Below are 1,153,433 nucleotides of genomic sequence, written 5' to 3' on the forward strand. Positions count from 1 at the left end.
ACAGCAGTTTTCCTCTTGAGGAACAATGTTTAGAAAAACGTAATCTTTTTTTTTTTTTTTTTTTTTTGGTGTGGAAGACTAGCCCTGAGCCAATATCTCTTGCCAATCTGCCTCTTTTTGCTTGAGGAAGACTGTCGCTGAGCTAACATCTGTGCCCATCTTCCTCTAGTTTGCATGTGGGATGCCTGCCACAGGATGGCTTGACAAGCAGTGTGTAGGTCCACACCCAGGATCTGAACCTGTGAACCCCGGGCTGCTGAAGCAGAGCACTCAAACTTAAGCACTATGCCACCCAGCCAGCCCCTTAAAGGCAATCCTTAATGAGAAAGTCACATGCATTATAAAGGGGGTCACTATGAGTGATGTGGAGATGGCTACATATGCTTTCTTAGGAATGCCACATCTCTGATACACATCTTAAATATTTTTTGGCAATACTTATGAGCATTTTAAAAGAATGGAGCTACATCAACTAAAGGACAACCAATAAATATAATTAGTTCTCCATCAAGACAATAAGGTAACAATGATTAAAAATACTTCCTCTCATATAGTCAGAATACGAATCTTAATTTTCATTTACATAGTTGTAGGCAAATGTGTAATCACCAAACAATGTATAGCACAGAAACAAGAAAAAGTGTATTAAGTTTAGTAATTTTGATAGGTTTTTCTAATACACATAATTACGAACAATTTATTATAAAAACCTACATACACAATTAATAAATACTTGATCACAAGTCTTTTAAAATATAATCAGAATGAAATGTGTAGAAGAAGACATTTCAAAGTCACAGCAGTTACTACCGTTACAATATTTAATCATTTTTACAATAAGTCTGCTGGTCCGTTTCAAACTTCTTCTCAGAGCCATTACATTTCTTGTTGAATTTCCTTTAGAGCAATAGCAAGTTGCTTAATTTTTTCTTCCATTGCTTTTTTGTTCTTGCATGTTTCTTCCAGAAGTCCACGCATTTCCTCTTCAACTTGATGAACCTAAATCAACATATAAATTTTAATTTTAATTTCTTTAAAAAATGTATTTTAAAAATATAGTCAGAAAGAAAAAATCAAAAGTTTATTTTTATGCATTTTGTAATGAGTGATATTCATTTAAAGCAGAGAGGTTAGTGAAATGGAACTCGTTTAAATACCAATCAGAAAACCATGTTTATGCTGTACACAAAGTACGTACATGTGTGAGATCTATTTGCCACAGGTCCTTGTGAGGAATGCCTCTACCTTATTTTAACCGTTTTGGAGCTCAGGAACCTTGGTCGCAGTTGTGCAGCTTCTCAGGAGCACACTGGACAAACGCAGTCTTCTGCCTCCATCCTGCCCCGTCTGTCCTATGCTGCTTACCAATGCCGAGTCGTGGGTTCAACTCGAACAGCAGCTCCTCACAGACTCTCAAAACTGAAACAACCTCCCTTCCCAAAGACACTTGCTAATCTAGTCCCTACTGCATATCTAAAATTGCTGGTGGTGGGTAAAAATTGCCATCTTTCTGAGAGCACATTTATTCCTAACCGAGGTTCTCCTGGGATTCTGTCTTCGACACGATTCATTTCTGCTCAGAATTCTCCCTCCTGTGATCCAGCCCTCCCGACAGCACTATCAACATGGCCAACCCTCTGTGTTTACTTCCCTCTTCCTGATCTCTAACAGAATTTCCTATCTTTTTTCCCTAGGAAACTAATATTGCTCCCAATTTAAATTATCATCTCTATGTGACGTCTTGCAATTTTTCGTGATTATCACATTTAAGCTCTGGTGCCATTTCTCTTAACAGATACATCCCTTTGAGAGTACATCATGTTGGCAGAGGTCCAAAATCAAACTCAGTATCTTCCTGTCAGCTAAGGGCCTAATTTTACACTTTATTTATTTAGCGTTATTACCTGATGTACCCTTGTTAAATACTTGGTAGATTTCAAATAGAACATCTGTTGACTTGAAATGAAATAACTAATTTTTGAACAAGTTATACTTCCTTACTCATTGTGATTATTTCTGAAGACCTTACTCCCTCTTTCTCTCCATACAGACTCCTGAAGGCAATGTCACTTCATCACACAACCTTAATTATAATTACAGGGAGTATTTCTTTCCCTCACTGTTGCTGAACTCTTTTCCAGTTGCTGATTTCCAAATCTTCAGTCTTACTGCCACTTCAATATCAGGGAAAAATGGAAATTCACAACTGTCCCTTCAGTCTGGTGGATCTCAACAGAGGGGTCATATTGGAATTACCTGCTGAGTTTTAAAAATACCGGGGTCTGGCCTCAGACTTAGCGAATGAAAGTCTCTGAAGGGGACGCTCATGCACGTGTGTTATTAAAAAGCACCACAGGTGACTCTGACATTTGCCCCTGATTTGGCATCACCTTAAACTCATTTCATTGTCAATGATATTAAGATGATAAACTTGACAGTTTTGAACCCTAATTAATAACACAATACTCCTTAGGAACTTTCTCCAAGGAGCGATGGATTGTATTCAATGCATTCACATGCTCATCCTGCCCATGTGTAACCAAAGGGCTTCGGCCTGAGGTTGGTTAGGGATCTGGCAATTTTTATCAGAGCTCACGGAGCAGGTGCACATCAGGATCAAACCTACACTTTTCGTTTCATTAGAACTATTATTCTACAACTAACGTAAGTATTACCAACATTGTGGCCTGGCTTCAAGATAGTTTTGGCAACATTCTTCATATCTCTGTAGTCATTAAATCACGCTTCCTCTTCTCTTTATAATTCTCAAAGATCCAATTTATTTAGCTGTAACAATTTAATACTGATTATCAAGGTGAATTTTACATATGGTACCTTCGAATTTGCACAATCAATATATTTCTGCTTTTCATTCGCCAGTTGTAATATTTCAGCTTGATGAGCTTCAACAATGGCTTGAATTTGCTTTTTAAAGGCATCATCCATACTATGAAGCTTTTCCATCGTATCCCTTAAAAAGAAAACACAGACCACAGATTTATCTGTATTACAATTAGGATGTTTTTTCTTCTCAGACAGCAGCTCTTCTATTCATATTTTAATGGAAACATAGTTCCAGTAATAAGCAAAGGGCCATCCTGGGTAATAAAAGATGGAGCAGTTCACCATCCAGCAGAATGTGTGAGTGACAGAACAGGGTGGGGCAACATGAGTGCGAGTTTGTTACGCTTTCATCCTCTGAAAGCTACAGGTCTCTGGCTCTCATTTATTTTGAGTCTAAGGATGTGGTCTACAAGCACCTTCACAGATGACTGCTGTCAATCTGTCTTCCTCCATGAACCTACAGTGTGACACTAATTCAAGAAGTGTACGCTACAGGCAGGTTTAAGTTTATCAACGTGTATGCCTGACTTGCTTATGCTAATAAACACATTAAACAGTATTCATAAAATTTTAGTGCTAAAAGGGCCTTAGAGGCAAAACACAGAAACCTTTATTTTTTTTTGAAGATTGGCACCTGAGCTAAAATCTGTTGCCCATCGTTTTTTTCCTCCTCCTTCTTCTCCCGAAAGCCCCCAGTGCATAGTTGTAGGTCCTTCTGGCTGTGCTATGTGGGCACCCCCTCATCGTGGCCTGTTGAGTGGGGCCATGTCCACACCCAGGATCTGAACCAGTGAAACCCTGGGCCATGGAAGTGGAGTGTGCAAACTTAACCACTTGGTCATGGGGCCGGCCCCGCCTTTATATTTAATATAAATAATTTAATTTAAAAAGTTAAGTCCATAATGAACATATTTTCTGGTTTTGGCATAGCCCATAGCAATAGTGGATTGAACTTTAGGACCACAAATCAAAAGCCTTTCTTTTCTTCTCAATTGCAACACTTAGTGGTCATGTGACTAAGGGCTAGTCACAAATTCTACATTAAAGGTTTTCAACTATAAAACAGAATAATCCTGCTTGTTTTGCCAACCTCACAGAATTACTGCTGGGTTTAAAATAAGATATAAGAAAAAATCACTTTATACATTATAGAAAGCTATACAAATAAAATCTGTTTTTATTAACAATAATTTGCTTATTTTATTACAGTTCCATTACATTAAAAATCATATATAGCATTTTTGGTCATAAAGGCATTAATGCATAAAATCAAGTCTTTATTATTTTGCTATTAATGAAGTCATAAACAATATAAGAGATTCTAAAAACTGCCAGGCTTTATGATTTTTATTAAGTTTAGGAACTGCTATATGTAGGAAATGATTGATTTTTAGGATATAAAGGACTCCTAATTGCAAAGTTGTGACTGGCAGGAGAGAAAACCTCAAGTTTCCAGCCAAGGTCCCTATATCAGCGCTGGGTTGAAAGCAAAGCAGAACAGCATCCATTAGCAGACAAACAACTAACTGTACCATCAACCAACACCTTCTGTGGAGTATAATAACTTGGTCTCCATCTACATTGAGTTAAAATAAAAGAAAGCAAACTCCAGGCTCTGTTAGATTTGATACAATGGAACCTACCTCTATATGAGGTTTTTTGGCCATCTATATGCCATGGCATATCTCCCACTCTATATCTCGACACAAGAACTGATCATTAAACCATGCCACCTATTTTTCAAAGCAGTCAACTTTATAATAAATCACTTTAACAAGTCTGGTCACATAGTTTGCAAGGTAAAACCTTCATTTCCTCTAGGAAATTCTATAAAATCCACACAGCATAGCATCCAGGTAGACGTCCTCTTCCCCTCCTTGAAATCAGCTCTCACCCTCAGCCTGTGCAGGCAGCTGCTACCTGGACCTGCTCCAGCTTCTCCAGGAGTCAACCGCCCCTCAAACTCCGCACACAACAGCCAGAAACATCACTAGCTGCTTTCGTTCAGTGTGAACACAATAACCACAGTAATAAGAACAAAGTATTCACACGTTACTGTGAGTCAGGCACTGCTGAAGTACTGAACAACTCAGAGGAGCCACATAAGTACATAAACAACACATACACAACATTTAATCCTCACAACAAACATTTACGGCAAAAACTATCATCATCTTCATTTTACAGATGGAAGAGAAATAAAGGACTTGGCAAACAAGCACGTCTACCGTGGTCTTAGCCCTCCTTTCGTGCTCCATCCCTCACCCATCCCAACTCAGTGTTTGTTTCAAGACATCCCATACACTTTCAAACTTCACGCTTACTTTTGTAGTTCAAGACTTTTGTCTCTTTCCGTTCTAAGTTTCTTTTCTTTGTTTTCGAATTTTTCTTTCACTTCTTTTACTTGCATTTCAAGATGACTTAGAAGTTCTCCTTTATCGTGCCACTTCTGATTAAGAGTACTAATATGAGAAGAAATAATTTTAATGAAATTGGTTACATGAAGTCATTAACTTACATTTTATTTTTCAACAGGAAGTACTGTCTAGTACCTGTAAGCTTTTCTAATTTCTTCAAGTTCTAATTCCTTTACTTTCAACTGCTGTTTTAATTTTTCTTTTCTTGCATTGTGTTTTTCTAGTTTCTCAACTATGTCATCCAGTTGTGAAGATTTTTCATCAAGTTGTTCTTGAGTACATTTTTCTATTTCATGGATCTTTCCTTCTAATATTTTGATTTGATCCTCTCTTTCCTGTAAACACTTGAAGAAAAAAAATCAGTACTTTATTTTTATTAATCCTAAATGTCTCATTTCCTAACTAATTACGCATAGTTTAAAATTATTATAAAAGCTATAGGTTAAAAAATAAATTAAATGTTCAATGAGTGTTTTAGAAAAGTTTATAGAACACTTTTTATCACAATCAATATGAAACATCACTACTGCTTTAAGTGCTATTAAGAAAGATAAAATTTTTGTCCTAGTTACACTTTTTATTTCAGTGAAGTTAGCAATTATCAATCACAGAAGGAGGAGAAGAAAAGAGAAAGAAAGTGGCACAATAAAAATTTCAACTAACATAAATTTGCCTAAGAAAAGATCTACCTTTTTGTGACAGAAACAGAAAGAAAACTCTTGGTGGCTGACAGCAGTACAGCACTGTGTATGTAGAGCACAAATTAAATTGCTATTTCTAACATGCTAAACAGAAGTGTTTCCTGCATTTGGATGAGCAAATACTTTAAAATAAAGTATGATTTCATCACTATTAAAATGTCACAGGAAAAGAGGCTTTAGAGCCTCCAAAACTTTTTATTATATGTTCTGTACGATGAGTCAGACTTTATCCTCTATGTGCAAATCAGAGGATCATGAAAAATCAAAACCACCTTAGGCACTGCTAAATGTTTGCAGGTCTGAGGCTTCATGTGGTTATTCACTCCAGCGAAGACCTGCCTGCTTGGCGGGGGCAGGCCTGGGCTTGGGAACAGCCAGGCCATACGCCGACTACTGACGTCAGTCTCTGCAAGTGAGAAAATCGGCAGTTCTTATCTTTACCATCTCCCCTGCCCCACCTTGCTTTTTTCTCCTTTTGGCAGGAAGATGGAGACAAATAAACAAACACTACACAAGTCTACTGTAAGCATGCATTCATACGTATTATAAGGAATGCAGTTCAATTCCTCAAGGTGTTATGTATCTAAAAATTCTAAGCAAAGCTTTCAGGTCGTCTTCTAGTCTTGACCAACATCTGCATAGGAGTCAAGAATTGTTTATTTTCTCCCACGACCTTCTGAAGTACTTCAGAGTGGGGAGTCTTGACATGTATTATCAGGAATCCACAAAAGCTACAAAAGATCCCTATGAAATAACCCTGTTAATAAAGAGAATAACATGGCAGCATCAGTCTTGTGATCCATATATAAAAAAGTAGCAAAATAACACACGGGGAGGATACAGAACTTCAAAAAATTTCTGTTTCTGATTTCCATAGTCAGAAGCTAACTATAGAATCTACTTAACTGTAAACATCAAACTCCAAATTCTACAGATTAGGTCATTATTAAGTTATTAACTATGATGAAATTTACTGCTGAAAGAAATTATGCCTGGCTATCTGCATGTTATGTGATTAACTGGAAAGCAGCATTAATGCTCATATCTTCCAGGCAGATATGGTTTTTTTTTTTTGAGGAAGATTAACCCTGAGCTAACATCTGCTGCCAATCCTCCTCTTTTTGCTGAGGAAGACTGGCCCTGAGCTAACATCCATGCCCATCTTCCTCCACTTTATATGTGGGACGCCTACCACAGCATGGCTTGCCAGCAGTGCCATGTCTGCACCCGGGATCCGAACCGGCGAACTGTGGGGTGACCGAAGCAGAATGTACGAACTTAACCGCTGCGCCACCGGGCTAGCCCCCTGATACAATGTTCTTTAAAGTAAATGAACTAAATTGTGGAAAAAAAAAAAATGCTGAGTTGAAAATCTGAAAAGATTTTTTTTTTGCCAAAAATCTAAAACTAAACTTCATCTATTTTTTGGCTCCACTATGCCATTGGTTACTAGTTGTTTCCTTCCAGAAGTCTGCTCCAAGCCTGATAAGAAGGCAGCAGCCTTAGTGGAAGGAGTTCTGTCAGGCACAGTGAACTGTACTGAGAGTATGACCTGCTCTGCTTTGTGAGGTTTAAAAGCAAGTCACAAGTCTTTCTGTTTTATATTAAGCTTAACTCAAAAGAAAATACACTTGGCTAAACTTTTAAAACAAGAAGAAAGGCTTCCTGCTAAAAAAGTTCAATAATAATGTTCAGTGCAGCCTGGGAAGCCTGACAGACGTATTTGAAACCTAGGATCCACCGAAACCAAGACTTCAACTGAGTGAACGCCAAGATGGCTGTTTTTGGTAATACAGTTCAAGCTTTCATAGCCCAGGTCTAGCTATGGAAATAGCAACATGGTGATAAATATATTTTTTATTTTCTGTATTTGATGAATTTCCGAAGGAGTTTCTCAAAAATGACTAAGGAAAAAAACTCAAGTGTTAGGTAGTTATAATTACTCTAAAGGATGAGTTCCTAACTTTATGGATGATAATCCCATTTAGAAGTTTCTTAAAAACCCCTTTCTCAGTTATTTTTACACTTTAAGAGATAATTTCTAGAAGAAACTACTGGAGTTCAAATTTGATTCAGTGTTCACAATAACTTTCAGAAAATCTCTGAAGAATCTTCATGGAAGATACTTTGAAACAAGTGATCCCGTCAGTATTCTCTCTGAAGGCAGGCCATACTGAAGAAGAGGGTAAAAATGGTTTGCCCTGGGAATAAGCATGAATCTTTTACAGTCTATTCATATACTTTTAAATGCAAGATAAGTTTTGTCCTAATTTTGAAAACTGATTTAGCAATATTATATGATAGCGCTTTAGAAGGATATTTTAAACATATAAAGCATTAATTTCCTTGTGATTTCTAACCCTTTATCAACACTATTTGCAGTTATTTCCAAGGGCCATAATAATTTCTCCATAAAATTGTGAAGTAAAAGTAATTTCACGTTAATAAATGTCATATATCACTTTTGAAAGCAAAGGAGCAAATATTATAAAAGAAAACACATGACAATCTGTCCTAAATTCCACAACAGTTGGGATTCATTGAGACAAATATTTATTGGATACTTTGATCCACAGATGTTCAAACCTGCCGTATGCTCTTTTCCCAAATAAAATGTCAAACTTACACATTTTAATTTTCCAATAGTTTCAGTTTGGTCATCTATGATTTTGCACTTAATTCTTAATGCATCATTATCACGTTGATTTGTCTTTCGCAGAGATTCATTCTCTCTACATAAACTTTCAATTTGAGCCTCTAGTTTGCCACGTCTTTTGGCTAGAGAAGATCCTAAGAAACAAGCATTATCAGTAAAAAACTTTAAAAGCCATTGAAGGATTTATATTTTATGAACAGCTAATTTAACAATGTATAACGCAGTAAGTAAAAAGGGAGACAATTAAAAAATATATATATAGACATATAACAGCACCATATGAAGAGGAAAGGGAAGAGAAAAAAGGCCTTCTAAACACCTGTGGTTATTTGAAAACCTAAAACCACAAATCAAGAACCAGTAACTTAGACGTGTAATATTTAACTGGTCATGTTACAGCATTCAAACAAACAAAATCGCATCAAAGATTCCCACATGGAATGAACAAATGAGCGATGCTCGAGTAAGACCAGCATGCATCTACTCATCATCTGTAAGGTACCCATGAAGGCCATGAGACTCTCTCTTGTTTTACAGCGATTGGAAACAGAATGAGACTGAGGGTGAGTTTACCTAAATCTAAAGCGCTTTTCATTCCCATACTATTTCACATTTCTCCACACATCACAAGAGAAATGTTACCGTTTTTAGAAAAAAAGTGAATGCTGCATAACGTACAAATAATTTAAAGTCACCGCATGAGAAAGAATGATTTTTAACAACTTACTCAGTTGTAGCACTGTAAAGGTAAACCTGTTCAGAAAAGTAACCAAATCATATTGGGAAGAAAATCAAAACAAAACAACCAGAGTTATAACTTCATAATTGGTGTAATAAACTACTTCCCATTTCCTAACAGGCATTTCCTTCCTGTCTGGCTGGCAAACGCCTATTTATCTTTCCATATAAAGTGCCCCCTTCTTTCTTAGTGTGTCTAGGCAAGTGAAGCCTTTCCTCTTTCTCTCCAATACCCAGATTTGTTGGTTAAGAAGAATGGGCTATTTTCGTTTTGAAAATTTGAGAATTTTACCCTGTTGTGCCAGTTCACGTCCCCATACTTTTCTTTCTGTCCTTAAACCATAAATGAGTGATTCCTTGGCTGCTAGCTCGGAAATAAGCTGGATTTTTTCATGCTTGAGAAGTTCTATTTGAATACTCTTCTGCTTGTCATCTTCAATCAAAATTTCAAGGGTGTTGATTTGATTCTGTATAATGCCAAAACATTGAAAAACACAAAGTAATTATTAGATTTAAAAGGACTTCTTTATTTTAGACTTTTTGCATTTTATAACAAGATAAAATATTATTTAACAAATACAAAGTAAATGTTCCTAAATTTTACATCAGAAAAAGTTTTAATTTTATTAAGTAAAGATAAATGTAGGTCATGAAATCAAAAGTCAAATTTTAAGAGGCTACTCCTTTAAACACTCTGAATTTTGTTCTAATATCTTAAAGGAACAACTACACAGGTAATACTCAAAATTTTTCACCAAGCATTTATATCAATAGTCTCAAGGTCACTTCCAGGAAGTAAGTTCTCTTGTGCAAAATACCAATAACGTTTAAAATGGAGACAACAGCAATAAAGAGATTAATTTAAAAATTAACAGAGCTAGGTATATGTAAAAACCACCACCACCAAAAAGTCACTATCAGCAATTTACATGATATTTCTCCCAAACTTCAACCTTTTGAATATCACCGCCACAATTTTTGCTGTATCACTGTAAAACTGGCACCTATTTACTTAGTACATTTCTTAAAATTAATTCATTTATTTTACTTAAATACTATTTTAGTTTAAGCAATAACAATCTGTGAGATCGTGGTTCAATCTCCTAGTTGTATTACTTTTCCTATACACATCAAACTTGATATTAGTATTATTTAAAAGTTTGTAATTGTGTACTGCCTAATCTCAATACACTTGAGAATGTGATGTAAAAAATTAAAGAGGAAACATAATGTTAGAATATCTTACCTGTAAATTTGCTGCTGTTTCCTGTTTCAGTTTGGAAACTTCTGCAAGTTTTGTTTTTTGTTCCTTCACCATACAAGTCAGATCTTTAATTAAAGAGGAAGACTCATTTTCTTTTCGTTGAGCCCAAACAAGAGCATGCTTGCTCTTTGCTAACTCAGTTGCAACATTTTCAAAACCATCTTTAACCTATATTTCAAAATTGCATTATAAATAGCAGTCCTCCAAATATTTAGAAAATATTTGTTTCTGGAAACAGCTTACTTCTTTCATTTTTAGAATCACAGTTTCAGCAAAAGAATAAAATTCAGATAATTGGTTTTACAGGCAAGGCCACATGGTCTGAGTTGGCAGTACTCAACTGCCGTTGTAACACAAAAGCAGCCACAGATAATATGTAAACAAGAGCATGGCTGAGTTTTAATAAAACTGTATTTACAGACAGGCAGTAGGCTAATATGGCCTGGCGGCGTTGGTCTGCCCGTCTTTGCTCGGTGCTAACAGGAGAGAATTCAGATTTCCCAACTCCTATTCCAGTGCTCTCTCTGCTTGACCATTGATAGCCTCTAGTTTTTGCAACAGCACTGAAGAGTAGCTATTATTTATGTGAAGAAAGTAAGGCTCTAAGAATTTAAGTAATTTGCTTAAGATCACATAGACAACCTATAAATAGAACTAGAATTCTAACTTGCTGATGCTGTTTTCAATAAAAAGCTAGATGCTAATTCTTACATCTTTAAATCTTTTGGCTTCAACAGTTAAAGCGATACGGAATTCATTTTCTAAATCAACATACTGTTGGTTTAATACATTAATTTTTTCTTGGTATTCTTTTATTTCTTCCTCGTGCTTTCTCTCTTCTTTAGCTATTTCTTTAGCTAAGGCTTCCTGGAACTCAGCATCACTAAAGAACTCATTTGTTTCAAGTTCCTTCCTGGAATGAAAAACAAATAAAAGTCACAGGATGCTGTCCACTGGTAAAGAAAAATGTTCAAGGTCTTTAAATAGTTAGTAGATATGCTATCGTTCCCATTGTTAATTTAAGATCTGTTCTTCACTTTCAAACCCAGAAACTGAGCATGGGATGGTAGAGAAAGAACGAGTCGTCTCTGATTGTATCAGTGTATGGGATGAGAGGACGCGCCCAATCCTAGCTCAGGGAGACGGCTCAGCATCACTCTGGCGCCTCAAACGCTCCAGGGGCACGTGGAGACCCAAGTTCTGCCTCACTCTATCTTCTACTTCGGCTGTGTCTTTCACATACAATAAAGGCTATCTGACGTGTACTGGTGGTTGGTTAATAGAAAGAATCAGTTAAAATGTGCAATTATTCACCAATCTTTTGATATAGGCCTAGTTTTTTATTTAAATGTGAGTTCATTCTTTAGAGTTCTCCAGAATTTTTCTTGAATAAATCAAACCCATAACACAAACTCTATTATTTACAGTTTTGGTTTCTTTAAACTACAACAAGAAGTTAAAAGATATTTGTAAAGGAAACAAAGTGCAAAATTTTAGATTTTTGTGATTATTTTCCCCCAATATTTTATAGTTATCCTGCCCACATATGATGACAATTCTCCACAGAGCATCAACATTCAATTTATACATTCAAAATTTAATTTATCTAAGGACAAAAACAAAACTGGTTTGGGAACAAACACAATTAACCCATGGCGATGATACGACTCAAGTGGCAGGGTTTGAATAAGGAAACGACCAGCTGAGTGTTCCAAACACCGTGGGCTCCAGAGCAGGGCTGACAACGACAGCCCACGGGCAGATCTGGCCTGCTGCCCTTTTGTCGGGAACACACTTTTACTGGAACACAGTCATGCCCACTCCTTTGTGCACTGTCTCTGTACTTCTGAGACATAACGGCATAGTCAGGCATGGCCTGCAAAGCCTGAAGTGTTTCCTGCCTGCCCTTTGCTGGCCCTGCTTCAGAGGAATAAGGAATACTGATTAATTGAACAAGCAGGTGCTTGGAGGTCAATTAAAGCAGTTTTCCTCATATTACAATGATCGACTTTTGGTTGGATTTGGGGAAAGGTAAATCAAGCTTCACTGTTACAAGCCCATACCTCAATCAGGTCACCTGTTTGCTTCTAAACCACTAGTTCTTACTGTAAGACTGATTCTAACGCATGACAAACTCGGTCAGACTTCACACTGCTCTGTCACTGTCTAGTTTTGGGGGTGGGAGGAAGCAGAGGACCAAGTAGCTTTCTTCCCCCCCTTTTTTTTGGTGATGCAGATTGTCACTGAGCTAACATGTGTGTCAGTCTTCCTCTATTTTATGTGGGACGCTGCCACAGGGTGGCTTGACGAGTGGTGCTAGGTCCACGCCTGGGATCTGAACTTGCAAACCCGGGCAGCTGAAGCAGAGGGCATGAACTTAACCAAACCACTACGCTACTGGGCCGGCCCCTCCCTCCCTATTTTTAAATGTCTATAATTTTCACTTACCTGTGTTCTTGTTCTTTCAATGCAAGAAGTTCATGCAGTTGTTGCACTTGCTCCTTTTCTTGATGAAGGGAAGCTCTAAGTAAGTTTATTTCTCTGTCAGCAGCTGTAGCTTTGAGCTCCACCTCTTGGATCAGTCGCATCTGAGTAAAATACACACACTTACAGTATTTAGATAATAATCTCCCCTGCTTCTATTTTGATGTAGTTTCCCAAAGTGCCTTCTAAATAACAGGACCTGGGTGACTAAACTGATTTTGAAAACTTATTAAATTAACGACGCTATGGTCACATGAAGCCTAGCCTCGGAAGCATCCAACCCACTGGCACAGCTGCCGCTCACTCGCATCACAGATGCTAACGAGGACGTCCACTCAGCAAGCATGAAAACGAAAGCTTTCCAGCCCTCCAGAGACGTTAAGACCGGCGCGCTCAGAGCACCAGCCTGACGCCCTGCAGCATTTCCACCCACTCTTCTCATGACTGCTTCCTGAGTGCCAGGAGTCTTAACTCAGAAACGGTCCCACAAGCTAAACCGCTGCATTTAACTAAGTTTTGCACATGGCCTAACGTCCTTCCCATTTACATTAACACAATGCCTTGTCTCAGGACAGAAGCACGAGTCTGTGCCACTTTGCGTGACTGACAGATTCAGACATACCTGTGCTGCCTGCTGCTGCCTTTTCTGCCTCTCCATTTTTTCTAACGCTTTCTCCAGGATTCTCAAGTGTCTAATGTGATCCTCTTGCTGATCTCTTGCTTTAATTAATTCAATAGTTAGTTTTTTTACTTCACTTTGAAGTCTGTGAACCATAACTTCGAGTTGTACTTTGGAATTTCTCTCTTTAAAAATAATTTCCTTTAGCCTAAAGCAGAAATCAAACATTGCTTTAAGTATATCATGCACATAAACAGGATAAAAATTGTAGTTGACTTAAAGGTTACAGTAGAAGGGAAGATTTGAAGTGTGTTTCAAACTCTCATTAGATAAAACACGGCTAAAAACAGTACAATATGCCTCTCTCGCATCCCTGAAATGAGCATCATGCCAGGAGGGAAAGCACTCTACACAAATTAGTGAAACTTCATCTTATGTGAACTTCACTATTCAACAGAAAACTGAATAAACAACTTGTTTCAGGCACTGTGCTAGGTGTGGGCTTAAAGCAAGCAAGACGAATAAGACCCAGCCTGTCCTGCGAGGAGCTCAGTATCTAGTAGAGGGAACAGACGTGGACACGTGTGAAGAGCTGTGTGAGTGAGAAGTGACGTGAGAGCAGACACCTCTGACCTGCTGCATCCTCCCTGGACACCAAGCACTGATCCGGCTTCATCTTAGTGAGGGCCCTTGGATTACGCCCGACAATTCTTAACTACTTTAAGGAAAAGGGAGAATTGACTGACCCACATAACCAATTCAGAGGATGGGGTGGCCCTATTCTGAGGCACCGCTGAAACCAAGAACATAAACACCAGCAGGACTCCCTCTCTGAGTGCTGGCAGGCTGGTTTCTGTTTCTCCTATGGCAGGCTTCTCTAACACACACAGAGGGGGCAGTGGGAAGGCTGCAAACACATCTGGCTCACCTTCTAAGAGCTCTGAGGACCAAAGAGAAAAGATTACGTTTCTGTACCTCAACTTGCAAGAGTTCTAGGCAAGGCTCTGATTAGTCCAATTTGGTTCGCATGCCCCCTCCATGCACCAATCACTGTGGCCATACGCCTAAGGCATTATGTTTACCCAGCTGGGTCAGATGCTCACCTCTCTACCAATGTTACAGGCAGAGAGGCAGTTGCTGACAGATAGAATATAAGTCTAGTGTTTGGAAAGGGGACAACGAATAGCAAAGACATGGCCTCATGAAGGAACTGCTGAGCTAGGCAACCACTCCTATATGCATCTACTATAATTTCCAAGCCACAACTGAAAAAAATCCACATACCCATCAACTTCTACACTAGTCATTCCACCAATCCTTGTTATTTCCATCTCTCCTCTCGCCTTTGAGAGCAGCCTCCAAACTGGTCTTCCTTCGGTCTTGCCTTCCACCCTGGCTACTTTGGTACATTACATGAGAGAGAACTGGACGTTATTCTGTGGACTGTGTGACGGGTGCGGGCAGAGAAGCTACAGATCAGTAGAATTAGAGCAATCATCTGAGCAAGAGACAAGGGTCTAAACCAACCTAACAGTTTGGGGATGCAGACGAGATAGTTCAACATCTTTTAAGAAGTAGAATGAAGAAGATATCAATACCAACTGGCTGTGGGATATAAGAAAGAAAAAGGAAGCAGAAAAATGATTCCCAAATTTCTCGCTTTGGTGGCTGACTGGATGGGAGACCATTTATTAGAACAAGGAATACAGAATAAGGAAGCAGGGTAAGTCTACCTAAGGCCATGCTGATCTTAAGACACTTATGAGCCACACAGGCAAGGCACTGTTAGCAGATAATCAGAGGAACAGACGAGTTTATCAAGGAGGTCTGGGTAATAAGATTTGGGAGCTTATCGGTTAGGTATTAAAAGCACAGTAGAGAACATGATTTTTCAGATAATATATACCCACAGCACGGTACCCAGATGCCAGACCCTGTCTCAGAACTGAGGAATACAGAGATCCTAACAAGGCACCTGAGGGATACGAGGATTGGTGAGCATCTAATTCCAGAGAATCAGAAAAGACTGAGGCTGGATTTCAAGACAACAATGAGTATGTAACACGGCAAACGCGGCACAAGAGCACAGAGGCTCAGGAAGGAAAGACGAAGTGCGCCCGAGGCTCCCCAATGGGAATGGAGCGAGGCTAGCAGCCAGACACAGCTCTGTCTAATACCCCACTAAGTAATACCCACAACACAGAGCAAAGCAAAAATTCATACACATATCAGTAAAAAGAAGAGAAAACAGAATGCCAAACTGTGGGAGGAATTTCAATCATAAGGCAAACGAAACTAAAGTAAAATACAAACAACTCCTAGAACACTCAGGCTTTGCCTCATAAAACTGCACATTTCTGAAAAAAGAAAGGATACGGTAGTCCCTCTTTATCCCAGTGAGTGCCTGAAACCTCGAATGGTACTGAACCCCGTAGACACTACGTTTTTTCCTAGCTAACGGGCAGGCAGCATACGCAATGTGGACACGCCAGACAAAGGGATGATTCACATCCTGGGCAGGACAGCGCAAGACGGAGCAAAATTTCACGCTACTCAGAGTGGCATGCAATTTAACTTGTGAGTAGTTTATTTCTGGAGTTTTCCACTCAATATTTGGGACCATGGTTGACCCTGGGTAACTGAAACCGCGGATCAGAGGGGACTCCGCATAGCCTCTCTCTTCCACTGTCTGTCCACGACTCAGGGCCACAGGCTCCGTGTAATCCATCATTACACCGTGTTGGCTTCTGAGGCACCCACTGCAAGCAAGACTGCTGCTTTAGTGTGGTACTGGCTTAAAAACAGACGCAGAGATCCAGGAAACAGACTCTGGAGCCCAGAAATAAACCCACGCATATGCAGCCAACTAACATTTGATAAAGGAGCCAAAGATATTCTATGGAGAAAAAAGTCTCTCCAATGAATGCTGCTGGGATAGCTGGATATTCATCTGGAAAGAATGAAACTAGACCCCTATCTTAAACCACTCACAAAAATTAACTAGAAATGGATTACAGACTTCAGCATAAGACCTGAAGCCACGAAACTCCTAGAAGAAAACAGGAAAATAAGCTCCTTGACATGGGTCTTGGTAATGATTTTTTGGTATGACACCTAAAGCACAACAAACAAAATAAAAAAAAAAACAAGTAGGACTACGTCACACTGAAAAGCTTCTGAACAACGAAGTGAAAAGACAAGCTATGGCATGGAAAAAATTATTTGCAAACCAGGTATCTGATAAGGGGTTAATATTCAAAATATGTAAAGAACTCACACAATTCAATAGCAAAAACCCAAATAATCCACTTAAAAAATGGGCAAAAGACTTGAACATTTTTCAAAAGAAGATATACGAAGGGCAAACAGGTACATGAAAAGGTGCTCAACATCACTAGTCATCAGGGAAATACAAATCAAAACCACAATGAGACACCACCTCACACCTGTTAGGATGGCTATCATTAAAACAACAAGAAACAACAAATGTGGGTGAGGATGTGGAGGAAAGGGAGCCCTTGTGCACCGTGGTGGGAAGGTAAACTGGTGCAGCCACTGTGGAAAATGATATGGAAGTACCCCCAAACTTAAAAACACCCTATGATCCTGCAATTCCACTTCTGGAATATATCCACAGGAAACAAAAACACTAACTCAGAAGGCTATCTGCACCCCACGTTCACAGCAGCATTATCTACAACAGTCAAGACATGGGGACAACCTAAGTGCCATGGATGGATGAACAGATAAAGAAGTTGCGGTATATATATACACAATGGAATATCATTCTACCATAAAAAGCAAGGAAACCCTGCCATTTGTGACATGGATGGACCTTGAGGGCACTATGCTAAATGAAATGAATCAGTCAGAGCAAGACAAATACTGTATAATCTCACTTATATATGAAATCTAAAAACAAAAAAACAACCACTCTCATAGAAAAAGGGATCAGATTTGTGGTTACCAGAGGAGGGGGAAACGGAGACATGAGTTCAAAAGGTACAAACTTCCAGTTATAAGATAAATAAGTACTGGGGATGTAATGTACCTAATGTATGTATGATACAAATGAAAGATGAGAGTAAATCCTAAGAGTTCTCATTACAGGGAAAAACCGCCTTTCTCTTTTTAGTGTATCTATGTAAGATGATGGATGCTAACTAAACTTAATGCAGTGATCACTTCACAAAACATCCACATCAGGCCATTATCCTGTAGACCTTAAACCTACAGTCATGTATGTCACTTATACCTCGGTAAAATAGGAAAAAAAGTGCTGTTTTTCTGAGGTAGTCAGAGGACTGTTAAACAACCCAGTCCAGCATCTTCTTGCATCAGAGACAGTAATCCAGAGACAGCAATTCCCGTAACAAATAAGGCAGGAAGTTGGGGAGCGGTGGTGGAAGAGCTGGAGAAGCACGGCGCACCACAGCGTGCACAATCGCAGGGCCCTCATGGAACACGTGAGGTACTGCAGTTCTCACTACGCTCCACAGGCACGGAGCAGGAGACACTCAGGTTGTGGAGGGTAGAAAACATCACATCAGCACCACAGAACTCGACTACTTAAGTGCGGAAAGAGCCTGGGAACCGGGCTGGAAGCTGTGTACGTCAATTTACTAATCCATTAAGATCCTAGAAGGAGAATTATCCACTGTATCATCAGACAGGACTTGGAACCAAGAGCAACTTCTAAAACCCTATTTGTTGGCAAATAGCAAGTCTAGAAGCCTAGTGCTCATTCAAGGATAAGAAGAGAGAAAAATCAACAAGAACTCTACGGAAAAGAAATCTTACAACCTTTGAGGAACAGCGTAACTTCACAAAGAATTACCTACAGAAACCAGAAGAAAAAAGTTAATGTAATTTCAGAAAACTGGTATTCTCACAGAATGGAATAAGACAGACCTGTGTGAAAGAATATGATACAGAAAAAACAGATGGGAAATGGGAAATGGAGTGGATAAGATGGAAAAACAGAAAAACAGAAGCATAAGAATTCAGAAACTTGGGCTATCTGGTACAAAGCCCATCGCAAAGAACAGGTGACAGAGACCGAATATGACCCGCAGAGCCCAAGGGAAAGGCATGCAGCCTTGGTCCTCTACAGAAACCGGCGCTTCATGGGAAAGGGCTCATCCTGCTCTCGCCTCCTGCTGTCCTTCATTGTAATAGCATTTGTCTGACGCCTCCCTGGAGGGCGCAAATAAACGTACCCTGAATCCTCCGTTTACGTGACAAGCTAACAAAGCACCAAATCTTTCAATAGAACCACACACATCTGATCCTGTGACGGCCAGTTCAAATGCTTCAGTGCCACGTGCAGGTCTGTGTGCTGCGAGGAACTTTGGGTTACGGGCTCCCCTCACCTATCCGTGGTGAGCAGAGCCAGGCTGTGAATATCCTCTTTTTCACTGGCATGCTTATGCAGTTCATCAATATAATCCATAAGCTTCTTTTCAGCTTGTTCAGCTTTCCATCTCTTCTCTCTCTCTTGGTCCAGCTGTTCAATGAGTGCCTAAAAGAAAACAACAGTGTCATGTGAACTTGGAAAAGTTCCCTAACTTCTCACTGCCTCAATTTTCTCCCTTGTGATAAAGGAATACCAGTCTCTAATGCCAAGGGCTGTAGTGAGAACTAAACCAACGAGTGGAAGCAAAGCGTCCAGAGCAGGCAGAGCATGCCCAGCACAGAGCAGCCGCTCAGGAAAGGCAAGCACTGCTGTTGTTGTCGTCATTGCCGGCACTGCTATTCTCAGTATGAAGGCCTCTAACATTGGAGGATAAGTGGAGAAAACCAATAGCATGAAAGGTGTGAAATATTTTAAAAAGCAATTATATTATTGGAAAGAGTGCACATTACAATCAAAAGTATAACCAGTACTTCACAAGCAAAATAAGGGCAAGGTATGAAAAATATAAATCAATGGGTACTAAAAATTCTTAAAAACATGAGAATGTTTAAAGCAAACTGAAGAATTTTGAAATTCTTGAAAACCTCCTAATCTGGGATCCATGGGTCCAGAATTGGGTTTCAGGGGAGTCCGTGAAAACCCTGAGATTCCACACACTTTGTGAGCACATATAAAAGCAGACTTCTCTGAGATGGCCCATGGACCTCCTCAGAAATTGAAAAGGGTCTGAGACCCAAAAGTGAGGAACTACCACATGAAGACAGAAGAATTTGAAAACTTAGACCTCTTTTCTCCTTCATGAGAATGTTAACAAATGATTTTACCGAAATCTGATCTTCAAGAAATGTATAATTTCCATTCTTTTAAAAATTACAAAAATAATAACATTACACAAATCTGGAAATCACGTCAACTAAAATTACATCTAATATTTTTTGCTCATAAAAACCTGCATTATTTCTCTGGGACTAACTTTGCTTTTAAAACTGAGATTACTCACATTCGTCTTTTTCTTAATCTCTTAAACCATACCCGGTAAGTGGTGTCTTCGGAGCTGCCGTTGTCCACTTTAACCAGCTCAGTCTTCTGCTCTTCTGATTCTTCTAATATGTTAGAGTTCACTATAGATGATCTTATATACAATTCTTTAAAAAAAGGTTGTTTCATTTTACGATTACAACTGCAAAGAATAAACATAGGAAATAACCTAAAGAAATGTACAGTATTTATACTACTTTTCACAACTTAGGAAATGACAATCTATCACAGAGAAATGGATCCTTTTACATAAATTTAGATGAATGTATTGACCAAACCTGAGCCAGTAGGGCTGAAAAGTCAAATGTTTGACATTAGAAAAGTAAAAGATATCACCATGAAATAGCTTTAAGGAAGAGGCCAGCAGGATTACCTTCTGTCTGTGTGCTTTACTTGAATTTCTGTAACTAAAACAAGTACCTGGTCAAAGGGCTGTTGTTTTTACTGTGGTGCTTAATAGTCTGAATAGTTCTGGAATAACACGGGATTTTTGATCTTCGAGGAATTTTTTTATTACATTCTTTCCTGTTTCCAAAGTCACTTTCAGAAGTTACATCTGTGTCTCTTTTTGGTCTGAGATCTTTCTCAGGAACATTATCTATTAAAGAATTAGAAGTCTAGAATAAAAAAGCCAAAGTTTGTTAACAAAAGTTCAAGTCAGTAAAAAGATTAAAATTTGAAATTTCTTAAAATATTATGACTTTACAAGATTCAGTGGTTATAAACTAGGCTATGATTGGGATTAAAGACAGGAGGTTCAGTTTCTGGTAGGCACAAGTAAGCTCCTATGACGCTGACTCTCTCAAGATAACAAGGATAAACTCTGGGGAAAACACAAACAAAACAACAACAAGCAAACACTATTTGGAGGCCCTGAAAAGTGAACAAAAGCAGGCTTATTCTAGTGGGGAGCTGACACTTGGACAAGTGACCAGAATGGAGTGTTTCTGTTTTCATGGGTTTTAGCCTGAGAGCATATCAGAATCAGCACTACATAAGGAGTCTTAAATCGCAGGTGGAAAAACTCCAGACCTTTGGGCCTAAAGGATCAGAGGACAGTATGGAGCAGCCTGCAAGAAGCCTAATAACAAAGGAGGAAAGGAATGAGCTGCTGCCTAAGAAACAAATTCACAGTTTAAGTCAAAAAGCAAGTTAAATGCCTGCTACAACAAAAGCATCAATGCCCTGGAGGCCTATAATGGCACAGTCCCAATGTCCAGGATAAAATCCACAATTACTCACCAGAGGAAGACCCAGACAAACATAACCTATTCTCAAGAGAAAAGGCAATCAAGGGAGACCTAACCTGAGAGGATCCGCTCTTTCAAGTCAGTAGATAAGAGCTTTAAAATAGTGAGCATTGAAAGGGGGTGGGGGAGGGCACAAAGGGTGAAGTGGTGCACCTACAACATGACTAACAATAATGTACAACTGAAATTTCACAGGGTTGCAAACTATCATAATCTTAATAAAAAGTTAAAAAAAAAGTGAGCATTAACTATCCTCAATGATAGAAAAGAAAATATGCTTGTCATGAATGAAAGGATACAAAAATTCAGCAGAGAAACAGACATCATAAAGAATGGAAATTTTACAGCTGAAAAACACAAAGCGTGAAGTAAAAATTGACTGGCTGGGCTTAGCAGCAGAATGACGTGATAAAAGAAAGACCAAGTGAATTTGAAGATAAACACTGAGTCCAAAGAGTTCTCCATTTACTTAAGGTTGAAATAAAAGGTGGGTGGGTAGAAACATCATGAAGTACGGCAGAACAACAAAAGAATTACACAGTGAAGATATGAAGGGGAACAACAAAGAAGAGTATGCCACCTTCCTCCACACTACTACTACAACACAATCCTATTTCCGTAAGTAAAAAAGAGACACACACACACCAATGCACTAAATATACATGGTTTCTGGTTGGTCAGCTGGTACCCCATTTTTATTTTACATTTTCTTAACTACTTTTTCTTCAACAAACACATTGCTTAGAAGAATAGGAAAAATAGTTTACTTCATTGAGAAGCTGTAAAATCTGATCATCTAATTTCTGAAGTTTCATCTCATTCTGAAAATCGTTCTCAGGACAAACTTTCTCTGGTTCAGAAGACGGACACGCAGATATAAAGGACGTCAAACCGGCATCTGCTGGTGCACTCGCACACTGGTCCAAGGCGGTGATCTCGGTGATGGGTGGCGTCACCGCTGGCACACCATCAGTGATCTACGACACAGAAACAAACCAGAACCCTTGAAGTTTACATTTATTTATTAATCAAAATTTGAAGGTATCTTTTATATTAGAGAAAAATAATAATACTATACCTCATCTTCACTTATATTTAGGGGAGAATCAGAAGAAACTAAATTATCCAGAAGACTTTCAAAGCACTGCAGCTGTGATGAATCCATTTCTGACACACCTACTGGCTCACCAAAGATGTTCTTGCAATCAAGGATTCTAAGCTGCGGCAAAGTCTGCAGCATGACTGCTCTGTACCCTGGGGAAACAAAGCATTCAAAATGAAAACTCAAGCATTACAAAGAGAAAAAGGTGAAATATTTTTAGAATAAACTGAATTTATCAGCTATCAGATATATCACCTGAATGATAAAATTAGTCCTAGAATGCAAATAGTAAATAAAAGTTGCTTTTTCAAAAATAAAAATAATATTAAAATAAAAAGCTATTTAGTCCTTCTCCACTAAGTAATCATTGAATACAAAACAAACAAAACACTCCTCCGCACCCCTCTGCAAAACCTCTCCTGATGAAGGTCAGAAAGTTAAAATCATCACTGCTGGATGTATAAATGCATGAAACCAGCAGCGATCCATTCTGGACAGGAAGCCAAAGAAGTCTGGTTTATTTGTAATATGGTAAGTATAAATACAAATCAGGATGATGCGGATAACCACCAGAGCCAGAATTTTGCTAGTGAGGCCTCAAGCATTAGTAAGATTAAACATCCCCACTTCCCTCGCTTAAATTACAAAAAAAGGGTTCAAACTGTAGGAACTAGTGGTTCTTGAGAAGAGACTATTAGGAAAAAATCCAACTTGTGGGTTAGTAGAGAAAATAAAGTTTAAAAGTAAGGTTTTCTTCCAAGAAGAGCATTTCCCCAGAAAAGTGAAATCTGGCTGATTTTCAGGACGACTCTCGTTGCACGGTCTTAGGGAAACAGCTCATCTCAAATCTACTACATTCTTCCGTGAAACACAGTTATCACAACAGGTCTCATCCTGGGAAAAGCTTCGCATGGCTGCACATTAATGACAGAATGGAGCCCCTGCAGCCAACTTCTAGCCAAGCAGATGTCTACAATGTGCACTCAGAATCCACATTTGCCTCCTATTATTAGGTTCAGCAATTTGAGATAAATGAGTTCTAGAAATGGCAGTCTGGTCTGCTTTATCTTTGCCAATTTCAATGATTCTGAATTAGATCAACTGGCATTTCAGTAGCATCTTCTATATACCTTATTACATTTTCTTCTCTAAAAAATCATTTATCAAGTAGTAATTTAACACAGGGACAGGGTATAAAATTCAAAAGGTACACAGTAAAGTTTTCCTAATATTTCCTGATTCCCAGCAACTCTTTCCACCCTTTCTCCATTTCCTGATCCCTAGCTACTTAACACTGGAATTAGCCACTAATATCAGTTTTTTGTGTCTCCTTCTAGATATCTTTTACATACACTCAGAAAATATACACACCTTACCCTTTGAACAGAATGTTTTGCAACTTGCAAAACACTGTATCTTGGAGCCTATCCTGTATCTTAACCGTGTATCTTGGAGATAAGGGCATATCAGTAGCTAAAGAGATTCTATATTCTTTTTTATGGCTGCATAGTATAAGAATATATCATAATGACACAATTTAATTTTGAGACATTCACTTATCAAATATAAAACTGTCTAAATAGAATTACTTATCTGTTCACCCCACGTTCTTCTTTTAACAGCAATTTACTTTGCTTTATAAAATAATTTATCTGTAATTATGTTTTTCCAAATATATAGTAAAAAGGTGCAAAGCTTAAGACAAAGACAAGGAGGTCACAAACACAGCTGCCAGCAGCACAGGAGCTTTGAGCACCGGCTCTCACAGAAAGGACTGACCGCTCGTACCTGGTATGCGACACACAGGATTGTCCTCGCCATTCTTCTCCAAAATAAGATTAGTCAAGAAGTGCAATCCTACCAAACACTGAAGTAAGTGATGGATACTATCTATACAATTACTGTGCAGGTCCAGGTATCTAAGTTTATGTTTAATTCCATGAAGGGGCATCAAACCTGCAATAGGAAAAACACTCTTTTGATGTCACAGCAGTAATTTTTCCAACAGCGAAATAAAATTAATTTTATATAGGTTATATTTCGAGAGGCAAAGGGGCAGCATTAATAAGAACTCAGTGCGAACAGCTACATCTAAGGAACAGGGTATCAGTAAGGTCAACTGCTGTTTTGAAGAAACACAGGTTTGGCATCTTTTTGAGGCCTCAGACCAGAGCTTCCCGGACTCCAGTTTTCTTAAAACAAAACAAACGGCCGTCCCCAGGCCAATGCATATACTTACATGAGAACAAGCAAAAAGCAATGGCTGTAGGCTCTCTATCAACACATATTTTTGATTAGCAGACACAAGCAAACACTGGAATTTACTTCAGTTTTGCTTGAATTTGGTTTGAACACGTGGGTGCTCCACGTGATTTAGTTTCCTGGTGATATTTCCCACATGTGCTTATCTAGAGCATGGTACTGTCAGGAATTACGTTTGCAGCAGAGGTACTGGTATGTGGTACATCTCCTCTGCTAGCCTGACTGCAGCTGCAGCTCTGGTGGACAGGGGCAGGTGTGCCACCTTGAGCACTTGCTGTTTCTTTCCTGCCTCAGGACATTCTTCAAAGTGGAGCTTGTTGAGCAAAGGTGCACCCTGGAAGGGTGAGGGGGTTAACAGCTCGAGGGCTCCCCTCCACAAAAGGGGAACTGTCAGTGGACGCACGCCCCACCTCCCTTCTTCTGGAAGGACCATCCTGAGATGCACTCTACACGGCTCCTCACGTCTTATTTCACAATTTACTTAGTTTAGTGCTCTCCATATAAAAATTTGACCTTACTCACCTTTTTTCAATTTCTTCAACCTGACTGGAATGCTCTTCTCTCCTCAACTATTTTTATCTGGCTAACTCCCACTCGTCTTTCTTACAGGGTTGCCTTTATTTTCTTCATAGTCCTTATCACTAACTTCCACTCATCTGTCACATCCTCAGAGAAGTCCTCTGACCACCCCCCACAAGATTAGATTTCCTGTGGTGCATGCGTGCAAGTCCTCGGCACTCCTTCTTGACTGACCATCACATTTCTATGTCCTGCCTCCATGTTACTGGTTCTTCCTCTTATGTTTCAATTTTAGAGTGCCCCAGGGCTCGCTCCTGCTCCTCCTCCTGCATCCACGTGCTCTCCAGAATCTCCTGTAGTTTCATGGCTACAAATACCATTGATGTGCAAACCTACGTTTCCAACCGTGGTGCCCCACCACAAAACTGCAGGTTATACACAGACATACACACACATGTCTAACAGGGTTCTCAAATTTAAGACAGAAACCTTAATTCTCATCCCCTGATCTCTAAACCTGTTCCTCCCCCAATCCTTCCCACGTCAGGAAACAGTCCCATCATCCACCTGTTACCACTGAGAACACTCGTAATTATCTTCCTTTTCTCCTTCATTTCCTCATCCCAGTCCGTCAGCAAGTTCTACGAACTCTATCTGCAAACACCTCTGCTTACCCCTCCACACTAATTCCACCCTCCACCAAGTCTCCACCATCTCTCATCTAGACCACTGGAACAGCTTCCTCACTGGTCACCTGACTTCCACTACTGTCCTCCTGAAAGCCGTTCTTCACTCGCTCAGCAGCCAGAGCGATTCTTCAAAAACACATCTTATGTCCCTGACTTGTTTAAAGCCCTCCAGTGGCTTCCTGTGGCACCCAGAATAGGAAACCTTTCACCTGCTCGTGAAGCTGTGTGTGGTCTGGCCTTTGCCCACTTTCTCACTTCTTTTCTCAGCACACTAACCCCTCGTCCGCTACGCTCCAGCCACTCTAGCCTTCTTTCTGTTCCTTTACCACAGCAAACTTGATCATGCCTTAATGTCTTTGTATGTTCTTATCACATACACGGCTGTTATCTATTGAAGGATTTCTGAACATACAAAATATTATCATTCTAAGAATTATCTATTAGAACTTACAGGGTTTTCTATTATATTCCCTTCATATTCTTTATCACTATCTGATATTGTCACTAAAATTCACCTTTTTTAGCTGTCAAGACTAATGCACTTTAACAAACATACAGAGTTGTGTAACCACTACTACACCTGAGGTATAGACCATTTCCATCACTCCAATCAATGCGTTCCTATGTAATCAATTTTCTCTCCCATCTTCAACCTCTGGCAACTAATGATCTGATTTCTGCCCCTATAACTTTGCCTTTGTCAGAATGTCACATAAATGGAGTCATGCAGTATAGCCTTTTGTGCCTGGCTCCTTTCACTTAGCAAATTCTTTTCAGATTTATCCATGTTGCTAAATACAAGGGAAAGGAACAATGGAGGAATCAATAGTTCGTTCCTTTTTACTGCCAAGCAGTATTCTACCATGTGGATGTATCACCATTTGTCTATCCATTTACCATGTGATAGACATACAAGTGGTTTCCAGTTTTTGGAGACCATGAACAATCATATAAACATGATTCTATAAAAAGCTGCATAATCATATAAACATTCACATGCAGAACCTTCATTAGACATGCTTTCATTTTTCTCAGATAAATACCTAGGAGCAAGATTGCATGATTATTTGGTACGTGTATGTTTAACATTCTATGAAACCTTCAAACAGTTTTCCAAAGTAGTCGCACCATTTTGAATTCTACTAGCAACGTATGCAAGCTCTAGCTGCTCCACAATTTCACCAGCATTTTGTGTTGTAAGCTTTTAAAACTGCATCTCTTCTAGTGGGTGTGAAGTGGATCTCATTATGGTTTTAATTTGCATTTACTCAACTACTAAGGATGCTAAACTTTTTTTTTCATGTGCCTACTTGTCATTTGGATATCCTCTTGAGGAAACGTCTGCTCAAAGCTTTTGCTTATTTTGGGAGGGTGGACATGATCTTACCTATTTGTTTTTCTTCCTCACTACAATGAAAGCCCTGTGACAGAACCTTGCCTATCTGCTGTTGCTGTTTCATTACTAGAGAACCGTTTGATACAGTGATCCTCAATAAATACTTGAGTAAATAAATGAACTGTGTTATCCAAGATTCACAGTTTTCAGACAAGGAAACTACATCCAAAAGTAATATACAATGCTCAACATCACACAGCAGTGAGAGAACTAGAGTTCATACTCAATTATAATACTTTCATGTCTTCAGGGAAAACAGTTTCAAAAAATTAAAAAATTGCTGCTACTTCAGCTTAAGGGTAAGGACTGGATTTTAATTAATTAACTATTTTTGTACACTAAACACCTAGCAGAAGGTAATATTTTTCTAGCAGGGGAGAAAAACAAACAAATGAATAAGGTTCTTCCAAATATTGTTAAGGATTATGAAGATAGAGGAATTCTGCTAGTTCTAACAGATTATTCTAAGAATAATTATGACACTGTTCATTTTATCAGTTGTATCACTTTACCCTATTAAAAAATGGGTTGCAATTTTTAACTTTCTTACATATGCTAAAGCCAAAAAGAAAAAAAAAACTTATTTGATCCTCAATTTGCAATAGCATTTGGAATGGCATATACCTACACTGTCCAATGATGGTAGCACTAGCCACATGTGGCTTTTTAAATTTAAACTAAAACTTAGTTAAAATCATAAATCAGTTCTTCAGTGCACTAGTCATATTTCAAGTGCTCAAAGGCCACACTTGGCTATTGGCTGCCATAGCAGACAGGAGATGTAGAATATTTTCATCATCAGAAAAGGTCTAGTGGAACTACGCCTCTTCATATAATGGTATATTGGATAATTATCTAAGATTAAAACATTTTTCTCCCAAAGTAGGTCTTTCCCATCCAAGTTTTTCCTGTTACTGATCATCCTAGTTTTTAATTCCTATTTTTTATTCAGCTGTAGCTTTGGCACCAATGAAAAAGAATTATGACTGAAGCACATTCTCTAGGTAAGATTTTTGGTCAAAAGTTGGATTATTCAGTTTTTCAACATGCTGAGCTCAGTCTAACTCATCACATGTGGCAAACATTGAGCATTACAGAAAACATAAGCATAGCTACTTACCACTAAGATCATTTATGTGGTTATAGGATAAATTCAGTCTAGTCAGATTAATTAGTGCTTCAAGTCCTAAAATAAAATAAAAGCCTTTATAGGATTCAAATAATCAATTAATTAGAGCTATATAGTTATAATGCTATTTCAGACTGTTTCGAAGTAAATCTACAGACTGGTAACAGTGAAATCAATTTTATTGGTATTTTGAGAAACACAAAAAAAACCTGATAACTTTTCTGGAAGAAAACTTTTTATATAACGAATTTTAGGGTCAGTTTTCAAAAGTTGGAAATTTATTCCATTCTTTTGGAAAGAATAAGAAAAATGTACTTAAAACCATCTTCCTTATGCAAAGTATTACAAGAAAATCACTTACAAACCTTCTATTTTTGTGATCAAATTGCAGGACAAATTTAAAGTGCATAGTTTTGTCAGTGTGTCGAGCCCTTCGATTTGAGTTATTTGATTAGATGACAGATCTAAATGTCGTAAATTCCAAATATGATCAATGGCTTCGATCTTTGAGATGTTATTGCAATGAAGATTGATAGCATGAAGAGTTGAATCTAAGGATAATTCTGATATGCTGAAAAAGAAAATATATATTATCAAAAACAAGTAAATATGGATTTTAAAATCATGCCCAAATAATTAAAATTAACCAAACAGCACACAGACAGTAAGTGTATGCTCTACTCTTTCTGTAATGAAACCTTCCTACGCACGGAGGCCTTGACCAACTGTCTCATAAAGCACAGTGGTCTTGACACCACTAAAGGGTGTTTTGGACCATTTATGTAAACAATAGACCCGCTCAGGTGCGGCAAGTGACCCTGGGCATTTCTAGCTTCCATGTGCAAACAGAGTCATCAGCATACAGCGCAGGCAGGAACGGGAGAGGCCCTGGACGCATATCGCCTCACTGCAAATCTGCACTCTACCACTGTTTTTGTTCTATCACTGGAGTAGATGAGTCAACCTCTCTAAGCCTCAGTTTCCTCATCTCATTTAATCCTCACCACAACTCTAAGCAGAAGGCATCATAAAGATACTCAAGTTTACAGAAATTACATAACTTGTCCCAGTTCTTGTAGTTATTCCCTAATTGAGCCGGTATAAAGCCAGATGTGGCACTGTAGTTTGTAACCTTACTTTCTTCACTGTCTTCAATGACTGTTTAACCCAGAATGCAGTTCATTTCAAAAGAAACCAATAGTTATTGCTATTTCTAGTGAAAAACTCCACCCTCCCTTGTTGAAATCCGGAATGCACCTCCCCTCATCTCTTCATTGTCTCAGTTACTGCTATTTATCACTGGAATCTCTCCTGAAGATAGTCCCAGGAATACAAACTATAGTGCACGGGGTTCAGAGGCCCTGGATGGAGGCACCGTCAGGAGCCATGACACAATGTCACAGATATCCGTTCTATGTTCTGGAACAGCTATGGTAAAACTGCAGGAAACTTAATCCTAAAAGCAGGGAAATGAGAAGTTTAGCAGTCAGGGGGTAAAGGGAAAACAAGGAATTCCGGTTTGCTTCCAAATTAGCATTAAGAATCCCAAATTCAAAATTAAAACAAAAAAACACTTTGAATATGCCATAAGGTCATTTAGCCCATCTCTTAGTCTTCAGAATGAAGCATAATAACCCCTGGGAGAAAAAGATCACCATTTCTAAATTTCAAACCAGCAATCTCTAAATGTAACTGTTTGAAATATTTTCCAACTATCTAGCCTCTGTCATTTACTGAACTATTATTTAGTGCCAGAGCTTATGTACTATTAACTCATGCTCTTAATGACAGCCATTTACCTTCCAAAACATTTCAGTTTCTGGAAATTAATACTGTGCAGGTAATGTGGTATCGTAGAAAAAGCAGACAGGGAAAGTAGACAGAAACGGGCTTGAATTCAAACTTAATCCCTCACCAGCTGCATGAAGTGGGGAAAGTTACCTAGATCCTCTGGGTCTCAGGTTTGCCGCTGGTAAAATTACTACCCTGCACAACTGGTGTGAGAATGAGTCATGATATATACAGCAAGCACACCTAGGTGACATTCAGCATATGGCAACTGCTAAATATAAATGTAAATATTCCCTTGAAAAACATCTTCCCGGGGTTTCCGGCAAATTTTAGATCAGGATCAGAACAGGATGCTTTAATTACAGGAGCAAGGAGCACACCACAAAGGAACAGCACGTGCAAAGGCACAGAGAAGCCCACTATGGAACTGCCTGTAGCTCGGCGTGGCTAATCACAGAGCGTAACCAAAGAGGAGGGAAGACTGAAAAGATTGGCGGGGACCAACCAGTAACGCAGAACCAAGCGCCCCGTAGCCCCGCATAAATCCGGGCTGCATGAAAGAGGGAAACGGCGAAGTAAATATGGGATGTTTACTACTTTGAAAAAGCATGTGAACATCACAGCGCTCTGCAAACGAGAGATCAGCATGGGGGTACGGAGAAGCGAGGCACAGCCCATGAAGGGCACTAAACCCTCGCTCCGCGGCTGCCCCTCTTCTCCCGGCGAGGAGGAGCAGAGGAGACAAGACAGATCCCAGAAGACCAAGCGATCCGGGGCAAGCAAGGGCACGATGACAACCAGTAAACGAAGGAGAAACCGCGAGGCAGGGGGGCGCTCAGAGGCTGGTGCAGAACCAGGCGTGGGGGAGTTCCAGGCTGCTCCGCAGGCCCGGGAGGAGGGGAACGGGGACTGTCCGGTCCTGCACTCAGCTGAGCCGCCCGGGGATGCTCGGGGCGCTGCCCGCCGAGCCCGCCGCCCCGCTCGGGGATGCGCGGGCAGCTGCCCACTGAGTCCACCGCCCCGCTCGGGGATGCACGGGCAGCTGCCCACTGAGTCCACCGCCCCGCCCAGGGATGCGCGGGCCTCTGCCCGCCAAGCCCGCCGCCTGCCCCGCCCGGGGATGCGCGGGCCGCTGCCCGCCGAGCCAGCCGCCCCGGGATGCGCGGGCCGCCCCGCCGCCCAGCGCCCTCACCCCCGCAGGCCTTTGTCCATGAAGCACACGTCCCCGCAGCTGCTGTCCCCGTCCTCAGGCTCCCCCTCGGCTTCCCCCGGCGCCTCCATGGCCCGGGCAGCGGGGAGCGGATCTTAACCGGCGCCGGCGTAGGTCCGAGCGCCGCACACGCCCCCGCGGGGCGCGGAAGTCGGCCTGGGGGCGGGGCGAGGGCTCCAACCGACGGCCGGCGCCCTCCCGCCCCCGACGCCGCACGGCCGGAAGCCGGGAGCCGGGAGCCGGGAGCCGGAAGCCCGGTCCCTCCACAGGCCTTCCCTCCCTTTTACGGCGTGGACGGCGCGACTCTGGGACTCGCCGTAAAGCAGACGTCTCCGGGCGTGTGGCTGGGGGCGGGAGGGGATCGCTCCTGTGTGGCTTCCGTGCGGGCGTCTGCGTTGTGGGGACCCCACTTCCGAAGGCGGGTTCTCTGCAGGTTGCGTTTGCATCCCTGGAGGGCTGCAGACCCAGGAGTTGGCCCCGCGGCTCGGCAGCTCATGGTGCTTCGGGACACGTGTGCGGGATGCGCTTCCCTGGTGATGCGGGGCAGGAGGAGGTGCGCTCTGGGTGGGCGGTGCCCCCGGCGCTGCAGAGGATGGAGGACTCCCGGCGGTGGGGCATGGGGGCGGGGGTGGGGGCGTGAGGCTGACTGAAAGGAAGTTGCTGATGATGGAGCAGAGCCTTGCTAGGTCAAGGGGAACTCTGGCCATGGGGGCGTCCCGGGGGGGGGGGGGAAACGATGCCCAAGTAAAGTGAAAGATCCCTCCTGGTTAGTAGAACAGGGAAATGATGCGGGGTCGGTGAGCCGAGGAGTCGAAAGAAAGATTTCTTGGACTCTCAAGATCTGGCAGTAGTGCTCTTTTATTTAGAGAATAGTATAGAATAGCGTGGAGACAGGACCCGTGGGCAGTCAGAGCTTCTGCTGCTGCCGGCATGGGGACAGGACCCACGGGCAGTCAGAGATGCTGCTGGCGTGGGGAGCTGCTGCTTCTGCTGCTGGCATGGGGACAGGACCCATGGGCAGGCAGAGCTGCTGCCGGCATGTTGCTGTTGCTGCCGCTTCTGCTTCTGCTGCAAAGTTGGGTGGAGAGTAAGGCTAAATTTAAGTCATAGGTATGTGAGTTATCTCTTTACAAGACAAAGAATACATAAAAAAGTTAAAATGGTATCAGTGCCTGTAGGGTCCGGCCATTTGGCGGTCCCACAACTTTTAGATAAGAATCAAACCGGATTGTGTAAATGGCAGAAGTCACTGCTTGAATTTTATCCTCAGCTAAAGACAAAGGAGGATTTGGGGCGGGGGGGGGGGGGGGGGGGGGTGTCAGTTACATGAGGTTGCCAGACAGTAACCAACTTAAGTTCCTGCCTCTGGCATTGATTAAGAGTTTCTAGAGATAAGCCATCTCCCTTCTTCCTGGCACAGAGCGGGAGGCATCTTCACAGATAGAGGTTTCCCTTAGAAATGTAAATGTTTCCCAACAAAGGAGCAAGCAAATTCCACTCCTGGGAGCCTGAATCTCATCTGTAGTTTTAAAAGTAACCAGCCTAAAAATCCTCATTTAAAATTAAGCAGCCTAAAAATCCTCATCAGAAGGACCCACAACTAGAATGTACAACTATGTACCGGGGCTTTGGGGAGAAAGAAAAAAAAGAGATTGGCAACAGATGTTAGCTCAGGGCCAATTTTAAAGACGAGAAAAGAACCCTCCTGGTTAGATCACTCTTTGAGTCATGGGATTATTTAAAAATGGAGACAAAAGGCATATCTCAACTCGGAACCCGTCATCGTCATCCTGAACTAAAATCTTCATGGTCCCTCATTAGCCGTCACATAAGGGTCTAACTTTCTATTCTAACGTGGAAGATACTGCCAGACGTAACTGTCACGTTTGGTTTAGCCATGTCTGTCATATTCTGAAACTGTAGCCACAGTGCCCTGTTCCTATGAGCACTGCTTTGCAGTGTGTCTGCAACTCCCTCCACCACCAGGCGGAGGCGGAAACTCCACTGGCTCCTGCTGCACTGGCTGCCCTGTGAAGAGCCCGGGCTGGCCGCCTGGAGGGCGAGGGGGTCTGTGGAGCAGAAACTGGCCACCCAGCTAAGAATGCACAGATGCATGCCTTGGTCCTGAAGAGCTTAGCTGGAGCCAGCCCAAAGTGCCAGGTAACAGAAATGGGAGCCAAAGGAACAGTTTCGTTTTAAGCCAGTAAATGCTGGAGGAGATGTGTTATGTAGGATTAGATGACTGATAAGGCCACTAATACTATGACTGAGTATCAATTAAAATAGAGATTTTCAATGGGAATAGGTCTTACAGTCTTACCTAAAGCAAATAACTGATGTAAGAAACAAATTATATTAAATGTGCTGGATCTTTCCTCCAAAATCATGGGCATTATAACTAATCAAAATACTGATTGTAGTTAGTGGCGTTGAAAAACTGTAGGTTGTATCTGAGTTGCCTCAGCACTTGAGGACTGATTATCTTTTTAAAATGATGGTTTGATGAATTCATATTTCTTTTTTTTTTTCCTGTCGAAACCCCCAGTACATAGTTGTGTATCCTAGTTGAAAGTCCTTCTAGTTCTTCTATGTGAGCTGCTGCCACAGCATGGCTGCTGACAGACAGGTGGTGTGGTTCTGCACCAGGGGAGGGAACTGGGGCCGCTGAAGCAGAGCATGCCAAACTGTAACCACTAGGCCATCAGGGCTGGCTCGAATTAATATTTCTACGGTTTGCCTGATTTTTTTTTATTACGTATCCTTAGAAACCTGCTGTTTAGCTTCTAATTCTTTATTTGCAAAACAAAATTTGGTAAATTAGTCTTGTTCCTGAAACAGGTTCATTTTTGTCTGTCATCGGGAAAGCCAAACACTGAGACAATGAGATTGCAGCAGAGAGTTTAATCACAAGGCAGCCACGTGAGGAAACAGGAGAAGGAGTCTCAAATCTGCCTCCCTGAAAATGGGGTCTCAAGGATAGTCATGGGGTGACGGGCAAGGTGGTCTGAAATGTGGAGATAGACGATTGCAGGTGAGGACAGGTGAGTGAATGGATGATCTGTGCAAGCATAGTCAGACTCCATGCCTCTTCATAGGACCCATGCTCACAAAATGGCGGCATTAGCACGATCTGAAGGTGGAGTTTTCAGCCACTTTATTTCAACAGATTGCTTATTGGACATCTGCGTGGGCCCAGTTGATGAGCTGGTGGTCTCCACCAGCCTGAGGTGGACAAGGGGTTCTAATTCCTGTAAAACAGCTCACACCTCCATTACACCCCTCACATGACCCAGGGAGATGTTATCTATAGGAGCCTAGTGGGAGTCAGAGAGCATATTGCCCAAGCAGCGAAGTTAACAATGGGTGGGTTAAACAGCTAAAAGCTATAATCAGTAATTGCAGAAAGGAAAAAAAACTTTAGTTACTTAATCATCAGTGACTAACTGTTTACCAGTTTCAGTCTCTGTAGGAGATCTCAATTCTAAAACTTAAAGAGCCTATTGTTAATATTCTAAATAATCTGTAATCAACAGTTTTCAGGTACTACACTCTGTAGTTTTGTGTTTTTAAACTGTGCTTCAGTCTGCCTTGGGCTTGCTTTATGTCATAGATATGAATATTCATGAGGTGCAAAATGGGCACTGTATCTGGACTCAATCTTACTAGTATGACATCAAGCATGAGACAGGCATCTAAGTCAGGCTGGGGGCGGTGAGGGGGCCTTCTTGGAGAGGCAGAGAGAGGAGTGTCTATTGTGGAAATGGTGAGTTGTTTAGAAAGGCTGGTGTGTGGTGAGGGCGTGTGTGTGCACGAGGCGTCAAGAGGTGAGGACAGAAAGTCAGGCTCGAATCAGGTCTTGGAGAGCCTGCTGTGGTCAGCGGAGAAGTTGGTATTTGGTCTGAAGGAAGGTGGTGGTGGGGTGATGGTGTGGGGGTCGCAGCAGCTGTGAGAGCGAGATTGGGAGGAGATGCAAGAAAACAAGACCACAGAGTATTTAAGCGGAAGTGACAGGATTTGATGTGTCTTTATAGCATTATCTCTGAAAACTGAGTGGAGGCTGGATTGGAGGCAGGAGACCAGAGGTGAGCATATAGATTAGGAGGGTGTGGCTGTAAACCAGGTGGGAAAGACCAGGGCCTGGGTCCTGGGGGTGGGAATGAAGAGGAGGACATTCCTGAGGAGTAGCTTTTATAAGCTTTATTGACTGATTTGGAAGTGGAGTATAAGGCAACTATGGTGTTTCTCCTTTCTCTTCATCTTGATAGTTTTTGAATATCTTTAGTGTCTTACTGTGCTAGCCTGGGATCAAAATGTAATGGTTGTATGACCTTCTGTAATTTGTGTTTGTCTTCTATTAGAATCAACATGGCACTTTTATGCTCATCTCTCAGATAAGATGCACAAAGCCATCATTTGACTCTTTTATTTTTCCTGAGGAAGATTTGCACTGAGCTAACGTTTGTGCCAATCTTCCTCTATTTGTTAGGATGTGGGCTGCCAGCACAGCATGGCTGCTAACAGAGCAGTGTAGGTCTGCTCTGGGGAACCAAACCCAGGCTACTGAAGCAAACCATGCTGAACTTCACTACTGGGCCACCGGGGCTGGCCCCCATCATTGGACTTTTTAACCATCTAAAATATTTGTAAGCTTTTTTTTCAAATAAAACCGAAAGCCCATAAATGTTATGATGACTGTACATACAGATCTCAGTGTAGAACATTAGGTCAGTGGTCTGGGCACAGAAGGTCAATCCCCTTTGTGACTTCTGGCCCTGACAATGTTTGCATTGCCCGTGAATTCTACTCACTTAGTTGTATACACCACTCCCTGCCAAACACATGCTGTGTTTGTACCTCTCTCTCTCTCAACCTTTATAGACTATACTATTGTAGTTTGTGTTTTGTTGGTGTATTATTTTATTTATCCAGAATATTTGGAGAGGTAGTTCTTCTCAAAACATGAATTTCCCAGATCACTGGACTTATTTCAGAAACTAGTTTGTAAAATTTAAATTTTAGTGGAATATTTTCTAATATAGTCCTTATACTATCCTGCATTCTTAAATTATATCAAATATAATTTAACAGATTCTTAAAGTCTTATTGTTGTCATAAAAATTCATTACTATATTGTGTGGAAACATACTTTTTCGGATTAGAAAAATATTTTTCCTGATAAATAATAATGTATGCTAATTATGGAAAATGTTGAAAAGTATTAGAAAATGAAATAAAGATCACTTGTAATCTTACCACTTATAGAAAGACACTACTATTAGTTTTTTGTTATATCTCCATTTAGTCATATCTATGCATGTACACATATGTGAACATGAGTAGTAATAAAATTTGTTATAATAAAATTAAACATTCTCTGGATTAAAAGGGAATCTCAAAAAAGTTTGGTATCATATGAGACACGTTCACTGACGACAATAATAACATGTACTTGAACAAAATAAAGACTCTCTCACCCAAAGTAAAGCATATGCAACCTGACATTTAAAAACCGTACTCCAGGGGCTGGCCCCATGGCCGAGTGGTTAAGTTCACGCCCAGTGTTTCGTTGGTTTGAGTCCTGGATGCGGACATGGCACTGCTCATCAAACCATACTGAGGCAGTGTCCCACATGCCACAACTAGAAGGACCCACAATGAAGAATATACAACTATGTACCGGGGGGCTTTGGGGAGAAAAAGGAAAAAGGAAAAAAATTTTAAAAAGCCATACTCCTAAATAAATGTAAATTGCCGTTTTAAGCTATATGATAATTAAAGCAATCCATATCAAAACCTGTGGAATTTGGCCAAAATTTTTCAGGAGAAAACTAGAACTTTGAATGGGTCTATTAGATAACAACAAAAGAATGAAAATTAATGAGCAAACTTTCAATTCAGTAAGCTGGAGAGAAGAGTGATGTGGGTAAGATAGTGGAAGAGGATGTCCCTGCCCTCATCCCCCGAGGAAACACCAATTTAACAGTGTCACATGCTCAGAACACCTCTACGAGGAGTCCAGAAGCCAGTTAAGAAGTCGCAGAACTTCAGATAGCACAAACGAGAAGGCTCCATTGAAAAGGCTAAGAGCAGTGTCACTTCCCCATTTCAGCCCATCCCCGAGCCTGCACACCTTGTCCCCAAGAGAGCGTGTGGCCTGAGACCTTCCAGGGGGAGAGTGGAGCAGGCCAGCTAAGTCCTGGGCATTCCGAGCCCGGCCTCGGGATGGTTTCTGTCTACCTCCTCACACGGCTCACTAGGGGAAGTGGCCTAGTTTGGTGGGGGCAGCTAAGAACACAGGAAGAGGGACAAGCCTTGCTGCGGACCCAGCACAGCTCTGCTGGACCGCGAGAAGACACAGGATGAGGCCTCTGCTGGAAAGGATGGAGGGCGCCTTCCGTCCTGGCCGCTGGTCCAGCAGGCAGACGCCAGAGGGAGCAAGAGACTGTGGGCTCCTGAAGAAAGAGGCTAGCAAAACAAAAGAAAAAGTCAACCAAAGAGCTGTTTTTTGAAAAGGTGAACGAGATTGACAGACTGTTAGCTAAACTAACAGAAAATAAGAGGGAAGACTCATTAAGCTAGAAAAAGAGCAGAATATACCCTAAATTGGATGATTAAAGAAGAAAAACAGCGTTATCGCAAAAGAAGCAAAAGGTTATTTGGTAGATTCAGTGTTCTTTCATAATTAAACAAAATTCTAGCAAGGTGAGGGTACATGCTGGTGCCTTAACTAAAAGGTCATCTTGCGAACGCCTACAGCAAACGTCATACTTGATAGGAAATGTTAGAAGTATCCTCTTTAGGGTCACCAGCAAGATGAGGATTCCTGCTCCTTGTTTAAAATGAACTAGAGCCAATGCTGCAAGAAAGAAAAATACATTCTAAGAATTTAAAAAGAAGAGATAAACTGCTTTTATTTGCAGAAGATATAATTTTCTCCACAGATTCTCATGGATTTTCAAAATCAACATGCCAATAGAAATTGTAAATGGCTATATGGTAAGTCTAACAGGAAATGTGCACAATTTTGTGGAGAAAAAAGTTTATACAAGGACCCCCACCCTCCCAAAAAAGCTTAGTCAAGAGAAAGCGATAATCTTTATTGTAAAGATGTCAATTCTCCCCAAATTTACTTTGAATGAAATTCCATCACAATAAGAATCCCAACTGAATCTTTTATGGAACTTGACACAATTATTCTAAAATGTCTATGACTTCAAAAATTAATTTTGAAAGTGAAAAAGATTATGTATTTGAAATGACTGTAAATTTTGAGTCTGGCTAAGGGTTTCTTAGTGATACAAATTTGGATTAAAAAGATTTTAGTGATGATCTTTTCAAGTTCTTGATGGTCACCATCAATGAGAAACTTCTCTCACACAAGTGAGCAATAAAATAAATATACAAGTTATTTTTTTCACAGTGTTCTGTTGCTGTACCTCCACCAGCTCCTGTCTAACCTCCCTACTCCCTGAGCTGTGCCCTGTGGAGCCCTAGAACCCGGCATAGAAAGGATGAGTTTTATAGCAGTGTAGTAACAAGGTTTGAGCAGCCATTCATAAAGAATAAAAAGAAAGTTTGATCCAAAGACTGAGGAAAGCAACAGCAGATCCAAGAGACCCTTTGGGGAAATAATAGGGCTCTCTACTTCTGGAAGGTCATCCCCAGCCCTGCGTGACTGAAGTGGAGATGACAGTCACTATGGCACCAGCAGCCCAGATAGGAGACAGCTATGTTCAGTTTGGAGTCTCTTAATACTCCTCTAGGAGACTCAGATTCCTGCCCCTGTGTGGCACTAAATATTAAAATGTTTCCACAGAAGAATCCTATTGCTCTTTGAAGTTGCATGCTTTTGCCTTTTCCCATTTTTTTAAATCCTGAAAAGTAACTTTGAAACTTCACATGAATTGCTGGGGGTTTTTTTACGTTTTTCTTCCATATTTCTGGAAGGCTCTCCAAACAGTGATAGTTGCTTAATTTAGCCATCTCATTCTTTCACAAGCATTTTATTACTGAACCTTATTTGGCTTTATACATGACTAACTTACAAATTGGTCAATGATTTTGTGACCTCTTTTAAGGCCAGAGTGAAAGTGTTTTGTGTGTTAATTATTTTTAAAAAATCACCTATGCCACTGAACAAGTTAGTTACAGCTAATTAAGAAAGGGAGATTCCAAAAGTTCTGGACAGACAAGCCTCCTCTGGAGGCATAACAGTGATGTTATTTAACTCTGAAATAATGCTTCGTAGATGAGTATCAAAGAAAAAATTGTAGTTTAATGGAAAGAATGCAAACTTGGTGTTCAAGTGAGCAAAAGTTTGAATGCCACTCTGCCACTTACCAGCAGCATGGTTTTTAGCAAGTTGTGTGTTTTTTGTTTTTGGAATCCACATGTCCTCATCTATAAAATGAGGAGGATAATTTCATAGTGTAAGATCAGCTCCATTGTACTGAATGAGATAATAGACGTGAAACACCTGTTGATTGCCTCAAGTATTAGGGCTAACTAGTGTATCTATATCAGCCCTGAGAACGTAGGCAAACCAGTCTAGTATTAAATGTATGGAAGCTACTCCTTTTCCCCTAATGGATCTTAATCTCTAGTAGTAATCCACTCAATATTTATTTATTCGTTAATTCAAACATTTATTCGTCCATTAATTTTGTAGCAGGATCAGCTATGGAGAAATTAACTTATGTCTTGTTTATTTGTTTGGATGTTTTGTTCATTTCATACACATTGTATGAAAAGACAGCCTCTGTACCCTGGACCATATCCTTGCTAACACTGCTTATTTTCAATTTTTTGATTATAGCCATTGTAGCAGGTATGAAGTGGTATCTCATTGTGGTTTTGATTTGATTTCCATAATGACTGATGATGTTGAACATTTTTTTATGTGTTTATTGGCCACTTGTATATCTTCTTTGGAGAAATGTCTATTCAAGTCCTTTGCTCATTTTTTTCTTTTCTTTTTTTTTCAGGGGAGGGTTTGGAGCAGTTCTCTATGTATCCTGGATATTAAATCCCTAACAGATATGATTTGCAAATACTTTTTCCCATTTTGTAGATTCTCTTTTCACTTTCTTGACAATCTAATTTTATGCCAAATATTTTTAATTTTTTTTTTTTGAGGAAGATTAGCCCTGAGCTAACATCTGCTGCCAATCCTCCTCTTTTTGCTGAGAAACACAGGCCTTCAGCTAACATCCATGCCCATCCTCCCGTACTTTATATGTGGGACACCTCCCACAGCATGGCTTGCCAAGCAGTGCCATGTCCACACTGGGATCTGAACCAGTGCACTCTGGGCCACAGAAGCGGAACGTGCGAACTTAACGGCTGAGCCACCAGGCTGGCGCCCAATTGTTTTTAATTTTGATGAAGTCCGATTTATCTATGTTTTTCTTTTGTTGCTTATGCTTTTGGTGTCATATCTAAGAATTCATTGCAAGGTTGCAAAGATTTACCTCTGTTTGCTTCTAAGATTTTTATGGTTTTATCTCTTACAATCAGGTCATTTATCCCTTTTGAGTTAAATTCGGGATATAGTATGAGGTAGGCATCCAATCTCATTCTTTTACATCTGGAAATCCAATTGTCCCAGCACCAGTTATTGAAGAAACTATTGGTTTCCCATTGAATGGACTTGATACCCTTGTCAAAAATCAATTGGCCATAGATAGTGAGTTTATCTCTGGACTCTCAGTTATATTCCGTTGGTCTGTATGTCTACCCACATGCCCATACCACACTGTTTTGATTACAGTAGATTTGTGGTAAATTTTGAGAAATGTTAGGCCTCCATCTAGTTTTTCCTTTTTTTTTTTTAAGATTTTCTTTTTTCTCCCCAAAGCTCCCCGGTACATAGTTGTATATTCTTCGTTGTGGGTCCTCCTAGTTGTGGCATGTGGCACGCTGCCTCAGCGTGGTTTGATGAGCAGTGCCATGTCCGCACCCAGGATTCGAACCAATGAAACACTAGGCCGCCTGCAGCGGAGCACGCGAACTTAACCACTCGGCCACGGGGCCAGCCCCTAGTTTTTCTTTTTCAATATTGTTTTGGCTATTTGGGACCCCTTGTAATTCCATATGAATTTTTGGATTGACTTTTCCATTTCTGTGAAAAGGCTATTGGAATTTCAATAGGGACTGCATTGAATCTGTATATTGCTTTGTGTAATATTGACATCTTAACAATATTAAATCTGCCACAAGATGCCTTTCCATTTATTTAGGGATTCTTTTAGCAATATTTTATAGTTTTCAACATACAAGTCACCTCCTTGGTTAAATTATTTTACTATTTTAGCTGCTATTTTAAATGGAATTGCTTTCTTGATTTCCTCTTTGGATAGTTCATGGCATGTCTAGAAACACAACTGATTTTTGTGTTTTGTCTTTGAATGCTGCAATTTTTCTGAATTCACATATAAGCTCTAGTAGCTTTGTTGTGGATCCTTTGGAATGCTCGGATCAAGCTGTCTGTGAATAGTGACAATTTTACTTCTTCATTTCCAATTTGGATGTCTTGTACTTACTTTTTCTCGTCTACTTGCTCTAGCTAGAAATTGCAGCACAGTGTTGAACAGCAGCAGTGAGAGCACACGTCCTCGTCTCACTCTTGAATGTTGGGGGGAAGTTTTCGGTCTTTCACCATTGAATACAATGTTAGTTATGAGTTTTCCACAAATGCCCTTTAAAGGAAGTTCCCTTCTATTCCTAGTTTTTTGAGAGTTTTTGTCATGAAACACTCTTGGATTTTGCCAAATGACTTCTCTGCCTTGATTGAGATCATCTTGTGGTTTTTCACCTTCTTTCTGTTAACATAATACATTACGTTGACTGATTTCTTTATGTTGAACCTCCCTTATGTAAAACATTCTGGGGGTAAACATCACTTGGCCATGGAGTATAATCATTTTTTTATATGCTAGTATGGTTTGAATAGTATTTTGTTCAATAATTTGCTAGAATTTTGTTTAGGGCATTTGCATCTATATTTATAAGAGATATTGATCTATAATTTTCTTTTCTTTTGATGCCTTTATCTTAATTTGGTACCAGAGTAATGCTGGCTACACAGAATAAGTTAGGAAGTGTTCCCTATTCTTCTGTTAAATGTTTGGTATAATTCACAAGTGAAGCTGTATTGTTCCAGACTTTGGTGGTTGTTATCGGGAGGTTTTCATTACTGATTCAGTCTCTTGCAATTGATCAGTTGAGATTTTCTATTTTTTCTTGAGTCAGTTTAGGAGATTTGTGTGTTTCTTGTAATTTGTTCATATCATCTAGGTTATGTGTCTCTGGGAGTTTGTCAACATCATCTAATTTGTTGGCGTACAATTGTCATAGTGTTCTCTTATAGTGCTTTTTAATTCTGTATATTTGATAGCAATGTTCCCACTTACAATTTTGATTTTTGTTATTTGGGCCTTCTCTCTTTTTCCTGTGTCAGGCTAGTGAAAGGTTTGCCAATTTTATAGATCTTTTTAAAGAAACAAATTTTGGTTTCACTGATTTTATTGTTTTTCTATTCTCTAGTTTAGTTATCTCTGCTCTAATCTTTATTAATTCTTTCCTTATGCTGGCCTTGGATGTAGTTGCTCCTCTTTTTCTTATTTCTCAAGGTGCAAAGTTAGGTTATTGATTTTTTTCTTCACTTTAAATGCAGGCATTTACAGCTATAAATTTCCCTCTGAGGACTGCCTTTGCTGCATCCCATAAGTTTTGTGTTATGAAGTCATTTTCACTTATCTCTAAGGTTTTTCTAATTTCTCTTGTGATTTCTTCTTTGGCCTATTGGTTATTTAAGAATGTGTTGTTTAATTTCTACACATTTGTGAATTTTCCAGTCTTTCTTCTGTTATTTATAGCCTCATCCCATTGTAGTCTGAGAGAAGATACTTTTTGTGTGTGATACTGAAACCTCTGTTCCTGAGCTCACGTTCAGCTAATGTTTTGACAGAGCATTCTGTGAATGCCAAGAGATAAACAAACAAAAAACAAAACAAAACAGAAACACCCCTCCCAGTCTTTGCAGCTTGGGTCTGTGCTGGAGCTCTCCTTCATCACTTCCCCGGGCTGGCACTGAGCCTAGGGAGCAGCCCCAGGTGCCAGGTCAGGGTCTTCTTCAGTCTTGTCTGAACCTGGTGTTGCCCTGGGCATGCACGTGGCCTTCTAAATGTCCCCACATGCACAGGTGCTCTTGAATGTCCTAACTTCCCAAAGATGTCCCCTCTCCCCCAAACTCCCTCTTGGGTCTTAGGTGGCCTCAGAATGTGTAGACCCATAGCTTTTCTGCCTCAGGTGCCTGCAGTCTGTTAGTTTGTCTTATGGCAGTGTTGTGTAATGTCTGCTGCTTTTCCAGCCTGCATTCTGAGTTAGTCAAAACACCCAAATGAGTTCCTGGCAACAGTGCTTCATTTGGCCCCAGATAGGTTAGAGCAGACGTACAGTTATAGTGAATACGGTCTGCTCTGTTCTCTCCACAAGGCGCTAGATCCCCACACTGGGAACGTAGGCTCCGTTCACTTTAGGAGTGCGACCATGCTGGGGAGGAGTTGGGACAACCGCAAAGAAAAATATCACAACTTTCCTATCATTTTCAAGTTGCGTTTTTCTAGATTCAGCATCTGTTTGGCTGCTGTAAACCTTAACTGTATTCCAGAGCTCTGACAATGTTGGTTCTGATGGTTTCTGCCTGTTTAACATTTCTGTGGGAGAATTAGAGCTTGGAGCTGCCTACTTTGCCATTTTGCTGCCAACACTCGATCTTTTTTGGTTTTAATTGCAAATTTGCTAGCTTGTGGCTTGCACTTTTACTATGTTTATAGTATGTATTCTGTTTGAAAATTTTTAAATTTAGATGTATAATGTATCATCACTTTTCTTTATGATTTGTCCTTTTTTGTGTTTTGATTAACTGATCTGTATTTTGTTGTTTTAAATTCATTCTCTTAATTCTTTCTAAGTTTAAAATATATACTTTCCACATTTAGGCCTTGCACCTAACGTTTTTTCAATTTTATATGATGTGAGTTAGGAAACAACCAATAACCAATTGTCTAACACTTTGTATTCCAGTTTGGAAATAACATAATCTGTGATTCTTTTTGTACACATTTTCTTGTAGAAGAACTAGAGAGTTTGATTTAGACAAACCGGTTTCTAATTCAGGCTGTATCGCTTACTACCTCTGTGAGCTCACTTGAATGATCGACCTTTCCCTGATCCTGTTTTTTTCCCTTTGGTGGTTGATAATGCCTGTCTTTCAAAGTTGTTTTGACAATTAAATACAGTAGATGTAAATTACCTGGGGGCACCAGGTGCTCAACTAAATGTTTTTAGTGTTGCCTTTATTATCATGTTTTGTGTAACTCTCCTCTCTCCTCATATTTTCTATTCAATTCAGTTTATTGTGTCCTGCCTGTTTTCTATTCCTATTCTTGATGCTTTTCATGTTTCTGCTGCTAGACTTTACCCTTCAGTATACACTCAAAATTAAAAATTGCTTAGAACTTTTACATGTTTATCTTTAAACAACCTGTCGTGCAGATAACCTAGGCATGAACCAATGCAGCATATTTCTCCTAGGGTATGAAAGAGACACACTGTACGTTAGAGACCCCCTTTCTTCAGGAGAATGGAGCAGAGAGTGTCTTCTCTCTGGTTTCATACAGACACACCTGAGGCCATGATTTCCTTTAGAGTCGGGATGGCTAGGTAGGAAATGTAACCAATAAGTAGATCAGTGGCACAGGGGCACGTGCAGTAGTCACACATTTGGGGATATTTTCACTGGGTATTTCAGGTCTCCTGTAAAAAGATAAAGGCCATTTACAAAAACTAACTTCTTATATAATCTTTGAAAGTGGCTTCACTGTAACATGTAATAAAAAAGAAAGCGACTTTGCAAACATCACGAGCTCACTCAGTCTTTTTTGTTGAAGGTTTACTGTGTCTCGGGTGAATTATTTATTCAAGGAGCAGTGGAATTACATTTGGTTCTGATGTCTCAGTGCTATATGCCCGATCCCAATAGGAACCTTTTGATTGAGAACAGAACACCTCAGAAGCCCTGAACTCGAGGTCATCTGAGAGAATTTTGAGCTGGGACTGGAGCTAAATTCTGAGCTGTGGCTAATATGTTAGAAATGTAACTAACTTAAAGGAGAGTTTTATCCTCAAATTGACAGAATAGAAGTTTTCTGCCATCTTTCCCCCAAAGAACACTGAGGTACTAATCATTCACGGATGAGAGCACCTTTTTGGAAGTCCAGGAGTCCAGTGGAGAAGTTCTAGCACACTGCTGGAGCAGAAAATCTTCCAAGACTGGTCACGTTGGGGAGGGTAAGACGAAGAGCTTGACTTTACCCGTGTCCTCCCTCACCCGCGCAGCACAGCTCAGGGCACAGAGAGCCCTTCTTGGCTTGTGAATTCTCCTCAAGGAAAAGTCAGAGCATCTGAGTGAGTGTCTGGCTTCAAGATACTGTCAAAGAGGCCCGTTTCTCTCTTGCCACATCCAGGGCACTGAGTTGTGGGCAGGACAGTGGGGAGTGGCTGGGAGTACAGAAGCCAAGGCCAAGAAAGGAACATATCAAAGGAAAGTAGATTCTATTACCCACATCACAGACTCCATCAGGAGGCCTGTGTGTGAGCTGCTGGGGACACCATACCTGTGGATCCCCCAACTAGTTAACAGGCACTCCCAGGGCCTGAGAGAAACCACAAACTTGAGCATTTAGCACTGCAGTAGGGAGAGCAAAAGGGAGGCTGTCAACACCCAGCCTGTATTCTCAGGATCAAGAAAAGGCATACAAGCTTAAGGATTCTGCCACAAGAGGGAACAAGAAGTGTGCAGCAAGTGTAACCATAGAAAAAGGCTGAGAGAATGGGATGATATATTCAAAGTACTGAAAAAAACCTGCAAACAAAGAAAACTTTATCTGGAAAAGTTGTCCTTCAGAAATGAAGGTGAGATAAAGTCTTTCCTAAACAAACAGAAGCTAACAGAGCTCATCGCCACTAGACCTGCCTTACAAGAAATGCTAAAAGGAGTTCTTTAAGCTGAATTGAAAGGATGTTAATTAGTAGCACAAAAATATACAACACACTGGTAAACATAAGTGTACAGTCAAATTCAGAGGAGTCTAATACTGTAATATAATTATGTGTTAACTACTTAACTCTAGTATAAAGGTTAATGGACAGAAATATTAAAAGTAACTATAGCTACAATAATTTGTAAATGTATACACAATACAAAAAGAGTTAAATTGTGACATCAAAACAAAGGATCTTGGGGGGAAGTAAAAGCTTAGAGTTTTTGTATGGGATCCAAGTTAAGTTGTTAGTGTAAAATAGACTGTTATATCTATAAGATGTTTTAGGTAAACCTCATGGTAACTACAAAGGAAAAACTTACAGTAGATACACAAAAGATAAAGAGAAAGGAATCAAAGTGTACCATTCTGGAAAATCATACTTCACAAAGAAACACAGCATAAGAGGAAAAGAGGAGCAAGAGACCTACAAAGCAGCCAAAAAATCCTTTCCTATCATGATTACTTTCAATATAAATGGATTAAATTCTTCAATCAGAAGGCATAGAGTGGCTGAATGGATTAAAAAAACAACAACACAAGACTCAACTATATGCTGCCTACGAGAGACTCACTGCAGCTTTAAGGACACACATAAACTGAAAGTAAAGAGATGAGAAAAGATATTCCATGTAGACAGAAACCAAAAGAAAACAGGGGTAGCTATATTTATATTATACAAAGTAGACTTTAACTCAAAAGCTATAACAAGAGACAGAGAAGATCAGTATATAGGGATGCAGGTGTCAGTTCAAGAGGTTATAACACTTGTAAACATATGCACCCAACATCAGAGCATTTACATATATTAGGCAAATACTAACAAATCTAAAGGGAGAAAGAGACAATACAATAATACTAGGGTACTTCAATACCTCACTTTCAACAGTGGACAGATCATCCAGATAGAAAATCAATAGGGAATTGTTGGAGTTGAACTATACTTTAGACCAAATGGACCTAACATATACAGAACATTCCATCTAGCAGCAACACAATACATATTCTTCTGAAACACACATGGAACATTCCCCATGATAGATTGTATGTTAGGTCACAAAACAAGTCTTAGCAAATTTAAGAAGATTGAAAGTTTACCAAATATATTTTCCAACTCAAGTGGTCTGAAACTAGAAATCAATAGCAGGAGGAAAACTGGAAAATTCACAAATATGTGGAAGATCAGCAAAACACTCCTCAATAACCAATTCAAAACACTCCTCAATAACCAATTCAAAAAGTTGTATCTTGAAACAAACAAGAATGGAAACACAGCATACCAAAACTTATGGGATGCAGCAAAAGCAGTTCTAAGAGGGAGGTTTATAGTGATAAACACCTACATATTAAGAAAAAAGAAAGATATCAAATAAACAACCTTATATTAGACCTCAAGGAGCCTGACAAAGAAGAACAAACTTAGCAGAAGAAAGGAAATTACAAACATCAGAGCAGAAAATATGAAATGGAGACTACAAAGATAATACTAAAGATCAATGAAACTAAGAGCTGGATTTTTGAAAGCATAAAATTGAAAACCTTTAACTTGATTAAGAAAGAAAGAGAAGACTCAAATAGATAAAATCAGAAATGAAAGAGGCGACATTATAACTGATACTACAGAAATACAAAGGATCGTAAGACACTACTAGGAACAATTATGCAGCAATGAACTGGTTAACCTAGAAGAAATAAATTCCTAGATATGTAGAACCTACCAGGACTGAATCATGAAGAAACAGAAAGTCCGAAAAGACCTATAACTAGTAGGGAGATTGGATTGGTAAACAAAAATCTCCCAAGAAAGAAAAGCCCAGGACCAGATGACTTCACTAGTGCATTCTACCAAACATTTAAAGAATTAACGCCAATTCTCAAACTCTTCCAAAAAGTTGAAGAGGAGGGAACACTTCCAAACTCATTTTGTGAGGCCAGAATTAATCTGATACTGAAACCAGGTGAGAATCCACAATAAAAGAAGCCTACAGGCCAATATCCCTGATGAATCTGGATGCAAAAATTCTCAACAAAATAGTGGCAAACCAAACTCAACAGCACATGAAAAGGATCATCCACCTCAAGTAAGTCAGATTTATCCCTAGCATGAAAGATGGTTCAATATACTCAAGTCAATTAAAGTGATGTACCACAGAAACAGATGAAGGATAAAATAACATGATCATCTCAACAGATGCAAAAAAAAATTGATAATATTCAACACTCTGTGCTAAACACTAGGAATAGGGGGAAATTACCTCAACATCATAAAGACCATAATATGACAAGCTCACAGTAAACATCATACTCAATGATTAAAAACTGAAATCTTTTCCACTAGGATCAGGAAGAAGACAAGGTTGTCCAATCTCACCATTTCTATTCAACATTGTACTGGAAGTCCTAGCTAGAGAAATTAGCCAAGAAAAAAATAAAAATCATCCAAACTGGAAAGGAAGAAGTAAAGTTGTCTCTGTTTGCACGTGACATGATCTTATGGGTAGAAAACCCTAAAGACTCCCCCAAAAAACTGTTCGAACTAATGATTGAATTCAGTAAAGCTGCAGGATACAAGATCAACATACAAAAATCAGTTGTGTTTCTATCTACTAATAACCAATTAGTTGCAAAGGAAACAATCCCATTTACAATAGCATTAAAACAAATAAAATACTTAGGAATGAATTTAACCAAGGAAGTGAGGGACTTGCATGCTGAAAACTACAAAACACTGATAGAAGAAGTTAAAGAATACACAAATACAGGGAGAGATATCTTGTGCTCATGGACTAGAAGACATAATATTTTTAAATGTCTATACTGCTCCAAAATATCTATAGATTCAATGCAGTCTCTATCAAAATCCCAATAGCATTTTTTTTACAGAAATAGAAAAAAGCAATTCTAGAATTCATATGGAGCCAGAAAACACCTTGAATAGCCAAAACAATCTTGAAAAAGAACAAAGCTGGAGGCATCATACTCCCTGATTTCAAAGTATATATAAAGCTACAGTAATTAAAACAGTATGGTACTGGCATGAAGACAGACACATAGACCAGTGAATAGAATAGAGAGCCTAGAAACAAATCCACACATATACGGTCTACTGATCTTTGACAAGAAGGCCAAGAGTACACAAAGGCGAAAGGATTGTCTCCCCAACAAATGGTGTTGGGAAAGTAGGATATGCATATGTAAAATAATGAAATTGGAGCCTTATCTCACACCACATACAAAAATCAACTCAAAGTGCATTAACCCTTGTATGCTGTTGGTGGGAATGTAAAAGGTGCAGCCACATGGGAAATAGTATGGAGGCTCCTCAAAAGATTAGAAATAGAACTACCATATGATCTAGCAATCTCACTTTTGAGTATTTATCCAAAATAATTGAAATCAGGATCTTAAAGTGATATTAGCACTCCCATGTTCGTTTTAGAATATGTGGAAACAACCTTAGTGCCCACTGATGTATGAATGTATAAGAAACGTGATATGTATAGAGAATGGAATATTATTCAGTCTTAAAAAATAAGGAAATCTTGCCATATTCAACAAGATGAATGAACCTGGAGGACACTATGCTAAGTGAAATAAGGCAGTCATAGAAGGACCAGTACCACATGATTCCAATTATATGAGGTATTTAAAGTAGTCAAACTCATGAAAATAAAGAATAGAATTGTGGCTGTCAGGGGCTGGGGGTAGGAGAAATAGAAATTTGCTAATCAGTGGGAATTTCAGCAATGCAAGATGGGTACGTTCTAGAGACCTTTATACAACATAGTGCCTACATATAGTTATATATAAATAACCATTCTGTATTGACACTTGAAAATATGTTAACAGGGTAGATCTCATGTTAAGCTGAAAAATGAAAAAGGAGTTCAGGAGTATCTCGGTTGGGCAGTTCTGGCTTAGGGTCTCATGAAGCTGCAGTCAGGTCTTGGCTGGACTACAGTCATACAAAGCCTGGCCTGGTATCAGAGGATCCAGTTCCATGGAGCTTCCTAAGATGGCTGTTATCATGTTGATACTGGCCAGTTGGTTTTTCTCCATTTCATCCTCTCTGTGGGACTGCTTGATTGTTCTTCCAACAAGGCCTTTGGCTTTGACTGGAGCAAGCAATCCAAGAGAACACGGCCTCAGCAGCAAAGCTCTTTCTGAGCTGGCCTCAGAAGTCACACACCAGTGCTTCCTCCTTGCTTTGTTGCTCAAGAGCAGCCCTGATTCCATGTGGGAGGGGACTACCCAGGAGCATGAATGATGAGAGGCGAGAAGCTCCTGGGCTGTCCTGGGGGTTACGTAAAGACCTTGATGTTTTGGCACGATTTTAAGGAGGAGTAACAGTAGGAATATTTTCTCTCGATTGGGAGCTTAGAATTTTACCTTTCTCTATATAATAAGCAATTTCAAGATAGTCACACATCAGTATACTTTGAAATGTAAAAGTAGTATATGAGTTTAAAAAAAACCTTTTATTTCATAGTGTTTCTCTTATTATCACTGAAATTGCATGAGTATTTTTGGCAAATACTTTATATATGTTTCCTAAGACTGCTGTAACAAATTACCACAAACTTGGTGGTTTGCAACCACATAAGTTTATTCTTTCACAATTCTGGAGGCCAGAAGTCCAAAATCGATTTCACTGGGCTGAAATCAGACTCGCTCCAGACCCTCTAGGGGAAAATGCGTTGCTCGCTTCTTCCAGCCTCTGGGTGGCTGCTGGCACTCCTTGGCTTGTGGCCACATTATTCCAATCTCTGCCTCCAGGGTCACATTGCCTTCTGTCTGTCTAATCTCCCTCTGCCTCCCTTTTATGAAGACATCCATTTAGGGCATGCAGTTAGGGCCTACCCAGATAATCAGTGAAATGCCCCTCATCTCAAGATCCTTAACGTAATCACATCTGTAACAACTCTTTTTTCCATAAAGTAAGCTTCAAAGTTTCCAGGGATTAGGACCTGGATATATTCTTTAAAAAATTATTTTAACTAGGTCATAATAACATAACATTGTATAATTTCAGGGGTACATTATTATTTATCAGTTTCTGTATAGACTGCATTGTGCTCACCACCCATAGTCTAATTTTTATCCATCACCATATATATGTGCCCCTTTATCCCTCTTGCCCAACCTCCTTCCCTTCTGGTAACCACTAATCTGTTCTCTTTAACCGTGTGTTTGTTTATCTTCCACATATGAGTGAAATCATGCAGTGTTTATCTTTCTCTGCCTGGGTTATTTAGCTTAACATCATACCCTCAAGGTCCATCTATGTTGCTGCAAATGGGACAATTTTATCTTTTTTACTGCTGAGTAGTATTCCATTGTACGTATATACCACATCTTCTTTATCCATTCAACCATTGATGGGCACTTGGGTTGCTTCCATGACTTGGCTCTTGTGAATAATGCTGCAATGAACATAGGGGTGCATAAGTCTCTTTGAATTGTTGAGTTCAAGTTCTTTGGATAAATAACCAGTAGTGGGATGGCTGGGTCATATGGTATTTCTAGTCTTAATTTTTTAACAAATTTCCATACTGTTTTCATAGTGGCTGCATCAGTTCATGTTCCCACCAGCCGTGTATGAGGGTTTCCTTTTCTCCACATCCTCTGCAGCATCTGTTATTTCTTGTCTTGTTAATTATAGCCATTCTGACGGGTGTGAGGTGATATCTCATTGTAGTTTTGATTTGCATTTCCCTAATGATTAGCGATGCTGAACATCTTTTCATGTGCCTGTTGTCCATCTGTATATCTTTTTTGAAAAAATGTCTGCTCATATCCTCTGCCCATTTTTTGATCAGGTTGTTTGTTTTTTTGTTGTTGAGCTGTATGAGTTTTTTAAAATATATTTTGGAGATTAATCCCTTGTCAGATTTGTCATTTGCAAATACTTTCTCCCAGTTGGTGAGTTGTCTTTTTGTTTTGTTCTTGGTTTCCTTTGCCATGCAGAAGTTCTTTAGTCTAATGTAGTCCCATTTGTTTACTTCTTCTTTTGCTTCCCATGCCTGAGTAGACATGTTATTCAAAAAGATGCTGCTAAGACTGATGTCACAGAGTATACTGCCTATATTTTCCTCTAAAATTTTTATGGTTTCAGGTCTTATCTTCAAGTTATTAATCCACTTTGAGTTAATTTTGTGTATGCTGTAGGACAAGGGTCTACTTTCATTCTTTGGCATGTGGCTGTCCGTTTTCCCAACACCGTTTATTGAAGAGACTTTCCTATCTCCATTGTATGTTCTTGGCTCCTTTGTTGAAGATTAGTTGTCCATAAATGTGCAGTTTTATATTTGGGGTTTCAATTCTGTTCCATTGATCTGTGTGTCTGTTTTTGTGCCAGTACTGTGCTGTTTTGATTACAATAGCTTTGTAGTATATTTTGAAGTCAGGGGTTGTGATACCTCCAGCTTTGTTCTCTTTTCAGGGGATTTCTTTCACTATTCAGGGTCTTTTGTTGTTCTGTATAAATTTTGGGATTCTTTGTTCTGTTTCCGTGAAGAATGTCATTGAGATTCTGACTGGGATTGTGTTTAATCTGTCAATTGCTTTAGATATATGAATATTTTAACTATGTTTATTCTTCCAATCCATGTGCATGGAATATCTATCCATTTCTTTATGTCCTCTTCAATTTATTTCCATAATGTCTTACAGTTTTCATTGTATAGGGCTTTCACTTCCTTGGTTAAACTTATTCCTGGATATTTTACTCTTTTTGTTGCAATTGTAAATGGGATTGTATTCGTGAGTTCTCTTTCTGCTAGTTCATTATTAAAGAATAGTAATGCACCTGATTTTTGTAAGTTGATTTTGTACCCTGTGACTTTGCTGTAGTTGTTGATTATTTCTAATAGTTTTCTGATGGATTCTTAGGGTTTTCTATGTATGGAATGATGTTATCTGAAAACAGTGAGCATTTCACTTCTTCCTTTCCAGTTTGGATCCCTTTTATTTCTTTTTCTTGCCTAATTCCTCTGGCCATAAGCTCCAGTACTTTGTTGAGTAGGAGTGGAGAGAGTGGGCACCATTGTCTTGTTCCTGTTCTCAGAGGGATGGCTTTCAGTGTTTCACCATTGAGTATGATGTTGATTTAGGGTTTCTCATGTATGGCCTTGTTATGTTGAGGAACTTTCCTTCTATACTCATTTTATTCAGAGTTTTTATCATAAATGGATGTTGGATCTTGTCAAATGCTTTCTCTGCATCTATTCAGATGATCATGTGATTTTTATTCCTCATTTTGTTAATGTAGTGTATCACATTGATTGATTTGCAGATGTTGAACCATCCCTGCATCCCTGATATGAGTCCCACTCAATCATGGTATATCATCTTTTTAATATATTGCTGTATTCAGTTTGCCAATATTTTGTTGAGGATTTTTGCATGTATGGTCATTAGTGATATTGGCCTGTAATTTTCCTTCTTTTTGTTGCCCTTGTCTGGTTTTGGGATCAGGGTGATGTTGGCCTTATAGAACGAGTTAGAAAGTGTTCTTTCTTCTTCACTTTTTTGGAATAGTTTGAGAAGGATAGGTATTAAATTTTCTTTGAATATTTGGTAGAATTCTCCAGAGAAGCCATCTGGTCCAGCAGTTATGTTGTTTGGGAGGTTTTTGATTACTGTTGCAATCTCTTTACTTGTGATTGGTCTATTCAGATTCTTTATTTCTTCTTGTTTCAGTTTTGGAAGGTTGCATGAGTCTGAGAATTTATCCATTTCTTCTAGATTGTCCAATTCGTTGACCTATAGTTTTTCATAGTATTCTTTTATAATCCTTTGTTTTTCTTTGGTATCTGTTGTATTTCTCCTCTTTAATTTTAATTTTATTTATTTGAGCATTCTCTCTTTTTCATTTAGTGAGTTTGGCTGAGGATATGTCGATTTTGTTTATCTTCTCAGAGAAACACCTATTAGTTTCGCTGATCTTTTCTACTTTTTTTTTGGTTTCTATTTCACTTATTTCTGCTCTAATTTTTATTATTTCCCTCCTTGTGCTGACTTTGAGCTTTGTTTGTTCTTCTTTTTCTAGTTCTGTTAGGTGTAGTTTAAGATTGCTTACCTGAGATTTTTCTTGTTTGTTAAGGTGGGCCTGTATTGCTATGGATTTCCTTCTTGGGACTGCTGTTGCTGCATCCTGTGAGAGTTGGTATGATGTATGTTCATTTTCCTTTGTCTCCAGATAGTTTTTGATTTCTCCTTTGACTTCTTCATTGATCCAATGGTTGTTCAGTAGCCTGTTGTTTAATCTCCACATATTTGTGTCTTTCCCAGCTTTTTTCTTGTGGTTGATTTGTAGCTTCTTAGCATTGTGGTCAGAAAAGATGCTTGATGTGATTTCAGTCTTCTTAAATTTATTGAAACTTGCCTTGTTTCCCAACATATGGTGAATGTTCCAAGTGTACTTGAGAAGAATGTGTATTCTGTATTTTTGGATGGAATGTTCTATGTATATCTGTTAAGTCCATCTGTTCTAGTTTTTCATTTAATTCCACTACTTCCTTGTTGACTTTCTGTCTGGATGATCTATCCATTGATGTAAGTGGAGTGTTGAGGTCCCATACTATTATTGTGCTGCTGTTAATTTCTCCCTTTAGGTCTGTTAATAGTTACTTTATGTACTTTGGTGCTCCTGTGTTATGTGTAGATGTATTCGTAAGTGTTGTGTCCTTTTGGTGGAATGTCACTTTTATCATTATATACTGCCCCTATTTGTCTCTCTTTGTCTTTTTACCTTGAGGTCTACCTTCTCTGATATAAGTGTGGCAACACCTGCTTTCTTTTGTTTGTCATTTGCTTGGAGTATCATCTTCCATCCCTTCACTCTGAGCCTGTGTTTGTCTTTAGAGCTGAGATGTGTCTCCTGGAGGCAGCATTTTGTTGGGTCTTGTTTTTTAATCCATCCAGCCACTCTGTGTCTTTTGATTGGAGAATTCAATCCATTTACATTTAGAGTGATTATTGATATCTGTGGGCTTAATAGTGCCATTCTATCTCTTGTTTTCCAGTTGTTCTGTATTTCCCTTGTTTCTCTTCCCATGTATTTCTGACTGTCATTTCAGTTTGGTGATTTTCCCAGTTTCCCCTTTATTTATCATTTGTGTCTCTGTTCTGATTTTTTGCATAGTAGTTACCATGAGGCTTGCATAAAAGATCTTGTAGATGAGATACTCCATTTTCTGATAGCCTCTTATCTTCATTAGCCTAAGCAGGTACCATCCCTTTCCTCTTCCCTGTCTAAATTCTTTTTGTCACAAATTATTCCATTTTGTGTTGTGAGTTTGTGATTAAAATGAAGTGTTTATAGTTATTTTTGATGATTTCCCTCACTTTATCTTTAATGTTATAATTAAATGTTTGCTAACCTGTTCTGATAGAAAGCTGCAATTTTCTGATTTTTTCTGTCTATTTATCTCTTTGCTCAAGGCTTTGTAAACCTTTCCCTTTTGTTTCAGGTATAAGGGTATTCTTAATCATCTCTTGTAGGGGGTCCATGTGGCAATGAACTCCCTCAGCTTTTGTTTATCTGGGAGAGTTTTTATTTCTCCATTATATCCGAGGGATAGTTTTGCTGGACAGAGTATTCTTGGTTGAAAGTTTTTGACTTTCAGTATTTTGAATGTATCACTCCATTTTCTCCTAGCCTGAAAGGTTTCTGCTGAGAAGTCTGCTGAAAGCCTGATACGATTTCCTTTGTAAATTATTCTCTTCTGCCTTGCTGCCCTTAATATCTTTTCTTTTTCTTTGACTTTTTCCAGTTTTACTAATATATGCCTTGGAGAAGGTGTTTTTACATTGATGTAATTAGGAGTTATAGTGGCTTCATGTACTTGTAATTCCATTCTCTTCCCCAGATTTGGGAAGTTCTCAGCTATTATGTCTTTGAACAAGCTCTCTGCTCCTTTCTTCCTCTCTTATCCCTCTGGAATACCTATAATCATTATGTTTCACATTGTAATTGAGTTGGATATTTCTCAGAGAACTTATTCATTTTTTTTAAGTCTTAGTTCTCTCTTTTCCTCCTCCTGAAGCATTTCTATATCTATGTTCTCTAAATTGCTAATTCTGTCCTCCATAATGTCAGCTCTGTTTTTTAAGGTTTCCAGAAGATTTTTTATCTCATTCTTTGCGTTCTTCATCGCCAGCATTTCTGTTTGTTTATTTTTTTAGAGTTTCAATCTCTTCTGTGAAGTATTCCTTCTTCTCATTAATTTTATTCCTGAGTTCATTGAGCTATCTTTCTGAGTTTTCTTGTAACTCACTGAGTTTCTTTAGGAGAACGATTTTGAATCCTCTGTCACTTAGATTGTAAATTTCTGTGACCTCTGGATTGGTTTCTGGAGAATTGTCATTTTTCTTCTGATCTGAAGTGTTAATGTATTTCTTAATGGTATTTGATGAAGTGAACCTTTTTTAGCTCATAGTGGTAGTATCTGGTTGGAGATTCCACCTGTCACCACTGGGGGGGGCAGGAGCTGTGTTTTCTGAACCTGCTGCAGCTGCTGGAAATTATGCTGATAGGACTCGGCTGTGCCTGCCCACTAACCACCACTGCCTGGTGGGTCACACACACTGGCACAGGCACTCTCGTGAAGATCCACTGTCCTGGCCAACCAGCCGAGTTGGTCCTCCAGCTGACCAGGCAGAAGGGGAGCAGAGGGGTGCTTTCTTTTGCACACGTGAGCCCACTCTGCACTCACTAGTGGCCCACCTGGGCTGCTGGGCTTGGTGGGGGCCGCATGTGGTGTCTGAGCTTCCTCAGGTTGGAGAGTTCCTGTGGGCTGGGTTGTATCTCCAAAAGTGAAAGTGTTCTCACAGAGGCCTGCCTCTTCCCCTGTCTCCTCTTAGAGTCAAGCGCCAGCCACTGCATGTGGACCCGTGATCTAGATTGCTGCTGCTGGGGAGGGGGAGGAGATCTCCTTGCCTCCTTCCGCTGCTTCCCAGGGACCCAGTGCCACTACCTTCAAACATATGGCTGTGTGGATCTCTCAGACATTCTATTGTGCTGTGTGGATATGAATGTCCTTTTGGTTGTATCTTAGGAGGGAGAGACTAAGGGAACAGCTCACTGCACCATGTTGCTGACGTCACTCCCTGGACATGGTTTTGAGGGCCATGATTTAGCCCATCACACTTTACAAAGGCTGAAAACAGAGGCTTGAAAGTAAAATATACTCTTTTAGTTGGTGTCACTGTGAAGAGTTTAGACCAGTGAGTAGAAAGCAATACATAGCATTTATTAATATAAATTTCAGATGTACAATTTTTCTTTTTCTTTTCCAGATGCATTTTATGTTCATTCAACAAATAATGATTAAGTATCTGCTATATACTAGGCACTGTTCACCCACGAACTTATCTCCCTGGTAATGACTCTTTGTTTTTTTTGTTTGCTTATTTATTTATTTATTCCTTTTGAGATATAATTAACACATGACATTATATTAGTGTCAAGTGTACAACATTACAATATTTTCTACACACAGAAGTAGGCAGTAATTAAGTGATTGAGGCATACTATGCCCTTTAAACTTGTGTGTGTGTGTGTGTGTGTGTGTGCATTTAAAATTTTTGACCTTGAGGGAAGTGGTGAGAAACATGCTGGGCACTAGGGAACTAAGGATTCAACTACAATGAGACGAATTTGAATTGGAGAGAATCAGGATCTGTAGCTGGTGGTGGATTTGACACATGTAGCTGGGGTCTGGGCAAGAGGTGGGAGGCAATGTGCTTATGAGTGTATGAATTCTAAAGCCAAGATTGCCTTCAAGAATGTGCTCATTTGTTAAGCATTTTACATTCTAAGGTTTCTTATTTACAAAAACATTTCTTTAAGGTCTTTTTTTTCCTTGCAATACCTTCATCGTGTAGTTCAGGTAGTGAAATATTCAATAATAATTGTAAACAGCAAGTGATTTTGTCAAAACAAACAGGATGTTGATCAAAGTGAACATGAGGTCAGTAACACAAAAGTCCACTGAAAATAAAAATAAACCCACAGACAGACTCTATTTTAGGAGACTGAATCATTGGCGTCAAAATAAGAAACAAAGATATAACCATGGATCCAAATACAAATGGCAAATGCACCTGAAAGTAAAAGGAACATTACGATTAATGATGACTTTGTCCTCAAAATTTCTATAAACAACATAAGAACATTCTCTTTCTATTTGGAACAAATGTTTCTAGACACTAGGGAGAAAACTGCAAGTATGTTTTCAAATATATTTAGAGGGACAGTCTCAGTATTACATTGTAGAAAATAAATTAGTGGCAGACTAAATGATTGTAAAAACGTGGAATTGTGTTTATTTATTTATACACCTGTGTTTTCCATGAATGCCTACTCTATTCATGAGAAACTGTCACTTATTTACTAAAATCAGTGCTTTATTTTTAGGCATAGGAAAAAATGCATTATTAGACATTATTGTCATAAATCAAAAATTACTATGTCCTTCCAGTATTAGTCTTTGAAGTATTTTTAGTTTTGGGAATTTGGGAACCCGGTCATATCATAGTTGTAACGTTTGTTTATAATGCTCCTGTGTCCGCTGTGTGCCAGTTTTTCCCAGAGCAGGACTATGAAGTAGTAAAAAGAGGAGAAACGTTGGAATCAGAAAGTCTGGTTTGAAATGCAAGCTCTGCTGTTTTACTCGTTCCTTCCTTCAAGAAACGTTCCCTGAATTCCTATGTGCCACTTGCTATGCCGGGGACACAGAGGTATTTAGGACAGATAAGGGATGTTCCTCCAGGGATCTTAGCGCCACTGTTCAGCCCTATAACCTTGGGCTACTTAATTAATCTGGTCCTCAGACCCGTTTGCAGAGAGGAGCAGGAAGACGGCCCCCCAAGTGCCCACCATGTGCCCGCCCCTCCCCTGACTCTGCACCAGTGCCCAGGGTCGCCATCACTGCACAGTGAGAAGTCCGGGGCCCTGCGTCCCGCCAGAACTGAAGGGAGGATGTGGCGGGCTGGTGGGTGCTACGGGATAAATATGTTCAGAAATTTTTAATCCAATATCTTTGAAATGAGTGCACTGTGTGTGTTGTTATTGTTTAAATATAAAGTCTGAAAGTCAGGGGAAAAAATGGGTCTTGGCAGATCCGTTTGCAAAATGAGGTTTTATCTGATGCTGGTCTTTTAAACTCTTTGTGAAAACTGCATACAGTGTACTTCAGTGGAATAACTTTTCTTAAGTAACTTTGTAACAGTGGTTTGTTTACATTTTTTACTCTTCTATGAAGCTAATAAGATTCTAAACAGAAAGATTCATCCTATTTCTCTGAGCTGTCTAGTGGAGTGCCTGGAACGTAGCAGGTAGTGACTGCATATTTGTTGAATAAATGGATGACTCAAATCCAAGATATTACCCTTCACTTTTTTCAACGTGGGGCATAGCCAAAGAGGGAGCCATTTGGGGGGAAGAAAGTCAAGATTCTCTAGGTTAGTGTTTCTTAATGGGCTTTTCTGCATAAGAATCCCCAAGATAACTGATAAATATACAGATTCCTAGGGCTCAACTGAGACCTACTGAATTAGAACCCCCTGGCGTGAGTCTGGGAATTTGGGTTTTAACAAACATTCAAGTGATTATTATGGTCCCTGGCATGAAATATGGGACTCTCATTTTACTTTCTACACAGTTCCTACAACCAGGAAGTATCTTAAATGGGTCACTTTATATTTATGACATGATTAAAGAATAAAACAAAAACTATTTGGAACCTCCTAGGATTCACATTATAGCAAGGATTGGCTTACATTATACCACGACAAAATAAATGAAAATAAGAAAGAGAAATGATGGAAATAAAAACAGGGATAAAGAATAAATTAGGTTCACAAAATGCATGCCACAAAGCCCTGTACAGATTCTAAAAGCAGGCCCCCATGAGGTGTAAGCAAGTCAGTTCTTGAGGAGAAGCCCAAGAATTCCTGATGTTAAGATCAGAGAAACTTTCCTCAGTGGGTCCTTTGTGGTATAAAATATTCATCACTATCCTTTTAGTAAATGTAACAAAAATTTGAGCTCTGGAATCAGAACGTCTGGTTTGAATTCCAACCCTGCTCCTTGTAGCTAGGGTAGCTTACTTAATCTCAGAGGTCTGGAATTCTCTTGAGTTAAATGGGGTGACTAAGAGATGCTATGCCAGCTGTTTGACCTGAATCTACCCGGGCCTCCTTCTAATTCACTTCCTGCACTGTGGTCTTTTCAAATGAGAGTCTGGTTTTTCTTCTTATGCATGTGATTGCTTAGGCAGTTCACCACGTACACAAGTGCGCCCATCTGAGGGGGCAGAAGGGAGCTGATAGCTGGCTCGTGCCCTGCTCACCAGGCTCTGCCTGGTCACGGGGTTGGGTCTGCCTAGAGGAAGGGGTGCTGTTTTATATTTTGCACAAAAATATTGTAGGAGCCTACAGTAGCCCTGCTGACATTACCCAGAGGATAGTCTGCCTTACTAGTTAAGTAAGATTCAAAATTTTTATAATCACCCAAACTCAGGCTTAGATTAACATCTTATTGTAGAAAACAAAGACCTTATCAAAGGCATACGCAAGAACAGAATGCCACATCACCTATGTCAGGCTGTCAACTGAGGGGATGATTTTGAGCAGGGACAATATCCTCCCCCCAAATTATTATTGTATAGCTCCTGAAAGATGACAAAAATGATAGCATCCATCTTCCCTGTAGAGTTTTGACCTTTGACTCTAAAAGTCAAGGCAGAAGTAGCCCATGCAGCTAATTACACAGCAATAAACTGGGAAATGGAGGTCCAGACCAGATATTTCACAAAGTGAATTCAGAATTGGTTAGAAGCATCCCATATAGAATAAAAAAATTCTATTCCTCAAAAGAGTAGAAATTCAATAAAATTTTTATCCTTATTTACCTGATAAGGTCTAGGTGGATTGGGGTCCTGGCACCTTTAAGTAAACCTATCATATGTAGCCCTCTTATAACCCAGGTTGCTAATCCTGAATATTTCATTAAATTGACTAATTATGAGGTTATAATAATAATAGAAGTTAAAATGATTATCTGGGTGACAGCTACAGTTGGACAGAAGTGGTTATTAAGCATAGAGAAGATCAAAGGCAGTTGTCCTTCTTGCCTTGCTGTGCAGACCATCCTTGATACTGAAAGCAGTGGACCACACATGCTGTTAAACATTGAAGTTGAGATCCCAAAAGAAATGGCTCTGCATGGGAAGGATTACTCTGTCCATCCAGGTGACAGGAACAGCATCCACAAAAATTTAAAGATATTTTCAAAAAAGTCAGTTACTTTTGGGGCCGGCCTGGTGGTGCAGTGGTTAAATTTGCACGTTCTGCTTCAGTGGCCTGGGGTTCGCTGGTTCGGATCCTGGGTTTGGACATGGTACCGCTTGTCAAGCCATGCTGTGGGAGGTGTCCCAGATATAAACTAGAGGAAGATGGGCGCGGATGTTAGCTCAGGGCCAGTCTTCCTCAGCAAAAAGAAGAGGATTGGTGGCAGATGTTAGCTCAGGGCTGATCTTCCCCAAAACAAAACAAAAAAGTCAGTCACTTTTGCTTGATTGCAAATATGGCAATAATTCTCTACTTCTTTCTGCTTCCAGACCCTTTGTAATATGACTTTGCAGCTCCTTCCAAGAGAGGGAGTCTCTTTACTCACTTCTTGAATCTGATCTGGCCTTGCGGTCTGTTTTGGCCAGTAGAATGCATTGGAGGTGATTGTTCACCAGCTCTGAGGTTACACCTTGAGAGGCATCACAAACTTCTGTTGCTCTCTTGGAACACTGCCTAGCTACCATATGAACAAGCTCAACCTAGTTTGTCAGAGAACAAAGTGAAAACCAGCCATCCTGGCTCTGGAACTGTGAAAATGCACCTCACAGACCTCCAAATACAGGGAGCATAACTGACCCAGGGTCCCAGCTACTGCATTATGAAATCCATGTGGCATTTCTGCTAAAGCCGTGCCTCCTTCAGGCTCTTCCCAGCCAACGACTTTGTGAGGCAGAGATACTAAGTAATACTCGTGTACCTGATGGCCAGCTTTGGCTAAGGGGCTCCCCTGCAGAGTGCCAAGACTTTCTTGTACTGCATGGCAGCCTAGGATGTTTTTCTCATCCGCCCCTCCTTGACTCCTTTATTTTGGGTCAAACTTGCATTGTGGTCCCGTAACTCTCCCAGCCTAACCTGGCTTCCTTCTCAGTTTCTCTAACACAAGTGTTAATAAAATCCTTGCACCTTTAATCCTGTCCTGGCATTTGCTTCTAAAAGAACCCAAATTAGCCTACCAGTTGCAGGCTCAAAGATATGGGAGAGCATGGCCACCCTCAGTAAAGCAGCATACCCAAAGCTACACACCCTGTGTGCAGACGCAGGAATGAGTCCAGCAGAGAGCAGAACTGCCCCGCTGAACCCAGCCTAAACTGGCAACCTGCAGATTGAGAGCTAGAGTGGTTGTTTTAAGCCAGTGGGTTTGGGGAAGGCTTGCTTGCTGGGCAACAACAGTTGAATGATACAGTCACGAATACTATGATTGAGTGAAAATACAAAAGATTTTCAATGGGGGATGAGTATTGTCTGCTTAACTAAGACAAATAACTGACATTAGAAATGTAAGAAACCATGTCACAAGGGTATGAAGTGTGCTGCAAAATTTCTCCAAAATGATTATCATTAAAGTGGAGTTCAAAATTATATGATATAATTGCACTATCTTACTACTTATGATGTGATGGTCTTTTTCAGTGATAATCTGATTGTAGAGATAATCAAATTGAATTAATAGTTCAATTCTTTTCTTTCTTTTTTTAATCACAAGTGCTTAGACACCTACAGTTTTGCCTCTAATTATTTATTTACAAGATCAAAAGTATTAAGCTTTGTTTCTCTAGATGATCTCTGTTCTAAAATCCAGAGAGCTTCTTATTAATAATGTTAACAATGTTAAAATTCACAGAGCGGTGATTGCAATCAAAGTCCACTTATTCGCTGTCCTCCATTTCATGATTTTAAAGTGCATTTTGAACTTTCTAGGACTAGCTTTTGTGTAGGACTTAGAAGGCTCTTGTGAGGACTCCAAGGATATTAAACTTGGAATCAGTCTTATTAGTGTGACATCAAGTCAGGCATCTAAGTCAGGCTGGGGACAGTGAGGGGGCATTGTTGGGGAGGCAGAGAGAGGAGTGTCTATTGTGGAAATGGTGAGTTGTTTAGAAAGGCTGGTGTGTGGTGAGGGCGTGTGTGTGCACGAGGCGTCAAGAGGTGAGGACAGAAAGTCAGGCTCGAATCAGGTCTTGGAGAGCCTGCTGTGGTCAGCGGAGAAGTTGGTATTTGGTCTGAAGGAAGGTGGTGGTGGGGTGATGGTGTGGGGGTCGCAGCAGCTGTGAGAGCGAGATTGGGAGGAGATGCAAGAAAACAAGACCACAGAGTATTTAAGCGGAAGTGATGGGATTTGATGTATGTTTATAGCGTTATCTCTGGAAACTGAGTGGAGGCTGGATTGGAGGCAGGAGACCAGAGGTGAGCATGTAGATTAGGAGGGTGTGGCTGTAAACCAGGTGGGAAAGACCAGGGCCTGGTCCTGCAGGTGGGGATGAAGAGGGCGAGTACCTGAGGAGATGTTAGTGAGGCAGATTTTTACAGAACTGCTGACTGGTTTGAAGTAGAGTGTAAACAGGTTACAGTTCTCTCCCTCACTTTCTTTCAAAAATCTCCTGGCGTGTGTTTCTGTGTTCCTGAGACCAAATTGTGGGAGGAGTAATGGTAACGTGCTTTTGTTTACTTTTCAAAATTTGTGTTTTTCTTTTAGATTCAGCATAACATTTTTATGCTCGTTTCAGAGAAGGTGCGTGAAGCCACCTTTTGACTTTTTGAGGCATGTTAAATGGAGGTTTTTCAAAATAAATTTCAAACCTTCTCATTTTTGTAAAGGCTCCGAACACAGATGGTAGAGCAGAATTTCAGTTCAGTGTGCAGCCACTGGACTGACCCTCTTTGTGACCTCTGGCCTTGAAAACACATCCATTATGCGGGACATGCGGTCACTGGAGTGCCACGGCGTCTTGGCTGTAGTCACAGCCTCTCCCAAAACACACACACTCTGCTCCTACAGGCTCATATACCTCTGTGTCTGTCTGTATAGACAATATGTTTGTAGTTTATGTTTTTACCGGTGTATCATTTGGTCTTTATCCAGAATATTTGAAGAGTTAAGTTGTTCTCGGTAAATGAATTTTCTAGGTAACTGAACAACTCTTCTTCCAGGGGTAACTGTTTTAAAAAAATTAAAATTTGGTGGAATTTTTCTAATGCATTTCAAATACTGCTCTGCCTTTTTAAAGTAAACTGAACATAATTTAATATTTTCTTAAAGACTCAATGTTGTCATAAAAATTCATCACTTGATTCTGTGGCAATATAATTATTCGGTATTAGAAAAATGGTATTTCTTTGATCATAAGTACAACATGCTAATTATGGAAAATATGAACAGTATAAAAAAAGGAAATAAAAATTACTTATAATCTGGGGCTGGCCCAGGGGCGCAGCGGTTAAGTTCGCACGTTCTGCTTTGGCGGCCTGGGGCTCACTGGTTGGGAAATATAAGCAACCAGTAAGTCCGGATCTTCCACCTGGCACTTCAGTCCCCTTAGATAGTGACTCTGGCCCCAGGTGAGAGCAAACGACCTCATGACTTAGGAAAGTATAGGAGTCTCACCCAGACCCATGGACTGTGGGTTCTCCCCTGCTCAGCTTCCGTGAGTAACGGCTGCTAGTGCCCCACAGCCAAACCCTTCTCCTGAGAATCACTCTCTGTCCTTGGGAGGATGGGCAGGGAGGAGGGTAAGCGGCCTTGCTTGGAAAAGTCTGGAAGCTTACATCCTTTCCTCAGAAGCAGCCCACAGCCATTGACTGACTAACAGAGGGTACAGAAGCCCAACCCTATTGCCTCGGGTTGGGAAGAGTTTGTATTATTCCTACTCTAGTAGTGCTGTCCAATGGAAACATAATGTGAGCTGTTTGTGTAGTTTTTAATTTTCTGGTAGCTACATAAAACACCAAACAGGTGAGATGCATTCAATAATATATTTTGTTTACCCACAAATATCCAAAATGTTATCATTGCAATAGGTAACATTTGTAAGATTATTAATGAGCTAGTTGACATGGTTTCGTTCATTCAAGATCTTGATTTCTCATCTTACTCCTGTAGAACATTGCAGTTTGACGAGCTGCATTTCAAGTGCTCACTAGCCCCACGTGGCCAGTGGTGACCAGGTTGGACAGTGCAGCCCTAGAGTGCTCTGTAGAATCTGGCTGAGGCTGGACTTCAACCGAAACCGCATCTTTGCTCAGCTCCTTCCCCTGCCCCATCCCGCATCCTTGCCTTCTCACCAGTGTCTCTGGAGAGCACTCCCTCTGTAACACGCTGGCACAAGGATCCCCCTCTCAGACTCTGCTTCTAGGAAACCCAGTATAAGATGAGAATGTTTAAAATCAAAGGCAACAATGATCAGGCAAATGAAAATCCTTGATACTGTTTATTTTCCACTAAGTTATACAATTTGTGCCAGTTACTTAGAGGGTCTGTAATTTTTTAAAATTTTATTTATTCATTTTGTGAGGAAGATTGGCCCTGAGCTAACATCTGCGTCCATCTTCCTCTGTTTTGTGTGGGATGCTGCCACAGTGTGGCCTGACCAGTGGTGCTAGGTCTGCGCCGGGGATCTGAACCTGTGGACCCTGGGCCTCCCAAGCGGAGCCCGAGAACTTAACCACTACACCACCAAGCCTGCCCCAAGGGTCTGTAATTTTTATGAGACACTAGCATTTTAGATAATCTGAGAGATCAGCTTTGAAATATACAATGAATTTTCAGAAGTATGATTTTAAGTTGCAAGTGTAGGAAACATTGATTAAAAACTGCATTTAAATTGTTTAAGAGAATTTGAAATTCATCATATTTAAGACTTAAAATTTTTAGAGTTACAAGACACAAGTGATAAGAAAAGTTATGCAAGACAGACATTTCAAGTCTTAAAAATTCAATGCATTTTAACATGCATTTAAGATTTAAGGGAATTAATTGTTTATAAACCGTGGGTGAGGTTTTATTTTCTGGTGGAATTGAATATGTTCAATTTGTTAATCAACCATTTATCAAAGAATAAGAAAAAGAAATTTTTATGTAAAATTTTTAGTTCTCTCTATATTATCATTTATAAGTTAAACTTAATGGTTTGTGGAAAATTATAATTTTGAATTTATACCGTAAATTGGCTAATAATTTTAACTCCAACTTTGGGACATTATAAAACTCACATTAACCTCTAATCCAGATTGTTTTTCTCTTAGAAAGGGAAGAGTAAAAGATAAAAAAGTTTTATCTGGTGTCAGCTCAACGCTTTCTTCCTCATCCCACATTTTTCCTACCACTGTTAAATGAACAGTATCCTTTATAAAGATTTCTTTGGGAATATTGTCCCTTACTTTAATTTGGTTGCTTTTAATGTGGAAAATTCCTTGTCCTCCCTAACAGGTCCCAGCTTTGGTCAAACCCTTAGGACTTGGGAGTATCACCAAGTTTTAAGTGTGTCTGGGAAAGCTGTGGATGCTTAGCTTGTGTTTCCTGCCGCATTCCTGTCTTCAGTGCAGACTAAGACCAGGGCCTCTGGTCTCCACACGCAGGAGAGGAACAGCCTGGGGCAGGTGCCCTGCCCTCTTAGATTCTCCTACTTGGGTCTCCCATAAACGGAGGGGAACGTTTTCTCTGACGAGCCTTTTTTCTCCCATAGGCGCACAGCTTTAGTTTCTGGAGGACTAGGGCGGATTTCTTAAGGGTAGAGTCTTTCATAGATTTACATCTTGCAGCAACTTACACAAGAGAGTGGGAGCTTCAGGCTCACCAGACCCCAAGAAGTCCCCCTTCCCCGCTGAAACTGACATATATTGCAACCTCCCAGGTGTCAGGAGGAGGGTTTCCAAGTGGTCCCGTGCATGCTGCCTCTGAAGAGTCCCTCTAATGGGAAGCAAATCACAGTGTTGCTCAGGCCAGACAGAGGTCACCGCTTTTCTGGGCAGCCTTGTGCACAGAGCTGGGGAACTGGCCTTTCAAGTTCCCCCAGACCTTGTTTTTTAGATCTTTGGCTCAGGAGCGGATGCAAATCTCAGCCGGTGGCGCCATGATTAATGCACCTCTAAGGGTCAGCCAGTACTGCATCTATCTATTTCTACTCCTAAATTTCCTTCACTAACAATGAGAATTCTGGGCAGATTATGAAATCTGAGGGTCTCTTTAACTTACTCCCCATATTAATGTGCTTCAGGTAATCCTGATTTTCTAAACTGCATGCATGCATGGTGTCTTGTCTGATGGGCCCTTGCAAGAGTCCCCCAAGTCATGTTATGGAAGCAGAGATCTTTTGTCCCTTTGCTGTTGAGTGGCTAGAACTCCAGTCCTGACAGTTGTCCACATCGCTAGAGACTCCTTTGACTGTTGTCAGGCCTGCTACTAAGACATCCCTGAAGGCTTTGCAACCCAATGTAATTCCTTATTTCAGAGGTAAAGATAAAGGATGTATAGTGGTGCTTGGGATTCAATGTTGTCCCTTCAGGTGGCCCTGGAATAAGAATCTAGACATAAGCGGGCTACACTGTTTACGCTTGGTCAAGAATATGACAGCTCAGAAACTGTAAGGACCAAACTTGAGGTGATAGTTCTTTCTAGCCAGGGTCCCTCCGTTTTGACATGCCGGAAGCCAGATCTCCAAATCTGGTGTAGATTTGTCAGCAAAGTTAATGAAGCCAGCCCCATTCAATTGGTCACACAATCTGACAGCATTGCTGCACTCATCTCACTCGACCTTCTGCTCTAATAGTCTGCAGATCCAGAAAAATCTCACTGGACCTTTCAAACACAGCCATCTCGATCTGCAGTCACTCACATTTTGCTATCAGTGCCCTTTATGGCTTGCTCATCCCTAATCCAAGGTTTGACTTGTTTGATAATGAATCAAACCAGGGAGTAGGAGGAGAATGAGAATGAGAATGAGACTCAAGCAAAATTGGGTCTGAAGGTTTTTTGTGCCGTGTCTTCAGGTGATGATCATGGTGAGGAACACCGGTGCTTGCTCTAGTGAGCTGCTTTACGTTAGCTAAGAGGTGCGCCAACCTCTGGGCATTGACTTTTGCAGAACCCACCTGTGCTCACTACAGGAAAGGGCCCTGGGAAGCTGCTGGAGGAAATCTGATTCAGGTGTCCCAGGACCATGGCTCCTAACGCAACGTGGCTGGGAGTGTGAGGAGACAAGGTGGTGCCTGGAGGATGCAGTTCCAGGCAGTGACCCTGAAACTCTGCCTTCATGTGTCTTCAATATTTTCATTTTTGACTTATGTGCCTTTTTTTTTTTTTTTAAAGATTTTATTTTTTTCTTTTTCCTTCCCAAAGCCCCCCGGTACATAGTTGTATATTCTTTGTTGTGGGTCCTTCTTGTTGTGGCATGTGGGATGCTGCCTCAGCATGGTTTGATGAGCAGTGCCATGTCCGCTCCCAGGATTTGAACCAACAAAACACTGGGCCGCCTGCAGCGGAGCGCGCAAACTTAACCACTCGGCCACGGGGCCAGCCCCAACTCATGTGCCTTTTTAATGTCCAAGCTAGCTTCCAGGTGACTGCTGTAACAATTCATGTGTGCTAGGTAAATTAAAGCATTATTATTTGGGAAACCTTGATATTGGATTAAAAATTCATTAATTTTATTGCAAGAAATTTTAATATTACATTTGTCAATTGAAAAACGTCATTATCGGTTAAAAGTCCTGTCAGTTGTGGATTTTTAATAATTGGCATGAGTGAGCAAAGTGTCTCATTGACCAGGAACATAAAAAATTTCAATAATTCAAGAATCAAGGATTTCAAGAAATTATTATTAAAAGTTTTGATAAAATATTATAGATGTTTCAAGCATAAAATCTATAGTAGTGTTACATCTAGGGGAGCAAGCTCAGGTTTCTCATGAAAATTTTGCAAAGATTTGTTTGGAAGTTTTATAGAACTTCAATGTTTAATATATTCCTTAATATTTTATATTTTTATAATTTTATAATGCAAATGAAATATAGTGAAGTGTTTTCTATGTAATTCTTTTGTTTACTCGAGCGTGCTGTGCAGCTATTACCAAATTCTCTTGGTGCCGTGACATGGGAGGGGAAGCATTGCCCTACAGGAACAGCAGTACGTGTGCCCCAGGAAGCTAAGACATTACACCACTCCTTGTGATTGCGAAGAATGGGAAGCCCTTTAAATACCCACTAATGTGGAAATGTAGTGAAGCCATACTAAAGAATATTATGCAGCAGGTGAAAGAATGTGTTAGATCACTAAGTTCTAACAGAAAGATCTCTAAGAAGTATTATGAAATCAAAATGAGGACATGGCATTTTACTAATGCTGATAGGAGACATATATTTATAATAAATAATATAATCTGTGATAGCTTTGCTTTTTACAAATAGGTTGTATTAATGCATTTCTTATGTAATTGAAATTCAATTTATCTTGAAAAAGTATTATGATAAAATATAGTAAAATAGGAGAGTGGTCTTAATTTTCTTTTGAAAATTTCATAAAATTACCAAGTTTTGTATAAGAGACATGACCTGAACAACACTAAATTCTGCACATTCTATATAAATGATTATATGTTGAGGCTCAGTGATGACTATAGACAGTCCTCCCTCCACGTGGTGCAGAGCAGATTAAATTAATTAAATCTGCCCCCCCCAAATAAACTAATCAGAGATGTCTTTCCCTATAGAGTTGTAGACAAAACTTGATGCCTGCTGTAAAGTATTTCAGAAATGGATTTACCTGCTATGTTGGTCAGGACTGACGTGCCAGAACGTGAAAACAATCCTTGGCGTAAGTAAGTCTTCTGCAGTCTGCGCGGCACCAGCAAGTTCAGCATCAAAAGCATTCTCAAACCTGGCCACATTCTCCTTTTTCCCAGTCCCAACAGCTCGATCCCAGTTAGGGAAATTAGGCAGAGGACAGTTATCCTCGCCAAAGTACTGATAGTTTGAAACCAAGCCATGGTTAGCACCCCTCGAGTATTCAGAAGTCCAGACAACCAGAAAGTAGCTGAAGCTGGACGTCTTTTTGGTAGCTGTGGATCTGGGCACCTGGCATAGAAAGGCTGAATTATATAGGTAGACAGTAACAAGGTCTGATAGCTATTCCTAAGGGATAAACAGAAAGTTTGATCCAAAGACTGAAGAAAGAAACAGAGACCTTTTGAGGAAATAATAGGGCTCTCCACTCCTGGGAGGTCGTCCCCACCCCTGCGTGACTGAGAGTGGCGATGACAGTCACTATGGCACAAGCAGCCCAAATGCTCAGGGAGACAGCTACATTCAATGAGGAGTATTTTAATACCCCTTTAGGAGACTCAAAGATTCCTGCCCCTATATGGCACTAAATAACATATTTCCAGGGAAGAATCCTATTACCCTCAGGAGTTGCATGCTTTTTCCTTTTTCCTTCTGTTTTAGTCCTGAAAAAATAATTTGATATTTGTATATGGATTGCTAATTTTTATACATTCCCCCCATGATTCTTCTGTAACGTGCTTTCTTGATTTAGCCATCATCCTTAAGGCAATAATAAGCATTTTATTATTGCACTTAACTTTGTTCTAAAAATGATTAACTTGTGAATTGTTCTAAGATTTTGTGAACTCTTTTTAAGGCCACAGTTAAAATGTTTCATGTGTTAATTATTTAGAAATTCAAATATGCCTGGTGATGGTTGCATGACATTGCAAGTGTAATTAATGCCACTGAGTTGGTCAAAATGGCAAATTTTATACTATATCTATTTTACCACAAGCTAAAAAAATTAATAATGTAATATATACAAAAAGCCATCCAGTCATACACTTTAATTGGGTGAGTTGTAGGATATGTGAATTATATCTCAATAAATCCGCCTTTGAAAAATCGCATATACCACTGAACAAGTTAGTCACAGCTGATTGAGAAAGGAAGACTTAAGTTTTGGGCAGAGAACTCTCCTTTGGAGGTATGGCATTGATACTATGTAACTCTAAGCTAATATTTTAAAAACTGTATTTCAAAGGAACTGTAGTTTAATGTAAAAAATGTAAATTTTGTATTTAAGTGGGCCAAGGTTTGAATCCCACATCTGCCACTTAGTAGCTACATGATTTTTAGTAAGTTGTCTTATTTCTTAGAATCCGTATTTCCTGATTCATATGTAAAATGAGGATAATAATTTCATTTGATCATAGAGTCATTTCCACAGAACTGATTAAGTAACCTGTGGGAAACACCCACTGGAGTACCTGACCTGTCAGGGCTTAATAATTGCCCTTGTGTGTACTGCTACCTAACAAATTGCCCCAAAAGTCAGTGACTTAAAACAACAGTATTCTCTCATAGTTGCTGTGGGCTGGAATGTGGGTGCTGCGTCCTTTGGCTCTGGGTCTCTCATGAGGCTGCAATCAGCTATCAGCTGGAGCCGCAGTCATCTCAAGGCTCCTCTGGGGAAGGATCCACTTCCAAGCTCACTCACATGGTTGTTGGCTAGATTCAGTTTCTTACAGGCTCTTGGACTAAGGGCCTCAGTCCATCATGAGCTATTAGCTAGAGGCCTTCCTTGGTTCTTTCTATGTGGGCCTCCTCATAAGGCAGGTGACAATGTGGCATCTTTCTTGATCCACCAGAGAGAGAAAGTGCTAACGGGACAGAAGTCACAGTCTCTTGTAATATAACCTTGGAAGTGACATCCTTTCCCCTTTGCTGTATTCTGTTCTCTAGAAACAAGTCACAAGTTCCACCCACAATCAAGGGGAGGGGATTACCTTACAGCATGAATACCAGGAGGCAGAGATCATTGGGGGACATTATCAGTATCAGTTAGGTTGTATATAATGAAATTTCGTTGGGGAAGCACTCATTCTTTTATTATAATTAGGTATCAATATTGCTCCTGTGGATAGATATAAACCAATCTATTAATAGATATATTTAGGAGCTTCCAGTTCCGGGATAAAATCTTGAGTCTAATAACACAATATCCAAATGTCCAGGACACAACAGAAAATCCTTCACCATACCAAGAACCTGGGAAATCTCACATTGAACAAAAAAGACAATCAGCAGACAACAATACTGAGATGGCACAGATATTGGAATTATCTGGCAAAGATTTTAAAGTAGCCATCGTAAAAATTCTTCAAAAAGCAAGTGCAAACATACTTCAAAGAAATGAAAAAATAGAAAGACCCAGCAGAGAAATAAAATATATAAAGAGAAACGAAATGGAAATTTTAGAACTGAAAAAATATAATAAATTAAAAGCTCAATGGATGGGTTCAACAGCAGAGTGGAGAACACAGGGAAAGAATCAGTGAACTTGAAAATAGAACAATAGAAATTATCCAATGTGGAATGTAGAGAGAAAATGAACTGAAAAAAAAAAAAGTATAGAGACTCAGTGATTTTTGTGGGCCTATAACAAAAAGTCTAATATTTGTGTCATTAGAGTTCCAGAGAAGAGGACAAAAAGAGTGTTCTCGAAAAATATTCAAAGAAACAATGGTTGAAAATTTCCCGACTTTGGTAAAAGATATAAATCTACAGATGTAAGAAGCTGAATGAGTTCTAAACATGATAAATCCAAAGAAATCCATGCCAAGAAACATCATAACCAAACTTCTAAACACCAAAGGAGCCAAAGATAAAGACAAAAATATCAGAATTCTGCAGGACAAATGACTCCTCACCTTTAAAGCAAAACCAATTTGAATAAATGTATTTAGGCCTCTCCTGTCTCTAAATCACATGTGCAGCTCGTGACACTATGTAGGTATCAATACATCCAACATATTTTTTTTACTAATTCATATATTCATTCATTTATTATTTGTTTGTAGCAGGATAAAGTATAAAGAAATTAACTTATGATTTGTTTTTGTTTTGGTGTGTTCATTTTATTCAGGAAATATTTGTTGAGCACCTACTGTGTGCAAAACTCAAAGTTGACAAAGACCTTTTATATTGTAGTCAGGGCAGACGGAATCACTTTGGCATCCTAGTCAAGGGGAAGAGAAGTAAACACACAAGAAAGACAAATATATAATATGTCAGACGGGGATGACTGATGAATGGTGGTAGTGGTGGTGGTAATGACAGTGTTTGTGTGCAATGAAAGGGTTAACAGTTAATAGGTAATATTTTCTCCAAACACAGGGACACTTGCAGAAAGTTTTACCCTTAGTTGGACTTGCAGCAATTAGAGATAAATGAGTGTCTTCCTGGTGTTTCTGTTTACTGATTCCTGATCCTAGGATGTTCCTAGCATGCTGTAGCTGGCTGTCTGGATTATTTCTTGTACAATTTGTAGTTTTTAGATTAAAGCTTCACTCAAGAAAGGGATCTGGGTATGGACCACTCCAAGTACACAGGACTAGCAAGTATCTAAGCTTGGGGACAAGAATACTGGCATTGGAGATTTGAAGCGATTGGATTCTTGATATATTTTGAAAGTGGACCCTACAGAATTTGCTGATGCATTAGATGTGGGGTTGTGAGAGGTTGACAGGAATGAGAATGACCAAGGTATGTGGGCCTGGCAGCTAGAAGAATGGAGGCGCCTTTATAGTGCTCTATTGTTTGATGTATCTATTTGCCTTTGATGAGCATTTTTTTGCTATTAAATTCAATGCAGCAGTGACATTGTTCACAATTTCTTCTTAGACACGTTTGAGTTCCTCTAGGATGCTCATAAGAGTGGGATTGCTGGTTCACACAGTACTGCTGCTTCATTAGTTCCCAGTTTCACATCTTTGCCAACACTTAGTATTGTCAGGCTTAAAGTTCTTGCTGATCTGATGGATGTGAAATTATATCTCAGAAACATATTAGACCTTTGCCCATATTGTACTTGTTTGTTCTATTTTCTGTATTTCCATCTTTTGTTTCTCTCTCCGTGTTTCTATCCAGATATTTTATTTTGGTGTATCTTGATGTGTTAATGTGGAACTCTTGTTACCGTTCCAAGTGGTTTCTTCATCTCAAGCCTTAGTAAATTTCATTATTACCCGCCCGATGGATCAAAACTACATCCAAATGTCTTTAACACTTTTCTTCACTCCCTAAATCCAGTCCATCACCAAGCTCTCCCGCTTCTACTTCCAAACATCCATATCCGATCACGTCTCCCATTCTACTACAAATATCTGGTCTGAGCCACTCTCATTTTTCTTTAGATAATGAGAAAAAGCTTTTCACTCATTTTCCTGCTTTAGCTACTGTCTTTCCCCAATTAATTCTCTGAAACTATTTAGTATTTATAGTAAAATCTTAATGTCATTTTATTTACTTATTTTTGGTTAAATTTAGGCCTAGGTATGCTATGTTTATTTTCACTTGTAAATTCTGTCTTTTAAACATTTTCTTACTGTTTGATACCAGTTTATAATTGATCTTAGAGTCAACTTTATTGCTTAATAATTATTTTCTTAATAATTCTAAAATATTGATAATCATTTAGTTTGTAGATAATGACAGTTTTGGAGTTACTTTTCCTTTTCCTTTATTTTTTTTAAATCATTTTATGTCTATGACCCACCTCATGGAGAAAAATGTACAAGAATGGTCATAGATGTATTATTTGTCATCACAAAAATTTTAAAGCCATGTATATGTTATCAATAGGGGAATGAAAATATAAATTTTACTAAATTCACACAATGCAGAATCACAAAGTAGTCAATTATGAATGAACTAGAGATCTCAGTGTTAATATGTGTATAGTTAAAAAATGTAAAATTGAACAAAATTGTAAGTTGCGCTGTGTATAGTCTATATATAGTGTGAAACTGTATAATGTTAAAATATTAAAAATGAGTGCCATATATTATTTATGAATACATACATATGTAAAAAATATAGTGATATTCAAGATAGGGGTTCCCTCTGGGGGTAAGTGAGGGAAATGAGAAGGGAGGTACGCACTGACTCTTCAACAATATTGCTAGTGTTTAATTTCTTAAGTTGAGTGTTTATGATGTTTTTTATATTATTCTTCATATTTAAAAAAAAAGTTTGAATATTACTTTAATCCTCAGATCATACTCCCTGCTTACAATTCTCCAGTGGTTTCCTGTTGCCCTTAGAATAAAGTATCAACATAACACGGTCTATGAGGGTCCACATGACCCGTTTCCTGACTGACTCTTCAGTCTCCTCCACTCCTCTCTCCTCTCCTTCAGGAAACTTTGCTTACTCTATGCTTCAAATCCTCCACCAATTCCTAGCTTTCTTGCCTTAAGCAAGTTACTTCATGTCTGTTTGCTCATGTGTAAAATGTAGATAATAAAAGTACCTGTCTCATTGGGTTGTTGTGAGGATTAAGTGTATTAGGACATAAAAAGTCCTTGGAACTGTACCTGGCATACAGTAAACGCTTGGTAAATATTAAGAAGATCATTGTTACTATAAACATCACTGATGACATAATTTGATCATGAAGGACGTTTCAGAGGAAGTGATAGTTAAACTGAGAACTTAAGAGGCAGAGACTGGCAGGGAGGAGGATTCCAGGCAGAAGAAAGAGCCTCTGCAAAGCCTCTTAGGTGAAAACAACCTGGTGTCCTCAAGAATCGAAAGGTAGGCATCGTGGCTGTGAATGAAGGGGCAAGCGACAGGGGTGGGGATCAAGTAGGGTCTTTTAGTTTATACCTTACAAAGTTGTGTAATGATGGGTGCTTTATTCTACTGTGCCTCAGGTGGGTCTTGAGTCGGGTAGTGAACCCTGGGATGGTGCATAACGATCCTTATCTCCCGGTATTCACACTCTTGCGTAGCTGCCTCCCATATTGTGCTACTACTAGTGTTGGTCTGTGTGACGATAGAATACAGAAGAGATAATATGTCAGTTATAAGATTATGTTATAAAAGGCAGCAAAGCTTCTGTCCACCCTCCCTTCCCATTCTCTCAGTCTCTCTCTCTCTCTTTCTCTCTTTTTCAGATTACTTGCTCTGGGGCAGCCATTGGCCATGTCATGAGGAAGCTTTATGGGGAGACCCACCTGGTGAGGAAGTAAAGCCTCTTGTTGAAAGCATGTGAGTAGGCCATCTTGGAAGAGGACCTTCTAGCCTCAGTTGAGCCTTCTGATGGCTGTAGTCCTGGCCCACATATTGACTGCAATCGTGATGTTCTCAGATTTAGACCCTCCCAGCTAATGCTTTCTCAAATTCATAGCCAACAGAAAATATGAGATAATAAATACTCCCTGTTTTAAATCACTAAATTTTGAGGGTAGTTTGTTATACAGTAATAGCGAATATACCTAGCATTGCTACACTAGGAATCTCAATAAAGCCAGGGCAAAGGGGATGGGGTCTGCTGAAGGCAATGAAGTAATGGCTATGGGAAGGAATAAATTAGAGGTCCCATCAGGTGCCAGGAAGTATCTCTGGACTTAAGTAACAGCAGGATGTATTTGGATCTTCCTCGCTGGTGAATTGAAGATAGAGAATACATTCCTGTTTTTGCTCCTATTGCCTCAGGAACTGGGCAGGCCAGAACACTATCATTCTTAGCAGTTAGTGACACCTTGTTAAACCTCTTCCTACTTCAGATGTCAAGGCTTGGAAAGTGACCAGGGAAATGATTGGTCATGCTGTGTTATGGTCCAGGTAAATTAGTTTTGTCCAACTGTGGTGTTCCTGTCTACTTGAAGTTGTGGAATCAATAGAGTACTAATCTTTAAAAGTCAAATGTTTGCATTTTTCTTATTCTGTGGACTCTCCAAAAAAAGATAAAGGCATATATTAATACTTCATGCCTATCTATGCTAAGGTGTTTCCAGGAATTACTTCGTTTAATCTTTATTCCAATTGTTCTTATTATTATTCTCATTTTAGGGATGGGTAAATAGGCTCAGAGAACTTCCATAACTTGTCAAATGTCCACGTACCATGTCGGGCCCAAGATTCAAAGCTAGGTCTTTTGATTCTAAATTTCGTGCTTTAAACCGTTGCTCTATCCTGCATCCTCATAGTAGCTAAAAACCCTTTCCCAGTAAGTGGCAAGATGGAAAGTTAATATGCATCATTTGACCTGCTTTTCTTTCAGACTTTAAAGTTATTTGTCTAAAAGTGAACTTTTGCAAAATTACTTCCATCCTGTTCCAATCATTATACTTTTAGATCTTTCAGATGCCTGGTTTCATCTCGATGGTCTCCAGTCAATAGGTAGCACAATAATTACACAGATCGTAATTTCAGGTGGTTGAACGCTAAAAGCGGCAGTGGGACGTATTCCTTTCGTTCAGTTGTGTCTTGATTGTTGGTTGGTGGTAGAAACAAAAGGACTGGCTCTAAGTTTCTGCTGAGCAAATGTCATATTTGCTTCAATGAGGATGAATTTAAAGGGAATACCAGAATCTTCATTGCCAATTCAGAGGCTTTGGGCTTGTTTAGATGGTTCCCGCTTTCACCTCTTTGTCTATAAATGCATAAATCTTTACAGTATTGGGGTCTCCTTCTCTGGAGTAGAACCCCGGTACCACGCCAGGCTTAAGAACATCTATTCACGGGATGTTAAGAGTCTGCAAGCTAGGGCAATAATTAGAAGAACGAGGATAAATGGAAGACTGAGAGAAGGTCCTTGGGCAGGACTTGCCTTTAAGCGTTGGAGCCATTTGTTCTTCCTCCGTCTGTCTACTTGAATTCTTGGCTCCTAAAGCCCTTGTCGCTGTTTCTCAATGTGGATCCTACTCCAAGAGTGAGAATACCCCATACCTTGATTTGAGATCTTTCTCTTTGGACCTGGGCCTTATCCATTAATCCCCCAGAAGGATCATCAGACATATGCCCCGGTATGTATATTGAAAAGGTGGAGAATGCCACGTAATATTAACCTTACCAACATGGGGTACTTAGTGACTGTTATCCCTGAATTCTAGAAGGACCACAGTAAATGAATTCCTCCTTTGTGCTATGGGACTATGGACATCACCTATGAATGAGAGATTCAGGTCGTGATGATTATTTTGGCTTTGTTTTCTTGCCTACTCTTTGGCTGGGGGCTTCCACTTGTCCTGATTGAGGATGGCTGTGTGGACACTTCTCCATGGAAAGGATGGGCCAGCTTCTTGTGGATGGGATGAAAGACTTTGATCAGGGAAGGACATATTACACACCTGGGCCATGCCCCTTTCAAGATACTTTAAAGGCACATCTCCTTTTTTAAATCAGCGATGAGATCTGGGGGTGACGGGCAGGGGGAAGCATGGAGTATTAAACTAGCATTTGTATTGGGACTAGTTTGGGTTTGCTCACGCCTACTGGATTGACACCTTAACTGCCCAGCTCAGTCTTTCTTCACAGTCCAGCGATCCCTACTCTTTCCTATCTTCTCTATAAAAATGTGAGGTGCAGGCCATTACGTCCCCCTCCTAGAGTGGCACTCTCGGCGCATCCAGCCCCACCTGTCCCGTGCACAGCCAAACATGTCTTCCTGGGCTGTCCAGAATCTGCAAGGCCATCTGTAATCTGCCAGCTTTGTGCCTGGAAGTTATTCTGAGCCTGCAACGTGTCATAAGAAGTGTTTTCCTTTGACTTGTGGTCTACAAACCAGACTCCTTAGTTATCATTATAAAATATCAAAATTTTAACTCAGAGGCCTGGATGCTAGAACATTTCAATCAACTTTCAAACAGAATGTAGACTATTTACCCTTCAGATACCTGCTATTTGTGAATTTCTTTGCCAGACTCATTTTCCAAAAACCTCACTGAGACAACATTTGAAAGGAAGACATGGGCTCTGATTTATTAATCATTCGCTAGGTAATCACGAGACTCTCCATGTATTATTCCTGAAGCAAGCCAGTCCAAGCATATGTGCTAGATCCAATTTTGTCCTCAATTGTCCATAGGTTTTTCGCAGGCTAGGTTTTCTTTTTTTTTTTAAAGATCGGCACCTGAGCTAACAACTGTTGCCAATCTATTTTTTTTAATTTCTGCTTTTTCTCCCTAAATCCCCTCAGTACATAGTTGTATATTTTAATCGTGGGTCCTTCTAGTTGTGTCCCGTGGGACGCAGCCTCAACGTGGCCTGATGAGTGGTGCCATGTCCTTGCCCAGGATCCGAACCAGTGAAACCCTGGGCCGCCGCAGCAGAGCGCACAAACTTAACCACTCAGCCATGGGGCCAGCCCCTCTCAGCCTAGGTTTGCTGATACCTATTTGCTTTCTCTAGGATTAACTTTAATCTTGTATTGATTCTTTCAATGCTCTCACTGAAAGTGGGTTGAAATTATGTTTAGAATAGTGACGTCATGTCAGTAGTGACCAGTGTGATAAATACAAATGGGTCCATTTATGTTGACAGTAGTAGAGTCATATTGATAAGGGCAATTTCAGAGAAGTCAGCTGAGGTGTGAAAGGGAATAAGTAATTGGTAAGAACCAGTGTAGACTCTTCTTTGGTGTTATCTTTATATAGCATTCTAGCCTTAGTCATGCCAAAACAGAGCTTCAGTCAACAACAGGATATTTCTGAGGTGCTGCCAGGAACCCAAGCTGAGGCAGGGTATCAAGGGAGATGTCACCTAAAGAGCTGTGTACCTACTGGTCACTCGTTCACTCATCCATTTATGCATTTAGACATTATTTTATAAGATGTCTATTGTTATCCACACACTGTCTTGGGAGGGTGAGTATACAAATTTAAATAAATGAATGAAATAAAAAAATGAAAAAAAAAAGAATAAGGAATAATCCCTCCCCAAGAGGAACTCACCGTCTCTTAGGAAAAAAACAGCTAGTAAGTAGATAATTTAAAAAGAGTGTGGACTGTGACATAATAAGCCTAGAAGTGTCAGTGCACAAAAGAGGGACCAGTCTTGGGGGATGGGGTTCAGTGTGCTTTATTTGGGAAATAAGGCTTCAGTTACAAACAAAAAGAGTTACAATGTGAAAGTTTGGACATTAGATATCTCGCGCTGGCTGCGTTTTACAAACGTAGCAGGTATACATGTATGCATAAAGAGTATTACTCTGGCTGGAAAATAAAGATACTTTTAATAAATCAAATTAAATCAATCATTTGCCAAACATGCATAACTTATTCTGTTTTTGCTGCAATTTCAGGTTGATTTTTCTGTAATGTTCCTTCTGCTGAAATACATTCATCAATGTCATTGCCAGGTGAAACATTCAACAGTAATTGTAGAAAGCAAGTTATCTTGTTGAAATACGGACAATTCAAGTTAAAGTGAATAAAAGGAAAATAAAACAAAAGTCCACTGAAGAGAAAAAGAAGAACATAGGTGTAGTGCATATTAGGAGACTTGAGGATTGGTGTCAAAACTAAGAACAGAGACATGGCGATGGTTCCAAATACAAATGGCAAACGTACCTGAAAACAAAAATAAATTAGTATTAGAGAGGACTTGGAGGTTATTACAAATAATAATGTAAAACATTTTTATCTAGAAATATTTGTTTAATACTGAGGAGGTTGGTTTAAAGGATAAAAAATATTTATCAGTTTTATATAAGAGGCAGTAATTTGCTGGGAATCTTGATAGGGGTGTGAAATAGCAGAACTGAAGGCTTTCGCTTAATAATTTCCTCATTTTGCTGAGCCCCTGATCCTTTCGTCAGTCCATGCCACTTGCTCACTCAGATCTCTTGGATGAAGACATTCTGAAACATTCCATACTCTTAGCGTAAAGCATTTTTTCATTATAAGTTTTCTAACTTTTCTATCTTTAAGCAGACAATGTCAAAATTAGTATTTTCTGCACCTTAAACTAATATAGTATCTATACACAACCTAATGTATTACCTATATATAATTTCTTTTTGGCATATTTTTAGCATAAAAGGACCACCGGGTTTGGATTCACTTTCTCTATCTTCACTTTTCCCTTAAAATGGGTCTTAATGTCTGTCTGTCTTTCAAAGTAGTTTGGACAATTAAAGAACATATACATATATATGTGTGTATGTGTGTGTGTGTGTGTATATATATAATCATGTATGTAATTAAAGAACGTGTACACAGCATCTGCCAGCCATAAATGCTCAATTAAATATTATTGATTATTGCCTGTATTACTCTATTTTGTGTAACTCTCTTCTCTTGCCTGTTAGACTATAAACTTGTTGATGGCATTATTAATGGCCAATTCATCTACATATCTTTAAAATGTTTAGACTAATATCTTCCACACAGTAGTCACTTAGTGCATATTTATTGAATCATTGAATGACTCAGATGCAAGATTATCACTATCTTTCACTTCTTTCAATTTTGAAATGTGTATTTCTGGTCCTCACCCTAAGAATTAGAATTCTTAAGGGTGAATTCCAGGAATCTGAATTCATGAAAGGAATCCCAAAGTTGTTCTTGTCACAGTGAAGTTTGAAGATCTCAGCCGTAGAGCGTGTTGCTCTCCTTTTAGCCTGCTAGTTCACGCCTGCACCTTTGCGCGCTGAGGTCTTCCTGAGGATGTTCTGCCACCTCCTTTTGTCTGATACAAGGGACATCATAAAAGGGGCCCCTTGATTGCTGTTAGAATATGCTTTATTGACAAAATCAGGTTTGTCTGAAACCTACCTCATTAAAAAAAAACTCATAGACCTAACAATAATGAATGGTATATAGCAAGGTGTGCTTCCCTAAGCCTATTTACAAGCTAGTGGCTAACAACTAATTTAGCTTTAAGCATTCTAGCAGCCTCTATGAAAAGGGAGGCAGGCACTTACTAAGGTCAGTTATCTGTAAACAAAACTAAATAAACTGCCTAGAAACACAAGCATTCTTGATACAAATATTAGAAAGAATTTTCTTCAGTGGATCTACATATAGAGAAACTGTTGCATAATGTAGAAATGTATCTCTTAACAATCTCCCTGCAAGAAGTACAAGAATGAGCTGCCAGAGGTTCTTTGGTTAAACATAATATTTTGGTTAAATCCGTAGTATAGGTGGATGGGGTAGAGTAGACAATCAGAAGAAAAAAAATATATTCCACGGGCTTACATGAAGCATTTCAGATAGCTAATGAAGAGAGAGATTTTAGTGGTTTGAGGAATCAACAGAATCTTAGCTCTCAGGAAACCCTCCACAGATATTCTGCCTCTGATGTAAGCTTTTGAAAGATGAGCAGGTTGAAATTACACTCCTTCACAACTATCTAGAATGTAGCCCTTCTATACTGACCATCAATGGTGGAAGCTTATACCTTGATGGACATTTGAGTTGAGGAGCCTGAGGAATCCTAGGCAAGCCTAGTGCCTCTAGAAGATAATCTGAGGATGCACCAGTGAGAGGACACTCAAATAATCATTGGTCCTGGACACTGGCAGTCTGTTCTACTGGGATCTAGTGCAAACCTTATGTACCCCACATATGGTCCCTTTTGGCTCAAATTTCACTGGTTGTATTTGCCATAATGTAAAAAGATCTTAAAGGTCTTCTCCTTTTTCTAATAAGGACCAGTCTCGCACTTTCTCTTCTGAGATTTCAAGTTGAAAATGGCCCAAGAAGCTTATGGACCAAGAAATAGAAAATTCATATTCTAGATCAAATGTTCCTAAAATGGTCTCATAATGGGCTGGAGATTTTACGTCTAGATATAATAACAAGGTATTAAGAGTAGAAAATGCTCTTTAGAAAGATAAAGGGGATATTTTCTTTTGGTGGTTCAAATTACCTTATAAGGTCTGGGTAGGTCGGGCTCCTGGAATCTCAGTTTAAGTAAACCCGTCATCATTAGCCCAAGTTGGAGCCAGTCTATGAATCCCACATAGTTTACTAAAAGGATTAAGTCTGAGGGAATAATTATAAAGGAGGCAAGAATGGTCATCTGAAGCACAGCGACCACTGGACAGGAGTGGACGTTAAGAGTTGAGAGGATCAATGGTAGCTGACCCTCCTGACTTGCAACGTACAGTACCCTTGATGATGAAAATATAGTACAATTAAGGGAGCTAAATATTGAGGAAGAAACACCAATGGAAATAGCCCATTGCATAGAAGGGATTACTTTATCCATCCAGGTGACAGCAACAGCATCTGTAAAAAAAAAAAAAAAAAATTAGAAAAGCCACTAATGGTATAACTAATGTAAAATTTATACTCCATTGAACTTTTTAATTAATTAATTAAAAAAATTTTAAATTATAGTTGTAGCAAAGACAAAGGCTGGTAACGAGGTTTTTGCAGCTGCGCCTTATCAAAATGAGGAAACTTTCTTACACCCCTGTATTTTCCGAGAGAGTTTTTTAAAATTATGAATGAGTGTTGGATTTTGTCAAATGCTTTTTATGAGTCTTTTAGCATTATAATGTGATTTTTGTCCTTTATTATATTAATATAGTAAAACATTAATTGATTCTTGGATGTTGAGCCAATTGCAAATTCAATATGTTTCCTTAATTTGGATCTGTTTAGATATTCTGTTTCTTCTGGAGGCAGCTTTGTTAACCCGAGAGAAAAAAAGCTATCTTACTTGATGGCACAAAGATACTGTCTCTTTCTCCATGGCCCCTATCCCCCTCTTCCTTAACCTCAGCTATCTTGAGGAGAAAAATGGTTAGGGATGTGACTGAGGTCTCCCTGCCCTGAAGCCTATACCCACCTGAGTATGCTGGGAAACTTTGTGGAGGCTCGTTAGATACAACTTCCCAAGTCATCAACAAACACAGTCCTGTCGGGTGAGGGCTAGAGTCAGCTAACGGGGTTTAGGTAGAATTCACAGTGGGGAAAGGAAGTCTCTATCCACAGAAGTTCCATGGTGGATAAAGCCCTTTGGGTCTTTCAATGTACTATATTTTTGTGGTTTCTACTGTTGAACGTACTATTAGTATTGATGTTTTACACGCTTGTACTACAAGTGATCAAAAAGTCCAGAGACGATTCTCCTGTTCAGGGAGAGATGCATGTAGAGTTCTAGTGGGACGTGTAAGTTCCTCCCCAAACCATCTCGTTCTCCCTCCTACGAAATAATGTGGGATCTCAGTAGAAGAAAGATCACAAACTTGCCGAAGGGCTTAAAGGCAACAGGGGTAGCAAACGTTGCAATTTCTCAATACAACTGTTACTGTAGGGCCAGTGACAAAAGCTGCTGGGAGCTGGAGGTTTATGGGGATTACTGCCAACTGGATTCAATTGTTGGTCCTATAGCCCTAGTTGTTCCACACATTGTGACTATAACTAGAATCATTGTATAGTTTAATGCCACTTGGTAAACTGTCTTGGATACCGCTAACACTTTTCTATCCCACTGGCACCTGAAGACCAAGACTCATTCACATTCATGTGGCAAGGCCTTTGATAAACTTTCCAGTATTCCCTTAGGGATTCTGAAGCTCCCCTGCTATTTGCCTCCTGTTGGTGGTCAGGATTTTACAAGAGTGTCTCTGCCCTCTGATACTCTGTATAGTTCATGTCCTGTTGGTTGGCACGTCAGAAGTCTCATTGTCAACAGACCTGAGTTGGTAATATCACACCTCCACTAATAGGCTGATGAATCTCAACAAGACTCAGGGCACTGTTTGCCAAGTAAAGTTTCTTGGGAATATGTAGGTGGATTCAAGACACTCAATCCCTCTGGCAGTCAAGAAAAAATCTACCATCTCTGATTGCCTACTACTAAAAGGGGACCTGGCATCTTATGGATTCTTTGTGTATTGTAGATAGTATGTGTCTCACTTGGGCATTCTGCTTAGTCTTCTGTATCCACTAACTCACAGATCACTGTCCTTTGAGTGGAGAACAAATCAACAGGGTATATTGGAAGCCGTCCAGCAAGCTGGGGCACACTGCCTACCTTTGGGGATCCACAACCATAATTACTCCTTTGACCTAGAAGTCTCTGGGATTGATGATGTTTTTTTTTTTTTTTTGTATTGTAACCTCTGGCGACCCTTTGAAAAACAATCATTAGTTTGCTACTGAATGTTGTCAAACTGAACACCTGATTCCTGGAGGCCTTGTGACTCACTGGCCTAGTATTCTCATTTTGAGGTGAATGAACTCAGACTCAACTATTAACAAATGTGAACAGCCCAACTCTCTCTTTTCAAATGGAAATGGAATATTCAAGAATGTAGCTGGTTTGGCCCAGTGGCATCTTGGCTTTGCATGAAAAAGTGTCAGCTACATACTTATTTGCCAACTGAAGCATAAGTGCTGGTTCAATGGGGGCTCTCTATTCACAAGAGTTCCCTCAGATGTCTGGACATGGTCCACTGATGGTCTGACTAAACTGAAACCCTATAGTGTCCACTAGGTTGTTACAGCTGTTCAGTCTAAGCACCAGCTATGCAGAACTGAACACAGACGAGAATATTCTACTCAGTGGACATGAGTCACCAACCAGCAAATGGTTTAATCAGCAGCCATGATATTTTTCCATAGCATGGCCCCAAAGAAGGGTGTCTTTAATCTTCCAGTCTATATTTTACAAATGACAGACCAAACATCCAGGCTATTGACAACAACCCATCAGTAGAATTATAGCAAGGTTCATCAAGAGAATTGGCCAGGGCTATGAGAATAACCTTAAGTTCTGTCTACAGAGCCCCTTCACTGATAAGAATCAATGAAATCAAGCTGTTGATTGATATAGCACTATCCAGATCATCATGATTGATACCTGAATCCATCATCTTACCAGACATGGCAACATAATTACCATCATATAGTGGACATAAAAAAAAAAAAAGACTGTATTTTTGAGATAGAGGCTAACACCAAATGCCACACTATGACTTCTGCCAAAATTTGACCATTTGTCTCACTGTGAGGAAGGCTACTTGCTCAGGATGTTACCCCTGCTCACTCCTGGCAGATTGACTGTATTGTGCTTTTGACCCTCTCTTGGGAGTGACATCTCATAGCCGTTGGCAAATTTTTCAGGTTACAGTGTTACTGTTCCAGTTCAATTAGCTCATCTGGCCACATCACTGTGGCCCCTGAAGCTGATCTGTGTCATGCGTTTGACCATTCAAAATCTAACAACTGTGCACGTTTTTATCATGACAACTACTCAACAAAGTGCTGAAGGCAAGGATATTCAATGGATTCTCTGTATTTCCTACCATTTGAAGACATCTGATATTGTTTAGTATTTTGTTGGCTTCCTCAAAAATCAACACAGAAATATTTCTGACTCGACCTCCTTTAAGTTTTCTGGTCCACACATCTTAGTCAAGTAGTTTGGTCACTGAATATAACCATCCCTAGAAAATGATCATTCACTTTTGGCTGCTTCCTGGGCAATGATCAGGAAGAGTGGGATAAGGAGTTATATAGACCTGTTCTGAAAACTCAGGAATCTTTTCTGATTGTTACTGGTTATCATGCTTCTTCCTTTCTTCACACAGAAACCCCAAGCCCGCCTGGTCAGTGTAGCCTTTGGATGGCAGCTTGGACAAGGGAGATTCAAAATTAATTCTAGTTCTTGCACTTGGATTCTCTTGTTGGACTGACATGTTTTAGATTGTAAGAATAAGGACCCCTTGGTTGAGTACACTGTTTGCTGAGTCCTCATACAGTGGTCATTGTGGGTTCCCAGGAGAGAACATCTTAGACTCTGGAAAATACGAGGATAGGAGGACAGTAATAATCTTTTATCTTTCAGAGCCATTCCCAGGACCTTCTTCTTGAAGGAATACTTACTGCTCATTATAAGAGATTTGAATTCCCTAAGCCTGAGATTCCTCTACTGTCATGTGCAAGTATCCCCTGGCCTTCTTTCCTTCATCTTAGGGGCATTGAGGTTTGGGGAACCAGAATAAAAATGATATTTTAGCACTGCCACTGCTATGAATAATAAATTTTCTTTGTCTCCATTGCCAGCATCCCTGAAACTATGCCAGCCTAACTTATAAGTTTACAGTTAGGGTTAAATCTCAGACTCTTCATGGTTCTTAAGAGTCTTGTGATTCCTTCTTTGGTCCATGGTTTATTTAGAAGCATGTTGTTTAATTTTCAAATAAGTGGGACTTCCCAAATTATATTCTGTTGTTGATTTCTACTGTGATTCCATTGTGGTTAGAGAAATTTTGTGTTTTTTTGGTGAGAAAGATTGGCCCTGCACTAACATTGATTGCCAATCTCCTCTTTTTTTTATTTTTTTGCTTGAGGAAGACTTGCCCTGAGCTAACATCTGTGCCAATCTTCCACTATTTTGCATAGCTTGATGAGTGGTGTAGGTCCGCGCCCAGGATCTGAACCCATGAGCCTGGGCCACCAAAGTGGAATGCGCCGAACTTAATCACTATGCCACAAGGCCAGCCCTGAAAAATATTTTGAATGATATAAATCTTAAATTTTTTGAGACTTGTCTTATATCCTACTATTTTGTCTATCCTAGAGAATGTTCCATATGTTCTTGAAATAAATGTGTATTTTCCTTCTGTTTGGTGGTATGTTCTATAAATGTTGATTAGATCAATATGATTGATAGTGCTATTCAGAACTTCTATATTCTTACTGATTTTCTATCTAGTTATTGAGTGATGGACTGACATCTTTAACTATAATTATTGAATTGCCTATTTCTCATTTCAGTTATCTTAGTTTGGCTTCATGTCTTTTCTGGCTGTGTTATTAGGTGTGTATATATTTGTAATAGTTACATTTTCTTCATACATTGACCCTTTTATCATTATGAAAAGCCTTTCTTTGTCTCTAGTCATTTTTTTGTCTTAGAGTTATTTCGTCTTGTTAATATCACTGTTCTAGCTTTCTTACAATTAATGTTTGCTTGTATATCTTTTTCCATTCTTTTACTTTAAACTTAATTATGGTTTTGAATCTAAAGTGTGTCTCATTTAGATAGCATATAATTCGATTGATGATTTTATCTAGCCTGACAATCTGTATTGTTGTATTTACATCTGTCCTTTGCTATTTTTAATGTCATATCTTCTTTGTTCCTCTATTCTTCCTTGACTGCCTTCTTTAGACATTTTTAACAAGTCATTTTAATTCCTCTGTTGTTTTTTTAATCTGTATTTTTTGAGTTATTGTCTTAGTGATTGTTCTAATAATTACAATATGCACCTTTCAATTCATCAAAATCAATTTCAAGCTATTTTTTCCTTAATTCTAGTACAATATAGCAACTTTGTTCCAATATAGCTTGTTTTCCCCTCTCTTTTGTGTCATTATTGTCGTATATACTACATCTGTATATTTTATAAAGCCTACACTTCAGTTTCAGAATTACTGCCTTAAATAATGTTAAGTATTTTTTTTTAAATTTAACAGAAAAAGAAATGTGTATGCACACATACAGAGTCTTTTATATCTACGCACATATTTACTGTTTCTGGCACTCTTTCTTCCTCTTGATTCAGGTTACTTTCTTTCAGCCTAAAGAATTCCCTTTAATATTTTTTACAGAGCGTGTCTGCTAGCAACGAGTTCTCTGTTTTTGTTTATCTGGTAGTGTGTTTTTTTGCCTTCGTTTCTGAAGGATAGTTTCACTGGATATCAAATTCTTGTTTGACAAGTTTTTTTTCCTTTCAGCACTTTCTGTTATTCCACTGCTTTTTGGGCTCCATCTTTTTTCATAAGTCAATTGTTAATTATATTGCCTGTTCCCTATACGTAGTGAGTGTTTTTTCTCTTACTGCTTTCTCTTTCTCTTTTCTTTGGCTTTCACAGTTTGGCTTTGCTATGCCTAGATTTCATTCTCTTTGTGTTTATTGTGGGGTCATAGAGTTTTTTGGATCTGTTTATTAATGTTTTCCAACAATTTTTGGAGTTTTCAAGCCATTATTTCTTCATGTACTTTTTGAGGGCTTTGGGGTGTTTTTTTTTTTAAGTTGCCTGCACTTCAACTGAAAAATGTTGTCTCCCTCATGATGTGAAGCTACTGATATATCCGCTCAGATTTTGATTCTTAGTTTTAATTTTTCATTTGTATCCCTAGGGGTTGCTACCATGGCCGTGCAGCTTAGTGGTTAGTCAATTATTTGAACAGAAGTTGTGTCAAAACACCTCAGGTCCATAACGCTTCTATCCTCTCGCAATTGATGTGTGTGTGTGTGTGTTGAGAAGCACATTCAAATTTCAGCCAGTTTTCAAGTCATCTTGGTTTTTACTTACTGCCTGACTCTCCTAGTCTTCTCTGCAATTGTGTGCTGTTCCCCAGTCAGCCAGGGATGTGAAGAGTTGATCTAGCTCCTCTCTAATACTCTAATTTCAAGGGCATCCTCATTGAAAATGGGCTGGTTTGATGATAGCTCCAAAGTGGACTGCAAACTCAAGCTAGCAAAGATGTGGGCTTCCTCTGTCTGTTTCTTACTGAATTTACTGTATTACACAGACAGTTCTGTGGAGTTTTCACTCTTTGCCTCTGATTGAGTCTACTAATATAAGCATGTCTTATCTAAAATTTTTATGAATGTGGCTGTTTGCTATTTTTCTCCTCTGTCAAGTCTGTGAAGTCACGGGTCTTATTTCCTCACCTCAAAGGGCTAATTTAGGTGAAAAATGTTGCTCCCTTTTGGATATTTAGGACTACTGCAGAGCATTTTTGTCTCTTGCATTTCAGTACTATCAGTCCCATAACTTGATTGTAAATTCTCTAAAGTGATTTTTCTTACTCTTATTTAGTTATCCTATGCAAATGAAGGGTAACAATTTTTCTCCCCATTTTACTGACATGACACTTGAAACTAAGAGTCTTGAATCTTTACCGAATGCACAAAGCTGCCAAATCTGAAAGGCAATATTTGCAATTAGGTGACTTCATTCCAAATACATGGCTGTTTTCATCAGGCCATGCACTTTTCATAGCAGAATATTTGTGTGCTTTAGGAGTTCCAGAGTGCCTTCATGCATATTTTCACATTTGATTATCATTGCTAATGTGTGAGACGAGTGAATAATATGTTCTTATCTCATTTTAGAGTTGAGATAACCAAGGAGTAGCAAGCTTGGATGTGGTATAAAACCTTATTTTCTTTTTATTCTTTTTCTTTATAATGAGAGCCTATTACTGATTTTCTTTACCTTTAAGGCCCAGTGACAACTAGAAATGTAGAATTTAAAACATATATACTTTATTTATTTATTTGTCTAGATTTGCTAAGTTCAATTGAGAATTGAGGATTTTCCAATTTGCCTATTTTTAGGGGAAAAATGCGGTCTCTTTACCTATAAGTAGAATTAATTTTGAAAATCTGAATAAATTTTTTTTTTGAGGAGGATTAGCCCTGAGCTAACATCTGCCACCAATCCTCCTCTTTTTTTGCCAAGGAAGACTGGCCCTGAGCTAACATCTTCCTCTACTTTATATGTGGGACGCCCATCACAGCATGGCTTGAGTGGTGTGTAGGTCCTCACCTGGGATCCGAACCAGCGATCCCTGGGCTGCTGAAGTGGAGCATGCGAACTTAACCACTGCGCCACCAGGCCAGACCCTGAATAATTTTTATGGTATATTAAAATTGTATACTTATAGAAATATATTGCAGAAGGATTTATACATCCAGTAATAGGAAAAGATAAGCACTCCAGCCCTATATCTCCTATAGATTTGGGGGATATGCCTAGAGACAAGGTGTATGCCATATATTTATGGGGGCAGATATTAACCCAAAGCACTCACGATGTCCTTAAGTAGTACATCCTAAGGGTTAGATAAATATTCTCGTATTTTTGATTCTATTTTATTCAATTTAAAATATCATGTTCTGCCTTTTTTCCTTTTCCAGTTCTTGGTGCTTTCCATATTTCTACTGCTAGACTTTAATATATGCTCAAAATTAAAGATTGCTTGACCTTTCAAACTTCTAACTTTAAACAAATAAATAAATAATCTAGACATGAACCAATTTAGCATAATCTCTTAAGGTATGAGAAATATCCACCTTATATTAGAGACCCCCTTTCTCCACAAGAATGGGACAGAGAGTGTCTTCCCTCTGGTTCTGGGTAGCCGTACCTGAGGACATGATTTCCTTTGGAGTCAAGACTGCTAGGTAGGAAATGTTAACCAATAAGTAGATCAGAGCCACCAGGGTGAGTGCAGTAATCACACATTTGGGGATATTCTCACCAGGGTTTTTCAGCTCTCCTGCCAAAAAACACCACAAAAAAACCATAACATAAAAAATGACTAAGTATATAACATTTGAAAGTGGTTTCAATATAATATATAATAAGAAAAGGAAATGACTCTGCAGACAGAAAGAGCTCATTTTTGTTGAATGTTATTACCACATGCTGGGTGAATTACTGATTCTATTAGCAACAGATTTGCATTAAATTCTGGGGTTTCGATGTTGTATCTCTGAGATACGCAACACAAGCCTCTTGGATGAGACGAGAACAGCTCAGAAACCCTGAACCACAGGCCAGGAGAACTGGAGGGAGCCTGCCCCTGTCTCGTGGCCAACATTGTAGAATTGTAATTACGTGTTAGCGAAGGATCAGAACAACTGGCCTGTTAACCTGGCCACAGTATTCTATGACGTTAGCGTAGAGTCCCTGCTCCCTTCACTCTTTGGGTTAAGTCTCTAGATTAGATAAAACCTGGATTAAATTTGAGTGTGTATTACCAACCCCAAAGCTGACACAGGTGTTTAACTATTTGGAAAATACAAAGTTAGATTATTATCTCACACTATACGACTCCCTCAAAATAATTCATGTGTATTAAAGAGTAAAATGTAAAAAGTAAGACCATAAAGATTTAGAGAAAGAAGCATACTTGTATATTTATCTAAATCTTGCAATGGGGAAAGACTTTTCAAGTAAGAAAATTGATAGTTTGATACTACAGGTATTAAAATTATAGTCTTAAAAACCTTCTGAACAAAGCAAACTGGGAAAAATATTTGCCTGTATTCTTACAAGAAAGAACTATAAATGGTCATAAGCAATTGCAAAACTTGTTTTTCCCATTAGTAATCAAAGAAAAAGTGAGTTATAACACTGAGGTTTGATTTCCACAAGTCTAATGACAAAAGAATGATAAAAGTATAATAATGCAAAGTGTAGTCATTTTAATTCACACTATTAGATATATTTGTAGAGCCTTTCTGGAAGGCAATTTCTCAACACATTTCTAAATATTTATATGCTGCACTTAGTAATTTTATTTCAAGATTTTTTTCTAATAAAGCAATGAGAAATCCACAAAGATTTAACAGAAGGATGCTGATTGCAACAATAAGTATAAAACTTAAAAGTGAAAAACTAGAGACCACTCTGGATCTAACAATGGGAAAATGTTTAAGTAACAGTCAAGTTTCATATGATACAATACTGTGTGCTCATTAAAAACCATTCAGATTCAATAATATTTGTGAATTCTCACTCTGCACTTTAAGTAAAATAAAGTTATTAGAGTGTATGTGCCGTGTGATCCCCACATGTATGAACATGCGAATAATCTTTATTTTAATTTATGTTTTCTGTATTTAAAATTTTCTCTGATAAGATTCAGTTATAATTAGGAAAAATAGACTATTAAAATGTTTGCTCAATAAAAAAAAGTGGAATTACTATGGAATCTTTAAGCTGCACCATTTTTGTATTCACTTGTTTTAATTGTGAACGTCTAGAAAATATTTCACTTTCCAAAGTTGGAAAGCCACATTTGTATAGGGTTTACTGTGTTTCCACCTATCCGATAAACTAAGACAGAAACACATCATCTCAAAACAATGTAGTACTTTTTTTCTTAGAATTAAGATGCTTGAATGTTATGTGTTTATAGCCTAGTGGTGGTTTTTATAATTTACAAATTAATTTTACCTGCTATCCGAACAAGGACTCCCCAGCCTGAATATGCATATAATCCTTGTAAGAAGGCTTCTGCAATCTGCGAGGCATCTGGAACTTCAGCATCGAACGCTTTCTCAAATCTAACTAGGTTCTCCTTTCTACCCCTCACCAACAGCACGATTCCAGTTAGAGAGATGAAGCAGAGCACTGCCATCTTCACAACGGTACTGAGAGTCTGAAACCAGGTCACTTCTTTTACTCCTCGAGCATTCAGAATTCCCAAACACCATACAATGGCCAACGCTAAACATTTCTTTGGCATCTCAGGAACAGAACATCCAGGATAGAAAGGGTGTATGATATAGCCTGCTAGTAGCAAGCTCCGTGCAGCAGTTCCTGCTGGGGAAGCAAATAGATTGACCCAGATATAGGAGAAAGAAATAAGGGGTCCAAGAGATCTCTTGAGGAAATAATACTGTGCTCCACTTCTAGGGAAAGTGGTCCCCAGTTCTGCATGACTCAGAGCAGCCACCATAGACACGACAGCACAGGCAGCCCAAATACTTAGGGAGACCCCCACATTGAGCGAGGAGTATTTTAATACCCCTTTAGGAGCCAGAAATATACCTGCACCTATTATGATACTGAATAAAATAATTGTTCCATGGAAATATCCTATCACCCTTTGAAGCTGAAAATTTCCCCTCGTCTTCATTTTCTTAAATCTGAAACTTAGTTTTAAAAGCTGACGATAATTCACACCTATTTACTCTGTTAAAAGTACTACTTCTGAAAGGCTGCAGCTGGTCTTCTTAGAGGTAACTAAACGTTCTGCTTTCCTCCTCTCTTACTCAAATGTATTTTGTTCCAGCACTCAACATCATAAAAAAAAATTAACCTGTGAGTTAATTGAACTAAAGTTTCTGAGATCTTCATATTAGAGTTAAAATGTTTTACATGTTAAGCATTTAAAAAGTGATGAACAATTAATCGTTAGACACAGCTCATTGGGAAGGACAGATAAAAAATTGCAAGTCAGGTTTTTTCTAAGGATATGTAATCTCATTGATTTTGACCCTTAAACAAGTAATTCTTTAAGTTTGTACCCTAAAGAAGTTTGTATAGAATGACAAAAGGTGCAAGGTTTTAACCACCTGTGTGCCATTTCTGAGCAGATCTTGGTTTGAATCACACACACCTCTGCCACCTACTGGCAGATCTGTCACTTAACTTACTGATTTTCAATTTTATTCTTTTAAAAATAGTACTGATAATCCCCGTCTTATTCCCTATCTTATTTTTTCTTCAATAGGATTAAATGAGGTCATTTATCTATAAAGCAAATACTAATGAAAAGCTCTCAGTAGTGTGCCTCATGTATATTAGGGATCCATAAATGTCAGTTTCATAGTCTTGTTATTTTAATTCTCACTATCCGCATTATACACAGAGTGCTTCAGCTTCTCAAAGGTGCTTTAAAGACATTTTGTAGTTAGTTGCAAACCAGACTTACTTTTCGACAAGCAGATCCCTTGGTATACATATTTAAGGTTTTACATTTCCCCTGTCAACATTCTTATAGGGGCATAATTCATCTTTTCAATATAATTTGTTTTTCTATATTTTCAGCTACTTAATGATGAGGTCACACTCTTTTGAGCTTCTGCTGTTTGCCAGAGACCATGCTAATCAACGCGTGTACAGGATCACGAAGACATGATCTGCGTCTTGTTCATCATTGTAACCCTGCTGTCTGGTCCAGCTCAGGGTACAAGGTATGTCTCAGGAAATCTGTTGAATGAATGAGTCTTATCCTCCAGAAGCTCCTATCTAGAGAAGATGTATATAAACAAAGATTTTTTATGTACTACCTGTGATATTCAACAGAGTAATAATTGTAATGATAGCTGACATTTACATGGCACCTATTATGTGCTGGGAACTGTGTTTAAGACTTACATTAACTCATTAAATCAAATCAGCCACGTGGCGATATAGTACAGATAGATGAAGATATTAAGGGATAAGAAATTAAATAATATGCCAAAGTTACCCAGCTATTTACTTAAATTAATTAATTAAATAATAAATTAATTGAAGTTGAATTTTATATATTTTTGGGGCTGACCCAGTGGCACAGCGGTTAAGTTTGCACATTCTGCTTCTGCAGCCCGGGTTCACCAGTTTGGATCCTGGGTGTGGACGTGGCATTACTTGGCAAGCCATGCTGTGGTAGGCGTCCCACATATAAAGTAGAGGAAGACAGGCATGGATATTAGTTCAGGGCCAGTCTTCCTCAGCAAAAAGAGGAGGCTTGGCAGCAGTTAGCTCAGGTCTAATCTTCCTCAAAAAAAAAGAAAAATTGTATATATTTTTATTTGTTTTTTCCAAACATTGGCACCTGAGCTAACATCTGTTGCCAATCTTTTTTTTTTTTCTTCTTCTCCCCAAAGTCCCCCAGTACATAGCTGTATTCTAGTTATAGGTCCTTCTGGCTCTGCTATGTAGGATGCCACCTCAGTACGGCTTGATGAGCTGTGCTCGGTCTGCGCCCAGGATCCAAACTGGCGAAACCCTGGGCCACTGAAGTGGAACACGCAAACTTAACCACTCGGCCACAGGGCTGGCCCTGTATACATTTTTACATACATGTTCACATATATTCATGATGTTAGTTATAAATAAATAAATCTGTAAAGCCACAAAAAGCCAAGAACCAATTCCGTGACAACATAAACCGTGAAAGTTGGTCTTTTTCTTGGTGACTTCTCCATAGGTCCTATATTATGCAATCTCAGCGGGGCCTCCCCTGTGCAGGGACTGGATTAGGGGTGACGGAGTACTGAAGTCTGACTCATGGCCACGAGTGCAGAGTTAGCCTCGCTCTTCTCTCACCAGTGGCCAAATTACAATGGTCTGTCATTGCATCTTATTTCAACCAAGCCAGTAGACTTTAATTCAAGTCTGGGCTGTAAGAAGAGTATTCTGAAGATCTCTAGACATATTACTGCAGTTACAAGAAAAACTCCTTGGGAATAGTCTATAGTTCTTTTTCTGGTGTAAAAACACATATAGACCAATGGAACAGGACAGAGCGCCCAGAAATAAACCCGTGCATATATCGTCAACTAATATTTGACAAAGGAGCCGAGAATACTCAATGGGAAAAAATAGTCTTTTCAATAAATGGTGTTGGGAAAACTGTATATTCACAAGCAAAAGAAAGGCGTTAGACCCCTATCTTACACCATTCACAAAAAGTAACTCAAAATGGATCAAAGACTTAAATAGAAGATCTGATACTGTAAAATTCCTACAAGAAAATATAGGAGAGAAACTCCTTGACGTTGGTCTCACCAATGATTTTTTGGATATCACACCAAAAGAGCAAGCAACAAAAGCAAAAAATAAGCAAGTGGGACTACGTCGAACTAAAAAGCTTCTGTACAGCAAAAGAAGCAGTCACAAAATGAAAATGCAACCTATGGGATGGGAGAAAATATTTGCTAACCATCTATCTGATAAGGGATTAATATGCAGAATATATAAGGAACTCATATAACTCAAGAGCAAAAAACCAAACAATTCAATTAAAAAATGGTCAGAGGGCTTGAATAGACATTTTCCCAGGCAACACATACAAATGGCCAACAGGTAGGCAAAAAAGATGCTCGCTGCTTTTTGTAGCTGTTTGCTCGACAGTCTCCCTTTGTCTCTATATTTTTAATTCCTAAGATAGCAATTTGTATACATAGACACAGAAAGCAAAATGGTGGTCGCCAGTGTCTGGGGAAAGAAGGAAATAGGGAGTTAGTGTTTGATGAGTACGGAGTCTTAGTTTGGGAAAATGCAAACGTTCTGGAGATGGATGATGGTGATAGTTGCCAGACAATGTGAATATACTTAATGCCGAGTGTACAGAAATGTACACTTAAAAATAGTTAAAAGAGTACATTTTATGTCCTATAAGTTTAACCACAATAAAAAGATGAAGCAGCCCCCAAAACCCAAAAGATAGCAATTTGTAATTGCTGTTTATGTTTGATTATGCTTCTGAATAACTTATAGAAACTCCTTGATTGCAGTAGATGTTGTGTTAGATATATGAAAATAAAATAATAAACTAGATTTTGGGAGTATTTGACATTTTGGAATCATACGAGCTCTATTCTGGCTGACTGTGTAACCTTAAAAATTTCCCTTTGTTTTCTCTGCATCAATTTCCTTCATTTCTAACTTAATGGAATGGGACTGAATCTATATCTCTGAACCAAAACACTCATTGCTCAAACAACTGTATGTCAGGAATAGGTGAAGCCATGGCGTAAATGTTATTCATCTTCCTGAGGTGTCAATTTCAGTAAAAGTACTTTTGGAAAATTTTTGAAGCAATTATTTAAGCACTCAAAATTTATTTTGAAGGATTTACTTTAAACATGCATATATTATGGAATTAACATTCTTTTTTTAGGATAAAAAAACTAATCATCAAAGATGTAGACACTCCACTGACATGGGGGGCATCCCCACTCCCACCATTCAAAATTGGGTTCAGCTGTGAAGACTATGCACTAAGAGGGTATGGAAGGGCTGTTATTCTCATAATGAGACTTCTTCTGGGGGACAGGGCAGGGTCCTGAGCAGGTGCAAGAACACGGCAGGCAGGAATTACCAGCTTGGGGTTCTTTGGTGGTTAGGGGGCGGGGCTGCGATGAGAGTTCCCATTTGAATGAGATGCAGCTTGTGCGATTGTAAGTTCCTGTTGTTGCCGATGGAGGGAGCACCAGCCTTGCTTATCAGCTTGCCCAGATGTTGAGCAGAAAGAGAAAGGGAGTCAAAACTGTCAACCGTCAAACATCAAATGAACATTAAAATGGATTTTTCAACTTTGCATTGTTAGAGTGCTTCTTTGAGCTGTATCTCCAGAACACTGCCTCCAAGTTTTGGTATGTTAAACCAAGGTCCTCTCTGCCCTTCACTCAGTCATTCTATGAATATTTATAAAAGCACTCAAATGTACATTGTTTTAGGTCCTCTAGATACATCAGTGAACAAACTAGACAAAGATCCTCAACACGGTGGCCCTTAAATTCTTTTGGCATTGTTTAAAATCCATAGCTTGAGGGTGGGGAAGCTGGTCAGGAAATTTTTATCCTCATTCAGAATCAGTTTACGTAGAAAGAATGTCCACCGTTCTACAGAGTGGCCTTGCCTGTGATCTTTGTGCCGGTGCCTTTGTCCTATCTGTGAGAAAGAAGATGGCACAGTTGGTGACACAAAAGATAAAGTAAATTCTTTTATTATTGTCGTTCCATAATTCAGATGAGGAATTTATACTGAATTTTAGGAGAGCACGTGTTTTGAGTAAAGTAAAACCCTTACTTTAGTCTACGTTACTCCTTACAGTACGGAATGGTAGAAATAGAACAAATTTTAGTATTGGACAGAACCTGCCCTTCTCCTTTCTCTAACCGATCTTGTCTTCACAACAAAAGTTGCACATGGAAGCACCTATGGTGGAAATGGGGGTAGGGATGAAGTGTGGTCCCTTTTTCTATTTTCTCTGAATTGTTGATACCAAAGCCAGATATGGTGATGAAAAAAAAAATTAGAGAGAGTAGAGGAGCCAGGACAAGGATACGTGTGGATTGGAAGGAGAACCAGGAGGCATCCTATCCACTTTATTTGGATCCAGATGATATACGTGCTGGTCTCAGGGATTGGAAGCTGTTGAGGGGAAGAGCGAGCAGTGAGCTTGGGCTAGAGGTTTCTATGTGTCCTCAGCCTGTCAGGGAATGATTTGTACAGAAAATCTACGTAAAACAATGCCTCTAGTGAGAGGGAGAGGATGCTGACCATTGAACCGTCTGAACAGCTCAATGGAGCAGAAAGAGACTCTGGACTCTAAATTAACACCCAGACTAAACAACTGGGGGAGGTAATTAATATATTACATCAAGACTTCTGGATTCTGGTAAATAGCTCAGAAGTGTTCACTTTGTCCTAACAATGGCTTTTTAAGGCTGAACAAACAGAAAGAATCAACAACTTGTGGATCTGTCAGAAAGCTGAGGCCACAGGGAAAACTGTTGCCCTCCAAATAGCAGAGACAAACAGGCAGATACAGAGAATCACAACTTCCCTGAGCAGAATTTCACAAGCGGTCCTCTGCAAGGCCCAGTACCAGGACAGGAAAACCAAAATGTGGTTGACGAATTGCCAGAGGCTCTACGTGGACGAGTCTGGGAGATAAAACCCCAAGGGGAACTGGTTATATGAGGCCCCACACTCTTTTGGGAGTTTTATCTCAAGGAGCTATACCAGGTCCTCATAGTGAGTATCAGAGAACAGTCCCCTTATGTTTTCAGTAGGAGGAAGAGGAGAGGAACCATTTTGAAATATGCCAGAGCATTCTGTTGTTTTTTTTAAAATTGAGGTGTAGTTGACATATAACATTATACTAGTTTCAGGTGTACAACATAATAATTTGATATTTGTATATATTGTGAAATGATCACGACAAGAAAGACGTCTAGGTAACATCCATCACTACGCGTAGATACAATCTTTTTTTCTTATGATGAGAACTTCTAAGATTTACTCTCAGCAACTTTCAAATATACAATACAGTATTATTAACTGTAGTCACCATGCTGTACATTACATCCACAGGACATTTATTTTATAGCTGGAAGTTTGTGCCTTTTGACTACCTTCACCCGTTTTGCTGTCCCCCAACCTTGCCTCTGACAACCACTAATCTGTTTTCTGAATTTATGAATTGATTTTTTAAAAGATTCTATGTGTAAGTAAGATCATATGGCCTTTGTCTTTCTTTTTCTGACATTTCACTTAGCATAGTGCCCTGAAGTTCCATCCATGTTGTCACAAGTGGCAAAATTCCCCTTTTTTATGGCTGAATAATATTCCATTGTATAAATATATATATATATATATATATATATATATGTATGTACTACCTTTTCTTTATCCATTCATCCATCATTGGGCACAAAGCTTCCTTCCATGTGTGGCTATTGTAAATAGTGTTGCAACAAACATGGAGGTGTAGAAATCTTTTCAAGTTAGTGTTTTCATTTTCTTCAGATAAATACCCAGAAGTGGAATTGCTGGATCATACGGTAGTCATATTTTTAATTTTTTGAGGAACTTCCATTCTCTTTTCCATAGTGGCTGCATCAATTTATAGCCATACCAACAGTGCACAAGGGTTCCCTTCTCTCCACATCCTTGTCAAAATCTGTTATTTCTTGTTTCTTTGATAATAACCACCCTAACAGGTGAGAGGGAAGAGCTCATTGTGGTCTTGATTTGCATTTCTCTGATTAATGATGTTGAGCAAATTTTCATACGTCTGTTGGCCAGTTGCATGTCTTCTTTGGAAAAGTGTCTATTCACATCCTCTGTCCGTTTTTTAATGAAATTGTTTTCTTGCTATTGAGTTGTAGGGGTTCTTTATATATTTTGGATATTAATGCCTTGTCAGATACATGATTTGCAAATATTTTCTCCCATTCAGTGGGTTGCCTCTTCATTTTCTTGAAGGTTTCCTTTGCTATACAAAAGCTTTTAGTTTGATGTGCTTCCACTTATTTATGTTTGCTTTTGGTGTCAAATCCAAGAAGTCATCACGAAGACCAATGTCAAGGAGCTTACCACCTATATTTTCTTCTAGGAATTATATGGTTTCAGGTCTTACAGTTAAGTATTTAATCTATTTTAAGTTAATTTTTGTGTATAATGTAAGACAATGGTATAGTTTCATTCTTTTGCATGTGGCGGTCCAATTTTCCCAGGAGCATTATTGAAGAGACTGTCATTTCCCCGTGGTATATTCTTGGCTCCTTTGACATAAATTAATTGACCATATACATGTGGGTTTATTTCTGGGCTTCCTATTCTATTCCATTGATCTGTGTGTCTGTTTTTATGCCAATACCATACCGTTTTGATTACTATAGCTTTGTAATATAGTTTGAAATCAGGAATCATGATGCCTCCAGCTTTGTTCTTTTTCAAGATTGCTTTGGCTCTTCAGGGTCTTTTGTAGTTTCATACAAATTTTAGGGTTGTTTGTTCTATTTCTGTGGAAAATGCCATTAGAATTTTGATAGGGATAACACTGAATCTGTAGATTGCTTTGGGTAGTATGGCCATTTTAACAATATTAAATCTTTCAATCCAAGAGCACAGAATCTCTTTCCATTTATTTGTGTCGTCTTCAATTTCTTTCATCAGTGTTTTACAGTTTTCAGTGCACAGGTCTTTCACCTCCTTGGTAAATTTGTTTCCACGTGTTTTATTCTCTTTGATGCAATTGTAAATGGGGCTGTTTTCTTAATTTCTCTTTCTGCTAGTTTGTTATTAGTATATAGAATATTCTCTCTTATATCCACTCTCCTAAGGCTTTTATCTCCACTACTCAACTGAAACTTCTGTCAGGTTCTCCCATGATCTCTACATCACTAAATCCAATGGCCCAATTTCAGACCTCCTTTTACGTGACCGATTAGCAGCATTTGTCTTGGTTGAACACTCTCTCCTCCTTGATACATTTTCTTCACTTGACAAAGGACACCACGTTCTCTGGGTTTTCCTCTCACTGCACTCATTGCTCCTTCTCCATCTCCTTTGCTGGCTCCTTTCCTATCCCAGCTCACATATCTGTAAAATGTACCAGAGCTTAGATTTTGGAGCTCTTCTCTACTCTTTTTACTTCTTGCCTGCTGATGTCCTCCATTTTCACAGATTTAATCACTATCTGTACACGCTCTCCTTGCAAATTTTATTTCTTGAACTTGGACCTCTTCCTTGAAATTCTGATTCATTTATCCAACTGTTTATTTTACGTCTCTAAAATTGGATATTTGATAGGCATTTCACGTTTAACATGTTCAAACTGAACTCTTGATCTTCACCTCCCACACCTCATCACTTGTCTTCCCATCTTGATTAATGAAACTCATTCCTTTCTACTGTGTTGAAATCATCCATGGTGACTCTTTGATATCATATGTCACATTGACTCTGTCAGGATATCATGTTGACTCTACTTACAAAATATAAATGAGTTCCTATCCTGTCTCACTACCCCAACAGCTACTATCCTACTCAATGCAACACTGATTATTACTAAAGTGGCTCCTAGTTGGTCTCTTCTCTTCCATTCTTGATTCTCTGCAGTCTCTTTAACACAACCGCTGGAGAAATTCTTTTGATACTTAAGTTGGGTCATATAGCTTCAAAAGTCATCCCATCTCACTCAATGTAATAGCCAAAGTCTTTGCCATGGCCTGTAAACTGCATGATTCAGCTTCCACCTCTTCCTTGCTCCCTCTCTGACCTCATGTCCTACCTGTCTTCTGTCTTGCCTTCCTTCCTACCTCTCTTGCTTTCCTCAAGCCACAAAGGCCTTCTTATTGATCTCTGATTCATGAGGCATATTCCCAACTTAGGGCCATGCTGTTCCTCTTCCAAAAGGGCATTTCCCCTAATAGCTGATGGTTTCATCCCTCACTTCAGATCTCTGTTCAAATGTTGTCTAACCAGAGAGCTCTCTCTGAGCACCTTGTGTCAGCAGCCTTCCTAAGTCACTCTATTTCCTTAACTTGCTCAATGTATGGCTATAGCAAGTATCTTCCCCTGACACATTATTTATTTTTTGATTATTTATTGCCTATCTACCTCTATGATTCTATTAGAATATAAGCTTTGTGAAAGTGGAACATTTTCCAATTGTTTACTTCTGTATCTCTAACCCTAGAAGAGTGCCTGCATACAGTAGGCATTTGGTATACATTTTTGAGCAAATGAAGGAATGAAGAAAGGAAACTATATATTTCAGAGAAATGTATTTCCCTGCTGTATGAACCAGGACCTCCAGGTGTGAATATGAAGGAACTTGTCCAAAGTCTTCTTTACCCTCGGAGGCTTCAGAAAGCTCATCACTCAGAGTGTTCACAAGTCTGATCCAAAGCCCCTTCATCCTGTAACTGAGCACAATTCCAGTTAAAGTAATAATGCAGGTGACTGTTATCCCCATATGGACTGAAACCATGTCCTCAAGCTTCAAACAACAAAATTCCTGAAGACTGCAAAATTGCTAAACAAAATCCTTTTTCAGGAGGTCTACTTTAGAATACAGGGCATAGAAAGGCTGGGAACCAAACTCGGCTGGCAACAATGTTCTGCAGGCACCTCATGCTGAGACAGTAGGAGGATCAGAAGATGGAGAACCTTGGGATCTACTGGTCACCGACCGAGTACTGTGCCCCCACTTCTAGGATAGCTGCCCTTATCTCTGCATCTCTGAGCGCAGGCAGCACGGGTGCCGCTGAACATGCAGCCCTGACAGCTGGGTGACTCTCGCTGGGCAAGGAGTATTTCAATAACACTTTGGGAGACAGAAAGGTCCTCGCACCTATTATGTGACTGAATAAAGCCCTGCTTCTCAGAAAAAACCCTATGGCTTTTGGAAGCTTGGTGCTCTCCAATTTTGTAATTTTAATAATTTTTGAAAGGTCATTAGTCATGATCCTTTTTTCCTACTTAGCTCTCAAAATACCTAACTATCCGAGGCGAAATATGAAAGCTTGTTTTTTTAACCATTTTGTGTTAGGAGATTTTATTTTTCTTAATTAGCATGCTTTATAGATAATTTAGCATGTAGGAGATGGGATCTCTGCTCCAGAGTCTGTTTTGTTCCTAATTATTGATGTGACCTTGGATAGTTAATTTGCCCCTTTGAGGACTTTGTTTCCTCATCTGCAAAATGTGGGAATTAGGTAGCTCAATCCCCCATTGTATGAAAACCCCTCATCTTATGAAATATATTATTTCACTTAGGTTTTTCTGTTTTGTAGAAATACTGTAGTTAATATGTTTTAAAAGTTGCAAGACATGTTAATTGGTGAACACAAAAAAAGACAACAAAGTTAAAAAGCAAGAGTGCTGGCATTTGATGTTTAACATTAAGTAAATATTGGGTTTGTACATTACCAATGTTAGGCTTGGTAGACTTCACCTTTATCTAGGAAGAACTTTTTAAATTTTTAAGAGAAAAGAAAATACTATAAAATCAGATTTAAACCCAAGTAGTGCTATATACTTTTGTTTTCTTTCAGAGAGAGGTTGATTACAAGGATCCAGAGATTTAAAAACTCTGCACAATAGACTAGAATTAATAAAATTAGAAGAAATAATGAAGTTAAAAATCTTTTTGCCACAATCCTAGTAGTAATTGATTGAGACAAGAATGTTCGATGGCTGCTAAAATTTGGGTGAAAGTTTGATGACAGAATATTTAACACTTCTAAAGTTTTTCCCTAGATATTATTTACTCATTTCAAAGGGAAAAATAGCAACTACATTGGAGAAAGCAGAAGGATCCTATCTTAGCCAAGTTTCCAAATCTAGGCTAACGAGTAATAGAACAACTGACAGCTAGTGGTTGTTCCTACCGAAATGCATGACTACAGAGAAACTTATGAGCAACCCACATTAAGGGACATTTTACAAAAGTGACCATACTTTTCAAAAATGTCAATGCCATGAAAAGCAAAAAGGTTGAGGTATTTCTAGATTTAAGGAGATTAAAGACAAATAACAAATAAATGCAATGTGTGATCCCGGATTGGATCCTGAATTGGGAAAAAAATGATAGAAGAACATTGTTTAGACAACTGGTGTAATTTGAATGTGGGCTGCACATTTGATAATGGCATTATATTGATGTCAAATTTCCTGATTTTGTTAAGTTATTGTACCTGTTTATAAGAATGTCCTTTTTCTTTGGAATTATATCTGAAGAATTTAGAGGTAAAGGGACGAGATGCCTATAGCAGACTCTCAAATGATTATATATTTGAGAGAGAATGATAAAGCAAAGGTGATACAATGTTAACAATTGGTGAATGTGGTTGCCAGCTATATGGGAATCCCTTTTACCTTCTGTGCAACATTTTTGTTAGTGTAAACTTATTTAAAACATACACATACCTCATCCAAATAGACATTTATTAATTTATTTATTAAAGATATTTATTCTACTTTTGACATGTACATTTACATTGTACAGCGTGATATTTAGTTAGTTGTTAAGTTACATTGCCCAAATATCCAATTTTCTCTAAATTCTACTTAATTGAAATTTTACAATGGACACAATCTAAAATTTCTATCTTTTGATAAATATTGGAATAAATTAATTCAGTAACTTATTTTGGAAAGATTAGAGAGAAAATGTTTGGATGATTATCATATTGAAAGAGATACAAGCATATAATAAATTTTTGTTTGAAATGAAATTTACTAAGCTATTTGTGCCTTGTCTCAGTGAATTCTCTATGAAAAGAAATGATGGAAGGTTGAGAGCTCCACAGTCTCTCTGTTTCTCTCTCACATCTATTTTTTTTATTCCCACAAGTTTACTGAGTACATTTGACATGCTAAAAACTAGTATTTAACAATTTGCTACTAATATCAGGATGTCTCTCTATTAAATTGATCCAGGAGCTTAATATGAGAGTAACAGGACATTTGTTTCAAAATTAACTTATGAACAAGTGTCACATCTGCATATCTTCCTTAAAATACATGTAAAGGCAGAAAAGCAAAATATTCAAGAAGAAGGAAAATTCTAAAACTGCAAGCTATTATTTTGGGTGGCGTGTTGCACACTTATTTGTTATTCCATCATTTACTGACCATCGGGGAATGACAAGAACATACATCCAGTGTGGGTACCAGAGCCTGCACGTGGCACTTCATTTAGCGTTGAAAGTGTGCAATGAAGTTGTCCTGTCTTGTACAATTTTATGTGACCAGATATGTACAGGCCTGAATTCACACAAAGACTGCTTTTTCCTAATCAATGACAATTTAAAAAGAGATTCAAATAGATGATCAGAGCACTTTCTCCCAAGGTATATATTTTTTTTTAAAAAAAGAGAGAGATGCTATTATCCGAAATTAGCAAATTGGAGATCTTCAAAGCATACCACTTTTTTCTGCATATTCTAAAAAAATTGGAGTGAAATTTTACCTTCCTGCAGTGCATTCTAATAAATTAACTTTGCTTGATTAAGCTTTGGTAGTATTTTTGGGAACTCAACGATGTGGAAGTGCTACCAAGATCCATGTAAGAAACCTTCATTGCCACAGCCAGAGACCCTCCACTCTAAATCAGTGTGCTCCATGGAGCATCCCAAAGTCTTCTGCGTGGGGGCATCTCTGATTGCAATAGTGGGCTAGGGGTTACCTTGGGTCTGACCTCTGATTACACAAAATGCTAAATTAATTTTGTCTCCTAGGAAATTAGATCTCTTTTAAGTATCGTTTGATTATGTGATCAGATTTGAAAATCTTTTCCTTGGTGGAAAATTCCCTTTTTAGTGACAATAATACTATTTTCTCTGTCTCTCCTTGTCACTATTTGTTGTGATTCTATTAGAGGGAGTCCATAGAGAATAAGATGGGCACAGCTGCCGTGGAGTGTATTCTTGGAGTCAGTCCTGGGACCTGAGGAATTCAGGTTTCTCCTCAGAATGGCGTCCTTTGACACACGTTGCCTGTGGTCACTTGTCAAAAACCTTATGAAAACCTGACCTATGCTTGCCTTTTTTTTTTTTTTCTTATCCCATGGGAGTCTGGTTCTGGAAAAGATCTCTGCAAACCTGTCATCTGCTGGGAAATGCATCTTTTTCAGGTTACAGTGGTAGGCGGCCCACCATTTAGATTAAGGAGCCCCAAGACATGAGATGCATAAGCAACATGTTCAACTGTTTGTTGCCCAGAATACGACCCATTGTTAGAGGTACAATCAGCCCAGATGGCAGAATTTATCACACTCACCAGAGCTTGACAACTAGCAAGTGCTAATCATGGAGTTAATACACGCCCTGAGAACAGGTCTGCGTCTGGAGCAGTCCATGACTTGGGAATGCTGGAAAAATTAGAGGTTTTTCCTTTTACCTCTGGCCGAATCTCAATTTAGAATGATCAACCCATTTAAGAACTTTTAAGTGCCTTAATGCTTTCTACAAAGGCGACTATTATACAAATACAAGTCCATACCTTGAGGCTAAAAGAAACACCCTGGCTGATTGATCACACCTGAGAGGCAGCCCGCAGTAAAGTACTGGTCCACTTAATACCTCAAGAAGCCGATTATTTAGACAGATTCAAAGTCGCTGCTATAAAATACCAGCAGTTGACTCCAACTTCAAAAAAAAAAAGAGTTAATCTGGTTAAAAATCTGGTAGGAAATTGCACGAGGATAACTTGTGGCTCTTTCAGGACAAGTTCTTTCTCATGCCAGACATCACAAAAATGTCCCCACCGAGAGAACAAATTGGCCAGTCTACTAAAGCAACCATTGCTGTGGAACTTTTACAGAAGTGGCGAGGGGTCTTTTGTGCATGCGTCAAACATTAAGAGCTCAGGTTTTCAATATCATGTGATCCGAGTTCCAAATGAAGTGTAATGAGGCCATCAACACTGGGACCTTTTAGATGGAACCTGAAAATATGTTGCTTCACACAGTGGCTCAGTATGGGAATGCACAATGGGAAAGCAAGGAAAGAAAGAAAAATATACAAGATACACATTTTTATTAAACATATATACGCACATAATTTATAAGTCAAGACGTAATAAAAAAAATTTGTCTGCTTCCATCCACCCCTAATTCCTTCTCCCAGAGGAAACCACTTTCTGTTCTTTTCTAAGTTTGTCTCCATATTTCTAAATGATGTAATTTTACTGTTATATTTTAATTTTTCAGTTTAGGTATTAAAATATTTAGCTAAAGAAACTTAGCTCTTTTACATGCATCCACCACCCCCACTATTTTCTCTCTTCCCATCTTCTCAATGTACTTATATCACAATTGATTCAATAAGTATTTAGTTTTGACAGTATTATTACTTTTTAAATATGTCTCAGCTGAGCGATTTGTTGTGTACGTATTTTTTTCTTGTCTCTTAAAAAAATGTTCTAAATTTTCTACGTACCTATGACTAATTCATTCCCAAATATTCTGCCACAACTGTGGTATCCTCTCCTCGTATCCAAAGAGGAGGTGTGTTCTGTTGTGTTTTGAGACATTTCTGAGGAACGCCCGTCCTTCTGCTCCAATTTGCACCGGTTGCTTTCCATGCTTACTTCCCAGCTGGGGTTCTGAGACTTTGTGCTTCACTTGATCTTCCTGAGAGTTCCTTTTACCTCTTTCCTTTGTTGGATATTCTGTGTCCTGGATACAATGTTTATTTTTTTCTTGGTTTATACTCTGCTGGAGTGTATATCCTACAGGAGCTTCTTGAGAAGGATTGTAACTTTACTAGTGCCTTCAATTTTTGAGATGTTCTGAGGTTCGTCTTCTTACTGGCTTCCGCCATGGTCTTTCTTAGCTCTCAGCTTTCTCTAACAGCAATGCCAATTACTGCTCGTTCTCTTTCTTTCTAAGATCCAAAATGTTGTCACATCTCTTACCTGCTGTTGTTTCCTATCCTGTTCTCTTTATCTTTATATGTTTATGCATATTTTGTTCCCTTGCTGTCCTCTTAGTGGGGATTCAGGAGGGAGCTGGTAGCTGCACACTTGTTCAATATCTGCATCGGCCAGACATCTCTCATCCAATTTTAGGTACCAGAATTCTGGAATGACTAATACAACGGTGAAGGGCAGAGATAGCTTAGGAAAAAAAAGTCATTCAAGTGGCCAGTTGATGCATTAAATTGCTACCGCCAGATGGAGATTATGCATGCCTCACTATTATGCATATTATGGTTTTTCTGACCTTATTTCATTGTTTAGCTTCACTAAACAAAATGGACACTAGATGGCTCTATAAAAGCATATATATTCAGAATATTCCATTTAATTCAAAAATTTGAAGGCATCATAAAATCTTTTATAATAAAAGAAAATTTAAATATTTTTTTAGTTATAAGAAAGTGAGTTTAAAACCACTGCTTGCCATTAAGGAATGAATTCAGAAACTTGTAAATTTTCTACGTGTTCTTTGATGTCAGTAAATATTTATGAATATCTGCCAGCTGCCAGGTATATGAGAGTGCTGGGGCTGTAGGGATAAACAAGATGGACACGGCTCTGTCCACGTGAAATTTACTGGCAACAAGAATTCAGAAAGGAAACAAATAATTTTATCAAATATGCAAAGTTTTGTGAAAATGTATAAGATGCTATTTGGCATATATATCAAGATCCTGAGGTAGACAGATCAAGGAGGGTTTCTCTGAGCAGGTGAGCCCAAACTGAAATCTGCGGGATGAATAGACCGTGAGAGCAGCAGCCTGAAAAGATGAGTCTTCCAGGCTGAGGGATGGTGCAGTTAAGGTCCCAATGATGTGAGAGACAACATGAAACTGAGAGAAGGCCAAGCTGCCACATCAGGAGCAGAACTGCACAGGGGGAGAATGGGACAAGACGAGGCTGATGAGGTCCACAGGAGCCAAGTCATGAAAGGTCTTGGATTTCATGTTGAGTCCAGGAGAGGTGGGAAGCTCTGCCGTGTTTTAAGGCCACGAATCATGTGATTGAATTTAGTTTGTGTGTCTGTGTGTGTGTGAAGAAGATTGGCCCTGAGCTAACATCTGTTGCCAATCTTCCTCTTTTTGCTTGAGGAAGATTGTCACTGAGCTAACATCTGTGCCCATCTTCCTCTATTTTATGTGAGATGCCACCACAGCATGGCTTGACAAGTGGTGCTAGGTCTGCACCCGGGATCTGAACCTGTGAAACCTGGGCTGCTGAAGTGGAGCACGTGAACTTAACCACTACACCACCAGGCCGGACCCCCAATTTACATTTTTAACAGGTAACTTGTCATCCTGTCTGGTATGGATTAGATTTGTAAAGTTTCCAACTTTTCTCGAGTTGTTCAAATCATTGGATTAGTGCTGGTCACCAAGGAGTAGTTGAAATCAGCATATAGAAGCACTGGCTTTGGGGTCTAACTTAGAATCTGGTTAGGGTTGTAGATGTCCCCAAAATGAAACAATCAAGGGAAACTGGAAGAGGAACATGCATGAATGTACGAGTATATATTGTATGTGTGAGTAGGCATGAATGTAGGAATATACATTTATATATATATATTAAGCACCACAACTAAATGCTCACAATCACTATAACCTATGTTGTGATTGTTTTATTTATTCCTAATATTACTTTATCTTCAACTGACATTTACTTTGGGTTATATCATGAGATGTGAATGGATTGAGAATGAGTTACGCTGGCATCACTTTGCCTCCTTTCGGTCACTTCTCTTGCATGATGGATGACGTCATGTCGTCCTCTGCTGCGCGTTTGTGGCTTAGCCTTCATGTCTGAGCCTCCATTTCGTCTAAGTGAACGACTCAAGCAGTAGGAACACATTATAGAATTTTCTTGGAAATGTTACAGTTGGAAAGGACTTCAGTGATCATCTTTTTCATGGGTTTCGCACTGTGTTTTGTGGAATCTTAGGTAGCTCCTTTAGGGTGTCTCAGAGCTGCCTGCCTGGGACGCAGACGTGGGTTGAGGCTGGCAATGCTCTGCCCGCCTCCCGCGTTCACTGGAGAAGCCTGCTCACCTGTCGAGCTTTTGTGCAACATTTTGTTTGGAGAAAGCTTAATGCTGCTACAAAGTTGGAAAATCTCTCATCTTGTCCATACACTAATTTTCGTGGGATGACTCTGAGGACAGGATTGTAAAAGCATTTTCCCAGGTCTTAATGAAAGAAGCAGGATTTTCCCCTAACATGTGGTGTAAGTAACCCACTAATGCCATTTCCCACACAGATATGCTGGTGTGTAAATGAATTGGCATGAGTTGTTTACTGAGAAGCCCAACCATTTCAATAAGAAACATAGAGTTTGTAGAGAAAACTGGAATTAAGAGGTACACAATAGGCCCATGAAAGCAAAATATTATGCCAGTGTGTGATAAAATAATTTTCTTGCTTAAATTATACTGCTTTGTTTAGGTCTATGTTTAAATATAACAGCATTTACCATAGTCCCTTACAGATAAATAGATGTCCAATAATTTTTTTCTAACTATTTTTAGAAATATTTAGAAGGAAGCTACACAGGAATTAGCAGAAAAGAAGGAGCAAAATATTTTTCAGTAAGAATTAGCAAAAGAATTAATTAACCCCCATTTACTACACTATTAATTAACCCCCATTTACTACACTATCTCGTTTTGAAGTCACCATGCAAATGTAAGGACGTGGCTACCATTTTCAGGTTAGTAAGACGTGAAGATTCAAATGCTGGAATATCAGCAGAAATTCTCATTTTTCTAGGAGGAAATGGATTTATTTTTGGTAGTTTCAAAGGTCTGGTTAAGAGCACCATGAAAGATTGGTGGAGGCATCCTGTGGGCAGGAATAGTAATCAGAGAATTTAACCGCCAGTAGGATGTGAGCCTAAAGCAATCAGAGTGGTTGCTGGCAGTAGGGCTGGAGCGGGCGTTTGGGGGTCCTCTGCTGTATCAGATATTACCTTTGCAGTTGCTGGATGCTGGCTGGAGGAAGGGATGCAGGACTCAGGATGGTAACCATTTGCCAAGTATTATAAAAATATTTCAGTGTACTGGTGTGTGCTGGCTGAGATTTAGCCCTTGTAATGGGAATAAAGAGTCTCTCTTTGAAGAGTGCTGTGCTGGAAATTTATCTGGATCCACCAAATTTGTTTCTTAAATCTCTCCTCCTACCCATTTGTGCACTTGTGCAAAATCTGTTCTTGAGTTTGCTCTTCAAATGCAGACGTCACTCCTCAGGACCTCTGCTTTGCCTCTACTCCTCATCTACTAATATCTTAGGCTTTGCTAAATCAGCTGCCTCTGCTATTCCTAGTGACTGACCTCAGGTCATTGTGCTTGATCACTTTAGGATAATTTTGGTCGCTCAAAGAATGCTATCACACTATCCAATGTAAGGTGAGGAAAATACAGAGATAGTGCAGGGACCTTTGAAAGTTAAAAGGGAGGTGCTTCAGATGCAATTAATATTTATGCTCTGGTAAAATACTTAAATGATCTGGGAGACAATAAGTGGTATTGAATTTAGACCCTCTTTTCAAAATAAAAAAAAAGACGACAAGCCTCTGGGGTTGAATAAAATTTAAGATTATTTAATTAACTTAAGGATACTTAAAAGTATATTTCGTTATTAGATTATTTTCAGCCTTGCTTTCATTAAACACTTCCCAACCTACCTGATCATAAAAATCATGTATGGAGCTTGTTAAAAATACCTATTTCCATGTCTACTGAATAAGAATTTCCAGGGAAGGACCTGGAAATGTGAATATTAAGACACACCCCGATTAAATCTTATGAACAAATAATTTGGGAGACTCTGTTCTATCTTATAGATCATGTTGTCATAAGGCAGTGTTGAGGAACCATCAGAATATTCAGTAGGATACTCAGAAAAAACCTTGCTGCTAAATTTATAGAAGTAATACTTTTGTAGAAAATGCATTAGTGCTTTAATGTATCAATGTGTTAGAATGATATAAGAAAAAAATTGTGAAAGGCTTAGAAATGGACAGAAAAGATTGTTGGATGTGCTCAATGGAAAATTAGGCATGGTCTACCATGCAATTCCAGGTTATGTATTGTAGATCTAAAACTATTTTACAATTTTATAAGTAGGAGAATACTGATAATGATGTGAAGGATTCTTTTCCATAGAAAGGCAAATTGTATCCCATGGAGATGCAGTTGATTATTATTATAATTATAATGCTATAATAGGACATTATTATAGGACAGTAGGACAATAGGATATTATAATAGGACAATGATTATTGTCCTATTGATATTGGCCAATTTTTCATGGTTTAATCATGTTTATTTCAACATTTCTCTCTCTTTCTCTCTCTTTTTTGGATTATCTTTCAAAAAGTTTGTAACATCTTACTGTTTTCCTCAAGAACTAATGAGTCAAATATCTTTGAGATGCGTTCATTTACTATTTATATGACATTCATAACTATGTTCTCTTTTAAAAATTATCAGTGAACAGGATGCTACCCACATCTTTTTTATCCACCCTGAGAAGAACAAGAACCAAGCCCCTCTAATATTGGTTTTCCACAGGTATCATGTACCCAAAGAGTATGCATAGCGCCTAGTTGAAATTAATCAACCACCCTGGAACTTTCCTTTTAAAAAGGACATAGAGTATTACAAGTTTTCAGGAACAGAGAAAACAGTTCTGGAGGCAAGCCTAGTCTAGAGATTTTCTGCACTATATTAGACAACATCACACATGACAGTTTTCAGAGCAAGAGGATTACTGTTAAGTTACTGCATGGAAACCTAAACTGGGTCTTCTCACTTTTGTCTCTTTTTCCTGCCCTGGAAGAGAAAAACTCCAATATGTGCCCTCGTCTGGGTTGCCCAAGAGTAAGTAATGCATCCTCGATTTCATATTATTTAGTCTTTCATAGGTACATTTTGTGCACTCTCTATGGGTCTAGTTCTTGAGCTTGGTGATGAGGGAGATAATAAGACATGTTGCCTACTTTTGACACATAACCCATTATAATATTAATAATAGAGGAAGGTATAAACTATATGGTTACCATAGAAACACCATTAAATGGGCAAGGGGTGTCAGGAAATTGTAACAGAAAAAGTGACATTTAAATATGGTCATAAATTTCTCTCTGAAATAGAATATTTACTTGGTCTTTTAATTACAGAAGTAGTACATGAATACATTCTAGTTGTAAAAAATGTCAAATGTTGAAGCAAGTTCTTTAAGGATGAATTAGGGAGGTAGACAAATCCATGAGTGGGAGGTGGATCTGGAGGGAGAGGATATAACAGGGAGTGGAAACACATGAGCAAAAAGAGATGTAGGACAGCCTGGCGTATTTAGGGAATGTGAATAAGTCATTCGATGGCAGCAGGACACAGAATATTGTGGGGAGTGCCTGGAGATGAGATTGCAATGAAGGCTGAGTCAAGGTTGTAAAGGGCTTTGTATACTGTGATTAGATGTTTAGTTTTTCCCCTTTTAGGCAGAAGAATAACTTGATTGCATCTGTCTTAGAAAGATCCCTTTGGGAATGGACTGATGTAGGGAAGGTCTGAAGGCAAGGAATCTAAAGAAGTTTCATCTGCATAGTTTATTTGAAATCTCACAAAAGTGCGGGCATTGTTATTTCCATTTTCTCAACGAGGAAATCAGGATCTAGAGGAATCAGGTCATTTCTTTCCAAGGTGATGAGCTAGTAAGTGGTAGAATAGGGATCTGCCCTCATGCCTCTAAGCCCAGGTGTCTTGTTCTAATCTTCCTGCCATTCCAGGGAGACGTTATTAGTCATTAGGTGATAATCATGGAAGGCATGGAAGGCAGGGCAGTGAGCACAAAACAACCACAGACCAGTTAAGGCCAACAGTGTGTTCACAACTGACTAATTGTGGGTTAGCAGTTCAGAGAGTTTTGAGGCTAGAAATGAGAAGACCTGGATTCTCATTCCATCTCTGATCTTAACCAGGTGGGTGACTGTGGGAAGTCACTGAAGCATTTTTGTAATTCCACCTCTTTCTCTGTGGAGTTGGGATGTTGGACTCGTTAATTTCTAGGGTCCCTTCCAACTGTAAACGTCTATGTTTCTTCACAAATATCATGATGGGCTGGCATGTTTGGAAAGAGGGTCACAGAGCGTGTGAGGCTATTTGTCATTGCCATTTCAATTTGAGATGTGATAACTGTCTTTTCTCTTTCTTTGGCATCATCTATGTGCTTTTAATATAGGACATACCACATACATACTATACATTACACTGTAATTGCCTACAGGGGTGATATTAAAAATATTTAATACCCACTTTGGCATAGGCACTAAGGTAATAGAAGGCATACAGCTGTACATAAGTGGAAAGGTCATCTGGTGCACACTAGCTGAGTGTCAGTTCTGATGGCTTGCACGTCTGTCTCTCCTCCGGACTGTGAGTGACTCAAGCACAGGAACTGTGTCTTTCTAATTTGGGATCCCAAGTCCTAAGGCAGTGCTCGCCTCACAGTCGGTGCCCAATCAATGTTGTTAGATGAACAAACCATTTCCAAAGTCTCCTCCGTGTTTGACGGGCTCACGTGCTCAGTGCATGCAGCTGTGTTGCACGAGCTTGAAATGAGAGAAAAAGATGCCCAAATAGCCCAGCTTTTAGGAAAAAGCTGCCAGTCCCAGGGGCAAACAGTAGCAGAAATTCCTAAAATACTGGGCACTCACTAATTTCCAATGATCTTTTCTTCCTCCCTTATAAAGTCAATAATTTCATAAAACTTGAACTACTTAAATTTCATCCAAAAAAAAGTATTTCAATGGCAAAAAACTTATTACTTCTTCAAACTCACTTTATAGGCTGTGGCATTTTCCAGTTAATAGTAAAAAAAATTTGCCAGTGTAGGTTTAGTTCTTATCAGCATCTCTGGGCTCCCCTTTCTTAATCTCTTCTTGACGGTTTGTCCCTTCTCTGATTATCTGATCATGTTACTCTGTGATTGTGAGTCTTCCAGAAGCCCAGGATGGCTGAGCCAGCATTTTGAATCTATCTTGGGAGCAGCTATAACAGGAATAAAAAAAGAAAAAAACCTCGCCCAAGACATGTTGGTTAAAACTCCTCTTATTTATACCGTGAATTGTACAATCTTTAGTTCCCTTATCTCCCAACCACCCTAGCTACAGCATCAGTGCCTGGATTAGACTGATAAAACAGCTCTATTGTAGACATGGAGCTCCAAACCAGTGTTTAGAAAATGTTTGTCTTTAAAGCTTAATGACTCCGTGGTTTTTTTCTTTTAAGTATACTTTTTGTTGAGGAAGATTGGCCCTGAGCTGACATCTGTTGCCAATCTTCCTCTTTTTTCTTTTCTCCCCAAAGCCCCAGTACATAGTTGTATATCCTTGTTGTACGTCATTCTAATTCTTCTTTGTGGGATACCTCCACAGTATGGCTTGATGAGCAGTGTGTAGGTCCACGCCCAGGATCTGAATTGGTGAACCCCAGGCCCCCGAAGCAGAGTGTGTGAACTTAACCACTCAGCCATGGGGCCACCCGCTTCTTTGCTTGTTTTTAATTTTATGATATGAGGTCACTTTGTCCATTTCTATTTTGTATTACAATATTTAGATTTCCTGTAATATAAACACTTGTTAATTTTTTTAACAGGATTTAAATATGCTCCAATTGTACATTTTAGTATCTATTAGGACTTTTTCCCAAATACACTTGGTTTGTCCATGTTTTGAATTAGTTGCATGTTTGTGAGCTGAAGCATGATGACGGATGTGTGACATGTGACAGAGAAGTATATAGGGGCGTCATTAAAAGCATGGGCTCTGGAATCCACAACCCAAATTCAAATCCTGGCTTTGCTCTCCCTCCTCCCCCACCCCCAGCCCCCAGGTTGTACATCCTTGAGCAAGTGACTTTATCTAAGACTCTGTGTACTGGTATTTAAAGTGGGTAGTAATGATACCTAAATCAGAGAATTCTTCTAAAGCACTTAGCACAGGATTGGGAACACAGTAAGCTCAAAATAAATGTTAGCTTGAAAAGTAAAAACATAATGACAGTAAAGCTCAGATATATACATATTAGATGTGATATTATCACTACTCAGCAAAAAGTTGTGCTTAGTGATTTCAAAATTCATTTAATAAGTGAATTCTATTCCTTAACGTTGGTCGATTCCTTCCTTCCCCACTTTATTATTATGTACAGGACACTGTGGATACAGACGTAACCCCAGTGGGTATTGCCTGCCTCCACCCAGTCCAGTGCTGGAGTTCCGCTTCCTTTACTATTGAAATAGCAATGCCTTGAATCCTTCCTACCATGATGAGATACCCGGTATCTCTCTCATGAAAGTTTTTCTATGGTTCTTTCTTCCTCCTACTTGTAATTCTTGAGTTGTTGGCTGTACTCATATCTTGTCCTCTATTCCCGATCTTTTCTCTACACTCAAGTCAACCCCAAAGGGTCAGAGCCCTCCCTTTTCCTTCATTTCCTCAAAACACTACTCACAGAAGGCATTTGCATGTGTCAGATTTTCTTTTCTGAAGGATTTTCTGTATCTTGGAATAGTGCGTTGGATGATCCAAAATGGAATACTTCATATTTTCTTCCTTCTTTCTTTCCTCCTCTTTTCACTGCAGGAAGCTGACTTTGTTCCTGAATCTCCTGTCCTCTTGCCTGGGAGCTGCTCCACTCTCTCCAAAGGCTCCCGGCCCATCAGTCTCCTTCTCACCCCGGCCCCAGAGCTTCAAGTTTCTCCAACTCCATTATGCGGAATGATTTAGTTCTCTCCACATTTGTCTTCGCCATTTTGGCCATTGTCTTGGGTGCTTTATTTTCCTAAACAAATGTTTTCTTCTTAAGAGGGAATCTGCTGACAGCTTTTAAATAATATTCCCTCACCACCCTTAACTCAAAGATAAATAAGCTATAATTCTTTCTCTTGTAGCCACAGTTTATTCTCAACAGAGTGATACTTTAAAATTGGGAGTCAGTTCACTTCAGCCCTCTGCTGGAAACTCTGTCTGGCTTCCCAGCTCACTCAGAGCAAGAGTCAAGTCTTTGCAGTGCCTACACAGCCCCAGGAACCTGCCTGGTCATCTCTCTGACTCCATTGTCATCCTCCTCTCCTCCTCTCTCATTCTTCTTCAACAGCACTGGTGTCTCTGCTGTTTCTTTTTTTTTTTTTTTATTTTTTTTTATTTTTTTTTATTAATGTTATGTGGATTACAAGCTTGTGAAATTTCAGTTGTACATTTTTGTTAGTCATGTTGTGGGTACACCACTTCCCCCTCCGTACCCTCCCCCCACCCCCCCTTTTCCCTGGTAACCACCGATCAGATCTCCTTCTCAATATACTAATTTCCACCTATGAGTGGAGTCATATAGAGTTCGTCTTTCTCTGACTGACTTATTTCGCTTAACATAATGCCCTCGAGGTCCATCCACATTGTTGTGAATGGGCCGATTTTGTCTTTTTTTATGGCTGAGTAGTATTCCATTGTGCATATATACCACATCTTCTTTATCCAATCATCAGTTTCTGGGCATGTAGGCTGGTTCCACGTCTTGGCTATTGTAAATAATGCTGCAATGAACATAGGGGTGCAACGGACTCTTGAGATATCTGATATCAGGTTCTTAGGATAGATACCCAGTAATGGGATGGCTGGGTCATAGGGTATTTCTATTTTTAACTTTTTGAGAAATCTCCATACTGTTTTCCATAGTGGCTGTACCAGTTTGCATTCCCACCAACAGTGTATGAGGGTTCCTCTTTCTCCACAACCTCTCCAACATTTGTCGTTCTTGGTTTTGGATGTTTTTGCCAATCTAACGGGGGTAAGGTGATATCTTAGTGTAGTTTTGATTTGCATTTCCCTGATGATTAGCGATGATGAACATCTTTTCATGTGTCTATTGGCCATATTCATATCTTCTTTTGAGAAATGTCTGTTCATGTCCTCTGCCCATTTTTTGATCGGGTTGTTTGTTTTTTTGTTGTTAAGCAGTGTGAGTTCTTTGTATATTATGGAGATTAACCCTTTGTCGGATAAGTGGCTTGTAAATATTTTTTCCCAATTAGTGAGCTGTTTTTTTGTTTCAATTCTGTTTTCCCTTGCCTTGAAGAAGCTCTTTAGTCTGATGAAGTCCCATTTGTTTATTCTTTCTAGTGTTTCCCTCAACTGAGGAGTTACAGTGTCCGAAAAGATTCTTTTGAAACTGATGTCAAAGAGTGTACTGCCTATATTCTCTTCCAAAAGACTTAATGCCTCAGGCCTAATCTTTAGGTCTTTGATCCATTTTGAGTTTATTTTGGTGTGTGGTGAAAAAGAATGGTCGATTTTCAATCTTTTGCATGTGGCTGTCCAGTTTTCCCAGCACCATTTGTTGAAGAGACTTTCTTTTCTCCATTGTAGGCCCTCTGCTCCTTTGTCGAAGATTAGCTGTCCATAGATGTGTGGTTTTATCTCTGGGCTTTCAATTCTGTTCCATTGATCTGTGGACCTGTTTTTGTACCAGTACCATGCTGTTTTGATCACTGTAGCTTTGTAGTATGTTTTGAAATCAGGGATTGTGATTCCGCCGGCTTTGTTTTTCTTGCTCAAGATTGCTTTAGCAATTCGCGGTCTTTTGTTCCCCCATATGAATTTTAGGATTGTTTGTTCAATTTCTGTGAAGAATGTTCTTGGGATTCTGATTGGGATAGCATTGAATCTGTATATTGCTTTAGGTAGTATGGACATTTTAACTATGTTTATTCTTCCAATCCATGTGCAAGGAATGTTTTTCCATCTCTTTATGTCATCGCCTATTTCTTTCAAGAAAGTCTTGTAGTTTTCATTGTATAGATCCTTCACTTCCTTGGTTAAGTTTATCCCAAGGTATTTTATTCTTTTCGTTGCGATTGTGAATGGGATAGAGTTCTTGAGTTCTTTTTCTGTTAGTTTATTGTTAGTGTATAGAAATGCTACTGATTTATGCACGTTAATTTTATACCCTGCTACTTTGCTGTAGTTGTTGATTATTTCTAATAGTTTTTCTGTGGATTCTTTGGGGTTTTCTATGTATAAGATCATGTCGTCTGCAAACAACGCGAGTTTTACTTCTTCGTTACCTATTTGGATTCCTTTTATTTTTTTTTTCCTGCCGAATTGCTTTGGCCAGCACCTCCAGTACTATGTTGAATAGGAGTGGTGAAAGTGGGCACCCTTGTCTTGTTCCTGTCCTCAGAGGGATGGCTTTCAGCTTTTGTCCATTGAGTATGATGTTGGCTGTGGGTCTATCATATATGGCCTTTATTATGTTGAGGTACTTTCCTTCTATACCCATTTTACTGAGGGTTTTTATCATAAATGGGTGTTGGATCTTGTCGAATGCTTTCTCTGCGTCTATTGAGATGATCATGTGGTTTTTGTTTTTCATTTTGTTGATGTAGTGTATCACGTTGATTGACTTGTGGATGTTGAACCATCCCTGTGTCCCTGGTATAAATCCCACTTGATCCTGGTGTATAATCTTTTTGATGTATTGCTGTAATCGGTTTGCCAAAATTTTGTTGAGGATTTTTGCATCTATGTTCATCAGTGATATCGGCCTGTAGTTCTCCTTCTTTGTGTTGTCCTTGTCAGGTTTGGGGATCAGAGTGATGTTGGCTTCATAGAATGTGTTAGGGAGTTCTCCATCTTTCTCAATTTTCTGGAACAGTTTGAGGAGAATAGGTATTAAGTCTTCTTTGAATGTTTGGTAGAATTCTCCAGAGAAGCCGTCTGGTCCTGGACTCTTGTTTTTGGGGAGGTTTTTGATTACCATTTCTATTTCCTTACTTGTGATTGGTCTATTCAGATTCTCCATTTCTTCCTGATTCAGTTTGGGGAGATTGTAGGAGTCTAGGAATTTGTCCATTTCTTCCAAGTTGTTCAATTTGTTGGCATATAGTTTTTCATAGTATTCTCTTATGATCTCTTGTATTTCATTGGTATCTGTTGTGATTTCTCCTCTGTCATTCCTGATTTTATTAATTTGCGCTTTCTCTCTTCTTTTCTTGGTGAGTCTGGCTAGGGGTTTGTCAATTTTGTTAATTCTTTCGAAGAACCAACTCTTTGTTTCATTGATCCTTTCTATTGTCTTTTTTGTTTCAATATCGTTTATTTCTGCTCTTATTTTTATTATTTCCCTCCTTCTACTGACTCTGGGCTTTGTTTGTTCTTCTTTTTCTAGTTCCGTTAGGTGTCGTTTGAGGTTGCTTACGTGAGCTTTTTCTTGTTTAGTGAGGTGAGCCTGTATTGCGATGAATTTCCCTCTTAGGACTGCTTTTGCTGCATCCCAAATGATTTGGTATGTCGTGTTCTCATTTTCATTTGTCTCCAGATAATATTTGATTTCTTCTTTAATTTCTTCAATGATCCATTGTTTGTTGAGAAGCGTGTTGTTTAGTCTCCACATTTTTGCACCTTTCTCTGCTTTTTTCTTGTAGTTGATTTCTAGTTTAATAGCGTTATGATCAGAAAAGATGCTTGATATTATTTCAACTCTCTTGTATTTATTGATGTTTGCTTTGGTTCCCAAAATATGGTCAATCCTTGAGAATGTTCCATGTGCACTTGAGAAGAATGTGTAACCTGCTGTTTTTGGATGAAGTGTTCTATATATATCTATTAAGTCCATCTGGTCTAATTTTTCATTTAATTCTATTATTTCCTTGTTGATTTTCTGTCTGGATGTTCTGTCCATTGGTGTTAATGGTGTGTTGAGGTCCCCTACTATTATTGTATTGTTGTTGATGTCTTCTTTTAGTTCTATTAAGAGTTGCTTTACAAATTTTGGTGCTCCTGTGTTGGGTGCATATATATTTATAAGTGTTATGTCTTCTTGGTGGAGAGTCCCTTTTATCATTATATACTGTCCCTCTTTATCTTTCTTTATCTGTTTTGCTTTGAAATCTACCTTGTCTGATATTAGTATAGCGACACCTGCTTTCTTTTGTTCATTATTAGCTTGGAGTATTGTTCTCCATCCCTTCACTCTGAGTCTGTGTTTGTCTTTGGGGCTGAGGTGTGTTTCCTGGAGGCAGCATATTGTTGGATCTTTTTCTTTGATCCATCCTGCCACTCTGTGTCTTTTGATTGGGGAGTTCAATCCATTTACATTTAGAGTGATTATTGAGACGTGGGGGCCTACCACTCCCATTTTGTGTCTTGTTTTCCGGTTTTCTTCAGTTTCCTTTGTTTCTCGTCCCATGGTTTAATCTGTTCTGATGTAGAGCTGCTACTCTCTGTTGTTGTCCTTCTACTTATCTCCTCTGCTCTTGGTTTTGTAGCCCCTTTCCTTTTTTGGATTTTTCAGGAATGAGGGTTTTCCTGAGGATTTCCTGAAGAGGAGGTTTTGTGGCAATGAACTCCCTTAATTTTTGTTTATCTGGGAAAGTTTTTATTTCTCCATCGTATTTGAAGGATATTTTCGCTGGGTAGAGAATTCTCGGCTGTAGATTTTTGTCCTTCAGATTTTTGAATATATCATTCCACTCTCTTCTAGCCTGTAAAGTTTCTGCTGAGAAATCTGCTGATAGCCTGATGGGGGTTCCTTTGTAGGTTAGTTTCTTTTGCCTGGCTGTCCTTAATATTTTCTCCTTGTCGTTGACTTTTGCTAGCTTCACTACTATATGCCGTGGAGTTGGTCTTCTTGCATTGATAAAGTTTGGAGATCTATTGGCTTCTGTCACCTGAAGATCCATCTCCCTCACCAGATTTGGGAAGTTCTCAGCCATTATTTCTTTGAATAGGTTTTCTGCCCCTTTCTCCTTCTCTTCTCCCTCTGGTATACCTATAATCCTTACGTTGCATCTCCTAATTGTGTCTGATAATTCTCGGAGAGTTTCTTCATTTCTTTTAAGTCTTGCTTCTCTCTCCTCCTCTGCCTGCAACAATTCTATATTGCCATCTTCCAAATTGCTAATTCTTTCCTCCATATTATCGGCCCTACTGTTCAGAGCATCTAGATTTTTCTTAATCTCCTCTATTGTGTTCTTCATTTCCAATATTTCTGTTTGGTTCTTCTTTATCGTATCAAACTCTTTTGTGACATAGCTCCTGAACTCGTTGAGTTGTCGGTCAGAATTCTCTCTTAACTCATTGAGAATCTTAATGATGGCTGTTTTGAAGTCATCGTCATTTAGGTTATATATCTCATTTTCTTTGGGATTGTTTTCTGTGTATTTGTTGCTTTCTTTCTGTTCTGGAGATTTAATGTATTTTTTCATATTGCTTGATGTTGTTGATTTGTGCCTCCGCATGGAGATAGAGTTTAGTTGCTCCTTTCACTTGTTTCAGCTGCTGCAGTGGGAGGAGCAGCTGTTTATATTTCACCAACCAGGAACCCTGTCCGTAGTTGCTAACTGGGCCTGGGCCCCTCTTCGTAGCCACAGTGGCCCTTTGGATTCCCTCCTCTGCCGTGGGGGCCGTCACAGGGGGGCTTCAGGCTGCAGGTGCCTACTGTTGCAGCCCACCTAGATGTGCTCTCTCCTTGGGGTCTGCAACAGTGTTGTGGGCTTTTCTAGCGGCCAGGGGTGGGATCACTTATATTTGTCGCTCCGTTGCTGTCGGCACCCACCAAATCTCACTTGTCCTCTATGGGTCGCAGGAGAGCTATTGGCATCTTCTACAGTCTGTGGTTAGTACACCTAGCTATGCTGCTTTTGCCCTGGGGTCTTCCAGCCTTGTGGCTGGCGGCTGGGTGCCTTCTACTGGTGCTGTGCAGAGGCTTTCCCTAAGGCTGCTGTGAGCCTGTAGGGTTTCCCCCTAGGCTACTAAGCTGGGTCTCTGGAACTCTCTCCAGCCCCAGTCCTCTCTGAGATCTCCGGCAATCCCTAGCCTCACGGGGTGGGCAACGGCAGCTGGGGGTCGCCCCGCCCTCTGGGATTCTTTCCGGGCCTCTCCTGGAGCCATGAATGCTCAGCGTGGCCCCTCTGCTAACGGCAGACAGAGAGTTTTGTCTGCTGCCCGGGCGGAGCTCCGGCGCTTCCCCTCCGGGTCGCAGAACCGGCCTTTGAAAGTTCCCCCCGCCCCGGTCCTCTCCGAGATCTCTGGCAATCCCTAGCCCCACGGGGCGGGCAACGGCAGCTGGGGGTCGCCCCGCCCTCTGGGATTCTCTCCGGGCCTCTCCCGGAGCCGTGAATGCTCAGCGTGGCCCCTCTGCTAATGGCAGACAGAGAGTTTTGTCTGCTGCCCGGGCGGAGCTCCGGCGCTTCCCCTCCGGGTCGCAGAACCGGCCTTTGAAAATTCCCCCAGCCCCAGTCCTCTCCGAGATCTCCGGCAATCCCTAGTCCCACGGGGCGGGCAACGGCAGCTGGGAGATCTCCGTGCCCTCCGTGTCTCTCTCTGGGACCCTCCGGGCGCCCCGAGCACCAGGCTGGGTCTCCCTGCCAATGGCGGGGAGAGACTCTCCCCGCGTGCTCAGGTGTGCAACTCCAAAGTTTCCCTCTGCGTTTAGGAGTAATTGCAGGGGGTTTAGATAGGGTTCTGGTCACCTGTTTCCACCGTCGCTCCTCTGTTGTGTTCTCGCTCCTGCCCTAGATGTGTGTGGATCCTCTGGGGGCATCCGTTGGAAGAAAGCCGCTTGCGGGTACTAGGCTGCCCGTCGGGGTCGGAGAGTTTTCACCTATTTCCACATCCTCCCGGAGGAAAGTCCATCCGCCTTCTGATGTATAGTCGCGTGGGTGTCTCAGACGTCCTGAGATGCTGTCTGGATATCCTTTGTCAAGCGATAAGTGTCCAAATAATTATAGACTCGAAGGGCGAGAGACAAAGAGGACTACTCACGGCGCCATCTTGGCTCTTCTCTCTCTGCTGTTTCTTGAACCTGAAACTTACCCGCCACATATTCACCAAACACATTTTTACCTCGGGGGCTCTGTGCTTCTGTTCCTTCTACCTGGAAAGCTGTTCACTGGAAAGCTCTCCAGAGACAGAGGCAGCAGCAGGTATTAAGGCATAAAAGAGTCAGGTGCTTTTAGGAGCCATAAGGCTTTTAATATGGCCGAGCTTAAGTTCTGTATGTATATTCAGGGCACCATGGTTCCAAGTACTGGCCACAAACCTGGGGCACCAGGGCAGATGTGCGGATAAACTAAGGAAGCTTCAGCACCCGTCTTCCTTCCAAGGACCAGAGAGAGGGCTTATCAATGTGTTTAGAAGGTTGTATATTTTTGTAAAATTTGCAAAAGTAAGATATTTTAACTGCAATTGGTTAAAGCGGTGGTCTCTTTTCATTCTGACTCTCTTTTGTCACACTTCTCGTGTTGAGTAGTGCTGAATGGTCACAGGCAATTTGGGGATCTGCCATCAAGGGAGATAAGCTGGGGACTCTTTTATTTGACTTTAGTGGAATAATATTACATGGTTCCTGGTCGCTTCTGTGTACAGCTAAATTTTTGCTAGCTATCTCTGAATGACTTCCAGGAATGATGCTGCGCCAGCTCACCGAGCATCAAGGCATGAAGATGCAGGGCCAGGAGTCAGGCTGAGATATGAATGTGTCCTTTCGTGCCAAACACAAGAAGAAGGAAGGTAGTGAGGGGGAACAAGTGAGAAATCATCAGACTAGAAATTAGTCTGAGGAAAATTCTTCCAGCTCATCTGTAAAAGAAACTGACATTTTCCCAAATTTGAAAACAAACAACAATCTAGGTGCATTGCCTACAACAAACCGAAACAGACTCCCTAAACTGCCCTGCAAGATCCCTTCCTTTATTTTCTCAGTTACTGCTCCCGTGCTGCTGAGCAGGACCCTGTGCAGATGAGACTCTGTAGAATGCCATCACAAATTCCCATCCCCTGATCAGATATAAGGTAGCCCAGCAACGTTGCACAGCAGTCTGTGCATCCATCTCTGATTGACTCCTGTCAAGTTTCCCCATAGGATTATTCTAAAATTTCTTCCTTTATCTCAAGAAAATACTACCCCACACCACACGACACCTGCCAAACTCAATTGACTCTCATTTATGGTTACCAGCCATCCCTGCTTACCTTGGACCGAGGGATTTCCCAGGAAGTGGGACTTTCGATGCTAAAATTGGAAAAGTCGTGGGTAAACTGGGATGAGCTGGTCACCCTGTGTACTTCCATCTCATTTATCAAGAACAAGAATTTAAGAGACAGCTGACAGGAATTTATCCTCTCTCTGCCATAAAATTATTCCTTTTTCTCCCCATCTGCTGATAATTTATTCCCAACCGAGGGAGAATTATTTTTCTTCTTTCCCAATGTGATCCCTACAGCTGTGTCCTGATGTATGGGCCCTTGCCTTTGGAATCTTGCCTTTTCAACTGACTCTCCTTTTTGTCATTTTAAATGTTTCCCTTTCACCACTTTTCTCCCCTCCATCTATAAAGACATGGCTTTCCTTGACTATTTTCCTCTAAAGCTATCATCCTATTGCTCTTCTTTCCTCTTACGACAAATTTCTTGAGAGTAGGCCATGAACTCTGCCTGGACGCCCTCAGTAGCCGTGCTCTTGCTTTTGTCCTCACCATCTCACGGAGACAGTTCTCTTAAGCTCGGTGATGACTGCCAAGTGGTCCAACCAATGGTCTTTGCTATTTTCCATTCTTTCACCCCTTTGGATTCTCTGATGCATTTTCCCTGTTGATTTTTATTCCTGAAACGCTTTTTTGTCATGGATTCTCTACACTGCCCCTTTACTCTATACTGCCTGATACTCCCTTTAGCTCCCTGATTCTTTCTCTTTGTTTCCTCAGCTTGACTTCTTTTTTCTTTGCGTGCTCTAAAAGTGGGTGTTCTTCAGGGTTTTAGCCCTAATCTTCTCTCTATACATTCTACTAGTTGGTTATTTCATCTATTTTTATGAGTTTGACAATGATTTCAAAGATGGCTCCAAACCCTGTATCTTTATATCTAGACCCTCCCTTGAGACTGAAAATTTTGTCCCTAGCTATACCTTGGATATCTTTAACCAGAATTCCTTCTGACCTCTAACCTTGGTATGTCTAAATATAAGTTTCGGAGGATATTCTCTCCCCACCCTCAAAGAAAGCTCGTCTTCCTGAGTCCTCTCTTTCTTCATGAGTATACCTGTTTTGTTTTTCCAGTAGTTCTGACGATGATTTTTTTCATTTAGAAATATTAACATATACAATTATATAAGTGCCTTAAATATCTTAAAAATTTAGTTAACGTACATGAAAATTTAGGTCGTGAAACTTTTGTAGTGTTAACACATGTATGTCAGCGTAAATAACTATGACAATGACTGTCCTTGTTTTATGTTGAGAGAGACAGAGACACAATAAAGTTTCTCTTTCTGCAAAAGGTTTTTCGTGGAAAGATGATGGAAGCGAGGTTCTGGGCCAGAGAGCCCGAACCACACCTGTGCAGTGATGGGTCCTGAACCGTCTGAGTCGGAACGGAACGGACAGCTTTCCTCCTTTGGGCCCCTGACTTGGGACCGACAGAGGAAGAGAAACAGGCCTCTCTCCCTCACACCCTGGCCCCTTCCCCCAGGACGCCCTCCTTCCAGTCAGCCCGCCTCTGGCTTTTCCACACGCCGACGACCGCTCGTCGGCATGGACCCACCTTCCTTGGGGGACACCACCACACGACTCTCCCACTCGTCTGCCTGCCTTTCGTTGGCGTCGCTGCCAAAGGCGAGGGGTAGGGGTGGCGGTGGCAGGGACGGCAGGGGCCCAGCGGCTCTCTTGCGGGTGAGGAAGTCTTGCTGGTTCTCCTAGGTCGGTGATCTTTCTCGATCTCCACACACATTCTTCGTTTGGGGAGCCAAGAGACGCCCTCTGAGGAATCCCTATGGCCAGGGTCGATCACTGACTCGCTGCCTCGGGCTCGGCCTCTGTCCGTCTTGTCTCTCTCCCTCCCTTCCTCCCTCGTAGGTCTCTGTGTGTGGACGTCTAGGTGGAGGCGAGGCAGGGAGGTAGACTGACCTACCGACTGGCCGTCTGTCCACCCACCCACCTACCTCGTTGTTTATCACACTCTCTACATGGAGATAGAATTCTCATCCCACCGAATCCATCCTTTCCGCGGGGCACAAGCCAGTGGCCTTCGGGAGTCTCTCCCCAAGGTGGCGCATCCGTCACCTCTATCTATTTCCAGAAGGTTTCCGTTTCCATCCCCTCCCTCCGAAAGAAAAAACGGCCCCACTCCTGGATCTGTCCCACCACCACCACCACCACGACCACCGCCGCCATCTGCTCTCGCCCTCTAGGGTTGGACCGTTCTAGCTCTCTCCTCTGCGTAGAATCGCAACGTAGGTCGCCTTGGATGTCTGGCACCTCTCACTTAGCAGAAGGTTTTGGAGGCTCAGGCTGGGCCACGCTTTGGCCCGGGTCAGTGTTCCGTTCCTCTGGACGGCTTCCTCGTTTTCCACGAGAAGGAGCTGTGAAGACGGAAAGGAAGGGCGGATGGATGGCTTTTCCCATGCTACCGAGTCCCTCTCCCCTTTTTCAAAAAGCGTGAGGGGCGGTTGAGAGGATCCTCTCTGATGACAAAAGTCAGAGGCACCCCGGTCAAACACCGTGCGAGGCGTTGCGTTGGTGTGTTCTCACAACGAGAACATGTCCCTGTCAGCGTTTCTTCTTGTTATCATTCCAAGAGAATTCACGTGTCACCTTGTCTCCCTAAAGGTCTTACACTCTCATGCTCCGCAGTGGTCACATGCTGTGGATGGTGTGCACCACCCCTCGCCCCCGGTACACCTGTTTTTATGGTCATCTGTGCTCAGAAACTCAAGGTGACAGTTCTCTACCCTAAGGAGCTCCTTTCTCCTAATACAAATTTAATCAGTTGTCACACATCATGAGGTCTAACTCAGAAATGTCTCTTGCATCTGTTTTTTTCTAATCCAGTCATCCTGCTGCCATCCCCCTAAGTCAGGTCCTCATGGGATCACATTGACCTCACATCCTCACCAGTCTTCCCGTTTCTGACCTTCCGCCACCAATCCGTCCACACCCTCTTGTCTACACTGACTTCCAAGCTCCTCTAGACATGACCTACAACTTTGCTCCTAACCCTTACTGCTCGTGATCCCCTGAACACATCTGTGCTCCTCTCCAGGTGGCCTTCCAGCTACTCCTTACATATCTTCCATGAGAAATCACTGCATCACCCTTTGCCCACACTTTTCTCCCCATCTAGAGTGACCCTATCCCATCACAGATTTTAAAGTTTATGTTGCTCACACTTCCTCTAACATCTTCGGAATCTCTCATGCGTTTGTGGCCTTCTGGTCGTTTACCTCTTTTACTTTCTCTTTTCATCTTCTTGTAGTATGAACCATATGGTATCCTCATGAGGTTAAAATTCTGAGATGATAGGGTCTACATGACACTTTCATATGCTCATTATAGTGACTTGTGCCTTGCTGATGCTGAGTCGATGTGTGTTGAAATGTATTTACTTGTTTTAATTTTATATGTTCCAGACCTGAAACGCTATTTCTGAAGTTTATGGAGTTGCACTTGTTCCTATTTGTTGATTAGAAAGACGAAAACATGGCTGAAGCCAATAATCACCAGGTCGCAGTGCTACAGAGCTGGTCCCAGCCTACCACATTCTGTGTGGTCATCCAGATAGAAAGAATTTATGAGAACATTTTCTGCCCTGATTGTACAAAATCAGAGAATCATAGCTATTAGCTTTGGAAGGCATCTGAAGACTCTTCAGTCCTATATTCTAGTTGTAAAGACAAGGAAACTGAGGCCCAGGATATAGAAATATAGAGAGAGCTCAAAAGAATTTTCAAGATAAGGAAAGTGATAAGGAAAGGATACAGATAAGGAAAATGAAGTCCTGACCAAGGAGATGTATTAGTTGGAGCACTTTTGATTGTATCGTAAGTTCAGCACAAATTGGTTTATAAAATGAAAAAGAAAAGAGGGTGGTTATTAGCGCAAGTATCCAAGAGTCTAGGTATAGGGCTAGCTTCAGGCAAGGCTGGATCCAGGGGTCCAGTCTCTCTTCTCTATCTCTTTATTCTGCTTTCCTCTGTGGTGACTGTATTTCAGATTTTGAAATAAAGAGTGTCCCCCAGCCACTCTTGTCTTATGCTATCCTTATTGCTAGGAGTATCTGCAAAAAAAATAATTTCCTTTTCTAGCAGTTTCAACAAGAATCCTGGAATTGAGTCTCCTTAAGCAGACCTGGGTCATGTTCCATCTGGAGCAAAGGGAAGAGGTGAGCCCATTCCCATCTCTGAGGAATGGGGTGGTTTGGGGTAAAGTCAACATGTATAGGTTTTCATTTCAGGGTAGTACTCAGCTGAGGTGGTGACTGAGGACTGAAATCCTGGGCTCAACTCACCGAGGCATGACACATGGGGGCTGCATCTGCTTAGATGGGGAACTTTTTCTAATTTGCCTTGGGGCACTGTATATCATCACCAGCTTGGCTTACTATCAGAAGAATGAATGAATGCTGGGTAGACCTAAACAAAAGTGTCCACTTCTGGTGGCACTTTTAAAAAATATCATTCTTAAGTTTTACTTTCTTTTTCTTTATTTCCTCTCTCTATTTTTAAATGGGAAGCAGAATTGTGTTATATAAAGCATATGGAGATTTAGAGTCAGAACGCCTCGGCTGGAACCTTGGCTCTGCCACGTGCAAGCTGTGTGAGTTTGGGAAGAGCTTTCATATTTCTCATCCTCAGTTTATTTACATGTAATAACCACGTTTCAGGAAGGTTGGAGGATTAAATGACACATATAAAAAACCATCACAGAGCCTGGGACATAGTAGCAGCTCAATTCATGTGAACTAATAGTGGCAGTTTTTAAGCACGGGCCCCAAGTTTTTTGACGATCCTCTCAGAGAAAGACAGGTCTACAACCCCGTCAGGGGACGTTTGTGACCACATCAATTCATAGGTTCTGGGGAAGTAACACGACGTGACCTCTGAGCTGAGGTCAAACAATGTCACGTGGCTTCCTTCTGCAATGCAGCTTGAACAGCTCCTCAGAAGCTCTTGGGACGCTCTCTCTTTGAATGAGCCATCATGTGGTGAGAAGCTTAACCCGCAGGAAGAGACAGACTTGCCTGCAGCCTCTCCAAGGGAGGAAAGTCATAGAATTTCAGGGCCATGCTTTAAAATGCCCTGTGTTGTGGAAAACATTACGATGAACAAGATTTTTTTGTAGGTACTTATTTCCTTGATTATTATGAGGATGTCTATAATTGTAATGGTTAATGAAATTCATGTGTCAACTTGGCTAGGCTATTGCACCAGTTGTTTGGTTAAACACCAGTCTAGGTGTTGCTGTGAAGGTGTGTTTTAGATGGGATTAACATTTAAACTGGTAGACTTTGAGTAAAGCAGATCCCTCCCTGATGTGTGTGGGCTTCATACAATCAGTTGGTCTTAAGATCACAGACTGAGCGAAGACACATATGTATATACTTATATCTATCGTTCCTTTTCTCTGGAGAACCCCGAATAGCACAATGACTAAATAGTAATAAGAAAGACACAGAAATCTTCCTGACATAGAGTAATCTGATTTCCATTTATTAGATGATTTGGGTACTTGACACCCACACTTTGGAATTTAGAATGTGCCTTCACAGTTCTTAAATCATCCTACCTATGTTAAACTTTGCTGCCCCGATAAGAACGTACGCCCCAGGTCTCATAAGGCTAACCTTTCATCTCCCGTAACTCCCCTTGGATAGATCTCAGCTCCGCAAACCTCTGGTGGTGAGTCTCCGGCAGTGTGTGAGCAAGTCTGCAGAGGGGAGAGTCAGACCATCGCTGAGACGCCTGTGCGCCTGCTTCATCACACTCTTAACTGACAGTTTTTGTTTCACTCACTGTCTCATTGACTCATTATGTAAATGCCATTATGGTGCAATTACTATTTGCAGGTAGGTGTGAGATGATCGTCTCCTCTGTTGACACAGAGATTTGTGATCTGGTGATTGGAGATGTTAGGTGGCTCATTTACAAGGGCTCCCTTGGGGGGAGTGTGTCAAGGATGCAGCTTCATGATTGAATAAATTGACTCAAATCATCTATCCTTTTCCCATCCTCACTAACCTTTATAAATGCTGTGTCTAGCTGTCTTCATTTGTCTCATTTGAGCCTAGCTGATGGAATCAGCATTAGTTTTTTCCAAATTCCCATGTAATCCTATTAAAAACATTCTGCATTTTGTTAAATTATACTGAACTTTTACGAGGAGAGGCATGTGGTATCATGCAAATAACCAAGAATCGTAAGATCTAGGCTCAGGTGCCGGGTCTTGGCTCTTTGACTAAATTGAGAGGGATTCCCAGACACACATCCTCACAGCCTCAGTTTTTATCCCAAAATGACAAGTTTGAAGATTTGGATCCTCTTACTTGGTAACTACTAAATTTTTTCTTGGAACTGTTTCTGAAGAAATCTTTTTGCCAAGCTCCTGCAGAGAATCATTGCTAAGATGTTGCTGAGGGGAAGCAGCTGAGATGTGTCTAATTTATAACTTATAATTTATTAATTATAACCAGCTGCAGGGAGAGGAAAGTAGCTGTTAGATGGTGGGGTGGGATGGAGCAATGAACTTTTAGAAAGTGAAAAAAGGATAATATTTATCTTCTGGATTGAGAGATCATTGCACAATTGACCCTGAGCTGGGAGAGAGGGTATATAACAAAAGCAGAAACTGTTGCTGGAAACGTAGATCAAAGTTCTCTTTTTGGAGTTTTAGTCAACAAAACAATCAGTTGATGCCTCAATAAGACTGCCATCTGATGAAGAGGCTAAGAGATTTGGTGGCGTTGTGTTTATCAACTAAAGGAAGGCAGTTCTAGAGACAGTGTGGATCCACGTGAATCTGCCTGGGATCTTTGGAATAAAGGTCTCAGAACCGCTTCAGAGAAAGATGGAACAACTTCTCTTCCTCCATCACCCCTGTTCTGAGCCACTGCCTGTTTTCTTTCTGTTATTTCTGATCCAGTGGCCATGAGCCCTTTCTGAGGACCTGGCCCATTGCCTCCTCCAAGCCTCGCCCTTTGGTTTCAGCTCTCGTTGGCAGGACCACATGCCATGGGCATCTGCGGGATCCTAACTGATCTGAAGTCCTGCATGGGAAGTCCAGTTTCCTGACAGAGACAGCCCACACTATTAAAAATTCAGCTATGTTCACCTGCGTCTGTCCGGAAGCAGGAAATTCCCTGAGCCTGGTTCCTGGGAAGACACCTGTGGCAGTCTACGATCAAAATTTCCAAAGCTTGTTCAAAGCAGCAAATCCTCATCGGAAATATGGGATGTCTTTGTAGATCTGATGATGAATAGTGCCTATGAAGTACTGGGCCCTTCACACACGTTTGTATGTTCATTCACGGCAGATTTGCGAGTAGTTATTGTCATACTCATTCGACAAAGAAGACACTGAAGTTCAGAGAGCTTCAGATGTCAGAGGATAGAGGCAGCGAGAGGTGTTGGTATCCAAACCCAGCACAGCTAGCTTGCCCTACTCTGCTCAGCCTGTGTGGCTCTGAATGAGTCACTTAGTTTTCTGTGTCATTTTACTTTGACTAAATTAAAGATTGTAATTCTTGGCCTCTAAGATTGTTACTTCTGTAATGAAATGTATTGACTATGGGCCAGAGCTTGTAAGGCTAAAGTTTTGATAGAATCTAAAAGGTGGAACCAGAAGATCAAGTAGTTGGCCTAAAGAATGACTTTTTAATAAGAAACCCTTCATCCCTCTGAGACATTTATTTATAAGACGTTTTGCAAAGTTCTTAAGTTTCCATGTGCCTAACGAACAACCCACACCTCTGTTCCTCAATTCCACCTTGTCAACTGTGAAGGGAGCTCATTTATTTTATTCTCTCGTTTTCTGGAAGAATCGCTTAACTTCTGATTCTGACAAACAGCATGAAACATCAAATAACTGTCTCTAAAATGGTGACTTTTTATATTCCTAGGACTTTTTGAATATTACTGACATATTCTCATGTGATGACTTGGATTGACAACACAGAACGACAATTTTCCCTCTTGGTTTGCTCTTTATGATACACTAGGTTCCAAATGGCTATGTTTACTTGAGTGTTGAAAGGTACTGTTGAAACGATGTGAGAAAAATCCCATTTTAAGAACAGTGTTACCAGATTACTTTAAATTTCTCCCAATGTGTTAATAAAATGCAGAGCTGGAACTCTGCGTTTTTGTGCTGGAGGCAAGTTTTCTTTGGAGGTTTCCTTTCCCTCTGTTTTCCTTTATGTACTGTCAGATGGTGGAGTCTCCTTTGGAGTCCTCAGGGTCAAGCTCTTTTGAAGTGGAAATTATTTCTTGTTCATCTTTGAATAAGCAAGTAAAGTGGTCATCTTTCTTGCTCAAGAGATCTTAACTTTGATCATCTTAGCAGCAACAATTGCTGTGGACAGGTACTCTGCCCAGCATTTATCACGCATTATCGTAAGCCTAGGAGGCAGGGACTATTGTCATTCTCATTTTATAGGAAAGGAATCTAAGATCAGAGATGTTGAAGACTTGCCCGATTTCATGCAACTAGAAATTGAATTTGACCCAGGCCTTTCCAAATCCACGTTCAGGCTCTTATAACCTCTGTAATCTGCTGTCACTACCAGGGCTGTGGAGCTCCCTGTCTTTCTTCACAGACCTATTTACCCAAGTTTGTCTTCCTGAGACTTGCAAGAATAATTTTTAATTTTCTTTAATGCTTCTTACATTTTTGCTTGGAAGTAATAATGCTCTTAGTTTCTCTTAGTTTCTTTCTCTCTCTGGACAATCTGAGATTTTAGAATTCAGAATTGGTTTTAGGGTTTTTACAGATATTTCACTTGAGCTTTTACCCACTGTGTTTTTCGCCTGAGTACTTTGTCTTCCATGAATATTTCTTACGCTTCGGGCCATGACTCATTGAACAGGAAAATACAGTCACTGAATTGAAAAACAATACTAATGGCATAAAACTTAATAAGTCAACTTAGATCTTTTTTTGGTTTCAATCAAAGGCTTAGAATATTTTAGCTATTTCTGTAAGAAATATTCATATTACAAGAAGAGTGAATGAGCTATTAAATAAAATATGAAGTCATAAGTCATTAGCCTTGGGTTATCATCTGAATTTTCCTTTTGATTTATTATGTGGGAGAGAATAAATTTTCTTCTGTCCCTTTTACTCCTATGTGTCTTCTCCTCCTCCTCCTCTTTATTACTATCATTTCAGTGTCTGGAAATTAGCCATGATATCATTTTTTTCCAGCTTTATTGAGATATAATTAACATATAACATTGTATTAGTTTCAGGTGTACAACATAATGATTTGATATTTGTCCATATTGTGAAATGCTCACCACCGTAAATTTAGTTGACATCCATCTCCTTATGTAGTTACAAGTTTTTTTCCTTGTAATGAGAACTTTTAAGATCTACTCTCTTAGCAACTTTCAAATATATGGTATAGTATTATTACCTATGGTCACCATGCTGTACTTTACATCCCCAGGACTTACTTATCTTATAGCTGGGAGTTTGTACCTTTTGACCACCCTTACCCATTTCTTCCACCCCCAACAGCAAACTCCAATCTGTTCTCTGTTTCTATGAGTTCAATTTTTTTTAATTCCACATGTAAGTAAGATCACATGGAATTTGTCTTTTCCTGTTTGACTTATTTCATTTAGCATAATGTCTCAAGGTCTCCCCGTGTTGTCGCAAATGGATAATATTCCATTGTGTATATATATATATACCTACATACCACCTTTTCTTTATCCATTCATCTGCCGATGAACACTTAGGTTGCTTCCACGTCTTGGCTATTGTAAATAATGCTGCAGTGAACGTGGGAGTGCAGATATGTTTCAAATTAGTGTTTTCATTTTCTTCAGATAAATACCTAGAAGTGGGATTGCTGGATCATATGGTAGTTCTGTTTTCAACTTTTATTTTTTTTGATGAGGAAGATTTGCCCTGAGCTAACATCTGTTGTCAATCTCCCTCTTTGTTTTTTTCTGGAGGAAGATTAACTCTGAGCTAACATCTGTGCCAATCCTCCTCTGTTTACTATGTGGGATGCCTCCACGGCACGGCTGTTGAGTGGAGTAAGTCTGAGCCCGGGATCTGAAGCCACCAAAGTGGAGCATGCAGAACTTTAACCACTTGGCCACAGGGCTGGCCCTTGTTTTCAGTTTTTTGAAGAACCTCTGTACCATTTTTGATGGTGGCTGCACCAATTTACATTCCCACCAACAGTGCACAAGGATTCCCTTTCCTCCACATCCTCATCAACACTTGTTATTGCTTGTCTTTTTGATAACAGTCATCCTAACAGGTGTAGGACGATATCTCATTGTGATTTTGATTTGCATTTCCCTGACGATTAGTGAAGTTGAACAACCTTTCATTTACATGTTGGCCATCTGTATGTCTTCTTTGGAAAAATGTTCATGTCCTCTGCACATTTTTAAATCAGATTTTTTTTTTTTTTGCTGTTGAACTGGATTAATTCTTAATACATTTTGGATATTAACCCCTTACCAGATAAATGATTTGCAAATATTTTCTCCCATTCTACAGGTTGCCTTTGCATTCTCTTGATGGTTTCCTTTGCTGTGCAAAAATTTTTAGTTTGATGTAGTCCCACTTATTTACTTTTGCTTTGCTTTTGTTGTCAAATCCAAAAAATAATCTCTAAGACTGATGTCAAAAAGCTTACCGCCTGTGTTTTCTTCTAGGAGTTTTAAGGTTTCGTGTCTGATGTTCAAGTCTTTAATCCATTTTGAGTTGATTTTCGTTTATGGTGTAAGATGGTGGTCTAGTTTCTTTTTGTGTGTGTGTGTGTGGGTATCCAGTTTTAGCAACACCATTGATTGAAGAGATTGTCCTTTCCCTATTGTATATTCTTGGCTTGTTTGTCGTAAATTAATTGACTGTATATGTGTGGCTTTATTTCTGGGCTCTCTATTCTGTTTCATTGGTCTATGTGTCTGTTTTTCTGCCAATATTATACAGTTTTGATTACTATAGCTTTGTAACATAGTTGGAAATCAGGAAGTGTGATTCCTCTGGCTTTGTTCTTCTTTCTCAAGATTGCTTTGGTTGGGGCCAGCCCTGTGGCTGAGTGGTTAAGTTCACGCACTCTGCTTCAGCAGCCCAGCGTTTTGCTGGTTCAGATCCTGGGCATGGACATGGCACAGCTTGTCAGGCCATGTTGAGGTGGCGTCCTACATGCCACAACTAGAAGGACCCACAACTAATATATATACACACAACTATGTACTGGGGGGATTTGAGGAGAAAAAGCAGAAAAAAAAAAGATTGGCAACAGTTGTTACCTCAAGTCCCAATCTTTAAAAAAAAAAATATTGCTTTGGTTATTTGGGGGTCTTTGAGCTTCCATACAAATTTTAGGATTGTTTTTTCTGTTTCTGTAAAATATAGCGTTGGAATTGCAGGATACAAAATCAATATACAAAAATCAGTTGAATTTCTCTACACTAATAAGGAACCATCAGAAAGAGAAAAAGAAAACAATCCCATTTAAAATGGCATCAAAAGAATAAAACAACTAGGAATGAATTTAACCATGGAAGTGATAGATCTCTACGCTGAAAACTATAAGACATTGATGAAAGAAACTGAAGAAGACACAAATAAATGGAAAGATATTTCATATTCATGGACAGGAAGAGTTAGTATTGTTAAAATATCCATACTACCCAAAGCAATCTACAGATTCAATGCAGCCCCTAGCCATGATATTATTTACTCTGCCTATTTACAATAATATTATAAGGATTTGCAAATTAATTAATTTGTTGGAAGAGGGTATTTTCACCCTAATAAAATGAAACATCTCCTCTCCTCTTCTTCTATCCCCACCATTTTAGAAGGAAGATTTGCTCATAAAATATATTAAATTTTGGGGGGAAAGCTGCTACACATATGCCCTCAAAATGAGCCCTTCTAGAGGGCAGGTGAACCAAGCTGAAGCAAATTTTTTATACTGTACCAGGACGGAGAGGGAAGGAGGGACGCTGAAAGTGTAAACGCTAAACTATTGATAGAAGTTGCCGCTGGTCTATGGGACTAATTAGTATGCTGATGGAAGATATATATATATATATAAAAGTATAAAATATATATAAAATGTGATCTTATATCAATATAGAATTTTAATACGTTCAATTGTGGCAAATTGTTAATTCTTGAAAATTTTCACAATTCTTTGAAAAATATTTCTGCTAAAATGAGAGAGAATATATTCATTTCAAGCTTTTTCTATTCGACTTCTGCACATACCTTCATTAATATAAGTGTGTGGCTATGCATACTTTTTTTTAGAAACCAAGCAATTTCACTTCTATTCAAATGTACTGTGCAGAAAATTTGGGCAAATGTTTTTAGCTTAATAAAATAATTGCTTTTTGAATAAAATAGAACATTATTAATGTTTGTTAATTACATTGATATTCATGATATATGGCAATTATACTTTGACAAATAATGCAAATGATGTGTAACAACATATTTTGAGGGCAAGCTTAACTTTTAGGTCACACATGGTTGCTAAGCATAATGTGCTACTTCAAATTTATTGTGATGATCTCAGGTGTAAATCTAGCTATGATATCAATTTTGGAAATTTTTCATGTTGAAAATTTGCCTCTTTATTACATTGACCCAAAATTTTTTATAAAATTGAAAATAAAGATGAAGCAAAAGACAAAAATTTTCAAATTTGTGAGAGCTGCTACCTAGGTGAGTACTGAAATATCAGGGAACTACTGGATATAACACTTCTGGAGCTTTTGCACAATGGAAAAACTTATTTCATGTTCTTTGGTTCACCTTCAACAACGACAGAAGCAGCAACAATAACAGCTAATGTTTATTGAACAATTGCTATACATCAGACAGTATGATAGGCACTTTGTGTGTATCATCTTATTTAATTGACAATAATAATACGCAATAAGCAATGACATGTATGTTTTGCAGATGAAGAAAGAGGCTCAGCCAGGAAGGTTGGTTGGCAGAAGTTCACGTAGCTAAGTCAGTGGAACAGCCGGGATGAGAACCCGTGTCTGTTCAGTGTCGAAGATGGTGCTCTTAACCATCCTGCTCTTCGTCAATATGGTAATAGTGGCCCGAAAGAACACTGGCACACCCTAAAATTAACCCTTTTCCTCCCTTGGCATTAAATATACACTCAGGAGTTCATACATATGAAATCTGTTAGGGCTGTATACCAGAAGATGGAAACGTTTTAAGGTGTTAGAAATACACTTTACTGAAGAGATCATTAATATGGAGGAAAAATAAGCATTTGACTATTTTACATTAAAATGTTTTTGAAGTTTTACAAAGAAAAATTAAACAAAACCTACATTTAAGGAGTTACAGCAACATCTTTACTGTTTGGAGAACACTAACATTTACAGAAGACTGACGTTTCCTCACTGTCATTGTAAAGAAGCCCACGGCCAGTCCTGTTTGCAGCAGGAAGCCCTGTTTACTAACTCGGAAGGGATGAAAGAATCAGAGACTCTTACAACTGGAAGAGACCTTAGAAGTCATTCAGACAAATAGCTTGAAGTTTTCCAGACAGATGCTCGTCTCATTTTCCCTTAAACACCTCCAGTGATGGAATACACTCTGCCTCCTGGGGCATCACATTTCATTTTAGCAGCTCTTCTAAAGTCCTTTCTTTCAGTTGAGTCCAAATCTATGTCTGTAATTTCCACCCCATTGTTCCCTTTCCTTTCCTTTTCCCAATGACAGCCCAAATCTTCTTTTTCTGGCTCCTATTCCCTTTTTTTTTTCAGTTCCTCCTTATGTAAAATGATGTGGGATCCTTTTGTCACCCTGATGGATTTTCAGTTTATCCTCCATTTTTTAAAAATGTTCATCCTTAAGTGTGTGGCTCCAAACCAAAGACAATGCTCAAAGAATTGTTAGTAAATTGCAGAATAAAAAAGTACTGCCATCTTTCTTCACCCATAGAGCATGTTTTATGTGAATAATATATATATGTGTGTGTGTGTGTGTGTATATATACACACAAACACTAAATGTGATAATTTCATGCACAATCCAAAGGACTATTTTAAAACTCTGGGTATTAAAAATATATATTAGGGATTTGAGACTGCAAAAAGAGAAGATTAGTGGAGTCAAGAAATAAACTGTTGAGAAGTTTGAGGAGGAGGCAGCTGAGATGGGGAAGGTCTCCCTCATACGCCTCCAGAGTCTTGGGAAGACCCCTGGGATGCGATGTCACCATTAACAGCTCCCAGTGGGAGACTGGAGACCTACAAACACTATGTGAGCCATACCGATGGCCTGGGACGTAAAGAATTAATATTCATAAACTGATTACAGATACCGCACTTTTGTTGCATTTATAGCTGATACTTCAAGGAATATTGTTCTAGTGTCTATGATTGTTGCTGTTAGCAAGTATGTTCCGCAAAGTCACCCTAGAGCCTGGCAAGATATGAGGAAATTGTCAACTGAGTCAATCACTTCAAGAAAGCTGACTGCAATGCATACAGGTAACAATCATCCCGATTTTCTTTTCAAATTGTGACAAAATGCTGGAGTCAAATTCTGATATCCTTTCACTCTTGGGGTAAATTTTGGGGATATCCTATCACCAAATTAGCCAACTTACAAGATCTATTGTCTATTCATCCAGAATGTCTTTAAATTTGAAATAAGCCATTTCTATGGGCTTTCTGCAGAGTAGTGTTCTAAGGCCAAGCACAGTGCTTACCTTTGGTCCAGTCAAATGGTCAACTGAAGTGGACTCTGCTAAATAACACCAGGACAGTTTAAGCATAGTTAGTTCACCAGGAGACGATATGGGCTTCACCACTGAGAATGTGTCTGCAAAGTGGTTGGTGACAGCAAGAAAGCCCACTGACAAGTAAATGGCAAAGAGTAGGATATATTGGAGTACCTGAGGAAGCCACTTGGTGTAAACCTAATTTGGCCTGGCTTTGTTTTTCCAACAGGGCCTGACATGGCCGTTGAGCATGCAGTGTATATCTGATTTAAGCATATGCTATGTCCCAAAGACAGAAGAATTGGCCTTAAAATAAAGATACAACTTCTCCCACATTGGCATTTCCTTAAGGATAAGCATCTTTCCTTAGGCTAGGAACTGACTGCTGTGCTCACCTGTGACCACCCAGCTCACTTGTGACCACCCCGCTCACCTGTGACCACCCAGCTCAAGACAATAGACCTGCCACCCTGCTGTATCCACTGAAACAGCAGACCTACCTGCTGTGTCCATCAATCGCTGTGCTGTCAGAGAGGTCTCGTGACCATTGTAAAAGGATGCTTTGTGAAACATCCTCTTTGAGGGTATACAACCACTCTGTGCACCCCACTTCTTTGGTGCCCTTCCTTCCTTGGGGAAAGAAGGCCTGGGCTATATGGTCCTCATCTGGCTCAGAATAAACTCACCTCAATTTTCATTTGTGTATTTGTTGTGGATTATTTACACCGACATCACCAACGGCAGTGACTTGCTCCACCGCACCAGTCATTGCCTGAACCACCCAGGCCAGCTGGCTCTATATTCATGTTTGATTTTGTATTCTTCACACTGCTTACAAGTTTACTTGGTTTAAGGGGAAGATGGCCATCTTGGTAAGAAGCTAGAAGAAGGACTCAAATTCTTGAAAGCAGATGATGGTTCTGATGTTGAGACATTTTCATGTAATGTGTGTGCTGTGTTTATCTTCAAGGCATGTCAGGAAAACTGCTGGAAATGGCAAGAGACAGTCTCCCCAGATCTCCAGCCAACCCAATCTAAATCAGAACAGTCTCAGAAATGTTCATCTCAAATGACCATTCAAGCTTAATAGTTTAAAACAGAGGAATGACAACAGCATCCTGTAAAAATTAGAAGGGAAAAATGTTTGTGGATCATTTGTTCTGTGGTTATTGTCAGCTTTTGAAATCTGTATCTTTAAATGGAAAAAACTTAAAAAAAATCTGTACCAGATTGAAAAAATTATTTTGAAGATTTTCAAGCACACAAAAGCAGAGGGAGTCACATAAGGGACCCCCATATACTCATCACCCAGCTTCAATAATTATCAACATTTTGTCATTCTTGTTTCATTTATTCATTTCCTTGGTTTTTATTTTCTAGATTATTATAAAACATACACATCATAGGCATCTCTGATAGCTAATTTCTCAAAAGTTTGAGAATATTAAAACAAAATTTAATGGAATGAAAAAAGAAATATTATAGGTAAATATTGCTACATATTTGCGTGCATCATTTCATTTGGTAAGAAAAAATTTCAGATGCTGCATTTTTTACCATCCAAAATATCTAATAGCAAAAAAATAACACCTCATTTTAAAAAACCAAACTAATCAGATTGCTTCCATGCCTCATGACACATGCAATGTTTCGAGCTCTAGATATGTCTTAAATCATGTGGTAAATTCTTCTAAACATAAACGTAATTCTTTATCTCTATAAGTGATAATTCTATAGTAAAGTTATTTCAAAGACTCTACTATTAGTCTTTTTCTTTGATTATTGTTTTTTGTTGGAAAATTGGTACACTTAATACAGTTCCTCAGCTTGTCTCAAAATGCTATCCAAGGAGAAGAATATTTGTAGATTTAATAAGTCCATTTTCTATTTTAGGAACAATAAAAGTGTGTGCATATAGTCATACATACTTATATAGGTGTGTACTATGTATATAAATATATTAACATGTACATATGGATACATTTATACATAATTAAGATATACACATCTTCTCAAGAAGATATACATATATGCTATCGTATATGTATATATATTAAGAAGATACACATACAGACATACACACACTCAGTGTCTTCTTGAACAAGTATCCACATGTAAGCACTTCTGTTTTCTCTTGTTGACATGCTGCATGGTTAAGATGTCCAACAAATCAGCCACCTGGGGACACCCTTGGGCAGCACACTTCTCTCCCTCCAGCCCGGATGTCACCCTGTGCTGTCCCTGTCACTGTGCTACCCTGAGTATCCTTGCCAGGACACCTGTGCCTTCACCTGCAGGCCTCCCGTTTGGTGAAGTGACAGCCTCTTCTGGTTTGTGCACCTGCTGGACTCACACTGCCTGCGTCCACACACCCTTTGCCTATGGGTGGCGTGTGGAGCTTGGAGAAAGTCAGACACCGGCCTAGGCGTGGAGGGCAACGGCGAGAATTCAGAAGGGAGAGAAGCAGACTTTCAATTGTGTGCTGTATGTGTTCATGAAGATTTGCTGAACGGAACTGTGGTTTACATTATATATAAAATGAAATCTAAAAAACATAACCCCTTTAATTCTGAAATTCAATTAATCAATGACAATGAAGTTTCCAAAGGTCCCAAAGAAATTTTTAAAATTGGGGCACACATAAAAGAGGCGTTTCTTTAAAACGGTGTGATTTCACACTTATTCTGAACTTCCCTGCGGCTTCTTGTGGTACAGAAATTAACCTGCAACACATTTCCTGTTTCTCTCCTGTGCTGCTTTTCCAATGATTAATGGCTTTAAAAAGGGAAAAAAATCTGTTTCGCTTGAAACTACTTTCTCCAACTAGAAAAAATATAAAATTCTACTTTGCAAACCATTCTCTGCCCACTCATCTATTTTTTTTTTGCAAAATTATCTACTGTAGTAAAAAAATAGTTTAAAAAAATCAAGTTAAAAAACACAATTATAGCTACTTAACCATGTATTTAGTTTTATAAAGAATCTAGAAATGACGGGTATTTAAAAATATTTTTCCTTGTATCTCCTCAAAAAACAATCACTTTTGGATTTTATACGCAAAGTTCCAAAATTATCTAAAGACCTGGAGACTTTAGGGTAAGACGTAGTAATAGCAAACACGTAGTAAGAATAATCAGACGCTCCTTACTTAGACGGAGTGTAACGTAACACTCAGTCACACAAAAGTGCCATTGCTTTTCCCCACCAGTGCAGTTTGAAAGCAAAATTTTTGAAAGCTTAGGGAAAATGCTTAGTCATAAAATAGATCAATACTTTTAGGTTGCACCTACATACAGAAACCACTTTGATGTTTCTCCGTTTGATTTTCTTACCTGGGATCCCTCCACTTCTCACACATGCTCATTTACTGACCGCCCACTGTGCTCATGACGCTCAGCGTCTGCTACCCATCCTTCTCTAGATAGTTCAGCTTTGAGTAATCTTCCTCTTTCAAGTCCTTATTCAAAATTAAACTTTTGTCCAAAAAAGCAGCAGTTAATGATCTACCATTTAAAAATTAATTAATTGCTTTATGTTTATTATATGTGTCATTTATACATAAACCTCAATATTACCATTTCTGGAAAAAAATCTCAACATTCATTGTAAGAGAACTCAACCCAATACTGCTCAAAGTGGTTTTACAATACAACCTATGATTTAATATCGCTAATAACTTGGATTGATTTTTAAGACTTGATCAATGAAGATTTAATCTCATAATCTAACCTTAACCACCAGAAGTGGACTCTTTTTTTTTTTTTTCTGTTGAGGAAGATTGGCCCTGAGCTAACATCTGTGCCAGTCTTCCTCTATTTTATGTGGGATGCTGCCACAGCATGGCTTGATGAACTGTCTGTAGGTCCACACCCAGGACCTGAACCAGTGAACCCCAGGTTGCTGAAGCAGAGTGTGTGAACTTAACCAGTATATCACGGGGCCAGCCCCTTGATTGTTCTTAATATTAGCAATTCAGTAATCGTTGAATGTTACAAAGTAATGAGTTACATGCAATCAATTAGAATCATTGAACAATTCTCCCAACAAATGAGCATAATCAAGGCCCACAAAAATTTGCTTTTGAGTTGTAAGTAATTAAAAGGCTGGAGTGCTCCCTTTATTCTTTTCAACAAATGTATTTATTCAACTCCTGCCATTAGAAATTATTCTTTCCCCAGTATTCTAATTAAAATTCCATTTAAGTACTTAATCCTTTTAACCTCTAAACAATATATTTCCTTAATGTGTATTTCTACATTCAAATTCATTCAAATTATTATTCAGTGTAATGTGGTTATATAGTCTCCTAGAGTATGGTGAAATTTGTTTACTTAGAAATAATATATTGCTTTTGTCTATGGCAAGATTTCAGATGAGCGTGGAGCCTGTAGCCCAATTAATCTGGGGGAGCATTTATCTTGAGTATCTCCGTCTTTTTTTCTCAAAGACAAAAATGAACTATGTTCAGAAATGAACACACATACTTCATTCTTCTCTTTTGTTTGACAGATTATCTTCCTTATGAACGTTTTTGGTTTTTTGATAAATATAATTTCTCTCTGTTGTTACTTAACCACTCTGGACCTTAATTTTCTCATCTGTAAAATGAAAGTAACAGTGGTTCCTTCCTCATGGGGTGCTGTGAGCTTTAAAAGTGTTAATACATATAAAACACTTTGAACAGGGCCTGGCACGTGGTGAATAAACCTAACGATTACTACTGTTAGTTGTGGTGGCAGGTGGACGTGTTGCCACAAAGCAACACTGGTTGAAATAATGCTAAATAATCAGTATGTCTGACTTTTTCCCCTACAGAGTCTGTAGAAATGAGTGGTCGTTTTGCTGACATAGAGTAACAACAATTTGGTGATTTTTTCCCCCTCTATGTTCCATGAGGAATCGTGGGCAAAATGAAAATTCAACCTAGGTGTATAAAGGTGTTTTCTTTTGTTCTCTTCATTATTATTTTTTATTGAGATAACATCGGTTTATAACATTATATAAATTTCAGGTGCCTGTCATTTTATTTCAGTTCGTATGTGGACTACATCATGTTCACCACAAAAAGTCTGGTTTCCATCCATCACTGTAAAAGTGTGTTCCTTTACCCCTTTTGCTCTCCCCCACCCCCTTCCCCTCTGGTAGCCATCAATCTATTCTCTGTATCTGTGTGTTGGTTTGTTGTCGTTGTTATTTTATCTTCCACATGTCACTGAGATCATACAGTATTTGTCTTTCTCCATCTGACTTATTTCACTTAATATCATACCCTCAGGGTCCAGCCATGTTGTCACAAATGGCAAGATTTCATCTTCTTTTATGGCTGAGTAGTATTCCATTGTATACAGATGCCACATCTTCTTTGTCCACTCATTCCTTGACGGACACTGGGTTGCTTCCACATCTTGGCTATTGTGAATAATGCTGCAATGAACATAGAGGTGCATATGTCTTTTTAAATTAGCATTTTCATGTTCTTTGCATAAATACCCAGACATAGAATTTCTGGATTATATGGTAGTTCTATTTTTAACGTTTTGAGGAATCTCCATACTGTTTTCCATAGTGGATGCACCAGTTTGCATTCCCACCAGCAGTGTTTGAAGGTTCCCTTTTCTTCACATCCTCTCCAAAACTTGTTATTTCTTGTCTTTATAATAGCCATTCTGACAGCTGTAAGGTGATATCTCATTGTGGTTTTGCTTTGCATTTCACTGATAATTAATGATATTGAACATCCTTTTATGTGACTGCTGGTCATCTGTATATCTTCTCCGGAAAAATTTCTTTTCAGATCCTCTGCCCAGTTTTTGATTGGGGTTGTTTGTTATTTTGTTGTTGAGTTGTGTGAGTTCTTTATATATTTTGGATATTAACCCCTTATCAGATATAAGATTTGCAAATATCTTCTCCCAATTGGTAGGTTGTCTTATTGTTCCATTGATGGTTTCTTTTGCCTTGCAGAAGCTTTTTAGTTTGATGTAGTCCCATTTGTTTATTTTTTGTTTTGCTTCCCTTGCATGGGTAGACATATTCAAAAAGATATTGCTATGTCAAAAAGATACCGCTATGTCAAAGAGCGTACTCTCCATGTTTTCTTCTAGGAGTTTTATGGTTCAGGTCTCACACTTAAGTCTTTAATCCATTTTGAGTTAATTTTTGTGTACGATGTAAAATAATGGTCTAGTTTCATTCTTTTGCATGTGACTGTCCAGTTTTCCCAACACTGTTTATTGAAGAAACTTTCCTTTCTCCATTGTATGTTCTTGGCTCCTTTGTCAAAATATTAGCTGTCCAGGGACCAGCCCAGTGGCACAGTGGTTAACTGCAAATGTTCCGCCTCAGTGGCCCGGGGTTCCTGGTTTGGATCCTGGATGCAGACCTACACACCACTTGTGAAGCCATGCTGTGGCAGACGTCCCACATATAAAGTAGAGGAAGATGGGCACAGATGTTAGCTCAGGGCCAGTCTTCCACAGCAAAAAGAGGAGGATTGGTGGCAGATGTTAGCTCAGGGCTAATCTTCCTCAAAAAAAAAAAAAAAATAGCTATCCATAAATGTAATACCCTTCTTTGTCACTTGTCAAATGCTCCAGGGGTGTCCTCTGTGTGGGCTGCGTGTGCTCTTCTGTCGTGGCAGAGCTGCTATTGCTCTGGGTGCTTGGGTAGGCTGGGCTGGCCCCCAGGCTGGTTGGTTGTGAGGCCTGGCCACATGCAGCTGCTATGGGCATGTTATTGGGCAGGACATGTCCCTTGCATGGCTGTCTGCAAGGTCTGGTTTCACACAACTACTGAGGGCTTGCTAGTGAGTGAGTCAGGCCCCCAGTGTGGCTGGTTGCTAAGCCTGGGTATGCACAACTGCTCAGGCCCCCAGTGTGGCTGGCTCCATGGCCATTGGTTTTCAAATCCAGGTGTTTTTGTATCTCATCTCTCTTGTGCTGGATAAAAGGGCTGGGGTAGCTAATGTGGAGATTGAGTCCTCTGCTCCTCTGGGAAAAGCTTTGTACCTTTGAGATTGCTCCTGACTGTGGAGCACTGTGGCTAGGGTGTGTTGTTTCCTCGAGTGGGCTGTATGTGTGCTCCTTCCACCTCTCTCCTTGTTCTCCCTTGTTGTGGAGATTCTTTTCATCCAGTTTCCAGATCTCTCTCAAAGGAAATTTGTTGTAGGATTGTTGCATCTGTTGGAGGAGGTGAGACTAGGATCCTCCTATGCCACCATCTTTCAAACTCTCAATCTAAAAATATTTGCATTAAATCCATATTAAGCAGGACAAATTTGTTCAGCAGGTGGAAGTATATTAAAAGCAGAGAAGTTATTGTATTAAAATCTTTCTCTTTTCATATATTTATTTTTATAACTTGTCATTAAAATTTTTATTTTTCTCAAATCTCTGTGGAATTATACCTCACATTATTCAACGTCTTGGTCCATTGGTTGATGCTGTTGAATGAAAAGAACATTTTCTAGAGCTATTGTACCTTGAGTCAGTTACAGAGAGGCTGAGCAGTCATACTCTGGGCTGAGAGTCAGAAATACAATATTTATCTTTAAAGGAAAGAAGATTTTTACATTAACAAAGAATCTTATATTGGGCCTTAGAAGCTTTCCAAATAGAAAGAAGTGCCAAGATAATATTATAAGTTTTAGAAAAACAGAAATGTCTATATTCATTAGGACTATTTCACATGGGCAGCTTTTGTTTACTGTATTAAGGATATAATATACATTATAATCCAAATACTACTAATCATAATGAATGGATGACAATTCCAAATGAAATTAAATTTTAAGCGGAGATGCTATTTTCCTTTTCTCATCTTGGGCTATCACATTCTTCATAATTATTCTAAAATATTACAGGTCTTATCTTAGGGAAGATTCACCAGAAAACTGTGGTATTGTTGTATTGTTTTCAGGTGCAAGAATTTAGGAAATGTTAATTGAGAAACTCCTTAACTGGTCCCAGAAAATTCATTTGGTGCCTGTCTTCCAGAGTTTATTATTGTGGATGGGAACGATATCTGTGCTTTAACCAACAATCCTGACGATAGAAATCAAGATGTGAAATGTCTATGTGTTTAAATAGTTTTTGCTATTTGGATTAAGACCATGGAAAGAATGTACTGCCAATGCACCCTCTCCTCCTTATTCCACCACTCTTACCCCACAAAAACAACCTACAAAAAGAAACAGAGAGAGAGAGAGAGAGCAACAGCAACAATAAAACCCCTTGACTGGTGAAAACCCACACCTGTGAGGACTGGAGTGGCATTCTGTTGAAGACTTACTTTTCTTAACTCTAAAGTTAAGATTTATTTGATTGTGAGGAATAGACTTCTAAACATAACTGCACAGATTCCCAATACTTACTTGGAAGCAAATGACTTCTTTATTGTTCCAAAAATAAAAGACTGCCAAAAGGATGAACACTTACCATCATTACATTCATTTAAATAATGTGCCACAGACTTTGACAGTAATTCTAAAAAGGGAATAGAAACAGCTTGAACAATGGAAGTGCTATAGGATTGTGTGTGGTGAGCTGACAAAATCATTTACTTCTCATTTGTGCTTTTATATTCCACCTTATTGCCAAAAGGTTTGAGAAAGGCTAGCACTTATTTGGAAATACAAGTTCTGATATTTTTAAAAAGACAGTCACGTAACCATATTACGGTATTATCACACCTACACTATAAGAATTTTTACCACTCTACATTAATAAGACAAATGCAACAAATTCTTTCAATATATTGTTCTTCCTTTTTTTGTTTTGTGTATGGATTTATGGAGAAGCATTTATTGGAACTTTAAATGATGGCATTTTAAATGATTCTTTTAGGAGATAATTAGATGAACTGATTTATGTTTGAATTTACTTGCTTTCATCTAAGCCAAAATGATACATTTTCAGAGACACCACTTGTGAAAATCAGAGTACAGTCTTTTTGTTAAAATATTGTTTACATAGTTTTACTAATAAAATTACTTAAAAGAAGACCCTCGGAAAGAATCATACTTGACTTCAAATACAACTCAAAGATGTTTCTTCTGGAAAGTCAGGGATTGTGTGTTGCTCTGAAAGGAATTCTGCAGCCCCATTTCCGCAGCCCTGAGCTTCTGGTTCTTCTGTGATCAGCAAGAGGACAGCAGTGATTAATGAGCTTCTTGGCCTGCGCTGTCTCATCTGTGACACTGAAATAGTACATTTTGCCAAGTGCTCCAGACTTCCCAAACTCAGTTATTAACAAATTAGATTTCTGTGGATGCTTCAAAGCAATTGAGGTAGAACAGAGTCGTAATTCTCTGCCATTTTCCAAAAAACAAATGTATACTCATTGACCAGCATTAATATGACACTACTCTCTACATATGAACATACTCCTCGAATTTTTGAGGAATTGTATACCTCAGAAACTTGGGTGTATAGTCAGAAAACTAATTTTTAAGTTCCTATAGCTTTTCTACTTACCTTTGTGACTGTGAAGGATGTTTGTCACAAACTTTTTTAGAGTCTCAGTTTCCTATTTTAAAAATGGAAATGATAACAATAGCAACAACCTCACAGGCAGTTGAGCTCAAGATTATGAAAATGGTTTGTAACTAGTGGGCACAGTGAGTTGTTATTCAGATGATTGTGAACTGAGTCGAGTAGCTCTGGTTTAACGCTGTCTTTATCATAGTGTCAACAGCAGAGAGAAAGGGAGTTCCAAATTGTCTGTTCTATTGTTCTGCTTTGTCTAAGCCTATTTTTAAATGAACAGAGAGTTAGCAAATGCCCAGCACATGCACCATACATATCGTAGGGGCTGTAAAGGTACACAGAATATGAGAGGCAGCCTGGTGTGGTGGAAAGAACTCAGACTTTGAACCCTGGCTCTGCCACTCATACGCACTGTGACCTCAGAAAAATCACTTAGCTGATCTGAGCCTCTGTTGCCTCATCTGTAAATGGGATTAATAAATACTCATCCTACATTATTGATGCGAGGATTAAAAACTGTAAACTGAGTCAAGTGCCTGGCACATTGCACATACTCATCAAACACTGATACTCACCAATTAGCTATTTCTATTCCTTTTCCTTTCTTCTACCTTGCAGTCCAGTCCCAAGCTATGTGATCAAGCATCTATCACTTAAATTTTGGGCCTCATCTTGTTCATCTGTAAAATGAGGGATTGGCGTAGGTGACTGCCAGGACCCTTTACATTTCTTACAGCTGACGATTTCAGGAATGAGTGGTGTTCTGATGCAGCAAGACTTCCCCAGATCTGTCGTGAGATGCCGGTAATGATTAGGTCTGCTGTGGATGTGAACAGATGAAGCCGCAATGGGTGCCCCAGGAATTTAAAGGTCACCAAGGAAGAAAGCCAGAACGTGATGACACAGAGAAGCACAAGCATTAGAGACACATGGTCCTTACAGTACTTTACAGTGAGATTTAATGCTGCTTCTCTGCCGAACATTCCTAAATTAAGGACATAACAGCCACAAGGCAGTCTGCTAAACTGGAGATGCCTGAGGAACTCCCCTTCTCCTCTGCCTGCAGGGTGGGGGTCAGAGTTCTACCTGCCCAGTTCACCCCAGGCTTTCCTATACAGGCTATTCCCTTTTCAACCTTTGAAACTTTTTATCTGCTATCACTGTCCAGACCAACAAACGTTCCTTCCTCTGAATTAGTTTGAGTTCCTAGTGCTGAGTACTGGTTAGTGCTGGAGAATGGTTATTTTCTCCAATGTGACAGATTGCATTCCGAAAGAGGGCTAAGCTATGGAAAATTGTGCTGTGAAGACCACCGGGCTTATAAGAAACTGAGGTTAGGAGAGCACTTAAAAAGCAGATGAGAATCTAATAAAAATGATAGCACAGTTTTATACATTGAACAGTTAAGAAATGAATAAATTCTGCAACGAAGACAGCACTTCACCTTAAAAAAGATCTGAAGTTTGTTTGTGGAACCGGACGCTAGCACTCCGCCAGGCCCACTCACCCAGCACCAGGCCAACCATCCTCAGGGGAGGGGAGGAGAGCCAAACAGAGAAAAATGAAATGAACCTGGAGGGCATTATGCTAAGTGAGATAAATCAGACAGACAAATGCTGTGCCAAGCGGTGCCATGTCTGCACCCGGGATCCTAACTGGCGAACCCTGGGCTGCCAAATTGTAAGGTGTGAACTCAACTGCTGCTCCACTGGGCTGGCCCCTTGTTGTGCATTTTAAATAGCTTACCATTTTATTTGTAATTGTACCTTAATAAAGCTGAAAAGATTTTAAAAAAGGAATAGCAAAATAACAAGAACATGCACGCCCCTTTAATACAGGAAAATAAAGCATTTTTCAAGTATTGAGGAAAGAGACGAAAAAGAATCAGGGAAGAGAGATGCAGAGAGGACAGGGAACAAAGGACACAGAAGGAAAATACAAGATAGGCTGGGGGGGGGAGTTAAAGAGAGGGGAGGTGGGGCCCTGTGTCCTTGGCCGCTGGGCGGGTTGCACCTCCAGAGATTTTGTGCAGAGGTGGCTGGAGGGGGACGAGAAATCGAAAGGCACATTGTAGCACCGAGGTGGACGATGTGGCTCAGGGTCCTGGCGAGCCGTGTGTAGTTGTGTGTCCTGGGTTCCCACACACCTTGCTTCAGCTGGGTGCAGCTTTCTGCATTTACCTAGTGGGTATTGCCAGAATAAATTCAGACTTTCACAACGAGTGTTAAAATAGAACTGACTGTATTTTTATAGCCTTCTCAGATCATTGTGGATATTTTTTGATATTGCATCAAAATTCAACAAGTGTTGGGTTCTGAAAGGTTAGTTGCAATGTGGAATCTAAAACTATATTAATGAGCTTTTTGTACTCTTTCATTAAAATCCACAGCCCAGGTTGTACTTTGAATGGATTTTTTTCCCTCCACACTTGATATCGTAACATCGTCTTTTGGCCATTTGGAAAATAACGGTCACTGAGCTTTGCAGATATTCCAAATGGTGACACACTTCATTGTACGGTCTTAAAAAATAATGTTTTTTAATGTCACCACCAAGCTCATCAGAAAAGTCTTTATGGGAGAGTCGTATAGTGGCAGATCAAGTTTCCCCAAATTCTCAATTTTTAAAAAATGTATTTTAGCACGTAATCAAAGACGTTCTTAAGTGAAACTGCCTTTCTTTTTTTTTTAACTGAGAGGGTGTGGTGATGAAGAAAACAAATAGCACAGTTCAGTGCCACTGCCTGGCTTCAGGCTGAGGGACCGGCATTTTCACCCACCATGGCTTTTTGCATCATCGAAGTGCAAATGTCAACACAGTGATAGAGATCAGTAAGGTCTTAGTAGTTTCATGAAAATATTTTTGACTTTACAGTTTCCTTGAAAGTGTCTCTGGGTTTGCAGACGATAATTTGGATTGAGCTGCTGTTCTGTACCAAAGGATCTGCTACACCCATCCTCTACCGTTCACTGCATAGACAGTTGGAAGAAGCTCTGAAATTATAGCGTTTCTTACATAGCTTTCAATACCCACAAAAAGTTCTTAGGGTGAGTTCTAGGGCAATTATTTCTAATAAACTCTCTTGAAAAGTGGAAAGGAGATAACGGAATATTTTTTCTTCCAATTAAAAAAATAGAGGCCGGCCCGTGGGGTAGCAGTTAAATTCGCACATTCAGCTTTGGCGGCCTGGGGTTCGCCGGTTGAGATCCTAGGTACATGGACCTACCCACCGCTTGGCATGCCATGCTGTGGCAGACATCCCACATATAAAGTAGAGGAAGATGGGCACGGAGGTTAGCTCAGGGCCACTCTTCCTCAAAAAGAAAAAAATAGTTCCAAGATTTTAAAAAGTTATGTAGAAAAAATGTTACATGTGCATATTTTTTATTGGCTCTGAGCATTGAATTTTAATGCCCTATAGAAAGTATTTTATTACACTGATAACTTATACCTGTTAAAGTTGATGTTTCTGAATGTCAATTGGCTTATGGTCTGAGAAAAAGGTTCTTGAATGATGTTTTGAAATACCACTGTCTCCCCCGACCTTTTCCGGGAAATAGTGTTTTGAAGCTGGAAAAAGTAGGAGAAAGTGCCCCTTTCTCTTCGGAATAAGAAAGACATACAAGAAAGAAAACTTTTTAGTAACTTTCACTCTCTGTTAACTGATACATAATTAAAATTTAGATGGGAGACCCATTAACCCCACCCGAACAATTTATGTCTGACACTGGGGAAAACAGGATTGTGTCAGTTTCCATGGTTAGTCGTACAGATTTTTGTGGATGTTTGTCAAGAAGCTAGAACCTGAAAAAAAAATATGTGACATGTTCATCACAATGTAATCTATGTATTTGTCCCACATTTACACAATCCTTGTTTTGTTTTCTATGTAGTCTCAATTCACTGATTAATTTCTGTCTCTTCTTCACATTGGCTACTAAAGAATTGGGAAAGAGGAATGGGGAGTAAGGACTTGAAGCATATAATGTTGTCTACTACCACATAGAACTGTTGGTGTATTATTAGCAAAGGAAATGTCTAGTTAGAAGTTAGAAAATTGGTACATTTGATTAGGTTCAGCTGCAACTGCAAACAGAAAAATAATCCCACAAATAATAGTGACTTAAACAAGATGGAAGTTCATTTCCTTCTCTCCTAAAACAAGCTTGGAAGTTGGCAATTCAGGAAGGGTGCAGAGTCCAATATGTCCTCAGGCATTCTGGTTTCTGCATTTCTTCTCTGCTGCTCAGTATGTGGTTTTTATCTTCAAGTTCACCTGATAATCCAAGAAGACTGCTGGAGCTTCAGATATCATATCTATATTCCAGGCAAGCAACACAATAAATGAGAGACTACCTCCTCCCTTTAGGGATACCCACATGACATTTTTGGTAACACCTCATCGGCCCAAATTTGGTTGCATGGTTTGGTTATGTAGCTGCAAGGGAATAATAAAATATTTGTTTTTTTAGCTCAACACATGGATGCCTGGAATAAAATGAAGTGACCGTTTCTCTGCCACACAAATAGTCTTTGCTTTGTAAACAGTCTGGTAATTTTCATCCCAAATATTCAACTTGGTCATATTTTAAGTGTTGGGACAAAATACTCTCACGTTGCCACTGGAAAGCATAACTCCAACCCCCAGAATTTGAATTTAGAATTGAATGATTGAACAGTTTTACAATCTGAGAGCCACCTACTAGTAAACATTTGAGTTTTAACCCTTGGAGAGAGTGACTGTGTACTATCCTCCCCTTAAGCCATGCAGGCCAAAAAATCTGTGGCCTTAGGATGGCAAATTGTATTTAAAGTTCTATTAAATACTCCTTGATTGTTAAAGAGAAAATCTGAGAGATGCACTAAAGTTCTGATAAAACAATGTACGAGCTGCATGAATGCCGATTATTCCTGGAAAGCACAGGAACGAAAGCTGTTCTTCACCTGTGGAAATGTCTGTTTTGTTGTTTTGGTTGCACAGCCTTGGTATTAGAGAATGGATTTTTGGTAATGGTAATAAATATTATTTATCAGCCACAAGATATGAGATTAATTCCCTCCTTCCCTTTGGAAAGCGAAGTCTAATATCAAGATAAATGCTAACCCTAGCTGCGGATGTCAATTACACAGAGAGCTTTAGGTAGTGAGTATGTTTATCAGAGTAGACTCAACTAAACTTTCTGGATGCTCTTTTGGGACAACAGAGTGACACCCACAAAGTCAAATTTATTTAAAAGTTTGAAGTAAGAGGAAGAGCAATTACTGAAAACTCAGAGACAGGTGATGACCATTTTTTAGCAGGGACCGTAGTCGGAAATGCTGTTTTGGTCTCAACGGAAATCCTGAGACCAATAACTTGACCATAATAAGGAATTAGGACTTTATTAATTGCTACCTGTATTTTTAAAAAGAATTCATTAAGAATGCTAAGTATACAAAGACTATCAGGGTTCCATGTATGATGTGATTACAAGTACTTAAACAATGCTCATAGAGTTCAGTTTCTCTCTGCCTCTATCTCTATTTCTGTGTTGGCTTCATTTTCAGAAAGACTCTCTGTGAGGTTGGGAAATGGCCAGCAAAGGCTTTGGCCTCACAAGATCCTCAAAGCTTAAGATCATGAAGAAAGTAAACGTTTTTTTCCTAAGGCTTTGGGGAAATACCAGGGAGAATTCTGACTAGACATATCTGATGAAAGTCAAGCCCATCTCGACAAATGATATGAACGAGGGGTCACTTCCCAAAGGAAGGGCTGTTGGGAATCTCCCTCTATTTTCTCCCTCTCTCTTTCGCACACACACACATAATGCACCAGGTCTACTATAAGCATATTTTACTTTAGTTTGTGACACATAATGATAGGAAGCCCAATTTTGGAATTACTTTATAGCCATCAAGACTGAGTGGAATATCGTTCATCTTAACTTTCGAATATTCCCATAACTTTCTATACTCACTCAGAAATGAATTGGAAATGAAGATAATAGTATTTTAGTTTATTTGAGAAAATTACTCACTATTTTCTTTAATCTACCTTGTAATAAAAGCTTTACTTCAGGCTTTCAGAAATGCTGGATGAAGGCAAAATTTGCTTTGAATACCTCTGAAACTATAAAAATACTGCTTTGGATGTTCTCTATCGATGATACATGTAGATTACCTTTTTAAACTGCCTCTTTTATGAAGTATTAATTTGTGCTTGGAATATTTTATGTCCTTGATAACTTGATTGATTTTGAGCAAAGTGAGTAAAACATAGATTCTTTACTTAAGTAAAATTCAATAGAAAGGCTTTCACCTGACATCAATCTGATTTTATTGAAGGCTTGATACAATTCTCTTTGAGATAATATCTCATTTCATTAATAATGGAAATAGGAGTGTGTGCCAGGTCTTGAATTACAATCAGAGCTATAGATTCAGACCACAGGCAAGTGTAAATTCACTTCAATTTCAGCTAACTTGATAAATAATCATACCTTAAATGTACACAGTTCCATATCCATTACCATATTTTTTCCTCCTAACAACCTCAAGAAGTAGGTAAAACCAAATTAGCATAAGTCTTGATGTGACGAAGTTATCTGAGTGGTATGGGGCAGTTGGAAGGGGCCAAGAACTTCCTAGAGGCGTGGCACACGAGCAGTAGGGGTGGGAGGGGTGTGTGCATGGAGCATAGAAGTGGGAACACAGAACTCAGGTTCATATTCCGGAAAAACTCAGGTCAGATAGACAGGTCATGGTATACAAAGTGCATGGCTGCTGCTGACTGTCCAACACGTTCAGCTCCCATGTGTGGGAAGGGAGTTTGCCTGGCAGGAAGCTGAGCTACAGGCACCTATGTTACAGAAGAATACCGGGGACAGAAAGGACTAGACTCCAGTGGCCAGAAGAAGGAGTAGGACCTGTTATTACTGGGTGGACACCTAGCAATCACTTGCAGGGCTGGGTAAGTATATGACGTATTATTGTGTAGGTCTGGGTGGGGCTCCGCACATTTGTTTTAAAAGCCACCGAAATGATACACCTGGTCCATGGTGAGAAGCACCAGGTGAGTCAGAGCTCAGTTCGGGGTAGCAGCATTCGTGGTGTATCTGGGAAGCCAGTGTCAGACTTGGGAAGTAAAGGCCGCTGTCTACAGTCCAGGAGGTGAGGGAAGACATAAAGTTTAACAAAGAAAACAATGATAAGTTCCTTGGTTCTTTTTGGGTGCTGGCCATATATCACAGCCATGAGACTACCAGCTGTAGGCACAGGGCTGGGGGAGGCGAGAGGACACAGTTGCTATCAGGGAGGTGAAATACCGTCTGTGGGTTTTGCAGAAATGCAGTGGTCAGCAATGGGCAATTTATGCCCGGTGGTGCTCCAAAACTCCAACAAGCAGTTAGCTTTGGGGACATCTATCGTGAGTAATAGGGCCCCACTCACTCAAAGGATTCAGAGTCAAAAATCTTTTTTTTGAGAAAGAAGTGGGAAGAATAAGTAAATATATTTAAGGTATTGCTTAAATATCTAACACCAAAAAAGGCAAGGGATATGAAGAGAGAGTTCATAGAAACAACACTAGTGGCAAAAAAACAAAAAGAAAAAAAATCATAAGAAAGTCTGCCCAACTTTTCTGATAATAGCAAAAAAATTTAAAGTAACAAGATAATTTTTTTAAACTATCAAGTTGGCAAAAATTAAAAGCAATAGGATCTTTATTAGTTTCCTATGGCTGCTGTAACAAATTACCACGAACTGGGTGACTTATAACAACGTGAGTTTATTTTCCTAAACAATTCTGGAGGCCGGAAGTCTGAATCAGTTTCTCTGGATGAAAGAAATACCTTGGAATTTGGAGGCTGGTTCCTTCTGGACACTCTAGACGAGAGTTCACTTCTAGCCTTCTCCAGTTTCTGGAGGCCATTTGCATTCCTTGGCTCCTGAATTCTTCCTCACATCACTCCAATGACTTGCTTCCATCATCACATCTACTTCTACATCAAATCTCTCTCATAAAGGCACTTGTGATTATATTTGGGGCCCATCCAGGTAATCCAGAATAACTTCCTCATCTCAAGATCCTTGACCACATCTGCAAAATCCCTTTCGCCGTATAACGTAATATTCAAGAGTTTCCCAGGATTAGGACCTGGGTATCTTTGGGAGCCATTGTTCAACCTACCACAGCATCTAATGTTTGCAAGGTCGTGGGGAAATGTTTTTATAGGCCAATATGGCATTATGTAGCAAAGGTAAAATGTCTAGACTCTTAACCCAGTAATTTAACTTGTAGGAATTTATCTCACAATAAAGGGTGTAGATATAGATGTAGAAGGATAATTACATTTATGAGTGAAAAATGCAAAGCAGTATAAATGTTCCTTATTATGACATTGCTTAAATTAATTGTAGCATTTTCATGTAATGGATGCACATTTGGAAACACACGCTCCTCAGAGAAATTTTGGAAAGTACAGACAATGTGAAGGAGAAAATAAAAAGTACCCATTATCTCATCTCCGGAAACAGCAAAAGACATTGTTAACAGTTTCGAGTTTAGAGAACAGTTTAGAGAATACCCTTCCAGTGTTTTAGATGTGTCTATGTATGTACATAAAATGGTTAGCATTGTCAGCTTCCGCAGCTCAGAAGTCCCCTCCAGCGTCCTCTCCAGCACAGCCCCTCCCACCCGAACGCAGCCACTAATCTGAGTTTTATGATGATGAGTTCTTTGATTTTCTTTTCAGTTGTATTGCCTAAGTATAGCCGCTAACACCATAATCTAGTTTTGCCTGATTTTAGACTTTATAGATATGGAATAATTAGGTTTACGTTCTTCGTGTCTGGCTTCTTTCTCTTAACACGAACGTTTTGAGCTTTGTTCCCATCGCTGCATGAGGTTACAGTTGACTTACTTTCATTGCTGTGTAGTGTTAAATTGTATCAATAGATCACAGTTTAGTTAATTTTACTATGGAGGCAAATGTGGGTCGTTTCCATTTTTTTGGCTATTTTGAAAATAATGCTGCTACACTTCTCTTCTAATGTTAATTGCTATCTTTACCCCCTCTCACCCAAGAAACTTAGAGCATTTTAGGTTCTAGTTTACCCCTCTCTTGTCTTCTGTCCTATTCTTGCCATGTTATTTTAATTCTCTTTATATTTTAAACCTCTCAAGACATTAAAAAATTTTATAGTCATAATTAATTTGAGTATACCCACATATTTACTATTTTCATTTCATTTATTCCTTCTTGTATCTCTTTCTTTCTTGGATGCTTATCTTTTTGCCTAAAGAATATCCTTTAATGTTTCATTTATTGTTGATCTGCTGGTGCCAGATCATCTCAGTTTCGATTTATCTGAAAATGTCTTCATTATCTTAATTCTTAAAAATGAAATTTCTTTCTTCATTCATAGATTCCTAGCTAGGTAGTAATCTTTCAACACATTAAAATTTTGATTCCATTGTTATTTGACTCCCACTAAATTTGTTGAGAAATTAGAAGTCGGTTTTACTGTTGCTGCCTTGAAGGAAATCTGTCTTTCTTTTCTTTTAATGCTTTCCCTTTCTTTGGTTTCATCAGTTTTACTATGTTGGACTAGATAAGTGAGTAGACACTAAACCCTGTCGAATCCATTTGGGCTACTAGGACAAAAATATCACAGACCGGGTGGCTTAACAGGCATTGATGTCTCACTGTTCCAGAGGCTGAGAAGTCCAAGGTCAAGGCGCTGGCAGGTTTGGTGTCTTCCAGATTGGTAGACTGCCATTTTCTCACTTGTCCCCACGTGACGGAAGGGGGAGAGAACTGGGGTCTAATCCTATTTGAGGCTCAGCCCTCCTGTTCCGGCCACCTCCCCAAAACGCTGCGCCCTTATACCATCACATTGAGGGGTAGGATTTCAATGTGTGATCTTTGGGGGGATACAAACATTCAGTCCATGACAAACCCATTCACTGAGTTCTTATTTTTGCATATGTTTTCATTCTAGATTTTCCATATGGTGCTTTTTCAAATAAGCCATGCCATGCCAATTGTTCATATTTCCCAGTTATTTGCTATATTTACAATCTTTTTTTATCTCCTTGAACATATTATTTTATCTTCTCAAATATAAGCACAATTATTTAAAAGTCTGTGTTTGATAACTCCAATACCTGGTGCCCTTTGTTCCTTTTCCATTGTCTGTTTTTCCTGTGGGTTCCTCTCCATGAACTCTTAACTCCTGGGTGTATCATCTTTGATCATGTGCCAGACATTGTATTTGAAAACCTGTTTGTAGACAGAATTGGAGACTGAGGATGCTATCTTTTCTTAAAGGGGGTTTTCACCGGCTTCTGTTTAGCAGGCAGAGAACGTGGTACAGTTGATTCTCGTTAGTCAATGGAGTTATACTCTAGGAAGTCTCCACAAACACTGAATCAGCAAATACGGAACAATTGCTCCCAGGAGAAACAGAAATACGTTCCTGTGAGCCTCCTGTCACAACATTTTCATCATCCCATCAATACATTGCCTTGTTTCATGTTTGTTTTTGCTTAAAGGCACCTTATTTTACACACACACACGCTTATTTTTTACAAATAATTAATTGCACAGTATTTGAATGACTTAAAGCCGGGGGTTTGGAGGCTGTTTGTATTATGTGGGTTTATTTGCCAACATCATTGTAAAGCTAAACATTCTCATCAGCCTTGAAATACAGTTCTTCCACAAGACCCTTTTCCTACAATACTTAGTTTTCAAAAAATTCTCTTGTAGCCTCTTGATCTGCAGAACCCGCCCTGCAAGCAATTTTAACATTTTTTACCCACACTAACTTCTGAAATGTGGAGAGCAGCCAGCACTAGTCAAGAAACGTTTAACATTTTCCTGACCCTGGATAACGTAACTGCAAATTTCTGACTTTCACCTTCACGACGATGCTGCCCGCTATACTTTCTTGTTGGTTGTCATCTTATGAGTCCACAAATGTAGCCACTTTTCCACAGCTTCATCACACAGTGCAGATGCTACGTTAGCACTTTCCTGAGCAGCCTCACGTCCAGATTGGCAGGTTTCCACTTTCATTTTCCTGAACATACTGTATTGTTGATTCATTAACGTTGAGCTCACAGCCCACACCACTGGAACGCGTGTCTAAAGGGAGTGTATCTTGCACATGTATTTTCTACCTAAGGCACATCATGGCCTTCTCGTGCTTGGGAACACGAGACAGCACTTCAGCACTACACATGGAGGCTGTGTTACACAATAAAATTACCCACAAGTAGCAAAAAATGTGAAAAACATGCAACTAAGTAGACCACAAAAAGTACCCCAGTTTACCATATGAAATAGCAGAGCATCAGGGTGGAGCATCACCTTGCTCTACCCCAGTTGGGAACACGCGTGTTGAGTGACTCAAATTTTCGCCTCTCTGTGCCTGTCCTCAAACGACCATGAAAGTGGCATGAGTATTGATTTTGGAATTACAAATAAATCTCAGGGAATAGATGAATAATCAGGCTTGACTGTGTCTGGCATTTCCTAAAACTAGAGTCAGGAAGTGAAATTTTTGTGTCACTCAGAGAGCCTGAAGCTGGCATGCAATCTTTGTGAGGGCAGTTACTTCCAGCGCACTCTTATTCCTATGGTGTCACGTTTTAGGGTCCCACGCCAAATCATAGAGGGCCCCACAGCCCAACTTTGTTTTTCCCCAGTCCTGAAGCTGTCAAGAACACTGCGCAGTCACTCAGTCACTTTTTCTGGAATTGGTCCCCAGGCTAAGGGTAAAAATTACAGGTTTTCTTCTCTGAATTTCTGTCACGTCATGGACCTTCGCTCAGTCTTTCTTCAGTAATAATATAGTTTTAAAGTTTATCATATCCTGATCATTTTTATATCATCACAAGATAACAATCTGTGAGATTAGACTCCAAGATTTTTTTAACATAGGCTTTGTAAAAGGTACTATTACGTTTTGATGAGTTTATTTTGCACAGGGATAGAGCACACGCTTGGGACCGATGAGAGTGTAGTTCCTTCTGAGGAGCGTAGACATCTCAACTTTCAGTCATTCTCAGATGAGGTCAAGGTGAGGTTCAGCAGACGAGTTTTAGACTGAGGTGAAGTGAGGGGTCATTTTGCTCCAATTCTTCATGCCCCCACCCTCTGCCTCTGGTAACCACGAGTCTGATCTCTTTTTCTGTGAGTTTGGATTATTATTTTTAGACCAGGCAGGATATTTTCAGCAAGGAAGGATCCACATAAAGATGACAAGCGGCACTCTGGTTTCTAAAGGTCACTCTTCCTCCAATGCTTGGCTGACTCCCTTTCCAAGCTGGTTGACCAGGCTTTCATTCATTTGCTCACTGTGAAGACCCACAGATATGTCAGCCTTGAGTAGGAGATGCTCTTCTGCTTCAGAGGATGGGATCCACTCACATCCATCGGCAGGTAGCTGGAGCACGTATATGTAATTTTTCAGCAGGGACGGTCCATCATCTTTCATGTGTACTCAGATATCACACATGTTCTAGTGAGCTCATCTAGAGCTCTTCTTTGTATTCTCCAGATGATTTCAGGGGCGCGGTATTAGAACAACGGTCACTTCAGAGGGCTGAATGCTTTTCCTGGTGGTGCTCCTTGGGGCAAGTGTCACAGGAGGGTGTTCTGTAGGAATGCTGTCACACTTCCCTTCCACACTCCATTTCACCATCCCCTCCACTGTCACACACATGCACACACACTGAGAGTCATGCTTATATTGTGAATGTCTAGTTTAGTAACAAGAACAGAAAGTGAGAACTAAGTTTGTATGGGAAAAAGTTATCTTTATAGAATAATAAGATGTTTAAAACATTTATATTTGGGGAATGCAAATCAGCTACTCTTTGTAATGCAAGAAACTAGCTCATTAGGAAAGCTGGCCAATTTACTTTTTGTGGCACGACCATACTTTTTCTTGTCAATTTGGGGGTTCTAATGACCTAATCTGATAAATTGGAGAGACATCAAGGTTATCTAAGTATTCTATTTATGCTAATAAAGGATTTCTATCTTACATTTCATCTAAAATTTAAAGGTTTTGTACTTGTGTTTTGATAGAATAGTGTCATTTATTTCAGACTTCTTATTTATGGAAATGGCTGTTCTGTAGAATTCTATTCTTGGAATTGGAAATACAGACAGGTAAGTCATAAAAATAGCAAAGCATTTATTTCAGAAAATACCCTGAATACAGTAATTGGTCCCTGAAAAGATAAGGTTATAATTACGGCTTTTCCAAGAAATGAGAACCTAAGGACTTTATAATGAGATCATTTCTTCTAATATCTGGTAGGCTTCATTTTTATGGATTCTATTTTAATATACATATAGGTTATTTCATTCTAAGTTATTTTATTTCCACTATCTAGGGGACTATAGTCTTTCTTTCACTTATGAAAGTGACGGTATAATTTCCTGATAAACTTAATATACTCTTTATATTATGGTGTTAGTCACGCAGAAAGCACAGAAATAATTGAAATATCTTCTCTCTAAAAGGAGACATTGTATTATAATTAAATCATTAACTGTAGTGAATTGGTTATATTTATAGGAGGAAAAAATAATAACCTATTTTTTCTTGGCCATGAGCCCCTGGTTTATATCTAGACCGAAGAAATTGGACTTCATAAAATCTTCTGACCATCTTGGTGAGAAATTTGGTTCTTCTCTGTTTTCTTGTACTCCTATTTAATTCCAATGAATAAATAGTTGTCTCTAGGTCACCTTTATGTGAGACCCATGCACTTTAAGATACATTTTTCCCCGTGAATTATTTCACATTTTGGGGCTGAGTTGATGTAGAAGGCATTCGTGTAACATTTTTTCCCCTTAACATTATTTTCTTGTTCTGTTGGCATAGTACTTTTTAGTGACAAGATCCAATTGGTGAAAGTAACTTGAAGAAAAAGATCATTCTTGGATCCTTAAACAAACCATGTACAGACACTTCTCAACAGCTTCAGCTCCTTGGGAGCCCTCTGCTCTTGCAGATATGTACTATTATGATTGCTGGAAGTCGGATCATCTTTGGTGACTTTTCCTCAAAATGCCATCATTTCTTTAAATGAGGGAAAGCCTACTTTCCTACTTTCGAGTTTGAAATGTCCTGGCTTGGCTGTCAACCAATTCTGCATTTGGCAGATGATGCATTATATGGCTTTGATTGACAGGCGAATAAGAAATTATGACTAGCCAACTGGCACCTGTTTCAACTGTAATGTACGGGAGCGTTCTTTTACAAAAATCTCTACAATATTTAAAAGATAAGCTTTCCCTTTAAGGGATGTTTGATGTGTATTAGCATTTACTGTTGAAATAAGGGAGGACCCAGTTGGTGCTTTGAGTTGTGATATTCGAAGGTTTTCTAACAAGCTTCAATACGAGGGGCCAGAATCACTTCGTTCTTAATATTTGTTATATTTTAATATATGCAGTCAGGCTTATACATCACCCTCTAAGTACTAATTTTGCTGCATTTTACCAGTAGTTCTAATTATTTAATAGCATTTATTATGATTTGTTTAACCTGTGAATTATTGACGTGTGTTTCGTTATTTTTTTAATGTATAAGCTTTGGGGGCCAGTTTTCTTATGGCTTTCTAATGGTACTATGTTGTGTGATGGGAAAATAGTTTTTTTGGATTTTTTTTGAGCTTTGTTTTGTGGCCTAAGTCCCGATCAGCTTCAGAAATGTTTCATGATTGCTTCCAAAGCATGAATGTATCCCGATTTTTTGGCATAGATTTATGTTTCCTAAGCCAGCCTTGTAAATCATAGCATTAATCTTAATTTTTGTCTACGTGCTATATCAATTACTTGTTTGTAGTATAGGTTTGTTTAAATGTCTCATTTTTTATTTTAGATCTCCTAAATCCTCCTGTCGTTTTGAAATATTTTGAGTTTATGTTAGGTTATTCTGAATTATTATCTCTTTTTGGTGCATTATTTCTTTGATCATATGTAATGACCTTATTTATCACTAATACTGCTTTTTTTGCCTTAAGAACAATTTTTCCTGATATTAATATAGCTATCTAGCTTTACTTTGCTTAGTACATTTTTAATCTATCTTTCGCATCTCACTGCCGGTAGTTTTTCTGTGCAATTATATTTTAGCAGTGTTTCCTGTAAAAAGGATTTAGCTGAATATTTTTTCTTCTTCAGTTCTTCTTTGTATGTTTATTTTTCTTTTTAATTTATCCTACTAAGAACACACGAAGTCCTAGATCATAAAGTCGCCTGAAATTATTCTGCCTGTTAGATGGAAATCTTATCAATCTCGCATGCAGTTAGGTTGATTTTGTTTGTTTTAGTTCATCTTCAATTTTAGTTATTAATAGTTTCACTGGATTACAACTTTATATCTCCTCTCATTCAATTTGAACCGATGCCATTAAGTTTCTAAGTGTTTGTCTTTTACTCATATTATTATTCAGATTTTATTACTTGATTTATCAGCTATTATAGCGTTTGATGCCCACCTTTGAGATAATCAATGAGCTATTTCTCCTTTTTCTCTCTCTACTCTATTTCCCCCTTTCTTGTTATTTGCACGTTGTCAGACCATACAGCCTTTATTTATCCTCTATGTTATTTACGGTTTTATAAATACTTTTCCTGTGTAACAAATTACCCTCAAAACTTAATTTAAGATAAGAAATATTTATTATCTCACACAGTTTCTGAGGGTCAGTAGTCCATGGTAACTGGTGGCGTTATAAGCAGACGGCCATGTGAAGACAAAGACACACAGGAAAAATGCCACGTGACAGTGAAGATAGAGATTGGAGTTAAGCAGCTACAAGCTGAGGCACAGCGAAGATCTCATGCAAACCGCTGGAAGGTAGGAAGAGGTGAGGAAGGATCCCCTGAAGGTTGGGGGTTCTGCTGACCGGTTGACTTAGACCTCTGGCCTCCAGAACTGAGAGACAATAATTTTCGGTGGTTTGAAAACACCCATTTTATAGTATTTGGTACAGCCACCCTAGGAGACTAACACAACAATCTGCCTTGCCCGACTTTTATTTATACCATTTTCTCTCTATTCTTTTTATCTTTATTCCTGTTTCATCCTCTCCTCTCCAGGATTCTTTCTGTTGCTCTGTGCAGAGCAGTTGCTTTAGTACATGATGTCTTTGGTGGTCAGCCTCCCTCTGATCTTTAGACTCTGTCTTGACTCAGGAGGACCATGCCATCATCTTCTTCCTTTCTTCTCTTTCATTTATTAACAGGTGCTACTGTAAACAACACTGCCCCCACTTCCCAGGTGCGTCCCTCTCTCTCCCCAAGATGCACCTTCTGGAGCCCTTCATTATAATTCCTCTTTGCCAGGGTTGTGACCCATCAGGCACCAGACCTGCTTTCAGAAGTTTCTTCTCCGTGTGGAGCTCTCTTTGGGGGACTCACCCTGAATGGTCCTGCATCCAGCTTCTGCAGAGACTCCCCTATACAATTTTGTGCATCTCCTACTCAGCTACACAAACTGCTCTGGTCTGGTGCCAGGATATTGGCCCCCCCCCTTTACATTTGTTCATCAAATGTAATATTAATATTATATTATTTTGAATAATGTCTACCAGTTTTTGAACGCCTGGACTAGGCTCTATGCTAAAAATATTATACTCAAATAAATTATCAAATATAGAACTAACAGCAATAATGCAAAATGGCTATACTAGAACAAGCTTATAAATAAGGGAAATGGGGCTTGGAGAAGTTGAGCATCTTGGCTTTTGTCAAATATGAGCCCTTATCTTGACCCATACCTACCTGCATCTTATGGAGGTAACATAAATTCCACTATGACTTTCAAAACCTGTGAACGGATAAAACAGAAGTGGAGGCCACATTGACTTCACAAAATTAAAGAACTGTTATAGCATCAATGATCCCTATCTTCAAGAAACCAAGACAGTCATTTCATATGCTCCAAACAAATGAGGATACAGATCCTCTAAGTGAGAAGACCTGGTGTTTTAGCTTCACTTCAACTTTCTACATCACATAGATCCCCAATTACAGCCTTCCATATAAACAGTCTTCCAAACAAAACTGTTCATAACCAGACCGGCCTTTGGAACCACCTGAGGAACTGTTTAGACACGTCCCTGAGTATCTTCCACACCTGCTGAAACATCGTCTATCTGTTGTAAAGCTCCTCAAGTGGTTGGTGAAATCGTAAGGTTTCAGAGTAGTCTGTATTTCCTTGGATTTGGGTTTTAATGCCAAAAAGTAGGTTAGATACTTAGGGGTATCAGAAGAACAACACAGACTCTTGCTTTTCAAAGTGCCATCCACGAACCAGTTGTACCAACCTCACCAGGAGCTTGTGAGAAATGCAGAACTTGCACCCTTCCTCAGTTATGCTGTATAAAACATGCATTTTAACATAATCCCTAAGTGATTTGTATGCGTATCAAAGTTTTAAAAGCACTGTCATAGACCTTTCCTATAAAAGGTTTTGACCTTCTTATTCAAAAATTTAACATAAAAATTTCACCTATCACCAAAGAGTGAAGATGCAAGATCAAAAGGGAAAGTATTTCTGGTTGCTCTATATACAAGAACATAAAAAGTTTTTCTTGTAATTGCAATTATAAAAACCTAGTTCATTGTTTAGTCTGAAGCTAGAAATGAGTTTCCCCACTACCACTCATTATTTCTATGTAGCTTATTTTTTGGAAGTTGGAGGTCTAAGTTTGAATCCTAGGTTATTCTTATCTCACTAACGTGAGACCTTTTTTTGTCATTCTTCAGACTGCTATTCTTTGGGGGCAACTTGTCTTTTCTGCTTTCTGTAGCTTCCAACGTCCTCATGTGCCGCAATCCCCAGTTCCCAGCATGGTTCTTAATAGGGTGATGAGTCATGAGGGTGATCGCATATCCTGATTTAAGTGGGGCGATCCTGGAACACATCTGCTGTCCCAGTGTAATTACAAATAGCTCCCCCTTTCACTTTCAAAGATGTCCTAGGTAGAACTAGAAATTATGCGGTCTCCCTCTCAGTAATGAAGGTGAAGCTGAGCTGTGATTCATTCCATCTAAGGAGACCCTTTTCTTCAGGGGACCTTCAACAGCTGCTGCTGGTGAGACCACCACCTGCCTTGATTTCTCCAGCCCAGCCCTCTCCCTATTCTTTCCTCCTCTCTTTATGACAGTCTTTGAAAAGCATGAAAAAGCAAATATTCAAAGGACCAGAAAGAACTTGGGAAACTTCTTTGGCAATATGGCATACTAGAAATCATTCATTACTCTATCGTAGGCATTTTACTTGAGTTTTTATCATGCTTCAGTATTTTAAAAATTGATTATATTATACCTCCTATATGGGTTTTTTTTCGGCTCTATTGAGGCATAATTGGCAAATAAGATTGAAGATATTTAAAGCGTACAAGGTGATGATTTGATATATGTCTACAATGTGAAAAGATTCCCCCCATTGGGTTAATTTACACATCCATCACCTCACATATTTACTTTGTGTGGTTGTGTGTGTGTGTGAGAACATTTAAGTTCTACTCTCTTAGCAAACTTCAGTTATGCAATACAGAATACGGTGTTGCCAGCTATAGTCACCATGTTATACCTTAGATCCTCAGAACTTATTTATCTTATAACTGAAAGTCTGTACTTTTTTACCGACATCGCCCTATTTCCCTCACCTCCCAGCCCCTGGCAACCACTTTTTTACTTTCTGTTTCTACAAGTTTGACATTATTACTATTATTTTTTAGATTCCACATATAAGTGATACCTGCAGTGTTTTTTTCTCTGGTTTATTTCACTTAACATAATGCCCTCAAGTTTCATCCATGTTGTCAGAAATGATGGGATTTCCTTCTTTTTGAAGATCAAGTAATATTCCATTACATACATGCATATATATGAGTGTGGTAATATATAAATATATACACATATATATATATACATACCACAATTTCTTTATCCATTCCTCCGCTGATGGACACTTAGATTGTTTCCATACCTTGGCTACTGTGAATAATGCTGCTATGAACATGAGAGTACAGACATTACAGATAAATCTTTGAGACAATAGTTTTGTTTCTTTTGGATATATACCCAGAAGTAGAATGGCTCATCATATGGTAGTTCTAGTTTTAATTTCTTGAGGAACCTCCATATTGTTTTCCTTAGTGGCTGTACCAGTTTACATTCCCACCAACACTGTACAAGGGTTCCCTTTTCCCCACATCCTCACTAGTATTTGTTATCTCTTGCTTTTTGATAATAACTATCCTAAAAGGTGTGAGGTTATATCTCATTGTGGTTTTGATTTGCGTTTCTCTGATGATTAGTGATGTTGAGCACCTTTGTGTGTCTTTGGAAAAATGTTTTTTCATATTCTTTGCCCATTTTTTAACTGGGTTATTTGTTTTTTGCTATTGAGTTGTATGAATTCTTTATATGTTTTGGATATGAACCCTTTATTGGATGTGTGGTTTGCAAATATTTTCTCCCATTCCATAAGTTGCCTTTTCATTTTGCTGAGTAGAAGCTTTTTAGTTTGATGTGGTCCCACTTGTTTACTTTAGTTTTTGTTTCCTGTGCTTTTTGGAGTCTGATCCAAGAAATCATTGCCAAGACCAATGTCAATGATATTTTTCCTCATGTTTTCCTCTAGGAGTTTTATGGTTTCAGGTCTTACATTCAAGTCTTTAACTCATTCTGAGTTGATTTTTGTGTATGGTGTAAGATAGTGATCCGGTCTCATTCATTTGCATGTGGCCGTCCAATGTTCCCAACACCATTTATTGAAGAGACTGTCCTTTCCTCAGTGTGTACTCTTGGTTCTTTTGTTGAAAGGTAATTGATGCATGGGTTTACTTCTGGATTCTCTATTCAGTTCCGTTGATCTATGTTTCTGTTTTTGTGCCAATACCATACTTTTTTGGTTACTATAGCCTTGTAATATACATGTTATTTATTTTTTAGGAAAATGTTTTACCCCATTCTTTTTGGTGGTTCCTCCCTCACCTTTTCCTTCATGTCCCCTCCATTCATAATCCATCCCCTTCAAACTAACTGGCATTAATAACATAATATGTATCCTTGTGTATTTTTCTCCATGATCCTATATCAAATATATATGTATACACACATATACATATGTTAGATTGTTTTTGTCGTTGCTTTTTTCTCGTACCAAAACCTTGTGGAAATTCATTTAAATAGTTATTTCAATAGCTGCTATTCCAGGATTTGGATTACTATAATTTGCTTAGCCATTCCTCTGAGATTGTGTTCAAGTTGTTCCTAGTTTTTCTTATTATTTGTCATTACATAGAGTAGTTTAGTAAATGTTCTTTGACGTATTTCCTTATATACTAGTGGCTTTATTTTTATGTGGAGCAGGTTTGCTGGGTCAAAGTCATGTGGGTATGTGTGTTTAATTTTAATACATGTTCCCATGTTACTTTCCAAAATGATTGCGACAATTGTGTTGTCCTTAACTCATTTGCTGCCCTCTGACTCCAAGGCCAAGGTTGGGTTTTGAATGGTGAAGAGGCCCCAAGAGTCTAGGCTGCTACATTCTACTATGTATCTGTTAGTATGAATAAGAAGCCTTTTCAATATTAAAAGGATAGTAATGCAATTTGAGTTTTACATTAAATGAGTTGCTTTGCGAAAAGAACAGAATTACTTGAAATCTGAACTGCTGAAGCAAACTTGGGACACATGATTGCTGTATAATTTTGACACATAAATTACGAAAGCTGTGCATTGTGAATTGTTTACTAAACAGGGACAAAATTAAGAAGTTAGAATTATGATGAAAACACTCCTGATATTTATAATTTATATTTACTAGTTAGTTCAGGATCAAATAAAGATAAGTTCTAAGGATAGTCTGTGTGACAGAAGTAAATTTACATGCTTTGCTGGCTTTTTCCTGAAGGGAAGTTTTACTTCCTTCAGATTCCATCCCCAACCTTCCACTGCTGCGGTGACATTGCTGACGCTCTGCCTGGGCCCAATAGCATGGATTACCATTTGCAAAGGCTGATCTAGGAATTACTGCCTCGAAAACCTGTGAGAAACAGAACAGTCAGACTCCCCCCAAATGGCAATATTCTTCGAGAAGACCAACCATTACTTGGTAGCAAGTTGACTACATCGGGTCCTTTCTCTCCAGTTCTGAGTGTGATTTACCTTTCTTGCCTGTAGAGCCTCAGCCAGCCCCACTGTCTAGGGCTTATGGAAGGCTTGGTCCACAGGCGTGGAATCTCACCCAGTGTAACATCTGGCCAGGGAACCCCCTTCACAGGGAAGAAGGCAAGAGAGCAGGCCTGTGACTATGGGATCCCTTGCTTGTATTAGGGCATACCATTCAGAAGCAGCTGGCCTCATAGAATACTGGCATGGCCTTCAAAAGGCAAAGCTGAAGGGCCAGCTCAGAGGAAACACTCTGAAAGGATGGGATACTATCCTTTGGGATGTAGTATATACATAAAATCAGAGACCCTTCTACGGTGCTCTGTCCTCAATAGGAAAGATGCAAAGGTCAGGGAGACAAGAGGTGGAATCAGGAGGGCCCCACTTACAATCACTCCCACTGATAACTAGGGAATTTACGTTTCCTATCCCTATGAGTCTTCACTCTGCAGGATTTGAAGTCCTGTTTCCCCAGGGACCACACTTTTGCCAGGGAACACAGCAAGGGCTCTAATGAACATCAAGCTATGGTTGCTGCCAGGGCACTTTAGGCTCCTGGTCCAGGGACCAGAAGACGAGATGAGGAGTCACCATTCTGGAAGGGGTGACTGACCTTGATCAGGAGGAGGAGGTAGGCTGGTTTAAATAGGAATAATACTGTGGAATCCAGGTGATTCGTGAGGATTCCTCCTAGTACTCTCTTTTCCCATCACAACTGTGAACACACGCAGCACCCCGGGCTGAAAAGGGCACATTTATCAAGGATTCAGACCTCTCAGGGGTGTAAGTTTGGGTCGTACCATGAGGAAAGCCACCAAGAGCTCCGGAGGTGACAACTGTGGGTGAGGCAAATTTACAATGAATGGCGGAGAAGAGAAGGGATAAGTACCAGTTGTGGCTGTGAGATCAGCTACAGCAATGGTGGCTGTAGTTTGTCTCACTAAATTACCTTCCAAAATTTTCCTCTCAGGAAGGGAGATACAGGGGGGTCATGGAAGAGCTGTGCAGTGCAGGGTGGACTGTGGTATCCATGAACATGCACCACCCAGATTTCCTCTGACTCCACCACTTCATTTGCCTGAAGGCTACACTTCTCACAGACTACTCTCCCCCAGTGACTGAACTGGCAGGGATGGCAAGGCAGGTTCTTTCTGTGGGATTCCTCTAATGCATAACTTTGGCTCTAGACTCCTCCTTGGCCTGGCCAAAACTTTCTGAGATCTATAGCTTGAGACTCTTCATTTCAACCTCTCCTTCCTTCTCTCTCCATCACAGTGCTCAGACCTGCATCTCAGTCTCACGGCTCTGCCCTCCTCCTCTGGCTCCTCCCCGCTTTTCCCTCACAGGCAATTCCCTTGATGCATCTCTTGCGTGTCTAACCTTGTCTTGGTGTCTGCTTCTCCAAGGAACCTAGTTAATATAAGTATTAATTAAATACATTACGTTGAGCTTGTTTCAACCCACAGAGGAAAACCTTTATTTGGAAATTGGTGCAGGAAGAAGTTTTTCTTTGGAGTTTTGTTATGGCAGATAATGGGATCTCCATTACGGAATTAGGAAGCATATACTGTAGTGTAACTTTTCTCAAACTGTCGGCTATAGACCAGTGGATGCCACAAGAGAAATAAAGAATTCCCGAGATCAAATACACTTGGTAAATACTGCATATTCCATTTTTTTTGTTAGGGATATTCATGATGCACATTAGTGTGTGAACGATTTTCTAAAGTTCTTTAGTAAAGAATATTTATTTCACCTAGCAATTCCCCAAATCATTTGACCATTAGCCATTCCCCCTTTTTAGTGGGGTAGCTCTAATCCACTTGGGAAAGAGCACAGCTTGGAATTATGGTTCTAATGATATCCCTTAAATCTGGAGATCACAGTGAGGTACAAATTCAAAGCTAATCTTTAACCTTATGTCCTGAACCTAGTTCACCCGTCTTTGTAAAGACCTTACTTCTTTGACGGTCTGTGTTCTGCAACTTTAACTTCTCCCTTTCTATTGGTTCTTTCCCATCGACATGGTCAAGTCCCTCTAATTTTGGAAAAAAAGTTCCCTATCCCTAGGATCTCCTTTCACTGAAACCCATGACTTAAGGCTTTTGAAGATGAAGTTAATATGCACTGGATTTACTTCCTCATTTCCATAGTTCTGGTCACTCCACTGATTCTACTCTATCACATGCGAAGTACGTCTTCCTCTCTTTCTTGGCATAACGCTATTGGTAGCATTTGTGTGTCCTGGGGACAGGTGGACCTCAGTCCAAATCCTGATTCTGCAACTTGTGAACTATTGAGGCTGGGCACATTAGATGACTTGATCCACCTGTAACATGGGAAACATTTGCTTTAGAGTTGTGTTTTGAGAATTAAATAAAATAATATAGAAAACAGCACGTAACATATTGCTTAATAGATTTTACTACTTCTTATCTCTTCCTTTTTCTTGAGCCTTTAATCCTTGGCTTTTAAGGCACAACACTGCTGAGTCTCCTCCTACCCACTGGCTACTTATTCCTCTGTCTGCTTTGTAATACTATCCTTCTCTTCCAATCCTTTCTTAGTGCTCCTTTCTTCTTATCTTTATGTGATTTCTGGGTCAATTCATCTATTTCATGGTTTCCTTTACCACATATATCCTCATTACTCATATATTCATATCACTAGGCTAGATCAGTCTTTTGAGGTCCATCTCAACTGGAAAATTCCACAGACACGTAGAGCTCAGCATCAAATCTACCCTCTCCACATATAAGACCCACTTTTGTATTCCTTTATCTAGTTAATAGTACCACTATCAACCCAATCACACAAGCTAGGAAACTGAGAGTGATCCTACATTCCATCTCCAGGTCACTAACTCTCATCAATTCTACCTTCTAAGTAATTCTCAATTCATTGCTCACTCTGTAGCACTTTAGCTCTCACTTGTATCTTAACTGATCTTTCCTCCATCCTCATACTTCTATAATTGTTCTCAATATTATGACCAGAAATTTGTTTTAAAATGCAAATCCTATTGTGCTACCCTCTTACATGTAGGGTTAGTTCCAAACTTCTTTGCGTGACATACAAGACCTTCAGTACCCTTGCCTTCACTTACTTTGAGTCTCATCTCCTTCAGCCTTACACCCTTACTCTCACACAGTCACGCCAAACTACTGATATTCATGGAGGCCAAATCCTTCTCTCTATAATTCTTTTTTGCATTTGCCATTCATGTGCATGAGAAAACATCTACTTATCCTTTGAGACCATGCATAATGCCAACCCTCTCTGAAGTCTTTCTCAAAAACCCAGGTAACATTGATCACTCCTTCCCTTTGCTATCAGCCCAACATAAACTTTTCTCTATCACTGCCATGGTAACCGTTTGGGGGAATAGCAAAATTCTCGTAATGAACTAAAAATGTCTCAAGATGACTGCTTTGAGTGGTGACAAACATTTTAGATACACACATTCTGATATGCTTGTTAAAAAAAATCCATTTCATTACTTTATATTCACAGTGTAAACACAGAAAGTTTGTTATGGGATATAAATTTGGAAAATTAATGATTGTAGCTCAGAGATTAATGTTATTTGTGGGAATATGTTTTCTATCATTAAATCAAGGATCTGAAATCTGCAGTGTCTCTGTGTTTAGACTGTAAACTTGATAACGTAGTGGGTGGCTGCCCATTCTCAAAAAGTAGCATTCTCAGAAGAGTATGATAATGCCCTGCTAATTCTAGTTTATGACTTTTGAATACGTTATTTGGTAAAATGATTAAAGACTTGTTAAATATTTTCTACAATTGCCTAGTCAGAAGATCTGGGAGTTTTATGTTTTAAAAGTCTGTCTCTTAAACAAATTATTTGCTAGATTTCAGTGAAGCAAATACACACACAAAAAAGGCAACATGTATTTTACCTGTCAGAAATGCAAATCTCATCAGCTCAGTTAGAACCATAAAATGCACTTTATCCTTCTCAGGCAGAAACACATAAGAAAATGACTTGTATAGCTGAAAAATGATGGGCACCTGGCTTTCAATCTGGATATCTTTGATATTCAATGACGTCTAGTAAGAATAAATGAATGAATGAGTGAATAAATAAATAAATAAAGAGAACGAACAACTTTGCATTTCTTCTATGTGTTTAAATAAGATTTATTCTGAATCTTTGAACACTATATTAATTTCTAATAAAGTATTGAAATGCCATGGCACTTTAGCACCAACTACTTATTTTTTTGGTCAATTAGCTTTTTTTAAAAATGTGCCTATGTTACGCTGGATGCTGAGGATACATAAAGGAAGAAACAAAACAAGGTCCCTGTTATCCAGAAATTCACAATCTAGTGCGGGAAACAGAAGCATATACAAATAATTGAGACATGTTGCTATAAAAACATTGAAAGAAATCTGTACAAGGAATGGCAAGAAGCCAGTGGGCTGATGCTCAGGGCTAAGTGGGTGGAGGAAGGGCGTGAGACTCGGAGAAGATTCCTTGGCTGGCCATCGACAAAAATTCCTTATGTTCAAAATGAGATCCTCTGTATGTTTGGATTCATGCGAAGTTAATTCTTAAATTCAATTCTCAATGCTAAGAAGTTTTGGCTAAAGAGATATTTTCCCCAATTTGCAAAAATAAATAAATCAATAAAACAGAAAAAAATCTGCATAATTTCATGTGACTAAACGATGTCCAGTAGCTCTCTGATTGGCCCGGGAGCCTCCGTGCAGCTGTGTCATTCTTCTCTCTCTGCCCCACTTCTCAGTTCTCCTGGAATATCGTTTGGAAGAAAGGGAACCTGGAATGTCTGCAACAGGCTCCAAACGACCCTTCACATATACTTTGTGGAATGCCTCCCGTCCTAAACCTTTTTGTTAATAATGGATTTTGTGTCTCATCACTAATTTCTCCCTCTACTTAGAATATATTCAGGGGGCTGGCCCAGTGGCGTAGCAGTTAAGGTCGTGTGCTCTGCTTCAGCGGCCTGGGCTTCACTGGTTTGGATCCCCCAGGTGTGGACCTATGCACCACTTGTGAAGCCATGCTGTGGCAGGAGTCCCACATATAAAGTAGAGGAAGATGGGCATGATGTCAGCTCAGGGCCAGTCTTCCTCAGCAAAAAGAGGAGGATTGGCAGTGGATGTTAGCTCAGGGCTAATCTTTCTCAAAAAAGAAAAATGTATATACATATATATATTCAAGTATCATTTACTTTGAAACTAGGCATATTTCACCGATGAATTTCCCCATTGCCTTTCTACATACCATGCATTATTATGGCTGTATAGTATAAGCAACATATTGTTAGACTCTTTTTCTTTATTTATATCTAAGATTATATCTACTATAATAGCAAGAAGGGCTGTCTTTCCAAAGAACAAAAAAAGAGGTTAAAAAATATATGTTAATACCATGAGGAGTACACAGATTATTATAAACACATGAATAGCAAACCGAGGGGTAGAAACTGAAATAGAAGTAGTAGGAAAATGCTCTGGGGACATAGATAAGCGAACACATGCTTTTTACTGTATGGAGAAGTGGCAGGAAAGGCACAGAGAGTAAATGATATTTAGTATATACGTATATAAGGACTCTAAAAATATGATTTGGGGTCTTTCCACTTGCCTTGAAAAAATTTACCAATATCAGGCAATCTACTAGAAAATTGACAAAGAGGAAACTCAGACTTTTAAACGTCATCTGAGCCCTCACCTCTGTTTGCGGTCCATTTCTTCCTGGAGATGCTGTTTGCAGACTTTGTTGCCTCTTGAGGTTTTGCTTTTTATTTTGCTTAGCTAAATCGTAAGACTTACATGCTTGTCAGTTTTGTGATTTATGCAAAATAATAATTCAGTGAGTGCAGTGAGGGGAGAGGATCACTTGGGATCAGGAGCTCCAGGAAGGCTGGGGGCGCTTCTGAAGTCCATGGTGTTTCTGATGATGTGCCATCAACCAGTTGGCCAGATTTAGAGAATTCCTATGAAAGCCTGTGGCTAATACACTGATAAAGTTACAGCAGAAAATCATGAATAGCAGGCTAAGGAGTTTGAACATTGATTCCAGCCCTACAGAGTCAATGAAAACTTTTGCACAGGGTAGAAAATGTGCAGGGTATAAATGATATTTTGAGAAACTCTTCTGACAGTAGTGTACTGTGTGAATTGTAAAGAGAGTTCCTAAAGTGATTAGCAATCAGATTTAGGAAGCCCGTGTTCAGAAAGCAACAAGAGGAGGCAGATACTCATTAGATTCAAGGGGCAAAGAACAGGAGAGCCTTGGTGGGAGGTCAGGTCATCCGTGCATCCACCTGAGAGCAGGCCAGGTTACCCTATTTCCTGGAGGTTGCAATGGCCATATTCTGAGGGACTGGTAGCCACTGGGGGCAAGGACAAATGGGTTTACCACTGTGACAAGTCACAAAGGGCAATACAGGATGAGTCTCAGAGCAGTGTCAGCAGCGCTAGAGTGAGACCAGCAGTCCATTTGCTCCCGCTTGCCTTGGATGCCGTTGATGGCCCCTTTCTGTGATAAGGAGAATCTCAAAGAAGAGGCTAAACTGTACTGATACAAGAGTCATGAGCAGTGAAGTGACACTGCTGAATTGCATGTCCCCGAGAGGCCAAGCAGTGGCCATATTCCTCCATGGGGCAAATGCAGTGACTGCTGTACCATAGGGAACATGCATCGAGTATGCACCAATGTTTGAGAAAGGCTATCCAGGTCAGCAAAAGAGGAAAAAGGACGGAAAGTGTGCCACTGTCCCCGAATGGTGACCTGCCCAATCTTCCCACTACCTAGCCTTGTCGTGCTCTCCCAAGCAACCACAGACTGTGAAAAGTTTGTAGGACACAATGGTCCACCAGGGAAAAAGGCATGAGAGAGCTGACAATGTCACTTCCTTTAAAGTATGTGAAACTTTCCAGCCACAACCAAGGTAAAGGGCGGTTAATGCCTGAAGTAATCTATCATCTTACCTGCAGCTGTGTCTCCTCCAGACAGAAAGAAAGATATCTTTACCTGTTGGAAAATCATGATTTATATGATGAGATCACCAATGGAGGGTTACAGTGGGTTATAGGCCATCCTGGGGAATAATGGAAGTGCCTGTATTTGTGGTGGAGGACGACAGAGTCCAGCAGTAAATTTCTGCAGAGACTGGGGACAGTGGGGAGGGTGCTTTGGGATGGCATCTGAGAGTGGTCCTAGAGAGCAGCTGGTGCTTTCAGAGAATTCCCTTTGTGTTTGGAAGGGCTCAGGGCCAATCGAGTCACACTGGGGGATTTGCCACATTGGAGAACTTCCTGGTGTTCCTCCACTGGGTACCATGAGGTTGATTTTCAGGTTAGATATTAGACATTAGGTGCTCTATAATCTCACGCTTAAGGTTGCATTTTACACTTTGTTCTATGATCCATTTTGACCAGATTCTCTTTTTTTGGCAAACGGATGTCCAATTGTTCCAGCACCATTTGCTGAAAAGACTGCCTTTGCTCCATTGAATTACCTTTGCATCTTTCTCAAAGATCACTTGACTATATTTGTGTGATTCTATCTCTGGGCTTTCCAGTTTGTTTCATTGGTCAGTTTGTTGATTCTCTCACCAATACCACATTGTCTTGATCACTGTAGCTTTGTAGTAAGTTTAAAGTTAGATATTTTCTGCCCTCCAACTTTTTTCTTCTTCTTCAGTATTTGTGTTGACTCTTCTGGGGGTTTTGCCTTTCCATATAAATTTTAAAATCAGTTTGTCAATATCCACCAAGTAATATCCTGGAATATTAATGAGACTATGTTGAATCTACAGATCAAGTCAGGAAGAATTGAAATCTTGCCAATATTGAGTCTTCCAATTCATGAATACGGAAGATCTCTCTGTTTATTTAGATTTTATTGGATTTCTTTCATCATTCAAAAAATTTGATTTCTTTCATTGTAGTTTTCCACACATAGACCCTATGCATATTTTGTTAGATTTATACCTAAATATTTAATTTTTGATGCTACTATAGATGGTCTTGTGTTTTTAATTTTAAATTCCAATTGTTCATTGTTGGCATAAAGAAAACAATTGGCTTTTGTATGTTAACTTTGTATCTTGTGACTTTGCTATGATTACTTTAGTTCCAATTCTTTTGATCAATTCATTAGGATTTTCCACATAAATAATTATGCCGTCTGTGCACAAAGAATGTTTTATTTATTCCTTCCCAATATGTCCACCTTTTGTTTTATTTTCTTATCTCATTACACAAGCTAGGAGTTCTAGGATGATATTGCATACGAATGTGAGAAGTGACATTCTTGACTTGTTCCCAATTTTAGGGAGAAAGCATTTAGCTTCTCACCATTAAGTATGATGTTAGCTATAGTTTTTTTGTAGGTGTTCTTTATCAAGTTGAGGAAGTTCCCCCCATCCCTAGTTTGATGTGAGTTTTTATCATGATTGGTTTTTGGATTTTGTCAAATGCTTTTTCTGCTTCTATTGATATGATCATATCATTTTTCTTCTTTAGCCAGTTGATGTGATGGATTATATTAATTGATTTTCAAATGTTGAACCAGTCTTGCACATCTGGCATAAATCCCCATTGGTTATGGTATAATTCCTTTCATACATTGTTGGATTCAATTTGCTAGTATTTCATTGAGGATTTTTGTATCTATGTTCATAAATGATGTTTTCCTTTCTTGAAATGGCTGTACCTGATTTTGTTACTAGGATAATGCTGGTTGCACACGATTAATTAGGAAGTTTGTTTCCTATTTTCTGGAAGAGAATGTGGCAAATTGTCTTAGTTGTTCCTTAAAATTTGGTGATACTCACCAATGGAAACATCTGAGCCTGGAGGGTTTTTTGGTTAAGATTACTAATTATTGATTCAATTTCTTTAACATTTATAAGTCTATCTAGAGGACCTATTTCTTTTTGTGTGAATTTTGGTAATTGATGTCTATCAGGGAATTGGTCCATTTCACCTAAGCTATCAAATTTTGGCTTAAAGTTGATCATAATATTCATTTTTTCATCCCTAAATGTCCATGAGGTCAGTAGTGACTGTGACCCCTCATTCCTTGCTGACGTTAGTAATTTGTGTCTTCTCTCTTATTTTCTTGTTTATCCTGTCTAGTGGTTTATCAGTTTTGTTAAACTTTTAGAGAACCAGTTTTTGGTTCGACTTCCTCTGTTAATTTCTTGTTTTCAATTTCATTGATTTCTGTTCTAATTTTTATTATTTCTTTTCTTCTGCTGCTCTTCTTTCTCCAGTTGCCTAAAGTGGAAGCTTAGATTGTTTAGTTTGAAGTCTTTCTTCTTTCCTAATTTATACATTTGGTGCTATGTTTCCCTCTTAGCACTGCTGTCATGGCATCCCACTAATTTTCATAAAATGTACTTTCATTTTCATTTAGTTCAAAATATTTTTAAATTTCTTTTCAGACTTCTTCTTTGATCCATTTTTTCGTGAGAAGTGTGTGTGTGGGGAGGGGGTTCAAAATATTTTTGGATTTTGCAGCTTTCTGTTGATTATTTCTAGTTGAATTCCATTCTTCTGACCACATATGATTTCCATTCTTTTAAATTTGTTAAGCTGTGTTTTATGACCCAAAATATCCTCTATTTTGGTGAATGTTCCATGTGAGCTCTAGAAGAATGTGTATTCTGCTATTGTTGGATGAAATAGTCTGTAAATGTCAACGCCCAATTAACCAATGGTGCTGTTCAGTTCAACTATATATTTTCTGCCTGCTGAGTCTAAATGAATTACGGGAAAGGATTGTTGAATTCTTCAACTATAATACTGGATTTATCTAATCTTGTTGGTGTTCTTTCAGTTTTTTTACCTCAAGTACTTTGACATTTTGTCATTATGTACATACATACTAAGGAATGTTAGGTTTTCTTGGAGAACTGAGCTCTTTATCATTATGGAACACCCTTCTTTATCTCTGACAATTTTCCTTGTTCTGAAGTCTACTCTGTCTGAAATTAATAAATCTACTCCTGGTTTCTTTGCTTAGTGTTAGCTTGGTATCTTTTTCTTCATTCTATAACTTTTAACCTATGTCTTTATATTTAAAGTGAGTTTCTTGTAGATAACATGTAGTTGGATCTATTTATTCACTCTAATCATCTCTGATTTTAATTGGAATGCTTAGAACATTCATATTTAAACTGATTATTGTTATAGTTACATTAATATTTACCTTGTTTGTAACTGTTTTATATTCATTGCATTTGCTATTTATTTCTTTTTTAAATCTTCACCTTGTTTTCTGCATTCTTTGGTTTTAATTGAGCATCGTTTGTTATGTTATTTTATCTTCTTTTAGTATAATCAATTACACTACTTTTAAATATTTCTTTAGTGATTGCCTTAACATTTTCAATATAGTTACAACTAATCTAAGTCATTTTAAATAACACTGTGCCACTTCATCGATAGTTATACCTTATAACAGAGTGTTCCCAACTCTCTCCTCTCAGCCCTTATAACATTGTTGTCATTTGTTTAACTTATCCATGTGCTATAAACACCCCATACATTGTTACCATTATTACTCTGAACAAACGGTTGTCTGTTTGATCAATTAAGAAAAGGATAGAAAATTTTTTCTTTATTTATCTGTTCCCTAATGCTCTTCCTTTCTTTATGTAGATTGGGGTTTCTGACATTATTATTTTTCTTTCTGAAGAAATTTTAACATTTCTTGCTTGTCAGGTCTACTGGTGACAAATTTCTTCAATTTTTATTTGTCTGTGAAAGTCTACTTCTCCTCTTTTGAAGGATAATTTCACTGGACATAGAATTTTAGGTTGATGGGTTTTTTTTCTTTCAATGCTTTAAAATGTTTCACTCGACAATCTTCTTGCTTGTATGGTTTCTGACGAGAAGTCCCATGTAATTCTTATTCTTGTTCCTCTATAGATAAGGTGCTATTTTTCTCTGGTTCTTTCAATACTTTCTCTTCATTTCAGTTTTCTGCAGTTTGAATATGATATATTTACATGTAGATTTTTTGATATTTATCCTTCCTGGTAGTTTCTAAAATACCTGGATTTGTGGTTTGATATTACAGTGGGTTTTTAATTGTCTCCTTATTTATCATCTGGAAGTTACATGAAGGCTGATAATGTGTCCATTATCTTGCTCAGTCACCATTTCTTCAGATATTGCCATCTGGCTTCCATTGCCTTGGCTGCCATCTTGGCAGTACTAGCTGCAGTCCCTGCCCATCAGCTCCTCTACGGATGCCACCATTATTTCCCTGACCTTTACTACCTTTTGCTGCTGCCCTGACCACAACTGCAGTTGAAAGAAGACTGAAGCATCCAGAGTTTTGACAATGTGTCAAAACTAATGCTAATTGTGGAAATGCTAATTGTGACTGAAGAACTAACCAGATGTGGTGCATAGAGGCAAGGAAGAGGAAGCATGCTGGTGTCAGAGCAAGGAGATGGGTCAGGTTCTGCTTTTGTTTCCCACTTTGAATTTGTCATCTTCATTTGAGATGCAACCAATATACTTAATTAATTGCGCAAAATGGAAGGAAGACAATTAGAATGATATTAAATATCCTAGAGGATTGTTGGGAGACAGTGTTCCATGGGTCTCTTTTGTTTATGGATGTCGTGTAAGCAGAGGCACTGGCAGCCTGTGATTTTTCCAGGGATGTTTGTGTAGTGAACAGCTTTGTAAGACACAAAGCTCACACTGCTTGTTGTGCCGTAAGTAATAAAGTCCTTTGTCTCTGACCCAGGGGTCTTTGTCTTCTCTCAATATCAGTAAAATAGTAAGAGGCTAACCTGTTAGAGTAAAACTTGAGGACTTTCACACTTCTTGACAAAGATGACTCATTCTGTCATTCCCTCCAAATCAACTCTCTAATAAATTATGTTTTTATTAATTATAATTAGCACTTTTCACTTTCAAAGTGTGCTTTGAAGTCAGAATGTTTTAAAATTCTATTGACTTCCTTCCTGTTGAAATTAAGAAATAGTATTAAATTTACTGTGGGTTTATTAACAACTTGATATACATAGATAAGCACTTGAGCTAGTGAGCAGTTAGTGACATATTAATATTCAAAAACTCTGGGCAGATATAGTGATATAAATTAATCTATCTTTTTCCTTTCCTTCTGGAGTCACCCAAAATATAGTAGATGATTCTAAGTCTATTTAGTGATTTAAAAGGAGAGATTTATTTCACCCTTCTATGGCATTGTCCCGTCCCCATGAATTGTTCAATTTTTTTCTTTATTCATTCTAGAATATCTTCTTTAACTCTACTCTAAATACATTTGATTTTATATTATTTAAGATAAAAGATAAGTATTTAATTTATTGAGGCATATATCAATTCTATGCAGGCCTGCTGACAAAAATTGCCTTTTAAAAATTGATGTTTACTGGTAAGAAAATACCTGTATGAGAGTCAAGGATTTGGAGGGAAAAGATATTTTATTCACTATGACATGCAGTCTTCCTTGTTATCATTTTCTTGTTTTGATTTGGTTTCTAGAATAAATACCTAATCCAAATCTTAAGGATAATATGATTAATTAGTGAAGTTAATAAAATAGGGATTTTTTTCATACCTCAGTGAGACTATGGATAGAAATGCATCAAATTAATAACACATTCCTATAGTGTTTACTACTTGCCAGATTTGCCAGACACTGATGAAGAAATTAAGGTAGAGAAAAGATGAACAATTTGCTCAAGGTCACACAGCTAGGAAATAGACAGAGGAGTACTGACCCTAGAGTTGGTATCCTTATCTACCTCTCTATCTTGCTTTTCTTAAGTGTCATTCTATTCCCGTACAAGAAACACAGAAATCCAATCCATTTCTGTCTTCTCTTCACCCACCTTCAATTATCATGTTATTATTGACCACAATCTACTTCCTCAAAAAACATGTATATTTTCCTGCAATTACACAGTGTCATGTAATTGAACACCAAACCACACGGGGTATATTCATGCAAGAATTTAATAAAAATAAAGGATATGGCATAGCATGTGAAAGACAAAGATATCTCTGGATAATTATCAGAGAAGTGTGAAACTTCCAGGTACAGCCCACAGGGCTCCTTCCACAGATTAACTTCATCTTCAGGTTGTGAACTGCCAAGAGAGTATAAAATACGTTGCTCTCAGAGGTGCCAATGGACAAGTTTATTGTGGGTTTATTTTATAAGCCACTGGTCACAGAGGCAGAGCCACTGGTCATGGAACTAAAACCAGACTGCATAACTTGTTAAACCAGGTGAAAACTATTAATGTATCCTTTTTATAACATATGAAAATGTTGAATAGTTCCCACTGATGTGTATTCAAATTCACTAATCTTTTCTCCTGCCATGCCTAATCTGCTGTTAACCCCGTCTGTCATATTTTTCATCTCAGGCATTGTATTTTTTTACTTCTAGAAGATTAATTTGGGTATTTAAAAATATCTCCCATGTCTCTACTTAGCACATTCAAATTTCTTCGAGATTCTTGAACATAAGGAATACAATATAATAACTTTTATGATGTCCCTGCTTAATAATTCTCTCATCTGTATCATTTTGGTTCAGCTTCAATTGATTCATTTTTCTCCTCATTATAGGTCATATAGTCTATATTCTGTATGCCTAATGATTTTTGATGCAGTGCCAGAAGACAGTTTGATCTTTTGGATTTTGTCTTAAGATTTGTTAGGTAGCACCAGAGTAGCCTTTAGTCTGGGGCTAATTTTTCCCCACTCTGGAGGTAAGATCCTTTTTAATACTGTCACCAATATCCAGTGAATCATGATGTTTCCCGCAGTTACTGTTGGGTACTGGCACTGTGAGATTTCCAGGCCTATTCCCTTTTTGGGTGGTTCTTCTTCAAACTAAGGTAGTTCCCTCATATGCCAGTGTTGATCAAGACTCAACTCAGACTCAAGGCAGACCCTCTGATGATCTCCGTGGTTCTCCCTCCGTGCAGCTCTTGCCTCTCCTGTGCACTGCTTGGTAAACAATAGCCGTCTTGGCTTTCCTGAACTCCTAGCTCCATGTCTTCAACTCAGGTAGACTCACTCAGGGTTTTTCCTGGATTTCCTTTCACTCCCACCACCTAGAAACTATCTCCACACAGTAAGATGGAGCAATTATAGGACTCACCTAATCTGTTTCCTTTATCTCAGAGATCACTGTCCTTTATTTAGCTACATCAAATGTCTTGAAAGCTATTGTTTCATATATTTTGTCAGATTTTTAATTCCAGTCCCTGGTGCTCCATCTTGGCTGGAAGCAGAAGTCTATTACTTTCAATAAACAATGTAGACAAGCTAATACAGAGTGCCTCAAGGAGGACAGCATGTTTTAATCACCGGCTCATACAATTTATCCCTTTCTCAACTGAGGGTGGGTACCATGGTTCCAGGCTTCCATGGAGACAAGCATAGATATGCTACAGAGACCAAATACAAGTTACCTTCTTCTTGCATAGTTCCCCGGAAACGGTGTCGTTGCAGACCTCCATGTTTTTCTACTGCTTGCCAGTTGTCTCCTTTCCTGCCTGGCTAGTCTTCTCTAACTGTTCTAAGACAAACTGAGCTTGCACTGCAACTATAGCTTGTCCATTATTGCAATTGCATTTATCACACTGTATTATAATTATGTGTGTACATGTCTGTCTCCCCATCAGACCACAGGACCCCTGCAGGCAAAGACTGTGTCTCTACAGCCTCTATATACTCTTGGTCTTCATAAAAATACACTGAATGAATTAATGAATAAAATGAATGAATATTTGAACACAAGTTATTTTAGCCAGTAATTTAGCATAGGGATATTTGCAAATTGATATTAGAACTGTTATACAGTATTTTTAAATTGCTACATACAATTATGTTTAAAACAGACATATTGTACGGAAGAATAATTTTCATTCCATTTAATTTTTTACTCTCTCAACAAATCATTTTATAGTTTCAAGAAATCTGGCCTAACATAACCCTTCCAGTTACTTTCTAGTTCAGAGACTGGACTGATTGTGTCTTCTCTGGTTACTTCGTTTAAGATTCCTGTATACAAAGTGGACAAATTAGATATTACTATCATAGCATTTGTGGTTTTGACAAACCATAAAACTCAGAGGTGGAAAAGTAGGATTTTATTTTATAATTAAACATATTTTTTATTGTCCTTGAGTCCCTGTTTCTCCCTAGTAGTAGAAAATTGTTTTTCAATTCTCAGTATTTAGTCTAACCCAAAGGTTCTTCCTCCATATTTAAATATTATTATTTAAGTCAGTTTCACAAAAGCCAGCTGGGATTCCTCTCCCATTATCTTCCTCTGAGTTGCTTATAAGCCAGGAAGAACATATTCAGGTAAGCCTTAGATAAATTAGGGTGGGACAGGAAATGGAGGAGGCCTTCCTATGCCCTTGGACTTGCTTGTTGCTTCTCTGTGTGGCTTCAAATGTTCATACAATCTATACTCTTGGCATGGGCAACATGTGATGCTGGCTATATTTGGTGGCTTCTCGGTAGTTTACTGATTGTCTGTGCAGCTTTCTAACATGGAAGATTCTATGAAGCTTCAGATATGAAAGGAGCCCTTCCTTTTGCTTAGGAAGCTTGTCTTTCGGTTGTAATTTGACTCATGCCCCCAGCTAACATTTACAGCTTTCTCTGAACCAGAAGAAACCCATGTTGATGTCAGTCTCAATAGGAAGACGTTTCAAAAAGCTTGGAGAATGAGATAACTTTCTCCTGATCACAGGATCTAAGGAGAGCTCATTGAGGACTATCCCAAGAAAGGGTGGGAGTTGGATGGGAAAAGAAAGAACCAAACTGCTTTGCTCTCACATTTCCTCAGCTTCCCATTCTCACATCTACCCTCCTCTTCAGACTTCATACATCTCCCAGCACAGGTTCTATGAGGATACCGTCTCAAGTCTTTTGATTTTCATTTCGCACACTGCCTATCAAATGTGTGTTCATATATGTGGACGGGAGAAGCTGCTTCTTGGAACTAACAGTCAAAAAAAGTAGTTGGAGCCTAATCACTCCTTCCAAAACATATACTGATCCAGGGCTTGTAGCTCGTATGGTGGTGTCACAATGAAGGAAAACAGAATATTTTACATGATGATTCCTGTTATTAATCCACCAAAAATAAGCACTTCATCTATCATTTTGCTTCATAATTAGACCTGCTCCACAGTCAGGGCCTCACAGACCACCTGTGATGTTTGAATCACATGCCTCAATGTGGAACCTTCCAGGGAGTTACAAGGCATTATACCTCAGTGTTCCCTAACACTTGCTAAAACCGTCATTCCAGAATTCTGGGAGGCGACCAAACTGAGTGGAAGATGGTTTAACTGAGCCATCCTAAGGCCTTCCCCGTTGGGAGGTCTTCTGTAATAGATTTAGGGTTTTCAGGAGTGAGGGTTCAGACAGTTTCCTATCCTTCTTGACTACTCCTTTGCTTGGAGGGAGCAGCTGCATTTCTTTCCTGACGGATTTATTTCAGATTATCAAGCATTTATATCCTCAGCTTTCCTACTGCTCAGGCATTGAAAGGGAAGCCCTTTTTCTAGAAGGCAAATTGGAAAAAGTCTTTCGTATTTATTTTGTTTTTGCTTGAGGCTATAGCTTGAATTCTGCTTTGAACTGCTTTCCAGTATTCTTCCATCAGGAAGGGATTTACATGCAATGGGTGTTCAACAAATTCTCATTGAAAAAAGCTTAGTTGCTCTAGTGAAATTACATATAAAAATAAAAACAATTTGACATGTGGGAAATAGGAAAATTTAGTATTTCTTAGCTATCCAAACTTTTGTAAAAAGTCAACTTTTATTGATTATGTAATGAGTGCTTAATCTAGTTCATTGTATATAATCAACCAGCTTTACTAATGACATTAATAAGACAATAAAGTATAGTTCGACACAATTTAGTGTTAGAAAAAATTTTCATAATAACCCTATTGAAATTATTGATAATCCATGTTTTATTCCTTGGGTCTGCATCTCTATAAGTGGTTTGAATCAGGCGTGTAAAGCGACTTTCATCAGCATCTAAAGTAAAGTTAAATACAAAGGTTGTGGTTAAACTGGATATAAAGGAAGAGAATGAGAATGGGGTCCTAAAAGGAGAGTTGAAACAGCATCCGTGGACTTGTTACAAATCAGCGAGAATACAAATGAGGACGTGACTATTGATCTCTGGGAGCCGGGCTGGGTGCAGTTTTCCCTCCTGGTGATTCACGTCTGCATTGTGTGGGTTCCTCATCCCTCCAAGGGATGGAAGGCTCTGCGGGCGCAACTATCTGGGTAAGCACAAAAGTGCCACCTGGTATTTTACTCACTAGTTTATGTTTCTGTCATCTCCTTAGATTGTGAATTCTCAAAAACATAGATTTTATCTTACTAGCCTGTGTGTCTGCAGGATGCACTCGATAAACGTGTGTTAAATGAATGAGCGAATGAATAAACAATTATAAACAGTGCCACCTAAGTCCTAATGAAATGGAGTACATATAAATGCCTATGCACACACATAATTTTATTAAATGTAAATGAGAGAGAGGGGGGATAAGAGCATTGGCAGCTCCCAGAGCAGGGAGAAGTTTCCTGGCCAGAACAGTGTATGAGTTATAATGGATATTATATAAATATTTTAAATATTTGTTTCATTCTACTGCAAGAGAGACTAAAGGTGTTTGTTTTGCCAACAACATTTTGCCTACATGGAGGGAAGTAGGAAAAGAGAAGGCCAGATGTGTATGTCGATTCCACATCATTCTGGACCTTAAATGCTGGATTGAGTATTTAGGTAATGGCAAGCCATCCAGATTTCAAAATGTAAAGTAAACTATTTTTTTAAAAAACAAGTAAAGTGATGTGATCGTATCTGTGCAGTAGAGAGATTTGCATGGCGAGAATCTATATTCCATTTAATGGAGAAGGTTGCAGACTAATAAACTGAAAATGTACTGAAATGACAAAAGGACTTTTTGTAATGCCAGGCTGAGTAGCTTGCGCTGCATTGCCAGTTGTTAAGTAGAGCAAGGTAAGAGAAAGTATCAAAATGGATAAAGGTCAGTAAAAATGCATTTCATTTCTGTGAGTTTTTGATAGTAGTTTTGACACTTTTTAGATGACAAAGCTTTTTGTATTAGCCACAATGAACCAATCTCACTTGAATTGCTTTGAATCCTACAGTTGTCAAGAAGGAACTTAATGCATTAGCAAAAATAATTCAGGAAAGCTAAAGAGAAAGTCAATCTTCCACATAGGCTTAGGATAAATTGTCAAAAGACAACGACAATGGCCACATATTTTTTTCTATTTGTCTATAAGGAACAGGTGCCTTCAGCCTTAGCACCTAACAAACAAAAATCATTAAAAAGTTAATAATACTTTCTCCCAAGCGTAAGACTGAAACTAGAATTTTTAAGATATCCAAAAATAACATAAACAGCACACAATGCATAAAGGAAAATTACGATTCCAGAGAGGATTTTTATATCAGAGCTTCTTTCACTGAAACAGAAAATTGACAGCAAAGCTAGTCTTCGATGCTCTTTTTGTTTGTTTGGAGGTGATCAGAGAGAGAAGGGCTTCAGAGGGATGAGTGGCTCTGAATGGGACTATTCTTTCTAAACTTTTAAATTAGTCTGGCTCAAATGATAGTAAAGCTAGACAATAAGTGAAAGCCAAGAGTGGCTGTCCTCTGAAGGCGTTCAGCCCCAGCTGGAAAAGGAGCCTTGCATTAGATCACTGGGGCGTGGGACAGAGTTGTGGGCATGATCATACTTAGAAGACATCATTTGAGCAGATTTCAGGTTATCTGGTATTTCATTCGTGACTAAAATAGGCAGGGAGAGTATATCTTTCACAGGGCTAGTTTTACCCATAGAGTAGATCCTCTGGGTGGTAGAGGGTTATAGCCTGGGGCAGGATGATAATTTTGGAACTTTTAAAATTGATGGTCATTAAAGATTTCTTTGACACAATTATGTGCGTGTGTTTATATGAAGGTGAACAAAAGAAGAATGGAGAAGGATGTCTGGCGTTTGAACCCTCATTTGCATACTCCTTAAACAGAACAGAAGATCTGAATTAGCAGGGTTCCATCCCCCTCTACTTTATTACTGGTATTACTTGAGCCAAGAAACAGATCATATTAATCCTTCCAACTGCACGCAGTTCTCTTCCCAAGAGAAGTCATGATAAATAAAATGTTATCCTTCTTCCATTTCCAATAAATCAATTGAGCACATTTTATGGATTTTTGTTGCCTTGACCTCTTCTTCCACCCCTTAAAACAGCCCTGATCCCCAGTGAATAAGGTCTCCTCCTACTCAAGATCAACCCTGACCGTTGACTGGCTTCCAAAGGGGAATTAGGAAGTAGGAAATGAGTGATGAGATTTGAGAGTCAAAGATGGATCATCCAAGAAAGGATGGGAGCTGATGGGTAACTGGTCTCTGCTATCTATACTAATTAAGAAACACTGTTTGCTACGCCCCCAGTGGGGCAGTGGCGGGTGGGGGAGGGGGGAGGAGTGCTTCATCACAAAAACAGGAATACTTGCAACAACTTATAACAAGCTGTTGAAATCTGCTGATCATTCTTTCTGATAGATCACTTATTCCAATTGCACTGATATTATAATATGACCATCTGTGGGCTCCTGATACAAAGGCTTGTCGTTCAGGGAGACCAGCATACATGTGGTGGGGACACAGCATGCACATCTCTCTCCATTTCGATCACCAATTTCTCTGCCTTTGCCATTCCTGCCAGTAAGATTTCAAGAGGTTAGCTGCTTGCCCTCTCTGTTCTCAATTCATTGATAGTTTTGTTCCTTCCTTCAGTTTTCCATGATGTCTCTGTGGATGACTTCTGAAACAACACCCGAAGTCCTGGTAATTTTCATGATATTTAGTCCACTCCATGCTAAGAAATTTCACATTGGATGTGTTCACAGTTGCGAAAACCCAACATGTCTAAAATCAAATACGTTATCTTTCTCCCAGTCTCCTCTTGATTCACTCATTTCTGTAAATGATAACACCGTCTTCCAGTTACCAAGACTTGAACAATAAACTGCAGAAAAGTGTAAAGATGAAGAAAAAAATAATTTATAATCCCATAATTTTTCTCTCAATGCATACTTTTCTTTATAAGTGTGAAGTAATCTTGTATATGTAATTTTCTTCTTCTTTAATCCTAAATTTTCCACGAGGTCATTAGAAATTGTTCATAATTATAATTTTAATGGCTATATAATTTGTTAATGCTCTCAAAACATACTGGGATATATTGTCAAATTCATTTCCAGAAGGTTTGGCAATTAATACTCCCACCAGCATTTTATGGGAGCACTTAAATATAAGAATTTCAGAGTTTAACCCCCACTGCCTCCTAACAACAACTGAATATTATCATCCTTTAACATTTGGTATTTTTATACTTGTTAAACAGAACTTCAATGTTACTTTAATTTGCGGTCTTACGTTTATTAGCTAAGTAGTCATTGCAGTATTGAAGTTGTGTTATGGATTAGCTAGAAGAGATCACGCCAATACATCACTATAACGTCCCAGTCCAGCCAAGGGTGCAGAATTTATCAGACAAGAGATGTCTACCCTGAGCGGAAGCAGATACAATGTATCTCCATGCAGCTTTCTCATCAATCCTCATCCCCTGTGGGGGTAATGATTGTAGGGTTTTTCACTCTTTCGTGGATAATTGCAAAGTTTGTCCAGAAGTGACAAAGAAGCAAAATTATCATTTCACCATTTTCTGTTATACTCAAGATTACATCACCACTGCTAAAGAATCATACCAACAACTTTCCTATAAGATTATATGGGCAAATATCGAGGTGTCCTGGCTCCTGAGCCATGCACATCATTAGCAAGGCCATATCCTCTTGCAGAAGCCATCACTGACCAGGTGACCTTAAACAACATCCCTGCCTCCGGCTAGATGGTGTTCAAGGAAAGACTGATTGTCAAGTTTTGAAAATTATCTATTTTTGCCATTTGCCAAGATATCTATTGACATGCTTGAAGTTTCTTATCATTTTCATCTTTTTCCAAATTAAGTATATTAATCTTAAATGTTCAAAACTTCTTGTCTTTTGTTTGATATTTTTGACTTACAGATGTTCAATTTTTTTTGTAATAAAATAATTTCCCTTGCATGTTATTTCTTTTATGCTTAAAGAGTTCTTCTCCATTCAGAGAAGGGAGAGTGTTAGTAAAGATCTTAAACAAGATTTTTTAAAATTTGATTAAAAATATTAACTCTAAAAGTAAATACTTTAATTTGTTAAATTTTAGGTATTTTTTAAAGTGCCTACATAAAAGCCCCAGATATATTTATTAAATATTGTACCATTTTCATTGATATAATAAACTCATTAAATATTCTTATATGTAAGGGGGTCTTTCCAGATGATCTATTCTACTCAAAGAACTTTCTACCATTTGTTTTTCTTTCCTTCTCTTTTCTTTGATTTCTTTTTTTTTTTTTTTTTAAAGATTGGCCCTGAACTAACAACTGTTGCCAATCTTCCTCTTTTTTTTCACTCCCAAAAGCCCCAGTAAGTAGTTGTACGTCCTCCTTGTAAGTCATTCTAGTTCTTCCATGTAGGATGCCTCCACAGCACGGCTTATATAGGTCTGTGCCCAGGATCCAAACCTGTGAATCCCGGGCTGCTGAAGCGGAGTGCCTGAACTTAACCACTATACTCCCAGGTCAGCCCTGACAAAGGTCTTTGTACTCAAGTGAAAAGTTTTCTTCGATTATGTCTGATTTTCACAACTTTTCATTTGTTTTGTTTCCTTGAGGATCACCTGTGATGCTTATGTTGGATCTTCTTTCTCTGTCCTCAGTGTTTAACATTATCTTTGTTATATGTTCACTTTACTTTTACTCTATATTATATGAAAGTCTCTTAAATTTGTTCTCCATTACAGTTATTTGATGTTCTGAAGGATAAAGTTCACTTTTGATTATTTTGTTTTTGGATTTCTTTGATTTTTATCAATTTTTTTTAAAGTATTTGCCTTTACATCAGATCTTTCTAAAATGTCTTCGTGCTCACGTTTTATTAAGCTCTCAATATCTTGTACTTTTCTTTCCAAAACACAGAACAACTGTCTTAAAAATATTCTCCTGTTTTGTGAAAAATGTATTTTTAGAGATCTGATCATTTTCTTAATCTGGACTGAAACATTCTCTCTTCTTTACAACGTGGTTTACTTTTGGTATATTCTGTGCAGAGTTGGCTCATACACTTGGCTCATATGCTTGTCTCTAAGTGCAGAGAGTCCTGTCTTCCACTTGCCATCAGAAGGGTAGGTGGGATTTCACAATTGACTCTCACTGCTTGATTCTGGTTGCTTCCCCATCCAAGATTCAGGCCTCAATGGCAGGTTAATGGCCACAGTTTCTGGTACAATTTCTAGTACACAGAAAGAATTTTTCTAGTTTGGTTTTTCTGGAATTAATGGAAATATTTCTTACCTATTTTGCTCTCTGCCAGGGTAGAGTGTGAACAAGAGTTTGCAGCTCTTTATTGAAGTATATTAATTAAAAAACAAAAACAAACAACAAAAAATCTATCTCCTCCACATGCACCACTTCTAATCAACTTCTGATTTTTTTCTTAGGTAACTATGAGAATTATTTAGGATGCTTTTTTTCAACTGCATTTAACAGAAAATACAAATTTAAGTTACTTGAATAAGAAGCATATTTATTAACTCCTATAATAAGAAGTCTAAACATAGAGTAGCTCTAAGGCTCATTCATTTAGTGGCTAAAAGACATTGTAAAGACCTAGATATTTTCCATCTTCTTTTCTCTGCTATCTTCAATATGTTGGTTACTCTCCTCATTGTTAGAAGTTGGCTGCAGGAGCTCCAGCCCTCACATCCTCACACAGCTTCATCTGCAGGCAGAAAAGGACCCAACCCTCAACTCTATCTCCTGAGGAGCAGGCATACTTTCCTGAGGGGGCGCCCTGGAAGGTTCCCTCATATCTTGTTGGAAAGAATTGTGTTACACACTTACTCCTAAATTAACCACTTTTAGAGGACTGAATTTCCACAATTGGCTTAGGTCAGTGGTTCTCAACCCTGTCTGCCCATAAGTCACTTGGGCAACTTAAAAAAATAACAAACCAATTAAATCAGAATATCTGAAGATGGTGTGTGATTATCTGTGTTTTTCAAAGTTCCCTTTTATCTCGTAGGTGGATGTGGAGACTTATTGCTTCGATTTACCAAAATTTAAAACCCAGGCCCTGAGGCTAAGGAGGGACCCAGCCTTCTCAGACTGACCCCTGAACAAAACCAGGATCTCAGTCAGGAGAAGGGCTGGCTGGCAGGCAGTCATTTTTGTTCTGTCCAACTGGCCGCCATTTTGTGTTCTAGGTATCTAAGCGTCTCCAAGGCTGTAGACAGGAAGGAGCTGATGAGCATGGGGATGTCTGTCACCACTGTGACTGACTTGGGAGAGAATTCCCTTCCAAATGGAATTCCCCAAGTGGAAGCGAATAACCTCGTTTTCTTCAATGTACAGCTAGTTTTTGGAGTCAGGGTAAAAAGCTGTGGCTCGTACCAGCTTTGCCCTTTGTACTTTGGGATACCTTTGCTGCTCCATTTCAGCTGGTTGAGCAAATGGAATTTTAAAAATGCTTCTCAGTCCATTTCCACCAGAGCCATAAGGAACAGGACTTTCGTTTGCAATGCTCTTTTTAATTTGCAATACCATTTTAAACTTTTTTATTCTTTCCATCTTTATTCAGCTATTTCCCCATATTGCTCACTTGACTAAGTGCCTTGAGAAAAATGTGTCTGTGTTCACCACTGCAGGCCCAGTGTCAACACCCAGATGGAGCACAGTGAGGGCTCAACAAATATTTGAGGGACAAATGAGAAGGCTTCTCTGCTCTGATCAGACCAGTCTCGTCACAGGCCAAACTCACATAGTCATTTTCTCAACCTAGAACACAGAGATTTCTGGGTTCTCCTCTTCTCTATAGTGAAGTCTGGACCCAAATGATTCTTTTAACCTTTCAGTTAGATCGTATTATTCCTGTGCCCAAAACCTTCTGCTGTTTTCCCATCTAATGCAGCATAAAACCAGCGAACTCCAAATCACCTCTGAGGCTCTGTGACCTGGAATCCTGGCTTTTCTTTGGCCTCATCTACGTTTCTTTCCCTCATTTATTCTAATCCAGCTACACTGCCCTCCTTGCTGTTCCAGAACACACCATTTACTTGCTGTCTCCTCTGCTCGGGACATGTTTCCCCCATAAATGGCCCCACGGCTCACCCCCTCACCTACTCACATCTTTGCTGGAATACCGCCTTATCCAGGGGCCTGCCCCGATCAGCCTGTTTAAAGCACCCTTGTAAAACCTCCCCAGTCCTCTTTCCTTCCCTGCTTTGCTTTCTCCTCTGTGTTTATTGTCAGTATCATCTGCAAGACTATACATTTGCTTGTCAACTGGCCTATTGTGTGTCGTTCTCCAGAAGAGTATAAGTCTTTCAAGGGCAGGAATTTCAATCTTCATTATTTATAGCTAGACCCCTATTGCCAGGAACGGCCCTTGGCACAGTGTTGGTACTCATTAAAGAATGGATGAATGAATAAATGATCCACTTTCTCTACTTGGAAACTGGAGCTGACAATACCTCTCCCGTGGTGTTCCTGTGAGCATTGGTGATAATGCATTTCAAGTTATTAGCACGGGGGCAGCACATAGAAGTTGCTTAACAAATTATAGCTTTTAAAATTTTTTATGATAAAGTAAAAACCCAGAATACATCTCATTTCTTTTAGTTTCTCACACATATATGGAGAAATAACCTGCCATGTACAAGACACCATTTGTACAGGATTTAAGAATAGAGAAGGCATAGTTCTTATTCTTACAGATGCAGCAGACAAACATGGGGACCCCTTTGCATGCTCAGGCACCTCAAATTCTTGCATGAACCATATTTAGATTCCTAGAGTGGCTCTATATATCTCAAGGGCTGACAAGAAGCCTTTCAATAACAATTAAGAAATTCACTTGTAAATTCCTCCTCTGCAAGGATAGCTTTGAACATTAGAGGAGTGTATCTCTCTTTCTCTGAGTCATATACTTTTCTAGGAATCTGAACATCTCTAGAAAAGGGAGATTCACAAGCTTGCAGACTTCTGATGGGTCCAAAGATCCAAATCTTTACCTTTATATATACTACTCATTTGACCCACATCTCCATATTATCAATATGTACATCTCCCTATGTATAAACATTAAGATATGTTACATATTTTTATTATTATGAAGTATTTTAAGCCTACAAAAACAACATAGAGAAAATATAACAAACACCAGTGTAACCGACACTTAGTTTTATTAAACAGTAACATTTGATATTTGTTTGATTCAAAATATTTGATTTAAATAGTTTTCCTAACTCTTTAAATATTACAGATGCTATTGAATACACCTATTGCATTCTACCTTCTTTTTTTCACTAGAGATAATCCTGAATTTGTTGTTTCTTATTATTGTGAGTTTAATTTTTAAGTTTCACGACTATTAGATCCTATGTATAAATCACAGATGTGGCTTCATTCATCTTCAGATTCATACTACAACAAAACAAAACAAAATAGGATATCTCATTTAAAACTCTACCTTCTCTTGAAGAGCTGGGAGGCCTGGCCAATCCAGGCGTGCATTTCTGAGTCAGGCTGCCAGTTGGAACCAAGACGTGGCTGCCTCTTCTTCGGCACAGTTGCCTTTAATGTTCACTAACTTACTTCATGCCTGTTTCTTTCATTTATATTTCTTATCAGGCTTCCATAGGCTTTTGCATTTGTAACACCTGTTCTCTGAGCTTTAATCCATTTAAAATAGTTTCCTCTCAATTTATCTTCTGCTTCATTTCTATCTCACCTTCTTGTGTATTTCTGCTTTGAAAACTGTTCTTTTGTTGAAGAAGATGGAAGCAAAATTGGTATTTTCCCGTTCACATTGTCACCAGTGACTAGTTTACCTAACCTCCCAAGCAGTGGGCTTATTTTTCCATATTTTTCATGAATTGAATGCAGCAGGTAATGCCTCTTGTCTTTCCCTTAGCATTTTTTTTTTTTAATGAGACTGACGTTATTTGGAGCCAGAAGAAGTCCATACTCCTCCTCCTTCTCTCTTAAAAGCTTCCTTTTAAGTTACTAAACTAAACCTCCAGAGATTATAATCCCATACAATCTCTCCTTTGTTGATCTGGTATATATTTTATTCCATCTTTGTCATCAAAAGAAATTCTTAAGCCAGAAATGATTAAAGAATAAAGAGAAAGGCTCATGGTTTCATACTTCAAGGGCTGGGTGGAGAAAATCAAGTTCAACAATAAAGAGTCATTTTATATATTTTAATTATTCATTTTACTTTGAGACTAGTTAATGAACATCTTGGAAAGCATGATACTCTTAATTTATGATAACGCCAGATTATAAATGCTACACTGTTTATGGAGTTCTACAAGGCAGACAAATGCTGTCAGAAAAAATATCCACAAGTGTATTTTCCTAATATTCAGTACAGCAACACTTTATTTCTGAAACATCGGATTATCCCATGCAAATGTATCTGCGTGCCAGCAAACCAAGAAATCACTCTGCTGATTTTATGCCCTTATAGAACCCTATACAGGTTTCTGAGCTTCAGGATCCAATCATGGCAGTCACAAATTCTCCAAAACTCACTGCAGCCATCAAAAATAGTGTACCACATTATGGTTTCCATATTTCCTTCAAAGGGAAGTACATTCTTGATCCGGACCCTAGGTTCTAATGTGAAAACTTTAAATTTTTTTCCGGAATTTTGGGTTTTGGTAACCTTTATTGGATGAAATTGTATAATGTTTCATCATCTTATATTTGAAAGATGCAGAGAAAGAGGATAAATTACCTTAAAGAAATTAAAATAGAAAAATAAGAAAAGATATCAAGGTAATTTTAGACTTTCCTCAGTTTCTTGGAAAAAAGGAGGCCTTAATCCCACTAAGTTTTCTTGTGATGTCACAGGTTGTCTCTCTGCTGTTTAAGGAGGAGCTTGCAGTCATCTGGCAGCAAGCTTTTGGTCTGGCGGAGACTACATGCTTCTGTTGAGGTAGTTTTGCTTTCTATTCTGAAATATTTTCTTAAAATCCTGTATTTTGGTAAAAAATATCCTTCTAGAAATATAAGCCAGAGTATGACTTCTGTCAGGGATTGAGTGCCATCTGACTTTCTGTTATGTGGTGGTTGGGGGGGGGGGGTGGTGGTCAGAATTCACTACCTCAAAATGTATCTCTTTGGCTTGGTTATTTTTGAGAACCAAAGACTCAGTAAAAACTTTGACCTTCCCCCTAACTGACTAAAAGAATTTAAGATGGAAGGCCTGTTGCAGGAAGGAGCAAATACACACAGATAACTGTTGTATAATATGAACTAGGTGTGGTAGACAGGGAGGAACCTAGCAAGGCCCATTTGCTCAAAGTACTCCCCATGTCCCATTTTCTTTACAAGGCATGGCCAACATTATTGACAAACAAACATTTGTTTTTCCATCTCCATGTGAATTGCCTTCTTCCTCTTTGAAGGCCCAAACCACTACCCCCAACATCCTCTTTTGTCTTTAGCTGAAGATGGCATTTAAGGTGATGGCTTTGGCCATTTTGTCAAGTCACTCAGTTTTCCTGAGTTTCTCCCATGTATACATGTTATGAAACTGTTTGATTTTCTGCTGTTATTCTGTCTCATGTCAATTTAATTCTTAGACCAGCCAGAAGGACCTAGAGGGAAGAGGAATGTTTCTTCCTCCCTTAAAATGGCAACTTAATGTGTTCCAGAATAGAGGTCACCCTAAAGAGTATGGGCGTATAGAACAGATAATATGCATTTTAGTACACCTATGCTACTTTCATTATTGCACTGATTTTGTGGCATTACAATGACATAAGTTCAAACTGAGTCTTAAAACTAAGTGCACCCCAAAGGAAAGATACACACCAACTTTGTTTTAAAAGAAACAGTATTTATTAAGAAATTATATACTGAATTCTCCTACAGTCTGTGAAAATGGTTTCTTCCATTTCCACAGCACAAGACAACAGCTAAGAGCATCTGGAAAATACTTGCAATGCTTGGGAATGGAGAGTTTCTGCTAATAGGAGATGAAATGAAGTGATGTATGCACGAATTTAAACTTTTGGATCCAAAGACGAGACAATCTTTTCCTTGCCAATGTAGTTCTCACCTATTTTGGCACTAAAACCTGGCCATGGGATCTCCCACCCTGACTGAAGTGTTGGGTAATAATTGGATCGTTTCAGTTCAGTTGAGCAGAGAATGCTCAGTTTAATTACAGGTCAAACCAACAGTCATGTAACTATGAAGTCACGTCTGAAATATCGGCATTCTTTATTAATAAAAATGGTGCTTATAGAGGGCAGAAATATAACCTTTTCAAGTATTTCATCCTTAAGATCTGAAGTACTTTAAACTATAAATTAAAAATAAATTATAAAAACTAGCATACGATGTATCTTTTCTTACATGACATTGTTGGAAATAAGCTTTAAAGGTAGAATTGCAATATCACCTGACTTTATATATGATCAACAGTAAAACATGCTAATCATAAAAATAGCTTTTACAAATATACATTTGTATATAGTGTCTCCCTTACCATCCATAAATGTCCTTCACTTTTTAAGACTTAAAAAAACAAACCAACATAATTAGCAAAGGGAAAAGCACATTTACAATCTAAACCATAAAAACCTGACAATTATAGAGCTTAGAACATAGAAGAAGGAATTTCTAAAATTGGACAATATTGTCCATTTTATTTATTTGTGTTTTTATATAAATTGAACCAAAGATGCGCTCTCCAGTAAGAAACCTCCTTTCACATTTCTGGGGGTTGTCACAGTTTCTCTTTTCTGCTTTTGTGGTATCATTCAGTACTTCAAATCACTTTATCTGTAGAAACTGAGAAAAGAAAAAGAGTATTTTAAAATACAGAGATTCATGTTTCATTGTTGATAGCATGCATATATGTAAGTTAGATTTTAAGGCTGAATCAGGAGACAGAAAAAAAGAACTAGATCTTTAGGAAAAATACTTTTGGGAACTTCAGGTTCTTAGATCCTTTTTTCTAGGCAATACTAAAATTATTTACACTTATAGCATGCTATGGTTTTTTTAAATCCAGCTAATTTACTGCTTGAGATCAGCAATTATTTTTCAGTCTGAGCTCTTGTCCAAATTAGAGGAGAACCACTTGAAGTTCTAGGCTAGGGAAAGAGATGTGGGTTGCTCATAAATCTTTGCTTCCTCTAAAGAGTGACCATAGGATGTCTTTCCCCTATAAGATGGTTTGAACAGTGCAGCCCTAAGCCTTTTGCACCTGGGATAGAAGAAAAATCCAATACAGCTCTTTGATCTGTACCAATCTTGGTTGCAAAAGAAGAAAGCTAGAAGTAGGAGGAGCGGTGGAAGACTCATGGTGCAACGTGAGCCAGAAACACCATGGAGAAGCCCAAATTCAACTGGCTGAAGAACTGACTTGAGAAATTGAATATGAAGATGAGGATAAAACACTGCAAGCTTTCAGTGGTCGGGAAAGGCACTTATTTATCTTAGAATTCTATCAAGTTCAAGGCCTTTCTCTGTAGGTAAAAAATTATAATTACACCTGCTATCTTATCAATTTCCAAGGTTTTTTGGAATTAGATGGGAAACCTATGTATGTGTCTTAAGAGTCAAAGAAATGCAAATCAAGGTATCAATTTGAATGGGAGCTGCTGTCGAGCATATCATCTTGTATCAGTTAACCTGAGGAAGTGGAATATTGTGCACCAATTAGCAATCCTAGAGGAGGACTCCACACATTCAATCCATTGTATTTTAGCATTAGAGTTGTCAAGGAAAACATTACATAATCAAGCATTGGCTGAGTTCCCCTGGAAGCCTATGCAGGGCAATTAGCCTATGGGCCTCTCTCTCTCTTTCTCTCTCTCTCTCTCTCTTTCTCTCTCTCTCTCTCTCTCTCTCTCTCTCGACTGCAGTAGAAGGACCCCTTGACATACACCTTTAAGCAGAACAAAGGAACACTCATTTATCTTGAAACAGGGGAAGATATTTCCATACAGGGCGATAAGACATTAAGATGTACAGGCTGCGTGGGCTCTTTATTTTGTGGTAAGGAAGTATTCCAGGCCCATTCTTGAGTGGCTGAGTAGGGGTTGAAAGACCGCACTCACAGACTGCCGTTCACAACAGTTGTTGACTCCTATGAGTCATCAGAGAATTAGGTAACTTGACATTTTACCAAAGTTTTGAAGCCCATGATACAGAGATTATGAAGAAGACAGTATGGCAGTTGGGGTGATGAGAATTGCTCTGGATGTCTGCAGCTCCAGATTTCATGCCTCACCAAGATCACTGGTTGAAAGGAACTCAATGAGCCTGGGTGGCACTTTCGCTTTCTTCATGGGTATGCAACTTTCACACTCAAGAATAAAACATCTCAATAATTTCAGTTAGCTGGGATTCATCTTCCTCAGTGAGTATATAACTTTTAATTCTAGGAAGATTTAGACTTAAATACAAAATGTTTACAAGAATGAAAACCATAGTACTAATATTTTTCTGTTAAGAAAAAAATCTGTGAAGATTTAATAACATAAATGCTTGTGTTACTTAAGAGAATTTAGCCTATTAACATGACAGTCTTGTGATTTTAGGTTAGAATATGCAATTAAAAAATTAAGACATAAGATTTCCATTTTATGGTTTGAAATTTTTATGTCCAAATCTTATGATGTGCATAATATTGAAAAGTAAGGAAACTTTAGGTTGTCATATTGATATTCAATTTATTCGATTTTTAAGAATTATTTCATTTTCAGAAAGACTTTGTTAAGCTAGACAAATGAAGTGAATTTACCCTATGTAATGATGCTGACATGTAAACAAGGGGCATGGTGATTTTAGGTTTCAATTGATAACACGTGTGCAGGAAGGCAGGCAGGCCCTAGGTATGGTTGCAATTGCACCTTCCTTCCAAGGCCTCCACTGATGGCCTTGTTCTGACAGATGGAAGATGTTTAAATGCTGCAGCAGCTGTGGATGTAAAGTTGAATAATCACTGTGTTTCTTCAGGTTAAGTCATGTCAGATGACATTAATTTAGCACATTCTTACACCATCCTTCTCCTTTCAAAAGAGGTAATGAGTGGTTGTTTAGCAACTATCCATTTTGTTAAGAAGGACAGCCTATAGACATTTTGTGCATATTTCATTACCCCTAGTATGATTTCTCCTTTCCCCTTCCTTCGCTCCTTGATTGTAAATGATTACATAAAAATAATTATCCTGGGAAGAAGAAAGGTGGGTTTGGAAATAATTTGTTTAAGTCTTACTTCTTCGCCTTACAGTTCCAGAGCATTTGCCCATCTCTAGTACAAAACAAGAGCTTCATTAACTTTGCCTTGTGAAGTAGGTATTATTAACCATATGAATACAAGGCGTGAATATACTTCTCCTTACCTAAAAACAATAGCAAAATATATTCACCAAGGTTTCCACAGAATGTCTAATCTGAGAAAAGGCTTGCTGTTTTCTTCTAAAGGCCTGGGAGAAAGGCAAAAATGATGACATTCTTGCTGCTTTTTTCTCAAGAATGATAGTCACTTAAGGAGCTGATTGGTTTAGTATAATGTGAAACTAATTGTGCTTTCCTTCTCTTGAATAGTGGGTAATTTATCTACTGGCTGCAAGAGAGCTTGGATGCTTTCAAAACAAATTCTCCTGATGATGAATGCTTTTCCAACTCTCAATCTCTCCCATTTCTGAAAATCAACAAAAAGAGCCACTCAGATGGGCCTGGATTGTATTCAGCCAAACAATTTACTTCTATTTGACAAAGATGAAAAGGATAGTATTAATCTATAGGGAAAGTGCACTTAATTTTGAACCTCATGCATTAATATATTTGAAATAAAATAGGTACAATAATATCTGGCATAAACACACTTTATTTATAGGTCCACCAAAAAAATCATACTTTTGAGGAAGTCTTGTGCCTTCTTTAATATCAGAAGTCCTTCTGTTATCTTTTTTCTAATTGAGATTTATAACTAGTAAGTAATTAGAGAAATATAGATAATCTATATTTTTAGATAGCATCTATAAAAGCAGAAAAGATGAAAGAAATAGAGGCTATATAACATTTTATATGAAAACAGAGTCTTGTGAGCAGAAATTTTCTATATTTGTTGTTACATTGATCACACTTATTGAATAATTGTTCACCCATTCACTTTTTATAGACAATATGAATACATTGGGGCTTTACAAATCCCTGCTACAAATGAGATACAATTCAATTCAATTCAAATTTCTAAATAATGTAAACAGATTCCTGGTGGCAACTGTTCATTGTAAGTTAAAACTTGCCTTCTATTAATAAGCTCTTGGGCCAAAATTGCATTATACTTTTAGGCTAAATGAATAACATCAGGAAAAACATAATGGAATGAAAACAAAGATGGTAGTAACTCACTAGAATGGCTACCAATGAAGGCAAGAATTCCATTATGTAATTCTTGGAGGCTGATACTCTCCATTCCTGAATTGATGACCATTTAGGATACTGGGGTCAGGTAGGGGTGGGCAGGAAACAGAGGAGAAAACAAAAGTGTAATAATTTGTCAGAAACTTGGATACAAGACAATCAGATTGTCTTCTAAGATTTTAACTCTAAAATCAAAGCTTAAATGATCATGGAGTGACGTCAGCATCATGGTGGAGTGAGCTCTCCCCTTAGACTCTCCACCCTAAGATACAATGAAAAGGACATTCCTAAACCAACAGAGGACATTCGCACAAGAAAAAAGACACCTGAAATACCCACACAGCCATACATCTGGAAGTAGAGGTGCTAGACCCCTGGAGAAAGTAGAAGGAGGTAAGGTGATTTCCTCTACATCCCCAATGGCAGTGACCCAGGGAGCAGGACCCCATGAAGCTCTGAGAGGAGGGGGGAGGGGCAGCTATCTCCAGGAAAACCTTCCTCTCTGAGTTCCCTCATAGCCCATGGGAAAGGCCCCGTACAGAGAGAGCTAAGCTATTGTGGGGGTGTATCCATCAAGTCAGCACTATCACCACAGTACTGGAGGTTTTGGCCAGAGAAATTAGGCAAGGAATAGAAATAAAAGGAATCCAAAAAGTCAACGAAGAAGTGAAACTCTTCTTGTTTGCAGACAACATGAATTTATATATAGAAAACTCTACAGAATCCACTGGAAAGCTATTAGAAATAATCAATAACTACAGCAAAGTCTCAGGGTACAAAATCAACTTACAAAAATCAGTTGCATTTCTATACTCTAATAACAAACGAATAGAAAGAGAAGCCAAGAATACAATCCCATTTACAATCACAACAGAAAGAATAAAATATCTAGGAATAAATTTAACCTGGGAGGTGAATGACCTATACAATTAAAACTAAAAGACGTTATTGAAAGAAATTGAGGAGGACATACAGAAATGGAAAGATATTCCATGAACATGGATTAGAAGAATAAACATAGTTAAAATGTCCATACTACCTAAAGCAATCTACAGATTTGATGCAATCCTAATCAGAATCCCAATGGTATTCTTCAAGGACATAGAACAAAGTATCTTAAAATTAATATGGGGCAACAAAAGACCCCAAATAGCTAAAGCAATCCTGAGAAAAAGGAAAAGCTGGACGCATCACAATCCTTGACTTCAAAATATACCACAAAGCTATAGTAATCAAAACAGCACGGTACTGGTACAAAAACAGATAAATGGATCAATGGAACAGAATTGAAAGCCCAAAAATAAAAATACACATCTACAGATAGCTAATCTTCAGCAAAGGAGCTAAGAACATACAACGGAGAAAGGAGAGTCTCTTCAAAAAATTGTGTTGCAAAAACTGGACAGCCACATGTAAGAGAAGGAAAGCAGACCATTATCTTTGGCCATACACAAAAATTAACTCAAAATGTATCAAAGACTTAAAGAAAAGACCTGAAACCATAAAACTCCTAGGAGAAAATATAGGCAGTAGACTCTTCAACATTGGTCTTAGATAGATCTTTTTGAATACCATGTCTACTCAGACAAGGGAGACAAAAGAACAAATGAACAAGTGGGACTTCATCAGACAAAAGAGCTTCTGTGAGGCAAAGGAAACCAGGATGGAAATGCAAAGAAAACCCACCAACTGGGAGAAAAGATTTGAAAATCATATATCCAACAAGGGATTAATTTCTAAAATATATAAAGAACTCACACAACTGAACAACAACACAAAAACAAACCGATCAAAAAATAGGCAGAGGATATGAACAGACATTTTTCCAAAGAAGATACATAGAAGGCCACTAGGCACATGAAAAGATATTCAACATCGCTAATCATCAGGGAAATGCAAATCAAAACTACAGTGAGATATCACCTTACACCAGTTAGAATGGCTATAATCACCAAAACAACAAATAACAAATGTTAGAAAGGATGTGGAGAAAAGTGAACCCTCATACACTGCTAATAGAAAAGCAAACTGGTGCAGCCACTATGGAAAACAGTATGGAGATTTCTCAAAAAATTAAAAATTGAAATACAATATGACCCAGCTATCCTACTACTGGGTATGTACCCAAAGAACTTGAAATCAACAATTCAGAGACTTATGCACCCCTATGTTCATTGCAGCACTATTCACAACAGCCAAGATGTGCAAGCAACCCAAGTGCCCAGCAACTGAAAACTGGATAAAGAAGATGTGGTGTATATATACAACGGAATACTATTCTGCCATAAAAAAGACAAAATTGTCCCATTCAAAACAACATGGATGGACCTTGAGAGTATTATGTTAAGTGAAATAAGCCCGACTGAGAAAGACAAACATGGTATGATTTCACTCATATGTGGGAGTTAAACCAACACACAGACAAAGAGACTAGTTCAGTGATTACCAGGGGTAACAGGGCTGGAGGGTGGGCACAAGGCGTGAAGGGGAGCATCTTTATAGTGACTGACAAATAATATGTACAACTGAAATTCACAATGTTATAAACTATTATAACCTCAATAAAACTTAAAAAAATTTAGAGAAAACAAAACAAATGATCTCTTAAGATGTCACTTAAGAGAGGCAGAAGGTTTCAGGGTCTTTGACTTGACTACAACATAACTGAAGCTTATTACATTAGCCAAAGAAAAAAAAATATGTTGATCTGAAAGAGACTTTTTTGGCACTGCAAGTACAGAAAAACAAGAGTGTCTTAGAGGGCAACTTGGTTGTGCCCATTCAGGGACCATCCACAGGAAAAGGTGTCCACGCCCTACAAGTGAACCTGGCCCGTGATGACAGGTATATTCCTATGATAGGAATGGACACATTAGGCAATCTCACAACATTCAATCAACTCTTTGTTCTAAATCCATGCTCCCCAAGCAAAACTTCTGATTATAATTCCTAGCAGTTAGCCTCTTGGAAGAGAACGCTCAGGCCAGAAGACAGGAGGCTAGCCTCTCAGTTATAGGTCTTGCTATAAATTCATAAACAGATCTTCTGGATTTGTAGGCGATCATTCCAGATTGGTTCCTTCACCTTCGTTTGAGATATAGTTCTACTCCCAGGATGCTGATAAACGAGTTCTGTGAGCCTGTGAGGCTAGCCCCAAACTCTGGACTATGGAGGATGATAATGAAACCTGTAGACCGTCCTTGGACTAGCCGATCTGCCCTGGCTTTCCCAATACTCACCATGTGCATTTCAAGGTCTTTCATACATGCAACATTTATAATGCTACATGTCAAGGAATATAGACTTCATCGAATATGAGCAATAAGGAATCAGAAATTACGTAACCCTCTCCTGTTATAGGTGAAGATTCTGAGGCCCAGACAATCTAAGAGATGTGCCCAGGTAGTTGGTGGAAGCCTTGACTAGACCTGGAATCCAGACTGCTACCCCGAATTCTTTCCATTACACTCTCGGCTCTCAAGCTTTTGTGGGCCTCGGAATTACTGAGTAGGTTTGTTACACTCAGACTGCTGAATTTCTGAGTCACTGGTGCTGTGGTCTGAATGTTTGTGTCTTCTCAAAACTTGTGTGTTGAAATGCCAACCCCCAAGGTGATGGTATTAGGAAGTAGGGCTTTGGGGAAGAGATCAGGCCATGAGGCCAGAGCCCTCAAACATGGGATTAGTGCCCTTATAAAAGAGGCCCCACGAGCTCCCTTGCCCCTTCTGCCATGAGGACACAGCCAAAAGACGTCAGCCTATGGACTAGGAAGTGCTCTCTCACCAGACACCGAATCTGCTGGTGCCTTGATCTTAGACTTCCCAGCCTCCAGAACTGTCAGAAACAAATGTTTGTTGTTAATCAGCCACCCAGTCTGTAGTATATTGTTATAGTAGCCCAAATGGACTGAGACAACTAGGTCTGGAATGGGCCCAAGAAATGACATTTCTGCTCAGTTCCTGAGCGTTGCTGACCTGGGCACCCCACTCTGAGAACCACTTCACTGCACTGTCGAGACACAGTCCTCTGCGGGCCTCTTGCATTCCTACACGTCTTGCGGAGCATGCTGACATCACAAAACTCTCACTATTCTCTCCCCGAGGCCACTTCTCAGGAGAATTTATTTGGTTGGCAATCCTGAGAAGTGAGGTAACTTAGCTCAGGAATGTACCATGTGAATCTGCGATGAACCTTGTCTCCCTCTGGACAAAGAGCAGGCCTGCTTACTGCTGGCTAGGAAACTGGATTTCCTAAACTTGATGTCTCTCTTCCGTGGTGCGCTTTACTGTGCACACAGTTTCCACTGGCCTTCCATCCTGGACTTGGGTCTTGGGCTCAGGAAACCAGTGCAAGTATCCTGATACTCCAACTACTTTTGCTGTGAGCAGCAGTCTTTCATCTCAGGAGTTGCCTGTCTTCTACCATCATCCATGGAATTATGGATGTTTAACATATTAGCTTTCATGGTTATTTTGGTGAGAGTTCTCCTAAATACCATCCAACTTAAGTTGGGTCAATTCTTGACATTAACTACAGCATGCACTGCACAATGACATTTTGGTGAATGATGGACCACATATACGATGGTGGTCCCATAAGATTAGTACCATATGGCCTAGGTGTGTAGTAGGCTATACCATCTAGGTTTATGGAAGTACACTCTACAACATTCACACAATGATGAAATTGCCCTACGACACATTTCTCAGAACGCATCCCCATCGTTAAGCGATGCATGACTGGATAGTGATTTTTGGCAAGTCATGACTCCACTAGCAAACTTTCTTCTGGACATGCTACCTGGTCATCCTTGCTGCTTCTTTCCTGTCTTCGTCTCGCTTTCTCTCTATTTGTGTTTCTTTCTGATTCTTAACAGTTCAGTTTTATAATCCACACCCAATATTCTGCCCAATAGTTCCCAGGTATTTATCCTATTCTCCCTCTGTCTCTCAACATTCATGAAATAAGTATAACGAAGAGACAAAAGGTCTGTTTATATGACAGTGGATCACAAATATCCAAATCAGTGGGCTTTTTTATTCCATAACCAATGGAAAGATGAAAAGACTGGGAAAATCAGTCATTTTCTATAGTATCATAGGATTAATTTACATAATGCTAAGATGTTTTATTTCCTCTTCTAAACTGAAGGAAAATATAAAACAATATCATAAAACCAGCATAGAAGTAAAAGGGAAAATAAAGCAAAATTAATGTTAAAATAATTTAACTTTATTTACCAAATCCAAATAAACTGTGTTCCTTCAAGTATTATAAAGTGACAGCCAAGTTTTTGCATCATTCATGTTTTAGTTTAGTTTATGAGACTGACTTACAGATACAATATAAAGAGTTTTTGATATTGAACTGAAAATAGTGTGCTAACTAATGTAACATTACAATTAGAAATACCATATTCTTTACAGATATTTGGTTTGAGACATGGCTTACCGTGGGTGATTTTTAAAAAGCTCTTTTCAGAGTTAATCATTTTCCTATATCTAATTACTGCTACCTCTAACAAGGACATTAGTGCAGTCATAGTTTTTACATCTAGACACACAGATCATTTGTATTTCTGGAGTACATTTCATTTAATTGAAATCACAAATATTCAAATAAGGGGCAAATAGTATGTTTTCTTTTGGACTCACTGTAGGAGTAATTTGTTTAGTGTGGTAAGACACGGCATTGTCAGGAGCCATATATCGTCCCCTCTATTGTCACTCCAGAAGCATTAGAGACGCACAGGAGCAGAGCGGTTAAGCAGGTGGCCTAGGATTGCAGAGTGATCTTGTCTGACCTCTCACCCAGAGCAGCAGCGCCTTCCACAGTGACCATGGTGATGGGTATGCAGCTTTGGCTCGACTGGCTCAAGGGATACAGAACTCTTTACTTCACAAGGAATCTTGCTCCATTTGTAGATAATTGTGGTTAGAAAAGAATTTGCTACCTTGAATCTAAATATGAACCATATATTGAGCCAAACCTAGAGAGTGTGGTGACAAACCTGGCCGCCAGGCAGAATTTGAGAGGTATAGAAGGAGGGTCCCACCTATGGAACATGGATTCAGGGCAGATCTCCTAAGGCGGTAAAAGAGAGAAAGGCAGAGAGCAACTCCAGGGCGAGGGGCAGGGGTATTAGACAGAACATCAAAGCAGGAATCTGAAGAATAAGACTTCCTTGCTTTGACTCATTTATTCATTTATTTTTTGGGCCCCCATTTTGTTCCCAGGAGTAACATTGGATCCCATTGTTAGAATAAGCCTAGAACAACGGTAATAAGCTTACAGCAAGAGAAACAACAAGAACGTCTTACAGTCTGAGGCATCTGAATCACTTAGCTAAGGCCCTTTAAGTAGAGACTGGGCTTGGGGCCACAGTCATCATAATAACTTATTTCTACAGTATGTGGAAGGTTATAAAACCAAAAATATGTATATTCTCATTTGATTTTCATTACAGACCAGTGAGATGGCTTGCCGGGCAAGAGTCCTCCTCACCTTCTTCCTTAATCCTCGGCTCAGGGAGTGAGTGTCTTGCCTACATCAAACGTTACTTGAGACCAGTGGTGTCCCTAGTGTTCAGCTCTTCCCGATCGTGGGAAGGAGGACCGTAGGGAGGCAGACTGGGTACATCATGAGCTTTAGCACAGGTGATCTCAACTGGGATGTGAAAATACACCGGTGCCCTGATGATGAGCGAGAGTAGGGAGATGGAATTACTGGGGATGTGCTGGGATGTGCACATAACCTCCCACCTGCCTCTCTCTAGTTTGAGCAGATCTGCTTGGATTTCTTTTTCTTTTAAGGTTCTGTCTTGAACGAATTCAAAACCATTTTAATTAAAAACCTGCTTTAGGCATCTGTCTAGAGGAGAACTTTTGTGTTGTAGAACTATATTCGATTAAGAAAAAAGAACATTTAGCTTTAGAGGAAAATTATATAATGAGGGTTACATAATTTTCTTTAAAGTCTGAGTAAAAATTTAATTAACTTAATACTGAAAAAGACTTAATCACACTGCTAAATTATATGATTTACCAGAACTTGGATGTTCTGTTACACATACACAAACGCATTAGCATTTCTCTTGTTTTTTCCCAAATTGCTCCCTGATATTTTCTGAGGATAATTATGATTGTGTTTTGAGTGTTTTGGGCTCACTGACAATCATCCTTGACTAGCTGAATTGATAAATTATAGTAATTTTATTTGGCACATAACTTGTGTTTGATCATGCATCGATTTCTGATTTCTCATGCTAATTACATAGTGTCAAACAACCATTAGTTACTCCCAGTGCTGGTAATGGTAATGATAATTTTAGGGTAAGACTCCAGATTGCTTAAGTTAACTCCAGTGCTAGAAGCCAAATGATGATTAATGCTGAGATTATTATGAACTTTGAAATTTCACACATTTTACTGCTTTCTACAGTTCTTTGGGTAATTAGTTTTGGCACCACAAGAAGAAATATTTTAAAAATCATTTCATACCTAACAGCAAAATGTGATTTAGAATTGATAGATTTAGAGGTTTAATTTTAAAAGCCCTTGGAAATTGTACAGTTCATTCATGATCGTTCAGAATAGCTGGGGAAAGGTTGTCATGGTTATTTGACAATTCTCATTTAATTTAATTAAACTGACTATATACACCAGTCAAAGAATTAGAATATAATAAAAAAGCTTCAACTTGAAAACTGAGTGAAACTAATCCGAGAGACCAAGTGAAATAGTAAAATGAAGAAATAGTTATGCTGTTATGCTATTAATAAACCCTTGTTTTTTATGGTATATTTGAGAAATACAGTTAATTTTTTAAAAATCTTAAGGCATAAAGCTTTGGAATATTATCAAAATACTCTTAGTGCTCAAAGTATGCTGGATATAATAGAAACTTGGATGAATCAGAAGGGATTTCAGAGGCTTGTAACCTTGGATTATCGTGATTATAAAAAAATCCCAGAATTGTAACAGATGTAGCAGGAAGTGGAAACTGAACTTTATCTGTCTTATATATGACTGATTATGTCATATCCTCTGCTGTTACTTTGTAGACGAAACAGTTTGAAATATGTTTTGGATATCAGCTCACTTCCCTGTGTTTTCCTTGTTTTATATTGAGAGAATACAGAATTCAGAAGAGGAATCAGCTATATGATCATTCTTCTATGGATCAAGAAAATCAGAGCTTGGAGCATTTTGATTCAATAAATTTATGAAATAATTTAGCATAAACTGAGTTCTCTCCTAGAAGATTTCTGTGAACAAATCTGTCCCCAAATCAGAAAACAACACATTTTATTTGAAGAGACTTTTCCTTTATCATCAGACTCCTCTAGCAAGTCGCACTTTATGGACCTGAACAGAATGCTGCGTCGTCATCTGTTCATCGGATCTGACGTTGGAAATCCACAAAAGGCTCATGACAACTAGACGTGTTGTGCGCTGCCAAGGATGGGCTCCGCATCTGCCTGGTTTTCTGTTGTGTTACCACCTGGTGCTTTTTGTTGAGTAAACATTGTGCGGTACAACTTGGCAATTAAATATACTACATCCTATATCTGCATTGTGCCTCTGCAACTATAAATTATTTCCACGGCATTTTACAAATACTCCTCTGAGTGAAGAAAAGTCTGAGGCACAAAGGAAGAAAGGCACTTGCCCAGAGTCTTCTTGAAAATGGTAAAATAAATCCAGTCCTGAATCACATTATTCTACTCTTACTTGAAGGCCACATTAAAATAAATACTTGATTTGAAATAGGCATCATAGAAGAGATGCCCCACGTCTGAATGGAGGCAACAACATACCCTCCCAACAAATGTCCTCTAAAAAACGTGTCTCCTTGGTGGGAGGTACTGGAGAAATAATGGTTCAGGTGACGTTTTAGACAGAATGTTTCCACTTTGAGCCTCAGGAGCTGCATTTTATCTCATGGGGTTTTGTAGATGAGTGTTGGGCAGCTGATAATGAAGGCAGCTCTGACACTGTTTTGGAGATTCTCTCTATTTTGTTGCCAAGAATACAGGCAAATGAAAGAGCACAGCGAATTCGCTTCTGGGTCACAAAGAAGAACTGCAAATATTTACTTATCTACGTGCACAAGGTCTTAATAAATTATAAATAAACTTCATTAGCTTATTTTTAGGGGGCGATGGACAATGGGATTTTGTAACTGGATTTCTCTCTCATTTTTTCTCCTTATAGCTCTATCAATGCCTACATATCTATAAAGCAGTAATAATAGCTAACAATCATTGAATATTTTAGTACGATCATCTCATTGGCTGAACCCATTTGGACTATGAAAAGGAATAACCATTTTTACCAGCTTATATGCCTTAAAAAAATACCACACCTCACATTGGAAAAAAATCAATTATATGGTTGAACTTTTTCAACTTAATTTACAGCCAGACATAGTTACTCAATTATGTTTATGGAGAGAGTTCAAAGAAAAATGTCCTTGTTTAGCATCAATATTCATGGAGATCAGACATGGCCCCAAAGCCCAGACAATGAAATATATCTTAAATTTTGAAACCATTTAAAGTTCTGGCTAAAATGTAAGAATAATTGGACCTGGTTTCACAGATATTACTTTTCATATAAGTGTTATGAAATTTCAAGCTCTTTAAATTTATATTAATAATATTTTTATAGTAAAGGTTAAGAACAATTTTTAAAAACTGATGAGATAAGTATTTTTCACAGGAACAAAAATTGCTTCTCTTTAGCACACAGATAAATTTTAGAGGAATGAGATGCATCAAGGTACTTAGGTGAGAAGCTATGCCCTTGATTAAAAAAGAGTATTTTTAAATAATTATTAGACAAGTCATGTCTGCAGAGAATTCATAGTTATTTCATATATAGATATTCTTTTACTTCATAACCTTTCAAACCTTTAACATTTCAAATCATGGAAAGTAACATATTTTTTGCCTTGAGCTCTGAAAGCTATCTTATTTACATATAATAACACATGGCACCTGTCACTGCATTTAATTATGAAATGTTTGTGTGACCAATTGTGTTTTAGCTGCCTTGGTCGATATTAGATCATTTCTTTTAAGCTGTTAACTTCCTCCAGCCCATGGGTTTTATGGCATCAGTAAGTGAAAAAGGCCTTTCTTTCTCTGATAGCTATGTTTTTATTTCCAGTTTCTATTTGATAAAAAAAATCTATATTTTTTTCTCCGGCTGCAGTACAAATACAACTGCGCCATGCTCAGAATTTACATATCTGACCTCCTGTACCATCCTGCTTCACGACTGACTGTAATTTCAAGTGTTACCAAAAGTGTTTTCCTCTTCCTCCAGAGCATTCTGTTAGTGGGTAGTGTGGGTTTATATGACTCAGGCGGCCTGGACTCCTTCCTTCCTGGACATTGGCACATGCTTTTGTGCCCCTCCCTCTTGTTCTGTTATTGAAGTCTAGCTAGCTATTGGCTGAAAAAAAAACTATGAGTGTCTGATTCTCTTGGTTGAAATGGGAGATTAGTGCTTGTTAACTGTTAAAAAGAACACCACACTGAAATTTTCTCCTTATTATATCTGGCTGCTGCTTTTTTTTTTTTTTTTTTGAGGAAGATTAGCCCTGAGCTAACATCTGCCGCCAATCTTCCTCTTTTTGCTGAGGAAGACTGGCCCTGAGCTAACATCCGTGCCCATCTTCCTCTACTTTATATGTGGGACGCTTGCCACAGCATGGCTTTTTGCCAAGCAGTGACATGTCTGCACCTGGGATCTGAATGGGCTAACCTGGGCCACCAAAGCAGAATGTGCAATCTTAACCACTGTGTCACTGGGCTGGCCCCTATATCTGGTTTCTTTAAATAGTTTTGTCATTGTTTTTTTCTCAACAGTAAAACATTTAGGCTTGATTTATTTGGTTAAAAATTAACATGTAGGGTCTGGCCCGGTGGCGTAGTGAAGTTCACGCACTCCACTTTGGTGGCCTGGGGCTCGTGGGTTTGGATCCTGGGCTTGGACCTGCACAGTGTTCACCAAACCATGCTGTGGTGGTGTCCCACATACAAAACAGAGGAGGATTGGCACAGATGTTAGCTCAGGGCCAATCTTCCTCACCAAAAAAAATAAATAAAATTAACGTGTATGGAGGGCTTACTATGTGCCAAGCACCTTTTAAGTACTGTGAGTGCTTTATTCCATTTATTATTCACACCAACACCATAAGGAAAGTGCCACTATTATCCCCATTTTACAGAAAGAAAACTGAGGCACAGAGAGGCAAGCCACTTGCTCAAGCCACGTGGTTCTTCATTTGTGGCCGATACTAACCCAGAGCTTTGCGTTTTTAGTCTTTACTCCTTAACACTGGGCCACACACACTCTCTCCTACTTTGTTTAAAGTAATTTAGATCATGTCTAAGATCTCAACATCATTTCTGCCTGAATAGTAAGACTATTATATTTTAGCAGCTAATGCTCAAGTACTTCTGTGCTCTACACAGAGTGTTTATGCAAAATTAATCTTATATATTTCAGTCTTTCTGAGGTAATTTTTTTCCCATTCCCTTTGGACATGGTCTATGACATCAGCTAGGAATGCCGAGACCTCGCAGCCCTCAAAAGGCAGTAACAGGTCTCTAAAGAAGATATTTCTCAAACTGCCCAGGAGCATCTGGGCACCAGGCTGCCAGCATCTTCGTGGACAATTTACCTGTTCTACAGAAACAAGTGTGTATACAATATTTATATCTGTAACCTCTTTGAGTGTCCTTTTCATTGTATCATAAACTTCTGTGAAAACTGAGGAGGTCTGAGAAGCTAATGTCCTATTTTGATGGAAATCATTTGGCATTTTTTAAAATGTCCTAGATGGAGGCGAGGTGAGGGCACCTCAGTGGCCAGCAGTAGATGGTGTCCCAGAGCGCTATCTGCCTCCTGAGATTGTTGGGGCTTTGGGAATACACTGCATGAAAATGCTCTTTCCTTTTTATCAGTTTTGAGGTACCAAATTCTGTAAAATTCGGGGTACTTTTCTAATGCAATCTAACAGGTGAATTTGCATGCAGAGTTTCTTCCAACTTCAAGGAGAAAATTGTGCAAGGCAAATGACCGTGGGAGGGAGCCGTCCAATCAGAGCGTCATTCAGAGCCATCGTCTCATCAAGCATGACGTGTGGGTCAGCACGATCCAGCTCTGAGTTCCTGGAGTGGGACCCCACTGCCAGAGGCGCCCAAAATAGGGTAGGGTGGGAAGACGCATTAAAAACATTGACTCACACGGGGATAAAATGACCCTCTCAGTGTTCTTCCAGTCTCCTGACTGCATTAAAGATAAGGTTTCTTCTCGTGCTGGTTCTGACATTTCTCTAATACTACTTTTTTAATGAGAGAGAGACAGAGAAGGAAAGTGAGAGAGATTGAAAGAGCAGGAACTCAAGGTTTTTTTGTCATATGAAAATAACCAAGCTAAATTAAAAAGAAATGTTTTATCTTTTCGTTTTATTTATTTTAAATATACCTCTTATTTATGAAAAAGGATACTTTGTCTTTTCATTTATTGGAAGGAACTAAGCTTTAGTTTGAAAGATGCATTTATTTAAGTTAAAAAAAGATGTCAATTTAATTTTAAAAATTAAGTTAAAAATACTACCAGTGATGTATACATATGGCAAAAATCATAAGGGTTCAGCACAAATTAAAATTAATAAAATTTGTACATACTAATATGTGAAAATATCTAAGGGCATTGGAATCTTATAAAACCTGGTTAAATCTTGACTCTGCCTTTTATTATCAGTATGACCTTGGAGAAGTTAGTTAACTTTTCTAAAATCAGTTACTTGTAGAATACCTAACTCTCCAGAGTTATTTTAGGCAATAAATGAAATGATGTATATAAAAAACCCATCGTTATTCCTGGAAGGTAGTAAAAATGAAAAAGGTATTGTTTCTTTCCCGTTTTATTTTTTGACTTGGAACGAAATCAAGATTTTCTCTGTCTCTCCCTACGCGTGTGTGTGTGTGTGTGTGTTTACATTACATCCGACTTTCTCAGCTTTCTGCCTTTTCAAAGATAATCGATTTTTGCCACATTTTTGAGACAACTAAAACCCAAAGGGATTGCACAACTTGTCCAATTCACACAGCTTTAAATGGCCCAGGTAGGTGTTACTCCCAGTAGACCAAGAGACCACAGGCTAGGGAAGTTTGCTTTTAGGAAATGTTACTGAACATTATTAAAATGTATTCCTAAAAATGCAGAAAGATAGAAAATATCAAATATACATAAGGTATCCAGAATACTTATCAGGTTCCAGTTAATAAGAATTCTTATCAGGTTTCCCAAGGCCTGAACTTTCATTTCATCTCAGGCTACCCTGGAGCGTGTGATTTTTCCATCTTCAGAGCCGTTCTAAAGACAGCGAAGGTTTATGGGGGAAGACTCTTAGGTAGAGTGTGGCTGATGGTGCCGCCTGGTTTGCATGCACCTGTGGGAGTTTTAACGCACCGGGAAACAGCCGGCCACAGTCCCTGCCGGCTTTGTGACAAAGGCCCACAGCCCACGTGCGCGCACTGGAAGATGCCCCTTTGCAACTGCAACGCTGCCTGGATGAAAACTCTGTGCTAATGCATGAAAATGCACTTAGGAATTAACTTTCAGAATATGGGGCAAGAACTGTAAAAGGTCGGTGCCATTGAGACAATGAATCTCTTTTCCATTGTGATCCTGTCTGTTGGGCTATGAATAAAATTGAAGAAAAGAAAGCCATTTTTTCTTTTCTTTCAATTTCTGATTTAATGAAATGCTTTCATACCTTTTCCCATTTCTTCTGTCACAGGTTATTAGACTCAGTGCAGCTCCAGCAGGTATAACATTAGTTCCATCAGAAACACTGCTGTTAATGACTTTCTTAGCTTGCTCAAGTACAAATGACTTGAACTGATACTTATCAAGTGAGCATAGACTTTTATCTATTTTTTAATTTTTATTCTGAAGAGTTTTTAAAGTGCATCACACTCAATACTTTGAAAACTAGCTGAAAAAGATCAGCAAAGTCCTATGCATATATTGTAGTTGGTGATGGTTCAACTATAATTGGAGTGTTAAAAAAATCCAAAAATTGAGAAAAATTACTAGTCATTTGGCAGATAAAATGCTTAGGCCACTAAGTTCAAACACCTCTGGAAAAGGCAATGGGAGGTCAGTATCTATAATTAACTAATTCTTCCCTGAAAAGTCCATTAATCTATCCAGTAAACACAACATTGGAAAATCATCTTCCGTGATTTGAATAGACTTGAGCACTTTAGAGGCCTGAATTGCCTGATATGTCTAAGAAATAGCCTCTGATATTTCCACATAGAATGTTATCTGTACTTAACGTTTCAGATTTAGAATAAAGAAAACATACAACAAAAGTTCCAGTCTTTTGATAGGTTCAATATTATAGAAAATAGGAGGTATTACTAACATGCAGATCTGGAAGATTAAAATGATAATACCTTTTAAAAACATTTAGTACTCATATAATGTCAGTGCCAGAAAAGTCAAGGAATACATCCGTATTATGTCAGGGATGCAAAATTCATTACTTAATAGGATGAAGGGAATTATGTCTATGTGCATTCTTTGAAGATAAAGACAGGAAAGAGCTTTAAGACACTCATTTTCACCGAGTGAACCAAATTGCAACAGCACGTGCCCCTGAACTCTGTGCGCGTCTGGAGTCTTCACTGACACACAGCTGTCCATTTAAAACCAGTGCACAGTGACGAGGCACCGGTTTCACAGACTGTGCGCCTAACACGCCACGGTGCTCACAGGCGGCATGAGACACCGGGAAGGGAAGATAAACAAAATGCGGTTAACATTTTGTGACTCCGAATGATATTTCCATGGTTGCAGTGCCAGTTTTTAAAATACGCTTTTAACCAATGCATTTGTAGTCTTTCCATTTCCCCCTAAACTGGAGGTAATTCTAGTTAAAATGATGCTTTAAAAGTCAAATGAAGCAAATTTACACCTGCTAGGCAACCAGTGAATAATTTTTTCTCATGAGCGGCTGACAGAAAAATGGAAACGTTTTCAAAAATATGCAGTGAGTTTTGCTAAGCAAACTCATAAGCACATGTGTTCACACATTTGGGAATTATTTTCTTATAGAAATAAAATTCTGTTAATTCTCTTACGCTTTACATTATTTGCTCAAATTATTTTTATTTCTTTAAAACACTGCAAATTTTAGCATTTTTAAACATACTTATTGTTTTAATACTAGTTCATTAAAGCTAGAAATTTAGAAAGCACTGGTCAACTCTTGGTGGTGAACAAAATTCACCTTATACTTATATTCCTGTCTACTCTTAACGGCCCTCTATTTAAATTATTTATCATATCTATTTCCTTCAGTGATTTACAAATAGGCCTTTTAATTGGCAAGTTCAAATTTAAGTAACAATTTGAAGGGGTGTTACTTCTTCAAAATAGGTGTGCTTAACAATGAACGATCAAGTGACAATGACTTAAATACTCCAGCCATTGTATTAGTTTTACGGCATGTGTTCAGATGGAAGAATATTTTTTAGAATGTAAGCCTCTAACTAGAAGGTAAGCTTCTGTCTGAGAATGAAGCACCCTCCACCCCCAAAAGAGCCTTTTTCTTTCTTATTCACTGACTTTTACTAGTGCTTACGATGGCACCTGAGCACAATGATCATTTAATAAGCATTTGCCAGCTGCCCGGATAATAATGGCATGAATGGGAAAACACATATCTAGGCTAAACTGTTTCTGTAACAGAAAACTGTTAACCTCACGAGGACCCTCTTTCCAACAGTTTTCGCTCTTTGTGATTTGGGACTAATTTACAGGAAGAGAAAAGTTTGTCTTCCTCTCAGAATCTTAGAAGAGTTTATTGATTCAACGTTGCTTGGCTGGACAATATCAGGACTACGGGCTTTGTCCATCTGGCACAAAAATAAGCATCCTGAGCAAAGCATATGAGTGGGCGATTTTAAGAACCCTGTGTTACTGGGACCAGTAGGCAGCACCTACTCATCCTTCTGGGAACAAGGGGAGTTACCTCCCAGGCAGCAGAATGTGCCCCTTCTGCTCCATAGAAGTGTGTGCGTGTGTGTGTGCGTGTGTTTGAGCACTGCGTTGGGAATCCCTGCCCATGAACGATCTAGTCTCTGCCTACAGATCAGCGTAAGGAGACCCCCGTTCCAATGGCGAGGGTTGGGCATGGAGATAGAGTTAGATTCAAAGACTAAAATACAAAAATCTAGAATTTGTCAAGGCTGATCACGTACGGCTAAGCAAATGACGGACAGATCTTGCTCCTTGAATAGGATAATGATACGCCCTCTTTTATCTCCTGACCAGTTCACTTCTTCTTAGGATCGCCATAGAAACGAAAATACCTTTCTCACACTTGAAATCACTGGAACTTTTCTCAGAGATTTCAAAGCATTTTGTGCTAGCCTGCAAACTCCTATACCTCAGCTCAATGGAGGTGATCTGAAAAGAGTGTCTTGATGTGTGACGCAAGATTGCTAATAAAATATGCTGGGATTTTAAGACAGCAAAACTTACAAGGGACATTGTGACAAAATCATTTCATTTTTTTCCTTTCAAAGTTATTAAAATTTTCTACAACTGGCACTTTCATTAAATTTTGCTACTTAAGGGAAGAGATTAAGTTTGCCATACACCCATAGTTACAGCAGAGATTTTTATAAACATGGTCTTATTTAATCCTCTCAATAACCTGCAAAGCCGCCTTTAACAGGGGTGGAAGGGAACCTCGGAGTCAGTGATTTGCCTAAGGTCCTACCGCTATTAAAAGGCTTGTCTATCTGAATCTAAAACCTAAATAACGCCTCTTTGAACTGAATTGCTAAATTTCTATCTGCACTTTGTAAGAGTAGATGAAAATGCTTTTCTCCATGTAAAAAAAGGCAAAAAGACCAATTTTCCCTTGCCCCTTTTCTGAGAGTCTCTTTGGAGGTCAAGCGAAGGTGAGTCCTTCTTCCAACTTTTGACATAGGGATAAACCCCATTAGGGAGTACAGGTCTGCATTGTTTAATAACAGGGATACGTTCTGAGAAACGCATCAGCAGGCGATTTCGTCACTGTGCGAACATCAAAGTGACTTACAGAAACCCAGATGGGGTGGCCTACTACACACCTACCTGTATGGTGTAGCCTGTTGCTCCCAGGTTACAGACCTGTACAGCGTGTTACTGTACGGAATGCTGCAGGTAACTGTGACACGATGGTATTTCTGTATCTAAACATATCTCAACACAGGAAAGGTACAGTAAAAATGCAGTATAAAGATGAAAAACGGCACACCTGTATAGGGCACTCACCATGAATGGACTTTCGGGACTGGAAGTTGCTCTGGGTGGGTCGGAGAGTGAGTGGTGAGTGATGTGAAGGCTAGGACGTCACTGCAAACTGCTGTAGACTTATAAACACCGACCCTTAGCCTGCACTAAATTAAAAAAATATTTTTCTTTCTTCAATAATGAATTAACCTTAGCTTACTGTAACTTTTTTACTTTATAAACATACTTTTTTTTAACTTTTTGACTCTTCTTAATAACGCTTAGCTTACAACACAAACACATTGTACAGCTCTACAAAAATATTTTTTTCCTTTCTATCCTTATTCTAGAAGCTTTTTTCTATTAAATTTTTTTTTTTTTACTTTTTAGACTTTTTTGTTAAAAACTTAGACACAAATCCATACATTAGCCTGGGCCTACACAAGGTCAGGATCATTGCTATCACTGTCTTCCGCCTCCACATCTTGTCCCACTGGAAAGTTTTGAGGAGCGATAACACACATGGAGCTGTCATGTCCTATGACTATAACACCTTCGTCTGGGAATATCTTCTGAAGGACCTGCCTGAGGTCCTTCTTAAGGAGGTGTCACTCTTTTCAGAAATATGCCCATGGTGGTTTGCTTGGTTTGTTTCTTTTTTTTTTTTTCTCACAGATTTGCTTGCAAGCAGACAATGCACCATGAACATTCCTCTCTACTAATGAAAACATTTTGACGTTGGCGCCATGTTTTCAAACTTTGTAAGGAGCTTGTTGAGGTGTGCAGAAGCTTCTGCTGACCCTTCTCTGTGAATTTTCTTGGGGGTTCTTCTTTTTCTTCTCCTGCAGTTGCCTGTTCTCCTGCCTCTTCTTCAGCTATGTGTTCCCGTTCCAGTTCCAAAAGCTCCTCATTAGTCAACTCCTCAGGAACCACCTCTAGGAGCTTCTCGATGCCATCCTCATCCACACCCGGGTTAAGGTTGTCTGCCGTCTCAGCCACAGCCTTGTCGATTTTTGCAACCTCCTCATCCTTGGCAAATCCTCTGACGTCATGGACGGACTTCTCCAGTGTCTTCTTCTAGATGCCATTCATACACTCCTTCATGACATCATCCCAAGCCCAAGCAAGATTCTTGAAGCAGTCATGGATGTTGTAGTCCTTCCGGAATTGCACCAGTGTCTTCCCAGTGCCTTCCTCAGTTGGAGCAATAGCCTGGGCAATGGTCTTCCTCAGGTGGTAGGCCTTAAAAGCCGCTATAACTCCTTGATCCATTGATTGGATCAAAGTGGTGGTGCAAAGAGGAAATACTGCTTTGATATTGGGATGAAGATCACCAATAAAAGGAGGATGTCTGGGAGCATTATCAACAATAAGCAAAATCTTGAAAGGTGTGTTATTCTCCAAAGAGTACTTCTCCATTTTGCTGGCACAGCAATTCAGGAGGGCATCTTGGAAGAGCAGCTGGGTCATCCATCATTTCTCATTGCTCCTGTAGTGCACTGGCAGTGTGTGCTTATTGATATGCTTGAAGGTCCTGGGGTTCTCACTGTGCCAGACCACAAAAGGTTTCAATTTTCAGCCTGCAACACTGCCCTCAAGCAAGACTATCCTGTCCTTAAAAGCGTTGAAACTTGGCCTTGACCTGGCCTCGTTACGGATGAAAGTCCCTCCATTTCCACAATAGGGAGGTTTCATCCACATTGAATATTTGCTTTGGCAAGTAACTCTCCTCCACAATCAGCTCATCTAGAGTTTGCAAAAATTCTTCAGCTGCCTTCACATCAGCACTCGCAGACTCACCAGTCACCTTCACATTATGTGATGAATAATGATTCTTCAATCATTTAAACCACCCAGAGCTAGCAGTAAATTCAACACTGTTGAATCTGGGTCTAGACTTTTCTTTCAATGTCGCAAACCAACTTTTGTTTTCCCATGATCGTCATGGTGCTGAGAGGAGAACATTTCTGTGTCTGGTCTTCAGCCCAGGTCATTAGAAGTTTCTGCATGTCTGACGGAGGCTCTTCTCGAATTTTTGTTAGGTTCGTTGCCTTCAATGAAGCAGATCCTTTAACAGCTACCGTCACTTTGTTCTTGTTTTTCAAGATCATAGCTTTGGTGCAATGGGACACGCCTGACTGGCGAGCAATAACCATCACTGATTTTCCACCTTTGTAGTCCTTAATCACTTTTAATTTATTTTCCAGGTCAATCACTTGATGTAGCCTCTTACTGGAGACATTAGCAGTGAATTTTGAATGCATCAGGGCCACGATGAACAAAACAACATGAGATTAAATCAAGCACAAGAGAAAATGATGCAATCAAGAGATGCAGTGAACGCGGGATGTATGAGGCTGCTGCTGACATAACACAGCACACTGCTTTGGGGTAAATTTTTTTTTTGATAAGTAGAAAGAGTATGCTCTAAAATAATGATAACAATTATAGTATAGTAAATACATAAACCAGTAACGTAGTCATTTATTATCATTATCAAGTATTGTGTACCGTACATAATTGTGGGTGCTATACTTTCATAGGACTGGCAACGCAGTAGATTTCTTTACATCAGCATCACCACAAACAAGTGACAAATGCATTGTGCTACAACGCTACAATCGCTACAACATCACTAGGTGGTAGGAATTTTTCAGCTCCATTATAATCTTTTGACCACGGTTGTATATGCGGTCCCTCGTTGCTGACTGAAATGTCACTATGTGGTGCGTGACTGTAATCCCGTTCTCCAATGTTTACAGTGTAAAGATATATCCAAGATTGTGGCCAAATAACATCTAGATATGTGATAGGGTTGAATTTTACTAGAGCCCTGTGATCCCAAAAAACAGTGAAGGTAAGGAACTCCCCCCCATCCCACCCTTTCTATTCTGGGCAATGGCTTACTGCAAAGAGCCATCCTTCCTCCATAAGACTTACATAAGACTCACTGATGCCTGCTTGTTCACCTAGGACACAGCTAGAAACAGACCCTCCAAATGCCTATTCTTGGTCTCATAAATATTAGCTGAACTGTCTTATCCCTGCTGATCAATGGGAATAAAATGCATGTGACCCAAACTTTGGTTAAGCTTCTCTCCTTCTGCCAGGACGCTGAACTTTGGCATAGCCATCAGCCCGAGCCAGTATACAGCCCCTTCGGGAGGTCCCCTCCTAGAAAACAGGCTGGCCCCAGGATAGAACATTACCTGATCTACTCTTCAATATGCCACCTTTCACCCCACTTCCCCACAGCCAGTTCCTTCTAGCCTTGTTTACTCCTCTCTGTAAAGGGGAAAACACTTTCAGCCTAACTCTTGAGATGCTTACAGATCTTACATCAAAGCACTCTATTCCAATAGTCCCGTCCTCCCTTCCAATAATCCTTTCGAATTAGCATCTCCTTACGAAGTCTGTATTTGTTTTCAATTTGACATATGTAAAAGTACAGCTCCGGAATTATCCTGAGATCTCTTTGGAGCTGTGCAGGAGATTGTTGTGAGGTCCAGTTTTTTGTCTCTTGGGGAGATAACTGTTCTTCTGCTTTTCTGTTTAAAATACATGGAATTTTGTCCAAATGACCAAGACGGCCTTAATATTCTCCTCAGTTGACTAAAGAGCTCAGACAGGTTTCTTCCTGACTATAGGCCCTTGACCTCCATTTTCTTAGAGCATTTGCTTTGGAGAACTTGTATTTGTAAATTTTCTCTGCCCCTTTGAGATGTAAACATTGCAGCCTCTTGTCAGTTTCACAATTTAGGTATTTCTTTCTCAAGCCATCCCTTTGAAATGTAATAATCAAGGAAGTTAGTGTCCCCTATCTCCCAGCCTCTTTGGGGGAGAAGGGGCCTAACTGAGATAAGTTACAATTAGCAAACACAGATGGCCTAATCACCTTGATCAACCCGCCCTGTTACGTCTTCCAGCTCCCCCCAGTGCTTAAAAACTGCTACCTTTCGTTCCATCAAAGTTGAGTTCAGTCTTTCTCCTCCATTGCAATGGCCTTGACCCCTGTCGCCGCAGTCTTGAATAAAGTCTTCTTTGCCTGCTTAACTCCGTCCGGTGCAATTTTTCTTTGACGTTAACACTGTGGTCACTTTGATGCTACCTTCCATGCATGTAAATCTGTTCATGTTTACTCAAAAAAATTCTATTTTCTGTTCTATACTGGTAGGGAAGGGTCTCGTTAGCGTCAAGATTGTTTTACTTCTCTAATGACTTTCATAACTAGCCTTTCGAAATCTGACAGCGGTAAAAGACTTCAGATTGCTCTATCTTCCTCTAGCACATTATAGCATTTCTAGAAAAGTAGCTCTTTCCTCCTGTTTTTGTATATTTAAGCCTTCTTTTTGGACTACCTCTCATTTCTAAAGGATTTCAGAACCTTTCTATCCTCTTCCTCTTGTGTTCCTCTGTCTAGAAACTCTGGGATGGTGAAAATATTTTATTTTGTTTGGATCCACACTCTAGATTTATGATTCTCTCTTTTGACATCATGGGAGGCAGCCTGGAAATCCTATGTCTGCCACAATACTTTTAACATCTCAAAACCCCTGTGCTCGAGAGCCCATTTCTAACGCCCACATGACCCTCCCAGCTGCAGCCGGAATCACAGCATCTATCATACTTATCTGGGCAGACTTTAGTTCTGAATTCTCTGAAGTTTATTTTCTTATGAACTTGTGACTTTCAGCTTTCTGTGTACTAGTTGGGTTTAAAAATGGCAGATCGAGAGTGTGAGAGTGAGGCTTATTTTCCAGTTTGTTTTATGACACAGCGTTCTAGCTTTGCTAAATAAATTCAGATTGCTTCGAATTTGCATTTTGATCACTCACGGGAGGTAATAACACAGAATCACTGAAAACCAACACAACAGAGTCAGTACTGCTGGGCTGACTTTGATGCGTTGACTTTAAGTCTCTTTCTGTCGCTCCTCCTCGGTGCCTGTAAGATGCAGGCTGTGGCCTGAACGGCCTAGAGAATAAGTGATAATAAAACCTATTTGCTTCTCTGCTTCGTATAATAATCCTCGAAATCACAGAGGGCATACATACAAAAGCAATATTTAGAACACAATCTGATTACAGTAGACAATAAAACGTGCTTAAAAATGATGAGGGGGCTCATAGTTTGACGTATTTTGAGGACATTTTCCTGTCTTTCTTTAAAAAAATATTCATTAACATTAACATGTGCTAAGTACCACACTAAAGAAAAATACCAAATTAAATAAGCCCTGAGAAATTCACAAATCAGCGATCCGGAAAAAAGGGAAATCACTAATTACAATATAGCAGGTTAAAGATGACAAGATATGTACAGAGCATGGTCTGAAGAAAGAAGCAAACCCAAGCATGTCCAGGAGAGGTTTGGGACCTTGTTCAGGGATGGAGTCATGACATGTGACAGTGGGCTTGAGGACACGGGGTATGTTGACCAGTCAGACAAAATAGAGTAGGGATGGGTATTCAAGGTAGGAGGAGCAGCATGTACACAGAGGCATGGCACAGTGAGTCAACGACCATCTAGTAATCCAGCATCCCTTTATCACCCACCTCATCCATCCCCTTAGGTTCTACCGTATGCTAGATACGGTGCGAAGTATGAGGGATCCCAAACCAAGAGACCATCCAGCCTGCAAGTGGTTTTTCAGTCTAGCTGCAGAAATAGACATTTTTAAAAAGTAGTAGCAGCGATGAACTGAGTGTCCTAATAGGGTTTTATGTGAGTTGTGGAGGATGCACTTACTGTCACAGGGAATATCAGGGAGGTTTCTAGAAGGTGTGGTATTGGAGCTGAGTGTTGAAATCAAAGTGGATGTTCACGACGATGAAGAACAGAATGACATCCCGGGAAAGTCAATCCCTGCCCCTAACCCTCGCCCTTCAGGCAACCTCTGTTCATTTAAATGCAATTATACAATATCCTACTCTTGTGTACAAGGCTTCTCTCACTAAGCATAATGTTTTTGAGGTTTGTCCACATTGCTGCATGCATCAGTAGTCTGTTCGCTTTTAGTTCTGAGTAGTACCTATTGTATGAAGATACCTCACTTTGTATATCAATTTTCCAGTTGATCGATTGTTGCTAGTTTTTGGCTATCTGAATAAAGCTGCTATAAACGTTCTTACCCAGCTACTTTGTAGACATATATTTTCATTTCTCTTGAATACTTAAGAGTTGACTCGTTGGCTCATTATATCTTGGAAATTCAGATATTTCTAAATGGCTGTAGCATTGTATCTACCTACCAAGCATGTTTGAGAGTGTCAGTGCTCCACATCTTTGCCAACATTTGATTATATCAGTCAATTTTGGCCATTCTGGGGGATGTGCAGTATTGCCTTATGGTACTTTTAATTTGTATTCTTTCCGAAGACTAATGATTTTGAGTGAGTTTTCCTGTGCTAATTTCTTTTTTGATGAAGTATCTGTTTGCCTTTCCTTCTTCATGTACCATGTGCTCTGTCTCAAGTCTTCTCAACTCTGGCTACACGTTAACACAGCTTCAGACTTTTGCTAGAGGCCTCACCCCCAAAGACTCTGATTTAATTGTTATGGCTCGAGGCCCCCGTCATTGGTATCTATGAAAAAGCACCCTTGCTGAATCTATGTGCTCCCAGGTTTGGAAACCCTACAGCTGTAGTCCAGAGGTTCTCAAACTTCAGTAGGTATCAGAATCACCTGGAAGGCTCGGTAAAACACAGATCGCTGGGATCAACCCCCGCAGTGAGTCTGGGTTAGAGACTGAGAATTTGCATTTCTAACAAGTTTCCACATGATATGATGCTCTAGTCCTGGGACCATCCTCTGAGAACCACGGCTTTAGCCAAACTAACGAACCAACTTCTCAGTAGACACCAAATTCTTTCAAGTCTTTCTTCTTCCTCTATTTTATTCTCTCTGTTGGGAACGCCATCTCAATCTTTGTTTTCCTTGCACACGCATTTTTATTCTTAAAGAATTAGCTCACATGTCACAATCTTTGTGAAGTCTGTTCAGATTCGTTTGCTCTGTCACGTTACTTCCCACACTCTACTGTCATGATTCATGTGATAATTGCACCTATCACATTGTTTTGTTCATCTCTGTTCATTTGTTCTGGCTCCAGAACTCCCCTCTTCTACCCAGTGAGAGCTCTATAAAACCAGAAACCACTATGTCGCGTTCTTTGAATCATCAGCAACTAACAGTATCAGACACATTACTGAGCTTCCACTATTTTATTAAAAAATTTGGGGGGCTATTGTTTTAATGAATGAGTGTCTGGATGACTAAAGAAAATGGGATATAGAAGGCTTCTCACATGCTCAGATTCTTTAAAATCACAATTGATTATTTGTTATTAAATTGGCAACCAGATCATATGGACCAGAGAGCAAATCTACAGCAAAAACTAAAATAAAAGTCATGTATCATCACAGGCTATAGTTAGTGTTATCTTAAAAAAATTCATAAGAAGCGAACTTGAAAAGGAATTCTTTTGAATTGAATAAGCCAGCAAGTATAAAATCAAAGAAAAATTTAACAGGATGAAAGCGAAGTATGATTCTTCTCAGAATATTTCATTTCTTTCCCGAAGGCTTTCTTATCAAATAAGAAGTGCTTTTTAACAAATCTGAATCTCTAGAGACTTTGAAGACACAAAGTTCCATATGAAGATTGTGTTGCTAGAAAAGTTTTAATGTTTGACTGAATGCTTGACTTGTGCCATGAGCTGATAATGATGACCGCAATACTGAAAACAATAGCTTCAATTCACCTGTTTATGGTGGGCCAGCAATACTGAAAACAATAGCTTCAATTCACCTGTTTACGGTGGGCCAGCAATACTGAAAACAATAGCTTCAATTCATCTGTTTACGGTGGGCCAGAGACTGTGTTAAGAGCAGTTCACGAATTATCTCACCTAATCCTTATAGGAGTCCTACAAGGTGGGTATTATTATTCCAGTTTCACAGTTGATAATACAGAGGCTGAAAGAAGTTAAATAATTTGTTTAAGGCCTGTATTCAACCCCATTTCTATTTCTATAAAATACAGGCAGCCCAGCTGAATTTGAATTTCAGATAAATAACAATTTTTTTTGTTACAAGTATGTCCTAAGTAATATCTGGGACATGATTATATTAGAAAACTAGTCATTGGTTATCTGAAATTCAAATTTAACTGGGTGTCCTGGATTTTTATTTGCTAAATCTGAAAAGCCTACTTCTATCATATTCCAGAAACATTTACATCAGACCATTAGGTGGTATTGCATCTTATCTTAATTCTCTTGTATGTACAGGCAATTCCTAATTGACTTACATGAAATTTATGGGATAAACTTCAAACATTCAGCACAGCATCACGGCCTTTTATGATCTGGACTCCACCTTCCTGTTCTCCACATTCGGGGGTGCAGCAAATGCCAAGAGCTCGAGGTGGGAGCTGAGCAGGGTGTGCCTGGAGGCCAGTGGAGCTGCTGTGGGGTTAGTGGGAGGGAAGCTGGAGCCAGATCACAGAGGGAACAGGGGCCAGATCTGCAGAGCTCTGTGAGGACACAGGTTCCCCTTCTGCATGAGGCAGGCAGCTATTGGAGAGTTTAAAACAGAATGACATGGGCTGGCGTGAGTCTTAACAGGACCAAATTGGCTGCTGTTTGGAGAACAGTGTGCAGAGGAACAAAGGCAGAAGCAAGGAGATCTTACAGATGTTCAGGCAGCAGCTCAGGTGGCTGCTTTTTTTGATGGTGGACTTCATGGGCTCAGGCTTCAAGCTGTGTGACTCTGGGCTCTGGGTGACAACTTCCAACTTGGAGCTGGGGAGAGGGCATCATTCTCCCAGCTTCAATGTGGAACCTGGCGTGGCTTCACACTGAGACTCGAAGGGACCCTGCTCTGTCAGCATCTTTGGCTGTGCATCTTTGGGAGTAGAAGAGGCAGCCCTGTTGGCAGAGAGCAATGTTCTCGCACAAGAGGCAGCAGCAAAACCTGGGGCAAGACTGCCCCGTCAGGGGAGAGCAGGGGGTGGGTGGGCAGCGGAGCACATCATCTGACCTGTTCCTGAGCATGGCGGGGACACTGCCTGGGAGCTCCAGACACAACTGGGAGAGACTGGGGGTGGTGCCAAGGCACCGCAGCTGGCAGGGGTTCATATGAAGCTGGTAGGCTTTTACTATGACTATAACTATGACCTAATTTATACCATACCTGGATAGGCATGGAAGCATTAAGGTTAACAAAATTCAATGAATGAAGTTCAAGGGGACAATAAGACCAAAAACACCTAAAAGGATACAAATGCCTTACAACAAAACAACAAACACTTAGCAAATTTTTAACTGAATGTCTGCTCTGTGCCAGGCCTGTGCTTTTTAGAGGTTACTCATGTGCTCCTCACAGCAATCTTTGATCAAGCATAGATTATTATCAACCCCTTTTACAGATGAAAAAATTGAGGCCAGTGAGGACACAGGTAAGTAGCGTGCACAAAGTCACGGAGACATGAACAGCTTCCGTCAGACTGCAGACAGAGTTCATGTTTTTAGCTACAACTAAGCCATCAAGACTTCTGGGAAAAAAGTTTACCCTGTCGGGCTAGGCAGAGTTCTTCAGCTAAAATAAAAATGATGGAAACCAAGAGAGATGCCAAGAAGAGCAAGTCTGAAATTTGCCACGAGGAACACTTATTACAGAGAAATCAGGGCTCCAGAAGAGGAGGGTCCAGGGTGGAAAGCCAGAGCAGAGGTGTCTGTCTGTCACGCTCTTTGTCTCACATCAGAGGATTGGCCATATCCCACTGCTGTTGAGAAGAGGTGCCCAATGAGCTGTCATGGTCCTGGCCATTTGTGTCTCAGCAGCAGGGCACCCAGGCCAGGTCACTTGCAGGACACATGCACCGTGACTGTTCATCCTATTTCTAACTCCATCCAGATCATGGATGGAGGGTTCCTTTATGCCCTTCATATCTGTTCTCAGGAGGGTAGAATATGATGGGTTGACAGAGTTCAAGACGAGGGCTTTGAATGCAGCACTGAAATATAGGCCTGAATCTCACAGGTTAAGGAAGTACTTTCTTGCTTCCTTGTGATTTACACCTCTAATCCAGTCGGCACTACCTTAGGGAATGTGTCTCCCAAGTTCTTGTTTGTCCTCTAGCCAGCATTCAGTCCAAATGATGATAATAAAAAGAGATAGAAGCATGGTTAAGGGAAGCATGGTAAAGGATTTCACTAAGAAAGGAACAAAAACGTTCAAAAAGAAGGAGACGTTTCAGTCTTGTTCATGGAGAAAGACTGAGAATACTGATCAGAATTTTTTATGCATGCCAGTTTTTCAATAGTGATTCAGAATACTTGCTTTGAGTTCTCTTCATCTACCGAGTGTATTTGTGGTCCAGCCCTTCCCCAATGAGCACGGAAGTTCATAGCTTGTAAGCTCAGGCGACTTACTGCTTAGTTGAAGGTTTTGTTAAATGCTGAAAGATGTATTACAACGTAGTACTCAGCTAATATGCCTAAGTACCCCATAGTCCAGCTAGGAAATTCTACTGTTGGTTCTTACGAGATTTGCCTGATTGGATTGCACATAGTCAGCAAAAGCCAAAGTAATTACAAGTAGAATTCAGAAATGCTCAAATTCTCCTTAATCCATTTACATGTTTGGCTTGTCAATAGTTTCCTTTGGGAATTGAAGGTTTAATTCTGTAGTTTCAGACCTCAGCCTAATAGAAGTATAGGTTCCTGGGGTCTTCTGTATCAGAATCCACATCAGCATTTTTAGCAAGCACCTGAGGTGTGTGGATGTAGGGCAAGCAAGAAGCTTGCTTTGGAAAACACTGACTAGCCTCTCTACGGCTCCATGACACATCTGACAGTGGTGCAATGTCCTGGAGTGTTCACAAGGCTTCTTCCCCTTTGTCTTCTCACATACGTCTGCGAGAGTTCATTTGCCCTTTTCAGTTAGCAGGGTGCTAAGCACTTACTTTCATAAACTATTTCCATTACGGCACAGACTACTTTTATTTTGATTATGTTATTTTATATATTAACATAGATTAATGTTAGATTACAACTTTGGTGGATATGAAAACAAGAGAAGAAAAGAGCTCGAAAGATAAGTGTCTTATTTTTGGAGTTTCTAGCAGTTTTATCAAAAAACCTATCTATCCATCTATCTACTTACCTGTCTTTCTCTCTCTCTCTCTCTGTCTACCTATCTTCCATCCGTCCACCCAGCCAACAACCCACCTACCTACCTATCTACCTATCATATGAAATATCTAATATATTTTGGATATTAAATGTATTTTCCATAAAATGATCTGAGAACAATGAAGGATGAGTTGAGTTTCCCTTCCTGGACTTTAGCACATGCTGCTTCTTACTTTGGGATCCTTTGAGGTAAAGTTCTAACCCCACTTCACCAGGAGCCTTGTTGACCATCCCAGCTATCACTTATCCACTGTATCTTTCATGTGGTTCTTACTATAACATACTGCTTTGTATTTTTTGTCTGTAGTGTTTATCCTCAGTTAACATACAGCCTTCTTGAGTGAAGAAATATGATTTTCCTTCGTTATTCTCACAGCAAAAATCTCAGTGCCATTCATTAGTGGTCAACCAACAAATATTTGCTAATTGTTTTATTTAGAAAGAGGAGTATGGCAGTGGTTTAACAGTGTATGCATAATGCATCAATATAGAGTTCACTTTTAAATAAATTCAAATATGAATTTCTACACACTAATGAAATATTCAGGCATAGGTTAATGTAGAATCATAGATTTTATCCTTGTCTGGCTTCTTATAAATGATCAAGTCCAAGTCTGTTATTTTTTACATGAAGAAAATAGTCTTCTATCTAAAAGACACTAAGCTACTTGAGAAAAGGAACAGTTAACCTAAATATTTCATTTCACATAAAAGCAATAGTTTTAACTATCTTTGCATTTTTTGGTAGCACCTGGTCACACATAATAGGCACTCAAATGCTAGTTGAACGAATTGCTTCATGGAAATCAATTTCACTAACTGGATATTAGAACTAGATGACATATGGACAGTCTGTGCTCATGCCTTTAGCTTCTTACATGATCCACAAAGGGTTCCACCATTTACAGCTGGCCCACCAGCTCGTTTTGCTGGTTTTCACCTGCTTCAGATCTAATTCTTGTTTCCCATTCATTGTTTTGGAATGGCATTCCAGATTTTCTTTGAGCAGTCAACTGGGCATACGGATACCAGCTCTTCTTTTTGACTCTAACTGGATGTACTAAAAACCTAACTAGATTGTATCCTTGCTGAATCTGTAATCTTTAATTATGACAAAAAGAGAGGATTTATGCTTTTACTTTACTTTGTAGGAACCAAGGATGATTTGGTTCATGTGGTCCAGAAAGGAGAAGACAGTGGACACCAGACAAGGGAATTTTCTGTAGGCCAGTCACTAAGACAGACTCTTCAGTCTCCATTTAGATTTCGAGGACTCAGTATTAAATTCATCTCTCATTCATTGTTTTCTAATTTGTAGAGACAAAATGAGATAGACAGAGGATTTAATTCTTTAGCTCCCTAAGCCCCCAATTATTACGCAAGGATTGAGGGAAAAAATCTGAGCCCCTCTAAGCAGCAACAGTTCTAATCAGTTACTTTCTGTGTGTTTAGAACATAAAACAAACACCACGGTTTGGATTTATCCCCTTGGCTTCAGGATCAGCCCTTGCTCCTGTAGATATTGTGTTCCTGGAACACAGATTCACTCAGAGAGAATATCAAAAGAATGGATTTTATAAACTTTTTGCAGATAAGAAAGTTGAGACTCAGAGAAGTTACTTGTTTCAGGTGATTTGATTGGATTGGATAGTGACGGAGCTGGGACTAAAACTGGCCATGTTCTCTCTTTCATGGAGGCTTAACTGTAACTTTCTTACTCTTTCTCTTCCTATCTGATACTTGGAGTGATTTCATGCCCATGAAGATGACCCATCTTGCATGTGAGCATCTCGGTTCCTTGAATTCTTCATATGCAGTGACCCATCACCCCCTCCAGTGGGTCTTCTCATCATCTAATGGTCACACCTCTGAAACAGCTCAATCTCTAAGTACAAGCCTCAACTTTTTCCCATTCATTTAATTTCTCTGCTTCTGGTCCTTAATAGCATAGGAACTTTTACTCCCTTTGTGTTTCTATTTTTCCCTTCTCCGCGCCCTCCTTTGCTCCCTTCCTTCCCTGATTAAGTTTAATTCCATGATCCATCTAGTCAGCCAGTCTTTTCACTAATGTCCTCAACTCCCTTTATTTATTGTTTTTCTCTGCTTTTCTGACAAAAATCCAACTCTGAACCTGTTAGATTTCTCCATGCTTCCATTAGGGCTGAGAAAAGCCAATGGAGAAAATCCCAGAGCTGAGCTAACTGATGGATCCATAGACTGGTTCTCAAAAGTGTGGTCCCCAGACCAGCAGCATCAGCATGACCTGAGAATTTGTTAGAAATGTAAATTCCTAGATCCCACTCATGACACTGAATCAGAAACTCTCAGAATGGGACATAACAATCTGTTTTAATACGTTCTCCAGGTAATTCTGGTACACTTCAAATTTTGCAAAATACTACTTTATTAATTCTTGGTCTCTAACCTCAACTAGCTATTAACATGAACTGTCAATCTTGATATGTTTTCCAAATTAGTGATCTTCTATGTTTTCCATACTAGCATCTTCCAGTCTTCTCCATTCTCCTCTGTGATCCTGTTCATCTTTCCTCACTTTGCAGAGGTTATTATCCTGACTTATAGTTTGTGCTTGAACTCCCCCAGATGCTTGCCACCACGTCCTCAGCCTTCTGCAGTCAGCGGCCGTGGAAGAGTGTTCCTCCTCAGGCTGCAGGCCAGCCCTCACACCTGTGCTCTGATTCCTTCAGCATCAGGGACTTCCACCCTTTCTTTTCACTAAGTTCCCTCCACTGGCATCTTCACCCAACCTCATCACAGTTTACATTTACACACTTGGGGATTTTGATTCTAAGTGTGATAAAAAGCATTGCAGCGTTTTAAGCAAGGGAGGAGCATTATCTGATTAATTTATAAAAATTTATAAATTTTTATAATTTAATTCATAAAAATTTTTATCCTTTTTATGTGGAGAGTGGATTGCATGGGCTGAAGCAAGAAAATCAGTTTAGCAGTAGTGGAGATGTAGCTAGTTTTGGGCCATGGTTCGGAGGTAGAATTAATGAGGAAGGGTTGAGAGAATCAAAGTTAATCCTAGTCTTTTTGGATCTCCCAACTGTGTGGATGGTGATGCTGTTTATCAGAATGAGGGGGACCGGGAAGGAATAAGATGGCTGGAAAAAAAAATCAAGAGTGTTTCTGGCATGTCAAGTATCGGCTGTTCATTGGAGATCTGTGAGGACATAGGCAGCTGAATACTCAAGTCTGTAATTCTAGGAAGAGATCAGAAAGAGAAATATAGATTTAGAAGTCTTTGGCCTGTAGATAATATTTAAAGCTCTGGTATTTCATGAAGTCACCTTGGAAAAGTGTGTAGGAAGAGAAGGCGGCCTATGACAAAGCCCTGGGCTACTCTAATACTTAAAGTGGGAGTATGGAGGGAAAGTTTCCAGCACAGGAAACTGAGAATAAGCAATTGGAAAGTTAGGAGAATTCCTCAGAATTCTGCTAACCAATTCTCAGCCAAATTCTGCTGAGAAGTAAATTAAAATAAGAATAGAGAGGTAACCATTGGACATGGCAACATAGAGGCCCCCTGAGACCTCGACAAGGGCAGTCTCAAAGGAATGGTGACAATAAAAGTCTGACTAGAATGAGCTGAGGAAATCATGTGGTTGAGTTAAAGTCCTGCCAATGGAGAAGCTCAGAAACTTGTTATTCCTTCCTTCTAGTCCCTGTTCAAGATTCCTGAAGTCAAAACAACTCTAAAAACAGGTATTTAAGTCCTTCAAACTGATGCAGGCTTTTGTAGAAATAAGGCGGGTAATAAAGGCTTGTATTTGAAAGTTTAAATGCAGGTGCCACGCACTATCAACAGAGCTGGCTTTTTAACATCAAGACCAAGTTCTGTAAATGAAACTACTAATGCGGTTGTTACCACGCCAAAACCACTACCACATGACAAAATTAGTGAAGTGACAGTAGGTATTATAACAAATTGGAGTCTGCTGTTACCTGGGATAAATCAGGTTTAATGTGATCCGTCCATAGCTATTTGAGAGTTGCCAAAACACACACACACATGCCCTTTCATCATTTTTATTAGTCAATCCCTTTAAGATAGTATATTTAATTTCATGGTTGATAAAATATGAGAAATAGCATCCTCATCAGTATATATTTACCAAGTCCCTGGTGTGGTTATGAAAGAAAGGACATATGGAAATGAGCAGTATAATGATTACAACATTGGGAAATAAAACACGGAAAGAATCAAGTCTCAGCTAAATTCCCAACTCATAATAACCGGTTATCGAGTAGCACAGGCACTGAAGATGGTGAACTGGCCATACATCAAAGGGTCACTTTAGTGAGAAGACTGTAGAAAGGACTGATGGCCATACAACTAGTAGAGATATTTATCAGCAGTGAATGACATTATTAAATAAGAGGGGGAACCAAGCGTTTTCAGGTAAATGGCCATTTGTTACCAGGATATTATATCCATGTACAAGTCACGTGTAATTGCAGAAATGCAAGATCCCTTTCATGACGGAGCATTTGGGAAAGAGAACCTTTCATTTGGAACTTTAAACGTAACTAATCTCATATATAATATTCCTGTTGTCCACTCATTTACTCCCTCACATTTTAAGCTAGCAAAAATCGAGCACTTATTATATGCAAAGCACTGCACTCATGTTACCTTAAATATATACATAAAAGAAAGAAATAAGCTCCAAAAATTTAATCTTTATTTTAGAATGAATGAGTTGCTGACATGCTGGTGCTGTTACCAAAGGGTGCGGACACCAAATGTTTAGTTCCTACCAGCTCATGACCCCCATCTTCATCGAAGTCCTCCTCTATCCCATCAGTCATCTCTTCTCCATCCGCATCTTGCCCTCCTTCAGCAGGCTCCTCGGTAGAGTGATCTGCATTCTCTGACACACATTCATCTTGGATCAGCTCTATACTCTCTTCCAATTGCTTCTTCTGAGCTTCTGGGGGGGAAAAAGCAAATGACTACTACCTTGGGTTGCTCATGAGCCATTTGGATAAACCATGAAAAAACAGTCTATGAAAGAGTCAACTCTATGTACTATGGGAAAGATAAGGTAATATTATGTTTCAGTCGAATTTATTGAGTCTGTCAATTATATACATAGATCTATGTGCATTTACATGCAAGCATATTTATTTCTTAATGGAATTAGCAAAAATGAGGGAATTCGGATGGTACGAGTGTATAAAAAAGATTTACACTAACATATTGATCTTTCTGACTAAATATAGTCCTTTCTAATAAGGACGTTCTCTCTGAGGAGAAAATACAGCAAAGACAAAGGGCAAAAATCAGATAAAATATACAACTTGTGCACTCGGGGAGGAGGATGAAGGAAGCTCATTGACAAGTTCAAACCTAAGTGAAAAAGACAAAAACTCACTGAGAAAAGAAGTAAAAAGCAGATACATTGTCTTTCAGACGATATGTCTATGTGAACAATCCTTTGAAATTTTGGAGTCTAAATTTTATTGGCAGATATGGTTAACTGCAAACGTTAAGGACAAAATTCTGGTGCTAGGTAGCCTGGGTTCAATGCCGAGCTTCATCATTTACTGGCTTTGTGATGCTGCGCATCCCTACAACTAGGAAACTACCTCTTAACTTTCAGGGCGTGGAGTAGTAAACCAAAGTGTTTATTATAGCGATTTGCAAATAATAAGTGCTCAAAAATGAAGCCACATTCTACATTAATAGAATTCCCTCTAATTACCAAGGTGTATGCATTTACGGAAATTCACCCAAACGGGAATTATGCTGACAACGTAGTAATTATTTTCCCTAGTGGTTGGTTTTCATCCCCTGCGAAAATAGCAAGAAGCATTGAGTACTGAATAAACAAGACCATCTTACGCACCTCCGGCTTTAACTCATCCCCATGTGTACATGATTATCTCTAAAGCTGGGTGGTTTTCACTCATCTTGATTATTGCCGTTTTATCAGGTGATTATCCTTTTATTTGATTTGAGTTTTAAAAGATGCTACATTTTGAGCTTATTTATTTATATTTCATGGCAATAAAGATAGCTTATAGAGCCAAGATTTTGGGGTTTTCACTTCTAATCTTTTTCATAACTTGTGTTAAAAGGAAAATAAGCATTGATACATACATTTTGACTCAGTACAAATCTTTTCAAACATAACTAATTTGTAAACAATAAACTGATAAAAAATGATGTATAAATAAGCAGATATCTTCTCCTATAAACTTTTAAAAATTGCAATCATAGTCACATATAAATAAATGTCCTTACATTTTAATTCTCCAAATAATAAAGCTTAAGAATTGAAAATAAGACAGGGCTGTACCTTGACTCTGCTGTCAGAGGACAAGATTCCAGTTCCAGCTTAGTTACTTCCTGGTGGAATTACATGCACTGGGGTTGAATCTAAATTTTGTCTACTTGGTCATTTAGACGTCTTTAGTCAACCTCTCCTCATCTACATGAGAGCTTTCATAATAACACCTACCTCTGGGGTTTGCTGTGAGGATTAACAGAGCTTATATTTGGGAAATGCTTTGCAAACTATGAAGGACTACAAACATGCATATTCTTAATACAAAAAGGAGATAGTATGCTCCGCATCGTGAATATGTAAAATAACAATGACATGGAACAAGGGGCCTAGTAAGATCAGGGAACAGCAACGAGAAAACTTGGGGGCTGAGGCTCTGTCTCGGAGGAGGACAAGAGCTGGTAGATCTAACCAAGACTAAAAATAATTCCTATGGGCATCTTAAAATGACGAAACCTAGGCTCTCTTTCTTCACATTTAGTTCACATATATAGACGCAGACTACACATTCCTTGATGTTTTTCGATCAACTTATTAGCTTCAGTTTTCTCCATACAACAACATAACTAACATAGTGATGATGTAAATTCTGCTTTTAAAGTTATACTTTTTATCTTCATATGCATATATAAGAGTATGAAGGAAGCAAGTAGCATAAATTCTCCCCTTTTCTCTGATGTCTACATAACTTTTAGCATAGAATGTCCTAGGAAGACTATAAAGTGATTATTGTAAAACTTAGTCAAGATTTTTCTAAATCTAGAAAATTATCCAAATTAAGGAAGGAAGCAGCAAGTTAAAAAAAAAAAAAAAGGTTTAATCTAGAGACGATGACCCAAGTATGTAGACTAAAAGGAAGGCAAATTAGGCAAGAAATACAAACCAAAGATGCTCTGAACTTAACTGTTACTGATCCTGAGCACATTAAGTCAGACAGAGAAAGCCAAGTGCCAGATGATATCACTTATATGTGGAATCTAAAAAAGTCAAACTCATAAAAGCAGAGAGTAAAATGGCGGTCAGCAGACGACGGGCGCTGGATAAGACAGATGCTTTTTAAGGGGTACAAACTTGCAATGAGTAGTAAATAAGCCCTAGAGATCTAATGCACAGTATAGTGAATACAGAAAACAAGGTTGTACTATAATCATCAAACTAGCTAAGAGACTAGAATTTAATTATTCCAGCCACTAAAGAGAAAGGACAATTACGTAATGTGATGGCTAACTAATACCTCAAGGGCAATCATATTACTCTGTATAATGTATCAAATTAACACCTTGTACACCTTAATCATATACAATTTTATATGTCAAATATATATCAATAAGAAAACCAACCAAACGAAAAACCCCAAACAAACAAGAAAAGTTGCTAGCTTTTATTCGTCTCATCTTTCTTGCACATATCTCTGCCCTCTACAACCCTAGACGTTTAGCCGAGGCCGACCAACCTCAGGCCTCTGACCAGCACCCACCGAGAAAAAGCCGTGATGGGCACACTAGTTTGAGCACTGAAAAGTTTTGACTCCCCTGACGTCGATCCCTTCTTCTGCTTCACCCTATCCCTCTACTACCGCTGATCCTTTGGACCGCACAGTGGATGTGGCTACTCTGGTTTTAACTCTCCGTCCGCTCTTTCTCCTCAGGGTGGTTTTTGTACTCATCAGCCGACGCTCTCGCTTCTAGCCGCTCGAGGTCATCAGGCTGCTTGTTCAAATGCCCTGGCTCTCAAGACCAGGTGTGGGTATTTCAAGATAGAGAGAGGAACGCAGTTTGGGGATTGGACAATTACCATTCTATACCGTGAAAAATGTCCCCAAACTTACTTTTCCTAAAGACAAACTTTCTCAGTTTTAGGTCATTGTGTTTATTCTTTTGTTATAACACATAAATGGACTTTTGCTTAAAATTGATATTATATTGGAAATTCACTTGGTCTGGCATATCCATTTCTTCTCTAATAGTTTCAGAAATATTTGCTCTCTGAGAACCATCACTTTTTGTTGTTGAAAGTAACATTCTTTTTTTTTTTCCCTGTAGAAAATTTCTGGCCAAAGAAGCATAGTGGATTTTCAGAGAACCCATCCATGGAGGACCAGACCTTAGAGATGTGCAGTCCTCATTTGGCAGGGAGGATCAATTTGTTTCAGTTATCTTTGGAATCCAAGCTGTTTTTCCTTATCTTCCTGGCTGAACGTGATCCCACCTCCTTTGATCAAGCAAAGCCCAGATCAAATGCCGTCTTATAGTTAGTTCTACTGTTGTCTTATTCTTTTCTCATTAGTGTTTAACTTTCCTTGAAACTTGAGCTATCGACACAAAGGTCGTTGTCACACTCAAAGGGAATAATATAGATGTCAGTCTTTTGTAAAGTGAAAAATGCAATAAGTCAGTTATCAAGAAACGTTTTGATGTGCTCTCTACCTCTCACTGAACGCCTTGTAAACAGAAGAGAGAATGTAAGGTTTTAGAGAGGATATAGGATCTGAGATCCACACTGCTGCTAATTACCAGTCCTATTAACTGTAATTTTTTTCTCTAACATCTTTCAGAGAGTTGCTGTGTGCTCAAATGAGGAAAAAGCGGTGAATGTGTTTTTTAAACTACCAAGGCCACACAAACATATTATCATAAAAGGCTCAAAATAGTTCCTGAGTTGAATCTATAATAATTACTTGATTGCTGTAGACAAATTTTCCGTGGGGAAATAATTCGTCACTATTCATCATTAAGAATCATATGTTCCAAGGACAATTTTGGCTTTGACATGGCCCCTTCATTTCTATGTTTAGATAGACATAGTGTTTTAAATTACTCTCCGCTTTTTATATTAACATACATCATACACGTAAATCCTCCGACTGTTATTTCAAAGGAGATTATGTATCAATATAGTTACTGCAAAAAACCCTGTAACTTATCCTCATTCATTCACTTGAAAGCTAAATGCATGGAAGACATTATCTGGTTGAGAGAAAAAGCTGCAATTACAAAGGCAATCGAGTCATAGGAGTTTAACAGAAATACAATCAGCCCATGCTTTAGCAATATCCGATCATCACAGATTTTTGTCATCACTTCAATGGGAAATGTTAGAATCAGTAAAAAGACAGGTTCCACGAATAAAATTACATAATAAAATAAAATCATGAAAGCGCAGCTTGTTTATTAAACTGTTGTTTCACAATTTAACAAACAGGTTTGGTCTAGTAGTTATCTTGTTGAAATAGAAAGAAATAAAGCACCTTTTCTGTTTTCTCTGACTATCTAATTTTACTTCTACTAAAAATGAGCGATATTTTTTAGGTTATTCTTAACTTCATAACATTCTCTTTATCTGCATAAGCATTTTTCTACTTTTCACATACTTTTTATTGTGAGTGTGCGTGTGGGGGGTGCGTGTGTGCAGGCACACGTGCACACAAATTTATGTCTCTACTTTGGGACAGAAACATTTTTATTCATCTTTGTATATCCCTGGTGGCTAACTCAGAGCTTTACATGCAAATGAAATAGTTGATGAATATATTCATGAATTGCCTTGGAACTAAAAAATGAAAATAAAAGGCTAGATGTCAAATTCTTTTCATAGAGTCAAAGCCACTGTTGAATTTGGCACCACGGCAGCAAAAATACAGATCTAAGAAGAAGTTAAAAGAAACCTTGCCACATTCTGTATGACAGCCCCACAGCACTAAGTCAAAGAGAAATGTGCAGTCTGAGAGATTCTTAGCAGAAAATTGTTCGTGTTTACACTGACACCTCTCCAGGAGAAGAAAACAGTGAAGTCTTCACGAGATATGGGAGGAGGGCTGCCTCTGAACACTGGAATCCTTCGGTGCCTCTGCTGACTTCTTTAAGTCAGAGTGATGAGTGACCATAGCATTTCTTTTGTGAGCAAAGCGAGTTAGTTTGAGATTTTTTTTAAAAGAGTGCGTTAGGAATCAACGAGCCAGCAGATTACGCCTAAAAGATTTGTCGAATACTACGTAAATGATGGATTTCAACAGAAAAAATAGTTGCTTATGGCTTCAAGTTAGTGAGTGCTTACAAAGTGCTGACCAGGCAGCATGCATTAACTTGAGGCCTTGAAACACCCTGCATGGTAGGCCTGTGTATCATTCTACACATGGGGAAACTGAGGCGTACATACCTTCAGTAAGGTGCCCATGGTCACACGGCTCATAAGGGCAAGAGTGCAAGAGTCAGAACTCCCACTTAAGGATTTCTGACTCCACAGCCTGGGCTGTTGTGAGAAAGGCCTAATTTGACACACCAGGACAATTTTCAATTCAAGAATGAAGTCTGCCTAGTTAGGGGCACATGTTCAAGGTAAGCAGCGGCTACCAAAGGAAAAGAAGTGTGAGTGATAGGTAGGTGTTTCTTTGAGGGAAAATGCCTCAGGTTTCCCAAAGCCGTGAAAGGAAAGAACTTGATATTAAATTTCAATCCTCATATTCAAACATTTTTTTCTTTACATCTCATTTATGCTTCAAAAGCTCTATATGATTCAGAAAACGAGTTAGAGTTGTTAGGATTTATGTTCAAAGCATTTTTATTAAATTCAGTTTGCTTCATAGCTATTATCATTAATATAACTCTGAAAATTGGTTGAGTTGGCAATTAAGTTTTTTGACATGCTGGCTTAATTGCTAGCTAATTGCTAGCTGAATTGTACTTAGCAGATGGTTGGAAAGAATGTTGATACAAAAACAGTCATATATTTCATCAGAGCCAAGCTAGTATCCAGGAACGTTTTTGCAGACCATATAAACTGTATTTTTAAGAAATTCTACATTACAACACCTGCATATAATGTGAATTCGACTCAATGATTCCCATAAATGCCATGTAGAAAGATGCGACTTATTATGGCTGGTATTACTAACAATGACATAAATGAGCATCAGGAAAGTTACATAGAAGGAGTGCTTTTAGATGAAAATATCAGTTACATAAGTATGTTCCTGGAGAGAGTGACCTCACAGTTGTTCACATGAAGTACCCCGGATTGTTAAGCTGACCACAAATTCAATATAAGTCATTTAAAAACTTACTGAGATATCATGTTTATTTAAATATCAGTAATTTTAAGGGACAGATATTATTTTCCCCATTTTATAAATTCTATAAGGACTTGTCCAAAGTTCATTCAGCTAGTAAGTTTTGGGACCGGGTCTCCAGTAGGATGTGAGCCTTGTTCTGTCTGACTCCTACGTTTGGGGCCTTAGCTGTTTTAGGCGTGTCAATCTATGTGCCACAACGAAGAAGATGTAGAGAGGAAACAAACTAGAAGTGGAGAGACCAGCTAAAAGGTGATGTTCTAGGGACTGAAAATGTCCTGACTGATTTGTGGTGATGGTTGCATCACTAGGTAAAATTATTAAGAACTCAGTGAATTGCTCTCTGGAAATGGGTAAATTTTATGCTTTATAAACTAGACCTCAATAAAGTTGTTAAAAAAAAATAAGGTGAGTGCAATAGCAAGTGAGAGATGATGAGGGTTTGGATATTGGCAGTTGCATTGGGAAAATGGATAGAAGGGGTGGAAGAAAAAGATACCAAAGGTAAGATTTTGCAACACTGGCTATAGAAGGAATGGAGGATGATGTTGAGGTTGGACATTTGATTGACAGGATTATGCAATGGTGATATGACAGAGACAAGATTCAGAGGCAAGAGTATATTTAGATGAGGACATGAGGAGAAAGAGTTCAATTTTGAAAGACTGTGATTGAGTTATTACCAAAGGCCTTAATGTTCCCCTCAGCTTGACTAAACTTCAGACAGGCTTCTTCCTGATTATAGGCCCCTGACCTCCTTTTACTTAGAGCATTTACTTTAGAAAACTTGCAATTGTAAATTCTTTCTATGCCTCTTTGAGTTGTAAATCCCTTACAACCCAGGTATATCTTTTTCAAGACCTAGAAGCCATCCCTTCACTATGTGGTCATCATGAAAGATAAGACCTCTGTCCCCCAGTCTCTGTGGGATAATAGGAGCCTAACTTTCATATGAGTGAATTCACAGACACAGATGCTCTAATCATATTGATCAATCTCCCTACTAATGTCCTACAATACTGCTCCGTTAGCTCACTCCAGCATTTAAAAATCCTCCTATCTTTGGTTTTAGCAGAGTTGAGCTCAATTTCTATCCCCTGTTGCAACAGTCTTGACCTCTATTGCAATAGTCTTGAATAAAGTGTTTCCCTGCCATTTTTAACAAGAGTCCAGTGCAATTTTCCTTTTACAGTTCTCTGAAGGATAGCCATAGGAAGCTCCCCAGTAAGAGTTGGAAAAGTTTTGATCTAGTTGCTAAAGACAACTTAGTCTCATTTTTATGTCTTAAATTTACTTCTTTAAAATATTTACTTTCTGTAGTCAAATATTTCTACAAGACTTGTTATGAAAAATAGCAGTCTTCTAGTCCTACCTGGTCACCATTCCCAGCTTCTTAAAGGCTTTCCACTTACTTGGCTGATTCTTTTAAATATATGTCCTCATATTTCTAAATAATATTCTTATATTGCTACCCTTTGATCAGTTTCATGCACTATTTGTTGACACCATACTTAGGAAGCTGAAGAGTCAGTTCTCTGTCACACAATTCCTATTAATTCCTATCCCCCTGAGAGCAATATTGTAAATTGGATTTGATCAATTTTTAGTTTTTACATAAATTTAGCTATATAAATTCCTTGCGCAGCTAAGCTGTTAGTATACAATGAATAATTTTTCTTTCCTGAACAATATTTCATTTTCTTTGGAATTAAATTTGCCTTAGGCTGTCTGCTTGTTTTAAATTTAGTTCTCTATGTATGTCTCTCTACGTACTTCTGCAAACTTACCTCCCTCAGCCAGCAGTGTAAATCTCATCTCAACCAATTCACTTTCCTACTCATTAGCCATTCTACCAATTTCATCTTGAAAGAGTCTCTCCCAGAGCTGTTGAGCAGTTCTGATGTGCACTCATTTCTTTCCGGGTCTCTCGAACAGCTCATATACTAGGATGTCCTTTACCACCATCATGAGGATTTCTGTCGCTCTTGCCTTTGGATTTCCTGCTTTGGGAAAGCCAAGTTTTCCGCTTTCTCGGTTTAATTCCTTGCTTCGGTGAAGTACATCCTCCAGTACTTTTCAGAGAAAGGGTGAATTGGAGATAAATTTTTCGATGCCTTGTGTATCTGTAAATATCTTTCATCTACCCTCACATTTAATAGTTTGGATATTAGGTATATAATCATAGGTTGTAAATAATTTTTAGGGCATGTTTTCATTGCCTTCTAGCTTTCAGCCTGGCTGCTGAGTGACCTGTTGGCATTCTGTTCCTGTTTCTTTATATGAAAACTGTTCTCTCACTTTTCCTCTCTCTGGAAGCTCGTAGGATCTTCCCTTTGCCCCCATGTTCTGAAATATCTCAATGATATGTTTTGATGTGTATCTATTTTTGTGTATTGTTCCAGGAACTCACTGGATCCTTTCAATCTGATTAATGATGTCGAGTTTTAGTTATTTTTTTTACCTAAATTTTTTTTTGGATGATTCCTCCCCTTTTCTTTCTGAAACCCTGTTATTCAGATATTCATCCAGTAATTTTCATATCATTCCCCTCCTATTTTCCATCTCTGTTTTCTTCTATATTTTCTGGAAGAGTTTCTCCAATTTTCTCTTCCAATCCTATATTGTTATTGGTCTGTGCTATCATGTGTTAATTTCTAAAAGGTCTTTTATCTGCCCTGTGAATACTCAGTTTTAATTTCATGGGATATTTTTCCCCCTGGGGAAGATTGACCCTGAGCTAACGTCTGTTGCCAATCTTCCTCTTCTTTTTTTTTTTTCCCTCTCCAAAGCCCCAGTGCCTAGTTGTATATCCTAGTTGTAAGTTCTTCTAGTTCTTCTACATGAGCCACCACCAGAGCATGGCTACTGACAGACGAGTGTTGTGGTTCCACAACCAGGAAGCAAACTTGGGCTGCCAAAGTGGTGAGCATGCTGAACTTTAACCACTAGACCATCAGGGCTGGCCTTAATATCATGTTCTTATTTCATGAAAGCAATATCTTCTCTTTCTCTCTGAGGATATTAGTCAGAGGTTTTTAGTTTTTTTCTTTTTTGAAGTTTTATTCTTCCTGCACATTCTCTGTTTCCTCCAATTTCCTTTTCTTTTCTTTTTCGCTATTTGCTTTTCATGTTAAATATTTTCTACTATCTGGTCATTTTTGTCTGCTCATATTAACAGTGGGGTGTTAAAATATTGATGGGCAGCTTTGTAAGCATGGGGCGATAGTGTTTCTGCAGAGTGATCTGGTTGACCATATCCTTGGGGGAACCCATGCTAGCATCTTTAAATCTTTCCTCTTGGGCTGCTCATCTTCCCAATGAAAACCTCTTCTAGCACTCTGCCAGTAGTCTGGCAGCCAAGGGAGAGGAGAATGCTTGAAACTTCTACAGCAATTGTGTAAATTTTCACTTCTCTCCTTGTTTTCCAGTGCTTTCACATTTGCTTGTTGTCTACCAGCTCTGAGATCTCTGATGTTAGCTTTTCTAGAGGAAACTTCTCCAGTCTTCTAGAAAGGCAGGGACATTTGAAAATGGTGATACGGGAATCTGTTTCCTCAAAAGACTTTCAGCCATTTATATCCTCTTTTCCAGAGAAATATGATCCCTTGACCTCTGAGCCTTTTGGGAGTTCTGTGGTTAAAACTGGACTCAGAGTTCCAGGAAGTGCTACGTCAAGTACACTTCTGCATCTGATGTCCAGCTTCTAAAATTTTGTTCCCATTCTCTCTGTGCCTAGGGGTTTTCATATTTTAAATCCCATCATTATTATTATCCTTACAAAGTTTCAGGAGGGAGCAGAGCCCAAATCATGTGTCTAATCGAACACCTGTAACCAGAAGCATCACCAATTTAATCCAAAGTATAAATGATACCAGTAAGGTGTTCAGAACAGAAACAGTAGTCACATTATAGGCGGTGGCAGTCAGATCACGTCTGAACAACATCTTGCATTCTGAGAACCACAATCTGTGGTTGACAACCTATAGACTGCCCAGAGAAGAGAGATGACAGTGGGTCAAGATGAAAAACCCAATTCCATGAGAAGTAGCTGAAGAAATTATTGATATTTATCTAGAGAAAAGAAGGCTTCAGAGATGCCATGACCGAAATTTGAATGCAGCTAAGTTGAACACTGATGGGGTAATTATACCAACTCTCTGTTCAAAAGTTTTGAAAGGATAAGAACATCATAGCTCTTTTTAAATATTTAGTTGGCTGTTACATTCAAAATGGATTAGACAGTAAGCTTGGTTTCAGGGGACATAAAAAGGAGAACTGAACCAAGTGAAAGCCAAACACATTGGCTCAGTATCAGGAGAACCTACCACAGGAGTCTAGAGCACGGGTATGAACAGGGACCACGTGAGTAACACAAATGTGTGAACTGGCTGGATTATCATATTAGCAACTGAAAAGAGCATGGCACGCATTCAGTGAGCAGCAGTATGGGAAGATTCTAATTTTTCAAAAGAAGTCATACTTCTTGATACTTATTTGTAACATTCTAATTCTTGGACAGTAAATTATTTAAGAAAATTCTGTACCTTTTACCAAACATAAGGGTGGGATGAATTCATCCTATGGGACTCTGGGTTGGGACCTCTCTAAAGCTTAGATCTAATACTGGCTATTTTCATTGGAATTGTCCAAGCAAGACTGGCTGGTTACGTATCAGGCACATCACTGAGAATAAAGTTGAATTAAGTAATGTCTAATTGCCTTTTCACATCAGAGATTCTGTGTCTGAAACTTGATTTTTTTAAAAAAATGTAGTTGTCCGTGAAGTAAATGTGGCCTTTGAATCATACCTATTCTCTTGTTTTCCTTCCCCCTTCTTTTACCCTTTTCGGTCATTTAACATCACTGTGCAAACCCCGCACAGAAACTGTGCTATTCTTAAGTGGCAATTTACATGCGTTTTTTTTTTTTTTTAAAGAATCATCTAGGAATGAGGTATAATTGTAGGTTTCACTGACGTTAAGTGTTATTTGTGTTTTTCAATAATCTGCATAGTCACAATACCCCAAAGTAGTGTTATTTGAATTATTTAATGGAAAAAAATAGCACATGCATGGTGGATTCATACTAATCATAATTTAAAAGCTGGGATATGTATTTGAGGCCATGATCCATTCCTCTAGCGTGCAGTTGAGGGGCTTGAGACCCAGAGAAATTAAATGACTTGCTAACTCGTGCCTGGTATATGGTACATGGTGTTGGGAAGAGTAAGAAAAGGAAGAGAAGACAAGACTTCGTTCCTAGGAAGTTTACAATCTCAAAGGAAGAGTCAGGACACCACACAAATATCTATTAGAAGCAATTAAAGTACAGAGGATCCAAAATGATGTAATTATGCTTCGTTACAATTACTCCTGATGGCTTAGGAATTTCCTTCAACCAAACAAGAAGTGATACTTTGAACCTTAAACTCAGGACAAGCTCCATGTTGTGTGGCTTTCCCCATCTTTTTCTATGATCCTCCATCTCCTTCCTGCCACTGCTTCTATGCTGGAAACTTTCATCATCAAACGACTAAGTAAATTGGGAATGAGAGATGTATAAAAGAGTAATAATGAAGAGTAAATGTTAGCTACCAAATAATTAGCTTGCAACAAAATCAACATTAAAATGAGTGCCCCCTTACATTTGATAAGGAGGTACTGAGAATTTGCTAAGAACGTTAGTATATTTCTCTCCACTTTCCATAATGTAGTGTTGACTCTTTCCATACAATCCTGATTTCTTCTCATAAAGAAAATATAGAAAGTGATCATCTTAGCTCCATAAATATGAATACTGTTCAGGAGACAATCACTAAGAGAAGGAAGTTACAAATTAAATAATTCCATTTTCTTCCTGACACATTAAAGTAAGAAAGACATAAATATCAAAGGCCTAAGCTTATCATTTAAAAAATAACTGTCTCCTGACTAAGACAGTTTAAACACATACAAAGATAAGGTGACAGCCTTTCATGAAAAGAGAACGCGAGCTTTGAAATTTAGTGTGATGTTTATAGGTGATCTTCCAAGAAGATACGTGGAAGGTATTATTCATTGCAGGAAACTGGAAGGTATAATGTGATGGAATAAGGATCACATTTTTCTCTTTGAGGTGATTTATATTTAAATTAGTTCTCTGTAATCCTTTAAACTAAAGCGCAAATTGGTTATCAAAGTCCTTTGCTGTAAGGGTTGTTTTACATAATAACGAATTTCACAGAAGCTCCTCAAAGGGAAATATTGATTTAGGCAACATCACAAGGTATTTCAGTTACAGCAACACTTCAGTGCCACAGACAGCGTATAAGAAACTTTCTGAAATCTAAATTTCTCTATTAAGACGTGTAGGCAGCATACCTTTATATCAATATCATTGTCATAGGAATTTTTAATAAAAAGATTCAGCTTTGTCTATCATTTCTTATCCACTTTAACTAAATGAATGTTGATGAGAGTCCACCACATGCTAGATATATGGCTGGTGTTTTTAAAAAATGGGCTGTATAAAAGGAGCAGTCAATGTTCATTTGTGTACATATGTTTGTGCTACTGCCAAGCCCCCAAAAGTTCCAATTATTAGGCCTTTACTCCGCGTGAGGTACGACGCCATGTAACTTACATATGCCACTTCATTCATTTCTCACAGTGTGAGGAACCATTATTACCTCATTTTATAAATGAGAAAACTGAGGCTAAGTCACTGGTATGTGAATTTCGAATCAGAACTTATTTCTCTCACCCATGATGCTATCCTACCACCTCACATCTGGCTTCTTTTCATCCTGGAGCCCTCTACGTCTCATGGCCGGAAGTAAGCTCTAGTCCTCCCCCCACGGATACAGTCAACAAACAGGCAGTCTCCTCTTTGTTATAGCTCGGGGCCCCAGATCCCAGACCATTCTCATGGATTAGGAATTTCCCAGGTAGCCTCATCTCAGTGAAATCCTGGGACTAGGCCCTGGGTGGAACCTGAGACTGAGACTATAAATTGGAAAGGGTACTGAATTCACTCATAAGACCCGGTTTGAGACCTAAGTCTATCACTAGCTAGTTATGTGGTTGCGGAAAAAGCAATTTACCTCGTTGGACCTCTGTTTTCTCATCTGTGAAGCGGCGAGTTTGAATTTGATTATAATGGCTTCACAACCGTATTATTTATTTTTTAAAAACTAAAGCTCTTTTAGTAAATTAAGTCTTATATTGAATCCCAATATATAAGACAGATACAGGTAGAGCTCTACCGGTTGGAGCAAGGGCTGGGTTTGGAGGAGTTCATGGATGAGTTCATCTCCTTCCTGGGGCTCCTTCTAACCCTGATCTCATCTTCAAGGAGACTCTGACACATCCAAGACCTTGCAGAATACAATTTTCAAACTATGCACAAGCTCATCTCTAAGTTAATCCCAGTTCTCACATACTGTGATTTTAAAAATATCTGTAGCCACGTGAAAAGAGCATTAGAATTGTATTAGAATCGAACTAGGGTCAAGGCTGATAATTCAAAGGAGAGAGGATGTTAAGTCGTAAAGGATGTAATCAAATGACTTGGCTGTGGGTGACCAGGGACATTCTGGATGCTAAGGATCCTGAAACTGGGTACTGAAGTCTTTGAAGTGTTGCAGCAATGCAGGAGCTGAGCTTTGTAATCATGGCTTTTGAAATCTGTTAAATTTTGCTGTAGTTAATTTAACAAAATGTGAATACTATTACAGCCTGACAGTATTATTCCATTAATCCATTTTATTTTCTTAAAGTTTTCTTGATACTGAGATATAAACTTTTAATGATGATCCAACTATTACTTATTATTACCATCAAAATACTTTTCCCTTTGTTAAAAATATGGATTTTAGACAAATTGGTTCATGTTGTCTAAAAAATAAAAACTCAAGTCCCATTGTTGCAACTCTAGGCTTGAAGACTTTATTCGAGCATCTGTATTAAACTCTGTTAAACTCAGCCTGGGTCCCCCTGGACCTGCTCTGTCTCCGTGATTGACAGTGTTTCACTGACTTAATTCCGACATGTCTGTGGCCACAGATCCTTTTCACTTACCTGCCTCCGCCTTCTGCTGCTTCTCAATCTTCTCCAGGCGCCCTAGCAAGGAGTCTATTTTAGTTTTGATCTGGGTTAATTCTTTCTTGATTGTCTGTAACTCATCTGATTTCACTAGAAAGGGGAAAAGGGAAAGAAAGCAACAGAACGTCAAATGCACCATGACTCACTCAGAACCCAACTCACAGACACCCATGTGTTCTCAAGACCGTGTCAAGGCACACAGGATCCTTTTCAATCTTGTCAGTTTCTCATTACTTCCAGTGACCCTGGAGTACTGGACAACTTTGACAACTACAAACAGTGAGTCTCAGTGACGTGAGCATTCAATGCTAAATCTTTTCACTGAAGGTTATGCCAAGGGATAGAGGATTCTAGAAATATTTTATAAAACAACTAAATGATGCTAAATTTACTTTTGGCAAATAATAGAGTAAATCCACAGTGTAAAATGGATTTGGATTAAGGAATGATTAAATCATCACAGGTATGTTAATACGACTTTGAAGACTATGTTGTAATATCTATTTCAGCAGTCAATGATATTTTTAATCCAGTTCCTTGATGATTTAAAGCACAGTATACATTTATCCTCTAAAGAAATGTGTTAGATGTGAGAGAACTCTCTCCAACTTACCGAACTCTTCCTACTTCCTCTACTCTTTGTTTTGGAATGAGGGAGTGAGTTGTGCTTGCCTCTCTCTAAGCCCTGGGGCTGGAGAAAAGGAAATTCACTGAAGCTCCCACCGATATTTTCTAACAGTTGTGGTTCCCAGTCCAGGGTTTCAGTGCTTAGTATGGTTTCAAAGAAAAAAGAATGGGGACTAATATAAGACGGACAACTTTCCATTTTGCCAAGTAAGGATGTTAATAATAACCACAACACAACAACCATCCTATTACCAACTATAATATGTATTTTATAAAGAAAGGGGCTTAAGAAAAGGAAAATCTCCTATTTAAAGGACAATCCTTGAAATGAAATATGTTTATATTTATTAAAAATTCACTACCCTGTTCTTATTTTCTCACTTTTCTGAGAGCCATTGAATACTTTGCTATGAACCCACAATAATCAGATCAAAGATTTTAAAACTATAGAACAGCAACACCTGCCCAGGAGTTTTCACTAGGTGAGATTTGGGGTCTCCACACCTCAGTAGAGAGCTTCGCTTCAGGATCTGGGGCATACATCGCAATTTCAGCATTTTACTCTTCTCTGTCACTTTTCCTTTCAAGTTTATGATGATTTCAGCTTGTATATTCCCCAGAAATTTCTGAAGAAATTAAGAATCTAGTTTGATTCTTGAGTCTTCAGAAAATTTTTTATAAATAATAAAAACTAAATGCAATCTATGTTTGTTTGAAATAGAGCTATTTGTCAACTAAAATATATGATATAGGGCCCAGGCCAGTGGCCAAGTGGTTAAAGTTCTACGTGCTCTGCTTCGGTGGCCTGGGTTTGTGGGTTCGGATCCCAGGCTTGGACCTACTCCACTCACCAGCCACGTTGTGGAGGCATCCAACATACAAAAAAATAGAGGAAGATTGGCACAGATGTTAGCTCAGGGTTAATTCTCCTCAAGCAAAAAAAGAAGAGGATTGGCAATGAATGTTAGCTCATGGTGAATCTTCCTTAGCAAAAAAAAAAAAAAATACATATGCTAAGTTATGCATCAATGTACATTAATTGCTCAAAGGAAGAACAGATTTTTTTCCAATATAAAAATGAGGAATCATTTTCCTTATGCAATCAGAAATTTTTATAAAAAGCAGATTTTTATTTATGATGCAAAGTAGTTTGCAAAATAAAAACTGCAAGAATCAGGGACCCTGTGGAGTGTTCCTATTATGAAGAACCAAACTGAAAGAAGAACACAGTTTAAAATAGAGAATTGCTCCTTATGTCAATTATTTCAAAGACATCTAAGCGGCATTGTTAAATTGCAGCTAAATTTGAAAAATTGTCATCTGTCACAATTGCAAATTGATTCTGCTTTGAAGAATGATTTTCATTCCCTTTGATGGAAGCATGTCATGTAGTTTTACTTAAACCTATCAAATTTAATGGAAAACATTTTATTGTATAACATTAGATTTCAGTGCAGGAGAAATGGGACTGTGGCTGGAAACTAATGGAATATATCTCTTAGTAAATGGAGCCACTTCTCATCCCAGGAATGCAGTTGACTAATTTTAATTTATTTATCTCCTTAATAGAACATAAACAAACCACCAGTGCCCCATTTTATAGAAATACATCACAAACCAACTAAAACTCCAGACTCACCAAGTAGGAACTTATAAGAATTGAGGGAGCCAAGATTTCCTTTAAGTTTAGACTCACGTCTAGCACTGTAGGAACAACTTTAAAGATCAAAGCAAGATCATTATAAAATTTGGGTCTAATTCGTTGATGCTATTCAAGCTTAGGGACAACAAGGATGTAATCCAGACAGGTTCTGTCTGCTCTTTCCTGGCCTCTTCCAGGAAATGCCAAATCTTTTCAGCCCTGGGCAAATTGCCTGGCTCCAATCTTGGAACGGCTAGCGGCACATGCTCATCAAGGTTCTGCAAAGCAGGGGTTAGAAATTGTCTTGGCTGCTTCTTGAGCAATTGTGGAAGCTGCTTCCTCACTGTACTTCACTGCTGTCCTTGGGAGGAGGCCTGCCACTAGCCTGCCTGGTTGGCTGTGGTCCTGTTTCTCCCTTTCCTCAGTAGGACTCACTCTCTACTGATTGGGGATGCTTCTGTGCTGCGCTGCCCGGTTTTCAGATGGAATTCCTGAGATGCGCCACCTCCGTGTCTGAAGTGCTTCTCTCTAACTCTTCTCTGCCTTTCATCTACACTTCGCTCCTGTAAACAATTTCTTTACTGCACCATGGATTTCATTAATCCTCTGTCTATTTTTACTTACTTCATTAAAATAGATGTATACTTTCCAACTATAGGTTTCTAAGCTTAGAATTTTAAAAATCTTTGCATCTTTGATTTCTGAAAGTTTTCCAAAACAGAAGTGAGTTCAGAATTAAGGAGAGTCTTAGATCCAAAGCATCATAGTCCATTTTCTTGTTTTTTTTCTTCCCATCTTTTTTTTTTTTCCTGTCTGTTTTCATTGCACTCTTAATCGGGCTTCTGCCTTCAGCCAGCCCAACCTATTGCACAGTGACCTCCAGGTAATATTTATGTCATAAGCCTTTCCTACTGAAAACTCCCAGAAAGTCCCCATTTCTATAGGAAAAAGGCCAGAAGACAAACAAAGACACATGCAAAAAACCAAACTCTTTAAACTGGTCTTCAGGTTCTGCTCCCAAGTTTCCAAACATTCCCGCTGTATATTCCATTTCCTCTCAAAGCACACTCTTCACTTGAACAGAAAAGCTTAGTGCTCAATCAAATAGTGCATGGAACCAGGCGGATGCTGGTTCACATCTGTGTCCCGTGGGGAGTCACTTGCAATCATTAAGATTCAGGTTTGACATCTCTATAGCTTCCATCCTCTACCTTAGAGGCTTGTTATAAGAATTTAATGAGATCACACACATAAAGCGCTTAGCACCATGCCCAGAACATCATCAGGACCAATCAACAGCAGAAGCAGAGATGTTATTATTTCAATTATTATTTATATATGATATACAATTATAATTATATTTTTCATCTTAAATTATAAGCTTCTTGAGAGTGAAGACCGGAGCAGGCGTTGAAAAATTTCAGAAGTCAAGCTTTTGAATGTTTTCTGTGTTTTAATAAGTTCCTTCTCCTCTTATCGACTGATGGAGCTCATGATGCTTACCATGAGTTCCTGGGCTTGGAAGTCTGTCCTCCTCAATTAAAAATACTAACAGGTTTACAAAGAGATCTTAAATCAGATTAGTATCTAATGAAAACTTTCTCTCTTCTGATCATAAACCAGATCCATGAAAAATTGTTCAGATTCCTGATTAAGAAATTATTCTGACCTCTGATGATGCAACATTTTAAAAAGAAGGAATTTTAGACAGTAGTCTGAAGCAAGATACATTCATGGATTTACCCCTTCAAAGACTCTACAACCAAACTCTCTTGAATAGAGAGAGGGCATCCAATTCCTTCTTTTCTTTATTTCCTTCCTCCCTTCTTCCCTTCCTTCCTTCCTTTTTCCCTTCATCCCTCCCTCCCTCTCTTCTTCCTTTCCTTACTTCCCTCCCTCTTCCTCTTTCTCCTTTCCTCTCTCCCTCCTTCCTTCCTTTCCCCTTTTCTTTCTCTCTCTCTCTTCTTGCATTCTTAATAAAACTTAGCTCAATGTCTTGAGCACAGTAAGAAATTAGCAAATACCGTAAAATTTGTGGTGTGTGTATATGTAGGTATTGTCACTGCAGGCCAATTTAAACCAGACCAACGAATCTTACTGAAAGCTTTGTGTATGTGCCAGGCACTCAATTGGAGCTGACTGTCCAAAGGGGAAATAGATAAGCAAACAGGAGGTGCAAAGAGAAAATCAGCATGGAAATACGCTTTTTATCAGAAGCACAATGATGAAAGAATAAGAAAAGAACACCTGCCTTTGGCAACCACCCTTTTGCATTTTTTCCCAATTCCACTTCAATTCTCCAAATCCATAATCCTCATCTTTGCAGACACATCGCATGGAATATAATGCCTTTATTTTGATGTAGAGTATTAGGTAGTGAGAGTCAGGAGAATTTTTTTTTTACTAAGAATAATACTGAATACTTTTAGCCAGCTCACTGTTATATAATTGTTATGTAAAAGTTCCCTAATGTAGACAAGCTGGGGATTTGGGAAAATTATATCTAATTACTGAAGATTATGCATTTTGCAATTTAAAAATTATGAATGTTAGAATTTGAGAAAACTGCCTTACTTCCCAGGACACTCCAAATTACCTTCCCTTGCTTACTCTTCTGCTTGTGTTTCTAATTATCTTGGGCTCTAGTCACAATTTTCATCATCTCTTGAACGTGTCTTTTCTTTTGAGACATCCATACCTTTGTTCCCGTTGTTTTTATGGTCTGCCACGCATGCTCATTTCCTGCACTTGGTAAATGCCATCTAATTCTTAAACATCCAGCTCAAATGTTGCCTACACAGGAAAGTCATCCTCAACCCTCGATCCTCTTCTTTAACAAACTCATCCTCCTTCCACCCATACTTCTTTCAGATGAGACTTTGAATGATCATTTCTTTAAATGTCTCTCTCCCTGACAAAAGCAGGAACTGCTCTCATTCTTTAACTCAAGCATCTAACATATTTGCCCAACAATATTTATGGAGACCCATCATTGCCAGGCTCCTCCCCAGGAGCTGGGGATACATTAGTAAACAAGAGAGGCAAAAATGTCTAAAATCATGGAACTGCTATCTAGGCGTGGAGTAATACAATAAACAAATATATTTTATATATGTGTGTGTATTTGTGTATGCGTGTGTGTGTCTGTCTGTGTAATGCAGACAAAAAGATAGGGAAGTCCTGGTTATGGAGTGAGACTTGTCAATTTATATAGGGTGGAGAAGGCAAGCTCTACTGATAAAGTGACATTTGAGCAAAAGTCTCAGTGGGAGGAAGTAAGTCATGGGTCTATCTAGGGGTGGTGGGATGGGCGAAGGTGTGTGGCACAGGAATGGTAAATGCAAAGGTCTGAGACAGGAGTGTACTTGATGTGTTTTAGTGACAGCAAAGAGGCCACTGTGGCTGGAGTGGAAGGAGCATATGAGAGAAGAGAACAAGAAGTTAGGTGGCAAGGTGGAGAGTGGAGAAGGGGGAAAAGGATTATGGCGGAGATCGTATAGAGTCTTGTTGGCCAAAGTAAGTACTGAGGCTTTTACTGTGAGTGATATAGGGGCCGGCTGCTACATCTGAAGAGAATTCTTCTGACTCTGTGTTGTGAAAAACTGTAGGGGGGCAAAGGCGCAATCAGTGAGATTGCTAAAGAGACTGTGGAAATAATTCAAGGTGGGAATGATGGTAGAATGGATTGGCCCAAAGTATTAGCAGTTGGGTGGTGAGAAGGAGACAGATTCTGCCTATGTTTTAAAGATTGAGGGGAAAGTATTTGTGGATGATTGGAAATAAAGTGTAAGTGAAATAGAGGAGTCAAAGAGAACTCCAAGATTTTTGGCCTGAGTAACCGAGAAAATGGAATTGCCATTTGCTAGGATAGGAAAGACTTCTAGAGGCTCAGGTTGTAGGGGGAAGCTCAGAAGTTTTGTGATGAGTCTGCCCTAGTAGATGAGTATACAAACATAACAGTAGTTTAGAAGACATCCGTAACACTACCTTCAAAGGAAAAACGTCTCCCACTCTTTTCCTCTAGATAAATTCTACAACAAAAAGCTTTACAATAAATTATAGACAAAAGAAAACATATTGTCACAATAAAAATCTCTGGTTTTCCAGTTGAGTATAATACTTTGTTTTTCTGTGGGCAGTTATAGGGCTTGAATTTAGAATTATTCTTCAAGATCAGCAAAATGATAAATGAAAAAAAATAACAAAGTTCCTAGGATAAATTACTTTAGCTTGCTTTTAGGCAAGAGCGACACTAGAGAAACTAGGAGTCAGGTTACATTGTACAGATAATCTTAAATATTTTCCTAAACTATCATAGTAGTATTTAGTTAGAAAAAAAGAAGCCATATTAAACCATTTCAGATCTTCTCTCTCTCTTAAGAGTTCATTGATTTGATGATAAATGTTATTACATTCTGATACAGTCAACAAAATGATGTTTGTGCCTTTGCTGTAACATGAGATATAATCCAAAAAGGAAATGAAGCACATGGGATGATACCATCTGCCTATATCAAAAAATGTGTGCATTTGTGATTTATGTGGTGAAAAACGTTTCAATTTATTTTAGTCACCTGTGGGTCAAGTCTATTCAGGGACAAATAAAGAATCTTCAGTGAACTGTCTAGAACAGTGGTCCTTAACAGAGGGTAATATTGCCCTGCAAGGACATTTTGCAAAGTCTGGAGACATTTTTGATTGTCAAGACTCAGAGAAGGTGGTATTACTGGCATCTGGTCTGCTAAACATCCTACAACCTAAAGCATAGCCCCCCACACCACACCAAAGAATTATCTGAGCAAAATGTCAACATTGCTAACCGGTAGAAACCCTGGTCTAAATAATTACATACCGTCCTTCATCAACATCATGCTTCCTATAAACTATTTAGAAAATTTAAAAATGTTTGTAACCATATGGACTTTAACAATAATGCACATTAATTTATATTTCTCTTTTTACTTATTTCCCCCAGCCTTTGATAAATTATGTATTGAAAAAAATTAGATAATTTGCGTAGAACTTAATTTATCAATCCAACTTGTACAAACATTATTTCATCAATAAGGAACTTGAAAATCTGAATATTTACCTGACATTCTCAACATCACATCATGACTTTGCATAATGTAATAATCTGAACAGGCAGAGTTGAGGTTCAAATCTAGGTCTTCTTACTATATGCTGTACACTCTTCATCGTGCCATGCAGCTTCATTTGATACGAAAAATATGATTATCAGGTTTAGTTCTTTCCTTTGCTATGAATTAAGGAACCACAGATTTCTGAATTAGTCACGTCTGGACAAAATGAGGCCCACTGTTTTTCTTACAGTGGATTTTAAGAAGTCTTTATCATTATCCCTTCAATTTGTCTGCTTCTGCTTCTGTCTGTTCCTTTCCTCTTATTCAGATATATTAAGGTAGTTTAATATGCAGAAGCTAATTTGCCAGTCTTGTAAATAGTTTTCACAAGTCAGACTTTCAAAGATTTTGATAAAATGAACTGAACAAATTGGTGTAATTCTCCCCTTATATATGTAAACGTAGTTTGGCATTTACCACCCCTGTGGATAGAATTTCCTAGAAAAAGGAGTTACACATATGTGTGTAATCATAATATCTATGCCTATATACATCTATACCAATTCTTTCTATATATTTTTAGAAAGAGAAAATGAAATGGAGAGTGAGTACATTATTTTAGTCGATAACTATACATTAAATGCCTATTGTATGCATCCATACATCCAGCATTTCATAGCAGCTGCACATATACCATCTCATTTAATCCTTACGATGAACACACGAAGCATGTAATAGTAAAATTGTTCTATGCATTAGAACTGTGAATGCTAGAGAAGTTAAGTAATGTGTTTAAGCTGGCCTAGCAAAGAGGCAACAAATTCAAGTTCGAGTGGGTTGCCTGACTCAAAAGCCATGGTTTATGTTTGTTTGTTTGATTCTTTTTTTCCCCCCCAAGCCACGAACTTATCATCATGATGGACTGCCACCTTGGTCTCATGGAGTTTATAATTAGTGGAATAAATAAATACATAAACAACTTAGTATAACAAATAGGAAATAAAATGTGTAAAATAATGGAAGAATGCACCTATCGCTTGATATTGAAGTTATTCCCTTCATTTTGATCTCCCCCACCAGACTGTAAGAGACTGAAAATGAGGGTCCTATCATTATGTCTATGGAATATTAGTTCCTTGGGGGTCATGTCTATTTCATCTATGGAATATTAGTTCAGCCATTCTGTAGTCATGTAGTATGTGCTGATGAACTGAAATTATGTCAACCACGTGGGCAAAGACAAGAGAAATAAGTTTTCATGGGACTAGTTGACTGATTGTGAAAATATTCATGAAGGAATGGGTCCTTGAACTGCAACTGGAAGGATACTTTGCATTTTAGCAAGCAAAAAAGGTCTTCCAAGTAAAGGAAGTAGCAAATCTTAAATTACAGAGCTTGAAAATGTGCATCCACACCTTTGCTTTTAGACCCCAGATTGCAGGCTAGAATTGGTCTCCTTGTTTCACTAACTCAAGATATTCTATGACCAATTCTCTTTGAGTTGCAGCATTTCTAAAGCTACAGCTCATAGTCAACTATGAAATGTACAAAAACCAAAAAGTAAAGTGCAAACATCAAAAATAATATTGGTGACACATATTCCACAAATATTTAAGAGTATACTCTGTGCAATGCAAAAGTAACTTGAAGAATGGATTTGTAATCTAAAATGGAGAGATTAGATGTGCACACAAATAACCATATTAAGAAGCAGAAGGGCTTAAGTCCCAAAATAGGAAGATGAACAACTGAACTGGTTTGGGTTTAGAGGACCAATGATGCCCTTGCAGCACAGAAAGGTCCAAACTTGTTTCATGAGAGTGGTATTGCCTGAGCTTGAAAGACAGGTAAGATGATTAATTATGCTTATTTGTACATAAGATAGACAATACAGTTGATAACATATTTCTTACGATAAAGAAAAGGGCTTTCAGGTGGAAGTACATGAACACAAATTTGCAAACATTTAAGTAAGTGCTCAATTAAGCTAGAAGGAAAGTGGGTGGGGGTGGAATTGGGAATGGAAGGACCAGGTCAGATGTATCTTGAGAAGTACATTGATGAGTTTGGATTCCTATTTGAAAAATGGTAGTAATTTTGAATTTTGAGTGAGGAATCGACAAAACATTTGGTTTATAATAATTCCACAGTTGGGCACGGAATTAGTGAATTAGGGGAGACCATAGAGGCAAGAAAATTAGTCAAGAGATGATCAGAGTAGTCAAGACTCTGCTTATTAGGACTTGATCTAGGAAAAGGGCAGAAGAGGAAGAAGGAGAGGTAAGAAATGTTATTAAGGTTTATTGATAGGATTCATGCCCACATGCTTTCATAATCCCACAGAAGAATGGTCAGACCCTTTGTGGAACTGTTAGTGGAGAAAAAACATAAGTTCTACAGTAGAATTGAGAACCATCTCAAATACTCATAAGCTATATTGATAAAAAGAAGTTTGTTGAACGTTTTGCTATTTGCCTTTTTTTCTGTCTATATTTCTAAATCTGGTTACATTAATGAGCCACATTAAAGCTTAGTGAAAAAACCGAAGCAGAGACGCTCACAAATGCATTTATTTATTATAAATACATTATAATTGTTTTGGTTGGGCTGCTGTGTATCTAAATATTAGGTTGTGATTTTAGTGGGGATTTATTATTCTCTTTATACAAAGTGCTAGTCCGTGTTCAGACCATGAAGCCATGTGCATCTGAGAAATTCAGTGTGTTTACTAAGATGAGCTAAATGGGCCTGAATCTCATTCTCCGCAATTAATTAACTAAATAACATCCAAGAATTTGGCTCTCAAAATAAAAAGAGCTAGAGGACAGACCAAGATTTCCACATATAACCCCCATGTGACTGGCTGAATTTTGTCTCCCCCTAATCCCACCCCTGCCCCAAATCCATATGTTGAAGTCCTAGCCCCCAGTAGCTCCGAATGTTGACTGTATTTGGAGATAGGGCCTTACAGAGGTAATCAAGTTAAAATGAGGTCATTAGGATGGGCTCTAATCCAGTATGACTGAGGTCCTTATAAGAAGAGGAAATTTGGACACATACACAGAGAAGGAAGACACAGGGAGAAGCCAAGACACATCTACAAGCCAAGCAGAGCGGGCTGACACAGACCCTTCCCTCGCGGCCCTCTGAAGGAACCAACACGGCTAATGCTTTGATCTCCAACTTCTGGCCTCTAGAACTATGAGAAAATAAACTTCTGTTGTTTAAGCACCAAGTCTGTGGCACTTCGTTATGGCTTCCTAGCAAATGAACACACCTGTCATATAAATTTCTTAAATTATCCTTTTGATCAGGTAGCATTTTGCTGAGTCTTTTCGCTCAGTCCTAGATGAAATTCAAACTTTTGAATATTCTTCACAATTTTTCATTATTCTGTTACCCAACTTTTTCTTTTATTTTGCTTAATCATAATATCCTCAGTTTCTTAATTGACATTCCTGGCAATAAATCTTTGCCTTAGATAATAATAATAACTATTATTATTATTACTATTATCATTTATTATCTATTAAGACTTTCATAATAGAAGATACTGTTTTAAGAGCTTTCCATGTGTTAGCTCATTTAGTCCTTACAACAGCTCTGTGGAGAAGGCAGTAAGATTATCATTGTCATGTCATAGATGAGAAAACTAAGGTACAGCAAGCAAAGTATCTTGCCCCAAAATACACAGAGCCACTACTGGATTCCAGTTACTGTAATTGCCTGTCCCATGATATTGACTACTATACCCTGTAGTAGCAGTAGTAATAATAATAATGGTAATAATAATAATTAACCCCAATGAACATTGACTATGTGCCAATATCTACCTAAGCTCTTCATGTGCATAAGCAGTTTAATTCCCACAACAACCTATTGGATACTCAGCATCATTATTTCCATTTTGCAGATAGGAAACAGAAGCATAGAGGGGTTGAAGGATTCCCCAAGGCCACTGTGGTGGTATGTGGGCGAACACGGATCTCCCCCGCAGGCAACCTGACAGCAAAGCCTCTGTTCTTTTCCACCTATAGACTGCCTCCTGGAAAGTGAGAGCCTTTCAGGCTCTATCTTTCCAAATCCACCTACCCTTCTAAACTCACTTCAACATCCTTATGAAGCCTTCTCTAACCCCCCTCTGGCCAACATTAATTTCTTTCCTTAAAAACCTAACAGCAGAATATATACTTGGCCCAAGATAATGGATGGATGGGGATGTTTGACGACACTCGGCTGGATATTAACATTGTTTCTCTGACTGATGCTTTATCCCCATATTTAAATCACATGCTTTAGGGGGAAAAATCCAACACAACACTTCCCTAATGATGGGAATAAGTTCTCAACAACTATTGTTTAAATTTAATTGAACTGTCTTTAATTTTCTGTTAGCTGATTCCGGGCTTTTATACTAGTCTGTCACCTATTCTGTCATCAAAAGTGGATTGACAGCACCCCAAAGGCATCCAAACTTATTAGGATTTTTCTTGTTAGACGTTAGAATCTAAATTAATGATTTAAAGAAACTGATTTAACAGAATTGTTTTTCAGAGGGTACTGGTTTTTTCACTGAGAAATGGCAGCTAACGCTCATAGGTATTCACGTCTTCTCTTTTGTAGTGTTTATTAGCAACAACACACCCTCTGTCTTATGATTCCAGGATGTGGGACGAGACAAATGGATTATAGTTTTAGTTCAAGTTGATTTGAAAAGGAGAGAAAAACCTAGTAGTAGTCTATTACTTTTTAAAGAGCAATCCACGTTAAACACTTATCAGTACTCAGCTTTGGCAAACTGTTGCATTAATATATTTTTTCTTTATATGGTTTTCTCCGCAGTGGAATTTAGTCATTTTAAAAATTCTGAAATAAGAAATGACAAATTGTCCAGACTATAACATTAATTTCCTCTTCTGAACTTGCCAAGTCATTAAATACTGGGAAACAGCTATTAATAAAAGAGCTAGATATATACCTCAGTAAATATTCATTCACATAAGTCAATATTAACACAGTACATTTTACACTTTACCCAAATTTGTCATTTGCAATTTGAATTTGAAAATTACTGTTATTTCCAGACACCAGGCTAACTATAGAAGTACTATCAAATAATGAATATTTATATACATATATATATTTATGTACATAGATGTGTGTATATATAACACAGTCTGCCAATATGCTTTTAGAGAGAATGTGCAATCATGATTCTGCTATGCTTGCCAGTGAATTATCTATAAATCTTCTTTAGATCTATTTTTCACTAATAATACTAACCTACAGTTAACTTTTTTGCGACTGAGCTGCTAAATGTATAGAACTATATGAAACATACATAGTATTGATCAGTCTGTTGTCTTTCTATACTAATAATTTTATTAAAATTAAAACAACTTGAGAGTTAATATATCTACAATAAATTATTATTATTTAAATAATATTGAATAAATTTTATATATTATTCAAATACTTACTTGAATAGTTATTTTACCAGATGGCCCTTATAAAAGATTTTCATCCCATAATTTATCTAATATTTCTGCCTATTACTTATTTCTACCTATTACTTTCCAGAGTCATAAAGGTACTCTGGGATGCACAATTCCAAAGGAGTGCTGCAGAAAAATAAAATACACCAAATTTATTTCAAAGCATCTCTGGTTTATATTAAGAAGTCCAGTTTCAGACTTAGCCTTCCCTCAAGACTATCTCATCTGTCACACAAAACCAGAAAGAGAAGATCAAATTAAACCAACGGTTCCACCACTGGATTGAAGAATAGATTCTTATCTTACATGTAATTCAGTGACAAACTGCAATGCAAGTTTGTATTTTTTCTCCAAGTAGGTGACTTGGCAATTTGCTTTTCTATAAATATCATTTCATTACTTATTTATTCCAATGTAAGAAAAAAGTTAGAGTTTTTCAATATTTTGAGATTTCTGAGGGATAGAAACATGAGTACACTCTATGGTTGGGTGATTCAACCTACAAAAAATAATATTAAATTAAATTATAAAATAAAATAAGATAAATTATGGCTGACATGGAAACTGGAAGAGCATCCACATATACCTAAGATGCCATGTCCTCTGAAAGAAGGAGGCATGGGATTACAACATTTTTACATGCTGAGGTTGGAGCAAGTACTAAATATACAGGGGCTGGAAAAAGACTAGTCTCTACTAGAAGCCAGGGAAGAATCTTGATGATCCCTGGGTTGGTGTGGAAAGGAGAGAAAGATCTAGTAAATTCTCTTAGAGTGAGGACTATACCTAGCCCCTTGCAATATATAATCCTTGGAGAGTCTGAGGGTCCCGTTGACTCCAGAAGCATTGCCTGAGGGGAGATGCACTGCTGGGTGGACAGCCTTTCTCCATTTAACCTGAAAACATAAAGGCCTTCCCACATGTCAAAGAGAGGTCCAAGATAACTACTACTCAATTGTGTAAGAAATCCCATCGGCTCTTAGTCCCTCACTGCCCAGGAGAAAAAAACAGCATGATGTGCACAGATATGAGGGAGTTCTGTAAGAAAGCAAGCAATTAATGAAACAGCTTTTTGTAGGAGGGAGATGAGGCAAATAACTAGAACAGGTGGATACTATGGATGCAAACCAATGTCAGAAAATGTTAATAAAAGTGCCACGGCAAAGGAGTCAAGAACATAAATGGGGAAAAGCCAGTCTCTTCAATAAACAGTGTTGGGAGAACTGGACAGCCACATGCAAAAGAATAAAACTGGACCACTGCCTTACGCCATACACAAAAATCAACTCAAAACGGATGAAAGACTTGAACACAAGACCTGAAACCATACAACTCCTAGAAGAAAACATAGTTGGTAAGCTCCTTGGCATTGGTCTTGGTGATGATTTTTTGGATCTGACACCAAAAGCAAAGGCAAAAAAAATCAAAAATAAACAAATGGGACTACACCAAACTAAAAAGCTTCTGCACAGCAAAGGAAATTATCAACAAAATGAAAAAGGCAGCCTACTGAATGGGAGAAATTATTTGTAAATTATAAATCTAAAAAAGGGTTAATATCCAAAACATATAAAGAACTTATACAACTCAACAACAAAACAAAACAAACAATCCAATTAAAAAATGGGCAGAAATGTGAATAGGCATTTTTACGAAGAAGACATACAGATGGTCAACAGGGACATGAAAAGATCCTCAACATTGTTAATCAACAGGGAAATGAAAATCAAAACCACAAGTGATATCACCTTTCACCTGTTAGAATGGCTATTATCAAAGAGACAAGAAATAACAAGTGCTGGCAAGGATGTGGAGAAAAGGGAACCCTTGTGTACTGTTGGTGGAGCCACTAAGGAAAACAGTATGAAGGTTCCTCAAAAAATTAAAAATAGAATTACCATATGATACAGCAATTGCACTTCTTGGTATTTATCTGAAGAAAATGAAAATACTAATTCAAAAAGATATATGCACCCTCATTTTTTTTGCAGTATTATGTACACTAGCCAAGATATGGACACAATCTAAGCGTCCATCAACAAACGAACAGATGAACAAATTGTGGTATATATACACATACAATGCATTATTATACAGCTATAAAAAAGAAGGAAATCTTGCCATGTGCGACAACATGGATGGACCTTGAGGACATTATGCTAAGTGAAATAAGTCAGACAGAGAAAGGCAAATGCTGTACGATCTCACTTAAATGTGGAATCTAAAAACAAAAAACAAAAAAACAAAAAACAGAAGCTCTTAGATAGAGATAACAGATTGGTGGTAGCCAGAGGTGGAGGATGAAAGGTGGGCAAAACGCGTGAAGAGGATCAAAAGGTACAAACTTCCAGTTATAAAATAAACAAGTCATGGGGATATAATGTACAACATGGCAACTAGTTAATAATACTGTATTGTATATTTGAAAGGTGCTAAGAGAGTAGATATTAACAGTTCTCATCACAAGAAAAAAATTTTAACTATGTATGGTGACAGATGTTAACTAGACTTATCACGGTGATTATTTCACAAATATACAAATATCAAATCATTATCTTGTACACCTGAAAATAATATAATGTTATATGTCAGTTATACCTCAATAAAAAAAAATGCCATGGCAACTCTTAGACAGAAGTAATGACAAACAAGAATTTCTAGGACTAAAAACTTGACTTCTGAATAAAAAATTGTTAGTAGTGAAGTTTCTAAAAAAAATTGCTTTAGGAGAACAAATGTAGAAAGAAACTATCTCACAATAAAGAACAGAAAGAGAAAAAGAGAAAAAGAAAGGGAGAAGACAAAGAAGACAGAAGTTGGAGCCCTAATATGCAAATATGTGTCAAAAAGAAAAAAAGAGAGGGATGGAGAAAATTTTCCACTAATTACACATAAGAAAGACTAGAATCTTCATTTTAAAAGGCTCATAAAATCCAAACAAAATTAATAAAAAGATACACTTCTAGACATATCTTGCTGAGATTTCTGAGCTCTTAAAAATAAAAATAAAAATTCTATGTTTCTGAGAGAAAGAAGAGAATACTAACAGAGAATAAAGAATGGTACTAACATCAGTCCTTATCTGGAATACTAGAAGTGACAAGATGTTGGAATAATGTTCTTAAGGTATTAAGGGGAAAAGACATATAATTAAATAATTCTAGATCAAGTCAAAATATGTATATGTGAGGACGTTTTCAGACGTGCATAGATTGAGAAATTATGTTATTAATTTACCTAAGGAAATTATTTTAGAATCCGCCTAAAACTAAGACTTAAAGGAGAACAGGTATAAATAATAAATCTCATGCAATTTTAAATTAAGTCCTAATGTGTAATAATAATGACAGATACTGGGAGTTGGCGCATAAGGAGAGGTACAGAATATTTGAAAAAGAAAAGATATATAAATATGTAACAAAAGTTGGGAAGTAAAACTCTAATCTACACTAAAAGCAGAAAATACATTCTGCTTATATGTCCACTTAGAAAATGTGATTAGTACAGAAGCGAGAGAAATTCTTAATAAGACACTCAAAAAAACTTTTATAACCCCATTCTGTCTCCACGATCCAAGAAAATTAGAAATCCAAATATAAAAAGGCCAAAAACAACTTGGCCATTTGAATATTAAGATATTTACTTCAAAATAACCTCTGGAAGCTACGACGCTCCTCTGCAGCCCTGGGGTGCACTGCAATCAAGCAGAATGACAATAATGCTTCCACTGAGAACTATTGTTTTACAAGTGACCACGGGGTGAAGAATCCACAGATGCTTAAGATATTTCTATTTGAAATTAACTTAACAGCACCATTGTAGAAAAAGTCTTCGATAAACCTAGCAGAGAAGCCAACGTTCAATTTTCTAAAGCAAGAACCAACTTAGAGAATTTTCCTTGCTTTTGACAATAATCTGACAGCATTTAACACTCTGTTTAGAGATTGCTGCAGAAACTCACTTTCTTCTCTTACTAAGGCTCAAAAAGGGAATTCACATTTATCTATCCACCGAACAGAAAGATGAAGCGGGTAACTAAGTACACAGAGAACTGTAAATCTATTTAATTTGCTATTTAGGTTATATCAGCTGAGTCAAATTCTAATTCAAATTCTGAACACACCAAACTTTAGTTAGTTTCCAGAAGCATCGGTGCCTTCCTGTTTCCTGAACTAATAATGATAATGCACATTCTCATGTAAAAATAGAGTATTTCGACAGTGACTCTTTCTTTGTACTTCTGATGGTGCTAAGTAAAAGGCAGTGTTGTATAGTAGATAGCATATGGGTATGAGAGTTAAAAGATCTGGGTTCCATTCTTGGCTCTACCATTTACTAGCCATGTGAACTTCTCTGGGTTCACTCATCGATAAAAGTGGGATAACAGTATTTGCCTTACTTGTCTTAAAGGTTTGGGATGCAGAGTAACTACAGAGTCCCTGCAATGGCCTACCAAGCTGCCCTGGAGCTCGCCTTCCCTCAGCTTCTCTGACCTTATTTCCAGCCATATTTCCCCTCCCTCCCTCTGCTGCATCCACACTGGCTTCCTTGCTGCTCCTTGACTATTCCAACGCAAGGTCTCTGCCTTGACCATTCTCTCTGCCTAGAACGCTCTGCCCCTGACAGCTTCAGACTCACTCTCTCACTCCCTTACTTCCTTCAGGTCTCTGCTCAAATGTCACCTGTATCTCTACTTTTTATGAACTAATGTGAAATTATGTAAATGTTATTTTTTATGACATTAAATATACTTTCAGACACATGACATAATAATTTAGAATAGTATGGTCAGTTACCCCTTTAACATCTCTGCTATATTGTTTGCCTGTCTTAATTATCCTAATGTTTAAATATTCAAAAGGTACTAACTTTGCACAATGTTTCTTTGAAAAAATCGTATGTGTACTTCCTTTTGAAATGGAATTGTTTCTTCACTAGAAGCAACGTGTACAATTTCAGGACTTTAATATGTTGCGAGCTAAGTGGGTCAAGAGCACAGTTATTTGCTTTGATAAAACAGTTTTCAAATTGGTCCTGGGTTTTTGTAGTTGTGATTGTGTCTGTGTCCCCTACTGAAATAGAGTGCGGTAGAAAACAGACATCAGCTCTCATCCATTTCCTTTTTCTCTAATACTCTGTACATAGCAGACACTCCGTAATTATCTGATTAATTTATTGAATACAGGCATTCATGCAATGATAATTATCCCCACCTTTTTAAAAAGGAAATAAAACAAGGAAGATTACTTACACTTAGAGCCTGACGAAGAAGACCCGCTGACAGTAGATCTTGATCCCCCTTTCATGGAAAAGACCCCTTTGCCCCTGCGAGTTGTGGTTACAGCCACTCTGGGACGCTTCAGCGGAATGACGGCGCGGGGAGGTGGAGGCACGCGCCCGTGGTAATCAAATAACCTTCGCAAAACACAAATGCGACTGAGAGTTGGTTTGTGCCCAAGTGCTCTACCAAATTCGTGAAATGATTAAAACAGTGGCCTTGTAAACAATGTCAATAAACTTTTTATTTTCATTGTTATTCTCACACAGGTATTTATTAGAAGATTCATTTTTCACTAAAGAAATAGGATGCTAATATATAGTCTATGCTTTCCAGACATTAGGATCTGACTCTCCAGTGTGAACTAATTTTTAAGCTATGAAAGGACAAGGAGCTTTGCTCCAATAGTACCATGCAATTTGTTGAAATTATTCTGACCTTTGTTCCCAAGTATATTTCTTTGCTTGGTTTGACAGATTTACCCTTCTTAGAACAGAAATCTTCCTCTTACACATCAGACACTTATTGGCTCACTAGTCTGAAGAGGAAAATTTCATGCAGAATAACGAACAAAGCAAAGAAAATTATTGTCCAATCAGAAAACAGCTCAGAAGGAAAAAAACAGCTACGAGAGAGAAATCACTATGGTGCTATATCTCTCTCTAAGGGCTTTTTAAGTACTGAAAGTTTCCTTTGACTGTAGAAAAGAGCAGACTGAGTTTGAATGAAATGGTGCTGGCATGAGGACAATGTTTGTTGCCTGAAGTGCTGGTGGGAAATATTTATCAAGATATTTTTCTATTGTTAAGACAATTTGCTAGATGTGCAAATTGAGAGTAGAAATATTTGTAGAGTCAGCTATTGAAAATTTCTGTAATAAAAAAGAAGACCAATAAAACTCAGAAGTTTTTACTAAAATGTAAAAAATGATATTTACCACAATCATGCATTTCCATTAAACAAAGAAAGGAATAAAAGCATAAGAGTATTTACTCATTTATATAAACATGTAATTCATAGATTCAAAAGCTTCATATTATTTATACTGCATACATAAAGACAACAAGTATTTGTGTGACTTAGCGCATTTGAGCAGCACAAAAGGTCAGAGAAAAAATATGAAGATATATTTACTCATCTATTTTTAAGTCTATTTGCCATCAGATGTATTATTATACTATCTACTATAAAGAAAATAGCATTATTGACTTAGAAGAATGATTGTTACATATTTTACTGTGGCATCATTATATGGATTACATTCTCATAATTGCTTTAAAACAGTCAATAAAAATAATCTAATATGAAAGTCAGAAGTGAGAAAACTAGAACAGGAAGAAAATTAAAGAAAAAAACTTCTATAATAGGTTATTTCATAAAATTACACCCTATTTACACACACAGATGAAAATGCGACAATCTCTTTTTGGAAAATAATATATAAAACATAACAACAAGATAGACTGGTTTTCAAATATTCATTTAGAGACATTTAAAACTATGACACTATGGGGAAAAAAGTAGTATACAAACCACACTGCGAGCAGAATCTAGTACTGTGAATGTCTCCTACACTATAGAGCTAAAGTGTTCACAAACGTTTTGGAAACATGCTGGGAAAAACTACGAGATGTCTGGAAAGGAGAAGAAATGAAATGAGACAGAGTTCAAGAGAGGTGCCATCCTCTGTGAACGAGCAAAGTCCATTAGAGCTGGAGAACGGCCAGCAAAGAGCAGGTCATGGATGTCAACACATTACAGTTTACTGCAAAGCGTACAGGCAGGACAAGGCTGAAAGGGTTATGAATATTATCCATACCACTAGGGGCTGGAAAATCAAAAGGGTCAACTAAGCCTGCCCCTCATTTCAATCACAAAACAAGGTCTACATTCCTTATTTATAAGTTGAATTCACAGGGCACCTTAAGTCAGTGAAGCAAAACACAAAGGCACTTTTATGAGCTACAACACCCAAAGCTATTGAGGGAAAAGAAAAGATGGCAATTCACTCATCTTTCAGGGTGTAAGAGGCAAGCTCTTTTGGAGGGACCGTTTCCCAAGGCCACAAAATCACAACTTAGGAGGTTCATTAAAGCCACATTTCCTGCTGATTCAATTATTAGGCAATTTGATAATATTTTACTGGGAGCTGAAATATTTATCAATATTTCTATTGCTTCCCCCAGCCAAGGATTATAAAGCCTCCAGTGTTGGCCAGCCCTGATCTTGAGTTGAGAAAAGACAGCTGCATTTGCTCATTATATTTGTGACATACTTTTAGCACATTTTAGGAGCACTGTCAGTATGTGCTGTGTCCTTTGTTGTCAATTCCTACAGAGCGTAGCCTTTGTTCTCTGAGTATTTTGATAAGTTGCTTCAAACAGAGATTTCTCTTTTCTCACCAAGGAATTAAGCAAGTCTTTACCAATTCTTTCTGCCCCTTAATGGGAAGATATTCAGTATCAGTATTTAATTTTTTGAAGAAGAAGATTTGAGGTTAGCTAACGTCTGTCACCGGTCCTCCTCTTTTTTTTGCTGAGGAAGATTGGCTGTGAGCTAACATCCGTGCCCATCTTCCTCTACTTTATATGTGGGACACCAGCCACAGCATGGCTTGATAAGCCTTGTGTAGGTCCGTACCTGCCCTCTGAACCGAACCCTGGGCTGCCAAAGTGGAACATGAGAACATTACCCATGCACCACTGGGTTGGCCCCCAGAATTTAAACTTTTCAAAGTAATATGCAATTTACAAAACAAACCTAAAAAAGGTACAGTCGGCCCTCTGTATCCACCAGTTTCGCATCTGGGATTCAACCCACTGCGGATCGAAAGGCCAATGATGGTTGTGTCTGTACTGAACATGTACAGTTTTTTTCCTGTCATTTACTCCCTAAACAATACAGTATAGCAGCTATTTACATAGTATTTAAGTTAAATTAGGTATTATAAGTAATCTAGGGATCATTTAAAGTATATGGGAGAATGGGTGTAGGTTGTACGCTAATACTGTGCCATTTTATGTAAGAGACTCCAGCATCCGGGGATTTTGGCATGTACGAGGAGTCCTAGAACCAGCCCCCTGGGGATACTGAGAGACAACTATAAGGGCATTACACATGAGAGCGTAATTTTTAATTTTGCAAAATTTAATGGAGTTGGGGAGTTTCTTAATTTTGATTGTGCACACTTGAGTTTACCAGAGATAAAAGGAAGGAAGACTGAATATTATCTGACTGCATAAAAACCTCAAGATGATGACGGGAAGGGGGCAGACTTCCTGGGCCTGGGAGGCGGGATGTAGGCGGATCCCATGCGGAGGGAGTAGGTGAGAGGCAGCACACGCAGGGGACACTGCACTGGCTTTCTCATCAGAATTCTCTTTAGAGCAAATCAAAGAAATTTTGCCTTTACAAAATATTAAACCGGCAAATACTGTTGAGACAAAGGAAACAGTCCATTAAAGATTATAGACTGACAACAAAGATTGTAATCCAACAGAATTAAATGGAATCCAAATCTGAAAGGTCAGTTAAAAGCTTGAAATTTCTTCCTTCCTCCTATTTTTTCATTCCTTCCATTCTCAGAATTAAACTCCCCCTCCTGTTCTGTAACGGTTCTTCTTTTTCCCTAATATTGCTTAGTCAGAATATCATTTTTCCTCTAATACCTTGCTGGTCAAATAGATAATGGTTTATAATGAAGCCAAATGCATAGTTTTTCCTTCCCCAAGGTCTGCATTAAAATAAAAACTCTCAAAGATCTAAGAATACTGGTTTCCCCCTAGTATTTGCTGGTCAAATGGATAGTGGTTTATAATGAAGCCGAACCTAATTCTCTCTTCTCCAAGGTCTATTTTAACATAAGAACTCTAAAAGACCCACTCTCAAGCAGTAAATAAAATAAATGTAGTCAGCTTTGAATAAAAGAAGCCCAATGAGGAAATTTGAGGATTTAATTTGCTTTATCTAATAAATATTTCTATTTTCATGTGTTCCTTTCTTGCTTGGAATTTTGTTTGCTTGAATAATACCTGGGATATGTAATTTTATTACCTAGGAAAAGCTAAGAACTGTTAAATAATTTTAGTATTAATTTACTTGATAAAAATAAATACAACTTGTCTCTAGGAAGAATAAGGATATTAGCTATTAAAAAATAGCTCCGTTTTGGACAAAGGCAATATAATGGCATATTGACATAAAAATATGAATATAATTTTGAATGCTTATTTTTATTAAAAGCGTGTTATTATTAAGCTTTAACAATAGTAAAGCAATAGTTTAGAAAAAAACACACTCCCAATCTCAGACTCTGAAACAACTACCATCATTCTCTAATCTTTTTTCCCCAGGTACGCATATTTTTTCACATCGTGAAAACATAATATATGCACAGTCATGTATTCTGGCTAATTCTTTTCGGTTTATATTAAAAACATTTCTCAAGCCTGCTAAAGGGTCTTCCTAATGTTTATTTTAATTATTGTTCTTCATTTTCTCAAATAGATATACTACATTCTAATAAATCATTACCTTGTGGCCTTTTGACTCACTGGCTATTTTTCACTGTCAACTAATGTGATTTTAAAGTTCAAGAAAAAATTTTGAAAATGTAATATTTGCATAGTTTTTTGTCCCCAAACACTAAATTTCCATTTTAGATAAACAGTGATTTCAAGAATTGGTAATTATCTGTTTTCTGTTAAATTTCCTTCAAGAATAGAATTGCTCATTTTCCCTACTTATGAATCAAAACTACATAGTCACTACATGGTTAATCTAACAGAAATACGTGGTCTGGACTGGGGGCTGAACCCAAGGGCCGCCCAGAGCCAAAACCTGGCAACGAGCTCAGGGCCATGTTCTCACTGGGCCCTTAGCGCATAAACAAAGATCAATGACCGAAGGACCAGAGAAGATCTCTCCCTGGGTCTTGATTCAACCTTGAATCCTCCTCTTCAGCATGCTCCACTTCTGACAGACGTATAGTCTATAAAACCAAATTAAATGCCTATCATTTTTAAGAAAGCATATATTTGAAATCCAGATGAATGATTCTTATATCCTGCTAGCATATCTGTTTTCTATACTGTTTGAACTACTCAAAATTCATAAAATCTGTCTCTAATTTCCACCCTGACTTCAAATAAGCTTTTGGTTAAAAGTGAATCAGAAAGTAATTTTTAAAGGCACACTTCTCTTGAGACCAGTAAATAAATAATTTCTATTTCTATTGTTTGTGATTAAACTTTTCTGAGACTTTCAGTGGAGATCCCCTCCCTGGATCTCATGCAAATTCTTCTCGGACATGCTTTTAAAGGCAAGCTGATTGAAATCCTGAATGATCTTTTTAGCAATATTTTGACCTTAATATATAGTCTTTATATTTTGCACTACTTTGCTATCTGTTATATTTTGTGTACAGCTTTTAGTAATTAAAAAGTTAATTCATTCAATAGCATTGTAAGGCTATAAATCAATAAAATGATTCTCTTATTCAATTCTTATAATTCTCTAATGTGGGTATTCAGCCATTTTGCCCGTGAAGGAAACTTACGAGAAAGAGAAGTGACTTACTCAAGTTTAATCAGCCAGCACACACACACCTAGGCCTGAAACACATGTCTTCTGACTCCAAATCATGTCCTTTGTCAACTGCACCAGGCTGGTATTTCCAAATGTTTTAAGTGGAATGTGATTCTACCAGATGGTAATTTAAATTTGTGTAATGAAACAGCCACTGCCTCTTGCTAATATGTTTTTGCAATATTCATGAACATATACTGTGCTCTACTAATCAATAATCTGAAACAACTGCAACTTGACTTAGAGTCTTTTTCATGAGCACCACAAAACTAGTAACTTCTCTTGTGTTAATATATACAGGGCCAAAACGGTTCCAGAGTTGAACAGCACCCATTTTGAATCATTTAATATGTGTACCGTGTATGTTTTCCATATGGTAAAGCACCTCTGGCATTTCTTTTTCTCTATTAGCAGAAGTTCACTCATTACTGGAGGTTATGAACTGCTCAGTGCTCTTCCTGATACTACTGAAAAAAAGTTGGATTAAACTGCTAATAATATCTCAGAAATTGAAAACATACCTTGGGGGATTTAATATAATTTTAGGTATACATCTCCTTGTACTTTACTTGGAAGAGTATAAATATTTATGCTCAGCTTTAATAACGTGTAATGTCCTTCATTTAGAGTCATACTTGACCTTTTAGAAGAAAATGCTATTAAATGCTGTAAATTATTGGACAATGCTTCGTGTAATATAAAAATGTGAAAGCTTAGAGTAACCACTCAAGTCTATTATTTAGTGATACCCTTCATGATCCCTGAAACCATGGATAGACACGAAATCAGTCTTTGGAAAAGTTACTGCTGGGCCAATGCATCAAAATGATAAGACGGAACTTTGTGTAAAGAAGTTTTTCTAAGCTAAAACTATGTAAGGGTTGAAAATCCCCAATTACATTAGAATCGCCAAACCTGGCAGAAATCGGATAATACCATGTGGGTGTATGTCAATTACTAAACTCTAATCTCTCAGCCTCAGACCCAGCTTTAGCCGCAGCTGGGGTTGGGACTCCGTAAACTGCATTCCCGTGGGGCCAGCAGCTCCTCACTAGACTCAGCCAACAGAGGACCTGAGAGGGAGACTGCCAAGCTGGGGCAGGAAGAGAGGATCCATCCTTCCTAATGTTCTGCTTCCTGCTTTTGTTTTGGCTTCCTGTTCTTGTCAGCATTACTCTAGCCTTATTTCTTCGCCCTGGCAGCAGCAATGCATTCTAGTAGCAGCAGCTGACTCCAGTTTGAGTAATTTTGCAACACTTGCGGAACACTGTCTTTGCCCTCCCTGGGAGGTCTGGGCTCCAGCCGCACAGGGCCCCCTCTGGGCTCCATACACCAGCACCAGCTGAGCAGGACCGCCTGCTCCCAGCTTCAGCACTGCACGTCCCTTGTTCTACATTAAGTTTTGATAATCCCAACCTCTTCCTCTGTTTCCCCAGCCTTACATGTGGCTGCTGCTTCCCGTGGTTGCTCATTCCATTATTCCATGCTGCTTTCTTTTTGCTTTTTCTGTTCCTTAACACCCAATCAGAACATTTTTACATATAATTATCCCTGTTAAATATATCTATGTGATTTCTGTTTTCTTGACCAAAACCAAAGCGGTGTGGGGTTAAAGGAAAGAGCTGAGCACTCTCTCTCTGCAGTGAAGTGTGTTCGGCTGCGACTGGAACACTCTGGGAGCAGGAGAAGGGAAAACAAAAAGAGAATAATCCAGAGGTGCCATAATGGACTGTTGTGGAAGGACGACTGACCAACCAGCTTATTCTCAGTCATAGGGCCATTGCTACATGAATATCAGTGTAAGAAATACATTCACCATCATTGTCAATGTTTACCGTTAGCTGTCATTAACAGCTAGCACTGATCAAGCACTAAAAATATACTAGGCATAATGTAGATCATTATAGATACATCCTTTCATTTAATCCTCAGAACAATCTCATGAGGCAGGAATTAATTTCATGCTCACTTCATGGAAGAGACAACATGTCCTGTGGTATTAAATGACTTGCCCAAGTTGGCATCACTAGTAAAAAGAGAAAAAAATTAACCATAAATATGAGCAGAGTGTAATTTATGAGGAATTACTGTGGATAAAACTGTTAGCACTGACTTTGTAAGCTTTTCTTCTTGTCCAGCCTCTCCAATCTGTTTTCCTTTCCAGGGGATCTATGTTCACAGGGAACTCCCAACCACATCCACTGGTAGCAGATGCTTATGTCTTTCTTAACCAAGTGCAATAAATGGAAAAATTAACGAACGAGAGCACAGACTGCTTAGACAGTCTGTTAGCAATACAACCATACTGATTTTTTGCACACTTAGAAGCCAAACAGATTTTATATACGACAAATAAACAATTTTGGAAATTGTTCAGAGTGAAGTTTTTTGTTTAGCAGAGAGTGATCTGAAAGCTTCAGGCTCTATAATTATTTGGCTGATTAAAACTCTTGCTCTTTGGCAGGTAGGATCTATCGATTGATCCATCAATCCATCCATCCATCCATCCTTCCATCCATCCATCCAACCATCCAACCATCCATCCATCCATCCATCCATCTATCTATCTATCAATCTATCTACTTACCTATCTATCTGTCTCTCTAATGATTCTAGAGAGCCATAATTTATACACAGTAAAATGCAGATCTTGGTTTCCTTTTAAAGATCAGAAAGCTGAGAACCTGATTACCTGCCCAAATTACAACTTTAGTTACCAGAACTTGGGTCTCCTGCATTTACACAAAACTCTATTTTAGGTGGAAATTCTTTAAATGTGGGAGAAAGTCACATTATAGAACATGTAAGAGATTACAATGCTAAAATAGTTTCATATTGACAAACTAAAAGACAATATATATTAACTGAAAACTTTATTCATAACAATTAGGACAGTGTTCTGCTCCCTGGAAAAAAAGCTGTATTAGAAAACGTCTTTAAAATTGTCAAAAACTAGGGGCTGGTCCAGTGGCGTAGTGGTTAAGTTTGCTTGCTCCACTTCTGTGTCCCAGGGTTCACAGGTTTGGTCCCGGGCCCAGACCTAGCACCGCTCATGAAGCCACACTGTGGTGGCATCCCACGTAAAATAGAGGAAGATTGGCACAGATGTTAGCTCAGGGCCAATCTTCCTCACACACACACAAAAAGAAAAATAATTGTCAAAAACTAAAATTCTCAAACTGTAAAGGCTATCTAAATGTTATCTTAATAGCAAATTGGATTATTTTAATGGGCCAGCTCTTCACATCATTTTTAGAACAAGTTATTACATGCTATTTAATATTTAAAATAAAATACCATATTTTGTAGAAAGTAGAAAAATAATTTGAGAAAATTATCTTTTAAAAATTCATATTTGGTCACAAAGGGACAACTAGTGAAATAACTTGCTTAACTCAGTAGTTTGAACATAATGGTAATGAAGGCATGGTTGTAGGTCTGATTTCTATTTAGGTAAGGCTGTTTCCTTTTATTTAACTCCATAGAATGATATTGCTCCCCCTCTGTTTTGCATATTCATACAGTTGATTGTTGAATCTAAATGGATAGGTTATAGTTGTAGTTTTGTCACTAATTAATTGTGTGACCTTTGGAAAATCAAAATCTCTCTAAATCTGAGGAAATGAATTAACAACACAAATTGCAAAATTGAGCACCTTTCCTGCCCTTGTGGAGGAAGGAAGGCAGACGTGAATCAAATACTGCCATCACAGAAAGAAATACAGCAATAAAAACCAGAAGCGCTGTGAAGGAATAGCACGGGGTGCCGAGAGAAGGGAACAGAGAACCTCAGTTAGGCTGAGAGTGGTGTCACGCTGGCTTGTGAAGGCTGAAGTCAAGCACAGTAGGTGTTGGAAGGAGGCATAAAGAGGGAACAACACAGAGGAAAGTCCTGGGCTGGAAGGACCACGGTGTCCTTGTGGAACCAAAAAAACACCCGTAGGGCTGGAGCAAGGGGGACAAGACCCTTACAAGGGGTCCCGAAGTCTCTTCCCTATTTAGAATGTCTATTACAAGCTGTTTTTCCAAGTTTGCCTTTTATGCTTTTGGATTTTAGTTGTTGTTGTTTGAATAGAACTTATAATTAAGGACTTAAAACATATTTACCTAATTTTTTTTAGTCCAATGATCTATCTATGTACAGGCGGTCCTCACTCTGCTTATCTCTGAATTTTAATTACCGATGTTTAGCTAAATAATCAAATTTCAATTACCATAATATATTACCTAGGAGGAATTTCATAAAGTCCACACTTTGCTGCTAGTTTTTCAGTCCACAAATCACCATGCAAACAGCACATGCGCATCACGATCGGTCACATCACTTCTGTCAAAGTCTGTCAGTGATTGGTCACTGTGTGTCTGTTATGCACTTCACACACAGAGAGCACATGTGTAGTTGCATTGTCTCCCAGTGATAAACCCGTGTGGCGTTTTACAAAAATGGATAATCAAAAGGGGTAAGTGGTTAAAAAGATGAAAGTGCAGCAAAGAATTGAAGAGTGATAACACTGGAAGTGAAATTAAAATGAAAGGTATTGGAATTATAGGAGAAAGAGCTGACTGCAGGGCTGCTGACACTCTTCCACTTGAGAGACTCTAGATATGGCGCCGGAGTATGGAGCTAGAGGAACTTAGCAGAAGCAAACATATTGACATAAATCAGGAAAGTGGTTGTGATGTGATGAAAACGGATGGAGCTGTCCCAGCAGAAATGACACTGCCAAAGAACTAGACACTGAAGAACTCTCGGAGATAGTTCACAATGCTGATGAACTCTCGAAACTGATCCGACCTTAGAAGGAGTAGGACAACTCACCAAGGCGTAAAAGAGACGCTCGCTCCATGTCAGAAGTTACACGAGAAGAAGGCAAGCACGTTTCAAACTACTTTAGGTAAGTCTTTTTTACGAAGAAATAAAACACAATTCTCAATATTTTTACTGTTTTAAATTACAGTGTACTAAATAAGTATTAGGTGTATTGCATTTCCCTATATATTTATAACTGACAGTAAGAGAGTTTTTTATATTTTGATGAATTTTTTTTTTTTGAGGAAGATTACCCCTGAGCTAACTACTGCCAGTCCTCCTCTTTTTTGCTGAGGAAGACTGGCCCTGAGCTAACATCCATGCCCATCTTCCTCTACTTTATATGTGGGATGCCTACCACAGCATGGCGTGCCAGGCGGTGCCATGTCCACACCCGGGATCTGAACTGGCGAACCCCAGGCCGCCGAGAAGCAGAACGTGAGAACTTAAGTGCTGCGCCACAGGGCCAGCCCCTTGGTGAATATTTTTAAAGGTCATAGAGAATCCAGCTTTTTCCCACTGATTATTAATATCACTTTGCATGGTTTCCTTTTATTGTCCTATACTACCATGCAAAGTAAGAACTATTTGTAATTTTTACTGAATCTAACCAATACAGCATTTTCAATGTGTCATATGAAAACAGACATATATTAGAAGGTTGGAGTCATTTTTCTGAGTTTACAAAACTTTCAGTGTTGAAGATTTCTAAGTCAACAAGATACCTGGAACATAATATTGGTTAATTAAATCTTGAGAATATTATCCAAGTATCAGAAACCAAATCTTAGGCTTAAGCACCTCCAATGCCCTAAAAGTCCCAAGACGTAACTATACTTCAGTAAGTCCAATGAAAAGAGGAAAATGTGTCTATATTCTATTTTGGGGGGCTTAGTAAAGTACTTTTTAAATTTTTACTATAAAACATTATTTTAAACATACCGATCAAGAATATGTGTGAATAAGATATACAAAATAGTTAAAAGATAATTTTACTCAAAGGGAAACAAGGATGTAAGCTTTACGTACCGATTGTAGAAATCATCTCTGTAGTAATCATAGTCAAAGACGTAGCCACTAGGGAGGGAAACAAAAAATTAGTTGACATTTGTTTCAGCCACATTAATTTTGGTATTTATCTATGATATTACAGCAAGAAATTTGTTACTTTTTAAACATTTATTTTTCAATGCAATTATGTATCCTAAGCGTTTTTACAAGATAATGTCCAATTGGATACAGTGCTATGTCAAACGACTATGGTACGTCTGACAATGCAGAGGCTGATAACGGTTCGTGTGGTTTGGAGTGGAAGATGAGAGCAGGTGGCAAAATACATTTTTTAATACTTTCAAAAGAAGTAATTAAATATGAATTAAGACCATTTTTTCCAGACAAGATATAATATAGTTATCTCTTCTTCTGAAGGTATATACAGTGAGGCTAAACAATGAGCAAGAGGTATAGAAATAACACCAATGGGAAGCTTTAATGACCCACTCACTATCAGAATGGTAAATAGAAATGTGGCTTGCTCAGAAATTCAGCATTTCTTTTTCATTCTAAAAACTTATGATTCAATACTCCACATAGAGAAAAAAAATACTTTGGCTGAATCTTACCAACAATAATTTCATATTTTAGGGTGTTTAAAAAGGAATTAATAAGTGCTTTTCAGTGATGAGATTATTATGACTAAGCTTCTTAAAGGAATACACAATAAAAGTTGACCCCCCCCATTTGTATAATTGTTGGAGTTTACACAGCATTTTATATGCATTATTTCCTCTTAATTTTAGTTCTCAAAACAACTCTGTTGGATACTGTACCTGGAAGAAACTAAGGCGCAAAGGACCTAAGTGTCTTGCTCAGATTTTTATCGCTAGTAAGTGACAGAGCTGAGGCTGGAGAAAACCTGAATCAACGTCTGGAGCTGTTTTCACGACACTGTGCAACCCTCCCCAACCGGGAAGAAACTTCATCTCATGATGCATGGGGTAACCATACTACAAGGGAGTAATTATTTTTAATGTTTATGCATTTATTTTTTTATTGTCATAAAATATATATAACATAAATTTTCCCATTCTAGCCATTTTTATGTATACAATTCAGTGGCATTAAGTACACTCACAGTGTTGTGCAAATATCACCACTATCCATTTCCAAAACTTTTCATCATCCCAAATAGAAATTCTGTACCCATTAAACAGGGTAACTCCCCATTCCCCCTGTCCCCAGCCCCAGTAACCTTCATTCTACTTTCTGTCTTTATGAATTTTCTTATTCTAGACACTTCATATAAGTGGAATCATACAATATTTGTCCTTTTTAATCTGGCCTATTTAAGTTATAATGTTTTCAAGGTTTATCCTTGTAGCACATATCAGAATTTCATTCCTTTTTATGATAGAATAATGTAATATTGTGTGTATATGTATATTCTTCTGTTTATCTCTCCATCTGCTGATAGACATTTGAGTTGTTGCCACCACTTGGCTGTTGTGAATAATGCCACTATGAACATTGGTGTGCAAGCATTTGTTAGAGTCTCAGCTTTCATTTCTTTGGGGTATATACCTAAAAGTGGAATCGCTAGATCATATGGTAATTCTATGTTTAACTTTTTGAGGAACCACCATGCAACAGACAAGTAATCTCATATTCCCCAAATGATCAATGTAACAGTCCTTTAGTTTGTAACTATTCTTATGTTAGGAAATTGCAAAACATATTCAGAAGGACTTGTTATTCCTTCTGAGAATTCAGGGATTAATGCGTTTATATCTCCTCCCACTTGTTACCCACCTAAGGGAAAAGCCTGCTGTAGCATACCCAGCCCATCAGACACGGTTAGTTCTGCCTCCAACACTGTCTAGTGGGACACACTGAGCTTAAACTCAAGTTATGAAATGCAAAGAGGAGACCTAATCCATGTGAATATCTGGATGGAAGAACGAGACTGGTCTGGCCAGAGCAATGCTGCTGTACCCACCCGTGCAGACCAAGGAGGACGATGAGACCATTGCCTGAAGAGTGAGAGCAAAAATAGCCAGTTTTGCCTGATAGTCATGGACTGTTAGAGAAGTACTGTTTTATGCTCTAGTTTATATTGCTGATGTAGACACAACTATGATGTTGCATTGAGGGATTTTAAAGACAACCTATTGGCTACCACCGAACCAGAGGGTATAAATTTCACTTCCAAACCTTCCTGATACAGAAGTGCATGTACCTCTTTCCTTGTGAGTCCCTTAGTTCTGCTGAGGATGAGGGATATGATGACACCTGATCCAAACCCTTTTGTTTGGAAGTCTTGAGTTTAAAGTTATGCTACTTTTACTCACATTTGTCATGGGTGATCATCATTCTATCTTATGTTTGATTATTAATTTTTTAAGAATATGTTGGTAGATCCTCAGACTTATTCATTTTCTAAGTGAAAGTTTGTATGGTCTGACCAATATTTCCCCCGTTTCCTCCACCCCCCAGCCACCAGCAGCCACCAGTCTACTCTCTGTCTCTATAACTTTGGCTTTTTCATAATCTACAGATAAGTGATATCACACAGTACTTGTCTTTCTCTGTCTGACTTATTTCACTTAGCACAATCCTTCAAGGTCCATCCAGGTTATCACAAATGGCAGGATTTCCTTCTTTCTTATGACTGAATAATATTCTGTTGTACACACACACACACACACACACATATAAACACCACATCTTCTTTATGCATTCACCTGTTGATGGACGGTTAAGCAAGGATAGTTATGTGATGTGAGTGAGACATTAGCTAATGCTAAGGTGATAGTCATTTTGCAATATTTAAATGTATTAAATTAACATCTCGTACACCTTAAATTTGCACAATGAGTTGTGAGCATGCTGACGGTGATAAAGCCATCAAAAAAAGTGAGATCTTCTTTAGGCATGAGTGTAGAGTGAGAGTATGGAGGCTGGTCTTGTGGACTCTGGAATTTAGAGGTCGAGAGAGGAGGAAGAGATGGCAAAACAGGTAGGTAGATGTGGACAGGAGATAGAGCTCGCAACCAGATAGCTCAGGGAGTGGGCCCCAGCTTGCCACCGACTTAACAAGATATTTGTACTGGTTTGCTGTAGCTGCCATAACAAAACCACAGCAGACTGGTTGGCTTAAACAACAGCAATTTATTTCCTCCCAATTCTGGAGGCCAGAAGTCCAAGATCAAGGTGTCAATAGGTTTGGTTTCTTCTGAGGCCACTTTCTCACCTGGCAGGTGACTGCTTTCTTGGTTCTCTCTCTGTCTGTGTTGTCTGTGTCCTAATCTCGTCTTCTCACAAGGACACCAGTCATATTGGATATACTGGATAAAGGCCCACCCTAATGACCTCATTTTAACTTAATTACTTCTTTAAAGGCCCTGTCTCCAAATGCAGTCACATTCTCTAGCGTTTAGGGCTCCAACAGATGAATTTCAGGCACACAAGCAGCCTGACAGCATTGGACGATCCATTTAATCTTTCCAAACCTCATCTGCCAAATGGGATGGTACAGTTTCTAGCACACTGTATTCACTCAGTGAATGTTTTTTATCAGCTTTCACACAGCTGAAATTTAAACACGGATTGATCTGATTTTTGCTCTGTGTCGTGTTTCTTCAGACACTTGTTAATTTAAACAAGCTTAATAATCTCAACACTTTAGTATATATGATTTTATTTTTCCTCAGTGTTAAAGAGAGCATTTTAAAGGTTTAAGAACAAGATGACGAGAACATTTAAAGATGTATAAATGCATCTTAATTTTTATATATGTCTTCTCTCCCTTTGTAAACTTTCTGAATGCCAAGCATCCTGTAGATATTTGTTTCCCAGTTTCATTCTCCTGGCAGTGTCTAGCAATCAGAAATTTAATAACAACAATAATAATGGTAATAATAAAATAATATTGAGAAGTTACTGATTCTAACAGATAAAACTGAGCATTTACTAAGTGTCAGACATGGTGTTAGACATTTTAAGTGCATTAAATAGCTATTGTTTGATGGGACAATAACTTTCATACAATGAAAATTCTCAGTATTTTCAGATGTAACTAAATAAACAGAGAGAGGATGTGTGGCTAAACTGTTTTATAATCTTTTTTATGAGTCTTTTCTTTATATTATGACCTCAGACAGCGAAGTTTAATTACAAGAAGAAAATATGACACACGGACCAATGAATAAATGTGTTATTAATGTGGATGACAGTGATGTGTCATACTTTTAGGAAATACTTTAATAATTTAACAGCCTTCTAGAAATTTAAATATGCATGAGAAAAAAGAAAAGAATTCATTTTTGCTTTCCTCAGTTGCTACTTAAATTATCTTGTCCAATATGCTTATTTTTTTGTTCAATCTTGATGCTAAGACATATTTACAAGAACAAGTTATAGCTAAAAATCCTGAATGGTTTGATCTGCAAGGCCCACTGTCTGCCATCACGACCTCAATTTTACCTCTCCAGTTAAGGATGAAATGAAATGCACAACCAGACCTGTCCTGGTAATCACAACAAGTCTGCTTTTGTCTTAACGGTTTGGGCTTTTAGCAGAAATGTCGTGGATGTAGTAGGGTAGGGAAAATCAAGCTGGATTTTCAAGGAAGAGGAAGAGATTCTAAGAGATGAAAAGAGATCACCACAGGGCAAGTCTGACCCGTGTCGGCTATGCTTTCCTCAGTGTTCCCACTGCCTCCTCAATTCTTTATTTTTCTCTACCAGATTCTCTCTCCATCATAAAAATCCTTCTTTTTCTTTCTGTGTGAGCCTCTATTTGAAATTAGCTGCCAAAAATGGCATTTCCAGGAGTCATAGTCAGGTTTATTAGGTATTCTGTGTATCCTAGAATTTTATTGCCAGCAAAAACTTATCTTTTAAGTTACAAAGGATTTCCTTTCCCCTCGTAAACTAAGTGTGGTGCCGTTATGCTCACGGGCTAATCTGTTTTGCCTTTTAAGGGAGGAACCTTTGCAACTTTCATTGCATATGACATTCTGGTTCTTAGGCCATTGAAAACAAAATGGTAATAAATTAGAGGTTAAGGGCATTGTCCAGGAGGAAATTAAGTCCAGTAAATGTTAACGTTTTTGTCATTTGGGGCCACGGTCAGTGGCAAGGGGCAGGTACTCAATTTTCTACAAAAGTGAAACAATAGCTTTGAATATTCAACACAAATAAATACTTTCTATTCTAATTTTCAAATCTGCCACACTTTTACAACTTTTATTCTACTTTTCAATGTACCTTTATTTTACTGGCTCAGATCCCTTCAAAATTTTTTTGGAAATCAGAATTGGTAAAGTAATTGTTTAGAGTTGCACACTCACTCTCTTTCTTTATTACTGAGGATTAAATGGGACAAAATAACTTCCCTGGAATTTCATTTAAATTTTTTCATTTATAGCAGAAGAAATCACAACTCACTGGGTTTTGCAATCTATGCGATCAATTTTATCTAATCCCTTTGAATTCATAAAACCAGTTTCACATGCGTAGACTGATACACAATAGTATTTCTTTTTATTTTCCATCACAGAACTTCATTAAAGTACAGTCCAAAGAATATTAATAAACTCTGTAGCGCAAAGAGGGAATATCTTAACAATTTCTTAACAGACGTCCTGCCTGTAATAACTACTACTAGAGCCTTCTCAATTACTATATCTGGCCCCCTAAATTAAATTGAATAATCAATTATTGAGCACTTTTTGTAAGTCATCTACAATACTGGGAGTTGTGGAATGTAATATCAGCAGAACATGGCTTCTAACCTTAAGGAATGTCAGTCTAAATACAAGGGATTAAATGGGGCCGGCCCAGGGGCCTAGTGGGTAAGTTCGACGTGTTCTACTTCAGCGGCCCAGGTTCAGTTCCCAGGTGCGGACCTACACCACTCATTGGTGGCCATGCTGTGGTGGTGACCCACATACAAAATAGAGGAAGATTGGCACAGGTGTTAGCCCAGGGTGAATCTTCCTCAGCAAAAGAAAAGAAAAGAAAATTACAAAGGATTAGACAAATATACATATGGCTATAATTCAAGGCAGAATTCAAAAAGTGCTAAACTAGAAATAAAAACTGCCATGAGAGCTCATAGGCAGAAGAAACAGGATGTGGTTTGTGGGACCCAGGGATCAAACAAGGTTTCATGAAGAGATGGCATTTGAGCTGGTCCTTGTAAAAGGATAGGGATTTGACAACAGAATGTCCCAAAGGGGGCCTTCTAGGTGGTAAAGCATTGCAGGTAGGTAGAAAATCGCGGGACAAGGATGGAGAACAGGCCTCATGAAGTTCATTCTCTCCCTTCAGCACAGCTATTGTTCAGAATACCCAGGGAGGTTACAATGTAGGCTAACTGACTGAATTTCCAGAGCATACTTCTCCACAGTTAAGGCTGCCAGCAAAATCAGAAGTGTCCTCAGAGGTACCTACAGGATCCTGTTTCTAACTTGTCATAAAATTTGGTGTAGATCCCCAACTGGAAGCGTTTATACAGTTGAACAGATTCATAAACTTTGCCAAGAGAGTATGTGGACCAAAATCTGTCCAGAATACACACAAATCTATAAATCTACTTTGGACTGTGTGTGTGTGTGTATGTATGTATAGGTGCCTCTGTGTGTGTGTGTGTGTAGTCGATACACATACACACATACATTCAAAATTCAAAAACAGTGAAATAAACTATTTAGTCTAAATTTCACTAAAAAAAATACTCAGTTTACTAACAAGGACCTTTGGGATGGGGGAAGAGGCTAGCAGGAACCTAAAGGATTATGGCACATTCATAGAGTTCCTGGCTGATTGTGGATCAGGACCTGGCAGCTCAGGAAGATAACATGATGACAAAGTTCAAAAGATGAAAATAAGCCAGCCAGCCATTTAAGAGTTCCGGTCTCTTATTTGCTGTGAGTCAAGCTTCCTGTCTCACACATTTAAAAGATGATTACTTTAATTCAAGGATGTGTGAAGAGTGAATTCTGGGAACAAGAGAGAAAGAAGAGAAGAAAAAAGACAACTGTTTTTCTCTTTTATGGCTGACACGAGGATTCTGATTTTGGAAGTATCACCTTGAACGGGGTATGCTTGTTACCCTCTGTGTGCTATGCTCTGTTAGGAAGGATATTTACACACGGAATTCCAAAATTGTGTTTAGTTTTCACTTCTGTCTTCTGGTCTAGAATGAATGAAAAAAAAATATGATTCTCTTCAATTCATGATCAGTGGATAAAGCTACAATGAGAATGAAAGTTTATTTTTCACAAACAGCATGACACCCCTGGTAAGAGAACTATAGGTATGAATGCAGGAGAAACAAATATCTGGCCACTTCAAAGACTTGCCTAGAGATCTATGGCCTTGCCTGGACCAGCGAAATGGTCTCCATGCTCGTATTCCTGGTGGCAAGTATTTCCACACTTCCTACTCATTATGTATGCTGCTAGTGACCTGAAAGCATTCTTTTTACAAAAGAGCAAAAATACAAACAAGGATAAACTCTTCAATTACTCCTCAGAGCCTACAAGGTAATGTTCAGACTCTTCGATATTCAGGACTCTCCAAAATGCAGCTCCTTTTTCCAACATTCTTTAACAACTAGTTCAAATACTCTTTTCATTATTCACCATCTCCCAGCGCCTACTCTCCTTGACGCACAAAGTTCCTTGCTCTCAGAGAGAGACATTCTTACATTTATAAACAGTCTTTCGCAAGAGCGCAGCCGGTTGCTCAACAGAAAGTTTCCTGTCACGAGGCTTTGCTCCAGCTCTCCTTCTGTCAACATATATTGTATATTCTCTCTGTCGAACATGCCTCCATTCTTTAAGGCCTAACTCAAGCCCCATATCTTCCTCATTATAAAGTTTCCTGAGTTAGACTAAATTCCATTTATTGTTCTATTCTTTCATTACAGGCTTTTTGTATTGACATTTGACTGATACTTGTCAGCTCTCTGCTTTTCCTGTCACTTAGCTAATCTAGATAGATTTATCTCTGTTAGCTTTTCTCTTCACAAACCAATCTCTCTATTCCATTAATCATCCCCGTCTTCCTTCTCTGAACTTAATGTAATTTATCTGAGTTTCTTGACACGGAGGTTTTCAGAGTAAAATATTCCAGGAGGACTCATGTCAAAACCTTGCAGTGTAACATCTGTCTCTTTGTTTTAACTGAATTTAGTCATAAATGGCGGGTCTCACTCATTCTTATAGCTTCTTGCGCAGACAGAATTCTGTCTGAACACATTATTTCCTAACCGGCCTTTCATGAACCTATCTGTGTAGACTGTGAGCTCTGAAACTGAAGGTGTTTGTAGTCATTCAGTAGATAGTTTTGGAATTGAACGTTACATGCCTGTAGAACTTTATAATATATATTATTATTACTTTTTGTAGGAAAAGTCTGTATCAGAATTTTTCAGACATTTATAGACATTTTTATATAGACAGAGGGTCTATATTAGAATTTCCAACCACCTGAATATCAATATTACAACGTTTACACCATTACAATTGCTATGTTGGGTTACACTTTTCTGCCAATAAATATCAACTTATTGCCTCTCGGCTCTAAATCCACCTTTTTTTGCTCTTGCTTTGTGCTGATGGAGTTGGATCCTATAAGTGTTGCCCCTTGGCCAGCTGGCGCCATGTGGGGTTTGTCAGGAGAGGGTGCTGGAGGAAACAGCAAGGCACAGAAGGGGAAGGGACTGCCTTTTCCAGGTTCCCATGCACTTCTTGTTCCTCGGGCACCACTGTCAGCAGCATATGAGAGACCTAGCGAGGCTCACTGGCACCCCAGTAGGAGGGTGCCTACTCGTTATCCCTGGTCCACCAACACCCCAAGAAACTCCTCTGCCATGCAGTAGGTGGCAGCCACAGCCTCTCCAGTGGAAAGTGAGTCTTGGCCTTGGAGGAGAGGCTCTTCCAGGTTTGTTCCTTCCTTGATGCTCTCCCTCAGCCACAGAGAGTAGCTGGCCCCTACATTTTCTATTCTGACATTCTTTTCCAGTCTCTTTTACCCTTCTTCAGTAGTTAACTATATTTTACTAGTTAATTGCTCATATTAAATTTTCCCTGTTAAAATGACTGGTGTGGTTTCCACCTCCTGTCTCTTGACTGGACCTTGCCTGATACAACCCAGTTTAGGCTATTCTTCTATTCTACATGTTTGAGAATGACCATATGTGATGTATGAAAGGGAATGGGTTGTCTATTTATAAATAAACCTTTTCTAAATCTTGTGCAGTTGATATTATTATTATTGTTGTTGAACTTATTGGATTATACTGATTTTTCTAAAGCTTTCCTTCAAGGGTAAATATATCAACTTCTCACATTCTTCATTGTAGAGACTAGCTTATAGAAATGTTTGAGGGTGATGTCAAAAGGAATAATAATAATGTTAACAGTTAACATTTATTGAACGCTTAGCATTTATCAGTCACTGTTCTATATGTTTATATATATATCAGATTATTAAACTGATTTTTCTAAAGCTTTCCTTCAAGGGTAAATATATCAACTTCTCACATTCTTCATTGTAGAGACTAGCTTATAGAAATGTTTGAGGGTGATGTCAAAAGGAATAATAATAATGTTAACAGTTACCATTTATTGAATGCTTAGCATTTATCAGTCACTGTTCTATATGTTTATATATATCAGATTATTAAACTGTCTTAAAAATCCTATGAGATATACCTGATTTTATAAATGAGAGAACCAAGGCATCAATATGACCAATTAAAGTCCAGAGCATAAACCACATCATCTATGGCTCACCAGATATTGGTGTAAGAAATATTTGGCTTTTTCTGTCAACTGCAAGCTCAGTACAAGCCCTGAGTGTGATACCCCTAGCATAAAGCTAATGAAATCTTAGTAGGCATTAAATGAAATGTAGTGTCTTTAAAAAAGGAAATAATAATCCCATTGGACTTTCACTTTTGAGACATCCCTGGAAATGTTTAGTTTAGAGTATTTCAGTGAAGTTTCAGAAGGATTTTAGCCAACTGGATTGCATACAGATGAAAGAAATTAGAACGGCAATTAGTCTCAAAACAATGACCCTATGTGAAAACGGTTGAATTAAATAAGGATGTTTGGTCTAGAGAAGAAAGCCTTTGGGAAGGAAGGCAGCTAACTGCTTAAATATTTGAAAGGTTGTCTGGTGGGAGAGGCATTGAATTTATTCATTGTGGTTCCAGAAGGCAGAACAAGTATTAAAGAGTAGTAATTACAAGGAAGAACGTTACTGCTAAATATAACAAAAAAACAGAATAATGAGTTCCAAATAGATTGAGCTTCTAGTAGTTTGGGAAGGAGAATAGAATCATAAAAAGGAAAATACCGTGACAACACATTGTGTGTTCTGGTACAACACAGTGTAACGGACTCGTATGCCTCAAGAAAACCTTTTGTTAGGGATTTTGTAGAGAAGAGAATTAATGCATTACATATTCCTGGGGTTTCTTCCAAGCTGAAGTTTAACGATTTTATTAAAATCAAAGTACACTGCTGAAATGCAACATTCAGCTAATCACACACAGGTTTGGGGGAAGGTGGTGACCCGAATCTGGATCCCTTTCCATTTAGGACCAGTTCCAGTCTCATTGCCTCTCCTCAATCAAGCTGAAGCAGGATTAAAGAAGGAATCAAAATTGAACTTTCACATTACCTAGAAAGAAACAAAAAGAATGCTTCTTCCAAAACCAACAAACACAGTAAGAACTTGACTCAGAAAAATTTCTAGCTTTAGGTGTGTTCGTTGCTCAAGACGAAAGATGAAAAAGAAAAGAACTCAGTCTTAATCTCACTGGAAAAAAAGCAACACAATCATGCAAAGCAAACCAGAGAGAGGACATTAATATCAGGCTCAGGTCTGGGAATCAATGAACGTAACCTGGCACAAAAGCAAACGAAAGCAGAAAAAATATGATTTTCATCAGTAGACGCTACAGAGGCATTTGATAAAACTTAAGAGGCATTGCTTGTAACATATTCCATGTAAAATAGTAAGAATATAATATAAAATAGTAAAACCATTTAAATTAAAATTGGGAGGATAGCTTTTATGACCATTATGCAAAAACGTCTTGAATATTTTAACAAATCTTTATGTACTAAACTTTGTCTTCCATTACACACATACACTTAGTTTTTTAAATTTCCCATTTTCCCAAAATGACTAGTTACTCATATATGTCCTCTATATTCTTTTGATTACAAACTCATATTGCACTGAGCACATATTACCTAAGATGAGTGTTTCCTACAAATATTATAGAAGCAAAAGTGGCAATGTTGAATAATTCCTCCACTCCTATTGACTTTCTTTGGCATTCTTTGTCGATTCTAACCTTCATGTATAAACATAGCTTATTGTTCTGGTTTCCATTTTATTCCCACTGATTAAGATGCCAGTTCTTATCTCTAAATTACTTGTTACTGGAAGAGATAGTCTTCCACCATCATTTTTCTACCACAGTCATTCTCAACAAATCACTTTGTCCTCTTCATGAAGCTCTGAGTTGAAGAATATGACTGAATAATTGTTAACCATATTTTTATAAATTGAGTTGACCCTTACGATGCTAGTGTGCAGGGTGGACAACACCAGTTAGCAGCTACCTTTATAGAATTCTGTCTGGGTTTCGTACATGGTACTACATATTTCCAGTTGATGTCTTTCTGTTACCTCCATAAATGAAAAATGACACAGCTGAACACAGAATTCTTGTGTTACAATCCTTTCCCTCAAAAATATCTCAATTATTGTCTTCACTGTAGTTAGAATTACAGAGAAAACTGAGTCAAAGTTTATATTTTCTCTTAAACTTAGCTTTTTGAACAATTTTTGACATTGATACCTATAGGTTTCTTTACATTTCTAATTTTAAAAACTTCATTTTTTAAAAAAATCAATGAATTATATTTTGCCCTTCATTATTGTCTCTTCAATGTTCTATAAAGTTGTTCTTTCTGGGAATACCTATTATTTACAGATTAAACTCAATCGACGTTCATCCATTTCTTTTTGCCACTTTTCACTATTTTACTCAGGGAATATTCATCAAGGTTTTTCCTAATATCACTTATTGTTTTTTTCCCCCATAGTATCAAATCTGCTATTTACTCCTTCAACTGAGGCAATGTATTGAAGCTGAAGTTTTGTTAGAGTCCACTGATATTTTCTAGATTAATCTCTTCTAATTATAACCTATTAATGTTTCCTACAAGTACTTTCCTTCTGATCATTACTGAGCTAAAGAAACAGACAATTTCTATAATATTCTTCAGTTTCTAGAATTAAATCTTTTTTTATTAAGATATAGTTGACACATAACATTATATTATTTTTAGGTGTACAATATAACGATTTAATATATGTATATATTGTGAAATGATTACCAGAATAAGTTTAAACATCCATCACCACACATAATTACAATTTTTTTCTTGTGATGAGGACTTTCAAGATTTACTCTCAGTAACTTTCAAACATACAATACATTATTGTTAACTATAGTCACGACGCTGTACATTACATCCCCAGGACTTATTAATCTCATAACTGGAAATTTGTACCTTTTGGCCACCTATTCATTCTGAATAGAATTAAATCTTATTCAGAGAGAGGAGTTATTTCTGAACTCTCAGAATATTGCTTTGTTTACTTGTACTGAAGAGTTTTTCATTAGCTTCCATAGTTTTTTTCTCATTAATTCTCTTAAGTCAATATTCAGTGTTTACTTCGTTATGACTACATAGATATTATTTATAGTTGAGCAATATATTGTGCAATGATTATATTTCCTTCTTGTACAAATTGTTGTTTACTTGGTGTTTATAACGGCTTAATTTTTTCATTCTTTCTGGAGTTCTCCAGGCACCCAGCCTGGTTCTCTGGGTTTGCTACAAAGCTACCATTCTGAGACTTCTCCTCATCAGCCACCTAGGGATCTGCCTCCTTTTTTGCATTAGACCCTTTCTTTTCGTGGTTCATTCAATGATTTTGGTGAAACAAGCTTCAGCAGATTTCTTCAAAAGGGTTTGTTAATCCTTAGATTTCCGAAAATACAGTTGATTCTCATTATTCACGAATTCCGTATTTAGGAATTTGCAGTTTATTTGTAACCCCCAAATAAGTCCTCTCAGGATTTATTTCATGGTCATTCACAGACATGCACAGAGTGGCAGAAAATTGAGTCACCAGAGCAGGACCTTGCCAACTGCGACTGAACAAGGCGATGCCCTGCCTTCTTGTTTCAGGTCTCATGCTGTAAACAAGCGTACTTTTCATGGTCTATTTAGTGCCATGTTTTTTGCACTTTTGCACCTTTTCTTGGTGACTTTGCTGTTTGAAATGGCCCCCAGACAAAGTGCCGCAGTGCTGTCTCGTGTTCCTAAGCACAAGAAGGCTGCGACGCGCCTTAGGGAGAAAATATGTGTGTTGGGTGAGCTTCCTTCAGGTGTGAGTTTTAGTGCTGCTGGCTATGAGGTCAATGTCAATGAATCAACAACATATAGGAAATAAGCTGTCTTTAACCAGAAACACACATAAAGCAAGGTTATATATTGATCGGTTAACAAAAACGAGACCAGAGGCTCACAAGAACCTGGCCCTAGATTTCCTCTACGCGCAACGGCTCAGTATTTGCTAAGACAGCGCTTGCAGGGTCTTTGCAGAATATAACTACTGCAAACAACAGGAGTCGACTGTATCTTTTCCTATCTTCATGCTTGATTGATAGTCTGGTGGAATCGACAGTCTGGATCTTCAGGTTGGATACCATTTTCTTTCAGAATTTGGAAGGCAGTATTTCAATGTTTGTAGTTTTCTAAAGTTGAGACATGTGATGTCATTCTGATTCTTGGTCTTTGTATGTGGTTTTTATTCCTCTACTTGAAGTTTTAAGGTCTTCTTCTTATCTAGAGCAGTGCATCTACCTCAGTTTGGGTCACCCTTCATTCACTGTGCTGAGCACCTTTCTACTTGAAAACTCATATCTTTCAGTTTTAGAATGTTTTCTTGTATTACTTATTTAATAATGTCCTCGGTTTTCTCTTCATGAAACAACTCTTACTAGCTATTGTACTCGTGGAGTAAGTTTCTAATTATTTTTAAATCTTTCTGTACTGTTTTCCATCTCTTTCTCTTTTTGATCTTTTAAGTTCATATTCCAAACTCTTACTGAATTTTTCATTTTTGCTATCACGTTTTTAATTCCTAAGAAACTTTTTCCTGTTCACCATGTATAATTTTTAATAGTATATTTTTAATATAGATAGGACATATTTTCTTAAATCTAGTGTCATCATTATAGGTTTTTAGGGGTTTTTTTTGGTTTAGTTTTATACTCTCTATATATCCTCTATTTCTGTGGAGTTCTGATTTTCTCTGGGGTTTCTCTGTTTCATGTTAAAGAGTATTTTCTCAGATATCTGGTGATGCTTCACTGGTTGGTCATAATTCAGAGCAAGACACCAAAAATGTGACTGGAAGCTGTGTGAGAGTGTGTGTGTGTGTGTACATGTGCAGAGCTTGTTGACTGGGGGGGTCTCATTGGAGTGTGATGGAGCAGGGTCCTAGGGGTTTATTAGGATTACAAAATGTCAGTATCTCCAGGTCTTCTGGGACAATTTCCTCAGAAAGGATAAACTGCAAAGGCTTAAATAAAGAGAAGTCTCATCCTGATCTAATGTGGAAAAATGATGGCACTTTTGGGTTACCCTAATTTTTCTATAGGCCAGTAAGGTAGTGGCAGAATTCTTTTTCTCAACATTGAAGCTAGAGGACAGGTTGGAGTGTTAGAAATTAATGTGGTTTCTAGCACCTAGCAAACATCTCACATCCACTAACTTTCCTTCTAATGGTGAGCCTATTACAAAGCAAAGTGGGTCACTGAGGACCAGACAAGAGGATTTAAAGTCCTTTTGAAGGCATACATTTTTAAAATGAAGAAAATAAAAGAGAAGCAGTAGAAAGAAGGAAAAGAAAAAAGAGAGGGGAAGAAGTAAGAGAGAGAGAAAGGAAGAGGAGAGGGAAGAGTGGAGAAAAGAAGGAGAGAAGGAGGGAAAGAGGCAGGAGTCAGGGAACAAGAAGAGGAGGGAAAGCGAGAAGAAAGAGGAGGCAGGAGCGGGAAAAGGGAGAGGGAGCTGAAGAAGGGTTGAAACACAGTCAGTCCTGTCTCCCTTGATGTCGTCATTGTTTAACTTTTCAGTTATGTCACTCTGTGTCTCTTCTAAGATACCCTCTGGTGCATGGTGCAGCCAAATGGTCCTACTAGCCATCTTCAGAACAGAAAGCAACCCGGCCTGACTGGGTCCCATCATGCGTTAATAGTCCCACAACTCTGTTTATTACCTGTCTTCCAAGAGTTATCAAGTAATGCCTTATGTGATATTTGCCTATTTTTATCTTCTTTAGCAGATCAGAATTACCAAGCAATGCCTTGTATTACAGACACCAGCTTATTTGTTTTTATCCTTTTCATTCGATGATGATGTCCTTGAAGGCAAAGACACAGCTTTGTCCAAGTCTTCTGAACTTATTGTGGTGAAGGACCAGGCTTTTATTTTTTAAATTTCCAATCTATCACAGGCTGTTAATTTCATAAAATACAAAATCATACTCTTGGAGGTCACAGCAGTATCAAAATGCTATAAGAGTTTATAAATGCTTTCTCTTCCTTTTTGTACTTCACTAGTCACAAACTGGTAAAAAAAAAAAAACAATTCATGGGTGGATTAGCATAATTTTACTGAATCTGATGAGAACAAGGCTGCCTGAGGGAGAGAAGCCCAAGGAGTCCTGGCCTACATACCGATCTATATCATCCTCCAGGAAGCATAGGACGTCCTGACCTGATCCAACCTGATTTCTATCCAAAGTGATAGGACCACTCAATAACCAGACCCCACCTGCACTGATACCATTTTAACGATTTCTTTTCATGATCTTTGTCTTGTAAAGAAATAACTCACACACCTATGCTTTAAAAATTTAACCCTACCCTCAACCCATTGCAGCTTTTACTGCCCAGGGGTCCTGTCCCCATGTTGCAGCTCTTTACTGCCCATGAGTCCTGTCCCCATGCTACTCCATGCTATTCTATGAATAAAAGAGCACTACTGCCAGACCTTGAGAGTCCAGGAAATCTTTCTTTCGACGACTCAGCTCGCTGAGCCCACATCATTTTTTTCTAGTGGTCCGTACAGGGATCTTGCTTCATTGGCTTGTGAGCTTAAGTTCTGGTAAGTGCCCTTTTCTTCCTTGTGCTTTCCTCTTTCTCAAGGATGAATCTAAATTCACTTCTTCATCGGGAACTTTCTCAGACAGCTGTATGAATCCACGTTTGCTGCCCATGGCCACTCTATGGGGCAAATCGTGGCATTTATCATGAAGAGAATCAGTACCTTAAGCCTGAAGGTGATGTAGAATGAATCAATCCATTCCTTCCTAACCCTATCTCTAATATAATATACATTTTACATGGGCGTGGGTCAACCACTTAAGTCATTAGGACGGTTGCCAATCTCCAAGACTCCCATGGCAGTTTTCTTTTCCTAAGGCTGGATTGGTATCCCTCCCTATGGCTCCTGACCACACTCTGAACCACAGGAAAGTCCCAACTAGGACTCTGGTTCAAGGAAAGTACCAAACACTAACCTTTAGTTGCGTGTGGGAACCCCTTCTTAGGAGAATGGCTCCAGGATGCAATTGGGTAGAATGTCCCCCAGATTGGCAGAAAATTCCTTACTGTATTTCTCTATCCTTTTACCTATGGGACCATTCACCAGGCATCTATTACTTCCAGGCAGAATAGGGAAGGTATACGAGGAATGCAATGCAGGGGGATGCCCCCATCACCCGACAGGAGGAACAATGGGTAAGAAGCTGCCCTAGGTTCAGGGGGATTTTCAAGGTAATGGACCCTTTTCTTTCATCTCTCTTGAAGTTATAGTGGCCATTTTGGTCTCCTTTTGAGCTTTGCAGCTGAGAGACAAAGAAATCTTTAAAGTGTCAAAGGCTCCACCTCTGGGAGCCCCCCACTCTGGTTTCCAGGCCTGATCACCCCGGCAACCCCAAGTCGGGTGCCCTCTCTTGGCGGTTGACTCATTGAGTATTTTAGGTGCCTAATGAGTCAGTTATGAGGATAGGAGACCTGTTATTTATTCTGTGGACTGTCCTGCTGGTGTTGTGTGCCCCAGCACGAGAACTGCTGTATGACCCTTATCTTGATAACCCTTGGGGAAAAGGCCATGAGGGTGAGGGCTGCTCTCTTTTCCTTTCTTTGTCTGTTTCATTTGTTACCTGCTCTGTTGTCACCAAGTTGAGGTTAAGTTCAGGCTGGACCTGAGCAGAACCTGGGCCTTCTGTAAAATTGAAAACTTGATACCCTTTTGCCAGGGACTTAACTGTCAACCCTGGCACTGGGAGCCCTAGCCCCAAGCCTCCAGGCCTTTGCTTTCTGCTTCCCTGCCTCGCCTTGTGCTAGCTCTGGGACTAAGTGCCCGGGCTGAGCGGGACGTGACTAAATCTTATAACTATGTTGATGCCCGCAGTCAGGCTCTGCACCCTTTCTCCAGCCCTGCTGTCAGTTGGACACCAGCTTTACTGCCATGGGGGATGCCCCACATATCCCCGGAGACAAACCCCTTGGGTGCATTTTAATTGGAAACACTTTCAATTGGATGGGTTATGCCCCAGAAACTCCATCTGGGAGAAAACTTGAGGGGTTTCTCTGTGCCTTTATGATGCAGTTGGACAGGTAGATCAAGCTATACTGCCATTTGAGTTACAACCTAGTTTCTGAGAAATCAAGAGCAACTGTCCCTGGAAAATCTTTGTAAGACTGGAAAAGCAGCTCTAGAGGCATTCAGGTTCCACCCATTTCCCTTATCTCAAAGAGCTTGCAAATCCTCTGGGGACTATCTAATTCATCACTAATTCCTAAGACTGAGGAAAAGGAAAAGGAAAAATGGCCATAAGCATGCCCTTGTCAAAAAAGCTAGCACCTTGAGTGTCTTCTCCACAAATATTGGTAAAAAGACTCAAAACAAAATTTGGATTCATAACTGGTGACCTTTGTATTACTGTACCTGATTCTTGGTAGTAATTTTAAAACAATAGCTGTGGAGACTCTGTGTATGTGTGTCTATATGTGTGTTATATGTGTGTGGTATTTTACCTCCAGATGGTATGGTCAAAATCAAGAGCTCTGTTTAATTGGTTTAAAGTAAGCACTTACATAAATTCTAAATGTAGTAGAATTTAACCCAATGTCTTTCAAGTTAACATGATATAGATGAATCTTTGGTAAACGAAAGCTTGTTTAAGTTTGTTGGTTTGATTGAAATAGGTATGTCCTCAGAGTTGCCAGTATTTGGTCTATTAAACTACATGGGAAGCATTGTCAAATAAGCAATGATGAACTTCTTAGGTGGTATTACGTGGATAAATGTTATTGATGTAAATGTTTTAAAATTACATACCATTCCTAAAATTCTGATCTGTCCTGGTTGTCAGCCATAATTTTAGTTATTATCTTGAAGTGTTGTATGTCACAGAAGTAGCCAAGTTTCTTTGTCTTTTGAGCCCTTTTGAGTCTTTTGTCATTTGCAGATTGTTGCTGTTTTATTCTGATGCTTTTTGATTTTGCAAAATATGCTTCATCTTCAGAGAAATTCATTGAAACAATTCTGACACAAGATTCTAAACTACAGGTTTCTGATAAACTTTCAGATTGTAAAACTGAACTGGGTAAGAGATTAGAGAATTCTAACAGAGAAACTGAGCTCATAAATCTGCTAACAGAAGATTAAGCTCAAGAATCGATTATACAGGACTGTGTGAACTAATGAGGATGACTATAATTTTTTATAACTTTTGTTTGAAATGTTGAGTTTTTGATGTTTTGTTTTGTTTTCCCAGATTTACTGAAATCTTTTTCTCTTTCTCTTATACTAACTATGACTTACAGCAATTTAGTGAAATTATACCTTTATGAGCAGAAGTGAAACATTTATCTTTTTCTCCCTACCTGATACCTCTAGAATTTGGAAATTCTTTGTGAGTGAGTATTGTTATTTTGTGGCAATATAGTTATTTGTATAAGTTCAATAAGAATCTGTTCTTATAACAGGACACATTGGTTATATTATCAAGGCTTTGATTGGAATGTCATATTTGAGAGAAACATACAGGCTCAGATATGACAAGACAGCTTTTCAGGAACAAAGATTGGACTTTCTGGAATAAAGCCACTTGGAAATTGGCCTGGTACCTTGTTTACAGAGATTCCAGCAATCTTACCTGGTAAGTAAGGAAGCTCGCTTATCTGGCAGGTGCAAGGAACCTCAAAATATTTTGGGGGACCTCAAGAAGAGAGGAATCCACCCAAATCTGTAGGTACTGCAGGCAGAATCTGATGGCAAGTCCTTGGCTTTGCTTTTCTGGCCTCGAGAGACCTTTAAAATTCAATCTGAGATTCCTCATAAAAAATTCCAGCAAAGCAGATTTAAAAGAGCCTATATGACCAATTGCTATTCTTTCTGCACTTATGTAAATAATTGGACCAAGTTTTATTGAAGCTACACTTATTTTGCAAACCAGTTCATCTAAATTTGGCTATCTTTTGTAAAAATGAGGGTGATTTTAGAGAGAAAATTTATGTTTCAGTAGAAGCTGTAGTACACATTCATGGATATATTTCTAGCTCTTCTCTTCTACAAGATTCATCTATTACTAATCATAATGTCTCCTTGTGGCCATCCGTCTCTGATACCTGGGAGCTCCCTGGCCACAATCAAACCTTTCCCTTCAACTTTACTGCCCAAATACTAACTAGATTTGCCTCGTCACAGGTGGATCATAAACAACAGGCTCCAAAGGTAAAGTCCCCAACCTATCGACGCACACAGGATGGACTATAGCAAATTTGGGATGAATATATTTGGCTCACTCCTACTAGTGGTCAACTCAGTCAAAAGGCCACTCTATGTTAGGAATGAACCAATCATATTTGGGATGTGTGGCCTAATAGCACCCGACCTATGGGAAAAATTCCCCGTTATCTGTATTCTCATATTATAGCCTTAAAAAATACTTATTGGTTTGGGACTGACTGGGATAGATGGCCCAGCACACATTGGTTAGCCCCTAATGGCACTCACTGGTTATGTGGCTCCAACATATGGCCTTGGCTGCCAACTGGATGGATTGGATGATACACCCTAGGCTTCGTCTGGATGCAAGGTAGAACTACATTTACTCAATCTCCTCCTGCTAACCTACCCAACCTACGACAATGCTGGACCCATGCTGTCTTCCACTGGTATGATCATCTTGCCTCAATTTTCCTTCCCCAATTAGGAATCAAAAGTATCATGTGGCACATGGAAGCCCTAAACAAATTTACCATGAAGGCATTAAATGATACACAACATAGCCTTTTGCTGCTCAATTTAGAAGTATCCCAAATGTGTAAGCAGTCCTCCAAAACCAAATGGCACTGGATGTCTTGACAGCAGCACAGGGGGGCACTTCTGCCATTTTAAAAACCGAATGTGGTCAAAATATCTCTGGCTTCCTATCTGACATGAGCCACCAAATTAAATCCATGTCTGACCCTACCTTATCCCTAGATGATTGGTTGGACTGCTGGTCAGGTCTAGGTCTCTTGACTACTATCAAAGCTTTATTCATTAGGTTAATCATATTGATTGTATTTCTTATTATAATTTGTTGTCTATTTTGTTGTTTTTCGTCTGCATGTCAACAAAGTTTTGCCTCCTGGACCACTTCTTGTCAAATGATTCTCTCATCTCCAGAGGATCTGTACACCTTGTCAGCCTTGGACTCCACGGGCACAATCTTTCAGTCCACTGAACTTCCTGCCTGTACCTATGGCCCCATTTAGGGACAGCTCTACGACCTTGTACAGCCAGAAGTAGTTACAGAAGATTGACTGTTGTCCATATCCCCAAAAGATTTCGGGGCCAAATGGGTTCAGAAGAGATTTTATGATGAGATCAAGGCTGCACCAGGGATAGAAGCCCAAGGTGTCCTGCCCTACATACCAATCTACATCATCCTCCAGGAAGCTTAGGACATCCTGACCTGATCCAACATGATTCTTAACCGAAGTTATAGGACCACTCAACAACCAGACCTCACCTGCACTGATACCATTTTAACAATTTTTTAAATGATCTTTCCTTTGTCTTGTAAAGAAATAACTCACATACCCATGCCTTAGAAATTTAGCCCTACCCTCAACCCATTGCAGCTCTTACTGCCGATGGGTCCTGTCCCCATGCTGCAGCTCTTCTGTGCCCACAGGTCCTTCCCTGTGCTATTTTCTGAATAAAGGAGCACTACTACCAGACCTTGAAAGTCCAAGAAATCTTTCTTTCGACTCCTTGGCTTTCCGAGCCCACATCAAATCCACCATGAGAAACACTGTCTAGTCCACCTGTGTATCTTGCTTTGCACATAGCAATATGACTCGAACAGAAATTTGCACTGAATAAATCTCACCCAAATATAATTGGATTGATATTCAGAAACAAAGATAAAGATCCTGGAAATGAAGTCTTGATTAGAATGAAATAGCATCATGACATCGTACTTAACCCCTGGTTGGCACTTTGAAGGTTTAGACATTAAGCAATGAAAAATGTTCTCAAAAACAACGTGAATTGCAGAATTTTTCAACATATTATAGATTTCAGTCTAAATAATTTGGTGCCACCTTTCATCTGTCATTGTCAAAGATAAATGTCTCTAAATAATTTACTAAGTTCTCCAGCAAGGATGATTTGGTGTTGTGATATGGAAGGAAAACCCAACATTCAGTGACAGTAATAAGAAACTATCCCTGCCTAGCAGGCTGGTTTAGAATAGCAGCTGGCATTGTTACACATAGTACTTTGGACACACACAGTGCCCTTCAAATAATGAATTGATGTACTTAATGAAATTGGATGGCTGTTCATTGTACAAAGGGCAGCAACGCTATCAATTCTTTTTCTCAAGAGCTTCAACCCAAAACCTGGTGACTGAGGAAAATTCGGACTGAATGCTTAGATTGATTGGCAGCCCCCTAATCTATGACCTGGTGGTCTTTGGTGGACGTAGTCTGTCACGGGCCTGTAGAAATTAATGCCGATAATCAAAGGCCCACGATTAAGGAAGACATTTTTAAAATAATTGTTCTAGAAAGCCTTGCTTTTTAAAACGCTTTTCAAGATTTTTAGTATACAATTGGGCTACAATGCACACTTCATTGAAAAACCGCTTGGATGATATGATAATTTAGCCAATATCTGGGAAAAATGTCTCATCAAGTGTTTCATTTTCTGTACGCTTTTCATTGAAGCTAAGGGGATGCTATGGTTGAAGGTCGCCTACCGTTGAGTTAAACCTCCATTATTTTGAAGTTGAACGTGACCTGCAGATTCTAATGCTAAGTTCTTAACGTGATCTAGTAAAAATTTTCACCAAAGAAGTAATAAGGTTTCTCAAAACATGAAACATTTGGAGGCTGATTTTTCACCTTAACATCTACTTTAGTTGGCATGCCAAAATATAGCTGCTCAAAGCATCTTTTTTCTTAATAAGCTCTTAAAACATAAGTGAAGTCTGGCTTTTGCTCCTATTTGGCAGCTATCGATTATACTGTGATAACTGATCTGTTCTGCAGAGTTAAGTAGGAAATCTTTTGAATCAAAAAGTATTCTGTACTTTGAAAATGTCATTAAAAGTGTTGAAAAGGTCACATTTTAAGATTGATGAAATAAAGATCAGTCACTCTCGGCTGAATGAACAGAGTTTAATTAGGAAGTGAGACTTTAAAACTTGTGCCAGCACTTTTATAATGCAATCTGGGTTTCACAATGCCTCTAAACACCATAAATAACGTTTATGTACATAATTATTTTCCTGAATAATTAATGCTATTATATAGACATCATGATGATTCAAATGAATACGAAACTCAGAAGAGAGCATGAGGTGTTAGCCTGTGTGAAATCAGCAGCTCTCTGAGCAAACCCCAAGGCTGGATTCTATTCCAAAATGGCTGCCATCCTGCTGTGTGTCTTCATGGAGGTTACACCATATCTCTGTGCCTCAGTGTTAGAGTGTTAACAGAGTTATAATATCTAGTTTCTCTATATGAGAATCAGTAAAGCTTCATTGAGCAATGGAAATAAAGGCGAATCAACAGTTTGAACCCTCTAAGAAGAGTGTTGTTTATACTGCCAGGAAATTATTTAGATAATCAATTGTGATTCAATTGGAAAGTCAGCTTTAGATGAATTTTATGGAGTTAAAAAAAAAAAAGGAGAAAGATTTAATTCTCTTCAAGTAAGCCAAATTAGTTTTCTTTCCTTTGAGGTGCATTGATTTCAAATGAATGAAATCAAAGCACTTTGTTTATTTTGCATACTATTTCTAGTGAGTCATTGTTTTCAGAACTGATTTTAAAAGTATGTGAGACTAAGATCTTATTTCAAATGGAATCAATAGCACTCTCTTCAGGTAGTACTTCTGCATACGACATCTAAGTCATCTGAGCCACCACTTCTATTTCACTCACATTTGCATCAGTAAATATATCTTTCATCAGTCAGACTATCTACTTATACTTTCCAAGGTGATTGATGCTTTAAACGTCTCATATTCCTTGAAAACACTTTTGGTGGCGATAAGAAAACAGTGGCAGTTGTATAAATTAATATACCTATCAAAGCTTTGATTGTTTAAATTTTGATTCCATAATATCACTGTGGGTCAGTTCTTCTTCTGAAAGAGGCGTACATATGCCAAGTTTAGTTATTTATTTTCCTATGTATGGGTACGGGGTGTGTATAAATTAGTTGGGCTAATTTAGAACTGTGTGATATGGAGTGATCATAGATCCTCCACAGATTTTAAAGGACTTCTCATTAAACTTGAGTTTTTAAAATAATTAAGTGGTAAGGGTTGCTACAGCCAAGAGTTTAGAAGGTATAGTTAGATTATTTGGCCAAGGTTATTTAAAGTTACAATTTTAACAACATTTCGTCTTAAATAGACACCTAGCCTGCATGACATGAGATTTGTTACTGGGTTGAACAGATTTAATGATGGAATAGGTGCTTTTTCTCTCTCTACGTATACATGCACATATATCTCAAATGATAAATTGACTTTTAAATGCCTTAATTTATTATGACCAAAAATCCCATCCAAATCTGGGGGAGGTTGCCTATGATATATAATGATACCAATTTTCAAAGTAAAACTGATATGAACTGTGACATTTGGCTTAATGTGACACTTTACTATATGAACGAATTAGATAGTAGCGGAAGTGCTGAAAGCACTCTTGTGAAATATCGTCAGCTATAAAGTCCCGCACCACTGCTTTTTTTATAAGCAGAACTTAAATAAATCTACTTAATGATCCTGTGTATTTTCTTCCTTCCAAGTAACACTAGATTCCTGCCTGCTGTAATCTGCAATCACTTCCTTTTCCCTGAGGAGAACATTTCACAGAAGAAATAAAAGCCATTTCAGTCACAATCAGATCCTCTGCTTCCTAAGAAATTTTAAAATTGTAAGGACTAGCAAGACTGTTTTTGATGACTCTACTGTATTTTATTATTGAAGAGTAATGAATTCTGGCTTCTTAAAAATGTGTTCTGGAATCCATGCGTTCAAGACACCACTGTCAAAATATAACATACGTGATTGATTACCCAATTTATTGGTGATATTGTATACGCCGTCATAGAGCAGTTTAAATGATTTTGACAAGTACAGAAGAGTACCGTTGACAGGTGCAGAAATAAATGATGGGTTTCAGCTTTCAAATGTTTTTACAGCATTTCGCTGAGTGGCAGGTTGATAAATTAAAATTACGGTTGTAGCACCAGGCCTCACAGCACAACTGCCTTAGATTGCAAAAATAGCGCGGTGGAAACTGTGTGCTCTCCAGAGAGGCAGCCTGGAGGGCCTCGGAAAAAATGACACGAGTGCAGCTGCTAAAGGAATCATTAATTTTGTGGTAGCACCGTCTGAGTCTAAAAAAATAGATTTTTAAGAGAGGAAAATTGGCTTTATCCCCTTATCCCTTTTTCCCTGGAGTCTTAGAGAAAATAGAAACCACATCATCAAAAGATAGGCATTGAATTGGCCATTAGTGATTCCATGATGTCAGGTGGGTGGGCTTAAAGCTTAGGGACAGTATCTTGTTAACTTTCCCTTAGTTTTGGCACTACACCTGGATTTTAGCTTGTCATTCTGTAACCATGATCTCATCAAGTTTAGTCGAGAAACCTCTAAGATGTCCCTCACCTAAAGAAAATGATATTTCATCAGGTATTTCCTTTCCCTCCTTTTTTCTTTGAGAGGCCTTATTTTTTGACAAGTGAAAATTGTATACATTTAAGGTGACTGATACATGGATACACTGTGAAATGATTACCTCAATCAAGCTAATTAACAGATCCATCACCTCACATAGTTACTTTTTTTGTGTGGTAAGAAAACTTAAGATTTACTGTTTTAGCAAATTTCAAGTATAAAACACAGTCTTATTAACTATAGTCACCGTACTGTACCTTAGATCCTCAGAGCTTACTCATCCTGCATAACTGAAATGCTGTCTCCCCATTTCTCACACCTCCCTGGCAACCACCATTCTATCCTCTGTTTCTTCCTTCCTTCTTTTCTTCCCACCTTCCTTCCTTCCTCCCTCCTTCTCTCCCTCCCTTTCTTCCTTTCTTTCTTTTTTTGGTGGAGAAGATTGACCCTGACCTGACATCTGTTGCCAATCTTCCACTTTTTGCTTGAGGAAGAGTGGCCCTGAACTAACATCTTTGCCAATGTTCCTCTATTTTGTGTGTGGGTCACTGCCACAGTGTGGCTTGATGAGTGGTGTAGGTCAGTGCCTGGGATCCGAACCCACAAACCTGAGCTGCTGAAGTGGAGCACATGAACTTAACCACTATGCCACCTGGCCAGTCCCTACTCTCTGTTTCTGAATTTGGTTACTTTAGCTTCCACACATAAGTGAGATCATGCAGCATTTGTCTTTCTGCATCTGGCTTATTTCACTTAGCATGATGTGCTCCAGTTTTAACAGAAGTGCGGATATCTCCGTGAGATACTCAGTTCGTTTCCTTTGTATATATTCCCAGTAGTGGGATTGCAGGATCATACGGTAGTTCTATTTTAATTTTTTTGAGAAACCTCCATACTGCTTTCCATAGTGGTTCCACCAATTTACATTCTCACCAACAGTGGACAAGAGTTCCCTTTTTCCCATATCCTCACCAATGCTTGTTATCTTTTGTCTTTTTGGTAATAGCCTTTCCAACAGGTGTGAGGTGATTTCATTCTGCTCAATTTCTGAGTCTTTTCAAGTCATGGCTGAACTATTGCAACAGCTTTCTAAGTGGCTGGGCTATGACTTCTCTTTGGATAACATCATTCTTCAGTTAAAAACAGACAAGCAAATAAACATACAACATCCAATGACTCTACTGAATTCATAGAATAAAAAGGAAGCTCCTGGCATTCATGTAATTTCTCAATAAACATCCATTACCCATCTTCTTTCTCTCCTGTCTTGTCATGAACCTTCGAGCTTGCTAGGCGAGGCTGTGTGATATGCTGATATGCTTGATTCAGGCTCCTCTCTCTGCTGCCACTCACCGGATTCTTTCTCCCAGAAACACTACTCTTAATGCTCCTGTACTGAATTCTTACCTCACCTTGAGGACAAACTCAGCTCCTACCCTTTGTCATGAAAATGTTCCTGACAATCTGGCCAATTTCTTCAACTTCTCAATTCCTAAATTAAGACAACTTCTTAATTACAGCAGTCATACAATCCTGCTTTTACTTTTTGATGTTCTACAGCAACTATGCCTAAACTGGCACTGCTTTCCTTTTTTCATGCTCTTATTATTAAAGTTTTTAATATTGTGCTCAATATTTTATACAAATCTAAATACATTCCAGAATTGTCTTCCCGTCTTGATGCTACTTCTTAATTCCCTTCTATCTTCTTCTTCAGCTCTCCCAGGTAAGGCCGTCCTTCACTCCTGTGCTGATCTCAGCCTCTTCTGAACTTCTATTCCCAGAACTCAATACCATTACCATGCTTCTAGAATATTCAGGCTGTTGGATGCAATTAGTTGGAATTTCTGTAATTCAATGGAACTTTACTCCCTTAGGAAAGATTTATAATATAACTTAATTGTTGCACAGAATATTGATAATAATTAATAATTGTTTACTGTGTTTCAGGCACAGTTCTGAGCACTTTGCAATATTATCTCACTCATGACAGCCCTAAGAGTTGGTTATTACCTCCAGTGAGAAAATGAAGCTTAGAAGAGTTAAACAAATCGTCCAAGGCACCTAGCTAGGAAGCAATAGAGTTTGATTCAAACCAAGGGAATCAAATTACAGAGTTTAGGCTCTTAAAACAGCAGCTAGTAGTATAATAATGTCTTGCGTCTGCTACTAAATACAAGGTCTTATACAGAACCTGGGTGAGAGTAAAGTAGTGTGAATGTTTGACCTAACAGGAGTGTGAACGTTTAATAATGTTTCCAAAACAACAGCAGAAGTATGTTGAAGATCCAAATTCAGTTCCAAGACTGGAAAGAAAAGGGGGAAGTAGCCGCCAAGGAAAATCACTGAACAAAATATGGCAGTTACCAATTCTGTGCGGATCAGTTTCGAAGGCAGGGCGAGCTTTGCTGCCCTGGAGTGTTCGCTCCCTCTTGTTTGGACTCAATGGGAGAGGCCTAGCATATCTCAGGGAATGCGGGAGATCCAGGCTTGGCTGGACCGTGATCAGCTCACTCCTACAGCCAGTGTCTCAATAGGGATAAATACAATAATGTCGAGATTTTTTACCCTTGACATGTTTTCTAACGTCTCTCAGCCAAGCCTGTGAAATAGTATATTCTGAGCTATGTCAATATAATTTTTAATTTATTTTCAGGTATTTAAGTTATATGAATATGGTGGAAGAAGTCTGAAGAAATTTTTTACCCAGGCAATAATCATTCTTCTAATAAACCTACTCACGCAACAATTTATCAACTGAAAAATTGGTATAAATCAAAGTTTCAAATCCCAAAATACAACTGATTCATATTAAAAGTTTTTTTTTAAAACGGTCAACTTCATGCTGAAGAGGTAAGAAGAAATAATTCACATGGCAATTTTCATTTGATGCCTTGAGTGTATTTTTCAAGGGGCTCAGTGTCTGCAAAGTGTCAACCGTCGCTTGTACTTGAAGAGAACTCATGCATCATCTTGATACGTCCTTTTACACGGTGAGTCTCACGTCAAATGAGCAGGAGCTTTGTTACTCCTTACCTGTATTTTTTATTAAAAAACAGTAAAAAGCTTTTTCAAGGCTGACTGATTTTAGACTAAGATTTATATTCTAGAATCTTAATTGAGTTGATCATTCGGTTCTTGTTCACTTTTCTAAATGCAAACTTGATGTCTGTTTTCTCCCAGCTTGTTTCCAAAATCAGAATCTATCTGATGCCACACAAAAGGAAGCATTTGCCAGGAGAGTTTTCTTAATTGCTCTAAATTGCAATGTTTTGAGGATGAGTAGAATACTGGCCATTTGGTACTCGTTTAGCACTCCAGCCTAAGCTCCATGCTAAAAAACAAGGTTGATTAACTGATAACTTTCACTATTAGATGGGAAAGAATTTTAATTTTTAAATCTGTTATTTAAATTATTTTATTATAGTAAAAATATATCTTATATTGTATACTTATAATAAATTTATATATGTAATACACTTATTACATATAAATAATACATTTAAATAAAATATAATTTAAAATATAAAACATTTTATTAATATCTAATAAAATTATTTATTAAATACTTAATTAGATTATTTAATAATCTAAACTTTAATATAATCCCCCCTTAGGTCTCGGACAACATCAGAATGAGCTTTGACACGCCTGAGCAGAGGCAGTGCTCCTCGTGCACATGGAGACTTCCTGGCACACCCTCTGGTTTCTTTGCATCTCTCCTGGTCTGCGATGGAGGAACTCCAAGACAGTTCTGCACCTCCACCATATGCATCCAAAACAGCGAGATGATGGGAGGCTATATTTCTAAGACTTCTGAGGAGATTTCAGAGGCCATCAGTGTCTATAAGGACAACCTGTGTACGTGTGTAAGGAAAGGATGGGGGAGGATGCAAGTGTGATGTCCACAGTGGTTTCCAGGCCTGGCTGCTATCAGAATTGCCCAGAGGGCCTTGGGAAACACTCATCCATTGACCTACCCTGGGTGAACAGAATCAGACTCTGGGATGAGCCTTCTTGCCTCACTCTGGGCTAAAGTTTGTGTTTTATTTTTCCTAATAACATTATTGTATTAAACATCTACTAGTGCGTATGAAAGAAGTTCCTTTTATGTCAACATCTAGTTGAAGGTCTGAGATCTGAGATTTCACTTAACTTCCTTTCACAATTTCCCGATCTTTTTCTATAAGCAACTATTTCTTTGTGTTATAACTTTTGTTGACAATTTTTTTCATTGGTATATTCTGATTGAGTTTATGTTGTGGCATTTAAAACTTTTATTTCTTGGGGACCAGCCCTGTGGCCAGTGGTTAAATTCACACGCTCTGCTTCAGTGGTCCAGGGTTTCGCTGGTTCGGATCCTGGGCACAGACATTGCACCGCTTAACAGGCCATGTTGAAGCAGCGTCCCAGATGCCACAACTAAAAGGACCTACAACTAAAAAGTATAAAAAAAGAAGATTGGCAACAGTTGTTAGCTCAGGTGCCAATCTGTAAAAAAAAAATTTTTATTCCATAATTACTGTAGCACATTTATCAAAGGAGGAATTTTACTCCCTAATTTACATTAAGAAGAGATGTGAATTAAAAATTTATCAATATTTCTTCCCATTAAAAAACTTAAGTGACAATTTAGTGTTTATCATTAAAATATGAAACAGAATATCTGTACTCATCTTGTTTCACAGCTTATTCCATTCACAATTTTTATTCTTTTCTCTCTATTATAAAAAATTTTGGTTTCCACATGTAACTCAAATCATGGCCTGAAAAACAGAGCTTTATTCTCTGAACAATTTCAGAGCTCTCTGCTTGACTTTTTAGAGCATTTTACATGAATATACCTTCTAGAACTGTAATAATAGCTAAAATTTATGAGCAATTCCTACGTGCCAAGAACAGTGCTAAATGCTTGATCTAAATTATCCTATTTTTATCACCGTTTCACAAATAAGGACCTGAAGATTGGGAGTTTAAGTAACTGCCTAAACTAATAGAGCTAGCTTGTAAATCTCGGAGCCTGTGAGGTTGAAAGCAACTTCTAGAAACAGACATTCACAAGTCCTTTAAGACACTAGCAGGCAATGGACTGAAGTGTGCAATATTTAGCACTGATTTATTCATTAATATAATTTTTTATTGAACACAGAATTAAAATTAATGTGAGTGAGGTGTGCAGGGTCCTAGAAAGACTCAGTATTACATAGTCACACGTCCACTGATACCTTAGACCATACCTCATGCATTTATTCCCTTTGGGAAGGGACTAAATTAAAAGTCACACATTTGAATAATGCTTCTTACAGTAAACTACCTGTTACCTAGTAAGTTCATATGTGTCTGTTACATTCGTTTATGATCCTATCCTCTTAAATGAACAGTCAGGAGAAAGACTCATACATACTTTTGGACAATCTTGTTTAAATCATTTTCTCGGAGGGGAATGGAGAAATTTAGCTGCAATTAAAATATCCAGTCAGCAGAACCATTTGGGTTGCATGATTCACCCCACTTTACTTTGAAGACATATCTAAGAAACAGCAGTATCTTCTCACTGTCATGCCACTTTTTCCATGTTGAGTATTTGTTGAGTTATATAGCATTCTTCTTGGAAAGTTTTTCTCAGGACTCTCATACTGAGTTCTAAACTCCTGATAAGTTTAAAACAAAGATTACTTAGGGTCAGCCCTGGTAAAACAGAGGTATACAATAAAAAATGGATTCCATCTCATAGTAGTGGAGAGCACAGGAAAGGCTGGAGAGAAACTGCATTAAGTGAGGCATGAGGAAAAGCTATTTCAGCCCCCTTGACTCGAGGGCAGCACACATCTGCATTCAGAATAAAAGATTTCTTCAGGCTTAAAGATTTTTAACAATAGCAGCTGATGATCAGTGAAGGAAAGAAGCGTGCTCTAATGATTTTTTGGACCAGATCAACTTGACCTTTCATTTTTCACAAAGTCTTCCAAAAAACGCCATGTACTCCATTTTTCTCTCCCAGCATCCCTAACAATAATTTTGATTCTTGTGATTCAAATGGCTTTCTGAAATGCTTTTATGAGAAGTAGAAGGGGAGAGGGAATGATGTTTCTCAATGAGTGACAGAAAAATTCAAAGGCCGCAAAAAAAGTAATAAAAGAAAAGTGATGTGATCATTTAAAAATCTAATGCCAGTCCACGTTTCTGGTCATTAAACACGAATATAGTGGCTGCCTGTATGTGATTTTTTTTCTCATCAAATACAGCATGTTTTCTTCTAAGCTAGACATCACATCTTCCAACAGTTTTTGCTACTTTACAACATCAACCTTAATGTTGAACATGTGAAAGTCCCTTAATAAGACATTTTAATATATCAGCCAAAGGATTATTTGATAGATCGGTAAAAACAACTCTGCTGATTCTTGATTAGCTAAACGTTGAAAATAGTGCACATGTATTCTTGTCAATAATACGCTATTATTAGATTATGTGTGGTGACAGAATGAAACCATGAGAGGAGCCACTTGATCAGCTTTAAGGTTCCTCAGCTTTGTGTTCAGAGAAGCAGCCAGTGTGAGTGGAGTGGAGAAATAAAAGTGAAATGAGAGAAAAAGAGAAAAGGTGGTACAGATCTTGGAGATAGATGTAGAGAAAAGGGGGGAAGAAATACTGAGTAGAGTAGATTGAAAGGAAACAGTAGAAAAATGAGTAGACAGACCGGAAATAATGAAGCTGTGGGTCAGAGGAACTTTTAAAACCAATCTGAGCATATCTTTACATGACAAGAATATAGATAATCACTGTGTACCTTTTGGGCTTTTATAGAGGATATAGGATTTCATATATATTCATTAGCTGAATTTCTGAGGTCACAAAACCTAGGGAGCATTTTAGTTAAGTCTTTATAAACTGTAGATAGAAATATTGCTGAGGAAATGATGCATCCACTGATATGTTATGACCTTGAATATGCGGTTAAATGACTGAAAATACCATCTCATAGGATCTGGTTAATTTGAATTAAAAGTCAATTAGAAAATTGAAAAAAATTAAAAAAATAAAAATAAAGATAAAGAAAATTGAGATTTAAAATATTTAGACATACACTCACCCAACAGACAGGAAAGGTTCCTTTGATTCAAGTCTAGGAAAAAAATATGAAAAATTTATTTTAATATAACAATTTGCTGTGCATTTAAAAATGGCTTGCATATGAATCTGACAGAATTATTATACTTGTTTGGATGAAAATGCACAATTTAGCATCAGTAAAAAGCTATAAATAATATATGAAGAGCTACCCTAGACTGCTTCAAATGCTGGCTGGATTAATGCAGAGGCCAAATAGAATGAGAGAGACTTAGAATGGAAATGCAGCGTTTAAATGACACCTGAAGATAACAATATTGTTAGTCTAATTCCGATTTGCACTCTCTATATCTACTTCTTTTTTTTTTACAGTAATTTGTTTGTAGAAGTTTTGATACATCTATTTGCCATGGTTGAAGTAGTCAAGCGATTTATAACGTATTTGGTTACATATTGGCGTAATCATTTATTTCCAGTAAACATTCCATAATGGAGAGAGAAGCAGCATACCATTTGTGGTCATTTACTGCAAGCATCACTACATGGGGCAGGGGGCAGTCAGATCACACGTTAGGGTCCTCCTGCCTCCACAGTGTCTCTTAAAAACCAGGTGTTTTTGTCATCCTGACAGAGTAAAGGAGAACAGTAGTCCTGAGGTCTCTGGTTAGTTGTGGCATCTTGAGCAAGCCACTTCAGAAACCTCCTGGGGCCTACTTTTCCCATTATAAAATAGGCTAGGATTGCTTCCAGCTAATTTTCTGATTTCATAAATTAACTATACATTCTTAGAAAAAGGTAAATAAATCAGAAAAGGATCCACTTCTAAATATTTCCTAATTAATAAGTAAGACCAGCTGGTAGCTGTATACTGCCACTTTATTTTCATGTAAGTTTCTTAATATATGATTATGGGTTAAATGTAGGTAACTACTGAGAACATTTTGATCTCAATCCTGGTGTTTAAGATTTTTAAGAAGCTTTTATGTTTTAAAACATTTTATTTATATACAAATAGTTGTAGGGAAATGGCAGGAAATTTAATTCTGCAACACACACTTACTGAGCACCAGCTGATTACTTTTACATATTGAAGTGGACTGTCTCAGAATTAGGCCCAGAAAGTTTACTTTTATTTGAATTTAAACAATGAAAGCAATGATCTCTCTTCTCTATTTCATTCTACATCTACACAAAACAGCTTCTTAGAAATACGCCTCGGCCCAGGTGTGGGCAGAGCTGACAAGGGTCTCTGCCACGTGCCACGCTGCCTTGAGTGAACAATCTCAGCAGAAAGGGACTCTCAGGGAGCGGGCGCCCTAGCAATGTCTTTGAACAGCAGCAGGCAGGGAAGAAGCAGAGAAAACCCATAGCTGGTGTTAAGAGCTGGACCTATATATTTATGTAAGCTTTTCCTTTTCTGAATTCCAATGTTATTTGCACCTCCATGTAAACTATTTCCCATATCATGTGTTTGTTCATACCATACATTTAAGACATGGTTAAGTAAACAGAGTTAAGAGAAAAAAAGTTAAAGATAAGTAATGAAATATGTTTGGATATGCTTGTTTTATAACACATGACCAGTGCCAGGTGATCAAAAGAAATTACCTTGAAGAAATGAGGGGGACTCTGTATAAGGTGACACAGGAGACAGTTTACCTATTTGGACCATCAACATCATCACGATATGACTTCTCCCTTATTTTCCATCTGATAACACTTGAAAATCAGATAACATGTGGGTATTATTGGGATCACTTCTCTCTCTATTTGCCAACAATTTCAGCCATCTGTCAGTGTGTGATTTGCGTGTATGAGATGCTGGCCTCCAGCCTCCCAGCTCCCATTTTCCACTGCCCATGCTGTCCTCCTTGCCTCTCACTGCTCGCGCTTCTTAGTGACACTGAATAATATAGTGAAAGAATTTCAAAACAATTAGTATCTGACTCTTCTCTTTTTCATCCTCCACATCTCAATTAGCAACATCCTGTCAAGTTTTCCCTTTTGTGACTTTCACATCCCCCTCTTCACCCTATTCCCAGCGTAGTTCTCATTCCTTACCCCAGCCTGGCCCGGATCTCCAAATGTAAATTCTTGGTTCACAGTTGCTCCAACTTGACACCCTGGTGTGACACTAACCTTCCTTCAGCGCCTGCCACCCACACCATTTAAGGACTGCATCGTACTGCTTTCCTTCAGGGATCGTAAACAACACGGAGAAAAGCAAGAGCTACCACTTTTGCCTTTCCTGTGCAATTACTAAAATGCTGAGTTCAGAATGTGTCTGAAGTAGTATTTATTGATTGATTTTCGTTTTTTCCTGAAGGTTTCAGACAAGCAGCTGTTGGATTGGAGCATACAGGTGCATATGTTGCCCCACTGACCCCAGTGGTTAATATGGTTAGTCTTACTAACTAGTTAGTTGTCTTCTTTGACTTTTACCACTTCACTCATCACTTCAACTATCTCCTTCCAAATGTTCAACAGGAGACTTAAGAAGACCAAAGACTCAAAGAGAATCTGAAGTTTTCAAAATGACGTTGGACTGAGAGTTCTGACCGATGTTCGATAAACCAGGGGTTTGCAAACTCTTGCCTATGAGCCAAATCCTGCTCACTACCTGATTTGATACAGGCTAAGAAGGGTGTTTACATTTTTCAATGATTGGAAAAGATCAAAAGAAAAATGATATTTTGTGACACATGAAAATTGTATGAAATTCAAACTTCAGGGTTCCTAAATACGTTTATTGGGACAGGGTCATGCTTATCCATTTACATACTGGTGAAGCTGCTTTTGTGCTATAGCAGCAAGCTGAGTAGTTGTAACAGCGATTGTATGTCCACGATCTTAAAATCTTTCTACGTGGCCTTTACAGATGAAAGTGTGTCACTGCAAGAAATATGATTATATTGTTGGAAGGAAGTGGAAACAAACAGAATAGGCATTCTTTATTTTTATACATATCAAGATATTCTTCCAGACTTTGAAGTTCAGAATAATTTGAATTCCTTCTCTACACCACGAATTCAGTCTCTGGGCCCTGACCTCTGACAGATTAATTCCCCTAAAATGCTATTTTCATGTCACCACCTTTCTTGACAATTTCAATAACCTTAGGATGATGCCCAAACTTTTCAGCTTGTCATTTGAAAGCTCTTCACAAACATGCCTCGTGCCAGCTTTCCATGTTGTTTTTTATCACTTCTCTTATGAATCACTTTATTCTGGGAAACTTGTCTATTTATTGCCCAAACAAATCTGGGTTAGCTTTGCTTTGGCGTCTTTAAGCATTCTATTTCTATACCAGAATACTGTTTTTTCCTTCCTTTCCCTATGCATGATCTATTTATCTTCTGAGTTTATCTTAACCTAACTCCTTCAAGAAGCCAATCCTGACACCTTCATTACAGGGACAGCCCTGTCTCTGAGCTTCTAATACTTATTATGTCCATCCCGAGTTAAAAGGCTAACTTACAGTTTCATTAAGACTGGTAAGAACGTTACACTTTCGTCTCTGCTTAGCAAAAAGCTCCTGACAGTTCTGAGTTAAGCCTTCTAATGGGCTCATGTGGGAGGTGCTTGCTGATGCTCTGTGAGCTGAGCAGAGAGGAAATATTATTGCTCAGTAGTCACTCTAAGCCACTGGAGATAAACCTAAGGACTGGGCTTCCTAAGCAGTGTTGGTAGTAAAGCCGAGCAGGACATCTTGGTGGGAAGCCACCACTAGGCAAGCCTACCTCATGTCTCATCCCCAGAATGAGGATGCACTGCAGAGGAAGGTGACAAATGACTCCTGATGAGCGACCCTCTGCTTTGTAACCAACTGCTCAGTCGTAGTTCATTACATGGAGTCAACTTCCATAGCTTTCAGGTGATTGAGAGATTCTCACGTTTTTCTCACTAATTATACAGAAAACATCATAGCCAACTCAAGGGGCTGCTGTGAAGACTATGAGAATATGTCTTCAGAGCGACTAGCACAGCTCCTGGCACAGAGTGGACCTGACGGCCGTGACTACGCCAAAGACAGGTTGTAACTCTGTGGTGGAAAGTGCTTGAGCGTGTGAAAAGCTCACTTTTCTCATTTTAGTCCTGAAAAGTGAAAAAAAATGCAAAAGAAGAAAACCAGCAGGAGAAACATCCTTTTAGAAAAGATGGTTTATCAGTTTAATTCTTAGATACAGATGATTACAATGTGATATGCCCAGAGAGAACTTCTCTGAGTTTTTAAAAAGGTAATTGTTTTGAAAAGAAAAGGATTGATTTTTATCTTCTCTAAGATTTACTTTTAAAATGAAATAAGTAGTGAATTTAATAATGCTTCATCCAGGACTCACTAGAATTAGGCGTAGAATAAGATAAACCATAGCCTTCAGAAAAATAAGGCACAGTAGAGAGATAAAATAGAATGCGAAATGAAGATCAATATTTGAGGCTAAAGGATTTATAATACTTCTTATTTAACAACAAAAAAAAGCTAAGCTGTATTTACTAAGGGCCAGGCATTATTCAAAATGCCTTATAAATACTAATTTACTTAAACATCATGATATCTCATTTTACAGATGAGGAGTCTGATACCCAAAGATGCTAAGTATATTGCCAAAGGTCACATAGCTAATAAGTGGTTGAGCTAAGATTTGAATTTAGGCATTCTAGCTCCAAAGTTCATGAGTTCCTGTCTCACACGCTATGTTGCCTCTCATCAATTTACTTTGTTTGTTTGTTTTGTTTTGCTTATATGTGCCTTATGGTGCTGTCACATTTTCTCTCTACTTTCTGTGCTCTACTGAGAAATGGCATTGGGTTTCAGATGTAGTCAACATGCTGGATATTCCCAAACTTAGGTCTCGAGCATCACTCTGTTTACGACTCACAGCTCTAGCTGCCCATCACATCTCCAACTGCAAGTGCCTTTAACTTAACACGTTTCGAACTAAAATTGTCTTCCTGCCTCATTCTGCTCTTCCTTCTTCACCACGAACTCTGCGGCATAAACAGCTACTCAGGTGCCCCAACTAGAAAGACACAATCTGTCTCATTAACTCTTTTCCAAGAGCCCTCACTTTCAGTAGATCCTCCTAATTCTGTTGCTTCTGTTGCCAAAAGCCTCTTCACTCTGTTCTCCCTTTCAGTTCTCGTCATCACAGTTCAAGTGGTCATCAACTTTTACGTGGGTTGTTAGAATAATCTCCTAAGGGCACTCCTTCTTTAGGATTTATTTGGAAAAGCCATATCTACTAGCAGAACCATCTTTCTAGGATACAGGTACGATCACGCACTTCCCCTCATTACAAATCTCCGAGTGCTTCTAGGACGCATTTTCTTATAAGTCACCAGAGCTTGGTCAGGAGTGCTTCCTAACTGTTGTCACAGCACCCTGTAACACTTAATCATGGCGTATTAAAAATCACCAGTGTATTTTCCAAGCTCGCTATTCAGACTGCACAGTCCTTGAAGGCAGGAGCTCGCCGTATTTCAAGTACCTAGATTCATGCCTTCTTCATAAGAGGCTCTCAGCAATGATTTCATCAGATGAACTCTCCCTGCCTTACTCCCCCAGCCCTACTTTCACTTTTCAACTCAGAGTAAAGTCCAAACCCTTTAATATAACTAAAGGTTCATTCACAGCCTGGTTCTAGTGTCCCTTCCCAACTTTTCTACCACTTCAGCCTACAGATTCGATGCTCCAGCCAAACTGAGCCAACTGCTCACTGTCTGGGTGGCATCTTCCTTTCTTATATCCCTGTGTTTTGGTGTATATTATGTTTTTTGCAGAAATGACTTCAACCACCTTGTTTTTGTCAGACTAGTGGTTTTTTAGGAATCCAAAGTGCCGTATAAGTATGCTCCCCTACTATATTTATAGGATTTTGTAGTTAAAACTGCTGAAGAGCAACACTGTTTACTACCACCTGATTGATTGTCGGTAGCAATGCCAACCCAGGCCCCCACCTACATTTAAGATGGATGTGCCAAACCCAGGCCCCCACCTACATTTAAGATGGATGTACCTTAACCAAAGGGTTAAGGATGCAGGTTCTAAAATCAGACTGCCTGAGTCTAGTCCTGTCTCCACCACCTTCTGGCTGTGTGGCCTTGGAAAAGCGAGGCACTCTTCTTTGTGTCTCAATGATCTCATCTGCAAAATGGAGGCAATCATAGACCTAACTCACCGGGCTATTGTGAGAATTAGAAAAATAAATAACTGAATGTGTTAGATATCTAAATTAATTAGATGAGTGAATAAATGTATAGATAAGTAAATGCTTAATAAATGTTAGCCATCATCATTATTATCATGTTTTATCCATGAGTCCTCTGATCCTTGGCTTCACGGCCAGTTAGATCCAGAGAGTCCAGGGTGGGGAATATGTTGGTGTAGCAGTCACATATTAATGAACCATGTTGGGATGTGCTGATGAAGATACGCAGAAGGCGACAGATGAACACGTGGGTCTGGAACTCAGGCAAGACACCCAGGCTGGAAACAAAGAGTTAGGAGTCACGTCATCAGTGCAGAGTTGGGCTATGCCATCAAAGGAGAGAATGAGGGTACCCAGAAAGAGTGTGTGGAATGGGAAGAAGAGGGTTGAGGAGAGGCATGTGGGATCACTGTCAGGCCTCTAAGTGTGTAGATGCCAGGTCAGAAGGGGCAGGAGAACCATTTAGCTATTTGTATTAACCCGTAACTGGCATGCACCCAGCACAGAGCAGCTGCCCCCCAAATGTGGACCGGGTGAGCAATTCTGTGTCTGGATCTACGTCGCCGGCCTTCAATGTGTTCTGTTAAGATGGAAGTAAATAAAGCAAAGAAGATTTCTCTCTGGAAGTAGCTTGTGTGTGAATAACCTAAGCTAGAAAGGGGGCGAAATGAAGGAGGATTACATTCTAAGATATGGAACAGAGTTAATTTTCCAGGCCAAAACCAGTGTTGAGATGTAGTGATGCTTTAAATCTAGTTTGTCAACCCATGAATGAATGAATTAATCCATTAAAGCGATGGAGGACCTTTTTTTACTGCTTACTTCATTGTATCAAAAAGGACTGATCATCTGCATTTCAAATAGAGTTTTAAAGACGAACATGGGTGCAAACATTTTCTGTAGAGAAGAGCAGTGTGGCTGATTCCTACTGCCCCACCCCTCTCTCCACAAACCCTGAGAACGTCTAATAACGATCACCACAGCCAGAGCTTACTGTGAGCCAGAGGCTGTGCCAGGTCTGCTCATACATGTAATTTTGACAACAGCAGATGAGAAAACTAAAGTTCAGAAAGATCAAGTAATTTGCTCGAAGTCACACAGCATAGTGATGGAGTCTGAATTTAATCACAGGCCTGACTCCAAAGTCTATACTCTTAGCCTCTGCATTATGCTCTAAGAAAGGGGAAAGAACACAATAAACGCTACACTGGCTGGACCTCTGCTCTATCTGGCCTCACGTGGGACATGATGGTGGGCCAGGTCATTGTGAGTCAACTATTAGCTAACGGATTGCTCCGTATTTATGAAATAATATGATACGTTATTTTTAAAATAGCTTAATAACCTTCTTAAGGATTATAGGAATCTTATTTTGATATTTAAAATTGTCTACCTTTCATTCTTAACCATTTGTAATATAAACACATCCGCATGACATTTCCATCACTCCAAGGCTTTCTGATTTAAACAGGCTTTTTTTCAAGGTAAATGTCTAAATGTGAGCCAAAGATGGCGATTTTCATCAAAGATAAGTACTTGTCATGTGATTCCTAGATGTCTCCCTTTACTGAACATTTTGCACATTAAAAAATAACACAATTCTGTCAGTATTCTTAAAAATTCATTTGTTGCCAAAAGATTAAACAAACAAACAAGAGCCTTCTTTATGTAACAGGGACAGGATATTCACAGGTAACTGAAGGTGAGTTTCGTGACCTCCAGAGAAAATCAGAATCTGTCTGTGGAACTTATTCTCTTGGCTATTCTCTTCTCTTCACCTTGAGAGGAAAAACAAAAGCAAAAGCATCGCAGACTCCTGCGCCAGCCGACCAGGGACTAAACGCCTAGGGGACGCACCCTTGGAGCTCCCGCTGTGGCAACAAGAGGCTGGTTAGGAAGAAGGAGCTTTCTTTGTGCACAGCTGGGGAGAAGTGCTGGTCTGCACAGGCAGCGACCTCCCCACCTCCATCTGCCAGAAGAAGTCTGAGCAGGACTTGTCAGCCAGCATCCTTGGTAGAACAAGACTCCGAGATACCGTTGTCCACTGACCATGAACAGGCACTCACAGTACATTCTTGTGCCAAGCCGAGCCCTTTCCACGTGTGGCTACTGACAAGGGTGTAGTGTTATGATGGATGCATGAGGATGCTCCCAAGTGTAGCCTTTTGTGATGTCTTGTCAACGACATTGAGAAATTTGTGGCAAAGCAGAGTTTGGGCTGAGACTGTGATCGGATAGCCTGACGTGGCTAAGAGTGGGAATAATCACTTCCTTAAAAGCTTGTATGCGGGGCTGGCCCCGTGGCCGAGTGGTTAAGTTCGCGCTCTCCGCTGCAGGCGGCCCAGTGTTTCGTTGGTTCGAATCCTGGGCGCGGACATGGCACTGCTCATCAAACCACGCTGAGGCAGCGTCCCACATGCAACAACTAGAAGGACCCACAATAAAAAAAGAATATACAACTATGTACTGGGGGGCTTTGGGGAGAAAACAGAAAAAAATAAAATCGTAAAAAAAAAAAAGCTTGTATGCTCTAAAGCTGAGAGGTCAAATAAGTTTTAATTTTCATGTCAAGTCTGACTAATTGATGGTGACTGCCGGGAACAATGTGTTGACAGGAATTCTAAAACCTCCCCAGGCTTCAGGGTGTGACGGGCTGTAATTAACCTACATCTGCCACAGAGATAGGAAAGGAAAGGAGAAGAAGAATGTCCAAATGTGTATTTACCAACTCCGTGCTAGCAGAAGGTGCAGAAATTTGCTCAAACTTACAAAAGGAATAAAGAGGTATAAAGTCTGCAGCAGACCCCGGATTCCTAGACACGCAGTCCATATGCCAACGTGGACAAATAAGAACGCATTCTTAAGGTCTCATTTATGATAATAGCCAAGATTTTGAATTTGACATGCTATTCTAAGCATTTTAGCACATTGAACTCTTAAAACCCCCCTGTGAAGGTGGTGCCATTGTCGTCTCTATTTTATACATAGGAAACTGAGACAGAGGGAGAGTGAGTAATTTTCCCAAGATCTTAAAGCTAGAAAGTCATCCAGCAGGATGATAACTCAGGCAGTGTGATTAAGACTTGCAGTTCTTAATATTGTAGCATATTTGTACCATTTTTCCTGTATGTTATTTGCTGGCCATTAAAAGAGCATCAAATTCTCCTCCAAGCTGAGGAAAGTCAGGCTCCTTCCCTCCGATGGCGGCATCTGCCTACAACAGGTTCCATCTCTCTGGAAAAATAGAGCTTCCCCTCTATTTCCTGTGATACTTTTCCAAGGGCTTTCGTGGCCAGTGAAATCTCTGCTAAAGGCTCTCAGCAGGCCCCTTGGTGAGTTCCACTTGCAGTTACCACCATCCATGCTCCTAACTCCAGGGACAGACTAATGAATGGCCGTGGCATCAACCGGCAATCTCCGGCAGCTTTGACACTCAGTCATGACCGTCACCACATTGGAAATTGAGGCTCAGGGCTCAGCTCCCTCTGACAGGCTGTAACGTCCTTTCATAAATCTACTGGGAGGATTGAAATACAGCAGGTGGAATGCAGGTCAAGTATAAAGAAGAACCTCCTGGCAAGAGAGATCGTTAACCATTGGCAGATCCTCCTGGGAGACCTGCAACTCTTTTTCTAACAGCCCCGGGGGTAGGGCTGAGGGCAGATCTGGCCAATATCTGGCTAGGGCAGAGCATAGGCTCTCCCCCTGGCTCCACTATGATTCCAGAATGAACCTCATCACACCCCACACTGGAAGGGAGTGCACACAACTCTGTGGATCTTTCCATTAAAATAAGAAAAATGATCTTCTGAAAAGAGTTTCTTTCTAACTCAATTATTTTCTGGTTGGAAGATTTGCCATCTCAGTTCCAAACCCATGTAGTAAAAGGAAGCAAATTCAAGAAAAACTGGCAAGGGGCTGCTCGGCTGTCTCTTTCAATTGTCTTATTTAGCTATTTGCTAATAGCTGTTAAATCCTACAGGGAACCAGCACCTGCCAAGAGCACAGCCTGGGAAGCAGGGACTCGCTCACAGCGTTATCTAGTTTCATGTCTCAATCCGCCTGCTCTTTGCAGAATGCTGATGTCATTTATGTCTGTTTTCCCCTCCATTTTAAATAAAGATATCAGAGCCAATACAATTCTGTGCCATCTTTTGATTGCCAGTCAAAATAAGTTGTGCAGACTGTGAATGGTGCTAAGTGACATAATGCATGCATGCACAGGGCCAGCCCGAGCAGGTTGAGATGAGCAGTTGACTTTTTTTTTTTAAAGATTGGCACCTGAGCTAACATCTGTTGCCAATCTTCTTTTTTTTTCTTCTTCTTCTCCCCAAAGCCCCCAGTTCATAGTTGTATGTTCTAGTTGAAGGTCCTTCTAGTTGTGCTATGTGGGACGCTCGCTGCCTCAGCGTGGCCTGATGAGCGGCGCCATGTCGGTAGGCTGCCGAAGCAGAGCATGCAAACTTAAACCACTCGGCCACGGGGCTGGCCGCCAGCAGTTGCCTTTTGTCCTCCCACGCCTCCCTCAGCCCCTGCCTCCCGTCCACACTCTTCGCCTGTGCCCCACATTCTCATACCGCTCCAGGTCCCAGGGGCAACCTCACCCTCTCCTCCACCTTCTCTTAGTAAAACACTTGAAACCCCTTCGGCCTAAGTCGTAGCAGACGTCTACAATGCTGGAGAACAAGTCACTTTTGCATATGTTTTGCCTAACTGTGTTTCTGCCCTCTTCCCAGTGGCAAACTTCTCTGGCAGATTAATCTCCTGCCTGAGTTCCTGTCTTGGTAACCTCAGCCCCTCTCAGATTCAGCTCCCCAACCACCCCCTGCTCCCTGTTATTTGAAAAAGTTAAACCCTGGCACTTAATGTTAATTCAATGACCTTAACTGCCACATGTTGACAAAACTGTGTGACGCCAATCATTTGCCTGGATTGCTCACTCTCCCCTCCTCCCAGATTGTGTTGAAAGCTCCACCTGACTGGCACAGCTGCATTTGGCTTCTCGTCAGTGTCCCTCCAGCCCTGCAGCTATCGCTATTTTATGAGCGTGGGCGTCTAATTCCAGGGCCCAACCCCTCCTGGGCTGCTCCCTGAGTTAACCGCAGGATTGAGCCATGACCCCAAACCTGATGGATACATTGTTGTTGAAATCTCCAACAGCCTCCACAAGGCTGAGTCCAAGGGTGAATTATTAGTTAACGTGAGCTTTGCAGAGCACTTGACCAATTACTTACTTCTTCCTGAAAACATTTTCTTTACTGGGTTTCATATCAGCCAGCCCCAGCAGAGGCACCTTACTAGTTGTTTCTTTTGAATCACCTTTGCTAGTTCCCGACTTTGAATATTAGTGTGTTCCAGAGCTCAGTCCTTGGAATTCCTCTCTTTTCCATCTTTCCTTATTCCTTTGGTGTTTGTTCTCATCCAGTCTCGTGGCTTCAAGTACCATCTACATACTGATGACTGACAAATGTGCACATGCAGTCCACACCCCTCGCTGAACTCCAGATTGGGTATTCAACCATCTACTTGACATCTTCACTCAGATGTCTAATAGATAGCTAAATTTTAGCATGTCTACAAACTAAACTCCTAATTTCTACCACCCACCTTGACCTACTCCCACCTCTGCCATGAGTATTCCTCATCTCACTTTATTGCAACTTCGTATGTCCAGATGCTCAGTCCAAAAACCTTGGAGACATCTATGGTAGATAGATGGCCATCAGCAATTCCTTCCCTCCACCCAGCAAGAGCTGGAGTCTACGTCCTCTCAGCTTATATATGGACTGGCCTTATGACTTGCTTTCATGAACAGAATGTGGCAGATGTGACACAGAGGTGGAACTTTCAACCTGGATTTTATGAGGACAGGCAGCTGCTTCCCTCTTCTTGAACTCAGTCACTATGTAAAACTCTGATCCCTTTGAGACCACTGTGCTGTGAGAAAGTCTAAGCTAACCACATGAAGGGACCATGCGGAGGAAGATGCTCAGCCATCACAGCTGCTCCAGCCGGCCCCAGCTGAGGAACCAGAAATGTAAGTGCAGAAGCCACCTTGGATGCCACATAGAGCAGAACCACTCAGCTGAACCCAGCCGAGATTACAGAATATGCAAATAAGGACTTTTTAAACCAGTAAATTTTATTGAGCAGTAGATACTAATATCCTTGACTCTGTTCTTTCTCTCACAGTTCACATTCAATCTGTCGGTAAGTTTGTTGGCTCTGCTTTCAAAATATATCCATAACATAACCACTTCTTCCATCTCAGCTGCTACCACATTATCTGAGTCACCATCACTGCCTGCCTGTTTTCCCAGGTTCCTCCCTCGTTCTTTCAGAACCTATTCTCAACATAAAGCTAAAATGACCTTTCAAAATGTATGCCCTTTGCTTAAAACCTTCCAAAAGCTCTCCATTTCGCTCAGAGTAAAAGCCAAAGAATTTCAACAGTCTATATGGCTTTACGTGATTTGGTGGCCACATGATCTCTCTCCCATTATCCTCTCACCTCCTCCATTTGACTTGCTCCGGAAACACAGGCCTTGCTTTTTCTTAAACATGTGGATACGCTTCTACTTTACGCCCTGTATGCTGGCAGTCCCTCTGTTCAGAATGCTTTTCCCCCAGGTGGAACCTTACCTGCTCAGTACCTCTTCACATCGGGGCTCAGGAACCACCTTCTCGGCCAGGTCTTCACACATTGCCCTATTCAAAATGGCAGCACTTCCCTTCCCATTCCTTATCCCTCTCTCCTTGCTTTCCGTTTTCTATAACGCCTCCTACCTTCTAACTTATGGTTAATTCAATTGCTCATTTTTGTTGATTAGCATTTACCTCACACTCAAAGGCAAGGTCAGGGATTTTTGTCCATTTTGTTGACTTATGTATCCTTAGGGCCCTAAACAGAGTCCAGTAGGTGCTTAATAATTACTTGATGGGTGACTAGATGAGTCACCAGTCACTAGATGGATGACTCCGTTTTTCCTTCTCCCCCACTAGAGCTACTGAGAGTCTCTAATATAGGCTGAATTTGGTCAATCCCTGATCGGGCTCTGTTAGTAGAGGCTTAGAGATAAGTCACTCCTCCAGGCTGGAGATCACGTGGTCCATTCCAATTGGCTGGGATCACAAATTCCTCTCCACGTCGCCATTATTCCACGGCAGACTCAGAGGGATGACCCCATGTGAAATACTGATTTTGTCCTTCACTCTTCTGTCTACCAAATTGAGTTGTCTCTAAAATTTGGTTTCTTTCCTGGCTTTTAATAAGTTCTAATGGCTGCCATCCCAAGGTCCCTCATGGAGATCAGATCAATGGAGTGCCCAGCTGCCTTTCCAGCCTTTTTCAGTCAATATCCCAGGACTGGAGCTTTGTTCTGGATCTGGGTCTATGGCCAAGGACCTGTGGCTCATTGCCTGGCCCCTGGAAGGCACTCTCTCCGGCCAGACTGAGCACAGACTGTCGGTCTAACAACAGTCTGCCCACGTTTTGCTTCAGCCACACAGAAGGCTGCTCTTTCTTGCTTTTCATTTCTTCAGGTTAACATTTTTAAAAATATCTTTGATTTCTCAGTTAAAATGGATGCCTGATATTACTTACGTCTTTCATAATATCTTTATTTTTTTCATGCCATGTGTTTCAACGTTTTTTACCCTCAATTTAATTCATATTTTCAAATACTGGTCACACCATGTTTCTTTTCTGAACCCTCTAAACATTGAGATTTGCTATATTGAGGTTAGGCAACAGAGAGTAAAAACAAAAAGAGAGCGAGAGAAAGACAATCTTCAGCAAATCTGGAAATTAGAAGTTACAATTGTACTTAAATTCTAGAATCCTCACAATTTCACAATAATGTCTTCAGCCTGATGTTGTGGATAGTTTCAGTAAGAATAGGACTTAAAGTGCCCGTAACAGTTGCTAAGCAACTCAAAATGCTATTTCACACATGATTATCTGTATTCTGTGGGTCATCCTCTGTTTCCTTTCTAAACTCAGCTATTGGTTGGTGCATCATTCTCATAAAAAGTGCATTCTGATCCATTTACTGTACTCAGGCTCATCACCATCAGCTGTCCTGCCTTCATGGATTCTCTCTGTGAAGAGTCAGGAACACAGACCCTATGCCCCATCTTGTTGCCATGCCTCTCCCCACCCCCAACCCACCATCCCCCCAACCCCCCCTCCTAACCTGGGCCTTATTTAAATGATTCTGCTTCTATTGGTAGCTCACTACACTATGTCCTTTTAAAGCAGCAGCCACAGCAGCAAAGCCGGCTGAAGAGCAACTTTAAACACAAAGACAGACCATTATTGTCAGGCAGGCGCCACTGTCTTAGCGCTGGCTCACTATCCTGTAGTCAGAACTGCCATCACCATGCATTCCTGATTACTTATTTCATCGTACTACTTAAGGGCTCATAAATTTTGATTTTTCCAGTTTTGAAGATTAGATGACTTAGCTGATTTTGCCCTGCACCCGGCTCCCTCCACCCACCCTGCATGCTGAGCTCCTAATCCTGATGTGGCCTTGACTGACAGACAGGTGGCTCCTTAGCCCTGGCAGGGGAACTGCCTCTGCGCATCGGGCTGTCGGCCTGTGCTGAACTGTATGACTGATGTTAATGAAGTTGCCCTTTTAGAAAATTAACTTTTCTAATAACCATGGTGACTAAAGGAGTCTAGTTCTAAAGATGAAGGCCTGTATCGGTTTAACTGATTTTGTACCACACCAGGGACAAAGAGTCCAGTGCTTTTTTTTTTAAAGGTATGCTTTTTTGGTGAGGAAGATTGGCCCTGAGCTAACATCTGTTGCCAATCTTCCTCTTTTTTTTTCTCTCCAAAGCCCCAGTACATGCTTGTACATCCTAGCTGTAAATCCTTCTAGTTCTTCTATGTGGGATGCCACCACAGCATGGCTTGATGAGTCGTGTGTGGTCAGTGCCCAGGATCTGAACTGGTGAAACCCAGGCTGCAGAATCGGATGTGCAAACTTAATCACTATGTCATCAGGCCGGCCCTCTGCATGAGTGCTTTTGTGTGATGCTTATTATCTACCACTGTAAAAATCTGGTTTTTAATTATCTCACTCTCCTTTTTTTTTGGTTATAAAATTCTCATTAAAGAAAATTTGCATTAGGTGTTAAAGTTACAAGAAAAATATCATCCATGTTCTTACTGTCCAAAGATGATTACAATTAATATTTTATTCTCCATTTTTTTCTCTGCATATGTTTGTTTCATTTGTTAAATAGTTTTGGCTGTCTGTTTATATAACATATGCTGTTAATATGCAGGCATACCTCGGAGACATTATGGGCTCAGTTCTAGACCACTGCAATAAAGCAAATTTCGCCATAAAGTGATTCACATGAATTTTTTGGTTTCCCAGCACACATAAAAGTTACGTCTACACTATACTGCAGTCTATTAAGTGTACAACAGCATTATGTCTAAAAAAATGTATTTACCTTAATTAAAAAATACTTTATTGCTAAAAAATGCTAAGCATCATCTGAGCCTTCAGCGAGTCGTAATCATTTTCCTGGTGGAGGGTCTTGTGAAAAAACGCAATTATCTGCAAAGCACAATAAAATGAATTGCAATAAAACAAGGTATGCCTGTAATTAGATGCTGTTATATATGCTGCTTATATAATTTTGCCTTTCTTCTCTAGTCAAATCTTAAATCTTTTCCCATGTCATTACGAACACTTGGTGAATATTCCATCTAATGGATGTGCCATGTCCATTACTGCATAATAATTTGTTTGGATAAGATTACCCAATATTATAAATAAAAATGCAAAGAACACCTTGGGAATAATTTAATTTAATTTTTTTACATTTTAAAAATATTTAGGATTATTTTCTTAGATATATGTCTAGAAATAGAATTACTTAGTCAAAAGATATGAATATTTTAAGATACTGGATAGATTTTGAAGGAAAATAGGAATAAACTTGTTAATGAAGCACCTATGCCTTACTTGAGTCTCTGGATTAGAAAGTAAATAGCAGCATCTCAAAATGTTAGAAATGGGCATAAACTAAGAAATGGTTTATCTTAACTCCTTCATGTTATTATGAGAGAACTGGGCTAGTTGGCTGGACCCATAGCAGCAGGTACAGGATGTGGGTGCCGGTTTTGGGACTTCAATCCCGTGTTCCTTCTAATGGCCACTGACATCTTTCAGGACTCAGTGATCCCGACACATAAGAGGAGATTTGGCCAGACAGAAGATATTTCAGACAAATATTAAAGGGCAAACTATGTAGCGTCTCAGTTTCGTTTGCAATGTAATATGCTGAGCTCACGACAAGCCCCTTCTCTCTCGATTCCACCTTACAGTAAATATAGATGAATTATATGTCGGAAGATCCCTTAGTACTCTGAGTAGTCTGAAATTTAACAATACCAATAAGGATGAATTATCAATCATGTTATCATTCCACTAGAAAGAAATTTTGAAAGTCTGAGTTCACTAATTTCCCAAAGAACTAATTTTCATGAGAACCATTCATCATACATGGCTGATTGATGACCGAGTAAGACTGTGTTCCCCTTCTTGCCCTCATTTGTCTAGACATTGAAAAAGGAGGCATTTCTAGCTTCCCTTTTGGTACTTATAACTCAACCAGAAGCACTAGTCTTGCAAAGACACCAAAGAGTTTATGTAATTTTTGCAAGAAAATTGTGGACTAGTTTCTAATTAATGCATTTAAAGCCAACCAAAGCTCACAAACTTACAAACTTCACTTTTTTTACCATGCAAAACTTGCTCATAGTTAAAACTTCAAAAATCTTTCTATAACGCAACATTTTCTATTAGCTTATAATTTTAAAGTATTTTTGAATGTTAATTGACCAGGAGAAAATATATTTTTATAAAGATAAGAGAATCAGTTAATTTTATAAAATAGTTACATGTGGTTAAAAAAATCATTCACAAGGTAAAGGGAGACAAGATGACAGAGGAAAACGAGCTGTTTGGTTTCTCATTAATCCAATCATGTCTATCTGTATTATAAATACTCATTTCCTCTTTTCTCCTCTCCTCATTTCGTATGGGCTCAGACATTCTTCTACAACGTGGCATTTTTCTTATTACTGGTTTTTTTCCAGTTAGAAGATAAGCAGTCAGTCTGGCCACAAAGCATCCTTGTCTGTGTGATGGGAACATTATGGGAGAAGCCCAGTGCTTCAGAGGAGCCATCAGTGAGGGGTACACAGCCATAGCCTCTGGGGAAGGGGCGTTATTACAGGAACTGTCCATCTATTTCATATGAGCCCGTCCTTAAATATCACTGTCGATTGTACTTTTAAATAAATTGAGACAAAAACCTACAAACTTAAAACTTAATACTCCCTCCTGAAAATAAGGGAAGAGATTTCCCGCTCCTCCTTTTTCTATTTTAGAAAATTTGTCATTGTAAGGACTCTCTTTTCTTTCTGAAATGCATCTAAATCCTTTCGAAGGCTACATAAACCTTTATGGCCTAGGCAAGCCTTTTCTCTAGGACCAGGGCGCCATCTCTTTGAAATGTAAGCACGAAGGGGAGTAGCAGCCCCATCTCCCAGTGTCTGTGGGAGGGTAGGGGGCTAACCTATGTGTTCCAAGTGCAAGAAGTGATTTGTTTTCTTACGGCATACCTTTGAAAGGCCAACATTTGACCCATCAAGAACATTCAATTAGCCTAATCTTTGAGGGTTCATTTTTTTTTTTTTTTAGCAGGTAAAGATTCACCCTGAGGTAACATCTGTTGCCAATCTTCCTCTTTCCTTTTTTTTTCTCCCCAAAGTCCCCAGTGGATGGTTGTATATCCTAGTGGTAAGTCCTTCTAGTTCTTCTGTGTGAGCCGCTGCCACAGCATGGCAACTGATAGACAGGTGGTGTGGTTCTGTGATGGGGAAATGAACCCAGGCTGCCGAAGTGCAGCACACTGAGCTTTAACCATTAGGCCATCAGGGCTGGCTCAAGATATGAAAAGTTTAATATTCTTTTGGATAAAACCAACTTTCAGTTAGTTGACATAGATGGTCACCCCACTTAAGGTGAATTTATGATGAACTACGCATGGGAAAGGGTCCTGTCAGATCCTCCTTCTTGAGGACTCGTTACTGTTTATCCTGAGAACATATACAGAATGGGTTATATCTGCTTCATTATTTAAAGGGTGAGATTTATTTCTGCCTTTGCGATTTCTTAGTAGATCAGCTATGATGCACATCACATTCTGGGTTAATATTTATTTTAAAAAGTGCTTTCTTTGTCTACTACCTTTGTGGAGAGAACTTCTGGGTTGGGAGAAGATTTGGTCTTTAGTTGTATTAACAGTGTAAAGAAAGGGTACCACTCCCACACTGAAGAATTTTTAGTCTTTAATTTGATTTGTCTAGAAACAAGACTTTAGACACATTTCAATTTCTTTCATCCTCCCGTCCATGTAGCCTTGTGGAATGCGGAACATCCTGGAATTTTGAACTTAATGTGTGGATTGAGAAGACAGAGGGACAAGAGCCCTTGAGGGGCAAAAGGGAATGATTTAACTCTTCTTACAACCAACTTATAAATATATCTTAGGTTGCAAGCTCAAGGTCCTAAATTCTTTACCTGGGGTTGAGGGCTGTCCTAAAATAACAGGTCACTGGATCTAAGGATAATGATCAGAAAAACCAAAATAATGAAATCAGCAGTGACAGTGAAGACACTCCACCTTGCGAGCATGCAAGAGCATTGTCCTTTGGGAGATAAAATCTGGAAAGCACCTTCCTCCCAGGCAGGGAGCACGCAGGCAACGACCCAGCAATATGAGACTCCCACCACCCTCCTGCGCTCCGGTGGGGACCAGCAGTGTTAGTGTCAGTGTTCTAACTTGAATACCCCATCATGCAAAGCACGAAGTAAGAAACAAAGAGCACAGAGCACAAAAGGCCATCACACTGGAGTCCTGCTGTTGAGGAGGCCTTGGTCCAACAGAAAACCCCATGTTCACAACTGAAAGAAAGCAACTATTTCATGAGAGGCTGCAGTGCTGAAGTACAGGAAAAGTACCAGCTACAAGAAAAGATCTGCATGTCTTCATTTGTACCCAGCAACAGTGAGGATGGGGTAAAATTTCAGCCCCTTCTATCCCAGGCTAGGTTGACCACTGCTTTCCCGTTTCTCCCCACCCCAGAGGAGGGGTATCAAGTAACAGATCAAGAGGCCCCTATGTGAAAGGCTATAAATGTCCCAGCAGGGTGTTTTTCTTCCAGTCCTTGGGGCTGGGTAGACAAGCCAACCAAGGGGTCAGGCCATCTTGCTTTCTGTCTCCTCTCAGAATGCAGCTGTGTGGGGAATTTAAATCCTGGCTGCTATGCAGATCTAGACATCTTGGAACATCACTCTTTTTTGAGTTTTGTGCAGTTTGTCACAAGATAGTAAACTGCCTTGGGAGAAGCAGAAAGGAAGACTCTGTGGCTTGTTCTACTGCAATTTATCCTTGGCTTTTACTAAGAAACTTCATAAGAAAATTCCATTAGTTTAAAAATATTGTGTGTGTGTGTGTGTGTGTGTGTGTGTGTGTGTGTTGTATAACTTCTACTGAGGGTAGTATCTATTGTGCTGTTTAGATGATTGCACATGCAATAAGTTTCTCTCAGAAGAGAGAGTTAAGGAAAAAAAAATAGTTTCTGATCCCAGATTGGAATGCTGTCTTTTAATAGATGGTTATATAAATCATCATGTTCCTCCTCCTTTTTGCTTTGGCTGCCAGGAACCCAATAGCTAAGTCTGCTGCTCACCTGTAATGCCTATTATTCCATAAGTTGTCTAAATCTAATTTGCCTGATGCTACCTGCTCACTCCACTCCCAACTCCCAGCTCATTCTTGGCTCTTATTATTTACCTCTTTTTAAAATTGGTTGCATGGTTTGCTTCCTTTGATTTTTACCATAAATTACCTCAAATCAAACTAATAGAACTGTAGTCTTTCAAAAAGCCTTTGAGATGGATTCTCTGAATTAAAGAATTGCACCATCTAGTCTCCCTTTCCTGCTACCGTGTTCTTTACATATGCAAGAAGATACTCATGAATATTTATGCCTTAAAAAAAATAATGGAGAACTGCAAATAGGCCATTCTTTAACCTAGCAGAGAATTGCCTGCAGCAGAACTATTTTAATGGGTATCATGTCAGCATTTCTTTAAACATTTTAAATTAAAAGGTTTATAAATTACATTTGCTTAGTGTTGAAATATGAGGGACATACTATAAGTAAACATCATCTTTAAAAAATATATCTCTTCTTTAGGCAGTGATGGGTAATGTTAACCTGTTTAGTTGACTGTGTGAATTTTAGCAACATTATCATAGCTCCGGGCTCCTTTAAAATTACTTCTTAAAATACTTTATTATTGACCTTTTTCTTTGAATAATCATAATAATGAGAATAACTAAAATGTGTAGAGCATCTCCAAGAGTTCCACGCTCCTTAAATCGTCTTTCAGGAAACCTTTATTTTTCCTTTACGCAGCTGAGGAAGCTAAGGAACAAGAGGTCCGATACAGACCACTGGTAAGGCTGCGCCAGTTTTAGGAGCCAGGCCCGCCTAACACCCTTTCCACCGAATATAGTCATACAAAACATTTGCACAGTTATAAACCATCAACAAAGGGAGTGTTTGGGACCTTTTCAGGTTCGACCGCATTTCAATATTCCCTTGGGAAGCGTGAGTGAAAGAGAACTCACCCTCAATTACCCAGATGTATGGATATTCCGCTTTGAGTTTTAGAAGTGGGCATTTATTTTGTATCTTCTCTTGTGGATATTGGCAGCTACATTTTTCTGTGTCAGTAATTTGATTGCCTAGGAAAGGCTGGACCCAGAGCAAAAAGAGACTGCAATCGCTACACAGACCCAGCAACAACATACTTTGAAACTGAACCTCATAGGCATGTCAGTGCTCGGGCTTGTGTCTGTTTCAGAAGCACAGGATGCATCAGCATTTCCCTCTCCTCCTCACACTCGGGTCAAAAATCAAGGGTCCATTCCTAGATGGCTTTCAGAGTGGGCTCACCTGGCGAGGCAGGTGAAATGGAACCTGTACGAAGGGAGGCATTGACATTGGAAGTGTTAAGCGTCTAAAAGTGAATGTGTATTATCCTTGACATTATAAAAGGAGACAGAGAATAAATAAAATAATCAACAGCTAATCAGTAAACATTTCTCAGCAAAAAGAGCAAGTCAAGGAAGTGGATACTTTTCCTCTATATTTGATTTTTGCTATTTACCATTACCTGAGATTAGCTTCCATTGTTTCGTTTCTATTGCCAAGGCTGTAGGGGACATTTTGGGTCACCTGAGGATGTGCAAGAGTCACCATGAAAGACAATAATAGAACTCATGTAGGTCCAGTGGTAAACAAATCACCAGAGCTGTTTTGCTGCAGTCACCTTACTTGGCCTGTGCTCTGAAAATTTTTGATCACTGAAGTTGTCATAATACAACCTGCATTCACGGCTACCACCGCCAATTGTGGTGATCTTAAAATGGTGATACTATAAGTTATGCTTTAGACATCTTAAGGAGTCTTGAGGTTGCTTGCAGTGACAATCTTGATTGTCATGGTCATCTGTGTGGGGTGGCAGGGTTGCTATGAAAGGCATCTGTATAACAGCCATAAAACCCTATTTGGATGGGATACTTAGTAATATCCATGCAATGAGTGGGATGAAACTGGATGTTTTATGTGTCTTACTGAGCTGTGCTCCCCGTGACTGGAGGGCTGCCTCTTGGTGAATGAAAACCTGGACTTGTTCAGCTCTGATAAACATTATCTTTGTTCTCTGCTTATTGGCTTTACTTACATCAGAGAGGAAAGATCTGTCTCCCTTTACATGCACAAGCAAAACCATCATACAATTATTCTCCTTTAGCAATTATTTAGCATTAATTGGAACTTGGCATTCTGGGAAATTCACTTCCTGGGGGAGAATTATTATCTTAGAGCACTATAGACACTGTGTAAAGTACGTTGCACATTCGAAGCAGCAATTTATTAAAAGTTACAATATTTTCCCTAGAGAATGGATTCGCTATTCACTATTGGGGCTAGGTCTAATATTTATGGAATGTTCACAAATGATTAATTATGTTTCATTTACAAATAGCCTCTAATGGGAGACATTTTTATTGCAAGTGCTATTTTAATGAATTGTCTGTCTTTATAAATTCATGTCCAAGACTGAAATGATTTCTTTTTGCTTCCTTCCCCACCATCAGAGCCCGCTGCTGTGTATCATGACCTTCCTCTTTCTCCTATCAGAATCACGTGATCCTTCCCCTACTTGCCTAAGCTAGAAATCTTGGACATATCTGTGACTCTCACTCTTCCTTACATCCCATGTCCAACCACTCACCATATTCAAATGGTGCCTTGTTGCCTGCAGAATGAAAGCCAAATCTCCTTAAGCTGATGAGCAGGCACTTAGAGATCCTCATATCCAGGCTGCCACATTGTTCCAGTTACTTGTTCTCCAGCAAGTAGGCTATCCTAGTTCCCACCAGGAGACATTCTTCTTTATCTTGGTGCCTTTGCCTTGGCACACATTTTCTTTGCCCCCATGCCCTTCTTTCCCTTTGTATGCTGAATGAAGGCCTGCTCACTCAGAAGCTGGCTCAGTTGTCATCCAGATTTTCACTCTCTTCCCCTAGGCAGAATCAGTTAACTTTCATTTATTTTCTTATAGAACTATATGCATATTTTATTTATGTTCCTTAATTATATGTGCATAAGACAGTAAATATTTTGAAGATTTTCTATGTTTTTAAAAAAATTTTGTGTCTTCTATGCGTACCATGTTAATTAAACCACATGATAAACACTCAGTGAAGGTTTTTTGGCTAAACTAAAAGTCCTATTAAAATAAATTACAAAGCTGGGGCCGGCCCCGTGGCCGAGTGGTTAAGTTCGCGCGCTCCGCTGCAGGCGGCCCAGTGTTTCGTTGGTTCGAATCCTGGGCGCGGACATGGTACTGCTCATCAAACCACGCTGAGGCGGCATCCCACATGCCACAACTAGAAGGACCCACAACGAAGAATAGACAACTACGTACCGGGGGGCTTTGGGGAGAAAAAGGAAAAAAGTTTAAAAAATCTAAAATAAATAAATAAATAAATAAATGACAAAGCAAAGTGAAGCCTCAGCGGGTACTCCATGTGGTTGATGATGGAGATACAATGGACATAAGAGAAGACGACAGTCTGATGGCGTATAATTTACATCTATTTACGGAGCAAATAGACACAAAGACATAGCAGGTTGGAGGCAAAGCAGAGGTGACCAATAACCGTAAAAATATTCTACTTTTATTTCGTTATCATCTCTCCCTGCCTGGCAGCCTTGGCATCTTCTGTGCCATCTGCCTAGAAGCACAGCTACCACAGTGCTAAACCATAGTAGGTCCACAGTGCACATGTCTCATGTCTATGAATGAATAAACAATGAAATCGTTCCAGCACTCATTTTACAGAGAAGGGAACAGACCCAAAGATGCAAAGAACTGCAAAGTAGAAACCAGCCCTTTTCAAGCTGCTACCACGTTCCCTACCCTGAGTCAGGTACTTTCACCCCAATTATGCAATCTTACCCTATCAGGAAAATTATGCAACTGTTGTGTTAGATAAAGAACTTGAAGTTCAAAATCTGCACCCTCTGCTCACACAAATAGGCGGTCGCTCTCATTCTTGGGCTGTGTATAGTGTATAGTCTTTCCTTTGCCACCTGCTGGTATGGCATTTGTGGACAGAAATATAACTGACCATTGGTTCTCGTGGGCAGGAATCTCTGCTTTTTATCATCGTATTGTTTAAATGGTAGCAGGTGAGTAAACATGGAGAGCTGTGGTCTAGTGGCAAGATCATTAGACTTGAAGGCTGAAACCCAGAGTTCAGTTCCCAATCGTGTTATCTGACTTTGGGTGAATCCTTTATTGTCTTGGAAACTTAGTTTTCTCGTCTATAAAGTAAAGCACATAATAACAACCTTGCGGAGTTCTGTAGTGAACAGACGAATAATGACTCTGAAAATGCAGTTTGTCTACATAAAAGTAAGGTATCATGGTTATTAAGCTCCTGTAGGAATGAGAAAGCGTGTATAATAGGGCTTTCTCTGCTGCACGTTCACTCCTTTTTTTCTCTCTGTTATTGTTTTGAAATTTGAGTGCACCCCAGCCTCATCTGTGTAGACAGATGAAAACAGGATAAATAAACATCTCCCCACTAATGTGATTTGTGTACAATATATCAGATTTAAATGAACTTCTGCTTCTAATTCTTTTGAATTCACAATTCAACATTACTTAGTAATAGAGAAATAACAGTTAAAAAGACATTTGCTTCTTGTCATAAACTTCTATTCTCACAAAAAAAATCAAAACACTCCAAGAACAGGGAAAATAGGAAAATTAACATCATTACACAGATAGTGGTAACTCTTTCATGAGAAAAAAAGCTATTGCCAGCTTGTTTTGTTAATACTTGAAAATGTGACTTTTCAAATCTTCTGCATTAGCTGCAGCTCCACACATACATTTAAAAATAAATTTGATCAAAAATAATTTGCATTTCTCTGTTTTATAAACATTGTTCTTTACCTCAAAAAAGGTACAGAAAGTATCATTTGCCTTTTGTTGATCACTTTCTCTCTGACCTTTAACATCAATACTGCCTTATGACCAATTATCAACATTTTTCAAGTCCTGTAGCTTTCCATCTTTCTATATCTTTTTTATTAAAATTAAATAAATTGACATAGCCAAAATAATAAGAACAATTAAGATATATCTCCAATATATCTTTTAAGATCTCTCATGGCCATACATTAGAGAGCCCCAGGGTGTTAGGTGTGGAACTCATCTAGTTCCAACCCTCTTATTTTATACCTCAGGAAATGAGGCTATGAGTAGCTGAAAAGAAGATATGCTAGTTTTCAGAGAACAAAGAAAATGAAACGGCTCCAAGCTATCTTTTGAGCACTCTTCTTACTTCACTACATCGGAACACAATCAATCTTAACATGTATGATTCAATTCTCCTTTATCCAAATGTATCTAGAAAAAAGGGGGCCTTGCTTGACACTCACATTAGCTCTTTGGATGCGGACACTGATGACTGATGGAATGATGTGTGTCTGGGAGAGGACCAAATAAATTGGATGATAGGAGATCTCAATAGCCTGGAACAATTGGCTAAATCTAACAAAAGGGAATTTAACAGAGATAGATGCAAAGTCAGCACTTACAGTACAAAAACCAATGGCAAAAGTACATGAAGTGTGACATATGGCTTAACAGCAAAACACGACATTTTTTTCCAAAAGTAGTTATTTTTAAAGAATCGAAAGTTCCAGGAGTTTACTCTTGTCTTCTTCCCCAAATCAACTGATTTTTAAAAATCTAATAGAAGTATATATAGAACAATAAAGATGCTAAATATAATCTACTCTAGCCACCTAGAATCGAGATTATAGATGTGGACACTGATAAATTTGGGCATGTAGAGAGAAAAGCTCAGAGTATTAAACTGACTCAGACTGAAGTATATTAGGAAAGGTTAAAGGAGTTAGATATGTCTCTCTGAAGAAGAGAAGGTCTGTATTTGACGTTTTGGAGAAATGAGGATGAAAGGAACATGTACTTTGTAACAAAAGAGGCTGAACGACCAGGTGGAAAGAATTCAGTGTGGCATCAGAAAACATGAGTTTGAGTATTGGTGTCATTATTTACCAATGCTGTGACCTACGGAAAATCTCTAAGAAGCTTTATATCAGGTTCTTGATCAATATGATGAGAATAGCAATATCTACATTGCAGGATTTTGTGAAAATTTAATTAGAACACACATAAAACACCCACAGTACACAGCATGCAGCAGTCAACAAATATTGACCTTTCCACCACTTGTCAAGTAGAATCATTAGAGATTTTTATTAGATTTTATTAGAAAATATCTTGTGGAAGGATTGTTTAAGCAGAGATGAGAAAGTTAGGCTTCCAATATCCCTGTCAATGCTGCATGATACATTTATGTTTTGACCACCAATATTTTGTTGTTCAGTCATGGGCAGCATAACGATGCTTCCATCAACGAAGGACCACATATACGACGGTGGTCCCCTAAGACTGGTACCATATAGCCTAGGTGTGTAGTGGGCTATACCATCTATGTTTGTGTAAGTACATCCTATGATGTTCACATAATGACAAAATCACCTAATGCATTTCTCAGAACGTATCCCTGTTGTTAAGTGACACACGACTGTACCTTATGCCAGTGAAGATTGTTCTTCAAAATATTTGATGCCTTTCAAAGTAGCAAAAAAATTTTCACAACTACATATAGCAAAATAGTATTTGCATACTTACCTATAAAGTGCAGAAAGGGGCCTCTTGTTTCCAGGTTTTGGTCTGTATGGTTTGGGTTCCCCTGCCATGTTGATATCTAAAAGCATAAAATAAAATATCACTGATTAAGAACATATTAAACCATTTGAGAAAAGTAAATCATGGAGTTTTCTTTTCTTTTTTGCCATTTGCCTATGCAAATGTTGCATGTCACTCAAGTGTTTAAGGAGCCCCTGCTCAAGGCTTGGCCGTTTTTGAGACTCATCACGCACAGACAGATTAGATCCACACCCTGTGGACCTTAGGTTCTACTGAGGTAGATGGACAGTAAGCAGCAAACATAATAAATAGGAAAATATATAACATATGAAAAAAGAAAATGTTGATCAAGAGAAGAATCAGGAATGCTTACTATAAATGAAGAGAGAGAGAGAATGAGATATCCTTCTGATTTGGATTTTTTGCCAGGAGTGTCTCAGTTTTTGCACAGACATTTACAAGAGACTCGGCTTTGTTCATAAGAGAAATTTTCCTCTCATGTAGAAAAGGAACATAGAAGGGTGGAGTTGTAAAGCAGCCCAGGTTTACTGAGAGAATGCAAAGTGCACGCAGCAACTGGAATGTGCAGGTATAGAATTCTAGGACGGGCAGAAAAAGAAGAAAGCACCCCTTTGTCTTCATGAACTGAAAATGTGACGGTCTCTAAGATAGGTAAGAAGATGTTTAAAGGGACAACAAAACAGCATGTACATACAACTGGTCAGCCTCAATCTTTAAAAAATGTAATTAATTTCTTAAAAAATTAGAATGTTGAGTGGCAAAGGTCAGGAAGTGACATAAACAACTAGATTTAGTGAAGTTAAAATTTCCAAAGGATAATAGAAAGGAAAACCTAAAGAAGGCAAACTTCAAGGGAAGCTTTGAAAGAAGTGATGGACATTATTTTGACAGAAAAGAAAGTAAGACTTCTACATCTTGTACAGTGGACTAAATACACTGAGCCACTCATCCCTAGAAACAAGAAAAATTTCTAGATAAAATATAAAATGTCTTTTTAAAAAAGACAACATCAAGCTAGCAAGAAAGTAGGAGTTCAGAGAAGCCTACATGTGGGTGAAAGCAGGAACTCAGATGCAAGTGGAACACTGAACCTGCCTTGTTCCTCAAGGACATTTGTTGGGGCCAGAACTTGAGCTCTAGTTTCCACGTTTGGTGGGTCAGAGGGGACAGGAGACAGTGTCCACATTAAAGGATATGAAACATATGATTATCTCATTCAACATCCATATGTGATAAAACCCTTAACTAGGAAGAGAAGGAAACTTCCTCCTTCCACCTAATAAAGGATGTCTACAAAAACCTATAGAAGACATCATACAATGGTGAGATATTGGACACATTTTCTTTAAGATAAAGGAATTTGAAAGGGCATCCACTGTCACCATCTCTATACAACACTGTCCTGGATATCCTAGCCAGTGAAGTAAGACAAGAAAACAATATCAGAAGTGGGAAAGAAGAAAGAAACTGTCATAGTTGCTGATAACATAAAAACTCCAAAGCATCCACAGATTATTACAATTAATAAGAAAGTTTAGTAAGTTTGTTGGATTCAAAGCCACTATACAGAATCCAATTGTGTATCTCTACACAGAAATGTATATTTTTAAATATAATTTTAAAAGACATCATTTATATAGTATAAAACTACAGTACCTAGGGACAAATATATTACAAAACTTTAAAAAACATTTACGGAGAAAATTATAAACCTGTATTGGAAGATTTTTACAGTAATCTTACATAAATACAGAGAAATTGGAACTTGATACAATAAATATGTCAACTTTCGCCAAGTTGACTTATTGGTTTCATATAATTCCAATAAAATCCCCAAATATTCTTTTTGTGTCTTTGTGGAGTTTAATTCTAAAATTTATATGATATAGCAAAGGGTCAAAAACCACCATGATACACCTGGGAAAAAAACAAACAAACTTGCCTCATCAAGATTTATTTTAAAGTTATAGTAACTATAGCATTGGTACAAAGGTAGAAAATGAACCAATGGAGCAGAGTAGAGAGCCCTCAAGTTGACACACACATATATGGATACTTGAATTATGCCAGAGCCAGCAAAGCAGAAGAGTTAGTAAAGGATAGACTTTTGATGCTATAACAATTAGTTTCCCACAAGGACAAAGATGAAATTGACTTCTACCTTGCACCATACAAGAAATCAATTACTATTGGAATAAAAACCTAAAGGTGAAAGGCAAAAATACAAAGCTTTTAGGAGGCAATACAGTAGAATATGTCTATGAGATTAGAGTATGGAAGGATAATCTTAAACCAAATGTAAAAAGCAGGAGCCTTAAATATAAGATTGATAAATTCTACTATATTAAAATTAAGAATTTCTGCTCATCAATAGTCACATAAAGACAATGAAAAGAAAAGCCACGAACTGCATGAAGAAATCTTTGACTAAGCATTTGTTTCTGGAATATATAAAGGTCTCGTTCATATGATAGGAAAAAAAGACAAACCACCAAATAGAAAATTGAGTAAAAAACTAGTAAAGGCACTCTGTAGAAGAGGGAATATGAATGCTGACCACACACATGAAGAGACAGCCAACTTCATTAGTAACAGAACATCAAATCAAAACACTGAAAGTCTAATATCAAGAGTTAACGTGGTTTTGAAACAACTGGAATGTGTGTACCTTGCAGGTACAAGCATAAATTGTTACAACTATTTTGGAAAATAAGTTGGCAGTGTCTAATAAATTTAAAACGCTCAAACCCTATGAACCAGGAGGTATGCACCTAAAGAAACTCTTGCAAATATGACCCATAAGAAATGCACAGGAATGTTCACTGCAGTACACTAAAAATAGAAAAAATTCTTGGAGAAAACAGAACTATCTCACTGACAGTAACTGGATAAAGGAATTGTGATATATTTACAAAATGGAATGCTTTACAAGAGTTTAAAAGAAAAGGGGGGAGAGAGAGACTTAGAGATAAAGGCAACAACACTGATGCATTGATACATCTCAGGAACATAACATTGAGCACAAAATGATGTCATGGAAAAACACTGACAGAACGAATCCTTTCATGTCAATTAAAATTCAAATTTAAATGATACATTGCATAGGAAGGAAAATGCACGTAATAATACTAAAGAAAAGAAAGCAGAGATAAACAATGAACTCAGGATGAAGGTTACCAATCAAGGGTTAGAAAAAGGTGGAAGACTTAGGAAGGACATCCAGGGGACTTTAAAGCTAATCGTAATGTGCTATTTCTTATACTGGGAGGTGGGAATATGGGTTTGCAATATAGCATCTTTTTTTATAACAAATATATCATAAAGTTTATTTTCTATGTCCTTAACGACTAATGAAGAACTTTAAAAATGGGAACACAGACGGTAAGTTGTACGTTATAAATCTTCAGGTCAGAGGCAGTGGGTTTTGGTGAACAAGTGGTTTCAGCAGAGGCTATGACAAGGGAAATAGTAGGAAAGAAGAGCAATTGGAGGTAGGTTGATTACTGGATGTGAGAATCTTATTAGAGACCCCAGTTCAAACTTTACAATGAATTTGATGGGATATAATTTGAGGTTCTGAGTAGAGGACAGTCCTGAGAATGAAGATGGTGACTTGTATGATTTGGAATAAGGCACAGCCAAGATGGGGGCTGTCTGAATCTTTCAGACGTGACACAGTTGGAACAAAAAAGCAAATGCAGATTTCTATTTTATTTTATTTTTATTTTTATTTATTTATTTATTTTAAACATTGGCACCTGAGCCAACAACTGTTGCCAATCTTCTTTTTTCTTTTCTGCTTTATCTCCCCAAACCCCCCCTGTACACAGTTGTATATCTTAGTTGCAGGTCCTTCTAGTTGTGGGATGTGGGATGTCGCCTCAACGTGGCCTGATGAGTGGTGCCGTGTCTGCGCCCAGGAGCCGAACCCTGGGCCGCCGCAGCGGAGCGCGTGAACTTAACCACTCGGCCACGGAGCCGGCCCCCAGATTTCTATTATTTTAGAAGTTCTGTGATGATGGCAGAGGGTATATGTTCATGAACTATCTTGAGACACTATGTGTACGTTTCCAGCTTAGATTCCATGACTTATGAACTGAAAATGTAAATTTTTTCATGTAAATAAATAAAAAGCTTGAGACTTAAGTCTGTCAACACAAATATTGCAGCATCCATTTTTTTTATAATGTGGGGCCAATGTATTCTAAGATACACTTAGGAGTTTCACGGCATAGATGTACAATGGAAACTCTTTTAAGAAAGGCTGCTAACTCAGTGTTTCCAGACATCAGTCCTGGTTCAAAGATATTTAAAAGTGCAGAAGAAAATCTTTTGTTCCTGATAGACACTGAATAGTGTTCAAACGCATAATTTTCCTTCGAATGTATGAAAATTTATATTTAAATATGCAAACTTATGTATTTTACACTGCTATAGTGAAGATCATCCAAAAGCTGGTGTTAGTGGACAGAGACGAGGGTGAAAGGGGTCAGATGTAGTCAAGGGAGAACGACAGTGGGCAGAGAGCTTGGTTAATCAGTGATCATAAAGCCTTGCTCAGGTCTGGATGCATGAGCATTTCCTTTGTGCTGAACTTTATAAATACAGGATTTAATTATGTCTTCAGGACAATCCAGCTTATTTGGAAGCCCAGGCACACAGGTTCTCATGCCTCAAGAGCTGTTGGCCTCCAAGGGCCTATACAAACAGAGTCAATGGTTTCTTAGCAGGAAACCTTGTGGTCAGTGACAGAGAGACCTCAGAGGCCTCCTTGCCTGAGCGTCCTGGCCCCATGTGAGTCACCCACAGGGAGGGCAAGAGAAAGGATGATAAGGTTCAATTATCTGCCACTCTCATAAGTTAGCGGCTTTGGAGTAAAACACTGAGATACAGAAAATAAGGTGTTATTTCTTAAATTCCTCAGTTTGCAAACAGATTCGTACCAAATATTAATACTTAGAAATCTTATCCTCAAAAAAGGATGTGGGTTTAATCATTTTCAACAAATTCTTTTGGGAGATTCCAAAAACTCCTAGTTAAATTCTTACTTGTTATGCAGAAGTACCTATGGAGGTACCCATGTACCTGGTGGACTCTATCATCTGGCAAGTAACAACCACAATTTTGTAGAAAAGATTGGTAAAACTAGGCGAGTAACATCACAAAGAAGTCTCTGGAAGAGTTTCTGTTTCAGTGTTTCCCACACAACACTTCTGTGGAAGAAGTCCTGCACTTCTTTCCAGTCATAGGGCCAAAGCAGAAGGGAGCTGAAGCTTTACCAAGGCTAGGAGGTGAGTGGAGACAGCCGGCCTCCGCACCGAGGGAGTAGGGGTATTTCCATTTCCCACATGGCCTCACCAGCCTCTGTGAGCACCAACTGCCAGCCCTGGTGGTCTAGTGGTTAAGAGTCAGTGCTCTCATCATCTCATCCCAGGTTGGTTTCCCAGTCAGGGAACCACACGACTGTCTGTCCGCTGTCATACTGTGGCAGCTGTGTGTCACTGTGATGCTGAAAGCTATGCCACCGGTATTTCAATTTCAGTAATGTCAAATACCAGAAGGGTCACCCATGGTGGACAGCTTTTAGCAGAGCTTCCAGACTCAGACAGACTAGGAAGAAGGACCTGGACACCCACTTCCAAAAAAACTGGCCGTGAAAACCCTGTGAATAGTAGTGGAGTATTGTCTGATACAGTGCTGGAAGGTGAGAGGACGGCACAAAAAGACCAGGCAGGGTTCTCCTCTGCTGGACACAGGGTCACTAGGAGTGGAATCAGCTCAACGGCACTAACAACAAAGCACCAGCTCTGGAGCTTATAGAATAGATACGATACTTATTTTGAGGTTTCAATATTTCAAGTTCACATGAAAAAATACTAGGAAAAAATGAAAATGTACTACTTCTAATATTAAACCTCAGATTCAAACAATTGAAAAATATCCCGTTGAGCCACTAGCTACATATATTCACAGTAAATTACTTCAAAAATGTATTAAATGTTCTAAGTAAATCAATCAGTTTTATTTCCTTTATTTTTAAACTAAATAAGCGATGTCAATATACCATGACCAAAATAACTACAAAGTTACAAAACTGAACAAAGTCAATGAGCTGAACCTATTTTGCTTTGAAGTAAATAAGATGAGGCCAATGGAGACAGGTACTGTTCCAAAGGGTCATCCTGAGAAATGATATTCAACACCTGTAAGTATATTTATTTGACCAATTCTTGTTGGCGTACTACTAAAAATGATAGTCACAGCACTGTATTATTTCATGCTTTTGACTCTTTGGAATATATCTCCAATTCTACACCCAAATAGATGTGACTCTCCCTCTTTGCCCCACCATTTTGCATTCGTACATCGTTCCAATGGTACTGACTACTGAATGATTGTCCCCTTTGACTCTGGACCTCTAAAGGGCAGTCATAACTTCACTCGACTTCTTACGCTCATCAGCATCCTGCAAAGTGTTGTTTATCCAGTAAGAGCTCAGTGAGACTACTGGTCAAATTCATACCGACCAGAAGGTTGTGCTTGCTTGGGCTGTAGTGTATCTAACCAAGCTCACTTTGTCAGAACATTTCCTAAAGTGGAGTTTATCTGAACAATGTTTTGAAAGATGTTAATAGGTATGTTGCCAAATATATCGTGATAAAATAAGTTTGGCAAAAATGCTATAATATACCCCTTTCTTGAATATCAGCGCTGTATATTAAAGGATAAGACTCTGCCACAAAAATTCCATAGTGTTTAACTCAAATGTTTTCACATATTTAGATGAACATAGAATATTTTGTGGATGGCACATCTGTAAACATCCAGGAAAACAGAACTCCCCCAGAACACTGGTTTATGAGAGACCCTGAAATATTTAGAAAAAATACTTTACATTTATTTCTTTGCCATGTATTCAATTTGGAATCTCCTCATTTGGAAAGTTAACTCAATCTTTTAATTACATATTATTTACAGAGCTACAATAAATGCACACTTGTTACTTATCTCTACCACTAGTCATCCTTGTTGGCATCTGTCATTTCTGGAGAGATGTGACCTTGATGTCAGAGTGATGTCTAACTTATGTTATAATTAGGCATCCATATCACCAATGTTATTTTTAGATGGGGAAAAAGTTAAAAGAAATATTTTTGTAAAGGAACTAGTTAAAAGTACTATCTTTATTCTCGGGATTTTTTGTTTTGCTTCCTCCCCCAGGTTTAAATAAAAGTTTAAATAATTCAGCCATGGCATATAGACCGCCAGGAAAAGTCATTCAGAGTCTTTTATTGTTCACATTTGGAAGATTTAGGGGTTCATTACTGTTCCATTGAATAGAAATTCAGGAGATAAAGAAAATAGTCTGTTATGTTTGACAAGCGAATGAATATAGCTGTACATTACCCCAGTCAAAGCACCATACCATTAAAAAGCGTTTTTGCGGTTATTAGTAGTTTAGAGCCTCAGAACAATCCTGCGGAATAAGCAGAGCAGGAATCATTATTCCCACATCACGTATAGAGAATGTCGGAGATACCGAGAAATTAAGTGGCTTTCATAATAACATCGTTAGCTCAGTTCACTACAACCGTCTTGATTATTGAGCACGGCCATGTGCCAGGCACTGAACTAGTGGCAGAGGGCATCCCTTGCTCCTGCCCTGAGGGAGATGAGAGTCAGCAGCAGCCTTGGACTGGAGCCGCACCAGACTCACACTCTAGAACTTTCCCTACTACCTCATTGCTCTTAACCAGGGTTTGGATGTCACGCCTCCTCTGCCACTTGCACCCGGTTCGGCTGTGGAAAGCAGCCTGTAAAGCAGTGCCCCCTGAGTCTCTAGGAGTTTGGGCATCATGGGGCGGGACGCACGATCAAAGATGCTCTGTAGGGACATGTGTGTATCTGGCAGCAATGGGGGGGACACATTGGACTCAGCTGAGCTGCCTGACATGTCTTGGTCAGGTAGGTTCCCAGCCCTGTGGTTCACTGGCGCTGCCCAGAAGTGTCTTCATTCCGAGCACAAAATGCTCCAGACTTGCAAATACAAGTATAGCCCACCGGGTGCTCTAAAATATGAACATTTGATGCATTTGCAGCCTAAAGCTGAGAATGGAGCCCATTTTGTACAAAAGTAAATGGCTTTCCAATCTTGTTGTTTTTTCCCTTCACAGAATCAAACCTAGTTTTAACACTTGAAATATGTCCTTAACAGTATGTTAAAATATTCGCTGTTATGGGAATAAACTGTAGTCTAATTTTATTGGGCAGTCACTGAATTGTGACCATTTTAATGAGTCTTCGGACCTAGTTTCATAAATTAGTTCTGACACAGCACTACGGCACGTTGGCCTCTAGTTATTAGAATGCTAATGCAAAGATCACTAGTTGGCCAGATTCCCATTTGTTCCAGAAAATACTCTATGCTCCCAGGCTCTGTCTGCAAGGACAAACAAAAGTGGAAACTTGAACTTATTACTAGTTACCTAGTAAGTGTGATCGCTGTACGTGACTCACTTAGATTCAAACAGCTTTTTCCCCAAGAGAAACTGAAGTGAGAATAGTGGGCGTGAATATTTGAATCCCCTTTTTTATTTACTGTCTATTGTGCTCAAAAGCTATATTAAGAAGAAAATTAAAAATGCCATAAATCATTCATTTTCATTGATCAAATAGTGATTGAACATGCAGAACGTGCCCAGTATGATGCTAGGTATTGGGCAGATGGATGTGGCCTTGGTCTGTGTGCTCCAGGATGTCACAGAGAATGACAGCCCTGCTGCTGACTATAGCAAATGGGATAAACGTCACAATAAAGATGTAGACTTCATGCTTTGGGGACATGGCGCGCCATCCTCTATCACTGAGGATGCTCTTAAGGATCTCTTCTTGGCATTTGAGGTGGTTTCCTCCCAAGACACCCATTCTAATGTCAGCAGCTTCACAGACTCACGTCTACCAGCGACCTCTGCGAAAGCCTTAGTTCTATCCGTTGAGGTACAGAGAGCTGTTTTTGTTCTTTTGTTTGTTAGTTTTAATTCGCTTTTCCCATCAAAAATCCCATTAGCTAACTGTCAAAATACTTTTGATTTGCCTTGAAGCATAAGTGGCCACGAAATATGATGAAACTTTGTGGCTTTGGTGCACGCTTAATCAATAACTAGTTTAAAGTTATTCAGCAGAGAACACAAGCACATTTTCACACGGGTCACAAAGCAAACACCAAATGGTAATAATCATCAAATTTGAATTTACTTAATTCCTAAAACTTTCTACTTGTATCATTTTCTTCTACCCTTTATCTCCTATACTATTTTGGATAAATTTTTAGAATAATTTTTTTCTACGTTCCATAAACATCTTTATCTCCACAAAAGTAAAAATGAAGGACAATATGTTTTCTTAAGAGATAACGTCTCCAGAAACCAAGTGAATCAAATACAAAATTCAGGTCCGTGTTCACCAGCAGCACCCTGAGTATGTTGAGGACCTTACTTAAAAATTTTACAAATATACTTAATGATCTCTTGACATCAATAGCGGAGACAACTGTTAGGGTAATTAAGACCAAAAATACCCAGTGAAAAATAATCTTAGCCATACATTCATTACTATGAATTTCTTTGCATCTCAAGAGTTTATTTAGCTTCATACTTGAGGATGAAATATTCCTCAAGGAAAGTAAAATTCAACCAACAGAGAGTCTGGATTATCAGTTTCCTGGAGAACTTTCAGATTTCCATCAGAGAAGTAAAACAGATTGCTTCTCTCTGTTCCCTTCCTTTTCTGACTCCTCTCTTTACGTATGTGTATACATGGACTTTAATTTCTCAGGTCTTTTTTGTGGTGATTATTTAGCATTTATAACACCAATGCTACTGTGCTAATTATTTTATAATTCACAAATATAATGAAATGTCACAGCTAATGTTAGGTAGCTAAATGCATTTTATGTGGAGAGTGGTATACAGCTCCGATAAAGTTTGGTTGGCAGACAAGCAGCATCTACATCATCAAGGAGCCTGTCAAAAATGCAGAATCTGGGTTCCACCCCAGACCTAATGAGTCAGAATCTGCATTTTAACAAGACCCAGGCGATTGCTATGCACATTCAAGTCTGGAAAGCTCTGGTTCATAACATATTTAGCTCAAATCCCCTCCTTGAATTATATTTTAAGGATTTTATTTTTTAAAGTGTTTTGAAAAGAAAGTATTAAGAATTATGAGCAGAAAAATAAAGGTTTTAGGGAAGAAATTTGAAAAATGCTTTTCTAAAGGCTTAGAATGGAATAATGCTATCTTATCATCTTTGATGATAATAATAGTTGCTAGCATTTTTATACCATCTATTTTAACATACATTAAAGAAACAATTCTCACAATAATCTTGTGCTGTGAGTCTTATTGTCGATTCACATTTATAGAAACTGAAGTTGAGAAAGTATGTTATTTGCACAGGACAACATAGCTGATAAGTAGAGGTGCCAAGACTATGAGTTCAGGAGCTCTCACGCCAACATCCTGTTCTACAGATAAAGTTTGACTTCTAAATTAAAAATAGCTCTTGGCAAGGCTTATATAATTTATGGGCAAATCGCCAAAACACTTCATTTTTTTAAAAAGATCAATTTTTCATAAAGTCTCTATGAGCATATATGAAGTAGAAAGCCATTAAATTAAATCTTATTGTTAAGAATTCCATGAGAAAGCAAAACTTCAAGGAGCTCTCTGACTGAGAATACAACTCTCAAAGAGCAAAAAAATCAAGGAGATACAAAGGATCTGAGATCCTTCACCAAAACAGGAGAGAAATGGGATGTCAGATACTTGCTAATAAAGCCAAGCTAAGATAAAGAAAAGGATACACAAGATTCAATCAGATAAAACTTCTCCCAAGGAACTTTCAAATCCTACCACCTGTACGTGTCCACACTCTGTGTCCAGCCACATTCCCTCTCTTGTCCTGGGCCCCTCATATCCTACCACATCCCATCAACCCTTCCCCTGCAGCTAGGCTGGTCTGCCTGCTGCTTCTCAAGCATGCCAGCCAGACCCTGCCCTTTGCTTTAGTTGCTGCTTCTCTCCAGGCGTGGGGCTTGCTCTCCCCCTAGGTATTGCCGTGGTTAACTTCCCCAGTCCCTTCCAATCTTTGCTCAAACGTCATCTTCTCACCTATTTAATGGTGCAACATTTCATTACCCTACAGTCCTTGCACTCACCATCCCCATTACCCTGCTCTAATTTTTGTTTTCCAAAGCATTTAAACCCTCCTAATACACTATACGTATTTATTTATGTCCATAGTTTATTGCCAGATGACCCCCACCCCCCCATGCTAAAATGTTGGCTCCGTGTTGGGTCGTTTTGTTCATAAATATATTCAACGCACCTAGAATATTTGCCTAATAGATGGAGCCTAATAAGTGTCTGTTGAATACAGGAATGACTTAATCACTGAACATTTGTGACTCAACATGGCTGTCAAAGGGAAAAAGTACAGCCCTGAACAAGGTTATAGTTAGGGTGAACACACAATTTACTATCTAAATGGGTCACTCCTGAGTGTGAACAGGTCATTAAAATTAAATAATATTGAAAATTTATCTAATTGATCAACAAATTGGTTTATTATATATACCTGGTTCTATGAAGAGTGGTAATTAAAAAAACAAAATTCTTTAAAAACATCTGTTTAGAATAAAGCAAAAATTAAAGCCAATTTAGATTGACTATCTGAATACTAAAAATAACAAACTGAGTAATTTTTCATGGTGCTTTGATCAGTTTATTTGATGTATCATCTGATATACTGTGTCACTTGCATTTTTATGTAAAATTTATTTTTCGATCATCTTATTTTTAATTTTTCATAAAATTTCTCAAATCTTGTTTAAAGTTACATTTTATCATTAGTAGTTTTGACATTAGTGACACTTTCAAATGACTCTGCTTTGCAAATATAATATTTTTAATTGAGAAAATACTTCTATAGGTGCTGAGGAAAACGGTAAGCTCAGAGACTATTATAGGTGGAAAATATTCTCAATTCTATTTTTGTATTGATATGTATAAATATATCAGGCCAAATATTTTCAAAGGTACTGTCTCTTCTTGACATGTTTTTATACGATAAAACTTGTCAGAGATGTCTTGATATTCTTTGGCTGTCTCGGCAAATGCAGATGCCACAGCACCACAGGCATTCTCCAGTTCACTTCATTCTCTACAGAATATAACTATCGAATTATAAATAGGAGCTCGATCAACAGACTCTCCCCTCAAGTTACTTCAAGGCATTATGATAGAAAATCAAAATTAAATCCTGTATACCTTTAGAGGTCGCACTGTTTATTTACTCTATCCCTTGCTTCTACGACAATTAATTTGTCTTCTCATTTATGAGATTGGCTTTTAATAACTGAAATTCTTTAAAAACACCAAAATCTGAATTTTGCTGAACATTTTGATTAGAGATTTCCAACAAAATGTAACCAAAATTTAGAGGATTTACAACGTAGTTCTTCAAAAGCTCAAACATTTCTAAAATTCAAATGATAGGCAGTAAAAAGAGAGATTCTGTAATAATGTGCTGATATTTTCTTTTTAGTTCACAGATTCATCACCAAAATTTTCATGGTCCTGTTTTCTGACAGTATAAACATAAAAAATATTTATAAAATGTGATACTTATAGTTCAGTTTGCATAAATTAGTAGACTATCACAGCTTGCTTGATGCAATTATGAATTATTTATATACCATAACCAAGTCCAAGTGCATTTCTGTTCCATAGGTTTCCTAATTTACAAAGAATATTATTTTTACCATCATCCTGTGTTCCAACCAAATTTGCATTCATATTGTCACTGTAAAAATCACATAATCTTATCTTCAATGTTGAATTGTTAAACTAAATTTACAATACCATTCACAAATAATGTCATCAATTTCATAGTTTTTATTTAATAGGTTAGTCAACAATAAGGCTTTAATTTAAAATAAACATCTAAAGACACATAGATAAGTCTGCATATGGCCTATTAAAAATTTATGAATTTGGCCGGCCTGGTGGTGTAGCAGTTAAGTTCACACATTCTTCTTCAGTGGCCCAGGGTTTGCCAGTTCAGATCCTGGGCACAGACCTGACAACGCTTATCAAGCCATGCTGTGGCAGGAGTCCCACATATAAAATAGAGGAAGATGGACACAGATGTTAGCTCAGGGCCAATCTTCCTCAGCAAAAATAGGAGGATTGGCAGTGGATGTTAGCTCAGGGCTAATCTTCCTCAAAAATATAAAAATAAAAATAATTAAAAAATATTGTGAATAAAATAACTAATCACGGTTATTAAAAGGCTTTCAGAATAATTATTATGGCTAGGAGTTGCCCATAAGATAGGAAGCCAGGACAATATATAATTTGTCATAAGAAATTTTAAAAAAATTTTTATTTGTTTTTTATTGAGATATAACTGACATATAACATTATATTAGTTTCAGATGTACCACAATGATTTGATAAATGAATATATTGCAAAATGATGACCACAATAAGTCTAGTTAACGGCCATCACCACACATAGTTACAATTGTTTTTTTCTTGTGACGAGAACTTTTAAGATCTACTCTCTTAGTAACTTTCAAATATACAATTCATTATTATCAGTCACTACGCTGTACATTACATCCTCATAATTTATTTGTTTGATAATTGGAAGTTTGTATCTTTTGCCCACCATCACCCATTTTAACCCACCTCCCACCCCCCAGCCTCTGGTAACCGCCAATCTGTTCTCTATATCTATGAGCTTGACTATTTTTGGTTTTTAGATTCCACATATAAGTGAGATCATATGGTACTTGTCTTTCTCTATCTGACTTCACTTAGCATAATGCCCTCAAGTTTCATGCATTTTGTCACAATGACAGGATTTCTTTCTTTTTTATGGCTAAATAATATTCCATTGAATATAGATACCACATCATCTTTATTTAATCATCCACTGATGAACACTTCAGTAGTTTGCATGTCTTGGCTACTATGAAAAATGCTGCAGTGAACATGGGGGTCCAGGTAACTTTTCAAGGTAGTGTTTTTGTTTCCTTTGGAAAAATACCCAGAAGTGGAGTTGCTGAATCATGTGGTAATTCTATTTTCAATTTTTTCCCACAAAAGGAATTCTTTTTTTTTTTAAGATTTTATTTTTTCCTTTTTCTCCCCAAAGACCCCCAGTACATAGTTGTGTGTTTTTAGTTGTAGGTCCTTCTAGCTGTGGCATGTGGGATGCCACCTCCGCACAGCCTGATGAATGGTGCCATGTCCACGCCCAGGATCTGAACCGGCGAAACCCTGGGCCGCTGAAGCGGAGTGCATGAACTTAACCACTCGGCCACAGGGCTGGCCCAGGAATTCTTGATGTCTACATTAGGTACCTGTCTCAGGGGCTCAGAGATACAAATCATTGGTGGAGGGTCTAGAATATGACTTTAAAGAAACATTGTTTATTAATGATTTATGGGCATTAGAGGAAAAAAATATCACGGATATGCTGTAGGGTTAATAGCAGCCATTTTATAAAAATATACTAGATTTTGGACAACAGAGAAGACTAAATAACTAATAAATTTCTGCATTATAAGCTGATCTGCACAATATGTATGTGATATCCATGCTACTTTCCCCATTTTGCATGTAGTAAAACCTCAGGCAAGAGAGATGAGTAACTTGCATAAGGCCACTCAGCAGGCATTCTGGCAGAACACACATTCGAACTAGATTCTTTCTGACTCTAGAGGTACACTCCTCAAACTGCACCCACTTATCTGCTCCTGCTTTAAGAGTACAAATTTTATCCTTTTGCTCTTGGCAGCCACGAATGCTTGAGAAAAAGACAGGTAGAGATGTTTATCTCTCTTGGATATTGAAAGGCTAGTGCAGGTAGTTTGCTACATGGGTTAGTGCTTATTAGCTGTCGATGAATATTCTGAAGGCACAGGGTCTTGAGTGTGCATATTTGGGAATGAGGCAGATTCTAGGGGCATTATTTAATAGTGACCGAGTACTATGACAGTTTAAATAATATGCCCACAAATTCTCTCATATATGGATAATAGTCCCCCAAAGACATGCCCTAACTCAAAGAACCTGTGAATACGTGACTTTACATAGCAGAGAAGACTGAGACTGATTTTAAAATAGGGAGATTATCCTAAATTATCCAGGTGGGCCCAATGCAATCACAGCGGTCCTTAAATTTGTAAGAGGCAGGAAGAAGAGAAGGTCAGAGTGATGCAATATGAGAAGGACTCACTATTGTTGGCTTTGGAGATGGAAGAAGGGGGCGGCGAGCAAAGAAATGTGTGAAGCCTTTAGAAGTTGGAAAAGACAAGGAAATGTATTCTCCCCAAGAACCTCTGGCAAGGAACACTGCCCAGCTGACACTTTGACTCTTGCCCAGTGAGACTGGGCTGCACTTCTGACCTGAAGAACTCTAAGATAATAAATTTATATTGTCTTAGTTCACTGGGTTTATGACAATACGTTATAGCAGCAATAGAAATCTACTACACTAGCCTTTCTTTCAAGAAGCAGAACGTAATTCACCTCAACTTGAGTGTGGGCTGGACTTACTTCTAATTATGAATACAATGTGGGACTTACTTCTAATGAACAGAACGTGGCAGAAAATGGGATATCACTTCCTAGATTAGGTTATAAAAAGACTGTGTCTTCCACCTTGGGTGCACTCTCATTTTCTCCTGGATTTCCTCCTCATTCTGAGGGGGCTGGCTGCCATGTCATCAGGCGTCCTGCGCAGAGGCCACATGGTGGAGAACCAAGCCCTGCAAGCAACCACATGTGTGATGGAGGAATATTCTCCACAGTCAAACTTTTGGATGGTTGTAGCCCCAACTGACACCTGCTGGCAGCCCTGTGAGAGCCTTAAAACTAGAGGCACCCAGGCAAGCTACTCTCAGATTCCTGACTCACAGAAATGGTGAAATAATAAATGTTAGTAATTTTAGGTTATGAGGATTTGGGGTAACTTGTTATGTACTGATGGATAACTAATACAATTGCTCTAAGCTTTTTATTTACCTACCAAAAGAGAAAATAACCAGAAAAGGAAAAAATGCTAATTAGGTGTATATTGCTCCTTTTCTCCAAGTGACCTCTGATGTGAATGTGTATATTCCATCGGAAAGTTATGAGAAAAATCATCCACTATTTTTAGTGTAACAACGGACACAATAAAAGCTGACATTTCCGTAAATAATTTTATTCAGCTTTTATTCAGATTATAAATGGAATTAAAACTTCAGGGTTGAGAATAAAATTTCTCAAAACACACACTTTTACTAAGAATACATTCATCCATTTTTGCACATATTTTAATGGACCAGAGCCGTCAAAACTACTTGAGATCAACAAAGGCAATTAACCTCTAATTTTTTCCTCTGTTCTTTCTTCTCTTATATTTTGCTTTTCCCTTGAAGTCCGTACTTAATGGAACAAAGCATGCCATAAACTGAGATTAATTAATGGGTTTTGTACTTTGCTATATTGAAATATTCTCCGGACTGCAATTTACAAAGTTTAATGACTTCTAGCCTAATATATATATATCTCTCTCCATTAAATGAAGAAAATAGCCATTTTCATAATATTTTCATATTGAATTTCAAATTGAATATGATTATTGAAATAGGGCATCTTTTTTTTCATTTATGAGTGTAATTTGTCTTGGCTAACCAAATATATGTACTAGCCACACTACAATTACTACATCATACGTAGCCAAGTTCTTCTCCCATTTTCTTTTTTAATTTTACTAACATTCCGATCACAAATTCAGTACTCACCACTTCTTTTAAATGGAAGTGTTAGTTCATCAAATTCATGGCTAAAATACAATTCCCCAAATCCAGTTTAATATCGACCAGAATATAAAGGAGATACAGAAACCGCACACCAGGGAGTTTTTTCCATGAGGTTAAGTGAATTTCCTTAAAAAAAAAAAGTGTACTTTTACATAAATCAGTGTCCTTTACTATTTTCTCTGTGAAATCAGAACTAATTTTCTCATTTGAAACTAGCTCCTGAGGAAATGTCTAATGGATAGGGATTATAAACTCTTACTTTGTGATGGCTCTACTGCCATGGTGAAATTGGGCATCACATGGGATCTGAGTTTAATTAACAGTATAGAGTCCAACGTTCACAAGTGATTAAAAATATTTCTAAATTCTATTCCTATTCAGCAATAACAGATGAGGTCTTTATTTCTACATACAGGACACACAATTTTACTCCTCAGAAGCACTCTTCCTCCTTAATTTAAATTCTTCCTGTTGGTGTGTCAATACATATGTTATCACTGCCTAATTAGGAAGGGGACAAGACAAGCACCACAGGAAATTTCAAATCAGAATGGCTGAGTTCACATTCATTGTCCCTAAATCAAGTAAGAAATTGGTAAAGAAGAAAAATAATTTTTGTGCATTTTAACAAGAGAACAGTAATTGTGATTTTATTCACAGAGTAATCCCAGTATGCTTCCATTATGTAAAGGAAAATGTGCTTATCTACAAATCAATTAGTTCTGCTAAGGAAAAAGCAGAGCAGCCTTTTAAAACATATCTTTTATAATGTCTTTGCCTCGCATATGAAGCTTAGAAAATAAATCATGACAAGAAAACGTCATCAGCTATATGTATATTAAAATGTGAATATAATTAATTATGCACGCTGCTTCTCTCCTCAGAGTGGGGCTCCAGGATCAGCAGGTGACGCTGTCGAAATTATTATGCTGATCGTCCGATTGTTGGGAAGATAGACATGTGTTACTAGTGGACTCCTAAAATAACATAAATAAAGTGGCATTAGGCCATCAGTATTTATTCTTAGAAAGGTGGCAATTCAAAGCTGGCAAAGCAAGCATTTTTCAGTTGTAGATGTGGCTTGTGACTAGGATTTAACTGTCATTAGAATGTTTTAACATATTTTATCTTCTATCTGTGGGAAAGGAAAGGGGACTGCCACTGAGGGCCAGTGCCCTGTACAATTCACTAAAGCCAGGGTAGTTTTGTGGGCTTATTCCCCTCATGTTTTCCCTTCCTTTTGAGGGCCGCCTAGCACTAACGTCGGATCTCCCTATCTCCAACCTCTCTTTTTACTTTACTTTGTTTCTTTTCTTCTTTATCAGAAATTAGGCATCTGAAAACATGTCTGAAACATTTTATCACTCCATATTTCAAATTTTCCTATCGTTTTTTTTTTGGGGGGGGGAGTTGTGGATGCCATAGGGGTAATAAATCCATGGTGTATTGGTCCAGATAACGTAACTCCTTTATACTTTATGAATATATTACTAATCTCAAAAATTCAGAAAAATGTAAGTGGCTTCTATTTATTCATAGCAATAAATTATAACAAGTTTTCTTTTTAGAAAAGTCCACTTTAACCACAGCTCACATGATTTAAAATTCTGTCTTCAATACTTTTAGCTTGATGGCATTGTCAAATGTCAAGAACACTCAGTAAGAGTTTTTTTCTTTTTTTGTTTTTACAATATGCCATATTTTGCCTTTTTTTAATAATAGCTGTCAAGTCACAAAACATTTGCAGTAAAGAATGATTAAGTGGAATACAAATTTAGTCACAATATTATAGAAGTAGAGTCTTCTTGGATTTCTACTGTGGCCACATAATTCTCTTCTTACCTTTGTATTAATGCTTAAAATATATGTGATTCAATAATATAAAATAACATAATATGGACAGATTACTTCCTATTTCTTAAGAGGCCATTTTATACAGACACAGCATTTATACACATGCTCACTAATTCAACCATGTTGCAAAATCTACTAATTTGGTAAAAACAGCAGTTTGCCAATTCTATAGAAAATATTTAAACATTTTAGTTTGACGTCTCAAGACTGAATTGCAGTCCAGTTTATTTACGGTTCCAGCGTTTGTTAGACATGTGGATATAGTGACACAGTAAATATAAAAGGAGGAGACTACTGAGATTGAAAGTGCCAGCTATATATCAGTGTCCTTCATGCCTTGAGAAGGTGTTTCTGTTGACAGATGTTATTCATGTGTGTAGTTGCAACAGAAAAGACTGATATGGGGTCAACAATGATTTTCACACACAAAGACTGCTACTTGGCTTAAGAGACACAGCATCTGCTTGTAGGAGATATGCCTGCTTCTTTATCTGATAGGCCACACCAGCATTTTATTCTGATCCAGTCCCTCTCTCACAGCTTTAGAGACCATCCTTACATAGATTTGCATTGTTCCAACGGCTCTTTCAGATTGCACATCTGTACTCTCCCTGTGTCATCTTGACAGTTGAATGTCAACGTCCCATGGAGCCTAAGCATCAATATATTCATAGCTAATCTTAGACCCAGGCTCAGGCGCCAGACTGCCTGGAATCAAATTCCAGCTCCAATACTTACTAGACAGAAAACTTTGGCAAATACCTAACTTCATCCAGAAAAAAAAATTGTAATCCCTCACAATGCTTTAAGGAAGAATTAAATGAATTAATATGTGTAAACCACTTGGAGACAGCCTGGCACGTAATGCACTCAATGGTTAGCTGTTGTGGTTATTATTATTTTAATTACAATATTAATAATTATTATTATTATTATTGTCATCTACCTCCCCATGCCTACTGGGTGCTTCCATCTAGCATCCCTCCTTCCTGCTTATCTCTCTGTTCCCCATTCAAGAAAAGATGAGGTGTTGGGATGTTGGGATGGGGAGAGTTGCCTTTTTGGACTGTGCAGTACTTATGAACTATCCCGTCCTTTTGTCTTCACATTGAGAAAGGAGAGAGTGGTTCCCAACTGGTGTACATCTCTGAATCCAAGGGCAGGAGATACCAAGAAAATCACTTACAAAGTGTGAGGATTTCAACATGAGAGGAAGACATATTCGGCTCCCCCATCAGATGACTACTTAATCACTCAGCTTGACTGATCTTCCTGGTGCTACCTGCAGAGGAGAAAGGGAGCTGGGGTGAAGGTAAGGTGGGATGGTCCAGTAGACAAAGCCAAGAATCCCTCTTTGAATTCATAATTCAAATCCAGATTCTGCTTGGGCCCACTAACAACAAGTATGGGTTATCCATGAAGGGTAGTTGGGATTTGTAGCTATAGGCATGCCTGACATTGTCTCAACATGGGGACAAAAAGGTGCACACATCAGAACACATCAGAGTGATGCCACCAGTTGGGTATCAGACCAAAGACCTGGTCTCACCAGAGACTGAACTCCTTGTCAAGAAAGCCTTTTTAGGTCATCACTTATACTTATCACGATCACATAAAATAGGCTGAAAGGCAGAATGATGTGCCCACAAAGGAATAACACTTTTTCAAGGTCAGATATATAAGAAGACAATGTCTACAGTCCCTTTGTCTCCTCTCCTCCCACTTATGTAAAGCGATATGGCCACAAGACTGCAGGAAAAGTGTTATAGGCAAATACTTCAGACAAAGAGATCAGTTAAGACACCACTAAAATAATGTAGATGAAAAGTGAAAAAGTTTTAAACAATGGTAGTGTCTTGGGTAAGAAACATTGGAAAAAGTTAATAATACTTATTTTCTTACAACTCCCATTATCTGTTATCAAAGAATTCTTATGTCTAGATTTTAACGTACATTTCTTTGAACACTTGGCATGTAAATTTTTTAAAATTTCACTGCCTCACTTAACTAGTTATTAGACAATGGGGAGATTAACTTATTGTGTAGTTCAATTCTCAGAGCAGTGCTGCTGCCGTTACAGAGAATTCTCTTTTCAGAAAGTAACAAAAACAAAAAGGATCAAGTTAATTGCAGAGAAACAGATGTTAGGGCAACTGAAGACTACCAAGAAAAGTAGAAAGGACACAGAGGACATAAGATAAAACTAGGGAAAATGCCTGTGCAATGCTATTTTCATTGGATCAAAACCTACATCAAATACAAATAATAGGTTAAATAGTAATGCCTTGTATTAATAACAATACTTCAGAAATTTTGACCAGGGTTACATAATTCTATATTGTTAAACAAATACTAATTAAACATTTGCATTCAACCAGCAGTAGATTCTAGATTCTGATCAAAGGACTAAACATTAGCATAGTTTGAAGTCAAGATGCAAAGTCGATCTATTTGAAGTGATCCATTCATGTAGAATGCTAACATGAGTAAGAGATGTTTTACTGTAAGCTACAATTTTTGCTCCACTAGCTACTGACTTCAAAACTTTGAAGACAATATATCTCTTCCTTTTTTCTTTAAGTAACTCAAAGAATTTCAGATATAGGAACGTGGGGCAGGATAATATTAGGTAGTCTTGTCCTTAGAGATTTTCCAAAGATTAAATACAAGAGCCAGGCTAGAACTAAATCTTCTCATTTTTCATCTGAGCTGCTGCTCTCCTTTCTTACCCATCTTCCATTCACATTATCCAAATATTATTCCAGCTCATACTATGATGACTGGAAGCTGCACATTTTATTTGACAATTAGGTAAACTGTGCTTAACATTCCACTCCAGACCTAGCGTTTCTACCTGGAAATATATGGTTATGTTAATAAAGTCTCTGTTGAATCATGGCCAAGAGTTAGAAGATTGAAAATGCATGAAAAGAATGCAGAGTCTTCTCAGGCAGTAAGAAGATCTGATGAATTCATCCAAGTTGTGTTGGAATTTACCTGAAACCTAAGTGGGGTTACAGAGTTCAACTGCCCTACCCAAGCAGCTAAAAACAGCCTAAAAGAATTAAGATAAAATGAGACAAGGACAACAAGTGGTTCACTGAGTTGCAAAAGTAATTCTCAGGTGAAATATGTGGACTTGGCTTTTATTTTTGACCTAGCAGGTAGAAATCAACTCTAAGAAAAGGTTCAGAGTACTCACTTGTAATTGGGTAGCACCTGAAAGAATGGAAGGTCCAAGGTTTTTCTTTGGGCTCCAATATAGGATTAAGAGATAAATATCTATTTCACAGCTTGGATTCTGACTAGAATGGAAACTCCATTTTCCTTACCTAAGTAACTATCTTTAAAACCCAAAAAGATTAAAGAATAAGTAGGGAAATGACAAATTAAATCAAGTAATTACTATTATTTTTCTGTTAATTTTAAAATATTTAGCGTAATCTGTTTAATGTGTTGTTTAAGGTGTTCGAAATAATAATTATAATTTGATAACATTTATGAGAACTGCTTAGGAAAACTTTGCATGCTAGGTTGATAACTCTTCCCTTTCAGCCACTTAATATATTGAGAAAACCAGAAGTTCTGAAGATACATATTTAATGTCATAAATGTTTAAGACAACATAATTAACTGTTTGCAAATGGGATTAACTTTATAGGGAAATTCTATCTCTTAAAAGAAAATTAAGTTGAACATTAATCAAAGAACATGTAATTATTCTTATTTTACTACAATTACCAAACGTATAAATTGAATTTAAAAACACATAAGATGAATGAACCTAAATTCTTAAGAAAATTAAGACTTAAATGTGTAACTTTAATAAATTGAATATTAATCTAAATAAAAAATAGCATTTAAATATCTACATACAAATCTCATGTAAGACCCTAAGTATTTTAAATGGTTGCCTGCTATTTGGTTATTAAGTAAATTTTACCAATTATTTTAAATGACTGTATTGTTGTTGAATGTATGAGATTCAAGTATTTTCCAACGGATTTCTCTGTATTCCTTTAACTTTATGCATAGAACTAGTTTCTTGTTGAACTATCTTGGGGGAACTAAACCATTTTTATATAATTTCTTATCAGAGAATACATAGAATTTATTTTTCTACCTATAAGCTATGAGAATGAACGTCTTTCAAGAGCTGTGTTTGGTGGTCTAGTCCAATAAAATTAAAAGGCCACGGAACTCCTCTTTATGGACCATGACTCTTACTTTCTTTCCACCGAATAGCAAGCTTGGGTTAGGATTTGATGAAGAAACTCCTGTGCTTTTGCTAGAGTAGAAAGTTGCCCTTAGCAAAATTGTCTGAGAATTTGAGAAAGGTAAGATTTTTCTCAATGTGCTCAAGCATCACAAATTTCAGAGTTCTATACTTATCTCAATATTCATATTTTTCTGATACTGTACCTATGCCAACCCAAAGAGAGGGTCGTATACTTGTGATAGAACTAATGTTTGTTGAAAAGATTTATTATTATGATTTTACATTTCCTTTTGAGTGACTTCTTCCATCCTGTGAGAGGTAACTATTACCTTTGGGGAGGATTCAAATTGTTATAACAGGAATGCAAGTTGAAAAACTGTCAACTTTTAAATTTCAATATCCAGAGTAGGATTTTCGAGACTTCAGCTGGAAAATAATCTTGAGAGCCAGGCGTTGTTGAGATATAAAAGAATTTCCTCCACTCTTTTACTCTTAGTAATATCAGGAGACACCCTACAGACTCAGTCGTAGGTCCCTCCATACTCTGGAGTGGCTATTGCTTCCACCAGTCTAGCTCAACCATGAGGCTAGTCGCCTCTGGAAGAGGAATAATATGTAAGAGAGGTCCAAGCCAAAAAATATAGAAGTAGAAATAACGCACTTTTAGCCCCAAGGGGTATGGGAAGAAGGAGACGGGGCAGAATTAGGAGGTAGGTAGTGAGAGGTATACATCATAAATCCAATAACTGAGTTGAAGGAAAAGACAAAATTACAGGGTTTTTGCCCAGTTTCTGTTTGGGATTCTAGAAGGAGAGGTCATAGGCGATCATTTCTTGCATAAATAAGAGATACCTCACGAGAGTAAAATTCTATATGCTACTTAGCAAGTGGGATCCTCATGAAGAAAAGTGGATAGTAGTAGAAAAACAGAGAAGCCCCATTTTCTTTGCAGTACCGAGCAGTGGAGAGTAAATCTGCGAGCCCGACTTACACAACACAGTCACTTCTGTTATGGCACATATGTGTCCCCTACACTTCACAATAAAAGCCACAGGGCTTACGGGAAAATTCAAGTTGCACAGCACTCGAAAACTTCATCAGTGATACACTTAAAAAAATCCTAATAAAAATGATAGCATAGTTTTACACATGCTAAACCATTAAGAGATACATAAACACTACAATAAATATTCACTTTATCTTGAAAAAAGACCTGACATCATCTTGTAGAAGTGGGTCTTGGAAGGGCTGCAGCTTGTGAGTTAATACAAAGTGGTGGAAGGAGGGGGATGCAAAAATCAAAGGGAAGGGTGTAACTCCAGATACGGATGGACCAAGGTGTCTAGTGAACTGAGGTAGTGTATGGATGCTCAAGATGTGAGTGTGTGTGTTTGGCGGTGGGCGTTGTGTGTCCCTATTCAGCTAGGTTCACCTGGGTGAGTTTTCTCTGCCCACCTAATGTTTCTCCTAGATGAGCCAATGTATACACAAGCAGAAAATTCGCACTATGCTTAAATTATTCCTTAGTATATCAGTTACTTGGGAACAGAGTCAGTTTCAAAACCAGCACTATAACAGAACTGCCTGTACTTCAAGTTTGAATATCATCATCTAGCCTTCATCATCTCTTGTGAAGACGACAAGGTCTGAATCAGGACCACCATCCTCACGCCAGTCCTGGATCTCTCCCCCTCCAAATGGAATGATTCGCTCTAATTTCAGATCAGCAAGATGGAAGGCAATTCTTGATCATTTAGTGACACCTCTTTAAAAAACCCTGAACAGTCTTGATCTTTTTGTGAGTAGTTTCCACGGGTGATTTTAGAAGTGTGGTTCACAAGTAATACTTGATTGACTGAAACACACGTTGAGATGTGTTTTCAATGGGACTGTTGTACAATTAAATGGAATTCAGTTTCTTCCCCACAAAGGTCAAGCAGTTGACACTCTGAGTGCATTGGGATAAGTTCAAATTTCTTTGTCTCTTTAAAGTGTGGCTTCCTGCTTTCCTTGAGCAGGACCTAAAGAGAGACAATAGCAGGACAATGTCTGGCTCAATCCAGCAGCATTTTTAGGCGAAACAAACACCACTTGGTTTGGGTCTGGGCATCATACAATGGGGCTCGGACTGACTCCCTGCACCTCCAGCCAGAGTAGGGACCAGGCTCTGTGGGGTCAGGTGCTTTGGGAAGCTTTAAGCTTAGAATTATGGATGTTGGCATTAAGTTGACATTGATGTGCAACCATCACCACCGTCCATCTCCAGAACTTTTTCATCTTCCCAAACTGAAATTCCATGACCATTAAGCAGTAAGTCCACATTTCGCCACCTCTCCTGTCCCTGGCAGCTGCCATTCTACTTTCTGTTTTTATGAGTTTGACCACTCTAGGTACCTCATATAAGTGGAATCATACAATATTTGTCCTTTTGTGACCAGTTTATTTCACCCAGTTTAATGTCGTCAAGATTCATCCATGTAGTAGCATGTGTCAGAATTCATTTCCTACTTAAGACTGAAAAATAGTCCTATCTCTAATTTCCTTTTGATATTGACTTTAAAAAGTCATTCTAGACATCCTATGTCTTGGTCTTTTTTATCATAGTACTTAAAGTGTGACCAGTTGTTCTTGGTTGTTTCCGTCAGCTTAAAGCCATTCAGCTATTCCTCAGACTTTTCTTCTGCAGACTAGGTGATTCCAGGTTCTCTAACACTTAGTCCTATGCCGTAACTCTCCAGGTATGAATAAAATTGGTGACTGAAATGGTAGAACCCTCTTCTTAGACCAATATAGCTTCATAAATTGAGCATCAATTGACAGTGTTTCCACAAGAGGCACTTTTAGCTTGATGAGGGGAAGATAATCAGCGAGAATCCTAAACAACATTTCCTTTGGTGATATCGTTTATTTTCTGATACTCACTGTGGTCAAAGTGTTTCAAATGAAGAAGGAGTAGAACTCCAATGCAAAGTGACCTTTGAAGCAGAGAAAGAACACAGAGCGAAAAACTTCTCCATTTAGCTTTATCTTGTGTCAGGGCATCACTATCTTTTTTTAGAATGCTGTCATTTTAAAGCTTGGAAAGGCTTTCTATAGAAATGATTACATTAATCCTGCAGTCAATTTGTCTGAAGTTAGCAAGTGTTACAGCTATCAAAAAGTGCTGCAAAAATAACTGAATACATTTTAAAAACTAGTAGATGCTGCAACTGTCATTTATTTTCTTGGGATTGCCAGGAAATAGCAGAAGAGAAATAACTCTATCAGGCACCAGATAAGGGATGGATAAATTGAATAATGCCAAGCTTAATGTTATTCAATGATCTTACTTGGTCAATAGGCAGCATTAACTTTTGCTTTCAATTATTTTTCCCCTTAGGAGCACATAGGATTTAGGACAACTATCTCTTCTTTCCTGATTTAAACTGTATGTGCACAAGTCAGCCTGATGGATAACCTAATCCGAGCGCTGAAGGGCAGCCTGATTCTCTGTAACACTTCACCAGGACCAACGTGTAATGTATTATCTAGGAAAGATATTATTTTCCCTTGGGGAATGTTCCATTACACCTGCATTTCCTTGCTTTTAATGCTTGGTGCACATCAAAATCATTGACCTGCAGGAGCTGGTGTCTACGTGTCCCAATTTTCTCTAGATCTTTCTTACTCCCTGGAGCCACAGTTATGACACATGTGACTGAAGGCAGAGAGCTGAAAGAACTTGAAAAAGAAGCTAATCAATTTTGTGGATGTACTCCTCTTCCTTCTTTTTTTGCACAGTTAACTTCTTAGGATTACCCTTTTTTTAACAAATATTTTTGCCCCAATTAATTTCTTGAACTATATTAATGTTTACAACTTTTTTCATTTATTGATCATTTATCCCATGCTTGTAGTAATACACTATTTGCTAAGGACATTTCTCCACAAAAAAATAAAATTTAATGATAGTTTGAAATGTCTCAAACATTTTTTGAAATTACTGTTCTATCTGAACACTGACTCCTTTTGTTGGCAGAAACTTTTGCTATTGTATATAAAAATGCCAACCAATTGTCCATGAAGGTATGTGATGTTATACTGGATATTTACCCATTAAATTTGTAAGGCTGTCATCTATAATGCTTGTCGAGGCCCTGCCAGGGTTTTCTCCATCTAAACTTGTAATAGACAGGTTATCAAGGACACTTGAGCCCTTTAAAAAATTAATCCTTACAAGACTATAAACTTCCCATTTGTATCTTTTCACCTCTTCTTTATGTTCCCTCATCTTCAGCCTCCCCCAACACCCACCTCCAGGCTCAAGGGAAAGAGAAACAAAATGAAAAAATATATATGGACTTGGAAATAATAGGCTAGTCTAATTTCCAAACCTTGGATGATATTGGCTCACATTTTTAGTCAGCTAGCAGCTAAAAGAATATATAGTACGCAAGATTGCAAAAATTAAATCTCATTAAACTAAGTATTTTCTTCTGACAATGAGGGACTCTGGGAGGGGTTGTATGCTATGGTGCAAATTCTCTTTCTTTTCAAAGTGACATTTTCTTCTGTAAATTACAAAGGCTTTCTGGAACATCACTCTTGAGGAACAGACGGTGGGAATGGAGTGATGGCTAGTGAGTCAGGAGACCAATATAAGCATGCCCCACAGGGGCAAACAGAGCTGTCATTGTCATCTTTTCCACCTACTATATGAGCCATGATATCCTTTCTTTTCCAGGCCTTTTCTGAGTCTCATCCAGTGTATGATACTAAAGCTACGTACTAAACGTTTGTAGGAGGGGAGTCACATCCCTTGAAAATAACCATTTCCCCAAGTCCATTTTGAAGACTATGGTTTGATAAACCATAACTCTTTTTCTGATGGCCCCCTAATAAAAAACAAAAAATCCTCCCTCCTTCCTTCTTTCTCTCCCTTCTTCTTTCCTTTATTTATTTATTCTTTGCAAGACTCTTCAAGCCTCAGAAGACATAATATATTAGTGTATAATTATAATAGTAACCTAAATAGGTGTCACCTGGCACTTCAGTTACATCGGGAACATAATCCTCTCATTACCTATGCATTTCCAGGTACTTGTCATCATGGAACCACCTAGCTAAGACTAGGATAGCTTTCAATTATTAAAAGCTCATGCTGGAACAATATAGAAACTTCTCAGCCATTTGCATAGAGCCATCAACCTTACACACCATACAATTCCATTTTTATGATTCATTTTTTAACCTCTGGAGTTATAATGCAAGCTCAGAAATGTATTAATGTGTTGTGGGCAGATCAATAAAAGCTTTAAATTACTGACTTCCTTTTTAGAACAAATTACAGTCTCTCTGTTGTATAATTTCTTCTCTCACTGGTTGCTTTACTCTGCAACCGGAGCAAGAGAACTTTGTTCCTCCTTTCTTCTGACCCTTAACAATTATCCTCAGTACTTCATCTTTTGTTCTTTTTTCTCAGGGCTTCATTCTGCAGGGTACTGACTCCCCACATTTCAATACTATCTTCCCATGGATGAATCTAGATCTTTCAAAATCTTTAACTTCATCTTTGAAGTCTTCTGTTTTCAAAGGGACATCATGCATACCTAAGGTATAATGTAGAAAAGTAAGCTGATTATCTACTTTCCCTAAAGATACCTCTTCCAACTGCTTTTTCATAAGCAGTAGCACTGCTGTCTTCCCCTAGTTTTTTCACATCATGATTCTTAGACTTATTCTTCAGCTCTCTTTATTCTCCAATTTACCTTGGAACTAAGTCCTCATGATACGTTGACTTTTCTATCGCTGCAGCCTCCACTCTCAAACAAACCCATCACAACACACACACCTGGGCTAATACCTGGATTTCTTGCTTTGTTTATCATATATATGTTTATTTTAATCCTTCTTTATATCATTTCACCCTTTTTATGAAGGCATCTCAGTTAGTTTCACCTGTCTTTTGTATAGAACCTTAAAGATTTCCATTAAATCATACTCAACTAATACTTCTCAGCCGCATTTTTCCAAAGTGATCTTTCATTATCATTAAAAATGATTTATCTATTTTCTCCAAGTGAATCACTTTAATCCATCCTTTAAATACATTACTAACTGTTACCCTCATGATTTTGCTCAAAACTATTTCTTCTACCTGAAATATCATTTTCACTCTTTCCTGTTCAATAACTTGCATTACTTTCTTCAAGACATGGATCAAAACATTTCTCCTTGAAAAATTCTAAGTCATCTCTCTTCAGGTCTATACTCCTCATTTCCTTGGCATTTATCTAGCTGTTTATTTGTATTATCTTATTTCACATGCTTCTATTCGATCTTAATTTTTCCTAGTTTCTTTTGTACTAAACCATAAGCTCTTTAATTCAATTGATTAACTAATATCTGAGACAATTCTCTTTCCAGTGATAATGCAGTGGGAAGCATCTGATAATCGTTTATGAACCTATGAAAGAAAACCACAGCATTAGACCTGAATATTTTTAGCCAAGTATAATCATCCCAATGAGATTAATTCTCAATGAGAACTATGGAAGAAGAAACTTACAAATTTAAACTTTCAGAGTAAAAATTATATCTTAATAATTGACTCATTAATTAATTTTAAAATTTCCATTGTTTAATTTTAGATTTTTGCTGGCAGTTCCAACATCATCTTCAGAAAAATATGTTAACAAAATAATTTCTATTCTATAGGCCATTCATCTCTTAATCAGCTTCCTACTGACTGGATAGTTTAGGAATGAGTGTTTGTTTAGTTTTACAGTTATGTTCCATCAGTTATGAAAAAAATTAATTTTAAATCTCTCAAAAATTGCAAAGTTTAAACACTTACTAACAGATTTGAGTAGTTACAGTTAGACAAAGCCATGAAGCTTCACTACACTTATTATAGGATTACAGTTATTTCCAAGACCTTAGGCACACAAATGTCAAGATATTTAGAGTTATGGTTCAAAGCATACTAAAGTATGTCCAATTACTATAGAGTAATATTTCATTATCTATTATGCTCATGTCAATAACAATATATAACTGTGCTGTGCTCAAGATGTAGCTGCAAAGGCTTATGACTTTCCTAATGATTTTTTCATTTAGGGAGAGGTAAAAAATACAAAATAACAGAGTGTATGAAACATATCTGTGAAAGTCTTATTGACAGGGTAAAAATCCAAGTTTTAACTGTGTCTGGAAGATCTATCCTCGCTTTCTGCTAACAGTCCTGCAATGACTTCTCACAGATTTCAGGAGAGCATTACAATGTTAGTTTGGCATGTACATGAATTATAGCCCGATTCTAGCCTAGTCTTTTTAAAGTAATTTTATTGGGATTATAATGCTTTATAATTTTGTATAATTTTGAGTGTACATTTTTGCTTATCAATTCCTGAATACACTTCATTGTGCTCACCCCCAGTAGTCTAATTTTTGTCCATCACCATATATGTGTGCCCCTTTATCCCTTTTGTCCACCCCCCAACCCCTTTCCCCTCTGGTAACTACTAATCTGTTCTCTTTATCCATGTGTTTGTTTATCTTCCCCATATAAGTGAAATCATGCAGTGTTTTTCTTTCTTTGTCTGGCTTATTTCACTTAACATCATATGCTCAAGGTCCATCCATGTTGTTGCAAATGGGGCAATTTTGTCTTCTTTTATGGTCTAGCCTAGTCTTGACCACCTCTCTTCAGGACTTCTTTGTACTTCTTCATGCTCTTCCTGCATTTTCTCCACGAGGAATGTCTTTCTCCTCTTTCTTCTTCTGAATTCCTATTCTTCAAAGCTCAACTCAAGCAACACCTCTCTAAGCCTTCTGTGGTTACACTATCTGGTTTGAATGACACTCCTTTGGCTCCCAGACATTCTGTGCTTCCTCTATCATGGCACTGAGTGCAATCATTGATTTACTTATCTGATTTATTATTATTATTATTTTATTTTATTCTTTTGCTGAGGAAGATTCACCCTGAGCTAACGTCCGCTGACAATCTTCCTCTTTTTGTATGTGAGCTGCTGCCACAGCATGGTCACTGACAGATGAGTGGTGTAGGTCTGCACCCAGGAACAGAACCCGGGCCACTGAAGCAGAGTGCCAACCTTAACCACTAGCCCACCAGGGCTGGCCTTTATCTGAATATTTTATTTGGCTGCAAGTTCATCAAGAGGAGGAATCATACCTAATTTGACCACATATCAACACCTATCACAACGTCCAACATGGAGTAAGAAATCAATATATTTTTTAATGAAAATATGTGATTGATTTGCACAAACTAGATCTAAAAATTTGTCTATCTTGGAATTATACACATACCTTTCATATGGGCATGTTCTTTACTCGGTATGTGTGCCTTCTGGTAGCACTAGTCTGTGTATACTATAGAAAAGTCTGAAATAACCTTTAGTTCTACAGGGAGATCTCTTAGATGTAGACTATTCTGGTTGAAAGGGAAAAAATGGTCATAAAAAATTTCCATTAAAAGTGTGACTATTAATGGTACATAGGCTAATATTGAGCAATGTTGCATAAATGTCAATATAATGCGAATACGATATTTAGATTTGTTAACATATCTTATTAGTTAAGACAAAATTCAGCATTTATTTACCTTTAAGTTTACTGCAACAAAATGTTAAGTGTAACTGCTAATAACAACTACTAATAGTTTTTCATGATTCCTAGTTTTAAAAATACTTCTGCCTAAATGTGTGGTAATTTAGACCATGGTATTTGGAACCAGACAGAAATTTCACGTTTTGGCTTTCTCACTATACCTCCTTGAGCTACTCAACCTCTTTAACCCTTAGTTTCTTCATCTGTAAAATGTGAATGGCCTAGGATGAAATCTGGTAATAAGGATCCCATAAATGTAACATTATTTTAGTAGTAATATTCGAATCTCTCTGTCTTTCAAAATTTGGAGAAGAGCTGAATAAAACTTAAGAAAAGAAAACACATGAAATATTTCTTTAAAAATGTTTTCATATTAGGGCTTGATGAAGTGATAATATGATATCTACCATAAAGTATGTAACAATAAGAACAATTATTGTTCCAAACATTAAGTAAAAGAGTTCCTGATGGAAATAGCATGCAATTCTGGATACTCAAAAAGACAAGAAGAAATGGTTGAATATTTTCTTAGGGGACATGCAATTCAGAACCGACAATCAAATTTAATTGTGCAGTACCTGAGAATGGATCTCTAAGCACGGTATTTGGAGGAATTATAGTTCAACGGAAATAGAAACGTTTACCTCATAACACTCACATATGGTAGACAGTAAGAAATATGAGGAGACACATCACAAATCTGATGTTTCAAGTGCTGAAGCTATTCTTCCATACTTTGCATGTCTAGTTTATATTTCATGTGTCTCATGAAACTTTTTCAGTCTCTCAGTTTCTCTAACACAGGAATACTAACTAAAATTTCCACTGGGCTATATTCTGTCTTAGACTATGCTATACTTGTTTTTAGTAATCCCCCAAATTATACTTGCTAGGAAGAGAAGATGAGATTTTATGTTATCTTCTTATCAAAAAAGATGCAGTAGTCTGACTACTGTATCAAACGCCTAGCCCAGGGCTGTTGGTACAGATGCTTAACATGTACTTTTCATGCTGATGTGGAATTCAGGTATCTTTGGAAACAACATTAACTCTTCCCAGTATATGAATACATTTACTGCACGGAGAAAAAAACTTATTAAATTAGAATAGTTTGCTCATTATTGCAATTCTTTGTTCCCTATGAAATTGAAGTTAACTGACTTCAAATCTGTCTGCTATATCTCTCACATTGCTAGGAAAGTCTGGCTATAGTTAGTATCTGAGTATTACAGTTTTAGATGAGTATTTTAGGAAATAATGTGTCATAATTGCATGTGTTAGTAATATTTTGAGACTGACTGAAAGGCTAGTCTCCAAAGAGCCTTGTCAGAAATGAAAATTGCAATGGCTGAGGATGAGACACCCTGAAGAATCTCTCTGAAACTTATTTTCTCTCTCAGGTCTGGATATTAAGGAAACGGGCATACTTTTTACTCAGAGGTGGATAGCAGCATCCTCCTTTTAGGAAGGTTGATTCAAGTTCAACCAGAAGCCTACATCATGGCTGGAGAGAACCTCCTTGTGTGGGGGTCCTAATAGAAAGGGGAGATCGTGAGAGTTCCAGTCAAGCAGACTGGGTTCAGGCTAGCATACTCACCTCAGAAAGGAAATGGAACAGTCATGTACAACCAGGTTAGACTCATCATGTAGACTGAGTACATGCAGATGGCTTGAGGCTCAGCTGGCAGGTGGCTTATGGGAAACTCTACTGCCACGACTGATACACAGGTAAACGTGGTTCTCTTTAGTGGCAGGAGCCATGTATGGTAGAGCTTGTAGAATATATTGGGAGGAAAATTTTAAAATCTTCAGCTATAAGTTCTATTGATTTTTAGCTCAAGAAATTGCATTGTGAATTGGATAGGATTTTTCTCCTCCGTCCCTTATTAATTGTTTTTGCATGACTTCTATGTGGTAGACACTGTTCTATGTCCTGGAGATGATACAGAGCACGTACAACTTGCAAGAGCGTTGCAGGAAGAAGTGCCAAAAATTCATTATCCAGGCTGCTTCTTGGAGCATTGTTCCTCTTAGTACCGAGAAGTGTCTACAGTGGTCATGGAGAGCCCGTCAATATAGCAAGCGCGACTCTGCTTCTGTCCATTTGTGGCCAGTAAAAATATCAATGAACTTCCTGATAAATGAGATGTTTGAGATATATATACCACACACATATATACAATGTTTGTATATTTTATTGGGTTAGGTCATAAATTATAACAGCGTATTTATAAGTCTTCTCCAAACCCATGTATTTACTTTGAAATTAATTTATTTAATGTTGATTCTTTCCATTTTTCTTCCTGGATACTTTGGTGTAACATCATAATTACTTTAGTGTATACTTCCCACATTATTCATATTTTTACATTTATCTGTAGCTTCAGCATTCACATAAATGAATACCTCGTGCATCATTTTTTCCCTTTTATATAGATAGTGCTATTTTCAGCTAGAACAGTCAAGATACAGGGACTTATATCAGACCATTCATATAAGAATAATCAGCATGTCTTTAGTGATTGACAAGAACAGAATATCACAAACAATACGATGCATTTTGGCATTCTAGGACTAAATATATTCCTTCTAAAATTCTATTTATATATATAGACATAAACCTTTTTCCTCTCGCAGTTGAATCTTTCCATTCACAATACTCAAAATGTAACTCTGTTATATTATGCAATTTTAACAATAAAGAAATAGTAAATGAAAGATTTTTGTAAGGCTATACCTTAAAAATGAAAGAAAAATTCATCTTTGGCATAAATGTTCTCTTAAGGTAAAACTAATAGGAATAGAAACTATAACCAAAATCATTGTTTTAGCCGATTACAATCTTTTAAAAAGATGAGTAAAGATTTTTATTTTTTCCCACTTTAAAAACTATTCCATTTAGTAAATTAGTTTGTCAGAGATTTAAATTAAGTGGTGATAGCACAACAGGAATAGAAAATGGAATTACCAATGAAAGCCATTCCAGGATAAGCAGAGAGGAATCTGGCTGTTCACTTGCTGATTCAAATACACTATGCAGAATTTGTATGTTACAATCTGCGTGCGTAAATCATGCAGTTCATGCACAAAGAGTAAGGCTTATTTGTAGCAATATCTCCAAATAAAATGACTGTGTAAATTTTCAAACAAAAAATTACTATGTATGGAGGTCAAAACTAACATTTATTTTGCAGCAATAGCAAGCATTCCTTCTGCCTTTTTAATATTTTTGCTAGTCTCCTTTGAACATCCCACCCAGAGGTGGGTGACACTTTATGAGCAGGTAAATCATTCGCATCTCTGGACTAGGCTGATGGTGACGGGTCTGGCGTTTCAATGCTGACTCCCATTCATCAGGTGCTCATTGTGGCCCCTGCACAGGGCTAAGGGTTTTACAGGTGTTTGCCCATTTAGCAAAACAACCATATGGTGTAAATCCTGTTATCATTCCAAACAGGCAAACAGGCTGGCAGGGGCACTGAGGGATTTTAACTTTGGCCCCCCTGCTTCCAAGACCAGCACTATAAAGTTCCGACTAAAATTTATTTCTTTTTCCATAAATGCCACCATATTATTTTCCAACTTCCTCCATCTTTAGGACTAACTCCATCTTTCTCCTTCCAGTGCTAACACGAATATTATATACTTTTTCATCATATGTCTTCACGTAAAGCATCATGCTGATAAACTCTACTTGATGAGGTAGAAGGTCAGAGAGAAAACCATGGAGCGTCAGAATATTAAGGAATCCTACAGTTTGAGGCTTGAGGCTAGTCTAATTTCTTAATTTGGTAAAATGAGGAAGTTTTTGTGTGGCATAGGTGAATAAGAAAGTTTACCCTAGGGATCTGAAACAAATGACATACAGATGACAGATAACAGGACTCAAACTCAGCATCACATGGGGTTTACTGCCCCATACCTGCTTCCTGACTGTAAGCTAGTGGTCCATCTGGATGTTCTTCTTGATCCCCATTTACTTGAGAGCTGTAAGCATCAGCAGAACAAAAGACACCTTAATAGTACTGTGGGCCACACTCTCCCTTTTTATTGGTCATTCTGATTTCCCAAAAACTAATTATCTGGCTCTGGGCCCCAAAAGGACAATGACTTCCTTTTCAGGCATTACCTAAACATTAAAATGTATCTTATTTTTATTTAATTTATACTAAAAGACATTTCCCCCTCAATAAATGTTAGTTTTGTTCCTTGGGATCTCTGATTTTTTGTATATAATAATAGCTATTTCTTTTTAGTACTTTCTATATGTTAAGAGCTTTACAAGAATAATCTTACTCATTAGATTCTGACTATCTTTTTTTCTCTGATGGGGAAAGAAAAGCTCGTGGAGTTTAAGAAAATTACCCAAGGCCATGCATTTAGTAAACGGAGGGGCTAGAATTTAAACGCAGACAGGGCTATTCATCATTCATGGTTCATCCAACAAGCATTTACTGACCATCTACTCTGTCTTGGGAGCAGCTTCCAGGGATAAAGCAGTGAGTAAAACATGATTCCTTTCTCATGGTACTTCTGGACAAACAGGAGCAACAGATGTTAAACAAAAAACACACCCGTGAATCTACCAACAGAGCTGAGGTTTCCATAGGAAAAGCACGAAGAGCTGTGAGAGCCTATCCAGGAAGACTCCTGAGGAAGTTACATCTGACCTGAGGTCTGAAGGACAAGAAATCTGTGCTAAACAGAAAGGGTGGAGACTGGAGAGTATTTTACAAATGGGAACGGCATGAAGTCCCCACTTTCGAAGGACAGGAAATGACATCAGTGTGGCTGAGGTGCGAGAGCTACGTGGAAAGTAGGCTGAAGTACAGAGGTGGACTTCTAGGTCATTGAAGGACTTTGGTGTTTTTCTAATGGCAATAGAAAGCCATTAAAGGTGTTTTATTATTATTTTATTTTTATTTTGGGGAGCTGAATGTGAAGACTAGATTTGGGTTTTAAAAACATCACCCTGGCTAGAATATAAAAAGCAAATTGCATCCTGGAAATAACAGATGTGGGAGGCCCCCTTTAGAAGGCTACTGCAGTTAGCCCAGATACAAGACGGTTAATGCTGGCAATAGCCAGGTAGCTGCGCATGTGGACAGAGCGGATGGATTACAGAACAATTTAAGAGATAAAATCAGTGAGGTTTGGTGATGGATTGCAGATGGAGGATAAAGGAGAAAGAAGCTTCAAAGATGATTGCCATAACCATTATGTATGCTGCTTCTCTGTACTCCAAAATAGAGGGAGATTTTTAAAGCAGAAAACCTTGCCCTATGCTCTCGGCTCAAATACTTCTCCGTGCTTTATTCTTAAGAGAGGATTAACAATCCCACCCTGCTCACTACACACAGTTACTGGGAAGGCCAGGTGAGCATGAGCTCTGCCATCCAACTCGGTGGGTGCAGATCTCAGCTTCATATGCTACAGGCTCTGTGGTCACAGGCAAGTGAGGCTTTCTGAGCCCTCATCTCTCCTTCTTCAAATTAGCGACAATAATAAAATCTCACACATAGGGTGGTCCTAAAAAGTGAATAAAATATTCCATGTAGCTTACTTGCTTAGTTTACTTTTTATCAAATGGGATTTTTCAGCAAATAAATGCTCCTGCTTCCCTTCTCACTGTCTCTTCTCCTCGGCCCCCTATTTCTTCTGCGCTATCTCCTCCTATAGCATCTCCATTTTCTCCTCTTTCTCGTCCACCCACTCACCATCCTTAGCATCATTCTCCTCTTTCTCCTCCCTCTTCTTCTTCTTTGCCTTCAGTAACATACTCATTCATTCATCTCACAATGACTTTTTTCATTCCCTCTTTTGTATTAGCCCTTTTCTTTCCATTCCCATTATCAACAACAATGACTGGTTGCTACTATTTTATTCCTCTAGTAAAATGAACTATGTCATTGCTTCTAGCCTTGCCAATTCCAAATCACGTGACACACCCCTGTTCCACTAATGTTCCTAAACTACTATTTTTATCGTGTCCCCTTGTCCTGCTCAGAACCTTTCGTAGCTCCTCACTGATGGTATGTAGAATGGAAATTTGGTGAGGAGTTAGGCCTTTGGACTCAGAAAGGGTGTTGTTTTTGTTTTAGTTTTTGGCTCAGGCACTCTCCAATTTGAGGGGAACTTATTGCATGTCTCTAAGGCATGATATCCTCTTATGTGAAATAGAGATAATAACTCCTTACAGGCTTGAGTGAAGATCAGCTGAGATAATGCATTCAGATGCTTAGAATCGTACCTCATACATCTTAGGAGACACTAGAGAGTTGATATCATCAGAGATTGAATGTCACCCTCCTAAGTATACCATTCAAAATCTTACAATCTGATGTCTGTTTATATCTACATCTCATAACTCCCTTTCCAGCCGAGCTACGCAATGGGAATTCTAACCTGGCGATAAACTTAACCCCTCTTGCTCTCTAAACACAGCTAGTATCTTCCAAGTCTCCTTTTCTGTTTCATTCTATCCCCTTTCCCTACTTCTAATTACCAACAGTCTACTTGTCCTTCTAGTTTTAAACACCGTAGAAAAAATAATCTTATTTTTACAAGACTACAAGGTTATTTGGGGCACTACCTTGTGTTGTGTTTCTGTAAACTTCCTGAGGTTGGAGCCCACCTCACGTACATTTACAACCCTTACAAGGCCAAGCATAGGACATGTCTCATTGAATAAATGTTTGCTAAATAGTTGAATGAACTTAATGCTTTTATCACTTAAAAGCTGAGAGTAACTCAGGTTGGACCCATGAAAAAGATTTGGTAAAATTTGACAAGGGCAGGAAAAATAGAGAAAATTCTTGGAAACTGGCACTCTTATACCATGAGTAATAAAGTAAATTCTTTCTGCATCATATATAAATTTTTGGATATTTTATATGCCATTTCATGTTTTGTTTTCAAACATGGATTTAAGCCAAATTCTGTTTTATAAATATTATTGTTAGAAATGGCCCAGTGCTGTTTTCTCTCTCTCTTTTGAAAGTCTAAATAGAGTTCAACACACATTAGGTTAATGATTACCTTTTAGTTATAGTCTACAAAAATCAAGTATACTGCTAAGTAGTAACTAAAACACTATTTTTGGACTTTTCCTAATTTTTCAACCATTATCTGTAAGAAAGACACACTACATAGAATTATGCTTCCAAAAAGAAAGTTATGTAAACATAATCTGGATTAATTATGCTACCAGTGAGCAGGTTTGTCTATGCATGCAGTTATTCAAAATGATGGTTATTTAAAGATTTCTTAATTTTATATATTCAAGTTGCTTTAAGGCTATTTTACACAGTTTGATTTACTTTAATAATAAATTCTTTAGTTTTCTTAAAATTTTGTGAAGTGGTAATATTTTATTGTTTTATATCTAATGAAAATACAAACCTACTTGCTTTCATAATCCTAACTTTAAACTCAAAGGATATCGATGATTTCAAACTAAGATTGCTAAATCTTATTAAATGTGTTTGCTACTCCTATATGCATCCAGGAAAAAAAGCATAAAAGATATTTATGCAGGTTGCTTACAATTAGATTAAGCTTTTCATCATTTCTAATGTTTATGAGCAGAGTATACAGGAATCTGTATCATTCATTACGAGCTTCATATATCTGGGTTCTGGAAGTTTTATTTATCTCTCATAATAACTCATTTTTCTAAACTGAAGGACTCAGAAACATATACCATATAATGGTCACACTCAACTAGAACATGGTGAATGTAAAAATTATCGTTATGAAAGGAGCTGAAAATTAAGTTTTTTAAAGAAATGTCATTCTTTTATGTGTGAACAGCTGTATTATCTACTAAAGGTCACGCCAATCCTGCTTTGATTAAAGCATGCATCAAACTAATTAATCTATTTTAGTAGTCCATTCCAATCTTATCAAAGCTCACGTTTAATGCTATTCTTTTTCCTTGGTAAACTGACTAGATTGATTAGATTCATTGTTCTAAATAATTAACTGCCATTATCACAAATCAAATTTCTAGAGTAATGGAAAAAGAAACAAGTGTGGCCTACATCCATTCTTGGTTGGTCTTTTGTCATGACAATGTATCTTCATATATGGTTTAATGACCTTAGCAATTATGTTATATCTAAAAGAAAAACTGTGCTTGAGCCACTTCCTGAAAGATGAAAATGACATTTTTGACACAACAGACTTGAATAACATTGGTACTCAGATGACTAAAATATAGCACTGGTTTAGGTAGACCTTAGGCAGTGGGAAAATTACAGATTATTCATTAAATACACACAATTAAAGAGTATATAACCACCTTACCTGCCATAAAATTCAGACAATGATAAACAGCAGGGAGATTGTACATTAAAGAAAAAATGAATAAAGCTATGCTTCATAATTAATAGGTGACTGCAAAATAAAATATTCTTAGAGCTCATAATATTATTCCCATCATGAAAATAGCACTGAAGTGTTCTATTGGGGAAGATTAATTAAGCATTGTGAAATATACAGAGTTCGTCTACTTAGAGTTTAATTATGGACTATTGATTTGATAATTATCTGGTGAATTTCCAAGCACAAATTCCAGGGAAATCAGGAACTTGCCTGTAAAATCTTAAACAATGTAATGTGAATGGTTTGGGGGGAAATGATGAAATAAGATCCAAAGGAATAATTGAGAATTTTGGTTATTACATTGATATAATATGGAGGAGAATTTTCTTTTCTTTTCTTTTCTTTTTGCCTTGGTCTTAAAATGATTTGGCAAGTAACAGAGTAGAGGTCAAAACAAGTTCCTTTAGAAGTCCTCGATCAAAGCCCACAGCTGTGGGCCAAGAGCGACCAAAGAGATGGACTCTAAATGAATGTCAAAGACGGTACTTTTAAAGTTTGCCAGAAATTGGAGTAGTAGGTCAAGAGCCTTGGACATTTTCCCCTAACATAGATAAATAGAGAGCTAACTGAATATCTTTAACAAATGTGCTCAGCACTCTAAAGAGGTGAATAGATGACAACGGATGATTTGTAATTCAGATATGAAATCTGTCATTTATATTGTTACTCAAAGATAGACAATGCAAAGTTTTTAAATTATGAATTTGGAATAGCTGTTAAGTTGCCAACCACAAAAAGGAGTTTAAGTTTAAATCTTTGTAGCTGTGCACAACTTTAGAAACTGCCAATAATAATATGGCTCCTTCAGGTACAATTTTATTGAAAAAGGTAAACATATGCGTCTATTTATCTATGTTACTGAATGTAAGCAGAATAAGTTTAAAATATCATAAAAGTGGAAGATAAACTAAAACCAAAGACTCATCAATATTAGTGAATTCATTCATTTATTCATTCATCAAATACTCTTTGAGATCCTACTCTGAATGAGGTATGGAGTCAGGTAAGGTGATACAACATTGAAAAAAACCTAGTCTTTAGCTATTATAGTTCACTGGAGAGAGCTATGCAAAGGACGAAATATAATTTACAGTACCGTGAGCACTTTAATAGAGATAGTAAAGGGTGACAGGAAAGCACATAAGAAAAGATTGAGGGAGGGACTGGCAAGTATAGAAAAAGTGGCTGTAAATAGGAAGATAGAATATTGCGATAACAAAAAGAACTACTTTGAAAATTGATGTCAGTTATTTAAATAGAAGAGAAGAATATTATCATGTGGATTTCTATCAAACCTTAGTTTTTCGTTAGTAACAAAGTTATTATTATTATTTTTTAACGAAATAACTAGTGTTGAATAAACCTCTAGTCTCCCAAAGAAGGAAGGTGGGCAGGCACATTTATGGGTCACCATTTCTGATGGGCAATCAAACAAACCTCCTCTGTGAAATGAGGAAGTTAGCCTAGACAACGCTGTAGTCTTTCTGCTTGATTCTGTGTCCTGTTAAGTTATGTTTATAAAAAGTGGAGCACAGAATCAGAATGAAAGGCTTGATGATTCTGTCCAATCTGACTCAACTCTCTGAAACACCGTGATTACGTGCGAGGAACAATAACTTCAGATTCAAACTGGAAGTAAGTCAGTTGTTTGTGGTTTGTTCTGTTAGTGGAGGTGTAAGATTTATGCTTATTAAGAAAGATGCCGTGACATACTGTCATCCTAACTAGGTAACATTGGAATTTCTCTCACTAATTCTACTCCTAGTAGTACCTAATCCTTCCTAAGTCTTCCTCAATGAAACAAATCTTAGCTTCTCAGGGTCTTTTTCAAGGTAAGCAAAGTAAAATTTCTTAGAGAGATTTAGTCACATTCGTTCAGATGTCTTGAGGGAAAAGATAAGTAACACACTTCATTATGTCAGTGTCCTTTAAATTATCTAAAACTTAACTTATGCCTGACATGATGAAAAGTCTATAATAAAAAAATATTAATTGGGACTAATTTGATATCCCTCTGTGAAGCAAGCCTTTTTGAAATTTTAGATATTTCGTATTCTATGAAATTCCAAGTGTGTGAACTTGACACTTGATCAAAAAGAAAGTTAACCTGGCTGAATTTTACTATATTCATAAATTAAAATGCAAACAAATAATTGTTTCTTCAAACATAGGTGTGTTCCCTTTTGTATATGACAGTGTCACAAGCAATATGACACAAATTATACATGTACATAAAACCTGCAATATAGTCACTTTGAGACATTGTAGTTCTGATGGCTCTGTATTGGCCCTAGTCTGGTCTGTCTTCCCTCTTTTCACCCAGTGTTATCTTGGAATCAAATCCTTCTTTGAAGGATGGCTGGGCAGGGCAGCTGTAGTGGTCTGTGATTCAGAATGAGGGTAGACCATTTGTGCCATGGGGAGCTCAAATCTATGACCCTGGACACTTTAGCCTGGTGCTCTAATGAACTCAGGTAAGAAGCTTGAAATAAATATATAAAGCACATAATATTTTGCTTTCAATTCTTTATTGAATTCCTTATTCCTCCTCTAACAATTTAATCATTTTTTTCAATTACAAAGTCCAGAAAGTAAAATGAGTCCTCAGTAAAAATTCTTGGAAATCTCAATTATACTCAGAAAAGAAAAAAAGTGTAGCATGGAGACTCTTTGAGAGTCTCTGCAATATTCTAATAGCTTCTTTTCAAATGTTCCATTCTCAGCTTTTATGTCAGAAATTTTCTGAGAAAAAAAGTTTGTGCTCTAACTACTCAGCTCAATCTAACGTGCAGGATTCATTAGTGACACAGAATGTGCAGCCACATCTTCGAAACAGTGAAAGCTCTTGAGAGAACTTTCACTTGCAATAACTTTAAATGCTTTGGAAATGAGGTCACTTTTAGTTACAATTCAAGACTTTCCAGTTGATACCACTACTGAGTAGCAAGAACAATGAAAAGGACAATGAAAGAAGAGAATAAGAAAGCAGGCAGTGAAATTACTTTATATGACCATTCTAATTATATCCCCCAATTTAAAAGTGGCATAACAAATTAGTGACACAGATTTATTATATATGACATGAAGTCTTAACTTTCACAGATTCAGGCAGTACGTTCCGGCCTTGGTTCAGGTTACTCCTTCTAGTCTATGTGTTTGTGATGTTGAGGTCTGAAAAAAATCAATCACTGAGTTACTGCTGAGATTAATAGCTACAAATCTGTGGCGAAACAAACAATTTGTTCCTCTACCTGATGCAAAATTGATTTAAGGAATAATGAAACGTAGCAGCAGAGCCAGCCCTGGATAGGAGGGAAAAACTGAGAATGTAGAGAAGGAGATTTTAATTCTGAGTGTGTTATCAGCTATAAGTCTTCAGTTCTTAAAACATAATGATACAAGCATCTGGAAGCATTAAATTAACTAGAAACTAGCATAGTTGCTCAATGATTAGTGCAACAGAAGTTCTCGGGAGAAAGCCTCCATATGCATTTCGTGTCACTTCCAAAGTATGCCTTAAAGTTTGGGTAAACATTGTTAAATTACTCAGGACATAATATAAATATCTTTAGATCTCTTTTAATGCCTCTTAAGAAATAAGTAAGTTAGAGTTGTTAGAAGACAGAATAACTTCAAAAGCTGAGACCAAAAAGGCCTCAGCAGACACATATCATCCATGGATATTTGTGAATACAAAAAGGCAAAAGATATTTAATCAATAGACTATATCATAGTGATTTACTTGCAGCAAATGACAGCAATTTCTAGTTGCCAAAACAGGGGCATAAGTAAGACAATCTGTTCCTTTCAGCCTTCAACAACTCTTTATTGAGGGTTTCTTAATGCCACACCATCCTGGGGACTTAGGGATGAACAAAAGGATCTGGTCTCTGTCTTCTAAAGTTGTAGCCAAGTGACTGAATGAATCATAATTTACAGAGAGGGCGCACATAGTGTACAAAGGAATACTTGAAAAGAACAACTCCACCAGCCATGAGGAGCTTAGAGAAATTAATCAGTAGGAGGTGATTGTCTAAGCTGGCACCAGGAGGATGAGTAAGAATTAACTAAGACAGGAGGGGTGAGTGTCCTAAACAGAAGAAGCAACATAAGGAGCTAATGATGGAAAGAATTCCTCAGAGAACAGAAAGAAAATTCAGCATTGTATGCTAAACAGGAATACGCAAAGTGGGGTGTCAAGAAATGACTCTGCAAAATAAGATAATCCCTGATGGAGAAATGCCTCACCTAAGGCTTTTCAAAGTCATAAAATTAGACAGTGCTTTCTTAGCATAGGTTTTTATGCAACGATTGAAATCAATAGATAGATAAATAATATTAAGGCTTTCAGTTAATACTGATGTAGAAACTGAATAACTGAAAGGAGCAACCTATAAAACTTTTAGCTGATAACACCCAGTGATGACGCTCACTTGTCAACTGTAATGACCTCTTGACTGACTTAGTTTTTCAGGAAATTTGGTAGTTAAAGTTTATTTAAATTAGGACAAGTGATAGAGATATATACTATCCAACAAATGCCATCCAATAAATACAAGAAAATCTTAACAATCAGATAATAACCTGATTGAGATCTCTACTATTTTACTTTTCTTGATGGAAGGTAATAAAATATCCAAGACATAACAGCCAAAAGGATTCTAAAAAGGTTAGTCACGACAAAAAAACATAGGGGAGAAGTTTATAATTTTTCTTAAGTCATACCATCTTGCATTCGTCATAAAAAAGTCAATAATGACTGAAAGCCATAAATAACTTCATAAGGAGTATCTTAAACCAACTTTTATCACCATATAAACATGGCAACGGTAAGTATTTCTTATGAAGCTATACTGTTAAGAAAGTACATAAAAAGTTCCAGCATGGTAAAAAAAGGTAAAAATGTCCAGTACAAAGTCTCCAATGACAAAGAATTGTTTGACAGTCGTACTTCAAGCGGCAGTCTATACCAGTGACGGGAGTGTGAGTTACAAAGGTTAATGGGATATAGTCGTCATTGAAGTATACCTTACACATTTCCAGATTTAATGATCTTCGTACCAAAATGAAGTTATACTGTCATAACTAATATGACTACATTGAATTACAATATTTAGAATACGTTTTTGGAAAAAGATTATTACAACAGATATTTCTTATACCCTACAACCTATTCCTAAGTTAACATTGGTAAAAATTAATAATGTGGGCAACTTACTGAGAATTTCAGGCCCCAAGCCACTTTATCCTTTAACATCCAGATAAGTAATGCAAGATTCATTTAATTGGCCTTGAAGTATAGGGCAAATTACTACAACTGTTGATTTAATTACTGTCGGTGGTAATCTAGGAGAAGCAGTATTACTAATGATTCGTAGCTTCCAAAACAACTGAATATGTTCGATGGCTGTTTCCATAGGACAAAAGCAATGTATAGTGTCTTTAACCTGATGGACAACTGTTTTGAGTATAAGAGAACTGGTTAACTTAGCATGGTTCCAATTACCAGAGACTCATTTCTATGGAGCAAAAAGACACTCAGCAGCAAACTTATCTACGATCTTCATGACAGGATTTCTTATATCTTGTTCCTCTGCTTGCTTATTCACCACTTGCCTAAATGGCTAAGCAACAAAGAATATTTTTAATGTAGAATGTTACATGACTTGTTTTTCTTTCAATTTCAAATAAATTTTAATGTCTATTCAAATAGAATTCTCTTAAAATTTAGCTTGGGTTCTGGAAAACTGGCATGGGGAAGAATCTGAAAAATATTTCTGTCTAAATAGTGAATAAACAATCAACTTCTAGAAACCTTCATGGAGTATAATTGTTACAGTTTCTTTGGGAGATTCTGTACCTATTAATAAGAGTTGAATGCATCATCTATGTTAGAAATGATCATTAGAAAAAGGCTAGTTTTTTTTTTTCTTCTCCCCAAAGCCCCCCAGTACATAGTTGTACATTATAGTTGTGGGTCCTCCTAGTTGTGGCATGTGGGATGCCACCTCAGCATGACCTGATGAGCAGTGTCATGTCCGCGCCCAGGATCCGAACCAGGGAATCCCTGGGCCGCCGAAACAGAGCACATGAATCTAACCACTGGGCAACGGGGCCGGCCCCAAAAGGCTAGTTTCATATAACAGTTCTGGGAGGACAAATTCAGTGCTGAGAAAAATTTTATGACCACTTGTAAAATTCAAGGGACCATTTTTCCCTTACTACCTCAGCAAAGCCAGACGGGACAACGTAAATGAATTTTTCCTCGCGCTTCAATGAAAAATAAATGTTTTCTGATTTTGTGTAAGTGTATTTTTATTTCATTGTGAACTAGCCTCTCATTAATTACTGACACTATAAATTAGATAGAATTAAATGCTCTAGTAGTCTGTATGCACTTACAGGTGTCATATATTTTTGATATTTTATTTTATGTTACATTTAATTATCATATAAAATGAAATACCAAAAATATTATAATCTAAGAGCACAGGTAAAGGACAAGTTATGACCATATATTGCACATTTAAAAACAAACTTAAGTTGAAATGCACTGTTCAAGGATGGGAGGAAGAAAAGTATAAAGCAGACGTCTACAGGAACCCAGCAGAGGTGACTTCAAAGTCAAGATTCCCATTGCCTGTGGAGCCTATTAAGAAGACAGATACTAGCAATTTGAAGAACAATGTGTGTTTATTTAAGGAAATACATCCAGCTGTTCCTCTAAGGCAGTTTCAAGTTCAGTAGGGGTCAAAAGAATCATATTACATAAAATATACTTATAACACTTTCCAACGACAGGAAGCCTAAGGCATGAAACATTACCAAAATATATGCCCCATACTCCGTCAGTTTAGGGAAATCGATGTGGATTTTATCTTTATTTCAAATACAAATGAAGTTCCAGAAATAATATAATGTCAATGATAAGAGACCATTAAGACCTGGAGTCAGTACTAACAGATATACAATTTAGCTGTATATAACCAAAGGTGTCAGAAATTCCAGAGTCAGAATGAGAGTCAATTCAGTAAATAAGGCCAAGAAAAGCAATACTACAAAGAAGAAAATGAATCAAAAGCCTATGCCAAACAATGTAGCTGTTCTAGACCAAGAGTTAGTGACTCACAAGGAATTACTAAACCATTGCAGAGAACTTTGCTTTTCTAAGTTCTGGCAACCTTTCATCCTTTTGCAGAGAAGATAGGCAAATGCATTCATATGTGAATATTTAATTTGCACATATATATATGTAAAGTTTTCCTCAGGATGTTTTTTCTGTTTTTATATGATTCAAAGAAGAGAGTCTTGGTCAAACAATATATTTTGCCTTTTAAAGTTAATCTTAGTTTCCTCAGGGGACAAATAAGCTTATTCTTTTATCCTAGTCAATATACATATTTTAATCGAACTTTGAGTCTCCAATTTTGTAGAGATTAGATATCAAAATTATAAATAACATTTTTAAATTGCAACAAAAATTGAAAGTGCCACAGATTACTAAATTATTGCTCTTGTTTGATTATTGCTCTATTACGTAAATTACATTAGTCATATATAACAAAATGCTTAAAACAGTACCTGCCAGATAATAAGAATTCAATAAATGTCAAAGGTTATTTTTATCATTTTTGCTATTATTCATTCATTTACTGCAGTCTCATTTTCCATTTGGAAAAAAGCAAAGTACCAATGATAAAATCATGTAAGATTAGAATTCAAATTTTTATAATAAACACGTTAAGTTTGGTGGGAGGTAGGCAATTTCTAGAAGAGTTTTAAAGATATTTAAAGTCTAGTTAGACATATCACTTGCAGAAAAGTGTCATCTAATTAACTTATGTTGATAAGCCGGAATACACTTTCTATTTCTTTGTGGAAGGTTTAACCTTACAGATCCTAAAGAGCAACAATGAATACATTCCCTTACGTAATTATATTCTTTTAGTTCATCAAGTACTCATCCTCAGCTTAACCATAAATGCCCTTGACTTGTAATGCCAACTTGTGCTGGTGTGACGGCTTTCCATCTATCTGTCCCCTCAACCCTTTTTTTTGCTGACTTCTATGATGGCCTGTATTTAGATTTGACCATATGAAATTGCCACTTTTGACGTAAAAAAATGACAATTTAATGTGGCTCAACCAAATAGATAAGACTCTCCAAAAAGCATAAGTCCATCAGATCACGGTTTTTAAGAAATCTGCTTTCTAAGCTTCCAAAGGTGGGACATGTTAGCCTATACAAAGACAACTCCCTATGTTTTCCCATTCTCCATCAACGCTTGTGACTGGTCATCTTTTCTTATAATCATGTAAAAATCTCTGCATTCATGACAGCATTTTTAAAAGATCGATCGATACCTACTTTCACACCAATCTTATTTTGCTAAGAGCCTAGTTGCTTCACATGTGTCATTTCTTCTCAATAAATACAAATCCACACTATTTTTAACTGTCACAATCTTTGAGTGATAAATGCCGTTCTGTAGAGAATATTTACTCGAACGACTGGGAGCAGAGTCAACGCCGTGGTTTTTACGTAGGTCCAGATATAAATGCAGCCCAGATTCTTAGAAGAGAGAAATGAAAAGATCATTTGCGTGTTGAGAACCAAGTTGCTTTCTAAAAGCAGTTAAGAGAAAATGTACAAATGCTCACCTTTGGTCAAAGTGACCCCTGACTTTGTGGGGCAGTGTTAAATAGAAAAGCACATAGGTAGATCATTAGAGAGAGAGAGAAAGTGACTAAGTATTCCTGCCAGCGTCACCAGTCCCAGGCTGGGGACTGTAAAAGCAAAGGAAAGCAAAGCAAGTGATGAAGGATGTGAGGCCGACTGATACGCACGTCCAGTTAAGGTCAGTTTGTATCAGCAGCGTCACCACTCAGCCTTTGTACATCTCTGCTCCCCAACGGGCAGCTATGGTCCCGTGGAGCGTGCCCAATCAGACCATCTGGATTCTATGCATGTAGACATGACTCTGTGGAGGAATGTATCAAGTTACAAGTTGTCAGCCTATACTCGTTCTAGAATTCATAATAGGATCTTGAGAGAAAAAAGACTGAAGAGATTTCAGATGTCAGACCAGAATTCCCAACAAGCATCAACAATAGAGGATTCAAGGATTAAATTTAATAGTGTCCTCCAGAGAGCCTTACCTATCAAGCCTCAAATCATTTTCTTTAGTGTAAACTTAAAAAGAAATATTTTAAAGCTAGATCATATGGCTCTTCAACTGTTTCTGTAATAAATAATGCCAACATTTGAGATATGAAACAATTTGGGAATTGAGTCAATGATTACTTTTATCTTCACAATTACATACAGTATCAATATAAATATTTCTTTGAAGAATAATCCACTTTTATCTTTGCTATGCAACTTGTAATGTTTCAAAAAAACTTACAAGAAAGATTTATATAAGATAGAATGTAGTAATAAAGACGTGACAGCTAAGACAACTCAGGTTCCAGCAATTATGGAACATCAAACCTATTATTTATCTCGACCAATAGGAGATCAATTCTACATCAATTAAGAGTGGCAGCAGTTGCGTTTCTTCCTGCCAATGCCTTAGGAAGCTTTACAAAATTCTATCAAACTATAAATTTATTTTTTTCTCATAGCAAGACTTTTAAAGACAGAGAAAGTTAATACATCAAGAATATTTATAAGAAGATAAATCAGAAAACATTCTTGCTCAAATAACATCCTTCTGACCTTTGCATGATCATAGTTTGATTCTCTTCCAGTTAATGGTGGGACGTTTTGCTTAGTATGAAGTGTAATGATTTTAAAACATCATTCTTACCATTGCCATTTCAATAAAAATATTTCATGAGTCACTTAGAAGTATGGATAATGTTTCTTAAAAGTTACTAAATATATATTATATTTGAATTCAGTTACAAAGAAAATATACTGTTCCATTAAATTCCATGTCTTACTTTACTCATCCAAAGCCCCTGATCGTTTTTTGATCTCATATCATTTCATTAACTCCACTTACTGCCTCCTTTATGGTCTTCCAATATCCCAAGTACCCCAGGGACTTTGCACATGCTGTTTCTACCTGGAACTATCCAGGAAGAAGCACAGACAGCTCCCTCATTTTCTTCAGGCGTTTGATCAAATTCACCTTAATCATAGTGGCTTTTCCTGACTATCCTATAGAAAATAGCAGTTCTCCACCCTACCTGGCAAATTCCCTTTCTGCCTTGCTTGCTTTATTTTTCTCCATAGTACTTAGCATCACATGGACTATTCTATATTTATTTGTGTGTCATATTCCCTCCTCCAAAAGAACTTTGTTTGGTTCATTGTTACAGCCACAGCACTAGAGCAGCGTCTAGAAAGTAATATATCAGATAATCAATAAATATTTTTTAAATGAATAAATTTCATTAGACAATTATGGACTGTTACGGGCAGAGCATTGTATTATGCTCTGAGGATGCTTCAAATAAGAATAAAAGGTACTTCACATGAAAAAAAACTTAAGATTAGTGGAACAAACAGATAATTTCCGATGTATAAGACAGAGCACAGAAAGTGTAAATAAAATGACAATATATCATCTGAAAAGAGAGAAGAGAAAGATAAATTTGACTTGGAAACTGGAGAGATCTTTATAAAGGGTGTAGCATTTGAGTGAGACCTTGATCAGAGATGAGTTCTATAGATGAAGATGCAGGTGGAGATCACCCATTAACAGGAAGATGCATGGGCAAAGGCACGGAGTTAGGAGAGGACACGATGGATTCGGGTGATGATCCTGTAGCCTGAGCGAGGCTTGAACATAGGTGGTACCAGAAAGAAAGTATGTAGTGAGCGAAAATGATGTAAATGTCTGTGTTTTAAGTTCATGTTTGCATTTCACTTCCCAGTTCAGTGATTACCAGCATTTGGGAATATGAGAACACTTTTTTTTTTTTAACACTGAAACAATGAGATACCTGTGTGATATAGGTGTTTTGCTAAAAATAATAAAAGATAAGATATATGGCATTCAAAGCTATTATAAATTTAGTGCCACCTTTTAAATACATTTTAAATATATTTGTTTTTATTAAACATATCGTTTTAGAACCAAATAGTAGTAAATGTGTATATATGTGCGTGTATATGCTATACAGACATGTGTATATACATATGTTTTTTTCATCATTATACAGGCAATGACTAATATCCACATGCATTCGAGGGCCCCTTGCAGTAAACCCATGGTCACATGGATCTGAAGTGCATGAGCCCAGAGCCACGGTCTAGGTAACGAGAACCCATCAAATATCTTTGAGGTCGGAGGCTTAAATGATGAGGCCCCTGTTCTGGAAGGACTGAGGATTAGAGATGGAAGACACCTTAGAAAACACGTTCTCTGTGCAGTCTGCTAATGATGTAGGAGGAGAAATTTCAACCCACAGAGATAACAGACATTGGCCAAGATCACAGGCTCCTGAAGTGCTTTCATGAAGGATTTCCATAAGATGGATCAGACCACCCAAACATTTCATTAGCAATCAGAAATGAATATCCGGTCCCATTTAGTAAATAAGATAAGATGCTACATACCTAAAATTAGCTGTACACTGTTTTCTTTGTGTGGTATGGGGATTGTGGAATTTTCAAAGTTCTGTGTCTACTACCATCTGGATCCTACTCTGGGTTTTTCTATAAGTCTGCATCTCAAAAACATATTCCTCTTTAAGAATTTATCTTTATGTCTGCTTTAAAAAACAAAAAAATGTTTTCTCAAGGTCATCTGAAATTTCAGCAATGAAGGTTAGACGTATACCTTGTTTTATGCATAAATTGAATTTTTGAAAATTTAAACATAAACTGCCCACTTTAATAGGTTCATGTTGTTTGTATCAAAAATTCAGTATTTAAACTCTAAAGGAAAAAATTATTTATACTAATGATGATTCCCACATCAACCTAATTTGTAAAAATAGGTTTATGTACATTAGAGTTCCTTCAAGTGGTCCCTACCTGTTTGGCAAAATCAACGTTTGATATACAGAAATGTTTTTTAATGCCACTCAACACATTCTGTATCTAAATGAAAGTCATTATGCTGATATACACAGGTAAGATCTGCTATCTGAATGAACAATGAAGCTCTTTCATTTTCCATAGCAGTTGCTCCATCAAAAGCCAGGAAAAGGGTACTTTTTTCTCCCTCTCCTCGTCCATGGGGAATTGTAAATAACCAATCTAGACATGAGTGAGGAATGGATTTCAAAGTCCCACATGAATTTTCAAAGGCTTAGTGCAATTTATACTTTAAAATGTCTTTTACAAGTATTTTTGCTCTCCGTCTCTTCAAGCCCCTGGCATAGCCATATGCACCTTCTCTATTCCTCTTGTCGGGTTCTCTACAAGAAAGTTGTAGAGTTGTATTATTTTTACTACAGGAAATGAGATTAAATCTTCAGGGAACGAGGGAATTAGAAAGTTTACTTATGTACTCTTTCAATTTTAAAGAAAATCATAAGCACATTTTCCTTCTTTCCCACATTGAAATTTTAAGCGTGCAATTATTGCCTTAACTGGATTACAATCACCTCCAGGTTAGTTTATGCCTTTTACATGATCAAAAACACCCACATAAAAGATACGATTGAAAATGGAAATGCACTGGATTTTGGTGATGGGATATTTCAGATATCTTTTTATACCCACTGCACAGCAAACAGTTGAATTACCTTCCAGTTTTGCAAACATTATTAGTGTAGGATAGAAATTCGTTTAAGAATTCTATTTGCTCTTATTGCTAAGCTTTCTATATGCTTTAATTTTATTATATTCTTGCTCTCCAACATTTTATATGATTACAATATAGAAACAGTTATGCAATATAATACAGCTAACTGATACAATTAAACATAAGTAACACAGTTTTTTTTTTTTAACTAAACCATTCAGTACACCCTACTGTGTTCATGCCTGTATAATTATACATCTTCTGACTTGTCTCCTGTAATTCACAATTTCTTCCTGCTGCTTAATGGTAGACGTCAGCAAGCCTATATTAGGGGAGAGACTCAGTACAATTTTTCTGTGAATCTTTTATTTGCCACGTGCATTAAGGTGATGATTACCCATATGGAAAAAAAAATGAGGGGGTGTATAAAAGATACAAGAGTAAAGGTACAAGATGGTTTTCAAGTACATGCATAATTTAGATTCATTCTTGTGGGAGGAAATCACAGGGAAATTAATCAGCAATATATTTGTAGACTTGGAGCCAATCATTTTTATAAGAAAAATGTAGCAGTTATCATGTGTTCTTTCTCAATTACAAGAAAGAATGGCATCAAAAGGCAATCGGGTCTATAAAATAAACTGGGAGTCCTGGCCCTCAGAGCTTTCTGTGGTCCATGAAACTTCTTGGAAGAAGAGAAATGTTAGTGTTCAGGTCTTAGGTGAAAATGGACCAAAAAGAAATTATCACGCAAAAAATTTACATTTCTTACATATTGTGGCCTTTTGATAAAGTAATTGTTGCTGATAGTCTTTCTGTGTTTTAAAATATTTGAGAACGTCTGAAGATCTCATAAGGAATGATGAACAAGTGCAGACTTGGACCGTGGAGCAAGTTGTGGTTACCTGTCTAAGATGGTGACTAGAGTCAGCGACAGGACACACTGGGCTAAACACGCTGACATTTACTTCAGACAATAGGAAAGGTAAAGTGATAAGAGTTGGGCTTACTAGAGAGAGATGGGATTACAAAGCTTTTCACGACAGGCAGATTGTTTTACCATCAAACACAGTTTTATTCTAAGACTCTGATTTTTAGCTAAACCCTACTGACTTTCAGTTCCATAATCATCTTTGTTCTGGACTTTAAGCCAGGGTAATTGTGCTGCTCTTTTTCAGTCAGAATCAGTTCCTTTAGGGTGGATTACACATGACTCCTTTTAACCCTTTGAAATGGTGCCTGTAGTCAGTTATGTTTCCAATAAGCTCTGGACCGAGAAGTTATGAATATCCTGTTCAATATTCAGTTTGTCATTCACAATCAACTGTCTCCCCTCCGTTCTGAACTGTTTTATTTCCCCTGAGAGTTATAATTGAAATTGGATGAATAAATAGAAGTTTTAGGCTAGGTTCCCAAATCTCTCAATAGACTTTCAGGAAAGAAAATCTATCACTCCTGGAGGGAAAAAAGAAAAAGAAAGAAAGAGAGAGACATTGAGAGACAGAAGTATCCAGCGATCATGCCTGAATGAAGGATGCTGAGCTAGACTGAAATTGCATTTGGTCTGCTTCTCTGTGATTTTGTAAACCTTTCCAAAGGTTTCCATAGTAACAAGAGAATTAGCCCCTCTCCTCTTAGCATCTCTCAAGGATGTAACAGGGACAATGATAAAGGTTAGCGTGAAAAAAGAGCTACAACATCTTTTCTACTACCAGGCTATATCTGAAGAAGTCGTGATTAGTCTTTTAAGAAATCAAGTATGTTTCTCCAGCACAGTCATACGAAAAAGTTGGGTCAGAATTTACTTACATCTCTGATGTCTGCGTTTGCTCCTGTACATGGTCATTCTGAAAAAAATCCGACTTTCTAAGAAGTAATTGCTTTGACCACGGAGACAAAGAGACGGGTTGTACTCCTGCTTTGCAGTAAGACTGTTGCTCACTGACAGAAGGTAACCAGCAATCACACAGTGAAAGCCAGGGTAATACCATTCTCATAAAATTACAGGGGAGATGCTCCAGCCTGTAACTACTCCATCTAATGCAAATCTTCTGGAGAAAATTGTATTTCCTTCACCTCCCCCAAACTGGTATCAGTTAAGTTCTCTAATAAAATCTGCACTATTACACTGCTGTGCTTGAAGCAATGTTGAATTAAGAACGGATTCACAGATTTAGCAAGAACAGTAAAACTGAAAATCTAAATACGAAATATAAAAACCCTTGTTTGATATTTATAAAAGTTAAAAACTATCCTTTGGGTTCATATGTCTGTTAGCCACTCTAGAATATTTAGATCTGTATTTTATTTTGAAACTCTGCCAAATTCTTTCCTTCTCTGAGCTCCCCAATGCACTTTGCATGTTCAATTATTAAAGCAATTATCACTTTTGGTTTTGCCTGTTTCTTCAAACAGATCGCTTCTCAGGCAAAGCCGGAATTGCATGTTTTCACATTCTGTCCCCAGGCCTAGTAGAGAAGGGGCACACAGTAGGGTCTCAGGCTCAGGGAGTGCCCACTGTGTGCTAGGCACTCTGTCCCCTCCTGAAAGAAGACTTCCATGAAGCTTTCTTCCACCGTCCCCGCTGCTGCCTCATTTTAATCCTCGGATCTCTATTTTCTTACTACTTTGGGCGTGTCCTTGTCTGAACATGTTCCACACTGTCACCTCAACTGGACAGAGTAGAAGCTTTGTCCTCATAGGTGGCGCTCTTGGCTCTGAGAGCAACACCTGGTGGCCAGCAAAAGCTCAGGAACACTAAGCTCTCCCAAACACTCCGGAAGAGTGCATGACGTCACATCTCCTCTCTGTGCTCCTTAGGGAGTCTGAATGCAGTTTTTATTTAAAATACACAAGGATTGATACACAGTGAAGAATTTCTATGTAATAAGACTTCCTGATATTGCCTTAAGTTTCACCTTCTAGCCAAAAGCAGAAGCCATTTCCAACCGCCAAAATTCTGTTTGAGTGAGAGCAAACTCAGGCTACTCATTGACAGCAGAGGAGACAGCATCTCCACACAGCTTCTTAAAAGAAATGTTATTTCAGCATCAATAATATTTTTATGCTTAAGTAATTACAACGTTGCATAACCACTGATATCATGAATAGCATTTCAACAAGTTTTCGGCAGTATTCCAGGCCAGTTTCCTTGACTTTTGACGGACAAACTACACTGTTTAGTAAGACTTTCTCAAAGACCACTACGGTTATATCTTACCACAAGATGTAGTCGTATCTGTATTTATCAACATACAACATGAAACACTAAAAGGATTTTCCTTGTGTTTTCTCTAATAGCGAGATTAAAATATTTCAATAAATAAAATAAGTAGGCCTTTTCTGAATGATTTATATCACATCTTACATTGCACAACCCTTACCTGCTTAATTTTTCTCCACAGCACCTTACAATCACCTGAGACAGTCTGGTTTACTTGTTTGTTTTCCTCCTGTCTGTCTCTGCCCATTAGGACATAAGCTCCCAAAGGGGCAGGATTGGCCCTTCTTCAGAGATGTCTGTCCAGAGGGCATTCAGTGCCCGGCACAGAGTAGGCTCTCAGTAAATATTTGATGAATACATGACTCTTTATAAACAAATTTAAATTATAAAGACAATACAACCACAGCTTATTTTTCAATGAATTTGAACAATAGCCAAATTCATGCTTATTGACTAAAGTTACTTTCTTACTTAATGCAAATACTTGTCATTTCACATCTATCTTTTGGTCCCAAGGTTAAGTTGAATGAATTCACTGATTCGGATGAAATAGTATATACTCACAAGTGTGAAAATGTACTTTAAATTTACTTAAACAAAGTCATAACCGATACGTAAGTTCTCCTTTACAAATGATACGCATGCCATAAGACCAACAAACCATAAAACCTACTATAATCCAACAACATTAAAACAGAGTTTGTCTGACATACACGGTATATATATTTATGATCTGAATAAACTTGTCATTGATGATTACTATGGAGAAATAGCCTATGACATAACAACACAAACGATATTAATTTTAACATTATTACATGGCATAATCAAATTTGTAGTTTTTCTCTTTTCACACTAATTCTCCATTATCTGTAGTTAACATCAATCCAAACAATTTTTGCAAAGACCATGTAACAATTTAATAAACTTCACTCGCATATACAATAACCCCCCAGCCAACTTCACTCGTCATCACACACACACAGGCACCTGTTAAAACGAATATCCTGACTCGTACGCATTGATGTTTAGCATACCTGTGCCCTCTCAGTCTTGTGCCAGGTTGGACTTTCTTAGGTTCCACGGAAGGATTTCATCCATCAACCTCTTCTTACACTACTTTTCTCGTCTCAGAGCATACAGACCATCCCCTCTTGAACCTTGTGTCTCGGTCTAGTGGCTGAAATCCTGGAAGGCTTTGACCCATCCAATATAATACCTGATGCATGAAGGCCAGCTTCGTGAGTACCATGCTGCAGTAAAGGGGGGAAGATGAGAGGGTGGCAGGGGCAGTGGCCTGGGGAGAGGAGAAGGCCTCAGTAAATGCGGAACTGGGGAAAGTTTCAGCTAAAAGAATGGGAAGGAAGAATGTAGACACAGGGACAGAAAGTTGAAAACACAACAGCTCCAAGCATCCCATTCTTCTTTTTTCCCTACCCTCTTCAAGAATCCAAACTGAACAGAGTTTTGTCTTCAAAATCAGCTTTATGCCTATAATTTCAGAGGCCCAAAGAAGCATTACTCGTTTCAGAAAATATCTCCCTATCTACTCCCTGCATTATGATTTCCTTTAATGGGGTCAAGTTTTATACTCCATACCTAAAATACAAATTGAGTGTTGACAAATTGGAAAGGATGAGTTCTCATCTAAAATGAAATGATTATATGGATCTGTTTCCTTTCTTGATGGAAGGAACCAGTTAGAAATAAAATTACCTGGGTAAGAGGAGGAGATGCCTTTTGACAGTAAGAGAATAATGAACGAAAGAAAGAAGAAAGAAAGAATAGGAAAGAAAATGTGTGTGTGTGAATGAGAGAGAGAACGAGCGTGTGCTACTACTTTGTGGGTGTCAAACACTGTGCTAAACATACATCATGGCCAATAATCTTCACAACAGTGCCGTTACTTAGCCGTCTCTACCTCCACTTTAGAAATGTGCAAAGTTTAGCTAAACGAGGACGAGTACGGGTAATATTCCAGGACACTGCATGACTCACATAATCGTGTGGAGAGCATTTTATTGGGAACTAGACCCATATGATTTTAGGATTGAATCAAGGGGCAATGCACTGGGTAGCTGCTGGAGAAGCGTCACCATAATGTCACTAGCAATGTACTAGAATCAAGAGGAAATGATGTTTTGCTGGAACTCGTCACAGGGAGTGAACACTGGTTTAATAAGAGCTAATGTTCATTTAGGGAGTTCACATAAGGTGCCAGGCTCTCTTCTAAGAGTTTTATATGCATTACTCATTGAATACTTAAAACAATCCTATGAAGGATTTATCATCATCATCATCATCGTCACTTTATTATTATTGTTATCGTCCTCATTTTATGTGTCAGTAAAATGAGGCTGAGAGAGTAATCTTTCTAACTAAAGTCTCCCAGGGAACAAGAGGTAATGCCGTTTTGGAGTGGCTGAGCTTCTCCAGAGCCAGTGCAATGTGACACGCCATGTAAGTTCCAAGGGATACTTGTGGTAGCTGTTTAGGCAATGGGGGATGAGGACCCACAAAGGACGCGTTTCCATAACAACCAGTGGTGCTAAAATAGCTTGTAAGAGGGGCGAATGCAATTAACTGCAGAGCGGTGGCTGCTGGCAGGGGCATTCCAGTTCAGAAGCACAGCGGACTTCTCGGGACAAGGGGACCATCAACTCCGCAGCAGTGGTGACTTCCTTTCCTCTTAGATGTCACCTCACCCTCCTCTCCTCCCATGCCTAGCCCTCATCCTTTCCTCCAAGTGAAATATTTAAAGAACACTTAAAGAACACGAAGAGTATCAAATTATCAGCCTACCCAGAGTTCTGACATCCTTATCTGGTTTAAAAATTACAATGTGTTGATTTTGATAAAACTGCTCAGAATTTTATCAAAACATAGTCTGTAGTCTGTGTAGAAATACTTAACTTGAACTGTGTGATACCTATATTTCAGAGAATTAGTATAATAATAAAATGTTAAAACTGAAAAGGTGTAAGGAAGTTATGTTGCCAGAATTCTTCATTTACACATGTCTGGCCCACAACAGACAACTCTTACAAGTGTGCAGGATGGAAAGGGAAGAGAACTGAGGACAAGACCTAAGGCACCTGAACCAGGTACTCCCAGCAGGGGCATCAATTCAGGCCCCCCAGTCAGCCCAGAGCTTTTCCCTCTGAACACACTAGCTCTGAAGTTATTTCCTTAAGTGCTAGGAGCGATATCTCAACTCTGCTTTGATCAGTTTTTCTCAGGTTCGGACGGAAAGTTACCTACAGTTAACCTTTCTCTTATGTCATCCTTATCTCTCTGCAACACGATGCACACATCTTCTGTAGCCTCCCCTTGCTATCAGGCCGCCTGTCCCTATGGGAACTCTGCCTTTCCTCCTCTTAGAAATGAACTCTTTCTTTATCGAAACATCTCTTTGCTAGTACAATCCTCATAAATTCTTGACAAAAGTCCTTTCCTCAGGTCCCTTCAGTGATAATATCCAAATAATTTTCAACCCCAGCAAATCACCAATCCAGTTTTTCAACGATTTAAAAAAGTATATCTACATCTTCTGTACCTGTCTATATGAAGTGATTTGCTGTCTTGCTAATACTTCTAGAACTGAACCCATATCTATTTGCCCAAAGGCAAGTGCTCTCCTGTCAGTGGATAATCTAAAAATAGTTATTAATTAAAATATCGACTATCACATTTAAAAAATCTTCTTGCCATTTCATCTAGTACCTCATTTTACTAATATATTCATCACTGTTCTTTTTTAAATCTGAGAAAATATAACATTTCCTCATATTTGGTCCAAGTTTTCATTTGTAATATTGGTTCAAATGAGGGAAAAATTTCCAGAATGGAGCTTCTTTATACTCGACTGCTGTTGAAAGTGAAATGAACAAACAAGTCAATTCTGTAATGCGCAGTTTGGCTCATTAAATGTTTTTATGAATCTGGAAAAGACTTTTCTAAGATTTTTTGTAAACTATAATTGGATTTTATTATTAAACCTTTATTCATTTCTTTGGGCTTTCTCCAGTTCCTTATGCTCTAATATCAAAGAAGTCTTTGAAATCATTAAAATTCTAAAATGCTTAATACTTACAAGTATTAAGGACAGTTAAAACGTTTCTCCTTTATAACTCACATTAAATTGATTTTATTTTCACTGAGTCTCCCTAGTGGTAGTTGTTTTTGAGTATCCTTGCTTTTGTTGCTTCTCTTTCTTTGTATGGTTTCCATTCCATCTTATCTCAATTTCATCTTTCTTTTCTTTTAGCCTAAATTTGATTATTCAGACTTAGTTTTACCTTCTTATTGGTCTCATTTTCCCATTTATATTTGGATAAATTCGTATTGTCTCAAGAATAATGGCATTCTATCTTTTTAATAACATCCTTTGGATAGGTCCAAATCCTTAATGATTACTACATTTTTTTTAAACAAAAGAAAACTAAACCAAATACAATTTAATGAACCTTCAATTTCCTAGAGATTTTAACTAAAAGTATGAAGCAAGTAATTCTTACCTGTGTCCAGAGTTTACCTCACTTCAACATATTTTAACAAATGTTGGCTGTTACACATTAAAGTGTAGCAATCCTGGATCTAAAGAAGTACAAAGTCTCTTTGGGATGACAGCCACATAAAAGGTACTGTATATGTAACAAATTACGTCACAGACATATGTACACAATAACAGAGTTTGCTGGAGGTGGGCATGGCGTGGGGGAACTGCCGTACCACGTTCCCTGGAGGTGTTTTATTTATGAGCAACACTTCCTCGGTAGCTCACAACTCTGAGTCAGACACAGCATCTCCACGGTGTCCTCAGATGGAGAGACAGTACTGAGTTTACGAGGAATGGTGGTGAGAAATTAAAACATCCTTATAGTCACAATAGTTCCTATAGTTACGAAAATTATGTGTAGAATTTCAGTATAACAATTTACAAAATAAGAAATATATACTCTATGATCTATCTATCTATCTATCTATCTATCTATCTATCTATCTATCTATCTATCTATCTATGTACTTATCCATCCATCCATCTACCTACCTGCCTGCCTACCTATCTTAAACACCAGGGTTGTAAGTTGTAGAGCTACCTAGCAAAACAGTGTCTGGGGGTGGCTGGAGGATGAGTCATATGCTAGTGGCCAGGCTGTAGCTGGAGAAGTTCCATAATGAAGCATCCAAGATGTGGGGCAATGGTGGTGACCAGCCAGTGGCACCTAAAGCAGGGAAGGCAAAGGTTGCAAATCTCCACGGAGAAATAAAGTGCTAAACGTCCTGTTGCACAAAGTGCTGATTTTCCAGGGCACTGCCTTTCTCTTTTCCTGGCTGATTCAATCTCAGTCAACTTCTTCCATCAAACTTGCCCCGACTCTCTTCTCTCTAGCCTCTGAACTAGAGCATCTGGTCTCACCCTTCATTTGATTGTTGTTTCCTCTGCTGTCTTTTATCTATATAAAATTATACTTTACTGCATATATAGTGGAGTATAAGGGGAGGATACGCTACTTCAAAGTTTTATTGGTATGAGGCAGGGAATGAGTACACGATGCTAAAAAAAGGCTGAACCACAGCATTTAGCACTTTCTGTATGATTTCTTACATTTTCTCCCTTAAAGAGTATACCTCATTATGGTTAGGATCAAATATTATCATTTCACATCATCACCCCTAGAGTCCGCCAACGTTAGTTTCATAATGTAAGCAATAGAAATACATATGAGATATTTTAATTAAAAATAGTTCACTGACCAATTACAGAAGTCGAATGGAATCTTATAAACAATCATTAAGTGCTTACTTTGTGCCAGGGATTTTACTTATATCACTTTATTTAATCTCGAAACAGCTATGTGACGAAGGAGTCATTATCTCATTTTACAGATAAGGGAGCTGAGGTTCAAAGGTCAAGTTCACAAAGCTGGCGAGAAGCAGAGCTGGAATTTGAATCCATGTTTGTGAATTGCAAAAGCTGTGTCCAGTCCATGACACCACTATCTTACGTATTGAACAAATAAATGTCAGACAATGAAAGCAAAATTAGAAAACGGTAGAGAACAGAGAACACTATCTGGGATTTTATTTCACTTTGAATTGCTGGGGTTACTGTTATTATTTTGGAAAATATGCCTGCTTTTAAAGTGTGAGACAATGAGAGAACAAATTTGATAAACAAGATTTCAATATAGAACGCATTCTGATATTCACCCATCCTGGGTGCTCCAAAGACAGGATTCTAGAGATACATATACAAGAATTCTAAAGACATTTATGCAATGGCAGATTATGGGACTACTCAATGCATATGATATATTTGTGTTAACCTAAGGTCAGTATGGACTTGGAGAATATTCTTCAGGGAAATGCATCAAATGGGTTAGAATGATGCAGAGAAAGTTTCCAATTAAAAATAGATAAAATTCGGCCAGAAGGTTAAGTACACACACCTATACACACAGCACACACACACATAAAATCTTGAAAATATTGGGCTAGATATCACCATGGTTTGTTCATGGTTTAAAAATATAATATTCAAAATAGACAAAGACCAATAATAAAATATGTGATTCTTTATAGTCTTTTAAAATATAATAGCTAAATAAAAATTGCTATTTATGGATCACATTGAGCATATTTTGATTTCTAATGATAATATTGAAATTGTTACTCCAAAATTTCTAATCATTTCTAATGTAAAATGTGCATAAAATGTCTTAAGAATATATTAATAGAATTCGTTTCAGCCAGTCTACAAAAGTAGTATACACAGCCGTCCTGTTCTCCTAATTCCTTTCCTGTTCATATTTAGTTATAATTATCACATTGATGAGCTACTTCAGCCTGCTGAGTTGAATAGATTGAATTTTCAGGTATAATTTAGCATTACATAGCCCAAGGGCATTTCTAGAATCCAGCTCCAATCCTCGTTTTGTGTGTATTTGTGTCTGCTAATGGGCTCAGAAGCACCTGGATAGTCTGACCCCGCATATGTGTTCAAAGACATCTATTTGAATAAACTCTGCATTTGCTATTACCACCACAGCCGTATGCAAACTGTAAATATGGAAATGAAATTCACAACTCTCTTACTGTTCTGAAAAGCATTTTTAGATGTTTACTTAAATGGCCTCAGATACAGAAACAGGAACTATGGGTAGGAAAAAGAATCTCAGATTTTATTTTCCAAAATGCCTCCTTTAGTTTGGTGGACAGTAAATCTCACGTTATCTTTAAATCATGCCTTGGCAAGCTTTAGGAAGCTCATCTGAACTGTGCAGTAAATACTTAAATGAGTCATTAGGGGACTCACAAAATACGAACAAAAATACGGCATGTGGAAAGGTGATTATTCAATTTTAGAAACCTTTGGCTCCTAACTTCTAAGACTGCTTAAGGAAATGTTGGTAAGAAAATAGCATAACAGAGAAGGAACTGAGATTTTAGCCTGTAAACCACCTGATCTTGATTCAACCAGAAAAAAATCTATGTTTTGTTTTTACTGTTTTCTGGGGGTTGATGGTTTATATCTCCAGCAGCATAAATACCTATGTAGCCAGTTGGATCAGATTAACCTGATTCTTTATAATAAAATTTAGGACTCCACATATGACCCCTAATTGACATTAAATTAAATTTTTTTATATGTCCAATACACGTACTCCGTGCACTCAAATTGTATCATCTGCATAACGCAATGGTGAGCAAAAACAGCCATGATTGTTCATATAGCTGCTATTTTAGTGGGGAACAAGGCAATGCTTGAGTGATAACATGAAAGAACATATTCTGTAAGTTCAAAAATAGGTGCTCTGAAAGCAGATGTGTGGTCCTATGACAGTGTCTAAAAACCAGCCCTTGACAGTAAATTGGTCCACTCTTCTCAGAGGCTGTATGGAAGGAGTATTGGAATAATACATGAAGGTGGCCATAAAGCATTAGTGAGAGAATTACTGCCATTTGTGGAAACCTTCTAGGAATATGTTGATGTATGAAGTTGATGGTGGTACACAATTGATACTCCACAAATAATGTTGACCAAAGTTTGTTACCCATTTGTAATCATACTCCAAACAATTGTTCATCACTCAAATTAAGACAACAACAGTTAATAGAATTCTATGCCTCATTACTCCCTTCCACAAATACTTATTAAGTATATATTTGCACAAGATACAAGGGGGCAGAGGACTATAAAATAGTCATGGTCCTAATCTTGAAATTTTATTTACTAATAGATAATTACTTGAATCCAAAGGTTTTTAAAAAGAATGTTTTAATGAAAATACCAATTAAAATATCTGTCTATATCAAAGAGAATAAATGCGTCCAGTACTCTGACACTGTAAACGCTGGTTCTAGTTCTGAAAAGGTGGCCGTGAGTGGTGACAGAAAGTCATGTCATATGTCAGTAAATATCTGACAGCAGCTAATTCTATGCAGATCATTGGACAAGATGTCTTGGGAAATTTCAGAGGAAGAAGAATAAATTATATCTGTCCTAGAGCACATCACAGACATGTGAGCCAAGATGCATGCATCTGAGTTGGTGCCCATGACATGAATGGGTTAGTGGCAGCTGCCCAAATATACCGAAACAACGGAAACAAAGAAGCTGCTGGAAAAATAGGTGCAAAGGCCCGACATAGATATATTCCTGAGAAATAGCAGTTCATAAATATGACTTCAGAAAAGGATACTAAGAAAATTTTTATAATAAGAATACCAAATCAAGGCATTTCTGGTTAATCCTCATTCTACTTGACATTAATCAACATTTGACAATGTTAACTAATTTCTCTTAAAAACTCCACCCCTTGGTTTCTATGCCATTGTTGTTTCTTGTTTTCCTTACCAGTATCAAATTTATATTTATCGATCCAAACATGTAAAACTACAGATTCAAATTCTAGAGTTGCTAAAAGTGTTTTAAAACTCAAGATTCTAGAGCGGACTGGCTTGCTTTATTTTAATGACAGCTCTGCCACTGACCAGCTGTGTGATCTTAGGCAAGTTGCTTTCTATATCCATACCACAGTTTTCCCATCTGTAAAAGTTTCCTCATCTATAACATCCTCACAAGATTATTATAAGAATTAAGTGATTTACTATATAAAAAGTACTTAGAACAGTGACCAGCATAAGCATTAGCTGTTATTACTAAATATATTCACATAGATGTTCAAAAGTCAAATCAACTTCAACATGTTCAAAAAAACATGCCTGTCTTCCATTGTTTCTGGCCAGATTACAACGTACCATAAAACTATAATCCACTATGTCTATCTCATTCGTTACTGCATCGCTAGCAGTCAGCCCAGTGTCTGAGATGTGCTAGTTGCTCTATGAATGCTTATGAAGTGAATAAGTGTATTAGTTTCCTACTTTTGCTGTAAGAAATTACTGCAAACTTAGTGGCTTAAAATCGCACAAATTTATTCTCATCATTTGGAAAGTCAGAAGTTTAAAATAAGGTGTTGGCTGGGTTACAATCTTTCTGAAGAATTCAGAGGAGAATCTGTTTTCTTCCCTTTTCCATCTCCTAGAGGTCGCTTGTCTTCCTTAGCTCATGTTCCCTTCTTCCACCTCAAAGCGGATATCACCATATCTCCTTTTTCTTACTTTGACCTCCTGCCCTTCTCCTATAAGGACCCTTATCATTACATTGCCACACCTAGATAATGCAGGATGATCCCAGCATTTTAAGATCCTTAATTTAATCCATCTGCAAAATCCCTTGTATCCTAGAAGGTAACATATACATAAGTTTTGGGGATTAAGATGTGGACATCTTAGGAAATCCATTGTTCTCTCTACCATACTCTGCACTCCAGATCCCAAAGTGTCATGTCTATGCTTCACAGAAAATACATCCTGAAAAGTCTCAATCCATTACAGCTGAACTCAAAGTTCAAAATCGGATCTTGTCTCCTCAAAAGTCCAAAATTCAAGTGGGAAAATTCCATTACGTCCCCAGGCCTGGGAATAATCCTCTGTGGTTCTTGCTTCCTCCCTCCAGAACCATAGCTTTGCCCTCTCGCCTGATAGTTCTATCCTCTGGGCCTGAGGCTATGCCTGCAGAGTCATCCTTATTTTTCATTGAGGGTAGCAGATATTTGCAGTAGAGGAGTTTTATCATATTGTTTCCTCCCTGTAGAATTTTGTGAGTCCTGCAGCCTATGTTTATTTCATCGTCTCTCAGTCCCCTTCAGTTCAAACTAGCAGTATTTCTGCTAGTATAATATCCTCAAGAACTTTGTGGGTCTCCCACGTATGGCATGGGGCTTCACTCCATCAGGCAAGAAGATCCTCCAGAATTCTTTTGTGGATAATCTCCTCTCTATTCCTGGCTTCCGCTTAGGTGGCGCAGAGGATGTGAGACACATGCCTATCTCTTCAAAGAGCCCTCTGTGTGGATGAACACACTGACCTCTTTACCCTTTCAAAGCACTGGCAAAAGGTTGTCCAGCCACGCTGTTTGCAATATCTCCAGAGCTTGTCTTCCTGACAGAGATTCTCATTATTTTAGCATCTTTTGTGGTCTGGATAGACTGAGAATTTTCCACATCATCAAATCCTGGTTCCTTTTTGCCTAACAGTTGTTTCCTGAAATTCTCTCTTACTTCTTGCACTTTACTGTAAACAGTAAGAAGAAATCAGGTCACATCTTCAACCTATTGCTTCAAAATTTCCTCAGTTAATATCCAATTTCGTCACTTACCATATACCTATATGTAGCACATAATGGTTCACCTGCTCTCCAAAAACCGTAGAACATAATTCAGGCAAGCTTTCTACCATTATTTAACAAGGATCCCCCAGCCTCCAGTTTTCCATAACATGTTCCTTCCTTCCTTTTCAGCCCTCATCAGCATCGCTCAACTCAGATTTAATGTCCTTATTTCTACCAGCTGTCTGCTTGTTATGACTTAAGTATTCTCTAAGACAACAGAAATCTTCTCTACCATGCTCCTTACTTCTTTCTCAGTCCTGCCTAGCAGCACCTTTAGCATCCATATTTCTCCTAACAGTCTGTTAAAAGCAGTCTGGGATTTTTATCATGCTCAGAATTCCTCCAGCCTCTAGCCATGACCCAATTCCAAAGGCACTTCCAGACTTTTAAATATTTATTACAGCTACACCTAACTTTTAGGTATCAGAATTCTTATTAGTTTCATATTGCTGTTGTAATATATTACCGTAATAATAGTGGCTTGAAATAACACAAATTTATTCTCTTAAATTCTAGAGGTCAAAAATCTAAAATTAAGTCATAGCCGGTGCTGCATTCCATGTGGGTGCTTCAGAGTAGGATCTGGAGAATCCCAGGCTTTCCCAGCTTCTAGAGGCTGCTGGTGTTTCTTGACTTGTGGCCTCTTCCTCCATCTTCAAAGTGCATTACTTCCACAGCCGGTTCCGTTGTCATATCTCCTTTTTCTCACTTTGACCCTCCTATCTCCATCTTATAAGGAGACCCTCATGATTACATGGGTCCATCCAGATAATCTCTTCCCATCTCAAGATCTTTAATTTAACCGTATCTGCAAAGTCTCTTTTGCCATGTAAACTAACACATTCATAGGCCCTGGGGATTAGGACATAGGCATCTAAAGGAGGACATTATTCTGTCTACTCCATTGAGTGAATGGTACACCATATTCCAGTTTCTTTGACTGGTTATATTCTGGGGCTCCTTCTCTCATAACTAGACCTGTTATTACTAGTTCACCAACATTTCCCTCTTCTATAGGTTGCTCCTCCCTATTCCTATTATCATCACCTTTTTCCAATCAAATACCCCCACTGGAAATATAGAGGCTTGTCAGTTCTAATCTTTAAATTGGCCAAACTTGTTTACACATTGCTACTAGAAAATTCTTTCTAGCCTTGTCACATTTTGGTACCTTGCTTAAGTAAATTGCTTCCAAATAACTAGACAATAACATCTAAACTTCTTAGCATGACATTTATGATCTTCCATAACCTGACCTTGACTTTTCTTCTTTCATAATCTTAGTTTCCCCTAACCTCCATAATATGGGCAAAGCACATAGATCTAGGTTGTTCCATAAATCTAGTGTCTATGAATAATATTTGTCCGGGTTTTTTATTTTTTGAAAGATCCTCTGTTCTATCTTCTTTAACTCAAATGAAACATCTGTCCTAGAGCTTTCTCTAATACCCTCATTTTGGGATTTGTTTCTCCTTCTTCTGTATCCACATAATAATGTATTTATAATAGTGACCACAATCTACTAAAACAAACTACAGTGTGCTTTGTTTTATAATTAAATGTAAACATTTTTGTCTGCCTCTCTCACAAGATTATAGGCTTTTTGAGAATAGAGTCAGTTTCTTAGGTAGCTTTATATCTCCCATGGTGCCCAGGACTCTTTGTACTTAGTAGGTGCTCAACAAAATGTTACATGAATTGTTTAATTGTGAATTATGAAACAATCCATCAAGAGGCATGCATGGGGGCTGGCCCCATGGCCGAGTGGTTGGAGTTCCATGTGCTCTGCTTCAGCGGCCCAGGATTCACAGGTTCAGATCCTGGGTGTGGACCTACTCCACTCACCAGCCATGCTGTGGGGGGTATCCCACACACAAAGTGGAGGAAGATTGGCACAGATGTTAGCTCAGGGCAATCTTCCCCACACAAAAGAAAAAAAAAGACTCATGCATGCACAAAGTTGTTTAATAGTTATTATATCACAAAAAATAGTGTCAGATGTAGCTTAACGCCATAAGGGAAAACTAAGTAAATCACCAATACCCTCTTTTGTGATTTTTAGGGAAATGATTCTCTACTCCTTTGCCTAAAGAAATGGCCATGATATCCAATACTTCATGTTTTGAATAGACCAGATTCTGAGTGTGTGTGTGTGCACGTGTGTGCATGTGTGAACCATTACAACTTTCGTATTTCTCCTCTACTCCTTTTTGGGAGTAAATCAACTCCGAAACAAAATCTAATATGGAAAAGCCTTGCAACTATTGATCCACTAGCATAGAGCAAATACGATGACTTGGTATGATGAGCAAATGGAAGAAGGTAAATTACAACTTCAAAGACACACTATTTAGTGATGCAATGAGACTTGATGTGTGCTTTTCTCATGCAGACATGATATTTACAATTACATGGAGGATGCTACTGGACTTATTAAAGGCAGAGCTTGTCATTTGAAAGTTTTCAAGAGTGGCGATGGAATCGAACTGACAAAAATTATTTTCAGTTACTATTCCACGTGGTCATAGACAAGAGGGCTAGGATTAAACTCTAATTATAGAATAGGATAAAAGTTGTTTATCTATTTAGTTCAAACTCTTGATTCTTGTATAGAAAGCTGACTATGTTCTTTTGTTGTCAGTCAGGAATCAGTGGCAGAGAACAGATTCACCTCTAGGTTCATTATACAGAAAGGAATTTACTACAAGGCATTAAACAGCTTACAGAATCATTGAGAGAAAGGAAGAAATAGACTTTAAACTGAGCTTTCATCAATGGCTCTCAAAGCTGCAGTGTAGAACTGAGCAGCCAGATTAGCTGCTGCCATTTCTACACTCAAGAAGACATTTTTTTTTAGTGTAAAGCAGGCTTCTAGTTGTTTATTTTAGAATCATACCACCACTGCCATTGTTACAACTAATCAGCCTTGAGGATTAGGGACAAATAGCTAGCTCCTGAAACATACTGTGCCTCTTAGAATTTACATCAGCAAAATAGATGGCTCATGCTTTGCATTTTTAGATTCCAAGGTTCTGAAGCAGAGCAAGGAATACTAGAAAGAGCTTGGAATGTATGCTGTACGCCCCTCCGTCATATTCATCATCTGTGGTGAGTTGGAATATAATAAATGTCATACATAATAAGCCCATTTGATGCATTACTTTACCTCAAATAGTATAAACCAGAGAAAATAATGAAATTTCTCTGAATAACACTGATAACAGTTTTAAAACAAAAATCCTGACATGTTTCTCTCTACTATAAAATATCGAATGGCTTCCATTAAATTCATTAAATCCATGGGAACAGTATCAATGGATTGTACAAGAGGTACACGTTAGTCTCTGCTCACAAAAAAGTTTACAACTACAGCTGGGAAGACAATGACTGAAAACATGACATCAAAAGCCCAGATTAATATTTCTGTATCTAGTACTCATGTGAGTAAAATTTATATTGAAGAATGACAAACAGAGAGGTGTACAGAGGATAAATGTGGAGCTTGATATACTTTACAAAGTGAGTACACTATGTAATCAGTACCCAGATCAAGATATTGTCACCTCACCTTCTTATCTCTTCCCAGTCACCTCGTCTCAAAGTTAACCACCATATCAACTAATAACACCATAAATCAGTTGCATCTGTTTTTGAACTTTACATAAATAGAATTATGCTCTGTATACTCTTGTATTTGGCTTCTTGTGCTCAAAATTACAATTGTGATATTTAAACATGTTGGTGGGTGCCATAATAGTCTGTTCATTTTCATTACCACATTGTATTTGATGGTATTAATACACTACCATTTTTTTTGTCCATTCTAGCGTTGAGAGACTTTCGGGTGCTGTCTAGTCTGGGGTTATCAGAAATAATAGTATTATGAATATATTTGTACAAATCTCTTTTTTAATATGTTCATAGTTTTTTTCTTTTTTAATTGCAGTAACATTAGATTATAACATTACATAGCTTTCAGATGTACATCATAATATATTTTGGATTCTGTGTAGATTACATCATGTTCACCACCCAAAAACTAATTATAGTCCATCCCCTCACATGTGAGCCTAATCACCCCTCTTGCCCTCCCCCTGCTTCCCCTCTGGTAACCACCAATCCAATATCCATTGCTATGTGTTTGTTTGCCGTCATTTTTATCTTCTACTTATGAGTGAAAAGATGCTCAACATCATTAGCTATCAGGGAAATGCAAATCAAAACTACAATGAGGTATCATTTCATTCTGGTCAGAATGGCTATAATTAACAAGACAGGAAACAACAAATGTTGGAGAGGATGTGGAGAGAAGGGAACTCTTGTACACTGCTGGTGGGAGTGCAAACTGGTGCAGCCACTATGGAAATCAGCATGGAGTACCCTCAGAAAATTAAGAATAGATCTGCCATATGATCCAGCTATTCTGATGCAAGGTATTTATCCAAAGAACTTGAAATGCAAAGGCATAAAGATACATGCACCCCTATGTTCATTTCAGCATTATACACAACAGCCAAGAATTGGAAGCAACCTAGGTGCCCATCAAGGGATGAACGGATAAATAAGATGTGGTATTTATACACGATGGAATACTACTCAGCCATAAGAAATGATGAAATTTGGCCATTTGTGACAACATGGATGGACCTTGAGGGTACTATGCTGAGTGAAATTAGTCAGAGGGAGAAAGTCAAATACCATATGTACAAATCTTTCGGTAAACATACATATTTGTTTTTGGGGGTATATATTTACATCTAGGAGTAGAATTACTAATTCCTAAGATAATGTATGGTCAGCCTTAATAGCTGTGACCAAGACCTTGCTTTAATTATTGTAGCTTTATAATGTTTTCCAAAGTGCTGATATGAAATTTACACTCTCACCAGCAATGCATGGGAGTTCTAAACCTTCCACATCCTTGCCAACATTTGTCAGTATATTTATTTTAATCATTTTGGTGGGTATGTATGAAATACCACTATAGTTTTAATTTACATTTGCCTAGTGATTAATAAGTTGAAAACCATTAGATTTTTGCTCATTTATAGATAAACCCACACACATACTGGGGCTTGCTTTTCATTCTCTAAATGAAGCATTTGATAAACACAGTTCTTATTTTTAATGAGGTCCAATTTTTCAATTTTTTCCTGTGGTGGTGATTATTTTCTTTAAGGAAGCTTTGCACTCACCAAGATAATGAAATATGCTCTTATGATTACTTCTAGAAATTTTATTATTGTCACATTTTAATCTCCCATATAATTGAAATTACTTTTTTTGTATGGTGTGAGGTAGGGGGGTCTAGATTAGTGCTTATTTTTAGGGTTTTCGTTTTAAATTTATGGACATCCAATTTATCCCACACAGTTTAAAAAGACTATCCTTTCCTTCTTGCACGGTGGTGCCACCCTCGTTATGAATTGCTTGACCAGATTTACACAAATCTCTTTCTAGATTCTATATTCAGTTCCATTACACTATTGTTGTATCCTGGCGCCATTGCTACACACATTGCCTTAATTATTGTAACTGTATGGTAAGTCTTGATATCTAGTGGTGTAAGTCTATTTTTTTTTTTGCTTCAAGAGTGTTTTTATGAGTATATTTCCATATTAAATTTTAAAATAAGATTGTCATTTTTGATTTTAAAATTATTGGAATTTTGATTAGGATGCATTGAGCCATAGATTAATTTGGTGAGAAATGATATGTTAATAGTAGATCTTACAATTTATGAACAGGTTTTGCAGATTACAATGTCAAAGTCTTCCAGATCTTCAGTTAAATTTATTCTGAAACATTGGAATTTTTTGAAAACTATTTTAAATGATATGCCTTTAAAATTCAATTTTCTATGTGTTTATTGTCTTTGATAGTATATAGAAAAAATTTCACTTTGCATATTGATCTTTTAGAATTGCTAAACTAATTCTAATTGATTAAAACAGTCTATATTGTTTTAGATTTTCTATATGCTCATCAAGTAATCAGTAAATAAGGATAATTTTTATTCCTTTCTGCAATGGTTATGACCTCCAGTGTAATACTGAACATGAGGGGTGAAAGGGGCCATCTTTTTCTCACTCATGATTTCAGGGCAAAATCTTTCAATAATTCACCACAAAGTATGATTTTGATCTTGTATGCATATGTATTCTTATTTTCAGAAAATCCTTATTACATTAAAGACATTCCCATTCATTTCATAGAATTTTTATTATGATTAGATGTTGAATTGTTCAAATCTTTTTCTGTGTCTACTGATGCACATGATTTTTTCCTATTTATTCTGAAATATTTTGGTTGGTTTTAAAATGTTACATCGGACCTGCACTTGTAGAATGAACCAAATATGATCATGACATGTTATCCTTTCTGTGGGTCACTACATTTGATTTGCTAATATTTTGCTCATTTAGATTTTTGCAGCTATGCACAAGAGAAAGTTTCGACTATATTTACCCACTCCAATGATTTTAGCATCCCTTCTTGTGCACACGCTTTCCTCCTGTGTGGAATACTCCTTTCCTGCCTTTCCTCCAGGAGAGAGAGTCACTCTCCTCTGTGGTTTTCAGCACCCAGAGCATCCCTCTGCCATAGGCGTGACCATCTCCACACTAGACTATTAGGGGAAAAAGAATGCCATTACCTGTAGCTTAGGAGTTGCACTTAATAGTAAGTTTTCTTAAATTAAATGAGATGTTCTTAATTCCTTAGGGAGGAATCTAATCAGATAATAATTTGGAGGTTTTACTCTTCATTTTTGAATCTTATTGTACCCTTTCTCAGTTCACTCTCCCTTCAACTACTTAATGATGAAAATAAACTGTTCTTATTAAAATGCACAATTTAATTTCCCTCCAGCAAAGAGATTTAGAAAGTTAAAACACAGTCTAAACTTTCAGCCAGCCAGAGATAGTTAGAATGGCCCAGATTCAACCTCAAGAGAGACGTGTAGAGAAAGAGAACTCTCCTTAGAATCCAGAATGCCACACTTTATATATGACAGAAACCAAGGTCCCTTAGGCTTTCCTTCTAGAGTAGTTCCTCACAAGCACATTTATCATTTCTAGACCTTTAATAAAGTTATCCCGACAAGAATACAAAATGTTTGTACTCCAATAAAACTGAAGAAAGTAATTTTAACTTTTAGGTTTAATAAATTCCAGCCAGGTGGAAATTCTCCAAACACTGCTTTAACTTGCCTGTAAAAATGCTATAACTCTAAAATGCTTACAGATGCTAGATTTCTCTTCCTTTTAACCTCAAAAATCACTTTTACAAGGATAAGGATTTTGGCAATCACATCATTCTAAAGCAGTTATGTCATTTTTTTCCCGGGCAGATTCACATTTCTCTGACTGAGCTTCACTGATAAATTTTTCTAAATATATGAAATAAGAGATGCTATCTCCAAAAATGGAGTCCTCACAATCCAGCTCTTTCAACTTTACCATCCATTTTCTCCTCTTTATTTTCCTGGATTTGTTTTTAATTATTTAATATTTGGCTGTAGAACTTAAAGACTTATTCCATCTTCTACATTATTTGTATATGATAATGGCAAATAATTAAAAAAATATATAATTGTTCTTTTACACTAGTAATTTCTAATTTACTTTACTTACATCTTATCATTGGGCACGTACTTCACTTTACTTGTACCTTGTAAGTCACCTAACATTCTTAGATGATTGGATTCCAAGGTAGCTTCCAAATAAATTCTACTTTGATGAACATGACATATTATTTAAGACATACAGGCAAGTTTTACCCAGAGTTGTTTTACATGACAAATATTCCTTATAAAGTTAAAGAAAGAGAAAAAAACGATGAGGAATGCAGAAGTAGCTCAGTTAATCCATGGCATTTGGAGGGATGAGCTAAATAAATGAATCACTTGGAATTCTCATTTATCCATTTTAATCCCTTTTCTTTGATGTATCCCAATAAAGAGTAGTAGAATTAACTGACAGGAATTTATTATCTCTCTCATATTATTCCCATCTGCAAAGTACTGAAACAAGCAAAGTGAGTAAAGTGAAACGAGCAAAAGGGCAAGTGTGAGAATGGAAAAGGAAAACAAGAATCAAAGGATTCACAGACCAGTCCTCAGATAACAAGAGTCACCAGAGTAACTATCGCAGAGATTTCACGGAAACAAGTGTCCTCAAGATGTGGTTGGAGAGTTCAGGAATACCCAGAACACTAAAATATTACAGAATTTTTGCAGAAAATAAAAGTACTTAGAATACTTCCATAGAACACTTTATGGAACTCTAAAGGAGACAATGAAGGTCACGTGTTTGAATAGGTTCAACGATTTTGCTGATTACAGAAAAGTTTTTCATTATTACAGTACTCTGTATCTCAAGTGACTGCTCCATCTAATAAAGATATTTACCACTATTAAGTAGTAAGTTAGAGAAAAAAACTTAGATTGCAGTATCCTCAAAGGATTAGACTCTAAAATAAATTTGAGCATCCATGTGGAAAAACAAGGCCCATGTCTATCAGGAAATCAATTAGCACAATCATTTGAGTGAATAAAATAATAGTGTTGTTTTTCACTGAAGTACTTTTTTCCATTCAGCGTGCTTCCATTGGGAGTGTTCTGAGAATACAGCCATAATACTCAGCACAGGAGGGAGCACTGGAAATCATAAGGTACGAATTGAAATGAAATAGAATCATAAGCCCAAATATCGTATTATGTGTGTGGCGGGCATTTAACAAGTGATTGCTAATTGATTTAATGAATCCATTCACTAGAAGAACACATCTTATATTTTATTAACTTGTAATAGACTAAGTTAAATTAAACCCCTAGGAGCAATATTTCTTTGGCTGAATTAAAAATTCTAACTGACATGAATTGCAGTCTTTAAGTTTGTAATATTTCAGAATACAGATAAAGTGAAAACATGATTATTCTTGGATTAGAATTCATAAAGTTGCCATTTTGGTTATTTCAACCTCGTGAATGATGTTTCCTTATTTTTGGACTTGGAAGGACTATTTGTAATATTTGACATCAGGCCAAAGCCAGTTCAGTCGTTAGGAATGAAGGCATTTGTAATGTGTACAATGTTGTCATTGTTATCTGGTGAATTACACAAAAATGAACCCACATATATAAAATGAAGATTTTAAACATCAAATGAAGACAAGTCATTTTTACCAAAACTATGAGAAATAAAGAATCAAGTGTTGGAAAGGGGGGCAAATTAAAACAATTACTATGAGGAAAATAATTTCCAAAAAAGAAAAAAAACAATAAGATGGATTAATACAGGAAAATCACACATTGGGCACTTTGCTGGACAGGATGCTCTCTTTCCTCCCCAGGCCACTCTATGCAGGCTGTTCTATCTGCCCAGATCCCCTCCTTCTTTTCAGCTGGTACTCACTTTTTCATATTTCAAGACTCATTTCACACGTCACCACCTTTGTGAGGCTTTTCCCAACTGCTCTAGGCACAATTATGCACAGTTTTGCTATAATACGTGTTTTGAAAATGTGAATTTGTTCCAAAGCTATTGATACAAGGGAACAATCTGAGGCTGCTCACGTGTGATTTCCTCCATGTGGCAAAGGGCACCAGCGGAACCTGAGCTGAGCAGGAACACACAAAATGCACGCCCCCACACCTCATACATGCTGCCTCGTTTCGCTGCTTTTTATGTGCCAGAGCCATCTGATCTGCTATCGCCTTCCCTCTAATTTCAGCTGGCTGTCCTTCCTCTGCCTCACAATAACGCACAACTGCAACTCTTCCAGTGTCAAAAGCAAACTTGCGATTTTACGGTAAAAATATCCTATATATTGGATCACTTACCTCTTTCTTAACTATCACTATATAAACAATGTTACCACTTTTACTAACTTAATTATTTTTAAAAAATATGTCACTAAGGAAACTTTTGAATGTTGCATTCTAAACCCGATTTTCTCCTTAACCCTGTGGTTTTTGTATTGCACAATTTCGCACAGCGTGGTGATTTCTTTCAAAAGCATTCGTTGTCTTACAGCAAAACTGACTGTACTCCCCTTAGCTGCTTCCTCTTCTGCGATTCAGTAGTACTTAGCATATTGGGTTGCATTTATTTGTTCACCTACCCATTTTCTCCAGTGGAATGCACAAATGCCCTGAAGTGGGAAAGAATCGATACTTGAAAGCAGCCGCTGAGGATCATTATGGCTGGAGGGTGCTGGGGGCAGGGGCGGGGCTACAGTGTAGAAAACGGGTGGGAGTTGGGTGAGGTGCAGGGAAGAAACTAGGATAAAGGCGAGTGCAATAGCTTCACCGATGGCTTGGAGCTGATGGGTGGCCATGGGGATAGAAAAAAGTAGACTGCTTTTTCTCCCTCAGCTCCAATCAATCAATCACCAAAACACATTGATTGTACCTCTTAAGTGCTCTTCTGTTCCTTCTTTCCATGTATCTTGTTACCTCTGGCTCAAGGCCTCATTATCTTTCTCCTTTGTTACTACAACAGCCTTTTTCCATCCTGTTATGGACTGAACATCTGTGTGCTCCCCACCAAATTCGCACATTGAAGCCCCTACCCCCTAATATGATGTTATCTGGAGACACGGCCCTTGGGAGGTGATTCAGGTTAGTTGAGGTCATAACAATGGGGGCCTCGCGATAAGATTAGGGTCCTTACAAGAAGAGACGCTAGAGAGCTTGCGCTCACTCTCCCCAGGCTCAAGTAGAGGTCACATGAGCACGCAGCAAGGTGATGGCCGCCTAAAAGCCCAGGGAAGGGGCCTCCGAATGCAACCTACCTTGCCAGCACCTTGGTCTTGGATTTCCCAGAACTTTGAGGAAATCTATTTCTGCTGTTTAAGCTCCTCAGTGGACGGCAGCTTGTTTCAGCAGTCCTAGCTTACGCAGCCCCAGAAATACAAACGCTCCCCGACTGTGTAGCAGATATATCTGTGGAGAACCTTTGAAACTCTTGATTGGCTTCGCAAACCTACAGGATGAAGTTTAAATCTCTTAACACATCACACCAGTTCTTTCATGACTTTAACTGCACACCTTGCCAGCCTTAACTCTTGCCAGTCCCAACCTCTCTAATGCCAAATTTCCCATAGTTCTTTAAACACATAGACTGTTTTTTCACCAAAACTTTGTGTTTTTCACACAACTTCTCTGTGGAGTCTGTCATTTCTCTGCATCTTTATGTGCAAATCTTCTAATTATCCTTCAATATGCAGCTCAATCTTCAGCTTCCAGAAAGCGTTGCCTCAGGCTAGTCTATGCTTTCTTAATTCCCATAGAATATCTTTACCTGGCCTTGGACGCATCTCTTAATATTTGATTCTATATTCCTTGAAGGTAGTGATGACCTTCCTCTTCCTAAGTCCTTCTACACTACCAGATATGTAGTGGGTACTCAATAAATATTGATTGAATAGACAAACAAATGTGACCAGTGACTTGGCACGAGTATCATGTATTCCATAAATGACAGCTGTTACTATTATTTCTTTTATGCACTAATGCTGGTTTAGCATTAGCTTTTTTCAAAAAACATGAAAATAAAGAGACTCAAGAAGGAATTCCATGATGAAGCAGGCTCAAATAACTTCCCTGACCATTTGTGGCCTCCCTTTAAATTCTTCATCACACACCTGTTGTCGGTCATATTATAAAATGCTACACATTGTGCAGGTAGAGTAGGTCCTTTGTATGGGAGGGACCCCATAAAGCTGGCAATTCAGCCATAGCAATCAGGAGTTGTCTATTCTCATATAGACAATGGTAAAAAAAAAAAGTGAGAAAAGCAAGGACTCCTGTATAACTTATAATATGGGTGGAATTTGAAATTTGAAACTAATGATTTCTTTTTCAGTTGGCTTGTAATTTGAGAGAAAAGTAATATCACTTGACTTCAGTCTGAAGCACACACTCTGAAAAATCTATCGCTCCAGCAAGCCAAAGAAGTTCAACCTCCTATAAATGGAGAAATAGAAAGTGGTTTTATTTTCCACTTGCGCTATATGTGTTTATTTCTTGAAAAATGCTCTCTGAAGTGGGTAAAGGGAAAGTAGTTCAGGCTAGTAATTTAGACTAGAAGTACATGCATTGAAGGTACATTGAAAATGTCATAAAAAAGTCATCTCATGTGGGAGCCAGGCCAGCCATTGCTTTAAGTTTTCCTTAAAAACAACTTGCACTGAGAAAGTAGCTAAAGTAATTGCATCTTTTATTTTCTTTTATTGCACAAAATATCAATAAATACTGCTGATTTTAAGCATTTTCCATTCAGAGACAATCTTTATTCTTTTCTGTTTCCAGGTTTATTACCAGTTTAAATTGTTAGATAGAATATGTTGGAGGCACACTTTTCTGATTCAAAAAGTCTCTGAAAAACATATTTTGTTGTGATTATTAAGACAGAGGCGAATTATTTATTCTTGATGTTACCACATACCACTTCTTAGTGGGTAATCTATTCTTATCTCCACGTACCATACTTTCCTTTATTTCCTTTTAAGGTTATAAGTAGTACCTAGACCTGGCTTAACTGTTTATATCATTTCCAATCTATATTTAGTACTGTCTGAAAATAACTGAACCATGTTATTCAGAATGCATTTTACTACTGTAACAATTTTAACTCTTGACTAGTCTATTTAATAAAACCAAAATCAAATTTTATTTGATCCAAGATATTGACAGCTGGAGAAAAATAAGTTAAGCCTTTAAGGCTTAACTCTGATGGCCCTGTCTTGCTGAAGATTTTCTGCTTCTTCTTTCCTTTGATTCCTCAATTCTTTCTCCAAAGTATAAGAATAGATTACACTTATCCATGCATATGTAATCAAGCCTAAACAGCTGAAAACATTTTGAGAGGATTACAGCTTGTGCATTCATTTTCTTGTTCCCCCATCACTGCGAGTGCAGAAGGCCCTCAACAGTCATGGGGTTGAGGCATAACTGTGGTATAATCAGCGATTATTTAGCTTAGCAGAATCCATAACACTGTTTTAGGATTGAGTGGAGACCGTAATTGGCCATCTCCTATTAAGCATAACACATTGAAATGCATAGAGATAGATTCCGATATCTCATGGATTCACTGTAAGATCTGTTTGCTCACCTAGCTAAGCGCTATTTGGGATAAGGGATTTGGAGCACACCGGGAGTGTTAGGACACGGTTTTCATTGCAACATCTTTGTAAGAAATCCTTAGGAAGAGAAGCGTTATGCCTGCAATCAAGCTTGGTATATTTACATGCAAGCCACAAAATAAGACATATTTCTGCTATGTGGACATCTACCAAATCTCACAGACTATTTGGAGGGAGGAATAAACTGCACTTCTAATATAATCATAGTATAAGCAACCCAAATTTAATATCCATATTTCTCGATCAGTGATTCCTTGACTTTGGGATTTCATAGATCAGAAAAACTCCAAAAGGAAAAATATTCTTTCAAATAAGGACATTAAAGAAGTAATATCTGGGGACCGGCCTCATGGCTGAGCGGTCAATAGGTTTGCACACTCTGCTTCGGTGGGCCGGAATTTCACGGGTTCGGATCCTGGGCGCAGACCTAGCACTGCTCATCAAGCCGTGCTGAGGTGGGGTCCCACAGGGAGGAACTAGAAGGATCTACAACCAGAATGTACAACTATGTCCTGGGAGGCTTTGGGGAGAAGACAAAAAAAAGACTGGCAAGAGATGTTAGCTCAGGGCTAATCTTTAAAACAATAAAAGTAATATCTTGTATCATCATCATTTCCAAAATGCCTATAAACTACAGCAAAAAGGCATGGATAGCATAGCATCTATGGAAAAAGGGGGACTAGAAAAGAGACATTTTATAAGTGTCCATAACTATGAAATATTAAGGGATTTGACAGAGAAGACAAAGTTGGCCTCACAGAAGAAGAGATATGTATGAATTTGAAAATATTTGTATTTGAGGCATGAATATCATCAAATATTTGTTCCCTAAGTCAATATCAACTTCTAAAACTTAAATCTGTAATTTAATTTTGAAAATATTCCCCAAGTTTTAGGTGGTAATTTTTGTAGTTTTAAGTAAGTTTTAAACCAATATTTGAGGAACCAGGCAATTCCATTCATTTCCCCTATATCCTATATTTAAGGGACATTTAGTAACCCTCTATTAAGAAAAATTGGTTAAAAACATTAGTGGAAAAATAACAGAATTGGTTATATTTGAATACATATTTTTTGAACAAAGAAATTCCTTACACCAATCTCTGAAATCACCTAAATTATCCAATGTTACATTATAATTAAAAAATAAAATCATTTAATAAGCATATCTAAGAAGGGTCATGGGAAAATGCAAGTTAATTTTCAATCAAAATATTTATTTACTAAACTTTCAGAATGATGTATTTCTTAGTTCAGAATTGGCAGTGCAATAAATTTTATTTGTTATGGGTTTTATGTTTAAAAATATTTCCCTTCAATTATTTAACTAAGTATATGTATGTTTTAAGAACTCAAAGATACTTAAAAGCAGATAGCAATGAATTCCACCTAAAATATTGGCATATACCTTTTCATAATCAAATTTTAGGTAAAAATAAGTAAGACTAAATCTAAGGAACAAATTGAAGTCAAACTGTGTTTACTTTGCAGGAAATCTAAAATTTTCCATAATCTTGGATTTCTTGACCTAGTAAGCAAGAACAGACCACACTAACAGGTAGACAGGGTCATTTTGTTTAATGCATATTTATTGTACTCAGTATATACTCAGTACTCAGTATATGCTAGAAAGAAAAGCTATGGATAAAAGATAAATTATCCCATCCACCAGGATTATTCAGTCTTGATGAGAAAACGATACAAAGAACTAACTTTTTAGTAGTTTTAAAGCTCTGTGTTATCAGCTGACTGTATAATTCGGCCTGTAGAAGTGGAAAGGGGCTGGAGAGAAGTCCAAGAGGAGGGGACATTGGACTCATGTTGAGGAATGTAGTAGGAAGACAGAGAGCGTTGGCAGGGAACAGGAAAGCCAGGTCTAAACCCAGCCCTCCATCGAAACCTGCATTTTCCAGCAGTGCCCACCTTTCTGTAGGACTCAGCAGAATCGCCTGGAAAATGAGAGATCTGAACGGTCAAACCTCTAAGATCTCTTCCAATTCTAAAAATCCTTTAACACTTTTTTGATACCATAATCAAGTCGGCATAGCAAAGTCTTGGCAAATGTATCCAACAGAATTAGATGAAGACATTTCTAGAAACCAGAACTTCTTGGTAAGAATACAATAATAAAATTCTCATTTTTTTTTTACAATCATCTCTTTTTGAGAAAAATGAGATCCTTGACATATCCCTCTAGAAGGCCCTTCTAAAGGGACAGTCCAGTCTGGAATTGTTCATTGGTTTACAAGCACTGTGTTCAAAATAAGTTGAACGCAAGGCAGAAAGAGTTATGAACGATTCCTTAAATGGGAAAAGTATAAAAACAAAACACAAGATCTATGAAGTCCTTTAGGTCTCTTCTCAGAGGAAAAAGGTTAGAACTGATCCTGGACAGGAAGTCCATAACCAGGATCTCAAAAGAAGGGAGAAATCAGGAAGATGGTGTTTTACTTTTTCATCAGTGGGAAAGAGAGAAGATGCCTTAAAGTGAAAAATTAAACCCCATTGCAGAGGAACAAGCTCTCAAGAATTTTTATGTCAAATCAGCAATAGTCAGCACCAACTGCCTGGGGGTGTTTTAAGACTAAATTAAGGAAGATGAATATAAAGAGAGAGATGCATTAAGAAGTAAAATATTTAAAGTTAGTGTTTGATGGAAAATAAATGAAGTTATGCTTATTTAATAAGCGCATAATTTTTTTAAGAATTTATCATTTACTAACCTACGGTATGGAGCCAGGGCAAAAGTTAGACACACCTCCTCCACTAGTGACGGAAGTGCAGCCTTTACTTGAGGCCTGGACTGTAAAGGATGAACTGTCATATACCGAAAAGGTATTAAGAATCCCTGACATTTGCTTTGGACAGAGTGGATCAGAAACATGCTCAGACATACATTAGTCTTCTGAAGCACTCCCAAGGCCCAAATGGCCCTGCCCAAGCACAGAGATTATTCAAGATCAACTATAACATCTACATTTAGTAAAAATGGGTAAATACCATGCTACCTTTGGCTTAAAATACAGAGTGAGGAGCAGACCCAGTGGGATGGGACAGTGTAGGGGTGGTGTGACAAGATCAACACTAGATTGGAGTTCTGGCTTCCAATCCCAGCTTTCTATCACCCGCTGGCTGTAATTTACCACCAAATTGCAACAGTTCCTAGAGCAGGACGAAGTTTTATTTTTCTTTGTGTTTCTTGCACCAGCATGGTACCATGAACATTACAGTGATTTCAAAGTTGAAAGAGTAGTCGATCCATGCGTTTTCAGTATAAAGCGCCTGGGCAGAAGTTTGAATATAACGCTGAGAAGACTGACTCTGGGCAGAAAGAATGTGAATGAATGGATATGATGATTCATTCAGATGACTGATTGAATGAATGTGATGTTGAACAATCCCTGATTCTCGATTGTTTACTTCTTGATTCCTTTATGGTGCTTGATTTTGTAAGTTCTTTAATATCATTCTCTGTCTCATCAGGTCCTTCTTGAGCTTTCACTACCCCAGTTTAGTCTCATCCCATTATCAACCAGGCTGTAATATCAGTCTTCATAAGCAAAATCACTTCGTCATCTTTAAATCACCCCTCACATTCACTCATCAGGATGACTATATATACAGTGTCTCAGCAATCTGCTTCTCTATTTGTTTCCCACTGGAACTACCCAACTTTAGATAATAACTTTGTAAGTGGCCTCACTACCTTAATAAACTGACCCGAAGGGTCTTCTCAGCATACTGTTTGAACTCCACCCAGGCAGTTTGTACTGCAACCACGTGGATCAACTACCCTTTCAATTTTGAAATCATTGAGTCTTTACTCCTTCCACTCTATCTATTTAAAATAACACATCCTACATCCTCTTCTCCAATCCCCTCCCCTGCCCCCCCCCCCACACATACATACACCAGAGTCTTTACTCCTTTCAAGACCTTTACTCAAAAGCTTCTTACTCCATGAACACTTCTTATTTCACTCAGGCAGAATTTATTACTTCCTCCTCTGGGCTCCCACAGCAGCATCCATCACTATTGAAATGAGCTGAACGACAATGTGAAATAAAGTCTTAATTGTGTTTGCATCCTCTATATCTAACACAGTGACTATTCAACAAACATTTTCTGATCATTGTATACCTTGACAGACAGAGGGTTCCATGAGAGGCAGTGGTAGTAATTTATAAAATAATTGCCTGCCAGTTTCACCTGCCTTTTCTTCATCCAAAAGGTAAGCTATGGGAGAAAGATGACAGAGAGCATACAAGTATTTGCCTAAAAGGTTTAAAAATAGCTGTGAGAAAGCCTAGCAAAGAATTCTTCTCTGTAAGGCATGATTCCCTCACAGAGCACCACACACTCCACAGCCTATGTGGAAATACCCATTCTTCTCATCCATTCTCAGAAAAGCGCGACTGTCTTCTCCAGTTTATATGAACACAAACAAAGGGCTTCAGAATGGGTCCCTTTATCCCATTTCCCACTAAAGGCACTTGGAAGGGCTGGCTGATTCCAGGTGTAGATCAGGAAAGGTATAAGATAAGTCAGTTACATTCTATCATATCAGAAACAAAGAAGCTGGCAGAGATGACTCAGGTCACGTCTCAAGTTCTCTGGAGCCAACTTGAAGTGTTTCTCACTGATTAAAGTTGAAACGATTTGAGAAAAAAATAGCTATAATAGATTGAAATCATTAAATATTTTAAAACATGAATTCCTAATGATAGTAGGAAAATGCTTCATCATTCACCGTTAAATGATATTAAAGAACCAACTCATTGTTTTTAAAACTGATAAAAAATTAGGCATTTATCTTGATTTTCTTACACCCACGGCGTTGCAGGATAACTAAAGAGCTGATCAGAGAAAGTTTCTTTTCACAGAAATATTACAGCAAATTAAGAAGGAATAATTGAAAATCACCATTTTGTGGTCCTTGATGCAATACTAGATCCAGGCAATGATCATAAATGGTCACTGAAATCCAAAAAAAGGGACAAACAGAGAGCATTGGTGTCTTGATGGAAGTATTCAACACTATCTATGAAGTATTCCTGCCAAAACCTGAACCTGAATCTGATCAAGTCTCCTGATTTAAGCAGCAGTTTATAGGAAAGATAGGGGCAGTGGGGAAAATTTATTTTAAAAATTAGAAGATTAAAATGAAAAATTCCATAGGAAAAACTACCCATTTTTCTTCTACAAATGAATTAAATGGAAAAATAGAAAAGAGAGGAGACCTCTTTCCTCTATTTGAATAAGCCCGCTGGCTGTCTAAGCACATAAAAGTACACGTTTCCCTACTTTTACCTGGCTAACTTAAATTTATCTTCACAACACAGTACTTAGAATTTGGGTCTGTAATCAGATTATTTACCTGTCTGTCCAACTAGACAGAGCAGGGACAATGTCTTGGTGATTTTGTATTACTGGCAACTGCCAGAGCACCGAGCAAACAGCATATAATAGGCATTCAATAAATGTTTGCACAATAACTAAATGGATGAACACCAAGCACTATCAACTTGCCATTTCTCTTAGCTTTGTAACTCCTTTTTTGGATCTTACCAAATCTGGGAGTTCGGAGCTAGAGGAAGCAATGGAAGGCTAGGTGGCAAAGAAAAGTTTTCCTCTGATCTCAGAGAAAGGCATGCAAAGCTCACTCTTCATCAGCGTTCGTAATATTTGCTATGCATTAGCATCATGGGGGAAATTTTACAAACCCTTACAGGTTGTCCCATCTCCAGAGATTCTGATTCATTTGATTCGGGATGGGATACGATTTTTTTAATTTGTACCTTGAGGAGGTACAAATATGGAGTCAGAATGAAGAACTGCTCTGTGTCTGTTTTTAGTGTCTTCCCATCCCAATCTGTCTCACAAACTCTAAGCTCCCATAAGTACAGGGTTCACTGTTATAGCCTCAGATCCTAGTCCAGAGCTGGGCTCATAGTGTTAACCATATACCTGTGTGTGTGTGTGTGTGTGTGTGTGTGTGAACACATGCACACTCACTTCATATGTACTCTTTGTTCATGTGAACGAATATGAAAGCCCTTTTTCAAGATAGTGTTTTCACCCTGGTGATCCTTAGAAGTAAGAGGCACAAGCTATGAAGCCAAAAGAGAGAAAAATGGGTATTTCATAGCGGTGCAAATTATGTTATGGTGGTTGGATATATGAACTGAAGCTAATTCTAATGCAAAACTAGAGCCAACCACGTTTGGCAGAATCAAAGTTTTGTTACCTTTGTTTTACTACAAAAATACATACAGATCCAAATCTGTCAATGCATGTGCCATTAAGGTGGCTGCTGGTTCTCAGTGTGCTAAGTCCAACCACATCCATATTCCAGAAAATGCTAGATAGATTAAGCAAAATCTGGTCCATTGCTTTCCATTCCCTGCTCCCACATGGTTCCTTTCAGTATGATCCCTCATTTGATGGTATAAGAGAGCTGAAAAATAGCTTAAATCAGATGGTGTAGTTAAGATCTGTGTTTTTCTTTATCTTTTATTATGCAAAGTTTCAAAAATACACAGAAACTAAGAGATTAGTGCAATGAATACTATGTACCCATTATCCAGCTTAAAAAAATATCAACTCAGACCAACTTTATCTACTATCCAATTCCATATTATTTTGAACCAAGTCCAGACATTACGTCATGTTTTCCATAAGTATCTCAGCAAGCATAATAAAGGATAAGATTTGTATGTTTAAACAAAACCGCAATACTATCATCACATCTACAAACATTAAAAATAACTTAAAAAATCCAGTTCGTCAAATTTCTTTGTCTCAAAAATATTTTTTCTTTATACACTTTTCGAATACAGATCCAAATAAGATCCATAAACTGAGGAAGGAGCTAAAGCGTATGTGAGTGTGACTGTAGGAGAGAGTGCAAGACGCTTTCAGAAGCAAAGTACGAATTGAAAGCAAAACCCCGTCATGAATGGCACGATGGGCCATGAAGGAGTTTGGGCGTTATCCCGACAGCAATGAGAAGACATCGAAATATTTTTACGATTGAGAGACCTGAGTATATTTAAGAAGAGAAGAAATCAGGTGAAGTTAAGGAACTAGTAAGAGGTCGCATGTTGAATCATGGGTTTCATAGCTTCCAAACTTCTCTTCTGGATTGACTTTTCTGTTTTCTGTGAGCACTAAAATTGATGGTCTGGTAAGATCATGAGAAAAGCAACTTTTAAATCTGCGCAACTATAAAGCGTATGGGTACACACAATAAATAAAGAAATAAATAAAGTGAATAGGACTAGGTAGGGCTATCTCCGGCTTAAGGAAAAGAGAAAAAAGGGGGTTTGCAGAATTCCTTCAATGCTGGTCAGGTCAACTTACCTAGGAAAAAAGGAGCAAAATCAAGGAATAAGTGACCATACGGTTACGGAAAGCTCCCTTTTGTTTCTCAAAAAAACTATTGAATGAAAGGAACATACGTAAAAAACTACTGCCATAAATGAAAGACATGCCTATAACAAAATAACTCAGAGAACCCAGAAGTTGACCCTGGATACACGCAAACAAGAAAGAATGGAGAGATTGTTACAATAATAAAAATCACATTTGATTTGAAGAACAAATCATCAAATAAGACAGGAGTGTATATATATATATATACAGTATAATCCATGCTAAAGATGTCATCCAAAATTCATAAAGCAAAACTGAAAGAGAAACAGTAGCAGAATGGAATAGACTTATCAGAGAAGTGGGTGATTTTAATTCAGATTTCTTAATCTCTGACATACCAAGCAGGCCAAAAATGGTAAAAATTTATAGGAGACACATATATGTGTGTGTGTATATATATATATATATATATATATATATGTATAGTATAATTAATATGGTAAGGCATTTCAGATGTATATGAATGTATTTAACTCTATTCCCGGAAAACAGAACATACACCTTCTTTTCAAATCCTCTTGGGGATATATTCAAAATTTGCTCTATATTAAGACAATTATAACATCAATGAGTTCCACAATTTACAAATATATACATTATTCTTTGATAACTATATAAAAAAAGTTAAAAAATAGAATCCTTTTCAAAAAATATCTTTGGATAAAAATCTGAAATCTAAGGAAAAGCAAAATTAGTACTATAGAATGTCTAAAATATAATGATTAAAAATCACTGAAACCCAGAATCTATCATATAGGTCAAAGTTGTCACTACAGGAAAATTCATAGTCTTAAATATTACACATTTGAATAAGAAAATATAAATTAAATGAATTAATTAGTAAACACAAACTAAAATAAATCTAATGAAACAGATGGGAAAAACTAACAAAGACAGAAATGAATGATATTTAGAAGATACAAATACAGTAGAATTACAGTGCCTGTGTGGAGGACTTTTAGAACTTCAGACCCCAGGGCCACATGCTCCCCATCCCCTACCTAAAACCCCAAATGAAAACCCTTGTTTGTAGCTTTTCGGGGAGTTTGGGATTACAGCATTAGCTGCCTCTTCTCCTTGCTCAGTGCTTTACAATAACTTAGGTTTAATTGCTAATATCATTCACAGTTAAAGAAATGCACATAAATCAATAAGAATATATATTTTTCCCATCATCCTGATAAAGATAAAATGTTTCTTAATACACATTTTTAACAATGGACAGAAGAAGAAACAGGCATTCTCATACACTATTTGTGGAAATGGATATGGATTCACCATCTTTGGAAAATCTACAATATATCTACATGTCCTCTACTGGGTACTAGTTAAATAAATTATGGAATATTATTTAATGCTGTAGTTTGGGATAACAATGTGACAAGAAAAAACTTCAATAACATAGGTGCAGGACAACAAGAATGATTACATGTATGTCAAACGTGTACTTTTATGTGCTTAGACAATTCTAGAAACAGAAGGAACAAAATTCAAAAATGCTTTGCATATATAAATGTTTAGGAATTTAAATAGTATGAAAGGCTTACAAATAAAAGTAATCATTCTCTGCCTCATTCGTCTCTACTTTTGGTATTGATCCTCAGGGACAACCAGTTTCTAACAGCTTTAAAATATCCTCCGGGTAGTTTCTTACATTTCTCTAAATAATGTGATTCTATGGCTTCTCTGGATTAGCTTGATCTGGATTCACTCTCCATGACATCTCTGGACTTCCCACCCTCATATTACAAGATAGGTCATTTACACCATCATTATTTCTGATTGGTCCTTCCTTTCAATATAGTCACGTACCTATTTTTATTCCTCTATTGATAACCATGTAAATTTGAGTAACATACTTCAACCTCCATTTCTTGTCCCATTACTATAGACTTCATTTGCTTTCCCGCTTTATTTTGTAATCCTACCCTTTCTGTTACTACTCTCCACCTTCTACTCCCAAACATCAGTTATCTATAATTTTAAGTTTTGATGGTTAATGTGAGGAGCAAATGTATTTGGTCTCATAACCATCAATCTTCTGCATTTCAACAGGTTGAATACAAAAGGCAAAGGCAATGAATGTGTATACTATCATGACTACGTAAAGCCAAACAGTTACTCTATTTCCCTTCTGACAAAGTTTGCCTTGACCCTCCAATATCCTGCATTCTAACTTCCATCTCATAGTCGGCTTCCTGGCAAATGTACTAGTCTGACTAGCACCTTGCCAGTGGCCTGGAGACAGGCCGATAAACAGGATGCACTACAGCCTAAAACCACTGGTACCAAAGAAAAATTCACCAGGTGCCATTTCTCTGTCTTCCGACTTGTAGTAAGCTGTCTTCCCTGTAAACAAGTCAGAGTCAATCTAGTAAGACCTCTCCTCACCCTTTTCCTACTAGGTAGTCCTTACCTCTTGAGGGAGCCCAAATCCAGCTACAAACTGAGAAATGAGGCCAAAAAGAGAATCTGCTTTAATAAGACTGTCCCTTCTTTGTTTTTTTTTTTTCCCCCTACCCCCGCTCCTCTCCCAGTGCCTCCCCTTTTCACTACCATGTCTGAAGAATCCTAGCCACAGAATGTCCAACTTCAGTTTTCTCTTTGCCTTGGTCAGCTTGGGCTGCTGTAACAAAATGCCATAGGCTGGGTAGCTTATAAACAACATAATTTATTTCTCACAGTTCTGGAGGCTGAAAGTCAAAAAGGAGTGTGCCAGCATGGTTGTATTCTGGTGAGAGCCCTGTTTCAGGTTGCAGAATGCTGACTTCTCACTGTATCCTCACATGGTGGAAAGAGGGTGGAAGAGCTCTCTGGGGTCCTCTTGTATAGGAGCACTAATGCCATTCATGAGGATGGAGCTCTCATGACCTAATTATCTCCAGAAGGCCCCACCTCCTAATACCATCATATTGAGGGTTAAGATTTTAGCATATGAACTTCGAGAGGACAAATACATTCAGTCCATAACACTATTCATTTCACTTTTCCTTATTTGTATCTTTTTATAATTACTAGAGTCACGGAGAGAGGCTTCCTCTCCCAGCAGACAGGGCAGCAGCTCTGCGTGGTTAGGTCTCCTCTTAGACTATGGCCTGATCCATCAATTTGTAACAAATTGTCAGGACCTCTTTTGACGTGGTCATTAGCACTGATGACTCTGTCTGTCTGTGGCACATGTCCTGCTGTTTCTGAAACTATGTGGCTTATCCACAATTTCCTGTGCCTACACTTTCATAATTACCGAGGGGGAGGGGGAGAAGGAGTGAAAGAGAAAGATAAGTTTTTACAGAGAAATACTACCCATACTTTAAAAATAGGTACACACTTCATAAAGAGAAAAGCACTCTAGTTAAATGAAGGCGTCCGTCCCTTTTTTGAGATCTCCTCCTCCTGGAATGCCCCCCTCCAGCCACTCTTCCACTTGGAGAGGTTACTTCAACCACCTCTGACCGCTCTCTGCCCTGTTACACAGTCTCATCTGAGATTGGATCCGCAATTTCCTGGATCTCCTACCTTCTTCCTGGGTTTATTGCCCCATTTTCAGGAAAGACATCCTCAAGTGACCCCTTGCCCTTGTGTTCTTTCTCTCCTCTATTTCCTCACTCGACTTTCTTCCATCCAAATTTACCCTCTTGAAACTTGTTGAAGGCATTCACCTGCAAATGGACACCTTTCTGTTCTTTTAGAACTAGCTAATGCACACCCTTTGAAGCCCCCTGACAAATGTAGTATTGTGAACAGGCATCCACAGGAGCGCTCTCTGCCAGCTGGAAGTCTTCCAGGAAATGGAGGGGTTTCACCTGGCAGTAAGACCGGGATTCCAGGAAGGGAGGGACACTTGCTGTTCCCTGCGATTCTTTTCGGTTATTGGAAATTTTTACCGGAGAGCATATTCTTTTGTCTTTCAATAAAAGAAAACTAATTTGACAAATAGACAAACATTTAATCAGTGACTACTACGTACCAGGCACTGCTCTAGACTGTTTTTGAGGGTACAAGAGATTTTTTTTAAAAAAAAACTAACACCAATGATATAATTCAAAAAAGCCATTGCCATTGACACAGCACAGCAATTTCTGGATTGTCACTATACGCTAGGTCTGTTGAAGCCTGTAGATTTTTAGCACGCCTTAAAAGCATAGTGAAAATCTTTACAGTGTTAGCCACTGAAATTCCCTGCACTCTCATAATGTAGTCTCTGAAATAATTTTTAGCATTATGTAAAACCTGAATCAGCAGCTTAAAGTGAACTCATTTTTGCCACATAAAACATTTTTCCATTGTCCTGTGTGTTTTAGAATGATTTCAGCTATAAAATTATAATCAGAGTCAAGCAAAATGGAAAGAGAAAACCTTCCAGGCTACTTTAGATATTTAACGGGAAAACAGTTCATTGATTTATCTCAAACGGCTCCTTAAATCTAATGCATTTTAAGATATAATGAGTTTTACTCATTTTATATGCATTTAAAGTATATTTAAAATACATAGATAATACTTTATTTAATTTTCACAATTTCCCTAAGTTATAGGAAATCCACACTCAATTTTGCATGAGTTTATAATAGAATGTTGGAGATCTAAGAGGTGTTGAAGGAAATAAAGGCACTAATGCTTTTTGAGCACTTACTAGTTACCAAGCACTGGGAAGCTAGTTTCCAGAATCTGGGTTTCCTACCATAAATCAGCATACTAATATTTCATCTCATGAGGTTTGAATGATGACTGAGTGTGCCCAACACAGTCAGTTATCAGTTGGTGATATTATTTTCCTTCAGAGTCCCATCTTCATGGATTAATCTAAATAAGACGTAATATTCCTAGGAATGGAAAAAGTTATTTCAAGGGAACAGCTATTTTTCAAGGCTGTCGATAGAGTCATTGATTAAAACTCACCTAGCAAATGAAAACCTCAGTAATATCAGAAAGAGAGCTGTCTTGGGCCCCTGGAATCAGCTCTTCGAGCGCACATGGTGTAACCCTGCTGGGTCCACAGTCCAGGCGTGAAAACCAGTCTTACACCTTTATATTTGGTCACATTGCAAACATGTCCCATTGTAAGAGGAAAAACAAAACAAAACAACAAACAAGAAAACAACTGACTTTGGTTTTGAAGTGACCCCTCTACCCTTTGGTAACTGTGAGAAAGAGGCAAATTATTCAACTTCATATCCAGCTTGCAGCATTATTATGAGCTTTGGAACTATATATGCACACAAGGTGCTAACCGTTGCTGGTTCCTAGTGATGGCTAGTATCATGAGCAACCCAAAAAGGTTGCCAGTGGATCATATTGCTCATACTGCTCATCTCTGAAACACACTTCCAAGAGAGTCAAAGCATCATCTCTAAGCTGACACTCAGCATCTTCATAATCCATTTCTTCATTCTCTTGGTCAACAAATACTCATTGATCTACAATACGCCAGACACTGTGTTGTATACTGCAATAATACTGGTGAAAAAAATAGACCCAAAAAACATGCCCCAAAACAAAGCAAAGTAGAAACCCTATTCTCAATGGCTTATGTTTCAGCGGGGAAAGACACAGAATAAGTATAATAAATAAGTAAATTATAACAGTATGTTAGAAAATGCAAGTTCTATAAAGAAAATTCAAGTAGGAAGAAAAATAAAGTGTCTGGAGAATGGGGAGTTGCTGTTTAGCTCGATTGAAGAGATCTCCCCTAAAGAATTGTGCTCATTTGAGGAAAAAGACCTAACGGAGGAGAGGAAGCAAGCCATGGGGATCTTAGAAGGAAAAGCATTCCAAGTACAAGGAACAGCAATTGCAAATGTTCTGTGGGAGAAGGGAGCTTGATATGTTCCAGGAGAGCAAGGAAGCTGATGTGGCTGGAGCAGATGAGCAAAAGGGAGGGTACAGAGAGATGAAGTCTGGGATGGGGTGTGTGTAGCCCTATAGGCCATTTAAGGACTTTGGCCTTATCCTCGGCTTGTCTACATTTATGTATAATTATTTTGATGATAATATTCTTAGAACTCTCTTGGCTGAAAAATAATGTATTTTGTTGTATATCAGCTAAACAAAAATAGTGGCAGGGAATCATAAGCACCTGAAGAAGAGTATCCTTTATTGACAAATTTTACCCAGGGACAAATTCTCTCTAATGGAATCATATTTATAGCATGCAAAAAATTCTAATATTGACTTCTGGTACCCACCAACAAGTTTCATATCCTGTTTGGTTTTAGTGTTAGACTAACTGATGTACAAAATGATATTTATGCAAATGTCTGTAGACACTAACTTGAACAGATGTTCAGATTCTCTTTTTAATTTTTTGTTAAAGTACTGAAAGTAGAAACCACATTTCTAGCTTTCCAGTAAATCGACGCAATGTCTAAATTCTGATTCAGTAATCTTGGTTTCTTAGTGTGATCTAGAGTGACCATCTAATTTATCATCCACAGTAGGACACTTTGGTGGAGAGCAGAGGCTAGCCTGGAAGGGCATAAATCAGAACCATCCCTGACAACCAGAATATATGGGCCCCAGCGGGAGATCGAACACGAGTTTTGGAGTTAAGCAGATCTAGAATTGAATCACAGCTCTACCTCAGACTCCCTTGATAGAATTAAACGCTTTACACAGGCTGTTTTAGACCCATAAATGTGGAGTTATAAAACCTAACTAATGGTTGGGTGGGAGGATTTATTCAGATAACACATACATATCCAAGACACAGCCATTTTAGAGATGGGATTTAAGCAAAGACGAGAAGTGGATAGAATTATGTTGAATTATGGTGGAAGATATTGAAAGGGGATACTATAAAACTTTCCTGGGCTAAGTTACTCTAAGACCATAACAGTACAGAACTATCCTTACTTGGTGAATAACAAAGTAACCAGCAGTGGCTCTGAGTATACTGTGGCATAAAGAATTGTGCTATCCTTATTTCTTTAACTAAAATCATAATAATTGAAGTGATGGAATCATGAAATATAGTATGTACAGTCTTCATATTAGAATGATGAACCTTATAATAGAGTAGTAATTTCTAAGTTTTAGGTATCAGATTGATTGATCTAAAATGGTAAGTTTTGATAACAAAAGTTCGCTTGGTAGAAGAGGTTTAAAATTTTCCCCTCCTCTTAAAATTATAGTCCAGTGCTGTATCTACTTCTAGAAACACATTTGGCACCAAACTGCCTTACCCTCCGGACACCTATGGAGAATCACAGGGGACTGGAATCCTTACGGGACACCGCAGGCTCCTGACATTTAATAACATCTTCAATTTCATGTCAAATGCAAATTTGAGGGTGCTGGCAAAAGATTCTAAGATGCTTTCTACACAAAGACTTGTTGCCATAGTCTCATTTTCTGAGATTCAAGATATTCAGACCCTTTCTCTAATCTTTTAAATTACCTTAATCCAATCAACCTGCTTTTCTTTCTCAGATTTTCTCCCAGAATTTGACATTCTGCTCCATCTCAACTACAGCTGACTCCATACATTACCTACTTTGCTCACATAATCAACTTCCATGACTACCTTCATATCCTCATCTTTCTGCTAAAAATGTCTATTTTTAACTTTTTCATATAACATAATACTTTATGAAATTGTCATAATTTTCAATAGCCATTCTACCTTTTGTCAATTTACATAGCTTGTAATGTATTTCAAATGTCAAATTTACATATTCTGTTGCTTATTTTTGACACTTTAAGCTTTTTCAGATGAAATAACTTCAAAGCTGTATTTATTACGTGGAAAGCACTTACTTCTATCTCTAAACTTAGCTGCCTCCAAAACTTGTAATTTGAAGTACATTTCTGTGTTTCCATAAATTTTCCTGTTTGCTTTATAATCAGAATGCATTTGACGCAATACATATTTTTATCTTTACAGCTTGTGCCTAGAAATAAGCAATCTAACATTGTGGTTCCATATATATTATTAATCACATTATAACTACTAATGATATTAATGATATTGGCTATATTAATAATATTAATAACATTTATATTGTGCTCTCCATGTTGCCTGCAACTGTTCTAAGTAAATTCAATGGTTTTTAAAATTCATATGTTCCATGATCTGAAAGGACTTGTAACAAAGTTTTGGATAAAACATAAGCTATCATTATGTATGGCTAGGAAAAAGTTGAATATTATTAATTAGTAAACTCTTTTATAAAAGTAATTCAAAGGGTGCGAGATCCTGAAAACAAGATATCACTGTAAGAGGTTTTAATTCAACAATATTTACTGGATGAATGAGCACTATGTTATGTTACTATGCTTTTAGAGCTGGTGGATGAAAACGACATGGTGCCTTCCATCCAGAAGAACACCCCAACAAGAAAGACATGGGGAGTAAACCTCCTCTAATAGGGACATGGAACCACCATCTATTTCCTGTATAAATTTTGTTAAGCTATTCCAACATTATTAAACATTGGATATTTAATATCCAATTGCATACAAGCACACATATATATTTTCCTAATTCAATTAATTACATTAGACATATATTCAAATAATGTATGCAATATTTTTACTGAATTGTTGAACGTGTTTATCTTATAATTACAAAACATTAGAATTAAATTCGTTCCTTTCTAACTCATTTGAAATTTATACATTTGAACATTTCTTCAAGAGATTTGTAAGCATCCATTCCATGCATTGTAATGTGAATATGACATAAAGTTTTAGGTTTTTCTTATGCCAATAATTCACCAAGTATGAGAAATGTTTAACATGATCAGAGAAAAGAAGTCAGAATCCTTGCACAAGGGATTATCACACTAATTTGGCCTCGCAGTGAGAACCAGTCCTCTGGCACCATCTATTGACTGCACTGCCTTACTTTCTCGTCAAGCCAGATCCAAGTTAGCACTGAAGGAATAACACATAAACTTTTCTTCCTCATTTCTCATCAGCCTGAGTAGCCTGGGCCACGGACACTGACAGCAGCTGCTGCATTGAGACGTGTCAGTCCATTTACGCTGCACCCTTGGAATCTGCTGCTGCCTTCTGATCACTAAAGAAAACTTGCTTTCATGTGTCTGCAGGAGTCTGCCTCCGCAGGTGCTATTCCTGCTGAAATGTCTGATCAGAGGCCAAAATAATTTTCCCAGCATTAAGTAGCTCCTTTGAATGTCTGTTCAAAAAAAAAAAGCATTTAAACTCCGCTGACACAATCCCGGGTCGTGCTGACTTTGAACCTGGGCGTTAAAAAGACTACTTTGTGAAGAGCCCCAGTCAGGTGCCACTACTTAGCTACACGCTTTGACATGGACCATTCAATTTAATCCTTCCCCAAATTCCAGATGAGGAAACTAAGTGCAGAAAGATTAAACATCTGTGTTAAGTCCTCATGTTTTTCAAGTTTTTAATTCAAATGTCATTTTCTCAGCAAGTCTTTCCCCAGCTACCCTGCCTAAAATTTTTAACACCATGCCCCCCAACACTTCTTTCCCCCTTTCACTGTTTAGTAATTACCACCATAATATATTTGTATTTTACTCATGCATCTTTTTTCGTGTCTCTCTCTCTCCACAGGACATAAGCTGCATGATACCAGGAGTTTCATCTGTTTTGTTCACGACTGCCATCTCAGCACCAGAACAGTGCCTGGCGCGGAGCAGATGCTCAACGAACATTTGTTAATGAATGAATGAGAGAATGAATGAATATCTAGTCAGTGGTATAATTAGGATTTGAACCTAGGACTCCTTAAAAGCTCTTTCTACTGCCACAAGCTATGACATTTTAATCCTATGTGTAACAAAAATGTCTCCAATATCTTCTGCTAACTTAAACCATGCAAGAGAAGAAAGTTGTCTTTTCTTTCAACTCTCCCTGAATTTGCTAGAACAAAGAGGCATCTAAAGTGCTCCTCTGTGACCACTCACTTCTCCACGATTCAGTACATTTCTGCTGAATGGTTTCCATGTACTAGGCACACAGCAGGAAACGCTCCCTCTCGTTTGTGCCTTTAGTACGTATGTGGAGGTGTCACTCTGTGCATGCCTGGATCTTTGACAGCTCTCTATAACGCCCTCTTGCAGGATGCAAGGAAGGAGATCCACAGCCCAATATTCCACTGGAAGAATATGGGAAGATGGGGGATCAGGATACACCGGCTTGTCCTTTCTGACTTAAAGAACATGGATCTTCTCTGTGCTCCTCCTGTATCCATTTATGGCACACATTGCCCTGTGCCTTCATTATCAACTGATAATTTTACTCATCCTTTTAACCTAATGCATTGATTCATTTATTTGAGTTTGTTGCCTAAGAATCTAAGTTCGGCTCTTAGAAGTGACTCAGTTACTTGAATAAATACTGTTTAATGGTGAGTGAGGACCTAAAGGAAATCTACTTAGAGAAAGGTTCCTTCACTCGCCTTTCTTTTTCAGATGCTCCCAGGTGCTCATGATGAAAGAGCACATAGCTAATGAAGTATAAGGCAAAACAAAAGAGAGATTAAGTTTCCTCTTTTTGTCAATGAACTTAGTAACTAGAAGCAAAGATATTAGAAAAAAGAAACTGAAAACACAGAAGAGAGGTTTTACAATCTCCACTAGGTTATTTAAAGAAACCCACACCCTTACCCCAGTTTATTTCCAGCAAGAATGTTGTATAATTTATTTCCCTGTGGAGAAAAGGGAAGAAGAATGTATCCCTTTGCCAAAGAGGTGGAGTCACGTGACCAAGAAGATTCCATCCTAGTGTCAATTATCAGGGAATGAGGGCAAGAGGGAAATACTCAGACAGGAAAAAGGTAGCTAGAAGAATGGACTTAACTTCCCTCTCATGGTCCAATAGATTTTGTGGAGATAATATATCTACACTTGCTCTTGGATGGAGGTTTGGATCTGGGAAGGTGAATCTTGAGGACAAGAAATCTTTACTCTATAAACCAGATCATCTAAATGCATGGGAAGCCTTGGGGGAATTGCTTAACCGTGCCTCAATTTCTTCATCTTTAAAATAGGATTAATGAGAGTACATCTAGTTCCTAGAGTTGTGGAGCAATGATTTAATGATTTAATATACATAAAGCAATTATAACAGTTCCAGCACATAGTAAGACTACATAATAATGTGAGTATTATGGTTCCTGTAGCAGTGGTAGTATTTATTTCATTGTTTCCTTTTTGCTTGTAATACATCTTTGATTTACTGTCTCAGTTGTTCCATTTACTACATTTTTTGAAGGTATGAAGGTCTAAGGTAAAATATTTGTCTTTAATTCCGTGTTTAAAGGGTTCACTACTTCCCTAAAAGTGTGTATGGGATGACGGTGGAAATATATGACAGGCTGAAAGGAAAGGAGAATAACAGAGAGCAGTTGGGTCCTCAAAGTCCTATCAGGCTTCCGTATGAGAAGACTATTTTACCAATCCAAAATTGGAGATTCTGGGTTATAGTTTTATGATGGAGGAACTTCATTAAACTCCTTATGAATACCAACATTATATTGTGCAAAGAACGCAAGGTATGGAGACAGATTTAGGTTTGAAAACCACCTCCCCCAATTGCCATCCTCAGGCAAGTTAGTCCAGTCCTTACAACTACACTCCATCCCCTTATTTCTCTGACCTCTTATCCTACTCTTTCCCCCCACATCTACATCCACATCCACAGTCCACTGCAGCCCCCTCATTTCTGTTCTTCAGACATGCCAGACATGCTCACGCCTCAGGACTTTCATGCTGTTTCCTCTGCCTAGAATGTTTCTGCCCCCAAATCTCCATGAATAACTTCCTAATTTCCTTCAAGTCTTGTTTAATACAACTTTTTCATTAAAATCTCCTCTGGTGACCCTGACTCGGATCTTGAAGATTTTTCGGTTTGGAGGACAACGGTGGCTGCTTGAGTTTGGATCTCCTCACTCACCTTCTCCACAAAACCTATGAAACCCACAAGGAGAGCAGATAAACCCACAGATGATCCACACCTTCAGCAGCAGTAGGAAACAGAAAATGCAGCAACCTTAAATTGATCAGAAGTAGAAGAAAAGAATTCCAATAGCATTCCCATGCCTGTCCTGCAAGCCTGTGGGTGTGGAGAGGGAGAGAGAGAAGGATTGAGAGACTCAGTTAAAAAAGAGTGGAGGGGTGGAGATGACTTAGATCCAGGACTAATGAAACCATCCGTAGAGAGAGAAAGTTCAACACTCAATGCCAAAGCACTGAGCACAGGGCAGGGCTCGGTGGTTCAGAGCACCGGGTTAATGGAAAGTGAGGGGCGCTGGAAGTGGCAACTGCAGGGAGCCATTGCTTCTGGGTAGAAAGGAGGAGTCAGGTGAATGAAGATGGGGAGGTACAACTCGTATATATGGCTGTGGAGGAAAAGAAGGAAACAAGAGGGAAAAATTAAAGAAACAAAAGAGGCAAAAACACACCAATCTCCCCACTCATCACACTGCCATCAAAAACACTATTCATAAAAGAAGTGGCACAGATGAGGGCAGAGCTAAAACAAGTGGGCACTCTTAAACTAGGAAGTATATAGGAACAGAAAAGAGCAGACTACACCCACACAAAACCATTACGAAAAATCAGTAAAAGCGAATTGAAGCATTTCAGCTGATGAAAATTCTCCCCATAAAACCAACCAAAAAACGGAAAAGAACTGGAACACATTACACCAAACTGAATTAAATATCCTCTAATAAGCCTTTGGAAATGATTTTAAAATACTTTGAATTAGAAATATAAAAACTGAGAGCAGAAATGGATAAAAAGAGGAAGAAATAAAATGAGAATTAACTGAACCCAGGAAAGAAATAGAAGAAACAGATGAAATATCACAGACGAAGACTAAATTACAGGATGTCTGAGGGAGAATGGATTCAAAAGAAAATTTTATAAAGGGTCTTGAGGAAAGATAAAATCAACCAGAAGAATGAAAATGATATAACAAAGGAAAATAGAAGAGGTCAGAAGATGATTGAAATGGAAGATGAGCAAAGGATGTCCAATGTTTGTATATCTGGAGTCCTTGACTAAGAAAATCAAACCCACGGAGCAGAACTAATATATAAAACCATAATCCAAGAAAACTGTCCAGAAAATAAAATGAGACCTGAATCCGCACTGTGAAAGGGCCAAATGAGTATCAGGCAAAACTGTAGTAGAACAAGCAATTCCAAGACCTATCTGAGTAGAACTATTAGACTTTAAGGAAAAATAAAACATCCCCAGGACCTGCAGGCAAACAGACGACAGAGTACAAAGGCATGAGATGTAGACAGGCAATCAGACTTCTCAAAAATGACATATAAAGCGAGGCAGCATGAAGTGGCATTTTCAAGAAATAAAGAAATCTCGATGCCAGCTAAGTGCTTCAAGTGTGAAAGCAACAGAAAAAACAGTTTTGAGTGTGGAAAATCTCAGAGAATACATGTGCCCTTCTGGAGGAATCTTCCAGAAGACGGGCTTCATTCAATCAAGAGTTGCCTGGAGAAACTCTGGCAAAAGGATTGATGGCGAATATTTCATGTATTTGACTATAAAACTAAGATTAAGACTAAAAAGTCTTAGTGACAGGTAGAAGAATATGTAAACGTGACATGTTCTGACCGATGGAAGAAGGAAACAAAGGAAAAACGAGGAGAAGGAGAGAGGAAAGCAGAATTAGTTCATTGACTATTGCATCTGTGTGATGTAGGGCTCAAAAACACCAGTAAAACTGCCAGAAGAGATAGTAAACATTTAAAAAAGAGAGTAAAAGAAAAGGAGAATTAAGATCACTCTATAAATATTAAAACAAACGTAACCACTAGAAGATAGAAACCTTTACAAATGCCAAAATATAATATAAACAGATCAAAGAAACAAATAATATCAAAAACAAAGAGGACATACAAAAAGAGAGGAAAAACAGTAAAAATAAGATAACATAACACACATAGTAACCACAACATAAGATACCAGGACAGAATTGAGACCTACCATATTAGTCATGTCAGTAAACATGATTAGAGTATATGTTTTTAACAAAAAATAGATTTTCAAATTGGCTTATAAAGTAAAACCAAACTCGATGCTATCTACAGGACATAAACCTAAAACACAGTGATGTAAAAGGCTAAAAAACAACAGAATGAGCAAAGGTTTACCAGATAAGATTAGACAGAAGAATGCAGAGACTGCAATCCTGGTGCCAAATAAAGTAGAATATAAGCCAAAAACACTAAACGAGGGGAAAAAATGACATTTCATAATGCTGAAATTCCTCTATATCACTCCAGCAATCCAGATCTTCCTCACACTACTCTACTTTTTCTTTTTCCCAAAGAATGTATCAACTTCTAATATATAATTTACTCACTTATGTGAGTATGTCTAATAATTATGTCTAATAAGAAGTAAGTTTATTACTAGTATGTCAGCCCATGAGGACAAGTATTTTAGCCGTTTTAAACTGGTGTATACCAAATTTTTAGAATAAAGTTTGGCACATCGTAGAAGCTCAATAAATATTTGTTAAATGAATGAATAAATAAATTTAATCTATTTTTCTTACCTGTGAAAAGGGAATAATAATGTCCTTGCAGGCTTGATTTGAGAACTGGAGAAAATGCAAAAAAATCTTCTAGCAAAGAGTAACCCGACCCTTGGATGCATTTAATCATCATAGTAATAGTTTCATATCTAAATCCTGATGTCCTTAAATATCTGGGAATATTGGTTTGAAAGAGCAAATCTATCCTGGAGGAAACACAAACTGAACCGATGGAATCTTATCTAAGTGTTGTTCAGATGATACGTCTGCAATTTGTGCTCCAGCTTTCTCTACAACATCCCTCCTTCCTTACTGGAACACTGCTATATGGAGTTGTAGTAAAATGTAAGAAAGGTTGCTTACACATGTAGTAAGGAACCATAAAATACATCAGTGACCAACACTGAGATACACATTTCTCCTTTAGCTTCAATTTTCTTCCATTTCCCCATTATCATTGAGTATGAGTCTCTGAAAAGATAAGCATTATAAAACATTTCAGGATGTTTAGGCACAGCAGCACATTCAGAACCCTCTGGAATGTGGATTAGCAATAACTCCAACAACATCAAATGAAACAACACTTCGTTTCTCTCACACGGGAGACTCACAGACAGAATTCGGAACTTCAAGTATAGAAATCTTTAATAGTGTAATAAAATTTTACCAAGCGTATACATAGCTCTATGTATATTTTCTGAAGGGTAAAGTCATTTGACTGTATTCCTATCTTAATTTTCAGATAAGACACTAAACTGAAGCTTCACATAGATTAAGACAAGCAATAGCAGAAGAGTTAGAAAGTCAGCACAAATAGCCATTCTGTTTGAGTGAAATGGTGAGAAACAATGCGTGAGGATGTTTTTCTGCAGGGAACATAAGATATTATCTCATCCTTAAATAGATTTGAAGGCGCACTTTAATGCTGCCATATATTTTTTCTTCTCCTCACATCCTAAAAAATACATGCCACTCTGGGTGAGAAACTTTATGGCAGCGGAAAGATTTTCTTCCTGAAAAAGAAACCAATCTAAAAAGTAAGTGTGGAATAGCCCTGTTTATCAACAAGTTAAACACTTGTAAAAGATCCAAGAGTGGGCGGAAAAAAGGAGAGAAACGTTTGGGTGACGGTAATGGAAGAAGTGAAGCAGTGTTCCTGTAGGAAGGTATTACATACCTGCTGGCCAGACAAACAGATGATACGTGACACTGTCCGACCACAGATCACCCAACTGATGGAAGCAAGATGCGCAAGGGGACAGCTCCTCTTGGAGTTTCTTCTAGACATCTTTACTCATAAATGAAATGTGTATATTCCTTAACTTGTCCTATTTACATTCTATCTCTCATAGGAAGCGTTCTTCCATGGTACTGAAGTAACTTGCTTGCACTTAACAAATGACAAGGAGAATATTAGCAGACACTTGGTCCTGTCCAAAATGTCCATAGGACATTTGGTCCATGCCAAAAGGTCCTTGATATTTTGTCCTGTCCAAAACCATTTGGCATGGGCCAAATATGCTCGTGGACATTTTGGACAGGACCAAATGTCCTGCAAGGCTAAAATGTATTGAATACCCATATTCCAGGCATCATGCTAAGAGTCTTATGTTGAATAAAGTCCCTCCTAGATCTATACTTTCAATGCCATTTTATTATAGCTCCTAGACCTAAAGAAACAGTGACCCCAAAATTATTCATATCCAAGGACAAGATGACATAATTTCACGTTATATGAAAAGACCAACAGGTTTTTATGATTTTCATTTAAAACTCTCAACAGCGTATATAAAAAGCTGAAAGCAATGTTAGTAGAATTGGAGTTTCCACAATAACGGAAGTGATTATTCTATTGAGGTTGAAAGACTATATCCAAAAATGCTTTAGAAAGGTTGTTGTGCAAACATAGCATATCCTGATAAACTTATCCAGGAAAACAAAAGGCCTGGAAATTTTGTCATAATAGGAATAGCTCTTCTGTAGAAGATAGCACTTAGAAGGCATGACAGCTGCTATAAAACATTGGAAGAGACGTAAAGCAGAAGATAATTGGACTTATTTTTTCTTCTCCCAGCATAGAACAGCAATGAAATATTCTTTCAATTTTTTAATTTTGTGTTCGGTAAACATGGATAATAATACAACATACTTCCTCGCAGAATTGTTGTGGGAATTAAATGAGAAAACATACATAAAGTACTTAGCATGTTGCTTAATTCACTAAAGATGTTCAACAAACACCATCCTCAGGAAATACGATGTCCACTTCATAATGGCAGGGAGCAGGAATCATAACTAGCTTGTATCCCCTTATACCACCATTGTCTGGCAAACAGCACGTTCTCCCTAACTACCTGATGAATATACAGACCTGGACTTTCCAGGATCAGAAACAGAATTGTCAGTGAAATTTACAGGGTTAAGGGCTTCAACTCAATAAATGGAGTGGAAGCAACTAGTGGGGCATAGTGGTTTTTCACTTTCCTACCATTTGAGTATCAACAGAATGAGTTCATGAAAATTGGAGTGGTTGTCAATTTAACATGTTGCCTTCTTCCCACTCCTGGGAGTTCTCTCTCTGTGACACACTGAACTATGGTTTCCCCCCGACATCTTTGAGCATTCTCTCTGTTTTTTGTTGAATTTTTCCCATTTAAAGTTTAATCCTAGAAGACTTCCTGCCTTCACACTCTATTCACTCTATCCAGTGATGTCTGCATCTAATTCTATGGTTTCAACTATAATTTATATGCTGATGACTCCAAAAATGGCATCTCAAGTGAGTGTTAGTTGGTGAGCTCCACTGTCTAGTCAGCTATCAACTAAATCTATCAGCTGTACTATTAGTTTGGCCTTTGTTAAGCAAAAGCTAACATCCTCTTAGTACTGCTAAGCACTTCCAGGAAGCCAGACATATATTAATCTCCGTCTCATTTTATGCCATAATCCCAACTCCAGTCCCAACAAATAATATAATCTGAAATTAGACAGAAGGCATTTTGGAATTGACATGCCTGAGTATGGCTATTCTCACTGTTCTTTTTGTTGAATGCATAGCTGAGTTCTATCTATTATTAGTCCATGTGATGCTTCTATCAACATAGGTCTTGACTGGTTGGATTTCCCCAATATATGGAATATATCTTTTAATTATCTATAAAATCATACTCAGTAAAGTTTTATCCACATGTGAAAAAAATCCGAAGTAGTTCTAGAATTCTTATTTTGGTAAAGATAGCTTACAAACACATTTTAGAGTGTCAACTTGGAGGTACTGCTATGATCATCAGTTCCTGTGTAAGTCTCATGGTTCACTGTTACTGTCTGCGGCCCCTTCTGGTTTCCAAACCTGTTTGTTACGATGATTGCATTCATCTTAGCCGATGCTGAATAGTTTTATAGCCAGGAAAGACTGTTTGTTGAAGACATGCTGATCCTTGGTGATGCTTATTTCTACTCGGTAGGCACCCTTCAGAGTCTACTGACAAGGGTTGGGTTGGTTATTCTCCCTCTAAAAAGCCCAGCTTGCCATTCTTATGATTTATTCTATATCATCCCTAAATGCTGACACTGTATAATGCTGTCATTGAGTCTGCTCCAAGTGATTCCCGCCCACTCACTCTCGATTACAATCTACGGTCCCTGGACCTGGAGCAGACTGGTGGTTGCCCGTGGAAACCAGACGACTAACATATGAATCCCCTAACTTAATTTTACATGTATTCCTAAGTCAGCACACTCCGGCCTGAGGCCTGAGCCTCTACAGAGTCAGTCACAGTCTTTATGAGATCTCTTTTCATTAGTATTTAGAAACTTGTCCCTCTTCCTCAGGCTCATGGCTGTGTTCTTGACTACAGAGCCTGCAAGAAATGTGACAACTAGAGAAGTAAAATCTTCAGTGAAGGCAAACACTTACTTGTTATCATTACCCATTATTATGGATGTCTTGTTGACTGTTGTATCCTCAGTGCCTTGCAAATGGAAAAGTCTAGAAAATTTTGTGGTGGACGAATAAACGTATTGAGCACACAAAGCTGTGTTATGAACCTGGAGAATATAAAATCGACAACATGTAGTGTTTTGGCAGCCCACAGTCTAATGAGACAGACAAACAGTTTAAAAGTAGCTTAAAAAACTTAAGAAAATGAAGAATACTTGGGAATGGCAGAGAGGAACAAATTTATTTGAACTGTAATATCTGAAAAGGCTTCTCCGAAGATATAGTGGTTCAGCTAGGATTTCCTTAATGCACACGCCTTTGAAAAGCAGACACGAAGACAGGCGAAGGGGATGGCTGGCAGAGGATGTGGGTCAAAAGCATGGAGCCAAGAGCATAAACGAAGAGGATATGTTTAGGAGCAGCACATAAATCTGTGTGATTAGAGCATGCTATATTATTTATATGTGTACTCATTTCACTTTGGAAATCATGCACCAAAAAAGAGCTAATAATAAAAAGTTCTAATCTAATATTAAAGTTAACACTGGCAGGCCGAGGCCCAGTCACATCTGCAATCCTTACAACTACAGCTACGACGGTGACTACTAGTTAATGGGGTATTCTGTGTGGCAGGAACCGTGCTAACTTATTTACATTCATGACATCACTGGATCATTAGTCAACCTGCCTCATAATTCCATTTTGAAGACAAGGCTTAAAATAGTTAACTAACTTGCCCCAAATCAAAACAATCGTAAATGGGGCCAAGATTCAAATCGATGTTTGACTAATTATCATCTTTGACTCTTTCTTTGATACCAGGATGCCTCTGTCTTAAAAGTAAAAACGTGAGATGCAGACATACTCATCTGCCCTAATTCGGAATGATCTGACCAGTAAAGTTAGCATTTATGCAAAAATAAGCTCTTTGTTCTTCATTCCCCAGACATTGTATGAAATTTAATCTTTAGTTAGTATTGACTCATATCTTGTTCTTTCATTCTTTGTTGTTGTTGGTATTTTCTTGCTTTAAACATGCACGATGCGTTATTATTCTCTCTTATCCTAAATTAGAAAGAAATAACATTTTTATGGTAAGGAATTTTTACCTATGCAATTAATTGAGATCTTGTTTTGTCAAGTTGCTGTATTTCAATTAAATAACAAATAAATTTTAAAATGTGATTTTTATTGAAACAGCTACCTTTTGCTACATCAAATTGTGCAGCTAAAAATAAAGTACAAGGGAAAAAAAAAGAAAGCAAAGGAGATCCACTTTCTACTGTACTGACCTGACCTGATAAGTAGTCATCTCCTACTCCCCAAACTCTATCTGCGTGTCATCAGCTTGTGATCTCATCCAGAGACAAACTTTATTGCTGAAACTGGGTATTTTGAAGTAATACAAATATAGTTTACAGTACATGTCTAGAAAAGTGCATTAAATGGAGGTTTGCTCAAGATTAAGTCCCCAGAATTCTAACAACCACAGACAACGTTAGGGGAAAAAAACCCAATTCTATCAGTAGTAAATAAATTAATTTATGCTATGTTTATATCTATGGCTCAACTCTCCATTTTATGGACAGAAAAGGTACAGCCAATTGCAGTTACTATCATAAACATTTGTGAGACAGATATTTAAATTGAATCTATTCCTTTCTGAATGGAAATGTGATGCACGTGAAATGAAGACGTAATTATGGAGCTGTGCTCTGAAAACAGTCTCGCACTGAGTCAGCTCCTCATTCAAGGCCATAGGAGCGTGTGCAGTGGGAATTCAATGCTGCTGAGGTGGAAACACTGGATATTCCTCTGGGAGAAGCCTCCCTTCATTTCCTATTCAAAATAATGCCTGTTTGGAGATATTCATGAGGCTTTCCACAAAACTATCTTTCAAACAGTCTCTGTGCAGCACTTTACAAACTAATAGCATTTAGCATTGCCTTCAGCTAGAATAAGTCAAGGTCACACTATACCGGAATATACATAAATGTAAATGTCAAGTTCAGACAGAAATACAAAGATAACAGTAGACTGTGTGTGTTTGCACATGCGTGCCTGTCCACATACACACGCATGCAGCATTTATGTAGAGGTTTCTCCTGCTATTCAAAAGCGGAACATTCCTGTGAAACCCTTTGTCAGCCAAAATGGCATAAAGCAAACAGGCAACTAGCATTAATTTATATGCGAAAAATTTTTGAGCATTCCTTGACCCCAAAAATAACCTATCAGAATAAACCTAGATAAAGCACAGATGCTCAGAGACACAGTTCCAGCGATGGCAGCCTGATGCTGAGATGCTGAGGGTGGTTCCTGGGGGAGGAGCCTGGGTGCCGCCCTTATGGCTTGGGTGTGCACTGCCTCTCTGACGACTCAGGGCCAAACCAACACTGAACGCTCTGTCACTTTTTACCCTTTTTCATAAATGTGAAAATCTTCTTCGAATGTCCTTTGGTTAGCAAAAATAGGTATGTACTAATGTATGTCTTTTGTAAAAGTTAAGCGGCATAAAGCAAAGTTTTGGATAGCAGGTGAAATCTGTATACAGATAGATATAGATACAGATATAGATATCTATATTTATCTCTGTCCATATATATATGAATAAGGATCTTACTAGATTTTCAGTAATCAAAAAAGAAACTCAACTGGATTTTGTTAAAATGCAGAGATGTTATAAAGGCATTTCTTCAATCTATCGACCTAGTGACGCTATCAGAAAAGGAAACGGGGTGTGGGGCTTGTTAGCCATTTCATGCTGTCTTCTCATGATCACCACTTTTCTTCCAGAATGTTCCTAAAACAAATGCATGCCTTGTGGAATTTTACTTGGGATTAGTGTCAAGTTCATCCGTCTGTAATTTATGCCATAAATTTTGTTGTTGTTGTAAGAACACATAACATGGGATCTACCCTCTTAACAAATATTGAAGTGTACAGTACAGTGTGGTTAACTATAAACACAAAGTAGAACAGAGATCTCTAGAACTTAATCATTTGTATAACTGCAACTTCATCCCATTGAATAGCAACTCCCATTTTCCCCTTCCCCCAAACCCTAGCAACCACCATGTGACTCTCTACTTCTGTGTGTTTGACTATCTTAGATTCTTCACCTAAGTGGAATTATGCAGTATTTGTCCTTCTGTGACTGGTTTATTTCACTTAGCTTAATGCCCTCCAGTTTCATCCATGTTGTCACATATGACAAGATGTCCTTTTTTAAGGATGAATAATATTCCATTGCGTGTATGCCAAAGTTTCTTTTTCCATTCATCGACCAATGGACGTTTAGGTTGCTTACACATCTTGACTATTGACTATTGTGAATAATAATAGCGGCAATGAACATAGGGGTGCAAATATCTCTTTGAGATCCTAATTTAACTTCTTCTGGATAAATACCCAGGAGTAGGATTGTTGGATTATATGGTAGTTCTGTTTTTTAATTTTTTTTTTTTTTTTGGTGAGATTGGTCTTGAGCTAACATCTGTTGCCAATCTTCCTCTTTTTGCTTGAGGAAGATTGTTGCTGAGCTAACAGCTTTGCCAGTCTTCCTTTACTTTGTATGTGGGACATCACCACAGCAGGGCTTGTTGAGCGGTGTGTAGGTCCATGCCTAGGATCTGAACCCACAAACCCGGGGCCGCTGAAGCACAGCATGCAAACTTAACCACTATGCCACTGGCCTGGCTCTTATTTTTAATTTTTAAAGGAACCTCCATATATTTCCCATAGTGGCCACACCATTTTACATTCCTATCAGTGGTGTATGAGGGTTCCAATTTCTCCATATCCTCATCAACAATGATCTTCTGTTTGTTTGATAATAGCCACCCTAACAGAAGTGAGGTGACATTTCATTCTGGTTTTGGTTTCCGATTTTCCTGGTTATTGATGTTGAGCACCTTTTCATATACCTGTTGGTCATTTGTACGTCTTCTTTGGAGAACTATTTATTCAAGTCCTTTGCCCATTTTTAAATCGAGTTATTTGTGTCTTTGCTATTGAGTTGAAGGTATTCCTTATATATTTTCGATCTTGACCCTTATCAGATATATGATTTGCAAATATTTTCTGTCATTCCGTAGTTTGCCTTTTCACTCTGTTGATTATTTCCTTTGCTGTGCAGGATCATTTTAGTTTGATGCAGCTCTGCTTGTCTATTTTTGCTGTTGCTGCCTGTGCTTTTGGTGTCAAATCCAAGAAATCATTGCCAAGATCAATGTCATGAAGCTTCTCTTTATGTTTTCTTCTAGGACTTTTACAGTTTCAGATTTTATGTTTAAGTCACTGATCCATTTTGAGTTCATTTTTGTGTATAGTGTAAGATAAGGGTCCAAATTCATTCTTTTGGATGTGGATATCCAGTTTTCCCAAGACTATTTGCTGATGAGACTGACTATTTTTTCCCAATTGTGTGTTCTTGGAACTCTTGTTGAAGATGAGTTGACCATTTACACATTGGTTTACTACTGTACCATTGGTCTATATGTCTGTCTTCCTGCCAGCTGCATTTCTATACTCTAATAATAAATTATCTAAAAAGGAAATTAAGAAAGCAATCTCATTTATAATAGCATCAAAAAGAATAAAATACATATGAATAAACTTGTGAAATAGTGAAAGACTTGTAGACCGAAAACTACAAAACATTGATGAAAGAAATTAAAGACGACACAAATAAATAGAAAGACATCTCATATTCATGGATTGGAAGACAATATTGTTAAAATGTCTATACTGCTCAACACAATCTACAGATTCAATGCAGTTATTATTAAAATTCCAACAACATTTTTTTTTTTTAAAGATTTTATTTTTTCCTTTTTTTCCCCAAAGCCCCCCGGTACATAGTTGTGTATTCTTTGTTGTGGGTTCTTCTAGTTGTGGCATGTGGGACGCTGCCTCAGCGTGGTCTGATGAGCAGTGCCATGTCCGCGCCCAGGATTCGAACTAACGAAACACTGGGCCGCCTGCTGCGGAGTGCGCGAACTTAACCACTCGGCCACGGGGCCAGCCCCCCAACAACATTTTTTTATAGAAATAGAAAAACCAATTCCAAAACTCATTTGGAACCACAAAAAAACCCAAATAGCCAAAACAGTCTTGAAAAATAACCAAGCTGGAGGCATCACACTTCCTTATCTCAAAATATATTACAAGGCTACTGTAATTAAAACAGTATGCAATCATTTTTCATTTTAGCTCGATAATACAAACATTTATGTTTCAACCTTCTAATACTATCCAAAGCTCCTTGGTTTTTAAAAAATCTAATCTCATGCGCAAGTTTTTCTTCCTGTATTATAGAATTTAATTCTTTGGAAAGCAGATGGTTTATTAAAATGTTTATCTTTTTCTCACAATATTTGCAGTTCTGCTCTCCTCCGCAGACATTTACACAGTGTTTATGCTGCAGTGGCCACTTAGCTAGGCACTGGGAATACAGTCATTACCACTCTCATTTAACACTTTTCAGTTTAGTAAGGAAACCGGAAGCCAAGAAAACACTTTGGTCTTCAATTTCCTCAACATCAAGTCCTTGTAGTTTCTAAGCTTTATTAAGGGAAAACATGGAAGTAAAAGAGAAATTGCACCACTTATCTTTCCCACTTTTAACTTCTAACAAAGATATTATATGCACTCCAATGCTTGGCAGAATATCTAACTCATAAAAATGTCCAAAAAATTCCTGTAGAACAAATGTTTATTCCTAGCAATCAAACTTACTCATCTTAGTTCTTTCTGTTTGAGCTTACGTCTTTTTGTTGTTTAAAATTTTTGAAAGCTCATTGGCCACACTGGCAATATTCATCCATCCATCCTGGGTTATGAACCCATCCTTTCACATTAGTCCAGTCCCATTTATAAGAGTTCGTTGGAGGGCACCCTGGGAGCTAAGCTGTGCCTGGAATGGCTCCCCTGTTCCTAACCAGAAGCACTTTGGAGTGTCAAGTTTTCAGTTTCCAGAGTCTTCTACCCATTCTGCATTATATTTTTAATTAATATCCTGCCTTTACTTTTTCTTTAAATATTTTATATCTTAAGCTTGGCTGAAACAAATTCTAAATGGCACTGCCTGATTCTGATTCTCCTAAAGTTCCCTTCACCTAAAGGATGTTCTCTCTTGGTGAGCGGAATTAAACTTGGACTGTCCAATCCTTATTCCTTTTCCCAGGTTCTCAGAGATGGTTCTCTTACAAAGGAAAGTTAAGATGCGGATGACCTTTAAGCAGTCATTTAACTCTTGTGGACCCCAGCATAATCATTTATAATATTTCTGGATTAAAGCTTCTTTTTTAAAAGTATACCACCTTTCATTTTTACTCCAAAATTCATATTCATTGTAGAACAATAGATACCGAAAAGGCGAGAAATTATCACAAATAATCCTACTAGATAATCATTTTTAATATTGTAGTGTATAACCTTTCAATCTTTAGTCTATGAAATTCTATGTGCATACACACACGCACAAACACACAAAAATATGGTCCTATTAAGTATTATTGTTACATACATACTGTTCTGTCAAATTAGTTTAGCTTTCACTGAGAAATATATGCAAAACATTTTTGCATCCTATGGACATCATTTTTATTGTTTGCTTAGGTCTGCATTGCATGGATGTTCCAGAATCTGTTTAATGAACATGCTATTATTGAAGATTGCTAGTTCTCTCTTATTATTAGTATAAAAATGTTGCAACGAACATCCTTGTATCCTCGCTTATTTTCCTAGGATGGGAACTACTTCCTAGAAATAGTTTCTAATCCTAAGTATATGTACACTCTTGAAGTATTTTTCCCATACACTCACAATTATTTTCTCTTTCATATTTTCCCACATGGTAGGTAAAAGATCATCATTCATTTTTATTTCTACCCATTCTACAGAAGTTTATTGAGTATCTACTGTCGAGGTACAGGAGACAGAGGGGTGAACAAAATAGACAAAAATATCCCACCTTCTTAGAGCACATACACTAATAACACATGAGGGACAATAGCAAAATCAATAAATTACATAGTATCAGAAGGTAATATATGCATAGAGAAAAACCAGGGAAGAGGTTGAGAGGATTCAATTTTAATAGCAGGCTGGATGCTTTCTCAAGTCACCTCCAACATCTTATAATTCTGAGTCAAGGTGCAGATACAGTCAAATGCTCTGCTTTTTGCTGAGCCAATTACGAATCGAGAGAGTTGACATCTATAATTGCAGTTATATTTTATGTATATGCCAGTTATGTGATCCGTTTAAAAATATTATCTTCTACATTTCTCTTACTGGCCAGACCATTGAAATAGAATCCTTCAGCATCAATATTTTGTTTTTATCTCCATTTTAACCAAAATATCCTTCATGCATATTTCAATCTGCGATGTGGATTCTCATGCAAAATGATGCTTGTCTCTTCCATTGGGCCTCTCTACCTCTCTTCCCAGCGCTCTATCCTCAAACATTTGTCAATAAAATTTCACAATCCTGTCTGTCACTTTCCATGGAGATTGCTCCAGAATTTAACTGCCATGTGGGCTGATATACAAATATATTCGTTCATTCTTTCAGTAAATATTAATAGTCACCTTAGGATTTAAATGCTGTAGATACCAAAGCAAGTTGATCTGCCTTCTAAGCCCCTTTGGGATGAAGACAAACAAATGCTGACAAATTAGGAAGTACTATAAAGAAGATGAACAATAACGTCTAGTGGAGATCATATGGAAAAGGTAGTCAGAAAAGCTTTTCTAAAGAGGTATTACTTAAATTGAAACTTGAAAGATGAGAAAGAGCTACGGGAAACGCATTCTGCTACATCCTGTGCAGGAAGGAAGGCCTCAGTGAGTGGAGAAGATGCATAAAGTCTGGTGGCTGTAGAACAATGAGAAGAGGGCAGAGTGACTTGAGATGAAAGAGTAGAGGTAAGTACCAGTGAAACCGGATGACAGCTTGGCAGTCAGGATTTTATTCTGTATCCAATAGTGAGTCAGGAGACATTATGTTTATTTTTATTTTTATAAGCTTACTTTGACTGAGGTTCTAGAGAATGGATTGAAAGAGGAGGAAGAGAGACATGACGCCAATTGGGAAGCTAATACGACAGTCTATGTGGGAAATGACAGAGGGGATGAGCTGATGGCAATGGAGATAGAAAGCAGTTCATCGAGTGGTTGTATAATTTGAAATAGAATCAATGGTGTGTTAATGGACTGGATTTGGTTATGGGTGTGACAGAGAACGGAGGACCTGGAATGGGCATCATGTTTCTGACTTGAACAAGCGAGAGGATGGATGATGATGCCACTATTCAACTTGAGCTCTAAGATTTGAGCTTAGAGAAGCCTGAGTTAGAGGAATAAATCTGCTATTTATCAGACTACAGAGTCAGAGGTGAAGCAGACAGAAAGGGAAACTGAGAGAGAGTGGCCGAAACATAGCAAGAGACCCAGGGGAATATAGAGCTGCAGGGAGAGAGAAGTGCTGTGTGTATCAGTAAGAGATCCTCTGAGATGAAAACTAAAATTTGTCCATTCATTTGTCAGCTTGGCCACTGGCGGTGAATTCAACAAGACTTTCTGGAGAGCAGCAGGAAGGACCTCAGGTGACAGTGAGGTTAAGAATGAACATATTCCCACTGAGGCTTCCGCCAAACAATGCCTTAACACAAAGTTGTCACCTGTGAGAGGAGCGTCAGGGATCCAGATTCTGAACAGAGAACTGGAAAAGCGTCACAGTCTAGGAGAGGGGTCATTCCAAAAAGACTGTCCATCTAATGAGAAAAAATGGGATTCTTTGAACTGGGCGGAGGAATGCTAAATTTTAAGGTTTTAGAAGCCCTTTTTAGATCATTCAGCCCACCCAGAAGTGACAAGAGTGATGGCTTCTGTTGATGTAATAATTTGAAAGCATTGTAACATATTTAGGATATCGAATTAAAGATACATTGTTAAAGAACAAGGGTATACCAAGGCTGGTATAAACATTTAAGGTGAAGAGAGGTCATAGTATCAATTTTTACTTTATCCAGAATCTGAGAGGTCTTTAATTTTTCCCTGGAAGAAGGATTTGCTTGGTCCTTCAGCATCACATGAAACAAAGCCCGTGAAAACAGTAAACTGTAAGGTGCTCACCAATACCAGTTGCTACCATTATTATCTGATTCTAAAACATTATCAGTCAAAGATCAAAGACTGATAAGCCCTAGTAACACATTAAAACTGGGCAGAAGCAGACAATATAACTTGATAGTACGCTTGTGTACATTCACCTATTTTAAATAAATTCAAAACTCGATTCTGACCGACATTTGTATTAAATCAATCACTATGAAACAGCACTCTGTTCTCAAGCAGTTATATATTTGTTATTTCAGTGTCTCTTTTAAGAGTCATTAAAATCAATGTTCCTGAATTAATATTTTTCAGCAATCTCCAATTTCGTCTGAAATAATCTGTGGCTGGTTGTGAAGACTCAGTGAATTAATTTTCATTTTCCTTTTCAAAGGGAACCTAAATATTTCAGAGGAATATTCTAACAGTTTAAACGTCTTTGGTTACATCTAGTCTATACCTGGATGAATTTTCTTAAAAGAAAAATCAGTGTGAGGAAATGTGAAGAAACGTCTCCATCTTGTGGTCAGAAACTAATAATACAACAGCGGCAGAAAATGGGAGTCAAGTTTTCTGCATTCTTAAGACATTCAGAATTTTATGGGCAAGTCATTCAGAGGGTGAAGCCAGCCAGGCTTAACACAAGGCAGGTGCATAAATGCAGCCGCCTCGTGGCACAGCCTGGAATTCCCACATGCAACTCCATGTCAACACGCTCAACGTCAACTTACTTCCTGCCCTCAGGTGTGCTCTAACTTAGAGAACCACAAAACGTCCTTCAAAGAACTGTTTGTAATGCTGGATTCCATGCTCTCACCCTGGACTGTCTCCTTAATGCACTTAATGATCTTAATATTAGAAAATTCCTCAAATGCAATTGAGAATTTTCTCCCCTCACTCCTCTAAAAGAACTTTTAACAAGGTCAGTAATGATCTCAATATTAAGAGAATATAAATTTAATTCTGGTTAGTGTTGGTGACTTGCCACTGGGCAATTGGGAGACCCACGGGATAAAATCTCTTTTAAAATGCCAATTTGGGGATTTATTAATTTCATAAACACATCCATCCTCACCACTAAACTTCCTACACATAGCTGGGAATGTCCTTTGCAATAGAACATGGGTAGTTAATCATTATTTCATGCAGTGAACTAGATCAAAATAACGTTTCATGCTTTTAGAATAATATTGTAATTTGACTTATTAATTCTTTACCAAATGAACAGCCTGCTCCCATTGAAGGTTTAAAAAATAAAATAAAAGAGCAAATCTAACAGCATCCTGTAGCCGAGGAACGGAACTGAACTAATATTTGACAATGGAACACAACTTAAAGCAAGCTCTTTATTCAGGGCAACATTTAAATTTCTGTTGGATCTACCATCACTATTATCATTTATTTATGAGAATTGTACCTATTGCAATCATAACTTTTAGTTAGTTGTTAGTATCTTGGATTTTTAAGCACACATGATGTGAACAATGCCTTAAAAAGAGATATCCCCTTAAATTTTACACGACTATCTATCTCAGAAAGGTGTAGAGTCTGTCTAATTCTTATTTTTCAAATTATTTATTATTGTAAGACTTCAGATCTTACAAGAATAAATCAATCTACTAACAGTTATTTTACATACAGGTAACAACTTGGTTATATATCTCCAATCTTATGACTGGAGACACGGAGATGTCTATTTTTCAAACTGAAAAAAGAGTTTCTGCTTTCTTTATCTCTCATTATTTCCTACATGCACTTTTCACAATCTGTAAGACTTTGTGTTGGCAGAATCTAAACACCACACTGGTGCTTTGATTTTTCCCACAGGACAGCAAGGAAAACAGACAGGGATTTGTTTCATGGCCTTTGAAAGGGACTTCTCCAGGCCAGCCCAGTGGCACAGTGTTTAAGTTTGCATGCTCCACTTCAGCAGCCCAGGGTTCACAGGTTTGGGTCCTGGGCACAGACCTACACAACACTCATCAAGCCGTGCTGTGGCAGCCTCCCACATACAAAACAGAGTAAGACTGGCACAGATGTTAGCTCAGGGACAATCTTCTTCAAGCAAAAAGAGGAAAATTGGCAATAGATGTTAGTTCAGGGCCAATCTTACTCCCAAAAAAGAAAAAAAGAAAGAGACTTCTCTAGAATAATTATATTAATGCCCAGAAGACTCTGTTGAGCACCTGGACACTCCCACCCTAAGGACATTCTTCTTCTCCTCAAGTTTGTTGCTGCCATTTTTCCAGGCAATGATGCCTCACTCTCTAAAACCTGCTCAGAGCTCAATGGCCTTGATTAGATCCCATAATTTTTCAGCACGTGGAACATAGTCTGGCCCAATAAATAATAAATGTTCATGTCTGAGAGTGAATTCTGAGCTCAAAGAAAATCACACTTGGGATTTCTTTGACATTAGCAATAAAGCAAACACTTCTATATTCTTCCTAGAATAAATTTTGAACAAGCCTTTCATGCTGAAATGCAACTTGGGATGAGGTTTTCCCTTGCTTCTATCCAGGTTATTACCACCCACTGCTCTCTTTGCTTTGTGGAATCAAAACCTCTTTCTCTCATTCCTGCAACAGCAAAGCTCCCATTTTCACTTGCTATGACTTTTGTCTTGAATTGTTCCCTCCGCAATTCTGTTATTGATGAAATAATATCCATTCACTGTGGCTTCTCTGGATTAACTCCATGCATGCAAGGTTTCAACTCAAATATTTAAATTAAATTATTGACATTATTAAGAATAATTATGCAGATATAACCTCATGATTAGCAAGTGCTTGGCCAAGGGGTCAGAGGAAATTAATTTCACAGAAGAGGGACTTGAAAATGATGGGTAAATGGGCACTGTAAGAATGTAGGAATCCACGTGGGGTTGGCATTACACATATTCATAACAGTCATGCCTGAGAGGGTGGGTTTGAATTTAGAACTCATCCTTTCCAGTCCACTACCTGGAAAGCACTTACAAAGTGCACCACCTAGGGGCTGGCCAGGTGGTGCAGTGGTTAAGTTCGCACGTTCTGCTTCTCCACGGCCCGAGGTTCCCCAGTTCGGATCCCGGTTGTGGGCATGGCACCACTTGGCAAAAGCCATGCTGTGGTGGGCGTCCCACGTATAAAGTAGAGGAAGATGGGCATGGATGTTAGCTCAGGGCCAGTCTTCCTCAGCAAAAAGAGGAGGATTGGCAGTAGTTAGCTCAGGGCTAATCTTCCTCAAAAAACAAACAAACAAACAAAACAAAGGGCATCACCTAGATCCAGAGCAAGACAGGGTTACTATATGTCGCGGTGATTTCTGCAGTGTGCTCCATGGGCCTATGACCTGGGCAGGCACACAGGGCCCTGCCCCCTGCCAAGAAGGACCAGCACTTGATTTAATGCTCTGCAGTTTAGAAATTACTAATATCTTTTGAACCAGGGGCTCTGCAGTTTCATTTTGCAGTGGACCCTGCAAATTATATGGCCGGCTCTGACCAGCACTGGCAGCCTGAGAGCTTTTCAGAAAGGTGGCCTCTCGGGCTCCACTCAGACCTTCGGAATCTGCATCTAACGAGACCCCCAGGCGGCTGGTGTGCCCGCTGTTTCAACAAGCACTGATGGAGGCAGACCAGAACTCAGTCTGCATCTTCGCTTTGCCCATTCCTGTGTGAGTCTGGGCAGACCACATAACTTCCCTGAGTGTCAGAGTCTTCGCTTGCAGGATGGGGATAAAAACAGTTGCTAAATTAAATAATACATGTATAACACAGCGCAGTGACAGGCACATGAGAAGTGTTCATATATATCAGATTAGGAGTATCATTATTTTCACGCGATGGCCTCACCACTTCCACTTTGCTGCTTCCGCAATTATTGGCAAAGTAGTCAAAGGCTTAAAGTGCTGCCTAACTTGCTCTCAAATACATTTCTACTTAATTTTAAGGACTATTGTTTGTCTAATGCTAGTCATATTTATGAATGAGTTTCTTCTCCCCCTTTTTAGTAAGGTAGGTCCCTCTTTCATTTACGGAGAGACCGTAAGCAATTTCCCTGTGTTTCTCATCAAGACACCAGTTCCCTCTCATCACAGGCCCTTGGAAACAGCGCCAGCCCAGTCCAGCCTGCAGCAAACTCCTCTGGGGGCACACCGACTGGCCTCCGCCCAGGCCTACTAGCTCAGAATCTCTAGGGCTGTGGCCCTGGAAACCTAATTTTTAATAGTATTTTCATGCAATAATTCTTTCATATAATTCAATTTACAAATCATTACTCTAGGGAGTATCTCTAGTCATTAAAACGCAGTTTCAATGATTCTGAAATCACAGTATTTGATAAGTTAGGAAGACATTTTTATAACTTTTTTTGCTTTGCACTACTCAGTGGCTCAGTTATGTATCGTTCTATTTTTTATTCTTTTCCCAGCCTTATGAGGTATAAGTATATAGTTTAGTTGATTGAGCCCAGTTACCAATTATCTACACTGAACTGCTGTCTCCTCCGTTACTGTGTAGGCTCAGAAAATTTACTTAACCTCTCTGTGTCTAAATTTCCTCATCTAAGATGGGGATAATAATAGTAGCTCCGTTGTTGATTTCTTGAAAGAGTCAATACACAGTAAAAGGTTCAGGGATGTATATTTTTCACCAAGTTATCTCTTTTATGTTTCTGCTGTGTTTTTAACTAAGAGTTCCCCGACCTAAAATTGATTTTTTTTTAAAGGGATTCATTTTAAGTCCTTGTGAAAATAGAGGCTTTAGAGTTTGTGACAGTAATTCTGTAAGACAAGCGCAACTCTGCTCATTTTAAATCTTTTATATTGAAATTTTCTGTTTACTTACATATTTTATATTTCCCAGCATTTGATTAACTTCTTTACGTAAAGCGACCCATAAGCCCCTAATCTTTTCGCGAGCTTCTGCCTTCCGTGAACTTGGAACAGGTAAGCACACTCCGCAGCCACCTTCAAAGGGAAGCGGGGACATAATCCATTTTGCACAGTAAATTTTACTACCATAACTGAGTTATATTCACTGGAAAATACGAGCAATTTACATGCGGTGGCAAGTTCTTCTTTGCACGGTATCATTATGGATTCATCAGCATGCATTTTAAAATGACATTAGCAATGCTGTTCCGAGCATACTGAATAGAACTCGTCTTCCTCTTTTTATCCCTTGTTTATTCAGAGGACATTGAAACGACTTTTGTCGTTTCCCCGTTTGCACCAAACCACGCAGAGCGATGCGGCACCCACCTAGCACAGTGTTGTACATTCTCCTAAAGTTTTTATACTGTTGCGATAAAAGAAAAGAAAATTAGATACCTCAGATAAAAGAATCATATTCTCTCAAAAAGAATACTGAAGCCTATGAATCTTTAGAGCCCCTGCCTGTCTCCTTCGGGAGCAGGAACAGGCTGGATCTAGCTTCTTTCTCATAGTTCCTTCCCAAAGCAGGTAATGGCTCTTGTTGGCTTCATAAATGCCTGAGTGTCTTGCGCTGGCTCATAAGCGAGTGCCGTACAGCCACCAAACGGGAGACGTTGTCCCAGGGAAGTATCACAAGTTGTCTAGCATTTTCTGTTGTGATTTTGGGACTTTTCCCATACTAGGAACTGAAATAACCAGGCATTCGTGAATTGGTAATACACAGACAACCACATGGGCCGCTTTTGATGCTGTTTCTGTAACAAATAACATTTTTTTAAGTCTCATAAATGACAACAGAGCCAGAAATCATAAAGAAAATAAATATATTTGACTACTCAAAACAAACAAAGAATTCGCCAAATAGAAAGCTTCTATGTGGCAAAAAAGACAAACCACAATCTGAGAGAAAAAGTTCAGTGTACGGTAGAAAACGGGCTAATAGCATTACAATGAAAGAACCCTTATGAGTAAGACAAATACACAGCACAAAAACTACAAAAAATAGGAAGAGTAAATTTACATTAAAAAAAAGAGACAAATAGTCAAAAACATAGGAAAAAATGTCCCAGCTCACAAATGCAAATTCCATATTTTGTCTATCAGGATGATAGTGCTTCGTATTATTGGGATGTGAACCCAATACAGATGTGGCTATAATCGGAAAGTTTCTAAATTCGCCTCAGCATTATAACATATGTACAGTATAGAGAAAATATGGATTAATAAACTATTATGATAAAGAGACTGTAGGACAAAATATTTCTACAAACAGAAATGTAATATGCAAATACTTAACAGGCTATTTGAGCACATAATTATTGCATTAATCAAACACGTTATAGAGTCATTAATTACTATAATCAATCATTCAATTTAATGATATTTATTGAGTGCCTACTGTGAACCAGGTGTTGAGGAAGGGAGACTGACGAAAATATGCAGATATAATCTCAACTTTGATGTGTGTGTGTGTAATGCCTAAGGCCTAATTATAACTGTCATGAGAGCTATGGACAGGGTGGCCATCTGGTCAGTGCCTGCTCAAGACTTTCATGGTGTTAAAACTGAAAGTCCCGAATTCTGGGAACCACCTCAGTCCCAGAAAAAAAGCTGGGACATTGTCACCCTAGGAAGAAAAACACAGTGCTGGCAAAATGGAAAAAAAAATGAGTATATCAGATTTTAGTTTCTATAAAATCAATCACGTTACCTCTTTGATGTGCATAATAACTTCTAGGAAGTTATTGACACTTTCTACACCTCAAACCACAGGCTGTTTACTGGAAAACCCTATGTGAATAAAATATTTCGAAAAAGCACTCAATGGTCTCTTTTTAAAATACGATCTCAGTACTCTGCAAGGTAGAATAAACTGTGATAAAATAACACCATGAATATGGGCATTAACATCAAATGCTTAGAACAAAAGGCACTCAAGTAGCAACAAGACACCTATGGCCAGATCTTAGTTTCAAATGCCATCCTCCATTCAGAAGAACATGAGCTCCTTGGAGAAATGGCTGATTCTAGAATTGGGGCAGAAAATAGACAATATGAGCCTGGAACATCTTGTAGTTTGAGAGAGTAAGGAAGTGCTACAACAAACACCCCCACAAACACTCACACACACAAACACACACATGCATTGATGGGGATACGCCAAAAAGCACAAGAACCAAGTGAAAGAGCTCCCAGTGGCCAAAGTTGGAACAATTTGAGTAAGAAAATAAATAAAGTAATATTGGATTATAACTCCAAAATCAAATACGTATCCATGACTCCCTTTGCTGGAGTCAAGTTGATTCTGACTCCTAGCCACCCTGTGTACAGCAGAGCAGAACCCTGCCTGTTCCTTTTGCTTCATCCTCTCATCTTTTGGCACTGTATCAGGCAATGCTCCACTGCTATTCACAGGGTTTTCATGGCCAGTTTTCACAGAAGTGGGTGGCCAGGTCCTTCTTCCTTGTCTGTCTTAGTCTGGAAGCTCCGCTGAAACCTGTCCATCATGAGTGACCCTGTTGGTATATGAAATACTGGTGGCTTAGCCTTCAGCATCACAGCAACACACAGCCACCACAGTATGACCACTGACAGATGGGTGGTGTGGTTCTCTGACCAGGAGATGAACCCAGACTCCAGGGTAAGAATGCCAAATCCTAACCACTAGACCACCAGGGCTGGCTTCAAGACAACATACTGATATAAATAAATAGCTGAATAAGTTTATACATGCAGGAGAAGAATTCCAAATAAATTATGTAGATACTCCATCCTAAAGGAGAGAGGGCATAACTCCCCACTCTTTAGGTATGGGCTTTGCATAATGACTCCCTTCCAAAGAATGCCGTACAGAAAGGGGCTCAGGGAGAGCAACTTTACAGTGGAGAAACCTGACCAACACCACTGCAGTCAGCTGATCAAGATCAGCATCAACAGTAGTAAACATGTTGATAGTATGTGCCCTTGACATGATGTGATGAAAATGGTACTTTACCTCTGAGGTCCTCTTTCCAAAAACCTATAATCCTGGTCTAATTGTGACAAAAACATCAGACAAAATCCCACAGAAAGGCATCTTACAATATACCTGACCAGTACTCCTCAAAACTATCAAGGTCATCCAAAAAAAAGGAAAGTCTAAGAAAATGTCACAGACAAGAGAATCTTAAGGAGACATGACAATTAAATATAATGTGGTGTCCTGGATGGGATCCTGAAACAGAAAAAGGGCATTAGGTAAAAACTAAGGAAATCTGAATAAACTATGGATTTTGGTTAATAATAACATATCAATATTGGTCCATTAATTGGAGCAAATGTATCAGATGTTAATAATAGGGAAAACTGTTCATGGGGGGTGGCTGGGATTATATAGGTACTTTGCAGTATCTGCTCAATTTTTTCTATAAACCTAAAAAGGCCCCCTCAAAATATTTTATTGATTTAAAAAATTCAGTATAGTAGCAGGCACTAGTTATAGTGAATTTGCACCTCCTAGTAAATAAATTTAACATGCGTATTTACATCTACTGGGTTCAAGGGTTTGGGTTTCAAGAGACAGATGAGAAAGGAAAAGGAATTCTCATTTACTGAGTTCCTAATACAAGGCAGCTCTGATGATAGGGACTTTCACATATATCAGTATCTTTAATTCTCATACTAACTCTGTGAAGTAGACACAATTCCCATTTCACAGATGAGGAAACTGAGGCTGAGAACCTAAGTTGATCAACGAGAACCTGTAAAGTAAGACACTCCGTTTAAATGGGAGGTGTGTGACTTCCGGCCCCCTGACTCCCTCTACCCTCCAGGCCTCCTACAAATTGGAAGAGATTTAACAGACCTTGTAGAATCTTCTGAGAACACAGATGTCTTGGTTGTATACAATGGGCAGCAAAGACTGATGAAACTCAGAAATTTCTGCCAGCTTGGTCCTCAGACATGGGAGGAAGAACAAAGAATTGGAAAGGTCACTGGACTCTGAGCCACAGGCCTGGTCTGAAGTTCTTTATTCCAGTACCAGCTGTGAGATCTGGGGTAACCTGCCTCTACTCTCTGGCCTTGAGACTCCATATCTGTTTAAAGAAGGCCGAATAGACTGCACACTCCTTGAGTGGAGGGGCTTGGTCTGATGGTGTGTGTAACCCCAGCACCCAGTGTGGTGCCTGACCCACTGCATGTACGCGACACATCCCTGCGGATTAAGCTGAACCGAGGAATCGCGGCAGAGCTGGGTCCAGGACCAGGGTCCTCAACAGACCTTTCAGAGGCAGTCTGGCAAAGAAGTGTTAGAGCGGGTAACAGAAAACCTGTGTCCTTCCTACAAAATCTTGGGAATCTATGAATTTAGGACAAGCACACTTTATTTCCTTTTAAGAACCTGCTAATAGTTTAAGAGGATCATTCTCAGAAGAGGAAATGGGAACAACCTTGCATGGAAATGTGAAACTACGGCACAGATGTGAAAGCCGGCAGCCCTGGGCAAGCAGAACAGGGGTGGCAGGAGAGAAGGACAGGATTGGGACTGCAGGTCCAGGGAGACTGGACTCAAGGGACAGCGGGGCTGGGCAGCTGCAGGACTCTCGGAAGCTGAGAAAACAGCAATGCTATCCCAGTCCAACTCCAGTATTTGCAGGGAGGGGAACAGAAGGTAAAGAAGGTGCTGTGGGGGCCTGAGCCACTCTCTTCTCATCCTAGACCCAGTCCTGCATGCAGGGATCATGGCAAGGTGAGTACACCTTGGCCCATACCCAAGCTCTGGCCACAACTCCACAGCCCCCACCAAGAGGTCCTTGGGTGACCTTGCGCTTAGAGTTGCTCACCACCCTCGAGAGAATGAACCTGGAAGAGAGGCTCCAGGCCCTTGGAGCTGGCATGGGGCCTTTGGATACGGAATTTGGGGGTCCTGTGGTTTCAAAGTGGTACTCAAGGTGAGTCCTTGGACTGCAGTTGTCCGTAAACTATGTGTTCCTGGAACTCAAGGGCATATGTACAAAAATTGAGGGCAAGAGCTGAGAAACTTTACAGCAACTTGACAGAGTAATTTTATGCCTGTTGAAGCTAAGAATAAACAATTAGAAGTCTGTAATTCAAACATCCTTTGAAATAAACTTTATCTTTCTAGGAATTTATTTTTATTGCATTTTATCAAAGTATTGATCCTCAACAGAGTGGAGGAAGAAACTGGTCCTTCGCCCTGGATAGTTTGAGAAACACCTGTTGAGGAGAAGAATGCGGCTTCCAAGCAGGCACACACCAGGGGAGGAGAAAACTGTGGGCGGAGGACAGAGTGGAGCTCTCTAAAGCTCAGCATCCAGGGCAGGTGAAGCTGCTGCTCAGGTTGACCGAATGACCTTGCTTTCTACGGTTTCACAACGGATGAGAGTGGAGCTCACACAATGATTGGCGGTTTTCTCTAGCTATGGGCTGGGGATGCTGGAACACATTTAAGAAGATTGTTGGATAGCTGACCTGATTCACATTTTAAACAGAAATATGCTTGCTGGAACGGCTTTTGTAAATCAGAAAGTTTATTAGCGTAATGGATGAATATTATTGGTCAAGTGTTTGTGGATGAATCAGCTTCATCCATAATCATACGAAGGAAAAAAAGGCTTCAAACTAATGGTCTTAATATGATGCCCCCACAACACTAATTCTGGATCTTCTAAGTGCCCCAGCATAATGCAACAGCAATCATGTATAGAATGTTCTAATTCTTAAAGAGACTGCTAGACCATTTCAGGACAATCTGGATCGTGTCTTATTCTGGCTATTGATTGCAATTTTTGTGGTCTCAAAGCCATCTTTAACTGTCTGCCAATTTAACACCTCTCAATTTTGACTTGGAAATTATGTAATTAATATATACTTTCACCCTTTGTATGGGTTTTATATTTACGTATATGTGTATATCTGCATATAAAATTATATTTCCTTAAAATTGATCTATCACCAACGTTTCAATCTTTCAGTATAAATTACTTTTATGCTTTTTATGAGGTTATTACTGAGTCAAACAGTCATTAGCTAGGTGTATATTGAAATTAAATAGGAGTTAAAAAAGCCTTAGGAGGCCTGTTTCTTCTAAATATAAAATGAATTTTGTTAAAAATAACTAAAAAGAGACATTTTCAAAATCTTTGGTAAATGGAATTTTAGAAGGAACAGGATTGTTGAAGTCATGGATAAATTTCTTTGTGTTAATGATAAAACAGCATCACGTGAAAGTTTCAAAGCTATACGTGTTTGGGAAAACGGTAAGAAAATTGTTAGTTTCTCTGAATATATTGAGAAAATACATATTCCACATTGCATGCTTCTCAACACTTCCATAAATAACTCTATTATTAGAGCACGCCAGTTTCTAAAGACCATTCAGATGTACTGTACGACTCCACTTATTCCCACAATACCTGTATAGGACGGGCAGAGTAAAGAGTTGATATCCCTGTTTTACATATTTCAGAAGCATGAGAAAAATGGTCAGCCAGTGACCCGGTCAGCCAGTGACTCACCAGCACCCCGCCAGGCCTGCTGACCTGGCCACTGTCCTTTCTCCACTATTCGCTAAGACTCCTTCCCCCTCAATTACCGTTTTGCTAAATCAATATTTTGCTGATTTATCTCTAACCTGGAACATAAGAGTTGCATTTCTGCAATTTAAAAATCAATTTAAGGATCTGAATCATATTTAATTACCAAAATTGTCATTACAGACGTTCCTAAATTTAGTATCAAATTACTGCAAATCACATCTATACTCTGGCCAGACAGGGTCAAAGGACATTAAGTAGTTGGTCTATAAAAATGTAATACATATTGCTTCTTTTTCATGTTCTACTGCTTTTTAGGAGAAAGGAGAGGGAAGAAAAGGGAAGCAGAAGAGAAGGGAGAGGAAAACTTGGGAGACGCCTAGGAAGGAAAAAAAAGGACAGAAAGGTTGTTTTAGTTTTATTAAACTGAGTTAAAATTTTAAAAAAATATATTCTAGAACAAGTAAAATGTAGAAGTCACGTGCACAACACACTAGAGTTATCATCTATCATCACACACACACACCACACACCCCAATAGTTCACCACTTCCACAAGGACAGCACTATTTTCCCAATTTACAAAAAAGTTTTAACTGAAATAAAATACTGGTAAGTTGTTACTATAGTTAGGAGCAGAACTGGAACTGAATTCTGTGACTCCTAATCTGTCCACTACACCACACTGAGTCTTTTCCCCTTATACAATGGCCTTAAATATATATATGCATAGCATACTTCTCCTTAATGACTAGACTTTTTAAATAACTCTCCTTGCAAAAAATATGCATCATCACATGACAACATCTATTAACTGTACAAAAACATAGGGCCATGTGTAAGAGCCCCTGGCCATGCAACACTGGGTCAGGTAACATTTAAAGCATACGTCAGTCATATTTGAATTATGTGCATCCAGCAAAAGCCCCTCCACTTTGTATAGAAGAGCTTAAAATTTATTAGTCCCTTCAAGGGAGAATTAAACAACATTCAACTAAATGATTCAGGACTTCATGTTAAGTGACTGTCTGTATCCACAGAATGGTACCAGGCTCTAAAGCTATGTCCTCATGTTTTCTAATTAAAACAACAATAAAAATAACCCTCAGTCTTGCTCAATTCAAAGATTTCAGACACACAAGCAACCAAACAGAAAATTTAGGAGTCATTCTGAGGAGCAAGGTTACTCATAATTATGGCATGTTCCTGCTCAAATAATTGAGGGATTTTTGCTGGCAGTGATATAGTCTATTTCCTATGACTGAAGAAACTAGCAAACTTCCCACCTCAGTTTCCCATCAGTTTCCCAGAGAAATCTTTGGGAAAGATGGAGGATATCAGTCAACAGCATTATAAAGAAAGGGAAGCTATCTGATGTGTGTATGAGGCGCCAGGAGAATCACGGGAATAGGAAAGCACACAAAACAAGTGGGGACGTTATGCAGCAGAGAGCAATGGAGACAATGGGGCCAATGTGGGAGTAAAACCTACTGCCCTCTCCATAACATGTGCTGAGGAGGAGCTGGGGGGGTCACGGCTTAGAATGGACACAAGTATGAGGCTGGTCTGTATAGGGAGTACCTGCAGACTAATGAACTCCGCCAAGGGCTCTGGCTATGTAAGCTTGGCTCTGGGAGGCTGAACCTGGCAGCAGGGGCATTTCAATAGAAATACTGATGTCAACTGGCCATGATAATTCCATCTTTAGGAGGAGGTCAGAATCCAGGGTTGTGTTCCCCCACAGTGAGGAAGTGGTATGCCATGTTATTGAGGCAGGAGTTAACGCTGGTTGGGCCAACAGCTGAGGGAGGGAGCATACGACTGCCAATGGACCTGAGCATTTACAGGGCTTGTCCCTGGCCCAGTAGAACCTAGGTTTGGAGCAAAAGGACTAATAATGGATCCAATGTACAGAATGATACTGTGGCTCCTGACATGGACCCGCCTACCCAAGTTGGGATCACCTCAAGAACTGAACATGGCTGAGGCTGTAGATTGGGAACATTGGCTATAAGTGAGAGACTCTGCAGAAGTCAGAGGCTGACGGGAATGAGCAGCAGGTTATCCATGGGCAATGTGCAGTGAAGACAGGGAGACAGCACAGTGGTGAAGGGTGGAGTCTGGGGACAACAACGATGACGGCTGTGGTGACAGTACCTACCTCAAAGGGCTGTCAAGAGGATTAAATGTCAGTTTTTGCGGACTGCTTAGAATAGTGCCTAGTCTTTAATAAGCCATATTAGTTTTTGTCAATAAAAATAGAGAGGGATGAAGATCTTTGGATTAGAACACAGAGATACACAAGCCAGAGGTTGTGTCCTGAGATGGAAACCCAAGTAACAGGTACTGACTTAGTTTAAAGATAGTGTTCTTTTATTGGAAATCCTTAAATGAAGCTTGTCAGTTAGGACTGTCCCCCTATTTCACATTCAAAGGGGAAAAAAAAAAAAAGAGAGAGAGAAAGAGCACTTTGCCGGAAAAGTTAAATGTTCTCAAAATCAATTTCTGAGACTTCCCTTGATTTACTTTATAATAAAAATTCACCTTTTCAAGGATAATGGGAAGCTAGATTTTAGGAAGGTAATGGAACAAAAATTGTGTATGCAAATAGAATGTTTGAAGAACTCAATGTCCCAAGATCATTTCAAAAATACCAAATCGTTACCACATGGTGGCACCAGAGTGCTTTCCAAAGATTCACCTTTCTGCCTTACATGTTTGTATTCGCTGTTTTCCCTCATCCATCTCATATAATAAGCAAAAGCTACACAGCATTCTTCATCCTCCAAAAGGGAATAGGAAACATGACAGTTAAGTTTCTCTTGGTAACAAATCCCGAACGTGGCACATCGATGGATTTCAAATTGACATGAAGTTAAGAATAGATGGAAAACAACCCTATTAAAATGTGCTACAATCTCAGAGACAATAACTTCTTAAAGAGTGCGTGGTACATCTCCTTGTATTGGCAATATGTTTGTTTCAGAAATACCTTAAATGCTTTGTAGAAATTCAAATGAGGAGTATGCAGGAATTCTCGCAAGGAAGTACAGTACAGCCTGCTGGTAGAAGCAGTAAAAGGGGACTGGATTTTTGGCCCTAGGAGTGCAGATAGCCTTTGGTATTTCACATCAAGATCACATTTGCACATAGGGCCTCAGATTCTTCCTTCTTGCATGTGTTAACATGTGCCCTTTATGTAAGTAGCAAAGGTTTAAAAGTGGTTGAGATAAACAAAAAGGGAGCCAAAATGGAGATCCTGTATTGACAGACAGTAAGCCTCATGTTGCTCAGTGTATTTTCCCAACTTTTACCGCTCACAAGCAACCCCCAATAAAACATTGGAGTAAGTGGGACATGGAAATTCATTACGTATCATTAGAGGTTTGAAGAGATTGGTCTAAAGCTGTGCTGTTAGGAGAAGGGCAGTCTGTTTTATAGGAGGAGAAAAATATCCACCTTCTTTCGAATTGGTCAGAGAGAGCTGTGCAGGAGGAAGGAGCTGTGCATTAGCTCTCTCATTCAAGCTGTGGCTCCACGAAGGGGCTGAGCTCCAGGTCCTGCCTCACAAAGGGTAGACAAATGGATAGAAAATGCCAGGTGAGACAAGTGTTATTAAAAGTAATAATAATGAAAAACAAAAAGCTGGGAAAGAGGGTCTGCAGCAGGGAAGGCAAGGTTTGCCCTAACAGGGACTCGGGGAAAGCATTTCTCGAGAGGTAACAGGCTAGCAGAGACTTGAATGCCGTGACAGTGAGCCACACAGATATTAAATTTAATCAGATCATAACAAGAACAAATCTGTCGCCCACAGTGCAGATGTCCAAGTATGTCCCAGAAGGCATCACTTATTATTTAAGTCTAGTTTTCAAAATAAGGGCTGCACTTACTTGCAGTCAGCCAGGCGAGGGGTCAACCACATCCTCGCTCTTTCACTTACTCAGGTGGCAACCTGGGTGACTTACCTGCCCTCTCTCACCTCTGTTCTCTCTGCTCTAGAGTGGGCAGGACACTCACAGTGTGATTGTGAGGCCAAGCGAAATCTCACACCTACGGCAGAGTCCTTCCTCCCCTCTTCTCCCTGAGTCCTTCCATATTTTCTCAACTATCGTATAGGAATAGTAGTACAATGTCACAGTTCTTCATCCATGCATTTATCCAGTAACGATGTATTAGGTTCTAATTAAATACCAGGTTCTCTGCTAGACACTGCTGATATAAAGATGAGTAAGTCCCAGTATAAACCTGTAAAGAATTTAGTCTAATGGTGGAAATGAACAAGTAATTACATTAGAATGTGATGGATGCTATCAGAGCTACTCCCAGTGAGAGATGAGAAGATAGAGAACGGGTACTAACCCCTGTTTCCCAAAGGAATTTGAAAGAGGACTAGAATTTAACCTGAAAAACGTATAAGGAAGCTTTTTAGGTAATACTAATTATAATAATAGTAATAATAATCCTAAAAAGCACATACAAACAAGAGGCAACAGAGAGTCTGTCACTTTTGGGGGGAATTACAAATAGTTCATTTTAGCACCATCCCTCTCGCTTCTTATTCTCTTCCCTCACTGGCCTTCTGACAATTTCTAGAACCTGCCCGATCCATTACCTCTTCAAGACATTTGTAACTGCCGGTCTTTATGCCCGGGATATTCTCACCCTCAACACTTAACGTGGCTGAGTTCTTCTCATCCCAATTTGAGACTCAACTTAAATTTCATCTCTGTGAGACTTTCTCAGAGCAGGCAATACAGACTACTCTCCCCATCATTATTCTCAATGATAGAAATCTATTCTTGTATTTTACTCACGACAGGCTGATCTCATTTTGTTGACTTTTTCAGCTGTCTTACTTAAGTTGTCTCCTACTCAACTGTAAGCTGGATGAGGGTCAGGAAGTCTGTAACTGTGGCAGTCAGCCTGGCTCTCACCCATATCACGCACTTAGGAACTATTTCTTTAGTGGGTAAATGGAAATGGATGCAAAGAATAAGAAATGAACGCAAAGAATAAGATGGCTAGAGAAATGACCAGATAATTAAGCAGAGGTCAGAAATGCCATGTTAAAAATTTGCACTAAATCTTCAAAACTCTGAGAAATCCTTAAAGGGTCTCAGCAGACATGTGGCACCAAGGCACTTTTATTATAGAAAGTCACTCTGCTACGAATGTAGGGAATGAGGGCAGACTAGAGTCAGGGAGACCCTCCCAGGCCTGCTGTCGTAATCAAGTAAGAAATGCTGTAAAAGCTTAGGCTCAGTCAGTGGCTGTCAGGATGGAATAAATACATTCAAGGGTTATTACAAATGGACATAATTTGGTATCTGACTAGAAATAAGGGGAGAATGTAAAGAAGTCTAAATGCACTTCTAGATTTCTGACTTGGACGAGTAGATAAGAAAGCACGATTTGTAAAGAAAGATGAGAAATAGGGATTGAATGCTTTGAACCTGAAGTGATTGTTGGATATATTTCGGTCAAGAGTGCATGGGAATTGCAGAAAGTGTAAGAAAGGGTCTGCAGAGGAAATGCAGTGTGCTAACCAGTTATTCCAAAACCAAGAATCAGTAGGGCCATGCAAATCAAGGCCAGCAAAAGTGTCCAAAGGAGGAAGACAACAAGAGCATCATAGCATCAGAAGTTTAGCTTACAGGTGGATTTTGTTGTTATTTAAGTTTCTGTTCTGCTGCAGATAACAGAAAACCTGCTTTACAATGGCTTCAACCAACAGGGTGTCATTCTTCCCCCTTAACAGTAAGTATGGATGGAGAAAGACAGCTGCCACTGATGGTGAGCAACTCACCCAAGGTCTATGGAACTCTCTCGTTTTTCTCTCATGTTGCAAGATAGCAGCAGCAGCTTTGGCCATTGCATCTGTGTTTAAGGCAGGGAGATGGGGTAGCGATGAAGGCATAGGGATGACGGGGTAGAGATGATGGAAAAGCATCTCTAGGGGAGGTATTCATCTGCCACAGCACTGAACACATTTTGGTTTCCCCTTCTCTGTCTTTGCTTTCGCTAGGCATGGTAGCTTATTGGTAAATATGATAGGTTTGGGGACAAGAGAGACAGGCTCCACTCTTGACTGTCTATCAGACTCACGTCACAACTGCTCTGAACCTCCAGTCTCCTCCCCTGTAAAATGGGGACAATTTGTTATAAGATTAAACTTTGATAATATATAATATACTTTAGTGAAGTAATAATATCTAGTACTAAGATATAAGTGGTATCAATATTAATAGTATTCTGTCTGTAAATATCAAATGCATTTATATTATTCTCTTAGGTCTGCCATGCCTTCTTGAAGGGAAGAATCTTCTTGAGGGAAAGAACAACATCTTAGATCTCTGCATATCTAAAATTTTCTATAACCTTGTTTTATACAGCATAGGAACTACTAAATGTTTCCTGAACCTGGTATTGAATTTAATTAAATTCTTGATGATAACCAACAGGACCATGATGACAGCAGCACCAGGATGCAAACTGTTGAACAGAAACACACGAAATATTACATCTAACACCTTCCCCGATATAAGTGGACATTTCAGCAGGCTCTGCTTGATGTTTATTTCTAACATCATGCTGTCAGTTTGTTCAGGATGGTGGAATCAGGTTCATTCCAACAATGAGGTTTTGTGTTAAAAGAAAAAAAATGATTACGAGAGTAATTTTTTCAAACTCAATTCCTCATTCCTCTCAATCATATCTGAATGAGCCTGGCATACTTCTACTCCAACAGATGGGCTGTGCGTGGCGCCCCCAAGGCCTGCAAGTTCACTGCGAAATCTGGAAGGAAAGCAAATGTCAGCGACGAGGGTCCTCCTAGGAAAACATTTTGCCTCAAATACCAACCTCTCTTTACCTATTAACTTCTTAAAGAGCAGACCTTTCTACACAGTGTGCAAAAGCAAGAGTGTGTGCTCAGCACGCAAATGACAGAGAGAGGATGGCCGCTAGATAAACTAGACAAGTCAAGGCAAGGGAAAGAGGCCAGCAGAAACCAAAAATGGAGGAAAAGAGCTCACGATCAGTCCACGATTTGTACAAAACAGAACCAAATACTTCAGCTCAGCCCCCGGAGAAATGCTATTGTTCCACACAGTTAAAAAAAAAAAAGAGATTACATTTGATGAATGGAGGATGGCTCCCACTTAGGGGACAGACTGTAATTAAAGATTACATTAGCTGTTTTGTTTTTAGAGAAAAAAAACAAAATAATAAAACCAATATTAAAGCAAAGCAGTAATTGCAAGTTTTCAAAACAAAAGTTTCATGAACACATAAGTCAAACAGTGACTAAAAAAAACACAAAACACTGTGAAAAACCACAAGCATATGGCCTGAGGATATTACCTATCAATCCGGCCAAGAAAGGCAACATAAAAATTAGATTCAAAACAGAAGGTGACCCCATCATCAAATTAGATCAGGTCACAAGAATTAATGGGGTTATACAGGTGACTACAAAAGAAATAATATATATATCCTGCTAAATCCTGGACCAATTTCTAACATCACTCTGCAATAATGAAAACAAAGTGTTCTTTTTGGAACAATTCCTTTGAGGAAAAGCAATTTTGTTTTCATATCAAAGGCTAAGCTTCCTTTGTTTAAGAATCATATAGGCATAGGTTTACACGTAATTCAATCAATTCAAATGCTATTTGGAGGGGAGGTGGAATAAAAGTAATGAATGATAAATACTTATAACATTAGATGTTTTTCCCTAGTTAGAGATATCAAAGGAAGTAATTCCTTTTTATGTTTCAGTAATCAAGAGTAAATTTTAATCATAGCAGTATGCTTTTAATAGATATATATCATCTTAGTTTTTTTTTTAAATGGCATTTCATTATATTTAAATAGTGACATATTTACTGTGGTTATTTTACTAACTTCTACGGAAGGAAGTAGCTTATTTTGCAATATAGTTTCTTGACTTACAAAATAAATGCAAAGTATCATCTAGAAATTTAATGCTAGCTACTCAATCTTTTCTTCTAGTCAAGATTGTGCATACAAAATATTTCAGCTACATGAAGTTTTAATTTTCTCTTTTTATAATCATAGTATATTTATGAAATTTTTAATGGTCAATGATACATGATAATAAGGGAAAATGGCAAGCTGAGTTATATAAATATTTATTAAATGTGTTATCCAGCCCTATGATAGAAATTTAATTTTTGCATCTAAAGAAATTAGCATAAGTTTATATATTTCTTGCTGCAATGTCCCCAAACTGAAAATCATATATTTTTCTAATGATATATCAAAATTAGATGTCTGAAAATAATTTTAATGTTACTTTTTATTATAGAATACTTGTTTTATTTAATTTTTTATAGTTATATATAAAGTCCTCTTTTATACTTAAACTATTGTTAATTAATTAACAATATATAACATAATATGCATATAATAACATCTAATTTATTAACTCATATGTCAGCTTTCTCATTTACTCAACAAATACTGATTGAGCCAATATCAAGTGTGAGACACTCTGAGATTCGTTGGGCATAGAAAAATAAACAAAACCTTTTTCCAGTCAATGGGCTTGAAATCCAGAGCTTGCTATTTAGACACACGTGCAAATCGATGTGCATAAAATAATGTGGTATCTGGGACAGCAGAAGTCAGGAAGAACCATCATTCTGGGGGGAGGTCTAGGGAGACTCCCCGGAGGAGACGACCCCAGTACTCCTTCTAAAGGGATGAGAAACATTTAACTCAACAAAAGGGAGGAGTGTGCATTCCAGGGAGAGAAGCTAGCGTGAAAACCGACCTGAGAGGAGCCATTTTAGAATAGAGTTGAGCAGCCATTCCAGGGGAACTGCCTTGCTGGGCTGTTCCTCAAACCTTGGACTTTGCCAAAGCTTTACACTGGGCCAAAACGGCAAATGTTTTACAAGCAATTGTTTGAGAAGTCAGCAGCAGAACGGACGTCCTGATCACAAGACTGATGACTGCGGACTTTCTGCAGATAGAATCAACAACCAGTCAACGCAAAACCAAGAGGAGCTGAGCTTGTTAACACCAATGGAAACCTGTTTTTCTCTCTTCTTCAACTCACATAATTATCCCCTTCCTTTTCTGATAAAAACCCCTTGATTTCACTGCATAATTGGGACACTATTTGGACTCCAGCCTGAATCTGTGCTCCCTGAATTGCAAGTCTTTGATTCCAAATAAACATTTTGCCTCTTTAAACTGGTTTATGTAAGTTGACACTGGGAACTGAAGCAGGGTGTTACAATATGGCAGAGGAGAACAACCCCCAGGAGGCTGAGGCTGGGGAGAGACAGAGGGCCCAGAAACCTGAGGTCAGTCTGTCCTGCTCGGGAGCCTGGGCTCATCTTGCTGGAGATGAAGCATCACTGAACAATATCGAGCAGAGGAGTGATGGAGTCATCTTGGTGCTTTAGAGCAGGGGTGGGCAACCTTTTTAATGCAAAGGACCAGATAGTAAACATTTTAGACTTTGTGGGCCCTGTGGTCCTGGTGCAACTACTCAACTCTGCTGTTCCAGCACAGAGAACACCCCAAGACAATAAGTAAACAAAGGAGCATGGCTAGGTTGCAATAAAACTATTTATGGGCACTGAAATTTGAACTTCCTATAATTTTCATGTGTAACAAAATATTACTCTTGATTTTTTCAAAACCATTTAAAAACATAAAACCCATTTTGTGTGTGTGGGTCGTACAAAAGCAGGCAGCACGTGAGATGTGGCTCATGAGCTCTTGTCCGCTCACCCCTGTTCAGATAGCATCACTGTGGCCAAATCTATGGAGCACGGGCTTGAAGGAGACAGACTGGAGTCAGAGAGCCCTCTTAAGAGGCTACTTCTTTCACTCAGTCTAAGAATTATGTGAGCCCGAACAAGGATACTGGTGGTAGAGATTGAAAGGGAGGGGGAAAAATTAAGAACATTTGGGCAATAAATCAGCAGAATTTGCTAGTTAAGAGATGAGCATAGAAGACGAATTACAGAAAACATACAGGTTCCTGGAGTGAATGAGTGGGTAGATGGTGGTATCATCAAAGATAACAGAGAATTAGGGGAAGAGGTCCAGTTTAGGGCATACAAGGATAAATTCAGAGAATTCTGAGAAACTTGAGAGCTATGGAGATAAGGGCTTATTCCACTGGACTAACTAAAGCCATGTTTCATTACTTTGGAAAGCTTTCGCCTGCTCTCTGTGATATTCTATTTATGGACACACTTCACTGTCCTGGACAACTTGCATTGCCCACAAATTTTCCTATTTCAGAGAAGTCAGCTTTTAAACTGGTTCATTTTCCTATCAAAGCTCATACGCAGTTTGTTCAATCTGCAGCCTCTTGTTTTCTATCTTAACAGTCTTTATTTTCTATTACTTTCCGCTCTCATCCTGCTTCTTTAAGTAACTCTACCAGTCTCTCCCTTTCTGCTCCATTGATATCGGTAAGAGTTCCCCCAGTTAGAATACACAAGTCACATCCCAGAGAAGAGTAGGAGGAAGGAAGCTAGGGCAAGAGCAAACCAAAGAAAATCATCAAAAGAAAAAAATGCTCCTAAGCCCAGGGATTCCTTTCCTCTCGATTCCCCCAAGTGGGTGATTAAGAATTCTTCAGGAGAGTTGGGACCAGTAAAAATGTGTCAGTAGGTATCAAAGGGCAGCTTGGAGAGAAACTAGAAACATGGGGAAAAGTGACTGACTTCTGCTTCTGAGTTAGGTTGGCTTCATTGCAATCCTCGCTCTCATCAGACTAATCAGCCACAGGGAGAATCAAACACCAAAGCAGTTAAGGCCCATGAATTTAGGGTTACTAAAATTGGCAAGAGGCACTGCATAACAAAAACGTATGAGGGAAGAAGGTGTTCCTTCTTGGGCAAGGTTGTTTCTCCCAACCCTGGAAAACTGATGGCTTTGGCTCAGCCTCTCCTGAGAATTTAGAACCAGGGGAGTGTACACCATGAGACTTCGCCAGAGAGAAGAGAAAAACATGGTATACAAATCATTGTAGTCACTGAGGAAAAAAAACACAACTGAAAGAGCTAAAATATGGATCAATTGAAGTATAATTCAGGGATGTGAATACAGAGCAACACAAAACTGCCAACAGCAATGAGGACAAACGGACAATGGAACACAAGAGTAACCACATAGACCTATTTGAAAGTGTCAGTATATTTGAGTTGAACCAAAATACCCTGAGTTTTCCTCAGTCTTTACACTGAGCCCAAGTAAACAGAACTGTGACCTGGTGATCCGTGTCACGATTCACATTGCTGATTTTTTGTCCATTTGATAGTAAACTAAAAGGATGTCTCAGAAATTCTTAGCTGAGCAACGTCTGATGTCATGTCTAGGGAATGTGTGTGTCACTTGAAATGTGCTGACCAGAAGGAAAGAATGGTGTTTTGGGAAGGTGTCTGCGTTTCTCCAACCCTGCTCTCTGTACGGGTTATCCTCACTAAAGATCATGCCTGCTCAGTATTGATGAAAATTGTTCTTTTCTATTTTAGAAAGGCATACCTTAAACCTCAGGTTCATAATGCAAATCCCTCTTGCTCTGATTTCTCGGGCACCAAAAAAAATCTTCTGATTTTAATTTCACTCCCTGTGATTTTCTACAGAGAAAAAAATGCTGTTGCCAGTAGATGAGATTTTCGATGGCCCCTGGCGTTATGTTTCATATTTTACGGGCACCATTTATAGAGTGACGGCTTTTCAGAAAGCACAGACACAAATATTTTCTCTAACATTCAACTCCATGAAAGCACATGTAATCTACACGTTAAAGGGCTGACGAAGGTTAGGAAACTTACCCAGACACATAACGTTAAGTGCTGCTGCCAGGATTCAAATCTAGTTCTATTGGGTTTCAAACTTGTATCCCACCAAATGGCCTCATAAATCAGTCTATTAGCTTCTGGGAAATATTCTAGTACTTGGAAAGCTGCTTAGATTGAGATAGTCACCTCGTGTCCAGTTAATTCTGAACACCAAACTCTGTAATCCAGGAAAATCACATCCCAACAATGCCTTAATGGGTCAAGAGGCAAGACATATAATTGCTTGTCCAAGGACATTTTCAGCTGTTCATCAACAGGGTTCAGTAATTTATTAACTTAGAGATATCATAATTTGGTGCCCAAAAGGCATCATTGAGGAATTACAATTTTTACTGGAGGGTTTTTTTTTTTTGGTCTTTTTTAGAGTTACCAGTATTCACTGTGTCCTAGTAGCTATTCAAGAGCTCTTACTTCTTCCTTCCTGCTCCACGTGTTATCTAGCTTGCATATTTAAATAAGTGCATTATTCATTTTGCTTGTGTGTGGGGAGGTTATATACCACAAAGTTAGTTATCTCTAATGTCTCTACTCTAACTTGTCAATGATATAAAATGTTACTGGAGGTGATTTCTCTTTCTCTCTCTCTCTTTAAAAGCAACCATGCTCTAAAAACTCAAGGTTAATAAAAGTGTGACTGGAAGATCAATTTTCTAAATGGAGGTGGTTCATTCAGGCTGAAACCCCAACGTGATAGACTTCTCTGGTTTAAACATTCCATTTAGTGAAATAAATCAGTTTTATCTGAAGATCTGGATGGAGGATCAATAGGCTGGAATCATTTAGGTGAGAAAAATCTCAGGACTGTTAACATGAAAATGTCTCCTCTTCTGTGTTAGCCAAAAGCACTTCTGTTTTTAACTGAAGTAATGATTGTGGCAGACAGGAGAAATAATGATTTGTGCCACAGGAGTAAAATTTATATTCCATTAAAATTGTCAGGATGATTGTTGTTTGCAGGTTTTTTTTAGGGTAAGTATAATGCTTCAGCTGTTTGCTCCCCATTGCTATTAATAACAATACAAATATTCTGAATATTGAAATTGTAACAAATTATGTTCATTTTTACATTATATGGATTTCAATATAATCTTGACTATAAAATAAATTCTTAAAAAGTTTCCACTTACAACCCAAAAAAAGGGAGACCTTTTTGTCTTATGATGAATAATTTAATAACTGAGAAATTTTTTAGCACATCATTAAATCTTAGATAACATGATTATATTGCTCAAAATATCCTATTTTGTCTAATTTATTGTAGATTGCACCATGACTTTTTCCATCCCTGACAAAAAGTTTAGTTATTAAATGAGAATAACTATGAGAGATGTTAATGCTTTTTAAGTCTTAGGTTGACTGACAGATGATACTGAAAGTGGGCGAAGAAATTCGAAGCCAGATACATAAACTGTAATGGGGTTTGGGGTCAAGATCTGGGTGTCAAGGAAGTTAAGAAGAAAATGTTGAGATTTGTTAGAAACCATGGTGGGAGTTAATATGGAAAAAGTTACAAGAGGCATTGAAACGGGCACAAATGCTACCATGAATGAGAGAGAGAGGAAAAGAATAGTGGGCCATGGGGCACAGCCACATGGAAGATGAATGTGAGCAGCAGACGGGAAGGTACTAGAAAGAGTGGTGCATACAAGGGTGTGTTCAGTCTAGGGAAGGGTAGAGGCAGTAGACCTGAACTTAGGCAGCTATGAAGGAAGACGTTCACTTTGCAAAGGAAAAGTGAGATCTCAAACCACAGAAATATATGCAGAGTTGCCCTAGGCCCAAGGTAAAGAAGAAATGAGCTATTCTGGCCTCTGCTTTAAATGAATCAGCTCGGAGACAAAAAGTACAGTCTGTGAAATTATAAATGATTTGTGGTCAGTGGGTTACATTAGATACGTAAAACCACAAATGCCTGATATATCTAAAGCTTACCTTCTAACATGTTGATGACTTCTGCTCCATGAGAAGGCACATGGCTACATATTTCACATACTAAGTGTCCACCTTCTGTTTCATATGATCCCCTATTAGAGGACAAATGCACAAAGTCTGTGTCTTTCCTGGAGAAAAGCCAATTGATAAGTTGCTGGGGATCTTTTCAAAAGCTCTGCCCATGGGGGCTGGCCCGGTGGTGCAGCAGTTAAGTGCGCATGTTCCACTTCGGCGGCCTGAGGTTCACCGGTTTGGATCCCAGGTGTGCACATGACACTGCTGGGCAAGCCATGCTGTGGTAGGTGTCCCACATATAAAGCAGAGGAACATGGGCATGGATGTTAGCTCAGGGCCAGTCTTCCTCAGCAAAAAGAGGAGGATTGGCAGATGTTAGCTCAGGGCTAGTCTTCCTCAAAAAAAAAAAAACTCTGCCCAAATAGATAAGATATTTATTTAAGAGATATTAAGATGAGTTTTGAAATTTTTAGATCAGCAGAGAAAATCAAGTGTCCAACTTCATCTTGTTTCATCACGTATTAACTCAGTGGCATGAATGATGGGGTTTTATGTGTTCTAATGTTACACCAATGAATAAAACAGTTCTCATAGTTATTTACAATCTAGAGGAGCAAGAGGGATATATCAGATATATCAACAATTTTCTAAGACAAGTCCAAAATTCGTAACTACATTGGAGTGCAAGCAAAAGAAACCGTGTGGACTTCTGCATAGTATAGTGGCCGTGAGGTCATTTATTAATATTTTATGTATGTATATAATACTCTCCTCTAAAAAAATAAAACATCGTTACAACCTCAAAGAAAATGAAGATATTTTTACAAAAATAGGTAATTACTGAATCATATGCCTTCCATATATTCTAAATTACTTCTCTAGTAATTTTCTCATTAAAGATATTAGAGACACCACTTTTTGCTCTTTTGCATGCTGAAAAAGTTTCAAAATACTTTAAGTGTCTAACGTAGTATCAGATAATGTCTAGATTTTATGAGACAATTGAGTTTTCTGTCTAATAATATTTGGTCAATTGACCTTTACCAAATATGGGGTACATTTCTGCATGTAAAGAGCCGTTCTTAGTGAAAACAGGGTCTGTATCCTAGAACTGTAATTCTGTTAGATGCCTGTGGTTTCTGTCACATCCTAGCCCTCCTGCTTTACAATCTAGCCAGGTTGTCGAATCCATGGGATCCTCAATTTCTTTCTCTCTTTCTCTCACTTTCTCTCTCATCCTCATCACTGAGTTAGTTATCAAAGGTGAACTTTGATCGAGCCAGTGGGTTAGCAAGACTGTGCATTAAAAATCCTTACAAAGCATGTCTGGATATTAGATGTGTGTCATGCAGGTGTGGAATACATTCATGATCATTTGTCTGTGTTCTAAACCCCAGATCCTACATACTCAGTGGATTTAAAAAACTGCATTAGAAAGATAATAAAACTGAGCAGAACCATAAGCTATAGCCAAAGAAAAACCGCAGGTAGAAATCCAACAGAGGGCACAGTTTGTACATAAAGTTAGAGCTGGGAAGGCCTTAGAGATCATACAGTCTAATGGTATTTTTAGAGTTAAGGAAACTGAGACCGAGAAGAGCTGAAATCACATAGTTAATATGTGCAAGGAAATGTGCTTAGTCCTTTGTATATATTGTCTCATTCAATACGCAAGATCCTAATCTGCTAAGTATTGTCACCATTAAACAGGAGAAACTGAAGATTGAAGTAGAGTGATTAAAAAACTTCTTGAAGGTAGCACAAAGAGTCTGGGGTTGAGTCAGGATTGGACCCAGCTCTCTTTTCACCAAGGCTTGTGCTCAGAATACCACCTTGTTATACTGGAAGGACAAGGGCCTCTCCGAAACCTCAGGCTGGCCTGTAATTACATCATTTCTTCTTCTGAAATGAATAGGACATTCATTTAATTATTCTTATTCAAAAGTAAAAGGATAAGATCCAAAAACAATACATGTAAAAATATACTACAAATAGATGATGTGTAAAAGCAGTCACATACGGTCCTGGAACGGCAAGTCTAACGCAAGGCGGCGGTGGGCAGTCACCCAAGAAGCAGGTCTCAGTGATTCTCAAAGAGCCCGTCGGCTAAAAATGTCTATATGAGATCAGACAATGTTTATCTATTAATGGACAATATCCTTATCCTCGTGTGCAAATCAGAGTGAGAAGGCCGAAACGACAAAATGAATAAAGAAAATATGATATGCAGTTTTCTTATGATTATTGAAACATTTTCCAAAAGTTGTAAATTTTATTCTTTGTCCTCGCAAACCCAGTCTTCTCAGTTCAACTGTAAGTTATTGGATATTTCCTGTGTTCAAGATACTATAACATCTGGATAATATATCCCACTATAATCATCTACTTGATGTTAGGATGCATTGATTATCTTTGTTCAATAGTATTCAAAGGCTCACCTTCAATTAAGTACTTCATAAACAGTGTTTGATGTTAATGACGACAACAGATTCAGTGAGATTAAAATTAGGCATATTTACAGCAAAAAGTTTCACAGAGTTTAAAGAAATTTAAACCATACATTTCGGACATCCTAAATAGTCAGATCTGTTTCAGTTTACAAACTTTGCCTATCTATAGAGGGAGAAAAAAAAGAGAATGAAAACCTTGGTTATTTCTGAATAGAGTGAACACTGTTATTTTTCAAAAGAAACTTACTATCTCTAAAACTTTTAAAGTGAATAAGGGTCGTGTCTCTGTATATTTTCATGGTAATATCTACTATCATCTTCCCGTGGCTTTCAAACAGAATTGCTGGTCTCTGAGGTACAGAAACCAACCAAGTTGGAGGAATATTTAGAGGGCTTGCCTTTTTGGAAATTGTGTTTTATGGGTCGCGTTTTTTTTTCCTTTTCTATTCTTTTTTTTAAGTCTCCCCATCTTGGTTAAAATCACCAGCTCCACAAAAACACATTGCTTAGCTGCTCGCATGTGTGGCTAGTAAATTAAGGACAGATGAACAAAACGTAACAACAGATGAACAAGATAACAAAAGGAATACCTGAACAACAAAGAAGAAATAAACTATTGTGAAGATAAAACCAGAGGTATCCGAACAATAAATAAGAGCCACACGAGATTTAATAGATAGCCACTGCAGAGTCTAGGCATGGATTATTTCTCAAAGGTAATTCATAGTTGTGAGGTCACTTCTGACGCATTAGATCTGTAAATTGTATTTTCCACGTTCGTTCTTTTCCCCCATCATTATCACGCAGTGCTGCACCAAAGTCTGGCTCAAACAACACCCTTGTTATTGTACAATGTAGACACATTTTATGACTGGTATTGTTGGGAGACAATTCTCCATGGGTCTCTTGCGTTTCTGCATGTCTTATGAGAGGCACTAACTAAACTTTCTTTGAACTATCTTTTCAAAGATATTTGTATAGCAAACAGTCGAGGAAGATAGAGATATTTCCTCCTTCTCGAGCAGAGGAAAAACATGGCACTACCCCTAAAAAAGACTTAGGGTTCTCTAAACAAGCTTAGGTTTCTCTCCTGTAATGCAACTGCTGGGCATGCATGCACCATCTCGGCCCATTTGCATTAAATTCCTGAGATCTGGTGGCAAGGGGAATTGACTCACATATGCTCATGCTCATGCTCTTTGCTGTACTGTGAGTAATAAAGTCCTTTGTCTCTAAGCCAGGAGTCTTGGATCTTGTGTTAACATCCACGAAACCGTGGCATCCTCCAACCCAAGAATCTTGGGTGCTCAGTCCCTATCAATCTGAGGTAAGCTAACTTATTAGCATGCAAGTTGGGTAAAACCCCAGACTCTTCACTGGTTTTGAAAGGAACGAAAATGTTATTTTAATACAGTAGCAAATATTTCTCTTACATGGTGTTCAAGAAAGTACTATTATATATTAATTTCATAATATACTCAAATATTTTAGGTGTGCTTCATACCTCCTACAGGAGATAAGTATAAGTAAAATGTAGTCACTAATCTTACGGAATTCATTGTATAGGGAAAAAAATCTAGAAAGGAACTAGATATTTACATAAATACCTATAACTAATAAGACAGAATATAAAAGTCAATGAGACAGTTGACGGGTTATATAAATGAAAAAAATACAATCCAGGAATCTTAAAATCAGAAGGGAGCTTGGAAGTAATATAATCATTTCTTCCAGATTTGATTGCAGAAATGCCTTTTATAGAATCCTCTTTCCTGACATAGTTATATAGTCATTGACAGCAGTACCCGAGGACACCAAGGAGAAAGCACTTACCACCTTACAAAGCAGTCATTTCCATATTTGATAGCTGTGGTTATTAACACCTTATTTCCTGAAGTAAAAACTGTCTAAGATAAATGCCATAGTTTCACCCGCCGACAGCACTAATCCTCCTTCCACAGGAGCGTCCTTCAAACACTGTGCAATCTTCTCACCCTCAACTGGGCTCTTATTCAGTTATTCATTTCTCAGGATATATTTCCCTATGCTGCATTTGCACAAATGATCATTTAAGCTCAAATACAGAAGTTTTCATTTCCCCTGTTAAATCTCATCTTACTGATTTTAACCTTCAATTCCAGCCTGTTGAAATCATTTTGAATCTTGATTCTGCTTTATGGCTATAGCAAGGTTACAACATAATTTTATGATCACAAGATATGCTACAAAAATTACTGAATGAGTTTCGCAATTACATGTTGAACCAATGATTATGCAGAAGCTTAATGTTTGTTTTCTATGAATGTTTAGCAAGGACTGAAAAAAATGGAATTACAAAACCTGGATCACCATTGCAGGAATTTCATATGATATTTCCCCTTGCTATTTTTAGGAGGATGATAAATTAATTATCTGACCTCTCTCTGAAGAAATGAATTAGGAAGACTGTGTGCTCCAAACTGTTCAGAACAGGAGTTAAACCACACAGGGTTTAGTGTTATTGATGATAACGTATGGCCATTGAAGCCAAAGAGCTTTCAGATGCCCTCTTCATTTCTCTGAGTAATTAGATCTTCTCACGAGAACACAACCAATGTATCATATTCAATGTACAGATAATACGATGACTGGTGGCTTTGCCACCAGCTACCTGATATTAAAATATTACATATGACTTTTTGATAATTTTACCATACATAGTGTCTGAGTTTATTTCCTATTCATATGTTTCTTTTCCCCTTTTGGCATTCTTATGCTTCTCCTAAGATTTGACACAGAGAGTTAATTTAGGTTGCCATTAGCCCTCTGGTTCTGACTTGACCAGATACGATCAGCTGAATATGTTTAATACAATCTTTGGGCTTTTAGCTATGAATTAGGATAATAAAATACAATATTAGCTGTTTAAAAGTATTTTCCTGATACATAATCTGATGTTCGAAAACATATAGTTTCATAATGAAGTATGTTCATTATTGTTTCATGAACTATTATATATAAATATGTACCTGTATATGAAATATACGTTACTTCTAAATTTATGGTATAATTAACCTCATAGCAAATTTGTATTATTTTAATTAATACAATAACGATAATTCAACAAAATTAATTACAAGGAAATTAAACATAATGTTTGTAACTAGCATATTGGACAGGCTGAATCTAATGGGATAAATTAGGAAAAAGCTTTATTTTTCTCAAATCCCTATGTTGAATATGCTCTTTGGGGAATCCCTTTCAGATCCTATAGCTTTACAGTCACTATCAGTGATGAGAACAAGTCCTATGTCAGGGGGATGGGGAACGAACTAAAACAAAAAGAAAAACAACCCTTAGTTATTAATAACTCCAGTCCTAAGTAAATTTACAGTTCACATTTACATTCAGTGTGTGCTCTTCTTTTCCCTTCATTTTATACGTGAACTGTGGTTCTGGGACCCCCAATGGGGAAGGAAGTGTGGCTTCGTCTTTAGCTCCCCTTCCACCCCTATCTTCTGTATATTCCAGGTCAACGCAAGGGAGGAGGAATTTCATGCAAATGTACAAAAGTCTCGTGTACCAGCTCCTCTGTGCTTCTTCCTTGGCTAACACCCGCTGACTATCAGGCCCTCTGCTATGGTACATCTACGAACACCAGCTTTTTGTGGGGGGCATTTGTGGCTTCTTCGGAGACACTGCCCTATGATATACTCCCTACGCATAGTACTGCATAGTCCCCTGAAATAGGTTAGGCACCCTCCAACACTCCTCCTGCCCCAGCACCCAGTCCCAGTGGCACACCTTACAGCTTCTTTCTGCCCCATCTATCAAGGAGCCCTTGTGGGCAAGCCATCTTGAGACCGCTCGAACCACTTGGTCCATTGCCATACATTCATATGCCATACAATCATACATTCAACATATTCTGGAAATGCAGAAATGCAGACCTCTTTCTTTATCATGCCCACTCCCCCCCCCCCACTTTTTTTTTTTTTTCCATAACTCTTCACAGTTTGCAAAAACTGAGGCATGAGAATCAGGTCCTAATCTCTATGTTCATTGACGTTCCTTAATTTAATGACCTTGGTCAAACTTTCTTAAGAATTGTCTTGCTGAGTGTCCCTCAAATGCACATGTTAGTATTACGCATTTCTATAGCTCATCCCTTCATCCACTAAGGAGACCTGTGCCACACCAGACCTTTCAGCAGACCTCAAAGTTTTGAAAGTGGTTCTCTTGGGTTAGAGGAGGGAGCAGCAGTCCCCTCCCGTGCGTGTGTGTGTGTGTGTGTGAAGGGGGTGGCATGGATGGCGAATAGGTGGAGTAGGCATATGACATGATATAATATTCTCTCTGAGGCTGACAACTCTACTTCCATGGCTTCCTGCCACCATCCTGTTGAATTTCTGGCCTTCTCTTATACGAAGTGATGGAGAGTTTAAAAATTCTGGGCATATCTGTTGTCTTGGACTCAGTTACGATGACTCTGTTTAGTCATTCCTGGTAGATTGAGGACTAGTCATAATCTGTTGTTCTCAGTTTTGGAGTTTCAGCAATAATCTGAGACATCCAGAAAGTCCCATTCCACTGGTCCTTATGTTTTATATAAAAATAAGTACTTAATTTAAAATAGTTAATAACTATAGCATAGCATGCATAATGTAATGTTTTTCATGGAAAACTCTTAATTTTGTTTTTTAATCATAAAAGCTTTCCTAGTCAAATCAGTTTGGAAATGTTGCATACAATAACCTTTCCGTGGGAGATGAAAACTTCTAAGAAGTGTTACAGAAAAAAAACTACTTATTTAGTTTTGTTTGCACAACACAACATTTTTTCTACATAAACCACTATTACATCTTATGGAACAAATGTCTCTGGAACACAATTGGGGGCACAGATCTTTAAAAATAACACTTAAAAAGTCATATAAAACATTCTGAAGTTCAACGCGTCACTCTGAAGAGGGGAGGGGCTGTAGCTTCAAGTCAATTATCAACGTCTTAAGAAGTGAGGGATTCTCTAGGACATATTCTTTTGCTATTCCATCTCAAAAAAAAAAAAGAAACTTGTAGGGGCCGGCTCCGTGGCCGAGTGGTTAAGTTCGCGCACTCCGCTGTGGCGGCCCAGGGTTCGGATCCTGGGCATGGACATGGCAGCGCTCGTCAGGCCATGTTGAGGCAGTGTCCCACATCCCACAACTAGAGGGACCTGCAACTAAGATATGCAGCTATGTACCGGGGGGGTTTGGGAAATAAAGTAGGAAAAAAAAAAAAAAAGATTGGCAACAGTTGTTAGCCCAGGTGCCAATCTTTAAAAAAAAAAAAAAAAGAAAGAAATTTGCAACCTCAAGTAAATCTAGAAATAGAAAATCTAATGTCATACTCTAACATGTAGCTGAAAATGCTGCATCTCAGTTTTTCAATTAAAATGAGTGAAGAAAAGATCCAGTTGTAATGTATCTCTACTCCATAATTCTTTGTTCTGTGAATAGGTAAAATGCAACACCCACTGAAGACAAGTTTGCATTTACCTGGGCTCTCTCGGTACTTTGCTTCTCCTCAAGCGTGAGGACCGCCACTTGAAGCCTGCGCTGCAGTTCCTGACCACTGGGTTTAATGATGCGTTCAGGACCAATCCATTTCTCAGGCTTGGACAGCTGAAACACCAATGCTGCTCTTTAACCCAGACAAAGTGAGCCAAAATGAGTCATATAATTTTCTTACAGTGATGTATGGATGGCAAAAATATACTATGTGGTACTCTAACAATACCGGATCAAGGCATAAAAAAAGAACTTGCCTGTCCAATAAGTCTTGACTATTATCAGGTCATGAGACACATTTTTAAAAAAATAAGAATATGAGATTTACCTTTAGCCCTAGGACCATGTTGAAACCTACAATAGACAAATTTTTAAAGAAAAGAAAACATTACTCAGTATGATTTTCCAGTCCAACTTTACCATATTAGCTTGACGCTAAGCATTTAAATATTAGTTGCTATTCTTTCATGGATAATAACTATCAATAATTCCAATTACAGTTTCATTATACATTCATTAACACGTCACATGAGAGACAACTTCCTAACTTTCTACTGCTTGGATCCTAAGGCCATATTTAGGGGTCAAGAATGAGACAGACAGAGTTTAGGCTTGGAGTGTGGCAGCCCTGGATTCCACTTTCTGCTCCGTGACCTTGGATGAGTTAATCACAAATTCCCCTAAGTTGCAGTTTTCTCACATGAAAATCGAAATCCAATACCTCCGAAGGTTCTTTTGGAGCTTAAATTGGACTAGTATATGGTGGTGCCAACAAGACCAGTCCCCTTCTGGAATCAGGAAAGTATCCTAAAGAGCACATTTCCTAAGTTATTCCAGACCGTTCCCCTTTCCACCCCTGACCCCATGTCTCAGGATTCCACCCCGGGACGGCAAGTGCCTGCTTACTCGTGTGCACCTTGCACAACGGGCAACTTGAAAACAGGGACCATTACTTGCTTTTCCTTTGTCTCTAATAAGTAGCAGATTACTTACTGCACTTGGCATATATGTTAATGTGTAAATAAAAGTCACCATCTAAATTAACTAAAATGTCAATATAAACAACATTTAGATCTATTTTGCCTATCTTCATGATTATTTTAGGATTAAAATATATTTAAATGAAGGGTAAAGCATATACACACACACACATTAACTGTATTTCCCTCCTTAAGGAAACTTAGATCTGATTACCTCCTTCTAGTAATAATCAATGCATATTATTATCACTAACATGAATCAATAATATCCACTAATAATGTTGACAATTATATTCATTAATAAACATTTACTGAGCTCATGCAATGACTTTAGAACGTACACAGCACTAAATTAGATGTTTCCCAGAGGGCTTTTATTCCAAATTAGACAGACAGACCAGACACAAACACAGAAAATGAAGGTTAATGCATTCAGTGAAAGAATGAGTGACATCACGGCATATACATCAATACCTGATACTTAAGAGGAAAGTGAGAGATTCTAAATTGCTTAATGCAGTTTCATTAGCATTGTCAAAAAATACCCACAACAACCACAAGGACTCAAGCGCACAATCTGGGAGAAGGTTAACTCAAACGTCTCAAGTCAAAGAAGGACCCCGAATACATTAATCATTGAACCGAGTGAGGCAGAAACGAGGGCTGCGTTACCCTAGTTGCTGAGTAACGTGACACAGAGCAGAGTTGCTCTAGGGAAAGCCATGCATAAAAAGCTTTTAGTGGAAGTGGAAAATCCTCTGTCTAGCAGTTTCTTCACGATTCTAAGACAATATTTGGAGATGCAAAGACAAGTTTTCGTGGACCTATTATCTCTATGCAATCATTTTTTTCTTTTTTTTCAACTCACGGATCTCAGCTCTTTTATACAACCTCAAGTCAAGTTTCTTTTGCTTCTGCACATCTCAGGTGATTACCAAATGATATTATCTAATGGAAAGAGAAACTTGAAAGAAAATAGTTAAATATTAATAACTTTTTAAAAGAAAAAAAATAATCCAAAATTATTAAATCCATATTAAATTAAATATGTTTAATTCCTAGAAAGATTTATTAAATATTAAATCCCTAAAGATACTAAGAAAGGTAAGAAATTATGCAAATGTGGTACATTTGTTTCCATAAACTCCTGTGTATGTGTTCCGCCATGTGACCTGTTCTGATATCATCCAGATTTTTTTTCCAATTAAAAATATATCCACTATCAAGTATGTGGGTAAGCTAAACTTTGCAATCATGGGTTATATCCAGGCTCTAAACCTTTCCACATGAATCACTGTGGCCAAAATCTTCAACCATTTCTAAGCTTGTTTTCTTGACTTTTCAGTAATAACTTCTACTATAAGTGTTGCAAAGATTTAATAACGCAAGATATTTAGCCTCCGACAAATGCCTATCGTGTACTACTCATCAAAAATGCTGTTTTTTTAGGGGGGGGAATAAATCTTATAATTATTCAGGAGTGTTTCCTTCACTCTTTCAGAAATAAAAAACAATTTAAAGAACACTGTACGATCTGAAAGTAGACAGGCAGAAAGTTTACTACATACGGACACAGCTTTCATCAACTGTTTTTATCATTCCTATTCAGGAAGTCAACAGTTAATTCGGAAAGCCTTCCAAATCTGGAAGCATCTTAGCCTAGCCAGCCATGATACTGATTTCAGTAACTTCACATGTGAATTGACGAGTAAGAAGTCTATAAAGTTATTTTATTTATTTTTTCTCTTGAAGTATATTGGACATACAATATTGTGTTAGTTTCAGGCATACAACATAGTGATTAGATATTTATTACATTACAAAATGATCTCCCTGATAAGTGACCATCTGTCACCATACAAAGTTATTCCAACATTGTTGACTATATTCCCTGTGCTGTACATCACAGCCCTATGATTCATTTATTTTATGATGGGAAGTTTATATCTCTTATCCCCTTCATCTATTTTGCCTGTCGCCCACCTCCCTCCCATCTCGCAACCACTAATTTGTTCTCTGTATTTACGAGTCTTTTTCTGTTTTGTTTTGTTTTAGATTCTACATATAAGTGAAATCCTAAGATATTCTACTTTCTCTGCCCAGCTTATTTCACTTAGCATAATACACTCTAAATCCATCTACGTTGTCACAAATGAGAGAATTTCCTTCTTTCTACATGGCTAATACTCTTGTGTGTGTGTGTGTGTGTGTATATTTATATACCAGCTCTTCTTTATCCATTCACCTATCGATGAGAATTTAGGTTGCTCCCATATCTTGGCTATTGTAAACAATGCTGCAATGAACGTAGGTGGGCATGTATCTTTTCAAATTAGTGTTTTCGTTTTCTTCGGATAAATACCCTGAAGTTGGTATTGCTGGATCATATGTTAGTTCTGTCTTTAATTTTTTGAGGACGTCCATATATTTTCCATAGTGGCTGCACCAATTTACATTCCCACCAACAGTGCGCAAGGGCTCCCTTTCTCCACATCCTCATCAGCACTGTTATTTATTGTTTTTTGATAATAGCCATTCTGATAGGTGTGAGGTGGTATTTCATTGTGGGCTTGATTTGCATTACCCTGATGATTAGCGATGCTGAGCACCTTTTCATGTACCTGTTTTCTGTATGTCTGTGTGTCGGACCAGCTGTATGTCTTCTTTGGGAAAATGTCTATGCAGGTCCTCTGCCCATTTTTTTAACTGATTATTTGTTTTTACGATATTGAATTATATGAGTTCTTTATATATTTTGGATATTAACCCCTTATCAGATATATCATTTGCAAATATATACTCCCATTCAGTAGGTTGCCTTTTTGTTTTGTTGCTGGTTTCCTTCACTGTGCAAAAGCTTTTTAGTTTGATGTAGTCCCACTTGTTTATTTTCGCTTTTGTTGCCCTTGCCTGAGGAGATAAAAAAATCCAAAAAAATATTGCTAAGATCGATGTCACAGAGTTTACTTCCGATGATTTCTTCTAGGAGTTTTATGGTTTCAGGGTTATATTTAAGTCTTGAATCCATTTTGAGTTTGTTTTTACAGATGGTGTAAGAAAGTGCTTCAGTCTCATTCTTTTGCGTGTATCTGTCTAGTTTTCCCAACACCATTTATTGAAGAGACCGTCTTTTCCCTATTGTATATTCTTGCCTCCTTTCTCATAAACTAATTGACCATAAAGGAGTGGGTTTAAAGTTATTTTGTTTCATGGAAAGAGCACTGTTATCTGTCAGAAGATCAAGAAAATGTTGGATCAGTTTTTACCAGAAAAGTAGAACACAGGGACAAGGAAATCAAAGACCAAATCACTATTATTGATCTCTCTTATTAAGGCAGTTCAATGTTTCTTAGGGTGCAGAGAGATGGAGTCAGAAAATAAGTCAAGAACGTCATCAATTACCTAGGAATAAAGGGAATTTAAATTAGTGTCTCATAGCATCCCAAACTATATGTAGCTTGTAGTCTATAAAAATTGTATATTTAATATTGGTCATTACAATGAGACACAAATCTACAGCATATTTTATGAAATCAAAGCTATTTGCAGGTAAATGCCCTTATAGATTCTAGACCACACCAAGCATTACATATCAAACCAACCTGGAAGGTTTGGGGACAAGCTCAAAATCAGTTACTTTGTTAGCAGCTGAGAAAAGACTAGAACTTGGCTCTCCTAATTCTTACCTCAGTGATGTTTTTACTCAACAACTTCATCTAGATTTTTGAATAGCTTTCTTAGCATCATCTGTGAACTATAAGTAGAAGGATAATGACAATGTTCCAGAAAATATTGCATGTTTGTAGCAATATAAATCAAAAGGGTCACGTGAAAAAATGATGAGTGAAAGATCCCTTAGCAAGTAAATGGGATGCTTGGCACTTCTTCTCAGTTAAATTGTAAGGTGGGGAAAGAGCTGCAGTTAATACACCCTCCTGGTATACCATTTCCAAGATGGTATGAGTCTTTACGGATTTATGCCTTTGCACTGTTCAGAAAATAAAAGTAAAATTTGAACAAAAGTCCAACTTACATTTGCTATAACAGTAGTTATCATGATAATTCAAGCACTCTTCAATGTTTACTGGTAAAATTAACCAGTTTTAAAGTCTGATAGTCATTACTGGAATATGAAGTTATGGTTAAACATATATAAACAGCAAAACCATCAGCAATTTCTTAGCCACTTAAAAAGGACTCAGATATACTGAGATACATAGATAGAGAAGTCACGATGAAGCCGTGTGCGGAACTCTTTTTCCTCAATGTTCTACATTAAGGTAAGAATCAGTCATGTGATCAGACACTTTATTATCCTAATTTTATTTAACTAATTATAAATGTTTTCAATATATGCCCAGTGATTATTAATATTGATCTGGAAATTTACTTGATTTGACTAGTCTCAGACTATTTCAAGAACACAAATAATCTTATGTAATAAAATACAGCATAATTAAACTGCCCCAGAATTGTCCTCTCTCTACTGATTGGAATCAATCATTGTTGATTAAAAGTCTTTTCTCCGTGGAATAACCCATGGAGAAATTTTGTCAGAGTTAAAACTGCTGGAGCAACTTTCTTAAAATGCTTTGCTTACTATGTACCAGACACTATAATAAGCATTTTATATGAATTATTCCATTTAATAGTATTAACATCCTATAAAATGGACTATTATTACCTTCATTTTACAGGGAAACAGAGAATTTGAGTAACTTAATCACGGCAAAACATGTCGCAAGTGCTAGAGTTGGAACTTACACAGAGATTTATTATCATGGTAATAGCTCTCTAAGACACTTAAAGCTAACAGTTATTGAACACACACCATGTGCCAAGCCTCTGCAGAAAACTTACCATGTTGTCAGTTAATGCAAGCCTCACAAGTCCATAAATTATGTGTGCAAGGTGACATTATGCCAGACTCTGGACATACAGAAATGAAATCTCTGAGAATCTCTGAGTACAGACAACATCTAGAGTTACAACACATAAAGACTGAGGAGAATCGTAGATCACACATAACTGTGGATACGGGGAAGCAAACTCTTCAGAAAGCAAAACTATGTGGTGGTTTTAAGACATTTTCTTAAGTTCTTTGACACTCAGATGGAGAGGTGAGGTCTATGTCACCTCCCTTTGAATGCTGACTGACCTTCATGACTTGCATGGAACCAGTAGAAAGGAGTGGAAATGGCACTGTGGGATTTCTAAGACCAAATCCTATAAGGCAATGCGACTTAAGTCTTATTTGTTGGAACACCTGCACTTGGGGCCTGAGTCCCGCCAACCGCCCTGGGGCACCACCCTGTGAGAGGCCAGGCTGCAGAGAGGCCACCTGTGGTGCTATGGTTGGCAGCTCCTGTCTTTGAGTCCTCCCAGATTAAGCACCTGATATGTGAATGAAACGACTCCAGATGACTCCAGCTCTCAGACATTGAGCCATTCTCCAGCAGCCCATTCTCACATTCAAGGCACCAGAACTTGTCTATCAGAGACACACGGCTCCTACTCTGCCCCTTTAAATACTGACCCTAGACTCTGTGAGCATAACAAATGGTTATCTGATCCTAATAAAATCTGTTATGCAGCCGTACCAATTGGAACAATGTTTTTCATAATTTTAACAACATTCATAATGATAAGATACACCTGAGGTACACTACTAATGGTGTACATTCTTTAGCTGAAAATAGAATATTACCAAAAAGAACTTAAAAACACAGTTTAGTATGTAATATAGATCATAAAAACACATCTGCTATTATTAATATTTCATTTGTGGATTTCAAGCACATAATAAATGAATGAAAGAAATGAAGGTAAAATTACCTAAATCTGTGCTATTGGATATGGTTAGCTAGCCACTAGCCACGTATGGCTATTGATCAAATTGAGATGTGCTGTAAGTGTAAAATATAGCCCAGAGTTTGAAAACTTAGTATGAAAAAAGATGTAAAAAAAAATCTCATTAATAATTTTATAATGATTAACCACCAAAATAACATTTTGGACATTATTTCAATAGTTTCTATATTGATTACATGTTGAAATGATATTTTGGATAGTGGGTTAAATAAAATACATTACAAAGTAATTTCACTCTTTATTCTTACTTATTTTTGTTAACTTGACTCCTAGAAAATTTAAAATTTACCTGTGGTTCACATGGTATATGTATTGGGCAGAACTGGAATAAACCATTATTCTTTCCTGAAAAATTATTAGATACTTACTAATGAAAGAAAATAGAACTGAATCTAACTAATAATTCTCATCTTGGGGCCAGCACAGTGGTTAAGTTCACATGTTCCGCTTTGATGGACCGGGATTCACCGCTTAAGATCCCAGGTGTGGACCCTCACACCACTCATCAAGCCATGCTGTGGCAGGCGTCCCACATATAGAGTAGAGGAAGATGGGCACAGATGTTAGCTCAGGGTCAGTCTTCCTCAGCAAAAAGAGGAGGATTGGCAGCAGATGTCAGCTCAGAGCTAATCTTCCTCAAAAAGAAAAAAAATCTCATCTTGCCACAATTTTCTCCAATTCTGAAAAGCAAGAAGACGCTTTAGTTTATCCAACGACTTTTATAACCCAAGTCATTAATATATGAATTTTAATTGCCTATCATTCCAAAATAAAGGGGACAAAAAGAGTTGGTATTAGAAACCCACAGTAAAGCTAATGGTGTCTCATGAGATGCTGAATTTTATTGAAGTAAGGACACTTTATTTACTATTGTTGCACTATTTAAAATTCTGATTATTTTAAGTTTATTTCTTTATTTTTACACCAAAATACCATGAATAAAAACTTTCCACATATTTCTTTATGTTCTCATTAATTTTAAATTTATTTTCTCTACTCCCCAACCTCTTATCAATATAATTTACTTATGTTTTCCTAGATTTTCATACCTCTTAAAGCAAAGACTGGAGTGATAAAAATGCAACAGATAAAATGATATTTAAACAGAATCTCAATGTCTTGGGAACTGTTTAAAAAAAAGGGGGGGAATTTATATTAACATTTCAAAAGTAAGGAGATTTAAAATTTTATTTTAGTAAAATCGTGGAAGTTTTTCTTTCGAATGTTGAAATAATTGTTCAGAGAGAAATCAGTGTACATTTTAGGCTTTCTACCCCTACTCAAAACCCATGCATACTCTAACCACAGGCTGACTTCTTTTTTTCCAGCTAACACAGTCTTCTCTTTACCACCCACCATTCCTCTGTCACTCTTAATTCTAGACTTCCCTCTATCTGCCAGGCTTCTAGAGAGCTGCCACGAGTTTCATCTTAAAAGCCTGACATTTAGCCTTTCCTCCTCAGCTTCAGTCAATCAACTGTTGAACTTTGTGAATGTACCTTGCAAAATAGGTGGATAGTGTCACCCTGACTAAAAACTGTGGGATTGACTGTTTCCTTCCCTCGAGAGGTGTGTAATTATGGCAAATGCAACTGCTGGCCTGCTTGTCTGATGGCCTTTCCGTCACGCACTCTCTTCAGAAAGACCTGAAAACTGTCAGATAACAGCTGTGTGAAGCAGTTGGTGTCACCTCTGGGAAAACACCTGTCAGCTTCCATGTACAGTCAAAAGTTCAGAGAACAAGAAGATAGTCACGATGGCGGAATTACGAAAAGAGAAACAGATACTGTATACTGGAAAGCATATTAGCCAGCAGTTCTGCCAGTAACCACCAATCACTATGTTCTGGAACAGCCGAAAAGTCTGCCAAAGTTGAGAGTTTCTGCCACAAATTCAAATGTCTTCAGGAGCCAGGCAGGTAAAATATATTTATGGAGAGACCAGATATTATTATTACTGCTACTGGTACCATTACAATTGTTGCCGGCTTACTATATGCTGGGTATTGTTTCAAGCAACATATATATAGTCATTCATTAACCTTTACGAAATGCTGTAAGGTGGAAACTGTGATTCTCTTAATTTTACAGATAAATAAACGAAGGCATAGAGTTATGTGCCCAAGGTCACACAGTGAGCAAATGGGTTCAGTTTTAAGTTGTCTGCTTCTGGAGACGGTGGTCTTAACCTCAAGCCATACAGCCACAGGCGGTGGTGGCACCTGTGAGGACCCAAAGCCATTCAATTTTGGTTGCACAGAACAAATGCATCTGCTGTCCAATTCAACCATGGATTTGTCTGCAGCCACGGGCAAAGTAAAAGTTGGCAGAATTTTTCTAAATTCCAGCCGTGTGTTCTCATGCAGTCTGAAATTAAATATAAAATCTGAGGAACTGAATTTTATTTATAGTAATCAAAAAACATGCTTTAAAAGGACTTTTCCACACTTATAACATCTCTACAATATCCCTTAATACTTAAGTTCACTGCTTGTTTTATTGATATTTCTACGGTAAAGAAGAAACTAACAAAAATTTCACAATGTACATAAATGAAAGCTTTTCACTTTCACAGTCTAAAATATAGAGTTTTAATCAGTCTTTTTTTCAAACCAACAAGTAAATTATTGAAGAAAATATACACTGATCGCTCCTTATGGTAGCTTATTTTATGATCAAATATGTGACTGTGACACTTTTCTGTTTATTACTAACTATTGGATAAACTACTACAAAATTCTCTTTTTGTTTTACAATTCAGGATGTGGATAGAATAATCACTTATTACATATCAGGTATTACCATCTCTGTAGGGTAATCAAAGCTTGGGCTGTCTTCAATTACTTGCTGTCTCAGAAGCAATCATCAGATTTAGGTTATTTATCTTAACTTTCAAATCTAGACTCTTGGATATGCAATGAGAGAATTCTCTCCCATCACTCCAACCTGATTAATAAAAAGAAGGGCATGTCCAAGTCTGTATCCATTATGGCACACAGGTACTCATTGATGGACCCGTGCATTAATGATGAGCTTTTGCTATATCAGCAAGACAGTCCCCCAAAGAATGATCCTTTATTGACTGAACGATCCTCCTCCCTCTTGTGAGGGAGAACACTTTCCATGCTGCACTGGACAATTATTGACCAGCACTAACGCCTAACATGTAAAGTAAATTGCTTCATGGAAAAATTTATCCCCAAAATAAACTAAAGCAAAACAATTATGCATTTCTGAGATACTACAGAAGGAAGCAAACCTTTCAACTATCTTTAGTTACGTTTTAAAGGATTTTTTTAAGGAGTTTTCACTATTTCATATAAAGGCATATATTTAAATACAATATGTTATGTTTTTATTTGAACATAAACAAACAATAGACACACATATTTAGTTTTGACTTACAGACCAGCAACAGACAACAGGAGACTTTAATGGGAGATTAAATGAGACCTTCAGTGGCACTAAAATAAGCAAAAAAGACTTCTGATTTCCACTGCAGGATGAAAATGTAATGTTATTATTGTTAACCACAGTCAACTCTTTTCCTTTTTAATTCACAAGTCTGAGGTGGTAGACTTTCACATCATCAAGGGAGTGAAACGAAAGCAAAAGCTTATTGTGACTATTGCAACACTGGGTGAAAATAGCCAGAATTTTCTGCATCCCAGGGACTTTGACCTTATATGTCACAGAAACAACTATGTCAATTATGGATACAAAAAAACAGAATATACTAAGAATTCTTACTCAAGTTTTAGTTTGATGACAGAAGAATGGAGACATACCCTAGTATTTAATTTTATTGATGGTTTAAAAAATGCAAAAGGAAGCATTATTTATTCCCACTTTCAGCCATAACAGAGTTCCTAAAATCACCTTGCCTGACTGCCATAAACAACTAAAAATCTGAACAACAGATATGAAACAAGCATGTTCAGACATTGGACAGCAGACGGCACAGGACTGAGAAGAGAGAGAGAAAGGAAACATGTGAAGTGAGTCCTGTGAGAACCATCCCAGCTTTCTGCCAGGAGGCTCTGTCCAGCTCATCGTGCAGGAGAGGAAGGAAGGGGTGCAGACAGGGAGAGACAGGAGGCTTTCTGAGTTGATGAGGCAGAGACATATGCTTGGGAAAACTGAGGCAGCAGGGATGTCTAGGGAAAAGGACAGAGAAAATGGACCTATGGGAAGAAATAGATCCAAAAATCTGCATAGGAGTCTCCTTGAGATATTAGGAGTAGCCTTAAGGTTACAGGAAAACATGAATATAACGAAGAGGAAATGGAAGGTGTATAAAAGAGCCAAAGTAAACCTCTATGGACTAAAAACACAATATCAGAAGTGAAGAATTCAATAGATGAGATTAAGAGCTGACTTCACACTATCCTAACAAGATCAGTGAAGAGACAGCAATGGCAAATATTCAGACCAAAGCACAGAGAAAAATAAACGGAAAAAAAAGAAACAAATACTTCAGTAACCTGTTATCAAGATGTTTAACATACATGAATTGGAGTCCAAGAAGGAGGGGAAAGCAGAAAATATGTTTGAAAAATATTGCAAATTTAATGAAACCAATAAACTTACAGATCCAAGAGCTATCAAAACCTTAAGCTGGATAAACCAAAAGACAATTGTATCCAAGTACATCCTAATCAAATTGCTCAAAATCAGTGAGAAAGAGAAAATCTTGAAAGCAACCAGAGGGAAAAGAAGACATATCTTGTAAATAGGGGCAAAGATTATCATAGTCTTCTCATCAGAAATTACGTAATTCAGAAATCAATGGAACGACATTTTGAAAGAGCGGACAGAAAAAACTATCAAGCTACAATTCTACATCCAGCAAAACAGTCCTTCAAGAATGAAGGCAAAGTACTCAGACAATCAGAAGCTAATAGAATTTGTTGCCACCCGATTGCCTGATGTTTCTAAGACGGAAGGAAAAGGACCCCAGAAAGAAACCTAGGTTTACAGAAAGGAATAAAGAACACTGGAAACGGTAAATATGTGGGTGAATATAAAATATTTTCCTATTTTTTAATTTCTTTAAAAGATAATTGACAGTTCAAATAAAAAATAAGTGTATTGCGTGTTAGTAACATATGTAAAGTATAACGTGAACAAATAGTCAAAAAAGGACCATAGAAGGTTATGGAGGTATATTGTCGTAACATTCTCATTTCCCATATGAAGTGACATAATAGGATTTGAATGCAGACTGTGATAATATAAGTTGCGAATTGTAAACTATAAACTAACCACTAAAAATATAAAGCAAAGCGGTATAGGTCATAATCCAATAGTAAGAGATAAAATGGGATTCTAAAAGGATTCAATCTAAAAGAAGCTAGGAAGAGAGGAAAAGAAGAAAGAGAAGCTGAGACAAATGACACAGGTAACTAGATAGCTGATTTAAGTGTAATCACATTAATAATTACATTAAATGCAAATTGTTTCAACACTCCAATTAAATTGCAGAGATTTTAAGACTAAATAATTTCCCTATATGTCATTGCAAACTTTTCCACTTATATTTCTTTTGCTCTTTCACTTATTCTAAAGTGCATCAAAATCAGAATTCCCTTCAAACTCTATTATATGAATCAATTTAGACAAAAGATTCTATTTATTACTGTAAATAGGAGAGGAAAGTAGTACGAAGTGAAATGAGTTGAAATGGCGGGACAGACACTTTAGTCTTAATTGTGCCAATGCCGGTGTATCAGACAGGGTTCTCCAGAGAATCAACAGGATATATGTGTGGCTGTGTATATAATTTTAAGAAATTGGCTCACACGTTGTGGGGACTAGATTTCAGATTTCATCTAGGGCAGTGCATCAGGCCACAAACTCAGGCAAAAATTGATGTTGCAGTCTCGAGTCCACGATTTGTAGGTCCAAGCTGGAAACTCAGAAAGGATTTCTATGGAAATCCTGTCTTCAGGCAGAATTCCTTCTTCTTCATGAAACTTCAGTTTCTGTTCTTAAGGCCTTCAATCGATTGGATGAGGCCCATCCCTATAATCAAGGGTAATAGCCTTTTCAAAGTTAACTAATTGTAGATGTCAACCATATCTATAAATATCCTCACAGCAACATCTAGACTAGTACTTGACTATACAACTGGACATCACAGCCTGGCCAAGCAGACACAAAACTTCACCATCACAACCAGCAAATCTTTACATCTGTGAGGATGCTCACATTCTCTTATTAGTGCACTTTTTTTTGAAATCTCTTTCTCCTCTCATTTAACTCAAAGGCCATCTCTCTTTCTCTTTAAATGTTTACTAAAACTCCCTTCTTCTAGGTAAATCCATTCAATATTGAGTTTTTGCTTAGAAGTTTTCTTTGTTCGGTATGTGTTTTATATTGGTTTCCTTCTGCTCATAACATCAACCTATTTTTGCTCATGTGTATGACTTCAATTCATTCATTTGATTGTAATTTGATCACAGAAAAGACCATATAATCAATCTTTTTTTTATCTCCCTATACAGCCTAGCTTACTAACAAAGAAATCTCTGGGTCTCTTTCCACGATATAGTGAATACTTAATTTAGCGGGAGGATTAAAAGACAAGACAGGTTGCGACTTGCTATTCATATTCTGTTTTCAGAAACCCTCGCTATCCTCAAAACAATTTAGCTTTGTACCACGTAACAAATAATATGAGTTGGAGGGGTGCTGAGGAAAATATGACACAGTTTGAAACATTTACATAAAGTCATTCAAAAAGAAGTTACTTCCTTTTAACATAAGAGGAAAAAAGTTTCCCAATTCTCTCTTAAGGAAGTGTTACCATTTTGAGTTTTGGATGGTCCCACAAAAAGGTTATGGGTTAAGTGTTGTTCCTGGCTTGCCCTAGAAGTCCTGTTTTATGCCTTTTATACTGACATAATTATTGAAGAGAGGCCTCTCTCACTCTCAAATGAGCTCCCGTTTAGATAACACACAGGATCACTCTAAGTGGGAAGATGTGCCGATACTTAGTCTGTGAGTACTGGTTTATGGCAATGGGTAAATTTTGATGAATCAGAATCTTCTAAAAAGCCTGCTAAAAACAGAACTGTTTGCCCCTCCCCACCCCAGTAAGTTTGGGGCAGGACTCAGGCCTTTAAAAACTTAACATATTATTTGATACAACCCAAATTTTGAGAACCTCTAATCTCTAATTGCAAAAATAACTTCAATTATTACACCTATAGTAAACATAAGTTTAAACTGTTTGTGCAAACAATAACACACTTTCCTACTACAGGCCTTTCGAGGGTTCCTTATGGCCTAAGTTTTTCTTATTTCTAATATACTCTGTCGCCCATAAAGACCTCAAAAGGCCTTTGAAGCTAAACCACTTATAGGCCTCTCAGTCCTATGATAGTCATGCGGAAAAATCAGAGTAAATAACGATGTGGTCAATTCTTAGGCTGATAAATTGAGCTACTCTAAGATGTGATTCTATCCATATTCAATGAAAACGAAGAAGCAGCAGCAGCTGTTCTAGGACGTGGGACAAGTTTAAAAAGAAATGGCAAATGAGGAAATTATACATATTCAAATCTACGAACACATTCACTTTGAAAAACCTAATAAAATCACAGACTCAAGAGTATCTTCATTGTTGAAAATAGTGTTAACTCTCTTATGTTAAAGAGTTGGGGAAACTGAGGCCCAGTGAGTTTCAAGAGTTTAAATAACCTACTCACAAATAACTACTGGTTTTAGAAAAACTATGTTTCCTGGCTCTGATTTCAGTTCTTTTAAATCCTATATTACCCAGTAAATTTTGGATTATCTACTCTCAAGATTATCTGTCTGGATCTATTCCTTCATTAATTTAGATAATTGAACCATAAAGGTCTGCATCCATCTGAAAAATCATGGGTATGACCACTCATTTAGCTACATTATTTCTGAACAGACATCCAGAGGGTCAATATGCATTTGTAGTACATGAATAAAATGGCTTAGGAAAGCAAAAGCCCATGCTGTTACATAATAAGAATAACGTGAATCAAACATAAAAGTAAGTGGCTCTGGATATAAAAGGGAAGAAAAAGAAATCTTTGGTTTTGCCATATCTTTCTAAAATCATTACATTCAGTGTTTAATTCAGTTCCTAATTCAGGAACATATCCCACTGTTTTGTGTGTTTGTTGTTTCACAGTCCCCACCCTTGCCCCACCACTTTTTCATAGGTTGAATTTATTTGGGTATTGGTCATTTTTTGGTCCCAATATAGCAAGATATCATCAGGATATAGTTTAAAAATTCTCTTGCTGCAGAAGGACTTTCTCTTAAAAAGGCAAAGAGTAAAGGGTATAGCATGAGAAAGCACGAAATGTTCTATGCAATTCAAGATCATCATTCTTTCTTCTAAAGACATCTAAATGGCCTACAGGCTAATGGCCCCTATGAAAAAACACACACCATAATACTTCCATTACGGATGGATACTAGTAGCCAAATGACTGAACTTTTGCCTGACCTAATTCAAATGAATTGGTTTTGTGTTCAATGTACTAAGGCACAAGGCAATTAATCCTTTTCATCTTCAGTTACCGGGGGAGGGATGGGATACAGAAAAGAAGGAAACTAATAATTTCATGCTGTGCTATTTACTTTATATAAATGATTTTATTTAGTCTTCATTATTCTCTGAGGCAGGGGGTAGTACCCACATTTTACAGATGAGGAAGTTGAGGCAGCTCGGAAAGTTATGGAAATTGTCCAAGACTCACAGTGGGAGTGAATAGAAACTTAAAATTTGAACCCAAATTAATGTGACTCTAAATCTCCTCACCGCATCAGTCTGAAAATACAGGCAACTCAACGGTAGCTTCAGGAAAATTCAGTATTTAATTGGTCTTTAGAAAGAGGTGTGCTTCAGATGTTCTCTAAAATACCTAGTTAGTTATAATGGCTACAAGGTCCATGTCAAAGGAGCCTGAGATACCTGCTCTTGCAAATGACTCCAGAACTTCCTGGATCTGCCCGAACTCTCGCTCTTTTATACCATTTGCATTTCATGATAGATGACTGCTGCCCATGCCCAACCTTCTAAGTGAGTCAGACAACACCCCCTTCATGTTGGGAAGCTCAGGTCCCAAGGGCACTTGACGTCCCATGATTAGAAATTCAATCTCTACCAAGGCTCCATAGCAAACCAGAAGCTGTTTCTCAAAAGGAGGGTGATTATCTGCAGAAGAAGGCATACACATGGTCCCAAACCTAGAGGTCTGCTTGCCAGAGGCTCCACATAGCAATCCTCTTTGCCATGGACACTTCAAGTATCATTATTGGATCTGCTAGATCATGAGGCCATTGTAGCCAGGAAGCTCGTACTGCAGCCTGAACTTGCCACAGAGCCTTCTCTTCCTCTGGTCCCACTCAAAACTAGCAGCCTGATGGGTCACTTTGTAAATGGTTGAAAGTATACACTCAAATGTGGTTTATGTAAATAGTCCACATCCTTTTGGGGAAGGATTCGAGGGAGATTTATGGTTTATATTTTCATCAGTGGTGCAAGGTACTTTCTCAAGGGGACTTGACCTCCATTTAAATCAAGGGACTCTGTGAATTGACAGAGGTCAGGAAAAGGAGTGAGAAGCCATGGCTTGTCATTGCGGAGGCTTGAGTCAGGTTTATGGCTACAGACCTAGAGCTTTTTCAGTTATTTAGATCAAGTGATACTGTAGCAGTCTGCCCATATATTTTGTTCCTAGGGACACCATGATCAATTACTACCTCCAAAGATTTCCAGGGGCCAAGGTATTCTGATTGCCTGCATGTTCCTGCTGCCCTTTACAGTAGATGTCCCCACCCGTCTTTGGCAATTAAATGCTGCAGCACACTTCTGCTACTCTGGGATCCTATAACCCCCAGTGAAATCAGGGAACCAGTTTCAATGGTAGTGTGGTAGGCTGAATACATCCTCCACGCCTTCCTGCAACGATGTCCATATTCCTAATATCAGCAACCTGTGAATATGTTACATTACATGGTAAAATGGACTTTGCAGATGTGGTTAAGTTAAGGATCCTGAGCTGGAGAGATTATCCTGGATTATCTGGGGGAGTCCGATAGAATCACAAGGGTTCTTTTAAGATACAGGAAGTCAGACGGAAGAGATGCTGCTGGCTGTGGATGTGGAGGAAGGGTATCATGAGCTGTCTCCAGAAGCTGACAAGGACGAGGAACAGATGTTTCGCTGGAGTCTCCAGAAGAAAGCAGCCCTGCTGACAACTTGGATTTAGGCCTGTATGACTTATTTCAGACTTCTGACTTCCATAAATGTAGAAGAATAAATTTGCGTTGTTTTAAACCACTAAATCTCTGAAAATATGTTACAGCAGCAATAGGAAATTAATACAGATGTCACCCTGTGGAACAGTGATTCTCAAGCAAGATTAAGTTGGTTCCCTCCAGGGCACGTTTGGCAGTATCTGGACACATTTTTGGTTGTGATCACTTGGGGGAAGACAACTTCGGCATCTCGAGGGTAGAGCCCAGGAGGGCTGCTCAATATCCTGCAACGCACAGGACAGTCCTTCAAAGCAAAGAATTATCCCGTCCAAAATGTCAATAGTGCCTGGATTAAAAAACCCTGCCCTACAGTCATACCTGGCCACGAGAGGAGAGCAACCAGAGAGCTTTTCAGGAAATAATGTATTTCTCAATCCCTTACTGAGGGCCATGGCTTCTGGGCCTTCTCATGGAACATAGTTGCATCTGATAAATTGAGTCCAACATTTCTAACTCCCTAAATCTTTTGATTCCTTCTTCCACGTCATGCTAGAGTACCTTTGGCACGTCAATCTCATTAACTATATGCTACTGCCATAGAGTCCAACTTTAAGTCAATGAACCAAGTAATCTTTCAGAGCCATCTCCTGCTGCAGAAGCTAATACATTTAAAACAGAATCTCCTTAATTGTTCTCACTATGAAAAAGAAATTATATGATGTGATAGGGTTTTAGCTAACACTACGTGGTAAATCATATTTCAATATATAAATGCATCAAATCAACATGTTTTACACCTTAAACTAACACAATGTTCTATATCAATTATATTTCAATATGAACATAAATTCAAAAAATTAAATTAAAAAACTCCGAATCTTCAGCAGATAGACCCTTATCCATGAATTCAGCCAGATTTGGGTTTTTATTCCACTTTCCTTGGTCAAACATCCTTAGAATTCCTTCCCACTCATTCCTCAGGTTTTTGTTGACATACATTTACAAAGACTTGCAACTCTTTTGGTATGTAAGCTATTTCCTCCTGAGTGATATTATACCCCTGTCCCTCATGGGGACATGCTGAGATTTGATCCTAGCTACAGGTCTATATCAAGGGGAAGTAGTAGGTCTTCAAAATTGGCATCCTCTTTCAAGACATTCGCTCCAGATGAGGCTATCACATGGTTTTCAAGCAGAAGAAGGCAGACTCCTCAGATACCAGAAGGAAAGCTACTCCCAAACGGATAGGAGTCTCAAGTGATTTAGAGGCTCAAGATTGTCAGTTTCATCTGGGTCCCCCAACGACGGACTTACTCCAAGATTCAGAGTCCCATTCTTTATCAGTCAATGTCCTAATTTTCACACGAGAAATTTGCTGAGACTGAATTTAACTAGCATTGTAATACAGAAGCCCAAACAATGACACTTCGTGTTTCATTTTCAGCAATATCAACAGTGTAGCTACCGGAAATAAGAGCTCAGTTTAGGGCTATTGTGGAAGCTCTCTAATCATCAAATAGTGACTTAAGTTGAGTTACATGCCTGAACTTGTCATTTTCTCTTTGTTATCCCTCCAGTGCTCAAAAGAATCCACTGCACACCACAGTCCTTGTAGTCATCCTTACTGTCATACTGGCCAAGTGAAGCTGCCACATGGGCTCCCAAGGCATGTGCCTCTTTTGGCACTTCATCACAATCAACTACAGGCATTCATTCATGCGTTAATTCTATAAATACTTATTGAGATTTATTATTTACTAGTTCTCTTTCTAGGAGTTGTCAAAGATTCTAAAAACTCCTGATCAGAATGTTTAATGCTGTTGAGAAAAATTTTAGAGCAGATTATTATTAAACATATCTTTTTTTAACCTTTAGTAATCCCTTATAATGCATAGTATTTGTAAAATTTATAAGACTTTCTCACATGCAGCATAATCTTACTTAATCGTAGGAATTCTCTTTAGAAGCTAGCATGAATGTAGTAAGACTAAATGATACTAAAATAAATATGACCTGTTTTGATACTAGAAATGGTACATAAGTTAAATGCTTCAGAAATTGAAAATCTTGATTTTGGCAAGATATTTCATAAATTTTCCTATCCTAGACAAATAGGCAACATTAGAGAAATTTGGCTAAATAAACACAGTTTGGTGGATTTGTAAGTCTCTGAAATTCTGCACTCAAATAGAATTAGTTAACTAACCTATTTTATCATCATCTAAACATATAATTTATATAGTCCTGGAGAGATTCTCTAAGATACAATTTAATACTCTCCGACTCATTAGTCACAAGAAAGTAGGCGACTCAAGTCTGGGAGAGGTTGCTAATATATTAGAAAATAGAATACAAATTTTAAAAGAATTTTCTGTAGGAAAATTGTGAAACAAAACTAACAAAGTGAATTTCAGCAGTGACAAATATGAAGCCTTAGTTTTACATTCAGACAAATAAAGTGCATGAACACAACATGAAAGGGCACTTGCCTAAATAGTATTTTATATGAACAAAATTTTAATATCCTTCTGATTGAAAAATCATTACAATGTAAAGTAAAAGCATTGCTACATAAGGCATCGTTCAACCTGGGTCACGCTAACATAAATATGATACAGTATAGCTCAAGAGATTCACGCCCCAGGAAAACCTTCTCTTCTAGTGTTGAGACAATAATTGAAAAAGTCTCTATACATTTAAACTCCCCACTGTTTACAAAAGTTGGGGGAGAAATTAGGCAAGGACAAACAGGAAAACAATAAAAGGTCCAGAAACCGTTTATGGGAAGAATGTCGAAGGGATTGGATTGTTTAGCAGAGAGAAAAAATAAGCCTTTCACAGGACAATGAGGGCAGTGTTTAAATATCTGAACGGATATTATATGGTTAAAGTGTTAGGCTTCTCTAAAGACGCAGATGGCGAGCTTGGGACAATAGTAAATACTACAAAAATACAGATTTAAGTTTATTCCAAGGATATATTTCACAATAATAGTAGTCATTCTTCAAAGTGTTCAAGAGACGCCAAATTACCATTTGTAACAGATACTATATGGGGCGTTTCTACACTGGGTATGAGATTGGCCTGGAAATAACTAACGTCTTCTGGCTTTTTAAGATTCATTATTCTGAGTGCATAAGAGCACCTATTAAAAGGAGATTTATATCAAGAGATGAAAGAGAAAGGCAGAGCTATTTAACTTATATTTTTGGGCCACTTTTTTCATGAATTGTATTGATCCTGAGGCTGGAATTGATAGAACAAACGTGGTCAGAGGAATTAAACCTGAGCGAGGTAAGACGACTATAAGATAACACCCAGCTGCTTGAAAGTAGTTTATGTGACGACATTCTTTTCTTTTTGTATTGTATAGACATATCCTCAATTCTTCCAGGTCAATTTTCGAACACACTTTCACATAAATGTAAAAATCTAGGAACTTTTAAATTCAAACTGAAATCTTTTTATATTGTTAAAATCATGGTCCTCAAATGTAACATTAAAAAAGCAATTAAACATAACATTTGGCAAAATCTATAAAGAAGCATATCTCTTCAGTATGTACAGAATCATGTTATTAAAATAAGCAACAGATTCATAATATCTTAAGCCTTAAAAGTAAAATAACAGAGAGATAGCCCTTTAAAACATTATCTTTAACCACATTTTAAGGAAAAGAATGTTTATTTCTAGTGAAGCAATTTCCTGCACATAAAAACAACAAAGAAAAGATCTAAGTTCAGCGCAACATATTGACCGCTGGGAATCAGAAAAAAAAGAGCTACCCAATTTAATCACTCAGCTTTTGCTTACACTAACGGCTCTAAATCTGTCCCAAACTACTGGTGTTTCTAAGATAAAGCACAGAGTTTTCCCTTGGGTTCCCTGGGAACCTGAAGTTACATCTCTGCACAAAATTATTCCAAGACAGTCATATTAAATATAGAAAGAGTACACCTCTCCAAATTCTAAACAACTATCTGAAAGAAATCAAAGAACACACAATTATATTAATCATTGATAATTATTTCCCCTTTCTAACATCAGTTTCCATGAGATTATACCTATATTTTACATTTTAAGAGACTCGAGTTTGTCAATAATTGTGTGGAACTGCTAGATGAAATGGCTGGGATAATTATGGTAACTGTGGAGTAAGGAAAAGCTTCCATTTTTTATCAACCATGCCCCATCCCTATCTCCAAGGACTTCCGCGTGGTTGTGTGATACATTTGTGAACAAATGGCAACATTCACCATTCTCAGGTTTCCTCCAAAAAAGCCGTCTCTCCTTGCCCTTCTTTGTGAAGATATACATCTCTCGAGTAGACTAGAGCCAGGACTTAAGTCATGACATGACCCTGCCACAGTCCCACTGAAGAACTTTCCTATCCTTCTGGCCTCTGGGGCCTTCAAGACACTGGCTGAGCAGGTGGAGGCAGCAAAGAGACCCAGAGCGAGGATGCAGATTGACTCAGATGGCCCAGGGCTGCTCACAGTTAAACCATTAGTCCCATTTTATCGATGAGGAAATTGAGACTAAGAGGAAGAAATTGTGATCATCTACAGTTCCATCACAAGGGCACGCACACTCTATTTCCTGAGACCCTTTCTGTGAGTTAAATCGAGCCTCCTGATCGGCCAAGCTGAACTGTAGAGAGCTCACATCCAGCTAGAACACACACAGTCACACAGGGTAACAGTTTACCACTGAAAAGAAAATCCGAACAGGCCCACGAGACGCTTGGAATCACCTTAGACGTGTTCAGAGGGAGTGTTCAGATGTGGACTCAAAGCTTCCAACTGTAAACGTGAGCAATCGTCTCTCTCAGATAAGTCATCTGATAACTTTCACTCCTCCAAATGGCTATCGTTTTCACATTAATGATGAATAATGAAAATACTTGCTCCTATTCCAGAATCTAAACAATAAGAAACCTCAAATTACCAGACATTGCTGGAAAAATATAATAAAAACAGTACTCACAGTGATGAGTTCATAGTTTTATAATCCTAAAGCCATAAAGAGATTATTAGATTATTAAACGGCACTGACTAACGTCAATGTTAAAACATTTGCCATGAAGGTCAACTTGGGAGAAATTGAAGACATTCTAACACAACCCTCTGACTCTCGGGATTAAACCATTCTATATGCTGCTCCAGTCCTCCTCGGGATACCGGGATTTTTGCCTGGTGGCTGTATCAGAGGGCAAGCCTGTTGCCTGATAGCTATTTTATTCAGTTACTTTGTCCATTCCATGCCATGTTCACTCCCCATTTCCACTATCATAATCAAACACACATTTCTCTATTTTAGGAAAATTAAATATCACCTATCTCCACCTTCCCCCACCTACTAAGTCATTCTATTCCTCCTCCTTCTCTCCTCTCTTCCAGTTTGATAGACTTTAACATGCTTTCACCGTTGCCCCACTCCCTCCCTCCTGCCCTCCACAGCAGAATGTTCTGCCTCTACTTCCTGCCTGGCCTCCTCCAAGCCTTGACCTTACTCAGACTATTTACAACTCTTAATTACAATTACTGGGTTTTTCTTTAAGTACATTTCTTGTATACAAAAATCTGTATCTAGCAATTTTATCACAAACTCCCAGTCATTTGAACATTATTCATTTAGATTCACAAACACACATATACACACACACACACACAAATGGACTTTGCAAGTTTTGTTGCTCACCACTGTTTCCTGAGCACGCTGGCTTCTCCTTTGTTAAGGTCTCGGTTCTAACTCATTAACAAAGTAATTTCAATAGTATTTTTGACAAACGGGGTACATGATGGTATAATCTCTGAGTCCTCGTCTTCTTGCCAGTTTTTTTTTTTTCCTGGCAGACGTATGGTATTTTGACAGTTTATGCCCCTCAGGTCATAAACGTTTTCCTTCCCCAGCAGTCTGTAGATGTTATTCCATTGTCTTCTTGCACCCAGCATTGTAGATTAGAAGTCTGCTGCCAGACTATTCCTTTGCTAGGTTATTTTTATTTTTGCATAAAGCTTTCAGTTTTGTTTTTTTAGGCTTGTATTTTGAGAATTTTAGCAGGAGATGTCTAAGCAACGTCTTTTGTATTCAAGCCTTCCTGGAACCCTTTCTATATGGAGACTCAGGGAAATTTTTCTCCATTATGTCTTGACGCATTCATTTTCCACCATCTTGAACTTTTCCTTTGTAAATTCTGTCAAGTCTGCCTTGGAATGCTGTGTCTCTTATCTTTTCCTTCATGATTTCTGTCTCTTTATATTTTCACTCTGTTTTGAAATATTGCTAATTCTCAATATTCTAGGATAATAATCTGATTCTTAGCAGGGACTATCATCTTCTCTAATTCATTTAGTGAATTTTTAAATTTAAATCTGTTTTTGTCATTCTAGTATACATTTTTATGCAGTAGATTCCCTCCGTTGCTTTTTAACTATTTTTATTTGTTTGGTGAAAGTAGCAGTCTTCCTCTTGCAGTTGTTCTTTCTCCTTAGCAGATGCCTGTGGTGATTTCTTTTCTTGTCCTTCCCCTGTACAATTTCTCAGTGTTCTTAGGGGCACTGGGTTTTCGGGTTTTTTTCATAAGCCTCTTTTCTTATGAGAATCAGGTCAAGATGCTATAGAATCTTATGCAGAAATCACCTGTGCTATCTGCGTCTGTGGGCCTGTGACACACCAGCTGGCGAGCCACCAGTCCTCCACTGAAGGTGTCAGGAAGTCTCTCCACTCTCAGGATTCCTTGCTGCCAAGGCCGGCACTGTCCCATTCTCAGGGCCAGCAGAGATCCAGCTCCCCTGTGGAGTTCATCTGTCACAAAGGGATCGTCAGCTAGGCACTCCTAGGACTGCCCACGTAACACTGACTGACATTCCTTTCCAGAAGTGACACTTCTCTGCAGGCCAAGCTCTTTCCAGGTATTCTGACCCTCATTTCCAAGGACAATATGCTACAAAGCCACAGGCTCCTATACTGCACATATGGTGATTAAGTCCTGTGCCCAAGACCTCTCTGCGTTGTATCCTCAGTCTCTGACCACCTCAGGACATTAGCCTGATGTTTCCCTAACTTCAGGGTGCACAAGACTCTCTTGGAGGTTTTACTAAAATGCAGATGCTGATTCAGTAGGTCTCCAGTTGGGCCCATGAATCTCCCAGGTGGGGTAGATGTTTCCGGTCTGCAGGCCACACTTTGTATAACAATGAGCTAGTTAATTTGTTAGTAGTGATTTGTAAAGAGAAAAGCAGGAATGAGGTCTACCCTTATCTCCTTCTTCCTAAGCTTCGTTCTCCAACTCTTTAAGTGCCCTGCCAGCTTGTGCTCCTCCACGCAGGGCAGAGGGGCCCCTGGGCCACAAGCCCGGCTTACTGATGAACAGCGGTCACTGCTGAAGCTGAAGGCCTCTGTTCCATTTTTGGGAACTTGTCCTCATGAATTTCCTGTTATCATCATTTGCCCACTTGCTGAAACTTCTAATTACAACTGCTTGGAATTTTTTTCTTTTTTTCATAACATTTTGATATTCTTGGCTTCTTTGACTCCACTCTCCACTCCAATTCTAGGTCCTGACCTTTATCAAGTTGCACAATCTGCTCTGATTGATTGGGCCACATCCTAATAAAACAATATGTAAACCGAGTAGACTAATGCTGCTGTGAACATTTCAAGACAATTGGCATGGATGCCTCAAATTTTTATTTATGTAATTGTTTATTTGTTTAATAAGAACTGCTATAAAAATAAATTCTTAACTGATAAAGTGATCAATATTATCTATTCTCTAATTATTGCTATAATCCAGAGCCTGAAGACATCTACACATTATAGAACAAATAGTTGTTTGATTCATTCAATGAACAGATATATACTGAAAATCTACTATGAGCCAAGCACTTAGTAAGTGATTATAATTTAATAGTGAGCAAGACAGACATTGCCAGGAACCCTTAACAGGCAATATTGATCAAGAGAGATTCAGAAACGTATTTTACCAGATTAAGAGACTTCACTAGATTATATGAAATGCATACATATTGAATTTGGTTAAAGAGTGTGTAAAGAAATAATCTCATAATTCTGCTTGCTATGAAATGATTTGTAGATTATATTAATATAAGTGTATTAGTAGAAATAGGAAAGTGGTGAATTTAGGAGTACATAGTTGGTCAAAACCATAAATGAAGATGTGGATGAGGTAAGTTTTGCTTCTAAGTGTTTGACACCATTAAAAATAGAAAGCATCAATGCCATGGCTGAAGTTAACCAGAGAGAGGCAGAAATGACTGTGCAGGTTTAACTCTGATGGCCAGCTACAGTTCTCTCTCCTTATGCAAATGATGTTGTAATGAGTAAAACCATATGCAAATATAGTAAATATCAATCCAGGGTAGAGTATATGATAGCTGACAAGCTCTCCTCTGGTGGAAGGAATTGGGCAAATTTGGGGGATGTGAGAAGAAGGCAAGGGAAGGGCTTGGAGGGTAAATACTGCAAAGGTTCTGCAGAGGATGTGGGAGCCACAGAGCATCCTGAGGACCATATGTGCCTTGACCGCCTCTGTAGGTTGTGAAGGTATAAACCAAGTATGACAGATGGTCCTCCCTTTTCTGACTTTCTGCACTACTGCATTGCTGAACTCTGATGCCGGCAGAGGGTGCAGCTCATTCCCTTGGTGGTTTTTCTGAGTTGGTATGAGTTACAAACAATTGTGCGAGGCTGTAACTTTATTGCTCTCCCTAGCCTTTGCCATTGGGGGTCAAGCCCTTTTGGGGTGGGGCCATGATGTGTAAGTTAGAGAATAATTAGTACATGCCATTGTGGAGCTTATAGTCTAAGCTATATTATAAACACTTGAGTCATTCCTGGGTCTAAAGGATACCAAGATTGCAAATAACCCTGTGCCAGGAGAACTGTATGCAATACTGAGGTACTCCAGGAAATATGTAGAATGCTGTTCCTTTACACTGGATAATTTTATTCTTAATAATCAAACAATAAGAGACAAAAAGTAGGACTATTAGTTCAAAATGCAAACAAAGCTAAAGAACTGACTGTAACCAATCTTCATGAGGGCTTCTACTGAATGTGAAATGACAAGATATACCATTCTATAACTGGCCAGTCAATCAAGACCAAAACAAGGGACATTCAAATGGAACTCTTCTAGAACGACTTTGTAAGAAAATAAGCCAATTGAATTAAACAATGATGTAGAAACAGCTATTCTCTTTTGAATGCTTATTATGTGCCAGAACCCAGCTAAGTGTTTTACATGCAAGTGGCAGGTATTTTTTAGATTCCCCATTTTGCAGATAGAAGGAAACAAACTTCGAGGCATATTTTTCACAGAGTCACAACTAGCAAGTGGTGTGGCCAGGACTTGAATCCAAGAGCTTCTGGCTATTGAGTTTGCACATTTAATCACTAATATAGGTAGGGTGGATGAGCAAACACTTGGAAATTAAGTTGAACTACAGACCTGAAGCTTGACATAGCTGTGGGCCTCTGTGAAATGATAGCAGACAAAATCATTTTGCATACGGATACCGGAGAATGACTGTTGGGAGCAAATCTGAAGGGCCCGATTGAAAAGAGTTCCTAGACACAGGCTTCAGCAATACTTCAAAGAACCTGGATGATTTTCTAATAACCTTAACCAAGGTGGTTTCTTGAGTAATTAGCTTTGCAAAGAGAAGCACAGAATGAAAGACCATTTGTATGTTTGCTAATTTTTTTCTCTATCAGAACCATTACCTAGATATTATTTTTTAGATATTCTTTAGGTATTCATATATACTTAGTTTTAAACAGGATAGTATAATTAAAAATTTAGATTAATTCATTAACTTTGGTATTTTCAAAGAGAGGTTTCATAGTCTTTTTCATATCATTGCCATTTATAGAAGAAAAAAATGCAATAGGCAGCATTTGCAATCCTAAATACTTCTATTGTTGGGTCCCTGGCTTAAAAAAGATTAGATTTCCAGAGATCAGCATTAATTGACACAATGCCTGACCTACTTTAAGTATTGAATAAAGACTTATTAAAAGAAGAAAAGCAAAATCTTCTGAAAATTATGTAATAAAACTTCTAAGATTTCAGAGTCTCCCTATTTCATGCAACCCAAACGATGATTCCTTTGCTGCAGAGGCACAAAATCTGGAAGAAAGAAGAAAACATCAATTTAATAACAAGAGACATCCAGAAAGAGAGAATAGCTAACTGATCAGGCCAAGAGCACTGAATCTAAAAGTTCTCAGAAAGACTTTAAACCCTCTCTCAGAATGTCTTCTCCAAACAGGTAACAGCACAGGCTGCCTCTCCGTGAAGAACCCCAAGCATCGGTGCCTACTTTATCCTGTCTTTCTGACTTTGAGAGTTGGCTTCCAGTCTCAGTTGCCACCAATACAATGATTTACCCTAATCTGTGTTAGCCTGAGCCAAAATCATTTTGAGTGTAGAATAAGAAGTGAATCTCTCAGAGGAAGGTAATTCTTTGGCAAAGAGAAGAATCAGGTTTTAGGGCAAGAACAGCATTGCTGCAAACAGTAATCACAATTAAGAAACTGAAATAGCAATGAATGAATGAATGACCATGATAGATTCCTTAATAAAGACATCATTGTATCCCATGCTCGGGTGCCTCTACTGTTGTACTGCTCCTTCAGAACTTAGACATCTACAGAACTATCCATGGTGCTAGACAGTTCCTACCTCCTGTTGCTATATTACTATTATTGTTGTTTAGCATCCATTTCACCTTCTTTTGCCAATTTCTTCTTTTGAGTAATTGCCTCTTTTCCTATTTTTTGTAGCCCAGTGAGAGGTTTATTTAAGGTGCATTGCCTTTCTCTGGCCAAGAGGTAGATGGGTAACTCAAGCTCGGGCTTTGGACGCTCTCTCCTTAGAATGTGAAGGACTGCAGAAGAAGAAAAACCAAAACTGTGCCCCGATGAGTCTAGGAAGCAGTCGACTGAGTCACTTTGGATTTATTGCTTTCCAAGTCTGGTTCTCCAATCTCATGGGTACTCTGAGCTCTCACAGACCCATCCAAAAAATTCTGTTCTTTCTCAGGTGGTCAGAGTTAGTATCTGTTTCAAGCAACTTAGAAAACCCTAATACACTGCTTTCACATGACTTGGTTCAGTGCTCTCGCTCATTAAGCCTCTACAGCTCTGTTGGATTTATCACCAACCCTCACTGTCTCAGAGCAGCCTCCTTTCCCCACATCTGTTGCCCCTCCATAGCTGAGCTGTGTAACCCCTCTCTCTGACCCGATTTTATCTATTTTAAATACTTAACCACAGCCTGGTCACATGCTGAGAGGTTTAACTTCTTCCCACCTGAGCCCCCTATATGCTGAAATAAGTTATGGCTGTCATTAACAGCATTTTTATCAGCCAGATTTTTGCCTTATTTTAGTAATCATATACTATTTTTTCCCCATTCTATTCTACCACTTCTAATGCTCCTATTACTAACCAGCATAACAGTCCAATCTAATAGGCTAAAGTTACATTTACATGAAAAACAAATCAGCATGGAATGCAAATTTAATTTCATAAGATGTAAGTGTTTTCCAAATTGCTGAATGGGTTATAGCAAAAGCTATGTTGATGGCTTCAACATTTAAAAAATACAAGACAAAAGAAATCTCATTTCTGCTTTTTGAGATTGTCTTTGGTTGTATTTTGTGGCTGCACAGGAGGTTAAACAAAATTCCTGTTTGCTTCTAAGAAAATTCCATTCCTGCTCCTAAGTACAATTATTTCTATATGTGTTCACACTGTGTATTTTTATGATTTCAAAATAATTCTTATGTCAATACTCATGAACTTTCTACAAAAAAGGCTTTGTTAGTCAAAGTACAAATATAAAGATAAAAATATTGTTTTATCATCTCTTCCCCAAATAAATAGAAAATATTGCTCAGTAATTTCAATAAAAATGTAGATGAAGAAAGAAACAAACGAATGGAAATGCTATGCTGGGCCTCTGGTAATGAACATCCAAGTATTTTTCAGAAAAAGAAAATCTGATGATAATTACATAAACATGTGATTAATGTTTAACATGATTTTATTACAGTATTTATAGTTTACTGTTATAGTTGATTGCTATTGTGTTCCTCTGCGGTCTCAGGACAGCGCAGAGGGGAAAGACTGGCGACCTTTTTCAGAAGGAAGAGAATGATGTGTTTCAGGTGCCTCTGAACTCAGGGCGTGGTGCCAAGGACAAAATCAGAAAGTGCTAAAAGCAATTATAGAGGACAATCCTCACTGAAATTTACAGCACATGTGGAAAAACTACATCCATACTGCCTAATTATCTCCGTAGGAGAACTTTCATCTCCAGCGACCAGAAATTTTAAATTCAAATTTTAGTATATATAGGTCAACATAAACCCAGGAAGAAGAAAAACCTGATAATTGCAAAACGAGGAAATAAATTAAACCCACAGATGTGATTTCAGCTAACAAAAATAGTACAGAAGTGAGTTCAGCTAACAGAAATAGCAACTATCATTCTAAAACAAATTTTTAAAGACTATTCTTAAACGTAATACAAGACATGCTCCGACCTTCTACAACTAAAAGAAAGTCTATAAGTGAAACAACTAGGCCGGCTCACAAAGAGTGACTTCTCACCTTTTAAATGTCAGTTTTGCAGAGTCATATCTTCTCATAAGCAAACAACAGCATCAAATAAATCATAAAGGTCAGTTAAAAGAAGAGGAAAAGTGTTTGACGCATTTTATTTAATGGATAAAAGTCTGCATCACTTATAATCAAGGGGAATTTGGCCAGGAAAACAGGTACATTGGCTGGATCAGTTTCAAGGAAGAAAGTTCTGTACATGACATTTCTGTATCCAATATTATTTTGAAGAACAGTTTAAAATGATCACACTCAGAATTGGGTCTACTTTAGTTACTATAGGGGAGAGAATTTGCTACCCTAAAATGTGTCTCTTTGCCTTGATTAGTTTTAAGAACAAAAGACTCAGGAAGAGACCCTGACCTTTTGCCTTAGTGCCTAAAGGATTTTAGATAGAAGACCTGTTCCAGGAAGGAGCCATCACCATAGATAATGATAGATAACTGTTGCATAATATGAACTAGGTGTGGTAGACAGGGAGGAAGCCAGCAAGGACCATTTGATCAAAGTCCTCCCCATGCCATTGTCTTTACAAGACATGTTCAACATTGTTTACCAAACATTTGCTTTTCTATCTCCATGTGAATTGCCTTCTTCTCCTTTCAAGTCCCAAACCACTATCCTCAATGTCCTCTTTTGTAATTAGCTGAAGATGATATTTAAGGCGGTGGCTTCAGTCATTTTGGGGAGTTGCTCAGCTATCCTGGGTTTCTCCCATGTATACATGTTATTAAATTTGTTCAATTTTCTCCTGTTGTTCTGCCTCATGTCAATTTAATTCTTAGACCAGCCAGAACAACCTAGAGAGTAAAGGAAAATTTCTGCCTCCCCTACATCATGAAATACTCAGATATTCTAGTGAACAACCTGCACTATTTCAAAGAGCAGAGGATGTTGCAAGGGAGTCTCATTCTCTGAGCTCTCCGGTGCGGTTTGGCTGTAGTAGCACAGAACACCACAGGGCATCTAATGGGTACCCAGCGGTGTAGGAGAACATCTGAAAAAACCACCCTGGGCTGATGGGTGCAACAGCTGGGTGCACAGCAAGCCAAGGAGGTCAGCAGTTAAAGCATGGACTGAACTCAGGACAAGTAATTCCTTATTCAGCATGAGAGCATAAGCACCTGGAGCCCATGTCAATATTCTCAGATCCTGGCATAAAGACACTAGCATGTGTGATCAAAGGCTTTTATCACCGTTGTTGCACTTGACAAATAAAAGTGGTAAGCAATAGGATATATTGGAGTATATGAGGAAGCCATTTGGCATAAACCTAATTCGGCCTGACTTTATTTTTCCAAAAGGGCCTGACTGTTGCCATTGAGCATGCACTGTATATCTGCTTAGACATTTTGAGATAAAGGTGCAACTTCCCTCCCCGTCCCAACGTTGTTGGCATCTCCTCAAAGATTAAGCATCTTTCTTTAGGCTGGGAACTGATTGCAGCGCTCATCTGTGACCACCCAGCTCGAGGCAACGGACCTGCCACCCTGCAGGGTTCACTGAGACAGCAGGCCTATCTGCTGTTTCCATCAGTCGCTGTGCTGACAGAGCAGCCTCATGACTATTGTAAAAGGGACATTTCAATCATATGTGAAACATACTCTTTGAGGGTGTATAACCACCCTGTATACCCCCACTTCTTTGGAGTGCTTTGTTCCTTTGTGGAAAGACTCTCCCTGGTTATAATCCTCAGATTTAAGCTCAGAATAAACTCACCCAAATTTTCATTTATAGATTGGTTATGGATTATTTTCGTTGACACACTGAACTGAATGACTGCCTTTAAAGGATTCTAAATTTCATCAGTAGAGATTTCTGGATTTCAAACAAAAAGTATTTTCTCATGTATCATTAGTGTAGCTGTTATTATTAGATATCAGAATTCACCCAAAGTTAAGAGAGGGCTTTGTCAAGAGTAGGCTGTGTCACACTGCTTCCCAAACTTCCATAGAGTAGATTACGGATTCCAGACTCCCAGTTGCATCCTCTTACAAGGTTCACTTACCCAACACAGATTCTCTACCCCGTGTCCTGCTTCTTAGAATAGAGAAAAATTATAAAATAAAATCACCTGAGAATCTCAGCTGGAAATTTTATAGTTTGTTCTTTTCGTAAGTTTAAGGATATATATCTCCTATATATATAGGATATGGGTATGTTCTATATACATTTATTTATTTACTTATTTACTTATATTTTAAAAATAGTTTTTTTGTAACGAGTAGAACTCTATAAAGGAAAGCAAAATTCTTGCAAACATCAGTGTTGAGTTAGATTATATTTATTATAGTGCTTAAAAATATATAAACAAGAAGCTAGGTGTAAACTCTTTATACATGAAATTAACGATAGACTCTTTATGGTTATAACTTACATGTATAAAATAAAACTGACAAATTAAATTAAAATAAAACCACAGAATCAATAAATTCAAATTATCAACATTAATTTAATGTGATGGATGATGAAACTAAATCCCAGCTTACACAATGCATGTGTTACTTTGCTGTATGGTGGCTAGTCCTTTGACTTCATTATCTCAAGCCCCAGAGCTATGCCCCTAATGACTGCATTATACGGCTTTTCTCGTTAAACTATTGCAAAATCTTCCTTAAGGCAGTGTGACTTCAAGTCTTGTAACTTTTAACTTCACTCAAATGTATCAATGACCTATATATTACATTAGCATTTCTTCTTTTCTCAGCAGCCCAGGAAATTACAGCTCTGATACTTGGTGCCAACTCTATTGTAAACACAACTTTCTGCAAATTCCAGCACTGAAACTGTGTGATATACACAATTGAAAAGTGGTCATTCATATGACTCAGATTATGCATGTCTCATTCTTATTCATAGATCATCATAAAGATATTAAAATGTTCACAGACAATGCAAAAGCTCTAAGAACATATTTGCTAATCGCAGACTGTGATATAAAATGATCACAGTGATACAAAGGTAGTCACAATAGTCTTCGTATTCCTCAGCCTGTGCCAGATTCCTCTCTTTTCCTTTCCACCCACCAACTACTGACTGTGCTGGGTCCACCCCAGGCCTGTCCAATCATGAAGAAAAGTCCTTTGATGAACGCATGCTCAGGAAAGCATTGCTCACAGAATGAGTAACCACTCGTAGGATTATGTATAAAAACTGCCTACGTAGAGAAAGCAATGCTTAAACAATATGAACGAATTTCTACCACCTAACACCACAGCGGGGATACAGATTTTCATAGAAGCCCTTTCCTGACAACAGGCAACCATACGATGCTGAAAAACAGGATTCTACCTATGTAGCATGAAAATATACTTCTAGAACAACTTTCTGCTTTCCATACACATTAAGAAAGAATTGTGATGTTAGTTTTTTTATTGTAAAAATGCTACAAATTAGCAATTTAGATCTGAGAGTATTTCCTAGATATGTGGTAAATGAATTAGGCAGTATTCTCTAAGTTCTGCTGGTATCAACTAAAGCCTAAATGTTAGTGGCTGTAGCATTTGTTTCCCATCCAAGTTACCTGCCAGTGGCAGCAGATCAGCTGCTCTGCCTGTTGCAGGCTGTGGTTGGTGTGGCTCGGGTTCACATCTGCACTCCTGCCTTCTCAAAGGCTCAGGCTGAAGGGGCAGCCTGACTCAAGACACGGTGTAGTCTTAACAAAGAGCAGGAACAGAAGCGGCAAAATCAAACCATGTGAGTGCATTGGAAGCTTCTCCTTAGAAGCAGGATTTATCATGTCCACTCAGGTTCTGATTAGTCAAAACAAGTTTCATCAGCAACCTTCCCAAGGGCAAGGGTGTGCAAGGAGTCGAAAATTGAGACCAATGTTAGAAAAATTACTACTGTAAAGAATGTGTTAGGAAAGTGATTAAACAATAAAGGTAATTTTCTTGCATTTACAAGTCCCTCATGGCTGCCAGGAGCTCAGTCTTCGGAGTCAAGCAGCCTTGATAACACTCCAAATCTGACACTCACCAGCTGTTTGGGTTTGACACAACCTCTCTGCCTCAACTTTTTCATCTAAAATTACAAATTAATAATATCTATCTCACAGCTTTATTCTAGGTATTAAATGAAGTACTTAATATAAAAATATTGAATATCCTCTTAGGAGTTTTAAGCTACTTCATACATTAATATGGTTCCTCTCCCTCCCTCATCCATCATTTCTGCACATCATACCACTTTGTTTTAATTCTGAAAAGTACAGGCAATATTCAGTTTAAAGAGTCAATTTTAATGCTATTTTGCATATATCATTCTTGTCCTTAATCAAATAAAATGACCTTATTTTGTTTTTATGATTTGTCACATAGTCCCTAAAAATGTACGTGACAGGAAAGCAATTAATCTGGGAAGAAAGTGCAATAATTCCAGAAAAACATGCCATAGAGGCATGCCCAAATGAGCAGGTCATTTTAAGTTCTGATGTTCTTGCTAATGTTCACGATTTTTCACAACAGCAAATTATTCAAAACAGTGAAAAATTATATACACCACCTTTGGCCTGTTCTTTCTAGTGCAAGTTTCTACATGTTATTTTATTTATTTCACTCTAAGCTGTTAGCCATAATCTTGATTCTTATGTCTATAACTGCTGGGAGATCTAAATGAATATGTCAGATAGCCTACGATGGCCCTCACATAGTTAGGAGATGAACTACATGTTGAGCCTGGGGCTGTTCCAGAAGATAAGAGGCCATATTTGAGAAGCTAAATCTATTTCCAAAAAGGTGAAAGAAACCTTAGAATAGATTATTAACTGAAAATTTCTAACCAAAACCTTAGCATTACTTTTATTTATTCAAATGTGCGTTGGTTAGGAAAGGGGTTCCTAGAATAGAGTTGTACCAGTTGGTTAAAGAGAAGAGAGAGATGTCCTCCAGTGGATCTGTGGCATGGGACAGCCTAGCGCTGTACTCCAGGGACCATCAGGAGCCCAATGAATGAACATGTTCACACAACGGGCTATTTGAACCATCAGGAAAGCGTTGGCGTGTATACAACAGAGATTTGCCCCCACTGTCATGGAAGTTACTGTTTAGAGGAGGAGGAAAGTGTTAAATAATTACAGGAAGTGAATATGCTATACAGAGTTAGGATCCAGAGACAGCACATAAAGGCAAAAACTGGCATAGATCAAAATTATCCTTGAAAAGTTTACTTAGACCAAAAATAGGGGATTCACATTATGCAAGTTGACACTTTGCCAGACTCTATTTTTTGGGAGAAATAATTTACCAGAAATTCTATGTTAGGCCTAAACAACGCTTTAGACATTTACCTTTGATTTACTTGGGTTCATCTGAGATTATTCACTCTAGGGGACGAAGTTCTGTTGTGTATGAGGAGGACCTGTTGCAAAGGAGTTAGTGAAATGGGGGTGCAGACGATTGCGACTTGGTTTGTGATAGGAAATGGAACTTGTTGTGGGTCACAGGACTCTTCTGAGTCACGGAATACCTGGTGCTGGAGAAAATGACAGGTCAGAATGTTTCTAAGTATTATTGGAACTATGTGTCTAGAATCTCTTTGTCATTTGTTGACTGACAGCCACGGTGATTGAAGTATAATTTGGAATATTTTCTATTTTTGCTTCTTTGGTCTGTGTTTATTGGAGAATGTTCCTTGCATACACAAAGACGCTTGGTAATTGGATGTATCATATTTATATTTACGTATAACAGAAACACTGGACAATAATTAACACCTTCACTTTGATATTATTTTCTCTTCAAAAGATGGACACACATTTTAGTGAACACATTCCGGCTGAAAAACAAAACACAATGTATTGCCAGAAATTGCAATAAATTGTTACATTTCCGGTTTCTTAAATGTGTGATAGTCTAATTAATTTAAAGTGAAAAATACTAGATGATTTCAGCTAATGATAAAACATTGTTGCCTAAAAACATGAATAAATGTCTTTCAGCCATGATTACTTAATTTTGCAAGGAATTTTGTTATTATAAAACTGCTATTGCATCATGATAATCAAGTTTCTAAAAGAAACCTACTAAGTTTCAATTCAGTAAGAGAATTAAAGGAATATGAGAAAATAAAACTCTATTAAGAATGTGATTATGTCACATTAATTCTTTGTTTTAAAGGCTTATTTTAGAGTTTAATTTACTATTCTAAAGTATTTTGAAATAGTTATGTGCATGGAAAGATGATTCATCTCACAGCAAATGTTTGTACAATAGTTACTTCTTTTGCCTCCACCACTTCATATCACTAGGCTAAAAGTATATAAATATCTACTAACATAGACACACACATAAAAAACGCAAAAGGCAGCCAAGGCCAAGAGCACTAATTTTCTTAAAGGTCCATTGTCACCTACAGCTTCATTTTACTTGGGTTTATTACCCGGTTTTCATTAAATTCTCATTCACTCTTTTTTCCAGGCACAGATGCTAGGAAACTACTAATTTTCATGGTGATCTAAAAACCTCAAGAAAAGGTTATTGTAGTTCCTCTTAGAAGTTACTAAATAATTTGTTAGTTACTCTTTTAGGAACAATTCGGATGTTTAGTTTTGCTTGAAACAATCTGAGGGACACAGCTCAGTGCCCTAAACGCGCCTCACTTGAGGTGGCCTGCAGCTCCAAGGTGAGATACGCAGGAAGCAACTCCTCAGCACCAGGATGTGTCATTGGCCTTTCCTCCATGCTTGGCGACAAGGAGTGGTGTCTTTACCTTAGTGAATTATTTAAGATTTGATTGCTTTTACTTGATGTGAATTTGAAATTGTTTAAAAGTTGTATATGGCAACACAATTTTTTTCCAAATAATACTATAAGATTTCCTTTTTTTTTCATCCAGCTCATTTATGTATGTATCTGTGTGTCTGTGTCTGTGTGTGTGCGTGTGTGTATGGACTTTGATCATCTCTCATGCCCTTTGACCTTAACCACTACCCCAGCATCTTTAACCACTTTATTCACTAGCCACTTTTCTCTTAATCACTCTGTCTTATGGTGAAGATTCTTTAAATAAAACAACTTCCTTATTTCAAAAGCTACTTCTTATATATAATGATTTGATGGAAATATTTCAAATGTGAGGCTGGTGAATTGGACTGAATCAACATAAGCACTCCACTACATGAAGCTGCAACAAGGTATCAACAGTTGGAAAACGAAGAATAAGGTGGGTCTCATTAGGAAGCCAAAGGCAAAACAAAGATCCAAAATCAGAGTATTGGGTTAGAACAAGATTATAAGACCAGGTAGCATCTAGAAAGCAGCCACAGAAATCACAGGATTGTTTGCTTCAGCTTATAAGTGGTACTATTCTCATCTGAAAATTGGGGTGGTTCACTTTATCTTATAAGAACAGGATGTGTACAAGGGTGAGCCCATATTGGAAGACAGATGTGCCTAGGTAAATCAACAATGACCACACTTTGGCACAGCTACCATCACTGCATCCCCATTTCCCCAACAAATACACATCTCACCATAGTTTACACAGTAGGTATCACTCACGAAAAATGTTCTAAATTTAGTTGGAAGTATAACCATCTTATTTCTATTTTCCTAGAACTTTTCTGAGATTACACTGCTCCCAGTTCTACTCAACTTTGGAGTGATTTTCAAACTCATCTTCTCTCACTTTTTTTTTCATTTTCTATATCCGATAACCAAGTCACAAAATTTCCTCTCCTAAAAGGTGCTGACAGAGTTGCTCCTACTTTATTCATCACTCTACTTTTGAACTTATCAGAATTTACTAAAATTATACATATTCCTGTTATTCTGTAGCCTCCAGAAAAATGTGAAGATCTGTAGAACCAGGGCAATGTTTTATTCCCTTTGTGGTAGTCATTCAAAGCGGAGTTGAGGATAAATGAATGGTTAAATGACTTCTTTTCATTTACAGCTTACTATCTTGGTCCAACGATGGAAGAAATGACATGGACTTGTCTTAACAAATACTTGTTTAGCATCATGCCCTAGCCTAGGAGATGGGGATAGAACCATGAATAACCTAGACGTTCAGAGGTGGTCCAGCCTCCAACATGTCCCCACTATCTAGCATTATCCTTCCTTGCTCTCCAGTGTAATCACTTACTGCCATTAAGGACCTCTACATAACTAGAATGTGCTTATCTACAACTCTACCAACAGGAAATTATAATAAGCATAATAAATGTAATTTTAGTAAAATTTCTATTTTAATAAAAAACATAGCCATTCAGTGGAAAAACTGGGAAAAAATGCCTTATTCTTTTGCTAGCATCTCCTTGGTTTGTCTAAATATCAGTAGCTTTGAAAATTCTTGTTTTTGCTTCATTTTCTTTTAAATATTAGGCTATGTTTACACCATAAGTGATGTTATAGAACTTGGATTCCATGGCAATAATTATTTTCTTACCTTGAAAAATGATTTGTTTCTATGTTTCGTTCATGATGTTTTATAGCTAGTAAATTTCAAAAAGGTAAAAATTCACTAAGAAATTTGGAAAGCCCTTATTTATTATAATAAACCTTAACTTATTTTCAATATTGGAGAAAACTTTCAGAATAATATTATTTCTAGAAACTCTGTTTATAATTTTTATATTCTGAAATAATGAGACTATCTTTTGAGTTTCTAAAGGGCTATAATATTTGTTATAATATAAACCCACTTTTGAAATATACAGTAGAAAGATGTATAATAAATCAAGTGTATGACTTTTTTAGAAAAGAACAAACATTATTTAACTAAATCTACATAGGCAGATGTTTAGCTTCACTTTTAATGATTAAGTGGTTAAGCAAGGAGTGTTATAATACTATTTAAAGTCTAGAACTTATAAATATTTTCAATATCATGGGAGGAACATAAAGCAAATATTTTGTTCACATATTTTGATTAAACTTTAATTGCTGTGCTAGCAAGACTGTTCAATTCTTAGGAAATAGCATTACTATTTCCTGTAGGACTTCTTGGGTATCTTTAAAGAACTGGAAGAAAATAACTGCCAACGTAGCTTTTATAGCTTGTGAAAATAACCTTCAAAAGTGAAGCCAAAGGAAAAGGAGAGACAGGTTGCCAGATACGGGAAACTGAGTGAAATTTTTACAATCAGAGCAATATTAATGAAATACTATAAGGAGTTCTTCAGAGACAAACATGGAAAAGAAGGAAGGAATGATGTGTAAACAGGAAGGGTAAGTATCCAGGTAAATATTAAGGGTTATTGGCTGTACGGAACAATAAAACTATAATCTCACATTGCTCAAAATATATGCAGAGAGTATTCTGGGTAGGTTGGTGGTGACAGCATGGATTTTTGGTCTCTAGAAATATTTCCATAAAAACAGACAGAGCAACTAGGATGGTGAAACCAAAAGTCCAAATAAAACATAGACAACAAATCTCATTAACAAGGTTGAGGAATTTAGATCTTGGCCAAAAACTCTATGTGTGATTTTTTGGGCCCAACCAAGGGCAATTACAAAGGCTTTGCCTGGCAGGCCTCCTGGGGGAGGCTGCCCTCCCCGCTCCAGATCTGGTGCACGGCCAGTGCACTGCAGTTTCTGAGGGGAGTTGCAGTCAAGGGCTCAGGGCCCCTGGCCAGCCATGCTCTTATGCACATCTGCATTCCTAGACCAGGCATCTCCATTCAGAAGTCTCTTTATTTGGACCCTTTTCCAGATGTCTTTCTCAGAGCCTGACAAGACCTCCTTGTTGGGGAGAGGGAGGAAAACTCGAAGACTTTTGTCTCCGCTGTGACTCAGTACTCAATACTTTTCCACACCTCGTCCTCACCCCTTGCCCTTCCCTTAGCCCCTGAGTCCATAAAATGGCAGGAGCCTTTGTGTGTGTGTGTGTGTGTGTGTGTGTGTGCATTTGTTTTTTATTATGGTAACATAGGTTTACAACTTTACATAAATTTCAGGTGTATCTCATTGCATTTCGACTTCTGAATAGACTACATCATGTTCACCACTAAGTCTAGGCCATCTATCACCCTGCAAATGTCCCTCTTTACCCTCTTTGCCCACCCTCCATCCCTCTTCCCCTCTGATAACCACCAATCTGTTCTCTGTATCCATGTGTGTGTTCGTTGTTGTTTTTTCTATCTTTCGCATATAAGTGAAATCCTACGGTATTTGTCTTTCTCTGTCTGACTTATTTTGCTTAGTATGATACCCACAAGGTCCATCCATGTTGGCAAGATTTCACCTTTTTTATGGCTAAGTAGTATTCCATTGTACAGATATATACCACGTCTTCTTTACCCATTCATCCACAGATGGGCACTTAGGTTGTTTCCAAGTCTTGGCTATTGTGAATAAGGCTGAAATGAACAGAGGGGTGCAGATATCTTTTTGAATGAGTGTTTTCATGTTCTTTGGATAAATACTCAGAAGTGGGATAGCTGGATCATATGGTATTTCTATTTTTAATTTTTGGAGGAGTTTCCATACTGTTTTCCATAGTGGTTGCACCAATTTACATTCCCTCCAGCAGCATACAAGGGTTCCCTTTCTTTACATCCTCTCCAACACTTATTATTTTTTTGTATTTTTAATAATAGCCATTCTGACAGGCATGAGGTGATATCTCACCGTAGTTTTGATTTGTATTTTCCTAATACTTAGTGATGGTGAGCATCTTCTTATGTGACAATGGCAGGAGCCTTTTGTTCATTCAGCAGTGATATGACTGAGATGACCCATCTGACCCTCCACCAGCAGATCCACCGGACCCTCCACCAGTAGATCCACTTGACCATCCACCAGCAGAGCCACCTGACCCTTCACCAGCAGATCCACCTGACCATCCACCAGCAGAGCCACCTGACCCTTCACCAGCAGAGCCACCTGACCCTCCACCAGCAGATCCACCTGCCCCTCCACCAGCAGATCCACCTGCCCCTCCACCAGCATGCCAACTCTTGGGGAAAAAAGGAACATGGAGGAGTGGGCACTTCCCTCAGTTTAGTCTCCTGCTCATACCATCACAGCAAGTGATGAAAGGCTTGACTGTTACTTCCACTTCGGCTTACTGTTTTGATTGGCTTCTCTGATACCTGGCAGCTCAGCCCTCTCCAGCTCAGCTGAGCTCCTGGCAAAAGCATGGTCATGAAGCTCTGAGGATGAGCAAGTAACGTGGAGAGAAATCATCACCTGCCATAAGACCTATCTAGTATCACTTCATCTGTGTGGGAGGAAGAGGCATAAAAATAATTGGGCTTCTCATGGCTCTCAGAATAGAAAATTTTCAGCATTACAAGAAGTTACTCCCTAAATGTAACAGGCCCACATAGAAATACCAGGCAAACCCTTAAGAGGGTTCTTACTATACAATTTGTGGGTAAGAAGGGTCTTAATTTTGAGGAAATCTTTTTCTTCTAGAGAAGGTTTCAACTTTCAACCTCTCAACTAACAACCAATAATGCCATTCCAAGCAAAATCCTACAGTGAAAAGAAATTGCAAAGAATAAACTCCAAATTTAACAGAAAAGCACAATAAGGGGTGGAAAAAGAAAGGAAAAATGGTTCAGATAAAATCGAAGGAGAGAACATAGGAAAGAGATCTCAAATTGTAAGAGGGCATGTTTTAAAATCCCATGGTAGAAACACCAGAAGTGAGAATTCTAGAGTTGCAAAACTAGAAAATCTAGTCTGCCCTACTGCCTCCCTTCTAAAAACATTAGGAAATGGATTTCATTTTAAGATGGGAAGCTGAAATACACCATACTCAAGTCCAAAAATAGGTTTTAAGAGAGAAAATAAAATAAAATAAAGAAGAGAACGACATCCACACAGACAATAAAAGAACAGTAGAAAGGAAAGGCCACAAACAGAACATAATATAACCTATGACTTCAAAATGAGCTAAAACTTTTAAGGAAATTACAGAAGCTATGAAATAGCTACACTAATCAGAATAAAAAAGTCCCCAAAATAAGGTGAGTGGAGAAGATGTCTCTAAATACATGAATAACCTCAGGAAATTTTTGAAATAATAGAAAAGAGTAATTTCATAAAGAAAATCTAAGCTATAAGGAACATATGAAAAAATAAACACAGCAGATAATGCCTTAGGAGAAATAGAGGTAGAAAAGAGGTAAATTTTAAAAACCAAAAATAAGTGAAAAAAAAGATTAACAGGTTTGAGAAAAAGTGCTAGACATAGAAGATAAAGAAACCTCAAACTATGTAAATTAACAACTATAAATTATAATTTGTGAACACTTTCTTGAAATAAAAGATAACTTGAAAACATATACTAAAAGAAGACATTGACTACCTGGGAAAATAGACCCAAAACAGCCAACCCCAACAGGTAGTCTAGCCAAAGTGTCTTTTAAAACACTGTTTAAAAATCCTTTTGTCACTCAGTCCAAAACACCAAGTAACTCATAATGGAAAGAAAATCAGATAGTCATCAGAATTCTATAGCAAAGCTTTACAACAGAAGACCACACAGCAAGATAGCTAAGAAACAAGGACACCAAAAGTAAAACATGAATTTTATATCACATCAAACTGACCTTCAATAATAAAGGCAATAAGTTTGAGGAAAAATGCAGTTAACCCAGGGAATATTATTCCCAAGGGCTTCCTGAGGAATCTGAGAAGGGCAAGCTCCAGACAACCAAACTCACTGAACACACAGATAAGTACTCGTGGTGAGAACTTAGAAATTAGTAAGAGTACAGAAGACCTAAACAATATAATCAGTAGGGTAGATATTAGTGTAATATATAAAATTATAAAAAATAATACTAGAGACTTTACCTCTTGAAGTTGACATGGAGCATTCACATGAATGTTCACCAAAACATGGCAACATCTTAGGCCACAAAGAAAACCTCAATAAGACAAGAAATTAATAATAATAAAAAGGTCTTCCCAGAGATAAAAGAGAAAAAAATATTAGGGAACTCAGATCAAAGAGTAGATAAAATAAAATCACAGAATTTTAGAAAATAAAAATGAAAGGATAAGGTATCAAATGCTACAAATAGCACTAAAAACCTATATCAATTTTAAAATGAAAATTGAGAATAAAAACTAACACTTAAAAAGTTGGAATAAGAAAAATTGCAAAGAAAATATTTAAAATAAAACTAATAAATAAATCCAAGAGCTTATTCTTTGAAAAGTTCAATAAAATAGATAAAGAACTAACTATCCTAATCAAAATTACAAGGGTCGGGGGAGATAAGAAATCACAATTACTATTGAAGATATAAACAGAGTAATTGAAGAGTTTCACCCAGCCCCAAACACTCTAAGCACAGATAGTTATTTAAGCACAGGTAAGATATCCAGGAGAATCCTAATAAATCTTTAAAAGAGCAGATAAATCTCAAACTCACTTAACCTACCCCCAGCATAGAAAAGTAAGGAATACTTCCAAACTCATATAATGCACAGAGTATAATAATGTTGTCAAAATTGGACCAAGATTTCTCCAAAAAAGTAAAGAACCAATCAAATTCACTTATAAAATCAATGTAAAATTCTAAATTCTAAAATTCACCTAACAGAATCTAGTAGCAAAATAACAAACAGATTGTGATCAAGCGGAGTTCATTCTAGTAATGCAAGGATGGTTTGATATTAAGACAATTATTAATTTGCATAAGTCTATCACATTAATAGAGCTGTGAGAAAAGTCATATGATCATCTCAATATATGCTAAAAAGATGTTAATAAAGTTCAGTACACATTTACGTTAAAATTCGTCTTTCTGTCTCTCTCTCTCTCACACACGCACACACAAACATAAACTCCATCCCCAAAACCAGACTCTTAATGTGGGAATATAAGAAATTTTCCTGCAAAATCAGGAGCAAGACAAGAACACCCACTACTTCCACTAATATGTAAGTTTGTTTTAGAGCATAATGTAATTTGATAAGGGAAAACAATAATAATTATAAAAGGAGCTATAAAATATGCTTATTTTCAGATATGATTATAGCCTTGGATACCTGGAAAATATCAATAGAGTCACTTAAAAAAGACAGGACTACTTAAAAAATAGAGAATTCAGGGCCAGCCTAGTGGCATAGTGGTTAAGTTTGTGTGCTCCAATTTGGTAGCCTGTGATTTGCAGTTTCAGATGCTAGGCACAGACCTATATACCGCTCATCAAGCCATGCTGTGGTAGTGTTCCACATAAAAAATAGAGAAAGATTTGGATGGACGTTATCTCAGGGATAATCTTCCTTAAGCAAAAAGAGGAAGATTGGCAATAGATATTAGCTCAGGACCAATCTTCTTCACCAAATAAAAAAGAGAGAAAATTTAGTAAAGTAAATCATTATCATATTATCAAAAAATTGCATTTACATATAAAACAAAAATCAGTTACAAGATATAAGAAAAATGATATAATGTAAGAAAAGACTCCATCTGTACTAGCAACATTAAAATAATGTGCTAAAGCAGAAACAACAAGAAATGTATATAAGGACTATATGTGAAGTAAACTATAAAACATTGCTAAGAGATACAAAATACAAGATAGAGTATTATTCAGCTGTAAAAAAGAGTGAGAGCATCTAAAAGATATGGAATTGTTACTGGAATCGGCTGTTAAGTAAAACTGAAACATAGATAGAAGTATTTTTAGTATGTCCTCATTTACCTAAAATGGAAAGTATATAGGTAGATAGATTAGATCTTTGGTGTTAGGTAGCTATACAGATAAATCATTTTTTTTTTTAATTACAAATTGGGCAGAGAGCATTGGTTAGAAGGGATAGAGATAAAAGATAAACTTCTTTGAATATATCTTATTTTTATTTTGGAATCACCTAAGTATAGTACATAGTCATAAAACAAAATAAGTTTAAGAAAAGCAAATAGCAAGATTTCCTTCTTTTTAAAGGCTGAATAATATTCCATTCTATGTATATACCAAATTTTATTTACTCATTCATCTGTCAGTGCACACTGGGTTGTTTCCATACCTTGGTTATTGTTAATAATGCTGCAATGAACATGGGAGTGCAATTATTTGGGATCCTGATTTCAATTCTTTTGGGTAAATATCCAGGAATGGGATTCCTGGATTGTATGATAGCTCTATTTTAATTTTTTGCACAACCTCCATATGTTTTTTATAGTGGGTGCACCATTTTACATTCTCACTAACCATATGCAAGGATTCTAATTTCTCAACATTCTCGTCAACATTTTTATCATTTGATTTTTTGATAGTATCCATCTTAACAGATGTGAGGTGATATCTCATCGTAGTTTTTATCTGCATTTCTATGAAGATTAGTGATGTTGAGCACTTTTTCATATACGTAAGTCTTCTTTGGAGAAATTTCTATTCAATTCTTATGTTCATTTTTTAATCAGGTTATTTGTGTATTCTGCTATTGAGTTGTAGGAGATTCTTATATGTTTTGAATATCAAACTTTTATCAGAAAGGTGGTCTGCAAATATTTTCTCCCATTCTGGAGGTTGCCTTTTCACCTCTGTTGATTGTTTCCTTTACTGTGTAGAAGCCCTTTAGTTTGCTGTAGATGTACCTTGGAGACATTATGGTAAGTGAAATAAGCCAGCCACAGAAGGACGAATACCGCATGATTCTACTTATATGAAGTATCTAAAACAGTCAGACTCATACAAGCAGAGAATAGAATGGTGGTTGCCAGCAGCTGGGAGGTGGGAAGTAAGGAATTGTTGCTCAATGGGTATAAGGTTTCTGTGAAACAAAACGCCTAAGTTCTAGAGATGTGCTGTACAACATAATACCTACAGTTAGCAATATGGCAGTGCACACTTCAAAATATGTTAGGAGGATAGATTTCATGTTAAGTGTTCTTATCACACACAAACACACACAAGAGAACATGAACTTTTTGGAGGGTGTGAATAAGGTTAGAATCTTGGTTGTGTTGATGGTATCACAGATGTATGCATATGCCCAAACTCTTCACGGTGTATACATAAAATATGTGCAATTTTCTGTGTATCAATTGTACATCAATCAACTTCAAAAAAGTAATCCCTAATAATAAAACATTATAATTGTGTATTTACTTGGTGACCTAACCTCACGGAGAAGAACCACTTCAGGTGACTTTAAAGCATAATAATTTTGTCATTCTTACCTAGTAGAATATTCTCTATGGAAAAAAATATTAAACTATTTTCAGAAGTTATAATGGTGTTGGTGCTAATGGTAATGATTTTCTGAGACTCTTACACGTGTATTGTTGGATGATCAAATGAGAAATTATAAAGTTCGATTTGAGAAGAGAGATTTCTGGAAATGCTGAAAGGAAATGCAGACATAAGATTGATGCGGTTAACTAAAATTCTGTAGTCCTGATTAAAAGGCAGTATCAAGACAAACTTGGAATGATTTTTTCCTGTGTGTGTGCGTGTGTCTCCTAGCTCTAACTACTGAGACAACTGTGACAAAAATTCAATAGCAATGAGCCTCCTCAGCACACAGAATGTTGGATCTAAATAAATTTCCCACTATGTGGTGGAGAATTGGCTGATTCCCAGTACGGGGCAGGAAATTACGATCCTGGAACATTCTGTCATATCAGAAATAAAGGTAACTATTAAAGACTACTAGAATTAAGTTAAAATGACCTAGGAACAGCGTGAATATGGTGCCACAAGGCAAAGTCAGGATAATCTGATCACTAATGAAATTACAACTGCAAGGGATTGAAACATATCATCTATGCTTAACTCTTGAGCTTATAAAATTATTAACTACTTTTTAAAACTCATTTTTAATCTTTAGAGAATGCTAGGGAATCAGTTTACTTTCGAATATTAGTATATAGGAAAAGAATGTTATCCTCCTTTTTCTATACAATAATCACTCAGGGTGACCAAACACATGACAAAAGAAGTTTCTCTTTTTAGAATAATTATAACTAATAAAGAAAAAAATGATAGAAGTAGATTACCATATTCAGCAGATATTAGCATCACAAAAGGAGAGAAAACCAGCCATGTACATTTTGATGAAAGTGCACACAATCACCTATGAAGAGGTCTTTAAAAATTCCACCTGAACCTGATCAAGCCTCTAGATACAACAATTTGCAGGAAATATAAGAACAGAGAAGCACATTACATGATAGCACAGGGATACAATCTCCAAACCGGAGAACTTGTGAAACCTTACAGGACAAATGACCCAGTTCTTTCAACAGATAAAATGCAGGGGGAGATGGAGAATGTATTAGGAAAGCCTAACAATTAAGAGATTTAGGGACATATCAACAAATCTCAATCTCTCTATCTTATTTGAATTCCAATTCAAAGAAATTAACTTAAAAAAAAGTATAAGAGAGGGAATTGTGAAAACAGGGAATTGCTACTAAATTGATATCAAGGAATTGTACCAATTATATTTGGAGAGATCATGATATTGTGGTTATGTTTTCCTAAAAAAATCATATTTTATATGTACAGGCAAACGTTTGCAGCTTAAGTGATATGTCTGGGATTTGCTTCAAAACAATAGAGAGAAAAGGAAGGACATGGTTGAGATATAGAAAAATAATATGCTTGTGTATTGTTAATTGCTAAGATGGGGTCATGAATACATCTAGTTCATTATACTATTCTCTTTTATATATGCCTGAAAATCTCTAAAGTAAAAAGTCAAGAAATGAAGCAAAATACCTGTAAAATTAAAATTAACAACACAAAAGTGAGGGGGTGAATGAGCTTAAAGCATCCTATGCACCCAGGATTATCAGAGAAGCAGTAGGAAGGATAATACAAGTTTATCTAACGAATCAAGGAACTCAGCTGCAACCTCTAGGGTAATTCTCCAGGAAGAGCAAAAGTGTATAACTTACAAGCTAATAGGATGGAAAATACAAAACATTAAAAGAAAGATTAATCTAAGAAAGACAAGAAAGAAAAATTAACATGCAACCCATGGGACAAAGAAAAAATAGCGAACTTGTAGATATAAAGTCAAATATATCAGTAATTAAATGTGAATAGATTATTATAATTAAAAGAGAAAGACTGTCAGACTGTGTTTTTAAAAGATAATATTTTGCTTACAAGCATGCTTTAAATATTAAGACAGAAAATCACTGAAATTAAAATAGATGAAAAATAATATACTACGCGAACATGAATCAAAAGGAAATGAGTTCAGCTATATTGAGATCAGACAACATTTTTCTTTAGGACAAAAATAATTGCGAGAGAGAGACAGATATTGTACTGATAAGAGGATGAATTCATTAGAAAGATACAATGATTTCAACTTTGTATTTACCAAATATTATTGCTTCAAATATATTGAGTAAAAATTAAAAGAACTAAAAATATACAGAGATGAATCCATAATCATAATTCATCTCTCATAATAACTGATGGAAAAGAATACAAAAATCAATAAAGATACAGATCAGAGGAATTCAATTAGCAATTTTTGCCTGTCTGACACATAAAGAAGTCTGCACCGAACCAGAGCAGAATTCAAATGCTGTTTGCCAACTGCACACAGAACACTTATGAAAACTGACCATATACAGAGGTATAAAAAAATTTTAATTAATTTATTCTTTGGTTACAGTGAAATTAACCTAAAATCAATTTTAAAAAGAATAAATTCAGTAACAAACTTTTTAAATAACCAATAGAGCAAAAAATAAATATCAGTGTGAATTGGAAAATATTTATTAACTAACTGATTCTGAAAGTAGTACGTATTAGAACTTGCAAGATGACGCTAAAGCTGTACTCAGAGAGAATTACAGAATTAAGGCAGTTTAGAAAACATGAAAAGCTGAAAATCCATTATCTAAGTATTCACTCATGAAGTTATATTACAGAAAGTAGTAAACCAAACCAAACAGGGTAGAAGAAAAGAAATAATAAACGTAAGATTACAGAGTAATGAAACCCAAACAAGCGTGCAATAGAGAAAACACACAAAATATAATTTGGTTATTTGAATAGAAGGCTATACTATCTAAGTCTGACTAAGAAAGAAAGTTAAGGCAAAAATTTCTGACATCAGGACTAGAAAATAGAAAGACATCACTTAAAAGATCCATATGACAGTAAAATATGAGAATACTGTGAATAGCTTAATGACAACACATTTGAAAATGTCTATCAGATTAGCACATCCCTGGAAAACTTCTCTCTCCAAAACCGACACAAGAATCGTTTTAAAAATCTGAATAGTTTTATGTCTATTAAAGTAATTGAATTTGTATTAAAGATCATTCCACAAAATACTCCTGGCCCAAATGGTATCATTGGTGAATTCTCCAAATATCTGCAAAGAAATGAAACTGACCATGTACCCACTCTTGCAGAGTACAGGAAAAGGAACACGCCCCAGTTTATTTTACAAGGTCAGCATCTCCTACATAGCAGAACTGGCAATAACAAGAAACATAAATCTCTGTGATGAACATGGAGGTAAAAACGAAACAACCAAACAAAAGGATTATACTTTATTTCATGTTCCATTGATTCCAGGAGTGTGAGATTGATTTAATATTCAAAGATCAATTCTAGTTCTTCACATGGACAGAATAGAGAAGAAATATCAAATATTCATTTCCATATATAGTGAAAATATTGGATATGATTCAATAAAAATTAATAGCCGATTAGAAATATAAAGACAACTTTCTTAATTTGATAGGGATTTTCCACAAAATAAAATCCTAAGGTAAATGATAATAGCAAAATATTGACAGCTTTCTCATGTAATAGAAAAATAGGTCTGCTACCACGACTACTGTTCAATATTATTTTGGAAACTAGCCAATGAAATAAAGTAAGGAAGGAAACGCATACATATTGGAAGATAAGAAATAAAACTGTCATTATTTGCAAGATACTTGGTTGTAGACATAGAATATCTAAAAGATATAGAGTAAACTGTTAGAATTAATAACTGAATTTAAAAGATCTGTGAGTATATCAATAAATGTACCAGTAATGAACAATTAGGAAATGAAATGTCCAAAATGGTGCCATTTACAGTAGTACCAGCACTATTTACAGTATATCTATAGCATATATGTAATTATACAAATTGATATTAAATAAAATTCTATAATTACATATAAAATATATTTTATACTATATATAAATATTTATGCTATACCACTTATTCTGCGTCCAAACTGACATTTCAGTGCAGTGAGGAAAGAATGGTTTATTCAAAAAATTGAGTTAACTGCATATTCATATAGAAATAAGTAAACTAGTTTACTAACACGCATCATACAAAAACTTCAACTCCACATCTATTAAAATCTAAATGTAAATGGTAAAACAAACAAAAAAAAGCCCCTTAGAAGGAAACATGGGAGGATGTCTTCATAACCATGGAGTAGGCAAAGATTTCTTCAAGAGGACAGAAAAAGCACAAACCATGAAGAATACGAGGCCTCCTGGGGAATTTACAGCCCATGATCTCCCTGCATAGGAGGAAAGCAGAGCCCAGAAAGGATAAGTTCTTGTGTGGGCTCAACATCTCCAGGAAGATGAAAATTTACGACTAGGATTCCAGTTTTCTGAATTCATTTGTAGAAGGTTTTGAGAACCACTGAACAACAGGATTTCATAGGATGTCTCCCCTCTTATTTGCCTTTGGTTTTTATAGCACTTCAGAGGGCCCAGGCAATGTTTTAAGCATTTCACATATATTGATGCAATTAATCTTCACAACAACTCTAGGAGATAGGTCTTCTTATGATTGTCTCCATTTTAAAGACAAGGGAACAGCGCTGAGACCTTCAGTAACTTGCCCCAAATTACGCAACTAGGAAGCAGAAGCGAAGAATCCAACACGAGAAGCCTGCGTCAAGAGCCTGTCATCTTAACTGGCATCTTTCAAAAACGTTGGAAGCTTATCATTTCAGTTTCTTTGTTTTAGTTTCAACTCAAATAAATTAGAAATTGCAGTATCTAAAGATTTTATTGAGGTTTAATATTCTAATTTTTTGCCATGGATTCTAGATTATTTCCAAGTTCTTTAATTCAAATCTACTTCCTGGAAGACTTCTCCAAACAACCTTACAATACTGTATTTCTTTCTAAAATTCCTGTAGCACTCGATGGTGTGCATTACAATATGCCTTATCTTATATTTTCCACCTTCTATTGTACGTTATTTCATACATGCATATTTCACTCCACAAATGCCCTGAAAAAATTACAATAATTTATCCTTTTATGGTACTTGAGCTGCATTATATCATGCTTTATCTTGTATTTGCCACCTTCATTTGCATGTTATTTTATGTATACATATTTTACATATTTGTTGGAAAATTGATTGTTTAAAATATATGGATGTGTTGGATATTTCTTTAGTGGAGAAAGAAAGCTGGAATGGTGAATTATTATTCCACAATTAGGATATTTTCCAAAGGCAGTCATCTATTATATTGTATTGTATTATTTTACTTTACATTTGGCTTTACTTTAATTTTATTTTTGTGTGGAATATGTTTCTTTGCCCCTTTAGAGCTTAATATCTGTTGGCAAGCATTTAACACAATTTCACGCATACTGTTGAAAGAATAAATGTTCATATTAGTACAGTCTTCTGAAATCAATTGAAATTCACAAGTGACTTTCAGACATCTTATCAACAAGATTAAAGGAAAAATTGAGGTATTGTATTTTATCTATTATCATGTCCAGCTTTGCTCTAGGGAATAAGTTAGAACTAATAAGATCCTTCTAAGTGCTGCTCAGAAATTTCCAGTGATAGTCTTCATGAGAAAATTGCTCACAAACAGTATCTACCACTGCTTTCACTAATTTAGGTTCACTGATTGAGTCAAATAGCCAATTTTAGAGACATAAAGAAAATCCCCCAGCCTTTCTATCATATGTGGGGTCATGTATCTCCCTGGTTGACAGACCACTAGTTCTATAATACACTCTATCGTGCAAGTTTGTTAATTAGAATTTGTTTATAGCATATTAAGTAGCTCTGCTTAATTACTGAAATGTGCATTGTGCTTTGCAGTCCACAGAGCGTTGTATTTAATACTTATTATCTGAAAACAAGGGAGGATGAGGATGAAGATGGAAGAAGGAAAACGATTAAGACTTATTAAACAATTACCAGATACTATATGTATACTTTGCATAACTAGGAATAACTTAGAGTAATTTTGAAAAACGTTAAAAGAAAGTTCCAAGACTTTTGTCTTCATGAAAATATGTTCTCTTTAACATTCAGTACATTATAGAATTTCTTTATGTGTAAAATGGCATTAATGAAATTAATTATCTAGTTTCCATGAAGGATGTTGGGAAGACAATTTTTTAAATGTAATAGAGTGAATCTTGAACTTCTTTGAGAAGGTTGATGCGTGAAAATAACATATTCATAAAAATGTTATTAAAATCTACTGTTTGAGTGGCAACATATTTCTGTCAACCACAGAAAAGAGGAAATAAAAGTGACATATACTAAACACTATCTCATAAGCAATTCTTTACACCTCCACTCAGGGCTATCATTCAAGATCATTCACAGCCTTGTGAACAGATTTTTGAAAACAAATAAAATGGTCCTCTAAATATAATGTTGTGCAATTGATAACCACTTTGAATATCTGGATAATATAACATTTGTGGGAAAATTGATTGTTTAAAATATATGGATGTGTTGGATATTTCCTTAGTGGAGAAAGAAAGTTGGAGTGGTGAATAGCTTCAAAGGAAGAAAAAGCCAAAGACTTACTAAGCCAAATTTCATATTCTCATTGCAGCTCATGTTCAAATTAGCTGAAGGGCTAACTTATGACATATCTTGCGAGGTGGAAGCTTTGACAAACTATCAAATTGAGAAAGTATGATGACAATATGTTCTTTAGAGGCAAAAGCTAAAAGACTTTTATTTTTTTATCAGTACAAATGGTAATAGGTTTATATGATGGTGTCTTGCTAAAAGTGTTCTTTATTACTAGCAGCATTCTTTGGATGTTTTCTACAAAATTTTCATGCCTCAGAAGCCCCCACAAGGTTTGTGCCCTTCTCAAGGGGATCTGCAATAGACTATGCTGTCCAAAATGATTATCTGTACTCATCATTTCATCCCAGGCTCTCTATCAGTCGGCTCCTACTAGGTGTTCAGACATTGTGTCTAATTTGTACCTGAAGGCGCATCCAGGAGAATAATACTTACCAAAATGGAGTAAGACGGATGTAATGGCAGAACTAATGCATTGGTTAGAGAAAACATCAACAAGTGATGATGCAACTCTTACTTTCTTAGTTGTAAGAGGCTTTTAGTGGTACTGTTGAATAATATATATTTGAACATCATCCTAAGTGTCTGAATAGTCTCGGAACTCAGTATTTTTCACTTAACACTTTTACAACACCTTTTTCTTTATAATTTCTAGTGGTGATCTGAAATGTTTCAATGGAAGGATTTAATGAAAAAAATCACATCATGAAGAAACATTATATTAAAGATGTGAAGAGAAAGGGCATTTTTAAAAAAAGCTTTTTTGTTGTTAAAAATCGGTAAACACAAACACGTTAACTGTATAGACAGGTAAATTTGTTTCTGGTGTCTGTCTTTTTAAGAATTAAAACAAACTGGTGATACAAGTGGTAAGCTATGGTTGTAAACACATTACTGTAATTGCTCTGAAATGCACATACAGAGTTTTGCTTTCTGGACAAATGAAAAAGATCTATCTTTATTATAAATGATGAGTTATTGTCAAAATAATGCAAAGCATTGTTTTCATATAGTTTATCTTGATTAAAACTATTATAACATTTCTGAATTAATGGAGTTTGGTATGATTACTCTGAAGTAGTGATTCTTAACTAGCAGCAATTTTGCCCCTCAGAGGACATTTTGGTAATAGTGGGACACACTTTTGGTTGTCACTACTGGGAGGGGGCGCTACTCCTATGCAGTATGTAGAAGTCAGAGATGCTGCTAAACATCCTACAATTCACAGGACCACGTCCCCAAAACAAACGCCCAAAATTTCAATACTGCCAAGGTTAGGAAACGCTGCTCTAAAGACACGTATTGCTATATATAGTTCAACTAAAACTGCAAAATACAGGCACCATGTTACTTAATGACAGATAATTATATTACAACAACAAGAAGTAAATAAATATAAAATAACAACAAGCAGCTTGTAACAACTGCACTAAATCTGAGTGTAATCTCTATTCTCAGAGGACCTCTCCCAAGCTGATGTCCTGGCTAAAACAGTGAATTAATAATTATTTGACAGTGAATGAAGAAGTGAATGAATATCTCAACAGTAAGAGGAACTCAGTGTGCATCTTAAATAATGTCACTAATGAAAACATAAGAGCGGGTCAAATGATAGTTAACTAATATAAGATCTTCTTTTGAATACAGTTTCCATTACACCAAATACTATCTCATAAGTATTTCTGCACACTTGGATTCATCAGTGTGACATTCAAGATGCTCCACAACCTGGCATCAATCTTATCTCCTTCCCGTCTTCTCCAGGAGCCCGCTTCTTCATCCACAGGGCTTTATTCTCTTGTGCCTGGCTCCAGGTGTAATGCTTCATTCACCTGGAATTACCTGTCCATCCCCACCCATCCTTTTAACACTCATTTTAAACCTTTCCTTCCCTAGAATCATCTCTCACCCCACCTGTAATCGCCTGAGCTAATCTCTTGCTCCCGGAAATTACTGACTGCTCTCATGGCCTGCCTGCACTGCCTATTCAGAGTCTGTTCAGAATGGCGCAGTGAAGGAAACAGAGGATTTCTCCTAGAACTAGAATGGTTTCAGAGTCTGAAATCTCCGTGTAGAAATTTTTAACACAAGGTACGTACCAGACGCAGGCAAGGTTCTAAGCACTTTGTGAATGTGAGCTCTGCCTTAGCTCTGAACTAAGCCCTACTATTTCCATTTGACAGGTTAGGAAATGAATTCTTAGTGAATAGCTTCTCCAAGTCATTCAACTACATGTGGCAAAGAAGCCAACTGCGCACCAAAGATTTCTATTCTTCCTGCTTACACAGGTACTGGTGGGAACGGCCGCCCAGCCCCACTTGCATCTCGGTGTGGTCAATGGAATGTAGGCAGATAGGATGAGCGCCACTCCCAGGCTTGAACCACAAAACTGCCAGAGCATCATCCTCCCGCTCTGCTGGTCTGACTTCCTTCCAGATCCATGGTAGCCACTCACTGAAAGCTGTCAGAACTTCCTACAGCCTGGCCCCTGGATAAAAGAGGAGAACAGAGCCTCCACCCCAACCCCATCTCCTCCTCAGGGCACCGCGTGTAAGCAAAAAGTAAATGTAGGTAAGGAAAAAATAAACTTCTATTGTATTAATTATCAAAATGTCGGGGTTTGTCCAATACTGAGGCTGGTACACCTTAACTAATATACTAGATGATATTTGTCCTACGAAAACAATCAGGTCAGTCGACAAGTCTGTCCTAAGGACAAATGCAATAGACGCTAGGAACCATACATTCACGTTTGTCCAGGACCATCCTGGTTTAAGCCTGGTGTCACAGCATAATCATTAATACCCTCCTTTCTCACTTGCAGAAGTATCCTGGTTTGGATGACAAAGTGTACAGTCGCACCACTGATACAATGATAGAAAAAGAACTGCTGACAAGAATAGTGAAAATAATGAGGGTCAGAATACGTGAGTTTGATAGCTACAGCACTGTCTGTGTGATATCAGGCAGGTGAACTTCCCTGAGCTTCAGTCCCTAGCCAGCAGAATGGGCATAAATACTCCTGTTACTCACCTCTTGGAATTGTTGTCAGAATCAAAGCTTAAAAGAGCCTTGACAAGGAAGAAGGACTGTGCAAATATCTAGCTATAAATAAGAGAAAACTATGAAAGGATGCCATTTTAAGGAATGTAGACAAAGTTTTCCATGAATAAACTGTTCCTTTAAACCAATATATCATTTACTATAATCTTTGAATGAAATGCATACATGTTAATATTTGATGCTTAAAAAGGACTGGATTATACTTAAAAAAAATTAAATCAGGCCTATTGAACAGCTACACCTGAGCTATCTGACTTTAAAGAGACTGAATACCTAGCGCTGGGGCCCAGGGCAGGCCACCCCAAAATATCCCACAATGGCATATTGATTACTTTGAATTAAAGTTACTTGAAAAGCAGCTAACACAAAAAATAAATAAATAAAAAATAAAAATAAAAAAAGGCACTTTGACCCTCCTCTCTCTATTCTCCCTGAAAGCAGGAAATAAATCTCCCACGTGAAAGGTACCCTCCCCACACCAGGAGACGGACATCCTTATGCCAAAGACCTAGAGCATTCAGGGCTGAGAAGCCTGCATAAGCAAACCCGGCTACTTTTACTAATTTACTAACTCAAGCCTCAACTCTTTAAATTCCTCTGTTATTACATACCCCAAACCTAAGTTTCTTTGTTCCGTCATTCCTCACAAATTTACTGTTTGTGTAAAAAGGTATAAAAGCAGTCTGCTTTGCCCATCTCAAAGAGCATCATTTTTATGATCTCCAATATGTATGTATTAAATTGGTTTTTCTCCTGTTACCTGGTCTTGTGTCAATTTAATTATTAGTCCAGCCATAAGAAATCAAGAGGGATAAAGCAACAGGGAGGGTTTTGGTGAGCCAGCCAGGAGAATCACCACTTGGGAAACTGCCTTCTCCCTGTGACTACTGCAGCTAAGAGATCCTGGGACATCTGACACGGAAGCCGACAAGAAAAACTTTCTTACCATGTCAGCCTTCCAGATCTCTGTCTGCGGGGTCCGATGAAAAGGAAAGTGGTGAGAATCTTTTTTTCTCTCTCTCTCAACTTTGGTTAGCAGGAGAAAATATTTGTGGAATTAGTTTCCTGGAACTCTAGTGACTCTGGTATTTCTAAAGGAGTGCTCTTGATTTTTGTTGATCCTTTCTTCCCGGAGAGGATCATTGTTTTCCTCTGTCTCTGTCTGTTGTGTAATTTGTCATGTGGAGGAAGAATCACAGGGCAGGACAGCAGGTACAAGCCCTGGATAAGCCTGCTGTTCAAGCTGGCCTCACAGACAGGTGAGTACAGATCTCAACAGACCCACGTCTATACAGGCGACCTTTGCTGTCCTCTGCATAAAAACCAGATGAGGTTTTTCCTTCCATCTTGTTCTATGCCCTGAGAACTTGGCTTTTGGACCAGTGAAAATACTTTCTCTGTTGTCCATCCTCCAGAAGGTGCATTATCAGAGTGTACCTGGTGGCCAATGAAACAGACTGGGGGTCTGAGACAGGTGTCACAAGCAGCACTCTCTTTGCCCAGCCGTGCCAGCTCTCAGGGGAAATTGTCATAAGGTGTCCCAGTCCACAGGGGGCTTTTGTCATCTCCACCTTTGTGGCTTGTTAGTGCTGGGAAATTCCATTCCAGTAGTGCCCACCTCGTGTCACCGATTAGCAGGTCTGTGAGTGGAGGTGCCCCACATTCCTGTGGAAGGCCAGAGACAGCATTTCTACCGCACTATCCTTACGGCCTGTACAATGAAGTCCGCTGCTTTCTTAGACTATCCTTTGAGAGTGAACTTTTGGATGTGGTGAGGGCTGCATCTTTGCACTCTCCTCTGAGGACACCTCTTGCATCCGTGGTTAAACCATAAGAGGCCTATTGGTTTGAGTTGTTAAGATCCTACTTGTCAATGGCCAGACTGGCAGATCCTTTAAATCGGCTATATGTTAAAAACCAAAATCAGGACATTGAAAATATAATCACCCCACACATAGGAAAAGTAGGAAAAATTTAAATAGCAATTATCCTGAAACTCTTAGGAAAAGAAACTTGCATTTTTTTCTCTCTGTCCTTTGAAGTTGTAAATTTTATCATGTCTTTGGAATGTAAACACCCCAGGAGATAACAGCCCACAGTCACCTGGATGGAAGCCTGGCTAGCTCAATTGGTAAAGCGTGAGGTTAAAGGGGGAAAAAAAAGGTGGAAAGTATTCCATTTATAAATGCAAGCTCTCTTACCCAAAAATCTAATTCACAGCCTTCTTGTCTAGGGCAAGTATGAATTTTAAAAGTCTTGCCCACAAATATTAACAAAAAAACTTTCAAGCAGGTAACCTTAACGTGTTCCACATGCCAGAGTCACTATTATTTATAAACTAGTGAGTTTTGTATGCAGCTGATTCACGGTTTACAGTTTTTTAATTGTTTTTAACTTTTTTCTTGGAGGTGGGGAAGGTTAGCCCTGAACTAACATCTTCAGCCAATCCTCCTCTTTTTGCTGAGGAAGACTGATCCTGAGCTAGCATGCGTGCCCATCTTCCTCTACTTTATATGTGGGACGCCTACCACAGCATGGCTTGCCAAGCGGTGCCATGTCCGCATCCAGGATCCAAATCAGCGAACCCCAGGCAACCAAAGTGGAACATGAGCACTTGACTGCTGAGCCACCAGGCTGGCCCCAGGTGGCTTAAACTTAAAATTAAAAGCTATAACTTCTTTGTTTATGTTTGTCCATGTATATGTATATCTATTATAAATATGGTATTTTTCTATCTCTGGATGATATTATCAAAACTAGTTTTTAAAGAGCTCCCTTTACTTAAAGTAAGTGCTTACATAAATTATTTCTAACTATAATAGAAACTAACCCAAAATTTTTCAAGTTAATGTGATATAAAATAATCTTTGGTAAATAAAAGCATGTTTAAGTTTACTAATTTAGTACTTCAAGTCTAAATTCTGTTTAAATTCCTCCTTTATTATGTACCCTAAACCTAAGTTTCTTTGTCCTGTCCTCACAAATTTATCGTTTGTGTAAAAAGATATAAAAGCAGCCTGCTTTGCCCACCTCAAAGAGCATCATTTTTATGATCCCCAATACATACATACTAAATTGTTTTTTCTCCTCTTATTCTGGTCTTATGACAATTCTATTATTAGTCCGGCCATAAGAACTCAAGAGGGTAGCAGGGGAATTTCTCCCTGACACTAGTCACCCTACAAGGAGAGCACAGTGCCTCCTCCTTACAGCAACCCCAAACTGTAGCTACTTGCTTTCCAGGGAAATGCAACTGCTCCTGCTCCTTCTCTCTCCCCGTTCCTCTTCTTCCTCTTCTTCCTCCTCCTTTTTCCTCTCTGTTTTCATCTTCTTGTGTTGCTCTTTTCAATAGGGGAGAAGCCCTTTAGGGAAACCCACCTGTTCCTCCAATCCTCCAGCCATTCATCCAGCACATACGTACTGAGCATTTGCCACAGACATGTCAGCACTCTGTTAGAGCTAAAAAGACCAATATAAACATATGCAGTCAACACGCTCAAGGAACTAACCCTAGAGGGGGAAGGAACAGCTACTAATTACAAGATAGTAAATATACAAATATAACTGATAGTATACATGTTCACAAAGGAAGTAAAACATTCCGCCCATGTATGAGGCACCCAAGTAGGTTTCCTTAAAGCGAGGACTTTTGATCTGAGATCTGAAGGATGAATAGTTAAGCGAAGGGAAGTGAGGTGAATTGCTGGGGAGCCTGGTAAGGAAGGACATTCTACACAGTCAAACAGCATGTGCAAAGGGCCTGGTGAGGGAAAGAAGATGACTTGTTCAAAGAACTAATAGAAGTCAATTTAGATGGAGCACCAAGCCAGGCAAAGAGTACAATGATGTAAGTCCGGAGACAAGCGAGAAACAAATCATGTGGAAACTTACAGGCAACAGTGAGAGTCTCAGGTTTTTTTCCTAAGAACAATGAGAAATCAATGAAAGTTTTTAGCAGAGAGTGACAGGATTAGATTTGTATTTTGAAAAGATCACTCCCGATCCAAAATGGTAGCTGAAATCCATTACTCTTGGGGCACACCTGACGGATCATTACACGTTTGTCTGTTTTTTTCTTTACCCTTCCTCAGCATTGCTCCCCATTATCTTCCCTTCTACCAATTCATTCATGGTAAGAATTAAGAATATTAACTAGCTTTACTTTAAAATTAACAGTCTCTATTCATCACGCTCCTTCTTCAAATTCCTTCAGCATTTGCAAGACATTTATAACGTAATGAAATTAATTTCTCCATTTTATGTATTCTTTTTCTAAGCTAGACTGCTCCTCAACAATAAGAATCTGGATACAGGTTTCAGAGGAAGAATGATTTCTATAGATAAATTATTTTTTTGTGTTGGGTTCCTCTTACTACTAATAACTGAATTCTTAAGTTCATAAATTGTGTCTTTTGCAAGCAGCATAACAGTGAAATAATCTAAAAGAAGACATTACAAATGTTTATTTATAGCACGTGTGGAATCAAGCCAGTGTCATCAGCAGACATCGGCACTGCTCTAGACTTGGTCTCCGACCTCTGCATGATATTTTGGTATAAAAGGACACTTTATGTGGGACTTTTCATATAAAAATTGTCAGTATTCAACATTTAAAAAGCTTGTTTCACCTTTCACGTAACAAGTTTGACAAGAAAAAGTTGGAATGTGTAAATTTAGATTAAAAATGCAATAAACATTTCCAATATTAACAAAATTTAGAATCCAAATTCAATGAAATATTGAGGATATTTTAGTATCTCACCTTTTTAAATTTAAACTTTATTGAAATAAATTAAATAACCAAACTTAGATATATTTTCATCAGGAGTTTTACATTATAGAAATTGTATTTTCTACAAAAAATATTCAGAATAATCTCCTGGCTAGATTCTGATATTTTAGGAATCCCCAAGTAACTTGGATTAAAATGCAATCAAGTGTTTATTTCCACAGAAGGTTTAGCAATCCCCCATTACATATCAAAGGCAGGAAGCCAGGAATAAAAAGGGATATCCTTTTTCCACCATAGTGCAAAAGATGTGCTGAAGAACTGAAAATGCGTAAAAGCAACTAAATTAAGTGTCAGCCATGATTCCTTTTCTGTATAATACCCACTGGGTGTGCTGTGATGGCTGTTTGGAAGACAGCAATACCAACAATCCATCTTTCCACCCAGTTTATTCATTTGAAATCCTTTAATGTGTTCAATTATCATATCTCAAACATATGATAAAGGGTATTTATCAGGCAAATTTCCTCAGGCAGCCAATCGTGAGGAGGGAATGAGAAGAGGAGACAACAATGGGGAAAAGAAGAGATGATGATTTTGAATCATGTGTCACGGCCTGGGGAGTCTGTTAACTGAGAAAGAAAGGCATCAATTTTAAAGAAAATAGCATAAAATAGGGGAGGAAGGCACCCAAAATAAGTATGTCTACCTGACAGTCAGGTCTAGGACATGCCTTGATCACAGGTTAAAAAAACCCCAAAAAACTGGAGACATTCTTGGCAGTTTGAAGAAATAAGTATTTCTGTTGAATTGCTCTGGAGTAATAAATGTATAAAAGTCTAACTGCAAGGGAAAAATTCCACCCTAACTATTAGTTTAAGTGGTTGTGTCTGGTATTTCCACTGTAATCTTCTTTGCCCTAAACATCTTCACTGCAAGTATTTTCTCGGCATGACTAATTGGCTGTAAGACAATTTTGCCATAAAAGATAAAATAACAGGTTGACAGTTTGGCTTCATTTCTCCATTGATGCAGTACTCCCAATTTTATATTACATCAATCTTAGCTTCACATTTCTCATAGAACCTTGGAACATCTATCAAGGGACATGTGACAATACGCCAAGGACAAACAACAGCGTAGAAGGGTTTTCGCAACACAATACAGAGCTCAGTTGCAAATATGCATCCTAGTATTTGGAACTGATACCTCTCAATGAATGAAGAAATTTTAGCAAAAAAGAAGTGTGATGGATGGCAAACAAAGAGATGAATCAACAAGTCAAAAGAATAAAAAAACATTATAATACTATGAGTGAAAGATTTCAAAGACAAATGCTTAGGTACAACTCACAAAATAAAATTAGTATTTTGTACTGTATTGCCATGAAACTACACAGATTTTAAATGTATTCAAATATTTCGTATTTTAAAATAAAGTCTTTTTAATTTTGCTATTCATTCTTCATGTTTCATTATATTCCTTTTAATGTCACTTTTATTTTTCCTTATTTTATCTTTTACAGCACATTTGCCCTATGGCTAATTAGTTATCAGGAAAAAATGCAGCAAAGAAGTCTACTGCAAATAAGCTTAAATGAAATTACCTAGAACCTTGTGTGGTATATGCCTTTAAGGGAAATAACCTCAGGAAACAAATTTTGCATTCAATAAAACATTCCTTGGGTTCATTATCATGTTGATAAAATGGATGGACCATTGAACTAATCCAAGGTGCTTTTTCATGGGTTGTGGTATAGAATTTAGGAATCTCTGTCAACATAGTAAGAATAAAAATCATAGGGAGAGAAGTTAATCAAGACCTTAGACCATGACCTACTTTCAGAATCCAGATTCAAGTCCCAGTATTTTGAGCTCCAATTTCGGACCTCCCCTAGCTACGCTATGCAATGCAATGCAATTTTCAGTTGGGATTCAGTGATTTTTAAAACAATTTCTCATTTTATATGAATTTGAAAAGAATATAAAATAGATACTTTAAAATTTCAAATCAGAATTTGATGATAATTTCAAATTAAAAGACGTTTTCTCCAGAAAGATAAAAAGAATATTTTATAATGTAGGTACATGTTATTCTTGTTCTTAAATTCTTCAGGTGTACTAATGTAGTCAAGTGAATAAAATTACCCTGACCAGATCTGCAATGGTTCACTTGCAATTGGTCTGAGGAACATTTCTTTTTATGCCAATGGTTTTATTAAAGACAGATAATGAAACTTGGCAAGGTAGATAAAGTTTTCTCTGCTACTCAGCTGGGCAGATGGCATTGGGTATAGCAGACATTGGTGTGGAAAGAGAATAAGCTCTCATAAATGAGATTTTTAAATATTAGAATCAATAGGAACTTTTTTCTCATATGGCCTTGGAAGTTTAGAAATCACTAGCAGTTTAAGAAAAGTGACTTAAGGACTCTGAGCTCAGAAGGTAGTCATCCACTACGGGAAACTGAGGAAAGCCACGGTAACTACAGCTCGAATAGCTGTGTAGAAAATATTTTGGATTTAGATTTTCAGAAGGCTTATCAGAAGGAAAGTTCTTTTTATTGACTTAAAATTTTCTCAACAGATCTATCTTCAGAAATCTTCTTCTTATGCTATATACTTTCCCTGACAAGCTTATCCATTTCTAAAGTTTTAACACTATCTGTGTTGATGACTCTCAAAACTCTAATCTTAGTCCAAATGTCTCCTCTTAGCTTGGACCTGTGCATCCAAGATACTCCTAAATACATATACCTGGATAGCCTCAGGCATTCACGTTAACCTTAATACATCTACTCACTCCAGAGCCTATTGTCTTAGAAGAAAACCGCTTTTCCTTAGGAAATCATTCTCCATCATCCTAGTGGTCTGCAAAACTATCCAACAGAAAATTGAACCCAGAAATATGGGAATCATTTTGATTCTTCTCTCTCTTTTCTTTTTCTCACCCATTGTGCCAACTAGTTATTAGATCTTATTGATCCTACCTGATTTTCCTCATTTTTCCCTCTTCATTTCCAGAATTGGAACCCTGAATTCTTTCAGTAGGCTCCCAAGACGTGTCCCCTTTTCTAGTCTTACAGCAACAAAATCTACCCATCCAGGTGCTGATGGATTATTCTTTCAATAAAAGACATTTCAACATATTACTTCCAAACTTAAAATCCTTCAGTGTCCCCATTACTTGCAGAAGCAAAATAGCTATTAATATTTTCCATTTAAGAAATGCTAGGTTTCGACACATGCATAGCCTATTTTTAACTGAAGGATATATCTATAATCTCCACAGAACTATAAAAACTCCTCATTATGATGCTTAATTTTTCTGGTAATACTGATGTTTAATTCTGGTCTCTGAATTATATATATAATGATTTTTAAACATGTAGTGATATGAAAAGATTGTTTCTACTTAGAAGAAGATACTTAGTGTGCACTGAGATCAAATAATATAGGTAAAATACTAGCCCAGCACATGGCTTGATCAATATTAATTCCTTCTTTCTCTAAAGGGAAAGAAGCATACTTAGATAGCTCGTAGTACATGAAGCTAATATCAGTTTCATATCACAGTGGTCTATTATTTGATCCATAATCAATTCACTTCAAATTAAGGGTGTGAAGGGTTGCAAATCATAAAGAGTTTATTTGAGAGTCAAAAGATTCAAGATCCAAGTGATTTACCTAAATCTAAGCTGTCCTCTGTTACCAAAAACAAAGGTACAGGGGCTGGCCCCGTGGCCGAGTGGTTAAGTTCGCACGCTGCGCTGCAGGCGGCCCAGTGTTTCGTCGGTTCGAATCCTGGGCGCGGACATGGCACTGCTCATCAAACCACGTTGAGGCAGCATCCCACATGCCACAACTAGAAGGACCCACAACGAAGAATATACAACTATGTACCGGGGGGCTTTGGGAAGAAAAAGGAAAAAATAAAATCTTAAAAAAAAAAACAAAAACAAAGGTATAGTCATAATGACGTTTCAGTCAACGATGGACCACATTTATGATGCTGGTCCCATAAGATTAGTGCCATAGAGTCAAGGTGTGTAGTGGGCTATGCTATGTAAGTTTGTGTAAGTGCATTCTATGATGTTTACACAATGACAAATCGCCTAACAACACCTTTCTCTGAAAGTACCCCTGTCGTTAAGTGACACACAACTATATAGTATTTAAAGCCAGAAATGGATAATACTTCCTGAAAAACTAAGTATTTAAAGCCAGAAGTGGATATATCTTCTTCAGGACTTGACTGAGGAATGAGCTTCCCATAGGAAGAAGCGGGAGACATGCCTTTGCCTGAATTTCTAGGAATATGGTTTAAGAGAAGGCGGGTATATTGCAATACTGGACCTGAAAAGCAAAGCTATTAGTTAAGTCCTAAAGCACTTCCTTTGCATGAAACGATATTCAGCTCAGACACAAGTAGTGAAAGACTAGATTTCAACTAAAAGAATAGAAAGTTTTTGCCTTGGATTCAGGAAGAAAGTGTGATTAAGGCTGATTAAGATGGATGCCCCAGAGATTAACCTGAGAACACCACCAAGAGAGGATCCAAGATGAGAGACTGGGAATGAAAAATGGTATCTTATTAGAAACAATTTAGGGGCTGGCTCGGTGGCACAGTGGTTAAGTTCCCATGTTCCACTTTGGTGGCCCGGGGTTCGCCGGTTCAGATCCCGGGTGCTATATTCCTATATGGTTATGATTATTTATGGGTCTATAGCAAGAACTTACGTAAAGCATCTTTTTTTTCCTCTCAAGACTATTACTTCCGTCTTCACCCTCATTTTATTCCATACTTTCCTAAACAATTTCTTAACTATGTTATATAATTTGATAATACAATATTCTTAACACTCTTCTAACTTGATTTGTCTATGCTCTTAGCTTGTCTCCTTTATATGCTCCTTCATCTTTATGTCCGTGGCCATGATAGAGGTAACATCATAAATTAAAATATGCAATTCCAGATACCGAAGAAAGCTACGAGAACAGTAAGAAGCACAGTAATGGAGCAGACAGGGGAGGGGAGAGAGCAGAAGACTATTTCACTTTGGATAGTTCGGTCAGGAAAAGCCTCTCTGGGTAAGTAAAATTCGTGCACAGCACACAACAAAGCAGGGACCAAATAATTAGCAAAGACTTGTCTTCTGAGCAGAGGGAACAGCAAGTGCAAAGCCTCTGAGACAGGAACAACCTGGGAACATCTGGGCATATCAAGACGGCCAGCATTACTAACATGCTACAAGGCAGAGGGAAGAAAGAGATAGAGTTGAAAATGTGGAAGTGTGGGGCATCGTAGGAACAATATAGAATACAAATCTTATTATGGGTGAGATGGAAAGGCTGTAAGAGGTTTAAGAGCAGGTTAATGGCGTAATCTCATTTACATTTTTAAAGGGACACTCTGGCAAGCTCAGAAAGCAGCAGACCAGTGAGGGAGTTATTCTACTAATCCACCTGAGATATAACAGTGGCCTGTAAGAGATGGCTATTGGTATAGATTTAAAAAGTGATCGACTTTGGGATATATCTATGGCAAGAAACGTGATGATGGATTATATCTGGAGTATAGAGGGGAAGAGAAAAATCAGAGTTTACACCTAACCTACGTTTTTGTTTGAAAAACTTGATAAATGGGGGTTCCATTTACTGTGATGAAGTCTGAGGGTGGAGGAAGTTGGGGGTGTGAAAAATCAAGAATTTTGTTCTGGGCATATAAAGCTGAGATGCCTGTTGGACATCCAAGAGAAGGTGTCGTATAAATAGTTTAATATATGAAACTGACCAGCAAAAGAGATATAAATTAAGGAATCACTGATGTATTAATTATACTTTTTCCTTGTGTAGAAAATTAGATTGTCTAATTTTTATTTTTTACCTACATATTTATTACAAAATATTTTCTCGTAGGTATTTTCATTTTACTTCAGATTATAATTTCTCCTTTCTTGATAAAACTATATTATTCTTTGGACGTTAGACATAAATCTAATTAATGCACATGGCTGAACAGGCATGATGTACAAGATTCCCGACTAGCTAAGAAAGAGGGGGTTAAATTCTTTTCCAGTTCTCAAGATTTACGTCCTTTTGCTATTTTCTATCCCTTCTCCCCAAAAAATAAAAACAGGAAATGAGGAGGATACATTAGCCCCTCAGAGCAAATGCTATATGTACAAATTCAAAGTTATTTTTTGCTTAGGCTAGTGTTTCCTGGAAGATAGATACCATTTCAAGTCAAATAAAGTTAAATAGGATGCGTATTTTTTATTCGTCTGGCCCTGTTAGGATTGGTGGAGATAACAAGTATTACCAAGCAGAAGTGATCTCATTTATGAATTTGTATAGAAAATAAGACACATATGCAAAACAAATGAGAACAAGAAAATAATATAAATTATAAATATACAAGTACTATAATTGGTTAAAGAAGAGATGGATCTTATGGTAGTGCTGGCTTTAGAACAAGACCGCATCCAGATGTGTGCAGAGCGAAATCCCTAACTAAGCGTGACTTACCAAGTGGTTGGCCCGCGATGATCCTGGCATTTTCTCCGGCCACTGCAGCTCTTGCATGTCGCTCACTCATGTACTGTACGAACGCATAACCTTTGTGAACTGAGCATCCAACTATTTTTCCATACTTTGAGAAGATGGCTTCAATGTCAGCTTTCTTGACAATGGCTGTGTTCAGATTGCCGATGAAAACACGGGAGTTGATGGACTTGGGGTCATTCTTATTGGTGACATTGCTGGTCTGTGTTTTGCCAGTCATGGTTGGCTCACCTTGTTTTAATCCTTAAACAAAAAAAAAAACAACAATCAAAAGGAAAATAATTAAATTCAATGGATACCAGTGGCTTTCAACACTTTTTCAATAGTGTACCAGGTAACCTCAAATCCATAACTATTACTGATTTTCTTGAGAAGAAAATTTAGTAATAGAAATGGTGAATGTTGCATTACAAAATGCAATAGGAAAATACTTATGATCACTCAGCACATAGTTATAAATAAATTCTGATTTACTTATCCAGAATTCAGCTTGGCATAACGACTAAATCTTTTGTGGGTTTTTTTTCAGTCTATCAATTTTTCAGAAGCAAGTTTGAGGAATAAGCCACCTTATTCTATTATCGAAAAAGTAAATCCAGTATGGCCAAGGTCTGATGACAGACTACAACAAAGTAACCTCATTCATTGTTGAGAACATGCATTTTTATTTCTACATTTTCGATGATACGTAGACATATTGGCTATTTCATTATCAGAAGCCTCCTATCAGAAACTAACAATTCAGTCCATTAAAAACTGTGGAAGAGAAAAAAAGGTATTAAAAATAAAAAAATTAACTGGAAAATTTAACATAAGGAAAATGAGACTTAGAAATTAAGAGATTTAACCAGAATTAATTCTGTACATTCTATTTAATTCAGCTAATGTCAAATGTTAGTTTCAAAAAAGAAATCAGCACGTGTGGCTAGTTTTCATCAATGATCAGCAAATTAGTAGACTGGGGTATTTGTGTCGAAATTTCTATTCTTAACATTATTTTAAATTCATTTAACTAACAGCTCTTACGTTGCCTAAAAATTGTTTTCTGAGTTTGGCAGAGTGTTTAATTGTGCTTAATTAAAATCAATTAAACCTTTATTTTTAAGTACTCCAGCACTCACAGATTTTTTAAGGCTTTAAAAATTCATTAATTCATTCATTAGTTCATTCAACAATATTTATTAAGAATCTTTTTTTTTTTTTTTTGCCAGGCATCATCCTCTAAAATGCCTAACAATTTAAAGAAACCAATATGGTGAAAATAAAATTTCAACCAGGATGCAATCTGTGACACTGATGATCATTGTTGAACATTAGCTAATTGACACATTTTATCAGTGACAAATATATTTTTCTATGAAGAATCTATTTTAAGATCTTATAGCTATAAAAATAATTAATAAATGCATCTTGTTTTTAAAAAACAATTTTAAATGACATTTCTAAATTGACCATTAAAGTGGTGGAAATCCTTAAGGCATGTAAATTGGATATGCTTGAAAGATTATTCACTATGCATTTAAACCAGCTACTTCTGAAATCCAGAGTGACCAAGTAACATAAAAATGTTCCAATTAGGCTGTTAATTATCACATCTTGGATTATTAAAATTTTACTAAATACTGGACACTCAACATTATACATATCTTTTTACAACGAACGTTGATTTCATAAACATTTAGTTATTCACAAAAACAGTAAGAGTGCGTCATCATTAAAAACAAAGATTACATTGCTGCCCTGTTTTATTTCCCCTTAGCTACATTTAGGTAGGTTCCTTATGAATTATTCAAGGTTAAGGCTGAAGGAAAGGAAAGCTGATAATTTTTCTTTTTAATTTTGCAATTTAAGCTATTGCATACCAAGACAAATGCTCTGAGAATCAACTGAAACAAGAAAAATCAAGGCATATATATCTATTTTAAACAAATGTTTAGCTTCTTCATATGATCTAGTGTATTCTAATCACACTGAGGGGAAAAATAAACTAAAAATTCATTTTTTTGGCTCCAGAATGGATTGATGGTTATCTTTCTTACCACTCCAGGCCAACATCAGTAATGCAACCCACAGGCATAATATTATTTTCTTTTTTTACTCTTATGTGATAAAAATTTTTAGATACATCATAGAGTTACTTTCAAGAATAAATAATTCTTAAGGTTCACATTTTATTTCCTGGACAGGCATAAATTAGCTGAATGCAAACACACAAGAATTGTTAGATTAGGATAGATTAGTTTTACAGAGTCAGGTGGTCTGTCTTTGACAGTGACCCCGAGTCAAATTTACTATGAGGACATAGCTGTGCTCTGAATTCTCATGTAAATGTCAACATGATTCCTCTGGCTCCATCCTTTTACTCTACATGGATGATTCATAAGTGTAACTCCAAACTGCCAATCGTGTAATTCTACTTAAGGAGTCTTAATCATCTTAAAATCTACATGTATCTAATGTCTCACACAGACTGACTTGCCTGTTTCTATCAGTGTTTATAATAATGAAAGAGTTTTTTCCTAGCATTGTGCATTATTGTTTCAACATTTTCTGCAAAATCAAGCTTTAACTCATAGTGTAAGATTTAGCTCGTGTTTCTATGTTACATGAATCTTCGATCAGTTGAAGAAGGATTTCTGCTTTCTGCCGTGATGGAATAACAGGCATTAAATTAACCCTCCGCACTCAAACAACTAGAAAACCAGGCTAATATAGATGAAACAACTGTTTCTCAGACATTAAACCTCAGGCAGTGCAGAGCCGGGACAGCTGAGGGAAAAGAAACAAAAGGAAGGCCTAGGATAGCCCAGCTTTCTGCCTGGAAAGCCTATTTCAGGTTGCAGAGCTGGTGTGCATGTGCGTGTGTGCCTGCGTGCACGCATGTCTGTGTGCAATGGAAAGCAGAGACAGGGGCCTTCCTGAGTTGAGGCGATAGAGATCAGAGTTCAGGGCATCTGAGGAGGCAGGAACTTGTGTGGTGGATTTCTAGAGAAGAGAGAGCTATACAGAAAGCTAATTCCAGAAATTATCTTGGGGGGGGGGGTCCCCTGAATCTATGCTGATTCCTAGGAAATGCCTGCAAAGAGTGAACTCCTATGAAGCTGGTTATCAGTGATGGGAAATCTGTGGGCCGAATGGTTCCCAGACCCACAAAAGGCTGACAATCACTCAGTTCCTCTCAGCAACAGTGCAGAGTCCATATTGGCTCCCTGGAGCGTCAAGTTTGGACATCAGAAGGGCCAGGTCTTAGTAACGGGGATAAAGGATCCCTACAGGAAAAGGTACTCTGGCCCTCTCCAACAAACCTTAGAAAGAAATCCAAAGATGATCAAACTAAACCAGAATAACCTAAAAGTCTATCAGAGCAAACCACTACACTTCTTTTAAAAATATAGAACTCAGACACTCAATAACATAAAACATAAAATCTTCAGCATGCAATCAAAAACTCCTAGAGATCCCAAGAATCAGAAAACATGCCCTATAACCAGGAAAGAAATTAAAGATAGAAAGAGTCAAATGGATCATCTAAAGATGAAAACTACAATAATCAAAATAAAAAGATACACTTAATGGATGCTACAGTTGATAAGACTCCACACAAGAACAGATTTGTGAATGTGAAGTTGTAGAAATAGTGACTATCCAAAATCTATCAGAGAAATAAAGTACTGAAAAAACTAAATAGAGCCGCAGTGAGTTATGTGACAGCATCAAGCTGTTTAACATACATACATCTGGAGTCCCAGGAGGGCAAAAATCTTGAAAAAAAAATAATTTCCAAAATTTCCCAAATTTAATGATTGCTCTATCATTGCACAGATTCAAGAATCTCATTGAATCCGAATCAGAATAAACACAAAGAAAACCACACTCAGACACATCATAATCAAACTTCTGAAAATCAGTGATAAAGAGAAAAACCAGGGAGCTCTCAGGCACTGGAAAAATGCCTACATTCTGAGAAAAAAAAAAAAGTACTACAAAACAAATGATAAGGAAAAAAATAAACTTTTCAGTGGAAATGTAACTAAACCCAGAACTCATCTCTGTTTTGAAGTTGGAAGTTTGAATGGACCTGGTGTCAAGTGTCTACGAAAGCTGTTATATAAAAGATAAATTGGAGGTCACTGCTGCCCCATCGAACTTTCTGTAATGATGGAAATACTCTACAATATTTGCACTATCCAAAAAGGTAGGCAACAACCCCATGTGACTTGTCAGGGCTTAAAATGTTGGTAGTGTGATTGAGGTACTGAATTTTCAATTTTATTTAATTAAAATTAAAGTAGTATTTTAGTGGGTTTCCCCACCCAAAGAAGGCTAACAGGGCTCTTGGCTTTTAAAAACATAGGGTAAATGTAAATCAGAAATAATTTGGCTATTGATGTACTTTGGGGGTGTGCTTTTGGTCCTGGAAATTAAAGAAAGATATGATGGTATTAGATATATTTCAGAAGAAGAACAAATGAAAAGTTCAAATATCTGTCATATGAGGACTAATTTATGAGTAGGATTTGCATTCTGGAAATATCAGACTGAGATGGTAAATGCTCTACAAAATCATAAAGAATGTGTTTAGAATACATAAAGCCTTTTTATTTGTGTTTGAAGGAGATTTCTGCCCTTAAACCTAAAAGGGATACATTAATTATGAATTAAAGGCAACATTAAACTATATTTTAGAGAAAACATTTTTGGAGCAGACAAAATTAACAAGGCAGTAAATTCTACCCTTCTCTTGATTCCATAGTCCTGAATTTCCAATCTAAATTTTAATTCATTCAGACACACTCATACTGGAAAATGAATGAACAACAACAAAAAAAGAATAAGAACAACAAGAAATACCCACGTTTTCAAGAAAGTCAGACAGCAATGTTAATACATACCGTATTCAAGAACCTGGCAAAAGGCATACAAAAATAAATAAGAAAAAACAGATTCTACTCTAAGTTACCATCTGCTGAAATCTAGAGCTAGTACTCAAATATGTCCTACAATATAAGTAAAACCCGGCAAATGCTGCAAGATATACAAACTAAAGTTGTAATTTCTGGGAAGAAATAGAGAGATCATATCCAGTTGAGAAGACGAGAGAAAACTTCTTGAAGCAGAAGATATTTGAATTAATCATTTAAGGATATTGTAAGAATTCAACGGGCATACAGTTAATGTCTCAGTATGCAGAAGGAGACAGTTGTTTTCCAAATTACTTTTAACTCATTTACATGTACTTGAATAATTTTTTCATTAAACAACTCGATATAAAATTGCTTAGATTTATAATTAGAAAAAAGGAAAAACTGAACTGAAATAAAGTAATGCATTTAAGCATCTCTTCTTGGACAAAAGAAACTACAAGAATGCAAAAAAACTTCGAATTTATTCTTCATAAAACCATCCACAATTTAGAAAGATATAGCTTATACCCACAAGGCCAGTAACAATTCTTCAACAGATCTTAAGCATCATAGACATGATTTTGTGAAAAATCTTCTGACGTTCATTTGCCAAGGGGAAATCACCAAGTATATCTGGTGACATCTCTATCATTCAAAAAGATAAATATCACAATTATGACAAAGACTCAATTCTTAAGCCTCTAACTGCTTCCTGAAATAAGCTGAATATGCTTTTGAAAAGTAAAGATTTTTAGGGACTATGTACATATGAAAGGTAATATATACATGTGAAGGAAAAAATGTAATCCCCATCTGAACATATTTACTGTTAAAATTTTGATATATTTTCTTTGTCATTTCTTTCTACTACATAGAAAAAAAGTTGTAAATTAGAAAAAAAAAGTCACCATAATCTACATACCAAGTGCCATTACTTATTATTTCAACACTCATTTTATTATGCTGTTAAATGATCTTACTGGACATAACTTAAATAGTTGCACAGTAATAAAGCTATACCCTCATTTTCTTCATTCTCTTCAGGGGCATTGAGCTTGTTTACAATTTTTTCAGATCACAACAATAACTCAGATGAACACTTTGACAAATTTAGTAAGGATAAATTCCAAGTATTGAAATTCCTGGGTCAATTAAGATGGAAAACACTCTAGTTTAGTTATCGATCCTCAGCTATTTTCCAGAAAGTTGGAACAGCTTCCCACTCCCACCAGCAGTGGCTGCTTTAGATACTCTAAGTGGTTATCACGCCAGCCAGCTCTTCCCTAACTACCACCTTCAAAGAAGATTCTGATTCATCAGGGTGAACAGGAAGAATGGGCAGACCATAAGCACAATAAGAGAGAGATATTCTGATTTCTGAAATGAAGGAAAGGAAGTGTGTTTAGTAGCCTAGCTAGGTTGGTGCTAATAAACAGAAAAAGCCTAATTCCCTTGTCCGCAGAGAAAAACGAATTCGTGTTTGGGGCTTTTTGGGCATCTCAACAGACAAAGTCATTACTATTTAAAAATGTAATAGGAATTATACTGATTTCCTTTGTTACCTGCACATTTTATTAAATCTACATATTACATTTTAATATATTGGTGTCGCAATAGTATATGCTCAAGGTTTATTAAAAACTTTAATGGGTGATTACAAAGAAACTAAAGACACTACACAGTGAAGTTCTGATCTTTCAGCAGCCCTCTATCTTACTATTACAATTCAGGTGCTACAACTATGAGTCACATGCAGAGCGAAGGTGACAGTTCCTGCTCATGATGGTTTTGGAAACATTAATATTCCCATCAAATTATTCTTTATACTTTTTTAAACCGTGCGCCTCAGGCACTGAATGCAATATTGTGACAATAGCACCATGTAACATCCTGGAAACCCAGTTTCCATTTTCCTTTTTAACTAGTTTGTATGTAAAACAGATTTAAAGATATAAAATATTTTGCTTCTAATAAGGACTTACTGATAATAAAGGTGATATGCCAAATTTCACAGAAAATTGATTAATATGAGATATTTTACGAAGAAAAATGGTTTGAAATGCCACTTACTAGGATGTAGAAAGCTTTTAAAAATCAAGTAATAGTATTTCATTCAACAGCTCAATGTAGAACATGAAAATTTAATAAAGTATTGAGCAACAGAAAAATAAAATTACTACATAAAAATAAGAATGGCATTAATTTTGTAAAGCAAATGATGCTAGCTAAAATATCTTAATAACAGTGATTAGATTTGAATAGAATCATTGGAGTCTAAGAAATAAGTATTGTTCATCTGTAGATTAAGTAGCTGACTAGAGAGCAAAAATAAATATACAGATATAGATAATGTAACAACCAGAGCAAAAATAAATATACAGGTATAGATAATGTAACAACCATAGTTACAAAAAGTTAATGATTTTGTATTGGCATTTGTAACTATAAAATTAGAAATCAATGGATATTGTTAAGTCAACATTTCAAACTTAGTTAAGAATTTGGGATCTTAATCAACTTTTGTGTTAAACTGAATTAAAATTATTTTGGAAAACAGAAACTAGCAAATGATTGAAATTTTGTAAGCAAGGAGTAATGATAAGTGTTAAATCATCTCTTGGGAAACATTTAATGAAGCGCTGCAGATCCACCCATTATTTGGCAGAGCTAAGGTCTACAGAGGACCATCACCTAGATTCACAAGGAGGGGTCAAACACATCCATGTGGAAACCATGACCACTCTGAAAGAACACTGGTGGGCCAGCCCAAGCATCAAGAGTGAAGTAGGGAACATATCATCAGTTCAAGTCCTTTCTTTGTTCATGCATTAGTGAGCTTGGACTGCTATAACAGAATACCATAGCCTGGGTGGCTTAAACAGCAGACATTTATTTCTCACAGTCTGAAGGCTGGAAGTCTAAGATCAAAGCGCCGAGCGATTCAGTTGCTGGTGAGGGCCCACTTCCTGGCTTGCAGATGGCCATCCTCTCACTGTGTCCTCACATGGTGGACAGCAAGCGAGCTCTGGCCTCTCTGCCTCTTCTTACAAGGACACTCATCCCATCCTGGGAGTCCTACTCTCATGAACCAATCTAAACCTAACACTTCTCAAAGCCCTCACTTCCAAGATCACAATGAGCGTTAGGATGGCAACATATGAATTTTGAGGAGACATAATTTAGTCCATAGACGTTCACATCACCCAAGGGTAAGAACCTACCTGTGTTTGGAGTTTTCAGGAAATGGAAGAAACTTCCTCTGGGCCGTCAGAGACGCTGTGACTGGTGTTCTATCTATTCTATCAGGAGTCATGTAAGCATTCTCTATTTATAGGATCACTAAAGTCAATGTAAAGGATTCCAGCGAAATTTTTACAAATAAGGAAAACTAACTCTCAACTTTAAATTAAAAAGAAAAAGATACAAAGAAATAAAACCATATGGTGGTTAAACTCAAAAATATTCACTGCATGGGGTTATTCTGAGGTACGCTCATATTCTCTAGAATACGAACAAATTGATATAATTCTAGGAAATTTACTGTATGTGATCTTCTTAAAAGCTTTCTCCTCTGCAAAATAGAGCCTTTAGTCACAAGTCCTGTAAGATGCTGACTGTAGTTGTGCTTCCAAGATAACTTTGCACTGGTCAACATGACCTAGGCAGAAGACTGTTTTGAGTTATATAAGGAAGTCAAATCAACAATAATTAGACTCTTTCTACTTGACTGAAGGAAATAGGTCAATAAGGATTAGTACTCACTTGTGTTATAAGGGTGTTGGAAAATGGAAAAATCAAAAAACAAGCTTCCTCTGAGTCACTGGAGATGTTGTGATTTGTGCTATATCTATACTACCAGGGATGGTGCACCAAGGATACACACAACCCTTTGACACTGACTGCTTTTTGGCAGATGGCCATGGACCAGGAGACACCGTTATCTCAGTTTGTGAGTGGTCAGTCACATCCATGTGGAAACTAAGACTTACTTGAAAAGATCCCTTAGTGGGCTGCGACCATGCACTCAGAATAAAGTATGGAACAAGTAACCAGTGACACTTCATTCTTTGTCACATAACCCTTCTATTTTTAATGCCTGTTGTAAACACTGCTAAAAGGGGTTCCATTTAGGAGAATTTGAATTTTCAAAGATGGTGTGTAAATCACTAAAACTACCTCAAAAGCAGTTCTGCAACACTTACTTCATATTTAACCACCACAGAGCACTTAGTATACACCTGTCGTTGGTTTAAGTGTTTCTTAAACATTCATTCACTTACAGTCGTGAGAAGAGGCTTCCGTTTTTTCCCTTCACTTCCTCTGGGGTCTGGGGTACTTCCAGAAAAGTGTTTCAAGTTACTTAAGGAAGACACCAATCACTATACTATCCAAGGGTTCCATATTGGGAGGCCTTTTCACCACCATACCTATTCACGTTATGCTGAAGGGAATAGCCACAAACTGCTAAGACGTAGCCTGCGATTTATATGAAGAATTACATCAAGATTGCCAGGTAACATAGTATCTTGAGAATGCCCAGAGATTGTTCTGATAAATTTTTCCTCAGAATTCATAAGATCCACCAATTTACTGACCACAACTAAGGTTTCCCTGAAATACTATAAAACAGAGTATAAAACATATAATTTTGTATTCACCTTCTTCTGTAAGTCACACACTAATAAATGGCATGACATGGTTCACGTTACCCTGCTCTATCCCATGTATTCCTCCACTGAATAAAACACCTGTCTCCATTTTAAAACTCTCAGGCTACTTAAAACTAAATGGCAGGAGGTAAACACCGTCATGCCCACAGGAGAAATTCACTCACTCCTAGATAACAGATCCATTCCACTCTCGTCCTCTTTGTTGGAACTGTCAATCATGGCAGTTCCTTCAGGAGTTAAATTCAGACCTCTAAGTGATTTCACTTAGGCTACTAACCTGCCTGCAGAGAGGAACAACCCTCAGTTCTTATAGATGTAGCTTTGGAAGACCGGCCCTAGAGTGAAAGGTCTTAAATCCCACAGCCAACCCCCCCGAAATGTCCGTACTCTCCCAAGTATGAATAAATGCCCTACAGTCGGTACAATGGTGAATTTCCCTCCACAAACTTGAATGTTCGACGTTGTATTAAGTAGCAATAAAAATGATATAGTGAAAATGCCTACTGTATGTCTAGATCAGATAAAGTTCTTGTTACAAATTCCTTAAACTCAACTGCTATGAATGCAGAAGCGGTGTTAATAAATGATAGCATCTGGCAATCCAGGTATTGCAAATAACTGATTCAGAACATAATTTCTCTTCGGTGGAATACATCCTATCCCTACTGATGCGATAGTCTCTGATGATATCCAAGACTTCCCAATCCTCCCCTCCCCTCAGCTCTATGAGGCACAATCTCCACACAACAGATGATCCCGGGGAACGTAGAAAGCAAAAATTATGGATCCCTTATCTGAATAAAAGCTATAGGATTATTATTAATGATCACCCATTTATAAGCTTAGCAAAAGTTAAAATTTGTTAAAATCTTACTCCAGAAATAATAGTAAGGAGAAGGTTGACTGTAGGTATGAGAGAACTATGCCACTAAGTGCGTTAATTCACCAGACGTTTGTAGTCTCCACATAGACTTTCCACTCGCTTTTAATAGTAGCATAAGCGCTTTAACTTATCAGACTTGGGGAGGAAACCTACCTTTGTTTTTAAGAATGCTGTGCTTAGAGTTATACACACAAGCATCCCAGTCTCAGCTCTGACTCTCTCTAGATGAGGCATTGAGCAGTTATTTAAGGTCTTTGTTGCTCGGTTTTCTATCTGTAATTATATTACTGTTTAGGAATAGTAATATCAACTACTGATAAGACTGTTAAGGGGCTTAAATGAGATGTAGTGAAACACTAAACACAGTATTTGGCACATAAGATTTGATTAAAAAATGTGCTATCTTAATTATTATTCAGAATGCATGGATAGGTTAAAAATTCATGCCCCACATTATTTTTCTTCAGTGAGAATTTTATTTATCTGTTTTCAGGTACATTGAGTTGATCCAAGGATCACTACATCTCCCCTCTGAATACCTCCACATTCTCATCCACATTCTCAGGTGATTTGCTGGTAATCTGATAACTTCTCTGAAGCTGGATTTGGACTCTGATTTCTAGTGCTTTACATCAGGTCCCAAAGTGCTTTTGCAGGGCCCTCTGGAGATACGGACACAGATTCTAATAATACTATATCTGAGATCATTATAATTTTGAAGTTAGCACATTGTTCTCAAAAGGCGTCCTTGTGAATCAACTACCGGAGAGGTGTTAATTAACAAGTGACATATCATAGCCTTGGTTGATCTTTATTTTGTACTCATGAGCAATTGTGATTCTACAGGTATCTCGCCTTTGGTATTGTGAGGTAGCCTTGAGCATCACCGGCATATACATAGTAAGGACCCAGTGTTACAGAAGTGCTGATGTTTTGGTTTGTATACATACTTTCAGAAGTGACTTTCATGTTTCACGCATCCTATCTATGAGTCCTTGATTTTGCAAGCAAAGCCTGCAATAGCCTTCAGAGGGGCCAGGATGATTATGTGGATCTAAGCTTCATCTAGAGTATATATTTCAGGTATTCAGGTAACAGTGTTGGTTAGGTCTCTTTCTGAACATTTATGTTAGAAATTTCTCCTACAAATCTGAGATGCTGCTACAAATAATACTATAATTTCTGCTACAAATAATGAAATAGTCTTCGGGGGTGATATTCTGGGAAGGTCAGCTTCCAAAGATTGGCCAGGTCTATGCAGACTACTGTATCCATTTACAAATATGCTGTATCGGGTTCCTGCTCGCTTCTAAGCTGATGAGATAGAAATTAATATTCACATGGTAAATTGCACACACACACAGTGATAGAAACGGTTTATAATTTACAAATGTCTGTACTAGACCAACATGACAGGATGTAGCCAGAACGGCTCTGTGTCAGAACAATATGAAACCTGCATCCACAGCTGGAGAGAACTCTACCCCGGAGACGGAATCAATCTGCAGTGGGGTATTCTCCTGGGCACCTGATACCCAGGGAAGCTTAGACCTGCGAAGTGGAGAATGGTGTGGAGACTCCTGCTTTACAGTCTTTGTCTTGCAGTAAAACTCTTCTCTCCTTTCTTCACAGTAAAGAGCCTCTTAACCTTGGCTTGATGTGAATTTTGGTTCGATGGAGTTGTCAAGGCAGGGTTTCAAAACGAACGAACCTCACACATAAATTTTTCTCAGAATTTATTAAATTTTATTATTTATTTGAAACTATATTGCTGAGATAAATCATGCAGCTCCAAAACATAAGCAACAAAACAGCTTCTCCAGCCTGTGGTTTCATTTAAGATATTTAAATCTCTGGTCAGTGAGATAGACAACACTTTGAAAGTAGGGATGAGCTGGGTGTATGTGTGATTTTACAGGTAATTTTAGGGAAAAATATGTAGGAGCAAAGTGAACTATTTATGGCCTATATCTATCCTTTCATGCTTCTCTTATTTTCTTACTACATTAAACGTAGAGATGACATATATTATACATTATATATGTGTGTGCGTGTATATAATATACATTTAAATTCTATCTTAGATAATTTAGTTCAGGGTTTTGAAAACATTAGCTGCTTAACTTTCACTGAGTTCATTAAAATTTGTAAATGAAGATTTAAAAACAAATGAATACATGGATAAATGTCCACTATTCTTTTTAGTTCTTATTGATATAAATTGAATTAAATATATACATCTACATCAACTACTTCAACTCTCCAAACAGGGAAATAACAACTGGATTATTTTCTTCTTATAATTTTGTGATAATTTTATAAGACCGTATTCATTGGTAAATCTATTGCTTTCAATGATAGTATGATGAATTTTGTTGAGTCAACATTAGTGACAGAAGCAGTCAGAGATTCTTTCAAAGGAGAAAATCTTTCTGATAGGTTAACATTTGTAAAAGGTTCTGTCAGACCTCATTAACAAGAAATACATATTTTCCCTATTGTGTCAACGGAAACATTATTCCATTGCTGTACATATGTTTATGCATACATATATATACACACACACATATATATGTGTGTGTGCGTGTGTGTGTGTTCTATACATGCAAAGACTGTGATTTGTGTCCTTTCTGGCATGACCAAACATCTAAATCAAATAAAAAAGCCCATGTAAATTAAATATATATATAAACTAAATAGGTTGAAATACACAATGCAGCAGGAATTATCATATTTCTGGAAAGGGAAGAAGCACAATTTTGAGAATGAGAGCTATCTAAGAAATACTTTTGACTACTATCACTAATTGCATGTTTTTAAGCATCTTCACAATTTTTGTGAGCAGTGTTGAAAGGAACATACACTCAGTACTGAGTTAAGGGTCACACAATTCCATATTTGGAATGGATCTCATTATTTTAAAATGGCGTATAAAAACATTCCTCTTTACGAAAACATTTTAGCACTCACAATACACAATAGATGGAAAGAGGAAAGAAGAGCTATTAAGAAAAATGGATGAGGAGTGATTCCCTCCATTGTACAAAGAAAAAGCTTGTATTTCACTAAAGTATATTTAGAAATAATAGCTATCACTATGTAGCTATTGTTTAGTTGATAGCTGTGTAGTTTATTCCGTAAAATAAAATTGAATATTGCTTAGGGTCGTAAACACAAACAGTAATGACCTCGACTTTGCAAAGATTTATACAGGAAAACATGGGGATTGTAACTACACAAGTAGCGTTCATAGGCTTGAGAGTCCAGAAGCCAAAATGATTTTTAAAAGAGTGTGAATGCCTTCTTACCTACTGCATATTCAGCAGGCGTTATTTGTAGTGTTATCTGATTATCTCTAAGTTTCCATAAAACACTTTATATATAACAGCCACTTCTAGGGGATCATCTCCCACAACTCTAAGGGCTCTCCAGAGGACTTCCTCATCTGTAATAATACTAGCACCTGCAAAACCCTCTCTCTTCTTGGGGTAGCCACCATCACACACAACACAAAGGCTGCTGAGAATTTGGGCTGAGAGTACATGATGCCTATTCTTAGACTGAGACAAAACTGATGCTCACTGTTAAAATTTAAAAACATCGGAGATCAAACAAAAAGTAACATTAAAAGATCTTAACACATTAATAGTTCTTATGACTCTTCAAGGATAGCAAATTCCTAAGGATGCTGCCATTTTTAGAAGCAGCACTGCACTTTACTTTGTAACACTAAAGTGGATGTCACTCACGGGTGCTTCTTATCTTCAAAGAAGGAGCTTATACTAGATAACTTTTCATTAGTATTAAGTTTCTTCCATATTTTATATTTTGTGAGATAATTTATATCAATTACAGTGATTATGAATAAGAAAGTTAATTATAGAATATATGCATAATTTTAAAAAAGTAAACTATTGGAACCTAATTTAAATGTAACGAGATATTACATCTCCTGATATTAAATCTCAGAGAGGAGTGCTCAGGAAAAGGCCCAAGACCATGAGTGTGTGTGCTGTGAAGTTCAAAGAGGATAAGCAGTCACATCCCCATGGACACTCACCATTTCTTAAATATTGTCGTCTGGCTGGTAAGTTACTTCACTAAGGCACTAAGATAAGGACTAAAAGCCAATGGAAAACTAATTCTTATTACCTGCAGTCATTATGTACATTTTAAACACCTAGAAAAAGCACTATTTCAACAATGTCATGGTCTACATACGTTTCACTTTGCCCAGGTAGACAGTGTGCTATGACAGAGGTGAGGAGAAATCAGTTTTGGGCGAGTTGGTCAAAAGTTAGAACCTCCAAGCAAAGAAATGGCAGTGAGAGACAGGATTTCAAGCCAAAACAAACAAAAAACCAGAAGTATGAAAACCTCTTAGATGTTTGAAAGCTATGAAAGGGAAAAGAAAAGAAAGAGCTGCCAAGGGGAAAAACAAAACAAACAAACAAAAACAATAAAATGATCAAGGTTTTAGCTAGAGTTCGTCCTGTCAGTTCTCCCCAGGGTTATTAACACTTGCCCCTTGGTGGGCTCCAACACTTATCAGATGCTGTCCTGGATAGTTCATAAGTTATCACTGAATTCAGAAATAAGGCAAGCCAGGTAGTATTATTCACATGCTACAGATGAAGAAAATGATGCACACAGAGGCTACCTTGTCCAAGGTGACACAACTATGAAATAGTGGAACCTGGAACCAGACCAATATCTATCTTGGTCCATTCCATCATGCTACTATGCCTCATAAGTAGCACAACTCATTTCAAAATTTCAATATTGGAGGATTTGAGAAGGAAACAGAGCAACTCAAATGTACGTAATCTGAGGCTACTCCTTCTTCTGACAAGATCCTCTCCTTGGAAGCATCGCCTTGAAGCACTAGCATCAACCCCGGTGATCTGCAAATCAAAAGATGTGCCCAACCAGGCAGATAAGTCCCTACCACCAAAAATCTGTAGCATGTAATGAATGTAGCATATTGTTTTAGAACTTTCTCTTTCTCCAACCAAATACCTTTTATGATATAATATATATGTAATCAACATGTTACATATGTTTTTTTCTAAAAGTGTTTAGGCAAGCAAATGTATAAGTAGAAAAATATTTTTGGGATTTCAAATTTAGTTATTTATTTAAGAAATATAGTCATTATCATGTCCATTTACATGTTGATGGATATTTATCCTGCTTTAAAGTTCTAGTTATGATTAATCCTTAAACTCTATAAAACATGTCTACCTGAGTTGAAAACATTTGTTGAGCTCCTCTATTATTAGAATTCTTACGGGGCATCATCAGACTGGTATAAATGGAGGAGCAGTAGGCTAAGAATCAGGATCTAAGGAAACAGGCTTACCTTCTTTGCATTTTTGATTTCCTCTGAGTAGAATGGGTTACATTTTTGTACGAAATAAAACTCAAACACAAGGCGAACTTTGAAAAATTCAGCTTTTAAAAAATATTAGATAATTTGTACAGTACTCAGCATATAGTCCTAGTTTTATAAATGTTAATCATCAGCATATCTGTCATACTACAGTTCCTTTGAGGACTTTTTATTTAAATTGGGTTTTGTATTTATATAGCAACTTGAAGCTCACAACATGCTTCACTATTATTATCTTGTTGATTCTTATAATGACCTTGTGAAGTGGATGGGACTTTTATCATTGGTGCCGTTCACAAAGAAAGCAACACAGGCTCAAATGTCCACTGATGTTGATGATATAGCTATGGGGCTAAGTCCCAGCCCAGCCAACACCTAATGGGGCACTTATGTCACACAGCACTCCTACTTGTGATGGCTCTTAGTGGAAACCATTGGATTAAGCCAATCATTATTATTTTAGAGAAGGTCACAGGCACTTGGAAAAGTGCTTACCTTGTTCATGAATTAGAAGATATTATTTTCTTCTCAAGGCGTGTGAACTTGAACATCATGTGGTACTAGAATTCTATTCTGAGGGATAATCATCTTAAAAAATAGTGTTTCTGAAAGACTATAAGACCTTTTCATGTGTTTAACACGCTTTCCTTTAATTTTTTCTCTGAATCATTTCTCTTGACAACAGTAGTGACAAGAGCACATTGACTCTAATGCATCAAGTTAACAAGTTTATTTAAATTCCTGGATGCAAAGTCTTAGAAATGTCAGTCATTAATCTACTGCCAGGTATCAACTCGTAAAATATGTCCTTAATTTTCTTTCTTTAGAAGGGAACAGCATTGTACACAAGCCCTCCCACAGCAGAAGCCTACAATTCTCTTTCAGCTAATGGTGAAATATACTGTCATCAGGACCTAGTAATTACTGTGTAAAACATAAACTCAAGCGAACTGCTTGTAATTGTCTACAGCAGTGCCCCACATCCTTGGCTAGAGCTCACCTCTATGAAAGTAGGGTAGGACCTCTTCTGTGCCAAACATGTGCCCTGCCATTGGAGGGAGAAATAACCCTTACTTAGCTGTAAAGTCACTTGGGCTTACCTCCTGTGTCACAGAGCAACAAAAGGGCAAACAAAAGCCCTATGTGCTTAATGAGACTTGACACTCCATCCTTGATGGCAAATTAATATACTTTGTACTTAGGTAGACCTTTTTATTTCCTCCTAATTGCAAGATACTAACCAGATGCCGCAGCCTGAATTTCAGACTGGAAGCTTATTAGTTTATCTATCCCAGCCACAATCTCTGGGTATCACATCACTACAGAACTGCATGCTCGAAGAATCCATTATTAGATTTTGGTATCTAATAATTAAACAATTAACTAGAATAAAATGGGTCATGTGTGGACCAACGATGCCTGTGTCTCACAAACTGAGAATTATTATTAATTCAATTTTGTGCATCTGCAGTCCATAAGGATGAATCGAAACAGAATCTTATGCTCAAATAATTACATTTCTAGATCTGATGGACAAACAAGCTTTGGGGATAGTATCCTAGTAATTCTAGAATGTTTTTGTTCTTCTTTAAGAAAAGGAGATAGGACAGGGACCGTGCAGAGTGGAAACAGTGGAGGGCAATGCAAACTCCACCACCATTAATTTACCAGGTCAATGAAAGAAACCTAGTTTTGTCAAGGTACAGCGGTTTCTGGATAAATACCAGCCAGATGACAGCTCTTCTCTGCTTAAATAAGTAACTACAATTTTTGGTTAAATTGAGCTCTGCCTTCTGACAGCTTTCAGATGTAGAAGCTTACATTACCTTTGTTTCCTTCAGAAGAAAGCAAAATACTTGGTATTGGGAAAATTTAAAGAGCAGATTGACATAGGCTGAAAGGATTCAATCTAAAAATGATATTTCAACCAGGCAAAATTCTTCTTGAATTCTAGCTCAACCAAACTCTTTAAAAGTCACACACAGTACGGGTATCTTATGAAAATGTAGATTTATTTTTTTTTAATCTGCTAAATAATTTAAACCACGTTTTTGGATAAAATGAGACCTAATATACCATTTTTCTTAAATTCCAAAACTATTTTTAATTCTAATGAGATTTAAAACAACTAAATACTTAACTTCCTTTTCATAAGAAAAATCATTTTATTTAGCATAGCTAAATATATTTCCAAACCTGAAAAAAATCTAATAACCTAATACTTCACAAAATATTTTGATTATTAGTGTTTTAGGAAACAATAATTTTAATTGTAAACCTTGTAATAATTTGTGAGAGAGATAAAGCTTGGAAAAATCCAATTTTCTATGGATTAAGTTATAGATGAGGCAATAAGTGAATACTGGAAGCACAGAATCTGGAACCAGGTGACCTCGGATCAAATGGCAGCATCATTTCCTATCAGCTGTATGAAAGTGATTTAACTTCCCTCTCCTTCATCTACCTTACCTGCAGAACTGGGATAAGGGCATCAATTTTCTCATAAAGCTGGAATGGAGGTGAAGGCAACTATCATAATACCAAAGTACACAGTAAACACTTAATAAGTTAGTGACAGCACAGTGATCTAACTGAAAGAGTCGGCCGTAAAGGAAAAGTAACTTGCTGCATGGAAACAAACCAGAAGTTCCAGGAAATGCTACCATGTTAATGCCATGGTCAATTTTTTCAGTGCTAACTTTGTCACTGCTACCATTAACATAGTAATTATGGAGTTGTGCTCATAGTATGCTAAAAAATTTAAAGAAGATATTAAAAAATAGCAAAACAAACAACAATAGTTAACACGTGAGTGAAAATGACAATATAAACAAAAATAGCCACCATGGACCATGTACTCTGTCAACACTTTTCTTTTCTTGGAGGAAGATTAGCCCTGAGCTAACATCCGCAACCAATCCTCCTCTTTTTGCTGACGAAGATTGGCCCTGAGCTAACATCTGTGCCTATCTTCCTCTACTTTATATATGGGACATAGCATGACTTGGTAGGTGGTGTGTGGGTCCACACCTGGGATCTGAACCAGTGAACCCTGGTCTGCCAAAGTGGAATGTGCAAACTTAACCGCTAGGCCACTGCACCAGCCCCTATGTCAACATTTTTATGAAACTTTTCTCTTTAACCCTCCCAGCTAATAACTATTATTAAAATTTTAATGAATTTCCCTTGTAGTTTTTTATTTTTTCTATTTTGAAGTTACCATTTTAAAACTATTTCCAACTACATGCAATTTTAGATATTTTTTCACTTAATATTAAATCATCTAAAATTTTCCATATTATATTGTTTCGTTTTATTTTAGCTATTTCCTTTCCTGAAAAAATTTTTAACTGGCAAAAATAACACAATTTAATGTTAGTATATAACCAGTGAAACAACAGAGAAAAATGTATAAATAAAAATTAATCTTTCCTTCCAGTATTAACACACTTCTCCTCTCCCTAGATTAAAATGTGACTCATTTAATATGTATTTGTCCATCTTGTTTGAAGCATATATAAACATACACAAAACATATATAAGAATGTACCAAATTCTGAGGCACAAAAATGTTATGGAAGAGGGAAACATTACAGGAATTGTGGAGCCCAGCTAGAACTCTGTTTTTAGAACCAAGAAGATTAAAAGATATTGAATCAGAATCTGTTGCAGGCTAATGGGAAACGGGAATCCCAGGATGCTGAAAAGATGTATTGTTCATGGACACGGGGCATCTGACCTCCCTTCTGCCTTCAGATGAGAATGAGGTGCTGCTTATACTAATTTACCTCATAAAAGAGGAGAGCTCAATATTTGTAACATTCCCATACCCAGCACGGCATAGATTGACAGTTTAACTTTTTCCCAATTGGTGATTTAAATATTGAGTATAAAAGAGCAGAGGCACAGGTGTAGCATTCATTGAGCATCTCCAACCTCTCAGTTCGTGACCTTAGAGCCAAGCGAATACATGCTGAAGAATGCTGCCTCCGCTTCTTCTCTGTACTCATTCCTTGACTAATTAAATCTGGAACTTAATACAGCTCTACTTGGTATGCGCATGTGTGCCTGTGTCTGTCTGTCTCTGGATACAGTCATGCGTCGCATAACAATGTTTCGGTCAACAACGAACTGCATATATGATGATGGTCCCATAAAATTGTGTGGGAGCTGAAAAATTCCTAATGCCTAGTGACATCATAGTCATCCTAAAGGCTTACCACAACACATTACCCACATGTTTGTGGTGATGTTGGTGTAAACAATCTTACTGTGCTGCCAGTCCTATGAAAGTATAGCACCCACATTTATGTACATACAGTACACAATACTTGACAATGATAATAGACGACTATGTTACTGGTTTATGTATTTGCTATACTACACTAGACCTTTTATCATTATTTTAGAGTGCACTCTTTCTACTTATTTAAAAAAACATTTTACTACAAAATAGTATGCTATGTTACACTGGCAGCAGCCTCACACATCTCCTGTTTACCACGTCTCTTGATTGTACCTTTTTCTCTTGTGTTTGATTTAATCTCACATTGGTTTGTTCATCATGGCCCCTAAGCATTCAAAATCCACTGCTAATGTTGCCAGTAAGAGGCCACATCGAGTGACTGACCTGGAAATTAAATTAAGTGATAAGGACTACAAAGGTGGCAAATCAGTTGCTTGCCAAACAGGGATGTCCCATTCCACCAGAGCTATGATCTTGAAGAACAAAGTGACAAATGGTGTTAAAGGGTCTGCTTCATTATAGGCAATGAGACTAATAAAAATTCAAGAAAGACCTTTATCAGACATGGAGAAACTTCTAATGACCTGGATTGAAGACCAGACACAGAAGCACATCCCTCTCAGCACCATGATGGTCACGGCCAAAGCAAAAGGTTTGTCTGCGATGTTGAAAGAGAAGGCTGGACCAGACTGCGATGCTGAATTTACCGCCAGCTCTGGGTGGTGTAAGTGACTCAAGAAGCATTATTCATCAAACAAGGTGAAAGTGAGAGGTGAGGCTGCGAGCACTGATGTGAAGGCAGCTGAACAATTTTTGGAAACTCTAGATAAGCTGGTTATGGAGGAAAATCACTTGCCAGAGCAAATAATCAATATGGATGAAACCCCCCCTGTTTTGGAAACAGATGCTTGAAAGACTTTCATCCATAAAGAGGCCAAGTCAAGGCCAGGTTTCACGGCTTTTAAGGACAGGATAACAGTCTTGCTGGGGGGCAGTGTTGCAGGCTACAAATTGAAACCCTTTGTGATCTGACAGAGTGAGAACCCAGGGCCTTGAAGTCTATCAGTAAGCACACACTGCCCATGTACTACAGGAGCAATAACGAGCCATAGATGACCCAGCTCCTCTTCCCAGATGCCCCCCTGAATTGCTGTGCCAGTGAAATGGAGAAGTACTGTTTGGAGAATGCCATACCTTTCAAGATTTTGCTTATTGTTGATAACGCTCCTGGACATACTCCTTTTATTGGTCACCTTCATTCCAATACAAAAGTTGTGTTTAACCCTCCAAACACCACTCTTTTGATCCAACAAATGAATCAGGGAGTTATAGCAGCTTTTAAGGCCTACTACCTGAGGAAGACCATTGCCCAGGCTATTGCTGAAACTGAGGAGGACACTAAGAAGACAGTGATGCAATTTTGGAAGGACTACAACATCTATGCCTATATAGGAAGCTTGTTTGAGCATAGAGTCACCAAGCAGTGTGTGCATGGTATCTAGAAGACACTCAAGAGGTTCATGCATGACTTCAAAGCATTTGCCAAGAATGAGGAGGCGGCAAAAATCAACAAGGCTGTGGTTGAGATGGTAAACAGCTTTAACCCGGGTGTGGATGAGGATGACACTGAGGAGCTGCCACAGGTGGTTCCCGAGGAATTGACTGATGAGGAATTTTTGGAAGTGGAACAGGAACACATAGCTGAAGAAGAGGCAAGAGAAAAGGAAACTGCAGGAGAAGAAAAAGAATCCCCAAGAAAATTACAGAGAAGGGTCAGCAGAAACTTTTGCAGACCTCAACAAGCTCCTTAAAAAGTTTGAAAACAGGGACCCCAATAGCAAAAGGCTTTCATTAATAGAGAAGAACGTTCATGGTACATTATCTGCTTACAAGCAAATCTATGATAAAAAAAAAAAAGAAACAAACTAAGCAAATCACCACAGACATACTTCTGAAAAGGGTGACACCTCCTCAAGAAGGACCTCAGGCAGGTCCTTCAGGAGGTATTTCAGAAGAAGGCACTGTTATCTTAGGAGATGACAGCTCCATGTGTCTTATTTCCCCTGAAGACCTCCCAGTGGGACAGATGTGGAGGAGGAAGACAGGAATATTGATGACCCTGACCCTTGTAGGCCTAGGCTAATGTTTGTGTTTTTCTCTTAGTTTTTAAGAAAAAGTTTAAAAAGTTAACAAAAACACAACAGAAAAGTGTTTATAGAATAAGGATATAAAGAAAAAACATTTTTGTATAATTGCCCATGTTCATGTTTTAAGCTCAGTGCTATTTCAAAAGAGTCAAAAAGTTAAAAAAAATTTAGTTTATAAATTAAAAATTTATAGTAAACTAGCTGAATTATTGAAGAAAGACAACTTTTTTTTAATTTAGTGCAGCCTACGTGTTCAGCATTTATAAAGTCTACAGTAGCGTACAGTGATGTCCTGGGCCTTCACTCCCACTAGCCACTCACTCACTGACTAACCAGAGCAATGTCCAGTCCCTCAAGCTCCTTTCATGGCAAGTGCCCTTTACAGAGATACAGATGTGCCATTTTTTATCTTTTATACCGTATTTTTACTGTACCTCTTCTGTGTTTAGATACACAAATATTTACCACTGTTACAGTTGGCTACAATATTCAGTACAGTAACAAGCTCTACAGGTCTGTAGCCCAGGAGCAACAGGCTATACCATATAGCCTAGGTGTGTAGTAGGCTATACCATCAAGGCTTGTGTAAGTCACTCTACGATGTTCACACGGTGACGAAGTCACCTAATGACGCATTTATCAGAACGTTTCCCTGTCATTAAGCGACGCATTGTTGTACTCTATAACTTGTCTAATATACTTGAGCATTGAATCATACACATTATTTGAAACTTGCTTATATTACTAAACAATGTAATATGGACATCCTTTCAGGCCAATACATACAGAGTTACTCATTCTTTCTAAATTGTGCATAATAATTCCTACAACAGATTGAATTTGTTTAACCATTCCTTAAGCAGTTACCATGCAAACAATTGCAGTCAATATTTTAAAAATATTTGCTGTATGTATGCTTAATATATTGGTAGTTTCACTTATGTAGAAAAATTATCAAAAGTGATTACTTGGTAAAATTATACACATATTTAATTTTTAATAGCTACTGCAGTATTAACCTCCAAAATCATTATTCATAGCAATTCACAGTTCCACCCAAAACATGAGGATACCAATTTCTCTATTCCCAGAAAAACATTAAATGTTATTAAAAGCTTAATATTTTAAAAAGTTTAGTATTAAAAGCTTAATATCTACAGTTTAACTGGTGAGCTCCAATCTGATGGGTAAAATGGATACTGCATTGTTATTTCCCTTTCCATTTTTCTATTAATTATTTTTCACATAATTTCATACATTTATTATCCACTTGCTCTTCCTTCTTTTAGAATTGCCTGTTAACATCATTTGTCCTTCTTTTTAAAGTGGGTTAATTGTATTTTCTAGTCAATTTTTAGGCATTCTTTGCACAGTAAACATAGCAATTTTTTATTTTAGTTAAGTTATCTCCCAGGATTCTCATTGCATTTTGACTTAATGGTGATTTTCATCAGCAAGGAATTTTTATTCTTATGAAATCAGATATTTTCTTCCTTTCCTTTAAATCATTTGGGTTTCATGTCTTGATAAATATATACTATATATTAACATATGTATATTCCTGTATTTTTCTAATACTTGACTATTTAATCTTTACTTCTAGATCATTGCAGGCTTCTGGATATTTTGGGTTTGTTTTGCTTTCATTATTTTTATAGGCTTAGAGGTAGAATTGATTTCTTACAGATGGATGGCCCAATATGTCAACATTACTTATTAACTATATGATCATTTCTTCCACTGGAAAAAAATGAGCCCTTTAACATATTAAATTCCCACATATAATGAGATATTTCTTTGGAATTTCTATTCTAGTCAATAATATTTTCTCTATAGCTATGCTAACATTTCTCATTATTCTGATATTAAAACAAATTAAATCAAAAGATTCTTAAGTATTCTTCCTTTTCAAATTTTTCTCTTTGAATTCATTCTTCAAAATATACTCAATTACTTTTCTAGTTTCTTTAAAGAGTGGGTCTTTTATATCCACATATCAAATGATCACATTGTATACCTTAACTTACAGAAAGTTCTATGTCAATTATATCTCAATAGAGCTGGAAATAAAATCAACACTAGACATCTCTTTTAAAGGTGAGAACTTGAAGTTCTTCCCTATTTGACTGGGAACAATCCCAGTATCTTCCCGATGACCACTTCTATTCAGCATGGCAGTGGACATACCAACCAACTGAAGAAAACTAAGTGATAAGCGCTGAAAACAAAAAAGGTATGGGTCTTTATGGGGGCTGAATTAAATATATAGATTAATTAAAGAGAAAGCACATTTCAATGTTAAGTCTTCCAACATGCAAAGTTTTCAAAGCTTTCTTTTAAGGTAATTTTACGATATTCACTTAAATGTAAGGCTTTTGTGAATAAACTGACTCCTATAAATAGTATGTGATGTAATTTGTTTTTGTTTTCTGTTTCATGATAAATTCATGTCTGTTTAAAAATGTGGAAACCGAGAAAATTAAAATCACACCGGAATAAAAATAACTTCAAAAAACATAATTAATTCTATCACATTTCCTTCTAATTTATTTGTGAATCTTTTTTTAGAAATAAAAATTTGGTATTCTATTTTTAAATTTTATATTCTATTGTAAGAATTTAGCTATTATTGGACTTTTAGAGTTGCTTACTTTTTCTCCATTACAAATGGTAATTAAGTCTTCATATTTATGAATTTTAATTTTTAGCCTATTTATGGGTTCCTAGAATAAAAATGAGTTGGTCGAGGGATGTATAGGATTTATAGACTTTTAACATGTTGAGTGAAACTACATCTGATTTTTTCCCATAAGAACAGCCAATTATCCTACCACCATTTACTGAATAATCATTTGTTTAGCTAATGGTCTGCAATACGCCCTGTGGGATATGATATATTCTTATATGCATCAGTATTATGCTAATTATTGTACATACAGATATGTATGTGTGTGAATATCTAATAGCACTGCTCTGCTTATTGTATTTTTTTCGAATAGCATATATAAATGTAACTACCTACTCTTAGTTAAGAACTTTAGAATCATTTGTTACTTTCCAAATTGTTAAAAAAAAATAGCATTTGATTGGATTGCTATATAAACCACAAATTAATTTGGAAAGAAATCTACATCTTTACAATAGCCAATCTTGTCTTCTAGAAACATGGCTTGTATATTTTCATTTGCCTAAGACTTCTTTTTAAATTCATGAGTAAAATTCTATTATTTATTAATCCAGAGAAACAGGTTCAAATCTTGGCCATATAAAAAAACTACCTAAGGAGTTGGTTTTATTTAAATTACAACCTGGGAGCCATTCCCAAAGATTCTGATTTTATGAGAGTGAGACAGACACAGAGAGATACAGAGAAAAATATAGATTTAAAAATAGACATAGATAAATATATCAATAGATCAATATAATCTAACTTTCTTGAACACTCATATTTATCCAAGTGATTTTTGTTTATATATATTGATTTTCATGTAGTCCATAGGAAATGCTCACTCTGACAAATATTATTATGCTTATGTCTTATTACATTGACCACAGACTTACAGAATAACGTTAAATAGCAAGCATTTTTATAATTTTAACTGGAATATCACCAAAGTTCCACAGTTTCATAAAAAATTATATTGGCTAATAAAGTGTGCATATGTATGAATGTATAAGACATGATTCATTATTTCTTGTGTTCTAAAATATCTACGAAGGAAGTTAAATTGGATGCGTAATGACATCTGAAGGGCATTTGTAAATGTTATCTAACTTTGGAGAGGAAAAGAAACACACAATTTCCATAACTGCAGCATTTTAAAGAGCTTCAGGGGCCGGGCCTGTGGCCCAGTGGTTAAGTTCTGTCGCTCTGCTGTGGCGGGCCAGGGTTTCACTGGTTCGGGTCCTGGGCGCGGATATGGTACCGCTCGTCAGGCCACGTTGAGGCAGCATCCCCATGCCACAACTAAAAGGACCTGCAACTAAGATATACAACTATGTACTGGGGGGACTTGGGGAGATAAAGAAGAAAAAAAAAAAAGATTGGCAACAGTTGTTAGCTCAGGTGCTAATCTTTACAAAAAATTAAAAAATGAAAGACCCCATTTAGCATTTGAAAATAAAAAAGAGCTTCAAAAAATAGAATATAAAAATGTGGATGCTGGCTTAGAACTTACTTCCTGGCGAAGTGCAGTGCTTTGTAAAAACATAACATTTCTTACACACACACTAAGCAAATTCAATGCCTAAAATATTTCATATATAAATGGCATTATAGGTGATGACTTATATGTTACACTCAAGGTTATTAACATGAATCTCAGAGGTACTAAAGGAAACGATCTGATCAAGTTTGACAGCCAGAATTGAAGATTATTGTTTGATATCATCTTGTCATTCCAAATAATTATAATAGATGTGAGGGTGGTTACGTATTCTCAACTTAGTCTTGTCAACAAAATTAAATATTTGACAGAACTAATTATTTTAAGAAACAGACTCTGCTCAGTGGGGATGGAAGCTGCATTTCTACATGCAAACCTAGCTCCCAGGCCACCTTGCCGGAAGACCCAGCACCACATTTAATTTCCATTAGCGAGGCCAGTCATTATTTTAATATGATTACACAGTGTTGTAAAATGTCCTTTTTTTATGAAAAGCAATTAATTTTCATTTAGTAACATTTTGGATGCCAAGTATTTAGAAGTGACTCCTCAGAATGCAGTTTTTCCGACAAATATTCCTATTAACCCCCAAATCAGTATTAAACAGAAGACAAGGACGAACAAAATGGAACATAAAGACCTGGATTTTAATTGCCATCATTAATCCTACACTAATTTTGAATATACCCCTTCATGCCAGGACATCAATAACATAAAGAAAGCTTCCAGTTCCAGAGTTACAGGATGAGATGTTAACAGCCGCACTTAAAAATAGTTCATGTAAAAAAATCTGTATGTATATCCATATCTATATCTATAGCAATGAAATAAGTATGTGTAAATGTTTTTTCATCACATCTGATTACATACTGATTGTAGAGGTTATAAGTTATTCAGCCTTGATTATCAGTAAAGTTTACCAGATGTCATGAAATAAAAGGCCCGAAAAAAGGCTGCAAAATAAACATGGCAGCCGTAGAAGACACTGAAAAGCGACCACTTGTAACATTTTAAAAATTAGCCTTTTTAAAATCTTCATATTTAAGTCCTATAGAAAGTTGTTTTAAGTATTACATACACAGTGATCAATTTATACCACTTCAGATCATCCTTGACTTAGGGGAAATTATTTAAAACTCATCTTACTTATACATTCTCAAATCAAGAGGACAGGTTGTTTCTCAAGAAACGCCAGTGGGTTTTATGACCCCTCAGTTAGGTCCAAGGTGAGAACCTTTCCCTGGAATTTCGAGGAAACACCAGGTCTTCTGGATGGGCTTTGCGGTGCCTGGGTGCTCCCAGATCACACTGCAGGAGCACAGTGCACAACAGGTCTCTGTTGTCTGTGTTCAATGCTTAAAACACACAACTGTTTCCTTGGTTAAAAGGTGGTAATATGGGTAAATAAAATTTAAATGAAAAATAATTCTCAGATAGTATTAATGATTTCCAGGGTCTCCCATTTTGTTTCTTTTATTTTTTAGCTCTATTGAGGTATAATTAACAAGTAGAAATTTTACATATTTAAGATGTACAACTCGATGTTTTGATATATGTATACACTGTGAAACAATCTCACTTATACGTGGAATCTTAAATATCCAAACTCATAGAAGCAGACAGCAGAATGGGGAGCGTGCCAAAGGTTGGTGAGAAGGGCAAATGGAAGACAACGGCCAAAGGACACAAAGTTTCAGCTGTGAAGATGAATAAGTTCTGGAGGTGTAAGGAACAGCATGGTGACTATCGTTAGCGATACTGTCCTGTATACCTGAGATTTGTTCAGAGGGTGGATAAGCATCCTGGGGAGGCAGCAGGGAGGGTGACTATGTGAGGTGATGGTAATGACTATGTTAATTACTTGATCGTCGTGATCATTTTGTTTCTTTAAGATTTGCTAGTAAACCTCACAATTCACTAATTTAATTTTACTCCTACTTTCCCCAAACCAGTATTCTATTGATAACAAGGAGGAACAGCTAGTTTGAAGAAGCGATTGAAAAAATAATAATTCATCATAAGCCCCTCCACCACAATGTAAGCTACTTAAGAAAGCTGGTTGCATATTCTCCATATTGTATTTCTACCCTTTACTCCCAAAATTCTTTCAATAGTAAATACTTAATGAAGTTTTGCACTGATAAGGTAGCATGGAAAGAGAAAAGATCAGGAAAAAACCTTTTAACCCCCGAAAAAGTAATAGTTCTCAAACCATAGCTAGGTAAAAGCAAAAAAGAAAGCTGTGAACACAGTCATCATGCTAGATATTTTCTGGACTTGATTTTTTGGAATCATATAAAGATTTTCCTATCTTCTCAGGAAATACATAACAATTCAACTTTCTTAGTATTGTGGCTATGGTTTGCTTTCACAGCTTTGATGACACATAACAGTTTGTTGGAAAGTATATCATCGTTTCCCTCTTCCTCTTAAAAGAATATATTGGAAAAAGGCAGTTTCATTTGGATGTGAATAAGAACAAAGTTTATAGAGCTCCAAAGAAGCTTTGATGATTAAACTTAAATATATAGCAATTCCAGGATCTCCTGCTTTCCTCACCAGAGGTTAAAAGTACCGTTAATGGGCACATTCAACACTAGGAAGGTTAGAAGTGCATCTTGCTATGAGGCATCGAGTGCACTATTTGAGGTGCCATGTTAACAAGCCCTAAAAGGACATCCATTAGGAGCTGCAATGAGGCCTTTTAGTCAAAGTAAGCAATTAATGGAATTAGGAATAATGGTTATTATTCAACTCAATTACAGAAAATGACATTGAATATGAAAAGAAGGACTTGATATTGCTCAATAAAGTAGTCAGAATTTTGAGGAGCTAATCATATAATGGAAATAATATCCTAGGGTGATGACACTCAGTCTACAACATGCAAACTCAAGAGAGCTTATTCATTTGGAGCATGAAACTCTTCTATGAATTTCTAATTTATGTCTGGGTATTATATTATACTGGCTTTTATAGGACGTATGATAAGCATGTGGCTCTTGGTAATTAATAATTCAATGAAGTTAAGTTGGCTTCCAGCAAATAGGAATGGGATTTCTTTACTAGTCAAAAATAAAATCAAACTTAAAAATCATTCATTTCCCCTTCTGAAATTGTGTGTATGATATAGATGAAAGAAAACAATGCTATCCCTACTTACACAAGCTTAAGAGGTTAGCATACTTTGAAAAGGTAGAAAGAGGCTCTGTAAGTTCCCTCTCTCTCGTTCTGCCTCCACATACACATTTGAGAGTAGTGACCACAGAGACGAGTTTCTACACCATGATGCAGTACTTGGTTCTCCACCTACTACCGGAAAGTGGGAGGATCCCAAGATCTGGATGGAGGTTTCCATGGGTGCTAAGATGCCCCAACTTAGACTATGAGTCTAAGTGAAACCATCACCTAGTTTTTCCAGAGCTTTGAATTAGAATACTGAGCACTCAAGCAGCTATTATTAAGACGTATTTGGGTTCTTATCAGTTATTCTTCACGTGTTTAGCTTCTTTCGGAATTCCAATGGGAATGAGAAGAAGATTTCTGGTTTTCTGGATTTGGGAGCCATAGCACCATGGAAAAAAAATATCAAAACTGTCCTAACACTACACTGATTATTTATAATAAATACTAAAATATGAGGCCAGATTGAAGATAAAACTACAATTGCACTACTTTAAATCTGATTGACAGTGACTTGAAGTGTTCTTGGAAAGTCTAAGTCAAGGCTGGGTGTACATATGTAGATATATTTAGATAAATGTATGTATATATATTTAGACACACGTTGGTAGATATTTAGATATAGGAATATATTCACATATTTTTTCATGGCTATAGATAAACTAATGTTTGCTTCACTAGGAGGGTTCATTCTGAGAATGATAGTTATGTCTTAAAATGATTTAACGATGTACTCAGCTTCATTGGCTTGGTTACAGAATTGTGCCAATAAAGCCGTGATTATGAATTGATTGTTATTACAGAAGCATCTAAACAACACCAAAAAGAACAAGATCCTGTCAACCCTGTCAACCTCCCTTTTGAAGGAATCCACGGCATTTCAAATGCAGGCATCCAACCCAAAACTGAACTCCTGGTGTGAGTACTAGCTGGGTTGCCAACTTCGGACCAGGGCTATTTTGGATGTTTCATATTTAATCAGTCCTTTCACTATCTTGCTTATTTGCATGGAAAAGAAACTTGGATGGGATGGCCCGATAGCACCTGACATGATGACTGAACATTACAAAATCAAAATAATCAATTCAGCAGAGTTTTATTTTCCCCTGCTATTAATAGTCTCACTAACTTAAATCCTTTGTCGTTACCACAAAGGGCAACTTCTCTACTAGAAAAGGCAGATGGTCTCACCAAACTATATAAAATATTTTACAAACAAGCTGATGGAAATCCAGAGAAGTTCATGACATTTTCTGAAAGCATACAGCCAGTGAGTGGTAAAGTGGTCTCTTTGTCTACCCTCAAAATCTATTATCCTTCCACTACACAATACTAAATACTAACTAGTAACTGTGAACCCAACGGTTTCCCATCCCTGCTTCTGAAGAGATGCCTTATGTATGTGCTTCTATTCATAGTGGCGAAAAAGAACCAAAGCTTACAAACAGATAGAGGAGAAAATACAAAACTCTACTTAATTCTACATTTGTAAAAAGGAAGATGATAAAAAACCTAAAGTTTTCACAGTGAAAATAACTGGAAATAAAAGATCAACGAGATAGTTAATTTCCAAATACCATACTCCTTGTACGAATAAATTAGTTACGCATTCTTAAAAGCTTCCATATGCCACATAAATATGGAAAATTATGAAACTGCATATTTTTATCTTAAGGTATATTTCTTTAAAATATCATCTTTTGATGGATATTTTCAAAACATAAAGAAAATGAGTACTAAAAACAGAAAATAAAAACTTTTAAATCAACACAGTTTTTAATAAATCATCATAAAATCAAAATTTTACATTTCAAATTGATGTCTCAAAATATTTTATATCCCTCAGACACTGTTCCAGTTATCCGGAAAGAGGCAGAATCCGTGTTCTACATCAGAAACATCTAACAAAGGCATATAAAGTACGCACCTTTTGCTAATTGGCAAGTCAGGTTTTTAACAGAAATTTGGTCCCCTAGGAAGAGTGAAGTGAACATCTTAGCCTTTACTGTGTGTGTGAAAGATGAATGCACGTCGTGTCGACTCTAAATAGGTGCTCTGGTGTGGAAGATACATAATAATGGGACCCCTCTGAGAGTTTATAGTCTATTAAAGGGCAAATATAACCATAAGTACAAATATAAATATAACACAAGAAACTATCATGTGCAATGCCTTGTTAAAGATGTACTCACTCATTTACATAATCTGTACCCATTTGTATTATGGTTATTGTCAGGAAGGAAAAAAACAATCTCCTTTCGGTCTCCAGTACACTTTATGGAGACTGAGGCATTTGAAAGGTTAGTTAAAGAGAAGGGATTTCAACGGATTAAAAGAAATTTGAATAGCTTCATAGAATATTCCTTTTGATGAGTGCATTACATACATATAAAGAAGAGGTTTGGAGAGCCGCTAAAATGATAAATTACCATCGGACTGTGGAGAATGTGAATGCTAAGCAAAGGAGATTGAATGCAATTCAGAGAGCAACGAGGATTTAGTCTAGTTTTTCTTTGTTTGCTTTTGGAACTCGGATATAATGTTGTATCTAAATATTTGCAAAAGTATTTTGCAATCAAATCTCTTTTAAATGCTCTGCTAAAGCTATACAAGTGAATTATATACACAAGTTAGGTCTCTTAAGAGTGTTTGCTTCTTAGGGCAGAGTTATTGTTCTGCATTTGGAATGGAAAGTTATTTTTCATTATATATTATTTTTATTTTTTTAAAGCATGGGTCTATATTACTTTTGCAATTAAAAGAGTAAAGTGGAAAAGAAGAACACCTCACTACATTATACAGTATATTTTAATTTTGCATTCTATCAACTTAATCCTCAGTTTTTGTCAAGTGGCAATGTTAGAGTACTAAAAAAAGAGTTGATTGTTTATAGTTCTAAGTTAAATATCGATTCTAAATTATTGTGTGACTTCCAGAAAATTGCTTTATTTGTATATGAAAAATTTTGCCTGGGGCTGGCCCCGTGGCCGAGTAGTTAAGTCACACGCTCCGCTGCAGGTGGCCCAGTGTTTCGCTGGTTTGAATCCTGGGCACGGACATGGCACTGCTCATCAAACCATGCTGAGGCGGCGTCCCACATGCCACAACTAGAAGGACCCACAACGAAGAATATACAACTATGTACTGGGAGGCTTTGGGGAGAAAAAGGAAAAAAATAAAATCTCTAAAAAAAAAATTTTGCCTTTAAAACTAGGATAACACAAATTGTTATTCACCTATTATTTTCCATAATTTTACAAAAAATAGTAGAAGGATGAGGATCACGGGAGTAAGAATAAAAGATCAGATCTAATGCTCTAATAGAAACACAGAAGTGGAAAGCAATCTGCAAGTGCTACAGGACTACCTGCTTCCCAACCTAGGAATTGATTCTACAGTATCCTTGAGAGATCATCATCAAAAATCTGTACAATTGCATACCTATTAGAATGGCCAGAATCCGCATACTGACAATGAAATGCTGATGAGGAATATGGAGCAAGAGGAATGCTTATTCATTGCTAGCAGGAATACAAAATGGTGCATCCACTTTGGAAGACAGTTTAGCAGTTTCTTATAAAAACTAAACATATTCTTACCATACTATTCAGCCATCACATTCCTTGGTATTTACCCAAAAGAGCTGAAATCTTATGTTCCCACAAAAATCTGCACATGGATGTTTATAGGAGCTTTGTTCTTAACTGCCAAACTTGGAAGTGACCAAGATGTCCTTCAGCAGGTGAATGGATAAAGAAACTGGGGGTCCTCCAGACAATGGGATATTATTCAGTGCAAAAAAAAAGATGAGCTATTAAGACATGAAAAGACATGGAGGAACCTTAAATGCATATTATTCAGTGAAAGAAGCCAACCTTAAAAGGCTACATACTATATGATTCCAACTATATGACATTCCGGAAAGACAAAACTATAGAGACAGTAAAAAGATCAGTGATTGACAGGGGTTGTGGGAGTGGTGAATAGGTGGAGCACAGAGGAACTTTAGGGCAGTGAAAAGACTCTGTGTAACACTCTAATGATGGATGCATGTCCTTACACATTTGTCCAAACCCACAGAATGTACACTAAGAATTAACAGTAATGTAAACCTCAGATTTGGATAGTTATAATGCATCAGTGCAGGTTCATCAATTGTAACAACTGTACCACTCTGGAGGGGGATGTTGATAATAGAGGAGGCTATGCACATTTGGAGGCAGGGGGTATACAGGAAATTTCTGTACCTTCCTCTCAATCCTGCTGTGAACTTAAAACCATTCTGAAAAAATCAAGTCTTTAAAAAAATCTGTAAGACTCATTCTGATCATAGACAACTACTTATTTTATGATATTCAAATTCAGTTTTTAAAAATACCTCTAGATAGTAGAAAGTTTTTTCCTGGAGCCTTCCTCTTTGGTTCTTGTGAAAACAAAGAGGGATTCTGAGAAAATGTGAGGGCCATTTTCCAGAGCCCCCCCTCTCACGCACTGAATCTAACAAACTCTCCTGTGCGATCAGTAAAAGACTAACAGATGGGAGGGCTCGGCTTGTGTGTGGAGGATTTGCACTCTGCAGGTAAAGGGAGAATGACTTTGTTGCCTTGTGGCCCACAGAGGAATGCAGAGGACTGTGGCAGAGTGGCCAGAGGTGACAATTCAATTCCCCCTGGCCCACAGGAGAAGGCTGTAGCATTACAGATGCCACTGTGATGATAATCAATGGGCTTGGTGGCCCCTGACATGGGAGCCATGCTCACAAGGCCATAGCTTGCAGCCCACTCCTTGAAAGGAGAACATACTGTCTCCCTAGCTTGGTAAGAACTGCTTTGAAAGCTGCACGAGTAGGCTGAGTTCTGTCCTATCCCCGAGCCTGACATCTGTCTAAGCCTTGAGAGCAAAGAGATCTGGGAGCTTAGAGGAGCTTAGAGGCTGCTCCGTTGAGGGCAGAGAGCTTATGAGCTGGTACGACAGAGAGCACAGCTCCTCCCTCCATCTGTCAGTTTGTTGCCTCTTGAGACTTCCCACTAGCTTGACTTGCTCCAAGCATCAGCAGAGCCATGAGAAGATACAAGAGAATAACAAAGCACCTGAGACCTCAGAACTAGGGGAAAAGAAGAGTACTAGAATAGGTGACTCCTAGTAAAGTAGCTAGAGGAGAAAGATAACCACTTTCTCAAACTGGGAAACAAGGCAGGCAGGCAGGCAGGGAGGGGAAACAGAGAAAGGGAGGAAAAGACTGTCTCCATAGTTTTGCCTTTTCCCTATAGCTGAAAATCATATCATTTCATATAGTTGAAATCATACAGTATGTAGCCTTCTCAGATTGGCTTCTTTTACTCAGTAATTTTAAGGTTCCTCCATGTCTTTTCATGGATGGAAGGATGGATGGATGCATGCATGGATAGACACATGGAAGGAAAGAAGGTAGGAAGAAAGGAAGGGAGGAAGGGCCCCCCAACCGGAAATCCAGCATAAAGTTTTAAGGACTTCAGAAACTAAAAGACAAAATGTTGTTCACTCTTGAGAAGAAAAATATATCTCAAAACATAGAATAAACACGTCAAAGACGAAAACAATCAGGGAAATAGAACAATGAGGAGGTTACAACAAAGACAAGAGACAGAAAATGCAAACACAAGTCTACTAGTAGAAAAAATGTTAACTCACTCATGGAGAAGGGGCAGAAAGTCAGAAGGTAAGAACAGAAAATTTCCTTCATTTAAAGAAAGAGCAAATTTTGCATCACAAAAAGGCTAACTCCAGACAGGATTCCTCCTCACCCCCAAAAGTACACATAGCATATCCTGGGAAAGCTCCAGAGAAGATTGTATGACCTCTAGACAAAAATAAACAAGTAACTCACATGGAAATAATCAGATAGTGTAAGCTTTCCTCATTTATACTCCTGAAAACTAGAAATATGGCAGAGAAAATACTGAAAGGATTCCAAGTTATAGACAGATATACAGTATCACTAATTCTGGTTATTTGTGTTGGGGAAGGCAAGGTTAGAGAGTATAAGGAAAAGGTGGAAAAAGAAAGAGTGAGCCATATTTTTTAAGGCTATTTTAAAAAATTACTTCTGATGAAAATGCCATTTATTATATGATCTCATTTACCTCAACTGTATGAGTGGGGATATTTATAGAAAAAGCAGTATGAAAGAGAGTTAGCAAAAGGATTTTTGTATTTTGACTTCAGATATTTTTATTTTCTTATTTATGCTTTCCTTAATTTTTTAAAATTATTATCATGTGTTACTTAATCAGGGGAAAGAGTAAAGCTATTCTTATTTTGGGAAAAGTTTTTCCAAGTTTTGAAGCCTCATAACTCCTCCCAGGGGTCTTCAGTTCTGTTTACAAAATACCACAAAATAAATGAAATTCTTTCTCCATACGAAGGATCTCTAAAAATACGAATGTTAGAGATGTATTTGAAAGCAAATTTAAGTAATTATGAATGATCCCTCCAGGATTCTTTACCTATGCTCTAGAAATCCTTGCTTCCTTCACAGAAATCTTCCACCATCAACTGCCATTCTGGAACTTGAAATTTTCCCTATTTTACCCTCAGCCTTAAATATACTCAAATCTTTTTCTCCCTGAAAATTATTCTTGGAAACACCCATTTCCTGCACATAATAAATATATATTCTCTTTCCAATTCCTCTTCTAGCCCCTGCCTTCCTTTTCTCTTTCCTCCCACAGTCGAATGTCTTAACAGATTTGTCAGTTCTCATTGACTCTATGTTCTTATTTGACAGTTCCAGCCTTCGGTGTTTAGAAGCAGCATTCAAACAACAAAAACTAAAAGCTGCTTGGCTCCAGGAAGTTTTCCAGGCAACACCTGAGAGACAGATGTTAAATGTTATTTTAGAAACAAGAAGCTGGAATCCACTTATTTCCAAGGTGGGCCCAGTATTACCTGGGAAAAGTTCTCTTTTATAGGAATCAACTAAGTGGTCCTCTCAGTTATGCAAATGAATGGTAAGTAATCAGCCTTCTGAGAGTAGGGAGCAGGGAATAAGTTGACCTTCAATGGTCTGACTACAGCTGTCCCAACCAACTGTCCTTTGGTAATAAGATATGAATCTAAAGGAGGCCTTTGATCAATTTAAAGAGCCAAGGAGTCTCCTGGGAAGAGAGAGCAAGGCTCAGAGGTTCACCCCAGGGTCCAGAGATGACAGAAGTTTTACATCCAGGAGCAATTGATAGCAGTGGAGTAGGGGCCACAATAGGAAGCAGGGGCATTTGAAAATGGGAACGTCTTGGGTACTGGGCCCCAACTATCCATCTGTGTGTTTCTTAGACTAAGAAATCCTCCAAACCCACAGCAATTCTAGATACGGAGGAGGCCTCAAAAAGTTGATATGAAGCTTTTTGCTAAAGAGGATAGGTGACGACTCATGCAATTAATTGGACAAGTACGACATTCAACCATATTTGTACTACTGAACTTGTGAAGCAGGTAATACAACTTATGCTGAAGGGGGAAAAAATCACATTTGTTACGATCATTGCCAGATATGAAGTATTTGTACCATGAAAATAACTATCTCTATCAAGTGAGGTTAATAAATCATCTCATGATAAATTATTTCCTGTTACTCTACCTTGCACGGATGCTAACGCTTCAATCTTTCTTTCTCTACAAGTGCTATTTTGGTTCCAATATTAATGCAAATGCAGAGTTAATGTTTCATAATCTCACTCCACGGATATAAATATCTTTCCTCTGTTGACTTCACAGTCATGTTAAGAAACACTGTTGCCTCAATAACACTTTTCTCTGATAGTAAATCATTTTTCTGCATACATCCTACGCAAACTAGATCAATTTTATTTGCTTTCTGTTTCTCATTAACACAGTTCAATAAATAAATTCATTACAAAGTAAACTTTAACACTCAATTCTTTGTACATAAATGTAATAGAGAAGGTGTTTGCAATTTTTTTTGGAAAGGGACAGACAGTATAAATTTTAGTCTTTGTAGGCCATCTGATAGCTATTTCAACTACTCAATGTTGCCATTGTAGCTTAAAAGCAGCAATAGACAATATGTAAATGAATGAACATGGCTGTGTTGCTAGAAACATTATTTACAAAAACTGGTAGCAAGCCAGATTTGACCTGTGGGCCACAGTTTGTTGACCCTTGCCTTATATTAAAAGATTGGGAAACAATTCCACACGTAAAGGGTCTTTTTCTATTAACTGTACACTAGTTCCAGTGTCTATTTATCATATGTGAAAGATTCAGCTAAACATATTTATCCCAGTTTTCTTGTTATTATCCCAAAATCCAGTAGGCTCGCGGGGGTGGAGCAGTGCGCTCAGCAGTTCTAAACACTGTCAGTGAAGAATACTTTCCCTGAAGAAGTTCTTGGTTGGTCTAAGTTCGAAACAATTGCTTTGATTATTTTTGAATTTTAATGCTTTATTCATAAGTTTCAAATTGCCCTGTTTTTACTATTTATCCTTAAAATGACACAAATATTGTATTCTACTTGGACATTAATTCAGACAACTTTGTTATAGAGTCTCTGAGATATCTGTAAACATTCCTTTCAAGAGAGAGTAGGTGAACTTTTGTATCATTTGAACCAACTTTAGACGCAGTTCGTATCCCCAATCCCTGTGTTACTTTGTCTGCACTTAAACAGTAGGTTAGACATAGACAAGAAGGATACAGTGACTATAAATAGGAAAAAAACCAAATTTGACTTATTTCACTTCCATTTTTTGATGTAACTGCTTGTTGTTATGTATTTGTAAAGTTTCTGGAATTTACTGTGAAATGGGATTTTATGCATCTCTTTCAAATTTAGTCTCATGTTAAGAACTTTTTTCTATTTTTGTGCATATCTCTTGTTTCATGTGAAAGATATCATTCGAAATGAAGTGTTCTTTCACCAACTATGAGCATACATATATCAACAAATCTATTTATATTGTCTGTGGAAGATGAATATACAAAGGAGATTAAATTGTGCAAAGTCATTGAAAATTCACAGAAATTAAAGCTGCTAAACAAAATGTTACTATTTATTGCTGCAACGAAGTAAAACGTGGGTATAAGTTTTTTTTTTCAACAAATGTATTACTATAACTTAGAAGTATTAAGCATCATGTTTTGCTTTTTTGTACTGAAAACTTGTTTATTTATTTATTTATTTATTTTTAGGGAAGATTAGCCCAGAGCTAACATCTGTGGCCAATTCTCCTCTTTTTCCTGAGGAAGATTGGCTCTGATCTAACATCGGTGCGGATTTTCCTCTGCTTTATATGTGGGATGCCTGCCACAGCATGGTTGATAGGTGGCGTGTAGGTGCGTGCCTGGGATCCAAACTGGTGAACCCTGGGCCACCGAATTGGAGCATGGGAACTTCACCATTAACACAACTGGGTTGGACCCCTTGTTTTATTTCTTGAGAAATCTCCACACTGTTTTCCATAGTGGCTGCACCAGTTTGCATTTGACCAGCAGTGAAGGAGGGTTCCCTTTTCTCCACATTCTCTCTGACATTTGCTGTTTTTTGTCTTGGTGACTACAGCCATTCTAACGGGAGTAAGGTGGTATCTCAGCGTAGTTTTGATTTGCATTTCCCTGATTATTACTAATGTTGAATACCTTTTCATGTGCCTATTGGCCATCTGCATATCTTCTCTGAAAAAATGTCTGTTCATATCCTCTGCTCATTTTTTGATGGGTTTTTTTTTGCTGTTGTTGTGTGAGTTTTTTATATACTTTGGAGATTAACCCCTTGTCAGATATATGATTTGCAAATATCTTCTCCCAGTTGATGGATTGTCTATTTGTTTTGTTCCTGATTTCCTTTGCCTTGCAGAAGCTCTGATGAAGCCCCACTTATTTATTTTTGTCTTTTGTTTCCCTTGTCCGAGTAGACACGGTATTTAAAAAATCCTTCTAGGACCGATGTCAAAGAGTGTACTGCCTATATTTTCTTATAGGAGTTTTATGGTTTCAAGTCTTACCTTAAAGATTTTGATCAGTTTTAAGTTAATTTTTGTGTATGGCCAAAGATAGCGGTCTACTTTTCATTCTTTTGCATGTGGCTGTCCAGTTTTCCTAACGCCATTTATCGAAGAGACTTTCCTTTCTCCCTTTGTATGTTCCTAAATCATTTGTCAAAGATTAGCTATCCAGAGATGTGTGGTTTATTTCTGGGCTTTCATTTCTGTTCCACTGATCTGTGTGTCTGTTTTTGTACCAGTAACATGCTGATTACTATAGATTTGTGATATATCTTGAAGTCAGGGATTGTGGTGCCTCAGCTTTCTTTCTTAATCTCAGGATTGCTTTAGCTCTTCAGAGGTCTTTGGTTGCTACATATGAGTTTCAGGAATCTTTGTTCTATTTCCATGAAGAATGTCATTGGGATTCGAATTTGGATTCCATTCGATCTGTGAATTGCTTTAGGTAGTATGGACATTTTCACTATATTTATTCTTCCAGTCCATGTGCATGGAATGTCTTTCCATTTTTTAACGTCATCATTGATTTCTTTCAGTAATATCTTATAGATTTCATTGTATGGGTCTCTTATCTCCTTGGTTAAATTTATTCCTAGATAGTTTATTCTTTTTGTTACAATTGCAATTGGGATAGTCTTGTCTTTCTGCTAGTTTTTTATTAGAATATAGAAATAGGACTGTATTTCCAAGTTTATTTTGTATCCTGCAACTTTGCTATACTTGTTGATTATTTCTAGTTTTCCAATGGATTCTTTAGAGTTTTCTATATATAAAATCATGTCATCTGCAAACAGCAAAAGTTTCCCTTGTTCATTGCTTATTTGGAGTCCTTTTATTTCTTTTCCTTGCCTAATTGCTCTGGCCAAAACCTCGAGTACTATGTTGAATAAGAGTGGCGAGAATGGGCACCCATGTCTTGTTCCTATTCTCAGAGGGATGTCTTTCAGTTTTTCCTCAATGAGTATGATGTTGGCTGTTGGTTTGTCATATATGGCCTTTATTATGTTGAGGTACTTTCCTTCTATACCCATTTTAATGAGAATTTTTCTCATAAATGGATGTTGGAGCTCGTCAAATGCTTTCTCTGCATCTACTGAGATGACCATGTGGTTTTTTATTCCTCATTTTATTAATGTGGTGTATCACACTGACTGATTTGCAGATGTCAAACCATCCCTGTGTCCCTGGTATAAATCCCACTTGATCATGGTGCATGATCTATTTCATGTATTGCTGTATTTGGTTTGCCAATATTTTGTTGAGGATTTTTGCATCTATTTTCATCAGTGATATTGGCTTGTAATTTTCCTTCTTTGCATTCTCCTTGTCTGGCTTTGGGGTCAGGGTGATGTTAGCCTTGTAAAGTGTGTTAGGAAATGTTCTGTCTTTTTCAAATTTTTGGAATACTTTGAGAAGGGTATGTATTAAATCTTCTTTGAACATTTGGTAGGATTTTCTAGAGAAGCTTTCTCGTCCTGGACTTTGTTTTTTTGGAAGGTTTTTGATTAATGTTTCAATGTCTTTATTTGTGACTGGTCTATTCAAATTCTCTATTTCTTCTTGACTCAGTTTTGGGAGGTTGTATGAGTCTAAGAATTTATCCATTTCTTCTAGATTGTCCAGTTTATTGGCATATAGTTTTTCATAGTATACTCTTATAATCCTTTGTTTCTCTTTAGTATGCGTTGTAATTTGTCCTCTTTCATTTGTGATTTTATTTATTTGAGCCTTCTCTCTTTTTTTCTTAGTGTGTGTGGCTAGGGGTTTGTCAATTTTGTTTAACTTCTCAAAGAACCAGCTCGTTGTTTCATTGATCCTTTCTACTGTTTTTTTCATTTCAATTTCTTTTATTTCTGCACTAATTTTTATTATTTCCCACCTTCTGCTGACACTGGGCTTTGTTTGTTCTTTTTTTGTCTAATTCTGTCAGGTGTAGTTTAAGATGGCTTATTTGAGATTTTTCTTGTTTGTTAAGGTAAGCTTGCATTGCTGTGAATTTCCTTCCTAGGAGAGCTTTGCTGCGCCACATATCAGTTGGTATGGTGTATTTTCATTTTCATTTGTCTCCAGATATTTTTTGATTTGTCCTTTAATTTCCTCAATCATCCATTTGTTGTTCAGTACCACGTTGTTTAGTCTCCACCTATTTACAACTTTCCCAGCTTTTTCTTGTTCTTCATTTCTAGTTCATAGCATTATGGTCAGAAAAGATGCCTTGTAATTCAGTTTGGCCTATAATATACACTCAATAATACTAGCCATTGTTAGTCATAATTTTAATGCCGTCATTTTTGAGATAAACTTAAACTGACTGGCCTATCCAAATCACAGATCAGTCAAAAAATTATTTAAAAAACTAGTTCATTGCTTAATTGGAGCTGTCTATACTCCAAAATAACAATCACATATCACTTTAAATTAATGTTGATAAATAGATTTTAATTGGTTAGGTGGTTTTGTTCGTATTTAATGAATAAATGTGTTTTGGACTCACAGAATAAAAGAAACATTACACAAATAAAAATAATGAGTCAACACTACAGATTGACAAAGTGTTTCTTTCCTTTTGCAGTGCTCTGCTCCTTACTCAAGTTTGAGAGAAAGTGCCCTAGACTACAGTTCTACCAGACTACTCATCATTCCCAGTGTACATCCTGACATTTCACACCTCTTTGCCTCTGCATGTGTTCTTTCCCCTGCCTGGTACCCTTCCACTTGATGTGTTCTTTCTCCTCTGAAGAGCACATCCAGAACTATGAACTCTCTCTTTGGTGATCTTATTGCATTTTAAATATGTCTGCATTATGCCACAGCGGTAATTTACTAGATAGTATTCTACTTAATTGTTTGTATATTAATTCTATCTTCAAGAACTCTAATAAGATCGAAATCTTGTCTGTCCTTGCTGCAGCTTTCTTAGCATCTCTTATTCCTGGCAGAGCAGGTACTTAATAAAATTTGTTAAATTAATGATTTTATTGAATGATCCTTTTTTCTTGATTTCTAAGGTGCTACCTAATTCAAGAAAACCTGTCAACTCAATGAAAGTTTTTCCAGAAACAGCAGTTGCACTAAACATGTGCCAATTTAAAAATACATCTTAATTTTGGAAATAATAAAATGGAAAAGGTGTTTGCATCTCTGAATTGATGTAATTCAGTAATGTCTGTCCAAAAGGAGACCCACGTATTAAAACACGAACAGAAAATACAAAGAATGAGTGAATGAAAGAAGATATGAAACATTCCGAAGTAAAACTGTATATTCTGTCTCAGAAAAAAACACTGCATCTAAAAACAGCAGGCTTTTGTTCAGAAATGGCTTTCAATTACAATCCAGTCTGTTTCATCTCTTAACAGATTTGGAAAAATGTAACAGCTTCTGTCTCTCTGTACTTTCTTGATGATAACTGCCCTCCCAATTAATCATCTCAGCCTTTCATCAATTATTCCATTTCCCACCCTTTAGCTGATGATGTTCTTGCTTGGTGGCACATAGGTGAAATTAAGCAGCTTAAGGACAAAGCCGCATTATTTATGTGATTTGCAATCATTTGCGTTATTATTAAATAGAGAGTGGAGGACTATTAAGGCGACATTGAAATTTTCAGAATATTAGCATCCTACGAAAGTTATTAATCAGTCACAGCATCATGGTCTGATGGACCACAAGCACTCAGAGGTCTTCAGTGACTTCGGAGGGTCTACATTGCAGCAGCATCTAATACACTATGTCTCAAGCAGAAGACGAAGAGACAAAGCGAGGTACCAACTCTAGTGTTCGAAAATCTGATGTCTAAATCTCCAGAAGAAAAATTTTAAGGTCTACCTTTTCAGAGTCTTAGCGAAGCACCATACCATGTTATGTAAGTATATAAATTAGAGGAAAATAAAATCACATTTAGACGTAACTCTGAAATCTGCGATCAGAAATTGGAACAAATCCTTTTATCTTTATTTTAAACGCTAAATTTCTCTGAATACTGAATTTCTTGTTGATTTTATTCTACTTCTCTGCTTTATGTATTTTCATGATCTTTAAAAAGTATACTGTACAGTAAAGAATCACAAAATTACCTTTTACATAAAGATACTAATTTAAACAAAACACAGAAAAATAATTTCAAGTACCATTCTTATATTAAGGGTCTCACCAATCAAGGCACAAAATCAAATGTGTTATTTTCACTGTGTGTCTGCTTAGGACTTTCATTTATCAATACTGAATCGTTGAGCTACAAGTGTGTCATTATTTCTAATAAAAATGCAAATATTATTAAACATGCCACAGCACACCAAATTACTTGGTTATAATGCAGTTCTTCTAATGATGAGTGCGTTAGTGGACATCATCTTATGTCTACAAGAGCAGGACATAAAACAGACTCGGCTTTGTATGGCAATTTCAAAAATAAAAGCAAGCACTGTGAAGCACTGTTGAAAAATGTACACCTTGATTTACACAGCTCTTTGATGTGCAAGTCTGTGTTCTGTCAGCCACTTTTCATGGCTATTTCCAGCAACTTAAATGTAGGCAGTTACAGACTGATGGAGATTTCTGAGGTTGGTCAAAGTTGAATGGAATTTAAGAGAGGCTACTTGCTTGAAGAAGAAAACAGATAAACAGTTCGATCATTTAATAGTAAAAAACAAAACTTTTCTTTGAGCATAAATGAGCATGCAAAAAAGTCAGAAACAAAATTAAACTGATTGTGCTAATAATCACTGTAACCAGAGTAGCAAAATACTTTTACTATAGACAATGGGACTAAAGACGGAAAGAACTTTGTTACACAAGAACTTTTTTTCAAAAATGGTATGAAATATGGGATTCCACCTTTATCCTCATTTGGAAAACTAAAAGAAGAAAAAGGAAAGATGCTACTCCTCTATTCTCAATAATGCGGTTCTACCAATCAATTTATTCTTTTTTAGTTTCCTGCTTTGTAAGTACTAACGCATAAGCATATATTAATTTAAGAAAACCCACTACTGAATACACTTACCAATTTTCCTTAGATACTATTTGAAGTAAGTTTCTGGAACATTAGAACACTGTTCCTTTTTAAACGTTCAGTTTGTTGGTTTTTTTTTCTTTTTAAAATTAGGTATTATTTACATACATTAAAAATTAGCACTTCAATATTCAATTTTATGAGGGTTGACAATTCAATACATTTACACAATACCACCCAAGCAAGATATGGAGCATTTCTATCACCCTATAATATTCAACTGTCTTTTTTTTTTTTTTAATGGAAACCTACAAGGGACTAGATTATTTCCGACATCTGGCTTTTCAGTGGGGAATTATGTGCTTCATCTGTAAGGTGTGTCTTAAAGCGACCCAGGAAGATTAGATTCTGGTCCTTCTTATCTTTGTTGTAAGAAGTCTACATTTTAGTTAACATTAAATGGTTGTCTATTCTATACAGGGAATAACAAAGCAGCTCTGAGTAGACCACTGCCTTTTTGAATCAAAGGAACACTTTTATTTAATAGAATCATTTTGTTGATAATATACTCAGAGTAAAGATTTTAAGTACTAGGATCAAACTTCACCATTTTGACTAACACTCAAGAATTACTATCAATTTAAAAAAGTAAAGTAGAGATTATCAAAGGACATACAATTGTATCAGCTTCAATTTTAAGCACTAATAAATTGAACTAATAAAGCAATGTCAAATTCAAGTTCTTACAATTTTTCTTTAAAAAGTTAAGCGTATTTGTAATTAGAACCTAAAAATTTGCAAATGTATTAATTCTGAGAATTAGGATCTAATTTGAGTATCAATGGAAATTTGGGTCAATCAAGCTATGCTGGTGTATGCTCATTTTTACTCATTCATTCATTCATTCATTTTGGAGGTCAGTGACTTTGCCTTTTTAATTCAATTTATTTTAACAAATAAAAAGGAACAAAAACAGTTCACCCATTTCTTCTCTTGTCAGTTCCCAGTCAGACTCCACTATCTAGCCTCAGGCAATCATCTTTTTAAATCCTAACTTCCTAAATTAGTTTTACCTGGCTAGGTCCCCATACAAATGTAATGAAATACGAACTCTTTTCTGTCTAGCTTCTTTTGCTTTGCATAATGTCTGCAAGATTTAGCCATGTTAGTACATTATCAGTAGTTCCTTTCTTTTTTACTGCTGAGTATTCTTTTGTATGAAAATATCACTATTTATTTTTATTCATTCATTTTTTTCACCCATTCATGGATATTTGGATTGTCTCCATGTTTTGCTTATTACAAATAGCACTTCTGTGAACATTGATAACAATATCTTTTTGATAAAATTCAAAATGGGATAGAAGGGACTCTCCTGAATCTGATAAAGTCGTCTACAAAAAACGTATGGTTAATGTCATACATAATGGTGAAATCTTAATCCTTGCTGCCTGAAGAGAAGAGGGCAGAAAAAGATCTCTGATATTACCACTTTCAATACTGGAATTTCTAGCCAGTGTAATACTCTAAGAAAAAGAAATAAAGATTGGAAAGGAGGAAGTATAATAGTCATTATTCATAGACATCATCATTGTTTATGGAAAATATCCTTATGAATGTTACAAAAAATCTATAAAATTAATATTTTGATTTTGTAACATTATAGGAGGCAAGGTCAACAGACGAAAAGCAACTGTATTTCTACATAATCTAGTGAACAATTGGAAAATGAGACAGAAAAATATGATTTATAATAGTCAATCTTTTCTTAAACAAACCACTTTATTGAGGTATAATTGACACAAAAAGCTGTACATATTTAATGTCTATAACTTAATGACTTTGGAGATAAGTATAAACAACAAAGAGGCTAGGAGGAAGCTTTTGGAGGTGTTGGATGTATTGAGGGTACAAATAATCTCTTAAAAGTGGACTGTTCTAAAATTCTAACGTCCTTTATATCTTGCTTTGGCCAAGACTTCTACACCTCCTTCTGCTCCACACTCACCTCCATTTCTGCTCTTCGTAATTATTGGCTATGATAACAAAGCATGTATTCTGTAGCAAACATGGTCAGAGATCTGTAAACTCAGATGGCGCTAAACATTATACTAATATTAAAACATTAAAGAAATATGGAAATATTGTATTTATTTTAAACCTTTTTCACTGAGCACCTCTATTTTCCCAGCTCCTCACTTTAAAAGGCCATCCCTCAGTTGCAGAGGAAACTAATTACAACCAAGATTATTAAATCTACCTTGGGCACACTTTCACAGCTGTGTTTTATTGCTCAGAATCAGCAATCTGCTGGGAGATAAAAGTCATTTCTGCTATCACTGGTCCTTATACCTTCTACTAGGATCGCCAGAAAAAAGCTTCTCTTTTCGGCCCAATAGGAACTCCAACAGTCTCTTTCTATTTTGAACCCTAGCCTCCCACTACATTTCTTGACTTTCTTCTGCCCATCTCCACTTCGACTTATTTGCCTACATCCTCCAAAATTCTGTGTATGTCTTTCTGCAGAGTTGTTTCTCCCCCTAAGCTCTTAAGCCATCTATTTTTCTTACTCTATCCAATTTAGGATGTGCACAGAAGTCCTTAATTACTAAGCCAGAGGCACTCATTAAGGCACATTCCTAAATAAAGACAGTTGTCTTCCTAAGGGAATCCTGTGGATAGCTCTTAAAAAGTAAGCATTTTTTTCCCCTTGCTGAGGCAAGACCATTAGTAGCACAAATGTACAGTCAAATTCAAGACCATTAACCCATTTTAGTTTCCTTTTGATAATGATGATGAGTGTTGGTCGTGAGTTACTCACAAAGTGCACCTATTTTATATTGTTCAGTTATTCTTCATAATGTTCTAAATTTAGAATATACATTAGATGGATACCTCTTGAATAGTTCAAAATATTATTATTGTTTGCATTCAGCTTTAAATGTAAACAATTAATAATCAAAGCCTATTTATTTGACAACAATGGGAGCCAGTGTTCAAGAGTTATACCCCACTGGTCTTCTAGTTCATAGATGTTAGATAATTAAATTAAAAAACACTGTTAACTATGTCAAGCAGGATATATCCTAGGTGCTCAGCAAATATCTGTGAATCAATTGATATCAATTCCTTTGGAAACCAAAGTAGTTCCCAGTATGCTCTCTCTCTCTTTTCAGTAAGATTAGTCTATGATGTTACTATGGATCAGAACCCATTTGCTCAACTCAGCTTTGAATTACAAATCTCAGGATGCAATTTCCAACGTCAGTCAAATTTAGTCTATAACAACTGCTGGACTTTAAATGATGCTGATGATCTGAAGTAGCTAATGTTTCCAAATTCTCAGTAGAATAAGTAATCTACACTGGGACAACTGGTTTAAATGGAAAACAGCTGGATTTTTATTAAGAGAACACTTAAGGACTATGATACACATTTTTAATGTCTAGAAATCAGACTCAGAAGGAGGGAGAAACAGTATAAGAGTAGCTAAGTAATCTGAAAAAGAGTAAGCGTACTTCTTGCTGTACTAAGTTTTTTCTCTACTGTAAGAATCAGCATTAATTTTACCAACAATATACTAGTGTCCAGAACAAAGACACCAAAACTATCAACTGATCCACCATCTTAAATGATGAATGATTTGATTCATGAAATAAAATGATTTCATTCATTGTTTCCCAAGGTGAAACTAATCCTTAGTTTTAGAATGTCAGCTACTATCTGAATCATAAACACAGGTTCTAGCCATTTTGGGAAAGTAATCTTGTGCCATTTTTGTGATTAATAAAAAGGTTGGCCCAAACTTTCTTTTTTATTTATGCTATGTTCCCCATCTTTGACTACAACAGCTATGGGAGGAAGCAGGAGAGATTGATTTTGCATTCAAAACAGGAACTTTATTTGAAGGATCCAATCATCAGGTAACATTTGTGTATACTGACGATAAACAATCAGAATCTTCAGAAAAAGGAAAGCACACTTACTTTGGGGTAATTTAGGAGAGTTTAACAGAGATTATTTACAAAAGTGTATGAGATTAAGAGGAATCTACAAGGGATGTGCAGAGCTCTGTGTCTGGCATCTGAAGGGACGTGGGGAGGTGGTGGTGACACAGTCTGAAGACAGCATCTGAAGGAGAGAATCTCTGGGCAGAAACTGTCCAGAGAGAGAGACAGACAGACAGACAGAGGGAGAGAATGCGCCAAGACTGTCTTGGGCAAACAGGATGCATGGTCACCTAATTAGAGAGCTCATTAAAATGATATCTAGAGCTTTTTAAAAATTACAGAGGAACAGTTTCTGTCCCCAGGCATTCTGCTTCCTCTTATTAAGAGTAGGGCCAGACATCTGTGACTTTTAAAGCCAAAACAGATGATTGTGATATGTAGACAATAGTGACAGACCGCTTAGTATTTCTGATGGTGCAGAAAGTGATTATCCTAAGAAACTGGATATTACAGTTATTTTCATCTATACATTTTATTACATTTCCTTGTCTATTCTCCTATGCGACTCAGTTGCTTCCCGCTGTCAGAGCACATCTTATACTGCTTTGTATTTTCAATGTACTCATCATTGCCTTTCCACCATTTGGCAATAAATTCTCACCATCAGGGACAATATTTTTATTTATTTATTTTTTTTGAGGAAGAGTAGCCCTGAGCTAACATCCGCCTCCAATCTTTCTCTTTTTGCTGAGGAAGACTCGCCCTGAGCTAACATCTACGCCCATCATCCTCTAATTTATATGTGGGACACCTGCCACAGCATGGCTTGACAAGCACTGGGTAGGTCCACACCCGGGATCCGAACCAGTGATCCCCAGGCCAGAAGCGGAGCGTCCGAACTTAACTGTTGCGCCCCTGACTGGCCCCCTCAGGGACAATCTTTTCACCTATTTAACCAGGATGCATTTATGGTCTTTACAGTGCTCAATCAGTATATTGTGAATGGATGTAGAGGTGGATTTTGTTAAGGAATAAAACACTGTGGATAAGTGACACACATATCAAAATATATAAAACTCTTGGGTTTTTAAGTCATATTAGTAATCCACAACATTAATATACACTCTATACCTCAAAAGCTTTTATGAATACTCTTTCACCAAGACTTTCTGCTTGAAAGAAATGAAAAGGGAGTTTTAAAAAAGAAAAAGAATATGTTGTTTTATTTGTGAAATTGTTAAAAATTTCATTTATCCAACAAAGATTTTGGTTAGAGACATCAAAAAATTAATGAAAACTATTTCTTACCTATGAAAATTAGGAGCCTCTATTGTGATATTCTTATACTTGTTTGATCTGACACAATTATTGTTTAAGCCTATTTGACAGGTGTCATATCTTTCTCTGAATCCGAAGGGAGTTAAGGATATCACTGATAGTCATTTTATGAAAAATGATGTTAGAAACATTATTGTCTTTGTGCTGAGAATCAAGAGGAAATGTTAAAAATCACTTTCTATGAAGCTGTAATCTGATTCTTTTCATTGAAATTCAACTTTCAAAAAACTGTTTAGTATTTCTGCCATCGAATAAAGTGATTACGCTAGGGAACCGGAAGTCATCATTACTAAATTTAGACAGAGACGGGGGTAATTATGGTGAAAAAGCCACAGAGTTAGATGCTAAAGGACATATACTGGCTCCAAACTCTTAGAATTCAGTTAATAAAAACAAGACATGGATACATGAACCATGGAAAGAACGCAGCGGCCATATGTGAGTTGGTCAAAATGACAAACATAGCCATTGTGTAGACAATAAGAACAAAAAGAGTTCAGATTTAATCTAGAAAATAAAGTAGAAGTAGGATTTCTACTTTACAAAAGGATAAGTGAATCAGACAGAAGCAAAGAAAGTGACCTAGTGTGATCCCAAATCTTTTATCACCACGTTTGTGACCCGTGTGAGGGGCATGGAGTCTTCCTTGTGCTCCTTTCATTCTGTATTCTCTCTCTGAATCACCTCACCTTCCAAAACCATGCCTTGATTGTCATGTAAAATCTAACGCTACAGAATCAGTCGCACTACAGCCACACATACACAGCGGTCCCGGCGTCATTACCGCAGTTACCTACCAGTCCTCTTCAAACCGCAAACGTTCAAAACTGAAGTAAAACTTCTCTCTAAAGTTGCAGCCCTTTCCGCATTTGCTACATCATTGCACAGCTCCAACATTTTCCACGAATCAGTAACACATCAGAAGCCTCGAGAGCACAACAAATGTGTCTGCTCTGGTCCCATGGATACCTTTATAAATAGAGTAAACGCATTCGAGAAACGCGGCAATGAGGGAATCAAGATACTGTGAGTGATAAATATGGACTGGAAGAGAGTAAACGTGAGACAAGAACCTTCAAGTATCAGGGGAACAAGGCACTGGCTCAAAATTTTTAGAGATTATTCACAAGTAAACCTCTCTGTTAACCTCAAGGGAAGAATGATAAAAGAGTGGGAGGAATGGCAATTTGATGAGATAAAAACGATGAAGAATAAAATACTTGGACTTTCTTGATTTTGATCTTTTTAGAAAGCAAGACATATTTTCCGCAAGAGTTAAAGCATTGTGTATGGAAGTGGCAGCTTGAAAAGTGTTTTGGCAATTTAACAAGCTGTTTGTGGAATATAAAAATATTACCTAGAAATGATTACATGTTGACTTTCCATTGATGTATGTAATCAATCAGACATATGAAATAGGATGACCTTCACCTCACATTTTAATTAGCATAGCCTCTGACCTCCCCACCTGGGTCAAAAGCCTCCACTGCAGACCCCTCTGCTACCAATGCCCCTCCTTCTTGACAATTTTCCATCTGGACTGGTCCATATGCTTGTACTTCTCTCCCCCCCCGCCCCCCGCTTCCATCTGAGATTGTAAGATGCAGGAAGTCAGCGGCTGTTTCCATTTTCATCAGCCATTTCATCCCTGACACACAGTAGTGATAACTCAACTATTTGTTGAATAATAGTATAGTCCTTCTGGCCTCTTAAACTGATTTATATTTCCCCCCGTATCCTTTAATAAGCTTAATGCCAAATTAAAAATCTTCCGCATTGTGATTCCTTTGACTAAATAGTTAGTACTTTTATATATCATCCATTCAACCTAGAATATGCCAATCTAATATCCCTTTTTCAAAGACTTTATTCAATAAGCAACAGACTGGATCCACTCCAGAGTAATGAGACAATAGTGGCCACAGCAGGTTTAAAAAAAAAATCCTAGAGACCATACCCGCAATGATTTTTTTAGCCAGAAGGTACAAAAAACATCTTCTCTACCAGAAACTTCTTTTAACACTAATTGTCTAATTTACCAGCTAACAATTTATCACAATTCACCATCCTCATGGAAGGAAAGAAAGTATCATTCTCTCTCTTTAGCATATGTGTAAACACATTTTTCTACCTTTCTCGCCCTTCATTAGGCTAGGGCTATCTGTCCTCAGAAATTTTTTATGAGACACTTTTCCTATCTGTCTAAACTTGTTTTACACATTTTTAAGTGTCTTTAAAAATCAGTTACCTTTACAATAGTGACTTTTCTATTTTCTTATTTCAAAGAAATAGAAAGCATAGCACAGTGTATATATCACACTCACCCCACAAAACTTAAGTCGAATGAATAAAGATACTTTTAATAATCGAAGTTTCCTCAGCAAAAGCTCTTTCAGGAAGGACATTTTACAGTGCCATGAGATTGGACTTGTCACTTCAGGAGAGAAATCAAGAAAAAGCCTGAGAGATTATCACATACTACAGTTGGAAAACCATTTCCTAGATAGTACCCTACAGAGCTTGCCATGCCCTTGGAGGAACTTCTTCCGCATATGCACTGCTTTCAAGAGCTGGGAAAAGTACTCCAGCACCACGCAACTTGCTCATAAACATGCACTTCCTCCATTTCTTGGTTATAACAATAGTTTGTAACTAATTAACACACATTTCTAGTAGGGAAGAATAATCAGAAATTTACTTTTCCCTAGGGTTCTTACTGCTTTTATTAAAAAGATTATTTTTTACTTAATTCCAAAGATTTCCAAAATTTTGGGCAAACAACAATGAGACCTTTTAAGGGCACAAGCATGAAACTACAGAAGTGGAAAGAATGTGCTGGTAAAATTCTGTTCCTAGCTGATTTAACCTGTCTATTTTGAAATAATCTTTAGTCAACACTTCATTTTACTACTAAACCTCCATTTCTTTCTCATTTTAAATATTCTGCTAAAGATGGTGCCTACAGTGGTGAAACGGGCAACGTCAATTCCTGAGGCAGCAAATCAAGCCAGCCTCTCTTTCGTCCCACCCCTCATAATAAAGAGACTCTCATGGTTGTGCACTTAACGCATCAGAAACGATAACACCCGAACTAGAAGTCACTTGAAGTAAGATAACAAGAGCTTCATATTAATAAATCAAATTCCATTTTATTCATCGAGGCAGAGATTTTAAAAATTAATCATCTTATGCTTAATAGGGACAATAGTATTTATAATATTAATATCAATAACCCAAACACTTCATATAAAAGGAGATTATTTGCATAATATGCAGGTTTCATATGCTAGAGCAAGGTAATAAATGTAAAATAAATAATAATGGCTTGAAGTCTACAAATGTACAAAAATTTCATTTTTTAAAATAGCACTGATTTCATCTAAAAGGTTGAAATGTTAAGATTTTCTCAACTTAAAATGATTTCTCACAGTTAACTAACGAAAACTCAAAGGACATTGTTAAAAAGAAATGTACACAAAATTAACACACAAAATGTTAAATACATGGGAAGCTGGACATTGTATTGAAAATACTTTATCACATGAGGAACATTTTTTTGGAAAAGAAAAAATATTAAATAAAGTAAAGATTTCATTCTTTAAAACATCCTAAGTTTGAAAAATAATTTAAAGGAGACCTATTATTAAAAGTAATACATAAATTTAATTTGTATTTGAGTATTTTGTACTAAATGTTGCTAATTGCATAAATTCATTTTTAAGTTTTCATTTAGCTCTTGATAAAAGTATTTTAAAGATTATTAAAGCATTATTATTAGCTTTTAAAATCTAACATTTCTCTGCTAGAAGATTCAAATGTACTCTAACATATTGAACTAACTGACTTATCTGCTGAACGTAAAACTTTTTTTTTTGATGTTCTATTGTTTTTAAGTATAGAATGTAAATTAGATTCATCTTAAGAATTTTTATCACAAATATTACATTACATATTGAGAGTTTAATTCTTAAAAATATCTGAATAAGGCAGTTTCAAAAGGCAAAAGGGGGACAAAAATAAATGAAACTATTAATATATGGATTATTCTAGAGGAAACTGAACACTCTTGCTCCTCCACCCTCCCTACAGATATGCACAAGAACGTAAAGGACTACAAGAAATTCACTTACAGCTTCCTAATTTTTCCCTCATCTTTGGCTGACAAGAGTGCTAAAGCTGTGACTCACGAAAGTCAAGGACTGTGGTCTCACAGACGCCACCAGAAGAGTTTTGCATCATAGTCTGAAAGACAATTCACTTAAACTAAATCCTTGTAAGTGAGTGAGCTAGGAGGCAATCCTCATAAAGCAGTTTCCTGAAGAAAATAATATTTTTGGAGAATGAAGGAGAGATTTTGGAAAAGTAAGCATGAATAAATCAAAAGGTATTTTTCATCCTCATTCAACCTCTAAATAGCAGCCAGACTGATTTCACTAAAAGATCTGAACTCATCTCCTTTTCCTCCAGATTCGAGCGCACACTCTAGGAAAGGGCCTCTCCATCCAGCGAATAAAGCAAAAAGCCTTGACTTGTGTTCCAAGCTCTCTGTGACCTATTCTAACTACATTTCCAACCGGATTTCCCCCAGCCTCTTTCTGTAATTGATGTGTTCTGGTCAAATGGGCTACATCCCCAAACTCTTAGTTTGACTTCTTGGTTCTTGACTTCTTGGTTCTCATAGTTCTCTTCACCCGGAATTCTCTCTTGGTGTGTCCCACAGCTACCATTCCTCCAGCTCAATTTAAAGTCCCCGTCTCTCAGAGGGAATCAGTAGCTCCACTCTTCTGAACTCCCTCGGGACTTTTATCTTCATCTTTCTTCTGCCACCAAATGTCCTTTTTTCTCCTTGTATTACAAAAATTCATATATTTATCTTCCTTAAAAGAGGAAATGAAAGGCAGCTTACCTTATACATACAGATTTGTACGGCCAAGGCCACAATAGCTTCTGAATGACTGAGTAAATGATGAAGAAATGAATGATGCAGTGAAGGAACGGATTGGAAAAAGCTATTTTCCCAAGTTGTACATGAATGCTTGGCTACTGGAGTAGCGGTGGGTGAGGAATTAGTCAATCCAGAGCAAACTGTTAGAAGAGTTTGTATAAAAGGATAAAGATTAAAGAGCCAATCATGAATAAAGCTATAAAAGTGTTCTACTAAGTTTGCAGTTCCATGTAACAGACAAACACTGAGCCTCTAACTTCTATGTGCCACTGTCCAAGTATTGTAAGGCAACATCCTGGCAGAATCGCTAGATGTATTTCTTTTATGTAACAAACACTCCATAGCGTTTTTTACAAGCCAAGTAAATATCCCAAGAACTTTACCAATATAATTCATTTTATCCTCGTAAAATTCCTTGAGAAAGCTTAGTATTCCCACTTTACAGATGGAGAACGTATGCTTGGAAAGGTTAAGAAATTTGTGCAAGGTCACAGTTAAGATATATAATGTGTATGTTGCATCATTCAAAGGAGGTTTGCTTTATAAAGGGCTCATTTGTGTATTTTTGTAGCCTGTTGGCTGTGTTATAATCCTATATGTCTCAATGGATGGTGATGTGACATCTGGGAGATGGAGAAAGTTCCAATCCTTGTTGTTGTTTCCTGTCTTACTTCAATCAAAAGCTTTATTTTCAAAATCCATATTTCTGTTTATAGCAATAACTTTCCAATACACTAATTCAATATATATTTTCACCAAGATGGTGCAATTGAATTTTCTATATAAGAAACAATTAGAAAAACAGGAGAAATCATACTTCTGAAACGATGTCCACGTATTTATCCCAGTTTCACAAACGATCTCAAAGGCAAGAGGCCATGCCCAATGTTACAGAAGAGCGACAATGATGAACACAGGACATCAAAATGCTCTTTCTGTCACATCAACGGGGGCTGATTTGAGGAAGTCCAAAGGATCGTAACATGGCATCTGCACTTCAGGAGGGTGAGCTCCTGCTTAAATGAGCGTGATTAAGAACCAAAGCTTTATATACTAACAAGCCAAGTTTGATCGTAATTCGTTGGGGGCGTAATCATCCCTCTAACATAGAATTATCTACAATGACTAGTGAATTAGGAACAAACAAAAAAAAGGACATGGAATAACTTTTGGATTTAAAGAGGCAGGCTCTGGAACATGAGCTGGCATTCTGCCGGCAGGCTGCTGGCATCTCATAAGAGCCACTCCACGAGACCATTCAGAGAACCACAGGGGAAAATAGGCAGCATTCACATCTGATGTATCTCACAACAGGCCAGCAGGCCACGGCGTCAGTAAAACATCAAATTGCCAGCACGATTTCACGTTGCTACTAAAATTTGAAGTGTGCAATTACTTTAATTTTATACCTTTCTTGTTCAGCTCAAAAAGGCTTTTTTTTTGGCAACAGGAAAAAAAAAATCCTACCATCAGTCACACCTTGGCCTTTCCATCCCACATGTTTCAAGAAAACCACCTCCTGTTTTTAATTTCATCTCAAACTCTATGACTGCAAACATTACAAAGTTATATTTTTTGAAAACTATGCCCTTAGGAATCCAGTTCTCATCTGAAAGAAATAGAAAAATATTTCTAAAATCACGGTGCAGGGCTTAAAAGAACTATTAAGCTGTTATTGTCTATATTCTATGCTAATAGGTGTATAACTTTACTCAATTAAGTAAAAATAATAATTATATAAAATAAATTATTCTAATTTCTTCTCAAAATAGATTAACTGGATTTCAAACAATTAAAAACATCTTTTCTTCGTATATCAATAAAAAGGAACAAACTACTGATAAATACAACATGATGGATGAGTCTAAAAGGATATTATGAAAAGTGAAGGAAGCCACACCAAGCATGACTCCATGTATATAACATTGTGGAAAAGGCAAAACTGTAGGGACACAAAGTAGGTTAGTGGTCGCTAGAGGTTGACTACAAAAAGGCCAGTGGGAATGTCCAGGGCGGTGGAATTGTTTTATACCATGACTGTGGTGGTGCATATATAACCGTATGAGCTGTCAAAACTCACAGAACTGTACACTAAAAAAGGTGATTTTTACTGTAGGTAACTTATGCTTCAGTGACCCTTACTTAAAAATTGTTTTCATATATGTTTCCACATTAATTTCTCAAAACTCACTGGAAGATAGAGGGTTGGCGAGTATTGTTATCTTCATTACTTTACAGAAGAGTAACTTGATGCTCAAAGAAGTTAAATAACTTACTGGAGGACAGCCAGCTAAGATGGATCAGACACACTCTAAATCTGGGTCTCTTGACGTCATATCCAGCATTTTCCTATTACAGTTCATGGCCTCTTTGGATACCTTGGTATAAAGTTCAATTCCATTAAAAATAGTCAACTAAAATTAGTCCCTCACTCCTACATTCCTTCAAGGCATCTCACATTGAGATTTAACCTACTTAAAAATCAATATTGAATATCACCATTTGGAAAATGTTAATTTCATCATGAATTTAATATAAGGGAGCATTATGCCATTTTGGCAGGACAAAATACCAATGATTTAAGGTTTAATTAATAGAGGATATTGTCCAGGTCACAGAAAAGTAGACCATTGTGCATTATACCAGATAAATAACTTCTAGAGCAGTATGTTTATCTCTGAGTCAATAACGTTTTGGGAGGAGCACAGACAAATGAAATTGAACCCTGGTAAAAGTTTATCAATGACACATTAGGGATGTTTGAAAGAACAGGAAAGTGTTAAACTGAGAGAAGGTGGCACAGTGACTAAGTTCATACACTCTGCTTTGGGGGCCCAGGGTTCACAGGTTTGGATCCTGGGTGTGAACTTAGCACTGCTCGTCAAGCTATGTTGTGGTGGCATCCTACATAAAACAGAGGAAGATGGGCAGGGATGTTAGCTCAGGGGCAATCTACCTCAAGCAAAAAGAGGAAGATTGGCAACAGATGTTAGCTCAGGGCCAATCTTATTCACACACACACACACACACACACACACACACAAAGAATGGCTAAAATCCAAAACGCTGACAGCACCAAAGGCTGGAAAAGAAGGGGAGCAAAAAAACTTTCCACTCATTGCTGGCAGGAATAGAGAATTGTGCTGTAATATGGGTAAAAGTATTACTAGGGCAGTGAAAATATTCTATATGATACTGTCATGGTGGATATCTGTCATTATACATTTGTCAAAACTCACAGAATGTCCAACAAAAACAGTCAACCCTAATGTAAACTGTGGACTTTACTTAATATATCAATACGGGTTCATCAATTGTAACAAATGTACCACGCTAATGCAAGATGCCAATAATGGTGGAGAGGAGGAGGGGAGGATGAAAGCACAATCTCAGTGCTTAGGAGTTTACAAAAGTTTCTAAAAACATTCAATTAAAGCATATTTCAAAGAATCTAATTTGAATTACAACAGACGCCTCCAATATAAACTTTCAAAAACAAGTATTTTATGCCATGGACAATTCTATCATCTCTTTTTGATCTCTCTCATGACTATACATTTAACAGACTTATGAATTAGCAAATGAAAAAATACAGTGGTATTTCAGATTTTATTTTACTGTTTTACCAAAATTCCTAGCTTCTGCATGAAACCAAGATTTAGGACATGCTCATTTATCTGGCTGTTTAATGTAAGATATTTCTTTATTATCAATTATGCTGAAGACGTAAAACAGAATAGCCATTCATTTTAGTTGTGAATTATGTGGGCTTCTAACAATCTATATTATTCTTCATTAGATTTCTCTTGGAGACTCATTCTTGCAATATTCTCTTAATTTATATTAGTGAATGCATTTTATTTATGGTTAACAGAAAAAAGTTCTTAGTAGGTACATCTGTCACAAGACTGGTCTTTTATTCAAACGCAGGATGTTACAGAAGATCCCACATTTATCGTTATTAAATTTTATTGCAAACTATCTAAAATGGTTTCCACATTTGAAAGAATGGAGTTTCAGGGATTATCTATATGTATTTTTAAAAAATATTTTCCCCTTTAGTACTAAAATTCATGATACATTGGTCCAATTTACCCAAGACCAAGTTGCTTTCATAAAAGTTCTACCAATGTATACGTCGACAAATATTTTGCTTTATCATCATTTATTCAAACCCTCTTCTGTTATTGCACTTCTAAGCTGCTATTATTTCCAAGGCTCTGATGGACATCCTAGGATGTTAATAATATTTGCACCATCCTAAACTATTTCCCGGTGAGTAAATCCAAGTAAAAATGATGGGATTTTTGTGACTATTGATTGTTTAAATTAATTTTCACTGTGTTCTTTTATGAAATTATACCTTTGTCTCTTAATAGTTTTGCAGGTGAGTCTCTTGGTCTCTGTCAGAATTCTTCCAATTTTAAAATTTTAAACTCCAACACTCTGCACTGTCAACACCCCTTTCTATCCTTTCAAGATTCTCGTACCCTTGTTCCTTCGACACACGTCCCAGACTATTCGGCTTTAAATGTCTAATCTATCTGCTCCACCCTATCTTCACTCCTTTCTGTACATAGTCAAGATCCATAGTTCATCCGTTGGCTGCTCTTCAGCATCTTTAACCCTTGTTCCTGTTTCTGTATCTGGTAAAATCTAAATTTCAGATCAACCTAACAACCGAGATCTCTGTGCTTCAGGGACTTAGCTGGCAGTGCTTTCTGGCCTTTCCCAGTAAAAAAGAAAGGAGAAAGAGTACATCAAACAGTGCCATGAATACTGAATAGGAACCACACTGCACGGCAATCACTTCCTACAGCATCCCGGTCAGTTCTCTGTCCCATTGCCCCAGATTTGATATTTGAAGTCTTCAACACATTCCATAAACACACTACTCCACTCTCTTCTTCCTCACTCACAGGAGACAATTTCAGCAATTTATTTACAGAGAAAATAGAAGTCGTCAAGGGGTAATTCCCTCCTTTCTCTCCAGGCTGCCCTCTCCTTGGTTACAAACATCTTTGCCTCCATTCTGCCGATGAAAATGACACAAGACTGGCACTGGCACTTCTGCTTAACCTCTTTCAATGACTCCCCATTGCTTTTAGGACATGACCTACAGCGCCCTTAAGGATTTGAACTCTTGCTGTCCCCTCATTTTCATGTCTCTTCACTTCCATTTATAGCTTATACTCCCACATAATTCTCTGATTTGCCATATTTGCCCTAATCTCTTAATCACCTGTTTGAAATACGTTTCCCTTTCCTTCTGGCCATGAGTTGTGCCTCCTACTTTTCAAGATTCAGCTCAGATGCTTCATTTTCTAGAAAATTTTCCTAGACCCCTCAGTCTTGGTTGGATGTCCCTTCTAGAAAGTCTCACGGACCTTTTTGTAGATTTTAATCATAGCATTTATCACACCATATACAATTACCTATTATGTAGACATCTATTCCATTACATTTTATACACAGAGCAGAAGCTCAATAAATATGTTATAAAATATTATGAGTAGACTGGCTTCTATTTGTTGTTCGCCTTTTTTTTTTCTTTTTACATCTTATTCTTACTGTATCTCAAGAACTTCTAATACCAGATGCTTTGATTTGAAAATATAATCAAATTAATTGATCATAATGATTTTTGTTCCACTGAGAAATCTTCATTCTTATGCTTTCTCACTTCATTTTAAGGAAAAAAAGTACATACTTCATTTGGAGAGGAGGGTGATCAGCTGAAAAATCATCTCCTTAATATGAGATAGCTTTATAAATAACCATTTATCAACACTAATGTTTTATGATTCTATATTTTAGTGCCATAATAAATAAACTCCTATTTTTATTTTTTCAAGTTAACTTAAATAGTCTTCAAGTCTTACCTCACTCTTCTTATCAGTTACAAACTTGAGGAAGCATTCCAAAGACTAGCAGGTTCCAACTTTAAACTAACTTTTCTTTTTACATGATTCTGAAATATATTTTATAAGTTTGAAATCTTTTTTCTCACAACAAATGGTTCGATTCATTGTTTTCCTTAAGAAGAAAGAAATAACAGATAACGGAGCAGCTCTCTACTAGGAGAAAGCATACAACAGTGTCATGTGAAGCCAAAGATGGAATGAGAAATGAATTTCTGTTCCACGACTCAAGACTTGGTATAATCAACAATAAACAAAAGAATAACTTGATATATGATATAGAACCTTAACAGTGCCCTGTAAAATGAGTGGTGAAAACAGTTAATTTTGAGTCATGTTTGGAAATATAGAATTGAACTTTTGTGACCTTATGGCTGTATCTATATGGAAATTTCTAGAATTACCTACACTGGACCAGGGGATGAAGATGCAGGATGACATATTTATCATCTTTGACATTTATAAAATCATTTAAACAGCAAAAATGTCTACTTTCACATGCAAGGAACTGTTAGAGAAAACTACAGTTGAAGTTGATTATTTCAAACAATTCTTTGCCAGAAAATAACACTTGAATTAAGTTGAAGTTAACAGGATGTGAATTTATTTGCCTGTAAAATTAATTTTTGAGCGGACGCCTAAGGTCTTTCATACTATTTATTATTCAATAGTTTAAAAAAATACCTACTGAGGATCTACTACATGGCAGACACCATGCTCAGCACTGGGGCTAAAAGCATAAATAAGAGAGTTTAATATCTTGTGGAGGTCATCGTGTAATTCAGAAGATAGATAGTTACCTAACAAGTTCAATACAATGTAAGTGGTAATAATACAAGAAAGCAAAAAGAGTTATAGAAACACCAAGGAAAGAAAATCTAACTTTATCTGACCTACAATTGAGTTCAAAGAGTAATTCAAGTTCATTAGTTCAGGATGAGCAGAAAGAAGAAAGGCACGTGCAAATAATGAGACAGGCTTAAAGGAGTACAAATTTAGGTAACCATAACCATTGTCATTCAACCATGATCCATGATATATGTATTCAAAAAGGACAAATTAAACTAGAATTACTTTTAGCTACTATTTATTGTTTCCTAAGTGCCAGACACTGTGATACACAACCTGCCTAACTCAATTATATTATTCATTCTAGCAGGAATGAGAGAGAGCTAGAGAAGTAAATATCTCAGAAACTTAAAGGAGCTAAGCAACTTCTGGGCAACAGCACAAATACACCCAGAAATCATATTTTCAACAGTTAAACTTTGAACAGAGCATTGAATCTTGCCTCTTGCTTTGCTAGTTACCACCTACAATGTCAAAATACAACCATTTGGTCATCATTAATAAGTGTTTCCATCAGTGATTTAAAAGAATATATTGATACAGTCAAGGCTGTCTTTTAGAGGATTTATTTTTTTCTTAAAAGATTGCATAATTAATAAATTATTGAAGAACTATAATTGCACTTTGGCATAAAATTATGTTTGTTAACAACGACAAAAAAAATAAAAGGGTGGGATTAATGAGACAAAAAGACATTAGGAAAAGCAACAGCTAAGCGATTCCCATAACTGGAGTAATGAAATAAGACAAGGCATAAAATATAAGAGAACGCATAAAATACAATAATGTCATACCACAGGACAATTATAAAGTGATTCTGTTCTTGTGAAGAAATGTTTCTAAACACAAAACCCTTCATATGTCCTTTTTCTGGAATACTGCACAACAACATGTTACACGTAGTCAGAACTCCTGAGGACCTTCAGTCAAGAGTGAAATGGCCTATAGCTTACAGTTAATTCAGGAAAAGAAAACACTATCAATAAAAACGAAACTCCTGCCTTCAAGGAACATTCAAAAATTTTAAAGTATACTCCGATGTTTATGTTATCCATAGCCAGGTTTAGAAAGTGCCTGTAAGATCTCTTATCTGCTCTGTGAGTCACTGCTTCCTAACTTAGGGGTGAGAGAAAAACAGCTTTTACTGCTTTGATTAATGCAGAGCAAATACAACTTCCAAACCCTATTCTTCAGAATGACAATTGGAAAGAAAAATAAGATTCTAGGAGTGTTAAAGTTGAGCTTGGCTACAAAAAGGGGATAAAATAAGATTATTGTGGATAAGCATTTGCATTGTCAATACAAAAATAAAACAGAGATTCTTAATTTTAGATTAGTCCTTTTTATTTTCTAGCAGTTTTATAAACCCTGTGTGTTGCAGATAAATGTATGGGTGCTTGATGCAACTCCTAAAATTAGCATCTATGGAGGACAATTATGACACTTCACTACAACATGTACTTTAATATCTTTGTCAGAGACAAATGCCTAAATGATAGAGAATGAAATTTTAAAAATTTTATGACTAATGCAATTGTACTTATTCTAAGATGAAGTAAGGTAGACCAAAAGATCCTATGATGTAATGTTGACAAAAGAGTGAATGTTAAGAATATGTTTTTTCCTTATGAATCTCAGTCACCTAGAGCATATATCTTATTCATTTGCATACTCCCAGTGTCTGGCTCATAGTAGGCAGGCAATAATACTTAATGAATTAATGGCTAGAAAGAGGTTAATAAATACATAGAGCCTGCATGATAAGCAATAATCATTCATCATTCTCTTTGGAAAAAGGTCACTAACCCAGTACCTTCAAAGATATAAGTCAGGTTAGAAAACGGAGCATAACAAGGAAGGGTGTGTGCTCTCGAGCCAGATGCCCAGGATTAGTATTGTGATTGTGCCACTTACTAGGTGTCTAACCTCCAGAAAGTAACATAACATCTCTAAACCTTAGTACCCTCTGGACTCCTCTTTGGTATAATGGTGATGCCAAGTTCAGATGCATGTTGTACTAAATGAGTTAATAAGGTAAAGTGCTTAGAATAGGTTTAAGATTGGAGCTTGAAAGGTGATCCATTAATGTACTGAAAACATCTGAGAACCTACTGCGGTCCATCCTCTAGGCTGGGCTCTGGGAATAGCCCCTCACACAGCCTGTGTCACAAGGAGCCAAAGCGGGGCAGAGAGACAATTGTATTGTGGAGTTGCGTACATTTTGCTCAAGGAACAGAGAGGAGAGACATCTAAAAGAGACTGAAAGAGGAGAGAGGGTTTACTTGAGCTGAGTTCTAAAGGACAAATAGGGGTTCGATATTTATCAGATAAAGTTGAGGTTAAGGTTAGGATTCTAAGCAGAGGAAGTAGTATGGATGAAGACAGGTTGGAACTGAGATGCTACCAGCAGAATTTTAGGCAATTAGACTAGATGAATTGATCACATGTAAGCTCTCATGTAAACTGACTTGGGGACAAATAAATCTCTAAGATTGCAAGTACGATGACAAAACAAATCCGGAAATGTATATGGAAGCGACTTAAGGATGATTTCCACCCAGTTAAATTAGAGCTCTAAAAGCAAGAGATTCAATAACTGAACTAAGTTACTAAAGATTAAGAAAATAAGTAAATATAATGAAGCTTTTGATATTTGATTATTGTCGGTTTTTGTGATTGATTTTGTCTTCTATCAGGTTTAGGGTAAATCTATTTTTTGATATTTAAATCACAAATGACATAATTCTTTGATGCAAAGACAATGGTCCAGAATCTTATAAAGTACTATATTTCCTCAACAAATACAAAATCTGAGCAATTTGAGGTTCTTCTTTGAGCAAACATCAGTACTTTTGGAAGATGGATAAATCACAGATTTATTCTATTTGAACTTGTTTTTCTTTGTTCTGATTAAAGGTTTCTTCTCTCATAATGAACTCTTTATTCCTGTTGAAAGAAAATAATCCCACTTTTCTGGTTTCGTATTCCACAGTGAATGCCTTATCTTTTATACCAGACTCAAGGTATCCCTTCTCTAGTCCTGAAGCTCTGAACAGTTTCAATAAGAGAAAAAGGGTTAACACTCAGAAAGCACAGTCTGTTTTGAAGTGACATTACTGAACAATCAGGGGAGACCGATTAACTCAGCTAGACATCTATTCACATAATAGGCCTCTACTTCAGAATTGTTTCCCAATCAATGTTCCCGAACTCTGTGCGATGCTGGGCTCCTTTTTGTTCCCCTTTGCATTTTATATTATGCTATGTATAGCTATCCCAATTCAAGCCATGTAAAATAACTTGTTCCAGATTATATGACTCTTTTATGCATTGTTTTGGCCTTCCTGAGGCTGTGAAGAGCATTCTAGTTTCTAGCACAGAGCAAAACCTGCCGTACACAATTGTTGGCTTTTATTCATTCATAAAATAAAGATTTCCTAAGTACCTCCCACGTGCCTGGCACTGTGCTGGGAACAGGGATTCAGAAAAGAATAAGACACAGTCCGTTCTCCAAAAAAAGCTGTGACTCTATTATGGAAGGGAATTATGGGATAAAAAAGGTACCCAACGCTGAATGTTAAGGGAGAGAGAGCTTCCAGAAGGATTAGATGTATGAATTAGTTCTCAAACTAGACGAGAAAGAATACATCAAGTGAGGGAGAGCTTCAAAGAGGTGCCACCAAAGATTCAGCCAGTGCATGTGGCCAAGTCAACTGAATGATTTCTGGTCCCAGGCCCCCAGTTCAGTGTTTCAGTGTCCGGTTTCCACCTGGGACAAGGACGTCACCTTGAACACCATGCAGGCTGATTTGAGATATGAGGCTTTTTATCAACCGTAGGAAAACACCCTCCTTCCATCACCCCTGGCTTCACTTAAATCTTTGGTCTTCAACCTGGCAGAGGTTTCAGGCAGTCTAAGAAGCCCATGAAGCTATATACAACAGTTTGTACGTATTTGCAATTTTCTGGGGAGAGTTCAAAAGCTCACATCAGATTTTCAAAAGGTTTGCCCCATATCCTCAAAGAAACACAGAACTTCTAGATCTATAACTGTTTATCTACCTGATGCTGGCTACCAGTGCCCCCACCTTGCATCTCTACAGTATGACTCTGGTCTGGACAGGCATTCTGTCCATATTGTCTGCCCTACCTGGAAGAGGCTCCATCTCCTTCCTGTGGTACCCACCTGACAAGACCCTCACATCATGGTATATTTATTTAGTTCTTGGTAGAATCATCCAGCCTGCCTTAAAACCAGTTAGACTACATCTGACAATGGAATTCTGGAAATACGTGAAGTTCATTTAATATATCTAATCCTAAGCATGATTTTATACCCAAATCATAACTTCTGCCAGCCTTTTATATCTCAAACTGAGTTAACCTACACTTGGGTTTAGCAAAAGTAAATATAGATAGATAAATATTTAAATAAATAAATAGATAAAAAATAGATGAATAAATAAAGTTTTTAAAAGGAAAAGGATTTCACCAAGAGAAAAGCAGTCAAAGTCTCATTTCCACTTAAGGCTCTAAAACGTTCTCTTTCTCTGCTTATATCTACATGCTCCGAAAGTATACAATATTTTTTTTTAAGTCAATGAAACTCTTTTGAGATAATGTTAATGAAACCAGCAGGCTTGTTGAATTCATTTCTGAATAAGAGATGTTCACGTCATTGAGACTCTGCCCTGAATAAGGGCAAAATCAGCATCATTCGGAGACAATTGTTTAAGATTAAATTGTCCTTCCTTTTCCAAGTTGCCTCAGCACTGTGAGTATGTTTCTCTGATTGCAGTCTCTTGTTTCGACTGTTTATAAATTATACGTGCTCATTTATCTCTCTCGTTAGATTTTAAAATCTTTGTGGGCATGGACTCTGGCTTGCTTTTGTTTATATTCCGTACCCCTAAAATGTACTCTCAAACCCCTTAAATGAACTTAACAGGACAAATAAATTGTAGGATAAAATGTTGCTTCCTCACCAATCATTATATCCATATTCACTGCTCCCTCTGCCTTACTTTCATAATATCATGTCTGAAGTGCCTATAATGAAGGGTCTCTGGGTCAGGAAACTGTTAAGCACCTCTGGATGATGTACTTTGAAATAGCCAAGAGCTCCAATTGTATATGTGTGTGCACATACACACACACACGCACACGTGTGTGAGGGCGTGTGTGTAAAATATCACTCACAAAAATGTAACGTAATATAATACCACATACCAAGGAATTATGAGGAGAATTCTCAGCACTCTGAATTATCAAATTCTATGACATTCTAACTAATTCTTTAAAAGTTCTGATAAGACACAGTAGGAAATACTGTACTGCATCTATTTTAAGCAGTGTACACAAATAAGATAAAGGCTGTCCCTGTAAATCAAGTGTTTCCTCTCAGGAAGAATGCTCAAAAATATCTTAATTATAGATACAGCCATAAACAGAAACGCAAAGCAGAACATTTTTCATTTCTTTTAGATAGTTTTATCTAATGATCTATTATATTTTATATTTAGAAAAATAAAGGTCAAGAAAGAAGCGTAGAAAAATACAGGAAAAGTTCAACACCAAATGCAATAATGGTCCATGAACAATACAATTATGAGAGCCATGACATTTCTTTAACTCTTGAAAAATTTTCCGCTGTCTGAGACTTACAATGGAAACACAGATTTCCAGTATCTTCCTTCCAAAGGGTGCTACCAACAACTACTTCATTTATTGGCATACCATATCTATATTGATAACCAATGTTTTACTTATTTTTTTTACTGGTGGGAGGAGAACCAAAATACGTTCATAATACAGACAAAAAGGTAATATATTATTGGACTTTATAATATTGGCAAAAACCTAATGACATATAAATTTCATCTCTGACTTATACGCTTTATAACAGCTGCATTTTACTTCAGGACATAAACAATTAGTACTGAAATAAGTAAAAATGCATGAACTACAAATCTGAAGACAGTTAACTGGCCTCAGACTCTGGCAGCACAAAATTGTGTTGGAGCTCTAGTTAGCAACTGGGAAAAAACGAAGCATCAACGACAAGCCGACTGCCGCCCCAAACAAAGTTGGAAAGGACACTATGATGCTTTGGTGGTTAGATGTACTGCCAGATGGGTAAGAAACTTTTTTACAAAGCATCTATAGAACAAAGGAAGAGCTTTTCGCCCTCTCTATGAGGAACCATTTATTAAATGGGTCAAGAAACAGATATTTCAAGTAAGACTGTTGGCAATAAAGGGCACAGATTCAGTCTGTAATAAACACCAGCCTGATGTTCACTGAAATAACACTGTCAGGGCTGCCCTTCAGAACAGTGATCCAGCACTGGTAAACATCGGGTACAAGAACAATACAGCAAGTACAAACCCTGAGCATTTGGTAATTGTATTACAGTACAAAACAAGGTACCAAGTAGAAAGCAAAGGAGAGTGACAAGCAATGTCAAATATTCTTAATTTTGAGATGTTAGCTAAAAACTCTTCGCCGAAAGGCAAATCTTTCTGGTAATGTCAACTAATATTAAAAGCACTCATTTTAATATGTTGGGATGGCAAAACCAAATACTTAATGAGATTTTTTTAATTTGTTATTCTAAGCATTTTTGTTGTTACTCAGTCTTAATTACATTGATTTTAAAGTTGCAACTTTTCTATCGTCTACTCAGAACTGAAGCCTCATAATCTAAAACCTAAATAAGGCACATTTTAAGTCAAATCTTAATTCATAATATCGCTCAACAATCTGGCAAATGTGTCCACTGTGTACATAGATAAAGAAAGTAAACATAATTAAAATGAAATTGTCATGTAAATTTAATTGATGAATGTTGCTTTGGGCAGCAGACCTGAAATTATATTGGAGTAACCAGAATTTGTTCGCATACCATAATATCAGTTTCTCTCTTAGATTTACTTTCTTACCACTATCTGAATTGGGGACATAACCTAAAGATTGATGAGAATGTTGAACCAAAAATAAGCGTTTATGAAAGATGACCAAACATTTTAAGACAATAACCATTATCTCACTATAAAACCCAGCAAGTTAGCTGGGAAATTGGAGACGGCATGTGGATTCAAGAGGAAACCGATTCAAGGCCAAAATTTACTCATAGTGACTCAATTCTGCTTTCTCGGATTAGAATTAATCACACCTACTCAGAGAGGAATAGGAGATGATATTAGAAGCTTCCTACAATCTGGTAATTCTTGACCCTGTACACCACATCAAACTTGGGGGGAGTGGGCACAGTTACTCAGTTGGCTACTCCCAGGTGTTGAGAAAAAGACACACAGACATAAACAGAACCCATCCATGAAGCAGAAATGTATAAAAAGGGAAGGTGGGTTAGCAAATGTTCAATGTCTTCTTGGAACACGAAATTTGGCGGCTGTTAAATTGCATCACTTGAAAGAATCTTTTAAAAAAATTCACCCTTTTTGCCCACAAAATTGGAAAAACTAAGCATAATGAAACAGAACTTCTTAAGATGTTATTTTCCTGCAGTTAAAAGTTAAATAAAATTCCATAGAGTGCCTAACTTTTGCATGAAATACATGTGGGGGAAAAAATGCAAGGATTTTTGCTCTTTGATAGGCCTTCAAAAAAGCAATTTAAAATTGAATAAAAAGGAAAGATATTATCTGAACTGTAGGTATTGTGAAAATTGTGCTGCGAAAATTAAAATACTAGTTTGCGCGGCAGCCATAAATTACTAAACTAATTATCTAGTAGCAGGCATAACTGAATCATTCAAAGGGGTAATTAGCAATCAGACATAATGAGTACTGCTACTATTTCTTGTCGTACTGTATTTAGCTTCCATGCAGGCTGGAGGAGCTGAATTATTTCCCATCCTTCTCAGAGGGCATTACTGCTCTACTGAGTGCATCAGCCCATATTATTACTCCCACTAGTTTAATCCTTCAGTGGACTGCACATTTCTGATTTCCCCTGTCAAAAGTTTCCCAGTGCTCCCAGGCCCTTTAAAGCAGTCATCTTCTTAGTCATCATCCCTTCATATATATGTAAACTGCACTCAGAACCAAATTATATATTTCCCTTATTAGTTTCCCAGAATCTTGATCCAGGAACTGAGGCTGTATCATTTTAAATGGTATTTTCTGGAGTAATAGCTAAAGTTTTAAGGATATGTATAAATTAAAATACTTCCAGAGCTTGTCATATATATTTTAAACAAACAAACAAAAAAACCTGAACAATGATATAATTCATCCATTCAGTCATTTTTTCCTGAACACCTTCTACAAGTTCACACACAAGCCTGCGTCGTGGGACATGAAAATGAGTAAGATATGGTCCCTGTATCGAGGATCACACAAGCTACTAAAGGCAGATAGGTAATTACAGATTTGCTCTAGAATGTGGTAAAAGCAACAAAGAGGCAAGGAGGTGAAACTCTAAGTATCAACCCACTTCCACTCACGGCTTCCCCTTAGCGCTGCCTCATATTATGAGCAAATTCAAAAGACCAGATGGAAGAATAAAACTAATAATGCAAATCAATTAGGGGAGAGAGTATATTTTTAAGAAAGAAATTTAATTTAGGGCATTTTTGTATTCAGTTGAGATTTATTAAACACCCACTATATGAAAATGCACTGGTCTGAAAGCTTAGCTTCAAAAGGCTGATGGTCTGAGTTCCAGAATCAGAAACTCTGAGTGGAGCAGAGCTGGGAGCCAGGGCTGGGCACAGCTGCAGGCAGGCACTGAACAGTTAAAGGCAGCACATCACCTCCTCAGCCCTCAGGGTTAGAAAAGAACGTGTGGGGACATTTATGGTGGAAGACAGAACACAACTATAAAGGATAGGGTTTTGCATAACGGGAGAGAGCGTTGCAAGCAGCACCCTGAGACCACAGGCTTTTTCTTTCCTGCACCATCAAGTAACAGAACACCCCTCTCTGCTCCGGACCTGCTGACCACTTCAGCATTTGGACAGAGGACGGCATCTCCACAGTCCCGCTCTGTCCTGAACTAAAACAGCAATTAATAATAAAAAAAGAAAGATCAGTATACATACAGACATATTTTAGAAGAGGCAACGGTTTACTCCTTAAGGACTTATTTTTAATCTCCTAAGAGGAGAGCATTCTGTAATTAGCATAAAAACAGTGAGATCAGGAAGAATATCAAAGAGTTCATAAGCCCTGTGCTATGAGCTTAATATTCCTGTTCCATCCTCTGGATGGGACTGGATCACATGTTTGCTAGACAGTTGCATATTATCATTGCATTTGAGGATAAAGTGGACCATTCTAGCCCTTCAGGTTCTGAATGTCTTTTGGAAGAATGCAAAGCATAGAGAGGAGGAAGGAACTCTCATGACCCAGCATCCACCCTGAACCAAACATGGTCCTGGTGGTTTTAAACGTGGAGAGTGAGCAGACGTGCATGAAGCTTGTATATCCTAAGATTCTCATCTGTGATGAGATGCCCAGTCCTGCCTGCACCACAAGGCGACCACCCAGCTCTACGGCTCACTGGCAGGTTAGACAGAAGCTTCAGGCTGTGGGAGATGAGTTCCCAAACATTAACTAAGGTCCAAATCCCCAGGTCTCAGGAAAGGCTCACCAGCTCTCCTTATCTTCATTCTTGGCTTTATACCTAACTACGGTCAATGATTTCCCAACTCAGAGAGTCACAGAGGCAATACTTGGAAGTTCTTTTCCTATTACAGAAAAATACAACAGCCTCTAGCAGTGTGTTTTTAAGTGAGCACTTAAATCCCGTACGAAAGTCGTTCATTCTCTCTCTTCATGAACTGTTTGTGCACTGTGTCAGGAGTCTGGGACTGAATGGAGGCCAAAAAAAAAACTTTTAAAAATTAACATTATTTTTAACAAGGCATCAAATGGAAATCGTCCATCAATGCAAACATGTCAACAACTAAATCAGAAAACCTCTAAATTCTCTGCCTACCACACACAGACACACAAACACACACACAGAGGCACACAAACACAAGCCCACATAACACTTAGGATAAGAAACTAGGTATGTATGGCAGGGTGGTTGGGCTGGAAGGTAGTTGCTCATAAATGGAAGGTCCCTCCTTCCCCCTATGGAGCCCCTCCTAGTAATTTATCTATGTTAACAACCACAACAACAAAAAATTGACATTGACTCTTAACATATAAATTCATTTATATATTAAGCCATACCAAATCCTTCTCTCAGCACAAAGCTACTGCGCAGAATGAAGGCTCCTGGTGCTGCTTGTACACAAAATTTTGTCTGTTCCACCACCAACAACCACAATATAATGTATATTATAATACATTCACTTCCTTCATGTCTGTCTTTCTCAGGAGAATCTTAAGACACATAGAGGGCAAATAACAGAATTTTTTGAATGAACAAAAACATACACGTGTTTTTAGCTCCAGCCATCCATACTAATACACCACGTCCAGGTTCTTTTTTCATATCTCTTGTTCAATAAGAACTAGTTCTCTGTCCTGAATTTCCCATAAGAAGTCTTCATCTAGTCCTAAATTTCTTGAAGCAAAAAGGGTCTAATCTACTACACTGCAGTCATTCAATAAATATTTTTAACCTAAATGGAGAATGAATGAATGACACAGTGTTAAATATCAGGATCCAGTCACCCATTACTGTTGCTCATGAATCAGGACTTGGGTAAGGTACAGGGTAATGGGAAAGACTGGTCTAAGGGCCAGAGACTGTGGAGGGGCAGGTGGCGTGGAAGTTCTTAGGGAAAAATGCAACAACAGTGACATAGGTAATGAGAAGCAGATACTAATATATCAATTAGGGCCAGAAACTGAAATGCCTCCTGGAGTCACATAGTAATATAAATGACTGAAGAAGGTCTGTGCAAGAAAAAGCAGACTGGCAGGATGTGGAGTGGAAAGGAAAAGCTCTATAGTTTATGAGCTCTATAGTTCTGGCAAAATGCTGGGCCATTTGGAAATTATGGAAATAAAAAATATAATATTATGAATAAAGAGTAAAATTCCAGTCCTGGTTCTCATATTAACTACCAGTATGGCATTGCCAAAATGTTTTAGCCTTTATAGAAATCTTAGAAAATAAAACTGGGAACGTAGCTTATTTATTATTAATCAGTAGGGCATGCCCCATACCTGGCGCCCCCTCAGCTCCAGAACATCATAGTCATCTCAGGCTGTGCTTTCACAGCCCGCACTCCTGATGTCTTTACATTCACACGGTGTCACCACCAAGTCCCTATTCTATCACCCCATAGACATAGTCATAATAATTAATACTCGAGTGAGCGAAGGAAATATGTTATTTCCCACAGATGTGTTCCTGCAGAGAGTAAATTGAAAAGCACTGATTCAGTCCAATTACCTTATTATACAGGTGAGAAAACAGACATTCCAAGAAAGAAAATGACTTGCTCAAGGCCACATAAGTAGTTCACGACAGAACCAAGATTAAACCCAGGTCTTTTAATTCACAGCCTGGTATTGAGATGACCTTAAAAGACCCTTTCCAGCTAGGTCCATGAATATATCTATTAAATGACTATCTTTCTTTTTTTTTCACTACACTTTCTGATGGACACACACTCACACACACACAACACATTGACACATAGACACACAGCCTACAATCTTTCATTTTAAAAATAACTATAATTTGTATTCTTTCTTAGATAGATCCTCTCATCATGGACAATCCCAGTAGGCCAATGTGTATGCTGCTTCCTTGGGGAATGTTGAGACAATACACATGAACAGTTTGCAGAATAAAACAGAGAGAAACATCATGCATTTTAGGAAATATGAGCACAACACAGGGAATTTACAGAATCTAAAGTCAGTTATGTGCATAGCTTGGAGTGCCAGTCAATCAGAAAATATTACAAGGACTAATCTAATTCCTGGAAAGAGTTTTCAAAGACATGTAATGGTACATATAACATACAAAAGAAGGGAAGTCAAATGTGTTCTTTCCTCTTTTTCTTGGTATTTTCAACACAACTCTGAAATTCAATAATTTAAAATATTATATACATTTTTAAACACAAATTAGAGTCAAATATTTATCTTTTTAAAAAAACTAAGTATTAATTATCACAGAAAAGAGTAATATTAAATGATTAATTTTATATACAATGCTATTTAAAAACAATTAAAAAGACAGATGGGTGATTTAGTTTGGCACACAAAAAAAAACATTTAGAATCATTAATTTTGTCACAAGAGGGAGCCCATGCTTTCCAATTAATTCAAACACACTGAAAACAAATGAAATGAAGGTAATTTGATCCTGACTAAATATGAAGCTGTGACTTGTATAGCGTAATCCACTATTGATAACAAAATATAAATTAGAATTAAATGCCAGCAGTCATATCTCCTCTATTTCAGTTTTTCTGGCTACAAGATGAGAAAAAAAATGTTTTTAATGATTTATTTCCCAAACAAAACTAGAACTATGATATGCAAGAAGCAAACAAAACATGTAACACAATTTTAATACAAGAATTAAAAAGTCAAATATATTCCTCTGGTAATGTGCTATAAAGAAAAGAATAGAGACTGGCTTTCTCCTGGTCCATAATGATGTACTAAATAATCCTTCTAAATTACCTTAAATCTTTCTAGAACAGCTGTTGGGTGGATAGCAAACAAAAGAAAAAAATACTGACTAGGAAAGTCATGTAACTTACTGAAAGATGAGGAACTCCAATGAAACTTAGTTTCTGACGTCTATAACAGCAGGCTGGCTAGCACCCTTCCAGCGTGGTTGTGAGAATTAATGAGATAACCTAGACACATCCGGAACTGGAATTTGGTAACTGTTAAGAAAAGGCAGTTCAGTTTCCTTCCACCTTTTGAGTCAACACTATAGAAATTCCCAACAATAAATATTTTAAGTCTCTTTCATAAAAATAAACCTTTTCCTGATACCTAATTCCAATGCCATTTACTGACTTTCAACACCTATTCTTTCCTTTCTAATCTGAATTTCTCAAAGGAGTAACATACATTGGCCACTACAATTCCTCCACTCTACCAAAACTCCTTGCATTAATTTCCCAGTAATGTCAAGCAAGCAAAACTAAAGGAATTTTGCAGCCTTTATTTACTGGGTCTTTCTGAAGCTAATGATGCTGCTTCCTTCTTAAACTTATTCCTCCTCTGATCATTCCTTCTGTTTCTTCCATGGGCTCATTTCTTGTTCTTGCTTATGCTCAAGGGTCAAGCACAGACTCCTTGATTACTCCACTTTATCTACGTCTCTGGAAATCTCATCTTCTTTCACGGTTTCGCTGAAACCTCTAGGATGATAACACAGGCAGACAAATGGGTCTGCTACAGTGATCTCTCTAGCATGCAGATCTAAACATTTCTCTTTTTTCTGAAAACTCTCTGGGTATTCTCCATACCTAGACAGAGGTAGCCAAGTGGGAGGTCAAACAATGTTTTTCTTTTGGCTGCCTCACATTCTACTGGCCCATGCAATGTTCTGTTTTGTACTGTTTTATTTTAACTATTTATCCACAAAAGGAGAAAGAAGATAAAACATAAAATTCCACCCCTCTAGCTTCCATTGGAAAACTAAAAAAATGAAAACAGTGGGTCCTCATCCATCAGCAATGAGGCAGAACTACGCAGTATATTCGCTTCAGTGTGGCATGTTTTCCCCAATTTATCAGTGTCCCCACCATTCTCTACCACCTCGATGACCTTGGAATGTCTATTCCTCATACAGTTTGCGTCATTTTATTTATTACGATAGAATTAAGAGGAAAGTGAAGCACTTTTTATATCCGAGTTAATATCCAAAGTGGAAAAATTAAAGCTAAACACAGGGGCTGTGTCCTTCAAGAAAAATTCAAAGAAAAACTTTCTGTGTCCAATGAATCAACTTAAGAAACTCTTGTGAAATTAAGCCGACTGCTTTAATCGGTGTCTGCCGGGTTCTCATAGGCATTGAGATTGTGATCACGGGGCACACACTGAGCACCCGCTCTGTACCAAACAGGGAACGAAGGGTTTTATATGAAGAGGATAAGTGAACACACACAAAGCCCATCTATCCCAGGCTCTTCACCTCTGATGAGATTCCCACTCCATGTCTGCATCCCAAGGCAACCACCCAGCTCTACTGCTCACCATGGATTAGACAGAGCTTCAGGATGTGAGTGAGGAGGTCACATTGTTAACTACAAGTAAAATCACTACGACACGCTAATCATTCTCTTTGTCCTCATTTCGGGCTTTTCACCTATGTGGGGTCAATGATTGCCCAATTCAGAAGATCAGAAAGGCAATACTCACCAAAGTTATTTCCTTATTGCAGAAAAAGACAGCCTCTAAGAGTGCTTGGTTAGGTGGTACCATTTATTTCTCGTGTGAGGTTAGGCTTATCAGTTAACCTCAGTGGGTATGAGTTCATCTTCTGTAAAGTGGGGCATTAACTCTCAACTCATAAAAGTCGTGGGGAGAATTAACCGACCAATACAGTAACATAACAAAGGTAGGGGGCTTGTACTGCGTAGTTAACGATGATGTGTCTGCGATCTTCTCATCTTCACAGGCATTAGCATACTTAGCCCTCACAACAGCCTTACAAGGTACCTCTGTGAGGCCACCTCCCTTTCCAGATGAGGAAACTGATGGGTGGAAGGGAGGGCAGACAGCAGAGAAGTGTCAGAACCGCACTGGAAGCCAGTCATTTTAACTCCACAAACCAAAATACTATACTCTTGACCAATAAAGCACGCTGACTCCCACTCAGTAAGTGCTACGTAGATAGGCATGCCCGTAGCATGACGTTCAAGTTCTTTCATCAGCAACCTCCCGCTGTTGTCTGTTATTCCCTGCTTTGATCTTTGCAATATAAAAACAATGCACAGCATATCCCCTCCACAAGCCCGCATCCACACATGCATTTCAGCACTTCCTTGCCTCTTCGAATGCTGTCTCCTGTGACAGGAAAGGCTCCCTTCATCCTTCAACGCAGCCCAGAAATTACTGACTCAACCTCTGTCTCTCTTCTACGACAGGGGCTCCCACTGAAGCTTCATCCCACAGGTGACAGTCAAGCACCTTGGGGTTAGGAACTGCGTCTTATTCAATTGTGTTTCCTCAGAACTTTCTATAGTTCTGAATATGCAGAAGGCAAGCAAAAATGGTCCTTGTATCAGAACTAAGAGAACGAACCAATGATGAAAGCTCTATAAAGATTCTGATACTGAGGAAAATAGATTCTATTCGCAGCATGTAAATCTGAAGCATTTAATTAGAATCAAATTGCACGTGCTAAAATAAACTGATCCTAATTTAAAAACAGAGCATCCATAAAATATTTTATTATCACTTAAATTTAGCTGTGTCATCACAATGATGTATATTTATAGTCTTTTTTCATATTTATACAAAAATGAGCGTAGCAGGGAAATTTAAATCTTCGAAGAGTTTGAAAAGTAAAACCACGTACAACAGTAACAAACATCTCGAATGCATTTCCATAGATTTTCCTGCATTTCCTTCTTTCTGCCTTTTTTGCTGCTTTCTTATATCCAAATGTTCAGTGACATTCCCTTCTGTTTAAAATAGAAGTTTTTTAAAAAGCATTTCTTTTCCCACATATTTTTACTTAATGTTCATTTCAGTTTTAAACGGTGGGCAGAGGAACACATATCTATATCTGACTATGAGAAAAATCTCTGGGTATACTTTGACCCAGAGATGAATTTTCCAAGCCAAGTGGAAGTTGCTGTCTATGCTTTGGCATATCAAGAACCCCAGGAATGACTACTGGAAAATTCTAAGGACAAGAGGTGACAGTTTAAGGACTACAGTCAGAAGTGAAAGCTCATTTATCCTGAAAAAGGCCCAGTGCTTACCATGGGATATGAACTGTGATAGGTTGTGTGGAGAGGGGGTGAATTAAAGGACGTTAAAAGAAAACTCTTAATTTTCGGATTTAAACTACGAAATTTTTATTAATATTATTGATACTTAAATAATTCATAATATAAAAGAATCTGTCCATTTAAGATGGCGCAGATCTAAGGTTTTATTCAGCCAGCACACTGCTCTTTCTCTTTTCTCATTTCCTCTATCTCTTGCAGTTCACCATTCCACCTGCTCCATAGATCTGAATACAACACTGCTCACATTTAAGGGTTCTAAAACAAACTGGCAAAGAATAGGTATTATTGTAGCTAGCTCAAAAATGAAGGTAATTTTGAATCTCCAAATCTGAACTTTCGCAGCTCGCTCTGGCCCTACCGTCATAAATATCACAGCTACTTTTCTAATCCGTGTTGACTAGTCAAGTCACCCATTCCATTGCCGGCCTGGCCTGTGGTCTCTCTCTTACATATGCCTAGCCCCATATTCAGGGCTCTACACCAGTAATTGCAATAAATTATGAGCGACTTGAAGACAGGGATCATTTCTTAGACAATTTTGCATCTTCAGAGATCTCACAGTACCTTAAAAAACCACAGAAAATGAATTTGCACAGCCAAAGCTTCTATCCATGAAAAGGCTGAAGTAAAGGAGAAAATGTAAAATTCTCTTAAAAGAAAATGTACAAATTTGTAATTCAAAGTTAATTTGAAGACTGTTTTAGATTTTAACATGCTTGGAGAAAATACATTTTTTTCTTACTTAAAAACATTACATCACCACTACATTAACTATTAGAGTTGCAAGACATGTAAAGAAACAGACAAAATCCTCATAACACTAAATGATGGTTAATTTAAAAATGGAAATTCTCATTTATTTCTGGTGAGAAGGAAAAATGGTAAAACTACTTTAGAAAACTTTTCTTTTTCTTGCTATTAAATATACACTCACCACATGATCCAGTAATCCCACCCCTAGAACATCACTGTGTTAAACCTGTTAACTCACAGGTTTAGATCACTGTGACCACTAACAAATACATATAGATCACTGTGACCACTAACAAATACATATTTACTTAGTCCTTGAAGCAAGTATGCATGCACAGTGGTGAAAATCAATATGACTGGTGTTGGCCAACTGAATTCTCCAAATTCCTACCTCCGTCAAACTCTAATATCTAAAGTCACTTACATATGAAATGCTGTAAGCATTTTCTCTCTCATAAAATTTTATGGTAAGTTCCTATATTCTGCCTTAATTATAATGATTTGCAGATGCAAAATAACATAACTTGCAGATATTGAGTCAATAGCGACTCTATTATATTACTGTACTGACAAATTTTGTTTCTGAAAGTAATTTCGACTGTACATATCATTATGCATTACTTTTAAAAAGGCTGCAAATTAGGGTAAACAGTGAAGATTACTGGCATGCAAGCATGAAGGATTATCAAGTAGAAATCCAGCCTAGACAATCCAATGATTCTTTAATTGCAAAGAAATCTATATATTAACACATTTTCAAATACATTTGTCTTAAGTGTGACCGTAAGAATCAGACAAATTATTAAATTTGGCTGAAGAAGATGCTGGTATAATCAATTGTGTTTTAATCACTAAAATGAGGACTATAGATCAAATGGAAACTATGATCAAAATAAAATCAAATATATATGAAAAACAATAAAATACCAATCCCAATTAATCTAGCCTCCATGAGGCAGAAAAAAAATCCTGAAAACAGAACTACAGATGACACAAGTAGCTTATAGGAACAAGAACTCCTCAAAACAGATGATATAAAAAACAAACTAGGGGCCAGCCTGGTGGCGCAGCGGTTAAGTGCACACATTCTCCTTTGGCAGCCCAGGGTCTGCTGGTTCCGATCCTGGGTGCAGACATGGCACCGCTTGGCAAAAGTCATGCTGTGGTAGGCGTCCCACGCATAAAGTAGAGGAAGATGGGCACGGGTGTTAGCTCTGGGCCAGTCTTCCTCAGCAAAAAAAGAGGAGGATTGGCAGATGTTAGCTCAGGGCTGATCTTCCTCAAAAAAATTTTAAATAAATAAATAAATAAATAAAAATAATAATAAAAAAACCTAAAACAATGCTTACATCAAAATGCATACTGAGAAAGTCATATTAAACATCAACTGCTTGTATCATGTACACCTAAGCTTTAATTCGCATTTAATTGAGTTGGCAACCTCTAGATGCACCCCCTATGTTATACAAAACAGGATCAGCCCTACCAAGACAGTGGGGAGGGCACACTGGAGCAAAGGGAGTAAACTGGAATAAAAATGACTCCTACGACTGCTAGAAGGACATTATTAATCCTCAACAATGGTTCCTCCAAAAAGAGGAAGCATCCTGTCCTTCCAATCCTGCATCTCCCAGCAGACAGACATCTAAGGGAGTGAGTCTGGGGGACACTGTGCCAAGGAGTAGAGAAACGGGATCCTGGACTTCAAACACAGTTCATGCCTAGTTTTCAGCATGAAAGAAAAGGCCAGTTCTAGACTAAGAGCTAATAGGCTTCACGGAGGAAAGACTGGCCTCACTCTGTGACTGTGGTAGCGATTGCTCTGAATATCGGATGCCTGGGAAACAAGGAAAATGTAGGGTCTATGATATGGTGAGATAAAAATGACCAAACCTAAGTAAAGCACCTCACATGTCCCAATCTTGTGATGCTGTGGGTAGTACAAAGTAAGTGAGGCACATGACTACTTTAATTATATTACTATATGTGTCTGGAATCCATTAAAAAGCCCCTTACGCATAAGAGATTTTCTTCTATTTTCTCTGAAAGTTCTGAAAACTACAAATTATTTAATCTTCTTTTCAGATATTATATGATGTGAACTGACATACTTAGCACCATAAATCTGCACTTTGAGAAAAAATTTTCATCCAAGATTTGTAACATCTCTACAAATAACAGAGTGATAATGTTATGTCTACATGAGACTTTTTCTAGAGAAGAAGGAAGTCACATCCCTTCTCACATATGGAAATAAATTTGAATTACATGTAGCTATGAATTCTAATATCTATGTGGGTTACTAAGCTCTGGTTCAAACAGAAATAATCGCAGATTCCTAGAATCACAGAATCGTACACATCAAAGGATGTAAAAGCTTTCTTTTTTTCCACACTAGCTGTTTTTCTTACTCTTCAAAGTTCCTCAAAGAGAGACAGTGTATCCTTCAAAAGACTAATGCATTGTCATTCCATCTAAAATCCAGTTGGGGCAACTGAAGAGGTCATGTCATATTCTTGGAATATTTGTACTAGCATCTTCAGAATATCAGTTTATCTCCTTCCTATTCATTACTTGTTAAAAATTATTACTTGAAATAACACAGATTACTACACTGAAATCAAAATGTGTATTGCCAGTGTGGTAAGGTATTTCAGCAAAACAAACATCAACAAGAACAAAATCTCAAACTTCCCAAATACATATATTCTTTTCTTACCTCAGGAAATTTACCAGGTTGAGAAACAATGTTGTTATCATTCTACTTTGACTTTTGTTGGCATGGTACTAAATTTGCTTTTAAAGAAAAGTGTTCGCTACCCATATCAACTCTACATTGAAATATTTCCAGGGCTTTGTAGTTAGGTAGGTCCTCAGCTAAAAATCTATAGACACAAGCTATTTTATGTCTTCTGTTTTGGGCTGAATTGTGTCCCCCCAAAATTCACATTAAAGTCTTAACCCACAAGACTCCAAAATGGGACTTTATTTGGAGATAGGGTGTTTAAAGAGGTCATTAAGTTAAAATGAAGCCAGTAGGGTGGGTCCTAATTCAATATGGCTGATGGTCTTATAAGAAGAGATGTGGACACAGACATGCTCACAGAAAAAACCACAGGAAAACACAGGAGAAGAATGCTGTCTACAAGCCAGGAAGAGAGGATTCTAGAGAAAGCAGCCCTACCGACACGTTGATCTCCGAGTTCCAGCCTCCAGGAGGCAAGGCCATCATTTCTGTTGTTCTAAGCCACCGAGTCAGCGGTGCTTTGTTACGGCAGCCTTACCACAATGACATGCTTTCCTGCTGTGCTCTCCTTGAAAACAGACGACACCACTGAGCTGAACAGTGGAGGTTCCCACACACAAACTTCTCATGTGACTACAATAGTTTGTATTGTATTGTATTGAGAGGGAAACAATAGTTTTTGTCATGGTATAGAATTTGAACAAAATATATATTATACACCATGTATAGACATCATCCTGTTTTTGGTGTTGCATATTTTACAAAAGTATAATATATAATTCCTGCCCTCTAAGAATTTACAATCCAAATACAGCGAGAAAATAACATACATATAATAAAAATAAATACGACACGGCGGTATAGACCAGGTGCTCACCTGAGTGCCATAAATTATAAGTGCTGTAGAAATTATGAATGCAAGTTCTGGGTATATTTGCTACGTGGCTGAAGGGAAAGGAAACTCCTCTGTCTATGGAGATATATGTCTCCTGATGGAGTTCACCAGAATTCCATGGTTCTACAGATTTTTAACTTTAGAAAATGGTATATAGAAAAAGTTTGATTTCTTAAAAAGATTCCCATAAGCACAGATTCCTATACCACTAATCTACATAAACACAGGAGCAAACATTTAGTGAGTGATTATTATAGCTGACTTTGCTCACAGTTACATATATCCTATTATATAAATATTATGTATATTATATAAATATGCATTTTATATTACACATATATATATAAAGTTTCCTATAGCTGCCATAGCAAAAGGTCACAAACTAACAAACTACGGAGCTTAAAACACAAAAATTTATTGTCTCAGTTCTAGAGGGCAGAAGTCTAAAATCAGTATGTCGGCAGGGCCACACTCCCTCTGAGACTCTGGGTAGAGTCCTCCTTGCCCTCTTTTCAGCCTCTGGTGGTGCGTTGCTTGCAGCTGCATAAGTGCATCTCTGCCTGCATCTTCACATGGAGTCTTCCCTTGTATGTTCATGTCATCTGATAAGGACACCAGTCATATTGGACTCAGGGCCCACTCGACTCCAGTATGACCTCACCTTAACTACCTACATCTGCAATGACCCTATTGCCAAATAAGGTCACATTCTGAGGTATTGGGGGTTAGGATTTCAACATATCATTTGGGGGGACATAATTCAACACGTAACTAGATAAAGAGACAGATGATGATAGATAAATAGATGGATAGACAGACGGACGGATGGATGGACTGACAGACAGATGGACAGACAGATAAGCAGACAGATGGATTTTTTAAAAGAAATTCAGTGTGGTATAGGTGGTGGGAGTCAGCACAGGATACTGATCAAGTGTACAGCACTTTGGTTGTGGAGTCAAAACGTCTGGCATCCAGCACCGGGTCTGACCCTTCTCTGCTGTGTGACTTCCCCCTCTGCCCATCAGTTGCCACATCTGTAAAAGGAGGTGGCCGAAGAGACATACCTTACACGGCTGTTGTGAAGGCTAAATATGCTAACGCTTGTAAAGATGAGAAGATCGTGGACACACCGTTGAATACTAAGTACTTGCCAGCTATCATTATTATATCGCATTGGTCGGTTAATTCTCCCCTCAGTTTTTATGAGATGGACATAATGCCCTACTTTACAGAAGAGAAACTCATACTCACAGAGATGAACTGACAAGCTGAACATCACACAGGCAGTAAACGAGACAGGAGGCAACCCAGCTGAGTGATGGCGGAGCTCGCATGCTGTCTGCTACTAGATGCTGCCTCGATGGTGTGGCAGGCACCGTCCCATCCCAGGGGACAGTGAGAAACAGTGGAAATAACCGCAGTTCTAAAAGGTTACATTAGAAGCACATTTTCTTTATCACCTCAATCTGCCTTGAAAGTTAGTAATTTACATATTTTTACTCATATATTCTGAAGCTATCTAGTGAGGAAATTTTATGTATGTATTTATTTATTTATTGAGGGAGATTAGCCCTGAGCTCACATCCATGCCCATCTTCCTCTACTTTACATGTGGGACGCCTACCACAGCATGGCTTGCCAAGTGGTGCCATGTCCACACCTGGGATCCGAACCGGCGAACCTGGGGCTGCCGAGAAGCGGAATGTGCGAACTTAACAGCTGCACCACCAGGCCGGCCCCTCTAGTGAGGAAATTTTTAAATAAATAATGCTCACAATATGAACAAACTCAAAACTATTATTCATAACTTTACTTGAAAAGTACATTTGTGCTGTGTGCTGTACAATTTTATAAATAACATGGCTTATTCCATAGCCAAATGATTTTGATTTTATACGTCAGAATATTTTTTGATAAACAAGAAAACACAAACACATTCTTTGAGAAAAAGAGAAAATTGTATTGGAATGTTTGCTTCCAAATGTGACTCTCTAATGCTGGTGATTTAGGTCCTTTAACCCTGACCTGGAGTGAGAGTGCACAGATAACAGGAAGCTTCTAATTTTGAAAATTTCCTTCTTGAAAATCCTCTCAAGAAATAATTTCAAATCTTACACCAGAGGGAACCACTGCCACACCCGGGTTTTCTCACAGCACTTCTAAGTCTTCATCAAGCTGGGTCTTGGGTGTAGAGTAAGAAAGCTTTTCTAGTCTTTGCATATTTACCACTTTGTAAGTGACTTTCTTTCCTCTTTGAACAGAAAGAAGAATACGTTTGCATTTGAACTTAACAACAGACTATAGAAATAAAAAGAACCTCCAGAAAGCAATGAACATTCCCCAAAGACCAAATCGTTTTCAAATATAACTAATGCTTAAAATATATGATGGCATGATAAAGGAAAGAAATGCTTTTGAGTCAGATAGAATTGTACTGAAATCCTAGCTGTAGCGGCCTTCAGAAATTTTTATCACTACCTGAGTTTTCCATTCTCTCACTGTAAAATAAAGAAAAGGTTATTGTGAGGAATACATTCGATAAATGATTAAAGTAACCAGTTAATTGCCTAGCACAGAGAACGCACTCAACAAATGTTTCTTTTGTGGCAAATTTAACAGGGATAAGTGAAAATCTATTTGATCTATCTCCATGAAAAAAAATGGGACAATTTGTTTAGGAAACTCTCCTAGAGAGAAAGTTATGTTCTATGAAAATGTTAAAATTCGGGGCAGAAGCAATACATGTAAATTGCATGAAAGTAAAAGTTTTGCCCATGTTCATGATACACATGGATAGCCGGTGGGTATGGTTGATAACAGGGCTAGGGGATGTGTCGTAAACACTATTTGCCTAATAAATGCAATGTTTTACTTCAAATCGCTAATAGGAAATGTAATTGGAGATTTTAAGAGGTTAATGCCCAGCCTTCCCCCGCCCCACCTCCAACCCCCACGCCTCCCCTGGCACAACAAAATAATTTTTAAACGTTTATTGTGTGCCAGCCACTCTATTTACATGAAAGTTTATGGATACAGGAATCTTCTAACATCTTAAGCATGGCAATTCAACTGCCTCAGAGGCAAACAGGTCAAACAAACTAAAAATAGAGACGTATAGCTGTCCACATCTATTTTTCATACAGAAGTAGAATGTAGCCTCTGGGGGAAAATGTGGTTTCTTTTTTTTCTCTAAAAGCATTTAAAAGGTCTCATTTATTTCAGTCCTCATTTAAAATACTGGTCCAAAATGCATTGGGGCTTTACTCAACAAAGGAATAAAGATCAAAACTACAGCTACAATATCAGGTTTTTAAAGATCTCAAATCTCAACAGCACTAAACCAGCTCTTCATTGTTCCTACGTTATTCTTATTTTGTAAGTCCTCAAACAGCCCGTGCAATTTTTCACTGCTTCTTTTCTGCAATGATTTCCTTTTCAATGATTTAAGCAGTCTATTCTCCAAAGCAATGCTCAGAAATCCAATTACCATTCCAACACCATGCTTTTGTCAGCCCGGAGCATTAAACCATAGAAGACACTGCTTCTTGCCCTCCATACACCTCTCTCCCTGGCTCTCCACATTTTCCTATCAAAAAGGGTTTTGGTTTTGTTTCGCTTTGCTTGGCTTTCTTTGGATAAAGAAAAGTGGCCATAAATTACCTTAAAACAAACAGAAAAAAAAAAAAAGACTGTAAGTCTTTCATGTAAAAAAAAGTCCAAGAAAATGTACAAAGAAAAATTAAATAGGCAATTTCTCCCTTAAAACAGTGCTTGTCTATCCTACCTTATTAAAGGTGGTTTATGAATTATAAATTGTCATGTTTTAGTAGGCATAATTAACACTGAATTTCTTCCATATTTAACTTCCAGTTTGTCAGATAAATTAGGAGATTTAAAGCGGGGGGGGGGAGGCCTGGTAATTGCATCATAACAGGTAACTTCCCATTTATATATTTCCTTTCTGAGCTCCTGGACCTCATGAACATATTGTATGTGTGTGTCTCTACATGTGTCTGTGTGCATGTACATGTGAGCAAATAATAATGAAGGATAGGAAATAATAGTGATATTATAATAAAATTTCTAATTTAATTTCTGGAAGCAATAAGCAAAGATACTGACAAAGCTTCAAGGAAAGAGATAAATCTTTAATTGGATTAAGGCTGAGGAAATCCATTTAAACCAAGAACTCTGTGGTTAAGATTTGTTTAACCATGCGCCATTTCTGACCAGCTGTACTCTATAAAAGACAAAAGAATGTAAATCATCTAAACTCTAAATCTGAATTGAAACCAATTTTTCATAGCCCATGTTAGAATGAAGCCAAGATATGTGTGGGACTCCTCGGAAATGATGGAAGTTTTATGAATACAGAATCAGAAGTCCTTATGATCAATGACCATCTGGCTACCTGAATATCTTTTTAGTCTGATATTAGCTTTGAGAAAGAAAATGAGTTAAAAAAAATAAAGGAAACTATAACAAATTAAAAGTTTATTCTATAAAATTCTTCATTTTTAAAATAATTTCAATATAAACTTAAAATATATTGAACCAACTTGTGTGTGTATGTATAGGTACACGTATATATGCGTGCAAATGCACACACACACACACGTATGTACACACACACAGAGTAGAGAGAGAACTGGGGACGACAAGTGAGATCTAAGGCTGAAGGGCAAGGCATGGAGGGGCACACAGCAGAAACGATACTAAAGAATGGATGGTGAAAGGTCTTTTGTTTTATGTAAATATATTTGCATTTCATTCTGTAGGTCAATGTTTTTTCTCGAAATGTGATTTTTGGAGCAGGAGCAATAGAGAAACACAAGATGCTTAATGAAAATGCAGATTACTGGGGCAAGCTCAGACTCTAAATCCGTAGGATGCATCCTCTTACCTAGTTCCCCAGATGCTTGCCAAGGAAGTTTAAACTTGAGAGCCACTCCTAGATAAAGCACGATACAGGCACAGCACTATCACTTTGCTTTATACAAAGAAGACTCTGGAGTCAGGGGGAAGAACAGACTGGAGGGGCTGAGGCAAAGGGCTGGGAGTCTGGTTGAGTGGCTATTCTAATAGCTGAGGCAAATGGTGATGATGGTATTGTGTTAAAAAGCTTTCTAACACTCAGTCTTCTCCCAAACGCCAAAGTGGTGTTTTCCATTTTGAATATCTGAGGTGCTATCCCTCCTTTGGTTTTTATCTTAGTAAATGTGCCTTTAAAATTAGCAAAATAGCCCTGGATCTCAGCTCAAGGAGCTCTCTGGAGAGACTGTCAGCCAAAGATGAAGTAAAAGGACATACTGTTATCCCAGATTTCTTTATACTTTGGATAATACACATACGTTTTATTTCCTAGTTCCAATGCCCCAAGTGATGTTGCACAGATGTCATAATGGCAATAACCAAACCCAAACTTACATGTCACCTCAGGTCCTGTCAATTGCTGACACAACTGCTGTCAAGCACCACATACACACACACACACACACACACACACACACACAAATCTAACAACTTCCTAACAACTGATGCTGCAATTGGATCCCATTGTTGCGCTGATCAAGTTTCCAGATATCTTTCGGAGTGACAATCTTCCCATGGAGTGAGGATAGGATGTCAAGTTTGATAATTAGCTGAAAGAAAAGTTTCAATTTGCTATTTTACAAAACTAGACAAAAGGCCATTGAAAAACATGTAAAAGTTATTATCATAAATTTGTATTAGCAGTTCTAATAGGCCTCTTAGTATTTAGACTAGAAAAGTCAGTTATCAGATGAAGGCAGGACTGAAGGAGGATGTGGTCCAGGTGCAGAATGCGGTAAAGAAGGTGAAAGGGTTGGACAGACAGCAGAATGAAGGAAGCAAAGTCAGAAGTGATGACAAACAGTGAGTTTGCTAAAGCAAAATGGAGTTAATGGACATTGCTTTCAAAGAGGTTGAGGAAGTTTAAGGTGTCCCGATGATGGCATTAATTATGGTGAAAAAGAAGACTATGAGCTGCAAAGCAAAGGCCTCCAGGAATCCATAAGAGGATCACAGGAATAAATAAAACATAGCTGGGCTGGAGAGCATTGGCCACAGAGAAGGGGCTGCACTAAAAAACTGGAAAGCAGCAATGGGAATTGGGGTGCTCACGATGCCTTCTTTGCACCTCAACATTTCCATAGGTGGAAGTGGAGAGAAAGCACAGCACCCACCAGAGAGGAAAGGATGCATTCAGGAGAGAACTAGGTTGTCCTCGGCACAAGCAAGTGTTGGAAAGTATTAAGAAGACATTACGACAATGCATGGGAGGCTACTTAAGATTGGCAGGAGGCTCCAGGTGATAAAATGGAAAAAGCTGAAAGATGTCAGCTCTATGAGAGAGGTAAGGAGAACAAAAGAAGCAAATGGTCGGTTTTTGGAGGGAGACAGAAAGACACTGAATTTGCTGAATTTAAGGATCTTAATGGAATTATATTAAAACTGGGAGACTAAATTCAGGGTCCCACTTTTATTCAAGTGAATGGAAGTTTTAATTAAGGACTAAATGTGGCGTTCATAGACTCTTAACTGCATTCTAACAACAGAATGATTCATTTCTTTTGGGGGTGGGGAGTACGAGGTCAGAATTTTCCCTCCTTCTGCTAAACTAATTCTAGTCAGCCATGAGCATTTCTGGACCGCATGCAAATTAAGTTGTCATTAAACATTTATAATACTAACTAAAATTTATTTAGTACCTAATATATGCTAAGGACTGTGCTGTGTGTTTCATATGAAGTACATCATTTTATTCCCAATAGACTAAAGGAGGAAGGCTCTATTATCATCTCCATTTTACAGATGAGCAGATATACAGAGAGGTTAAACAATGTGCTCAAGTCCCATAATCAGTAAATACCAGAGTCGGAATTCAAACCCGACCATGTGACTTCAGACTCGATGTTTTTAACCACCACACTGCATGAGGAGGGTTGTATCAGATGCTATAGATGTTGTCAAGTGTGAGTACGCGGGGACTTTAATCAGAACATGAAGAGGTCAGCAATGACTATGTGCCAGGAAAACCAGGTGATGAATTACAGGATGAATTTCTATTCCCATATTTCCTTTAAGCTGCTTCATCATCTCCTGTTCAGCCACTTCAGAGGAAAAAAGATCTGTATGTCTGTAAGAAAGTCCCTTACTGCAAAAAAAAACGAGAACAGACTAGAAAAGCAAAATTGTGTGCTTTTGATGTCCAAAACTGAGGTTCTGAGACAATCCACAGAATTTTCAAAAATACTTGTTAGTATTTTAATATTTTCTCAGTTGAGAAGTACTAGGGGTTCTCTGGAATAGGGGAGGAAAGAAAGAAGTGGAGGAGAATAATGTAAATATACATCTGAAGTGCGTCTCTGATGAGGGCTCCTGGTTGTGCCTGCCTTCCCTCCCAAGACAATGTGAGGATGTGTAAGTGTGGGGAATTTAGCGTGGAAGGAATCCATACCTTCTTCCCCACTTGACATCTGAAGGTAGCAACCTTACACTGTGCCTACTCAACCGTGGAGGGAGAGTAAGACAGATGAGTATGGTCCCAACAATGAGGATGACGACAAGCTCAGTCCACTTAGGAAAGCACACCATAGAGGACAAGACAATGGAGGGCTAGGTGCTTCCATCCCACTTTATGATACCTTGTCAACTCCCTGATTTTATTGTCACCATCAAAGGAAAATAGTCCATGCTCTACAAGAAGGTGTTTCCAGCATTTTCCCTCCATCTCCTGAATACTGAGGATTCTAATTTGAACTTTTGAATTTCTACCCTCCAAAGAGGGCCCTGTCTTGCCTCACTGGTTCCTGGAGCTTTGGGCACAAAGAATCAGGAAAAACACACTTCCTTCGCTTTTCTGAAACACCAAGAACACTGTGGGAACACTGGTCTCCCATAGTACTTGTAAAACTTTTCTTCTCCTAACCAGAGCGCATATTACAGCTGGTCCTATGCTCTCTGAAAACCCTCCTCATATTCATCTTGTTTTTGTTCTATTTCCTGCCTATTTTACCACTATATACTCATCACCTAGCATTCAGCCAGAGGGAGTATAGACAATCTATAAATACTGCTTCCATTTTGAAAAGGAATAAGAAAAGAAAGAGAGAGAAGTAAAAATGTTGGTCCGTTGGTTGTTAGCTTATTGCTCTATAGCAAGAAATTATGCAAAACAATATCTAAGAAGGCTGTGCTTGCCTAGGGCATGCATTCACAAGAATTCCTCTCTCTGTCACTAGCTCTAAGAACTGAGTAAACAGTACTGGCTTCCATTTTAGATAGGCTGACCATAAAATTTATCATCCAAACCAGAACACATTTGAGACTAAAAAGGTCATTACTAATAATTAAGTCTGGAAAAGTGTACACTAGGACGGTTATACAAGGGCAAATTAGGAAAATGGTCATCCTAGTTTTTGATGACCTTCAGTAAAAGTAAATTCACAAATTAAATACATTGCCTATACAAAGGTAAGAGTAATTACGTAATAAAACATATGAAAACTCGTTCAAATTAATACTTTTAAAAAGCCCACTTTCCATTTTTCTTCCAGTTCTTGAAAGGATCAAATCTTCAAATTTACTCTTCTCTCTTCATAGGAGAGCCATTACCCACCTTCTTTGCCTATCTAACGCCTCCTTATCATTGGAGCTTGCTGAAGTGCCACCTCCTCAGGGAAGCTTTCCCTTCTCTTGGTCCTTTGTCCACCCACTTCCTACCACAGACTAGGTTAACTCCCTGGGTGACTGCACATGTCACCGGTGGAGTTCTGAGTTTATCTGCGTGATATTTAATGTCTGTCTTGGCCAGTAGCTTTTATGCGTAATGAGGGCCTCAATGAGGCACAGTTTTGCTTAATTTGTATTCCCAGCTCTTAAGTTGCATTTGGTACATAATAAATGTTCAATAAATTTTGAGTGAATAAAGTTAGTGGATATAAGAAGAACAGGGGTCTCTTTCATTGCCTAAGGGAGATTATTATGTAAGAAATCTCAAAGTGCCAAACAAACAGTAAACTTATACAAAGATATCTACAAACTTTAACTCATCTTTAAATGATCCTTAATCACTCATTTTTGCAGGCTTTAAAAAAATCTGATGTTGGTATTTGAGAGTATTGACAGCTGTGTTAGAGTTTTAACAATTTTTGAATGAATGAATGAGAAGGAAACTCCTATAAAAACACACAAAATTTCTATACACTCACATTAAGATTAAGTAATGAAGTGATACTGCCATGGTAACTCAGTAACTTATTTCTGTCAACTATACAAAAATATCAGTTTTTCATTTCTAGGTGTGGTCTGTACATAAGGACACAGTGACTCCAGGGCTCAAGAAGTTTAATCATTCAGTCAGAATTGCAGACAAAGCTGGAGGATCCAGGCAGGGAAACTGGTTACCAAGCTTCTGGTTTAACTAAAAATGTGTGTACAAATAGAATACTTCCATTCTTTAAAAACAGAGACAGTATGTTACAGCGGAGGGAGTTATCAAGTGGCCTAATTCTAATTTCAATTCTGCTAGTAAGAAATCATGTGAATCCTTACATCTTTTCTCGAAGATTAAATGCATGAAATAATGTTTTCAGTCTTGACAGTCCATCTCAATCATCTATGAATGTAAAAATTACGGATGCCCAGGAGCCAAGCGGAATCTTGGATTTCAGTGTTTCTAGGAGCATAGGTCTCGTCCTGTGTGTCAAGAGCTCCAGGTGACTACCGTGTCCTCCAGGGAGGAGAACCAGAACCGACAGAAGCAGAGCAGTCACCTCTCTGACCTCAGATCTTCTAGGCTGTACAACTGGGTGGCAATTGGCTCTCTAAGGTCTCTCCCAGAACAACATTTTTATTATTTTGAGGGAAAATAAGTATAAACACTGCCTGGCCATGAAAAAATGCAAAGAGACAAGGAAACAAAAACGACCTCTTTTCAGATATTCGGAAACTTCACCTGTAGTGATAAAATGGCACCAGCACTTTTTTAAACCATTAGGTTTTTAATTATAATGTGAATGTTGATAGTTGAATCTTAAATATGTCTGCACATTATCTATTCAAAATTTATCTCAGATGCGATAAAATCATAGTGGAAAACACAAAAACATGGGAATAACAGATGATCTAACTACGTTGTGCACCAATCAATTAAAACATTTGGTCTCAATCTTCATTTACTTCCCTTCATCTCCCGTGACAGAAACCAAAGATACTGAGTCGTTTGAAACACACAAGTAAGTAAACCTTCTGAGCCATAGTCACGTATGGTAAGAGAGCCTACTTTCAGCAAAGTTCTCCTGGGAAATGCACATTAATGACCTAATAATAAAATACAAGTATAACCATCAGGAAAGAGACCAAAAGTGGATAAAAATAGCAAAAAGTTTAACTTTTCTTTACTACAAAGAGTAACCATTGATGTAGAATTTATATTAACAGAGATAAATATGATTTTCAAGAAAATTTACAAATTAGTAAAGTGTCATGACGTGATTATGAGAAAAGGATAAATCTCACAGGGCAGCAAAAAGGAGGACACTGTGAGATCATTTTTCTTTTGAACACATTAGAAGTTTTGTTTAAGTATATGCTTTTATTAATTCATATTTAGATCCCTTTATTTCAAAAAAAGGATTTGAGGTAACATTAAAAATTTTTTTTGAAAACCTAGCATACCACAATGAGATTTTCAACAAACAGAAAACTCCTCTGACATATATGCCATACAAAGAAAAATAAGATTAAAATATATATGACAGGCAGCAAAATCTATGCTACAGACTAATGATGCAAGATTTGGTTCATGACTCAAAATAGGAAATGAGAAACTGATCTTGATTACATTCAGAACCCCCGCCCTACAATTACGCACATTCTATATGCAAATCATTTGTAAAATGAAGATTATCTATTCAATTCATAGAAAACCTCATATATTTCTCCTTCACTTTGAGTAAAGCATAAGGTAGAAGTTATAACAATTTGCACTTTTGTGAATCTTCTAATTGAAGATCAAGTGTGTTTGACAACTTCAAATAAAACGCTTTCTACAAGGAATATATTCCAGAGAATCATTATAAAATAAGGCAAAGTGAGATAAATTCTCTTTTCATACGCAAAATATATTGTTAAAGATGTCAGAATGTCCAACTAAATTAAGCTGGTCATCCAAAAACACATCTAAATATACAGAATTTGGGTTCAATATAGCTGTGTCTGATAAGGAGAGGAAGTTTTTTTTTCCTCCATCTGTAAACATAATACCTACTTTCCCCCCAAAAAACTGAAATATTTCTAAATAAATATACATAATATGCATTTATAATTCTTTAAATTAATAAAAAGGTTGCACAAGATATGAAGATAACCGAGAAATACATAATTAAAAAATATATTGAAACATTAAAAAGTACCTAAATCTTTTTAAATTCCCAGAACTTGCTCTCGGTTATCTTAAAATGACCAGTTTTGTCAGAGAATTCTAATTTGGACAATGCATTTTAAAGAATGACAAAAATTTCAATTATGTATACAATTACATATTTAGTATTTATGTAATTAGTAACATATCTAATTAGTATTATAAAAGAGCAGTGAGAAAGGCACTCTAGTAAATACTTCTTTAGCAAAACCTTTATTAATCCTTTGCTGCTTCTCTGTGGCATTCTTGCTTTTCATTTCCTCTTCTTCCCCTTTCCTTTTAGTAAACTTGCCATCCATCCTCCAAAGTTTGGAGGGTTTTGCTTTCACAACCTTTTGGTAAATTTAGCAATTACAAGTTTCCTTTGGAATTTTGGGTCAAAATGTTTCTACTTTGTACCATATTGCTCCACTTGAGGGCAATTCCCTGTACCATTAACCATTAGAGGATTGTAGTTACCTGGGCCCTTAATGACAGTTTTCCCTGCATTTCTAAATCTATTTTCTCTCTAAGGAGCCAAGAAGATATCTACTTAATTGCTTTTAGCATAAAATTTATTTGAGAGAGATTGGAGATTACTTTTATCATTACTATAAAGGCTGAAATTAAAGGAAAAGGAATCCATAATTAGGAAGTTATTAATGGAGTAAAATGAGACCTTGGTATCCCAACTGCTAATATCATCTTAAAATGCAGAAGACTTTGGGATTTGCGATTCACTGGTGATATAAACGAAACCCACAGTCAAATCTCCTTAGACCCACAATGTCCTGCTTTCCTTACTAAGGGACAATGTAAGATCCACGTAAGCAGGAGAATCAAAGTGAACTTTCAGGTAAAGAACACTGATAATGCTTTGGCTTTTATTATATTCAGAAAAGAAAACATTACCTCTATCAGAAAAAATAAAATAAATTCTAGTGAGAACCTACTCACCCTCAGGATCTCAGACTTGCTCAATTTCCCAGATTCAATCAGATCCACTTGACACTTTCCTTCCTAGTTCTTAATATAGTTTGTAGTTTTATTTGTGTTTTTGTATTTATTTAGTTAATATTTCTTCCTCTGTAAACTTAAAGGTGCATATTTTTAGCTGTCATTATAATCTAAAACCAATCATAATGATTAAGAATTAATAGGGTTTCAATAAATATTTGCTGAAATAATGAATGTTGAATACCATGAAACCAGTAATAGTTAACATTTTGAGCACTCAGCATGTGCTAGGCGCTTCAAAGCACTTTGCATACACTAGCATACTTCCTCCTCTCTACCACACTGGCCATAGATTCTCTTATAACCCCCATCTCACCAATGAGGAAACAGAGGCGAGTGTAAGTGTCTGGACATTTGTTCCACAGCTTGCAAGCAGCAAAGGTGGGATTTGAGCCCAGGGAGTCTGGTTCCTGCCCCCTTGCTCCTAGCCACAATTTTATGTAGTTATTTTTGGATATTAAAAGACATGGCAATTTCTAACAGTTGGAAAAATCTCTTATTTTCAAAGGCAAATAATTTAAGTAAAAGAAAAGTATTTAAACAAACAATGCATGGTTGACTCTTTAGCCACTATTTAACAAGGAAAAAGAGAAATAATTGTTCTCATTGTGATGTGCCTGGCATCAGGTTAAACGCTTACACAGAGTATCACATTGAATCTTCACGTTGGTGAGGGCCAAGCTTGCTAAAGTAACTTGCAGACAGACGCTTGTTCTAGAAAGCAAAACCACGAAAAACGTGCGAGTGTTCAATGATCCTCATATCAAAGGGCTCAAGACCATCTCTCAAAATTACATTCCAATAATTTTGAATATAGAGGGAGAGGGAATAGAAACAGCGTGGTAAAACGGAGGGAAACAGTGAAATACTGGAAAAGCCACTGACAAGACTACAAAATGAAGTCACTGAAAAATGGGGGGAAAAAAGAAAAGAAAAGGAAGACCGTGAAATAGGAGCAGAGAGAGAATCCGAAGCTTACACAGGTAGTGGACCCCATTAGCAAGATCTTCTCGTTTTTTCTAATAATGTTCTGCAGTTCAGGCATGAGAAGGGAAAACACAGCTGTTGGACTGAGTATTCTTGACAACAGCAGCATGGAAAACAGTCAAGTATAACCTACTGGATTTGCTCATTCTGAAAACAAGATATATTTTTTGAAAAAAAATTCTGTTCTGGTTATTGTCAAATTCCTATCCATATGGTGTTTATTTCCACTTTAAGCAAACTTTGAAAAAATACGTTATCTTAGTTTCTAAATCTAGAATAAGATCATTCATTGATCTTGGGTGGTTTTGAAAGAAGACAGATCTCCCATTTTCAGCAGAAAAGCTATAACTTACTGAAACAAGGTTCATCCTAGAGTTTATTTCCTTTTTCATTTTGTATGTATACCACAAGCTGGTAATTCAAGTAGAAAATAAGTGTATTCTCCTACTTCATTCTTATTAAACCCTTTAACATTTCAACTTAAATATATGGATAATATTTTCTTTAAGAGTTAGGAAGATAATCGTAAAATAGATAAACTTTTACCAAACACTATAAATGGCTGTTATTAAATCAATTTTTTGACTTATTCTATAAAATGCTCAAAAAGTTAATATAATAATCACTGTAGTAGGTTAAAAGGGTCATTCTCTTTTGGAATTTGATATTAACAATTAATTTAAATACTATATATTGCAAACAATAATATCTTATTTAAACTGTTTTTTTTTTTTTTTGAGGAAGATCAGCCCTGAGCAAACTACTGCCAGTCCTCTTTTTCGCTGAGGAAGCCTGGCCCTGAGCTAACATCCGTGCCCATCTTCCTCTACTTTATATGTGGGAAGCCCACCACAATATGGCTTTTTGCCAATTAGTGCCATGTCTGCACCTGGGATTCGAACCAGCAAACCCTGGGCCGCTGAGAAGAGGAACAAAAAACGACGTCTTGAAGATGGAAGAGGCTCAACCAGCCTGTGTTCCTCAGTGACTAAATGGAGCAGAGCTGCTACGGACCCTCCTTCACCCATCCCACAAACAGAATGAAGAAGGAATTTTCTATTGTTTTGCTCATCACATACATTTGAGTCTATTAGTGCAGTAGTTGGCCTAGCCTAAATAATATAGTTTTTAAAGGGGTACAGCCATGGGCCGCATAACAACATTTCAGTCAACGACAGACCGCATATACGACAGTGGTCCCATAAGATTAGCACCATAGAGCCTAGGCGTGTAGTAGGTTATACCATCTGCGTGTGTGAGGTACACTCTAAGATGTTCGCACAACAACGCAATCACTGTATGAAGCGTTTCTCAGGATGTATCCCCATCTTTAAGCAACACATACGTATATAATTAAAACGATAAATACGTCAAAACCTTTCTTTTTAAATAAGGTGATATTTTACAGCTTTCTTGCTCCTGGATGATCAGGCTAATGATTGTAAAATGCTTTGAGATATGCCACAGTGATGAGCAGTGGTCTCTGGAGAGACCCCTGGATTTATATTCTAGTCCTGTCACTTGCTTTGGACAATTTATTAACCAGGAATAAGCCTCAATTTCTTCACCTATATAATGATAATTATGGTACTCCTTAATTGATAGGGTTGCTGTGGGAATTGAGATGATATTGGGCCTAATTCATATTACGCAATCAATATTTACAGCTAATATTATTGTTACTAGGTTGATGAAAAATATATCAACATGTTTTATTAACAGAATCAGTTTGCAAAGTAAACCAACTTTAAAAACTTATGATATAAAATTTCATTTTCCAATAGAAGTTGATTCTACATTCAGATAATTTTCCCCCCACCTTTTTGTCTAAAGACAGAATGATATCACCAAACATATTTCTTTGTGACAGAGACATAGGGAAGTTGATTACATCAACAGGTAGATAAAAATGCATGGGATACTGAACTTGCTCAGTCTGAGTCAAGGCATTTTCATTATCTCTGTAAATTATTCACCCTAAGATTGTTTGCCACTGTTGTTCATTGTTGAATCTGGGCAATAGGTATACAGGGTTCCTTCAATCATTATCTCTACTGTTGAATACTTGAAATTTACCATAATAAAAACATTAAAAAAATAAAACTGTCTTTATAGCTTTTATATTCTTTTGAAGCACTGGATCTATTAGTCATGATGAGGAAAGGCAGCAAGCTGTACAGGCGAGGTCTTCCCACCACCAGCTATACTCGACAACAGGAAGAGAAACCACTAAAGGGATTTACCACAGAAAATTTACAAGAGGATGTATAAACATACCACAGAGATCAAGTTGTAAAAACAAGCTGACACACATAGCTGAAAGAACAACATTAAGCAATTATAACAACTAACAAGTATTGAGTACTTATCATTTCTCAGGCATCCTTTTGCACGTCATTCACGAAGTGCCTGATTTCACCCCCAAACCAAACCTATGCTGTACGCACCATAATCATCCCCATTCCACAGGAAAGGAAATGGATGGATGGAGAAGTTACAGGGCTTATTCAAGGCGAGGGAGTTTGTACTCTGATTCTAGAACTAGAGTTTACACTCCTAACCATAACACAATAGCTAAATACCCTATCAGTCCATGTAATGCTTTTATTTAGAAATGTGTTGGAAATGCATAAAAAACTATCACAACTTAATAAGAAGCAGAGAAACAACTCAATGAAAAAATGGTCAAAAGGAACCTTTGCACACTGTTGGTGGTTAAAATGATACCACCGCTACGGAAAACAGTATGTTAGTTCTCAAAAAATTAAAGAATAGAACTAGAAATCCCAGTTACGGGTATATATCAAAAAGAATAGAAAACAGGGTCTCAGATAGACATCTGCACACTCATCTTCACAGCAGCATTATTCACAATAGCCAAGAAATGGAAGTAACTCAGATGTTCATCACAAGATGAATGGATAAACAAAATGTAGTAAAAACATATGATGGAATATTATTCAACCTTAAAAAGGAAGGATAGTGAGACATACTACAACATGGATGGTCCTTGAGGACGTTATACTAAGTGAAATAAGACAGTCACAAAAAAAAAATACTGTACGATTCCACTTATACGAGGTATGTAAAGCAGTCATATTCATAGAAACAGAAAGCAGGATGCTGGTTACCAGGGGCTGGTGAGAGAGGGACATGGGGAGCTGGGATTTAATGGGTATAGAGTTTCAGTTTTGTAAGATGAAAAGTTCTGGAGGTCTGTTGCCTAGCAATGAAACTATACTTAATTCTATTGAACTGTACACTTAAAAACGGTCAAGAGGGCAAATTTTACATGTTTTTTACCACAATTAAAAACGGCCAAAAGATCTAAACAGACATTTCTCCAAAGAAGATAAATAAAAGGTTAATAAGCATGAGAAGATGCTCAACATCGTTAACCACCAGGGATATACAAATTAAAGCCACAATGAGATACTACCCCATACCTATCAGAATGATCATAACCAAAAATCAAACAACAAGAATTGTTGAGGATGTGGAGAATTTGGAATCCTCATACACTGCTATTGGGAATGTAAAACGTTGCAGACACTTTGAAAATCATTCTGGAAGTTCCTCCAAAAAGTTAAACGTACAGTTACCACAGAATCCAGCAATTCCTCTCCTAGGTGCACACTCAAGTTATGAAAACATATGTTCACACAAAAATTTGTGCAAAAATGTTTACAGTACCATTATATATACTAGCCAAAGGTGGAAACAATCCGGACATCCATAAACAAATTAATGGATAAATAAAATGTTATATATCCATACAAGAGAATATTATTCAGCAATAAAGAGAAATGAACTACTTATATATGCTACATCATAGATGAACCTGAAAACATTAAGCTAAGTGAAAGAAGCCGGTCACAAAGGACAACATATTGTATTATTCCATTTGTAAGAAATGTCCAGAAAATGCAACTCTATAAAGACAGATGGTAGATTAGTGGCTGCCTAGGGAAAGAAGGACGGTGGGGGGCATGAGGGCAGTTGGGGGGTGATTAAGGAGTATTTATATATAGAGAGAGAGATTGAGAGAGACAGCACAAACAAAAAATACTGGCAATGATTTGCAAATATTTTCTCCCAGTTGGTGGGTTGTCTTTCATACACTGCTGGTGGGAAGGCAAACTGGTGCAGCCACTATGGAAAACAGGATGGAGATTTCTCAAAAAATTAGAACTAGAATTACCATATGACACAGTTATCTCACAACTGGGTATTTATCCAAAGAACATGAACTCAACAATTCAAAGAGACTAATGCACCCCTATGTTCACTGTAGCATTATTTACAATAGCCAAGATATGGAGGCAACCCACATGCCCATCAACAGATGAATGAATAAAGATGTAGTATATAAATACAATGGAATACTACCAAGTCATAAAAAAGACAGAATTGTGCCATTTGCAACAACATGGATGGACCTCAGTATGCTAAGAGAAATAATCCAGACAGAGAAAGACATACACTGCCTGATTTCACTCATATGTGGAAGATAAACATATGGATAAGGAGAATGGATTAGAGGTTACCAGAGGGGAAGGGGTTGGAGGAGGGCAAAAGGGGTAAAGAGGCACATATGTATGGTGACCGATAAAATCTAGACCATTGGTGGTGAATATGATGCAATCTATACAGAAAATGATATATAATCAGGTACACCTGAAATTTACTCAATGTTATAAGCCAATATGAATAATTTTAAAAAGTTATACTGGTAATGTTCCTTGTTAGTATGCAAGTTTTCTTCTCTGTTTCTAGATGTTCCAAAGCCTATTAAAATTATTCTATGTCAGCACCACCACTCCTTTGAAGATTATATTTGAGAACTATAAGTTTTGACAGTGTAATCACTCATCATCTCCTTTCAGGGCCAAAAAGCAGGAAGTCCAGCAAATACTGAATGCACGACTTTCTTTAATGCTTCTAGAGAGCGTTAGTATTCTATGTATTTCAACATGCCTTAGACTTTAAGACCATGGTGGTCAAAATGTTTCCTGATTATATAACTCAATATAAGTGTTCAGTTTTTCAGTTTCCTGGGTAAGAGGTTGTATGCATGTAAACAGTTTATTCAAAATGATATTATATCGAAAGAAAATGCCCAGAAGTGCTACCTCTTACTTTGCACTTACTCAGCACTTTATGATCTGGAATATATTTGAATATATTTACCTAATGTTATATTCCCAAGTGGTACTTAGTAAACCAAGCAAAAAGTAATGGAATTTTTTTTCATTTATTTTCATCGCCACTCCCACATGACTTCAAACTGCCAAAGTGATTTTCAAAGTGTCTGTACAACCCAAGGTCTCAAGACAAAATACAACTGGACTTCCTAAATCCTGGAAATCCACACTCTAGCTGGAAAAATGGAATAATGAGCACCTAGATATACACTCATACATAACACTTAGATACACATACCAAATTCCAGAAGTGTCAGCTATTCAACATTCACACTATCTGCGTAGCCATTTAAGAAAGTGGAAAAATCAATGCCCTAAAAAACATAAACACATTTCCAATAGTTCCTTACTTAAACAAAACACTGACCCAAATTCAGAATAAAACAGGAGGTATAGTTAACCGAACTTTTCTTCTTCTTCTTTTAGGTTTTAAATGGCACAGAACCACCTTGCTTTCTTCACATTTAGCAAAAGTCTGTAATTCCCTTTCATGGTTTTTCTAGCTTATGCCTATTACCCACCAAGAATGAAAACATGTTTGGATCATCATACTAACTTAAAATTTAGAACACTCTCCTCATTATCTGTGGCTTTAAATGATATCCTACAAAAATAGACTAGTATATTCAAGGAAATAATTTTATTCTCTTATTAAAACTTTAATATCAAAGTCATCTCTAAAACTATAACCCAAAGGAAATGAGTCTTTCTGAGGGGAATTTAAAATACGAAAGAGCATGTAGTTTCCAGACATAAGTCTTGGATATAATATTGGCAGCAGCTACGTCACTACCAATACAAGACGGGGGTCAAACACTTCTGTTTCTTAAAGCCAAGATCGTCAGGCTGAGAATAGTGTTGATTCCTTTATGGAGTTTGAACTAGGGCAGTGGGCACATGATAGCGGGTCTTGTTTCAGTTAACTGGTAGGCAGTTGATCATGCATTTTAAAAGTATTTTAGAGAAGCTCTGAAAATTACCTTTATTTCTGGAAAATCTTTATTACCATTAAGTATTCTATATATTGAAATTTAAGTCATGGATTCAGGACACAACCAACAACAAAAGATATTAACGAACAGGTTTCATATTCTACTCCCAATGGAGTTCCTACAGTGAGCCAACAACAAACGAATAAAGTTGGGTTGAGCTCACCTTGTCTATCTTAGGCAGCATGTTTACATGGTGATGTTTTTGTGAGTGGGGATGAGTCATTACTATGTCATTATTTATTGTCTATTTCTCTATAGGAACATCAATTTAGTATAAATAAAACAAAATAAAAGCCATATTTTTTGACAGTCAACAAAACCCTCTGCCAAATCTGATGTGAAAAAGCAAAAGTGAAAAAGTGAGTGACATTTTTCTCAAGTTGCCTATGACTTTGGAGATTATTCAAGCTTATGTTCCAGGGTGAGATTACATAAGGGCCATCAAAGAAGTAGAAAGATCCCCGAGTTTAAGTGAAGTGAGAGCTTACAAGCGACTTCACAAAGGAGATGAGATCTGAGCCGAGCCTTTAAGAACAAACAGGACTTCCAACAGGGTAACTGGGAGAGGTGCTTGAGACAGAGAGCATGTGAGCAAACTGAGAAACCAAAGTCTTAATCAGAAAAGCAATTGGTTTCACTGCAGTGCTTTGCAAACTGCAAGAAGATGACCCATTACAATAGTTCTCAAAAAGGCTGCTATTCACCTTTTGCATGAGAAGATTTTTCCAGCTACAGCACGAGATTTAAGATCCCGACTTCTGGCTACTAAATGCGAGTAGCAAGGCCCCCTTTATTCCTTCGGTTACAGAGAAAACCCCAAATTCCTTCAGATGTTTTCAAATGCCCCCTAGTGGTGAGTAAGCTTTCCCCACATCCAACCATTGAGTCAAGAATTCAATGAAATTCATTTCTTAATAGAATAGAAAAAAGAAAGCACACCGAGTACATTAAAATAGAAAGCAATACCAAGAAATGAACGGCCTAGTCATAACTGACTGCTGACCTCTTGAATTTTAGAACTGACAGGGCTCTGATGAAGCACAGTCTCGGGCATTATCGAATTTCATATTCTATCAGCACATCCCCTGGAAAAAAGCTTATAAATCACACACTCTGCTTCGTGCAAAATTAAAGACCACAGAACTGAAATAACATCAAATTAAAGATGTCTGCAGCAACTCAAATGAGGAGCTATTAGGTTTTTTGAGAAGGGACAACTTAATCAAATATAAATTATCCTGAAAAATTGTGGTAATTCATACAAAAATATATTTCCTCCTTAAATAACCAAAAAAGTGCAAACGTTCCCCTACCTTTCTTTGTTAGTTGACACCTGAGCAATGAAAATCCCTTAAATGGACTTCCACACCAAAGAAACTATTGGTACCTAGGAAGCTAATCCATAGCTTTTTCATAGAGGATTTAAGCACCTTGTTTGTCTTTAAATTTTTACGTTAGAATTTTCCTTCACTTCGTCCCATGTCCCTTAAAAATGACCCACGTCTGCCTTATATCATGGCTGAGACAATCACCTACGAAATACGCCATGGTTCTCTTCATTAGCTGCCATCACTCTCATATTCATGGCCACAAGACAATCCGTGTTGCAGACTAGATCATAACACATTTTTCGAGCTCCTTCAATTTACGTGCCCTCCTCTGAATTCAAATTTTCCTTTGGCTTTTGAGTCTCAACATTCCTCTGATTTCAATCTCCCCCAGGCTCAGATCCTGTCCTAAGACCAGATAAACTATATGACTGGGCTAACCACGGGGTAGGACCCTGCCATGAAAGGGTAATGGGACAATGTAGTTCTCTGCATATTTACATTTCCTGATAAAACCTGAATAAGACTGAAATGAAGAGAGGAATAATTATGCATATAAATGAAGGCGTCTGAAAGCAGTGTGACTATGTGCAGAGTTTAAAACCAGAGGGCTGAAAGCTGAATGCAGCATACAAATATGGATGGGTTGCCCACTGCGGAGTTCAAATGTAAATGCATTTCAATTGTGGACAACTTGCTGCACTCCCCATCACTCCACATTGCATTATACTGAGCAACTTTACAAATCAATATTCTTGTGCCTGTTTGAATTTGCAATCTCTGGCAGAGTATTTAAGAGCATGGACTTTGATGTCAGACAGACTGATTCAAGACTGTTCTGCAAGCCACTTTCTAGCTAAAAGTTGGGATACTGACAGAAATATCCTAGAGTTATTGTGAGCACTAACTGAGATAATGCATAGAAAGTATTTAGCATACACTCTAGCCTATAGTAATTAATAAACGTTAGTTCTTCTTCTTTAGTAAATGAAATGCCCTGCTGCTAATGAAACTTTGATAGAGCAGAGAACATGAATAAAATGCTTGGCCTAAACACAGTACCACCTGGGCATAATCTCACGAACATAATTTCATGTTCGCTGCTTTAACGGAAACTGACATTAGGGAAGGGAGTTGCCCCAGATGACAGAACTATAATAAGATTTCCTTGGATTGGTTTTTAAATGTGCTACATTGCACTAAACCAATTCTGCCCATTAGTTCCACAGCAATGTAGTTTTCAGCCATGTGTTCCATATATCATTTTTTTCAGGTATGTAACGCCACGAGCTAAGTGTTTAAAAAATTAAAATTAAGACAGAATCCAAGGGAGAGATGACTACTATGAGAGAAGAAATGGGGCTTGCCTTGAGTTTTATAAAAATGAAACGTTTCCTAGGTTTTCTTAGCCTTCACACTATTTGTTGAAAGAAGAACTCAAACCTTATAACCTCATTTTATCTAAGAGAAACACATAAGCTAAAAATGTTTTGTTGTTGGGTATATAATACCTGAAAAGTAATAGAGATTAATAATGCCTTGGCAAGGTTAAGTAAAAAAGGGAAACTTTACCTTGTAAAATCAAAAACTGCTCTGTTGACTGAGAAGTGGATTAGAATGTTCACAGTGCGTGGGGACCGCGGAGTCTGTAAAGTCTGATTTATACTGCAGCCATCATAATGCCTCCCTACTTCAGAATGACAAATAGTACCCAGCTGAAATCGCAACAGCAGCCCCAGAGCATTAACAGCAAATGTCTTCCATCTTAATAGCTGAGTCTGTGCCATTCCGTACACTTAAAATTCTGAGCATTTAACACTTCTTGTTGCATCTAAATCCAGATACAAAAACCTTCAAATCAAACTATTTACCTCAACTGAAATCTGCCTTGAATAATTCATAAGAAGGAAGAAAGATGGCAGGGATGAAAGCAAGAGAGAGTTTTAATGAACTCTGGAGTTTCAAAAATAATGGCCCAGAAGCTATTACAGCTCCCCCTCTCACCCTATAAAAAGAAAGTCGGTCTCTCTAACACTTAATACTCCCAGAAAACAGGAGGAGCCGTACAGGGTTCAGCTTTCTGCTTGTCTGCAGCTGACATACAAACACCACCACTCAGATTATCACCAGGAGAGGCTCTTTCATGAATGTGTGACAGTCAAGGATGCGTCTGAAATATTCACATTCAAAGGTTTTATTCTGATGTCGTTTCCTAAAATTCCAGTGGCATCTGGAGACTCAGTTTAAAAGATGCTATGACAATCGATAAATGTAATGGCTCTGGCCTAGGTGACACCAGCACCTGTGTTTATATGGCTTAGCCACCCTTGAAGATGTGGTTGGCGTGACAGGTGGAGTTAGCAGCTATCCTACCTATATTTCCCTGGAAATAACGAAAAGGTTTCACATTCTGCTCTAATACGTAAGATCTCTGCAGTGATTCATCTGGTGAATGAACCTAGGATTTTTATTAAATTACCAAAATAGAGGCCATCTGGAGTGTTCTTGCCATGTAGGTCTGTATCAGTTTCCTATTGCAGCTGTAAAAAATTACCACAAACTTAGAGACTTAAAACAACTCAAATTTAATTCTCTACCATTCTGGAAATCAGAAGTCCAAAATGAGTCTGATGGGACTAAAATTAACGTACAGGCAGGGCTGCATTCCTTCTGGAGGCTCTGAGCGGAATCTGTCCCCTTGCCTTTTCCTGCTCCTAGAGGCTGCCCGCATTCCTTGGCTGGAGCCCCTTCCTCCGTGTCCAAAGGATATCCAACCTCTGCTTCCTCATCCCATCTTCTTTTGCTTTTGATCTTGCTTCCATCTTATAAGGACCCTGTGATTACACTGGCCCAACTAGATAATCCAGGACTAGCTTCCCATCTCAAGATACTTAACTTAATCACGTCAGCAAGGGCTCTTTGCCACATAAGGTAACCTAGGCACAGGTGCTAGCGATGAGGACATGAACATCTTTGGGGATCATTATTCTGTCCACAACAAGGTTGTAATAACTAAGTTAACTGACAAATAGAAACATATTTACACATTAGATATTAGACCCTGCATGGCTCGATTACAAACACACATGGAAAGCAATCTTAGTAATTGTAATGTGACCAATTATTTTCAAAGTAATACTCTATAAAAACATATTTCACAAAACTTTAAAAAGCTTACTGAGAAACTTTTAAAATATATAAATTTCCAGGGCCAGCCTGCTGGCACAATGGTTAAGTTCACATGCTCCACTTCAGCGGTCTGGGGTTTGCGGGTTCAGTTCCTGGGCATAGACCTACACACCACTCATCAAGCCATGCTTTGGCAGCCTCCCACATAGAAAATAGAGGAAGATTGGCACAGATGTTAGCTCAGGGACAATCTTTCTCACCATAAAATTAATTAATTAAATAAAATTTATAAATTTCTAAGTTGCTACTCTCTGTTAATGAAGATTAACTGGACATTTCAAATATAGGTAAGATCAAATATCGATATCAAAGCAAGTTTCATTAATTCTTTTTTTTTAATACATCTCTCATTTCCCCTTCTGGTCTGCAAGAGTTTGGATACCTAGTATCTAGAACAAAAATAAGTACTTTTTAATGTTTATTAAATGAATGAATAAATAAATGAATGAGGAAATGAATGAAACTATTTTGGATGGCTATATGTTAAAAGATGAAAATCTACTTTTATCTTTCCAGACTTTTTAAAGCAAAATAACATTGCTGGTTGAAATGTTAAATGCAGACCTGAAATTCAACCAACTTTTAATGACTATATAAAGGCTTTTTTAGACAAGTCTCATTTCACATATACGCTAGTATTTTTAAAAGAAGCCCTTAATAAAACAAATCAATCATCTGAAAGAGAAATTTTCAAATAAAAATGATCCTTAGATATTATTCTTCCTTCAAGTTAATTCAAAAGCATCGTGATCTAGACTCTATTGTAGACGCATATGAAAAATTCAAACATGTTTCTAACAATTTGATGAATTTGTGAACAGTCAGTACACTGTTTGCAAAAATTACTATCAAAGCACAAGGTAATATTTTAATTGATAAGTAATCTATGTACAACAGAGCAATATATTATATAAAATGAATATATTTAAAGCTTTTAAAAAATGCTTTGACATTTAAAACTGTTTAAACAATTTCCAAATTAATATATGACCATCTTAAGAGTTGCATGCTTACCTTAGAAGCAAAAACGTTTTAACAAATGGCCTATAAATTAAGATTAGTATACTTAAACTTACACACCTGGGAAAGGATGTATGCAGTAGCTTCCTTACAGGTATACTTACTTTTTAAAGTATTTCACCCTTGATAATTCTCATGCTAGGAATTTCTACTAAGAACAGCGTTTTCATTTCACAATCAATTTCAAAAAGGAAAGAGAATGTATTTAAATAAAATAGTTTATCCTCATAACAATGTTCTCCGTTACTAGATTCTACCTCAGATATTATAAGCACATAAAATTTTGTTGATGTTTCTAAGAAATACTGATGATCATGTTAATATTTGTAATATGTTAAATGTTATTCAATAGAAAAATAATAAACTATCATTGATTTGAGTTTCTATTGTAATCTGAAGAAAAGTACAAGTGCTGATGGTGCATATTATTTCACTTACAGATTATATGGAAGATTTTTTAGAAGTAATTATATTAGCATTTCTTCTTACAAAAAGAAAACAAATATAATATTTGACCACAAGAATCCTCAAGTATTTTTAAAGATACATTCCAAGTTACTGAAAATAACTCCATTCCAAAATTCCTTAACAAAATACATAGAAAAATTATTTTAAAATATTTTTACTCTATCTTTTTATCAGAAATGGAGCAGTGGTTGCAGTGGACATAGAGGGCCTTAAATGTGACAACAAAGAAACAGAGAATGCGCAGAGTTCAAATCCTCACTCCATGCATGTGTATGTGTCTGTATATCAAAGACATTTTTAAAAATCATTATACAAAATACTAATATTCCAATAGAAAAAAGTGGGTTTATGATTACTGTCTAAAAGAATGTGCATTAAATGTGGACAGTGGTTATCCTTGGATTATGATGATTTTCATTTTCTTCTTTATACCTTGGGTGTTTTGCCAGAAACGTGTATTACTTTAAGAAGCAGAACTAAATAAAGTTGATCTTTCCCTTAAAAATATATTCTGTGCTTAATCTGTGGGCCAAAGTAAAAATGAACTTAATTTCATTATGTTTTCTAAAGAGAACAATGAGAAAATGTTATGTCTTATTTTTAAAAAATAGCACTTTTTATTTGTGAACTTGTAAGACTCCTTCACTTAAGAAATAAATATTTAGACTTACTTTTATCATTTTCGTGCAAATCCTTTGCACATAGTATTGAATTATCAAAGAAAGTATTTTATTAATTAAGTCATGAAAATCCATAGTCAAAACATTTATAGACTTATCTTCAGTGAATAAGCATCATATTTATATCTGGTAAAGATTTTATTGTAGCATATTGATAAACACTGCATATTTATAACTAAAAGAAAAAATCTATCTGAGCAAGCTGTGAAACGCTTTTACTTAGTGACATATTTATTCAAAAGACAAGAAATATCTCTTTCTTCATAGAAGGGACTAAATTACAGTTTGACCTCAAGGATTGCTTTTAGGCTTGTATTAATTTTTAGCAATGAGAGAAATGGGGATTTTTACTGTAAGTATCCTGATTATATTATTGCTAAGTCATATATAAAAGAACTATGATATTGCAAAACTGTTGTTACTTTGCTCAGTTTCAGTTTCATGCCTATTCTGATGAATCTCTACGAAAGTAAGGAAGGAGTTAAATAATATTAACAACCCCCAATTAGACCCTCTGTAAACTATCATTTTCACGAAGAACATTCATGAATATCATTGTGCTAGTTAAAATCTAACTACTTAAAATTGTTCTATAATTATAGGCTATCCATGCCACAAATAATAATCTACTTGTCTATTTACCTCTTTATTTAATATTAGTCCCTTTTGTGTAGATTAAACTATACTTGAAATTTATTATTCAGTTTTGTATGATGACTTACAATTGGATTACAATCTAACAAGTATGTCAAGAGGAAAGTGATCTGCAGGCTTGAAATCACGTTATATAAGGAACATTTGCAGAAACGGGAGAAGCCTGGAACGTGCAGGGGACAGGAAAAAACGAAGGCAACACATATGCTGTCTTCTGAGGTAAATTAAAGGCAGGGCTAGCATTTGAAAGTGAATATGACTTGATTAGTAAGCCTCAAGTTTTTCAACTATGTTCAACAAGAAGTTTCAGAGAGCTAGATTTCAGGTCAGGAATAAAATCTGTACAAGGATAATAACAAAAAATAATTAACATTTATTGAATGCTTACTATTTGCCAGGTACCATGCTCAGAGTTTTGTGTTTAATTTTTGTAGCAACATTATCAGGTATGCACCATATTATGGTGAGGGAATTGATGCTTAAAGAGTTTAGTAAATTCTCAGACCTATGGCTAGTAAGTGGTAGGACCACAAGTTAAACAAAAAGAGTTTGATTACAAAGCCCCCACTCCTACACAATACTCTGTAAAATGAAAGAATTCGAGCATTTGCTAGATGGCTTCTCCATGGATTAAGTCTGAATAGTTGGTTGAATCAATTAGACTTCTCACGGTAAGGAGATTTTAAGATGCCTGCGGATGATCCTCGCCTCCTGGTATTGATGTCCCTGTTAATTCCTTTCTCTTGAGTAACTAGTTTCTAATAAAGAGCAGGTGGCAATGTTGAGGGACTGTCATTTCTATGATTGTGTTATAAAAGATTGGGACTCCATTTTCCTTGCTGACTCTCTCTATTGCTCAGTCTGCACTCTGATGAACGGGTCATATGGGAGACAGTAACTTGCTGAGGAACTGAGAGCAGCTTCCAGTCAACAGTCAGCAAGGAACTGAGGCAGTGGGTCCAACAGCACTCAAGGTACTGAATTCTGCCAACAACCACATTAGTGAGTTTGGACGCAGGTCCTTTACCGGTTGAGCTTTCAGATCAACCTCAGGCCTGGCTGACATTTGACTGCAGCCCTGCAAGACATCCTGAGAGGGAAAGACCCAGGGAAGCAGCATGTGGATTTCAGACTCACAGAAACTGCAAGGTGATAAATGTCTGTTGTTTTAAGCCACTAAATATTAGGGTAATTTGTTACACAGCAATAGACAACTAACACAATTCTCCAAGGCAAGGACTATGCTTTATTCGACTTCACGTATCCAGCAACTAGCACACAGAAAGCAGCTTATTAATGCCAGTTGACTAAGTGAAGAGTGAATGAAGGAAGGACGGATCAGACTAAATGATCTTTAAGATAATTTAAAATTGGAGATTTTATTATTCTATGTAGAGCATAATTAAAGAAGACTGCTTACCATGGTACTATCCACTTCATCAGAATAAAAAATGTTACAAGTAAAAGAGCCTAAACTCAGTAACAAAGGTTTTTCTTCTCCTCCACACTCATATGTTCATGGAAATATAATGTAGGCACAAAAGGTTCACCCATTGTAAGTATACCATCTGATAAATTTTGGAACTGAGACATATTCCTGTAACCACCACCGTAGAGAGCATTTCCACTTCCTGAAAAAGTTTTCTTTGCACTCCAGCCTCTTCCTATATTATCTATATTATCTATAAGATATATCTTATAGATATATATTATCTATAAGATATATCCTATAATATCTATATTATCTATATTATCTATAAGAAAAGGATTAAACATTTCCAATGGCATCTTTACTAAATTATCTTTAATAAATTAATCTGAAAGAGAGGACAGTTTCCAAAATTCCTCAAATATCCCTGGGATTTATCCAGACTTTTTCCCTCTGAACATTGAGAGAAAAATAACTATTGTACTATATTATGCTATCCTGCAGTGGCCATCCATCAGCACATTTTTAATTGAAAAGGTGAAAGAAAGTTGAGGCTATAGTGAAGCAGAAAAGAATTTTACATTTAAGGTTAGAATTCTCTAGATTTTGCTAACACTTGGCTCATTAAATTGGTTCTTACTGATTAAATGTTCAACTCTGACACAATCAGCTTGTTTTCAAAAGCCTGGGATTTCTCCTAGTTGTGTGTAAGACACATGTTGTCACCCAATAAAAATGCTAAAAACATTTTCTTTCACGTCAGGGTTGACAATGGATAGATGACCAACACGGAGAGCTACACAATGAAAGCGCTCAACAAAACTCGACAGTAGTCCCTGTTTGCTAGGAGGAGCTGCATCAGCTGACTTCGAACTCCTGGAGCCTCTCACTTAACAAATATTTATTGGACTCTCACAAGGAGCTAGGCACTGCACTGGCTATATCAAGCGTTTCTTCACTTACGGTGGGGAAAAGACTAATAGTTACCAGCACAAATGCAGGAGTCAATTACATAGATAAGCCTTGATGTGCCTACAGCATCAAAGCTCCACTTTACGTTGTAAGGATCTAAAATAAATCCAAGAGCACCACTGTTGTCTATCTCAACCTGCAGGTGCCCTCTGCCAGCCACTAACAGTTGCACAATTGCATCCTGAGAGAAACGGTCCAGTGAACTGAAGAGCCAGTTTGGGATGAGACTAACCTAGATGCAAATCAGGTTCTGACTTTTACTAACTAAGTTTGGTGGCCATAGAAAAATAACCTACCTTCTAGCGTCATGGTTTGTTCAGATGTAAATGAGGGCTTTATATATAACAAGACGCGAGGCATGGCTCTTCCTGTTCCTTCAAACATTCCAGCTAAAGCCCTAAATTGAGAACAATAAGAGAGAGAATTCTAAGGAGCAGCTGTGAGCCACCTCTCCCAGGGCTTCCTAACGAGCAGCCACGCAGGCTGCCCACCGAACACCTCACCCAGCCTGTGAAAGCAGCATTCCAGGGGCACCGAGGGACGGTCATCAAGGCAAGGAGATGCTAGCCATGAGGGGTTGTGGTCCATCCCCTCTCCCTCGCACACAATCCACATACATATCCAAGGGGTTCAGCTCCCAGAGATCTAAGAGTAATGCGTGGGGCACTTCTGAAACAGCAGACTGGTGTCTCAATTCTGACTACAGGCTTGCTGAGCTCCGGAAACGTGCCAGCGAATCTTGGCATGACCCTTGTGATGAGAAGATTCTGGAACAAGCTGACAAGTGGCCCCTAAAGATTGGGGGAACATAAGAACATTGAGATGAATGCCCCTTTCCCTCCTGGAGAGTTCACAAAGCAGGATGCTGGCTGGAGCAGTCTATACACGCAGAGCAGGAGAGAGGACAGCAGACAGGCAGACCTACATCCCATTACTTGGCATGACAAGAATGCCTACCTGACCTATGGGCTCAGGGCATCCCACAGAAAGTAATTTGCTATCTTTATAGGATCCTACTGAATAGAACTACTTGCCAAAGGAAGAGAATCCCAGAAGAAGGGGGTTGTGGGATTGGCTGCTGTGTGCTGGAGCTGGGCGACAGCCAGAAGGCGTATGTCACCTGTCAGAGATGAGTTCCCAAACAGTGATGGGATGCGGGAGAAGGCAGGGCTCTAAGGAGCCCACCAGTACACTCCACAAGGCAGCCAGCTCCTGCCAATGACACAGGTAGCGATTTCTGTCAGAGACTAGAAAAACACCAGTCAAGTCAAAAACTATCCCGAAATGCACAACTAGAGTTACTGTCAGGCCTGAACCGAGGGGAAGGCAGATGTTCTGAATTTTATTTGGATTAAGGACAGCCTGGAAGTTTTAATAACTGAAAATAAATGTTAATTAGTGGAATTAAATTGTGTTTATAAGCAAGGGTCTGAAAAACCATGGCCTCTGTGTAACATGTATCAATTGGAAGGGTCAGAAGATTTGATAACACGGTAGAAAAAAAAAAGTAAAAGTGCTTTCTGCTTATATGGGCTTTGGGTTCAGGCCATTGAATAAAATCATTACACAAGGATTACAGGTAATACACGGTAAATGCCCCCCATAGCACCTGGCACACAGAAAAAGAGTTTAATAAATATGAGTTATTGTTAGTTTTATTACCATGTCTCTGGCACTGTTAGTTACTTTACTTATACACATCACCTCTAATCCTCCCAATAAATCTACAAGGTAGCTATTATTATATTTATTTTATAGACGAAGAAGAGGAAACAGAAAGGAAAGAGGCAGTCTCTACCCTCAGAAGATTAAGCTAAGGGCACCAGACCAGTACGTTAATGGCACCAACAGCTCCAACAGAGACAGCACAGGATGTCGTCTGAGCCCAACTCAGACCACACGTATGCTTTCCCAAAGGATCTGGCTCCCTAAATAGGATTCAGTTATCCCAGCAAAAAAGAGGGACGTATCTGCCAAATGACAGGCCCTGTAAGAGGTTCAGAAGGGTTGAAGTACAGGTGGGAAGGAGAAAGAAGAGAAGAGAGCTGAATGGAGTGATGTAATAAAAGTCCTTGTAATCCTTCTGGGTCCTTTACCCTGAAGACAACGTGGAGCTAAGAGATGAACATAAGCGACAAAGTGGTCACTGCCGCACATGGATCTCGGTACAGGACCCAGAAGTATGGTATTGCAGCCCGACAGTCTCCAGTTGCAGAATCATGAGAATCTGAGAGCTCTCTGACTCCAGTATCCTCATCTGTGATGACCATTAATATCCTCATCTTCAAAATGGAGTAAAGATAACACCTGACTCGTGGAAATATACTGAAATGCTAAGTTACAAAGTGCTGCCTAACTCTTATACCGTGAGCTCAAATAGTGAAAACGTCAGTCAACTCTCCTCGATTTTTGTTAAAATGAACAATTAATGATGTTACCACCAATGAAATTCCTCCTCTACACTTTGACGCATGTTAGGCATCAAATAAATTTTTTTTAAATATTATTTATACAGGTCCAAAAACCTCCAGCTGGATTTCTAAATTTCTATCTCTACTATAAATTCTAACAAAGGTAAAAGTAGAAAAATATGGCAGGAAAGTCAGCGTGGATAGGGCAAAGGCTAACTGTGGAGGCTTCACTGGAAGTTCCCAGAGTGGCAACAGTAATTACAGGTTTGGAGCTTCTGGTAATTACAGCAAATTCTCCGGAGTAGCGTTTCTCTTTTCTCTATAAATGTGCAGTGACTCGGTGACCTAATCTAAGTATCAGAAAAGACCCAGCTCTGACAGGATGCCCTCTTCCCTAAGAGGATGCTCACACTTCTTCATATAACCACCAAGAAAAAGAGAAAGAGAGAGAGTTAAAATTACCAGGGTGAAAGATAATGAGGGCATCTTGTGAGGCAGCAGGATGATACAGTGGGAACAGTGCTGTCCTCGAGTTGATTCCTCACCATGCCCTCCGAGATATGAAGCTTGCTGGACCTGGCTAACACACTCAGAGGAGGAGCGTGAATGCTCAAGCTCAGGGCCGGCCACAGACCAGCTTACTGGGTGTAGTACAGTCTGCGGGATGTCTGAGATCCAGCTAACACCAAAGGCTGGCCCTGACAGGTGCAGCTAGGAAAGCTGCAGTGCAGAGTCCAAGGGGCTTCACAATTTAGGAACTCTTTAGTCAAGTCCTGATACAAACAGGCAATCCCAAGGAGATGGCGTGTGGAAGATTCTGGGAAAGCAGTATCAAGGAATGAAGACCAAAGTTTTGCAATGGTCCAGAATAATGTGGCTATTCCTCTCAGGACCTAGGAAAATAGGAAGAAGCCCTTCAGAATGGAGGGCTGAGAGCAGACAGAGGGGGAAACAGAGTCCCTGTCCTTTTCACTCTAAAATGATCCCTTCATAGAGTAGATGAAGCAAGAATATTACCTAAGGTTCATTTTTATTCTAATTTTCTCTCTCATATGATTAGATGATTTTAAGGACCTCTTTAAAAAAAATAACGGTACATATCTAAAATTTGGCTTATCCAAAAACCCATTTATATAGCTCTTAGAAGTTGATTGAATTTAACTTCTTGCATTTAATATTCCAATCAGTGATGATTTTATTCTTTAAGAGGTTTGAAAAGCAAAATTAGTCCAGTATTGTAACAATTAAATTTGCTGATTTTTTTCCAAAAATAGCCATTTTAAGATATTTAAATAGAGCATTTGATGACTCCCATTCATGGAAAATGCTCTAATATACACCACACATCTGAAGAAGCTGACTGAAATACGTGCTCTACTTTCCTGGATGTGGGGGGCAGAAGGAGAGGTTACTCATAAAGTCTGTGCCTAACCATGGGATTCTGCTATTCTCATTGCTGTCATTATTATGTCAATGACCAAAACAAACACTGCAAGCATTGGGGGAGTACCTGATTGACGAAGGGATGGAGGAGAGGCAGACAGAGACTTCAGAAAAATTAGAGCTTTCTTTGACACAACAGCTCTTGGGTCTGGTTGGAACCAAGCCCAAATTCCAAGCTGTATTAAGTGATGAGGCTGATGGTGCTGTGTTCTCACAACACCTTCAGTGTCTGGTTTGATTCCAAGCACAGGCCAGGGCCAGTTGGTAGAGCCCACGGGTGGTGCTTATCAGAGAACTCAAATTCACAGAGTCAGAAAAGATAAAGTTAGGGGAAAGGAGGATGGGATTGATAGTTAAGTTTTTATATGGTACTTTACCTGATGAAATCATTTCATTGCACTCATGTAATACAGGGAAAAGGAAGCTATAAAATGAGAGAGAGAGGAAAAAACTCTCAGAAGTACAATGGTCCTTGAAATGTGTATTAGTCTTCATCCAGAGTTCAAAGAATATCTATTATAGAAACAATATTATGCTTCCATGAAAATGCATTTGTCGTTGATTAAAATAGAGTCCTATGATAAAAATCTTGTGGGACATGCTCTACAAGAATTAGAAGAGTGACATGATAGATGAAAATTGAAAATTGTTTCAGGTTCATATAGAGGGCATTGTATAATCATAGAGATGATAGCTTGCATTTGTAAAGGATTTTAGTTTTCAAAGTGCTTTCATACCCATCATCTCTTCTGATCTTTACAACAATTCTGTGAGCTAGGTAGGGCAAGAATTATCACCCCTGTTTTAAAGAAAAGGAAACTTTATATCTTTCTCAAACAGGTAATTTTGTATTTAAAATGATTGTATAACATTTCTCTCTCCTTATATCTGCACTAGCCCACTGGAGTACTTGTAGCATTTATAAAATAATTTATAGAAATGAAAGTTAGTGAAAACTAAATAAAATTTATAGGTGGAAATGTTCTAGAAGAAACAGCTGCAATTAAAGGGAATAAATTTTGTGAACATGTATGTATATCTGATACAGTAGGTGGGACAGCGCAATTATTTTACATAATATAGTTTAAGTAGCGTTGTACTGAAGGCCTCTGATAGGAGGCGACACATTTTAATACTCCTCTGACACCCTCAGGCACCAAGCAGTAATGAGGACACAGGGTAGAACATTTTAATTAATAACTATATGCAAAAAGGTAAAACCAAAATGTTTCAAAGTAAATGCATTTATTCACGCTAAGCATGCACTCCGTGAAGAGTGGGATTATAATGACAAATAAGATAACCTGCCGCTTACCCTCACTGAGCTTGTGGTGGGTCTACCAGCACGAAGAAAACAAACACACACCTGCAATGGGGACTTCAGACTGCCTAACATCCTTCAAAGTTACAAAGAAAAACAAGAGAGGAGATTTGATCAGTCTTTATTACAAAAGAAGCTTACAAATGTGATAACGCCCTTTGCTTCACGAAGCATAAATGGTTGATGAGTATTGCTGTTTTCCATATGGCAGCACCAGGACCATAAATGGTTCAACATTACATAAAATATGAAGATCAGTGAAATGCTTGGCATTTCAAGTTGGCGGCTGTAGGCAAGATGATTTAAAATTGAATGATAAATATTTTCATACTCATCAAATACTGTATGCTTAATATCAATTAATTTTTAAATAAAAATGAATAATTACAATTACCCTAATAAACATATAAAATAGCCTAAAGAACTTTAAAATCTTGGTTACTCAACGGTAGAACAAATAACTTATGTTAATCTTAGTTAATTCTTTAAGTGTATATAGTAATGTTGAATTTAACTTGCAAATGTTTGATAATCCAAGCCATCATAGAACAAATCTGCTTAGTTAATGCCTTTTCTTTATGCATCAGTGTGTATTACATACAGAGTTTTGCAAGATGAAGACTTATTTGAGAATGTTAAACCGTGGAAAAAAATTAAAGACAATCTTAAGAATAACTATTTCAAAAGAGATATGTTAGTCATGTTTCAATAAAATAAACCCTCCCTGCAGTGTTTTTTTTACCCTAGTGCTGGTTTAATGTTGATAAAGAACATATATTTAATTCTTATCCCAAATGTATTTTAACTAGCACATGTTCATTTTTTGACATTCTTATATATAATTTTCCGAATCATTAGAGACAGAAAAGAAACATGTACACATCTCTAGTACAAAAAAATAAACTTTTGATGATATTAACTTGGTTATATAAATTATTTATAATTTAGAGACATTCAAATACCACATTAGACAGAGATTATATTTCTAATCATCAACGAAACTTATGTAGTCAACAGACCTTTAAGGCTTCAAAACATGATTTCTACTTTTCTCCTATGTATAAATTCATTAATATTTAGAGGGGAGAACAGCAAGAAAAAAAGCCTCAGAAATAATGATCAGGTAGACAGAAAGAAAATCAAAGAAAAACAGTGTCACAGAAACTAATGAAGAAAACTATATCAAGAAGACAGCTGGCCATGTTAGATGCATCAAGAAAATTGAGTTGAATGAAGGATGAAAACAAGTTAATTGACCTAGTAATTAGGTCACAAGTAAACTCAGTGCAGTTTGAGTACAATGGGGAGGGAGTTGAGGTCCTGAGCACCAAACCTTTTCCATCCTTTTGAAAGATTCGATGTTAATGAAGAAAACAGTGGACTCCCCCAAGTGTAAATGCAGATCACAGGGAACGGGAACAGAAGCCTTTAGGAGGCAGGGAATATGGAAATAGTAGAAAAGAAGTTGTAGACCAAAAATGAAACAGGATAAGTAATGGAGCAAGATCTTGAAGAAGGTGGACGGACGGTGAAACTGAGAGAACAGGTGGAAGAGTTACTGTCAAGAAGGACACCTCTTACTTTCAGTAAGGACTGTTGAAAGAAGGAAGAGATGCACATGCTTAAGTGGGGAAGACATTGAGGACAAGGTCAAACACTGAGAAATGGAGGACCTGAAACAAGTGCAAACAATCACACCAACAATTCCAGAGAATTCAAATGGGAATGCAAAAGATGATAACGAAATATTTCCCCAGAGCATGATTCAACATGAGAAAATCTACTAATGTAACATTTCGTTTAACAGGTTAAATAAGGAAAACCATGTAACAATCTCAACAAGAGGAAAAAATTACTGAATAAAGTACAACATCTATTGGATAAAAATATTCTTAGAAAAGAAAGGAAGTCAAATTCCTTAACTTGATAAAGAATAGCCATCAAACATGTAAAGTAAACAAAATACTTAATGAAAGCATTTAAAATGTATTCCCATAAAATTAGGAATGCAACAAAGATCCATATATCTAAGCTTCTATTAATATCAAAATTGGTAAAGAAGAGACAAAATTATTTGTAAACTATAAGTTTGCTTACACGTAAAATCCTAAAGAATCAGTAAACTAACATAGCCAATGACACTGCTGCAAAGACACTGAGTGCAATATCAACCAACAAAATCGGTAACATGCCTTTATCCCAGGAATAGCTGATTTGAAAGAATAAGTGGAAAAAAACACTCTTTCACAACAGCAACAAAATAATAAGGTACCCAGAATGCCCAACAAAAGATGTGCAAGCTGTTGTTTGGAAATTCATGAAATATTACTGGGGGACTTTAGCAGACCAGAAAAAGAAGGGTGTGAGGGTGTGAGGCCATGCTGTTGGAGGGAGGACACTCAAGATTGCAAATACGCCTGTTGTCTCTGAATTTCTCCACAAACTGACATCAAGTTCAATCAAAATCTTAGCAAAGTTTCCCACAGAATTAGAGAAACTGACCCCAAAATTTGTAAGAGTAAACTGCCAAGAAGCGTTCAGACATATTTCAATTTTGAAGAAAAGAACAAAGCGACGGCTCATTGCCTAAAAGATACCAAGATTAATTTTAAAACTGGGAATAAATAAATAAAGATGGCTTATTGAATTATATAGGGATGGAAAAATGGACCACTGAAATAGATTAGGATAGACAGATAGATAGACAGATAGACAGACAGATAGATAGATAGATAGATGACAGATATTTAGAAAGAGAAATACTGTTTGACAGTGGTGGCATTATAATTCAATTAAAAATGCCTTTTTAATAAATCGTGCTGGAACAAGAAGTTACCCACATGGAAAAAGGTAAAATTAGATCCTGACTACACAACATACAGATACACACATACACAAATCATGGTGGATTAAAGACCTCGGTATAAACAGTAGAACTTTAAAATTTTAGAAGATACTCTAGGAGAATGTGACTGATGAAAAAGGATGCTTAAACACTCTCCTTGAGAGCAGAGCAAGCAGGGTCTGGGCTGTCCTGGGTCTTCTCTTTCTCTTTGGTGATTTCCCTTTACCACCTGGTCACTGGGAGGACTCCTGGCTTCTCTAACTGGGATCTGTTTCTGATGGACTCTTGTTCTACTGTATTATGACTATTAGGACCCAGAGGTCCTCTTCTTGCTGATCTGGCCTCACCTTGTCTCTTGGTGGCATTGGTGGACCATCTGATATCAACCATGTCCTCCAACAGCTGCAGCCAAAGCCGCCCAGCCCTCAGCGCTATAGCGGAGACACTTGATGCTCAGTCACAGAAGCCCTGATGCAAGTACACAGCTTCTCAATGCACACATCACGCTGCATCCCTCTCCTGCATCCCTCTAGGCCACTCTGGGATGGGTACTTTAGACCCTCTCTTCTCTTAAACATTTTGATACCACTTTTCTACTGTACTTGGGTCTCCCCATTGATACTGGCCTACCCGATGCAGATGCAGTCTTCTCTCAAGTTCATCATAGGAGACACAAGCACCTGCTGCCGTTGGCATTTCCCTAACCCCCTTCCACTTCCAGGATTTTAAATAGGAAGAGACACGTGCTTAGCAGTTTGCTTCTCTTTTCCTGTACTCTAAAGGAGCAAAATGAACAGGCTTTCCTAGTTTTCTTCTCATCCGAACTAAATTTATCTCACATCATCTGGTCCTCATTCGGAGGGGCAGGAAGCCTCATGGCCTAGTGAACTCAGGAGGAAAGCTCATCCTCTCCATAAGGTAAAAACCACTCCCCAGCAAAGGTCCACCAGCACGGCTCTTGATGTAGAACTATGGGACCAAGGATTACCAAGGAAGAAAACACATTGGCTTATATCTCAGGAGTATTATGCCTATTACATATATTTTAGAGAAGAAATTACAGGGCTCAATAATGGATTGGACCTGAGGAATGAGGAAGTCTAGGAAATAGGCATTATTCTTCCCATTTTTCAGATGAATAAACCAAAACTTTAGAGGAATTAAGTAACCTATACAACAACAAATGGGGCAAAGTCAGAATTCTAACAGAGGCCTGACACCAAAACGCACATTCCTTCTACAGTAATGCATTACCCGATATTTTGACAAGCACATAGACTACCAGCATTAAAATTTTTTATCACTTAAGGGAGTAACGGATAAAACACAATTAGGTAAGCATCATGTGAAATCAGGTTATTCATGAAAATTCTCAATGTAAACCTTCTTAATCAACGAGTATTAAAGCAAATAAAAGGCATATTTTCATAGATCTTGAAAGAGAGTACATTTTAGGTGAAAATTTGTTTTATAAGCTGGCACCCATCAGAAATTTTTTAAATTGTCATTAGATTTACTTCAAGTTGTATTTATTACTAAAGCTGATAGCAGGAATATATATAAAGACACTGGAGTCATACGAATGCTAGGAAGTATTAGTCTTCTATTTATAAGTACTCACACGTATAGCGTTAATAACTATTGACCTCACTGCATGTAAGCGAAAGTTGTACATTCAGTCAAGGTGGCATAAACCAGTTTTTAAACCAGTGAAAAACACTTTAATCTAGTACTAATTTGATCACCTCTCTCAGCACTATTATTATCAGAAATAATTACAATTAAATAATCATCATTAACTAATCCACTGGAGGATTACCAAAATTGTAAGTATTTTCCCAATGCCTCCTACGGTGAGATTTCCCAAGGAGGTAATTAGAATTTTGTTTCTTTTCATGCACTGCTCAGATGTGAATTTCTTTGTTCCAGGTGAGAACATGGTGTGGGACATATCCACAAAGCATGGAGGTGAGTCTGCGAAAACAGGCGGCACTCCACAGTCAGCAGGTCCTGAGAGAACAGGCAGCTTCCAAGAGCAAAACTGAACTTGAAATGCAAGTTCACAGACAATGAGCAGTTCAATGCAAAGGGCCAAAAAATAGAAATACAGAGTTAGAGCACCTGATCTGGCTTGTGGTGAGCACTCAATAAATGATAAAATCGCATGAATTCAACTGAAGCAATAAACTATGATGCCAAAGTAATCATATGCCACCTTATAGCAAACTCAAAGCAGGGTGAGGAGCTTTATTTTGCTCTGCGAATCAGTGGAAAAGCCAAATGAAGGGTCTCCAGGGCAGAAGTTACCATCTCAACATGACATGTCAGCTCCATCCTGCGGGAACCATGTGATTATCACAATGCTGGACTCTGCTCACTATTAAGAAAGCTATGGTTTATGAGTAACGCATTTTGCCCAATTTATAAATAAATCACTCAGCCACAACCGTGGTGAGATTTTACAAAGGCCAACTCTCCAGTTTCCCAAACTCATCTGTTGTTCTCAGAGGCATGATGAGGTTTATGAAATTGAATTTTAAATGTACATATATTATTTCTCCTTATATGTCTAAAAAGACATGAAATACTATGAAACAAAGAAACTAGACTCTCAAATGCACATTTAATTTTGGAAATAAGAACTTGTCCAATCACAGTCTTTATGTATTGAAAGAGTTAAATATAGAAAGTCATGACTAATGTTATCTTAATAGCCTGAGTTCAGAGCACCAGAGTTAATGTCAAATGGCTGACTTTAGGACATAACTTTATTTAAACAACATTTTAACATTTATGTCACAGTTGACAGAGAATTAAGAAGGTGTAAAGGGTTGTGAGCACACATATCATTACCTGGAAGGTAAAATTAAGTGTAAATCTATTTTTCATTATAGTTGTTTAAGGATAACTAAGAACAAAACACAGTCGATCTTTCCGAACAATAACTTCTCAAAATGACATGCTCTTGAAAGAGGCTACTGCATTAAGCACTGCTTCCAAAAGCACCAAATGGGCACCATCATTTAGTCAATAATCTAACCGCTTTGTCAAATTCCTTAAATACATCACAGGAAAACATTCACTCACTATCCTCCACATCTTACTATTTCTTCTTCAAGATGGTGTACAGTGACAACTTGGGTAACATCAGTAATTATAATCTGTCTGTAACTTGAAAATGTTGGGAGCCCTGGGCTAGGAATAAGGTCAGCCAACCCTGGTTTTGTGGATTTGGAATTTTGACATTTGCTTGGAAAGATACGAATTCACAACCATTCACAGGACAATAATCTTATTTCCCTGGTTCCCAGGAAGAGTGGGATGTATCAAGGAGACAACGGATAAAATACAAGAATGCTTCGAGAAGCGTTAGTATGGAAAAGGACTGTCCCACATGTTGAAGAAAACTGAAATAAACCTATTCCTAAAGACATAAAGGTCCACACCCACTCAAGAACAGATGAGCACAAATTGCTTATTGTCCCAGACTATGCAAGGTGGTATTACCTACAAAGAAAAATGTTTTGCGGGAAAGCATAGTTGCCCTTATTGATGTCACCTCAAAAAGTTAAGGCTGTTTGCCAAAGCAATATATGCATCTTGGTTTAATATCCATTATAAATATAACTATGTCATCCATTAAGTTAAACTCTTCAAGATTCTAGCCATTGTTCAGCCTGCACCACAACTCGAGGGTCATTAGATCCACAGATTAAACACATACTCTCTCTGTCGTGTGTCCCAAATGTGCTTGCTCATGGCATTCAGTTAGGGCACTGGATTCAGTCCTCCAGGCCCTTCAATAAACTGTACTTTTAACTGATACCACTCATGATACTAACAATAAGGAGTTTAGAGCCCACTGATCTATTATTTTTTTTCACGAATGACTCCAGATTTAGAAAATATGTCTATGTTTAGTCTATCAGTACCAGTCACAATTTCAATAACTTGTCTTCCTCTTGATCCTAAGATACTACATTTTAGATTATTTTTGCATCCTTTTCTAATTTGAAAACCATATTCTTTGTTTTTCATTTCAGTAGTTCTTCTTCAGCTTCACTGTATTTTTTTTTTCCACATCTGAGGTCTAAGGTTGCTATAGTACCCTAGCAGGGTAAGGTGACTTGCCCAGAAGCTTCTCCTGATAACATAACTTTACTCTTAGCCAGGGTCAATGATGTTGAACGGCAGAATCCAGCTGGCCCCCAAGGTCAGAAACTAATAGGAACTGTAATCAGAAAGATAGGAAGATGCTCTCGATGAATAAGGAAGCAATAAATTCATGAACATCAGGGTGGAGTGAATCTGCAGTGAGTTCTGCTCCAACCTTGGCCCATTTCTCCACCCATGTGGCTACTCTGTTATAGCTACATCCTGGTAATTAAATTTCTTTTATCCCAGTCACTTGAGGCTCAAACTTGATAACTTGACAAGTACCCAGCATTCTCAATGGGCGAGGTCATGCCTTACATGTGCCACCCTCCCTGTGACAAGGGGTTCTGTTCTGTCCTCCTCTCTGACATCAGCCCCACTATGTGTGTAATTGACTCTCATGTAGGCAGCTAAGCAGTAACCTTCAGACTTACACATATTGCCTGCTTCCAAAGCATTACCTTACATTTATTGACAATAAAATTCACATACAATTTTATTTTCTTCACTCAGATTCACCTGAAATATTTCTGGCATACCCGGAAATCTTTTGTATTATTTGCCAAATTATAAATTATACTGGGCACACACTCTTGTCAGATCTTTTGTTAAAATGAAACTATTCCAGTACAGAGCGTTAGTTCACACTGTTCCATGCAAAGAACCACCTGTTTTACCCCTGGTTTCCTGCCTATAAGTCAGTTCTCTACCCATGACAAAATAAGACATCCCACGGTGACTTATATTTTAAGGGGTCTCTGGTGTGTGTGCTCTTTATGAAGGGCTTCTTAAAGCTGCAAGTAGATTATGTATGGTGCATTTCCCTTGTAAACATTTATTTATTTCTTCAGAGGATTCTAGAAGCTTTCCCCTTTTTGAAACTGTTGCCTTTCCTTAATTGATTTTGCTGCTTTTAGTCCACCAGTTTGCAAGATAAGACAACAGAAATTACTAGTCTCATTTGGAGCCCTGATGGATGGCAGTCACATTGTTTCATCAGCCAGGACTCTGGTCCATCGGCCATGGTACAGTAGTAGATACACTTTGGCTAAGGACTTCACGTTTCACCCCAACATATTTTCAAGGTCCTTTGTTGGATGACATTATCCTTATAAATTATTTATATCTACTTTAGCAAATTAGGTTAAATGTTCACTACTGTTTATCACAATGTTTATTAGCAAAGGGATTCAAAACGATTAGAAATGACAGTCCTTAGTAACGCATGTGGCAGATATTTGCATACTACTGTTGCACCACTGAAATCCCCGTGCTCAATTTTCACAAAAACGTAATGAAGTAATTCTCTCTATAGTTTCCTATTACTGGCTTTAGTGTGATCTATAACACAGTGTTTGGTCTTTGAGTCTGTGGGGATCAAACTTCCACTGAATTATGCATAAAACGCCTACTTCCTTCTTTCATTCAAGAGGTATTTATCGAACATCACTTTGTGCTCTCTTCCAGGCTGTACGCAATAAAAATACAATAAGTTCTAATTCTAAACTTTAAGAGGCTGACAATAGTAAAGAATCACATGGTTCATTAGAAATTTGGCTCAAAGTGGAAACTAGGACAATTTGCATCCACTACAGTACTGGGGGATTGAATGTGGGTGACAGTCAAGATTCTTGATGACAAAGAATAGAAAATGACCCTGGATGTCTTGAGTAGAAAAATCACCTTAATGGGAAGGTGATGAGTGACTCACAGAATCAATAGGAATGAGGGTGGTTCCGGCTTGAAAATGTTCAGAAATCCAAGGAAGCCTGCTGGTTAGATCCACAGCCAAGATGGCCTCATGAAGACTGTCTTTTTAAACTCCTTCTGGTTCTGTGGCTGCCATCTCCCCTACTGTACGCAGGCTGCTGTTGCAGAATAGATTTTAAACTCTTTCTGTTTCTTACCGGTACATCCAGACTAAATAAACACCAAGAGGATGCTTATGATTGGCTGGATGTAGGTCAATGTCTGCCTTTCATCCGCCAGGGTTCACAGAAAGCAAACACCTGGCCTTTCTTCTTCCATAGTGGTAGATTCCAGTATAGATATTCACGAAAATGTGCCCAGCAATTTATATTTGATGTTGTAGATCCGTAAAGGAATACAGGACTTCCTCCAATAGCAATCAATGGGTACCCTGTCTCCAGTTACTCCTCTTTCTTTAAATCTTCAAATCTCTAAGGGCTGGCCCAGTGACATAGCAGTTAAGTTCATGTGCCCAGCTTCTGCAGCCTGGGGTTCCCAGGTTCAGATCCCAGGCACGGACCTAGCACGGCTCATCAAGCCACCCTGTGGCGGCATCCCATATAAAATAGAGGAAGACTGGCACAGACGTTAGCTCAGTAAAAATCTTCCTCACACACAAAAAAAATCTTGAAATCTCTAGTATGGTTTATATATAAATTACTTCAGTTGTTGCCAAGTACTTAAGTATTCTGTGTTTTCTTTTTGTTTTTTGGGAGGTTTCTTTGGTTTTTACATTTTTAAAATTCATGTAAAAGACAATACTCCATGGAGGTTTTTCTTGCTAATCATGGCTAAGTGTCTCGTGAGCTGGATGCATCTACTGTCATTATCATCTTCACAACACTGATTCGCACTGACTCGCACTGACTGGGTGTGCTGCCTGAATTCATCAAAATTAAAATCCTCCAACTTTAATTTTTATTTTTCAAGAATGTTGTCCATTAGGTCAAACATCTTCAAAAGGCTTACCTTTCGGAACAGTTCACCAGATTGCTGGCAAATCTAAAGTTTTCCACATCTCTGATGAAATTTTTATGTTATGATGCAGTGTCTCAGAATGTAGCTCCACAGAACTTCGAATTTTAGTATCTAGTAAGTTCACTTAAGATGTCAAAAGTTTCCCCTCTATGTGTATGTATGATTACTACAAATTTGTTTTCCACTTTTCCTAAATTGAACTCCAAAGGTTTTACACGGTTTTGGTTTCTCTCTAGTTGCTGTCACAATCATATAAGACCCAATACAGAAATAAAATGAGGAAGTAAGAAGTTACAGGTTGTTTTGTGGTTTTTGTTTGTTTGGTGGGGAGGAAGAGTGAAAGGTATAAATGTCACTAAACGTCACTAAATATCTTACGTTAAAAATCTCTAAACATCTCCCTCCTAGGATATTGCTCACGGACATGTTTCATGGTGAGGAATAAAATAATGTCAATGCCTGTTATCATGAATTGGTTTAAGTAGAAAATATTAAATATGTTATGTTTGGCCCAGCTCCTGGCACACAGTAAAGACTGAATAAATGGAAATTGAAGAAGTTTCCTTTAACAGAAAATAGAGAAGACAGTAGGTATAGAGATTAGGGGCGATTTTTAAGAAACTAAACATAATGCAAAATCAATGGGCTTCTGTGAAAAGGCATGAGAGAAACGGTTTATGAGGAAAAGGGAGTTAGCACAACTAATCCGTATTCTCAACATCACAGACCAGGTTGTGTTTGCCTAATTATTTAATCTTTCAGTACTAGCAGGATTTGAGGATTTTTACCCAGAGATGATAATAGTAATCTCATTACTGAGACTCTCTTTCTCTCATTTCACTGGAACAAGGCAATTCTGCAACCTCTGATAATCTGAGGCTTTCTATACCCATTGACCACATAGCAACCCTCACCCCTGTTCCCAGGAATCCAGTGAATAAATTGGACTGCCCTCAGCCTGCCCTCATCCCAGGCTTTCACACTTTTGCTCATTTACAGTACTGAAAATATTTCTGAACACCTAATTATTCAAGTTCTAACTCACAGAGCTAACCGCCCATGTCTAGCTCTAATGAAGAGTCGACACTGATCTCCACTTGCGGCACAGTTACTGTGTCACAGTTCGAAGTTTCCTCAGTTTTCTTTGTTCTGGTTCCCATTCCTTACCACTCTAAAACACTAATGTTACTGAACAAATCACACGGCTCCCCGTTTACAAGACTCATGGTCAGTATACACTCAAACACAAAACACTACTTTAGCACGTAAGGTTCTGTGTGTGTGTGTGTGCGGTTGTACGTGTAATTTCCGATATTAGTTCTAACTATCCTGAAACCACGTTCATTTATGTGAAAGTAATAACTTCTTATTCTTGACAATCCTATTATTTTAGCAGTGAGTTCAGGAGGTTAGATAAATCATCTTAGTCTTCTTACCTCCCAAAACATTTACTCATAACCAAATTAAATCAGATAAATAGTATTTTCCTTAAACACAGTGAAACTATATACACATCATCTCTTAAAATTAATTCTTCATTGCCCACTGGGTGAAATATTCATCCTAGCAAAAGAATATAAATACATATCCTTAGAAACAAAATGGTGGCAAAGACCAAAATTATTTGAAATTGTAGAGGTTTGTACAGCGTCACTGTTGGATATTTTTGTGTCATTGATGGAATTAAAATGAAGATAGGCCAAAAAGATTGCCTGCTGAAGTCAGAGCTAATGCTGAATGTTCAGTCTCCGAATGTCTCTAATCCTTCTGTTTTGAAACTGTGCCACCAAATGATGTTCTAGTTTAATCCATTATATTAATTGATTGAATGCTTAAATAGTTTGCTTTGGGAAGAGAAGGATTCATTAAAAGTTTTTAATGGTTTGCTATAGGCTAATGTATTTTAATGGGAGAGCCACTTTCCCATAACTCCTTAAGCTGAAGCATTGCATGAGAGATTGTATTTCTATTCACGAGTAGCATTTGTTCTCCTTGTTCTTTTAGAATGTGAAACTCAGCTGGTTCGTTCGCACTGTTAAAAGCTTCAAAATAAACATACTCTTGATTGAAGACAGGCTGAAGTAATTGCTTGAGTGAAAGTAAAACTGGCGATTCAAGGAAAGAAATCCTTGTGGAGATGTTTCCACAACCTACTCTCCCCCTCGCAAGTTCCCTTCCTCCATCCTTTAAATCTAGATCAGAAGATCAGGAGGGAAGGACTGGACTGAGCTGAAAAGAGTATTCACAGTCAGAGGAGAAACAGTCTGCAGAACCCGGACCTCCAATCAGAAGCTTTGATTGACAGGAAGGTGGCACACAGTCCCCTACGGAGGCTACTCTCAGACAATTGCTTCCCTTGACCACCATCAATTAATTCTTTTCAAAGAAAACAGTTTTGTCCATCACGATTGTTAAGTGTGATACCCGTTGTCCAATCTACATCTTATTGGACTCCAAGAGGATTGTGTGGACGCTTCTTACTAACTTCCTGGTGCTGTTCTCCATGCTCAGCACCGCCAGCCCTCCTTCGCGGCCGATGGAGTCACTGACTCATTCTGGACAACGGGCTGTGCACAGAAATGGCGTGTCACTCATGGCCCAAGCATTTCAGTGCTTGACCCCTCAGTTCTCTCCTCCTCTCCACAGTGACCAGGAGGCCACGTTCCCCAGATGGTGGAACCTCTGTCAGTCCAGCCCATGAGTGACCGTGTGAAGCAGAGCTCTCTGCAAACTGACTTAGAGGTGCTGTAAATAAGAAACTAACTTTAGTTAAGCCAAGGAGATTTCAGGGTTAATTTGCTACCATAGCATTACCTATGATGAAACAGGCATGCCGTTTAGAGATTAATGGGCACCTGGGTTACCGGCAGGACTCTCAGACAAAAAGAAGTGCTCAAATACCAAAACGAATGTTTGCTGCTAAACAAAGATATTTTCATTCTTGGTTAGTTAGGGCTCTTTTGAATGAAAATATCTGGAACTCAGCTCAAACGATTATAGGTAAATGGAAATATACTGGTTCATTAAATCCACAGGAACTACAAAACTGTTGGAAAGGAGAGGGCTGCAAATGGGGTACAGGAACAAGAAGCAGAGGCTGCAATGCTGCCAGGACACTCTCTATTTCTCACCACTACATCTCCATACGGCTCCCTTCATTCCTTCTCCATGCAGCCTAAGTATTTCCATAAGCCAAGAAACATGGCTCCTGATGGCTCCCAGACCTCTGCCACCAGAGAGAAAGTGACAGACGTGTTCAGGCCTTTGTGCACTAATTAAAAAATCCCATGGAAGAACACGATTCTCTTAGCTGGAGTTAAATACCCCCAGGTGGGCAAGCGACTGCGTCCAACAAAGGATGTGGCCTGTTAGAGACCCTTAAGCTTCAATGCAAAACATATAGTTGGAACAGAAGCAAACCCGAAAGCTCTTTCCAAAAAGAGGGGGTTCCTGGTAAGACAAAACATTCCTATACATGTTCTAAGTGCATTACGCGGATAGCTAAAATCCAAAAAATCTCTTAAAATTAATGGTTTTGTTTTTCATTCATTTGATGGCAAAACCTGCTCTGATCTAATCTGGCAGACAAACTTAGCATGAGATTGATGTGAGGCTATTGTAGTTTCTTTTTTTAAACATTGAAGTTTTATTTTCTGAATACAATATTCTGCCTCTTTTTTAATAGAATTTTGATTTTATTGTAAGTGTAATACACGGACATAATAAAACTTCAAATGCAATGCTTATTTGTGAATATTAAATACGTTTCAATGCAGCAATATTGTTTGATTATGGGTTGCTACTCAAACGCTCCTGGAAGGTTTACATAAAACATGGTACATGCAGGTCTATTACTTTTCTAATTATACATTCCAGAACATGTCTCTAAGCATTTTAGATAAGAGACTGTGTATCAGAATTATAATAGTACAAATATAAATATCCTTAAAAATAAATTATGTGCACCATAATTTAAGTATACATGTGTAATACACACAGAGATCTGTCTATATCTAAATTTCTCTTTCTGAAAGAGAAAGTGAGAGAGCACATATCTAAATAAATACATGGATGTTTGTGTTTCTTACACTTTTAACCACTGTTTTCAGCTACAAATTGACGGCAGAAGAGTTAAATATGTCAAGAAACACCAACTGAATGCAACTTTTGCAGAGTGAAGTTTGTGACTCGAAGTCAGGAGTGGTAGGACAGAGTCACACGGATTTAGAGATGAGAGTGGCCTGAGAAACCATGTAGGACACTCCCTCTTGCCACATGAGAAAATTGAAAAAGGGAGGGAAAAAGGGACTTTCCTATGCTCAAGGCGTTGGTGATAGCTTGGATCAAGAATGCTTGTTAAAAAACTTTCAATTACTGAAATGCAGCTTTTCAAAGTTCTAGTCCACTGTGGTTTGAGTCCTTTCAATATTAGTTATTTGCTTAGACACCTGAAGAAAATGATGAGATAAAGCAAAAGGATAGGGAAAATTATAATCCTGAAGTGGTCTGGCATGAAAGGTGCTATAAAGGTGTTATTTCTTATTGGAAGAAAAGTATCTGAGAACCTGTTATGTCTTATAACGCAATTTGCTAAAATCAGAAGATTCTGGAAAATACTTGAGTACTTCTATGCTGATCCTAACCTTTGCACTTTTTAAGGCATTTGGGAAATAGTTTTTTTCTGATAGACGTAAACTATATTGAAAGATATGAAAAATTATGAAATAACATATAATGGTATTACGAGAAAATGAGAGACATTTCTCTCAAATTGCTACATAGGTGGCTTTTTTTCAAGAGAATTTGTATAGAATGTTTTTTCCCAAACTCTACAATATAGTTTGCCCCATTTTCTGCTGTAAATAACCTGAAAGATTACTATGTTACGTCACATAGAGTCTATTTCCCATTATTCCCCAATTCTCACATCCTCTTCACCCTTCTTGTGAAAATTTGCTTTAAAACTTAAAACATCTAGCTGTTATTATGATGTTCCTGGATGTGGTGAATAGCATACATCATGCAGGTACAAAGCTGACTAACCTCTAATTTACCACAGGCAAACATCTCGTAAGTATTCTCTTCCATCTCTGATGTCACCAGTTATTAAATAATGTAAATATTTTCCTTACACTCTATCATTTCACTCCCACCGGTTCAGATCCTCTTTAGCTGTTGTTGTTGTCTGCATAGAGTGCTCGCATTATCTTTCTAACTGAACTCAACAGCTCTGCTCTATTAAGGTAGATATTATCGATTTCTCAGTCTTTATTTTGCTGGTTTGAAAATTATACCTGGAGAAGATGAATGATTCACCCTTGTAGATCACACAGCTTTTTAATGGCTCTAGTGCTCACCAGTCATTTTAATGCAAACATACATACCCCCTTCCAATTTTGGAGACTCCACCTTCCTATGTGTTTTGGTTAGAGGCAGGGTCTTCCCTCCCACAGCAGAACCAGAAAACTCCAGTTAATTGCTCTCTCTTACTCCAAGCATCAGAGCATATACCTGGGACTCAGGTCACCAACTGCAAGACACCATCTGGAGCTATCAGTGGAGCACAAGTAATCCAAAGAATTAGGGGCAATGAAGAACCGACTACAACAGTAGCCTCAGGGCAGCATCCACGTGTGGTGCCAGCGCTGACACTGTCAGTGGGGTCAGCGCGGGGTCCAGTATCAGCAGCACGAACATCCCAGCCACCAGTCCAAATGGATAATTTTGCAGGGTCGACGCCTTAGGTTCCTAACCATTTCTAAGTCTGTGATTTCTGCCAATTTTCCAGCCTCCCATTCAATCCTCTGAGCTAACCATTTCCTTCCAAAAAATTCTTTTTTAGGTTTAAAACACATAATTGCTTTCTGTTACTTGCGAACAAAAACCCTGATTGATACAGTGTTGGTACTGAGTTAGCACCCAGGCTCACTGACGCTTAAAGCTTTATTCTTCTTCCATCGTATGCACCTCACTATTTTCATAAAACACATTTACTTTCATTTTCTAGACACTATAAGTGGTAGGTTTCACTGCCAGTAATTTCTTTTTAATTGTTCAATTTTTTATCCTTTTATTTATGATATAAATTGGGTTATAATTACTAACATCAATTTTATATATAAATAGCTTATAGACTGTAGGCAATGTATTGATTTTGTGGCCAACATTAGTTTCACAACACTGTAAATCTGTCTTGTCCTACAGATGGGGACTGATTTATAGGTTATTAATACAATTTGAAAAGGAAAAACAAGTAGTGTCTAGCTGGAAATGAGAAAACTATTGGAAAAATATATAAGCAAAGCATTTGTGTCTCAATATATAAGAAAAGAGACTGGTGGAACCTTACATAAAGTATAAAGTGTATCATACACGTATATCTCAGAACTCCCAAACACCTATTTATTTTAATAACTGACTAGTAGATAGTTTACTATTAAAAGGAAGACTAGGCAAATAATCAAAGGGTAGAAAACATTCAGATATTTATTTATTCATTCATTTATTTGTTCATCAGCAAACAGTTTCAAAGCACCAAGCCTGAAGTACTTGTTCCCCAGGTTTATTATCTATGAAAGTTCAGTGGCGCCTCTCGCTGCCAGAGGAGGGTCATGCACTGAAACACATAGGGGGACACACGGTAAGTTAAAAAGTTTCAAAATATTTCTTTGGAGCTGAAAACAAGATTTTCTCTAAATTCCCGTATCCCCTGTATTGTAGACCTTTCTAAATCACACATTGCATTCCCGTAAAATGTATTCGGCTAATTTTCTGATGTAACACTTTAGCAACATTTGAAAAGCTTAATCTGAACAACTGGAAAAAATTAGGAACTAAAGAACTAGTATAGAATATACTCTCCTAATAAGTATTGTTTGTAAAATTAAAAAACTCAATACAAGGGGTTGGGTCCAGCGCACTCTGCTTCAGCAGCCCTGGTTTGCAGGTTCGGATCCAGGGCACAGACCTACACCGTTCATCAGCCATGCTGTGGTGGCAATCCACATACTAGAAAAGTGGAGGAAGATTGGCACAGATGTTAGCTCAGGACTAATCTTCCTTAAGCAAAAAAAAAAAAAAAGAGGAAGATTGGCAGCAGATGTGAGGTCAGGGCTAATCTTCCTCAGTAGAAAAAAAAAAGAAAACAAGTGATGCGATGCTTTGTTAGCATTTATGAAACATACATTTTTATCATAACATACAGAATTTTTACCAACATAAATAACAAATTCATTATCATTTACTCTTTCAGGAACTTAATTCAGTCATAATAGTAGAGGACGTTTTATTCAATACCAAGTCACAATCACACTGTTAATGTTATTAAACTGCTACTATTTTATTAGTTGGGGGAAAGAATAAGCCAAAGTTAGGCATAAATACACTTTTTATTTTTCTCCCAACTTATATCAATAAGTTGCAATAAAGGACATTTTTCAGCAGGTCATATGTTCCTTCAATGAAATATTAAAATACTTTTATTTTAGTTTCCCTTAAGGGTTATTGTTGAAACTGTTATATGCCTGTATTGCTTGCGAACATCATTTACTGCTCACATTATAACCCACAATAATTGACTCCTTAATATGCCACATTGAGTGAACCTTATATTCCTAGTATTAAAAGTAAATTTTATGTATGAAAACGGCAACCTCCACCCTTTTCTCAGAAGTGATGACGGGTGGTGTGTAGGGGTCCCCAGCTGCACCTACACTAGGGTGTGGGGCAGGTGGTAACAGCACATGCATTTTATTGGTCTCTCCTCCTATCAATCTCCTTCACTCTCTGTCCCTCCCTCCCCCTTCCCTTCTCCTCCTCCTCTCACTGGAATGGCCTCAGGTTGGTAATGCCTACTTTGGTTCTACACTCAGCCCCACCATCCTCTGTGGTCTCACATTTGTGTTGAATGTCTGGCCCTTGAGGGCATCTGAGTTTGAGAGCTTAGAGTTACTGCATAACAAGACCATACATAAGCTGTAGGGGAGTATGCGGGACAGAAGAAAAGTTATACAAGACTCTCTTCCTGTCTCTAAAGAGCCAAGAACCTATTAGTAAAAACAAACAAATACTACTACAGAACGCAAAACAGTGGTTCTCATCTTTCCTCCACAGAGACATACCGGATGGAAGGCCCCATTTACCCCGGTCCCACTAATGCTATGCTGTGATTTTCCGGCAGCAGGAAGGGGAGAACTTTTCCTCTAAATCAAAATCCGTGACTAAAACCTCAGGTGTTGGGAGGTGGAGAAACAGCAGCAGAGGCGAGCAGTTAGAAAATGTTCCCCAAGTGACTCCTGCCTGCCTCCCCTATGCACCTGCCTCTGCCATTCCCCACTGCCCTCCTCTTGAGAATCACCCATGCGGAAAGGGTTCCATGGGATCCCACTGCACAGAGCAGGCCTATAAGGACAATGATCCCAAAGGTCTTCCCTCTTCTCGAGGGTGGTGTTGCACTGTGCTAACCTAGACAGGCTGAAAACTAGGTTTCCCAGAATCCCCTTTCCTGCACAGTGCTGGGTTTGGTCGATCATACAGGAATATGCACGACATCTGGAAGGCACAGATAAAGCATCACTCGTTATCCTCATGAGGTTTGCTCAGGGCCTTAGGGGCCACTGCATCTCACTCACGCTGTGGCCGACCTGCTGCTTCACGTTATTGGCATAGGAAAGCAGCCAAATTGGAAGTTCTTCCCAACCCTTCTCACCCTCTTCCAGTATCTTGTGTGTCCTGAGTGAGGTGCGTCTGCAGATCCAGTGAAGGCCATCAGCTTCTACAGATAACCAACAATACTGAGTCTAGATGTGGCTTCCCCTTTGTCCTAGCAGGCTGGAGTTTGTCCTTGTGGGTTCCCATCTGTCCTCACAGGTCCCATCTTGCCCTAGTTTTCTCTCTGCTTTACCCCGAGCTGCCCAGCTGACCTACAATGATGTCACACCCACCACCACATGCACAGGTAGCAGCTTTCCGCAGAACTTCTTCACCATTAATTAGTGGTTTTGTTCCCGATCCTCCAATCTCCTCTTTTCAGACCTGTATTTTCCCAGTGTTTCCTATAATTGTGTAATGTTTAATCCTAATAATAAATAAATCTCCGTCTAAGTCACTCATGGCGGTTCTGCTTTCCTACTCAAACTCTGACATAATTTTTATAGAAAAGTATATGAAAGCCTTTAGTAGTTCCTCAGTTCCGACTGGCTAAAGTGCTATTACAGAAAAGAAGAAATCCCTCTGGACGGAATAACTGGGGACACATGAGATGTTGCGATGCTGGAAACCACTGCAATCCCAATAAGAACGAATACCCAACTCTGACGCAATTCCTCTCTCTACTTCACTTAAATCTTGGTGCCTTTCTCTCTCGAACTAGAACCATGCTCCTACTTTGCTACTTGTGATCTATATTCTAAAGAAAGTTTAACCATGGTGGGGCAACTTAAGAACTAAAACTATCTCCTGATTCTATCTTCTGCTTCTAGCACTCTCTGGCATTCTGTGTATTTTCAAGAAATGCCTACTGAAGGAATGAAGAAATGAAGCCATGAATGAATGCTAAACTCACTTTCCACCCACTGAAATGTCAACATAATCATATTCCTTGATTATCTACCGCATTATCAGGCACAGTAATTGTATGATTTTAAATACAACAACCTGGAAGATACGGTTATCAGTGGAATTTTACACATGAGGAAACAGATTAAGTATGTATCCTGTTCAGAAACACATAGCCAGTGGGTGAGAAGAAACTTGTGTTTCTCTCACCCCAAAGCAGGCGCTTGTTCTGCAACACCAGGCTGCCTATCAAAAGGACATTCTCCCTGGTGAAGCTTCATGCAGACAATTTATCTTGACTTCCTCACCTACCCATCTTCCTTGAGATTGTTCTTCTCGTGTCAGTTTTCTTATTTTCCTTTGTTTATTCGGTCGGCTATTCTCAAACAGAGTTTTCTGCAGATTTAGAATGCCATCTGCCTCCAGTCTTTGATTCCCGCTTTTCCCAAATTTTGCCTTGAAAGTATGACTCAGCCTGACCTGCTTCTGCTTTCCATTTTAAAGCCAGCTAAGAATTACATCAATGGATAAAAAAAGCAGTCCTTGGCTCTTCAGGCAAGTTGTGGCTCTGGATTTCTTCTCTGATGTACACGAGATGTGACTATTAGGTTCGCTGCAGCTCGGACACAGCCACTCAGCCTCCATGGCGGAAAGCTCACTTCTACTGTCCCAGTTTCCTCTCTGTCCAATTTCTTCCAATAGTGAGTGTACTTGGGCCATTTCCCAACCTCCTGGTTCTCTGTGGCTCTCAACCGGGTGCCTCATTTCCAGCACAGCCATAGGCTTGAATATCGGAGTGTTGGAACAAATTCCAGGGGGCTGGAACACCAAACTTGGATAATTCTGATGGAATATTTTCACACAAAGCGGCCAACGCAGCTTATCATGTGTAAAACTAATCTTGTCACTCAGATTAAAGGCACAGATCATTATTTCATATATATTTTCAAATCACAGTAAATAAAATTTTCCTTCAACTCAGTAGCATAATAGGAATTTGAGATTTTCCAATAGTAGTGCTTACACTAGGACCCAAACCATTTCCTTCTTACTGGAGGAGAGAAAATGCTAATCCACCTCAAGAAATACTGCTTCTTAAGATGGCAAAACACTAGCCTTTCCTATTTTTCTGGGTGTTTTTTTTTTTTTTCTTGTATTTGAAATGTTGTTGAATGTAAGGTAACATTTTGGCTTTGATTCACCCTTAGAAAAAGCAGTCTGGAAACCTGACTCCCTGAAGAACACGGCGAGAATTATCCAATTTTATTGTCCTAGACAGATTCATAGAATTGCTGGTGTGAGAAAACCACAGCAATGAATCCAATACTTCCCCACACTCAACGCCTGCAGGCATATCACATACCTCTAGAGAGAGATCAAAATGTATTCTATTTTTAAAGATTTCCAAAAAATCCCACAACCTCACTCAATAAATCCTTCCAATGTGCAATTACTTTCCACACCAGGAAACATTTCTTTATCTCTAACTAAAATCTCTTATTCTAGAGTGTCTGCACCCTCTGCTTCCTTTTGTCCTATCTGTAGTCAAAATTAAGAACCGATGCTTACTGTATTGTCTTATTTATTGACCTTCGTTCTTCAAAGGAATGAATAACTCCTTAAAACTTTCTTGAACATTTCAGAGTCTCTTTCACTAGCAAGTTCCTGAATATTTCAGTCTTTTACAAGTAAGACGTCTTTAAGTGAATACAGTGTCTTAGAAGAGTCGCAGCAACATTTACTGGGTTAATACACAATGTTCACGTTTACGGTCCAGCACAAATGCTTACCTGGGAGGGTCTCAGAAAATGTTTCTTGATAGTTGACAAGGGTATGGGCTTTCCAAATTCTAGCACTAGCTGCAACAACTAAACTCTAAAAAGATCAAAGATTGTTCAAATAACACTCTGTGCTCCACAGCAAGAGAGGAGCACGAGCTATTTTTCATTGTATTTAACTCTCATTCATTTAAGTTTGAGTTGCATGTGTACTGGTTGCATAGTGCAGGTCTAGTCAGTACACCTATAAAATTGTAAACAGGAAATTTCGTTTGGAAATTATTAAATTTTAGAAAAGTGAGGAGTTTAATTTTTTCCTCAGAGCGTATCCTGTTACCACTGGAGTTAATTCAGATTCTAAAATTGTCAGTATTTTATATAAAACTGAGAGAGGCTGGTCTTCATTTTGTTATACAGTTGTTTTAGTGAAATTAGTATTTTAAAAGTGATTAGACAATATATGAAAATGTACAGGTATAACTATTAGCTATGACTAAAAATGCTTCTATTTTAAACTAAAATAAAAGAAATGGTTCCTGGAGATACTTAAGGACATTAAAGATCTAAATATTAACTCTATGTAAATTATAAACAGAATAAATGTTTTCTTCCTTTGCTACAATAAATTTATCTCTGAATCTACAAGTAAATCATTGTGAATTCAGTAGCTAATTCAATCCATTCTATTCACTTTGCAAGGATATATGGTTAATTTAACAAATGTGGTTTATGCTGAGTCAGTAGAAACTGACAAGACAATAGCATTAAATTATGGAATTTTTTTTTTCTGGGTTGTTTGCACTTCTAAAACCATGTCTCAAAATAATTTAAAGATCTTTACCTTATAATTCAGAGTCCCCCCCCGCACCGCTCCCTTCCCTAAGGAAATAAAATTAGAGTAATATACTGCAAAATAATGGTGAGAAATAATATTTGCTTTAAGTCATAGTTAACAAAATTGATTGACATGGTTAAATAGGATGGGTATATATGTGTATACAAATATCTATCTATTTGTATACATACACACACATATAAATATCCTTTCATTTTTTCATTACCAGGTCCTATTAATATCACCTATATTTTTCTTGTCAGCAGTCTAATCCCCTAGTCCTTGCTACCTCATGACTGAACTACTTCAACGATTTCATCTCTGTTCTGGATCCCTCTAACCTTGCCCTTCTCCAATAAGATACTACTTCACGTACAGTGCTCGTAACACCGCCGTCTTACCTAAAGCATCTCTGGAAGATTTTTACATTTTTGTCATCTGAATCTAGGACATTAAATCAACACTCTCCTCATTCTCTCAAAATTCATATTTCGAAGCCTTTTTCCACTCCTCATTAACACAGTTTCAGCAACGCTGCGAAGCCAATCTCCTTCCCTGTCCAGCTCAGAATGCTCTATTTGCTCTGTATCTTTCTCAACCTCCCACATCCTATCAGTATTCTCACCATCAAAGATCCATCATTTCCTTCAAGACCCTGCTAAAAACTATGCTCATGATCTGCTAATCCATCATTCACTAGTCTCGCCTTTAATCTTTTGCTAATCAATCCCATTTTATAGTTCCCTTACCTCAAATCTCACAGCAATACGCTAACTAATTTAATAATTCATATGTACATATTCTTTATTATTTTATGGAACACACACACGCACACTCACAAACACACACACACAAATTTTTCTTCTTGCCAAAAAGCTATGATTCTGGGGCATTCTCCAAATTCCACTATAAAGTCTTGTTCCCAGAATGTTTCATTTTTCCTGGATAAATTAATAAAATAACCATTTCTTACCAAAATGGAAGTTTTAAAGGAGATTAAGAAATTTTAAGACCAGTGACTTCACTAAAAAATTCAAAATGAAGAAGAATTAATAAAATAATGACTCATCATATCTAATTCATTCGTGAGCATCTGTTTCTATCTGCTTTTTGCAACTGTTTGACTTGGTGAAATAATCCTAATTTACCTTTAATGCAAAATGTAATATAAATGGCTTCTAAGAATACTAATGTTTTTCAAAATTACTCTCCCTTCTCTTATTAAGCTGTCCACACAAATGGAGAACCAGATCACAGAGAAAAATTCTTACTTCCTTCATGTAGCAGAGCAAAAAAATGTCAAACATTTAAACTTTAATGCAAGCAACGCTTATTATACTAATTAGTTTCTTTTTGTTTCTCAGTTAACCATTTTCAAGATTAACCACTTTTAACTATTGATTTCTAATGGGTAAAAGCCGTCAGCAAAAACATATGGCAATTTAGACTAGAATGAATAATAAGAAACAAAAAGTTGAAGTCTGGCTCCTACAGCACAGGATGGGAAACTATAAGAGCCAATAATTTAAAAGAAATCATACTAAAATGATGACAAATTTTTCTAGAGATCCAAAAATATAAATTAGGTATTTCACTGAAAGTCCTGAAAAAATGGATTCAAAGTTGTTGTTTTTTTAACGCACTTTGAAATCACTAGCGTACATTTCCCCAGTGCCTAAGGTACTGAGCAAGATTTCCCAGGGAAACCTCAACCTTACAATTAGTGTTCTCCTGGACAGAATTAATCAGACTCCTTAGGGCTAGATACATAAGAAGAATTACAACAGGGTAACCTTTAATTTAACTTGGTAGTGAATGTCTGCAATAGCCATAGGCAGGATGTGGGAATGTATGAGATGCCACTCAAAATCAGGGAAAGCAATCTTTCTTTGCCTTCAGTTGATCTTACATTTCTACTCTGATCTATAGTGTGTCAATTACGCTTTTTTTTCCCTGGAAATTTGCTTGTCACAATGCTTAGGGCCACTACTGGCATAGGTTGGTGGGCTCTGGGGAATGTCTTTCTGCAACATGAGGGACAAAAGTACTTATCAGGGGCTGGCCCCATGGCGAAGTTGGCACACTCTGCTTCAGTGGCTCTGGGTTTCTCCAGTTCAGATCCTGGGCACGGACATGGCACAGCTCATCAGGCCATGCTGAAGTGGCGTCCCACATAGCACAATCAGAGGCACTCACAACTAGAATATACAACTATGTACTGGAGAGCTTCGGGGAGAAGAAGAAAAAAACAGTACATATCAAAGAATCGTTCTGCATTCCGTGCATGCTTTAATGTGCCACCAGCATTGCAACTAGCATGTTACTCCAGAAATAATTAGAGTTTGGTTTATTCACAGTGTTACCAAGAGTAACAACGTTTTAGCAACACCACTCATTCTGTTTGTGACATCAATATAGCACATACGTGTCAGTCGGCATTACCACTGCGGTGTTAGGGTGATTCTACATATTTCTGCAAACATCACTTACCCCGTTATTCTACATACAGTTGGAAACATCCAATTATCTCATTTTGAATCTGGCCTAAACACTTACATATTCTTTTATTTTTCTATTTTATCACAAACAGAGCATTATATATTTTTTCTTGTGAGGTTATACATGTAGATAAATTATATTGTCCATGAATTTCATTTCAGATCACTAAAAGGGCGTTTGGTGTCTAACAGGGTTGAGGACCACTATTATAATAGTGTGTGATGACTGCTTTCTCTTTCACCAAACATTCAACAGCCTTTGCAATGAAAGGAGGCCAACGTTGGGAGAAACCTACGAGGAAGTCTTCCGGTAGTCTTGGGGGGAAATGCTTGCTTATTACTTGTTCTAAGAGAGGAAAGAATAAGAGGAGAGTTTGTTAAGACTGTCACATCCTCAGCCTGTAAGGATAACATTATGTTTGCTGCAGTCATTTTGTGACAAAGAGCCACCAAGCTTGGCATAAAAGGCAAATGCCACTGAAGCAATGGATCATCTTGGAACTACGTTCTCAGTCTTCTGGATACGTAGGGATGAGGGAGATGACCCGGTTTAAATGACCATTATTTAGATTTTATGCCGCCTAAATTAGTTGCACCTAATACGAAACTGAAGTTAATGGCTTCCCTTCCAACCTAGTTATCATCCACTGTTCCATGCCATCATTTACCCAGCTGTTAATGCTGCGAACCTGAGAGTCCCTTTGATCACAATCCATCTCCCGCATCTAATCAGTCTTAAATACTGTGCTCTGACCTCATACATACGTGGAAATCCATTGATAGTTCTCTTACTCCACTTTCAAATGACCATCACGTTCTATCTGCACTTCCTGCTCGAGCCTTCCAATTGGCCTTCGGAGTCTCCCTCATCCCCTTTTGTATTCTCTCCCCATAAGAGACTCACCTTTTTAAAATACAAATTTAATTATATTAGTCCTCTCAGGGAAAAAAGCTGCCTCTTGCTGCAGAACAAATCCCAAATCCTCAAGCAGGTACATGACATCCATCCCATGATCTACACAGGAGCCACACTGCTCCCCTTGCCTGACAAACTCTTCTCTGGGCACCAGCACCAGCAGCACTCCACACACACACTCGCTTTTCATCAGTAATGCATAGCCACTTTCAGGTAAAAGCTTAAAACGCCACTTCCTTGGAAAAGCCTTTCCTAATCCACATATTCAGTCAGTCAGGACTTACTCAGTCTCCCTGAACACTCTGATTTTCCTTCAAAATTAGTTTTTGGGATTCTCACTTTAGCACCCCTCCTCCACTAAAGTAGGCGACATGAGGCAGTTGATGTGACATATTTATCACTGCAGTCCTAATTCCCTGCGGAGTCCTCATCTTGAACCAAGGGATCAAATGATACTGGTAGAACGAACGGAAGAATGAACTATTTAATCCCCCTTGTTCTCACCCTAGACATAGCCTAAAGCAATTTTCCTAGGAAAAATTTGGCTCTCTGCCTAGGTCTTCCCCAGGGAGGAAAGGATCTAGGCACAACACCCAAAGAGCCTGGTCCTCTTAAAAACTGTATTTGCCAATATAAATTAACTATTCTGATTTTATACACTGGTCTCATATAAAGGTGATCAGCATAAGATAGAAGCACCCTTTTATGCTGACAAAAAACAAGATTCATTAAAAGCTGAGGGTTTTTCTATGGAAGGTAGTACATTTATCCAAGTAAAGCTATCTTTTGAGGCACTATCAGTGTGGTCTTCCCAAAGGATCATTAACCAAAAGTACATTAAAATCTTAAACTCTCACTGTGATAAGTACAAAAATACCAAAGGATAAACAGACACAAGCTTCAGCAACCTGCACCTTCTTAGAAGGACTCTTCCATTGCTCAGGTTAGAGCCAAGGACTTTTGCACCGATTTAGAAATTCAATATAGAGAAAAATTAGAAGAAGCCTTGAAAGGCTAAATTGATGTACACAAGAATGAATCATATTGCACAGAAAAAGAAAAGTTAAGAATGTGGAAGAGGAGAGCCAAACAAACAAGAAAGGCCTAAAGCTAGAGCTGAAATTTGGAAAAAGACACTGAGGAGAAATTGAGCCGGCACGGCTGAGGGAAGCCATCTTGAAGAAACTGACCCTGGAGAGAAGCAGAGGGAGGAAAGGATTTCTTAGGAGGTTTGCTTCATGGGGTATGGTGTAGAATCCCAACCCCACTGCATACCAAAGGCACTGAGTAAACACTTATAGGAACTGTCTAGAGCTGGTTTTATATCATATTTTAAGGGAGATCATCATTAGGGCAGGAGAGGAGGATTATAAAGTTTGCCTAATAAATTTAGTAAAACGCCTTCTAGAAATTAAAAAATTCTAGCAAACTGTTTTCATTCAGGGTAGTTTCCACTAAGGTCAAACGAAAGAATTATTATTATACTGTATAAAATTATAATCATTAACATTGCTTCTGATCATTTCTTTAGGTAGCCAGAATGAACTCTCTTTTAAAGGGCCTATGAAAAGACAAAGATCAGGGGCTGGGCCGATTGCACGGTGGTTAGATTCCCATGCTCCACTTCAGTGGCCCAGGGTTTGCTGGTTCGGATCCTGGACATGGACCTACGCACCGCTCATACACACGACCATATCAAGCCACGCTGTGGCAGGCGTCCCACATATAAAATAGAGGAAGATGGGCACAGATGATAGCTCAGGGCTAATCTTCCTCCAAAAAAAAAGCAAAAAACAAAAACAAAGATTGGAGTGGAAATAAATGAAACAGAGAATAAAAGTAAATAAAAAAGATTAATGAAACCGAGTTGTTTTTTTGAAAAGACAAACAAAATAGACAACTCTTTAGCTAGACTTACAAAAAAGAAGAGAGAGGATACAAAGAAATAAAATTTGTAGTCAAAGAAGAGACATTACAACTGATACCAAACAAATACAAAGGATCCTACAAGACTACTATGAACAATTATAAGCAAAAAAATTGGACAACCTAGAAGAAATGTATGAATTCCCTGAAACATATAACCTCACAAGGCTAAATCATGAAGAAACAGAAAATGTAAACAGACCCATTACTAGTAAAGACACTGAATCAGTAATCAAAAATCTCCCAGCAAAGAAAAGTCCAGGACCAGACAGCTTCACTGATTAATCCCACCAAACATTTAAAGAAGAATTAATACCAATACTTCTCACACTCTTCCAAAAAATAGAAGAGGAGAAAACACTTCCAAACTCATTTTACAAGGCCAGCATTATCCTGATACCAAAGCCAGGCAAGGATACTACAAGAAAAGAATTATAGACCAATATCCCTGTTGAACATAGAGGCAAATTGCTCAACAAAATATTAACAAACCATAACCAACAATATATTAAAAGGATCATAAACCACGATCAAGTGGGATCTATTCCAGAGATGCAAGGACGGTTCAACATCCACAAATCAATCAATGTGATAGAAACCAGATTAACAAAATGAAGGCCAAAAATCATATGATCACCTCAATAGATGCAGAAAAAGCATTTGACAAAAATCAACATCTATTCATGATAAAAACCCTCATGACAGAGGGAACGTATCTCAACATAATAAAGACCATATATGACAAGTCCACAGCTAACATCATACTCAATGGTGAAAAGCTAAGAGCTTTTCCTGTAATATCAGGAACAAGACAGGAATGCCCACTCTCGCCACTTTATTCACCCCAGGACTGGAAGTCATAGTTAGGCAAGAAAAAGAAATAAAAGGCATCCGATCAAAAAGGAAGAAGTAAAATTGTCTCTGTTTGCAGAGGACATGATCTTATACATAGAAAACCCTAAAGATTCCATTGTAAAACTGATAGAACTAATAAACAATTTCCGTAAAGTTGCAGGATACAAAATTAATACATAAAATCAGTTGTGTTTCTATACATCAATAAGGAACTATCAGAAAGAGAAATTAAGAAAACAATCCCATTTACAATTTCATCAAACAGAATAAAATACTTAGGAATAAACTTAACCAAGGAGGAGAAAGATCTATACACTGAAAACTGTTAAGATGCTGATGACCTAAACTGAAGAAGATACAAATAAATGAAAAAACACTCCATGTTCATGAATTGAAAGAATTAATATTGCTAAAATGTGCATACTACCCAAAATGATCTACAGATTCAATGCAATCCCTATCAAAACTCCAATATAAATTTGTGCAGAAAAAGAAAAGCAACCCTAAAATTTGTAGGGAACCACAAAAATCCCTGAATAGCCAAAGCAATCTTGAGAGAGATGAACAAAGCTGGAGGCATCACACTTCCTAATTTCAAATTAAACTACAAAGCTATAGTAATCAAAATACTATGGTATTGGTAATAAAAACAAACACACAGACCAACAGAACAGAATAGAGAGCCCAGAACTAAACTCATATATATATAATCAATTAATTTATTACAAAGGAGCCAAGCATATACAATGGGGAAAGGACAGTCTCTTCTTAAATGATAATGGGAAAATTGGGTAGCCACATAAAAAAGAATGAACCTGGACCCCCATCTCACAGCATACACAAAAATCAACTCAAAACAATTTAAAGACTTGAATGTAAGACCTGAAATAGTAAAACTCCTAGAAAAGAACACAGGGGCTAAGCTCTTTGGCATTGGTCTTGGCACTGAAGTTTTGGATTTGACATCAAAAGCAAAGGCAACAAAAACAAAAATAAACAAGTAGGACTACATAAAACTGAAAAGCTTCTACTCAGCAAAGGAAACTATCAACAAATGAAAAGACAGCCTATGGAATAGGAGGAAATACTTGCAAATCATCTATTTGATAAGCAATTAATATCCAAAATTTACAAGGAATTCATACAACTCAATAGCAAAAGCAAATAACATAATTTAACAAGTGGGCATAGGCTCTAGACATTTTTCTGAAGAAGACATTCAAACAGCCAACAGGTACAGAAAAGATGCTCAACATCACTAATCATTAGGGAACTGCAATCAAAAGCACAATGAGACATTACCTCTCACCTGTTAGGATTTCTATTACCAAAAACAGAAGAGATATCGAATGGTGGCAAGGATATGGAGAAAAGGAACCCTGTATACCGTTGGTAGTGATATATACTTGTACAGACACTATGGAAAACAGTATGGAGAGTCCTCAAAAAATTAAAAATAGCCCTACCATATGACCCAGCAATCCCACTTCTGGGTATAAATCTAACAGGAATGAAATCATTATCTTGAAGATAGACATACTCCAATGTTCATAGTGTTATTCACAATAGCAAAGGCATGGAAACAACCTAAGTGTCAATCAATGGATGAGTAAAGAAAATTCGGTATATATAATGTAATATTATTCAGCCTTAAAAAAGAAGGAAATTCTGTCATTTGCAACAACATGGTTGAATCTGGAGGGCATTATAAGTGAAATAAGCCAGAGAGAGAAAGACAAATAATGCATGGTATCATTTAAATGTGGAATCTTAAAAAAAAAAAAGTTGAACTCATAGAAACAGAGAATAGAAAGTGGTTACCAGGGGGCAGGGGGTGGAGGAAATAGGGAGAGGTTGGTAAAGGGTACAAAATTTCAGTTATAAGATGAGTCAGGTCTGAGGATCTAATGCAGAACATGGTGACTAGTGTTGACAATACTGTATTCTGTATTGTAGAACTGAAATTTGCTGAGAGTAGTACTTAAACATTCTCACTAAAAAAAAAAAAAAGAAAGAAAGAAAAGAAAAATACATGAGGCCATGGATGTGTTAATTAACTTAATGAGGGGAATCTTTTCACAGTGCATACATGTATCAAATCATCACGCTGTACACTTCAAGGATCATACAATTTTGTCAATTATACCGCAATAAAGCTTGAAAAAATAAATAGGGGCTGGCCAGTGGCGTAGTGATTAAGTTCACACACTCCACTTAGGCAGTCCGGGGTTCACAGGTTCAGATCCCAGGTGTGGATCTACACATTGCTCATCAAGCCATGCTGTGGCAGCATCCCATATACAAAGTAGAGAAAGATTGGTACGGATATTAGCTCAGGGACCATCTTCCTCACCAAAACAAGAGAAAAAAAAAGCTTGAAAAAATAAATAAATAAACCCTGAAAAAAAGGACCATCTGAAAAATTTTATTTTTAAAAAATGGTAAGTTTCTCAGGCACGCAAACAAAGACCTACACAAAAGCACTTTGCCATGGTTAGTCATTGGCAGTCACTGCAGATTTCTGAAAATATCTTAGAATACTTAATAACAAATATTTTTGTATTTGGAAACTGAAAGTCTTTTATGTAAAACTGTTACTTTATAATCTAATAGCTTTAAAGATATCTTATGACACTGAGAAATATGAATGAAAATAGATTCCATTTTAGAAGACAAAAAGAAAATCATTTACTCAGCACTGTTACCACCTCCCAGAGAAACAACTGTCAGTCCCCTAACAAATGTTCACGAACCCACTCTTTTTAGGTGGTTGAGATGTTTTTCATAAGGTAGAAAGTCAGTCAATGTTCAATCTTACACCTTCTAACAAATCTCAGAAGGCTCTACAACCAAAGAATGAATCGTACTTTCTGAGTGACTGATTAATTGCAAATTTGAATTTCTAAAAGAAGAAATTTGATGAAATTTCAAGCTACAGGGAAACTATAAACATTGTCCGAGTTGGAATCTATTTAAGTGGAGGAATGGATTTTGTGAAACTGAATGTTATATGCCTATGATTGAAAAAAATGCAAAAGAAGGGATGCATTGGGAATACTGCTGTGGGAGACACAAAAATTAATCAAACGCAATTCCTGTCCCATAGGGGCACAGATTCTAGTAGCAGACGGAATTTGCACACAGAATGCTAAATGACTCTTGGAGTATTGATCACAGTAAAAACAACGAGAGCCCCGAGGAGGTCCAGAATGGGGTGTTTATATTCCCCAATACATAGAAGACAGCCTAGCACACAGTAGGTACTCAATAAAGACTTGCTGAGTCAATGAGTTATACTGGAGAACTGTGCACTTCTATGTTGAACGAGTGTGAAACGATCTGTGACTGTGAACTCACACAGGCTGGAATGGCTCGAAGCAGCCTGGCAGTGTGGGCACTTTCAAACCCCTGGGTCCCCTGGCCACGTCTGGGGATGGCCCAACCAGGGGACTAGGTGATGAGGACCTCACCTTGCTTGGATTTTTGTGAAACAGTTTATGCAAATAAAGGATTTTCCTGCTTAAAAGAGTTTATAATTCTTTTGCAGCAAAGAAAAGGCACAGGTTGTGCAGTCAGAGCTCAACATTCAAACACAGCCCTCGGCCTACACCAGGTGGGCAGTGTGGGAACACAGCTTAAGCCCTTGAAGCCTGTGCTGTATCATCTGCAAAAAGGAGATGATAATGTCTAATCCATAGGGTTGTAATGAGAAATAACCGAGCACCAAATGACAGCAGATTCCTTGTCACATAGTTTGCATTCAACAGATATTAGTTCCCTTTCCATTTCACTAGCGGTTTTTAACAGCAGCCTAATTTCACATTTAATCCAATTATCCATTCTCCATCACCTGCTAGTCGTGTGGCTATGGGGAAATGATTAAAGCTGCCTCATTCTCAGTTTCCTCACTTACAAAATGGGCATCAAAGCAGTACCCACCCACATGTACCCTGAAAGCATACCAACTGACGTTTCAAATGTCCTAATTTTATTTGAACTCTGTCTATTGGGATTTTTAAAGATTTGTTTCCTCTCAGTGTTTATAATTTCTGTACCTCCACTGACTAGCTTTCCTTATTAATTTCTTACTCCTCATTAACTCCAGCACAATTTATATAAATGAAGTGAATGTAATAAGAAACAGCAATGTGTTGAAGGGGCCTCAGGTTTGCAGAGGGTCTGCATTACTCAACAGTACAACCAGAGAAAGAAACAGGCAAAACCAAGACTATGGGGATGTTTTCCCCTGGACTCAGCACAGGAGGATTTGGACGAGTAGCCCTGGAGTAGCAAACGGAAGGAAACAGAAAACTTTCCAATACCTCAGCTAACAAAGCAAGAATTAAACAGATATTGGTGGATAAAACTTTCTTAATTGGGGCGCTCTCTAAATCAACCTGCTTTAAGGTCAAGAAAGCAACCTTCTCTGCAGCTCCTTCTCCACTGCAGGGAAAGCATCAGGCTGACACAGGGAAATCCCCATCTAAACCTTCACCACCACGGCATGCGGTGAAATCAACTTGTCTAGGTCACCTTGCAAACTCTCAGTCCCAACCCCTTCAGTCTCTACGAACTTCAAGTCTTTTTTTTTTCTTAAGTAAGTTGAAATGTAAACAATGTATTAAAAATGCCAAAAGGTTTATTATTAGAAATGTATTTCTATTTCAAGATACTCAGCACTGTTAAGTACCTTATATGCCCTCTAATGAAGTTGTGGGGCAACCATATTATACACTGATAGATAGCAAAAAACAGACAAAAATTAAGGGAACAGACTAATATTAAGGGAACTAACTAGGACAAATGAGAGGACGCTGCCAAGAGAAAAATTTCGGCTTAGGAACAGGAGAGTTTATCAAACAGAGAGAACAGTCCAAAGATGAAATGGACTCTATTCAAGAATGGCTGGGTGGCCACAGTCTGAGGGTACTGTAAAGACTAGAGACGAATCACTTAGCCACTGGCCAGCAACGCAGAAGAGGGAAATTCAAGTTACCCTGAGAGGTGGAAAACTCCTCCTGGATCACAGGATTCTGTAACGCTGGGACAAATAATAAAGAGTTAGCCCCCCTTTAAAATGGACATCCAAAACCAAAGTTCACATTCAGAATAAATCACAATAAGAAAAGGCCTGGAACAAACCATGTGAATACAAATACAGAGTATGATCACTTTTAAAAAAGGAACACGAGAAAATGAATTCAGATTTTAAGTTTCCTCTCAGTAACTGATCAGTTTAAAACATTCTAAACAAAATATCTACTTAATCAGATTCAAGGTGACAGTAAATTATTATTCAGTATTGAACTGACTTTAATTGGTCATTATAAATAAATGTTTCACTTTAATGTAAAATTGTATGAGATTTAAAGTTCAAAGGGGGCCGGCCCAGTGGTGCACGGTTAAGTTCACACGTTCTGCTTCGGGGACCCAGGGTTTGCCGCTTCCGATCCCGGGTGCGGGTATGGCACCGCTTGGCAAGCCATGCTGTGGCAGGCGTCCCACACATAAAGTAGAGGAGGATAGGCACGGATGTTAGCTCAGGGCCAGTCTTCCTCAGCACAAAAGAGGAGGATAGGCAGCAGATGTTAGCTCAGGGCTAATCTCCCTCAAAAAAAAAAACAAAAAAATCACACCATAATACAACCCACTCCAACAGACCCCTCCTTATCACAAGGCAGTCCCAGGTCCTCAGGGCCCAGGGTCATTTTCTACTCCCAAATAACTCCATTTTACCACTGAACAAAGAGAGCTGAAAAAGCTCTTCTGAGCAGAGAAAATAACTCTTCTATCGATCCTTCTCCTTCAAATAGTGCTCCAAACCCTCCCTCCTAATCACAGTATTTTAGTCTCCACAAAACTCCTTGCCCCTAATTATTCTTAGCCACTTTCCACTGGAAAGTTTTATTTGTGTTTTGCTTATTTGGCAATATTGTCATAACAATAATGAGAAGGGGCCACTTGTCATTGGAAATGGTGCAACGCTCTGATTAAGGCCCCTCTGTGCAGTTCACCAGTGCCCTGACTCTGGAGTAATGTGCCCAGGGCTTGTTTGTACTTACTTACTTGCTTACTGACTTATTTATTTCATCTCGGAGGGCCCCAGGCAGACCAGTACAGTACTGGGTGAACCAGGGACAATATAGATTTCAAAAGAGAATTATAAAAACAAGAAAAATTAACGTAAAACTTGAATGCAGAGGCAAATATAAGGAGACAATTTCTTCATTTTACAAAAAGCCTTGCAAAGTAAGGCTCAACCACAGCAGCTTCCGCACTGGTTTTGCAGCATCGCAAATGACTATTCAAGTTCACACTGGGGCCTGATCTGCATTGAAATCACTGTGAACTGGTCGACTGGAGGAGCTCTGTGGGAGTCGCGGGTAGGTCAGGGTAATTTGGTTATAGGGCTAGCAGACTGTGGGGCACACTATTCACACACAGGGCTGCACACTGTCTTTTGAAAAGCCCTTTGGTGCTTGAAGAAATTTTCAACACACGAGTTACACCATTCCAGTTCAGAAGCCCCAAAAGAAATTCCCCAATTCCCTTACAGTTGGGATGCAGGCATGGGATTCAGGCTCAGAAATCAAGAAACACCTGCATTTGAATAGGAATAATGTGAAGCAGCAGCTTCTATTTCTGTTGGAGGCTTGGGGGCTCTGAAGCGGTGTCTGGATATTCCTGGTGACAGCATCAGGGACAATAATGACCCAAAGGAAGCAAGATCAAGTTCTTGGCTCAGACTTAACCTTACTAGGATGGCAGGCAGCCCTCCATTTTATTGCATAGTAGCCACTCAGCTAATGCTCTTGTGGCATGCTTCGAAGCTTATCTCCCTTTGCCTCAAGCATGGTTCTAAAGGACTCCCACCAATTCTGTGAGCTACCAAATATCTTACAATCAACACCTTTGCTATTTAGAGTCGCATCTGTTGACTGCAACTAAGAACAATGACTGATACAGCGTGGATACAAGATTGAGTTGGGAGGAGAGAAAATATCAAGGCAGACTCCAGAATTGAAGCTCAGGAAGGATCTGCTAACCAAAGGTGTCCACCCTGCTCAGGAGGGTGTAGCAGCAGCAGTTCTAGAGGACTCGTGGTACCCCAATTAAGGCAGACTGATGTCAGTTTTGATCTCAGATCTCCCACTTGTTCAATTTCTTCAACTGTAATATAAAACGTTACTGTGAGAACTGGATATAATCTATGCAACGTGTTTAGCAGAGTTCTCAGTATAAGTAGTTGTTACACAGACGAGAAAGGGGCAACAGCATAGTTCTGGGTGAATCGTCTAAGTCGTGGACCTAGCCCCAGAGAGGGTATGGTGGTAAGTACTCAACAGAGTACCGAGAATCCTAACCAAATAAAATGAGTTCTCCCTGGTTCCATTCCTAGGTGTGGTCTGAAGATATGATAAAACTTAGGTAAGAAGGCAAACCCAGGAGAAGTCAGGAAATATGGTCTCTGAATGGTGGCTTCCTGGAACTGAGAGGGCAGAGAAACTAATCTCAGACACGATGATCCCAAGGCAGAGGGCAGGAAACCCATCCCTGGGGTGTTGGGCTGCTCTTCCCTGCCCAGCCTGTGTCAGGGTTGCCTGAAGAACTGGGCAGGACTCAGCCTGCAGGTGAGGGCAAATCTAACCACAGGCGAGTGGACCAGGAATGTCACAACTCTCCACTCATCTCGTGTTAATATACACACACACACCACAAACCCTCACCCTCACAATTTGCTTTCATAGAACTAGAACCTGTAAACAAGTTGGTTCTCAGTAAATATCTGTAGGATTGAATTCAGTGTTTAAATTGAATACCTTTGAGAAGCTGCTGGAATGTAGTTTTCTTGTCATTTTGAACTCCAGAAAAACGTTGAAGGTCGATAAAGCAATAATAATTCCTGGTGGTTTAATTGCCTGGCATTGTGCAATGATTTGATCAGTCCTACCCAGACACTTCTGTACATTAAATGGCCAACTGGCTGTGTAAAATAACTAGCTGTGTAGAGTGATGTTCATGGCAGTCTAGCTGCAAAATGGCCTGAGAGGAATGGATGCCAGTGGGACATGCAATCACTTCTTGCAAGGTGAACCGAAATGGAGCAACAGTAAACAAAGGACATAGGAAAAAATGCATGCAAGACAACTTCAAGCTCGGTCACAGCTTCAAATAGCAAACTCGATCTCTGGAAAGCCACAGCCTTTGAAAACATGGCCTGGCACAAAAACACCAAATGGTGAGCTCTTTACTCAGAAGGATTTTGGCAACAGAAACTAAGAGGCGATGCTGTACACACTAACCCTCCCACAGAGAAGCCAGACCTGTTAACTCCAGTCAAAGGGAAGCGACACAAGTGATCAGAGGACTAAAAGTTTGGAAACATTTTATGTAACTTTATTTTGTCTGCTCAGAAAACAGACAATTGGGACCTATGCCCTTGCCTGGATTAGAACCCAGGTGAACCTCCAGGTAACGGGTAGTTTTGGAGAAAAGCAGAAGGATGTGTTAGACCAAAACTAAACAGGAACAGATTCTAACTAATCAACAAGGGACAGGATGGGCACCTTAAGGATACATTAGGAAGGCTCCTCTGAAGCCCAGAATCACAGAAGACGTAGGAATAGACAGAAAATGAAGTCACCAGTGGTGAGAGGAGGAAGGAGAAACCTTAACAGTCTGTAGGTTAGAGACACCACAGACCTGACAGGGATGGGTTGCAGAGAAGGGCAGCATAGAAGCCGCACAGGAAAGATGAAGAAATGGAAAAGAAACGGCAAGGACAGCAAAGCAAAGAAGTCAAGAGCTTATAGTTCTTAATAACAACAAGATGGAGGGGGTAAAAAATACTAGAGTAGTAAACATGCTCATTTCTTACAAATACTTCATAAATGTCAATTCCTCATTATTATAATTTTTATGTGTGTATACTCATGTGTTCTGAGATGTTTACTTTTGAGCTATGGACTGTATTAATTTTCAAGTCGCTCATAAAATCAATATGTCGGCATAAAAATTTCAGGCCTTAAGGTAACATTAGAAACTTTCATGTATTCATTTCTCCTGCAACAGAGATAACCATTCATTCATTCACGCAATACATATTTATCAAATCCCTACTATAAATATAAATATGCTCTCATGATAAACTCTAACTGTTTATAACACAAAAAACAACATGAGCAACGAAACTGTGTTTAAAGAAGAGCCAGCCTGTCAGTCAATCATTGAACACCATAAATAGAGGCATCTAAGCACAATCATCTGAATTTGGCAAATCTAGTCAGATGCCGGATGTTAATTTATTTAAATATTTATTTATAGATTTTAAAAAATAAAGTAATGCAATATTTTATTCCTTAGATACTCAGTGAATACTTCCTGTGGAGGCAGGCACCTCACCAAGGGCTGCGGCTACAAAGGAAGACAAAGCAGAGCAGTTGCCCTTAACAGGTCCAGTCCAGTGTGCAGACATCCAAGCAAGCAAACCATTGCATTCAGAGTAATTATGGATAATTAGATGCAAATAATAGAGATGCACAGAAGGTACAATGGGGCTCCCAAACAGGGAAAAATTAACACAGGTTGGATAGTTGAGAGAAGGCTCCATTCACAGAAGGGAAGAGCAGGCAGAGGAAAGTACAACAAGCAATTTCAAAAATTGCTGCACGGTGCAGGGTACCTGAACTTTTCTGGAGCATGCACCATAATTCCAATTGTTACGTTAACCTCTGTCATCCTCGCTGGCCTCTGTAAAGCTCCCTACGAGGAGGATGGGGTCTTTCCGGTTCACTGATATTTAACACAAGCATCTAGTACGGTGCCTGGCTCATCATAGGTGCTCAATTTCCACTAGTGGGTAAGTGAATGAATGTGCTTCCGTTTCTAGAACACGGAAGGAGGGTCGACAGGGAGAAGCGGGGATGAGAGGAACTGGTTGGAAGGCATTTTAAAAGAAGGTTTCAGTCACATTCAAAAAGAGTTTAGACTTTGGTCTGAAGGTGATACCATCTCAACCAATTATATTCATTAATTACTTTGGGAAGATGTGAAAAGACTCATGTATCCAACAGACAATATTGGGGTAAATGTAAAGTGTGCATGGATGGGACAGGGAGAGACTGAAATAGACACCCGCTCACGAGGAATTGGATGGCATTTTATTTCACTTCTAGGATGAGGTTTTTCCAAAGTGCCTTTGTGAGAAGAGGCTAATACAGCCTAACACAAAGCACACAAGTACCACTGAGCTAACAGGTAGTAGGAGCATCTTCTGAGTAACATTAAATAGGAGACTCTAGTTGGTGGCTCTGCCCAGCCGCGGACATTCCACGAAAATGCTTTCTCTGCCTCCCAAGAAATTTTAATAATAAACATAATGAGGCAAGTGCTACGATGGTCAAACTACAACCAGGTTGGTGCCATAATCTTACACAAGCCTCACTTATGTCATTCCATCACTCAGGCCTCTTTCTGGCCTGTGGAAGGATGTGTGTTATCCTACTTTACATAAATTACTCTTTTTTAAAAAAGGAAGAAAAAGAAAATTGTAGAATTTAAAAGTATAGTAACTGAGTATTTCTTTTGAAGAACAATACAGTTTTCTAACTTTTATGTAACAAAAAATGTCTTTTTGATTAACTGTCAGAATTATAAGCATTTCTTGATAGTTTAATTTGTATTATACTTAATCATATATGCCTCTGTGAGATCATGGATTGCAAGTGCTATAAAATACAAACTGAAGAGGAAATAAGTTCCATTTCCAAGTTCCCTTGCTCTGTTGCAAATGCCTTTAGAAAAAATGAAATTCCGTTATTAATGCAAAATACAAATTTTAAGAAGATAAATTAGATTTAAGAATGATAAATACAAATAGAAGATTTAAGAATGATAAATACAAATTTTAAGAAGTACTGATCATTTTACAATGAAATTAGACATATGGGGATTTTTCTAAGCATGATCAATAAACCCATCTCCAGATCTCAGTGTAGGCTCTACACAATCATATTTAAATTTTTATGTAAGTTGTTTCTGTTTTATTTTCAACTGTTAAAAAATATCAGATTGTGGTTAGTCACCTGTTTATACGTAGCTCTGTTAGAGAGAGAAAATTTAGGAAAGAAAAATAATTACTTTAAATCAGAGTAGAATTACTTAATTCACTCATACCTTTAAATATTTCAATTATAAATTATAAGACTGCTTATCTCCTTTGGCTTTGCAGTTTTTCAATTTTGTATTATTTAGCTGATCCTTTGCTGAGCTCGGTGGAAAAGAATCAATGTCAGGACTGATAAATGTATGTACTCTATTTGCTTTTCAAAGTGCAAAGAGGATGGATCCGATATTGCGAGTGAGCATAGCAAAGCTTATCTGCATTGCTGAAGGTCTGCCAAAGCTCCATAAATTGTAAGAAGCTGACAGAATTAATATTTCATACCACTGTGAATATAACTCGTTAATAGTATAAACCTATTGACAGTAAATATCCTTCATCCCTTTCTGTGAGAGGACTTTCCCATGGATTTTCATTAAGAGGTAACCTATAGAACTAAATCTTTAAAATACACTCCCCCTTTGATAAAAACTACTCTTTAATACCAGGACTCACAGCTGTCCATTTGTGATCCACTTGGAATGCAGAGTGACTTAATTCTTTATTTCTTCTAAGATGACGTCTACCAAATGCTCAATGGCTAAGCATTTTACATCACTTTGCAGAGTTTCCAATGCATTTGAGAGATCTGCATATTTCCATAATGACTCCTTTCAAATTCCAAACAGCAGAAAAAGCTGGAGGCCTAACTGGGGTTCCGCTCATCCACGCGTTACATACAGTGATTGCAGACAGGACAAAACACCAGCTTCATCAGATTTTCCCATCCAGATCACCTCTTTTTCTGTAATATATCAATATATCAAAGCAAGACAAAGCAAAGCACAACTCAACGAAACAAAATATTACCCAGGCACGCAGCAGTGACATGACATGAATCTGCATTACCCTGGCTAGCTGGATCCCACCGGACCACAGTTAGGAGGAAGAGGCATATGAAGCCTAGGTCAAACATCAATCTATCCAGTAAGCAATGACGGAAACCCTTGGCTTCTCCATCATCATTTAGAGAAAAACACCTTCTTCAGTGATTTCTTTAGATAATGGAAACTCGCTCCTTTAAACGTCAAAGCTTTTGGTTTGTCTAATTTTCATTTTCTGAGAAATGTATTAAATATTCCTCTGTTATCTCTGTGTTGATGCCTTCATAGCAATTCCTCTGTGCAGGCCTGGCTCTTCTCGGCCGAAATGACTTGGGAGGACTACACTTTTTGAGTTTTATACATAAATATTTTTTAAGCAGTGTTCTGTACCCTCATTCACTGTCAAGGTATTATTAAATTTTTTGCTACTATGAATTTGCCTGACTTTGTAATAGATTCTTCTCTTTTTGTCTTTATTTTCTGAGGAATGGTTTCCTGAATAACAATTTGGTTCTCCTATATCAACTTTAACGTGTGTGTGTGTGTGTGTGTCTGTATGTTCATATTTCATTTAACTTGTCAGTTCAGTCTGATTAACAATATTTTTCTTGCATGTATAACCATAATGATAATAATAACATCTAATCTCTACTATGTGCCATGCTCTGTGCTAATCACTTTACATGTGTAATCTAATTAAATCCTCATTACAATTCTGAGGTATGACCTATTATTGTCTACTATATTCTACACATGGGAAAACTGAAGAAAAAGATGTTAAGCGAATTTTCCAGGTTCCCATTAAAGTCAGCATTAAGAGGTGGAACTCAACAACCCAAGGCTGGCTGACTCCAAAGACTCTACTTTGAACCACTTTCAAATGATGGATATTTATTCTTATTGATTAGTGACTTCAGGGTAAGCGAAGTGTATCTATACAATGGTTTTCTTTACAAGTGGTTCACAATGAAGTAACAGGATTATAGGTGTATAAAGGCAACACTGATATTGTATTATAGACAAGTATAAAGGAAAAAATTAAGCACTTACTATGTGGTAAGTGTGAAGGGATCACATTTCTACCCACCTCATTTATGTCTCAAGCAACACTTATCCCAATTTTAGAGTCAAGAAAACTGGGCTCAAAAGAGCTGCTCCAAAGAGGTAGGATTTGAACACAGAATTTTCACATGTTAACCAGCATGTTTAACCAAAGTAAGAGGAAGGTTAAAATGATTTTGTAATACTAAAGACCATGCCACATAAATATGTTTGAATAAAATGGTAATGCTTATCTAGAAAAGCCAAGGTTTAGCAGAGACGTGATAACTGTCATAAAGTGAAGGAGCGACTTCATGGAGAAGCACCAGACTTGCATTAGGTCTTCCTGCTGGCAGGACTAGGAAGAGCCAAAAGGAGATTTCAGCCAACGGCACGTTTCCTTGCCATTTCTCTGTGCTGATGGAGGAACTGTTTTCTGGTCCGTCTAGGTTGCCGTCTTTTGGCAGTTCCAATGTACGCATTTCCTGTCCTAAAGGAGGAATACTGTCTTCTGCTCCATCTGGGTGGAAGTCTTTTGGTGGTTCCAATTTATGCAGCAGACTAAGTTGCAATTTTGTTCGCATGGGCAAACAGGAAATCACAAGACTCTGGACTGAAATTGACCCTGACTCCCCCTCTGGCCTGGGTTAACCCCACCTTCATGTCTGATCCACTGGATTTTGGTACCCTTTTGTTTTTTGGCTTCTGAGGATATCCCTTAATTATTTGTGAGCACATCTGTGCCTTTATAAAAGAAGTTTCTTATATTTTATTTAGAATTTCTAGGCTTTTGTTTTGGAAGAGATTTCAGGTTTACCAATTTTGACATATTTCCAGAAGCATCCAAATGAAACTCCTTGGAAAACAGTAATGTTCTATAAAAGCATCAGGTGTCATCATGATTATGTCTATTAATGAGATTCTAAGTTATTATCACTGGAGGTTTGCCTGAAGATATGAATGATAGCAGTCAGACAACGTGCTAGTTAGCATCAGATCTCTTTTTTCAGGGAAATAGTATATAGAAAGACAAAGAATAAAACAGATCAAAGAGGGCTGGCTGATTTGAAAGCCAGGCAGCAGCTGTACTAGTTCAGCTGTACAACTTGAACAGTAAGTTTCATCTCCACTCAAAGTTTATAATATTTTGCTTGTTTTAATAGAAATCTTAATATATAATGTCCCCCCAGGGAATGAGTTGGGCTAATATTGCTAATCATACTCAGTCAGTTCCAAGGAGTTTTTTGCATTCCCATACCATAGACAATTTCAGCCTTTTAGATTTGTTAAATTACACTTCCTGAATAGTTGATCTTAAGATCTTTAGTTCTCTGTGGGTAATTCCTATTCTACATGCTTCCATGTTCCTAGTACAGTTAGATTAATTTCTTTCTATCGCTTAGTGAAAACAGTGCTACCTATGAAAACACGAGTGTCTGCACTGTGGTCCCCCTCTGTGACTAACATTCCTCTCCATGGAACTCCCTCACCTATAAAATGGGACCGTGCATAACCTTCCTACTTCCCTGGATTATTACAAAGATTCATGTTGTAAAAACATTTTTCAAAGTTTTATGAAAGTTGGAGGAATATATCTTTTATTCTCTAAAAATAATCTATATTAAAAATAACAGGAAGACAAGTATTTCATATGAAAACGCTTTAAAGAATCTGTAATTTCTTGGCGCACACATTTACTACTTTAGCCGATGCATAGTTTCACTTCTTTCTTAGAGCTGATTTGAGCTGTAGTAACTATCCAACGGATAGTATATACTATGGTACCTCACATGATGCTGGAATTGATTTAACACCTAGTGAATGCCTGCCTTTCTTTATATTATCTTCCCTTAGAGGAAAAGTTGATGGTAAAACTGAGAGAGCACAAGAGAAAATTCCATGTGCTAGGTGAATTGCGTATCTTTTACCTGCTTTTACAAGGTGTATCAGAAGCTTATTTACAAAAGTAAGGAAACTGTCAATTTGATGAAGTACAACTCACAACTCATTACTATTGAACACAGGAGAAGCATTCCACATCAAAAATGACTGCTGAAATATTCACAATTACCAGATGCTCAGAAACCATTTTATATGGATAAAAAACATGTCACATTTAATTTATCAGATGCTTTCTACTGTCATACTTTCTTTTGTTCAATGTACTGAAAAGTTATAAAAACAACTTCAGTCCCACTGCAGCCATGTATAGATATAAAGAATAACACAAATCCATTATCTACCACAATATAATTGTATCTACATGGATGAATAATCTTCTGCAGCTTCTTTGCACTCAATTCTGAATTAAGTATTCCTTTAAAGATATTTGAATACACAACAATCAGCATCTCTATTAGAAAACTACCATTTCAATATAAAGAAGAAAAAAAACCCAAATTCATTCCTGAAGCTATATTCCTTGAATGAGATGGCATTATTAGCCCCATTTCTAAAGTGGCTACAATGGGAAACATCATCAGAAAAATAATGCCATATTAATTTTCTAACAACATTGAAACAAATCAAATATGGACTCGAATACTTGTGAAAATAAAATAGTAATAGTTTAGTTTTCCATTATGTGTAGTTCTGGGATGCAGGCTTCAAGTAAAATTGTAATAATTGAATTAACCCTTTTCAAAGAATATCAGACGTCAGACACAGTTGCTATAATGTACTAGCTCTATTTTAAGAAACCCAACAATAATCCATCTAAAACAACCACGCACACACACACTATAATTATCCCCCCAAAAAACCAAATGAGACAGCAAGCAATAAGCTGTGTGTAGGTTTCAGTCTTACATTTCTAGTGCCTAAGGAGGGTCTGGCTCTCCTAGGCTCTGCTAAATGTGAAGGGGGCATCATTTCTGCTCCACAGCATTGCACAGCACAGGCGTGGCCCAGTCAGGGAACTCTTGATGGGTGGCCCTCACTCTCTGCTTTCAGTGTCAGCGGCCATTCTGGTTGTAGCTCTATTTAAACTGTCCTCAGAAGCTGTTTGCACTCATGAAACAGGAATACAGCCTGTTTCTTTAGAGTTTGTCATCTAAAGAAACATGAATACTTCCTAATAATTACAGATTTGCCTTGTCTTATTTTTAAATGATCCCTCAACCACGCCAAAAGGACATATAAGAACACTTACCCTTTTGTATACTTTAGAAATATCCCACCCTGTCCGCAAAGCGTGTAGAGAGCGGGAATGAGTTCTTCCCTGCTAGGAAATAAAATATTAAGATCTATCCTTCCACTAAATTTACGCATGTTTTACTTTGTTGCAAGAGGATTTTTTTAAAATGTCAGCCTATAAGTGAAGAAAAAAATGAGGAAATTCAAACAAAGAAAAAAGAAGGGAAAGAAAATAAAATAAGATTGGATTGTACCCAGACAAAATATGTATCTTGCAGTTTTGCACATTTTCTAGAGATGAACAACCGTATTAGCTAGAGCAGACATAGCATTCGTCACAAGTGAAAAAGATTCAATTGTAGTCTCCAACAGCATCAAAAGAAACCAAAAATAAAAAAATTAGCAGGGCCAGCCCAGGGGCACAGTAGTTAAGTTTGCACACTCCACTTCTGCAGCCTGCGGTTTGCTGGTTCAGATCCCTAGCATGGGCCTACACACTGCTCATCAAGCCATGCTGCGGCAGTGTCCTATATACAAAATAAAGGAAGACTGGCACAGATTTTAGCTCAGCAACAATCTTCCTCAAGTAAAAAGAAGAAGATGGGCAACAGATGTTAGCTCAGGGCCAATCTTCCTCACCAAATAAATAAATAAATAAATAAATTAGCCACTCAAAGGAAGTAAAACTATTCCTGGAACCGAATACAGAGAAAATTCTCCTATAGTCCATGCAGAGAAGTCACTATTATATAGAGAGCAGTGCGACTAAGCAATCTCTAAAAATACAGAAAGCTTCACAGGATGTTTTTACACTCTTAATGTCCACACATGTTATATGTCAGACTACTAGGATCAGTAGTCTTGGTCTTCTTACTTGTGTAGAAGGATTTCCCACTAGGAATTAAATTTTAGTTTGTTCTTCTCTCTAGGAGGACAGGAGCTCCAAAGATTTAGCAGAGAACAAAACAAGGCATGTACTCCCACAGTCCAAAGTGAAATGTTCAGGCAAAATTGGGTCTTGTGACACTCAGACCAATACTCATTTCTCAGGTATAGGTTAAAAAAGGTTAGAAAAGATAAAGGTCAGAAACATTAAACCACTCTTCTCGTTGGAGTAGTCAAAGTGCCATGGTTTTTCTTCTGATCCCCTTGAGGGAGGAAAGAGAGATGACTGCTTCTCCTCACCGTCATTCAGGTGAGAGAGGACTCAATGAGACACTCAGAAAGCTTGCTGTGTGTCCCTTGGAGTTTGGGGAACAGGTTTCAGACTCACAGCCCCAAATATTTTAAGAGAAATTTAATGGGAGCATCTGCTTCACTGTAGAGGAAAAATCAGCAGGCAGATAAGAAATCAGGCGTGCTTCCAAAGACCCCACACAAGAAGATGCTTGTCTCTCACGGACCAAATGAATGTTGGCCACGCAGGAGGATGCTGGACCCAGACAGCTTTACCCAGGAGCAAGGAGACATTGGCGGAGGGAAGACAAAGACGTATCCATCACATTCAGAAGCTGAGAATACATCGTAAGTGGCCAGCAAGAGGAGAGAGGTGGTTGTAGTCAGAAGTTCTAGTGAGGAATCTCTGAAGGCGATGGATATGCTCCACAAGAGCAACAGCAGTGAAGTGTGGCCTTCCTCCCTCGGGCCCTGCCCCTCCCCACAGCTATCCCTAAGGAAGTCAAGATCAAGAGGTGGTCTGGTAAGGAAGAGGCAGTGACTGAAGGGTAAAGAAGAAGGGGGGGGGCAGAAAATAATCTGACCTTGTCCCCCTTTCCCACTACAGGCATCTGGTCCAAAGCAGGCCTCAGCTGAAGAAGAGGAAGAAAGGGTTTAACTTGGGACAGGTTTGGAATTCTGACTTTAAATGAGAATAGACTAGTGATCACACTAACAGAACAGAATGTCAAATATTTTAGAATTTCCTCTTCATAATGCCAGAAATGTCAAGGTCAAGAAAGACAAATAAAAGCAGAGGAAATGTTCTAAATTAAGGTACAATAAAGAGGTGTGACAACTAAGAGCAATGCATGATCCTGGACTGGATCCTAGATTTGGGGAAAAAAATAACTACAAGGTACCTTAAAGGGAAAATTGATGAAATTTATATAGACATTGTGGATTAGATAACAGAGTTATACAATGATAAACTTGATTTTTAGAATTAATAATTATTTAATTATATATAATTTAATTTAGTACTAACTTTTAAATAAAAAATTAGGGGCCAGCCCGGTGGTGTAGTGTTAAGTTCACGTGCTCCACTTTGGCGGCCTGGGGTTTATGGGTTTCGATCCCGGGTGCAGACCTACCTACCACTCATCAAGCCACAGTGTGGTGGCATCCCACATACAAAATACAGGAAGACTGGCACAGATGTTAGTTCAGTTACAATCTTCCTCATGCAAAAAGAGGAAGAATGGCAACAGCTGTTAGCTCAGGACAAATCCTCCTCACCACAAAAAGAAAAAAAAAATTAGACCTAATTTAATATAATTAAATTACATGATCATTTTTTACAATTTTCTGATTATGTAAAAGAATTCCTTTTTCTTAGGAAATACATACTGAAGCATACACATGTAAAGGAACACGATGTTTATAATTTCATTTCAGTTTATTATAAAATCATAATATCTCAAAAATATTGATATTAATATATATTTTGGTGAGAGAGAATGATAAAAGCGAACGAGACAAAATGCATACAACTGGTGGATCTAGGTAAAGGGTATATAGCTCTTCGTGTGATTTTTGCATCTTTTTAAAGTTTGCATTCATTTCAAAATAAGATGCTACAAGGAAGTGAGAAATGGGTGCTAGCATTGTCTATTCCTTGTCTTCAGTCTGCTACCAAAGAGGATCGAGGTTAGGACTGAAGATTTTCTATTCTCAGGTTGAGTCTCTCCAGACAGGACGATGAAGGCAAGGTTAAAGCCTGTCAGGGAAGAAGTGTCACCCTCCAACAACAGCTCTGGCCCTCGGGAGGGAGGTATGGGGAAGGCATTCCTGGAGGAAGGAAGAGGATCAGGTCAGGATTGGGAGGCGGGCCTGGGGACCTGCCTCTCCCTTCTGTGTTTCTCTTTCCCTCACATTTTAGTCAGAGCGCAGTCTACCATAACAAAAGGCCATCGACTGGTGACTTAAAGAACAGAAACGCATTTTCTCACAGTTCTAGAGGACAGAAGGCTAAGATCAAGTGGCTGGTAAGGCAGGCTTCATTCCGAGGCCTTTCTCTCAGCTTGGAGTTGGCCACCATCTCACTGGGTGCTCACTTCCCTGTTCTTTGTGTGCACAAGGGAAGGGCACACAAGCCCTCTGTTGTCTCTTCTTTTCAAGGGCGCTAACTCCATCACGGGGGCTCCACCCTCATGACCTCATCCACCCCTAATCACCTTCCAAAGGCCCCATCTCCAAACAACATCACATTGGAGGTTAGGGCTTCAAAGTATGAACTGTGAGCGGACACAAACATTCAATTCCTAACACCAACAATATTTCGCTCTTGCTTTCCTTAACAAAACAACAAGTCTCCTTCCTTGGTCCACAGGATTCTTTGGAAAGAGTTAAGAGGCCAAACTGGATCTGAGGAAATTACAAATAACTAACAAACAGAAGACGTCCAGCCTCAGTTATCACCAGAAAAAGATTAAAAACCAAACCAAACAACAATGACAACAACAAAACACTAAGATACTTTGGAAAGATTTTAACCTGGAGAGGGTTGTGGTTATAATGCTGTCTGAGTGAGTGTAACATTAAAGATAAACTCAGGTAAACATCCATAGTACATCTAACTCTTTAGGAAATGTTATTTTCCAACGAATCCAAGACAAACAGGTCAAAACTAAACTAAACTAGATGGCTTACAGTATAGCTTTTCCATGTGTAAATCAGTTGAACATTGAGAAACATCCTTCTTAATGCTGATCACCAATCTGGAATGGCACATTTGAAAGCCATTCATTCTGGTCTTTAATATTCATGAATTTATTTATTGAGGAAATGTACCCTGAGAATCTACTGTCTGCCAAATTGTTCCTGGCTTGGAGAAACACCAGTGAAGGAGAGAAATAAGACCTCAGTTTCCTGGGGTTTATATTCTAGTTGAGAGGGGCATAAAGGGGGGTGGGAGAGGTATATATGGAGAGGAAATAGATAATAAAAGAGAAAGGAACAACTCAAAATAGAAGTTCCAGATCTGTGCTATGCAATACAGTAGCCACCAGCTACATGGGGCCCACTACACCTGAAATATGGCTGTGTGACTGACTGAGGAAGAAATTTTTAACCTCATTTCATTTTAACAAATTCCAATGTAAATAGTTACATGTGGCTTGTGGCTACCACACTGGACAGCAGAGGTCTCGGTTGTGCTGAGCGCTATGGAAAAATAAAACACAGTGAAGCAATTAGATGGTGGGAAGGGGGGACATATGGCAAAAAGTGTACATTGGAGCCTAATTCTGAATAACATGAAGGAGCAGCTATTCAAACATCTGGGACATGACGGTTCAGAGAGAGGGAAGAGCAAATACAGAGGCCATGAAGCCGAAGACACGAGTGAGGAGACAAATGAGCGTGAGAGTTCAAAACAAGGCCCATCTGACTAAATGCTGAACAGCACAGGCGGTGGGAGGGCACGAGGCTGAAGAGGACAAGCCAGCTTTACATATTTGTAATACTGGATTTTGCAGTAGAACTAAGAGGCCGGCTCTAAGAAAACACGAGTAAGATGAGTTCTATACTGATTTCAAACTCCTTAGCCCATAACAGGCTCCTGTCCAAAGAAACAGAGCCAAGAAAAATTTGGAACACATTATAAATAATGTTGTTCCTTTTGGCTTTCTCAAAAAGTGGAATAAATTTGATTAGAGGTAGAAAAGCTATGTTTTGAGCCCATGTTCTTTTCTTGTAAGAAATAACATATTTTCTATGTTGTTAAGCTAAGTCTGTACTTTTGTGAAAATGAACTGTTGACTCTTCTTTAAAAACAAACAAAAAAAAATCGCTCTGAGTCTAACCAAAGAGGACCATACTAGTAAGGTTAACAAAGGTAAGCACTAGGACAGAAGTTTACAGGACTCAGTGGTACTTGGAGTGCTCCAGAAATAGGACATTTTCATAGGATGCTTTATTTAGCATGAAGATCAACTGTGCTATATGCAGGAGCAATCAGATGCTGGCTTGTAGTAAACAGAGTTCTAGGAGGTTGACTTTGGAATACAAAGCTAGACAAAAAACATTTTTCATGAGCCAACCAGAATCTGGGAATCCACAGGCCCACTCACCAAACTGATACCTCAGGTGACTGTGGCAGAACCTCATTACCAAAACTAAGGGTCCACCCTTACCTTCCCCAAATGACATGTTATGCCTGAAGGTATCCAGACAATGTCACGTTGGTAGTAAACTTTTCTTTTTATATGACCCCACTTCTGAAGGTAATCACTTCTGATTTTTATTTTGCTCGTGACTTCACTAACCTGACTAAGACTGATTTTATGTCATCTGTTCCTGACTCTCAATATATTTTAACAAGTCAGAAACTAGGGGGCTTAAGTCCGCATTTTCTGGACACAGATAAACATTTTGCTTTTGTTTTGTTTTTAAGAATTCATTGAAAAGAATCAAGAAGGAAAACTTCTTCCTCAAGACAAGCGAGTTTGATTTGTTTTGTTTTTTACTAAGTTCCTCAAATATCAAAGCTGAACCCTCTCACTCCACTAATCAACCAGACTGGAGGACAGCTACACCAAAATTAAAACGATAGTGAAAAGATGTTTTACCTGGACGATGGTAGCAATTAAAGGACAGTAGAAAGAAGAGAAGAGCTGATTAAAATATATTCTATGCTGTTGGCGTCCAGCATGAAAACACTGTAAAAGTTTCTTCTACATTTATCACACATGCTACCATTCATCAGTGTCAGATTATTTAAATATGAATCTAAAAAGAAATTTGCTACTGTGATTAATGCCTTTAACTCTAGAGGACTGGTCTAAAATCTAATTCTTTCCTCAAAATCTCAATGTTCCCATTGTACCCAGAGTCAGTGCAGAGATAATTAATTCTGCAACAGCGTGGAGAAAATAAGTCAAAGATCGCCCATATGTACCCAGATGTCCATGCAAATAGCATGGAATGTAAAAGGCGGAATGTTGGTGTCAAAATGAAAGTATATTCAGCTTGTCAGGAACCAAGTGCAATCAGGAAATGAGATTTCCCCCATGTGAGTACCCGCCAGCTCATCAGCAACTCCACTGAGGTAGATAAAGACAAGGCCAAAGAACTCAACTTCCCACCGGCTAGTACTGTCCTTTCTGAGGACCAAAAAGATAAATGATTTAAAATGTTGAATATGGTGAGCTAAAAGTGCTAAAATCTATTTTTTTAAAAAAGATAGACTAGCCTTAGACTAGCATCTCTGGCCAAATTCTAAAAAAAAAAAACGTTTCCTATTGACATGTATACTCTGGGGGATTCTCTGCATCTGAAAGCATGCAACCATTGACTTTTCCAGAGACCTCCAAGTCCCACATAAGCTGCTTGACTCAACTCTAGAAAGCAAAGCTCATGTGACGCAAGCCGGAGTATGTCAGAAACTTTTCTGGCAACAAAAGAGGGTCTGCAAGCTTTTTAGACTGACCCACAATATTAAGGAGGTACCCACTGTTGACCCAGCCAGATAAGGAAGATAAGGAAAACCTTCATGAATTATTATTAGGGAAATGGGGGTAGACAATCAGTGGTCATTTCAAAGTCGAAAGACTTTATCTGGGTCCCTCCTAATATTTTTCTATTTTAGCTCTTACAGTCACGCATCGCTGAATACATTTCAGCAATGGGGATACATTCTGAGAAATGCATTGTTAGGCAATTTTGTCACTGTGTGAACATCCATAGAGTGACTTACACAAACACAGATGGTATAGCCTACTACACACTTAGGCTATAGGGTACTAATTTTATGGGACTGCTGTTGTCTATGCTGTCTGTTGTTGACCGGAATGTCATTATGCAGTGCATGACTATATTAACATGTACGTATTGTTTTTCCCTAATAGACAGAGAACTTTCCAAGGATAGACTCTGTTTTTAATTCATCTTAATAGTTTTCATAGTGCCTAACACAGGGTGTTTTATTTACAAGAAGAGTACTAATATTAAAGTAGGGCGCCTATGGCCTGTCAAGTTCTTTACTGGGCACTTTCATATGTTATCTCACTGAGATTGACGAAAGGTCAAACAAACAATCAAAACAATATAGTTAAACATCCAACATTGACACACAAAGGCAAGGCCAGGAATTGGTTATTTAAAGTGTAAATTCAGAGGGAAAGGGAAATGGGGAGTTCTTAATCGCTGGCATAAAGTTTCAGTAAGGTGAGATAAATACGCTCCAGAGATCTGCTGGAAAACACTGTACCTTGAGTCAACAATAAGGCATTGTACACTTAAAATCTGTTGAGAGGCTAGATCTCATGTGAAGTGTTCGTACCACAATAATTTTTTAAAAAGTGTTCACTGAAAGTTAGGCTTGAGATCATTCTCCTGGCAGGGAAAACAATTTTAAAAAGCAAAAACAAAAAAATAAGTAGCATACAATTAACCATACGTAAATGGAGTCTAAAGTAGCTATGATTACTATTCCATCACATATTTAAGGATAACTGTTTTCCTCTCCCCTTCTGGAAATCTCGCTCCTTACTTTAGGAAGGGACTACAGTACGGTCTGCTTTTATGCCTAAGTGGTGTGAGATAACAGGCCCGCTGACATATTTTTAGGGAAATCACCCAGGGACCTTCTGTAAGATCTAATTCTCTGGGTTCGCTTCTGGATCTTAGTTTAGTTTCCAGGTCACCCCTCCTCCCCCCCCAGCTCCTCTTCTCTGAATCCAAAGAACGGCCTCCGGGGACTCATCTTTGCTGCCATTATCTGGGCATCCTTCCATTAGAGTCTTTCTGGGCTCTTAGATCGTCCTTTAAAGGTCACTAGGAAGACAGACACTAGCAGCCAGTAATGACAGGGAAATAGGTGAGAGTTTAAAAATAATAAACTTGGAGACACTTAAAAGGGGAAATCCTTAAAAACTGAAATATTATGATCAATGGTCTTCACTAAATATACATAGAGTTAAGATTGCTCTTTATTAGCTTGTCCCTTCACTGATTGTCTGGCAACTGGTTTCATATTTCTTTCACTTTTTTTTATAGGATCAAACCATGTATAATCCTGTTATTTCCATTTCTCACGCTCCTGAGTATCTTTTCCTTCTCCTTTGTCTTCTGTCTTTTCTTTTGAATCAGACTATGTATGTACATATAAAATGATGGCTACTGGATCAAACCTTGTAGAATCCTTTCATTTCCCTCTCTCAAGCTGCAGAACTCACTCTTCCCATGCGTCTTCTGTACTTCCTCGAGAAGAAAAAAGGTATGTGATAGGCAACCAGCCCCACAAGGCTCAAAAAAACCAAGTGAAATGACACTGCATACTGACATTTAACAAAATGCCCTTCTGTGTTACACACACACGTCATCGCCTTTTTCTTACAAAGAAGGTATTATTTGAGAAAGCCACATTGCCTACAGCACTAAGAGAAAGTTAAAATCCCCTAAGACATGGAAGGTAGAAAACCTATAAAAAGCAGATTCAAGAAGCCCAAAATTCCAGAGGATGGGGTTTTAAATAGCTTCAACTATTTTAAGAATTTCATAGCATAAACATGTAATTTCACATGATTCAAATAATAGAACATATATCTATTTACTATGATGCATTACATAAATTTAAGGAATTATTATGATTTGCAAAACTATAATGGTGACTCATCATCAAGAAAAGGTGGAAGCTATATGTTTGACTAGAGAATATTGTGCTTAATAAGTCAGGACACATGTATTACATTTTGGAATTTATTCAAACATTGTCAATGATATGAGAAAATAAGACAATGATAAACAGACCAACTCTCTTTCTGCACTGCTTAGTCATAGCTAAATTCACTTCTATGACAAACATTCTGGGAGAAAAGTACTTTGCATAGGCTTTTCAGGTAAGTCTTTCTTATTCAGAAAGCCTGGCTTTATCCCTGTTGTGGACTCTGGCAACAAACAAGCACAGCACTGACCAGAGCTTCAGGATGCACAATGAAGAACAAGCTTTCATGGGATTTTTGAAGACGGCTTCAAGAAAGATGTGGAGTCCAACTTCACAGAATCCTATAACCAGTCCAAAACAGCAGCTACCTTAAAAGGTAACCTTGGGTTTCATTGCATCCAAACAACATGAGGATTATTATGGTAATTTGATGCTGTGGCTCCAGAGTTACACATATCATAACCGCACAGGGTAAGATGAGCACTCTTTTTTCTGTGACTCAGACACACATGCTGTGGGCTACTGCTTTAATAGCAAAGATCATAGATAATTGTTGTAAATGCAACAACCCTGAAAGTACAGTGATGAATATTATAGTGACCAGTTGCTCAAAGAGGTCGTCAAAGACTATTGATATTAGCTCAGTTTCTGCGGAGCTGTTTTAGCGAGGATGCATAGATATCATCCTAGGCATCAGGATATGTCAGAATGTCTTATGCGCCCTTTCAGCAAATGGAATAAATATGCACAGTTCTTCCTGTTTATAAAGAGAGAAAGTATATTAAATTCCTCAATAAAATCCAGCTTAAAATAGCGATGTCTCTTCATCCCTCTCAAGATAAAATACTATCAATCTTGCACAGCATACAATGCCTTCTATGGCTTTCTCACCAGACTCAAGTCCTAGATATTGTCCAAATGAACACAATGCTTTAGTTTTATAGAACTTCATGAAACTCCTCAAACATGCCACCATTTCACCATTTCAGGTGAAATGCCATGCTATTTCTCTTGCCATAAACGTCTGCAATATTGGTTACTACGCATTGTACTGATTTCACGATCCATGACTGGGTCACCATCATGGTTTGAAAAAAATATGATTGAGGGAGAGAGTATGAGAAGGGAAGTCAGTCTTGGGTAGAACTTTGAGAAATCCAAAATTTAACTGCTAGTTAGGAGAGGATGAGCCTTCAAAGAGAGGCAAAATCCAGAGGCTTAGGGGCAAATGCAGGTATGCTGTGAAGAAAGCAAAACGAAGAGCATTTGGAAAAGAAAGGAACTATTACTTTTACTGGTCATTTATACTATAGCAGCTGAACAATATCCATTTGATGAATGCACCATACAGTATTTTGCCAATTCCCAATGGATGATAACTTTTGTTATTTCTAGTTTATTCTCAGTACCAACAATACTGTTGATAAATAAATGGCAAGCAATAGCATGTATTGGAGTATATGAGGAAGCCATTTGGTGTAAACCTAATTCGGCCTGACTTTACTTTTCCAGCAGGGCCTAATGTGGCCGTTGACCATGCCTTCTACATCTGCTTTAAGCATTTACTATGTCCCAAAGACAAAAACAAATAGGCTTAAGATAAAGATGCAGCTTTCCCCACACTGGTATTTCCTTAAGGATAAGCATCTCTGCCTAGGCTAGGGATTGATTGCTGCGCTCACCCTGTCACCACCCAGCTCAAGACAGCACACCAGCCACCTGCTGTGTGAATCACTGTGCTGGCTAGGCAATCGCGTGACTGTTGTAAAAGGGACATTCCAATCATATATGATTCATGCTCTTTGACGGTATATAACCACTCTGTACACCCCACTTCTTTGGTGCCCTTCCTCCCTCGGGGAAGGAAGGTCCCCGGCTAGTCCTCAGATCTGGCTCATAATAAACTCACCCCAATTTTGAATTATAGATTAGTTATGGATTATTTCTATCAACGCTGTCATGAATAGTTCTTATGCACACATCCTTATGCCCTTGTTCAACTATTTCCTTAGCATAAATTCTTATGAAATTACTAAAATGTGTACATAAATAGCATAACACTTAAAATGTAGTACGTATAACCAAATTCTCTTCTAGAAAGACTAAAAACTCTACTCTTGTGAACAGTAGACGAGAGTGTTTATGTTTTCATGGACTCTAGCTACCACTAGAGCTAATTTTTATTACATTTTTATGTAATAATTTTATTCACATTTATAGTCAGATAAGTAGAAAATCAGTATTTTATTATGCTTTTAATTTGCCTTTCTTTTTTTCTAGCGAGGTTACGTATCTCTTCACATATTTATCAGCCATTTGTATCAACATTGTTGATTGAATGCCCACATTTTTGTTTAATTTTTATTGAGATATGAGTTTTTTATTTATGACTTTTATGAGTTCTTTACACGCTCATGGTAATATACTTTTTTTATTTACCAGTTTTTTTTATGTTTTAACTATGAAATAGTGCTTTTAAAATAAGTCTTGAAGGGATTTGTCCAGTATGTTTTCCAATACCGCAGAGTTTCACTGAAAACAGAAAGACTCATGGCTTCATCTCAAGGCACCATATTACTCCACACTCTCCCTATGCAAAACCAAAGGTAGTTCTATAGCATGCCTGTCATTTAAAATTCAAGGAATTGATGGGAAGTCAAATTATTGAGGGGAATCCAGGAGTTCTAACAGAATCTGCTTATTTAATAACAGGTCACAGTGATTTATACAGCACTAATAAAAGAGAAAACACTTTCATTTAGAACAATGGAACGGAAAAAATTATACAAGTGACACTAAACCTTAAAACTCTATGAAAGAATGTGGTAATATACAAAGCAAACAAAAGTGCAAGAGATCGTGGATTAAGGCATCGCCTTTCAAGTACACATTCTCCAAGGCAAAACTTTTGTTATCTGCAAACATCACACTCCAAAGTGATTGTTGTTGACATGTGAAATTAAAGCTCACAGAGGACAAAGGTGACGCAGTAGGCAGTAATTATATGAAATACAACGTCTGTCAGATTAATGTAGACTCAATGAATGATGCTTATTGTGCTTTAATACCTTATGACAACTTCATGAAGAGCTCTTAAAAAGCTTCAAGTTCAAGAAAACCTGGCGTGACTTGGTTTTGAAAGAAGTCATTCTGAAAACTGATAGATTTCTAGGTCTAGAGAGGGAGGACTCACCCAGATGTCCTCTGCAGTTGTTCAGTATTTGTCATGGACAGAACTGCTCTACACAACAGCTCCTACGGTGCTGGTGCGACAATGCACACAGCCAAGACGGTTCCCAATAATTAATGTTACTGACAAAGTTCTAAACGAAAGACTAACTCAAGTACTAATTAAAATAGCAACCAAAGGCCACCCATCCTTTAAATATAAAAGTTTTGGTCCTTCTTAAGCAAACTCTAATAGCTTTTTGGCAAACTCTTTTAATCCTTTCTGAATTACTTTCCCCAGTGGCAGTACACAAACTATTTATAGTGCCTGCTCTTCTGATTCTTTTGTATTTTAACCTCTAAGCACAGTCTATATTAACAATAAAACAAAAACGAAGCAAAACAAAAAATATTTTATCAAGGTATCCAAAATAAGTACGTTGTTATTCCACACTCTCTTAAAAGAGCTCCCATTAACTCTTTTAGGTTTCTACTGCTTTAAAATCTCCAAAGAGAAATCACTGTCTACGTCCGGGGAGTTGGCAATCCTTTTTCTGTGAAAGGCCAGCTAGAAAATATTTTAGGCTTTGTGTATCTCCCTATATCTGTCAGAACTACTCAACTCTGCCATTGTAGCAGGAAGGCAGCCACAGATCCTTAAAATAAACAAGTGGGTGCAACTGGTTCCAATAAAACTTTGCTTACAAAAACTGGTGGTAGCAGGATTTGGCCCATGGGACCCCTATTTGTGGACCCCTGATGTATACGATGAAATTCAAACTTCCATGGCCCTTCACATCACACCACAAAATACCTCTGGAGGCTCATCTCCTACCAACATTCCCTCTACAAACTCTCTACCTACTGCCATGTTCAACTTATTCCTGTTCTCTATATTGTGCCGTGTCATGACACAGCTCATGTTCACAGTACATCTCACTCCTGTAGGAGAAGAAAAACTCTTTTCCCATTACGCTTCTGAGTTCTTGGCTAAGACTCCTGTAATAAAAGACAGAGCAACAAGAGAAAAACAGAAGTTTTATTAATATGTATATCTCATGTATACAAGAGAGGTACTGAGGAAAAAACGAGTGACTCCCTGAGGTGGCTTAGACTTCAGGATTAAATATTATCTTAATAGGGAAGGGGGCACGTAGGCCTCTTAGGGAACAGTAAATGACTTTTAGGAGAGGTGAATGGGCTCTCAGAAGAATCCATGGGAGGTGTGATGGTGAGGAAGTTTGTCAGGGTGTGGTGTGGACTTCTAGTCTTTGCTCCTGTGATAAGAGTTCATCTCTCCTGGTTGATGAAACCTGCCAGGAGGAGACTGGGGATAAGAGAGTTCCTTTCGGAGGACATCTCTGTGGGCAGATAAAGAGAGTTCAGAGAAAACCTCTACCTGCATTTGCTGTGTTTCCAGTGTCTACAGCTCAAAATAATCAATAGACCAAAGTGGCATATTTTGAGGTGGCATATTCCGTTAACCTTCACTACCTTCACTCATGGCTTAGCCCATTATTCACCTGGAAAATTCTAAAATAAATCAAAATTCATTTACCAATTCCCAAGCGTCTCTGAAGTGTTTCTCAATCCTCTCTTCACCCCAAACTGAGATAATCACCCCCCTTCCTGAGCTTACATTGCACTGTCATCCTATGCTTTACTGCTCCCTATCACAACTACTTCTTATAGTTTTTAGGGTAAAGATTCTCCATTCATTTTTAAATCCTCTGGATCTAGCATATGGTGGGAGCTCAACTAAGTTTTTCTGTGGAAATATGACTGGAGAATTCTTATTAACATAGGACGCAGAGACGGCTAGTTGTCTCTCAATATCCACTAACACTTTATTCCTTAGTAGTAGAATCTCTATTTTAAGCCAAGCTCATGGCTGCCTAGAAAAATAACTATATTTAAAGCCTCTCCTGCAAGTAAGTTCTGCCAGAGGGGATCAGCATTGGACAGTGGAATGTAAGCAAATTCTGGGTCGTACCCTTAAAGGGAAAGGACATAGATTTTTCTATGAAAAAAAACACTTTTAAACATCTCTCATTTTGGTATCTGTCATATATAATTAAATTTACCTTAGTTATATAAAATTAACTTACTATAATCTATATATAATATAGATTATTAATATATTAATAATTAATGAATATATTAATAAAATAATAATTAATATATACTTAATGTCAATGTTTTGATCTTAAAATGTTACTACAGAAACATGAAATTATTTATTGAGCTGGTATATTATTTTAAAACATTCCTTGCTAATATGATATTATTTTAAAATAAAAATAGCTAAATGTTTAAGGCATAAACTAAGGAAACAAAATTTTCTTTTCTTTTCTTTTCTTTCTTTTGTGAGGAAGATTGGCCCTGAGCTAACATCTGTTGCCAATCTTTCTCTTTTTGGTTGAGGAAGATTGTCGCTGAGCTAACACCTGTGCTGATCTTCCTCTATTTTATGTGAGATGCCACCACAGCATGGTTGGATGAACAGTGCTAGGTCCCTGCCTGGGATCTGAACCTGCAAACCCCAGGCCACCAATCAGAGTGCACGAACTTCACCACTACACCACTGGGCTGGCCCCTAAGAAACAAAATTTTCAACTCTCTACCTATTGTAGACATTATTTCAATTAGAAAATGTTAAACAATTAGCTAAGCGCAAAGAGAAAACACTCTAATTTTATCTCCCTAAAGGAGTGAACAGCCATTAGGACAATTAGTGGCCATTAGTAGAGAAGCCATCAGAAGGGCTAGAAACTGATACAGTTTATAATGGACCAGAAGAGACATGTTGTCTAAAATAGTATAAAAATTAGAGTCATAAAGAAACAGAACTTCATTGCAGCCAGGCACCGTAATTTACACAATCATATACATACGGCACTATATGTGTATACATACACATATATGGCACTAAAGTGTATGCAATCGTATATGTATATTAAATTGTTAACATGAAATAAATTTAGGAGTCTGTAATAACTGTTAATTACTTATTGTTTTTAAATAAATAAGTGGCACAAATGTTTTTATTCTTTGTATTTTTCCCCAAGAGACACAGACCAAAAGTAACTTGCTACCCATATAGAAGAATGGTGTTAGCCAAGGAGAACTTGTGAAAGCCAAGAGGCGAGCCCCGTTGGGATACTAACTGTGCAGTACGGAAACAAAGAATCTTTCCCTCCAGCATAGGAACAGAGGTGGATAAAGGAAAAAGAATATGCAAGATGCTTCAATTCAGGTTTACATTTGTCAACTGTCAGTTCAGTGTGTGCTAGTTGTCAAGAAAGTGAAGAGATATACAATGGTCACTGTATATCTTTGAGACTATCAACTTGAAGGTGGAGTACTTCTGAGTGACGACACTTTTCACGACGCAGCATTGCCACTGGTGGCTGAAATGAAGGAATGTCAAAAGCTGGAGAGGCTGAGGATGGTTTAGGCTATTCCATCAGTTATGAAGAGAGACTTTGTAGTCACTGCAGAGGCTGACAGGAGAGCAGTGTAATTACTGAATTTATCCAGGAAAGGGGAAATATAAAATTCAGTAAATGAAATTGACTAGGACAGCAAGAATGTAATATAGGAGAATCATCTGGTGATTAAATCCTTGTTTGATGATAACGAAATAATGAAGGTAGTATTGGAGAGTGAGACATGAGGCGCTCTCTCCCCGTAACAGTGAATCTATAAAAGTGCAGTTGGTGAGCTCCACCGTAAAGTTCCACAGAAATGTGGACATAAGAAATAAAAAGGGAAATGGCGTTCCTTTCCCACTGGTACAGCAATCCTTATGCGGCAATGAGAAAGGTTATTACAAATGTGGGCACAGAGGAAGTATGTATACACAGTTCCATCCAAGCTTCACAGAATCAAGAGTTCCAGAGGAAGTAAGAGTGCAGGAGGTAAAGGGCGAAAAGTGCCTTTGCATGAAACATTTAGGAACATTTCCTGACGAAAGCACATCATTACAGGTTATGTAGGAGGCACATGTCAGTGACAGAATTGGGAACTTAACATCTTCAGAATTCAGTTAGGAAGGAAAGCGGCGACAACTGGTTTCTCCAAGTGAGAAATCTTGCCGAAGTTTCCCTTCGCTGATCTCTGGAGTAGGACCTAGACAAGCAGTGATAGTCCTATAATAGTAATACTAAATCATGTGAAAACAAAGGCGTCATACCAGTAACCAAAAATTACTTTTCTGAAGTAAAATGTTTACTGAAAAGCAATTATTTACTGAAAAAAAAATATAAACAGGGACTTGAAAGATTCCAAAAGGAATGCAATCCTTGTGATGAAATTCCACTGCACAGATTCTCAACATATAGAGATTTTTAACTTGTTTCAGGCACTCTTCAAGAGAACTCGATGACGTTGGCTCTAAATGAGGAAATCACGGAATCGTGGAATGGTTAAGAAAGATCACCAGTAAATGGCTCTAAACCCCACTGCCACTCAAAGGCCATCTTGTTTGAAGTACAAACTGTGAATAATGTTATCCACAGTCATAAGAAGGAAGGAAGGAGGGAAGGAAAGAGAGGGGAGGCAAGGAGAATTAGCCCTATATGACATTAAAACATTTGATTGGCTCCATAGTAAAGTAACCAAGACATTCAATAGTCAAATAACCAGTCTACTTAGTTGAATAGCTCAAATCACCAATCTGCCCATCTTAAATCAATTAGTGAAACAGATCTTTAAATTTATTAAAATGTTTGTTTATTAGATAAAGTATCGTCATTCACAATCCACCTGCTATCATAAACACACACAGACGCATACTTCACAATTCACAGCAGCACAGCTCTACTGTCTCAAATATGCTATTAACTATATTACATGATCCAACTATGTAACACAAGAGACTCGGAAAGAAAATATTTGAAAAGATGATTGCATAACTGCTGTAGTGACACTCCAATCTCTTTTAACACGTTCTAGTATTCCAACCCTGTGATTAGCAGAATAATTGCTGCACTGAGTCATATTGTTCTAAGATGGCAGGTTTAAAATGTTAACTGACGAAACACTTGTTTGATGATGAATGATGAAAATCAGAATAGAAGAGAAACTTCTTTTCATGCTAAGTCCCTGAGATTTAGTATGTGTGGTCATACAGGCCGTCTATGCTTTTCCTCATTTGGTTTATTTGAAGATATTTAATTAAGAACTACATTTCCAGCATCAGTAGTAGTAATGTGCTGGTTTACCAATTTAACACTGCGCATTGAATTGCAAAGAGGAAAACAGACTTTGTTTTTTTAAATAGCTCAACTCTAGGTCAAGAAATAGAATGACTTTTTGTTTGTTAAGAGACATGGATTGAGATCAAAGGAAAGCACTATTCAAAGTGCCAAGGACAGCCCTTTTCAGAAACCAAGGTCATCTAAAACCTTCCAAAAAACTCTTTGAAATTTAAAGGAACAAGAAAATGGAAATGCTTTTTATAGCTAGCTTTTTAGATTTAGGCCAAATTTATGATACAATAGTTATATTATTTATGTGTTATATGAATAACATAGTGTATTCCTTTGTTAAAATATATTTAATTTTGTATGCAATATATTTATCAGATATTTATGAGCTTTTCATAAAACTTGAGGCATGTTTTACTATTTTAAATGATTATGAAGGATTGTAACTCATCGGACATTTATTAAAACAACTTTTACTTACAAAATCCTAAGTTGGAGGAAACAGATAAGTAAGTTATGGACCTTGCCCTCGAGGATCACACAATGTACTGCAGCACATCTTTGTTTTGAGGAATATTCTGTCACAATTTAGAGGGAGAAAAGGCTTTCTTATTTTAACCATCTCCCTTATCTAGCTTCTACCCCAGTCCTGGTCTCACTGCCTAAGAATAGTTGATACTTGTACCTTCTATCTGCAAAGTCACCAACCTTATTGTAACAGCCTTTTCACAACTTCAGATCATATGAAGTGATGGATGTGGGGTACTGGAATGACAGCATCCCTGCAGCGCTAAATGGATCTGCAGAGGAAAACAAGATTTATAGCAAAGAGGAGGAAGATCTGAGAACCAAGAGGGGTGGCTGGAGTCAGGGAGGCTGGACCAATTAGGGAAAGATCTGGCACAAAACGGAATACATTATTAGGCATTGGTCACCCTGTACAACACTTACTGATGAATAAATCCATTCCAGATTGGAGCCACCCAGCTCAGCTTCACAGAAGGCAGCCTTAACACCATATTTACAGTATCAACAAGGTCATGTCTTGGTTAAAGTAGGGTCTCTGGCTTTGAATCTTGGCTCTGTCCCTTACAAATTACTGAACTTTGCACTCTCTTTACCTGATAATTTTCTTTGTTCCAATGTCCGCTTTGCCTGAAATTCAAATAGCTTTCTTTTGAGAATGGCATATCTTCTTCCATTTCTTTCCATCTAAGTCTGTATCTCGAAGCTATTTCAGCTATAAAGACTACATAGTAATAAATATATAGTATAAATTAGTAGTATATATAGTAACATATACTATATATATATATATATATATAGTATATGTTACTATACTAGAGCGCTGTTGGCATGGGGGTAAGGTGCGGAGAAGACGAGTTCTATAATCTTATGACTGAGTCTCAGTCTTTTAGTGGCCCTATGTCCCCAGACTGTGACCTTTGCAAGGGGGTCTTCGTCCCCCTCACCACCCCAGGTCACACAGGAAGTCTAGAGAGACTGTGGTGGAAGGAATCCCCTTCTCGTTGGGACAAGGCCCTATTAAGTTCTTCGCCCTGGCGAGCAGGTCTATGTGATGGAAAATGCTCCGTGGGTATTTCACGATGATTACCCTTCCTCTCTCCCTTCCAGAACCATGAGAGGCTTTCTCAGTTCCTCGGGAGATACACCCACAAAAATACGGGGATACGCCCTAAGACTGTACCCATCAGAAGTTTTTCACAATCCCTCTAGTCTACGGCCTCCAGCAATTCCTGAAAATCACCATTTCAGTGCTCCTTAAGCAGTTTATGGCTCCAGTGGCTTCTGCCCCAGGAAGGCCAATCTTGGGTGTGCCTCTATTACTACACCAAGAAAAACTTTTCATCACCACACAAATGACAGTCTTCTTTAACTAACGACATTTCATTAGGAAATTTAAATATTTTGAGACATCTCAAAAAATGAAAAGAAACTAAAGAATAGTGCCATGGTGGGTCATCAAGTCTATGTAAGAATTATTTTTTTTGGTTTTTTTTTTTTTTTTGGAGGAAGATTAGCCCTCAGCTAACTACTGCCAGTCCTCCTCTTTTTGCTGAGGAAGCCTGGCTCTGAGCTAACATCCGTGCCCATCTTCCTCTAGTTTATATGTGGGATGCCTACCACAGCATGGCTGCTAAGCAGTGCCATGTCCGCACCCGGGATCCGAACCAGCGAACCCCGGGCCGCCGAGAAGCGGAACATGCGAACTTAACCACTGCGCCACCGGGCCGGCCCCATGTAAGAATTATTTTCAGGACAAACTCCAGGGCACCAGTTTTTCTTTTATTCCCGGAAGTTCTTAAGTTAGCCAATAATCAGAGGTATTGTAAAAAGAAAGACAAGTTTCCTAACAGTCTTAGCTGGAACCATGAAGAATATAAAATCATGTTTTAGCTTTCTAACTCCAGCTCATTAAAGTCAAACAAAAAAATGGAGCACACAGGAAGGCATTGGGAGAAAAGAAGCCTTGATACCTACACTTGAGAACTGAGTCATTGTGTTCCCATATATAGCAGATATTAAGTAACTATTTGCTGAATGAATGAACGACTCCATTTCAACTTGAAAAGCAACTACAAATATAAATTAAGTTCTATATATTTTGTATTTGCATTTAATTGTTATGTAGCCAACACACAAGTTATATATATATATACATATATATATAGAAATTTATAATTACTTATGGAGTTCAACTTTATTATAGTGAAATAAATTGAGAGTGGGACAGATATTTTGTGTGTGTGTATACACATGTATGCGTGCACATATACACACATATATACACACATACACATATACCATATATACACACGCATGTGCAGGTATATATGGTACACAGAGAGAGAGAGAGACAGAGAGAGACAGAGAGGGGGGAGCGGAATAGCAAAGGGAATGCATAAGGAAAACGGGGCTTAGAATGCTATCATGCATCCACCTATATTTCGTATTACTCTAGACTAGGTAACACAAATCAACAGTCAGTATTATGCATTTCATGAAGAACCTAAGCAAAATATAGTAAATCCGAATCTGATATCATTATTCTGACTTTGATAGATGTGTGTGCTTTCCTATAAAATCAATACTTCTACAGAAAGTTGGAATTTCAACTATAAATGTTGGAATTCGAAAGTTGAGAAAGCATTTACCCAGCTTATGTTTTAAAATGAAAAATATTTTCTGTAAAGACTTATGTATACTGACACCATTTATGTATTTTAAGTATAATGCAAGAATTTTACATATATATTTAAAAATAAATTGCAGAACAAGAAAGAGAACAAAACTAGTTACATGTTTGAATTCCATTTTCACAAATTACCTTGGAGAATTTATACCTTTGAAAAAAAATTCTTTTATGACTAACACAGTTCAAAAGATACATTTTCCTTGGAAGTTTAGCAGGAACACATTCTAATATATTTAAAGTGATGAAAGGATGGGAAAAAAAAGTGTTTCTTCACCTCAAATAGTTTCATCTTCTCTAAGCTTTTTCTACACACCAATGACTCAAAAAACGTTAATAAAAGCTTTACTTACATTTGGAAAATATCGAAACTCCCTATAAGACCTGTCTCCTGGCTATGATTAAAGGAACGGGAAGTTAAAAAGATGGCCAGCAAAGCACTTTTGAGCATGTCCACTGGCATCTGCAACAACCTTAAGAAGAACTTAAGGAAGCACCCCCCCCACCACCGCCCACCTCCTGCCTTGCTGTCACAGACAGTGCAAAGGAACAATCCTTCCATCTTCTCAGCAGGAGAGAAGGTGTGCATTTGGTCAGCTATTCACAACCTAAATGCAGTTTAGATTCTCTCTAATAGATGTATTAAAACCACCTGCAGACCAAGGGCAAAATCTGACCCTTTGGAAAAGTCAAACATTTTTAGAAAAACCTTACCGTCTATATTCACCATGAAGACACAATATTGTGACAAAATACTGAGAAATTCTTTCCAGCTGACTTAAAATAGTCTTAGCATGATCAATAAATACAACAATACCTTCACTTTAAAGAGAGTGGAACCAATCTACTTATTCTATGAATGTAGAAGGGAGATGAACCTGTTGCAAGATACCCACTGAAACATGATGTTCCAGCTCATGGTGCAATTGTATAAAGGGCTGACACTCAGCCACGTGGGGAAGCATACGTATATTTCAAATTCACTTAGGAGAAGAGCGCTGGTTGAACATCAATGCAAAGAGTGTGCTAAGCACTTCAATTCACTTAACTCTGTTAATGGCCGTTCCTGGGCAAAACAATTTTATCCACAACAAAGCCAACACATGTTGGCAGCCCATTCTATCCTCACAAATAAAACCTATATGAATTTCACAGAGGAAAATATTAATAAATCATCTTTCATTGATTTAATTTTAACAATTCAAAAATAGCACAGATAATGAAACTGATGCATTGGCTTCAAGGAACCTACTGTAAACACGGTGAGGGCAAAAACTGGGTTTGCCCTGTTCCCTCCTCTGGTCTCCTCATGGCCATCCTGCCATTCAACTGCTGAGTGTGTGTTCAGACCCTTCTCTCTGCCGGGCACTGTACACGGCAGCAAGGCTTTAATCAACAAATAAAAACATTTGATCTTCCTGACCAAATGGCCAGTACGGTGGTAAAAACAAAATTAAAGAAGTGTGCAAAATGAGAATAAATTTATTTACAAATGTTACAATTGCTACAAAAGAGAAAGCAGCACGTGGTAGAAGTCTGTCACAGTTATGAAGTCAGTGAGGGTTTTAAGAGGATGTGATGGATGACATGAGCTAAAACATAAACAGGAAAGGAGGGGCAGGCAGAGAGAACTGCATGTGCAAATGTCCAGTGACACCGTGATAAGAGGGGCAGTGAAAGAAACTACTGTGGCTGGAGACCAGAGTTAAGAGTCAGAGCTGGTACCTTGTAGACGCAGATAGAGATTCCGGCTGGTAACACTGAGCTCAAATAAGACCTAGGTTCTCATCCTAAAAGCGACAGGAAATATCTCTTCAGGGACAGGAAGGAGAACAAACTATAAAGCAGGACCCAGTTTCATGGGCATGTGGCCTGTGCAGTTCCACAAGACCATATGCTTCGTTTACTGCTCTGCTGTCGCCATATTAAAGATTTAATAATTTTTGAAGAAAAAGCCTTGCATCTTATTGCCTTACAAATCATGCAGCCAATCCCACTGCAGGGGGCTAATAGTGAATTACGGTCATGTTTTATAGCTATTTTAGTTGCCTACAAAAGAAATAATGGTAACAGACCAAGGTGAAGATGGAGCAAAATGAGATTTAAGAGGGAAAAATGCAAAGATTGGTGACAGGCATAAACATTTAATTACTGAAAGAAAGGAAGGAAAGGATAAAAGAGAGACTAAAATAGCCAATTTCCACGAAACCGAGGACCGTGCTTTTCTAATGGTGCCAAAGAACATTTCACTCGTCAGGACAAGAAGCACAGCTCTGATCAGGACACTTCTCTCCTCAAAAATTTTCAGTAACAGAGCAGACACTGATAGCTGCCTAAACAAACCTATTCCTGTTCCTTTCCTCCTCACTGATTGTGTTCAGTTGAAATCCCTCTTTACAGGACCACATGCTTCAACAAGCCCATCAGGGCAAACCCACTCCCTCTCTTAGTTATTAGTTTAGAAACAGGGTGTGGCACAATTCTGACCAATACGACATGATGGGAAATCTGCTTGAGGGCTTCTGAAAACATGTCCTCATTGCTAAAAAAACACATCTAGTCTGTCCTCCTCCCCTCTTCCACTTGACCTTGCCACGGGACCCCAGAACTAAAGCGGCCATCTTGACACCGTGAGGAAAGAGACAACAAGCTCAGGATAACAGGGCAGCAAGATGATAAAAACCCACATTCAGCTGCTGACTTACAGAGCTTCTAAGCATCTCCTTCGGAAATTCTAATGTGCAATCATAAAACTCCTTTTGTTTAATCTTACTAGATTTAATATCCTTGAGGTCAAAGGCTGTTTTATTCATCTTTGTTTTGCCGCTGGCATCTAACACAGTGTTTTCAATCTCATAGCTGTATCTTACGTTATGAAAGATGAGTTAATTTAGAAGCTAAGGATTACATGTAGCTAAAATATCACAAAGTAATATTGGGCGCTGATTGACACGTGCTTCATTTCTGCTGTTCTCACATATTCCATTTAACATGGGATCATTATGTTGAGTAAGAAGCGGGAATTTCTGCTTCTATGAATCATAAAATCTAGCTTTGGAGTGCTTTTGAGAATACCTAACCTAATTAAATGAAGTGTTATTAAATTTTAATTAACGTGCGCTGTTCAAAATTAATCAGATCCATAACTAAAACTGTGCTTAGAAAATGATCAGACACAGACAATGAAGCTCTCTAGTAACTCTGAATTATGTTTTATTTAAAGAGTTTAGCATATTATTTATTCTACAGAAATAGGAAGTGGCCTATCTGTGCCTATGTTTTAGCCAGTCAGAATAGAGACGGATAAAGATTCTAGAGGTAAAGAAGGGTAGGCTCTTAAATTTCAAATTCTTGAGAGATATTGAGCTTAAATCACTGAATTTATGGGTACAGAGTAAAGACAGCTTTGCTAAAATGCCGATAGACACATAAGTTTAAACTGTGTAAATGTATGATTATCTGAGCCTAAGCTAACAAAAAGTGGAAGACAAGTTTTACATATATCACTAATCAAATGCACGAACAATCCCCCAAATAATTCTACAAAGTATTAGATTCTTTGTATTTTAGTCAAGTAATTGGACTAAAGAGCATCAGTTGTGCTAAAAGCGAAGTCTTCCTCCAACTTCCAATGAACTATTATCAAGGCAACCTATAATTTCCATTAAAGTTAAAAATTCAAGGAGATATTCTACACAATTTTAGTATTTGTGTCCCTGATTCAGAAAAAAATCTGCACAGCAGTGGGATAGCCGAATACAGTCCATTTCTCACTGAGATTAAAGATTCAGAACTGTCTATAAAGTACGCAGCTAATGGACTATCCTACACTCTTGGGTTACATTCCACAGAAAGGTTACAGGAATCCTCGTTGTACTTTAATAAGCAGTCTATTTAACTGGGCTTGGATTTACAAGAAATTGGGCGGCTAATTTAACCAATTTTGACAGATGAAATTAATAATTTTCACTATTTTGTTTAAGGTAAGGCAATGACATGGTTCAAAATTCAGGAGGTATAAAAAAGGCACTCACTGAAGTCTCCTAACATACAATTTTCTCAGAACTGCAATTCCCCTTACTATGCATTGCAAATTCTATCAGTTTCCTCTATATAAATATATGTATATATTTTTGCACATTCAACAAATACGTATAAATATTCTCTGCCTCCCTTATACACAAAGAGGTTTACACAGATGGTATAAAACTAGTTAACATACTGTTGACATATCATTTAATACAACTGGGAGATTAACCCACATCAATATATCAAGATTTCCTCAATTCTTTTTAAAAGTGCCTATTATTTTAGAGTGTGCACAAATCTAAGTCACTTAACCGCTCTTCTCTTGTACATACGAGAATATACCTAGAGAAAAATTCTTAGATGGACTGTGTGGATGGAATGTAATTTATTTTCTTACTGAAGGCCATATAGTTTGCTTCCAATGTTTTGTTATCACAAATAATATTAAATGAATAAATTGTAATCTATAACCTCTTACACATATGGGAATGCACTCACAGGAAAACTCTCAGACGTGCAGGGTAATTTCAATTATGGCTGCCAAAGGGCTTTCCACCCATGCATGACAGCACCTGCCTCTCCAAAGCCACATGCCAGAAAGTGATTTTTTTTTCTGGTGAGGAAGAATAGGCCCTGAGCTAACATCTATTGCCAATCTTCCTCTTTTTTTGCTTGAGGAAGATTGTAGCTGAGCTAACATCTGTGCCCATCTTCATCAATCTTGTACGTGGGATGCTGCCACAGCAGGGCTTGATGAGCGGTGCATAGGTCTGCACCGGGCATCCAAACCCATGAACCCTAGGCTGCCGAGGCAGAGCGTGTGTTCTTAACCACTACCCCACTAGGCTGGCCCCAGAGAGTGATTCTGAAGTCATTTGATATGTTTAAGAGCTATGTAATTTTTGTTAACTCTTTGGTCATATCTTTATCCTATTTTTTAATTGAATTTTTCATCTTTATCTTACCAACTTATATGAGCTCTATATCTTAGAAAAATATATATCACAGTCTGTAATTTTTGTCATTGTATTTTGCTTATGGTAATGTGTCTGCAGAATTTTTTTAATGCTTTTACATATTTTTTTATTGGGTTCAAGTTTTGTATCATACTTATGAAAACCTTGTACATATAAGCATTTTTATTCCAATATTTTTCTGGGTTCTTTTCTTTTAATTACATATATATATATATATATATATATATTTTTTTTTTTTTTGCTCAATTTGTAATGTTGAGCGTTTAAGGTATTATATATGGTCCCAAATTTCTTTCTTTCCAGGTAGACACAAGATTGTCCCAATATCATTTATAGTATAATCCATCAGATTTGAATTTCACTTTTATTTTATACTAAATTCTTGCATGTATTTGCTCTATTTTTGCTTTTGTTTCATTTTTGCTGCTGTTCCAGCAATCTCTCTACACACATATAGTGACCACATTTCTCAAACGATTGAAGTTTAATAATAAATCTCGATATCTAGTAAGACCAGTTTCCCCTCATTACTCTTCACTTTCAGATGTTTTTCTTTTAGCTACTTATTCTGTTTTTATTATTTAGAAATCAAGCCATCAGTAACTAAAACAATCCCCATGGTATTTTACTGGGCTTATGTGAATTTCAGAGATTAATCTACAGATAATCAATCACCCTTTGGAAGTTCAGTCTTCCAAGTACACAGAAAACCCTCATATAGATCTTACACTTTCTATATATTTATAGTATTTTGGTTTTGCTAGTAGAGTAAAACAGAGTCTTTGCTATCATTTTATGTTTGAGCAATGTTTTTTATGAATAAAAAGTTATTTATTTTTCTTGCTAAATTCTTTTGTTTATATTAGTTTTTCTATTTTCTTGACATATTTTTCAATTAACTGATCATTATTTGCAGAGATAATGACTCTACACCTGAAAAACATTATTATATATACATACATATATATGTAAATAATATCTATATGTTTTAACATTTTCATTTCTGTGTATGATTATTTCCCTCTTATTTATTTATTTTTGGTTGTGCATTCTTCCATTTTGCTTAATTTTTTCTTAATTTCTTTTATTTTTCTTGCAAAAAACTAGCCCTGAGACTTCACTTTTTAAGAAGTTTTTTTTGTTTTTCTTTGTTTTTTCAATTCCTTTTCCAATTTTACCATTATTAATGTTTCCTGCTTTTAAGTCCATTTTTTCATAAATTACAGGCTTAATTTCTATTTTTATTAATATAAACATTTAAGTGTGTGAATATGTCTCTGAGTTTTGCCGTCACTATTCCAACAATTTAGATACTAAGCAATTTCATTTTATTATTTTCCACAATATCTATGTTTTAGTTACTTTTCAAATAGGAGATTTTTACACACTATTTTTTGTTTTTTAATATCAAAACGGTCAACCTCTTTTACTTTTTAATGTTATTCATTTCTTGTTTCTATGTGTTAGAGAACGCTTTCTGCACTGCTTCTACTTTTTTCTAATTAAGACCATCTTTACAATCTAAGATGCTATCAGCTCCTATTAATTTTCCATTGATACTAAAAAGAAGGTAAATTTGATCTTTTTAGGTCACAGCAGTATAGAAATAGTAACTTAATGCATCTATTACCTTATTTATACATTCTTTATTTTTGTTTAATTTATCCTGCCTGAGACAGGTAATGTTTTCTATTAATAGAGGGATTCTGTTCTACTTAAATCACCTAGGGCTTTTTCTTTTGCTGCTGTTTATGCTATACTGTTTGTATACAAAATAACTGTAATTTCTATACCTTCATTGTGTCATATATACTTTAACATTGTAATTGTATGTCAATTAGCAGTTAGTCATTGGCCTTAATTCAACATTTTGTGATATAATGGTCACAACTCTTGATATCTGTTTATTGGCTTTTGCTTTATCTATCTTTGCCCTTTTTTTTATCATGCTTATACTATAAATCTTGAAGAATCACTGTATTCTAGAAGTCTCATTGTTGAAAAGACTAAAGTGGACTGGTTTGTGATCAAACATAACACTTTTTCTTTTAGTAGTTATACTTAACCCATGTTTATTTATTTATGACAGATGTTTTTCTTGTTTCTGACAGTTCATTTTCATGTATTCTGTCAATTTTAAGACGCACGTCTTCACAGTTTAACATCTCTAAAGCTGGGATGCACTATTAAAACCCATGGAGTAATACAATCATCAGCCTCCTACCATTGTTTTTGGCTACGGGCAGTCACTACAGCTTCACTGCCTGGCATGATCTGAAAAGTATAGTGCCTTCCTCCTTATTCTGGGTGGCAGGATTGGACACCTGCAATCAACAAAACGTTTAAGGATCATCTGTCCAGTGTCTGAAACTTTCTTCTGACCACTATAGGAAGAGACCTGAAAGAGCCAGCACCCAACAAATCAATGGCATGAAGAAACCTGGGTGGGAGCGAAGGCTGTTGCAGATTTTTCAAAGACTTAAGACATAGTAATAACAAGTCTCTTATCTTTCCATATATTCCAGGAGTTCCTGTTTCTCTACATTTGGTACTTACTCATAGAAGCACATGATTTTTAAATTTCTGGCAAGATACTCAAAAATTTTATCTTCTATGTGGCCACATTTATTTTTTGTAAGTATTCTTTTAATCTTCATTTCCTTCTGTGTGTTTTTCTTATAGAATCTTTGCATAGACATTTTGTCGATTCCTTTTTGATTACTCATTTGTTAAGTTTCTGAGTTTTTCCTTGCTGATCTACTTATGTGTGGTTTGTGTTTAGGAGAGATCAGAGTTTCAGTCCAAGAGAAGTGGGGTATTTTTTCCTGACCCAGAGTTTTGGGTTGAAGTTCAATTAGCCTTTACTTCTTAACAGCTAATGGAGACAGGCAACTAATATTTTTTTTTTCCACAAGTCCAGGACTTCCTTATTTCCCTGCTGTTGAGACAGACTCTTTCCTATATATATGGCTTGGGTGCATATTCTTTATTTATCTCCACTCTCTGTGTGTAGGAAATTATACTCTGGGAAGGTCTTGACTCTAGCCAATGCACTCCATTCTGACCTCTTCAAATAAAGGCTCTGGTCCTGCGTCTCAGAATGTGCTCTGCATCTTTGAAAAGGGAACTTGATTGGTTTTCTGAGACGCCTGGCTGTGGAGGCCCTCACTCCTCTTTCTTCCTCATTTACCCCTTCTCCCTCCGCACATGTTGTCAGCCCTTCTAACTTACTGTCACCAAAAACATAATTAGAAGGTTTTTTCTATTCTCCTTGTCACCTTGAGTAATTTTCAGAATGAGAAAGAAGAAATGTTTGTTCTGAATGTCATTTTTAATTAACATAAGTTCAATCAATGAAGGAACTTAATTTAAAAATATATATCATTATGTATTTTTTAAAAATTGGCTGTAAAGAGTGAAATGTATTAACCAGAGTTGAGAAGGGAATGAAGACTGTCTAACCTCTCTTTAATTTCCTGTTTAATCCAGTTTAACCCCCAATTTGAGCTCTGACTCATGATACTCAGTGAAGACCCATTGTTAGCATGTTCCTAGGTTTTCAAGCAAAGACGCCTGTCCAAGTGGGTCTAGAGATTGAGTTATTATATTATAGACCAGGGAGAAGCGCACCCATAAGAGGCTGACTCAAAAAGGAAGGAAGAAAGACAAGTCTACCCTCCATATAAATGCACAGAGCAATTCCCAAAAGGGGTTTCTGTGTTCTTCCTAACTCATAGAAAGGTCACAGTTCCTCCCTCTGTACTGACTGTGAAACACCATGGCAGCTCCCAGTGCGAGTCCCCCGATGACCCGCCGCCCCAGGCTTCAGCTGCTGCCTCTGAAGCAGCTAGGTAAGTCGGCCTTGCTCACACGGTCACTGTGATAGAACTTGTCACTTTTCTCACATCCACTCAAGACAGAAGGAACCAGAAGGCTTTCAAGTGGTCTCTTTCCACGTCCTGTATGTACACACTAAGATGATTCCCCAGGGTATCTATGATTTCTCTCCCTGGTTTTCTTGATCCTGATCTTAGCACCAGGACAGAGGACTCTAGTAATTCAACATGCTGTCCTCAGGATAATGAAGGATTCTGCTTTTGCAGAACAAGTCTCCTAGAGTGATGGGAAGGCTTTGTCCCTCATCTGTGTCCAAGACCCTTAATCCTCACATCCTTTGGGCTGAGTGGCCTCTTCCAACGCTCGTCACTGTCAAGCAGTAGCAGTTCCTTCAGAGTTGTCCTGAACTGAGGCAAGGGCCCAGGCCTTGTGTCCCTGCATCAGCCCGTCAGGCTGGCTGTAGGCTGTGCCCTGAGCGGAAGTTTAACGTTGGCCCAGGTGGTTTCCTGACTTTGAAGTGAAGTAGCACTGGTGCTCCAGGAAGTGGGGGTAGGTGCTTCGGCCCTAAAGAGGGGTCAAGGAGCAGCATCACTGTACCCACTACAACACCAAAGCTTGACCTACACTTGTTAGAAGAGGGTCTGAAAACACAGTCAGGTAAACAGGGCTCCAGAATCAACAGAGGTAGCAGATCCACCAAACATCGAGCTTTAGAAACATTCTTTTTTGGTTTTATTTATCATTTATAAGTGTCCCAAAAAACGCATCACGGCCAAAATATTTGCTTAAGGAGTCCAATTTAGGCACAGTCATAGATATCTAAAATTTATTTGGAACACTGTTGGAATAATCTTTGCCACTGGAAAAGGTTACTAGTTCCTGAAAATCTCTTTGCCTTCAGACACTGGAGCTACGTGCTTTGCTTCCATTTTCTTCCCCTACAGACTGCAGAATGCCTTCCTTCATTGATATTTGACTTTACCTTCAGTTTCCCGATCCAAATCATCCCACTGGTGATGGACCATTCAGTAAAGGAGACTATGTCACTTCCTGGGATGAATATATTCAATTACCAAGCAGTGTGGTTTCCTTATCATTAATGGAGGAAGAGGAGGAATGGGTTTAGAAGGTGGAATACAAGCTTTTTAATAAAGTATACAACAAATGACACATTCTGAATCCGATTTATGCTCCTAGATTACCTAGAAATAACAGAAAATAAATGCATATAATTCAAGGAAGTTGAAAACCACGTTAAGTGTTTTTTTATTTGCTTGTTTGTCACGCAATTTCTGTTCCCTTTTCTCACATGTCACACAATTAGATCTATACAGATTTTATTCTACTAAATTAAAGCTTATTTATATTTCCTAAATAACCATATATTTTTCATCTTCCCAATTCCTGAACGTATTGTTTCTTTTTTATGTAAATGAGCACCTGTTGCTGAATATTTATCAGTGAATGACTAGAAGAATTATTAAAGGAAGGAACCAGTGAAAGCTGGAGGTATATAAGAGACTTGTATTACTCCATGCTAAGAATTTTTAAATGAAAACAATATACCCTGAAACAAAATGCTAATTTAATTTTCACATGAGCAAATATTATATACTTAATAAATATTGGTTATATGCTTGGATGAAAGAATGAATAAATGAGTGGCTTTCTTTTTAACTCAACAGTTAAATTATCTCCTAGGTTTTAAACTTAAAACAGAAAAATGAAAACTATATTCTAGCTTTATCATCTCAATTTCTCACTCTGGTAGGTGCAAGTACTTTTCACAAATCAGCTCTGTAACTTTTGTTTCCTAAAAGTCATATAAAAAATAGTTTTAATAAAAAAATAACACAACAACAAAAGCCTTCATCAGTAGTACATAAAAATTCCAAGATCAAAAACTATTTAATGAGTTCACTGTAAGTCAAATCAGCATCTAGAATTCTCTGGAATGAATGTTCTTATCTCAATGTACATAGTCCAAACCTCAAGTTAATCACACACCATTAACATTCTGCTTTCATTATTGTACAACCTCATCTATTCTGATTTCTCATGATTAACTCTGATATTGAGACAAACAGAGCAGCAGACCACACAATAAAATGCACAGCTATGTTGAAGAAGCAAATAATCTCATGACTTTTCTTTAAAAACTTGTGTGATTGTAAGAAAAGTAGAAAATTAGAAGTCATTCCTTTTTTCAAAAATAGTGTAAAATATTTGTGGGAATTCCATTTCACATAGAACAAAGAATAAGATTTAAAAGTGCTGGTGTTTTTGAATTGATTAAAAAATAGAACTCATTTTCAAAAGAAGGTAACTGAAGTGAAAGAATTAGCAGGTAAAGGATTTCACTGATATATTATATTATATTAGTAAATAGTTGAACAGAAATACAAAATTGATTTGGATTTTAAAACAACCTTAAAACATGAAAAAGACATGAGTTTTATATTTTATCAACATATTTTTAATAAAAAGAGAAAGTGTCAGGACTGAAATATGTTTCATATATATATAGGCCATAGAAAAGTGCATTTACTTCTGCTAATCTATGATTCAGATGGAAATTGAAATACTCATATAACCATAGATGTGTACATGTGATACTTTTCTCTATCCTAAGCACCAAAAACAAAATATTGTTATTCCGAAAAAGAAAACAGAAATTTTAAATTGTTACCATTTTCCTCAGGATTGAGTATTACATGATATCCGTGGTCCTCAAGAGCTCTGCCATTGCTAAGCTTTAGTTTCAGGTCACAATTTTCTCTTTTAAATTTCTTAGTGTGGTTTAAAGAAAGACTCCTAATACCTACATCTCACTCTGATTAGCTATCTGGGAAAACTAATTAAGTAATCAATAAACAGAATGAGTATAAGTCAATAGAACCTCTGATAAGCATGCCTGATCTTCAACCTACAACCACACAGTTGTCAGCAATTACGGTGGAAGCTATATCTTAAAGTTCATTAAAACACACTTGTCAAGCTATTAAACGTTATCTGGAAATGGTTTTTGTTTTGTTCAGAATGCATCTCTGAATTACTAAATTTTAACTCAGTTTATTTTTAAGCAAGGTAAGTAACAGACAACACATTTTATCCAATGTAAGTAAGGGAATTTGAATAAAAACTATATATTGTCTCTATAATTCATTCATTTATTCATTTCCTGAGCTAACGTTTATTTTGTTTCTAATGTGTGCCAGGTGCTGTGCTATTACAAAGACAGAAACATCACATTTCACTCTATCAACCATCAGACTGCACTTTAGTAGAAGAGACAGACATTGTAGGGAACAATTTAATTTATTATTGTAAGTGAAAATGTACCCTGAATGTTCCCTAACCTCAACTGGATGTTGGTGAAAATGAAATCATATTAGTATTAATATTCAATTTCTCTGGTTCACAGACTTCCACCTACGTAACTACAAGACTTTAGATTCTCCATCTCAAAGTCTTCCAAATTACTTCTGCGTCCCCCAGGTGTCAAGAGAAGTTCTTGACCGGTCATTTCTTATCACTGTGCTCCAGCATCCTTATGAATGCTCATCACCTCAAAGGAAGCTGCAGGATCTCTTGAGAGAACAGTGTCCCCTGCCCCTGGCACTCTCTCGTCTTCCAGAAGCTGTTCACCCATAAGTAGCCAACCATGCTGACTTCACTTCTCATTGTGCCACAGCCAGAGTTTATTTTGTACAGGAATGGTGAGAACACTGCTAACCCAAACTCTGGCCACATATTGTCACCTGCGTACTGAAGCATTGATACCTGCGTTATCTAGGCCCTCGTGGAAAAGCACATTTACTTTTATTTACAGCCCTCCTTTTTTCCTAAGGTTTTGACATGTTCATTAGGGCAGAGTCAAGAAGCAGATACCATGTCTCCGTCACCCCTGACACTCTCCACAGGAATCTCGGCAGAAAAATATCTTCTTTCCAGAATTCCCAAACCTACTCCATTCCTGTAAAATCAGTTCATGCATATCAATGCCCGCGGGCCCACCAGACCCTACAATCATTTGGCTACACAAACCTGCTGAGTTTCCTGCCTGAATGCAGCGCATGTCCACATACTCCAGTGTTTAAGCCTTATATGTTGCGTTAATTAATTCTCCTTCCCTCTCTCCTATCTCCCATTTGACTCATAATCAAGTCCCGGTCCAGACCCCACTGCCCCTCCCCAGCACTATTCAATTTTCTAAAATCCTGCACAGATATCTTTATAAAAATGCAAAGCTGCTTATCTCACTTCTCTGCCTACACATAACCCTAAATGGCTTTCCATTGACCTTATAGGGTAGTCCAGGCCCCAGCTTCCATTAAAGAAACTCTCAGACATATTTCATGATATGGCAAGTGCAATGGATAAAAGATTGGACCCTGATCCAGACTTAGAATGGAATATGACAATTTGCCAAGGCAGAGAAAAGATCTTCACTCAGTATCACAAGCTATATGATGCGAAGAGGAAGGTAAGTACTACTCAAAGTTATTCAATAGAAATAAAACACTTTAATTCTCCATGTCTCTAGTATTTTAAATTACAGTGTACTAAATAAATATTAATTTTACAATTTTTTATTTCCTCATACACTTACAACTTAGAGTAAGAGAGTTTTTGATGTTTTGACAAAAATGTAAAGATCATAGAGCAACTATAGTTTTCCCCGTGGATTATTAAACTTGCTTTGCACAGATTCAGCTTGTATGGTCATTTTTATGGTCTTCCACTACCATATAAAGTAAGAAATAGCTGCACTCTCTTAATTCTAATCTTCCAACACATTAATCCACAAAGTCTTTCAATTTCTTCCACATTGTCGTGTGTAGAATTTAAATTGCTTATTTAGCCCTCCCAGCAGGAGTTCTACTCCATAAAAGCAACAAGGCCAACATTTCTAAGACTAGTTAGGCAACAAATCAAAGTATAATAATCAGCTGATCAACATTACATATTCATTTAGTTATGCAGTGGTATGTGGGTGTCCCCACCAGACTCTCATTACCCAATGATTGATTTTTTTGTTTAAGCAAGAGAAACCACGGATTACTTTAGATTTGGGAAGAACCAGGTAAATTTGGAGCGGTTTAATTTTCCCTACATGTTTCTTGAACGGTGTACCTCTAGTCAAATAAATCCAAGAGAAGAATGTCTCCTTTCCTTAGGAATGGATAAATCAGGAGTTTTTTGTGACTCAGCATGCCCTATTTTTGCATGCCGAGCTCTGGAAACTGGATGGAATAATTAACAAAGGAGCCTGGGGCCTTTTCAAGGGAAGGCGAAGATGAATGTGGTAAACAGGGTAAGATGTCACAGCCCCAGGAGAGATGTGTCCCAGGATATACGTACGGGATTAAAAGCACTGCTCACTAAGATCATACTCTGGTTGCTTGGGAATCTTTTGGCGTTGAACTCTCTGATCCAAGTTCATCATCGGGGAAATTTCCACACCTTGAATAACTCCCACCTCTGTAGGAAACCTCCATTCAGCCAGCAGTAGATGCTAATTTATGGTTTTGAGGATAATACACCTTCAAGTTATTTGAAAGACACATACAGTAAAAAAGGGTGCATGCTTGTCACACAAACACAACTTGATGAAAAATCTGCTTTGTGGACATTCTGGAGCCACCCACTCTCCCCACTCCCGGAGGACAATACCTACACTGGCACCACTCAGCAGAACCGGCCGGCACTGCTTCCCCACCTCCATAGCTTCTCCCCACCGGCTCCAAGTCTCCTGGTACCAGCCGGAGAAGAAAGCATGGCTCATGCTCCCACGCTTCAGACACACAAACTTCATTGTCTGCTTTTGTCCCGGAGAAAGTGTCCCTTCTTTGTCAGCAGGATCAAAGAGGGTCAAGATCCAAATGTCACAGGGCTTCTTAGACTCATATGCGAGAACTTTAGGTGGAAGAGACAGTATTTGCAGAGAATATTACCCTGAAATGGAATGCAGTGTACAAGTCTGACAAACTGCTTTGTGTAAATGTGACTACGAATTTAACAAGGCTATTTGATACAATGTGCAACCTTCAAAACAGGACAATGGCATCTATGAAGAACAAAGAAGATTTGGTCCAAGGGAAAAGAGAGAATAGAAGCTGTTCTCTCACACTCAGCCTTACACTGAGAACCAAAACCACACCTCCTGTCTTTATTAACAGGGGTTCACCATTCCTTTCTCTTCAGCAGCATGGCTCTTTCCAGGAGTCTCCTGCCCAAGCAGATGCTTTGACTCTTCATTATAGGAACTTCCCTAAAAATCTCTTCAATGGAAAACAGCAACAGGCAGTTCACTCACTCACTTCACAATCCTTACCTTGCTGTTTAAACCAATCCTGGACTGTTGTATCTTTATCCTTATTCAATTTTAATCAGCCCTTCTCCGACTATGGAGACCGTCCTTAAATCGAAATTCCAATACTAAGCAAATTCTGACTTTAACTTCCCCCACACCCAAGACACGGTCAAAGCTTTGTGAGGCAGCATTCTCCCTTACCCAGATAAGTAAGAAACTCAGCTTTGTCTTATTAGCAGGTTCTGTTGGTAACGTTTGGGGAGGGGAGACCATATATGACAACAGAACTGGAACCCACAACATGTGCAGCAACTCCAAGAGGTCAGGACTTGGACAACGACTGTCAACTTCCCTGATTTTTGGCCTTGCTTCTAATGCAGGATGAACCAGAGGAAATCAAAGTCAAATACGCTCCCCAATCAATCACAAAAGATGCCCCTCCCATTCTAGATAGCCAAATCCAGGTTTCCCACGCCAATAACCTCCAATCAGAGCAAAACTGAAACTTACCCAGATTTTTTTGACTATAAGCTTTCCCACTGCCTTCTGCCTTTCAGTCTTTGCCAAACACAAGAGGTGGTGGCTGACTCCACTGTGATAACAAGCTCTGACCAAATGGCCTTCATTCCTTCTCATTTTGGTGGTCCTCCTTGCTTCCCAAAGGAGCCAGCTTTTGACAACAGAATTTGAAAAATACAGGAGAAGCTTTTAGAAGAATGAATTGGCCACATCCACTTCACAACTATTAATTTTTCAGTCGAGCTTTGAATAGATATTGGTACCCTCTCTGCCGATCCAAGAGGTTAAATTCCATTGAGCTCTAGATACTACTGACATCCTCATACGAAACTGAACAGACCAATAAGCAGGCATTGCTAAATAACATAATCTAGTTCGCATACAAAATTCACCTTCAAATCCTGCCACCTTTTAAAAAACTGTCTTCTACCTCTCTCATTTTTCATTCTTTAGTTCAATACCTGCTTATCTAATCACAAGTCACTTTTATCTCCTTCAGCTCTACTCACAATAATGCTCAATTGTCCACTTAGTATCTTTGGACCCTTCCTAAATGCCAATGACATTTTCTAATTATCGATTTTTGAAAAAGGTACCAAAATAAATTTAAAAAGTAGAATATAGAGGACTATAAATTTTTTGTAGTGGAGAGGGAAAAAATTCCCTACAATTTCTTATGCAAGGAGGAGAGAAAACATACAATGTGCTTTCTGAGAGAGGCACAGAATTTTGCTTCAGGGTGGATGACTACCCAGAAGAATAACATCACAGGTTGTTTTTGGCATAAGAAGTCAGAGATTTCTGCAAGAGGAAAATAGAGAACTGAATTTCATGCATAGTAAAACATGAGAAACAAAGATGAGCACAAAGAAGGTGAAACAGCGAGGAAGGCTCCAACGCTTACAGGGCAGGATTGTGAATCTCAGCAACTCTCACAGAAGGTGAGGCAATGAGGACATTCTACATCTGATGACAAATGACAGGCTATGCCAGGTCCCTTGAGCGGGAACGACTGTGAGATTGTTAAGATTAGCATTCTAATAATATTCTAATACTTCGTTATTGTTTTCCATGCTCTACTACCCCAAAGGGTTAGGAAGACTGTGCTACATTCAAGAGCTTTGCGATCATGATTGTTCAGAGAACCAAAGAAAAATAATGCCAGTGTTTACATCAACCCAGAAAGTACAACAGACAGCGGAAGACTGAGAATTCAGTGGAAATGTGAAAATAGGCCGAGAAGGTGACTGGGAGAAATGCAGATCCCAAAAGTCATGGAGAATGCTGACTTTTCTATAGTAATTGGGATGGAAACTCACCTAAAGTTTACTTACATATTAAAGGAAGAATAACTTCACAAGCCTAGAGGATTTGGGAACCACCCCCAGGCAAGTGACAGTCAGGTGACATATGATTCTGTAATTGCAGCATACAAATGTGAATTGATACTCACAGGCAGGATTTGTTCTTTCTTCTTTTGTTTCTCTTTTTTTTAAATTTTCCCCTATTGGGAAAATTTTTGTTGGTATTTATAATTAATATAATTAGTATTTACAATTAATTCTCTCCTTTGCATTTTAAATCTAGAAGTTTCTTTTCAATTCTTCTTTTCACTTTTTCCACATTACTATATTAAGTAAAAATGCAACGGTGAAGGAATTTATTAGCAGGGCTGGCCCCATGGCTAAGTGATTGGGTTTGCGCACTTTGCTTCGTTGACCCAGGGTTTCACCGGTTTGAATCCTGGGCGGGGACACGGCACGGCTCATCAAGCCACGCTGAGGCGGCATACCACATGCCACAACTAGAAGGACCCACAACTAAAAGTACACAACTATGTACTGGGGGTCTTTGGGAGAAAAAGGAAAAATAAAACATCTTTAAAGAAATTTATTAGCATGACCAATGTTCAAAAGGTAGGAGCATGATGTGGAACCAGAGGACTGAATAAGGAGCTATTTCGCTGAGGTTTGACGCCAGGTTTTGTAATTAAATCTTCTGTTACAATCCCACATAGGTAAGAAAAATTTCTGAGACTCCAATTTCAAATAGGCAATATGAGGAGAATAGAAGAGTATCAGTTTGTAACTTGGGGTTCCAGGGCAGACAGAACTGCAAACTCTATGTACATATACATATGTATGTATCTAACGCCTATATGTTCCACATATATACATATTCCATATATGTCTATTTCACATATATGCTCCACATATATAGCTTATATTCCTAATATATGCATTACATAATACTTACAATCCCTATATATATAGATTACATATATTTATAATTTTATTTTATTTACTTTCTTGGAATAGAATTGCAAGAAATTTAAGATAGTATCTTCCCTCATCTAACCAACGGCTCCTTAGAGAAAGCATAACTTAGTATTAATTAGCTTCACCGAGACTGTACAGAGATATAACGTCATTTTGTTCGTTATGAATTGAGACCAAAATTGTCATTTTCACAAAGGCAAGCCCTCTCCATTCAAATGATAAGCCCTCCTGAAACTGGGTGCCTATTATATTTACAGTAAGCAAATATTTATAATTAATATACATCACATAATATTTTACTAGTTTTAATTATTCTCAATCAGCAATAAAGTCGTGTTATTAACTAATCAATAAAATGTCAGCTTTAGTTCTTTAGAATGATTTAAAATCAACATTTTTATAATTAATACTTATTAGAGACAAGTAAAATTCAACTAATTTTTTTGATATCCATAAAATTATGAAAACTTGTACACTGTATTAAGGAATTTTAAAGATTAAAAAAATGGCTCATTTACTCTACATATCATTTAAGACCAAATCAAATGTCCCTTGCTTCCCAAGCTTTCTACATTTATTTCTACTCGGCAAACATTTATTTAATGCCTACTATGGGCCAGGCTCCATGGTAAACTCTGAGAAGACAAAATTAAACAAAAACAGTGTTTCTCGAGGATCCTCGAGTCAACAGTGCTCTTTATTTAAAAGAAGCTGGACTTCTATTAGTGCTTGGCAGTTAGAAGGCACTCAATAAACTTTACTCTTTCTTCCCTTCCCTTATTTCACACAGTTTCTACCTTAGCTGAAGGCTATGTCTAAACACATTGCATTGAAATTATATATTGCATGACTGTTTCCCCTATATGGAATCAGATTGCAGGGCTTCATTTCAGTATGTCAACCCTAAAGAATAGTGTGTATTTCAGAATAGGCAAATCAATTCATTAATTATTGGAAAGAGACAGGAGAATAAAAGTAATAGACAGAAAAGAAAGAGATCTGGAAGATATCAAAAGTAGAATTACATTTCAATGTCCTACTTTTCTCCAACGATTTATAGGTCTTTCTGAAAAAATTGAAGCTTTCAGAATTTAATGAACATATAAAGATGAAGACTCTTAAAAAGGCGAAAGTATGTAAACAAGAGATGATAATGGATGTTTATAACTAAGAATATTTCATATAACAAGTTGAAACACATAAGCTACATCTCTCCCTGGGCTGAGGTGTGGGTGGGGGGCTGGTGCTGAAGGAGAGGGTGAGCAGCCACAGAGAAGAAGTTTTATCTTTCCTTAGGCAGAGTTTTGATTGTCATTTAATGTATCCTATAAAATATTTATCCCCTCCTTCTTCCCTCCAACAAGCAGTGATTGTCTTCTATGCACAGAAATGCCAGTGTCTAGTATTTTACTAAAGCCAAGACATAGCAATTCCTTTTGCCTGAAGCAAAATGAAGGAAATATCCTCAAACTAGGCATATTCTCTTACTGAAGTTGTTCTTATTCATAACCAAGGAATCCAGTGAAAACTGAGCTTGGAAATTTACAGGGAAAAGAGAAATACCTATATTTGCAGTTACCTCTTGGTACACTGTACCGATTTTCCTCCCATTTATGAACCCTTAAGCAGGATGACACAGCATTTTCTTTTAAAAATAATATAAACACTCCAAAAAAAATTTTTAACTTCCATGAAATGGCAATTCCCAACAGAGGAATTGCAAATGGACAATAAATATATTTTTAAAGTTTAATCTCATCGGTAATTGAAAGTATGATATTCCATTCTTCGCTTACAAATTGATCAAAATAAAAATAAAAGCTGGAAATAGTCTCTTTTAACAAATCCATGTTGGCACACACATAGGAAAATGGAAAGACTCATACTTTACTAATTAGTGAGAGTATACATTAAAACAAAAAAAATTCTGATGGCAATTTGCAATATGAATCAAACGTTTTAAAAGCATTCTTGCAGTCACCTAGCAATTCACAACTCTTTCGAAAGAAATAATTTGAGGTGTGCATTGATCAAAATAGCCTTAACCTTCTCTCAGCTTGACTAAACTTGAGAAGACAGACTTCTTCCCGACTCTAGGCTCTAATCTCCCTTTTCTTAGAGCAATTACTTCAAAAAACTTGCAATTGTAAATTCTCTCTCTGTTCTTTGAGATATACATCTTTTTTAAAAGCCTCTTTTTCAACCCAGGAAGATCTCTGTCAAGGACCTGGAAGGCATTTCTTTGAAATGTAAACATCAAGGAAGATGGCGCCTCACCTCCCATTTTCTGTGGGAGAACAGGAGCCGAACTTCTGCTGGTACCTTGTTCTAAATAGTAAAACTGCCTCCTGTCACAAACATAAGAGGAAGTTTACTTTTCTCTTTGAGTAAAGTCAATTAGCAAACACAGATGGTCTCTGGTCTCCCTCTTACCCCAGCATTTAAAAGTCCTGTCCTTTGGTTCTCAGAGTCTCTCTCCACTATTGTGATAGCTTTAAATAAAATCTGCCTTGCCTGTTTAACCTTGTCCAGTGCAGGTTTTGCTTTGAAAGCATAAAAAGGTATGCATTATTGCATCTATTAAACTGTGATTGATGACAGCAAAAAAGAAAAACAGCAAATGTTCAATGATACTAATTTCTCAAAAAATTATAAGAATTATGAAGCAAATAAAATAAATCAGAGAAAAATATTTTCCTTTTACAAGTCTCCACATGCAGGTTTTTATGTACCAGAGTAAAGAAAGTATAAAATGAAAATATCTTGCATCTATTCCCATACTTGGGGCCAACATCTTTGCTGGCTAATACGGTTTTGAATAGGGCAATAAAATGCAACAGAACAATAATATGCAACTAAATGCCAAAGGAGCACAATGTGACATTACAAATCTTCCACAGACACAGAATTCCATGTAATTGATGAATGTGACATTCTGCAACTATTTATATAGCAAACTAAGCCATTGAAAAATGAGGCCCTGTCATAGTTTGCAGGATAACAACTCAAGAAGAGAAAATCAGCGATGATGACATGACAGATGTTTTCCATGATTAGAAAATCATCAGATTAAGAGATACTGAAGCACAATGGTCCTCAGACTTGGCTGCCCATTGGCGTCAATTTGGGGAATGTTAAAAAATACTGCTGTCTGAGGTTGTGTCCTGGCTGTTGGGATTTTTTAAATCTTCCAGATATGTGCAGAAATATTACAGAGTCACTGCTGTAACCAACATTCCTGGTGCCCTGCATACATCCCACAATGCTAGGCTTTCTATTTCCACATGCACACTAGCTTAACTTCCAACCTAAGACTCAGCCTGCTGGTTTTATTTGCCTTCTTAAGCCAGATTAATCTCCTTATTCCTTTTATTTCAAAACACCAGCAGTCCTAGCTTTGCACAGTTCTGTGGTAACTGAGATTTGATGATAACATGGTTTGATCTCAGTAGCCTCAGAACGGAGTGAAGTGAGGATTCCTGTCCATTAGTTATCACAAGAAGCCCAGGTTCCAAGGTCATCCGTCAAACCCAGCAAAAGCCTTCTACAGCTGTCTACATCCCCCCTATTGACCCCATCACCTGCCACTCTCCAGTCCTGAAACCACTGGCTCTTCTAGAATTCATGTTCAATTCTCTGCAAAATTCTTTAACCACACACACTCTTCTCCCATCATAGTCCCTTCATCCTCTTACTCTCATTACATCCTGTCTGCCCCTGAGGATAATGCTTCACTTAGAACCATATTAGGGTGCTTGTTTTCTTTCCCACAACCCATGAAACAATAGGGATGTTTTTCTCTTTGCCACATCCTGTCCATCTCCCTCCTTTCTTCCTAAAATCTCCTCTTCTAAATCTCATGTAATCAGAAACCACCCAGGACCCCTCATCATTTCATTCATCTAGGAACCTCCTGGTCAATTCCCCTCCTTCCTGGAGGATTTCAGCTCCTGGCTTATTGTCACTATCTCCAGCACTAACTTGTAATTGTTGGTGATTTCAATGATCTCCCTATAACCTCCCCGCACAGTTTCTTGACCTCTTATTTTCCATGATGTAATCTCTACTCTACCTCATCCACTTCCACCTCCATCACACCTTCACCTTTTTACTTATCCAGATTAAATGGTTTGGTCCATCGTAATAATAATTGTTTTTGCATATACACCGAATTCCTTAACATCTCTCCTGCCTCTCTTGCTGACAGAGCAAAAGTCAATCTTCATTGGATCTAACTCTCGCCATACTTTGTTTCTGCTTGCACATAACCAAACATGGCCAGAGAAAAAGACAGAGCTGTGCCTGCCATCTGATGGCCCCTCCATCCTTTCAGTTACGCAAGTCAAAAATCTTCAAGTCATCCTTGGCTTCACTCCTTCTCTCATACCATAAATTCAATTGTCAACAAATCTACCACTTAAATCTTAATTGTATATCTAGAATCCGAGCATCTGTAACCACCCCACTGTCACACAATCATATTCACTTTCTTGCTTTGGTTATTGCAGGAGCCTTCTCAGTGGCCTTGCTGCATCCACCACCACAACACGCATAGGTATCCTTTTAAAATTTAAGTCAAATCAAGTTACTCTTCTACTCAAAACTCTCCAGTAACCTCCACTCTCACTCAGTAAAAGAAATGGTCTTCAAGCCTGTGTACAATTGCCTCCTATTCTGTCCGACCCCATTTCCTGTGACCGTTCTCCCTTCCTCATTCCCCATCAGTCACACAGGTCTCCTGCTGTTCGTCCAGCACGTCAGACATGCTCTCGTTGCAGGCTCTTTGCACTTCTATTTCTCGAGGTTAGAATCCTCTTCCCAAAAGGGTAATGGAACTCTTTCTCTCACTTCCTTCAGGCATTTATCAACTGACATCTTCTCAGTCACTACTTTATTGAAAAGGATAGAACCCCATCCCAGCAATCCTGAACCCCCTTCCATGCTCCACAGCATTTATGACCATCTATCACATTATATTATTTATTTTGTCTATTTATTATCTGTCTTCCATTAGTATGCTTCTCCTTAGGCTTAGGCCCCCATCTTAAAAAGCGGGGTAAAGTGTAGATCATAACAACAGTTTTGCCAACTAACAATCAGCCCTCCGTGCATCACTAATGATAACTCTCAAATCACAGGACATATTTTCTATTCTCTGGAATATATACTTAAATGACTTTTTAAATCTTTGAGCTCTCATGAAGATCTTTTCGTTGTGACATTGAAATGAATCACTACAGTACGATGGGTTTGATCAAAGTTCCCAGCTTTTTTAAGACAGAGCCATGTTTGGAATTTGTACAGTATCCCGAACCTCACAGAGGCTAAATTAACGTGTTGGAGGGAAAAAAACAAAGGAACTTCTTAAGTTTTTGATTTACAACATGTTATACAATGATATTTCTCTCCTCTCATTTCCCCTTTCCTTTCCTCTCTTCAACTCTCCACTCCTTTGTATTTCACTTCATTTTTCTTTTTACAGAGAAAGCAATTCAGTTGAATATTTCAGTTTGAATACAGACATGCAAGAGCCCCTGCGTTGAATGTGTTCTTAGCATTGGAAATGACACTAATTTTAGGTTTCCAAATTATTATATCTTTCACTGCAATTAATATAATTCAAAGTAGATATTTTAAGATAATGGAAAAAATACTAGGTATAAAGAGAGAGCTTGGCCCTAAGCATCTTTTGCCATTACTGGGTGAAAGGTCTCTGCAAAATGAGTTTTAACCCCTGCCTCTTTCAGTTAATGACTTCATAGAGTCCTTTCATCCACAAATCTCTAGGGAATACCCAGGCTCACTGAGATAAGGTTAAATACCGTTAATGATCTCTGACGCCTTTGCACTGAAAACCTCTCTATATTCCTGCAGAGCTCTCCTTGAACAATTCTGTTAAGGAGTGGCAAAAATATCCATAAACAAGAAAAAACTGAAAAGTGCATAACTGGTCCTGAAATATTTCTAGGTGATGTATTTAAGAATCTAAATATTTCATTATTTAGCTGGAAATGCACCGGCTTGTTTAACAAAACACCAATGCCACTATTATAAGAGAAGAAAAATGAATTTTAGATAGCCTAACATTATACATTTCTCTAACGCTGAACTACAGATGACTTTAGAAGCCAAAAAACAATTGTTCAAACAGAGCAATTTTCTGTATTACTGCCTGACTTTCTGAGAATAACTAACCTTTTACATAACGGAAACTTGGAAGAAAATAGTATTACTAAATAAGATATTTTCACACCTGGTAATTTGGGGAAGGAAAGACCTTATGCGTATCACTGAAGGAGTGAGACTGTTTCAGTGTGTAATCTTTTCTCTAGCCACATTTTATTATAATACAGGAATAATTCTTTAAAGCCTACTTTGTCAACTATTTCCATCTATTTAATTTGTTTTTCTATCTTTACTTTAGCCTTTAAAACAAAATTACAGGGTGTATTAGAGAATAATATCCTATTTTAATTGATTTATTTAATATGCTATCTTGCAATCTCTTTTTGAAATTCTTTTTTTTTTTTTTTTGAGGCAGATTGGCCCTAAGCTAACATCTGTTGCCAATCCTCTTCTTTTTGTTTGAGGAAGATTGTCCCTGAACTAAGATACATGCCAACCCATCTCTACTTTGGATACAGGATGCCACCACAGCATGGCTTGATGAGCAGTGTGTAGGTCCATGCCTGGGATCCGAACCTGCGAACCCTGGGCCACGGAAGTGGAGCGCCCGAACTTAACCACTATGCCACTGGGCCAGCCCCTCTTTTTTTAATTTTTTAACTGGTCTAGAAGAAATGATCCATTTAATAAATACAACCAACACCTGTTATTATTCCACTAGAACATGTATTCACTTCTGGGAATCAGTCATTTCACTAACCACGAGAATTACGTGACATGGTATGCTCCAAGTCTCCACCTCTGAGGAAATTTTGAATCCTTCAGACATGCTACCCCCACCCTTGTCTTGGGTAAGCCCAGAATCCTGGGTGATAATAAGAGCAATAAATCTGCAAGGGATGCTTTTGGCTACAAATAATCGAAAATCCAACTAACTGTAGCCTAAATCATAGGAACACTAATTGATCACTAAAATTATGCCTGGCTCCAATGTTCATTCATTATTATACAAGGACCTAGCCTTTCTTTTTTTTTTTCTTTTTTTTCCTCAACTGTTGCCAATCTTTTTTTTTTTTTTTCTGCTTTATCTCCTCAAACCCCCCCTGTACACAATTGTATATCTTAGGTGCACGTCCTTCCAGTTGTTGGATGTGGGACGCCGCCTCAATGTGGCCTGACAAGTGGTGCCATGTCCCCGCCCAGGATCCGAACCCTGGGCCGCCGCAGCAGAGCACAGCAACTTAACCACTCAGCCACGGAGCCAGCCCCCTAGCCTTTGTTAATCAATTGCAACAACATATCGGAATTTTTTCCTCAGGTTAGATGATGGTCACAGGAGCTAGCTGGAATATCAATGGTTACACTTCTAATTACTGTTCCCCCCATTTCTATGTGGATTATCTTCTTATAATGTCATTAAAAACAAGGAGGAGAGGTGTCTAACTTCTCTGCCAACCAGGAGTGAAGCACATAACTCACATTTAGTTGAATGCTCTGCTCCATTTTGCCAAGTTCCAATGGTTTTCTAGGCTCACCACACTTTTGCACACTAAAAATAAATAAATCAGTATTCTGTAATTTCCCCTTCTGAATTTGGCCTAGCCCATAAAGTGTGGGTGACCTATACATAGTCACCTGATGTTGGTGACCTCACACATTTTATTTTTATCTCTTGCTTGGAGATATAAAAATAAAACCCAGCATTCTCCTTTGATCAATACCCAAGCCTCAATAAAAATGGCAAAACAAATAAATAAACAGGACCTTGCAAAACTGTGGGCCAGTCTTGTGCAGTTGAAGGATGAATCTCTGAGTTAGGAGCTACCTCTCACCGCCCTCTGCCCACTGTCTTTTTATTCCCAGGAGACCAAAAAGTTCACAGTTTGAAAGGGATGACAATATAGAGTAAGGGCAAAGAAAATAATTAATACTATTTCATTTACTTACTAATTCATCCAAATACACTTTCACAATCATTATATGCCAGCCATGCTACTAAGCACTGGACACATCCTAGAGAACAAACTGAGAGAGTCTCTGACTTTGTGGAATGGTTTGCCATCTACTGAGAAAGAAGGGCTATAATCAACCTAACAAATACATATGCACATAGATAAATTCTTTTTCAATGCTATATAGTGCATATATGCCATCAGTACACCTAGAAGGTAAAAGAGGGGAGCCACTTAGACAAAATTCCTAGGAGAGGAAGGTCTCTCTGAGAAAGTACTTCCTAAGTCAAGGACTGAAGGCTAAGATGAAGACAGGTACACAAAGAGCAGGGGGGAAAGATTTCCAAGGAGAAGAAACATCATGTGTAAATTCATGAGGAAGCAAAGAACTTGGCATTGGCTTGGACAACAGAAAGGATACCTCTGTGGCTGAAGCACAGGGCACAGACGGAAGACAGGCATTGAGATGAAATGCAAAGGTGGGCAGGGGCTAGATCATGGTAGAATTCAGGGTTTCGTTCAAGTGAAATGGGAAGTCACTGGAGGTTTTTGAACAGGGGTGCAGGGAAAGGGTAAAATTATCTGATATATAAATATATATGATGTGGCTCTTATTATTTTCTTATTACTTTCAGGTGGACAGATTAAAGAAGAAAAGTCAAGAGGTAGGTCTTTAGGGCAGACTAGCTCCTGCTAAGCTTTCTAAAAGCTGTTTGATAATTCATACGCTAGAGGGTGAAGAAGGGAATAGCAGAAAGGGGGCAGAGCAAACATCAGGCGTGAAGTTAAACTGTGGTACGCGCTCAAGAGAGGATACTCTGGGGAGAGTTACATTGGCTGACAGTGTTAAATTCTTTCATTCATATGTTGTAAAACCCCACATTTATTTTATCCATTTTTGAGAAAAAGTAACTCAGATATCTTAGTGTTCGATAAGGAAATATCAAATATCCCATCCCACTTTTCTCTCCAAGGAAGACGATACTTAAGAGAGAAAGAGCAAAACTGACATAATTAAATCAGCATTACGAAAAAAATAAAAATAACCTTGTGTTTGTTCATCTATCTAGAAATTCTCCAGGGATACTCAAGATATTCAAGATATTCCAGTGTCCTGAGTAGTTTTAAGAAATTGCTCCACTTAGATCTCCCACCACAAGTTGGGTCTTCAACCCAGAATAACACTTAGAAGCAAGCTAGGACTCGGGCCCACAAAAGATCTCCTTATAAGCATGTTGACACCCTTGTCAGGGTGTATGGAAGTGCTGCACAGCTATCGGTGTGGACAGCTCCCCAACACAAGGCTCTGGCCTGGTCACAGCGCACCTCCTCTTCCTGCACAACAACGTGTGAGAACACAGGCTCACAGTGTCCCAGGGTTTAAAGCCGGAAAATAAACCTAAGTGAGAAAAGCACTGTTTCTGCCTCATGGGATCACAGCAAAAAATAGCATCTCCTCCCAAAAGATTTGCTTTCCTGTAGACTAACCACCTACAGGAGGGAACACAGCATCCCCCTTCAAGTTTAAATAGATGTAATAAACCTCAATCCAAATTTTCTCCAAGAAATTGTATGGATCACCTCGTATGTACCCCTACAATCCTGCGTACCATGAATTCAAAGCTGAGATATGATGTATTCGAAGAAGCATGGTCAGTGCAAGGATGACCCAGAGTCTTTGAAATCCCATTGACCATTAGTTAACGCACATGGTGTTCACCGTGTGCATGCTGCTACACTCAGAAGTAAAAAGATATTACCAAGTTTCTTATGATACTTCTGTTTGAAAATTTCCAACTCCCTAGATCAGAAACAGAAACATATTGTGTAACGTAAACTTGGAAAGTAAAAAATAAATGGCATAATACTGTATACTTTGGTATTTTAGGGAAAGTAATGGCTACACTACATCCTGCCTTTCAATGAAATTCTCTAAAATATCTCTAACAATATTCTCTATGTGGAAAGTCCGGTATACTGTTCTCTGTCTTATAAGCTATTCTTATATAGGGACCTCAGAGATATTATTAGTGGATGAAATCTAATGCAAATATTTTGCTGTTGAAAGTTTTCAAGGGCAAATCGAAGAATACTGCTGTATATTCATGACTGAGACACAAATTTGATGTTGGAGTTACGAGGAATCAGTAGGCTCTCTCCTCTCATATGTACTTACAATTCTTTTCAGAGAAAGCCACTACAGTGTGGTCCCTGGACCTATATAAATGATGGCTTTCACGCACCAGTACAAGTGTTAGGGCTCAAGATTTGTTTCTCTCTCACTCCTGAGGACCCTGAACACTGCTTCCTGGTAATGAGGAAACACGAAGAACATGTGAACATGTTATACAACAATTTGATCAACTTGATTCTACTAATAGAATGGTAGCCAAGTACAAGGAAGATATTTTTCACATTAAGAGTAGTCTACCCTACACAAAAGCTGTATATGTGTATGCTTTCAGCATTGAGACCTCAGCTCCGCTATGACCACTTGAGATAAATCGCCTGTGATCACCCTATATGAATGGGCCCTGCCCATTCTAGATCATTCTGTCATTTAGCTTCGCCTGATAGGCTAAAAAAGTTTCCTACCCAAGATGTTCAAGACCTAATCCCAAGAACCCGGGTACATATTACTTTATATGGCAAGAGAGACTTTCCAAATAAGATTAAATGAAGAATTTTGAGATAGGAGATTACCCTGGATTATCTGGGTCCTTGTACCAGGGGAGCAAGAGGTTCAGAATCAGTAGCAGAAGATATAACGATGGTAGCAAGGGACTGGAGTGATGCAAGGAAGGGGCCATGAGTCAAGGAACACAGGGACCCTCTAGAAGACAAAAAAGGCAAGGAAGCAGACTCTCCTGAAGCCTCCGGAAATCACACAGCCCTGTGGACACCCTGATTATAAACACTGCCCCTCAAAACTCTAGGAGAAGAAATTTGTCTCCTCTTCAGCCACTGACACCGAAAGGAAATTAATACACAACTTTCATTTTCTTCACAGCAGTTACCCCACCTAAAGCTGACTTGTTTCTGAATTTGCTAAATTTCTTTTCAAATTTGAATATAAACTCCTTAACGTGAGCATAAAATTAGTCTCTCTCTTTGGCTGCAGAAACCCCCGCACTAGGAAGACTGTTCCAAACCCATGAGTGCTGCGTCAGTCCTGGAGGAGCCAGCAGCGGAAGGAGAAGAGGCACGAAAAGGCAGAGAGGTGAGCTGAGCATCAAAGCTTACTCTTTGGACAGCTGTGCACTTTCTTCACCGTTACAGTGTTGCCTTTACTCTTTAGGGGAAAAGTTGGAGAGCACAGAGAGGTGAGGATAAACTTGAGTTTTAACATAAAACTCTAATCTAGCAATTATAAATGCTTTTTTTTGAAAAGTCGAAACTTCACTGGGGTACAAATATTATACCGTTTTGTTTTATTGTCTGGTCACTGTACTACTCTTGCCTGTCCCTGAAGGATAGCTAGAGCAGGTTTAAATCTCGTCCCACTTAAACTTGAAATATCATAGCTCATTTCACACTCATCTCCTCCTTGTGCTCAGCGATTCTCCTTAAATTCCTTCTCATCCCACCGTTGTCTGCTTAGAAGGACAAAAGACTGAGTAATAGGATGTCTGGTTCAGATGCCTTTCAACACACTTTCCAGAAGTACACCTAACATCTACCACTCAACCTTGTTTGTCAGGTTGCCTAATTGAAAAATAGAGATAACAGCTTTCTTTTCTTACCACATAAAGAAGTTATGAGATTCAGAAAAGCACACATTACAAGAAAGCGCTCTGGAAAAGGCATAGTAGTGAAGAGTCGTGGAAGCGAGGGTCAGTCAGGATAGGGAAGGGAAATCACATTTGCTGAGACCCTTGACGGTCCACAAAGATGCCTCACACTTATCGCAGTGATGCCAGAGCACCTGACCTCCGAACAACGCAGCTGAGTATACGGCAACTTGAGGCTCCCTGACAGTAAGAATCGTGTCCACACTCACACTGGCTGATAAGTGGCAGCACTGGGATTCAAAGTCAGTCTCCAAACCTCCTCTTCTTCCCAAAAGATCATAAATTATTAACAAAGAAACAAAAGACAAAACAGCTTATTATCTATGGGCTCCTTTGACTTCAAAGGTTATGTACATATACAAATAATATAGAGAGATGGCACAGTTGTTACGTTTTAAGAGCAAATGCAAACAATGAAAACAATATGATTTCTTACATACCACTGAGCGTAGGCTAGTGAGCCGTGAGATGAACGATACCAACTTTTTAAATTAGTTTGCTAAAGTAAACTTAATTTTTGCTTTATAAAGCCAAACTCCAAACACTGTCTCAACACCACTGACTCCTAGTTAACTCATTTCAAGATGACACCTGTAAATAACTTGCCAGGAAATTAGAAAAACAGACCAGATGGGCTATTCTATCTTCTCAAAGGGCATCCTTGAGAAAGAAAAGAAAGTTCAATTGAGAAAAATCAGCGCTGATTTTAGAAATTTAAGTTGCTTGCACAAGAATTCTCAATTTAATACTGGCATCCAACTCATTCACGTACATGTGCCACTTGCCAATAGAGTTATAAGATATCACATTAGCAAGTTGAACTGGATTTAATATATTTGCACAACATACTTCACAAATAGGCTAAGTTTTCAAAAACACAAGAGGTTTAGAGAGGGCAATGAAATTTTTTTTTTCTTTTTTTTTTACTTTCCTAGCATTCTTCCTCTCCTTGGCAAACTGTTCCTCCTTCTGCTGTATCTTGTATTCCAGTGCAAGCATGGAGAACTGAGATGGTGTATGTTTTTAATAGAACTGTCTATAAAAATGACTACAAATAAACAAAATATATTAGGCTTAAAGGCCAAGAGAAGTTGACTTACAACTTTCCTAATGTTTGTGCATCACACCACCTGCCGGGTTGCAGCTGACGGGTACAGGAGAAACACCAGACCCAAGTAGGGTCCATTACAGGATCTTGATCCTCAGGACACAGGAGACTGGTCCCAGGGTGGACATCTGAGCCAAACCGGAGCTATTAGAGAACATCCCCAGGATTTTTGACTCTGGTGGCAGAGATCGAAGTTATACACCGTTGAAGACTGTCTCTCTCATATGCCATATGGTGAAAACCCACCGTGAGAAGAGATCAGAAGACAGAGTCTCGGCAGCCTTCCAGACAATCAGGCAGTTCTGTCTTTTAATCATCTGTTCAGTCATACAGGAGTCTTTCAATAAACTCTCAATTTTGCCTGTGCTCATCTGAATTGGATTTCCATGACTTACAGACACAAAATTCTTGAATTAAACAAAAATATTGAGACCAAAGGAACAGTCTCTCACGCTGTCAGCCAGTTTTCCTAATGTCAGTTGTGAGATTTAAAAAAATAATGTCTTTGATTTGTTTTAGCATTCGAAAAAGAAATCACAGATACAAAAATTTGTGCTTTTAGTTTAACTTTAGAGAAGAAAAATGCTATTATTTCTTCTTAGCTACTGAGCTCAATATTAATGTTACCTAAGACTGAGTAACCCTAGTATCATGATACTGTGTACAGGTGATGTATGATACTAAATACAGAAGATAGAGCTAGGCTTCCCGAATCTAACCAGGAAAGAACATCAGTGTATTTTCTCTGTCAACTGTTATATTTTAATAATATACATATTAAATAGCAAAGAGTAAATAAAATATCATTAAAAACTAATTATTCCGGGGAAAAACGTAAAGGCCTTTTTCTCAGACCTGTAACATCTATCCATGGCTTACTAAACTAAGACACACACGTGTCACCACCGCCACCAAACCACCACCACAGTGAAGTATTAACATTTTTTCTAACTCACATTTTATATTATAATTGAGCAAAATGTCGTTCTTGGCATTTCATCATGACCATGGATCTTGGGGGCTTCATAACAGCTTGATGGGGGAAAAATGTGTTTCTTGCCAATTAATTAATCAAAAGGTGGATATAAGTTTGAGAAAGAGAAAGGAAGGCAGAGACAGTGGACAAGGGAGACACCCCAGATGTCCCTTCTGTGGTCACTTGGTCCCCGTTTTCTTACAGCTCCACCAGACCAATGTTAAATAAAAAACAGATGCTAACAATATACAGGGGAGCGCGGTGCTTATGCTTTTTACCCCTCATCCCACCCTCAAACAAAATATATCTCTTCTCTCCTTTGCTATTATATTGTCTGACTTTTAATGACAATGCTTTTGCTCTAAGTTATTAATAAAAGAATCTTACACCTATATCTAATTCAGTCTTTCTTTATGGGAACTATATATTTTCCCCATTGACGACATTTCAAATGATGCTAGCAGCTAAAGTGAGGGTTCTCCTAAAACATACAAAGATGTGGTAGACGTCTTCTAAGATGACCCCCAATGATCCCCATCTCCTGGTATTTAGGCTCTTGTGTAATCCCATCCCCTTGAGTGGGGACTTAATGACTCATTTCTACTGAATACAGCATGGCAGAGACAATAGGATTTAGTTCTGAGATTAGTAACAAAATGACTACAGCTTTCACTTGGATGCTCTTCTTGCTTTCTTGCTGACTTGCTCTGAGGGAAGCCAGCCGCCATACTATCAGCAGCCCTACAGAGAGGCCCATGTGGCAAGTAGCTGGGCAACAGCTGGAGAGGACCGGAGGCCACATGTGAGTGAGCTGGGAAATGGCTGCTCCCCAAGAAGGGCCCTGAGATGATTTGACTGCAGCCTTGTGAGTGGCCCTGAGTCAGAGAGGCAGCCAGACTCCAGATTCCTAACTTACAGAAACTGGGATAAGACATGTTTGGTGTTCTAAGGCACTAAGCTTTGATTATATAGCAACAGATGACTAATATTAAAAGCAGTAAATTTGCCCCATGAATATAAAACATTATGATCAACAAATTAATTTCCAGTGCTGAAAAATGCAAATCCACCTAAGCAGCCCTGAACAATTCCTAGACTGAAAGGAATCAATCGAGCAAATGAATCTAACTCTCTCTCTCTCTATCCATATGGATATGTCTATCTACATTTATATCTATGTCATCTGTCTGAGGAGCCTGGTTGGCCATGGATAAGGCCATCCCTGCTGCAAAACAGAGTGAACAAGCTATTTTATCCTGATACCAGTAAATATCAACTGTCTTTAATTAACTGCACTAGTTCTGAGTCTCTGTTTATTATGAAATTTTCTGATTATGATGCAGCTTATAAGCCATTCATATAGGCTGAAATTCTTGCCTCTTTTATCCCCCAAAATATCCCAAACTATTTCCGTGCTGATTATAAATGAGACTGTCATTGCACTTGCTATGGAGTTCTGTCTACAGTAGGAAACAAACTAGTTATATGTACACTTGTATTCTGGCCCATGTGGCAATGGTATGTCTCAATGTGCTGATAAAATCAGGCTTCTCAGCTAGATGCTCCATCAAGTAAACTTAGCAAGTCAATCAAAGCCACTCAGGAATCTCACAGGTAGTACTCCTAGACTTCTCTCCAGATGGATGTTTTACCTTCAATGTCTCTCTTTTAATCAAACATGTATATATTTTTCCACTGATAATAAGAAACAATCTTGAAATCTCATTTTGAGGGTAGCCTAATAATTTTTAACACCTCTACCGAGTTAATTTAGTACCATGAAATTCACCTATTTTAAGGGAACTTTACAATTTTAGGACATTGCTACAGTTGTGCAACCATCACCAAAATACAGTTTTAAAATGCTTTCATCACCTCCAAAATTATCATGTGTTCATGTACAGTCAATCCTCACTCCAATCCCCAACCCCCAGGCAGCCACAGATCTGCTTTCTGTCTCTATCGCTTTGCTTTTTCCAGAACTTCAATATAAGACAAATAATATAACATGTCATCTCTTGTGGCTGGTTTCTTTCACTTCAAATAATATTTTTTGAGATTCATTCACATTGTTGCAAGTATCAGTAGTTGATTCTATTGATTGCTGGGTAGTATTCCATTAGTCATCCAAAGAAGTTGAAAACTTATGTCTTCATAAAAACCTGCACACAAAATTCCTAATTGCCAAAACTTAGAGGCAACCAAGATGTCCTTCAGGAGGCAAAAAGATAAATAAATTGTGGTACATCCAGACAATGGAATATTATTCAGCCCTAAAAAGATATGAGCTATGAAAAGACATGGAGGAAACTTAAAGGCATATTATTAAGTGAAAGAAGCCAATCTGAAAAGGTTACATAATGTATGATTCCGAAAAAAATGAAATTCTGGAAAAGGCAAAACTATGGAGACAGTAAAAAGATCAGTTTTCATCAGGGGTGGGGAGTGAGGGGGGAAGAGATAAATAGGCAGAGGACAGAGGATTTTTAGAGCAGAGACACACTCTGTATGATATTACAATGGTGGCTATATGTCATTATATATTTTTCCAAACTCACGGAATGTCCAACACCAAGAGTGAACCCTACAGTTAACTACGGACCTTGAGTGATTATGATATGTCAATATAGGTTCTTCCTTGGTAAAAAACCAAACCAACAAACAAATGTACCATTTTGGTGAGTGATGTTGATAATGGGAGAGGCTATGCCTGTGTAGGGGCAGGGCGTATATGGGAACTCTCTGTACCTTCCTCTCAATTTTACTGTAAACCTAAAACAGCTGTAAAAAATTGTCTTTAAAAAAAATGTTCCTTATATGTTTTGGAATACAAGTCCTTCATCACATACATGTTTTGTAAATGTTTTATTCCACTCTCTAGCCTGTCCCTTTATTTTATGTAGTCTCTTAAAGAGCAAACATTTTAATTTGTGTGTGTGTGTGTGTGAGCAAGATTGTCCCTGAGCTGACATCTGTACCCATCTTCCTCTAGTCTATACGTGGGACACCACGACAGCATGGCTTGATGAGCAGTGCTAGGTCCACGCCCAGGATCCCAACCTGGGAACCCCAGGCCACTGAAGCAGAATGCATGAACTTAACCACTACACCCCTGGGCCAGCCCCTAAACATTTTAAATTCTGATAAAGTTCAATTTATCATTGTTTATTTCTGTCACGCTAGGAAATCTCTGTCTAGTCCCTAGATTACAAGGATTGTCTTCTATATTTTTTCTTTTAGAAGTGTCATAATTTTAATTTTCACATTTCCATCTTTCATATGCTATTGTGAGTGGGATTCTTTGATTTTTAAAGTTATTTCTGGATTGTTTGTTTCTACTTTCATATACATATGCATGGGTGTGTGTGTATTCTGTGACCTAGTCTGACAAAAATTTTGAACAGATAGATACAATTGTTTCAACACAAACACAAGCATGCCAAAAAGCAAAATTAAAGGCATTTAACTAATCTTGCAAGATCTACAGCAAAAATGGATTTCTTATAACACTGCAACAAAAAAATACGCAATTTTTAAAAATTGTGTAAGGAAAGCTTCAGTAAAGAAAGAAGAGATAATATCCCAAATCACATTGTAAATTTATGGCGGAGCCTGAAAGTCCAGCTCCATAAGACTGTGCCCACATTGGCATATCACGCATGGCTTCCCTTCATCTACCTCAAAGTTAACTCACTCACTGTAATTGTTAGGCTTAGGCAGAAAAATTACTTTTAAATTTTAAAAATGTTTAATTTCCTATCTTGAAAACTTTAAGAAATGTGGAAGGAATTTCTTCTCCTTTCTCATTTTAAATAGTAATAATTAAGAATAAAAAATGTCGAATGAGACATTCTATAGGAATATTATAATGTTACGCTGTCATCCTTAGGCCAGTACATTGCATCATAATAGTTTATAGGAAGATATGTGAAAATGATACACACACACACATATATGGACTTCATGTCAAGCAGTCTGTTGAAAACTCAAGCCAAGAGATCCCTAATGTTGCACTCCCTTGAACAAACCAAAATTCCTTTACAGCTCTCCAACATTGGTATCCTCCCCTTTCTTCTCAGAACAATTATTTTGAAGACTGATGTTTTCAAATGTTAACCTCTATTTTGAAAATTTCAATTTAAACCTCTATTCAAATCCACATTTGCTTTGGTCTTATGTGAGTCATCAAAAACCGTTCAAACAGCATCTTTGAAGTCTGTTATGTTATGATGGAATGTTATGTTACGTTATGATGGATCACTACTCTCATTGACCATTACTTGTGCCACTCATTCCTTCTCAGAGAGCGACCAGTTCTCCACCCTCCCACAGTTGGTCGCAGGGCAAATCTTCGAGGGGTCTGGGGAGACGCAGGCATAAAAGGCAGGCTGCTCTTCTGGCTTGTTAAGAGCTGGGCTCTCATGGTCCAGTCCTTCACTGGTGAGTGTCAATGTTGCCTACCTGCACTGTCGCATATAAATGCTGACATCTGAGTCTGTGGTCTTTTCCCACAACAATACTACTGTGAACAGTGATGAGATGTTCGCTATGACTGAGGCATTGTAAGAGTAAAATTATACAATAAAACACTAGCTTACTTGCATTCTCACCCTAACTTTTGGAAATGATCAAGAGAAACATTTCTGCTATAATTTTAAAATAGCAATGACCAAAAAAGTGTGCTTCAATTAAATATCTACATTCTTTTCTTTAATTTTCCAATAATATATTTGGATTTTTATTTCTATGATTCAACTAGCATTAACAGTTTTCCAACAAATATTTATTAAAACAGGAAAAAATACTGAACATAGATGTAGTTTTGAATCACAAACCCTCAGAGTTGATGATCTTTCTTAAAATAATAATTAGAATTGTTGGTACACATTAAATATATTACTGAAGTCACTTTGATATTACTCAGCCATTGCTAATCAGCCTAAACTATTAATTAAACCTAATGGGCTACATTTTCCTGTCATCGACAACACGTGGTTTATAATTCCTAAAGAACTTAAAATAGATATCAGAATTGAGACTGAAAGAACAGAAAGCCAAAACAAGTAGTCTTAATTCAGACAACAATTAAGGAATATACTTTACAAGATACAATCATTAAATAACGACTAAAGAAATAAACATCACCTCTGGCTCCATCTGTATTCACGACAGGAGCCCTGAATCCCCACATCTGTCAATCACTCCCACTAAGACTTCTGTTGAATAATGCAGCTGCCTACTAAAGCATTCAATGTGTCATGCCATACTGGCCACCAGTCTATAAATTTCAAATTAATTACTTTTTAATTTATCTGTATTCTCCAATATACTTCTAGTCTCACTATGCAGTGGAGTCACTTTCCTATATTAATTATGTAATTCCTATAGTGTAAAATAAGAGATCGTGCTCTTGAAAGAGCTAAAACCTTTAGCAAAAGAATGAGCTACAAACTCATAGGAATCAGCTGAGAAGCAGCAACACTGGCAGTCAAATGCAATGTGTACATCTGTAAATGCAATGTGATTTCACCATTTATGCTCAGTACCAATTACTTCGTACTCTTTCATCTTCTGGACTAATTATAAGTAGTAGTGAGAGTGTTATAAAGACTTTTTAAAATGTCCTTAATTTGACTATATATGCTAACAGAGTATTACATAACCTTCAAGCCTTTTTCCCCCTCCCTGTTAAACAATACGCCTCCCTTGCCTTAGCAGAACTCACATGCCCAAGGAAGGAGGGAACATTCCTTAGGATGTGAGACAGCAAAGGACCCATGCAGTTCTGCTTCTTGTTGGAGAAGGCTGCAGACATGACAGCTGGCAATACTTCATTACAGAAATTGCTTGGACGGACTAAACAAACCACCATCTCGGCAGAAAGGAGTCGTCTCAAAATGGCCTCTGTTCCACATTTTTACTTCCAACTAGCACTGAAAATTGTGGCTAGACTGTAACAATTGTAGTTTTTCTTAATTTGTAAAGTGGGTATTCTTATGGTTTAGCGAAACAAGCATAGATAGGGAATAAACTAAAAAGTTATATAATAAACTACAAAATAAGACATTTATTATTACTGTTTCTCTGATTAATATTACAATTCGTTTTATTTTGCTGGATTTTATTTTACTTTAGGCCAAGTTTACCACCAATAATTCCCTGAAAAACACTAGTATGTATTTGAACATACACATTATATAATGGATTACAGATTCTTTTTTGCTTTGTACAACAACTCAACACAACAAAGTTGTGTCTAATTTTAAGACATTTTCATCACCCTGAAACAAAACCTCATATCCATTAACAGTCAGTCTCCATTGCCTGTTACCCCCAGCCCCCAGCAACCACTTAAACATGTTCTCTGGGATCTGCCTATTCTGGACGTTTCACATAGGCGTAATCATACTATATGTGGTTGTGTGAGTGGATTCTGTCACTTAGTGTAATGTTCTCAAGGTTCACCCACGTTGCAGCATATATCAATACTTCATTTTTTTATTTGAAGTAGCATTCCACTGTATAGATAGACCACATTTTCTTCACCCGTTCATCAGTCAATGGACATTTCAGTTGTTCGATGTTTAGCTATTATGAATAATGCTGCAATGAACAGTCATGCACAAGTTTTTGGGTGAACACATATTTTCAATTATCATAGGGTTAGACCTAGGAGTGGAAATGCAGGGTCATATCATTAACTCTATATGTTTAACATTTTGAGGAACTGCCAAACTGTTTTCCAAAATGGTTGTTTCATTTTACACATTTTACATTGCCACCCAGAATGTATGAGTGTTCTAACTTCTCCACATCTTCACCAGCACTTATTGTTATGAGTCTTTCTAATTATCGCCATCCTAGTGGGTATGAAGTAGTATTTCACTGTGATTTTGGTTTGCATTTCTGTAATGGCTATTGATGTTGAGCATCTTTTCACATGCTTATTATCCATTTGTTTATCTTCTTTGGAGAAGTGTCATTCTGATCTTCTATTCAGTTTTAAATGGAGTTCTTGGTCTTTTTATTTTGGAGTTGTAAAAAATTCTTTCTGGGTTCAATTTCCATTGCACTGAAGTAACACCTTTAGTGGTTCCTTCAGCCAAAGTCTTTTGGATGTCAAACTCTCTGTTAGAAAATGTCTTTTTTCCACATTTACCTTTTCTCTCTAACTCCTGGTGACAGTCCGCTACCCTGGGTTGTGGAAGCATCCCTGAGGGAGGTGTCTTGCTTGCTTCCACTGGTCTCTGGAGCTTCTAGCTGTTTCACTTTGGGATCTCCACATCCTGCAGGGGTGTCAGACCAGACCCCATACTCCTGCACGGCCCAACCATGGATGGATATCTCCCACAGAATCCCTTTTTTCTACTCAGATCCTGAAGAAATGGCCAGCTTCCTTGGGCAAAGGGCAGAGTTTTTCTAATCCTCCTTTCACTAGGGGGTCCCAGCTTTAGGAAGGAGTCTCAGTTTTAGGCCCCTACTTTGTGTGATTCTAGGCCACATCTCTTGTGCCCCTCCAGGCACTAAACTGACACCCTCTGGGACATAACATCACCCTTGCCTCCTGTTCTGCCCGTGGGTTCCCACACCACTTCTGGCATCTTGAGATTTCCTATTATTTCTTTGGAGATCCCTTTTGTATTAGGCACTTCTATGTGTTGTCACATGAGAGATTCACATATTGTACGCTGGACTGCAGACTGCTCATGGAGGTGAATATGATTTATAAGTAGATGGATATGGCTGATAAAAGCAGAAGACTAATGGCCTTCCAAACGGTCCCTATAAACAGACAAAATGATGCCATCAGTTTATGACTGAGGCTAACCCCTTGCTGTATCTGACTGTCTCTTGGAGTCCCAATCTCCTGAAGCACTTGCTAAAAAAGACATACTCTATTTCCTATAACTTCATTTCATATAGAATTAGCCCTATGGTTCACAGCTGCCACAAATCGTTTAAGTTACTCTGAGGGATCCTCACTGAAGTTTCCCTCCAATCTTCACTTGAAACCATCCTGCTTCTTATCCATTTTATAATGACCTGAAAAAATGGAGCAAGTCCAACACGAGTCTACACTGGCCACTGTGGTAGCAAGCCTTTAGCAAAAGAAAACCAGCCACGGAGCAGCCTACCACCTGACCCCGAGTCTGGTAGAGTCAAAGTTCTTGGAATTCTCTCTACTCTGATGTCAACTGCAGTGATGGAGTTTATGTAAACCCTGGCGAAAAACAGCTCCTAACTGTTTGGCCTAGATTCTGAAATACTTTGGTCCAATCAGGCATATTATAATGTATTCAGTACCCACTGAACATGCAAGTAACTTTTTTGGCTGCAGTTTTCTGGGTCTGCCTTCTCACTAGGAGATATTTTTAAATGGCATTCTAGAGATGAGAAAAAGAACCTAACATAGGCAAGATGTGGGTGTCCACGAGAGAAACTGACTCATAGTAAACGCTCAGTAAATACTATCTGAATGAAAGCTCTGGGTGAGCAGATACAACAAAAAGCAAGCAGCACTGGCTACCGTCAAGGACTTTATAATTTGGTTTAGGAGGTGTGACAAAAAATAGACAATAATTAAAACACAATAGACAATTTGAACAAGAGTGAAAGGCAATAAATACGTGACATCAGCCACTCTGTGATTAATCACCAATGTCTGCTTTAGGTACTACAGGCTTCGGGTGTTCAGAATTCAGGAAATTTTAGGCAATAGAGCTCAAAGGATTTAGAGTCAGAGCTGGGGATGTTGAGGGATTCTCAGGAAAATAATCAACTGGGTTTTAAAACTCATAGATTACCATAAAACAACCTTCTTTTCTGTGAAAGATGAAAAGAATAAATTATGATCGTTTTCCTTGATCAAGACTGCCAAGCAAGTTCACCGTGCCCTTTCCTGTGAGATTCCTGCAGATCTGCTCTGAGAGTGATGATGAGCACATCTTCTGCTTAAGTCCCCCTGTTTATACTCTTTTTGGTGTAAGTCCCCGGATCCTGGTTAGGGAGCTAGGCATCCCTTTGTTTCCCACACCAGTTGAAAGGACTGGCATTTACCTGCTAAGGTTGTCATTTGATTTCACCAGGACCTCCCCATCTCTGTCCTAGGAGAAGTAATGAAAAACAAGGGCTCTCAACAACCCTGGCCAGAGGGTGACCCTGATCTGTCCGACCCAGCTTTAAAGTCTAGGATAGTTTGATGTGCGCAGAATCCCACCTTCAGGACTAAAGATAAAAGTGATATTGGAAAAATCCTAATGTGATCAGACACTGCATTTGGTAGGGAAGAAAGGAAACATAACATCATCGGTCTTGTTCTCTTGGAGCTCTGAAGTTTCCTTTTCACTGTTGTTAAAAGAATAGGAGTGTAATCTATTCCAGAGGCAAAGCATTTCATAGTTTGAAAGGCACTAAACAAAAGAGGACAGGGGTTTGACTAGGCAGAGCATGCCAGGGAGTACACTGGAGGTGAGAGGGAGGAGACGGGCAAGAACCACGCTGGCAGAACACCAAGAGCATATTTCGGGGATTCTGAATGAGCCAAGTTGGCTGGTGAAGATGATTTCTGTAGAAATAAAATGGGATATGAGGCATGACAAATGGAAGTTGAAACTAGGCTGCAGAGTACCTTGAAAGCTATACTATGGAGGAGCCTACAAATGTCAGGGAACCATTGAAAGTTTCTGACTCAGGAAGCAGCAAAAGATCAAAAGGAGTTTTAAATGATTATTGTGGGGCTATAGCTAAGTGATATTAGATGGAAAAGATGAGAGAAAGGAGGCTCACATAATTGGCAAATCAAGATATGACCTGGCCAGGATTAGGACTGTAGGAAAAAGAAAGGGATGAAAATGACAACTAGAACTATTCAAAGATTGTAATATCCCAGTCTTGATTAAAAAAAATTATGTTATTGTGTAGAAGGCTGTGAGTGGTAGATTTCAAGACTGGTTAACCAGGAAAAAGGTGGTACCTATTAAAACCAGTCATAGAGCTATTATCAGCTGCCTGAACCATGAACCGACTCATAGAGCCACTGAGGTCCTCAAATTTAAGACACTGCAGAATGACTCATCATTGTGCATTCCTTCTCTTGCCTTTATTATTCCTAGAAAATGATACTGGCCTCAGACAAGTTACCCGTCATAAACATAATTTCTCACAAATGCTTTCACGAATGAAGTCTTGTGGCTCTGTTGGTTATTTTTCCATCTTTCTTTCTCTTCTCTTTCTGCCTTCTTGGTGCAGTTTCCTCTCTCTGAATTTTCTGCATTAAACCATTTTAACTGGTTTTGCCAAAGCCTACTCACAGATAATGTTCATGTATAATTTAGGCCTATTGAGTTTTAAATAAAGATGACTCCTTTAAATTATCCAAAGGAAAAAGAGGTCTATTGGAAGAATATATATGGACTACAAAATGGGAACTGGAACTTGCAAAGGGGGCCACTCCTCCATCTCTACGTCAAGGACTGTGGGGTCTCTGCTTTTTTATGCACACTTGCTTGATTCTTGTCTCTACACTGACAACCATCTTCTGGTGGCTCCTAGTTTCTTATTTTCCATCACTTTATATCTTGCACCTGGACCATCATGGACTTTCAGCCCTGACTTAACTCATGATCATTTAGCTACAGCTTTTATGACAAATTGCAAACTTTTTTTTTATATTGCTAGTACAAAGTCCAGAGAAAGAAACAGAGAGAATTTAATTGGCCAAATCTATCTTTGAGCCAGGATGAGTTTATATGACCCTGTCTAACCTAGAGTTTGCACACCATTGGCTAACTTGTGGGTTGAATGCCTTTGGGTCCAGCACTCACTTCTGTTCCAAAGAGATGCAAAGAGAAATGAGATGCTGGTCCAAAACATACCATCCCTGTGTCAGAGTCCATGCTGTTGTAACAAACTACCACAACCGTACTGGCTTAAGCAACACAAATCATCTTACAGTTCTGAATATCAGAAGCCTGACACAGGACTCACTGGGCCAGAATCGAGGTGTCACATGGCTGCATTCCTTACTGGCGGCTCCACCGGAGGATCCATTTCCTTGATCGTGCAGGTTGTTGAGAGAATTTAGTTCCATGTGACTGCAGAACCGGGGTCCCTCTTCCCTTCCTGGCTGTCAGCTAAGGACTGATCCCAGCTTTTAGAGGCCACCCACATTCCTTGCCCCATGGCTCCTTCTTCCATCTTCAAAGCCAATAACACTGAGTTAAGTCTCTTTCACCGTTTGAATCCTGCCTCCTTCTGTCAAAGCCTCGCTCTCTGACTACATCCTGGAAAGTGATCTTCTTTGAAGGACCCATGGGATTAGTTTGGGCCCAACAGAATAGTCCCTGATTATTTCCTCATCTCACGGTCCATTTCCTTAACCATACCTACAAATTCCCTTTTGTGTGTTAGGTAACATTCACAGGTTCTCAGGATTAGTGTGCGGACAACTTTAGGGTGCCGTTATTCTGCCTACCACAATCACCTAGTCATCAAAGCCTAGATATCAAAGTCGTTTTCCCTGGAAATACAAAAGAGGTAGGCAAGGGCAGGCTTTCCAAACAGATCCAGCACATGACAGCAGGTTTGCTCACACAATCTCCCCAATCTAGAACACATCTTTCTTCCCTTTCTAGCCTTTAAAATTCAACTGCAGTCCAATTTCCTTTACGAGCTTCTCCAAACAACTCCAGCTCATATCATTTCATCCTTTCTCAGAGGACAGGCTAAACTCACGAGCAAAGTCAAAGATTTCCCTGCATTATTTAAACTCATTCATTCAATCATCCATTTATTCAACAATACTTACTGACATTTTGTTAAAGGAACTCCTGGCGGTGTAACAGTTATAATATGAATGTAAATCACTGTTGACTTCACGGAGCTCACGAATTTCATGAGCATTTATTTGTCTGCTCAACTAATATGCTGCTTTCATGCAGGAAGAATAACACCTTTGGGGCTTTAGCAGAATGCTAAATCAAGGCATGATCATTAAAGACATGAATGACTAATTACTAAAATTAAAAAACATCAGTCTGTAATACCAAAGTAAGATACTAAGCTTTGATTAACAGCTACAGACATTTATGCATAAAATAGTGATTTAAGTTGCATTCAAAATGGGAGAACTGGCACTATTTACTACATTGATTTCGTATGTACAACCTTACTATTTCTTAATATTACTAAGTTTCTGCCCTGTAAATCAATACATTTACTTCTATCAATGAGAAGCTTCCTGTCAAAACACTTCAAGAACGACTGACAATTGTCCTATGGTCACGAAGAATAACCTGAAAACTTGGAGGTAAAGCACTAGGGGAGTCACAGGCATTTTAATATGAAAGATAAGCATTTAATACAGGAGGCCAACATTTAATTAAAACAGTACGACCAAAATTTCATTCTTTTTCTGATTAATAATTGCTCAGCTTTAAAGTAATCTGTGGTTCATCAAAATACAGCTTGACACACTAACATTAGTTCAACTGTGAGGCTTAAATTTGTTACTGAGGAACTAAATAAAGTTATTTCTAGACAGGTACCTTCCAAAGTGATTTGACCATGACCCTCGGCTAGCGGCATCTTTTCAACTGTGACCAACTACACATAAACCTGAAGCAAAACTCTCACAAAACTTCTACTCTTCGCTAGGCTCCTGTGTGCTCTGCTATTTTCTATTCTAATATATGATACTCAGTTCTAGTCCACTCTTTTAAAAATGCTGAATTTAACCTAAAAAATTGGTTCCATGATCCACTAACAGATCACCAATAGGACGGAAAACTATTACTCCAGAATGCTCTACACAACTCATCTAAGAACTTAGCAACATTGCCTCTCTTTATCAATTCAAAAACCTATAAAACAATAACTCATGGTAGTTATTTTACAGAACAGGATAAGACAATTTGTTAAATTATACTTAAAGGTATTATCTTTCAATATAAAAAAAAAACAGTTATAAAAGCCAGTAAGTTATAGATAGCTTTGTTTACTTTCTATCTACAAAAATTGTCAAGAAACAGATTTGGACTTTGTTCAATATTTATTATTTGGTGTCACCAGAAAAAGAAATTATACACATTTTGATAAACACATTGAAAGACTGTTTTCAGTTTAGATTTGTAAATACTCTTAGCTCATAAGTAAACTGGAAATGTTATTTTGAGTCTCCAGTGTGAGTCACAACAAACATCCTTATGCATATAAAAGCTACAATAAAAAAAAGTGCACTACATTTTCCACTGGTAAAAGAACACAGCTGCCAGAATGAAATGTTAAATCAGAAGACTAGGCTTGAAACACGGAAACTAATAACATCTACAAACGGAACACCTTATCAAAACCTTCTGATCTGGAACCAAGACTCCTCCAGTCACTGGTGTCATGCAAATTTCTATCAACTGAGAAGAGCTGACTTTATTGCCACGAAAATATTCTAAGTATGTTACTGATAATATAGAAGGATTTTTTAAAATATAGCTTTGAGTTTAATAAGCAATGAGACAAAATTTATTCGTCAAGTGTTTTATTATGTGATGTCTATTGCCAGGCAATTAATTTATAAACGTGTGGATTTTATTTTTTAAGCTTACAAAAACTTGAATTGACGGAAAGAACTTCAAAAAAGTAATCTATACATCTTAAAACTACTAAGATGGTTATTTTAATGTCATGTCATAAATAAAGCAATAAAACATATGTTAAAAATGAAATGTGCAACATCGAATGCCTAGAAAATTAATCCAGGTAGAATTAATGAAAACAGGCCCAAACGTTTTGGACTAATACTGTAGAGCCATAATTTCAGGTCTCAAAATAGCACAGAGAGAAAATTGAACTTTTGTTATACATAGATCAATAAGTGGTAAATGAAAACAAATGTGACTCAGGATTTTGCTGAGATACCTGAAAAGCAAATAAGATAATTACCAAAGAATTTTACTTAAAAATCTATTTAAAAATTAGTCCCATTCTATCTGAAAAACATTCAGTAGTCAATCAAAACTAAGTAATGCACTATAATAATAAACGAATCTTTGGAAACAATTCGCTGCAGTTAAATAAAAGTTAGCAGGACTGATCATATTTAAACATACTTGAAGTGTCTTAAGACAGCCCAAACAGCTAAATAATCAATATACAGATGACAGAAATCTGCATTCCCAATATTATCATCTGCCGTATTTCAGAAAATGTTTATCACACCCCAAAATTACAAAAATAACTATACAAATGGGAAAAGCATAATCATAACAAAATTAATGCTGAATTGTTGAAGAAAACTGGGATTGTCAGGACTTTTAATCAATATAGAGAAAAGCATCACTCATATAATTTTTAGATGATTGTTTCTATGACCTTGAGAAATTAGCAATGCAATCCCAAATTCACATCTTCCCTCTCTGCATGTTGCTTTTTTCCTGGGCTGTCACTGTGATAGGCTGAATACAACAATGGCCACCAACAATCCACTTTCTCCCTTTCATATACATTGCTCCTACCATCCCAAGATGCAGTCAACTTCTCTTCCTCTTTAATCTGAGCTGGTCTTGTGAGCTGCTCTAATCAACACAATATGGCTGAAGCAACATTCCTGGACTTCAGAGTCAAGGCCTTAATAGGACCGGCAGTTTCCACTTCTCTCTCTCAGGACCCTCAGACCACCAGGCTGTGAGATAGCAAACTAGCCATCTGGGCAGGCCACATGGAGGAGAACTAAGGGGCTCTGGCTGAAACCCCAGCCCAACCACCAGATGAAGTCAGCTTCATGAGTGATCACATCTGAGACCAGCAGAGGAACGGTCGTCGCACAGGATCATGAGAACAAAGGACTGCTACTGTGTTGTCACTAAGTGCAAGGGCAGTCTGTGACACAGGAATAGCTAATGAAATGATGGTTTACTTTCCTCACATGGTGTTAACCTCACTTCGGGAAGTATATAACTTTAAGCTCGATCTTCTTGTATAGCTGCCAGACTAGGAACCCAGGTAGAACATAATAAAATAAAACGCGTAATAGGTGTTTAATGAAATTCACTCCTCTCCATCTCTAGCCTCTCCAGGGCAAGCACTGAGGCCAGCAATCTCTGTCGAATCTAGCCATTGACATGCAACAGCCTGGGCCCCACCTCTGGGATCCTGACATGGAATGCAGTGTGCACGCTCACACAGCGGGACTTCTGTCGCACACTCAGACGTTTGAAGCGCGTGGCATGTTATCATGTGCTTCCTCATCAGCTCTGTTTTATATTATATGCTTTTCTATCATCGCCCCGCCTCTGCAGAACCACTGATACATGTGACAATTAAAAGTGACATGAAAAAGACAGTGGTCTGATCCTTTTTTTTTAAATTAAGCATGTATAGAAGCACAGCAGGAAAATATATATTGCTCAGTATCTGAATGACTACGTACCCCAAATGTCCAAATCAGATAATTTCAGATATTCTATCTAAAACAAAGGACGGAACTACCAGGAAGAAGAAGATATTCTGATCTCAAATTTAATGCTGACAGAGTATCCCTGTTCAAGTCGCTTAACTTCTTTATGCCTCATTTTACTGAACGATTACAGTAATACCTGTGCCCACATACATCACAGGAAATTTGTTCAAATAAATGAGATAATATATATGAAAGTCCTTGCGAAGACTACCCAAGAGGGTAGTTAATGACACATGAGAACAATACACGCACAGCACACAGGAGCAAGAAGGAATTTAGAGGTCAGGCTATGGAACATCTCTTCCACATTATCGTTCACCTTGTGCTTGACCTACATTGCAAAAGCAGGTCATTTCGTTCTCAGACAGCTCTAATTGTTAGTAATGAGCTTAAATAATCTGTGTCCTTGTCACTTCTGCCCTTTGTCCCTACTTCTGTCTTCCAGAGCATCACAGAACATTTCCATTCTATACCTAGTCCAATTCAGTACAAAAGTATATCGTCTGGAATTGAACGAAGACTTGGGCTACAGGCATGAATGGCTCACTTTAGTAAGACAAGGTCTACGTGCTCACATCCCTCGCAGGCTAGTGGAGACAAACAAGTCAATGCATTAACTGCCTTCAATGCAGTAAGTGCTCAAACTATAAGGATGGGGCAGACACAAAGAAAGCACAAAAGAGAGAGTGGTCCATGCACCTGGGAACATCAGGCAGGGCCTCACAGAGAAGGCATTTCTAGAACTGAGTCTTGAAATATGATTACGGGAAGAAATTTGTGGAGAAATATAAAAAAGTGAATTTGTGTGGGAAGATAAAAGGTAACACGCTGCAATTATTTGCAGGCAGCTAATACGCTCCCAATATTACCTTGGTAAAAATTTCTTAAACAGTCTTTGCATTAACTTTACAGTACCTAAGTCGCAGACCCACTCACCACCCAGGCAAACCAGCACCATTTTTCTGAATGTGTTACACATCTGAAGAAGAATGAGGAGGAGGAACAGAAGCAATAAACCAAGTCTTAGACACAAATTTCACAGAGAATGTCTTTTGTTGAGACAATCCAATACTGCAACTTGTTTATTTGGGGTGGGTGAGGCAGGGTGCAGAAGGAACTAGCCACTTGTGTACCAAAAAAACACCCAGTCCATCTTCAAACTAAGCCTCTTAAAGGTCGGCTCTGCTATCTTTTCTGTAGGGCTGGATTTAATATGTCAACCTAAATGTAAAATTTAATATTTATTCCTCCAAATTTTCATTTTGATTTTAGACACTGATTCCAGCCAAATGAAAATGACTGAATTCTGATTTTTTTTTATCAAGTACAATACTTACGCCACTCATTTTTATGATATCTGAAATCCTGAAAACCCCACTCACTTTCTATGTGCTCTTCTAAATCAGGGATTTAAAAAAATAAAATAGAAAAAGGCCATAAGCAAACCTCACCACCAAAATCCTCCACCTTATGGAAAATCTGGTAGACAGCATTCTGCGCTTATGGCTACCCCAGCTCCCACACTTCAGGCACCAAGTAAGCTGATGATTCTCAAATGGATGTCTAGAGTCACCATTTCTCCCAAAAGGTTCTAGAACTATATATCTAGTTACCTTCCAGAATTTTGAAATAGATACCCAACAAGAACTCTAAACTCAACGTTCCAAAACATACGTCCTCCACACCTGCTTCTCCCCCATTACTATCCAACTTGCTTAAACTCAGCTTTGTCCTAAGGCTCACGGAGAAATGCTGACTCATTAAAAACTTTTTTCACGAAATACTTTAGTCCCCAAACGATAAAGGAGTTCAAAATACCCACAAACCAGTATCCTTAACAAACATTTCTTCCGATTTTAAAACTTTACCGGGAAAATCAAGCCAATGCAAATTCAGGAAATGTATCTGCCCAGTTAGGAAAGCTTATGGAATCAGACAGAGAAAAGATACTTTGGGTACGATGTGAGTCTACTGCCTACTGCCCTGGACTCACTCTTAGCCAGCCAACCACTGACCACAAACCAGGCGTGAGTTAATTTCTCACCTGGTATTAGAAGGCATAAGTTAGTATCACCATGATGATTACTGACGGAAATTTATAAGACCAAAAGATTTGCCTGCTATGAACTTTTAGCACTTTATGGCTGTACTTGGCATTTTGCAGTCCCATTAAATAATTAAGTGGGTCTTCATTTCCTGCAAGTGTCATTGCTCTGAGTATGAACCTTCAACTCCAGGCATAGCCTTTGGTAATTGGAATTTAAACAGGCAAAAACAATGAAATCCCGCATAAATTTTCCTCTACAATTCTAAGATTCAATAATCTGTGACCTAATGCTCCATAAAGCAATTCAGGCTGAAAGTGGGGCTCTCCCAACCACCTGAATATTTTCCAATTACCTTTACTGGCCAGATTGTTCACACAATCTTCTTCCCAGAAAGTTTTCTTTATTTTATGAAGTATAATTTTTTTTGTTAAAAAGATTAACTCTTTTTTTTCATCTCTACTTCCCAAAAGTTTATATTCAGAGTCAAAAAAACATTTAATAAACACCTACTGTGTTCACTTATCCTCAAAAGAATTATTTTACTTAATCCTCAAAAGAATCCTATAAAGTAGATAGTATTAGGTAGAGAAGAAAGTGGGTACGTTTATGGTTCAGGGTACAGAAGCCTGGTCCAGTTTCTAGGCTTACATGCTATCCAGCTGGGTAAACTGCTTAATTTCTTTGTACTTCAGTTTCCTAATTTAGAAAGTGGGGCTGACTGTTATGGTACCTACTCCCTGGAGTTGTCTGAGAATTAAAGTAATTCACTTAAGGCCCTTAGAATAAAAAAAAGTCAACGGAGACAAACAGAGAAAGTTTCAGTCACTTGCTCAAAGATATACAGTCAGTAAGTAGCATTTCCCTGATTTAGACGTTTTTTTTCCCCAAATTCAGCTCACTGTCTCTAGCACGGCTGCAGGAAGATCTCATTTTCTTAAGGACGCAGACAATATGGAGACATCACGTAGAGCCAAGATTACTCGAAAGGTCCTCAAGACAGCAACTGTTTTATTTACATCAGAGAATGTGTTCTAATGTAAGCTGCTCCCACTTATTACCCAGGGAACCCTTTACCTGCTGTTTGATTTAAGAACACATCCTGACTTAGTGAAAATTGTTATGTGTCAAAACTCAGGTTTCTGCTGGCTGATAAGAAATCCTCTTCAGAAACGAGAACTGTTCTTCTTTGTGGAAGAACATATGCTCAGAGAAGAACCTGCATATACTTTTGCACATAACTCCACTCTTACCTAGAACATTTGAGGATATTGTATTAAAGCTGAAAACTAGAAGGGAAAACGTGGTACCCGGGAGCAGCTGACAGATGTTGGCAGACAAGGCAAACATTTAACCCTTCTCAACCTCAGAGATAATTCTACCCTTCACCAGTAATCAGACATACCCTTTGCAGCTCTGGCCTCTGGCGGACCTGTGTAATTGTGGCAAATTGCTTCTTTTGCCATGCCACAGGGTATTTCATGATATTCAATCTATGGCTTTCAAAACATTTTCAAATGAAACCTTACTCATAATGATAATAATTTTGTTAAGTAGTACCCTTATTTATGCTCCTGGTTTCAAAAGGGGAAAAAAATCTTCTCATTCATTCATTCATTCATCCATTTCCATAAAACTGGTATTGAAAAATTTAAATGAAATTTCTGAAAAAAAATGCATTTTAAGCACATGCAGAGCCATTTCAGATGTGCAATTACAATTATATTATCACTTTATTTTACATAAATGTTTTAGTGAGTGTCTACTGTTAGGCAGTGTCCTATGGATAAAAATATAAACAGGGAAAAGTTTCTCTTACTAAAAAGTACAGGTGATTAAAAAAGTCAAACCCCCATGTCTAGATCTCAAAGCCCTCCACCCAGTGGTCCTAAGAGAACTTTCTAGACTAACTTGCCCTAATATCCATCAATGACATGAAGCATCAGTTAAACCCAGCTTCTTTTGAATTTTCAAACACACCCTGAACTTACCCACTCCCAATATTTTTTTCTAAAAGTTTTCATATGCTTCTCCAAATGCTGTCTATTGAAATTCAACATATCTTTTAACATTATCTCAGACAATTCTTCCATGATCTCCACCAACCAAAAACAGTCTCTCTTTTCCCCGACTTTTAAATCACTTCTACGTGATGGCCCAGGCTTTGCAGTCTAGTAACCTGAATTGGGAAATTCTGTGAAGGTAGAAGGGTATCTAAAGCTTCATGTCCTACACATTCTGGTACAGTACTTTACACACAGAAGGTATTCATTAAGTATTTTCTGAATTAAGTTTTAAAAATACTTAGGACTTTCAATTTAAGCATGCATCATTTTGTGATACAAAATTAACAAACATTTACCATTTCATTTCATTTAACACATGCACTCTTTAGAATTCCCATACTACTGATATTCTAGAACTCAGGATAGATTTTCAAAACACAAAGGCAATTGGGGCCCTCAGAAAGAATACTCAGGCTAAACCCAGATAAAGGAGAATTTACCCACCCCTCCCCACAAGGCATGTCCCAGTGTTGAAGGCACAAGGGCTTCACTGATCACAGGTCCTGCAGACCCCACAGGATTTTCTAGAACAGCTAGTTGAGAGGCTGTATTAGGGTGCTCAAAAGAAACAGAACCTATAAGATATACATCTATATCTATATCTATAGATATAGCTATCTCCTGTATAGGGATTTATTATAGGAATTGGCTCACGCTATTATGGAGGCCAAGAAATCCCACAATCTGTCATCTGCAAGCTGGAGACCCAAGAAAGCTGGTGTAATTTAATCTGAATCTAAAGGTCTGAGAATCGGGGGGGGGGGGGGGGTGAATGGTGCAAATCCCCGTTCGAGTCTGAAAGCCCAAGAACCAGGAAGCACTGACGTCCAAGGGCAGGAGAAGATGCATGCTTAGCTCAAATAGAGAGAGTGAATTGGCCCTTCCTCCGCCTTTTTGTCCTATTCAGGCCCTCAACAGATTGAAGGATGCCCACCCACACTGGGGAGGACCAACTACTTTACTTAGTTCACCAATTCAAAGGGTAATCTCTTCCAGAAACACTCTCACAGACCCCACCTGGAAATACTGTTTTACGAGTTATCATGGCATCCCTTAGCCCAGTCAAGCTGATATAGAAAATTAACCAACACAGGAACTGAATTTCACCTTTGCATTCCTTCCATTTGTACTTGCCTGTCTATATTATTTGAGCACAGGCTAAACAAGCACCAGAATTGCCTGGGTTGAAAGGTACCCATAATTTGAACAAGTAGATTCAATATTATGAATTAAACTTATATCTCTGAAACAATAAATAGTTCATTGTGTGAGGGATCAGAATTTGCCAGCCCAAAATGTGTCTCCTTGGCTTGATCACTTCTAAAAAAACAAAAGACTCTAAAAGCAACTTTGACCTTCCTCCTAACTGCCTAAAAGAATTTAAGACAGAAGGCCTGTTCCAGGAAGGTGCTAATACCATAAGGTAACTATAGTATAATATGAACTAGGTGTGGTAGAAAGGAAGACACTAGAAAGCCCATTTTTATCCAAGTTCTCTTTCAGGTCTCATTGTCTATGGATGGCCCAGCAAACATTTGTTTACCAAACATTTGCTTTTCCATCTATCTCCACGTAAATTGCCTTTCTCCCCTTTGAAGTCCCAAACCACTGCCCCCAACATCCTCCTCTGTCTTTAGCTGAAGATGGTATTTAAGGTGCTGACTCCTGCCATTTTGGCAAGTTACTCTGTTTTCCTGGGCTTCTCCCATATATACATGTTATTGAACTTTGTTTGATTTTCTCCTGTCATTCTGTCTCATGTCAATTGAATTCTTAGACCAGCCAGAAGGACTGCTTTCAGTCCTTACAGTTGCTTTCGAAATACAAGCAACAGAAGATAAAATCAGCTTGACTAACATTAATACTAAAAAGATAAATAATTTTCAATGCAGCTGAAAAGGAACATGGTCCACTGGAAGGAGTAGAACCTCTGGAAAGTTTGGAATTTTCTGTTTATTAAAAGGTGGCACAGGTTGTAAATAAATTGACCAAATGTTCCAGTTTGCCCAGAACTATGGATGTCCCCAGGATGTGAGACTTACGGTGCTAAAACGAGTAAGTTCTTGGCAAATCGGGATCAGTTGGTCACCCTAGTCACAAAAGAATAGGCAACAATATTTTCAACCACTCAGGGATATTAATTCCCCAAAACACAATGTGGACTGGGCTGAAGTGGAGAAGGCAATGGTGTGCTGCATCTTGAAAGGAGGAGTTGGCAGTAGAAAGGGGTACAACTAGGAAAAACGGTGAGAGAAATGCTTTTCTGTATCAATGATGTCAGAAGGAAAAATAGTACTTTAAATTATCCAGGAATAAATTCTACTTTACCTACCCAGACAGGGGTGAGAAACTTGCTCATTCAAGAGACCCATAACAAGCACACAAATACAGGATCCAAAATGTATAGCTAGAACATTTATACATAAACAACTTTTCTAATTTAAGAACCAAGAGGAGTACTGTAACAGCACCCAAGGAGGTTCAATGACAGGACAACCAGAATCTATCTTTCCCAATCAATTACTTTTCAAATACCAAGCATGGAAACACCTCCTTTCATTCAACAGTAAAGGGGGTAATGCAAGGCTACAAGCATACACACACACACATTTTTAAGGAGGACAGTGATAGTGGTTGAGAGTAAGTATATATCACATAAAAGGCACAGGACATCAGGAAAGAAGCTTTATTAAGGGAAAGTAAAATGGTAAAACTGAAATTAGAATTCAAAGCAAAACAACAGGGTCCTTATGCAGAAAATTAAATCTATAACACAAATGACAAACTTGAGAGAAGTCTCCAATAAAGAGCTATGGAAGAAAACGAAAAAAGAGGCAGTGATATTCTTAAAGACCAGAATTCGTGACATGGAGATAGTATTCAAAAATAAAATAATTTTATTCAAAACCTGAGTCTGAACATTGAAAGGGGTCACTGATTATATTTCAACTTAATTAAAAAACAGAAGCAGCCTATTCTGGGAATTTTTTTCTCTGTTTATTTCAAGGAATAAGGGGGGAAAATCCAGATAGAAAAAGTAGGTCACATACATCAAGAATCGCATTTGCCTCAGACTTCTCCTCTGCATCACTAAACTATAAAAATCATTCAAGCAATGTCTATGGAAACACTAGCTATCCATGAGCCACATATGGCCTACAGTCATTTCTTTTTTTCTCCTCTGTTGAAAAATAAATTGAATACAAATGCCATCAGAATAGGTCTGCACTTCTCCATTTTGCCATAGTCTCTATCTATTATCTTACATCTGGCACACTTCACAATTTACATTTCCAGCTTGGACCCTATAGACATCTGTGAGGTTTCTTTAAGCTACGGTCTATAGAGAACTTTATAACTAGTTAATATTGTGCTTCATGTCTGAAGGAAAAGAACTTATCTTCTGATAGAATACCTTCATGGCATTCTAAAACATCACACCCAAAAATGAGCACCAGCCATCAAGAAATAAATTGAATAGTAAGAATAGGCAAGACATGGTTTATCAACAGCGTTGACAGAGTATATTGAAAACTGTGAAATATAAAGTTTCCTCTCAATGTTTGTCTTAAATATGGTCCACCACAAAAAAATAATTGTGACTTAAAGATAAAAACATAACAGTAAACTTTATAAAATGTTCTATCAACAAAACCTGTGAAATGGGTGAGTGAGGGCACAGGAGAAGTAGAGAGTGCAAATTCTCTTATTCTGCATACTGGGAGCCCATATAACTTCCTTATTAACATTAATGGAGGAACATAGGTTCAAGTATGTTTTTTTAAAAAGTGAAATGGAAGTAATAGGAGATTTTGTAACAGAAGATAAATCTCTCCAAATCTTCTCTCCAAATCACTAGAGAAGAAATAACAGGAATGAAAATAAATCTCACATATCAAAAGTAGGAAACACATGCATAAGTAAACAAACTAAACAGACAGCAGTAAAGAAAGCAGTAAATTTAAGAGTCTAACAGCTGTGATAGCAAAAATAAACGGACTCCTGCCCTTCCTACAGGACAAAGATTTTAAGATTGAAAATTAAAATCCACTATATGCATTTTCAAAAAAAAACTATTTGAAGGAAAATGTCATATAAGGATAAAGTTAAATATACACCCAAAGAGAAGTATGCTAATTTCAGTCAAAGTAGAGTTAAAAAAAAAAAAAAAAACAATGTATTTATTGTTTAGTATCAGTCCACCTGACTAACCTCTAGATTCCAGAAGAGGAGAAAAGTTGATTTTTTAAAAAATCATAATTTAATACTCTGATGTAAAACACAGTGGGAACTCATTACCTATTGAACAGATGGGGAAGGGATGGAAGGACGGGCAGACGAGCCGATGGGTGAAGCACCCACAGCCCCGCCTGGCTCCAGGCATAACAATTCTCCCCTCACTTGTTCCACATCCCACCCTCTGCTGCCACAGGACCTTTCTTGGACCTTTCCCCGAAGGCTTTCACCAGCCACGGCTATGAGCTGTTTTTCTCCTTCTCACTAGTCTGTGTGCTCCTTGAGAGCAGTGACCGCCTATTTTATACCAGCATCCAGCCTTCATGTTTCTTAAATGAACTTCTTTATATCCTGCCTCAGCTTCTTGCTCACCACAGGGAGACTCTGCAGCCTACAAAAACGCAAAATATGCACAAATGTAATATAAAATCTGAAGAACGTTATCAGAAATGAATGGCAAACTCACATAACATTTATAATACGCCAGGTGCCCTGTCAAGTGCTTCGTATGCATTAACTCATTGGTCATTCCGAGATCTCCAGGCTGAAGGGACTTTTTATTACTCCCATTTGACAGAAGAGGTAGTTAAGACAGAAGGATAAAATAACTTATCCCAGGTCACACAAATAACAAGGGCAGAGACTAGATGCCAACTCAGGATGTCTTAGAGTCTCGACTCTTAATAACCACGCTGCACTAATTCCAAAGGTGGCATCAGGTAGATAATTCTACTGCTGTAAGGGTCAGCATATTTTATATCAGGAAACTTGTACTATCTGACAATGAAAATGAATTACTACCAAAATTCAATTTAAATATACTCACACCTTAAATTTGTTTCTGTACCCTGATACCATATCGTCACAACAGCAGTCTGGTTATTTCATCTGAGCAGCAAAGCTTCTGAGTTGTAGTCAGAGGTCTGCATTCCAGGACCTGAATGATGCAAATCCATCGTTTTTTGATGTTGTTGTTTGTTTATTTTTCTCCAGCTTTACTGAGATATAATCAACACATAACACTGTATAAGTTGAAGGTGTACAATTACAATGATGGCTTGACACACATGTTTATGCATATACTGGGAAATGAGTACCACAACAAGGTTAGTTAATACATCCATCAACTCACAGTTACCTTCGTGTGTGTCTGTGTGCAGGCATGTGTGTATGGTGAGAACAGTGAAGATCTACTCTGTCAGCAACCTTCTAGTACATCATACAGTGTCGTTAACTATAGTCAGCCTGCTGTACCTTAGATCCCCAGAACTTATTCATCTTCTAACTGGTAATTTGCACCCTTTAACAAACATCTCCTCAATTTCCCCACCCCCCCCCCCACCTCCCCTGGCAACAGCCAATCTACTCTCTGTTTCTACGAGTTCATCTCTTTTAGATTCCACATATAAGTGAGATCATACAGTATTTGCCTTTCTCTGTCTGGCTTATTCCATTTCACATAACGCCTCAAGATCCATGCGTGTTATCGCAAATGGCAGGATTTCCTTCTGTCTCATGGCTGAATAATATTCCATTTTATATAGTTACCCCATCTTGCTTATCCATTCATCCACAGACAGACACAAGTTGTTTCCATATCTTGGCTGTTGTAAATAATGCTACAATGAATATGGGGGTGCAGATACCCCTTCAAGATCATGATTTCCTTTCCTTTGGACATGAACCCAGAGGTGAAATTGCTGGATCATATGGTGGTTCTATTTTTAATTTTTTCAGGAACTTCCATACTGTTTTCCTTAATGGCTGCACCAATTTACATTCCCACCAACAGTGTACAAGGGCAAACCCACCATTTAAATGTTATCTGCTTCAGTTTTCACAGTTCTATAAAGAGAATAATACTTTCCAATCTACGTTTTTGCAAGACGGTGGTGAAATAAAAAAAGACACAGTAAGTAAAAACGACTTGGAAATGTTACCCAGAGTTTCCTTCTCTGTCATGTTGTGTACAGGAAACACTCTTTCAACATTGCTCCTTTTAGAACTTTAAGAAAGTATTTAATGTTGGAGAATTAGAAGCAAATAGCTTTGCAAAGAAGTTATAAAAATCACCTGACACGCTAAAGGCTGAGTAGAAGCAGAAGGGAGAGATGCTGTTCCAAAGTCTGACATGAGAATGGTGCCTTTCTAACGGACTAAGGTTGGGCCGGCACGCTGGGCCGCTTGGCACTCTATTTCCTATTCATTACACCCTATTTTCCCTTTAACTTGCTGATAAATCTTAAGTAAAAGTCTCTAAGAAAGTACATGGCAGACTCTGTTTGAAAAATCACCTTTTACACTAAGAAAAATCAGCATTGACTACAATACTAAATTCTGTATATGATTTTTTAAAGCAATTCAGCACTAGGCATATACTATTTGTTTCCATTTTTTTCTAAGTAAAATCCACACAATTCAATATTTCTAGCTATAATTAATATACTAAGCAAAGTTTTGTCCACAAGAATATGAAAAATAGTCATTATTTCTCTAGGCTAATAGAAAAAAGTCATTTAAAACTGGAACCTATCACCACACTAAACTTGAATATAAATTAAACAGAATACGTGTGAAACAAGAAGACAGCACACACTGAAGTTTTGCTTTGTACCAACGTCTCAGTTGCTCATGTGGATTTGGAATTCAAAAAAGAATCTTTTTTCAGTTCCAGAGCAAGATGATAACTGCTATTTAACTGTCATGACATTAAAATTTTTTTGTGCTAGAAAGCCTGTTTCCATAAAATTAAAGAGTATATGTAGGTAAGTGGATTTTAGTTTCTTACCTTAGCTGCTTAATGAAGCAAGACATTGGAATTTGTAACAAACTAACCTAAAATCAAGACAACATCAGAAATTCTGTAATAATATTTTTTATAAGTTTTTAGACTAGTTTTCAAAACATTTTCCTTACTGCAAAACAATGAGCTTTTTATACTTTCCTGTTATTGCCATATTAATAGTTCAATTATGTGTATAAAGAAAAACACTTGAACTAAAAATAATAATATAATCTAGGTATTATTTTTCATATTTTCTTTTTCTGCAAAATGTTTTCAAGACTTAGAACCTTCTTCCACACGTAGCACAGCAGAGTGGAAGAAGACCTTCTCTAAGACATCAAGAAACCTAAGTTTGGTCCTGGCTTTAAAACAATCTAGCAGCATGCTCTGCTTTTCTAGAATTCAGTTTAGTTTACCATAAAATGCAGAGCACATACTCAACTCTTTTCCAATTTTAAGACTATTGGACTCCATATTCACGTTTTACCACTTCCTCAAGTCATTGTCTACTGAACTTTAAAAATAGTAGAATTGTAGAAATAAAGGCAAAAGTTTCATTTAGCATCTCAGAAATGTGTTGGTAAAGTTTTAAGTTTTAATAGCTTCTTGATAAAAGTGAGATTGCTGGAGTATCTTAAAGAGAAAATTTTAAATGGGAGTTGTGCTGGCTCCTCCCCATTGACGTGGATCGCAGATAGATGAGGAATACCCGTTTATGAGATTTCTTCTACACTTCTGTCTAATTGCAAAATTTAGAGAAATCCTAATAGATGTCAAATAACTGTACCTGGCTAACTACAGTAAATTCTAGTATGGCAAAGGAAGAACTTGAGTAAATTTAAATTGTCAAATTTTAGGTACTCTTCTTTTAATTCCTTACCTCAATTTGGTAATATCAGGTTTTTTTAAATATCTCCTGTCTTACATTTTTATATCCAGCTGTTTCAATATTTTCTGCACAGTTCATTTTTGTTCATAACGTTGTCCCTTTTATCACAATGAATAATAACTTTTGCTCATGAAACAGTCCCTTCACGACTACGAAATAAATAAATAGACAAAAAGAAAGACGAGCTACAAAGTGATCTTTCTCTCTCTCTTTTCCCATCTCCTCTCTCTATTGATTCTCAACTCAAAACCTCCAATAACATCAGAACAGAGAGAGCGGTGAAAGGAAGCATTTTTTCCCCATCTGCAGCTTCACGATGCAAATCTATAAGCAGGAGAGAAAGTTTTGGAGGAGAATCCAAGATGACTAAGAGTCCTTAGTCCTTAAAAGTCCTATGCAGAGTAGACTGTATTAGCAGCTAGAGAAGAGAGGCTCAAAGTGCCGCTGTGATCTTTTTGGGGAAACAATATTAGAACGATCATTAACGATGTCTGAATTCTGACAACCAAGAGCTCCTAGGAGCATTAAGAAGGATACCTCAGGTGTTATTCCCTGGGAAAAGCACAGCGTTGTTTATCTGGTCCAGGCTTGATAGAGTTGCTGAGTAGGACCATTACTGGCTATTTCTTACTTTTAATTACTCCAATGAGCCCCTGGATCGTTCCTCAAGCTGTAAGCTTAGACCTGGCCAGATTCTTTATGAGCATCCTGAAGCGATGTCTCATGACAGCCTGATGTACCCAACCTAACTTGTCTCAGTCAGATATTTGGTACCTAGCACATAAATTGATGATCCGATTTTTTCTCCTTAGGTACAGAAAGGTACCCTAAGCAAACTAAGGGAGGAATAAACCTACATACACCTTATCCATGACTATTATTATTACTCATATGACTGTAACTTATTAGTTCAGTAATCTTAAGCATAAAAATTGTTTATATTTTGAAAATTTTGACCTGACAAAGAGCTTTTATAAAATAGATTCATTTGACATAATAATACATAGAGGGATTGTTTCTATTTGGGTGTTGTTTTCAAGAGTTAGAAATTAATGCAAAGCAAGGACAGTCTGGGTTCCACGGTTTATTTTATTTGCATAGCTGAGACTCCGGCAGACTGTTTTTCCTGTTATCCCTGCCTAAATACCAGAACTGTGAGCAGATGGTGAGCTGGTTCACATCGTTTAGACATGTCTGGATTATTACACTTGAAGGGGTACTTTATTACAGGTCCTTGGAAAATAAGAAGCTCTCTTTAGAAAAAAAATTTATAATGGAATTTAGAATAACTAAAACTGAATCACAGACGTATTTAGCAATTCACTAATTATTAAAGCCTGTATCCCAACATGGGTTACAATTTTCCAAATTTAGGACCAGTTTTTCACACAAATTACCTTATTAAATCATTGCACAAAGTTGCAGGAATAAAATTCAAACAGACCTAAATCTTTGACCTGTTAAAAGACACTACACCTGGTCCGCTATCCTTGAGAAAAATTCTGTAACATGCTGGGAGGGCTGGTACCAGTTACACGCACCTAATGAGCAACACATAAAAACAGGGACAAGCCAAAAAGGTTTAAAGCATCATGGAAGAAAGGCCAAGGAAACACCAAGAAAGACCTAATGGTCAGGTGGCTGCGAGGGCACAGCTGATCTAGATGAGGGGCTGGGACATCTGCTCCTCTCATGGAGACAAGGGGCAAAGTCTCGGGTTCTCCACAACCACTGCCACCCAGTTAAGTTCTTGTAAACTTCCTTAAATTAAAGACACTTGCATATTTTGCCTGTGGCGTCTTTCCACAAATTAGCATTACAATTTCGACAACCTCACAAACCCTATGAAACAGATACTGCAGCGCAGCTTACTTTATAGATGGTGGGATCTGAAGGCCGGACCTAACCAAGGGCATGCAGCTACTGAGTGAGCGGTGGGGCCAAAATCCGGACACAAGCGGTCTCACTCCAGAGGCTGTGTGCTCAACCATCATCCTTTCTGAGGGCCATACACCACGGATGACAACTAGAAAATAATACTGGCGAATTATCAGCCTTTTTTCTTCAAGAAATGGTAAATTCTTCTACTCAGTGGTGTTGAAAAGCAAACTTTCATGTCTCCTCCTCCAAGGCCAGCTCTTCAGTCCATCCCACCAAGACATCCCACCTGGATGGTGTCAGTTAGCTCCTGGAGGTTCATCCCCATCCACACCTACTCACCACCAATCAGGTTTCCAGGCAGAAGGAAAGTTCAGCTTTCAGACCCTGCCCAGTCCTCCCATCTCATCTCAGCTCACTTCCCAGCATTAGCTTTGCTCCAGCCGCTGTCAGTTTCTGAGTGTGCCAAGGTCTTTCCCACCATGTCTTCCACAACAGTCCCCTCTTGCTTTACTTGGCAAACCCTTACTTGGCTTTAGAGCTCAGCTTCAATAGCACTTCCTCAGAGAAACTCTTCCATCCTCCCCATCTAATTTAGTGCTCCCCGCTGAATCTCTCCCATATAGCACCTTGTCTATTGCTGTCAGAGGATTTATGATTTGCAATCATATTACTTGTTTTGTGTCTCACGCTAACTTGTAAGTTTATTGGAGGTCAAGACTGCAAATTCTGTCCACTACTGCAACCTTTGGTCTGAGCACGGTGCCTGGCACAAAGTAGATTTTTATGTGATGAAAGGAAAAAAAGGAAGGAAGGAGGGAGAAATAGAGAGAGGGAAGAAGGGAGCAGAGAAGAGGGAGGGAGCCAGCTCCCACTGTCTTCCTGGATCTCGTCAACCACCTCTTGGGGTACACAATGGCCCTTGCCAGTTAACTTCAGGACACTCAGCCTTCTTCAGTCTTTCACGGTCAAACAAACTGAACAAGTGCTTGTCACTTTTATGAAAAGCAGTTCTCTCGTAGGGCCACTGCCAATGCTACCATTTCACTGTCTGACTTCAGCTTCTGAACACCAACACACGATATTCCAGTATTCAGGGCTTGATTCCTCCCTGCTCTCTTTTCTGTGAAGCTGTCTGCATTTGCTTTCAAAGCTGCACTTTCTCTTTGTCAATTAAGATTCCTCCCCATAATCTTAATTCACCGATCCCCATTCTGCATTCTGGAGCTGTCCAAACTTCCTTCGCCATCACCCTACGGCACCCCTTCAGGTTATTTAAACATGGTCTCATGCACACCCGTGAGTCTACCTTCTCCGGGTTAAACATTTACTTAAATGTTAATAAATGTTCTTATGAAAATATGCCATCCAAAACTATTCAAGCATCATAGATGTGATAAGTCATCTGCATACACTCAAAGAGCTAATGACAACGACAACAATAAGTGTCTGAAGATCCCCTCAGAATCTAACTTGCTCCCTTCAAGCACTTTCTCTTTGAAGCTTTCTCTGAGTCAAAGCCCACAAGCAGAATTTGCCAGATTGCCTTTAGGCCACCAACATAAGAAGTCCAATTCCTTTATGCTTATTACATTTTGGTAAAATTACTTGTTCCTAACTCAGTTTGTCCTAACAAACAGTGTGTCAGAAGCTAACTAGTTTTCACCATCCATTCTCTTCGTCCTTTCGTTGAGAGAAACTTCCCAATGGGTCTTTTGTGTTTCTGCACAACTTACTAGCAGAGACACTGCCCTTTGTTCCAAACACCCTTTCCAAGGATGTTTGTGTAACAAGCAACCTTGGACGGGAGACAGTGTATCCTTCTGTAGCCAGGGCCGATTTGTTGCTGACCAGAATAATAACAAAGAGCACGTTGCCCTCTGGTACAAAGTTTTGGCAAGTTTGCTTGCAATCCTTTGAAAAGATTGAGGTTTCCTAAGCTCAGGGTTCCTCAGCTGTGATGTCCACCCAATACATGGGCAGCGTTCACCGGAGTCACTCCATGTCCCCACTCAAGGTTCTGAAGGACAACAGTAAGCATGTGAACCTGAAGACCATGATGCCTGCTGTGCCCTGAGGAATGAAGTCTTTCGTCTCCAACTCAGGAGTCTTGTGTCTTTTGCCAGCATCTGTGATATCTTACATGTTGACTACGATCTCAGACCCCTCGCAGTTCTTGGAGTCCCAGTAACAGCCCGCATCTACCTCCAGATGTGTGTAAAGGAACTTCCGACGATTCCAGCTCCCGGCCTTTGATTCTTCCAGCTGATGCCCAGAGACAGCGATGCACAGACAAGCCATACCTACTGTCGTCTGAATTCATGACCCACAAATATGAGACATAATAAACGACCATTTTTGTTTTAAGTTGACAGGCTGTGAGGGAATTGGGTTAGCAGGAAACACAACCAAGACAAGGCAATGAGGTGCAGCCCAAACAAAAAACCACAAACGTTTCAGTGGATTTGAGACTGCATGGTAGGCAGAAAGTGGAAGAGTTTCGAAAAAAATCTGTCAGTGGAAGCCTGATGGCCTTCACGATGACTCAAAGGAAAGTACAAAAATGATACTGCAAACTGGAAGAAAGGAAGCCCTTGACTTGTGGGACCAATCTGTCATCTCATGCTGTTCAGAAAATTAGCCTGTTTTTGGATGAACATGAAAAGGGAAAATGCAATGGCGTATAACTTCATATAACACAGTTTGCATGGAGGATAAAATTATACGAAGCAAAAAATATAAGGGAATATTAAACAGTTGTCCTTAATGTCATAAAGTTTGGAATCCTGTTTTCTCATGTTCCTTTCTCTTTCCTGGGAACCAGTGGGAAAAGTGAAAGCTTTGGAGTCAAATCTCTTTACTAAGTTACCTAACCTTAGTTGAGTCTTGATGTCCTCATATGTTAAATGGGAAAACTTCACAGGCTTACTGGGAAGTTTATAAGAAATGGCGATAACAAAAGAATTGCTTCTGTATCATTGCGGTGGATTGAACGTACGTGTCCAACTCCTGTCCCTCATTTTAAATGACTAAGGTGGTAATAAAGAACAAAATTTTACTAAACTACATGGACAAAATGAAAAGGAGAAAGAAATGAACAAGCAAGAGAATCACACCCATTTAAGCTGACGGAAAGCTCTGAGAAGAATGGCGGCTGAGCAAGCGGAGCAGAGGCAGCCTGACTCCCAGAGAAACAGCAAAGGAGGATACACCGAGTCATGTTCCCAGAACCCCTAACTCGGGATGGACCCCAACTCGCGCAGCTAGGCAATGACTCCTCAGGCCACTACACCATAACCATGCAATCCTGCGAAAGGGGTTATCTCTTGAGAATTAAAATCTGAGAGACCCTGGGGTGGAGAACCTTGGGCACAGCACAGGGAAGAATAGGGCAAATTAGCCATGAAGCAAAATGGGGGGAATAATTAAGGAAGTCTATGTATTTAACTACAAGGCCCTTAGCTCTCTTGCCCCACTGAGCTTCCAGAACATGGCAGAGAGGAGCACACCTCCCAGATAGAAGACTAAAGTGTTCCACTCCGGAACATCTGAGGAACCTCAAAGAAAAGTTCCGTGGCTACTGGTACTTGGAAGACATCATAGACAGAATTCAGTCCAGATCTCTGATCGCCCTCTGGGAAACTCACCAGTGGTCACCCGCCCATCCTCTCTTCATTCCCCAACCCCCAGCCCAAGCACAGAGAGCTGGGAGTGCCTTACTCTTAAATATGAACATAACCAGGGATTATCAGACATCTGAGGAAGCTCCCAAGAGAGACCAACAGAAACAAGCAGAATAACAAAACCAAGAGGAAACAGACCATGAAGGGAAAGAAAAAAATTACAAGGAAATGACAGAAGCATACTGACAACGCACCTCCCTAAAAGTTGTGGGAAAAATGCTAAGAGAGGAAGTATTTGTGTGTGCACACACGTGTACTCACACACTTGTGTGTGTGTATGTGGATATATTGACTACTATAACAGCAAATCAATAGATCATGTCCTAATATATATATTCTGTGGGTGTGTATATATACATGACAGCATATCTATATTATTTATAATGATATATAATATAAATATGCTCTCATATATATGTATCACATATACACACATACATAGAATATATATATATTTATATATATGATATCTCACCTATATTACGTCAACAAATGCAGGTATATATTAAAAGAAATACTTAGTGGAATTAAACGTGTTTTTCCCTTTTAATACAAGGAGGTAGGATGTCATTGGTTCTCAAATTTGGGCTTCCTTATTCCACTCCTCCTCCTGTTCCCTGTTGAGATGAAAAGTCTATAGCTTCGCAGGAAAGACTTTCCACATTACTGACTGAAGAGTCGCCCTAAGTGCTGAGTTCAAGCCAGTCCTGCCATGAGAACATCGTTATTCATGATGGAGTTGAGTCTGAGGCGTCCTCTCCTCCCTCAGAAATGCAGTAGCACCTGCTGTCTGTTTTATTCATGTGGCAATGAACTGTGTTACCACTTTGTGTCATTCTTTCCATCATCCTGAAGACTCAAACTTCCTCACCACAGTGCATGTTCTCTGAAGACGTTTATTTCTTTGAAACAACGTTGCACTTAGGAGATGCTCAGTGAATACCTGTTGATTGGAATTGACTGTAGGAAAGAGGCCAGGTCTTTCCATATTCTAGATCTCGGGAAGTCAGGGGGTCAAAATCAGCAATACCCTCAGCGGACACTAACTAGAATTTTGGAAGACAGTTAACACACCAGATTGGAACTACAGAGAATTCTAGATAGAACAATTTTCTGGAAAATGTAAATTTCACATTATTTAATCTTTAAACAAAGGTAACTCATCAAAAGTATCATTGTTATTTAATTTATACCCTTCAAAGTTAGCTAAACTCACACACCAGGGGAAATTCTTTTGTTACTCATTTGTCTCAACTCCGGTTTAAGAAATATATAACTTTAAATTACTCTTTCTACAATAATATTGACAAACACTGATAAATAAGGTTAGAAAACTTAGCCTTCACTGCTATTGACTCTTCAACAATGAATTAAAATATTGGTTTTAAATTGTTCATCTGTCACTTTTTCAATGTGAAATCCATTTTGAGGAGAAAGTACCAAATATGATGCAGTTTTCCGGGACACACACCAGAGACAGACAGCCTTGGTGCGAATCTTGACAGCTATCGGCTGAGTGATCTTAAGTAACATTAATTTCACTGTGCCCCACTTTCCTCATCTGCCAAACGGGAGCAATAATGACCACGTGATAACGCCATGAGGACTTAAGAAGCTGATGCATGTAGAGGCTTTGAGCAGGCACATTGTAAACACATGTAGCTATCATTTTATTACCTGAATTAGCTGAAGTTTTCTCCAGATAAACATATCTTTTTACTTTTTTTTAAAGATTGGCACTTGAGCTAACATCTGTTGTCAATCTTTTTTCTTGTCTTCTTTTGCCCAAAGCCCTTTAGCACACAGCTGTATATTCTAGTTCTAGGTCCTTCTGGTCGTGCTATGTGGCACACCACCTCAGCATGGCCTGATGAGCAGTGCCTTGTCTGCACCCAGGATCCGAACCAATGAAACCCTGGGCAGCCAAAGTGGAGTGCCTGAACGTAACCACTTGACTACGGGGCCAGCCCCCAGATAAGCATATTCTAATTTGATGATGATATATTTATTGTTTCAATAGAGTCAGAAAATGCCCCAATGGTCCAATACATGAAGGGGATCAATTATAGTTATCAAAATACCAGAATATGTTTCATCTGAGTGGTCATGAATGAATTACAAGCTATATAAATGTTCAGTTGGTGAGGATTTGTGTTGCTCTATCATGACAACATCTTAATTTTTTAAAAGACACCTTCTATCAACTATGGAATTGTCAAACCATGCGACAAGGGTAAAAATCAACAACACATGTATGTGGCTTCATGCTGTTTGGGTATGTTGCTCCCCAGCACCTGTAAGAGAGGAAGCTGCCACTTGCAACAGGGCAGGCTGGTGTCTGACCTGGTGTAAGATGCCTTAAGACTCCTACAGCCTACGGAAAGTCCACGGGTCAGAGCAAAGCCTCTGAGCCACAGCTTCTAGCAGGAAACAAGATGAGTGCCATAGACTGCTGTAAAACTAGACTCTGTGCAGTTCATTACAGTGATGACAGATCCGGAATTAACGGACTGAGAGCGGGCAGCTGCCACTGTGCCTTCTGCTTTCCGGCTGCCGTCACTCTGTGCCCACTGAGGAGGTGTTACCCCCACTAAGCCCCACGGGAGAAGCTCTCAGGTTCCCCTCTCTCCTCTCACACCCTGTCACTGCCCCTCAAGCCCTTAGTACTCACCACTGCCTCCCTGCTAAACTCAGGCAACACCCCTCTCTGGTCATATTCACTGGGTTCACCGGGGATTTCAAGACACAATAAAAGAACACTTCTCTATACAAATATGAGTCCCTCTGCTATAAGGTAAGCGGTAGCTGTTTGATGTTGTGTTCGAGTTCATGAAGCAAACGGTAACTGTGCACCTAGGATGCACGCGGCATTGTGAAAAGTTCTAGAAATAGAAATACAAAAGGACAAAGTCTGCTCTCCAGAAACTTATAGCCAATGGCGAGAAGTAAAAAAGAAATATATACATACACACACACACAGACAAATACTATGCAATGAAAATCTTCGCAACAAAACAGTTCCTCTGGTGATATGCACAGGATCAGCCTCTAGAAATCACTGCAGAGATATTCTATAAATATTTCCCAATTTTTCATTGACTACTGAAAGTCTGACTGTCTGAAAAAAACATATGTGCCCTCACTTTTCAAAATGGATTACAGTTTTATGAAGGAGAAAGGGTAGGTCTTACTTCAAAATATTTTAATCTGACTAAAAGATGTACAAACGATTTCAGATTTACATTGTGATTATGATTAATATATTCTTACAGGTTCACATTTTAAGAGCTATTTTCCAATTACTTTTATTTGGGGAAGAAACTTCAGTCTTTTTTTCTGAGATGTTGTTTCTTTTTCTCAAATTTCCAATTTTATCAACTCGTTTCATATCCTCGTTTTTTGTCATTCATATTCTGAGTTTTTGAATTTCCCATGCAAAATGTGCTTTCACATATGCAAATGCTTATTTAATAATATTTATTTAACGTTACATTTTCTTCTGCTTTTGGGTGGTATTTGGGAAGTGTAATCATCAGATAAAAAATATTCTTACTTTTGGTTTTCTTCTTACAGTGATATAGTGTGGATACTCCAGATGTTTTCTATTCATTTTAAATTATCTTGAGATTTTGTGCATCAACAAGAAAATGGTTCCATACAGGAGTGAAGGGTTTGAACTTTTTTGTTATTCTTAACAGCACCTTCTTCTTTGGTATAATAAAATGTATTTTTTTAATTAACTATTGAACAGAAAGGGATGAATCATATTATGAAAATAAACAAGGGATTACTTCATTTAAAATGGAGTCAGGAAGGCCTGAAGGGGCAGCTCTCCCACACGGACCACTCATTGCAGCTGTATAACGAGCAGGAAGAAGGAAGATAAGAATTAGGTCCGTTTGTATAGATTTCTTTCTATAAAATTCTCTCATATCAACTACTTATCTGTGACGATAAGAAGGTTACTTTTTGGTGCACCTCCATGGCCTAGTGGTTAATTCAGCATGCTCCACATTGGAGGCCCAGGTTCGCGGGTTCAAATCCTGGGCAAGGACCTGCACTGCTCATTGGCGGCCATGCTGTGGTGGCAACCCACATACAAAAGAAAGGCAGATTGGCACAGATGTTAGCTCAGGGACAATCTTCCTCAGCAAAAAAAAAAAAAAAAGAATATTACTTTTCATCTGGCACAAGGGAGGACATTATTCACATGGGAATTTCATCTCCTGTTTTTAAGAAAAGGAAGGACGATCGCTCCCTGCCCCAGCAACACCATACTAACCACCACTCACAGCCAATAAGAAAACACCACCTCAAACTGTCTCCTCCAACAAACTGTTACTCAAAATAAACCTTCCCAATTTCCCCTTAAAACCTAATAAAAGTTGACCTTCCCTTTGTCTCCCTGGACTTGCCTATGGTTCACCACAGTTTGCTTGCCCCAAATTACAATTCCTCTGCTATTCTTGAATAAAATCATTATTTTCTGAGCTTGCCTCAGTTTACCTCTTTATTTAGGTCGACAGTATGATTTCAGGATACTTTTTCCTCTCTTTAATACCCTTAATTTCAACCAACTGCTTCTTTCCTTTCCTTCAGCTCTCAGCCTCTAAGTAATTCCTCCTCTTATCTTCTCCCCCCCAGGCAACGCCTTCCCAGGACTGCCACCTCTGCTGCTGTATTCCTTTAGGATGCTTCTTGACGATTCTTCAGCAGCCAGTGCTGTCATCCTCCAGGTGCCTGACCGACTCTCAACACTTCTCCCTGATTCCTGGGAGTGACTGTATCTGTGTTTGGCCATCAGTAGGTCCCAGATCCCACTTCCTGTTTACTGCTCAGTTCCACCTGATGCTCCAGTCCAGCAGGGGCTTTAGAACTGGCCCTGTGGGTATCATACCATGTCTCTCCCATTTAGACATATACTGACGTCTGTGGCATTGTCTCCTAGTTACTCTGCAAGCACGGGTAGAGCAGTTTCACTTGCTTTCCTTGTTGATTTTTTTTTTGCAGGATGTTTAGAGAGATCAAATTTAGACAGGCATCATTATCTTGCAGGAACCTAGATGGTTTACAATCTAAAAACCAAATAGGCTTACCTATTAATTAGGAACTAATGAAATAAATTACGCAACGCCATAGCATTTCCTTCAGTTTGATAAACTTTTATTAAGGTACACGTCACCTCCCATTATTTTACCTGCTACCCGTGTTTGAAGCTTGGAACCATTTTCTTTTTGTTTCCAGCTTTTTCTTTTGCGATTTTATGTCTCTCTGAGTTTGTTGACACCGTGAAATGTTATCACCGGAGATACTGTAGGAAGATATAGTTTAGAAAAGTATAGCGAATGATCAGAAGGCAGGGTGCGCACAACATCCGTGTCTGACATACACAGAGCAATCTTCTGTGGAAAGTTCTGCTACGTCTCTCTTCCTTTCAGCACAAACCCTGGTGCCTTGCACACAGAGAGAGAAAATGGCAACCTGATCGCTTGAATTAGGCCAGAATCACTATGCAACATAAAAGGTATCCACAGCGAGCAGACTCCCATTCGACCCACTCACTCACCCTTGAATGGCAACAAGCAACCCCAGAGAGCCCTCCCTAGGGGGTGCGTCATTGTGCAAAGGCCAAGAGTCAGAACTCTCTGTACTGTTCAGTTGATGGAAAAAGACCAGCTCATTCTCATTCAATTCCTTGCATATGCTTAGCATAAACTTTGATTACTGTAAGTCATTTGTTTGCATTATTTCTTTTTTTATCCTGAGTAACTTTACATGATCAGATAGATGCAAAAGCAAAAACTTGTTCATAAACATGTGACTAAAAGAAGCATTAAGTTCACATCCTCCCAAACATGCCAGATATACACTGTATATCTACATTGCAAAATATATCTCAGGTCGATTATATTGGATGCACGTGGTACAATAAACTATACAATGCCATAACAAACAGTGAAACACAGCCATAGAACAGCTTTCATTAACTGAAATCATGTTGGTGATATCTAAGATATTCATCAGGAAATACTTAGCACTTCATATCAATCTAGCTTCATTCAATTTGAACTGGTAATATAGTACTTACTAAAAGTACTATGCATTATCAGTTGCTGTGTTGACATATCAGCATCCCTGATGAGGTAAGCTGTTGACGCTGGAGATTCCATTTCTAGAGTTCTCCTTCTATGATTTATATCTCTTTTATATCGAAATCTTGCTGGGCTGTCTTGGGTTGTCTTCTGGGCATCCCAACTTCAAGTTATCTTCAAATTATGGCAACAAAAATTAGTTTAATACAAACTTAGGAGGACAGACTAAAATTCAGAACTGAAGTGGCCTCCCTGAGTCACAACTTGCAACCTGACGTACAACTATTAATTAGCTACAGTGTAACACGAAAGCAGGTAAAAGTGTTTCAAAGACCTTCTCCCACATAGGCCCCACAGAACTAAATCTACACACGGACCACAGGCAAAGAAGATGAATAAATGCACTATTGAGGGAACATGTTATCTGTAAAAAGTTTCATCTTCATTTTAGGCTCTCTTCCTGGCATACCCACAGGGAACCAAATAATGGCAAACAAGTCAGAAGATCAAACTGTTTTGATTAAATTTTTTAGCCTTCCTAAATGAATTTAATGGAGCCTGTATTTGTGAAAGTAATTTCTGATATCCAAAATGTAACTTCTCACATTTTACATCATTCTTGTACAATTATTTCTAAATCAAATGTTTAATTTCAAAGCATCAATCTTTTTATTCATAATCATACAAATAAACAGATTTAGAACTACACAATAATCTCCAATGCAATGTTTCTAACCCCCCAAGCAGAAGTACTCACTCCTTTATCAATTTCCATAATACCAATTTTTTGAAAACTGAAAACAGTAAATACTACTTATTGTTAAGCCTGTCTGTTATCCAGAGGGGCTATAAGCCCCTCTAGGACAAGGACAATGTCTTACTCATTTTTGTGACCTCAAGCCAAAGCAGATGTGTAGCAAGTGATCAATATATGATAAACTATAAAAAGAATTTTCAAAAACATACTTTCTCACACTTTATATATTTCACATAAGTTTATTACTTTTCTCGCACATTTTTTTTCTTTCATCCCCAGCATTCCTAGCCCTTACTAAAAGACTTTCAGTGGTCCTGCCACTCACTTATTTATGGAGATGGAATGGTACCCAGTAATCATCCATGCTGCCAGCGCCAGGAGACACCTCTGCAGTTAAATAGAGTCTAGAAAGTTAATGGCATTTTTGGAGTTCTCACTCTATGATTTACATGCTTAATGTATCAAAATCTTGCAAAATATTCCAAGGTTATCTTCTCAGCATCACAATTTTAAGTGGTCTTCAAATTGTAACACAAATAGTTGAGTACAAATTTAGGAGGACAGTCCAAAATTGAAAATTAAAGTTGTCTATGACTACCATTCAGGAGTCATAACTGTTAATGTGAGGTATATCCATAAACCAGCTATGTCATGAGAACTCTGTTTAGCCAAACGCTTAGAAGGTACATAAAATAAGATTATGAAAACACTATCAAAAGGAGAAAATGATATCCCTTACATGAAATAAATCCATAGATATATGCATGGACTATGTAACTAAGAAGCTCTTCCAGAATTTGGAGAGAACTTCAGTAAATAACTAATCCTGAAATATATTCTAAGCATGCTTGGGAAAACAGAACACTCTAGGAGAAACAGTCATTTACTAAGTCGATGAAAGGTTAACACTGTAAGCACAAACACCAAAACTATAAGTATCAAAGTTACTATTTTGTGATGTTCTAATTAATATCTGTTTGCCCCAGAGAAGAGAAAAGTAGCTCAGTGAGTCAGTTTTAAAGGGCAGAGGTAGGATGGTGAGAGGGAGCAGGGAGGGGTGAGAAGAAGCAGGATTATTTGTTAACATTAGTCCTGGTATATGAAGTAAAAAGGGCAGAGTCCACAGTCCTTACTGTAGGAGAGAGGCGACTGATGATAGACACCTATGTCTAAAGCAGTTCAGTTCCCCTGAACCAATTTGCTTACCTGACATCTTCACCTGTACGTCAAACTCTTCTGAATATGTTTATACTGATAAGAATGTCTTAAAATGAAACTGAAATTGCGTTAGAGCTAACTAAATGTAAAATTTATGTTATAACTAAAGGAAAATAAATGTTGAAGAACGCAAACAACAAATGAAAACTTCCTAAATGTTCAAAATAGACAAAATGGAAAAGGTCACTTAGAACAAAACATTTCTACTGTTTCTAAAATGTTTAAAATTCAGGAAGTACTTTAACGAAATTAGGTCACATGTCCTCTTAGAAAATTGATTTTAAGACAGCCCAAATTTTATAAACTGTCAACAAAATGAAAAGGCAACTTACGGAACGGGAGAAAATATTTGCAAATCATATATTTGACAAGGGGTTCATATTCAAAATATATAAAGAACTCATAAAACTCAAGAGCAAAAACAAACAATCCAATTGAAAATAGGGCAGAGGAACTAAACAGGCATTTTTTTCAAAGAAGACATACAGATGGCCAACAGGTATGTGAAAAAGTGCTCAACATCACTAATCATCAAGGAAATTGAAAGCAAAACCACAAGGAGGTATCACCTCATACACGTGAGAATGGCTATTATCAAAAAGACAAGAGATAACAAGTGTTGGCAAGGATGTAGAAAAAAGGGAACCCTTGTGTACTGTTGGTGAGAATGTAAACTGGTGCATCCATTATGGAAAACTGTATGGAGGTTCCTCAAAATGTTAAAAACAGAAATACCATATGATCCAGCTATCCAATTTCTGGGTATATCTAAAGGAAATGAAAACAGCATCTCGAAGAAATATCTGTTCGCTCATGTCCATTGTAGGAGTATTCATAATAGTGAAGGTCTGGAAACAATCTTAGTGCTCATCAATGGATGAATAAAGAAGATATAGTATATATACGCAATGGAACATTATTCAGCCATGAGAAATAAGAGCATCCTGCCATTTGAGACAACATGGATTGACCCTGAGGGCATTATGCCCAGTGAAATAAGTCTGGCAGAGAAAAACAAATACTGTATGATTTCACTTATGTGTGGAATCTAAAATAGCCAAACTCACAGAGACAAAAACTAGAAAGGTAGTTACCAGGAGTTGAGAGTGGGGGAATAGGAGAGATGCTGGTCAAAGTGTACAAACTTCCAATTATAACAAGAAGTTCTGGGGATCTAACGCCCAGCATAGTGATTACAGTTAATAATACTGTATTATACACTTGAAAGTTGCTAAGAGAGTAGACCTTAAATGTTCTCACCCCAAAAGAATTTGTAATTATGTGACGATTCAGGTGTTAGCCTGGTCATCGGGTGTTCAGGTCTAGGCAAGTAGATGAAGAAACCTTGCAGGATCATGTATTTCTGTTGGAGATATGAGACAAAAACATGCCATTTTATCTCATAGAATAGGAAAAAAAAGATGAAAGGTATATTTGACAGTGCTCTTAAAAGCAAGAACCCATTTTTTTTCACATGAATCAAAAGACAAATGGACAAATGGCACAACCCGCAAAAGCTAAGAATGGCCGAGCAAAAGGGACTAATTAGCAGTGAGTAGACTCTTGAGAGTGTAAGAGCAATTTAACTGTGGAATTTTTCCAAAAATCCCTAATGCACTGAAAATTAGGGGAGTTATCTAGCTTTCCTTTATGATATTTCTGTTTGTAATTTGTTTCATAGAGAGGTACAAGAAAAATAAATAGGCAAAAGAGCTGCTAGGGAAAAAAAAGTGGAAAGAAAGGGAAGGTAATCAAAAATGCAGCAGGATATTCTAGACAAACAAGACTGGAAAGCCAAATGTACACTGATGGCACAATGGCTGCCCGACTAAAAGTTTCAGAGTCAACAAGTGAGCACAAGAAAGAAAGGAAGCCACTCTCGAGTAATAGGAAGTGACTAAAAGAGTTTGAGCTGAATCATGACATTTTCAAACATTACTTTAGCAGTGATGTTAGAATAAAGAGAAAGAGACAGGAAGAAACGAGAACAGTTGGAAAGTTCGTGCATCCTCAGCAAGGAGAGTCCAAACTATGATGTTTTGGGTCTAAGTGGAGTAAAAATGGGTGGAAGAATCAATGGGACTTGGTTAGCAGTGAGGGTGACTAAGACGAAGAAAGGGAAATGTCACAGAACACTTCAGTGTTTTGAGTTTGAATGACTGGAAAATGGAGGTGGCATGATGGTAACACAGAAGCATAGTCAGTTCTTTCTGCTGTCTCAGAATTTCAACACTCAAATACTAGTCCTAACGCTCCTCAGTTCCTAAACTAAGAGACAAAAGCTGGAGTGAGCCAGGTGCTCTGAGCCACCAGGCTGATGGCTTTGGAATTCGTCTAGCCACCTTACACCTGTAATGGTATCACGGGTACACTCAGACCCAACACTCGCCACAGTAAGAAGCATGTCTCCTCCAAACCCATCAGGTTTTTTCCTACAAAGTAGAGAAGGCTTTATTTTTCTCTGTTTATAAAAGTATGTCATAAATAAAAACTCAAATTGAGAAAAGAAATAAATTACCTACAACCTAATTGCCAAGAGATATCTGAATGTCAAGGGATTTTCCAGGTCCACAAACATTAATCTACTTTACCACCTTTAATGGCTGTATTTTTATAATATATAGTTTTTAACTAATCCCTTCCTGATAGGCATTAAAGTAGTTTCAGCGTCTTGATCTTATAAAAATAACTGTATAGGAACACCTTTGTTCAAAATTATTTTTATTAACTTGTATAACTGTCTCTTTAAGAGTACATTCCTTGATGTATATGTATTATATGGCTAAATATACACAGTTTGTAAACAATTTTCATATTACTTAGCTATGATTCAGAAGTACACCAATTTATATCCCCACAAACAGTACATTCAAGTGCCAATTTTCACACACTCAGAAAAACACTGAATATTCTTAACTTAAAAAAACAGTTTTCTGGGGCTGGCCCTGTGGCCGAGCAGTTAAGTTCGCCCGCTCTACTCCAGTGGCCCAGGATTTCGCCGGTTCAGATCCTGGGCGCAGACATGGCACCGCTCATCAGGCCATGTTGAGGCGGCATCCTACATGCCACAACTAGAAGGACCCACAACCAAAAAAGAACTATACAACTATCTACTGGGGTGATTTGGGGAGAAAAAGGAAAAAAAAAAAGGTTGGCAAGTTGTTAGCTCAGGTGCCAACCTTTAAAAAACAAAAAATAGTTTTCTAATGGATAGGCTGAAATGACATCTCATTTTCATTTTCTGCAGTTATTAGATTATTAGCAAATCTGAATATTGTTGCATATTTTACTGTCCATAGTAACCATTCATCTCTCAGTTATGTTGAAAATAATTTTCACAGACTTTTTTTTTCAACTTGTGCATGTTATTTTCACAGCAGAAAAATTGTAAAGTTCTATGTAGTCGAACTTCTCTTTTCTTTCCGAATTTTTGTATTTGGTATCATTTACTGATAATGATGCTCTCAGAGCATCTGTAAGATTCCTTGGAAACGGTCTGCTTAAACAGCCTCTCTTCTTAGAGGAGGGCTACAAGGGCTGAAGCTATTCCTATGTAACGTGGCACCCCTAGCATCTGAAAGACGAGGCGCAAGAAGTCTGCGTGGACTGAGAAAAGGCAGCTTCACACAGAAGTTAGGAGCACATGCTTTGGAATCAGAAAGGCTTGGGATCAAGTACCACCTCCGATGTTTAATGGTTACTGGAGAAACTTCTTTATGCTCGGGAAGATTCCATTTCCTCATCTGTAAAATGTAGATAACGATAACAAACTTGCAAGAATGTTATTAGAATTAAATGAGATCATGTAGGTAAAGGATCTAGTGCACTGTTTGGCATAAAATATGTGCTCAATAATGGAAGCTATTACAATAACGGCAAACAGTAATAAGTAGTATTAAGTAGTGTCCACAGCAGTTACTATACTAGTATGAAAGTTGGGGGAAAAAAAGCTCCATTTCTTCAGGATTTGTAAGAAACCCTTTTAAGGAGAATAATTAGAGAGTAATTTATTATACAAATAATTTATAAGTAAATAAGTTTTTAAATACTAAAACATGCATTTGTTCACATTATTCATAAGATAATTCATGAAATTCACTAATACATTAAATCTAAAGAAATGCAAGTTATGTTTATGCATATTATTTTTTTATTTTCCTCATCCAAATTAAATGAATGGATTTGCGTCATTTTCACAAATTGTTCTGTAATATTAAATAATGTTGTTGGGGTTGGTAATAACTCTCCATATATAAATTATCTTGTAAATTATCTTGTAAATGTTATAAAATATTTAATTAACTTGTTGAACAAAGTGCAAATTTAATTAAATCAGCTACCAGGGAAAAGGTTTACAAATTACACATATATTTTTAAAAATTAGGAATTTGAAGCACTTTCTGTATTATCATGTAGCCTGTTGGCACTACCAGAAATTAACAATAAACTCTGTATCTGTGGGCTATATTAAGTTAAATTTTGTTTAGACAACAAGTATGAATAATTTCATTTATTTGTTATTTATGTCCGACCAACTTCTCAAATTAGAGGTGGCATACCCAAAAAAGGAATATGTGAATCTCGTTGTAGTAACTGTCTATTTTATTTATGTCACACTTGAGTTCTCAGGTTTTAATTCTGCAAGTAGTTTTATGACCCTATATTACATAAGTGTATTTTCTTATCATGGGAAGAAAGTCAACTGCAAGTCAGGAACCATGAGTTCTAGTCCCAGGGTTGCCACTACAAGAGTATCGTCTTCAGGTGTCACATAAAATATATCTTCATCTCTAAAAGGAGAAAATTGAACAGGAAATACCTCAAGGTTCATTTTAACTATAACTTCTCTTTCTTCTAAAAGATCCGTTCTCTTTCCTGACTTTGAAGTCCCTATTTATTCTCCAGTTACTCAGATCCTCAACTTGAGGCATCTCAACATTCAGTGACAGACAAAAGCACATACATAAATAATTATGATAGGACTGAAAAAAAAAGGTGTTTGAGTTAGTGTGGACTGTTCCTGGACTAAGTGAGGCTCAAGAACCCAAACAGCATGTTGATAGTATGGAATAGTCCCCAAATTCTCTCCTAGTCCAATCAATAAAAGGGGAACTTGGTTCTTGTCACTGAACACACATTTCTCCTCCGTGCATTAGCACTTGATAGTCCTCTGCTGTGCAGCATGTTTGAATCTTGCTCATTCTTCCAGACTCAGTTCAAATCCCACTACTTTTGTGAGACTATCCTTGTCTTCCTTATGAAGACACAGAGCAATATATGTACACTTCTGTTATGACTGTGAACACATTCTCTTTTCTCTTCAAGGACAGAGAACTACATTTTAGATCATTGTGCCTACCAAAGAAACTAGAAGTATGCCTTGCTTTATAATTTTGCCCCAAAAATGGCTGAATGATTGAATTGACTGACAACATATGTATGAATGAATGAATAACACGACATGAAACTACAGACAGATCTGGGACCTGAGTTTTAAGAGTCTTTTAGAGGACAGCCTGGAGGAGGAAATCCATAGCATAGGAATGGCATGTAATGTAAGGTCTACTGTGTGTGCGTGTGTGTGCATGCGTGTGTGCATGCACATGAAGCTTAGATGGGTCACTTACATCTAATATAGTAAACGCTGCGTCCTTCCCCATCCCCACGAGGCAAATACAGCTGCCTCCTCTATTTGACAGTTCTGGAGATCCTCTCCTAAATACTGATGTTCTTACCATTTGCAACTGCATACAAAAGTTGGAAGATTTTGACAGTTGATACCCTTTGCATCCAGTGTTAGCCTTACTCTCAAGAGTCGAGTGCTAACTCAGCCATAGTCAAGTGTACTTGGACTAAAAGCACTATCAAAATTCTGTGATGCTGGTAATCTCATATGTGCTCTCTCATACACTTGAAAATGCCTCTACACCCAGAATGGAGTTCAAACTCAACTTGGCTTACTTTTGCCCTTCCATTTCATGGCTCTCCTCCACCTTCATTTCCCCATATTATGCTGTTCTCTAATGACTGGAACATTAACTACCATGACCACATCTTTTTTTGCTAATTTATACTCATCTTTTATGTCTCAGATTAAATAACACTTGCAGGACAAAGAAATTTTCACTGAATACTCAACAGTGAGGGAGCACGTCTTCAATTCACTCCCTTAGAGCTCTATATCGTGCCTATCAGAGCACTGATCCCACTGCGTATGGATGTTTAGCAGTCTGTATTCTCTGCTGAGACACGTCTTGCCTGTGGGCTAGAAGATGTCCTCTAACTTGCGGTGGCAGGCACAAGGCAGCTCCTTGATTAATATTTGATAAACGTACACACAAATGTCACATGTGATAGTCATAATAATTTAAAAAGTTAAAGAGGAAAAATTGTTTTCTAAATCACCATTGCAATAATGAAACTAATTTCTAAGACTTGATGCATGGTGCCTAATGACCCATAACTATTGTAACCATAATTAATTCTTATCGACTTTACATCACTCCTTTGCAGTAACAGGAGAATCAGGAGGAAGAGACGACTGGGGAAAAATCTCATCAAAGTGTGACTTGATATGACAAAAGGACTTTCAGATGAAAATACCAAAATACAATCATTTAAAAATAAAATAAAAAATTGTAATTGTGGAGAAAAAGCTTCTGTCTGTTGAATTCCTTCTGCATGAACCTCCGCGTGGGAATGCGCTAGCAAGAACGATACCCAAAGTGTTTAGAAAGACACCACACAGAACGGCAGCTTTGAAATGGTCTTTATCACAATGCTTTCTAAAAAACGCATTTTTCTTGAGGCCCAAAATAGCCAGATAACATAAATATGTACAAACGACACAACTAAGTCAAGTTTCATGACACAGTATGTAACTACTACACAGAAGGGAATCTATTTTCCAAAGTAATCTCTGCAGACGTGCATGGGTTACCATAGTTTCTTAACAGACTTCTGAACAGTAATTTTTCCCAAATTTAAAAACTTAAGTTGGGCAATTTTATGTTTCCTCTTAGGTACATTCTTTATTTTGACTATGGGTTGAGTAACAGTAGCTTTATTTTTGATGCGTAATAAGAATAGATTGAAATAGATTAAAGACAAACGAAGGTGTGAACATAAGTCTGGGTAATCAACAAATAGCTAAATAAAAGATAAAGCACTAATCTGAATAAGCATAGGAAATTTGTGAATATACAAAGATGGAGATATTACCTGAAGAAATGCAACACCTCTTTGATCTAAATAAAACAATAGTCCTGCATACCCCTCTATACCTTAGTACCAAAATTATATTTTTGATATGCCGCTACCTATAGTGACAGGTTCCTCTACTCTTATTAAACTCACTAAAAAATATACTTCTCATTTCTTCTCAGTCAACCCTCCTTCCAAAAGCATATTGCATCAGCACATATGCCAGGCACAGGACTGGGTGGTAAAGATACAATAGAGAAAAAGAGTGGTTTCTGTCTTCATGGAGTAGTCATTCAAAGAAGCAAATTGATAGCAGCTCAGTAAACAAGCACACACAGTCTGGATTGTGCTACAAACCACAAAGGACATATCATCAGGGTGCTATGAGAGAGGAAAACAGGAGTGGGAGAGCCGTACAAGGCGGACACCAAAGAAGGCCTCTTTGTGTGGGTGCAATAAAATCTGAGGCACCAAAAACAAGAAGAAACTAGTCATGCAAAAAGCTAAGGGCAGAATTTTCATGGAGAGGAACAGCCAAGAGTCTGGGCAGAAAGAACGTTTCTTTGAGGAACTGAAAAGATTGTCTCTGAAACATAATCAGCAAGAGGGAACAGGACAAGGCTGGAGAGATAAACAGAAGCCAAACCAGGCTGGGCCTTGTAAGTCACTGCAAGGAATCTGGGTTTTGTTCCCAGTGTAATGAAAAGCTGCTGGAGGGCTAAGCCAACCTGTGACATGATCTGTTTTACATTTTTGAAAGATCACCTCTAACTGCTACGTAGAGAATGGATAAGAGAGTGTAACCATGAAGTCTAGTTAAGAGACTATTTCAGCAAATCTAGGCCAGAAATGATGTAACTTGGCCTAGGGTGGTGGCAATGGAGATGGGAAAAAAAGTGGAAAGGTTCAAGATCCATTTTGTGAGAACCAATAAGACTTGCTCGGTATTAGAAAAACGGGGAAAGGCAAAGAGAAGAATTAATGACAACTTCTAACCATCTAGCTTGAGCAACAAGGAGGATAGCAAGATAGGAGCATTCAGAGGAAGGCGAGCTTTCCCATGATATTTGTGGGTCCCAGAGCCAGGTTAGAAATGCAGGCACACGAACCATGTGATACCTGCTACCAGGCAACTCTCTCTTGCTTTTCTAATTGTGAATATTCCCAACTCTTACCTCAGTGCTTGCCCACACCACCCTGGCCATGCTAGAGTAGTGTCAAAGAGGCAATCACTTTACCTGCCCTTTATCTCATTCTGCGTGACCACTCTTGAGCTAGCCAGAAGAACTGGAGAAAAAACAGCATATCGACATCTCCCCAAAATAAACTCACTGGCCAAAAGAGCATTCAGTATTAAAAACTAGACATTTAGAGAGAGACAGGAAGGGAGGGCGGGAGGATGGGAGGGAGTGAGGGAAGGCGAGGACGAGAGAGAGGGAGAAAAGAGGACCCCCTCATCCCATTTCTCCCCCAAGTCGCACTTCAAGTTTGAAGACACAGCATTCTGTTAATGGAGAAATTCTCCAAGACAGATGTGGCAGGCACCGGATGCCACAGTAATGCCTCCCCTGCTCCTCTGGTACTTGGGTTCCTACAAGGGTCCCTTTTCAAGGATTTATTTCAACTGGGTATATGTGTCAAGGCCCATCACACGCTCCTCAACTCACAACCAAAGATTTGGTCTTCCTGTAGCATCTTTCCCCCATCCCTTCACCCCTGCCTTGTTCTATCAAAAGCCAGTTAGTTCTCAGCAGCATACGAACCCTTAAGGACCTCTTATACATCGGGGATCAGACTACTGTTAGCCAAAGTGATTGAATACATCCTTTCAGTGAGGTTTTACTGAGCCCGTAAAATAATGTTATTCATAAACTTCCATGCTACAGGTGGATGTGTGCTCTCCTCCTTATCTCCTAAATGAGATAAATTGTCTGTACACCCTGATTTAAGCATCACTGTCTTCAGGAAACCCTCCCAGAATCTTCTGATCAATAAGATCCAGGCCAAGGTTTCCATGCCTCACTGCCTTGACTTCTGTTACGGCACTCATCACTCTGCCTTTGAATTCAAGGTCAAGGTTATATACTTGCTTCTTTATCCCTAGTTAACACAAGCATTGTTTAATATGCATTGCTGAATAAAGTTAATTAGCATGTTAATACAGATTGGATGTAACACAGAAGACTGAACATGGTAGGTGTTCAGTGAATAATTCTGAATTTCATTGATTTATATGGGTAAACTTCAACTTGTACTTGAAATAGAATTTTAATTCTATTTCAAGTATTGTAAGCATAAGAATTACTTACCTCTGCATATCATTCATATTTTACAATGTAGTATTTTAGAAAATAAATAATCTCAAATATCCCTCAAGGCAGAACTGATATTAATGTACCCATTAAACAGCTATTAAGCAATGCTTATTTTACTTGCCCAATATCAGAGGCACAGTATCCATTCACCTCTAAATATTTAAAAGTCATACTGTACTTAAATACAAAAATGGATAGATGAAATAAATTATAGCTATACAAAAATAAATACTTAAGGTGATGTCTAAAACACAGCAATTGTCTGCTTAGTATTAGAAAAAAAGACTGGCAGGCTCCAGGCACATGGGCCACACCGGAGTCCAAATAGTATAGACATCCCCCCTCTGGTTGCACTCCAGTTAACCTACATCCAAGTACGTGGATACTGAAACGTAACAAGCATTACGTTTTTATCCCTTTAATTTAGATTTCCTTTTGTGTCATGATATGATTGAGAAAAACACATTTCTATCACTTGGACTTCTGGTATCTAATAATAACAGGTAAGATGTTTTTAGCATTACTATGAACATTTTACCTCACCTTGTTTAATGCAAGGTACTTATTTACAGTACCTTAATTCTTTCAACACCTTCTTGTGGGTACTATCGCTATCTCATCACATGTTGACAAAGCTCAGGTTCAGAGAAGAGTAACGTGCATAAGATCTCATTGCTAGTAATCGATCAGCAAGCATCTAAACCCAAGACTTCCCCAGAATTCACACACTTCACTGCCATGCTCTGCTGACTTTCTCCCCCTCAAACTCTATTCCTCTCCATTCCTGTGAGGAATTCCCGAGTTATAACTACTAACCCCTCTATGAACATGGAAACAATTACCTGCAGTTCTGTTTCTCTTTATACGTATTATGTACATATTCTACTTTCTATTTCTGTATAAGATTAACTTATTTTTTAAATGTTGTTTATAGTGGTACCAAACTGTTCCAATGGAATTAACGAATGAATATTCTCTACTGCATTGTAATATTGTATATTGTATAGTAATAAATGCCTTCTCAGATTAACAGCTGAAGCAAAACTAAGGTGGTTAATGAATCTCAAAGTCTATTTACTCCAAGGCAATAGTGATTATAGTTTTTTTTTTTACAGTCAACCATATGATTAGGAGGAAATACAAGAGAAATATATTTTACCTCACCTGAAAGTGTTGAAAATAGCGTTTCTGCAAAGGGTTCAGCAAGATACATTCTAATATCATATGATATAAATATTTTAGTAGAATATTTTTAAATAATTTATAGTTTAGTGGGGTTTACTAAGTACAGCTTTAAAATGAACAAATTTGAGAAAAATTTTAATAAAGTATAGGAAACAAAACGTTTTAGTTATATTAATAATGTACTTCCAATCACTTATGTACAAATTCTATTTAATTTTTCCGGACTGTGGTTTATAGAAATTGTTCTTCTTGTTTGGTTTAATTGCATGAAACACACTGTAAGAAAAACTCAAATGAGTGGCCAGTTTCATCACCTGGGGGAAATAAAATATTGGCTAATATGGAAATTGTTTCAAATGGCTATTATGTGTTCATAAAAATTATGTTCTTATGTAAAAATCAGGAAGACATTTTGAAATGGGTTATGTTTTTCCTTCTTTTTATTAGCACTTACCATAATCTTTTTAAAAAGTACTATAAAACAATGACTTTCTGTCAATTATTTCTAGGATGAATGACATTTCCCAAAAGTGAGTGTTGCAGACAAGAATATCTGCTTTCCAGTTGTGAATTTATCAGGCAAAAAGATACCATATTTCACCATGTATAGAAATACTAGCTTTTGATTCACAGGAAAATCAGGCATGTTATATCACGCCAAATCATTAAAAATTGTACCATATTCCATAAATGACAAACCGAATGACCAAATAAATCTGGAACCAACATTTCTGCAGTCTTAAAGAACTTACGATTACACAATTGTTTATAACAGTAGCGGTATTAATCTCTTAAAGTAGTAATACAATATTTTTAAGAGATGAGCAATCAATATATTACATAATCATGATTGGCTACCTCATCAGGAAGAATTGGACGACCATATACAAATTCTGTAACTAAGGTGTCCACACTTGCCAGAGTACCCCAGTCAAATATTCATTGAGATGACTAGGTTAGGAATATCAAGACATCCAAAGAATCAAATTGTTACCACTGTTATAGCCAAAATACAAAGAACCCTATTTTATTTAAAGAAAGTTTCAGTCATAGAAAGAACGCTTGACCAATCTCGTGATTCCTCTTTGCCTGTCTACATGTCTTCTGTTGTCAGTACTTTTTTTTAGGAGAATGGAATAATAGTAATCTTCTGCTTCCAATATCCTTATTTCCTTGCCTCGTGGATCCTATACCTGTATTAGATCCAGTCATAACTACTATGATCTAACAATTTTCAATATGAGATTTTCTTATTTCCTTTTGTTCACTTTTCCTATGCTGCACCATGCACCCTCCTCCATTTCCATAGAAAAAAGCACGCTTCCCTTCCCCACTTTGTTAAGAAAAAACACAGAAGTGTCTTATTCATTTTTAAGTTACACTTAATATACAGTGTGAGTGAAAATTAGCAAGTGCCTCGTTATGTTAAAAAAAAGAAAGAAAGAAAGCTATAAATTACAGTCTCAACTGTTCTGGCCCAGTTTTTCATATACGTCCACTGTAATTAACTCCAGGCCTTACTCTGACATCACATTATCCAAGGCTATGCACTAAATTCTCCAGATTCCAGGATAACTTGAAGATGTCACTGCATTGTGATTCAGATGTGGGAAAATCATACTTTCAGTCTGTTGGAAGAGTTTAGAAGGAAGAACTGCATTGGGTATTGTGGCCACTACATCAGCACCCCCTTTGTTCACTGCTCATCCATTTACTCAGTCACGAAAGGGTCTTTTAGCACCAAATATAAACTAGGCACAATGCTACACATTTGAATAAGTCTACCATATGCCCTCAAGGCTCCAGAAACCATGTGACAGGTACAGAAGAGCAACAAATGGACCTTCGGCATCAGCTTCCAAGGCGCTGTGCCCAGGGGCTGTGGGGGCCGAGAGGACGAGCATCTGAGTCAGATCTGGACTCAGGAACATTGTCAGGAGGGAGTGAAATGTCACTGGGTCCTAACCTCTAGGGCACGAAGGTACCCCTGACGTCAGTGTGCAGTATTTCCAATAATTACTGCCCCAGAGGATTCTCTGAGATAAAAATTATTACTCTATTTCCTAACATTTTAGGCACATATTCTTCCTTTTTTAACATCTCTGAAAGCAAGCTATATGATACCATGGAGGGCATGTCACGGTTTAATTGACAGCATTTTCCCCTTTAACAGTACATGAAATAATGATGCATGTTACATTCGAAGCCATCTTAGGTTTGATGCTGTACAGGAAGCTGCCATTCTGCAAGACATCACTTGGGCAATATTTGTACTGGGATCCCATAACTAGCCCTGATTAGCTTCTCTCCAGTGATCAAGGGTTCCATCTCTCACCTACTCTCCACAAAGACTTAAGCAGTATCATCATCTCAGTTATCAACTTGTAAAGTGGCCCGAATTAAACTTTCTATGACTAGTCTATATCCATTTGCAAGAAATGGCTTGCCCATATTTTTCACAAATGGTAAAATAAAACGTTCTAGGATCTCTTCCGAAGAGTCTAATTTTTTCTTCAGAAAACATGTTAACACAATACGTAAACTATTGGGTCAGTGAAGAGAACTAGTTTATAGAATATCTCACTAGTTTTATCCTCAACCATTATTTTTCAGCCTGATTATGCAGAGCACATCGGATGGGCAAGTTCACGAAAGATCAGATACTGAGACAAGGATGATATACTGTAAAATCTTTCCAAGAATTCTGCTCTTCAAGTGGATCTGAGAACTTCTATTACATATAGATCAAGCTGTACCAGACTGAAAAAATATATACCATTGTGATATGAGTGGTTTTAAAAACTTATGTTCTCAATTTTAATTCACAGTTATTTCCCTCTCAGTGTATAGCTGATCTAGCCTTACTGTTAAATATCCTCCAGTTCTTCAATACTGCATAGTTCGTTGTCCCTTTGTTAACTACTTTATTTAAAATAATATTATGTGCACATATAACCTCATGTAAAAATAATTTATTTCAAATATGACTAATATGTAGTGTATTTTAAATACTTTAAGGTATTTACAGAGTTGATTTTTAACACGCATTTCCTAAACAATTTTTATTTTGGAAACCATAGTAGTCTTTTTCTAATAAAAAATATTGACCTTAAATGGCATAGTAGTTTCTAAAAACTAAACTCACACAGCAAATTAGAATGCAGACTGTGCTTGTCTGGAATGATTATCCACCAGGAAACAAGGACACACTAAGTGGATCACAGTTCTGAAAGAGCTTTACCTACTGAAGGTAAGATTTACATATTAACGATACAGAAAGTTTGCACAGGCTCTGAGGCTAAGCTGCGTTGTGTTGAGTAGGCTTATTTTTCATAGGACTCTAACCCGCTACTATGCTTTGCGTTATTATTACAGACGTTAATTTACTAGCAGCACACATATGCAGGCTAGTTCCAACTTTATTTCAGGACAGCAACACAGCACACTGGTTATGAGACCAGTCTGGTCTGCTGCACCATCTCTATCTGGAGAGTGAACGAGCTCAGACGGATTAGGGTACAGGAGAATGATATCAGCGTACTGTGGGAACCAGTTGGTTTATACCTGCACTGTCCAATTTGGCAGCCACTGGCCACAGGTAGCTAGTGAAATGTAAATAAATCAAAATTTAAAAAAATTTACAAGTCAGTTTCTCAGTCACCGTATTCACATTTCAAGTGTTGAGTAGCCACGTGACTCCCATACTGAACAGCGCAAATACAGAAGGCTCCCCTCATGGCAGAAATTTCTATTGGATAGCACTGGTTTATACTTAATATTTCCCAAGAAGTGAAGGGTCTGTGCCCCCAAGCAGCAGCAGGGGAACACAAAGACCATCAGCACAGCTGAACGGAGCAGGACTTCAGTAATGGACTACGCCTCCTGCATCCTCTTGGCTCAGCCTCTCAGTCCTGAACACGCTTACTGCATACTTCTTCCCGATCTTTGCGCATTCTGCTCATCTCTACAACTGCCCAGGGTTATCCCTTCCTTATTCCTCCTCCACCTGCCACTCCCACCATTTTTTTTTTTAAAGATTTTTTTATTTTTTTCCGTTTTCTCCCCAAAGCCCCCCGGTACATAGTTGTCTATTCTTCGCTGTGGGTCCTTCTAGTTGTGGCATGTGGGATGCTGCCTCAGCGTGGTCTGATGAGCAGTGCCATGTCCGCGCCCAGGATTCGAACCAACGAAACACTGGGCCGCCAGCAGCGGAGCGCGTGAACTTAACCACTCGGCCACGGGGCCAGCCTCCACTCCCAACATTTTTTAAGGTTAATTCTTACATTTGTCCTATTACTTCTTGATTATTAGTAATTTTACAATTGTTTTTAACTCTGCTGAGATTTTTATCAAAGAAGTATTTTTCTTCATGGTCTGGTTACAGAGACTTAAGTCATATAAACTCAGGTCTATTTTCCCCATAAGCCCTACGAATTTAATGCATAATTTAGCAAAATGTTAGATTTGTTTCAGAAATGTACGTATCAAATCATAGCCAAACTCTCAGTACAGACTCTAGAAACAAATTAGCCAAGACTCAAATTCAGGCTGTGGCACCCCTACAAACTCCTCAACATGGAAGGCTCGCTTTCACTGTACAATAGAGATGATTACACCTGGGTCAAGGCACGGGGAGGAGAGGTAATGGGCCTTACAAATAGGAAGTGCAGATGTGTGGCGTTATTTACAGAGGCAATCATTTGCTTTCAAATATTTCTCTAGGCCACAAATTCTGGCTTCATGAAGCAGGTTTTGTGAGTATATGTCTTTTTAAAATTATTTTAATGAAATCATAAAGTTTATACCATTGTATAATTTCGGGTGTACACTATCATTAATTTCTGTGTAGACTGCATTACGAGTATATGTCTTTATGTGGGAGAATACAGTCAGCTCTCCATATCTGCGAGTTAGGCATCCACGGATATGCAGGGGCAGACTAAGGTACTTGCGCCTCTGAGGATTTTGGCATCCGTGGGGGTCCTGGAACCAGTCCCATGCAGATACCAAGAGATAACTATTTACATTATCTCAAACAGCTGGCACTACAGCAGTTTCTTCCAGAGTGTGTGTACAGCGATGAGACAGGAGTCTTAAATTTTAGTTTACACCCTTCTGTACCTTTTATCTTTTTTTTGCCACATGCATACATGCATATATACATTAGTTATTCAAAGGGATCATCTGAAGAATGTTCTTTAAAGATGCTTTGTCTGTGGTCTCCTCTGTGTGCTTTGGGGATAGATGAGTTACTGTGGGTAGTGTGACCCAGAAATCATAAAAGTCACTCAAACATCTTCAAAAGTAGAGACTAAAGTACAGCTTGGCTTATAGTTTAAAGACAAACAGGCCCTTGTCTATAAAACATGGAAAACCTATCTACCTCGGCAGGTAGAAGAGAAGGAGCCACAGAGAGGAAAATGAAGACACTAGCTGCAGAGGAGATAAAGTAAGAAATATGGCCCAGGATTTTTTTCAATATATAATTAAAATTTCACTTTATCTGTACTTAATATATTCATTCCACTTAAATGAATATTTTAGTATAAAATCATTATTCAGAATCAACAAATAATAAGGTGCAAATATTTTCCTTATAAACAGAAAGAATCCATGTTAGCATCCATTTAGTTGACGACCATTTTGATAAAATGCTTATTATTCAAATGGTAATGCCAGTTTTTGCATTTTATATGTCAAAAAGTCACTATGGGCATGACATTTACTCAAATAGTACAGTATTTTCAGTAACATTAATAATATTAAACTTTGTATATTTCGTTTGTACTACTGAACTTTTTGAATCATGAGTCAGATAAATCAGTGCTTTTTAAACTCTGTAATGAAGGACCAGTCTTCTCTTCTCCCCCCTCAATCTATTGTGAACTGATAAAATAAAAATTAACTCGTAGGGAAATGAAATAAAACATGACATATAAAATGATAAGCCAAAAAGTTTATCAGACTCAACAGGTAAAAATTATTCTATTGCTTTGCTATAAACCTGCATAAATGCTGACTCTGAGTTTCTATCTCCTGGCAGGATCCAAAACAAACTGGGAGAGTAGCTGCAGTAGCTGTGTCCTCAGATCCCCCCGCCCCCCTGAGTCACGCTGAGTTAATCACAACACGATTTTTCCTGGAAAGAGGGCTAACATACAATTCAATAAAAATGTCCCAAATAATTCTTGCCATTTATACAAACATATATGAATATGTATACATAGATATATGTTATCACGGCTATTATGGTAAATAATATTAAATTACTTCTTTCACAATATTTGAAAATTTTAACATAGCTAAAAAAGGCAAAATAAATATTGCATATTTTAGAAATATTCAGGTAAATAAGCTTTTTTGGCAAATATGTGATTGCATTCATACCAAATATAAAGATGTATGCAAATACAGTATTTCTTCCACTTAGTTTATCTAAATTTGGTAAAGCACAAAGACATATTCCATCTCAATTTATACAAATGCATCTAAATTATTAGAAATAAAGCTGGACCACACAAACCCACAACTCTACTGCCTATTTTATGTATATGACATGATGCAAATTTCTTATATGCAACTTAGAAATTTTCATTATTCAAAGATGATTTACCCGCTGTCTGATTACCTTGCCGTATCTTTCCACTCAAGGACAACAACTGTAATATGACCTAATTTAGCAGATTCTGTAAATAATTGGCCTAAAGTATTAGGTACAGGTTGTGACAATTGATAACAATGATGGACCAAAGCCATAGCAAATTAAATTCGCTTAAGACAAAGCAAAGTGAAGTAGTGTTAACAATTTGGAAAGAAAAATAGGGGAACTTTAACAAGAAGAATTTTTTTTATTAAACTCTGTAGAACATTTTTTTCATTCAATTTCCAAAACTATCAGTGAAAAGTCCATACTTTTATTTAAGGAAATCATTTTCACACTAACCAGGGATCCTGACAGCATTTATGATACATACATTGATAAGTATTGCATACATAACCATCCGTAGTGTACGTATGCGAATTTTGAACATTCAAATCATATTCTGAGGACAGAATCCAAATACAAATATGCAACGGTTATACTTCTCAAAATGTAATTAATGGGAAACATATGAAATTGATGTCAAGGATTTATTCTGAAAATGACAAATATGGACTTACGAAAGTTGGCTTTTAATATGTATTTTGTGTCAGTGTTGTCAGTGACTGGTTACTTTTATCTTGAACCAGAAACACGCATGTGCACACACACATTATTTCCTTTTGAGGAAAAACGTAACCTAGTTATTCCAAATAAAACAAATTTAAGGAAAACAGGCATCCTTTAAAAGGAAGCTCATGCATATTTTCAAAATAATAATCAAAGTAAACGTAACTTTTTATTAGATGCAGAAATCGATTTTCACACAATAAGACAGTTACCAATTATCTATCTATTCTGAGCATAACCCAGAAAGTAAGGAAAAGGGAACACAGATTATTCTTGAGGCATGTTACAAAGAACAATTTCTAGAGGTTATAAGAAATCTACTTTGGTAGACTGAAATAAAAGAACTTTATCTTATTACTGAATTACTACTGAAATGTAATTTCTGCTACATACCTAATCTCGTATGAAACTCATCATGATAAAAACTGCCGATGAAACAGCTTGTTTCAAAACATGAAAAGGCAATGAAAGAAAAGCATGTTTAAGAGAATACTGATCTTTTTCAAGTATATATTTGTAAACTCAGAGTATAATCTTAGTGAAACATTGAAATTATGCCTTTTATTTCAATGGAAAAATTCCTATTTGTACAGTTCTCACACCTCCTTTACCTCATTGATGCTGCCTGTACTCCACCCACAGGTCCACATATTGCTACTAAAACCTTGTTTCTTGACTCCTGACACTATTTCATCAAAATCGGGATGATGCAATAGTAGCCTCTGCTTTTTCAGAGATGGAATGAGTGCCCTTATTCTAAGCCTCAGATTCACTGGCTGGTGACTTTGTGCTACTCATTCGAGGTTTCTATGATTAATTTCTTTATTAACAGATTTAGAAAACAACACCTGCCCACAAAATACAAAGTTATTATGGGGGATCATATTGGAAATAGTTTTGAAAACATAAAACGCAAAGAAACAAAAGACGGTAATATCATGACGCAGAACAGAAGGCTAGAATGGCGTTTCTCAAGTTAAAAAATACAATGTGAAATACACTTCCATTTATTTCGCAGGAAACACTACTGTATTTCATGGAAAATATAATTTTTACTAAAAATTTATCTTCAGAATTATTAATCTCTGTGCTAGAAATCCTCATGTAAATTAAACTTGCAGTTTACACTCAGAACTACATTTACGTCCACATGAGGTTTACAACCTCATCCACAGGAGGTTTTCTGAAAGAACTCACAGCGGTTAAGAACACAGAACCCTTAGGTGATGGATATGTTAATTACCTTCATTGTGGTATATACGTATATCAAAACATCAAGCTGTATGCTTTAAATATATACAATTTTTGTACGCCAGTGACATGTCAATAAAGGTGTTGAATAAAGGAAAAAAGAACATAGAATCTGGAATAAAACTGCCTGAGCCACACTCTTGGCTTTGCCACTCTGTGACCTGGGCTTACCCTCCCCATATCTCAATTTCCTCACTGGTTACTGTGATTATTAAAGGTGTTAATGCATGCAATGTGCTGAGAATATTGCTTGACAACAGACAAGTACTAAATAAGTTTTTGATAACCTTATTACTATTATTCAAATCATTACTACTATTACTATTATACTGTCTCCACAGATTTTTCCCTAGGGATGGTTTTCTAGCTCCATGAATTCTCTCTTCTATATTCTAAATATATTTTCCCAGGGTTCTGATTGAGTGCAAACATTTATACACAGCCATCTCAAATCATAACTCATCTCGATGTGAGCCAACAAAGCATTTTCCTGAATTTCAGGGAATTCATCACTATTCATCAGTATATAATTTTGGATCAAGGTAGAGGCAGTTAGTGGATTAACCCAGCAGCCATCCTCAAACACAGAACAGAGTTTGTTATTGCTCAGAGTGGGGAAACTATGCATGCTAATCATTGACATTGTAATCTAATCACCAAATGATTAAAAACATCATGGGAGGAACAAAATCTAAGTGCTGGATCTAATTACATCACTATTCAGTAGCTTGATGGAGAAGATGGGCAAGTTGCTGCAGTCATTTATACAACCAAACATTCAATACAACATTTTAGGCCCCAGTCCAAGCTGTGACTGGAAAGCTAGTAGCTGTGCATTTTAAATCAAGACAAGTTGTTTAGAGAATTAACTAAGAGGCTCCCGGAACTCCGCTTCTCACGATCTTTAGGTAACAGCAATCCTGAAGTGGACATTATGATGATGAAATAGCATTGTGCTCAAGAAAGAGGTCAGGAATAGAGTCAGACAGACATATTAGCAAATCTGTGCTCTGCCACTTGCTGAGTGACATGGGCAAGTGATCCAAGTTTTCAGTTCCATCATCTATAAAATGGGGATAAGAAGACATTTACATTTCAGGGATTGTGCAAATACTAGAAACAATTACAGAATACCTGGCACACGGTTGTTATTCTGGAATTGGTGCTGATTTTTATTGGTAATCATGAAATGATAAACTACCTTAGGGAAGAAACCAACATTTAAGCATCACACACAACTGCATTATTGCCAACCAGAATTACATCAACAACATGGAGATTATGTTAGTCATTCATATAATACGGCCGAGCACCCCTGATATACACAAAATCAGTTATGCTGCTGCTGCTGACGACGCAATTTATGGAAACAGTGAAATGAACGATCCATGGACCTGTGTCTCTCATACGAGTAGGACTGGTACAGTCTCATTTTAAAGAATTAACATTGTGAAAATAAACTGTAATAAAAAAGGTCCAGCAAACTATAAATTAAACTTTCAGTGGCCCACAACCTTACAACTTGGATTCTGCCGGTGAATAAAACAAAACACAGTGTATTATTTACATTTCTCCATTTTCTGCTCTGGTGAAGGAATGATCCAGGACAGCAGGTGACCTATACTTCATTTCTACTTGGACTCTTGAATAAGTGCTTATATGTATTCCGTGTCCATCCTGGTGGCCTTCCTGTGTTTTCTGGAGGCTTATGAGGTATTCTTTTTGTGGATGACCCACTAACTGAGAATGAGAAGCAGCTCGTGCTGGCACTAGCACTATTGATGCTTACAGTGAAATAAGGAGGGTGCTAAAAACAAACTCATTTTGAGAACTCTATAATGTAACGAATTCCAGTTATCAACATCTTAAATACAAGACTTAAAGACTTATCAGCTGTCAATATAGGGACTCTAAAAATAATTTAAATAATTTGAAAACATATATAAGTTCATATATGTGTTTTTAATTATTTCTATAATTATACATGCACACATATGTACATTTATGATTAAGCTTGTACAATTCTGAGTAGCAAAAATGCAGTGAGATTCATCTGTAGAACACATCAGAACATCTCCCCTGATGTGTGTACTGTCAATCCAAAGTTGTCAGCTTCAGAGACACATGCTCATTCCAATGATGCTTTCCCACTCCTCCTTAATAACTGCCTTTGTTTGGGTTTTGCCTTATGAGAAAATGAGCTTCAGTAATTCATAATCACACTACATAAGTTGTCGACCAGAGGTATATTAGACAAGAAATACAAAGCAGCAGTCTACTGCACAAAAAATGATAGTTGCCTATTCAGAAATAGTCATTGCACTGGAACACAGGCATGTACACACTCAACACACAGACACGCACACACACACAGCGTTTGGGATAGAAAGGCGAGAGAAAACTACACCAGAACGCTAAATCTACTTTGTAACGTTTTGGATTTACCTGACAGGATTATAGCACTACTTCCCATCCTAGGAGCACCTGAAAATAAACTGGGGAACTTCAAATATGCAGAATTCCAAGCTCTGCCCTAAATCCCCGTGAATCTGAGTCTGGAGGCTGCAGTGGGAGCACCGAGATTTTTTTTTAAATCTCCCAGGTGACTCTAAATGGGATGAAAGGCCCTCAGTCAAAGGCAAGAAGCCATTGTTGATTGAGTGCATTGTCGTCTGGTGGTTCAGTTTATTAAAGGTGATCCTCACAGTAGCCACTAGAGTCAGAAGTTACTGCCGCCGTTTTCCAGATGACAAAAGGAAGTTTTCAGAGGTTAGGATGCAAAACCAGCATCTGTGTCCAGATCTGTCTGATTCAAAAGGTGTGCTTTTTACAACACACCAGACTGAAACCAAAAAGCTTTTGCAGAGTTTATAACTGGGGCCACAAAGTGGCCACTGAAAGGGAACTCATAAAGAGCCTGCAGTTACGTTTCGTTCAGTTGGCAGTAGGGCTGCTTTGAAAACTGCACGAGAATCTGCGGGATGTCAGGTAATATTAAAAACACCTCCGGAAAAAATCATCTCCTTGCAGTATCCTGTATGCAAAGCTTTTTAGGGGGGAGGGAGTATATCGGCAGTATTTGTTAGATCTTTTTAATTTATTATTATTATTTGTGTGTGTGTGTGTGTGTGTGTGTGTGTGTGTACAAAGCTTCTTCAATTCAAGCACTGCATGCCTCCCAAAGGGATGGGAGATTCATGCAAGCAATACAACCCTCCTGCTCAATGCCTTCCTTCCTTCTTACGTCTTCCTTCTACCCTGGGCTGCAGGACACGACAGGGCTCACAATTAAGACACGGCTGCCACTTCCAGGGAGCCACGGGAGAGCACGAGGCCCTTTGCAAGGTTCTCCGTTCTTGAGGAGCTGAGAACCTTCCTTGCAGAAAGCTCATGTTCCTTCTGAAGAGATTAAGAACCAACACAGCTACAAATAACAGGGCCAATCGAAAATACTTACCATACACAGTTAAGCTCTTCCAGCTCTGACAGGGAGTCTGAAAAGGTTAACGTCCTAATCGCATTTTGAAGAGAAAAGGATAACTCATGATAATTTTTCTAATCTGTTAGTATATCTGATATAAAGACAGAAAATTCTGATTTCTTTAAAAAAACTAACATTTTGTAAAGACAATTTAAAACAATGATTTGAAACTCTAAAAGGTTTTGGTTCCTGTGGTAACGATGACATTCTAATGCAAATACTTTTATTACTTATTTCACAATTTATCATGCTACAGAAAAGAGCCTCATGTCGCCAATGAGGCTTCGCTGTTACTTAGAGAGAAACATGGGATCCCTGTACCACCACACATAAAGAAAACTTCACTTGTAGACCGAAAATGGTGGCCTTGATCTATATTTGACAGTTGCTAACAGGATGCTGTGGCTAAAATCTTCCCTCCCAATAATACTTTAACAAATTAAGTCTATTTATGAACTTTTTAAACAGTATATTATGAACTCTACACTGGTGGACCGTACGTCGACAGCCCTCTTGTTGTTGATAACCTCTCCCCCCACTTCCACAGAACCACACCATCATTTCAACTTCCTCACTGTTTTGTCTCGCTTTGACTCACTAACATTGGGCAAAAACGCTGTACCGGCAGCTCTTTCCAGTCTTCGATTCCTTATTCTCAGATTTAGCCATTTTCAGTTCAATTACCACATCTCTCCTCCACTGAGATATGTCCTTCCACACTTGTTCTCTTTATTCTTGACGTCTCTCCAAAGCACGAGTCAGTTATCCTACCTCCTAACATCTTCAACTCCCCACCTGAAAAACTGAATTCTTACTGTCCTCTAACTGAATGTTTATACTATTAATTCAACCCTCAATCATCTGCTCCCACGGAACTGTCTTCCCAGTGTGTCATGTATGTAGCCGTGATGAAATAATTACATTTTCTAATAAGAAAAGTGTTCTATTATAATGAGTAGCTTGTGAGTGAATGAGTAAAGAACATTTTCCCTGATACTCAGATGAGGTCACCTAATTTTAGGGACGATGAGAAAGGCTGGAGTTACCTCATACACTCATGTCATGGATATTTTACCCTGCCCCACCCAGAAATGCCAAGTCCTTGAAAGCCAGAAGTGTGTTGTGTTCCCCTACTGTTCACCACAGTGCTTAGAACAGTTGATAATATCTTAGAATAATACCTCTTATAGACGGAACTGTGTCCATCCCACCTTTGTATGTTAAAGTCCTACCCTCCAGGACTTCAGCAAGTGACCGCATTTGAAGATGGGGCCTTCACAGAGGTAAGTGAGGTAAAATGAGGCCATATGGGTTGGCCCCATCAAATACTACCAGTTTTCTTATAAGAAGAAGAGATTCAGATACCAAGGATGTGCACATATAGAGGAAAGATCACGTGAGGATGCAGCAAGAAGGAAGCCGTCTGCAAGCCAAGGAGCGAGGCCTCAAAACAACCAAACCTGCCAAGACCTTGATCTTGGACTTCTGGCCTCTGGAACTGTGAGAAAATAAATATCTGCTGTTCAAACCATCAGTCTGTAGTATTTTGTTATGACAGCCCTAGCAAAGTAAAATAATGCTCATTGTTTATTTGCTGAATTGATTAGAACTTATAATTTGCTATTTCTGTCTCCTCCTCTGACCACGCTTTTTAAGGCAGATTCACAAAGATAAATGCCTTGAAATCACAGATTTTCCTTTGTTCTTTTTATTGCTAACTTAGTGATTTAGAAAAGCACTGCTATTTTTAGCACACACCCTCCAAAGATATATTGAATTTAGGCTTCCTGTTCCTTCAAGTAACATGCTTGAGTTGGAAGTCAAGGCATATTGTAAAGATACAACGTCCAGGTAAAGTGGCAGTGGCTTCTTCTTTAACAGCGTGCATACGTGCTGGAGGAGGACTGCGCAAGATTTTCAGGTTATAATATTTTTGGAGTCCTCTCCAGTTCAAATGTAAACAGATCAATGCTTAATTCCTCAATAGAAAAGGGCTTCCTGCAGGTGATGTCCAGCCATATGGCCTTCCTCATCCTGATCGGTTTAATTTATCTTGAGATGGTAGAGACAACAGCTATAAGGCAGGTGGGTCTTTAGAACTTATAAAGTGTTGTCACTTTAGCTGGCCTGAGTCAGGTAGCAGGGAGTCAGTCCTTGTACAGTGCAGCGTCAATATCCATTATATTAGGCAGAGAAAACAATCAACATCAAACGAAAGGGTGTTATGGACTGAATGCTTCTGTCCTTCTACAGTTCACCTGTTGAAATCCTAACTCCCAATGGGACGGTATTAGGACGTGGGACCTCTGGGAGGTGATTAGGTCAGGAAAGGGAAGCCCTCATGAATGAGACTAGTGCCTTTATAAAAGGGACCCCAGAGAGCTCCTGGTCCCTTCTGCCATGTGACAATGCAGCAGAAAGATAGCCATCTATGAACCAGAAAGAGGACCCTGATCTTGGACTTCCCAGCTTCCAAACTGTGAGAAACCAATTTCTGTTGTTTATAAGCCACCCCATCAATGGTATGCTGTTAAAGCAGCCCAAACAGACTAAGACAAAGGGTTATATTTATAAATAATCAAATCCTACTTAATGTAGCATATATTAGGAAATGAAAGTAACCTAGTGGGTCAAAACCAGAGGCTTTCAGAATCAGACTGACCTGGGCTGAAGTTTTAGCTCTGCTACTTACTAGGTCCTGTCACTTTGGGCAAGTAACTTAATCCCTCTGATCCTGCAGTCCATCATCGATAAAATAGGAATAAAAATAATGGACCTGGGGCAGGCCACTGGCGTAGTAGTTAAGTTCACATGCTCTGCTTCGGTGGCCTGGAGTTTGTCGGTTCAGATCCCAGGCTCAGACCTACACACCACTCATCAAGCCAAGCTGTGGCAGCATCCTACACGCAAAACAGGGGAAGACTGGCTCAGGTGTTAGCTCAGGGCCAATCTTCCTCACCAAAAAAAAAATAATAATAATAGTTAAAAAAATAATAATAATGGACCTCAGAGAACTAGGCATATTTTGTATGGCTAGCCCATAGTAAGAATTCAAATAACTGTTATATATTATTTTTTAAATCCTAGTAACACTAAACATTCTCTTTGCTTACTAAAATTACGTCTTCAGAATTATTTTTGGAAATAACTATAGAAATACCCATTTAAGCTTTATGAAGAAATCTGAGACAGTAGTTGAACATATGGTACACACAAAACAGATACATTTAAGAATTTAGCAAATATAAAAAAGCAAAATATCACAGTGGTACTTTAGGGAAGACAGAATGGTGAGATGACATTTTTGTAAAAGCAAACAACAAACAAATAGGCAAACATAGCCCACAGTTACTTGATTTGGGTAAAACTGATGATCAGAGATCTGTAAAAATATACTGGTAGAACCTGTGGGCAGTAATCACATGCAGTTACAATGCAAATCTGTATGCATTCAACAGGAACCAACTGAGTCAGAATACGTACAATCTTTGTAAAGAAGAAAAGATGTCCTATTCCCCCATTTTTTACTTTAAGACAACCATGAATTATTTATATTATAAATTAAATTATAGACTATAATTTATCAATATTCTTCCAGATATTTTAATCTGAAATTTTTTTTTCAGATAAATTTTTGGTGTTTCTCTTTCCTTTTCTTTTTGAGCTGGAGCTCTGATATTTGCTCAGATCTTTGGGATGAACTACTGAGAATATCAGTCTCTACAGGATATTCTTCTGTTTTTATTCAAAATTATTAAATTCTAAGAATATTTTGATAAGATTTGCCTGTGATGATTACTTTTGATATTTTAGGCAATTCACATATAATGCCAGAGGTTTATAAAACAAAAAACACTGTAAATTTATATATACACATATACATATATGCCCTGAACACATATGCATATATATACACACACACACGTATTTATTTAAATAATATAATTAAATTCTAGGAATGTTGACTCCATAAACATTGGGGCAACTGCTGTCATTCGGTGAATCTCCCTGGAGACTGTGAACCCAATGAGAATGGGACAATGTTTTATTCATTCCGTGTATCATTAACTAACCTGTCAATTCATAAGTGTTTATGAACGAATGAATAGAGTTAGGGAATGACTGAATTACAGTCTTTATTTTTAGGAAGAATATAATCTAGAAAGAACTGAAAATGCCTAAGTACAATGTGCTATGTTTTGTACCAGTGTTTCTCAACCAGTTTGTGGTGAATGACCTTTTTGGTATTTCCAACCAATCGGAAACCAATATTTTATAAAATACAATAAAAATAAATTACTAGAAAAATACGGGAAAAAAAGTTAAAAGACATAAGATGAGACATAAAATTATTCTGTAAAATTGCTAAGGAAGCCTCAATTGTTTGTCTCCAACGAGCAACAAATAGGCTCTAGACTATTTTTAGAGTAGCATCATTTTTTACTATCACCATCAACAATGTGATGAGAGAAAACCATAGTTAACCCAGGAGCAAATGAAAGAAAAGCATTTAAAAACTCCAGTAAGATCCGTTTAGAATAATCCACTGGGAAAATTATCATTTTTTCCTGTACTTTCCAAACTTCTGTGAATCACACAACACACACACAGACACAAAACAGGACACCAAATAGTTCTTTTCAGCAAACTCTAGTCATCCTAGCAACTCTGCAGGACCCAAAAGGAGGATATGCACGTACAGCTTCTCTTTAGAAAAGATTCATGGCACCAGGCACTGTCCTTACGGCAGGTAAGAAAGCCAACTCATCTGAGTGATCAATGGCAAACGTCATAAACATCCTTCTCATTTCCTTTTGTTTCTTTTTGAAAATAACTAACATTCCTTTGTTGTATTGTTGAAATAATTTACAACTGCAAAAAGTACTGATGTCCCTACTCCCTTCCCATCTAATACTCTTTTTATGTTATATGTTTCAAGTAACTTTCACCTATGAGTGGTATGTCACCAAAAATGTGTTGTTATTTGTGCTGTTAAGCAACCACAGTATTCAAAAGTTAAAACACATATAGATGGTGGAAACAGTAAGAAAGCATCATAACATCTGAAACTTAAATTTTAAAATGTTTGGCAGTTTTTTAAATTGAGTGTTCAAAATGTCATTGCCTATGAAGGAAAAAAATATTCCACAAAACGCAATTGCACAGCCCACTTCCTAGTGCTTAGGTTCTAAAGTCATCATGAAAGGTATGTAAACATTGCTCCTGAAAATATCTTCAAAAGACCATATACCACTTAAAATGACTTTATGTTTTTTATATCTATAAGTAAGTCCAACCCAGTAAGTTTTTCTACCAATGTTGGATATTGGGTGAAGTGCTAGGCTTGTGTTTTCACCAAAAATCTGACCAAAAAAATGTATGAATTAATATCAGCTAAGTGCATATAATGTTACAACACTGAAATAAAACAAACACAAAAAAGATGCTAAGTGTGGGAATACACATTATTTAAAATAACAATCAAAAGAAAGAGCAAAAAGAACCAACTAAAACATTTGCAATGGGGTATGGCAAAGTACATTACAACAACAAAATGCTATATAATCATTAAAATTATGTTGCAAATAATAGTTAATGAGTGTGATTAAAGTATATTGTTAAGCGAAGAAATGTACTACCTATAATATTATATATATACATTTATGTGTATACTATATAAATTATTCAGTGTATTACATAATTACAAGTGTTTATTATAAATTATATCATTACTTAAACAAAAACTGAAAGGATAAATACCAAATAATAAGAATAAACAGGGAGATGGAATTTTGAATCTTCTCACTAGAATGCAATTTAAATTTCAACATCAAGACTATCATAATAAAAGTTCTTCCCTGTAAGACTTTTTGAGTATTTTTCATTTTCATTTCATTTTTTAAAAGACAACATTTATTTAGCATATGTGCATCAATATAGTTATTTGGAGAGAGGAAAATCATCTAATAAAGTATAAAATTACAGATTTGGGTTTTTTTTGCTCCTTATTTAAAGGAAATTATAAGGCCAAGCAATTTATTTTCACTTGTAACAAACCAAAAGCTATCCTTCCTCCCAGGTATGTTATAAACCTAATCTGAGATTGCGGAATTTCACTTATCCACTACATATAGTAGACTGCTTCTCCTTCACCAAAGATCAAAGGAGCTGAGGAATAATCCCCTAATTGAAGATCTAGTAGACAGCCAATAGAATGCTCACTAAATAAGTAGCAATACTAAGTTTACAGTAACATTTTTGACAGGAAGGGAAAAAAGGTATCACTGGTCCATTAAGAGTTTGAAATAAATTAGTTTTGTAGTTATACATCGGAATCAAAAGTGTGGCACAGTCAGTCAAAAACTTAGAACCCAAAATCTGGAATTAACACGCTCTGAATATTTCCAACTCCCTTCATGGGTATCGAAAACAGGAAATCTATCTCATAGTAAAATTTATTTAAATTTAATAACATCACGCATCTGTTAGGGACAAAGAGACACGGTATCAAACGTGCAGGAAAGAATGAAAACTACTTCTAATTTGATTCTGGCAACTAGACACCTAATACCATTTCGCAAAGCTGTTTATAAGCAATTATTTCCCTCCCCCGCCCAGTCACACAGGTTCACAGAGTCATGGTCCCCTCATTCCCACAGACACACCTTGTAAAAGGAATAGTGACATACGCCTATCTCTAAAACAACCAAACAGTACAGACAATGGATCAAAATTCAATGCTCATATTTCCCCATCAGATTCTTGGTGAGTCACAAGTTTTAACCAAAGATACTAAATCACTTTATACAAATTGTAATATTCTATAAACTTGAGATGTTTCTTTTGGTTAATATGTGATGCCACATAAAAGTCATCAAAAATTAGTTTGACTTCATTCACTTTATTATGAGTCATATTTTGTGAGTGGAATTACATTGGGGAATGAACCCTCTGATTTACTGCAAAATAAGATACCATTTTAACCCTGAACTTCATTTTTACCTCTTAGAGAATTTATCGCCGTCTGCCCCTTCTTCGCTGAAAGCTCCATTCTCATGACACACAGAAGGATGAAAAAGGGGATTTTCAAGAAGCATTTATTGGATAAATATTAATGTTTCCTAGCCAACTGACCATATCTGGGGATCCCTTTTTAGCAAAAATGAACTTCAATAGATTTCAGCTTAGATTCTTAATAAAAAGTGAAAGCTAAAATTGAGACAATCAGAGAATATTTTAGAAATATATCTTGGCTAATCTCTGGTAAGGAACAAGATGCCAAAAAGAATTTAAAAACACGACACAGTCCTGAGACCTGTGACCCTTTAGACGTGTACTCTCCTATGAGGCAGCCACCAGCACATGCAGCTGCGCGCACTTGGAACGCGGCTACTTCTGTGCTCTATGTGTGATATATAAACTGGATTTCAAAGACTTGGTACAAAAAACGTGGAATATTTTGAAATAGTTTTATGTTAATTACATGTTGAAATGATAATTTTTCAGATTGGGTTACATAAAATATATTATGAAAATCAATTTCATCTGCTTTCTAATTTTTTAATGTGTCTTCTAGAAGATTTAAAATAATCTACGGTGGCCTGCTTTCGTGGCTTGCCCTAGACAGTATTCCTCCCGGACAGAGCTGATCTAGAGAACATCTTGCCAGTGCTCCTGATGTCCTCCTCCTCTACTTCCCCTCTCCTATCCTTTTCTCTTCTTTCTTTTTTTTCTAGAATTGTGACAACGTCAATAGAGAGGTCTGGAATAGGGAGAGAAAATCCAGCAGTTCTAAAATTCAAAGAAAGACTGCAAACATGATGGAATGGGTTCAGAAATTAAACAAAGTATTTTCACACTATTGGTTCACTTAATCTAATTTAAATTATTAATGGAACTATATTGTTGTCCATCTAAAAAAATCTAAAAGCGTAGTTACTTCTGAACTCATTTTATAATTTTTATAGTATTTCAGAGTTCCAAATAAGATAGTTTGGTTTGAAATTTTGAGTTATCTCAATATCTTCCAAAACAAAATTCATTTTCCCAAAGAACAGACTCTATTTTAGAGCATACAATGTACATAAATAGTCACACACTTCAATTAGCTGTACCTCTTTACTGCTAACCTCGCATTTTCCTCAAAAATCTTTCACGTCGTTGCATCTGCCGAGCTTCTTTCCAGGTGGCCCTCTCTAAATCTTCCGGATGCTTCTGTCCTCTTCCTCGGCCCTTTTACTTGTCCCAATACACACTCCCCTGTAACCTCTCATAGATCCCTGACTTCAGACCACAATGTAAGGTGAATACTGTCACATCACCTGAGGACATTACCAAATCACTGGAGAACAGAAGGAGGCGTGCATTCCACACTTTTCAAGCGCCTTAATAACCTACAGAACCATAAATAATCTTCTGCATTTTTCATAACTCTGATAACTCTGTGCATTGTCACCATGTCCTTCAGCAAGTGGACTGTGAGTTCAAGAGAGTAGGTGCTGTGTCTTGTTTTGTTTTTAAACTTTGTTAAATCTCCTAAAACACCGTGACTTAGATATAGTAGATTCCCGAGAAATAGTGGCAGAATGAAGGAAGAAGTGTTGGAAATCTCACCATTATGCCCAGAGCAGAAACACTACAGAAGACTCTCAAAAGGACAGGAATGGGAACCCGTCGCAGCACCTTTCTAAACATAACCATTGTGTGTTTCTAAGTCTTCCATACATTGCGAGCTGTTGTGAGTGTGTCTATTTTATTAAACAAATGTCACTCATTTATTGATGTAGCAATCAAAGTCCCTCTTTTTCTCCATCTTTTAAACAGAGTTTGGAGGTGCACACTCAACTTGTGAAGCCAAAAAGTGTTGGGTTCAGATCTTTACTCAGCCATCTGACGTCACCTGTCTGCTCCCCAATTTCCTGCTAGATTTTACTATCTAGGATAACAATATATTCTTCCAGCGTGTTACAAAGACGAGGCATGACGACGTGACTAAGCATTTAGCAGTCAGTCTGGTCCAGAAGGGACGACCTATAAATGGAATGAAGCAGCAGCTGTGGCCATAGAGCCAGCACTTAAACAGCCACTGTCTGTCTATCTGGAATCTCTTCATATTCTCTGCTACATTCCCCAAGCTCCTATTCCCCATACCAGTTCATCCCAACCTATGACCTTGTGCTTAGATGGGAAAACTAAGGTCACCATTAGATGACAAAGTCCCGGCAGGCAGGGTCCTTATTAGTCTTATTTACCACTGAATCCCCATCCTCCAGCACAAGGCTGAATAAATAATGAGTACAATTAACTAATGAACTCAATTTCCTTCCACTTCTAAGATGTGACCAACCTCTGCTTGTGCTATTACTGATCACACCAACCTCAGAGCATTCTGAAACTTGCTCCTGAAAACGCCCTTCCTTCCTCTTATAGCTCCATCTCTCCGTGCTAGGGGATACCATCCTGAAAAAATTAAATACACATTCAGATTTTCTTTTTTCTGGCTTAAAAATATATCCTTCCACCAATAATATTACTCCCATAATATTTCATTCCCACAATTTAACATTAAACTTCATTACTTCTTGTCTTCATATTCAAGACCTCACATGACCTGAAATATGGACATCGGGACTTCTGCTTCTATTTAACCCTAATAAGCATATTTTTTCTCAAAGAAAACTAATAGATTTCAACATTTTTACTGAAAAAATTCATACACACACATAATTTGAAAATGCAGTCTGTACAACCACTCCCTGGACTCAAAAATTATTAAGAAATGATGATCTGTTTACACACATACACACACAATCTCCAATGACTCATGAAATTAAGTTGCAGACATCCTGGCATTTATCCTTAAATAATTCAGCAGGCATCTCCTCATAGCCTTTATTATCCAGCCCATATGCAAATTTTCCCAATTCCACCAAAGTTTCATCTTTTATACCCTGTTTTTGTTTGTTTGTTTTTTAACTAGCATCAAATAAAGCCTCAAGCTCTGTATTTGGTTGTCTTTGGTCTCTTTGAATCTAGAAAAGTCTCCCCACAGTGGCTATGACTTTTGGAAAGACTAGGTCACATATCTTCAATGCAGAATACTAAACCTTGTGAATTTGTTTAACCTGTTCCTCTTTCCTGGTATTTTTCTATGAACTAGAAGTCTAAACAGGTTTTATTAGATTCAGCTTAAACATTCTGGCAACAGTATTTCACGAAGGGTGCTGGAGGCTTCACACTGCATCCAGCAGGAGGCTCAGGCGTCAGGGAGTCTATCAAGGATGCTGGGTTTGATCACTCAGTTATTAAGAAGGTGCCTGCCAGAAGCAATCAAGAAGTAATACTTGAGCACCATAAGAATAAGTTACGTCCCAAAATACTTTTAACTAATGACTTTAGCACCTGTTGATGATTCTTGCCTCAATCATTTAACTGGGAGTTACAAACAGTAATCTTCTAATTCTAGCATTTTTTACATTTATTATCTCACATTATTTTGTAAAGAAGAGCTAACCCTCATCAACCAGGAAAGAGTTCCTCCTAAAACACAGGCTAACCATTTCTTTCAACTCAATTATTAATTGTCAGAATTGCTTTCTTTTTTAAAGATTTTTTTATTTAGAGTATATCTATGGATTCACGGATTTTCCTTTATTCAATGTTTCATAATCTGTTCTAGTCAGTCTTATTGGAGGAGGTCAGGAGAGGACACGACCACAGGTTGACAGAGAGCTGGATGTGGGCAATCAGAGGCCCCCGCCCCCGTCCTTGGAACGGACATTCTGCCCACTGTTCCCACACTAGGAGCCACTTCAAGAAAGCAGCCTCGAGAGAGTGAAGTATTGTTGAGAGCATCTGGACTGATTTCGTGACTGAATCCTGTGAGGCCTCTGCGTAAACCTGGGAGCTCTGGCAGAAAGGGGCAGAGATCTATTCGTCTCGCGGCCGCCCACGCCAAGCCACCTATGTAAGCTCCCGGGCTTATTAAACCTGCCACCCACAGATCTGCAGTGTCTGCCCCTTTTTTCCATCTCTCCCTGCCCTCCAAGTACAGAGACCAGTTTCAAATTTCACCCAGGAATCACCGGAGGTTGCAAACCAACAACTCTTGATGTTCGAATTTATCCGAATTTGACAACCGGAAGGCCCCTCAAGCGGGCTCCCGTTTAGATACAGTTTACAAACACGGCCGATACGACCTCATTTGTTTTGGGGTATTTCTTTACCTTCTGGCACAAGGAGCTATCCTAGGCTCATATTCTACTTTTCCTGCCCATCCTTGGGGAATTAGCCAATTCTCTCAAGAGCTCTGTCCCTTGAGTGGGAAACCGTCTTTAGAAGCCAAGATCTGGCCACTAGAAGTACTCGCTGCAGCTGGAGAGACACTGCTTGGGAGCCTTTTCAGTAGACAGAGCTGGTAAACATATTTATTTTAAAAAGCTTCACAGTATATTTAATACCTGATGCATTACACCTCTCTTTGCTGTTATTTTTCCAAATTATCTGGGCCATTCTTGATTTTTTTTTCTATACGTAATTTAAAATCAATTTACCTACTTTTAGAAAAACTTCTTACTGGTCTTTCTATTACAATCATGTTACACACACATGTGCACACACACCCACAAGTACATGACACATACAATCTTAGGAACTAACCTCTTTATGGTGCTGTCACACCATCTCCAGAATTATGGAATGCTTTTTCATTTGTTCAAGTCTAACATGTCTCATTCGTTTAGTTTCTTCTTGAAATTAAAGGCTGTTAATCACAGATTCAAAGACCTTTTCCTCGGGCCTCACCTTCCGTTAAGCCTACGTAGCATCAGCCTGCTCAACAATTCTCTTTAAATACCCACTCTCCCAAGCTTAAGTGGCTTTCCTCCTCTTTCTCTTTTCCTGCCTTTAACAAAATCCTTCTATATCCACTCAGAAAAATGCAGGTGTTTCCCAAATTTTTGCCTTTGGATGACTTATTCCCTCCTAAAGTTTTATTGTAGATAATTCTGTAATCTCTTTCTAGCTTTCAATGTATTTCATAGTTCTAGACATGAATTTCAAGTGCACATCATTTTATCCAGTAGTTAATGTTAGGAGTTCAAATCAGTGATATGTCCAAAACTGAACCATTCTCCAGCCCCCAACCAAATCAGGCTCTCTACCAGACACTTTTATTTCCTAGTGGTTTTTTTTCCCCACTAGTTTTCAAGATATCCAGGTTCCAAAACTCAAAGGCAACCTTCACATTCCCTCCACCTTGGCCTCCAAACCCACTGATTTCAAGGACTTACAGATTTACCATCGTCTTTGAAAACCATTTCACCATCTTCACTCACACTGCCGCCACTGTGGTTTCGGTTTTCCATTCTCTTATTAAAAAATATTCACTTTTTCAAGTTTCAAGGAAACCATTTAATAATGGACAACTTTTTCACACATCTGAAGAGGCAATTAAAAACAGCATCCTAAAATAACATCTGGCAGTTATATGCGTTTTCCGTTATTAACGAACAGATAAAATGAGCTTGAAAAACGTCACATCCAAATACGTATAACATGAAACTTTGAGGTGGAAATGATGTTGACAGCGAGATGCTGGTAGACAGGAGAGACACCTATATTTATAGACTTGCTGTGTCATGAAAGCATTGGCTGCTCAGTTTTCCTTGTGCAAAAGACCAATTCTCCACATCACACTGCAAAACCCTCAAGAGTAGAGACGACACTTTGTACTAAGGAAATATTTTTTGAGTGCTTTCCCAGGGTCTGTGCAGAGCCGCTGCAGACACAGAACCATCTATTTTGTCCCGAACACAGAGCACAAATTTCCACTTATTGGGCTCTCTTCACAAAATCCTACAGTGCTGGAGAGATGTGTGATGGCGTGGTTACCCGAAGGCCCTTTCAGGACCAGTAGGAGTCTGTGTAAACGGTGCCATTTTCTGTTATTTCTGGCCACAGCACTCACTAGTGAAAACTTGCCAAACGACAGTCATTTTAAATAATGTACCAAAAATAAATATATAGTTGTTTTATATTAAATGAAACAAAACAAAAATTTTCTTCACAAATGGAAGACCGCTATACAGAAAGAAGGAGAGACGTGAGATGCCAATTCAGACCTTCCTGTCCATCAACCCTTGACCACCTGTGGAGCCCTGATTAAGTGACACATCTCCCCAAGTCTCAGTTTCCTCAAAAACATAAATTAATGATGATACTACCTACTCACAGAGGGGAGGAACAAATGGAAGCGCATTCACTAGGCACATCAAGAGATGTCAGTCCTCCTTTTCTTTCCTCTCATCTTGACTTAATGAGAAAACATCCTTTCCCTATTCCAACCTGCTCACAATTTCCAAACTGACTCAAAAATATGTTCTTCCTATCATAATTTAGCATATGGTTATCAGAATGTGTATAAATATTTCTCTAAACATATGGATTACGTATGAATGCAATTAACTTCCACTGTTAAAGTTTAGACAAAATATTCAAGTATATTATTCTAAGTAAAAAAAGATATTAATTGCTGAGTCCGATGTAATTTTAGGAAACATATTTATGCAAATAAACTCTCTAGTGCTCCTTTAGCATGAGGGTGCTCAGTGATGCTTTCCACTGCATCTTTCAGAAAAGCAAGACAGGGCCCCCAAGTTCTCCACTATAATTCTCCTCTCCATTTAGATTTACACAGGACCCAAAAATAAATCTTGCAGCTCGACCCCAGCTGAGGAATCTCCAAGGACGTTTCAGAAGACATTTATGCTAAAGACTAACCGAAGTTCGCCCACTGCCCTTTCTCCAGCTAGGAATGCATGGAAAAACATCAACACCTCCATGTTTTCCAGGATTCTGCCCCAGGAAAACAGCAAGACAATGCAAAACAAATAACTTTAAAATTTAGAGAGAATTAGAAAAACACAAAATCAATTTTCCACAAGTGTGCTATTTAACATAAGTCTAACGAAACAAATGAACAACAAAAAACATTCCCCAACACTTCTTGAACACCTAAAAGCTATGAGAATAAGCAAAACTACTAAAAGTTGGCAATAGCTGGGTGAGATATATGTGTTCTGCAGGTCAAAATTTAATAACAAAAAGAAGAGCGACAACAAACATTATATTTATATGACACTTGCTAAATGTGTAACTAGCTTTTGGTACAGTCAGAAATTACCTATTACTTAAATTTTCTTTAATAATTACTGTCCTCAAAATCATGGTATAGCAAAACTAAATGTTCCCCTTGTCACTAATGTGAAAGTTTATGCTGCAACTCTCAATTACTGCAGAGAAATTTATTAACGAAATCATCCTGAATTATGAAGATGGGATTTTAAATGCATTCATGCAAATCACTAGAAGTAGCAAATAATAATAATAACGAAACAATAAGAAAATAACAACTTCATATCAGCGAGTAATTTTTTTTAATTAGTTTTTACTTACTTTCCTGAGCTCTATAAACAGTCAGTAGAATAAAATTCATCATTACCTCAGTTTTTTTTTTACACAAAATAGAATTTTCTTAATGGATGTATGATACAAGAAGTGAAGACATAACTATATTTTTTGTGTGTGAGGAAGGTTGGCCCTGAGCTAACATATGTTGCCAATCTTTATCTTTTTGTTTGAGGAAGATTGTCACTGAGCTAACATCTGCGCCAATCTTCCTCTGTTTTATGTAGGACGCTGCCACAGCGTGGCCGGATGAGCGGTGCCAGGTTGGTGCCCAGAATCCAAACCTGTGAACCCCGGGCCGCCGAAGCAGAGCATGTAAACTTAACCACTATGCCACCGGGCTGGCCCCAAAACTGTACTTTTTAAAGCACAGCTAATCATCATTATAAATAAGAGTTTTCAAAAGTCAGAGAAAAGAATAATTAAATTATAATTAAAATAGTTTCTTCAATTTCCCTTTCTCATGCAAACTTCTCCTCTACTTGCAATGTAGCCTCTGATTTGATTTGAGGCACTGTAACATTAACTGCTTACGGTATCAGTGCCCAGTAAACAAGGCACGCCACACTCATTCAAGGGGAATGCTTTCCAGGATGTAACAGAAACAGGAGCTTTTCCACACACTTCTTACTAGCTGCGTTAAAAAGTAACTATTTTATGTAAGAAACAGTTATCCCTATAGCACATGATTCTTTTAACTAGAAAAATATAATTTTTGGCATATCAAATGTATGTGCCTTATTTTCCTATTCCATTATTTTTATATTCTAAAGGCATCGTTTGTTTGGATAAATATAGTAGCTCTTTAAACCACTAGCCTTTCATAAAAATTAGAGACAATAAACTATCTCTTTTTAAAAAGGCAATATATCTTTTGTACTTAAGAATATAGAAGAGTGTCTTTTAAATGTGTTTGAAACTTTTCCCCTTTATATATAACACCACCACAGTGTGGCTGCTTCGTGCATACTAGGAAAAAAATCAGTGCGCTACTTGCTAGCTTATAACCATGTAAGAATACATATAAGAAGTAATTAAATGCTTATTTTTAATGATGAAACTCTTCTTTTAGAATACTTGGGCAGACCACACACTCAAGACAGAACTCCAACTACAGCCTTCTTTCTCTACAATGTTCAAGACTCGGGAAGAAACTGTAAAATTAATTCAGTAATCCAGGATTCTTGAAAATGTACAAATTTTGGCATCCCATAGAAAAGTTCTAGGAAATTTAACAGGCTGTTTTAAGTTTGTGACAATTTCTTTGTTGCAATTCAGATAATAAAATACTTAAGGTCAGCTGGTGGTGCAACAGTGAATTTAATTTGTCTTCTTTCCCTTACCCCCCACCTTCACCTCCCAAAACCTCTTTCCCTGAAAAGTAATTTTTTTCTCTCAGTAAGCAGTTGAAAATAATTTACATGATTAAGTTGATCAGAATCTGAGTGGGCTGCTTGCTAAATGAAAGAATAGTACTATTTTTCCACGAGAAACCAGTAGGCGGTGCTAACTCTAGGAGACCACATGCGAAAACTTAAACCAAAAAACTCAGACTAGGTGACCAGTTTAAAGAGTTGCGAATTCCTAATATGACTCATGGAGGAGAAAACTTCAAAAGTCTGAATGTAGTAGATTGAAATTTAACATAAGCATATAAGATAGTGAACAAGGAACACCAACTAAATGAAAACCTAAGATGACTAAAGGTTCTTAGCATGAGCCTTATTTACAGAATTCAAAGCACAACTGCATGTCTGTTCCCACGTTAAAATCCTATGAACACCGTCGTCTGCCTCCTTATGGTTTCAGTCTCATTTAGAAACATCATAGAGTTCAGCTCCCGCTTTACCCCATCTTAAGACACAGCTACCCCGCCCCCCCCCCCCCCCCTTAGGGCAGCAACTGGTCCTCTGAAAATTCTGGTTTGATTTCTCAAGTTTTTTCTTTCTCACTCACTCTGTCTCTCTCTTTTAAAAGACCTAAATGCCTTACAGTGCATACGACCTGCAAAGAAACATACATGCATCATCTTGCATTTTAAATAAATGAGCATTTCTACTTATATATATTATAATGATAAAAAACAGAATGTCACAAGTGGCTTTTTTAATGTTTTTGGTAGCTGTTTAAACCCATAATGGAAAACTACATTTTAGTAATGTGGTCACTACACACACAAAAATCAAAATTTAAAGCTCAGTCATATTATATTTGTGTCAAATCTTAGAAGTATGCCCCTCAAGATATGAAATCTTCAAGTCCACAGACAGGACATGCTGTCTTCCTTATATATATGCAACAGGACTTTCTTAACAGAGAAAAGCTACCCTGAGAACAAAAAAATTCACACTGCAACTTGCAAAGACCTTTAAAATGAGAAAGTTCACTGTTATTTAAAAAATATATACCTTTCTAGATATTACAATAAATTTTAATCTTCTACAGATAATCATTTGCACTCCCAATTCTTTCACCACAAAAAGTAAAGAAATACAGGCACAAAACTTTTCATTCCACAAACTGAGGTTACAGAGTTAGAGAAATATTTGCCTGAAAAGGCCACACTGTATATTATTAACCTATTGGTCATGGGTCCTTCTGTATGCTGGAATTAGTTTTCATATCTGTAGATAACCTAGAAGAAAACTTAATCAGAGAGGTAAAAAGTTATTTCATTTGCTTTATATCTATTTTAACAGAATCCAAATTATATACATACATATGACAAAATCAAGGCTGAACTCTTCATTTAAGAAAAAAAAGAAAGAATATCAAAGCTTCGAAATCAAATCATTTAAATAATAGTCACCCTCCAGATTTTAAGGTTTAAAGCATGACATGAAATTTATTGGGACAGCAAGTTTTCCAGCAGATTCTGTCACTGGGTTAAGCACAGAAAAGGCTTTTTATTACCAACTGGTACAGCTCCAAAAAGTAATGCTAGATTATACTGGAAAAATGCAACAGGACAATGACAAAATTCCACAGAAGACCTTCAACTGAGAACTGTAACGCTACCACCACAGCGAAATCAATCACCACCATCACCAAGCCTACCTCGTCCTGTGCCCCGTTCTGGGGAAAATCTACGGAACCACCATCAGGTGGTTAAAACGAGGGAAAACACTGTCTCTTTAAAACTCAGATAAAAGCCCATTTTGTATCTTAGGGGTGTAGTCTCAACGCAAACTAACAGTTTCGTCCTCAATATTAAACCCAACTGACCGTCTTAGGAAGTAACCATTTCCCCATCTCCTGGCAGATGCCAGCCAGCGCTTTAAAATCAAAGCAACACAACACAGAAGGAAAAGATCCAAAGGCAGCACCATTAAGAAAGCAAAATCCTTCGCAACAAGCCAAGCGGGCCGGGAAAGACCTACTGCGTTGTTTACTCCTGGCCAAGAGGAGCAGGAGTTGAGCGCGCGGGAGCTGTTGCCATCCTCGGGGATCTGGAAAGGTCTCGAGCTCCCGGCCGCGTGGCCAGCAGCCAGCCCCTCCGGAGGATGCTGCCCCGTCTCCCGCCCGCCGGACGGCCGCCTCCTCGGCCCTCTCCCCTCCTGCTCTGCAAGTGGCCCTCGGAGAACTTACAGGGCCCGCCGGCGGCCGCCGAGCCGACCTGGGCGCAGCGAGGGAGGGACGGCGTCGTGCGCGCATCCAAACACGACCCTGAGGCCGGGACACACTCGGGCTTCCCTACCTCCCGGCACGGCTTCCCCACCGCGGGCTCGGACCCTGCCCGGAGGCGCGCGCGCGCGCACACACACACACGCGCGCACACACATACACACAGATTTCTCTGCCAGGACCAGTGTTGCCATTGCAAACCCGGGAAACGCCTCCAAGGGGACCATGTACCTGCTCTCTGCGAGCTGCTCAGCTGTGCACTTCATCCTCCGTTGACAAGGAAACCAAACCGCACTTCATTTTTTTTTTTCCAGAAAAACCTTCCACTGCCATCATTTGAAAATTGATTTACAGGGAGAGGAGGGAAGAGGAAGAAGGGATAATATATAGATATCAGGATATCTATCATAAAATTATCTCGGTTTTTTTTTTAAAAAAGTCAAATGTGCAAAAGTCATAGTTAATTTAAACGAGGAAAAAAAGTATTTTGCTTAAAAATCATCCCAGGAACCAGCTGCAAGAAAAGTTTCATGTTATCAACGGGTATCAAAAACAGATGGGAAAAAAACGAATTTGTTCTCACCGGCATCCAAAAAGGGCACCAAAAAAAATTAGAAAATTCATGTCTTTGCTCAGCGGTTTGTACCAGTATTGCAAAGCCACAAACTTGTAAGCACTGCCGTGAAATCCCACCTCTACAAAAATCTTATAAGAAAAAGAGTATGCCAAAAAAAAAGAGTTAGAAACATGCTTTTTATTTCTACAAAGGGAAAAAAGAGGCACCATACTTCACATCGCTTTTTCCATAAAACCAGTTGCATATTCCGCTGGACTCAGGAGTCGCTCCCGGCGGGCACGGCCGCCGCGGACTCCCGGACACAGCGCCCGGGCTACAGAACCATCGCATGCTAGAAAAACTTGGATTCCGGAAAAGGTTCAAAACCATGCTCCTCCAGCTTTCCCAAATAGAAACAATAATCAAAGAAGTGGAAAAAAATAAAAAGAAGAAAAAAACAAAAACAAAAAAAGGACCAAAAATAAAAAAGAATAGGACAAGAATGCCACTGAGAAGGTACTCACCGAGCGGGAGTAAAATGTTGGAATAAAAATGAGATTTAGGATAAAATACAGTATGGCGGTGCAAGAAGGAAGGGAGCGCGGTTTTTCTCTCCGGCTCTGCCTCGGGCACTGACACGTGACTCGCAGCCCGGCGGACTCGCAGGCGGCGGGGACGGACCGACGCGGCGAGGGGAGCCCACGGAGCCCCGCTCCGGCTGGCGAGGCGGCGGCGGGAGCCCGGCACCGGCGGCCCGCAGCTCGCGGCGACGCTGCCTCCGCTGTGAGCCGCGCGAGCAGGTGCCGCTCACGCTGGGGCTGAGCACACGCACACGCACACGCAAGACGGGCAGGGCGCCGGCGGAGGGGGCGCCGCGCGGGGCCGGGCCGGGCGCGCTGCCGCCGCCGCCGCTCCCCCTGCTGCGCTGCTGCCGCCAGCGGCACCGCCTCCGAGGGGAGGGCGCGCCGGTCCCGGGCCGCGCGGGGGATGCTGATCTGGCGCCTGGGAGGAGGTCGGCAACTTGCTGCTCACCTGCAAGTTGTTGCTGCTGCTCGCCACTCGCTAGGTAGTCATCTGCTTTCGCCCTCCGGGGAGTTACCTGGGGAGAGAGCCCATCCCTTTCTCTCCCGAAGTTTCACTATGAAAGCCCGATTTAACTCATCCATTTTCTTTTTTTCCCCTGATTCCCCAGTTCTCATCCCTCCCTCCCTTCCTCCCCTCTTCCCTCCCCTTACACCTGCGCTTCCCCCTGGCGGTTCCCGGGGAGCCTGGCTCTGCGCGATCCTGGGGGCGTTGTCACGGGCAAAGCCACCGTCAATCTTTATTGCCATCAGAACGCGGAGCAGCTCTTTCGCCGTCATTAGGGAGGAATGTTTGCCGTTTGAAAGACGAAACGGCCCTCCTTTCGGAAACCCCGTCCCGGCTTGCTTTCTGCGGGTTGCAGAGCCATGGGTGGGGGCGTGGGGGGCGTTAATGTATTCGTTCGTGGGCCAGGCATTGTTTGTTGTGTCTGCGTGTGCGCGTGTGCTTCCAAGCCCGTCTGGAAGGCTCCGCGGGTCCGTGCTCCATGGCTGGAGAGGCGCCTGCCTGACTCTCGCTCAAGTTGTGGGCTGGGGCTGGAAGTCAAAGGAGAGGCGCAAGGGAAACAAGTGAGTCCATTGTGTAAGTGCTTTCGGAGAGGGAGAGAGCACTTGACGGTCGAGAGGGGGAGACGTGCACCCGGAGTGAGGCGGCGGCGCAGCCCGCGGGAGCCCAGGTGGCTGCGCCGAGAACTGGGAAGGTGAGGGTGAGAGAGGCATTCCTCCGCCTCGCGTCTGGTTTAGGATGCCTGGCGCCTGAACAAAGATTCCATCAGCCAATCGCTGGATGCGCTGAGATTCTTCTCTTGCTGCCTGATCAAGAATCAGCTTTTTGGGCGCTGGAACACATCTGTATCTCTTCAGTTTTGCGCAATACTAACGTCAAGACCGTTTCCCTGTGCTGCTTTGAATCTGGGTTGTGTGCAATTAATTGGCGTCTCTATGTTTGAGCATGAGCAATTAACACAGGGCTGCAGTTCACAGATTGCTGCCTCTGATCTTTATCTCAATACTTCCGATGTTGACGTTTAAGATAAAATGCCTCCATCAGAGATGGTCTAACCTGGACAATTCTGAAAATGAAATACACATCCATTGCAGAGAGCTTCGATAGCAAATACGTTTCTCAAACATTATGTTCAGAATTCATTGACCAAATAAAGTATTAATCCACAACTTAAATAAAAGAGATTTAAAGTAACCATTAAAATATCATTAAATATTTATTTTGGTGAGTTGCCAGCTCTACGCCCACTGAGTGAGGATTGATTAGAAATACTGCCTGGGAAAAATGAATGCGTCAAAGTGGATTTGGTAACTTCGAAGCCTTGTTGAGTTCTGTTCAGAAATCACCCGGGTTTAAGCCGGATAATACAGATCAAATGTTGTGCTTTTCACGGTAAAACACTTTGGGCTTCACTTTTTTTTCTTTCACACGTGTGGTCTTTTCTTCTCTAAGTCACGAATTAATCTTGTTTACCATTTAAACATTAGTTTGCTAAATTTTTCAAATTTTTCCTTCCATGTCAAAAAATATCTGATTTTAATTATTTTATAAGAATATGCTATTTTAATGCATATTTTTTCCATCGCTTATATCACAGCCGTACTCAAATGTAGGAAACTTCACTTTAAAAACAAGTTTTGAACCTTGCAACCAAGCTGGGCAAGGCTTGCGTTTTAAAGATTTATTCAAGAAGAACTTTGAAAAACAAGCTGTTTAGAATTACACTGCAGTAATGGCCGTCAGCCAATCACTGTGATTGTCAGGCTTTTATTATTCAATAAAATGACTCCCCTTTACGTTAAATGCAGCTCTGCTGAAGAAAAAGCAAGACGTCAATATCCTCTCTGCACTTTTCCCATTTACTTACATAATTACAGTGTGAGGCTCAAAATATTCCATTTATTTTATTTCCAGTGTGCCATTCTCATCTTTTAGGTTGCATCACCGCATTAAAACCGAGTGAACAAAGTTAGGAAAAGGGAACGAGTATTTACTGAGCATAACCTCTCATTTAATTCTTGCAACTGCTCTGTGACATTGATATTATTGTACTCATTTTACAGGTTAGGAAAATAAAGTCGGAGAATTTAAGCAATTTGCCCACGATTGCATCGTGAGTACATATTAGAGGTGGGATTGTACCAAAATTTTTTCTGGTCTTACAGCTAGAATAAAATATTTCCAAAAAATACATGAAAGATAGTAAATATTCTCAAGTACTGTTACTGATGCCAATTAAAAAATGCATAATATTCTAAATAAAGTAAATAGATCTAAAATAAATTTGTGGGAATTGGCTTGGCTATATATTCACCACAAATAACAGTGGGAGAACATATATTTTCATTCACTTTTTTGAGTCCATAAAACATAAGGAGAAGGAAATAAACCTTCAAAAGCAGAGATGAAGGGGTTAATTTTTTCTTTAGCAAAAATCTGTGCAAAAGATGTGGTCATGTACTTCCTGGTCATGTCCTCAAGAGTTAACTCTAGAAACTTTTTAAAGCAAAGTTATGACTGTGAACTACTCCTTTGGGTGTGCATTCTAAAGTAAGCCATAGAGGATTCATAATTGAAAAGTATACTAAATTTAAGATAAGACAAATAAATAATGATGATTGAGGAAAAATCTATTTTGAAATGTAGGCTGCATAATCTCAGTGTTTTTCCGTTAGAAAATATTGAAGATGCATGAATTATATGTGCACATGTATGCTTTTTACCTATGCATATACATTTAGTTATAAATTGTGTGTTACAAATCGTGGTTCAGATATACCATTTTATATTTAATGCCCTCAAATAATTTCCTCTTGTTTTGCTTGATAATTTTTTTCACAACTTAGTGATTTTTATTTTTGATTAATTTTCATTTTGTTTTCATTATGTGTCCTATCCTGCATGTGAACATACTTTGCTTATGCTTCTCTTTCAAGTTTGGGTGGTTTTCTTTACTTTTTCCAATATTTCTATTTGGAGGAATTGTAAATACCAAAACTCATCAAATAATTTGTACAAATTATCAAAGAGATTAGAAGGTATGAAAATAAGTAGTAATAATATAATATAGCATGAGTAAAATAAAGAAGAAAGAACTATCAAAATTTCTGTGTAATGTAATTTTTAATATTTCTTATTTCACTCCACATAATTTGTTTTATGGAAACTCAAAATTCATATATGTAGAATAAAATATACATCAAAATTTCTTATGACTTATTTACACTCATTTTTTCATATAAAATATGCATGTTGCTAAGTAAAGAAATTTGAAACAAATTAATGTGCCTACTAGTATTCTTAGTTGAATGTGTTTATTTTGCATTAAATAGATTGAGTGTAGTTCTATATTAAAGTGACCTCCGGTGGAAGTGACAGACAGTGTACACAAGAAAGCCCTGATGAGTTTCCTGATAAATACACTGTAGGCACAGAGAAGGAAAAGAGCAGCACATGACATGTTCAGTGTTCTGCACCATTTGTTACTATTCATTGATTACTGATCTGACAATCATCCACTCTAACGAGACTATAAAATATGTCAGTTTATAAATTTAGAAGCTGCAAATTTATCCAAGCTATCTCTTTAGATTTGAAGAGTTAAAGGTGAAAATGTGGCAATCTTAGAGCCAGAAATAGGCCTCTGAAAAGGTACTAAAGGTTAAAAATATTAAGTTAATTTCAAAACACTTTATTTTGTATTAATATCAGCATATGAGAAGCCTGAAGGGAACAAAACAGGAGATTTATACAAAACAAAACAAAAAAGCAAATGAGAAGCATCATAAAGGAAAAATGTGTACCATTGAATAACTACTTGCTATGTTTTAGGTGCTTGGAATATATGCTGTCATAAAGTCCTCATAATCAGAAACAGGTTCTAAAGGGCTCTGCCCAGGGACGCAGGACTACATGAAACGTAGAACAGCGAAGGGCTTTCCTATCTCATGACACAGCTGACACCATGCGAAAGGAAAGGTAACATCAATGACCAAGTGCTGTCATTACAGCCAAGAAATTGGGAAAATGATAGTGGGTGGAAGGGTGGAGGGGAAAGGAATAGCACAGAGGAGAGGGAGGGGTGGGGAGCGGGATGCACAGAAAGAAAGGAAAGGAAATCAAGACAGAAAGGAAAGAAGGAGGGAGGAAGGGAAATTGTAAGACCAAGAGCATTGAGTAGGGGGCCAGGAAAATCTCCCCAAAATACGTGGGAAATGTAAAAGTGACAACACTGTACAGATTCGGGTCATACAGGTGAGTTTTAAAAGACACGTGACAAAAAGTAAGTTAGAAAAATATTGCAGACTTTACAATGTGTTTCTTTAGTGAAACTAAATGTTACCTGAAAACCAGGAAACAATCTCGCTGAGGTTAGCAAAACGTTATACCAGAGGAAGTAACATTTTTAAAAAGGGAGAGAGAGAAAACCAGAAAGAACTATCTTCATTTGTGTTTAAAAATCAAGAGACTTATTTATCCTAATGATCCAGAGTGGTAATAGATGACAATGTGGTTTCATTGGAAAATTAATTTTGCCTACGGAGAAGAATCTTGAAGATGTATTTTATTGTCTACCCACGAGATCCTAGGCTCAGAGGTATGGAGTAGCTCCTTTATGTCCAAAGATATAGTTGTGGAGTTATAGTTATGATTCTTCTGTTGATTTTTTTCCTTTTGTTTACTTGTTTTAATTTTAGAAACCTGGGGTTTAGAGATGATATGCATTATATCAATATCAATTTATCAATTAATGTATCAATATTAACTCTGAAATGTTTTCTTTGAGGTAAAGGTTATTCATTTGTTGTCTGCTTAAAGATTATCGCGTTCAAGAGATGAATGCATGAGATTAGTTTGTTATTATCTGGTCTCGGGCTCCTGTCAAGAGGCACTTCTGATTTCCATGAAATTTAGTCATTTATTTATTTCCACTAATAGGAAACTTACATTTTTGAAAACAAAATTTCTTTTTCTAGGAATGAAATTAAGAGTTTTCAAAAGCCAGATAAGTATAGTAGAATAATTGTACGGTGACAAATCTTGTGACAATGTGTTCTGCAAGCGTCTTACCATGGAGTTGAACCCTTAAATCATTGATCTTCGCTCATGTACATCTTTTGTACCAGCAAATGTATGAATAGACATTTGGTTAAAAATGAGACTAGGAAATCTAATATGTGGCATGTCTAAATCTGTATTTTCCAGATTCCTTTTTTGGTCTCATTGAAACAATAGAAAGATTACGTCTATATAACTGTTCTATTTTGCATTCTTAGTTTCCTTTGGTATTCTCTACTCTGTTTTTTCTCCTTCCCTCAGAACTCAGACCTCTTATATCTTCCTGGATACATATTAAGGGTACATATGTAGGGCAAGGATAAGACATGTTAATACATTAATCACTTGACTTTTACTTTTATTTAATTAATAGAAATCTTTTGTATGTGTGAGTAGATAGTTAATAGAAAATGATATTAGGAAATACTCAATTATTTATGTGATATGTGTGTGTCTGTATTCCCCAGATTCCTCTTTTTCCCTCTGGATGTCTCCCTCCCTAGTGTAGAGAGGGGTCAGACTTGTTAAGATCTGAAAAGATCCCGGCCCTTGGCTCTTTGGCTTCAGGGCAGTAAATTATTTGTTATTTTATTCATCTAAAGCTCCAGAGAAAACAAGAGCAAAGATCAAACACAGGCTTTCCAAATAAAAGTATAATGAACTCCTAGTCGGCCACTGGGCAAAAGATGAATATTTCAAACTACAAACTTATAAATACATAGACATCCCAGTTAAGCTTCACATACGGAAAGGCAGCACACCACTCATTACCAGTAGTCACATGTCTGTGCCAGTTTCAGATGCATTTATCTTCACAAATTACGTAAAATCAAATGTAGGACTTTCCTCTATTGTCACATGACTATAAAAAGATTTCATTAAAATTTGTTATGCATCATTTTTTGTTTATTTTAAGAAAAATTGGTAATTCATTAAAAAAATTTAAACAGCCTGGATTATTGAGATAGTAAAAATGTGTAAGTCCCAGACAAAATTTAATTGTTAAACTTGATAGTTGCATTTCTTACCAAAAAAGGGAATCTGAAATTTTTTGTCATTTGTACAACAGAAGATATATCACGTTTTAAGGCTTATAAGAAGAAATCAACAGTTTTCAAACATTTACTGGAGGCACAATTAATTTAAAACACTATCACCAAAATATTATAGTACACTAAATGAAAGTTTACAAAGAGAAAACAAGGATAGCATATTAAAATTTAAATGTCTGATTCAAGAATACACTACTTTTTTGCATGGAAGAGGGATTTTGTAGATAAAATTTTGTCAAAAAGTAATGCATCTCTTCGTTTTCTTTCAGCAACCTACTGGGAAGAGACAGCGGCTCTGTAGCTGGATGAAATGTTCCTGGAGTTGAGTATAGGTACCAATAAAGCTAGAATCTCTTCTACTCGGGATAAGGAACTTTATATGAATCCTGAGACATAATACATCATAATTTTATGCTGATTTAAGTGTTGTTTATAATGTATTTTTTCTCATCATCAACAACAAAAATTCTGTGGATATAACAATGAATTGACAAGTATTACACTCAAGTAGATAAACAGGTTGGGTATGTAGACAGACTAATAAAACTTACACAGTTTGCTCATTCAAAACCTCTAAGTTGTGTACAATTTAAATAATGGAGGCTGGCCCGTGGCCAAGTGAGTGGTTAAGTTCGCGCGCTCCGCTGTGGCAGCCTAGGGTTGCGCCGGTTCGGATCCTGGGCGTGGACATGGCACTGCTCGTTAGGCCATGCTGAGGCGGCATCCCACATGTTACAACTAGAAGGACCCACAACTAAAATATACAACTATGTACTGGGGGGATTTGGGGAGAAAAAGCAGGGAAAAAAAAGATTAAATAGTGTTTATAAAGACATTCGTTTGTTATTATGAAATAAATTTATTCTGTATTAGAGAAATGATATTTTGGTACTCTAAAATATGTGGATATTTGCAAATTATCCAACAGTATTAGAATTACCTTTTAACCTATTCAGGCAAGGTTGGAGGATGCATGCACAATAGGCAAAAACTGACGAAATAATCTCGTCAATGAAACTTTGTTAACGTGACTGAAAACGTACTCAAAGGACCCTGTGTTTCAGTCTGCTTCTCCGGGAGACATTGACGATATAGCTCATACAAGGCATTCAAAAATTCAGAATTGGATTCTTTTACTCAAATCTCAAATTTAACTAAAATGGAATCAATGCACATCATAGTAAAGATTCTCAATATTTTAAGTTCAGACTAAAACATAAACTAAACCTTTGCTTATTGATCCTATTTCATCCTTTTTAGTTTTTTAAACATGATTTTAAGAAAGTTGGTTTTTTTTAACATAAAATTTCTTTTGAAGTTGCAAAGACATTAATATACCAGGCATTTGGCATGAGTTAGTTTCCTTAACAAGGGATTAATTTTCCCTCTGAAGTGTTATTCTCATTGACTGATCAAGGAAACAGACAAGTTCAGCAGGAAGGATTAAGTTTATTCTAATGCTGACATCTCAAAGGAGTTTATTTCTCATATCTTTGTAGTGATTCTTTTGTAATAAATAATAAGTACAGAATAATTTTCAAATAAATATTTCATATTTTCTTTCTATAAAAATTAAGGACCTAATATTAAATCTCAACTCAGTGAAAGCATTTCTGCAGGATTCTGGTTTTTTCCTAAGCTGTAACTACGTAGGTTTAGGTTTTTGAGAGCCTGGAGTAATGGACAGTTTGTGTGTGCCCTACACATTCTTAAATATCGGATTTTCAAGCAAGGTTTTCCAACATACTGGCTCACAGTCCAGTCATGGTTGAACTCTTTGACAAGTGCCTGAAGTGCTGGCACAGGGTGTTGCTGAATAGATACCTGTATGCATTAGACTCCAGTGTTCATACAGTAAGAACAACACTCTGTGAAAGTTCATGGCCTGACATATATATTTCACTCCGATGGAGAGCCAGGCTACTTCTCCAAAATGGCGTGATGCACAGTGGGTACTAGTAGATAGGTACAGTCTTTTTGCTTTGAAAAAGCATTGGGCAATTTGGCTATGCATTCTATGAAGACGTAGAATCCTGCCAAGGGAAAAAGATGAAAAAAGAGCAAGAAGGGCCTGAACGTTTTTAAAGATAATTATTTCAATAAGCAGTCCAAACAAAGAGCAGCTCTGATTTTTGAATAGAACTGCGTCCTTAAGGATCTGGCAGGATGTGGAGCTTAAAAGCATTCCCAGAAGTATCCACATCCGTGTGCCCATCAAATGAGACTACTTACGACTGTCATTTAACAATGCAAGATGCCTGTCCCAAATAGCAATTCAACAATATTACGAAACTTTCATTTCTGGGAATAATTACCCAGGGCCGGATGGCTTTTACAGATGCTGCTAATTTGTGCCCTTCTGAAATGCCAGAGAGCAAACATTTTCAGAGGCATGGGAACCATCGTTTATTCATTTATTCTTTTGTTTTGCTGCTCCATGTGTTTCTTTCACTCGTGGAAGTGAGCTTGATTTCAGACGTGCAATGCTCTCTACACTGTGCTTGATGCTGGGAAGAAAAAGAGGAAGCAAGCTGCTGCTCCCAGCGCCTGCCCCTGGATGAAGGATCTCCAATCGCAGCTGTATGGCCTTTTACGAATCCTGCCTGTGCTTGCTCTCTCTCCTTTTTGCCCATTTTCCGCATCAGGAATCTGCTTTTCCCATTCAACTTAAGTCCTTTATACCTGCACTGCTCCATTCTCTCTCAGCATATGATCTTTTTTCTTACATTATGGTTACAGCCCAGCTGGACCTTTTAGGATAATTTGGAGTTTTAAAAAGTAGGAGGAAGTAGCAAGAAGGCAGGGGAGGGAGGAGGGAACAGAGAGTGAGGGAAGAAGATGCCTGTGAAAGATCCAAGGGAAAATGTCCATTGTGTTCTTAGAAATATTTGTTTGGAGCTCAGGAGAGTAATCTAAACTAGAGCTAATAAACATGGATAAAATCATTTAATGTTATAAAACCACATGGCACAGATATCATTAGTATCCTCATTTCACAGATGAGGAAGGTGATGTGCAAATGAGTGATGTGATTTGCCCAGGGTTACACACCATTCTGCCAAACCAGAATTCACACTCAGGCAGTGTTGCTTCAAGCTCTTAAGCTCCCAAACAGCACCACCATTTCAGAAGACTGCAAAGGAGCTGTCAGAACGCAAGGGAAACCAGGAGAGTTTCAAGAAGCAGGAATGGTCAAGAGAGGGGTATGTCACCGAGGGTTCCAGACAGAGAGGTGATTTTGTACTGAAGCAGCTGATACAGAAGAAAAGCATTAGAAAGATTCTAAAAATATCTCATTTGTGAGGACACTGTAAACTGAACACCATGGCCGTGGAGGACTTTGTTACTGCTATTGGTGCTTGAGAGAGAAACCTCACCAGTGTTGTCGGATGAGGTCATCAAGAGGTCGTGACCAAGGCTGACCTACGAGCTGCATCCGGGCAATCAGAGGCTCCTGACCTCTTCCCCTGTCTTTGAAATGTACATGTTGCCCACTGTTCCCGCAGTGGGGGCCGTTTCGAGGACACAGCTTGAGAGTGTTATTGATGTGTTCTTGATGTGTTATTCAGACCATCTGTTCAGTATACTTGACTGAACCCCACTAAGGCCTCTATATAAACGTTTAAGATTCTGGAGGGTGGGTGCAGAGATCTTCTCGTCTTGTGGCCGCCCAAGACAAGCCTCCTACGTAAGTTCCCTTGCTTATGAAACCTACCACATAACAATCTGGAGTGGTCAGCCTCTTTCTTAGGTCGCTCCTTTCCCTCCTGTGGGAGCCAGTTTTGAATTTCACCTGGGAAACTCTTGAGGTTTTGAACCAACGAGTGTAGTGACAATAGAATTAGAGAGACATTAGGGGAGAATTAAAATTACTTTGCAACCAGATTTTGGAGGATTGGGAAGAAAAGAGAGAAGATAAGTTGATGCCACCTATTTCCTGAGAAAACAGGGGTATCACTGTTTAAAAAAAAAGGCAGGGGGATAAGTTATTGTTGGAACTTCTGTTGGAAAAAGTCATTAAGTTAGTTTGGGGACATATTATGCTAGAAGTGACAGCCAGATAGATAAATGGAATTACCTAGTAGGTAATAAGAAAAACGTGCTTTTTATAACCTAAATTTCCCAGCTGTCTCTTCTGAGTCCTGAAAGTAATTGGCATGGATTTGGCGAGTTGAAGCTCTTTGAATGTGTGAGCTCTCCAAAGGAAAGACCTGGAGAGAACACAGGGCCTAAAGTTTCAGAAGTCTAGAGTTAAAGGTGGAAGTAAGAGAAGGGAGCAAACAGAAAAAAAGCTGTTAGAAAATGTGAGTAGAGAGCACGAATATGTCAATAATTTTTTTTTCAAATGTAATTAACTATCAACTCAGTATAAATATGTGATTACCATACTTGTTTGATTATAAGAAGTATATTTTCATGTTAGCATATTTTAATTGGCTTATGCTTCACAACAGATCTATATACTTAATATAGAAGTTTTTCCACTCTTGAGAAGCTTTTATTTAAAAAAGTCACATCTTTTATTTGATAGTGTCTTAGAATTTAAAAATGTATTTTACTGGTACTCATAGACTCTCCTTTATGATTTGCTGTGAAGGAGCGAGACTGTTATCCCTCATGTTAACTCAGTTTATGTAGAGTGGGAGGAGGTAATATATTTAGGAATTTCAGAGGCATTAATAATCTACTCAGGCCTCCAATGGTGCTGTATGAGTACGAATGCTGTGGGTCAGAGGAATAAGCTTGTTTTTTTAATGCCCCAATTTCTTGCTATGCAAATATCTAGGAGCATTAAAAAGATGACACGCAGATATCTGCTACGTATACTGTTAATACTGCCTGTATTTATAGTTTGGACAAGTGATGGGGAATAGTAATTATAATGAAACAGTTTTAAACAGGTTCAGGAGAATTAGCCATAAGGAAGATAGTGCTGAGATGCTCATGAAAGCTATGGAGTCGTCCCTTGTGATGTGCTTTGTCAGGCAGAACTAATTATCTATGGATGATAAGAGAAAATATGGTGAAAAACAGCCGCCATTTCCCAGAGCGGGAGTATCCATTTAAAACCCAACAACTCCCTGAACCATGAGATAATTGAAACAGCACCAAAGCTGGCATGAATAACAAGGCCTGTGCCGTCTTTCTTGGAAAGTGAGGGGCAGGCAGTGAAAATAACTTCAAACGCATCTCAGGAAAACTGAATTTTATTTCCACTGATTAACATTATCCAATTAGAATAAGAAGGGAATTGTTACATGCAGCCGAACTACAGTTTTGTAACCAGAAAATTAACTTAGCTTGCTGAAGTTTGCAGGTGGTATAATCTGATATCTCCATGCTTCATACTTTGCAGTTTTAACACGAAAGCAAACTTTAAAGATTTCTTTAGTATGTTTTTGCCTAAATGAAAATTAACATTTAAGGTCTGAATGAATGTTTGTATCGTATTAAAAGAGCTATTGCCTAAGAATATTTAAATATTTTAACCAAATATTCAGAATCTCTATCATAAAGGAAGTTATCTTTGTACCTGGATTGAGTTAATCGCAGCAAAGAATGATTTATAGGTCTGATTGCTGCCAAGTCCCCCTCACACTGTCCTGCTTCAACATCCCGACTTTCCAGGACTGGGCGTTGTCTAAAGAAGTCCTCCAGGACCCAACGTCTTCTCTGGGTCTTCTCTGCTGTGCTTACACTGCATCCTTCATTATCCTGGTACCAAGATGGCTGCTCCCACTCCGAGCATCGTTTCTGCCTTCCGGTAGGGAGGAAGGAGAGAAAGTCAAAGGCAAAAAGGTAAGGGAAGACAGGAAAGTGACCATGTTTAACTAGCACTTTAAGAAAAGCAAAGTTTTGATAGCAAAGAAGAAGAAGAGAATAACTATTTTTAAGGCAACTAGAAGTGTTTGCCAAATATACAAATCTATCATCTGATACTCAGAGAAGTAAGAGAAGAGGAATTCTGTGTCTTTTAGAATTTTTAAGTAGATTCCTGGTGTATAGCACAGGAACTGCAACAGTGGCGCTTAATATTTGTTTATTCAACAAAGAAATAGTCTGACTGTTGTAGAAAATTTGGGGGAAGGAGTTCTAAAATTTCAGCAAAATAGCTAAAAGCATTTTTTTAGTCAAAAGTGAATTAAGAAATGACTAAAAGTGATTAAAAGTGGATATTTTAACTTTACCAATTTGTTTTCTCTGTGTTATATTAATTTCCCATTACCAAGGATAATCAGAAGTTAATTAAAAATGGAAACTGGTAAACTAGATTATTTACAAATATGAAAAATAATAGAGAATTTCTATTATGATTATTAGAAAAATTTATTTTTATTTATTTATTTATTTATTTTGAGGAAGATTAGCTCTGAGCTAACTGCTGCCAATCCTCCTCTTTTTTCTGAGGAAGACTGGCCCTGAGCTAACATCCGTGCCCATCTTCCTCTACTTTATATGTGGGGTGCCTACCACAGCATGGCTTGCCAAGCGGCACCATGTCCGCACCCCAGATCTGAACCAGGAAACCCTGGGCCACGGAATCGGGGATGTGCACACTTAACTGCTGCACCATGGGGCAGGCCCCTGATTATTAGAAAAATTTAAGATTTTTTTCTGTAAATTAAAAAGAATCATGAGATATGAGTAAGTTTTTTTGTGTGTTTTGTTTTAAATGCTGATTTCTGTTTCTCCCTGAATTCCTAAAAAGGGATGGAAGTTATGGTAAACTCCACTGCTATTCATGTATTCCTTTCTTTTTTACTGCCTGTTTCGGCATCTCTTCAAAAAGGCAGCACATTCTCTGAGTTTATAATGATACCGATAGTCAGTTTAAATGCAACCTGCAGGTAGCAATATAAAACCAACTTAAAATCAGTGGGTTTCATGAATCACTTCTTAAAATGGGATTTTTTTTTTAAAGAAGAATGCACATGCTAAGCAAAGATTAACTTATTAGAATATTTGCAAACAGTAATAATACTGACATGTTAGGAAGGAAAGTTGTTAGAGTGTAAAATTATTGATGCAGACTGACGTTGTAATTAGAATATAACTGTTCACATAATTCTCTGAAACAAGTAAATCTGCTCTTCTCAGATGGGATGCTCATTTATCAAAGGAGAAAAATGTTTCCACCCCCTGTCAGCAGAAACTAATTGTCAACATATTTAAGGTAAAATATATGGATATGTAAGTATAATTATAAACTTGCCTGCATTAGGAGGAAATAATAAAACTGCCTATACAAAACCTATCATTTTACTCATTGAAAATAGGGGTTCCGTAATTCAACTGTCATACCTTACAATGTCTGTGTAAACATTTTAAACAAAATGTCTATATTTATTTTAATAGGTTAATATTCATAATTTTTGATGTTTTCTATAGCATTTGCATTATGATGCTGAAAATGAGGTATAAAAATGTTCATAAATCAAGGGTATTAATTCTACTGACACCATAAAACACTCAATACTCAAATTGAACCCATAAGGACATCAGAAAACAGTGATTATGCAAAAGCACTTTTTATGCCCCACATAAATGAGAGCTACTGTAAAGCTGTAACTGTGTTTTTTTCTTTTAGATATTTATAATGCACAGCAGCCAAAACTAATTTTATACATGTGCACACACACGTAATTTTAGGATGAAGAAATCCTAGCGTCAAAAGGAACACTTTGGCAGAAGAATGTAGAATACTCTTCTTATATGAAAGGAAAGCTCCCTAACTGATGTGAACTGAAAAATGATACCAGTCAAACAGTTGCCCAAAACAGGAAAATAACGGAAAGGGGTTAGTGTCTGTGTGGTTAGGAAAGAGTCAAAAGTACAGAAAGAAAATTCCTGCCTGAGGGGAAGAAAAGTGACTAAAATAAGATTTTTAATTTCGCTTTTTTTTTCTTTTTTTTAAGTATTGTAGATCCAGTGTGGTTTTGTAAAAGAATGGGTAACACAATCTTTCAGTGAGACAGGAGTTTGGGGAGTTTTATAGAGAGAAGTTATACAATGTAGAGGAATCTCTCCTCCTTTTTAAGCAGCAGGATTCATGGAGACGTGAACTCTAAGGAACTGCTTGGTTGACATGTGGGGATTTGGGAGGTGAAATGAAGTGAAGTCTGGGCTAAGACACCGCAAATGCTTCAGTGTAATAACTGAGGAAAGTGGTCTGGCTTGGGAGTCTGTACTCAAAACTTGTTATTTCCCTGTATCTCGTATCTTGCCTTAAGAAGCTTTACCTTTTAAGCCCCAGTATAGACATTTTTAAAGACCCAAAGTCAATTAAAATCATATTCTAATGCTTCCCTCTGATCCTATTAGCAAAGGGCAATTCCTTCTTTTGCAGAAACCATTACACTTACAGTCTGCTGACTTTCACAATATTGTTTTGAAATTCATGAACCACAATTGTAAGTAAATCCCTGTTGCTCTCTGCTTTGGAGTATGCTTCATGGAGTCCCCTATGTAAGATGCAGCTCAGTTACACACCGACAGCTACTGATTGAAGCACCTGCCCTCAGGACTTTTAACTTGGACCTTATCTTTGAAAACAGTGTTTTCTCTGTCCAGTGTGTCTCCTCGGTGTGGCAGGTTTATTGCCATTATCGTCCACATGGGCCTCTTGTGCTTCCGCTTCAGCTACTCTTGGCATTATTGTGATCTCTTTGAGTTGCCACCTGGGCGTCCCAAAGTGAATTCCGTGAACACCACATAGCCTGTACTTTGTCCTGAACCTACTCTTGACATTTGCTAAAAGTCCATTTAGACGTTTTCACACTATGCAAAAGTAGGTACTAAAATATTTTTCATGTGTACCATTCATTTTGGATATCTACTGGGTTGTTCTGCTTGATTTACCTCCTTGCTTAATAACATGGGTTTCTGTGTGTGATGGTGTGTGTGAAAGAGAGAGTCTTATCTTTCTGACTAGGTTCTGAGGTCATTGAGAGCAGATAAGTGCTGTACACCCTGAACTGTGTCAAACACAATATTGGTGGATAGAATAAAAAAATAAACATAGTAGGGTAGTTGACAGTAAGCTGAGTGATGGGGTCTGGAACAGAATGTGAGATATTGGAACTAGCCCATGACATTATTTCTGTGTTCTTTAAACCTCTGGCACACACACACACATATACACACACGTGAGTCATTGAGACACTTGCTAAGGCATAAATCATATGTACTAATGGAAAGCACACTTGCTGCCCATGTGAATGTTCACGTTTAAATAAGATGACATGCGTCATGACTATCAGCATTGGAATTCTGTTAGTCTCGTGCCTTGCACACGTTGGAATAAACGCTTGTTGAATAAATATTTTGGATGAGTCCCTGACCCTTTAGGGACAGATGTAAAGGATCCATCATGTTCAGTTGGCCTGATGTGGTTGGTGAAAGCAAGTCAGAGTCGTAAAGACCTCGGCGGCAGCTCTGTTTTGCTGGTACATAGAGCAGCAGTTCTGGCCTCTTTGATTTTCTATCTGAGAGGGCTATGCAAATGCATGCTGCACTCCCCAGGGGTACCAGCTCGCGAACTGTAAGCACAGCTTTACAGCTCCCCTCGAGGACGTGCATTACTTCAGAAATGAGCAAAACAGACACTGTTTTATGGATACGTTAGAAAATTTAATTTATCAAACGTGCAAATCATTCACATATTTCAGATCTTTATTAGTAGTAACAAATCGCCTGTAGCTTCAAAAAATGAGTGTGTTACACCAAGCCTTGCTTCCTAGTAATTAAGGACAACCGCATGAAGAAACAACATTGCGTTTTGATCATTAGTGCGATTATAGTGCTTCTTAAAGTGCTATTGTGTAGATTCTGTGATCACACTTCTGTCATGCCTACTTTCCATGCTGATGTTTACTTTCGAAATTCATTTTTCAGTAGACCTTGAGAGACTTTTGTTGCTCCAGCATCTGCCAGAGCGCTAATAAAAACTTGGAGTACTGGTGTGGTCAAGGTGTTTTATTTATACGCTTTTATTCTGTGCCAGGCTTGTGCCAAATGCTGGAACAATAATAATGAATAAATCACAGGCCTTTTTTTTTTTTTTACTGTAATTGTATCACGGGTATAGATGATATGTAGAGGAACGATAGAGTCTGAACAGCATTTTCAACAAATCCTTATGATCCCAGGTTAGAGGATGATTTTGAGGAGGCAAAACTGGAGACAGTGAAACTTTTAATAGTATGTGTGAGAGCTAGTAGAGACCGGAACTAAGGAAGGTAAAGCAATAAAAAGGAGGAAGTTCTTTTGATAATATCAAGAGTTCGAATGAACAGGGCTTGATTGTTGAGTAGGAGGCAGAAGGAGAAAGGTAGAAGAGACTTCAGTGACTCTGATGACTAGGGGGTTGCTGGGTGGACGGTGGTGGAATTAATGGAGATGAGGAGAAGAGTAACCGAATTAGTGAGGGAGAGTTGGTGAATTCAGTTTGGGAACGTCTGGCTTGAGGCACCTGTGCAATTCAATCATTTCTGTCCAGCGGAAGTTGGGACTAGCTCAGGGAGAAGGTCGGGGTATAGATTTGGGAGCCAGTAGCATACCGGTGTAGTATAAGGCATGAAAAGAGTTCAGTATGAAAATAGATGGATTCCCTCAAGTAACATGTCGAATGGGAACTGCAGGGATTGTAGATAAAAAAATACCAACAACTGAGGGACAGGCACAGAATAATTTGAAATAATAGGAGGGATCAGAATCTCTCAGTGCCTGGCGAATGAAGATCGTCAAGATTTCAAAAAAGCACTAGTCCACATAGCACGCAGATCTTGGTTTCTAATGCCATTCTCTGATAAAAGGAACCAGGACTCTTTGGGAAAATAGCTGTTTCTAGGGCTGGAGCAGGGAATATACAAGTGATTCTGGAGCATCTTGCAGTGCCGGAAGGTGAGGAAGTGATCAAAAAAAACCTAGAAACTCACAAACAAACAATCCCACAATACATTGATGAGGTTAAGTCAAAGGGACACAGAAGTCAGAGAAAAGAGCTCCCAATGGCCAAAGGTGGAAACAATTGAGCAACACAAGAAAGTAATATTGGATTATAACTCAGAGTATAAAATGAAAACCCACGAGTCCATACTGATTTAAATGATTGAATAAATAAATAAATGAAGATGAATGGACAAATCTCCAGTATAGACAAATTCCCAGTAATTTATGTAGGTACACTGTCCTCAAAGGGGGGGACACAAATCACCATGTTTATGTGCAGGCTGCACGCAGTGGCTTCCTTCTAAACAGTTCTCTATGAAATGGGAGAAAAGGTAGCTTTGCAGTGGAGAAACCTACACACACTACCTAGCCTGGTCATCAAGGTCAACACTCACAGTGATAAGCCATGTTAAGACCATGTATTCTTGTTATGCTGTAATGAGAAGGACACGTTGTCTGTGGTCTTCCTCCCCCAGACCCTTAACTGTAGTTTAATCATGAGAAAAATCTCCACTGGGGTGCAGTCAGTAGTATAACTGACGAATACTCCTCAAAAATATCAAGGTCATCACAACCAAAGAAAGCCTTCAACAAAGAAAGCATAACCAAAAATACATTTAACGCAGTGTGAAGAGTGCAGAACAAGTGCTCGCTCCACAAAGGTGACCTTCCCTTCCCCTTTCCTCCTCGCTCTCTTCCTCCCTCCTCTTATTAAAATTTAACAAATAGAAACCTCTCTTGTGGATATAACATGTGCACATTTGCTTATTAGAAGATTTAAGGCTAAAGCCTTCCAAAACATTTTCTCTTAACTTCATATCTGTGTAACCCTCTCCCAGCACATCCTTATTTGTTCTTCTCACATCTCAACTATCGATTAATTCAGGAGAACTGGGAAATGAGATCTCATCTGTACTAACAAATATGAGATGGTCTCGAATAAAACAACTTCTTATAACTTCCAAGCAGTAGAGATAAATCAAAGTGGTTGAGGATGCTTACAGCCTTAGACCTGTCCCACCCATGAGACTGGGATGTGGCAGAGATTGACTCCTAACCTTATAAAGACTGATCCTTCCTGAATTTCCTGGACAAAGTCTTTTTAGCTGTAATCTCTCCCTTAAGATCACCCTTCCTTTTTAAGAAGTGATTATTTCAGGAGAATAAATACAGGCAGCTGATGTCAGCTATACATCTTCTAAGAGACTTATCTGGAGCAAAGGTCCTGGTATCTGGTGATGTGGCAACCCCAGGAAGTGGGTAGAATGTGACTTGAGCATCCCTTTTCCTGCTTTATTTCCCCTCTTAGTACTTTTGTATATCAGTTGCTTTTTATGGCCATCCATTTAGGTAACCACAGTGCCCTTGTCATTGGATCTGTTTTTCCTCAGCTGGCCCCGTCTACTCACCCCCTTTCCCTGTCAACAGCAAAATTATCTTTGTTCTCATTCCTTCATACTTTTTATTTTGTTATTGTGTTGCTAGTTCTGCCAGGCAGCAAATGTAGTAGTAGAAGTCTATGAGTAGCATTTTAACTAAAAGGGATAATTCTAAAGGTAGGAAGTTGGAGCCACTGGTCATTAGGTAAGAGTGATAATTTTATGTATGTGTCAAAATTTTTCAACTCCAGGTTGGAGTGCAAAAGTGGCTTCTAGGTAGGTTTCTGGGGGGTGCCTATGTGGACCATGTATATGAGGTGCCCATCATGAAAACTTTACATATATATATATATTCTTTTTATTTTATATATATCTTCTCTTGTGTATGTAGTATGTATACGTTTGCTTATTTGAAGATTTAAGGCTGAAACCTTCCAGAACATTTTTTCTTAACTTCATATCCATGTAATTATATAGATATGTAAAATATGTAAAGTAGGTAAAAATATATAGAAAATTCCTGCTTGCTAAGCAGAGTTCTTGAATGAATTCAAAATGATTGTTAAAAGCCAAAAGCAATGGGGGCCATCCACTGTGGCCTAGTGGTTAACTTCAGTGGACTCTGCTTTGGTGGCCCAGGTATGGTTCCCGGGTGTGGACCTACACCACTCTGTTAGTGGCCATGCTGTGCTGGCAGCCCACATACTAAAAAAAATAGAGGAAGATTCGCAGGGATGTTAGCTCAGGGTGTATCTTCCTCAGGAAAAAAAAAAAAGCAATGTGATTCAAACCTTAACATGTTTAGAATCACACAGAGAAATACTGAATTTTTTTGTGAGATTTGCTGTAAACAATGTAGACCATTTGAACAATTGTGTTCCCTCCATTTCTAAGGTGTACTCACCTTCCACATATTCTAATTATAAATCTACAAAAATAGCTGTAGCTGCTCGTTATGGACATGATATTGAAGTTGCAGTAATTTAGTCGATGGAGAATGAGTACTAAGCATGGAGTATACACCACATCCCATTAGAACTTCACAAATTCAAAGCCGGTCCTAGAAAGCTAGGCCATCCAGACACAAAATCACTTGTATCAGCTAGTGTGGTAAAGAGTAAGTAGCAGTAACAAAAAGACTGAAACAAAAATACAGTGGCTTGAATAAGAGGAAAGTTTTCTTCCGTTTCACCTGAGTGTCAGGCACATCTAGGTTGTAGGCATGTCCATCTCACAAGATCGTTGTGAGACAGAGATTCTCTCTCTCAGGTTTGCCCACTCATCACCACTAGTCTTCTGGGTTCACAGTGCATCTCTGACACTTCCGGGTTCCAGCTCAGAAGAAAGGAGAGAGACAGGAACACGTCCAGGGCAAGGAATTTCCTTTTAAGCAAGTGAGGCAGAAATCACATACATCCTCTGTGCTCACATCCCATTGGTAAGAACCCCGTCACCTGGCCACAACGTAAATGCTGAACTTTCATAAGATGAAAACCTGATCTGTGGCCTTCAGCTTAAGGAGCTGAATGCAATGAAAACAACAGTATCTGTCCCATTATGTTTTTTGAAAAATAAAATAAGATTGTCTCTCCTTATGAAGGCAGGTAGTGATCACTCACTAAATATGAAGCTTCTTCCTCTCTAGATGATTTGGTGAGATGTAAGGATCTAGGATTTGTTTGGCAAACCCATGAACTATGCTGTCTGCTGGACACACAAAAACTCAGAGTCCCTATGGATCCAAAGACAACAGTGCTGGTAAATCAGTCAGGATTGGTAAGCAAGGGCTTCACTGAGCAATGCAGTAATTTTCTTCTTTTTAGAAAATTATTCTACCCTGGGTGGGACCTAGCTTTAATCCTTAACTGAAATGGGATATATTATATTGTTTCCACTAATTATTTTGGATTAGACTGAGTAGTTCCCAATTCCCATAGCTCAGGATCCCTATATGGTTAAAAAAAAAAAAAAAAAAAAAAAAGTCCTAGGAAATGTTGCATTTTCACCTGATGCTTACCTGGCATTTTCCTCTAATGTTACTTAAATGCTCAAAGATGTATTACTCATAGTATTTCAAAGAAATGCTCTGTTTTGTAATTTGGATTTCAGCCTTACTTCCTACATATTTCACAACAGTGCGTTTGTCTCAATGTGACATTGCAACAAGCTTGCTGCTAATGAAATAGACAAGTTTTCCATTGTGATTCTGAAAAAGGTGGAAAAGCCCACTTTTTCAACATTTGTTTCATCATTGAGTGATATGGAAGATGCCCACATCATACCTATTACATAAATCCCTAATGAGATCGTGGTCCGCACTGAAAGAGATCACATTCTAGATGTGCAGTTGTTACTATCTAAACATTTCAGAAGAAAACGTGGCTGGAAGATGTGTTCTATGTTTAGTCTATAAAATTACAATAGTAAGTTTCACATGATCAGAAAATGAATTATTTTCCACATTTCTTTCTGTATTCTCTGGTTAAGATTTGGGGGACCTGAAGCACAGGAATAACTATGAGAAAGTCAATCAGAAGCCAGTACACCCAACATCATGATGGGTGATCCAGAATCACGAGTAAGGATGCAACCAGCATTACGTGAACAGGATGAGAGAATTGTAGAGGCAAGAAGGCCTAAACTGCTTCCATATAAACAGGTTCCAAAAAGCCATGGTCCTATAAATAATAATGTTGCTACATTTTTCTCATGGTGGGAAATATGAAATTAGCCAGTAATGAGACATTTGACACTAAAAAACGGGAAGAAGTGGTATCTGGACATAAACAGATGCCTGAACACAGGGAAGAATCTTCACGTGCACTGACTGAACAATGAACAAGTCGGTAATCTGTCCTCTCTACCCACTAGTCTAAATATTCCTTGATATATAGTTATATCTCATATAACACTTGAGTTTTGTGTTACATTTTTTATTTTTTTATTTTTATTCTTTCTTTATTTTTATTGCAGTAACATTGGTTTATAACATTATATACATTTCGAGTGTAGATCATTTTATTTCAATTCCTGTGCAGATTACATCATGTTCACCACCCGCAGACTAATTACCATCCATCACCACACACATGTGCTGCTAATCACCCCTTTCGCCCTCCTCCCTCTCCCATTTCCCTCTGGTAACCACCAATCCAATCTCTGTCTCTATGAGATTGTTTGTTGCTGTTTTGTCTTCTACTTATGAGTGAGATCATAGGGTATTTGACTTTCTCCCTCTGACTTATTTCACTTAGCATAATTCCCTCAAGGTCCATCCATGTTGTCACAAATGGCCGGATTTCATAATTTCTTATGGCTGAGAAGTATATATACCACATCTTCTTTATCCCTTCATCCCTTTATGGGTACCTAGGTTGCTTCCGAGTCTTGGCTATCATGAATAATGCTGCAATGAACATAGGGACACACGTATTTTTATGCATTTGTGTTTCCATGTTCTCTGGATAAATACCCAGCAGTGGAATACCTGGATTGTATGGTACTTCTATCAATTTCTTGAGGAAACTCCATACTGTTTTCTATAGTGGCTGCACCAGTTTGTACTCCCACCAGCAGTGTATGAGAGTTCCCTTTTCTCCAGATCCTTCCCAACACTTGTTGTTTCCTGTCTTGTTAATTATAGCCATTCTGATAGAAGTGAGGTGATATCTCATTGTAGTTGTTTTTTTTTTTAAAGATAGGCACCTGAGCTAACAACTACTGCCAATCTTCTTAAAGATTTTATTTTTTTCCTTTTTTCTCCCTCAAACCCCCTGGTACATAGTTGTGTATTCTTAGTTGTGGGTCCTTCTAGTTGTGGCATGTGGGACGCCGCCTCAGCGTGGCCTGATGAGCAGTGCCATGTCCGTGCCCAGGATTCGAACCAACGAAACACTGGGCCGCCTGCAGCGGAGCGCACGAACCCAACCACTCGGCCACGGGGCCAGCCCCTGCTGCCAATCTTCTTATTTTCTGCTTTTTCTCCCCCAATCCCGTCAGTATATAGTTATATATTTTAATTGTGGGTCATTCCAGTTGTGGCATGTGGGACGCCGTCTCAGCATGGTCTGATGCGTGTTGCCATGTACCCACCCAGGATCCAAACCATCGAAACCCTGGGCCGCTGAATCGGAGAGCGCGAACTTAACCACTGGGCCACAGGGCCGGCCCCCTCATTGTAATTTTGAATTGCATTTCCCAGGTAGTTAATGATGTTGAATATCCTTTCATGTGCCTGTTGGCCATCTGTATATCTTCTTTGGAAAAATGTCTGTCCAGATCTTTAGCCCATTTTTTAATTGGGTTATTTTGTTGTTGAGATGTATGTGTTCTTTATACATTTTGGATATTAATACCTTATCAGATATATGGTTTTTAATATTTTCTCACAATTTTTAGGTTATATTTTCATTTTGTTGGTGGTTTCCTTTGCTGTGCAGAGCTTTTGAGTTAGATGTAATCTCATTTGTTCATTTTTTCCGTTCTTTCTCTTGCCCGGTCAGACATGCTACTTCAAAATGTGCTTTTAAGACCAACGTCGAAACTGTACTGCCTATGTTTTCTTTACAAGTTTCATGGTTTCAGGGCTTACCTTCAAGTCTTTAATCCATTTTGGGTTAATTTTTGTGTATAGTATAAGATAGTAGTCTAGTTTCCTTCCTTTGCATGTGGCTGTCCGGTTTTTCCAACGCCATTTATTGAAGAGACTTTGTTTTCTCCATTGTATGTTCTTAGCTCCTCTGTCAAAAATTAGCTGTCCATAAATGTGTGGGTTTATTTCTGGGCTCTCATTTCTGTTCCATTGATCTGGGTGCCTGTTTCCGTGCCAGTCCCATGCTGTTTTGGTTACTATAGCTTTGTAGCATATTTTGAAATCAGGGAGTGTGATACCTGCATCTTTGTTCATTTTTCTCAGGGTTCCTTTGGCTATTCGGGGTCTTTCAGCATTCCATATAAATTTTAGGATTCTTTGTTCTATTTCTATAAAAAATGTTGTTGGAACTTTGATAGTAATTGCATTGACTCTGTAGATTGCTCACAAAGTATGGACATTTTAACTATGTTAATTCTTCCAGTCCAAGACAACGGAATATCTTTCCATTTCTTCGTGTCTTCTTCAATTTATTTGAACAGTTTTTTATAGTTTTCAGTGTACAGACCTTTCACCTCTTGGGGTAAGTTTATTCCTAGATATTTTGTTCTTTTTGTTGCAATTGTAAATGGTATTGTATTCTTAATTTCTCTGCCTGCTACTTCATTGTTAGTGTATAGAAATGCATCTAATTTTTGTGTGTTGATTTTGTATCCTGCAACTTTACCTTATTCATTTATTATTTCTAAAAGTTTTTTTGGTGGATTCTTTAGAGTTTTCTATATATAAAATCATGTCATCTGCAGATAGTGACAGTGTCACTTCTTCCTTTCCAGTTTGGATCCTTTTATTTCTTTTTCTTGCCCGATTTCTCTGGTTAGGACTTCCAATACTATGTTAAACAAGAAAGGTCAAAGTGGGCATCATTGTCTGGTTCCTGTTCTTAGATGGGTAGCTTTCACTTTTTCTCCATTGAGATGATGTTAGTTGTGGGTTTGTCATATATGGGCTTTATTATATTGAGGTATTTTCCTTCTATACCTATTTTATTCAGAGTTTTTATCATAAATCAATGCTGTGTCTTGTCAAATGCTTTCTCTGCATCTATTGAGATGATTATGTGATTTTTATTATTCATTTTGTTAATGTGGTGTATCATGTTGATTGATTTGCAGTTGTTGAACCATCCCTGCATCCCTGGAATAAATCCCACTTGATCATGGTATGTGATCTTTTTACTGTATTGTTGTAGTTGATTTGCTAGTGTTTTGTTGAGGATTTTTGCAGAGGTGTTCATCAGTGATATTGGCCCATAATTTCTTTTTTTAGGTTGTCCTTGTCTCATTTTGGTATCAGGGTAATGTTGGCTTCATAGAATGAGTTAGGAAGCTTTCCTTCGTCTTCAATTTTTTGGAAGATTTTGAGAAGGATAGGTATTAAGCCTTCTTTGAATGTTTCGTAGAATTGACCAGGGAAGCGATCTTGGCCTGACTTTTATTTTTTGAGGAGGTTTTTGATTACTGTTTCCATCTCCTTACTGGTGATTGGTCTTTTCAAATTCTCTATTTCTTCTTAATTCAGTTTTGGAAGGCTGTATGATTGTAAGAATTTATCCATTTCTTCTAGATTATCCAATTTGTTGGCATATAGCTTTTTGTAGTATTCTCTTATAATCTTTTCTATCTCTGAGTTGTCCATTGTAATTTCTCCTCTTTCATTTCTGGTTTTATTTATCTGAGCCTTGTCTCTTCTTTTCTTGCTGAGTCTAGCTAATGGTTTGTCAATTTTGTTTATCTTTTCAAAGAACAAGCTCTTAGTTTCATTGATTTTTTAATTTTGTTCTTTTCAACTCTATTTCATTTATTTCTGCTCTAATGTTTATTATTTCCTTCCTTCTACTAATTTTGTGCTTTGTTTGTTCTTCTTTGTCTAAAGGTGCACTTTTAGATTATTTATTTGAGACTCTTTTTGTTTGGTGTGGTAGGCCTATATTGCTATAAACTTCCCTCTTAGGACCGCTTTTCCTGTATCCCATAAATTTTGGCATGTTGTATTTTCATTTTCATTTGTCTCCAGGTATTTTTTGATTTATCCTTTGATTTCTTCATTGTGCAGTAGCATGTTATTTAATCTGCACATACTTGTGGCTTTTCTGATTTCCTTCCTGTAGTTGATTTCTAGTTTCATACCTTGTGGTCAGAGAATATGCGTGGTATTATTTCAGTCTTCTTAAATTTATTGAGACTTGTTTTATGGCCTAATATGTGATCAACCCTAGAGAATGTTCTGTGCGCATTCAAAAAGAATGGGTATTCTGTGGTTTTTGGATGGAATGTTCTGTATAGATCTATTAAGTCCACCTGGTCTACTGTGTCATTTAAGGCCAATGTTTCCTTATTGGTCTTCTGTTTGGATGATCTATCCATTGGTGTAAGTGGAATTTTAAAGTCCCCTACTATTACTGTGTTACTGTCTATTTCTCCTTTTACATCTGTTAATAATTGCTTTATATATTTAGGTTCTCCTTTGTTGGGTACATAGATATTTACAGTGTTATATCCTCTTGTTGGATTGTTCACTTTATCGTTATGTAGAGCCCTTCTTTGTCTCTTGTTACAGTTTTTGTTTTAAAGTCTATTTTGTCTGATATAAATATTGCTACCCCAGCTTTCTTTTCATTGCCATTTTCACAGAGTATCTTTTTCCATCCCTTGACTTTCAGTTTGTGAGTGTCTTTAGGTCTGAAAGTGTCTAAGGTCTAAGTATCTTTTTGAGTGTCTAAGGTCTGTGTATCTTTTATGCAGTGTATATATGGGTCTTGTTTTGTAATCCAATCAGCCACCCTATGCCTTTTGATTGGAGCGTTTAGTCCATTGACATTTAAAATAGCTATTGAGGGGGCTGGCCCCATGTCCAAGTGGTTAAGTTCATGTGCTTCCCTTTGGTGGCACAGGGTTTCACCAATTTGGATCCTGGGCACGGACATGGCACTGCTCATCAGACCATGCTGAGGTGGCATCCCAGATATCACAACCAGAGGCACTCACAACTAGAATATAAAACTATCTACTGGGGGGTTTTAGAGAGAAGAAGAAGGAAGGAAAAAAAGATTGGCAACAGATGTTAGCTCAGGTGCCAATCTTTAAAAAAATATATATAAAAAGTGAAAATAATAAAATAGCTATTGATAACTATGTACCTTTTGCCATTTTGTTACTTTTTTTCTGTTTGTTTTAGAAGTTCTCTGTTCCTTTCTTCTTCTCTTGCTCTCTCCTGTTGTGGTTTGATGGCTTTCTTTAGTGTTTTGTTTGAGTTCCTTTCTCTTAGATTTTGATGTATTTATTATAGGTTTCTGGTTTGTGGTTACCATGAAGTTGATATATAATAACTTGCATATATAGCAACCTATTTGAGTTGATGGTCTCTTTAGTTTGACTCTTTCTAAAAGCTCTACTCTTTTACTCCCTTTCTCCCTCATTTTATGTTTTTAATATCACATCTAACTCTTTGTGTGTGTGTGTGTATCTGTTACCCTTTTATCATGGAAATAGGTAATTTTGGGTACTTATGTATTTTGACCATATTATCTTCATAGGTGGTTGATCTGCTACCTTTACTGTATTTTTGCCTTTACCAGTGATTTTATTGCTTTTTTTTTTTTTTTTGGTAATTTTCTTATTCCTGTTTGTAGTTGTCTCTTTCCCACTTAATTAAGTCCCTTTAGCATTTCTTCTCAGATTGGCTTCTTAGTGATAAACTCATTTAATTTTTGTTTGTATGGAAAACTCTTTATCTCTCCTTCCATTTTGAATGATAACCTTACTGGGTAGAGTATTCTTGTCCTTTAATTACTTTAACTATATTGTCCCACTCCCTTCTAGCCTAAGGTTTCTGCTAAGAAGTCAGCTGATAGCCTTATGGGATTTCCTTTGTATGTAACTTGTTGCCTTTCTCTTGTAACTTTTAGGATTCTCTGTCTATCTTAAATTCTTGACATTTTAATCATGTTAATTAATTACATTTTAATTGATATTTTCATTGTAATGTGTTTTGATGTGAGTTTCTTTGTGTTTATCTTGTTTGGTGTTCTCTGTGCTCCTGTACCTGGATGTCTGTTTCTTTCCTTTGGTTAGGGAAGTTTTCAGCTATTATTTCTTCAATAGATTCTTTTTCTCTCTCTTCTCCTTCTGAGACACCTATAATATGAATGTTAGTGCACTTCCATTTTTTTTTTGACTTTTACACTAAGTTCATCCATTCTCAAGATCAGTGAGCATCCTTATGACTTTTTTGTTTGAACTCTTTGTCAGGTAGATTGTTTATTTCTGTTCATTTAGCTCTTTTTCTGGTGTTTTGTCCTGTTCCTGTATGTGGAATGTATTCCTTTGCCTCCTCATTTTGCCTCTCTCTCTGTGCTTATATCTATGTATTATGTGGGTCAGCTACATCTCCTGATCTTGCAGAGGTGGCCTTATGAGGCCTATCAGTGTGCTTCCCTCTCATTACCAGTTCAAAATGTTCCAAGAGTGACCCCTGTGTGGGGTACGTGTGTCCTTCTGTTGTGGCAGGGTTGCTCTTGCTACAGGTGCGTGAGGAGGCTAGGCTGTCCCCTGGCCAGCTGGTTGTAAAGCTCAGCTGTGCTATGGTCTATTCAGTCACTTTATCAGGTGTGGGGAGCCCCAAAACAGTTGGCTGCAAGGTCTAATAGTACATTCCTGTTGCAGTTATCCTGTTAAGTGAGTAGGCACCCAGTGTGGCTGGTTGATAAGCTCAGGGGCTTACAATTGCATGAGGCTTCTGACGTGCAAGGCTGTTGTCAGCTCTCTCAGAAGTTCAGCTGAGTGGGGCCAGCCCCAACCCCAGGAACACCAAATTGTTTCATGCTTTGGAAGGTAGGGCCCATCTGCTATGTGGCTGTTTGAGAAACACAAGTCTGCTGCAGCTGAGAAGCCCCGCCACCACACGGCCACACACACCATCAACAGAGTCCTACTCTGTACACATGCCCTGAATCCTTGAAGCAGACCAAGTCACTCCACTGCAGAGGCCCCCCAACACTCCACCAGTGCACCCCACACTTCACCTGCTCCTCGTGCACACCCTGCCCCACAGAGACAGAACCACTTGCCTGGTACCTCAGCACCTTGCCTGTGTGGGCCCACAGGTTGCCCGGGGGCTTGCTGTTGTTTGGAGTCAGTCCCTGGATCAGGCTGCCTGTCCTGGCTGAGCTGGATTAAATCGGTGCTCTTGTAGGTTGGACTGACCTTGGGCTAACAGGCCAGGGGAAGAACTTGAATGGCATCTCCCAGTGTCTCTGTCAGCATCCCTGTACAAAGTCACAATAATGGCTGCTGCCAATATCTTAGTCCCTGGAGAGGTCTCACCACTCACTGAGATGCACCCAGAGCCTTTCAGGTGAGTCTCTTTTCACCAAAGGACTGTGCTCCTTTCTTTCTGGTGTTTTTAGGTTGCTTTTTGAAATGGATGAATTTGTGTGTGGGCCCTTTAAGAGAAGGGTTTTTTCCCTTATGTCTGGTAGCTTTGCTAGGGGGGTTCCCCATTGTAGTTAATATCCAGCAAAGCCAGATATTATGACACTTGTCTTGGTTGTGCTGAGTCCAAAGGATGCTTATAGCAGTAATGCTCCCCCGCTTAGGTCCCCCACTCCTCTAGGGAAGACTGTGAACTTTAGGGTTCCTCCTGGCTGGTCATGAATTGTGGTGGCTCACAATGGTGGCTTTTTTTTCTCTCCAAAATGGAATTTCTGCCTCTTCCACCTCAGCCAGGACTGTCCCTTGTTGTAGGGGTTCTTTTTATCCAGTTGTCAGTTCCCTCTCAGGGATAATTGTTCCCAGAGTAGTTGTAAATTTATTGTGTCCATGGGAGGTGAGTCCAGAGTTCACCTACACTGCCATCTTGACACCTCTCTGTGTTACATTTTTTAATTAAATTGTTTGTATTGTCAGGGACCCATAAAAAGTATTTCCCCAGGGCCCTGCACATCCCTCAGGAGGCACTGCCCTCTATAATATCGAGAGAGAGAGAAAACAGATTTTAAGAAGGTTTTTTTCTGTATATTATGAAAGAAATTTTCTTTTGGTACCCCTTCAAGGAAGTTCAATCATGATGTAAATTGTTTTTCTGTGTGTCAGACTGATATTTTTTTCACAAGAAACACCAATTTCACAAATGAGAAAACTCAGACAGAAAAAGTGATTATTGAAGGATTACCTAGGAAAAAAGAACAGAGATGAGGTTTGAGTCATGTATGTGTGACTCTAAAACTCATTCTCTCCACCACACAACACATATTATTCTTCCTCTGGTGAGGGAGTAGTTCAAACTGTCCAATTTTGGTGGCAGTAGTGCTTAGAATTATCATATTTCTTTTGCTTTACAGTAGTATCAAAACAATCTCATATTAATGTAATTGCTTAACTATTCTTCACTAATACGGAATAAAATCACTAGGATCATCAGATGAGACATTCTCAGCTGTTGTCTTATAAATCCATAAACATTTACTTGCTGAGGTTTTGATTGCACACACTTATTCTCTAGAGTCAGATCATTGTCCCAACATGACTGAAGTTTCTCTGGGCAAACGCTGAGGACTAGAGTCTAGACATCTTTCTCTTCTCTCAAGTTTCTGCTTCCTCAGGCAAGCCTATATGAAGGCATGTACCGACCTTTCTTTTAATCGCCTTAATTTCAACATAGGCAGTATCTGCCAGAGTCTCTTGCTCATGCCTGATTCAATAAATACATATTGAATAAAGAAATGAATGAAACAGTTGAGTTACATAACTATCTGAATATGTTTGCATCAATTCATTGACTTAATGGATGAAACTTTATTGAGTAGTTTTCATATCCTAAACTTATGTGGCAGGTGTTATCATATCAAAAAATTCAATACACATTTTAAAGTTAATATTCTGATGAAACTATAAAGATTCAGTAGAAAATACATTAGTAAAGTGTATCATTATGGCTTGTAAAATTCTTAAAAAGTTTTTCACAAAAAATATGTAGTTTAGATATATGAAACAAAATCTTATGGATCATAAATAATCAAAATCTTCTCGTATGGCTATATCGCTGCTCAAAGATGATAAAAAAGAACTATGCTGTGGAGAAAATCTAACGCAAGAAAATCTTACAGATATCTACTATTGTTTGTTTAGAAAAATATTTGAATTAAGTATTGTATTCCTTGTTCTAAAAACTGCTTAACAATTGATAAAGCAGAATAAAAAAATGTGTAATTTAGTAATTCTGTTAGAAAAGGAATAGTTTTTTTTTTAATCGAATTGTATCTTTTCAGAGAAACAAGTTTCTGAGGGTCATGGGATCTGGCTTTCATGTGTTAATGAATCATTTTACTCTTTAAAGGTGTTGGTGGGTAAGTCAGGGAGAAAGGCAGAAAAAAAAACCCATTTTATCTAGAGTGCAGACTGATCAATGAGAAAGCACAATGAGCTTGCAGCAGGAGCACAATGTTTCTGCCAGTATTGATGATCTAGTTTATAATAAAAAAAGAATCTCTTTGCTGTTATCAAAGGTTATTCCTCCTAGAATAAGTAGGGAAGAGGCAGTAGAAGGAATCAGTTCTGTGCAAGAGGTTTATATTTAGAATTTGGTCAAATAAAACCCATGCTCAGTTCAGTGCCTATCCCTTGAGGCCAAGGCTCGTCCTAGCCACGCTGGTCAAACTGACAGGCAGTTGCACAATCAACAGTTAATACTTCAGGGGCTTTAGAAAATTCTATTTTATTGCAATGCCTCCTACACAGGGACCAGAATAATGATTATCACCCATTAGTCACTCAAGTAAAATATTCAATGAATACATTGATTAATTGATGGATAAACCATTACCAACTGGCATCATAATGGTTTCTTTATTGATTTATTTATATCATTCAACCTTTAGAATATTAATTACCTAGGATGTTAGGTAGATGACTAATTGAAATGATGAAAATTTGCTATCATTTAGCCTTTAATTACTTGAAATTATTTTGATATATTTCTTACCTGTCTTTGTAAATTCCTTTGGATTTTATAAAAGTCAAATATATAATAAAAAATATTGGAAATAATTCTTAGCTAATAACTAGAGAGTCTTCTTGCTGTACTAAACATTGGGTGTGAATGAATTATGTGCATCGCCATAATTTAATGTCCTCCTGGTAACATATATGTGTTTTCTCAGTTAACTGGTGTTGGAGACATAAAATTAAAAACAAAATCCTTTCCCAACCCAGAAAAGTTCTCCAAAAGTATAGAGAAAGAAATGTTTTATTATTAAATATGCATTAAATCAGAATATAACGTGCATGGTAGATAATCCGCTAAGATTGCGAAAGCAGAAAGAGTCTCTCCCTTTTATACAGCCAAACAGCCACAATCTCTTCTCCCATGTTCTCTAGCCAAACAGTAACTAGTCCTTAAGTAAGAGGACTTGATAACACTTTTCCCATGCATAGTTATCCTGGTAACTGGAGTGACTGTGCTAACTAACTGGCTTTATCTAGAGGAAAAACGAACTTCTCGTATCTCTATGACAGTAGCTAGTTTTGCAATTTGCGCCCCAAAGTTAGCCTCCTCTCCTCCCACGGAAAGTGGGAGACAGGGGCGCTATCTCCTTTGATGTTTTATGTTTCAAAGAGAAGGCTCCCAGGTCCTTGAGAAAGACATTCTTGGATGTAAAGCTGACAAGAGGCCTATCTAGTGTCAAAAGTATTTAAATACAATAGGAAGACAGAAAAAGATATTATAATTTTTTAAAGTAGAGTGGTCCCCCTTATTGGTGAGGAATATGTTCCAAGAACCCCAGTGAATGCTTGAAACCACCCACAATATGGAACCCTGGATACACCATCTTGTTCCCTATACATACGTACCTATGATAAAGTTTAATTTATAAATTAGGCACAGAGATTAAAAGCAATAAATAATAATGAAATAGAACAATTATAACAATATATTGTAATAAAAGCTACTGTAGATCTTAGCAACCTCAGCATGCAACTTTTTTTCTTTCCTTATTAAGTCAAGAACTTTCATATTTTCACTGAAAGGAAGCACTTTACAGCTTCTCTGTGGCATATCCAAATTGCCAGCATCCCTACTCTTGCGATTTGGGCGCCATTAATAAGTAAAATAAGGGTGACTTGAACACAAGCACTGCAATATCACGACAGCCATTCTGATAATAGCAAGCTGCTAAGTGACTACCGGGGGGCAGGTGTTCTACAGTGTGGATACAACGGACAAAGGGATCACTCACATCCTGGGCGGGACATAGAGGGAAGGTGCAAGATTTCATCAAGCTGCTCAGAATGGTGCACAATTTGAAACTTGTTAATTGTTTCTTTCTGGCATTTTCCATTTAATATTTTTGGACCACGGTTGACCGCAGGTAATTGAAACTACGGAAGGTGAAACCACAGGTAAGGGCGGACTACTGTGAATGCTCCAAGAAGAAGGAGGGCTGGCAGATCTCTGCCTTCATCTTCAACGGGGAGAGTCAAGCTCTTATTTCTAATTTGTATTTGTACTTACATGATCATATGCTGTTTTCTTTCAGAATTACCTTGCTGATGCTACCAATTTCAGAGCATAATGAATGCCATCATTCTTCTATTGGAATTTTCTCATTTCTCTGTTCATTTCCTAATTAATATATTGGTATTATTGCATTAGAATGCCTGGTAGCTTTGCTTTCCATAATCTGTTGATTTGGGGGCAACTTGATTACTTCATATGAGCCATACTTTTTAAACTTGGAATATATATATACTTTATGTATATGCTATACGTTTAAGAGTATATATTTTTAATATTCTGTGGATAATGAAGAAAGCCAATGCTAGAGGACCTCCACGTCTAAGAGTCTGTGATTTGAGCTGTGCTAACCACCATGGTAAGCATTTTCTTTACACCCACTCTCATTTTTGATAAATGGAATTATTTTATAACTGGGATTGGTGGTACAATCAGAAGCTTGAGAGAGACAGACATTAGCTTCCTAGGCCTCAGTTTACTCAGCCTTAAAAATGGAAGTTTAAACGGTTAATATGAATAGAGCAGTTGCTTAGTGCCAGGCACAGTTCTCAGCACTTTACATCTAGTGACACATTTAATCCTTAAAACCAATCGATGTGGTAGATATTATTATTATCATTCTTTTTTACAGAAAGGAGACAGAGACACAGAGCGTTCCAACCACTTTCCCAAACTCACATAGCTACCTAGCAGCAACACTGGAATTTTGACCTCATGTCCCAATTTGTAATAGCTACTATGTTATCCTCACCTTATAGGGTGAAGTGATGAAGAGGTGAATTAGGTAGTCCATGTAGTGCTCAGCACACAATAAGCACTCAGTGAATATTACCCACTATTGCTCTTTGTGGTTACTGCTGTTGTCATTCTATACGTGCCTTCTTCAGGCTTCCAGGGTAATGTTTGTCTTTTTGCTCCACTAACTTCAAAAAGCTTTTATTCAACCTGCTCTATAGGCAACATTAACACATACATGCAGAAATTTAAGATGAGGAAATTCTGAGTTTTTTGATGTTGCAATTTATTTTTTCTTTAAAAATGTTACCTGGGATTGAATGTAAAATTTTTTCTACATATGGAGACTGAGTGTAGTTTGGGATGTTCTGATCCCAATAATTCATTTGTTCGTTCATCTGCTGATTCAGTCAACTGGTATCTATTGAGCGCCTCCAGAATGTTAGACACTGTGCTGGGTGAGAAGCCCAAGCTTTAAAGATTTGAGGAGAATTAATGAATATTAGAAGTTCGAGGCCCAAAGAGATTGAAACCTATTATTTGAGCTTAATCTTCAAACAAATTTGGCATGAACTACAGGGAAGACTCGAAACCTTTTGAATTTGCCCCTGTCATCTGTCTGTAAGTGATTTATCTAGAAATCTGTTACTGTTTCCTTGAGGCAAAATAGACTTGAGTGACCCAAAGTTTTCATTAATGGTTTTCTTTCTTTGTCTTTTTTTTCTCAGCTAATTGCTTTAGAATACCTCTGCATCTGTAATATTCTTATAGTTAATCTTTTAAGACTCTCTGACAAAAACTTAGCTTCCCCTTAGGAAATCTGATACCTGCAAGATCAAAATGTTAAATTTATAAGTGGTGGAAGGAAGAAATCTGACATGGCAAAAAATGTTAAAAATTTGAATAATTATTCATAAAAATAATTATACGCTGGTAAAACATACCTTGAAAGTTTCTCTTTGTGCTGTTCACCTCAAGGTCAATTTTTGCCACAATCATCAGTGGTGAGCAAAGGTGTGGGAGGGCTGTTGAGTAAGTGTAACAGGATTTGGGTGGGTTTGTTTCAAATTCCAACTCTATTACTATGTGATTTAGGGCAATTTACCCAACCTCTTTATATCTCTGGTTCCACATCAGGAAAATGGGTTGCTGTTGAGGGGAAAAAAATAATTTTCCCTCTGCCCTTCTAGATTCTTGGTTGAGTCCTCCTTGTAATAAAAGACAGATTAACAGGAGAAACAACAAAAGTTTAATAACATGTATTCCTCCTCTACACTTGGAAGATCCACAGGAAAACTGAGTAACTCCTTGAAATGGCCCCAGCCACCAACTTAAATACCATCTCCAGCTAAAGACAGAACAAGATATTAGGGTGGGGGAGCCAGATATGGTAGGTTGTCGGGCAAAGCACTGTAAACAAGGGTATGGTTGTCACACAGATTTAAGTCTTTGCCTTCTCCATTGATAACACTTTTAGAATTTTAGTCATCCTCCTCGTCCTGGTACAAAGAGGAAGGCACCCTTACCAGTGGAGATTTCCCTTATAAATGTAAACTTCTCTTACAAAAAAGTAACTTCCCCTCCTCTCCCATCTTCTCCTGTGTCTGCTGTTTTTTTAAAAAATAACCAGCTCAAGATAATCCTTATGCCAAAAAGACATAATTTGGAGAGGAAAATTCTGCTCCCCTTCAACATTACATGCTTTAAATTTTAGTTGCATTAACCAGGTAATGAATATAAAGCAATTATTAAATAGTAACTGTGAGTGTTTATTGAGATAATTAATTCATCAGTGCTCAATACATCATGAGTCTAAGAAAATCATCTGAGATTTTATAAGCCAAAGTCTTTCGGTCTTTTCATTTACCCCTTCAGACTATTTCAATACAGGCACTGGAGTGATCTTGTTGAATTAAGTCAGATCAAAACAACACATCCTCACCTCAATCTACAAGTCCTTGCCTGGTCTGCATTCTGTTTGCTCTCTGACTTCATTTCTTTCTACCGTCTTCCTTGCTTTCTCTGCTCTGGTCACATGAGCTCAGGACCCTCTTGCGGCTCTTGGAACAGGAGAGGTACAGTCCTGCCCCAAAGCCTGTGCAGTTGCTGTTGCCTCTCTTGGAATATCTGTTGGCCTATTCACTGTGCAGCGTGCTCCTCGCTTCCTTGAGGTCTTTACTCAGACATCACTTTCTTTTGTGGGCTTTCAGGAACCATCCTATTAAGAATGATAGTTCTCTCCCAACACTTCCTAGTTCTCTTGCAGGCTTTGTTTTCCTCCATAACACCACTGTTATTGCACAAATGAGGTTCTCTTACTCATGTGCATAAAGCAAAGCCAATTGTTATGGCATCAGCTTTTTGGAAAAGAAATCAGCTCTATTCTGTGAGATTGACCTGCAGTGAGACAGGGCATGTGCCCTCAGATCTGTCTCCCCTATCCAGGGCTTGGGGCACAATTTATGAGGTGAAGGGCAGGACTGTCTGAAGTGTGGAGATAGATGACTAGAGGTAAGGAGACGTGAGGTATTGATGATCTGTGCAAGTGTAGTCAAGCTTTGTGCCTCTTCGTAGGACACATGTTCACAAAATAGTGGTGTTACCATGATCTGAGGGTGGAGTTTTTAGCTCCTTGATGTCAAAGAGGTCACTTATCAAGCATTTGCTCAGGCCCAGTTGATGAGTTGGTGGATCTTAACTGGCCTGAACTGGACAGGGGATCTCAATTCCTCACTCTTAATTACTCTGTTGATAAGATGAGGTCAGTTGAACTGGTCATAGAGGGCCTGAAGTTATATCACCCTTAATATATGCTATATATTAATGCTTATCGCTATGTAATATATGCTATAATCTACTTATTTCTGTTGTTTATTGTTGTCTCCCCCAGTACGATATAAAAACCCTGAGGGCAGGAATTTTGTATCTGTTTTGCTCAATGCTGTGAGCTCACTTGCAAGAAGAGTCTAGTATTTAGAAGATACTCAATAAACATATGACAGTAGAAATCATCCAAGCCAAAAAAGTAAGCACGCATAATTAGTAGAATGTGGATACAAGAAGTACTGTGCTTCAGAATATGTAGGGTGTCATTGGGACGAGAAAGACTTGAGCTGTAGCTCAGAATGATTTGTGTAATTTGAGACAATGGGAGAGAAACCACTTGAGAAGAACATAAACTTACTTTACATCATCATTGATTATCTTAGCTGTTTACCACTTATTTTAGGCAATCAATACCTAGGTATTTAACCAGCAAGCCAGATACTATCATAGGTCCTAGCTGGTTTGCTATATTATACTTAAGATCCAGGAACTCACGTTTTCTATCAACAAATAAATGTCCCATGATATGTAAATATAATAAATTAATAGTGTTCTCTAAATTCTAAGGGGTTGTTCAGTCTGAGAAACCCTTCAAGGAAGACTCTATACATTTATAGGTAACAAGTAAGTTCCAATTTTGAATTAAGCAGAGGCTCCATGAGTCGAGAATCAGGATTCTCTCTACCATATCTATTAACATTAAATTAAACTGTTTAAAAATGCAGAAAAGGTTCGCTTTGCATTTGTTAAATGAAATGTGAGTCTGTCTTGAATAATGAGAGGGTAGTTTTATTTTTATGGTGCTACAATTTATACAAAAATTGCTTGAGTGTTGTTCTGTTCTGTGTCCTATGAAATACAGTGACCGATTTGTGGCATCCTTATCTCATTTTCAGAAGTGTTTATGTCTAAAGAAAATTATGGCCCATAAAAGAAATCTTTCTTAAACAAATATATATGTAGAATAGAAAAAAACAACACTGTGCCTTTTACTTGACTTGATTTTATTTCCTTGCTTACATCTTAGGTATTGCATGCATCAAATGAAATACTGTTATTGGTCTCAGACAGTTTCGTTGCCATTAGGTGTTCTCTGCATATTATTCAGTGACTTATGTTTCATGTGGCATTGCCAAATGATCCTTCCATTTAATAAAATGTATTAAATTTTATATTCTTATTGAATAAAATCTAATTGCTTTCGTTTCAATTACTGAGACCGCGTTCTGAAGCATTCTGCATATTTGTGTCTTTTTTATTGTTGTAAACTCAAGGTTTTCTGTAAGTAAATTACTGATAAGCCAAGAAATGTTTATGAAGAGTTTGTATCATCAAGTAGTTGAGGGAGTTTAACAAATTATTTTTGATGTTAATTCTTTTCAATGTTTCTTATTAATAGGCAACCTGAAAAATTTATTTTGTGAATGAATCGGCTTTAGTGAGTGCCCATAAAATTACTTATCCTCAATCTAACATGCATTAAATTCTTCTGTTGTAGACGTAATCACACACTTTTGCCCTCTCTTGTAAAGTCAGGGATTGTATCTAATTCGTTCTCCCATCACAGAGTATTTGACAGTGCCAAGTCATGGCAGCTGCTCCTGCTAGTAGTGTATAGTAGCAAATATTTGTTAATTAAATAATTAGTAATCATATAACCAGTTTCTCTAATTGTTAGCTATTTTGAAAGGAATTACAGTATTCCAGAACATAAAATCAGATACCTTAGTATCCTCCAGAAACTTACAGTCTGATAACGGTTTCAAATTTCTTAAACTTTTGATTTTCCCTGAGAGATCCTAAAACAGTTTTCTCTTTTAATTTCCATGCCTTCTGACACTCACTTCAGCTGAGTGCAGACAAATCAATACATGGAGTAGACAGGGCGCAGAGGGCGAAGGTGGGCTGAGGGATGTGCGGGTCCCTCCAGAGATTCACTTCACTTGGAGCTAGTCTGGAGTTATACAATTATACACCAGTTTCTGTCTGAGTTAGGACGTGCTGTGCTGGTGCCCATACATTTAGCATTTTTGCTCTAAAACATGTTCCAATTAAATTAATGAATTGTTTGTTCATCCTGCCTCTCTCTCTTGGCACGATCACCCGTTTGTCATCTAGATTTTCAAGTTCCCGCTCCATAACTACCTAGGAATGTGTCAGGACATTTAGAAAGCTGACCCAAGTAGGAGAAATTCTAAAATTAAGTATGAATAACCACAAAAAGTCATGCAAATTACCATTCCTTAGTTCATTCAACAAGCATGCCCACACAGCAGTGCCTCAGATCTAATTCGCCTATTGTTAGGGAAAATTCAGAAGCTTCGGTCCAAACGTACCAGATGCTTCCTGTGAGCACTCGCAGCAGCAATGCTATTAGCATCAGAATGAAGGACACGATGGATGACACAGTGGGTATCAAAAGAATGTCCTATATTCTCACTAAATTAGAGAAATTGCCAAACATCTAAATTTGTGTTGAAAACTTTGCTTCTTTTAACAGAAGCTGGATATTGCCCCCACTCTGATTTTCTTTGATTTGCAAAATATTTCCAGTACATAAATGTCTGGGCATGCGTACAGGTTTTAAATGTCATAATCACGTCCTTAAAATAATTGATCTTTTTTTCTGTTGCAATTTTGGTTTATGCCTAATATAAATGACTTTGTTTATGGCCTTTTGATACTCAAAACTTTATTTTGTCCAAGCAATCAGAGTAATAAAATACAACCATTCAAACCAACCAAACTCATTTTGGCAGAAAGGAAACTATAAGCTGTGAAATCCACCCATCTACTTTTCAATTGTCTCTGTATTCAATCATCATGAGGACACAAGGATCATTGAGGAATGGATGCATTTTTTCAAATGTGTACCTTAATGGATAAAGGGTACATTTTAGATTCAAATAGATCTGGGCTTGAATCCCAAGTCAGTCAATTACTAGCTGTGAGAGTTGGGCAAGTTATTTGATCTTTTTCAGCTTCATTATCTTTGTGAAATGAAGATGACAATGCTTCCTTTCAGGAGGTTACAGCATTACGTGAGTTGACGCACTTAATGAGTCCAGGACAGGGCCCGGCATATGAGAAGGCCTCATCCTTTTCCTTTTTGTTTTCCAACAAAATTACCAGTGCATTCAAGGAAAGAACTGGACACGTTATTCTTCAGTACATCTCTTTCTTACTCTTTTATCCTAGCTTCTCAAAAGTGGTACCTGGTCCTCCACAAATATATGCTACCTTCATTTAGTAATCTCTAGAGCTTGACTATGAACCTGACATTCCTTGAGCTGTGTCTGATAATACCTGTCACTTTACCTGTGCTCTAAATCCTCTCTAGTCTCTTCCTCTGACAGTCTCAGTTCACAGATATTGCCCTCTCCTATCTTCATTTTCAACCCATCTGTACAGGAGCACTATTCTTTTCGCATGTCAACATTCTCAAATTAACCTTTCCAATCTGAGGAAGAGGAAGGAGAAGGAGAAAGAAGGAGAAGGAGGAGGAGGGGGGGAGGGGGGGAAATCGGCATTTAAAAATATTTTTGGAAAAATATGCATAAAATTACTTAATGCTATCAGAAATTTACCATCCTGTTTTAGAATTATGAATTTCTTGATAATTTTTCCACTTCCTAAGTGATCATTTTTGTTTATTCAGCCAAATCTATTTAACCCAAGAAAATGATAAGGATTTTCCTTAAATGTATATCAAAGAAATTTCTCTTTTCTTTCTTTCTCTCTCTTTTTTTTTTTTTGGTGAGGAAGATTAGCCCTGAGCTAACATCTGCTGCCAATCCTCCTCTTTTTGCTGAGGTAGCTCAGCCCTGAGCTAACATCCATGCCCATCTTCCTCTATTTTATATGTGGGACGCCTGCCAAAGCGTGACTTGACAAGCAGTGTGTAGGTCTGTGCCTGGGAGCTGAACCTGTGAACCCTGGGCCACTGAAGTGGAGAGCGTGAATGTAACCATTACGCAACCGAGCTGGCCTCTCAAAGAAATTTCTTAAGCATGTTATTGTCACTACAATGGATCTTTCTTTGAAAAAAGACCAAGTGTTATTTTGAGAGGGGAGTAGGAGTTGACTGGAGAGAGAGCTGCAGTGGAAGCTTGGGGGATGGAGGCCGCAGCAGACATCGAATTCTGAGGCAGCTGTGAGAACAAGGCTTTCTAGAAACTGAAGGGCAGTGAACCGGGAGAAGTGGGTTGGGAAGAGATTTTGATGGGCCTTTGGAGCATTTAGAGGTTTAGGTCTTTATCTTAAAAAATAAATTGTTAGCAACATCTTAAGCTTGATGGAGGAGGTATGAGGGAAGAGATGAACTTTATTAAAACATCAGTTTGGCTCCCGATTGGAAGGGAAGCAGAGTGAGGGTGAAAACCCGGCTAGTGTGCCACTGTTGTGGTCCAGGAAGGACATTATGATGGTTTAGAGGACTTGAATTATGGACAGACTTAGGACATATTTAGAAAGTAAAACTAAAAGCAAAAGGAATTGGAGGGAGTTTGTATAAAGGGTTATGAAGGTGAGAGCCATATAAAGTAAGTCTTCAAAATATTTAATTGAGCAGCTACAGTATGAATATTTAAATAAGTCATGTGGAGGAGACCAGATTATGATCAGAGAGAATACTCAAATCAGGACTTTGGGGGGAATAGAGACAGCAAAGATTGAGACAATGAAGAGGACAGGAGCAGGGCACTAGGGGTCTGATGTTCAATTGGCGGTGCTTATCAACTCTGGAGTCACCCAAGATACTGCAGATGAACACTGAGAGCCAGATCAAAGTTTCTCAATAAGTGAAAGAACTGAGGTGCTGGGAGAAGCAATGTTTGATGGATGGATAAAGAAGCTTGCAAACGAGGCTGAGAAGAAGCACATAATTTGGATTGCATGAGTAGGGGATACTCTGTGTGCAATTTAACTTCTCTTCAGGGATAAAACCCTCCTGCCTGTAGAAAAAGACTAAGCGCATGTTGCTGAGTGACATAAGTGGGTCGGTGTCATCTTCTTCAAGAGTGACTATTTGTAGTATTTTGGGGAAGGGAGGATGACTCATATCTGTCACAAATCTTCCATTTGCATCTGCTTCTCCGTGCTCTCAATGTCTGCCTCAAATTCTCCTGAGGATTCTCCTCTCTGCCTTTTTGGTGACCCATCTGGAACACTGGAAGCGTGTGCACTTGCTGTGGTTCTGCCGTTGCCGGCTAAGTGTGTTGCAGGAGAACCCTATGTCCTTTAATTCCCATAGCACCAATCTAAAGGACTGAATGTGTGCAATAGACTCTACTGAAAGATTAGAGAATGTGTGTTTGTGTGTGTGAGTACGGGTGTGTCTCCAGCTATCCAAGGACTCTTGTATTAAGGTTCATCCATAACATTTCTCTGCGGGAAAACCATTTTGCAGGAAATCTCCACACACAAAGTGGTGCACAGTCAATTCAACACCATTTTATTGACCAACTGTTACTCATCATTGTATGCTTTTCTTGTATGTTTAATATTCATTTAAAATCTGAATTAAAAATTATAGAAAATTACAAAAGATTGGCTTGTAATTAAACACAATCAATTAATCAATCATAAATACTATTTAGTATTCCCTTATGCAAGGTATTACATTAGGAAACACTGTATTGGATACAAAAGACCATCAGACTTACTCCTCTCCTCAAGAAATCTTTAATGTAATCAAGTACACGAAACACATACATACACACACCCGACAGAGTCCATTTATTTAGCTGCTACTTTGTCAACATCCACTCTGGGCAGCGAATAGGGATTGGTACCTCATATATGACACTTCCTATTCTCTCAAGGTTCACAATTTTATTCCTAATTAACACATGAGGAAACTAAAGCTCAGAGTTTCAGTGATAGAAAGTTATCTTTCAATATTAGAAATTAATTTCTTCCTAGAGTAACATATTCATAATACTAAATGGCGTTTTGAACCAAAGGTAGTATAGTTAAATGCAGAACACTTCTAAAATGGAAAACATACAGAACTTACTTTCTGACAAAAATAAAATTGTTAGAAATTTTTAAAGAAACATTAACATATAAAAAATAATAGTCAAGTTAGAATCAGTACTAGAGTTTAGAAAATACTTAGCACTGGTAATAATAAAAATTATTCAGAGCAAAATATGTAGTATGCAGTGAAAGGGAAACATAAATATTCTCATCAGGAAAGAAGAAAGTCTCATAAATTATGACCTAAGCATCTTGTTTATGAAGCTATAAAAAGAACACTAAAACAAATACAAAGTAGAAAGAGAAATAGTAAATATAACAGAAGAACTTAATAAAAAAAAAGAAAACTATGATGCAATAGAGAGAATCAAGAAAGTTAAATTCAGGAATTCAGATTTTTTTTTTTTGGTGAGGAAGATTGTCCCTGAGAACATCTGTGCCAGTCTTTCTCTATTTTTTTTGTGTGTGGGATGCCACCACAGTACCACTTGGTAAGTAGTGTGTAGGTCTGTGGCTGGGATCCAAACCTGCAATCCCCAGGCTGCTGAAGTGGAGAGCATGAACTTAACCACTGCACCACCAGGCCAGCCTCTAAATTCATTTGTTTTAAACATCAACTGTTAACATCTGGCAAGACTGATGACAGTAAAAGAATACAAATAAAAACACACTAGAAGTAAAGTCCAGACAAAGAGATGCAGCAGAGATTTTCAAATTATGAGTGAATATTATGAACAACTTGATGGCAATAGTTTTTAAAACATAAATGGTGTGAACAAACTTTTGGAAACAATCTAACTTACCAAAATTGATTCCAGAAGGAATAGAATTCAACTAGAAACCTGCAATTTCTTATCCAAAATTTCTGGGAGAACTTTTTTTTGTTTTGAAATTAAGGTTTTCCCATTTTAGAACAAACTTCAACCACAGAAGTTTGGACTATACAATCATTAAAGAAATTGAGTGAATGTTCAAAAAATTGCACTAGAAAAATTACCCACAAAGAAAGCACTACGCCCAGTTTAAACACATACTTAAAGGAATACATAATTGCTACCTTGCTCATGTCTATGAGAGAATAAAAAAAAAAACAACAAGAAACAGAACCTCTCTTCAACTTTTGTTTATGACATGAGTTTAACCTTGCCAGCAAAACTGGAAAATAGCCATGTGAAAATGAAATGGGCTAATCTCTCGTGTGTACAAGATGTGAATATCTTAATGAAAATATTGGCAAACCAAATCTAGCAACATAACAGCCCAAACAAGTTGGTTTATTCTAGAAATGCAAGGCTAGTTGAACATTAGGAAATGTATTAGTGCAATTTATTGCCATTACAGATTAAAAGTAAAAGTATGATCATCCCAATAGATGCATAAAATAATCATTCATGGCTTAAAGTAAAAATATACTTAGCAACACAGGAATAGAACTTCTTTAATATGGTAAAATCTGGAGAAAAAAATAACATTTAGGCGCTGCCTGGTGGTGTAGTGGTTAAGTTTGCACACTCTGCTTTGGTGGCCTGGAGTTCGCAGGTTCAGATCCTGAGGGTGGACCTACACACTGCTCATCAAGCCATGCTGTGGTGGTGACCCACATACAAAATAGAGGAAGATTGGCACAGATGTCAGCTCAGCGATGATCTTCCTCATCAAAAAAAAAAAAAAAAGAAATAAAGAACATTTAATAGTAAAATTTTAAAAACATCTCTCTCTCTCTCTCTTTTTTTTTTTGCTGAGGAAGATTTGCCCTAAACTAACATCTATGCCAATCTCCCTCTGTTTTTTAATATGTGGGCCACCAGCACAACATGTCTGCTAAGAGGGCAGTGTAGGTCCCTGCCTACGAGCTGAACCTTGGCAGCAAAGGTGGAGTGTGTTGAACTTAACTACTAGACGACCAAATCTGCCCCAAAAGCATTTCTCTTTTAAATAAAGAATAAGACCAGGATACCCACTGTCCTGATTTCTATTCAATATTGTTCAAAAGGGATTAGCAAGAGCAAGAGGAAGGAAAAGGCACACTGTTTTGAGAAAGAAACAAAGATATCAGCATTCACAGATGTATGATTTCCAACACAGAGGCCCAAAAGAATCTAGAGGCAGAATTAATGAGAGATTAAGACAGTTGCTAGATATAAGGGGAATTCTATGACATTTCTCAACATCACAAAATAAAATTTTATGTAAAATTATGTATTATCTATGAGTCTAACCAAAAACATAAGGTACTGAATATAAATCTCACGAGATATGTAAAAGATCTTTCTCAGCAAATCCTAACACTTTATTGAAAAGACATTAATAACCTAAATAAATTGCATTATATACAAGGATAGGAAGATCTAGGAATTTCTAAGGGTGTAAACTTTCCAGCAAAATGATGTAAAAATTCAATGCAATTCTGATTAAAATTTCCACAAATTATTCTCATGGAACTTGACAAGCCAATTCTTAGATAGATATGAACAATTAAAGAGCAAGGATAGACAAGACAATTCTGAAGGACAAATTGTGACACCTCACCTAACAGATATCAAGCTTTGATAGACATCTCTAGAAATGAAGGCAGTCTCACACTGTCACAGGGAAGAAAATAATAAAGATGAACACTTGAACTCATATGACAATGTAATATACAAGAGAGGTTGGAAATGAAAAAAGAGTTTTCAATAACTGCAGGTAGGAAAACTGGTTAGGTATATAAACAGCCAAAAGAGAGAGAGGGAGAGGAACATAATACAAAGGTAAGTACGGTGTATGTATTAACTGATGCTAAGGGTTAGCAAGAAAGATAAATCAGAGTAAGCGGTTAAAGAGTGACAAGAGGTACTAGTTAGGTAGAGTAGTCAGGGAATGCTCCTCTGAGCGGTGACCTGAAATGAGGGAGTGAGCTGTGTAAGTATCTTTAGAAGCATCAGTGTGAAGGACCTGAGGGAGACGAGTTTTTCGCCAGCTCAAGGACCGCCAGGAAAACAGCTGCAGAATGAGGCAGAGTAAGTAGTAGAGGATGAGGTCAGAGGGCAGTGATGAGCGGGGCAGGGGTGCACATCGTAGACAGCCTTGAAGGTCCTGGGAAGAATTTTGGACTTATTCTGAGTGAGAAGGAAATCTATTGGTGGGTTTAAAGGAGATCTGCCTTAGGGTCTGACATTTAAAAAAAATTTTAAAAATTGTAGTAAAATACATATAACATAAAATTTACCATCCAAACTATTTTTAAAGCCTACAGGTCAGGAGCATTAAGTATATTCCTCTTTGTTGTACAACCAATCTCCACGACCATTTTCTTTTTCATCTTGCAGGATTGAATCTCCATTCCCATTAAGCAACTCTCCATTTGCCCTCCTCCCAGCCCCTGGAAGCACCCTTCTACTTTCTGTTTCTGTGAGTTCACCTATATCGTATAAGTGGAGTCAAACCAGTATTGGACTTTTTGTGACTGGCTTATTTCATTTAGTTTAATGTCCTCAAGGTTCATCCATGTTGTAGCATGTGTCAGAATTTCCTTGCTTTTTAAAAATTGTATATACCGTCTGTCCATTCATCTGTCAGTGGACATTTGGACAGTAATCTACATCTTGGCTATCGTGATAATACTGCTGTGAATGTGTGTATACACATATCTCTTTCAGACCTTGCCTTCAATTCTTTTGGATATATATCCAGAAATGGAATTGCTGGATCTGACCTGATGTTTTTAGAAGGATCCTTTTGGTTGCTGTATGTCAGGAAGGCAAAGTGAAAGCAGAGAGGAGGTGAAAGCAGGGAACCAAGAGGAGGGCTATCCCCAAATGCAAGAGAGCGATGATGGTGTCTTAGGCTAGAATTGTAATGGTGTCGATGGTGGTAAAATGGTCAGAATCTGGCAGAGCAGACTGAGTGTATTCTGGCTTCGAAGAGGAGTCAGAGAGAGAGAGAGAGAGAGAGGAGTCCCTCGTGATGCTGAGGGCTTTGGCTTGAGCAGTTATAGGAAAGGAGGCAGGAAGAAGGGAAATATTAGGGGCCCTTGACTCTAGAGAGTGGGGATGATCAAGAGTATGGTTTGATATTGAAGAGGACCTAGCAGGTAGTCAATTGTCTATTTTTCTATAATTGAAGGGAAAGTTAGGGACTATAGACATAAATTTGGGAATTGCCATCAGCATATAGATGGTGTTTTAAGCCAGGAGACTAGGTGAACTCCCCTAATGAGTGAGCATAGATGGAGAACAGAAGATGTTCAAAGACCCAGGCCTGGGGCTGGCTGACATCCCGAGGTTGAGAGGAAGAGAGCAATCTGGCCTAAGAATGAGAGAAGGAAGGCAGCGAAGGAGAAGAGAAGCAAGGTGAGTGGTGTGTCTTGGAAATCAAATGAAGAAAAATATTTTATCAGAGATGTAGTGATAAAATGTTTCAAAAGCTGCCAACATCAAGAATAGTTAACAGAAGAAGAAATAAAAATGGCCTTTAAAAACATGAAAATAAGTTAATTGTACTCAATTAAAAGAAATGAAATTTCAAACTACGTTGTGATAACTGATTATCTGTCAGGTTGGCAAGCATCCAAAAATTTGCCAAGATTCCCTGATGGGGAAGCTGTGAGGAAACAAACACTCTCATATATTGATGGTGGGAATGAAATATGTCCAAACCTCTATGGAGAGAAAGTGAGCAATAATTAGAAAAATAATATATGCATTTATCCTTGACCCAGTCACATCTAGGCATCTATTCCAAGAATGCTCTGGGTAGAATACATAAAATGCCTGACTACTGAGTAATTTTCAATGCCATTACAAAAATCAATACCAACCCACCTCCATCAAAACCAGCAAAAACCAAGAAGGGAGCTGCTCTATTTAAAAGGGACATTTTAGAAAAACCCTGAAAACCAAATTAGGTTTGTCGACCTTGTCTGAATCCTCCTTTGAATAAACCAACATCACAAACACATTTTTGAGATAATTGGAGAAATTTGATTACGGACTGGACATTATTACATTTTATTGTTGATTTTGTTACTGTTTCTTTTGTTAGAAGTGATAATGTAATTTTGGGTTTGGGGAGGAAAATGTTTAGTTTTTTAGAACTGCATATTGAAGTAAACAGTGATGAAATGCCGTAATATTGGGAAATTGCTTTAACATATTTCAGCTTCATGAGCTTTAAATACTTCCGCAAAGGAAAAAAGGAAAATGTGGCAAAATCTTGATAATGGTTGAATCTGAGCGGTAGGTGAAGGGCATGGTGTGAATATGCAAAGGCTTAGCATTATGTCCTTCAGGTTCATCCACGCTTGTCCCCTGTGGGAAGATTTCCTTCTTTTTAAAGCATGAGAAATATTCATTGTATGTATATACCACATCTTCTTTATCTGTTCATCCCTTGACGGACATTTAGGTTGTTTCCATATCTTGACTATTGTGATTGACTTCGCAGTGCGCATGGCAATGCAGATAACTTTCAAGATCCCATTTTCACTTCTTTTGGATATATACCCAGAAGTGGGATTTCTGGATCATACGGCAGTTCTATCTTTACATTTTTGAGGACACTCCATACTGTTTTCCTTAGCAGCTGCACCATGTTGCGTTCTTACCAACAGTGTAAAAGTTACAGAGGGACAGACACTGCACGATTCCACTTATATGAGGTACCAAAATAGTCCAACTCGTGAAAGCACAGAATAGAATTGTGGTTGCCAGCACCTCAACAGAGGGAAGTGGGGAGTTGCTGTTTAACTGTAGACAGTTTCAGTGATACAAGATGAATAAATGCTAGAGATCTGATGTACGACATTTGTCTATAGTGAACACTATCGTATTGTGCACTTAAAAATTAAGAGAGGGGCCGGCTCAGTGGCATAGCAGTTAAGTTCCCATGCTCCACTTCAGCGGCCCTGGGTTCGCTGCTTCAGATCCCGGGCACACATGTTCACTCCGTTTATCCAGCCATGCTGTGGCAGGTGTCCCACAAATAAAGTAGGGGAAGATGGGCACGGATGTTAGCTCAGGGCCAGTCTTCCTCAGCAAAAGAGGAGGATTGGTGGCAGATGTTAGCTCAGGGCTAATCTTCCTCAAGAGAAAAAAAAATTAAGAGAATAGATCTCATGTTGTGTTCTTACTACAAAACAAACACACAAACCAGAGAATATGTAATGGCTGAATGGGGTTTGTTTGTATCGTTCTTTCTACTCTTGTAGGTTTGTGAAAAATTAATTTTTAAAGCTCCTGATACTGAATAATGGACACAACTTGACTGTTGGAAGTGGCATTGCAATGCTGACCTTCTCAAGAGCTGTTTCAGTGGACAGACAGGGGTAAAATCTTGGTCTGTGTAGGTTCAAAAGAAATCAGGCCAAGAAGAATTATCAAGAGAGGCTTCAGACAAGCCTTTGGAAAAAGGATGTGGAGGGGAGCGAAGATATGGAGTGATATGTGAGATCAAATTCTGTTTTTTAAAATTTTTGAATTGAGTTATTTCAACATATTTTGATGGAATCAGATTATTCTCTCCCCATAAGAAAACACCATTAGACATTCTCTTGAAAAACACATAACCAGTATGAATGGAGTTAGAGAGATTGAAAAAGACAGGCTTTTGTGTTTATCTCAAAATGGGAATGGTTTTACCAGTAGGATCAAACTGCCTGAAGCCCCTTAGGTAAAATGCTGTCACCCCAGGACAGATGGCTACGCCAATGTCTCCACGGCTATTCTTTCTCTAGGTTTCTGTAGACTACCAACTTCTTTCTGTCTGATCCGTTATAGGAATACATTTAATTTTTTCAAGGAATGTCTTGACCTTGGAGCACTGTTTGATACGAAGACTTTACATAACTCTCCTCCGGACCATTATGAGCTAGTCTCAACTTTAACTCTCCACCAGTGACGTTAGTTTCTTTAAAAATAATGGCACAATAATTACATCCTAGTTCTTGAAGAAAGCCTTATTTTATTTCCTGTATGCTGACAACAAGTGAAATTTGGTAACAAAATTAATTAAGCCACTCCTCAAAATGTAAATGAGCAGGCATTGAAAGTTAGCTGACTAGTAATCTTTATTAACCCGTGGAGCATAACTAATATTTAAACTTGACTATTAAATGTTACAGTATTGAATGTTTTTTGATGATGCTATCTTGTCATGAAAATGTTGTTAACCAGAACAGTTTTGGTAAATTTAAGTGTCTTCTTTTGCTGATTATAAAGATAGAACTTAAATACAGTTTTCTCCCTGAAATTCCAGAGGTTAATGAAAATGCTTAAATATTGACATGACAAATAAGTAAAGGTGCGATGAATTTGTGCATATTGAACAATATAAAGATTGAAGAAAGTCATCTGGGTCAGGGAAATAGCTCTTTATTCCTGGATGTATTTCACTGGTTTGTTTTAATTTTCTCTCATCTCAAAAAACGACCACTAAAAAGAGTTGCTTCTTATGCTTTTTCTTGCAATGTCTTTCATACTAAAAGGTACTTTCACAATTACTTTATTTTAAACAAGAGAGTATTATTTGGGTAAGACACACTTTTCTAAAATGACCTCAATCAAAACCGATGTTCATTTTGAATGAGATCATCAGTTGTGATGAGAAAAAAAGTCCAAGGAATTTAACAAGTTTGAATAATTTTTTTCCCTAAAGTGTCAATATCTTCAATGCAAATAGTTGCATGGTGTTTTAGTTTAGTTCTTTGAAGAGCACTTTATAGAACTTTATTGGGATTTATTATAGTAGAACAGCGGCGTAAGTGGTTTATGTTTTGAGATCACATATTCATACTTATGAGACAAATTTTTCAAAAAACTGTCTTAATATTATATACATGTGGGATCAAATTTCCAGGGACAATATTGGACTTAAATTGAAAAGGTGCTATTTTGCACAACTCAGATAGATGTGAAGATAACATACTCTTAAAAATGTGTTAGATGGATTGAAAAATTGCCCTTATTTTGACAAAGGCTGTGACATTAAAGATGCATTTTTAAAGACTGACTGCAATTTTTAATGAAATATAGCAGTAGGAAAAAAAGAAATGTTTTAAAACAAATATATTTTAATAGAATTTTAATAATAATGATGAACAATTATGCAAAATGGAACATTGATTTATCGCCTCATAACCTGCATCTCTCAAAGTCTTCATCATCTCAGGAATTGCCATCTCCCTTTTTATAATTGCTCAGGTCCAGGACCATGGGATGGTCTTTATTTTTCCTATGTTCAGCCATCACAAAACCCCACTGACGGTACATTCACGAGGTGTTTGGAATCCCACCACTTCTCCTCACCACTTTCTCTCCTGTGCTGGTCCAGGCCCCCAGCAAATCCTGCCTCGGTTTCTGCAGTGGGCTCCCAACTGGTGTTGCTGCTTTTGCTTTTTCTCTTCCCCCAAGAATCTAATGCAACACAGCAGCCAGAGTGATCCTTCTAAAATGGAAGGCAGATCATGGTACTTCTCTGCTCACGACAACTCTGAATGATTTCTTTCAGAGAAAAACCAAACTGTTTAAAATGGTCTACAAAGCCCTGCCTGATCTGCCCCACCTCAAATCATCGGCCCATCTCTTAGCATTCTTGCCTTCACTTGCTGAGCTGCAGCCACAAAGACCTCCTTACTTTTTTTCAACACAGCAAACACAATGCCACCTATGGACTTTGCTCTTGCTATTCCCTCTGTCTAGAATGTTCTTTCCAAGAAACCCAGCTTATTCTCTCCCTCACTAATTATCTCTGCTCAAATGTCTTGTTATCAGAATGATCTCCTCTGGCAATGTTAGAGAAAAAATAGTATATTGTACATTTCCTGCCTCAGACCTGAAGTTAGCCAATTATCCAAGCAGCCCTGGGTCCTCTTAGCTGGAGAGGGTATTTAGAGATCACAATTTGGGCAAAGGATTGTCATTCCTAATGGGTTGATCACTGTTTCTAAAATTTTTCAGTGAACAGCACTAGAAAATATATATGTGTGTTCTATCTATATATATCATCTACCTATCTACCCTATATCTACATAAATATAGACATGTATGTATTGTCGATTTATAGATATTTAAAAAATATATATCTTTTGATTTTGTATGAAATGCCTATTCACATCCAGTAAAAGTAAAACTTAACCTTTTCTTCTCTACATGCGCACCTCCTCTCCCCTACACTGTAGGCCTGAATTGCAAGGATACTGGGCATGATAAAATTAGAATCACATATTTTGTCCTACGCTACAGACAAAACAGCTTTAGAATAATACCAACATTAGTACCATTTAGTTTAAAACAGTAATTTTTGCAAATGCTTTACCCATTCTCTCCTATTTATTCAGAGTTGTATTGTACTCACTGTGAGAACATGCAGCCTGTACATTTTATGCTGTTTTATATCCTCCATTAATTTTTATTCTATAGGTAAATCTCTATATCTGTCATCTTCACCACCAGCCATTACATCAAAGTCTGAGCAGTCGTTTTCATCATATGAAGCTCATTCTTTAGTAGATTTTAAGCAAGACTCGTGGGAAAAAACATTCCTTGACACTTTGCATACTAATGACAAATTTCCTGCAACCTTTATACTTGGAAGTAATTTTGACCAGATACAAAATCCTTATCATTTCTTTTTGATTTGTAAAATGTTTCTTTTTTTTTGTCTTCTATTTCCTTAAGATACGTCTTGCCTGGTATTCACTCTTTTTAGTCTTTATTTCAGAAACAGTTGCTGCTTTTATTTCTAATTCTGTCCTGATTTCTGTCACCTCCTCTTTGCGTTACAGTGTTCTTTCATATTTTGACTGAATTTTACTTTGTCTTTTTATCTATTTTGATGTATTGATGTTTGTGGATATTTCTCCTGACTTGCTTTCATTGTCTTTATAGATGTTACTCATTTTGTTTCTTAGTTTCTTTCTTTCTTATAAAAATTTTGTATGGGAGTTATGTTTGTTGCTTTTATTTTTATGAAGTTTTAAGATAGCATTTCTACCTTCACGGATTTAAATTTCTCTCTTGTGTTGTTTTTATGAAGATTTACAGAACACTGAAGCTTACTTTATGAGAACTCCTGTTTGTTTCTCTCCCTCAAGTTTTCCCAGCCTCCTTTTTCTCTTGCTTCTATGTTTCTATTTTGAGTTCTAGTTGCAGAAATTTCTCCTCGGCATGGAGTATTGTCGTGGAAGAGAGATTAGAGTAGCTCCCAGGGTTCATAGGACGCAGGATACTCTGCATCTTTGGATCTTGTTGTAGACCGCTTGTTCTCACTCGCTCCTGGCATGCACACCCTCCAACCTTGGCTGCTGTGTCAGAATGATTTGCTGAGCTTTCAATAAGCAGTTGTTGATTATTGGCTAGTACTCAGGTTTTATTCAGCTGCCCCTTGCTTCCTTGTCCTATTCTCAAGCACAGATGGTATCAGGGGACTGTCCCCACCTGCTTGCATTTTGGTAACCATGAGGGTATATTGTCCATTTTTTTAAATGTAGATATTGTCCATGAATTTTTGCTTGGCTATTCTAGTTGCTCTGTATGTTTGTCTGCCCTCTTTCCAGAATCCTCCTCTCATGTTGATAAGCTGAATTGACTTTACGTGATACCAAAAATCTGAGGAAAAGGAAAAGATTAAAAATCTAGAAAAAAGTTATATTATTTGTTCAATGTTGTATAATGATGGATATCTGTAAGCATCTTATTTATTGATTGACTGATGTTGTTTAATCATAAAATGTCACCGATCAAAAGATTTGAATAAATCTGTATGGAAATCAAAGCTAAAAAATCTAGAGGTCTCCACTAATGTTCCATTCCTGGCCTCTTCTGGCCCCTTTATTTGAATCTCCCCTGGGGCAGCGGAGGGACGTATTTTGTTGTGGAATCTAAAGGAAAAACAGAATGCACGAACAGTGGCTTCACGTCCCCACTCCTGCTGTGAGAAACACGCCTTCTGCTCTGAGGCTCCGCACGGGAAGTTTTACAGGGACAGGCCCTCAAATGAAGAGGACGGAGCACTCCTTGGTGGTCAAGTACTGCTGGGACTGGTGAGGAGCCCAGCTCTTGGCCCAAATCCTGTGTGTGATGTTTCAGGCCTGACAGTAAGCAAGTGCTAAAGCTTTAGCGGGCAGGCGTCATCGAGGAAAGCTGCCCTCCCCACCCCACGCTTCGCTCCCCTCGGCCTCAGTATTCACTTCTTTCCCATCTTAGCCCTTAGTCTCTCTCCCTCTGGTCCCTGAGTTCACAAAATATTCTGGGCTCCCTCGGCAGCAAAAGGATCATTGCATGGTGCTGATGCACCTAACACTGTTCCCTGGGAAGAATGGAACCCGTGGGAGCCTGCACGGCCTCCTGTGCCCCCTCACCTAGACTATTGCAGTAACTGGCTCATGCCTGTTTCACTTTGGCTTGTTGTCTTGATGGACACCTGGCAATCCGGCCCTCTCCAGCTCAGCTCAGCTCAGCTCTTGACAGCTGACTGGGTAAATTTTTCTAATTCTGGGTGTCAGTATTAAGAAACCTACTTGCCTGCATAGATGCTACATGCCTAGTAATCATCTCGATATGTCTTACTTTTCTTTCTTCTTTGGATTAGAACTCAAGTGAGGAAAAGAGGAGTGTTACATGTTGACTTCCTCAAAACCCTCTCTGCTGCTTTGGGCTGAAATCTTGAGGAATAAACAAGAGTAAAATTTGGGGGACAAAGCAATGCTTGAAATAAATGGTTTTGTTGGGCTGGGCATGTAGGATCAGCATTCTGGCAGGGCAGCAGCCCATGTTGTGCTTTGTGACTCGTGCTTACCGTATATAATAGTTAGCTTTTAACTGATATGGCCTGGACAAACACTTTTTAGACTTTGGTCACATGTGAGTTTTTTAATTCCATATGTCATTTCAGCTTATGGCAGCTTTAACCATGGGGAAGGGGTTGTTTTAATCTTGGCTGAATTGATCTTAAGCAAGAATGTACAAGCCTCAGCAAAATTGTGGTACCCTGGGACTTCATGAAAGGAGTGGAGGGACAGGTGGGAAATAAAGCAATGACTCTATTCCCACTGCTTGAGAAAAAGCAGTGGCAGAAAGAGATGGTGCCAAGGGCTTGGGGCATACAAAAGCTGAGAAAAGGCCAGGTTTTTACCTAAAGGTATGAGTCACATAACCTGTTGTCAGCATTGTCAATAATGAATATGCTTATTTTTTGTTTATCTGCTTCACCTTTTTATCTTACCTTTAGATTGATTCTAACTTGGCAGGTAAGAAAGAGGGCGGTTATGCATTTAGCTTCTCAAAACCCCAGCACTTATCTCTCCCAGTTCATCTTCCATTACACACTTCTCCATTCTTTCTGCTCCTACTCTTTCCCCCCCATATGCATACCCAACACTGTCGTCGTCACAAGCCACCCATAATTCCCTCCACACGCCTCATCCCTTTGTGTCTCTGTTCAAGTCAATCCAATAGGAGCATTATTCTTCACGATCTGTGCTCATGGGAAAATTGTTTGTCTTTTAAGGCTCGCTGCAAAAGCATTTTATTTTTCCCCTTGACTCTGTCCCACGTATTCCCAAGGCAGAATTAATATCTCCCATGTGCTCCCAGGATGTGCCTTGCAGCCTGCCTGGATTGTATCAAACTGGAAACCTGCTCTGCTAGTCAGCTCAGGCCACTGCAACAAAATCCTATAGACTAGATGGCTGAAGCCTTAGACACCTATTTTCTCACTGTTCCGGAGGCTGGAAGTCTGAGATCAGGGTGCCAGCATGGTCGGGTTTTGATGAGAGCTCTCTTCCTGGTTTACTGATGGCTCCATTCTCGCTGGGTCCTCACACGTTGGAGAGAGAGAGATGTTCTTATAAGGCCCCGGTCCTATTGGCTTAGGACCCCTTCCTTGTGACCTCATTTGACTTTAACAACCTAAAGACCCTTTCTCCAGATGCAGTCACACTGGAGGTTATGGCTCTAACATGTTGATTTTAGGGGGACAGAATTCAGTCCACTGCACCTGCCTTTCGTGGCAAGTCCATGATCAATTTCACAAGAGCCAGGTGTCCTCATTTAACTTTGCTTACCTCACAGCCACCAGCACAGGACTCCACGTGATTAGGAACATTGTCATTTGTACATACATATCGTCTTCATTCTAATTATGGTGACATATGTTCAAGCTATCACACATCCCCTGCTGCCCTAAATCTTTCTCTCTTGTGCTGTGACTTTATACGTAAGAACTATATTAACATTTATCTGTTCGGAAGTTATCTGTTTCATAACCACATAGGAAGGAACCTCATCGAAATCAAAAATAGCCAAATAGAACTGAAACTGAATCACACATACAAAAAAAGCCAGGAAGGGCATTTGAAGAGAGGCTCAAACTAAGAGAAGACGCAATGCCTCTTTCATTATATAGTAGTAAGAAATATTAGAGATAAATAAATAAATGTGCTACAGTTTAATGGAGAGCATCACTATGGTACCTTGTCATCAGAACATCCTATTATCCTTCCTTTGCAGCATTAAAACCCTACCCGCTTCACTTGGTGGTAACATTTCACAGTAGTTTGTTAAATGATGTTGCAAGTATCCTCAAATTTCTATAACACAACAGAAAATCGGGATTGTATCTACATATTAGTCAACATGAAAGTAAAAGCTAAATGAAAAGATTGAAATAAATAGAAAAGCATTTGTTATTATCTGGGACTCTCGATACGATAAAGCAACAAAGAACACATTACTTCAGAAAGAAAAGAAGACAGGTGATGTTTTTCATAAGTAGAGAGTAGTTGTTTCCTAACCAATCTATAACATGATTTCAGTAATTTAGGTTATTTCCTGAAAGATTGACTTCCCCAGATTATCTTATTTCTGTGCAAATTCTCCTCTGAGCATTTTGAGCTATGGAGAGACACACAATTTGTGTTGATTTTTAATACTTTAAGCCATTTAAAACCGTGCTAGATAAAAATTCTTTATGAAATCTGAAGTGAAAACATATGGATTATTCTCTTATTTCAGAAACAGCCAAAATGTGCTGATATCTTTTTGGTATTCAGCTTTTGGTACGGTATCATCTTTGATTAGGCTCCAATAATTGTTTGGATTATACGCTTTATTATAATATACTCACTATGGGTAACTCGTTCTCTCTCCTCCTGCTTCCATCTACCAAACCTGTGTCTCCTGCAGTGTTTCTGTACAGATTGTGATGCTCTCCAACCAGTCAAGCGAAGCAGACACTTGGCGTCCAGTGTTTCTTTCCCCTACCTGCTATATTCCACTGGTTAAGGAGTTTCGTGGATATTTCTTGGTAGATACTTCTTAATTTTTCCCCACACTTTTCTATCCCTACAGCCACTATCTACAATTATGACATTATATTTTATCTGGATTATTGAAAGGAATTACCTTTATTCTCACTTCTCTGTCTGCCCCCTATATTCATCCTGATCTATCCACCTCCCTCAGTGTTGGCAGAGTGATCTTTCTAAAATACAAATGATCGTGTTAATCCTCTGATTTAAACCACCAATGGGTCCCCTTTACTAACCATGCGAAATTACATTTATTAGCATGGCATAAAATACTCTCTATCATCCAGCATTTATCTACAATTTCAGTCCCATCCTCATTTTTCTCTCCCTAGTATCTTGTACTTAAGATGCAGAAAACCATTTTTAGTTCCAAGAAAATACATTCATGCCTTTGTGCACGTTATATTTGACTGGACTTCTTTTCTCCCTCCAATTGAACTCGATTCCATTAATCTTTTAAGATCTCTATTAACTTTTTTTCTCTTCTTTGAAGACTTGTCCTGTCATCCTGGCCAATGTCATATGGTTTATATAGTATTTGTCATATCCACTTAGATTGATTTTTTAAATCCCATTTCTCCTGAGTTCTACTGGCTCATGATTTATTTCTGTTATCTTGCTATATTATCCTTGAATTCCTATATATCTGCTTTGGTCTTTTGTTTTATAAATTTAACTTTTTATATTATTTTGTACTTGCATGGAAATATTATGGGCATAGTTGTTATTTACTATGTGAAGAGATTTTTCTGGTTAATGTTTTTTGCTTGCATCTGCCTTGCCTCTTGCCTTTTTCCTTTTGTCTTGGAACATCTTATGCTCCCTTTGGTATCTTTGTGATTATTGCTTACCTTTCTACGATATATGTTCTCATTGGAGCAAGATGTTTGTATTGAGAAGGCGATAAAGTTTAGTTTCTGGCTAGTAAGAATTCTCTTATTCTCTGTAACACAGATGGTGTGTGTGTGTGTATGTGTGTGTGTGTGTATGTGAGAGACAGAAGCAGATCTTTTAGTTTCACACCTCTCCATTCAACAAAAGTGGGAAGCTGTAGTTCTGCTCACAGTGTGGTCTTCTTCTCCACGCCTCTGCTACAAGCCCCATTCTGCAATTTGGACTTGCCTGTGGGGCTCGGGGAAGTTCTTACAGCAAATATTTGCAATGATTTTCATTGTTTTAAACAAAGGGTAATTTGCCTTTAGGTGTGTGCCACTTTCTTCCGAGTAGGGTTCTCTACCAGCATTGTCTGATGTCAGCAGCAATGAGCATCTTCTCTTAATCTCTTGTGGCATTTCTTTTTGATTGTGATTGCTTTTGTAGTCCAGGAATGGAGATCTCTCTTAATTGCATTGAAGATGATATTTGGGTTTTTCATCCTTGCTCTTCTAATCAATTTTAAGTTATTGCTGAGAAAGGAAGTGGGAGATGTCATCTTTCCTCTGCTAAATTAAAATAGAAATGAATTCACTGTACTGCAATTATTAATTACAGATGGATTTGATTTTTCAGACTGAGAGCATCTTGAGGACGGGGAACTTTATATTATAAATACATTTTAGTCCACATTGCGTGGTCTAGATCCTGCTACATTGCAGATGTTTAATACACCCTAACTGATGAATGAGCTTCGACAAATAGGATGGCGGTGGCACTACAAGTTGAAGCTATTACAGCAGAGGAAAAACGCTGCAGCACAGATACAAATTAAGATATGTATGGCATCTGGGAGTCAGTTTATTTTATGTGCTTTACTCAGTTGTAATTTTGTATTTTTTCATTTTCTCAACTTTACGAATAACTATGTTTTTCAAGTTTGTAGTTCTTTTTAAGCCTTTAAGTCATTAAACCCTAGAACTAGAGTTCTCTTTTCCAGGCACCCTTCCTTAAGTATGGACTTTCAAAAGCTTACTTGCCACATGTTGCCTATGTCCCTTTCTGAGCTTTTGAAGGAAAGTATATTTTTTCCCTGCTATCTAAGTTACACAGAATTCCTCTAACATCCTGAGTTTTAACAACCATTTAGTGAACTGATAAGAAATGGTATTTGGTGCTCAAAGTGCCTGTAACACATGTCTTTTCTGTGGTGTGTTTCAATTTTCTTATGGGCAATATAGCGCGTTGGTTAAGAGCATGGGCTCTGAAATCAGACATTCATGGTTTTAAATCCACACTCCCCCACATTCTGTTGACTTTATGCCTGGTTTTAACCACTCTCCATGAGTTTCCTTATTTATAAAATGAGAATAATAGTATCTACTTCACAGGGTTATCTACAGTCATGCATCACTTAATGATGGGGATACAGTCTGAGAAATGTGTCATTAGGTGATTTCATTGCTGTGCGAACATCATAGAATGTACTGAGGGGCAACAAAATTTGCCACCCTAAAATGTGTTTCTTTAACATGAGGACTATTTTAAGCTGATTATTTTTAAGAAACCAAAGAGTCAGAAAGCATTTCTTGTTACCTCCCCCTTAACTGCCTAAAAGAATTCAGATAAAACGACCTGGGAAGTGAGCTATCGCTTTAGCATCGCATGAACTAGGTGGTAGGCAGGGGGGAAGCTAGGAAAGCCTGTTTGATGGGCTCCCTTCTGTATTCTTCTCTTTCTGTGTGGCCAAACACTTGTTTTCCAAGTATTTACTCCTTTCATCTACCTATGAATTGCCTTTCTTCCCTTTGAAGTCCTTGACTTTCCCCACCCCCAACATCTTCTTGTCTTTAGCTGAAAATAGTACTTAAGGTAGTGGCTTTGGTCATTTTGGGGAGTTACTCAGTTTTCCTGGATTTCCTTCATGTATACAAGTTATCAAACTTATTTGATTTTCTCCGTTATTCTGTTCACGTCAAAGTCATTCTTAGACTAGCCAGAAGAACCTGGAAGAGTTGAGGAAAATTTTTTCCTCTCCTACAGTCCTTACACAAAGCTGTGTGGCACAGCCTGCTACACAGCTAGGCTACCCCGTATTAATAATATTGGACCATCACCGTATATATGGTCTGTGCTTGACTGAAATGTCATTATGTGGTGCATGACTGTATATTATTCTTACCTGTGAATATTAAACATCAGGGTTAAATACATTTTCCTAATTCACACTACCTGAAGCTTATTTACTATTCGTACTTGAGTAATGTTTCATTCAGAAGTGATTCTTAAATTCAGGATTTAGTGAATTACAAGAAATAATCAATACCGCAGATATTGTTTTCTTCTCAAATTCTTGGGGGGCTCTGTTCATCAAAACATCTGTTCCAGCTACCCTCAGTACCAAAGATTCAGGAAATGCCAGTCTCACATTGAATCCTTTCTCCAGAGAACAAAGTGGTTGGAATTTTTGGACTTTGAACAATGTAGACGGAAATTATGAAATAGGTGAATCTATAATTAAAGATATATTTCTATTTTTGTGAACAAATATCCCTTTCAAACTTTTAAGTGTAAATTTTGAATCTTATAAAAATAAGTGAACCATTTTCAGGGTTATAGTATGCTAGGAAGTTTATTTACAAATAAAATTATCTCTATTGCTCTTCGTAAAGAATAAGCAGCTGTATCCTATAAATAAATATACATATTTATTCTATAAAACTTTATGAACATATATTTAATGTTATGTATATTATATAACAATTATATAATAATTATATATTAGCAATTATATAATAATTATATATTAACACATATTACACTTATAAACATATTTTCTATTAAGATCATCTATTTGTGCTCTTTAAATGATATTATTTCCACAAAATTTAAATCCAAAAATATAACGTGTAAAACTGACCTAACACACAAGCCAGCTTGAAATAAGGTCACAACTTACTACATTTTTAAGGGTTTAATTGAAGTGTAACATACATGCAGAAAAGTACACGTATAATTATACAGCTTGATGAATTTTTACAAACTATACACTCCCATGTAACTGGCACCTGCGCTAAGAAACAGAACATTCCTAGCATACCAGAAATCCCCACTGTGTCTCTTTCTAGTCATTAACCCTACCCAAGGGTTACTATATACTGACTTCTAACCACATAGATCAGTCATACCCCTTTGTGAACTTTAAATACAAGGATCATTACAGTATGTATTATTTCATGCTTAGCTTCATTCTCTCAATATCATGTTTGAGATTCCACCATATTTTGCATATAATTGTTCATTCTCACTGCTGTATATTATTGCATTGTGTCAATACACTGCATTCATTTACCAGTTAAGCTGTTGATAGACATTGGGGTAGTTTCCACCTAGGAATAGTATGAACAGCGTTTCTATGAATATTTTAGTGCAAGTCTTTTGGTCAGCATATGAACTATTACCTGTTTGAACATAAACTAGGAATGCATTGCTAAATCATAAGACAAGTACCTATCCAGCTTTAGTAAATAGTACTAAACAGTTTTTCTCATGTCAATGGACCGTAATAAGGAGTCTTCATTGAGTCCTTGCCCCTTCTTGACTGGGACAGTCAGAATCATCTCATAAAGGTTCTAATATCTTTGAACTTCAAAAGGAAAAAGTGAGGTTTCTTATCACTTTCCTCCCAGTACCTCATACAATACTTTCCCCTTTTTCTCCAAGATTAGAAATGCATCTCCAGGGATTGTGGAGAGAGGGAGCCCCTGAGGACACATAACCAGGCTTATTACACTTTTCCTCACAAAAGTAGGTGCATACTTGCCTTGCATTATCATAACTAATATGCTCCTTTGAACAATTCTTCACAGCACCTAGAAGGTATGCTCAAAGGCCATTACATATCCATATGCATATAATCTCCAGATATCCAGGTAGATAAAGAAGCATCTGGCAACTTTGATTGGCATCTTTTCAAAAGTTCTGCCTAGGCTGGCACACATATGTAGATGAAAATATCTGATCTGTTGGAATCTTCCCAGCCTATATTTGTGCTTGCCTCATTCAGCAAATATCCATGAATAGTGTTCATGTAGCTCCATAGAATGTGCCAACTTGACATAATTTATTAATTTCAAAAATTCAAAACAATAATGTGGCCAAAACCAAAAAAAAATTACTTAAAATTTTGATGCACAAGTTCTGTTCCAAATTTATCCAGGAACAAATTACTGTTATTCTATGCCAATAGAAGTGCTTTCTCTCAGTGTTTCCAGGAGGTTACATCATATCCTGTCTTGTTTAAAAATGGTAGCAGAGGAGGATGAAGTGTGGATGACACCAAATGCTGATACATTTATGAGAATTATTTATGTTGGAGTTAGGAATATGGTTTGTTCCTTCAATGAATAGGTACATGTTGTATTCTGGAATTTCACTTCACACTAGTTAATGAAGACACACTCTTACTTTTGGTGGGAATAAACAAGATTTTCAGTTTCTTTTATTTACTTCAATCAGAAATTCATTCTGCGATAAAAGACATGGCTCCCTCTCTCCCTCTCCACGCTGGTGCCCTCTCTTTCTCACCTTTCTGGGGCATTGAGTGGTTGTATGTTTTGGTTCAAAAGGACTTTCTTGCTGCATCCAAGTAAGACTTGTGCTGTCAATAAAATGATGGATATTCCTTCGTTTGGGTGTTGATAACGTCATAAAATGTCCTATGTGAGATATAAAGTTAGAGTACATTCTCAATTATATCTGATAATAGAGAAGAGGATTAGCTATTTCATGATACAAAATGGCAGGCAATTCCCTTAATAGAAGCAAAGTAACAATTTTGAATTGTATAGGAGATAATGTGCTATACGAAACAGAGAGGACAAATGATATGAAGCCTGTGGGAACAACAATGGGAAGAGAGAGAGAGAGTTGGGACCTAAGGGTGGGCAAAGTCAAGTTCCAGAAGGCAGACAGCATGGATGCTTGGATGATAGGGATTAATTTAAGATTCCCCAAATCCTGATATATATGTATAAGTAATCAGGAATGTTCGCTCATTTTATAGTAAACCTTGTATTGAAGTAAATCTCTCTCTCTATATATATGTCACACACACACACAAAGTCAAAGAAGCTCCACAAAATGAACACACACATAACTAGCATCTAGATCACTTTTCAGAACATTACCAACACCCACAAAACCACTCCTGTGTTCCCTTCCAGTCACAACCAGCCCACTGCCAGCATGACATAGAGCACAGTAGATTAGTTTTGCTTGTTTTTTAAACTTTATATAATTGAATCATACAGAAGGTACTCTTTATTGACTAATTATCCTTAACATTATATTTGTGAAATTCATTTGAATACTTTGTAATTGCAAGGTATTTATTTTCATTGTGGTATTATAACCATTATATAAATATATTAAATTTATTTGTCTTTTCCACTGTTTATAGACTTGGAGTTGTTTGTAGTTTAGGGCCATTACAAAGAATGCCTCTAGGAATGTTCTTTCACATCCTTTTGGTAAATATATTAACATATTTATGTTGTGTATATGACCAGGAGTGGAACTGTTGGTCACAGTGAATTGATTTTTATGTATGGTGTGGGGAAGAGATCAAGACGAATTTTTTTCCATATGGATATACAATTGACTCAGCACCGCTCATGAGAAGAACATGCTTTACCCAATATACTTCAGGGTTGCCTTTGTTACAAATCAAATGGCCATATGGGTGTGGGTCTGTTTCACTGTTTTGTTTTTGTTATCTCTTATGAAAGTATGTTACTTCTCTGTTAGTTGATCCATGGTTTTCATTGGTCCTTTTGTCAGAAATACTAAGAAGTCTTAACGCAATTTCTCAAACAGTTAAGAGCACTTGCTAAAATTATATTTCAAAACTGCCAAATCATAATCTTCTCCCTTGAGAAGGACATTTTATAGGGAAAATAGAGTAGCTAAATATTCATTATTAAACTGTATTCTCCTTCTCCCCCAAACGCTTGTTGGTTAAAGATCACAGCCTCTTCAAGCCTGCTTAGGCTCCTCCCAAGAATGTCATACAAGTGGGTAGGTTTTCCAAAGTGACTTTGAAATTATTGACATCCCTTATATAATTGCGGAAGTATTTTATCAGGAATGCTGATTACTTCCCAGAAGGGGTAATAGATCATAGCAACTTACAAATTCTGTTGACAATTACTTTTGGAACAATATTCTTTCTTATAGATATCTTTTTCAGCAAACACCTGTGAAGACCCAGTTCCAGACTTCTGCATAAAAATGTTCTCCTAGGTTTTGAAATTGGAGATAGGCTACTCTCTCTCTCTCTCTTTCTTTTTTTCTGTTTATTCTAACTTTAGTCTTCAATCCAGTCATATAAAAGACGAGTTAACAATTTTAAAAAATTTATTTTCCTCCTTCTTTTCATACGACTGACTGCAAATTGAAGATTCAAACCTGTTAGGATGATATTGAAGGGTTTGGGGTTATCCAAATGTTGAAAATTTTCTACTGTTTCAACAAAAGTTGAATTCACAATCTGGATCTGAATTGTCCAGGAAAAACTTTATATGAGTAAAATGAATAATTATCAATAGGTAAATATTTTGTCTAATTCACTTTTACTTCGTAGTTCTGTCATTAACATAAATTATAATGTGAAATTAAAGTAAGTCAAAGGAGTGGGAGAAAATGTAATTCAGAAGATGTACTTTCATTATTCCTACAACTTAGTATTAAGAACTCTACTGTGAATAATGAGAATTTCTTTTCATATACGAAAAGGTTGTCTTGAGGTGTTATTAGAAAACATCTGTTCATGTATTCACTTATTTAAAAAGCCCCTTTTATGGGGTAATGGTTGGACCCTACGTAGGTATGGTCTCCCTATCTCTTTCAAAAATAGAAGAACATCATGATAAACAAAGGCATTAATTTTGCTTCAAAACTTCTTTAAATTTTCTGATGATAAGGTAAAATCAGTTTCAAACGTCATTCAAAATAACCAGTATAGCAGTACATTTATTTCCATAAGGAGAATTCTTAATGTGCATGCTTTTCGCATGATTTTTACTACGGAACTGGTGCAAACAGAGAGTAAATCAGTCCTATAATCTCCAAACACCCTCCCTGGGCCTTGAGTCTAAAACCATCTGGACACTGTGACAGCATTCTATTTATTACATGCGAAAGCCTGGATCCTGCTGATGCATAAACAGTAATTAAACACACAAACCAACCACGCATGCCAGACTGGCAGAACTATCCTTTGAGTATCATAGAGTTTCCATACCAATGAGCTTATTGAGAAATTGGCTGGTGATTAAAGATTAATGATTTATGGTTGTAAGTGAGGTTCATTTGCTGCTTACTGAAATATGTTTGACAGCATTTTTATGATTTTTCTGGAATCCATAGTCTTAGTGGTAATTACGCTTAAGAAAATATCTCAATTAATTTCAAATGTGAGTTTAAAGTGCTATCATATAATAGCTTAAATATTTTAACATCTAATTATCATAGAGCATACCTCTTTTCCTATACTCTCTTTGATAAGCAAGTTTACCTTTTATACTTTTAAGAATAATTCTTAAACTTTACGCACTGGAGAGAGGAGCTATTTGGGATGATTTTTCTAACATTGGTTCTGTGATTCATATTTTATTTGGCTGGTCACAGCCTGTGCTTAAAAGAAGAGGACGTGATGGATGGAAAAGAAAAATAAGGGAGGCACTTACAAAGAGGCCTGCTCTTACTTTTGGTTAATTAGCATTTTACTTTTTAAAAATGTTTAACTTTTCAGAATTTGTTGATTCCCATGAGAAAGCAGGTGATGGGGAGAATTATTCAGTTAAGTGTAAATATATAACCGTAGATTCAGCTGAAGGCGGGGAGCTCACAACTTATGTTCCAGAACAGAGTAAATTCTTGAGTGCAACACCCTTAGAGCTTTTGAAATCTGTTAATTCACTGATACCAACATAACATATAATTTCCTTTATAAATGCAGTAAAAGATAACTGAAAATATGACTGACCCCCTTCTAACCTTAATGGTTCTATAAATACAGAACTAAAGTAATTTATAAAGCTGTTAAAATTAATTCTGCCATTAAAATAAACTCCACAGTACATTACATTATTACTGGAGTAACCTGACTCTGAACTTCTCTGAGTCAGCAAAGTGAATCGGTGATGATGAATGATGATTACTGCTGGGCAGCATGTGGATTCAATGCTTGCCTGGTCAGGAAGGCACTTTCTTCCGCTACAAACAGCCTTGTCTTCATTGACTATGTTTTCTGGCCTCTGGACCTTCCCCACTGTGAAGTTTTTTGACTTGAGAGGCTAAGTCTTAGCAGGTACATATTTGGCTAAAGCTGCTTCTCCTGTTAAATTCTTGTTGAAATTCTCAACATTGACATTAAAACATTTTTTTTGAGGAAGATTAGCCCTGAGCTAACATTTGCCGCCAATCCTCCTCTTTTTGCTGAGGAATACGCCCTGAGCTAACATCCATGCCCATGTTCCTCTACTTTATTTGTGGGATGCCTGCCACAGCATGGCTTGCCAAGTGGTGCATAGGTCCGTACCCAGGAACTGAACCGGCGAACCCCGGGCTGCTAAAGCAGAACATGTGAACTTAACCACTGTGCCACTGGGCCGGCCCCAACATTGACTTTTATTCATAATAGTATTTTGTTCAGAAGCTTTATGGAAATGTTTGTACACATTCCTGGGTTTAATCTGAATTGCATTTTCTTTAAGAGGTAGGTGTTTGCTGTGAATATTCTCAAAACACAGGTTAGTAGTTTTTAACTCTCTCAGATTGTGCGTCTATGTCAATGCACCACGTTGTCAAGGCTCTTGCTGAAAGGTGGCAAGAATTGCCTTGGTTTCTCTAGTCAGCTTGAGATGAATGTAAAAATAGCTTAGATAAGATCCACAACCAAATTTAGAGTTTCTGCCACTTTCTTTAACCAAGGCTTCTATTTTTTTTAACAATATCCATAACCTTTTGAAACTTACTGTTTTGTCTGTTGTTTCCACTCCACCTCTAATAGGTGAATGTTTTCTCTGTCCCTATTTCCCACTGTAAAAAAGAATTAGTGCTTCCCTAGAGATACCAGAGAAGAGTCTGCCAGTGAATAAAACGTGCAGAGAGATGCAGATGCATTAACTAAATGTCTCACTCCCAACCCAAACTCACATTGCCACCATTCAAATTTCCACTTTGGCAAAATTTTCCATAATTATATGACCTGGACCTTAATGGTTACTGTCCAATTGTTGAAAGCAGAAATGCTAAATCTCTGAATCACAGGGCCAATTGTGCTGCCTGAAATAGTAGTTTAAAGCTATTCCAGGAAAAAGAGAGAAAAAATTATAAAGAATGCAGTGAGAAATACTAAAGAGCATGAATATTTTCCATAATAAAAACACATAAGCTGCCAAATCTAACTGATTTAGACACTTGTATAGGAAGTATCAATAAAAGAAAAATTGAGCAATTATTACCTATAGTCCAGGTGGAGAACTGCCTAAATAAATCTTGCTATAGGGGGCCAGTTCCATGGCCAGTGGTTAAGTTCATGCACTCCTCTTTGGCGGCCCAGAGTTTTGCAGGTTCGGATTCCGGGTGCAGACATGGCACCGCTCATGAAGACATGCTGAGGCCACGTCCCACATAGCACAACCAGAGGCACTCACAGCTAGAATATACAACTGTGTACTGGGGGGGCTTTGGGGAGAAGAAGAAGGAAACAAAGAAAAGAGGAATGGCACCAGATGTTAACTCGGGTGCCCATCTTTAAGAAAGAAAACAAATCTTGCTATAAAGTGTAAAATGAACTACGCCAGCCCAGGATCAAAGTGATTTGGATAAATAAGATCTGAGAAAGAAAAGAGGTGAAAATGTTTTAGTAAGCAACAAAATCAAAATCAATAAACGTCTCAGAAAGAATGTTGGTAAAATATATTCACAACCTTGAAAATATTCATGTGCTTTGACCCCCAAATTTATTTTCTAGGAATTTTCCTGAGAAATCGTGGATGTTATCAAATATTTGACAAAAAGGATGAATGCAGAGGAGCCTTTTAATATTAAAGAAAATTGGAGACAACATAAATGGCAAGCAATAGGTAGCCATTTAAATGATGTTGTTGAAAAGTATTTAATAATATAGGGGAAATAACATAATTATAACTGGAAAAGTGGGTTACAAAATATGCTGCATGATTTTATTTTAGTTGAGTATAGGGTAGAGGGACAAAATACTAAATCTTAAATATTAGTAATAATCCCCACTGTCTATTAAGGGTGAGTCCCTAGAAAGGTTTTTTAAAAATTTTTTTAAAATTGCATTTTACAGACTAGCGTACAGGGATGCACATAGGAGATGCTGAGAGGATGACAAGATGAGGCCCCTTAAGAAAGTACCTGTATCTACTCTGAGTTTGTGTGTGGGGGTGATGGGGGAAGACTGGGGATCCCACATCTTAAAAAGAGAGCAATAGGCTTGAGGACAGTTTTATGGCTTGAAGAGAAAGAGAGAAGAAATTGAAGTGGAGTGAAGCCTTATTGGAAAGAGATGACTAAAGAGGCCCTCAGGAAAGGTCTCAGGTCCTTGCCAAGGTTATTTTGAGTTGGACTTGTCTTTTCTGTAGTCATAGCAAAGTGCTGAACTTCCTCATGAGATGACCCAGTTGTTTTTTAAAAAAATTTTTTTATTGTGGTCTAAATAGTTTATAACATTGTGAAATGTCAGTTGTACATTAAGATTTGTCAAACATCATATAAATGTGCCCCAGCACCCCTTGTTCCCACTCTCCTCTCCTTCCCCCTGGTAACCACTAAATTGTTCTCTTGGTCTGTAAGTTTGTTTATATTCCACATATGAGTGAAATCATATGGTGTTTGTCTTTCTCTGTCTGGCTTATTTCACTTAACATGATGCCCTCAAGGTGGCATCCATGTGGTTGTGAATGGGACGATTATGTCTTTTTTATGGTTGAGTAGTATTCCATTGTATACATATACCACATCTGCTTTATCCAATCATCAGTCGTTGGGCACTTGAGCTGCTTCCACATCTTGGCTATTGTGAATAGTGCTGCAGTGGACATAGGGGTGCATAAGTCCCTTTGAATTGTTGATTTCAAGCTCTTTGGGTAGATACCCAGGAGTGGGATAGCTGGGTCATATGGTATTTTAAGTTTTTTGAGAAATCTCCATACTGTTTTCCAAAGTGGCTGCGCCAGTTTGCATTCCCACCAGCAGTGGATGAGGGCCCTCTTTTCTCCACAACCTCTCCAACATTTATTATTTTTTGTCTTGGTGATTATAGCCATTTTGACGGGCGTAAGGTGACATCTAAGTGCAGTTTCGATTTGCATTTCCCTGATGATTAGTGATGTTGAACATTCTTTCATGTGCCTATGGGCCAAGATCTCCCAGTTTTATTTAAAGAAACCCACTATCTATATACATTGTGAATGCTGGCTGATTCCTGGGTGAATTTTTGTTGTCTATCTTTGTGGTTTGTTTTAAGCTAAATAAACATATGTCCCAAGATCTTCCTAAAACTTTTAATTACTTTACCTTTAAAATATAGCCAAAGAAAATGGTGTTGATTGATCACCATCTGATATGATTAATGCTAGATGTTTAATGTACATTCCAAAGAGTTCGATTCCCTCTGTCCCTTAGTTTTTCATTTATTAATAAAATATGCTCATTAATCTTATAGTACTTTGTGTCCTTGGAGATGGATAACAGAATAGAAACCTAATAGCACATACTAAGTAAATATATTTTTCTATTCTTTCTAATATTTTATTTTTATTTAAAAAATCTGATCTAAAAGCTCACTCCTTCTTGAAGAAGTGGTTGAAATATTTTCTAAGTAGTCGATTCTAATCCTGCAGTTTAATTTAACAAATGAGATCATTGAGAACCAGAGATATAAATCTGCAGGTGTGTTTCGGACTGACTTACTGGGCCGGTGTCCCAACTCTTGGCCTAAGGTTTCCTTTGACTGGACGACCTCTGCTCAAACTCTTAGAATAAGTGAACTTATTCAGAATGCTGAACAGAAAGAAGACTAGCTCAGGAGTGTCCAAGACTTTATTTTTTATTTTTCTTGCCTATGACTTTATGTTCTTAATCCATAATTTATTGTGGAAAAGTGTGTATCTGAACATGCATCTTTCTAATGGAAGTATCTATTTATCTGGGTTTAGTGAGGTGATGCTGGCTTAGAGAAGCCATCACGCTCTCCTGGGTCCTAGCCCTCCTTGGGGACGTGTCAAAGGTTGGGGCAGAGGCGAGGGATCTAAACAATTTGGGTTCCTGTTCCCATATCCCACCTTCAGGTAAAGTAGGCTTGCCTTTGGTGCTTTTATATATTTCTCTTCCTAGTAACATGTTATTTGCATGAAGGATTAAATGACTTAAAATTAACCCTCTCCCCCAAAAAATCCACTCTCCCAGTGCCCCAGGGCTGCAAGCCTAAATCATAGTATTTAGAGGTTTTGTTGCTTGAATTACTCCTGAATGAGGGACTCTTTCAAAAATTAATTGTTCTAAAATTTTTTGTACATACTGGTCTGTATTTTTCCATCATTCTATAATAAGCTTGTATTATAATCAAAGAATAAAACTTTAAAAATGTCCCTCAAGTAGAGTAGCATAAAACCTTTCTTCATAGTAAGGAAAATCTTGCAAAGCGGGAAGGATTGGTTTTCTCTTTTCAGTTGCTCAGTTTTTCTTCTACTCCCTGTTACGGTGACGTAATACTGACTCCCTGGCACAGTGGCTCTGTTTTTTTCCCCATGGCCAGACTGATTAACCCCTTTTGCAGTATTATTTCTTCACATACGACAGAATATATTTAAGACAAGAATACTTTTCACACCCTCCATCACTACCACACAGGTCCAGATGCCTCCCATCTCTCATCTGCAGTATTACAATAACCTCCTGACGGGGTTCCCCCCTTCTGTCCTTTGACCCCACAGTCTATTCTTCACAGAGCAACTAGAATGATCCTCTAAAAAAAGAAATCAGATTACGTCAGCCAATGCTCAGAAATCGCCAGTAGCTTTCCATCTCAGTCATAGTAAAAATCTAAAGTCCGCACCGCTGTTGGCTTCCGCCCCCATCTCCTCTGATCTCCTGGCTTGTCTCCATAATGCTGGCAGTGCTCCCACCGCAGGACTTTGGAACACCATGCTTCCTTCCTGGAAATGCTCTTCCCCCAGAAATTCCTCAGTCTCTTGCTCTCACTTCCTTCAAATATTTGTTCAGATATCACTTTCACAGCAGGGCCTTGCCTAACTACTCTATTTAAAATTACAATTTCCATTCCTGCATTCTTTATCCTATTTTCTCACTTTATTCCTTTACATAATTATCAGTTTCTAGCACAATATATGTTAATTATTTTCATGTTGTTTCTGTCTCATTATAGTATAGTTTACAGGAGCACAAGATTTTTTTTTGACTATTTTTCTTACTAATGTATCTTCGTGTCAAACTAAAATGACTCTCAAACAATATTGAGTAAGCAACATGTTAAAGATTCATTCAATTCATTAACAAGAGGACTAGCAGGGTGGGAAAACTCGCAAAACACATTTGAGAAACTGTGTATCCTAGGCACTGAGGAAGGAGTAGTATTGACAGCTTAGATATAAAATTGGTGAATGGATGACAGGACGATACGGTAACAAAATTAGGGTTACATTCTTTCAGAAAAAAATCATTTGCACCTCTTCTAGACAAAAATCTACAAGTACCAAGTAATTTCACATAATCTGAGCTCTAGTCAACAGTAAATAGTAAGTCAAACAAAGTCACGTTTGCTTGATAGTTAAATAATTCTGGGATTTGTCTGTGAAACAACATGCTCTAATATGGCCTTGGAAGGACAGGCAATTTTTCTTAAACTCAAATGCCTAGAAGAGTGACTGTCTTGTATTTAGGGTTCAAGAAATCAACAAATATTTGTTGATTGTGTAAGTGAATGTTATTATCTTCAATTAAATTGTAGAAAAATCTTATTCTGAAAGTTAAGCTGTGTCTTTAAGGTGAGCTAATAAGTTACATTTTAATACTTTCTTTTTCAGCTGCCAATCTTACCTTCACATTCCTGTGGGCAATGTTGCTGTTGTTCACTCAACTCACACAGTCCGATTGGTGGATCATGGGGAATGAGGAAAATTATTTTGGCAAAAGGAAATTCCAGGCAAAATACAAAATGCAAAATGATGGTTTATGCTCAAGTGTAAGCTTGAGGACAGCTCTCTAATTATTTATGACAAGTTGACTAAGGTTTGAACAAAATACTGATTTTTACAACACCTTTAAAAGAAAAGTGGACTCACTCTATGGCAGGAGAAAATGTAAATGGGTGCAAACTTTCTGAAAGTCATTTTGAATAGAAAGAATATAAGTTTGTATGGCTGATGAGCGTGTAATTACATGCACAATTTAAGTTTTCTTCATATTTATTTTATTTTCCACTGTTTTTCTACAAAGAATGGATATTAACTAGTGGTTATCAATGCAATATAAAATATAAGCTTATTCTAAATATTGGGATAAGTTATTTATAAGTATACTCAGATCTTAAGACTATTGATATACTGCAAAATTACTCTCAGGTATTAGGTACTTTGCATTTATAAATGCACTCTGTTTCCTTTAAATGTTGAAAACAGTATATTTTAAATATTTACCTTAATTTTGTGCATGTGTAGACACAAATATGCACACACACACGTGCGCACACACACACATAGCAACCAGTGAGAAGGCAAAAATGTCTGAATTGAAATGACATGAAAATCTACATAGAATTGCTCTGTTTTCCTCTCAAAATATGATGCAGCTGAACTTACAAATTTTGTCACCAAGAAGAATCAGATTCAAGATTACTTTGTAATTAAGGACAATTATGTGCTTTAAAATATGTTTTGCCTCCCTCGCGCACACCTGAATGTTGGCTGCGCTGAATGACTTGCTTCCAAAGAATAGAATACAAAAAGAGGGAATTAAATTTACAGTGGAGAAACCTGGTGAACGTGCCCTTGACCAGGTGTTGAAGGTGAACTTTCTCAGCGATGAGTCACGTTGATAACAGGTGCTCTTGTTGTGCTCTGAGAAGAGCACTTCACTTCCAGGATATTCTTCCTAAAAACCTTTAACCCCAGCCTTGCTGTGAAAAAACCATCAGACAAATCCAAATTGAGAGACATTGTACAGTAACTTACTAGTATTCAAAAACCTGTCAAGGTCATGAAAAACAGTGAAAATCTGAGGGACTGTCACAGACCAGAGGAGACTAAAGAGACATGTCAACTAAATGTCATGTGGTGCCCTGGATGGGCTCCTGGGACAGAAAGATTAGTGGAAAAACTAGTGAAATCTCAGTGGAGTCAATAGTAATATGCTTAAGTTAGTTTCTTAGTTGTTTCGAATGTACCTTGGTAGTGTAAGAAGTTCCAAGAGGGAAAACTAGGTGAGAGGTGTGAGGGAAATAGTTTCCTAACTCTTCTGAGAATCTCAAAGTGTTCTAAAATGTTGGTAGAAAAATGTGCTCCCATATCCCTGTGCTCTTCCATTAACTCCCCTGAAAAGGAAGGGAGATAGGGAGGGAGGAATAAACAATAGAGAAATCAATGCCTGGAGGGAAAATTTTCAAAAGATGTGAAATATTCTTTCCCATTATCAGGTGGTAAATGAGGGTGAGATTGCCCTGTGTCTTCACATCAGCCTGGCAGATTTCAGCTCTTTGAGCATATGCTCATTAGCGTTCGAGGAGGAGACCTGCCTTCTGTAACCATGTTTGACAGAAAATAAAAAAGCCTGGTTTCCCAGAAAACCAAGAGCACCTCATTGCCAAACAGGGGAGCCCCGGTTTGAGATGAGTCCTCTCTCTGGATGCTTTACACTAACAGCCTGTAACTGTTATTATCTGGATATTTGGGGGATTATTTCAGCAAATTAGGCATGAATGCTCAAGATAATTGTTTCAATTATCCACTTCACTTTTGTTTCTATACATATACCGTGCTTGGTTTTGTTTTATGGTATTCTAAGTACCAGAGTCATTATGCAAACCTTCAGAAACACTTAGAGTCTTTACATGCTCGTATCTATTTCCAAATCACAAGCAATAACCATCAGTTTAATCAGCACAATGTGTGTCTGTGAGTGTGTGTGTGTGTGTGTGTGTGTGTGTGAGGGAGGTGTGTTAGAGAGTATTATAATTTGACTTAAAGGAGACAATTGCTCAATTAATTTAATTTTTGCCCTTCAATCTTTATCGTATTAGCTTGCTCATTAGAATGAATTATATTGATGAGCTGATTTATTATTTTACCAGGATCATATGCATGAATATAGCTATTCCTGAATATTTTGGAGGAATTAGTCCACTTACAGATTTCTCCATCTTTATAATCGTGTTTCCATTTCAGACATGATTTTCTGGCACCCCCGAGGGAGCTGTATTTCATGTGCACAGGAAGAAAATCACCTTTGCCCTGTTAATTAGTATTATAAGATGTTAAAATGGCACTATTTTTGTCTTAGTGTTGGCTCATGCTCAAAGGGCAAGTACAAACCTGCAGGTGAGAAGTACTCCTACATCCCAGGAAGTCAGCAGCCCTGGCAGAGTTGAGGGATGAAGCCTGGTTTTAGACACCCACACGCTTGGGCCATTAAAGGAGTGAAGTTGGAGTGGTCTGCAGATCAGGGAGGGGATTTCATTAGGTCAGTTTTCAGAGTGCTGCGACGTCAGGCCCTCCTGTGGGGATGCGCAGAATTTGCCTACTAGTCACCCGAAGCCGTGGGGAGAGGAGCTTCAAGGAGGACGCTGCAGTGAGAGCCGACGGTGTCACTTGGCATTTGGGAGGCTCAGTGGACAAACGTCTGAATCGTGCCCGTGGGCAAAGGAGACGTGAGGTAAGAGCGGCAGGAGGAGCGGGGCAGCACAGAACGGTCTTTGTGGGGATTCACTTGCTGCCCTAACGGGGGGTCCAAAGTGCGGACTCCTCCAAATCAGCTGTGCAATAGTGTGCCCCTCCACTGAGGGGACAAACGCAGACCTAAGATGGAGGATTTTAAGCAGCAAGACAAAGAGAAGGTCTCTTCCTGCAAGAAGTGTTACCCAGCATGGAAAGTTGCTAAGAGAAAAAAAGAATCTGCTTTAAACATCTGGTCAGCTCACGGGAAATGGAAATCAGATTAGATTGATGCTGGTCAAGCACCATGTCTTCTTTCCTTGATCTATCCTTCCCTTCCCTCCTCCTTGTCAGCCTTAGGGAAGTCAGAGGCAGCCTGAAGAGCTGGGGTGGGGAGCTGGCTACTGGGAAAGAGAAACGCAGCTAAGGATGCTCAGCTTTCAACTTGCCAGCCTCAAGCTGGTCCAAGGGGTTGGGGAGCTTTACCTCTCATCTTCCCTCCCTTGCCCTCCCCTCCTCTCCTCTTTCCTTCCCTCCCCTTCCCTCCTCTCCCCTCCCCTCCTCTCCCCTCCTCTCCTCTCCCCTCCTCCCCTCTCCCCTCCTCCCCTCTTCTCTCCTCTCCTTTGCAAGCCTTCATTTTCCCTACCTTTCCTTTTTGAAACTTTCCTTAACTAACTTCCCTCTCCTTTTTTAAAACAAAGGGCTGAAGATACAGGATATTGAACCTAGACTGGAGGTTTACCTTTAAATGAAAGTTGGAGTTTGTTTATTTTTGTTATACAGGACTAGCTATACAAATTATTGAACCAGGATACCTTTTAAGTATCTGAGAATGAGTGTAAAAGCTATTGGACTTGCCCTGGTTCTTATCCATGGGCAGGAGAAGAACCCACCCTGCAGAAAGGGTTTGAATGGCCAAAGGGAGAGAAATTGTTTTCTAAATCCTCCTGTCAATCCTGCTCATTCAACATACTAATTACAACTGCGTGCGGCACGTTCTACTTGGCTTATATTGTTTGGGACTGGTTTTACTCCTCTTCAATCCATCATTCTATAGAAATGTCATGCTTAATTTCGATCCTTTGGTACAATTGCCTGCCCATGTTTTTGTATTGTATGTTATGTACGTAATGCTGTTTCCAATGAATAAACTGATCTTTAAAGACTTATAAACCTTATTTTGCTCTTCTTGTGCCTTATGCACACCACGGTTGTATTATTCCATCATGTATTCAAAATCAGAGGTTTTCTCCTGTAAGGTAGTGATTATGAAAATGTGTGCTTTCTTGCAATGCAGCATTGTTAGTCTTTTCATTAACTGCTGCCAGCATAAATCTCTGCCCTTTAGCCAGGGGAAGCTTCTGGGCTGTGGTTCCTTTCTTTTTTTTTTTTTTTTTTTGATTTTTTTCTTTTCTTTTCTGTCATTGTTCACAAACTCATCACAAGGATTTGAGATATTTTAATACCCATAGAATTAAATAATACTTGTATACACTGGGGCTTGCTTGTTATTAATATTCTCAGTTCTGATTTTATTGCTCTTTTCTATACTTCAGAAAAGTGATTTTTAGTCTGTGCTCCAAACGTATCAAGGCCGGGGCGGCAGCGAGGGTCACCCCATTTTATTTCAGCTACAGCAGCTGGCCTGTTACCTGTTTTGTATTTTAGGTTTCTGGGTGCGAGTCCTTTGAAGGAAGAGCTCCATGACTAAACAGAGTTTGAAAATCTTTCCTTCAGAAGAGCAGTTCGAACCCTTCTTTGAGTCATCTTTCCTTCTGCCTTTCAAACTTTGCTAATTGTAAAATCTTTTCATAGTTTCCTATAACTTCAAGATGTTTTATATACAAACTTTTGCTATTCTCTGATATTTCTTCATAGAGTTTTTAATGGCTAAATCAGCCCTTTCATTTAATGGAAGAAGAAATATTTTTTCTTCACTTTAAAAGTAGTTTACCAATGACTCCCTTCAACTACTTTAACTGCATTTAAAAGAAATAAGCAAATTGACATCATGATATTCTTTTAAAAATGTAATTTTGGACATCATTAATTTTTTTTCTCATTATAAGAGTAATACATGCTCACTAAGTGGAAAATGCAAAAAAGAAGAAAAATCACTCACAATCCTATGACTTTGAGAAAAACCAACATTAAGATTTTAGTGTATATCTAGTGTTTTATTTGAGTAGTATATTTTTCAAAAAGCTTTATTATACTGCCTTTAAAGTCTTGAATTCATTTTTTTTTTAATTTAGCATTTAAAATCTTCACTGAGCTTCTCGTTGGGAGAAGCTGTTTTCATTTTTTTGTGTATTGACTCTCAGTGGAAAAGCCTCTATCGAAGTAATTTTGTAATCATTATTACTTTTCAAATGCAAGAATTCTCACAGTATTGGTAGAAAGCACGGTCGTTTTGATTTTCTTAATTATGTTAATAAATAATTTTAGCAATTACAGTTCAAACTCCTACAATATTTTACTGTTTGAGAAGTTTGTCATATATAGTCACATGGAGAATATGTATACTCTCAGTAAATACGAATTCTATCACACATGTGATGTTTATATCTACACTGTGCATTTTTATGTGGTTATATTTATATGTATAATTTCTTTAGCCTTCATAACAACATAATCACGTTCCAGTCATAGTTTTATAATACACTGCTGTTGACACAGACAGCATGGCCAGCTCAGAGAAGAAATAGTAGGTAAAGAGAGAAATGTGTGGATAACTGGAGGCATAAATTGTGATCTAAAGGCTGGCACTGACAAAAAAGAGCTGACAATATAAGCCCATGTACAGTTTAAAAAGCAAGAACCAAGAAGGATCTGATCTGGCGAAAAAAGTATTGTGAGATTTTCAAACGAGTAGCTAGCGGAAGGAACAAAAAAAAGAGCCAGCCATTATAGGAAGGCTGTTGGAACTAAGGTGAATGAGAATAAAAACAAAAATAAAGCTCCGTTAAATATCATGAACAGGAATGTGATAAAATCAGGACCTGGTGCCTGTTTGGGGCAGGATTTAGGTTCAACGTATCACTGTTGACCTGGTTGGATTGGAGTAGACACACACTATATGCCCAAGAGACCAAGCACTTTGGGACCTTTAAACAACAGCTTACTGCCTGAAATCCGTATTTCTGAAGAGAGTCTAGAGTAAGTTGCGGGCAGCTTTGCCCTCAAGCAAATAGAAAGAGACAGGCAATTTTTAAATAAGACGATTTGCTTGATGTTGATTCAATGGCTTCCTGGAGCCAGTGTGTACAAGACCAGAAGTGTTGATTCTGTGCATCATCCCTGTGTTCGGTACATCCCACTGAACATCTAAATCCATGTTCAGTGAGATGGTGATGGCTTGAAATTTTCCCCATGGTGGGAGTGTTTACACCATGGAAATGAGCAAATGCTACAATCAGATCTTCCTTCTTTTCTTTCTTCCCTCAGTGAGCCATGGACATTCCCTCTCCAACAAAATCTGTATCTCAGCCCTTGCTTCTTACTAGCCAATCTCTTCTTGTTCTTCCACACCCACATTGCCCTGTTACAGCTAATAATTCCAGGATGCCAGGAAAGTCTGTTTGTAGGCATCAGTCTATCTCTATCTATCTATCTATCTATCTATCTATCTATCACCTACGTAATGTATCTATAATTTTTATCTCTATATATTTCTATTTAAAATAATAAAAGAACCAACAAAAAAAACCTCCAGTAAAAATGGTTTTCTATAGAAAGAGGGAAAGAAAAGGTTGGATGAATGGGGACAGCGATGAAAGCAAGATTTCCATGATTGTACCTTGTTATAGATCTGACTTTGGAACAATATCAACATTTTATTCAAATATAAACTAAGTTAAATAGAAAAGGGGAAAGGAAATACATGAAATTTAAAAACAAACTGAAAACAATGAACCTAATTGTATGAAGAACTGTGAAGGATCTGAGATTTAGGCAAATTAGACTGCCCCAATTTCACACTTGACGGCTGAAGATATGACTGTCCTGGGAAAGGACATTATAACTCATGGCACAGCAAGAAGCATGAGTATCATGTTTATATCAGTTCTTCTTGCCTCCCATGTCCTGTGAAGGTGATGCAGAAGGAACCAGGGGAATGCAGCACACACAGTAGGTTTCTGCTTGGAAACTTTAGCTTCAGAATCCCCAAATCTTTTAAGAGGGCTGCTAGCAAACCTGCCCACACTTTTCCCAGAGAACAATATTATCTTTGTTATCCTGGTCAAGAAACAATTCTACCCTCTGGCATGGAAGGCATGCTGCTGTCATCTTGTGCAGGAGGTGAGGCCTGGAGTCCCTTTGCATCTGTGCCTCAGAGGAAGAGTTTTCTCAGCGTTCTCACTCTTCCCACAGTGGTGGTAGAATTCTGCTTCATGTCAGTGCAGGATGCTGAATCTAAGCCAGTTTTTTCCCTCCGCCCCTTCCCTCTCATGCAGTACATGTGGAAGCAGAACTTCTCAATGTATTGTGTATTGGTCAATGGGAGTGGGCAATGAACAGGCAAGTTTCCTTCCTGTCCCCTAGTAGGTCCTTAAATCACATTTGAGTAGATGCAAATAAAATCATGACCTTTCTAAATTTTACTTATGAACAAGTTAGTGAGATAACAATTGCTGGATGATATATTTAAAATAATTTGAGGCAAATTCCTAGTGCCGGGGCTTCTACATCGCTTAAATTAGCCTCAATTTTTAAAATGGTGTGCTCATTAAAGTACTTGTTTCCTCAAAAAGCTTATGGAGTGTAATTTTATAAACAATTAGTGCAATGAAGAGGAACAAAATCAACCAATAATGCCCTGTTTTCAAACACTCGTCTAATGAAAAATCTCAAATAATTTTATTGACAAAAATTCTGGAGGTATTAGAGCTTGTCTCATAAACTGAAGTTAAATTTATAGTGCCAATGAATAAATGAAATTCCCACTTGATAAGCAATTATCGTAAGGGGAAAAAGCCAGTGTAACAGGTGCCAGTTGGCAAGTGGTACCCTAGTTGGCAGTCTCTGTCAATGCTACAGACTGAATCAGCATCCTCACTGAACTGTCATCTCACCCATAGAGGTGTTCTGTATACAACATGGTTGACATATTTTTTATAAGAGTACTGGAAAGCTCTTTTGCTATGCCTGTTCTGCATCTATTCTGTGAAAACGCAATGAAAAATAAAGAGGATTTCACTTCATCAAAATATATTTTGTGTCTAGAAATGCTTCTGTGTCTATTTTCCCGAATTTCATTGACTTGTTCGATATGTTTTTAAAAGGTGCACATTATTACAAAAATAGATTTGACTCTTCTTAAAAATGCATTTTACTTACCTAGGAATGCTAGGCTAAACTCATGCCAAAATTTCGGGAGTAAATGCTTATTTTGTTGAAATTAAATACATTTGAGTTGCTAAACTATAGAGAACGGTCATCCTCAACACAGAGAGGGGAAAACCGCCAGCAGGAGGAAGAGTTTAAGAAAAGAGTTCTATCCCGATGGGTATACCCTGACCATAGCACAGTTGAGCTGCACAGTTGCAATATTATGCGGGGCAGTTTCTAGAAGCCTGTGGATGCTGCAGAAGGGAGGGCAAAAGGACTTACCTCCTAGGAGGTGAACTGAACTCAGCTGACTTACTGAGCCTATAAGAGACTTTGGTAAAAACATCTTTTCATGGCAATATTACACTCCCACATTATCATTTTATTATTTGCACAGTATTCTATCTTATGGAGATATCATATTTTATTGAATATCCCTTCAAATATATATATTTGAATATATATGTATATGTGTGTGTGCATATATATAGACATTTCTTAATTTTTGCATACATCATTTCTTTAAATTAATGAATTTTAAAATAGATGCAAAATATAACTTGAAACTTTGATTCTTCATTTAAATTTCAAAGGTTACAAAAATGTTCTAAATTGATTCATATTTGGATAATCCTTTTTCTGTGTTTTCAAATTTATGCTTTTAATTATTTGTGTTAAAGTTATTCCTGTATATATATAATACACACACACACACACACACACACACACACACACACATGAATGTGTTAGGAGCATGAACCATGTAACTTTCTTCATTTATACCTAACACAGTACTTGTCACAGAGTACCCAAATGTTAAATGGTGGAAATTATTCATTTCAGTATTTGGGAAATTAAATTACTTTGATTGTAAGAGAAACTTAATGAATTATTGTTAAGACAAAAAAAAAAGTCAGACCTAGCTCCCCCATCATGATTATGGTCAAGTATTTGTAGAATTTGAAAGCTAAAGAAAAATCTAGTTTTCCTAAAGATCTTAAAAAGCAAGCCAGGTAAGATAAGACCTTGGGTACTTAGCAACTTGAGGAAGAAGTTGTTCTAAACATGTAGACCTCAAATATACAAAAATCTTTATAATTTAACTTCTATCAGGAAATTTCTCTTTTAAAATGTACTATCACATTTCTTTTTCTTAGCAGTATATATTGTCATAGATACACAAACATGTTAAATTGAAATAATTGAAATGGTGGATAGAGTTTGTCATATACTAACTCAAGTTAATGAAGGTTTTTTGCACATCTACCATATGCAGGATGTTAGGCATTTGGGGATGTTACAAGGATGAATAAGCTATAGCTGTGAAAGTCATTGTAACCAAACAGAAGGGTAGAAGAAGCCACAAATCTATGATACAAGGTAGAATTTAATAAAGAGGTAAAAATTAATATCATGATGAGTTGCAAGAAAAAGCAATTAGTTTGGGAGATTGGGATAAATTTCAAGGAGGACCATTTATGTTAAAGAATGGCTACGATTTTGAGAACAAATAAGCGTGGAGATAGGATTTCCAGTTAAAATATAGGCCTCTCAGTTAAAGGTGCATTTCAGAGAAACAACGAATATTATTTTAACATAAGTGTGCTCCATGCAATACATGGGACATACTTATATTTCTTATTTATTTATCACAACTTCAAATTTAACTGGTATCCTGTATTTTTATTTGCTAAACATGGCAACCCTAGAAAGGGAGGATTCTAGATAGAGCAACTGATGTAAAACGCAGGAAGTTGGTGAAGTGCAGAGGATGTTTTGGGAAAAGCACGTGATTCCATTTGACTGACACAGCGAAGCAATGCTGATAAATGGGTAGCTTCAGCAGAGCTGAGTTCAAGTCCTTGTTCCAGCACTTGACTAGCGGAATGATGTTGGACAAGTTGAAAACATCTCAGTTTTGTTCTCCATTAGGGAGAATATTTACTGCTACCCTCCTTCTCTCACAGACTTGTGAACATCATGAGATGAGATGCATGACCATGTTTGGTGAACAGTGGAAGCTGTATAAATTTTAGTTACTATAAGGGACAGTGTAGGCGGGCACGAGTGATGGGAACACACTGTTGAGTACAATTTGCTTTCTAAACTGAGAGAGAGGCCTTAAATAAAGTTTATACTTGGCATAGCCAGAAGTGATATTTAGAATATTTGAAAGTTGGTATGACACAGGCACTAACCAATAAGAATAGGTACCAGAAAGAATCAGATTCTTTTCTTGTTTTTCACACTGCCCTGTCTTGTGGGAGACCTGACTTTCTGTATAGTGTACAAGAGCCAGAGATTCAACACGAGAAGGAAGAAGTGACAAAGACTGTTTACCACTTACCGTCAGGACTAACAGCACTCCAATTTTGTCACCCCAAAAAACTCTTGACTGGTAGCTTTTAACAGTATTCGTGTTTTCTTTTCCTGATTACATAAATATCACGTTTGTAACAGAAAATTCAGAGAAGCAAAAAGGATATATTTAATCAGGAAATAGAAATGCTATTTGATGAAATTAGTAATGATGAAAAAAGTTGGAGAGAATTGACATCCTAATGACAATAACTATATATATACACATATTATGTTAAAAATCTCCTACAAATAAATGGAAGAGAAGATTTTAAACAATCGATTGAAAAATGGGTAAAGAATATAAACAGGAAATTCAAGATAGAAGTAAAAATGGCCAATAAATACATTAAATGTTGCTAAACCTTACTAAATGTATATAAATGTAAATGGAAAATATAATAGTTTATGCTAAGCTTAGGAAATATATATGAAGAAATAATAATGTCTTTGTTGTTAAATATGTGGGAGAATGGGTAATCCCTTACCTTGATAAGGCAAATTAACACACCATTTTTGGAGGATAACTTGAAGTAGTTACAAAAATTTTAAAACTACAACCCAGGTGGTTTATAATATGAGACTCCATTTCATAGGGAAAAAAGAACATGTAGAGACATATTTATAAGGATATTCTTTGTATTATCATTGGTAATAGGGAAAAAGTTGGATATAGCCTAGATGTCCATTATAGAGAAAAATAAAAATTATTTATGGCACATCCATGTAATATCATGACGTGAAGGTGATAAAGGCTGATCTGGATTTATATGTATTAATTGAAAAAGTGACTATGAACTCTTTTACGTAAAACAATTCTTTATTGATACATATGTATCAAGATATATTGAATTATTATATTACATATTATGCGTAATATATCAAATATTATGTGACAAGCACATATTGCGTTATTATTTTGAAAAGTGAAAGTGTGTCTGTGTGTGCATTTCTCTGTGATGTGAGTGAGTGTTTATATATGTAAAGGAAAATGACTCCTGGGTGTGGAAGATGAGGAAATGAGGCCCTAAAGTCATGAGGATACAGAGAAATGAATAGTGTCAGGGGACAAAACAAATCTTAAAAATGTGACATCTTTTTGGATAGATGTGTGGATAAGGACAGAATGAGAAAGAAGAATTATCAAAGACAAGTTTCATGTTTTGACTTTTATAGAAATAAGTATCTGAGGTTATAAAGAGAAGCCATTGAGTTTTGAAAAATAGATAGGTTTCTATTAATGTGTTTGTGGTTCCAGACAGAATAGTTAACTCTAAAGCTTTGGAATGGAGAGTCATCTTCATAGAAATTACAGTCCTGGGAACTAATAAATTTGCAATAGAGGAGAAAAGGATATTGAATGCAAACGACCCAAGAACTCATGGGATCATGGAACCTAAGAGAGTGAAAAGTTTGAAAACTAGAAACTAGCCTGATTTATGATCTCTTACTGATGCTTTCTCCCCACAGGGAAAATTATGATCTTTCCGATATGGTTCCTCTTGTTAGAATACAGAATCTCTTTGAAGCTTAGTAGTGGATGTGGACTATCATGCTTAATCTTGCCAACCGGTCAAGATTGCTTATGAAACTTTGAAAACACTGACTTAGACCTGGATATCATAGTTCTCATTATTTTACTTCAATCCATACATTCTCTCATAGTTTATATGTCTATGTATTGACTATTTAATACTGACTCCTTCAATGATGAAAATGTAATTCATATATCATCCCTATTTTACATGGCTTAGTCAAGGTTTAAAAGGTCTGTAATTAATAACCTGAAAAGAAGAAAACATCATCTTGTGGCAACTTCTTCAAATTACCATCAGACTTTAAGACATGCTGCAACCACTCGAATGGCACAGCAAAGAAATCACATTTCACAAAAAACGTCAGTATTGTGTGTTTCATGAAATCACACAAGAACAATGATGATCCGAACTAAGGACTATTTGCAATAGCTTTAGAGAGGAAAACATAGGCATTTAAGAAGTAGTGATTGAGCATATTGAAAGAATTTCAGGTTAAATTGCAGTCTCCATCATGGGTTCCTGAGAGGGTCACTAATTAAAATAGGAAATATAGAAACAGGATAAGTTCTGGGACATAGTCAGCTGGCGTTTCTTGTTGGAAAACCAAATGGAGATGTCCAGTAAACTGTTGGATCTCGAGCATGCAGGGTTGGGATGGGGAGAGGAGTTGGAAATGCAATTCCAGATTTCAGAGCCACCAACTTCAGCCACCAGGGGTGTCGATGGGATCAGAGTGAGAATGTGTAAAATAAGAACAGAATGAAACATAAAGTATAAGGTGTTGGCAGCAGGGAAGCCATAATCTAATAATGCAGATTGAGATGGAATATTCAGGGTAAACTACCCAAATATTATATGTAATATCTAATGTGTGATATTTAATATTATTTATTTTCTGCTTTGCCTGCTCTTTGAGATTAAAAAGCTTTTCTCTGCTGTTTTACTGTGTGATAGTCAGTAGTGTTCTGAGTCTAGCCCTGTTTGTGCCTGTTGTGCCCTGTTGCTTAGCAATTGTCTTTTTAAGCTTAGGAACAGTGATTTGCTACGACTTCCAGCAAAGACTGTTATTTCCTGCATACGTGTAGTGTATTTCTTAATTTTAAAAAGAAGCATTAGCATTAAATTTCTGTAATGTCAACTCTTTTTATTGTGTACACATTCAAAATAAAGAACAAAATTTGGGAATTTGTAATTTAACATAAAAGATACCTGCTCACTGTATCTTACTTTATGTGATAATAGCAAATGCACCCACAGCAAATGAGCTGCTCTACTGTCCTGATCCTAAAAATCTTGCTGTTCAACAAAGATATTATCTATAGAAACTGCTTTTTTTGTAAACAAAAATAGTAGCTTCATCAGTTCATCAAAGGAGACAATGTGTGCGAAAATGCCTCTCACAGTACTTCCTGAATAGAGGGGATTAGATGATATTTACTGCTGGCATATTACTATAATTTCACAAAAGTCCAAATTCCACAAGATTTTATAAATACCCCACAGACATACATAAAAATCCATTTTTTTAACAATGTTTACAGCCCACTAATGACAGCTGATACCAGGATAGTTCTGTCACTGTTCCATATAATTTAATAGTTTTCCTTATGGACAGTAAATTTATGACTAGAGAATATGATTTGATGTTTTCCATGTTCAACAGCATATGCCATTTTCAATCAACTTGAGTATATAAAATCTTCATATATCTTGAAATATTTTGAAAATAATCAAAATTAGCTTTGTTAGCTAAAACTCCAGGATCTGAAGGACTTCCTCCATAGAGAACTCACTTTTAAACACAATTCTTTTCCACAGGGCAGATTCTAAGGCCATTCTCTACTCATTTTGATCAAAGCAACCAATTTTCAACCACTTTAGGACTGGCTGTTTATTTTCCTAAATTATCCAGAATGAATCAAAAATATCCAACACTCCATGCCATCCCCCTAAAAAAAATACCCAACGTCTTGCACACATGTGAAGGTAGAATCTTTGTGACTAGCAATTGCACAGCTCATCTGGGGCTACATAAATCAGAAAGCGGAATTTGTTCTTAGTGCTGTACTTGACTTCCAAAGCCTAATAATAATGATAATTAGTCTATTAGTCTATCTGGCCCTGAGCTGGGACCTGTGTATGCTTTGCCTAGAACTCTTACAATATCTTGAGAGATGGATCATATCAAGCTCTTATTAAAGGTGAACTAAGACTCAGAGATGGGAAGTGACCTATACCAAATGATGTAATTAGTAATGATGGAGAAAGATAGGAAACCAGAATTTCCTCCTCTCAAACCCAAATTCAGGGTCAAAATAGTCCAGAGATGGTGGGGTTTTTTTCGTGTATGCTTCTTAGTAGATGTGATTATTTAATTAGTGGCTAATTTAGCTAGAAATTCAAAAGTATTTGAAAATTCTGGATGATGTCTGCATAAACCCCCCTTGGTGATTGTAAATGAATGCTTTGCATGTCTCTCTCTTACAGAAAGAGTCAAATATGGATTATTGTATATTCCAATGTGTGGAGTCTCTAAATTTTTACCTTTCTAGTCATATGTCAGGAGTTTTGGGGAAACTGCTCGCTTTCTGCGAGTTTTCCTGTTAGCAGATCTGCCACTGTGCTTTGAAACAAATTCAAGTAAGAGAGTGGGAAATTCAAAGACTATAAAATGAAATTTTTTCTACCAGCTGCTTATGGCTGACTAGGACAATTACCATTAGGAAGCATTACATTCTAGCTGGCCCCACAAGAATACAAGATGATAAAGAAAACCAAGGACTACAATGAATCAAGCACCTGCATAATTTCAGCTACAATACAAACAATTGGACTGCAGTGTCTTTGTTTGTGAATAAAGACAAGACATAGAATCCTGACTAAAATGGGATGCGATGGTGGGTTTCTCAAAAGCGGGGGCCCTGCTTCAGGGATGTGTTACACTGTACTCACTTAACACCACTGCAAAAAGTTCAACATCTACTAACTGAGTTTGCTTCATTTTTTAATAAAACATGAACACTCTGTGCCCTTTTCATTAATTTTTTCCAAAAATGTGAGATAATGCAAGAGGATAAAGCTTAATGTAAAACCACCCAAAGTTTAATTAAAATGCTTCAAAAGGAGAACTTGATTAGTATTTAACCTGCCTCTTCTAATATGGATCCCTAGCACATTGAAAAAAATTCCACCAAAAATGAAAGTACTCCTAATTCCGCAACTCGTGATTATTATGTATTTGAAATATAGCATGTTGCCAAATCACATAGCAGATTATAGTGTGGATCATAGAATTTACACTAAAACCATATGTGTAAATATATTTGCAAAGTAATTAGCTGGTTTTTCTCCAAGCACTGGGGATAATGTGGGCCACTGTAAACCTAAACAGGGATGCAAAAATAGGCATGAGAGAATCTGTTTCTACTATAGTAGATCAAGGATATCAAGGACCCCAATTCTCTGTCCTCACTGTATTCATGCTCTTTCCCATGTGACTTGCTGTCTCTCACTCTCTTGCCTACCCTCACACCACTACTACCACTGCCACGGATCTGGATTAGCCTCGTGATGTGTTTTGCTCTACGGGATGTTATCACATGTTATGGTAGCAGATGTGATGCAAAAAAGAGACTTGCAAATGTATTTTTGCATTTCCACTTGCCTTTTGCTTCTCTGCCAGGGAACACGGGCCGAGCTAGTCTGTTGGGGGATGAAAGATATGTGGAACAGAGCCAAACTGTCTGAGTTTTCAGCTGCGGACGTCCTTTACAAACCCCTAGTTATGTGAATGAGACCAGGCGAGGTCCTTAGCGCTGCCTAGCTGCCCCACTGCTGACCACAGAAGCGTGAGGGAGAGCAGCCAAGTCAGCCAAGCTCTGTCCAAATCAGCTGAATTCTGTAAACTTGAAAGCCAAATGCATGTTCATTGTTTTATGCTACTGATGCACTTTGGTTTTCTGTTACTCAACATTATTATGGCAGTCAATAACTGATACGCCTACCCAATACGTTAAGAGGCAAATATAACCCATCTGTGGGTTTCCACACAGCATCATGTCATTATATGTGAGGAGGAGACAGCACATGTAGCACATACTGATCTTCTGATTGAATGGACTGTCCTCTTGGTCTCTTCCTACCAAGGTCATTTTTCTTTGAAATTATGGAAAATGATGTTTTTTCCCTTGGGGGAAAAATAAACAAGGGGTAGCGTTATCAGCACCCACACCCTATCCTGGAATAATTTATTACTGCATTTACTCCTTCTAATGTGCGTGAGAGAGTGTATAGGTGTGTGTATGTATGTCGTCTGCCACCAGAACCACTCATGGTTGCTTCAGGCAAAACACTTGCAGAGGAATGTCAAAGAAAAATTGCACCAGGCAAGTTAAACAGGCAATGACGACTTTATTCACAAAGACTATTGAAATAAATGAGAGAGACTGAGCTCAAATCTGTGGAAACAAGAGGCCCGTGGGTTTCTAAGCACCGGAGTGAGCTAGTGGGAAAGTGCTGGAGGACGTCAGCAGGGAGATTGGTCAGAGTGATTGCTCCCTGGCATTGATCTTGAGAAAGCTGGGTTCCTACCCCCTCACAGAGACTGGGAGATAGGGGCCCTCGCTTCCGTGGTGATTGCATTTGAAAGGGATGACTCTCAGCCCTTTGAGAAAGGCATTCTTGGGTTGTAAAACTGGAGAAAGACTTGGAGAAGATTTATATCTCAAAGGGGTAGAAGAAGGGTTTACAATTGCAAGTTTTCTGCAGTAAATGCTCTAAGAAAAGGGAGGCACAGGGCCTCCAGCCAGGAAGAAACCTGTCTAAAGTAAAGCGCTGAGGGGAATGTCAAAGCTGTCTCGGTCAAGAATTGTATGGAAATAATGTTGGAAGGGGAAATGGAAAATCATATCCAACCATGTTCTTCTTCCTCTTTCCATTTGGATAGACTTAGTCTCTTTGTTCCTTCTTGTCTGCAAATTAACTGCATTCTACTTTCCATAGAACAGCTTTTTCTAGTCATTCAATATTCCTAAAACATATCAGCAACATCAGCTAGCGTACGAATTTTAGGCATCAAGAATTAACCCTGGCCCTGACTCTGCATGGACTGTTGATTCTTGCTTGTGACAGTCACGTTTTACAAAGTCATTGCAGACACTGAATTACTGAGAACCACTTTTCCTGGGGAAAATACAGGGATAAATCCGGCAGCCTCTGCTCACAACAGTTTCGCCAACCAATTAACACGTAACCTTGCTTTACGTGAATTTCAGTTTGAAGACACTTTATTTAACACATATTGAAGTCATGGCAACAACACTTTTTTCTCACTACTTATGTGGCAAAAAATAATGTCTCTCACAAAACATAAAGAAAAGAGAATTCTGATGTGATCTAAATAAAACAAGTTAATAGTGGAATAGTATTTCCTAGAAATACTAGAAAATAGTATAGTAGAGTATCGTATACTAATATATATAGTACACTAGAAATAGTATAACCTAGAAGTTTAGGTGGAAGATGAGTTTACTTCAGATTGATCTATATAATAAAATGAATACTTAAATTTTTGTTACAGTAAATCAGTCATATTCTTTTCAGAATAGGAAGACCATCAGCCATGAGGTTCAATTAAAAGTTGCTTCACTGTGTCTGGCAAAAGGTACCAATATATTGCATGCCTGAGGCTGAATCTGTGTTAAGCAGAAATGCTATATATTTATTGTAAATGGTTCTAAATTGGTCCTGTTCGGCTTGTTATTGTAATCAAACTGACCTATAAAAAGAATAGAATTTGTCAAAGTCTCGCAGAGACCTTATTTCTCATTGTTTGATTATATATAGCTACCATCCTAAGTTTAGTCACAGATGTTTGCCATTGTCAAAACTATTTCTGATCTAAAAATATATAGCAGTCAGGGCACACATTAAATGAAGCACATTTATTTCTGTTCTAAAATGTAAGGGTCACATGAGATAACTGAAAATGTTTCTCTATCCCCATGATGGATTACCTTGAACAATGTTTTCATATCTGTCAATTTTGGGGGACGGGGCAAAATTACTATAACTGTTATGTAGGTTTACCCACCATATTATGTTTCTGATAGCAAAGAGTGATAAAGTTCAAAACAAAAACAAAACCCCAAAGGTTGCTGTTTCTTTGAGGCCTAATACATGCATTTTAAATAAATGAAAAGGATTTAAAGCCAGAAACAATCAATGGTGATTCAAAAATATACAAACAGACCCAAAGGTAAGTTAGCTTACGTGCAAATGTAAAACAAACTCTTTTAAAGGTACTTTCCTCTGAGCTGTCAGTTTCCTTTTAAAAATATGATCGAGGAGGCATTTCCAGTATGTCAAATGTCTAACAGTGGTCGTTCAGCCGAATCACAGACACTTAGTCTGGTCTTTCTTGAGTCTGTAGGTGAGACAGACAAATGAACTGGTTTGGGCGTGTAACAATGCCAGCACTTCTAAATGCACACAATTCAAGAGATTTTGTACTTTCAGATGGAAGGGTCAGGAGCTGGGCATTGGAACGTTATCAGGGATTGTTGCCACCTTGTCCCAAGAATATGTACAAGTTATTTATAGAGTATAGGAATCGATTGTAGACGTCTACTAGGCAGAGTCGACACATCCATTATGATTATGGTTTGAGAAAATATTAACCTTAATAGTATTTTAATTATAACATGGGTAAGGAATATACACACAGAAACACTGAAATACTCACACACACACGCACACATATATACACACACACAAGAAAAGAAGTTGAGATTTGGGCAATATTATTTTATGTGTACTCACTGTTCTTCATCTTAATCGTGATATAACTAGAAGCCATTATATGTTTTATTATATAACAGGCATTACACACCAGGCAAGCCAAATATGGCCTGACCCCTATTTTGGTACAGAAAGTTAACACTGGTTTTTATATTTTTAGATATTACTGTTTTAGATATTTTCTGATATTAATTTACAGCAGTTAATTAAACACACCTTGATATGTGAGAATTACATGTTTTATTGGAATACATCCATGTTCATTCATCTACACATAGTCTGAGAGAGCTCTTGGGCTAACATGACAGAAATGACTTGGGGCAAATATTGTATGCTCACAGGGTAGAAAATATTTACTAGCTGGCCCTTTACAGAAAGAGTGTGTTGACTCATGTTATACATTATAACACATGCAAACAAAATAACAAAAACAAGCTTCTGTTTTACCTTGAGTGATCGAGAGTGCACAGTCCTGTTTTCTCCCCTTGATCCTTTCAGAAATGAACAAAATTAAGGGGAGACAGGGAGCAAACAGGTGGATAGAAAGTGGGAGACAGTCAGTAGTGATTCAAATCCCTTTTTCTCTCTAAAAAAGCATGAAAGTTTTCTAGAATAATTCCTCTAAAAGAAAGGAAGAAAAGAGAGAGAGAGAAAGGAGAAATGTCATGTGAGAATAGAATGTTTGACTTTTAATATCTTCACTAATACAATTTAAGTTTCCTGTGATTATGTCAGTTGAGAGCAGAGCATTTTACTGAATTATTTTGAAAACAAGTAGTACCAGACTCTTAAAAATGTGTAATGTAATTCACAATATGGATGATTGGTCAATTAACTTGGTGGAGATGAAATTTCATCCATGCAGCCTTAAAAATTTCATGCGTAGCTATGTAGTTACTTCAAAGATAGTTTTCTCCTCCGGTGAAAATCCTGGTGGCAGCATACCTATTTAATAAGGACAAACCACTAAGCCTGGAAAAGGAAAATAATGTGAATAATCAATTTGCCAAGAACATGTCAATAAAAGTGTTATTTTACTTATCTCATAGACCCAGAGCTTATTTATTAATTATTTCTCTGAGCTAAAAAATGAAAATGTTCAGCTAGAGCTGAAAGTTTTTCTCCCTTCAGTATAAAAATCTCAACTTTCACAGGTGTTAATGAAAGACATGTAAGTGGGAAGGAGAGCCAGCGCTGAATTATTCATGGAGGCGAACAATAGAGAAGCGTGAAGAAGTGGGTGCCTCGGAAGACGGTGATGAAATATAGATCGCTTTCTTATGACTTCTGATCAGTGCTTTGATTAATAGCCCTCCGTAATCAGCACATTAAACCAGCTCCCTTATCAGAATGCGTGTATGAATTTGTAGTCAGAATGACTAATTTGTTTTACTCTGTATGAATAGCTTTTGATGTATTATATTTAAAATTTACTTTGGAAACAAGCGTATGTGGCAAATTAAAACAGATATATAGTGCATATCATAAGGCAAAAAGAAAAATATGCATTGCCCAAATTGTCAACCTTTATATTATGTACAATCTTATGAATACTTAAACAAACATTCTCAACTCATTCTTATTTACAAGGTACTGTGACAGAAAAAAAAGGAGCCCCAGGTTAGGGATCCTCCGTCAACTGTAGATCAGTGCATATGGTACATCGTTACCAGGCTGATTTTAATGGGGTTTTAGAGCTTTAAATTTCACATCACAGTTGGTGCTGATATGCATTTTACTGTTATTGCCTTCTGTTTGCCAAATAAAGATAATTGATGATTTTAGTGGATTTTGAGATTTCAAAGCAATGTCTATATTTAACTTTGATTTGTATTTTTGCATTATGTTCATTTATTCCCAAGTCCAATTTGCATGGGTAATTATTAAATGTTTAAATTGAACAGCTAGGGGTTCATTCTTAAAATTATTTTAATGTTTTATTCAATTAGTCTCAGGTTGGACTGTCCAACACAATACATTTTTTGAAATTCGCCGCATTGTGTAGGATTCTCTTATGTAACCAAATACATTATGAAAATTCTAAAATTTTGTTACAGTCTTTGTGTTAGTTCATATGAAATAATTTAAGGAATAAAAATAGTAAAGCAAAAAATTTCGATTCCAAAGTCTTTCAATTTGCAGAGATCATAATAATTTTTTCCTTTTTTGAACACTTATGAGGTGTACATTTAGTATCATCTATTCAATACAAAATTGTATATTATTGTAAATGTTTTCTAAATTACTTATATATATATTCATGATGCTTCCATAATAACATTGTAATTTACTTAAGAACCAGGATTATATACATTACCACCTGTATATTTCTCACAGCAAATGGCACAATACCTGGCATTTCTCTCAAGGAGTTTCTCCTAGAAATACTACAGATGGGAAAAGATCAAAGGGAGGTGTGAAGCTCCACTCCACCCTTTCTGTTTGAAATAGCGAAATTACTGGAATGCAAGTGGGGCACATACCCCCCGAACTCTAGGAAGAGCTTCTCACTGAGAAATGAAGGAAGGAGAAAGGGGTGACTACTGTTTGAGTAAGGAGATGAATGAGAAAAGTATTTTTTCACTTGGATAGTTTTCTCCACTCAACTCAAGGAAGTATAAAATCAAGTCAATCAGTTAATGTGTTGTGGTGGGCTGTAGACTGTGTGCTTTTTGTGTTAATGGGGAAAGAGGGAGTGACACAATGGAACCATAGTGACTTGAGATGAAACAGGAGCTACTGTTGTAAGCCACAAACCTGTGTTTTTAGTACTGTGTATTTCATGTCGTCTCATTTTTAATAGCATATTTAAGGGAATAAGAATCAACTTGCAAGAAATAAGCTCTCTAAAGATTCATGTTTCTTTGTAAAAAATTTAACACAAGTTATCAAATCAATGTATAATTAGAATAACAGTAAACATTCTATAAAATGAATAATTGGAGATTGTGGAGCTAATCAAAACTTGTATATTATTTGAAACATTTCAACATCAGCAACACTAATATTAGTAATACTTTATGAACTCTTACCTTATGCAGATGTAAACATAAGTACTATGACGTCAAAGTGATATAAACATGTATTTGCTGTAGAACATCGAATATTGGTTGTCTTCCCTGCAGTCATTCCCACTTCTTCCCTCTCAGTAGAAGCCTGCCTTATAAAGGTATCCCCTACTGCTTCTTTCCATCCCAACTCTCCTTTTCCACCACCAACCCCGCTCAGCCTTAGGGGAAGATAACTTCTTTCTGGACCCAGGGGTTCAGTAATGAGTGTGTGAACTACTTCACATATGTTCGCATAGCAGAAGCATGTTGTCAGCCTTTGGGAAAAAATTCCACATCCTAAAATGGAGGACATAGAAAACAACACTGTCTCTTCTTCCTTTGGGTGTTGCTGAGTCATGATGTATGAATGCGATCCTTGCGGTAGCAGCAACCTTCTTGCTATAGTTGCAAGAATGAAGCCATGTGGTGAATAATGGAGTAGACAGATTGAAAAAACTGAGGTTCTCATTGAGTCATTCGTCAACTGACCTTCAGACCCCTTCTCATCTGCCACAGACACGTTTCTGGGTTTCCTGCAATGTACAGAATTTGTTTTCTTTAATTAAGCCAGTCTGAGTGAAGTTTTTCAGTCATTTTCAGCTGATACCCCAGGAGCTTTAGTGGCCCTTGAGAATTTGTTAGAGATACACGTAAAATAGAAACAATTCCTGTCATTGAGGGCTTACTACTGCCAGGCACAGTTCTAGGTATTTTAAGCGTCGTAGGTCAATAATCCTCCCACCAGCACACAAAAGCTAAGAGATCGGTGTCATTATTAGCCACATTTTATAAACAGAGAAACTAGGACTTATACTCTAAGACAGAGACAGAATCAGGATTTGAACTCAGGCAGTTTGACTTCAGGGCTTGAAGTGTGCTGGTTCTCTAGAAGGTTATATATTCTAAGAAAAGACCTGTTGCTCCCTGAGGTCTATAAATTATCTCAGATATGGAATTTCCAAGTCCAAAAGCAGGAAAGAACTCAGTGAGTAGGTAGAATTTGTGTTGGAGCCACAAAGAAAAGGGGAGGTGACAACAATGAGGATATAGAGAGAAAGGTATTTAGGCCCAGAAGGTGTGAACAAAAAGAAAGGTGGACGTGAGCTTGGCACTGTTTCATGAGGAGGGGTGGGTTGTGGTGCCTGGATTCAGGAGAAGATTAGAGATAAAGAAGGCTGGCGGGAAAGGTAGGTACCATGATAGAGAGAATAATGCTCCCTCACTCCCCCAAGATGTCCACACCATAACCCCTGAAGCCTGTGAATCTGTAACCTATGGGCAAGAGGGACATTGAAGGTGGGATGAAGGTTAGAAACCTTGAAATGGGGCGATTATCCTGAATTATATGATGGGCTCAGTCTAATGGTATGGCCCCTTGAAATCAGAGAACTTTCTCCTTCTGAAAGAGAGGAGAGGTGATAAAAAAAAGAGGGTCAGAGATTGAAGTATGAGAAAGACTCAACCCACCGTCACTCTCTTTCAGGATGGAGAAGGTAGCCATGAGCCAGGGAATGCAGATGGCCTCAGTAAGCTAAAAACGACCCTTTAGCTGACTGCCAGCAAGGGAACCTGAACTCCTGGAACTGAATACTGCCAACACCCCAAATGAGTGGAAAGGGATTCATCTCCCAGAGGCTTCAGACAGGAACACCTGCCCCAGAGCTTGAATCTGACCTCGTGTAACCCGGAGCAGAGAACCTACCGAACCACACTCTTCTAAGACACTGACCCGCACAACTAGGAGAGAATTAATGGGTATTGCCTTGTTTTTAGCCACCAAATTTGTGGTAATTTTGGCTAATATAATCCATCTCAGTGACCAATACATTGAATTAAGTATTCATTTAAAATTAAACTATATTTCACCTATTAACTCATTGGTATGATTTTTATTTTTTAATTTTAATGTTTTTTTAATGAAGATATTTACTATTATAAATCCAGTACTGTACAGCACAGACAGCACAAAGTTTTTTTTTCCCCTAAAGTTTGGCACCTGAGCTCACAACTGTTGCCAATCTTCTTCTTTTCTTCTTCTTCTTTACAAATCCCCCCAGTACATAGTTGCATATTTTAGTTGTGGGTCCTTCTAGTTGTGGCATGTGGGACGCCGCCTCAGCGTGGCCTGACGAGTGGTGCCATGTCCGCGCTGAGGATCTGAACTGGTGAAACCCTGGGCCGCCAAAGCAGAGCACTTGAACCTAACCACTGGGCCACGAGGCCGGCCCCGGTAGGACTTTTAAATTCATTTTTCAGGTTATCTGATGATCTTCTGAGATCTGAATTTTTCTTTTTTCCTCTTTCTTTCTGTTTATTTTATTCATTATTTCACACAGTGCTTTTGCTATTAGCATTTTAAAAAGAAGTTAAAAAGTTTCTTGCCATTTACAAACATGTTGAACTACTGCAGTTATCACAGGGTAATGTTCTGCAATTTTTAGGTAGATGTGTATTAAGTATTTCAGGCTTACAAGATTGTATGGCGATAATACTGCACCAGAGCATAAGATTTAACATGATTGCTCAAGAGATCCTGGTGAAAAACAATTAGCGCTTCAGTCACACTGAAATAAGAGTACTTCCTTCCAGCTGAGCTTTCAGCACATTTATATACATGGATATGAGGGGAAAATTTTAAATGAATTATTGGATAAGATTAAAGAAGAGCCTCAACAGAGAACCATCTAAGTAATGAATAAAATGATGTCATGTATGAAAGGACAGAGAAAGCAATAAAAATTTATCAGGACAGCATACCAAATATCAATAGAAATATAATTTTTATCTGTCAATGTAAGAAATAATATCAAGTATTAAAGAATTCATAAGACAGCAGGTGAATATTGCCAATCATACATTTCTATGTATATAGGCTAAATAATCCTGAATTATGTATAATTTGTTACCAATTAAAATAATAGGAAAAAATGAGCTTTTAACACAATTTCCATGAGATACATATGCTAAAAATGTGATCTGTTCTAAATCAAGTATTTTTCTTATTTTACGTTCTGTTTTATCACTTTAATATTATCAACTAATTCATAACTTGGAAATTAAGAATCATGTTTCTTTGTTTTTACTTTCTTCTCTTTTTGTTTTGTTTTCCCATAAGCTTCTTTGTGTATGCTTAATATAAAATTTTGGCTGCTGATACAAATAGGAAATACTGGGCAATGAAATAAAGCATTGATGCTGACTATAGTCCACATTACATGACACATGCAGTAGGTCTTCATTTTGTTCTTACATTTCGTAATGGTTGCTCTAAATATTATCATCAATATTTCTACGGTGTGTGGACCAACAGATGAAACCTTTATAAACACGGTACCTCTTAAGCACAAAACACAAGTTGTAAAATTGGAAAAATAGGCCAAATTGTTTTGTTTTACAAGCTGGATATAAAATTCAGCTCTGATTAAAATAGATAATTTTATATTAACTCATATAAAATATAAATTTTGACATAATCTTTACACAATTTCCTTCAAAAATAATTTGAAGATTGCAAACTCCTTAGTCTACTTGATATAAGGATTAATAAGTACTGATGCATTTTGCAATGATCACAGAAGGCTTTATAGCATTAATATTCCGAAGGTCTTTTCTCACAAGAGCCCTTATTAGTGTGCATTTATTTAGCATGGTTTGATTGTCATAAGTACCAGAAATCATTTGGTAAAATTTAAGTAATAAGATATTTTCAAATAGACATGATATTATCATTTTATTTTGTTAGTCCATATTTAAATTCTTCCAGTAAGTAAATGTGATTTGCTCCCTTATTTTAGCTCTCAGTTTCTTTTTCAATTAAATGTAGTGTCATTTATAACTATACTTGTTCTCTTCCTGTCTCTCCTCATTTCCTTCCTTTTCATTGTCTTGCTCCCCTCTCTATTCATATACAGGCAGCTGCCAACCAAGGGACTGTGAAGATGCATTGGTTTGTAGTGAGGTCTCCACTTGAAAAGGAAGTACCGCTTCCCACCAGCACAGCCTCCCCACAAAGCCCTATGATGAGGAGAACCAATGCTCCAGTGTGATGGGATTTGGTGGAGACAGAGACACAAAGAAGGTACAACATATGCTGAAGCTCTGCAACTTGCTTATATACGATGGACTAGGGACATTTATTTGTTGGTACATTTTGTAAGTTTGGTAAAATAGAGACTTGATGAGGAAAGGCCCTTTTGACAACAACTTGGAAGCAAAATGATTTCACTTACTATTTTTCTTCTGGTTATTCTAAGGGATAAAGTGGGCAAAAGTAGAAGTATTCATGTGAGAGGGGTGCTGAGTCACCGAAAATAACTGGCCAGAAACAGAAGTCAGCATTTGAAGTCAGTCATTATATTCTGATGAGCAACAATCACTCTGGGATGATCCAGAGATGAAAGCCAGCCTTGAAAATGGAAAGTAATGCAAAGAGCAACTCATTGTATAAAAGCAAAGTAGAATGAGTAGAAAAATAATCTCAAAGTTTCTGCTCAAATTTTTAATAGTCGTATTTATGATATCGTTTCTATGGATTATATTTTAAATATTTATATATTTAAAAAACAGAGCTTTTCTATTGGGAAAAAGCAAAATAGTCTCTGTTTAACTGGGTCATTGGTTTTCTCTGCAGTCTCTAAAATGATGTATAATTATAACGCTTTACAGTTTCGAACTTGAAATTTGCGAGCTTTGGAGACACACTTGAGCTGCCGTCAGAGCCCCGGGTGGACCAGGTTGCTGGGCTGCTCTGCTCCACTTACTCTCTAGATCCATCTGCCTTTTTCTGTGGTGAGCTGCGCTCTGAGTGCTTACCTCAGTGGACTGCATATTTGAATATCTTTTCCCCTGTTTCTATAGGTTTCAGGTATTAGGAGATGTAACCAGGAGATCATAGGACAGAAGGAGAAAGGGGACGAGGTGTTTTTCCTCCACTTCCTTTCTTCCTGGTCTGACAGAGGTGAACACTTCTATGATGAAGACTCCAGCAGGGAAGCCCCTCCTACTTGATCTGAATTATCCCTGGGTTCTGATAACTCTTTCCTCCCCTTGCTCCTTCAGGCCAAGGAGTGGTGAGGCTTACCACACCATTGACTAAGACCTCAGAGCTGGAACATTTGTGGAGTCCTCTACCTTTGCTTTCGTCTCCCTAGTCTGCTTGGAATTCCGTCCCAATGTGCCTTCTGTTTCCCTCTGGAACTATGACTGAACTGGTGAGGATATTGCTCTGCCTCATAGCAATGTAATGTATTAATTGAGAAAAAATGTCACAAAATATTACAGAACTAAAGTCACTGACAAAAGTCTTATGAGTGATGTGGGATTACACCTACGTTTTTAAGGCTTACTATCTCTGATAGCTAGGACATTGGCTTCAAAGGAATCAACTGAAAAAAACAACAGAAAAAAAGAACAGAAGAAAGAAAAGAAGCTGGAAAAACTAGAATGGCCAGAACAATTTTGAATAAGAAGAATGAAGTTGGATGACTCACACCATCCAATTTCCAGAGTTCCTATAAATCTACAGTAATCAAGACTGTGTGGCATTGGTGAAAAAATTGACACATTAATCAATAAAATAGGAAGAGAATCCAGAAATAGACCCACATACGTATGGTTAATAGATTTTCTACAAAACTCCAAAGGCAATTCTCTGGAAAAAGAATAGTGTTTTCAACAAATGATGTAGACTAATTAGATATCCATATGTAAAATAATAAACCTCAACCCATACCTCCTATCATATAAAATAATTAACAAAAAATTAATCATAAACCTAAATATAAATCCTAAAACTATAAAACTTCTAGGAAAAAACCCCAATAAATTTGGAAACTTGGGTTAAAGAAAGATTACTTAGATACAACACCAAAAGCACAATCTGTTAAAACAATAAAAATGAAAAAAGTGGACTTCATAAAAATAAATAACTTTTGTTATGAAAAAGATTCTTTTAAGAAAATGAAAAGACAAAGCCATCAGACTGGGAGAAAATATTTGCAAGACAAATCTGATAAGGAAGTGGCATTCAGAATATATAAAGAACTCTCAAAGCTGAATAATATGAAAACAAATGAAGAATTGGGCAAAAGATTTAAACAGATACTTCACAAAAAAAATACTCAGATGGCAAATAAACAATGAAAATACATTCAACATCATTAGTCAGAGAAATGTAAATTAATCACAATCAGATGCACTATACCCTTAGAAGAACAGCTAAAATCAAAGATTCTGCCAATAACAAGTGTTGGTAAGGATGTAGAACAACTGGAACTTTCATACCTTTCTAGCAGGAATCAGAAATTATGTTGTATAACAGTTTCCCAGTTTCTTGTAGAGTTGAATATACATTTATCATATGACTCAGTAATCCCATTCTTAGGTATTTATCTTAGAGAAATAAAGACTTATGTTCACACAAAACCTGTACATGAATATTTATGGTGTCTTTACTGATAATAGCCCCAAAATGGAAACCACTCAAATGTCCTTTGATTGTGAAAGGATAAGAAAACTATGGTACATATGCACAGTATACTACTACTCCGTAATGAAAAGGAATTAACTACTGAGACATGCAAAAAAAAAAAAAAAAAAGGCCGAATAAGAGTTCATTATGCTAAATGACAGAAGTCAGACTCAACAGGCTACACAGTTTTATATAGTATTTATATAGTATTCTTGGAAATACAAATTATAGTGACAGAAAACAAGTTGTTGGTTTCCAGAAGTTGGGGTAGCAGGAGAGATATGGCTAAAAGGATTTTGAGAGAAACTTTTGTAGTCATAAAACAGTTTTATATATTGATTGTAGTGGTGATTATACAACTAGGTACATTTAGGAAAAAATCATAGAACTTCACACTAGAAAGAGTGTATTCTATTGTAGTGAATTCCACATTAATAAACTTTACTCTACAAAAGTAAAAGTGGGCTTTTTAGCAGATAGTGAGAAAATCAGCCTGGTAAGAACCAAGTACTTACATTCAGGGAGGTACTGCTGATGTGATTGGACAAGAGGATAAAGAAGCACATTCAATGTTTCTTTTGGGGATGATAGATTATTAATGAAGGATAACGCTGCATTAGCTTCCTGGGCAACCAACTCAAACATGTCTACTGAGCTTAATCCTCTACTCAACTCAAGTACAATTACATAACTTGTTTTTCAACATGATTTACCTATTTTTTTAAGAACTTAATCGCATGCTTTAATATGTAGTTTTATTTGGATCTTCTTGGTTTTAGACCTTTATCTCAAACTGTGGTAAATATGTTCACAATTATAAATCTGCTGTTAAATATATTATTTTTTTCCCTCTACCTTTGGTAATGTTCATCCTAGGAAATATAGCTTCAGAATCCTCATCCTAGACCTAGAATATGTTCATATTTTTCTCCATTTCCTTAAAGATTCCTTTTGATAGTTAGTTTGTTTAAATCAAGACTCAAAGTCCACACATTTCATTTTTTTTATGTACATAACTCTTTTTCATTCTAAAATAATATTTCGCCACTGACTCTTTTTTATTTTTGGTCCATTGAACTTTGGAGAAGCAGGTTATTTAGACTATAGGATATTCTACACACTGCAATTGGTTGATAGTTGTATTATTGTTTAACTTGTTCCTTTGTCACAGCTGTTACATCTTATAAATAGAGTGAAAGCTAGACCCTTGTTAGATTTCGGTTAGCTTTTATAGACTGTTTGACTCTCTTTAGAGATGTGAACGCGGTCTTCTGCTAGAGTGAGCAGGGACCATCACCAGCCGCAGGGTGACGTGCCAGGGTCTGCAGGAACCTCCATGCTTCTTACACAGGCTTCTGCCAGCCCTCCTAACTCACTGCAGGTGTCATTCCTATTTCCAGGAGCCCTCCTGCCACCTACTTAGGCCTATTGGAAGTTCTGCAGAATAAATTTCTCCTCTGCTTTCCCTCTATTTCTAGCTTTAGATGCAGGTTTTCTATTTTTTAATTGTTTTTCCCCTTAAATTAGTTTCCACTTGTTTTCTGCCTTCGGACTCTAAACTTTTGTCCTATTGTCTCTTTTACTGTTATATTTGACCTGGTGGGTTTACATCTTTGAAAAATAACTTTAAAGAGGTCAGTCCCATGGCTGGGTGGTTAAAGTTCCACATGTTGGCTTCTGCGGCCCAGGTTGTGTTTAGAACCTGGGCGCTGACCTACTCCACTCATCAGCCATGCTGTGGGGGCATCCCACATACAAAGTAGAGGAAGATTAGCACAGTTAGCTCAGGGCTCATCTTCCTCAAGCAAAAAAAGAGGAAGATTGGCAATGGATGTTAGCTTAGGGTAAATCTTCCTCATACACACAAAAAAACCAAAACCAAAAAACCACCTTTAAAGCTGGGTTTTGGAAGAGAACATACTTAAATATGTTTTCTTTTTTTTTTTTTGAGGAAGCCTGTCCCTGAGCTAACGTCCATGCCCATCTTCCTCTACTTTATATGTGGGAAGCCTACCACAGCATGGCTTGCCACGTGGTGCCGTGTCTGCACCCGGGATCCAAACCAGTAAACCCTGGGCCGCCAAAGCAGAAAGTGTGCACTTACCACTGTACCACCGGGCCGGCCCCCTAAATGTGTATTTTTGATCCATCATATTTAATTGCTTTTAGAATAGGTATTGTTCTCTTTTTATTTGCGAGTAAATACAAAATTATTTTCGCAGCTCTCAGAGACAGTAATAAAGTTTGTTAAAGTTTAAAGGAAAAACACTGCATGAGGTAAGTGTGCAGGCAAGAAAAGATGGCGGTCAGATTACCAAGAAATCTCCTATGTCATTTTACATTCTGGGGAATTCACTTGGTCTGGCCCTCAGGTTCATTGTATTTATCTTATTATCACAAGGCACGTGGTTTACCTCTTATTTACTCATTCATTTATGCAATGAATGACTTTTAGCCCTCACCATGCATCAGAGTATGGACTCAAATTATACATCACAAAAAATGATACAAAAAACCGATTGCCAACTGCCAATTTCTAATTTCCAAGAAGAAATAAAGCTATCATGCGGACATGCATATTTACAGGAACATGGCCAGCAAAATAACCCTGAAAGAGGTCGATACTGGAAGCTAAATTATACATAGAAGTTTGCTGAAGCAGGACAGGAAAGTCCTGTGATCCAGGTATTTACTGGCCTGTGAGTATGAGAGCACTAGGTTTGCCAGAGGACCTGGCGTGCCTCAGTCACTGGCAGAGAAGCCAGGTCCTTGGAGAGGCCTTCCTAGGGCCTTCCAGAACATGGCTCTCCAATGCTGGCTTATATGTACTTCCATTGCTAACACATGCCTCTGGAAGACAAATTTTTCATTGCAGATTGACCCTGGACCCTTTCTGTATTTTAATGAGACTTTGCTTATTTATCCTGTGATGTGTTATGCATTTTCAATACTTAAAATCTTAGATTCCAATTTTTTATCCACCTTGTTACCACAGCCCCTATAATGCCCTTCAAACTTACCAGTACTTACTGTGAAATAGTAAGTGCTTCTCTTCTGTAAGATAGAATCTGATTGTATTTATCTATAAAACAACTTAAATTTTATCCCCAAACAAAAGGGAACGTGACGTTATTTTAAAATACTTTGCATAATTCATTTATCATGCCTCATAGCCATGATATAAATATATATACATGTAACCATCTGATTTTTCTCTTTTTTTGGTGAGAAAGTTTCACCCTGAGCTAACATCCATTGCCAATCTTGCTTTTCTGTTTTTTTTGTTTTGCTTGAGGAAGATTAGCCCTGACCTAACATTCGTACCAATCTTCCTCTATTTTGTATGTGGGATGATGCCTCCACAGCATGGCTGATGAGTGGAGTAGCTCTGTGTCCGGGATCCAGATCTGTGAACCCTGGCTGCAGAAGCAGAACTTGCAAAACTTTAACCACTCAGCCACGGGGTCGGCCCCCAATTTAATAATGGAAAATATGAACTAGATCCATGTAAAATATGCTATGATTTGCTATATTTTTAGCATCAAATTTATAAAATTTTAATAAATATCACAGCTTTCCTTAAAACCATAATCTCAAGAAATTGAAAAAGAAGTGTTATCAAGGGAAATCTTCAGATCCATTAGCTTTTTGTTTCTAAAAATATAAGAAACAATAACTTGATGCCTGAAGTAGAACTAGAGGGTTGAAAGGGAAACTTTGACCTCAAAGCAATATTGTGTAAACAAAGATGCTACTTGCTCAAATTAGGAGAAAACGAACCTGTTGGTTGTAAGTTTCTACTCCTTACGTGGTTTTAATTTAATACTTGTTATCGTGTGGAAACAAAACACATATTAAAAAATTAATCCACAAATTTTATAATATCGTTAGCTTTATTAGCTAACTTTATCTTGGTTTCTATAACTAAATTCTTGCGCAGATCGTGAAGCGATTCCTCACAGAGGTGCAGCTCCCTGTTCTCATCTCTGATGGGTATGGCCACCTCAAGCCCATTTTAGCTTCCGGCCAGCTCATGTCAGCTTGGAGATCCAGAGGGACAGAAGGCAAGAGGCTGCTGCTGCTGCTTCGGTTTTGACTCACCGAGTTAAGAGTCTGGCCTTCAAAGGAGAACGGATAACCCCTCTTTGCTATAAGCAGAAGGGCTTTTCTGGGGACAAAAATTAAGGAATAAAATTAAAACTATGTTGCTTGACCATTTAAAAGATAGAGAATTCTAGCAAGTGTCAAATGCATGCTGCAAATTACACCTGAAACAAAGGAACAAAGAAGCTTTAAGGATCGGAAAAGGACAAAGCAGTGACAAGGGATGGGAGGTAAGAGACAAAAGTGTACAACAGAAGGGCATTCAAGTTAAAGAGTAAAACTGGATCTATGCAAGGTATAATATTTGGGATTCATACGGATCATTGGCAAAATGACAGAAAAACTCACCATCTAGTATAATTTGGAAATCACTGTTCACAATAAATGGCAAGGTCCAGGTGCTACTTAGTGAGGAGAACGATGACACTCTCTAGAACAAGCTTTCAGTAATGAACATCTTTTTGTGTTGTTTTGAATAGGTAAGATGTCTATTTTTCCGAGGTTAAATGAAAGGGGGGAACTTGAAAGACGGAAGACTATATTTATATGTCATACTTTGTGTTTAATGTTTTCCAGAATAAAAGAAAAGAAAAAAGATGAGAAATATTATTTTTAGACTCAGGCTTTGAACATGTGTGTTGATTTTTAAAAAATATCTTATGATTTCCTTCTTTTCCTAGGATTGGTTTTAGCTTTGGTCATCCACATTGTCTCATCATTTATCTTATTTTCACTCAGTAATAGTATATTACATAAACTGTATCTTTAGACATTATCCGAACCATTACAATTTATTACATACTTACCTTTTAGGTAGAGATGAAGAAAGGACTAGAGACCATTTTTTATTCCAAGAGCAAATTCAATGATTTTTAGTAATTTTAGACAAAAGTCTTGGAAACATTCCTTAGTGCTTTTCTTCGGTGATGTTTCCCAATACATCAGATCCTCACAGTTGTAGTCCTTTGGGTTGAAAATAATTTTTCAATGACTGTTGTGAAATGAATTGCCTTTTGTCCCACTCACTCTTTGTTTTATCATCTAGAATGAGTGTCTACTGAATTCTTGGTACATTATTAAAAGTCCTGTTAGGAAGTGGCAGGGAGCCATCACTTCAAGAAAGATCTGGAAGGTCACTGAACCTTTTTGCACAGCTCCAGGAAAATGCTTAAAATATGTCGTTGACTTCTTGTCCCTGAACGAAAATAATATAAAAACTAGGATAGAAGTCAGAAAAGAGCAATACAAGAGAAGTAGCTGGAGGGAGTAACTTAAGAAGAAAAATGGAAATAACTGAATATTCATAGTTTTGCTGAAACAAGAACTCAGGAGACTACAAATATCTGTATTCTTAGAGGAGACGATTCTTAGTAGTTTATAGGTGTTATGAAGTAGAGTGAGCGTGGACTTACAAGAAAGCAAATTTAAGTTCAGATTAGTCGATTTTTTTAAAGTGAAGTGTATCAGTTTGAGAAAAAGAAAAATATCCATTGGGGGAAGTCTTCTTGAGTTATTCCAAAAGAAGGAGGAATGAAACCGAATATGCGGTTGGCTGTTTTCAATGAAAGCAGAAGATGTGTATCAGTCCTGAGAGAATTTATTTCTTCTTTGGTGTGATTATTAGTAAATTTAAATAAAAGACACTTGGGGACAAGGTGTTAGTGCCTAAAAGATAAAGGTAATACGTAAATATTTGGAGACTGTCAGAGGTTTAAAAATTTATGTCAAGAATGATCTGTGATAAGCAAAGTCCTTAAAGAAATCTAATTATAATTCGATACTATCAAACCTTGACCGTGGGTTATAACGCTTTTGAATATACAAAGTGTTATGTGGATCACGGTGATTTCCACCCTCATTTTAACAACTGTATTCAAACTCCATCAAACTGTTCCTATGCTGTTAAAAAGGAGCCAATTAACTCGTGGGTATTTTATCTCTTTTTTATTTCTGTGCTTACCCACTGGGGTGGTTTTGGATGAATAGTCAAATTGCCAAAATGGAAGATATTCTGAGGACTGAGAAAGAAGAAACAATGGGTCAAACGCTCCACAAAGCAGACAATTACACTTAATAACTTAGAGGTGGCTGTGGTTCATTGCCACTCATAAGGGACATTTTCTAAGAAAAGAGAAGCTAGTGATACTTTTAAAATAGAAAAAAGTACTTGTCCTTTATAAGTCAAGCTTTAGAATGCTACCCTGTATTATAAGTATCATAATGTGTTAACATCTGGAAAAAAATCGCTATTCCCAGAAAACAAGTTAGGCTAGTAAATTTACTTCTTGATGAATTTTTATTTACTAGTAGCTAATAATGTGGACTTATAATTTTAGAAAGTGAAATGTAAATTGGATGCATATTTCTTCTAAAAATACGTAGCTACTTCTTGGACCTATTTTTATGGTTACAGAGGTAGAAAGTCATCTCTTTCCAGGAGGAACTTTAATGTCCTCTCACGTTGCTCCTGAATGGTGGCTCTGAAAGTGCAATTGTCAAATCGTGGAAGCACAGAGTGAGAAATGGGGAGATGTGGGCATGTCATCCATTCTTCCATCCACAGTGTGGCATGCTACCCTACCCCAGATAACCAGGCAGTGTGTGAGATTCCATTTCTCTTTCAATGATCTCTTCTGATGTTACAAACGAGGCTTATTTCCTCTTGCTTTGCTTTTTGTTAAAGTAAAAACCCAGCTCCTAATTATTCTGTGTATAGTAATTGCTCATATACTTGAGGTCGGTGTAGTCATTGAAAAACACTTCTTCTTTGACAATGACAGCAGGACACATATTTAAGATAGAGAAGAATTTCGTATTGTATCTAATGCCTTTCATTTTAGTTCACTACTAAGCTTGAAGTGACATTTCTTGGTCTGGTTCTGTGTAGTCCTTTTGACTAGGGTTCTCCAGGGCTTTTTTCTCTTAGAAATGATTACAGACCGAACTCTAGGGCTGCCCAGGAATTCTACAACCCCTTAAGACAGATGTTCGCAGCTGAGATGATACTACCCCAGGGGAGTAGACTGAATTCCAGAGGTATCTAGACCTAATTCCTCCCTGTGGTTGTTTATTTGGGTATGTCTGGAAGAGAATTTAGCAAACATTTTTGAGAGGTAATCTTATAGATCTTTAATAATGTATTAAGCACTGCTCTAAATTTTGTATGCTTTATATTATTTACTTCTCATTATAATTCTTTGAGGTAGATACGCTTATTCCCATTTTTATATAAAAAGGATCTTGTGTTTGGACAAGTTAAAAAAAATTGTCCAAGTTTACACAGCTGATTATGTGTTAGTTGCAGCTGTCAGAATTCTGTGTGACTTTAGTGCAAAGTGGTCATGCTCTCCTGGCTCTACTAAGGAGGCAAAATTCATCATTTCTAATTCGTAGAAACGGCTGGAGTAGAACTTATCCACTCACGGGAGAGTAGGGAAGCAGGCTTTCAGCTTGTTGTAAACTGGAGCGTGCAGAATGACTCACATAGCAATTGATTGATAAAATTCACTCATAGGAAAATTTCTTCAATCTCTTGATTGGTGAGTGAGAATAAGGGCTTGATAAACACTTATGAAACTAATCTTACTATGGGACAATAATTAATAAAGGCAATCAGCAGAAGGAGTAGACCTATAATGCAATGTGTTTCCTCAGTTAGCCTAGCATTCATGTCCTAGCTTTGGCTATAGATCTTACATTTTTGGTTAAATATACATATAATCCTAATTAGCTCAGAAAAAATGTGTGTAGTTCCTATTTCAATTAACTTTTTTGATAACCCTGTATGGTCTAAAATAAAATAATCTTTCTAGATTGAATGATGGGTAGATAGACATCAGGCTGGTAATTGTATATGACAATTTTTGTCAAGAGCCTGGTAACCCCCAATGGGCAAACCCACAGCCCTTCTCTGATGCTAGACTATTAACATTTAATTATTTCGGTGTTTTAGGTCCTCGTCAAAAGCAGGGTTTATTTATTTCTCTAGGCTTGACCTAATTAAGTAATTAGGCAACATTTCAGGATCATGAAATGCTTTTGGCCCTCCGCCTCAATGGTCCCTTTATTCATTATCCAAAATGATATCAAAAACATTCTTTTAGGTCTTTTCTCAGATTTTACCTTCTCGGTGAGGACTGCCTTGAGCATTTTATTTAAACTGTGACCTCACCCCCAGATCTCCCAGACCCCTTTACTTCCTGACCCTCCTCTACTTTCAATTTTACTGTTTTACTTTTCGATTTTTAACTGTACCACTTATTTCCTTTTAATATGCGTGCATTTATGTTTCCTTCTACATGTACAGGTTATAATTTAAATGTTGGATTAATTGCCTGTCTCTTGCCACTAGAATATAAGTTCCACAGTCAGGGAGAATTGTTCACTAGGCTCACTCTTTTATTCACAGTTCCTAGAATAATGCTCTGCACGTGGTAGGCACTCAATGGATACTCATGAACGAATAAGCAAATCACCACTCAGTATGGTCCACACTAATTTCAACTGTCTGCTTGAAAGTTTTTCAAAAGACCGTAATTATATGGACGTTTTTTCTTTTTTCCAGGGAGAGGCAAATAAACTTATTTGTTTCTGCTTACTACTGGGCAACTGGTTCTGAAAAGGTAAGTATTCTGACTTCTTTTATTGATCTTGATTTACAAAAATTATGAGTATAGATAACATACAGGAAGACTTGACCTTATTTGAGATGGTCCCGAGGTCATATCCTTTTCCATTTCATATTATTTCTATGAGAACAGCAAGCAGGCAGAGTTTTTGAAAGAAGCCATTCCTCCCCCAAATTGTCGCAGGTATAGTTGTTCTAATTAAGTCATGTAACCCTTACAGCTATCCATGAAGTCTGTCCTATTACTGCTCCAAGTTTAAACACCTTGTACAATATCACTCCTCCAATAAGTAACTGAGTTAGCCTTCCAACTGAAGTTACCTGGCTTCAGAGTCTATTCTTGTCTACTAAACTATGCAGTTTCACATTTTAACTTACTCTTTTTCTGAAAAAGGAGGGGAAACTAATTGTACAGTGAGAGTTGGGAGAGAGGGCGTGTCCTGTCTTTTTTAGTTCCATACAGGGGAATTTGACCTAGGTTCTTCTGGAACACTGAGCTGCAATTCAAAGCTGGACAAGAAGCATATTGGTCTGCAGAAATTATGATGTCAGCTGTCAGGACAATTCAAAGTACTCAGAGTTGTCAGCTAAGAAAAGTATCTGTTTTGCATCACAACACTTGAGGTTAATTGGTTTATGCCTATCTAAAGAGAAATATGGGTATATACCAATTACTGGGCAATAAAAACAAGAGATCAGGGTCAATACCAGAGCTGCCCTACGAAGACAAACACAAAATCAAATTCTGCTGTGTGAAGCTGAGGGTCGTAAAGGAGCTGTATAGTGTCAAGGCAGCAGGTTAAAAACTTGTGTGCTATAACGTCCCAGATCTTTAGATATCCAATATTTAATGGCGAAAACTTTAAAATAAATGTATTAGAGATGCTTTGTTACAAATTAACAAGGTCATAGGCAATCTACAGAGATGCTAAATGTCTTTGAAGTTTACTGAGTTTTTTTAGACAACATAAAATCGTAGGCATGCACTTGGACTCTGCTATTGATTAGTGAGCTGGTTGAGTTGAAACATCAACATAGTAATTAGTTCAACCTCCTTCTGCCTCCTCTCTTATTTTGAGCATTCATTGGCAAAACAAGAGGTTAAGAGGTTGTAAGTGTGGAACCTTATATAATTTTATCATTAAGTGTGTTTGATTCAATTACAGCCTGGAAAAGAATGGTGACTTCTTAGCTCTTTCCCTATTACTTTAAGGCTTAATTATGTTTATCTATTTCAGGCTTAAAATGATAACCCCTTATTTATTATGTGTAATAAATTTATTCATTATGTGTAAATATATTTTTTCTTGTGTTAGAAATAGTTTAATGGTGACTTCCAGTAAAACGGTATCTCTTTAGCAGTTTCTTTCTTAGCCTGAACCAACTATCATCTAACATACCTGTGAGGATAGAAAGAGGATAAAAAATTTAATAGCATTACCCATGAAATTTTTTGTGAGTCAAGAGCTTGGCAAAATCTGAGATGTTTTTCTACTAACTCCCAAACTTCTGGGGCTGAAATGACTTCCAAAACTGAAGATGCATATATTTTATGTCATTTTTAATGCAGCAAATCCAAATATACTGTCCTGAAAATATGCAGAGTTAAGGAATGTCTGTTCTGTGCTGTATCGGCACTGTTTGGAAGATTCTTCCATCAAGTCAGGTCTAAATAGTCAAATATCTATTGTGTTGGCTTTGCTTAGAGAGGAACCCAAAGTACCGTTTTCCTGACCCAAAATACATTAACATTTCATTTGGCGGTTCACGTGGATAACTGAAAACCGATAGAACCTGAGTGGGGAAAGCCAGTGAACTACTGCAGCTGACCTCAAATAGTGAAACTCTCCAGGAGCAGGTTTTGGATGGCTGACTGTGTCATGGCAGGCAAAAGGAGAGCCCTGGTCACAGTGCATAAGGAGTATCAGTGTCTTTTGTCCTTTCCATCAATTCTGTGTATGAGAGATTCTGCCCTGGAGCAGGTGGATGTTCTACTTTCACTTAGCCGCGCCCTACTAAAGGTTGTGCCTACAGGCTCTGCAAGAAGGGCTGGAGGACCTTTACAACAACCTATTCTCTGTGTGCAGACTTCACAAGAAGATTTTTACTCACACCAAAGTGTATCTAAAATGGAACAAATAGAAAGTCACATTAGTGTTTATTAGGGAACCCCCTATCTGTACAAATCTCTTCTAATTTAAGGAATAAAAAACCCAAATAATACGGCCTATTCTCAGAGGCTATAGAATGAAATTAAAAGCTTATCCTGAAGATTTAGAGTAAGCAAATCTCGTAAAATAGATTACATCTTAGGGATGAAACATTCAAAATTTTTTGTGAGTGTAGCCGCCCCTGATACAGGAAAGGTTAATAATCAATGGAAAAAGCTTGCCAACAAACTGTGACCCAGAGGTGAGAAGGCCGGTTAGCCAATGACGGGTAAGACCTCCAGGGGGAGGCAACCTAAGACAGGCATCCGCCGCCTGGGGGCACAGATGGAGACACGATATCTGGAGCAGGAGGGGCCATTGCCTAGGAGGCCTTGCATGCTCCGAGAGAAAGTATACGAGCACAGCAATAATATGATACTATCAAAACAGAGGCCAAGGGAGGGCTCCTTGAGGAATCACTAAGAATTCTTGGCATTCGCTAATTACTTCATCCAGAACACCTGTGTATGCTTAACAGATGTAAGCTATGTATATATTGAAACGCTGGTTATAATAAACTCAGAGTGGCCATCAGCCCTCTCCGCATCTATCCTGATGTGTACACTGGATTGCGACACTGACAGTGAGGAAGATTGGCCCTGAGCTAACATCTGTGCCAGTCTTCCTCTGTTTTGTATGTTGGATGCTGCCACAGCATGGCTTGATGAGAGGTATGTAGGTCTGCACCCTGGATCTGAACCTATAAACCCTGGGCTGCCAAAGTGGAGTATGTGAACTTAACCACTAAGCCATCAGGCCGGCCCAGGGATGAAATTTTTAAAAATTATTTTATTGAGGTCATATTGGCCTATAACTTTGAGTAAGTTTCAGGTGCACATTATTATATTTCAGCTTCTGTATAGACTGCATTGTGTTCACCACCAGTAGTCTAATTTTTATCCGTTACCATGCATATATGCCCCTTTACCCCTTTCACCCTCCCCCAACCCCTTTCCCCTCTGGTAACCACTAATCTGTTCTCTTTAATCCATGGGTTTGTTTATCTTCCACATATGAGTGAAATCATGTGGTGTTTGTCTTTCTCTGTCTGACATTTCACTTAGCATAATACCCTCAAGGTCCATCCATGTTGTTGCAAATGGGAAAATTTTGCCTTTTTTATTGCATTCCATTTATTTTTATAGCATTCCATTGTATATGTGTATAGCACATCTTCTTTATCCATTCTCCCATTAATTGGCACTTGGGTTGCTTCCATTAACATCTTGGCTATTGTAAATAATGCTGCAATGAACATAGGGGCGCATAGATCTTTCTGAATTATTGAGTTCATGTTCTTTCATGATAAATACCCAGCAGTGGGATAGGTGGATCGTATGGTATTTCTATTTTAAAATTTTTGAGAAATCCCCATACTGTTTTCCTTAGTGGTTGTACAAGTTTGCATTCCCACCAGCAGTGTATGAGGAGTCCCTTTTCTCCTCATCCTCTCCAACATTTGTCATTTCTTGTCTTGTCAATTATGGCCATTCTGAGGGGTGTGAGGTGCTACCTCATTCTGGTTTCAATTTGCATTTCCCTAAAGATTAGTGATGTTGAACATCTTTTCATGTGCCTGTAGAGATGAAATTTTTAAAGAAGACCTTTTTTGTTTCTATGGGTTAGAAGCACAAAGCCTCTGTGAAACAGAAGCAAAAACCAGAATCTGTATGAAAAATATAAGCTAAGAAAAATATTGAAAAGAATGAATTTCGAAGTCAGTGGCTAAGATGAAAACAGAGGTGAAATGAATTAAAAGGAAAGATTGAAAGAAACAATAAGATTAATAGAATAGTCAAAATCCATTTTAGAGGATTTATTGAGTATTGTCAATCTTGTGGAGAAGAGATCACCAGCGAGGTGACAAATTAGAGAACATTTTCCAGATTTAGAGGGAACACACATAGAAATAAAAATAATGCGAGAGATAGCAATTGACATGGAAAATGAAATTAGACGTGTAATGAGAAAGAATCCAAAGCAAGCACAATGAATAATTGTTTTTACAAAAATTTAAAAAATGAAGACAAACTTTAGACCCTATAAGCATCCAAATAGCAGACATTAAAAAGAAATAAAAATTAAGTTCAACCTAAGTTTCTCTCACACTAAAATAACTTCTTGAAGCAATGAAAAAATACTATATAGTTTAAAGAGAAAAATGTTGTGAACAAAAATGTTATATATAGCCAGTTTCACACCTAATCAACACAAAGAGTAAATATATGCAATAATTTAGAAAAGATGCCTGCTTAACGTCCATTTTTGAACAAAAAGATATGCTGAAACCAATCAAAATTATTTAAAGGTAAAGTAAAAATGTATTACAAACACAAGTAATAAACATTCATATTTATTGAGGGACTGCTAAAGGCATTGTTCTGATTTCTCACACATTAATTAATTGAACCCCAGCAAAAATAACACAACTCTAGCATCATCTCTCTTTTATAAATAGAGAAATCAAGGTAGATTTAGGTTGTATAATGTGCTAGGTTGAGGTTACTTAATGTTTATATTACTTGAGTTCTTATCACTTAAGAGCCGGGATAAAATTTAGGCAGTCTGGCTTCATGATCACTGTCACTCTGATGATACGCTGTCTTAAGAATTGTGGTGCAATAGAAATGGTGGTGGCACGTGCCACTAAAACCAGAAAAATATATGATTTTGCAGAAAATTTGCCACATATGATTACAAATTATCCAAATGTTAAAAATAATTGAAAAACAACCTTGAAAGTAATAACTTTGACAAGAGGCTACTCTTTTTGTTGAAATCCTCTCTATGTGGGTATACGTGTGTGTGTCTGTAACTTTGTTTAAAACACTTAAAAAGTAGTACATGGATACAGCCTCAATGTGAAAACAGACTGCAGTTTGGGAAGTCCCCAAGACCTCCTTAGGTTCAATGATTCACTGGCAGGACTCTCAGAACTCAGCTGACATCATGTGTCTCAATACTCCACATCATTAACATAGACTACCTGACATGGCCCAAAGCCTTCATGAAAACAAAGATGTTCTTATCAGGCAGGACCTTCCAAGGGTTTAGAGGTTACCTTCCATGAGCCAAGGGCAAGTGTCAGTCCTGTCTTTATAGTGTGCAAGGTGTGCACAACAAGACTTGCTAAGTTCATCCTTTCCTGCACACATAATATATTAATTGATGGCTTAAAGAGTGAAAATCCTCCTTTGCCATTGCCTTGTTGATTTTATTAGGTCATTTCCCACTTTTTAAAAATTTTTAATCTTTTGATAATACAAGCAAAACTTGAATGTCCTGGGACATAGGTGTGCAAATTTCGTCCTGTTGAGTCTTAGAAGTGGTGAGCTGGATCAAAAGGTATACAGGTTTAAAATTTTGGTTGACATTTATGTTGTGGGGTTGAAATTTCTTTGTGATTTGATAAATTGAGTCTTCTCAAGCAGGATCACGGTATTTCAAACACATACTCATTCATTCTTTAGCCTAACTTTTAATAATTTTTTACATAAGTAAGGAACATTTAAGTTTTTTACTCTCATTTCTTAGTATAAATTTGACCTTTATCCAATACATTTTATAATTATTTATCTCTATTTTACTGATATAAGAAGAGTACTTTTTTAAGTATTGATTTTAAAAACAGTCATTTTAACTCTCTCATTACTTATAATAATTTCCAGTTAGTTTTCTTTGATTTTCTGGGTGCACGGATATATCATTTGTAATAACAGCAGTGCACTTTCTTTTTTCCTATGCTTATACCATCTGTTATTTTTCTTGCCTTATTGCATTGGGTTCACCTTTCAGAACAATATGAACTAGCGGCTGCCTTCCACCTTTTCTGATTTTAGAGAGATTGCTTCACAATAACCATGATATTTTCCATAGTTTTCTGGTAGGAAGTCTTAATCAAGATAAAGACTTTTCTTCCTTTTCCAGATTTATTAAAATTTTCCCTACTAAGCATCACTGTTAAGTTTTCATTCAAAGCTTTTATTGTATCATCAAGATGTCTATATATTTCCTTCTTCCTTAAAACTATGAAGTAGTGACATACGATACTGATTTCCTAAAGCAGAATTCTCCTTTCCTGGAATGAAATCTAATATTAACATACTGTAGTATTTTGTTTGGTGATATTTTGTATTTATGGCTGTGAATCTAATACTTAAAAAATGTTTTTAAAAACCTGACAATAATGAAAAGTGATTTAAAATGAAAAGGATTTAAAACACTGGTGAGCAAAATGTTAAAGAAAGAAAGGATAGTCTCTCTTGGAAAACATAGATAATAAAAGCAAAATTTACCATTAGTAAATAATAAAACAAAGTGGCAGGAGTTGGGCCAATTAGATAAATTATGTCAGTACGTTTAAATGATAAATCTCTTATGTTAGAAGTCACACAATTTCATATTGATTTAAAAAAATCCAACTAAACCTCCTTAGAGAGACTCTTCATAAATAAAACATAAAATTATAAATAAAAGGTAGTTAAAAATTATTAGATGAAGAAAAAAAATCACCCTAAGAGCAACAACCCCCCTATTGAGCATTTATATGTTTGAGGTGGTTCACATACATTATCTATCTTGACTGTCACAACAATCTGGCTAGCTAGGTATTTATTACTATTATTTTACAAATAAAAAACTGAGATCTAGCAGAATAAAGTAATCTGTTAACGGCTGAAGAGTATGTGGACCAGCTAAAATGAAAATTTGGGACTATTAGCTCAAAGCTCATCATTTTTTTTTTTTAAAGATTTTATTTTTTCCCCTTTTTCTCCCCAAAGCCCCCCGGTACATAGTTGTATATTCTTTGTTGTGGGTCCTTCTAGTTGTGGCATGTGGGACGCTGCCTCAGTGTGGTCTGCTGAGCAGTGCGATGTCCGTGCCCAGGATTCGAACCAAGGAAACACTGGGCCGCCTGTAGCGGAGCGCGCAAACTTAACCACTCGGCCACGGGGCCAACCCCTCAAAGCTCATAATTTATCTAATTCTTTCTTTTCACTATCTGTGTTAGTCAGATCAGGCTGCTCTAACAAAGTACCATAGATTGGGTGGCTTAAATTACGGAAATTTATTTTTCACAGTTGTGGCTGGGTCCATTCTTGGTAAGGGCCTTTGGGAGTGGGATGGGGAGAGAAGAAAGAGAGAGAGGAAAAGAGGGAGAGAGAGAGAAAGAGTTTAGTTCTCAGGTGTCTCCTCTTATAAGGACACCCACTAATCCTATTATGACTGCCCCACCCTCATAAACTCATCTAAACCTAATTATCTCCCAAAGTCCCGTCTCCAAATACCATTGCAGTGGGGATGAAGGTTTCCACGTATGAATTTTGAGGGGACAGAAACATTCAGGCCATAACATCATCCTCCATTGATAATGTGTCTCTACTTAGAAACACGAGACTGGACCTGAGGAAACAGGAAAAAGCAGTAACAATCCCAACTTAATATGGATATTAATGCAGTTCAGGCACTAGATATGGGAGAGAAAAAGGTATAGAAGGCAGACAGTTTAGTACATTTTCAAGCAACTGTTGTTGTATGGACTTAATTTCATCTCTAGGTAATTAAAATGAGTGGCTCCATGCTGCAGACATGAATAGTACGAGATAAAATTATTTTAATTTCCATAATTTATGTACAGACACTATGACTCAATATGCCAAACCCTGGTCTAATAAACAGGATCTATTCTCAGCTGTAACTATGGCTTTCATATACTTCTTGTTATTTAAACTATAATTCTGTTTCCCAGGAAATTGGGCACTGGAGTTATCAAGTATTCTAATATTATCAAAATAAATTTCTAAGTCACTGTTTTCATTATTGAAATTATTTTAGTTAATTCATTTCCAAAGGAATCTCTAAAATTTCTTGCCAATAGATCTTTCAATTTAGATTTAAAAAAATTTAATGTGTTGCCCATTCAAAATTATACATTTCAATTTTATATTACAACCAATTTAAGTGTCTATTTACACTGTAAAATGTGGACTGAAAAACACCAAAAGGGCTCAGATGCATCTGATTCAGTGCAATGAGGATTCTTTCTGACTGTTTACGTTGGCAGTTCCTCACCTCTTTCAAAGTCATATTGCAATCTCATTTTTTTCCGTGTGATAAATCATTGCAATATCAGAATGTTTATATAGCATGTGTTAGTTCATTCTTGAGGTGCAAAGCAAAAAATGACAATATATTTACTGCATCAGTATGGGGTATGGAACTAGTTGTCCTGAAGGTTGATTGAAGAAATGCTCCTATTTCAAATCCATTTAAAGTGACTTTGCAAAGGCTGAGCTATAAACATGAAATGACCAGAACACAATAAAGCCAATGTGACCATTTTTGCCATCTCAATAATTGATTCTAATGGCAGCTGCTGATGCAGTGGTGCAATCGTCAGCATCTATCATTAGGACAGCCCAAACGATTGGACTGCCAATACTCCATCAGGTTGTAGTACATGAAGGTGTGTGTGTGTTCGCCTGTATGCATACACACATTATGTACCTTACTTGCCATCATAAAATATGGAGGTCAGTGGGATAATCTGAGTTTTTGCCAAGCAACAAGCTCATGTTGAATTATTATACTAATGGCAGAATTTGGGAAAGGGTCAGATTTTTCAAATGTAAAGGAATCAGTCCAAATATCTATCTTCAGGAAGACACTCTAAATTTGAAATACGTTTTTTTCTACAGTTTTGGGGATTTTTTTAATAGCCATTAATAAAAACGCTGACTTACCAAATTAAAGTAAAACCAGATAATACCATTTGGTGCTATGGGAACAACTAAAAACAGGTTCATATATACTAAATAATTCCATTTTTGAAAAAACGGAAAAATTCCAATATTTTATTGTTTTATAGTGTTTCAAGCATGTCAAATGTAGTGAAACTTGGGTGAAGAAATACTGAGATTATTAATAGAACTCAGGTACCTTACATTTTGAAAGATGTGGAAGTTAAAATGTCACAAACTACATGATTGTGATGACGTGTTTATTTGCAGCATCGTTTTCACATGTAAGATGGCAGAGCATATAGATGTCATGCTAGCTAGCAAGATTGAATACAATTCTTACTGAATTTCATGCATTTGAGAACTTACCTTATGTATTTTCATTTCCTAAATTGTGTTCCACAGAACATAGTGCTGTGAGAAGTTCTGTAAAAAAAAGTAATCTATGGTCAAATAATGTCGAAAAACCCTGCATTCTCTGTCCTCAGCTTGGAAGGTCATAAGGAACATTAAGATAGGAATGGCTCCGAGAAGTACTACAATAATGAAAATCGGTTAGTTGAATGGCTAATTCTCAAACCTATTTAATTATTGCATACTTTTTAAACATAACATTACATAAACATAAATGTAGAACACACTTTGGAAAATGCTGATATAAAGTAATCCTATTGTTTTCTAGGATATGAAAATATTACATATTAATATTTATAAGCATAGAAAATCATGATGGCAGGGGTAACAAAAGTAAGAATTTATAACCTTACATTATGTTCTGGAATCTTTTCTTCAGCATTCTGTCAGATAGTCTTCCAGCATGTTCTTTGAAGCACAACTCACAGTTCCTTTTTGATATCTGCCTTTTGCCATCTATGGACAATTATGATTCTTCGTCTGGTTGTTTCTAATATTGAGCTGGAATATATCCCTCCATAGCTTCTCACTGGTCCACATTGTATTCTCTACTCAGAGGTGTTGGTGATCCAGTAGAAATATCATCCAAGAAAGTGGGTCAATGATGAGTCTCAGCTTTGGTGGTTTGGGGGTTGGGTTAGAAGAAGCCAATCCAAGATGAAGAGGCAAATGATATGAGAAGCTTGTTGGGTCCATCCCTGTAGAGGAGGGGCCAAGAGGACTCCAGAAATGCTCTCCCGTGGAGGAGGAAAGATGACCTCTTCCAGATTAAAGCTGCCTGGGGCTGAGCAGAGACTGGTTTCTTTAGCTGGGCAGGAGTCTCTCTAACCTCAAACTTTAATGAACCTATTAATAACTTGGTGATTTTAGTAAAATACAGATTCTGATTCACTACTTTGAGGTTGGGTCCAAGATTCTGAGTTTCCACAATTTTTCTGTGTGATGCCCGTGCGCCAGGTCCCCTGACCTCACCCTGAGCGCAGCGCTCTAGGAGACTCGCGGTGCGTACCTGCTCAGGGGAGCCAGAATCCACTGAGTCAAGTTAGTCAGGGCAGAGTTTTCCAAACTTGCTTTATCATAATCGCCTGGGAGTTCTTCTTGTAAATATAGATTCCCACTTCTAATTTCACGTGTGCTAAATAATACTTTTTAGGAAAAAGGCTTAGAATTTTATTTTTTATTTTTAGTAAATACCCCAGGTGGTTCTTATGATTAGCAAATTTGCGAAACATGAACTTAACGCGGTGTTTTTCCTGGTGGGTCTTCAGCCCGCAGCCAGGCTGACTGCACCAGCATCCGCTCTCCTGAGGAGCTGACTGGAAATGAGCTTGGATATTCTCACTGAACGTTAGAACTCAGATCTCCCCAAGACCCCGATGCGCCCCCCGCTTGTGAGTCACCGATTGCGCGCTGCTCCCTGATGGATAGCCCCCAGACTTCACAGAACGTGTTTAATATTCTAATTGCCTCGTATTCACCCAAGTAAGAAAGCTAAAAGCAGTGCCCCCCTGAGGTCTCTGTGGTTATAACGGTAATTAGTGAAAGGGCAGAGAGAAAGGGCTCCCCGGGGAGAGCTGGGCCTCCACCAACTTCCGTTAATCTGAGAGGGTTGTGTGTCAGAGTGTTGTAATGAGACAGAAAAGATTTTTATATTAGCAACTCCAGCTAACTTGCTGAGTTTAGAGTCGAATTTTATTCTCCACCAGGATCTGTTCGGGGTTAGGGGACAGTTACAAGGTAGGGAATGAAACTTCTTGGTGTATTTGAAAAAACATGTAGTTTTGAGTTGTGTAGACTCAGTGTTTGCTGTTTCTAGTGATGACAACTGTTAGTTATTCAGTGCTTCCTGTGAACCAGGCCCTGATCGAGGTGCTGTCCATCTATTTTCATGATCTTAAGCGAGTGACTTAAGCCATCTACATTCTTTCAGTTTCCTATTTTGGTTTCTCATTGAAGAATCATAAGTCAAACGATTGTAAGTGGGGGACCATCTGTAGTTATACCTATTAATTAGATCAAGTGGTACTTCAACTTTCTAGGAAATTTGATTTTATTAACCAATCTTTAAATTAGAAAGAAATGTTCTTTCTTCTTTTGGCTTCCATGACATAACTCTCTTATGATTCTTCCACGCTTATTATAATTGTGCTTCCTTTTTTTCAGCCTCTGCTTTTTATGTCTTACACTTACATATTTGTGTTTCACAGATGTGTTAGGCTGAAAAATATGACCACAATAATTTGCAGCTCTTTCTCTAGGATGATGGAGTTTATTTTCTCACCCCAATCTGATCTAGCCTCATGTTTTGCTGACGCAAAGAGAATGTGGTAGGGGTGACATTGTTGAGATCTAGAACCTGGGCCTCAAGTGGCTGCAGAGTCAGCCTTCCCTCTCTTGAAATGCTGAGAAGCATCCTGGGATAACACACTCCTTAGCATAGAGCCCCATTGACCCAGGTGTCTCACCTGAGATCAGCCTCCAGGTGATCTGTCAGTTCAATGCAGCCACATGAGTGAGCCCAGGCAAGACTGCCAGAAGGAAAATTTAATTAGCCCACAGAGATTCGAAAAGTATCCTGTCATTTTTGTTTTAATCCATTAAGTTTGGGATAGTTTTCATATAGCAATAAAAAAGTGATACACCAGAATTCCTGCTTTTGCTAATGTCTCTTCACATTCTTAAACTATCCCAGAATAACGTTTCAATGTTCTAACTACATACTTTATGTTTAGAGCCACAAATTTATTTTTTGAGCTCTAACATCTCTTTCGGATCCCAAAGCCATAAATCTAAATTTTAATCAATGTCAATAATTATATCTCCCACAATTACCTCTAACTCAAGACATCTAAAAACCAGACGATACCACATGATTTCTGATGTATTGGCACCACTACTCACCCAGTTACCCAACCCTAAAACCTGTGGGTCATTCTCAATGCCTATTTTTCCTCAAAATCCTCATCTAATTAATCTCCCAGGGTAAATCTAGCCTATCAAATATTTTCTAAATAACTACCTTCCTTCCATCATTTCTGGTCCTCACTACCCAGACATTTGCCATCTCTTGCCTGGACTATTAACAATAACCTGTTGACTGGTCTCACTGGGTTTAGTCTCAGGTCTCCTCAACTTTTTTCTACATAGTAATGTAACTAGCTTAAAAATCTGACTATGTCTCTGTTTTTCAATTCATTTACAAAATAACATTTAATCTGTTAGCCTGACACACAGAACCCCTCGCTTTGACCCCTAACCTCCTATCCATCCTTACCATCTCCGCTTCATGTCTCCATGTTCATTTCCATGACATTTTCTACATGACACATATTCAACTATACACACACATGCACACACACACACAGGATGAAGTTTGAAGTATTGTACTTCGAATACTGTTTTTTCTTTGGGAAAAGGCAGGAGGAATTTTTATTCATTTGCTTGATTCAGTCCTACTCAGCCCTTAAGTTGAAACTCAGGAATCACCCTCCCCAAACCCTTGCTGGCTGGGTTAAGACAGTGTCTTCTGCATTTTGTTGTAATATTCAGTGCATATTTGTATCGTAGCAGTAGCTTCCTTGTATCAGCATTGCCTGACTTCCTATCTATCTGTCTCCCTAGATCTTTTATTAGGTCCTTGAGCATAGTTAGCACATCTTCCTCACAGCTCCCTATGTCATGCTCAGTGCCTGATTTAGAGACAACTCAAGTATTTGTTCAACTTTTATTGTGAATTCAGTTTTCTCAGCTATAACACGTAGTTAATAATACTGACAATAGTATTATTGTGAAGTCAAATTTGTTAGTGTAAAGTAGACAGTGTGAAGTAAACCACAAACTCTTAGCTTTCCTTCCTACTGCCCATTGATGAAAGAAAATGAGGGACTGGAGCAAGAAGCGAAAAACCCGACTCCAGGCTGCCTAGATGTCAGGATGAGTTCAACATTACAAAAGAATATTAAGCATACAATAGCTATATACCTTCCTGCATGCAGGATGTCGTTCTCTCCGAGAAACTAGACAAACAGAAGCAGATTCTTTGGGTACTCTATTAACTGTTGTAGCCGGTTCCTAGTGCGCTTGCAGTCCTGGCCATCAAGAGTCAACAACATATATAAGTAGGATAAAGCTGGATTAGGAGGGATCAAATGGGTGTTACTAAGTCTTGTAGTTTTTGGTTATTAGAATTCCTTCTGTATTTGTTTCACTTATATGTGCTACCTTTATATTTACCTCGTTATCTTTAACTCAGAGTGCCTATCTCTCAAGGTGTTTTTAGGTTTTGATTCTTAAAAGGCAAAGGATAGGGGGCTGGCCCCGTGGCCGAGTGGTTAAGTTCACGCGCTCCGCTGCAGGCGGCCCAGTGTTTCGTTAGTTCGAATCCTGGGCGTGGACATGGCACTGCTCATCAAACCACGCTGAGGCAGCGTCCCACATGCCACAACTAGAAGGACCCACAACGAAGAATATACAACTATGTACTGGGGGGCTTTGGGGAGAAAAAGGAAAAAAATAAAATCTTTGGAAAAAAAAAAAAAAAGGCAAAGGATATCACCATTGCAGGGAGAGGCATATCTGGGCTCTAGAGATGATATAAAAGTTAGACATTTTGCAATTGCCTTTGTTTTTAGTTATTCTGGGTAATGTATTTGGAATGTCATATAGCCTTTAAAACTGGGGGAAATATTTGAGTTTAACAAGCTAGGTGTTATGGAGTGAATGTTTGACCCCTGCCTTCCCCCCACAAATTGTGTGTTAAAATCCTAACCCCTAATGTGATGGAATTAGGAGGTGGGGCCTTTGGGAGGTAATAAGTCATGAAGGTGGAGCCCTCCTGAATGTGATTAATGCCCTTATAAAAGGGACCCCAGAGTGTTCCCTGGATCTTTTCCCACCACATGAGGACATAACGAGAAGGCAGGTCTGCAACCCAGGAGAGGACCCTCGTCAGAATACCACCATGCTAATACTGTGATCTTGGACTTTCCAGCCTCCGGAACTATGAGGAATACATTTCTGCTGTTTGTAAGCCCCTCAGCCCGTGGGATTCTGTTATAGCAGCCCCAACTGACTAAACAGAAGAGTTGCTTAAAACAAGTTTAGAAACACTATTTTTGATATATGTCTTACTTAGCCTTAGAAGACCATACCTGGAGTTTTCATCCAGCTTTGGAAATCACATTCTGAGAGGTATGGAGAGAAACTAGAATGTGTGTAAATAAAAGTATCTAGAATAAGAAATGCAATCCCTTTATTGACCAATTACACAAGTATGCTTTCTTTTTTTTAAAAAAATTAAGTCTATTTTTTTTAGAGCAGTTTTATGTTGACAACAAAATGCAGGGGAAGATGCACGGATTTCCATATATCCTAGCCTCTCCCCCTAATGACACCCTCCACCGCGGTGGCACATTTATTATAGCTGGTGAACCTCCACTGACACTTCATAATCACTTGAAATCCAAAGTTTATCTTTGTGTCCACTCTTGCTGGTGTACATTCTACGGTTTGTACAAAAGTATAATGACATGTATCCATTATTATGGCATCATACAGAGTATTTTCACTGCCCTCAGTATTATCTACTCTCTGCCTATTCCACCCTTCCCAACCATTGGCACCACTGGTCAGTTTACTGTCTTCATAGTTCTGCATTTTCCGGAATGTCATATGGTTGGAATCATGCACTAGGTAGCCTTTTACGATTGGCTGCTTTCGTTCATTAATGTGAATTGAGGGTTCCTCCTTGTCTTTCCATGGCGTGATTCTTTTTAGCTTATTTCTTTTTGGCACTGAATAATATTCCATTGTCTGGATGTACCACAGTTTATTTATCTATTCACCTGCTCAAGGCGAATACTCAATGTCTCAGTACTCAACACCTACTCAACATCTTGGTTGCTTCCAAGTTTTGGCAATTATGAATAAAGTTGCTATAAGTATCCTATCCAGGTGCAGGGTTTTTGAATGAATGTAAGTTTTTGATTGCTTTGGGAAAACAACAAGGAGAACGATTGCTGGATTGTATGGGAAGAGTACAATATTCCCATTCTTGTTGATTGGTTGAATCTGAGGTTGTGGACCATGTGGATACAAAGGGCCGACTAAGGGACTTGAGCATCTGTGCAGGGGTTCCTGGAACCAATCCCCCTTGAATACTGAGGGATGAATCTAAGTTAGTTTAATAAGAGACCACCAGATTGTCTTTCAAAGCGGCTGTACCATTTTGCATTCCTAGCGACAATGAATGAGAGTTTCTGTTACTCCACATCTTCACCAGCATTTGGTGATGTCAGTGTTCCACATTTTGGCCATTCTATGTAGGACGTGGTAGCTCATTTTTGTTTTAGTCTGCCTTTTTCCTGATGACAAATGATGTGGAGCATCTATTCATATGTTCATTTTGTATCTATATATCTTCCTTGGTAAGGTGTCTGTTAAGGTCTTTAGCTCAATTATTCGTTTTCTTACTGTTGAGTTTTAAGAGTTCTTTGTATATTTTGGATTACAGCCCTTTATAATATGTGTCTTTTGCACGTACTTTCTCCTAATATGTGGCTTGTTTTTTCATTCTCTTGATATTGTCTTTCACGGAGTGGAAATTTTTAATTTTAGTGAAGTCCAGCTCATCAATTGTTTCTTTCATGGCTTGTGCCTTTGGTGTTGTATATGAGATGGCTTCACCACACTCAAGCTCATCCTATGTTATCTCCTTGGAGTTTTATAATATTACATTTTATATTTTGGTCTATGATCCATTTTGAGTTAATTTTGCGAAGGGTAGAAGGTCTGTAACTAGATTTATTTATTTCTTTTTGCATGTGGATGTCCAGTTGTTCCAGGACCATTTCTTGAAAAGGCTATCTTTACTCCATTGTATTGCCTTTGCTCTTTTGGTCAAATTCCAATTTTTACCATGTCTCTTATCATCCATGTGTCCTCAAAGTTCATAAAGAATTAGTTATGATAGTGCCAAATAATTATCTGTAGCTTTAACATCTATTTAGAACACTTGTTCCTACTTTCATAATCTTTAAGAGCATCCCGTCACTATGTTGAGGGTGGGGAAAGTGTAATCATTTAATTAAGTATATTTGATATCTTTCTAATATTTTAAATTTTATGATTCTGTACACTTTATCATCTTGGTCAAAACCCAGGGGGTTTGAATTTGACATAAGACATTGAAAAGTAAACAAAAACATCTGGAGAAACTGAGAAACAAAATTTCTGATTCTAACAAAAAACCTTAATAATAGTCACTCACACATTAATTTTATAAAGAATATGTAAAATAAAACACAGCTACAGTGTGTGAAACATCAAAGAACACAGGGTATGATTAACATTTTATTTGATATAATTTTAATAATTTATATACATTTATTTATATAAATAAATAAAAATATTTATATATATAATATATATACACATTAAAGTTTTCTCTTCTGTTCACTTTAAAATTAAACTCTCATATCATTCTGATCATCAAAAGAATTATTATCAATTTTATTTACTTCAGAAAATTATATTAGATATTTTTGGCAAGTAAACAAAAAAATCTCAAGTTCAACAATATGGTGCTAAATAAGTACATCTAGTTATCTTGCATTAAGTTTGTGCTCTAGTTTCCTATTTAGTAGATTGTTTAAGCTATAAAAACTATTTCTGTGTGAAACTACCTTTAGGATTTAGTTTTATAAAAATGTAAGTGCATCTTTCTCCTTAATGTTTCCCTGGTTACAAATGTTATCAGAGCATTGCCCTGTAAGCAAGCATGGAAAGTCTGGCAAATCTGCCACCTAATTTTGAACGTTTTAATTATTTTCTAATAAGGGAGGGCTATAGTCTCAAAGTAGAAGGCAATATGGGTCCTCCGTCTAAAACATGCTCCAGGGAGGAATGGAAACCTGGAGTTGGGGCAACCAAGAGGAGGGCCCAGAAAGCTGCCGCAGGCAGCAGACCACAGTGGAAAGGACAGCCTCTTCTTGGAAGGCAGGACTCATTTTCAATTTGTTTTTTATTTTCCTTATGACACCTAGGATATCATAATTTTTAAAATGTTCTTTGGATTGCTATCCAATTGCTCCCTCCCCTTTAATTTGCAAATTGATTTAATCTGAGCTCTCGAGACAGAAGGAGTTTCTCACCCATCAGTGTGATTACCTGTCAAAGTCTGAAATTGTTTACAAAGTGACATTGGTTAAAAAAGGCAATTCTTTTCAAAATCAAATGAGGTTAAGACAACAATCAGAACAATCATCTAATGGTGGAATGTAGGGTCTAGTACTTGTAATTTGTAGGGCAAAATAAAATGAGATACAGAAGGTACAGAATTCACCATTTTTGTCTATACGTAGAAACACTTTCTAGAAGAGTAAACTATTTTTTCCTAATGGTCATTTCTGGGCAATAAAAAGACAAAGAAATGAGGATTATAATGACTTTTCATGCTTGAAAAAAAGCACAAATTTTTTAAAGGTTAAGAATAGTTGCTATTGGGGCCAGCCCTGGGGCCTAATGGTTACGTTTGGTGTGCTTGGCTTGTTCAGATCCTGGGTGCAGACCTATACCACTCACCAGCCACACTGTGGTCCCCATGGCCTAGTGGTTAAGTTTAGTGTGCTCAGCTTTGGCAGGCTGGGTTCACAGGTTCAGATCCCAGGTGCAGACCTACACCACTCACCAGCCATGCTGTGGCAGTGACCTACATGCAAAAAATAGAGGAAGATTGGCACAGATGTTAACTCAGGGCTAATCTTCCTCAAGCAAAAGAAACAAAAAGAGGAAGATTGGCAACAGATGTTAGCTTAGGGTGAATCTTCTTCAGCAAAAAAAGATAAAAAATAGTTATCAGTATTAATAATAATGGCATAGTGTCACTGTCACATATGGATGTACACGAATCCTTTAGTTTCACCAGGAAACGTTATTTAATATTAGTAATCATATGCTCCAGCTAGTGTTTTTCAAAGTTAGAACTTTGATACTTGAATGTTTATAAAACACTTGATCTTTAGACAACCATCACAACATTTTTAAGCACAGCAGGCTTAATACAATTTTTAAATTTATATAGAACATAGAATATTTTTGTGTCATAATTGTATGATTATTTTATTAATCTTGAGTTTTTGAAGTCTCATTAAAATAATTTATTTGCATTATTTAATTAAATTTAGTTTGTTAAAAAACAATCATTGGCATTTTTCTGAGATAATGGAATGTTTTTATTCAATCATTATTTTTCAAGATGCTTTTTACTTTCTATGTCCTAAGCTTCCTTTTTTCTTTTAAATTAGTTTTTGTTTGACCTCTGTAAATAAGCAGGAAAAGTATTCTTAATATATATTGAAGTCTTGATGTCACATTAAGCTCTAAATAATTTAAGGTCGTGCAGAGGGAGTCATAACCCCTTCTCCTCCTTCTCAGGATTGTGAGTCCAGTTGCTGCACAAAGCATTTGGGAGACGTTTGAATTTGACTTCAGGACTGGATTGTCTACACCTTAATGATGGTTTATTCCTCTTTTCAGCAGTACCTGGAGGTCTGAAGGTTTGGGATGCCCTCTAAAGCACCCTGCCGGCCACTAGGTGAGCCCTCAAAAATGATTCTCAGGGAACAGTAGATGAAAGTAATTAAAAGAAAATATGGAGCTTTACAAAGTAAAGCCTTGTCTGAAATGTTTCCCAACTTGTAAGACAAGCCACTGAGATGTGCATTCTGACGCCAATCAGATGCCCAGGTTCTAAACCACGCACGTGTGGGTTAGAAGCCACGCATCCCAAGTGGAAACGCTGCACCACCGCTGGCAAGACGGTCTCACTTCATTCCACGTAAGTCAGGATATGGCCCTAAAATTTGTGGCTAGTAGCTTTTGTGTAGTAAAGATGTTAGCTGGAAAACTAGTGTGCACTTGTGGATATTCATCAATGTGAAAACAAATTGCCACTAAATTTTCACCAACTAGAGACCCATGTGATTCTCTCCTACTTATTTGTCATTTAAGAATAAGCAATCAGAGTACATATATCAGCTGACTAAATGTAAGGCTAAGGTGTTTCCTTTTGTTTTAGCTATCTCAACATTTTTTATATAATAATGGAAGATTTTTTTATTTGTGGTAAAATATAGATAACATAAAATTTACCACTTTAATCATTTTTAAGTGTACAGTTCAGAAGCATTAAGGACATTTACATTGGTATGCAACCATCACCCATCCATCTGCAGGATTTCTCATTTTGCCAGACTGAAACTGTACTCATTAACATGAACTGTCCATCTCTCCCTCCCCCAGCTGCTGGCTACTACCATTCTACTTTCTGTCTCTGTGAATTTGACTACTCCAGTTACTTCATAAAAGTAGAATCAGATAATATTTGCTCTTCTGTGCCTGTCTCATTTCACTTAGCATAGTGTCCCCAAGTTTTATCCACATTGTAGCATGTGCGAGAATTTCCTCTCTTTTTAAGGCTGAAGACTATCCCATTATGTTAACGTACTGCATTTTGTTTATCCATTCATCTGCTGGTGGACACTTGGGTTGCTTCCACCTTTTCGCTATTGTGAATAATACTGCTATGAATGTAAGTGTACAAACATGCGTTTGAGTCCCTGCTTTCAATTCTTCTGGGTATACACTCAGAAGTGGAATAGCTGCATCATATGGTAATTTTATGTGTAACTTTTTGAGGAACTGCCATAGTGTTTTCCACAGAGGGTGAAGCACTTTACATTTCCACAAGCAACGAATGCACAAGGGTTCCAATTTCTCCACACATCCTTGCTAGCATTTGTTGTTTTCTCTTTTCTGATAACAGCCATCCTAATGGATGTGAAATGCTATGGAATAATTTTAAATACGATTTTATTCATTCTATTGCTAACAAATATAAAGCTATAAAATTCAAAATAAGTACATACATATAATATCATTTAGGCAAAAACAGAAATGTAAATCAACATGGTTCATCTGTCCCACTATTATGTAGGTCATATGAAAGGTGTTTCTGTGCAATTAAACAAGTCATACAATGAGTATAAAAAAAGTAGGAGTAAGTTGAAAATATTTTTATCAGTGTTGTGTAACGTATCAGATTTAGGTTTCTATTTATGAATGAAATGAAAATAGGAAAGTGATGGCTGAGAACACAACATTTAGAAGTCATGTAAATTGAAAATGGTGTTTGGTTAGGTTCTTTCCCCAAGTATGTCCAACAAGATCCCCCATTGCTCAAGGCCTTTTGTAACACGACTTCTGTCTTCTCTCATCAAGTAGATAATCTCTTTCCTCTGGTTTTTCTCCAGCTAACCAAAGATTCTCCAAGTAAAATACTGCCTTGTAGTAAAGATTATATCTATTTTGTGTCTATAAACCATTTTGTTAAGGGTTTGAGATGGAAAAATTTAAGATGGCTCCTGGTAGACCCTCTCAGCTAGACATAAGGACTTCTGAGAATCTTGATAGCATCTTCCCACAGTATTGTAACATATGCAAAATAGAGATAGCTCTGTCTTGAAAAAAATTGATAAATATTGCTTTTGGGGCATGAAGTAAATCCTAATAAGATCTACAGAAAAATGTAAAAAATTTAAGAGGCTTGTCCTAGCAAAAGCACCAACTGACTGGACTAGAAGGGACACAGACACCTCAAGAGGCACGGAGCTCCCAACTTCTGAGGACAAGAAACTTACTGGAAAAGTTGGTGGGGTAGGAGGAGCTTAAGTTCCCAAATATTTATGGCTTATATTTTCCAAAAGAGAAATATGTTCATTGCCAGATAAGAGTAGAAGTTTTATGGGCAGTATTATAGAGAAGATCTAAAGGCACCCTTCTATTCTGGCATTTTTAACTTTGCTACCTGTTTTTTGAGGGGGGGGGGAACAAATTACTAATACTGTTTTTGACTACTAAACTAGTTATTTTATTAATTTCTTTGGAATAAAATCCACATCCTTCTCCTACTGATCTTTTCTATATTCCTAATACTCTTCCATTTCTGTAATAGATGTTTTAAATAATTTATTTATGAAACATTTACTGACGATTATTCCATTTATATTGCTTAGCTTGGTTCTTTGATCCAAACCTAAGCACCAAGAAATTCAACATTGGAGCCAGGTCTAAATATGGTTATTTCTAACACACGGAAAAGTACATGTGCCCACAACCTGGATTTTAAAAATTTTTATATTTTGCTATAATCTTTTCAGTAATTCTGGTAGTTATTAAAGACTGAAGTATCATAGCTTTAGATGATATCTCATATTCCCTTCTCCATTCTTCTTCTCTGCAAGTATCCTGCATTAGATATGTATTCTGTCAGTCCATATTTATTTATTTTTTTCTGTGAGGAAGATTGGCCCTGAGCTAACACCTGTTGCCAATCTTCCTCTTCTTGCTTGAGGAAGATCAGCCCTGAGCTAACATCTGTGCCAGTCTTCCTCTATTTTATGTGGGCTGCCACCACATCTTGGCCCGACAAGTGGTACTAGGTCCACACCTGGCATTCAAACCTTTGAACCCCAGACCACTGAAGCAGAGTGCAGGAACCCAACCACCACACTAATGGACTGGCCCCTGTCAGTCCATATTTTAATGCCTGTGTTGGGTATGTATCTATCCATAGCAAACATTGTTTTCTTTGAAAATCTGTATAATAGCTTACTTTTGCCATGTGCTTTTTCTTAACATTTTTCAAAGTTGTTCCACATACATGTGTAGGTATGTGCAGGCCTAGTTCATGGGTACTTTCCATCATTGAGTGTACATAAGTTCTTTTGGTCATACGCCTATTTTTCTCAGGGCTGTCCAGCTGTATCTCTGGTGTAGAACCACCGCTCTAGGATACAGATGTTAAAGTAGAATAGATATGTTATAGGGCCTCTGGCCTTTATCTTTATTAAATATTGCACGTTGTCTCTTAAGTAGATGGCTAGGGCAGGAAACCATGTGTCAAGTTTGTTTCCTTGCGTATGAGGAGGCAACAATTAGCTTAACGGTTGACTTCTTTCCACCTTCTCTCTTGCCTCTCCTCTGGGGAAATAGAAAGGAGTACTTAGTGACATTGGGAGGAGGAACTGGGCGTGCCTGGCTCTGCCACCTTCCTCTTTTGATTTCCCAGGCCCTTCCCTCAGTGTGTTCTTTCCTGATTGCTCTTGATGATGTGGAGAGGTCAAGGAAAGGCTGGGAAGAGGAGGCAAGCAGTTTGCCTACCGCTGTCTGTCGCTGACCTGGCAAGTCCGTGTCGTTCTGGGATGCAGTACTAGGAAACCCCAATGTTGTCAAGCATCTGAGCCGTGACTTCCAAATGAGACTTTATTAATGATAAAGGTGTGACATTGATCTTCTTTTCCTGATGACGCCATGTGTCTTATTTAGTTCAATACTTGAATGTGGGAAAATGGGGTGCTTATTATTACTCCTGAAAATCCAACATGGTTGCAGCTATTTATATTCCCACCCGTGGTTATGATACGTCTAAGTTCCCAATATCATTGCCTGGGTACAGAAGCAGATTTGCTGTGAAGCTACTGACAGTTCAGAGCCCTTCACCTGAAACGCCCCCACCCCAAGCGCTGGCTTCACACATCAGAGGACTTTGTAAATTTTTTAAAAGTAACATATATTTGTATTCTATTTTCATAGCAAGAACCCTCAAGTAGAAGCTTCAGCTTTAGAACTGATAAGACTTTATTAAGATTTTATTAGTATCTTATTAAATTTTCTAGTTTGCCAATCTGGGTATGAAATTATATCTTTTTGTTGTTGTTATGGTTGTGGTGTTGCAGCTCCCTGTTTTCTAGGGAGGTTAAACATCTTACTTGTTTACTGGCCATTTGGATTTCTCTTCCAAGTATTTCTTGTTCACAGCCTCTGAACAATTCCTTTTCTCTTTTTCAATATGGTTTTCACAGTTAGAGTTTATGAGGTCCTGGTGCCAGGCCTTTCTCATTTATAATTGTTGCAGTTATCTTTTGCAATCTAAGAGTTAACTTTTGACTTTGTTTATGGAATAAAATTTATCAGTGTTTTTCTTTATCAAAATTTTGTCTTTTGTTTAAGACATTCTTACATAAACCAATATCGTAATGCTATTATCCTATATTTAATTAATTTTAAAGTAATCTTTTATACTGAAGAATAACTTACACAAAGTGAACATACATTTTTGACAACCACCCAGATCAAGAAAGAGAACATTGTCAGAACCCGAGAATTCCACTGAAATTCTCCCCCCACTACCTTTTTCGGTCTTAACTACCATTCTGATTTTGAATCCAGTGAATTAATTTTTTCTGTTTTTGAGCTAATTATTCAATAAGTATTTTCACGTGACTGTGCCTGGATAATTTTCCTCAACGTTATTTACGTGAGAATTATTTGTGTTTTGTTTGTAGCAGTTCATTCATTTTATTACTCTTTATATAATAGTGTGTGACTATCACACAATGTGTTGTAACTTTTCTACTTTTGATGTACATCTGGACTCTTTCTAGTTTTTGAATATTGTGAATAATGATGCTACGAACATGCCTTAGTATGTCTTTTGGTACACATATGTAAACAATTCTGTTAGTATGTGCCAAGAGTAGAATTGGTGGGTCACGGGTTTTACATCTGTGTAGTTTTAGTAGAGACCTCTGAGTAGTTTCAAAATGATTGTACTGATTTATACACCTACTAGCAGGATATGAATGTTCTTTAAGGATGAAAGTCTGTTCTTACCAAAGCGTGGTATTTTCTGTTGTTTAAATTTTAGCTATTATGTTAGGTATTTTGTGGTATGCCATTTTGGTTTTAATTTGCATCTCCTGGGTGACAAATAAGGTGGACCACATTTTTTGGCTATTTTATACCTTTTTAAAAGCATTTTTCATTATGTTTGTGGCCTATTTTTGAAAATTGGAGTCTCTCTTTGTCTTACTGATTTGCATGGGTTATTTGTGTTTTGATACGTGTCTTTTTAGATTATACACATTTGCAATATTTTCTTCCACTGTTGGACTTGCTTCTGCACTCTCTTAAAGGTGTGGAAGAAAATTCCCCATGGCGTTTCTGTGCACCTGGAATCAGCTTTTATTTCAGACTATCTTGTCAAGAGTATATAGGAAACAGCTTTGGATGATAGAGACAGTGCCTCTCTTTGGGGCAGAGGGAAGATTTGTTTCTTGACCAAGATGATGATAAAGATAACGTCTCTTGGGGGAAAAGCGGGGCCACATTACCAGCAGCCTTCCTATAAAATTGAAGAGTTCTTTAGCTTGAGTCATGAGTTGACCCTGTTTGTTGTGTTGTCTGCTTTGTCTAATATTAATATCAACATATGGTTGATTCTTGTTTTCAAGAATGATCATTTTTTAAACCGGAGTATTTATTTTGTTTGTACTGAATATAACTATTGATGAGTTTCTATTTACCATCTATTCGCTTTTTTTGTTTGAGATTAATTTTTTCTGCCTTTTTGTCTTCTTTTCAGTTTATCAAGGTTTGTGTCTTTGATTCACAAATCAGTCTGACAATTTTTATTTTTGAATAGGTGTATTTAGTATATTTCCTGCTCAATTTGTGTTTAAATCTACCATGTCATTATTTGTGCTGTAGTTTTTCACCTGTTTATCTTTCCTTTTTCCTCCTTTTTTGCATGCTTTGGATTAATTAAGCATTTTTAATATTTGTCCTCTCATCAGTCATATTTTTAAAATGTCATTTGTGTGCTCACATGAGAAATTACTGTATGAACTATTGATTTTATTGAAGTTTGATTTAACTTAATGCTTTTAATACTCCCTGACAATGCAAGGACTTTAAAACACTTTAATTCCATTGATCACGTTCTGATTTTTCTGCTATCTTTGTAATTTACTTTAATTACTCATAATTTTTAAATAAACTCAAGACAGTAATGTTGTTGTTGTAGGCAGTCTATATTCATTTAGCTATATATATATGTATTCAATCTTTTAAAATCTTTATTCCTTTCTGAATGTCCTGGCTTCCACATGAGATCATTTTCCCTCTGCCTTAAGTATTCCTTGAGTATTTTTGTTAGTATGGATCTGATAGTGAAACATTTTCCTAATTTTTATATATCAGAAAAGGTCTCTAACTTACCTTTATCTGTGAAGCACATTTTCTCTGTGAATAGCATGCTCTGTTAGCACGTTCTTTGTTTTTAGTTTTTTTTTGAAAATTGAACTGTATTATCTTCTCCTTCCATCATTTCCACAGACCAGTCACCTGTCAGTTCTCCTGCTCTTATTTTAGGTGATGTGTCCACGTGTTTCTCTCTGCTTGCTTTTAAGGTTTTATTTTTTTTGTCTTTGGTTTTCCCATGATGTACCTTGTTGTTGTTTTGTTTCTATTTAGTTTGCATAAGCTTCATTGTACTTTTTGAATCTGTGTTTAATGTATTTAATCAGGTTTGGAAGATTATCTGCTTGTTTCTTTCAAATATTGCTTATGTATTCTTTTCTTTGCCTTTCCTCCTGAGACTATATTTACAGGTTATGTTAAGCGTTTTTAACATAGTCCGTGTGTCTCCTAAGTGCTTTAGCATACTTTTCCATCCTTTTCCCCTCATCTCTTTCCGTGCTTGAATCTGGATCTATGAAGTACCCTCTACTTCATTGGTCTTTTTTCTCTTTTGGTGGTAAGGCACTTTGGCTAATCTGCTGTTAAACTCATTTATTGAATTCTTTATTTTAGTTATATTTTCAGATCTGAAATATTTCCTTCTATTTCTTTTATATATTCCCATTCTTTGCTGAAGTTCTGTATCTTCTCCATTTTCTTCAACATGTGCATTACTGTTATTATAAAAGGTATGCCTGATATCCTAACATCGATCCACTGTGGGCCCCTGTTACCAATTTTCTCTCTTTTTCCACTTCGCCCTTAATCCTCTATTGAGTCCTTTATTTCTTTTAACTGAAAACTAGAGTATTTACAAGGCCCTCGTCTTTGGGGTCCTGAGCTCCACTTTTTGGCTTTCAGGCTGTGAGGCTGCTGAAGTCTGTGTTTCTCAGCCGTCCCTAAAGCAAAGGCAAATACCAGTATAAAATCAAGACTGAGGCGAATCATGGAGAGGATCGTGTATAATTAACTCTGGCTTTTCTATATTTTGGGTGGTGGGGTTGACCAAATATAAGGTAAAAACTATTATATTCAGCACTAATAACATTATGAAGATAACATCTTAATTTCTTCTAATTTTTGCTTTTCCCATTTTTGTTTTTCAATTAAAGCTGGAGTTTACTTTTTTTTTTTTACATAGTATAAGATAAGGATATATTTTAATCTCTTTCCATATGGACCTCCAAATATCAAGCACAATTTATTGAATAATTCATCATTTTTTCCACCGATGTGTAATGCTTTCACTGTCATTCACAAAGTTTTCAGTAAAGTGTGGGTTTGCATCTTTTTTTTTTTAACTCAGTTTCATTAGTCTAATGATCTCCTACACACTGATTGAAAGACTCGGTCTTTTCTCTTAAAATAGAATAGAGACAATTTTTGATCTTAAAAATATCTTGGCTATTATTGGCTATATGTCAAGTAACTTTTAGGCACATCTTTTAAAATTTTTTAAAAAACACTGTTTGAATTTTATTGTATTGCAGTGATTTAGTAGGATAGGTTTTTTTGTTTTTTTTTTGGAGGAAGATTAGCCCTCAGCTAACTACTGCCAGTCCTCCTCTTTTTGCTGAGGAAGCCTGGCTCTGAGCTAACATCCGTGCCCATCTTCCTCTAGTTTATACGTGGGATGCCTACCACAGCATGGCTGCCAAGCAGTGCCATCTCCGCACTGGGGATCCGAACCAGCGAACCCTGGGCCGCCGAGAAGCTGAACGTGCGAACTTAACCGCTGCGCCACCGGGCCGGCCCCAGTAGGACAGTTTTGAGAGAACCTAAGATATTGAATATTTTCATCTATAAGCAGTATAGAAAATTCACCATTTGTTTAATTCAATGAATTAAACAGTTTTGCCCATAAGCTTCATGCTTATTTTTGGTTAGACTTATTATTAGGTAACGTTTTTTTCAACTATAAATGAGATTTTTTTTTAGTAGACTTTCTTTTTTAGAACTTTATAGATTTACAGAAAAATTGAGATTTAATTGAGTACAGAATACCCAATTCCCTGCATTATTAACATCTTCTATGGTCTATTTGTTAGCATGACTGAGCCTATATTGACATATTATTATTAACTAAAGTCCATACTTTATTCAGATCCGTTACTTTTTATCTAACATAATTTTATGTTCCAAGGTTCCTTCCAGGCACCACACGACATTTAGCTGTCATGTCTCCTTAGGTGCCTCTTGGCTGTGACAGTTTCTCAGACTTTGTTTATTTTTCATGCCCTTGACAGTTTTTAGTACTGAACAGGCATTTTGTGCCACGTTCCTCAATTTGGGTTTGTTTAACGTTTTTCTCAGGGTTAGGCTAGGATTATAGGTTTTTAGTAAGAACACCATGGAAGTGAAGCTGACTTCTCATAACATAACGTAAGTACACGTTATCAACATTGCTTCCCACTGATAATGTTTACCCTGACCCCCTGGCAGGGGTAGTATTTGCCAGGTCTCTCTATTGTAAATTTATTTGTTTTTTCCTTTTGTCCTACTCCACTCTTTGGAAGCAGCTAACTAAACTCAGTCAAGTCTCCATTGCATATTTACCGCATTTTATTAACCACTCATCAGTTCATGGACATTTGCACTGTTTCCACTTTTTGAGTATTATGAATAATGCTACTATGAATTTGTTTTTATTGCTCTTGGGTATCTACCTACAAGTGCAAATGCTGATTCACATAGTATCTGTATGTTTAGACTTTTGAGAAACTTCCCAACAGTTTTTCTAAAGTGGCTGCATAATTTTACATTTCTGTGAGAAGTCTATGAGTTCTCCAATTTCACCATATCCTTGCCAACTTCTGTAATTATCTCTTTCTGATTATATCAATCTTAGTGAGTGTGAAGTGGTATCTCATTGTGGTTTTTATTTGCAAGAACCTAATAATATTGTTAAGCATTTTTTTATGTGCTTTTCACATTTTTTAAGTTCTTTGGAGAAATTTCCACTTAGAGCCTTTGTCCATTTTTTATTTTGGTTGTCTTTTTATTGTTGAGCTGGAAGAATTATTTATATTATAAATATAAGTTCTTTATGATTTGCAAGTATATTCTTCTGTTTTTCTGCATTGTCTTTTTGTTTTCTTGATGATATCCTTTTTTTGTGGTGAGGAAGATTGGCCCTGAGCTATCATCCTTGCCATCTTCCTCTATTTTGCATGTGGGATGCTGCCTTAGGATGGCTTGATGACCAGTGTGTAGGTCTGTGCCCAGGATTCAAACCCAAAAACCCCAGGCTGCCAAAGCAGAGCATGAGAACATAACTACAGGACCAAGCTGGCCCTGTTGATGATATCCTTTGAAACACAAAAGTTTTTAAGTTTGATGAAGTCTAATTTATTTACTTTTTATTTTGTCCCTTGTGCTTTTGGTGATATCTATGAAGGCTTTGTTTATCCCAAGACATAAAAATTAATTGTTAAATTTTCTTCTAAGACTTTTATACTTTTAGTTCTTATATTTAGGGTTATGATTCATTTTTAGTTCATTTTTGTGTATAGCAGGAGGAAAGGGTCCATCTTTATTATTTTGCATGTTATTATCCACTTGTCCTAGCAATATTTGTCAAAAAGGCTGTTCTTTCTAATTGAATTGTCTTGAGACTCTTGTCAAAATTTAATTGACCATTAATGTACGATTTTATTTAAAAACTCCTAGTTATATTCCATTGATAGATAGAGATATAGATATCTCTATCTATCTATGTATCTATCTATCTATCTATGCATCTATCTATCTGTCTATGTAATCTATCCTTATGCCAGTACCATACATTCTTGATTACTGTAGCTTTTTTGTAAGTTTTTAAATTGAGTAGTATGAGTCCTCCAACTTTGTTCTTTTTCAATATCATTTTGGCTTTTTTTTTGAGGAAGATCAGCCCTGAGCTAACAATCACCACCAATCCTCCTCTTTTTGCTGAGAAAGACTGGTGCTGAGCTAAAATCTGTGCCCATCTTCCTCTACTTTATATGTGGGACACCTACCACAACATGGCTTGCCAAGGGGTGCCATGTCTGCACCTGGGATCTGACCCGGCAAACCCCAGGCTGCTGAAGCAGAACTTGCACACTTAACCCTGTGCCACTGGTCCGGCCCCCTCATTTTAGCTTTTTAAAGATTGTTTTGCATTTCTCTGTAAGTTTTAGTGTCAGCTTGTCAATTTCTGCAAAAAGGAACCTGCTGAGGTTTTGATAGAGATTGCTTTTACTCTATAGATCAATTTGGGGAATACTACCATCTCAACAATATTAAGTTTTATGACACAGGAACATGAGTTTTATTTCCATTTATTTAAGTATTGTTTAATCTCTTTCAGCAACAGCTTATAGTGTTCAGGTTATAAGCTTTGCATTTGTTAAATTTATTCCTATTTTATTTTTTAATGTCATTGTAAATAAAATTGTTTCTTCATTTCATTTTTTGATTGTTCATTGATAGTGTGTAGAATTACAGTTGATTTTTGTATGTTGATCTTGTATCCTGCATCCCTGATGAACTTGTTTATCAGTTCTAAAAATTCTTTAGTGGGTACTTAAGATATTTTATATACAAGACCATATCATCTGTAAATAAAGATAGTTTTAACTCTATTTTGAAAAGACATTATTGTTCCCACTATAAAGTAGAGAAAAACGAGAATTACAGGACTCATATGAGTACGGACAACTGGGACGACAAGATGGATGCGTTTATTTGAGATCATAGTCGTCCTTCTATGGATCTCTAATATAATACTAAGAAGAAGAAATACTGTAACCCTTTAAGGTCCAAGAAAAGAATCTCACTCTTGGAAAAGAATAAGTTGATTCTCCACTGTAGGCCCCTACTTCAGTAGCTCATAATTTGGTTAAAGTTGCAACATCTTTATTATGCTAAGAGTGCAGAGTACACATCACTCAAAACCATTTCTCCACTATACCCCTTAAAGAACAGCTCCCCATTCCCCGCTTCTCCCAGCCCCTGACAACCATTCTTCTACTTTCTCCCTCTGTTGATTTGCTTATTCTCATTACTTCATGTAAGTGGAGTCATACAGTATTTGTCTTTTTGTTACTGGCTTATTTCACTTAGCGTAATGTCCTCAAGGTTCACGCGTTGTATCATGTATCAGAATTTACTTTCTTTTTAGTGCTGAATATTATTCCTTTGAATGTATATCACTTTGTTTATTTATTCATTTGTCATTGGACATGTAAGTTACCTCCACATTTATCTATTGTGAATAATTTTGCTGTGAACATGGGTGTACAAATATCTCATTGAGGCTCTGCTTTCACTTCTTTGGGGTATACACCCAGAAGTGGAATTGTTAGGTCATATGGTAATTCTATGTTTAATTTATTCACTCACCCTCATACTGTTTTCTCTAGTATCTGTACTATTTGGCATTCTCACCAACAGTGGAAAAGGTTCCCATTTCTCCACATCCTGGCCAAGACTTGTTATTTTCTTTTTCTTGTGTGTATTTTTTTTGATAGAGTTTTACTCTTGAAAGATGAAAAGAGTTCTGGAAATTGTTTATACAACCATGTGAATATACATAACACTTCTGAACTGTAAGCTTAAGAATGGTTAAGATGATAAATTTTGTTTATGTGTATTTTACCACAATTTTAAAAAGTTGAAAAGGTGAAAAAATACAATACTTTGACAAAAAATGTGAAAAAAGTGTTAAGAATTACCAAAGTTTGGAAAAAAGTATTGCCCTTAAAGATATTGTAAGAGGTAATATTTTCTAGATAAGACAACTTTACCGGTATTATATAATCGCATTTCTATTTTTCATGAAATCTTCTTTCTTTGGGAAATAAAAAATGTTCACATTTAAAAATGTTCTAATATTTTTATTTTCCCTGACTTTAAATTTATCCCAGTGCTCACTTGCAGATTTTTCATCTTCATTCTTGATTTCTTATATTACCAATTTTACATAGATCTTAAAGCCAGTCACTACCAAACGTTTTTCATTTATATGACAATTTTGGATAGACTGATTTTTAGTGTTATGACAAATAGCTCATTAATCCTATAACCATAAAAAGCATTGGAGTGCAGAAGTTATAATTTTCAAATGTCTCAAGATTCGTGTATTCAGATATTCAATCCTAAAAATATGGGCATATGTTTTTTCACTATTTGCATAATTCAAGGTGAACAGAACTTCAATTCTAGGTCATTCTACTCTGATATTTGATTTAGAAATAATCATTTTCTGTATATATCTGCTACGTATTAGCACAGCATATACTTATAATCTTCAAAAAGTTTAGAATGAATAGCAACATTCTAAGAAAGAGAGCAATGTGTGCTTAACTTGAAACTTGATTACATTTCCTTCAATGTAAAGTGTGAAGATAAAGTATAAAATCAGTGGATCTTAGGTTAAACATGGTCTTTTCATTATATTTTATTGCTGTTATTATTATCGTACCTCCAATATGTATAGCCATTATTGCTGGTGAAATACTTTTAAAACATTCTTATGGGTGGGGGAATATTAACATGAAAATGGGACAGAAACTTGGACTAGTTGACATACCCACCTCAGTTCATGTAATTTGTAAGAGATTGGACCCTAGTTTTGAACTAGCTACACGATAAGGCTGTTAATGCCTGTTGTAAGTCAGTGCTATATACAGGAAAGAGATTTGGCCATTCAAATACTGATCCATTTTCTTTAGTTCCAAAGCAAGGAGCTCTTTATGGAGGTAGAACTTTATAATATTAAAAATAAAATTGAGACCTACGAAATGTTAAAAAAAATATTTCCTCTTTTAACCCAGAGTATTTCACTACATTTAAGCAAAGCATTTTCTGGACAAATAGGCCTTAAAATATATGAGGGACTTGCCAGCAATGACTTTTGTAGTCTTTCTTCTCAAAGCATAGGAAAATTACAGTAGATACTCAATAAATATCTGCTGAAGTAATGAATATAATGGATAGAAGACATTGAATGATAGCCACCAAAGTCTCAGGCAACATTATTGTTGAAAGGAAAGTTAATACAGTTAAACATCACATAGTTCCATTCCTGGTGGCTGGCCACACCTTGGCCAATTCGTTTTTAGTCAGTGACTAAGTGTCAAAAGCAACAACATAATCTTTATGAAAATTTAGTATTCATTACTAAGCAAAAACCATGTTATTTCCAAATACTGCATAGAGTGAAAACATATTAAAGAGCAATAAGACCTTTCATTGTGTTAATTTACAAAAATATTTGACATTATTGACCTTTAACAGGAAGTACTAAAGAAACATTGGCATAATCTGAAACATGTCATTATGGAACATGGCAGATTCAGAAGCAGTGAATGAAAAGCCAGCATTACACTCTAATGACAGGATCATCCAAGAAAGGGTATAGACCAAAATCAAGCATATGTTTCTTTGACATTGTTTGTAGATTGGCCTTATTATTCTGTTAAAATTTTACAAGGAAAGCCAAATCAATAACTTTGATATCTTCACTAACACAGAAATCTATATGCCGCAGTCACCAAGATTGCAAAAGAATTTCTCTGCTGAAATCTGGAGCACAGTATGAGGAAAATGTATTTTCTTTGGGCGGAAGTTGGTTTTCTAATGGGTCGAGCTTGCACATTTAGGAGTGTCGTGTAGTGGAAAGCACACAACATGTCTATCTAAAGGCCAATGTTGTAATTCCAGCCCATTCACTGACTAACCTTGTCAATTTATAATACTACAAAAAGAAGGAGGTGATCTTTCCTGTAACTTCAAAATTTAAAATTTCAAGATTGTTTTTGTATTATGGACTAGAAATTTGTGTTTGAACTGCCTTATTCGTATGATGTACAGCATAAATATGTTTCGTGTGTGTGTGTTACTTTTAGACTGACCAGTGATGACTATAGGACAGATATTTTCATTGCACAAATATAAACAGACTTCCCAAGCAGTAGCGTTTTGCGTTGGCAGTTGATGCTGATCGAAACCCGTGTCGTTGCTCTCATTCTGCCCTTCAATTTTGCGGCTTATCAGATCTCTCTTTTCTGCTAACTGAAAGAGAATCTTTAGGGCTGGTGATGAGAGAAAAGACATCCAGAGAAGACCCAACGAACACGATGTTCTGCTGGTAGATATTTAATCATGCATCAGTGTTAGTTCCTTAAATTCTGTAGATATTTAGGAAGGTTTTAAAAATATTTATATTACACAAAATGCAATAAGTTAAGAACAAATAGCAATGAATGTGTTTAGATACACTCACAACAGTTACCAGCAGGGTGTGTTGTTAATGTTGGTGAGATTCTGTAAACTATGAAGGAAAATACTGATTTACTTCTAAGAAAATCACAATATTGGTTACATTCAAATCAAGAAGTCATAACTAATAGTAAAAATGGAAATGTAGAAAGTAACGGAAATACCAAAACACTTTGATTACACTTACAAATAAACTGCTTTCTTTTCCCCACGTTCTCCTCTGGGCCTGAGGCATAGCCGTAAGCAGCATTATAATTGTGGCGGATGTGAGTGCTAATACATTTATTCTCTTTTGTTGAGGGAAGTGGGGAGGAAAAGGAGGAATGAATTTTAAGGTAATTTCTTGAATGATCTTAAAACTTTAAAAATTATTTTCTAATTAGAAAAATAAAGCTACATTTTAGCCTGTTAATTCAATAAAAAGAAAATGGTAATGGAAAAATAAGATCACAATTCTTATTAATAGAATCACTCCGTTGATATTTATCTAATTCACATGAGCATTTGACTGAGCTGAGCATTCACACAAAATTCACATTCACATAAACCTTGTCGCTTCGCAATTGATATTGATCCTGGAAAGACTGATTTAGCTACTGTGATTGATGCTGACTGCTAAGACAGCTGAAATGCCCGTGCTGGTCATGATTCTGGTTGATTTGGCCTCTGTGTAGGCATAAACAAGATGAGCTCTTCAGTGTTTTTGAAATAATAGGAATCCAACCACATCTTTATATTTTGGAATAACGATAGATGATATTTTAAAGTACTACATAAGTCTAATATTAATCATCAATTTCTACTTTATTCTGCATCACCCTTTTTTTTTTTTTTTTTGGTCACAGCTTCTAATACACAGTGGTACTGTGACTATTAGTTTAGTTTCGTTTCTCATGAAGATGCTAACATGAGCTCAAATTCCAGACTCTTTGGAAAGGTTACTGTAGGAAGATCCTCTTGGTATATATGCACTCCTTGGCATGTGCGTCGTTGGGGACTGGTGGTTCTTTGTAATGGAATGAGAAAAGCTCTCCCTCTAAATGAAAATCTGTGGTGGTTGTGGTGGGGATCCTTACAGAGTCACATCTTGCCTGGGGCTGAGGGTTTTAAAAGTGGCGATCATTCTCTGTCTGCCCAATATACCCCAGGAGACTTTTCAGCTGGGATAGAACTCTTAAGGAAGTGGAGAGAGCAACAAGCTTTATTGTCCCAGGAGGCTGATGTAGACAAGAAGATTAACAAAGCTGGAGGACACTAAGGCTAAAGATCCCTTGGCGTTCCCAGATGCCTTCTTATCAACATGTTAGAAGTACAAAATAGTCATCGTTTTGGTAAAATTTTTATACCATTCTTTTTTTTATTTTTATTTTTTTTGGTGAGGAAGATTGGCCCTGAGCCAACATCTGTGCCCATCTTCCTCTACTTTGTATGTGGGATGCCACCACAGCATGGCATGATGAGCAGTGTGTAAGCCCATGCCTGGGATCCAAACCTGCAAACCCTGGGCTGTCCAAGTGGAGCGTGCAAACTTAACCACTATGCCACCAGGCCGGCCCCATACCGTTCTGAAACCTTATTAACTTTACATTTATTTCTCTCTTTGGATTCACAGCAGTGTGTAACTATAAAAACTTTTGGAAATGCTAAATTGCTGCTGGAGGTTGGCTGGGAATGACACACAGCTTCACAGCTTCTCCCGAAGGGAGCAGCTTTTACTTTAGGTAAATGCTACTCTGTAGTGTAAGAGGTGAAGCTGAGAATGATAAGGCCATTTGCCCTCCCTGACCCAAAATACACAAGTCTAGAAAGAAAAGAGGGGGAGATAATAGGATAAAAGTAATAGAGAAACAAGAATTCATCTGCTGTGAAATTGCAAAATAAGAAGGTAGCAAATCAGAACTTCGAGGTTGTTTTACCAGATACGAGATGCTCTGGAGAAATCGCTGAAGACACTAGGAACTGGTCCACAACTTCCTTTCCCGGGAAAGCAGTACAGTCTTCCTGGAAGGAAAATTAAAGAAAGGTTGACATATTCTTCCAACAGTCCCTGGTTTGAAGAGATTAGTGAAGGCTGTGTGGGTAGACGGTAAAAGAAATGGGGTATGTCATATGTTTAGTCCCTTCTATCACCATGGGTAAACAGCATGTAATGGCTTAAAGGGAGCTCTAAGGTAAAGCACAGGCTTACTTCTTGCCAGTTTTCTCTAAGCCAGTTTCATAAAAGTGGCAAGAATTTATCCCAACATGGGACGGTGCTGCCTACTTCAGAGGAGGCAGGTCTGGACGCAAGAGAACACCGCTGAGAAGATGCTCCCCTAATTCCACAGGGGAGGAGCCAAAGCACAAAGAAACTACACTCAACCATGTCAAAAATGACGTTAGTCCATGGGAATTTTTATTTTTGTAACTGGCATCATTATTTGCAGATGTTATTGTCACATGCATTAAAGAGGAGCATCAATGTAAATAAAATGAATAAAACAGTTCAGACTTGTCAATTGCAAGATAAATATACGATCATAAATATTTAAAAGATTTATCATCAATAATTGCTTAGACAATAAGGTTAAAATAACTATTCTCAATAGCAGTAATGATAATGATATAGCTGGGAATAAATTTTTCAAAAAAATGTATAGGATTTACATGAAGAGAAAACACATACTGTTCTACCACGGAAGAAAAAGGAGGGGTGGATCTAGAGACATGCCGTGTAAATGGTTGATAAAATATAGTATTCCAAGGAAAAGATAAATATTCCTAAATTAAAATTTATTATAATTTGAAAAATAATTCACAAAATGTTTTGAACTTGGAAAATTTATTCCACACATCGCTTACAAAAAGAAACATGGGAAAATACCTAGGATGTTTAAGACAGAAGAATAGAAGATGTTAAATTTTGAAACATGTTTTAAAACTACATTATTGAACAGAAATTAGCAAGGTGAAAAAATAGACTTGCCAGTGGAAGTGGATATAATACGTTTCTATGTCTACAAAAAAGATCTGGATATAAATTAAATTTCAGGAACTTATAATGAGAGTTTTTGAAAACAGTGGGAAAAGGAGAATCAATCAAAAGATGTTACGTAGACAGGTGGTTTGCCATATGTAAGTCAAAAAGTTAGGTCTCTACACATCACATGAAATATTTCTGGATCTATCAAAGACATGAATTTAAAAAATTTTAAATTTTGGTTTAAAAAAGAGATAAGATATAAAACTCAGGAACAAAGGACATCTTTGTTATCTTTTCATACTTAAACATCGTGATCATCACCTTTACCTTGCAACAGGAACAACAGTTCTCTTTCTCGGGAAAAGAAATGAAACCCACCAGAATCTGAAAGTCATAGGTTCATATCTCTGATATGTGAAGATTTTTTAAGATGTAAAAGAAAGCACAGATGTGTTCAACCTTAGTAAGAACGAATAAAAGAAAATATCGTTTAATTACAACAGACAGAAAAGGGCTAAAAACATTGACAGAACTCTATTACAGAAGAATGCTGTCCAATAGAAATTTGTGATGATGGAAATTTTCTATATCTTTCATATCAAATACAATTAGCCATTGGCCGTATGTGGTTATTGAGCATTTTACAAATCACTAGTGTGACTGAGAAATTAAATTTTAATTTTAATTAATTTAATCAATTAAAATTTAAATTTGGATAGTACCCTATGGCTCGTTGCTGCCACACTGGACAGTGCAGTTATAGAGTTTTAGCTGAAATGTAGGTTTTTCCACATATTATCATTACAAGAGTTAAACTAGCCATATGCATCAAAATTTTCCGAGTATATTCTCTCTGACCTAAAAGTTCACATACAACTTTTTATTATAAGAAAATAGCATGATAAGTACAAAAATGTATATACAAGAATGTTTATTGAATTGGAAAAATTGGGGACTGTATAAATGCCCCCAAAATAGAAGGAAAGTTAAATAGTGTACTAAGTCATCATAGCGTTCACTTATTCTAACTTCCGTGTTGCTTCTGTTTTGCGGTCACTGTCCTCTGGAGTTGCAGATACAATGACACAGTAATTACGGAGCAGTCTGATCGATGTCTCGAAGAGTCACATTATCCCTTATCTTGTTCTGGAGGGCACTCTGCTATTAGTAACTCCTCAGTGAATTTTAGTTCGGTTTGAATGGCTCATCGTACTTATTTCTCATATTGATTTTGCTAATTACTAAAACTCTTAAGCCTTTTACAGACACAACAAAGAGGTGGAATTTGGAATGTTACGTATGCCATAACATTGAACTGAAATTTCTTTCCTTATTCTCCTCTGATAAACTATAAACTCACTGAAAGGGGGCAATGTTTCTTAGTGAACAGTATTTCCCAGTGTTAGCACACATGCAGCAGTGGCACAATAAATGTATGGTGAATAATTAAATAAATGACTTCTATTCCCTCAGGGTCCTGCCCATTGAAATCGCGTAAAAATTCCTACAAGTCTGCCTAGTCCCTGAAAGTTTATCTGTTATAGATGAGCGATAAATTCAAATTTCTGGATCAAGTCAATGCCCGATTCTGAATCTTGGTCTGTATATCTAATTACCATCAACTCATCCTGGCGTTTTGTTTATTAAGGCAACAATGATTATAAGTACATAAATTATTCAAAAACAAATAAATAAGACAAGAATTATATAGGCTTCATTAATTGCAAAGTTGGTAAGCTATCCTGATAATTTACTAGTGAACACGTGTACATTTTTATTGGTGAAGCCATACATCACCTTACCAAATTTTGTTCTTTGTTGTTTAACCACGATCACACATTACTAAAACAGATAATGTATCTCTTACAAGATTTTTCTTTTTTCTCTGGAAAATATTTGTGGAGAACTAGGTTAATTTTAAATTAAAGAATGTTTTACTCTGCTTTTTTTGTCTTCTGATATTTTAATGACGTTGACATCACATTTGTGACAACATAGAAGTCATCAGAAAAATATGCCATGTTTCACAGGGGAAAAACACATGAAACAAACCAAAATTAAAATGTAGGAAAAATGAAAAGGAGAACAATTGAATGAGCTTAGAACAGCTGTCACCGAACGTGGAACAGGGAAAGATCCTTCAGAGGGAGGCTTAGACCATTTATTTCATCTTTTCTTTTACTTTATTTATATATTTTCGATAACGGGTGGATTAGAGCTAGCTTGTCCTCATGCATAGATGTTTTATATAGGTATGTGATGCTCATGTTGGCTAGGCACACCTGAGTACTTTCTAGTTCACCCGCCAGCCGTTCTTTAAAGTGACTTTTAAGATTGGCTTTTAAGTTGTCCTGTTCTTGCCTGTAATCGGAATCTGGCGTTATAAAAGGAAAAAATATCATCCTTTTGAAATTCAGTCTTGCTCTTGAACTCACTGTCTGAAGACTTGTGGTTACCAGAAAGTTGGTCTTTTGGAGACCTTGCTTTTTTTTGTAAGTATTCACTCTGAAAAAAACCAGTATTACCACTTCACATAAACGAGGCTGCTGGGAGCATGTCCTGTGAGTTTTTTCCTTCTAAATGTACTTTTCTGGGTCACAAATGAAGTAAATATTTGATATTTCCAAAACAGATGTTTTACAACTAATTCTCTTACAAAAGCTTTTACAATCTTTAAAATTTTTTGGAAGGTGATGGTGGAGTTACCGTTTACGTTTTGTGATTGAGATGCTTCATCCATGTATTTTCAAATAAAATCAAAATATAATCTATTCCAAATAAGTGTCCTGGTTCCTACTTTTGAAAACTTTTAATTGTTCAAAAAATGTTTTATTTTAGACTTTCAGGACTTAGAACAGTTGCAAAACTTAGGAGGAATCCACTTAAACTACAACTCAAATATATCCTTTAAAAATATTACATGACAACCCTTTCCAGTATTTTTATGAGGAAAATGGAATAATTGAATAAAAATGTTATGAAAATAATTTTTCATAACCTAAAAAAGAAAATAATATTTACTTTCTTCCTCTTTTTACCCTCTGCTATACATTTCCCTACTTACTTGTATTTTTAAAGTTTATAAAGCTTACTTTATATGTTTATTAATATTTTTGGCAGATCAATTTCATTGCCTTATAATCTTTTGTTACTTTTGGTTCCTTGTTTTAGAACTATAATCTCCTAGAGTGCACTATCAGTTGATGGTGAGAATGTTACTTTTCTATAATCTGGCCACTTGTTTGTATCATGATTTTGAGAAATCAAGAGATAACCGAATATGGTTGTGTCTGTGTTACTCAATGACAGAAAAAATTTTTTCGTTTCTGAGATATTTAAATAAAACTGCTAAGGACAAATGAAATTGTAAAATGTTAGTAAGATTAGTAAAAAAAGTTTTTAGTTTATTTTGATTTTTTTTTCCTACGGTTTTAATTAGTGCTATCTTCATTCACCTCTTCATAACTTTTCAACTTCTTTTGGTAGTGAGCAAGTTGTCTACTACGAGTTTTTTTTTTAAAAAACATAACAGAGGAAAATGTGTTTGGGTCTATAAACTGTATTAAATTGGCTGTTATTCCAATGTTGACAACATCCACAGTAATTTTGGCTCTTAAAGACTTTTAATTTCTACGTATACACCATTGCCATGGGATAAAGAAGTATAAAATTCTGAGTCAAAAATCTGTATTGACTTGGTACACTAATGCAATCAGTAACAGTTTCCACTAAAATATCGATGAACAGGTACTCACACATATGCACACAGATTCACTCATGTAAGGAAATCCTGAAAATTTTCATGGAAAGATAACCTGTTAAGAGATTCTGAGAAAATTCTCCTCTTATAAGGCAGATGGAGCTGGGCTGAGAAATCCTTGCCCAGGGATAGTTAGACTCTGCATAATCAAACAGAAAGAACTGAAATGTTGTTTCTTCTTTCCCCCACTGTCTTTTATGTACCTCAACCATTGGTGATCTATACAACCATAAATATTTTTAGCTGCACTCTATGTTAAATGCTACGTTTAGCATATATTAAATTGTTTTACACCCACACGAGTTTATTGCTACACTTTATATTTTGTTTCACTGTTGTTATGCTGTTCCCTATATTGTTTTAAACATTGTTATTTAGTTATATGTGTTAGTGTACATATTATGGCAGACACACACTAAGGTGACTCCCAATAAGTTGTGTCCTTGTATAATTCCCTCCTCCTTAGTGTGGGTTAGTTTTTCTAAAATCCAAGACTATATTCTCTTGATTCTTGTTATATATACTTGTGCAGAAAAATAATATTGTGGTAAAATACACGTCATCATCTTAGCCATTTTTTCTTTATTGAGATATAATTGACATATAATATTATGTTGGTTTCAGGTGTACAACGTAATGATTCAATATTTGTATATACTGTGAGATGATCACCGCAATAAGTCCAGTTAACATTCATCACCTCTGAACCGTTTTTTTTTAAGATTTTATTTTATTTTATTTTTTTCCTTTTTCTCCCCAAAGCCCCCCCGTACATGGTTGTATATTCTTCGTTGTGGGTCCTTCTAGTTGTGGCATGTGGGATGCTGCCTCAGCGTGGTTTGACAAGCCGTGCCATGTCCGCGCCCAGGATTCGAACCAACGAAACACTGGGCCGCCTGCAGCGGAGCACGAGAACTTAACCACTCGGCCACGGGGCCAGCCCCTCTGAACCGTTTTTAAGGGTACAGCTCAGTGGTATTAAATATCTTCATAAGGTTGTGCAGCCATTTCCACAACCCATCTCCATCGCTCCTCATCTTCTAAAGCTGAAACTCTACGCTCTTTAAACAATAACTCCCTTTGCCCTCTCCCTCAGCTCCTGGCAACCACCATTCTACTTTCTGTCTCTATGATTCTGACTACTCTAAGTACCTCATGTAAGTAGAATCATACATTATTTGTTTTTTGTAACTGGCTTGTTTCACTTAGCAAAATGCCCTCAAGATATGTTCATGTCGTAGCGTGTGTAAGAATTTCCTTCTTTTTAAAGCTGAATAATGTTCCAGTGCATGTACATGCCACATTTGCTTATCCATTTATCTATCAGTGGACACTTGGGTTGCTTCCACATTTTAGTTATTGTGAATAGTGCTGCTGTCAACAGAGGTGCATAAATATGTGTTTGAGTCCCAGTTTTCAATTATTTTGGGTATACACCCAGCAGTGGAATTGTTGAATGATATGGTAATTCTATTTTTAAATTTTGAGAAACTGCCTTATGGTTTTCCACAGTGGCTGTCCCATTTTACATTTCCACCAATGGTTTATCTTTTTTGAGAAAAAATATATTTTGACATTTATCCAGATGATTATGTTTTACGTTAATATATTCATATTATCAATAAGTTAAATTTCCTAACATTAGACCATCATTGCATTCCTATGTAATGAGTCCAAAATATCATATTGTATAATTCTTGAAATACAATGTCAAAATAAATTTATCGATATTCTATTTTATTCTTTTTACATTTACTTTGAAAATAACATTGGGAAATACTACCATTTTTATTCTTGGTCAGTGTTTGGATCTTTTGAATCAAATTGATTAACATCTTATCATTTCTTAATACTGAGACACAGCTTATATAACGTGAGAATTAACTTCTTTGAAGGATTTAGGAAAAAAATCAACTTCAAATTATCTGATCCCGTTGATTTTTCTGGAGAAAATTTAACTTTCTTTTATGCTTGTTGGTCTCACCTTCTTCCAAATAAATCCAATTAATTACTATTTATAGAAAAATATTTCTTTAAAGGAGAATGTCAACAATATTACCATAGATTTTAATTTCAATCCGTTAACTCATTTTGTTATTTATTTGGACAAAGGATCCTTTATCTTTTTGGTTATTTTATTTTATTTTTTAATTGAAATATAGTTGACATCCAAAATTATGCTAAGTGAGACGTGAAAGAAAGACAGATACCATATGATTTCACTTATATGTGAAATCTAAAAACCAAAACAAACAAACAAAACAAAACAGAAACAAATTTATGGATACAAAGAACAAACTGGTGGTCCTCAGAGGGGAGGGGTGATGGGGTTATGGGTGAAATAGGTGAGGGGATTAAGAGGTACAAACTTTGAGTTATCAAAATAAATATGTCACAGGGATATAATGTACAACATACAGAATCTAGTCAATAATGTTGTAAGACCTTTGTACTGTGACAGATAGCCACTGGACTTATGGTTGGGATCACTTCATAATGTATATAATTGTTGAATCACTGTGTTGTGCACCTGAAACTAATATAATGTTGTATGTCTTCTGAGTCATTTTAAATCTTCCTCATATCTGAGAATGTATTGCCTTCCACATTTCTAATTTATGTATTTTGCCCTTCTTTCTTTCTTCCTTTAAACATGTTATCCTGGATCTCTCCCTTTCCCTGTATGTGTGTATGTGAGATTATTTACGAACGAGAGCTTGAACTAATTTTTAACTCTTTCTCTTGCTTTCCTGTTTCCTAATTGATCTCTATTAATAGCTTCTTATTAGCTTGTTTTTCCCTCATAGACTTCCTGTAGTGAAGGCACAATTTTCTTTTCATTGTTCCCTATTAGCAATGATAATGTTAGAGTACACAATTTTCTTTCAAATATATCTTTGGTTATATGCCATAAACTATTATATATATATACCACAGGATGGGAGTTAATGACTAATTGCATTTTGGTTCCTACTTAACATTAGGAATGCTTATCACATTGCTTGAAAGAAAGATACTGGATTTTTAGGTAAATTTCATTAAATCCAAGTTGTATTGCTTCATATTTTAAACACATTGCTATTTTTACTGTGATTTGCAAGCTGTAATTGATCATACTAATACGCGCACAGATGCAGGTTTCTTTTACAATTTACTTTAGAATGTGATGAGCCATTTTTCTATAAATGCCTATAAAAATCATATATTTTTTCAGAGTTTTTTGTTTCCCTTTGAATTTTAACTATAAGTGTTTTTACAATTGCCTAATACTTTGGCATATTCATAATTTATGTTTGACCCTCCATCTTTTTCTTTCGATGAGCCTTCTTTAGTCATTTTGTTTTTTTAGTTTTGTAATTTTTGTTTGATTTCTTTGTGAATGCCTACAAGTAGCACTTTATACAATAAATTATGTATTTTTTATTGATTTGATTTTTTTTCTGCCATATAAATTCCGATATTCTGGATTACTGCTGCCATTAAATGTGGATACCTTAAAGAGTCCCACTTCTTATAGTGGTAGACCAGCTGGTTTAGACAAAACCTCCTGCTGAAATTAAACAAAATTATGTTGAAAGGTAAATCTTATTGAAGGCAAAAGAGAGTTTCCAAGAGGCTACTGGAATGAGTCATTGTAAGCACAGAGAAAAAAGACCAAAGAATGGAGTGACCTTTTTCCATGTAGTAATTTCCTGATTCCAAAAGAACTGGCTGATAGGCTCAAAGCTGAGCAGAGGTTTTGACTGATACAAGGATTGGGAGAGGGAAGAATTTGGATTTAGGGTCGGCCAAGGAGGAGGAACCCTGGTAAAACAACAAGGCTTTCTGCTGGCAGCATGAAGACCCAAGTGAGAGAGAATCAGAAACAGATCATCTCTCACAGGGACTGAAACTCAGCTCTGTGTGATCTCAATCCTTAATTGAAGTAAGAGCTTCTGGGATCACTAGAGCCCTAACAACTTAAATATTCTTTGCAATTTAACTTTATCTCCTAAATTTGAACAACAGGTACACTATGACCCAATAGTTCCAAATTAAATTGGTGCAAGCATAGAGAAAGAAACATCAAGAAGAATGTTGATAACGTCATTATTTGTAATAGTCCCAGAAAAAAATCCATGCGTTTATGAAGAGTATAATGGATCAATTGTGTTGTTTTCATTCAATGGGATAATATGCTGACATATTATCTAAATATGGTATATTATCTAAATATTATCTAAAGGGACACTAATAAGAAGATGATATTGATCAAAGAAAGCCAATCCAGCAAGGCATATCATACAATTGCATTCCCATCCAGTTCCAATGCAGCTATAAAATCTGCTGTGAGAAGGTGGAATGGCAGCTCTATTTGGGGAGTGAGAAGATCAAGAGCAAGAGTTCATAGGAGGGAAGCTTCTGAGCTTCTGGAAATAGTTTCTGGATTTGGGTGGTGGTGGCGCGGATGTTTTCTTTATAATAGTCTTTTGAGTTGCACATTCACATATTGTGCTTCTACTGTATGTATATTATGCTCCACAGTAAAAAAAACCAATGGTGTAGCATTTTTTACATATAAAATTTTTGCTATGATACTTGTTGAGATATTTTACCCATTTTACAAATGAGAAAATTAGAATCCAGAAATAATAAATTATTTGTTTAGTGGTCAATATCACGTAGCTAATAGTAAATTGTAAATGTGCCAATATCTCTAAAAGTGAAGGTTGTAGTACAGTTTTCCATGTTGACAAAAACAAACAAAAAAAAAGCTCATACTCAGAACTAACTTCTAGTCCATAACCTGCACTGTAAGTATAGGAATATCTCATATTTTCTGAGCCCTATTTTCCTCTTTTGCCAATATATATAGTATATGTCATTTGCTAATATATTAATTATATATAACATTTTATATGTATATTTTTTTACCTTAATATTGGACAATGCCTCTTCTAACTGCAAAGTCCTAGGGGGCATGAGCAGACCTAACAGAAATAGTGTGTTGTCTAACCCTCAGCTAGAAGACCCTTCTACGTGTTCTCTGTTTACTGGAATTTCTCTGCATACAGAGGAGGCTTATTCTCTCTTTGGGCAAGTCTGTCTTTACTTCTCTTATTTGGCATTTAATTCTCTTATTTGGAATTTAACTGTGAATATTCTAGATCCAAATTGCTTGGATTCAAATCCCAAATCAAACGCCTGCTAATTGTCTGACCTTGAGCGTATTACATAACTTCCCTGTGCTTCAGTTTTTCATTTGCAAATAGGGTAATATTCATACTTACCTCATAAGGTTGTTTTGAGATTTAAAGTAGTATAATGTAACGTGTTTAGGAGAGTTCCTGGTGCATACTAAATACTTTCTGTGTTAGCTGTTATTATTAATACTAATAAATAGTCAGAATTATTATTAAACCTGTTAGTATTTCAGATTCTACTATTTGATCAAAAGTGTCTCAACAGCCACTTTATAGCACACTTAGGATTCCTCATGAGGCACAGTCTCCTTTGCAATCTGAGTGTCTATGAACCTTCTGCTTCTCTTTTTTGCTGATTATGATGTGAATAGGTCAAAATTATGGATATCTCTTTCAGCCATATTTTCCTCTTTAGCTTCTCATTTGGCTTTTAATGTAGAGAGAAGGAAGGTGTCAACGGAAATGGATAGGAAACATTCAGAAATCAATTTTCATGTAATTTCAATCAGTAAATGGATTCTAAATTATACTGCAGTAAAATCTTTAATTTATGGAATGGGATTAAATCTTTCTTAAAAATATATATATTTTTCAGTGTAGTCCATGAATCTCATCACGCACTTGAGTTGGCCTCACACAGCGCAAGTCTAGCCTCTCCTAATGCTTGCCTTTTACTAGCATTTCTAGAAACCATCCGGCTAGCTTTGGTGGTCTGCTGACCTGCTTCAATTGGGGTGGTCTATGTTTGCACTTATTATCCTGGCGTGATTGTTAACAGTGGTCCTTTTCACTCTCAAAAGAGTCCAAGTTTGGACGACACTTACTTGGTTGCTTTAGTCAAAAGCAAATCTTCAGATCATTAACTTCCCACTCAACCAAGACCTACTAGGAAGGACTGACAGGCTTTTATTATATTTCTCCTTGCCAGTTGAATTCCCAGGTATTTATTCACACTTTTTTTCTCCCCAGCACTTTTGAGCCAATGTCATTTTCCTATCTCACTACAATGCTGTCTGACTACTTTGCAGAGATTTCTTCCTTATTATCCCCCAGGAAACCAGATGGGCATTGCAAGTCTAGTTTTACAGACATACATATATTTAAATACACCCAAAATATTGGCAATATTTGCCTCTGGTTTAGATACCATTCAATTCTTGCGATAATCTTAAAATAGTCTTGCAGATATTTTCCCTCAGAAGCTAATGAGCTGAATTTGATACTGTCATTTTTAAATTTTGATATTTTCACCATGATGTATATCTAGGAATTTTAAGAGTTAGAATATTTTCCTATTTTATATAAGTGGTTTGTTTGCCAAACAGTAGATTTGAAGAATTAATTTGTAGTTATGACCTGAATCACATTTTAAGATGAATTAGATTAATCATACTAGCATCAGTTTTTTTTCTTTTCATGATATTGTCATAGGAAATATTAGAAATATGCCTTTTCTGTCTGAGAAATGGAAGAACTCAATAATCATTAAAATAGAAGACACCATTCTGATGGCAGAATGAAATAGGTGAGAAGTTTCATTAATGAAGGATGTAAATTTTATGATAATTTATTTTATTATTTAAAAATAACTGGGGAATAATATTATAAAAGACAACTGATGATATGCCATTGGTTAAGATATAAAATTTTAAAAATTGTGAAAAATTAAAAAAAAATAAAACCTAGTACTAAGATCAAAACATGGGAAATAGATTTGCTTTTATAGCCAGTGATGCTGTTCAACCCTTGTAGAATTGGCTTTGGGGGAAAGATTACTTTTTCTTCCTACCTTGTAGTTTGAAGTGACTTCATCCTTCAGCCATGTGATGATCATTCCTTCATAAGATGAATTCAAAAATAGTAGCTCTTACAAAAATATCAGAACCAGTCATAGAGTGTGCAGTCCAAAACACAGCTGTTCCATCTCTCAGACTGATGTGGAATGTCTAGATTCTACTTCCTAAACAAGGATTAGTATGCATTTGAGTTTAAGCATCAATTGAAGCTAGTGTAACAAATAGTGAGAAAATTGAACATTTATATTGAAATAAAGAAAATATATCATTTACTATATTAGGTTAGCAATAGTTATAGGTACAGCATTAGACAAATACAATATTCTCCACCTGGTTACTTATTCCAACTAGACAAGACTCAAAACGACAGAAGGAGGCAGAGTCTATGTTTGAACCTAAAATATACAGCCTAGCAGAACATCCTGTCAAATATAAGATGACAGATAATTTCTCTTCCACCAAGTGCATGTAGCAATGAGTTTAAATCTGACTGAAATAGGACCGTACCCCAAAATAGTTATAAAATCTGTAGCAAGAAATAGGAGCAGCAATAATACACAATACCTGCTATGTAAGGGAGAATTGGATCTGCAATGTTCTGCTAATGAACTACTAAGTCTCTCCTTATTTTTAAAGTATTAATTTCATAGGAACATATCCTGTGATTTATGGTTTGCTTACCCAGACAGAGAATAATTTTAAAAAGAAACACCAAACAATAATCTAAAATATCTGTTTGCATGTTAGATATATCCTCTGTTATTTCTTCCTATTTGAAACTACTAAAACCTCTCCTATGTCTACCAAGAAAGGACACTCAATTTAGAAGGGCGTTTTTAGTCACCATCTATAAGGTATTTTTTTTTTTTTAATTTTTGAGGAAGATTAATGCTGAGCTAACATCCATGCCCATCTTCCTCTCCTTTATATGTAGGACACCTACCACAGCATGGCTTGCCACTCGGTGCCATGTCCGCACCCAGGATCCGAACTGGCGAGCCCCGGGCTGTCAGAGCAGAACGTGTGAATTTAACTGCTGGGCCACTGGGCCAGCCCCTATAAGGTATGGTTTTTAAATATAGTATTCCCATATATTTAGTAGAATCTCTTTTTTTCAAGTTTTACTTTTTAAAATAAAAATTTTCTATATGTAAGGTGTACAACATGATATATTACTATACGTATGTACAGTGAAATGATTACTACAGTCAAGCTAATTAACACATCCATCTCTTCACATGGTTACCACTTTTTGTGCTGAGAGCCCCTGAGATCTACTCTCTTAGCAAATTTCCAGTATACAATACAGTATTATAAACTATAGTCACCATGTTGTATATTGGATCTCTAGAACTTATTTAGTAGAATCGTAACAACAATTAACATTTGTGGCAAGCAGCATCAGGTACTTATTGTTAGGAAACCTCTTGAAATGGCCATTATATACATCTCTAGAAGGACAAAATTATTATTATTTTTCTTTTTTGGTAAGTAATGAGCTCACATTACTGGTTTAGTTACATACAGTAACATAAAGTCTTACCTCTACAAATAATTCTAAGGGTTTTTGTTTGGTATTAACCCAATTCTTTCCCAATAGGCACCTGGTCGAGCCCGTATCCAGAAAGGACAGAAGGAATCTCTCTCTCTTGCTTTCATTTGGATCCCGTTCTTCTTTAATCGTGCCGGTTCTGTCTCATCCTTGTCCTTTCCTATATCCCACATTGACCTGTGTCCACTCACCTTGGAACGGCCCTTTCTTTACATTAGATTTGATTGGTTATCTGTGGGGTTTTCAGTGTCTCTGACAGTAATTGGTCAATATTTAAAAATTTGGGTTTAGAGTGTTCATCAGTTGTATTTATTTAGCAATAGTATATTATTCTACTTGATTTTTAAAAACAGACCCATGACAATGCTGGAGGTTAGAAAAATGCAGGCTGTGAACCAACATGTGCATTTTAATTAAGTGTGTAGCAGCTGTTTTGGAATGTATTTATCTCTAGGCTTCACCACTGTTTAAAGCTTAATAATTTGTCATTTGTTACAGAGAAGACAATTTCTGACCTGAGTGGTATTTAACGGATCTTCATCCGTTGTGAATAAAACAAACAATGACAATAAAGTCCAATCCACTCTATGTTTATATCCTGTGTCAATTATAAACATCTCTTTAATGTAGCAACATGTGCCTTTACCATTTATGTGTCACCTCTACTTGCATAAAGTAGGCTCTCTCTGTGTTTTAATATGTTTACCATAATTAACCCTGGAAGAAAAATTGGTCATTAAAGATCAGAAGGACAGAGTGAATCAGCTGCCACCTTTCTTAACATATGCTTAATAATTACAACAACTGTTAATTGGGTGCACGATATGTGACAGAACTTATTCGTGTATTATGTCTAATCCTAATAACATTTTTGCAAGATTTCTATTATTCTTGTTTTATGTATGAGGAAACTAAGGCTCAGAGTGAACAAGTGACTTTAATTCCCTAATTCATTTGATAAATATTTATTGATTACCTACTATTGATTACCTAATTTGTTTCAGGCTTGTTGCTAGGGGCTGGCTGTATGGTAGTGGAATGAACAGGTGTTTCGCTTGGCTTTGTGGAGCTTAAAGTGTGACATATTGTTTGGCAGGATCAGGAAGGCTGTGTTCTCACCCCAGTGGTCATTGTTTGATAAGATGATGGGCACAGCACCTTGCAGTGCTTGATAAAAAATAAAATTATGTTAATGCATTCTACAAAATCTTATACAGTGTCAGAGACTATGACATATATACAATTGTTCATTACTGCGTGCATTTTATTCCTAAAGTCAGCTTATGTTCTAAGATGGATGCTGAAGCTTCAACACTTCCGTCTACATTTAATCCAGCTGGACGAATATTAGAAGATTGTCTCTAGTATAAAAACATATCCTGAAAGGCATAAAATTATATGGGTCTCTAATTACAAGGACATGTCTTGAATTCAAAAAACACTTTTGCTGGAACCCCATTAGTCAGAAGCTAGTCATATGGCCATTACTTGACTGAGGGTGAGGCTGGGTAATATGGCCTTGATTCCACCAAAAATTCTGACCTATCTGAGACTTGAGCCTACTTCCGAGCTAATACTTAGCCTGCCATAGTTTCATAGATATTGGAAGGAGACATGAAACTCTGGGAAAAAGGCAATGGACTTTATTACTCACCGCAGAGCAGCGGCATGAGGTGTATGTGTGCATTAGTGTCCCTGGATCCCCAGCTCCTGTGGGGGACATGTACATGTGGGCCCAAATGATGCTGTGCACACAGTGGGTGTGGGTCGCAGCTGAGGAACCCTGTACTTCTCTAACCCCAACCTTATAAGGGGCCTCCTAAAACACCTGCCCAAACTTTGTCCCAGAGGAAGACATTATTTTTATCTGGCTGGGAATCAAATCTGTCCATTGACCTGGAGGGAGAGCCTATCTCTATCTTCCAAGGCTATTTGCTACACAAACATCTTTGCAATGACAGTCTGGAACAAAAAATGGGCAGAGGCCTGAAAGACACATGGAGAATTGTCTCATAACATATTCCTGGGAATTGTCTGCTCAACTGAAAATGGTGAAGTTTGGATTATTGTCTCATAACATATTCCTGGGAATTGTCTGCTCAACTAAAAATGGTGAAGGTTGGATTAATGCTAAGGAAGAATTAGAAAACATTTATTGGGGAAAGCTGATGTCAAATGCCATAGCTGTAAGGATTTACAGTGAGGTTTAAATCATGTTCCTACAACTCTGTTTCAGAGAAACTGATCTTGTCACTGTATTCTTAGTCTCCTTCACGTATGTTCCTACTTCTGCACGTCTTCACTCTATTTTCTTACTTTGGAATCTCATTCTAAGGAACATGTATTGAACACTTGCCAAGGTGCCATTGTTATGTTAGGTATAGGAAAATCCTACTAAATGAAATGTAGGATCATCTTTCTGTGACAGTAGAACTTGGTCAACACGATTTGCTCAGTGACAAAATTATAAATTACCGTAATTGTGGTCTCTGATTCTGGCCTCTTCATGTCTCTGCTTGACTTCTCTGCCATTTGGCTGCTGGCCATTGTTACAGTCAAGATCTACACATCTCATTTCTAATTTTGTTTTCAAAGTGCCCCGGGCATGCCAGCTCTTGCTGAAATCCGTTCCTATCTCTGCCTGCTTCTGACCGAGGTTGTACAAACCTATCCCTTTGACATGCCGAGCTCAATCAGCTGCAATGTGACATCATAGTAAGGAGGTTGTGGGCTCCATTTGGGCAATATTTAAATATCGTATCTTGTTTCTTCCAGATGCATTTATGATACTTTTCTATATTTCCTTTTTAATATTCAATTTATTGACAAAAAGTCTTTTTTCCCATCTGGATCAGGTGCTCTACATTCTGATTTCTATGTCTTTTCCCAGGTCACATTTTATTGCTTTAACCTTTTCTTCTGGCAAAGCTGACTGCTTCTGCCTGTGGTTTCTTCTCTTGCCTCCTACGGCAGTCACACAGTTTCTCACTGCTCACTCAGCCACACTGACTCACAGCCTTTGGAAGTTTTGAAAGAGTAACCAACAACAAGATATAGTAGAAAAGCCTTTTATCTGCCCCCTCTCCTTTCTTTTTTCAAATTTTACACTTTTGGAAAAAGATAAGCAGTATATGAATATTACATGATTGTATAGCACACAAAAATTTGAAGTCGTATTTAACCTCATTTCTGAGAAAAACATGCTCTTTTAAATAATTTTGACAGACTTGGAATATAAAAAATATCAAAGAGAAAAATAAGCATATAGCTGTGGGCTCTCTTCGGAGATGTGCTATTGGGAGTAAGTTCACCAGCCCTAACAACGAGTATGTGACATGTTCACTAGGAAGGAAGTGGGGGTCCTCTCTCCACTGTCTTTACCATTAGCCTCAAATGTCCCTCTGCTTGAGCGCTGGAGGGAGGCTGGGAGCTGTGCATTTCATGAGAGGAAATAGAATGGGGAAAGAAATGGAAGTCTTAAATTATTGCAGTGGGAAAAGACATGTCTTAGTTTATTTATCCTAAAGTATATTTATCCTTTAGTTTACTTTTTCAAATAATTTTGATGTAGCTTACATGTGTAAGTAAAATAAAATAGGCATGTTCATCATCAAAGGGTTAAAGTGCTGGGATTTTCACATTACTTTTTGAAGGAAGATCTGTGTGTTTTCCAATCAAGGCATATTGTGGAGCAGTTTATAATTAAGAAACGAACTATGGCAATGGGAACAACCTATGGCCAACCAGCTGGATTAGAACTTCACTGGGTTTAAGAAATGGGAGTCAGGAATTGCTCTGAAATTTTTGTTGATTGATTGTTATCTGTAGAAAGAAGGAAATAAGCCACAAAACATGACTCATGCGAGAGTATTAAGGATAGATTTTATTTATTAATAGTTTGTAGTTTAAAATCAATTGGATCAGGAGAAAATATTGATGGTGTGATGACTATATGTGTTACCAGACCTATAATGCATATTTGGAGAAGGAATATGCACATTCTCAAAACTGATCCAAGATACTTTGCATTTTATTTATTTATTAATTTTTTTGGTGAAGAAGATTGGCCCTGAGATAACATCTGTGCCAATCTTCCTCTATTTTGTATATGGGACGCCACCACAGCACAGCTTGATGAGCCATGCGTAGGTCCATGCCCAGGGTCTGAATCTGAGAACCCCAGGTTGCTGAAGCAGAGTGTGCGAACTTAACCACTACACCACTGGGCTGGCCCGTCCTTGAATTTTAAATAGAAAAAAACCTTGAACAATTTTTCTATGAGACTAGCATTTTCTCGCATTAGATTGTCTGATACTGTTTGTAACTCTTGTGAGCTTCCTGCACCACCTCTCCCTTGTGAATACGTATTCCTGTAGGTGGGACAACCAGACACGGGGCAGTGGACTCAAACTTACGGGTCTGAGGATTTGAAGCACTCTAGGTCACACTAATCTTTGGTTTTATTTAATTTGGCTCAAAACAAGGTCTAGTAACTTCCCTTTTAGGTTTGAGTAAGAACTTGCCTTTGTAAGCTTTTGATCGGTTGCTATGTTTTGCGTTTTCAAATTTATAATTACTTTTAAAAAGAAAGCGTGGATATTATGTTTTGTAAAAATGAAACTAATGCAATCTTTTTTCTTAGTAACTGAAGAGTGTTTCAAAACAAAAATACTAAGGGCATTGTTGAAACAGAAGTTTTAATTTAATGACACTAAAATAAAATGTATACCCTTGATGTAATTTTACCTAATCATCATAGGACAATTATCATAATTTTGGATATTGAAAATTTAGGCAATATGCAAATTAATAATAATTCCTAAGATATTATATTAATAAAGATCGTAGAGTATGTGGCTAGAATGTTGGTGCATTTAGGATCTAGGCATATATATCCTACTTTGGACACTCGTGGCAAGTTGGTTAATTTCAGAAAAGTGCAGAGTCTTTTACACATTTAATGTATGTTACTTTAAATAGGAAGCTCCAACATGGTTACAATTGGACCTAATCTTAACCTACAATTTATCCATGTTACCACAGTGCTCCATTAATGAGCTAATTATTTCATTTCTAGTGGCTGGTCAGGAGCAGATATATAAATTCTTAGCTAGAAGGTGGAAATTAGACTGTTCATTTTATTTACTTATTATTTCCACTTATTAAACAAGCCCTTCTTTGAAACCCTTCGAGGGCACACACACAAACAAATTCACTCTAAATGACATTTAATCTACAAAATTAATTTAATGTCTTCCCCTCTAGCAGAGAGACTGTGCCAAAGACAAAAAGGCAAAATTACTCTTTCATAGGCATGCAAGGGCTGTTCAGGACTCAGGAGGCTGGAGGCAGAGGAAATAGTCCTTTCAGTCCGTATTAACAGTCCCCTTTCGTTGCTCCTAGCTAACCCACGAGTGGTGAACCTCTGTGATTCTTTGCTTGATCAAAGGCACCTCCACCTAGACTCGGGTAAGCCAGACTCTTGTTTGAAATGTCTGGTCTTTCAAACTGATGGTCCCACTGACTCTCCTGGAGCAAGGTTGTACATTTTTCTGTTTGCTACCTACTAAACATATCGTTACACCTCTGAGCTCCTCAGTGAAAGAGAAGCTAACTTTTTTCTCAAAGAGAAACATTTGTATAGTCATAACATTGTGTCATTATACTTTTCCATTTGAGTAAGCTTTATGGGCACAAACAATGTACTAGTATTTTGGGGAGTGAATATTTCTCCTTTCCTTCCTGCCTTCTCTGTCTCTCTCCCTCTCTCGCTTTCTCTCTTCTTTCCTTCACTTTTCTTTGTAATATAAACAAAACAAACAAAATAACCATTCATTGATTCAAAAACACTTATTAAGCATTTACCATGTTCCATGCTAGGCACTAAAGATACAGCAATGAATACAATATGGCACTTTCTGTGTACCTTGTGGTGGGGAAGAAAAACAAGTTAAACAATTATAATATTTAATTTCTACCATGCATCAAGTGACTATTCTTTACGAGACAATAAATTAGGCTCTTTGGAAATGTTCGTGTCCTGGCTGGTAGAAGAAAGAGGTCCATTGCGCTACTCTTGTGTTGATGGTAGACTCATAAATCTACAGTGGGCACTGAGGCAAAAGTGTTAAGACTGAACATCTAAGATTCTTTAAAAGTAGCCCAGTTCCTGTATCATAGCAGACGTTCAGTAAACGGCAGCTGTTTTGGTTTCCCCAGGGCTGAGTTCCCCTCCACAGCAGTCTTCCACCAAACCCGCATGCCATCTTCTCTTCACATGTAAGAGAGACTAGAAACTTTACTTTCTAAAGCCCATTATTCAGATTTCTGCTCGCCTTGATCGCCAGATAGTACCAAAATAATCCTCAAAAGCATCTCTAAAAACCTTCTTACTACTATTGACAAATAACTGCTAAGTCTATCTTGGAGGTATGACTTAAAAAAGCTCGTCTACTTAGGCGCAGCTACGCTTCTAACGCCCTGGCAGGTTTTGGAGGGCAAAATTATATCTTCCTTTTATTAATTTCTTTAACTTTTAGGATGACAGTCATTTCCACAAGGAGAATATTTAATAAAAATATATTATTCTGAATCCAAAACCTATGAAGTCAAGTGTAGCAAAAGGTAAAAAGAGTCAGCTGTTCCAGACTCCGGACTAATTTGTGAGCTGTCACTGTTTCGATTGCGACTTCAGGATTTCAGTGCTCCCTAACGTCACAGCATCTGGGCATTCAACCAACGCTCACCTGCTCTCATTAAAACCGAACCGCCTTGTGGAAAAGATTTGCTGAAAGGATTTTTCTTCTCAGTGCAGGTGCTTACATTTGCCAAGCTGTCTTTTGAGTTTGGTTGATTATTTTGGTTTTGCAATTTGATTTATAACAATATGTGCAATCATTAACAGTGTGAGGTGACATATTTATTGTCATTTTTCCCCCAACATGGAAACAAGCTGTGCTTATAGAGTGAGCTGAACTCACTTTTCTGTTGAATTGACCTCTTCACTGTAACGTTACGTAACCATCTCGTAATGATTGCGCTTTCTTGATCTTTAAGCTTTACCCAGTCATCAGTTTTCTTAAGGGGGAGAAAAAGTAATCAGTAAAATTGTACATCTGCCAACTCTGTATGAGCTAAATGTCTTTTCCAATTAAAATGCAATGCCTCTTCCATTTCTTCAGATGAGAAAGTGTTAGGAATAAATTCCACTTAAAAGTAAAAATTGAGAAAATATGACTTAATTAGTAAGGCATTTTTCTCCCCAAGAATCCTTACTAGTGTCAGAAACCAATAAAGTAATGACATGTATTTTATATTAAGATAAATATTAACAAAATAATATTTCAGGTCTTCTCAGTGAAAACATAAGCGAATCTCAGGGAGAGAAACTTATTAAAGAACTGTGGTGTTTGCCATGCTCTGGCCCTCTGAAGTTTTCAAAGACATTCACTTTTGTCAGCTTAACTTCTCAGGTCCCTGTCTCCCTACTTGGAAGAAATAATCTGTTGCATTGTAATACTACAAAAAATTACATTATGTTCTGAAAAATCTTAATGAAATCTTACTGGCAATTTGACAATTTTAGAAGAAGTTTCATTTGAAGATGAAATTCCTTAGACTGATTTATATGCTATTTGCATCACCAGAAAATAAGTCTCCCGTCTCTGTTGTAGGCTGACACTACTCACTTGGAGAATCATTCTTGCTTTTTGGCGTTCAATATATTTTACTTTTTGTCTTTGTGGGAATGACAGATGACAATGCTATATTCTAATTAAATGCAATTCCGAAGGCAAGTCTATGGTCCAAATGGATGCTTACTGCTTTAATGCCTTATCCATATTTAATAATCCTCTAGGCAGTATCTGTTTATTTTCTCTGTTTTCATACATTTCTTTATCCTGCTCTTCCACTAAGTAAATCTTATTTAGAGAATAACTATCCTTTTGCTTGTACAAAACCTAGTAATAATCGTTCAGTAGTGCTGCTCTGCACTGATCCACCTGTCTCATCCTCATAAATTACTGATTCTTTAGGGCCTAATCAGTTTTTTCTTAATTTATCTATTTGACTACATATGAAAAAACACTGCTACATAGCTGCACAGTTAAATTATAAGTCTCATAGTGCATCTTTTCATATTCTTAAGTGCAAGAAGTAATGAGATTTCTATTGTTTTTATTCAGACAAAATTCCCATTATCCTTTCCATTTTGCACATAATTATCTCGTTCTTGGTGTCCTTTCCTTTAACCATACAACAGTTATGTCACGATTTATTGAACAATCTGCTCATTTGAGCTTCACAAAGAATTAAAATGAATCAGTAAAATTTGGGAACGTGACTCCTTTACTCTTAGTGAATAGGGCACAAAGTAGAAAAGCTACAATCTTGTATTTACTTTGTAAATCATCCCAGGACCTCATAAATGACTTAAGATTTGGGGGCCAAAAATAAAATAATTTCCAATATAGAAATAAAGAGCTGCTTCTGTACTATCCTTTGTTGACTGCAATATGTAATTCTTAATTTGAACTGGAGACACTCTCCTACCGTTACCCTCTTACGATTTTTTTAATTGAAAAAAAAGAAAAAAGCCTAAGCAAAAGGAAGAAAAATTCTTTTGCCATTTTTTTGTTATATAGATATTACCCTGTTACCCACAATAAAATGAGAACCAATAAAATGTCACAAAAAATACCACATAAATGTACCTGCTAACCGTATATTCAACATAGCCTTATCTGTGCCCTCTGTGAGACACAGGCAGCAAAGCCATGTGTCCCTCTCCACTAGGAATTTGTGATTAATTTGATGAGCAAGTCTTCTGCCTTATGCTCTTATTTCAGGAAAACCAAGATTTTCGCTTTATTTTAAAGAATCTCAAATAACAGCTAGTCATTTTACCTGGAGTGATGATTGCTGTAGGTAGATGACAATGCTGTCTGAGAAATAAGGGTGAGAAAAGGGGTAGGAGATGTAGTGGACAGCGAAGAACACATTTCCTGTCATTTAACAATTTTAACAGGATCTACCATGGCTCACATCACGTATGTTTCTGTTGAACCATTAACTTCCCAGTGGTCACAGATTCTGGCTGAGCCAGAGAGCTTTTCTAGAAGCCCCCTCTAGAAGGCAGGCTCTCCTAGCTCTGTAACTCACCACCTGAGTGCTTTTGCTTTGTGTTGCCTGATATCTCTTCAAGTTGAAATCTTCCTCTACTAAATGGTCATGTGAGCACCTACCTCATATCGAAGGCATGAAAGTATTCCTGTTATTACTTAAAATGTGGACCCAAATTAGAAACAGATGGTCTTTTGTGATAGTTCAGTTCAAGGGGGGAAAATAGCAAATTTCTACCAGATATTGCTATCAGCCCAGAATTTACACCACAGTTTCCTGTGGGTTTTTTTTTTTTTTGGTATGTTTATTTACTATGCCTGTATGTGCTGCATTCTTAATGATACAACGATATGTTATCACATTTTATAACAAATAAAATACCTCTAGTTAAGTCCTAGAAGCATAAATAAACATTTGCTAATATTCTATTCCATTTTGGGATGAATAAGTTAAATATATTTTACAGAAAGTTATATATATACACACATATATAGAACCCTTTCTAAACTTTTACTTATTTAATCTACTAATATGTACACTTTTACAAATTTTATTTCTTTCTAATATATACTCTTTAAAATAAGATAGGCTTAAAAGCAGTAAAAGAGAAAATCAGAGCTCAAAGGAGGAGAGAAAAGTGTGGCTAGCAGATTAAGAGTACATGTATTTCAAGGCTGACTCGGGAAGGACAAAGGAAAGCAAAGCCACGTGCACCCAGGATTTAGAACCACGTTAGAGTTCAGCGTGCAGTTGGTTCAGAGGTCCCACTAAGAGAACCCTAGGGGATTCTCAGAGCACTTCCTGTCTTCCTCCCATCCAGCCTCTCCTCCTCTCTAAGCATAAGTCAACACCAGACGTGATTAACTGCTCTACTGAAAGGAAGGGTGTCACTCAAAGAAGAAACAGCAAGAGAGTTAAAAAAAATATTTTGAGATGAAATATGAACGAAGTGAAGATACAACATACTAAAATATATGGAAAAACCTATAAAACAGTACTTAGAAGTAAATCTATAGCTGTAGGCATCTATATGAAAAAAAGAAGCTCTTCAATCAATAAACTAATCTTCTACTGTAAGACTGAAAACGAGGGCAAGCTAAACTCAAAGCAAGCGGAAGGAAGGAAGTAATAAAGATTAGAGCAGAAATAAATGAAATAGGAAATAGGAAAACAACAGAAAATTTAAAAAGCACAAAAGTTGATTCTTTGAAAAGATTAAAAATATTGACAAATCTTTATGTAGGCTGACCAAGGAAAAAGATAGAAAACACAAATTATGAATATCAAGAATGAAAGGGGAAACATTACTGCCAACCATAAAGAAATAAAAAGATTATAAGGTAATACTGTGAGCAACTGGATGTCCACTAATTAGATAACTGAAATGAAAGGGACAAATTCCTAGGAAGACACAAACTACTAAAACTTACTCAAGGTGAAATAGAACATCTGAACAGACCTATAAAACAGACTGAATTCAAAATTAGAAAACTTCCACAAAGGAAAGCCCAAGCCCAGATGGCTTAACTGGTAAATTCTACCAAACATTTAAATAAGAATTCATGCCAGTTCTTCAAATATACTTAAAAAAATTAGAAGGAAGGACCACTTCCTAGCTCATTCTATGAAGCCAATATTACCCTAATACCCAATCATTTCAAAACTTACTATAAGCTGCAGTAGTCAAGGCGATGTGATTCTTTCATAATGCCAGTCATATAGATCAATGAAACAGAACTGGGAATTTAAAAACACCTATATTTATACTAAATTGATTTTCAGTAGGGGTGCTAAGGTAATTCAATGGATAAATAATTCAACAAATGGTGGAACAATAGATATATACACACAAAAGAATGAAGTTGGACTCTTCCACATACTGTGCTCAAAAATTATATAAAAATGAATCAGAGACCTAAATGTAAGAGCTTAATAAAACTCTTAGAAATAAAACTCTTAGAAAAAAATCAGGAGTCAATTTCCATGACTTCAGATTAGGCAAAGACTTCTTAGATACAACACCAGAAGTATAAACTACTAAAGGAAATATAGATAAATTGATCTTCATAAAAATTTAAAAGTTTTGTGCTTCTTAGTATGCATCAAGAAAATATAAACAATGGGATAAAATATTTGCAAATCATGTCTTGTAAGGGACTTATATGAAGAATATTTAAAGAACTCCTACAACTCAATGATAAAATTCAAACAACACAATCAAAAAATAAGCAGAGGATTTGGATGCACATTTCTCCAGAGAAGATTTATAAATGGCCAATAAGCATACAAAAAACGCTCAATGTTGTTAGTTATTGGGGGATGCAAATCAAAACCACAGTGAGATACCCATTCTGATATACTATGATGGCTATAATAATACAAAGAAAATACAAAACAACAGACAATAAGTGTTGGTGAGCACATTGCGTGTGGGAAAGTAAAATAGTGTAGGTGCTTTGGAATACAGCCTGGCAATTTCTTGAAAAGTTAAACATAGAGTTACCATTTGATCCAGCAATTCTAGCAAATTTAAGAGAAATGAGAACATTGTCCACACAAAAACCAGTACACGAATGTTTCTGGCAGCGTTATTCATTACAGCCAAAAAGTGGAAACAACCCAAATGTCCATCTGTTAATGTATGTATTAACAAAATGTAGTATATCTATCAAATGGGATATTATCCAGCAACTAAAAGGAAGGAAGTAGTGACGCATGCTTCAACATTATCCTAATTGAGAAAAGGCAGTCACAAAGGACCACATATTGTATGATTCCACTGACATGGAATGTTTATAAAAGGTAAATCTACAGAGACAGAAAGCCAAGGGCTGGCAGTGGAAGGTGGGGAGAGATTGCTACTAGGTAAGAAGTTTCTTTTTGAGGAGTCAAAGATGTTCTAAAGTTAGATTGTGATGATAGCGGCACAACTCTGAATATGCCAAAAAACACTAAATTGTAATCTGTAGATGGGTCAATTTTTTGGTATATGAGTTATATTTTAACAAAGCTCTTAAAAATATGTAGAATGATTAAGTTTCCAGAAAATACTGTAATTTTTGTTCACTGTTTAAAATTGTTGAACACATCATGAAAATATCGTATTCTAATTTCACTGCTAAGTTTTCCCTCAAACAAAATGTAAGAACCGCAGTACATTGTGTAGACGAAAATATAAACTTTGCCTGATGCCTCACAAGGAGGTTCTTTGTGGTTTATTTTTCTATTCTCCAGGGATAAAAATAATTTTGGAATCTCTGATTCTACCTCACTCTTCCACATAGAAATGGGGTTAAACGCACTTAGAATGAGAATAACCTGGAAAATTAGTGAGAGATTTTCACTTAGAGGCTTGGTATAAGACTAGTTGCCTGATTATTGAAATGAAGGATTTATTGTTGGTCCTGTTGGGTTCTGAGTCTCTTAAAAAAGGCTTTCTGTTCTGTTTGGTGGATTCCTGAAAAGGAAGCAAGGACAATGATGCTCCATCACTGGGTAGTAGTTATCCTACCAGACCTGACAGCTTTCCTGTGCCAGCTTTTACCTTGAGAGAATGCATTCTGGGACCTAAAAATGCTTCCCAACCAAAGCTGTCACCTTGGGAAGACAACCATGGGACTCTAAGTTCAGTGCTGAAAGAGGGGAATGCCTGCCATGCAAGAAACTTCTGGGGCAGTGTATGGATCAGAACAGGGGCAAGGAAGTACAGTAGCGCTGGCTGCTCCCTCTTGTGCAGGGCTAAGCTTCAACAGTGACACCATATGGCAGGAAAAACGGCATGGGGTGGAGTGATGAGCTGGAGAGCTCAGGCTGCTATTTCGGTGTAGCAGCTTCACTACCCTTCCTGGCTTTTTGCTGCTATTATAGTTCGGGGGGTGGGGGCGGTGGTGTCAGGTAACTAATTGTAAAAATGTATGAGCGCCAACTGTATTTATACCCGGAGTTTATGGAGACACCCACACTGGTTATATGAACAAAATACATATTTTAAGATTCGAATTCAAATAGAATAATAGATGTAAACTAGGTTGCAAGAAGTGAGCAACAATTTATTTTAGCAAGGGGGAGTTTAAAGGGCATTATTCTTTTTTATTTGACACAAAACTTCTTTGAAATTGCACTTCTACTATTAATCATGCTCTGTCTCATCTTCTTCACCTAGTACAAAGATAGATGATGACTTACTTTCATTTTGAAGAAAAATAATACAAAACTGGCTTAGCTTGCAAAGATTGTAGACTATATTGAGAGGGCCTAAACCGCTATTCCTTGTTCTCAGGAGATATGTTGAACAAGGAAAATGGGCAATATATTTTGACTTTTTAATTTTCTTTTTAGAAACTTTGAATTCTTTTTTTTATTCTTGTACAAGTGCCTCCTTATCCAATGAAATCTAATAAATACATGGGTATTTGGGCAGTTCCAAAAGGATGTTTTAGTGATAACCTTGAGAGTCTTCCTACAGAGAGAAGTGTAATGGGGAAATGGGAAAAGTGATGTGGGCAAGTTCTTGAAACCGTGCAGGTGTGTGGAAGAAAAGCAAGGATTTATGGAAGTCGTTGCCAGTTACGAACAATTCTCTACAGTGTAGGAACTAATGATGATTTTGTCCAGATTTTTCCATGTAGTTTGACCTTTTCCCACTACTGTCACACTTGGGCTCTTTCAGTGAAGTATTTTCACTGAGGGAAATTGATATAGGAAGAGAAGAGGATGCAGATAAGGACCTCAATTTAAGAAGATCTAATGTACAACGTAATGACTATAGTTAATAGCACTGTATTGTATACTAAAAATTTGCCAAGAAAGTAGATTTCAGGTGCTCTCACCATAAAAAACGGTAACTATGAGAGGAGGTAGATATGTTAATTACTTTGACTGTAGTAATCATTCACAATCTATATGAATATCAAAACATCATGTTGTACACCTTAAATATATACAATTTCTATTTTTAAAAAGCCATCTATTGAAGAAATTGGTGAGGGAACTCTTTGAACCAATGGCTAACAGAGGTTTTATTTTTTTTAATCTCTAAACTGCATTAATTGAAGAATTGATTACTGGCAAGATTTATTATTGATATGCTGATTCATGTTAAATGACAAATACAAATTATAAGATGCCTGAGATATTATGGCAAATTTTGGTTGAAAAAATTTTATTGCTATCAAATGATGTAAACATGTATAAAACACTTCCAAGAATGTACAGATTTTTCACAGAATCTACCTGAATTTAAAGTGCATTACTTTGACTGTAGTAATCATTCACAATCTATATGAATATCAAAACATCATGTTGTACACCTTAAATATATACAATTTCTATTTTTAAAAAGCCATCTATTGAAGAAATTGGTGAGGGAACTCTTTGAACCAATGGCTAACAGAGGTTTTATTTTTTTTAATCTCTAAACTGCATTAATTGAAGAATTGATTACTGGCAAGATTTATTATTGATATGCTGATTCATGTTAAATGACAAATACAAATTATAAGATGCCTGAGATATTATGGCAAATTTTGGTTGAAAAAATTTTATTGCTATCAAATGATGTAAACATGTATAAAACACTTCCAAGAATGTACAGATTTTTCACAGAATCTACCTGAATTTAAAGTGCATTATAGTTACAATCCACCAATAATCTGGCGAATAGTCACAATTGTTACTGACCGCTAATGTAAAGTTTAAACTTATATAAAATCGATTTTCAATTATAAGCAAGTACATTAATGTAGCTACAACTCTACCGTATTTTTCTCACTGAGATAGATATAGAAGAATACAAGTGAATCAGAATGACAGCATGAATAATTAATATATACAATGAATATATATATATATAAACTAATATATATATTAGTTTTCGGGGGTTGCCACAACATATTACCACATACTTGGTAGCATAAAACAAAAGAAATTTAGTTTCTCAAAGTTCTGGAAGATAGAATTCTGACGTCAAGTTGTTGTCAGGTCCACGCTCACCCTGAAGATTATAGGGAAGACTTCTTCCTGGCTTCTGGCAGCTGCCAGCAAACCTCGGTGTTCCTTGGCTCGTAGCTGCATCGCCCTAATCATGCATCCATTTCCACCTGACCTTATTGTCTGTTTCTCTGTGTGTCCTTTTCTGTTTCTTAGGAGGACCTAAACCTCAATGGATTTATGGACCACCCTAATCCAGTATGATTTCATCTGGATCTTCAACTTAATTACATCTTCAAAGCCCTATTTCCAAATAAGGTCACATTCTGAAGTTCTGGGTGGACATGAATTTTAGGGGACACTATTCAACCCATTACAATATACCACATTTATTTATCCACTTACCAGTTGAAGGACGTTTATGTTGTTGCCATCTTTTGGCTATTTTGAGTAGCGCTGCTACAAATAGTCATGTTTAAGTATTTTTTTGAATACTTGTTTTCAATTCTTTTGGGAATATATCTAGGAATAGATATGGCTGCATCTACTGGTAATTGCTGGATCATACAGGGATCCTGTTTACATGTTTGAGGAACCTCCAAAATGTTTTGTGCAGTAGCTGCACCATTTACATTCCCACCGGGAAGGTATGAAGTTTTCCAATTTCTCCACATCCTCACCAACTTGTTATTTTCCCTTTTTTTTAGAAAGAAATATTTTCTATCATATCATTCTACTGGTTCTAAATGCTATTTCATTGTGTTCTTGATTTGCATTTTCCTGACTAATGATGTTGGACATCTTTTCATTGCTTATTGACATTTTTATATCTTCTCTGGAGAAATGCCTATTCATGTCACTTGCCCATTTTAAACTGGGTTGCCTGTCTTTTCATTGTTGACTTGTAAGAGTTCTCTATATATTCTGGATAGCTAGACATTTAGATGTATGTGTCTTTTCACATTCTTGATAGCATCCTTGGATGCACAAAAGACTTTAATTTTCATTGATGGAGTCCAATTTTTTCTTTCATTGCTTATGCTTTTGGTGTAGAATTTAAGAATTCATTGCCAAATTCAAGGTCCTGAAGAGTTATCTCTATGTTTTCCTCCAAGAGTTTTATAGGTTTAGCTCTTACATTTTGGTCTTTGATTCTTTTTGAATTAATTTCTATATGTGGTGGGAAGTGGTGTCCAACTTCATTCTTTTACATGTGCGTATCTGGTTGTCTCAGCACCATTTATTGAAAAGACTAGTCTTTCACCATTGAATGGTGTTGGCACTTGTTTTAAAAATAAGTTGACCATAGATATAAGGGTTTATTTCTGGACTCAATTCTGTTCCATTAGCCTCTGTGTTTATCTTTATGTACATTATTTTGGTTACTCTCATTTTGTAGTAAGATTTGAAATCACAAAGTATGGGCTCTCCAAATGTGTTTTTTCAAGATTCTTCTGGGGCTGTTCTGTGCCCCTTGATTTTGATGTGAATTTTTGATTCAGCATATCAATTTCTTTAAAAAAACAAAAAAATCCAAAAAGGCAGCTCAGATTTTCACATGGATTGCAGTGATCCATAGATCAAATTTGGAGTGTATTGCCATCCTAACACGATTATATTCTGACCCATGAACATGGGATGTATTTCCACTTTTTAGGTCTTTATTTCAATAATTTTTTGTCACTTTCAGAAGTTAAGCTTTGCATTTCTTTTGTTATTTTTTGCTTCAGTGTTTTATTATTTTATTCTGTTTGCTACCATTGTGAATGGAATTGTTTTCTTGATTTCATTTTCAGACTGTTCATTACTATTGTATCAAAATACAGTTGATTTTTGGATTCAGTTTGCTAACATTTTATTGAGGATTTTTAGATCTATGTTCATCAGGGATATTAGCCTGTAATTTTCTTTGCTTGTGATGTCTTCTTCTGGTTTTGGTATTTCCCTTTTCCCAGGTCAGTCAGGCTATGATAAAACCCCAACAGCTTAGGCTGGGGCTAAATAGTTTCTCCTGCGGGAGAACCTTGTTAATAAGAATAGGATGCGCCTGTGTATTTCAGATTGGTTCCTTTTCCCCTCCTCCTGCTGGAAGCCGGAGAGGATTTTTCTCCCACATTCACTATGACCTGGTTGAGCAGCTAGAGGTAAAACTAACAAACATGAGCCCCCTTCATCCCCCTCCATAACTGGACCCCCTGGAGCTTTTCTCTCGCTCAGATTTTCCACACGGAGCCTCCAGCATTCCATCAATTTCAGTTCAGGTGACCTTACCCTGGCCTCGATTCCTGCGGAGGCTGCTGCTCACGGATTTCTGGTCCAGTGAGTTGTGATTCTCTGTATTTGCGAATTGGTCTCTTTTATTTTGGGAGAAGCTGTTTGCCCTGTAACCTCATTTCTCATATGGATCTAAGAAGCCTTGTTGATTTTTCCTTCTGTTCAGCTTTTTACTTATTCTCAGGAAGACGCGGAGATTTCCAAGCTCCATACAGGACTGGAAACGGGAAGCTCGTCTCCATTTTTGAATGACAGTTTCGCTGCCTGTGAGATTCCTGGTTGATAGCTATGAATTTTTACTTTCACTTTAGATATGTCATCCTACTCCCTTCCACCATCGTTTCTGATGAGAGGTCCGTTGTTAATCTTACGGAGGTTTCCTGTGTGTGACATGCTGTTTATTCTCTTATTGCTTCAAAATCTTTGTCTTTGTTTTTCACATTTTTACTATGATATGTGAGTGTCAATCTCTTTGCATTTATCCAATTTTGAATTTGTTGCACTTCTTTGATGTTTTAATGAATATCCTCCCTCAAATTTGAAGAGTTTTGTTAGTATTTATTTAAATGTTGTTTCTGCTACTTTCTTCCTCTCCTCCTTGTTTTGCAGTCTCATTATGAGTATGTTGGTGCATTTATTGCAACCATGCTTCTCTGAAGCTCTGTTCATTTTTACCTTTCATTTCCCTCTGTTATTTGGATCATATAATCTCTATTGGTCTATCTTTGAGTTTGCTGATGATGTCTTCTGCCAGTTTAGACTGACTGTGGTATCCCCTGTTGAGTTTTTCATTTCATTTATTGTACTTTTTCTCCAGAACTTCCATTTGGTTCTTTTTAAGTATTTTAAAAAATCTCTATTGATATTCTCAATCTGATGTGGTATTGACCTCATACCTTCCTTTACTTATGTGTAAGAATGATGCCTGTGGTTTTTAAAACATATTTGTAATAGGTGCTTTGAAGTGTTTGTCTGCTAAGGCTGACACAGGGGCCCTCACAAAGCAGTTTCTGTTGCCTGCTTTTTTTCCTATGTGTGGGTCACACTTATCTGTTTCTTTGCGTGTTTCATGATTTTTTTTTTTATAGAAAAGTAGACATTTCAGATAATGTATTGTAATAATGTATTATCTGGATACTATAGTCTCTTCCCCAGGTCTTGTCGTATTTTTGTTTGTTTGTAGTGTGTAGTGTTTAGTGACCTGGGTATATTTCCATACTGCATGCAGCTTCGGATGTGACTCCTTAAAGGGTCCAACGTTGGTCATGTACAAAGTCATCCTGACATCCTCTTCCCCCATGAATGATGGTGATTTCCCCCCTTAGCCGGGCTCCCTTTTTATTGTATCTTTACCTGGTGTATCTGTTAAGGAACAAGGGCAATCAGAGAGTCTAGTTTTTATTCTTTTCTTTTTTTTGAGGAAGATTAGCCCTGAGCTAATATCTGCTGCCAATCCTCCTCTTTTTGCTGGGGAAGACTGGCCATGGGCTAAACATCCGTGCCCATCTTCCTCTGCTTTATATGTGGGACACCTGTCACAGCATGGCTTGACAAGTGGTGCATAGGTCTGCACCCCGGATCTGAACTGGTGAACCCTGGGCCACTGAAGGGTAAAGTGTGAACTTAACTGCTGTGCCACTGGGCCAACCCCATCAGGGTCTAGTACTTTTGACCTTACTATGGTCTAGGACTTCCTCTGTACATGTAGGGGCTGGATAGAGGAGGGAAACTACAGACTTCTTGGGTGTGCTTGCCTGAAGTAGAGCTGCTGCTACATGGGTTTGGTGAGCATGAGAAACTCTGGTGCCCTGCCATCCTGAGAGAAAGCAAAACCTTAGACTGGATGCTGGTGGTGAGCGAGACTCATGTTCTCCACATAGAGCCACACAACATGGAGCAGATCTTCTATCACACTTATCTGGTCGGGGGGAAGGGAGCAGGTCGTGCCTCAAATGCCACAGACTCAGTGTTTTTAACCATGGTTTAATAGATTTTCTTGTACAAATGTTTCTCTATTTGCTGCATATTCTTAGGACAATTTCCAGAGTCTGTAAATGGTTAGTTGTTTTTCAATAATTATGATTGTTTCACTGGGTTGAGAGTCCACAGAATTCCACATCTGCAATTCTGCGCTGTGATCATACTTCCATGCTCATCTGCTTTCTCTCTTCTGTCTTCATACTCTCACCAGTGACAATCTTCTCATCATTTTATAACTTGCTCAGTCTGTTATATGTAAAAAACAAAGGAAAAAATTCAAAATTGATGAATCTTCCTCTAGCATTTGCCCTATCTCACTCTTTACCTTTACAAGAATTAAAAAAATTCTTGATCTCGATTTTCTCGACTTTCATTTATTTCTTAACACATTGAAATATACTCTTCTCTTCCAATACTTCATTGAAACCATCCTTACAAAGAGGAGTATGTTCTCCCAGTAGTAAAATTTTGTGATCTCTTCTTCCTGAGATTTGCATATAAAACTTATCTATATTTCCTTTTAATATTCTTTACTGTCTAGTTAATTATTGAGCAGTCTTGGGAGATGGAGTCCCCTTTTTGGACCTCACTTAGTAATGTTGTATTTGGTATCAGATGTAATGGACCACATTTGACGAGTTGCATGTTTGTGTGCTGTTTCCCAGAATATTCTCTATTTCCCACACTAGAGTCTAAACATATTTTCAGCTTTCAGCCATAGTTTGCAATTTTGAAGGGTCTCTGAAATGTGAGTACTTTTTCCTCCAGAAAACCACATGCTAAATAAAGCCATTTCAGCTGCAAATTACCTATTATGAATGAATGAATGAACCCTTTTGAGTGAATGATGAACACCATGGAAAACAGAGTTTCTGAGTAAGAATATTTGTTTTAAACAGGATGCAATCATTGCTGTCAAATTACATGTGTATATACAGTATTTTTTCATAACCAATTTATTTTTCTATAGTTAATTTAATCTTGTTAGGGGCGAATGCCCAATTTTTGCTTTATGCACGGGTTCCAATGAAGAGATAAGTATCTCTCTCATTATCATAAAAAATTGTATAATTTCATAGTCTAGAGTGTAACGAATTCAATTTTATATGTCAAGAGCTCATAAGTCTGTTCAGGTACTAACATTGACTTCTCTGTGACTTGGACTCCATACAGATTTTTGGTTTTTAAAGGTAGGCTTTTTGGTGTGGAAGATTGGCTTTGAGCTGACATCTGTTGCCAATCTTCCTCTTTTTTCTTTTTTTCTCCCCAAAGCCCAGTACACAGTTGTATATCCTAGTTGTAGGTCATTCTAGCTCTTCCATGTGGGATGCCACCACAGCATGGCTTGATGAGCGGTGTGTAGGTCCGTGCCCAGGATCCAAACCCACAAAACCCCAGGCCACTGAAGCGGAGCACGCAAGCTTAACCACTCAGCCACAGGGCCAGCTGCTCTGCAGATATTTTAAACTCTCATTTTTGCCTCTTCTGTAATTGTATAGAATGCATGAGCATTGATGTATTGTTTGCAATATTAATTTTATTTTGACAGAGACTGAAATACTACTGAAATGATAATGTTTCTTTTAAGAAAAAAAGTGGAGCAGTAAAATGTAAACATTTTTAGGAATAGTGCAAGAAAGAAAAAAACTTAAAAATTTTAAAATATTGAAGTTTAATATCAATAAAGTTGTAAAGCCGTGCATATGTTGAAAATCAATTGCAGACACAATTGTTTGTCTTTTTTTCTTTTGAATCTGTTTAGACTAGTTGTTAAGAGAGAGGGTTTTGAAATCAGATCGTTTGCACTCAAATTACAGCCCCTTCAACTGTTGGCTGTTTAAAACTTTGACCAGTTTACTTGATGACTTTCTTCCTGAGGACTTTTAATTTTAAGACAAGCACCTGTGTTATAGAGTTGTTTTAAGAAACAATGTAATACTTTAAAATGAGTATCTTCAGGGCAATTTAAAACTTAAATATACACACCCACAACATACACACACATGTGCCTGTTTATATAATTCTAAAAAATACTTCGATCCAACCATCTCTCAACTTTTCTCCAAAGTGTTGGAAATCCTATATAATAGACCTTGAAAAACTCTTTAACAGATTGTGTCCCCAGAAAACCTGAACCTGAAAAATATAGCCAGCAGAAGATTTAAATATGTGATCTAAAGCAAACTATCTTATTTCTTCCTTTCAACGTTTAATTTTCTTTTTGCTTTTTCTGTAGATCGAGTGTTCAGGACTCCTGCTATCCCATTTTCTGATCCACACATTTATATGCATGATGCATTTCATTTTTAATCTTAAGCTTCCGCTTCGCTTCCCTACTTGTCTTCTCTTGAATTATTTTGCCTCTTCCTTTTCCAGAAAGTGATAGCTATTTTATCTTTGTTTCTACACCTTATGGCTTTCATGTGTTCCTATACTGACTTTCTTTAGCATATTGTTTTAACTCTATTGCCGTTAAGCTTAAAGCACCCTCTCTCCTCAAAGGCTGATGAATAGCTGGAGGCCCTGAAGAAGAGGGGAAATTATTTAATGACATCTTTAACAAATGTAGACATTCACCACAAGGTTAAAAAAAGAAACAACTTTTTTTTCCTTGTGAAGACAATATCCTATAATTGTTATGCAAAATATTAACTTTCTAACTTGTCTTTTGTGTGTCTTTTCAATCATAGAAATTAATATTTAAGACCTCCTGTATACAGCACCTTGAGATAAGTACAAATACAATGCACCTGCTATAGGAAGTAACAGCCTTGTCTTCAATGGACATTTAACTGAAATATGGGGCCCCTTGTGTTCATTTTGTTAGATGAATATCATTAAATTAGAATTGCTAGAATTCAGCATTGCAGCACTGAATAGAATATACAGATTGTATGGAACAATCTATCAGACGAAATCAGCAAGTGCAGATCTGTTTCGTGAATAACAGAAACCTCTGCGGAAATGGCACCTCATCCTTTCTGAAATGCTTACCTTTTAAATGATCTCAACAGTAAATTTTGTGTGATGACATGATGGCTTTTGCACTCATTTGAGTAGCCTACGAAGTGTCCAGTTCTCTTTCTCTAGTGTTCACAAAATTCTCTTCCTCTAAGTGAGAGAGTTTTCTTCAGATCCAGGAAGAGTCCCAACTGAGTTCCTCAAGACGATAACATTAGCAGCAACAGGAGATGCATTGATGTCTTCTTGGGAGAAAATCGAGAGGGAGTTCATATTTTCCTCTAAAACAAAGAGCCAAACAAGTACATATTTCCTAAAAGACAGTAAATACTATTTTTTACACATATTTGTTTGATAGTCTTTCCTACTATATTACAGATTTCTTGAGGATAGGTATTTTTTCTGCCTATTTAAGATAGTTCTCAATAATGGTTGAATTAATGAATAAATGAATGTGAAATTACGTATATATGGAATCAGAATGCCTGTTATGAAGGAATCAATAAGCTGTACCCCTTACTTATTTTGGGGACTGCTAAAAAATCCTCAAAATCTGTAGTCAAAAGTGTTCAAAAGCAAGGACTAAAGAATGGATCTGAGCTCTTTTACCTCTGTAGGAACTAGAGGGTAATGTGTTTAAATCCTTAAGTGTGGTGATTGAATAAAACATATACTACTTAAAATCTGAGAGTGCAGAATCTACTTTTGACACATACTTGCCGTGGTAGAAATTGTATTCTGCATATGTGTCTACAAAGGTTCTAGCATATTATTTCATGTATACTGTTGGAATTCAAATCTTATTACAAATTTTTACAGGAAGATACAAAAACCCTTCTTCTGATTTTCCATAAAGAACTTGCATTCACAATCTTTGCTGTCTCCTTGATGAATCCTGCCATTTTTTTCCTAATCACACACTTGTAATAGCTAATAATAATGACAGGGCGTCATTACTGGACACTAGGAACCTGCATTCCCTCTTTAGATCTATACACTAATCCTGCCCAGGAGATTACGGTCATCATCTCCGGATCACCCCAGTGTGAACTGCCTTGGTGTCTTTCCAGGGTTGCCTTGCAGGTCATAGTCAGTTTCGCGGCCTCGACTTCCCATTTTATAATTCTCATCCTCCAGTATTTCTGAAGAGGGTGGGAGTGGGGTTCTGGTGGTGGTAGACCACCTGTGCTTCCAAATTCCTGCTTCTGTTGGATTTCCTCTCTCTCTTTTCTTTCACGTTATACATTCACTGAGTTCCCTGAGGCCCCGCCCTCCAGTTGTATGGATGGCTGTGTGTAGCAGGCTTTTCCTCAAGGCACCAGGGAGAGACTAAGGACAGTCTCCTTCCCAGAACTACAAACTGTTTAAAGCTGATTGATAGGCATGCCTGTTCTTCAAGGTTCTTCTCTCACCCATGCCCCAGCAATTTCTCTCTCTTATCTAAAGACTTCATACTCCAGTCAGGGTTTGAGGCTTTCTCTCCAGCTTCCTCTTGTTCTGCTTCTTTTCCTCCTCTTCAAGACTTTCCTCCCAACCTCTATCCTGTGATAGAAAAGTCAGATACTGCTTATTTTATTATACAGAAGATTTTTGCTTTTGACTGATTCTTTTCACGGTCTGCCCACACTGGAGTTTGTCTATCCATAATGTCCCATCAAAATGCTTGGTTTAATAAAACAAGATTGTTACTTGGGAAGAAATGCTCCCATCATTTTGCCTTACATTTTTCCTTCCATTTTAACAGGATCCAACTACTGCTGGAGACCAAACAGCCAGGAAGTGGCAATGCTGGGACTTGAACAGAGGCCATTGCCCACACTTGGTGGATGCCCTGTGCAAATGCTCACCTTTGGTAAGTAACAGCGACAGACTCCTTAGCACCCTGAAAGCTGATCTTTTTGCTTCATATATAATCAAGGCTGCCTAAAAGTTTACCTCAGCTTGACTGAGCTTTAGACAGATTTCTTCCTGACTATAGGCCCCTGACCTCCCTTAGAGCATTTACTTTAGAAAAACTTGAACTATAAATTCTCTCTTTGTTCCTTTGTGATGTGACTCTTTTTCTATTCTTTGCCAGTTTTATATCCTAAGAATGTCTTTCTCAAGGACCTGGGAGCCGTCCCATTGAAATGGAATCGTTGAAGGAGATAGTGCCCCCATCTCCCGGTCTCTGTGGGAGGGGAGGAGCCTAACTGTGATACATGACAATTAGCAAACACAGATGCCTAATCACGTTGACCAACTTCCAGCTTGATGTTCCCCAGGACTTTTGCACTAGCTCACTCCAGTGCTTAGAAATCTTCCTGCCTTTTGGTTCAGTAGAGTTGAGTTCAAGCTCTTTCCCCATCACAATAATGTTGAAAGAAGTGTTCCTTGTCTGTTTAAGTCTCTCCAGTGCAGTTTTTCTTTGACATGTCTCATACTCAGATATCCTTGAACTGCTGCAAAATGGAAGGTGCATACATGATAATAAAAACACTTTTGAAAGCTTTATTGTTCCTTGAAAATTGTACTGCAGTTGTAAAGTGATCCTGTGGATTAGGTGGGTCAAGTTACTCCCTCATTCCTGATGTGGAGAGGACACTCTGTGAGGATTTTTTTTTAATGTGACAAAATATGTCTTTCTTTGGCTGAACTGTCACATAAGATGTCATTAAGACATGGGTGCCTTTTTAAAAGGACATTCACAGTCATGACACTTAGGTTATGTCACCAACTGCTGACATGGGTAACAAGTTATTTGTATTGAGTTCTCAAGTAATTCATGCTGCATTTACCAAATATTCCATTTTCATTTTTGACTAAAGTAGAAACTGTGACTTGCTATGTTATAAATTAACTTTTCCAAGGATTTCCATATGATAGATTCTCTCAGATAAGTATGCTGAATCCTTTCTTTATAACAGTAAACATTTTATAACAATCACTATTGTCCAGAGATTGGATTTGAGATGGCTGCTGACAGCAACAACAAAATCAAAACAAAACGCTTTTCTATTCCTTTGAGTTAGAATCTATTTCTGGAGATCTGCTTTCTGTATGAAATAAAACTATCAATCTATCAGTTTATCCATATGTATTTTCCCTTTCAATGCCAGTGTTAGGCAAGAGAATCCAAAGCTTTCTGCTAATGGTTTCTTCAGCAAAACCTTAGTCTCCTGCAGTGCTAATCTTGAGCTGTAAGTTCAGGGTGAGATCCACACTGTTTGGTATTTATTTCCTTCCCTCTCTCCTCCCTCCTTTTCTCTATTTTTATTTTAGCAAAATGATGGAAAAATATAACTAATCCGGTTATGACAGCATGCTTTAATATCTACTTAGTTTCTATCAGCCTTTTTTAAATCACATTTCACAGCAGTCTCACTTAATTTCCGAAAACTATTTTAGTTCCCTGATTAGTGAGAACCCAAAATACCAGAATGTAATATACAATCTACCAGTGTGTGTGTATGTGTGTGTCTGGTGTTGTGTACAGCTGGTCATCCATGGAGCAGTATACACATGTGAAGCTAAGTACACTTATTTTCCTATAATGTTTTCTCCAGGGGTTAATTTATGTAGCTCATTATTAAATAATCTTGAAAAGTATTTTTCAAATAGGAACCCGAATTGCTTGATAAAATATAACTGTTTAATTTTAGTGTTTTGAAATATTGGAAGTTTAAAGTATACTTTAAAGTTATTTAATTTTGATTAATGAAATTTGATGTGCTGATATTGTGTCTTTTTAGTGTCTTAATCACTCTGTGTTGGGCATTGTATCAGGGACTAAAACTGTTCCTATTCCTGAAGTCTAAGGGCCATGGTTCTCCACCCTGTGTGCACATGAAATCACTTGGGGAGCTTTGAAATCTTATGAGCCCCATCCCAGGAGATGGTGATTGGCTTAATTTTTAAAGCTCTCCACTTGATTTTAATATGCATCCACTATTAGACCCATTGTCTATGCTCTAAAAGGGGAGGCTGGAATACACATAAATAAATATTGACCACCGTGTGGTAGGAACCTTGAATAGACGTGCACAGGAACCGTGGGAGATGGAGAAGTGTCAGAGAAAGCCACTGGAGTTGATTTCTGGGATGTCTGTTGGGGTGGGATGGGGTGGGGGAAAGTGGTACCATGGCACATGAGCTGAGTTTTTTAACATGGAGCTTTTCAAGTAGTGGTGGGAAGTTTGCAGGAGTGTGGAGCATCAAGGGAAGGAAATCTATTTGCAAAAGGAGCCATAGAACAGCCTGGTGTGTAAGAACTGCTTATCCTTTAGGATTAGGTACCTCTCAGTGTAGATCTGGGAGTGGCAGATGAGGGACTGGAGTGGAGGGGATCACAGAGAGTCATTAAACCCACACTATTGTCAAATCCACATTCAACAAAGAGAAAAATAGGATATAAGAAGAAAGACAGGAAGGCTCTGACCAAGCACGTAATTTTAAGACTTGCATATAAAGAGACCAGTTACATAATCCCAATATATCCTGGTTGTCCTCAAGGAAAGGAAAGATGCTACAGCCTAATTACAGTAACAAATGGAAATATTGCTTTTGGCATACCATACAAGATATAACACCCAAAACATGTAAAATAAAAAGAAATTCTTCCATTGCTAATTTGATCTTCTTATTCCAGAAGAAGATTAAAAGAAGTGTTAACTCCCCTAGCAAATAAAACCTATTTTAAGGACATGTAATGTTCCATGCAGTCTAGATCAATTTTGGTCTCAAGGCTGAGTCATATATTTTAGCCAAAGTATCCTTTTACTTTTCCAATAAAGTCAATTAAGCATCATTAATTTTACTGTTACCCTTTTAAAAAATTATTAATGGAAAATTTGCATTTCTGGATCAGAGTGAGAGAATGAACACACCTTTTTTTTTGCTGAGGAAGATTGGTCCTGAGCTAACATCTGTGCCAATCTTCCTCTACTTTTTATGTGGGTCGCCACCATAGCATGGCTGGTAAGTGGTGTAGGTCTGCACCTCGGATCTGAACCCATGAACCTGGGCTGCTGAAGCAGAGCACACTGAACTTAACCACTACACCACCGTGGCCAACCCCTGGGCACACATTTTTAACTGTCTTTCCTTTAGAGATGCTATTGAGATGAACTTAATGGAGTAAAAGCAGTTTAAATTCACAATGCTGAAGAAAAGGGATTGATGACCCAGGAAAAAAATTCAGCCTTCTTAAGATATTCTGAAAGAAAATTGAGGACTAGTGACTGGTGAAGTCAAAGCTGGAGGCCAGGGTAAATAAGTAAGAGGCTGTAGCCAAGGGGATGGCAGAAGTGCTTTGTGGAACTTGGGGTAGGGGAAAGGGTTGGTGTCTGATGTGCCAACTAAAGAAGGGGCATGAAAATGGGGGGATTAATGACAAATCAATGGGTGGAATGGTTGATTAGTCACCTCTCTCCATTCCAGTCATTTGACACCACTCACTCATCAATGGGTGGAATGGTTGATTAGTCACCTCTCTCCACTTCCAGTCATTTGACACCACTCACTCATCAATGGGTGGAATGGTTGATTAGTCACCTCTCTCCACTTCCAGTCATTTGACACCACTCACTCGGCACTGAAGAAACTGAGTGAACTCTCCGATAAGAACTGAGGTAGTTAGGATGGACATGGGAGCTTCAGAGCGTTCTTATTTTATGGTCCCATCTTCTTGACAGTAATAATTGATAAGCCATGCACACTACTTGGAAGGTACTCAGCCCCCCTTTTTTTTTTTTAAAGATTTTATTTTTTCCTTTTTTCTCCCCAAAGCCCCCCGGTACATAGTTGTATATTCTTCGTTGTGGGTCCTCCTAGTTGTGGCATGTGGCACGCTGCCTCAGCATGGTTTGATGAGCAGTGCCATGTCCGCGCCCAGGATTCGAACCAACGAAACACTGGGCCACCTGCAGCAGAGCACACGGACTTAACCACTCAGCCACGGGGCCAGCCCCGGTACTCAGCCCTTTATTGTCTCATTCTTAGGGCTGAAGATCACAAAGATTTATACGAAAATCTGTAATATGAAAGAACCCATGTATTCAAGCATGCAAGATGACTTTGGTGTAGCAGTGATAATTTAGGGACCAAAAGAATGTTTTTACAACATCTAAAATTTAACTTTGTAGCATTAGAGAGATTCAGGAAGATAATGTATCTCCACAAAAAGAAAACAAAGCAAAATAAAATATGAATAAGATGCTACAACAAAGGACTGATTAGAACACAGGAAAGAATGATTTTAAAAGTTTAGTGTGAGAAATAAAATTCAATGAAATGGTTGGAAAGATAAGGACAAGGAAATATCCCAGAAATAAATAAGATAACGGAAGTCATGAAATATTATTTAAAAATTAGAAATATAGATAATTAAAGCAGGAGGTTAAATATCCAACTAATTGGTATTTGAGAAGGAGAATAGAGAAAACATAAGGAGAAATTATCAAAGAAATAATACTGGGAATTTCCCGGGCTAAAGAACACAATACTTTAGATTAAAAGACCTATTTGGACTAAAGAACCTATTCAGCATATTGAGAACGTGGAGAACAGCAAGGCTAAAGAGAAGATCCTAAAAGTCCAGAATGAAAAATAAAACAAGTCGAAACAAAACAGAGCACCTACAAATAAAGACAATTTGACTGACTGACTTCAAAATTTCAGTAACAGTGGACTTGAGAGGACAGTGGAAGAAGTCCTCCAAAGTGCTCTGATTTTCTACTGATAATTCTGTGCCTAGTGAAATTATCAATCAAGTATTAAGACTGAATAAAAACCTTTTTACACATTAAGAGATCATAATGCTTATTTACTATGCATCCTATCTTAGCATGTTATTTTAAGAAGTTCTTCAGCAAAATGAGGGAATAAGCAAGTGGATTTCAACCCATAAAGCAAAGTCCAGAATGAAACTAGTATGCAGGTTTAAATGTCAAGATTGGGGAAAAAGTAAGATTGCTCTGGGGAGATGATCCCTATAGCTTTTGAGAGCATAATGGTAGAGTTAGAAAATAGAGTACATGGAAAAAGCAAATAGGTTAAGTTTTCTTGAAGGCAATTAATAACTGCAAGAAAAGCAACACCTTCTAAGAGTTGAATTGTAAGAGTAGAATTCTCAACATTACAATAATCAATATTTTAATACTCATAATAACAGGAAAATATATGCATTCCAAATTTCAAAATCAACTTAAAGCAAAGAGCAGAGAACCTAATTTTACTGATTTAATGGGCTCAACCTTGAGAATAAGAAAGTAAGAGTACACATGACAATATTGGAGAAAAAGGAGAAAGAAGAAAGAAAACTAGAAGGGTAGTGATATCGATACCCTGATATCGTAATGTTTAGTGGCAGTAATACTGTATATGTGCAATGCAGTAAGGAATAAAACACATAAGTAGCATTCTTTAAATGTACCACAACTAAGCAATAAAGCTTCTAAATTTGGTGATTAATTATGCTGAGAGTAACGGATAAAGTGGGTTTGGTTGCATACAACATAACCAAAAAAAATCCAACCTCATTTGCTAAGTTGATAAATGACTAAATATCAACATAAATGTTACTTAAAAATATGGGAGTAATCGTCAGGAGAAGCAGTAATAGGAGGTGAATGTGTAGAGGGATGAGACCAGATAATGTTGTATTTGATTTTTAACAAACTTATGTGGTTTTTATACAAATTCATAGATTACTTTAATAAACTGATACAAATTTAAAAATATAAAATTTAGATGGGTACTCTGCAGTTACGCAATTTTTTAAGGTAACCACGCTCCACTCTCCATCAATTATTTTCTGATGGTAACCAGATGGCTGCCACCATAGGGAGTAACTGACCTTCTAAACATTGTGCAATCTTTAACATCTAATGAGTTTCATACTCATTATTTGATCCACACAACATCCTGTCTACACCATACTCATCGTATTTGTAGCTGTTACTGATTTTCCAAGTACATCTTAACTCAACTCCCTTTTTTTTGATCTTTACCCCTCCCTTCCTTCTATAAGATGTTAGAATGTGCTGACTGTTGATGACTCGCTCTTGAAAACTGAGTGTTCCTTTATATTCTTTTTTTCAAGTTCAACAATTTGATGAGTTTGTTAAAGTACTTATTTTTAGCAAAAGCAGGGTGGAGTAGTTTAGGCGACATGTGTAGTCAGGAGCTCAGCACGTTTTGGCTACGTCTCAGTATTTTGCTTACTTCAAGCCCAAAGAAATGTCTTTCAGTATATAAATTCTACTGGAATATTTCAACATGTTCCAGAATGATGATATTTAGCATAGTATCTAATCAAAGTTTAAGATGGAGACTTGATCTTATGTTTTTAATTGAAGTTTAGTTGATGTACAATATTATATTAGTTTCAGATGCACAACATAGTGATTAGACGTTTATATACGTTCTGAAATGATCACCACAGCAAGTCTAGTAACGATCTGTCACCATACAAAGTTATTACAATGTTATTGACTCTATTCTCTAGGCTTTACATTACATCTCCGTGACTTATTTATTGTATAACTGGAAGTTTGTAACTCTTAATCTCTTTCACCTATTTTGCACATCTCCCAGCCCCCATCCCCTCTGGCAACCACCAGTTTGTTCTTTGTATCTACGTGTTTGTTTCTATTTTGTTTTGTTTGTTTGTTTTGATTTTTAGATTCCACATATAAGTGAAATCATATGATATTTGTTTCTCTGTCTGACTTATTTCACTTAGCATAATACCCTCTAGGTCCCTCCATGTTGTTGCAAATGGCAACATTTCATTCTTTTTAATGACTGAGTAGTATTCCATGGTGTGTACATATGTATATATATATATACACATCATATCTTCATTATCCTTTCATATATTGATAGACACTTATGTTGCTTCCATATCTTGGCTATTGTAAATAATGCTGCACTGAACATAGGGGTGCATATATCTTTTTGAATTAGTGTTTTCGTTTTCTTTGGATAAATACCCAGAAGTGGAATTGCTGGATCGTATAGTAGTTCTACTTTTACTTTTTTGAGGAACCTCCAGACTGTTTTCCATAGTGGTTGCACTAATTTACATTCCCATCAACAGTGTACAAGGGTTCCTTTTTCTCCACATGCTAGCCAACACTTATTTGTTGTCTTTTTGATAAAATCATTTATGACAGGTATAGTGATATCTCACTGTGGTTTTGATTTGCATTTCCCTGATAATTAGTGATGTGGAGCATCCTTTCATGTGTCTGTTGGCCATCTGTGTGTCTTCTTTGTAGAAATGTCTATACAGATCCTCTTCCCATTTTTAAATCAGATTGTTTGTTTTTTGATATTGAGTTGTATGAGTTCTTTACGTATTTTAGATATTAACCCCTTATTGGATACATGATTTGCAAATATCTTTTCCCATTCAGTAGGTTGCCTTTTCTTTTGTTGATTTTTTTCACTGTGGAAAAGCTTTTCAGTTTGATGTAGTCCCACTTGTTTATTTTGCTTTTATTGCCTTTGCTTGAGAAGACAGATCCAAAAATATCACTAAGACCAATGTCAAAGAGCTTACTGCCCATGTTTCTTCCAGGCATTTTATGGTTTAATATCTAACATTCATGTCTTTAATTCATTTTGAGTTTATTTTTCTATACCGTGTAAGAAAGTGGTCCAGCTTCATTCTTTTGCATAAGTCTGTGCAAATTTCCAACCACCATTTATTGAAGAGAGCATCTTTTCCCCATTGCATGTTCTTGCCTCCTTTGTTGTAGATTAATTCACCATGCAAGTGTGGATTTATTTCTGGGCTCTGCATTCTGTTCCATTGATCCATGTGTCTATTTCTGTGCCAGTATCATATGTTTTTGATTACTATAATTTTGTAGTATAGTTTAACATCAGGGAGTGTGATAGCTCCAGCTTTGTTCTTCTTTTTCAAAGTTACTTTGGCTATTCAGAGTCTTCTGTTGTTCCACACAAATTTTAAGATTATTTTTTTAGTTCTGTGAAAAATGCCATTGGTATTTTGACAGAAGTTTCATTTAATCTGTGGATTGCGTAGTATGGACATTTTATCAACATTAATTCTTCTAATCCACGGGCACAGTGTACCTTTCCATTTATTTGTGTTGTCTTCAGTTTCTTTCATCAGCGTCTCACAGTTTTCAGACTGTGTGTTGTCTTATATTCTCGACATTATTTTCTCCTCATTCCCCTTATACCTTTTCACAGTTTCTTCAGTAGTCTCTTAGTCTTTATAATAGGTCTCCAGCTCTCTCTCTTTTCACACACTCCTTCGAGTGTTCACTTCTATAAACATGACTTTATATAATCACTCCCAAATCTATATTTAAAATCTGGCTTCTTATCCAAAGTTGTTCTTTATATGAAATTACATTGTACAGCTCTATTTGAAGAACTCACCTTAAACTCAAACTGTCATAAACTCATAACTGCTCTCCCTCTTTCTGTCCCATTCCATCAATCTACTATTCCTCCTAAAATAGACCTGTTGTTTATTTGTCTTACCGCTGCTCGGGAAAAACAACACTCTGGGGGTGATCATTGCGCATACCTTCTTCACTGATTATTCTTTCATTCATCAGACCATGTTGCCCCTTCCTTTGTAATAACTTCAAAATAAAGGTTCCTCAACCCTTTAATCGAATCTGCTTATTATGTTAAGTGTCATCCCTTTATAAAAACCTTCAGTGGCTCCTTATCTTTCAGTCTTCCCCTTCACAAATGACCTGTCCTAGCCAAGGTCGGTCTTCAGTTTTCCAAAAAATGTGATGATCATTTATCTTTAAGTTTTTCTTTCAGAAAAACTGTTATCTCTTTACTCCACTCGCCTATGTTCTACCCTATCTTCAAATAGAGTTTGATCCTTTGATTCCCTCCATAAAATCGTGACTCTCCCTGCCTACACTTAGAGATCACTCACTCCCTGGAAACCTGTAGAACTTTCTTTCCATACCACGTACTTGGCATTAAACTTGTTCCATATGTTAGACTGTACCTTTTTGTTCCCCTAAAAAATAATTTGTCTTACCCACAAGATGCTAAGAATTCCTTAAGAGTAAAATATGTCTCATGCCTCTTCAAATTCCCAGTATTTAACAGTGTATCCTGCACATATTAGATTCTCACATATTTTTTGATGAGAGAAACAAAAAATCTTTAGAGAAGTCATTTTCCTAAATTTTTCAAATTCACACATTTAGAGAACTATAGTAAAGCACTAAGATTTTATGGAAAAATGATTTATCACATACTCTATTATCATGAACTAGGATAAAAAATGTTAATAGGTATATTACAGATTATTAGAAGCTTAATATGTGTTAGCTGATTAAGATGTCCTAAAAATATTGCTCTAAGAATTATGACTATCATGTCTCAGTGGATTACATTTTTAGGTTAGCAAAACAACACATTATTCAAGGATATATCTTTCTAGGTCTTCACTAGAAAAAAATGGCTGCTTATTATTTAAAATGACTTTTTTGCTTTCTAATTATTTGTCTTATGAGATGAGTCAGGTATTTAGCCAAATTTTGCTCAGTAAATAATGATGTTAGCTTGGGAATATGTGGGTAAAGTTCAAATGAGATTTAAAAAAATGAAACAGAAACAATTAAAAATATTAGGAAGACATATGGAGCAAAATAGTCATCTGAATCTTTCTCCCATCAAAATTGTCCATGTATCTATGATCGGCTGATGGTCAAAGATAGGAGAGACTAGAGTAAACTGGAAAGACAGTGATATAGGCATATTCATAGCCATGTCTAAGTTCTTCCTGAGACTGAGTCCTCAGTTTCCACCTGGAAGTGATAACTCCCTCCCAGAATACTGGATTTTGATTACTTCATGCATTTATAAATCACTTAGTTTAAAATATGCTGCAATTAATAAATGACCGCAGAATCTTGTCTTACAACAACAAATGTTTATTTTTCCCTTTGTGACATACTAATCCCATGCTACTTGCAGTGCTGCTGTGCATGTCTGCATTCTAGGTCCTCAGCTGATGGAGCCGTCTCTAAGTGACACAGTGCTTTCTTATGGCAGAAGGAAAGGGAAGCATGGTGGGACTATATGAGGATCTTTAAGCTTCTATTTAGAAATGATGTGTGTCACTTGTATTCATTTCAATGATTTATCCTCCACTAGGAAAAAACAGTAACTAATTTGAACAATACTATATTCTTCCACAATTTATTCCTGCCATCACATGTAATCATTTACTTTTTTTCTGCATGTAAAACACCCTCACTTCCTTCCCAAGAGAGAGAACTTAAAGGTCTCATCCATCATTGCACCTGGCTTAAAGTTCAGGGTCTCCTGATGGTCTCTAAATTGACTTTGCATGTAGAATCTTTTGATCTAAAGATTCCTGGACTAAAATGACAAGTTATAGCACCTACATACTCAATTTACAATGTAGGAAAGGGAAAAGATAACTGCAATAAATAATCCTATTTAAAAAGGAAAGAATGGGCAATGCCTTGCAGTCACCTGTTTGTTCCATATCCATTGAGGCCCAGCTGTGGATCAGCTCCATGTTTTCGCTCTGGGACTCAGGCAGATGGATTAGTCTCTATCTGGGCCATTGTGAGCTCTGAGAAGAAAGAGTAAAGAGCAGATTGGAAAGGTGATGACTCTTAAAGTTCTTCTTGGGAACACATTCAAAACTGCCAGTTACATTTTATTGCCCAAGGAAAGTCACATAGTTAAAACTGACTTCCAGAGTCCAGGAATAGGTAGAATCTATTTTGAAAAATAATACAACCTACCACATTAAATTAGCCTGAGGCTAATACAAGTTCAAGTGCCCAGGGAGAGTTGTGTATATACTTCTGTGTTAAGTACACAGACTGCAGAAAGAGCAAGAATATCTACAATTTCTCAATGTAGTATATGATGTAGACTGATTCCCTTTAAGTGGGGAAAAAAATCTTACAAAATATATCCAGTTTTCTCTAGTATATCTCTTTGTGAATTTCCTGGCTTCTTTGATAAAAATGTTGATTGCAAGTATAGTGTCTTTGCCCAAGATGACATGCCTCCATTATTTATAATTGCTCTATATTATCTAATTCAAAATCAGCTAATTGAAGTCCAAATGAAAGATCATTTTCTACCTTCCTTCACTGAGAGACTTGCATATATAATACATAATAAAATGTACAAGAATAAAATATTGTTTTGCCAAAATGAGTTATTCTTATCATTCAAATAAACCCAAGTTTTTTTTTAATGCTGATTTCAATTCTAACATTGGTGATCACGTCAAGAACAAGCATATGTAATTATAGAAGTTTTAAGTGAATTTTCTCGAAATGTGATAAATTTATATGCAGTGACAGAGGATTGCTCTGAACTCTCCAGACCATGTTTCTTTGTCACACTGATCAACAATGTCTGAAAAGCAGTATGGTAAGAATAACTGCCATTTACAGAGTATCCAATAGTTCAGACATCATAATAAACTACTAGAGTCACCAGTAACTGAAATGGCAAGCATCATTCTCTGACAGTTCTGCTATCTTGTTTGTCGTTTCACCTTTGGTCTCTAATAATAGTATCCATTCCAAGTGAAACTTAGATGATTTGGCCTTAATATACAGTATGTTTCAAATATGTAAACCAGTTTGGGTAACAAATTTTCTTATAGTGCAAATGAATTTAGAAAAAATATTTGATATAATTCCTACAAATGCTAGACTTGACTTTGGACACTAGTTCTGTATTTCAAGTAGAATATTATGATAATTAAAAACATAATGGTAACCAATATTAGCTAAAGACTTTTCTTTGACGATGATAACATGTTTTGAGAAGCATTATTTAATTTGAAAGAGAATTGCTATTTTGGACCAAAGTGAAGTACAAAAAAGCATTTTAAAAATGCAGAGTATTAGGGGCTGGCCCCGTGGCCCAGTGGTTAAGTTTGCGCCCTCTGCTTTGGTGACCCAGGGTTTCGCTGGTTCGGATACTGTGAACGGACATGGCACCCCTCATCAGGCCATGCTGAGGTGGCGTCCGACGTAGCACAACAGAGGCACTCACAAATAGAATATACAACTAGGTACTGGGGGGCTTTGGGTAGAAGAAGAAGAAGGGGGAGGGGGAGGAAAGAAAAAGATTGGCAACAGATGTTAGCCAGGTGCCGGTCTTTAAGAAAAAAAAAAAGCAGAGAATGAAACTCAGAAAAATTGCATTATGCAAAGTTCATGTTATACGTTATGTAAAATTGTTGAGTCATTGTCTTGTGCTAAGGAGGAAGGTACTTTTTTTTTGTCCATTATCATCACTTTGTGATTGGATTTATTAGGATTGTTTTTCTTCGCAAGTAACAAAAGCTCAAAAATTCAACAAGAAAGACATTATTTCATCTTTCTTTATGAATAAATTTTCTTCTATTTATAATAGCCACATAAAGAACATTGCAGCCCAAATCAGTAGAATTCTTATTTGTTTTAGTCACATGTGGAACTTTTCATTCAAACTGACCACACTGAAAATCAATAAGCTAGTTTCAACAAATTTCAGATTTTCTGAACATGAAGTGAGTTACTTAGAAATCGACAAAAAATAAACTACAAGAAAGTGTTTATATGCTTGGAAATGAGAAAACTGAATAGTTCTAAATAACTCATGAGTTGCAAAGTATAACTGATAATAGAAATTATTAAAGTAGACAATTGTTAAAATGCCATATATCAAACATGCGAGATGCTCCTGAAGTGGTACTTAGAGGGGAAATGTGTAACATTGAATATTCATGTTAAAAATAAAGAAAAGTTAATGAGCTAAGCATTTAATTTCAGGAATAAGAAAAAGACCAACAGATGAAATAAAAGAATAAAATGAATGAAATAATAAACATAAACATTAATACGATGGCAAACAGAAATTCTGTAGAATGGATACACCAAACTAAAAGTTGGTTCTTTGAAACAGCTAATAAAAGACAAAGAACTAGCTCAAATTAATCAAGGAAAATAATAAGCAAGAGAATAAAGTCACAAATAAGGCATTGTATAAGGGATATGAAAGGTGAAGAACTATACATGTATGAGAAACTAAACATTTGTTTAGAGTATGAATAACTTTATGACAATAAACTTGAAATTTTAGTGCAATAGATACTTCCTTAGGGAAAGTAAGTTTCAAAAGCCATCTCAAGAAGAAGTAGAAATAATGAAAAGTTATATAGCAATTAAATAAATATGGAATTCAAAATACTCTCTTAAAGCAGTAAGTTCAGATAATTTTATAAGTGCGTTATTCTAAAGTTTATGTCACAGATCTTTATTACTTTTATAGTCTCTTCCAGGGAACAGAAAAGAGGGAACACCTGTCTTTTTACATGATGCTGGATTTAACTTGATACTAAAATCAGACATCAGGATAAAAATGAAATTACAAACCAATCTCAATGATAAACATAGTTGCAAAATTCTTGAACAATATATTAGCAAAACTAAACAAAACCAGAATGTATAATAACCACGAGTTACTTATTCCAGAAATTCATGGCTTGTTTAATATTAGAAAATATTTTAATGCAATATATCACATTAAAAGAGTAAAGCATAAAAGCTATGTGAATACATTAATAAATATATGAAAAAGTAAAAATAAATAGTATCCATTTATAATAAAGAAACTTAAGGAGCAAAAGTCATTTACCAAGCACAAAGGAAGGCATTAAACAAAAGTATACGTCAAAGTGATAGGTGAATGTATTTCCTTTAATCATGAAGAAGACTGCGATATCAACCTGTATGACATTATTCAACATTGTGCCATAACTTTTAGCCATTGTGGTTAGACAAACGAAAAGAAGTAATAGTTAACAAGAAATGTACCAGATGAGACAAACTGTCATCATTTGCAGCAGACACCATTGCTTACATAGAAATCTCCCCTTACCCAAATCTAAAGGTAGGTTATTAACACTAGCCATAGAGTTAGGTAAGACTGATGAACACAAAAAATACAGAGGTAATAGGTTTTATACACCAGCTTGAGGTAGCTAGAAAATATATCAATAGAATAAAAATATGCGAGGCTTTCATGAAAATAATAAAAGTTTACTAAATTAATAAAAATATCATCTTCCCAGATGAAGAGGTACAATATATTTAAAAGGTAGAATTTCCTCAGTTGATATTTATATTTATAAACACACTTCACATATTTCAAAGCAGAAAAAAAAAAAAGGCAGACTTGTATGCCAGTTCACACTGTCCCTGGCTAGAACTGGGTGGGCCAGGGGTAAATGCTGATAATGCTGGAACAAATAATTGTAAATATATTTCACTTTGCTCGATGTAGCAATAAAGCCAATACACTAACAGAATAATTTGCTACAACCAAATAATTTATTCCTAGGAGAGATGAAAAGCAAGAAATATTAATCCCATGGAAAGTAAGAATAAAATTAGTTAAAGCAAAAACACACCATAAATAAAACATAGTAATATAAATAAAAGTACTCATACTATTGATAAAACCGTCTGGTAAAATTCATGCTCTATATTAAACATATTTCTACATATTTGTCTAAAAATTAGTTTTTTTGTCTTAAAATAGATGCATTATCCAGTTTACAAAAGAGAAATCAATAATAAAATATATTTATATGACCAATAAGAACATTTATATGATTATTGATTACTTGTTGAGATTGATTTGATAAAAGCTAAAGCTCATCCCTTCTTGAAAAAGAGCAAGAGTCATTAGAGAACTAGGCTGAAGCAGTCTGACTTTAACGGAATGACGATTCTTGGTAGTTAAATGTCAGCCTACAGCTATACTAAGAAGGTTAGCGAGCGCAGAGTTTAAGCTTGGTCTCTGAAGACAGGTTGTTAGTCCTCCCCACCCCTAAATTCTACCATCTCCCAGCTGCATAAGCCACAGCAAGTTATTGTATTGCAGCTTCTTCTTCGGAAATATACACATAAATGTAGTACTTCCTCTTAGGATTTTCCCGAGGATCAATAAGTTAATAAACAGAATGCTCTTAGAACAATCCTTTGTACATAGTAAATTCTAAGTAAATGCTAGCCTTTCGAATTATTGCAGTTAAAGCTGACCCACTAGAAATACGAAAGTTGAAAACAGGAAAGAAAAAAATGTTACTATAACTACTATAATTATCATATTGCTCACATTATAAGACAATATAAAATTTAATGAATACTTTCAATTTAATAATAGTTTTTTTTAAAAACAATAACATTAAATGTATATAACAAATACAAGATTCATCTACATTTTGGAAGTGTTAAAATATGTAAAAGTATATTTTAGACTGTAAACAATATGGTATTTAATATTGGCCTGAAAACCTAGCAAGTTATATGTGAAATGGGATTCAGAGAAAAGAAAGATATATGATTATTATTCCAAATTATATCATTTTATCTCTAGATAACCCAAGAGGTCTGATTAAAAAACGATGTGAGTTAATTGAGGGATCAGTAAAGGTAAAAAATATATTGGTAAAAATATAAGCATTTATAATAATTAACTATCACGAAGCTGATAAAATAATATTTAAATGCATTCATTCAATTAATATACTTTGCCATGATTATTTATCCGTACACAGTGTACGATATATTTGCATTGTTCACCATTCATGAAGAATTAGGTTTAGTCCAGCATAACTCATCAAACACCACAACTCTTCCAAATCTATGAAAGTTATATTGTTTGATCTTTATTGATCTTTATGTATTTGGTGTTGTCTTTCTTTTTTTTTCATGAGGAAGATTGGCCCTAAGCTAACATTTGTTGCCAATCTTCCCCTTTTTGCTTGAGGAAGATTGTCCCTGAGCTAACATCTGTGCCAATCCTCCTCCACCTTGCATGTGGGACACTGCCACAGCATGGCTTGATGAGCAGTGTGTACGTCCACGCCCAGGATCTGAACCTGTGAACCCTGGGCCACCCAAGTGGAATGTTGAGCCCAACCACTATACAGTCAAGCTGGCCCAATGATGTTGTCTTTCATTTAAGAGCAATAAATATTTCCATATTATTTATTTTTAAAATTGTTATATAAAATTATAGTATGACTGTAAGAAATATACCAGAATAGTAATAAAAGTTAACTTTTTACCACAACAATGTATTATGTTTTATAATTAAAATACTATCTTCAAGGTAATAAAATAAAATATTTGTAGTTTAATATGGTCATAACCACAAAAGAGTTGTATATATGGTGCAATGACTGGACAAATAGCCAACATTTTAGAAAATATTTCTGAGTTGTAAGTGTGGTTCTTTGCCCAGCTCTCACTTTTGTAATGAATACTTTTAGATTTGAATTTTAATTTCCTTTTCTTTGGTGTGGCATTCTCTAGAAAATTATGAAGAAGGATATCAGAAATAGGATTTTTTTTATAGATTTAAATAAAATTAAGAAATAGATAATAATAAATTCCATATTCTTTTTCTGAAGTCATATAATTCAGTGTAAACATAGCAAGAATAATGGTGAGATGATTTAGGCAATAAAAAGAAATATATCCCCAAGTAAAAATATAGGATCTTAAGGACTATTTCACCAAATAGATGAGTTTGGGAAATTCATCCTAGTCATCAATAATTTTCGTAAGTAACATTCGTATGAATTTTCTGGTCTTTAAATTTGACACAACTTGGAACACAGATTCTCCACAGTTCTTGATTTCTTTTTGACAGTAACATCAGTGTGAATAAAATGTACTAATTTATTATAACAACTGATGTTAAGGAAATCTAATTCGTTTGAGTTATTTTGATGAATTATCTAGGAAGAAAATAAAAATCTATGACATGTTACACACAATTAGTATTTGGTTATAGTCAAGAATATAAATATAATATATGTATTCAGATTTATTTTAAACAAAATACTGTAGAATATTTAATAGTGCAAAATATTTTGACAATATTTCCTGGGAGACTTATTTGTTACATATTAGGTAGATAACTTTTTCCCTTAAATTTTGTAATATCTTGCTATTTGTGGGGATGTGTCAAGGATATTCTTTCTTGGGAAGTAATTACTAAATTATCCTTAATAAATGGTTTTATGTGGTAGACGACATAATAGGAAGGAAAATGTGTGATTGTAAGGTGTGAGGATTCAGAACTGCTAACATTTATTTGCTGTTTTTCTCACTCATTCATTTATTCTCCACATAGACATTCAGGTGTTCACATCACAGCTCTTCTGCCTTGATCCCTTCTTTTCCTGCTTATCATAGCAAACTACTTTATCTGTGAGACATTTTCACTTATACTAAGATGTGACTGATAAAAAATATTTTTCCTAAGAATAAGTATCTTTTAATCAAATAACTTTGGAGATAGTGTTGGAGATATAGAAAAAATAGATATTTTGAGTATTAAAATTTCTACACTCTTGACTTTCAAAGCTGTTTTATTCTATCTTGACTGTTCAAAGTGAATTAACAGAGGCTAGAACCCTTGAAATCAGCCCTGGTTATTGCCAGGCATCTTTACTTCTCTATCTTTGCACAGCTCCCTATTCCAAAAAATAAAGCATCATTGTGCCTGTTTGGCACACTGAACATCCAAGTTATTAAATTATTCTTTTATGGTAAAGGTACTTTATATAATTTTAGGTTAAATTGCTGGGATTCTACACATAATCTATTTACAGCATAATGAGCAAATATCAACTTGGAGTTGTCATTGAATTAATTTATATTTTGATTTAATTTGACATGTTGGGAGGCAAGTCTTAACACATGTTACCTTGTAATACATTAAGCAGTGTCAACGGAACCTAAATGTAATTTTATAAAACTAGGAAAAACCTTGACTACATATGAAAACTTAAATGCTGGCGCAATTATCCCATTTTAGGTTCAGTGACAAATTAAAGCTGACAAAGTAGAAACGAAATTAACATACTTTGAAATGGAAACATGTTCACTCTAATGGATTAATTTCTCCATTCACCTGCCATCTTTCTGTTTCAGCAATAATAAGGGGAAAAAAACTTAATGAAGTTAGATGAACCTGTAAACTTCAATACAAAGAGAGTTCGCTGATGTGATTATGGCTTCATCATTTCCTCTGTTAGAAAGCCTGATTTTCAAAGATTGGACATTTTCGCTGAGGATTCTTCATAGATGAGAATCTCACCTAGAGTATCAGTTTAGAAATCACATAAAATATATTACATTTACTCTCCATTTTCATCTAGAGTAATGTTTCCTCTGTGCACAGGACTAAAATAAGCTTCCTGAGTTCTATTTGTATCTCAAATGTAACCACTTTCTAGCTAAGGAAAATGATTTAAATTATACAGCAAATATTATTTTAGTCTATCTTCTATTTCTATATTTGGAAAATAGATGACATAATACCAATAATTTATGGCAGTTTTATGAATCATTCAATTTTCTATGAACATTATTGATTATTAGAAACACCCTAGTGTATTACAAAAAGGAAAATCCACATATCAAAATGTTTTAAATTATCTTAGTTTTTGAATCAATCTATGATTAAAATTGGGAATTAGTCCCCATTCTTCCTATGGTTTCCAAATTACTAACATAATTCTTAAGGTGATAGTTTAAGAGGTAATTAAATTATATGTTTATTAGGTTATTTTTCTCCTAAAAACTTTATTTTGATTAATGCAAATACCTAAACATGGGATATACTTATCCCATCATTTCTCATTTATTGATACTTTAGCTATTTGTCCATTTACTTTGTAAATTTAGAATTTTATACTAAGCCTAGTTTAAGCACAATTATTACAAGTGTCTAAACTGAGGCATTTGGTTTCTATTTCCTCTTACTATCTAAGAATCAAAGCTTCGATTGATAATGGCGGCAGTGATGGCTAGCTCTGTACCAAAATCCACCATCTTCCTTCCATTTTTATGGGATGGTAGTGAATATATGGTAAACTTTGTTTCTCAGCATCCCTCACAGTACGTGTAGACTGAGTTCTCTCTGGCTTAGCGTGAACACAACTGATGTGTTATTTCTAGGCCAGAGGTTTTAAGAGAGAGCATGTGTCTTCTCTGTACATTCGTTCTCTTTTGTCTCCTGGATACAAATGACAGTGGGACCCTAATGGATGAGTAGAATCGAAACAGAAAATGGTCAAGGTTATTGAATCAATACATGGAGATGAGCTGCCTAGAATGCTTGCCCTGCCCTTCGTGCGAACAAGAAGTCAGCCTTTATTTCTTTGATCTCTTATGTAGCTCATGAGAATACAGAAATTTGTAATGGGTGGTGGGTGTTACCATAACAAAACTAAAGGATGTGATACTGGTTTAGTTGGTAGGCAGTGCAAGAGAAAAAAGTGGAAGTTTAGAAAGTGAGAGAATCCTTTCAAGGTGTGATAAACATTTGATAAAACTGTCATATGAGATAACTCAGAACAGAGCAAGTGTGTGTTGAGCTTTTAGGTCTATGGAGAAAGGTGGAAAAACCAGGAGGTCACCATCTGTTGATTGCTGCTGACAGCTTTTGGCAAGATATTATAGGAGATGAAGTTAGACGAGGATTAGTAGATTTGCAGAGAAAGGGAAGAAAAGGGAGTCTAGAAATTGGGGCCTTTACGGAGTTGGGGAAACCTGAGCGCGTTATTTCAGAAAGCTTCAGGGTGCAGCCACCATGAAGTTTAGAGAGAACCAACAGCAGGTCTACGTTCAAAATAAAAATACAGTGGGACTAATAACTAATGAACTAATTTCTTTGTTGGACAGAGAAATTTGGTTGTGCCACTAGCATACAAAACATGCTGGAAACAAAACATATCAGAGAACCACCAAGAATCACCTAACGGTGCATTTCTCAGAATGTATCCATTTGTTAAACAACACATGCCTGTATGTAGTACCTCTTTTGTTTTGGCACACAAGCAACAGAGAATCATCACAGGTCCATGGCTGACATGCACATAGAGTATAAATTGATTTTTCTAATAGCCTACACCAAAGAGTAGCGGCAACTAACCAAAGTAGCAGGTACCTACCTATACTGTTGTTATGATTTCCATGGAAAGAAGGACCCCTCATGATTTAGAGTGTATTCCTTTCTTCTTTTGTTTGAGTATTCATCCTGAAATCTGATAAATATATCTTACTACAAGGTCTAATGCTTTCCTCTTACTTACTTAAAAAATTGCAAAAAGAAAGTATTTTTTTAAATAAATGTTATTTGATTTGCAATGTCTCCCAGTCTATCAGTGTCGTGGAAAGAGTAAGGTTATGAAAAGTCATCTTTACATCCTGGAAGGAAAAATTCGCTTGTCTTAGCTATAAGATTTCACACGATGTGCCACTTCTGATTTCACTCCATCTTTTGCCTCCTTATTGCACACTCTCATTCAGGAACGACTCACCATCCACCCATGAAGGGCCTGTTTGTTCACTTCAGCTAGTATTCGTGGAGAACTTACTATGTGCCACTGTGCCAGGTCTAGGAATACTAAATGAGAGCCCTTGAATTCGGCCCAGATGAGGTTGCAGATATGTAAGGACTTAATTAGAAAATATAGTGCATACATAATTCATGAGTACAGAGGAGGTATTCAGGAAAGGGTTATAGGATTGAATATGATGGAGTTGATCTGTTGCTATATTATTTGCACCCCTAATCACTCCCAAAGCACCTGTTGGTGTCTTAGTGATCTGCAGACCACACCCTGAATCTCCAAAGGTGAAATATTTTCTATAGCACCTCAATTAGGCACAATCCTAAATTCTTTCAGTCTTTGGAATCCACTTCTCCTCTCCAGAAAGAAATAAAACTTTGCTGTCTGAGCATTTTTAGTTTTCAGCCTTCCCTTGAAATTTGCTGCAATCTCTGAGTTGCTAGTCACGCGACAAGATGGCAGGCATCGTGTTTTCCTTACAAGCGTCTGGGGTAGGGGAAAGGTTCATATAGTTCTCTTGTCCTATTCTTCTGTGAACTGTTTTGCTGCCCAAATCATTTAGGCAAATATTAAAAACAGTTTCCATGACCACTCTAGTTTACTAGTAGAAGCCGGGACTGATTCAACTATCTTATCAAAGGGAAGCTCTGGTACAGATTTGGCCATGTTCTTCAACTTTAATTAAGCAAAATTAATGTGCTCAATTATCTCTCAAATTAATATTTAAAGAGATGCTTCTATTCTTCTTTAATCTCTTTGTTCTTATTTTCTTTTGATATTTTCCTTTCTTTCCGTCCTCTACTCTCCGTCCTCTTCCCTATGCCTCCTCCTTCCTGCCTCCTTCCTTCCTTCCATATATTTATCCATTCATCTCTTCCATTTTATAACAGTAAGTATGCAAGATGCATGAAATGCAGAACTGAAAAAGTCAAAATGTTTACCCTTGAGGATCTAACTTTGTAGGAGGGCCATGATTCAGTTTCAATCTAGGCTGTCAAGGTATAAAGAGTATGCCAAGGGATCACAAGGAAGGAAGCCTGTGACTTTGCATGGGGTGGTTAGGAGCTTTGTTTGAAAGAGATGATTTTCTTGAGTTAGAAATTCTAGAATAAATATGTTTACCAGATATCGAATGGAAACAGTGGGGAAGATATTAGCAACCCGCAAATGTTATTTTAATGAATGAATAAAGACAAAAGGGCAGTGTAAACTCAGGAACTACGAGAACTCTACTTTTGCACAATCTTTTCATTCTCAGCACATAATAAAGTGAAACACATTTTTTAATGGAGAAAAAGCAAATTATCATCCATCTATCTATCTACCCATCATCTGTTATTTATCATCGTCTATCCATCTGAAAACTATCAGTCTTATATCTGTGCAGAATTTCATCTTATGTGATTAAAAATATAGCAATTCTGGCTTCAACTATTAACAGAAATTTCTTTCTTCCTGAGTACCATTGTGTGCTGTACTTTTCCCACGTAATTCTGACAGATTCAATAGCCTTCCATCCACGCTTCTCTCAAACAGAGTGTGAATATAGCTCAGAACAAAAAAGCCAGAGGAATTTTTGATTGGATTTTTTAAACTCATATTTGAGACTATAGATTTGAAATACAAAACAGTTTGATTCAAAAGCTTGGATTTTTGAGTAAGCATAGGATTCAAAACCTAAAAACTCATATAAAGTTGATCCATAAAGAATAAAGTTGGAAAGAATAGAGGATAATATAAAAGGTTGTTGTTATGCCACACAAAGAGGAACTTAAAGCTCTTTCTGGCTCCAGGGAAAAACTTGAAGAGAAATGGAAAAAAGAGAGCTTATGTACCCTAGTGAGGTTTTAGATGGTATCTTAACGAGAGAGAAAAAGAAAAGCCCCTCGCGTGTTTTTCCTTCTTCAAGGGCTTAGGCCAGGAAGATAGCCTGCTGTTTAGAGCCATCCTGATTCCATCCTGGAGCCAGAACTTCAGGGTAGCCCAACTGTGGAGAAAAAGGGGCTTGCCTGGACTCCGTGTTCTTGGAAATTAAGCTCTGAGTCTGCAGAGAGATGCCCCCAATTCTCAAGCTCCTGAGAGAGAAAGTGAAGTGGTACAGGAGTGGACCAGAAAGCCCTCAGGAATCTGGGGTGGAGACCAAGAACATACATAAAGTGACCTCTGTATGTATGATGACTGAAACCCATGGGAGGTGACGACAAGTGCAGGCAGAGAATCTAGTCCCCAAATCTCCCATCCTTGGGGGGTTAGAGCCAGAAGAGGATGACTCCTCACCAATGCCAGGGTGAATCACAGTCCTCTTCCATCTATCCCAGGAAGCTAGAGAAATAAAAGCAGGGAGGGAGAGAGAGAGGTGACTGGGATAATTCTGACTTGACCAGTTATCCAGGAGAAATAGATTAAATTAGAAAAATGTTGGTACCATTAGTGGGAATTGGGACTCGTGGGGTAAATTAATAATAGAGAAGTAGGTACATTTTTCCACATCCAAATTTTGTGGCTATTGTTACGACATTTACGCTTGCTAAAAAAATGTTAACAAAAACAGTCATTAGTGAAAGCTTACAACATGCCACACACTGGTTTTTTTCAGCTTTATTGAGGTATAATTGACAAATAAAATTGTAAAATTTTCAAAGTGTACAGCATGATGATTTGATATACATTATTAAAGCGTTCCCATCATCAAGTTAATTAATATATCCATCAACTCATACACTTACCTTTTTATTTTTTTTGGTGAGAATACTTGAGTTCTACTCTCAGCAAATTGCAATTTTACAATTTAGTGTTATCAACTATAGATGCCATGTTATACATTAGATCCTTAGGCCATATTCATCTTATAATGGAAAGTTTGTACCTTTTTCCCAGCTTCTCCTTATTTACCCTCCCCAAACCCTGACAAACACCATTCTTTTCTCTGTTTCTATGAGTTTGACTTTTTTTTTTTTTTAAGATTTCACATATAATTAACATGAAACAGTATTTATCTGTCTTTCTCTGTCTGGGTTATTTCACTTGGCATAATGCCCTCCATGTTCTTCTATGAATTTCCTTTTTTTTTGACTGAGAAATCTTCATATGTATATTAGATATAATATTAATATAATATAAATTCATATATTATGATTATGATATATATTAATATGTATTCATATATAATATTGATAGAATATATAATATTTGTGTATTTATTTATATTTACATATATATTTATATATATATATATATATTGCCAAAACCTATGTCAATGAGTTAACTCCCTATGTTTTCTTCTAGGAGCTTTATGGTTTTAGGTCTCACAATGAAGTCTTTAAAACATTTTAAGTTGATTTTTGTGTATGGTGTAAAAGGGTTCCAGTTTGATGCTTTTGCATGTGGCTGTCCAGTTTTCCCAGCACCATTTATTGAAGAGATTGTCCTTTCCCCATTGTATATTCTTGGCTCATTTGTCAAAAATTAATTGACCATACGTGCATGGGTTTATTTCTTGTCCCTCTATTCTGTTGCACTGGTTTAGGTGTTTGTTTTTATGCTAATACCATACTATTTTGGTAACTATAGCTTTTTAATATAGTTTGAAATCAGAAAATGTGATGTCTCTAGCTTTGTTCTTCTTTTTCAGTATTGCTTTGGCTATTCAGGGTCTTTTGCCTTTCTATACAAACTTTGGTATTGTTTTTTCTGTTTGTGTGAAAAATGGCATTGGAATTTTGGTTAGGTTGCTTTGAATTGTAGATTGCTTTGGGAAGTATGGACTTTTTAAACTATTAATTCTTCCAGTCTATGAACATAGAACATCTTTCCATTTATGTCTCCTTTACTTTCTTTCATCATGAAAATGTCTCATAGTTTACAGTATACAGATTAGCTAATTTTATTACTAAATATTTTACTCTTTGGTGCTACTGTAAATGAGATTTTTTTTATTAATTTTTCTTTCTGGTTGTTTGTTGTTGCTGTATAGAAATGCAACTAATTTTTGAACGTTGATTTTGTTTCCTGTGACGTTACTGAATTTGTTCATTAGTTCTATCTGTTTTTGGTGGGGTCTTTAGGGTTTTCTATATATAAAATCATGTCATCTGTAAACAGAGACAGTTTTACTTCTTCCTTTCTGATATGCCTGCATTTTATTTCCTTTTCTTGCCTAATTTCTCTGACTAGGGCTTCTAGAACGATGTGAATAGAAGTGGCAAGAGTGAGCATCCTTGTTTTGTTCCTCATTTTAGAGAAAAAGTTTTCAGCTTTTCACCACTGAATATGATGTTAGTTGTGGGTTTATCATATATGGCCTTTATTATGCTGAGGTACATTCCTTCCATACTCAGTTTGTTGAGAGTTTTTATCATGAATGGATGTTGAATTTTATGAAATGCTTTTGCTGTGTCTATTGAGATGATCAAAAGATTCTTATCCTTCATTTTGTTGATGTGGTATATCACATTTATGGATTTGCATATGTTGGACCATCCTTGCATCCCAGGGATAAATCCCACTTGATCATGGTGTCTGATCTTTTTAATATATTGTTGGCTTTGATATGCTAATATTTGACTCAGGATATTTACATCTATGTTCATCAGGCATATTGGCCTGCAATTTCCTTTTCTTGGAATCTCCTTGTCTGTCTTGGGTCAAGGTAACGATGGCCATGTAAAATGACTTTGGATGTGTTCCCTCCTCGTCTATTTTTTGGAAAAGTTTGAGAAAGATTGGTATTAAATTTTCTTTTGATGTTTTGTAGAATTCACCAGTGAAGCCATCTGGTCCTGAACTTTTCTTCATTGGGCGGTTTTTGATTATGGATTCAATCTCCTTACTAGTAATTTTTCTGTTCTGATTTTCTATTTCTTCATGATTCAGTCTTGGCAGGTTGTATGTTTCTAAGAATTCATCCGTTTCTTCTAGGTTAGCTAATTTGTTGACATATAATCATTCATAGTTCTTTCTTATTCCCCTTAGTATGTGTTTATTATCAGTTGTAATGTCTCCTCTTTCATTTCTTATTTTATTCATATATTATTTTGTTTATTTGAATCTTCTCTATTTTTTTCTCAGTTTAGCTATAAGCCATTTATCTTTTCAAAAAACAGCTCTTAATTTTATTGATATTTTCTATTTTCTTTTTAGTCTCTATTTCATTTATTTCTGCTTTGATTTTTGTTATTTCTTCCCTTCTAAATGTAGGCTCAGTTTGTTCTTCTTTTCTAGTTCTATGAGATGTAAAGTTAGGTTGTTTATTCGAAATGCTTTTTTTCATAATATAGGCTTTATTGCTATAAACTTCCTTCTTAGAACTGCTTTTGCTGCATCCTATGAGTTATAGTATGTTGGGTTTCCATTTTCATTTATCTCAAAATATGTTTTGATTTTCCTTTTTATTTCTTCTTTGACCTATTGGTTTTTCTGGAACATGTTGTTTAATCTCTACGTATTTGTGAATTTTCTAGTTTTCTCTTGTAATTGATTTCTGGTTTTATGTTATTGTGGTTGGAAAAAACTTGACATGATTTTAGTCTTCTTACATTTATTAAGACTGTTTTATGGCCTAATATGTGATCTATTCAGAAGAATGTTCCATGTTTACTTAAAAAATGTGTCTTCTGTTGATGTTTCATGTAATGTTCTGTATATATCTGTTAGGTCCATCTAGTCCAATATTTAGTTTAATTCTGATGTTTCATTATTGAATTTCTGTCTGTAATGTCTATCATTGTTGAAAGTGGGGTATTAAAATCCCCTACTATGATTTTGTTGCTGTCTGTTTCTCGCTTCAGCTCTGTTAATATTTGCCTTATATATATTTAGGTGCTCCCATGTTGGGTGTATAAATATTTATAAATTTTCTATCCTTTTGTTGGAATGACCCCTTTATCATTTTATAATGATTTCCTTTGTCTCTGGTACTGTTTTTGGCTTAAAGTCTATTTTATCTGATAAAAGTACAGCTATCTCTGCTTTCCTTTGGTTTTTATTTGTATAGAATATCTTTCTCCATCCCTTCACTTTCAGTCTCTGTGTGTCCTTAAAGCTGAAATGAATCTCTTTTAGGCAACATATAGTTTAATATTGAGGTTTTTTTTTTTAATCCATTCAGCCACTCTATGTGTTTTGATTGGAGAATTTAGTCAATTTGCATTTAAAGTAATATTGACAGATATTGGCTTGCTGTTGCCATTTTGTTAACAGTGTTTTGGATGTTTTCTACTTCCCTTATTCCTTTCTACCTCTCTTGCCATCTTCCTTTATGATTTGATGATTTTCTCTAGTGGTGTGCTTGGATTCCCTTATGTTTATCTTTTGTGTATCTACTATAGGATTTTGCTTTGTGGTTACCATGAGGCTTACATAAAGCGTCTTATAGGTGTAACAGTCTACTTAAAGATGATAACAGCTTAACTTGGAGCACATACAAAAGTTCTACATTTCTACACTCTACCCGCTTTATGTTTTTGATGTACAATTTTCATCTTTTTACCATGAATATCCATTCGTAAATTATTGTAGTTATAGTTATTTTTAATACTTTTGTCTTTAATCTTTATACTAGAGTTATAAATGATTTACCCACCACCATTGTAATATTAGAGTATTCTAAATTTAACTATGTATTTGCCTTTACCAGTGATATTTATACCTTTGCATGCTTTCCTGTTACTAATAAACATCCTTTTGTTTCAGCCTGAAGAACTCCCTTTGACATTTCTTGTAAGGCCAGTCTAGTGGGGATGAACTCCTTCAGCTTTTGTTTGTCTGGAAAACTCTTCATCTTTCCTTCAATATTTTTCTTTCTTTTTTTTTTTTTTTTGATGAGGAAGATTGGCCCTGACCTAACATCTCTTACCAATCTTCATTTTGCTGAGGAAGATTGTTGCTGAGCTAACATCTGTGCCAATCTTCCTCTATTTTGTAAATGGGATACCACTACAGTGTGGCTGGATGAGCAGCATGTAGGTCTGTGCCCGGGACCCAAACCCATGAACCCTGGGCTGCCGAAGCGGAGCATGTGAACTTGACAACCACACCACTGGGCTGGCCCGTTCCTTCAATTTTTAAGGATGCCTTTGCCAGTAGAATATTCTTGGTTACCAACGTTTTCTTTCAGTAATTTATATATATCATCCCACTCCTTTTTGTCCTGCAATTCTTTTGCTAAAAAATCTGTTAATAATCTTATGGGGGTTACCTTGTATGTTACAAGTTCCTTTTCTCTTTCAGCTGTTAAGATTCTTTCTTTGTCTTTAAATTTTAACAGTTTATTTATATTGTCTTGGTGTGAGTTTCTTTCTGGGAATTCATTGTATTTGATAATTTTTTGCATCTGTATATCTGTTTCTTTCCCCAGATTATGGAAATTCTTAGCCATTTTTTCTTTTAATAAGCTATTTGCTTCTTTCTCTCTCTCTTCTCCTTCTGAGACCCCTATAATGCATACATTGGTCTGCTTGAGTGTCCTATAAGTCCCTTAAGATAGTTTCTTTTTGCTCCTCTGATTGAATGAATTCCACTGCAGTATCTCTGAGTTTGCTAATCCTTTCTTCTGCTTGATCTAGTCTGCTGTTGAATCCCTCTATTGAATTTTTCAGTTTAATTATCATATTCTTCAGCTCTGTGATTTTTCTTTGGTACTTTTTAAATACTTTCTGTCTCTTTGTCGAAATTCTCAGCTTGCTCATGCATTGCTCTCCTGACCTCAGTGAGCATCTTTATGACTGTTATTTTGAAATCCCAGTCGGGTAAATCACTTCTCTCTATTTCCCTGAGTTCAGTTTTTGAAGGTTTATCTTATTCTTTTTTTGTAACGTATTCTCCTGTTTCTTCATTTTCCGTGACTCTCAGTCTTGATCTGTGCATTTGAGGAAATAGTCACCTCTTCCACTCTTGACAGAGTGGTCTTGTCTAAGAGAAGATGCTTGTCAATCATTCTGGCCTGAGTCTCTGGTTGTCTCTCAAACCTTTGAGATTGTAGAAGCTGCTGTCCTTGTTCTTAGTGGCTCCCAGTATTTGAGTGTGTGCCAAGACTCAGCAGTGTCCCTAAGATGAAGATCAGGCATGGTCAGCACCCAGATGCAGGCTGATTAGAGGCTGGACTCTCAGACAGCAGCTGGAAAAGTATATAGTTAAGCCCCTTCCATGGAGAAACTGGTAGATGGGTATTTTTGCCTGCTTCCTCTGCACTGAGCCCAGCTGTATAGCTGTATTGGTATGTGTGTGTTTCTGGGGGGGTGTGGTCCTGTGTACCCATTTAAGAACAGCTTCTTTGCCTTAGTTCTGTGAGACTCACGAATACAAGCTCCATTGGCTATCAGAGTTAAGTGATTTGGGTGCCTATTACCCAGGTAGTAGCCATAAAAGTTGGGGCAGTAAATGTGTAGTCAAGCTCCTTCCAGGGAGATACTGGTGACTTGATTTTGTTGTCTGAGCAAGCCAGAGAGGGTAAAGGTAGGTGAAGTGCCCACCAGATCTGGCTCCAGGGAATAATATAGCCAGCCTCTAGATGTGCGCTAATTTATAAACCATGCCCTTGGGCAATAGCTTTTAAAGTATGCCATCAAATCCCTTTTAGGGAAAGACTGGGAAATGGGTGTTTGCCTGCTCCCTCTGCACTGAGCCCTGGGGCGATAGCTCTGGGGAGTGCTTACAGGTGTGTGAGCCTGTTATAAACTGCTTCTTTGTTTGTTAGAGTCCTGGAAATGCAAAAGTCCTTGTAAATGCAAGCCCCTTTGGCTATCAGAGCCGGATGATCTGGGGAGCCATCCCTTGAGTGTCAGCCCCAAAGCTGGGGCGCCAGACGTGTGTACAAGTGTCTTCCACAGAGATACTTGTGATCTGGCTTTGTCATTGGAGTGAGCCAGAGGGAGAATGTGGGGGAAGCACCCACTGGCTACTCCGGTGTCGGGTGAGAACTACAGCCAGCCCCTAGGTATTGATGAAATTAGAAACTGGACCCTTAGGCAGCAGCTTGTAAATATGCAGTCTAACTTCCTTTAGGGAAAGACCAGGAGTTGTGCATTTTTTCCTCATCCCTCTGAGTTGAACCTTGTAGAGACAGGCACAGAGACTACTTGCACACCTGTTAGGAACTGCGGTTTTGTTTGCTATAGTCTTGTGGTTCCAGTGAATGCCATCCCCATCAGCTTTGAGAGCTAGACACTTTGGGGGTCCATCCCTTGGGTGGGAACCTTAAAAGCGGGGGTGCTAGATGTGTGGTCCAAACCCTTTGCTCCTTAGGGGGAAGTGTGAGTTGGGAGTTCCCTCCCAATTTTATGGTGCTGTGCTGGGGATGTGGTTTATGCTGAGAGTGTGTATCAGCCTTTCCTTCCCGTTTTGACGTGGGTATTTTCTCATTTTCCTGAGATGGGGGAATCACTCAGCTAGTTTCTGGGTTTCTTTCAGAGGTAATTTTTCTGTGTGTAGCTGTGCTTTCAGTGTGTCTGTGGGAGGAAGTGAGTTCAAGAGTCTCCTATGTCACCATCTGGGTCCCTCCCTCTCTCACTATATACTGTTAAATGTTTATGTACACAATTTATTTCATCCTTATAGTATAGTTACAACAGTCACCAATTTGCAGAGGAGAAAACTGACATTCCTGTCACAAATCACTCAATCTGTTATTGAAATGTGCAGGTTTGATCCTAGGAAATTTGATTTCAAATTCTTTATTACCATGAAAACATAGCTTTAGCAGTGTACTGAGGACAGAGAGAGAGAGGGAGAGAAAGGACACTTCCTCACTCATATTGATGATGTCAACAACCTTGTCCATTAATAGCAGAAAAAATGTCACAATCAGCTGTGAGTGTTCAACTTCTAACTCAGAATATATGTTATAGAAACCTTTGTTAAATAGTAATATTCAGTAAGGAAACAAAGTGTGGATAAGTCAAATTACTTTATTTTATGGGATTTTAGGCTTCTCTGAATATGATTGCCAAAAATTATAGGGTTCTTACCAAGCTAGGTATTGTAGAACCAGGACGAGGGCAAGGTACAGAAGTAAAGAAGGTAAGGGCAAAAATGCAAAATCAACTAACAACTACCAACACAACAAACCCAACACCAATTTAAAAAACCCCAAAAACTAACAAACAAAAAGTGTATAAGTATATGTTCCATTTCCTCTGAAGTTGGAAATGTCAAGTGGTTTGTCACTTTGGAGTAACAAACTTGATTTGAATTGTTGAGACTAATTTAATGGAATAGAGATCTATGATGAGGCAGATATGTTTCATCACACAATTTGACAAATGTGCCATATTCTTGTTTCTCAAGGATGTCTGTGGCAGGAGCAGTAGAGTAAATTTTACCTGGGAGTTTGTAAGACATGCAGATTCTCAGGTCGCACGTGAGTCCTATTGAATCAGAATCTGCATTTCAACTAGATTTCCAGGTGATTTGTATTCACATTTATGTTTGTATGCACAATATAGTTTGCTTTTCAAAAAAAGTAACATTAATTTTTATCACAGATCTCGCACTTTCTAAACTAAGCTCTTCACCCTAATATGTAGCTCATCAGCACATTTTTCATATCCTACTTTCTGCCTATGATGGAAGTTTTCCACTTCTCTTATTGATGGAGTTCACTCATCTCATCAGGCTCTGGTTCAATACTTCTCTTCTGGTAAACCATTTGGTGCTTTGGTCAAAGTTAGTTGTTCTCTTGTTCGTGTGTCTATATAACAGTAAGATAGCTCTAGCAATGTGATTGCATTGTGTTCTGATTCTTTGTGTCTTCATCTTCCATCCCAAGAAATTATTCCTCTCTTGAAGACCTTGAAATTGTCCTTGTTTTCCTGGGTCTTAGTACAATGTCTGACACTTAAATGGTGGTCAGCAATTGCTTTTAGAGGTAGATTAATGAATGTTTTCTTTTGTAAAAACATATTTCTGAACATAATATAATTCATTTTCTTATAACTGAGGTATGATTTAATTTGATTGTGAATTATTAAGAAATATGATTTCTTCAACATACATATTCTTTTTGCATAAGGAATCGTGGTAGAAGATTGGTTTTATTCCATTATTTAATAAATCCATGTGATTCAAGCTTTACTTTGAAGGAATACGACATAAATTAGATGACTTTGCATGTACTTTGGAGTCATTTTTATTGTCTTTCCATGAATGTGGCTAGTACACATCTTTTAAAATACAAAGTAGTATAGGCTTGAGTGAACAATTCAGACATCACTTATAAGTATTAAAATGGAAAGTGAGAAAGCTACTCACATCTTCTTTCCCTATTAACCTACTTAAACGCCCAGGAGGTAATCATGTTAACAGTTTGGTGTATGTCCTTCTACACTTTTTCTATATGCACTGGTAAATATAGATATAAATCAACATAGAAAATATTATTATTGGCTAACATTTGTAGTGTTTATTTTCTGCATCTCTCTTTGTTATATATTTCTCCAAGTCTTGTTTGTCTTTTATATTTTTTATGGCACATTTTATAGTATGGAATTTCAAATTTTTTACATAATAAATTCTGTTAATTTTGACATTTGTGGCTTTGGTTTCATCTCTTCTTATGTCTTTGACTCTGACTGCCAATGTTTTCCCCCATTGCACAGTAATAACAGGTATGGTGATTGTTTTGTTTAATACTGATTTAAAATCGTGTAGCTAAGGTGCTGGCACATGAGAAGGACTCGACAGACATTCTGGACTGACTGACTCTAAATGTTTCCATTAAATGAGCTTCCCCAATTGAGCTCAATTTAAATTCTACACCAAATCTCTCTCTTCTAAGTTCTATGGAGTCTTGAAATATTAAGAACACTTGAAATGATTAAGCAAAACCTCTATAATTAAGGTAAATTTTATTATCCATCATTTTGAAAATTATATCTTAATCCATATCAGAATAAATTTATCCTTCAGTTTTTGAAAGCTTGATTCTGTTCAGAGTGAGCTTATTAGCAGCGTTTTTAGCTAGAGGCCAGATGCCTACACAAGACTATTTGCAGTACCACTCTCATGCTGTGAAATAAAATCGTACTGTAAGGCTGATTTCATTTTCTTGCATTTACTAATTGGTTAAGGAAATGCATAATTTTTTAAAAATATAAGACGATTAATAGCTAATGCTATTATCAAAACCTAATGTGAAAGACAATAGCTATTGCTTAAACATAATAGCTAATGACTTATAGCATGAACTCCAAATTTTTATTTTTGAAACCTGGCTGAATATCATGGTACATTGCTGGAACTGTCCACTACTGTTGAAGGTAAACACTACTATTCAAAGATAAATAGGGATAGGGATGGGGATGGAGGTTGTGTGTGAAGTATGGGAGAAACTTCTCTCTACTGACTAGGAAACTTCCCCACTGATACTTATTATTCTGAAATGATTATCTTTTTATGTTTTTAGACGGTTCAGTACACCATTTCCCCTTATGCACATTCATTGCTATTATACTATTAAACGGCTACCATGTGGCTGCCATCACACTTTGTAGGCTCTATATGCCAGCTCATTAATCTTTACAACAAACTTAAGTGATAAGTGTTTCCATATCATTTCACGTCTGAAGAAACTGATGTTTGAAGAGATTAGGCACCTTGCCCAAGGTTACATGGTGAATAAATAGCAGATCTAGAAGTGAAACTCAGCTCTGTTTCACTGCAAAATCCATGCTCTTTGCTCTGTACTCACAAGAGTTTCAATTCTCCTAGTAGAGGTGAATTTAATTCTCTGCAGATTTAGAATGAAGACAGCTCCAGGGTTTCTGAGGTGGCTACTGGTTTCATAGTTTTTGTAATGGGACCATGTTGATGACACAGCAGGAGGCCCAGTGATATTTGGCAGAATCTGATGTGGGGACTCCTTCTGCCTTGGTCCCATGGCTTATAATCAAACAATGAGAAACAAAGTCATGACATATTTGGAGGAAATTAATTTCTACTCAGAGTGTTTGTGTGAGTTCTGTAACAAGTTGTTGTAGGCACTTTTTAACAAGACTAAAATAATCTAAGCAACTTGAGCCAACGCAGAAGCAGAGATTGTGAATAAAGGTATTTGAAAGTGCTGGACTCTTCCAGGTTTTGAAATTGTGGATTTGAAACAAGATTCTCTGAATCATCAAAATCCCAGGAACCCCCAATATATCTTTGTATCACCTTCAACACCATATATTTGCCTCTAGAGTGAATGAAAGGCAATGAGATCATTCTGTAAGCAATGAATATTGACTGAGTATCGGCTATTAGGCTCCGGCATTGTGCTAAGCTCTGGAGGTAGAGTGGTGACTAAGATGGCCCAGGTCCAGCACTCATGGTGCTTTTCAGGTTAGCAGGGATAAAAGACCACGGCCATAACTGTAATAGGAGAGCAACTGCGGGGTTCTCTCAGAATGCACCATATTTCTTCCTTGGTAAGATGCCAAAAAGTGTCAGATGCACCATTGATTTAATAACATTCAAAAAGTTTTGGAAAATAGAAAAGTACTATGTTGAATGTGCATGCCATTTGGAAGATGAGTCTAGGTTTCAGAAATGTTTGAAGCTATGTCATAATTGAGGACATCAGGGAAGACTTTCGTGGGAATTTCTATTTAATTGGAGGCCAGGAGAATGAGTAAAAGCCAAGGGGGCAAAGAATTAAGGAGGGAATGAAGCAGGCAGAAGCAACGGCTTAGGTCATGTTCCTGAGGTGGAAAGGAGCAGGGAGTTCACTGCCACTGGAGGACAGACAACTCCTAGGACTTGTCATCAATAGCAATGAGCGATTCAAGGTGAGGTTGAGTATCATGCGAGGGCTCAGCATATGAAAGAAAAGCTTGTACATCCTGACATGGATTTCAGACTGAATCCACCAAAAAGTTTTAAGCAGAGGAGTAACATGATCTAACATCTATTAGAAACATTCTGACTTAGGTGAAGAAAAATTGGACTGGGATAAAAGGCAGTGTGGGGAGCTATCAATTAGGACAGTACTATAGCTGTCCCAGAGAGAGGGGATTGCATGCCAACTGTTTTGCAGAGATACAGGAATTAGACATATTTTAAATACATGAAGGATTTTGATTGAGCTAAGGAAGAAATTCCTGAGTGAAAATTTTGTTAGACAATAGATTCACCTATAGGAGTTTCTGAGAATCCCTCTATATTGAAGGCTTTACAAACCAGGGTGTCTGGATAGCAGCCAGCCAGGCTAGTGCACACATCTCTGCAGAGCTGTACATCAGTCAGTGAATATACACCCACGCTCGTGCAGCCAGCACTGTTTTGGGAAGGGAGGATAATAAAGTGCAGAAAACAAAATCAATTCCTATATTTTGTTGATTTCTCTAACATAAAGCTTGAGAAGAACAAAAAATCTGACCAATTTTGGGCAAGAATGGTTGCAAGTTTAAGGAGTAAGGCATTGAATTGGGCATGGAAAGAATAGCTAGGACTTAAAGAGGTTAATGCAGGTGGTTGAAGCATTCTGTAGGGGAAAACAACCCGAACGAAAGGAGAAGAGTGGATAGGAACACAGCTTGTGTGAGACATTAAGTTGACGTGAGTGAAGCAAAAGTTACGTAACTGGACATTGGTCTTGGTGCCACGTAAAATCATTCACGGAATCACAAAGGCCTATCAATTCTGCGTCCCCATAGATCCCAAATCCACACTTTCTTCTGAGGTGTTTTTCTAAAGTTCACATCTGATCAGAGTGCTCACGTCGTTAGTACCCTTTCGTGTTTCCCTCACTGTTTGCAGGGCAAAATCTATACTCCCTAAAGTGACTTCTGATGCCCATGATCTGGGTCTCATTTAGCTCTCTGGCCTCACCCGTTATTCCGCCGTGCCTCGCTCTCTTCTTCACTATGAATGCTTTAGCAGAAGGGGTTTCTTTCCTTTTCACAGACATGCCAAGTTCCCTCTCATCTGTCAAATGTTGCACCTGACTTTTGTTCTTTCTCCCTGAATCCTCCAATCCTTGACTACTCTTTCATCTTCATTGAGACATCACTTCCTCCAGAAACTTTCCTTTTTCCGTCAACACTGACGCTGAATTTACAACTTCCCTCCTCATAGCATCCAGATTTTTCTCTATATCTTAGCACTTTCACCCTGAATTTCTCGTGCTGGTATTCATCTTTGAGCCCTCCACTAAAGCACAACAGCAACAAAAACAAACCCGATCCGCTTCTGTGTGTACACACTGCCTTGTATTTCCAGTCTCTGCAATAAAACATAGCATTTAGTGGGTGCTTTGTACCTATGTGTTGAATAAATGATTGGCTGAATGGCTATCCTTGTCGAGAAGCGAGGAGTAGGCTTAGTCACATGGATGCCCCTTACAAGAAGTTCTAAGTGCAAATAGAATAGATTTTAATTTTTTTTTATAACAGGGGTTGGTAGTCTCAGACCCAATCTGGTGTACGGCTGACTTTTATATGGCCCGTGAGCTAAGAATGGATTTTACATATTTAAAGAGTTGGGGGGAAAAAAAGAATATACAGTGAGACTTTATGTGGTCCACAAATCCCAAAATATATCCTACCTGCTTGAGTATCTGGCCCTTTACGGAAATGGTTTACTGCCTCTGTTCCATAGAGACAGGTAATATACCACAGGCTTTGTAAACGTTCTCTAGAATGAGGATGATATTGATGTGCTTTTAAAGATGTTCGGCTACTTCTGTTCTGAGTCTTTGTTGCTCTCGCTGTCAACGTTATGATATAGCTGCTGCTTTTTAAAAGTCTTAGTACCTAAATTATTTCTCATTTATTTACATTAGCTTTTCAAAAAACGCGGAGATGGACAAAATTACGTCTTTTTTACCTTTTTGGGCTGATATGATTTTATAATAATATAACTCGGTTTAAGCTCTGAGGCCCTGCTATAAGAAAAATGTGAAAAAAAGAGAAATGGGAAATGGCATTTCTTAAATTTGCTTTTTTCCTAAATGTATCTATTTAATTTTCAAACCAATGCATGAACCCAGTAATAGTATGCTTGTTTGCCATTACTTTTCGATTTCATCCAGTACAGTTCCTCATAAATTGTTATCAAATAAATCATTAGTGAATGAATGAATTAAGGACCGAGATGGAGTATTTCGGTTCAAAGAGGTTGAGAAACTCGGACCTAGTCACATAACTAGTGAGTGGTACAGTGGGATGCTTTAACGTAACCATAACACCTCCACGGTGTTGAAACATGAATGTCTTTCATCTTAAGGTTTCTTTAGAGAACATGACAATTATGGTATGTTCAATTATTCCCAATGTTAATATTTAATATTTATTGAGCTAGGCATTGTTATAAGAACTTTACACAAATATATCTATTTAAACCTCCACAAAACCTTATGAAGTAGATAATATTATGACCCCAATTTTAGAAACCAGAAATGGAGGCAGAGAGGAACAAGGCATTGCCAAAAATCCACTGTGAGCAAAGTCCTGATGTGAGCGAGCTCCCTCACGGGGGCTCTTACCCAGCTGTGTAGACTTGAATACTTGCTTGGGTGTACACACCAACCATCATGTGTCTAGCCCTCTGCTGGGTAATCTTAGCCTAATGATTAGCTTTCCTTCATAACCATAGTGCAGGTCAGCATAATTTTCCTCTTTTGAAAGCTATGCAATGAGTTTATTTGTAAATCAATACAAATTCTATGGAGGATGAAATTGAAACTTAGAGGTTAAGTCATGTATTTACAAAAGGATATTAGTATGAGTAAAGTGGGTTTGTGGAGTCGTGATTTCTAGGCATCTTCTTAAAGAAATATACTATATCTTTTTCTCCCACTAAACTCACATAGTTCATTACCAACTAGAGATATTGAGAACTGATTCTTCCATTCACTGTTTTCAACTTGATGACAAAATATACATTTAGTAATTAATAAAATAGGCAATATTTTGAAAAGCAAACAGTTTCAAATTGATGGCAGGCAAATAGCTAGTCACTTTTTATGAAGGTTACTTTAATTTTTGTATAACTGATAAAACAAGTAATGTGGCATAGAGTATCTTTCTTGTGGCACTGAGAAAGTTGCTTTGTGATATCAGAGAGATACAAGCAATAAATTGCAGAGATACCTACAAAGAATGGTTTATGCTGCTTGTGAGTGTATGTGCATATCCATTTTACACAGTGACTACATATATAGATTAGAACAATGTGTAGTAAAATGTAGCCGAACTAGATTTCTGAGTAAAGATCGTATATAGAAAAAGGGCATTTCTATTGCTCTCCCTAGAAAACCACTCAAAGGATGGTAAAGGGATTTTTACGAGACATAAATCAATAAGGTCAAAATGAGGGAGATGGCAGAAAGCAACAATAAAATTATGGAAGCTAAACTTCGGCCATAAAAGTGGTCCCCGAATTACAAGAAGTAAGAAAGCAGTATCTTAAGGGGGCAAGGTAAAAGCTGAAAAGGGACCTGATTCGGTCCATAGAATCTTTAGAAGTTTCAAGAAGTGGTAGCACTACCTATTTGTGAAACTGAGATTATTGCCTGGAAGTCTGCACAAGGAACAGCTAGACGCCAAAACAGTCTCTTTAACTTCTCAGTGCCAGGCAACTGCCTTTTAACCTTTCTACATAAGTGAATAAACAAAATGTGGTATATCCAGACAACATAATATTACTTAGCAATAAAAACAAGTGAAATACTGTTGTATGCTCTAGCTTAGATGAACCTTGGAAATATTATGCTAAGTGAAAGAAGCCAGTCACAAAAGACCACATATTATGTGATTCCATGGATGGGAAATATGCAGAATAGGCAAATCTATAGAGACAGAAAGTAGATTAGCATTTGCCAAGGGCTGAGAGTGGGGGCAATGTGAAGTAATTGCTAAAGGGTATGGGGTTTCTTTTGAGGGAGACAAAAATGTTCTAAATTTAGATTGTGATGATGAATGCGTAATTCTATGAACGTGGTAAGAAATATTGACTGTTATGCTTTAGTTGGCTTAATAATAATGGTATTTGAATTAAATCTCTCTAAAGCTGTCATCAACAAAACAAAACAAAAGCCTGAGCATTTGTTCTGTGGAGAAGGGAAAGCAAGCGGTCTCCGAATTAAGAAAAATCAGATAGAGTTGAGCATAGGAAACCCTGTCGAAAATAAAGGGTTAATGAATATTCATATAATGAAGTCTAATATTCTCCAGCCTTTTCCAGTTACTTAGATCTAAAAACGTTGGTATCCAGTTGTGTGGTCTGCTGAGATCTCCGGGGAATCTGATCAGCCCAAAAGAAAATACCTACAGGTGGGAACATCAGGGATTCTCCAAACACAGATCAGTCAGGTTGCCCTACAGTGAAGAATAAAGTGGACAAGTTCCATTCGTCCTACAATTCAGAACTTCCTATTAGATTTTAATTAGCACACACCAAAATATGAGTAGGCAACTGAGTGTCCGAAAGAGCTGAGGAAACCACTAACAAACGCACAGGGGGAAAAAAAAAGCAAATTAAACAAGACAAAGACCACACAGGGTCAAAAAAAAACCAAAAAACAAAAAACAAAAAACCACTGTCACTAACATCTTTGCAGAAAAAAGAAAATTTGTTCCATCCATGAGACTCATACAGGCATCCAATGAAAAAATGGTTTTTGGAAATTAAAAACATGAGAGTAGAAATGAAAAATTCATGAATAGTAGTGAATAAAAAGTAGAGGAAATCTTCCAGGACCATAAATCTTCCAGGGATTAAAAGAAAAAAACTCAGAGAATATAGAAAATTTAAGACATTTAGAGAATCCATCAAGAGGTTTAGTATCTGAATCAAAGAAGCAGAGAAAATCATCGCTGAAATAATTCAAGAACAAATTCCAGCACTCAGGGACAGTGAGGATAAATGCTTGCAGACTTGTGGTTACTTAAGTCAAAGAGATGAAAAACAAGAGTTGGAGAAAGGAAGATCTGGGCTCAAAATTCATTTCGGGTAGATGATGAGCATGGGCAGGAGATTCAGTGCCTGAGAGAGAATGGCAGGAGTTTGTTGGATGACAGGAAAGTGAGGATGGGGCTGTGGACGATGGTCTCGAGGAAGCAGTGGAAATAAGATCATCTTGTCTCAGTGGAGCTGACCCCCTGGCTTTGAGATAAGGAGGAATTGGGGAAAAATGCAAAGCAAAATGAAAAAGAGCCTCCATGTATGAAAATTTCAGGGGAGGCAGTGTCATCAAGGGACAACCAAATCAATGTTTAAGACAAGGAGGTGAAGAGACTTTTGGGGACACCTTGGAAAGATGAGCAGAAGGAGAGGAGGTGGAAAACTGGGTAAGACTAGGAGATACGCTGGACATCACAGAGATGTGGGTTGACATGGTAAGGGATGGTTGGTGAGCCTAGAGCTTCTAGTAGTGTTTGACGTAAACTCAACTCTGAGCTATAATTTTGATAATTTCTTAGAGAAGGCTGGGCAAACAGTTATTGTGGTGATATGGAATGTGATTTACAGGGTCCTAGTCACAGTGAATCAGTGTTAGTAAATCAGTAATTTATAGGGTACCTAATCACAGAAATGTTTGTACAATTCTAAGGCACTGGTGGGGCAGCTATGCCATAAGGTTTCGTGTGTAATTATGACCAGATTTAGAGAGCCATAAGTCTTCTAATTCTGCCTTTTGTCACTTTCTTCTCAACTACAACCTACTTTTCCTCTGTTAGGAATACTGCCAGCATTAGAAATATTAATTCCAGCTGTATATTTTCTTGCTATACTCCAAAGGTCTCAGTACAATACCATGCCAGTGATAAGAATTTTGGAAATTACTTTTGAAGAGATGACTCATATAAAAAGATAGTATTTGGCAAGATTTCAAAATTTTGTATCGAATTACAGAAATTGATGAGATTTTGCGGTGTCTTCTATTCTGAATTTTCATGTAGAGACTCCTATAACCCTAACGAACATCTGAATGTTCGTTTGACAAGGTGACAATAATTACTCTGAAGAAGCAGATACAGGATAAAGGAAAACAAACAAGGAAAATTATATAACATCCCACTAAATAATCAAAGATGATTATTATGGAATAATGATCATATTTTATAACTCATGGGGATGGAGCCAATATGGTGATGAGATAAATGATAGGAGAAGAATTATTTGGAGTCAGAACTTGAATTTTGATTACCGTAAGAATGCTAACTGATGTAGTCTACAACATTAACTTGTTATCCAAAGGAGTTCAAAGTTTTTGTTTGAAAGATCTTTGAAATTTTATTGAAAAAGTGTGGAACAATAGTATGTTCATTAAATAATTATTTTGGACTTATGATATTTTATTCTTAAACTATTAAATATGAGTACATTGTTTCCCAAGCAGACTATTACCTTAAAAAAATGGAATATATGTCCCAGCTCTTTTAGAGCTCCGTGAATTCAAGATATCTGAATATATTTGCCAGTGATTTTTGCTGCTCATTCATTCAATTGTAAATTCATTAAAGACATATTTATTGAACATCTACTGTGTTAGGTAGTGGGACTAGATGGAAAGATAGAGGCATTCTCTGTCCTCATGAATCTTACGTATGTCAACTTAAAAGGCAAATTTGCCTGTTACTTAACCCTCAAAATGAGCTTATTTGGCATTGGCCAAAAGAATTGCAATTCAGTATGTTCATGCTAAGGTGAACCATAGCCAAAGCTGGAAAACAGAGGAGGGGAGCCTGCTTTTATAAAGAAAAAGGGAAAGCAGGGAGGAGCTGTTCTAAATAAAAGTTCGTTGAGGGAAAGTAACAGTTTAAGGTGGCAATGGCTTCTCGTGGCTGAGCTGCAGCCTTTCACACTGGCTGGGCTGTTGCTGGGTGGGAAGAGAAATCTTCCTTCAGGAGTAAAGTAGTTGTTCTTCTGTTGGAGATGCAAGTATATGTCTGTTCCAGTTTGGGGTGGTTGTTGGGGTCATTGTTGATGTGTGACAGGGTCTGAGAGCTCCTCCTAATGGCCTTCCTCATTCCAATTTAGTTAAGGTTTCTTTTATTAATTTCCACAAATGTTAAACTAAAATATATATTGTTTCAGGTTTTAAAACATGAGGAAGATTCAGACTGATTTTGGAGATCTAATTTCTGTAATTTCTTTTTAAATTTTGTCTTATTTTACCTTGTTTTTTGATTAAGCTAAAACTTGTTTCAAATTTCTTTGTCTGCTTATGGTTAAATTTTGATCATTTTTTTATTTAAACAATAGCATTTTGCCTTAGAGCAAGCTGTTCTTTTAATTCCTTCTCACTGTGGAAATTCTAACCAAGAATAAGATAGAATAAATCACAGCACTACTTAGGCAATCTATTGTTCATAAAGTAGAAGGAAAAAGCAAGTTATATCTATGTTTGAAATACTCACGGCAAAGAAATGTAAAATAAGTATGAAGTTATTAGATTCTGATGATTTGAGGAAAAGGATTATAGATGTAAAGAACAAACTTAGTTGTAGCTAAAATGTATATATCATGTGAATTTTAGGATCTTGAAAATGTTATGTGGCATTTCCTTTGTTTATAATGAATTTTATAATGGTCAATACATAACACTTGAAAAGATAGAGAATAGCATATGAACAAAAAGTTATCTATAATTCTTTAAACCTGTGATCATCATTGAATGCATTTTTCTGTTTGAGGATTTTTTTAGTAAATTTTATGTGAGTATATTTATGCATATTTTATGCAAGGGTAAGCATATGTTATATTTAGTTTTATATCCTGAAGTTTTCAATTTAAAATTATATACCACGAGTATTTTTTCAAGTCATTGGACTTTTTCTAAAATATATTCTAAATGACTGCATAATACTTCATTTTGTCACTATATCATACATCCACAATTCTAGGGGAATTATCCAATGTGGTATCACAGGTGTATTCATAATATGTAGCAAAATTTGTTCTTAGCCTTTGGATTCAAAGATGACATCATATGCTTTATTTCTTTGTGTGTGTGTACTTGTAAAAGATGGCCAAAAGGAGGTCATGCACATTGTCGTGGTCTTACCTGTGTAGTCATTAATTACGTAAGCTAACACTGGTTATGTTTCTGAGGGTAAACGTTTCCCGTCAGCTGTACAGAGAGTCAACTCAGCTCTGATCCATCTTTGATCATCTTTCGATCACACGGCGTACACATACGTCCATCCAGTATTGTTTCAGCCAACGTTATTTCGGAAGTATTTTGCTAAGTGACCATCTCATCTAGTTAGAGGATATTGTTAGCTTCGGAAGATGGAAAAGGGAGCAATCTACTTCATTCTCTCCAGGAAGAGCTCAGACCCTTAGGCCTGGCACAATGTGTAGAAGAAAAAGTCAGACCCTGTGGGTCTATGGATACTCCTGCGTTTAATCTCTACGGAGTCTCTTACTACCCACTGATGCTGAGCAATTCATTTAATGTCTTTAAAATCAGTTTTATCCACTGTAAAATCCCCTTTTCTACAGGTAGCTGTGTAGAAGCCCTATAAACAACCGCTGTAATTCCCTTCTAACACTGGCTGACACATAAAAGGCATGCAACAAGCGGTGGTCATTATGATTAGTGTGATTAGGATCTATAGGGATTAGCTCTACTCTGGAACTCAACCCAGATCAGTTACAGATGAGCGACCATAAGAGGATGCTGCAGAAAGACAAATGGTTCCCTGGGAGGACAGTAATGAAACCCATGACTGTGTCATTTTATAGCAATATCACTCTTCTAATTCTCACTCAACAGCAAATCAGCGAGACAGACAATTTTAATTATATGGGCCCCAAGGAAGGTAATAAATGGTTGTTCATAAATACTCCCAGTGTTTGTCATGAGCTAAAGATAAATCTGTGGAAGTGGACTTCTGCTTTTTGGGTGGTGCCTACAGATGGGCAGTTGATTATGATGCCTGAGTCAGCAATGGCTGCTGGCCGTCCAGGGATGCTGCGGTGGCCTCCCTTAGAAGATAATGATGCCCACTGGAGCGGTGCAGTCCAGAGGGTGTCAGAATTATGTCTCATTCTCACTTACGAGACCACAGATCTGTCTAGTACTGCTAAACATAAAGGGACATCTATCCACTTACTATCACTAGCGAGTTTCTTTAATTTCCTGAAATTTTCTTTCAAATTAGGGGGAAGAGTGTTAAAATGAATGTTTTCTACATTTTTACTAAAAAGATAATAATTGATGAGTTTTTGCATTTAGCTTTTACTGCTGCAGCCACTTTATAATAACACACGCAATTAGAATAAAAATAAAGTGAGAGGTTAAGAAAAATAGTTATGAATATTTTTTGTTCCAATCCTTTAAAATTGGGCATATATAAATATTTAAAAATAAAATTTCTTTTAAAAAGAAATCCGAAAATTTTTCAGCTTTAGTTATTTAAAATACCATTAGTTTTTAGTTAATTAAAATAGCACAGTAATAGCTCAGATGATGGAAGACGCAGGAAATAATCTTCCTGCCTTTTTCTTATTACGGTTTGCGTATGATAAAGCTGGTGTTTATCTCTAATTCCAGAGTAACACTGCCAGCTCCAGTAGCAAAAGGAAACTACAAAAGTTAAATGTTGTTTTGAAACTAATTGCACTTTAACCAAGCAATCCCTCAGGGTACCAGAGAAAGAAGTAAAATTTATAGGAACAGTTAATGTTTTGCTATAGAGGGCGTGGCCGTTTTTGTGTATATATGCAAACTCTCTGTGCATATATACCACAAGAGAACAGACTGCACATATGAGTGGAATTCTTTCATTTTGAGCCACTAAGAGTCTAATTTATTATCGTTTGCATGGAAGCTGGCTGATATTCACCTTTGCACAATGTATGAAGTTAAGTATTGCCCAAGTACATTAATGTTTATAATGATATCGCAACAGAAATGTTCTAATTTACTTTAAATTATGAAATATTCTAAAGCCCTAAAAGATTGTAAAATGCTTGTTTTATTACAAAGAATTCATAGTTTAATTATAAGGCACTAATATTTTCTCACTAAAATATTCTTCCAAGGTACTTTATTAAAACTAAGATATTCGTAGTTTCAATATTTAATTGAAATGCATTAATTCATAACTCATTCACTCATCTGTACATTAAATATGAAGAGGGCCTATTATTGCCAGTCGCTTTTCTAAGTGATAAAAATTAAGATAGTGTCTGGGGTATAGTAAAACTAGTGTTCATTTATTTAGCATCTACTATTTTAAAATTACTCACCCATTTTTAATACATTAGTGGCAGTAAAGTAGTGAAGTACATGACTTCTTAAACCAGAATAATGAGTTTTAATTCAGGTTTTCCCTTTGCTAGCTACATAATGTTGTTTCTGGCCTCTGTGATTTACTTTTCTTGTCTATACAATGAAGAAAAAAATGTCACCTATGTTCTCAGGTTGTTGTGACGATTAAATGAGGTAATGCATATAAAATATTTAAAATAGTATCTGGAACATTTTAAGTATTTCATATATTCTAGACACTATTATTCTTGCTGAATGGTAGAAATAATTAATCCTGTATCCTAAATGGTAGGAATAATTATTGCTAGGAGATGACTTTAAGTCAGAGTTCAAGTGACTTGTCACAAATCACACAGCCAGTTACTACCAGAGTGAGGAATTAAACACTGGTCTGTTGACATCTGAATCCCAGGCTCCATTCCCATAACGTCGAATGTTCCCAAGTTCTCTACCTTTCGGGGCCACTTTTTTCTATTTAAATACAAATACTCAAACTTCCTTCTAGGTCTTTGGGGAATTCAGAAATGTTCCTAATACAAGTGAGAGTTCCAGGGAAGGAGTGGGAGAGTCTCCTGTTCCTTTGGCCACTCTAAATTCTTACTGCAATTTATTTACTTTTTCATTTTCAGTTTCCACTCATCATCTCCCAAGCTATTGGGTGCTCTTTCACACTTTTGTTATTTACAGTCTTTATTCTTTTGAAAACAAAATTTTCTAAGGTTCTTGAAAAAATACAAAGGTTGATCTTGGGATGTGGGATGCACAGAAAATAATAGGAAATGACTTAAAAATTAAATGTTAGACATAATTATTCATTAGGTTTCTTGGAGATTTTTTTAGTGAACCAATGTTATAGGACCTGCCATTTTTAAAAAATTGTCAGCTCCCCCTGAAACATATCCCATCTTTCATATCTTTTCTATGACATACTCTATCACACTTTTTCCTAATAGTCATGCAAAAGTATTCTTAAAGAAACCAATAATCACTTTTTTCTTTAGATACTTTATATAAAGTCAGAAATACAATCCAGCAGCACATCGGATCAGCTTGAGTGTGTATGTGTGTGTGTGTGTGTTTAATCATTCTAAATCTCATTTCTCGTGGCTGGCAAAGATAGAGATCTGGAGAACAGGTAGCTTAATTCTTGTAATAGCTATGCAATTTTCCAGTTGGATACATAGAAACACCAAGGCCTTCCTGAAGGTGTTAAGTATTCTGGATATTATCACAATGCTGTTTAGACGTCACAGCACTTGATAACATATTCTTTATAAATCAGCTTAGTGTCTCTAGTTAGCCTGAATAATATGGTTTCATTGTGTTTGCAGTAATAAATGAGAAGGAGAAATCTTTTTATTTCCCTATTCTTTCAGACCTCAGAATAAGACATTTCAAATTTAAAAAGAAGAACATTTCTCAACAACTAGACTCAATTAAACTGCTAAATGGAACAAAGCAGAAAGGAACCCATATGAATCTTTTATTGTTCTAAGCAAGAACAATGAAATACTTTTTAACCTGTTTATCTTTATGAAATCAAAAACAAAACAAGCACAGCTTTTTGCAAAGATTTCCAAGCTCTTGTAACTTTCCCTGCTTCTTAAAGGAATCTAATAAGTAGGAGAATTATTTATTCATGTTTTTTGCCTCATCTTTTCTCAACAGCTGGAAGTTTAGGGAATAACGTAATTCTTTCCAACTGCATACTGAAAAGGGCATTTTATTAAAATATCACAGACATTTGAATTCAGGCAAATGAATGATTGAGTTATATGCTTTGCAAAGATTTTCAGTCAGCTGCTGAGGAGTTTATTTTCAAAAATTAATTTAATTTAAAAAACAACTATTTGCCTAATAATACAAAAATGCATTGATGATGTGGCAACAGGCATGACCTTGGTTCAAAATGTCTACATTGTTTCATGTTAGGACAGTTCTAAAAGTGTGCGAGTGTGTGTGGGTGCTCACATGTATTTTCCTGAGGACTGTTACTCTTATTTGCTTTTTTGGCAGTGATTGAGATCACTTTTTAGAAATTTAGATACGGTGAGCATTCTTAGCAATTTGAAACAAAACTAATTTTAGTTTGTTTAGCCTGTGAAGTTTAGAATTTGCAGGAGAGCATAATTCATCTTAGTGGGAAGAGAGACCTCTGGCTGCTTTCCTCGCTTTGAAGAGCCTGGCCTGAGGGAGAAGAGAAAGAAGGAAGCCGCATTCCACCAGTTCTCCTGTGGCGACTGAAAAATGAAGCTTGGTCATCAGGAGGCGAAGTTTACTTCCGCAGGACCATGGGACTAGAGCTGAAGTGTCTAGGAATCGTGTGGGGAGCTGGTTACCTTCCGAGACTGGTTCGTGGTGTCTTTGGAGGGACCTAAGTGATTCTGGAACTACACTTTGACCATCACTGATTGACAGAGCTCAACATCCTGATTCTCATTTTAGAGGACAAAGAACCCTAAAAATATGCAACTTAGGCTCAGGGTTGGGGTGGGGTGAAAAAATACAAAAGCATGGTGGAGCTTGGGAAGGGAGAGAAGTTTAGGCGAATGGGTATTCAAACAAACTAAGAAAGAACAGTGTGCCAGAAAATGCACGGAACCCCAGGAGAGCAGCAGAATGCTACATGAGAGTTATATGAGCAAGAGCAAGTGTGTAGGGGAGAGAGGCTTTGGAGGAGTTGACTCAAAGGAGCTTGGCAAAGAAAACATTCAGGAGACTGTGCTGGCAAAGCTCTGGGACTGTAACAAATGGCACTTGAGAAACATAAAAGCATTCTACAAGCCCTGCCATATACACAGAAGACAATGATAGAAGACTAAGATGGATCCAAAGACACTGCATCCGCCATTCCTGCCTGGAGATTGTGTGCTAACACTGGGGCTGACCCAGCCTTGGTGGGCCTGGAATGTACTTAGTAGCAAACAAACAAATGCAAAATATGAATACAAAATTAGGTATGCAAATGTGTATTGACTTAGAATGAGGAAAAAAATCACAAAATTTATAAATTTTAAAAAGCTGACAAGCACAACATTTAGAACAGTACCGGATAATAATAGCCATAGCAACAGTCTGGCCCATGTTGACAATGCTCTTCCTAATTTGTTTTGGCTGTATAGTATTTGGTCACCCTGTTGAATGACAATTGTCTAATATCGTTTGTTAAAAGAATAGAAAGATAATGCATTATTTCCTTCAGCACTGTTTATTGAATTATCATTAAAGTTATTATTATTATTGATAGTTTTCAGAAGTCTCTTTTAGCTCCACAGCTCCTTATCATGATGCCATGTCTGTATGTTCCTTCACAGTTCTTTGCCAGAGGAAGGCGGGTCTCTCACCAGGGGCAGGCCTCAGAGAATTCCAGAGCTTTAAGCTCCCTGGGGCCCTGACAGTTAGTCCTTCAGCAGCAACATCTCTGCCAGATCTGCTGTGCTGTTCAGTTCTCAGGCTTCAGGGAAAAGTTATGTGTGGGGTGAGATGCCTATGAAATCAGGATCATAGCCCCCTCGCTACAAAAAGCAGGGAGCAGTGAAGTCTTCAGTCCACTTCCCCTGGGGTTCAAGTATCTTGAAGCTTGATGAGGTCCATAAGGGGCAGGTTGTCGCTGGCTGTGGATGGACGCTGGCCTGCAACCTGGAAATACCACCAGGGCTGGTAGGCCCCAGGCTGGGACAGCAGCTGCATCGTCCCCACATTCTTGGAGGACAATTCTCCATCCTGGGCAGAGGCTTATGCAAGTGAAGTTTCCTGAAGCTTCAGCTTTATTGCCCTCAAAGGACTCACCTCTGACTCATACCCCAGATAAGAAACGAATGGAAGTCAAAGTTGACCAGTTATTGCATGTCTGCTCATAGTTATATCTGGTCAGCCGGTTAGTAAATTAAGATTCTAGGTTTCACCAAGTTCAAGTCGGGTTAATATTGGCTTTAAGTGCTTATTTGAATCCCTGAGGGAACAATTGGTATGTCACATATTCCCAAACCTCAATATTCCCCTATTCCCTGAATTCATGCCCAAACAGGGAAGGGATATCAATGATCTGGTTATTCTGCCATACTAGATGCCTTTTAAAAAACAGTGTTCAGATTGTCCTCTTGGGCACAGAGGCTTAAACGGACCATTCTGGTCCCAACAGAAATGTAAATCACATAATTGTTTCCAAGCATCAATTATCCCAGACTCATGGAATAAAAACCTATTTATCATTATCATATCAAAACCTAAACATAAAGTTATAGTTGCTGCCATCAAAAGATCATATAATTTACTTCAAATTATAGCCAGATGTAATAACTAACCTGTTATTCTGAATGATGTGCACCACGCTTCCCCCCTATACACACACTTTGTGTAGTTAGCCGACAAATAAAATGGCATATTTAAATGTCTTACAGTTGTATTGTATCAGATTCTATTTTCTGAGAACTTTTGGAAAGTTGTTCCTCAACTTTGTGTGCTAAATTGTGGGTTATCATAATCACCACTAATGATTTGTTCCATTGGTTGAATCACTTAAGGGACTCCGCCAGTAAAATGATGAGCATTTTTTTCAGGGATAAACTATGGAATAATTGAACTCTTTAGAAAAACTGACTGTGAGTAATAATACTAATTGTATTTGACTGACAGAAGGAACGCCTCCTGATGAATTGGTGCAGGGTCTGAAGCAATGCTTCTCATTAATCTGATTTTTCCATCCTTGCTAGAGTCAAAATAAAATTATATTGTTGGAAGAATGAAGAATAGAAAAATAAAAGCTTGGATTTTTGAAAGGTATACTGATGTTAAAGAACAAAAAATAGTATTCTGAAGTCCTGGACGTTGTGGTCTTAGTATCTATGTCCAAAGTGGTGACTGGACTCTTGATCAGTGGTCTCACTAAAGAGTGTCTATGTATGGGGGGTGTGTATGGGGAGGAGGACATAGGGAAATAAGAGAGTTTAGGTGAAGCATACTTAACACTCTCCATCAGTGTCTGCTTCCCCATCCATCTGAAGCCACCTTTGGATATCCATATCTACTCAAAATAGACATGCAGTTTACTTAAGATTCGTGTACATGCTATGCAGTTTGGGGATCAAGACAAGTCATCCAGCCCCTGCCTTCGAACCACACCCCCACCAGTCTCCCTCCACTAAACATCTCCTGTATAGAAATTCTGGAGCCACCACTGCACTACACTTATTTCCCGAGAAAGAGGAGTTTGTCATGTTATATTTCTTTGCTTAGAAAGATGATAATGGAACTTTTCAATACTAATATCTAGAGATTTATAGAGACTGTTGCATCATGCTAGATCAAGATTGTTGATATGCAAGATTGTAAATTCTCAGTGTTTGTCAAAGAATACCTTATATTTATAAAATACCATAGAACTTAAATATTTCACACTTATTTTATTTTGATCTGCATAAAAGCATAATGCATTATATACACACATTTCCATTTCATAGATGAGAAGCTGAAGTGTCAGAATGGTGAAGGAACACCATATCTGCTAGAAAGTCATCCAATTTGGAGTCTTAGAACTCCAAGTGCAGGATGCTGAAACCACACTAAGCTCCCAAGAATGGGTCCTGTTCTCTCATTTGATCATCCTGCTTTCTTTTACTTGGACTGTCCCTTATCATTATTCATTTCTTGTTTTGATTTTTCTTACATTTTTTCCCCTCCATCCTTCCTGTAACCTAATTTGCATTTCAATTTTAAGAAAAACTTCTCAGAATCCAGGAGGATAGAGAGAAACTGAAATATATAACTACGATTTCAAGCGTGTTGGTGATGTTGTATGTTATATAAAAGAGTATATTTCTTAGGATATTTGTTGCTCTGTCTTTGTAACAGACATTTCAGCATATTGAAGTCAGGTCTCTCTGAGTTGCCCTTGTCTTTTCCAATGAAGTTTTCCTCTCTCCCAAGAGCCATGCCCATTTTGTGAGCTGATTTAATGATGTTGGTATGAATAGTGTTGAAAGTGACACTGTGTCATCCTGTTGGTTGCAAGAAGGTCATCAAAAATATAGATGGCAAGGAGCAATCAATACATCTCTATTATACACGGATGGAAGGGAAGTGTTTAAGACAGCAGTTCCATCATCCAAAGGTGCTTATATATTCTCAAAGCAGCTGTCTTTAAAAGAATCAATTTTTAATGGGGTTAAGGCCTTATCACTTTAAAAGTGTTTGGCTGGTCTATAACTTTTCCAAACAGTGTTATGTCATTTCTCATTTGTGAAGTTCTTTCTCAGCATAAGTGCCTAGAGTAACATCTGTAAAAAAAAACAAACCTGATTTTTCTTAAAGAAGTTTATAAATTAAAGTTCAAATTCTGTGGAATTGGGAATTAATGACTATTTGTTAAAATAAAATATTAGTTTTCAGAAATAGTAAGCACATTAATTAAAGAGCATATGTTTTAAAAAATCTTTAAACTCAGGAGTAATAAAAATAAATCCTTCCTTTCAGAAGCTTAGTAATTGGATAGGAGTGAAAAATGAGTTGGTGGGAATGGAGTGGGCTTTTTCAGGCTGAATAATGACAACACTGATGTGAAACTAGCTCAAGCTTTTCACCAGAGCTTGACACCCTAGCATTAACAGCCTCAGGGCCTCAGCTGTTCTTGCAGTGACTTGCTGCAGTTATCCGCCATAGCTGGATCTCGCTGGCACTCCCCGACATTTCTATTTTAATGTAGCAATGTTGATCCATTGACAGTAACTTATAGCCCTGTGTTGAAAGACTTGCACCATCTATTACATAATAGATTGACCTGCCTTAATTTGATCTACACATACTTGAAATTTTACCTTACAACTTATTTTTTTCTTAACATTTTATTGGTGTGTAATCGACATATAATAAAGTACACATATGTAAAGTGTAAAATGTGATATGTTTTCACACATGTACACCTATGAAAACAAGATCACAATCAAGATAATGGATAGATCTACCACCTGCAAAAGATTCCCTATGCCCTTTTGTAACCCTCTCTCCCTGTGCTCTTTTGTCACATGACCATCTGTCCCCAGGCAACTGCTAATCCGCTTTCTGTCACTATATGTTAGTTTGCATTTTCTAGAATTTTATGTAATCATAAAATATTTACTTTTTCTTGTCTAGATTATTCCACTCAGAATTTTTTCAAGATTTGTTTATGTTGATAAGTATATCGATAATACGTTCCTGTATATTGCTGAGTAGTATGCCATCATATGAATTTATCACATTTTGTTTATCCATTAACCTGTTGACGGACATTTGAACTGCTTCAGTTATTTTGTTATTACAGACAAAGCTGCTATGAACATTCACGTTCAAGTCTCTGTGAGGACATAGACTTCCACCTAGAAGTGGAATATGTGGGTTATATGTTAGGTATATATTTAAAATTTTAAGAAATTGTCAGACTCAGATGGTTTTCCAAAGTGGTTGCACCAAGTTACATTCCCACTGGCAGTGTATGAGAGTTTCAATTTCTCTGTACCCTTGTCAAGAGTTGGTATGTTCAGTCTTTTTAACATTAGACATTCTAATAGGGGTGTAGTGGTATCCTACTATGGTTTTCATTTGCATTTCCCTAATGATGCTGAATATCTTTCTCATGTCATCCATATATCATTATGAATGAAGCATGTATCCAAATACTTCGCTAATTTTTAAATTTAGATTGTTTGCTTTCTTACTGTTGAGCTCTAAGAATTCTTTATATATTCAGGATATGCCTTTATCAGATGTGTAATTTTCAAATATCTCCTTCCAGTTTGTGTCTTGTCTTTTCATTCTCTTACTAGTGGTTTCCAGATAGCAGAAGTTCTTGGTTGTGTTAAAGCCCAGTTTTTCAATTTATTCTCTTATAGATCATACATTTGGTATTGTATCTAAGAAATATTTGGTCAAAAAAGATTTTCTAATCTCCTTCCTTCCAGAAGTTTTATAGTTTTAGTTTTCATATTTGGGTCTAAGGTCGATTATGTAATTTCTGCATATGATGTGAAATATATGTGAATTTTTTTTGCATATGGATATCTAACTGTTCTAACATCATTTGTTAAAAAACTGGCCTTTTATGCCCAAAAATGCCTGTGTACTGTCATCTAAAATCATTTGTCCAAATTGGTGTGGGTCTATTTTTGAATACTCTATTCTGTTCCATTGATCTTTCTTTATCTTTATGGTAGTTCTAGTCTCCTGATTACTGCAGTTTATAATAGATCTGGGAGTCAGGTCCTGCTTATTCTCCAACGTTGTTCTTTTCAAAGTTGTTTAGTCTAGGTTCTTTTTTATTGTTATATGAATTTTTGAATCAGCGTGTAAAGTATTATTAAATTGCCTGCGTGAAGTCTGATTGGGTTTGCAGTGAGTCTATAGATCTGCAAATAAGTTTGGGGGAGAATTAACATCTAGAGAATATTCTGATCCATGGATACTTTGTATCTGTGCATTTACTGGGAATTTTTAACTTTCTCAGCAATGTTTTGTAGTTCTCAAAGACAGGTCTTGCACAGTTTTGTCAGATATACTACCACATATTTCATGTATACGTATTTGTTCATTCGTTTGTTTTCGTACTTCTCCCTCCCCGATCACCTAGTCGTGGTCAATAATATCCATTTATCCTGTAAGGTATTTTTATATTTCTAACCCATGATTTGTCACCTGTAATGACTTTTATTGTCTTTCGGTTCTTATAAGTGAGGCAATTGGCAAACTGACTCTGCCCTTCAACTTCTCATCCCCTTCTTCTCCCAAGTTTTGTTTTTACATCGTTTCTACATTGTCATGGTGCATGGCATATACTTCTGCTCTGTGACACTAGTCCACACATTTGTTTTTGTCTTATTTTATAATTAATTGTATCTAGTTCATATTTTAATGCCATTTACAATGATGTTGTTCTCTTTCTTTCAATTTCTGATTGACTATTGCTAGTATATAAAAATGCAATTGCTTTGTGTTTGTCGACCTTGTATCTTTCAGCCTTGCTAAATTCAATTATTAGTCCTATGAGCTTTTTTGAACATTTTGTTGGATATTCTTTACAGATGATCATGCATTCTGCAAATAAGAACAGTTTACTCCTTTCTTTTCAATTTCCTGCCCAGTTGGACTCTCTAGAATGGAGAATACAATATTGAATAGAAGTGATGAGAATGGACATCCTTGATCTTTTCTTGATTTTAGGAGGAAAACCTTCAGTCTTTCACAATTAGTCATGATATTAACTGTAGGCTGTTTTACTGATGCCCGTTTTCAGGTGGAGGAAATTCTCTTATTTTCTCATATTCCAAGAATTTTTTAATAACAAATCGATGTTGGATTTTGTCAGTTTTGTTTTTTTTGCCTCTATTGAGGTGACCACGTTTTTTTTTAGCCTGTTAATATGGCAAATTAATTTTATTGATTTTTCAATGCTTAAATCAACCTTCCAATGCTGTGGTAAATTCCAGTTTGTCATGATGTACTTTCTTTTTTTGTGTTGCATTTGACTTAAAGTTTTATTAAGAATTTTTGCACCTATGTTCAGAAGTAGATAGGGCTATAGTTTTCTTGTAATGTCTTTGTCTGGTTTTGGTATTAGAGCAATGCTGGTCTCACATAATGAGTTGGGTAGTGTTATATCCTCATCAATTCTCTGGAAATGTTTGGTAGACTTCCCCAGTGAAGACATATGGGGCTGGAATTTTCTTTGTGGAAATATTTTTAACTACAAACAATTTAATTTGATAAATATATTGCTATTATTTTGGTAATTTATGTCTTTCAAGGCTACATCCATTTCATCATCACCTAAAATTGTTCATAATATTCCTTTATTATTCTTTTAATATATGCAGAATCTGTGATCACATCACCTCTCCCATTCCTTATATTGGGAATTTTTGTCTTTTTCTCTTTTTTTGCATGTTAGTCTGGCTGGTGATTCTCAGTCTTATTAGACATCATTCAGCTGCACTTGTTTTCCTTTTAAATCTAATCTGACATTCTCCAGTTTTTGAGAACATATTTTGTATGATTTCCATACTTTTAAAATTGTTAAGTTGTGTTTAATGGCCCCAAATGTGATCTGTCTTTGTTCATATTCCATGTAAGCACCAGAAGAATGTTCACTCTGCTGCTATTGGTCGGAGTGTTCTGTAAGTATCTAACAGATCATGTTGGTTGATGGTGGTGTTGAGTTCCTCTTTCTCCTCATAGATCTTCTATCAAGTAGTTTTACCAATTGAAGACAGAAGGTAGTTGAAGTTCCCAACTATAATTGTGGATTTCGTTATTTCTCCTTACAGTTCTGTCAGTTTTCAATTCACATACTTGGAGATCCTTTGGGGTTTTTTATGCATGCACATTTAGAATCACTAGGTGTTCCTGGAGAATTGAAATTTTATTGTTATATTATTTCCCTCCTTGTTCCTGCTCATTTCCTTTGCATTGAAGGCTAATTTATCTGATACTGATGTTGTTACTTCTGCTTTTTTAAAATTAATGTTTGCATGGTATGTCTTTTTGCATTTTTGTACTTTAACCGACTCATGCTGTCTTTATGTTTTGACATGAGTTTCTTAAAGACAGTATGTATTTGGATCACACATTTCTTTTATCAACCGTAAATATTTTTTCACTGCTATATTTAGATCATTTTAATTTAATTGTGATACATTAGGGATTATTTCACCATTTAATTATTTGTTTCTCTCTGTTCCAATGAAGCACTTTAGTGAATGTTGTATCAAAATCTTTCTCAGATAATTCCAGCATCTGAGTCATCTCAGTGTTGGTATTTATTGATTATCTTCTCTTATTCAAATATAACTTTCCTGCTTTTTCATATGATGAGTGAGTGATTTCAGTTGCATCCTATTTTGAGTATTATGAGAGTCGCTATTTTATTTAAATATTCTGTTTTAGCAGGCAGTCACTTGTCTAGGCTTAGTGCACAAGTCCTGGCCTACAACTGTGGGCTGTGGTTCTAACAAGTTAGTTTCCAGAGCCCTTGCTGTGCTCTTCTGATCTGCTTCATTTATGGGATGACTGGAGGCTACTACGAGAATCTGACTGCTCTGTACCCTCTATGCAGTTCAGTTCCGGACCCTTCAGTGTGTTGATTCTAGAGAATATCACTTGATGGTCAGTCAAAGATCTGCACAGGACTTCCTCTGCAGGTTTAAAGAATCACTTTCCCTAATTCCCTCTTTTCTGAGAGCTTACCTCCAAAGCCTTCTTGGGGTAAGGATGGGTGCAACTTGCCAACACTGGGCTGTAATTGGAAATCTAGACTCCCACACAGCCTCTGCTTTACACCACACCAGAGAGGTTGAGGAATGCTGCCCTAGGCCACCTGATGCCACTTCTCTCCATTGACGCTACAGTGGGATTGACGGAGGATCATCTGTGGTGTTTGGGTGGAGTAGGGCATGTATTGTCAAAAAGGTTTCAGTACTGCTAGGACACCCCTTTCCCAGTGCTTTGTCTAGACAGAATAGGTTTTCCTGGGGGCTTTTCTTTTCTGTGCCTGTTGACAGTTCAGAATCACAGGCTTCTCTACCAGCCAATTCATTAGATATAGGAGATTTGAAAACAAAAAACAAAAACTCTGGGATTTGTCCCTCAGTCCTGAAGTCCCTGGTCAGTCCAACTTCCTCTTCCCACTTTTGTGATTCTCTTACTACGGTCTGTTGTATTATGTCCTCACTGTGAGCAGGAGCAGGAGAAAGAAATTTACACTATCTTGTCACTAAAATAGATCTGTTTAAAAATCAGGTATACTTATTAACACACTGCAGAATCATGTACCTGTGAAACTCAGTTCGTAAAATAATGTGTAATTATTTATACAGGACTGGAGGAAATTATTAGTTTGCTTATGCCCATTCCTCCCTACCTGTGTCTACTAGTATTGGCTACTCTAGAAAAATGCAGAATGAAGTATAATAAATACTATAACATAAATATGGTTCTCAATTCAGAAGCCATCATTCAGTTACTCTAGGGCCTTAGGAAAGTTATTTCACTTCTCATTTCCAATGTCCTTATTTCCAAAAGGTAAATGGATATGGCATTATTTTGTATATCTCAACATTTTTTCATCACTTATGTTTATTCTCAGCCAATCAGTGTAATTACATGCCCCTTGCTTTAGAGATGGTTTAATCTAATTTAGTCCAGTAAGGCATGAGAAGAGGTATGCTCAAGGCTTCTGGAAAATAAAAGCCAGTCTTTCTCTGGCTGGATATGATCAAGGAACATGAGAACCGAGCTGCCTCTTCAAGCATTCTGCAACCAGGAGTAGAGCCAGGCTTAGAGTAAAATCGATGCTATGAATAAATATAGAAAGAACATGGACCATTGAGAACATTGATGAAATATTGAATCAAACAGCCTTGAAGCCTATCCTTTTTATGGACATCTTCAAATATGATATACTATTTTTAAAAATTAAAAATTGGGGATTGAGTTGTATAACTTGAAGTATCATAACTAATGTACATAATAATAATAAACCCTGCCTTACGGGGGGGGGCAAATTAAATGAAATAATGAATGTCAGAGGCATAGTACAATTTCAGACACTTAGAAGGAATTCAGTAACTGGTGTTGATTATTTTAGATCTTTTGGAGATTAAAATTGGAGTGAGGAAGATTAATCCCATATGGAACAGGACAATTCAAGTTTTTGGAAAGAAGAAGATATTACTAATAATAGCTGTTTCCCTCTTCTTTGTACTATAGATGAATTAAGCACATTAATTTGCCTATTTGAATGTTGAGCCTGACGTATACATGTTTAAACAACTCTGAGACAGAGGCCTCCCAATTCGCGTGGTTCCATTTCAAACTTTTTGTTGTTATTAAGATTCACTGAAAGCCTCTTAATCTAGAATTTCTAATTTGAGGATCATTACTTATCCATCAATTTTGTCTAAAGAATAGGCATTCCATCATCTAGGAATTGTTACTTTCAAACATGACCCTATTAAGAAACTATACAAAACTTAATGCAGTTTTATTATAGAAAATACAGTAAATGTATACATATGCATGTGTGTATTACCATATTCTGATGATCTGATGATATGACCTAAAAGAAACATATTAATAGACCTTTATATACCAAAAAAAAGTAAGATATTTTGTACAAGCATTCTGTTCTTTAGACACAGACCATATTCCTAAATATTTATGCTTTACTAGATTTAGAACAATATAATGGTTCACCAATATTGTGAAAAGGTCATGTAACATATCCTTCCTTCCTTACATGTCTTTATTATAATGAGACATTAAAACCATGATTGGGTCCCGAGATACAGCTGATTTTGCATTGAGCCAAGATTGTCAAAGTTACCACAATCATTGCTCCCAAATTTTTGGAACATTTTAATCCAGAATTTAAATTTCTCTGAACACAACTTATCAACGTCTATATTAACATCATACATGTTACCAATGCATTTACACATTTCTACAAGCAACTCTAAGGCTTAATTGGGACTTGTTGAGTAATTTGATTTTCTAGAGTGAAAACTATTTTCAGAAGAGAAAGGTATTGCAATTTAAAAAGGTACTTGATGAAGATACAAACATTAAACTTATCATGGTTTAAAATTAAGCATTCATTTACTTTATATAAATCATTCACTTTATATAAAGCATTTCTAAATTAGCAAGACTGTGAGACCAATTGTCCTTCTAGATGTGACTGCTACGTTATTATACGGGAAGGTGTTAAAATTTGAGGATATAAGGCTACTATAAATGTAGAAATGAATATTATCTTTTTAATGTCATCGATGCTCTTAGTTTCACTCAACATTTCCTATTTTGACTTGCAAAATTCTATTAAAACAGTTTTTAGGACATCTAAGGGTATGAATTTAGTCAAAATTCTATCTTCAAGAACACAGGTGTTATGTCATATGAAGAACATGTGCTGAGCCAGCTGTTGTCACCATTTACGTTCAAGCTGTTGCCAAGAAGCATTTTCCCCCAATCGTTTTATTTGTTCATTTGGGGAGAAGGATCTGGGACTGAGAGCCAAGGCTAGATATGATTATCACAGTAAAGACTGATTTGGTGGGCCTCAAGTGGGCTGTCATATCTTTGCAAATCGAATGGTCTGAATCGCTGCCAGGACATATTGGAGTGTAGCTGATAGATATACTGAATGGCACTCTGAACAGTGAGGTGAAATATTTTGCTTTGGTGAAGGTGAATGTGAACTCTGCACTGGAATCTGCTCTAAGTGTAGTCATTTAACCAGAACGAAATACCTGTTATGCCCCAGACTCCAGTAATAGAGCTAAGAGTCTGACCTACGCAGTCAAAATGAATTGCAGGTTGAGCATGAGACTCAGTTAATTTTGGCAGTGTAAAGAAACACCCACATTATCTAGGTCAGCTGTCTACATTTTCTTTTCTCTGGATGATTGCTAAACTCTTTACTTTCTATAAACAGAAGAAAAGATCTGAGATATGACAGTAGTTTGATTTACTTGTACGGATTAAATAGATGTTCAAATATCAGTGAGAATTACCTCCAATTATTCAGTAAGAGAAGGAGGTCATAAGCATAAAATTATTCCTCTTGTACTTTGTCTCACAAATATCTCTCTAATTAGAAGAAAGCAGTCATTTGTATGTACTTCGTGTACATTTGCCCCAGGCAATCCCAAACCTCAGAATTGACCTGTCCATCAAGAGAAAAGAGAGCTGAACTAGATGTTAAACACGATATGCTCAATTTTTAAAATGTGATACAAGCAAGATTTCACCAAGGAGAAGAAAAACAAAAAATGCTTTTTACAAATGCTTTTATATTGTGCTAGGGAAGAAAGAAGCCACAGGATAAAATAACCTGTGTGTCAATAACTTTGCAGAAATACCCATTTAAAAATGTTTACATGGATACATTATCAAGTTAAATGCCTTACTTTTTAAGACAAAAGAAGTACACTTCACACCCCTAGGGCTGTGTGTCTAAGACATCCTGGGAGCATGGATTTGCTCTTCTCTGGCATTAGGTCAGCTTCTCTGGAAAAGTTAGAAACACTGCAGTACCGCCCAAGAGTGTCACTCAGACATTAAATAATAGAACACAAGTTTACTTATGCTAGGTTTCAGTTGGGGCAGAGAGCAAGTGCGCTAACTATTAGTATTTGTTAAAGAGAGAACACCATGCCCCAAATGGCGTCACTTGTGCTAAAGCCTGTGATACCAAACCTAGATTTAATACCTAACCTTACTGCAGTTTCCACCCTACACAGAAATGTCATCTTAATCAACCAGTCTGAAATTTTCTGGTCAGTACCAATGAGGTAATCTGTCACGGGGGCCCTCTCTGCTGCCACAGGAAAAAGAGGCGATCTGTATGAAAAAAACGCTCGCTATTCCCTTCCAGGCAAAGAGAAATTGTCCTGGCCCCAAATAATCCTTTATTTTCTTTTACTGATAACTTCCTTGCCCCATCCTTCTGCCTATAAAAACCTTCCATTTTGTATAACTCCTCAGAATTTCTCTCTCCTTGCTAGATGCAATGCTGCCTGATTCTTGAATTGTTGAATAAATCCAATTAGATCTTCAAATTTACTGGGTTGATTTTGTTTTTTAACAGATTGAGCTATTCAAAAGCTAAAAGGCTTGATAAGAAATCGTGATAGAAGAGTTGATAAATTGCAATTTTTTATCCTCAGTGAGGAGAACAATGCCACCAAGGAGGCGGGACCTCATTCCTGGAGAACACTGAGCTAAGCCTCTCCCCTTTTCCATTTACAAGAATTGCGACTTGACTATGATCCGCTTCTCCTAGACACCGCTTCTGTCGGTCCACTCTTCTAGTGACAATGTCCCCTTCCTGCTCTCTTCCTTTATGCCTTTAAATCATCAAATCACTTTCATTCCACTTTACCATGTGAAAACTACATGGCTCAGATCAGACTTAGAACGTTTTTAGATGTCACACTCAGCAGTTTAGAATTTATTTATATTTAAAGAGGAAAAATAAAATATTTTTTGACTGAGGGTAAAATAGGGAAATTACGTGCTCAGATTTAATTATATCATTAATTAAAAATATAATGTATCCCTATTCTTTGTAGAGCAAAATCTGCCACAGAAAATTCAGCACGTTTTCCAAGTTGGCTTCTAGAACCTTGATAAAGTGTGTAAAAGATGGACTATGTGAGAGCTGGAAGACTTCCCAGTAAAAACCAATCATTTTGGAGAAAGATAGGGAAGGGGGATAAAAAAGGATACAGCAAGGCATTAGCAAACTGTGCCTTGCCAAGGGTTTTAACTTGCCAAGAGACTTCTGTGACCTGGTAAAATGAAAGAACCTTGGGAAATGGAATGAGACTGAGAAGGTTCTGTGAGCTATTTCACCCTATCAGCCTTTTCTGCCCAGCACAGAGGTTAACTTCTCTAAGGAAAAAGGCCTGGGCGTCAGGGAAAGATTTAGCCTCAGTTTGTGAGAAACAGGCATTTGAGTGCTACAGCGATATTTTAAGGCACTTTAACACAGCTAATTCTTGTGGCTCTTGCCTGCTGCAAACCCAAGGTGAAAAGGGGATCTGGACATGGGGGCAGGTAGCCTGGTACCAAGAAACTTACGTCCACATCAGCAGCAGAATGCCTGGATGCTTTGGGATGGGCCTGGGCAGTGTTTTAGACAATGTTAATGCAGTCATGCAAAAGTAGGTCAATCACAGAATTTTCCTATAGCCCAGGAATTTTTTGTATATTTTCAAACCAGAGAAATAGAATATGTGAAGGCTGGGTGCAGAATGCCGCTTTCTATTAATCGACATCTTAAATATTCTACCCTAAACTGATATATGGGGGAAGTATCTGTTATAACTATCTTTGAAGCCCCTAATTTGAGTCAAAACATAGAATTAAAAAGTACAGGGCACCAGTTCTGAATAATGTATTTTTATTGGGTTGATTTTCATGGCAGCCTTTTTTTTTTTTTAAATCTTGAGAGGCAGAACCAGAGACACAGAAACAAAATGACTTCTCTCTGCCCATGGAGTTAGATGTCACAGGCACAATTTAACGATATTTTTACATAAAAATGTCTGAGAGATACTGAGCAAAAACAAGGTGTCAGTGGACATTTTAACACAGAGTTTAGTTTTTTATGTGCTAAGGTATTTAGAAAAGTCAAATCAGCAAGATGTGGTGAGAGGTTGGATATTGGAGAGAAGAAGGAATTTGAAAGAATGATTTCTTTAATTTTTTCCTTATAGAATGAGACAAAGTATGCTGTTACACTCTTAGGTAAAGGACACAGAAAGACGGCTGATTTACAAGTGGGGAGAAAGAGAAAATTAGTTCAGATGTGGGCATATTGTTACCTTATCTTTCAGATTATCCAATAAATGATATCAAAAAGGCATTTGGATATGTCACTCTGAGACTTAAAGGAATGCCCTGAAACGTGATACAATTTTAGGGTCCTCTATGGCATGGGTTAATTCAGAAGAGGTACTAGTACTAAGACTTGAAGGGCTTAAATAATTAATGTCTAGTGAGTGGAAGAAGCATGTGGAATGAGAGACTACATAGCTGAGAGGCAAGACTGTAATCAAGAGAGTGTATCTTTACAGAAATCAAGAAAAGAAAGTTTTCCAACAAGAATGTCAACAGTGTAAGAAGCTACTGAGTACTTATGAGCAAGACTGAAAAAAAGTCCCAGGTATTTAACTATATATGATATTGGTGACTTCACCAAAATCTGCTTTTGTGGAGTGATGCAGGCAGATGTCATGTGAGTATCAGTTGTAGAGTAAATGAAATATGAAGAAATGAGTATAATGAAGGCAACTTTTTCAAGAGCATGGACTCGAAAGACTAGTGTTGCAAAAAAGAAAGAATAACTGGAAAAAGATGGAAGGATGTAGAACGAAGGAACGTTTTTCATTGGTTTTATCTTGTTTTAACGTGAGGAATTTCAACAAACACAAAGTTTGATTTTAAAAAATCTGATTAAGTCAGATAAAGCATGTAAGAGGGGGTACAGGTAATGAAGAATGTAAAGTTCCTGAGAACCTTGAGTTGTGAGATCCAAAACGTAAGTTGGGGCAAAATCAGAGGAAGAGTGCTTGCTCTAATTATTATGACCTTGTGTTTAAAACGTTGGCCTGAAAGAGCCTGGAGAAACACAGGGAAAACTTTAGAGGTGATTTCTGTTTTTATTTTCTCTTACCTATTTCCCTGAGTTTAGATATTGAATTTACAGAAGCATATTGGAAGAGTGGTAAAACCATGGAATTTAATCTGTATAGTGGCTTCAGATGCCAACACTGCAACTTGGCTAATGATGTGTTCTCTTGTAAATTATCCAATCTCTCTGAGCCTCAGTTTTCTCATCTTAAATTTAAGATAATTGCATCACTTTGCAAACTTTCAACTGAAGACTAAATGAAATAATGGAATGCAAAACACACCAAATGGTGTGTTTCACACATTGTATGCACTCAAATACTCTTAACTCCCTTCTCATTTTAGCCTGATGAAAGATTAAAATTTTGGTTTCAAGGTTGAAGTTGGAACAGAATATTCTCCCTCTAAACATAGGCTTAAAGACGGGTTGGTGTCTTGTCCTGACAGCCATGCAGTCTACTCATACAGAGCCCTTTCTCATTTTGCCAAAGGAGGAACTACAGTTGGACAACAACATGTTAGGTACTTATACTGGGGACCAGCGGTCTTCTTAGATGGCCAGCTCTATGAATCCCTCTCTCTGATGATGAACGACCGAGCAAATAATGGGAGCTCCTTAGGAAAGTGATAGATTTAGCTCTGCTTCTCAGTGTAAGTGTTCTCTCAGTGCAAAGCTCACTAGTAGGCCCTTTGCTCTGGTTTCCAAGACCATAATATTGCATGTTCAGAATTCAGGTAGCCACACATTTATATGTTCTATGCCACTCATAGAACTCACTACACTTCAAGAATCCTTGACTTGATTATCGTGATTTAGTTAAGTATTAGAATCAGATTGCCTGTATCAGATTGTAGCTTCATCAAGTACTAGCTATGTGCCCTTGGGCACATAGTACCCTAAACTATTTGTATTTCATTTCTTCATTGGTAGAATGGAGATAGTAGCACAGGGTTATTGTGATGATTGCATCAAATAATATATTGGAGGCCCTTAGAGTAGACTCTGCACTTGGCAACTGCTCATTAAATACAAGTAGCTATTTTCTTGGTGTTTGGAAGTCTTGACTGTTTCCTAACAACATTAGTTTCATCCTTTTACCTTTTAAAAAATTCGGTTTACTTTTACTGAAAGTAAGCTTTTCAAGTGAAGATTTCAGTTTAGAAACACAGCGAGCTGTTAATATCCCCCGTACAAACTACTCTTCCAGATTAAGGAGCCTAGAGCTCAGAGGATAAACCTGGAAATTCTTAAACTAGAGTAGAAGTGGAGTGAAGACTCCTTTTTCCTTTGCTGATGAGTGAACAAAACAAAAAATAGAAAGAAAGGAAATCAAAAGGAAAGGAGAATTTTTAAATATCTATTCTATTATTCATATCTTAGAAGAATTTTAATAATTTAATACCATTTCCCTTTATATTGGGGAAAACAAGTATGCGTAGTACTCTGTGATGAAGATAAATATTTTTAAAGCATGTTTGGGAAATCTTAGAAATAAATGAGTCATGCTTGGTTACTGGATTCATTTCAGGAAGGCCGAGAAACATTGTGACATTTAATAAATACATGTTTATTTGGAATAAAAGGCAATGCTTGTACACAGTCCTTGAGAGGAACTGTAGGAAAAAAAGATGGCATTTCAAACAAAGGGAAGTAAATTTTGAAAAAAGATGTATCTTGATAAAAATTAATGACTGATCTTTGGAGAAGGAGATAATGAACCCTATCCTCATTTACATTCTTGATAAGTCAAACACTTGTGTTTTTATTTTCTGCAAATTTGAAGAAGCTATTTTTTGAATTTTTCACCAAAGAAAATGTCTCAAAATTAACTGCATACTTTTTTTTCCAGTGAAAAAGCAGGAAAGCCAAGCCTTTAAAGTCCAGAAGTATTTGAGAGAAGTAGAGCTGGATGACACACCAAAGAAATTATGGATTTTTCTAGGTTCTGGAATAAATCAGCATTAACAATAAAATGCACAAATGAGACACACAGAATTTTGGATTTTTTCTAGGCAGATGTTTAGGAAGAATCATAAAGGATAACTGGTCTTTATTTTTCCCTTCAACACCTCCGTGCGCTAGGCCAAATGAAACAAGAAGCGTAGTTCATATTTTATTGCCCTTTGCTTCTCTCTTTGGGGTTAGGTTTTCCATTCCCTATTCATTTATTTTATGCTATCTAGTGCCCTGTATGTGTATGTTTAGTCTGGAGATTGACCTCTATTTATTTCCTTTTACAACATATCAGCTAAAGAGATGAGAATGTCTCTGTCTATCTTTCTGTCTATCCATCTATCTATCCATCCATCCCAACTATCACCTCAAGTAATGTTTGTAATTTTAATAAAACCTTATGTAAATATTAATAACTGTTATTATATAAACAAAAATACCATTGTCACCAATTTCTTAATAACTTTTTAGTCGTTTATTTCTTGATCGACCTACACTAACATTACATGAGATTATTCAATAAAGGGAATGTCTTCATATTTGAAAGATTGATAGCCATTTCTGTAGATTATCATTTCCTAAGAGGTCTCCTTAATAAGTGTACAGAAACACAATAATTATACTAGACAAATGCTCAGTGACATGAAGGAAGGAAATGAAGGGAATGACTAGAAGGAAATGCTTAGTGACATGAAGGAAAATTGGATTCTTAACTGCAACACTTTACTGAGCTCTTGATCTTCTTATGTGCTATGTGCATGAAACATTCTACAAACCTGTGTGACCAAAGACTCTTTCTACACAAAGTCTTTTGTAGGACTGATTTTGGAAGAAAATGCTTGAATCCTATCTCTTCACAATCTCATATTTAAAGTATGTAGTGTCATAGTACTGCTCTGCTCTTGGATATTAGGGTGTGACTTGTGTGACATAGTTTCCCGGTTTGTAAAATTAGGGGCTTGAGGAGATAAATTTTAAGATTTCTGTCTCCCTTGTGTCACAGATATTCTATGATTATATAATTTTATATTACACATCGTCATGATAAATTCATGCTGCAATGTTCGGGATGAATAGTTCATTTTTCTCTGGTAAATGCCATTTTATAAGAAAAATCATATAGGTTGCAATTTTTTAATTTGAGTAAAACTAATAAAATTTAGTCTACCCTGAAACGCAAGCATAACCTTCCTTTCTGCCAAGAGGTACCTTTCACCAAGCTTTTGCTCCAGGATGCCAGGTGCTAATTAGTCCTATGGTACTGTCAGAGATGTCACAGCCTTTATATTCCAGATCCAAATTACTAAATCTGGAATGGAACTAGAAACTTTTATTTCCTTACACTCTATAGTGGATATATTATTGTACCCTAATATCCCCAAATAAAAGGTTTATGCAACCATCAACAGAAAGTTATAGTAGAAAGAGCATTGAAGAGGTTGAAGTTTAGTAAAGATAATTAATTTAATAACTTTGTCTTAAATTTCATCACTGTAAAAATGAGAGGATAATCTCTTATCGTTTTGACCTTACAGCAGGGTGGCTGTACAGTTTATCATCCAAACCACACTTTTAAAAATTGAAATGCAACACTATTAATAATTATACTAAATTAGTAGGTATAATCAAGTCTGTTCTGGGCAAATTGGGATGTATGGTGACCCTTCCCAACAAGCAGGATCTAGAGATAATGTGTCACAGAGGGTTGAAAAACTCAGTAGCTGCACCCATACAGGCACTCTGAAATCTTGTAACACAAATGTGCTTTTGATGAGGAGACAGGGAGATAGTTGGGCTATTTCCAATTTATAAATGGAGAAACAGGGTTATGGCAGAGTTACTAATTACCCAGACTTGTACTTGGAGGGGGCTGTGAGACTAGAAAGTTGCAGGATTGCTGATTATTAGATTAATGTGCTGAGTGCTTTAATGACTGGCTAATTACTAGAGAGAACTCCTGTGTGGCAAGGGGAATACAAATGTTATCCCAAACATAAGGCAACCTGTCTCTGGCTTTTGTACCATAGCCGAGCAAATAAATTATGTATTCAGTACTTTTCTGGATCCCTTTCTCAGATTAAACTATTTTTCTGAATTATGGATGGGTGCCCATGTCTAGAACCATTTAGGATATTTGTTATTTTGTCTTCCATTGTTTTAACAGAAAATATTTTGTCCAATATTAGCTACCGTTGGCCTATATAGACATGTGGATGATAGAAATATTCATATTTAAACATTCAAGAGCAGCATAGTAAGCTTTCCAATTTAAACTGCCTGTAGTCTTTGCTGAATTACCAGGAGGGTAGGAGATCCAGTCTGAATGACTGTGAAAGGTGAAAATGTTAAATGTTTGACCTCCCATGTCACATCCATAGGGTTCCAAAACTAAGATATTTGAAGGCAAGCTTACACAAACCTGTCTAAGCTATCTGACAGTATGAAAATGGCATTCTGGACACATCCACTTTCAGGTCCTCACATTCGCTTAAACTGTCATCCAAACAGGGGCTATTTATTGCACGAGGGTGAGAATAATATGAACACACAGATCGGTGCTGAGATCATGAAATCCATGTCATCATTGTTTGCTCTGGCAATCTAACCAAAGTAATTCCTCAGCAAATCTTATTAGTCTAGATATGAACCTCAACCTCTGAAGGAAGCTATTTGTGATTAATTTATGCCGCTACTCTGTTCCATTTCCTATTAATGATCTGTTTATCATATAACTGTATTCAAGGGCTTAGCATTTTATCTGATTTGTAAACACATTTAATACATTTTGCTGATGCAAGTTTTAATGTATTTAATAAAAAAGTCTACAAACTTTATTATTAATGTGTAAATTTCATAGATAACTGACTATATCTTCTATCTAGGTCACACTCTAAACAATTTATAATAATTTTTGATGTTTTATTTAGATGCGTTCAGAATGTAGAAGGAAGGGTTTGAAATAAGCCCAAGGCAGCTTAGGTGGCATACTTATTTCAAGGGGCAGTTTTTCAATTCTAGTAGAGATTCCGTGCACAGAGAACCCCATTCAAAGGCTCTATTTTAAGTGGATCTGGATATACTATGGGCCATTTTTTCCCTCTGAAATAAAAACTAAGAACAAGATAACATTAATGAGGTTTAGATTTTTTTTCTCCACAACATCTAAGTTACAATGGGTTTCTACTCCAACATATTGAATTTTTCTTGCTTTAATAGCAAATTTACTTTCTTAGCATATATTCTAGATGCAAGGAAAACAATTTTAAACAACAAATGCTTACCTTCATGTTGTTTTTAAGTCAGTACACAAAGGTAGATGAACTCCAAATGAGGACTCCCAGACTATGTGAAGGATCCAGAAAAGAATGACATGCCATAGACAGAAAGGGAAGCTAACGGAATTTTAAACACCTTGGATCGGGTCAGCTATTACGGAAATGAAGATAACTAAGGTGGTAATGAAAATAGACACAGAAGTTTAGTGGCCGTGTAGCATCCAGAAAATCAAGAGTTAAAGTGTTTTTGTCAAGATACATGGTCTTTCTAAACTTACTGAGGTGACTGTTTTTTCAGAAAGATGCCTGCCTAGACCGCCTTTGATATTTGAAAGTACCCCGGAAGATGTATCAACTTGATATTCTGAACTGATATTTCTCAGGAAAATCTTTTCTCTTTATTTGTTTTCTCAAGAAATGGTTTATTTAATAAAATTATCCAGATTCCCTTCTAGTTATATTTCTCGTTGTACAGCATCAAATTGGGTTTCTTGTACAGAGTCATCTTCTATAAGTTCAGACAGCCCTTTTCTCAGTTCAGGTATTTCTTGGAAAAGTAGTACTCCTTTGTCCCCTCGGGAGCATGCGTTAGGGAAGATGCTAACATTGTTCCTGCTGTATATATGCATGCTTCTGAAGCTGTTTTCCTATCTCTTACTAGAACGTGCAGCACTATACGATTATGTTATCTTGAACAGCAGGGGAGGAAAATTAGGAAACTAAATACCAGTGCAACTGTAGAAGTCAGTTTGACCGCTAACTGGTTGGATTCCTGGACCTCGTGCCTGGAAAAGAGGATGAATTACTAAAGCAAAAGATGGGAGTTTCACAGAGAAAAACAGTACTTTAAAACAGCTTTGACAAAGCTTCTGATACAGAAGAATAGAATTTGTTTGTATATCCTAATTCTAAAACTCAGTACCAACCTTCTCTTTGGGTTGTTGACTCAGTTATGACTGGTTGAACCTAGACTGAAGATAAAGTAATCGATCTTAAGTAGGTTCTGAATAGGTTGCTAAGGAAATGGAGCTCATATTTGGTTAAGCACCCGCAACAGGCCGAACAATTTGATATTACTTTATGGAATCTAGAGAAGGGATTATTATCATCTTCACTCCTTAGATAAGAACAACTTCCCAGTTTAGAGCTGTTAAGTGGCAGAGGGGAGATTGAGTTGAATCCATAGGATTCTACTCTATTGTTCTACACAATATCTTAGTGTTCCTATAGTAAATGGAAAGTGAAACAAATATTTCTCCATTGCTCTTGCCACATACTCTATGGATATAAGGGCTGCCATAGCAAAAGAAAAATATCTGGTATCTCCATACAGGAGCCATGTTAGCCAGAGGAAAGTTGGTGGCCTCAGCTGAGTAGGAGTCAGGCCACGAGACAGAGCAGGAAAGAGTAAACTGGAGAGGTCCTCACTCAACCTCCTTCTTCCTCTTCCCAAGGCCTGCTACTCTCTGTGATGGAGATTTCTGATTTCTCTGTAGAGATTATAGGAGAGTTAAAAAGAGCTGGCAAAGAAAGCCTGAGTTAGGAGGTAGAGAAACTTTTAGCCTGTAGAAACATAGTTATGTTCATTACTCTTACCACTTTTTAATTATTTTTAATTCCCAAAGCAGAAGTAATACATGTTCATTTTACATCATGAAACAATGTAAATGTTTTAAAGAATATATAATGTCTCTCCCTCAACTCTTTCTAATATTAATAGCTTCATGGTCTTTCCCCAGACCCTTATCCATACACATATATGTGGGTTTAATGCTTTTTAAAAGAAATGTGATAATTATTTTGACTCAATATTCTTATTTAAAATATATTATGGTCATCTTTCCAACTTAAGACATATTTCTAACTAATTCTTTTTTAATAACTGCATTAACACCCTCAATATGATCATACCATAATGCATATAATTATTCCTTCATTGAAAGGCATTCTGATTATTTCCAGTTATTTTGCTATTACAATTAATGCTGCAATTTTCTGGAAGTACTAGTGCCTTTGTTTTAATAGGCTAGATTTTCAAGAGTTGCTGGTAGAAGATTGCATATTTTTAGTTTTAATGTACAGTCAGATTTCTTTTTGTATCATTTAGGCTGCCAGCATGAAACACTGACACACTAAGTTCATCGCATTTGAAAAGACTTTAATAAAGGGATTCATTGCAAAGGAGTGGGTAGAGTCTAGGGAGACTATACGAGGTAGTTCAATCCTCGAGTGCTAATAACACTAAGGAATTGGCACTTCTAGAGCAGAGGCCCTGGAAGCAGATAGAATGTGTGGAGAGGGCTGCCCTATGGGAGTTGCAACCTTCCTTGGATGCAGTCAGCCAGTGGAGATCCTGTCAGTTGGGAGTTGGTGAAATAAATACTATGACCTCACTCTTCTCTCTCATTCTCATCTTCTGCTGGGATCCCTCATTGGCTGAATCCAGCTCAGGGATCCAGGTAATGTGACTCCTACAGGTCAGTTTCCCAGGAACTCAAAGAAGGATGGGAAAAGGTGGAGAACGAATCAGGAGGAAGAAATGAAAAATATCCTCCACAGTTATTCCCTCATTTCCCTTAGCATTGACCTTTCCCTTGGTTCAAGTAAAATGTTTATGCTCCCAACACAGAGAGCACAAAAATCTCCTCAACTACCCTATCACTGTGGATGAAATCAATTAACAGAAGATATTCAGCATCTTATCCAAATATGTTAGAGAAATTCATACTCCCTCAGTCGCTGTATCTTATAATTTTTTAAATATGCAAATCTGATGGAAAAAATTATAATCTCATTTTAAAATCTTTACAATTACCTTTATTCTGTTGAGTCAAGCCTATTTTCAAATGTTTATCGGCTATTTAGATTCCTTACCTGTGAACTACCTATGCATATCCTTTGCCATTTTTTTCTACCATATCGTTTTGAAGAGCTCTTTGAATAGTAAATACACATTCATTTATTCAGTAAATAAGCATTGAATGCCTGATACATACAGACTTTGTTCTAGGCAGTGGGATCCAGTGAACCAAATAGGCAAAAATGCCTGCCTTCATGAAAATTTTATTGTTGAGGTTAGAGACAGTAAATAAGTTAGTATAACGTATGGTATATTAGATGACACAACCTAAAGCAGGAGGGAGGATGAAAAGTGCAAGATGTTCTTGGGAAATGCAGTTTTAAATGAGGTGGTCAGAAAATGCTCTCAGAGAAGGTGCTAGCTAAGCAAAAACCTCAGGATCTAAGGTAGGGAAAGATGTCTCTGCCTTGGGAAGAGCATTCCAAACAGAGAAGAGGAAGAGCAAATTCCCTTTAGTGAGAACCTTTCCGACCGATGGTTGAACCGCCTGGAAGCCTGTGTGGTTGGAACATAGAGAGAAGGTACGAAGAGGAGAACATGGGATAAGAGAGTCAGTGGTTGTGGAAGTCTATAGATCACGTGAGTCCAGGGGCCATTATAAAGATTTTTTTTTTTACTTTAAAAAAATGGGAAGCCATTAGAAAGATCTAAGCTGAGAGTGACAGGATCTAATTTTTAGAGACTCACCCTGGCTGCCAAGTTGATAATATAATTTTGGTCAGATACGGGAGAGGGTTGATAGTAAAGGTAGAACCAAGAAGGTAACTTTGGAGGCTAGATCAACAATCTAGGAAACAGATGACAGTGGCTTGAATGGAGGTGGCAGTGGAAGGTAAGAAAATGGTTGAATGCTGGATATATTGGCAGATAAGGAGTTGCTGAAGTTTTTGTTCTTGCATTTAAATGTTTGCTTGTTTGTTTCTTTGTGAATGAGAGATCATTTACAGGCAGTTTAAGCTTGAGGTGCCAACTGTGCATCCCAAAATGTGTCATAGTCGGATGTAGAATCTGGAGTACCTTGACGAGACACTGACTGGAGATATTTTCCCTTTGTATATGAAATGTATTGCAATTATTTTTTCACAATCTTACTTCTGTCTTTTGACATTTTTTGCCATTCTTTTTGATGTTGCTCTTATTTTTTTGTCTCTATTCCTTTGTGTATTTTGAGTTTCCTATTTAGCAAAACCTCAACAGCACAAATTTATATAGTTCTTTAATTTTTTCCTATAATCATATTTATGATTAGAAAAACCATATCATATTTATGGCTTCTATACATTTTATAATTTTGTTTACTTTTAATCCTCTTGTAACATATTTTAAAAAGGGAGATAGCTTTGTTGCCAGGTGGAAGCTAATAATAATGTGAACAATAATTTATCTGTACTTTTCAATAAGACAAAATAAATATTCTCCAGTTTTTTAAAGTGAACAATGTAGAGGAACATCAAAAAGGAAAAGAAGTCAGGGTCTGCTGGGTGGTGTAGCAGTTAAGTTCTCATGTTGGGCTTTGGTGGCCTGGAGTTCGCTGGTTCAGATCCCAGGTTGTGACCTATGCCCTGCTTATCAAGCCATGCTGTGGTAGGTGTCCTGCATATAAAGTAGAGGAAGATGGACAGGGATGTTAGATCAGGGCCAGTCTTCCTCAGCAAAAAGAGGGTTGGCAACAGATGTTAGCTCAGGGCTGATCTTCCTCAAAAAAAAAAAAAGGAAAAAAATTCAAAGAATAAAATCATTAGGCCCCAAATACTTACGTATTCTGTAGGAAGGACCCTGGTAAAGAAAATGTCATTTTTTTTTTCAATATGTACACAAATAATTGAGAAGCTTTTGGATTATATTATTTACTAATGCCTTTTTTTTCTTTAAAAGTCTTTTAAGAGCACACTTTTTTTCCATCTTAATAATGACAAATACCTCCTCTGGCCTCACACATACTATATCTGTTTATATCTGAATATAGATCAACTTTCCAAAGCTCTGTTTTACAAAGACGGTTATCAATCATAACAAAACAGTTCTTTTATGTCATGGATATTTTCATAATTTTGTCTGCAGAATGATTTTGGCTTACATCATGTTTGGATCTAAGAATTATTTCATTGATGCATGTCTTATGATATAAAGCACATTAAAAAATGTTGAGTTCATCTAATAACCATTAACATGACTCAACAAACTTTTAAAAACTTTTTAATTTCCTCAAAAACGTATTACAAAAGCTAAAAGACCAGTACTAATTATAGCAATGGGTCGTATTTTTCATCTGCATTTAAAAAATGAAAATAAGTCAGCTTGGCCACTAATAATTCATTAGTATCTTCATAAATATCTCTTTAATTTCTACATTTGACATAATATATATATTTTATTTTCATTTAGTAGGATCTAATTATTTTTTTCCCTGAGATCAGCCATTAAGGATCGAGCAAAATGTTCGGGGTTTAAGTGAGGAACAACGCGGCCCAACTTCTCCACTCTTTCTCTTCCCCTGCAAGAAGCAGCCAGGCCAGCGAGCGTGTGGAGACTGCTGGTTGGAAAACATTTGAAGTACATTAATTTGTAAATCCAAACAAAACAGTAAAGTTGGTTCACTTTGATTTTGGTTTCATGTTACCTCTGCCTAGAGCAGCCCTGCGTGCCATCAAATAAACATTTCTCGCTTGAGGCAAAGCTCTGAAGCCAGATTACAGCAAGGCCAAGTGCTATTGAATGTTAATTTAAGAGTAAACAAGACTATCATAATTCGTCTCTTCAACTTGAACAGTTTGGAATATAATATTCAAATAGCGATATTATCATAAGTGTATCTAAAAGATTCTCAGACTTCATCAACAATGCATGGGACAATGAGGAGAGGGCAGTAAAGCCTCACTCACTGGCTCTGATTTTTTTTTTCAGCCAAGCCAGAGCTAATATGTATCTAACTGCTTGGGTTCCCCAGTTCTGCTTTGATCTGAGTGACTTTAACTTTCAAGTCTTTTTAAAAAGATGACGGCTAATCTCTTCCATCACTGGTATGACTGAACCACAGAAGAACAACAGAAAACTCATTTTGACTAATTTCTTTACTTTTTAACCAAATTTATCACCAAGTCAAAGAAACAGACTGGATTGGGCATGTAGATTCTAACCCAACAGAATAGCTGCCCTATCTAGAAACTACTGGCCGAGTATGACAATTAAATTTGTTAGTTTTTTAAAATTAAAAATTCTGTTCTTTGGTCAGAACAGCCACAATTCCAGCTTCCAGTAGCCATCTATGACTAGTGGCCACCATATTGAAGAGTGCAGATCTAGACTATGTCCATCAAATTGAGAAAATCCTGTTGGGCAATATTGCTGGAATCTTGAGTATAGTGACCAGGGTTGTGTTCTTTACTCCTCCTCTATCCTGCAATACCCTGCTTGTTAGAGATGCTACTGGTTCAAGGCGACTGGATCATGTTGTGCTCATGCCCTACTGACCATTTCAAAGTCATGTTCTGGTGCCACGCATTAAATCTCCAGCTTCTATCATTTACTCCAAATTACTACTTTCGTACCATTTTCTAACTAGGACATTAGTGTGTACTCACAGATAGTTAAAATTTTATTCCATTAATTTAACTATGTGCCTCATATCTTTCTGTAAGTCTGGAACGAAAGATTTATCTTTTATCTGCATATATTCATTTTGGCTCTAGAAATTTTGGAGAAGTGTGGCCTTGCATGGCATTGTCAATTACTGGTGTTTTGGTTGTAGATATTTTGTTAACACACACAATCGATTGGATATGCATCAGTCTGCATTAGGTTATATAGAAATTGATTCATTTGGGGGCATTCCTACTCATTTGGTGGTTCAGTCTAAAATTGTGGATATGGTTTTTCTCCTTTTAAAAATTTTAACCAATGCTGAGATTGGTTTTCTTAACACAAAAACAGTATTTTCTTCTACCGGTTGAATAAAAGAGAATAAAGTGTTTTAATATTCTGGCTCAAGGGTAGAAGGTAAAACATATTCCTGATATCAAATGTGAATCAACATCGTGCAAAAGATATTTGGAGCTTGAACTCTATTCAGAAAAAAAAGACGTTATTGAATGTCAAGCTTAGGGAAATAAAGTTGTACAATTAGTTATGATGATATAATACTTCTGTTTTAAATATTTCTAACTATTCATTTCTTTTCATGCTCGGTTTTAGATACTTTTAATCACTCATTTATTTATAAATTATGTTTTAAACACCTATGTAAGCAAAATGACAACATCTGATCAAAAAACCAGGTAGGCTGGAGGGAGTAGATTTTAAAAATTGACACCATTTTATGCTTTCAAAATATATATCTCCTTATATATGTGTGTGATGAACTGTAAAAGCATTATATATGCCTGAGGAAACTTAGAAATTCCACAAATGAAAAATGAAAAAAAATCAACTGTTATCGATTAAAGATAATCACTGTTACTTTTTTGATACATGGCCTTATAGCTATCTATCACATGTTTATATACACATGTGTAAATCTATGTATTTTTATATATTTAAGTATTCATATAAACCAGTGTTAAAATATAGTGAGATCATGCTTTGTATATTTCATCTTGCATTACTTGATCTGTTTGTGATCATTGTTTCTCATGTAATGTCTTATGCAAAATCTTTGATGCTATTGTATATCTTCTCTGATAACATTTGAAATAGATATATGTTATTTTATTGTATGAGGTGGAAGGAGAACAAACCAAGAACATTATTTTACACCTTTATTGAAGTAGGCCAATTTGAGAACAGCTGCAAAATGAGCATTCTGGAGAAATGAGGAGTTCAAATGCTTTATAGGAGGCATTGGTGAAGGTCAAGGTGGGATTAGTTATGGGACAGGATTTTGGGCCAGTAAGACCGTGGTCACAGTATACTAGCCATTAGTTGGTCAATTTGGGTTTAGCAAGAGAGGTGGTGAAAAACAGTTGGGAAATAAGGTCTTACAAGGATCAGAGTGGAAAATTTTTAGTCCCTTAGGATCTTTCACAACATACCATAATTTATTTAATCAAAAAAATAATCAAGCCACTCTGGCGTATATTATTTTCCTCAAAATTAAAACCAATGTTTGGATGAGCTTTTCTAGCTAAGTTTTCTCCCTCTCCAGATTTTATTAGGCTTTATTTATGAAAAGAAATATTCATAAAAGTGAGACCTGGGTCAAACAGATATGTGTTTTTTAATGCCTTAGGTGCCCATGTTCTTGTACAGGTGGTGGTAACAGCTTCTTTCTTAAGTTGGCTAAAACTAATTATCTGATCATCTGTCTTCTTTGAAGATTCCTGAATACTTTATTTGTATCATTGCTGGCAAATACAAAGTCCTGTGTGGTAGATTTATTGTATTAACTGCCCCAGTTTTTCACACCTCCTTGTTTATACACTATATGCTAGTGCCCTCTCACACTGACTTTTAGGTTGAACATGTGACTTGCATTGGTCAATGTTACAGTTATAAACTTGGCTGAAACAGAGATTTGGAGCTCTTATACATTTTCACTTTGTCTTACTTCTATGGGATTGCCTCTATGGGAAATTTCTGGGCTAGTCTGTTAGAATAATATGACGGATGCATGGAGAAGGGTGTAGTGACACATTTGAGGCCATTCTAGGCCAGGCAGAACCTGGCTGACCTACCAGTTGACCAAAGACCCATGAGCAAGCCCAACTGAGATCAGTCAAGCCAGGCCCATATCAGTAGATTTGCTCAGGTGACCCATAGACTCATATGCAGAAAGAAACATGAATTGCCATATGCCACTGAAATTTGTGGTTGTTTGTTATGCAGCATCGATAAGTGATACACTGGCCAAGTTAAGTGTAGACAGAGCTGATCCACCAACCCAATGGTTATGTTTTAGTAGTCATTCTATATTTCTCCCCAAAGCCCTCATCTCTTATGGTCTGTGGTTGTCTGCTTTCCGCATGACTGACAATAATAGATACAGCATTTCTCTGGAGATATTTCTATTATTCCTAAAAACTCAATTCAAGGAAAAAATTCAAATTCCAGTAAAACTATTATTGACGTTTGATATTTAAATTTGGAGTTCTCATTTCAAAAATACTGGTTAGAAATTCTTTTTGTTTCTTCAAATTTATATTTTATTTTTATTTATTTGTATTCATATTTATTTTACTTTTATTTGGCATAGCTAGTGAAATTTCTATAGATTTCTTCATATACATTATCGCAAGAATATGCATATGCTAATTTGATAGTTTAAATCTTATCTGTGTTCGGTTTCTCAAACTGTTCAGTTGATTATTTGAGTTCTATGTCTATGTGCTCACTTCCTACTCATTCTCCTACCTGAGTATCCACACAATTCAAATGTTCTACCAAAAAAGTCACCATTCTAATTCCCAAATCCAGAGGATTTATCTTGGTTGGCTGTCCTTTCGATGTGATTAGACAGAGCTCTCCACTCCCTGATGAATTTCTCTTGTCTTTTTATTCCATGACACCATCCACTCATGTTCTCTTAGTTTACTTTCACCTTTATGATTACATATTTCTTCCCTGTTCTCTTCTTCTTTATCTATTATTATTTTTCCTCCATCATTTTGTCCTTGGTTCTCTTTTTACTTCATCTAAACTCTCTATGCAACTTCACAGCTTCCTCTGACTTCAACTACCACCTGCACCCTGTGATACTTAAATCTAAATCTCCATCCCAATGATTTGTTCTGAGCTCTAAACGAATTATTCAAGGACCAAAATAAAGTTTATATTTCCTTTCGGCCTGATACTCTTCTTTTTATTTCCTACCTTAGTGAATGGCACCTCTAACCCTCTCTCACCTAAAACAGAAACTCAGAAGGCATCCCAAATTCTCACTTCTCCTTTCATCTCCACAGCCAGTTAGTGAACTGTGCACATTCAACCACTTAATGTATCTTCTATATGTCTGTTCCTTAGAAGTGACTCTCCCACAGTTTTGCCCTAGTAATCTCACTGAAATTATCTAAGGAGCCTCCATCGAGTTCCCCTCCTCCAGTATTGAAGCTTTTTTCAAACTAGCCTTCAAAATATGCCAGATTTGTCTTTCAAATATGCATATCTGAGCATTGTATTCCACACTTAAAATTTCTCTGTGGCTATCAAATGCCTGAAGTACAAAATTCAAATCTTACATTGACATAAAAGAATAGTCAACTGCACATTGAATAACACAGCAGGCTAAATATGCATATGTATGACTGGCTGCTTTCTGTTCGCCCACCCCACATCCCAGGGGGAAGTACTTAAGCGTAAAGTGTGTGTGTGTGTTTGTGTGTGTGTGTATGTGCATGAGAGAGAGACAGAAAGTCTTAATGCTAGAAAAACAGAAAGTCTGCTCCTAGAAATTATGCAGATTTTCTGGAAGTTGGATGGAAGATGTCGTTAAACTGAATAAAAATCCCAGCGGAAACCACAGTTTCAAACCTGCAGAATAAATACTGCAAAGTGTGAAAGATGATCACAAGACAACTCCTATTTCAAACAGAATAAACATTAGGTGCGATAGGGATCTGGAGGCAAGCACGAGAAGGACTAATTGGAGCATTACTTTAACAGAAGCTGGGTCAATCTGATTCTGATGTTTATGCTTTTAATAAAAAGATACTTCGGGAAATAACAAAAAAGAGCACTGCTACTTTCAAAACAGGATCTGCACTTACCATTAAAAACTATAGTGTTGATGAGTTGAAGCTCGTGTTAGTAAGAAAACAGAACACTGCAGTTATATCTAAGTATATCCTCATAATGTATAAAACAAATGTAGTTTCTTTTTAGTTGCTGAGCTTTGGTGCAATCGTGCACAGTTGATCTAATTTTGTAGTTAATTGACAAAGTCAGAATAACTGGATCTGATTCTCTGAAGATCGGCTCACTTTGGCTATTTAACAGCAAGCTCAACCTCTGCAGATCTTAATTGAACAAATAAACTTGACAAAAGGCAAACTTTTGTTTAAGAAATAGAAAAAGAAAATGCCCTCATATAGGCAAGTAGATACTGAGGAAATGTTTGACAGCCTTTTTGCACATTGGTAATTACGCCTTCCCTGAAATTAAAATGCTCTTGTTCTGTAATATGTAAAACATTTTTTTGAGGCTTTTGATGGTACTCTGCCCAGAGCTGATTAAATCAGAGGTATCTAGTTGTTCCAAACTAGTCTAATTAGATTGTTTCCTAGAAATTTGAAATTTTAAACCAAGAATCACAGAGAATGGGTGATCTGGAAGGTAAGTCATGTTATTAAGATACTTTGGAGAAGAGGCTCATGGTACCATCCTCATTTCTTCTTTTTGAGTCTTGACCTTTCAACAATGTCTTAGATTCTATAACTCTTGACTATGTCTGGGACACACACATACACACACACACAGACACACATACACACAAAAACACACTTTGACTAAGTTAACCAGAGTCATTTTCTGTTTCTTATAATATATCAGTATCCTGACCTTAGAAGAAACTTCACCTACGTCAAAGTACCAATGGGTCAAATAGACTGACTCATTCTTGGAACCAAAAAGTAATCTTAAAATGGAAGGAAATATTTCATTTAACAATTATTTGTTGAATATGAAATAGAAGTATATCTCTGGTAAAGGCACCAACGTTGATTTATCCCACCCCCCTTTTTTTGGTATAGCAATATCATTCAAGCAATATCATTGACAGAATATCGAATTAAAAAGAAAGTGGGTGTACTATGTACTTTTTGGTATCTTAGGGACTATTCTTTACTTGGTTCTGAATCTGTTGAACTGATTCAAGAAAAGTTCTCTCGATGAGCTCTGTGGGATACAGAGCAAATAGAAAACTGGAGCTGTTGTTCTTTACCCCAGGTAAACATTCCTTTGGCATCAGCTGAAAACTATCTTAAGAATAGTGGAAGAACCTGTTCAACATTAAGGCCTCCCTGCCTAGTGAGTTTGTCTCATTACTGCACCAGTTTGACTCTGTGAAAATGGAAAAAAATATCGTGCTCTGTCTGTGTAGCCAACGGAATGTAATTAGGGTGATGTGGAATGGCTTAATTGTGAATGTCGAAACACAACAGGACACCTGCAGAACCAAGCTTCATCCTGGGTAAATCTATCCCTACAAGGTTTTAAAACCCCCAGCAATTTCATGCTCTGGCCAAAACTAAAGTTTCAGAACAGCATATCCATTCTTGAAACATAACTAATTTTTACACATTCAATGATAATTTTAAAGAAAGAAAATAAATGTGAGCTCTTTTATTTGTAGGCAAAAATACCCAAATAACAAAAAGCAACGTTAAATGCTGCTCAAGATTAACTTCATTGTAAAAACTTTTGGAGGAGATTATACTAGTAATTTTAATATAAATTCACATTCCTCTCGGTTTATAATCTCAGAACACAAAGAAACATATCCCATATACTAAATAATAGTATTATTTAGCAGAAATGACCTTTTCAGGAATACATATGTCTAGTTATCTTGAAATAAAGTTTGGAAATGAGGGAGATTTTATTTTTATCATTTTAATATGTGAAAGAAGATTTCACTTAAAAGTGGTATCTTTGAGAGAAGAAAAAGAAAAGGTATTCCTTTACCCCAGCAGAATGTAAACATCTGCTCCATCTGGGTAGTTAGTACATGAGTGACTATTAGTTCTGTACTCTTGTTTGCTTGATGTTTCTTAATTAAAATTAAAATATGCTGTTTTTAAAATAACACGTGTTAGATACATACAACACGTTTATTATTATTTTTAGTATTGCGATTACTCTTTGGTTTATATTCATAAATAGAAACATAAATGCGTTTTTAGAAAATACAATTTAGTAATGCAATTTCTGAATTGTAACAAGAAAAAATACACTATTAATAATGTAAAATGCAGAGAAATCATGATTTGCAGTTTTAATGTTGAAAAATATACGGAGGATAATGAAAGAATGTTTCATTCATACAGAGTAAAGAGTAAGAGACATGTTTCAAGGAATTATCTTACTAAGAATTTGAGATGTTGAATATGTATTGATTCAACTGTTGAGTGCTGAGCAGCCTAGTCATAAAGTGTAGGGCACACCTACTTTTCGAAAGGAGCCTGAGCATTTATTCACAAACCTGTAGCCTCTTGCGGATCCCTCAGTCAGTAAGGTGCTTGCTGCCCATCGGGCTGTGTAAAGCCATCATTTACTAATTAATCCACAGAGAGATTAATTAGGTAAGGCAGCGGGCTTTTAGTCCCCCCATTTTACAGATGAGGAAGCAAAGTTAAGAGAGGTTAAGATATATGCCACAGGCCCCAATTAATGAAGCACATTTGACTCTCAGTGCCGTTCTCTGAGGACCTCAGAGCACTAGGATGAATCGTTAATCCTCTTAATTCTCCTGTGCCGTTGGTAGGGGACAGGTACAATTATCCTTCTTCTACCTTTAAGGAGAACGAACTGCTCTCACATAAATGGTTTGCCCAAGGTACTTGGCAGAATTCAGAATTAGCTTCAACTTTTTAATTCACGAAAGTTCTTCTTTTGTCTTGTGTCAGCATAATAGACAGTTTCTAACTGAATGTGAAAATACACATTCTAAGTGAAGTCTTAGAATTTAGAAGCAAATAAAAGTTTTTGACCTCCTGTCTTGCTTTGGATCGTTACATAACAGTTTCTTCCAATATTTTCATAAGGATGAGTCAATTTTCACAATAGTGTCACCTCAAACTAATTATACCTGCAGGAAACTATAACCCAATGCCTTAGTCTGTTCAAACTGCTGTAACAAAATACCACGATCTAGGTGGTTATAAACAGAAATTTATTTCTCATAGTTCTGGAGACTGGGAAGTTTAAGATCCAGGTTCTGACAGATTCAGTGTCTGGTGAGGGCCCACTTCTTGGTTCACAGAAGACTGCCTCCGATGTGTGTTGTCACATGATGGAATAGAAAAGAGGGCTCCCTGGGACCTCTTTTATAAATAAGAGCACAATATTTCTACACACATTCATGAGGCCTCCACCTTCAAGACCTAATCACCTCCCCAAGTCCCTCCTTCCTTACAACATCGCATTGCGGATCAGGTTTTCACATATTTATTTTGGGGGGACACAAACATGTAGTCCATAGCACCAGAGGAAATGAGATTGGTTTAAATACATGAAGGATGCTATAAGCAGCCTGTATGAAGCATTTAGTATAACATAGATCTTGATTATACATCTTAACTCTACCACTGATTGCCCGTGATGAAAGTTTATTATATATTAATCAAAATATTTAAAAAATATACAACATGGCTGTGAATAGCCACATGAATCTTTCTTTCCTGGTCATTAATTCTAATTTTCTTTTTTTGTGTCTTTGGACATTGTTGAGAATATTTAATCATTAAGGGTAGAGAATAAATACATGCTTTAGAAAATGTGATTAATTTATACTTAAACAAAGAATATTTTTAAAAATCTTTTCATGTGTTAACTAAAATAGCAAAACAATAATAAAATCATAAAAAGTTAAAGCTGGTATAAACCAAGACTACTTCTTGTTCATCCCTCTCTTTTTAACTAGAAAATTGAATATCTGGAAAGTGACTCACTCAAGATTGTGCAATTAGAGCTAGAACCATGTTAAGAACATAGGTCTTCAAACCTCCCAATTCACTACTCTTTTCAGGTCAAATGAAAGTAAAGCCTAATGAATATTGATACCCAGACAAATTGAATAAAGATTTGTCTAATAAGGCGTATATATCAAGCACTTTCTCTGAACTGAAGCAAGTTGTAAATACCCTACATAAGCAGTGCAAGTCATCATTCCCACTCTCAAAGAAGATTGACGTTAACATAATCAGAACAAATTTGTAAATGTCTCTCCATTTGCCTTCTTTTTCAAATATTCTTATTTTTGCACATGGTAGTGTTGTTAAGTAAAATCTCACATGCTTAACATTTTGAATCCGGGTTTGACCTTTCTCTTTACCTTGGTAGTTCACATTAATCAGTTGCCAAGTCCTGTTAGCTCCATCTCCAAAATATCTCTCAAAATGCTCCATCTCTTGTCCATTTCCAGGGTCACTGACTTGAGAAAGGACTTTATTACCTATTACCTTGGCTCCTGCAAATAAATTTCAGCTAGATTTTTCCAGCACCCTTCCTATACTCTATAATTTTTATATTGCCCCAAAATTAAAGTTGCTAAGTCCATTAGTATCAACCCTCATTAATGTGTTTCATAGTGACCTGTCACCAATTGATCAATACCTTTCATTCCTAAGACATCAATTAGGTCCCTGCTTCAGACCTCTGTATTTGCTGTTCCCCTCTCTCGAATGTCCTTTCCTCCATGTTTTCTTAAGGATGGCTCCTCATTTTTAAGGTCTGTCTAGACATTGCTGTCCTGGTGACTCTATCCCCTTCCCCAAGCCAATCTTTCTTCATAGCACTCAGTGTCTAAGATAATCTTGCTTATTTTTGTATTTGCTTATTATTTGTCTTCATTGGCATGTAAACTCCACAAGAGTAAATCTCTATCATGATCATTGCTGGATTCATAAAGTCTTGGAAGTAATTTGACTCGCCAAAAAATGTTTTAAATAAATACCAGTAGTAGCTGCCTTATATTCAAGAGCCTCATTCTGTGACAATTACTTATCTTTTCAGACATTTCAACCATTTCTCCTTTATATGTGCCTAAAAGCTTTCAGTTTCAACTAATTATGATTCCAGCTCCTGTCAAGCCTCATCTCTAGTTATTTCATAATCCAGGGTTTTTCAAGCATCACTGACTTGTAGATTCTTTGTGCTATTGAGCTCATTAGTTAAAATGGAAATTCCTTGGCCTCTCTCCATGCTGCTCACTACTGAATCACCATAAGATTCTGATTCAGAAGTATATGAATCTCTGTGAAAAAGTTTCCAAGTGACAGGTGTGTGTTGTCTGGTTCAAAAACCAGTTCCTTACCTACTCTTTCTCTACCAGCACAAAATTCTGCATCACTTAATCCCAGATTCAAATGTTACATCTTTGCCGAAATATTTCATAATCTTATCCCTAAATAAATGTAACTCTTACCTGCCTAAGGCCATGCAACCCTCAGTTTGTCTCTCTCTCTCTTTTTTTTTTTTTACGCCATCTTCTCCCCTTCCAGCGCCATATCAGACAGTGCTCCACAGCTGTTTATAGGATTGTCATGGCCAATTTTTTTGGAACTGGGTGGCCAGTTCCTTCTTCCTAGTCTGTCTAGTCTGGAAGCTCTGCTGAAAACTGTCCACTATGGGTGACCCTGCTGATATTTGTAACACAGGTGGGGGCCAGCCCGGTGGTGCAGTGGTTAAGTTGGCACATTCCGCTTCTCGGCGGCCCAGAGTTTGCCGGTTCGGATCCCGGGGGCTGACATGGCGTCGCTTGGCAAAAAACCATGCTGTGGTAGGCGTCCCATGTGTAAATTAGAGGAGGATGGGCATGGGTGTTAGCTCAGGGCCAGTCTTCCTCAGCAAAAAGAGAAGGATTGGCAGTAGTTAGCTCAGGGCTAATCTTCCTCAAAAAAAAAAAAAATACAGGTGGCATAGCTTTCAGCATCACACCAACATGCAGCTGCCGCAGTATGACAACTGACAGACAGGTGATGTGGTTCCCTGACCGGGAAATGAACCTGGGCCGTGGCAATGACAATGCCGAATCTTAACCACTAGACCACCAGGGCTGGCGTTGTCTCTTTTATGGTTCTAATAAATCGTTTTACCGGGATGATTAAATATATAATACATATACAGTGCTTAGAACATTTCTTGATACCTAGTAAGCTTCTGTTAACCATTACCTGTCAGGATTATCATCGTAGTTATATGTTTTGTTCTTGACTTCCTCTCCCTCCCAAGAAAACCACACACTACCCACTGATACGCGTGTGTACTAGCTGGTTATTCTTGAAGGAGAAAACTTCTATGTTTGTTGGCTAATTTCACTTAAATCAGTATTTCGTACAGGTCATACTATGACATTTTTCACAAAAAAGGAAAATATTAAACACTTGATATAGAAAGAAGGAAAAAATGAAAGAATAGAAATGAAAATAAAAAGGAGGACTAAAGAATGTGAGAAAGGAAAAGAAAGCAGGGCTTGTACTATTTTTAAGTAACAATGACTGTTTCCTCTTTATGCTGGATATGGAATATGCGTTATTTTTATATAAATTCAAAATGTATTCTCCATTTTTTCTAAATCCCCATGAAAACAGATTGGAAATTTTTGGGGCTACCCTCATGATGTATTTAAGAGTGAGAATGATAGCAAGATTCACCAATTCCAGGCTGCTGTTCCAGTGTCACTATTTCTATTCATATGTGCCACTCTCTTTCTGAATCTCCCTTAGCTGGCCAAGAGTGGCTAGTGTAGATAATCCATTGTACTTTAGCTTCTATACATGGTACGAATTGAAATAATACAATGAGTACTTTAGCATTGTAGTTCACTGTCTCTGAGTGACAATATTAATAAGGGTCTTAGACAGCAGCGAAAAATGAAGTAAGTGCTTGGAAGATGTGTAATGTATGGAATGAAACACATAAGTCAGGCACCACTCGAAAGTGTGAAGGGTCTAAGTGTAAAAATAAAGGCAGAGGCATAAATTTACTGACTCCATCTCATGCACAACTCAAAATGCCTGACAGAAGATACCAATAAACTGAGAATGACAACGACTGAAAATGGTAGCCGTGTCAATCAAGCTGAACAGGTCATATCAAATTTCAAATGGGTAAGGTCAATGTTTGCAAGTATATACAGCAATGTCTCTGCACAATTGACAGGTAAATATTACAAACGTAAGGAAGTGAGGGGGGAAACAAGTAAATTAATTCCTGCATAGCTTACTTGGATTCCTATAAGTTATTTCCTGCTTTCTCTTTCACACCAAACCAACTGAAGTGGATGTTCCAATGTGATCACTTAGTAGCATGCACTCTCACACGACGGGTTGGCGAAATTTTATTTTCCTGCAGATAAAAATGAAAAATATCAAACATTAATGGGGTGTTTCCTTTGTGCCAAGCCCTAAGCTTGTTGACAAATGTCTAAATAAAGAAAGAAAGAAACAAAGAAAGAAATGCAATGTCTTTGAGTTCACAGCCCTGGAACGAAGAGAGGGATTAAGAGACGGAAAAGTAAACCAAGATTGAAGTCAGTTAAGTGTTAAAATAGAAGTATGTTCAGTGTTCTAAGCTTGCAGAGAGGAGAGACTACCATCTTTGACACAGGGTAGACCCTGATACTGTTTTCTGACAGGGATGACATCTGTCTCTCACTATCCAGAGCTGTGCACCCCCAGACAACTAATTATTATATAATCAGATAAATATTACACCAGCAAAATTGACAGAACTCTGTGGAAACCCGGAAGAGAAGGCCTGCCTGAAACTTGTAGGAAAGTAATATTTTATCTAACCTTGAGGAATGTCTCAGAATTTAAGGTGAGGAGAGATGAGTGAAGCATCTCACAGGCAGGAGGTAAGGGTATCAGAGGCCGATGGAAACAGCTTATTTAAGAAATGGCCAATAGCTGGATGCAGTCAAAGATATTTGCAGGAGACGGGGTGAGTGGTGATATGGGATGCTCCAGGATATCAGCCTGGGAAGCAAGTTGAGCAAGATTGCAGTGGCTTTGTTGGCTGTGCTAAGTGAGTTAGATTTAACACTGGAAGGTTTTGGGGTAGAGATCAAAGATAGTGAAGTAGGGCAACTGCATTTTTACACTGAATTTTGTACTTTAATCCTGAACTAAAGAAGATGAATTAGGAGGCTATTATATTATGCTGGGTGAGGAAAAGTAAAAACAAGACTTATAGCAGAGACACTAGAGTAAATTAAGAATTGAACTTCAGTGGATGTAGAGAGATGACATATAAATAATACCTATTGTATTGTGTGTGTATATATATGTATACACACACACACACACACACACACACATATATAGTATTTAGAAATTCTTACTGTATTTTCCAGAGATTTTGTTAGATGTTTTTTTACCTTAAATAGTTTAGCACCTTGGGAGGTATGTACCTAGGAAACTGAGGCCTAAGCCTCAGTGGCTAATATAAGGTGAACAGGATTCAACTGATACTACTTTTTGACAACAGTTTTTTCTCTGCTCGCCAGAGATAATGCTAGGTAAAAATATGCAAAGAAGAGAGGAATACTGGCAAGTGTACTAAATACAGTATTTGGGGCCGGATGAACTCATTCATTTTTCAACCACTAGGGCACCATTTAGTGTGATGCGGCAAATTAGAAAAACTCAGCTTAATACCAAGGAATGTCATAGACACTGGAAATTATGACTCTCCAAAGCACCATAAAACCCTGAGCTAGAAGAAGTGGTAAAATGTAATATAGTCTATTCTCAACTTGTACCAAGAATGACTGAATATAAAACTCCTCTCAGAGATAGATCTAATCCACCTGCATTCTAAAGCTAAGGTTCTGAACTCTGAGAGAATTCTGGAAGAGTGGAAAGGGACTCAGTGACAAGGTACCCTGATCCCTCATCCTGAGAAGACCATCAGGAATCAGGTGGACTCTAGGTTAATGTACTTAATATGCTTTGTTGTTGTTAAATGAGTTCAGATGCTCAAATCTTCTAAGACTCACCTCACTCCTTCATTACTTCTTTCTTTTTCTTTCTAATACTATGATTATTTAATTTTCTTCTAGGAATAAAAGAATATTCCTTTTGCAGCAGAACTCATTTGGGTTCGTCTCTTGGTGAATGCAGAGCCAAAAAACGCAATCAAGGCTCAAGAAGGTGGAGAAAAAGGCTTATTGCTTCTACAAGCAGTGGAGGACACTGGGGATAGCTCCCAAAGCAGTGTCCCCACCCCACTCCTGAATGTAGTGCAGGTGGAGATTTTATACACCAGAGTGCAGAGGATGTGTTACAGCTATGTAACAACTGGACCTGATCAGGGCACATGTGCAGGCCATTACATAACAAGTTCAATGCCATTGCATAATGAGCTCAATGTAACATGCCATTACATAACAGGTCCAAGGTGACTTTTGGACACTTAGAGCTGGAGCAGTATGCAGGGGTCCTGCTGTAACCATATAAGTTTCACCGTAGGATGGTAACATCTGCAAAAGCGAGGACATCAGCACATTTAGTTCTGAAAAACTTCTGAAAAACAGTATACTTAGTTTTCTCCTTGTCTGGAAAATATTTGACAGACTATGTTTAGTTCTGGATCAGATTTTCATTAACCCTGTCCTAGCCTGGTTTCTGGTCACTCTTTGCTTTGCTCACCCATCCATTAAAAAATACTTTTAACGGGGAGAAAAAGGAGAAAGAAAAACTATCACCATGCCATGGTACAACCTGGAGCTAAACCACAGGATCTTTTATGTGCAATGCTTAGAATAAATCATTCATGGCTAGCATGCTTATCATTATTACAAGCAAGAAGGAAGCTGAGAAAGATAAGACTCCTTCTGTGTGCCATATCTATCACTTCTCTGAAACTCACCATCCATAATCCCCAACAAAGTACCGAAAAATATTCATGACTTCTTTACAGTATTGTATTAAGTGTGAAACGAAACAGTCATATAAAAGAACTCTGGGAACTAGAAAGTGACATGGTACACGCAGACTTTCTTCAAGGAGCAGACCATCATTGTGTAATGACTACTGCTTACCTGGTCTACCCACAGTGACACAGCATATTCTTTCCTGAAGTCGTCACCTGGATTCACAAGGTGTTGGTTAATGATGCACATAAAAATATTGTGTATATTATTTAAAATTCTAGCAGGAACGATTGGTTAGTGGAAAATAACTGAATGCATACCATTAATATTAGCAAATACATTGAAAAAAGCAAACAATAAATCTAATGTAAAAACATGCCATAAATTAAAATCCCTATTGAATAATATATCAGTACAATTAATCTGTGATGAAAGAAGTCAGAATGGTGGCTTCCTCTGGAAGATATAGACAGGAAAAGTGAACAATAAAGCTTCTGGGGTAAAGGAAATACTTTATACTTTGAACCAGGTAGTGGTCTAGCTGGTATGTAGAAAGATAAAAATTCATTGAGCAGCACCTTTATGATATGTGAATTTTACTGCATGTAAATGGTATCTCAATGGGACCTTTATCCTGGTTCTATTCTTGCCACCTACTTCTTGATGACACATTACTATCTCTTAGAGATCATTGTCTATGTCCCATTCTAGTCAGCCCCCTCTGATGGTCACTATCAAGTAAGAGAACTATTTCTTTGGAAAAAATACTGACTTCTGTCAGTGTTCAATCTCTGACTACAGAGCCCTTAAGTTCATTTCTATTTCAGGTACTAGTATTTCCACTTTGCTCCTAAACATCAATGTGCCTTCGTGCTACTTGAGGAAGTCAATTCTGCTCCAGTGAACTTCTAGAAAGGGATTGCTTAAACTACTTCTGACCACTTTGGTTTGCAAATTGTCACTATCTCTGAATTGTGATAATCAGACAGTTTATATATAACTCATCATGCATCGCTGAATGTTGGGGATACGTTCTGAGAAATATGCATTGTTAGGTGATTTCATCATTGTGTGAACATCATAGAGTGACTTACATCAACCTAGATGGTATAACCTACTACACACCTAGGTTATATGGTTCTAATCTATGGGACCACCGTGGCATATGTGGTCCGTTGTTGACTGGAACTTTGTTGTGCAGTACATGACTATAAACTATATTTTAGGGTCTAAGGGTAGAGAAAAACTTACAGTCCGAATTTTAACTGGAAAGTCTCCTCAAATGTGCTATAACTTTTTAATTTCTGAGTCATCCTACCAGATTCTGTGCCTTAGAACAACCTGGTGTTTTGGTTTACTCTTTAATGGCCTCGGGCACGGGTTCCATATTTCATTGTGCAACATTAACTACTGTCATCAAATTACAAAAGCACCTGGTGTTTAGGATTATATAAAATATACTTCATAGCATGATTCCTGCTTTTTTTGGTAGAATACCAGTTGATATTTCTAATAAGTGATATGCGTGAGGGTAAAGTTTGTTAGTGTAATCATTCTAGTAATCTGTGCATGGATTCCGTATTCAGCAGGTTGCTTGTTGACTTCACTTCTCACTTCCCTGCCTGTGGTAAGAGAGTAGGAGACTAGGACCAAGGCAAGATGATGAGGCTGTCGGTCTACTTGTGTGCATTGAGTAATAATAGGAATAGGAGCAGTAGTAGTAAGCTTGTAGCTTCTATTCCTCGAGTGTCTACTCTCTTCAGACACTCTTCTAGGAGATTTACATGCAGCCACATCTTATTGAAGAAAAAACAAACAAGAAAACAACGAAAATAAAAACTGCTATGAGGTGAGTAGCATATCAAACTGGTTTTATAGATGAAAAAATTGAGACCAGAGGTTGTTCAATTTTTCCAAGGACATGCAAACTTTTGGATCTAAAACTCCATCTCATTCTGTAACTCAGGCTTCAAGACTGTGGCCTATTATATTCCCTCTGACTGTATTTCTGACCCAATATGTGTACAAAATTGAGTGCAATTTTAAATTAACTGATGTTTTAGATTACTTATCTGCTCTCCATAAAAAATAGAATTCAATATATATGAAAAGCAATGGACTGTACTTTGGAATAAACTTTACATAAACAAAAGAATTGATCTTGGTGGGGCTGGCTTTTAAACCTGTTGATGACTCTAATTCTATGATCTATAATCTATACCAAATTCCTTTCCTTTAGTACTAATTAAGCATTTGGGGCATGAAGTTTTCGCCCACCTTATTTCAGATGGCATCACCAAAATTCTTGTGAAGAATATAATATTTTTGTCTACAATTGGCTGATAAGGAAAATTCAGAGAGGTAAAATGACTTGACCAACATCAGAAGACTAGCCAGTAAAAGACTGAGAGCTCTTATCCAGGGCATTTGGTGTTCAAAATGCAAACTCCTTCTACACAAAATTCTACCTATGTTTGTCACCCCAACTCCCAGCTTCACTAAATTCTGTACATCTGTAACATGCCCTCAAAATAGTTGTGTTCTATTGCCAGCACAGTGTTTGGTACAAAATATATTGAATGAATATTTGACAAATGAAAGGTCAGAAAGATGATTTACTTGCTATGTCTTCATATAATTGTTCTTTTTCCTTGTTTTTTCACATCTGCCAGCTAAGATCTCTGTGCGCGTATCAGTCACTTGTTTCTGTTAAAGTTATAATTTTCCATGAAATGTGATACTTCATTTATGCCTCTCAAAAACAGAGGTATTTTGCATGACAGAAACTCTTCCAAAGGCTCTTTTTCCAATTCTTGCTCAAAGCAAAAGGGAAGAATTAGAATGATTATATTTTTACTAACTTTATTCATTACAAGGAGAAAGAATTTCCCACCAGTTTCTGAAATAAAGCACTACTTAATCTGAAAATAAATTAGGCAATGACTTGTTCATACATCCCCAAGTAAAAAAAGAACGTGTTTTCTATACATTCTAAGTGACAAGTGATTTCAACACATTTTTAAAACATGAAAACAGAAATAAAATTTATAACCAAGAATGCGGAAATGACTCCATCTCTGCCACGGTAATTCATTTAATTCCCTTTTTTGCTGTAATGTCTTTAGTTGTAATAATGAAAATTATTGTATTCATATATATGTCTTTCAAAATTATACAAGGACAAGTTAGTTAATATTTATAAACATGTTGAATATAAAAATTACAATTTTAATTAAATAACAAGCAAAGTTTAAAACTTTGCTTTTTATTGCAAATTAAGTACAACATGTTCTTTTATATATGTGCTGTTGTCTATACAGCAAAGTTTTTATAACCACATGCTCTCTCTTTCTTTCTCATTTTATATTTAAGAAAACAACTAGAAAAAAAGAAAAATACAAGGAGCAACGTTTAAATAAATTGGTTCTAAATTTAAGCAAGAAGCAACAAGATTGCAAAAGCACAGCATGTGGCGAAAATCTTTTAGATTTCTAGTAGTGTAAGATTCTTATTGGCTCTGGAACTTGTAATTTACATTTTTGTTCATTCATCTCTCCTTTAAGGAGGAAAGGATATAGAAGGGGGTGACAGACAAGTTAACAGATATTGTTGCCAGACATTGTGATAAGTACTTTCATAGAGAGAAGCAATTTGAAGTGCTATTTAGTTTAGCAAATTGCTTTCACACACATCGTACCATCTGATGCTCAAGGTAACACTCTGAGTAGATAGAGAACATATTACCCATAGTTTCCCCATTTTACAGTTGAAAGAAGCTGATATTCAATAAGTTTACATTGATTTTCCTGAAATCATATAACAAAAAAACTGTTGCAATTGGTATTTAAACCAGGTCTTCTGACCTCTACTGCCGTGGCCAATCCAGTGGATATATCCATCGTGATTAATACTCCTTAATAATCTTGGGCTTCAAATTACTATGCAAATGACTCAGAAATCTTGGTGCCAACTATACTTTGTTAGGGAGGAATAGTAATCTTGGTAGAAAAGCTAGTCTTAAAAAAAGAAAGGAAGTGGGGATGGACCCATGGCCGAGTGGTTAGGTTTGCGCATTCCACTTCAGCGGCCCAGGGTTTTGCCGGTTCAGATCCTGGGCACGGACATGGCACCGCTCATCAGGCCATGTTGAAGTGCCATCCCACATAGCACAACCAGAGGACCTCCAACTAGAATATACAGCTAAGTCCTGGGAGAAAGAGAAGAGAAGAAAAAGAAGATTGGCAATAGATGTTAGGTCAGGTGCCAATCTTTAAAAAGAAAAAAAAGAAAGTGTAATAAAAACAATAATGGTACAATGAGTAGAAAAACATGGGCAAAGAATATTCTCTTGGGATCTAGTTAATACTACAAAGATCTTGGTTCAATACGTCTCTCAAATGAAGTATGTAAGACAGCTATGTGTTCACGGAGGCTTTTAGAGCATGTAGAAAACAGAGTGGAGAAATGACGTGTTTAATTCATATGAGGCAAGAATTCAAAAGTAAGTCTTAGGGCCAAAATTAATTGAAAAAATTATCTGTTTGTAGAAAAATACATCAGAATACTGCTGAATATGGATTCAGGATCTCTTATAGAAGAATCCATAAAGCTTTCAAATAAATAGCTCGCTGAAGTAGAAGCAAAAGGGATACTACACTTTATTGGCAAAAATTAGGACTTAAATCTAGAGAGAAGCAATTATTTCAATCGTTAGAACTCTCATGGCACAGAATGTGCTTCATTACTATAATTCTTGCATAACACTTCTGTTTCCTCTGTAATAACCTTCAGGCTAGAGTACCTTTGAGGGAGGGCCCTGAAGTTTAGGGGTTAAGTCTCCCTTCTTTTACTGCCTATTAATGTGTGCTTACAGCATTTAGAATCTAAGATATCTAGATTTTATGAAAGTCTAGATGATTAAATAAGTTTGGAAACCCTCTGTTGCATCCTAGGGTGATTATACAGAATATTAACCTGAATTGGGAGAGATCTGATTATTGATTAGAGATGCATGTTATCCATGATCTAAATTAAGCATTCTTATGACAAGAGGAGTTTAAAGGAATATTCAGAATGGAATACAATATTTAAAATGTGGGAAAGACCTAATACTTTTTGGTTTCTTACTCTGGGGCAGGCACTCTGCCATGTTCTTTACTTGTTTCATTTAATTCTCACACAATTGCGGTGAAACAGAGTACTAGTTAGGGTTCTTAGAAGAAAGCAATAGAGGTTGACGCTGGCTAATATAAAGAGGGAGAGAACTTATTGTAAGGATTTAGAGTGTCTCACAGAGTCTCTAGTAACTTTGGAGAACCAGGCTCACAAAACAATCATGAGCAAAGGAGGCTGGGCAGCCAGATATGGCCACATTCCTAACACAAAGTATGTGTGAAGGACCCACAGCTCTGGCCACTGCATTGCCAACAGGGCACACTGGACTGATTGCTGACTTTGATACCCTTTTGCCTCTGCAAACTTAATTTGTCTACCAGTGTCCCTGTGGCCATAATCAATTCTCCAATCACCTATCCTGCTTCAGTTCTTGGAAAATAAGTTAAAATCCTGGGTGATTGGAAGTGTGACTTAGCATTGGGCATGTGTCCATTCCTAACAATCAAGGAAGAAGAGAAAGTGTAGATTTGGTCTTTTGATTTCTGCCTCTTGGCATTACTCATAAGATGGGATATCCAAATCTAAGGGGAGTGGGAAAGATTAAGTAAAAAAAAGAATTAAAAATGACCATTACAGGTACATATTTCTTCATTATTTTATGGTTTAGGAAACAAACTACTTAAGATGCTCATTCAAGGTAAAAAAAACTAGTAAGAGGAAGAACTAGGTTTTGAAATCAGATATGTCTGATTTCAGAGATGAGGTGCTCTTTTTCATGTCATAATTATAATTAAAAGTGTACCTTTAAAAGTAGCATTGAAATAAATACTTCTAAAATAGCATCAAAAGTTATAAAAGACTGAGGGGTAAATTTCATGATCTATGGGTAAAAACTCTGCACTAAAAACTGTCTAACATAGCTGATAGAAATTAAAGACTCAAATAAGTAGGGAGATATGCTATGTTCATGGATTGGAATACTTAATTTTGATCACATTTTTTTCATATTACTTATGATTATGATTATGGATCCAATCCAAACCTAGTATAATCACAAAAGTACGATGTTTTTAAAAAAAATTTATAAAGTTTTTCTAAAAGGTATATAAAAATTTTTAATGAAGGGTTTAGAATATCCAAAACAGTTTAGGAAAAAAAAATCACTTTGGAGACACACATAACCAGATTTTGACTTTTATCATACAGCTATATTATTTAAGATACAGCAATAATAGTAAAAATAATATTAGTGATACTACTAACAAGAGATCAATTGGCCAGAGGAGAAAATCCTGACAAACCTAAAACATACATGTTCAATTGATTTTCAGCCAATGCTCCTAAGCAATTCAATGGGGAAAGAGAGTTTTTTTTGTTTTTAACAAATAGGGCTGGATATGGAAAAACATGACCATCATCATCTACCTACGAACATTCACAAATGTTAATTTGATATGGATCATAAACCTAAATGTAAAATCTGAAATATGTAGCTTCCCAAATAAAACGTAGGGGAGGAGGGGCAGCATCTTCGTGCTCTTGGTGTAGGCAAAATTCTCACACCGGATGCTGAGAGCACTAACCATAAAATAAAAAGGGATACATTAGACTTCACCTTAAACAAATTTTGCTCTTCAAAAGGTGTCATTCATAAAATAAAAATTTAAGCCACAGGCTAAAGGAAATATTTACAATACATAGACCTCGAAAATGATTTATATCCAGAACATACAATAAGATAATGCAACTCAATAATAAATCACCCCCAAAAGAAAATAACAATGCACAAAAGGCACTAAACAAAGGAAGATAATATGAATAGTCAATAAGCACATTAAAGAGTGCTGGATATCATTAGGCAAAGAGATACAAATTAAAGCCAGAATTATATACCTCTATTTACCCTCTGTGTTGGAAAAATAATAAAAAGCTTAACATCACCTGTTTTTGGTGAGGATGTGGTGCAACAGGACTCATACATTGCTGGCAAGAATGTAAAATGTACAACTTTGGAAATTTAAAACTAAACGTACACCTACTCTACAACCTAGAAATTTCACTCATGAGTGTATTTCCAAGAGAATGTCCACATATGTCTACAGGCAAAAAGCACAAAAGATTTACTCTTAATAGTCCCAAACTAGGAACAAACCAAATTTCCATCAACATAGGAAACAACCATATTTTAGTATATTTATACAATAGAACATTACTTTGAAGTAAGAATTATTCACTTGATGTGCATACCAGTAAGGACAAATCTCTGAAACATGGTGAGTGGAAGAAACCAGACACAACAATACAAAACTAAATGATTCCACATGTCAAAATCTAGTACTGGCAAATCAAATATAAGAAAAGAAGTTGGAACACTGGAGGAGGTGAGGAGGATTGGAGAGGCACAGATTGATTGTGATGGGTAGCCTGAGGGAACTTTTGGGGGTGGTTGATATGTGAAAATGAAGACATCAGTAAAGGACAAGGTTTAGTTAAAAGAATACAATAAAAATTAGCCTTAAGCCTGGAACCATATTTTATGTAGTCCAAATGCTAAATTGTGACCATTTTGTTAGGGGATCACAGTACAAATAACATAGACTTTACAGTTGAAAACAGGCTATACCTCTGTGTCTGGTCTTCAATCTAGGTCATTAGAAGTTTCTCCACAACTGATACAGACTTTTCTCTAATTTTTGTTAGTCTCATTGCCTTCAATGAAGCAGATCCTTTAACAGTTTCCATCACTTCATTCTTGTTGTTCAAGATGGTGGCTATGGTGGAATGGGACATGCCTGACTGGCAAGCAATAACCATCACTGGTTTTCCACCTTTGTAGTCCTTAACTTTAATTTCATTTCTAGGTCAATCACTTGATGTGGCCTCTTACTGGCAACATTAGCAATACATTTTGAATGCTTCCAGGCCATGATGAACAAAACAACGCAGGACTAAATCAAGCCCAAGAGAAAATGATGTGATCAAGAGATGTGGTAAACAGGAGATGTATGAGGCTGCTGCTGGCACAACATGGTATACCACTTTACAGTAAACTTTGTTTTATAAGTATAAAGAGTGCACTCTAAAATAATGATAAAAAGTATAGTATAGTAAATACATAAACCAGTAGCATAGCTGTTTATTATCATTATCAGGTATTATGTGCTCTATTTGTATATGACTGGCAGCACAGTGGGTTTGTTTACACCAGCATCACCACAAACACATGAGTAATGCATTGCTCTCTGTGCTATGACATTGATGAGGATTATTTTAGGCTGGGTACTTTTAAAAGCTGCAGACAGGAAGGAGGCTCTGAGGGGTAGAATTTACTTACCCTTTATTAAGAGACATTTACATTGTAAAGGAAATCTCCATCTGTAAAGGGGTCTTCCTCTCTGTACCAGGAAGGAGGTGGGATGACCTTTTCTCTAGAAACTCCTAATCAGTGCCAAAGGCAAGGACTTAAATCTGCATCTTGTTTACTGTACTTGTGTGGTAATCTCCCATGATCAACTCCCCCTCCACCCCCAACATCCTCCTTTGTCTTTAGCTAAAAATAATATTTAAGGTGGTGGCTTCAGCCATTACTTAATCTGGGTTGATTCTTATCTAAAAATTATAGGACCACCCAATAACCAGACCCCACCTGCACTGATACCATTGTAACAACTTTGTTTTACATATTCTTTCCTTTGTGTTGTAAAGAGATAACTCACATACCTATGCCTTAAATTTAGCCCTACCCTCAACCCATGTTTGCAGCAGCTCTGGCTGCCCGTGGGTCCTGTCCCCATGCTATTTCACACTATTCTCTAAATAAAAGAGCACTACTGCCAGACCTTGAGAGTCCAAGAAATCTTTCTTTTGACTCCTCAGCTCGCCAACCCCACATCAACATCATCATGGCTACAATGTCACCAGGTGACAGGAATCATTCAGTTCCATTATAATCTTATGGAACCGCTGTTGTATATGTGGTCCATCATTGACAGAAACGTCATTACGCAGCTCATGACTGTACTTTTTGCCTCTTTGAACTGCTATTAATAATTTCCAGCTGCATATACATGCCTTCTGGTAAGACGTTCCTTGAAGCTCCATGAACTTTTAGTTTTCTTCAATATTGTAGCTGCCCATTTTGTAACTAAATGTCTAGTGCCCATCGTTTTTACTATTTTGCTCATAAATTAAAATTGGAGAGACAATGATTGAAGTTGGATCAAGGAGATGTTCTGTATATTAACTTCTTAAATCATACTCAGGTTTTCCTAATCCTAATTAAAATCTACTGTTTCTCTCAAATAAAGAGGAAACTCATAAGTCAAAAAGATTAATAGAGGGAGAAGCACTTCCAGACAGAATTGTAATGACCTCCTACAATTTTCTCTTCCATAAAATCAGAAAGAACACTGCAAAGTTTTTAAAAATCATTTCCAGAACTCTGGAAATTAACCAATGGCTTGCAAAAATTGGTGGAGAGTGTATTCAAGAAAAATGGCCGAATCTCGGTAAGAACAGTGAGTTCTGAGATATGTCACTTGCCTTAGCTCTTGAAACTCAGCCGCTCTGCAATCATAGTGAACTCCAGCAGCCAGCAGCCACTGGAGGGGCCAGATGGGTTTGAAGCAACACAAAATGTCCCATTCTCGGAAAAGTGGCACAATTTGATCTATCTGACAATTCTCATGAAAAACCCCTTCACAGCGCTTGTCTTCATTTTGCCTGACTGGAATCTTGCTCAAAGAGGAAAGACCTTTCCCCACAGAATTTTATTTAGCAGCTGACGCCTGTGGCAATGATAGCAGTTGGAGCAAACAAGAGGATTGCCAAAAACTAAAAAGGAAAATCTGTGGAGAAAAATGTCCATATGGGGCTTGGAAAGCTCCAGCATATTTCTGGAGATCTGGAAGGCAGTGCACATGTGCAGGGCTGTGTGCCCGACCAAGAAAGGCCGTAGAAGGCCCTGATGTCTTAGTCCGGCTGACGCAGAGGCTCCCTGCAAGCAGGAGAGGAAGGCTAAGCCAAGGGCTAAGCTGTTGCTGGGGCTTCTCTAGGAGAAAGGGCAGAGACTTATTGTTTCAAGGTGTTTAAGGAAATATCTATCCAATTATTAAGTGACTATTAAGCTAAATAAGTAGAGATGTCAGTGGCCACACACCATAGAAAATACTGACTTTATGGAATTAGTTCAACAAAGTCACTAAACCAACAACAGTCAACACCAACAAAAAGAGCAACAATAACAAATCCTGGGTGCAGGGGTGCACATTTCACTCCCAGAGTCTCCACACTACGGTATTTAAAATATCCAGTTTTCAAGACACACAAATAAACAGGAAAATGTGGCAATACACAGAAGAAAGAAAAAAGTCAACAGAAACAGTCTCTGAAGTTGGGTACTACTCTGAAACAAGCTAAATTTAGAGACGCCTTCTCTGAAGATTCAATCTAAAATGTCACTCTACGATACATATTCTTTGCTTTTTGCTATGTGTAGAATGCTCAATTAAAATTTTAAATATATTTGAAAATAAGGATGCTTATCAGATATTTGCACAGTGTTGCTTAGAACAAATAGTTGTTAATTAGCATAGATTACGTTCTGACTATTTAATGACTTACTTAAGCAACCAAAATTAAATATTGGCTTTTCTAAAAGTGTAACTACTGGGATTGTGACATGAGGAATGTGAAGTATAAGACTCTAATAATTCGTAGTGAAAAATAGGACAAAATTTCAGCTGCCATCAATAACTCTATTTATCAAATTATAATTATATTTCTTACAGCTGCATGTTCTTTAATCTCGGTAAAGTAATCAATTATTTTTAAAAAAAATTTAACTCTGGTTAATAATGGTGTCAACATTAAATAAGATGCCATATGTTTTATCTCCTTAGCTTGTTATAAAAATCCACACTTAAACTACTTTTTAAATATTCCTGTCAACACTGGGTAATGCTATAAAATGATATTAGAAAAAGATACCCTACCTCACAATGTGCTGTAAGAATTCCTCAAAGTTTTTATTTATATATTTCTTTTGAAATTTTCAAGGAAATATGATCAATACCAAGCAAAAGAAGTTAATGTTCTTGTTGATGGTAAAGCAATCAAGGTCATACACATATAGTTTTAAAAGTCAATCTCAATGTCACTAATCTTCACAAATTATAGTTTTGCATTTATTCTTCAGCTATGTATGTTAAATATTGTTTTCTTAGAAGGTAAGTAAGTCATTATGCACTTTCATTAGCAGAAAGTGAGATGAAAACTGCAGCATGATATAAAGTGGTTCTGGATCTATTGAATTAGATGAAGATATGTTTTGGTATGTATAGGTCATAAAGTCAAGCAGACCAATTTCTGTTTTTATTTTTTTTTAATTCATCTTGCTCTCTTCTTTTTTTTTTTTTGAGGAAGATTAGCCCTCAGCTAGCATCTGCTGCCAATCCTCCTCCTTTTCTTGAGGAAGATTGGCCCTGAGCTAACATCTGTGCCCATCTTCCTCTATTTTATATGTGGGATGCCTGTCACTGCATGGCTTGATAAACAGTGCATATGTCTGCACTAGGGATCTGAACTGGTGAATCCCAGGCGACTGAAGTGGAGTACACGAACTTAACCACTATGCCACCAGGCCGGCTCAGAACAGTTGCTGTTTTTCTTTAGGTTTGTTTTGTATAGACTGTGGAGTGCCTATACCAGAACTATCTTGGTAGAATCCAGTACTTTTTGCATTTTTAACAACCCTCTGGAAATTCATTAATGATCTGGGAAAACTGCCCCAAGAGACTCTGAAGCAATAGATGTCTGCAGGTGGGCTGAAAATGGAGGGGATTTGAGAAGATGAAGACAGCAGGTGAGAAGATGTAACGCCTTTGGCGTGGTTCCGGATAGAGCCAATATCACTACAACATGATTATGAGATAAAAGGGGCAACAGCGATAGCCAGGACAATTGATCTCTACGCAGCCTCAACAACATAGCCACAGTTAAAACAAGCGATCTCAGTTCTGGATCATGGCACAGATATGGCGGTCATCAAGAACAACCATGGGACCTAAGTGGGAGGTCAAAAGGCGAAAGAAATGGTTTGCCATAGATAATTGTGAGTATAAATTGGATAATTTAGGCATCCAGTGACAGAAAATGTAACATTCCAGGAATTTTGCTAGAAGAACTCGAGTCAATTTTGAAGATAGTAGATGATAAGACAGAGATGAGACAGACAAGACATAGACGATTTTGAAGTAAATTTTTGAACTATGTATGTTTATAAAATTTTTCCCTCAAATTGTTATGGCCCAGAGAAATGTGTTTTTCTTTTCCTTTACTCAGAAATAAAAATTTAATGCAGACTACCTCAGGCAATTTTCATATAGCTTGTCTTTGACTGTTGTAAACAAATACATTAGGATAATTTACCTGTTTCACTCTTTTGGCAAAATAATCATTGAATAGCAATTCTGTGATAAGCACTTTAATAAGTATAGTGGAGCCTATAAAACATTTAACAAGTAGCAGTTCCTGTTTTTAAGAAGCTACTAAATTAGGTATAGTAACAACCATGTATGGAAAATTGAAGTAACAAAATTAGATAACTAATGGGTACCGCAAATTAAAGATGCTGTGTGCATTCAAAGAGAGCAATTTACTGTATCTGAATGGTCAGGTCAACCTCCTGAAGAAGTTCAGTGTTGAGCTGGTCTTGATTTAGGTAGGCAATGAAGAGTGGTGCAAGTATTCCAAATGAATGGAAACTATAAAGGGAAAAATAAGATAGTAATATGTAAGGAGTAGTAGGTACAATGACCTTAGTTAATTTAGGAATTTAAGAATACGATTGGTGGATGATGATATTAGAAAGGATTGTTAACATGAATGGATGCTAGACTAAGTGTTCAGCTAGGACTACATAATATGTGAGGCCCAGGGCAAAATGAAAATGTGGAGGCTTTCCTTAAAAATCGTTAAGAATTTCCAGATGATCACAGCAGGTCACTCAACCAAACATGGAGCCCTTCTAAGTGCAAAGCCCTGTGACTGCACGTTCACATGTCCGCAGGTGGCTCTGTAAGGAGTTTAATCTTCATTTAAAAGGCAATGGAGGTGCTAATATGCATTTGAGATCCTGATTTTAATTCTCCTATGTCACTGCAGCTCTATTCACAATAGCAAATATGTGGAAATGAACTAAATGTCTATCGATAGATGAATGGATAAAGAAAATGTGGTCTATACATATAGTAGAATACTACTCAGCCTTAAAACAGAAGGAAATTTCTGCAATACGTGACAACATGGATGAACCTTGAAGACGTTACACTAAGTGAAATAAGCCAGTCACAGAAAGTTGAATACTTCATGATCTCACCTATATGAGGTATCTAAAAGTCAAATTTGTAGAATCAAAACTGGAATGATGGTTGCCAGAAAATGGAGAGTTACTAATTAATATGCATAAAATTTCAGTCCAGCAAGATGAATAAGCCCTAGAAATCTGCTGTACAACGTTGTACCTATAGTCAACGAGAAGGTACACTTACAAATTGTTTAGGAGGGTAGATCTCATGTTAAGTGTTCTGTGCACATTAAAATAAAAATAAAATAAAATGTAGCACTGCCAAATAAAAAATAAATAACTGAAAAGGCAATGGGGCAGTTCTGAAGAGATTTTACTAGGGAGAGAACATGGTGAACTGAAGACCATGAAAATAACCTGGTGGTGACTTGCCAGCTGAATTAAAGGGCAAGAGAAACTTTAGATAGTGGGGAAGTAAATGCCGTATTCCAGAAATGTACACCTAAGAGCCTAACCCCTGATGGAAATAGAAGGAAGAAATTTTCAAGAAGTAAAATTTGACAAGGCCAGGATGAATGGTTAGAAAAGGACCTGAAGAGGTTTGAGGAGTGAAGGGGAGTGAAAGATTTCAAACAAACACACTTGCCTGAGAAAATGGCTTGAAACTGGTGTGGGATTGGAACAATTTTTATTTTATTCTTTTATTTTTTGAGGAAGATTAGCCCTGAGCAAACATCTGCTGCCAATCCTCCTCTTTTTGCTGAGGAAGACTGGCCCTGAACTAATATCCGTGTCCATCTTCCTCTACTTTATATGTAGGACACCTGCCACAACGTGGCTTGCCAAGCAGTGCATAGGTCTGCACCTGGGATCCAAACCGGTGAAACCTGGGCTCGCCAAGTGGAACCTGCAAAGTTAACTGCTGCACCACTGGGCCAGCCCTGAATCACTTATATTTTAGAAGAGCTCATATTGAGTGAGCAGAACCAACTGGAGATAGCCCCTGATTAACAATGCCTAGATTAAGGATTAGTGTGCAGGACATAAATTGGTGTTTGAGATTTGCAAGATGATGGAAACAGTTCAGTAGGCTAATATCCAATGATATTATCACTGATGTAGCGTGTGTCATTCTTGAAGATCCTACTAGTAAATTGTCAACCTATTTTGTTGATTTTACATTTCTCCTCTAAAGAGTTAACAATTTTTCTCTCAGAAACATTACTTGACAGACCAATGACTGAACAGTCAAAGGAAAAAATAATTGTATTGAAAAAAACCAACCACTATTATTTATTAAAGTAATTGCTCTTGTTTAAGACACCATTCTAAGCCTCTTTACCTGTATTACCTCTTTTAATATTCTCAACATCCTTACTAGAGACACACTATTTTGATTCCTTTTTTGAAGATTAAGAAGCTGAAGCATATGTAGGCTAAGTTTACTGATTATTTGAGGGCCATTTATTTTTTTTGAGGAAGATTAGCCCTGAGCTAACTACTGCCAATCCTCCTGTTTTCGCTGAGAAAGAGTGGCCCTGAGCTAACATCCATGCCCACTGTCCTCTATTTTAAACGTGGGACGCCTACCACAGCCTGGTTTTTGCCAAGCAGTGCCATGTCCACACCTGGGATCTGAACTGGTGAACCCCGGGCCACCGAGAAGTGGAATGCGCGAACTTAACCACTGCACCACCGGGCTGGCACTGAGGACCATTTTTTGAGTGATTGCCATGTACCGCTCACTGTTCCAGGTGCTAGATGTGAGTAATGAATGACTGTTAGTAACCCTGTAATTGCAAAGTTTGTAAGGGATATTAGTAATAATAAGTTATATGAAGAAAATAAAAGGATGATATAATAGAAAAAAAACTGGATAAATACTTTAGGTTAATGGTTAGGAAAAAAACTTCCCAGAAGTCATACATTTAATTAATGTAAACTAGGGATTGAACTCAGTTCCGTGAAGGTAGAGATTTTTGCCTCTCTTTCTCAATGGTGATTTGCCAAGATAATGCAATGAGTAATAGCTAATATTATTGATAACGTCATGCATCGTACCATATTATTTCTATATTTTTTTATATTCAAAAGGTTAATATTATTATTCTTGTGTTAAGAATTTTGAATCTGAGGTTCATAAGAGTGAAACAAGTTCAGGTTTGCTCTATGATTGTGTAGGGTTTGCTATTTGAATCAATGTCCACAAAAGTGCAAACATAGGAATCTCTCACTGATGCTTGTTTGTAGTGATACTTTTTATTCCCCCTGGTTTGGGGATTTTGCCATTGTGTGAGTTTCGATGGGAGGATGTGGGAAAAGGCCAGATTCTTGTCTCCCAAAATCTGGATGCTTACCTAAAACCGTCCCCAGGACTGGTGCCCTGAGGAGAAGAGCAATTCAACAATACTTCTTGAGTGTGTTAATCTCTCAGCAAAAACAATTTTACAAAACTGTGAAATACCTAAATCTAAAATTAGTACCCATGTCATAGCATAGATTAAGAGTAAACATCCAGCCTTTGCTTTCAAGTGACATTTTGCTAAAGGTGTAGCATGAGATTTTTGATGATGATTGAGTTAGATGATGCCTCTGCGTGTCCCACAAACTGAGATTAATTTGGGCGCTGGGTCCCTTCTCGCTCTTGTGATAGGCAATAACAATGGATAGATCCTAAAGCAATTGCTTTGGCAATTAAATTGGGAAAAAATGGACAGAAATTTCAAATTGTGTTTTGTTTTCTCTATCCTGGATATTTTAATTTTGGCATATTTCTAATAAAAATGGATTCTAGTATACAATTCTCAAATCCAATATGATTTCATATTTGAATAATATAAAAATGAGTTTTTAATTATACTATGAGATGGAATGTACATGGTCTGATGTCTTAGCAATGATTGCCTTTATATCTTATGTAATCTAAGCAAAGTTAGAAAATGTGTTGACATTTCAGCCCACAGCCAGGAAATGCTTCAAGGCAGGCTGAAGATCAATCACCTTTAAGTGTGAGGATCAGTTCATGATAACAAAATGCCTTATCTTCCACATTATAATGAACCCCTCATTAAGCATTCTGTGAGGAAATACTACAAACCTGGCAAGCCAGGATGGATCAGTATGCTGTTCCACAACAACTTGTACAGTAATTTGGTTTGCTGCAACACTGAAGATATCCACCAGCTACTTTCTGAGAGAAAATGAAAATGCATTCTTTTGATTTTCTTCTGACTGAAAAATAAAGTGCCCCCTTTCCCACCAAACAATGGATGTATTTATTCTCCACATTCCAGAAATATTCAAAGGGCAGATATGTTGTGAAAGAGTCTAATGCATTCTCTTCGAGATGTGTCAGAAGATAGCTCCCAGATGGCCCCCCAAGCCCGTGACTGGTTCAGCTTCTCCCATCGTCCTGGCAACCCTCATAACTAATTCAATACATATCTATTGAGTTCTTTAAGAGCCACATTCAATGGTTGGCACCGGGAATGCAGTGGTGAACAAATCTGATTACCATTTCTGTTCTCATGGAGACTCCTTGTCAGAGAAAATCCTCAGCCAAACTAATTTTTCTACTCACATTAAATTCTTACATACTCCCTGCCTACTTTAATTTCTCAAATGGCCTATTGATTTTTGTTCAGGTCCTAAGACTGTGTATACAAACATATTCAAGGGTATTGCAAATGAACTAACAAGTTCAAAGTGGCAAATGTAAATAGAAATGAGCAATGATGTGAAAGATAAGTAGTTAATCTCACTCATTCAAACACCCAAAGATAAACCAGAATCTATTTAAAATAGAGTGTCAACTCACTTCATTTTACTTGGATAAAAAATGCAGAGAAAAAGACTATTCACTAGCATGCTTATTTATATTTCTAGGATAAGACTAGGCAGGACCAAGGTAATCTATCACCTTATTTTTGATTGCCTGTGATCACTGCATTTTTTATGATTCTCTTCTTTCATGCACATTGATTTCTCTCATGGTGCAACTCAGGAAACTGTAAATGATGAATGATAGTATTCACAATTAAGCCATTAAGGCAACATAGTCTTATAATAATATGCAGATATACTATAAAGCACGTCCCAAGTAAAGAAGCTGCGGAAGTACACTTTTCAATTCTCTTCTGTGACCATTATACAAAGACTCCACATTCACCTAATTCTAAGATTATACTTACCAAAGTCACCATTTACAGTGATTCTTGAATACGATTAAGTTTCCTTTTATTCCTGGCATCTGCTCCTCAGAGATTTTCAATTTTAAAACATCTTATAAATGCAAACTAGATTTGTGTTTAATTTCTAAAATTTAGAGATAGCATTTCCTGATACTTTATAAGTACTTTAAAATATTCTGAGAACCCCATCATATAATTAATTTGGAGATGAAAAGGGAAAAGAGTTTTATTTATTTCATTCCTAACATGTTTTTTGTCCATAAGTTTTCACACTTTCCAGCAGGTTTTATGTGTATGACACTTATGAAACACTCATTGATTAAGTGACCCACAGATATTTTATGAGCATCTACTGTGAGCTAGCCAATGTTCCTATTCTGAGGATTGAAATTAAAGTCCAACAAAGTTCTTAATTTTACTCTGTGAGGGATGTAAAATAGACAGTGAGGTACAATATGGCAGAGGAAATACTGAAAGCAGTGACAGCAAGTTGGAGAGGTAATTAACCCCCACTATACATCTGTTTATTTCATACCACCATATACTGAGCATCAACCATACCCAGTCTGACTTGTGCAAAGATTTGTCATCACTTGGGAAAGAGTGTATACTTTGGATGAACTGTATACTTTCTGCTTCAATGTCAGAGTAATCAATATCACCCAAAATATATATCTTCATATATATATATGTATAATGAGTGCACGTTTACATAAGGGAATATATATATTCATATGTACATTATCTATCTATCTATCTATGTATCTATCTATCGACTGGATCAAGCCAGATGTTCAGAGAACTTCAGTTTTCAGATGATACTGCTTTTGACCTTCATGGATTTGCCTCCACTGAATTGAAGTTTTGTCATTTTACCTTGAGATTGCCTCGAGGCAGGAGTACATCAGAATTTATGTAGAACTTAAAATTTATGATTTTATTTATTGCAATGACATTTTGAAGGATACTATCTCCCATATCACATAGGGTCTTCTTTTTAAAAAATCCTTTAGGGATGGGAGTAGGGAGATTATTTTCATGAGCAAAGGCAATGCTTTTAATCTTTTAAACCAGTGATTTTTGAAATGCTCATTCTTTTACCATTGCTTTAGTCACCAGGAAATGTAGAATAAAATTGTTACTTCACTTTTTCATGAGCTTTATCTTTTCCAAATGTTGTTTTCTTATGTATTGTCTTATGGACTAAACAAAATACAAGATACAAAAATCTATTTCATATGTATTTTCTCTATTGAGGTTTATGAACAAATTTGGATATTAGCATGCAAAATGTATGATATATTGTTTTATTATTTTTTGCATATTCATTTTGATGGTTTCTAGTTTTAGCAATGTTCAGCCTAAAATTTTCTGACATCATTTCTATTTTCAATTTTATTATCCCACTTTTATTATGATGGTATCTGGTAATCCATATTTATGGTATTTGACAATAGAATATGATTCATTTTTAAGTTGTTGCTTATTTATTTCCAATAAAAATAATTTGGGGCCTCCTGCCACCCAATTTTATTCTGCTGGTGTGTAGAGTAAACTTCTGAGACAGAGGCACAAGTTTAACTCATCAATGTGAAAAGAGAATATATCTGGTTTAAGATCTGAAGAGACTTTGTGGCTCATGTAACTATAGACTAAAACAGTGAAGGAAACCATAGCAGCTAGGGGTTCATTTTTCAAGGATTTTGCTTTTCCCTCACTGAATTCTTTTCACTATTGATTGGCTCATGTTCTTGGCATTGTTAGAGCCACTTTGATTCCTTTAGATTTATTTTTCACCTTCTCAGCACTTTTGAGTGGCTGTGCAATGTTTCACTCTAATCAAGGCTGCCTTTATTGGTTGAATCCACTAATCCTTTGGTAAGAGTGAGGGTTACAAGTGACAGGTCAGAACAGAGTCTAGACGAGGCATGGATAATGAAGAGATTTCGTCCCTTTTGTCTTACCTTAGTCTATGTGTTTGTTTGTGTAAATGCAAAGAAAGCTTTAGCTTATAAAAATAGTACCTTCAGAGAACTTGAGATAATTAGGAGAACAAGAAAAAACATGAAGGATAGGAACAGTGATGTATATTAAGGACATTTCTCCCATTCAGTTTACTATTATAAGCATTTAGGGAATTTGAAAGTTTTACCCTATTGATTATTGTTTAATAATAATGAGTTGATTGGATACAAGTTTGAGAGCTTCAAATGTTTAAATAATTTCATTGTATCTTGGATTTTGGTGAATCCAGTTTCAATATAAGCAGGTTATACTATACCTTCCCTTTTAAAATAATTAACAACAGTCATAGAATCGGGCTTAACATTATGTCTGCTCTACTGAAAGCACATATACAATTTTTCTTATAATTAAATTAATTTTACTATTTAGTATCCCTTAACATTGGTAACATTTGCAATCAATTTGTGCTGTATATGTGAAATGTCCCTTGAAGCTGTAAGAATAAAATATTATTTGAGCTTCAGTGACATCAGAGGCATTTTTCAGGATGTTTATACTTGATGATGCGTATTATGTAATTTACTCTTAGAATATGAAGTGCTGAAGAAGCAGATGTTGGTGTTCATCTGTACTTGTACTAAAATGAAAACACATCAGTGGCCTGTCGTTATTAGAAACAGAGAGTGGTTCTCCTAACAGTGACTTTTAAAATATTGGCCCTTCTAACTAAAATTTGACACCTCATGATCTGGGAAATACAAGAAGTTACTTTTAACCAGAAGGTTAAAAAGAGGAACAAATGAGTAAATCTACTTGTAATAAAGATCTTCCTTATAGCTGCAAAAAATGACAAACAACACACAGAGCGGGTAGTTAGAAAACACATCAAATCCATGATGTTAGATCAAACTTAAAAGTACTTGGAAAAAATATAAAGACTAAATAAACATTTTTTTAAAAAATGATATGAAAAAGAACTTTTAGCAGTTGCTTAGAGATATTTTGTTGTGGGGTACAACTAAAGTTCATCGAAAACGAGGATTCTGTCCTATATATTTTTCTTTCCAAGTAAGGAACAGAAATTGTTCTTTGATTGGTATACTGCTAATTTATATAAAATACAAATTATAAAGTGTCTCTCTCTTTTTTAATAACAATTACCCAACAGCCTTACTGGATACGGGTTACAGATAAGGTGTTTACAAAACACCTTTAATTTATGATATTTAATAATTTAAGACAACAAACACAACTACAGTTTGTCTTGTTTTGCATTGAATTTGCCTCAAATTATGACTTATCTTTAAAAGTGGTCTCTGATTAGTGACAAACTGAGCTTTTTATTTTTGAAGTAATTGGTGAAAAAAATGACTGAAGTAGGTGCAAAGCTCTAAATATAAAACAAATTTAGTTATATAACCATTTATTATGAATAATTTGTTGGAAGCATGGATAAAAAATTGTTCAAAGAGATGTATTTTCTTGTGTAAAAGAGATTTATATTTCTTAATAGTTAAGAATTTTGACCACATGCACATAATATAAATACCTAATAAATAGTAAAAGTAAAAGAAAATGTACTTGGTAAATAATAACATAAAGCATTTCATCAATAATCAATTGCAAACATTTATTTGCTCATTTCATCTTGTAGCTATCAAGTAGACTTCCAGACAATGTTGAAAAGTTAGAAAATCCTACGTATTTTTAAGATTCATCATGACGATTTCTTGAAAGATTTTTGTTACTCAAAATTCTGACTTCTGAAATCACAGAAATCCATTTTAAGGATAAATTCTTAATGTCAAAAAGAAAAGTGAACTACACAAGTCCCTGTGAGACTTCAGGTAAAACAATCAAATGCTTTGGTAAACAAAAATTTGAAATTTTAATAAAATTAATTTTAATAAAATTAATAAAATTAAGTTATTATCAATCATTATTATTCACAGCATGCTTGGTAGCTTTTAAATACTTGTGTGCATTTGTTTATTTAATTTAATAGGTATATTTAGATGCTGTTTAAAAAATGAAATTTGAAAGCTATGAAGACCATTTTTTTATGATACTCTTTTTTCTTACCTTACACATAAAAATTGACATCTGATTGGCTGTGGGTGCTCATCTGGAATCAAGGGATTGCTATATTGGCCAAAGCTTGTATTGATTTCTATCTAAAAGGCAGCAGGAGAATTTTGAACACATTTTCAGGGTCAAATAGAAAGTTTGCGTCTGACTTCTTCCAGACATTTATTTCAGAAGTCCTATCTCCTTGGATTTTAAGCACTTTTCTCTTTGGTAGCTCCTGTATAGTCATAGCTGTTCATATTGCAACCAATATCAGATTATATAAATTTTCTAGGACAAGCGTTATTAACTTTGTGTCAATAAATTCCCAGCAAAGTACACACAGTTTTGCATATATGTATTTTTCTGGCAAGAAGCTATTATTTCATTTCCTAAATTATCAATGATTTAATACAGCTAAAGAGCAATGAGTTTATTTTGGCACAGGTATGTGTTTGGGGAGGGGTGTTGGAATTTAGATGATCCACGATGAGAGGGTCTCACATTTACCCAGCATGTAAGGAAATTTAGCGATCAAGTGTGGATAAAATGTCTAGTTGCTCAATTCAGTTAAAAATGAAAGGAACACTCCAGTGTGACTTAATGAACAATTAAAATTTGGTTCCATACTTTGTTTTGTCTTTCAAATATTACATGTGCAAGTCTTATAAAAAAATTGTCAAGGTAATTATAAATTCACATCTATTTGACATAGGGACAATTTTTTAAAATAACTGATTATCTCATAACTAGGAGGTGTTTTTTAAAAAGTAATTATATAGGTATAATTTCCTCTCATATTTAAAAAAGTTCAATTACATTTTGCTTTATTGTTTTCTCAATTAAAGTTATGGTCAATTACTACTTGTTGGTTAAATGATATTTCAAATAGTTTTAAAAGATACTTGGAAAAACTAATATATGCTAATTATTTTCAACACAGAAACTCCTCGTTTGAAATTGTTCATGTTACTTGTATAACAGTTACTGAATATAGGTTTGTTGGTAGATAGAAATTAAAACAAAACATTATTCGTTATTTTTATTGCTTGGTTAAAATTCAGCATAGAGTGTTTTCTTTTTTTAAAAGGCAGAATAAAATGAATAACCATTGTGATTTTGAAAGCTATTGAGAGAAAATTTCAAGTGGCTTCTAGTATTTAATTCAGATTTGACTTTCCATATTTAGCTCACACTTGGGTTCCTAAAACTTAATTGAATATTATGCCCACCGTGATCAGCCTAGGTCTATACCAAATAGAAGTTGGAGTACAGAAAACTTTGCAATACTTTCTATTATAACATTTTCGGCTGAGATCAAATAGGATAAACTTGGACTTAAATGTTAAACTTGAAAGTTTGAGTTTTTTTATGACAATTTTCAACCCAAAGAGTTTTGAATAAATTATAATTTATTTTGAGACTCTTTCAAACTTCATTTCTGCAAAGAAGTGTGTCATTATTTCTTTTATCCAAACTTATGAAGCCATCCTTTGTGGAAAGAATCTTGACTTTTAATGAGGGATAAAAGAGAAAGCTAGAGATTTTAGAGATACACTATATTCTTTATATTCTCAAACAAAAAATAACTTGGGAGACTTCTTTGGAGCTAGGATGGGATTTTACTATTATTTTGACATTAGACAGTATTTTCCCCCTTGTCATGAAACGTAAAGACCAGAAGATTCCACATCTACCCATGAAAGAATTTCAGGCTATAATAAAACACATGCTATTTCAATAAAGTTGATGATTATCGTTACTTAGGGAGTAGACATTTTCACAGCTGAGGCCTTCATCAGTTGAACCAATTAACACCTTTGTATTCCCCTGCGTAAGTGTACAAGACCTTCAGACTTTAAGATGATCCAACTCTCAGTAATAATAAGCTTGTAGAAATTATTCAATACTCAACTTACAAGGCATTAAAGTGCAGGAAGACCCCTTATTGTCCATCATTTAGATAAAGATCCGTGTAACCATGAGATACCACTGAAACAGTTACACTTTTACAATATAATTCTTCCAGAATTCATTACGATATTCTGATTCTTTGTCATGTGCTATTCACCTACGTGTATTGATAGTGGGAACGACCTCATTAATTACAGTGACAGAGTGATGGATAAGGGATGTATTACACTATCGGTCGTGGCTATGGAGGAATGCTCAAGTGTCATTTGCAAGCCCTTTAACACTGAATCCTAGAAGGACACAAGGATTGAAAGCTGAATGCTAGTATAATTGTCACAATTTTCTATCTAAATCCTTTCAATCTGAGGAAGAAACTGTTTGGACCTATAATGTTTTTGTGTAGTAATCTATTTGGGATGATGACATAACTGAATCTGAATCAACTCTCCTTGTGTGACAAGGAGTAGGAGGTGTCTATTAGAGCTTAGCATATATAAACAATTATTTCCAAGTGCAGATACGTGGCAGACTAACATACTTATCCAGGCTGGAGAGTTACGTTTTTCTGTCCTCAACCTACATAAACTATGAACATATAACTATAATAATGGTAGTTTTAGATACCTATTCTATAAAGTGTTTGCAAATGAAGTAAACCAATGGTCTAAATAATTAGGTAACACAAGCATAATAATTATTTTTATTTTTATTAAAAATATAATATTTCTATGCTTTTCATTTTTAAAATAAATGAAACTCTCATGATTGTCATTGCATTCTTTATAAAATGTGTAATGAACATTAGTGTGTCATTTTCAAACAAAAAATATTTATGAAATTTTAGATTTGTATGAAATGTAAACCCTTAGGCTTTTATAAGCCTGTAAGGAAAGGAGTAGGGTGTTAAAGGTAGTGGTCATTTCTTTTGAGTTACCATAGTACATTGATTTTCTAAACTCCAGTAATAGTTAAATCCTCAAAAAATATCTAGAAATGTAAGCAGAAAAAAACTGCTTCCATTTACACTTCTGGAAAGTGTAAAAGTAGGAATTTAAACCTAAATCTGACTGGCCTAAGCTCTGAGCAGTTAATATAACGCCTTGCACACAGTAGGTCCTCAGTAGATCACAAGAGTCTTTGTGCTTTTCTTTCCATGTTTGAGTTTTATCTCTTCAGAGACAGAATAGAGATTAGTTAAAAATATTTGAAACTGTTTTAGTTAGCCTTCTAAATGTAAGTACACCATATAATTTACTTGTATTAATTCATCATCAGTGGCTCTGGTATTGTTTAGTTATTCATTCATTTTATTGAACTTTGATTATTTTTGTACCTATAAATTCCAGACTCAACAAATATTCACTGACTTTTAAAATTTGGGGTAACACACAAACATATGCTCACATACACATGTATTCATGTGTGTGTCTACGTATGTGTGTTTCCATCTCTCTCTCCTTTCTACTCTTACATCTGTAGTTTATGTTCCATTATTAATCTTACTTTCTTTTCTCCAAGATTCTTCAAAGCTATCATTTTTTAAGACTAACTATTATCCTCTGTTTTTCTCTAAAACTCTTCTATAATGGTATCCAACTCTCTTCGGATAACAAGATTCTAAAACATCCACCAAAAAGCAATCACAAGCCAGAAGGCTGAGTAAGTTAAGATATTGCCATCTACATGTCTCTTTGGAATCATAATCTATCTTCTCCTGTTATAAAACGTTATATAAAACGCTATAATGTAAGAAACTAATATAGGATGATGGAACATTATGGCGGAGATTAATCCCCAGACAAACTTCTGATCCCAGGTAAACTATAAAAATTTTGTTATTTACAATGGTGAGAAGACCAATCCACGTGACGAGGATGAGGGACTGAAGTGCAGCAGTAGAAATAAGAATGGCATGCTGCTGACTCCCACCGACACAAACCAAAACTGAAAAACAAAAACTGACTCTCACCCACTCTTTAAAAGCCCTCCTGCCTTTTTTCATCAGAGTCGAATTCAGACTTTGTTCTACTCCCTCTCTGCTATTGCAATAGACTTGAGGAAAGTCTTCCTTGCCTGAGTACCTTTGCCCAGAGCAACTTTTCATTGGGGAAGAGTTACCTGGAGTTGGGCTTGTATTCCCAGGAATTTGTTTAGGTGGGCTTTGGACTCATGCATCTTCATGGATGATGCGGTTGGAGGGGATAACTGGGGACAGAGACCACAGCTACTGAAGAACAATTTTGTGAAGTAAAACATGGATGATCACCAAAACAGAACTTGGCAACTGGCATTTAAATACCCAGACATTTTTGTGGCCAATGTCCTTTGAAGACTGGCGTCTGCTACAGCAGCAATTGCAAGTTACAGAATAAATGGTATATCTTAACAGAACGGTAATTTTGCCCCAGTAGTTACATTCCAGTTTTTTGTTTTGTTTCATTTGTTTGTTTACTTTTTTGCCTGCACAACTTGGTCTCTCTGTCATGACATGAACTCTCTTGACTACTGGTGTGTCTCTCCATTGTAGCAATTTTCTTGGGCAATGCCCATGCTTATCAATCCAGGCCTATGGAACACAATCCGTTATTCCAAATCCATGACATAATGGGGCTGGAGAGATCAGGATGAGCCTTTCTGGATTAGACTCACTATTTGTCATCTGTTGTTGAATAATAAATTGCTGCAGACTTACTGGTTTAAAACAATACGTGTTTATCTCATAGTTTCTGTAGTTAGTAATCCAGACACAGCTTGGCTGGGTCTGCAACTTCAGGGTCTCTCACAAAGATGAAATCAAGGGTTAACCTGGGCTGACATCTCATCTGAAGGCTAGACTGAAGAAGGATAGCTGCCAAGCTCACGTGGTTGTGGACAGAATTGCAGTCCCTCTGGGCCCATTGGAATGAGATCCTCAGTTTCTAATTGGCTATTGGCTGGAGGTTCCTTGCCACATCGGCCTCCCCAACATAGTCACTTCCTTCGTCGATGACAGCAAGCAAGAGAGTTTGCTAGCAAGATGAACGTCATTATATTACATAACCCAATCATGGAAGTGACATCCCATCACTTTATTGGTTGAAGCACCAGGGGATTAAACAAGGACATGAATACCATGGAGCAAGGGCATCTGAGAATCATTCTAGTAGCTGCCTACCACAGACCCAATGGTTATAGCGTTGGAGGATAATATAATGGTTATAGCATTAGAGGATTTCTTTTCATTTCCTTACATGTTCCATTTTATTCCTTTGTTATATCCATGAAATTACAGTGTGATGAACAGGTAAACTTTAGGACGCATATGGTTAAATATTATTTATGAGAAACAGGGGCGTAAGCAGAGATAGCAATCTGATATTTTTCAGGCTGTAATCAGTGAAGTAAGAGAACTTCCCTGATAGAAAGGATTGCCATTTATTTCTGGAATTGGTGAACAACAACAAAGCAATTTTAATCCCTTGAATTACCTTGATTAAACTTATCATGGGCTGAAGACAATAATGCATTAACTCTAAAAAAGGGAGTATTTGATCCCATGGTTGGCATGGCAATGTGTGGCAAGAGAGTAGCTTCAGTTTTAAAAGTCTCAAAGTAATGCCGACGTTTCTTAAAATACTTTCAATTTGTAATACTGTAATTAGTTTTCTTATCACTATATTTATGAAAAAATGAGGCAGTATAAAATACTTATATACTAGACAAATGTATTGATGTAATCCTCACCATTAGCCACCACATCTGGTGAGAAGGTATATTAAGGCAAAGATAGGAGGACGGTGTCTAGATAAATATAAGCAAACTAATAAAAAAAGGTTAAAATTTATCTTCAAGTCATCTATATGTTTTGGGATGCATCTGGGATTTTGTTTTTATTCAGGTATGCTGAGGCCAAGAGATCAGGAGACAACTGTCATCAGAAAGATAGTTGGTGACTCATGGTTCCCAAGAAGAGGGAGTGTGCCACACCACACAGGCCACACGGGGAAGCACCATGGTTGGTCAGGAGGCAGAAGGAATGAGGGAAAAGCATGCACAGGTGTCTTTTTGGTGGTTTTTGCTGGACGAAATGGATGAGAGTAAGCAAGCTGAGCAGGCTTAGAATGGAATAGGTTAAATAATTCCAGCAGACTCTGGGCTATAGGGATCGTCATTCGTCATCCAGTACCTGGCCCTGGGGTAATTAAGGACAGGAGGAGAGTGTTCTGGACTGCAAAAGTCTGATAAAAGGAGACAAGTGAGGGTATGGGTTCAGGATTAGTTGGTTTGCATATCAAAGACTTACTCACAGGCAAGTAGTTTGCTATCTCTACGAATTTGCTAACTCTTAATTTGTTCCCTAGATGCGCAAAGCCCTAAGATGTCAAATCATCAAAAAATATAGAAAATAGAAACTATGATTACTCGACCTTATTATTCACATTCTGTCTGCAGAACTTTGGTGGTCTAATTTTAAGGCAATAATATAAAGTTAACCGAGTTGATGGAAATAGCAAAGTGGTTTAAACCATGAAAGTCCAACTGCCTAGGTTTGAACGCTGGTTTCACCTCTTATTTGCCTCTATATAGTCATCTCTGAAAGTCAGTGTCCCTGTTTGTATAATGGGGATAATAATAGTTCTTACCTAATATATTTATTTTAACATAAAATATGATAATGTATATAAACTAATTAGCTCATCTGATACATAGCGAGTCTTCAGTAGATATAAATCATTGTTAGCATCATTAGTAATATTGTAATTTCCAAGACTCAGGACTGCTGTTTAAACCTTTCTACATCTGTATCTTCCTATCTAGGCACAGAATAATATAAATATAAAGTAGAATGGGATTTTTCTTGAAAAAAATCAGAGAGGAAGGTTAAAATATGAAATACAACGGTATTATAGGAGGAGATATGGGCAAGAAGAACAGAAAAGAGGGCAAAAGTTGGATAGGATGAATGTGGATGGCCACCTTGTCAACCACCCCACCCACGTTGCCCACGCATCTTTTTCTCCAATTAGTTTGGAACCCTGCTACTCATCACATCGCCATCTCTTAGTCATATCTGTGCATCTCCTTCCATAGTGTATGGATCCCATGGATTCTCAGCTGCTTCGTGATATCCAGGCTCAGGGTAGATATGAAAATCAGGATAAATCATACTCTGCATCTCTAACTAGCATGCCAACATAGTATCAATAACAGTGTTAAAGGCAGCAAGTGTCATAAAATGTTGAAATACTCTCTTCTGGTGATGGGTAAGACAATTTTTATGTGACGCTCAGTTTCTGAGTTTGGTTTTTCAGTAGGTTTAGTAAATGTGGTGAAGGCATTCAGCTATTTCCCTCTGCTGCAGCTTTTTCTTTCCCAAGATGTGCAGAGTGCCAGATTCCTTAAGCTTCTGCATCCAGAATGCCAGGAGCGTTATGATCAATTTGCCACTTGTTTTCCACCAAAGCAGTTAGGAAGGTTTAGTCCCTAATTCTAACCACACTTGCAGATACTTTTTTAGATACCTGGGCATTAGGACCTGCTGCCCTTGAATTCACCTCTCCTTTCCTCCATCCCTGCAAGCCATTTTGAACACACTAACACTTAAACACATATTCCCACTAACAGAGACTCACACTGTTTTCAGCCTTATTCCTTTAATAATTGCTGTTTTATTTTCTCCTCCGTGTCCCAGTGTCCCATCCATGGCCAGGTGGTTCTGTGAATGAGGCGTGTGTTTGGAGGGACAGGAAAGAGAACTGTGACCGCCTGCTGGGTGGACTTTTTACCTGCTGCTCTTCTGATTATTTGTGCTGGGATGAGGCAGCTCTTAAAACGATCTGAGATTAAGGCTGCCTGGAGGGAAACTGAACTGAGTATCAAGAGAACACGGGAGAGAATCGATGAAGTACTGACTGTACTTACCTCACCAAGCAGCATATTTAGAGACTCCAGCCCTTCCAAATTTATTGTCTTTGGCACGTCTCTCCCTGCATCTCTCAGAAGCAGAAGAGAAAGCCGACTGAGAATTTTGATCCTAGAGACTGTGTTTTCTTCTTGGGCTTTCTATAATATATTTGTTGACAGCCTCCTGTTGTGAAATTTCCTCACCGCAAAGATTTCTCTTGTCTCAGACTGGATCCAAAGTTATTATTTAGGAAAAGAAAAAGAAATCTTTTTTATTTTTTTTTGGAAAAATGGAAAATTCCTTCACTGTCACAGTTCCGCTTCTGGTAGTAGGAGAGGAAAAGGCTGGGCAAGTCAGCTATTGAGGGAAGGCAGTAAGAGCCAGTGACACTCCATCCATCCCATTCCTGTCCGTGCCTGTCCATTCCCACTGGTACCTGGCATTTACGTGACACCGACATTAAACTTCCTAAAATACCCTTCTGGTCACAACATTCACTCTATGACACAGAAACTTTCAGAAGTTTACGTTGTCTAACAAACCATCTGAATCCCTTAGTTTAAAACCTAAGACCTAACCCTAACCCACATGAACACATCCCTGCCTTGTTTCTGTCATGCTTCTCTCTTTTCTTTCTACGTTTTACTCTCATTTTCTTCCTTTTGGCTTTCTTTCTCTTCATTTTTCATTGCTCTCTCTTCAAGGCTTAAAATACACTCTTTTAGTTTTTCATACATTAATATATTTAAGACACATAATAATATTGAGAGATGCTATTTTTACTTCCATTTTACAGAGGAGAAAACTAATATTTAGCAACTTTAAATACTTTGTCCAATATAATTCCAAAGCTATTGAAGTGAAGCTTTCACTAGTATTCCCACTAGTTATTTATAAATGTACCTTTATAAAACACTAAATTCAATGTTATTGGACACCATATTCATCCAAATGCTGATACTTAGTAGGTAGTTGGATATGTGTATCTCAATTTCAAGGGAAATGTTTGAGCTACAAATATAGACTCTGGAGCAAGTCGTGGACAGGATGAGATGAATTGTGATTAATATAGATAGAAAATAAAGAAGATGCTAAATCCGGACACAGTATTTCCCAAGGGTCAGAATGTGGCTTTTGAATCCTGGATCTATTTCTTAAGCATTAATGTAATCTTGAATACGGTACTTACTTCTCCAAACATTAAATTGTGAGAGGCAGTATATTAAAATTAAGAATACAGATTTCCAGCTTTGCCCCAAATGTGAAGGTGAACAAGTTATTTAATATTCTAAATATCATTTTCTCATCCACAAAATGGGAAAAATAATTATAGCTACTTCAGAAAGTTATTTTGAATTTTTATATGAATTGACAGTTGAAAAAAGATTTATTAGATTTATGGCATCAACTAAGTCCCCTGTAAGTTTTAGTCTTTTCCTCCTTTCTAAAATGCAGTTGGTAATAGTACTTACCCCATACTCTTAAGAATTAAATGAGATAAAGCACATATAAGTAATAAATGTTAACTCCTTTTTTGTTTTTCTTTTTTTTAATTGAAATATAGTTGACATTAATACAGTATTAGTTTCAGGTGTACAGCATAGTGATTCGACACATTCACGTTACAAAATGATCATTCTGATAAGACTAGTTACCATCTGTCATCATACAAAGTTGTTACAAGATCATTGACTATATTCCCTATGCAATTTCTTCCTGATTTCGTGTTGGAAGATTGT

General features: G+C 37.5%; 4 protein-coding genes, 2 long non-coding RNA genes and 1 pseudogene across 31 annotated transcripts; 3 read left to right on the top strand and 4 right to left on the bottom strand.

Annotated features, from left to right (window-relative positions):
- Nucleotides 1–629: 629 nt before the first annotated feature.
- LRRCC1 (leucine rich repeat and coiled-coil centrosomal protein 1) lies at nucleotides 630–31,974 on the bottom strand. Of its 4 annotated transcripts, XR_011493088.1 has the most exons (20): nucleotides 31,508–31,974; nucleotides 28,890–29,095; nucleotides 28,516–28,581; nucleotides 24,318–24,485; nucleotides 22,506–22,681; nucleotides 22,195–22,404; nucleotides 20,598–20,794; nucleotides 20,172–20,319; nucleotides 19,096–19,244; nucleotides 13,727–13,931; nucleotides 13,069–13,208; nucleotides 11,332–11,533; nucleotides 10,603–10,788; nucleotides 9,649–9,823; nucleotides 8,589–8,752; nucleotides 6,235–6,368; nucleotides 5,397–5,605; nucleotides 5,169–5,306; nucleotides 2,836–2,971; nucleotides 630–999 (listed from the first exon to the last, which is right to left on the bottom strand). XR_011493088.1 is itself a non-coding variant. In XM_044780328.2 (19 exons), the coding sequence occupies exons 1-19, from the start codon at nucleotides 31,594–31,596 to the stop codon at nucleotides 877–879; spliced, it is 3,009 nt and encodes a 1,002-aa protein (XP_044636263.1). In that variant the 5' UTR covers nucleotides 31,597–31,974; the 3' UTR covers nucleotides 630–876. The 4 variants fall into 4 exon arrangements, 3 of the variants coding, with proteins under 3 accessions (XP_044636263.1, XP_044636261.2, XP_044636262.2); XM_044780328.2 differs by lacking the exon at nucleotides 6,235–6,368 and having other exon boundaries at nucleotides 22,273–22,404; XM_044780326.2 differs by lacking the exon at nucleotides 6,235–6,368.
- A 1,387-nt stretch (nucleotides 31,975–33,361) lies between these two features.
- On the bottom strand, nucleotides 33,362–71,172 carry LOC123290025 (solute carrier family 7 member 12-like; annotated as a pseudogene).
- Nucleotides 71,173–80,588: 9,416 nt separating this feature from the next.
- LOC106827715 (solute carrier family 7 member 13-like) lies at nucleotides 80,589–94,310 on the bottom strand. Its single transcript, XM_014835758.3, has 4 exons — nucleotides 93,477–94,310; nucleotides 91,660–91,791; nucleotides 83,407–83,768; nucleotides 80,589–81,101 (listed from the first exon to the last, which is right to left on the bottom strand). Exons 1-4 carry the CDS (start codon nucleotides 94,159–94,161, stop codon nucleotides 80,808–80,810), a joined length of 1,473 nt encoding a protein of 490 aa, XP_014691244.2. The 5' UTR covers nucleotides 94,162–94,310; the 3' UTR covers nucleotides 80,589–80,807.
- A 15,868-nt stretch (nucleotides 94,311–110,178) lies between these two features.
- LOC123290075 (uncharacterized) lies at nucleotides 110,179–199,763 on the top strand. The gene is made up of 3 exons (XR_011493090.1): nucleotides 110,179–110,304; nucleotides 198,572–198,656; nucleotides 199,629–199,763. It is a non-coding gene; the product is annotated as an uncharacterized lncRNA (long non-coding RNA).
- Nucleotides 197,902–852,196, bottom strand: RALYL (RALY RNA binding protein like). Of its 23 annotated transcripts, XM_070480981.1 has the most exons (10): nucleotides 851,490–851,821; nucleotides 850,641–850,735; nucleotides 555,500–555,778; nucleotides 340,679–340,754; nucleotides 314,081–314,113; nucleotides 281,639–281,686; nucleotides 270,187–270,350; nucleotides 252,064–252,177; nucleotides 237,410–237,582; nucleotides 199,550–200,521 (listed from the first exon to the last, which is right to left on the bottom strand). In XM_070480981.1, the coding sequence occupies exons 3-10, from the start codon at nucleotides 555,753–555,755 to the stop codon at nucleotides 200,504–200,506; spliced, it is 882 nt and encodes a 293-aa protein (XP_070337082.1). In that variant the 5' UTR covers nucleotides 555,756–555,778; nucleotides 850,641–850,735; nucleotides 851,490–851,821; the 3' UTR covers nucleotides 199,550–200,503. The 23 variants fall into 23 exon arrangements, with proteins under 23 accessions (XP_070337084.1, XP_070337082.1, XP_070337085.1 ...); XM_070480983.1 differs by lacking the exon at nucleotides 850,641–850,735 and having other exon boundaries at nucleotides 197,902–200,521; nucleotides 851,490–851,882; XM_070480984.1 differs by lacking the exons at nucleotides 850,641–850,735; nucleotides 851,490–851,821 and adding an exon at nucleotides 851,998–852,193.
- On the top strand, nucleotides 850,635–853,250 carry LOC139039866 (uncharacterized). The gene is made up of 4 exons (XM_070480957.1): nucleotides 850,635–850,680; nucleotides 851,225–851,343; nucleotides 851,541–852,031; nucleotides 852,158–853,250. Exons 1-4 carry the CDS (start codon nucleotides 850,635–850,637, stop codon nucleotides 852,327–852,329), a joined length of 828 nt encoding a protein of 275 aa, XP_070337058.1. The 3' UTR covers nucleotides 852,330–853,250.
- Nucleotides 853,251–855,890: 2,640 nt separating this feature from the next.
- On the top strand, nucleotides 855,891–863,923 carry LOC139039872 (uncharacterized). Its single transcript, XR_011493089.1, has 3 exons — nucleotides 855,891–856,029; nucleotides 858,431–858,493; nucleotides 863,790–863,923. It is a non-coding gene; the product is annotated as an uncharacterized lncRNA (long non-coding RNA).
- Nucleotides 863,924–1,153,433: the final 289,510 nt, after the last annotated feature.

Source organism: Equus asinus, chromosome 12, assembly GCF_041296235.1.
Source record: "Equus asinus isolate D_3611 breed Donkey chromosome 12, EquAss-T2T_v2, whole genome shotgun sequence".
In the NCBI taxonomy this organism is placed as follows: domain Eukaryota; kingdom Metazoa; phylum Chordata; class Mammalia; order Perissodactyla; family Equidae; genus Equus; species Equus asinus.

Coding starts and splice junctions, on each gene's coding strand:
- LOC139039866 (XM_070480957.1), top strand. CDS start 850,635: ATGTACCTGCTCTCTGCGAGCTGCTCAGCTGTGCACTTCATCCTCC. Junction 850,681..851,224: donor AGCTGTGCACTTCATCCTCC/GTTGACAAGGAA, acceptor CCATAAAACCAG/TTGCATATTCCGCTGGACTC. Junction 852,032..852,157: donor TGCTGCTCGCCACTCGCTAG/GTAGTCATCTGC, acceptor CTGATTCCCCAG/TTCTCATCCCTCCCTCCCTT.
- LOC106827715 (XM_014835758.3), bottom strand. CDS start 94,161: ATGAAGACGAGGGGAAATTTTCAGCTTCAAAGGGTGATAGGATATTTC. Junction 83,769..91,659: donor AAAGGAAATCATGTCCTCAG/GTACGGCTACCC, acceptor TTTTTTTTACAG/ATGCTGTTGCTGTCACCTGG. Junction 81,102..83,406: donor ACCTACCCAGACCTTATAAG/GTAATTTGAACC, acceptor TTTTGTTTTCAG/GTACGTTTGCCATTTGTATT.
- LRRCC1 (XM_044780326.2), bottom strand. CDS start 31,596: ATGGAGGCGCCGGGGGAAGCCGAGGGGGAGCCTGAGGACGGGGACAGC. Junction 22,682..24,317: donor TCCTGTGTGTCGCATACCAG/GTACGAGCGGTC, acceptor TTGTTTCCCCAG/GGTACAGAGCAGTCATGCTG. Junction 5,307..5,396: donor GAAATTAGAAAAGCTTACAG/GTACTAGACAGT, acceptor TTCTCATATTAG/TACTCTTAATCAGAAGTGGC.
- RALYL (XM_014850151.3), bottom strand. CDS start 850,439: ATGCGCGCACGACGCCGTCCCTCCCTCGCTGCGCCCAGGTCGGCTCGG. Junction 340,755..555,499: donor CATCGCGGGCCAACCACTTG/GTAAGTCACGCT, acceptor TTATGCTTTTAG/ATATCAACATGGCAGGGGAA. Junction 314,114..340,678: donor CCCCTTTCTGCACTTTATAG/GTAAGTATGCAA, acceptor TTTTTTTCCTAG/ACTTGAATCAAAGGAACCTT.